The following is a 1,153,130-nucleotide window of genomic DNA, read 5'->3' as shown; positions in this document are numbered from 1 at the left end:
GCAGTGCTGGGAGCTGGCTGCTCAGCCAGGATTTCCCCTCTGCTCTGAAGGGGAAGCACAACAGGAGCTGCTCAGCCATAGCGCTGTTTGCTCTGTCCTCGGGGCACCCAGAAACACTATTTCAAGATGAGTTCATTATGCAAAAAACCTTCAGAAAACTTAGAGGGTGAAAGAGAAACGGAAAAGGCAGGAGCAAGATGAGTCGTCTCGCAAGATGGAGCAGGAGAGACCTGGCATTGACTTACAAAGTTGGAAGAAGTGCTGGGAAAGGGGATGCAGCAAGGGAGTTGTCAGCGAATGTCGTGCAGTGGATGAGGAGGTATTGCTTGGAGTTTTCTGCCCAGGGACTTACGACCTCGGAAAGGACATTTGAGTTTCCTAATATGAGATGGCAGAATAGGAAACTTTGATGTGTTAATAGGAACTTGTTGGTATATTACACAGGCACGTGCTGCTGAGACCAAAGATGGTGAGCTGTAGATTGAGAAGGCCAGATAAAACCACCCTATGTCTGTCCATAGATTATAAAGCTAGCAACGTATTGCTGTAATAAAATGAAGTAAAATAAAATAACAGATATCCTAGGCATTCTATCATACCACTGTCAGCTGAAAATAGATGTTAAAAACAGGGAGTAGATCCTCCATTTTGTAACCTGTTTTGGAAATCTCAGTGGATCTTCCAAAACTTCAAAACCACTGGAAATGTTTCTTCATCCTGAGATGAAGATTACCGATTACTGAGAAAGGCATATAAAAAACTTGCTGGAAATTGCTGTCTAAATAATTATCTTTTCTGTCCATAAATAGTGACACTCTCAGCAGATCGTTCAAGTATAGAAAAGAGGGAATTTATCCACTGGAGTTTGCTAGATTATAGAAAGACATTAGACTATGTACTCTGTATCAGTCAGATTGCCATAGGGAAAGGAAAATATGACTTTGTTGCCTCAACTTTTCTTGTGAATTTTAGCACTGGTTAGTTAGAGAGATGTTTTTCTGAGCATCCAGAGAACTGAGGATCCTCTTACTGAGGATCCTTTCTATAAATTAGTATTGATATATAAAAAGTCTAGTAAAAAAGCACACAGATTCTTCTCTCTGGGACTCCTCCTTTTCTTTTCTTACCAGTGAATGTACCAAACATATTTTTTGTCTTTGATTTAATACACGTGACAAACCACATTTCTTTACGCACTGTCTCTTACCGGGAGCTTCTGCAGGTGGTGTCACACGGGGTTTGCTGGCAGCAGCAGCGAGCAGCGAGCAGCGTGGCATGCATTGCGCTACCTGCTGGGGTCTCACCTGGTCCTGCCTCCGGCTCATTCCAGTGCACATCTCCTCTGGCAGGTTTCTGTGTGTTTAGCTATTTCACCCTGCTTTTGTTTTTGCCTTCATTAGGTTTTGCTAGTCAACGTATGTATACTTTTAAGTGCTTAAACTGCAAATTAGTCCTCACGAAACCAGTGTTTACAGTAGCAATAGTTAAATCTCGTCCTGGCAGACAGAGCATGACTCATGTCTCTGGGATGGAAGGTAATGCAGGATCTTTATGAGCTGTGTAACATCTTTTCCTCAGGCTGTCAAAGGTGTGTCTCACCTCTGCTAATGATTCCCCAAATGTCACCATGTTAATGATCTCTTCTCAGCTCAAATCATAAGCTATGGCCATATATTTCACATGAGACAGATAGCTTGCTTTGTATATAAACTGCACCTCGAACCAAATGGAAAATAACAAATAGCAATAACATTTCTGCTGGAAACTGCCTTCCACGGCAGGGCTCAAAATGTCCTGTAACAGTTACAAAGATAATATCTCATCCATTATAAAAAACCAACCAACCAACCAACCAAAAAACAAAACCAAAACCAAAGAACACCAAACCAGGAGCCTTTACCATGCGCTTTATTTGTTCCGCCTAGGAAGAGGTGAAACTTCAGGCTTCTCTTTTGCCTCCTCGTGTGCCAGTGTGGATGTGGGATGTGGCAGCGGTGGCTCTGGCCACCATTTGCAGCTGTGGCTGTGACGGCGTGATGGGGATTTGCAGAGTGGGACCTCCGAGACCCACACAGTTGCACCCTTGCCAGTGTCACCGTCTGCTGGTGGCCGAAGTCGCAGCATGACCCTTCTTTCTCTGCAGCCCTGGGGAGGGAGAACAGCCCAAGTGGCTGAGCACTGCTTCAGCCTCCCTGGAAACATTTCTCTGGTGATCAGAGCAGCAAGGCAAAGAAACGCTCATCTTCCTTTCAGGGCTTGACAAGCCTCATTTCATAAAGGCTTTTTGCATTTGCCAGATTTACAGTAGCTGATCAGGAGCTGTTTATGCAGGCGCAGCTTGGTCCCTGAACACCTTCCAGGCAGTGTGTTATCATGTACTCGGTTTGTACAGCCTGCTTTTTACACAGTGGGTATTCAGTAGATTCACTGAGTACAGCCAAGCTGTCATGCATCAAAGAAAGGGGGAAAAAATCAAACTATTATTTGTCTTTTCAGAGTCCTTCAAGGCTAAACAGGCTGCCCCCAGCAGCACACAATGACAACACTCAATACTCAGTCAGATCTTGCTCCTGAAATGCGTTTCCATGTACAATTACCACTGAACATGGTGAGGGCTGGCGTGAGTCACGGTGATATGACGACAGAAATATTGGGGCAGTCAGTCTGCCCAGTTTTGGTACTCCTTTCATCACATTGTGCAAAACATCAGAAGAGAGCTGTGTGGATATCGAATGCAGAAACAGGAGGACTACAAGTTAAGTTTAACGTAGGGAAGAGAAAGCCAGTAAGATTAGAAGGGACTGCCCTAGTAGTCAAATTTTGCATTCGCTAGCTTGAATCTGCTTTTTCTGCTCCAACCAGACTGTATTGATTAGCTGGACATGTGAGTTAAGTGGATGATATTAGTCTGTGGAAAAGATAAAGATAAAATGAGGTGACCCCTTAGAATAACTCCTTTCAGTATAAAAAGGCTGTTACTGAAGACCACTTTAAAAACAGCTGTCTAGTGACCAAATTATTTTTCATTCTTTCCCATTGTCGTTATGTTAATCAAAAGTGATACAGATACTCAGCTACCAAGTTCTCGCTGATGTTCAAAGGCACTTAACTCCTATTTTTGTCTTTGAAAATGTCCTCTCATAATACCTAATATATTTCCAGCAGTCCTTCATGCTCAGCATTTATCACTTATCCAGTAATCCCTATCTTCTCCAGCCCCCGTGCTGACAAATTTTAGCCCTATATTTCAAAAAATTAATAACTACAGGGACACAATTCAACTTAACAGAAGCTCAGGATTGTCTTGGTTTCTCAGAGCAACCATCAGGAATCCTGGAAGAAAATGAGCCAAATGAAAATATTATATGGCAAAATAGTAGGCAGAAATATTATAGCCTTATTTTTGGAAGATGGCTGCACAATTGTTAAGATGAGATGTGTTTTACACACCAATTCTCTAAATTATTCTAATTAAAAAAAACCATACCATAGGAACACTTGACTCATTTTTGATAGAGAGCAAAATTTATAGTTCAAAGGAAAGCAGCACATACTTTCACTTTTGCATGGCATTTTAGTGATGCATTTTCTAGAAACTTAAACACAATATTAATTCTGGTTTTCCTGATTGGGGCATTGTCATAAAGATTACAAATTTGACAGTCAAAACAATCTATGATGCAGATAACTGCAAAATATTGATCTAAGAACAACAAGAGTTTAGTTTTAGGTGAGCTTTCTTTAACATTGTCCTTGGTAACATGTGAATATCTTACAGTTTTCTATTGCTTTTCTTGCTGCTATTTGTTATTTCACCACAGAAGCACTTGGGAGAATCTGTAATGTTCTAAAGAACTACTTTATAGAATACAGAGAAGCAAAGAAGATTTTTTAAGATCCTTATGATCCTTCCCCAAAGGCAACCTGTTCTTTGCAAAGGATAAGACAAATATGTTAGTGAATGGTGCTAACTTTTGAGAAAGCATGAAACAAAACAAACAGGATTTAAATAGATTGGGTAATTGGACAGAAAATAAAGTAGGATTAAATTTAAAAACACTTTGGTTAATAAATCCAGAGAAAATACCAAATTTTCAAGTAGATCAAGCTTGAGAACATATACTGGTGTAACATTGCCACCTTATTTTGAGGAGGAATTGATTACAATCTATTGAATTCAATAAGGAGAGTAAATGTTCCTCTTGATAAACTGGAAAATTGAATTTCAGAACGTAGGTGCTATCTTTCTAAGCTCAGGAGAACAAGACTCTTCTCTCTGCATAATATATAGTTTTGGTTTTCCTCGAAACATTTCCCATAGGAGAAACTCTGTAGAGTTTCTCATTTCTGATATGTTACCTGCTTCTGTATTCACTGGACTGAATAGTGTGAAGCGTTATCAAAGAATGGTTTGGTTTTGTTATGCATTCTGAATCAAAGCCAAAGATGACCTCTTTCTTCTGCTGGTTCTATTCAAAACTGTTGCAGGAGAAACATGGGATTGAAATTTTTTGTTTGTTTCTTTGTTTTTGCTTCCTCTCTCCTTTCTACAGTTTTCTGTCCTCTGATGGCAAACGCCAATTACTGTCTACAGAGTTCTTCCTGTTCTCCTTTGGCCAGATCCTGACTTAAAACCCATTTCCCACCAGGGAACAGTCTGGACTGAGTGGTCCTGTCTTATGGCACTGAGTAACTGATGCCACAAGGCATGACCCTCTCTGTCACCAGGACCTGCCCAGCCACCATCCCAGCTCCATAGAAATATGGCCAGAGGTCTGAGTGGCGGTGGGTGAAACCTCTTATTCCCACAGACTCTCATCCAGACTCTCACATCCTGTATCACAAAGAGGAATTTTTGTTCTGATCCATGTCTTACAGGCATGTGAACCTGAGATTATTTTCTGTGCATAATTTGATACAAAGAGCATGGTATTCTGCTTACACAAATAAACAGAAAAGAAATTAAGCACTGGGTACCAGCTGTTGAGCTTACTGTCAGCTATTTTTGGAATAAAATGTGACTAAAACTATGTAACAAGGAGACTTGCATAATAGAATTCACTTTATTCTGCATTATAATGTAAATCTCTATGTCCTGTGACTCCAACCACAGTATTTTATATGAAAATAGCTGATAATGCAAACCGGATTTCACTACTGCTGAGACCTTGCTCTCTGATCTTTCTTCCATACATTTGGGTTAAAAAAATACAATTTCCTCCCAAATGCCTCCCCCAAAAGCTTTTAAGAGATAAACATTTCCCCCCTCCTTTATTCTAATGTAAACTTGGACCCATAAAGTTTCGTTAAAGGAGTGTAAATCTTTCCCCTTCAGAAGTTATCTACCACATTTCTTCTTATCCTTTGGATGACTGCAGTAATTTTTATACTGTGCTGTCAGGAGTGTAATGTTAAGTGCTTCATTAATGATGATTTGTTCCATTGAAGAGTTTAAAACAGGCAGATCCTTGCAAGGGCCTGACATTATTTATTTTCATTCTTTGTATTAAACTCTGCAAAGAACATTTTTAAGAGCAGTTTTGTTTCTACTTGGGGATGCTATAAGGGATATTTCACATGCCATCGCTTCAGAGACAGGATTAATCGGGAGAACAATAATGATGGCTGCACACATTGCTAATAAATATTTGCATTTATTGGTAATAAAAGGGATACATTTCACTGTGTGAAAGGAAGAAGAAAAGTAGAGAGATGCTTCTCTGCATATGGAAAAGATGATGGTTCCAGAGATTTGCTGCTTGAAGGGTTAGGAAATAATAATTGGTCCTCAAGGACCTATGCCCTGCAGAGTGTGGTACAGTAGTGCAGCAGAAAGAAAATATAACTGGAAGCTGGAGCTTGCCGTAGGGGACAGGCTGGGGATCCCTGGGGCACCTGGCTTCAGAAGAAAACCAGGGGATCACAATGAACTTTGAAGGTGGGGAGGGATGGGGAGGAGCAGGAGGCAGGAGGAAATGCCTCAGCACTCTGACGTGGATTTAGCTCCTCACCTGGCTCCTGGCTTGGGACCTGCTCCTATGTTGTGAGATGTCCAGCTTGTTACTTGCCTGGAGAGTGAATCAGGGGGCAGAACTCATGCTAAAATATAGGCAGGATAAAATAGTTGCAGCACAACTTCATATACAGAAACTCAAAGACTTTTTTAAAATTTCACTATCTATTTGAATACTAACTTCCCCCATCGCCCCATGGCATATTATGAGAAAAAACGGAAGCTCATTTGCTAAGCAAAATTCTTTGTACTAAGACCAATGCAAAATGGCATAAAATGTGTATGTTTTTGTTACTTCACTACAGTTTTTGCAAGATATTGTAAAAACATGAAATTCATTGCAAGTAAATCTGAAGGAAATGTAATTTTTTGCCTATTGGATGTATAAACAGACATTTTCCTACAGCTTGAATTTCACATGACCTCATTTAAACAGCAGGCATAAAGAGTGTCAAATGATAGGTAATTTCATTCGTGTGTTTTAGTTCACTCTGTCTATACTTCTCTAGGCAGACTGGGACTTAAGTATGCTGATTAGTAAACTGGAGAGAATTACATCTGAAGATTTGAGGCTCTTGTCTGTGAACTCCAAGATGGCTTCTGGAAACGAAGAATGAGAATAAGCTGCCTTTGACAGTCAGGAAGTAAAAAAGGCTAAAAGTGGAGTCTCCCAAAAATCAGTTTTATAAGTAGTATTAAATAACTTTGCAGGAAAAGAAAGGAAAGGTCAAACACAGTATTAAAAGTCTCTGAATTAAATAACCTAGAGAAATTAAATTGTTAATAAAGACTCCTACAGCCCCTTTACAATTGGTCCTTCTTGGGCCTTTGAGGAGACCAGAATGCCTGTGCAATATAAAATGTCACTGGAAAAACGTTTATTTAATCAGCATGGATTAAAATATATGAATCTTTGCCTGGCTCGACTCAGCTGCAATAATCTTCCAGCACACATCTGCAGCAGTCAGATACAAGCCTAGCTGGGTCTGTGGTTCATAGTCCAGTCATTCTTTGGTCCCCCTGTGCTAGAAAAATTCAGCAATCTGTTTTAGAGAGTGAAATTCTACAGAAATTACAGTTTCCACAGTAGAAATAATAACACAAAGCTAGATGTAAGGGGTCCTCACCCATTTCAGTGGCCAGTCTGCTATTTATTTCAATACGGCTGGGAAAAAAACCCCACACAAACAGCAGAGGAATTCTTAGCTACAGATTGTATTTAATTTTACACTTAATCAACACAGATAATTTAATTTAGTGGTAGGGACACAGAGCTAATGAGGAGATACCGGCCACAGGGGATGGAAGCGACCCTGGGAGGAGGGAAGGGGAAGGAGGGCAGGACAGCTGGACATGCACAGCAGGGCCGGAGCCTGCGAAAGGGACGGAAGCTGGGATCCCTCACAGCCACCACACTTCTGACAATAGATAGATTAACTTCTCGCCCTCTTCGCAGGGCTCAGCAACCTCAACATGTTGATAGTCTGTGCGATGATATGAAAGACAATAAAAGAGAGGGATGCGTTCACTCTAATTGTCAGGGGAAAAAAATTAGCAAAGAAGAAGCAAAGAAATTTTTGTAAACTAAAACTTGTCAGGGGACAGGCCCACCTTAAGAGTTGTCCAGGCGGTGCCATTCCCAACAAATCCAATTAATTTGAAGTATTGACATTTACATCCAGGATTATGATGACCTCACACCAGCGACAATTTGCTGGCTGTGTTAACAATGGCAGAACTGATACTCAGAAACTCCAAAAGCATTTAAACCTCACGGATGTCATATGTCTACTCCCAGTTAGCAGTGCAAAAAAGTTTTATAAAGTCTATATACATCCATTTGCTTTTTGACTAATGAAACTGCCATTTTTGACTCCTATTTTCCCCATCTAAAAGCAGCAGTTTAGGAGCCTGATTTCCATTACAGGTGCTGTTGGTGCATAAAAGGAGAGTGCCTGTGGAGAAAGCTCCAGATTAAACGTGCTCCCTGTGGAGTGCTCAAAACCCATTTCTGATAAAACATGCTATTTGATTTATTTCTCCTTTGTAAAGAATCTTATGCAAAACCATGCTGCAGTCTGGTCACAGGGTACAAAACCTACCATGCCCAACACTTGGCATACTAAGGGAAGCTACAGCAGCATTGGGTAAAGGCCCAAGTACAGGGTCTGCTCAGGAAACTGCACAGTCACAAATAGAGCTATGTGGAATTTTTCAAATTAATAACTTGCTCTCTTGAAATGTTTCTACAAATAAATCAAAACTATTTGTTGATACGTGCTGAATTTCATAAGTTTAGCCTTCCACACTTTCTGTCCTCCCCAACAATACAGTATGCCAAATTGCAGGTGTTTTAAACCTATTTTACCTGATTCTTCTCTCACCATAAACTTGGATCTGTTTTTCCATATTTCAAACTGACCACGTTGTGGAAATCTCAGTTGTTATATTTTAACATATTAGGGAGCTGGGTAGATAAGGAAAATCCTGTACAGGCCCACTTCAAAAAAGGGTTGAAGTAAATATTCAGTTGATGTAAAGCGTCTGAGGGTTCATCTACAGAGAAAAGAGGATGCATATCCTGAAGGAGGGAAATATTTCAGGGGGAGTTAAAGCCTCATCACCTTAGTCATCAGAGACTCAACTATAAAAAATCCTTTGGAAATCAAATTTCATTAGTTCCAGTCCTCACAGCACTAGAATCTAAATAAAACTTCCTGACTTTTGTGTGTCAAATGATGTTTTGAGATTAAATGGATCTCTCCCTCTCTCTTTTCCCCCAGCATCTGCCCCCATGCACCACAGGTAAATCCCCTGAAAATTAAAAACATGTTTAATCTCAAATGCAATCTTCCTTACTTCAGGAAGAACACTGAAAAATATTTCTTTAGGGTCACCCAAATCTATTTTTTTTTCCATTCTTTGTTGCTTTACCACAATTTTAAGTATTTTATTTTTAGAGTTTCGACCAGAAACTGGAGTCTCATCTGCTTTGCTGTGGTTAGTGCAGAACAGCATGAGTGGTAAAACTTGTCTTTTGTGTAGTGTCTGTAAAGAAATACCTACTTCTCCCCATGACACCAGACCACAACCTTTCCTTCTTTCCAAACTCCATGATCCAGAAGATGTGAGCACAGCATCACTTCATGTGCAGTCTTCAAATTTGGGCAGGACGGGGACTGGTTATAGCTGTTCTGCCAGATCCTCCTGCTGTCGTCTGGCAGAGAAGGTGATGCACTTCAAAACTGCTTTGTGACCAGAGACATAGAGGCTGAAGGAAGACAGAAAACTCTGCCTTTAACTCTGATATAAAAAAGAGACAGGAAAGAACATGTAGTATTGGTGATGTGCTGTTTTAACCCCCTTCAAAGTCTAGTAATACAAATAATGAGGCCTTTTGATCCCTATATTTTTTGCAGATAACACATTGTGGCTTTCTACAGGTGGACATAAGGGTTCTCTGAAAATGTTCTCTGTAGTGTGGGAACTGTGTGGCTACCGTAGGTTCACCAGTGCCCTTGAACTAACAAGCCAGCCTGCTGGGAGGGTCATTGCCACACTGATGGCTGCGTGAAGGTGACAGATGATACAGCTTTTGACTTGCGACAAAAAATGGGCAAAGTAACATCACGCCTGTCAGCAAAACCTGTGTCCTTTGTCACCTTCATGCAGGCATCATGTATCAATCTTAAAAATAATGAGGGGTTTTTGTCCTTATCAACAGTGGGAATGTTACTCCATGATCTCATCACTCTGGAATAGTGGGAGGAAAGCAAGAAACAAGCAGGTAAAGTAGAAAAAAATGCGAAGAAATGATGAAAACAAAAGGAAAGGAAGGGGAGGAAACATCATACTCATCTGAGAGGAAGAACTTGGAGAAACTGAGAGAGGGACTAAAGCATGACACAACACTAATGGTGAACAAATGTAGATGTCAGTGTTTCTTCTATACAGGGAGAAACTTCGGGAGGTGACCATTATCTCACAAAGTTGTTTAGATGGGATGAGGCAATAAAGGAACAAAAAGCAGTTTGCAGTAATGTGGCCTAAATAATTGGGTATCCTTTTTTTTTTTTTTTCTGGTAAGAAAAGGTATTTCTGAATTTTTATTTCCTAAGCAGAGAATGTCATGGTTCTCTGGCAAATCCATGAAATATGAGTTTGCCAAGATCAGTGATGATTTTGATAGATGGACTGAAAGCTTTTCAGTCATACATTGAAGAAAGGAAGGAAGTTTATTAAAATAATTTTTCTTCCAACTTTTTTACTTAGTCAACATAAGTTCAATGTTTTGTGGCAGTTTGCATAAAAAAGCCATATACTGGACAAATCAAACTAATGTTCTCTTCCAAACACTGTCTTCTTCATGAAAAGTATCTGCATCTGTGAAGCCTGAATACGTTTCCATACTTTGACTGTAGAAAATGCAGCAAGCCATACAGATCCAGTATATCGACGTGTCATACTCATGAAACGACCGTGTGTCTACTGTAGTATTTTAGTTTGAACCAGGATTGCATTTTTGTCCCACTTACTGTGCCACGTACCAGAGAATTTTCTAGGAGGACACAAACCAGGCTCTTTGATCACAAAATCACAGAATGGTTGGGGTTGGAGGAGACCTCTGGAGATCATCTAGTCCAACCCACCTGCTAAAGCTGGTTCACCTGGAGCAGGTCACACAGGAACGTGTCCAGGTGAGTTTTGAATGTCTCCAGAGAAGGAGACTCCACAACCTCTCTGGGCAGCCTGTTCCAGTGCTCTGGCACCCTCAAAGTAAAGAACTTTCTCCTCATATTCAAATGGAACTGCTAGTGTTTCAGTCTGTGTCTGTTGCCCCTCATCCTATCATTGGCCACCACTGAAAGGAGTCTGGTCCCATCCTTTTGACATCCACTCTTGAGATATTTATAGATATTGATGAGATCCCCTCTCAGCCTTCTCTTCTCCAGGCTGAGCAGACCCAGCTCTCCCTGTCTTTTTTCATAAGAAAGATGCTTCAGACCCCTAATCATCTTTTTAGCCCACTGCTGGACTCCCTCTGGTAATTCCTTGTCCTTCTTAAACTGGGGAGCCCAGAACTGGATGCAGTACTCCAGATGCAGCCTCACCAGGGCAGAGTAGAGGGGGAGGAGAACCACCCTCAACCTGCTGGTCACACTTTTCCCAGTGCACCCCAGGACACCATTGGTCTTGACCATGAGGGCACAAGATTCTCCGATCCCCTAAACATCTTTGGAGCCCTTCACTGGCCTCTCTCCAGCAGTTCCTTGTCTTTCTTGAACTTCCTTGATCAAACTGAACTTGCAGATACTGCCCTGATGTGTACATAAGGCACTTCAGTTGCCAATGAGCAATCAATCCATAAAGCCAGAATAAAGCTAGTCTGGCATAACACCCTCTGAAATGCTTATGTTATCTACGATGGGTGCTCGGCATCAGCTGCTTCAATCAGCAGATCTGCTCCCATTGATTTGCATTACTTGCTAATGTAGACACAGCTTAAAAGTGCCAGCACCTAGTGCTTGAGGGAACATCTAACCCATGGGGGCAAAGTGCAGTTCCCAGTTCTTGGCTCTGTACATCCACCCTGGCCCTATTTAGTCTGTGTGCCATGGTGAGACCTCAGTGTGCAACGTAGCAGGGAGATCTGGACCCACAGCCACAAGTACCTGGGCTGGAGAACCCAGGAGCCAAGACGGTTTGTTACACTACACTAATAGAGACCACCTGTCCAGAAGCGTAGCCACAGCTGATGAAAAATAACGACTCCTATGCTGAGTTGGAGGCACAGAGGATAAGTTATCTGGGGCCAGAAGGTTTGTCTTTATGTGAAAACATTTCTCCTGAGAGTCCCACATGTCATTCCGCATGGCTTCTGTTTGACAAATGTGAGCTCTGTGCCTGCTGCTTTTCAGAAGTCACAGCTGCCTTAGGTGAATAGGATATCGGTTCTGAACGTACATTAACTATTCCTATAAACTCTGCTTTGAATTCAATTTAAACAGATTATGTATAAGCAGGTATAAGTTACTGGTAGTGTGTACAAGAATATTGTACCTTCTTCAAGACAATCACAAAATTAAGGAAAAACACAACATGTTATACAGGGAAGGCCCTAATTTACTGAAATAATACTTGGGGTTTTTTTCACTCAAAAAACCCCCCCAACTCTGCCTTCTCAGGTTTAAGGCCTCATTCCAGGGGCTTTATTTTTAATGAAAGAAACCACCTCAAGGTTAGCCTTGAAAAAAACACCTAGTAGTATATAATCATACTAGACAGACAGCTTTGTTAAATGATTTTTTCCTTCATAGATTTCTCAGGCTTCTTAGACAGTATGTGTGAGCAGTACAGCACATACAAAATACGATTTCATTCTGGGCACAGAAAAAGATGTAGAAATACTTATCACCATATGGACATTTTTACTCACTCATAAACATACATGTATACTCACATGCACTGCCAAATTATCTTAAGCATCTGTCTTTTGCCATTCTGGTGTGCATACAGCTACAGAAGTATCAGTAGCTATATAATTTTGGCCATCTATATTTCTTTCCATGAATGATAAATAATTAGCGGTGTAGGTATAAAGCTTATGTATTTCTAGCCAATGACACCTTCAAGGTCCCTCTGCTGCCTACTGCATGACCTTGGTTTCAAAGCACACGGAATGGAAACCTTGAAACCGAGATCAGCAGGAATCATTCTGACAGAAAACAGATGCAGCACAATAGAGGAAAATACGCATTTAATTTTAATCTTTTTTTTTTAAACAGCCTGGCTATTACCAGTTCTTAAAAAAATCCTAAGGCACAGACTGTCCTTCACACCAGTAGTATACATTCTAATACTCCAATTACATTTGGATTGGATAACATTGTAACTACAATAACTACAGCAATGTCTGCATTTATTCCTCCCTTTAGACACAGGAGCAGGAGAACACGTATGTACCTACAGAAGTAACATAACAAAGGGCTATGGCCTTACGATGAGCCTTCTTAATGAAAGATTCCTGACTTCATAAAAGTACAATAAGAAGCATTTTATTTCATAATGTTTGGACAGGGAGGTTACAAGGCTGTAATACAGACAGATGATCTGCAGTGATGTGACCTTAAAGATACTGCTTTTATCTTACGCTACTTTTCAGTTTTATGTTCTGTTTCAAGCCACCTAATCTTAGGTAGGGCTTAATAGCCTTCTTACTTGTTTTATGAAAGGGAATGAAAACAATATCTTTACAAAGTGAGGAACACAATTTGAGATCATGTTAATAACACCGGTGCGGGTCCATATGAAATGGAGAAAACCATACCTGGCTCTCCAGCTGCACTTGACCCTGGGAAATAATCCCTGAATAGAATTCTGTCTCGAGTCTTCCCACTAGGATGACTGCTTGCCCCTGCATTATTCAGTGCTTTTATTGGGAAGAAAATACAAACCTTTGCTGATATTGGTTGTCAATGTCACAAAGATTAAAGTGGTGCTTAAATAATAAAAAGAGGCAGATCACTTGTAGAAAGCTGCTTGGAATGCTTAAGCTGCTCCTGACCAGAGAAGGAATGTCTTAATACTGTTAGAGCACAGGGACAAAGAATGTGCGACAATGTCTATGAGGTTATGCTGGAAAACATCAATAGTTAAAAGAATTAACTTACAATAATGGTAAAAAGGACTAGCATTATATTTGGACGAAAAAAGAGGGACATATTAAAAGAGCAGAAAAAGATACTTATAATGGTATCTGTAGGAACAATACTGGAAGACAGTGTACATATCCGAAATCTATTCTCCATAACAGCATGTGGAAGTAGCTTGTAAAGACATAAAGGTCTTGAAGAACTTTCTAATGATTTGGGTAATTTAAAGAATCGTAATGTGAGCATCTGATTTTTGGAGGCACATGCAAATTAACTCAATTCCACAAATGGATGAAGGCTCAATATAGCAATAATTATTGATCCTACTTTGACAAAGTAAAAGATGGCTAACAAATTGAAAAAGTGGGTGGAATGGATCACTGTGACAGAGGAATCTTTCTTTCTGTCATGCCACAAGATATTTCTGCAACAAAAAGGACTATTCCTTCCTTGTAGAATCTGGTAATCCATGAACTCAAGCTTTCTCAATTTGTGGGCATAGAACCATTTTGTCAGTGCACATGCACAACGTTTTGGAAATTTCATGTATGCAGATAAAGAATTTCTGAACTTGCTCCCTTCTATGAATTACACAGAAGCAGTACCCAGGCTTCCAGAGGTTTCTTCATCACACATTAAATATCACACCATTCTCTTTTCTGCAATGGACATCTTTATGGACCTCAAATCACCAATGTAGTCTCTTTCCAAACCTTGTCTCAGTTTTCTATTTATCCAATTCAGTGCTATCTTGATGACTGTCAGCCCTGTGATTCAGCCCAATACTTGCAAATGAGAGAACTGGCTGATATTTCATGCTTCCTTCTGGTGTTTTCAGGCATCGTGTTGTCATGACTCGTCTCCCAGTTCAGCACAGAACGAACTTCTCTTTTTGCCTTTTAATAGGAAAACAGAAACTTTAGTTGTCCATTTCCTGTGGGATCACTGTCTTTGGGTATAGCTAGACAGTCTTTGTCATACCTATTTTAGTAAGCTGTTTTTCATCTTTATTTCCATTCCTGAGTACACACATACACAACATACATTCACACCCATACCTGGATATTTCAGAAACTCAAAAAAGTTTGATTGTAAGGCTAAGTAAAAGTGCTTAATTTATTCTAGAATATGGTTATGTATAGTTGAATAAGAGGCTTGTCTACTGTGTCACTATACACAGACTTTTTTTATCCCCCTTTCCTATTTTCTTCATAAATTGAACTTTTCTGTGAGAAAAAGTGCAGATAATAGTGAGAGCCTTAAGCACAAAATGTCTGATAACGAGAACAATGAGAAGAGAAACAAAATGGATAAAAGAATGCAGACACTGGAAGAAAGGCAGAAAACATCCTGGAAATCTGCACACAGGCCCAAGAGCATATTGTTGATTTTGAACCATAAACTGTATTTAATGTAATTTTGTCCTTTGCACCTAACTACAAGGGTGAATGCAGGCAGAGATAGGAAATATTTCTATGAATTGTTATGCTTACTGCTTCTCTTTTCTCTTTCTTTTTATTGTTAACCACTTTAAATTCACTTTTACCTAAGACCATTTTGAGTATAAACCATAATTGCCCTATAGCATAGTTTTGAAGGCAAAATAAGCTCCTAACCTGAGAGATGAGTAAGAGGAGCCTGAGGTCTTTTCATCAAAGCAGCCTAAAAAATGGTGCATTGCGGATTTCAGCTCAGATAGCGCAGTTAAAGGGAAAGTCAATTGATCACGGGAAAGGAAGAACAACGATCAACACTTTTCATAAGTTAGAATTCTAAATTATTGTGTGGGATCCACAGTTTTGGTAAAAGGTTAAAGCAAGAGATTTTGTTGTGCAAGAAAATTAATAGCCGTTTTAAAGATCTTCCATGATTATGTTGCTGGAAAAAGCCTGGCAATCAGTTTCCTCACCAATGGTTATTGTCATGTTGGTTAGGATGTGTCATTACTTCTGCCTGTACTGAAGCATTAAAAATGAGCTAACACATGATATATTTCATCCTTTAAAACAATGAAATCAGGTGGAGATTTTTTTTTTTTTCCCACATGAACTGGCCTTCACAGGCTTATGCACTTGGCAAAACCTTTGTTTTGTATTTTAGTTTTAGAGTGCTTCTTTAAGCTGCTTAATCATAAGTAGAAATTTCCCCTTGGAAGCTGCTTATGTTGTTTTGAACAACTATTCATGAATGAGGCAGGTGTCAGCTCCTTATCTTCTGAAGTGGTTCATCTCAGGGAGTCTGTTTCAACTTTGAATTAACCTACAAGTCTCACAGGCAAACACAAAGCACTGACAACTCTATAAATAAAGAAACACCAACTATTCATACACTCCAAAATGTATACTGATCACTGAGAAATAAGAAATGGGCTACAGAATACTTAAATACATAGGAGACGCTGTCTTAATTAGGTTCCTGTATCAATTCTGAACTCAGAAGAACATTCTGAAAAGGCTTGATTCAAAAGGTAAAAAATCAATATCTCTGATTTTCTGAGTAACAGCTGACAGTTTCATTTTGCTGGCATCTTCTAGATTATCATTTGGTGGCAGGTTGTTTTTTCTTTTTTAAGTGAGGGTCTATAACAGGGGTGTCAAACTCATTTTCACCCGGGCCACATCAGCCTCGCGGTTGCCTTCAAAGGGCTGAATGTAATATTAGGACTGTATAAATTTAACTACTCCTAAAGAAACCACGAGGCTGATGTGGCCCCCGGTGAAAATGAGTTTGACACCCCGGTTTATACTAAGTCCTACATGACAGTTAAATAAAATAAGACTTTAGCTTTGGTTTCATTCCAGAAGCTTGTCTTATTACTAATATTTATGATTTCTATTGAAATTAATATATCCAAACTACTGTTTAAACACTAGTTTATATTAACTTTGTTTCCAAAATAATATGATTTATGTAATACCTGAAAATATGGAGCTGAGTGTGAGGCTCCTGCTTATCAGCTGAGTTAAGCTGTTCAGTGAGTTAGACTTCAAGCATTTAGAAATTTTTAAGAAATTAACAACCAGAATCTACACTTCCCAGTCAATGTGTATTTATGAACTTTGCGATCTCTTTAATGATAGTGCAACTGTATTGAAACTGTTAACAACACCTGAGCTAGGAACTGCAGGGAGGCTGGCTGCAAGCTACCAAGCGGGCTTGTTGCAGAGAGCGGAGTCCCCTTCCCTCCTTCTTTCTGCCTGGCTCCTGGTGACATCTCTGCTGGTCTCTGCCAGGCAGCTCCCGGGACTCCGGTGTGTAAGTCATACTTTGGAGCCCTTGCACTGCTTGAGACCTTTATTGGTTGCATCTCCAGTAAGCTTTATGACAATGTAAGACATGCCTCTGGACATCCCTAGCTGTGAGATGCTACTGATTCAGTTTCCAGAGCTGTTATGAATGACGGTGGCCTGAGACAGACCCAGCATCACAGAGCTTCAGCAACCTCAGCCAGCCGCCTCCCTTGTCGGTACGTACCTCCAACCGGGTAACAAAGTGACTTGAGATCCAATATCCATAGCTAACTGTAGCATTCCATTTGTTCTACATTTACACAACAATCATAAGTCACTTTGGGCAGTCTGTTTTCAGGAGATGACTGCCTTGCTTTCCAGACTGAAATCTCTGTTCCCTCAGCCTTGTGACTCATAATGCACCTTTAGTCATATTTTAACCTTCAGCACTGTACTCTCTGTCACATCTTATTGCTTAGTACATGCTGTTGAGCACAGCAACATCACACCACCAGATAAACCTCAGTGACTTCTGGATGAAAAGCAAGTTCCCTTTTTAATAAGAGTACTCCTTTAATATGAATGCTTAATACAAATGTTCCCTTTTAATATGAATGTTCTCCTTTAATATGAATGTTGCATGCATGCCCTCAACATACTTGCTAGATAATAATAGCAATAACGTCTGTATACACAAGGCTAAACCAGATGATTTTTTGCCATATTATAAAACCATGCTGGTTAACTGGGTTTCGTCTCATTAGATTTAATAAGTCTTTTTAAAAAGTCAATTGAGCTATAAAATGCAACAGATTTGGGGATGTTTCAGGAATGACTTTAATCTCTTTACATTCAGAGACACCTGCCCTACCTTCTACTTATTTTAAGGCAGCTGGTATTTCAGATGTCTCAGTAGTTTATACTATTGCTTTACAAACCATATGGCTTTACAAAACCATATTCTATGGCAAACAAAATGCCCTATGCTATTTTAAAAAAGAGAAGCTATTGAAGATTATGCTATAAGGTTGCTAATCCTCACTAGTCAAACATCATATTAATAAAAAGATAAAGGGAATTTATCTTATATAATACTTGAAGACTTTTTTTTTTCAATTTGTCTTTTGGTTGTTTTCATGCTTTGGAAGGAACTTATTTGTTTTCAGAAGGGCATAAAAATCCTAGGATCACTATTCAGACTCTACCATGCACAGGAAATACAAAACTCACCATTTATTGCGCAGCAAGATCTCCCTTTTCTTTCCTGTTCCCTTGCATGTGAGAAGCTGTGATTTTCATTACCTACTTTCCCTCTGGCCAGGATGCAGAGATGACCCATTCACAGCTTTTTCTTGGAGATCTTATTTTCCCACATATTTTGCTGCTACATTCTCTTGTGATCATCCCAATGCTGTCAGGGACCTTCCAGCTCACACTACCTCCTTCATGCCAGTGGCTGCTGCTCACTCTCCCTGGCAAGTCTTGCCCATCGTTGCTCCTTTCCCTTCCTACACAACCATGCTATGGACACCATCAAATTCCTCTGATCCCCCATTTGACTCTCATGGGGTCACCAAGAGGGTTTTTCGCACCAGCTGACTCCAGGTATCCATCGTGGCGTGATCTCCTTGAATTCCTCTGAGAGCCACTGCCACCTCATCTGCAGAGATTAGAGAGCTGTGCCTCCAGTCCAGCGGGATACAGCAGGTGCCTAAAACTCGTTAGAAGGAACAGTTGTCTTTATATGTTTCTGAGATCTTAGACAACATCATTTTCACTTCTCCAAGACATGAACCTTGCTCTTGTTGCTATCATGGCTGCATTTGTATTGATCATAATAACTGTAAAATCGTAACTATTGTAATCATATGATAGTATATAGCAATAACAATGATATTAGTTATTTTATCCATTTAAGTGAAAGACTCAATATTCCAAATATGGTAACATTTACTTTTCTACCTCAGAAGAATGGATTGCTTTCAATATAGGCCAAGATTTTTTCCTAAAGGCCTCTCTAGTTAAATCCATTTTTAGGAAGCCAATTACAGATTCTTGCTACTCTTAACATTTGAAAATTGGTTCACTTACGTGCTTACAAGGAGAAAAATTTTCTAAATCTTAGTTTTCATTTTTTAATTATGGCATAAATATCTCAGATTTATCATAGACATTTAAAACATGTATTTTTGTTTAGAAAGTGTAAGCCATGTGTTTTCCTCAAATGAACATTGAATGTATCTCAGTTTTTACTGAAACATAACAGAATGCAACTCTACAGTAAAATTTATGGTCAAATAAACATCAAAGAGCACTGGATAGGAGAAAATCAGCAACACAATCCAAGTGGTTCATTCCAGGGACACTGCTTTTGTTTCTAGATATGAATTACTTATACTACATGCTGATAATCTTTATGCAGTATTTCACTATTGCAAAGATAAACTGTCTTTCAACCTTGTTTAACATCCTTTCAGTGCATGAGAAAGCTGCAGATCTTATTCAGAAAAGCAGCACCAGATACTATTGGCCAAAGACCTATTCAGATCTTCAGATTACTAGTAAAGGAGAGATACAGATTCAGTATCAAGTTAAAATTTAACAGAATGTGCCTTGCCTCTTTTTAAATACTTGGTTTTAGGCATTCCTAATAGAGAATAAAAATATCCGTTGTTTTGTCTGTTGCATGCTGGAGAGGGTGTGGCAAGACTGGTAATTTGGGAGGAATATTCAGGGACAAACACAGTCCTAGCAGGTGGCAAGTGCAGTCCAACTTCCAGTCTATTGGAAGATAACGGTAGGGACATATTCCTTACCTTTCTCCATATTCTTTCAGAGCAGATAATGCTTTGTTCAACGTCCACATCATGTGCAGTGAAGATCTCGCTGAGATGATAAGCTTTACCCATATCCTAGTGAAAGACGAGAGACTGAGTGGTATGCTAGCAAGACTTATCTCTTCAACTGCAGCCAAGGAAAAGCATCATTAAACTCTCTAGCCTTTGCTTCATTAGTACGTAATACTTGTTATGGCCTTGTTTTCTCACCACAATAACCAGGAAGGAGAGCTTGGCCAAACCTCTGTAGAAGTGGTCTGCAGTGTGGGAGGCACAGATCTCACTGCTACTCCTTGGGTTACCAGGCAGACACAGCTCCCTCAGCTGCATTTTATTTCAGTGGTGTCTCCTGCAAGTCCAAATGAGGGGATCCTGAGGAAAACAGAGATGGAGACAACGAATTGATTTCCTGCTAACTCAGGAAAGTTGTATCCTGGCTTGAACCACAGTCCTCAGCCATTAAAGTGAAAACCAAGCAGCTGGCAGACATGGCTCCTTCCCCTTTAGCATGGACTACAGCCCTATTACATATGTCTAAACTGAGTTACTATAACCTTCTTAATAGCCCTTTAATTAATCAGAAGATTTGTAAATAGCTTTCTTGGGCTTAATCTGCTTGCTTTTATCCTTGTCCTGCTGCTTTGATGGATTGGCCAGACAGGGTAAGCAAGTGACAAGACAAATCCTTTCAGAGGTGGGAAAGTAACAAGTTCGCAGTGCAGAAAACACACATCCTCTAGAGCTGCAGTCTAAATATTAATTTAGGAACTCTTATTTCTGAGAAAGAGTAAAAGGATGTCATCTTTCACCCATCCTACTGAATGTGTTTCAATTAGCATTTTAATTTGGATCTGGAGTAAACTTTTCGAAGTGACTCTCTCAACCCTTCTTGCTTGTGCTCCTTTCGGTGTGCACCATGGGACAGTCTCACTCATGTGTGTGGACTGGATTCTTTTCAGCTGAAACCAAACTCAAAGAGTGATCCAAGAGCACACCTGCTGTGCTTCAACCACTGATGGGTATTAATGGGCTAGGCTACAGTTTATCTGAAGAAAGCATGCTCTGCACTCAGAGAGCGAAAGCCAAGTCTCCAGCAGTAATGTTTCACTCTATGGATCGGTTCCTATTGCCCTATTTTACTTGCTATGTGGCTGTAAGCAGACATAACAATTGTGAACCACTCAAAGCTCAGACAGCGTGAGCAGTTATTTATGCTGCAATAGAGCTGTCATGCTGTTTAGGTGTGTATATGGAGAGTGAATATATAAAGGCACCTCAGGCTGAAGCTGCTTCTCTCGAAGACAGATTTCTGTAAAACAAAAAAAATTCTGAAACAAAGAAGAAGAAAGACAAGATTGCTGCATGGGGAGAGCAAATCTGCTTTGCTTTCTGTGTTTGGAAGCCAGCAGCATCCATATCAGTGAGACAGACCTATACTGTTTTCTAGGTGTTTCCAAAGACTGCATATAGGCACCAACAAAAAGAGCACATTGTTATGTGAAATCTGCAGCAGCAGATGGGATCACTTCTTAGCAAACAGAAAGTCAGAGTGGAGATCTGGAACTCAGAACTATATCAAATGTGGAGGAACAGAGAATGCAATTGGAAGTGGAAGCTCAATGGCTTATGATGGTGAGGCATCTAAACGGTAAAAGAAAACACTCTGAGACTGAGGGAGGTAGGAGCTACAGTGCCTTGAAACGTTTTCAGGGAAGCACTGACAGATACTGACAGATGAAGAGATGATCAGGGCTACTGCAATCAAGCAGAAGCATCTATAACACTGTTCAGGCTAGGAGAAGGGATAGTGTCAAAAGCTGACACTTGTTTCTCTGGATGGTAATGACAAGAATAGCATCTATCTGCTTATCAATCTTGGGAGAGTCCTGTGTGAAATCTGAGCTAATTCTGGGCTGCCTGGTTTTTTATCTTGGGCAAAAATAATGGAAAGGAATGTAGAGGAGAAACTGCAAAATATCAGCTCCCTGTGAATATGGTTAATTGGGCAAATGGCTTCTGTATGCAAAAATTTTATTTACTTGCTTCCTGAGAAGCCATCAAAGAGGAGATTGTGCAAAGTACGTCCAGCTTCTTCTCACATCTACAAGACATGTGAGTGCTCCACGCCTTTCTGAAGTTCAGCAGGCATGACACAACCTGCAGTAGACTTCGGGAGATTAAATACAAATATGTGCAGTAACTCTAAAATGCTTTCCAAAATCTGTTTTTACAGCCTTAATAATTCTATTCAAGGCTGAAAGTAACTTCAGTTCTTTCATCTGAAATTCATTAAGATGCTAATTAACAAATCAAACATAGCTCATTAAACAAGGACATAGCAAATGTTATTTTATTCACCTTGGAAAAAAGCAACAATCTCCTCAAATCACAGAGGACTTGCAAGTACCAGAGTATACAATGAGAGAGAACTCATGAAAATCACACAGGTATACTGCTTCACCACATGCCTTCCCTAATTGGAAAGCAGAGGATAGAAATGAAAAGTCCTGTTTTTTCTGCTAGTATTAAACAAAGACTGATGACAAATATTATTGAACTGGATAATAAATAGTGCTCTCTGTAACCTTAAAAATATCTACTACAATGTCATAGAACGTTGTAGCTCTATTGAAGAATTATTTGAAAAAAAGCGCTTCTTTTAATTCTATGGGATTTTTCTAAAAGGTGAAACTATTTTGATACTAATTAGCACACTTCAGTGAAAATTTATTCTTTCTCAATGGAAGGTTCAGGGGATTAAAAGCTATCAAAATATTAATCTTTCATATCATGCATCGTTAGCAGCACTAAAAGCTCTCATATTCTGCAAGGTTTTGGAGCACAGCTGTAGAATACCCAGAGCACACCTTCCAGCAGCAGAAATTAAGTAAGCGTTTGCATGGTTTCAGATATATTTCGGCTCTATCATTCAAAAGGTTGTCTACTAGAGCACAAATTTAATTCTTTCTGTTCCGGACAGCAGCAAATCAGGAAAACTGATAACACTCACTTTAAACTCGTATTTACACTGTTTGCTGGATGAGGACCATAGTTGGGGTTCTTGATCTTCAGCAGAGGGTTATTGCTCAGAGGCTCATGGAGATTCAGATGGGAGGACCAGTGCTGTGAAAGCCTGTCCCAGTCAGAAGAGATTTCAGAGGAAACGGCTTCAGAAACATGGTGGTGAGAGAATCAATGGAGGACTACGTGCCGCCTTCAGCTCAGCAAGTTGTGATTTGGGAAAGAGAAATAGGAAAGCTGTGCCATGGTTGCTATCCTAGGTTACTGTGGATTGAGAAAAAGCAAGAAAAATGAAGCAGAAATGTGCACAACATGCAAATTCTCTTCACTGAGCTTAAAAGTTTAACAAAATTCCACAAATTATTAAAAAATCCCACTTTTTGCACTACCTAACAAAAGAGAACATTATCCTTGCCTAATGAAGAGTTACTTCTGAAATTACCTTAGTTGGAAAGATGATAAACTTACCAAATAAAAAAAATAGTTTAATAAATGATAGAATTCCTGGAATGAGCAAAGACATGAAAATAACAACTATGAATTTTAAATGATAGTTTGACAAAGCATGCTAGGGTACAGCTCATTATTTTAAAGATAGAAGCTCTGTTTTCAGCACAATGTGGGCTCTTATTCATAGAAATCCCCTTTTTTGTAAGTAATGATTTTTCTGAAGCTATTGTGCATTTCTGCCATTGGTAAGAAGAATAGCACACCTAAAGCTTTACACACGGGGCATGACGCTGTCAGAACAGTGCTGTTGCTAAGAAGATGGCTTGAAACAAGAACCTGATGCTACGCATTTCAAATATAAAGCAGTAAGCTGGTTTTTTAGCTGTTTTATAAAATTGTTTACTACAGCACAAGGGGCTCTAAGGAGTTCAGCCTTCAGGGAAGGTGCTTTTCCAAGATGCCTACAATGAAATGCTGTGACAGCGGTAGGACTCCCTACAATCCTATTAGACTACACCGTATCACTTACAAAGTAAGTAATGCTTTCACATTTCTGTGGAAAACTACAGCAAATAGGAATTAGTGCTAATTCCTGTTTATGCTGCACTACCTGTAATATCTCATCCACTGCAGCACAATTGGATGCCTCTCAAGGTCACAGCCATACTGTCACACAGAAGAAAAATAATGTAAATTAAAAAAGAAAACCTTTTGATGTTGTGAATAGCAGCAAGCTACCTGCAGTTATGAGGTGGGTGCCAGTGAAGTAGTATCAAATTTGTAGCAGCTGTATTTGTAAAAAAAAAAAAAAAAGCTGTTAAAGTCTTTTGTGATCTTTGAAAAAAACATGCAAGAAATTCTCCCCAAGAGCCTTTTTCTTGGTAGCGCTGAGTGCTGTGATTTGAAATAAGGCCTCAGTAATCACAGAATCACAGAATCACAGAATGTTAGGGATTGGAAGGGACCTCGAAAGATCATCTAGTCCAATCCCCCTGCCAGAGCAGGAACCCCTAGGTGAGGTTACACAGGAAGGCGTCCAGGCGGGTTTTGAATGTCTCCAGAGAAGGAGAATCCACAACCCCCCTGGGCAGCCTGTTCCAGTGTTCCGTCACCCTCACTGAGAAGAAGTTTCTTCTCAAATTTAAGTGAAACCTCTTGTGTTCCAGCTGGAACCCATTACCCCTTGTCTTACTGTTGGTTGTCACCGAGAAGAGCCTGGCTCCATCCTCATGACACCCACCCTTTATATATTTATAAACATTAATGAGGTCACCCCTCAGTCTCCTCTTCTCCAAGCTAAAGAGACCCAGCTCCCCCAGCCTTTCCTCATAAGGGAGATGCTCCACTCCCTTCATCATCTTTGTTGCCCTGCGCTGGACTCTCTCCAGCAGTTCCCTGTCCTTGAAGTGAGGGGCCCAGAACTGGACACAATATTCCAGATGAGGTCTCACCAGGGCAGAGTAGAGGGGAAGGAGAACCTCTCTCGACCTATTAACCACCCCCCTTCTAATACACCCCAGGATGCCATTGGCCTTCTTGGCCACAAGGGCACAGTGCTGGCTCATGGTCATCCTGCTGTCCACCAGGACCCCCAGGTCCCTTTCCCCTACACTGCTCTCTAACAGGTCATTCCCCAACCTATACTGGAACCTGGGGTTGTTCCTGCCCAGATGTAAGACTCTACATTTTCCCTCGTTATATTTCGTTAAATTTTTCCCTGCCCAACTCTCCAGCCTGTCCAGATCTCGCTGGATGGCAGCACAGCCCTCTGGCGTGTCAGCCACTCCTCCCAGCTTGGTGTCATCAGCAAACTTGCTGATAGTACACTCAATTCCCTCATCCAGGTCATTGATGAATATAAAATTCTGAGTATTTCACTGGACATAAATAAAAAAGAGGAAAAGGTTACTGTTAAACAATGAGATTTTTAAAGATGTGAAGAGCATTCAGTTCTTGTTTATGAGGGTGAGGAAGAAATATGTTAAGGGAAATGCTTACTATGTAACTGCTTTTTATAGGTCAGAATACTCTCCTGAGCCTTCACTAATTACTTGCACATTGGTGTAGCCTGCTTACGATGGAGGAGAGGGGAAGAAGAGGGAACTGGCTGATTCCCTCCCTTCTTTCTCTAGAGCCGGCTCACTACATAGTCCTAAAAGAAACTAAGCTGCAAGGGACCTCTGGAGGCTGCCTGGTCCAAACTGCTGCTGAAAGCAGCCTAATTTTGATGTTAGATCAGGTTACTCACACCTTGTCTGGTCCAGTTGTGAGTACCCATCTCACCATGTTCCCGGGCACTAGCCTTCCAGCAGCATCAGAGAAGAGGGCGACCACTGGGCCTCTTTTAACCATAGCTCCAAGCTGTCTCTGAAGGAGCTTCTCAGGACGTTTATATATCCCCTTTCCTTGGAGTATCAGACAACTTCAAGTCTCAATTCTCCATCCCTAACAGCTCTGTATAGGATGTTTCCTCTGCCTCTGCTGGCCATGTGAAACAGAGAGACTGGAGCTCCTCATCCTCTCCCCGTCTGATACAGCGGAGGACCCTGTCTTGCCCCTCACACAACAAACACTTTCGTGCTGGCACAGACAGTGCAGTTTGAATTGGTGAAAAATGTCATCTCCAATGCAGTCGTGCCAGCAGAACTTCCTAGTGAGTTATGCTTATACTGCCAAAACTGCAGTTTAAAAATACAGCTTCTTTTACTCAAAATGCATGTATTTACTATGCTGGATGTTCTAATAGAAACTATCCACAGACCTACCAGTATAACTGCAACCATTTTCTTCCAGGGAAAGCAGCTCCTCAGGTAGCTTCCCTAAGATAAACAAGGCAATTTATTGTAGGAAAAGAGTGCCTACACCAAAAATTACACTGATGTAACCATATGGAGGAAGCAATAAGTTTCTTCAAGAGGATTGATTTTTCACTCTACTTTCGAGACTGTTTACCTGAAGTTAGATCCCTAAATCTATTTTCTGGCACATAGGCAAATGACCTGTTTTTCAGGAGTGCCCCACGCTCAGCAGATTCCCCTGGAAACAGTTTACTTTTTAGTTGCTATCACCACTTTCAGAAATATTGCAAGACTGACAAATCTGGGTTGTAGGGTTTCATGCGACTATTTACATATGGTAATTTTTTTCTGCTCATCTTGCCTAAAAATAGAATAAATGCTACCAATTTCACTAATTTTCGTTCTCTTAATCAAAGAAAAAAACACACACTTTAATAAACAGCATCTTACATTAGGACTCTTCTCTAACATCTGGGAAATGGTAGAATTAAAATGATGTTCTTATCTCATGTGATATATTATTCCTCCAAGGAAAGTTGAGACCAATAGATGCCTTCAATGTACGTTAACCCAGAATGCTTTAAAATGAAAAATACAATCATTATGGCTAGGTAACAGAGAGAAAATTAATAGTCACGGATGAAGAAAAACATGATTTATGATTTGTTGGTTGTCAACACCAGTCGGATCGGGGAAACTGCTGCGGGAAGGGAGGTACTTGGGAAGTTCAGACTGTTTCCCCAGGGGAGCAGTGGGTGATGCCACAGCTGCTTTGACATGGTTGGGGTCACTGATTTGCTCTTCAGTTGCTAACATGACTGTGCTAATACATGTTGCTCTTCATTTAGGATTTTTGGCGCTGTCACAGGCTAGTCCTAATAAAATACGAAACAATGCATTGTAGATTGTTTCTGTACTGAGATTTTTTGGAATGGTACATTCATATCTTTTTATATAGTTTTACTTGCTGCTATTTGAACACAACGAGGAAGTCTGCCTGCCTGCTCTAGTTAGCATTTGTTGTGGGTTTTTTTTATGTCTGACCTTGTTCATGTTGTTTTGTTTAGTGTCCTTGAGCTTAGCTTTAATCTTAAATAAAAGCACAAGAAATGCTACATTTTCAAAGACAGCTGAAAAGCCACTGACAACAAATATTGTAATATTTTTATTTTACTTTACTAAACTCTTCTACTTGTTAGAAGCTCTGATTCAACCAAGCTAACAAGGTTATCAGATTATATGTCTATTGTCTTGTTACGACTTCCTTGGCTGAGTTCCTGCAGTAAACAATGTTGATGTGATGCTTTGCTCAAGTGGCAGAGCTGGGGGGAGCTGGAGGGAGGGAAGGGTGTGGGGACGAGGGTCACGGAGCTGTCAAGGCCTCCATAGTGGTGGTGCAGCGGGGAGCGCTACCTGCAGTCAATCAGTCTCTTGCTACATGTGCTCCAGGTAGTCACTGCCGGTCTGTGACAGCCGAGGAGCCAGGTCTGAAAACCTGCAAAATATCCTCGCAGGATAACAGAGACACAAGCAAGCAGGATGCTGCAGACATTATCTATCCAAGCAGACAGATGCCAAAAGCATTTAACGGGAGGTAATTAAAACCACTAAAAGGCATTAAACCAATGCATTAACTTAAAAATACATTTCAAATCACATCATCATATGCCAGAGTGCCCAAGTTACAAGAGTAACTGAAACACCATTGCACACTACCTTTTCTGCGTAAATGCTATGTGAATTCAGATTTAGTCTAAACACTGTCATAAACTTGCTGTCTCCCTGCTGGCATAATTAATATATGCAGCCATTGCTATCTAAATAACAGAGGATGCCAGGGCAGCAGCTGCACAGTTGGAGAACTCGCATTAGCATCACGCCAGTTGGCTGGTAATTCTGGTTACTTTTTAGACTGTCATGATACTTTGAGAAGCAGAAAAAATATTAACTGTTTCTACAGTATCATTTGGTAATATGGAAATAAAAGGAGTACTTCATGGGACTATGACAGGATTTAGAGCACTCAGTATTTTTTTTTTTCTGGAATAGTGTATGTGGAAATAGATGAAACATCATGAAAACCCTCGATTTTCTTTGCCCTTCTCCTTCCTGCTCCCAGCAACTTTCAAGCAGCTAATGTTATTGTTCGTATTCTTGCCAGTAATTAGTAATGAGTTGAAAACTCCAGTGGGTCTCTTTGCAGTTACCAAATAGAGATAGAAGACTGAAAAATTTTAGAGATTTTATTCAACACTGAAAAATACTAAAATTTGGGGTGTTTCTTTGAACATTTTATGACTGAATGATAAGAAAATTCACAGTGTTCAGCACTACACTGATGATTAAGTTGTGGTCAGCATCCTGCTTCTGGCCAGGATTGTTCAAAAATTGTATTCACACATGATCACAGCTTTAACACACCCAAATTCCTGGTGCCTGTGGGAAAAACAGGTTCTGACTAGGACCAACGGCACCGTCACTTGGACTGTGTGTGAAGCAATTACCTTCAGCAGGATTTTAGCAGGTATGAGGACAGTGCCTGGCCCAGTGCCTTGTCCCATAAAAGCGTGTGTCACCGGCTGTGTCCCCAACACCGTCCCTTCCACCTGTCTCCCTCTCCCCTGTTCCTTCTCCCCACTCTGTGGTTGCCACTCACCCCCAGGCATGCCTGCCTGTTCCCATATGCTTCTTGTCAGCTCTCAGAGCCATCTCGAACCATCTGGAACCAGCCCAGGGTGGCTCACAGTCACCTCCTGCCCAGGCACCCCACAGCCCCCATGGTGAACTGCGCCATGTGCCTTAGCATTTTACCTCTTCTTTCCACATTCTTCTTACATATGTACTTATTTCCCATAGGTTACCGTCATGTTTCTTCACTGGCCTCATTTTATAAATGACCTCTGTCCCTTTTGTAAATGTTTGTACTGCTTCAGTTTCATCTTGTGAGTTCTCAAGTCTTTCCGCCCACTGTGTACACCGTTTCTCACCTTTTTAATTAGGTAGTGGCTCAGACCCCACTCAGTCTCTCACATCACTGTAGCTCTTGGATTCATTAAAAAAAAACCCAAAAAACAAAAAACCACCCAACAAACAAAAAGGTTGGGTGCCGTCATGGGGTGCGTAAGCCAGGAGAGGCAGGGAGCACGGGACCGCCCTGCTCTGTGCTGCCTCTAGGCCTCCACCTGTGTCAGCGCTCCTCAGAGCTGCTGTCAGAACGCCCGAACTCAAAACCACCAAGAGATCTACCAAAATAAATTATGTGAGTGGCTTCAAAACCTGGGGTGGACGAGTGTACTCCACTGTACATGCTGAAATGGCCCATGTCCGCACCCAGCCATGCCCCATGTCCACAACCAGGCATGCTGCTTGCTGGGACAAGAGCTTCTCCAGTTCATATTTAAAGAAAGCCTGCTGTAAAATGCTGACGAGGGCACTTCCAGACTGCTTTTTTGAGTAGCAAGGTTCTCACACTGTGTGCATGTTGTACACAAGGATAGCTTTCTAATTTCAGAAAAATCCTCTGGCTACCAACAAAGCCTTTCTGAGTAAAATTCATTTCAGGCCATGGCAGTAAGGTATTTAACTCTCAAGCTGTTTGATGTTGCTTGCTTCCTAACACTTCAAAATCTATTTTACTTTCAGGTTAAATACAAACAGGGCACTTACTATTCATTACAACTACGCATGTGTTACTAGCATTCATAATGAGTCAAATGTGATGCTTTCAAAAGGAAATGTCAGAGGATTCAGAAGATTTTGTGTATGTATTTTTCTTTTAAATGCTGGTTTTCATCTGACCTTCACCTTTGGTAATTCTCTTTGTGCCAGTAAAGTTTCAGTGAACGGAGTTGAACACAGCTCACATGGGGACTTCACCAACACGTCTTATCCCTATAGGAGCAGATAACTGAGTACAGTCTTTGCGATTCAGGAAATGGTGATCTACACAAAGGGCATGGAATGCTTCAGAAGAGCCTTTGAGTCTCCAGATCATGCAAAGGTTTTATTTTTAAAACATAGGAAAATTGTGGTGTGAGAGAGGCATTACAATTACAGAGGCCTGAGTGAGTAATTCATGACTGTAGAGTACAGAGGCGTCTTAGTCATTTGTGTTCCACAGTCTGAAATCCCTCTTGAAGAACTGTACCTCTAACCTTTCAAATCAAACACTGTGGCATCCCCTATGACCAGCCACAAGACACTCCCACACCCCTCAGAAAAAAAGAAAAAAAATGGAGGGAGAAAGAGAAAATATCATGTTTCATGTAAGGAAGACCTGGCTAGTAGCAGTCCTTCAAAAAGGATCTGGGGGCTACAGTGAGTGACAAATTGAATATGAGTCAGCAATGTCCTATTGTTGTGAAAAAGGTATTAGATGCATAAACAAGGCTACTGTTTTTAAGGCATGTCAAAGACTCTTTCTGCTTTGCTCAGCATAGTGGGGACTTGGTTGTATCCAGCTCTGGATGCTGTGCTAAAAGCATAGATAGTGTGTGCCGAAGAGTAACAGGATGATGAAAGTGGTTCTTACATTGCTGGTGAGGAAAAACACAGCAAGTGGGTGCATTATTCTCCATTCTGGAAATGACAGGAAGTAAAGAGCTTAAATTGTCACAAAAAAGGTGAAAATACAAGACAGAGAACTGTGTGGCAGTAAAGCAAATTGCCTCAGGAAGTCAAGGAAATTCTGTCCATGTAAGTTTTTAAGAACGGGGTAGACACACCTCTGGTCACCGTGACATATACAGTTTTTGTTTCCCTAGGCAGAAAACTATTCTGTTTAATTCCCATTTTGCATGAGGGTTTTAATCACAGAACTTCCAGGTGAAAGGGAACAAACCATGTTCTGTGAAGTCTGCTTCGCATGCTCAGGTGGGTCTGGAAGGGGAGATAGTCGGACTTTATTTGTTTGTTGAAGCGAGTTTTCAGTTTTCTGCTTGCCACTGTCCTACCTATGTTTTTCATTCAGGACACCCTGAAGTGTCTTCTATGATCCTGTGAATAAGTATTCATGAAAGCTGCTAGTTTTAGATGTCCTCAGAGGTAAGTTGAAAGCAAACAGGAATTTTGGAGATCTGAACTTTGGACATGGATACTTAGCAGCTTTTGGTCTCCCCTCATCCTTTATGGCAAAAGCCATCTTGGAAAGATGGTAAAGATGGAAAATCCAGGGAACTACAGACCTCCCAGCCTGATATCAGTCCTTGGAAAGCTTGGACAACCAATCATTGTGGAAGTCATTTCCAACCACAGGAAGCACAAGAAGGTGATTGGTAGCAGCCAGTATGGATTTACAAAGGGCAGATGGTGCCTGACCAACTCGATTGCCTTCCCTGGGGAGATGGCTGACAGTGTGGATGACGAGTGTTGTTTAACTTGCCTTTAGCAAGGATTTTGACACGGTCTTCTATAGTATCCTTATAGTTAAATTGGTGAGTTATAGACTGGATGGTAAGGTGATTTGAAAACTGTCTGGACCGTTGGGCTTAAAAGATTGTGATAACCAATATAAAGTTCAACTTATAGCAGATTAATAGGTGCAACCTTCAGGGTTCACAATGGAGCCAATGATGTTCAACGTCTTTCTAATGACCTGGAGATCTGACTGGGGGAGCAGTCAGTATGGAGTACGAGGGCAGGTTGATTCAGAGGAACCCAAACAGGCTGAAGAACTTCATGAAGTCCAGCAAAGGCAAAAATAATGTGCTGCACCTGACATGGAATAACTCCTTGCAGCAGTACAGCCTGTGGGGTGACTGACTGAAAAAACCCTTGACAGGAAAGGACCTGGCAGGCAAGAAGTTGAACATGAACCAGCAGCAGGCCCCTGAAACAAAGACCAACAGTGTCCTGAGGTGCAGCAAGCAGCTCTAGGGAGATGAACTTCTTCTCTCTCTGGGCACTGCTGAGACCACAACTAAAGTCCTGTGGGCAGTTCTGTGAAGTACAAGTACCAGAAGATGCCAGAACAAGAAGGACACTGGTGCCAGCTCAGCTCAGAGCTACCACAGCAGACAGAGGTCTGAAGCACACAGTGTGTGAGGAGTGGCTGAGAGAAGTGTGTTTGTTCAGTCTGGAGAAGAGATGGCTCAGAGATCTCACTGCTAGCTACAACTACTTTATCAGAAACGACAGAGCCAGACTCTTTTCAGAACTGCCCAGTGGGAGCATGAAATGGTGAAAAGGGAAATTCTGGTGTGGTACATGAACATTTTCATTATAAGGGTAGTCAGACAGCAGAACGGGGGCCCAGGAAGGTTCTGAAATCTCCGTCTTCTGAGAGACTCAAAACATGACTAAGGATATGGCCCTGAGCTACCTGCTATAACCGGACCTGCTTCGAGCAGCAGGTTGGATCAGATGGCCTCCAGAGGTCACTTCCAGCCCACAGCATCCAGTCGTTCTATGAAAAACACTGGACTGGAGTTTCCTTAAGCAGTTTACTTACAGGGTTTTGTTTTGTAGATTAGGGTGAGTAAAGGACAACAACATCCATGTAATCCTCTTGTTTGAAACTAGTATTTAATGAAAACTAAATGGTCAGGCAATTGGGGATTGAGATGCTTTTCCAGCATTGAGGCTGTCATCGTGTGGTATAAGTGAGCAGAGAATCTACCAGCAAACCCTGATGGTGCATCAATCTCAATGACATGTCACTCTGACATCTGCTCCCTGGGTGTTTGCCTGAGGGGTAGCAGGAGAGAAAAAATATCTCTTTGACATGAGACATTTTCCTTTTACATTTGATTAGGCATGCTTGAATTTCTCAGCCTTTTCTATCCTGGGAGCATGTTGGTGTGCATCCTGTTTTGCAGGAGGTGATATATGCCTCCTAGATGCATATCTGCTCCCTTCCTCCCTTCCATCCCTCACTTCTGTAATAGAATCAGGAATACACAGCACGAGTACATAATTTATTTAATATTATTGCAGATGTTTCACAAACCAATCTGGCTGGCTTGTCATAGCTAAACTACCAGTCTTCAGGATTCAGCAACAATAAAGTGTATCTTTTACTTAAAACAAGTTTTAATTTGAATCACAAATTATTTTATATCTGATTTATCAGCAGTGTGTTGTACAGTAAGAGTATTCAGGAGTGATTCACTTTCCAATTCAAGCTCTATGATACTGCTGACTTATTGAAATTATGTATATCATACCCTCTAGGCATTTCAAGTGTACTGCTAAAATTTCAGTAGACAATTCCACAGCATGCAATATTATTAAGATGAGCTGGTGCTTTATTTGAAGTTCATATCTATCAGCCATAAGGCCGTGTCTGGCACGTGACTCTGAATGCAAAAAGATTTTTAAAATAGTCTTTTTAAAAAGTTTATGAAGGATGACCACTAGTGTGAGTCATTTGCAGCTGGATATAGGTGACATGCTGTGACCTGATCAATAAAGGTAACTTCTTCATACATGCATTATAGAGCCCAACATAATCTCAGCTGGGATAAACAAACCTTTAGGAGCTGTTCTATGCATGGTTTATAAACTGAATAGGAAAAAGCTAACAGACTCAGGTGAGATCTGAGATCCTACGACATCTTAGTTCAAAACTCAACCCAAAGAGAAAATAACCATTGTTCCTGACAGTAGATTTTGGTACATTTTTAAAATTCTCCAGTATAGTTTCCTAGCCAAACAAAGCTTTTGTGAGTTTGCCATCTGTCGATTAGACTCCTTAAACATTTCTTAAATGTTGGACAACTTCGACAACAGTGATAGAGATTTAATGACCTCAGAGATGTTGCATTTATGTCTCTGGCCCACATTTTTTATTGTTCTAAATGATTATTTCTGATTGGTCTCATGCAGGGTGTTTTTGTGGGCCAAGAAATGAAGGAGCAGAAATTCTGTAAGAAATGGCATTCCTATAACATTTCTACCCAGAATGAAACATAAAGAAAATAAAAACTCCCACATGTATGTTATTATGTAAGACTCACAGCATAATTTTTTAGATTTCAGACCTTCATACACACAAAACCACACACAGAGTTTTTAGTTATTTTCACTGTTTAGTAACATGTAAAATATAAGATTTAGTTATTAACATTCCTGGTTTTAGATCAGAGATCTTGTTGGGATTAGATACCAAGAAATATCATAATTAAACACGTTAAAATATTCTGCAAAACTCTGGGCAAATAAATCTTTGTTAGCAGACCACCCCTTCCAGTTTCTGTCTTGTCTACTTAAATTGTAATGTTTTCAAGGACGGGACTGTCTCAAAATACATTTTTGGAAGACTTTAGGATCTTGAGCTTGACCCTGTGGGCATGAAAATAGTAATAAAATACCCCAATAATAATTTAATTTCCAGACTATTATGTGGGAAAAAAAGACAAATTTTTTTATACGGGTAGAATTAATTTTCTGTTAGGGTGGTAGACTCATACTTTTATCTTGTGTGTGGAAGACTTGAATAATATGTTTTCCCTACTAAACCTAAATAGACCTTTGTAAATTAACAAAACAGAGATCTTAATTTAAACTTCAGAAAAAAAATACATTCTTATTCCACTCTTTTATTCTCCCGTCTTATAACAATTCAAGTCTTTCAGAAAGCCAAAGTATTTCTAGACAGTCCAGATTCTTTTGCTTAGTACTACACACAAAAAAAAAATATAGTAACAATAAAATGAAGAGGAAAACAATTTGATGAAGATTATCTCTAAGAAATCAAAGTGCTTTAATGAATATGTTCAAACTTTTTCAGTCATTACCTCTAAATGAGGCATGCCTTTGGTGAGAATTATTTATTTTAATTATAGGGACGTGACAAGTATAGGTTTGACCCAGTCATCTTGTATTTTTTGTTTGTTTGGTTGGTTTTATAAATGACTTGCTCTTAGCCTGCGAACTCTTTGGGATGAGAATGGGTTTAGAGTCCACCGTTTTCAGAGCCTAGCAATAAGTAATATAAATAATCATAATTTACCCTAATCTATGCAGTTATAAAAAAGGTGATATTTGGGTCATCCTGTCCCAGAAACATTTTTCTTACCATTGCTGTTTTGAAGCATTTTTGGCATTCCACTATTATTTTTTCTGTTTTTGTTGGAAGTCATTTTCTTGGGAAATATTTCTTGCGGTTTGACTGCTGGGCTTTGGGAATGGCTTCTTTTTCCTGTTATGAGTATAAAGGAATGGGACAATATGATTTCACATAATTTCAGTTTTGTGGGACTAGGGCTTGGAAGTGCAATATTCAGGTGACCCTCCATGGCAAGTTAGGAAATAACAATGTGCTCTTTCACTCTCTCAAGTACTTAAGAAATTAAATAGGTCCTCTAACTTCATGTAAGATATTAAGATTTCTTTGACAGTTATGATGAATTAAAATATAGTGCCCATGTGTACCTTCTGACAGTGGCCTTTTTTCTCAGGAATTTGACATACTGGACCATGACTCAGACTGAGTCTGAGTCATAACTTAAGGTTGTTTTACTTCAGCCCTTTTGCCCTCCCCAGGAAATGTTTGACATGCTTCAATGCAAAGACTATTTTAGTTCCAGATCTGAAGGTCTCTCCTGCAGCCTTCTGGAAACAAAGTCTCTGACCTGCTTCCCTGACCTCAAGGTGTATCCAACAACAACAGCAACAAGCAACAACAACAAAGTACCCAAATACCTGAGAAAGTGGCACGATTTTTATATTTGTCTGTCTGGCGAGTTAGATCTCCTTTCTCGAAGCAGACAAAGGCAAAGGTCAGAGGATCTGTGTACATTTTAAAATGTGTTGAAAATGCCCATGATGTCACTGCACAAGTGGGATGCATTTTTCTGAGATAACATGCTGTGGATCATACCACACTGCTATACTCTCTTAGACGTGTATTCTTGTCTTCGCAATATATGCGGTAATATCCTATCTTGTCCTTTGTCACTCTTGATTACCATGTAGGCTAGTAGAGGCAGGTGGGAGGCTAAGTGTATAGTTAGATAATTACAAAATGTTCTTTCTACTTTTTCAGTGTGTCCAGTCTTTCCTTGATGATAGAAATATGGTGATTAAGTTTTTTCCTTGTTTGTTTTGTTTGTGTCTTGCCTTGCCTCACCTCACCTCGCCTCTCCTCTCTTTCCTTTCTTTACCTTTCTTTTCTTCTTATGTGTTTTTATAAAGAAGTATAGTAAGAGATGGACCTGAAACTCTTCTCCTTTTTCCAAGGTCCAACACTCCTGAATTTTGTGCATATTTAACATCAAAGCTATATGTAAGAATGATAAACATTCCCTATTTTTATACAAACTCAAATAAAAAGAGGCCTTAAGCTGGAACTGCATACACTGCTGATATTGAAAAGGATGGAGTTGGCGTAAGAAAAGCTGCCTTAAACTGCCTGAGGACCTTGATCCTATGCTGAAATCCATCGGACTGCATCTTAAAATCCAGATTTCATGTTTGGTGGCTTGTATTTATCTTACGTTTCCTGTGAATATAAGTTTTAAAGAACAGAAAGAGAGTACAAGACTATGTAGTCCACTAATTTCTTTAGTTTCTTGTCTACTATTAAACTGAACACAATCAGCGCAACGAAATGCTACATCTTATAATTCAGTCCTGAAAGAAGCTGAACAGAAGCACACACTGACTATTGGTATTCTTCATGTCAATAGCTATATATGTTTGTGTAGCTCCCCACACCTTATGACATGTTAACAGCAGCTTCATAGTGCCTTAGTACTGGAAACAAAATGGCATTGATATTACATTGTCTATTCTCTCTCTTTCCTTTTTTATTTTTTTTTTTAATTTAATGACCTTAAAATTCCTTCAGAATAACATTTCCTTCGGTTTAAACTGTTAGTAGAAAATAAAAGGTTAACGCATTATCAGCTCATTCTATTGCTTCTGCTAAGCTTTTCAATTTTAATTATCTCCTGCTTCTCACAAGATTAACCACAAATGAATGAATAGAAATACCAAAGCTGAACAGATAACAGTGCTAATCGCCTGACATTTTTGTTTATTTTGCTACACAATTTTTTTCATCTTGAGAGAGGACAAAAAATCATACAGATGCAAATGTTTAAGGCACTAGACTAGCCTGTGATTTGGAGGCTCATTCAGTTGCTTGCTCTAAAATACACTTCTTGTATGACCTTAGGCTCTTATAAAATGAAGATAATAACACTCTGTATCTCACAGAATGTTCTGAAAATGAATACATAAAATATTTTTAGATGTTTCAAATGGATGAGGATTAAAATAGGTAATGAAGGTAAGCCGACAGGTGCATTTATATCTTGTTTTCTAAGGAGGAAACTAACTCTTTAGAAACACTGAGGTGATTGCCTAATAAATTAGCAAACCTCAGTTTCACAGTTGCAAGTTCATGTAAAGAAATTGGGAGCACAAATTCCATAAAAAGATAGCAGATTTAAGCTTTCAAACCTGTGGAAAAACATACACTTTTTCTTCTCCCTGTCCCTATAAAATGTGAAAGACAGCTTTATTGCAATATAAAAATAATTCTGAAGATTTAGAAGGAGCTTAATACAATTTCTGTTTTCTCAAGTAAGATTTACTGTAATGCGACTGGTAATTTGAAATGTATTTGGACTTGTATCCTGATAAAATAAACTCGTGCATGTCAGAAGCTAAAATCTGGCTTGGATGAATGTGCAGGCTGGAACACAAAGTCAGTTTATTTGTCCCTTCAAGTACCAAACAGCAAAGTTTGGAGTATCATAGAAGACTAATGAACAACAGATTACATAAAAATGAGAGCTCAATGCAGAAGCACAAAACAAATGACACAATACACTGAAGAAGCATGATTTGTTTTAAAGACAATTTCATTTGAAGGAGTTCTGTTAGTACTTGTAATTGACTAAGTATGGCCTTAGCATATTTGTCAGGAAGAAAGAATAGTAAGCTTGTTTTCATGGTATCTAGGTGAACAAGGTCAAACTAAATCTTGAAATAAGATAATACCAATCCTAGTGTAAATATGAGAACACTTTAGAGGCTAGTTAAAATATTATAATGACTTTTCCAAAACTCTCCTTTCCTATGAAACGTTTGAATGATATTTCTCTGCTGTCTTTAAGGGTATGTGTTATCCACAAAAAAGAAAGAATATAAGGGAAGAATATAAGGCTGTTGTCAGAGGATGTAGGGAGGCAACTAGGAAAGCTAAGGCCTCCTTAGAGTTAAACCTGGCAAGAGGGGTCAAGGACAACAGAAAGAGCTTCTTCAAATACATGGCAGATAAAACTAACACCAGAGGCAATGTAAGCCCACTGATGAATGGGGTGGGTGCCCTGGTGACAGAAGATACAGAGAAGGCAGAATTACTGAATGCCTTCTTTGCCCCTGTCTACTCTGCCGGAGGCTGTCCTGAGGAGCCCCGTACCCCTGAGGCCCCAGAGGAAGGCAGGGCAATGGAGGAGTTTGTCTTAATTGATGAGGACTGGGTTAGGGACCAGTTAAGCAATCTAGACATCCATAAATCCATGGGTCCAGACGGAATGCATCCGTGGGTGCTGAGGGAGCTGGCTGAAGTCATTGCTGGACCACTCTCCATTCTCTTTGCCAAGTCTTGGGAAACGGGAGAGGTGCCTGAGGACCAGAAGAAAGCAAATGTCACTCTGGTCTTCAAAAAGGGCAAGAAGGAGGACCCAGGCAACTATAGACCGGTCAGCCTCACCTCCATCCCTGGGAAAGTGATGGAACACCTTATCCTTGGTGCCATCTTAAGACATATCAAGGATAAGAGGGTCATCAGGGATGGTCAACATGGCTTCACCAAGGGGAAGTCGTGTTTGACCAACCTCATAGCCTTTTATGAAGACGTAACAAAGTGGATTGATGATGCCAGAGCAGTGGATGTGGTCTTCCTTGACTTCAGCAAAGCATTTGACACCGTCTCCCACAGCATCCTTATGGCAAAACTGAGGAAGTGTGGACTGGATAATCGGGTAGTGAGGTGGACCGCAAACTGGCTGAAGGAGAGAAGCCAGAGAGTCGTGGTCAATGGGGCGGAGTCTGGTTGGAGGCCTGTATCTAGTGGAGTGCCTCGAGGGTCAGTTCTGGGACCAATACTATTCAATGTATTCATCAACGACTTGGATGAGGGAATTGAGTGTACTATCAGCAAGTTTGCTGATGACACCAAGCTGGGAGGAGTGGCTGACACACCAGAGGGCTGTGCTGCCATCCAGCGAGATCTGGACAGGCTGGAGAGTTGGGCGGGGAAAAATTTAATGAAATATAACAAGGGTAAATGTAGAGTCTTACATCTGGGCAGGAACAACCCCAGGTTCCAGTATAGGTTGGGGAATGACCTATTAGAGAGCAGTGTAGGGGAAAGGGACCTGGGGGTCCTGGTGGACAGCAGGATGACCATGAGCCAGCATTGTGCCCTTGTGGCCAAGAAGGCCAATGGCATCCTGGGGTGTATTAGAAGGGGGGTGGTTAGTAGGTCGAGAGAGGTTCTCCTTCCCCTCTACTCTGCCCTGGTGAGACCTCATCTGGAATATTGTGTCCAGTTCTGGGCCCCTCAGTTCAAGAAGGACAGGGAACTGCTGGAGAGAGTCCAGCGCAGGGCAACAAAGATGATGAAGGGAGTGGAGCATCTCCCTTATGAGGAAAGGCTGAGGGAGCTGGGTCTCTTTAGCTTGGAGAAGAGGAGACTGAGGGGTGACCTCATCAATGTTTATAAATATATAAAGGGTGGGTGTCACGAGGATGGAGCCAGGCTCTTCTCAGTGACAACCAACAGTAAGACAAGGGGTAATGGGTTCAAGCTGGAACACAAGAGGTTCCACTCAAATTTGAGAAGAAACTTCTTCTCAGTGAGGGTGACGGAACACTGGAACAGGCTGCCCAGGGAGACTGTGGATTCTCCTTCTCTGGAGACATTCAAAACCCGCCTGGACGCCTTCCTGTGTAACCTCATCTAGGTGCTCCTGCCCTGGCAGGGGGATTGGACTAGATGATCCTTTGAGGTCCCTTCCAATCCCTAACATTCTGTGATTCTGTGATTCTGTGAAAACCATGAAATTGTCCATAATAAACCCAAAATCTTGTAGTTCTAAGGACAGTCAATATTTATTATTTAAACAATCAAACCTAGCTTCTCTTCCTTGAAAAGGAGAAATGCTGTTGATTTCAAACCTTTCAAATTTTTTACTAAGCAATGCTGCTCCTGATACTGCTGCAGGATGTGCCTACTGTTATTAACAAACAAACAAAATAAGAAAGGAGATGTTGAGTACTGCTGCCGATGAGGATGGCAGCTGAACTACAGGAGCTGCAAAGCACGGCAACATGCCTCTCCCCAGGTTACCAGAAGTGCTTCAGATGAAGGTCCAGTGCTTTATTCTGTAATATGGCTAATGATAGCCTGTAATATATCCTAGTGAGAAGACTGACTTTTTGGACCATGACAATCAGTTTATTCTCCAAAATATTAGGACGAATAGTTACTGTACTTTGCTGTCTCAGTTATGGAACTTGCAGATGTTGTTCTTTGTACATTGGAGGCTTTTAAAAATCTAAGTCATTTGCTTCAAGTATTTTCTATATTCTGTTTGTTACCTTGTGTTTTCATAAAGTGCCCGGTTGTCCTTCAAGACAGGAAGGCTTGGTTAGCCCTCTCTGTTCTCTTCTTTCTATTGTATAACTGTCTCTTTTTTTTTTTTCTTGCTTTCTTTTCCCCAAACTGAATAACTGATCTATTGATCTTTTTTATTTTGTTTTAAATGGGAAAAATTGCCCCCTTTATTTCTGTTCATCATCCCACAGACTCAATTTACCTTTTTTTTTTTTTCTTTTTGCTTGCTTTCCTAAGGCTTGCATGTGCACTCTCTTTCTCTGTAGATGTGTAAATACCCTTATATGTCAACTTACAGAACAGCATTTAATTCACTGACCAGTTTTATCTAAATTTGTCAGGGGACAGAGGTCTCAAAGACAAATTAGCTTCCTACAAATAACTTTTAAACAAATGGTTAAGAAAAGGCGACAATGTGACCTCGCTTTAGTAGACATCAGAGAATTCACACCTGACAGGGCTTGAGAGTGCTCCTGGGACAGTCTCATCCAGAGGAGCTCGGATGCTTGCCTGCAGACAGTTACCAGGACCTCATGGAAGTACCTCTTTTAATGAGGAAAGAATGAAGGGCTGCCAGCATGTACTGGAAAAATACTTGTTTTTTCCCTCTTCTTCACCTTAAATAGCTTTTGAACGTTTGTATTTTAGCTCTCTGCTGTGCAGTAAGGGGCCAAATCCACCTCTCATCCAGTTCCTTGTGAATTCCTTCAGTCTAACAAGATGACCTGGCTGTACCAGCCCCACATGGTCAACCTCCTTGCCTGTAGCAGCAAGTGAGACCGAAGCAGCTCTCGGGGGCACTGGATACCTCTGTAGCCCAACACAGTAATGGTGACAGCCACTGAGAATTCACAGCCTCGCAGGCACCCTTCGTTGCTGTGCCTGCGACTGAATTTGCTCCGCGTTGGTGCCAGAAGCAGGAACCTGCTTGCAGTCGTGTAAAATGTCGCAGCTGCTATGGGGACAGTGCCAGTGCAACAGAAGCACTGCATTATGAAATGAGTGTATGTTTAATATGTAGGTGTTAGGAGGTGTTAAATCACCTCTAGAAATGAATGCTACCTCATAAGCATATACTTATTTTAGATCAAACTAGATCGCATTTTTTTCATTTTTACACTCGATGTATTCTACTCTGTTAATTCTGTAATAATAATATTGTTTCTATTTTGTCTGTGCAGGAGAGTAAAAATGGTCCAAATGGTGACATCTATACCATTCAACAACAGTCAAACCAGAAATATTAGAGGAGGTCAAAGAGGATGATATGGATGATATGGATCCTTAAGGAATATTTTGCACTTCTTTTTTAGTTTTCTCACCTTTTATCTGTTATTCTTACTCCTATGAAATTTCAGATTAGGGAATATACTTGATTATTCCTAGTATGGCTACATGCTTATTTGTGTTAACCTTCTACAAGAGATGACTCTAGTGAAAAATAATGCAAGGATGGGGCCTGTGAAACTAAATAATCCTTTCCATGTGGGGACTTTTTCTAACAGCTGACTATTCAAGTACTTTTTGCTTAGTCTAAAAATTATTTTGTTTGCTTACTCTTTATTTCATAAAAAGCTAGTCCTAACTGCACATATTGTTTGACAAGTAACTTGATGCTTATTGAAAGAGGCTAATCCCCACAATACAAGCTGATAATAGTAAAGAAGATGTTATTTCCATAAAATAGGAAAAAGAAGTTTCCTATTTCCACTTGAAAGGCACAAACTGCTTTCACCTTTCCAGTCACTAATACTCATAAGGTGATGTTATCTGTTGCTAAGGTAGCATGGATCAGGAAACATATTTACGTATTTTTCAAGGCCAAAAGATTTTGTCATAGTTAGGAGACAACATTACGTTAACCTAAAACTTCTGTTGTGGGTAATAGAAAACAATCTGAATTATGTTTTGAATGTTTACTAGAAATTATGCATAACAATACAGCTTTTATTCTAATGACATCAGCTGTGATGAGGACTTAGAATATCAAGCATATTTAAAACTATTCCACCCATTTGTATATATTTATCATTGATTTTTCTTTAACATTAAATGGCTTTTAAAAACACAAAATTCTGGTCTGCATTCAATTCCTATTGTGCAAAAGTTGCCAGACGGCCCCCTCCTCAAATGCCAAAGGAGGTTTAGCACTGGTCTGGCAGGCCCTGCAAATGGGTAGGGTAGATCTGTCAGCACAGCATCAATTTACTCTTTGTGCAGATGATCTACTATCTGCAGGGGCTCTGCTGAATTCCTGAAAAAGTCAGTCTTGTTAGCCTGCTTAAGTGGGTAAGACTGGCCATGCTAGGAGAAAAAAAGACAGGTTTGACTTCTCTAGTAGTAGAATTGAAACTGAATTTTCAACATTTTTTTTAATTTTGACAACCCCAATAAATGTCTTGCATTGCTCACAGAAATGCTTCTGGAGCAGCAATCCCTTGAAGAACCATTGGAATGACTGTACCCATCAAAGTTCGGTGTAAATCTTCTCAACAAAAAATAACATTCATAGGACTAAATATAATTATCATGTCAACATCTTTACGGGCTCAACAAATCAAAGGTATCTTTGGAAAATAGCATTAGGATCATTTATGCAATTGAAGTAATATTTTTATAATTCAAGAAATTTGAATGTAGGCTTTTTTTCTATAATTCAAACAATTTAAGTGATTTTGCCTTATGGCATACAAAAACCATCATACAGCAACAGATTTGTCTGGACCCTTTTCCGTAACTTATCTTCATTTAATGTAGTTTTGCAGAGACAAGTGCCCTGCTGCTAAAATGTCATATCTCCCCTAAAGCCAGTGTTTCTGCAGCTGACTCCTGTTGAGGAAATGCTTTATAGGAGAAGATTCTGAGCATCTTCCACACACTGATAGTATCTGTCTATATGGAGGCTGAGAGGCATGCAGTCCTGCAGCTTCCCTCTGAACATGAAACCTGTTTGTCTGAAGCCAGTACTAAATGAATCAGACAAATTCAGATCTATTATTGAGAGCTTATATTTCAAAATGTGGCATGTGTGGTTTTTTAATGTATAGTTTTATGTTACAAAGTTTTAATTATTTCTATTCCAGAAATTTTTATTTGAAAATAAAAATGTTTTAAAAGTTGTTGTCACAGAAAGACTGTTTCTTTCCAGAGACTCAGTGATAATGCTCATTTGGTCACTGAGGTAACTTTTCTTCTGGTAAGTTAGAAGTTTTTGCATTAGTCAAAGATCTAGGGAAGAAGAGCAAGGAATAACAGTGGAGTGGTGATACTGTTCAGAATGTCAATGATGGAGCAACAATGTGGATGGATCATCTGGCAGAAACTCCAGTAAGGCTGCAGCTGCTCTGCTAAATGGACTGGGACTGTGAGCCTCCTGCCTCCAGAACAAGGTCTGGGTCTACCAGAAGCAACATGGCTCTGAGAATAATGTCTGCAAGACTCTTCTACCACTAAGGGAAAGCTTGTCCAAGTCATCAGAAAAACCGCAGAAGGAACAAGGTGAAATACCTAGAAATGAGAAGTCTTGATCCAATGTGTACAAAGACCATGCCTTTAGGAATCTGTAGTCATTAGAAAATTTTGTTCTTTCCTAAGAGAAGGCAAAATCTGGGATGCTTCATGGACCAATGCTCGTACCTTGTGCTTAGCAATGCCTGGAAAACACTATTGGTGTTGTATGTGCTTGTTTAAATGAGTATTTGATTTTTCTCTCTGAAGTTCAGAATTTGACACTGTTGGGAGTATTATGGGACAATTTATGTTGTGAATCAGGTCCAGTCAGAGGACTGTAAATGCAGAGACTGAATACGTGTGCTGCTCACAGTAAATCATAGAACAGTTTGGGTTGGAAGGGACCTTCAAGGGTCATCTAGTCCAACCCCCCAGCAACGAGCAGGGACATCTTCAACTAGATCAGGTTGCTCAGAGCCCCGTCCAGCCTGGCCTGGAATGTCTCCGGGGATGGGGCATCTACCACCTCTCTGGGCAACCTGTGCCAGTATTTCACCATCCTCATTGTAAAAAATTTCTTCCTCATGTCTAACCTGAATCTCCCCTCTTTTAGTTTAAAACCATTGCCTCTTGTCCTGTCATAAAATAACCTTCTAAAAAGTCTGTCCCCATCTTTCTTAAGGGCTCCTTTTAAATACTGAAAGGCCACAATAAAGTCTCCCCGGAGCCTTTTATTTTCTAGGCTGAACAACTCCAACTCTCCCAGCTTGTCCTCATAGCAGAGGTGTTTCAGCACTCTGATAATTTTTGTGGCCTCCTCTGGCCCGTTTTGTGGCCTCCTCTGGCCCGTTTTGTGGCCTCCTCTGGCCCGTCTCCAACAGGTCCATGTCTGTCCTGTACTGAGGACTCCAGAGAAAGATGCAGGACTCCGGATAGAGTCTCACAAGAGCAGAGTAGAGAGGCAGAATCACCTCTCTTGACCTGCTGGCCACGCTGCTTTTGTTGCAGCTCAAGATATGATTGGCCTTCTGGGCAGCCAGTGCACATTGCAGGCTCATGTCGAATCTTTCATCCACCAGTACCCCCAAGTCCTTCTCTGCAGGGCTGTTCTCGATCCCTCCATCTCCCAGCCTGTATTGATACCAGGGGTTACCCCAACCCAGGTGCACGACCTTGCACTTGGCTTTATAGAACCTCATGATGGTCGCAGAGGCCCACCTCTCCAGCTTCTCCAGGCCCCTCTGGATGGCACCCTGTCCCCCAGGAGTGTCAACTGCACCACTCAGCATGGTGTCATCCACAAACTTGCTGAAGGTGCACTCAATCCCAATGTTTATGTCACTGATGAAGATATTAAACAGTACTGGTCCCAGTATGGACACCTGAGGGACACCACAACGGGTATTCCTTATTTGATGTTCAAACGAAGGGTATTTTTAAAAGGCTAAAAAGAAACACAGGTGATTCACAGAGCCATACGAAGATTCCTTTCTCTCAGGGCTTCCTGTGGGCAGTGACAGGAGCCTGCATCTTGGAGCACTTTTTTGGGGGGATGAGTTGCAGACCTCAATTATGTCTGAAATGGTCACAGCATTCAGCCCTGAACCACCCACCTTGCATGGTCCCAGGTGTGTCATGGGTGGTTCCTGAAATGCAAGGGTAAATTGACATTTGGTGTTACCCACTCTGCTTCTGACACTTGAACTGGCTTAATATCACTACCTACAGTGGATGGCATGGTGCATGCCCACCTCAGGCACTGAGGTCAGACCCCTTTTCCTTAGGGGACAGAAGCATCTTCCATCATGAAGACCAACAGCTAGAATGTTCACACCCATGATTCTCCTAGCGAAGGCCTGCAGGAGGGCGTCATGGTATATTGAACACCCTCTGTTCTCCAGGAATAACTAGTGTAAAAAAACCAGCTCTGGTGTCCTACATGCCAGTGAATATGATCCACTTCCTGCCGATCCTGAGGAATCATTCGGGGGGATGGGTGTGCTGCATGAAGTACGGAGCACAAAACTTGGGTCCGGAATCTGCTCTTCAAACAATGCCCTCATGAACTAAAAATCCCATGTTTTCGCTGCAGAACCTGAGCTCATCCAGAAAAGTTTTCCACTCTTCCTGCTTTTGTGACCAAAATTACATCAAAGTTTTGACTTCTAATCCATACATTATTATTTTAATGTAGAATTTATTGGAATTCAGCTGTGGTTATACCCAAATGTATTACTTCTAAGAGCTTACTCTATGAGGCTTCAGTGATTCATTTTAGCTTCTGTGAACATACAAAGCTGTTACTTACAATTGTAGTACTTGGTAAGACAGCCTTATATTTTCTCTCATTACCTGTTTTTCAATAAATATCAATGGTTTCATGATGGATGTTACCTCCCTGAAGAGTTAACCGTTACATTTTTCAGTTTCAGCACAAAAGTCAGGGAAGAGAAAAGGCATAGTCTTATGCCTATATTAAAATACTGTTACAGCTGTTTACTTGAGAAGATTCATTGTTTGGGTCCTAGAACTGTTACTTTAAACAGGGCTGGAGGGCAGCTCTGCCGTCAAAGCTCTGCCTATCGTGTGTAGCATTCCCCAACCTGGATAACTTTAAACAAAAAAGAAATTACATGTGCATGTTTTTCAAAGACCTGTTAGCCCAATTGACTTTGTTAGAGAATAGAAGAGTCTGGAAATTGAGGTATCTTTGCAGATGGGACACTCTGCTGCCCAGAGGTTAGAGCATAGGCCTTCCTGATAGTGCTTGCCTCTGGCTTCAGGCATCTCTCTGCTCTGGATATCAAAACTGGAAAGAGGGTGTATATCTCCGCTATGTTCTCATCCTTCTCCCTGGCAGGACTTGAGCAATACGGAGGAAAAGAAAGAAGCAGCAGTTCCTCATTTTGTGGTGTTTGACTTCTACAAATAGCAAAAGCTGACATTTAAAGTAAGGAACACTGGAAAGGCTTTAAGTTATGAAAAGGTAAGCTAGGACCATTCATTCTTTTTCTTTTTACCTTTTATCAGAAAGCACTAGCGAAGTGCTTCTTGGTTGGTTATACTGCTCATCAATCGCTATTCAAAGTCTGATCAGGTGGTGAAGATACCCTTCAGCCTGAAAGAAGGATTACAGTGACAATGACTGCTTTTGGGACACAAAGTAAAATTAACTTCTAGGTTATCCCCGTCAAGGACCATTAAGTACTGAACTATGAGGGACACTGTGAACAAGTCATATTTTAACCTCCCGTGAGCACAAAAGCAGGCAGGTTCTTCTTCTCCCCCCAACAAATCTGACCTTCACTGAAATTTATGTGAAAATGAAAAAATAAAAGAAGGCTGTAACCCTGCCATGCTCTGGTGATGTGACTCATTTTAATTACTGGTATTTGGAAATTAAATGGCCTGAGTTTCATTCCATAGTTTGTTTCAGAAAGAATGATTTAAGCAAGCTCCAGAGTTGCAGAACCTTTTACAGCAAGTGTGAAGCAAGACATTCATTTTTCTTTCAACAGTGTCCTTGTAAGCACAATAACAATTAGGAAGCTAGGTCTTCACATCAGAATCTTCTGTGCTCTCTGACATTATCTCCTTGGGCTACTTCATCGCTTCTAATTTTCTCAACAATTTTCTCGAATACCAGTTTTAGTAAAATGACATTGAACAACATTAGATGTGCGTGATTTCTCTAGAAGCAAAACATGTAAGAGGCATAGAACACATGCACTGTTAATATAAGCTTCTTAATTAACTGAACTTTCCTGCTGAATGCTTTCCCCTTATCAGCTTCATTAAGCTAGAATATCCACTACACCATAATAGTAATTCTTCATTCTGTGTATAGAAGAGCTGAGGAAACAAGAACTATCTTATGAAAGCAGTGGCGGGTTCCCTTGCTATTGTTTTTTTTTACATAGTTTTCTTCAAACTGATAGAAAAAGAGAAAGAAATTAGCAGAAAAAAGTATGGTAGCAATAGCAACACTACCAATTAATTCTCATAGAAGCCACAATACATTTTTTCTTTTTGCAGCTAATCTAGCTGTATTTTAACAGAGTGACTTTTCATACATTTAGTCTCTAAAAGTACAAATCAGCTTTGAAAGATATATGAGTTTTCAGTGCTATCTCAAAGAGAGATGATGGACTATCTTGAAGAGAATTTTTCAGAAATACTGAGAATCTCTAGATACAAGATGGAACTAAATGTATATGTCTGATGGGTGCTGTTATTTCTTTTTGGGAATATGATATCGTGAAAATAAAACTGTATCACAATAAAAAGCAATATTTCTTTTGATATGGCTCATCTCAGGTATGCACTATAGGTACGGGTTTTGCAAAATAAACTTATATCCTCATTTTCCTCATTTTCTTATGTCTTCATTTCCATGAGAATGGGAGGTGAAAAAATGTCATAAAAACAAAAACATAAAAAACCCCAAAACCAAAACAAAACAAAAAAACCCGAACACCCCCCCAACAACCAAACAACGACAACAACAACAACAAAAACAAACAAACAAAAAACCACACACGAAAAAGGGAAACATTAAAAAATGAGCTTTGTAAAGAGAAGTAATGAAATAATTTCAGGAAGACATTATTATAGTATATTAGTCTGTACATTCTTAAATTTTGAAGACAAATTAAAAATTATTTATTAAAGGAAAGATTTTATGGAAACTCAAACACTTCTAATTGACAATATATAATTATCTCATTTAAAAGAAGGACCTATCATCCTCAGTTCCATACAGATTAAAACTTATTTTCTTTACAAGTTCTTCACTACTCTTGAACCATTTCAATTTAAATTCTAAAGGAGGCTTTGTGAGGCTCATACTGGTTCAAGTAGAAGCTGTGGAACAGTGCACATTGCACAAGACTCCAGCAAACTGCAGAATCCTGAAGTATCTCCCTTTAAGATAACTTTTGTCCATGTATTTTTAAAATATTTTAAGTAATAGTGCATGGCTGAGATATGTACTCCCTTCTCTTGTGTTTCTTCATACTTAGGTTTGGGGAACTGGAGTTGTACTTTTGAGCAACAGCAACTCAAGCTAGGATTTAAGATGGAAATACATGGCTATTGATCAGAAAGGTATTAACACACACTTACTCTTCTTTTGGATAGGCAAAATTTCTACCATTATTCTTTATTTGGGAGTTCCTCCTCATAACACATCTACTGGAAGGCTGACATTACAGGGCTACATTTAAAATGTTAGTGCTGTATTTCCAATGGTTATGCTATAAAAAGCTTCAGAAATGAAGCTGTGTCAGATCTCAGTTATGGAGCTACTCAGTAATTCTAAACCAAAACTCTAAGAGAGTCCGGATTTATTGATGGTCTAGTTAATCAGAGCAATGAATGGCTGAAAAACTATTTGCGCAGGAAGGATGTACAACATGTACAGATTAAGGCAAAGTGCAAACAGCTGTACTCTAAAATGAACAAAGTACATTGTACACCATAAAAGGGGAATCGATATTAAATGGTCAGCAAACACATGAAATCCCATATTTAACTGAAGTATTCCTGTCCACTAATTTCAGAAAAAATATTGGAAGTAAAAAATATAACAGGAAAAGTTGAGAAATAGGTGGATATTGCAGCAGTGTTTGCAATTACATTATACTCAAACATTATCTTATTTTCTGTGAAGTAAATGCTAAGAAACAGAGCAGCAAAAATATGTTGCAACAGTTTTTAAGAGAGAAAAGATCTCCACTTCTCTGTAGAATGTTTAATTGCACTTCTTTTATAACTACATTGACATTTCCATACTTGCATATTTGGAGGGCTGACATTTTCCTGATCTACAGTGCGAATTTTGGGGAAGGCTAGCAGGTAAGCACAGAGGAATACACCAACAAAATGAGATGTCTGTTATATGCTAGATCTTATGCTGGGTTGATGGTTCTCGACTCTCAGTGAGCACCTGGTCTGCACCCCATCACTACTGGGTTTGGGAAAAAAAAAACAGAGGAGGCCATGACTTCATAATCCCCGGGGGTAGAGATAAATTAAATAGGAGCTTAATTTCCTTTATACAAAGGGTAGCTTAATCATTATTCTGGTGACTCTGACAGCTACATGCTCCGTTGATTCATATTTTACTTGTAGTCTTTGGCAGAAGGAATTTAATACTCAGTTTTGAGTTGAATCTGTAGTTTGGCAAAAGAGTACTGAGCTAAGTCTGATGATTCTGTCCAGCTAGAGATTCATTAGTGTCAGGGGTCTTAGGATGCACATACCTGTCCTCTAAAGCTGTAACTATGCTCTCAAATGGAATAATTCACAAAAAGCCACTAATACAAGCATCAATGGAGATGATTTCTCTTTTGGTGACATACAAATTAAAATATCCTATTAAACATCATATCACTGTGTATCCTAGTACTGGGAATGTCAAAAGACTGATAAATTTAGCTTTTTCCACATTTTATATTGACTTTTGAAAAACATCTAATTCAGTTTTTGTAGCGCAAATTGTATTAGGAATAAAAAGTAGGGAAGAGGACTGGCCTGTGTTTGTTGACATAGTGCTATGATGAGATATAGCCTGTCAACGTTAGGTTCATACTTATATGGCCATTCTGATGACATGCACATGAAAAGAATGACTTTTCACATGAGGTAATCACCTTGAATTATTCAAAGTGCAGCTTCTTCCTTCCATATCTATCATATATTACTGCTGGGTCAGATAAGTCGGTGTTAGATGGCGGTGACATATTTCAGTCTAAAGTGGGCTTTTAAAGATGAATTATAAACCCCTAAAAATAAAATAGGAGTTTATCATGGGACCTTCAACTACAGAAGTACTAGTAAGTATAATTAATACTGAGCGCAAGAATAGGCAATATGCTGCAGTCCTCCACTAGAGAAGAAACATTACATGAATTAGAATGCCTCATGTAATGAAGAGAAAGAGATCTATTATTACCATAAACTCTTTCTGGTTCCATTATCTTCACCTCCAAATCTGTATGGACTACCATAGTGATAACTATGGAAGGAATATGATAGTTGCCTCAGGAATTCTGGAATAAATCTGTGCTAAAGCTACAATATGTAGCAAGACACCAGCTTTTATTTAATGGTCAAAAAAGATACAAGCACCAGAAATTAATGAAAGGTTAACATAAAGGATGAAATCAGGACAATTCTACCTGTGCTATAGCTTTATGGAGGGATAAAATTAGACTGGCTCTGCCACTCAAGCTACAAGGACCCTGATTAGACAAGCTGAGAGCGGGTAATACGAGAAGCGCTCTTAAGACCAGGCTGAATCACAGCTCTTTGGAAAAAGTGCTTTTAACAGTAAAGAATTCTGTACAGTAGGATTTATAAAAGAGAATCTTTTGTCTGACAACAGCAAAACACTGAATGTCAAACCTACCTTGATCCTCATCCATGGATTCCTGAAAAGTGGATTCCACTCATACTTGACCCATCAAAGCACATCTCAGGGTTTTTCACACACCTTGAATTATTCTTTTATTTATATGTATAGTGCTATGTGTACTGTCACAAATATTACTCACAAAAGACAGAGGCAACATTTTGCTGTATTTCTAAATAAACGGGCACACCTAAAGTTTACTGCCAATTGTATTTAAGCCAACTGTAGATCTTTATTACCATTCACAAATATCAGCACAGGCTAACTGAAATATCTGTCTAAAATGTGGACAATTTGTATTTGAAAAATAGCATACACAAAATATGAAACATTGATTTTAAACATGCTTACATCTTTTTCCTCTTCTCTTCTAAATTGCCTTTAAATATTAAGCATGGGGAGAGAGAATAGTATATCTTACTATTTGGAATAAATAATAATTAAAAAAAGTTTTCATTTATTTTGAAAAAAAGATCCCCACCAGCTTCTTCTTGTTGCTTCTGCAGTCTCCACATTTCATGATGCATGTGATGCAGCTGTCCCTCACTTTCACATATTTGTCTATTTTAAGTGTCCTTTATTCTATTTTTTTAGTTCTCATTTATACTTTGCCTGGCTACAAAACACCAATATTCTCTTTACTGCACCATATAAAATCATATCGCTTTCTTTGTGTATATTTTTTTTCTGCAATAGATAGCTATGAGTCTGAAACTTTTAAGTACAACTTGTTTTGCTATACTCCTGTAGTAGAGAAAGGGCAAGGTTTACAGAGAGAGAGGGGATATGTTTTACTAGAACAGCTGGAAAAAGTGCATGGATTTTCAAAAATAAAATTCTCAAATATAACATAGTTGCAGAAAAATTCTTTCAATCATTACAGCTGCAACAACATTACATCTGCAAAATTGCACTCATAGAAATACAAGAATATGCATAAAGAACAAAAGATCTGAATCAGGTATCTTATTTCTGAAGGACATATTTTATATTTATGTTATACTAGTTGACAGGAAAGTGTACCTAAAAGCTTATTTCTTTTTCCAGACATCCTAGTCAGTTTTAGTAAAAAATTTTCCTTAAGTAGTTATACTATGCCTTGCTTTTATCCATCATGGCTGTAACAATGTTACTACTTTTTGAATATATCCATTACCTTGACTGTGCTTCATTTCATTGTTCCTCCTATTTTCTATATTCTGTATCTCTTACTATACCAGTAACTTTGTAATGTGTTATTGCTTTCATCTTGTTAAAGCATATACACTTTATTACCTTTTCTTTAAGCCAGTCAGCACTCATATATGTAAAGGCTGAAGTTTGAATTTTGGTACAGTTTGGTACAGTGTCCTTTCATCAGACAAGCATAACCTAGCTATAGGGATATGCAACTATATTATTGATGTAATAATTTCTATTTATCCACAAATACACTGAAATCTCTGCAGGCCACTGCAAAAGGCTGAGTGCCAAAGCGTAATTTTGAACATTTAAACACTTTGAAATGTTTAAAAGCTCCATTCATTTCATTAAACCTTTTGAACTGTTTAAAAGGTCCATTCAGCAGTCTTGCTCTCCTTGAACCTTGGAGATCTCTTTTACCTCCTAAACTATCTTGATTTAAAAAAAAAAAAAAAAATGAAACCTCAAACCTATATTCTGCTTGTGTTTTATTATGTTAGGATGCCTTATCGCAGACCTTAGAGACAAAGAAGGCAGGTGCATGTTCCATTTCATGTCCAAGTGAAAGAACTCAATGAAAAGCAGTAACTTGTTTGCAGATAACATAAGCACTCAGGTCTCCACAAATGCAAAACTTCTGTTCTGGCCAGAAGTTTAGTTTGTCTTTGGAGTTTTTATAAGATGGTCACCAAGTCCCTAGAACTGCCACCCTGTAACACCTCTGTTAACATCAGCACCAAACTGAGATTGTGCAAACCCTACTGGGGATACCACACTAAGGAGGTGCTGCTCCAGCTGCTCCATCATGAGACAGTTTAGCCAAAACCAGTTTTGTTTCCAGAACAGGCTCTATAAATCTCCTCTACTGGACAAAATGTCTCTTTACCTGGTTTTAAAAACAGAGTAGAGGGGCAGGATCCCCTCCCTAGAACTGCTGGCCATGTTCCTTTTTTTATGCGGCCCAGGATACGATTTGCCTTCTGGGCTGGAAGTGCACATTGCTGGCTCATGTCCAATCATTCATTCACCAAGTCCTTCTCTACAGGGCTGCTCTCAAGCCTTCATCCCTCAATCTGTATTGATACTGGGTCTCTGTCCTTGGAGACACAGTTTGTCCTTTAAGGACCCAGCTGTACAAAACCCCCAAAAAACCTGGTCTGAACTCAGCATTGAACCTAATTTGAGTAGGAGATTGGATTAGACATGTCTCAAAACTCCTTTCAAAATGAGTTTTGCTACGAGTCACTGACAGCTCCACATGTGCAGATCTGTAGTGGGAATGCTGTAGCACAAGTGGGCCCTTGCAGGCTGGACTGACTGCAGACTAATCTGCTAAATCAGGTGAAGTCCTATCCTTACCACAATTATCAAGATGGTAGTGAGCCTGCCTACACAGTCAGAAAGGAGACTTGTGGCACAGGAAACTGAGCATTTAAAGTGTGCTGTATGTATACAAGACATTTGACCTATAGAAGCAACACAAAACACACATTTAATATCATCTGTGATCTTGGAGAGATTCTGCCCTTTGCTTCCTCTGTCCTTCTGCTGCCTGAGTTTGAGAGGTGCTGGACTGACAGACCACCCTCCGCACCTCTGACGTGCAGCCACTTGTTGCCAATTTTCTTATATATGTTACTACACCATGGACCCAGCTATGGACAATTTTCCTATTATCTACTTCTTTTCCCAACATTTTTGTGCTGAAGCTACTGATATGCTTTTATTAGATGTCATGTTTATGTTTCTTGACACATTTTTCAACTTCCATCTACTGTGGCATTTTCCCCACCTAACCCATTCTCTCCTCCACAAACCAATGAGTTAGTTGGTATTTACTTTCCTTGTGTATTTTTGGGTTTTTGTGTCCGTTAAAGTTTGATTAGCTTTCTTTCAAGGATTTTCTCTTTTGCTTCCACCCTTTCTCAGCAATTTTTCAATTACATCAGGATGTCACAAAGGTAGTTACATATGGGAGTCACAAATGTAAGAAAGCTGTTCAACTTGTCACCCTTCTGAAAGCATATTGCCACCTGCGAGAACATATTGTGTAGACCATATATGGCTACAATAATGTCCAGATTTTATCATATTGCAGATAAGATACTGTAGGCCACAGCCTTGACTAGACCATTCATAATGAAATGTGGTGGAGGAGGCGAAGAACCCTGTCATCCTTGTATTCTATATTACACATTGTCATCCTGTCAAGTCAAATCTAATATAAATGAATCACATTAACCAGAAAATGTGAATTTGTATTTGACAAGCTAAAGGAGCATAAAGTCTTCAATTAAACTAGCTACCTAAAATTAGCTACTCACACAAGCAAGTATACATGGTCGATTTGCCTGCTTGAAACCAAAAATCAAGTAAGACATATTAGATAATTGATAGCCCCAGAGTGAATGTAAGGCTGTAACTCATTCGATGGGCCATGCTGATGTCACGTGAAACCAAAATTAATTCGGCTACGTATTCAGTTTGAGGTCATCTGTTGATACATGATTTATAGCACATATTTTAACCTTAAATGCTTCAAGCATAAAAATTCGGCTCTTTCATTAGAAAAGGTGGTAGAAGGTGAGCTCCATCTTGCAAGTGTATTCTTAAATCTCATGGTGCTCTGGGGTCCTAACTATGAAAAGCAGTGGTAGTAGTAAGGAAAGGGGTCAGCAGTAAGCAGGGGGGTCAGCAGAACTGCCGCTTTAGACTTCTGGAGGGCAGACTTTAGCCTGTTTAGGAGGATGGTTGACAGAGTCCCTTGGGAGGCAGTCCTGAAGGGTAAAGATGTCCAGCAAGGCTGGACATTCTTCAAAAAGAAAATCTTAGCGGTGCAAGAGCAGACCGTCCCTATGTGCCAAAAGATAAGCTGGCAGGGAAGACAACCAGCCTGGCTGAACAGGGGGCTTTGACTGGAACTCAGGAAAAAAAGGATTTTCTGACCTTTGGAAGAAGGGGAATGCAACTCTGGAAAATGACAAGGATGTTATGAGGCTCTGCAGGGAGAAAATTAAAAGGACCAAAGCCCAACTAAATCTTAATCTGGCTACTGCCATAAAAGGCTATAAAAAAATTTTTCTAGAAATACGTGAGCAACAAAAGGAGGGCTGAGGAGAATCTCCATACTTTATGGATGCACCAGGAAACATAGTGTCATAGGATGAAGGAAAGGCTGAGGTACCAAATGCCTTCTTTGCCTCAGTCTTTAATAGTAAGATCAGTTGTTCTTTGGGTGTCCAGTCCCCTGAGCCAGAAGACAAGGACAGGAAGCAAAATTAAGCCCAAACAATCCAACAGGAAATGATGACCTGCTACACCATTTAGATATGCATAAGTCTTTGGGACTTTGGAACCCAAGGGTTCTGAGGGAGCTGGTGAAAGTGATCACCAAGCCACTTTCAAATATTTATCAGCAATCCTGGCTAACTGGGGAGGTTCCATTTGAATGGAGGTTGTCAAATGTGACACCGATCTACATGAAGGACTGGAAGGAGCTACAGGCCTGTCAGTGTGACCGCGGTGCCAGGGAAGATTATGAAACAGATCATCCTGAGTGCCATCACACAACATATACAGGACAACCAAGCTATCAGGCCCAGTCAACATGTGTTTATGAAAGGCAGGTCCTACTTGACCAGCCCGATCACCTTCTATGATAAGGTGACCCACTTCGTGGATGAGGGAAAGGCTGTGGATGTTGTCTACCTAGACTTTAGTAAAGCCTTTGACACTATCTCCCACAGCATTCTTCTGGAGAAACTGGCTGCTCATGGCTTGGATAGAGGTAGTCTCTGCTGGGTAAAAACCTGTCTGGATGGCTGGGACAAAGGAGTTGTGGTGAATGGAGTAAAATCCAGTAGGAGGCCAGCCACAAGTGGTGTTCCTCAGGGCTCAATATTGAGGCCAGTTCTGTTTAATCTCTTTATCAATGATCTGGATGAGGAGATTGAGTGTACCCTTAGTGAGTTTGCAGATGGCACCAAGTTGGGCGGGAGTGTTGATCTGCTGGAGGGTAGGGAGGCCATACAGAGGGATATGGATCAGCTGGATTGTTGGGCTGAGTCCAACTGTACAAGGTTTAACAAGGCAAAGTGCCAGGTCCTGCACTTGAGTCATGACAACCACATGCAAAGCTGCAGGCTTAGGGAAGAGTGTCTGGAAAGCTGCCCAGTGACAAAGGATCTGGAGGTGTTGGTCGACACCCATATGAATATGAGCTAACAGAGTGCCCAGGTGGCCCAAAAGGCCAACAGCATCCTGGCTTGTATCAGAAATACTACAGCCAGCAGGACTAGGGAAGTGATTGTCCCCTGTACTTGGCACTGGTGAGGTCCCACCTTGAATGCTGTGTTCAGTTTTGGGCCCCTCACTACAGGTAAGACCTTGAGGTGCTGGACTGAGTTCAGAGAAGAGCAACAAAGCTGGCAAAGGGTCTAGAGAACAAGTCTTATGGGGAGCAGCTGAGGGAACCCGGGTTGTTTAGCCTGGGGAAAAGGAGACTGATTGAGAGATCTTATCACTTCCTACAACTACGTGAAAGGAGGTTGTAGCGAGGTGGGTGTTCATCTCCTAAGTAACAAGACAAGAGGAAATGGCTTCAAGTTGCACCAGGGGAGTTTTAGATTGCTATTAGGAAAAAATTCTTCACATAAACAGCCATCAAGCATTGACCCAGGCTGCTCAGGGAAGTGGTGGTGTCACCATCCCTGGAGGTATTTAAAAGGTGTGAATACATGGTGCTTAGGGACATGGTTCAGTGGTGGACTTGCCAATGCTAAGTTGATGGTTGGACTTGATCTTAAAGGTCTTTTCCAACCTAAATGATGCTATGTTTCTACTCTTCTAAAAAATGGTAGCAGGCTGGATAGTCCTGCACAGTAGAAGCATATTTTCCTGAAGTTCATTAGGATGAAATAAAGGGAGAAAAGACAAATAGGAAGAATTTACTGCAGATACAAATGAGCAAGGGCATAAGAGCCTTGAGTGTAAAAGATGAGGAAGGGTGGTTTATATAACAGATGCACTCGCCCTGAAGCTGAGGCTAGAAACTGCTGAGAACCACACAAGGTAGGATGATAACATATGATCAGATCATTGCCCTGTGGTTGCCAAGTAATCTTCAGAGCCCTGTCCTTCGAGAGCTGTGGGTATGTGTTCCATTTTCAAATGGACAATACAAGACTAGTTCTTGGTACCCCTGCACTTCATAGGTATCAGTGTTTAGATTATCATTAGCCGATTACTGACTTAGAGATGTGTAAATCTGCTTCTCAGGGCTGATTTAACTCTTGGTATCAGTGTGGCAGAAATAATTAAATGTACACTAGACTCTTAGCAAAGATTATCAGATATTTCTAACTTCACAGGGAATCAGAGCTAAATTCAGAGGATACATTAATGGTTTTTCTTACCACTTGCCTTCTGGAACTTCAGAAACGAAACCGAAATATATGAATCTAAAAATCCTTAACATTTCCAGGTTTGAAAAAATCTATCTTCCATAAAACCAGAATTAAAATGATAATAGAAATAATAATTATAGAAATAATAAATATAAATTACAAACCAAACAATAGTCCAGCAGTCACATCATCAGCTTCCTTTAGGCTTGTGCAGCCATGATTGTGTCTGACCAATAAAGAAAGCTCTGTACCACAGCTAAATAATAATCTGCTCTCTCCGTTTTCTAGTTCCTCTCTTTCATGTATTCCTCGTGGCTCACTCTTCTTCACATGTTTTTTCCCTTTCTTTCTAAGAGTAAATTCCTCCAAGCTGCCAGAATCACTTTGATCTAATGTAGGCTAGTTCCATTTCCAGTAACAGCTCTAACTCCTTAATTAACTTAAACCAGTATTTAAAGGGTGGCCACGAAGAAGATGAAGACTCCCTTTTTACAAGGAGTCACATAGATAAGAAAAAAAGAATGTCCACAGGCAAAAATTAAATACTTTGGGTGTAAGGCAGGCTGACAAAACATTGTTTTCCTTACTGTAATTGGACAAAGACAAATGAGAACACATGATCAAGAAACAGAAGTTCAATACATGATGAGACAGTACATGTGTATTGGGCAGATTAACATTCCCTTTCAAATGTCTGGCTGCATATACCATATCACAGAAATGGAAGAATTTTGGTCATGTAACAGGGTAGAGGACATCAGGAAGGAAGTTCAGATGTCAGAAATAATGCATTAAACCACCTCTGTCTTCTTTAATACAATATCGAAGGGACACTTGGAGAACAGAGCATTGGACCAGTTCTATGACAGATGAGTTGTTCTGGTGGAATTTATCCATCCTGCAGGCTTCAGACCAGTTTGAAGAACTGTTTCAGGGCTCAGGAACATGAATGACTTACAGTTGCCGACCGTGAAACTTTCCAGAGTGAGTTAATCATGCCTATCCTAGGACAGTAGTCTAGGATGAGATGAATGATGGCAAGGGAGCCTCTCTCTGTCCACTGACTCTCTCTGAAGAGAGCCTAAATTACTTTGATTAAGTTTATCATTTATTTAAGATAAATTTTAACTCATGCTCACATGAGGTATGAGCTCATCCCTGTTGTACTGCTCAACTTAAGTATCAGAGTAAAGGGAGGGTTTCGTCCAGTTACCTTGACCCAGATGATGAGCAGCATAGGAAGCTACAATTTGACTGCCAGATCCTTACAAAAGGTTCTTACAACCCTTTGAGGAGAATTTGGACCTTTGTCTGCCATGTCATGTTTGCTTTGAGATCAGCAATTCTTTATAGATAGCACTTTCAGGGATAATTCATTTGAAGAGTGTACTAGCAAAATAGATAAGAAAGAGCTTAAAAACTGTATTTCTCATCTAAAACCAGAAAAAGACCTTTAATAATGACATAATTTATCTTTTTCTTGGCAGGGGTAAGCAGTATCTCTTGAAAGCTCCAGAAAATCCCACAACTATAGGAAGAGTTTGACCCAGCTTGGATCCCATAGTTAAATCATTCAGTGGGGCTCAGAGGAGACTGAAAAATCTTGCTTTAATCATGGGGAATATTTTTTTTTCATGTACTCAACTGAGAAACAAGGATTAATTTTATACATAAAAAGGAAGTGCTACCATTTTCCATTTCAGTATCTTTATAGTTTTCAATCAAATACATCCAGCATATTTTGTCAGTTTTGCTTATGATTTTTAACAAGCTACTTGAAAACAGAAACAGGCTTAAACAATTTTTTTACTCCTTTAGACTTCATCTTTTGTATTTTCTCCTCTCTGTATCTCTCATAAATATAATAATGGCAGTATTACTATGAACTTCTTATTCCTAGTGTTTCCTTGGTAGACTGCTTCCCTCTTGGTTTCACTGAAGCTACAAGAAACCCTCTGTGGAAGTGTGGAAGTAGGTGCCAGAAAGCTAACACAATTTATTTGAATTACTTGTGAGTGATGCTATTTACTTGTGTGTCATATAGCAGCTCACTTGAAGAGCAGGCTGTTCAGCAGGTCACTGTTATATTCCATTCTACCACAAAAAATCAGTTCTGAAACGTTGTCTAGAATCTTAATTACTTGTATTATTAGCAACAATATACTGGTTTTATATTAATTTCTATAAGTAGCAGAAGAATTTTGTCATGTTTATTTTCTGACTGACAATGTAACAGTCAGCCATAAACATTTGTAACTCCATGCTCTTTGCCTCTGTCAAATGATTGCACCTAATTCAATTTACGTACTTTTCTGAAAACTGGATAATATATGGTAATGTAGATAACATGCTTTACACATTTTCTTGCGTTCTTCACACACCCATTTAATTTTTCATTAAAAGAAAGTAGACATAATTGTCATAATGCAAGTTCCTAGTTTCAATTCATGTTTCTTAAACTGATGGCACAATTAAAATTATATTAAGAAGAGGAAGAGTTAACATGAAGATAAATGATGTTTGGGGCTTGATTGATTGTTATTATTCATAGAACGGAGAGGTTACTGTCTATACAATAATTCATGCTATTAATAGCATGGATCATTAAAATATACATTCATCACACAGTCCTCAGAAACTCCACTTAGATCAACAAAAAGAATTCCCCACATCAAATTTAAAGCAACATAATCACAACAATGATAAAGGTGGGGTTGTAAAGGTGTTTTTTTTGTCAAGTTGACTTCTCCATGACAGGAAAGTCAAAGATATTCATAAGCTACCAAATGATAAGAAAATCGTAAAGGCTCTTGCAATGAGGATCTTCAGATTTTCAGTGTCCTTGTATTTATCCATTTCTAATACTTCATGGAACTGCCAATAATAAGAAGGAATGACTGTATAATGTTAATGCCAAACATCTAATACGAACATTGAAAAAACCAGAAAATATTATTTTGAGGATATAACTTATCAATGGTCCTGTTTCAGAGTTACTAGAGCTACTATGAAGACTCTGAGTCTCTAGTAGATCACACTAAAGGATAAAAAATTCTCCATGGAATTTCAGCCTCTTACGTGATACAATCTCAGCTGTACACAGTGTGGAGGATTTACTACTTCTGCTTATGTTGTAATAAAAACTGAATTTTCCACCATATTTAGGCAGCTGCTAGCACTCAACTTTGTCTTCACAAGTATGAGTTTTTACAACCTTGAGAATAAACATATCAGACCGGAAAAAATTACAAGTTAAACATACTTTCCTTTAAAATTGGTAATGACTGTACTGTTTAGAAAGAAAAAAAAAAAGCATTTTACATGCCTTTATGCCAATTATGGTTATGAGAAAAAAAACATACAAGAAAAAATATATTTACTTGACTGGTATTCCCAGGCACTGAGGAAAAATGAAGTTTATAGGCTCATTTCAGGATAAGAGAAAGTCTGAGGAACTTGAACTACTGCTTCCATGACCAGTTCATTAGATTCTGAGTGCGTGGTATTGTGCCAGCGTCTGGTCTCTCATTCCGGCCAGATGCTGGCACAGTATCATGCACTCAGTTTTAAGAAATAAGATTTTAAGTCATTTTCTTTATTCCACTTGGGTACTGACTGTGCCCTAGACTTTCACAGCTGTTTTGGATATCCTCAACTAAAGAGGGAAACACCTGAAGGAAGTGCTGTGCAGCACTCCACATCAGCAGTTGTTCCTGTTTCCTGCCTGTTGTAATTCCATTCATATTCTTTTTTACTCCCACCTGATTAAGTAACCCATGTTTCAATTCTTTTAATTAAAAGGGATTTCCATTACAGCTGTATGCATCTGAGGATCTTCAGTTCTTACACATTGTGATCCATTGTCAATGACCTCATGGTTTAAATAAAGAAAAACAAACACTAACAAACAAAAAGCAAATCACCAGCAGCCACCAGTATCAAAATAGTAAACTGTCACACAAAGGCATTGCAAGCCTCTGAGCTGAAGCCCCACAAAAAGCTTCAGACTTCATAGTGAACTGAAAAATTAATAAAACTCAGTGGATATTTTAAAAAGAATGATGTAGTTTTCACCTGTGTAAGACATCTGTGACTTTAATGATGTGACTATTGGTTTTCTCTTCATTACTGCTAGATCTATGATTATATGTAGCCCATAAAACCGGGAAATATTCTGGTGCCTAGTTCTGTTCCACAGGTTTCTCTCCTCTGCAATATTACCCACTTTTCAGAAAACTGTAGAAAGTTTAAACCTCCTCGGCCTCAGTTCGCTGAGTGTACATTTCCAGCTGTGACCCATTCATTGGGTGACTGCAGCTTTGCTCTCAGCCTGTACACTTTGGCAATACATTTTATTGTGCAATTTTTGCCGTTTTTTGTACCTATTTAACTAGGCTTACAAAAGGGCAAGGGTTGGAAGTCCAAAGCTAAAAGCAGACCTAAAAATCTGTCCAAAGTCACAGGAAACCTGGAACACTGCATACTGATGAAAGATTACAAAGTGAGCTTCACAGACTGGATGCACCTCAGCCACTGATAATGCAGAAAAGATACTGTGCCTGTTTGCTGAATAAACATCACATGGCAGCCATAGAAAACTCTGATATGGCTTATGCAAACATATTTATTTAGTTCACCTTGCCCAGGGATTTTCCACAGTAGGTTTGACAGGAAATGGATTCATTCAATGACCTTTCCATTTATTTACAATATGATTATTAAGGTCAAATGAATATTTCATTTTCTCAGTCTATGTACTTCAGGTAATATATCTCACAATAGCTGTCAGCTCCACTTGGAATATAATCTTTAAGGAGAACAAATAATGAAGGAGAGGTGTAGGTAAATGGTAGGTAACCTTATTTTTGCAAATGATAGTTTGTCTGTCGCAGGCACTGCGACCTCTCTCACCTCTTCATACTCAGAAAACTCATGTATTCTTTGCTCTAGCCTCAGTCTTCTCTTGCTACTTTTCGGAACAGAGGGCTGCTCAATAACAGTTCTTCACAGGATGCAAGTCCTTTCTGCAGCTGCCTTGTTGCTTGCTCAAACTGTGGTTTCACTCATTTAAAAAATTTCTAATAAAATCTCTCTTTTTTGCTCACAGGATCTCAGCTGCAGGAGGAGAAGCCAAACGAGAGAGGAAATAACAAAAACTTAATGGTCATATAAAGATTAGTATAGGTGTGCGAAGGAAACATGCTGTTAGGATACTTTGACATTACCACTTTTTGCAGGTAGGTTCTGTGTCAGTAATTTTGAAAGCTTCAAAATACAGTTTTTCCTATATTAATCTGTAAACATTTTGAATGCTTGGTAAATACTTTGGACCTACTAATGGGGATGGCTAAAGCAGATCTTGTGAGTTGCTTGGATAAAAAAGAGCAATGGCTGTCTGGAGATATATGGGCCAACAAGAGTTGCATACAAAGTCTCTGTGAAGTATTTAAAATACTGTTCTGCTTTTCCTATCCAATGCCATAATTTTGTGCGAAAATTCACAATAAAGGTTTTTCAATAAAAGAACTAACATTTCACAGAAAGCCGATTCTGAAATGCATCCTTAGGTGTAGAATCACTCTCTGAACATTTTGATACCTACACATCTTTGTCACTCATCCTCCTGAGCATATTGAAGAACACACATTCAGTCATTTTATTTTAAATAAGATCGTACAAGTTCTCACCTCTTTTTATTTTCCTTTGCAGAAGTTTGGTTCAGAGAAGACAGCAGAGGCAATGCTGCTTTCTCAGAGAAAGTTACACAGAGGAATTTAAGAAAAGCTTTTTTAGCTAAAACTGAGCCATTATTTTTGTTTCATACTTATTACTGAAACAGTGTTAAGCATTCATTTCTGAACACCAAACAGGATATTTGCAATGACTTTCCATCTTGTTTCTATTTTTTTTTTGGAGAACCTTTCAGAAATCACTGCATTTTTACTTACATTTTACTGCCCCCCACCCTCATTAGATCTGGCTTTGACAATAAAATATATACTATATTGAGAATTTAAGAACTTTAGTGTTCAGATATGGCAATGTAAATAAAAGATTCTCATTTGTTTGTGAACTGATTTATTTCCACTGAAATCAATGAAGCTATGTTAGCTTCATTTTGATCCTAGAGTTTTCAACTGAAATTTAGTATGAAATGAGATAGAAATTGGAAAAAAATAATGTGGTATTATTTCTTTCAAAAAAATAATACTATCTGTTCCTAAAGGTAATCTGCTTTTACATGCTATCACAGCAGAGAAAGACCTATTTTAAGGTCATTAACAATAGGCAATACCTAATATAACACAAAGTAATCAGGCTAGCATGGTGAGAGTGCATGACCCTGGCAAAAGGCACCCTGTATGTTTTTGACATTATATGGAAATAGCGACAAGTGACTTTTGAACGACACTGCTACTTGCAGGAATAGTTTATAAAAAATATCATATATATATATACATATATATGACATACTATAACCTATTGAAAGGCAAGAATATGCAGCCTCTAACAGCAAAATATAGGAGATATTTTGATTAAGACCTGGCCAAAGTAAAATTACTTCATTATTTACTCATTGAAAGAAAATCAATTGCTGCAACATAATCCTATTGACAAAACCTGCATGGACACGTGGCCTATCGGCAACATAAACAATTACAACACTAAACTAAATAAGTGTTCAGACCTTGAAAAAGACAAACTAGTAATTTTGGTTTTAACTTTTAAACTGTCACACTCCTATGCCAAACAGTCATCAGGTTAACAAGCATTTATTTCAATTCATTCATGAGAATGAAAAGAATTCTGATCCATCTCTGCCGTCCTTCAGAAGTACTCCAAGCTATGACCAAAGGACTCTTAACACTGGTTCCTCTTAAAAGGAATACCATTGTTGGTATCACTAGTATGTAGTATAGAAGGGACACAAGACTATTTTTATTGAAGGCATGCTGAAATAACAAGCACTTTCCACATTAGAGCTGTCACAATCAGCTTCTAGAGTGGATGACCCAAACCAGCCTGGCAGCACACAATATTTTAAGCAACGTAGGTCTTGCACATTGCAAGTCATCTCTGTGAACTTATACCGTAACATGCTTTAAAGTAGAATAATTTTGACTACAATCCAGGGCCAGGGATGTGTGAAATGTTTGATAGTCCATTACCAACTGTTGCTCCACCTGCATTTTAATCTGCTTCCCTGGAGTTGAAACCAGGACATCCCCTAAGGGAAAAAATAATAATTAGGTAGTCACCTTAAATTTGCTTACCAGTCTGCTTGGCAGTACCTCGTCTCAATAACTTTTAACTGTCCAATTTCAACCAAAGCAGATATAAATCACAAACCAAATACATTCCTATATGTGAAATAAGTAGGTGGGAGCAGTGGGAAGGAACTCTGTTAACAGTCCTCCTTCAAAAAAGGCTGGTTTATCTGTTTTTCTCTCTTTAGATATCAGAAAAAATCTGTACTAGTACTTACTCTGAGACTCAAAGGCAGACTTTGTTTTATTTTTAGCTCACACTGAGAACACTGTGTGGGACGCATGTTCGTGCCACAAACAGGAAGCATTTAAACACTTATTCTTGGGGCTTTTGCCTTTCTGAACATGTCTCACTCTCTGGTAGTCGTGAAAATGCTTTTGCAGTATCTGGATATCCTCCAAGAAACTCTTCAGGCAGTCTTTGAAAAAGTAGTCCTGAATTTCATTTTGCAAGAACGATTCATTATGCTACTGAATACATTTTTAATGCATTAATTTAGCAATTCCCAAGAACAGCAGTTTCAGAACTATACCCACAGTATTAGAGAAACTAAGAGGCAACACTGCAACTTCATCCTCAGAAGTTTAAGATGACTGGAGCAGCACTTCGAGAACTCTATCATCAGAGGCCCCTGGAACACATTTGCATTGTATAACACCTATACAAAGATCAAGTGTGTATGGATTTCAGAACTGTCTTCACTATAGAATTCTTGTTTTTCCATCCTTGACCACAATTTAAACATTTCTGCCCTTCAATGCAAAGATCACAATTCTTGGTAAGCTTTCCTTGTTCTCTTTAAAGGCTTTTGAAAATGACTAACATTAGTTTTGGTCATGTAAAAATTCATTAAAAATCAATAGATGTCCATCAACATTCGAACAAATGATGTGAAGGAATCAGAAACTCAATGAGCTCTGAGGGATTCTTTGAAAGTCTCGTGAGCCATTAAGTGCTATCACAAAGGCAAATTTCTTACAAACAGTAGATTCTGAGCATAATTAGATCAAATTATAGAATTGGTTGTAAATCCAATACTCTTCTTCTTTCATTTCCTTGTATTACCTGTTCAATGACTACATTTCCTGAATAATTCAAGAAATCTAAGTACCTGTGTATTTTTCACACCATGAAGGGTGTGAAACCATACATATGTTCACCTTGCAATAAAGTATAATAGCTAAGAGAAAGAATTGTACTTAAATAGAAATCGGAAGTTGATATTACATCCGAGATCTCTACACCATCAATAAGAAATATAAAAAGATGAATAGGACAGCTGAGAATTTGTGAGCACATGTACAGTGCTGGATATCAGAAGTTTCAAAGAAGTAGCCCTGCAGGTAGTGTAAGGGTGACTTTGAGAGTTAACTTTCCTATTAACTTTTAAAATTAAATTCTGCTAAAGCGATTAATGGAAAAGTTTTTAATGTCTCACAAGTCTAGTTAAATGACTTGAACATTCTGTAATATCAATTTGTTGTGATTTATTTCACATAATAAGCCTTTATAACAAAGACTTTTAGTTTCTGTTGATCAGTTATTGGAGGAATAATATAATTTAGGGGGAGAATCCATTTAGAGAAAGTACTAAGTGACATGAAAATCTGTGCTTAAGACTTTTAAGGCTATCCTGAATTTTGAATAAAGCTAGAATTGCAATTGCTGTCTTCTATAGAGCTGAACCTAAACTTGCATACTACCAAAAAATATGAGAAAACAAGGATGTAGATGAAATTTAGGAAAAATCAAAACAAATTCTAAGCTGTGAACTATGGTTGGAATTCTTCAAACCACCTGGGCTAACCAAACTGAGCTAATTCTGTTCTCATCAGTGAGCTCTGTCCACCCCTGTTGCAGAGGACATTGTTATACAGCCCCATATGCATTTGCTAATGGATGCAGAGTTAGGCCAATGCAAATGTCAAGGAAACCAGTTGTAATGAGGATTGTGTATGAATCTTGAAGAGCAAATTAGGCATGTGATTGTTCTGTTTCTTCATGGAATTGCTAAAACTAGAATTTAAACATTAGGGTTGTCACATATCTGTCCGATTCAGTAAGCTACTCCGGAAACAGTATAACTCACATATATGTTTGTCTTTGTGTGCAAATTCCTTGTGAACAACAGTAGCTGTTAATCTTCTTATCTATATTTGTGTAAAATTTGGTTTCAATAGGTGGGTTACAAAACAGTGTATATATATATGGCAGCTGAAAAATATTAATTCTCAGGTCAGGAGCAGAAAGAATTTTACTTGCAGAAGATATATTTTGTTTATAACAGTCCAAATTAGAATATCGTTACTTTTTTTTTTAATTAGCATCAGGTAAAAATGCATTTACCATTATCTAGCTACTGTATTTAGTTGAGTCAGCCTAGCCGAAAAGACCATTTCTAAGTTATTTTTACGTAATGTTTGCTGGATGTTTAAATGAAAAGCAAGTTACCTGCCACAAAGAATCCTAGGAAGGGACCTTTTCTGCATCCTTCAACAATTTATATCTCTGGATTTCACCACAGTATTAATTGAAATAAAATTCTTTACAGGGAAGCCATTTGCATTTTCCTTTCCCACTAGTGTATTAACAGAACCAGTCAAGTTGGTGTCATCTGTAAACTTGCTCATGGTGCACCCAATCACACTATCTATGTCATTAAAGAAGTTGCTAAATAATACTGGTCCCAGTATGGATCCGTGAGGGACACCACTCATTACTGGTTTCCACTTGGACATTGAGCTGTTGACTATAACTCTCTGGATACAGCCACCCAGCCAATTCCTTATACATTTAATAGTCCATCCATCACATCTATCTCTCTCCAAATTGGAGGTAAGAATATTCTGGCAGACCGAAGGCCGTTTAACCAGAAATGCTCTTTTCATGTAGTTCCAAAATATCATTAGCTTCATCTGTGAATAGAAGCACTGCCAAAAAGAGTAATTTTCATACTGATCATTCCACATCTTCAAAATTTGCTGCACTTACTGCAGAAATATCCGAAGATAAGTGTTATGTTTCACACTGCAGTCAGTTAATGATATTGTCTTAGTGATGTCAGCTTTGCTCTCCTGGAGAACTGTTCCATGTTGGTTTTGCTGTGAGGCTCTTGAGTGTCATGCAAGTGCTTTGTGACTGGGCTACAAGCATTTCAGCATATGTGATACCTGTGGGTTGGCAGGTCGCCACATAGAGTGACTCAATGTCTGCAAATGGTGATAGTTTTGTGTCAGCCTTCAGCTCAAAATCTTTCTCAACACCACATAAGTTATTTTTAACATACATTTAAAAATATATAAGAAATTATGCGTGATGATTGATGCCACTGAGAAAAAAAATGCATGCAGAGGAAGAAACAATACCCTTCTATGACTGTCTGTTTCCTCTAACATCTTTATTCTTTCCAAAACCAAAACAGAAAATATCAGTGAAAGCAAAGACATTGCTGGCTTCTGCCTGCATCTATGCTTTTTCTGTTCCATCTGTTCCTGAACCCTGGCCTGGTCACATAAAAATGTTCCTTTTCTGAAAGCGTTGCCTCCTGCTGATCCATCTCTCTTAAAGGAATCCAGTTTACTCTCTTATTTCTTCCTGGGATCTCTGTATCATAAGGATGCTCTTCCAAGAGCATCCTCTACACTGTGCAATTTTAATTGTTGAAATGTAGCTGTAACCTTCCTTCCCCTGGACAAATTTTGTTTCTCATCTGCCTCATACTGGGATCTGCTACAACAGCTCTCAGGGAACAGCTGTGTGAGGGATGGATAGGCAACATTCTATAAAGAAGGAATAGAATCACGCTGTATCTACATTAGCAAGTACTGCAGTGCAGCACAGTGGGAGCCAACATGTGGAATAAAACAGTACTGAGGATTCAGCATCAATACTATATGCATTTCAGGGGTTTTACTTTGGGCTAACTCCACTTTGGTCTGTGGAACCAATCCTATTAGCAGCTGGAGAGCATCAAGTATATTTCTGAGGAAAATCTTTCAATTTCGCTTCACCCAGAAGAATCTAGTTTGCACAATCCAAAACCACTCAGCAATGCAAACTGAAACATAGTCTGTGGGGATATCAAGGAGATGCATGTTGAAAATGTCCTTCTGAGCTAAACTAAAATACTGACTGGACTGCTGCATTAAGGTCCTTCCTTGAACTTCTTTTATTCTTCCTTCCCCTCTTCCTTTTATCCTTCAGAATTGAGTGTGAAGCAAGCTCTCTAAGATAAATCAGTACAATGTTCTCTTTAACAATAGCACCTGTGATGATGGAAGGAACAGCTGAGGTAATATTATTTTCAGCTCTATTATGCTTCTGTTCTCTTGATTTTCTGCTTAATACTTGCAGCAGGACATAGTTCAGCACTGTCTTGAAAAACTTTTTTTAAAAGTGTCACACAAAGACACATCACAAAAGACTATAAGAAAACAGCTAAATCATTGTGAAAGAATGCATATACAGGAAAGCAAAGTATATTTTAAATACTATCTTGAAATTTGATATTTATTGTGTCTATATACTATTTTGAATATTTCTGAACTATTAGAGATGGCTTGTTCATTGGTATCAGGTAACTAGCTGTTTCTTAAGAAATGTGATCAATAAATTCAAGTAAACTGGCAAAGCTGTCTAAGTTAAAAAGAAAGGAAAACAGTCAACCTATAACTGTCACCAAAATTAAATTAGGAAGGAATAGAATAGCATCAGCTATTAAATGAAGCTAGATTTTATGAGAAGGAAAGAAAGCCAAAGATAGTAGATACATATTCATACCTGATTGCCATTCTAAGCAAGGCCAATGAAGCAAAATTTCCATTTTAGTGGACATACGTGATAAGGAGAAAGTAGAAAAGTGAGTGTGACTTGAAATTTGTCACTCAGAAGTTCCAGAAACTAGGTATGTCAGTTAATATACAGACAAAGTTGATTTTTAAAGTAATGTCTGTAGAAATATAGGAAAACATATTCCCTTTAAAAACAGACTGACGTGTAGCCTCAAAAAAGGGGCTCAAATCTTGCCTTGGAAAGGGGTTTTCTGTTCATATTGGAGCTACTACTTTTACTTTTCATCTCACCTGCACTCAAGTACTGATGAATCCAATAGGGAGAAAGTCACAGAACCACAGAATGTCTTGAAAGGACACATTACAACTGAAGTGGCATTTTTCAGCCCAAGTCACTGGAAGAAATTCTGAAGAAACCAATGGATTAAAAATGAAGCTGAGGGTTTTTTTCCCTCATAAACGTACTGGCTTTATTAAAATGTTGTATTTTTTTAGTTGATAAAGCCATTTACTGAAAATGGCTTTGTGAAAAAAAAAAATCAAAACTAAACCAAAACAACCTGCACTCTGACCAATTCTACTATCTAGTCATTAAAGAAATAGGCTTTCTAATGCCCATAAATAGTCTGCCACAGAACAAGAAAGAAAAGGCAGAAGCATTTTCCATAAGGAAAAATAACCCTTTTCACACATCTGGCTGCAACCATGTCAGCTGCCTGCTACTTCTTTCAGAGGTTATTGCCCCGTTTAGCCTGGGGACTCATTTATCCAAGCCCTCCTTTCAGCGTTTTAGTCAAGCTGAGCTGAAGCAGTAAGGATCACACATTTGTGTTTTATGGGGAAAATAACACATCATGAGGCTGTACTGCAGTAAATTGCCTTGTCCTGGGTATTAAATTTGCAGCCCCCTGCCTCTTACCTTTCCCTCCAAAAAAAACAAGGACATTTCAGTGCAAGACCTCCTTTGCATCATGTAGAACGTGCATCAGAAGAGATACATTATTGAATGTATGCATGATGTCTAAACCTATATGAAGCCAGTTGGGCTTCACATTTCAGAAGATGTGATACTTCCCTTATGACATTTTTGCCCGCCATTACCTTTCCTTTTTAAAATCCATATAAAATACACCATCTCTGAGCAAAAGTTTAGAATATAAAAATTACATGGTATCATGGTTTAAACATGTAAAACACATTTCATATTTCAAAATTTTGAAAACCCCATTAAAGCTTTACAAGCATATTTACTGATACACCTTTTTCTGTGCATAAATACAGGCTGAGATCAGCATACTCATGACAGACTGTGCTAAGGAAGTAAAGGGATTCAAAACATAGACAATGGAAAAAAGCAAAATCAGATTCACAATGCATCTTCTCAAATGGATAAAAAGTATAAACTGGCAACAACTTTTCATTAGAAGGATGAGGTCAGGTTGCCCTTGTGTGCTATTGAAAGATCTCAGTCATGTAAGGCTAAGAGTACTCTAATAGGTTGAAGATGTTTGTTGAAAAGCTTTTTTTTCCCTTGATGGATCCAAATTAAGATTTTCCTGGCCTTGACAGAATGAAGCAATCAACTACAAGTTTTTGCTCATGTACAGCCAAATTAAGGTTGGTCAGGCATGCTATTCTAGTATCTTTGTGAAACAAACATAGCAACAGTAGAATAACTGTTGAAGAAAAATATTATTGAATGCTACGAAACGGGCTGTGTAATGTCAAGGCCTAGGACTTCCCACATTTTTTTTTCTCTGCTTATAATTTCATAATTAAAACCAAAGGATCGCACAACTGCACTTGACCTAAATAAGGTCAAGTTCTTATTATGTATAGCAATTTACTCTGTAAATTCCCTAAAGAAACTAGAATTTCATATCACTAATCTTTCATCATAATTACTTTTGAAATGGAGAGAATTAAACTAACCACAATCAAGAAAAATTCTAGAAAATATAACTCCTCCTCTATGAAAGACTTGGGCTAAATTACTAAAAAGTAATTTCCCTCAGCAGTTTTTAGACATTTTTCACTGCTGCAGACCTTAATCCACATGTCCACGTACTTTGAGGAAAAATGTGGTCAAACACTTCAGAAATGGCAGAGCAGAGGAAAAGGAATTGCTATGCACAGATACACCCCAAATAACTCTAAGTGGATTACCTTATACAGTGAAATTGGTAATAGTTTGGATAATGAGGCTTTCCAATCTGCTGCTTTGTTGAGCCATACCAATACAATTATACTGCTCCTTGTAGTGCTCAAAGATAATCAAGTTGGTGCCCAATTAGCTTTGCCCATATTAAACTGTGCTATGTAGATTATTTAACATTGAGAACCTTAACTCTATTGTGGGAAGCAGTTGAAACCCCAGATTCAAATTTTGTCCAGTTCTGAGGAATTTCCAAAATACATTCTGAAACCAAGGTGGATTCAGGCAGACTCCATTTAGATTTTCAGTAAAATCTTACTCGCTCTATTGTTTTCATTGTTTTGTATTTTGCTGAAAGCCAGGTACTCCCTGCTAATTTGTTTGTTTGTTTTAATTTTTCTTTTTTACTTAGGTCTACACTTTTTTTTAGTGAACCAATGATATATTTGACACTGCCAGCTAGCAGTTTGCTATGCAAATACTGTCATCTTTAAACATGTTTTGATGGGAGTCAAAAAGTATGAATTACGAGACCGATAGCAAGAATTTAGGGCCTAGCGCTATTAAAGTAGTAGTAGATATCATGTTCTCTGACAGATACGCAATTCTGAAAGCACTGTTAGGAGGCAGTACTGGATTAAGGTTAGTACTCAGCTCTGCAGCTGTGATTACACACATATAGAATTGAGCTGTTGAGTGCACTTATTTTTAATGTACTCTTTCCTTATAGCAGAATTTCACCTTGAACTATGCTTCCTCCAGAAAGTCTGCTGAATGGTTTTCTCATCATATGCACACAATCTAAGGGGAAAATACACGAGTTCCATCCAGCCACAATACACAGATATTAAACATTAGAAATTCTTAAAATATTTCAGTCCAACTTCTTCCTATGTCCTACTGGCAGTTCATGAGCAATCCAAACCATGAATACCACAGTGACCCATGACATCTTTTGCCTAACTGCCCATCAAAGAAACTGTAGCTTACAGGTAGGAGAAAAGTTTACAATAATACAAAAGCAATGAAGAAAGGGATCTGGTGAGGTTACAGCTACATTTAGGGCATCTTTTACCTTTGTCTATCACAAGATATGAACTCTTCCCAGATTTTATCATAATGCCTAAAAAGAAAGGTTAATGAAACCCAGAGATTTGTAGATATCAGTAGCTGAATTTTCTATAATTAATGAATATTTTTCTTTAGAGATTACTAGTGCATAGTTTGGAATCATACTTCCAGTTAGAAACCCTCTATGAAACCCTTGAATTTCAGCCTTCAGACAAAGGCTGCTATTTCTTATTCTCAAACACTTGAGAGAAAAAACCTGTAACTGTTCATATCTAACATCGACAAAATGGAAAATAAGTTGAAAAATATGCATATCCTTCCTTCCCTCTTCCTACTGGGTGTCTTTTCTGACCCATACTGACAGACCAGCATGTATTTCATCTGGACTCTGCATAGCAGCTAAAAATTTTGGGATGCTTAGATAACTGCTCTGAAAACAAAAGAGAAACCGTGCATGTTAAAAAAGCCATCATGTTCAGAGATCAAAACTGTCAACTGATGCTTGTTAAAAAGCTGAGGAATACCTACTCCAAAGTTTCTTTTTAGTTACTTACGTTAACCGCCACTGTCTTCTACATATTTCAGAAGCTGGGTGTAATTAGTGTCAAAGACCAATACTGTCTGAGCAGATTATTTTAATAGTCCACACATTGAGACTGCAGCGTTTAGTATCCAATTTACTTATTTAAAGATTATTTTACATGAGATTTCTGATTTAGCAGAGTGATACAAAATACATTGCATAACACAAGACAAATATAAGATACACTCAGCAAAATGTGTATATAGCAATTGCAATACACATTTCAATCATAATACCAAAGTGATTCCTATTACTGGTCTCTGTAATATGCTCGCCATCAGAATGCTGGGTATCCCCAGGCGTCAGGAAACCATACGTCAGTTGAAGCCAGCTCAAGTCCATTGCTCTCTTCAAAATTCTTTTTTTTGGTTTTTCAGGTTTTATACCCTATGTTGGGCTGAGCCAGGAATGCACTGCCCACCTTGCTTGTCTGGCTAACTCAGGGAGACATTCACACCCTTCTAATGAACTCATGAAGAATCATTTATACCACTAGTTGATCCACTCAATTGTTGAGTGGTGTTTACCTAAACCAAAGGCCACTCTCTGGTCCCCTTGGTGTTGAGATAAGGCAGCTTCTTTGCAGCAGCTGTGGTCAGTCAAACTCTACATTATTCCCTGAGCTTCATGGGTACATTTCCTTGCCCTTCTCCTCTGAGCTTTTTTCCATTGTAGGGCTTTATTAGTCACAATTAATCTCAATCAGTAGACTTTAAAAAAAAAAAAAAGAAAATCACCAGGGACAGTAAATTCAAATACAGCTCAAAAGCAAAGAACAGAAAGTGCTAGAGTCAGTGGATACAGAAAAAAAATAGTATGAAAATAAAGATAATAAGTCTGGAATTTAACCATGCTCTGAGGTGCTGTACAAGAGCAACCTGTTCTAGTAGGTGGAATACCTCCTTCCTAGGCACACTATTCATAACCTGTGCCGCTGCCTGGTATTACAGCCAATGAAACTATCAAATATCTATATAAAACTCACTGAGTAACTGTCTCACTGTCATGAATACACATTATTTCCAAAACATGCCTCTGTGATAAGAAGATATTAGTTCCCTTTCATAGACAGGAAATAGAAGTCTGAGACAGACTGTTTTATCCAAGGTCAGTCACAGTATCTGCTGTCCGAGCTTGGAAATGAACAGACATCTCCACTGTCCTACCCCAGTACTCTGCTAACATCCCATTTAATGCTATAATTAGGTTTATATTGAATATGACCTTAATTTAGACTAGATATCAGCTTAAAATAAGCTTCTGCTTGCAAGCCTCCTTGCAAGCTTGTAAGGAGTTAACAGGGTTGAAGCTAAAACTTTCAGTAAGTGCAAGTTATTTTAGCTACAGCCCACAACAGATGATATGTTTTTCTCCAAACAACAAGGACATAAGTCTCTACACAATAACTTTTTCAAATAATTGAAAAGAAAAATAGGTCAATATCAAGCATGAAGTGGTACAGCAACACAAAGTTAATCAAAGTTAATATTTAAATCACCAGGAGAATAATCCTGTTTTGTTATGTTCCAGTATAACCTTTTAAATGAAGTGCTAAAATGGAAATAAACTATTGTTTCACTTTATTTCTTTACAATTTGTAACAAGTCTAACATGAGCTCTGTAACATCGCATCTTCCATTGCTGTTAAAGCACATAATACTGCAGGGGTCCATGATTCCTATAGCATGGTAGAAACTGTTAGATATAAAATCTGGAATTTATAGTGCCAAATTCATATCATTAAGCCAATTATAAGGACCTTTATAGTCAAGGTAACAGTTACAAAACTTTCAGTTTGTATGTACATAATTTTCATATTCTTTGCATGAAGAAAAGACTTCAGAAATAAAAATAGAGAAAACCTCTTTGTGCTTTAAGATGGTGATTATCTAGAGAACCATTAACACATGGGAAAAAATACAGCACCTCCTGGCAAGCAGAAAGATGAAACAGGTGGTAAACAGAAATAAATGTAGGTACTGTTAGGAAAGCACAATAAGCAAATTTAATTCATTATTATATTATTCCAAATTTCTTTAATTCCTTCAATGCACTGCCAGCATTTTTGTTAAACAATGCCTTATTTTTTCTCTCTAAGGAGCATTACATTTCTATTGTCCTTGGTATCTCTTCAGATTTGGTTATTATGAAATAATTTCAGAAGAGTGTTCCTAGTGAAAAGAACACTTGGTTTGTTACTGTTCTTTTCTTTCTAAATAATGTACATCATATTTTTAAAGGTCATAGATGGAATTTTTAATAAACAAACTTTTCTTTAGACAAAATCCCCTTATTTAGGTGTGCAAGTCCATAAACATTTTTGGTTTTGTTTTTTGTTTACCAGATAGTCAAATCATAGACACTGAGATAGAAGCAGAGCTGTTCTGCTTATGTTTTTGAGCTAACCATAACCATTTTAAATCTCAGAAAAATAAGCTCAAAAATCTCTCAACACAATCACTAATTTGAGGAAATCAAGGAAACCGAACAACAAAAGAAGTGGATATAAGATACTGTTTCCCATTGCTGCATTACAAGGAAAAAGGAAAATCGCAATATCACCCACAAAGTCCTAGTCTCCATTGTTGCTATGTTATGATGATGTAGCTAATAAAAGTCATAGGAGCTTTGGAATTGTTATACCCAATATCCAAGCAAAGCTCCATTAGTGCTAATGGAGCTCAGAGTAGCCTGGGACACCTGTAACAGATGCTATAAACTCCTCTGGACTGCAGCCTATACTTTTACCATTCTGTGAATTACCACATAAATTTATAACATGTTACAAATTATTGAAATATTAAATGCCTCTGCTTTGAGTGATTGCTTTTCCATAAAGAAAACATACCAGTCTATTATGTACTTTGAATCTCTGGACCTTTGCTCTTTTACCTTCACAGCACATCACAGTATAATTGTATGTGACAGTATGTGTCTGTGTGGTACACTTGAAACCGTTAGACTGACAACTGTGTACCATAAACTGCAGTCTAAAAATATCACTGTTAATGTGCTGAAGCGTTATCTTGTTGAAGTAATTTGGAGCTATAACACATTTCCCTTCACCTTCCCTGCCTCTGTGGTCTGTGGTGCAGTTCTCAAGCACTGTACTTTCGTTGTCCAATGATCATCGCAAAAGCAGGTATACAAAAAGGTGAATTTCAAGTAAACAGAAACGAAAATTCATGCAAAGAACTGTGTCATAAAAACAATGGATATAATGCAATAGACATTTATGAGAGTCAACAAGGAGCTGTGCAAGCTAATCAGAAAAATCTAGTGATTTTATGCACAGTTCGTGCAGTATGGATGGACATAAAATTGAAGAAGTGGCTCTAACATGTAATAAGAATTTACTTGCCTAATCTGTTGTTTAAATTCTGATTCTTGAACTGGTGGATAAATTTAATTTTAATGCCATTTTACAGCAGACACAGTTTAAGCTATCTGATATTATTTTCCAAAGCCAAAAGGGACTATAGTCCTAGCAGTGCATGATTTGGCATACTTAAGAATTTGATGATCTACTCTGAGACAGTATTTATGAGTATCTGGAGGGTTTATGTACTGAAAAACATGAAACTCTGCTGTATCTTTAATTTTGTTGTTGACTTGGTTGAAACAGCAGATAAACCACATGCACCTATTTCTCCTTCTGTAATTTGTTATAAACAATAATGAAAAGGACAGGCTTTGTCTGTCCCTAATTTATAACACGTAAATAAGGAATTACAAGCAATTAGCAAAATGTGGCTCTGATTTACAATGAAAACAAACAAACAAAACCCAACAGAAAACCAGAGGGGTAGAATTCCAGGATATGTTGTTTTGAGTATGGAGAGACTGATTCTATTTAGTCTACACAGATACTAAGCTATTTAGCCTCTACCGCCTAAGTTGAATATTTTTTCTAAATATTACTAGCCTCATCACTAAGATCACAAGCTGCTCATTGTATTTTAGGAGGCATATTACCCTCTAATGAATCAGCTGCAACTTCCATTGGGGTATGGACAAATTCTTCTCTACAAATAGAATTTTAACAGGTAACTTACAGATAATAGGTATAGAAGTCTGGATGTTCATAAAAGGTGCAGTTCACCTACAGGTCATTATATATTAGTGCCATGTGGTTTGGTAGTGTTGTTTTTGCACTTACGTGCGTAGAATCTGCCCTTCCTTTGCTGATGTTATGAGAAACACCTCACAGGCATGTAGAAAAAGTAAGAGAAAGCCAGCACAGTTTCATAATGTGCTGCTGATAAGAATGTCTGAACTATTACAGTCTATTTGAAAATGTCCTTGGAGCTTTAAGTTAAGCGTCTCTGGGGGAAAGAAAAGTCCTAATAGATCATTCTTCTAATAGTAATAATAGCAAATAAAACTGATATCAGTCAGCTGTTGTATATCAGGAAAAATTGCCTTCTGTTTATTTTAAAATGACACAGTCAAACCACATCTGCACTGTCTTTTCTCACACATTTTCTGGAGAAAGGGCTTCTCCTGCTTGTTATTTAGTAAGGGAATAATAACAACAACAAAAAATCAGTGGAAAATGGGCACTAGAAGCCTTGTGGAGATTCATAGGCTCTCTACCTATGTCAACACTAAGTTGTTTGAGACAGTAAGTGAAACACACACTGTAGTCCCGCTTCAACAGTGATGCATGATGTAGTCTGCATTTGTATTTACCCAGTAATGACAGGAACATGTTACCGTCTATTAACTGAAAAATGGGCCAGGCATTTTGGTTTACGGACGGGATTTTCTTGAAGGAGTAAAAAGAATTCTCTGTATTGTGCTAAGACAAATGGTTTTGAATTAGGTTAAGTTAGGCCTGGCTGGAAAAGAGTAGGGAAAAGCAAGCTTGAATAGTGAAAGCTACAGAGAACCCTGAACTAAGAATCATAGGGGAAGAGAAGGCTGAAGATAGGGTTACTGTCTTGCTTTGTTTTCTGATTATCACTAGATATTTCAAGTCAAAATCTAGGAAGTAAATGTACCTGACACATGAAAAAGTGGGGCTTTTTTGCAATACAGGTGAAACTACATAAACAGATTCTGGGGTACCATCTGCCTCCCTTAGGTCCTTATCAGTACAAGTAGGATTACAGATTTGAGAAGAAGAGGTTACTAGATGTGACAAAATTCAGCCTTCAAAAAAAGAAAAGAAAATTAACTTTTTGAAATATGAGAATTCTGTGAGAGAAAAAGTACACTCAAATGGAATGGATTACATCTATACACATTTACAAAGTATTTATATCTCTATATATAATTATGTACAAAATAATATTTCAGAAAATTAAAAATAATGTCCTGTTAAAAAATCATCTAAGAAGAATGATGTACTATGAAGACAGAATGGGAGCAGGAAAAGCAAGACTGAATCCTAAAGTGTAAGAAACATGCAAATAATACAGTTTTATTGCCTTTTATAACAATAAACTGTAACAGCAAAGAGAGAAACTGAATCTGAAATTTGAGATGCCGGGCTGTTTTCAAGGTCCTCAGAGTGGATGCATACTCCAGCTGCACCCTGAATCCAAGACATGATGTAGTTATATCAAAACATGTTTCAATTCTAAATCACCCCCTCATCTCCTGTGCCTAGGCTCGGTGCTCTGTGGCACCAAAACTTGAGAATATAGAGGAGTTTGTACTTGCTGCTCAATGCAGCTACTGAAGCTACCATCACAAGGAAACCATCATGGTCTTATTTCTTATCCATCCAGTGTGTCTCTGCCAGCAGTGCTGCAAGTTCTGCAACCTGTCAGACATCGAAATATATCTTTTATCAGTCAAAAATCAATACTGCCAAGCATCAGAGTGAACAGCATCCATTGTAAAAGAATTTGGGATCTGGGGGTTCTGGTCGACAGTAAGTTGGACACAAGCCAGCAGTGTCCCTGGCAGCCCAGAGGGCCACCCGTGTCCTGGGTGCATCCAGCACAGCATGGCCAGCCGGGCAGGGAGGGGATTGTCCCGCTCTGCTCTGCACTGGTGCGGCCTCGCCTGGAGCACTGGGTGCCCTTCTGGGTGACACAGGATAAAAAGGACATAAAGCTACTGGAGGGTGTCCAGAGGAGGCCTATGGAGTTGGTGAAGGGTTTAGAGGAGAAGCTGTTTGAGGAGCAGCTAAAGTCACTGGGTTTGTTGAGCCTGGAGGAGACTGAGGGGAGACCTCATGGGGCTACAGCTGCCTCACAAGGGGAGGAGGAGGGGCAGGCCCTGAGCTCTTTTCTCTGGTGACCAGTGGCAGAACCCAAGGGAATGTCAGGAAGATGTGCCAGGGGAGGTTTAGTTTGGACATCAGGAAAAGGTTTTTCCCCCAGAGGGTGGTGGACACTGGAACAGGCTCCCCAGGGAGGTGTCACGGCCTCAAGCCTGACAGTGTTCAAGAAGAGACTGGACAAGGCCTCAGACACATGGTGTGACCTGTGGGGTTGTCCTGTGCAGGGACAGGAGCTGGACTCGATGATCCTTGTGGGTCCCTTCCAACTCAGGACATTCTATGATTTTATTTTAGTAAATTACCTTTTCTTTAAAAATGAACTTAATACTCTGGTCAGAGTAAAGATGAACATGGATTATTTAGTATACACTAGACACAGCCTAGTGCCACATAAATATGGGGTGAGGGAGAAAGCAAAATTTATTAGATCTGTAGCTTATCTATTAGTGATCTTGGATTTGTTAATACAGAATTCTCTAATGTTGTAATGAATATGCAAGCTGTGCAGAATGCGCCTTCTGCATTATTTTTCTAGAGCTTCTTTTGCTCTAAGATCTTTGTGCCATTCTCATCTGTTTGCAGTGAATGAAGCCAGGGCAGGAAAAATCCCAATAAGACAGGTAGATTTTTTCTGTTTCACTGGTGGAAATGTCTGGTAGCAGAAGTGTAGCCAAGAAATTTGGGATAAACCAAGCCAAATATCCTAATCTGTTTGCATCATTTGGTTTGACTTTATATATTACAGGACTAAATTGCAAGGCTATGATAAGGAGGTGAACTGAGAGAGGTTAGTTTAATTAAGTCACAAAGGCACATTATCCAACATTCTAAGTTTGCAAACATTATCCTTAGATGAGATTTCTTGAATTCACGGAAAAGAATCATATGCCAAAAGTTAAGCACTGACAGAATTTTCCATGGGTTTGGGCCTTACGTAATTCAGTTAACAATCATGTAAAACTAGAGACTAACTAAAGATAGGATTCAATTTATATGAATACTGGTCAGGCTTCTGCTACCCCTGATTACTAGCTGAGCACCTTTTAGGACTTGGCTCACCTATGACCCTTTTGTGTGGTATAAACTCTGAATAAATGAATAAAAACCTTAGCATAGCTCAAAGATTAAGTGGAAACTAATTCAAAGACACAAAAAAATATTAGCCATAAAATAAAATACTAGTTATTGAGGGAAAGAAATGCATGGGTGGATGGATGGATGGATGGATGGAAGATGGATGGTTCTCAGAGTCAAAACAAAATGAGCTAAAGGGCATATCAAGGTGTTTACAACCTCTTAGAACAACTGTCTGATACAATTATTTATCTGAATTACACTGCAGGTCATGAATTGCTTTTCAGTCACTCTTTTTATCCTGATTTTTCTTCAATCATTTCTTAAAATAATCTGTTTTGTGGGGGCTTTGGTTAGTGTTATTTGGTTTTGCTTTTATTTTCACCCAGCTCATTTCCAAATCAATGGATTTGATTCATCGTTCTTATTTTTTAACCAAAAGATTTAGGGCATCTCCAAACTGGTAAATTGAACATTGAGCTACAAGTTCAAATCATTTACCTATTTGTTTTCAAAAATTCTACTCCTGTAACCACTGGGAAATGGATTTGTATTCTTATTACACACTTCTATGATCAAAATAAAAAAGAAAACCAAAACAGAAAGTTCTACAAAAATCTTTAAATCTGACAGTGATTCAAATTAATCTATATTGGTTTGTAATCTTCTCTCTGATCAGAGTATTTTAAGAAAGTAATCAACTTTTCAGCAGTCATTAGATCTTGAATTTTCAATTCATTAATATAGTAATGATCTGCTTCAGAAATACCTGCATTGTTTTAGAATGTATAAAGTACATCCATATGATGATATGTATGAATACATATTTCTGAAGTAAGTTTAATGTCATCACTGACATATAAATCTGAAATTTATGGAAATTGCTTCTTTTGTCTTCCTATAAGTAAAAAGAGAAAAAAAAGCTGGTTTGCTTCTTGGGCTAGATTTTCTCCATTGCCCTGAATTAGGCATTTAATTCACAGCGTCAGAAAAAAAGGTCTAAGTGCGTAATACCATATGACCATAGAGGTAATAAAGCTACTTAAAGTAGAGTATAACTGTATCAGTTTACTAAAAAAAGTCAACAGAAGAATTCTGTCAGAAGCACTCATTCAAGGGTGAACTTAATGGAAATTAAAAATCACATATATTTGTCTGACTATTTGGTGTTTAATTAAAAATATAATCACATGTCTCCTACATACAACTAAGTCCTCAAGAAATCTTCTTATATTCAGCAGTTTTATCTACTGGGAAACCGCAGATATGCTTTGACTCTACAAATTTTCCTTTACCTACTTATTCTAGCCATCTTGTTTCCATTCCCTTCTCAATGGCTCTTGGCCTGCAATGAAGAAGCTGAACAAATGTAAAGTTGTTAAACAAAGAACAATGCGTTTCTCTAAACATAACTCCAAGGCTCATTATTTTTACACCTGTTTTCATCAGTTCACTATGGGACTGTTAAGCTGTACTTTTTTACTGACCAAAATTGCTGGACTGAGCAGTTACACGTCCTGATAGTAGATAAGTGATACACAATAAGGTTATCATGCAGGTACAGGTTTAAATTGGGAAAATAAAGTCACTCCGTCTTCGTTAATCCACTATTTATCATTGAATTGAAACACTGGCATTTTCACTCGTTTTTGACAGTCAAATCAAGGATAATAGCATGCAAATTGTGTGCATTAAGTCTCACAATGTTGGCTTTTTTTTTCCAGATAATGTCCTGAAGGATATTCAGCATATGCTTAATTTCAGCGTAATGCTAGGTTTCTGCATGGGAAAATCTCCATTGCTTGATCTTCCTCCTGTTTGTTTATGTTTTCATTTAACTTCAACAATTTAACACCAAGAACTAAAATACCACTCTGATGGCTTCAGACAATTGTGAAAGAATAGGCATTTCTATCCAGCTTTTCTAACCATATTTTCTTCTCCCCAGCCCACCTTCCCCAGGAACAATGCGTGTTTTCAAGAAATGTGACAGGGATGTGAGATAGTATCTTCTGTGTTTTGGAGAAAACTACTAGAGATATTACTGGATCCTGAAGTTAGAGGCCCTGTAATAGCTGCACAAGCTTTTTCAGAGAAAAAGTCAGGCTTTAGAGAATGAACACCTACGTGAAACCACAATACAAGAAAACAAAGAATATTAAGGGAAATGAAAGGGGAAGTTTTGCAGAATTCAATCTGCCCTGGAATATTTACTGGGGGGAAAGGGCTCTGGCATGTCATAAGTGGAGAACAAATAGGCCAACGCTCCCGATGGTGGTACTAGAAATGCTGATTACTCCACTGTTTCTATGAAAGTGAGATGTCAATCCAGAACATTTAATAGCCAGCATGATTCAGACCTTTGTGAATAGTACTGACATTTTTCAATACTTCATTGACGAGGAAATTGGCTGACCTCTGTTTCAGCAGAATAAAGAACCAAGTTTCCAATTTGTTTTTCTATGAACATACAGTGTTGGATATGGCCTGCAATATTTTAAAACTAAGATATATGGTAGGCCTGGTTTGGAATGGGAGTGGAACAGGGAAGACATAACATGTGGGATGAATCTTAGCCTCATTGAATCTAGGGGAAAATTTGCTGATGGCTTAAACAAAGCCATAATTCCACTGGTAGATTTGCTTCCCAATACTTTTTTTTTTTTAATTTGCTAAATGAACTCAGGCAAATAATTTCACTTCTTTGTTTCTTGTCCTCTCTGGCTTAGCTCCTCTTCAGTCAATTGTGATAGACCCTGTGACAAACAGTTCACAGTCTCTTACTACTAGCTACAGAGTTCCTAAGCTCAATGACACTCTTATCTCAGTCTTTAGTTATCATCACCCTACATAAATGGCAATATAAAAGAAGACTATATCAGGAAATCCATAAGCACTCTGTATTTTGACTGGGGCCAGCTGCAGAATTGCTGGGGATAATGATGAATACTTACACATGAACCCTCATGGAAGAGAATCTTTTGATAGCCACCTAATATAGAAAGCCGCAGTACTGAGACACATGGCATTGAAAATAGTGCATTGATACAGAGTACCTACAAATCAGACAAGGTGAGAGAATTTAGAATAGGCTTTCTCACTGCATTCTTTCCCTTGCATTTGTAGTGCAGATCACAGATATGTCTGTTTCTGTGTCACAAAGCCTACTGCATGTCAACACTTACTCAGAGCAAGGCAATTTAGCTTGACAAGTACTACCTGAAATATGTCCTTTAACTTTCCTTAATTGTCAAACTTTAAGAGTTATCTTAAATTTAATTTTGTTGCATTTAAGGTCCAGCTTTATGCTGATATAATTTATTTTGTACATTACCGGTGACATTGTTCTCCCTGTCAATGGAAACATGAAAGAATATCATTATAATGAATATCCATGCACTCACATAAATCACTCAAAATACTTCAGATATGCATGGAGATTTGCCATTGACCCTGTAATGACTTTAATAAAACTGTTTCAACATGAGCTGTGTCAGCAACAGAGACATGAAATGATGGTGTTTCAGCAACATCAACTCAGCTTTTAAATGTTTTTGAAAAACACTGTAATTTTCTTTTAGCAGTGTGTCATCCTTCTCAAATTCCAGTCTCACAGTACAGCATAGATACCATATGCCAGGAACACATGGGATTTCCTTCTTATGTTGCTTCATAACATCAGGGAGCTGTGGTTATTACATGAATCAAATAAAATATATTAGGACTATGTCTACTTATCAAAATGAAGATGTGAAACCACTGTAGCTTTAATTTACCCATAGGAATGAAGGTCATGTAACTGACAGCCTGGAGGATTTGGAAGGGGAATCATTTCCATCATGTCATTGCTGCTCCTTCTAGACTTACTAAAACTACACTTTAATTTTGTGCAGTGGATAAAACCTTAGAGGACATTCTTTGAACAGTTGGAGGCACTGCAATTTTACATCAGCACTTACACTGGTGTAATTCCAGTAATCAGAGAAGAATGCCATGAATCAGAGTGGAGTTCACTAGTGGGGTCCTTCAGGGATCAATATGGAGCCCAACACTGTTTAACATTTTCGGAAGTGTTCTGGATGAAGGGATCAACTGTACTCTCAGGAAGTTTGCCGATGACACCATGCCGAGTGGGGAAGTGGACACTTTGGAAGGGAGAGCCATCCTGCAGGATGACATGGATAGGCTGGAAGAGTGGGCTAACAAGAACTTTATGAAGTCCAACAAGGACAAGTGCAAGCTCTTGCACGTTGGAGAACATAATCCAAGAGTGCACCACAGGCTGGGATCTGCCTGGCTGGGGAGCAGCTCTGTGGAAAGGAACCTGGGATCCTGGTGGGCAACGAGATTTATAAGAAAGTGTGCTGCTGTGGCAAAGAAAGCCAACAGGATGCTGGGCTGCATTAGCAAGGGCATCACCAGCAGGCATGAAGTCATTATCCTGCTCTACTTAGGACTTATCAGGATACACCTGCAATATTGTGTTCAGTTTTGGTCCCTGCTATACAAAAAAAAGATGTGGACAGACTGGAGAAGGTCCAGAGAAGGGCCACAAAGCTGACCAAAGGACTGGGAAGCTGCCGTATGAGGAAAGGCTGAGAGAACTGGGTTTGTTCAACCTTGAGAAAAAAGGTTTAGGGGAGACCTCATCATCATGTTCCAGTATTTAAAGGGTGGCTGCAAAGAAGATGGAGACTCTCTTTTTATAAGGAGTCACATAGAAAAGATGAGGGGTAATGGGTACAAGAATCTCCTGGGGAGATACTGGTTGGACACAAGAGGGAAGTTTTTCATGATGAGAACAACCACTGTTGGAACAAACTAGGGAACTGGTGGGTTCCCCAACACTGGATACTTTTAAGATCCAGCTGGACAGGGTGCTGGACCATCTTGTTTAGACTGTGCCTTTGCTAAGAAAGGTTTGGACCAAATGATCCTTGTGGTCCCCTCCAACCTGGTATTCTATGACTGATTCTATGATCTACCATGGAAGGGAACCATACTCTTCATATCCTTTGATAAGAAAGACCTTAGAAAAAAAACCCTACTCACCCAGTTTCACTTATAGTTATAGAATTTTTTTCTCTCCTCTTTCCACATTTTAAATTAGAGTCTGACCTGTTTCACAGTGAGCTGTTCTTTGCTTACCAGGAAACACTTGCAAAGATGCAAGTTGGCTATGACATACAAAATTTTATAAGAATGGAACTATGGGATTTGAAGGTGGAATGGAAGAAGACTGTTGAGAGGAAAAGGAAGTCTGAGGGAACTTCTGGGATTTGTGTGTGTAAAGGACTAACCATAGTCAAGTTTGGTAAAGAAAGCACACAACTTTTCTTTAGGACAAGTAAAAAGAAGCTACAAAATACGAGATTAAGTTTTCTGTGCTTTATGTGGGAACTATTATTGTAAGGACATAACACAGCTAATTAGAAATTAGAAATCATACTTCAAATTGTAAGTAAATATAGCTGTTTTACTCCAAACTATCTCTCATGTAACTGCAAAAGATTTAGATATTAACACCTACAATCAGCAACATCCTCATTTCTCATTCTCAGACTGTGCTCCTGAAGTTCTGAGACCAAAAGTCCAAGGTAACAATGTGATTTACTGTGCTACAGGTGTACAGAGAAGGCTTGTCCTTGAAAAGAGTGAGAGATTTAAACTGAATATGTTTCTGAATGCAAGAAAGAGACAATGAAGTGTCAATGATTATTTTGTTTGTTTGTTTGTTTTGCTGTGGTTTCGTTTGGTTATTTTTCTTCTTCTGACATGGACTTTCTGCAAGGTGCATACTAGTAAGCAAAATAAATAATGAAGGTGTGAAAGAAGGAATTCCCAGTCTTCCTCTTCTAAGGCAACCACATTTTCAAAGCCAAAACTTGGAAACACTTGCCTTGAGATGATAGTGAAATTAGCGAAACATCAAAATAGTCACATTCTAGTGAAATTTCACTAGAAACAGAGGTACATGAAGTATGGTTTCCACAGGCTGGAAGGAGAAAAAGACGATGCCTTCCTTCTCTAAATCCATCTCCCTGTCCTGTTTCAAAACCCAGACTAACCAACCCCCTAACAACAGGCTACCAAAAAGCAGAATAAAGCAGAATAAAGAATAATATTCATTAATATTTCCTTTTTCTATGGACCAACTATTAATGTCTTCATTCTGTCTGCCCTTAGGTCTCACTCCTCTTGCAAGCTCTACTGTACTTTTAGCTTTCTTTCCTTCTCCTTTCTCTATTTCCAGTGGCAGTGTCTTTCATCCTTCTTTGCAGTGACTTATTCTTTAACTCATTCACACATTTCTCCTCCATCATGGGTGCCTCTCACTCAGCAACTACATGCATGTGTTTCACTTGCTTGCCTCTCTGAACTAAAGCCACAAGTATGGACATTGGAGACTATTATAACATTTTTCTCAGTAACATTTCTGTTCAGTGCTTTGTATTTATCTGGATATCCAGAAAAAAACACTCAGTAAAGTTAAACAAACTTCCTTCTCTTAATTCAGCATTCAGTGTCCCTACCTTCTCCTTGTCATGGTCACTGAAAACCTCAGAAACCCTTCATATTTACCAAATGTAGCAGGAGTGTAACACTAGTCAATAATATTAATTTAAAGATGATTAAATCATAAGAAAATTTTATTTTTTATTTCAGTCCCCTGAACCAAAATGAAATGACAAAGGTATATATACATCAATGCTCTTTTTCATCTTTGCTTCTAAGGAAATCCGAAAAAAAATAACACATAACATGCATTATCCAAGAGTTAACATAATATAAATGGCGTTCTCGCAGGGAAACACACTGTTTTCTAGTTTTAAATGAACTTCCTTTATTGCTTGTTTAATATTAATGGAAGAACAATCTAAACATTATTAAATCGAATTGCCTACGATGCCCTTATTGAACAATTAACTCTGAAATACCACATGATCCTTAATTTGTGTGGATTTTAATTGAAATTTATGCAAACCTGCGCAATTGCATTCTCTCTGGGAAGGCCTAAACTGTCAGAGCCAAGACTACTTCTGAGATCTTTGACCAGCAATGTCCAGCTCTCGATTTGGGTAAACCCCAAGCATGCAGCACTTCTTCCTCTTCCCTTCTTATTCCTGGTGTCCATGTGAAATGCCCTTGTGTCAGGAAGCAGGATCATATGGCATTTCAGAGTTAATTGTTCAATAGGGGTGTCACAGGCAAGGGAAGGTGAGCCAGAGGCTGAGGATTGGTTGACAGGGTCTGTTTCCTCGTTGACATGGTGCGCATTCCCACAGTACTTCAACAAGCAGAACGGAGCAGGTCCAGTAACAATGGCCAGGGTTGGCCATAATCCAGTGGTCGGCAGGCAAGCCTGTAGCAGGCCCAAAGTCAAGCCAAGAAGTCAAGGCAGAGAGGTCACAGTCAGGAAGAGCAAAGTACAGGGCCAGGCACAGGCGTGCCTACACCACAGCTCGGACAAGGAGCCTGGGTCCAAGTACAAAAGCAACTCGCGAACAAAGTGAGGGAGGATCCCAATGAGGCTTCTCACAGCTCTGTCTCACATAGCTCTGATCTAAGGCTACACAACTGCACGTATCAGAGTCGGCTTTTGGCACAGGAGCTAAACACTAAGGGTGGGGGGAAAGGTGTTGCGGAACCTCTGCACCTCACTTAAGGCCATGGCACCCGGCATGCATGGATTGAAAGAAAACCGCTGGGTGTTGTGGTCAGGTCCCTGGTCTGCATGATATGAACAAGGGGATCATGGAGTACACCATGCCACAGTGTCTAGGCCCTGCCAAAAGTGACCACACAGACAGAATATTCTTTAGATTTCTGGTAAGGCATTTTCCTGAGTGATATGACATGCCATTTAAAATGTCAGCACTATGCAGTACCAATACAGGACTTAACAAAGTTAAAAATAAAATGGACAAAACACACTTGTGGAGAAGAATATTTCCATCCCTAGCTCAAAGGACGCCTAGGCATTCTGGGATGAGGATGAGCAACGGGGATGGGAAGTAATCCTAGTCCAAAAAAGCTCTCCCCTTGGACTGCTGAACCTGTCTCTATGAAATGCATTGTAATGCAGCCAAATACAAAATTGAAACAAGAAAGGCATCCTACTTCTGTTAATAAACAGCTCTGTTCTGGAAAGAAGGAGATCAGAAAAGTATTTAGGGAGTTGAAGCAGACAAGCAATCTAACATGAGTTCCCAGTGCAAGAGTGACTCAAAAAGGCTAATATGATCCTTTAACGTATGCAACCTAGAGTAATGAATGTGAGTTGGGGAATGACTGTGTATCTCTCTATAGTACTGGTGAGATCAGTATAATTGGAATACTCTGTGCAGTTCTGATGTTCAAACTTCAAGAGGTGTTAAAAATCAGCAAAAGTGTTGCAATAGCCACAGAGGATAACAACAGAATAGGTTTTAAGAGAAAAAAAAAAAGTTCAAAGTGTTAGTTTGCAAGCTCTGTCTGTAAGCTAAAATGTGTTTTACTTAATAAAAAAATTCGTTACTATCGATAGAAAGAATTCATGTGTTCTTAAAGTAGTAGGGAAAGTTGTAACAGGAGCCTAGAAGTTATAAACTGAAGTTATAAACTAAAGTTATAAGCTGAATCTGGAAAGGAGTAGCACAGTGCTAATTTTAGATCATAAGAATGATAAAATCCTAGATAAACAGACAGTGGGGTGGTAGGCTTTTATCTCTTGGACTGAGTTTTCAAATCAAAAATTGAATGGTTTCCTGCAGAGGCACACTGATGAGCAGAAATTGCACTTGAGTCAACAAAAGCTCAGTGTTTAACAGTACCTTTAGGAAGTCCAACAAAGGGAGCTGATGGTTCAAGCCAGCATTACAGTCTCTGGATCTCACACTAGCCAAGGATGCTGTTTGGCTGCAGCTGAGACAGATTAAGATGTTAGCACTTCTCACTGTACTTTGGGCTATCAACGACTGCAAGTACACTAGATGTACCAACGTAACTGTCGGCTCACTCCATAATCCAGTTTTGTTGAAATTATCTAGGTTAGCAAAATCCTGTCTTTAAAGAGGGTAAGCTAACCTGATTATTTTGACGAAACTGGAGATGCAGTCTGTCTTGTCTGCCAGCAGAAAAGAATGCCAAATGATTTTCCTGTTAGCTACAGATTGTGTACAGATTTAGAAACCTGGTGGATTGTGATTGAAGCAAAGAATGTAGCCAAAGAATTGCAGAAGTCATTTGAAGATCGTAAATATTTGAGATACAGATTTTATATTTTAGGGTGAACCTATAAATCATCTATGCATCTGTCAAACTCATGTATGAAGAATGGTGAAAAGGAAATTAGTGATTTTATAATACCATAACATGAACCTGATTTAACGAGAAATCATATCACTGATTCACCAGACAGATGGTATTTTTAAATATCCAGCTTGGGTGAAATATGTCTGAATTAAAACCTACAGAAAGATGTGTGGATTTTAAAAGCCCTCACACTGATTTGCAAGTAAAATGCAGGCTAACCTATAAGCCTATTTAAATGTAACTTTTTTTTATCAGCAGCATGTCCTACAATATTACTCACAAATATATTTGTGAACTTTTCAGTCTCAGACAATCAGCTGCAATAACATATGTATTTATACAGAAATTTCAACTCAAGGATTAGCGTAATGGGTATATAGTGTCCTATTGCAACACTAGTGCTAGAATGTCTTTTCTTCTTTATGCCACAACCTTGAACAGTGCATTAAAGAGCTTAATTTGCCAGTTTTTTACCTGTAATTCATCTGTTGTTCTGTATCAGCAACATATTCCTCAAGGCAAATAAATGTAATAAGCTCAGTAATTGAAAGTTTTTTCTACACTAACATTTTATAACATGATTCTGCTATCCAAGTGTCATTAGCAAGGGTACAGATCAATTTCAGATGATATTTAAAAGACCAGTTGAAAAACAAAGGTCACTACAAGCCCTCTCTCCTACCTCTAGTTTTTCTGCTCTCGGGCTTTAGGGTTTTACCTCTCTGAGGAAGCAGTTCCACATGGTGGCTGAGTGGAATAATGGCTTGCAGCAGTGGTCCTGCTCTTTCCCCCTTCTCCTCCCACTCCTGGAAGGCAGCTCACATCACTCCTTTCCACCTGCTCTGGCACTCGTCTAATCCCTGGCTGAATAAGTTCAGTCCTTATGATCAAGAAAGTATACTGAGATTCTGTAAAACTGGGTCTAATTTCCAGCTTTACCCCAGCCTTCCAGGTAATAATGTGTGTGGCGAGGAAGAAAATTCCATGTGCTTTGAGAACTTTGGATGCCTGCAGTGTACCTAAGCCCAGAGTAAAGTCTCGTAATGAACTTCTGTGATCTTTAAAAATGCATTTACCCACCCAGGCAGCAAGCAAACTAAAATAAGGATGAGTGACAGGGTGAAAGCATCAATAATATTTACAAAATAAGTAGAGTTGTATAATTAACCCAGACTTTCACACTGCTGTTCTTCCTAGATCTTGAACCCACCTCCTTCCCCAGGTACTGATCGCTCGCTGTATAATGCAGAGATGTTTTATTCCTCAAGCATTCCTTCCATCACGAGATCTTACAGGTACAGCTCAGATAAAAGGTTTATTAAATCTTCTGTTGATCTGTCCTTTAGTTTTGGATCTCTAGCAAAATGTTCTTGTTCAGACTTTGCCTTGTTTAAAAAGACTTTTCCCTCTCTTAATAAATGGCCATTCAAATGGAAGTTATGCCAGTTTTGGTGTTAAACAGTGGCTTTGTTTTTAGTTTAACACTATAGGGTTTAGCACCTTTCAGTACAGTGTTACTGAGCAATAATGCTCAGTAAATTGGCAGAAAACTTCATGTTTTTTCTTGATGGGTTAGGAGCTTTGCTGACTCAGCCAAACAGAGTTCTGCCATATCACGTAAGTGTACAACTTGCCAGGTTGGGCAGAAACTTGAAAAGCATCAAGGGGGAAAATAAAGCAAGGAGAGCACATTTCAAAGTATCTTGTTTCTCTGCTCCCTTTCTTGTAGTGGCTGTTATAAAAACGCTGCCAGCTTCGTAACAGGGTTTGGCTCACCAAGGTGTCAGGTGAGTGCCAGAGCTGGCACAAGGAACACAGTGGCAATGAGGGTGTCTGTGGGAGTCACCTCTTCCAGCTCCAGTGAGATACTAAATTGTTCTCAGTCAGTCTTATGGGACTGCAACTTTAAGCATGCCACACTGGCAGGTGTTTGGGAGCTGTATGAATTCACTTTTGACCAAAAAAAAAAAAGTGTATTACTTATATTTAAACACTGAAATGGCCATCCCCCAACAGCACATCAAAATGGTTTTAGATTGCTGGGACTCACAGCTCTTTTCAGAGCCCAAAGATCAATTGTTTTTAATGGGAAGGAGCTGAGAACCTTTAACTGGAAAAAAGTTCACAGTGTTGCTTCTCTTCCCCTAATTTTGCCTCCCCTGAATCCTAGTTGCATTAACTAAGGTGAATTAGCATATGGCTGAGAGAAAAAAAGGTCTGGTATATACAAAGGCTATCTGTCAGTGGAAATACAGCAGTAAAGTGCACAGTTCAATAACAGTAAATTTAAATTCAGGATTCCTGCTTCTGTTTCCAAAATGTCATGGCCACATGATGCAAAGCACCAATCTGACAAAAAAAAATCCATTTTGTAGGTTCATGTATGTTTAAGAAGTGTTCGAGGGTTGATTTTGCATCATTACAGTTTATACCAGATTAAACATCATCTGCTTTCAAGCTGCTGGCAGAAAGGTCAAAAACTGGTGTAAACCCTTTTCAATATACTCTGGCTAATTCCATAAAAATGTGACCATATGCTCATCCTGTTCTAGAACACATACCACTAGGTGAGCTGGTGGTGGAATAGGGTAATGATAGTCAAATCACAGCCTTACAGCTGCAAAAGCTCTGTAAATTCAGGTCAGCATCCCTTGACCAGGTACACATCAACTGTCTTTGGTTCAGGCAGCATCAATCAGGCTCTCAATATCCTCCCAAGAAATCCATTGCCCATCAAGGAAGGAGACAACAGTGCCATCAGGAATACCTGGCACAGCATATAGGTAGAACATTGCTCATGGTGATCCTTTTCACTTAATCCCCACTTATTTTCAAGTAAACATCCCAGTAAAATATGGGAACTATGAATGGTGGTCAGTGTAACAAATGGACAGTCACACTAAGAAACACATGAAAACCAGCAATACACTTGAATTCTAAAACATTTTTTAATGGAGTATTTGTCTTATACAAAAGCTATTTTGCTAATCATATTCTCATAACATATTCCCCATTCAATCTTTTTTTTTTCCAGAGAAAAAAATAACTTCTCTTTTGCTAATCACTAAATTGAGTCTCAGTTTTACATCTGATCTTAAGATCAAATTTTATTTTTCAGCACTTTTACTGGAAGGAATAGTGGGTATTTAGAGGACATCAGGATCCTATTCCCCTCTGGAAAAAAGCCCTCTCTCAAGCTAATAATACACGGAAGCACCGACTGCATAAAAACAAATGCTTGTTTGGTCTTGTTCTGAAACTGAAGTCTTGCCCTCTGGCCGAGAACCAAATGTGCTACCAGATGAGTGATACAAAGGCACTGAAGAGCAACATGAAGCAGTGAGACTGCCCAGGCTGCACTGTCTTGCCTTCATAACCAAGGCAGTTGTCTGAGTTCAAAACAAAACAAAACAAACACAGAAAAAACCCAAACCAAGACCAACCAAAAAATACACAAATAAGTAATCTTTTGTCTGGAAGCATGTAAATCTATTAATGACTGTACCATAAGGAGCTTGGTAACACTCATGTAACATTAGATCTTTTAGCAGAAATTGGACACATCCACTTTTTGCTAAAAGTGTTTTCATGCATTTTCCATCAAAACATACTTACCTGTCTGTGAGGTATTTTGTATTATTTTTGGTTTTAAACAGAAAGCTTTGTTGCCTTTAATTTAGCTTGAATGCTATGAACAGGAAGAACTTGAATTTGAAAATAAAGACTGTTCAAATTGCTAAATATCAATGTGAAAAACAGTAATATGTATTTATAGGATATTCTTGATGTTTTAGCTGGGAAAGAGAGGATCTATCCTGAATGAAATGCCATATACATTAGGATACATTAAGATACATTAAGTGTTACAAAGGGGGAAATGAATGCTTATGTGCACTTATGAGAGAAAGAGGTACACTTATAACTGCAGTAATGTAATTTCTGGCACTGCATAGTAAATTAAGTTTCAGTTTCAGTATGGGATACCCATATTGATGTTATTATCAAAGACAAACCCTTTCTGTATAAGTTGGTTTAGAAAATTAACTGTAGCAGCAAAATCATTATATGACAGTAGAACTGCACCTACATTTGAGACTTAAAAGAGATATGCCTTGAAAAATGAAACACCTGCAACCCATATTGCTACATCAGGAAAAATTTTTATTATAGACGTGGTATATAAGTTAAATATTGCCTTTGTCTATGGCCCTGTGTAAGCAGCATCTTCTCATAAGAAGCAGAAAGTTCCCGCAGTTGGAATCCAAGGTTGAAACTGCAAAAGCAATGATCTGAGTCTCAACTGTCCAAAGTTTTCCCATAGATATCTCCCAAGTCACAAACTCATAAAAACCACTGTGAGTCTACTAATATGTACCTCGTGGAAGAAGTGCTATTAAAGCCAACTAAAAGCTTAGGGACACTCATTTTCTAAAACTTGGCAAGATTTATCTCTGAAGTTAGTAGACCCCATCCCCCCAAAACAACCAAACAAACAACAACCAAACAAAACAACCCTAACAATCCCCCAAAAAACTAAGAAGGAAAAAGACAAAAAAGGCAAAAAGAAACCCTCTAAAATCCTAATACAACAAAGTTGAGAAAATACTGATGAAGATAACAGGAAACAATCTAGAATGGCAAGGAAGTGTTCTCGACAAATAAAGGATTGTTTTCCAGCTAACAGTGATACTTTGTAAAAGAAAAATTTGGTAACATTTGATAACATTAAATTTGTTTGGGAATTGTAAGCATTTTATTTTTCTTAAAGGATGTTTGCTGAAACATCATTGCTTTCTACTCCAGGGACCCAACTTACCTGCCTGCTAAATGCAGATGTCACTTCCTTGGTGCAATGTAACAGTTCTCCATTAATGCAAAGCCAATAAAGGACTTTATCATATTTGGGTCTGTGGAAAAAAGTGCATTTCATAGATAAAACCAAAGGGATAGTAATCCAGACTTTGGACAACCTGTATCTGTAAAACAAGGTTTACATGAGGAAGATAACTCACCAGTGCTTTATATAGCCTTATATAAAAGTGCTTTTTGTGCCATTTGTAAAGAATATCTCTTCTGAGTCCAATTGTAAAAAAATACTTAGAGAGAAATTACTATATGACTCTCTATATATGTAAGCTGATGTAGTAGGACTGACTTCACAGGGAAAAGAAATTGCTGAGATCCAGCCTAAAGTTATTTTGTCTCTAGGAAATCCAAAGTACTCAATGATATTTGCTTAAAAAACATGCATACTTTAATTATAAGAAAATGCAGCTTTCCAGGGGTGATTTAGACATCCCTTGGTACCAGATACTGATGGAGCAGGCACAGAAGGTTGCTTGCAAGTGGCTGCTTTCTCTAAATCTCTGACAAGGTTCTTCCAGATCACAGGAAATATAAAATGTTTCTGTTTTAGCCCCTATGCGGCACAGAGACGGAACTCTACTTTCTGTAGCGATTAAGTACTCCACTACACCCACTTTTAGTCAGCCCTACAGAGAAAGTAAATGTGCTTATTTTTCATTCAAGAGTAAAATGACACTTGGATAATCACTATTCCCCTATCCCTCCTGTGTAAACATCAAGGCCGGGAAGGATTGCTTCCTTGTTTTGAAGTCCATATGCCACTTGGAGGACACAAGTCGCAGAAAACTGTGTGTGTAAGTCTTGGAGGAAAGATTCACTTCAAGACAAGTGGACTCTGAAAGGAAAATGGAAATGTTTTAAACAGGTATGTGGAACAACCTGAGATCACAAAGATGGGCCATGCATTGAAAAGCAGAGGAAGGGAACTATTGATGAGAGAGGATTTCATAGGGGATCCACATAGATGCCGAAGGGGCACTGGCACCAGGACACCCTGATGGAGCCTTGCTTGCACCCCTTCCTCACAGGGCCACCCTAGCTTGGGCAGGAACCTGCCTGCATCTCCCTCCCCACACAGCAGCACTAAGATGTGAATTTGGTGTATGGGACAGCACTCCTTAGGACAGGTGTGTGCCAAAACCCTTGGTATCACTAGCAGCGTCTCCTTTTCCTTGTCCTGCTGAAATTTTATTCTTTGGACCAATTCTGCCCTCCCTCCCCCCGGGACACCTTTTCCCACTCCTGTCTCAGACCGCTCGGCTACACATCGGGAGGGATGCGGGGTCGGTGGCTATTTTACGACGAGGCCCCGTGGGGACCCCGGGCGGCAGCGGGAGCTGCCCAGCACGGCGGAGGCAAAACGAGAGGGCAGTGTGAGCTGCCTTCCTTGTCCCGCCCTGCCCTGCTCAAAGAGGCCCTGGATAATATAAAATGGGCCGGGCCAGGAAAGAGGGGAAGAGAAGGGGCGTCCCGCCGCCCCGCACTGGGCGAGGGAGGTGGGTGTTTGGCCGCCCGCCACGCCGCAGACGATAGGCAGGGGGGCCGGCTCGCCGGCTCCCTCTAGGCATCGCTGTCTCAGGCAAGGAGGAGGAGGGTTTTCTTTTTTTTCCGTTTTTTTTCCCCCTCCTCTCTCTCCCTCTTTTCCAGCCAGTAAAGAGTGTCTGCCCCTTTGAACCGCTGGCACAGCGCCTGCGGCTGCACACACACACGCACACGCACACAGAGCCGCCGGCTATAAGTTAAGCGCCGGGCAGAGGGCGAGCAGTGCGCGTCTCTCCGCCGGCCGAGGTGGCAGGGACTGCCGCCGCCCCGCCGAGCCTCCCGGGCGGCTCAGCCCGGCCGGCGCGGCCCCCGGGTGCCGTTCCCCCGGGTGCCATGGCGTGCGCGGAGCGCTGCCGCTGCTGCGCGGGCAGCAGGCGGCACAGCAGCATCCTCTACAGCATCCTCAGGAGCGAGGAGCGGGCGGCGTCGCCGGCGGGGCAGGGGCCGAGGCGGGGGCAGGCGTCCCGCGGCTGCCCGTGCGGGTCGCGGCGGCGGGTGGCCCTGAGGAGCCCGCAGGTGGCATGCAAGGCGGCCTCGGCCGTGCTGGTGAAGACGCTGCGTTTCGTCCAGAACGTGCCCTGCTTCCAGGAGCTGCCGCTGGACGAGCAGCTCCTGCTGGTCCGCAGCTGCTGGGCGCCTCTGCTGGTGCTGGGGCTGGCGCAGGACCGGGTGCACTTGGAGACGGTGGAGAGCGCGGAGCCCAGCATGCTGCAGCGGATCCTCACCACCCGGCGGCAGGGCGAGCAGTCCCCGCCGCGGGGACCGGCGGCGGGCCGGCCGCACCACGGCTCCGGCGGCGGCGGCCCGCATCTGCCCTCGGCCGGCGAGATTCAGGCCATCAAGGGCTTCCTGGCCAAGTGCTGGAGCCTGGATATCAGCACCAAAGAGTACGCTTACCTCAAGGGGACGGTGCTCTTCAACCCAGGTGAGTGACCGGGCGGGGCGGCGGGGGCCGGGGGACCGGCGGGGAGAGCCCTCCGGTACCCCGAAAAATCCGGGGCTTTTCTTCACGGTGGAAGAGGTGGAGGAGGAGGGGGTTTCCCCCACGGTGCCCTCCCCAGGGCCCCGCTGGCAGGCAGGGAGCGTCACCGGCTGCCCCGCCCGCCGTTACCAGCTGGAGGGGTCCGGCTGCGGCTCGGGCCTGAGTCCCGGGGGCTGGCGCTTTCCAGAGGGTCTTTCCAAGAACGAAACAAACACGAAGCAGCCGCTTCGGGGAAATTAGGAGCAGCGGGGGTTCCCTGATCGTTTCCGAGCGGGGCTGCTGGCGGCGGCGTCTGCTCAGACGGGGGCGGCTGGAGCTGCCGGACCCTCCCCGCCGCCGCGGTCACCGGCCGCCCCAGGGTGCCGGGTCCAAGCTGCTCTCTCCCGGAGGTTTGCGTGCACGAAGGAAAGCAAGAGGAGATTCAGGGCTTCCAGGAACAAAGTGCTGTTTCGGCTTTGTGTGTAGCATTTATGATGAGTTGTGTGGGGGTTTTGGTTTTGTTTTTGGTGTGGTTTGGTTTTTTTCCATCTCTCTTTGTGGAGACCTCCATACATGCAGCTCTAACAAATGATTATCATGTCGATGACCTAGTTGAAAGGCAGCCGGCAGGCTGGATACAGCACTTCCTAAGTGTGTCCTGCCATGTGAATGTGGGACACGGCTCTTCCTGCGTTCCCCACTGTCAAAGTGTTAGACTGAAAAGAAGTTCTGCACTTTCTGTCCCGGAGTCCTTACTGTGATTCACCAGGAAACTTTCTGTCATACGTTGGAGTTGATGCTTCTTGCTACTTGTTGCCTGGAGCTACTCAGCAGCAGTTGTCAAAAGACGCCTTAAATGTGAATAATGCATTTTGTAGAAGTGAACAAGTTAACAATGCATTTTGATCGTATTCCCCACTGTTTACAGATTGCATTTGTCACTCTAAAGGTGTTTTGAAGAGTGTTCTTCAATCGGTGTATTTGTTTTATTAGCTAACTTACTTAACACTTAAGGGAATGTTGGCAAATGTTGTATTTCAAGTTTGTGTAGTGAAGAAGAGTACTGAATGTCCAGAACACCAACATGATAAGATTTTGGACTGCTGTATAAAATTTGGCATGTCGATTCTGCATACAAGAAGTCCTTTAGCAATTACATTTGCTTCATTTCTTGGGGAAAATACAATCTGTAAGCTGTTCGTACTTCTTCTGTGAGAAGAATCTTGTTTTATAGACAAAACTTATGTAAACAAAATAATTTATTTCTCTTTTCAGATCTACCTGGGCTGCAGTGTACACAGTACATTGAAGGACTGCAGAGGGAGGCACAACAAGCTTTAAATGAACATGTCAGACTCATTCACAGAGGTGATGAAGCCAGATTTGCCAAGCTGAATGTTGTTCTATCCTTGTTAAGGTCTATTAATGCTAATGTGATTGCTGAACTGTTCTTTAGGCCCATCATTGGAGCAGTGAACATGGATGACATGCTTTTGGAAATGCTTTGTGCAAAATTGTAAAGGCACGTAAAATAATGAAAATAAATCCAATGCAAAGGAAGCCCTAGAGCAGAATAATGTAAAGTACTGTAAATAAACTAACTTATTGTTTTTACATAGATAGTATTTTTGTATTCCATAATAAAATATTCTTCAAGTTCTGAAATTAATTTTTGTTAAACACAGTGTTTTTGCAATAAGATTACAGTCATCAAAACAAGCTTTAAGGTCGCAGAGAATGTTCATATCCAAAGTCAACTGGCCATTCTTTTACTGTGTCTCTGAATAAAGATCACACTTACTATATTGTACTTTCAAGGTGAATAATCCCTGCTTTTTCAAAATAAGCAGCAGTCTAGGTTTACATTCTAAACATAGTTGGCACACAGGAGGGGGAATGAACAAGCTATTTACTTCACATATTTCAGTAATGTTGGGATACTGTAGTCAATTCTGCTCATAGTTCAAATACTGGCTCTATCAAAGGCTTATTGCAGTCAGTGAACTACTCCTATTTACTTTAACAGAGTTGAAGTCTATAAAGAATATTAAAGAAGATGTTCACTTAAGGTTTTCTTCCATATGGGGAAAATATGTTAGGAATTGTTTGAGATTTAAAGTAGCTTGGCTGCTCTAACACTTGCAGTAAAACATTCCATCCAACACAAGTTGGCTCCATGAGATAAAGCAACTCTGTTCCTCAAAACAACAAGCAGACAAAAAGACCTCTAAAAATATCCAAACAACAAATGCTGAATAAGGTCAGGACAACTAGTGATGTGCACTCCACACTTCTCTTTGCTTTTCATCTAGATAATTGCTAGCTAGGATTTCAAAAACTGTATTCTTCATACTGCTTATTCCTATAGAAATTTAAAAAAAATATTATGCTTAACCATGGTGTACTGCTGGTACGTCCATCAGAATTTGTCAGCTAGCATGAAGGTGTCTTAATTAAGCATCGAGCTTACATATTTTCTGTTTGTTTGGTTGGTTTTTGTCTTGGACTTGATCATTTCACCCAAAGCAGGGGTTTTGTTTGGTTGGTTTTTGTTTGTTTATTTGTTTTAAAGATTCTTCTTTTAAAAGGGAAAATCAATGATTTAAGGGGGATTTGTTGCATGGTTTTCCTTTCTCTGTGTGCAGTTTTCTAGCCTTTCCCCTGGGGTATATTGGTAAAAAATGGAGAGAGAAGTATAATAGTGTTCCCAAAGTAAAATATATCAGTAAGTCTATGTATCGTTCACATATATATTAGCCACTAGTGATAAAAAGTGTTTTTTAAAACACAAGTGATATAGTTGAGGCAGTTACTCTCCTTAATAGGAGGTGTGCAGAGGAGAGGAACGAGTTTGAAGAGCTTTATTTTGCTGCCACCTTGCGCAAGGGATTATCACAGCTGCTACACTCAGGTAAGGAGCAGGGGGGGTCTCTTGTTGTCTTGTACTTACCCTACCTTTGGAGAGGTAGCCAAACATCTCCAGGGGGACAAGTTCATCCATTCATAAGTATTATTATGGAGATCTGTATTGCCATGGCAATAAGGATCTCATCATGAATAAGGATACTGTCACTGAGCAAACAAAACAAAGCAAGAAATACAACTGCTATGCTGAAAAACAATGGAGTAGCTTAAATGCACACTTTTCTGGTGCTCACGTAACTCTGGGTAGGGTTGTGTGCCTTGAGGAGGTCCTCAAAATTCCAGGTAACAGAAAGTACGTAAGTAAAGTGCTCTTCACTACCAGTTCAGACTTCAGACCGGTTCAGACAATAATAGAGCAGACTTAGTCTTTATGATGAGTTGATGCTTTTATATGTACACACACGCATGTAAACATATATAGCAAATATAAACATATACATAAGGAGAATATTTACTCTGTGTGTATAAGTGATCTGTGAGTTTACAAGGGCTTCTGAGCCTATCTAACATGTCTGTAACATAAATATACATATTTCCCTGTTTCTCTGTAAACAGCATGTGAGCTTACAATAGCTAGCTTTCAAGGATGCCTGACAAAGAAATCTCTTCGTGAAAGCACAAAGCAAAAAGATGAAACATTTAAATAGTGGTTAGTGGCAGAAGATGAATCTTGGGTAAGGACTAAAAAATATCTGACAGCCTCAGAATTTGTTAATATGCACACTAGTGTTCAGACCTTTCTGCCAAGTGGCAGAGGAAACTTGTTGGTAGTAGTCCTAACAATGAATTGTAGTAGCTGAACCTTGGTCACAGGCAAGGATTTTCAGCTGAACAGTCACCTTGAGACAGTTTGGATCTATTGTGCCACCAAATACAAAAGTTTCCATGACTCAGGTGGACCTGTTTACCTCTCCAGGTTTGATAAGCAGGAATATACCCCTCTGAACAAATTGTGTATTCTGCTCAATTTTCTGAAGTTGTCATGAAAAATATTGCTTCTGGGCACAACGAACCTACCTTGAACTCTCTGTACTCTATCATATTTCTTTTGGACGAGCAATACAGTTACTCATTTAGCTGTTGTCTACTCAAATGGAAGCACCTGGGAACACTACATAGGAAATGTGAATGGGAAAACCAATTTGTCAAGGCTTTTTGCAGAGAAATGGCAAAAAACGTGTCTCTTCATAGGTCAAAGGAATAGGAATGACAAGGAAAGAAATTGAAAAATGACTTATAGGGGGAACTACGCTGAAGACTTGGAAATCCACACAGGAATGGGAGAGAAGACACTAGTACAGTTCCGGAGCAGAGTGGGAAAGTGTCCGATTTTAGCATGAGGACAATGTGCCAAGAACTGACTGGAAGCAGATGGAGAGAGATTGTAACTCACAAGACAAGCCAGAGCTTTGAGCAAAAGGGTGCCTGTGGGAGTACTCTGTGTCAAGTGCAGAAAACATTGCAGAGCAGGGAAGAACCTACCCTAGAAGCCGGCACAGAGAGGGACACAGGCATCTTCACCAACCTGACACAACTGGGTGGCTTGTTCTCTCCTCCACTGGTGCCTCTGCTGAAGAAGGGGCCATAGTGGCAGCTGTAGAGGTGCGAAGAGCAAGTCGCTCAGCCTTTGTGAGCATGTGGTGCTCACAGAAGAAAGCAAAACTATTCTGTCGCCTGAGACCTTTGACCCTGGGTGGTCTACAGCACAGTTTTCCACTGCGCAGGAGAAGTGCTGGGCCAGATCCTTTTCTGCCCCAACTCTGTCCTGTGCAGGGTGGAGGAACTCTGAATTGGATAGCCCACATGGCCATGGCCACTGCTGTGCACAAGAGGTGATCTCTATGGATATGCCTGGCAACCATGGTAGGACAACCTGTTGGAGGCCTCAGACAGGCAGAGGAGGAGGGAAGGCTGGGCAGAGGAGGATGCTCCCATGATAGTGCAGCCTTTACCAGAAAGAGCAATGGTCAAGAGCCTCCCACAGCTTCAAGTGCCCAAAGGGGTAGTGGATGAGACCTCTGTCAGGTCTCTGGGTCTCCTGAAGAGGTGGGAGCCTGACTCCAGCCCCATCTTCTGATAAACAGTGCTGTGCTGTCAGCTCTGCGCTGCTAGACTCAGCATAATATTTCTCCTCCTCTTCTTAAATGTATCAGTAAAGACCACTTTCCAGTTCAGATATTAACCTGACCTCTGAGGACTTTTAAGCATTTTCTCTGTTTGCTCTGTATCCCTGGCATCTGGGCATGAATCTTCTCATAAGCATTTTTTTTTTTTTCCCCAGCCCTCCAGGATGTTAGAGACGTTTTAACTAAGAACAGCCTGCCAAGCAATTTAGTCCTGCAATCTCTGCAGTGACTGACAGAGCTAGATAGAAGCAGTGCTTTACAAAAAGCCATTCCCACCCACCTCAATGTAGATGCCCATTGCTTGTGGTCAGGGCTGCGACACCAGCAGTCCAGACACTGGCTGCTAATCACAAATCACCATTCGGCAGAGGTTACTGCCACGCAATATCCTTTTCTCTGAAGAGATCTGAGAAGGGATAATTTAGAAATCAACTTGCATTTTTCATTAATATGGTTAGGAGTGTTTCTTTTAGATAAGGAAAAAGCATGGCATTTATTTATAATCTTACTTTTCCAGGTTTAATATATAACCTTTGTTTGAGTAGTCTTTTTAACAGTTTGCTTTAAATTTCGCGGCAGTTTGTAGTTGTGGGTAGACTATGAATGCTGTTAATGCCTAACAAACACTAACTACTCCCAAAGGTGTGGTTCTGAAGCTTAATTTTACTTCTTTTGAAGTGGCCTCATGTATTGACTGGAATTTATTACGTGGTCAGTCATTTTTATTTCTCTTCAAAGACAGAATTTATTCCTCTAGTGGACCTTGTAAGCATTGAAATATATAGCAAAAATTTAAATAAAATAAATTAAAATGTCAGCCAGTTGGTGATCTGTTTTTCCTTCCTTGGAAAAAGTACCAAACAGCATAAGCAAATATTATATCAAGACATTTTGAAATTTTTAGATGCAGCAATCTGCATGCACATATTGCCTGAGCACTCTTAACATTTATTTTAAATTATGGAAGTCTAGTAATTAAATGTGAAATGTACACAAGTAAGATTAAATAGCTGAAACCACTAGAGACTGACAGAGGAACTTTGACAAAAATGTTCTTAAATCAACAAGAACCGTGAGGACACAGGTCTATAACTTGTTAGATGGCACTGTGCGCAAATCCACGAATCATTCACGTTGTTGATACAAATGAGCAGTCATGTCACTGCTTATGTCAGCAATCAAATTGGCCCAGCTTCTTTTAGATATTCACACCTTATCTAGATGTAGGTAAATAACCACACAAGTGTTTATACAAGCACACATGGTATACAGACACCTTCTCTTCTCTGTGTACTTATGCTATTCACTTATTTTATATAAGGAAAATGACACTAGTGTCAGGTTCAGGAAAAAGAACCTGTCTTTTCGTTTTATATTACCACTCACTCTTTTGTCACACAGGATTAATTTCACCTTGCTTAAACTGAACTGTCTGAAAATTTGACATCCAGTTATGCTGGGACTTCTGGGCTCTGTCCAGAGCGAATGAAGACGCACGAGGACCTCCAGATGGCATCTGATCCCAGCATACCTATTTTACGGTGGAGTTACTGGTTCATACTTGGCAAGTAGGGCTAGATTCAGGTTATACACTGAACTGTCAGTCACTGCAGTTCAGCAAAGTGAAACTTGGAGCCCTTGGAGTCGCCCTCACTTCTGGAAAAGCTTCAGCTGTCTTCTTTCAGCTGAGATTGTGGTCCAGCTTCTCACATATACATGTGACCATACACACATACACATACATAGCAAAATAAAGCAGGACAATTCATATCTTATTTTTCTAGTGCAGCTGGGATAAGAGAAATAACAAAAAAATCAGTAAAGCACACAAGCGTAGAAGACAGAGGTATTTAGAAAGGAAACTTTCTTGCATGTAACCCCGCTCATGCCGGGAGCTGGCAGGCCTCCTGTTCTAGGCTTTAAGTACACAACTAATATCTGCCAAATTTAAATAAGAATTAACTAAAGAAAATTAATCCATTTCTCAAAGAAAGAGAGAATCCAGTTTATATTATCCCAGTTGTCAAATCTTTTTATTATTTTTGAAACTGAAATAAGCCCTTAGGAGTGAGAGACCAAATGACCAAAATGATCAGTACTGGAGCGAGCTGGAGTGAGGATGCTTTTGTTTTCTTTTCTTTTTTTCCCCTCTTTTTTTCTTTTTTTTTTTCTTCCCCTTTTTCTTTCTTATCTTTACCAAGTCAGGAAACCATAAGAACAGATATGAGTCTGTGTTCAAAAGGCTGGAGTTTAGCAGGCAGCACTCATCCCCTGTGTTACTCCTTTGTCAAAGACTCCGGTGTCCTGATGAACCAGAGCTGGAGGTGATCATTAGGGAGGACTTCTGGGAAGCTGAGGAGCAGTGTTGCATTTCTAATGTCTGGAACGATTAGGTAGATATCCTCCTTCTCTATCAGTTGACTCTCAAATAAGGTCAAGAGAACAAAATCCTGTTGCAGGTGGGATCTGAGCTGGGAGTGTTAGCTGCTCCCAAACAAGGTGAAAGGTGTGAGGAAGCATTTATGACCTGTATTGTATGAATTATTTCTATCTGATTTCCAGATGAGCTAAACTGCACAGAAATCGAGGGAGTCCAGTGGAGAGCTACAGAGATGATCAGGGGTCTGGAACATCTTTCTTATAGGGAGAGACTGAGAGAGCTGGGTCTGTTCAGCCTGGAAAAGAGAAAGCTGAGAGGGGATCTTATCAAGGCTCATAAATATCTCAAGGGTGGGTTTCAAGAGGATGGGACCAGACTCCTTTCAGTGGTGGCCAATGATAGGATGAGGGGCAACAGACACAGACTGAAGCACAGGAGGTTCCACCTAAACATGAAAAGAAACTTCTTTACTTTGAGGGTGCCAGAGCACTGGAACAGGCTGCCCAGAGAGGTTGTGGAGTCTCCTTCTCTGGAGACATTCAAAACCCGCCTGGACACATTCCCGTGCAATCTACTCTGGGTGAACCTGCTTTAGCAGGTGGGTTGGACTAGATGATCTCCAGAGGTCCCTTCCAACCCCAACCATCTGTGATTCTGTAAAAATTATGGCTGAGGAGGCTCTGATAAAGAAGTCCCAAAGCTCAAAAAGTTGCCACTTCTAAGCCTATTTGCAACAGCTTCCTGCTATCACTTCTGTGATAACTGAGTAGTAAATAGAAAACTTTTACTAGCATTTGATATTGACAAGTTATCACAGCCCAATTAACATTCAGTAACTCTTTAAATTAAGTGGACAATGCAGCTGAACTTCAAGACACTTAACGGGAATCCCCTGGAACTAGTTATTCTATCTAGAATTTCTGCTCAGAAACAGCTGAGACATGAAGATCCCTTACTAAAGACGCATCATGGAAGAGGCAGATGACTGCTCTTTTCAGTATTGAGCAATACATGACTGTTATCCATATTTTCCCCTTTTTGTCACATCCTTATGTATTGGCACAAACATTTGAAAGTATTTCCTACCTTATTTATGGGACAGACTTGGAACTTTTATAAGTGTAAAGCAATTACTGACAGCACAAAGTAAGCACTTAAAATTTTGCCTGACTCCCTAAAAATTCAGTTTGGTTGGACTTAGTATGCTCTCAATGTTTCCTTAATATAAACCATAGAAGGGTAATTCGACAAAGAAACCCTTTTTCTATCCGTTATTTTATTACAGAACAGTAAAGGTGACAAGAAAAAAAAAAACTGAAGCAGTAAAGCTGAAACAGGTTATAAATTATAGTGAGCATATATTCTGTTCTTCTAAATAGTCATGTGGCTGGAAGGGATTTCAGGTGATCTTCTAATCCATCCTCCTGTCCTCTTGTTTTTAAAACTTTCAGTGATAGGGTCTCTAAGATACCTCCCATTCAGTTTATTTCTGTGTCACTACCATTAAAATTCTAAAGTTGTCTAGGCATCTAAGCCAACCCTTCTGTATTGTAACATAATTGCCCATTTTCTTAACTTATTCACCAACCACATTGATAAACTTTGTGGCAGAAGATCCTTGCATATTTGAAGGCTTTTAATCTTACACATACTTTTGTGGAAAGCTGCTTCTCTGGATTCTTTCAGCCACTCATGTTTCCTAGACGTCTTACCTTCTCTGGACACCCATTTGTTCAACATAACTCCTGAACTGCAACTTCAAGATTTTCTATTGGAATGGAAAAAGTACTTATGAATAATATTTCTCTACAATTCCTTTATATATTTTGTTATAATTTTAAACAGCACAGCAAATCTTTTATATATAATATTTTATACTAATTTCTTTTATATCTCTTTTGTATACTCTTGTAGCACTTTCTGATAGTCAATAACCAGGGTTAAAACATATTTTCCAGCTGCATTTCTAAACATTCTGCATAGATATACATTGCATTTTGGTAAATCAGAACACTTTTCTAATCTCATGGTTGTAGTATTTGATATCTCTTGGATTTTCTTTTTTCAAAGTGGTCTTGACATTTGTGAAATTTAAAAACCAGTGTGGCAGTTGCACATTCCCCTGAGATCTGGAGCCTTCAATGGGGCAGTTGATGGCTCTTTTTGCACCTTTTGTGCCCTACCGTGCCTGTTCCCAGGTACATACTTAGGGTGGTTCTAAGGTGTTGATAATCACATCCTCCCCTACCCTGGGGCGGGGTGACTTCACCTCCACCAGCTGGTGGGGCAGGAGGGGTGGGACCCTTGGTCAGTTGACAAGGTCCTTAATGGGACCCCGAGTCAATTGACAGGGTTGTGAGCAGAGGAGGTGCCCAGAGTAGCTGCAAAGCTTCTGGACCATGTTGCAATGCCCACAGCACACAGCCACAGCCAGATCTGACCAGACTATAAAGCGGGGTTCCCGCCGAAGGCCCCGTTTGGAGTGGTCTTCTCGGAGCAGCGGGTCTGTGAACTGGAGCCCTCTCCTTAGACTGGGATGCCGTCTAAGGAGACTTCCTGGGACTGAGAGCACCTCACCTCCGAGTTTGAGTCAGTGGTTATTTACTGGATATATCCTCGAATGAGTCCTTGCCTAACCAGGCAAGTGTGAGTCCTTGCCTAACCCAGACAAGTGATTATTTCTTGTGGGTACCCTGGCGTCAGAGCGCTCTGGTTTTGTTTCTTGTGAGTGTGTGCATGCACGCTGTGGATCCTCGTTATTCTTATTTTGCTGTACCCCAATAATCTCCTCAACTGATATCCGAACCCGTATTTTATGTTGTTGGAGTGCTAACTAACTGTATAAACTCTGTTTCTAGTTGGTTTGTTGGCTGCACTTCTCCGGCTAGAATAAAGACTGTTTTGGAAATTGTTGTCCGCCTAAAACTGACTTTGAGGTACCTCTGTGACAACTAACGTGGTCAAAACACTTAGAAATACCCTAGAGGGACTGTTCTCAAACTGTCAGTGTGGGTGGGGAAACTTGGTGAATGGGTAATTTTCAGTCTCTAATTTCCTTGAGGCTATGGAATGCAGTGCATGACATCAGTTCATTACAATATCAGCATGTGCAGCTGTCTCAGTGGCCATTATTATGTTTTCCCGAGAGAAACAGGTTCCACTTAACCGTGGATTTTAATTTACTTCTTTAAACTCTTTTAAACAATAGAAGGGAAATAAAAGGAGAAAAGGAACCAAGTGCTTATGTAACATAGCAGTTTTCAGGAATTAGTATGCAGAGGATATGAAAGGAAAATATCTAATCTCATTTGCAACGTGCCCAAAGAAGAATGTTTACATCAAAAGTTAAACACTGTCGTTACTGCAGAACTTCTGCTTCACAAATAACACAGGCTTTTATACATCAGGAATTTTGCTAGAGAAGAGGAAAAATGAAATGAAATAAAACAAAAGCAGAAAGATTAAAGGTGTATGTGATGAAGGCTGCTATAGAGCCTGGCAAAATCTGCAACACAGCAGGTCTCTCTGTGTCTGCTATGCCATACTGTATCAAAAGCAGCTCTCAAATGTGGTGAAGGAAATGTTAACATTTCTAATCTTGGAAACATTCGATGATGCCATTTCAGTTTCATCAAAAGCCTGTAATAAAAAGCATCCAGAACGCTTTCTCTCATGAGAGCTCAGTGAAACACAGATGTTGCTTCTCCATATTTTACCAGAGACCCTCATTGACTCTTTTTTCAGACAGTCTGGGATTCCCATATCCCCATCACTGCCTCTAAGAGCAGCCTGCCATTTCCATCAACATTTTGCTCTGCAGAGTTGCTGACATCATGCAACACTGTGCTTTTCTGCACATTGAACTGGTTAAAACTAAGGAAGTAGTAACATGCCATTTCTATTGCTGGGGAAATAAGAAGATACTGTTTGTGTGCATCCTAAGAATTGAGAAAAAAAAAACCAAACCAAAAACCACAACCCTGAAGCCTGTTTCAGAGCGTCCTTACGGAAATGTAAAAAAGCACAGCCTAAAGGGGAAGGAAATTACACTACTCAATATTCACCTTGTGCCAGTGAAAAAGCGATTGGGATCCATGCTGACATTATCAAAAGCTTTCTTTCTTGCTCATGCACTTTTCAATAACAGGCTTTTTTCCCCTCTCTCTTGAGACTGGAATAGCCAATTAAGATTTTTAGACATCTATGGATTTTTCCAGTAATCTGCACAATGAATATTAATCTTCTTCTATAACTCAGTGTTACTTCATGAAACTCAGCATTTTTAGCTATTATGTTCTGTGACATCCTTCAGTTTTCCTTGAAACCTGATTTTTTAAAATCTCTGTTGAAGTATTTTTTTTCTGAGTTTAAATAATTTTCTCCATCAAAATGTTTTGCATATGACTATTGATATAAAGAAATTATTCCTGTTGAAAAACACTTTCCAATGCTATCATATGCACATGCAATCACGCAAATTTTGTGTATCTAAGCAAGTCCTCATTAATGTGCCTAGTTATTAATTTGGATGAGCAATCACTGTTAACACATGGAGTTTTGAAAGGTAGATATACATGACAATCTTTGTACCTTGAAGAACCTCTTCCATTTGTAACTGAGCTCTGTCTGAACTTTTAATAATCTAACACTTAAATGGCAGGATGTATTAAGATGTATCGTTGTATCTGAGTAGTTTTAATGGGAAATTTAAAATCTGCACATTAGGGTTGCTAGCACTGATTGAGGATCTCATGGCTATCATGGTGACCAGTGGACTCTTGGGGTAGACATTACTTCTGACAAGTGAAATAAATCTGTCCTGTCAAAGGAAAGAACTGCATTCAGGGAGCTGAGCAGCAGATCTGCTCAAACTCGTTAAAAACTGGTCTTCATTCTGTTATAGGGATTTGGAAAGGGGAATTCCAAATATAATATAAAGTATATCATGCCAGATCTGACAGCTTGAGGGAGGCAAGGCTGCTACCACTCTGTGTGCCCAGGTCCAACCGGTAGCGAGGTTGAGAACATATTCTCAGCAGGCACTCACACACAGAGCCCACTCAAGCACCTCATATATACATATACAGACAGACAGCTGGCTGTGCAGGTCACAGACGGACACTCAGAGCATTCATAAAACACAGGCAGCACCAATGGCCTTGTCCTGCTCCCCTCTCTGGCTGGGTAGGACACAGGACCACTAGTCGGAATAGATATACATATACATATATATATATATATCTCCACAAGGCGGATCTATCCTGCAGCTAGGCTTATTCAGTCTTCCCAGCTGATGGCACCTGGACACATGAACACCCAGGCTGCAACCATGCTCCAGTTGCTGGCACCACAGATCCCCAGACAGACAGACAGACAGCCACACACACACGCCCCGAGGGTAAAGAGCTCCTTACTGGAAAGCAGTTGAAGATGGACATTGGTTAGCAGACAGGCAGACTGTGATGAGCAAATGCAGGGCAGGGCCAGACAACTGCACTGACCTTGCTTACACACAAATGGACCCATTTACTTTTTTATCCCTCCGTTTGTTCTGCCTTAAATTGCCTAAATCCCTCCCTTTTCCTCTTCTTTCTTTCCTCTTCTTCTCTCAAATATTGCCCAGTAAATTCTGTGCAATCCTAAAATGTTCTTCCCCTGCATCCCGTAATGCATCCCACCCCTAGACAGCAACCACCCTTGGTCCACAAGGTGGTCCATAAAGCTGCCCCCAATGACTCATGGTGACAGGTTTCACACCTGAGAGCTGAGGCTCTGCTGGGGCAGCCCTGGGAGGGGCTTGGATAGAGTTCCCTTCCCTTTGAGTCTTCGGTTTGGATTCCCCGCTTCCGGCTGTCATGTCCCTATGCTCCTCTGGGCTTTGATGGGCTGCTGACTCCTAGGATGGACCTGGCAGTGGCTGAGCAAGATATTATTTGGTGCCCCTCCCTCCATTGTCTCTCTGAGGGTGTGCAGATAACGTGACAGATCCAGTTCATTCAGTTTGTCTTGTAACTACAGTGACCAAAAACTCAGGAAGAGTGAAAAAATAGCTCTGTTGCAAGAGAATAAAACAGATAGCCCATCCTAACCACCTGCCTTCCGAAAGAAATTTGATATCCTGTGTGCTTTTATTTTAGTGATACACAATAGCTATGGCCATTTTATTACAGATATAATTTGCATGTTAGGCTGCTTTAACTCCTGTCTTTCAAAACACACTCCCATCACTACAAAAAATATTTTTTTTTCTGTATTTCTTCTAAAGAGAGCAGGATGACAACATCTCTTGAATAAATTTTGTGAGATCATAGATAATTTCATCACCAAAATTACATCAGTTATCATCCTGTCTACATTTGTTAATTTTGGAGATGGATTAGTGAGATGTGATGATGGTGTGTCAGTGTGTGTAAAGGCAGGTTTTGATTCCTAAGCACTTCATAAAAGTAACATTCCTCCATGTAACTTCACAGTGTCATTCTTGCCTCCACCATTATACTTTGCCCAACTCATTTTACCTGTAAACAATGTGAAGCAGGAAAATATTCAATGATCCACTGCATAATTTCAAAGTAATGTCAGTAGGTGAGCAAATTCAGGCTTAGATGCTTCGTTAGTATACATTCATGCAACTCCACTGATTTTTCTACAGGCAGGAAAAGTAACTTGAGCAGAATTTGGCCCATGGCATGACTGACATTTCACACAGCCATGATGCCACATCATCCACCCCCCCATTCCCAGTGGTATTTCAGCATAGCTTCTGAGCACCAAACTCACTTTCCAGTTTCCATGGACAGCTGCAGTGTGAGAGAACTCAGTAAAAACCTCCTTCAGATTCGAAGACCTTAACAGAGTTTCCTAAGCAGCAAAAGTATTAGAAGTGGATCTGAGAAACACCGATCCCGGGTTGCAAACTAGTGTTAAAACCAGTGGGTAAGATGTACTGCCAAGCACCTCAGAAATGACCTTTTCTACTCTGCCCCAGAGCAGTCCATATTAGTTCTTGTTCAATGTTGTGTCTAGTGGATGTGCAAATGCTTCATAAGTAAGATGTAAATAATGTTATATTTATCTACATAACATGCTGAAAGTATTCCCAGCTGCAATGCAGCTCGAACTTGTAACTGAGGTCGTCTCGTACAACTGAAGTCATAGCTCAAAATATAAAGCTTAACTGCAAGACTTGGAATAATTTGAAGATATTATAGAGATTATACTAACAAAGTAACAGTCCTAAAGGTAAGAGCTTCTCAACAGACATGTGAGCTTTTGCAGTTGGTTATGGCTACTACCCAGAACAAACCCCCTTTCTTCTAATACGGATAGCCTTAACTAATTCTCTGCAAAATGCAGTCATAGCTGTTTTATATTGACAGCAGTTCTAATTTGCTACTTTTGGAAATGAAATGGGAAAAAAGCAGACAATATAATGGAATTGCTTGAGCTGGAAGCTAGACATGATATCAAGACTAGTACTGGAGAACATATAATAGGATTTTCAACTGATAAGTAACGCGATCTTATATTCAAAGGAAACAACTCTAGCAAGCTGGCACTTGCTACCATGGTGAAAGGCACAGATATAAGGAGCAGACCTGAGGGAAGCATACTGCCTACTGAGTTACCAACACCTACACAATGCAGCATTTAGACTTTTTTGGAAGCCTCTCACCCAGATACTATCCAGACCCATCTGCGCTCAGCTTGAGAGCTCTGCTGTAGTCAGAGCTCAAAGCTGCAGGCCAAATTGGAGATGCATGAACTGATCAAAATTTGCTCCAATCCTACCTCAAGAATAAGTGACTGAAATGAATTCCATCAACTCTGTGCATTTGCAGAAGTGCCTTTGGCACATTCAAGCTGATTGGCTTATTGCCATAATGGTTTCAGAAATATACGGCACTATAAATGCATGAGTTCTTCACAGTAGCGCATTAAAATCAAAATTCCTACACAGCTACACCTGCTTTTATTTAAATAGCTCACTGCAACTCCATTGAACATGGCACTTTATTAGAATGGATGCTTAGCAAGAAAATCAAATCGGAGAGGACAAAGGGATAAAATCACAAGAAAATGAGAGCACATAATGAAAAAAAAAAAAGCATAACGCTTGAGGATCTCCACTTTTATTCTCGCAATATTAAATCATTCTCTTCTAGTCAGTAGGGGAGAATCTGAATGACTAAGAAGGCTAAATGCAAGTTTGCCTTGCTGAAATAGACACTAACGGGTGAAAGAAATCACGATTGAGCCTCCCAGCAAATTCAGCATATCTAGGATTTCATCTCAGATGACTAAAAGTGTCCAAAAAGAATCCCAAATAAGTTTAATACATTTTCTTACTCATAACTTGGAGCACTATGTAAATCGTACCCTGCCTCTAGAGAGGGAGAATAGATTCAAAAATATCATGTATATCTACTCTATTTCTCAGGGCTACACAGAGTAAAATGTCTCTCAGGGACCCATTCAGCAATCCAGATGCATGAAATCTTCTGCATTTATAGGTAGCACAGGCCTGTGGCTCAACTGATATTTTTGTTTTTTCCTAATATATGGGGCCTAGTGGCTGTTTTTCTTAAGAAGGAGCTTCTCAGTCAGAAAAGCTAAATGCTCTGAGAATGTGCAGTTCTAGCAATAGTAAAGTTTCAAGAATTGTGTGCATTTGAAAGTAATTTTATGTAAAAAGAAATCCATGATTTTTTTTTTATGGTCAAACATCCTTCCAATATCACTGAAACAAGCGATCCATTTTTTCATTTTTTGTTTTCAAATTGCTTGTCTAGTTTTGTCTTTATAAGTTTGATGAGCACCAATATGAAGTAGCAAGAAGTAGGTTTGATTGACAGACAGCATTCTTCCCCTCTACCCTCAATAAGGTCTTCTGCAGATTGTGTAAAAAATGCTGTGTTTCATTCCAATTCAAAATAAAGCCAACTTTGAAATTGTCTGTGAAAGAGAATTTCCATATTTTGTACAGCTTTATTACTAGACTTTTCTTTCACTAATGACAAGTTGAATGTTTGGACACATTTGAAAGTATTTCCTTTTCGATATTTTTTCCTGGTTAACGATTCTCCAGTTAGTCAATATATTACCTTACCTTTGCCTCTTTCAGGCATTTTGATTTTAGAAGAGATTCCTCAAAGTCCCATAACAAGATAAATTATTTAGTTTAAAATCTGTGATGATAAGGTTTCCAATGGCACATTGATACTTAAATAATAATAACCATCTTTATACTGCCTTTTCATAGTCCAACTGACTGTGCTATTTTCCATTTAGTTACCCAGTTAATTTATTAAAAAAATGTTAATGCAATCTAAATTCTCTAAATATCTAATTTCAGTGCTCTCCTTATTTCAACTAGCAGAGATCTGCGTGGCTGTATAGTAACCTGCTGTTTGCCTCTTCCTTTGCTATATTCATCTGCCTCTTTTAGGAATCTAACCATATTCTCAGATATGTAACAGTAACAAATCAGTTTCTTGATATCTTTCTCACTATTACATTTCCATGCCATTTTCGTTGCTGACTATTCTTGAAGACTCAAGGGCCAGAATCACTTTTTGCCTGTGTTATAATCGTTAGGCTGGAAGGACTAAAGCTCAAGATTTTGTTATTAAGAAAAACATTTTGTTCCTATCTGGATATCAAATGCAAACAGCAGAATATATTAGACTCTTTCTCAGTTACTAAATATAAATTCTTTGTGTATCATATACAAATTGCTCTATGTCTCAACCATTTTTAACACTTTCTCTATAGCAATCTGTATGGTATTGTTTTTCACAGCTTTAATTGCAGGCTTCTAAGTCTCAATAATGTTCACCTAATCAACTTGGAAACTGGAATACTTCTCAGTTTTAGTTTAAGTCTCTCCCAAGGAGCTGAAGGTATGCTGAAATTATACATATATTAAAAAAAAAAAAAAAGTGAAAAGTTGCTCTGTTGTCTTTGTATTCAGTAAAATCTTTGCTATATTCATCCCCCCAAAGCCCTGCCCCCCATTTGTAAAGCACTCATGGGCGGATCACATACTTGACATTTGAATTGTTTAAACTTTGCCATGAAAAAAAGTGATATTACTAATTGAACAAATATACTTTGTGACTTGGCAATAAAAAAGGGCTATAACTGAGATCCATGAATTGCTAAACATCATTTGAATTATGCATGAAAACTTTATGGAACAACCTGTCAACTGCTCATCTCCTTTTTGTCATTTGATGAATATTAATTTTATGCTCTACTGCTTCAGCTGCTATTTCATTAGAATGTTTACTACTGTCTAAGGTATATTACTTCACAGCAGAAATAAAAGTTGTTGTTACATGCACATATTCTTTTCCCCTTCAGTATTGTAACCTGTGAAAAATTTATTTCCTTCAAAATTAAATAAAAGAAGACTACAGTGTTGTAACTTTCGTGATTATGCAGGTATGTTGTTTCTTTTTCTTCATAGTTTTTAAAAATTCTTTTAAAAATCAATGATGGAAAAAATCCAGAACCTCCTTCTTAGATTACATTCTAAATATTTTTTTAAAAAATGGGACATAATTGGAAAGTTGAGAACTAACAGAATTTACTTGAGTCAGGCAACACATAGATGACGTATTTCACTCAGAACTTCTGGATTTTTTAGGCCTAAAAGAGAATTAAATTAGCCATGTAGAATTCATATATATAGACATACCCTACCCAAACAAAGTCTGCCCCCAACCCATCCTTGGACTGGTTTAAAATATCTGCAGTTTTCAAAGTGATATTGGAAGAAACAAGTAATTTTGCTTTGCACCTAAAAACCTCTGATTTCTTTCAATATGGTGCTGGATGTGCTGTCCTATTTTCAAAAAAAAGACTTTATCTTAGTGTCCCCGTGGATGTGGTCAACATTAGCAGTATCATTTGGATTGGGAGTGTGCTTTTGAAGTGAATTTTCTGGTCATTCCCATTTACCATGCCTTGGCTTACAGCGTGGACAGGGCTTGAAGAGCAGGAGCTGAATTCCCTTCAGATGAAACTAAGCCAGGAGGTGAGATCCATCTGCTTGCAGGCATCCGGTTCACAGGACTAGGCTAGAGTTAGTTCAAAGTAAAATATCTTTAAGGCCTATAGTGTGAATAATAGGTCTGCAGCGCCGGGTTTCAATCTACAGGTCCTCCTGTGCTGCTTTAGTTCTAGTGCAGGCTTGGTCTTTGACCCCACTGTCTCAGCTTCTACCACAGGCAGGTTTTACTGCAGTCCTGGAGCCTTTGTTCCGTGCTGGCACGGTCTTGTCAGCCACCCCCAACAATAATCCTAGGAGAGCTGATTGAGGAAACTTAACAGAACTGAACCTGGTGATAATTGCTTAGGTTAATGCTTTACTAAATCTGTTTTGGAAAAGCCAATCTTTCACATATTTATTGGCCGTAGAGATTACTTCCCTTTCTCAGCTCTGATTTTGATGCCATACCAAGGAAAAAGAGAATGAAAGTTCCTTTGATCTTTGTTATGCCCATTTTGTGAGAAAGGGAAGACAACCTTGCCCCTCTCTTTTCCTGTTGCCTTCTCAGAGTGCGTGCACTGAACAGTCCTTGGAGTCGATACCTTAAATAATCTTCACAATGTTATGGTCCATCTGGCTTTATAAACAGACTGCACTTGCGAATTTGTTGCTTTAGTGTAGGTATGATATCCTTCATTTTGCTATCTCCTTAGCTGATGCTCCCAACTAACAAACGTACATATCCACAGGGAAATGCAATTACAGAGTCTGCATAAAGAGATAACATCTACATTTGCATGATTGCCATGAGAAATTAAAAGAGATAACTATTGGCTACAGAAAATACACAAACAAGGTGTGTAACCTGTAAAGCTGAGATGTCTTGGGAAAAGGAGAGAAGGGAACACAGCTTTTGGCAGTTGAGTATCACCAGTTCTGGAGGTTACAGGGCAGGCGTGGATGTGGACCAGGTCAGTGGTCACCTGCATGTCACCCCATGTTGGCCAGAGTGGCTGAGTCACAGTGATTCCTTTCCCAGGAGGTCCGCTGAAGGTCACACAGACACACTGAGGCTAAAGGTCCTAGGAGAAGTAAAAAAAAAAAAAAACAACAAACAATCCTTTTGAAAACTGTTTGATTTGCATAAAACCAGCAGTTCCCTGTATTGCATATATTTCTCTTAGAATATCAGGCATATTCTTGTAAGTGAAAGAAGGTACACTGCTGCCATCAAAAGATACAGAAGAGGTGAGGAGCATTTTGTTAAACATGATCACTACCCTCAGAGGAAAATTGTGGCGTTTTGCCACCATGTTTCAAACCAATGAGATCATGGCTTCTCCTCAAGCAGTGTAATTTGTCACAAAGGAGTTTAACTTTTTATTTTGTTTTCTCATGCAGTATTTCATGACTGCTGCTTCCCTTACTTCAGTGAAGCACTAAATTTCCTGGAAGTGTGCCTTTTCCTTTCCAGTTGAAATACTTGGCAATGTGCATCACAGTCTGAGAAAAATAAGCAAACCAAAGAGCTCACATTATTTTTTAACTTTTTAACTTTAACTTTACATTTTTGAAATAAATCTTATCTTTTTAATTTGTAAAGGAATAAGGAATCTAAAGTTTCTGTTGAGAGAAAAAAAATTGAAATATTCCTTTTGTATTCCAGTAATGTTAATGTGAATAGGAACCACAAAGAGCATGAAAGACATAGTGAATCAAACTGCATACCTGAATTAGGAATAACTCAGTTTTAATTCTGTATCCTATCGTAAATTGCCCATATGATCAAACCTGGCACAAAACATTTCTGTCATGGCTGCTTTTAACACAAGGAAATACCTCAAATACAGTTCATTAGATGAGTGTCCTGTGGAGAAGGTTTTTTTAAATTATGTAGAAAATATAGTTCTGAAATTTCAATCAGTTATTTCAAGATGAGCATTTATATTTGTATACTTATATTTACTTTTTATAAATACAAATATGTAATACATTTATGTAAATATAGCTATACTAAAATAAATTTGGATAAAGTTATGTGTTTGCATATATTTACATTTATCTGATACTCTTGCAGTTACTTTTCATTCTGGACTCAGTTTGGACTCTAATACCATATAAACAGTAACTGGCAGGAATAGTAAAATAGCTGAGCTGCTTGTTTTGGCCTTTGCAGCCTCGACCACACGCTGCTGCACTGTCATGAGAAGGTCTGGCCCCTCTCAGGAGTGTGGCTGCAGCACATCCCACATGACTCTTTTAATTGCTAAGGATATGCCAGGTCCTGTCCACTCACTCTCTTTAAGGTCTGAGGCCTCTGTTTTAGCTGCAGTGTAAATTTGGCTTAGATTTCTTACTGGAGCATGGCATGTATTTTAGCTCTGTGAAACAGTGATGCAGGAAAATATCACTGAACACTTAAACTGCAAGTAAAACTAGAACAAAACTTATCTCCTGCTTTGGGAAACTGAAGCCACATATTTTGTACACATCTGAAATTTTGACTCATGTTTTGCTCTGAATAAAGGAGCTACCTTACACAACCAGCGGGGTCCCACAAAAATGCAGAAATGAGCTGACTATAGAGGTATTTGCTTGTTAAGTTTGCCTAACGGGTAGAATAGCACAGCTTTATAACACAATTTTATGACATAAGTGTCTGTCAAATGGCACCTCCCTGCAGACAAGCTGCTAAGGAGCCGGGCACTTCAGTGTGCGTGCATGGGAAGGGGTCAGAGGGGGTGGCTGGCAGATCCGTCTGAAATCTATGACTAAATTGTCTGAGGACTCATTCTTGTTTGACATCCATTTGTTATCGTTATCAAAGCCTCTCTGCTTGTGAGACACTGTGCTCTCAAGTCCCAGATCTAAGTTCCATTGTATTGCCCTCTTGCCAGGTTTCAGACACTAATATACCACTAAGCCACACTTAAGACACTAATGTGCTTGTAAGCTTTCTGTAGCCTACTGAGAAAGTACAACGATCTTTGCTGCACTTGTAGTAAAGAAAATAAAAATGCATTAAAAAGGTGGCAGGGAAGAGAACAGATCACTGCTTTGGGGAAGCACAATTAAACAGATTTTCTCCGCTTCTGCTTTGGTGTGGCAGCTGTGAAATGTAAAACTGGTAACGAGCAGGTTTTGTACCTTAGGCAGTGCTTTGAAAACTGAGCAGGTGAAAGAGTCGATGGATGCTGCTAAAATACTGTAATGTGGGGCAAGAAGTGAGAGGATTTGCAGTATCAACTTTTGACTGTTGTTGAAGGCCCCCTAAGTACGATTTTGAGATAAACAAGAAAATATATTCTTAAACATGAAATTTATTGGGGACTGACAAGAAATGCTCATTAACATATGGAAATGAGAATTTTGCAGACACGTGGGGACAACAGTGGCAGTAAATGGATTAAATGGATGGTTTATCCATCATCTCATCTCCTATTCATCTTCCTCAACATTTTTAGAAGGCTTACTATCTCAATAAATATGAGTTCTCTATTCTCAAATGGATACAAAACATCTCTTTGACTTCCCAGTCTTAAGGATGTTATTTAGTACATACAATAATATTCAGTTGCTATTATTTGTCAAGCATCAGTAAAATATTTGACTCCTCACAGGTAACTCTCCAGTTTTTATGCTCATTACTGGCTTTAATCTATTTTGTAGGGTAGGCAGGACAATTTTTGCTTTGTATTACCTTCCTAAATCCTCAGTATTTTTTTTTTCATTTGATTAATTATTCTCATAACTTTTTACAGATTTTCCAAGAAACAGTTATTGCAAATTACTACAAGTTATTTTATTGTCTTCTTTGTCATTTTGTTAGGGTAGCAGAATACTTTTACTACTTTACCTCAAAGCCATCCTTTTTATACTAGTAAGCTCTCCTTCCTCTGAGATGTTTTTTCTGTATCTGTTTTCTAAGTCTGTCATTTTTATTTAAAACCAACCAAACAAAACGACAATAAACCAAACATAATTTGCACATACCAGGAACATTTTCAGAATGCAGCACTTCAAAGCAGTGAGGGAAAATGTCAAAATGTAACAGAAACTCAAAAATAGCTTGCCATTTGGGAGGAAAGAGAAACAGCCCAACCTATAGCAGCCACACAGGGCAATCACCTTGCTGGCTGCTGAATTTAAAGGACACCAATGAGAAAAGCACACTGGGAAAATCATTCATTGATACCTGCAGCAAAAACTGGTAAAGAGGCATTACTGGGGTGGAGACGATCTAAGTTTGACAGATTGAAAAATTTGAGATGATTGTGTCAGTTTGCTTCTAGATGTTACTATTATTGTGTGGTAATAAAGTATAGATTATTTCCAACAACTCTTTTGTACTTAAAATTTAGTAGCTTAGTGGGTCTCTTGCTTCAGTATATGAAACTTTCACTCAAATACAGAACATATCAATGTCCTTAACTACTTCACAATATGCTCAATTACAGCATAAAAATACCTACTTGAATCTTAAAAGGCTATTAAAAAGACTTAGGAAAACTATTTACTCCATTATAATTAATAAAAATTCTATAATTAAAAAGGATAATCTCTATATAATTTGCTATAATTAAGTAACTTAAAAACCTGATTTCATCAATTGCAGCCATGTTCCTGGATATCTACAGAGATGACTTTAAAAATTTGTTGGCATATTTGAAGAAATATTGTGGTAAACAAGGGAGCTAAATAAAACTGAATCTTGTCATAGCAAGCTTGCTTTCTTTCCCTAGTAACAACAGACTTGTAAAGAAAATTAAGATTTCTTCCATCATCTGAACTTTGAACTTTTGTTCCTGAATATTTCACTCTTGGTTAATTATGACTGTATTGTTTTTATGGACTGTAGTGCATGAAAGTTTTTCATTATCTGTTAGTCCATCTATTTAATGAACTCCTGTCTTTTGGCAAGTGTAGACTCCCTAGCTTTTTCAGTTTTATAGGTCCACTATATTTTGGCAAATTACTGTCAAATACCTAATCTGGAGAAAAACATCAACAACCTGCACTGTCATTGTCATAACAAGACTTCTGTTTGCTAGTTGACCTATTATGCAGGCTTGCGAGTTTCATTGGTAAGGTTTTTCATATGGTGAATAACTAAAAAATTTAAAAAAAGGAAAAAATAGTGAAAGTTATCAGCAAAGTAAATTTATTGCAGATTGAAAAAGATTTAAATTATAGCTTCCTAAGATATCCAGAAAGATTTCTGTGTAGGAATATGTAATTTAACATTAAAGGTATCTAATAATAAGGACATGTAATAATAAGGAGAACTACTGTCTCTATGACCCTGTACTTCCAAAATTTCAACTTCAGTGAATTCCTTTTGCACATGTCTTTAGTGTATTCAAAACCTCTTCATGGCTGGCAAGGGTTCACACTGCTTTCTGATTCAGAGCAGTCCAGATTCCAGCATATGAACCACAAACACCTTACAAAACTGCACCCTTTAACCCCTATGTAGTTTCAGCTTTCAAGAAGTGTAGAGACACATGCCAGGGAATAATTATCCATTGCTCAGGTGGCGCCTAAAAACGGCTTTTTGAACAGCCTCCTTCACTGAGCCCTATTAGTACAGGGTTGGGTTAACATGAGGCACCACTACATCCATATGAGAAAAGAGGATGGTAAGGAGAATCGTCATGCGTTTCTGAACGTGTTCCTGAAAATGTTTGTACGGATCGTAGTTCTTAGTATTAGGTGTAGTTCCTATAAACGACATGCAGTTCCTACTAAGTGTAGGTAATTACTGACAAATAACATTGACTTTTATAATCCAGAATGCACAGTATGCCTTGTAGAATACAAATAGTTATTTGTTCAGTCCTTCATATCTTAATATTTCCAGTGCAAGGAGGGAAAAATCCTGATGCTGTTGAAGCCAAGTAGTTGTTCTGCTTTTGCTCCAGCAGGGCCTGCTCTTAGGCTCCCTATTTCCCTTAGGAATTCAGCTGCATTCCTGCTTGGAACCAAAGCACAGATTTTCAGCTTAACTTCAAGATAAAATTTCAGAAAGAACATGCATTCACCCACCCACATGCAGGCAAACACCCCCACAAAACTAGTGTATATTAAGCATTGTGGTGGTGGCATTTATTTCTGAATAATGAACAATATTTTAAAGAGGGAGATTTTCTGCTGTAAAAATGGAATTATAATAATGATGGGGAATGGAAGTAAAAACTGATGACTAGTCAGGAACATATTTGGGTGTGGTGAAAAGATATTCAACTGCCATTTATTTCAAGGTTAAACTATCAAATGCTTAAATATGACTGCGACTGACTCAACAGCATTATGGATGAATAGACCCTATGTGATCAGAATACATTATAACCCTACAGGGGCAGCCCAGGAGCAACGATGCTGATAAACATGCTCAGATTAAGAGAAGTGACAGAAAGACTGAAAACAAAGGTTTATGATAAGGTAATGTGCATTTTTCTAAATATTTTATTGAAAAAGGCCATATAGGATCTGCCAGCAGAGAATATCGTATAAAATTCGTATAAAATTTCTACTTCTTGTTCTGACAAAGTATCTGAATAAGTTATAGCACCAAGCAAGTATTCCAGGACAGAAATCAGGCCTCAAAACAGCTTAAATTGTCCTGCAATACTTGCTGTGATTCTTCTCACTCTTCCCCCACTCTTCCTCCCATTCCCAGGCAGGTTCAAGAGAAAGCTGTGCAAGGCTTTTTCAGTTGGCTGTAGGCAGCTTCCATACGCTCAGGTTTTCTTTCAATCCAAGCTTCCGCAAATGACACCTTGTACTGCAAAGGCTCAAAACGGGCAGAATCAACTTCTAAATTTTCATGTTTTCTGAGTCAGATTCAATAATGTTATCTCTAGCCTGACAGACAGTAGAAAATAAAATGTTTAGAGGTAGGGTAATTTTGGCTAGTGTTAGCTTGTCTGAAAAGTGCAGCAGGAGGAATGTAAACTCTGTAAATTTTCTATTATTTTTTCCAGTAATTTTCTCTTCTGCTGTGGTTTAGCATCTCATGGTTCACTCATGCAAATTTTACATAAACCAAAATGGCATTACTGTTACTTTAGTAGAAAAAAAAAAATAAAATGAACTGGTCAATGGAAAGGTATTACACAGGTAAGAATGACTGGAGCAAAATGACCAGAATATCACTGAATTCAAAAACTCATCTTGGTATTACAGTCCTTCAGCATCTGAGATATGCGGCTCACATAACAAACACCTTTGCCCTATTCCAGTTCGGATTCAACTGTGAATGCGTTTTAGTTTCAGTTCCAGTACTTAGAAATAGGGTTAGGTTTTTGTTCTGGTTTAAGTAAAAAAAAAAAAAAAGACTGCTATTTATTCAACTCCTTGTTATCCATTGCTCTGAAAGATGAGTTACCAAAACATGCATATTTTTAGGTGGACTAGGTGACTGAGCACTTTACTTTAAAATTCAAGTCTGTGGGTTGTGTATTTCTAACTAATACTTTGAGTGATAATCAGTGTGTCCTAGCATGGATGAAATGACTAGATAAGTACAAACTTCTTCCATAAAGTAGGCCTTATCATATTTGAAAGTGGCTGGTGTATTTGTCAGCTTGAAGATAATAGAAGATCCATTCACAATTCCTGTTTATATCTCAGATTTCTCTTCTTGCAGTACACTGAAACACATCCCTGATGCATCAATTAAAAATTGAGTTTACACAAGTTATTACTGGCAGTTCTAATATTAGGGACTTAGCTTTGCATAATGCTGACTACTTACAGTGGTACAAACGATACTTTGAACATGGAAAGGTCTAAATAATACTGAAGAAAAACACTGAGCTTTACTTTGGTAAAATTCAGTAGACTATTAATCATTTAATTCTGCCTCCCAAGTCTGATTTCTGAATAGTCGATTCTCTTGCATATCTCCATGTTTCATCTGTCTTCAGTTAGCATTCCCAGCCAGAACAGTTGCTATGCTCTTATCTGTAGCAGCTAGGGAATATGTGAACAACATTAAGGAAATGCAGAAACAATCCTAAACAGAATATAGGCAGAACACCTTCCTTGGAAAACAGCATTATTTTTTAAGTAACCAGAGCATGCATGAAGAATTGAACAAGCCCATACACAGCAAACAATGTAGCACATCATCTTTATTGATTACCACTTCCAGACCAGATATATGCAGCTCACAATAGAAAACATATCTGGCATTAAATTTTAATTTGTTCCTAAATTCCCTAGCAGAGACAAAACAGTTAGAGAAAAGCATATATATATAGTCTTTGCAACAAAAACAGTCATTCAGTACTACTACTGTGTGATCTAATGATAACGTTGAGTCAAACATGAACATTATCAGTGACGATGACAACAAGGAGGGGAAATAGCGTGGCATCTTATGAACAGCATAAAGCTACAAATTATTTCTACCATGGAAGAATAAGCTTAGTATAACCCTAAGCAGTAATCAGTCCTGCTGATGTCAAACTGAGATAGGGCAGTAAAATTTGCATTCTTTTGATTAAGAGAACTGAGATTAACATTGGAAGCCTCCTCTGATTATATCTGAGAAGGGAGAAAGTATGAGAACTCCAGAGGGAACGTGATGGCCTTTAAATTAACACATTTTAAATGAGGACTATCAGGTCTCTCATTTCTTTGAAGGCAGAAAAAATAATAGCTTCAGAGTGGTACCGTGTGAATCTCCTGCAGCTTATCCGATGTTCACTAACCATCTCAGGGCTGCTGCCATTCTAAAGACCAAAGGAGAACGTGATGGTAGGACAGTAGAAAACTCTGGTGGTGGGCAGCACACCCATGTCTGCTCAGAATATGGAAGAATCCTGAACTGAGTAAGAAAAAAGTATAAAGACATTCATGGTTAGTTGTGCTGAGGTATTTTATGAGTAACAATGGGAATTTGCTTTTAGACATAAAAGGAAATGAGAGAAAATACATAAATCCTACCAACAAAATTTTTTGTGAGGGTGGGTGTCTACATCTCTGTCTCAAAGCAAATTACAGACTTCTCACAACCTTAAAGAGTTGGGGTAAATGTTGGAAGAGATCTATTTGGGTTCCCGAAAGAAGACATAGTAGACTTATTGTTGCAACCACTTTTATCAGTGCCTATTATCACCATGCAACAGAAATTCAGAGTGACAAAATCTCTTTACTCATGTTCTGATATCTTCTGCTCTGGCCGTCTTCTCAGCCTTTAAGCCTACATACCTATGGGGGGAAACATCTCGCAAGATAAACTGTTTCTTTCTACACTTATTACAGTGGAGAAAGTTCTATGCATAGCCTCTTATTTTTGTTAACATTAATTTTGGTTTACTAGACCTTTTTTGGCCTTTCATCTATTCCTTTGCATTCAAGATTTTAGTATTGTACAAGGATTAGTTCCTGCAAGCATGGTCAGCTTTTTCGGCAAATACAACTGTAATGGATGCATTGAGTCATGAGAAATTCCACTACACTTGGTTATCATATCCCTATTAGCACAAAGACACATGTCTAGAGAATGAATACAAGCATCAGTGCACAAGATGTCACAAAGGAGCTCAGAAGTTTAGAGATTTCCTTGAAAAAGTTTCATCCAGACTACTCATTTCAATAGCATTTAAGGACCGGCTGCTCGCGTCTCTGCGGTGGTCTAATTCACTTATGAACCCATATAACTCTGGCTTCACAGTAACCTCTGGCAGTAAGTTCCACAAATTAGTTGTACTTGTTGTTTATTTAAATATTCTGTATCATATTTGCTTTGGTGTCTACTAGGGACATTACTCCTGGTAGAAAATCATAGACACATGTTACTGATTTGACGACTCCTCACCAATGAAGATTTTTTTTTTAATTATTTGTGTTATGGAAAGATTTATTTTCCTTTCAACACTGAAAACTCTTACTCTCAGAGCGCTGTGAAGCCCTTCAGAGATTTCAATTCAAAAATGCAAAATAAACCACTCTCTCATCTTCAGAGGAACCCTCAGATTGTTGGGCATGCTAGAAAGAGCCCATAGCCAGAAGAAATAATGGAAAATGCAGAATTTATTCAGACCATCCCCAGCAGGTGTTCAGATACATACTGCAGGCTGCTGAGAGACACTTTAGCTACACATGGCTGTGCCTGAAGGAGACGACCGTGATAACCAGCCCTGTTCAGGGAGGCAGGGACACAGCCTGTAGATGGCACTGCTCCCTCACTAGTTCTATTTTCAAGCGAGCCATGACTCACAGTTTGAACGGAGATTATTTTTTCTCCTAGGGACATGTTTACTTTGTGCATCCTGAGCCACAAACAGAAAAATGAGCTCTCCTTCGATGTGATATTAGAAATTAAAATTCCATTAAACTTTTAAAGATCGGTCTGGGCCATGATTCATGTACCTTTTGCATTACGCTGCTCATACTGTTGTAATAAAATCGTTTTTTCTGGTTCGATGGACTAAAGCCCTCGCTTTCTGTCCTATTTAGTGTCAAATTCTGAAGTAATTTGGTGGCTGCCTGCTCTCCTTCTATGTATCATAAGCAGAGATAACAGTAATGCTTGCAGTTATTGTTTCATGTTTTCAAGACTAAAGTTAGATAAAGAGATGGTCTGCCTAAGTTACAGCATCTCCAGTTGTTTCTTTGAAGAGGCCTATTTTATCTGTTTTTTTGGCAGTGGATTTCAATTTTTTCAGAGGAATAATCTTGAGGACATAAAGGTGGCCATTACTTCTGCTTGATTATTTACACTGATTCGACCAGCTTATAAAGCCTTCCAGAAACCGTGTTCTTACATGCTTAGCAGAACTGTTTAGAGACTTGTGGTAAAAATCTTGCAGCATTCAATTTGCACTAGGCAAACACCCAGCTCTACAGCAGGCTTCGCAGGTTGTCTATCTCAAGCATAGCTTAAAAAACAGGACTGAAGCTTGCTGCTGCAAGTACAGTTCCTAACATTGCACAGAAAAAAATGGAAAATCCACCTCCCTTAAGTGAAAATGCACCAGGCAGCATACCAGGAAAGGATTTCTATACTATATACAGATCTCAAGAGATTGATCTGAATAGCTGCATTTAAGGGCTCCTATTAAGGCAGTGACAGATAACACATTTTATAAGGAGCCATAGCTGGACAGATGTGCACTTTTTGGTCCCATATATGCAACACTCAGTACTGAGGCTCTAGCCACTTTATCGTGTTGCTTATCGCAAGGAGTTTGCCAAGCCCAGGCAAATCCATTGCCACTTCTGCTCCTTCAGGTACCCAAAAGAAGAAGGAGAAACCCCAAATTGTTGACTCATCACATTTCTTTCATGCCCAGTAAATTGTAAACCACTGGCAAATTATGAGGCATATCTCCTGTCGAAGACAGAAATTCCAATGATTACTTTTCACAGACATTAGCTAGCCACAACTACAGCTGAATTTAACTAGCAGAGTAAAGCTGAAAGCAGACTCAGTCTAAGATATTCCTGAGGAGCTGCTGAATATTTCCATCCTTTGCCTTTTCGCCTCACACTCCTGGTACTATTTTTCTGCTCCCTGCATGATTTCCTTTTTCCTTGTGTTTGCTTAATGATGGTTGCCATTTCGCCTCTCCCCACTCCTCCCCACGAACAAGCAAGCTTACCATTTCCTTTAATGTTCATATTTGAATTCTCTCTGTGTAAATTCACTAGGATGATAGAAGTGTTATTTTGCTATCTACCCCAACTGTGAGTCTTGCTGATTCAAACTCAAATAGTCTAAAATGAGTTTTAGATGATGATTCTTTGTTCTATTGTCTCTACAGAATTCACTGCTCTAAATGTGTTACTTTGGGAAGAAAAAAAAATTAATATTCTGTACATGAAGTACTCTTGGAAAAAGCCAGAGCCTCATGTGTATAACAAGGAGATACTAATCTGAACAAAAATAGGTCTGTTAGACATATGAAGACATTCTCTGTGCGTTCTCCTTTGAAAAGCTGTCCTAGTCTCCCCTACCCCACCTCATTTCCCTCTGGTTCACTCTAATCTGACTTCTCTGAAGTTTCCTTGACCCTTCCTTACTACTCTCTCTTGACTTTTCCATTTCATGTCTTTATATACAGCAGATGAACTGTTTTCTTTGTAACTCTGACAGCTTTTTTTTTTTTTTTTTTTTTTTATAGCCACCCCTGTGGTTTTAAACAGCATTTATCTCTGGGCAAAACAGCTTTTAACTGGATTATTTAAAAACAGAAAAACAACAAAACAATTTCTATGATGTTCCAAACCAAGCTTTTTAAGCAAGATGGAAATGGAAATATTTAGCAGGGCTGAACGGTAAGCACTTCAGATAATGAAAGTTGACTGACAATTACTGTTGTCTTTTAAAAGGAACAAGGGGACTGAAGTATTGGGAACAACTATTGTATCAGCTAATATTATAAGGAAGAGAAAAGCTTAACTTAGTGATGCACTAACAAAGGTAAGGGCTAATTGCCTTTTGAAACAGGTAGGGTTTAATACTGAGCAAAATAAAGTTGACAGGGGACTTGACAAACTACGACACACACAGAACTACATACATTGTTTTGTCAATGGTATGTCTAGGGTTGGCTTCAAACATACAGATAAAAGGCAGTAGAGTGGGGCAGCAGGATACGGTGAAAAGTAAATTACAAAGTGGCTATGCCCCAATGACTACTCTGCCTTGGTTGAGGTCTTGCAAAGACAAGCTGATTTCTGCTGAGACTGTGAGAAATGTTGGGGGATGTAGGGCAGTAAGCATGGCTGTGAAGGTATAACCCCCCCCTTGGAAGTATCAGTTGTTCTTTCCATCTTTCCTGCCCTACCTCTGGTTGCAGCAGGAGCAGCAAACCTGGTTCTCCAGGATTCATTCCAATCTGACACTTCCAGAAAGGAAAAAGTTTTTCTTTCAGCCCTCCTTTGAGACCACCCTCTCTGCTCTGCCTCTTCCTCTGGCTTCTCTTGACACTGTGGCAAAGCAGCCCCAGCTTGGCTCTGCCACCTTGCAGAAGAAAACCACCAGTTCAACTCGACTCTGGATTTATCTGTGAATGCATTACAAACTATATAGAAATAAATTATCAAAACTAGCAAGTCACAGGCTATCCAATGACATAATGAAAATCATTGACAATTTTTTGACATGACTCACTCTATGATAAATTCCAGAGCTTTCTGTAGAATAGTTTGGTTCCTTCTCATCTCAGTCGTCACTGAGATGATGTGAATACAACTGTCAAGCACTGAGATACTATAGTGCAGATAGCTATAGAAAACCCTGTGAGGAAATTAATAAGGCTTTATTTTCATGGCAGAGATTTAGAAACATGCAGTAAACGAGACAGAAAACCACTGTTAAACAGCAAAGATAAATTTATAATATATAAATACATTAAAATGCACATACAATGCATGTAAAATACATAAATACATCTATAAAATAGTTGGTTCAGTTAAAGAATCATCTATTGCTGTTAGAAATGTTGGGTTCCTGTGGGAAAAAATAACTAGTGTGCAATATGTAAAGAAAGAGAACCATATCTGCAACATCCACAACCAGCAGTAGGCAAATTAAAATAAAACATGGTAGCCAATTCTTACCCAATCATTAATAATGATATTTTGGATTTTTAGTTTCTTGAGTTGGAATTGTTTTACAGACAAAAACAGGAAAGAAAAATAATCATCTGGCTATTGCAGTCTGTATGTCTGTTCCAGAGACCTAGGATGTCTGAGCTGACAGAATTTCAGATAGGAGTTGTCCTCTCCTCAGCACAGCAACACTCAGATAGGGGAAAGATGCTTTTACAGAAGGTTTCAGAGTTATCAGCTGCTAGCAGAGAAACCTAAAACTGGAGTCCTGTTTTCTGTTTCACACTCTGGGCATATGTTCTGCTGTGTATGTGTTCCTCTGCTTGTTTTTCTCCAGAACCCTTGCCTCTCCCTTGCCTTCTTCAAAATTTCCCTCCTCCAGTCCTGTTTCCTGAGGTGCCTCATCCTCCTCCTCCAAGCAGTGCTCACCTTTCCTCTGCCGCCATGGGCTCTTCCCAGTTCCAGGTCTTGTGGTTTCCTTCCTTGGTCCAGCCTTGGACCGCTCCCTCCTTCCTGTATGAGGCTGTTCTGAATTTGATTCTGCTACAGCACTTGTCAGGAAAGAGCAGGTTGAGGGCAAGAAAGTGCAAGTTTTTAAATCACTCTCACGAAGTTTGAGAGACAGAAGGGTAAGTTTTCCACATTTAATTTCATTATCCAAGTTTCCTCCAGCACACCAGGGAAAATCGCTGCAGGAAATATGTCCTCAAATTCTAATAACCCTTTGCTGCAAGCTGCTGCTTCTTGCAGAGAAGGTGCACTCACTGTTTCCTTATCTGTGTGGGCTGAGAGGGGACAAAGTTATTTGCAGCTGAACAATATAAATAATTCTTCGTATTTTCAAAAGCTTACGTTAGCCTAGATGTCAGCATATTTTCAGAAGAAGGCTCATGGAAATCACAAAAGCCACTCCTGAAATTGCCAAATATGTATTCACAACATGGCCAGAGCATTTTAAAAAAAATATTTCTATATTTTTTATCATTTGCTAAATATTGTCTTTTTCCTAGCTGGGAATAGATCAAATTTGGAAAGAATATTACAAGCACCTAAAAAAGGGACTTCTTACAGGAAACACTGGACAAGTTTAACAGTAGAAATTTCCAGCTCCCCTGTGTTTGTTAATTAAATGACGATATATTGATTATCTTTACTGCATATCCTTTAACATTTTCTTTGGATTTTTGCACTCACAGTAGTAGAGGAACGCTAAGCTAAGCTTAGACTGACTCCTATTGCAAAATAAACAGAGACAACTTTTAAGTGCAAATGAGCATTTTGGTGTATGCCTATATAAAGTCTACCTAAAAATGGAAACTTATATTTTTCCACAATAATATGTATATCTTCAAAATGCTGTCACAATTTTAGACATTCTGCTTGTGGTTACATCCTCAGTATCTTAAGTCTTTCAGTCTTCCAAATAAGAAGGCAATTTTTCAAAATTATTACAAATGAATTACAATCTGACAAGACTGTAGGATTTAAACTACCTGATTTCTGTATTTATCTACCTGTCCTTCTGTATGCTGCACTAGGTAATATTTGAGTTCTGAGAAAAGCAAAATATGTCTATCATCTTTTCAGTCAATTACACGATGTCCAATATTGTGATATTGTCCTTCGTAGTTGTATTTCTGTATTATCTGCAAATTACTTTCTTTGCTGTGCCTTTAATAAACCCAGTACCAATAATGACACATACTGTTTCTCTGAGACAGGCTGAGGCTGAGAAATATGCAGAGCATGATTAATTAGCCAAGTGAAAGAAACTACCCAGCTGACAAAAGTAATCATTGGCCCAAATGACCTTTGATGTCTCAGTGCTTTTGGCCAGAGGGTTTGGCAACTGCGTGAGAGGGAATGCTGAAATAATCTACAACTAATGCACATATTTAACATTCTGAAGATAGACAATTTTCTCTGCAGAAACAGTGTGTTTTAAGAGAAGCCACTTCAGTTGTTATGAAGCCTGGTAGAAATAGTATTCTGGTGAAAGAAAGAATTGGTATCTTAGTTTTTAAAAATATATTCTCTATTTCTACAGTTAAGAAGAAGGACCTAAACTTTTTATGACAATACATATATTTTCAGGCTCTGACACAATGTTGAGCCTGTGTGATAGTAAATCCCACCATGTGGTAGTCAACTGTGAGAGTGGTGCTTTTTAACAATGATAAACCAGGTTGTGCTCAACTGAAATTCCACATACTTCTAGAAAAAATAAAGTTGAAAGGTAGGAACTTCAAAAACTTATACAGTCAAGATGCTGACCATTAGCCTCTCTGGTTGATGAGAGAAAGAAGCATTTCTGGAGGGTGTTTTGATATACCTGTCTTAAAGACACTCTTGAGGATGGACTGAGCAGATATCTGCTGGTGCTTATTTTCCTCTCCACTGCAGTAGAGAGACTAGATAGCTCACCAAGACTAGCTACCTGATTTTGTAGGAGTTAATTTTGGTGGTATTAATCCACCCACAATTACTTTGGGGCAGGGGTCTGTAATGTATGCTTGTGTATTTACACATATTGTAGATAATTAGTGTATTGAATTAGCATTACACAAGGTCCTATACAACGCCGTTGTGGCTCTTAGTTGGATCTCTTGTCACCACAATAAAATGAATAGGACACAAATACGTAGTATGTAGTGGGGCTAATGTTTTGCCAGAACATCTTGAAAGAGTTTTTGGGAATAGTACTGGGAAACTACTGGAGAATCCCAGTGGCTGATAGTACCACCCCAGGCATCTCTAACCACTGCTGAGTGCTTCTCACTGAGTTCAATTTTGGTTTGGGAGCATGCTTTTGGCTTGAATCTTGTGACCATCCCCACTGACTATGTTTTTGTTTACATCACAGAGCTGTCTCATCACATGAACTGAGTTCCTTTACAATCAAATCAAAGAGGAATATGGGCTTCAGGAATCAACCTAATGTGCCCCAGCCACTACAGGTGTTTATTCCTCAGGGCTAGAGTAGAGCTAGCCTGAAGTACAACCACAAAGCACATACTGTGTGGATGCCATCCAGCTGTTTTTGCTCTTTTCCTCAATAGATCTGCTCTTACAGGGTTGAGCAAGCTGATAACATAGGCACTACCATTACATACTCTATAGATCATACTTGTTCAATCTTGTACACAAACTTTTACTCAACACAGCATGTGTCACTCAAGCTTGCTTTATCAGAGGAAATGTCGTGAGTAGGAAGGTTATCATTCCAGTGATCAAAAATGAGCCAGTTTGTACAGCTGAACCAGTCACTTGGAGGTAAAGATCCTCATTGTCGGCAAAAGCATACCTTATTATTTCAATTTAATCCTGATATGATGTCCTGATTTCATCTGGGATAGGGTTAATTTTCTTCCTAGTAGCTGGTATAGTTGAAAAAAAGACATTAAAGGCATCCTTACGGGACTGGTACAAACCCAACAATTCGCTGCGGTCAGTGCCTTCCCTATTGTCACTCAGCTCTAAGCAGTTAACCACATATATGGCTTAAAACCTCTTCCACCCAATGTGTAAGTCTCATCTCCTTTCTGCTAGTTGTCTGTTAAATCACAGTTCCGAGACTAAAGTGCCCTGGGCTGCTGCAACTCTGTATAGCTCATCCAGTGTACTAAATGAGTGGTTTGGCTTTTATGTTGCTACCGGCCTTTGCCTCCCAGCCTTCATGGTGCACTGGAGTGACATCCTCGTCTGTAAGTATTGAAAGATGGGAAAATGGTAATGTTTGTGTCAAGTCAGATAACTGCATCCAGGTTAGATTCAGACTTTGAGAAACACGTGGCCACTGTTAGTACTTCAGCATCTCCTCCTGTATAAAATTGGTCCAGGAATGCATGTACCTAAGTATATATATAATGACACATACAAAGTTCAACAGAGTTAACCTCATATTTCTTAGGAATGACTGACTTAGAAAATGCAGCTGAGCCTCACCCTTCCCTGCCACAGCTTAAAAACCTTTGTGCTAAAATAAAAATTCATCCAGGCACCTAAATCAAGCTTTACTGAGACAAATGGCAGACTTTAGGAGAGTCAGGCCATATTTTTACTTTAAAGATTGTAACAAAAATCCATTTGAGAGTCCACTGCCACAGTTATATACTCTGTGTTCTCTTTGTTTTACCTTGTCTAAGGTTATAGATACAGTCTCAAAGCCAGCAGGTGAAGATACTCAATGCACGAAACGGTGCTCATTGGCATGTAGCAAAGAATAATAACACTTTTACTTGCTTTGCTGCAGAAGTCACAACTCTTTAAGAAGGAAAAGGTAAATGTTGTGTTAGAGATTTGCTAATAAACACAACGTATATTGTTGCTAAGATCCTGAGTGTACCTGCAGGTATAAAAATCAGGTGGCATGACTTGTGAATGTTTTTATAAACCCTGACTTGAGAAATTTTGGCTTTTCTTAATATGGTTACCTGACATTTTGTCTGAAGAGGATTTTTAATTAGGAAATTAGAGAAATTAAAAATGCATTGTACCAACTATTGCTGTCCAACACAGACATCTCTGATTCTTTGGATGCTGACCCTTTTTGGATGACTTAACACCACTCATTCGCTAGCAGGAATGACATAGTGATCTCCTTTATATTTAGATAAAGGGAAAGCATTTAAGTTTGTATACAGAGATGGTCTTCTTGAAACTGTAGCAGTTTCATCAATATTTTTGAAACTTCTGGTATAGCTGACAGATCAGCACTGTTAAGCTAACAAAGCCGTTTTCTTCTACCAGCTTATGTTGTCTTAGAACCACAGGCATTTTATGCTGCTTAGTTGCCTTGCTCCTTTTTTCCTTTTTAGAAAATACCTGAAAATCTTTAAATATTGAGTGTCAGAGAAAGGCCATTATTTCACTTACCTTATTTGTGTCTTTGAATGCCTATTAATAACTCCTTTCCTAAACAAACTGACCCACTCCAACCTACCGCTCAGATAGCTTTTTTTTTTAAAAATTGTGAGAAGGCCCAAGCAATACCTTGGACATTCTTCATAATGTACCTACAAAGTATCTACCTTGTGAAGCAAGTGAAAGAGCAGAAGGATAATTAGGGTATAAAGAATTCCACTATGCCAGTGTTATTCCAGACAGCAACGTCTAATGAATGAGAACACAAAGGCATACAGCAGCTGTCAGTTGAATGCATGCCACAGTGCAGAGCAGCTCTATAAATGCTTCTGAAAGATTTATAGACTTCTATTTCTATTCTGGTATTCTGTGAGCGTACTTTATTTGGAAGATAATGTAAAGGGAGATGGGATAAGGGTGGAAGAAAATGAGATCCCAAATTAGATCACAGATTAAGATGAGGGGTAGTACTGGTCATGAATTATTATGGGCTCATAATAGAGCTACTGTATATTCCACACCCCAGAAAAGCACTTAATACCTTCTACTCAGTGCCAGGGTGATTTTGGCTAAAAAATTAAGAATTAGATGGAATTCCAGCTCACCTTAGCTAAGTATACATTCAGTAATTAATGCATATTTGGAAGTGTTGCTTAGTGCTTTGTTACACTTGTGAAGCTGTTGGGCTGTTGTTCTGGAAGCCCCTATACTGGGATTCACACACGTCGCAGTATGTGCTCTCAGAGATCAGAACAGATGTCTGTGCATGAAGCCGTGTCTGCAGGACAATTAAGGCAGTGACTATGATTAGAGCATATGGCTACAGAAGATAAATTTACTTCTTTTGAATTTTTTTTCTTCTCATTTCTGTCTGGCATTCTCTGTCAAGTTTCCCTGCTTAGCTTTGTCAGTCTTCATTTCTCCATGAAAGTTAGCTGAGAGGAATTCAACTCTGAAAATCACTCTTTAAAACTTCCTAAATCAGAGCTCAACTAAGCCATGTTCATCTGTACCTCATTTTTTTCATGACAATCACTGACATAATAGCTTTGGAAAAGTTACAAGGAATTATTTAGTTTATCACTCTGCACTAGGGCAGGATTTGCTTTCAGTATTAAACATGTACATCTTTTATCTAGTTTGCTCTGGAGTCTTCCTACTGGTGGTCCCCCAGTTACGCCTCTTGGCAAGTATTTCCACTGTTCAATTGTCCTTGCTTTTAGCATTTTTATTCCTTATGTATAACTTAAATTAATTTTTGTCCTTCAGATTTCAGTTCATTACTCCTTATTAGCCTACTCTTAATCACTTGAAGTAATTTCTCCCTAGGTTTTATGTTGCTTCTCCTGAAGTAAATACAGTTATCATATCTGCTCTTTGCTGTTTTTATCTCAGCTGTATGAAAAGAAGCATGACCAGCAGGTCAAGGGAGGTGATTCTCCCCCTCTACTCCATTCTCATGAGACCCCACCTGGAGTCCTCCATCCAGCTCTGGGGTACTCAGTACAGGAAAGACATGGACCTGTTGGAGAGGGTCCAGAGGAGGCCACAAAAATGATCAGAGGGCTGGAGCACCTCTCCTATGAGGACAGGCTGAGAGAGTTGGGGTTGTTCAGCATGGAGAAGAGAAGCCTCTGAAGAGACCTTGTAGCAGCCTTTCAGTACCTAACAGAAGCTTACAAGGAAGCTGGAGATGGGCTTTTTATAAGAACATGTAGTGATAGGACAAGGGGTAATGGCTTTGAAATGAAAGAGGGTGGATTTAAGTTTGATATAAGGTGAGGCACTGGACCAGGCTGACCAGAGAAGCTGTGGATGCCCCATCCCTGAAAGTGTTCAAGATTAGGTTGGATGGGACTTTGAGCAATCTGGTCTACGGGAAGGTGTCCCTGCCCATGGCAGAGGTTTTGGAACTAGACGAACTTTAAGGTCCCTTTCAACCCAAACCACTCTATGATTCTGTGGTTCTACGATTCTGCATATGTTACATTCCTTTCCTGTCACTTCACAGATCGTGCCTGCTAAACTATTTATTGTTTTTTGCTACCCTTCTTGCCATTTTCTCTAAATTATTCCTTTATTTTTGTAGTCAGGAAGCCCATTATACATAGCCAAAATAACACCTGTTAAATAAAGGAAAAGTGAGCATGAAGTCTCATTTTATAGCAGCCATTTTTAAAAAAGTGTTTTGAAGGTTTATCAAGGTATTATGTACCTAATTAGTCACTTTTACGAGTACTGAATCACTGTGTTCTGTGTCAGCATAATTAACTTATGTTAATGAATCTAATAAGTCTGACTAATTAACATTCTTAAAAGTAAATATATCATTTAATACAAAGTTTTTGTTTGGTGTCCTAGCGGAATCATTCAAAAACTAATTTAATCTCATGGAAGTTGCTGGATTTGTAATTCTTCTGAGTTTCACAAATAGTCTTGGAAAGAACAGAAATTTGTGAATTAAGAAGGCTATAGAAGACATTCAATAGGAAGAGAGCAAATTCACAGGTGACAAAAGTCAGCTGGTGCCATTAGGGATAATTGCATCTACGGCAGTGAGGAAGCAGCCCTCTTTTATCTCGAGAGTATCTTTCCTGCAACTTCAACTTGTGAGTCTAATGTCAGAGAAGTCTTTATTAAAAATAAATATTATCTAAAAGTAAAGCTCTGATAATCTTATTTTGTATGACTTTATTTTGTCCTCAGGCTGGCAATTTCAGAAACCCACTTTATATTTCAAAACCTGTAGTTGTGTTTTAAAACCACACCTGAACTTCAGCCAACAAGGTGTCTGATCAGCAGCAGCTTAGATGGGATCCATAGCAATGCTTTGGAGAGCAGGCAGTTGTCTCTCATGCTTCTTGAGAAGTTTAATATAATCCAGAGAAAACTTGAGAAGGTTTGATCAGGAAAGCTGCAGCAATCAGGATCCCTTTGTTGTTGTCGCTGGACACTAACATCAGGACATTCTCTTCACTGAAGAGTTTATACCCTAAATATAAGACAAGGGAAAATGCTCAGGAGAGCATTCAGAGAAACTGCTGGTTGTGTCTACTTTGTCTTCTCAGGTTCCAGTGCATACTGTATTATGTCTCTATGAAAGGGGAAAAAAGACAGGTGGGTGCACATCTCTTCCAGTTATAATCTTGGTTTCTACTGTCAGAGAGGAGCCATGGTATACTCACAGTAACCTGACGCTGGAGCATGACAGAGCTCATCCAGAGTGGGAGATGTGGCCTGCCATCTAGGAGAGTTCAGAAATGCCACCATGCCATTGCAAAGAACACTTGCTAAAATCTCCTTCACTTAATGTAAAATGCAGTGAAGTTTGTAAAAGAGACTTTAGAGATTTATTTTTCTTCTATTCCAAGAACAAGAATGATAAGAAGAATGAATCACTATTTTACCCCAAACTGTTGCTTCTAGTGGCAGGCTTCAGGATGCTTCATTGCATTGCTTAGATCAGAAGAAAGACTGTGTTTCATATTTTAAAGAAACAAAATCAGCAAGACATACTGAAGTCAGACTGAGTTTTATGAATTCACATTTTGCTAAAAATGGATTGTGTTTTCATAAAAACATTTTCAATTAAAATGGCCTTTTTTTTTTCTTTTGTGAGAGCTAATGCACACAGACACTCCCACATTGTCTTTCAGTGGAGTCATGCCCTAAAAAACGTCACTTAAATAGGCACCTCTTACAGAGCAGTGCAATTACACAGTCAGTCTTGCAGCTCAAAGAATTTGTATGTCCTCATTAGAAAATAAATTGTAGCTTTAATCTCAGGACCACTTAATACTGCATTAGTCACACTACCCAGCCCTTGGAAGGTGCCAACTGTATGTGACTATTTGTAATTTCTTAATTGAAATCTAGACTATAGTATTTGCAAATGCTATGCATGGCATTACACATTACAGCACACTAACCATTTCACTCCCACTGAAGCAATTCATTCAAGAGACACGTGCCTGTTTGGCTGCTCACTGGAGCTGGCCTGACCCACGGCATATGTTATGTGGACGAGGGAAACAGAACGAGAATGTATGGGTGGGAGACCAGACTGAAATTTTCCCGGACTCAGGTCCTTCAGAAAAGCAGGGAGACCATTTAATGTAATTTAATGGCAGTGTACTATGCTGGCAGCTTGCAGTCATTTCAGAAAACACAGTTGTGAGAAATGAAAAATCAACAAAAATGATTGTCCACTTGAAAGCAACTATAATTCAGACAGAGCTCAGCAAATGGATTGCTGTTATTTAGGATCTGGGGAGAGCTTCTTACAATGCAGAGCTGAGCTATATAGGCTGTTATTCTGCAATAGCTGATGTGTTTCACACCTGACCAGATCCATATTTACTTTCCAGAACAGATAATTTTATCCAGAACCATCAGTCTGACCTTTCTTGCACATATGCCTTTAAAAAACCAATGCATTTCATCATGCCCGTTGGAAAGTCTTCTGATTTGACTCAGAAGTATAGATCACAAGAGTGCACTAAGAACATGACATTTTCTGATTGATAGTCAAAAATGAGCATTCCCAATTAGGCTGAAAGTGAAAAGCTTAAAAGAGGAGCAAGAATTCCAATATTCAGCAAATAGCGTAAGTGGAATTCTAATCTACACTAAAGTCAGGTTTCAGGAGGGCTGCTGAAATGGTACATATGGTTAGAACAAAATCATTATGTCACCACACTGCTTTGAAAAAATTCTCTATGTGTTCCTCTACATGTGAGTGTGAGATAATATATATCATAGGAGAGTCTGAAGGAAAAATCCGTAGTGGAGAGGAGTTGAAGATGGTGCCTGTTTCACCAAGACATGCTGACAATACTTGGCCTCCCCTCTGTTAGAAATAACTTGTTTGGGTAACTACTTCATAAATTAAATGCATGAGAAAGTTTTTAATAAAAGAGTTTTGTAGATTTATAATTGATGTAAATAATATTACATGATATAACAGCAATTTCCGGATTAAGAAAAAGAAAGGAAACAGGTCTTGCTGGATAATGTTCTCAAAACTTCTCTAATTCTTACTGTTAATTCCTTCTGTCATTGTGATCTGGCAACACATTTAACAATGTTTCATTATTTAATTTCTATGTAATTTTCCCACATGTATTTCTAATATATCAAGCATGTTTCCAAAATGTATTTAGTAATGATATAAAATCTAATTTACTCTTGATCATGGAAAATATAATCAGTATATGGATATTTGAAATTTTAGGATGGCGCTGTCTTTTCAGTGGTATTAGTAAAGACACATTGGAATTGGCTTCTTCCAAATTTTTATGCATGTATTTATTTACGTCGCATTGAACTGCTGTAGTTCTGGTAAGTAACTAGATTTGAGTTTAAAATAATCCTTGCTGAAGGCCTCAGATTGGCAAATGCCTTTTATATAAATAACAACTAGCTCAATTTAGGTTTTCATTATTTCTGATGGAAAAGAACTAGTAATACACTGGAACTTTGATAATGCAAATTGAATAGATGAAATTGGATAAAAATGGCATAAGATTCTGTTTAATTATATTTATTCTTTTTTTTTTTTCCTTTTACATGGAAAGAGCTTAGTTGTTTGTCATTTAAATGAAAACAATGAAGAGGATTTTGTAGGAGATAATGAAATATAGTGATATTTAATATAAGACATTTCAAAGTAACTCAGTTATTATTGAGAATAACTTGATAGAGAAGTCCTCCACTGTATTCTCCCTCAAGAATAAATATAGGGCACAAAAGAAGCAATCCGTATTCTTGCAAAGTTGGTTGATCAGTGTGTTCATCAGTCGCAGAATGAAGTATCTTGTTTTCTTTCTCATGTTCCACAAATTTGAAAACAACAATAAACAAAATCATATTTAGATAGTAAACTCTTTCAGAATTATCAAGTCATGATTGTGCTCTCATTTGTGCCTTTATAACAGCAAATTTATAATTCAGATATTCCAGTGTGCATTATTCCCAGTTTACATTACAGGAGAAAAATTAAAAGATCTTTTACAGTTTTTCTTTTTCATACCACATTAAGGAGAAGCTTTAATGATCTACTCCACAGTAACATCTGGAAGTCTCAGTTACATAAAACATTGTTGTGTTAGGTCCTCTACGAATATACAGTTGGAAAAAGTCCAACTCCGAAAGAGCTCTCACTCTCAAAAATGCTTGAGGAAGGAAAAATAATGATTCACTTTTTGTAGCTGCAGACACGAATCGCAGAAAGGTGACGTGACTTGCCCAGGGATATACATGCAACCTCTGGCAGAGCTGGGATTTACACTTTTATCTTGCTGCTCAGTGCCTTAATCAGGAAACCTTCATTCCTCTTGCAGCCTGAAAGTGACCCAGCTTTGCTGCAAAATATTTCTGTTTCTGAGGAAATAGTATTGTCCAGCTCTTCTCAGCCTTCATGTTCCTTGCAATCTTTCTGCACGAGTTCTCAGTCTCAAAGTCTGCCTACCTGAGTTGGGCAGAATTTAAATTTGAGGGCCAGTTTTCAGGATTCATAACACACATCATTAGAGACTGAGAAGCTTTAGCACAACTGTGAGAATTTGTTTACAGCTGCTATCACATACATTCACTGTAGGCACTGTCTGAGATTTCTCAATCGTTAAATCAGAAAAGTGACTACATTTGTTTTAAAAGCATTTCTTTTTTTATACTCACTTGTATGTTTCTTACCCTCTACTCTTGGCAAGCTATCCTGTTCTTTTGTAATTAATAAATTTGTATTCTACAGAATATAACAGCTGGGTTCAGTTCTTGTTAGTACAGTATTTCCATTGATTACCAGCCATTGCCATACAGAGAGGTTTGATATTATATTGGGCGAGGGGGATAAATTTCTCTGTGGTTGACATGCTAACAGAAAGGTTTGAAAGGGCAGATTTTTGAAACAGTGAGCAAAATTATTAGCATGAGACTGAAGGGCAAAGTAATAAAACTTTAAAACCACTAACTAAGCCTGGAGGCCATATAAGAACATTGTGGTAGAGACACAGATGGTGTGCATACCGATGAGCTGGAAAACATAAAAGAGAACAAAACTGTATGGCTAAATGGAGAATTATGTAACTTTCATGGGGGCAACAGATGCATTATTTTCCAAAGCAAAAACCCACTGTAGACAGCAAAGAGAAGCTCAGATGGAAAGCTATAGTAGATTCACCACCAAAAGAAAATCAGGGAGTGAAGCTGTGGAAGTTAAAAATAACAAATGATGGAAAATAATGAAGTGGCAATGGGAGAATCTGAGACACAGAAAGGAGTTATGCAGCTGGTTAGCACTTCTGGGAGCCTACACGTGGGATTTTGGAATCTCCATTTGTGCTGGTTTGACTGAAAATGAGCTAATTTTCTTCATGGAGTTAGAAACCTTTCTTTTTCATAGCTAGCATGGTTATTATTTGGACTTAGTTTGAGAACAAGAGGTAACACCCCAGAACAGAGCTAATGTTTTTACTTGCTCTGGTCTGAGAGCCAAGGATGTTCTGCGCTCTGCCCACAGGTGTGAGGCGTTGAGGAAGCGCGGCATGGATGGGGCAGAGCTTGATTGACATCCAGACTGATCAATAAGAGTATTCCACCCCATAGCTTCCTGCTTCATATCTAAGGAGAGCTGGGATCTTCTGGTCTCTCTCAGGTGCTCTCTCTCGCATTCTTCTTCTTTCTTTTTGTTGCAGCCGGGGGAGTTCTGGTCAGGATGTTTAGTTTGGCCTTTTGCTGTTTTGCAGAGGCCTTTGGGCCTTTCTGCCTTTTTTTCCCTTCTTTCTCTCTTTGGGATCAGCTGTTTTGGACCAGGTGCTGCTTCCTGGGACTGGCTGCTCAGTGTGGATGGAGTTTGTGAGGAATTGATTGAGGATCTTTTATTTTATATTCTTTTTCCATTTTATAGATATATTTACTAGTAGTGTATTAGTATTTTGTTATTTTATTAAACTGTGTTTATCTCAGTCCAAGTTTCTCCCTTCCCTTTTGATTCTCTCCCCTGTTGCGGTGGGGCGGTGAGTGAGCGGCTATCCTGGTTGTATTGCTAGCTTGGGTTAAACCATGGCACCATTGATGGTGTTGAATCTCAAGGTGTTTACAGTGACCTTGCTGGATTGTCTTGGCTGAATGCTAAAGTACTGCAGACATCAGCCCATGACCTCTTTTCTTTTCATCTCTTTAAGCTATTGAGCTTCTTGTCTTCTGCCTTTGGCTCTGAACTATGTGTGTTGGTCAAACTAATGACACACAGAGTAATCACTCTTGAGGGATATTTTCACTCCAGCTGCAGAATGGAAGACTCTATCCATGTTACAACAGTTACAAAATATTCTGCCCTCCTACACTCCTAACAGTAGTATCTTCTCTATTTTAAAATGATAATCTTGCTATGTACAGAGATTAATCTAAGTACAGCAGATAAAGATGCAAATTTTCTGTAATTGACTTGGAATAACTGCCACTGAACCTGAATTTTAATTGTAAAAATTATGGATACCTGCAACGTTTGCCATCGTAAATACTTCCAGGTGATTATTAAAATGGTATTTATTTTGAATCCATGCTGTCAGGAAGTCTCGAATGACACATTATTATGCGGTACCCTTTTCTACTTGAAAGGCTCAGGCCTGGATGGGAATACACCCCTGGGAGTGTCAGCTGGACATGCGGGAAGCAGAACGAAAGGCAAGGTCAGGCAATCACTGAGGTTGCTGATCCAGCACTTCCCTCGTTTCCAACAGATATTCTGTAGCACCTCGAAAGCCTCTACTCATTGGTTAAACTCTTAAATGGTTACTGTCTCCAGGGAGTATCATCAACAGATGTTAATTACAGCTCTTGGGTTGCTATTACTTAATCTAGTCTATCAAATGCACTGCTTCACAGCAATAGATAAAGATTTTTCCATAGGAACTTAGAAAGTATTTCCAGTCCTTCTGTATAACTTTTTAGACACTATGTGGCTTGCTTCACGGTCCTTCTTTGAGTCATTTCATTCTGGTCACCAGCTGTGTTCAGATCCTCAAAGTCACTTCCTAAGATTCCTTCATTTTAAAGCTTATTGCTATTCTGCCAAAATTTAATCAGTTCTTCTATCTCTCTCTTCGCTGTTCACTGCCTACACATGTGGAGGTCTTTTGCATTTCCAATTTAGAAAACATTAAACGTTAGCAATATCACCCCTTCTGTTCTCAAGCTGACACAGTTAATACTCCTTGACCCTCAGGTATTTTCTGAGCTTCTCTGCTCTGAATCTGAACTCAGCATGAGGAAGTGCCAAGCACAATGGGATAAGCAAGAAAAGGTGAAATCAATTCCATTTCACATTCGTCTAATATTATACTGATAGCAATTGACCTGTGTCCTTGTGCATGATGCACTTGAGATCTGCATCTGGATTATTACCTTATAAAGATGACTCCTGTTTTATTATCCCTTAACTATCTATGGTTGCAAAATAAACTGCCTAAGTATATGTAAGTGATAAACAGTACTGCTGAAATGATGCAAAAGCTTTAGAGATGTCATTGCAGTCTATGTTAATGGACATGTTTTCAGTAGAATTTTATTTTTATGTGTCTTCAAATTTCACAGCACTTTAAAACAGATTAACAATGTTAGAAACATGAGTGAAATATACTGAATGAGGCTATTCTGTGCCCTTAATTCAGTGGCTGTAACTTTTGCATTCTTTCTATATTTTAGGCAGGAGGGATGAGACCCAGCACAATGACTTGGTCATTGCCATTTATTGAACTTTCTGCTATTATGAAGCTATGTACTAGTATTTGAGGTCTCAACATACTCTCTGATCCCTGTGTTGACAAAGTCCAGTTATCCATAGTCCTCTACCTTCCACATATAGTGGAGACACTGCTGACTGGACCTTGGCATCAGTAGCCCTCTGGATGTTGTGGAGGACTTTCAGCGAAACCAGGGCATGTTACCAGAAGACTGCTATGAGATATGGTAGACAGACTATGAGCTAGGCTTAAGTAGCTGAGATACTTACTGAAATCATAAACATAACTACATAACTTGCTTGGTCCTTCTACATAACATTTCTGAATTCATTAAACTGTTCTCATTGGGTGTGTTTTAATAAACAACACATTTCTATTCATAAGCTATTCATAAGCACTCAGTTTTAATAGGAAATAATACAGAAAATGTTCTTAGGAGAAAAAAAGGCAGCAACAGTATATCTGAATTATTACTATCAATAGGTGAGTCACTCCTCTACCATAATATTGACAGCAGTCTCCTCATGTGTTTCTCCACCTTGCAACAGGCTCTTCGTCTCAGGTTTCCTCTGTTCCGTTTATAAATCACCACACGCAAGCCTATCTCAGACGTCTGTCACCCCAGCACCTAGCAATGCATTTGGGCATCCCTGCTTTCTCAGACCTCCCTTGGCTCTGCTGTTGCAGCTCAGTGCGAGACCTTCCTCCCTGTTGTCGTCCGACAGACTGTTGTCTCACTGCTGCAAGGCCATTAGTGCAGGGAGAAGGTAGTGAGCTCAGAGTTACTGAGAGTGGCTTTCTTGCTGCTTTATTTTTTTTCTTCCCAATGCATTTCTACTCTCTGACCAGTATATGGTCATTTACATTGAGTTACAAAGTGCTTTTGAGAAATCCTGGGTCAAACTCACTCCTGTATGCACTAACACATGGGACTAATTCTTGGTGTGCCCTGTTACCACCCCTGGCCCAGCTCTGCTCCTCACTGCAGGACAAGGCTGCCAGGGACAGTCCTTGCCCCAGTGTGTCCCACTGCCACCCACCCTGGCCATATTGCACCCTGACAGGGATCCAGAACAGACACAGGTAGCTCTGCGCTGCTCACAGATCATGAAGCTCTGTTCACAGTGGATCAGAAGAATATCCTGTGAGACAGTCATATAGGTTTGCTTTGTCTTAGGCTTCCTTTCAGAATTGCCATGAAGATGATGAAGGGAGTGGAGCATCTCCCTTATGAGGAAAGGCTGAGGGAGCTGGGTCTCTTTAGCCTGGAGAAGAGGAGACTGAGGGGTGACCTCATTCATGTTTATAAATATGTAAAGGGTGGGTGTCACGAGGATGGAGCCAGGCTCTTCTCGGTGACAACCAACAGTAAGACAAGGGGTAATGGGTTCAAGCTGGAACACAAGAGGTTCCACTTAAATATGAGAAGAAACGTCTTCTCAGTGAGGGTGACGGAACACTGGAACAGGCTGCCCAGGGGGGTTGTGGAGTCTCCTTCTCTGGAGACATTCAAAACCCGCCTGGACGCCTTCCTGTGTAACCTCATCTGGGTGTTCCTGCTCTTGCAGGGGGATTGGACTAGATGATCTTTTGAGGTCCCTTCCAATCCCTAATATTCTGTGATTCTGTGATTCTTATGGTAACAGGATGCTCTAAGCAGGCTAGCGATCATAAATGTCATACAGAAATAAGAGAAAAGCGTCAGTGGCATGGATGCTGGTGGATATTTATGGCAAAGGAATGGCATTTTAGAGTGGATTTTGCTACATAGTTCATCCAGCTCATAACCTTCTTTCCCTGTGTGAGTCTCTTTCCCAAGAGCTCCTCAAAATCCATCGGCAGGCTTGACAAATTGCTCTGCTGGCAGTGACATCTCATTCTCCATCTTTAAGTTTTCCTGGGGGCCTTGTGATTGCTCTTGATTATATGACATGCCAAGACAAGTAATCATAAAGGAAAAAGGAATAAAGGTTTTTTTAAAGATAAAATATAGGAAGGATCTGCGTCTGTTATTGCCAAAGCAATTTTTCTGATTCTTCCCCACATTGTGTCTCTGAGTAGTTCCCAGGACAGAGGAATGTTTGCTGCAGATCACATGGATTGCTCTGCTGGCTGCCTCAGATGTAAGCAGGGATGAATACCAGGATGAGTGGACTTTACATGGAAGTTCTGGAAATGTTATGGGGTCCCTGTGTACAGGGTTCTCCACAGAAAAAGGTCTGCAGCTCTTTCAGATGAATATTGAGCACCACTTGCCCGTAGCAGCTCCTAAGAATTATCTCTGGTTTTGATCCCCACAGTGTCAGGTCCCAAAGACAACTCAAGTTCAACATTGCCTCAGTTTGTGAGGGGTCTGCTAGATACCTACTGTTGAATTCTCTAGCTGAAGAGAAACTGCACCCTAAAATGTTTATCTTACATAAAGTTACTTCTAATTGCTTGACTGTTTCCCAAGCAATTTTTGTTTCTACGAGAATAACTTTTAACTTCCCACCGATTTGGGATGGTTCACTTTTCTTGTGCAGTGGTGGTTACTTGGCTTTCATAGACTGGCTAAGTATTCATCCTTACTTGTTAATAAAGATGTTATTTAGCATACATAAAATTAAATTCAGCATTGCTATTGTAAAATCTGTGTCTTTTTGGGTGTGTGTGTTTGTGTATTATATATGCATCTCATTATCTTACAGCAGTTTGTATAGTTTAATATGCAGATACTTCATGGAGGTCTCCCATTCATGGTTTTATTTTTAAAGAGAAAGTAATGAGCCAAATAATAATCATCCTAAACACATACATCAGAACAACTCAACAAAAGAGGTTTTCACGCCTACAGTCGATGGAGTTGCAAGACTGTGTTGCTTTGGGAAACATACAAACAAACCCCCCAAAACAACTTTTGGAGTGAAAAATGTTTCTGGATCAAAAAAAAAAGGCACAAGGTAACATGGTGATTAAAAAATGAAGTGTGCTTACCTTTTGATTGTTCCAAATTCTTTATGAGCCAAAAAAAACTACAGGACCAAAAATTCTAAATATTGAGCATTAGAGAATAATATACTCTGCAGAAGACAACTACTGTTTCCAGCTGGTTTATACCAGGACTTCCTCACTGTTCAGCTCATCTTCATTTCCTCCCTGGCAAAAGTTGATGAAGTATAGTGAATAGAATTAATATTTCAAATATTTTAAGCTAAGTAAACTCATTCCGTTTGCTTAGTTAGAGTCTAGATATCTATACATAAAGCTGTAACTGCTGGAAAAAATATAAGTACTGGTGCCAAGTGGTGTATCTTGGAAAGCACTTTGCTTAAATTTTATAGATAACATTAATGAATCGCTTACTGAATCTTACAATTACCTAAATATACTGCAACTGCAGAACTGAGAGACTGAGCATTCTCAGTTCTTGTGTTCCTTTGAACAGTGTATCTCTTCTTAAATGTTAAGATTTTGAAAAAGCAGAATGAAATATTCAACAGAAAAATATCTTGAAAATATTGGTTTATGATAACGATATTAATAATTCTAATACTAAAAGAGATCTTTTCATCTCTTCATAAAGAATTTATAGACAAAAACAACCTTTTTGATTGTGCAGTAGTTCTTAGTGCTGCCAAAGAAATTCAGTTTCCGCTTTCATGTTTTTACAAAGTACGTGCTGTGTATCCAAATATTTGTATACATCTCTTCATCTTTTATATGCATTGCTATTATCTTTATATTTATTTTCAACCTTCACCTGGCACTCCTTTTTTATTTTAAATGCTGGGAAAGTAATAAAGAAGGTTGTCTTCTTCTATATGCTTAAGGACATTATTGTTAACTTCATTAATGCAATTCATAAAATCTTTAGCTTTTTGCTAATAAGTTATTTTTTAATTAATTCAGAACTATCCACAGAAGATTAATTGCTTTTCTTTGAATGTTGTTACAGAAATTCAAGTTTCATTTGCAAGAAGTTGATCATTGCTGTCTAAAAGTTTCACTATCCCTACTTTAAAATCCTGTAATTAGAAAACTCAAACTCTTCATAAGCCAAAATATTATTATCTTCTATTTTTGTGATTATTGTGAAAAGCACCTTCAATCCACTTCAAAAAGATAAAGTGCAGCCACAGCAGGATTGTCGAACAACACAAGAATCTTGGACACCTATCATGTGAGGGGGAAAAATATCACTTACATAGACATGTTTATTGACTCTTAGTTGCAGAATTATTCATCCCTCTTAGTATTTTTCAAGCCACAGTCTGACCTGGTATATAGTGGTTAACAGAACTGTGGGATTTGGGGAAGGAGTGCATATTGCAGCAACTCCTTGCAGCTGACGGGAGCGACTCAAAAGACTGGCTCAAACCTGCCCCTTGTATGTCTACTGCTCCCCTACAGACAGCAACCTCCCAGCAATGGCTTCAGTGGTGGGAGGTTAGAAACCCAGCCCACAACTGACCTGTTTTCCTTGAAGGTTTGACACAATAAAAGGGTGGGCCTGATGATGATACATCTTAACGGACCACAACTTTTAGACAGAATGTGTTTCTCAATCAGTGTACCTTATGACAGCTGAGAGGCTTACCCCAGTGCTGGCAGAAGATAGAAACTGGTATTGTATCCTGGGTTATAGACCTTATAGACTATTATAATTTCCTCAGATGCTTCCACGTGGGTGGCAGTCTTGACAAATGCAATTAGGAGTATCCAGTCTGTGTCTCGTTTGGAAGTGTGGGCCTCCTGAGGTAGTGTTGTCTCTAGGGAAATGATTTTGAGCAGGTTTATGCAGTCCAAAGTGGGACTTTTTAGTGCAGTTAATTTCATTTAACAGTGAAAGCTCCTAATGATGGTGGATATTTTGGCCTAAGGATTCCAGATGCAAACAGACATTGATGGCTAAAAGAATGCCTTTTGTAGAACTTATGATGTCCTGAAGATGTGAATCCAGTCAGGACTCTTTATTAAGAAATGAACAACTGTGCTACCTACTGGAGGACCTACAGGCCAAGGAAACTGTGGGATAGTTGCAGAAGAAAAACAATGTTAACACCCATATTCTTATTTGTTTGTACTTGTGGGAAATAGTGAAATTGAGCTGAAGCACAGGGCTCAACAGAAATTCCTCTGTTCATACTTGCCAGCCTTGCAGGCTTGTACTGCTCAGGAAGACCAGTTACAGCTGCACAAGAGTGACTATTCATATTCATAAAAAAAGAATGAACAGGCTTTGATACCAGTAGCAACTGCCACACAGGTTTTCTGACCTTGTCAGGCAACGTTTCTTTGATGCAATGTCAAACTGAAACTAAGTAGACCCATCTGTGAGGTCCTTCAGAAGGTCGATGGACTCTCAGAAGCATTTTTGGAAGAGAAATGAGAGCAGTGCTGGACACGGTGGTGACTGAAGGGTCAGCTAGTGAACGACAGGAATCCCATGCCAGCTGATTAATGTCAGGGCAGTTAGGTACAGCTCAGGCCTGACTGAATGCCAGTGACACCAGTCCATGCCTCACAAAGTCACAGAGTGATATAGGAGTGGAGTTTTTTTCATAACTCAAAGTATCTCAAGCTTCTTGCATAGCATACAGGATTAATATGCTTATGTCCACGCTTTCAGTTTTAGACTAAGGTCATCACCCTTCTGATACAGGCAAAATCTTTTCTTTTTTTTGTGTTAGGATCTAAAGTATGCCAGAGTTTTGTGATGAGTTCCTGCAGATCTTTCTCATACAGACAGCTATTTTATGTTCTAGTAAAATATGGTATTTTTCTTTATGCTTAAACTAGAATGATTAGCTTTCTGAACAGACAAAACTAAAACTAACTGGGAAGAAAAAGCAGTGAAAAATGTCTTAAACACATATTCTGCCTCTATCCATTGTGTCCTTTCTTCTAGTCTTATTTTCAGCCAGCTCATTGTCTTGCTGAATTTCAAGAGGCTCTACATATACAAGATTTCTCTCACGTCTAGAGAAATTTGACCTTGAGACCTGGTTTGTTTGCTCCTTGCTGAGAATTTTATTCTCCTGCCACACTCTGCAGGCATCTAGAATCATTTCTCCCCTGAGCAAGTTCATCTACCCTCCAGGATATACCAGCTGCTAATATTTTTTTTTTCTTTAAGGGACCCAAAAGCAAACAATCTGGACTCTGTTCATCCTAGTCACATGTTTTTGGAATGAAATTAATTATATGATGGCTACCGAGTTTATATTATGCTATATCCAAGTGGCTTCTCTATTAAAACCAAAAAGATTCCTTTTTCATTAAAGTTTAAAACTACTAAAACAAAAGTTTAGCAATTAAGATTTCAGTAAAGCACCACATTAGGGTTTAACTGTGTTGTACCAAAAAAGTGATAATAAACTGACAAACGTATAACCAGGAGTCCAAGTAAGGCCCACTCCCTCAAAACCACTTACAAAGAGCTGTGGAAGAAAGAGCAAATGAAACAAAACGAAACCTTCATTACAAAACTCACAGTCTGAATAAATGCATAAAATCCAATCATCCTGCTTTTTAAATCTGTAGATTTTGGTATTATGCCAAGATAATCAAGATAATTGCCAGCTCATTTTTTTCTAATGTTAAAACCATTCAGCAAGCTTCTTCATGGTAATCAGGAGCACCTCACATCTGCATTATGAAATGTACAATTTAAAATATTTAGCTTAAAACCACAATGCAAGACAAATGGCACCTTGTATTTTATTCATCAAAACAACAGGACACCTGACTGCAAAAAGAAGAGATCAGCACATCAAACAGGACAGCTGGCCATCTTTCTCTATCATTTGAATTTCAGATATGCTTCTCAGCTTTAGTACTATCAGGTGAAGGCCAGGAATGCCTTCTGTTACTTACTTTAGTTTTGGAAATGAGAAGGCTTTGTCCAAATTTCTGAGGAGAAATATTTCTTGTTATCCCCTTCAGAGACTGCTTCAGGACTTCGAGTGCTTGTGGCTGTGTGGAGGCTGAGGGTGTCTGATTCTACAGAAAGACCAAGCTCTCAAAATGAGGGCACCTCGTCTCACTTTGAAGCCACTATCCTCAGCTGAGATTAACTCTCTAACCTCTCCTGGCCAGAGGGACATTCCTTGGTACTATCAAACAAGGTTAGCTCTTGCTGAGACATTGCCCCAGTCCTGTTTCTGGGGTTGGAGAAGAACGTCTGGGATTTCATGCTCATCCAGATCCCCTGTCACTAAAGGACAGACGAAAGGTCCACCTGTGCAGGAAGGCTGTAGAGTCCCTTTGGCACTTTTCCCTGCTGCCTAAATACTTAATTATTTATTTGGTTTGAGAGGAACTGTCACCTACTCATTCCATATCTTGACACACAAAATAGCCCCTGCATGTGGATGATCTGGGTTCAAATTGGCATTCCAGGCCAAAAAGAGGGGGTGAGCCTCATCCCCAGTCTTTTACGTGAATTAATGAGAGACAGTCGTCAGCCACGCTGGAGTTGCCCGAAGGCTTTTTTGACAAGTGTTCATCACACTTGTAACTTTCTCGTGGAAAGTTTTAACTGTTAAAGATTTCCATATCTAAGGGACTACCAGGGTGCATCACAGCTGGGACAGACAGTGGTGGGGCAGTGGGGCAAGGACCTCCTGCAGTGGCCCCATCCCACCGGAGGTGGTGAGCAGAGTTGGGCCGGGGATGGTGATCAGGGCAGGCGAGTCAGGGGCAGGCAAGGGACTGGGCTGGGTACAGGGCTGGCAGTGACACAACTCAGGCCAGGACCAGGGCAAGGCCTGAGCTTAGAGGCTGCTCCTGGGCAAACAGGACAAGTTTGTGTGGGTAGAGGTCACTGGTGAGGCTGGTCAGGATCATCAAGACCAAACGATGTGTTCAGAGCCCTGACAGTAAACTTGGTTCAGAAATACTCATTAAAGTCAGCACCAGACTAAACATCGTTTCATCTCCTACCAAAGGGTGATGGTGGTAGGCAAAGGAAGAGTGCAGAAGTAAGACTGAAACCTCTCGCCACAGATGCATATTAAAATATGTTCAAAGCAATACATGTGCATTAATAAAACATATCCTACTGAGACAATTCAGCATAAGAGATTATCTATGCAAGAATACAGCTAACAAACTATCTTCTTCATTTTCATGTAAAATGAAATAAACTAAAATCTTTTCAGACCAGTATGTAAATCAAAACCTAAATAAAATCATGCAAGGGTTGACCATCTGCTTGCAGAGAATGTTTTTGACTGTGATAAGCTATTTAATGACGTTGTCCACACTAACAATGCCTATGAATTAGAAAAGTCATGTGCCTTGCAACAATTTGCTCTTATGTGTCTTTTCCAAAATACCTTTATTGTTGTTGTTAGATCCTGACACTGGAATTTATCCAAAGTAGGCTGTAATTAAAGCTGGCTGAGAGCTTGGTTCTCAGAGCAGAATGTCAAGCTTGGTCACATGAATGCTGTTTCAGGCTCTGCCAATGACAACTGACTTAGTTTTCAGCAAAAGGCAACATTTAAAGTAATATAATGTACCTGGCCGTGTTTTGCAATACTGCTCATGGCTTATAAACTCTTTCTTGAACCCAATATGGTTTACTTTATCTTCTGTCACATGAAGTTTGATTACCCACCTTATCATGTGTAACTGTGAATATTGCTCATAAGATTATCCACTTCTTTTTAAACTCAGCTGTAGCACATGAAGTTTTGAGCTCCTCTAGCATTGTATTGTGGAAAGCCTATCTAAAAATCATGTTATATTCACTTTAAATACACACACTTGTTATTAAGCCTATAGCATGGCTTACATGACTGCAAGAGAAACTCAATGAGAGATTTTGACTTTTCATTTCAAGAGACAACATGAAAGAAAGTGATATTACTGGTAATACATAGCAGCAGCTGAAGCAAGCCCTAGGCTCAGGGACATAATTCCCTGGGAAAAAGAGGAATGTCAACTCCGCATAGCAGGATTTCTGTACTTGTGGATAGTATGTAGGATTAAATCCTTCATACTTATCTTGGATGTTCTCAGATTACTTGGGTTCGTACCTATAGAAATCAGATTAGCGAGTTTTATGAAAGGGCTGGTTCAGTCACCATGTTACTAACAAAGGAGAAATAAAACAAAAATGAAGGATCCAGCAAAACTATTCTCCAAAAGGATTCTGGGCCTACTACCATCTCGTGCATAGTACAGTCAAGTACTTCTGTTGTTAATTATTATACTTGTTTGCCTTGGAGTGAGGTTGAACAAAATGTTCCCAGTAATACTCCAAACAAGGTAAAATACACTTGTTTCTTAGGTTTCATTGAAAATGAAGTCGTTTTGTGGAGATTCACAAAAACCCTTTTAGTGAAAATGGGTCTTTGTTGAAAAGAGAGGCACTGGTATTTATAGCAAAAGCATTGAAAAAATGCTAGTCTTTGCTGTTCCGATGTGAAAGACAGTAAAACTCGTCTGAGCTTTATTTTATACTCTCTGATCCTTAAGATGAACCTCAGGAGTTATAAACATAGGTGAAAAAACGAAACATGAAACTCTAAATGCTAGCTTCTCACATTTCACCTTGCTTTATTCCAACTACTTACAGCTAAATTAGTAAGAGAAGAGAATTAACTCATTAAAGGATAGAGATGATTGCTTACAGAACTTGAAAAATCTCATTACTTGCATGCAAGATAGAGTGGGCCTAATTTGCATTTATGTAAATCCACTGGAAGAAATGCAATTATACTAGCATAACTTAATGTGAAGACGAATCAAACTTGATGTCTTTCTTTGTAGCTGTGGGGAAAAAAGCTGGGTTTCACAAAGCGCCTTTGAGGTGAAACATGGGATTTCCAGTTGATGGGCTATTTCAATGTTTCTGCCTCAGGAAAGCAATGAAAAATCTTTTTTTATTTAAAAAAGAACCCAACAACAACAACAACAAACAAACAACAAAGTAAATTGGGGGATTTACTGTGAGTTACTTTTAGGTTATGTGCATATTGGTCATGTATACTTTGTAACTGAGCTAGCTGCCCGGCAAGACTCAGGTTTGGTTGGGTTAACCCTGCAAACTCTGCCCTTTGCATCTAGTGACATCAGACTCTTTTAGTAGGGACTCAGAGATACCTGGCCTGCCTGATATCCACCACATAGTGTTATCTCAAAGTCTGATCAGAGATCGCACAGTGCTGGGGCTCATCCCCACAGCAAACGAGTGTGCCACGCACACATAAAGCAGAGATCATAACCACAGCTCCCCTCACATTCTGACTATGACTTAACTGGACCAAACGCCTACCTCTGAAGGGAAATATCCAGGACCTGAGTCCCGCCTTGGGCTGCTGCAGCCCAGCAGTAGAGCTGCAGCCTTTTGTAGGGACAATATAGCCTGGAAGACAGGGCAGTGCCGTGGCTGCGTGAGGACCCTGGCCCAAGGCTCCTGGCTGCAGGCTGGGTGCTGCAGAGCCTTTCCCTGTGCTGCCTTGTTTCCCACAGCAGGTCACAAATGCAAAGCAGTCAAGGCTTTGGGACACTGGGGCAGGGAGAAAGAAGCACTAGCTAGTATGTGATCAGTGGGTAGGCACATGTGCTCACTTGATACTAGAGTCCCTGTTTGAAAGGCTCATACACTAGGAGCAGGCAAAGATGGACAGATGCTGTGCACCACCCCAAATACCCTTGATCCCTCACCCAGCGCTCTCTCCTTCCTTTCAGTCCTGTTTGTCAAACCAGCACACCCCTGCTCAGAGCACCTTCCCTGTTCGGCTCTCTGAGCATCCTCCCTGAAGTCGTCTGCATCCAGAGACCACATAACCATTAATTTCTGTCATTTTGCTTATCCAATCACTGGTTCTCCCACCCCTCTCTACTCCCAGGGTTTTCTGGTGGTCTCCTGGCCCTATTCAGTGGCTCACCCACATTACATGTCACCTCACAATACAAGACCTCTCATCCTGGAGGAGACTTTTGTAAAGTCAGAACACAGGTGTTTATCCAAAATCTTCACAGATCAGGCAAGAAGAAAAAAGGTTTCCCCTTCTCGAGGATTATATCAATGCATGGGTGGACGAACCCAGGTTTTATATGCTTAAAATAATAGTTTTAGAGAATAGATGTTTGAACACTGTCTCCCTATTCTCTGAATTGTCATTGCCAGGGAACAAAACTCTGGAAACCTTGGTCCCTGTTTACTGGTCTGAATCTCATAGAGGACTAGTTTTTTAAAAGATGAGCTCTTCAGGACATTCCTCCATTTTATTTTTTTCTGGCTGGAGTTATTGTATGATGTTCTAGTTACAGCCAGTTCTCTGGGGAATTTTTGAGATGGGGCAGAATCGAAAGAGCTGTCACTCATTTAAATGACTCTTTAGAGTCAGCAAGGAAGTAGTTATCTGGAGATGTATTCCATTCTGCATTTCAGGCCAGATTTCTAAAGCATAATTTTGCAGAACAACAATGTTATCAGTCTGTGTCAGAAACAAACATTTCAGTAAGTAAATTGGGCATACTGTATTCTGGAAATAAGGGCCAGGAAAAGGATACATTATCTCCAAAAGATCTAACCCGAACTGACACTGATATGTTGTCTGGCTGCCTTTTTTATATATGTAAAATTTATAGAAAAAGTTATATATTTATACATAGAAAATCTATAAACAGAAATATATCAACGTATATCAACAATCAAATATATCAACATTTATGTATCTTTGCCTGTATCAATATATCAACAGAGATACAATAGTATAAGTCAGAATAGAACCAGCTTCTTGGAGCTGGTAATTTTACCCAAACAGGAATTCTAATGTTTCATTGCTTCTAATACCAGAGAGAAAAGCTGCTAAAATAATCTCCAGGATAACACAAGAATATGGAGAAGCTACCTGTGAAGCTCAGAAAGCATGATTCCAACCACACACACTAAGAGGCTATGTTTTAGTGTTGTTAGCTTTATATTAGTTTAACTCAGGTACCAGAAACAATCTCATTGTAAGATACTGAGCACATCTTGGGGTTTCTTCAAGGTGCGTGTTGCTGAAGGTACACTATTTTACAACTCATACTAGTGTGTTTATAACTAGCTCAGCTGTCTCTAGGTGAGGGTGAAGCATAGACTTATATACTTTGATATACTTGGTTTAATGCATTAACCCAAGAAAAAGAAAACCGAGTGGGCACTCTGGCCCAGTTGCCACAACACTGCAACAGCATCCTTGAAGGTGCTGCAAAATCCAATTGGAGGTTTCCTGTCTATGTTACTAATTCAGCCTGATTTTTTTTGGCCAGGAGCATTTTAATGCGTAGGTAATCCTCTACATGATTTGTACCTAATGTCAGAGACATAATAATGTGTATAAACATAACCAGAAGAGTACTGTAGTTTGTTGCAGTCTGAGAACTAAATGGGGTTTAAATTGAGTAACAGCACAAAAATCAACAATAAGAATGTACATGTTCTCTGATCATAAATTGATTTTCTTACTGCATTACCTCTCAGCATAATCCCAAACACAAAATGCCAGATTTAATCAAGTTACAGTAGTTTAAAACTTCTATCAGCTTTTTATGTCCTCTTAAACTCATTTACCACTCAAATATAGCAAATATGATTATGAAATTTTCATAGAGACTTTAATGTACTGTCTTACACAAGTAGACACTGTCTCATTGTTTTGACTTGTAGAGTAAGAAAATGCAATGCAGAAATCATGGTGGGAGAATAAATGTAGTATTCTGCAATGCCATTTTTACTACCACTTTTCTACTACTGGGCTTTAAAGATCCTCTGGTTTTGATCTGTGACCAAATAATCATTTTAAAAGCAAAATTTCTTTCCTCAATGAAATGATTTGGTTTATGCAATTCTGCTCTGCCTAGCATGCTGTCTGTCCATATGTAATAGCATGTGATTAAGGTAACCTGGGAAACCAGTACTAGCAGATGTAAAGATCTACTGTTTTTAATCTTTTCCCATTTCTTGTCTTATCTCAGAACTGTTGACATGATTCTTGGTATTGAACCAACAAATATAAAGACATTATAATACTCAGGGTACTGGGCAAAAAAGGTTCCTCCTCAAGGTGTGCAGAGAAGATATGAAATGCACTGGGGATTCAGAACACAGACATCTATACAATTGTCTCAAGAATGAAAGGGAAAGATGTTTTTAGGATAGCTGCAAACAATGACAGTTCCATCTACAACTAAAATGCTGAAAGCAGGAAACAGAAAATGATTTTATATAGCTATACTACAAGAGACTGGGTATAGGCTGATTAGGTTGATCATCACACACTAAGCTTGTATGTGAGTGAAAATACCTTCCTGTTGATACAAAGACAAGACTCTGCAGTAAACCAAGTCAAGAGCCTGTCAGAACATTGGTTCAAACACAACTGCTCTTTTCTAAATAGCTCTCCAAAGTTGCTGTGGTCGATGAAACAACTGGCAAGTTTGATTGGGGGACCTCTTGCTTCCAAGGGGTGGTATAGGAAAGGGAAGCTGACAAATCTACTGTTCCCCCACTCCTCGCAGAATGAGTTGTTCACGTGAAGTACAGATACATACAAATTTCATGACTTGTCCTCTCTTAGTGACAGTGTGTGTGCAGAAGGAAAACTGCACATCCCAGTATGAGACTTCTCTGGAAACCATTCCATCTCCATAGCTATGTGCAGAGCAGTATCTCTGTACTTCTACTTGCCATAATAATTACTATAGAACTAGATACTGACATCTTACAGCTCAGTCTCAAGAGCACACTGACCAATTGCCTTTACAAACATATTTTTTTAAATGAAATTACTGTTTGAAACTGTCTGTTCAGTCTTCAGTTTGAACCAGTAATAAGTATGGGATATTAGCTATCACATTAATAAGAAGTTGACCAATATTGGCTTCAAAACTTAATACAAAATTAAGTTAAATATAATAAAGAAGGAAAGGAAATTAAATTTTATAGAAATAAATATAATTTACCAAGTGTATCTGATTTCTGTGGCATTGTGTTATATTTTTTCCTGGTGTAGTTTGTTGCAAATTCGAGTCTTCTTGAGTGGATGTACAAGAATAATATATAATTTCATTGAATTATCCAGGTTTACTAAATTATAGCTCTTGCTACATGTAATTTCTTAGTGACAAAGCATACGTACTACTTAAAGCAATAGGAAAATATTCATGTAGCCTATCTGTGGCCATAATACCTGTGTGGATTTGATCTCTCAAGAATCCCTACATCGTCATCAATACCTTAGAGTCAAGCACCACTGAGAATTAAATTTATGATTGAGCACGTGCATTCCAGTAGTAGCTTTTATCTGAAATCTATTGTACCAAATTCTATAGAAGCACAATTTGAAACAATTATTGGAAGAGGTAAAATGAACATATAACAATGGAGTGTGAACTACATGCTAACATGGTGGGTTTGAGGTCTTTACTTTCTATGTAGTCCATCTTTCAGGTACGCTATTTGCCTGAAAATAAGACGGGGTCTTACATTAATTTTTACTCCAAAACTTATTACTTTTTTTACATGTATAGCTGCCCAGACACTATTTAAATAGACTTTTCAATGAACTGTAACTAGGGCTTATTTTTGGAGTAGGGTTTATATTTCAAGCATCCTCAAAAATCCTAAAAAATCATGCTAGGCTAAGAAAAAGGCTATTTGCTTCTTCCACTAGCAGGGATTCCCAAGGCTCTGCCACTAGCCTAGGTATGAGCCTTTCCTAAATTCAGTGTCAGTTGTGGATGTTTATTCCACTTTATGCACCTCCTTCCCTCGCTCACCCATTGTCTGGATAATTTAAAGACCTAGTTCTCCCTTGCTAGCTTTTCTAGCCTTCTTGGAAGTATGAAGTACACATTGCTTATGAAAATAGAAAGGAAGATGGAAAACACTAGTTTAGTATCATCTTTTGTCAACTTCAGCCTTTTGGATACTCATCAGGGAAAATCATATTACTTATGCAGAGTTTAACATGATTTTCAAACTACCCTAACACAACTGAGCTACATGATCTATTCTAATGTCTCCAGAGCCAGAAAGGACCCAGAAAAATTGAAGGCCCAGATGGAGATCATGGCTTGGTCTTGAGCAGACTGTGGATTGAAATGTGGAACTTCATAAATTTTTGATCTTTTCTTCAGCCTGAAACTTGAGAAGAAGGACACCCACCAGCATACTGTTCATATCCCAGAAAAGATCTGAACTTGCCTCGCATGCCACCAGGAAGCTGCTCTGCTCCAAAAAAACTGGATTCCTAAGGTTTTCAGTTCATCTTAGTGCTAGTCAAATACAGGGGGAAAACTGGGTTCATATGACAGCACAATACAAATCCCTGGTGCCTTCAAGTTAAGATTCTGGCCACAAACATCTGCCACTCCGTACCTACAGAGCTGACCAGTGAGATTTGTTAGATGAATGAGAGATAACGCAGGCAGAAAGCTGCATCGCTCATGGTACTCCTTTGCAGGAAGAACAAATGGCCAGTACTGGGGCTTGTTGCTGCAAAGGAGGCCCAAATCCCATTTCTGCTCCTCCAGAAATCAAATTCAGCAGACTCATGCTCAGCAGAGCAGCAGATACGAGGCAAAGACACCCTAGGGAACTGGGGGAACCTCATAGTGCAGTGCCAGAAGACAAGCGGGAGCTAGCTTCAGAATAACTTCCTCTGCCTCCTGTCTCAAAAACCCCCATCCCATAGCCCAGTAAGAGGAGACTGTGGGAGGAAAGAAAGGTCTGACTCACAGCAGAAACAAAAAGGTAATGTAAAAAGAACAGCCTCTATATGCCATAATAAAGAGACCTCACGTGTCTTTAATTAGCTTATTAGAGAAGGTTTTAAAACAGCTAAAGGAACCCAGTATGGAATTATTAAATCAAATGGCATTAAAAAAGAAAGCAGGCAGGAAAAAAAGTTGCTCATTATACAAATTGTGTTGTTACTCCATAGTTCTAAGCAGAGAGGGAAAAAGAAGGGATCTGTAAAGAGCAAGGAAGAAGAAGGACGAAATGGAATAAAAAAGTCTGGATGTAATCTGCTGTACTGGAAGTGTCCGTAGGAAGTGAATGGGCATATTATAGTACTGCCACTATCATTTTGCATATGTGTCTGTATTCCTGAAAATGACTTATCTTTCCATATCCATATTCACTTTCGGCTCTCCAAACACCATAATACCCCAGGTTAAAGAAATATTAGAAAAAGATGTGGTGTAGCACATTGTGTCAAAATGTAGACATCAAGTATAACATTATCCTGACATTTAAAGATAAATGACACTAATTTCACACAGTATCTACTTAGCCTCTGCTCTTACATGATCTGCAATCCTGTAGCAAATGAAAGGAGATGAGCACTTTAGGTACTTTAAGTGTTCTGGCTGCAACACACCACCAGCATAAGTTATATTTTTCAGCTCTACTCTCACAAAAATGACCTGCTAGATGTTTTGGCACACACATGCTTCGTGCTTCTTTATATTCCTTTGAGCTGCCAAAGCAAAGCAAAAAGGCAAATAGGTTTTAGAGACCATGGCATAATGCATTTAAACAAGTTCAGCAGCTTTTGGAAAAACAATCACAGAATAGTATAAGAGATGCAAAGAGCTGCCTTTGAACTTATGCCACTCAAGGCAAGTGGAGTGGAAAGGTGTTATAGTAACCTCCTCTGTGCCTCTTGATTTGAGCCATACTGGAGAGTTGTTGGCATGGCTTGGATCCTAGATGACATGTATTTACTGCTAGGCTCCTTTTGTGGTTACACGAGGAACCGCAGGGGTTGTACTCTATTACTCCTTTGGCCTGCTGAGCTCTTGCAGAGGGGAGAAATGCAGGAGTTCCTTCTTCCAAGCAGGAAATGTCCCACTTGTGACTACATACAGGACTCCTACCAATACCTCTACTATATAGTACCCTCTACGGTCTTCATTAGCAATCAGAGTAGCCGAAATTATAAATAATGCTGAAAAAATAATCTAAAAAGGAGAAGATGTAAACTCTCAGTCTAAGGTGAGGGAGAGCAGGGGAAGAACATAGCCCTGGGTGCACCAGATAGGTGCTGGCATAGGTGCATAGCGCTGGCAACATAGCCCTGGGTGCACCAGATCAAGATGGATGGTATGATGCTAATCTATCCATGTTGTACCCTTTACAAGCTAAATTACAAGGCTGACATCTTCCTGGAAGGAAACATAGAGCTTGCCACTCATTTTGGGTGTACACTTCAAAATAAATAAATGCTGAGAATAATAATACCTCAGAGACTGACTTGTGAGGCACATCTCCTGCCTTTCTGTCCCCATGATGCATCCCATCTTGCAGAGGGACAATTTCTGGTTAGTTATTAAGAGAGTAAGCTACATGGGAGCCAAGCAGTTTCTCATGAACATATGGTATCCACATCAGTAGTGCAGGGACTTGGTATACAGTTTATACTAAGCCACATAGATCTGCAAGGATGTGACAGCCTAACACTTCCTGTAAATCTTCAAGTACCCTACAGGCTAACACTTCTTATTTGCTCTGCCCTGACTGTAGGAGCTGGATACTGAACAGGCAGTTGCTGAGAAATGGCAAACTCGATGTCGCTTAAATAAGCATTGCATAAATAAGTGAAAGGATATAACGCAGATGAGAACAGGTTCTCACAGTCCACAGTCAGGACTTGTGAGTCCTTTGCAATTCTCTGTGCATTGCACGCCTACAGAATTCAGATAGGTGAAGCAACACTTAGCTTCAGTTCTACTTTGATGTTCCTCTTTCCACACTCTTAGTCTCTTTAGACAATTTACCCAACTGCAAGAAGGCCAAAAAGAGGCAAATTCAGCTAACATAAAAAACATAATGTTCGCAGAGCACATAAAGCTCTTGTTTACATTGCATCTGCAGCAAAATAATTTAAAATCAACTCCAGTTGTGAATTTAAAGTGTTACACTTAAAAATAGCATGTGTATTATATTTCAAAATTAAAATATCAATTTGATTTACACTAATTTACTAAAATTTTAGATCGCTTTATTTTGAATACTGAATTTGAAAGTTGTTATATCTTAAAATTCCTACCTTTTTTATTCAGATTTTTTTTTAGATTGCCTGGATAACTTTGAAATTTTTATTCGGTCCTCACATAAGCAATTTAATTTAGCTTTTAACTAAACTGGTTATGCATACTTCATGACTCTCAAGAGACAAGAAACTCTTCAAACAGAAACACATAATCTGTGAAGCTGCCTATGAAAATGACTTTTTGCTCGCTTCTTTTTTGCCACTGTTGTTTCTGTCAGAAAATGGAGACAAATGGGACTCTTCCAGTTTGTTCTGTCACTGAGAACTAGGGTTTAACAGATGCTCAGCCATGGCTGAGAGTTTCTGGTGGTTTCACAGCTAATTACTAGATAGGCCTATCACCCCTCAATTACCCCCATTCATCTTAGTGCAGTCAAAACCACGAACCCTTCTTATATAGAACATTATAAATCATTGTCCCCAATTCCTGCAGCTAGAGGACTTGATAAACATAGATGTATTTATTTACACAGTTCAGTGCCAACAGTGAGGACCAAGCTTTGCTGCAGCCCAAAGCGTGGGCTGTGAGCCAGCCCTATTTCCAGCGCCAACCGAATGAGCTCCATACCTACACATCTGAGTGGTGCTAACTTGTACCCTCTTCATCTGGAGCACGCTTAGAACTAGCTTGAAAATGCCTGTGCATTTATTTTCAGAAGAAGGTTGTTATGCTTCAGTGGCTCTTACCTGTATTCGTGGCTTATTCTTCCTCCTGTCAAACAGCACCACAGACTGCAGGGAGGATACCTAGCTCACTTCTCATGTGTCCCAGGCTCTAATGCCATATCTCATTTACATTAAAAAAAAAAAAAAAAAAAAGAAAGAGAGAGAAAAAGGAAAAAGCCCAGATGCTTTTAGCTATTACAAGAAAAAGAAAAAGCATGTTTTGGTATTTCAACTTCTGAAAGAGTTCTTCTTTGCCAGAGAAATCTTAGGAATTTGTAGTATCTTTGAAACGATGGCACACAGTTATCCTATTTAACTACCCGTGGCATTCAAACAGCAATACGGAAAATGTGAGATAAATATCAAGGGCTTGATCCTGTCCTTTGGTACAACAGTTCAGCATCACTTCCACTTATTTAAAATCAGCTTCTGACTGCATATACCCTTAAAATATGAGAGGCGGAACATGAAAAAGTCCTTTGGCTCTTCATATCTCAGCACAAAAGGTGATGACATTTTATTCAGGAATTGCTGCAAGTGATTTTACCTTATTTTGTTATGTGAGAGATGTGATGTTCAGTTTTAATGTACACTGCCGACATAGAGCAATAATGCCACCACAGCAAAAATATAAGAACAGGCTATGTAAAGAAAACAAATCCAACCAGCCAAACGAACAGTGCTCATACGACACAGTATTTCAGTATCTCTCAAAAACACTATTATCTCCCAAAAACACTATTATCTCCACAGCATTTTTCAGAGATGTTGGTTAAGGTTTGCTTTTGTTTTGTTTTGGTGTTTGGTTTGTTTGTTTGTTTGTTTGGGTTTGTTTGTTTGTTTGGGTTTTCATCGTTGTTGTTGTTTTTAATGATGAGCATTCCTGGCACCACTGAGTTTCATAGAGGTCCATATTTTCAGAAAAAACAGTTTAAAAATAACTCATAAGCATAGTTTGGAGGCAAAACAGATTTATTCATATGCCTTAAGATTCCTTCTGTGTCTGACTCAATTCACCCAAAAAGTTCCAGAAAATTGTGCTTTTCCTACATGTGGCTAAGAATCCTTAACATGTGGTATAATAGAAGAAATATAGAGGGAGGAAAAAATAGTGAGTGAAAGGAGAAGTGATACAGGATAGATTTGGACATGTAACACTAATAAAATATCTAAAGAAAATAAAGGGGAAGGGGATGAACAGAATAGAGAGCAGAACAAATGATGCACTGAAACAAGTTAAGCAAAGGAGGTAAAAATCTGATATGGGAACAGAGATGACAGAAACACAAAAGAAAAAGAGTATAATTAAGTCAAAAAATCCCAGAGGAGAAGCAGAAATCCAAGTGCCTGTTCCTTCATTTGTGACACAAGCACTATTTTTCTATTTACTTTGATGAGAATGGGATAAGACTCTTAATGAAAAGTAGTGATATAGAAAGTTTTCTTGAAGATGGAGAAAAGACATGAAGAAAATGCTGCTAGAGAAAAATAATAGGAATTAATTCAACCTTTTGAAGGCAAAAAGTATTCTAAACCTGATATATATATATATATATTATTGGGAATGGTAAAACTCACAGAAACTGGGAAGAAGAATTTATCACTCTATTCTAACATTTTACATTGGTTTCTCTGTCATAGAAGAAGGTGTCTGAAGAAGCACTGAAGTCAAAGAATTGCAGCTTAGAGTTCTGCTTCTTGTAAAGCTTTTGCCTTTTGTCTCTTCTTTCCTGCCCTTCTCTCTGATAAGATGACCCAAAAATTGGTCTCACTGCATAGAATTCACGTGGTGCATTGATCAACAGGGCATGTAGCATTTTTATGCTCCTAAAGCACATTCAGAGAGCACAGGAGAAATACTTGCCAGGTAAAGCTGCTTCCCTGTAGCAAAACTGGAAAAAAGATCAGTCCCTGGCACACCTCTGGGGCTCAAAATACAGCATGTAAATGCGATGAAGGAAAGGTGTTTTATTGATATCATTGTCCAGGCGCTCCAGTTCTCTGCAGTCCAAACAGAAAGGAGAGTGTGACGACAAGAGAGAGAAGAAGTAAAGAACTATATATAGTTCAGTGGTGGAGTTCAAAAGGCACCCCAGCACAACCCTCCCATTGATTCATGGATGTATTTGATTATTTTTCTGTATTTTTATATTATGTATACTCATACATATATGTTCCTATATATATAGAAGCTTCTTTCTTCCCCTTCCCATTGACTTCGCCTTTCCATAATTGCAGTTTCCTCTTTTTTAATCTTTTGTAATTTCTTTATTTCCTTCATAAAGGGTGGTAGAGCCAAAAAAGTAATGGGGAATATAGCGACCTGACCACACTGGGGAAAACATAATGATCTGAGAAGTCCTGAAGGATTGATTGCCTTGGGAGGTGAGACAAGAAATGGACATCAGCTGAAAAAGCAGATGCACCCAAGGCAGAAGGCAGCAGGGTGTGAGTTGCAGAAAGAGGCAGAAAAGGTAAAGAGTAGTCTGGATCAAATCCCTCTGCTGAGAGGAATGAGTATGAGCTAGGTTTCATGACAACACTATTAAGTGAAGTATTTCTGCTGCAGCACAGAAGCAAAATGTTGTGGGAACATGTTTTGCTGGTAGGGACAGAGAGGAATGACTGGATTTCTCAGATGTATAAGAAATAGGAGCAGGATTTAATGGGACTACTGAGGGGTAAAGAAATTAAGAGAGAAGTTGAAAAAAATAAAACCACCAACTTTGTGGTACTGATGCCTACAGGAGATGGGAGAGTTGCCAGTGGTGACAAACAAAACAGGATTTATGTGAAAGATGTGTAAGTTAACCTCCAGCAGAATGTGAAGTATCAGCAAAGTCTGGGAAAGGAAGTCTCTATTGGATGATTTATCCCATCAAGGATCACCTAGATGTTGTGGTAATCAACTTCTGAAGTCCTCAGCTTCAAAACATTTCAGGCAACTACATTCCTGGGTTTTGCCTTATCCTCCTATTAACCAACAAACCCGTAACCTGACTAATTTTGGTTTTATCTGTGTGACTTCCTGGGAGCTGAGTTGGGGAAAGGAAAACAACATCACACAAGGTTGAACTTGAGAAAGTTCAGTCTTGTAGTGAAAGCAGTCACTTTAAAATAGCTCCCACTCTTTTCAGTGAATTTTGATCTAACTTCTCACTAAAAGTCCACCTCTCCTTAGTGACTCAATTTTGCTGTGTTTCAAGTGCTCTTTGTTCTCTTCCAGCTGCCGTTATTCCTGTAGGAACTGCTGTCTCATGATAGGAGGGGAAGGCAGTTACATGGGAATTCTTGTTTGCTTTTATTCAAGATGCATTTGTGAGAGGGACTTTGTGTTAGATTTGGGTAAATAGAGCCTCATGTAATGAAAAGACCTCGTACGTGATTTGTGCTTCAGGATCTGGTCCCTTTTATAGTTTGCAGTGCTGGAGAGGTATGAAAGAAGCCTAAGATATTATAATCCTTCCCAGGGAAGATCCCTCTTGAGCAGAAAGTGTGGAAATAGTCAACAGTTCTGTGGAATCAGAAGTTTTAATGACTCCTTCTGCCACAGTTTGTCATTTGAAAGAAAAATGAATGCTAATTTACCTGCACTTTGGAGATACTGTGGGAGGTGAACTACTTTAAGTTTGCAAACCATTTTCCTTTATAATTTTTAAACAGTGTTATTTAGTTAGACTGAGAGCTCTTGTAAACTATTGTAACCATGGGCTTGAACTCATAATTGTAAGGCATCTTTTGTTTAATAAATCCACACTCAGAGCATTTGTGTCGCCTTCACTGGTTTCAAGTACCTTAGTGAAGGCTCCAACCAAAATATATGCCCCCATCTTAGTGAAAGACCTTCTTCTCTCATTGCTAGCTTACAGTCTACCTGGTAAATAACAGTAGTAGTAGTAATAATAGTGACAATAAACTCTGTTTTTGGTGACTAAGAATCCTCCCGTTGATGTGAGTGGATACTAGATATAAGATCAAGTAATGCAAATTTAACCTCCTTGACTGGATTTTTGTATAAAATTTTGTGTAGAACTGTTGATGTCACTGTTGTAGCAGGAATTCACAGAACATATGTTTCAAAGTCTAATGACCTCCAAGGTACTAAAAACCATGGAGTCAATTGAGAGATATTGGTTTTGTGCAGTTTCTCCCAAGCTGTTTCCCAACAATTCAGTGTTCCATACGTGATAATTACTAATTTCACTTTCCATCCCGCAGGAGCTTATGACGTTATCATGTCTTCCTTTTCTAACAACCCCTTTTTCCTGACTGGTGTCATCCACATTTTTCTCTTGGATTGTCTAATTGAGTAGCATTATTAAATTAAACTCAGAGCAGTTATTTCCAGTCTAGAACTGCTTTGAAATTGCTACTTCTATTTCAGACCTAAAAAATATCTATTATTTTCCTCTGTTTTTCTTTATTTTTCCTACAAATCTAGTATGCAGTAGTTCAAAAACAGTTATCACCCTTATTAAAAATCTTGACTCACTTAAGTCATTATCACCTTAACTGTATAAAAGAAGAAGAATTAAAAAAGACAGCATGTTTCTATATTTTAGACTATATTCTGAATTTTTTGAAATGTTCTCTTGTGGTGGTACAGATCTCTCCCGGGACCACCTGGTGATCTCAAGACAAGCTAACATCATGTTCTCACCTTGGTTGCAAGTGTTCTTGCTTTGATCACAAGTGCAGTGAGTAGAAATGAACTGACATTCCTCACCTAGTGATCATCAGACAGGCTAATATCATGTTCCTGCCAAGGGGGCAAATGTTCTTGTCTTGACCGAAGGGTGCAGTGATTTGGAATAATCAGGTGCTCCTCATTTGGTGATCACAAGGCAGGACAACATTATTCTTGTCTTGATCAGAGAGCGAGACGGGACAATCAGGTGCCCCCTGATTGCACCTAGAACTCCTACCAACTGGATCATTGCCCAGTCTGGGAAGTACCAGGGCTGTCTGGTGTGAGTTGTGATGGGAATGGAAAAATACTGACTAAAGTCAACCATCTTGTGATCCTATAAATAGCAGTTCTAAAGTGAGACCCGTTGGGCAATCCTGGATCACAGCAGGCTGTGACCCAATATCTCTCCCTGAACTGGGATCCCTCTGAGGGATGATTTCTCAAGGACTCAACAATCGTCTTGATGATTTAACGTAGATTCAATGATCATCTACTGACAGTTTAGCAAAGATCCAAAGGCCTAATTTTGCATGGTTTGATGATCATCTGCTGATGAATGTCAACACATAAAACTGAGTAATTTACAAAACTCAAGAAAGGGAAATTTGAATCATAGATTAATGTGTGAGTGTGTAATTTGATTTTAGAGCTGTTTTGTCTGTCTGTTTGTGTGTTTTAATTTATCCTTTTGTGTGTGTGTGTTTTACTTAAGAAAAGCCTGCTGTAAGTTGAGGGTGAAACTTGCAACTTATTGTTCTTTACTTAAGTCGCTATTTTGATTGATTATGACAATTTATATTGAATCACTCTGTTAAATCAGCTGATGATTAATTGCTATTAGTAATTATACAACTTAACCTTGTAATCTACCACAAAGTATTAATAAATCCTAAATCGCTGCTAAACTAAAGTTGTGCAAAAATTCCAGTTGCAACATTTCTGTAGTCCCAGGTGCAGTCTGAGCAGTGTTATGCCAAAGAAGGATGGGAAGACCCTGTTCTCTTTAAGTAGTCAGACTTTATATAATATTGACAAAAAATTAAAATGGAAATGCTTAGAGATGGTAAATCAGAGCATCAAGTTTCTGCTGAAACCTTCAAAATTCTGTATCTGAACGGAATTATTTTTTTCCCTATGGACAAGTACAGCTGTTGAAAAAACCAGAAATTAGAACACATATCAAACCTCAAGATGTAATTACACCAATTTAAATCCAATGAGCACTTCTGATAAAAGTCTACATCTATAAATGTAGATATCATCTTATTATGCTCTACTGTGCTACTCACTGTGATCTGAAATAAACATTTGCCAAACTGCCTACTCTGGCTCAACGACAGGACCAAAATGAGAAAGTAAGGAAATGTAAGTCTTGTAAAGGAAAACCATGTATTGGACTAGCAATTGTTTGTTCGTTTACTCTCAATCACATAGCATTACATTGGGGTTTTTTTGCTATCATATTTCAAATTCCAAGTTAGTAAATGATTTGTTTTCTAAGCCACGACATTTACATTATTGCTTTTGTTGGTTTCCAGGAAATGTTCTTCCTCTACTGTTCCTCAGGGAAGTTAAAGAGCAGCAAAAAGAGAAGCCGCAGTTACACTTTTTTACACCAGATCCTTGAAGGTGGTGGAAAGAGCCTGGTCTGAAGGAAACCTCTGGCAGCAGCACTGGGCCCCAGGGGAGGAATTGCCCAGGCCCTGTTTATGCCCTGGGCTTGGTGGCAGTTCAAGGCAGCTCAGCAGTGCTGCCATCCTGGCACTTTCTGCTGTCAGGAGATCTCTCAAGACTGAAATACAGCCTCATGATTACTCTCATTATATCTATTATTCCAGATCCAACCAGCTCAACACAGGAAAAAAAAAATGCTAATTACTCCCTAGTTATGACTGTTGTGGGGTAACAAATTCTTTCATATAATAAGCCATATTACGAAAGCTGGTGAAAGTTTAAGAGAAAATAAAATGCTGACTTCCTTAGGAAATAAATGTGTCTCATTCAGCTTTTTAAAGAGCAAAATTAACAAGAGCAGAGAATCTCTCCTGTGTGTCTGCATGCCAACTCAATCTATTTACTTTTCTGGCACAACTGAATATCCACTAAGCCTGCTTCTGAAAGATGTTTTACTTTGGAATCAGACTCTAGATTACAGACCTTGTAACACTTTTTCCAGTGTACCATGAATGATGAGGATGGGCTTGACATGCTGACAGGTAATTCAGAGACTGGAAAGCCCACCTATATCAGCTAGGTAATGATTCCCTTCTCTCTTTTAATTTTATTAAATTTACATAAGAAAGAAACTGTAATGTAGAAGCACGGACATGTGCAAAACATGCTATGGTGTATGAATTTACAGACAAGCAATTAATCTATAGTAACTGCCCTGGGCAGACTCCTCACTCACAATGTATTGTGGGGTAGCAAATGCTGTTTTCACTCAAAGGCAAGCAATTTAACATGAATTTGCATTTGCTAATGAATAATTGAGTAAAAGACCTAACTTTGTAAATTCACTGTCTAGCTTGCTTTGTTGTAGGTTGTTCATAATTTCATACACTAAAGCTTGACTACAAATGAACCTCCACCTCTTCATCTCTCTTAGCAATGTAAGAAGTTTCTTATACTGGGAAAGTTTGTATGAGCAAGTGGGCAAGTTATATCAGTATGAAACAGTGGTACACTGGTATAACTGCATTTACACTGGAATTGTAGCACTATATTACTAGCCCCTTTCATGTTGCAATCAATGCAGGCTAATGCAAAACTTGTGCATAGATTCAATCTAATATATATGCTAATGCACAATAGAAAACTGCCTCTCTGCTTAAAATGATGGAATAATATGCACACAGTTCACCTCTCTAAGTAAAAACCCCAGCATTTGGCTTTTGAGTGGCCCCAAGAGTACTAGAACAAAGATGGATTAAAATTAATTTGCACCTTGTCACCTTCAAAGAATTGACTGCCTATATTTTTCATGTGCCAAATTTTTTTGTAGATTGAAATACAGACTAATTTCCTAAAAATTGATCCACATTATATGACAGTAAATGAACAAATAATTAATGAGCAGATCATGTTTCCTCACTGAAAACCAAACAAATAGAAAATAAATTATTTTCTTCATTATTTGAAGGGTGACTAACGAGACAGTTCTTTTCAGATTATTTGAAATGCAAACAAATGATTTTACTTTACATGCTCCAAGTACCAGCAATTTAATGGTAGACGTAGTCCTAATTTCAGCCCTAATGTTTTGTCAGTCTAGCACAATGTTCTCAAATGAAGGATTATAAACTTTTCAAGCATCATGAAAAAATGCAAAGAGATGCAAAATGTTAGAAAAAGCAGTACTTTTCTATTTGCCTAACCCCTACTTGTGCCAAGAAGGGGAGACATTGCTGTCATTACTAGCTACAAATATTTATATAAAGATATGTTAAGGGTAAAGCAAAGCACCTTGGAGTGCTGCCCCTAGTATAGTTCCCAAAGGGCAGAGGAACGAGCATTTACACTCACGCAGAATAACTGTAGAGAGTCCTGACTTTCCTGCCCAGGGGAAGCTGATCTCCAGTCATCCTGGAGATTAGCTGAGAAAGGGTTGCTCTTCTGAGATGCTTTAGTATAGCAAGTGTAGCCTGATACTCAAAAAAGCCAGGTGCCCCTAGGAGCAAAAAGTCAATGAAGGTGACAGGTACTTGGGCAATCAGGCGAGAAGGTGTTCAGCTTCTCTTAATCTTCTCGAAGGTGGATCAAGTGGGACAGAGGCTGTGAAGAGTTCAAAGCTCCTGGAGGAATGGATGTACTTTGTCAGTTTTTCAGTTCTGCACTCTCTCTCACCTTGCATTTCTTAGATCTTTTCTAACTAAAGCAGCAACGAAAACAGCCTGCCCTGTATCTGGTCTCTCTCTAGTTTAATTAAAAGCTTTACTTCAGCTTTGTACAGATTGTGTGTGATTACTGCCAGCAGCTTCAGCAAAGAAGAATACTGTCTTGGGTCCCACCAGTCACATCCAGGTCAACAGCAGAGGTATGATTCAGTGGAGGAACAAGGACAATTGAGATTACTTTCCAGCTCCAGTCACTTGCACACTTCTGTTTCATCTCCATCTTTGTTTCACTTCTTCCTTCTCCTTCTATGTAGAGGGTAAAATCTTTTGCTCTGCAATTTTTTTAACACGTGTAGTGCCTTCTATATAAATAAACACTCATTTTCCTTGTCACTGCCCAATAACAGGCTCCTCCTAGCATGAACATGAGGCAGTTGTTAAGTAGAATTACTTCTCCAAATTCTCCAAAATGGCTTGGAGTGGCTTCAGTCTTTGAGGACTCTGCAGCTGTTTCATACTCACTATAACTCCATCATGCAAAGGTGCATCTTGCTCTTCCGCATCTCTGAAGGTTTAAAAATAATTTTACCAGGAGCAAATCTATCTATCTATCATCTATCTATCTATCTATCTATCTATCTATCTAATCTGTCTATCCATCTATCTATAAAAATCAATTGCTTTGGCATCCTAAATTTTGGTCAATCCTAATGGAATCTAACTGGCATGAGACAATGCCCCACATGGATCACATGTGTTAAGAATATATGAAATACTTGCAACAATAATATCACAAATGCCAATGGCAGTTGCACATTTCAGCCCCTCACCTTCAAACCATTGCTCTACTGCAGCTCCATTTTTTCATGGGCCATGCCATTCCAAAAGCAAGATGCCAAGTATCACAGACTAGCTTGCTTCTTGGATTTGGTATTTTCTCTCTCATAAGCATTTAGTGTTCACTGCTAGCTTTCAATGGTAATCTCAGTATAAAATGATAATTTTTTTTGTTCCAAATCTGTTTACTTTCTTGGTTTTAAACATGCAAATTTGGCCTCGATCCCACAGATGAGTGTAAATAGCATTTATCTTCAGATTGAACCTCCAATATGCAAAAGCTTTAGCATTTTGCCATACATCATAGATTTTATAACAGGTTCAAGTAGATTAAAAATGCATATTTTTTGCTGGACTAAAAATAAAATCAGTAATATGTTAGTTATGCAAATCCTTCTGTTTTGTAATCCATTCAAAACCTATATAGACATGGTCCTGTGCAACCAGTTCTATGTGTCCCTGCTTGAGCAGGTGTGTTAGACCAGATGACCTCCAGAGATCCTTCCCAACCTCAAACATCCTGTGATTCTATGATTCTTAAAGATTAAAAGACATCATAAGAAATGAGGGAAACATTTCATTATTCTGAAGATTTTTAAAAATAAATCATAAAGATCACAAAGATATTTGGTTGTTGTAATGACACTTTCAGTGTGCGTGTGTGTGAGCCATATATTGATGGGTTTGGGGAAGAAGAATGGTGTTAAAAACAGGACTACTAGGGCACTTTTTTGTATTCAGTGAACATTTTTAACATCAAGACTGTTCCTGTTCTTATCTCAAAAAACTATTTTAAAGATCTTCTCCCAGACAAATAGAAAGAGAGATACAAATTAAAGATCCTACTGTTTAGAGTTTTCAGCTGACATATAAGTATGTGTAAGTTCTGTGACTTTCCACTTTTCTTATAAATTGATATACTGAGGACTTCTCCTGGGATAGACATTTATTTCGCAGAAGGCTGGAGAGTACGCTTAAGTGGGTGCTTTCTTGTGATGCAAAGTTAACTGCAGGTAATGGTTCATCCTGTTCTGTTTCTTCACATCCTTTCTTTCCAATGAAGGCATATGGCTGATGTACAAAGAGTTCCAGCCAAGAAAGTCTTTGATTTTTGTCTCCTGAAAAAGTGAATGGGATTTCTCACTAGCAAAACTGTGTCATGCCCCTAAAGGCATTGGGAATACTTTATCATATAAAGTCAAGAACTAAAGGCTGCTCCTGGATTTAGCTAGATTAAACAGGCATGAGTGGAGGACACCGAAGTTCAAGACCCTGGTCTGAATGACAGAATTAATTGAGAATGTCAAACTGTAGATTTCCTCTTTTACCACTAAGCTAATGAATACTTCGGAGGCAGTTGGGTGGAGGGGAATTCCAGGAGTTTGAACACCAAATTTGGAATATTTTCCAAGCACTTTGAAAACTATGTTGTTTTTGACACATCAGCATTTTCTAGTTAAAGATTTATTCAATGTTTTCTGACTGCTTCTTAAGATACACAGTTGGGACCTACAGGATAATCATATTAGGAGATTTTTATAATGATCATCAGTATTAACTGCTATTCTAAAAGTTAAATGTATGCATTACATTACAATGTATGCATTACAGTTGAAAACTAAGACAAACAGGGCATTACCTACCACTACATGATATTTATTTAAGACACCAAACAGGTTACTTTTGGAAGATATCTGAAAGGATGTTCTTTCCAGTGCCAAATTCTACAGTCATCAAGAACAAATAAAATGCTTCTCTGACAAAGAACAGATTTTAGGGCAGCTGTAAAATCACTAAGGACAGGGGTAGACACACGTTACAAAATTACACAATTAGCAGTAATTGTTCAGAATAACTTTGAAGTATCTTCTTCTAAATTCTGACTTCACTAGTGATTTTGCCCAGAAGAAAAAAATGCAACCTTTATGGCTGAAAGCCCTAAATGCAACAGATTAGCAATCTTAAATATTTAACCCTACTGGCAATAGGTGAAGAAAACCCACAATGAATACCTCAAACAAGGACATCTCTTGTGTTTTTGATGAGTTTATCCAAGTTTTATGTACCTGAATAGCAATTGGTGTGAAGTATGTCAGGAGAAATCCTGATGAACACCCAAAAAGTGATGGTACATGTAGTAGAATATATCTGTGTCTGCATGTGTTGCTCCTTGCAGAGCACAGGAACCACAATGAAAGACTCTGCCTTAACTAAAAAACTGAAAAAATAATGTCTGCATCTGCATATGAAAAGCAGACATGTTTCTTAGTTAACAGAGTGTAGAGCCAAGCAACATAAAAATATATCTGTGACTGAGATTGTACCTAACCTCAACAAATTTAGTCTCAGATGTATAGATGTGTTTCAGAGGAGTCAGGAAACCAAAAGCTGACATTAGAACTTGTTCCGTCTCCCAGTCACAGTCTGTCCTTGGCCTCTGTTTCCGCTGAAGCCTTGTTGTCAGACTCAATTTTGACACTTGCATTATGATAATCTGTTTCACTTCGACATCCAAGACAGTGTCATTTTTTCTGTTTCAGTATCTCCAGATGAACAAATCAGTCTTTCCTTTCCTACTTATCTTTTGTCTGCTCACATCACTAATTGGAAGCTACTTTGATAACAGGCTTCATCCAGGGCTTGGAAAGCAATTCTCTTGGCGTACAGGCCTCCTCATGGGACATGAGAAATATGGCTGTGAGAGCTTTCATGACTCATTGGCTTTTTCTCCCTAATGAAGTCCTGATAACATTTGTATTTTGTCCCAGAATGATGTACATACTTCATGAGATGGATGGGGGTAAGGAAACTACTGAAGTCCTCTCTTGTCAGTCCCTGCTCTGCATGCTGATAGAACCAGATGGACATGGTGACAAGTTCACTCTCTCCCTCCATACAACACATGTGGTCATGATAACCCTGTGTTTTCTGGGGAAAGGTTTAGTAAACAGGGAATCTGCTCCTGGAAGAAGAAGAACAGGGTGGAGATGGCCCTCAGCCAAACCTGTGGAAGCCAGTTGGGGAACAGGGAAGGAGGGTGGCAAGGCCCATGGCCTCAATACATCACTCCCAGAGAAATCCATGTGGGGACACTCTGGTTCTGTGAACACACAGATGCTGATGTAATCGGTGACAAATGAAGGCTGGTAATAACAATTATAATTGCATTGAGTACTGTTTTGCTCAGGTGCAGTAGCTTTTAACTTCCCAAAACAATTGCAAATGACTCCATTTAATTAAGTGATTACAAAAAAAAAAAAAAACAAAAAAAACAAACCACCAAACAAAAAGACTTGCACATAATACGAAGTTGTGTGCAGTGTGTGCAGTATTCAGAGTGCTGCCTGCAATCACAGATAGGTTCAGTCCAAGACAAATTATACTGAAAAGTCATTCTAGTGGTATCTGATCCTTCTCACAGTGTTTGGGGACACAGAAATCACTTTGGGCATTGAAATAAACATTTTTTTCTCCATTTGCAGTATAACTTATTATTCTCAGCATGTAATCAATCTAAAGGTTTGTTTGAATACAGGGACCTGTGCCATCGCTCCGCATTGGGAGAGATTTCTTACTCCAACACATTCCCCCTGCTACTCCTCCGCCTGAAGGAAAAAGCAGATTCCTTCCTTCCTTCCTTCCTCCCTTCCTTCCTTCCTTCCTTCCTTCCTTCCTTCCTTCCTTCCCTCCCTCCCTCCCTCCTTCCCTCCCTCCTTCCTTCCTTCCTCCCTCCCTCTCTCCTTCCCTCCCTCCCTCCCTCCCATCCTCTCTCCCTTCCTCCCTCCCTTACTTCCGCCCTTCCTTCTTCCCTTCCTCCCTTCCTCCCTCCCTCCCTCCTTTCCTTCCCTCCTTCTTTCCTTCCTTCCTCCCTTCCTCCCTTCCTTCCTTCCCTCCTTCCTTCCTTCCTTCCTTCTTCCCTTCATCCCTCCTTCCCTCCCTCCCTTCTTCCCTCCCTTCCTTCCTTACTTCCGCCCTTCCTTCCTCCCTTCCTCCCTTCCTCCCTTCCTTCCCTCCTTCCTTCCTTCCTCCCTTCCTCCCTTCCTCCCTTCCTTCCCTCCTTCCTTCCTTCCTTCCTTCCTTCCTTCCTTCCTTCCTTCCTTCCTTCCTTCCCTCCTTCCTTCCTTCCTTCCTTCCTTCCTTCCTTCCTTCCTTCCTTCCTTCCTTCCTTCCTTCCTTCCCTCCTTCCTTCCTTCCTTCCTTCCCTCCTTCCTTCCTTCCTTCCTTCCTTCCTTCCTTCTCTGTTTCTCTCTTTCTTTCTCTCTTTCTTCTTTTCTCTTTCTTCTTTTTTTTCTCTCTTTCTCTCTGTATTTCTCTCTTTCTTTCTCTTTCTCTCCTGCCGATTATTTCACATAAACCTGCAGAAAAGTGTTCTGTCTCTTTTCTCACCTCTCCTTTCCTTCATTTGTTTTCTCTCTGGACTGTATTTGCTACCTGAATTCCACAAAGACCCCTAGGATGGGAGAGGAAACACACCCTGCTGTGGGGCTACCTCAGACAAAGTCTTCGGTCTACTCTCATTACGGGTGTGTAGTCCACACACCACATGTGCTTCAAAAGGAAATTAGCTTTGGGAATGGAAATGCCGCAGTCATGTCAAAACAGTGCTGCACTGGAGCGAGTGAGCTGTTCTCACAGAGGCAGGGCTTTTTATCTCATGGTTTTTCTGCTTCTCTGACACCAACTAATATCTCTGCTTGAGTACCAACAAGGCTGTCCTTTACAGGGAATTTCCAACGTAATCTGTGTTGGTGTGCAAACCTCCTTAGTGATCACAATATATGACATATGTATATATTCACAAACATCTATATGTACGCTTAGATATACATCCATGTGTATATACCCACACATTCATACATGTGTCCTCACACTTTCCCTGTCAGTTGTAGTGACACAAGAAAGCCAACTTTATGATCAGTGAGACAGAGTAACTATACGTAACATGAACAGAGGCATTTGCCTGATCGGGTGGAACAAGGAACAAAGGAAAATTTGCTGGTTCAAAGAGAGTATCTTGCTGCGCTTAGTGTATTAGATAGGCATCTTGTTCCACCATCTCTTCTGTAATGCAGCTAAGTCTCTCATCAATTTGTAGTTGGAAGTTGCAGAGTTCATTTAAACAATGGTATAGAAGGCGGGAAAAACATTTCACAGATGGGATTTAAAAGCATTTCAAGATTGAATCAAGGAGGGGTTGTTAGTGAACAAGATCTTCTACAAGGAATAGTAATTTCAGTTCAAACAATTCCTCCTATAATTGTGAAAAAAAGAACACTTTACAGTGGGAAAGCTCTTCTACAGTCCACAAAATCAGGTTTTAAAATTGAATCTAAGAAGTTAAGCATTTTTGTCTAGAAAAGTTGTTTCATAATGTTTGAGGTTTCCCTGACGTTTGCTTGCCTAAGGGAAATGTTAACTGGAATAAGCACCAACCGTGCACGTGTGCATCACCACATATGATGAAATAGAAGCTTATTTTTATCCTTTTATTTATGCATGTGAATTAAACATTTATGAAAAAACTATACTACTTGATCTGAGGTGTGATTCGTGTTTTGTTTCATGAAAGAGACAGCAGCTCAATTCATCCTCCATATAGCTGCCAGATTTATTAATAAAATCAGCAAATATAAGACCCCGGTACATGCGAGCAGATTTCTTTTACAGTGACCCAGGAATTTGTATGATAAATTGAAAACAAATCCTCCTGCCCTGCAGATTGAATAGGCATCACAAACAAACTCCTTAAATGTGAAGTCCTGTTTCTCCCAGTAGAACTGGTGCCATCTCCAGTACTCATCCATGCCAGACATGGTCAGCAAAACACTGGAAAAAGTTGAAGGGTAGGGAACAAACCTGCACAGGCCAGTGAATAGACTGGCAGATAGAACAGTGTTTGCCAACTCTTCTTTGATGAGATACCATCATAAATCTACCGGAGAAATCATAATGGAATTAGCACCACCACATAATTTTAAGGAAGATTTAGTGAAGAAAAATGTACCAATAGTGTCCTTAAATACTCTTTATCTTCTTGGCCTATGGATGAAAATTCAGTGTAATGAATGAAAGTCTTCCATTGGACAACAAGTATCTTTGAGAAGTGTGCTTTGGGGGAAAGAAAAAAAAAATGAGATTCTATTTTTGATTTGAGATTCATGACTTGGGTTGAATGTAATGACTATTTAAGTCTGAAGGAATAGCTTTAATTCCATAATGTTTAGTCATTCTGGAAGATGTATGTTTAAGTTTCAATATTTCATACCTCAGGTTGCGTATTGTATCACTTAATTTCTATGAAGATGAGGGGTTTTGTTTTTCACTTCACTCTTTACTTGGTGAAGGAATGAAGAGTGAAGTTTACATACAAGTTCTTGATGAAATTAAGATCATATACACGAAAAATTAATTACACAGATGCAGAAATGTTCATGATACTTCCAGTAACATAATTTTATGAATATGTGACTGACAGAATCACAGCTGGAGGAACTACATTTCCAAGAGGAAGGACAAAAGGTCTCAGGAATAGGGTAGGAGATAAGAATATAAGCCTGGTAGTGGAGACAAGAGGAAGAGTGTCCTGCCATGTTTCTGCCATTAAAAGAACCTCCTGGTTAACATGCTTAGATGGGAGCAGGAATGCTCCTTGTTGCTCCAGAGCAACCTCTGTTTCTACATTCCATCCTGCCTCCTGCTGCTACCCTGAAAGTCCATAATCCTTTCCAAAACTCCCTAGACTGGCACCCCTTTCCCCCAGAGGCTGCTTGCAGGACCTGAGCTCGGTCATACCCTCTCAGTGCCAGATCACCCCTCACATACCATCCTGCCTCTTCCCAAAATCCCTCACACTTTCTGTGCCAGTGTCACTCTCTGGGGAGCCTCCTCTGTACCTGCTGGCCTGCATCAAACCTCAATGCAACACGTATGGCATGTTGTGGGTAGTCTTGCATACGCTTTACAAGGTAAACCTGAGGCTGGGAAAAGGAAGCAGTGTGGGTAGTGGATGTGTGCTAGCTGTGCTCTCAGTGATACTACAAGGCTGCAGATCAAAATCTCTTTTAGGATGCTCAGTGTCATGGTTTTTAATATTCTGTTATGGTTTTGAAAACTTTTAATCATGAAGAATATCAGTCTGCATTTCCAGACTTTCCTAGAGTCTCATGCAGTTAGAGAGGAGGGAAAGGAGGGGAACTGTGAAACATTAGATACAGTCAATCATGGTATAACGTGTGACACAGTCCACTAGAGAGGGAACGATAAGTTACAGCTCTGTGAGCACCTTCAAATGTCGCAGTAAGTTTGTGCCTGCTTCCTGAGGATCTGGCACAGCTACTTTGCACCAAACTTGCCAAACCCATGCAACCTACTCATAGGAAGATTTTCTTCATAAACCAAAAGAATTATCATATAAATTCCACTTTAAGGGTAGATGTTATATCCTCACATAGTGTGATCTTTTTCCTTCATGATTCCCCTGGATGACTGAAAATATTTTAAATATTTTATTTTAATACTTTTCAAAAGGAAAGTAAAATTGGCTTAAAAACATGGTGGAATATTTTGGATCAAAACACCCAAAAAGGCCTACATTTTGTCTGTCTGAAATATTTGTAGTCCAATTCTTTCAATTCTTCACCTTTTGAAATGAAAGGAAAATAAATAAAAGTGTGGAGCAATAAATAAAGAAAAGAAAAATCAGGAAATTATCAGTTGGAAAACTTTGTATTAAACAGTGTTGAAGCATTATTTTTCATTTGCTTCATTTTCTTAGGAAACCGACATAAAATCTTTCAGCTTTAAAAAGTAAATCACTGCAAATAGTAAAATTGTTTTGAAAAGTCATTTTCCAGCAAAGAAATAATTAATGGGAAAACTATAAACATTTCTTATACCACTGAAATCTATAACACTCAGCTTGAACCACAACATGAATTTTACAGATTAGCTGTATATTGTCTAAAATAAACATTTCCTTTCATCAGTTTAGAATCTGATACATCGCAGTTGTGAAAGTTGGAACAAAGGAGTTCCAAAATAATTTGTTTTATTTACCATCTACATACCTTTTTTAAATCTTGTTCAGTTCATTCCCGGAGTAAACAGTCCTAATCTTCTTAGTTAATCTATTTGTGACTTTTTAATGCTTGTAATAATTCTTATTGCTTGTCACTGAACAGTCTCAATTTCTATAATGTTATATTTTGTTTGGATAAGCAGAGCCAAATACAGTATTCAATGTGTGGCTGTACAATTTTATCTGAAGACTTCAGAATTTTAGGATTACTTCTATAGCACTATTTATGCTTCTTGCAGATTTCCATCTGCATGCATGTGCTTTTAATGCCACAGCCAAAACTGGACTGGGGGTTTATTCTGAACATCAAATGGTCCTTTATATTTAGCTGAGAGGTTAGTTAAATTAGACCCCTCCAAAGTACTGGGGTGAGTTCAATTATTGTCTTGCATTTACCGATATTAAACCGCAGCTGCCTTCATGCTCTTTACAAGATCTAGCAAAGCAGCTGAGGGGTGTCCCTAGCCCTGAGGTGCCGGACTGATGCTGCCTTGCTCTCCAGTCCCTTCTCTAACTTGTGAGCATTGCTGCACATGTGTCTGTGATCACACCCCACCGGTACCCTTTTACTGAAAACTGACCATTTTTTTCTACTTTGTTTTCTGTCTTTAGCTTTTCCTAGTCCCTGACAGTACTTTGTCTTTCACATCATGACAACTTACATTCCTTAATAGTTTCTTGTAATGTACTTTTTCAGAAGCTTATGAGTAATATCTGATGAATCACAGATCTAAACTGTTCTCTGAATTTGCAGGGACCAGGAAACAAAAGGGGAATCAGTAGATCAAAGTAATTTTGAATTATGTCAGTAAATCCAAATCTGACCAGACTGCTTACTTACATGCTCCGCCTGCTGCATAACAGGCAGAGGCTCTGAAACATGAAATGGAGTCTGAGGACTTTATTTTGACATGAACACTAATGTACCAAATTGTTAAATGCCAATTGAAAAATATCCCACCTCAATGTCTAATTTGGGTCTCTGTTTCTAAGGTTACAGACCTAGGTCTGTGTGTCTGATGGTTGGTACTGGGAAGGGCATGAAAACAACATGGAAAACTGAAGAAGAGAGATTAATCATGATCCTCATATTGTCTAAGGCTTAGTGTCACAGATATTAGGGACCAAAAACCTTTGACAGGAGATTTGTAGTAACACAATGGGAAATACGATTATTGCCAAGGGCAGGCTGTACCTGACTGCCATGCAATGAACTGTTAAGATTTATGTTATTGTAGAGCTTGGGGAGTCAAGTCTGTATTTCACTGTGTGCCTGCACGTAGAAAACAGATGTCTTGAATGTTTTGACGACCTGAGATTTGGAACCAAACTCTTAATTTCCTTCTCCCCCAGTACAGAGATGGGAGTTATGTGGATCATTGGGTTCAGCGGGAAGCTGAGGGTCACCAGAAACTAGAATGACAAATTGGGCTGATTAGGAAACAGTTCTCTCCCTCCTTCATCCCTTCTCTCACAAGACAGAAACTGTGGCATTTTGCTGAGAAACAAACACTAAGCAAATCCATGAGAAAGCAAAGTGTCTTTTACAATGAGATGATATCAACATGTTATCTGAAAGTTGTAGGTCATGGACTTGAAAGCCTAGGTGTTCCTCAAGGGAGCAGGAAAATATTAAGCTATCTTTTCCCAAATCCACTGTAGTTTATTTACTGTTATGGCCTCTGAGACATTTTGAGTCCTGGCATCCTACAACCAGCATATGAGAAGGAGACAGAAACCCAATCCAGAACAATTTGATCTGGGAATACACTTGTCTTTCTTCTATTTGTCCTTCAAGGCAATTTAAAATTTCTTTTAAGCCTTGAAAATGGTATTTATCTCCCTTCCACTGTTCTGTTTCTTTTAAACATTAATTCTGTAATGAGATCTTTTAATGCTCCAGCTCTCCTCCTAGATTTTTTTACCTGCTTTCCTCAGTGTTTATCAATCCAAACTACTAAATGAGAAAAATACAGAGATGGCTTCCAAAATAACGTCTGCAGTAGAGAACTTATAGTAGCTGCAGATTACATAGGTATACCCAAAGTAGCTCTAAAATTTTCAAGATTGGATGGTAATAACAGCTGCTTCAGCTGCTGAGACTTATTGAGCAGCTTTTCTAACGCCTGTGGAGTCCTCTGCTGCTGCTGTAAACTCACCCTTTCCAGTGCTAAAACTATAATGAGTATTCAATTGGCCACTGTGACTGCATTTCTAGAAGGCGTAATACTACCTATGACTAAAGTGCAGACGTAACTAACAGTGATGATAAATCATCAGAAGTAGTAAAATTGTCCATAAGTTAAGAATACAGAATGAAGCTGTTCTCACCTGTAAATTTCCATTACAAGGATGAGGGCTTTTCTAAAACATAATATTCTTGAAGAATAAAAAGACAGTGGTTCCCATGGTGATGAGATAAAGGATATTGGAATGGAAATGTGGAGGTCTCTTGAAATAACTAGCAAACAAATGATCAGTAATGTTGATGAAATGGTGAGTAAACACAGAACTACAGAAATGTGCATTTGAATCAAAAGAAAGGCACAAGATAGGGGCTGCTCTGAGGGTCAGGAAACAGTTCGTTTTGCATTGAATAGATAGAGATGACTTCTATGTGTGGGAATGCTATGTTCACTTTGAAATAAAAAGTATAAACCTCATTTTTATTGCTAGATATGGACGTATTTTTCCCTCCAAGTATATTTATCCTGAATTGTTTTCATTTTAAAGAAAAAGAAATCTTACTTTTATGTGAAAGTGGTTTATGTTGTGCTATTAAAATCCTATTTTTACAATCTTTCAGAAATTGCCAGAATTTTATTTCCTTTTTCAAGATTGTCAAATATATTGGATCTGAATTTACATATCCAGGATTTTTAGAGATCATAGTAGTAGTATAAAGTCGAAGATCAATCTTGAATTCTTGAATCTATTAAAATTTTTGATAAAATACATCCAGACTAAATGTCTGTAAGCAGGTATGTTGTTAACAGAATATTTCTTTAACATTTCTCCCTCACCCCACTCCCTCCAAGGAGTTAGTACATGTTAGAGATTGCATATATTTGGAACTTTAAAACATATTGCTGCAGCATGGTAAATCACTGGTTGATTTTCAACTTTTCAGACATGTGTAGTCACCAGATTTGAGGCATAATAAAAAAAAAAGCATCCTGTGATTTTTCCAAAGAAATCAAGCAAACTAAATATATCAATAGATACAAAATGATTTGGTAGAAGAAAAAGAATGTCTTTTAAAGGAAATGTAAAATCCCTCCCAATGTAGGTGAGAATGTGTCTGAGAAAAAAACTTGGGGAACTAGAAGAGAAGAGCAACCTGAGATCACATATCCATATTGCTAGTTGGTCGAAAACTTTATGGATTAACCTGGATTTTGACAGCGTGAAAGAGAATTGTCAAAAATACACATCCCTTCTTTGAGTCTCCCTCAACCTGGGGAGAGCACTGCAAGGATTTGGGTTAGCATGGGTGCTGCATTACGCCTTTTAAATGAGGCTGGATCAAACTGCAGCCTCTTTAAAATAAAGCAGCTTCTTTGCTTGCCTTATTGTTCCTCTTCTATGAAAAGTCCACCTGACTTTGTCTAGGACTCTGTCAGCTCCTGATGGATTTAACCAGCTGGCCTTATTCACATCTTCCTGCTCGTCTGCTCTCCAGCTTTTAGGATATCATGCAATTCCCGAGAGAGAGCATTTAGAACTAAATCTATCAAATGACCTCACACAGGAAATAATCCATTTTATTCAATTTCCTTTGCCATGGATTTAACTTGCAGACTTGATATACAGAATCCTCATTTTGGTGTACTAAACAGGATCAAAGGTGGCTCTGACTATTCCAAATTCCTTTGAAAAGCTAATCTGAAACATTATGCTTTAGACAACGTCCTTCCTAGGAGGCTTTTCTTTAATGAACTATTATTCTACATAGCACAGGATCTGGTTAACTAAAATAAACCCAAGCATCTTAGAATTTTACAGCTGCTGCAATTAAAGAGATATTGCCAGGCCAAACTTTTCTAAAACCATGAAACAAAATATTGTTTTGTTAGACCATTATATATATGTATATGTATTAAATATAGTGGATCAGTCAAGAATGTTTTCAGAAGTATTTTAAATCCAGATAAAATTGTCTATTACCAATATGCAAAAACTGAATAGGGAACCTAATTCAGTGTTCATTATGACTAAAAGCATTTTAAGTTCATTGTTTTGTTCAAGCAGAAAGCAAGAAATGATCTCATGAAATGATAGGACCTGATCCAGTGGAACTGAATTAAACAGAATTGAACATTAAAGTGAATTGAAATCTTTAAGCACTTGGTCTTTCAGCAGGTGATGCTGCAGTAAGTGGTAACAATAAGAGCATCTGATTTCTTCTGAAAATATCTCTAAGCAAGAATATATCTTCAGTACCTCAAACATGGTAGCTGTAGGTACTAAAACATTCGAAGTATTGTCATGAAAATATTCATAAGACTAGTGCTTGAAAATACAATAATCCTTTTTCCATAAGAGAGGCTGATTCCATTATCTGATTTCCTTTAAGAAAATATGTGGGTAAGTTTTCATGTTTATTTATAGCTGCTGCTTTCATTATATCTTGCTTTCTTATGTGCCATTTCATGCATTATGCAGGAGCAAAAATGAAACAAGACACAGTGAAAATCTGGCTACAGAACAGCCCTGAATTTCACCAACTTAAATCTCCTGAAGTCTTTGAAAAAGGGTACCCTTTCCGCTCCTAGTGAGAGAGACATGGGCTGAACCAGGGAGGTCCCCAGGAGCCAGCTGGAGTCACCCGGCTGAGGAGGAGGAGGACATCAGTGCCATCCACTGGGGAGTGCACTGAAAGGCACCAGCCAGGGGTTTCACACACAGCAAACCCATGTCTCTGTGGCAATAAAAGGAGAGCCATGCCTGAAATATGGTTATTTTTACATACACAAGGGAACAAAGCACGGTGGGTTTACTCTCATTATCCAGACAGCCTTCAAATATTACTGCATCTAATATGGTGTACAGAATTTCCAGGTAGCTGATGCCTCCTTGAGCATGTCGTTGATACCATGCCATTCATAGGATGCCTTCACAGATTGACAGCACTGGATACGACTGACCAATTTACATCCCTTTTAAAAGCCTAGGTACATACTTTGTTTTTAACATCTTTTGAAATATAGATCAGCTTTTTATCTTTGTTGGATTTCCAAGAATTAAAAAAAAAAGAAAAAAATCACACTCCCTAGTTCACATGACTATTTCTAGCATTTTCTAATCCAGTCAGACTTCAACCATGAAAAAGATATTTTTATTCTTTTAACATTTGGTTCCAGCAGTCTTCTGTAACTTTTCTGTTAGCTGAAAAAGCTCCATAAGGCATTTTATTACAGGTATTAATATGACATCTGATTAATACAGCCACCATTATAATTACAAAACCCTTGTTCCAAGAAGGTAATTACAATTCATTTTCTTTTGATTCAATTATATTAGTCTATTACATTTGCATTTTAATTTTCCCTTTTAAAAGTATTACATTATGATAGAAAAGTTTTGTTTCTTTGCATTTTTGAATGTTTTTAAAGATCATATTTGGTCTCAATAATTAGATAATCAACAGAAAACGTATAGCTGTATATAGAACCTGCTGTTACTGATACTACTGTATTTTTTTTCCAGTAATTTATTACTTCCAGACTTTGTCCAAAATCTATGAGAGCAAATGAAGTTCCAAACACAATGTTAAAGATGAGTCACTTTCTGCTACGTGGCAAGTGATGCTGGGCTGGCCAAGAGATACTGTCTGAGAATATGGCAAACTTTGATGTAGATTCTGTGAACAGAGTGAGTCTAAATAATCATTTGGGTCACATTCTGTTAAGTACAAGAACATTATCGTTAACATTTTAACCTAAGCAAAGTGATAAAGTTACCCAGCATGATGTCTCATCTTCAAGTGGCATCTTCCCACCACAGCTATCTGTCTCAGAAGAATGATGCTAGTCTTCAAAAGGCATATGCACACATGAGAAATTTGGGGAGAATCCTTAACATGAATAACGTCCCATGAAAAATGAAACCTGCACTTAAGTCTCACTCTCAAGGCACTTCTGACTGTGGCAAAGCCTCATGAGAATTTCTCTGGACAGAATTGACAATGTCAAGATTTCTTTAAAGTGACACAATAGTTAGATGGTTGATGAAATCAAGCTTGTAAGCGTCATATGCAAGTTAGATTTTTTTTTTTTTTAATGACTTGAAGGCTTTTCCTTTTCCTTCCTGCCCACATGATCATTTTTGTTAAAACCCTTCTATAGGGTGTTCTGGAAAAACACGAAATTGACATTTTGGAGACATTATGGTCTCTGCATGTGCACAGAGCAAGGAACAGCACAGAAACAAAAGTACAAATGTCAATGTACTGCCCCAGAAATGAAGTGTCAGGCTGACTCTGAAGATTTATAAATCAAAGAAGTGTGAGATTACTATCCACTTGGAGTTTTCCCCTCCAGGGTACCCAAAAGCATGCCAATTAGAGCCAGTTGTGCTGACAGCTATTCATTAAGTCTATCAGAAAACTGTTCTGAGATTTAGGGGTTTCATTAATTCCTCTCAAAGCATCAGAGCCGGTGCTTTATCCATAGTGGGAAATCCAAATGCCTCCTTTTAAGATAGCTGATGTGTGCTTCAGTGTAGTCAATAATGATTTTGGTGAGGGTCATAAATGGCAGAATACGTTGTTTGCTTTGCTTGTGCCTGTTGAAGAAAGCAGCTGGCACTTACCTGCAGCTCTGGCCCCAACAGTGAGTCCTCTCCTTGTCTGCACATTGTGGCAGAGTCTCACCATCCACACGCTGTGCCCGAGCACATCGTGCAATCTGTAGTTTGCAGGGATAAGTTCAGATCATACAGGCAAGCAAGAAGAATGGCAGGAAGGGAATTTCCACTCAAGGGTTTTCCTGTGCTTCAAGGAAAAGCAGCTGGGATTTTCCTCCCTCCCCTCTTCCCCCATAGGTGCCTTTGGCAGCAGCTGGCTCACCCTACAGAGACTCTTCTCTCATGAGGAGCTATTTACCAGTGCAGACCACAACTATTTTGTGGTTTGGGATTCAGTTTGCTAAATTGATCCTAGCAACAGAAATTGCTATGGATGATTTTCTTCTTTAGCTTATGACACAACAGATGAGAGTTTAATGCTTGATACTTTTTCCTGACTAACACAGAATGGATGCTGTTATTATCCAGATAAAGCTCAATGCTTCTTGTATGCCAAGTTTTTGAGCTTTGACTCTCAACGATTGCATTATCCTCTAGAAAGTATAAAATTCTGAACACTGTATATAATTTTACTTAATATATTTCCATTTTTTGTCACCACTTATTCTGTTTTATGAAACATGTAAATTTGCAATGCCACCTGCTATTTTAAATATCTCTATCATTATATTTTCCTTGTATGTATTGCTATCGCATAGCCTGTCTCGTAGGCACATTAAACCGGCTTTGCTATTGAAGTCCTTCACAAATAATTGAATTTTATTTTTTTTTCCTCTTAATTACTTCTTTTTCTTAATGCAGGGTGGCAGAACTGAAAATACTATTGGTATGAGGAAAGCAACAATGATTGATATAAGCTAAGAATCTCCATCTAAGCTCACCTCTATTTTTCTTTTTTCTTTCTTCATGTTTGCAGAACACTGGAGTTAAGACTTGAGACACAGAGATTATAGTTAACCTCAATGGAGATAATGTATGTATGGGCATGTTTTTTTCTTCCTTTTTAACAAAGGCATTTCAGGCATTCAAATCCCAAGAAGTGTGTATTAAACTAAATGATTCCTGTATTGTCGTTCCAAATTCTCATATTTCACATCTTTCCAAATGGGAACGGCATATTTATTATTAATAACCTTAATTTCACAGCCTCCCCTTTCACACACTGCCATGATCTTTCATAACTTTAACTGAAGTGTATGTGTGTATACCTATATACACATATGGATAAGATGAACTTACTTAACTTAATAGTTAATAAAGGTGTGGGGTTTTTTTCTCCCTGAATACGTTAAATATGAATATCTGCCTTCATGTCATAGTTTTGAAAGTCATTGTGTAATTTTTGAGGATACACTGTGAATTTCCCATTGATGCTAATGGGACCAGAATTATAATAGTTTCATGAACCAAACACTTCTGAAAACTTTGTGAAGACTCCACATGAATAAATGTTTGCTGCAGCTCTAGAAGGGATTGAGGGCTTTTATGTTCTCCATCTACAATTTGTTAAAGCATTAGGCTGTATTAACTTTTCAATTTTTTTCTCTCTCTTGATGTTTATGACAGATTTTTTGGTCACTTTTCCTCACCGCTGGAAAAATAGGAGTCTTGAGAAAACATTTTACCATTCAGATGAGTGTAATTGACATCTTTTTGTCTAGAATTTAGTAAAGCTTTGAGCTGAGTTGCTTATCTTGCTTAGCTTCTTTCTTTTCTTTGTTATTTTGTAATTGTTTATGCCCTTATTTCTTTTAAGTAATTCAGAAAGTGACCTTGAAAACTAAGAGAATAAGGATTTTTAAAGAAATAAAAGCACTGTATAAGCACTAAAGCCTGGTATTACTACCACCGAGCTGTAACTACCTTCCTGTCACAGGTCTAGGCCTGCCCCAGGGGGACCGGATGCCAAGGAAGACTCAACAACCCCTGGGAGCTTTCTCTCTCCAGGGACCACTGCTTCAACATTTTGTTACCTCTGAATTAGATTGTTGGCACAGGCTGCAAATAACCTTGCTCATCATGCAGCCCCAGGGCAAGGTCTTTGACTTGCTCTACATCTAAGGCCAATTAGGGTCTGTTACTGGCATTTCGTGCCTTCTGGTTTCCCTCCCCAAGGGAAGTGCGAAGTCAGGGACAGTTCATGCAAAATTCATCCCCTGCTTCTTTATTTTTCCAGCTCGTTCTGGATTAATCTGGCCAGTAAGGCCTAAGTAGATGTAGTTTAGGGCCCACTTTCCCAAGTGGTGATTTTGGGTCAGCTTTTCCACATGGCAAATGCCTATAAGGATTCAGCATGGGACTGTTGCCATTTTTATCCAACTAAAGGTAACTTATGTCCATTTCTTGCTAACATTCATTCAATTGTATCTGTGTACTCAGGTGACATCATGTATTTGCAAAATAATTTTTAATTCTTAGAGGAAAACTGCTTTGCTATTGAGAAGTCTAAAAGCGGGAACTAGCCCTGAGACTGGTAATATTTTGTTATAACCCTATTCTTTTTCACTGTAGAACAGTGAATATCAGCTGATTGATTTATCTGTGAAATGCTTTCTTGAGCCATAAAGTACTATAGGGGAAGATGGACTCTTTTCAAACTCTGCGTGGGAACTGCTGCCAAAATGTCTTTTACTTAAATAGAATTAGAGTCCACATTTAATGATGAAAGTGCTTACATGTGGCGAAAAGGCTTCTATAGTTGCACTGACTTTCTGATTAACACTTCTCAGCTACAAACTAAATTAACCAAAAGTAATGAATTTTATTTAACAGCTCCAAAATTATGACAGAAAATAAGATTTACAGTGCTGTAAATCTTTCTCCTTCTCCTCCAAGAATGAAATGCTTTGTCTAAAATACTAAAAGCCATCATTTCTTAAGTTCGGTTGATGCTGGGCACTTGAACAAAACATAACCAGACAAGGAAAAAAAAAAAAAAGAAGAAGAAGAAGAAAGTTCCCATGAGAGATGTAGGTTTCCATTCTTTCAGGAACCACAGCTGTGGGTCAGGTGTCTGTGTCCAGAGATCCCCTTGCCACAAATGACAAAGAAATGAGCAGAGCTGTCCAAGGCAGCTAATAAGAGATTTTGAAAAGCAGACACCTCTTTCTGATTGAGGTTCTTACTCTTAAATCTGATTTGAGGTTATGAGCTTACGTTGGCCCTGTCTTATAATATATGGAGAGGTGTGCATCTTTTAAGGCAGGGACAGCGGGAGACGGGCAGAGGAATGGCGAGTGTAGGAACCTGCACCACCGTGGTGCTGTTTACTCAAGCAGGGACCCTCTGCCTCACTGCGTACTTTAGTCAGGTAGGAACAGCTGAGGTCTTGGCCTTTTGTAGCCTATGAGAGTCTATGCACCGACTTTAATGGAAATAGGTTTTCAGTCAGAACTAGGGATTTTTTTTCGCAAGTACATTTATTATATTGGAACACAGTTTCCCATAGGAAGTGTCAGAGGCAATAATAACAATTCATTTCAAAAGCTTTTTTCCATTCAGCTTCTCTAATCTTATAAGGTTTCCATTTTGCTTACACTAATATGTTTTTAACTCCAGCTTTAAGACCAAGAAATTACATATTATATGTCCTGTTTGGAGAGACTCTTCGTTACTAAATATCACATTTCACCAGCAAAGTTTTGTTTAATAATCATGAGAATAATGGAAAATTGGTAGTGTATATGTTTAAATACATAGCCAGAGAGCTGGATGGGAGAACATAGTAAAATGGCATTTAAATTCTCAGTCTTATAGGGAATCATGGTGTCCTTTCTAAATAAATGTTGTTACATTTTTTACAACGAGGGTGGTGAAACACCAGAATGGGTTGCCCGTTGAAGTGGTGGATGCCCCATCCCTGGAAACATTCCAGGCCAGGCTGGATGGGGCTCTGACAAACATGATCTAGTTGAAGGTGTCCCTGCTCAGTGCAGGGGGGTTAGACTAGATGAGCTTTGAAGGTTTCTTCCAACTCAAACTATTCTATGATTCTATGAAATTAAATATTTCAGTTTACACCAAAAAAAACCCCACATTTATGTAGAGGAAGTAATAGGCCAAATTTTCTAACTAGCACTACTTCAGAAAACTTCTATTATGAAGACCATTAGTCCGACCTCATTTACCAGCACAGAATTCACTTAAAATTGATTACAGTAGCAACTTATCTGTCATGTTCTTTTTAAATACAAAGAACAAGAAAAATTGAATCAATGTAGTAATTATACTAAAATATCTTAATTTTTCATAATTGTTTTTATATGTGAACTAGAAAGAACAATGTTACCAATGAAGTAATTACTTGTTTCTATCTGATCCCCATTTTTTTTAAGAAAAACCCTGAACGAATTAATTTAAAACTCTTCTTTTATCCTGCCTTACTTTTTATATCCCAAAAATGATGTGTTCAGTGAAATAAATAACCTAAATGCTCCTCTTTTCTGCACATATTCTTGCAATGTGTGTTGAAGAGAGGAAACAACAAACAAGTCAATGAATGGAACAAAGTAGAAGCTGAACTCTTTCTACTCTTCCCCCCTTGGATGACTTACCCAAGACTGAAAGGAAATATGATTTAATGCCTTTTCTAACATGATGTGAAGTAGAGCTACAGCTGGGCCTTGCAGCAAGGCACTAAGAAGAATTTGTATTCTACTCCCTCCCGTCCTCCTATGAGTCAGTGTCATCTGAGTAGAGCAATGCACTGCAGACAGCGCTCAGACACCGATGTGTGGATCTGTAGAAACACTGCTCAAGTTGTGCCCTCATGAGCTGGAGTGGCTACAGTTTTTCAGACTGTCACTGGTTTAAGCTGAGGTTAGAGTCAGGATTTGCATTAGATGTAGGTTAAGGAAGAAACCTGTTTCAGGGTGATATAATGTACAGGGCAGGTTTGAGTTGATGCTTGCATTCACTGGTTTGTTGAGCAGTGCAGTTCTCTTCTACAGTGGACAGAAGTTTCTAGCTGTGGCTAAAGGTGGTGCTGAATTTTATTGCATCTACAGCTGCATATACATGTTTATAGCTGGATGCTGTACATGTTAACATCAGAGCCAGGTGACACCTTTTTGGCTTCCAAAGTGTACAGAATCTCTTTTTGTCTCAGAGACATGGTGGGACTTTCAGAATTCAGCAACAAGTCCATGTTCTGTGAAGGCTGCTGGCTTGAGTCCTACTTCCACACTTAATAACACAGCCCACCTCAAGACCACTTCTTTCTTCAAGAACTTAAGGATTTTCAGTACTTCCTTATTCAGATCCTTCAGTTTGGAACTGTTCCTGAAACCTAACTTAGATTCAATGCTAAGTAAAGATTTGACTGTGAACACTTACCTACATGTGTGTATTCATACATTTACTATACATATATATATATATATTTACATATACATACACATGGAAACAGACTGATTCATGTAGCACTGTGACCGCTATTACCCTGGGAGTGATAACAAAATATTCAGCTTACTGACTGTTGTCCACACCCAGTCAGGACCAGCAATCAGCCTAACCCGCTCATCAGTTCCTGCTCCTCCAAAATGAGTCCCTAATGCTGGATTTACTGTCACAGTCTTGTGACCCCCATGCCCCTCCCTTAAGTACTCCTGTTGTCACTAATCCTCATTCTAGTATTAGAATATAGAGTATTATCTATATAGGCACTTCTGGCTCCAAGCCTAACTATAATCCACGCTACAATCAAACTACCATTATAGTACAGGACCTCAGTTAGCCCCTTAGTTAATGGTAATACATCTTTTCAAACTCTTACTCTTGTCCTGTTGTACTTGGACAGGCAAGAAACAAAGCATTTCAGGTTCTGCTGAGTCCTAATTCTTGAGTCTAACACAGATAACTGTAGATGTAGTTAATGTAGAAGTAGTTACACTTATACAGTTCTAAAATTACATTTGGCCCTTTGAAGGCAACAGCGAGGCTGATGTTGCCTCTGGTGAAAATGAGTTTGACACCTCTGGTCTAACACCAACATCAACATGACACTCAATTGCTTACAGAGGTGCAATAAATCCTACTTGCTGTCAGAACTGTGCCATAACTTTTTGCCCTTTCCAACAATAGGTTTCATGTGAGCACTCAGGTCTTTGTACCTCCCAACAGGAGACTGAGTTCTTTTGCCTTTAATCTGAGCCTCACTCATAATGCAACTTTAAACATAATCAGTCTACAATTTTCCAGAGACTATTACCATACCCCTAAAACTCATAACTGATTTTAAATTATTTGCTCCTGTCGATGTCCCTAATCCTAGTATTAGCAGCTTGAGACGATCTAGAAATTAATGTACCTGATCAACTGCTGCTTTCAGCCTGAGACCTGATCTGTGGTATTCCATAGTCCAGTTACACCAATACAAGCTAGATCCTTAAATCATAATCTCAGCCCCTGCTGACACCCAGACTCTTAACCCTGTAAATTTAAAAGGATACAAAACCAAACCTAACTCCTAAACTGTTATCTATCTCTGAACACTAAGTACCGTCCTTTGCTTATTTGTACTCCAGAAATCCTTTCTTGTTCAGGACTACCCTTCAAGTTCTAATTACACGAGTGCAGCTCAGCCCAACCCTGCACATCTTGTACCTTGTTTCTATCAAGAAGCAAAATATTTTCCTTCCAATCTCTTCCTTTACAGAAGAGGTTATCATACTCTTTGTTTCTAAATCTAAACCTTTGTTTGACCATAGCAATAATCCTAGCTATTCAGTCTTTCATGTCCTGAACCCTAAACTGAAGCTGAGCCACATCTTCCTCAACCAGAAATTGTGAGAGATGCATTAAATGTTTCTGTAAGTTTTCATCATCTTAGCCACAATAATATGATTTAAGCAGTAAAACTATTCCTTTAGACATTACTACCTCAAACTCTGACTCTAATATACTTTGCTGACACATGGACCCTTCCTGGTCCAGACAATAATATGATACTTATTCATCTCAGCCGGAGCCTTCTTACCAGCCTTGCGTGTCACCTTTTTTTCATTATTCTTCTTTCTCTGGAATGTATTCAACACACAAACCTGACTGCGATATTTAGTGTAGCCCAGTGACCTAAACTCTCCTAAAATATGAACCTAGCCTAATCCTCACTCAGAAACAATTGCATATCTTAAACCAGTAGTTGTCCCTTCCTGCTTTGGCAAGCAGATGAACATGTGATAGGATCAGACAAGGTTTTATTGTTGGCACTGGCAAGATTTGAGTAAGAACTAGATTTTGCTTTACCATTTATGACAGCAGGGGTTGTGAGGGAATGAGGTTTAATATGTGAAGGCCCTAACCTTCAAGCTAACCAGTGTCAGAAGTTATCTTAGCCAGTGATGGCTCAGAAGATGGACAGGTATAAATATATATTCATGTGTAAATTGGATAGCTGTGCAGATGTTTGTTTTTGTTTGTGTGTCAAATAGAAAAGATATAAGTTTTCTTTCTTGGTGGGCGTGTGTGGCTAGATTTTTGTTCTTATAGCTATCTATATAAATTGTCAGACAAAATGATATAAGTGGAAAACCGACAGGGAAAATTTTGAAAAACTCATCTAACTAGCAGTGTCTGCAGCTTGCTCAGGACTAAGAATTATGATTCTATATGACAAATACGAACAGAGTCCAACATTTGTTTAGCTTTTGCAGGAAAGAAATATGAAGCAACCAAGGAGAAGCTAGCTATTTGACCAGAGGAATGGTTCATTGAGTTCTGAGATTATGTGGGAGGCTATGATTTGATGATTTGACAATCCAAATACTACTGTTTATTCATTAAATAAACGTGACTACTACCTCTTTTAAATATGTTTGGCTCATGCCTTTATGAATGCTAGCTGGGTCTTTTCTGAAACTGAAAAACTGAAAGCACATCTTTCTGACTCTGATAACCTTTTTAATTCTATAATGCCAGTACAACTGCCCCCAGGCCAGCTGAGGGCTGTGGCCAACTGAAAGTCTGAGTGTTGGTAGAAAACTGGAGATATTAATGGTAATGCTAGGATTGCATTGGGCAGAATTTGTGCTAGAGTTCATTATTAAAACTGATGCTCATGGTTGTTGCCCCTCATGGGAGCAGAAGGTGTTTTTCCTCCTGGAGTCTGTAAGAGCTGAGGGGAGGGACTGGTGCTATAAGCATATAAAAATTACATCCTGACCCTGTGGATCTGGCATGATATAAAAACACTTTTTTCTTTAAATCCTGTTACTTCTAGTCGTAGCCCTAATGAAATTACGATGCCACCACCCATCAACTCCTAACAGTGTCTTAAAACATTCACTTATGGAGAACTCCTGCCGCAGCTTCACAGGAGCGAGCAATAAAACTCCTAGTGCCTTCTTGCTCTCCTGTCCCCTAACTCTAGTCTTAATCTATCAGTGACAGTATACGGCAAAATCTGTCACTAGCTCAAAACTTAACATTAAGCCACCCATGTTAGTGCAGTGACTGACTTCTCTGAACACGCCTGAGTACTTTTTGTCAGGCCAGGAGCTGGCAGGAGATGCCTGCTACCACTGTTACAGCTGCAGTAAGATTTAGAACAGTGGACCCAGCTGTATATTTTGGTCCTGCTAAGATCGATGAAGGTTGTTGCTGACATGAGAAAATACCCTACACAGAATTCAGGAGGAGAATGAATTAGAGTGGTTTTCATTATGGCTGGGGTTAGGTGAGGAACAATCCTGTGCTCCTGTCTGCAGATCTTGCACGTCTAACTACGATGAGGAATCCTGGAGCAGGGAAGGTTGGTCCTGGGGTGTTTGAAGACTTCCAGGTCATTCCTGGAAGGAGAAGAAAGGCTGTTCTGGGTCCTGCAGCATACAGGGAGGGATTTTTTTTTAACCCAGATTTACAACTAAGTACACCAGAGGCTGAAGAACCAGATTATCTCTTGGATTTTTACTTTCAGTTTAGTCTATAATTGATTCTGAGACTGGGAGGGGTGAGTGTTTTATTGTGTTAAGGCTATGTTTCGGCTTGTACTCGGGCTTTGGGGCAGCTGAGGTAGGAGAATTAATGTTAAGTATGAATTCTGCATGACACACAGAGATCGTCCTTTTAGAAATTTTTTATGAGAAATTCTGGGTTAGATGGAGCTACTACAAACTACTATATTAAATGTAGGTTTATCATTAGGCTTTAGGACTAGAGGGAATAAAAATTATTGTGTTACATTGGGCTGAGTAGAAGCGAATGCCTACAGAGATAAGTGTATCCTGATTTCTGCCAAAGAGAGGGCTGCTGGTTGACTTTGTTGAAGGCAGGGTTACATTTGAGTCAGACAATGTCAGTCTCTAAGAAAACAAGCTGAATTTAACTAGGGGTTATCTTAATTGCTTGATTGTATGAGAATAGGCTAGCATCAGGTAAAACAAAACCAAAACCAAAACACCAATATTTAGTCTTAAAATCCAGGTAGCTGCCACTGGAAGAAGAGTATGACTGAGAAAGTACTGAATAAAGGTAAGATACATGTTTGTGATTACCGCTTGGCTTAATCAAGGTCATGATAGTATTATGTTCTCATAGTAATGCCAGAATTTTGTTTAGGATTAGCATCAAGTCTTACCATTGTGGTTCACTGACAGATCGAACAAAGCCTGTAGGCCTAGGATGAAGGTCTGCGTCAGCAGTGGCATTTGGCTTTTGATTGATATTGGGACTCAGGAATGTCACAGCACTTGTGTGTTAATGGTCGTGTGAGGGCAGACATTTGAAAGAGCAGAGCTAAGTATATTGATCAAATTCACAAGATTACCAGGGCTAGGAAGATATCTTAAATAGGTCATATTTAGTGCAGGAACTAACAGGAATTGCTGCTCTACTGAGTTAAGTTTGTAATTAGAATTTACTGTGTCAAGTACTAAAGAGCGGAGGCCAGCAGGCTGGAAAGGAATCAAACAGAGAAAATAGGGTTGTTTGTTCTAGACATAATTATCCCTGGGCTGTGGGATACCTGACAGATTAACTGTGTAGATGGGTCTTCACCTAAAGAAAAAATAATAAAAGGGATGGGATAGTCCAGGTGATGGAAAAATTCTGATAATACTCATGCCCTGAAACTGATTGCATAACCTTACTTGTAGTTTACTACAATTTATAAAGCTCTGCCTACTCTGAAAACCCTTCAATTTGGAGCTGGAAATGTTGCCTAGCTCAAGCATAGTGTAGAAAAAACACATTTATCCTGCTTAGGTACAGAACTGAATTCTAGCTAATAAGCCTTTTGAAATTCAGAGCAGTGGACAGCTCTGGCTGGGCACAGACTCGTTCTGCACCTGAGGCACCTCAGGACTTATTATTTCAGATGCAGCTGAGATTGCTCTGAAATATTTTTCTGTTGTAAAGTCTAAACTTCTGGTGATTTTTGGAGAAGATCTCAGGGAGAACAAAACACAAACTACTCAAAAACACAAATAAAAAGCCCCCATCCAAAGCACAAAATAACCCCAGAATACAGAACTTGAGAACATATTTTCAAGTAACTTAAGAATAGGTTACTTTGCAATAATAGTGTAACTATTGTAGCTAAAATACTACACATGTGCGGTACTCAGATTTTCCTTCTGCACATACACATTTGAAAGATTAGTTTTTCCTAATGTTTCTTTGTGAAAGTAAAGAACAAAAAGAATAAATTATATTGATAATTCCATTAGTGGAAATAGTAACAAAATATTGCTCTCTGTTTTTGTTTCACAATGAACTTTCATTTTTTTGAAAATAAAACAGATATTGCTAAAATCTTGTAAACTTCTAGTTTTACTTTGGTATAAGTATACAATATGTATCCATATAGCATTTGAAAGGAGCTGAATTAATCTGTGAAATCATAAAATGGAAGAAAAAAATGTCCCAAACACTTTGTGAAAAAGAAATTGCTCTACATTCAGAAATAAGGTGATATAGTTTTGAGAAGGATACACTGCTTTTCATAATACATGCACTGAGTAGCTGAAGCCATACTTCCAAACCAGAAAAATTAAATTGGGTAACCATTAGGGTTCTTTGCCTTTGATTCTGTTACAAATGAGAATGTACATTTGTACCAAAGCAGCACAGAAAACCTTCATTCCTATCCATGGTAAAATGATAAAAACATTAGATTTAGCATTGCAGGTGGGACAACAAGGTTTAGTCTGGTGCCCAAGGGAGCAGTGGTTACAATGATTTTACGTTTTCACTTTATCACTGGTACCTACAGTATTGCAAGGAAATTAGTAGAGCAATGAACATCATAATACAGTAAAAGGCAGTGCTACCTGATGGCCCATTAGTGGCCCAGAAGACCCTGGTTCTTCACTAACTCTGGTCTCATCTGAGGATCAGAGTGCAGCTGATGCGAGCATTTCCTAGCAGCTTAATCAGATTATGAAACAGCTTTGATAATGATGTTTAGTTAAGGAGGCTTGGGTTCATTCTAGCTGTAAATTACTAGGATGAGGCTGTGAAGGAAGAAAAGCCAATGGTTGATGGTGAACAGCATTGACCTGAACACAGAAATCTGACCTAATGCCTATTCAAGTCAGTGGAGTGATATTGTATATGTGCATCGCTAAAAAGCGAAAAAGAGGAAAGAATTAGGACTTGAAAAGAGAAGTTAGCACTGATATGAAGATCTTTAAGGGAACAGAATTTTTAAGTAGACACTGAGAATGGGAATTTTCTTAGTGAACTATGGTTATTTAACTATTCAGCATATAATGCAAGTTAAGGTCACTTTTCAACTAGAAGAGAGAGAGAGGCATTCTCAGGATGGGTTTAATTCCTCCTGTTTTAACTATTGCATTATGTTTGGATAGATTACTCTCTGGAGACACCTGAGCCTGCCAAGTTTGTTTGAAGTAATAACAGAATGAGGAAGACCCTGTGTATGTTTTATGTTTGATTATTGGAATCGAACCATAATGTTTCAGTTGCAAGCATTCCAATATTATCATGGTAACAAGTTCAAAGAGGTCATAATCCTGTCTCAGACATTTGGATAGATTTCAAATTAAAATAAAAAAATGTGAGCAACAGGATATATTGTTTTGATCTTCAACGTAGAAAGCCAGCTAGATCTTATGCAGCATACTTCATTCGTCTCTTGCATTATTATTGCATCTATCTTACAAGTGCATACAAATACTTTCAAAAATAACATATGAGGGTTGATGGGGTCTGCTGTCTCTATAAAACCATTTTGTCTGACATTTTTACAAAACCTGCATCAAAAGTGCTCCCATGAGGCTATATCCATTTAGGAGAGGTCAGTATGTTCCTGTTGCTGTATGGTAAACCTACTCATCTTTCTGAATATGGAATTATTTTCTAGAAAAAGTCAATGGCAAAACAATCTTAACTGGGGTAATGCAGCCGGTGGTGATGATAGTTCTTCCCCAAACAGATTTAATGTTGTTCACTTAAGTGAAAAGTAAAATGTGCATATATCAGCTATAATCTTGATCTTTCAAAAGTATTGTCCAACATATATTAAACAATGCATAGTCACACTAATTTTATGAACAGATATTTTCATTTCATTATGTGTACATTAGTGTAGAATGACAGACAATGATGTTCGCCAGAGTTCATGTTTGCAGGCAATTTTGTTCCCATTTCATAACAACTTCATTTGGTAAGCACAAAGAAAGAAAAGGAGCGGTTGTGTCTCTGTTCCCCAGTCAGGTGTAGCAATGCGAGCAGACCTGGAGACCAAACCATCCGTTGCTGAGCACCACATGTCCATGATACACACATTTCAAGCAGGGGGAGAAGGACATTTCAGGCCAAGTCTTGCCTGGTTCGATGGACTGGCCTCCTGTCATGGGGGAATGATTTAGGATTCTGCTTACTGCAGAACAATGTTAAGATTTCTGAAAGAAAAATACAACTTAAAGGAGTTCAATGACAGGTTCACTCTGTTATTTACTGCATGGAGGAAATATGCCAAGCCGAATACTGCTTACCTTCTCTCCAGGAGCCTGATACCCGTTCATGGAGCAAACTTTCAGGATTCTTCTCACCCTGAAAACTGTTCGCTCTGGAATCTGTACTTAAGTTCTCAGAATTAAACCGAAGGCAAACTTTCAGGGGAGGCCTGATAACCATTCACAGAGCAAACTTTCAGGAAATGAAATTCTCAGAAAAAAAAAAAAAAGAAAATTAATGGGAGGGCTGGCACAACCTGGGTACCTGTGCAGTGGTCCAACCTGAGTGTGGAAAACCACAGACTTTTACATCTTTACAGACCATTCATACCATGACTCAATCCAACAGCAATATTTCACTTCCGGGTCTTCTTGCTTCTCATTGGATCTTTTTCGCTGATCTCGTATGTGCCTTTGTTTTGTTTAGCTGTAGACATTGTTTATGGTCCATAGCCTTGCAGGTGCTGTTTTGTCTGAATAAATAATTTTCTTTTTAGCTAAGTACAAACAGGCCCCGTTTCACAGATCACAGAATCACAGAATGTTTGGGGTTGGAAGGGACCTCTGGAGATCATTCAGTTCAACCCACCTGCTAAAGCAGGTTCACCTGGAGCAGATTGCACAGGAATGTGTCCAGGTGGGTTTTGAATGTCTGCAGAGAAAGAGACTCCACAACCTCTCTGGGCAGCCTGTTCCAGTGCTCTGGCACCCTCAAAGTAAAGAAGTTTCTCCTCATGTTCAGATGGAACCTCCAGTGCTTCAATCTGTGCCTGTTGCCCCTCATCCTATCGTTGGGCACCACTGAAAGGAGTCTGGTCCCATCCTCTTGACACTCACCCTGGAGATATTTACAAACATTTATAAAATCTCCCTTCAGCCTTCTCTTCTCCAGGCTGAATAGACCCAGCTTTCTCAGTCTCTCCTCACAAGAAAGGTGCTCCAGGCCCCTAATCATCTTTGTAGATCTCTGCTGGACTCCCTCCAATAATTCCTTGTCGTTCTTAAACTGGAGAGCCCAGAACTGGATGCAGTACTCCAGATGTGGCCTGTCTGTCATGTCTCTGTGTTAACTTTGAAATCGTTATTTCCCCAGTCAGTTCCGTTCTTCCCAGCAAAGTTCAAACGAGACCTTCTCTTGAAAGTGTTCAGTGTAGTTTGTAGTTGCTTTTGTTAAATATGAGCAGAACTTTACAGTTGAAGAGTTCAGCAAATCCAGCTTACTAAGTAATATGAACCAGAGAGTATGTCAAAAATCATAAAACCTTATACTTCTAAATGATTAATTATATTTAGTGTGCATTTACTTAAGCTAAATATTAAACTTAAATTGGGCTCATCAACTGACCAGCGAGTAGTAAAACCATTGACATACAGCCAGTTTATTTAGCAGAGAGAGTCCAAAAAGGGGTCACCCAGGCTGACATATTTATAGAATAAAGTGGTTGACTCATAGTTGAATTGCATACAGCGAGAAAGGTATGCATGCAACTCCCTGCACCCCACAACTTATCGGTGTTCAGTGTGAAGTTCTGCTTCCCTGTGGGTCTCCTGGAAGGAGTTCTTGGCCTGGATACAGCTCAGGCCTTTACCCCTTCTGGAGCCTGAACCAAACTGCTGCTAGTTTGGCTGGGGAAGGGGGGTAAAGTGCATCCACCACACCTCACACTTGCATGTGAAGGGCATTAAGTGAGCTTCTGGAGAGTTCACTGAAGTTCAGTTATATCCAAAGGGAATTCAGATCAAGTGCTGTGAGCCACCTCCCTGATGTGCACCAAAACATAATGAACAGGGGGCACTGGAGGAACAGTGAAAGAGTACTTCTGACCCAAGTAAAATACTAATGTAGACACTCAATGGGAATAAGCCTCAGGAAAGAACTAATTAGAATAAAACAAACATTGTTTTCACTCATTTTTAATTTTGGCGACATAAGAGTCAATTTACCTCTCACTGTCACCAGCTGGCAAGTGAGAGGAAGCAAACAGACTCTTCTCTTGTTTGCCTATAAACATTGAATTATCTTAATGTTCTTCTCAAACTGCTCACTGGGATTATCACAAGAAATCTGGAGATTTAGACTAACACTTCTAATTGCAGGCATAATACCGAAACAGACATGAAAATACAGTCCTTATTAGGTAAGCTGCAGCAGAAATAGTCCCTTTTTTATTGAACAAATTGTTGATGCAGAGAGTCAGGATATCCTCTTCTTTCTTTACCAACAGAAGTGCTAAGGGTAGCAAGGCACTCTGTGACAAAATCACTGTGCACCCAAGGAAAGGTTTGACCTTTGAGAACTATTGAAAGCTAATGTTACCTGTTCTCTCTCTTTTCCCAAATCTTTGGTGAAATCATCAAACCGGCAGCAACTGAAGAAATGTGTGATATAAGAAGTAGAATGTAATACAAGTTGAGCATATATCATCTGACCTGAGGTGGAAAAAAGAGAAAATGAATTAAAAATAATTTGAATGGAACAAATGCAGACCATGGAAGAAGTCAATGCGAAAAGGCCTTTTTCTGATTAAAAAATTAATTGAATTTCCAAATGCTCCTCACCAGCCAAATGCCAAGGAAGCTCTGTTGTGTATTCACAATTTCCTGGGTGTCCTAGAACAGATTGATGACAAGCGTGTCATCATTATGTCACAAGAGACAGTTAAATATGAAAAGAAAGAGGAAACATTTTATCAGCATGAAAACTGCAGGTGTATTTAGCAAGAAACTAATTTTTTATATAGTGCTGTTGCATTTTCTTAATCGGTAAGACATCTGTGATCAATCAGTTAGGCCTGATCACTCAAATAGATTTTGAAATGCTACCATTCAGCAGACTAGACCATAATTGCACCGGGGATGTGAGTTTAAATTCTCTCATTCAGTTAATAGTAACATATTGTGATGTAATCAATACACAGAAGCAATTGTTTACTGTTCATGATAGCTAATGATGTTTAATTCTGAGAACTAATGACTTGGACAAAATGAAGAGTAAAAGCAGAAATCTAATTTGTGACTAAGGGCAGTTTCAGTTTCATGACACTGTAAACTGTTCAGAGAGTGAAAGACAAGAAAATGCCACTTCAATCACTGCAAATATATAATTTCAAATTAGAGGGCATTTTTTAAGTACTGCAATAAGCAAAAAGAATGATGAAAAGAAAATTTGTGTCAGGCAAAGCACAAACCAGGTTTTTACTAAAGTGTAACAAAGTCTCATAGAAGCCACTGGAAGGTTGTTTGAAATGTATAGTCTTGGTTACTGAAATTTACAGCTCTCAAGGACATTTATTTTAAAGGATTTCATGTGTTCATGTAGCTAGACATAGTCCATCATCAAATCTGAAGTATTACCATCTTTACCAGTTAACATTGTAGGCAGAGTCATGGGGTTTCTCTTCATGGGGTTGTTGCTTTTCTGCTTTGGTAAGACATGCTGAACAGACCATAACATCAGATGAAGAAGCATATATTAGTATTGTTTTTATAGCTACTAAATCATACTTGCCACTGCTCCCATGTCAACTTTGATTTGCTCTTCCACAACCTGCTGCACTCACTTGTGATTTGCTATGAGCTTGGTTAACTATCAAAAGAAATCAAAAGTGATAACTTATTACCACTAGGTTGTCATTGTAAATATCAGTTAAAAGTGTGCTATTTTTAATTTTAAAAGGGTAAGTCAATAAAACCCAACTTCATATGCTACAGAATGTCCAGAAATATACGCAAACAAAAAAATTTAGTCTCTAATGAAGATGAAAAAAGGTATGTTACCACTGTGATTAGTGATCTTCTGATACAAAACATGCCTGTGCTTTTCAGGAACTAAGAGATCTGAACCTTTTTACTATTTTAGATTTAAACTTTGGAAGAATTAAATCTTATGGAACATAATCAAACACTGAAATTAACAGAATTCTGATTTACTTTTTCCTTAATAGAGACATTAACATCTCTTCAAAACAAGTGTACCATTAGAACTTGTCAAGTCAGCTTCCTGTTAGGAAAAAAAATGATTGGTAACGTGGTGCGGGGGTATGTTCTCAGTGTTACCTGTTTCGTCTAGGTCCTGTGTGTGTCTTCTGTAATGTGGATGGTCACAAATGTCAAATTCCATTGGAAGTCATCTCGCAGGTGGAGCAGGCTTCAGAGGAGGACAGGTGGCTGGAGCAAGTCCCAGCCATGACTGCCAATCTTGCTGAGATCCACACAGACCTTTCTTCAGAGTCCTCAGCTTTGACATAATACCCAAGGGCTGGAAATAAGTACCTCTGAAATTCATTGTGTTCTAGGAAATTAAGGCAGGTAGCTGTCCGTCTTCCCATATCTGCCCTAAAGAACTATCCATACAAAATCTATATTATTATATTATATTATATTATATTATATTATATTATATTATATTATATTATATTATATTATATTATATTATATTATTTTGTATTACATTGTGTTGTATTGTGTTGTATTGTGTTGTATTGTGTTGTACTGTGTTGTAGTGTAGTATAGTATAGTAAATAATATATCATATATTATAGACCACATATCACATATCATATATCAAATATAAAATATAATATATAAAATATATGATATATCATAATATATCATATATAACATATATGATATATAATGTATAATGTATAATATGTAATATATACTATATACTATACACTATATACTATATACTATGGAATATGGAATATGGAATATATAATATTTTTCAAAGCTTTTTATATAAATGCTATGTGTTTACATGTAAAAGCTGTATAACTATTGCCATCACAGTTTTGTCTTAAGTAGGAAGAATGAAGTTGTGAAAACAAGTAAACAATCACATGACTGCATGATTACTTTCATGATGACCAGGCTGTTCATGTTTTTAAAGCCTAGTTGTACCTACAGTGAATGCAAATCTAAGCTGAAGAGGACTGTGGAGAAGAGGAGAGGAGGTGAGGGGAGAGAGACACCGTCCCCACTGCTCCTCCTGCCAGCTGCCCACATCAGGGAGTGGCAGAAACAGGTCTCATGGCTGCCCAGTACCCTTAGGCAGACACACACTGCCTTGGCATACAGGGAGAGTGTCCAGACTGCAAGACCTCCTTCAAGGGCCACAGGGAAATCTAGGCAGGCTTCTGCGCTTTCATGTTTGGATGTTTCTGCTCTAATTCATAAGGATGAAGGCAATGGGTTAAGCACATCCTTCCTGTAACTGTTCTGAAGTGGAAGAAAATCCTTAGCCAAGGATTTGAAATGACAGTTTTATCCTATTCATAGTCTAAGATCCTCCAAAAATTTGGAAAGGTATTTTTAAAGATTAAAGAGAAGCTAGGTCTGGAGGCAAAAATTCAGAGGAGGTAGACTGAAAGGGGCAAAAGAAACAAAGATTGGCATGGATATGGGGCTTCCATCATCTGAAATATATATCTGTGCCTCGGCTTATTTTAGTTGCTTTTACCGTTACTAATGCAGATGTTCCTGTTATTCCTGGCAAAACCAGTGTTGTGGTTTAACCCCAGCTGGCAATTAAGCACCATGCAGCCACTCGTTCACTCCCCCATCCCCTAACCCCAGTGGGATGAGGGAGAGAATCAGAAGAGTAAAAGTGAAAAAACCTGTGGGTTGAGATAAAGACAGCTTAATAGGTAAAGCAAAAGCCACACACACAAGCAAAGCAAAATAAGGAATTAAATCACTACTTCTCATCAGCAGGCAAGTGTTCAGCCATCTCTAGGAAAGCTGGGCTCCACCACACCTCTTGGTGACTTGGGAAGACAAAAGCCATCACTCTGAATGTCACCTGCTTCTTCCTTCTTCCTCTTTCCTCCAAAATACATATTGAGCATGACATCATGTGGTATGAAATATCCTTTTAGCCAGTTTGGGTCAGCTGTCCTGGTTGCGTCTCCTCCCAGCTTCTTGTGCCCCTGGTACAGCGTGACATGCTGAAAAGTCCTTGACTACTTAATAACAACTAAAACATCTGTGTTTTATCAACATCATTCTCATTCTAAATCCAAACCACAGCACTGTACCAGCTACTAGGAAGAAAATTATCTCTATCCCAGCTGAAACCAGGACAACCAGAAATATTACCTTTGTCTCAGCTTTGTCCTTATCATTAGGAGTTCTACTGAAGCTGAATTATCTTTCATTAAAAAAAAGAAGTTACTTATATTTAATCGATTTTTATCCATGACATGTTAGGATACGTATATTAAACAGCTATATATATAGGCTAGTTCACAAAGAGATTAAAGAAAGTACTGATGTACCCCCGCTGCTGTTGGAAATGTTCCAAAAAAGACCTGTCACATTATGTTATTCGCTCATGGCATGCACCATCAGTTCAGCGGAGTTCCAGCTGCTGACAGGCCTGACGTTGCTGCAGCAAATATCAGGGTGTTCCTCAGAAAGGCTTCAGAAGTCTTCTGTATTGGATGCCATCACTACAAGGGTATTTGAGGGTTTCAGAGAGTGCCAGGAAAATCCATTTGGTAAGCATGGGCTGGAAAAAATACCAAGGGACACAATACTCTACAGGTTTTCCCAAGGAGGTACTAGCATGGGTTAGTCCAGAATGTGTCCAAAGAGCATTTTTGAAATAATGTAGAACTACAGCAAACCCGGTAGCTAGCCTGCCTGCAGGACAAATTCACAACTTTTCCAAAGTGTGACCATGAAAATAATAACAATAATCAACTCCACACACATATTAGAGAGTGTACTGTTTTAGAGCCCATATTATTCCATTTCACCTAATTCACTAGTAATGCCATATGTGGAAACCATAGGCAAGATGTGATAAAACATTTGGTCTATGGAATTATGTATTTCACTTGCACCATACTCCTTGTGAACTCACCTATGCGTTAGGTTGGATCCTGATTGGCTGCGTAAGCAGTAAGGCAGTTAAGAATCAAGCCCACTCCATTTTATACTTACTCTATAATTTTTGTTATTGTTATATAGAGCACAACAGGTGCATCTGATGCTTGAAGAGCAGAGAAAGAACTACTCTGTTGAAACTGTCAGAAATTTCCTTACAGTTCTTTTAAAAATTATGTGGAATTAAAGCAAATAAAAAGCAGAAATTTCAGAAATTTGGCAATAGAGCCTCATGCTGAAGATGACTTTCCATTCTAGATCCTCTGAGTGCTTCTGGCATAGCCTGGCACTGAGCTGTTCACAGCTCTGCCTCTATTTCTGCTAAACTGAGACCACAGTGTTTTAATCTAGATGGTGACATGTTTTATAGTAATAGTCTATCAAGATGTTCATTGCTTTTCTGAATTTAGACTCTCATCAAAGTTGTGCCATCATGCTCTAGAGAATGTATATCACATTGACTAGTTAGGATCATGTCTAGGGTATTATAGTGACTAAAATGGTTAGGAATGCCTACTCTGTTGCCTCCCTCTGAATGCAAACTGAATGACAACCACGAAATATTGTTTCGTTTGTTGCTGTTTTTTAAAGGAATACATGCACATAAATAGATAACATCTAATACCCCTGACCACTTAAGATAATAATTTTTAGATATATGCTACGTTAGTAATATTGAAATTCAGTCTGGCTTTAGTTCTATTTTCTGCATTCCTCAACCAAAGTTCCAATTCTTTATTGTTATTGAAAACAGATATAAACTCTGATGGAAAGTGATTGTCTAGGGTAATTTAACATTCTGGAATTCTAAAAGGTTTGGTTTTTAAATAGCTATAACAGGTTCAATCCTTGTTAAAGTTATATACTTTTACATTTAAACTTCTATTAATGTTTAAATTTCAAATGATAAAACAAATTAAGTTTTAGTAATTTAATAGAAGTGATTAAAATATTATATTTCAAACAATAATCTTCTAAGTAAACTCTCAAAACATGAAGTTTGCTGTTCAGTTAAGTGGGACTACTGACAATTGCTTGGGTCACATATGCGTTATAATTTGGTAATTGCTGCAAAATTAGTTTGAGAAATTGTATTAAAGGCAGTCCAGAAGCACAATGTACTGCTCATTCATGTGAACACAGGAATGATCACAACTTGAACTTATGACTTTGTTTATACCACTTATGACAGTGCTGAGTTAGATTATGCTTTATGGTAGCCTGAAAATCACTCACTGTTACTGAAATGGATTTTTTCTTACTGGCAAGCAGATGACATTGGCAGATATAGAATAGAGAGCAGGGAACAAGGGACAGATCAGTGTTACATAAAAAAATCATCCATCTGAAAAAGGAATGAACCCAATTCTCAACAATATTCTCATCTGAATTACCTTCAAAGTACATAGTCTCTTGTGAAATTTCACTCTGACCATCCTGATTGGCAAACTCCAATGCCAAGTGTGCTCCCAGGAGATATGCTCATATTTGTTACATCAGGAGCAAGAGGTGTCAGATGGAGGAGGGAATTTGGATGCTGAGGCTGACTGCACCATGAAGACTAAGAAAAAAAATCATTTAAATATATCTATGCATACATTTTTAGATTTAGTTTTGCTGCTGACATATTCTAAAAAGAAATCATATGTCCAAAGATCATATTACTTAGAGCTACTTTAAAGTTCTTTTTAATATTCAGACACTTACCAAATGATCATTTCATGCTCAGAATGTTTTAGATTGATTCTACATTTGTTCAAATCAGGGTCTGTTTTCATTTATACCCTTGGATTTTGTCTTTCTTTTTGTGAAACTTTCATATTTGTGCTACAATAAGCTACTTCTTTGCAAGGTATGTCAGGTATTCTGCACTCAATAGATGCCAGAGAGCTCAAGCTGAAGGACGTTATGCTTGGTGTAAACATTGCTGAAATCACTGTGCCTTACTCATAGCTGTCAGATTTGAGCTTGCTTGATAGCGCAGAGCTTGGGCAGAGTGTGTTTACAAGGCTGTGCACAAAAGATATGCAAAATTTAATACGAGAAACTTAAGTCAGAATGCAGGCTTTACTTGATTTTCAGTTCTCTATTTGTGGGACTAGTACAGTAGTCACTATTAGTGTCAGTATAGTACTATCCAAGAATATAAGAAGCTAAGGATAATAAAAATAAGTTTTGTTTTGTTTTGTTTTATTTTTTCTGAAGTCAAATATTAAAATAGAAGCAAGATTTTTTTGTCCTGTTCTTACAGTCCATACCCTTATCTTTAGTGCTTCTGCCATCTGTGTCATGTTAAGCTTTAATAAGTTATGACTGCTGTGTTCTTTCCATGTAGCTGAACCACATAACAATAAAAAGCCCATTAAAATATGTATCTGACTCACAATAAATTACAAATTATTATGTAGTCATCTTCACCCACTTTAATATATCAGGTTTTGTGTTTGCTTGCATTATTATTGCTTGTCATATAGTTATAAATTCTCTTTTCCTGTTGGGCATACTTTTTTCCCTTTAATCTTTCAGGAAATTCTGGAAGGAAAAAAAAATAAATCAACATTTAAACCAAACCACTTTCTTCTATACTACAAAAAGAGCTAGCAAGAGATTCTGAGGCATTAAAGGCAAGAGGCAAGTGTGTCAGGCAAGGAGAGAACAGGAAAAATGTCTTTCTTAAAGCACGTGAAACAATCTTAAAGGTAGATAGTCTCAATATAATTTTCCTTTTAATGCCTGAACAACTGCAGAATTTTTCTCAGCTGTACAGCCAGTAAATTAATGTATAAGTACATTCGATAGGTTTTTATGAAAACCATTTACCTTTTCTTAAAATCAAATAAATTAAACGGAGGAAAGCACAATAAAGTAGTATAAGCAAAGGAGAAGGTCTCCGGGGAGATTCTAACCTTTAATCAAGGCTGTAAGAAACCCTCCTGCTTGAGGCAGATTCTCATACATGCTTCTTGAGAGGCAACATTTCCCACCTATGGGATTTTCTGGATCCTCACCTCTTGCTGAAATCTTTACGTGTTTAAGTATCTCTTCTCAGGTATTAATCTCATAGTTTGTCCCATTCAGGCATTTGTTGTGTGGAATTACAATAAAGTCATGAGGGACTTCTGGAAACTCAGAAACAATCTGGTGTCAAGTCAAGAAATTGTGTCTAGCTTTCTTAATCTCCAAATAGAAACAAATTAGGAAAAATTTTTTTAAAAGCCATATTTTTTTTCTTGTCTTACAGAGCTAAAATTTCTTGTTACTAATTTGCTGATTGTTCTGAAAACAAAAAAGTCATATGAAGCAATAAGTGACTAAAACAAAGCCCATTGCAAAAAAAAAATCCATCTACAAAATGAAAGGAAGCCTAAATTCACCGAAAAAAGAAATTGTATGTCCTGGAATCCAATGCCTTTGGCTGTCCCACATTGCTTGGGAAAAAGCTAATAGATAATCTGCTGGGGAGGGTGAACCTACCAACTTTAAGCAAATACGAAGGGAGAAGGTATATGAATTTAGACATCCTCTTCATAAAAAAGCTCCTTACACGTAAGCTACAAAGTCATTTTTCCAATGCTTGCTTTGGACTACTGAATATTTAATTACTGTATGTGAAGTGGAACAGCTTCAATGGAAGGGATTTATCCTACCTCAAAAATTCTTTCCTGGTAATGCTTAAATCAGTCCCATTGCCCTAGGCAGGAACAGAGGAGGAAGAAAGTGAAACCTTCACGACCCTTGCACCAGTCTGAGTTTGAGAAGGAGTTTTCATAGACACTCAGCTCAGGGCTGAACTTCTGCTGAGGACAAATAACCTATGCTGGCCTGAAGGGAACTGTCTAACGCAGACAGAAAGGTACACTTTATTATATGTGTTTGTTCTCATTGTTTCATACCCTTTGGCGTAGATGTTCATTACTCTGTGTGCTATTTTCTGTGATTCACCTTCTTAAACATTGGCTTTTCTTCCTGCACAGTGCAAAGAACATAAACCCTTAGGAAGAGCTATGAATGTCGCTAGGTAGCTGTGTACCGCAAAGATGGGCAGTGCATCGTCAGTCTACACTCTGAGATTAAATTCTCCTGAGCAGTCTCAAATTCCTGTATAAGGACATGACATACACCTGTGTTTTGACAAGTCAGAGTGGTCCTGGCATTGAAAGACCCAGTGATGGGCAGAGCATGCTAAAAAGACTATACTTTGGTTTTTCCTTCTCCGTCCGACTTGAGGTATCAAAATCGATCTTTTCCAACCTCCTTCTTCGTTCTTTGTAGTAAATGTTCCAGAGGTTGAAGCGTACCATCCTTAGAGGTGTTTAAAAGATACATACATGAGGTTCTTAGAGACATGGTATAGTGCTAGAGTTAGGTTATGGTTGGACTAGCTGATGTTAAGGGTCTCTTCCAACCAAAATGATTCTATGATTTTATGTTGTATACCCTTGTGTATAGTTTTGCAATCCCACTGATTTCCCCATTACCTTGGTGACAGTTGTGTAGTCACATTACCTTCATTTTATGTCAGCTGTGGCACGTAGGCAACCCGAGGACATCAGTAAATTGGATCATTGCCTCCGATTGCCTTAGACTGCAGTCATTGTTACTTTGGTTATTTCTGTGGAGAAGCCTCCACTTGTACCCAGCTGTAGCTGACTCTGCAGGAGTGATAACAGCAGAAATTATAAAATTTTACATTTGTTACCACATTTAACAGGTATTACTCTGGATTAGTATCAAAAATGATCCTACTTCATAGGAACAAAGAAGCATTTTTAATTTAGGCACTTTGCAGAGCCACCTCCCTGTTCTCCACCACAGTAAATTTCAAGAATTTGATTTAAGTTGACAGAAGATAAGAAGATTTAAAATAATGCCTGACACTGCATCCATAATCCTCACTGTGGTGCCACATTCCTGCCCTCCTTTAATTTAGTTTAGTACAGTGACAGGTGGCAAGGACATGTCAGGTGCCTTCACTTTAGATTTCCTGATTCTGTTAGACCGCTGCAGTCATTTGCATGTCACTGGTGCACTTCATGATAAGAAACATACTTATTCCTGTGTGGAAAGACAATAAACCTAGCCACAAAGAATGAACAAATGAATTCTAAACGGTGGGCATGGGATTAAAATAAATGGGAAACTAGATAACTGAAAGGTACTTCACTCAGGTGAAGCAAACCAAGATGAGGTTGAACAACCTGTGCACAGATTTTGCAAGTGAAGTATTGAAGAGTTAAAATTCAGTTTAAAGTACTTTAATTGGTGTTTCTTTGTCTGTGATTATTTGGGCAATATAAAACCTAGATGACTAGAGTAGGCACATTTTGAGCTTTCTAGAGAACAGCAACCATCTTTCAACATAGTGCTGACTACATAGCTACTGAACCTCTGTAAATTGGCACTATTTTCCTTGGTATATACACACAATTACAACTAGAAAAGAAACGGGAAAGCTTCCAAACAAATGATCAGATGGTCTTATTGCAGATCACACTAGTGAAATGTATTGGGTGTACCTGGCAAGGTTTTGGTAGCAGAGGGGCTGCAGGGGTGGCTCCTGTGAGAAGATTCATAAGCTGCCTCCATGTCCAACAGAGCCACATGAGCCCATCAGCGATGGTGCTAGTGTCCCTGTTTAATAACATATGTAAGGGGGGACAAAACTGCTGCACAACAGCAGCTGGGAAAGGGGAGTGACAATATGTGAGACAAACAGCACTGCAGACACCAAGGCCCATGAAGAACAAGGTGGAGAAGATTCTCCAGGCACTGGAGAAGAGAATCCCCTGCAATCCAAGGTGAAGACCATGGTGAAGCAGGTTGTCCGCCTGCAGCAGGGGAGACCCCACACTGGAGCAGGGGAATAATGTGAGGAGGAAGAAGCAGCAGAGATGAAGCATTACAGATCAACCACAACTCCCGTTCCCTGTCTCCCTGGGTTGCTCATGCAGAGGAGGTAGCAAAGTTGGGAATGAAATTGAGCCTGAGAAGAAGGGAGAGGTAGACAAAGGTGTTTTTAGAGTTGTTCTCATTTCTCATTATCCTACTCTGATTTTGAATTGCAATAAATTCAATTAATTTCCCCAAGCTGAATCTGTTTGGCCCATAATGGTAATTGCTAAATGATCTCCCTGTCCTTACATTGACCCATGAGCCTTTCATCATATTTTCTCTCCTTGTACTGTTGAGGAGGGTGAGCACCTGGTGGCCAGCCAAGGTCAGCTCACCACATGAAAATACAGACAAAATCCAAGATCCTGCAGGAATAGCTCCACAATAAATAAATAAATAAATACAATCTCTATATCAGCATGGATAGAGATATGTGAAATAAGAGAATTATTCAGTAATCCAGCAAATTCAGTGAAAATTGGAAGAAAATATTTTCAGTGATCTGCCCTCAAAACTTGCATTGAATTCCTGTGCACATTCCTGTGCGATCTGCTCTAGGTGAACCTGCTTTAGCAGGTGGGTTGGACTAGATGATCTCCAGAGGTCCCTTCCAACCCCAACCATCCTGTGATTCTGTGATTCTGTTACTAGTACTGGCAACAGTTTCACGAAATAGCATCTCAATAGTTCCACTACAGAGGAATGCCTCAGGGGAAAACAAAACAAAACAAAATGACAGTTTTATTTTTTGGAAATACTTTATGTGTTAATCCAGACCAAGAACTTTCTTAAGATACTCAAAATTCCTTTCAAAGGTATCAAATAGTGTGACCAGAAAAACATGCTATTCTTATGTAATAGGAAGCAGGGAGGCCTAAAGCGTGGCTGGGGAAAGCTTGTTGGATAGAAGAAAACAAACCAAACCAACCAAACAAACAAAAGAAAAAAAATGAAAACAAACAAACAAAAAGTTGTTTCAAATACAAACTGTAAGATGTACTAACATGCACCATCTTTTTCTCTCATTTTCTCATATTATACTACTAATAATATATCTTTTTTCAATCTGTGAATTAGCTGAGTCTCATTTTTACATGGCACATAATAAATCTCATTAATTACTTTCTGCTTTTTTTGCTTGTAGTTGGCTGTTCTTTCAAAAAAGCATGTTTCCAAATATTACTTTTGTTGTTGTTTTGTGCTTTCAGTTAATCCCTAACCTGTCATGGTCTGATATTTCACATCAGAAGATGCTGCAGATTTTGAGAAGCTTATGTGCTGATTCACGTCCCAGTTCAGCTTTCTGTGGAAAAAGCTGAACATTATAGTTAAATTAGGTCAGTAGTTGGACTGAAAATGCAGAAGAAACTACTGAACACACCTTTCTTATTTCTTTGATCTTGATTAATCTACCAGTATAGAAATGAGGAGAAAATAATAATCAGAGTTCAGAATACCATTTATGGAAAGTTTTGTGTGTATGTAGTATGTGATATTTTTTCTTTCTCCACTGGTAAATTTAAAAAAATAACCCACAACCAAAACCAAAACAAACAAAAAAACCCCCACAGCCTATCAATGATATACCATTGACCTGAAAGGCAGCTAATTTCTACCTACTTTTCAAGATAATACTAATTATTCCCATCAAGCCAAATACATTGAAATTTTATTATGATATGACTTCAGCTCCTGTGAACAGCCAACGATTCTCTAGGCTGTTCCAAATTCCTTGCTACCTGTTTGGGGACAGAAGATACTATGGCCTTTATATTTGACCCTATGTACACAAGTAGGTTGACTGTCTAAGAACTCATCTGAAATCTGCTTGATGGCAAGCTAGATGATGCTTAGTAAAATTGAAGTATAAAGTCTGCAGTCTCAAGTGGTCTATACTCTCAAATATTCAAAGTTGTAAATGAAACCCCTCTCATCAAATTCACAAGACATTTACTACTAAATAGGGAAATATTTCAGGTCTCTAAAACTTCAGTATGTTGCTACTTACAGTTTTCCAGGTATTTTTTTTTTAAATCATGAAGATTGGGCAACTTTTTTCTAAGAAGGATGGTAAAATTATCCCCAAATGTTACTTTCTGAATATATAAACTTTACAATACACTCCAAAATGTGTGAAACTCATTACAAGACTGTGAGCATTAATAACTTTCTGCCCTTGTTTGCAATGAATATGACAGAAGAGTTGGGCAACACAGTGACTCATCTACACAAGTTAATTAAACATTGCCTGTGGTGCTCTATTATCTCACTCTCACATTGTTAAAAGGGTCTCTGGCATGATTTTGTTCTGGGCCACCACGGGCTCTCCTAGGCAGTGCCTGAGCAAATCTGTGTGACCATTCCTAACAGAGAATTTGGATAAGGTACCTCTTTTGGTTGCCAGATGAGTTTAATATTATTGATGCACCGGAAGGCCCCAGGGCCAAGTAATGGGCCCAGTCACCATTTAGTTTGCTAGTTTCAAGGTGATCAACATGAGGAAGACTTGTGAAAACATAAGTGGAAAAATATAGGGAAGAGCAGTAGACTTACTGGGAAAACTTCTTCCTCAAAAAGAATAAACAAAAACCTCACTAAGGAATGGAAAAAAGAGATAGATACTTGCAAATAAACTTAGAGGTCTGTATAGTCAGGTAAAATTAACACTGGTAAAAGTTATGCTGATGCAAATGAACATATACAGTAAAAATAGTCATATAAATACACAAGAACAAGAAAAGATAGCCCATCTTCACTCCCCACCTCCTCTACATGCTAGGATGGAGCAAAGATTCAAGGCAGTGTTGGCATGAATTCAATGGTAAATCAAAGCTTTGCCTTTTTTCTGGTGGGATTGATGAAGGTGGCCAGTCAACTATCCCAGAAAATAGAGGGAAAGACTGTAGGAAAATGGAATTACTAAATCCAAGACTAAAGTAAAACTCAATTTGGAGATATCCATCCCAGAGGTCTAAAAAACCTGCACATTAAATCTAGATCAAATAGTGAAAATTGTTAATACATTTATGAAGTTGATAATTATACCTCTTGGCTAAAGAACTGGAATTACAGTACCTCAACTTAAGAAACTGAGAGAAAGTGACAAATGAGTACAAACTCCTTTATCTGACTTCAGCAGTATCCAAGATTTTGGAATATTTTAGAAGAGAACACTTATGGAGGCAAATCAAAAGGAAGTTGAATAGTATGGGTCTATCTGTGCATTGTGCAATGTCATCCAGGTAAGGCCTCTCGCTTCCAAGAAAATGGAAAAAAAATAGATTAAATCAACCCAGATTTCAGTAATCCATTTAATATGATGATGCATGGGAAATTATTAGTCAACAAAGATAAATTGACAAATGAATAGATAAAGGAGATGATGCTGTATTATTTTGAAAAGAAAACCTTTCAGGCTGGAGGGGCTGGTAATGGAGCTCTTCTTAGATCTGTCTTGTTGACAGTCTTATCTTCAGTGCCTTTGGTCTTAGATGTGTTAAGGAAAGGTTCTGATTCAAAACTTTGGGATGCACTGTCAATAAATAAGTCCAAGAATAATATGCACAAATATTAGAAAATCTTAGGACTTAACTAATGGCTGGAAATTGATGACGGATTATAACAACTGCCTCCAAAAAACAACCACCAACAATAAGCCCAAACCCTTTCGTACAGAGTTCATAGTTCACCATGAGGCAATTTGGAGTCATTGTTCTAGACATGTATAAAACCAAGATTATTGTAGTAAGGAAAAATATGTTAAAAATAGAGATAGATATATCAGTGACATTTTACAAAGCCTTGGTGGAAGATTTCTTGCAGATCATTAACAGAATACTGCAGACTGAACATTATCAAGAAAGTTTTTTTCAAACCAGAACCAGCATGGTGAAACTTTAATTATGCTGAAGAAGAAGAATATTATGGGAAGACTAGACTAGCTTGCCTCATCTTAATAAGAAAAAAGGTTGAGAAGGACATGGATGATACCTAATGCTCTATTAATTTTTGTGTAAAGACAGAGGGAATTATTTGAGCATAGAAAAAATATTGGCACAGAAACAATATATTTAGCATAGATATTTAATGACTCCTGAACAGTAGAAAGTTATGGTCTGGAACACTACATCTAAGAAAGAAATAAGAATAAAAATTATTTGGATTTAAGCTTAAGAAAAGTACCACATTGGGTACTTATAGTAAGGACTGGACTTGACAGCCAGCAGTTTTCCTCCTAGTGCAATATTATACAGGACTGTACTTTATTTATACTCAGTGGCACCTTCTAAGAGCTGCCTGAAGCAGGCACCAAGCTTTTTTGACTTGTCTGGGCTTCCTCTGTGATGTGTCCTTTCTGTAAATAATAGAGGAGATTTACACTTCTACACCACAGCTTCACAACTTTTTTTCTACAATGGCCACATCCTACAAGGTATTTTAATACAACCAGGATCTCAAGAGAGAAAATGTTTTCCCAGAAATAATTTCCCAACTGAAGGAAAGGTGGGAAAATTACTTCACACCCACTGTAAATTCATTCATAATTCTGGGAAGAGGGTGAAGCTGTCTCCCTCCTACAGTTAAGTCACCTACAAGTAGGAGTTAGGAGGAAAACCAAGCTCTTTTCTGCTGTTTCTGAGTGGATTTTTTAAAATTAAGATTAATATAAGGATGAACAGTTGCATAAATTCCTGATCTGTGAGCATAGCCTCTCTAGGAACAGAGCTATCTCTTTCTACATTGAAATAAAATCTCAGTAACATCATCACTTGAGCTCCAGATTCTGCTGATGTATAAATTATATTAGATGGCAAATCTTTAAAAAGTATCTACTAAAAGTTAATTCAGCTTCAAATCACAATACTTTTTGTAAAGTGGTCCATGTAAATTTGAAGGCTAGACCTCAGTTCTCAGTCCCACACAACAAGGTCTGAAGGGAACCTCCAGCCACTGTCATTATTTAGCAAGAAAACAGAAATCAAGGATGGAATATCCTTCTGGTTTTCAATTCTGATGGCTTTTGTCACTTTTGAATCAAATCCTTGATGGTATTTAAATATTTGTTTAAAAGAATTTCCACTTCTTCCATTTTTAATTAAAAGTTATAAAATGCATTATTTACCCAAGAGATCACATCAGAGCTGTTCCATCCTATTTACAACAAAGAGAGCCTGTAGTAAGTCCTTGAAATGCCTTCTAATCTAGTATATAAATATTTACTTAATCAGTTTAGAAATGCTAATTATTTACCAGAGAGACTGAGGCAACTTCTACAAAGTTACTATGGATGAAAGTATAGTTTTTGAGAGTCTTTTGAAAGTATCATGTACTTAATGGCTTGAAACAGTTCCTTTACGAGAAGCTCAAATCTTTGTGGCAAATTTATATTTAGGTTGCTATCTTAAATTGTATTTCATTTAGATATAATCTAAGAAGATTTTTTTCCAGGCATCTATTGCTTCCATTAATTGCTAATGGCCTATTTACTTGGAAGTGTATGTTCTGTGATTTCAGTCATTAGAAGAAATGCTGCTCTTCACTGTTACTTACAATTTCAATCTAGTCTCTGTTTTCATACCACCACATCCCTACTCTTGTATACCCAAACAAATATATGCTCCTTAACTTTACAACCAACTTTCCATAATGAGAATGTCCTATCAGATGTATTAAAACAAGCAAGATATCAAAAGCAGTAATTATCTTCCCAGAAGACAGTAAAATAATGTAATGTATTGATAGTACATGAAATGCTGTGGTCAAGTAGATCATATTATTAGTAGTTACATCCAGATGAGTTTTGGAAGTTAACTTGGAGGAAGTCACCTCTTGCAGTAGGGAGTGTAGAGATGGCTGAGGAGTTCAAACATTGTGGTTCAGCATTGTCCATCTATCTCATCTGTCTGGGCCAGAAACTGGGACCAAGCAATACCTGCTGGAGGCAACAAGGAATTTATTATTTGGGATGAGATGTGAACCAGTGTAGGATGTATAGCTCTTTTTCTTGCATCCTCACTCATGGTATATTCTACCTTTAGTGTTTTTGTATTCTCTCCATTCCCTCCAGTACATGTGGTGCTACTATGGGGTGCAGGATGATGCTCACTGGAGAACAAAAAGCTTGTGGTTATTGTTGGCAGCATATCCAGTGCTGCTGACAGAAAAGCCACAGTATATTCCCACATCAAATATTTGGGCTATGTTGCTTCTGACAGCTGTCTTCACCATAGCCAATACTAAATCTCATGACAGTCAACACCTAATTTCTCAAGACAGAAATGATAGTATCATATAAAGTAATCATGAAGGGCACAGGCTTTGTCCTACCTTTACCTTGCTCAGTGCATATTCCTCTGCAATGTAAGCATGGAGAACACACTAAATTGGTTAAGTTTCATTAGCGTTCATAGCCTAAAGGAATAGCTATTTGATTTTTTGGCATGTATATTGATTTAAAAGAACGAACCAATTCTGAATGTAAGTGGGAAGTAAAGCACTTTAAAGGTGTCTGACTAATTTTCTGGAGTCTATTTTTCAATTGCTGCACAAAGCAGTTAGACTTCACTTCTATGTTGGTGTTTTATCTCCTCTGTCTGGATGTTAGCATTCTTCTCAATACTGTAGGTCCTGTTCTGCTGAAAAATAAGCTTACTCTTCATTTTACTTTTGACATTTGCTTTCACTGAGCTTTGAAACTAGCCTGTGTGTAATCCATGAGTCTATTTCAGGTGAGGATTCATTTCCTGGGATTTTTGGAGAAATTTTTAAAACTTAAACTGCAATTACAGATCTACCTCGCATTGCAATGTCTCTTTTTCTTATTCTCAACATCACTTCTGTAGTATATGACTATCAGGGTGTCTTTTATGACTCTTAGTGGGCTGTTTAACAGAAGACCTTGTAAATAGTCCTTCAGCTGAAATAAAACAGCTCTCTACTTACAAACAACAGCTTTATTTGCACTTCAGTGCCAACCATAAATACCTGAGCATTTAATTTTCAGTTATGTATGTATTATGCCAAATGACAATCTGATCTCCCTGATGCAGTAGTTAACACGTAGGCTCACAAATGTGTGAATAGTTGCATTTCACAGCTCTGTTCAAGAACAGATGGTTCAATACAGATTCCACACTGAATTCCTAAGAAGGCAAACCTAGTACTTAAGAGTTGCATATTTTTTCAGTAATTACCAAATTAATTATCCATGGAAAATAAAGTAAATATGAAAGAAGAACAAATGAAAAAGCATGTTGGGAAAAATAGAAAGGGAAAATAAGCACTCATAAAGGAGAGGGAAAATTCATAATCTAATCAATGAATTAAATTTATTATAATACTAATTTAGTGATCCAAAAGACCCTCAAAAGCTGCAATAGTTTCCTAGATTCAGGAACTTTATTTCTAGTATTTGAGTTACAGTACGGTAAAGGAGAGTGCCATCTGAGGATGAGAGCTCGTAGCAGAAGAAAAGAACACAGGAAAGATTCTGTGGTTTTGTCAGGAAACAGTCATCAGGAAATGGAGAGTTCTGGATAACCACTCTACATGGTGCAGATCAGGAGTGTCCAAGAAAGTTTTCCAGATATACTCCAAGTATTTTGATCAGTACTGGAGCTTGTTGGTGATTTTTCTCTGTCTTTCTTTTTGTCTGCCTCTGTCTTCCTCTTTATTTATTTTTTGGAGTCAGGACTCTAGTGTTCTTCCAAGTAATCTTGCTTACTTACTTTTTATTGTGGTTGTCTCTCTTCAACCACGCAGCCATATGTGGCTTCCCAGTCTGTTTACATGTGCATGATTTTTGGAAGGAATATCAGCAATTAACGAAATTTCTGCATTTGTGCTTGTCTCAGTCATGAGTCTAAGAATTGCAAAGAATGCAAAGTAATGCAGTAAAGAATGGAGCATTGTGTTATTGATTTTTTATTAATATCTGTTTAATAGCAATATTTTAAAATGTAACTAAATATACATAAATGTTATTTAATTTACAGTGGATGCCATGTTTCTGTGCACTTGACATGCTGGTAGTTGAATAATCGTAACTCTTACGGTGTCTAATAGAATGCTAAACGCATTTCCTGCCACTGTACCAGGCCAATAAATTGTGTTGATACTGGTGAAATCATGATCATTTAATCAGAGGATCTTAAAAAATCTCAACAGAAGTAGATACAGCAGACAGCTACAAAGTTCAGAAAGGTGACTGTAGGAACAATATTTTGTAATATAGGTTACCTTGACTGCAGGTTCCAGACCAAAGGTGCAAAAACCAGTGGTTAGACTAAAAAAGTACTTCAGTGTGAGTTACTGCAGGTAAAAAGATCTGGTTATCATGTCTTGAAAGTCTTGTGATACTTATGAGTTATAAAGACACAGAGTGGTCTATGGCCTGGGCCCCTGGAGCAGGAAGGGCGCTAGCTCTTTTCTCAACCTAAGCTCTTGCTACAGAATATGATCAGCCTTTGTAAGAGCTGCTGTGTTCAAATTTGGAGTAATTTTCCTGGAATCTGAGGGAAAACACGACTTTACTATAAAAATAATGAGAGAGTGGAAACAAGTGAAGTGTTTCTTGCATCTTTTAAAGAGTTGAGATGAGGGTCTTGACAGAAAAGCCAAAAAGAAGGTGATTCCAGTTCATGTGACTGGTACAAAACAGGTATAAACCCATTGCTTTAGGTAACGACACTCCTGATTTATGTCACTGCAGTTGAGAAGAGAACCACAGAGCTTACAGTCCATTCAGAAAACCAAGGATGGAATTTGTCCTGATGCAGGAATGATATAGTATTCAACAAACTTTTAAAAAGAAAAGCATTCGTCTACATTTTCATAATGGCTTTTTGGACATTTTCTTGTTAGCTTTCATTTGTGCAATGACAACATTGCTGTGATTTCAGTTACTTCCGTTCCACTGCAGTTCCTGTATCAGTCAGGATCTTCCACTCTGTTCACAGACACCACACACACACACACTGCTAAAAAAAAATTATTCAGTTCATGGTACTCTGTTCCCCTGTCACCCTGTGATTCCAGTGGAGCTAGACAGTCATAAAACTGGGGTAATGAAGTAGTAAATCAAACACACGTGTGCACACACACATGCACACAAAATCTTTCCCTCAGAGAGTTATGAGTCTGCACTAGTTGCTTTACTATGAGCAAATCCATGACCCTTCATGTTTTTAAGAAAAAAAGAATATGCATAGAATATATACATCCTTGAGTAATATCCTTAAGAAATGAAACAGCAGAACAAGAGGAAAAAACAAGAAATAAAATATAAATGGAGGAAGATTTACTGTTAAAAGTATTCATAAGCAAAGGGTCAGGTTCTCAGCTGGTGTAAGCTGGAGCAGCTCCATTGCCTCCAGTGGAGCTGTGCCAGTTTATCCCATGCATATGCTCTGGCCCAGTATGTCCTGCAAGTCAAATCACTGAACTGGAATCTTCAAAGCCTTCCTTATCATGCTGTTAATTTTGTATTGCTATTAGCATGAATTTCTTGTAAAAAAAAGTTTGCATACGCAAATTATTCACATTGCTTTATTGTTTCTTTGTGAGTTCACAAAAAAGTATTTCAAGTTGTCATAACCTTGCATTTAGCCATTGAAAGAGTAATCTTGAAAGGTGGACATTTTTTACAAACTGGACACATACCCTGTTTATTTTTCTCTAAAATTTGCACACCATAAAGCAAGTAGGGTTTTTTGTTTTGTTTTAAAACCTTCTTCAGATATTATTATACAAAAATATTCATATGCAGGTAATAAAGTTTTTTTTTAAACATTCAACTTTTTTAAACCTAAAGCAAATCACACCAAAAGATTTTTTGTTTGCTTGGTTGTCTTTTTTTGTGATTTTTTAATCTAGACAAAGTACAACTTGTGCTTTAACAAACCTATGGCACCATGTGCTCTTTACAAGGATTCTAGTGAATATGCTCATGTGCCACTATTCATTAATGCAAAACTTGCCTACTTCCGTGGATTTTATTTCCTTAAATACTCTTTTTTTTTTCTGTCTCTCTGTGTTATTTGTGTTTGTATATATGTGTGGAAAAGTTAAGGCAAGTGCAAAAAAAGTTACAAAAATCAATATTTCTATTGCTAACATGTGCAGCATTCATATTTAGTCAGTGATGTTTTCTCTCCTGTAAGAATAAAAATTAATGAAAATACAAAAATGTTTAATATCTTTTAGTTGTTACAATAAATTTTTCAGTTTGATATATCAGGCTTGGTGAATTTTCCAAAAAGGAATAATATAAAACATGTTCTTTTTAAAGTAACATACACTGAAACTATTTTGATCATGACTCTCTTGCTTCTCAGCAATGTGTACAGTATTACTATAAAAATGCAGTTGCTTTTAGCTATGATCTATCTAATTTTTTAAAAAATAAATATAAATTAATCTCTTTAGGTAAAATATTTAATATACAGTAAGCATAAATATAGGTTGATGTATCTACTTAACTTCAGTGCTTCTATTTTGTCTTCAGTGATTTTGCACAGAGTGTAAAAAGAGGCATATTTTCCAGTTTTTAGTCATATCTATAGCCTCGAAGAAAGCCTTGATAAGAAAACATATGTTAATCTATGGTTTATATGGCAATAGTAGTGAACATTTGGAAAAGGCAATGCTGCTGAATCTTTAACTAAATCACAGATTAAACAGAAATCCATGTTTGCAAATTCTGGGCCTGATTCTGCTCTTTTTTTGCACCAGTTATACATGGTGTTAATTCTGCTGACTTGAGTAGACTTATTTTTTAATTTTACTAACCATTAAGCAAATTAAGAAAGATGATCCCAAAGCCTAGCATGGCACTTGTTTGTGCCATCAATGCAAAATGTTTTCCAGTTCGTAAGTATACACTTATATCTTCAAATGTGCATGTATTTAATAGAAGCTACTGGGCATTTCATCTCTGGTTATTCCCAGAATCTCACAAGGCCAGCTAGGAGCTTTTGTAATAAAGTGCTTTACCAAGATGCCCATCCAGCTGTTTGAATAACACACTCCCAAGAAGGGACTGTTACTACTTGAGTTGTGCACTTTGCTTATGGACAACCAGCTCCTCCTGAGCTGAGTAAAGTAATGGAAAAAAAATAAAGAAACTAAATCCCCTAGGCAAATTGTGGCTGGTAAAAAGATGATGCAGTTGACATTGGAATTAAACAATTCTCTGCAGACCTTTATTTCTTTATTGGTATTTGCAGCTTTTTTGTAAAAGTGAAGGCAGTGAAATATTTCTTCTACTATTGCAACTAGGCACATGCTCTTTCTTGTAAAGGTCTTTTTGGTCACTTTGTTTCCTTGTCTTCTTAAGAAAGTGTAGTTATGTACTATGTGTTAATAAAAATATTTACCTAATAAATGATGCATACATTTAAGTTTATATATTATGAATAGTCACAGACACTAGTAACTGCACAGACTTAATAATGTGATTTACCTGCAAAATTCATATGCGACTCAAAATTGCTGTGAGCGACAGCAGTGGATTTTAGGTGTAATATGGGGAAGATAATTAAATTCTATTTTAGGGTAAGCTAAAATGAATATTTTGTCTTTCTTAACTCAATAAATGTGCTGGCTCTTTCACCACTTGCCCAGCACTGGGCAGCTGCCTACTTTAACTTCATTAGCTGCTGAACAGGGATAAAGTGAAAATGATTAATGAATCTGCAGACTTTCATGATGAAATCAAGATGTTATATTAAACTATTTTTGAGTTTGCTCACTAATATAATTTAAAAAAAACACAGATCATATCTTCACAGAACATTTAGAATAAGTTATAGCTGGTGACTCACTCAGACAGAAGGACAGGAGAAGGAACAAGGAAAAGGGGCAGATTTGTGTGTTTGAGTCGGTTACTCGAAACAATGATGATGTTATATATTTCCATTGATTCAACCTGACTTTTAAATATCTGACTTCATTTTATTTTTTGAGTCTTGGGAGAACCTTAGCAAGCCAACAGATGGCAATCAGAAGGCCAGGCCAAAATGAGAAGGAAACCTTAGAGTTCTCACAGAAACCTGATCTCTCAGCAAGTATGTGGCATCAGACTCACTGTGCCTGAGACATCATGTATTATGGCGCCTGAAAGCAGCATTTTTCCTTTCTAAAGCTCTATGTTGCAGTGTCTATGTAATGGAGAACTGATTGAAGTGGGAGCTGAAGGAAATCCAGCAGCTCTTTGAACACATGCAATATACACGGGTTGGAAATTTAGTCCTGATGTCTCTTCCTTTCTGTTTTTCAGGATCTTGAAAAAAGTATGGCAGGTAAGGTGCCCAAGATGACTGAACAGGGAATTTTTCTTCAAAATTCCATAAAGAACAACTTTGCAAGTGTAATTTAAAGCAGACAGTGTCCTTGCTACTGTTTCTCACTCTTCAAATATCTAAGAGTAAAAAAAAAAAATTGTAGGAATGCTATTTGCTGTATGGCACTGAGAGCTATTCAGAGTCTCTTTTGTTTAGGAGAGTGAAAAGGTAAGTGGAGAAAACAGGAGATGAACCATACTGACCCTAATTACTATTTACAATGATAGGAACTCTGACAGATATTCATATGACTCAGGTAGACCCTGTCATCTAGAAAAAACATTTCCTACCTCTAACAAGGTTACATAAATGGCTTCACATAGCACACAGGAGGTGAAGGAAGTACCTGGTAAATTCAGGTATCTAGTGTCCTATAGGCAAAGGATGTCTGTAATCTCCTGTGGCAGCAGGACTGAGTGCTAGTCTTGTACCACCTACCTTGTCCTGACATGATGAGAAAACATCTTCCTTATGCCTCTCCCACCCCATGTCACCCCTAGCCATGTATCTGTGTCACACTGACACCTACCAATGGCCTGGTTAAAAGTTCGTCTTTTTGCAGGAAATGGAAAACATAGTTCTGTGAACAAACCCAGGTTTTTGGGACTTCCTTGAATTTTTATGAGAATGCTGTTTATTTTTTTATACTGTTCTATGATTAAACGATTACAAGTTAAAGTACCTATGCATAAGCATTACAAATGTATAAAGTGCTTTTTGAGATGTGACTAAGATTTGAGAGTGCTTATTGCAACATTTTTTCCCCAGATATCTGCACATTTGGCAAAGATTCATGTGTTTTGCTGAGGTAGGCATAAGTTAGTGATCTCGGAGAATGAGCCTGATGTCACTAAAGTATTTTGCTAAGATAGATGGAGAGACAACTGTATCACTGTTTCCCCTCTGCTTTGTATTTACATAATTGTTTCATTTTAAGTTGTCTGGGTTTTAAGAAGACAAATGTACGATGTTCTAATGTGATGCTGAAGGTATACGCATAATATTAATTGTTTAAATTTTCTACTGAAGTGTCCCTAAGAATTTAATTAGGGCTGCAGTGAGCTGTCTTCTTAGCTCTCGAATTTTGCTTCAAATTCTTTTCCTAACAATAGTGACCCAGCAACGAGATGTTTGTACTTTCTGTAAGCTCACTGCCAGATAAAGATTATCTATTTCATTTAATATTTAGGTCCTAGAGAATCACATTACTCTCAGTCGACCAAAATAAAAATATTTTAATTGACTATTGAATGTTTCTGAAATTACATTATCTAGGATATTGGCTATTTAATGTAAGAATGCTGCTAAGCTTTTGGAATGAGGCTGGTTGTAATAACAAACAGAATACTTTCCTTCAACAACCCTCAATCCAAATGAACTCCATTTTTAGTAATCTGGGCAGCTTCAGAATTTATACATTTTCCAAATAAGGTATCAGGCCTGCCTTTGTAATTTCTGTCCTGACTACTTCATGACTCTGTGGACTCTTGACCTCCCACCTGCAGAGCTTATTAGTCCAGGGAAAAGGTCAAACTTTGTCTTGAACAGAATTCTAACAATCAAAAAGCATAGGAAAACTCTTAATAGCTGAAACAATTCTATTAGTTTAACTCCCCAGGGTCACAACTCCAAGTTCTGGAACTCCGACCCAAGGCCAGCTGGAGAAACGTGATACTGTCAACATGTCTTATTGGAGGATATAGCCAGAGTTGATGGGAAATAGCCCAGCAAAATTACATCACAAATGACAGCTTAGTATCTATATTAAATTTAGTGTATCTCAAATGAAAGACACAATGGTGTTCTCCAACGTTCAGCCAGTGGGACATTTAGGAGGTGAAGAGTTATGATGATAAAGAAAAAATGCCAGGAAACTTGCAGTATTCATTATATAAGGAGACTCATTGTTATGAAATTCCTTACATTTTTTCTGATGCCAGTCACATTAATCTCTTATTTAGCTGAGAAATGTGTTTTTAAAAGTGTTTTAATAACAGCAGATCAGATAAGGGTGGGTGTGAAGGAATATAGTTACTCTGGATAATAAACCAAGCCTGTTACAGAGATTGTTTTAGTGCTGACAGTTTTCTGCCATCCTCTGTATCACAACAGTAGAAGACACACCAAAAACTCTCTTTGCTAGACTACCAACAAATACAAAACCCTTTGGAAGTGCATTAGACATACAGGGATATATCTGTGTTGCTGATCTGTCTGGATGCGTCCAGAGAAAAAACAGTTTCTTCATGTCGATCAGCCAGAGTACAGAGCTTTGCATGATGAAAAAATCCACAATACAGTAAAAAAACACAGGTATTTTGACCTTTCTTCTCTATTTTTTAGTCTTTATCTTATTTTTGAGGTTAGTTTACTGCTGGGCTTTTGTTTGTTTGTTTGTTGTTTTGTTTTGTTTTGTTTTTCTTCTTTGCATTTTAGTTAAATTCTCCTTAGGCTTGCTAGCTTGACATTTTCTTCTTTTTTTTTTAAATTTAAGAATGAAGGAAGCCTGTTTACCAGGCCAGTTTTCCCCAAATCTCACTGCTTTATCTATAATTTAAATGTGTCATTAATGCACAATTTCCAAGTAAAACTTTGTGAATTTTAATCAGGCGGGTATAACAAGCTTTCCAATTATTTTGAAGCTGATTATCACCCATTATATAACATACACATGGTTTTCACAGCTGTCCTGTAACAGAAAAATCTTAGTTTGCACCTAAGCCTAACAGTATTCAGCTCTAAACCAGATCACACCGAAAGGGTTTGACGTTGGCTGCCAGGTGAGAACTAGGTCCCTACTAAAATTCAGAAGACATTTTGCTGCTGCTTTTCTTGCGGCCAAGATTTCAGCTTGTCATAGACTGCAAATATGCATCCCTTTTCTCTTTGCTTTGCCAATTTTCTTCCACACAAGTCAATCTTATACTCATTGAACTTTATTAGATTTACTCTCAAATCATACTGCTGCAACTGAGAACAAAATCAGACCCAGCAATGCACTTTGCCTTCAAAATAATTAGCTGCTTACTGTACAGTCTCCCATTTCTGTCCAGCTATATGTGCTGTTTGGAGAACCCTCATACTTAATTTCCACAGGTTGTGCAACAGAGTCCTTTAGTTTTATATGAAGGACTATCCTGATTAGAGAGAGCCTTATAAAGACAAAGCACCACACTTGGATAATTCATGTGCATAGAATCCACATACTGACCCGAAGTTACTGACCAGGCAGAGTAAGTTTTTTTCCAATCATCACACTGTGCAGTTTTAAAAATAAAGTGCTATTTGCTTATGGCTAAACATTATATGCGGTTATTGCATGCACACTTCAGGCTGCATTGTCAAAAATTGGAATACCTTCACCAAAAAAGAATGGAGCCTAAGCACTAGGGCAATGACAGGTTTGGTTGTGGTTTTGATATTTTTTTTTCATTTTATTTTATGTTCCAACAGAACTTTTGTCAAACATAGAGCACATGAACACACGACAGTTTCCTTCACTATTTCCCACACAGAGTTGTTCATAGAGGAGGAACACTATGGAGGAATGTTTCTAAAGCCTTAGATAGCTTCTGCATTTATTTCAGGTTTTGTTTTGTGGTTTGTTTCTTTTGTTTGTTTGTTTGTTTTTCTTTTGTTTAATATTATGACAAAACATTATAAGAAAAACTTTTTAAAGTAGTGTGAATATCAAATAGTATCCATCAGTCCCTGAATCATGCTATTCAAAGTGCTCAAATCTACACTAAAAATAGAACAACAGAAAAGTACTCCCCATGTGGCTAAGGAAACACCTACCAATCATCTAAATGTGACTGTAGTTAGATAGTTACATTCTAAATTTATTCCACGTCTCAGTCTTTACCCCAGGGCATGTAAAGGGGAGGGAAAGGGGAAAAATAATGCATTGTTTTCAGAGGATACTGAGCATTTGGCATCCAGATGAATGAAGGAAAATGCCATCAGTGCCTGACAGCAGTCTGTAAGAGCAAATAAATAATAATAGCTTTCTCACACTATGAAAATAACCAAATTTGCAAAGCTCTCTTAAAATTTTATCTGGCCTGTCAGCTTCAGTTCCATTTTGTAGATGTTGGCACGTGTCCAGAGGGAGACACCATAATAAAGAACAGATTGTAGAATAGGACTTGAGTAAATTGTCAGAAAAATAAACATTTTAAAGCAAATAAAAATCAGTACATATCCCAAAGCAATATTACCTTGTTATGCAGATATGGAGATTTCTTGACTTTCACAACAGGAGCACAGTCATTTCCTCCCACACTGTCAGTTCTGCATTACTCCCACAAACATCCCGCAAACTGCAGTTTCCCTGCTCTCCATCCCTCACTTCTCATTAAGAAGACCAAAATATTATAATCTGTACTTTTCTCAATGTGACAATCAGGACGAACAAACCCCACACCTCCATTATATAGGCCAATATCATTCAGCTACCATAAAAATACCTAAAGCTAACGGATTACAGAAGCAGACTATAAGGTCTGTTTGCCAGGATATCAGTTACATTTCTGCCAGAGTAAATCAAACCCATATGACAGTGACTGCAACCAGTAACTCCATGCCAGCTCCTCTGCCTCTACTAGCAGAGACCAGCAGAGAGCTTGGCCTGAATATGTTGCAGAGCTACAACATCACTCCTCCACTCCTCTCTCTTTCTAAAAACAGAAAGGACTTTTCCATTATTTAAAATATGAGAAAGATGCTTATTTCATTTGTCTTAAAGATGTCCAGATGTAAACATAATAGGTTTTTGGTTTTGTTTTTGTTTTTGTTTTTATTTCCCTGGCAGTCGTGGTACATACATTATTTGCAACTCCTCAAAGATAGAACCATACATAAAAAATAAAACTAATTTATTTATTCATTAAAGTGAATAAATTGTTTTTAATACTTCCAGGTCTGATTTAAATATTAATTTTGTATAAATAAAGTTTATTCTGAAAACAATGATATATGTTGGTATTCATGTCATTTTTTTCTGCCTGAGTTCTTACTGAAATAATGTTGAAATTAATAAAGTTTTACTTATCATTACAAGCTAAAACCAAATGAAAGAATATTTCTTAATCCTGAATATATATTTTTAAAGCAAATACAGTTTTTGGAACATTAAAATACAAGGGGACTCTGTAACCCACAGCAAAATAATGCTTTGCTCTTATTTTTTTTAGAAAATAACACTTTCTATAATACAAAGTGACAAACCATCTAGAATACTGTCTTTTTATTCCCCTTTGGTTTGGAAGTCATCACTGTAAATATCAGCAGGACTCTGCAATTCAGTGCCTATTGCCTCACTTGCCTAGACAATTGCAAATGATCTTATTTGCAGGATTTTGAAAGAGGGAAAAGAAAAACTTAAATGCTTAAAAATAAAATCCACAACCACATTAATACTTTTCCAGGAAGTGTTAAAAATAGGGTTTGCTTTTATATTTATAAAAGAGATACAATCAACTCATTCTTAAAATAATAATTAAACCAAACCAAAACAAAAAACAAATGAAACCATCTCTAGTTTCTACACACTCTGTAGTGACTACTGTAAAGCAACCGATACTGTTTGGGTATATTCTGTTGTTTGACAGGTATCTACCAAGTTACATGTTAGATGATCAGACTGTAGTGTTACCCCAAATGGGGGTCATTGTAAGGGCTGGGAAGGAGCAGTGCACATTACAGGAGTAGAAATGAAACTGGAGCTCTCAGTGAGGGACGGGGTCCTTCTAAGAACAAATATTCTCCAAAAGAGACGAACTGCAGCAGGCATGGCCTTCAGGGATCAGGCTAGGCAGGCCAACAAAACAATGGTGCTTCTGATATCAACATAGCTTTGTCCAAGCATTTCCAAGAGAGGTTAAAAACAAACAAACAAAAAGTCTAAAACTATACTAATGAAGCAAAAAAGTTTCCTATCTATACAGCAGTCTCTTCATTTAAAAAAATGTAAATATACAAATTCCAATGACATATAAAACAAAGTTGAAAATGTGAATGGGAAGAGACATGGGTAAAACAGGAAGACTGATGCTACAAAGAAATTGCAAAAACCATATGTACAAGACCCTGTTTTTCCTCGTATGTTATCAATTGTAATGCATGTTTAACAGCAGCAGTCGAGGATGTAGTTCCAGGCACCGGACTGCAGACTCAGCTCCTACTCAAGGGGGTTGACAGCCCCTTGCATTTTGGTCACCAGATGACACTAGATATACTGGTCTCCCGTGGCAAGAGGGGCAGTATCGCACTGTTTGTGTGAGCTTCTTCTGGATTCTGCTCCCTGTTAGTTTTTGTCTGCGGCCGCTGCCCGTTTATAAGTGTCATAGGGATGTTGCAGTAGGTATGCTGGTTACCTATTGAGGTAAGCGGCAGGGTGCCGGTAGGAGGTACGTCATATTCATAGCTTCGATAATAGTGTTTCTGGCGCATCTGTGAATGATATGTGTTATGAAAGGTGGAGCGCAGGTCTGGATGGGCAGTAGCAAGAGCAGTGGATGTGGCAGCAGCCATGGAAATTGCGGAGACTGTCTGCAGTTCCCCAAAGGGCCCCTGCTCACTGACATCTAAAACCTGCTCGTGTGTGATGGGTTCAATCCTCTTAAAAGGCATTTCGTACTGTAAACGTTTCCAGAACTTGGAATTCAACTTGTTGCATTTTGGTCCGTGCCATTTAATGACAGTGAGGAGCTTAATGGTGTGTTTTAGGGCCTCGACCTCCTGGTAGTTCATAACTCCTCGTAGTTCACTGCATTCAATCAGTATCACTTTGATTTCACCTGTGACTAACATGTTTCGAAGCCTCGTCTCCAGTTCAAAGATGCTCCAGCCTCTTCTTACCACATAATTTGGAGTCATGACGATGATCAGTCGCTTGCTTTGGTCTACACATCTTGCCACGTCTTCAATATAGGCTACAAAATAAGACAATTGCTCAAAAACCAATCTAAGAAAACACTCTGCTCCCATAGACTGGAGAGAAACAACAGAGGCAAATCCCTGCTCCCAGAAGAGCTCACTGAAATATTCAAAAATATAATTTGCAAATATGCCAGGTTGGCTTCTCAGGACATGGTCCTGAGCAACCTGCTGTCGGTGGCCCTGCTTGAGCAGGGGAGCTGGACAAGATGACCTCCAGAGGTCCCTTCCAACCTCAACCAGTTTGTGATCCTGAGAAACATCAACTCCTGCATGCACTATGGATTGCGAGTGTTTGCGCATGAGCTGGGGTTTTATATCATTACCTATATCTTTCTTGGAACAAGTGTGTTCATCATAATTTTTTCCTTTAAAAAGGCAAAGTTAGCCAGGTAGGCAACAGAGCAACTGCTATGTGCTTCAGGACCTTAGTCTCAAACCCAAATGATACTCTGTAGTAGTGTGTATTTTAGGCTTAGATTCTAATTTTCCTTTCACGCCCCCACCACACACATTCACAAAAACAGTGTAGTCTCCTGCAAATTAACGTGTCATTTGCTGTAGACTTAAAAAATACCCATGTGATTGTTTGATGTTGTGCTTTGCCTATACCAAGCATCCTGTCTTATCTTTAGTAAAAGATATTGATCTTAGTAGCTGTCTATATGGTTGCACTGAAATTATGAAGAACACTACAGCAACTTAAAAAAAATTACTACATGCACATTGGAATATGTGAAAGAAACACAAAAAATATCTACTTGTACCATCTGGAATCAATTCTAATTTTCAGTCTCTGAGAGTGATCCAGTGCCTCCACTACACATTTATCTGCAGTGGACACTAACAAAATTCACTGCTTTGCTCTGCCGTTGATGTTATTACTCAACCTTTGCCTTAGTCCAAACACTTTTTCCTTCCTGTCTGAATTTCTGTAATGAATGCTTAGAATCATGGATATCTTTCCAGGCAAACAGAAAACAAAGACCTCTGTTTCACCTTCAGTAATATAATTACTAAATGTAATCCTCTCATCTGGGAAATACACAACAAGTATGTTTGGTGGCTTGTCTTCACCATTCTCTAAGATGAGGGAGGAAAGATGACATTCTGAAGGAGTAGATATTGAAACAATACTAAACCAATCACTGCAACCACTGCATTAGCTGTATAGGAAACACGCAAGAATAAAGACATGACTTACTTCCTGTGGGAATCAAATCTCTGTCTGGTATGAACAACTTGTATCCATAATGCTTTTCAAGCATATCTGGTAGGATCTCAAGAGCAAATCTTTCTTCTTCTCCAGTTTCTTGATTCCACTGGTCAGGATCCACTTTGGTATAAGATAGATATGCATCATAGTCTTTGTTGTCTGAGGAAAGAGAGGAAGAAAGTAAGTTAGTTTGTTCATTATTCTTGCAGATTTCCTAGATAATTCCCCAGGAATTATTTCTGGGACAATTTCCCACAAATAGGAAACTGTTCAGATAAAATGACAAGCTTTCACCCAATCTCCAGATATGTTGACCTTTCCTGTTTTGCCTGGTAGAGGCAGAATTTATTTATTTATTTACACAGATGCAAGAGAGAAGAGATCCATATCCATAGATTAAATCAGTTTGTGCATAAACATTTGTGTGAGGCTCCATATGAAGGAAATCCAGTTGGTTGTGGGGTGATAGCTTGTGAGTACAAAAGAAAAAAATCACTGAAAATAATTTGAATTCTTCTCTAGCTTGCCAATGTGCAATTGTCTCTGTTGCATAGTAAAAACATTTCAGTATTGCCAGATTTTTACTATAAATTTAAGGCCCAGGGCTGAAATGTACTAATATGTGTAGCTTTAGTTGTAAAACTCATTGGCTTTCCAGGTCTGAAATTATTGCCCAACTTAAATCTTTGCAGCATCAGCTCCTGATAATGCAGTTTAAATCCCTTTAATTCTGTCTGTTTAAATTTGCAAATTTAATGTTGCACTGATGTACATTTTGTTACTTAACAGTGTGTTATTTCATTTAAGTCTGAGAAATAAATGTGCCTCTTTCTTAAATGTGCTTGGTGTGCCTACTTGAAAGACTGAATCGAAAGAGCCATCATTAATTTTCATTAGGAGGTCAATAACGGCAAGTGCTCAGGAACTAATTCAGTGGAACAAGTGGTCACGTTTTGACTTTTGTTGTGAAGAAAGCAGAAGAAAATCAATGGTAAGAGTAATGAAATGTTAACATCCTTCTAACTCTCTCAACAACATTACGCACAGACTATCAAGAATACCAATTGCTTGTAAAAGACACCTGATTGAATACTTGACTGTGTGTCATAAGTAACGTTATATTCAGTCAATGCTGACTTTTGTTATTTACCAAGCCACTCCTTTCCTCATTTTACACCTTTTTGTACTCTGGTAGCATTATTTAGAAATGTCTGCCAAATGCAGGATGGGTACAAAGAGTATAAATGAAATCAGTGAAACGGTACTAATGCTGAGCAGTTCACTCTTCCTTCTGAGGAATCACACATACTGTGTTCATTAACATTTGCAGATGACAAAATTAAAATTGCTTAAACTGTAACTACTTTCAAACTTCCCAAATCCCTGAAATGCCTGTGTGCTCCTTCTTTCCCCTGCACACTTTTTGTATGATATTAGCTATTAGATTGTTATATCCACAGTAAACAAAACAAGCAAACAAAACCACCACCACCACCACCAAAGAAAAACAAGAAAAAGAGAAGCACTGCCTTCTGTGGTTCACTCTTTCCATTATTTTTATTTGCAGTGTTTGTGAAACCATGATCCTCAATGACAGACAAGCACCTAATGACTTTGACAATGCTGTGAAACAACACCGAATGGGCCATGTATAAGGCTGAAGGAGATTACAAAGAAGATTTTTGTTTCTGCAGTAGGACAGTGTTAACCCAGAAACTGAGTTAACACACAAAAAGGTAAGAAATATGGAGAGATTCCAACAAAATCATGATGTGGTAATGCCATTTCCTGTTGTCACCTTAGTAGTGGTCATAACCACAGTACATGCTCAAGATCAGTGTTGCTCTGTTGAAAGTCTTTGAGCAGAGATGAGAATGTATCATTTCTCAAAGGGATAAATAATAAGAAATAATGCAGTATTCAAACTGCTTTAAAGGCTCAGGACATTGCTAAGACGGTTTTCACATTCTTACTTAGAGGGAAAATTATTAATGCTATGTTGCTGTTTTCTTGCATATGTAAATCTCACACTAATGCATTTATTTCGAATACACATTTTTCATACCATGGAGGCTCCAGCATTTCCACTGACTACAGTTGCATTATCCTGCAAGGGACATTTCTTTCCACCCTAGTTCCCTAGTTTAACAGCATTTGAAGGGCAAAGAATGACCAGGTTCTAGGGTATGTCTACACAGGTGCGTTCAATTTATTCAAACTCCAGTCCAGCAAGATGCATAGTATGGTTTGGGAAACTGTTAGGTGCATTAACACAGTGGTTTCCCTGAGTTACTTTACTCTCCATCTGTCAGGGGTTTTTTGACATTATTTGATGAAAAGTAAAAAGTTCAGTTTACAGCAGAATTACCTGATGTGGTAATTTTGTTGTCTGATGGGCTGACATACTGGCATGAGTAGACAATTTGCAAAATGTGAAATGCCTGAGATACACAAGGCATGATCACCTGTGCCTTTGTTTTACTTCTGTGCTATTTATGTATTAGCCTGATTTTAGTTAATTAAAATTATTTGGGTTACATTGCCAACTCTGTGAAATGTTTTAAGAGCTACAGCAGGCAGATAGCTACGCAGCCCTCAGAAGCTATCTTTTCTGCTATATGATCAAAGAGCTATGGCATTATTTACTGTTTTCTCTAATGTTTATGGATAGTCAAAAAATGTAGAATTTCAGTTGTACTGAAAAACAGGAGAACTCAGGAAAGTGTTGAAATCTCCCATCTCAAGAAAAGTATTTAAACACACAGTAGGTAGCATCTCTGCCTGTGGTTCTTCTCAGTTAAATGGTCCCACCTACTTCCACTTGTTATGGGTGGGACTGATGCCTATATTCTAAGGAATATTTCTGATGTTAATTAGTGTTTTCTAACGTGCTGCTGTCCCAACAGTCTGAGAGGGAGAGATGGGAGCCTGCAGACATCCAGATCTTACAGCTGAGTCAAGCTCTGGGAGCAGGGTCCACATCTTGCCAGACTTTTGGCCATGTCACATGGAAGCAGGAGGTCCTCAGCTTTGCTCTCAAGCCCTTTTCCCTCAGGCTGTTTTCCATGTAAGCCTTCCTTTGAGTTACACATCAGGAGTCCCCAGACTCCCAGCCAACATGTAGAAAGTCCATCACAGCTTTGTGTTCTCTTGACCATTCACTGGAACAGGTATTTTACTCATGAAAATATTTGGTGTCAGCACATCTGCCTTTTAAAAGAAAAAAACCATTTCACTAGAAAATTTCTGATCTGCTCCTAATCACAAATCAAGTCATAAAGTACTTGATATTACAACTTATTATATAGTACGATTATTACAGATTTGGCTATGCAATAAGTTCAGATACTGGCTGGATCTAATATTCAGTGTCAGAAAAAATGGGCAAAAATCCAAATTCAAAACAAACAAAGCTGGTGGCAAACTAAGCTTTCCTTTAAAATGAGAATTTCCTCATTTCCCTTTAGCAGCAAACAATTAAGTCTTCTAACCAAGGATCCTCGGAATGCAAATGTGATTGATTGTTGCTTGCACTTTGGTTTAGATACAAATTATGGCATTTCAAAGATTTGTTTTTTTCAGGCTCCTGTGCATTAGCAATAAACTTGAATATAGTTACTCACTATCTGTTTCCTCCCACACTTAGGAAGAAAAATACCTGCTAATAACCAAAGGAAAGGATGTTGATCATTTAATCTGAAACTTTTTTCTTTCCAATGCAGATTTAAAGCAACTATCTACATATACTTTTGTATCTGAAAACGCTCTTATTCCCTTAACCATTTCAGGGTTCTTTTTTTAGACACATATCAGAATTAGTTCATCTTGCATTGCCTGCAGGTACATTGCAGAGCTTTATTACATAACGGCTGTCCTTTAACTTCAGGAACACATTTGAGTGTGACATACAATACCAAGCAATAGTAATACTTTGAAACATTTTGGTGTAAATGGGAAGAAGTGTCGGTTTCTTTTTCCCATACTCTGTGAATGGAGAAGTAATCCTCTCCAGTTATGTGGTTTGTAGCTGCTTTCTGCTGCCTATAGGTAGCACATGACTAGGATGGGGCTCTTCAAGTCAACAGGCTTCATTTCTGTGAAGTTTTGTTGCATCCATTAATTGAAAATACTGATACAAAACCTAAAGCAGACGTTGCAGGACCAAATTCAACCAGATTTGATGAAAAAAAAAAATCTTTGTTATTGTACTGTAGACAACCATGCAAGCATGTGGAAGCTCTGGATTAGTTCATCACAATGGGATCAGTTACAGCCTGTGCTCATGATATCGGGCATTCAGTCCACAAATGTTTCAGTCAGCCCAAAACCACTGGTACTTCAAGACTCTGGTTAAAACAGACCATGAGGTACAAACTTTGCCGTATCATATCAACCATCCTATAGAGTTGAAAATGAGGACACTGAGTAATGGTCACTGACCTGTGCTCAGCTACAGGTCTGACAAATTTTTTTTATTGATCTTAGGGCTAAACACTGAGGTTGAAATCCCAGCTTAGTTGATAACACATGGAAACATTACTTCATTTAACGGCCCAGGATTTTAGCTAAAACACTTGATGCATAATTGCAACATGCATTCTTTAATGCTGCCCATTCTTTTCAGTACTCACCCAAACATCAAACGTGTTATTCCATGTAACTTTCTACAGAGTTAATCCAGCACAAATGATATAAACTTCTAGGAGATGAAGTTGCAAATGCTGCTTGTTATTCCAGGGATGTACTAAGCAGCAGTCACTTAAAGGTGCAATGTAAGCAGAAAATGAAACCAAGACTCTATATGCATCTACTTGGTCACATCCAAATAGGATCTTTGACTAAGTAAATTGCAATCAGACATCTAAGAACTCATCTGTAGGCATGCTCTTTTAAAACCTACACATGAAAAAATGGTAAGCTGGTGCCTATAGAAAGATAAAAAAATCCTCCTCTACAAGGACCTGCAAACAGATTCAGCTTTGCATTTCTATTAGCATTTATTTGTGCACGTTTTCTAATTATTTCCATGTTGCACTTCAAGAAGCCAGCAGTTTGGGTCTTTGGGGGTTTATTAAACCTTAAACATTTCAGATATTTCTGCCAATGGGGGACAGAAGTATATATATGGATGAGAAATTAAAACAAAAAAAACCCCTTCATAGTGTCTTTTTTTTCTTATCAGTCATATTTGAGCAGATGACAAACTGTTTTTCAGCTGGCATGATACATTTTAGCACAAGACAGATTAATAGGTCAAATAAAGAGAAATCCCATAATGCTGTATTTCATAGTGGATCAGAAGATCTTCTATGTCTATATGAATAGTGTTCATCACCCTTAATGTAATGAAAAATGTAATTTAAATGTTTAGCTGACTAAAACCACCAAATCATTATAAGTCTTTCAAAATGCTTACACTTTTTATCACACTATTTACTGTTGTTTATGAAGTTCACCTTAACATTTTATTTTGTTTTTAAATGTCAAGCTTTTTCTATGGCAAAGTATATGTTAAGTATAGCATTGCTAATGGCAGTTCATATCCTTCTGCAGAATGGGTAACAGCGAATTGGAGGGAGGTTTTGTAAACGCAACATCAAGGAAGAGGTTAAAGAAATGTTATCAATTCTAGACAGTTTCTGGAGTATTCTCAGCACACCACAGACCAGGAAAAAAAAAAAAAAAAGGTTCTTTGAACCTAGTAGACATATTTATAAAAATATTAAAGCAATGGGCATACAGTTTTTTTCTCTTCCCACCTATTTTTTTTTTCCACATTAATCCATATTACATTTTGGGAGTCTAAAGAACATGAAACATTAAAAGAAATACCAATTTTATAGTTGTTTTTATAGGAACATTTATGAAAACCCCAAGATATCAATGCCACATTTGACATTTCTTGAAAATTAGGAGTGATTCCTGACAGATAAAAATTCAGCCACAAAATAATACAATGACATTATTTCAATTGTAAAATAAAGTCTGTCTGTAAGCTATATTTTTCCTTGTTTTCTATAATTACAGCTAAAATTTGTCATTTATAGATACAAAAGATAGAATATTACTTATTTTAACTTAATACCCTATTATTACAGTTATTTTTTTTCTCTTATATTTACTCTGATCTTGTATTCCTAACTAAATGAAGAGTGCATCTCAAATGTTTCTCAGACATTTGTGTTAACATGGAAGTTTAAATGTATTGCTATGACTGAAGACATTCTATTTGCAATACAAAAAACTGATGAAGCATTAATTTTAGAAGTTGCTCTTGACAGATATGAAAACTCAGAAGCCCTTATAAGAGTCTCAGAATATTAAAAAAATATGAAAATTAAAAGATAGTTATAGAAATTATTCTTTTGGTTGCTATGAATTATGTGCAGGTCAAACACCAAACTAAGACAAAAAGTATTATTAGTAAATATTGAAAGACTGAATGCTAACTACCTAGCTGGAAACAGCATAGTGTACTAATTATCTATGAAAGACTGGAAGAAACTAGCTACTATTTAAAAAGGAGAAAGTAGGAAAAGACAATAATAGTGTCATGTAAACTGTGAAAATGGAGATAATATATCTTTATTCTATACTAAAGAAAAATCTTAAATAAAAAAGTATCAAGAATTGATGCTCTCGTTATGGTCCTAATTTAACAAAGCAACTAGTTAAACGTTTAATACATGTTTAATTTTATGTATATTCCTTAGTTCTGCTGATCTCAGTGACAGTACTTATATTTTATGATTGGGTTAAGTATTTTGAAAACTGGAGATAATACATTCTTGATTTAACCAAAATCAGTGAAAAGTTTAGGAAATCATTATAAATATAAACAAAACTCAATGGAGAAATGTCTTGGAAGGAGGCTTGCAGTCTAAGATTCTTGAAAACAAATGCCAATCCACTGCATCCATCTCACCTACTTCAGTGTTGTTTTTTTTTCCTACTTTATAACTGGACTTTCTAACCTATAGCAACCTTTTAGTTTGGAATCTAAAGATGTTTCTGGTAATAATATCAATTTTCTTAAAACATATATATATATTATATATATAATGCATGTACTTTAGGTGCTATAAAATAGGAAGAAAGAAAAATTAAGGATTTTTTCTTTGAATTAGCGAATTTCAAGGACATGATCTAGTAAATCCCATATTCAGTGGAGACATAAATTGAGATTTTATTGTTTGAAATGCATTTCAGATGTAAATAAATAGCAGAAATGAAAAGAGTTGAGAAGCAATCTCCAAAAATAAAATTATAATTAAATAAGAGGAAAATCCTTTTCTGTAACTGGTAATATTTAGAAAGATGAAAGCTGCATTTTTCTAGAGGTGAGTTTAATAGAATTTGAAATTGATATTCACAGAGTAGGATTTCTTATTTCCACAATTTGCCAATAGCCAGTAAGAATCCATTTGCAGTGGCAAGGCTGCCATTGTAAACTTATGCTGTGGGTCCCCAGGGAAGATTCTGTATTGCAAAGCCACTAACTTCTGGAGTAATTTCAGTTTGCATAGCATAATCATTAACACAAGTGCTTTGGCAGTGCTTAAATCATTGGTAGAAGTTTTATTTGAAAGATAGCAACGAAGTCACACTGAAACATTAAAAAATCTCGAAGTGTTGTCTTTCATTGCTGCATAAGAGGTTTACTGGGATGAAACCCAGGAAACCACTAAGAAGTATATCTTAGCTGCTCTTTTCTTGTACAGTTAATAAGATATTATCTGGACAATCCCATAGGTCTGTCCATGAACCCTGCTAGTGTTTTGCAGCTAAATAATAGTAAGGACAAAAATCATGATTACCTAAGGACTCCCAAGTGCAACAGAGACATCAAGGCAGAAACTATTTCATCAATCTCCTAATTCGAGCATTGATTTTCTTTCCTTCCCCTTGGCAAGCAGTAGAAACTCATCTCTTAAGGAAGTGCAACGAGCACAGCCAAGAAACAGCCACTGTAGATGTCATATATCAAACCTAAGATTTCCTGAATTTAGAGGACTCAGCAGTGACAAATTTTGTCACACACTTTGTTTTGTTCCAGAAATGTGAAAAAAACGAATAAACCAAACCAAAACAAAAAGCAGCAACCTGCAAAACTGAAAGTGAAACACAGAGGAGCTCTGCAGCCCTGTCTCCCAGGTGTCCATATGGGCTGCATCCTGGATACACAGAGGTTACGTATTCCCTCAATTCACCCAGGTTTCCGTGTCAAGAAAAGTTGAGAATAAGGAGAATAAGGAGAATAAGGTGAAGGACTGCAATGGACACCACAGTAAGCTCCTGTCCAACATTGCAGAAGCAGTTGATGGGACCTAGAGGCACCAAAGGTCCTTGTAAATATCAACACATCAGCTGCCAAGCAAAGCTGTCACTTGCAAGTTATCAGCTGCCTACAGTGGTGTGTGTGTTCTGTTTTGTTTTTCTTCAGCCTAAAGCTTGATTCTCATCAGCCTAGCTGTGAGAAAGGATATGTATATTTTATTAAAAAACTGCACTTATAGCACATTTGTTCAGACTTTAATTGCTATTTTTTTTATTCTTAGCAATTTTAATGTCAACCTCTCAATGTAAACTTTCTTCTCTCTTTTATGATAGTGTTCAGCCTTTGCTGATTAATTCCTTCATATAAAAACTTGTAGCAATGTAAATGGTTACTAATGTACCTAGAAAGGGGCTGGTGCTTGCAGATGGTTTCTACAGCTAACTATACCAAATGCTCTTTTCTCTGAAACTGGAATCTGGAATATAAAGTCATATGCAAGTTCATGATTTTAAGTAATTTTTGCCTATCTGACCATGTCCAGTGGTTTTCAGACTTGTGCTCTGTAGACTTCTGGATTTATTCTTGTTACACCTTAAAGCTGGCATACAGACATCTGTGCATGCTCTGGAAACTCTCAGGTCTTGAAATTGCAAGAAAAAGTTGAAAATAGCTGTTTTGGTGACTTTGAGCCTCCTGGTCACCTTCAGGCAGCATCATAAATGGTGCTGCTTAGAGACGTGGTCTAACTTCCCTCTCCACCCTGGCTGCATGTGTGTCTGGGGGCTGATCCTTGCACGATTTGATGAGCAGGAGCAATCTCGTGAAGCAGAAAGTTGTCCCAGGTAAAATCTAGGCTAAATTTCAATAGGTATAAGCTGGAAGTCAGCTCTTATGTAGGCAAAGAGCAGATTTCTCTGCAGTGGTAATATCTCTTCTGATACAAATAGCCTTTTAAAATTGCAGAATGCAAGGTAGAAAGAAGTCAGGGCACATGTTGATTGCAGATACTTGTAAATGTTTATTGCATTTTTATTCTTGTCTGTTAGTTAAAGCATGTTACTTAGTTTGTTCATCAAGTATTTTAACAACTGGGAAAGGCAGCAAGAGAAGATTCCTGAAAAATAAAAATACATAAACAGTAACTGCTAAAACACTCCTGAGAGGAAGAATGTGATATAAAATCTCTTATACTGGAGCTCAATGTGCAGCAAAACAGAAGAAATCATCACTTCTCAAGTGGCTTTCACTAACAATGTATTAGTCCTTACAGTGCACTTTATGGACTAGGCTTTTTAAAATAAGTTTTATATCTAGAGCTGCAAAGCTAAAAAGGTTGCCTGAGACTTAACAATGATCATCCCTCAGAAGTTTCCAGAGAAGTGTCTATTTCTGAATTTTTTTTGTGTTCAGAATAATACCAGGCATTTTTTTGTTTGCATATCACTACAACATATCATCTGCATCATGCGTGTAAACTGAAATTCTCCAATCAAACAGATTTGGGAGATTCTGACCACCTAATAGCTAGGGATCAGTTCTATCTCTGAGACTCAAGGTAATGCCAAACACTTGCAGGTGAGAAAGCTCCTGCTTTGCCATGGATAGGAGTGTTTTTCTTGCCCCTGTGCTCCAGCTCTTAGGGAAATATCAGACCTTCACACTGAGGTCCTCTGGCTAAACGATGGCACGTCACGTTGCTCCACACCGAAGGACACAACACAGTGTCCATCATGCAGTCCCACCATGTGGAGTCAGGTCCCAGGCTGCTGGAAAGCATGGGCACAGAGGGGGAAGAAAAGTGGTAAAATGTGGGCTGGATTTGATTATGTTCCCATTTAGTAGGAAAGGTGAGGAATTAACCATGGTAACAAAAAAGGGGACTTCGATGTCCTTTCCCAGGAGACAATAAAGGCAAGACTGAGCTGAAGTGTTTGCAGGAGAGAGGAAAAAACAAAAGAGTCTAGTCCTTAGGATGGGAGAGAAGATGGGAAACTCAAAGCTGCCAGGTAGAGAAATGAGGAACTGTGATCACTTGCTTAATCTACAGTACTCTTACAGAAAGTAATAAGTTGCATTAGCTGTAAGAGTTAAATACTCTTTTTTCAAATATTTCCCACAATTTACCCATGCCTCCCACAGAAATGTGTATCTGTTAGCCTGAGAAAAACTGATGTGTCTAAGGCCTGGAAAGGAAAGCGGAATTGTGATGAGATTTGACATCCCGAAGGGCTTGTTCTCTGATCAGGGAAGAAATGATGCATTGCATTTTAAAAGAGATTTTCAACTGAAAATTTTAATTGGATCTCACTTTTAAAGTGTTTCAAATCCTCTCTGGGTACAATATAGTGCACATTAAAAAAGCCTGTGATATTTTGATGTTTGCTTATCTACATGCTGTCCTGAGGTTTGACAGAACATAGTGTAAATTATGAATAGCATGTGGGTGCTCTGCTGTTGCACTGCAGGAGATGCAGTTAGAAGAAGATTTTAGAGTTCAGCATTTTGTGTCTGTGAGGAACAAACTAAACCAAAGCAGAGGATATGAATGTATGCCTGCAATTTATTTCTGTGCAAGCTGTGGCTTGGTCTTCTGTGGGACATTTTCTCTCTGTCTTCTTGCTTTTGCAAGAGTGTAAGTGAAAAAAACAGAGTAAAAAGTTCAGCTGTAGTTAACTTTATTGGCACAATGGGTTTTATCCATGTTATTAGTATATTGGATATAGTAGAAGCTACAGGTTTCCATTAGGAATCTGCAAGTAGTATTTTTCTTCTTGTATTACTGTGGTTAAGTACCCAAGCTATCAGTGTTTGCATTGATCATCCAAGGAGAATCCATGCTTTATCTTCTTTAACAGTCACCTTTGCTCAGAAGGATAAGGTGAATATTGCTGGATACTGGTTTTCCTCCTTTTGAATCCCAGAACAGTATCCTTCAGAGATCACTTTTTTGTTGTTTAAAATGTGTGATTAAAGTAATGTTGTTCCCACATGACTAATGTTTGAGATGGGAGGAGAGAGAAGCAAGTGTGTCACACCTGGTAAAGTATGCAAATGAATTGGAATGATTTGAGATAACAATAAATGACAGCTGCAAAAGTAAAAATTACTGGTATAGAGAGAAAACATCAAATTGCATCTATTTAAACCATTATTCATTAAACTGTCTATTTCTGCATAATATAATACGACTATTATCAAATTCTCACAATTCATGCAAGTAGGCATGCCCATTTAAACTGGAAGATGCTTTGTGGAGAAGAGGGGCCCGAAAAAAAAAGATGTCTGCCAAAATCCTCCCTGACTCACAATCCCTCTGGGCCTCAGTTTTTTCCTCTGAAAATAAATAAAATAACCTGATTTTTTCCCCCACTGAGCTGCTATATTAATGCATCCTTTTTGTAAATCCAGTAGAAGGATAGAAAATGTTCTAATGTTCTTGGGCTTGTTGTTCTGAGCATTTTCTATTTTTAATCCTTGTGCATTTTTAGATGGGAGGTAGAAGTGGGTCATTCCCTACTGATCTTACTATGGAAGTCCTTCCCTTATATAAGGACCTCTAATTCTGCTGCCGCTCTTTTCCCTTGAGGACAGATTTGACCAGTTCTTAGAATAACAGAATAGAATCATAGAATCATTTCAGTTAGAAGAGACCCTCAAGATCATTGAGTCCAACCATAACCTAACTCTAGCACTAAACCATGTCCCTAAGAATCTCATCTATGCTTCGGCTGTCAATCAACATCCCCAGGTCCTTTTCGGCCAGGCAGCTTTCCAGGCACTCTTCCCTGAGCCTGTAGTGCTGCCTGGGGTTATTGTGACCCAAAAGCTGGACTGGGCACTTGGCCTTGTTAAACCTCATCCAACTGGCCTCAGCCCATCAATCCAGAAGGTCCAGATCACTCTGAATGGCTTTCCTATCCTCCAGAAGATCAATGCTCCCAACCCGCTTGGTGTTGTCTGCAAACTTACTGAGCATGCACTCAATCACCTCATCCAGATCATTGATAAAGAGATTAAACAGAACTGCCCCCAGTACTGAGCCCTGGGGAACACCACTCGTGACCGGTCACCAACTGGATTTGTCTCCGTTCACCACAACTCTTTGGGCCCGGCCCTCCAGCCAGCTCTTTATCCATCAAAGAGTATACCCATCCAGGCCATGAGCTGCAGCTTCTCCAGGAGACTGCTGTGGGACAGGGTGTCGAAGGCTTTACTAAAGTCTAAGTATACAACATCCACAGCCTTTCCCTCATCTACTAAGTGGGTCACCTTGTTGTAGAAGTAGATCAGGTTGGTCAAACAGGACCTGCCTTTTATAAGCCCATGCTGACGGGGCCTGATCACTTGGTTGTCTTGTATGTGCCGCATGATGGCACTCAGGATGATCTGCTTCATGACCTTCCCCAGCACTGAAGTCAGCCTGGCAGGCTTGTAACTTCCTGGATTGTCCTTCTGGCCCTTCCTGTAGATGGGCATCATGTTAGCCAACTTCCAGTCAACTGGAACCTTCCCAGTTAGCCAAGATTGCTGACAGCTAATGGAAAGCAGCTTAGTGATCACCTCTGCCAGCTCCCTCAGCACCCTTGGATGTATTCCATCTGGTCCCATAGACCTGTAGCTTTCTAAGTGGTGTAACAGGTCACTTACAATTTGCTCTTGGATTACTGGGGCTTCATTCTGCTCCCCGTCCCTGTCTTCCAGCTCAGGTGGCTGGGTTACTGGGGCAGAACTGGTCTTACTAATAAAGACTTAGGCAAAGAAGGCATTTAGTACCTCAGCCTTTCCCTCATCTTCTGTCACTATGTTTCACCCGCATCGATCAGGGGACGGAGATTCTCTTAGCCCTCCTTTTTTTGCTGATATATTTATAGAATGATTATTATCTTATTTATCGGTAGGCATTTATTTTAATATGTCACAGTGGCTTCTGCCCACAGGCTATTACTTTGAACTGTAAAAAAACTTTTATTAGTATTTCGGTAAAAAAGAAGTTCCTGTTACCAAGACGTAGTAGCACAAAACATCAGGAACTCTGACCTGAGAAACCAAACCTAATTAGTGAGAGCCTGCAGCTCAACCCAGTTTGCTGTTCAACAACAGTTTTGATTAGTAGGACTAAAGGCAAAGAAGACCTTTTCCTTCAGTGCTTAAAAAAGAAGGCAAGAAAGGAAAATGCATGTATACATTTGACACAAGGCAGTGCATACATTGAGGATTACTTTTGTTTAGGGTGTCCTTGAATCACAGAACAAATTTAATGACCAGTAGCTGCTCTCTCAGTGATCAAGTAAATGAACTAAGAAAATTAACTGCTGGGTACATTCCCAAACACTCAGTACAGTTTATTGAAACTGATCAGTTTAAACAAGCGGTAAATTGAGATTCACTTCAACTCTACATATTTGGTGAATACAATTAGGGAAGAGACTCCCCAGCTTATGGAGGAGTGAAGCTGGCTTTCTGTACTGATGGAAAGTGAAAATATTTAATGCATCAGTGTTGGTAATTTAAATTCAGTGTTAGGAAGAAAAATCTAAAAGACATGGGTGTCTTCTGGAACTCCAGAGAGTGGCACATACATCAGGTCAGCAATCACTGCTGCTAACATGCTGCATGAGGAGTGCACATTCAAGTAGTGCCTAATGCAGTGAGAAATAAAAGTTGCAGTTGTCAATGCATCTTGAACTGAAATGAAATTTGGGCCTTGGTGGAGAGAAATAAAAGACGGGCATACTTAGAAAGTAGGAAACATACTAAAAAGCTGTCTTACCTCCATCTAGTTCTTCAGCTCCAAAATTATTCCTGTAGAAGAGCATAATCTCTATCTTGTAACACTTGTAGATAGTCACTAAACAAACAAGCAGCAGCAGAATAGCACCAAGCCCACCAGCAAGCTCAACTGTGTACATCAGCTCTGCAAAGAATTACAAAAGGCAGTAACAATCACATTCCAAACCAGAGATTAGCAGCAGACCTTGCACTTATGTTAAACATTATTAAATATAATAATGAATGATAGGTTATATGTATATTTATTTCATTCTAGGGCCTTTGAAGAAACACCTAATTAATAGATCTTTTATTTATTTAGTAAAATAGTTTTTCTTCTGGTACACCAGGTGAATCGCTCATTTCAAAAGATAACAATTGCTGGGGATATGTGTGTGTATGAGTATGTACATATCTATAAGAGATGTTTGATAACTCCCTTCTCTCTCTTTGCAGACAGATCACAGTTTGCCTTACACAGACAAATGCTGACTTTCTACTTACAATGAAAGCAGAGGTGAATGTTTCTTTTTTGGGGTCTATAATGCAAACGCAGCTCCTCCCTTATTTCACACACAAATGAGTTTCAGTCTACTGGATAAGATTACACTAAGGATTTTTTTTCTTTTCAAAATAAAACTAAAACTAAAACCAAAAACAAATAAGCAAACAAAAACTTGAGAGATGTGAAGACAAATTACCCAAGGAACTCACTCACATCTCAGTTATGTGTTGATATCTTTGACACAGTTTCCCAACGATCTGCAGTTTGTCTTTATTCCCTCCTTTCCCCCAGTGGGGTTCGCTTACGTGCAGTCCCAGCAAACTGATTTGTCCAGTCTGACACTCCCATTCAGATCGTGACCCCCTGGTGTCTCTGCTGTGCTCCACCACTACAAATGCACATGATGGATTGAGATCATCACCATGTAGCTCCATGCCTGAGGACACGGGCTCTGGTCAGATGTGGCCACAACTATCTGCCACCAACAGTATCTTCAGTGAGCACACTTACAGTGCCCAAGGAATATGTCACCATGAACTTTCACCTCCACCAGTCTTAACCATTGCATGCTCAGGGAAGCTCACACAGCTACCCAGCATCTCTTATGTAGTTACTTTTCATTTGCTTATTGACTGAAAACTGGCAATGTCAAAAAAAGAGGGTTGGAGGAAGAAGAGCCTTAGTAACAACGTTCCAATTTGAAGTGAGTAATAGATGGCATATCTTAAGATCACCCATACTTTTCCAATATCACTCTGTTTTCAGAAATGTCAAGAAATCAAATCTTAGACATCCAAGATATACAGTTTGCTTCATAAAAATCTGTGCTGGAGAAAGATCAGTTTCATTTTATTTTCACAGTATCCTCTTCCAGTGGGCAGCTTTCTGAGTGAAACATGATAGTCCTGAGGTAACAATTTTTTTGGGTGTGTGTGGTTATGCAAATGTGTTACTCCAGCACAATACAATTCAATTAGAGAAATAAAAGGTTAGAAGAAGATGTGACAATTCCATTTATTTTGACTGCGTCTACTGAGAATAACACTTTTTTTTATTATTTTGAGGCAATTGTAAGAAAATTTCATTGCTCTCTAGAAGACACTAAAACTCTAATAAAATAAAATAAAAAGGCATTTATATTCCACGTCATTCTCTCCAAAACTGTGCTGGAAACTCCTTTGTGTTAAATATTTTTAAGACCAACATGGTTATTTCAGACTTAGAATCCTTTTCTGGTCCAGAGAGGGGAATGTTATTAAAAACACTCAAAAATAAATTGTTTGCATAAAGAAGTAATACAATATTTTAGAATATAAATGGAAATGGAAATGGAAATGGAAATTACTCGGCACTGTCTCACTATACCTTGTTTATCATTTTGTACTACAGGTGATACAGCTGTTCAATGGTAACTAGAAGAAAGGCTTTAATATTTCAGGTTGCTAGGCACAAAATACTCTATGTGCCTGCTGTTATGACTCACTAAAGGCAAAGAAAAACTTTATAACTGGAAAACAAAGGTTTTTCATAAATTAATGGTTTTGAGATTAAACGGAAAAAATAATTTCTCTCTGTAACTAAGCATGAAATCAGACTAATGCACTGCATCACTTTTGCCATCAGAGTCCCTCTTAGTTACCTTTTTCCCTGTAAAACAACCCAAGATTACACCTATTTTTTTACTTCAGTGAAGTCTATCTGAACAAACATGGAACTGTCCTAAATAAAGCAAGCAAAGCAAACAACAAAATTCTCTAAGTCACCCTGAAATGTACAAGAAATTACCTTTCCATGTAATGCTGCTGAGCCCACCCTGACCACTTATGGGCACGAGGCTAAGGTGGTTCTTTCTTAAACAGATTTGTTTGCAAAGTAAGTTTCATGCTCCACCCATCTAGCACAGCAAGCTGGCGTTTTCCTTCATGCTGGATGTCTATCAGCACGTTTGCTCCCTGTCTTAGGCGCCATTTGTCAGGGCCCAGGGTAGAAGGAGCAGTGATTAGCCCAGCAGGCTGCTGCATCCTTACCCCCAGCCCTGCAGATGCCTGAGCTAACCTAAAAGCACTGGAAGTGGGACAGCCATGACTGCGACACCGCGGAATGTGGGACACATTGGTCTGGGCACATCACCACAGTGAGCAGATTGCCTTCAGGCCTTGCACTAGTGTTTCTGCAGGATGCTAAACCGTGCCCCACGGGGGCACTTGGCTGGCTTTGAGCTGCTGCAGGGGTTTTGCGAACAGTGTTGCCCCGTGAACAGAATTACCCTGCGAACAGTGTTACCCTGTGTTGTGCGGAACTGAAGGTGTGAGGAGCGGAGGCCTCTGCTGTCAGCCCCTCGAGTCACTGAAGCCATTTCACATTTCTGTGCCTCAGGTTTCCCAACGCGAACTGGGGAAGGTGCGTCTGGCTCCTTCGTATGAGGGGTTACTCCTGAAAGGTGGTCTGTGAACGTCAAGAGTGTTGGTGATGTGTACGTCAACGGTGATGTAGTGAGCGTTAAAGCTAAATTAAAGTGTAACAGCAAGGTTAGAGTGTAAGGCTGCTTTCACTATAACAATTTTTTCTGCTTCTTTATTCTGCCTTTTGCATTGTGATTTGAGCACAGTCTCTGCAGCAGGCATTACACTCCCTTTGAAGTCTGATAGTTTTTTTCTGCTGAAATTCAAGTTTTCTGTAGTGGCTACACGCTAAAAAGATTCTATTTCAGCACAGTTCCACATCAGAGGGGAGAGATGGAAAGTGCAAACCTTTTAAAATCTATTTAGCCTCTGTGTTACATTGCTCAAATTACAGGCCTTGCCCTCCTTAAGGAGCTGGGGCTGAATGTAGAAAATAGTAGAGGAAAATTACTCAGCTAACCCTTAGGGGGACAGGCATTCTGTTAAACACAACAAATGAGCAAGTGCCAGGGAGTTAAATCCAGCAACACAGCAATCATTTAGTTACAGGCAATTAACAATAGTCCTCCAGTAGCACAAGAACAGTTCTACTCTAAGGGAAAACACATTGATTACTGCAGCAGTAGTAGATTGGTTTCTGAATAAATAGCTTCAATTTAAAACAAGATTTGTTACAAGTATTTTGACCAATGGCTACATTTTTTTTTCCTTATTGGGAGGCTTTGGCCAAGCAACCAAATGAAAGATACAGCTAATTAAAACAAAGTATGTGTCCTCTCCAAATAACCAGCATGATATACTGGGTAATAAATGCAGTCATTTTATTCTGATCCTATCCTAATTATTAGGCATATTTGTAGGATATATGTTTGATCTTTACTTGGCTTTAATATTTGATAAACTTCCCTTTGCTGTGTCATGCAGGTAGTTCACTTATCGTAGTTGGAGTTGTAACAAGTAAGTAAATAAAAGAGTGCTTTCGAAGATGCATATCTTCTGACTTATAAGACATGCTTCAGGGACTTTCCATTTAATGATCTGCGATAATTTAAAATTAATCTTCTTCCTTTCATTAGTCCACATAGAGCTGAGCTACTAAGAAAAATAATTATATTTCAAACATTCTTTTTTTGTGATTTATAACTCTTCGAGGACATGTGATTTATAGCTGTGTATTCAGTTTCTGAGCCTTTTTCAAAATCCAATTACAGTCTATCTAAGGCTTCAATTTTGCAATCACTTACACGGATTGCTTAACTTCACCGACTATAAGTAATCCCTCTGAAGTCAACAGGACTATTCACAGAGCTTCAGGTTAGCGCATGCATAAATCTTCGCAATTTCATGGCCTAAACTCATTTCCATTCTCTGCATGTCTTGGACAATTTAACTTACAAAGCTAGAAGGTCTGGGTAGAGACAGTTCTCAGTTTGTCAAGATACACATTCATAGACCTTGATTGTTAAGTGAAACATAGAGGTAATTACTATAACTTGGAAAGGGTGTAGTAAGAGACAATACTCACTAAAGCTCTCATGATGACACCTGAGAGAAGGTAAAGAAGGCAGATACTGATAACCAGTGCGAGATTGATGTGTCATAACATGCGGTTTTGGTTATAAGCAGGTGACACAGGAATACTCATATGAGTCTCATTTCAGACACCGTCAGAAAACAGCAGGCAGAATTTAGATTAAGAAGAAAGAAACTCACACAGTTTAAAAATGGAGAAGGATGTGCTTTTGCCTTTTTTTAAATACAGTATTCATTATGGCACGACTGTAACTTTATCTTTCCAAAGTACAGCAAATGGAATCACAGCCTTGTACAGAATCCAAATGCATATAAATATATGTATGTACATAAATCTATTCTCTACTTTTAAATTATTTTTTGTTTGTTTGTTTCAATGTGCCAAACATAATCTGTTTGTGTTTAAGGTACCTAGATGACTTTATGGATACTGTTGTGAATAGTTCCTGCATGGGAACACCGCAGGAATGGCGAGGAGAGTAATTGTAAATACACTCAAGCAACTGCAGCTGGGGTGTAGAAAAACGCATAAATCACAAATAGAACCTCTGTGTTTAGATAACAGGCCTGTGAAAAGAGTAATAATGGCACCTTATCATACATCCTTGAGATTCCTGCAGGCAAAGATCAAAGCAATGTGGTAAACTGCACCTGCGCGAATCCCTCTATACAAGCTGAAATGAGCAGGATCGTTGATCTTCAGCCAGGGCTGAATTCTGCAGCGCCTGCATCTCTCCTTGTGTCACCCCTGTCTGGGAGCTTAAGTGCTGTTTGGGAGATCCCCCGGTAGTGAGGTAACTGAAATAAATATGCTCTTAGCAATTGCATTCGTGGCCTCTGGTTGTTCTTGTGACCTGCCTGCACCAGTTCTCACAATTAATGGTGGATATGGTAGGACAATAATATTTCTGATACCAGCAGAAAGAGATTTGAGATGCTCATTAGCTTAATTAGGAAATAATTTCTTAGCACAAAGTATATGCTTTCTGCCAGCATAGGCCACACATGCCTTCAGATGCCTGCAGAGTTGACTTAAGGTGGTTAAATGAAGTTACAGCTTTTAATATGGTTTTCAATGCAGTAGTTTCATTTTATTTATTAGAACTATTGAGACCTAGTTATCTCTCTTTATTTTTTAGATCAATATATGACATGTATTCCCGATTCATCTATGAAAAAGAACTAGTTGGGTTTGGGACTTTTTGTACATGTATGCAAATACAGGACACGGATCTTGTTAACCTATTTATCGGTATACCAGGCAGCACATCTGAGCCTTGATGATATTGAATTTCTCCGTGCTATTAGAATAGAGATAGCAAATTATTATAATAGATGTATATTCTTGCCAATGACATTTTTATTTCTTCTGAGAAGTGCAGGATACCTGTTCCCAGCAGGAGAATAATTACATTGGCTATCTCCAACAGTATGTCTGCTCAATAGAGGATAAGGTTGAAAATAATATAGATTCTGCAACAATACTGAAGTTTACTACATTTAAATACAGAACACTACATTTTAAAGACAGTTTATACTTCAGGTTGAAGGAAAAAGGTCATTATGATGTTGAATTACATTAATCTCTGGTCAGCTTTCTCAAATAAATGAATTGTGTATGACTTAAAACCTTACTGATTAGGAGAGCTTGTATTTGCTTGTCACACTACAGAAATCAGACAGCCCACACAATTACTTCTTCTAGATCTTTGCAAAGAAATGAATCTAAGAAGCACTGGGAGGTGCTAAAGTGTGGGGAAAAATGGAATACCAAGTTCCAAGGATGTAAAATCACAAAACATACTGTTTACATTTTTTTCTGAGGATAGCATTAATGAATAATTTAGCTCTGCATGGATTATGGGAACAATTTGTGACATTTTATTTTAAAATATTTTCATCCTTGCCAATTAAGGTTAGACTTGAACTTAGACATTATGTAAAGAATAACTATCATAAAAGCAGTACAAACCCTTTTTTTTAAAAGGAATCTGTTAAACAAATCAACTCATTTGACATTTTGTCAGGGGAAAGTTAGATTGAGGTACATACTAAGTAATCTGACTAACCTTTTTACTGGAAATGTCTTAGTACAGTTTTCTAAAGGATGAGAAGAACCTTAATGATGAAGAAAATGGTCTTATAAAGAGTTTTTGTCAGGCAGTAGTCTTTTGTATTCTATTAATTTACCAATTTTAGATGACATTGAGTATAAAAAGAACAGTCACTTTTGGTTAAGTTTGGGACAGGAAGGGAGGCGATATTCCGCTTTTGGCCCTATGTCATGAACCTCTTGGGCTGCTGAACTTTTGCATTGCCCAGCACAGTGGCAACCTGAAGGCTTCTTCAATGGCCATAGGGGGATGAAAAATCAATTCCCAGCAAATCCATTTTCAGCTCTGATTCTAAAACATGGTGAGGAGCTTGGAAAAGCTTTTCCTGCAGTGCAGAATGAAAACAGAATGCTTTATACACTGGAATATATGCATGTGTAGGATCTTGACTAACCAAGTGAGTCAGAGCTTTTTACAACAGTTTTGCTTTCACTGAGACTCAGAGATTTGCTAGAATGTTCAGGTAATTAGGGCCAATTGACAGAAGTTGAAATATACAACTCATTGCTCTCCTATCTCACACAATGAGCTCCCATTCAGGAATTTAAGAAGCATCATGAAGCTTTATGGCAAAGGGAACTATAACACCTGTGGTTTCTTTGCAGAGGTTAGAAAAGAACTAGTTTATTTTCTCTTTTAAGCCTTAATTGTCACTCATCACTACTGCTGCGTGAAATCATCTCCTAGTGACTGAAAATGCCCATGACATCAAAACTTAACTTATTCAAGTCCTTAAGCAGTAAAACATATTTACACCATTATGTGAATGACACTGTAATTTAAGGTTCTTGTCAGCAATTCTGTTATCATTAATAACCATATGAGGAAAACTCAGAATTACTTGCTATTCATAATTTGTTATTAAATTTTACAGGAAACATTATTATTATTTTATGCATTAATAAATGATTAGTTTAAAGTATGCCTACCTATTCATAGGTTTCCTCAAGATGCATTTCCTACAGAAAATATTAACTGTTTTCTTTATCAAACATATATTCTCGCAGGCAATTTCAAACAGAATAAATGTCTTCCTCTAAACGATTTATTTCAGTGAAAGTCTTTTTTTGTCTCGACAGAAATAAAGATGTTTTAAAAATCCCTCATTAGCTTATGGTCAACAAGACCCATATATGTCCACTGAGAACACCTATGTCACAGGAAAACAAACCCAAAACATAAAAGAGGCCCAGGACATAAAATTAGACAGCACAAAGAGAATGAGAAGAAAGGGAAGGAGACACTTTTTAAAAAAAATGCATAAAGTATGTTACCTGTTCTTAGTTCTGGTGCCTGTCCCATGAAAAATACAGGTATATCATTAAGCTTTTAAAATATTATTAATAACATTAAAATATTGTCAAGATTGAATTTGAGATTATCTTTCCTTTAGAGATTTAGTTGCAGACAAGCAGACAAGAATTCCCACAAAAACAATCACATAATTTGATAATCTGTATTTCCGTCATAGTTGATGATTAAATGAGATTACAAAGGCTGTGATCCAGCATGGAAGTCATACTTTTCAATATATAACACCGTCGAAAAGCATTATTTCCCCCTATGCATTACATTTTTATCTACTACATTGATAGACTATTGCTTGTGTTCTTGAATTAGAAACCTGGGAAAAAAACCCACAATTATAGTGTGTCATCCACCTCCTATATCATCTGCAGTATATGGTCTGTTGCTAATAAATCTGTGCTTAGCTGCTGTCAGTACCACTCTCAAAATTAATTTCTAGAAGGTTCCTCTAACTGTCTGAAGATTAACGTGTAACTGCGACAGAAGATCAATGATAGCTATCAACAACAAGTTACAAAATCAGCCTTAGATTATAACAAGTAGATTTTTTTTTCTTCCACAAAAGAGAAAATAACTGAATTATTGTAAAGGTGATAGAAAAACATTTGGCCAACAGCTAGAGGAAGAGAATGAAAGCTAAATCTCCTGGGTTCTGATGCCTCTCTTTTTCTGACTATTTTTGGACAACTTTAGTAGGAATGGACCAGAAAACAGAACAGCATTGGCATTGTCATGCTTAAAATGCTCTACTGCCTTTAGCTGTGATTTAAATGCTCCCTACGCACATACTCTGAAGAAATTTAGGAGTCTAAAAATGGTTAGCCAGCTGCACAAAAATGTAGATCATAGTTTTTCTCCACTGGCAGTCAGAAAGTAAAAGAACCTCAGAAGAAAATTTGGGCTCAGCTCCCTGAGATGCTGAGTGCTGGCATCTGGGCCAGAGGGATGTACCAGGGGCCCCAGCTTTTTCCCAGTGCTGGATACCCAAACTGAGTTCACTTTTCCTGCACAACTGGTGCTGTGTTCTGCTCCCCTCACAAAATTCCTTTTGGGAAAGGGGAGGCTCAGGGTTTCTGATCGAGGGCCATGTCAGGGAAGGAGCAGAAGTCCCCTCTACCTCGCTGGATGTGCCAGTTCGTGGTGGGGACCACCACTGGATGGATCCTCTTGTGTTTTCTGTGAAGTGAGTGTCTGTCCCTGCTCGGCTGATGAGTGAGAAGAGTGAGGAAGATGCACCCAGATGCTGGCCAGTGATTTAGACTCTGAATTTCTTGCCCTTTCAGGGCCTGTGTGATTGCAGGCATGCCCAAAAGCTCCCCCTGGAAGTTTAAGTTTATGGAGAATATATTGACCAGAGTGAAGCAGCAGTTGCAAGGGTGTTTGAAAGGCTTAAATTTTGTACCCGAATCCCCCCTGCAGCGTTTAGCCCTAAATACCTCTTTTCCCAGGAACGCTCTTTGTTCACTAACAGAGCTTTCTGCTTTTCTGTCCCTCCTGATCCCGGTGATAATGTACCACATAGGCAGTTTAAGAGGATTATAATTACTTTTTCAGGTATTCAGTGAACGTTCTAGATTCAGCATTCTTCTTGGCTTATACTGCTGGGGGAAAAAAAAAAGATCACTAACTAGAAAACCAGCCAAAACTAACACTTCTGCAAATGCCTCAGTGTTCAGGAAGAAAATTTACTTAATTCTTAGGTCCCAGTTGTTCTAAGTGAGCCAATAACCAGAAATTAATAAACAACTAACTCACTCCTAGCAGAGACTAAATGTGCATCAAACAAGGAAACCTAAAGCGAAATGTTGTCATGGTGATATACAGGAAACTAAGCAAGCAGCGCAAAGCTCCTCTTCCTAGGAGACCTGAGAGACTAGCTCAAATTTTTAGCTGTCATGGTTAATTTATCATTTCACTGAAACAGTTGTCAATGTGCAAAGTATGTAGAAGGCTTGTAACAGGTACCTTTTGTTTTTTGAGGCCACAACAGATTTTGTATCCAAATCACAATTTCAGATTCAGCCTTAGTTAAAGAGGAAAAAAAAATTGAGGGAGTTTTTCCTATTTTTAGGTTTTTGCTATTTATAAGGGCAATTAAATATTGAGATTACTTCCTCTTAAACGTGTCATCATGAGGCCACATACTAGGATGTGTTTGATATAGTGATTTCTCCAAGAAAGGAGGCAAGGAAAGTAGAGCCTTACAAAATTTATGCATGCACACTGTTAAATTATAAAGCTGGTGGTCACAGAACAGACTTATGTATTGTCAGTCTTGGAGCTACTGCTAGTATGAAAGGGAAAATAAGAACTCACCATGAGCTTAATACATGTCTTAATATATAACATATATATATATATATATATATATATATATATAACATGACTTAATAACATGACTTAATACATGTCACTTAATTAAGCGTTGGTTTCAGAGTAATTCAAGCTTTATAAATTCTTTATTTTCAGTGTTCTATACACAAAGTTCATTATTAAAGACAAGCCATTGTATTTCAGTGTTAAGTTTCAGCTTAACTCTTGCTATAGATTCAAATATCTCTGAATTGGGAGCTTATGACTACTAGCTGGTAAATCGTTGAGGTTCAACTACTTAGTAAGTTAATTTCCCATCTCAGTAAATGCCAGGCTAAGCAGAACATCTGGTTATTTACATCTGCACCTCCTAAGAAGCAATGACAGGAGTTCAGAAAAATGGCTACAAATTAGATCTATTCAATTAATTTGAGATACACAGAAATACATTTAAATAAATGAGTCACACTATCTTAATTTGTGTCTTCCTTTTAAACTTAGAAAGATTTTGCATGCTACAAGACTAAAACTAGGGGAGTTTGCTTTGATATAAATGGAGATGCCACAAGTCGTTCAGCACTACAGTAGGAACCTGTTTTGCTCACATTTACAAAAAGTCTCAAAAAAGCACAGTAATGACAGCTAAGTACAGACACTGCTCCTGATTATTCTTTGCTCTCTTAAACCAGCAGGATGCTGCATGAAGGTGGGGAGTGTCAAGCCCAGGCATGTGGAGGACCCTCTGGGAGGTAAAATGAACAAAGTGGATCCAAGAACCTCACTTTGTAAGAGATTCCACCTCTCTGTGTAATTATCTCTGTGGGAGATAGCTGTGGCCATTAGGCAGGCTGGAATCACGGGATGTGAGTGGTGAGTAGAAACAGGAGGGTCCTCAGAAGTTTCTGTCATACTTCTCTTCAGAAATGTTTGCCTTAAAGAAATGTGTTAGAAGGAAGATGTCCACAGTCACGCTGTGCAGGAACTCCCCTGGCATGGGGTTTAGGAGGCATTTCTTATAGAAGTGGAACATATTTTTTTTAGGCTTTTCTAATATTTGATTTTATTTCTTACAGAAAATTATTATGGTTGTATTACCTGTATCTTCCTACTTTTTTTTCTCTCTATTGAGTCTTTATTACTTTTAAAGTTCATGAGTTATTAAATGCATCTTTTATATAAATATAAATGAAAGGTGCTACGGTATTTTTCCAAGTGACAGCCATAGTTAACAACCACCTTTCTGTTTTACGTTTCAAGTTGTACAAGTGCCTAGGGAAAAAATAATTATTGCTTATTAATATCTCAGGAATTCAAAATTCATGCTTGCATCCAAAGGAAGCTCCACAAACTGACCGCCCCTATAATGTACCATGAAAAGCTGCATATTTACCCCTTTTATGTAGAAGAATACTGGCATGTCGGCGTCCATTTCCGTTCTCCACATAGCATGAGTAATTCCCCAAGTCTCCTTCTTCCACAGAGTCAAGGATCAACGAGATGGAAACCTCCTGTTCCCCAAGATGTTCCTTGAGAACTCTGAGGAAAAAGCAACCACCACTGCTATTCTGCTTGTATCATAGTGAAGCACTAGATAATCATGACAAAACAATGTTACTTACAATTCACAACTCTCTGGCTTCAAATTTGGCTATGGTTTAATGCAATCTTAATTAAATTATGTCATGCCCCTTTCTTCCTCACTTCTAATGAGGAGGTATGGCTTTGTAAATGTTAATGAGAGCTTCAGTTGATTGTCTTCTTTAAGCAGGATGATGTGCACACTGATAATATATTGTTGCACACTCTGATGGAGACTCTGATCGGATTTATATGAAGTCTTGAAATGTTAAAACAGAGAAAAGTGAAAACAGTTACTTTGGGATTTAGGGCCACACAAGGAGTCTGGCTCAAACACACCATTTGTGCACTTTCTGAGGCTCTTCATCATGTCACTCAGAAACATGGTGTTCATACCATGGTCTGAAAAATTGTTTCTTAGATTTATTATAAAATTTGACTATGAATTACAAATCAGTAGGAAGAACTCGCATACCAGATGCTGCTTGTTCATACAGATGATACATGAAAGACCTTCCAAATAAGATTCTAGCTGTCTTCAAATTGCTTTCTTTACCTTTTAGCAAGCCCATCAGTGGTTTTAGAAACCTAGGAAAGCAAGTGACAAACTGGTCCAGGCTGCTCCCTGACATCCCACCCAACAAAAGAAGTAGAAACCAGCCTTCCTGCTCCTCCCTTCACAAAACAAGAAAGATGTAACGAGGGTCTTGTTCCGCTTTTGTCAGCATTCAGAATGCCAAGTCTCTGGCTGAAGGGCTTAGGAAAAGCTTTAGATACAAAACAGAGCTGATCTGCTTGTCATGTGCTATTTAGTGTTTTGGTCTTGAGCTTTATAGAATAAACGTGAAATACACTGGGATGAAATATGCCTCCATTTTGCCTGTATCTGAGGACATTGAGGTCACCTTGAATGTCTGTGTGGCCTTCTTGATTTTGGTAAAGGAATTGTCTCTTACTTTGATTGCACTGAAGAAGTGCAAGGTTAAGCTGAAAATAAGTGTAACTTCATGTCTTTTGATGAGATAGCAAACTCCCATGTAAGAAGCAAAGTGTAAATAAGTTCATTTTTTTCTGTTATAGACAATCACTGCAGATAGAATATCTGTGATTATTTAGCATCCTTTGTAATGCACATTTAGATTTGCCTTCATTTCCAGGTTTATCCGTGATATATAGGCAGAGTGATATGCACATATACAGTATTATAAATGAAAAAGGAATCTCTTTAGATACAAGTAGATATTTCATATTGGATAGGAGTTAGCATGCTATGTCAAGCATGTAATTCTCAATACAAAACCACTTTTTTCTTAATTTCCAAATGAGGTAGCACTTTTAGGAGCAGTAAAAGTACATGGCACGAATTGCTAGATCCTCTCTAAAACAAGCATTTCAGCAGATATAAGCAGCCCACATAACAGGAGGCTTGGCTCTCACAGGCTAGATAACATCTCAGGAAACTCAGGTTTTTCCTTGAAGAAGAGAAATCAAAACATTCCTAAAGAGAAGCCAGACTTCAGCATTTGTTTAAGACTCCATGGTTTAAAAGACTTCTTTTGAACTGTTTTTCTTGATGTTTTTTCTTTATTTCATTTTAAAAACTGTCTTAATGCTTCTTCTTGTAGACTGCCATAGTTTGAAAAAGTCACTATGCAAATTCCAGTTGGTTACACTATGGTACTTGTTGGGCAGCTATTCTACTTTCACAGCTCTCTAACATCAGTTCTTGCCGAGGTGTGCATTTTTCTGTTCTCTACTGGTGGAGTTGAAAAGGTAAAGAATGGATGTTGCAAAAACACAGATCAGACCCAAAATGTTCCTGAGTCAATCTATGATAACAACTATTACATTAGCTATCAACAAAAAGATATTGATGGAAAAAAACAAAATGCTTTTTCTTGTACCTGATGTCACTTTCCCAGACTCGACTATCATCCAAATCTTCAATAAACTTCTCGCCTTTCATCCAGTAGATTAAAGGACTGACATCTCCACTATATCCAAAGAAAGCTCGGCAGGTTAGATTAGCAGAACTGCCTGTTACAAAGAATATAAGAAATTACATTATTTCAAAATTCAGAAAACAAAAATCATTTTTGAATCAAATGCTTTCGTTGATTTTTAAAAAAAGAAAATCCATAGAAACCCTCAATTTCCAGCTGCTGTTGAAAACGTCCAATAGTATCTACTTGTCTTGTGACTGGTGTTCGATATACTTTCTGAAATTGAATACAATAAAAATAAAATTAAATGTTACATAAGAACAGGATTCAGTTTTGTACTTTTCCATCAAGTTTTCTATGTTTGGTAAGGAAGCGAAAGACTGTGTTTTCAAAAAGAGCTAACTTAACCAAAGATTTCCATATTTTCTCTGAAAACAGATAAAGGTTAGGTAAAACAGACATGCAATCGCATCTGTGTTCGGCTTTGTAACACTTTCTGCAAAGAGGCCTGTAGATTCCTGTAGGATACTATTTCCAAGGGACAGTCAGTAGAAAGATGTATGCTCATTGTTAAATTATATTTGCAGGAAAGTATTAAACACTGAAATTGAAAAAAGAACACATATGAACTCATTCTGTACATTGTGGGAAATGTCTTGTCTTACGAATGGGAATAACCACCACGTATATGCAGCAAAGAGGAGAAATTCTATGTATGTGCAGTGTTGCTTATTTAAACCTTATGGTGAAAATTAAAAATGTAATATGCCTTCACTTCGGTTTAATTTGATTATTCAGTCTTACATTGTGTTAATATCACTTGGCTTTGGAGTTTCGGCTAGAGCACATACACGGGTCAGAATGGTACTTTGTACATGTTTTGTGTGTTGGCAAGACAGGATAAAACTAGCAGACAGCCACCTAGTTAAAGATCTCCCATCCATTGCTGTAAAGATGTTTGTCTCAATATGCACCAAGCCTTCTAAAGTGCTGCGTGCATTTCTTTAGTGGATAATTGCACAGTGATTTAAGGAAGTGTCGTGATTTAAGCAATGTTTTTTTCCCCCCTGAGGAGAGTATTTTCATGGAGTTTATATTACTGCTGAGACCAAACTCATGTTTTATTTACACTTTCAGTTTTTGATCTTAGCATTTTAAAGCTGACTGACCACAGCTCCTGGAAATAATAATAATGATAATAAAAAGAAAATAATAAAATGTGCATTGTTAACACTACTTCATTCTGTACCGAGATGCTATGAGAAGTCTATGTAGGTTCAATGAATTTCCTTAACAATACTCTGCTTTGAGTCAGGACCTGATTCTTCTCAAACATATGACATTAATATTTAAATATTTAATCTACTTTAGTTTGGAAACAAATGCAGGATGCTATATAACAAGGAGATGGGTAATTTTAAAATAAATATCTTATTTGTGTGAAATGATTTGTGTTTTTCTGTAAAAGTGTCTGACTCCTCTACCTGGCTTGAACTTTCACATTCACACCATAAAAGGTGCAGAATCAGATGTTTGTAACCACAATATGCAACACCAAGGCAAATACCATCTATGTTGCTATCACAAGCTGTTTAGGAACTGAGTGGCTTTTAGTCATTTCACGAACCTTTGGTTGCTGCCATGCTCTTTCCAACAATGCCTGCTAAGGAGATAGGAGTATCCCAGAACTTCAAACTAGGATGCAGAGGAGGGTCTAATTTGTAATCAAAAGGTATGAAATCAGATCTCTGACTAATAAGACATTTTGATAACTTCATCTCATTTAGACAAAAGTTACCAAATTGTGAGCTGAAGATCTTCAGTGGGAGGGAAAAAGCTACTTCTAGACAACCACAGCTCCTGTTTCCACACCACAGAGAGCAATGGTCAGGACACCTCCCTGGAAACCCACCTCCTCAATCTCTGCACAGATCAAGAAGTGCCACTTGGAAGCACAGGAAAGAAAGATTTTTGCAATCTTGAAGCCATTTGCGGGGAATGTGATGAGCATTGGGACACTGCTTAATGTGCGTCAAGTGCACAAAAACCTGTCATAGAAGATTATAAACTTCCTGGTTGTTCCCAGGACATTTTAACAGATGCTAACCAAGTTTTTCATAGCAGTTGCATGGAAGATAAACTAGGTTCTTGGTGAAGTGGGGAGTTTGCATCATAATTATGATACATGAACACGTGAAAGTGAAGCTACAAAACCTTGAAGGATTATGAATATCTTGGCCACAGTCACCTAATCTAGCACATGTTCAGGGCTTTAAAATGCCTTGTAACCATAGCATTGGTGGAGTCTAAACATGCTCAAAACAGGGAAAGGTAGCTGCATGTCTAAAGCAAAAGCAGAGTCCTGTGATAATTGGATAAGCCCTAAGGAATCATTTGCCATTCTTAGAGGGTATAGTGCTACCTAATGCATCACTGCCACCTTTTTTTTTCACTTTTCCTGGTGCTTCACTGCCAAGTCACCCAGTTGAAAATTTTTAGCTTGTAAGCATTGGCAAGATCACAGCTGGAGGGACTGTTGCTTCTGGCCAATTTATCCATGATTCACAGAGATTAGGCACCACAAGTGCTGAACCATCAAAGCTCTTCAGGTTCCTGAAGCTAACAGGCACCCACTGAGACCTGATTTATGCACTGTACAGACCTCTGAGCCTTTTACAGGTGAATATTAACATGCATAGGTTTGTTTTTTAAAAAATAAATGTATTTTGTTAGGGGCAAAAGATGCCAGAAAAAAAGAGTTTGTAAGATTAAGGCTTTTATCCTCATTAAATTCTTAAAGAAGTTTCTCCCTAAAAAATATGTAAGCATATTTTTAAACACAAAATCCAAAGTTTCCATCCCACATGAAATATTTACACCTGAGTAATAAATTGGGAAGGATGTGATACCTTTTCGTAGTACTGTGTCAATTACAATCACTGAACAAAGGCCATTAGCACGCTGGGTGTTCAGCTATAAATTACTTATACTGTCTACTTTAACCAATCTTCACAATAAGCCAGTGGGAAGTTCATTAGCAGGTCATCAAGAAGGATTCGATGACCAGCTAATGACCAACTGTGACCATTAATGAGGAGCTCTGTAATGCCAGAGCTCACGGCTCTTTGCAGCGGACAGTGGAGCTCATTTGGTGGAGCAGAGATGCTCACAGCTGCAGGCACATGTAAGTAATGGGCAAAGGCTGACTCAAGGGCAATATTGTGAATTGACAGAGTATTTTGGGAGCACATCCTGATCTGCCCTCCTGTGAGTGTATGCTGTAGGATGGGCTGGATTTTTCCAGATAAGTGCACCTTCGAAGTGAGTGGTTGGAGGATGCAGAGTTTGGCATGCAGAGCAGCTGCTCTGCATGGGCAGTCTGTTTTTAAGGAGTCTGTATGTTTTTAAAACGCATCTAAAATTCACGTAAATAAAAAAAAGGTTCCTCATATTTAAGCTAATGTAAAAAAACCAACCTGTCTGCCAATTAATCGAAATCATTCACAGTTAACACTAAACCCTAAATCTCTCCCTGTGATTTCTATGCTGAGAAAAACTATAGAATTGGATTGAAAACTGTAAAAGTTTGATGAATGGATATGTGATGTTTTTAATGCCATTAATTTAAATTTTCCTGTAAATGCTGGATTATTACAGTTTTGTAGTCTATCTTTGAAGGAATTTAAATGCACATTTTAAATTTATAGCAAGGGAAATCCATCTCTCTCTGCCCCCTTTGCTAAAAGACACTGTAAATTCTTGAGAATATTGTCTCAAGTCCTGGATAAACTGCTATTTTTTTATGCACCCTGGAAAAGTCCAGAGGCATTAGATGACAATAATTAAGTGAAACTGATAGTGCTGGGGTTTTTATCACTCCTTTCCCCACCTTCCAAAAAAACACTCTCAAGAAAGGAAAAAGAAAAAACTGACACTTTTGACTTCTCACTATAATTCTCATTTTTTACTGTGAAATAATGCATTAAAGACATGTCAGAGAACACCTAAAAGGTAAGCTTCAACTGCGTATTTCTCCATCACCCTTAACTCTGAAGATTAATATGCTCATACTATATTGAGCTGATTTTTGTAAAACTTGGAATATATGGCACTACATGGTCCTGCTGCTTACTGTGAAAAAGTTGTGCTGTCAACTCCAGCCAACTGGGTTCAAGCTAAATTAATCAAAAGCTCTTTGCCATCTAAACTGAAAACATTTTTTTTTACACAGTATGCTTTTAAGTAGAGCAGAATGCAAGGAGGGACCACAACAAAGTGAACTTCCTTGAAACCAGCTAATCCCTTCAGCAGAGGAACTCACTGGATTTGTGTCAGTTTTCTCTTAATTGGCAGCATTTGGGGCACTCTGCAAACTACTGCTATGGGACCTTATGTCCAGGAGAGGGCAGTGTCTAACTTCGAAAGCTTTTATTTTTTTTATAAAAGTAAATACCTAGTGTATAAACTCTAATTTAAAACATCAGCCCTCTATGATCCTGCTAGTTGTAATTAGCAAATAGTGAGTGTTTTGTGGCTAATGAAATGTCATCTTGTATGGGCAGTTTAAATCACACTTGTGCCATTAGTCAGACAAGTTAGTATATGCTGTGATGGCACCCATTCTAGCTTTTGATTTAGCAGATTCTTTAGTGAAGGACAACCATTTTTATTGGAAGCAATGCTATTTATCAGGCAACTTCCGCAACCTCTTTTTAGAAGAATCCTCAAAAATATATTACGGAAATGAAGTGCTGAGAGTCATACTCAGCATCTAGTAATACTGAGTGCCAAGAGAGTGGAAATGTTAAGTGTACAGAAATATGGGAATTTCTTTCACTATACAATGTAAACTATTTATAAAACTCATGCACAGACATATGTATGCCATTTATTTTTAATGTTAACACTTCAAAATGTAATTATAAAAGGCCAAGGCAGACACAATCAAAATCTCTTGCACAAGAATTAAATACTATTCTTTACATTCGTATTAGAGAAAAAGTACTGACAAAACATCAGTCTTCCAAGAGGAGGGACGTAAAAGCTATTAAATTCCTAGTTGTGATGTATAGGTGGCAATTTCTCACAAAGTCAGTGACCCACTTGTTTTGCCAATGTCAACTACCAAGGCCAGCAGGCAAGTGGGTAGAAGCTGCTCATGTTTTCAGATAAGTCTCACATCCTAAGACAGTTCTTGAAAGCCTTCCTTTGAATATGATTAAGGAAAAAGAAAAAAAAAAAGAAAATAAAACTAAGGTACCATATAGTTTTTACTCATGAGCCTTGACCATATTCTAGGGAACTATAAGTCTTCCCTTGGAGTAAGACGAACTTCAGAGATTCCTCATTTCCTTCCTTGCCTGTACAAAGCCTGACCCACTGCTATGCTGCCCTCCAGTTTACGCATGTGTTTTCACATCTTAATATCTTGTTCTCTCTTACCAGAGAGACATACTTACCCGATCACAACTGTCTTGCTGTACATTTCATACAGCAGGTTAGGCCAAATTAAACAAACGAATAAATAATGCTGATTTCTGAAACATAACTGCAAGATGGGAACTGCTAAATTCTAGTCTTGTCACTGAGCGGTGTGTTCTGCAGTCTTTGGCGAGGCATAAGGTCTTGCATCCATATAATTATGAAGACACAATGTGCAAATTCTCTCTACTTTGGATTCAGTGGATGCAGGTTTGAAAGGGCTGGGTATTATCGTTCCACTAAATATTACCATGCAAGTATCATACAAAGAGGCTGAATGCGATTACACAGCTATATCTCTTCCTTAATAGACTTGTCTGTATTTTGCTATGCTGCAGAGCAGAAGGGTGGTTGCATGGGACTCTGAATTAAATATTTAATAAGCTCTTCAGGCCATAGATGTGTAAATTCAGAGTACGCACAACCATTCCTTAAAAAAAACCCAAAAAAACCCAAACACCGGCTGAAGGTTTGCAATAAGATCAAAGACAGATTGTAGCTTTTGAACCTTGTCTGAATTTGTAGCTATCACTATTTATTGGAGAAGTTAAAAATCACTTTTTTGAATTTCTGATTTTTTTTTAATTGGAAAAAAAGCCTAATTATTGTTCATTAGGTTTCACTTTGTGTTTTTGTTTGTTTGTTTGCTTTTTGCTTGTTGTGGGTTTTTTGTTTGGTTAGTTGTTTGGGTTTTTTTTAAACTTAGAAACTAGCCCACATTCACTACAGAGCTAAACCTATTTGACTACTTAACAGTCATCCACTGCCATACAAAAAGGCCTTTACCCCATAAGGCTTCCAACTGCTGAATTACAGTTCAACAGCAGGACACTCACTGGAGGTGTCTGTATGTTGCTGCTGACACATTCCCTGCCATCAGCCCTGAGATATTTGAGGCTGCAACACTCAATAAGTTGCTACACAGAAACATACATGGTAAGGTCTAAGATTAACCAAGAATATTAAAAAATTTGGTGAACTGCTTCATAGCTTGTGAAGGAAAAAAACCCCACATCATTTCTGCTTTGGATGGACTCTTTAGCATCAGGACTGTCAGAGAGTCAAAGAAGACAGACACCACCATAGCAGACTGCAGAAAGAGAAGTAACATGTATGGGACTTTGGGCTCGAAATGCCCAGAACACGTCCCAGGTACATACATTGTTAAACTAACCTTCATTTCACAAGAGGTGACAAAACCCCTGAACCAATAATCTTGATTTTCCTAACAGCAGGCCTCTCTTCTTGATAGATGGTAATGTCAGGCTGATAAATTAGTTGTTCAGTAAGTATTTTTCATTCCTTCCTCTTCAGAAGTAGAGGCTGGAGTGGGAGACAACAGCTATCACAAGCACAAAGCAAGAGTTGCTAAAGAAAAGGAAAAATCACTGCAATTGTTTTACAAATTTGACTTTTACTCTGGAAATTTTATCTTTTTTTTTTTTTTCCTAGATTAATGCATTTCTCCAACATACTTTTCTTGTGCTTTCTGTGTCAGACCAAAAAATAATTTTGACTTTTAAATGCTTAGCTGTTTTTTGATATAAGTCACAAGAAAATAACCTAGGTAACAAAATATCACCAATGGGAAAAAAAAAAAACCCACGAGATGTCTCTAAATGTCAAACTTCACATGCTTTTCAGCTCTTACAGGCTTATGACCTGGGAGTTTTAAATCTTTCCACATCGTGCATAGCTTACTATTCAGTGTTTTGTTTCTTGATTATTTTTCCACCATGCTGCCTTTGAATACGGTGCTGTGGCTTTTGGATTTTAATGATACTACGCAGTAAGAAAACAAGCTCGGCTAGAAGCCTGAAGTTTCCTTTGCATAAAGAGGTCCCACAAGGGTTCCCATGAGGAGTCCCGTAGGGGAGACCATGATCCTTAAGGTCTGTCTCTGTCATGCACCCAGGGGTGCCCCTGCCCCTCTGCAATCTCTGACCACCACAATGGCCTTTTGCAGCTTTAGCTCTGTCGAATCCTGCTCTGGGTCAGGTACTGGGAAAGTTCTAGAAAAGAAGGAGGGGTTTCTTGTTTATCTTTTCACATTTGAGAGAGGTTAGAATAGCCAAAATAAAGACCAAAGTATGTCTCTCTGGCAAAGAATATTTATTGATAAGAAATACTATAAGAACTGTAACCTCCTGGGGTTCTGTAGATGACTCTGGGTCTCAAGAAACTATAAAGCTGGAATAATTTCTCTGGTATTTAAGGAAGCCAGTTTCAAGCCATTACAGCTCTCACAAAATTTTCCTCCTTGCCATACAAAACCCAGTGGCAAATCAGCAGGAGACTGAAAGTGGGACTTATGCAGCTCTTCTCAGTTAGAATGCAGCTCTCGCTAGACTTGTTTTGGTAAGGTCCTCCTCGAATGTAATGATAAATCCAGTCCACCCACGACTACAATGGCAATAATTTTCTAATATAGCACATTTTCAACAGTTCAACTCCTGTTTCGCTTTACTTTTTTTTTTTTCTTAACCTGAATAGTGTTTGCCCACCAGACAAAAACATTCAAATCTCTTGCCATGTAGGTTTTGTTACGAATCCTGTTTTGTTGTTTATTCTGAACAGAATGTAGTGGGTTTGCTTTGCTCTCTTGTGGGTGCTAGTCCATGTCAAAAAACCCTGCATATAAATCACAGCAACCAGCTGCAGCCCCAGTACTTCTCACACCCTCCCTCCCAGGTGCACTGCACAACACTTTCCGTACAAGGGGAATGCAGACTGTGTCCTGGATTGTAGGTAATGATAAATAACACACTTTTTTCCAAAAGAGGTTGACTCTGGGGAGCTGCAGCAAACAAGTTACTGTGTCAGATCACATCTAAATGAAAATAGCAATAATTTTAAGGAACAGATTCGGTAATCCAGTTTACAAATGAATGCTCAACTCTTCACCCTCTTGCAGTTGTTTCAGCCCCTAACTGTTCAGCCAGTAGATTTCTTCTGACATAGCACTTAATTAACAGCATTAGAAACTGTTTTACTATAAGGTCTCATAATACCTGCTCTTTGACTGCTATGGAAAAAAGGAATGTAGTGTTTGTGTAGTCATTAGATAATTTGACTACACATAGGAAATTCTCAGCTTTGGAGACACACATATACGTTAAATAATAATTTGTGGGTTTATTTTCCATTGTTCAGCCTGACTGCTCTTTTATTCCCTTTGCTCTTTCTTCATGAGCAAGCCTACCACGGATTGACCAGGTTGCAGGGAATTATTTGGGCAAAGAAGCATTCTGAAAAATACTGTAAAGATGGGCTGCATATGGAAGATTTCAGGCACAGAGTCCCCTACACCTGCTAGATGGGTATTAAGGAAATTGAGACTCCAAATAACATACAATAAATAATTAAACACTATATCATCTTCTGGTAGTATTTCCTCTTCCGCACACACAAGAAACATTAGCTATTGTAAGATTTCCATGAACTATCCAGTTCTGTCAGATCACACCATATGATGGAAAATGTCATTTGGAAAAGGCCCAAGCTGGTTTGGCAAGCATGTGGATGGGGAAAACTTCCATTCCCATAAAGCAATGTGGTACAACAGGATAAATACAATTGAAATAAACCACATCTATTATGTAAATTAAAACATTTAAATTCAGTTCAAAATTATGTGAAACCTCTTCTCTGTTTAAATTTTCACCAGGAAAGCCATTAAGCACAACAGAAAGCTGGAGCCCTGATGAACTGAACCTGTTCATTACTAATAAAACGGTTAAGCAAAGTCAACACCGTTTGCTTTTACTGTAATAAAGCCTATGAGAGTAGGAATGTATTTCATGCTTATTCATACTGGGTTTTTTTATTTAAACAAATGAGTAAAAAAGAATTATATATGTGTAGTACAGATGTGCTTCTGCTTTAAATCGTAGTGTGCCTACCTTATGTCATGAAGATCTTGCAACGGACAGAGAAAATACTAATTCTTCTTCAGAAATAGCTGATGTTTGCCATTTAATTATCACATTAACTAATATTTGTTTATATAATTTTGAAGTCCTAACATATCAAATATTTCTACTGCACAAAAATGTGAACTTGTGCTATTCCTAACAGCACGGGGTTTTCCATTTTTTTGCTGTAGTCATTACACCATGTACTCTTTCTATTTCTCTTGCATGTGTAAGTTAGTCCCCTGCTCTCCAAAGAAACCCCTGAAACAAAATCCATGAAAATAAACCCCTTTCATTCACAAAGATGCAAATGAAGACACTTGTTTTCTTGTCCATGACAAATATGCCATACTCTTGGACCATACACGTGCTGGGATCTACTGCTATTGATCAGCTTCCTTTCCACATGAAAGGCAGACAGGCTTTTTTGCCATATACCTCTATATAATTGCATATTGACAGACAATGCCTAGTGAGGGCAGCTACACAAATGCCACCAATGGAATAAAAAAAATCCAGCTAGCTCTGCATATGTGCTACCTGAGTTTAAAGGAAAAAAAAAAAAAAAAAGTAGAGAAATGGGGTCAGGCTTGAATTCTTGATGCTGTACCCTGCTTTCTGACCTCTAGGCATATGAGTGGAGTAGAGGATCTGTATTATAAGCAGAATTCCCACAGGAAAAAAGAGATGGGTCTGTCTGAAAGCAGGATTCCCGTCACATGCTCCTGGACCACAGAGCACCTCCTCCCTCCGCTCCTTGCTCTGCATGGGAGCTTCTGCTCCACAGCAGGGCCTGCCCCCTGCTCCCAGACCCAGAAACGTGCCTTCTCTCACTCTGGTTTTGGGATGGCTGAAGAGCTGTGATCTCCATCCCTCTCCACAGATAGTAGCTGTTCCTGCACCACATGGCCAAGAATGGGAGCATGGTTCTTGTACTCCTAAATAACACCTGCTCAAGGGCTGGCTTTAACTTGGCTGTCACTCTTTAACAGGAAAATGGCCTTGCTGGGCTGTAGGTACAAGAGGAAGACGCAGGGCCTGACATTCTCGTCTGTGTTTGAAATAGCTGTAGTCCTGGGCATCATAAGATGTGAGTCTTCCAAATCAACTTCCTTCTCAAGAACAATTAATCATTAAATTATTTTGGTTTCTTGCACGTATTTGTCAAAAGGAGATGTTCTTGAGTACTGGAAAGTCTGGACAACAGCAAGGCTTAAATTATTTATCTTCTTGCAGCAGCCACAGGGGCCTCATTTCTCTAGTCTGTCTTCGTCCCCCTTTAGTTGTAATTTCCATAGTTGCACTGTACAGGGTCCTGCCAGCAAAACTCCTGAGAGATTTAAGGATCTTGTATCTGAAGCCAAAACTGGAGGTCAGCAAGCAGGCTATCAATCCTCATTACCAGCATAATTGTGAATTTCCTGAATAATTTACACAACTTACTGTCCTCCTGCTGCACGCCCAGTAATACTGTAATTTTTGTTCTAATTTTCTAAGTGCTCTGAGAGGCACGGGAGTTGTGGCATTTCTTAAAAGCAGAAGAAAGTAAAGGAAAATTTCACCTTGCTCCATTCAAACCCCAAGAATACAGAATGTTGTCTACAATGTTGTTTGTGTTTTTTAAAAGTTCTTGCAGATCTCATAGAAAGGACTAAAAGCAGAGTTTGAGTGACAATAGAAATATAAGGCATGACGGCTGCTGGTTACAGGAACAGAAACAAATATTCATTATGCAATATTTATTATACAAACTGTGCAAGGAGGGTGGTGGCAAGTTGGCGTCTCTGACAGCACAGCTCTCTGCAGAGGTGCACGGTGACACCCTGAGCAGTAGCCCCACTGCTCACCCAGTCCTCTGACTCTCCAGAGTTGAGGCTGACAGTCATCCTCACCTGCATGATGGCCTTTTAATGTGGACACCTGTCCACAGGGCACCAGGGTAAGTTTGCAAAATCACTTTTCATTTGTGACTTGGAGCTATAATTTTAATCCAGGTCAGGGGAAAAAGAAGAGGGTGTGTTAACCCTTGCACTACCTAGCCCATCATCAGGTTTTAAAGATACCATTGCAGCTACAGGCTTTGATTTTTATTGTGTGTAAGTAACACTTGTAAGTAATAAAACAATTACGCATTTTAGAATGTGTTTAGTGCAGTATCTACTTTCAGTCCCTCAGCATCTAAATGGCATCCTTTTAAAAATGCATTACAACAGCTGACATATGAAAATGAGTATTTTTTATAAAACAGTCCAAAATGAATGGCCATAGGCATTAAGTTTTGCATGATTAGATATCCAGCCAGTTTCCTAAATGTATAGTGTACACTCTCATTGGAGTTTAAATCCATACTTAAATGAAGTCATATGGATTATCTGAAGTGAGAATAGTGTGTGTGGGAAAAACACCTTAAAATCCTGCTTCTTTTTTTTAAAAAAAAATTTTTATTTTTCTAAATGTTAATTTGGGATCACTAAAAGATGGAAATTTATTGGTATGATGAAAAACAGCAAGGTGAGGTTATACTTATGACTAAAGTTTGGAAAGAGTGGTGGTTTGCTTCTTTGTTCCTTGTTTGAGGTTTTTTATGTACTAAATTTGGGATAACAAGCATATTAAACTTTATTTTACATAAGGTATTCTCCTAAAACACTTTGTAGTGTGACATGGTAAAGTACAAGTGTTAAATAATGAGATAATTTAAGAGGCATGAAAAAAACCAGGGGAAAATAATAAAAGGCAGAGGGAAAAAGGCAAAGTTGTTTCTACTCTAGGTGGTCACTTGAAGATGAAGCGAGGATTTTTTCAAGACTGTGATGGCAGGCAGCATCTCCTTGACTTCCAAGGCAGTTAATAGTATGATATGGGGTGGATGGTCCTGTAACTTTTCTAATATTTCCTCTGAGTCAGTCTCTAAAACTAATAGGTGTGTTGATGAGTGTGAGAGAAAAGCTAACTCAATGGGAACAGTAGTAATTTTTAAATGTCCTGCTGAATGGTATCTCATACTATAATGAGGGATTCTTGTAAAAGCTATTTCAATTTTTATTGTTTAGGTCAGTATTGTGTGGAAGGAGTAGCTGGGAAGCAGAAAAAGATCATTGCTGTTGAGATTAGGACCCTCTTCAAGGGTGTGTACATGGGAAGCTGGACGATGGTAATGAGAAGATATCCTCTTAGAGATGGGCTGCTGGCACCTGCCCAGGCCCAGTGACACTACAGTAGCCAAAACGCAGCTTCCAGAAAAAAGGCTGAGCTGAAAGAAGAGGATATTGCTTTTTCTCCACTAAACAAAAGCCCACAACACTCCTGTTGCCCCATGTTTCCACAGTCAGCCTTTACCATGCCATCCCTTCCTTTGCATCCTGAGGGATCTCCTGCAATTGCCAGCAACTCCCTGCCTGTAGACAACTCCAAGACTAGACCTCTGGCACCCAGATCAGACGAGACGCAGTGTGAACGTGTTAACATGGAGACCCATCTTATGCCTGGAAGGCTGGAAACGGTTAGGCTCTTAACAGAAAAAATCAACAAATATTATGAAATTACTTTGCCTGAGGAGCGATGAGGAAAAATAAATTAATAAAGAAAGGAAAACACTGCAAAAGAGTTGTGGGAGAAGTGGCTGACATCAGCTACTTTCCTTCATCCAACAGAAAGATTCTTCTGTTGTAAGTTTAAGGATGGCATTAAAAATAAGAACTAGCTAAGAGTAGCAGTTTGCCATCCTGAATAAAATTAATCATTCCTAACATGATTAGCACATGTTACACATTAGAATCAAACTGAAATGCAAGTTTGAAAAGAGCATTTGTCGAAAAGGCAGGAGAAAAAGGTTGACATGACATTTTCTGCATAAATGAAGACTTTGAAGAAAAAAACCCTGCTTTTTATGTTCGTTTTTAAGATATTTCTATTAAAAAGCTATTAGTTACTCAAATGTCACTTTTATGAATAAAAAACTTATCTTGGTGACATAGGAGATATTGAAGATGAGCTGTTGTTTGTGTAAAGAGCTGCAAACCCCCAGATTTTTACTAAGAAAGACAAAGAATGTAGACTTACTAACCCACCCTCTCACTAAGTGGGAACATGAAAAGCTCCAACGGATTACTTGAAATTATCAAGGCAAATTGCTAGAACGGTTAGACAGGAATAAAAACATATGTCCCATGGAATTTTTCCAGTTTTATTTATGAACTGACCATAAATGAATGATTGTTAGACTGGACACACTGGGTTCAATAGAATTAAGTTTCCATAGTTCAGACAGTGGTTTCCATTCTGTTTTCTTGGATTTTTTTTTTTCCTGTCTGTTAGTTTGTTTAATTTGAATAGATCAGCACCTCAGAGCTGCCAGCCCAGGATAGTCTGAAGAGCAAGGCTGGCCTGTTGAGCCAATATTCTGGTATGTCTCCCAGGACTTGCAGGCTCTGAATTCAAGTGCTGCAGGAGGAAGCTTGGAAACCCTGTTGGACCTTGGCCCACCTATGTTCTCAGAGACTTAAAACTCTCTGCTAAGGAGAGTGACTTATTTGGGGCTGGGGATTCTAAGGCTTTACTGCTAGCAAGCTTCACATCAATGATCTTGGAAACTCTCAGATGTCTTTCTGCCTGGAAGTGTGGACCTTGGAAATCCAACTCAAGCTTCTTGAAGCTGCAGCTTCTAGACTGCCTCCCTGTTGACCATCTCAAGACCAGAGATGCAGCAAGATCCCTGGCACACCAGTCATGTTGCACAGTAAGGCTTTTATAAATGAAGCCCACAGGGAACTCAGACTTTCAGCTTTACTGATCGGGTATGAAAGGCCTCACATGACTGTCAGTATTCAAGACTAGGGAACTGTAAGCCTGGGAATCTTCACTGACTTACCATAAATCTAAGATGGTCAATTTGCCAAAATGCTGCGAAGCCCATTTGTTCTGACTGAGACCGTCTTTTGCCAAAAATTTCTGACCTTGACATTCAATTGCAGTTCTAGCTCTCCTACCTGTGCTCTGTATGACTTTGGCATACTTACTGACACTTTCTATTCTCATTTATCTGCCATCATGCTCAGAGAAATTTGTCCTCCAATCCTCTATTTTGTTTAATTAAACTGCAAAGGCAGCAAGTCAATGAGATTTCACAATCAAGACTCCCCAGCATCAGCTGAATGAATGAGTAGGCCTGGGTACATTACATGGTAAAACAATATGCAGATATAATAGCTGAAGTCCTGAAAGCAATATAGTTCTAAAATGCTGTATTGGATCGTCTGTACTGCTTCTATACTAGAGGTTGCTCATTCTGCACCACATTGGTGATATAAGTGCAGGATGTGTTGTGTATTGTAGATCTCTCATTACTGTTTCCACTGTACAAACCAGATTAAAATTACAATGGATCCTTCCTCTGGTGGAGGCCAGTAAATGTTGCTGTGATAACAAGTATCGCTAGCTACACTTGTGACTGTTCATTTCTTCATTCACTATTTCTTCATCTGTTCCTCAAAGAGGTTACTTGTTTTGGCAGGCTACATAAACAAGTGTGAAGAAAGGGGAAGATTTATTAATGCATTTATATAAAGGGTGTCAAGTTTAATTCAGTATAATCTGTAGGGCAATATTACTTTCCGTTTATTAGGAAAAAATAAATAAAGCTTGAATGGCTAGATACTGGCAAGGGCTATAAAGAAATTGCTCATGAAACCTTTGCAAAAAGCACCCTGTTATCACTCCAGTCTAAGCTACACTTCTGCAATGAGGAAACTGCTTAACACACTGTAAGCTACAAGATGACTCATATGGTTCAAATTAAGCATTTACATAACTGTTTATAGGCTGGGGGTGTTGGACCATAAGCTTCATGGAGGAAGAGAATAATTTCTCTCATGCTTATTACACACCTAAAACTTCATTCCTTTTCCAGAAATCTTCCTACTTCTAGTAGGAATATCTTTGCAATGTCTGTTATAACATCCTAGGTATCTTTTTACTTCCTTTGCTTTTCACTATTGACTTGTGGCAAATACAGAGCTTTCTGGATGCATTTGTTCTAGAAAGAAAGGTGTAAGTAAAACTGAAAAAGACAAAGTAGTAAAGATAAAAATCAGGGAAACATTTTGTAATTGAAATTGTTGTATTAGAGAAGGAATTATAAGTTGAAGAAAAATGTTTGCTGGTATCTGCTTTGTTAATCTTATATAGATACTCATTAACCTACAATAAAGATGAAATTTAACTGCATATGATCTAGAAATAGTTTTCTGTTCTTGCATGGCTGACCATGTGCTATTTAATGGTCAAGGTACTATTACTTCAACAGATTCCATGATTTTTCAGTCAATATGTGTGTAAGTCTTTCAAAATACACTCTAAATCATAATTACTGTTGTGAGAGGTATTATAATAGGGATGAATTTGGACCCTAGCATTATAGTCTGATGAGTTTTTAATGGTTAGAGATGATGTTTGCTAGAAGATGCAGGTGTGAAGAAACTGCAACATTCATCACAAAGTTAGAACAAAACACTTGTCCTGCCCAGCCCTAATTGCAATCGTTCTCACTTCTATGTGTGCCCCATATATTGATTTCCTTTTCACTGTTTCTGCAATCCAGTGGGAAAACTTGGAACTTCAAGTGAAATAAACTTTGACCTGTTTCCTTTCACAAAAGGGTTTGTTTCATCTCTGCGTTTATGGATAGAATTTTGCTTTCCTATACTGCCTTCATATTGACCATCTAAGGTAGTCTGCAGTGCTGCTAAATAGCACAACAACTTTTCTGATGCAAATGGCTGGCTTTACGTTTTCTGCCCAGCAGAACATAATTAATACACTTTTATGATTGCTAGCATGATGAGAAACCAATTGCTGAAGTACTGCCCAGACTGACAGCAAAACTCCTGTTCTAGTCTGGGATTTCACCCACTGTCTTCACAGCACTGCAGCATTTTGCACAGTAATATGCCATCTGTTGATGGCTGGCAAAATAACCCTCATCATTACCACTGCCCAGCTCAACAGCTGTAGTAATGTAATGAAATATAAAACCATTTAAGGTTCCTATTTCTGTGAGATAAATATATGAGGACACTCCATATTATTCCTTCCATGCAAAAGTATATCATCTTGGATGGTTTTATTACAGGTGAACAGCAGGTGAATGGAATTTGGGTGTTTATGTGGACTAAAAATAAGGGGTTTAGTCAATTTTTCATGCATGGGTCACTGAACAATTTTCACTGCTCACAACAGTTACTGATGTGCTTCTTGTATTTCTGGCTCACGTTATCAAGGAGAGCCCTGTCGAATGCTGCTTCTCTTCCAACCCCAAATGTGTTTATGATGTCCACACAAAAAAAGAGTGTAGTGAACTGAGAAGAAGAAAATCACAGTAGCTCCTTTGAGAGCTGAGGTTAAAGGTTAAAAAGTTTAAATCTTAGTCAGCTGGAGAAAGTGACTAATTGTGAGGAAAGAAAAACAAAATCAACCCATACCTTGCAAGAAATGATTTTATTTCTGGTGTTAGGGGATGAACACTTACTGTTAATACAAAAGGTAGTCATGGAAACACAGTGGCTGCAGCAGAGACCTTTCAGACTACTGAGTCCACATCCTTACTGCAGGATATAGTTTTCGTTCTTCTAACCTACTTAGTAGATATTAAACTGATGTTTTACTGGAGCTTAGCCAAAAGACCAGCAAGAAAGTTGCATAATTATGCGATGAGAGATTTGGACAAAAGCCAAGATAAATGCTTTTGGATTAAATACTTGATATTTAGTTTTTATTCACTATAATGCTTTAAAATTCTCTGGAATGTATGCCCTTTATTGGTAGATTGAAATATATTCCCTTCGGGACAATATTGGAGGGAATATTTGCCCTCATGAAGTAAATACTTATTCTCAATTGCTTCCCAGCTGCCTGATAGCACAGTTGTGATAATCGTTCCTTTGCCAGTAATCTCTGTGGTTTGCCTGGATTCAAGCTATATCTTCTTGAAATATGGGTAGGGGTAATAATTCAGTTTAAATATTAATTCTTTCTTCCTCTTCTTCTGAATTCACAGAGAACATAAGGTTTCTACACGTTAAAGACGCGGTAAGAAAATCCTTTGGGTTTTTATGCATAAAAAGGAGGACTATCCAGAGACCATAACATAATGGGAATTGACCTATTTAGTAATGCTTCCTAACTAATTCTTATCCTCCTAAGAAAGGCATCTTAAGTGAATTAAAAGGTTCATGTATATAAATTGCCTGAAACTAGTCAAGGATGATGATAAAAATATGAAAAAAATTGTAATTCTCTTGGTAGAGAGTGGAACTTCTTTATACATGGGAAAGACTGGAATTGGTAGAAGCAAGAAATACCTACTATTCATATAAGGTAAGACTACAGGCTCGTTCACAAACAGGGACAGGCAAGGTCTGTCCAGACGCTAAGCCTTAGCTCTCATTCAGAATTGTGACAGTTCCAGTTACTCAGGAAACTGCAAAGAACAAAATTCCCAGTAAAAGACCATATAGACCATGACTATGCCTCCTTCCTCAGATCTACATAAAGCTTTTATACAATTCCTTTTGCCTTGGCCAAGGCAATGTGGTTTTGGTTTGGGGGTTTTTTTGTCTTTTTTTTTTTCCCCATAAATATCTAATTTTAGAAAACAAAGGAAGAAAGATGCAAAATTATTTGTGAACTCAGATGGGCTTTGGCTGACAGACTAGAGAAAGGTAGAAAATATCAATAGAGTTCTTTTGACATTTTCAAAGAAACTTTGTCAATATTTGTTATTCTAATTTATTTTATTTTTACTCTGATGAAGGAAAGATTTTTCAAAAGGGATTAAAAAACTGGAAGGGAAATGTAACTTATTATTTTGTGATGAAAGAGATGGCTACTCCAAAATGAAATACTGCATGGTGTCGTTGTTGCACCAAATATTCTTGAAGAGATTATTTAATTTCAACCCTAAAAATTGCAGTCTTATTTCTTGTCCAAATATTTACCCTTCACGGATTCAAATCATGAGGGTAGAACTGTGCTCATTATTGTGAGAACAGACTTCTTTAATACAGTAAGCCCCTTTATTTGAATTGTTCTTTTACCATATCCAGCCTTTCAGGCAAGTGTTATTTGCAAGTATGAGTGAAGTGAGAGTTATTGAGTTCTGTCAAGAGGTGAGATATGTAAACATGACCAAATATAACAGTCTGTATGTCTTCCGGTACCTTAGACTTGTACAGAAACATGCAGAAAACATGCAGAACTTCACTTAAAAACTATGTAGGTTTTTTTCTGCCAGCCTTCATGTCCCCAGGTGTGAGAGGATGGAAGTGGCATATAACTTTGTCTTGTTCAGAACACACTTACTGGAAAGACTCTAATCTGACAGTCATTGAGAAATCAAAAGAGTAAGGATCGTCTTGGCTAAACTATCTTCTGTGACTTCAATTTTCCTTTAAAATACGTCATGTGAGTGATGTATAACAGATTGCATATTTGTATGGTCACTGTCATCCTGCTGGGATGAAGAGCAGCATGCCAACATTTAATTACACAGAGACTAAGAAATCATGGAGGAACCTTCATGGATTTTACTTGACTGTTCAGTAGCTAAAAGCACACTGAACCAAAGGACTTGGAAAGACAGTATGGAAAGTGATTTTCTGTAGGTCCTGATGTTGTCTGGGCATCATATCTCCAGAAAAACAAATTTTACAGTATTTTAGCCAAAATAAGATTTTCTGTTACTATCTATGACAAAAACAATCAACCAAAGATGACACAAAACACCCAACCAACCAACCAAACCAAACCAAACAAACAAAACACAAGAAAAAAGGTTTTGGTGGTGTATAAAAATTGAAATGGACTATGAGTCCTTAGGCCTGGAACAAAGTATGCCATCACAGAACATTTTCTATACAGGTTACAGTGCTTTCAACATCTCAAGTCGAGGTGATTTTAACCTTTGTTTTAGCACTTCTGTTATAACATAAAGCCAGGAGAATTACTTGTGAATGTCATAAGAACAGAGAAAAGGTGTTAAAATTTCCTGAATTATTGTGACAATGGTTTGTATTTGGAGTTTGACTTGAATTTCAAATAAAAAAATATTTTCTGTCCTATTCCATACACCTCTGTCATTCAGATTTAACCATCTCAAACAAGGTATTAAAAGGCATGAATGTCTAATGTTTGCCATGTAGGTCAGTCTACCTATTTATGCCCTCTGTACCCACACAACATGAGCTAGTTAGAATTATATTTTTAATAAGGTTTTGCTTAGTTTTTATTTTTGTTTGTTTGTTTTGTTTGTTGGTTGTTAGCTTTTAATATTCAGAATACTTTGGATTCATGTTACAGAAGCTGGATTGAAGAATTGTCCCAGGCATTTGCAGGGCAATATTAGGATTTCTGCCCTGTGATTCTTCAGAAAAGTCCGTACTGCAAAATATGGCTACCAAGAAGTTATCAGTCTACCTGTGGATAAGAACATATCAAACTCTCACATAATGACATAAACAAAGAGATAATTTACTAAACCAGATGTGCTGCTGATTTTTCCCAATTCTGAGGTTCTATGAGGATAACACAGTGATCTGGTGAAACTGGCAAACAGCCATAATGAACCACAGATGTAGGACACAACCTTTCACTCCAATCAGGCCTAAATACTCTGGAGACAAATTATCCTTTTATACCTGATCAAGGTTTTGATTCAGCAGCATGGTAAAGAACATGCTTTACTTAAAACATCTCTGTCCCATCTCTGCAGTACTCACATAAATGAAATCAATTAGGCAAACCCCACAGTTTCTAAAGGAAAGTACATAATTAAGACTAAATTGAACTGGTATCAAACTATATAAGGGGAGAAGATAATTTCCATTCACATGTTTCAGAATTGGTGTGATAAACACTGTAATAACACTGTAGAATTATTAAAAATACATTTCATATTTTTATCCTTGCTTGTAACAGTCCATGGTGGAGTCACCATCCCTGGAGGTGTTTAAAAGGCATTTAGACAAGGTTCTTAGGGACATGGTTTAGTGCTAGAGTTGGACTCAATGATCCTGAGTGTCTCTTCTGACCAAAATTATTCTGTGATTATTACAGATGTAAAACTCATTCATCAAAAGGTTAGAGGTAAGTTATAGAAACAGATTAAAGATGTACACACAAGTACGTGTTTGCTTAAATTTGAGTACCTGGCTACTCCTTCTGAATTATTCAGATTCATTAGGTTGAATAAAGTTTTGTTTTGTTGGAAAAGTATCTCACAGTATTGAATTTTCCCAGTAGAAATTCTCTGTGATTAAAACCACATGAGGCTTTTAAATTTAAATTGTTCTTAACCACTGGAAAAATTCTTTCATTTGTTTCTAAAACTTTCCAGGAGTGGTCTCAGTCTCACTCATGACCATTATCATTGCCTAATAAAGAATAAATGAACTTTATACATTGAGACAATAAAAGTTAATCCAATAGAAAATTATACTTGGAAAAAAATAATTACAGGCTATTTCCAACACCATGAGAATATGCATATATATATATATATAGGGTTGACTACACTGTCCTTTCATTAAGTATATTTAAATAGATTGAAGTAGTGCATGTCAAGAAAATACAGAGAAATGTAAAGTTTTATGTTCTAAGCATTAGCTTATTTAATATAGATTTTCAGAAGAACAGAAGACTGTCCTTGCTAATCACAAAGTCTCTCCAAATCTATAGCCTAATAATTTTATATTTTCTTGACCAGAGAATAATTAACAACAAAAACATACATCCTGTAAGACAGTAAGATTTCTATTTCAAAGATCTCAAAGACAGGAACTTAAAATTATTAGGCTCAGCTGTGCTTATAAACTACACCTTTGTTTCAAGTGGAAATTGTAGGTCAAGAGAGAAAGACACAGTCTGCTCACATACAAGTTACTCTGAAATTTTTAATTTGTACAGTTCTGGCTTTCAGTGACTAAAGGCTACATCTTCAGGTTATTAGTATGTCTGTATCTAATGTGTCCTTTATTAAAGTGTGAATCATTCCAAATGACTGACAAAAACATTATAAAAAGCCATTTAATCCTCCTCTATCTTTCCATCACATCCTGAAGGGTTTGAGTCTATTCAAATACTATTCTAAGACACCATTCCTGAAAACAGACAACATTAGGCTTGAGGGCTACTGACATTAATAAAATTCAGATCAGAAGGTGATAAGTACCCTATGAAAAGAGGATTTCAGGCAAAATAGATGTGAAACTTCTCCATCGCTTGGAAGTTATTACCTTTGTCATTGTTCTGTTAAAAAAAAAAAATAGTTGATTCCTTCATGACCACAATCTGGGTATGATATTGGTTTTATATTTTTGTAACAGGAAGTTTGAAATAGTATAACATACTATGGTAGATACTACCACAATCTTCCTGGGACCAAACACTGGCAGAAATGGTTCCGTTGCTAATGCACGCCATAATTTCATGTGAACGCCAGGCACACACTCACTAGTCCCTGCTATGTGGGCACTGCAGCTTTTGAGTCCTTTCCTACTGTTTCTGAGCAACTTCGTAAAAGAGTTTCTGAGGGAAGAAAGACTACAGGCAGCAGCCCAGAGAAAGAGGCAAGAAAAATATGACTGCCGTGTTTCAGCAGGCTCTAGACTATGAAATGACAGTAATGAAGTACTGTGGTCAGATATTGTATAACTCATGGAAAGAAACAAAAAAGAAATCCACTAGTATGGAAAGGAATTTTATTCAAAGTAAGTTCTGCATGATCACAGCTTCAACTTTCGTCATTAAAAACCATGCTACTTAAAACAAATGTGGACTTAGAGCACAGTAACTCTTTTCCATAGATGACTATGCAATCATGGTCAACTAAAGGGAGACTCCATAATGATTTGAAATCAATGTACATTACAAGAGCCACGGGACATCACTGTCTCCTCATTTGTCACTAAATGAGATCTAATATTCTGCCTTAGCAGGTGTTCTGCTCCAATTATTGAACATAAATTGCAAATTCTTTGCTAGTCCTAGACTTCCTTTGAAGTATGATTTAGGAAGAACAGTGACCTCTAGTACCCTGGGATCTGATCTCTTTGAATTAAAATGCTGTAAACACATTGCTCATAAAAATGAAAAAAGAAGACTTTACAGAGGACAGATGAGGGGGAGACTAAAATGGGAAATTACATTAAAGAAGTCAAAAGGAAATAGCTTAACACTTTCAAAGATTTGGATGTTTAGACATTTCTGAAAATGGGGAAGTCAGAAGTGGAAGAATTGGGTGAAAATACCACTTGCTTTCTGCACACATCCAAGAGAAAAGAAAGAATAATATGTCCTTTAACTGGTGGCAGTTGCTTGTGTGTGAGAGAAGGAAAGGAACTGTGCACAGATCTTTGCTCTTTCTCATGCCATGAACGTAGAATGTGTCTAGATCTTGGTATTTTCTTCCACGGCATTTCTAGTGTCTGCCCTTTCCTAAATTCCCTAACCTTTGAAGATCCACAACATCTCATCTAATTTCTACAATGGCCTTCTGTCTAGCAGTCTTGTAAAATATTCTCACCCATTGCCATAAAAACCTGACTACTAAGATCAGCTTCTTTGAAAGCAGCTTTTACTATCAAAATCCTTCACCTGCAGTAAGGCCATTCAAAACCACTCATTCTCCTTTTGTTGTCTCCTTATTCAATATTTTTTTCTTTTTTCTTTTTTTTTTTTTAATTATCTAAACAGTTTGCCACTCCTAAATTATGCTAAATAATAAAGCCCAGCACAATCTTTTAATAGGGTAAAAGTTTTGCTGGAAAAATAAATGGATGTTTTGCTTAAAAATTGAAAGAAAATTTTAAAAGGATCAAATAAAAAAAAAACTATATTGAAAAGTTTTAACTCATCAGACTTATCTTGAGGTTTTAGTCTTAAAATCTTTTGTGATTCTGATATTTTTATTGCAATTGAATAATTTTTGGAAAAAAAAAATCATTGTAGGACACGAACACTGCCTCTTAGCCAGTTATGGTTCCTTGTATAGATACTTGATTTTAAGTGGATATGTACACTTCCAGTTGACAGAAAGTGCTTTTACTACTTTTGTTTCATCTCAGTCCTTTCTGTTAACCAAGTTAGGAAGGGTTACAACAGCAGAACAGAAAGGATTGTTGCATTACCATGGCTTCAATAGATTCAGGATAAAAGTATAAATATCTAGTCCATACATTTAACTCCCTCCCTCCTGCCTCATGTTGCATGTCTAAGGATTTATAGTATCAAGTAACTTGTATTTCTGGTTAGAAACATTCTCAGATAGAGTTTAGCTGTGATAAAAAAAATTAAAGAGGTTCAAGTTTTCAGTAAGGTAAAGACTCCACTAGAGACTTAAAAGAAAAAATAGATTAGAAGCATTATTTTTTGCTTGCCTACTACTGTGCTTTAATCTTCATTTGCAAATGGATGAATGGATACAATTTTCATCTCTTCATTTATCTATCCAGAAGAAGTATTTCAGGACATTTTTATTACCTTTGGAATTTGGGGCATTTACAACAGCTATTTTATAACTGGAATAATCATTTCTGCAAAGGTGCACACAATGAGATGTACAGTGAGCAGAGCTGGCACTGTGGAGCCATGGGAGCAGAGGGAAGGGCAATGTATTCCACAGAGCAGAGACACGAAAGAGGTGGGATATTTAGGGCAGCACACAGAAAGTCAACCAAAACAAATCATTCAGCTCCATCTTGGACTATCAGCAAACTCTTGCTCAGCTATTGATACCACGGGAGAAACCAGATACCTGATCTTTGCTAGCTAGGGGAGTACTTGCAGTCACCAGGTCACCATCTGGTTGCTTGCAGAACTCGCCTATCATCAACTCATTTTTCAGAGAGGAGGTGGTAAATCAGGAATTAAGCCAACATGACCACGTTGGAAATAACCCCCAGAAAACTGGCAAAAACTTATTAGCTTTGCTGAGTGGAAATGTCAATTTTTGTCAGACTGTGGTGCTGAAAGGCTGCAGGTTCATTTTACTTTCCAGCCTCCAGGTCATGCAAGATAAAAAATAAAAAACAAGTTTTCTACCTAAATGTCCAGTCTTCCAAATTCACAGCGGGATCCACTACGCCATTCTCAAATGCTTACTGTTCAAAGTGGTTTTAAAGGTTGTCTCATGAACTGAAAATTTGACGTATCAGGAAAACTTCAGCGTAAGTCCCCAGCTGGATGGTGTTTATCTCTGTCACACCAAATATTTGATGTCTCAGTATTCAGCTTCATGCCAGCATGCCTTTACACACAGTGTCTCCCTTAAATTAAAATTCATATTTGAACTACTTAACTGCATTGGTACTTTGGTAGAAATAGATGACATTTTCATGTTTTCTTTCATAGGGTAGCTGTGTTGGCTCACTATAGAGTTAATTTTACACATGTTTATCATATGCAAGATGAGATTTGAATCATTTAGACCAGTAGTTTTAAAACTCTAGTTTTAGTTATTCTGAAGTATTTCTTTTTTTCTTCATAACAAAACTCACTGAAGGGATATTAATATTGCCAATTTTTGAACATCCACTTGCAGTTTGAATAAAATGCAAATTGCTACACCCTGAGAAATGAAGGAAAAACTAGGTTGCCTTCATATTTTACAGCACAAGGTTGAAATTAAATGTGCCATTTTTCACCAAAATATTGTTTCCCATTACTGAAGAGAAGTGATGGGCCTGAGGGCCTCATGCATTACAAATCTCATGTGCTTTAGATTGCTAGTAAATCACTTGCAGTTTTGCCTTTGGTAGTTTCTGCCAAGCTCAGCATTTATTGCTTACAGCTGAATGCAGCCATCTAAATCATCCATCACATTTTTATAACCTACTGTAGCTTTCCGTTTCATACACCAAGGAACTCGCACATCTTCAGAATGGGAATGGGTGAACACACTCTACGTACGCCGAGTAGGACTATCCATGCAGTTCAATGCAGTGTGTTTAATAGCATGCGGGAAAGTACCCTGGAGCTTCAGCCGTCAGCAGCCGTGGGCGTTTGCGCTCACCCGCAGGGACGGAGATCCAGCACCTGACTCTCCAGCACAGACCCTTCCCCGCCGGTTGAAGTTCACACATCCAGCGCTTGCTGGCACCACATCGCTTACCCCCACATGAACATTTCTCTCCCTCAGTGGCCCTATGCAAGTAATAAGATGAAATTTTATCCAGCCTTGATAGAGACGCCAATGACTATGGGATACTGAGCAAACGTGCTCGGACCTCGTTTGCATGATGGGCTGAGATTTTGCCATGTTTCAGATTCCCTTGGCGAGACTCAAATATGACCCAAAATCTCTCACTTGTAAAGTTTCTTGTAGCTGGAAATAGTAAAATGTCTGTTGTTAGTGTTTAAATCCCCAAGAAGGTAACATCTTTGAGAGCAGTGACTGAATATAGAGTGGGTAAAATTCAGTTCTGTGCAAGAGGACAGCACCTTTTTATTTACCTCTGAGTACTGTACAAATCATGATTTGCGTGGGAGCTGAGAGGTTCAGAGACTCTGGCTTTCTGGAGCCTGATAGAGTGGTAAATAGCAAAAATTCAAAAGTTTCAGTGGAACCAGTGTTTTACCAGGTCCAAATTTTATGCCACTATGTAGTGCTCATAGATCTAAATTAGCTTAATCACTTGCTGTTGAAGACTTTTTTTCCATATATATTTTTTCTTGGGATCTAGCTATATTCACTCAAAACCATCTAGTTTATGGGCTTATTACAAAAGAGTCTGACCCTCATTCCCAAAGCGGATTTTTTTTCCCGCTCAAATTGCATGTTATCCTTGCATAACAGCAGTTGAGTTCAAAAATCCAAGGTTACATCTTATTACTACAACTCTGAGATTTTCAGTGAACAACTCAGCCTGTAGAATATTTTTAAAAAAAATCTACAAACTTCATTTTAAACACTTATCTATCACACTCTTTAAGAGCTGTCTTTTTATACTGTGTTGAACTGCCTTTTTTTTCCCTTAATGGGAAACTAAAGGCATAATAAATTGGACTTTTCCACACTTTTATTTTAAAGCAGCACTTTAGATTATTACAAGCACATTGTCTTAACAGCAGAATCAAGTCCTGTATGCTTAGAGTTGGAAAAAATTCCAACAGGAATTACAGAGACTGTATAAAAATGGATATTGCAGTCAAACCAAAGGCTTCATCCATTTACCCAACAATTTTAAAGCCACTTAGACACATTCTTGAAGAGAACAAGGGGCTTATTTCTGTGTAATTTGATTGATCTGTAATTTAGATGCTATGGGAATAGATACTTGCTGGAAAGGGATGAATAGTTTTACTGCAGATACACTATAATTGGAATTTATAATTATCAATAATTAATAATGACTATTAATAATTAGGCAGTTACTAATTAGTATCAACTAATTATTATTTAGCAATTAATCACATTCACCTAACTATTAATTATTCATTAATTGATAAGTATTAACCAACTAATAGTTTTAACATGTTTTTCTTAACTACCTAAAAGCAATAAACTCTTCCTTCACAAAGTTACACTTTTCATTTTTTTCAAAACTTCTTTCATGTGTGTTTTCTTCCTCATACTCTTAAGGGGGCAACCCCTTCTCCCAATGACACGTCCGCTGATATTTTGGGTGCATAGTCTGTGTTTGGGTCAATACCAACCTGTCACAAAAATCCCTATATTCTTAGTTTATCCCGGTAAATTAATTCACTCCAAAAGACAGTGATGCATTTTAAAAAAAAAAAAAAAAAAGGTTAAAATAAATAAATAAATAAATAAAAGCTAGTTACTGAGTCGGTACTTCAGTATTTGAATATAGCTTTTGGCATACTCTGAAAAATTGTCAGTTCAGAAAATTCCAAGACACCTTCAGTCAAAGCCCTTCAGAAGTTTTTCTTTTTGGATGTTCTGACATGCACCTTTTGTTTTCTTCATTCCTAGTATCAAAGAAATATCTACAGTGAGCTAATGGGATATGCCACCCAGGAATAAGAAGGCCCTTTCAGTGTGCTGAGTGCAATCCAGACAGAGACAATCTGATGCTTAACAGACCTGGCAGATTAGTTTGAGAAGACTAGAGTACCTGTTTCTTCTATCTATAGCTTTGCATATATATCACAGAGTGCAGAGAACCTATCAGGAAATACCATCTCATTTTCCCTGGGCACGATAGAAAAAACCTTACATTTTTTGGAGTCATGTCAAACATTCAGGCTGTATAATGCTTATGGAAATCCAGGAGCCTTCATCAAGAAGACTTAACTGAAGAAAAATACTGAAGTTTTATTTAGGAAAAATAATATTGATATTTATTTTCACTTTTTAGTTCGAGCTGCTTCTATTCACTACATTGATATAGAACAGGATACAAACAAAAGGAAAATGAATGTAATAAAACCAGGAACTCTGTGATTTCAGAAGCCAACATATAGAACCCAGGGTTAGGCTGTGTTCATAAGCGCATGCAATCACATTTTCATATGACTAATACGATTTATTACCATGAAAAATTTTTGTTTCAAAAACCAACACAGAAATGCAGACTGGTATATGATGATGCATTGATTCAGAAAACAAACAAACAAAAAAACAAAGCACAAAACCAAACACACGATAATTAAATTTGCTCAGAAAAAAATTGTCATTTTTAATTGGTTTTCTACAAACAAAATGAAGGTTTAAATTAATCTGAGCAAATGTACCTGCTTATTTGGTAGATGGTTAATGACACATAACTTGAGGGAGATCTCTGAATCTCAAATTAACTGATTTCCAGTTGTAGTTTGGGTCTTAACTTTTTCTTTTTTTAGTAATGGAAATAGCCACGCTGGATCTCTTTCAAACTATGTTTATTCATCTGCTCTTTGGACCATAGTAGCTTTTCTGGTTATACCTTCATTCAAATTTTAGAAAAAGGGCTGAACAAGCCTAGTCCACAGCTGGTATAAATGAGTGCAGCTTCTCTGTCTTCAGTGGAATGACACCAATTTATAGCAGCTGAGGATCTGGCTCTTGCAGCCAAATTATGAGCCAGATGAGCACAATGGGATGCAAAAAGAAGGCATAATGTGGCCATAAATTTGCCCAAAGGCTCTTCACATTTCAATGATAGTCTCTTTGTGGAATTCAATTAGCGTTGCTGTTTCTACTCATCAAATATATGCCCTTCCTGAATATTTTTTCTTGTTCTTTAGTCTATCAAGAGGCCAAATCTTACAGCTATATTGAGGGTAAATTCCATTGATTTCACAAGATGTCTTCAGTATGTAAGCTAGACTGTTTGAATACCTATGTCAAACAACACAAACTTGGAAAGCAGTCTGGAAAGATTCTTTGGACTGCAGAATCTAACATTTGTCAGATGTTTCAGCTCCTCACAGGTTTAACCCACAGTGCTGCCTTTTTGCAGTCATTTTATTTTTACAATTTATCAATTATGTTTTATGTTGTGTTAGCTTTTGTGTGCTGTTTTCCTGATGTATTATAAAAGGGTGTTTGTGTGTGTGAAGCATGTGCTATAAATCAATAAATAACATAAAAAAGAGTCAGAATCAAGTGTCTTATTTACTGTGTGGTAATACTGTAAAAATTGAGAGAAAATTACAGGAATAGCTTTTTAATCCTGTTTGTTGTACAACAAGTGAGACAGCTATTACAAGCAACAAGTTTCTGTTAGTATGCCCTTTGGAAACACCACCACCTTTAAAGGTTTATTAGAGTTTTCAATATATGTGATGTTGAAAACCAAGAAAGAGACAAAACCCACCGGTACATCACTACTGTTTTCATGTATTTTCCTGCCTCTTTAACCTTAATTGCAGGTTTGAGCCATGTGACTGAGTCAACAGCCCAGGAGGAGCAGTAATTGTGACCAAATTATAGTCCCTTCCCTGTTCTTCCTCATCTGAAAAGTCATGGCAACTGCAAAGGTCCGATTGTTGTCCTCCTTCCATGCTGCCATTAGCTGCATTATATAGATGCTGAATCAAGACTCTTTTTCCTATCTACCAGAGAATGATATCTGCATCCCAAGAGTGGCTGATTTTCTCTAGACTCTTCTATATACCATCCAGAAAGTTTTGCAAAAACATACTGCAAGAAGGAAAGAAAGCCACCATTCCTTGTGCCACCCTAACATTCCATTTAGGATACATTATACGCTTGGCCTTTTCCAATTACATCTCAAATTTAGTCTTTTCACTTTGCCTGTCCGAGTTTTTCTCTCAGTTACATTTTTTCACACAGTTCCTAGTGCAACATGTAGTTGATCTCTCCCCCCTCCTTTGAAATTCCTTCTCAAAAACCCTTCTTAGAGATCATCCACAAATTCTAGACAGATGTTTTAATGCTATTAGTAAGGAACTGATGTGAATGATAAAAATACTAAACTAGTGTAGTCCTGTGGATATGAACCTTCCTAAAAGCATTAGAAAAGAGGATTTATCAGCATTTTTGTGTCTAACCCATATGTCCATTCGTTGCCCATCTACTTTGTCTGTAAATTTTTAGAGCAAGAGCTATGTCGTCTTTTATGTTCTACAGAATGCAGAGCTGGTTGTGAGTGCTTCCCGAAGATGGATAGTCACAATAAATGACAAACAGCGCTCAGACTTTGAAGCAGTCCTTGGGCTGGGAACACATAAAACTAAAGAACATTCCAAAAGAATCCACAAAAGCTGGAGGATGTGACTACAGCACTACAACACAGGCCATTGAACTGCTGAAGAAAGAATAGATCATAGTGTGTAATACTTAGGAAAAATATATGCTTTAAAATAAAAATGTATATATTGGAAAATACTTGCCTCACATACAAAGCTTCAGAAAGATTTTATAAGCAAAAACAAAAAGTATAAAAAAAATTGGAAACAAACCCAAATATCAAACAATTATAGAAATAACAATATTCTAATAGTAAAATAATGACAAAATTAATAGAGTAAGGATTCTTTACCAAAGTCATAGTGCCTTTTAAGATAAAATCTACAAGATTTTCTGTTCCATTTTATCTGAGCAAGAAAATCTTCTCAGAAACATTTTTATCTATAAACTTCCCTTTAAAAAAACATTCTCTGATTTGAAGGAGAAGAACTGCCATTTGCTTTTGTGGTTTGTAATTTTTTCATTATATCTGAGTTTTATTTTTAATATCCAGTGTTATAATTCTGCAAACACAGAAAAAAATATGCAAATTTTGCATATTAATTTATGCTAAACAAGTATTCAAAGTGAATCACTGTTTTTGTTTGGCGATATTGACTTTGGAAGTGCCCAGGCAGCTCAGAATGAATTACAGCAAGTTTTGGATGGTTTTATCTGGTCAGAAAAAAAATTCAATCTATTTCTTTAGCCATGTATTAGAAATGGTATTTTTGTTTTCTGTCAGAGAACATACATGAGCAAAGAGCTACTTTAGCAAACAAAACTGGTATGTTCATGTGATCTTACTCTGGCCTTCTTTCTTGATTGTCTGTGGCCATTTAAGTCTGTATAAAATGAGCATAATGAATATTTCATTTTGGCAGTATTTTTTTCCTATAATGCTCAGTAAGTAGTCTTTAAGCAACAAAGATTCGAGTACATTCTTTCCTCTCTCCTGCTTTGTGCATCTAGGGTGGTAGCCTAAGGATTTTTTCTCTTCAACAAACACAAAGACAATCCTTTTTTTTGGAAAAAAACCCCAAACTGTGAGAATAGGGGCTACAGTTTAGTTTCCATTTATTTTTGTTTTCAGTGATACCTGTTAAGCTCAGAAAATCCAAATAAAAAGCCTTTACTTCAGTTTCCCATACTTAAAGCTTTAATCCTGTGCCAGATTCTGAGTCAATTTATTCTACTGGCATGGCCTAGATGCCTGAAAAGAAAACACAGGAGAACCTAAGTATTTTCTCTTAATCAGACAGAAAAAGGAAAATTACCTCTTTTTCTCTCATCATAACTTGAACTCCCTAAACTGCAATGTTTGCCATAAGAATGTTCTCCAATCCAATTTGATTTTTTTTATCTGATATTACTAAATAACTAAATTAACTAAATAGTTTGAAGAGACTAAAAGTGGAAAATAAATTATTCACCAAAACCAAAAAAATCAGATGAAGATTTGTCTTCTATATTTCACTAGAGGTTAACAAAGGCTGTAAAAAAATATGGTTAAAAAATATTCAAATGAGCATAGCAAATAATCAGGATTCACTTTTAATGTGTACTTATTAAGACAGTTTTGTAGGGGTCTGCATTTTGATCACATGGCAATTCTAAAACAGGAATTTCTCTGATTTTACCAATTTAGTTCCCATTACAAAGTTATATATGAGATGAAATCCAGATTGTGAGTGAAGCCGTCAGTTTTGATGTTCAAATTATTAATTTTTATCTGCTCATTATCACCTTTGTAGCTCAGCCTCTGACCCGAAGGTAATGATTTACATCAATTCTTCAGGTTTTCTCAACAGGCCAGCATTTGAAAAACACAGATTCTAAAACCCCTTTCTGAATCTTGCCCGAGTGCTTTGATTCTTCTTAAGGAACAGAAACAGGAGGAAATCATCCCCTGGATGTCAGAGCTTTACCCTGGCACCATTTAAATTGCGGCACCATGACGAACCCCCAGGTCCACAAAAAGTTGCCCTGTGAAATCTGCAGAGAATCGGTGTCTCTCTGCCCTGGCTCTAACAAGATTTGGACTGGTGTGTTTGCAGAATTGTTTATGCATTCAAAACTTCCTGTTTCTAAGTTGTTTTAATAAGTCAAGAATGACCTTATTATCAGTCTTGGTTCATTTTCTGTTCTTTGAGTGGTATTATTCCATTATGTTTCAAAATAATGATAAGCCTAATGTAATTTCTTTACACAGATTTTATCTTTTTTTTCGTCAAGGGAGTTTTCTTCGAACAAGAAGACCCATGATCCTGAGGTATACATCATTTTGTATTGTGTGAGATGCGAAAGGAAAATACTGTAGGTCATGTGCATTCTTAAACACATGATCACGTTAAACACATATTGAGGTGTTCTGCTAGATGGCATCTGAAATTCCTATGGCTATAGTAACATCCTATTAACACATATAAAGGGATAACTAAAGAATATGGGCAAATATTTTGCCTTCTTTTTTTTTTTTCATTTTTTACTTTACTTTCTTATGCTCTTGCACTTTTCTATCCAGTTGCACAAAACCATGTTGCTGCTGAAGCCAGCAGAGATCACTCATATGTTTAAGGCTAGGTGTATGCTTAAGGGCTTTGCTTCATCAAAGTATTTCATGTATTGCTATAGTCAATCATCCCTGTACTTTCTGAGCTTCTTTTGTGCCTTTTTTTCTGAGATTTGCAGTTGGAAAGAGAGAGCTTGGTGACCTAGCTCCCTTATCTGCTTGTTTTATTTTACACTCTAAGCTTTCCTGGGGAATCACACAGAATCACAGAATCACAGAATATTGGGGACTGGAAGGGACCTCAAAAGATCATCTAGTCCAATCCCCCTGCCGGAGCAGGAACACCCAGATGAGGTTACACAGGAAGGCGCCCAGGCGGGTTTTGAATGTCTCCAGAGAAGGAGAATCCACAACCTCCCTGGGCAGCCTGTTCCAGTGTTCCGTCATCCTCACTGTGAAGAAGTTTCTTCTCAAATTTAAGTGGAACCTCCTGTGTTTCAGTTTGTACCCATTACCCCTTGTCCTATCATTGGTTGTCACTGAGAAGAGCCTGGCTCCATCCTCATGACACTCACCCTTTACATATTTATAAACATGAATGAGGTCACCCCTCAGTCTCCTCTTCTCCAAGCTAAAGAGACCCAGCTCCCTCAGCCTTTCCTCATAAGGGAGATGCTCCACTCCCTTAATCATCTTCATGGCCCTGCGCTGGACTCTCTCCAGCAGTTCCCTGTCCTTCTTGAACTGAGGGGCCCAGAACTGGACACAATATTCCAGATGCGGTCTCACCAGGGCAGAGTAGAGGGGGAGGAGAACCTCTCTCGACCTACTAACCATCTCCCTTCTAATACACCCCAGGATGCCATTGGCCTTCTTGGCCACAAGGGCACAGTGCTGGCTCATGGTCATCCTGCTGTCCACCAGGACCCCCAGGTCCCTTTCCCCTACACTGCTCTCTAACAGGTCGTTCCCCAACTTATACTGAGACCTGGGGTTGTTCCTGCCCAGATGCAAGACTCTACACTTGCCCTTGTTATATTTCATTAAATTTTTCCCCGCCCAACTCACCAGCCTGTCCAGGTCTCGCTGGATGGCAGCACAGCCTTCTGGTGTGTCACCCACCCCTCCCAGTTTGGTGTCATCAGCAAACTTGATGACAGTGCACTCTATTCCCTCATCCAAGTCATTGATGAATATATTGAACAATACTGGTCCCAGAACTGACCCTTGAAGGACTCCACTAGATACAGGCCTCCAACCAGACTCTGCCCCATTGACCACAACTCTCTGGCTTCTTTCCTTCAGCCAGTTCACAGTCCACCTCACTACCCGATTGTCCAGACCACACTTCCTCAGTTTAGCTGCAAGGATGCTATGGGAGACTGTGTCAAATGCTTTACTGAAATCAAGATAGACCACATCCACTGCTTTGATAACGTATTTGCCTGTTGTCTAGTATAGTTGCCCCAAGGCACTAACACAATACAAAGAAATACATAAATAAATAAACAACAAATACAATATTGCAAGTCTGTTCATACATTTTTTGATGTGCCTCATTTTTTGAAATTGGACATTTGAAATTAGACAATTGGGATTAATAATCTGTTGCTAAAGTTTTGTATTAGAAACTCAGAGAGATATTCTTGTGCATTGAATTATTTCTATATATAATTTGTTATTCTTGGGTTTGACTCTTGTTGCTTATATCATCCAGTCTTTGCGTTTCAGACATGTCACCAGGATGAGAACATTCCTCTTACTTCATGTGTCATTATGATTATTTCCAGTCACTGCATGCCACATAAACTGTGTCATCTTGGTGTATTGGACTCACCAAATCTTTAGGACCTCTGTGTTGAAAACAAAACAGCTGGATGCTATTCACAGGCCACTGTTTTCAAACAGGTTTCAGATAAACTATATTTTTTCATCTTTGTCATTATATGACACTTATCTGCACGAAACACCAGGGACTCTTCCTTACAAGCTATTTCATAACTGCTTTGGCTACTTTAAGTATGAATGATGTTCTAACACTATTTTTAACTATAAAAGTGGCCTAATTAAAAGACATATGAAACTTTTATTTTCTCTGATTGATTGAACTTCTAGGAGGTAATTTAAGGTAAAAGGATATGCCTCACATGGTTAGGAAGAGCCTTGAAATCGCCTTGATTTCTTTCATTATGATGTTAAAACTTTTAGTTTCAGGGACCTGAAGATTTGAAATCATGTTTTTCCTGATGTGGGATAAACTGCTGGATAAACTTTGGTCTGTAATAAGTCAAGATGTTTTTTTAGGGAGGTATAGACTAGTAATGCAGATTTTTCTTTTATATTTATTACTCTCTTCCATAAAGTTTTTGATGGATCCTCAAGTAATGCAAGCTCTCTGATATTTACAGAAGGGTTCACATGGTGAAGATACAACACAGTTGAGCAACTGGAAATACGTCCTCCTGGCATATTCTCATTTATAATACCTCCAATGGCAAGGATTAAAAAAAATGATGTTAAAAAAGGTAGAAAATGCTAAAGTTCAGTGAATAATTCCTAAGAGCCTCTACATTTTGTCAGATTTTTTTTCTTCATTGTTGCTGCTTCAGATAATCCACTAAGAGATATTGCTTCTTACCCTCAACCTCATTTAGTGCTTGATCAGGACACTGTAGACAATGTCACAGAGGATCCTGTATTTTGAAGGATTCTGCATGCTGGCAACGCTTGACTGAAAATAACAAAAATGCTACTTTGGGCCTGGAGCAGTGGGCTTGTGAAGAAGAATGATACTGTACTTCTTTTGTCTCAGCAGCAAAGTTCTGCCTGTTTTTTCCTGGACAGCTGCAGAGCTGTGGTACCCCACTTGCTGTACATAGGTAGAGCTACACAGTGCCACAAGTGAGAAACACACCCATGCCCCAGAACCAATTCATCCAGATTATTATGGTGCTAGAAATCTGTAATTCTAAGCATGGCTACTTCTGCTGCCGGCCCCAGCAGGGGCTGGGACAGCGTGCTTGTTTATCTTCCTATCAGCTGTGAAACATCTCCCGTCTGCTTTTCAACTGTCACATCATGAAAAGCTCCATCTTGAGTTCATCTTTTAAGGCCATTATAATAACAAGCGAACAACCTGAAACAGTCATTATAGATACAGTTTTAAACCCGTTCTGCAGGGGAAGGAAAGAAAGATTGGTATTTTACCCCAGTAATTTTGGAACTGCTAGTTCTCTTTTGGCAGATGTCTTTACCTCGCTCCATAAAATCTCTGGTTTTGGTAATAGAGGCTTTAAATTCAGCTCTTACTGTGGATGATTGATAACTAGAACAAGTGTGCAGAATGGAGGAATTACAGAGAAAAACACTGAAACATATAAGAGGTCTGAAGGGATTGACATACAAGAATAAATTAAAATTTTAATATGTGTAGACTAGCTAAACAAAAACTAAGAAGGGATTGATAGTCATGCAGGGAGTAAACACAATAACTTGAGGCAACAGAATGAAATTAATCAGAAGAAAAATTAGTCAGAAAAAAAGTAGAATCGATTAATTTCCCAGAACAAATGAGGAATTCCCAACACTTCAAGTCTTAAATCCAATATAGAGGAAAAACATAATAGGATTTTCTCTTGGGAGAATTCCTGCATTGCAAAGAGATATTACTTTCTGACCTACTAGGTCCTTTTTATCACTAATTTGTCTGTATATGTAATTAACTTTTGGAAGAATGCCAAAGAAAGTACTGCAGCAAATCCTGTAGAATACTGTCTCCTTATTTTCATATGGGCAAAGGTGATAGATATTAACCGTGACATACTATGGGAAACATATACTGATCCTGTGATTTTTAAGAAAATGATGGTAGACTGTAAGCCAGGCTAGAAATTTCATGAATATTCAAATTAAAGTATCTTTTTTTTGGTTATCTGCCCTACTTTGCCACCTGTACATTGTAATGTCTGTTGCTCAAGAGGTTAACCAGAAACAAGCTTTGGGAATATATTGTCCCTTGAGAAATGTAATTAATTACTATTGTTTCCCCCAAAGGATTTCACTTTCAGATCATTTATTTTCTAGAGTTACTGATGAGCTGACTGGGAAAATGAAACACTTGAGTTTAATTACCAGTTAAAATTACAGCTTTCTAAGCAGGTACTTCATCTCATACTCTTTTTATAATTGTCTCTTCTTATGATATAATACGCAGTTATATCTGCTGCCTTTCACATTGTTAACAATGTCTTACTGCCACTTTCAAGGCAAAATGAATATAAGATGATTGTAAGATGACTTAAGTGTGGCTTTAGAGTGCACTAAGCATAGCACAGTTTAATCTCTCACAGATGCTTACATATTCTTCCAAGACTGGTGCAGAAATGAAGAAAGGAAATGAACAAGTAAATTACCTGAAATGACATATTGACATTAAAACTTCAAGGTCTTTCAAATTTTAGTTTATAAAATATAATGCAAATGAGGCAATGGATATAGACTGCATTATTAATTTCAGTGATACACTTCAGTGTCTGCTGAATGTAGTACTGGAAGCCAGATACCCAGAGGATAGACCATACCCTTAGGACCTGAGCTTTGCTCTGCAGTGTTAGCTATCTTCAATATAGGGTCATTTATAACAAAACACATATCAACACTGTTAGCTGCAAAAAGACTAAAAATGCCAGGAAGTAACATTTTATTCACCACTGGTTTTATAAGATCTGATTTTGTTCCTAAAAGAAGAATAGCTTTCTTCTGCCTTGCCACCTTGCTCAGATATTTACAGACATGCTATTCTCTGCATTGCTTAGGCTGGATGATTAAATGGAGTTGTGGCTGATTAATTAGCTGAACTAATAGTTCTGCAGTCTTTTGACCTCCATCATCTTATGTTGCCACTCTCATATTCTCTGGTACAGTCTTTGCAGCATTATTCTTTCTCCTGGGAGATGGGAGAGAGGAATTCAGCAGAGATGAAACTATGAAAATCGAATTTAGGAATGGACCACACCAGAAGCCCAGCTCAATACGCAACATTTGCTTTACTCCAAGTAGGAAAATGGTTATTGCTATGACCTATACCTTACAAATCATCATTAATTCTTGTATGTGTCTAAACATACTTCAGGAGTCTTAGCTAGCAATTTTACGTTACATTTGGATGTATGAATTAGAATTACTGGAGCTCAGGGGGATGGAGTTATCATAAAGCTAATAACCACCTTTTTTCAGAGATGATAAAGATTTTCATTTTCAGGCATGGATAAAATGTATTCTTATTAATTTCAGACGGAAATTAAAGAGACAAATATTATGATTTTAAACTATGCCATGTTTTCATTTGTGTTATGTCTTGCCTAGGGAGAGTGACATCTAAGAGAAACATGTAAGACTATACAAGTAGTATGAAGTCAAATCTTAGGATGTTGACAAACCATTTGATAATGCTTAATTTACTGAGCTCTAACACATGCACACTTAATTAGAACTGAAGATCTCCAGTACCATTACTGTTCACCTAACTGGCTTCAAACAACACTAATTTTGAATTCTTGTAATCCTTCCACAAATAAGAAAAATCTATGATGCTCAGTTGTTTGCTTATATATCACTGACTACATACTGCTTTACTTCTGTCTCCAACAATAAAATTATGTGTGCTTTGATTCCTCCAGAATTCTCTGCCTCCTCCACTGACAAAAACCTAACCCAAATCCACCGAAAATACAAATGTCTCTCCAATGTACCATCTAGAAACTGCTGCACTTTTCTTATCATCTGCTTCTTCTGGTTAACATACACCGTCATAGGCCTGTCTCAGTTACCTCTTGAATTTTAGTTTTGATGGTTTGGGGCTAACAGGAAAAAAAACCAAACAAACGACTGCCAAAAAGATGAAAAATTGCTGAAATCAGCTGTAGGGACTACTCAGAGGAAAAAAGTAACATACACACACATCCCCCACCCCCTCTCTCCTTGGTTCTAACATGGTTCGGTTGTGGTTTTGTTGTTGTTGTTGTTGGTTTTGTTTGTTTGTTTGTTTGTTTGTTTTTGTCTCTCATACAAGATATTTCTTAAAGCTTTTCACATATAACCTTTTTGTTTCTCAGATGTTGCTCAGATGCTCAGAATAGAGAATTTCTCATGGTGAGTAAAGGATATTCTTAGTGGTTTTGTTTGTTATCCCCTCCTGCCTCCCTGGTCTCCCCTTTGGTCTTTACTATATTATGCCTTCAAATTTCTGAATTTTTTATATGACTTGACTGCTAATAGTTTTGAAGGCAAAAGTAATTTTTCATTAGCACTTATGTTGTTTTACTTTCAGAAGACAGGGGAGATGACATTATCCTACCCATCAGGAAGGATAATAAAATATTATAAAATACAAGGATCCTAATCAAGATAACAAGAAGCAGCTCATTACATGTGAATGTAATAAATAAAATAGAATCCTCTGAAACATAATGTCGCAGCATAAGTTCTATCTTATAAAATATTTTGCACAAAGAATGGGTTATGTGTCTATTATTCGAGTTCTTTGTAGACTTCAGCTAGATCAGCAAGGACTTTAGGAATGAAAGCACCCAAGAGAAAACTGCTTGAGATTTCAATCAGGAATAATTTGTGAACAGAAGAACAAGAGAAATGTCTTATGTCACCAAATTTAATTCTCTGATCTTGTTGGCAAATAAAGCCAATAGCCAAAACGCAGCACTGTTTCCTTAGGTTGTGCAGCACCTATACCTTCAGATTTGGGTTAAAAGCTTCACTAAACAATGGAGACTCAAGAATTCACAATAACATTTAACTAAGAGACAGAAATTAAAGGACTGGAAATGTATTTGATATCTGTTTCCAGTTATAATAAATTGGTTTTGTCTCAGTTGATCGTTACTGACCCTGGCAAAACAGAATGTCCCTCCTTCAGAAAGCAAGATTGCTATACAACATTTAGAAAGCCTAATTTCCAAAGCAGCTTCTCCCCTCTTCCCACTTCCACTATACCTGCAATGGGCGAGTGCTAATCTAAAAAACACTTAAAAAAAAAATAAAAATAAAAACCAGTTCCAGTCATTGCAGAGAGAGCAAGTCGGGAAATCTTGTCATTCATTTCTTACAGGAAGATGCAACCATGTCACCTGTTTAGGCCAATCTAGAATTAGATAGTTCACATTTACCAGATGAGGAATACCTAACTGTGAGAATTTTGATCTGCCTCAGACATTTTCCCATGTTTGCTCAAAATTCTAAATCTGTGTTTGGTTTTCTTAGTCATAAAATGTGCCAGACAGAAATGCAGCCAGTTATATATAAAAATACTAAAAATATGGTTGGTTAGTTGTTTTTTTTTTTTCCACCATAACAATGGAAAACAGGGTAGCAACAATTTTATCAGTATTATTTTTACTGTGGTAGCTAGGCAGGATGACTGCCACATTTCTGTTAGCAGTGCATAAGCATAGGGACAGATATATCCCCTACCCTACAACTTCTAAACTCAAAAGGTGTTATGTGGCAATCAGTCCAGCAGCCTCCCATTTTGAAATCACAGGAATTTAAAATCTTTGGTAAGGGATTCTTTGGCAAAACTTAGACCTAACAAAGCTTTCCTTTGCCTCCTGTTTTCAGGAAGGCAAACTCTCACCTGCTGCAATGTGTTTCTGACCTAACTCGGTTCCCGCATGGCTCAGAGAGAGCTGCATCTTCCTCATCCCAGCTCACCTCATTTTGATGTCCTGTTGGCGCGATAATATACCATCACCGTTAATTATTAATTGAGGTGGAGTGAGACAGTGACTTTTCTGTATTATTTTTTCAGCTAGTTCTTGCCCTGCAGAGGCAGCTGGTGAGCCATCAAAGATAGTGAGATGTTACAAGACCTGTAATGCCCCATAACTTTGATATGCAGCTCTCCTCAACACCTCATTCAGGCGATAAATATTTTAGAATGGAAGAAGACAGACAAGTGAATAAGTGAATTACTTCATAGATTCTTGTTTATGAAATGCTTGCTCCCAGATTCTGTTAAAAATTTACTTATTAGAGAAATGGAAATTTGCTTTCATTAAGTGACCATCAGCCTCTCCTCACCGCAGAACTGGTGCTGCGAACAACACACAGGCCTGGGCACAATCTTCTTTTGAAGGGAGAACACTTGCCCTGCATCAGAGATTGAAAGCTCTGACAAAATTGTTGCAGTCTCATCCCACCATTTCTGTGAGCAGATATGCCTATCATTTAACAACAAACACACTAAATTATTTTACTTACAGCTCAATTTCCTTGGATTTTAATTACCTTATACAGGGTCAGAAATCCCGTTTATGCTTCAAACATAGCTGTTTTACTCCTTTGAGATATTCGGTCTCTTTCAACTTGCTCCCTGATAAACATATGGTTGTGTTGAGGCCACCCTTATATGAAATACTCTTTCTTCTTTCCCTGTCTGAGACTTCCCTCTCTTGGAAGATATTTTTTTCTGTAAAATATTTATCTATTACTTCATTACCAGTTTTGATCTGTCATGGAAACCAAATATATTTCCATTTCTCAAAATATTTACCAGTGAGGCCTAATAAAAGATCCTTATTAAAATCCAAGATTAACATATTATAGACAGCTCTGTTACATGAACTGAGTGGGACAGACAGTCTAAGGGAGGTCTTTCCCTGCCCCAAAGCAACAGGTATGCCTGCACCATGCAATGCAAGAATATATTGTTATTTCCAAAACAAGCAATTTATCTGTACAACACAGCTGTGCAGGGTTGGCAGCTCTTGCCTTAAATGTGCTGCAGGCATGCTAGCACTTTGTATACAAAGTCTTCTACGCTGAATGCAGTTGCTAATGCTATTGCCAGTTCTTGGGCTAGTCCAGGTCTGTTCATGCAGATGTTGTAACATATGGCGCAGATTTGCTCAGAGAAATGCCTTTCCTTCCAGCCAAGACTATTTGCTTGAATGATAAGTGGTAGTAGCACAAGCAATGTCTGAAATTTTTACTGATTTTTTTTTTCCTTTTTCATTGTCATCCTTTGAATTTGGATGTTTATTAAATCCTTTCTAATGGCTATTTCCCACCCCTGCTTCCAATTTCTGAACTATTACTCACTAAGTCAGCTTTAGTCTGTCCCCCGTAACGTTCTTTCGTTATTAGCTGTCTCACAGCTTCTCTGTTCTACTGACATTTTTTCCCCTCTTCTGTTGTTCTTTGGAATCTAGAATCTCTCCTGTCTCTCACCACCTTCTGACAACTCACAATCAATGCACAGGACATGAAATATGTTCAACAGTTCTTGAGAGCCACAGCTACTAATAAGGATTGTTCCCTCTGAGGTCAGCACCCTTATTTCAGGCCAGAGAATCATGCTCTTTCATTTGCCCTCTTTCTGGCACAATAAATATTGCATTACTTCATGGAAGTGGCACGTAGTTCCTAGGAGCTTGCAGCTGACGTCTTTTGTAGATGCCTGGAGTCAAGCTCTACTTCTTCCAGCGCACAACAGCAGAAGTAACAGCAGGAATGGTCTCACTAGCATGTTTCAAAAGAAAAAACTGATCCTCCCCTCCATTTTTTAACAGAAAAGCTTCAGTTTCAAATTCTGTGACAGTTTAGATGCATGAATCCCAGTCTGACAGGAATGCTTCTCTAAAGACCTGAGTTAAGTACCAAAGCCTGTGAGAAGAGTGACATTTAAGTTAAATCCTGCTCTTCAGTATTCATATGAGGTAGTTGAGGTGGCTCTCTGCTGCTGTGGAGCTTATTGCAAGTGTCTCATTTTCCTTGGATAGGCAGTTTATGGGACTATGTTTTCCACTTTGGACTGCAGTAACTAAAAAATAAGACGTGGTGATGCTTAGGCATTCTCTGCAGTGCTTAAGACACTTTTTGAATTGTTTTTGAATATACTTTATGCTCTTTAATCTTCATGTTAGAAACTTAAGGTTATCACTGATTGGTGCCACAGTGGACTGAAAAATCTCTTCATTCAGTCAAGCTGCACCTTATTTTTCAAATCGAAATATATACCACTGCAATCAGATTGATTAATACAAATAATTAGCCAAAAGAAATATCCATAGAGCTCTCACTGACCTATTAGGACATATACTTTAAAAAGAAGAATGAAAGATGGAGGGCTAACAGGCAGGTAATAAACTTAAATTTTTAGCTGAATTACAGTTCATTGACATTTCTTCTGTACAAAGCTGAAGATGATAGATTAATTTTCCATTGACTTTTAACATTTTGCAGCAGAGTGATGTTAAAGTACATACACAAGCATTGTTTCTTTGAGCATAAGTCTTTTATTAAAAGCTTGCATTATTTTATTTGTGATTGCATGCACTGTGAATAACTCAACAGGACATCTGGCCCTTAATGTACAGGACACATAATATTTCCCCATGAGCAAAAGTCTCATGCTAAATCTTCTTTCTCTGCAGTTCTGTGATACATCTTTTGTAGCAAAGCTTCAAAAAAAGAAACTGTGAGCAGAGATCCTGGAGCTGAAAAAGCCTAAATTCTGAGGAAATTAGGATTTGGGGTTGGGCCTTTGGAAAATATAACTCCCATTTTCCAAGTGGGTAGTCCAAGTGTCCTTTGCTTTTGGTGATGGAATTGAAGAACTTCTTAACAGTTTTTCTTACTTTTCAGTCCTTAGTATTTCCTTTTTAGTAAGTCTAAGTAACACTAAGAAATGTTGGTTCATTATAGCGATCACTCCTTGATCAGTCTAAAACTTTTCATACTTCATCCATAACCCTTTTTCTTCTCATGTTTGCTTCAGTTTGCAGCATGGACAACAAACACATATCTTTTATGTGAATTCTCTAGTTGAGATTTTCTTTTTCTGAACTCGTCCATGTATCCAGAAACTGTTAGAATGATAAAGTGAAGGTTTCTGGTATTTTCTTCATCATACTCAAGGCCTTTCTTTCACATTCCATGGCGTATAAATTGACATCATGATTTAAAAAGAAAACAGCAGCTGGATTAAAATCTGGTATCAGGAAGTAGAAAGCATTTCATGTTTGTAAAGTTTAGGTGTGATAGGGATCTTTGTTTCAGTGATATGATAAGCCCTCAACTGTACTGGTATTTTAAGAGAGAATAAATGAAAGCATTCTTAGCCAGCTGAAATTATTTTATTTTATTTGAAAAGCAGGACCATAGACCCATAGCTACTATGATCCAAAGAGAAAAACACACATATTTTTAGGATAAATTCTCATTCCTTTTAGCAATATATTGTTATTTAAGTGCCTGTCAGTCAAATCAGATAGGCATTACCCTGAGTTGATTGAATCTGGGGAGACAGACTGTTCTGCTATGCTGAGTGCAGAGCTGTAGCCCATTTACCTCTCCTTTTCCTCCATCTTTATAAGTTTCCACCTGAAACAGTAGCGATACTATCACATATTTTACATATTTTTTAATTGTTCCACAGATTCCAAATTCATAATGCATAGGTACTCCAAAAAGCTGCAAGTCAGCTGAATTTTTAGAGCAAACTCTCTATACTTTTAAAATAAATATTTGAAAAAGCTCTGCTTCCTTTTTCTTGTAATGCTACAAAGCAAAATAAGCAAGACACAGTACAATGCCAAAAAGGAAAATGCCACCTAAAAACATATTAAAGGCAATAACAAATACATCATTGTGAATTCACAGCAATATTTCATTTCAAACAAACTCCCATTCTTGAGTGCTAGAAATGACCCATCGTTGAAAGCTATGTGATTTGTGACAGTGGTAGTGTGAGAGTTCAATGTAGGAATCTGTAAACACACTTCAATTCTATTTCAGTAATTGCTGAAATGAACACAAAAGACCATTTTTAAAGACTCAGTTTTTACATTTTTTTTTCTTAAATCCATATTTAAGCGGACACAAAAATCCTCACAAATGACACCACTCTTCAGGAGAGCATTAAATTGACAAGTTGCAACTATAGCTCCCCCAAAATAAATACATTACAATTTATTTAGGGATACAAGCATGTCTCACCTTGTCAGCTTTCAGACTGTTGAGCTGAGAAAAATAGGTGCAACTTTTCATTAAAGGTCTGCTTTAAGCCTGGTAGTTAAGAACAGAAAAATGGTACTTTAAAGATGGCTCCTAAATCCTAACTATGGATTGCTTAGAGCATCGATTTTCTAAAGTGCTGAGCACTCTGCAGTTCCCTTTAAAGCCATAGCTTGGTCAGGGCAAGATAAATGCCCAGTGATTTCTATGTGTTTAGCTTTAGATGCCCATATATATGGGTGCTTTCAGTATTTAAGTTACACATGTAGGTCCTTAAGTAAAGACATTCCTCCCTTCTTACTAAAGTTGTACAGGGATTTGTAGGCTACAAACTGGCTTTCCCCACATTTCAGATGGTGTGGTCAGCTAAAAAGCCCTGTTAAATAATTTTTTAGATGTGAATTCTGGGAATCTAATCAAGATGAAAACATGCAATAGAAGCATAATGGAGAATGACTGCAATTTGTTTCCCTTGTTTACCTGATGAGCCTCAAGTCTGCTGATATTCACGGCAGACCTAGCTGTTTACATGCCCTTTCTCTGAGTAAGCTGTAATAGCTATGCAGTGTGCTAGGTGCGTGCACAACATTTTACAAATATATTGCAAGTTATTATCTTAAAGACCTTGCAGTGACGGTCAGCTCAACACACTATAGGCAATATTGGATGGGATGATTATTCATGATAACAAGAAATGACTGAAGGAAGCTTGCGAGTGGTCTCTGAATGCTAGGAAAGAATGCTGGGTGATGCGAGGGTGATAGGAAGTCGAGAGAAGAAGAAAGCAAGGCAGAAGAAGGAGTAAGGGATGTGCAGATGAAAATAGAAATAGAGATATCAGTGAGATTGCAAAGGTGCTTTTAATCAAGAATTAATACCTTTACCATGATATAAAGGAGAAAAACAGTCAATAAAGGGATTCAGAAAGAAGAGTGACATGATCAGAGCAAGAGATAGGAAAGGAAGATTCCTTTAGCAATGGCACTTAAAACACACTAAAACGGGAGAGAGTGGCAGGTAGTGGGGGTGGAAAATCTCAAGGAATCAAATTCAGCCATGCTCAGCTCATAAACATACATGGATTTCAGCGACACAGTATTGTGGAACCAGTGGCTCCCAGAGATGTTGGATGGGAAAATGTCACATATTCTAAGTGTCTGAGTATGTTTGTGTTTTAAAAACACATTAAAAACATACCGCCAGTGGGTCTGTACTTCACTGGAAGATACATTTTCATTGCAATACTAAATTTCTTTCAAGAACCCTAAATCAAGGGCATACTGCAGCCTGTCATCTTGAACTCTAGCCCTCATTACCTTACTGGGTTTAACTCAGACCCTTTATCACATGTATTATAATACTGCCCATTGCTGTAATGATATTCTGCACTCATAGAAGGAAGATATAAGGTTGGCAGCCTGCTAACAGTACCATAGGCCACAGCAGGCTGTTTTGGCTGGAGGTGAGTTCCTTTGCCATGGGGACAAGGGGACACAGCCACCCACCTCACAAGTCCTGCTATTCAGCAAAGATGATAGGCAATGAAGGTACACTCTGTTTGGTGGCCTGGTACCTCATTTTTCTATTTGCTAACTCTTTAAGACTGGATTAGGGAAGCTCTGGGAGAGTTTCATCACTTATCTGCAGGAGGAGGTAGTGGTGGTGATGATGCTGCTTTGTGCTCCTGTTTTCTAAGCGAGTGAGTTCCAGGTAACTGTTATTGGTCTTTATACCCCAGACAGCTGCAGCCTTGTATTGCTACTACAGTGGGGTTTTCCACAAAGGGAAAAGGCATCAGGGGAAAGAGGTTAATTAGGCAGAGGAGACTTCAGTCCCTAAACAGTGAAGCGAGTGCTATAACAAGAGCCAGTGTAATGAGGCAAGTAGGACGGACTTTCACACAGTGATCAAGTCAGGTGGGTAAAATTGCCCTACTTGCCTGGATAAATAATAAAATGTAATTTTAACTAACAAAAGTCTTAGCTTAATGTAAATCTTCACAAATACAGATAAAAAGTTGCTCCTTTCCTTTTTTATTGATTTTTAAGACATTGCCTCCTGTGCTTTGAGGACATGGTCCACAGGTGAAAGGAAGATTGCCATTTATTTACATCACCTGGTAAGAGACTTGGTTATTAATACTGGTGTACAGTCCTTTTTGTTGATAGTGTAGATTGTTATATTCCAGCTAATAGTTTATGTTTGGAAAACGTTAGCTAGTTGAAACCATTTTACTCAGGTGAGTTGGCTCTTTTAGATCTGCTGATGTCTATAGAAGACTTCTCTGTGAAAGTATTACACGTAACTCAGCAATATGGTTTAAATTCAGAAAACCTTTTCCATCTCAGAGATGTCTGTTACCCCTACAGTGAATATTATTGTTTATTCTGGTACTCAAAAAAAGTCAGTGAACTATCCAAGTATGTTATTTATATATTTTGTTAAAACAGACTCTCTAATTGTGGAAAGAAAAAAAAAAAGGCAAGGTAACAAAGCAAAAAAATTCCATCCTCTTCTAAAAACATGAGTAAGAGTAAATAGGGGGAAAAAGTATCTGAAACATCTGAAGTAACTGGCAGTAAAATCAGCTACAACAAAAGCATAAAACCAAAGTCTCAGAAGAATCTGGCCTTCCGTTGTCATCTAAGACAATTCAAGAAATCACAGAACTTGCTGTGACAAAGCACTGCTATGACATGACAGTTTCTGCTGTATCTGAACCCCAGTCAGGTTTCAAGGTTAAAGCCGTATGTGTGTTTTCAGAGTTTTTCTTCATAATTGGTAAGGTTATATCTATGAATATTATAATACCTAATCTGAAAATTTCTAATAGGTTAAAAGGCAATCTATCATCATCTTTAAAATATGATGTTAACAGCTTCATAGTTAAATTAGGCCCTGAAAAATGGCTAAAGGTTGTCTATGAAAAAGCTCTTTTTTATGACAAAGATAATTGAACCCATAGAGAGGAAAGTATAAGCCGAAAATGATTTAGAAAATTCATAATGAAAGTGTGTCATTATATTAATTTAGAGAGAAGATAACGTTTTTTATTTACCTATCTCTAATGAATTCATCTTTCTCTGTACAGACAGGCTAAGAGAATGTCAAAATGTTAATGACGAACACGTTGGAAGTTAGACTTTAACCTTGTCACATTCTGCATAAGGCTGAGCAGTTAAAAACAGTATTTCTGACGTGTTTTTAATGCAATATGAAGTGAATCTTTGTGAGCCTTTTTTTTTTTTAAGGATAAGAGAAAGATGGGAAATATTGAATTAAATCCATTGCGATTTTTTTCCTTTTTTCTCATTTCAATGTACTATGCAATGAAAGAGTGTTCTAACACAACCGAAAATTTCACTTCAGCTTGCATACAAAATTACTTAAAATAGTCTCAAAATATGGTTATCACCACAAGGTAATGAAGATGGCAAAGTAGAATATGAAGAAAGGCATTTCAAGTCCTCTTATTGTTTTTCAGCTCTGTATATTAGTTGCAGTGCACAATGGCTCAAAATTTTTCTATTTTATGAGTGTTTGTCGAGTAATTTCTAGTCAATGCTATTGATTGCATTGGTTATGAAACCAATGAGCCTACCTCTGGAGCAAACAAGAATTAGGCAGAACATCCCAAGTACTAGATGATAACTAAGCTGTGTCAGACCCTGGAACATGTAACTTCTTTTTAAAATGACTGTTAAAATATCATTTAACTGTTCATTTTTCATAAGGATCCCACATTTTAGTTCTTCATTTTCTTAGTGTTCAAAGATAAAAAACATTTTGAGCATCTCTACCTAGTGTTAGAACTCCACGGAATTTTGTGAATTCTCACAAGAAACAGGCATTTTCTTTTCATGACACATGGCGGGTTTTAAACAATGAGTATGTGAAATATTTCATTTGTTTAAAAAAAAAAAATATTGAACCTACTGGATATTTTAGCGGTGTTCACCACTCATTTAATAAAATGCTATTACCTCTATTTTATTGACGTACTGACTCAGCCAGGAAAGAAATTCCTGTCCTGAAAATGCAGTTGAATGATCTTCTCTTTGTATGGGTTTTTTAAAAGAAGAAAGGCAGATATCTGAGGGTATTTAAATTTGAACTTGTATATCTCCAGAAATCCACAAGTGTTGCAATGTATTAAGGTGAACTGCTGACACTTAACAATAGAAAATTCTCATTTACTTTTGCTTCATATGGGTATCTGCTGTTTAGTTCTGTTAAATCCATTTTAATGTAAATAAGTGTATGTGAATGTAAAAAGGGATCAGTTTGGGTTATTTTTCCCCATTATGTACATATTTCTATTTATATCATTATAACCAAATCACAGCTGAGGAGCTGTTACAATGCACTTGGTCAAAGTTCAGGTCTGTTATGCCTCTGCCCCCTTCTCCCCCAATATGCTAAATAAAGCAGACTGAAAAATATCTGTTCAGAAAAGGACAGGAACATAAAATGTACTGCTCTGTCTATGCTTCTGTGGCAGTAGCTCATTGAAGTGTAAAGGAATTACTGTGGTGATCCTGTAATATCTTATTGTGCCTCCACAGGGAGAATATGAGTACATTGATCATACCAGCTATCAGGACAGCAGAGAACAAGGTAACAAGTTCCCAAGATAGAAGGAACTTTTTTTTTTTTTTTTTTTTTTTTTTTTATGATGGCGGTGGTGGAATACAGGAACAGGTTGCCCAAATAGGTGTTAGATGCACCATCCTGGAAACATTCAAGGTCAGGCTGGACGGGGCTCTGAAAAACCAGATCTAGTTGAAGATGTTCCTGCTCATTCCAGGGGAATTGGACTAGATGACCTTTGAAGGCCCCTTTCAAACCAAAGTATTCTATCATTCTATTAAAACAAACTGGTCTGCAAAAACAGCTGCACTTACACCTTGCATAATTTTTGGTGTGGATGGAGTTGTGCATACAGGGACACAAAAAGTAAAAGTATGCGTCTTCCATGCACAGTTGATTTAAGTATAATGTTTGTAATTGAAGTACCTAATGAAAAATACATTTTTAACCAAGTTAAAGTTCCTACAGAAGGAAGTATATAGAGCAGCACACAAAACTTTGTACATCTGATTTCTATGAGAATATAAAAAGCATGAACTTGCTTACTTCAAAGAATAAATAATCAAATAAAAGTTTTTAATTCATTACCTTTTTCCATAGACAATAGAATTTTTCCATAAATGGAGAGGCAGATGAGCAAAAGATATTATCACAAGTATAATTTGGGAATGCCTCTGATTTATTTCCATAACAAAGAACTATGTATTAAAGATGAGATGTTGCACTTAGCACTTTTAGATGACACTACCTGCAAAGAGAGCTAACTGCAGATACTGAATCAATAGCTCACTGCTTTATGGAGCTGAGTTGTAAGTTAATACATGCACTCGGACATATATTTTGAGATCTCTATGTAAACAGAAGAAAACACATTTCAAAATAATAACTAAGGTGTTCATCATTACCAGGTAGATAACAAACTACATGTGAAGTAGTAGTGACAAAAAGGGATCCATCTTCCTAAATTCAAATCCACAAAGAATGGTATAATGAAAGAGAAAGGACAATCTAGTAGTTTACAGTAATTCTAATGACTCTGTTGTTCCAGAAACACAGAATGTTAAACCTGGTTTTAATTATTTTCCTGTTTAAGTAAGAAGTAAACAGCCTTATTAGAATAACGTTCTTCAACAATTCAAACCGGTTTTCTCCAAGAAACACAATTACTGAAGTCCCTACATCAGTTAGAGAGACAATTCCACCAATCAAGAAGGAAAGGAAAGGTCATCTTTTATGTTTCATGTTAGCCATACTTTGTCAGTCCTGTTCAATTACTTTTCTGTGGGTTAAATTCCTGTTAACTGGTTGATTTTTGCATTCCATTAACACAGATAATTATTAATGTCATGATAAGTGCTAATGAAATACAGCTTCTAACACCACTAGACTGTCATAGTGATGCTCAGATCTTTTCCTTGGTGATCTTTCTCTCAAGTAAGCCTGGGACGAAGAATAGCAAATCAAGACATGAACATGCTCAAATAATTGGAATGTATCCCTTACATCTGTGCTTCCTTTCATAAAGATCAATACACAGAACAGCAGGAAAGCTGTAACTTCATTTGTCCTCAAGAAAGAGCAGATTGTACACAGTCTCTTCTCCCTGGGTACAATTTTGCAGCTAACAGGGAATAACTTGATGTATTTCAATCTTTAAGTTTCTATGTTTTTTCTAAAGATGCTTTAAGGTGGATGAACTGCATGTTTCGAAATGTAAAGAAACCATACAGACAGAGTGGTCATCAGCCCTCAGATAGTCAGAGTAGTAAGCATGTATGTGTATTTTGAGTATCATGGGTCTTTCTGAAAGGCAACATTGAAGTATGTGTGTGTATATATCCTTATACAAATTTTAGACTTATTAGTATACCTACTAGGAATGACCCTATATCTAAGTAATTTTTTAAGATTTTCTCAAACACTTCAGCCATGAAACATCATTATTTAGTCTTCTTAATATCTGTCCATAAGTACAAAAGATCTCACTGGCTGATCCAGAATGTTGTGTTGAAAGAAAAATGCTCAGCTTGAAATGTGTCAGTGTGGGTAAACTGCTAGTGAGCCCCCAAAATGGCAGCACAGCATTAGTATCCTGCCATGACACATTTACCTTTCATAGACAAAGGAACTGATCATCTAAAACTGTTTTTCTGAGTCAGGAAAAAGGCAAAAGATATAACAAATTTGTACTGGTGTCTAATTCAGAATGAGATGAATAATTATCTGGAGTCCACTGTGTTGACTATACCTGTACTGACTACAACAGCAATGTAGGAGTCTGGCTCACATCTAGACATGTACGGGTAGGTATCTTAATTGTAAATCCAATATCAATAATGAAATTGAAATACCTGAAGAATTATTGTGAGGGATTTTACAGTTTATGAGGAGATGCTGAGCAAAAATTATCAAGCTCTGTTAGTACTCAGAAAATGAAGCTGTGGGCTCAGTATCAGAACTTAAGCAGAATATTAATTTCTGAACTTGCTACATCCCAGGCACTTTGTCGCAAAAAGCAGGAATATGCAACACACATGTGTCCTCCTGGTCTCATGGCTTTTTAACTAAACAAACTGAACATGGAATAAATTGTTTAATTTTCCCAGGAAGACAAACTGAGTTCATGACCAGGACAGTCCCAAGAAATTTGTGGAAGAAATTACAATCTGTAGCATTTCAAACAACTTATTTAGAAGAACTGTACATTTATCAGAACTTAGTCAGTGACAGAAAAAATGATAGTAATAGCTAATTCATGTTCATTCTAATAAATGTGCATATCCTGTGCCCTTGTAAAACTAACCCCAAAACTGCTTTTCAGAGGAAGCCTTTGGACATGATGATGATCTTTCGAGGTCCCTTCCAATCCCTAACATTCTGTGTGATTCTGTGTGACATCTTTCCTATGAAGATACTTAGAAACTCCCAGAGTCTTAAAAGAGGTAGTGTCAAGATACGTTTTCAAAAGCAAGGTGGCATTAAAAAAAAAAAAAAAGCGGTTTTTTTTTGCTTGCTTGCTGTTTTTCTTCTCCTGTCTCTCCCCTGCCTTCTCTCTCTTCTTCATTACCTGGACAAAATGCAGGAATATTATGTTAACTGCAATTACCAGTTTTTCTCAAAGCTCTTGTTATCCAAACGCTTTCAATTACACATGAAATCACTGTAATCACAGTTCTCCCAAAGGCCTTGCTTTTTGTCTGCTCTTACTCAGAACTCATTGTGACAGTTTAGGTAGAGGAAGCATTTTGTAGCATTTATTCCAAATTTATCTTCTGCTCTTATCTCCTACTGCTCCAAGGGCATCTTTACCAGTGTTTCCCAGCAACCCAAGTGAAAATGTTTCATATGGATTTAGTTCAGTCTTTCTATTTGCTTCAGATTCCTCTTTCCCAATCTTAGTCTTCAGATGATCTATTTTATTGTCTCCATTTCAGATTTCAGACCCTTGGGTCTCTTGTTCCAATCCAAGACCGGTTACAAAAGTTTCTATGCAATCAAATCCTAAAATGCAAATCCTGTTTCTAATTGGGATAAATTAGGAGGAATTAGAGTGAAGCACTATAGATCTAGGCCAAAGTGGGTTTTGTCTTCCACTTGAGATTTTAAGAAGTCAGCTCTCCATATCAGTTTGCTATGGCTTTATCAGCAAAGACCAGAGTGACATTGCCCTGAGATAAAAATCTGTTCTGCAGAACAGGGGATTCAGCACAAAATTTCCTGTAAATCCTGTGTTTCCTACATCCTGCTTACAGCCATGTGGACATTGAGGTAGTTTAATTCTTTCTACAGGTGACTCTATTTAACCATACATGACACAAGTGAGTCATGTTTTCATTCAGTGTTCGCCTTTGTTTGCACATTGATCACCCCAAAGTTTTTTTTAATGGTGCCATCCTTGTGACAAAAGAAGGGGCTTTTTTGATACAGTTGCACACTCCAGTTAAACAAGTTTAAGCAAGATAGCAAAGTATGCTTTCCTGAGTGGCACCATGCTACCACGAAATAACTCTTGCCAAGTGACAATGACTTTAAGCAAGTGAATACAAATAGTTTCCCAAACAGCAATATTTAGTGCTTTTTTGGTGCATTATATTTACTTTAACTATTACATGTAAAATATTTAAGATAAAAATATTTAGACTAAAATACATCCTAACATAAATGATGTTTAGAAAATGATGATACAGTCTTTTTGTTGTTGTTTTCACATGGCACATGCTTACAAAGCATTGAGAGCCCTGGGCATAAACTCGTGCATGCTTAAATGAAGTGATCCTTCTTGAATCACTAGCTAAATCACCTCCATGACTTAAGTGACAGTTTGCTCTTTTTCACATTCATTTCTACTTCATAGTTAGCACTTGACTTCAGCACATTTGCTGTCTGACTGCAGAGCACTGTTGAATAGAGAACAATCTGGGTATCACATGTTGATGAAAAGTATTATATCTGTAAACGACAGTAAGTACTTTGCTTTTTTCAGTGTTTGATCATTCCATCATGGCAGGAAAAACTGCCTGTGCTTCTGTTCAGATGCTAAGGTATATGCACACTTTGTGGGATGGGTCAGTATGATGTAAGAGGTTTGGGAGACTTGTCTCCTTGCAGTTGCAGAATGCATGGGATACCCTAGGCTGTCTCAAATTGTAAAAAGTGATTGAATATTTCCCTATCTTACAGGTCCATTCACCACCCACAATTTCCCCTTAGTCAAAAGTTAGAATTTTGAGCTGGTTCATCTCTTTATATTGCAGTAATACTTAGCTAGTTTTAAAAATAGACTGTTGTTTAAACCTTCTTTTAGTGGAGACTTTAAAACTTGTCACCACCTATCTCTTCAAGGAAAAGGTTCTGCAAAATAAAGTAGAGCAGTGATTTGGGGTTTGTTTGGTTGGTTGGTTTGTTTCTGAGATCCATGAACCAGAATATTGTGGAAAAGAGATATCAGTCATTTCTGGAACTTCAGTCAAAGCGTAAGCACTATGAAAACAGTACCACTGTTTTCACTGTAAAGGACTACATAGTCAGTACAGAGCTCAGGACACAGATTATATACAGCCCATACTCTGGCAAACTTTGGCACTTCTGACGAAGTTCCAAATTTACAAAAACACAATATTAATGAGTCTTCCATGGTAACCGGTGCTCTCCACACACAATCATTTTTAAGACATCTGTTTAAAGTTTACCATGATTGACTAGGGCTGAGACTGCACATACTAGGTCAGGTCAAAGTTTCCTGTATCCCTGTACCACTACGCCACTTGGGGTAAACAGGAAGTAAAGAGGTCAAAACTGCAGCAGAAACTATTCTTGTTCTGAGATTAAGAAGATATTGCTGTGCAAATCAGGGCATGTAGGTGCTTGTTTGACCCTGGTCTCTGTCCGAATTTGTGAAAGCCTCCTTTTCTCTTAGAATTTAAATCTGAGATATTCTGGTTTAGCTTGTCCTGTGCTATTTTCCATAGAGTGAATTAATACAAGAAGGACTGTATTAATAAATCATGAATCTGTAGGCCATTAAAATAATTCTTCCTTCAGGTTTAGTCGAGGTGTTCAGAGATGCAGTGCCTTTCTGCAGGTAATCCTCTACTCTGTTATATTCACCATGTATAGACAAAGTTTTCAGAGGAGTCTTGATGTGGACTAAAGTCCCTTTAAAGAGAAGCACACCTGTGCACCAAATATGCTCCCTTTGGGCAGCTTTAAGCCACATACATGGAGGAAGTGTGCAGCCACAGGGACTAGTCTAAATCTATTCTGAAGTAAAACTCAAAAATGTAAACCCTGTCAAAATTCAGGCATCAACACAAACCAGGTCGGTCTTTTGGACTACTGATGTTGCACCAAATTGTTTGTCAAGGTTGAGATACTCACTGCCTCCAAGCTTCTGACCTCAGTTTATAAGCTCCAATATGAAAGTGATTTTCAGCTTCTTAAATCTCAGAATTCCACACACTGGAAGGAAAACATCAGGGTTGCATATGTTGTATCTACCTTTCAGCTGTCAGTATTATCAAACCATTCAGGGGCACTAATATAGCTTTATAGTTGAGACAAAAAAACCAAAGCAGATAAATGGGACTCTTGATGGCAAGTTGCATGCTAGTAAGAAACCAAAAGATGATTTATGAGTTGAAGTACTTGCCAATCACTATTCAGATTACTGAATTCCCATTCCATTTTTCAGCTTTGATTTGAGCACATAACACAGTATAATTGTATGGAGGATAGCAAAGTTGTACTGGAACAGAACATTAGCTACAGATACAACATCTCTAATTGAAACTGGATAAAGGTAAAATTGATACACGGGAGACACAAGGGCACTTGAGAAAAGCAAGAAAGCCAGTAGTTTAAAAGCCTACATGTGAACTGATCTATGAAGTTTTGAGAGAAAAAAGAAATTAACATTTCTTTTGGAACAGGTAATATTCTTCCAAGGAGAAAGGATGGAAAATGTAGTCATTTAACAGTATACCAGATGACAGATCATTGAAGAAGATGGTTTTCCTCTATAGAAAAAGCATTGGCAAGAATGGTCGGTTAAAGGAGATAATTATTCTTTTTAATCTTCTAATTGCTACAATTATATTATGACTAGGAAGTTAGGGCAACATCAGTTACCAGCCTACTGAGTGGCACGGTGTATTCCAGTAATAGCTATAGTGCATCCTCCTTTATAAAACTGATTAAGCTTTCCTAAACCTGAAGCAATTTATTTTAGGAAAAGGCATATGGTATCTTGTGAAATAAATCCATACAGATGCTGAAGGAACTGCAGTTGTGAACAATTATACCCAGATTAAAATAGAGTATCAATATCTGCTGAACACTCTCTGATAGCATGAAGAGGCTTGCGTTCCCATCATTTTGGCTGGTGCTCTTTCACAGGGCAATAGAGCAAGAGACTCTGCAAGAGGATCTTCACATGCCAAAAGGAAAAAAAAAATGATACAGAAGTGACAAAGCAAAAGGTCATCAAGTAGTGGCAGTTATACAATGGCTTTTGAACCTTAAATAGCAGCACAAAGGAGAAAAAAACACAGGCTATTGGGGTCCTCAGTCTCAGATTCTGTCAGTAACAGAGAAACAGAGAAGGTTGGTAAGACTGAAAAAGTGAACAGTTTTCTTGGCACCATTCAAGTTGACTTAAATGCTATCAGTGCAAAGCTGTTTGCTTATTTATTTTGTTTGTGCTTTGGAGAAAGCGCTCAGAATCAATTAATCCTCATGTTAAGAATTTGCAATTTAAGATTTCTTCTGTAATTCAGCCAGTAATAAAATGGTTTAATCTATAACCAGAACATGTTAAAGCTTGGAAAAAATTTTCAGCCTTTTTTTCTCAGAAGAACTCTTTAATTATTTCTCTCCCTTTCATTTTACTTTCTGTTTTAGACCCATTCTTATTCTGTACTTGGAAAAAAAGAGTGTTATGAGGTCCCTTAAAGACAAAAGCTGGAGTCAGTTATCATAAATTTAGCCATCACTTCAGAGTCACTAATCTGCAATCACATCTCGTCTCAGTTATGAGCCCATAATTAAATGAAGTATTAATCACCTTCATCTGTATAAATGAAGTTTGCAAAAATCATCGCTACTGTTTTATATCTTTCCATAAAATATAAAGTTCAACAAATGGAAATAGTTTCCTATTGAAATATCTGTATTGCTGTACTAGGTAAGAAAGAACATTTTACTCATAGGTTAATGACTTGCTAATTGTTTAAGGAAGACAGAGATGTCTGCACTAATACTCTCTAAAGGACATTAGCATTTAAAGAGAAATAGCAACAGGAAGTCCAGGAAGGAAACTTCTTCCTGGGAGATTGACTGTCAGTATTTTCAAGAGCAAGAAGAGATTTTGAAATTAAATAAAAACATGGGCAATGGCAAGTTAGCATTCTCTTCTGTCCAAAAGATCTTTCTCATTAATATAGTCTGAAGTTGCATGGCTAGCAGGAGGATCAAGCTCCTGACCATGCAGCGTAAGTATGTGTCTACAAAGTATGTGTCTACCAGTCCTAGGGAGAACTACATCTACCTTTACAGATATTTGATTCTGAAATAACCCAAATATTTTTTTTCTGACACTTCTGTCTCTCTTTTTCTTTCTTTCTTTTTTTTTTTTTTTTTAAATTAATCTGTTTTCCTTATGGCATGGCTTTTATTTAGACTGATTTCAAGATACACGGGTAACATATACCTGTGGGATATTGTATACTTCCAAGACATTCCTATGGCACGCCCATTTTCTGCAGAGAATCCACAGCATACTTCTGCACAGATGGGTTTGAGAGTCAGGAGTGCAATGTCTAAATGGATCAAATATGAACTGGCAACTATTCTCAGCTGAGAAATTTCTCTGTTTGAAAGAGAGTTACACTTAAGAAGTACCTTTAATTCTTGATAGGCCTAATGGAGTTTATAATGCAAGTATGCAAAATGAAAACTAAGATGAAGGACTCTCATAAAGATTTAATGTTTCAAATGTGTTGGATATTCTCCAGTTCAGCCAGAGGACGAAGATGTCATTTTATCCTCCTGAAATTACATATTGCTAAAGAGGAATAACAGCTACTTTTCAGCTTTATAAAATAATTACTCTACAATAATAATATTAATGTTTTCTTCCGCAAAGGTTTTGTGATGATTTCTTTTGAATTGCAGTGTTGTTAAAGATGACAGTGTAAAACCTATAGCTCTGGGGAAAAAAAAAAAAAAAAAAGAAAAGATAAAAGAAATGCCAGGCACATGAGTGCAAGGTATTTCAGAAAGAATTAATAATGTAGAGGAAACTCTGATTTTTTTATTATTATTATTATTATTATTCCAATAGGAACAAAGCAATAATTATGAGCAATCTGGGAGAGGAATGTCTCTATCTAACTTTAGATGTATCAAAGTTAAGTGTACATAGATTAATGAATCCTTCATTATTATTATTGTTATTGTTATTAATAAACATTTTACATCTCATAGAGAAACAAAGTTGTGCAATACCCCAATTAAGCAAATATTTACATTAGACTATTAAAAGGTAGAATAAGTGTACTAGAGAAAGGAAAAGAAGTGACAATACTTTCTGTACTGACTGCAAAGTTACGGAAGGCTGTATGTCAGAGACTGCTTTGGAGATGTGGTGAGATTGTCTCCACAGAGGGTCTGGTCAAAGTAGAGCTAATTGGGCGGTTGCCTTGTACATGCATCACAGCTAAACCTCAACACAGATCATACTCCCATGGATAATTGAGAGTTAACTGCTTTGTGTATCCTTGTTATCACTACAGTTATCCCACTTTCTTTTATGATTACTATGAGCTAAATATGAGCAAAGAACAGTCTGGCATTTAGAAGATCTAAATTAGGCTATATTGCTGATTTGTCTATGACTGTCTAATGCATGGGATGAGAGTGGGTTTTAACAATTGCTCTCAGAAAATGAGGATTCAGTCACTTTTAGTTAGGAATCCCTGTGCCTTGTGTCCCTAGATATTTTCAGTCTTCTGCTATTCAATGTAAAGGGAAGTACTGAATATATATGGGATGAGGCAGATCTATTATCATAAAAATTGATGTTTAAAAGCTCTAGATAGTTTGAGTGCCTACATGTTTCATAACTAACTTGCTATCAGTATTTCTAAAGGGCACCTTGTGAAGACTTTCTTTAAGCAGCTCTACCCTTCCCTTAAGTTACTTTAGCAGTACCTCAGTGCAGACAAAGAGCACATAAGTAGTTGCTTTTGAACATCCAGACCATAATCTATATGAGGTCTGAAGCATGAGAGTCAGTAGGGATGATGGATCTGAACTCACTGAATTAAGTCTAGGGAACCAAATGTCCTTCACTTTCTTTTTGTTTTTCTCCAAGAACTCCGAGTCTTCTAAGAGGGGAGACAATGGAAAAATAATAGGTCGCTCTTACTCCCAGTAAACAGGGAAGACCATATTCAAAATTTCAGGTCATAAAAAGAAAAAAAAAGTTAAAAAAATAAAATAAAATATTAAATTAACAGTGGCATCTCATTGCTTTAGATTGCTTTCAGTCTCAGTAAAACTACCACTGGGAGGAGACACACCACAAAAGCATAAGAAAATAGGAGGACAGGAAGAAAAACTGGTACAGGTTCTAGAGCAAAAAACGGTGTATGTAAGAATCAATGTCTCAGACAATGGAAATAATAATAATAATAATAATGGTATTAACAGGTTTCCCAGTAGCGTCAGGCTCTAAAGCAGATGAATTTGGAAAAGTGACAACAGTAAATGGCCTGCAAAAACGACAGTGACAAGAGGTCTTCCAGGCTGGTGTCCAAATGTGTGATGATGCCATATCAAAATAAAACTTATCTATCAAGAATTTCTATTTCAGAGATCTCCAGCTTTTAAATTGTAATCTAAACCTTCTGTATATACATAAATCTTACTTCATCTCATGTACCTTACTGAGCTCACAGCTTCCTGAATCTCCATAATTTCTCGCCCTTTTAGAGATGTGGGCAAATCTCCTCTTCACATCCCCACAGCTGAGATTTGAGCTGAGCCCTGCAGTGGAGCCCAGTCACCAATACTTCTTGATCCAAGAGACTCAAAGGGTCTTTAAAAAACAGTCTTAAACCATATTGTATATGAGAACTACTGCTCTGCATCAGATCCAACCACGAGTATAAGTAGCGTGTAGAGCATTACTCCCCACCTATAATTCAGTTTCTAAGTCTCATCAGTTTAGAAACTTCCTGAAATAGCTCTTGCATCTATTGGGGAGCTCTTCCATGAAATTTACTTCTCCTTTCTTGAAACAATTTTTATTTTTGCTCTCAGTCACATCCCAACATGCTAATCCTGGAGCTGTTGGGAGCTGGTCAATACAATTAATACTGAGGACAGAGGTACATTATAGTATCCAGCAGCATTCAGAAATTAACTATGTGCAGTGATTTGTTCCCTCCCAGTATTCAGAAATCAGTAATGTTTACCTTAAAAAAAAAAAAATCTTAAAACCAAACACAAAAGCCCTCCTCAGCTCTCCACGCTCCCTACCTGCCTGCCCCCCCCCCCCCCAATTTCTCTTGTCTTTACAAACAAGGATACTATAAAATATTTAGAAGTTAAATGAGATCATGACTCAATCCACTCATTTCCAAATCACTTTTTTTGTCCCTCTTGCACCCTTGATACATAAGCTAAACAACTACTGCTTTGCTGTCTTGAAAAAAACTCCAGATCCAGGAAAACAAAAAAAAAAGTCAGATATTTACTTGAAAATTCTGAATATGAAGGAGAGGAGAGGAGAGGAGAGGAGAGGAGAGGAGAGGAGAGGAGAGGAGAGGAGAGGAGAGGAGAGGAGAGGAGAGGAGAGGAGAGGAGAGGAGAGGAGAGGAGAGGAGAGGAGAGGAGAGGAGAGGAGAGGCGAGGAGAGGAGAGGAGAGGAGAGGAGAGGAGGAGAGGAGAGGAGAGAGTGGCTACTAACTCTATGTTATTCATGCTTGTGATCGCTTCATGAAAAACGCTGTCAAGAGCCAGGGAACATGATTTTCATTTCCTTTTATAGCAAAGGAATAATTAAGATATGTTCTTTTTTAACCTTTGCAAAGTCTTAATTTACACAATCTTCTTCAAAGGCAGCTCACCCTTGGCCAATGGAAGGAAATAAGAACTTGTAAAATGCAATTCATCTGACCTGTTTTGGACACCACTCGTGTTTACTCCAAAGGACATCCAGATGAATAGATCAGAAGAAAATATCTACGCTGCAGATTCCTTCATTTGTTCAGATGACTTTCACCCCTTCTTTGGATCCTGAAGGACTTGACTCCACTGTATGGCAGAGACAGTTCTGGGCATGTGTGGAGTCACAGATGTGGCTGGTAACTAAAATAACTGCTCTGCCCATAAAGCTGAGGCATTCCTGCTTGAGACAGCAGCGAATTGCCATTTCAGAGACTACAATTGTTTGTATGGGAGGCCTGAAGATCCTCTACACCTTTTAGTGCTTAAATTCTTGTACCTGACTCTCTTTTGTAGGAGGCAGTACTTGGGTTTAAGAGGCTTTTTTTGTTTATTACACCTTATTTCCAATCTTCGTAAAAAATGGCCACTGCTGGAAAGACTTCCGTTTGGCAAAGTGTCAATACATTGCAGGCAAAATACTCAGAGGTTAATGATTTGACCCTTTCTCCATCCCAAATTATCTTCTGAGACTGTTCTACAGTGGGTTTTTTGTTACTTCATCTAATTCTAAAACCTATTTTGCTTAGCTTTAAGAGCCAAGCTGAAGAAGAATTATGAAAATCATTCAGCAACCTGTGTATTTTCTACTATTGGACAAAATTCCATTTTTTTAATTTATATATATATAGATTAGAAAACCACATTCCCACAAAGATGAGCACACTCTAAAATTGGCACAGCTAAGGTTTGCTGTAGATTCCAAAGAAGACAGAGCTGCCTCATTTGGTTTTAAAATGGATACACAGAATATAGCACATGTAGGGAAGAATTAACTAACTGCAGCAAAATGTTTTTCTCAAATGCTTCTCTCTGCTGGAAATCCAAATATCATACTTAAAATCTAAGATAAAGGGAAAGTCTCCAAGATGAAAAAGCACTACCTTTAATCATTTTGATTCAAATTTAATATACAGTTTTATAAAGCAGAACATCCTTCCTTATCTGAAATTCAGATTGAAATATTTTCTTTTCAAATTTTAATTTATTTTGTTGCAGATTCTTACATTGCACTGCTATCCACAATGGCATCTGAGTAACAGCAAACAGACTCTTGCTACACTTGGGAGACAAAAGTGAATGCAAATGTACAAGAGCCTAGTGAAAAAAGCTGGAGGTAAGACATGGACTACACATTGAGGTGGGACAACAAGGATTGTAGCACGCCAGCAACAGACAATGAAAAGATCACATAGCTGGGATAAGTGAGAAATACTGTCAATTCCAATAACACTTCCACTTAGTTGAGAGGAATTTTGTTCAGCCACAGGCATGCAATAGTCCAGTATTGCAGAGGTGGCGATCTTCTTCTTCTGCTTAGAGCACCATGGGGCACTGGGGACAAGTACAGAGAGTACAGGATTTTCCAAGTATGCTATTTGCAGCGGCTAATATTAGCAATTTAAAGATAGCAATTTAAAGTATCCTGTTAAAAAACCAACAACAACAAAAAAACCCACAAAAACCAAAAACCACTAAGTTCTTTCTGTTATCATAAGTAAATATCTGCTTCTTGCAGGGAACTTAGCCTTTCCAGGTTTATATCTAAGATAGGGTAATCCTCCTTTGGGAGATGTCCCTCTCCTGCCCTGAAACATATAGTAATTCTAGGTGCTTAACTTTCATATAATTAAAGCTAGGAAACTGAATCCTGTCAAGTTCGCGTGGTGGGGGGGAGCAGGGAAGCAGAAGAAGGAATAGAAGAGTGAATGAGGTTTCTCATTAATTTTAATGTTCTTCTTCTCTAGTATATAATACTCAACTAGTAACGATCAATATTCATTCCTGCTAATAGCACATATGGCACATGAAATAAATAGTACCTTATTTGCAAGAAAACCTCCAAACATATTGAGAAATGTGAATATTTCAAAGTGATGAAGAAATGTTCTGCATGCCCAAAAACCTGGAAGCCACTTTACTTGTAAGGCTATTGAGTGAAAGTAAAAATATCCTTCAAAATTTGTTTCTCTTTCCACATGTTTTGTCCTGCAAAGTGGCAAAATGGAAAAGTATTTCAATGATGCAGATGAGCTTTCTGAGTGAATCCAAAGCTTTCTGCACACTGTGGCTTCCTGATGCCCCCTATCACTGAGGCAGCATGCCAGGAGTTTGGCTGCCATGCTGGGATACGGACTGGAAATTTATTTATATGCAAAGCAGATCAGCCTGACTTTCTGACAGATATGAAATTATGTCTAAACTCCTTTCAAATCAGGTGAAAAGGGAACTGAATTCCAGACATGTTCATCTTCATTGATGGGCTTGAAAGGACTTTCATTGCTTGACGGCATAATAACTTTTTTTTTAACTGTTTTTGTCACCAAAGGGTCAGTGTTTATAAAAGTTTAATTTAACACTGTATTTGCAGTAACTGCATTACTGAACTGAATTACTTAATAATTGTAAAGTCAGGCAAAACTATGTTTTCTCATTGTTTTGGTTGGGATAGAGTTAATTTTCATCTTAGCAGCCCATAAGTTGCTGTGGTTTGGGTTTGCGACTAAACCAGTGTTGATAACACAGGAATGTTTTAGCTATTGCTGAGCAGTGGTAATGCCTCCCAACCCACTGCAGGGAGCATGAGCAAGCAGGTGTGTGGTCCTTATCTGCCTACTGTGGTTTAACCACAATGCTTTATGCTGTTTCATTACCAACTTTACAGAGGCAGAAGTTTTACATACTTTATGGAGTGTAATTTCTAGGGGGAATGTAGCCAAGCTTTTGATGGACAGATGCTTGCAGAACTTCAAACACAAGTCCACATAATTTTATATATTATGTAATAATATCCAAATCTGAGGGTATTATTATTAAACTACACAACAAATGTTTAATAGGATCAGATCTTTATGTAATAATTTGGCTCTTCACATTTAGAAAATAAACCAAGGAAATATTAAGTAAACATAAAAATTAAAATAATGATTTAAATTAAGAATAAAAGAGATATCATCTGCACATATGAGTATATTGTATACATATGACTTGCATTATTTGCTAGTTTAAACATTACATGCTTTAGATAGAGCAACATTATAATGCAAGCATAAAATACAGAGACAAGTTAATAACATTGGTGAAGTATATTCTTTTAGAAATAAGTATATGAGCTATTTCAAAAGCATGTTGGCAGTTTGCTAGTTATTGCTTCTGGAAACAGTCCCATAAAAAGAGTGCAAGCTACCCTCTGAATTATAATGTAATTTTCTTATTTTAGTGGAAGGTGAGCATTTGGAATATCATCTTGTTTATTACAAACAGAGAGCACCACATTTGCTCAATGGAACATTTTAATCAGTTAAGTGAATTTTGTGGATTCAATTTAACCTTTTTTAGGAGCCTGTTTTAAATATTATACTACAGAACACCAATTGATGAAAGTGACTTCTCCACATAATTATCATTATTGCACATGTAAAGTTATGTGCTGCATGAGAATTTTTGTACACTGCAGTATCAAGCCTGCCTACTGGACCTATTTTAATCATTTACAAGGCGAACATTCCAGAGTATACTAAAATAGGCTCCCATCAAGGATAAATTGTATCTCCAGACCAAACACATAGTCTTGTCTTTCATCTAGTTTCCCTTGTTTTGTCTGTGAGGGAGAAGCAGGGATCTGACCATTTCCCCAGGGCTGATTGCTACACATTTGAGTATTTACTTGTCTAATATGTGTCTAAGATTTGTTGGACCTACTGCACTTCTATGACTGGCTAATTGTTAGGAATATTCATATGCAATTAATTCAATATATTTGCCAAGGCAAACTTAATGAACAAGGTAAGATAACTTTATTTGAGCATGAACAACAGCTACAAATCTCCCCAGATATGTCAGAGCCCTCTACACTATGAAGCCCTTTTTATTTCATGCATGTTTTGCACATAAGAACTAGGTCTTGTAAGTCCAAGCGTAATAACCTCATCATATATGTACCTCTCATGTATATGTGTTCAAGGTAGAAATATGGCAATCCTATCTGGAGAAGGTGAATCACTACTCTGGGCAGTCATATTTGGGTCTACTGAAGCGGACCAGAAGAAGTGCCACTATCCAGCTCTTGTAGCACTAAAGCTGAGAATGAAGGAAAGGTTTCCCTGTAAAAGGGATATTCCAGTGACTTCACTGAGTGGTACTCAGGATGGTTTGGTGGCCTCAGTAACCCTGGGTTACTCCGAGGACTTTCTTCTCAGGTGAGCAGTGGTCAAACATTACCCTGCACAAAGCCTCGCTAGAGTGTAATATATGAAGATACAAAACGAACACTAAGGACAGTACAATGATTTCAGTCGCAATCATAACACATGTGAGGACTACAAGTCTTACAAATGTTAATCTTACTTTGCTTACTAGTGCTAAAACAGAATGAGGTTGCAAAGCAGTATTCCTGATAGCCAGAATCTGTTACACGTGCAGTGTCAATGGCTTCAAAAGACATTAATTTCAGAGGAAGATAACGTTCAGTATGAGAAAGGACAACAGAATATAAACCTCAGAAGATTTACAGGTTTTTATCCAGAAGGAATCATTATGATCCCCTAAATCTGATTTCCAGCAAAACGGCCCCAAAGCTTCAACCACTAATTCCATCACTGGGCCCACATTTATGGTAGAGTTTGATTGTATCTTTTAAAAAGACAGCTAATCTTAATTTAAAGACTGCAAATGATGGAAAGTACACCACAACCCTCATCAAATCATTACACAGTTTAATTACATTTTACTGCTGAAGTCTACCTCATTTCGATTCTGAATTTATTAATCTTCTCATTTCAGCCACTGGGTCTCATTCTCCCTTCATCCGTAAGATGAAAGAGCCTTCTACCACCTGAAAACTTTCCTCATGTGGGCAGCTGCAGACTACAAACCATTCACCTCTTAGCCTTCTTTTTGTTTAGTTAAATAGATTAACTATTTTTAGTCTTCTACAGCTGAGACAGGTTTTTCAATCTTACATTATTCTTTGAGTTCTTTTCTAAATAATTTCCAAACTGCTGGCATTCCTTTTACACTCTTGAAATGAGAACTATGCAAAGCATTTCAATAAATTCTTCTTAAGACCTTGGATAATACTAACCCCCTTACACCTACTTGGTACTCTCACTTTTATTAAAAAAAAAAAAGTCTGTGTTTGACTACAGAGCCATAAAATCACTTGGCAATCTCAGATTCAGAGGTTTGTGCCCTGTGGCCTCCAATTGCTCTATTGGGACAGGTAAAGGTCCTTTTGTAATTCTTTCATTTCAGATAGACATCTTACTAAGTTATACTTCTAAATATCTTTCAGACAGAACCATATTAAGAAATATGTATATATATACATATATTTAAAACTGTCAAACATGGAAAAAGCCATCTGCACTTATGCATGTGTTATCCTAGGAATAAAACCATTTGTTAGCTGAATAGGCAATAATATAGTTCTAGATATAATTAATATTTTTATTAATTATAAAAAATTGCTTAATTAATTAGAAAAAATACCAAGTGTTTATAAATCATTGCTTACTAGAAACAGTTTCCGCTTGAGTAATGTTGAAGTTAAAATCAGGGGATTTAGCTGAAGCTCTTATCCATTAAATGCATTTTATGCTTACTAAGCTAGACATTGAAGTATATCCTGAATCATTCTGATGAACAGAGATTTTAAGCTACAAATGCCAGTCCAAGAAATCAATTTATGATTTTAAATATCTGATCTCTATCTAGAAATTTTCTGCTTACACTCAAACTGAAAGAAAACCCTTACTCCTCCAAGTTAGTAAGCAAGCCAAAAGGAAAGCAGATATTTTTAGGTTTTCTCTTATATCTTTTCTACCGCCCATGCTTTGGACTCAAAGCAACAGAGAGATACTAGTTATAGTGGTTATTCACAGCAGGGTTGTTTAGAGCAGAGTTTCTATCTTCACAGAATTCTCATGATTTATGCTACAAGAGAACTTCTTAAATGTGAATGAAAGTTTGAATCAGCGGATCTATTTGGTTTGTTCCAGTGCAAACAATTTTAAGCATGGTTTTACAGTTCTTAGTTCTAGGGATAAAGAAACATTGTTTTTGGCTTCTACTGCAATGATTGTCTGTTTTTCTGGGGGCTAGACTGATCCTCTCCTCAGCAATATTTTGGGGTTTCCTTCTTGTGAATAAGAATCTAGGGAACATATTTTCCTCCATATCATACTTCTCCATAATTCCTCCCACTCTGCTGCACTATGTCTTTGAGGGACAAAGGGCCATCGTTAGTTCCTGCTACTGATTTCTAGCCTACAAATTCTCCCTCTGGGAGACTTTAACTAAGTTTTTCAAAAACTTGGCAAGAGAGCCATCGTCTTTATTTTTCATCAGATTCCTTATGGACACATACCCACACAAACTTCAGTAAAAGAGCCACCAGCAGTGAACATTATTACCACCCTATTCCTACTTTCCCTCTTATTGTAGACACCCAAGGAGAACCTACCAGTTAGAAAAGCCAGGCTTGTACTACTCCATCCTCCATGTGTCCAGATCAGTCCTTAGAAGGCAATACTGTGGTTATTCAGCAGCTTGTATTTCAGTATGAGTCCTGACATTTTTATCTTCTATGATAACCTCTTATTTTCACACAGGTGAGAGAAACTGCTGCACATCTAGGGACTAGTGATGTTTGGCAGGTGACCTGTGTTTTTTATATTCTACTTCTAAAAAAATTGCTAGAAATTGCTTAAATGCCACAAAATTGGTGACAATTTCCTTTCCTTGCCCATGACTTTTGGCAAATATCTAGAAAAAATATGAACTGCTTTCTCAACGGTCTGTAGAGCTATGTGAAACTGAATTATTCACTGGTAGCAGCGTATTCATTTTTTGTTTGATTTTTTCATCAGTGTTCTGCTTGTACATGTTGGGATCTTCTGTGAAAGCCAGATTATAACAGATCCTAAACAACAAACAAGATTGACAAATTTCAGTTGCCTTTGCATATAAAACTATGTAAAGCCCTGAATTCCTCACAGAATTGCAAACAGCATCTTAGTACACGGCTCACAGGCTTTGCAGAGCAGAGCCAAATCTGGATGAATTCCCAGGGTCTCCAGAGCCCTCCAGCTCCCCTGTAACTTTGTGAAATTACACTTGATGTCTTAAAGTTCTGCATGGTGCTAACAGGTTACCCTTTTCATTGACAAATAAGAGATTTGCAAACCTGTAGAGTTTTAAGGTAATCCCTGTGGCTTGCAAATACCAATGGCAACCAATGAAATGAATTATAATTACAAGCAATACTGTGATTAGAAAGATATCATGACCTTGGGTCCTATTTTTAGTAATAGAAAAGAAAGCATTTCTGTTAAGAAACTTTCAAAACCACTCAATGAATTCCATGTATAAATATTTGCTGCTATTTCTAAGGATTACTTATAAAAACATCACAGGATGCTCATCTCTCCTGTTTTCCCAGAGCAGTATCCTAGACTGAACACAAGTTCTGCACTGCTCCATGCTGAGATATGCAGCTCCATGATGCCTGTCAGGCTCAAAATAAAGTTTTGTTAGCCTTCTGAACACCTGTATTAAATGGTAGATTAACTTCACCTGCTGTCCATCATTAAAGTCTCTGGAATGAATTTTAGAATGTTGCTAGACTTTGCTTTATGTCTTTAACTGATAATGTATTATTTTGCTGGAAGTGTATTTGTGCACATTCTTTTTCAAGTTGATATCTTTAGGCTAAATTTTTAATCTCCATATCACTACTAAATCTCAATATAAATTTTATTACTTCTTTGTAGTAATGTTACCACTGATATTCATTCTCTCTCCTGTTTTATATATCATCAGTAAAGACCATTCATGTGAGAATCATTCCAACTTCCACAGCAAAAATTAAGGTATTAATCAAGATGGATAATAAAATCTATTCCTGTGGAAAGCCACTAGACACCTCCAGTCAGCAAAATGCTATTTATCCTAACGATTAGTTTAGCTGTCTTCTGAACAACGTAAAGCAATTTGTTGACATTTCCTGCACAGATTCTTGCCCTCCATAAAACAACCAGCATTTGTTGTTAGGAAAGAAAAAGGAAAAACCTTTTGTGAGAGTACCACAATTAGCTATTTATAATTACTATGGAAACAAAGCAGAATGAAATAAGCACCAGAGCTTTTGTGATTATACTTCTGTTCATTTGACAGTGTATTGAACCATAGGCCTGCTTTAATAGCATTTTCTTTCGAATGTTAATATCATTTAGTGTGATGGATTTCACATTCAGGAGTACCTTATTTGATGATAACAAGTGGAGAGACAGGAAGGCTTAAATCCTGCTAACTTATAAACACAAGCAATATGTGATGCAGGAAGTTATACATGTCTAAAAGAACAAATCCCAAAGTAGGTTGTAGAATTGAAGATCAAAGTAGGTTGTAGAACAGAAAATGTTGCTGCTCTTTGCCAGATGTCCTTTAGTACCAAAAAAAAAAAAAAATCTTGCTTTTTCACTTCATTAAGATTATCTCACTATCATGACAAAAATGTATTTATGTAGACCTTATTGGGCTGCATGGATTATCTATGTCACAGATAACAAGTTGGAAACTTCTCAAGCCATGCTGAATCTGAAGGATATTTTCATGCATGGAAGAACTTAATCAAAATACTTTACCTATTTCAGCTTCTTTTTGCTAATAATACAAGTATTGTAAAGACAATGACATATGGGGGAAAGATTCCAGACAATACTTTTGTTCCAGAATACATTTTTGCTTGATAATGAATTTTAATCTGATCATTGCCAAGTCTTATTGCAGATGCTCATGAAATTAACTCTTCAGCTGTATAACAAGTTGCCTGAAAAAAATTAAATCCTCAGCTGTGTAAGAAATTTATAGCAATACCAACATAAAAAATTGCTTTCTTCTTCACACCTACCTATCTACCCTCTTTTAAACTAAAAATAAAAAAGCCAATTTTAGATTTTCATATGGTTTTCAGACAAAAGACAACATACAAAATATATATATACACATACAAATAAAAATTGCATATATAATATAAAATTTGCTTTGTAGTTCAGTTTTCAAATAATTATTGTTTTCTCAGTTTATATTATTTTAATATTATATTATATTATATCATATAATATCATATCATATCATATTGCATCACATTATATCGTATTATATTATCTTTATTATGTTATATTATTTACTTATATAACTTGTGTGCAATAATGTGTGTGGAGGTTACCAATGAAAAGTCCATGCAATAGTTCCAGGACACTCACATTCGTCTTTGATCCCTCTGGCATCTGTTGATTATTTGACAGGGACAGTTTTTCAATGATATATTTTTGAACAATTACTACTTCTAAAACTATGAAAGATACAAGTGAGACTTGTAAACAAGAGTCTTCCCTGCAAATTGCAGAAATTGTTACCTGGTAGGGAAATTAATGATTATTTGGTTTGGTTTTTGTATGCAGTGAGTTCACTGTCAAAATTTTAGGACTATCATTGCACATCATTCAGAATCTTTATTCATGAAGAAGTAAGATTGGATTATTAGTGTTTTGATTCTTGAAAGATTTCAAACATCACTCTACTTAAATAAGCCCAAAAGCAATACCTAAATCTGTTTGTTGAATAGAAATATTTTGTGATATAATGTTTTCATCAATTTTTTAGGAAGGAATTTTGCCATCTAATAACTTTATAAACTTTTTTTTTAATATTCTGGTAACAGCTATGATCTTAATTTCACCCAACTATGTAAAATGTAGTAATGAATATGATAGTAGCTGAATTTTTGGTTTAACTTTTTTCCCCAACTGAACATAGTCTGAACAATCCATAGATATTTTATCTAAACATAACAAAAGATTGTGGGTTCATTTCCACAATAACCAATGGTCTGTTTTCTTCATTCAAAATCCTTGTACAGCTCTTGGAAGAGGTAACCCCACCAAGAACCAGGAAGACTGGAACTATTCCAAGAAATTAACATCAATCATAAGCAGCTGCTAACTGTTGTAAATGTTAGCTCAAACCATGCAATATGGCATTAACTTGAAAGGGAAACTGAAGTTATGTACAAAAAGAAAATCTTAACATCAGTGTAGAAAAGGATTTCTTAAATGTGGGAGGAGGGCTCAAAATATCCTACTTTCTGATGCCTCAAATACATTTGCTTTTTATACACTCAACAATTTAAGTAAAAAATTGTATAATTAATGTATAGTTTATGCATTTTTTTTTCCTAAAAATTGTGCCTTTGTTAATATTTTTCTAAGCTTAAGATAGGCAAAGGATGTTGCATGGATATTTTATTTTGGGAGGGGAGCAGATGTGTCCAAATATGAAACTTGGAGAGATACTGATGTGTGAGGTAACCTAGAACATGTAGTGCTAATGTTCTATAAAGGAGTTACCGATTGTTGAGGAACCCAGTGCTGCTCCTCGCACAATGTTCCTCCCTGTTACTGGTCCATGCAATTAGCACATCTCTTCTTTGGGCCTGAATAAGACTATCTAGTTCACGGAAAATGAGGAGAATGCCATTTTGTTTCTTTGTGTTTCAGGATATTGGCATTATATCCACTTTGTGTACCAGGATGTTGCAAAACACAAACCTCAGGATTAATCCATAGGGAAAAAAAGAGTACGTTTTCACTTTTTGTGTCATGGTACAGGTGAAAATACAGTTTTACATATAGGATTGATGCAGTCAGTCATATCAAATCACAAAAGATGAAACAAGTGGTAGATTAAAGGGAAGAGGTACGTAGTAACATCTATGAAATATCAAAAAAATGTTGAGAGCGCAATTTAACTGTGCAAAAGTAATAGCAGTCTTTCGCAGCATTCTTAGATGCAACTAATTTTAAATATATGTATTATCATTGAAATTATCTGAATTTCAGGGTATTAAAATATTAAAAAAAAGACAATACAATTGCATTACTGCAATTCAAGTGTCCAGGCAGGTTCAGAAGTGTCCCTGACACCCAGCACAGATTCAGATGTGTTACATGTATTTACTGCTCTTACTGTTCTTACCGCTCATGGACATTACCACAGCAGTAACCCCTGGGAATCCACATCACGAAGAAGGACACCCAACAACAGTTTGCTGTCTCACTCATACACGACCCATCACCCTGCTTTCCTGAGACTCATTCTAGCATCTTAAGTAGCTTCTGATTTTTCTCGGTTTTATCTTTACTCTCTTTCTTGGAGTTCATTTCCCCACCACAGAAAGAAGCACCAGGCTGCTGCTGCTGCCCTGCTTCACTGCTCCATCCACAGAAGATCACAGTAATAAAATGCTCTAAAGGAAAGACCAAGCTATGGATGAAAACTGGTGCTCCCACACATAGAAGCCATGAGTTGTATTGCAATGATAGCTTTATGGCAAGAAGAAGCAGAAGCTGTTGGTTACTGGAGTCCAACTTGCTCCCACACCCTAAAAGATTCTGACTACAACATATTCTGTATTTCAACTAATCACCAGTTCAAAAATCAATTTCAGTCATGTAAAAAGAGTTACAGTGATGGCAGCACCTAAGTTTTCTGATTACAAGGGATTTACTGGTACTAAGATTGTAATAGAAGTTTTAAAAATATTTTTACAGCATATACAGTGCACACATTACTGTTGTGTGGTATAACACTTTTATCGTTGTGACTTTGGAAAGCATCTTTTCTCTTTTTCTTCCCTTCAGGGCAATAAAAGCATTGGAACACAGATTTCTTTACCACAGTTCTTGATGCTAGTTCCTAAACTGGGCTTGTGATAAGTTCTGTATTTAAATCAGCTTTTCTGTGAAGAAGGAAATTGCTTTATGGATGACATCCTAGTTCAATTTACATCAATAGCAATATTCCTCTCCCTTCACTGAAGCCAGAATTTCATAATAGAAGCTCAAATTAATTTTTAAATCATTACTGTAAGAAATGCAGCTTCCAGAGGCAGAATTTGTCTTGTTTCCAAATGCTTTTAATAACATAATGCTGCACGATTTTTCAGTTTCATATAAATAAAGTGTATCCTTAACCAGGGGGGAAAAAAAAAAAGGAGACAATGAAAGAGAAAAAAAAATTCATTTTCCTATGGTGATACCAAAAAAAGGGAAAACCAATAATTTAAATAATAAATTTAGTATAATCATTTACCACAAATGCTATAACCCACTAATCAATCTGATGTTTTTTGTAATGCTATTTCAGAAGAATGCTATGGTGTTATCTGAGAAATATTTCTATATCTCCTACTTTTCCATACTCTAATACATTGGCTTCATTTTCAGCATGGTTAGAGCTTCTGAATTTTCTCATTTTAGAAGTATCATAAAATCATTGTGATATACTTAGATAAGTTTCCAAAGAACAAAAGTCTCTTGAATCTCTAATTATTTTTTTTTAGACTGACATAATACTTATGTATGTTATGTATGTTATATGCTACTAATTGTTGACATCAGTCAAATCTATGCTTGAAAAATATTTCTATAATTTTGGTGATGAACTTGCTTCTGAAGTGTTGCCAATGCCTTAATAAAGAAATAACTTAATATCAGATTTTTTTTTCCCCAAATGAAACTGACATGCACATAAAGGTCTTTGAAGGTCTGAAATACAATAAAAATAATTGGATTTCTTAGACTTTCTTTTAGGTCTTTTTCACATTTGCTTCTCATTTTTCTGCCATCTTTCTCCACTAATTTCTGACAACATGATGTTTGATGAAGTTGAGTGAGTCAGTAGGAAATAATGTGTTGCAGACTTCTGTTTATAACCCAACATCTGACTGATTTGTAATATTAGAACAGCTTGTCAGCTACGCAAGGAAGTATAATGTGTTTGTTAGCTGGATTCTTCATTTCAAGTGTTTCTGGTTTTGTTGATAAAAATTATTTTCTTTCCAAATACTTGTATGATCAGTGAAAGGAAAGAGAAATGTTTCCCCATCCCATTACAATTAAAGAAGGCCTTCTGCTGCCAACAAGTGTACGTGTGTTTGCTTCTAAAGGCACAGTCCTTATGAAAGAATTACGATAAATACATTTTGGTTTGTTTAAACAACAGATGGCTGACATCTTTTACACTTTCGTTTTTTCCAGTGGTATTTTACCACCATCTGAAAAGCTTGAATTGTAGCACTTTTAGCATTTTTGTTGATTTTGCAATAGCAACCAATCTGGGAAGGAGTAATGACATCTCTGAAGGGTAGATGTTCTGCAGAAGTTTTCTGCACAAAAAGTCTGAGACAGTTAAAAAGAATAGGTTATCTGAAGAGTTTAGCTTTGCTTATGAAGCTCAGTCAGTAATACATTGGAATGAAGAAAAACTACATTGGCAAGACATTTCTAGAAATGGCAGTGTGCCTCCTTTCTCCTTATTGAAAAATGTAAGAAATTGTTGTAAACGTCCAGTTCTTATTGTTACATCAAGACCTTTGACTTTGGAAATAATTGACATTGTAAAAGCTCCTTTTCCCTCTCTAAGCAATTTAGAAAGTGGAAGACGTGATGGAAAATGGCATAAGGATGGAAAAACTGAAATGTTTCTAGATGAAACAGAAACATTTGGTCTGAACTCAGAAACTCCTTAGGTGTTGATTCCCCAGCGAAAACATTTTGTTTAGTCAGCAGAAGTAAAAATCTGAAACATTTTACTTGTAAACAAATATTAGTATGACCCACCTTCCTGTGAAAGGAAGACAGTCATGCTACTCATGACTTCGTTCATCTCATGCTTTGAGTCAGGCCATGCTATTCTCAAGTGTAGCTCCTAAGCAATGAGAGCTCATGTGTCATCACAAAACATTGCCAGCAGAGCCCTGCTGGGCCAGGCTGCCCGCACAGGCAGAAGACATCCTACTATCTCCATGTCCTCCCACCCCTTACCTTCTCCTTCCTCTCCACCATACCCAAAATACCTTTCATGCTTCTGTAGGCTTTAATCTGTCACAGATTATTCAAATGGATCCTAGGGAGGCTTACACAGAGCAGATCGTTGGCAAAAGCAGAATAAGTTGCTTTAAAGCAAAGTTAGTCAAATATTCTTGGCAAGCAAAATTTCATCAAATTCTTGTTCTTCACAAAGCTGAAAAGCTGCCCAGAGTTGTGTCAATTTAGACAAAGACTAAGTTTTTTAATAAGAAGTTTGTGAATAGAGACACAGAGAGAGAGAGACAATTCAAAGTACAGGCATAAACATACCCACATTCTCATCCAAAATGTTCAGCCAGCATAATTCTGTTCTTTGGAAATGCTCAGGAGTTTTGTTTACCTTCCAACAAGGAATTTCAAATGAAAGAAAGAAAAAAAAGCAACAAAAAACAATAAAACCAAACCCGAGTACCTTAAAATTTGACACAAAATAGAATTGAGACTGATCAATTTGCAATTAAAAAAAAAACCACAAAAAACCAAAAGAAAACAAAATCAGGGTTTTTTTGGCAACTTTCAAAAAGCCTATAGTAGCCTACCTGCAGCAGTATTAAAATAGAAGTTTTAAAGCTCAATTATTGCAGCCTTTAAAACTGAAATTTGAGATAAATATTATGTTGTGGTTTTGTTTGTTTCTTTGTTTGTTTCTTGCCATAAACAATGCAGGGAAAAATATTCAAGTATTACCTCCCTGTAAGTGAAGATTGTGCTAATTTGAAAAATCATGTAAAGGGGTAGGACAAAATATTATTGCATTTGAACACAGTGACATGTAGCTGTTTGGTTTGGGTTTTTTTTTCCCCTATTTCTCGAGCAGTGTTCCTTATCAGAAGTACATCATGTTACCTGAGCTAAAAAACAAACTGGAAAAGAGCCACATATATATCATACTCTGCATACAAAGCTGTCATCTTTGGAGGAAGGAAAACAAGATCGAAGCACTGCAAAGTGCTTCAGTATCCAAAATATCCATATTAATTCAATGTAAAGATGTGCTAGGAACTATGGTAAGTGATCTGAATGTACAACTCAGTCAGCAAAGGAAGTATCTTGAAGCCAAACATTTCTACTGCTAATTTTATCTCTGCTCTGAGATGTATAGTAACATTTGTAAATGAAAATGAATTGGTTTTAAGGACATTGGATAAAAGAGAGCAATATAGTTCACTAATCTGTGAGATATACAATATTTTGCAGAAGCTTTTGGGAAAAGCAGTCAGCCATATTGGTTAGGAAGGCAAAGAAAGGAAATTTCCAGTAAGAGAAAAGGATAAAGAACTTGTACATGGCTCTTAGAGACCAGGATAGAATCTGAGCTGCACTATATGTATGCATAGTCATGCATATATACTGGTTTTCCAGCAAGATTTCAAGGTAGCTCCTAATGTTTAGTTAAAAGAGATAAATACTCTTTCAGCATTTGGTTTGAGTTTGTGCTATTTGGTGTAAAGCTGGCTTACCTCCCTTCTTGACAGAAGTTAAAAGAACCAAATAGCAATAGTCGTATTAACAGAAGCCCTGTAGAGGAATACACTGAGTGAGACTTGGTGAGGCAGGAACTGAGACAGCTACACAAAAAAGTCTGTCTTCATACCAGATGAGCTGTGTTAATGTGAATTGGCCATCACAGTGATGGAGAAACAAAACAGAGCAGGACACGGCCTCTCTTGTTCCATGGCATGCAGAACAATTGTCACTTTGAGAGGGCCTACCTGGCCACCTCCCAGACCTGCCCTCCAGCAGATCAACTGTTCCCCAAGAAAGAGATGGAGTTAACGAGTCTTCAAGCATGATAAGGATGTTTTCCAGACTAAGGCCTGAGTCTGATAGCTACGAGCTTCTGCTATGGTAAACACTGAAGATAAAAGTTGTCTATTAGCTATTAAACTTACAAATAATTCTCCCATTCCAAAACAAAGCATAGAAGGATTCACCCATTTTCCACACAGTGCAACACCTTCAACTTTTCCCTCTCACCTTGAGAAGGGTCCATAGGTCACATGAAAGAAGGATATGCGAAAAAGCAGGAGGCAGCGTTATGCCAGCCTCATTCTGAAGACAGTATTTATGTTTTATAAGCTGCTAAATTAAAGATATCAGTATCTTATGCATACAGCCTCATTAATACTCAGAGTACAAAGTGAATTCTGCAGTTAGATGAAAGGCCAGCTGCTGGTGCCTCTCGCCTGATATCTTTCTGTGTGACTCGAAAAATGCTTTTTGTCCTGCAAAATGTAGCCTTACAGGTACAGCACTGGGGTGTACTTTTCTCCATTGCCATACACCCAGACTTTTTTCCCTGGGGTGAGTAAACAGTGGTTTGAATTAATCGCACTGCTACCTGTGCATGAAACTGTGAGTACTTGGGAGAATGGGCATATACAAAGCATTTTCATTTCTCCTTTTTTAAGCTGAGAACTGTCTCTATTTCTCTCTCTCATAAAAAGACACTGGATAGCAATTCACAATGCAAATGATCTCCACAGCTAGAATACATGAATCTTAAAAATACACCTGTTCTTTAGCCACTTTTTCATACTAAGAAAGTGTTCTTATAACTGTATGTTTTAAAGTGTGGGAAATAATGGAGAACTTTTTAATTAAGTGGCTGGAGTTATTCAACAAAAATATACAAATTAAAAAGAAAAAACAAGAAAATATGAAGTCCTGATGAATATAATGCAAAGGAATATTTTGATTTAGGACTTCAAGAATGAAGTAAATTTAGTATACAGAAGTTATTAAAATGATTAATAATGACATGCAACTACTATTGTAATTGCTTTCCTAATCATAGGGGCATTATGCAAAGTTCTTTAACATGAACAACATCATTTGCATGTGTGCTATTGCTAATTAGTTTGATGCTTTGTGCTAGCAGAATGATCACACACTAGGAGCGTATATTAACAGTATTTGTAACAGGGAACTTATTATAGTCTTCTACATTTAGTTATGATGGAAAACTTGATAACTTTGTTGAACACAATGCTGTCATTGCCCTTTCCTGACAATGATAAAGGAGGACAATGCATTCTCTATAGTGACTGATGCATAGTGGTGACAAGAGCCATTTATGCAGTTAGGAGAAAATAACCCATAGCACTCTGAAGATGACATTAAGCAAACAAATATTAAAAACAATGACAGCTACAGGCTGTTGAAATTCATATCAATAATATCCTTGTTTTCCCCTATCAACTAAGAAAAAAAGAAAAAACACGGTAAGTTGGATTACTCAAGAGATCCTTTTAAACCTCGGTTCTAGGGAAGGATGCCACCAGCAGGAGGGTGAAGCTGGGTTGGTATATTCAAGACGCGCCTCCAGGTGCAGGGTACATCCTGAGAACTATTTGAAAACATTAAGATATACAAAAACACCATGCTGCCATTAAAGAGTTTTTAATCTACTTCCAGTTTTGCAGAAGGCAGGTTAACATTAAATGAAATATAAATGCTTACTCTTACTTTGAATATGGAATTTATTGTTGTTGCATTGAATATTGTAATAACTTTAACGCAGTAAATGCTACAAAGGACATTATAGAAAACTGATTCACTTTAATTAGTCGTGTTATCTATTATGCCAGTGACACTGCTCAGCTGCCTAGCAGTAAGTAAAATGCTGTTTCTGTATTCACATGTAAATAACGGTGGGTGACAATTAAGAAAATGTTGATAAAGGAGTATATAATTACGGCTATTAACACTATATCTGAAAAACAATTGAGGACTGAGTTATACCTGTTAAAATAGAGAGCTCCTTTGAAAACAAACCCCAAAAGATTATTTTCATATGCTTGTTTTAATCCTCCTGAGTGTTATATATTTAATGAATGCACAATACGAACCAGTATGGAAGACAAAGCAATAAGGAACAAAGAAAAACATATTCATTTTTCTGACAGTTGCGTGGAATGAAGTCTAGCTTATTGTAACACAGATTCTAATTAGTCTGTGTTTAATACAAGATGAGGATGAGAGGCAGCTATCTTTCATTTAACTTTTGCTTTTCTGTTGACATATTTGATTAGGTAATTGTAGAAGCCTATGAATAGATACGGACCAAACTTTTGTAACCATGAAATGTTTTGTTAATTCATTTTACAGTGAAAAATTGCTTAGATTAAAAAGTATGTATTAATATAGTTAAAATAATAGAACATATTTTATAGATAGTTTAATTTGTTTTGTTGTTTTACAGTTACTTCGAATCTTATTTTAAGAAATGTAAGTAGAACTTGTTTAAATGGTCTAATTTCTATGCAACTATCTCATTTTATGCTTCATTTGATCAAAAAATAGTAGTTTTTAATTGTCAGTAAATTGAAGGGGTTTGTATATCCCTATTTATATATTAGCAACCCCAAGCTTTTATTGATGCTTATGTTAAAACATGGGATTGCCTGTGTCAGTGTCACATCAGTGAGATTTATTAAAAAGAGTCATCATATGTGTTGGTGATAAATTGACAAATGTTATGAAATATTAAATAATTATTTTCCTCATGCATTGGCCAGGAAAAAACAAAGACACACACCGCCAATAATAGTGTCAACCAGTTTTGTTGTTTTGGTTTGGTTTTTTTTTAAATTGTAAGTTGTTTAATTTCCATTAACCACATAATTCACATGGTAATTACTTCTAGGATATGGGATGAATTAACCCTACGTGCTTAGAAGAACTAAAAAAAAATATACATTGGTAGCATGTCCTATCTACAGTGGTCTTTTCTGGTTCTTTCTGTAGTGTGTCCATATGAGAGACATGTGCTACCTAATAATTTTCTCTTCCCCTCCTTCCCCCTGAAAATGAAAGTAGGATGAAACCATGGTTCTTTCCAAAGCACACTAAGTCCATCTGCATCTGGCAATTCCTAATTGCTTCGCACAACACCAACAATGCCATCATGACTCACATGTTATTTACACTCCCATACTCCTGCCCCAGCTTCTCCAAATTTTCTTCATCATACTAAGTCACAAAAATACACTAATGTATTTCTCTCTACGTGTAGCAAGGATAGAATCAGCTGTGTTGTACATGGAGTGCTGTGTACCACTAATGCTTTTCACTCATCTCTTAGCATATAGTATGCTGAACTAGTCTTCTTAGTATGTGTCCACTCACAGTTATGGGACATAAAGCTATGCCCAGTCACCACATTAAACCTGATCTGTAACTATTCCTAAATACTTAAGGTATTCTACCTGAAATATTTTTAGAAATACGGTAATTCAGTCATTGTCAAATTGCCCTATGCTTATTTAGTTGTCCTTAAAATCTGACATCAAATTGCCATTACCGATAGAAGCATAGAGGAATAAATTTCATGCATAGCAGTTCCAAATGGAAGGACTTTAAGTAGAAAGATACGAGAGCTTCTGGGAGCACTTGCAGCAGTGACTGATCTGGTTACAGATTGATCTTCTCTGTGCAAGCCAAGCCTGCTGTCAGCAACAGCTTCTCTCTTTTTTGGCTGATTTCAAAAGCATCACACAGAAAATTAGATAAAATGAAAGGTAATGCTTCTCCTTTCTAAATACCAAACCATGCATGATACAGAACTTTGTGTGGTCTGGCAAACGATTGCAAAGCAATGAACTTGCAGGTAAAATTCAAGAGTGCACAATGCCTTCTACCTGGGGAGCAGCAATAGAATTTACAGTATCTGTAGAGACAAAATGTGGTTGCCTATGGCCTCTGGAAATGGGGGAGGTTGTAGTTCAGGTAGGGCTACAGTAGTCCCTGGAGAAGTGAATGGTGAACAAGTAAAAAAAAATGCAAGAAAGGTAGTCTAATATCTGCTTTGGAGGACAGAGTGCCAATGACAATGTGCTGGTGGATCATTAAGCTCCCAATCCAAATATTGGTGGCAGTGGCTGCAGACTTTTATTAGCCTTATCTTAATATTAGCCTTATCTTACTTCTGACATATAACAGCCAAGTTTGTTGGAAGTCTTCATTCGAAAATTATTTATCTTAGCTGTTCCTTCAGATTCCTTCATTTTAGTAGAATTCAAAAGCTTTGAGAATGGGCATGAATAGCAAAGTGAATAAGTAATTTGGTCAGTAATGCTCATTCACCTTCTCTCTTTGCTAACAAATAGTACAAACAGTAACACCAAGACATATATTGCAGCAGTATATTATCACATTTCATTGTGGGTTAAAATGAAATGGAAAAGAAAATCAGAGTAAATTCTGCTTGTAAACTTTATGTAAAAAACGGATGAGATGCTATCCTAAAAAGTATTATTTCCGTGTTGTTTCTTTTCTACAGAGATGGAAAAGGATCATTAGGAATATATATAACTCAGCAAGCATGGGACTGTTAGACATCTCTGCAAATAGTGCATAATAAATCAGTGAACAAAACCCATGAAGACTCTACTGTTCAAAATACGTGTGTGTATATATATTTTTTTTTATTATTTTTTTTTTTTTTTAAATCCTTACCCCTTCTATGACAGATCTAACTAGGCGGTCTAGCTTAAAAAAAATCCCCCCAAAATGAAAAGTTCTTCCCAGCAGCAGAGTCCTCTCATTATTTCAGAACTTAGGTTTGAGGCTTGAAGAAGCAGCAGTAGGGTTATTATCCTCTGTAAGATACAGTCTCCTGCGACAGTTTTTTGACAAACTCTAACAGGATAACGAGGTATGCAGGGCTGACACAGGAGGATGATAATGCACTTGAGATTGTCTTTTGAGTAATTATGTGATCCCAATTAAATTATTCTAGTTTAGAGTGTCTTAAAAAGGCAGGTCAAAATTTGACATTCATTGTCCATCTTTCTCTAGGAGTTGAAGTTCTGCTCAGTACATTGCATAATTGTCGTGAAAGCAATGATTAGAGCCTCATTGTCAAGCTTCATTACTGAGCTTCCTTTGTAGCACATACAGTTTAGGTTGCTCCCAGTTTTTCTTGCATTCAAATGCATGAGGTTTCGGTAATAAATGCCATTCAGGTTATATATAAAGGCACTGTCACCCCAGAGATAACTTCAATCCTAATTAAGCATGTGCAGCCTTTCTAGAAAAAAAAAAGGTTGCCATTTATGCTTGTTCTTTTAATAACTTATGAGTCTGGGCTCTCTACAGTCAAATACACCTTCTGATCACAATCGGAATGTGGATGCACTTTGGGAAAAGATATCCTTTGTTTAAAAAGGAATTACTTTGCCAGTTTTGTCTCAGAAGAGTTTTTACACAAATATTCCAGAAGTAATCTTTCAAAGAAGCACATTTCATCATGCAGGCATTTTTGATTACTTTTCTGCACAAAGTACATAGATTATTTGTCCTAAAGGACTGCAATTGACAGTTAAGAGACTGTTTCATTTACTTTTAAAAAAAGGATTAGCATTCAAAGCATCATGGGATCTTGGATGCTCTCTATTTTTAGTGAGACAGCAAATTACTTGTATTTGAATATATGCATAACTGCTATGTAATTATTTTGATCAGTGAAAAATAACCAATTCAGATCTACAAGAAATGTAGGTCAGGAATGGTCAGTTAATCTGTTTTTGTAATTAACTGTACCCTCCTATGGTTCTCTCTTCTTGTTTCTACAGTCAAATAATATCCTTGTATTTAGCACCAGTTACATAGCTCATTATTCAAGTAGAAGAAATCAGTCTGTCTAGCAGTAGTACATTTTCAGCCCAGATGTCAGAGAATGAGATGACACCCAGCTACTCAACAGCAGATTGGATGCAACTCCCACTAGGCATGTAGGGTCAAATTGGTCAAGGCCCACAATTATTGCTTCACTTAAATGATGTCTTTCTATAATTTGAATTCAAAATATCAAAAGCTTCAGCAGCCTGCCTGTATAAATGATGGTGAACGATGTTTCCCTCTTAGAAAATCCTCAAACCATATCCAACCTAACAAGAGCGAAATATGAAAAGGTCACTGACAAAAACCTATGAGGGGCAATCCAAAAGTATTTGTTAAAATTTGCATTAAATAACAGCTTTGTGAGCTTTGATATTGATTCTTTCTCAAATACAAAATGTTGCAAAATTATTTGTTCACTGTAGGAAGCTACTGGGAAAAAATACCTGCCTTATTGGCTGAGACAGTCAATGCCTTCTTCTGGAAGGAAGGGTTGCTGATTCATTTTGTGAAAAAAACATTGTAAAACTGACTATTTAAAAGTACTAGCTTCTCATAAAATATATTTCAGCAATTTCTTTTTTGTATATATACGTATATAACCTTACATTACAAACATAATCTGGCAATGCGCTGTTCTGTTTCAGCAATAACTTTCTACTGCATTTCACACTCCTTAAAAAGCTTTCATAATCCCAAGTATCCCACTAAACCAAATGAAAAAATCACAACAGTGTTAAACCAAAAGCTTTCTTGAGCATACACATTTGGGCTGCACAACTGAAACCTTACGTCGAACTCAGAGACAGTGAGGGGAGAGGGCTCCAGAGACTTGGAATATGTCTTGCGACAATCCGTGATAATGAATTGCCATCATTAATTTTATAACTCACTTGTGAGTTGAAATCCAGAGGTGAAGCCAAGGGCATCTTCTAACTTCAAAGATGTTAACAGTTGGAAAGCCAAGTTTGGTAAGCTATTGTTGTTTCCTTAAATTAATTTTCACTTCTATTAAAAATAAATAAAATCCATCTTTTTAGGAGCACGTCCAGTGTATGCAGCTGGAATTTTGTGATGGAAAGAGTATGGTGTAACATTTGAGTTGATACAAGATTGGCCTTTCCCCAAGAGAAAATTAGAGATTTTTCTACCAATCACAATGTAACACATGGTTTGCCAGGCTTAAAGTGCTTAGCAATATTTTTGGCAAAGGCTGATATATAATCATCTGTCAGTTACGCTACTGCTATGTGTGGGAAAAAGAATTCACTTTGACTACATTAAAATCTGAGCTCCTTAATCCAGGCCTTGATATCTTTGTTGCAGAAGAATACATTTTTCTGTGGAACATAAGATAGAGTTTTCAAGCTTTTCAGATTATTCCCACAATGCATTACCTGGAGTAAAAATGAAAAGTGAGGTCAAGTTACAATAAAGCAAAAAACTAGAAGCATAATCTGAATTTTCTTTCAACAGAAAAATACATCAGATTTAGTCCTAGCCTGGCCCAAAGAAGGAAATTAAAGATCATCCAAAGCTTAAGGGAAAATCTATTGTACACAGTATCAATTCGCAGGCAACAGAAAGTTGTATATTGCAACAATAAAACACATTTGTGCCAGAAACAGAGCTTTTGTCCTCTTAGAATTAAATAATGGCTCCTTAATGTAATTTATGTCCCTTGGTAGCTGTGGAAAGCTTTGTGCCTTTCTAATTTTGTGCCTACATATGTGAGTATTCCTCTGTACTCTTTTATAATAAACTAAACTTGTTTCTACTTTGTGCTTGAGCTTCATGTAGTTGAAGAGTTTGTGATTTAGCTATGGTGGTTGCTCGTTAAACTTCTGATCCAGCTTTCTGCATTGAAAAATATCAATGTGTCCTCAATATAATGTCATTGTGGAATTCTGAGGTCTCCTGTGCGTCCTCTTTTTCAAGATTTAGATTTGCCTCTTATAATTTAACATACCAATCCTTGCAGTTTTAAATTTGCTTTCTTTAAGCTTGTTGTCTCTGTTGTGATGTCCTCTCTCCTTTTTGTCTTGAAAACCATGACACCTCATGAGTGCATGATCAGTCAACTAATTCATTTCCGTGAATAAAGTCAAATTGAAAAGGTCTTCCTGTCTTTCCCTTCTGCAATAAAAAACCAACTTCGACCACTGTCAGAGACTTTGTGTTTTTGCTGCATTCTTCATCTGGTGGCGACCTGAATATGTCAAGTCCCTTCTTACTACCAAATCAAGTATTTCTTTAATTATTGGAACACATCATCTTCATCTGCATGATTCCTCCCTCCATTTGATTCATTTTTAGAAAAACAGTAGGTAGGGTACTGGACCTCAGGTCAGATGACTGAGGTCCAAATCACAGATACAACCCGAAGAAGGAAAACATATTTCAAACTCCATTTATTTTATTTTCCTCTTTCTATAAACTGCTTAAAAGGTCCCTGCTTGCCCTTTTTTTCCTTATCAAAAGACATGGGCTAATAGTAAAAAGGCATTTGATATTAACATGCTACTGGCAACATGAAGTTCTTTAGTCTATGACAAAACATGCTAGATTATATAAAAACAATCATTATTTGGATTTAAGTAACTCACAAAAGCTGTTTATTGTTTAATATTCTGTAATCACTAATATTACCCTTCAATTATTTTTCTGCCATATGATTATACGAGAAAAATATTTGTATGAAGTCATCTTTTCAAGATTCATTTCATTTTCCTAGCTGAAACAGACCATCTGCATGAACATGCTGAGAAAATGAAAGGAAAACTTCACATATTTAATTTTATAAATCAGAATTATTCATATGATTGAGCTTTGTTGAGTTTAAATAACAAGCTGATTTGACATGCTCCTATCAATCTGCATAACTGTATCTCAGGAAAGTAACTGAGACACATACTGCCTGACTACACAGAATTAAGCATAGGAAGCCTTGCAGGAGGAGTAGAGGGAGGGAAAGAGAAGAATGCCCTCCAGTCTTTCTTATTGCACAGGATTTTATTTTTCCAAGGTGGGTGGTCGCCAGGAAACATAAATACAACTGAAGAAATGGATTCATTTGACATGAATCCCATGAGTGGGGCGAGGGAGCAGAACACCACACAATGACTAAGCTGAGGTTCAGTTTGAGAAATCCACATTTGTTCAGGTGATTACTGAGCAAGCTACACACAATAATTTATTTTCACATCCTTTCCTACCCTGTTTCTGCCCCCTGCAAAAAAAATGAAGATGAGTGTAGCGCTGGCAGCCCCGTGGTCTTTGAGGGCAGTTTTGCAGGGGTGATGCCGGTAACCCAAAAGGCACCTCTCCTGCTCTCACATGCCGATGGGGATGCTGGGGGAGAGGAGCTGCCTGGCAGAGGGCAGTGCTGGTGGGGCACCAGGGTGCTCCCTACTGTCCCAGCTCCACTCCCAGCTCTCTGACTCCTTCCTACCCTTGTCTCTTCCACCTTCCCTCCTGCTTAAAACCGTGGAATTAACATCGTGTTTCCTTTCAGCTCTGCTTCGATGACATTAATTTCCTATGCATGCATTTAATCCAGACTGAAATCTCCTGGATGCAAAGCCCATATCCTTCTTGGGGTTTTTTTTGTTTGTTGGTTTGGGTTTGGGTTTTTTTTGCGTTTGTGTGTGTGTGTGGGGGGGTGTTTTGGTTTGGTTTTTGTTTTGGTTTTTGTTGTTGGTTGGTTTGTTGTTTGTTTGTTTGTTTGTTTGTTTCCTGGTATAATCAGGTGGTATTCTTGTTTGTTTCCACGCATCATCACTGTAATAAACGTGAACGATAACAGTATGCACAAATTATCCATGATTAACTGTTTCTGGGGTGAGATTATAAAGTCTGTGGGATCCACTCCTCCCAGGAGAAGTCTGTAATCTTATAGTAATATTAAATCATTGAAATGATTAAAAAATATTAAAACAGGAAGACTTCAGCAAGGGAAACTGAAATCTGCAACTCCCTAATAACTGCTCTGACGTTTTTATGTAAAGATATTTTTCAAAATACATGGTAGTTGTCAAATTTTGTTACAAAACTTGCAGATATCATACCCTGGTAATTTGGAAGTGCACTGGAGAAGAGAATTGGTGGAATTAACTTCATTCTAAAAATAGGTATTTGTGGAAAGACAATATAAAACCACGTTCAAAAATATCCCACCTTCTTTTTTATCTATTCATTTTTGAAGATGATAACTGGTGAGAAATTCTTGTCTCATGGCCTGATTTGTCTTTGTTGTAATGTTGTAGACACATAATATTCTAGCAGAGATGTTTTGAGTTGGGTAAAAGGATATATCTCTCTAAGCAGCTAAAGTTACAACTGCTGTTGCTCCCAGAGTTACCATATTTTGTTCAAAGGCCTTCAAAAGTTTAGTTAGTAACTGATCTAAGTAGGGGTAATATCCTTTATATTTTCAACATGTACTTGTAATTTATACAGATACAGTTGAAAGATTAGTAAAAGAAAATATTTTTCTCCATTTAAAAATAAAAGTTATATTACACCTATAAGAAACCAAATTTTTCAGAGAAATGAGAAATTCAAATGTGTAAAAATATTTTGCACTGTGTAAACAAAATCTACATCAGTTTTAACATTAATGCATGCCCTCTTTTACTGCACACATTTTGCAGAGTTTAAGACGTGTAAAGAAAGATCAAAGCATAAAATCTAGTCAGTTTTTATCCAACCCAGGCCCACGAGAAAATGAAGAAAAAAGCATAACTTCTTATGAAGTCTAGATAAGAATTTGCTGGATGTCTAGGGTGGCTTATTGAGCTGAAAAAGATACCATATCCTGGAAGTGGTACCTGCCTTGCTGCCACAGGACTTTGTGCTGTGGAAATCTGGCATATGCTTACACTGAGTAATGTAGATATCCACCAAAATAAAGAGATGTCATAGGTGTACGACTTACTCTAAATGACTTTCCTCATGTCAGTGCATATACTGACAGGAGCACAATGACCAGAAATCAAGATTTCCTGAATTGCAAGCCTTTATTACTTTTCTCAAATCACATTGCCATAAGTGTTTACAACATTTACAGTAAGATTTGCCATAGGGAGCTACTATCAAGGTAGGTCACACTTCAAGCCTAACAATTTTGACAGTATCCTTTCAGTATGTTTCTTTCTTCAAAGGATCAGTGTACGCGACTGCCACTTCTTATCATGTAAGAACACTTGCTGATCTTACTACAACCATCTTCTTCATTGCATTACTTACAGAAAATGTAGTGACAAGGTAGAGCTTTCAGGAGACCATGTCCTCTATAAATATATGACTTAGCAAAGTACTAATTCATACTATATCCACACTATATTTATATTATATAAATATATATATTCCAATGCATACTCATTAGACAAAACTATTATTTTTACACTACAAACAACCATTGAAAATTTGTTAAAGTTTCATTATGTATATACATAGTTGCACAAAATAAATCTTTATAGTGTTTTATTATTATTTTTGTTGTTGTTTTGGCTGCTTTTGTTGTTCTTATTGTTAAGAAATATTACTTTGAATTAAGTAAAAACAATCATTATATTGCCTCTTAAGTGTATGCACATGTGTGCATATACACAAATCCCTGGAATGATGAAGACAAAAGCCTAAAGATAATGTTTGCCCTGTTTCCATACCTTCGGTGTTCTCCTATTTATCATTGTTCTCATCATGCTTTTCAGAATACCACCAATACTTTATTTCATTTTTTAATTTCTTTTTAATCTTTAAATATTAAAGTAATTTTTTAAAGTGGTCAGTGTTATTACTGCCATTTTGTTGATAGGAAAAAATGAGGCAAAGGAAGATGACCTGATCTATTAACGGTCATACAATGCCAAACATGGCATTTGTCATGCCAAAGGTTCACATTTCAGTCTTCTACACATGACAAGGTGTTGCCCTCTATAGCTCTGTCCTCAAGTAGCACAGCATCTTGTATTATGCATCAAGAATCATGTAGAAAATCCTGGTCTAAGCAAATTCCATGGGAGTTTTACTGATGAGCCTGATTTTTTTTTTTTTTTAATTAACCTGTTTCTCTTTTCCAGATGCCTTCTAAAAACAAGGTTTAATAGCTATTTAGAACAAGGAAGGTGTTTCTTTCAAGAGAAGATAATTCATCTACATTTGTATGTGTTTTCTTGTTTAGTCAGGAGACTCTATGATGGCCTTATAGTTAGGCATTAGACAGTTAGAATTCTTTTCATTCCCTGCTTCCTGATATTGCTGTTTTCCTGACATATGTCACAAGAACAAGACTGTGCCTTCGTTCACTCATTTTCTTGTCCTTGCAATATGGGAAATGCAGTGTCACAGCTGTGCAAAATAATTTCTTCCGTATGCCTGTAGTGGAAAAGCCTGGATAGATTTGACTTCAATAACCCGGAGATGCGTGTGTGCTGAAGTGAAGCAGATGTAGGATGGTAGAAATGCACTGGAGGGAACATGAAAGGAGTGAAGAAGAGGGAATGGGACCCCCATTTACTCTGGTATTTTCTTCTATCTGCTAATCTCAAGGATACAGACATCAATAGCATTCTTAGTCTGTTCAAATCTGAGAACTATTACTTACTGCCCAGACAGATCCACTTAAAGCTAGGACAGTCTGTTCCTATAGTTATTCCCATTTGTAAATAAAATCAGAGCTATACCTATATAAACATGACGGTGGTTTCATTCACTATTGATATAATCTGAGGCTTATTTTGTAAAATAAAAATAAAAATTTTAGCATTTGTACTTATGTTATTTCAAAATATGTGTTATTTCAAAATACACTGATAAAAAGATACTTCTCCTCGAGAAGAAACTAAACACAGTCACATGCTAACTAACTAAAGGAATTGTGGGTTTTTTTCCAACTGTATTCTGTATTTCTTTGTATTTTGGAAAATGTGTTAAATCAAGAGTGTCTCTAGGTCAGGACTGACAAACCTGTTGCAGTTCAGCATGCTTAATTATCTAATATATATAAAAAAAAGAAAAAAAGAAGAGGAATCTCAGTCTATATTCATTTCATGTTCATGTACCTTTTCTATAGTTAAACTATGTCACTTGCTCTTACTTCAAGATTTTTATAGAAAAGCCAGATAATGTCATCCTGAGCTGAAACTTGACAAAAATATAAAATGTTTCTGACAGCACATGCTGACCTTGCATGTTGTTTTTACCTTTTATAGTATAGTATATAATCAATGGCCATAGCACGGTTCCAAAGCAATTTAAACTACAGCCTGATTTTAATTAACTGGGGGGGGGGGGGGGGCAGGAAGAAATAAATAAACAAACAAAACTTCTTTTTTTTTTTTTTTTGGCTTAAATGATCAATTTCTGTCTCAGTAATAAGGGACAGGAACTTAAAAATTCCATTATTTAAAATATTTCTGGAAAATTAAGAAATAAAATTTGCTTCCTTTAAATGAACACTTCACACAAAATTACAGAAGAAAATGACAGAATTTGGACTAACTATAAATACCTAGATAAATATCTGTAAAAGTAGCAATAAATGTGCAATGCTAGCTTTTCAGAAACATACCTAGAAAGAAAACTGGCTTCCATTTACAATCAACTTTCCTCTTTATTATGGGCTTAAACTGCTTATGATACTGTAGTGTAATGTGCAGCAAGAGCAGAGAAAGTACAAACCAACAAGACTACTAGAAAAAATATGTTTTTCTTCAGAACTCTGATGAGAATTTATTCAGGAAAGGAGATTGCAGGGTGCCCTTTTGCAGTGCCATGCTACCAGCTTGATGTGATATAAGTTTGGTTTATGGTCTCACTGACATAAATGTTTGTGTCTCACCCATTGAAACAGGTATTGGAAAAACTCAAATAAAAAGCACACATATAAATCTGGGAAGTGATATTGGTATTATTGTTATTGATATGACATGAAATAAGGAATACGAGGACTTTTTTTTTTTTAATCAGCTGAGTTTAAAATATTGGCTTGTGTGGTGGATTGATCCCAGCCAGCAGCTAACAACTCACACAACTGCCCACTCGCTCCTCCTCCATGGTGGGTTGGGGAAGACAATAGGAAGACAAAATGCGAGAAAAGTTGTGAGTCGAGACCAAGACAGTTTAATAAGTCAAGGAAAGAGAAAAACCTGTAAGTAATACAAACAATGAAAGCTGAAAGCAACCACTAACAAACCCTGGAATTCAGTGTACAGCAAGAAAGGGAATGAGCAAGGGATCAGGTGAAGGAGCAAATAAGTCAACATTGGAACTAGCAACAGAAAGTAACAGCGTGCCAAGTAACAGCTAAACAGACATAGCTGTAAATTCAGTCTAGCACACTTTGATCAGGTCTGTCATTATATTGAACCCCTTGAGACCCACTTAGGGAGCCAAAATGAACTGTAGTGTGTTGCCCCTAACCAGCAGCCAAGCACTCACACAACAGCTCATTCACTTCCCGTTCCAGCAGGACAGGGGAGACTATAGGAAGAAAAAACACTAAGAAAAGTTGTGGGTCAAGACAAGGCAGTTTAACAAGTGAAGGAAAGAGAAAAATACAGAAGTAATGCAATGGATATCATTCAGTACCACCTCCTATAAGTAGACTGATGACCAACCAGTTCTGAGCAAAGGCCACCTTGGAAGCCAAATTGAAAATCCCTTCCTTTTCCTCTGTCTAAATTTTTGTTGCTAAGCAGGATGTTATATGGCACTGAATATCCCTTCAGCCAATCTGGATCAGCCGTTCAGTCTGTGTCCCCTCCCAACTTCTTACCCATCCCCAGCTTGCCTACTGATTTCGGGGGCATGGGACAGAATGGGAAGAAGAGAAAGCCTTAATGCTGTGCTAGCACAGTTCAGTGAGAGCCAAAACATTTGTCACCAATACTGTTTTAGTGTCAAATCCAAAACATAGCACCATACGGGTTGCTATGAAGAAAGTTAACCCCATCTCAGACAGAGCAAGTACAACTTGCTGCTGCTGATACTTAATCAACTATATTGCAAAATTAGGAAAAAGGCTAGGAATTAGCAAAAGAGGACTGTTAAATATGTCCATTAATGCAACGGCGTTTGTAAGCAAAGAGAGCTATACAAAGACCTTCCTAGTCCCTGGACAAGTTCAAGGAGGTTCTTGGACAAGCCCTGAAGGTCCCAACACCTGCAAAGGAGGAGATTGTTTGAGGGAAGCACTTCCCCACATGGCAGGTGCGTGGATGACTACAGCATTAGTCGACCAGATCTCACTCACATCCTGCTACATTAATTTCTGACTTGAAACAGAAGCTGGATTCTGTGTTTTCTTGAACTTGAGAGAATAGCACCAGTCTGTTTAAATGGGAAATGCAGTGCTAACGTCACCTGAATTTAAGTGCCATTTTAAAGCTATAATAGTCTGTCAAGGACCCCTCTGTAGCCACTGAAGGGTACAATGCATTTCCTGAGGGAATTCAGCCAACTAATTTACAGAGGTGTCTTAAAATGGGATGACTCATCCACTTTAGGTACTTATGGCTCTCCAGGTATTGATGTAGTTGTCTAAGTGCCAAAATGCAGTATCAGAAAGAGAAACTGTGAATATCACTAATTGAAGTACTGTCTTGAAACAAGGGTACAGCTCCAAAAGGTAACATTTAGAAAATCTGCCTGATGTAGTCACAGTTCATAGCTGATTAGGGTTTATTTGCTTGTTCTCCAAAGCGGAAATAAAAGCCAAACAACAACATCAACAACAAAACACCAAACCAAAACCATGATCAAGAAAGATATGTAAATGCAAAACCAGAAGACAGTTGGACTTTTCCAACTGTAAATCTTAGCTGCCATTTTTTGTCCCTTAAAAATGGGTTTGCAATACTAGCAAAATGTAGACCAGCCCTTTATGTAAAGTGAATTTACTTCAAACAAGCTGAATTGAGAAGTTGTACCAAATGAACTGTTATCCAAGCCCGGTGAAAAATAATTATTCTAGGCTTATTATCCAAGACATAATATTTCTAAATATTGAGTTAACTTTTCTAAAAATGGTTAACTCATTTTACTTAGGTTGTATAAAGAAATAGGTGACAAAAAAGTACTTTCATGGTTCTCCACTCCAAACATTCCAGTACATGTATTGCCTCTAACTCCTGCAATACTGTTGGAATAGTAATTAACTTAAAAAACAAACAAACAAAAAAAAAAACCAAAAAAAAGCCCAAGGAAGTCTGGTAAATAAAAAAATCACTGACTGTGATAACCATATATGCTATAACACTTAAAGTGTAGTGGCAAACAAAATTATGAAAGTTTCATCCACTTAAGTAATTCATATTCACATGAAACTGGTGAAGAGAGGCATTCAAGCACATAACTGAGACAGACTGTTCTTTCCTCAGGCTTAGAAGATTTTTTGGTTTTAGTACATTAAACTCGTGTTCTGTTTGGAATTGTATTAAAGATCATAGCAGTATCACATAGTTGTAAAAATAATTTGTGTTATTCTAAGGATCTAGCACATGGCTGGGATTAAAAGAGGATGGGGAACAAATACTAAAAGTATGAATTTTACCTCAGTGACCACTCCTAAAAACCATGGATGACTTTAACCTGGCTCCAGTCTCCTTTCTTAATTTCAAATACTATGGAAATGCTCACAGGAATATACACAGAGAAGATTCTGGCCCTTGAAGCAAGTCTAAATAGAAACATAAACTTTTGCAGTCAGCCTTTCAACAGGGGTAGTACCTATCTGCAAGCTGTGAGGCAGCAGCCATGCAGACTTCCCTACTAGCCCACCCTGCTCTTCATTTTAGTCTATATTTTGCTTACCTGAACTGGGGTGTCAATAGAAGTGGCAGGTATGGGCAAGGTTTCTTCTACCAGTTCTGCTTTTATATCGACAATATTAAAATACTTTTTGATAATTAACCTGGATTGTTTTTTCTGGTAATTTCTTGTTTTTGAAGGAAATGAATAATTCATCTCTGCAATTATAGCTAATAAAATAGCATTAAAGACACTTTTACAAATTAGAGCAGAAAATTTTTCAGATGATAGCGACGATGCTGAGATGCCTTATTGCTTGTAAAACATAAAAATAACTCACAGCATAGAACTAAGAGGGTTTTTTTCTTAAGTGAGAGACTTCATAGTTTCATGTTTTCTGTTATAAACTCATCTGTTTTATTTCTATTTTCATTTTTGGCTTTTTTTTTTTTAAAAATATTCAGTAAAAGGTACAATGAAGAAATAAACAAGTTCTGGTTTCATTAATATGTGCTGCTGTAAATAGCTAACTCTAGAAAAAAAGTCTGTAGTCAGTAAAGTAAGAGACAATTAGGAAAACAGAAAAAATATAATCTATGCTATTCATGTAATATTTTCTATGATTGTTCTATAAGTGTTATATGGTCTGTGAGAACCTGCAAAAGTGGCAGATAAAGTGTAAATGGTCTAGTAAATCCAAAACCTTTCATTTCACAGACTATCAATTGCCAAATGTGTGGGCTGAAATATAAGCTTTACAAGGCAATAATTCCATTGTAGAGATTTTTTTTTAAATGTGACATTATCACCTTCCTCCTTTTTTTGCTTTGGTAACTTGTGTAAAAACACAAAGCCTTTTCCATGACGCAACCTTTATGAAAACAATTTTCCATGAAGTGATTAGTATTATATCTAAAATTAATGATTCTCTTCTATGCACATAGGCAAGTGATGTTTTTATAATGAGTGTAAAAGATAATAAAACACTTAAAAATGATGTGACTGAGAAACTACACAAGGCTCATAATACTCCCAGAAAAGCTGTTCAGCAACCACTAAAATGAAACATCAGTCTTCTCTATCTTGAAATTTATGGCCCACTGCTTCTGTTGTCTTTGAAGATACCATCCTCAAGCGTCAATATATTTGTATGCAATGTTTGCACTTGTCTGAGAACAGGCTATACTGCAATCCCTAACTCAGGCATCTATCCCATGTAAGCTCCAGTCTTTCCTATATTCTTCACTTTTCACTACCTGGAAAATCTGAACAGAATTTAGGATTTTTATGGCCGTTTGATAATTATGTATGACAAAATAGATTTGCCAATTAAATTTATTTTATTTTCAAGAGCAGCCTTCTGAAAGATGAGATGGATGTTCTTCCTTTTATCACATTTATACATAAAAAGTCTATGGCTAAACTAAGATAGTGTTTAAATTGCTGGGCTCTCTCCTCAACTCTTGATGAGATTTAATGGACAAGATCAGATTTAGAATCCTAAAAAGAACAGCAATTAGTACTTCAGCGACTATTCATTGTCTTCCAGTGAAACATACAGTTCAATGACAGTCAGTCTAGACAAAGTATGAAGCAAATTTATTCCTAGTCAGTCAGTATGAAACCAGTAAGATTCTACGGGCAGTTAACACACCACTACCAGTTCACCAAGGAATGAGATCCTCTCCATAGAATTTCTGAATCACCCTATAGAGAGTATACATATCTACAAAAGGGATGTAATTTTTAAATGAATGCTACAGGATAATGAAAAGTGTTTAAATTATTTTTGAAAACGTCTTTGATGTCTGTTGGGCTTCTACATGGAATAACACAGCTCTTTCCTGGATAGAACATACTTTTGGATCGAATCGTTTCAGGATAATTGATGAACATGACCTTGTTTAACAGCCTATTAGTATTTAAGATATCAGAATATATTTGGTACTGCTCTGCAACACGACATGCAAGGAGATTCTGGCAGGTCCAGAGCCCTGCCCTGTGTTCTCCTCATGTGTCTCATTGAATCAAACCAAGACAAAGGAAACTGATGCAGGCATCATGACATCACTGCAGTGGTTCTATACATTTTCTAGACGTTAAAAGAGAAAACTAGTGGATCATTAAGATACCACTTTTGATAGGACTAGTAAAGAGTTTTATCTAGAAGAGCTTTTTTATTTCAGTAAAAGCATTAGATTTCTTCCAAAATGAAGTCATTATTCTCATCCTATAACTCAAAAAAATACCCCAGGAAAATGCAACAACAATTTTCTAGGCAAGATTCACCTGAAGCTTATATAGAATGTAAACACCACAGACACAGTAATTTTCCAAAACTCAAAATTTCATTAGTATCTCACATCCACCTCTGAACTTATCGTTCCAGACTCTCATGGCTTTTGCAGTTCCTGTCATGCCAGGTTCTTAAAACTGCAGAGCTGAAGGATTTCTGAGAACATGATCCTAAAAGTTCATCTCTTACAAAAAGGATTTCCAAACCTCAGCATATTCCTGAACATATCAAAATGTTGGGAACTTTGTAAAGGAATCCAAGCTGCAAGCAGGTAATATTGGCATCATTCTGGCTGACAGGATGGGGAAGCAGTTACAAGCTAAGAAAAGTAAACCAGCAGATCCTGAATCTAAATTCAGGATTCCACACCAGGGAATGAGTGGTGGAGTCCTGCATTGACAAAACATCAGTGGAATGGCCCCTGCGAGGGCTGTAGGTAAGCTCTGCCGTCCTGATACCTGGAGAAAGAAGAAAGCGCCTGGGGACCAGAGAAGAGTCTCCAGGAGAAAGACATATGGCTACATGTCAGGGAAATCCAGATAGTCACCAGTCTTGACTATTATCTGCTTACCAAGTTAGAACAAAACATTGACTCAAAGGAAAACACAGTCCTATTCAGGAAACAAAGGCTAAAGTTAGTATTTTCTAACATTAGCTGGTCACACTGCAGACATTCACACCTCAGTTAATAATCCTATTTTCTCTCTAACAGTGAAATGATCACATTTATGCAATCGGTCATCTGACTTCTATAAGTCATCTCTACTAGGATGAAAAATGTATTTTGTTCTGTTGACCATACAGAGTTCACACAAGTCAAAACTCTGCTTTGCAGGAGTCCGTATTTGGACAAATGAATCAAGATTCTTTATTTCTAAGGTCACTTCCTATTTGGTGCAGTTACAGGAACTAGATAGATGCAAAGTTCAGAACCTGCTGTAAAAAACTGATTTCCTTATAGAAGGCAATCAAGGAAGAACATTTGCAGAGAGACTCTTGCGATTCTCAAGCTTGCTTAAGCTCAACATAAATGTAGGGAGTTAGGGAAATACAGTATTTTTTTCCATATTTCAAATTTTGAACAACATATTGAACATATTGAAACTCTTGTTCAGATTCAAGCTATTATTTTAAAAATGTAGTTCCTAGAGTCATTTTGCAAACTTCAAAATTTTTCCTTAATATTTATATGCTTTTCTTTATACTTTTCATTATATATTTAATATGCATTTATAAAAATGGGTTTTATCACATGATTTAATGGGTTTACATACATCTCAGTGATATTTCCTCCTTTGTCCAGTACACTGATTGATACAAAATCTCAGCATCCATCAACAATTAAGGATGTTCATGCAGTTTGTGACAAAGCAATATTATATATCTCAGACAACTGATTAGAATACAAAAATGTATTAAGAATATAACTCAGATAAATTAAGATATGGAATGTTTTGATTAGTTGAGAGATTTCTGTGAAAGGGATTTTCAGTTGTTAAAAATCGGACTCCACTTTTAAAGTTGATCAGAAGGATGCTGATGTCCTTGTTCTACAAATTATGAATCTGTGGAATACGTATGTTAACCTTTCATTACTTCATGTGAGGCACAGGAGTCCACAGTGCTTAGAAAACATTAAGTTGCTTGGGTATGTAGTAAGAAGAGTAAAGCATTTGTCTTAACCAGAATAATGTGACATATGAGTTACTCTTCAGAGTATTTTAACAGTTTCAGTGAACTGCAACAGGAGGTGAAGAGACACCCCATTGTCCAATCCATATATCTCAGGGACAGACAACAGTGTGATTTATTACAAGAGCTTGAACTGAGCCTGCAGCAGAGGAGCAGCAGTTTCTGATCACCAGGGAGGGCTGGGCTGGGATGACTAACAACTTCACTGGAGGTGATCACTCTTACATAAAGCATCTGTCAGGACTCTGCTACGAGACATTTACAAATCGTGGATCATGACAAGTACAGAATGTTCTGTGCTTCTACTTCTGTTTTTTGCCTGGTTGAAGTTAGCAGAAAGATTATTTGTATTCAGTACTCTTGTTTTTTCCACCATGTTGTACCATATTTTGCTTTAAGTACAGTTCAAAATTTTTCACCACAGCATCACCAAATTAATTCAAGTTTTTCCTTGATTTTCCTTATGTGAAGGTACTGTAGGAGGGACTACTTGGAACAGACACATCTCACTTGTTCAATGTTGCATGTACAAAAGTTTTTTCCTCTGCCACCTCTGTCTTGTAAACTGATTTCAGTGTCTCTCCTGAAGCCAAACTCTGCCATGGAGCTGACTGGTCGTGGTTAGAGAAAAAAAAAACATACTATGTGGTACCAGTTACTTAGGTTCTCACTAAAGAATATCAGCATTTTGACATCCACATTTGCCAAATCCTCTGTGTTCCTCCATGCTTTTATCTAGTCGTCTTCTTCTTTCAGCAACTAATAAATGTGATAAAATACAATTATATATAATGAGATACAATGTATAGCACTATTAATTTATGATGGTTGTCAAAATTGCATTTAAAAAACTGTATTGGCTGCCTCTATGAATGGACTTTCATTGCTGCCCCAGTGAATTTGGCACTAAATTTTGCTAGCAATGCTGCAGTGGAAAATCAAGAGATTAGGTACCCAAATATAAGAACTTATATGACCCCCAAGTGTTTTTAAATTAAAGATTGTGAGCAGGCCAGAGATTCCCATGCCTCAAGTTTAAAAAAACAGGTCATAATTAATCCATTTAAACTGTGCTATACTTCTAGTATTTTACCTGTATGTTTTTGTTTGTTTGCTTGTTTATTTGTTTCTGTTTATTTGAATGAAAAACAGTAAGGAGATGAATTGGTAAAGCACCTCCATTATAAATCAAAATGTGGTACATCTTTTATAGTGCAATTTACTATGTATTTGGTATGCTAAATGAGAGATAAAGGCCTATAGTAATGCAGAATAAATTATGCAGGATGTCATACTCTTGATGCAAGAAATCAGAATGTTTTAACAATTATTAAAGTAACAAAAATGGATTACATTTTCTAAAAGCATATCTTTACCCCAGAATGAGTATGAAAAGGACAATTAATTTCTATTATTCTTATACTGGGAGGTAGGTATAACAAAAAAGACCCAGAAAACTAGGTTAAAAAGGGTTTTACATTATTGATGGATTCATAAATAGGTGTAAACAAGTCTGAACCTGGCTGAATTGCAGAATACAGATCAGAGTTCATTCAGAGTGGATGACAGCACCTTTACACATTCTGACTTTGTAAAGGACAGGAAAAGGCGACAATTGTCTGTGCTTATGCAACACTTTGTCAAACATGAAATGTGCTCCCTGCCAGGAAGTGCCTTTTCAGTTTAACCTCAAAATGTCAAAATCTCTCTGTTTCCCAAGTTTCCCGATCATCTCCCTTTCCCAGTGAAGCCTACTCGTAGCAGAAAAAGGAGGAAGGAGAGTTTTAGTCTGCAGCAGAATATGTCTAAGAATAAATATTCTGACACTGATTTCAAAAGCTTAGTTATTGGCTTCTTTATAGTTTTTTTATAGCTCCATGTTAGGTTCAGCAGTGAACACTGGGCCATTAAGAACACTGAAACTTAACATATATATAGTTGCCAAAAAGTGAACTTGTGCATGGAATACAGTGCATTTCTTGCCCAAGAGCTGACAAGAAAATCTGAAGGTTTTGGTGGTTTTGTGCTCTCCAATTTCAAGAACTGCATCCTGATTTCAACTAAGACATCATGTTAGTTCAAGACAATTACCTAATTAGCCTTCATCCAGAATAGTCAACAGATTAAGTATTCATCCCAAACAGACACAGGGGAAGGCTGACAGTCAATAGTACCATTTAAAGGCTGGTTGGTTTTGGTTTCTTTGTTAGTAATGAGACTAGCTTTTGTTCTGTTTTGTCTTTAGTACACAGGTTACATTGCAGGTAATCTTCCGCACTGACAGATTGAAAGAGTAAGAACTACAAGAACTATGCTCTCAGGGGTGATCCCTGAAGTCTTTCTGCATATGATCCTAACCACAAATAAATAAAAATTATGGACATTTCAACAGTTGAAACAACTTTTCTAAGTAATCTGGCTTTACCCGCATTAAACAAAGATACAGTATATTATTACTTGTGAAAAAGGAACAAGTTGAAAGAATTTACCTTCGTGCATCTTTCAGGTACAAACTTTGGAATGAACATAGCAGAAAGAGATGTGATTTTAGAAAGCAGCTCTGGATTTTTTTACTGCAAATATAATGCCAATAGAGGCACAGCAAAATCTAGCCATGGTATTAATAATCAGTTTTGCACAATGAAGCCAAACTTCTTTTCTCTATGCTAGAAAACAGGCTGCAGCTGAAAAACACTGGAGTCACTGCAGTTGCACAGATTTATACCAGCTGGGAATATCTACCAGCTTTTATTAGGCTGGCAATATTAAAGCTTTCAGTATGTCCATTTTAGGCTTGAATATCGGCCTTCTTAGGAAAAAAAACGTTTCCTAAATCTGCTCCTAAACTGATTTTTAAAAGACTTTTGAATGGAGGAAACATAATATATATTTTTCCCAAAGGGATATTTGTAGAACGAACAATATTGGCTGATACACTATATAGCATTATTATTATTAATGCATCAATAATTATAATAGCAGTAACACTACTAATGTATATTTGTAAACCTATATGTAAATGTACATATATACACATATATAACTATACATATGTATGCATATGTGTGTGTATATCTATGCACTTATATATGTAGAAAACCAACTATACGTATAACCATATATATACAGACAGATCCCACAAGACTCAAAGTCCTTAATCTGAGAAAGTGTGTAAAAGCAGAAACACAATTGCTGTGACAGCCTAAATCATACACTGTGCATGATAAGAGAGTCAGTATTACATGCATTTGTGACATGACAGATCACTGTTTCCTGGGACTGAAAGAAAAGCCCAAGCATTTCTTGTGCGTTGACTGTATTTAAGTGTAACTATACAGTATTTCTCAAAAATTTATCAACATTAGAAGGTAAAAGAACCTGTAGACTTTTATGGAAGAAAGCTATTTCTTACAATAAAATATTTCATTTTCTTCCATTTTCTTTTCTAAGTGAATAAAACCATAAAATAGTGATCCATTTCAACATAATCATAATACTGACATGCAATGTAAACTCCGATGGAAAAGTAGATATTATACATAAAATATCCCATCAGAGAGACTTCAAATCTTACATAAATGATTGATTTCATATTTTGTCTTCTAATGTGATTTATGACAATAATTTTTTAGAAAATAAAAAATATTATTAACTGATAACGAACTTATGATAATAAATACTGGTTTGAGCAAATGTTCTGCAACTGTTATTTGTACATACGTGTTTATCTGAGCATTTAATTTAAAAATTACTTTCTTCACTGTTAATTAAAATATTGATCAAACAAGATGTAAAGCCATAATTAAAAAAACAAATGGAAAATATTGTATAATCCTTTCTTGAAAATATTCCTTGAAGAATAAGAATGTACTAGATACTTCATGCTGTTTCCTTATAAATTGGCTTTTATGTCCAAGGATCCATAGAGATACAAACTATACCACAGCAAAAAAAAAAAAAAAAAAAAAAAAAAGAAGAGATGCATCTTCAAATATAATTTCATTTTAAATTTAATTCCAAAAGATATCTTTTTTTCCACAACTTCATAAATTCCAGTAAGAACATAAAACTGCCATTTAACATGAATACTGAACAGGTTACTCAGCCTCGTTAATTGTTCACATTGTGTCAGGACTTCTGTGGCTCAAACCAGACCATCAATGGCACTGGCTCTTTTTCCATAGGTGACGAAGGGCCTAAAGTAAATCCTTAACATCTAAACTTTACAGAATAAAGATAGCTCTGTGATCATCAGGGGATGCAAAGAAAGCTGGTTGTTTGTCTGGCTGTTCCACATTTTGTTCTACATAAAGCATTCTTAAAATTTTCTCTAATATGAAAGTCAGAAGGAACTCTGATTTGCTCCAGCATGCCAATTCCCAAAGTGCTACACATTGAAAACCTCCATAGCCAAGAAGCTCTCTAATTGAAGCACACACAGATAGGAATATATCGTGGTTTAACCCGACCTAACAATACAACCACAATAGCCACTCACTCACCTCCTCCCCCACCCCATCAAAAAGGGGAGAGAATTGAAAAGGAAGGGAGAAACTTGGATTGAGAGAAACATAGTTTAATAAAATAAAAAAATACTAATACACTACTAGTAAATATATATATATTAGAAATAAAAGATACTGAAGGCAATTCCTCACAAGCTCTGCCCACAACTGAGCAGCTAGTCCTAGCAAGCCACATCCAGCCTCAAAGCTGATCCCAGAAAGAGAAAAGAGAGGAAAAAGTCAGAAAAGCCAGAGGCCTTTGCAAAATGGCAAAAGGTTGGGCTAAACGTCCCAACCGAAACTCTCCTAGCTGCACCCCAGAGAGAGATAGGTAGTGGAAGAGACCGACTCCTTAAATATGGAGTGTGATGCCAATGGGATGGGATACTCTTATTGATCAGTCTGGGTGTCAGTCAAGCTCTGCCCCATCCATGCCCCCCTTCCTCGCTGCCTCACACCTGTGGGCAGAGCGCTCAGAATGTCCTTGGCTCTCAGACCAGAGCAACTGAAAACCTTAACTCTGTCCCAGGCTGTTATCTTCTCGTTCTCAAACTAAGCCCAAATAATGAGTGTGCTAGCTATGAAAAAGAAAGGTTTCTAACTGCATGAAGAAAATTAACCCATTTTCAGTCAAACCAGCACAACATATTTTTGCTAGCATTCTGCTCAAGGGACAGCCTGTAGGATGTTCTTCCTCCTGGAAGAACATAGCAAAATTGTCAGAGCACTAATGCAGGCCAGCCCATGGTCCATGTGTGTTTTTTCTGCGATTGTGCCATGTGAGCTATTTTTTCCAGCCTCTACCCTACTACATGTGGTTACACAGTATGTAGGTACTGCTACAAACACATGTTCTGTGACAACAAGCAGAGCTGATCAGCCCTGAGAGCTACTTGGTTTCACTTATCATCTTTCCCCTCAGCTGTTTGCTCCAAAACCTCACGGATGACAGTCCACAGTCATAGTTTCTTCCTCACCGACTGTAGGTGTCCATGGGACTTGACTTTGCCCGGTCGCCACGTTACACAATGAGCACAAGCATTCAGTGAGCTTATTGTGTTGATTTACTGTTTCCACTGGTCTGTTACACTGGCCTTGCTCTGCACAGACTTTACATCCTCTGAAGTCCTTAATCTGCCACTGACACCAGGAAAGGTTCTTCACTATTGGGAAGTCATTCTGGACATTCCTCCTATTAAAAAACTCTCTTTCATGTGCTATAGGGCTTCAACTTTCATCATCTAATGCAATCATCTGTTTTTTTTCATTGTTCTTTGACTCTTCTTTGGTGGAACAGGGAGTTCCTTGAAATGTTTAGCTGACCCTGAAAGTCTTTTATGTAAGCACCTCAGGAGACAATGCCATCTCAAAGAAACTCAATATGCCTCAATTTAAAACTAATAGCAGTCTTCCTGTACTATCTATAGGCTACCAGAATAGTCATGCCAAGTCTACACAAGGTCTAGGCAAATATATGCAAACTCAAACCATTCAATTTCTTTTAGCTTAAAGACACAAAGAATATGACTAAGTATTAGCCACTTAGGTCATTGTTCTTCCTCTGCCTGCAGGCTAGATTTGTTTTTTACCCTCAAACAGAAAGAGATTTTGCAGCAAGGAAAGATATCTATCCTGAGGCTGCATCAATTTTCCAGTGGTTTCTCTTCCCCCTGACGAGTTGCATTTCCTTTGTGGGCAACAGCTGTTAAAGGAGTTCTGCTTGCTGTCTTGAAAAACAGAGCACCTGAGTAAAGAGCTAATCCTGGCTTCCACCCTGTCTCTGGGGGAACTGAGGACCAGTCCTGTCAGTAGTGAGGAAGATGGAAAAGACAAATACAGCAGATAAAAATTATATGCTGAACAGAAACTCCTTGACATCACTATCAAAAACTATGTTACACTGTATAGGGCTGCGATCTCTAATTAATCACATCAGGGATTGCGTGCTGAGGGGGAAATGAAAGAAGGATGTTGGTCACTGCAAAAAAAAGTCACCTCAGAAGTGCTTTGGGGTGTGGCAAATCTCTTGGTCTTACATTATTGATATTTTTGTCCATTCTGATAAACTCTAAACAATAGCTATTAATTTTAAAGGAACAATTGTGTTCTCTGCAGAAGCACAGAGTTTATAAATTGAGGAGGAAAGTGTTGTAACAAGTAGTTCTCTACTCTGTTCAGAGTTGCTTATTTTCTTTTGACAAGAGTACTGAGCAGAAGTAAATAAATAAAATTTTCCTTCACATAAAATAACAATCAGTTCTGGAGAGATTAGGTGTCTGAGGTTAAAATTGCATAAACATATTCCTTATTGTACTCTAGGAAGCATATTAAATTCACGTTATAGGACTAAGTGCTTGGTCTGGGGATGCCGAGGTGCAGGTTTTGTAGGCTTCAGACTTAGCTTCTTTAAAGTTCTTATTTTGGCTTTGGGAACAGTCATGAAGACCTAGAAATACTTACCTTATTGCTTATTTCACTGGCTTTGGATCTTGCTGATTACCCGAGTCGATACGATATACTCCTTTTCTTGATCAGAGCTGATTGATATGCCATTCGTCAACTATTATCTCTACAAAAGGCAAGTACTTAAGCAATAAATAAAATTGGTCATTATCCATTTATCTGAAAGTGGAGTTTTCTTGGCTGTGAGAAACGTGGCAAGTGCCCATTGTGGTCAATGAGTGTGAAAGTAAGACATATGCTGAGGTTGGAGAGAACACTTTCCCTGGTGCCATTCCGGACACTTGTAGATCCCAGCCTTTGCTTCTTGGAGGGGCAAGTACTCCTCAAGAGAAGGGAAAGTAGTCACCAGTACTGTTGGCGATTGTTTTTTAAACTGTCACTTCACTTGTAGATATTATCTTTAGGAGATTCTTACACTTATCTGGTTACCAATTTACAGTTAAAAGCCAAAATTCATGATTTGATTACAGATCTTTTAAAAACCTGAGATGAAAGTAAAACGTAAAATATTAAACAGTTTTTACAAATATTTTAACCTGAACGTTCACAGTAGTTATCTGTGCATAAACATTAGAGTACCTATTCTGCAGCAATTATTTGAAAGAAAACCAACAAATTGTACAAAGGAAAGTTTGCAGATAAGAAGAAAAATACAAACATAAATTTTTAACTGAACATGTATTCATACCTTTTTTTTCAATATTCATTGAACTCTGTTGGCAAGCTTTAGAAAACCTTGCAGAAATAAAAACAGAAACAAACCCAATTCCTCTGGGTAATTCACTCCTCCCCAGATTTTGTATGTGTCACTTAGATTTCTGTACACTGTGTAGAAGCATGTTGCTAGAGGGTTTTCTGTAGCTCTTTTAAAATTGAGAACCTTTCAAAACACAGGGAAACATTTCCTGACTGCTGAGTTACAAAATTTGTTGATTTTGGGATATATTACATACACTCATACACAGTGTATATAGCCACGGAAACCATAATAAAATAATAAAGAAAACTTATTTTGCAGTATTTAAAATAATTTAATATTAAGTATATGTATTTTAGTAAGGTTGAGTGCATGTGATTTTGGTATATTCTGCCTGAGGGTATTTAAGTATTTTTTGGACTTCAATGCTTTCTCACAACAGTGCAACAGAGAGAGTTAATTATTTTCCTCATTTTGTCACAGAACAAACATTGAAAAAAACAGATACCTTTTATAAGATGACAGAACCATTGCACAAATTTGTGATTAAAGATTTCTTCATCAGAACAGAAGCTTGTCATTTAAATTATTCATTTTTTCTTTTAAAATTTTGTTTGTTTGTTTGTATTTTGTTTTGTTTGCTTGCTTGCTTTTGCTTCACATAGAAGGATGGATTTCTGGCCAAATAAACCTCTGGTACACTATAGGCCTGCATGTAGAAATAGCACAGATAGATACAGCTGCATGCTTCTGTTTGATTCAGTCTCCCTCCTCATGTCTCTCTAAAGATATCTTACTGTGTGTAAATAAAAATACCTTTAAAAAAAAAAAAAAAGGCAGAAACAGGAACCCACTCCCCCACAACACACAAGACTTCAGAATGAGGCAACTGTGATAGGCATGATCATTCCTCATTGCTGTTTTTTCCACAATGTTATAAACAGCTTTCCTCCTCAGTTGATGAAGCCTTAAAATGTTTTATGAAAGAGAATTCTCATTTTATATTTTCCAGCTTTTAGCTGTAAGTGCAGGGGAAAAAAAATCCTTTATGTCTGGGCTCTAACAAATGATGTTAATTGATATTGCCGTAATGTCTAAGAATTCCAGCCATGTAGCAGAGCATTATCATGGCAGATGCTCTACAACACTCATAGATGGTCTTAAGCTTGATGATCTTAAATCTATAATCTACATTTAAGATGAGAGGCAACAGATTGATATAGGCAGATGGAAAAATGCAAGGGAAAATGAGACGAAGGCATTAAAACCAGCAGTTTTCAATACTAGTAATCTCTTTTCCAAATTTCATCATAGCAGCATAGTAAAGAAGAGTTTTAAGGAGGAATTTGAAGGAGAATGACAACATAGCTAGGTGGAAGCTCTTCCTAACAACACAGACACCACAAAAGAAAGCAGAAAATACTTCCTTGATAATTTGAACCAGGTAAGTGAAGCATTCAGGTGAAGAAAGAAGAAACGTTCTGAAGCCAGGGAAAATGTAGAGTAGCCTGCAAGTCTAGTTGAGGATAGCTAGCCATTGGTGAGAATGGAGAATCAGACTTGCAAAAGAAATAAAAAGAAAAGAAGTAATAAGGATGATTTAAAGGGCGGCACAAAAAGATCAGCTTACAACTGAGGAAATGAAGGATCGTTCGCCCCTCAGATCCCATCCTGCTCCACAGACTAAAAATGACAACTGCATCCCATATAGTCTTCCCATTTCCCATATTTGTTTGCTGATGCAGGCTTGCTATGCTCACGGTCTTCACCAGTCAGATGAAAATCTACTCTGAATTGAAAGGCAAGATATATTAACTTCCTCACTGTGCCAAGTGCAGCTGCACTTCTGGCTAAGCTAACATTCAAGCAGGTAATGTTGGAATCCATTTAGAGGGTGGAAGAGGTGGCATTATGCTTCTTGTGAAAAGACCTTATAGATCTATCATAAAAGCCCTGACTACCTAATATCTAGACTACATTGTTTGGGATGTAATTTGCCTCACAGAATAGCACAGAATAGTTGAACAGTATCATCTTTTTCTTTCTTTTTTTTTTTTTTTTCCAAGGGCATACAATAACAATGTGACTGTCACCACTTGGCGGAAAGGTGCAGAGTCTGACTTGCCCTAGAAATAGGAAGTTGGATAACTGCAGGTGAATAATTACTACTTCTTGACTTCCTACGGGCTCACCAGTCTGATCCGAAAATAGGAACCATCTGCTAAAAGGTAACTAGGGGTTTCCATAGAAAATACTGTATGTCTTACTTGATAGATGAAAAGGCACTTACTTTTCCTTTTCACAGGATTAATAAATATTCTTTGTACCCATTTCTCTCTTTCACTCTTTTTCACATATTTCATCAAGCTACTTAGTTTGACAATCTAGAAAATATTATTTTGAGTTCTCAAAGGTCACTGTAAGGGATGGAGGAACATTTGGGCAACCTAAGAGCATTATCCAGTGAGAGATCAGCCATGTGTTGGAAGCAGAGCAGAAGATGTTTTGACTCCAGAGTATGGTACTGTAACTGCAGGTGTTGCCATGAATCCTTTAAAGCAGGGGTGTCAGACTCATTTTCACCAGGGGTCACATCAGCCTTGCGGTTGCCTCCAAAGGGCTGAATGTAATTTTAGAACTGTATCATTGTAGGAGTAGTTACATTTCTATAGTCCTAAAATTACATTCGGCCCTTTGAAGGCAACCGCAAGGCTGATGTGACCCCTGGTGAAAATGAGTCTGACACCCCTGCTTTAAAGAGTAAAAAGCAGTTTAGGTGAAGCTATAGAGGCTTGTGGAGAGAGAGACAAGTATGTGCAGAGTTGTAAAGAAAGCAATCACATTAGTCCATGAAGATAACCCACAAGTAATTAGCCTGCTTAGAATGTTTAATCAATCCTGTACTTCTAACAAAATAACTTTACAGAGTAAAACAACTTTCAGATTTAAACATATATATAGACACAGAAAACACACAAACAAAGGTGGCATATGACGGTGCAGAGTTCACAATATTTACCTGCAGACTATTTGGTTAATCAGCATGTGTGAAAATAATGATGACCTATCAGCAGCACAAAGTTTATGGTTTTGTTTTTGGTTTGGTTTGGTTTGGTTTGGTTTTCAAATACTGTGTATATAATTTACTTGTCATTACAAAGTACATATTTGGTAGAAATATTGATAGAATTGACTTAGAGCAGAAAACATGAAGCAAAGTTTAAAGAAATGTATAATTTATGATTATCACTGCCACTGAGATCCTTATTTATATTAGTATTAATATTTACTATTTGACTTAAATGCATGCTAATGTAAGGGAAATAATATATATGGTTAATACTAAGCATTGATGATACTGCTAATATTTTCAAGGCTTCACCCACCTAAATGTTCGACAAACTTCCAATTTCGTTTGCTTTTCCTGGAAGTTCTATTAGGTGTTAGAGAAAACAGAAGCATAATCCACTAACTCACACTATGGTACTCTGACTAATTCAAATAACATAAAAAATGTCTGTGCTTTTTTCACCTAGTTCCACTTGTATCTTAAAAAGATAGGATTGGTATTATACTCCAGAGGGTCATAGATGTTAAGGAATGCTTTCTTGTTCTTTCTTAATTGAAACTTTTAGTCAGAAAAGTTTTACAGAATTGAAGATTTTGTAATTTCATTTATGAAAATTTTAGTTCTGAAAGAGAAAAGAAATGCTTTGTTACTGTGTTTGTTCCTTTGAATACTAAACCTGGAATCCATGAATTTCTCTTAAAAATGGCAAATTTGATTATTTAGAGCCTGAAGGAGTCTATTACTGCATGCTGTGCAAGTGAAGGTCCTGTAAACATGAATTTATGTTATGAATGTATCACTGTGAGAAGAGATTCTTCTTTCATTTGAAATGGTTAAGCAAATTATATACACTATCTCGCATCAATACTAATAGGAGAAACGTATGAAACGTAAAAAACTGAAACCTGCAGGTGAAGCTGCAAAAATCATATGAATTCAAAGGTGCAATTTATGCGAACAGTTTGTTCTTGATACTAAAGCAAGAGTTTGTCATCCATTCCCATGGACTCCTAATAAGGAAGGTGGCTTGATTTAAGCTTATTTCCTATCAGCATTAGTCTGTATTCCTACACACTGGACCTCTTCCTTCTTTTCTAGCATTTCAAAGCTGACATCAAACCTTCTCGATAAAAGATGCTCTACTGGAGTCCTACATATGCCTCATTTTCCACCCTTTTCCACTCTGTAGTCCTCATCTCTTTTTCACAGTATGATACTGGTGTGAGCTCTTCTAAAATAAGTGATTTTTACCTTGAGTTAGTCCCTTCTGGTATAAAGGGATGCTAACCTTGCTGTAAGGCTTATCTATGGACAGCTACACTCCACTGTGAGAATGTGCTAATCTTTTTACACTGGCTGCAACATTGCTTTGTTCACACACATACTTCCAGACTCTGCCATCCAGGGCCCAATTTCAGTCCATGGTTTCCTAGTACAAGATTCACTTTCCCATTAGCCCCCTGCATAATCTTTACTTTGCAAGGCCAGTTGAAGAAGGACGCACAGTGTCTGCCCAGCCTTTCTCGTCAATCTAGCCCCTATCGTAAGCCCCATGCAGAGACAGATGAACACCCTCCAATGGATTACATTCCCTCATCCCACAGACCACCATGTGGTTTGTACAGGGTGGACGGGTAATGGACAGGTGATATGGGAAGGAGTAGGTCTTCAGATTATTAACATGAGGAAGATAAACAGCTGTGCAATTTGTGGGCCTAATCTCCCAGGTTACCTACATAACCAGTGGACAGAAAGAGGTATTTCCAGAGAATGACGGAGAGTACGAACCTACTCAAAATGCCCTGTGCTGCCTTTTGCAAGGTTTTGGCTCTCAAAGGGAGATGAGGCACCTAAGGAGCCTCATAGAGGAGGCAAGAACAGATACCCAAAATCCTTCTGATCTTTGAAGAAACAGCCCACAGCATATCCATGGGTGAGAGGGATGGGTGAAAAGGTGATTCACAAAGTACCGGGTAAAGGAGTTTCAGGCTTTCCTTATAATAATGCAGTTCATTATTGACCAAGAATAAACTGTACCCTGTTGTCTTCCCTAAGGACCAGACAATAATGTGTGATGTGAATCTGTACATTACAAAAAGGAAGTGGATAGGAAGCCAGGGCTTATGAGTTGTTTAGTCTGCTGTGCTGATGTTTCTGGCTTTTTTTCTGAACTGTGAAAGAAGAGATAATCCCCCTTGCAGTGTCAGCATGTCCCGTAAAACTCATTATAGGAAGCTTATGTTCTTGGACATTAAGCATGAAAAATCATTTAAATGCTAAACAACAACAGAGTTTGACCTCGAAGTTAAAATTCACTTTAAAGTATAGTGTTTATCAGATGTCAAAATACTAAATATTCTCAGTCATAAAACTATGTTATTCTCTAATCAATGTAAGCTAAGAATAAATATTTTTATTGATGACTGACATTTATAACACAAAATCCCATGAAAGCAAATTTCAGGCCCTAATTAACAGATAAAATGAAATCTGAAATCTACTTGGTTATGTTATCACAGTAACAAGCAGGAAGTTTTTCATTTGTCATTTTCTATTGTGTTGCAGGGCAATGCATCATCTAGCCTAGAGCTGAGGAGAGAAAACCAACAAAGCAGGAAATTCTGTTTTGTTATAAACTCTAGTTGTTGTATGTCTCTTGTTTGTTTGGTTTCTGGCATTCTTATTCTTCCTCCCTGAGAGGTAACAATGTTCTTTCTTAATAGTATATTAAATATGCTTCCATAAAATCTATTTTAGTTTTGCTTGCCTTCTTGTTAGACTTGAAGGCTGGAGGTTTGTCAGCTCTTTCCAGTCCCCCTGCAGGAAACAGAGAAAGGGTGATTGAAACATTTCTACTGCCCTTTTTTGTTCTGTCAAGGAGGAAAAAAAAAATAGATCTGTAGTATTCCAAGATGTTCAGGTAGATGTATTCACTGATGTGTTCTCTGAAAAGCAGTGGCAGCGCAGTACAAAGATTCAAGCAGACATTGATCTTGTTTCGTTACTATCCAGCTCTGACAACTTTAGGTCAAAATGAATCCCACAGTCATTTGAAAATGCACTTTCATTTATACCTTCCAGTTCTGTAACTTCTGCAATAGTGTATTCACATAAGGCCAGAATCTACACTTTGAAATCAAAAGCAGTATGTGAAGGACAGTGGACTTGGCTTATAGGACTTCCTCATTTAAATCTTCTTGTTAAGGAGATCATCATCCACTGATTGACTACTATGGCCTACAGTGCTAATATTGATGTGGAATACATAAAGGCTGCTGGAATGTTTGGGTACATGGTCAAAGGCTGGCTTTTATCAGTGGAGGTACAGTCACTAATACTATGGAGACTATAGCTACAGTGTCAACACATATACCAAACACTTTTGGGACTCAAATAATATCCTGTCTCTTACTGATTGTTCTGAATGATTTAAATGCGTTTAATAGATCACACAATCTGTTCAGGTTTTTGCATTTCTGTCAACACTAGAATAGCTCATTTTCTACAAGACTCATATATAAATGCATTATTATAGAATAATACTAAATTATTGTATAACAGTTTGCCCAACAAGGGCACACCTGAACTTTCAAAATCCTGTTCCATAAGTCAATAGAGAGCATAATACTTCAGTCCTAAAACAAGGAAAAAAAGTCTGTCTATGAAGACAACTGGCCACAAAAAGTGATTATACAAAAGTGGTTTACATATTTTACCTATACCTAAACTTATGACAACTAAAATTTTTCCTGAATCTGCTAATGCCAGTCAGATAATATAACTGTGTCTATCCTATGGTTGCACGTCTAAGTAAATAACAATAAATCAAGGAAATATGACCTTTCAAAGAATGAAAAGAAACCACTATCAGTTACTCTGCAAAAAGAATTAGGTATTGCTGACTTAGTTTACAAATCTACTGTCTTAAGCAGGGAAAGATTCATTATTATTGCATTCTAACTTTACAGATTTTAAATTATGTTTTCAATTATCTTCATACATTAAGAGTAGAGCAAGAGCTTAGAAAAAAAGAAAACCCCCTCAGGAAAATAAAACTTACTTAGAGAATGTATCCGAAAGCTACACTTAGTTTTTTCAGTTCATATTTGTCATGTTATTACATCTGCTTAGGCAGCAATTAAAGTCCAATTAATCTATCATTGTAATTGCACAGAGAAATTAGAAAGTTTAACCTGTTGGGCCAGTGGTGGCTTTCTGTCAACTTTAGGTATGAGACTGTTTTTAATGGGTTTGTTGTTGCTTATTTAACCTGTTGTTCTATTCTTTCCCATGAAAAATTATCTCACCAACCTGCAAATAACTCCTACATCCCTCCTCTTTTCTTCCCTCTGACTTGCAGTTACATTGGTGTTCCTAGAAAATATATATGGACTTTGTGCAAGTAGGAGCCTTCTCTGCTGTTGTAAAAGACTCTTCAGCACACAAAACACAGGAAACAAAAGGTTACCTGGAAGAATCTGCATTTTCTTGTTATCCACTGAGACAATGCGTTTAATTTCCACGACATCTCTGATATGAAGTAAAACCTGTTACATCCTCATCCATTCATCATTCTTCCCCGCCAGGTTTCAAATCAAATGATTTTGGAAAGAACATAGTACTTGATACTGGTTAAACATTTTTGTTGCTGTTATTTAAATTTAAAAAAAAAATGTTATAGACTGTACTGAAATGTGGAATAACTCAACTGATGATGTGCAGTTACAATGTATTTGGTATCTATTTCATCAAACTTCCAACCTAAATGCAATGGGAGAAAATGGAGCATAGTTGTTGGTAATTTAAAGTCAATATTTCAATAGGGTTTTTTTAAAGTTCTAAGGGATTTTCTTCTAGCAACCACTTTGTGGTTTTTACTTATATATGTAATGCTTTTATCTCTGTCAATGCTCCCAATAACAAATTGCCAGCACTTGTGGCAACATCAGACAGTACTGCAACTATATGTCCAGTACACGGGTATAAGCACGGCTATAGTCAGGGTAGTGACAAGATGTTACCACTGAGATGTTTCATGACTTTCACACCCTCTCAAACACCCACCATCACTGATGCTATCAACATTATTTCATACTGAACCTCTTGCACAAATATCTAAGGTAGGTCAGGGAATGAAGGTGTTCTGTGGCCAAGGCCATGTCCATCTGATCTTTAACGTCCTTGAGAGTTGAAGATGGCCCAGGAGTAAATTTCTCCCATAGCTTATGATAGTTCTCAGGGTCACTCGTTCCCTGCCCTTTGTTCAAGTTATTGGACTCTACTCAAACTACCCTCAGGACCCAGAATCTCCCTCTTTTTGTAGCAGCTCCAGGATTTTGCTGAGGAGCAGCATTATTGCAGCAAAGGGGAAACAGCAAATCTAGCTTCTGCGTCCCCCACTCCTGGTACGGGGTGGGAGTGAGAGGGTTATTGCTCTAGATCCAGGGAAAGAGAAGATGCACAGGGCAAGGCTAGCCTGCATGGTGGAGCACGGGACACAAGCTGACTGGGACACAAACTTGCTTTAGCAATGAGCAAGTCTGGTGTCTTTCAGCTAATGCAAATTTAAAATCACCATATTACCACCTTGTTGATAGATTGCTTGTCACTAGTTGAACAGCTCTTTGAGATAAACCGTAAAACAAATAATAAAAGGACAGCTTCAGAAGCAGCCATAAAGCCAAATAAAGTAATAGGCGAGGAAATGGGGAAAGAAAAGAAATCTCTCCAGGATGCTGACAAAACACAGTATGAACAACATGGTAGAAGCATCCACCCCCTCACTCTTACTGAGCAGTTTATATAAATAGAGTACATGGCTAAAGCATACTATTCAAGGAAGTCAGTAACTATTCATCTGACACAAATACTCAGAGATGCAAATGGGAGCATGCAGAAATTATAATACTTTTGAAGAAAAATAGACTACAATGCAATCATCGTTTCTATGAATTTACAATATGAAATTCTTGACTACTTTGGACACATCTCTTCTGTAAAAATAAAAAGACATTATTATAGTGTTAACTACTGAATTATGATTTTTTAACCCTTTTAGAGTGACAGACAGTTCCTATAGATGTCATTCATGAATGGCCATGCTGGACTTCTCTTCCCCAGGCCACTCTGACATACATTGCAGACATACCCTCTGGTTCTCTATAGAGCAAGTGGATGTGCTGGAGCAGACGGCCACTATTGCTAGTATAAGGGAAACACTGACATCAGGTTCAATGCGAGTATCAGCAGGTAGGCTTGCACAAATAGATCTGGAACAGTTTAACAAAATACTCCCCTTACTCCAACATGCAAAAATGTCGGCATTATCATGCTGCATGTGGTGACTGAAACTAAGGAGACATTAGATTAAAGAGGGATAGCCATCTTTACTCATGTGGATGTCAATCTAAGCTAAGCAATAGAAACAATACGATTACGGTAGATATACAATGATTTTTTTCCCCCATGTTTTTCAGTCACTTTCTTTCACTCCTTCATCTGGAATTAGGCATAGATCTCAGGAAAATATTTCCATTATAAAGTTTAAAAAATATCTATGAGGGTTAAGAAAATCCTTGTGCACAAAACACATGCAGCTGATCCTTCAAATCAAACTGCTTTATTTAGGTTTCATAGAGAAAATTTTGCTAAAAGTTGGAAGACTTTAAGGTTTTATTTAACTTTCAGAACAAGAATCTAATATAAAAGAACTATCTTTGCTACACTAGTACGTGCAAAAAGTATTTTTTATCCCCATAATTCAGGACATAGGAATTAGAAAAATCCTAAACTTTCCTGCTAGAAGGGAAAGAATTTTGTCAAACCATCTGGGGACAAAATTGAATGGTGATTTATTTTTCCATGGGGAGGCAGCATGCCCACAACTTCTCTAACATCTTTCCATGCTGTATGCACAACAGAGCTTCATGTCCCAAGTTATCTCAGCACCAGCACGAAAGTGAGCTTTCTGTCTCATTTTGACTCAGATTTTTACTCTTTCTAATGAAGAGCACATCATCTTTTACATACTGTGAATCCATAGAGAGAATGCCCTTTTTTTTGGTCCCTAGATCATGTTTTAAGAATTAATTCCTCATCGTCTGAAAACCATGAAAGATCACAGAAAATATAGCACATGGACACACTGTCTGATAGTTCTTCTACCTACACACATGCACAGGAACCCATTAAAGCCATGTGTTAAAAATGAAAATAATGTATAAATATTTAATTAAAGCTTATTTTCTAATTTCATTTTTAAAATAACTTTTTACTGTCTGAGGACATCCTACAATAAGTAGCCACACCAAAATAAGTGAGGCTTCCCATTGTGCTTCTGCACTGTACTGCTCTGATGTTAGCTCTTTATCCTTATAAAGGTGCTTTCCTGACAACACAGCGATTAATCGAAAAGAGCTGAGTTGTTAAATATTTAGATTTCAAGTCTTAGCTTCTTTTGACAGATATCTGTAAGAGCCACACAGACTGCAAAACCCTTTGAAATGTTGCATTTATAAATCATTTTCTAAACATTTTTAGCAATTAAAAATGGAAAAAAAAACCTGAGCAGTTTTATAAACTGTAAAATGTCAGTAAAGGCTAGGAACTTTATTATTATTTATTCATTTATGTTTAAACCAGGAGGATAGAGTGCTACCGGTCAACATAATATGCCCAACACTATGTCCTGTAGTTTTTAATGGATAAAAATTTCCCAGCTATCAAACCCTGCAGACATAAGAGGAAACTACTACTTAACCATGATCTTCTAGTATTTTCTTTTCTGTGGTGCATGTCCATTAACATCCTATTCTATTTAACTACTTAGGCACAAGCAGCATCAGTGTTTCTCTTTCTGACTTGTGTCTGCTGCTGTATCTCACAGGTGTATCACCACAACCAAACCTAGTGCTATGGGGCACTTTTTCATCAGCCTTTTTCAAAATAGATTATCACAGGGAGACTCCTCCCAGCTGTTGACGCCACTAACCTTAAAGAGACAGCTTTATGCAAATAGTTGATTAGTCATTAGTAGCGCTGCAATGGCTCTTTTTGCTCTATCCTCTTTTCCAACAAGGGGATGGACCTGAATGTGTGCAATGAAAGTAGAAGTGTGGCAGGGAAGGGAAAGTCACTTTCCTGCACTTGGCCATCAGGTTCACTGTGGAAGTGTCCACAGCTGCTGCTGACCCTGGCCCGAGTCAGTAGGTGACAGTAATTCATTTTCTCTGACTAACCTAAGCATTTGCCTTCCTGTGAGGACTCCAAAATGAATACTGATGCCTTACTGTTAAACTCCATGTAAAAGTCTTCAGTTATTGACTATTGAGTTTCTGAGTTGGATTCATACAAGTGACGCCCAGGAAAAATGTCACATATTCCTCAGCTGTCCCAGTCAGCTAAACCAAACCTTTAATAAAGAATTAGCTCCTGAAAATTCTAGGACTCAGGTTATCAAAGCTTTGCTTAAGTGAGGATTAACATGAAAAATTGCCTGACAAAATTCCTCTTTATTTAAGAACTGTTTGTGCATGTCAGCAGATCAATGCATATATACAAAGGGGCAGGAGTGGACATTGAAATGCCAGGAACAGACTGTCTACCTATGATAATTTCAAAATTACTTCTGTCCTCTAAAGGCATTCTTGGCCTGCATGGATTTGATGATCACACAGATTTTGCCAGTAAACACAGAAGAAAGTGTTTGATAAACTAGCAGAGACTATCACAGATCAATATAAAACCAAATGCAGTCTTACAAGGTCAATGTAGTCCAAAGAGGTACACAGTCACTAGAAGGCAAGCACACCCTTGCTAAAGCTAGTGCAGAGTTCCCCTTGACAGGGTCTACATCACCCTCCATAGCTGATTTTATTCATGAGCAGTCATTCTCACAAATCTTACATGACAGTAATAAGCTTAGAACTAAAAATGAATAGTTAAGATAAAAGGATATGGAAATGCTAGAGCTTCAAATGTCAAATGAAGAGTGCCCTATCAATCATTCTCAAAAGACAGAGCACTTGCTGACCATCTCTTCCATCTTTTTTCCTCTCTCTCTTTTTTCTTCCCACCCCCCCCGGCCAGGAAATAGACGCATCATACTTTCTGATGCATTCATCATATTTTCTGATACTTATTGAAATCTGCTTTTATGTATAAATATTCAACAGAAACACAACTGGTAATTATAACCCAGCATGGTCTAATATAATTAGAAAATTAATATATTTCCTTCAACAGAATTTGTTTACATTTAATTTTTCTTTTAACATACAGAAAGAACTGGTATTTGCCTTGTAGGCTGACATTAACCCAATTAGAAGATTTTTAAGGAATCTCTCACTTGATATCTGTTGTAATCCTGGCAGCATGAAAAAGACAGATTCTTTCTGCTGTGCCCTTATTCCCTTCCATCACAGTCACAACGCAGTTGCCCAATACACATCCTTCTTGTCTCTGCATTTACCTGCTTCTGGCAGCACACTATGCTACCCCTATGAGGGGGTTTGTGGGTTTCCCTTTCTTCAGTCACACAACGGGGACCACATGTTGTCATAATGATATTGTCTGTAACAGGCTGTGGCAATGTAGTACTGCATGGCTCCCTCTTTCTTTTCTGCTGTTTTCCCATCTTTGCTTGTTTTCCCCTCAAGTCCTGTCAGGACCCTTTTCCTTGTTAGCAGTGGCTTTGTGTTCTTCCTGCATTCTCACCGCCTGATGCCTGGACTTCTGGTTTTGAATAGCCTTGATTTTTCATTCTGCTGGAGGCTCTCTGCTTATGCCCATTATACCTAGTCTCCCAATCTACTTCTTATTTCTTACGTTAATTACAATATACATATTTTCTGCTTACTCAGAGCCAGCTGTTTGGTTAGAGGTCTTTGAAGGATACCTTGAATACCTTTAAAGTTATTTCTAAAGTTTAGGATATTTATTGAAATCTGAATGAAACACCAAATATGACATATTGGAAGATTTCAATTCTAAATATCATATCTATCATTAAAAATCAACATCTGATAACAGAGATAAGGAACGCAAGATGCATTTAGAGGAAAAATCTTTCATGAATATGGAACACAGCAAAATATGCTAGAAGCATGTAAAAAACTCTTTCATGTTTCATTAAGCATTTCTACACAATGGTTCTTTGCATAACTACATAAACTGCTAATGAGGAAGTTCGTGATGTCTCACCAGCTCCTGCATGCGCAGCTCATTAAGTCACAGAAACTATATTGCTGATACAAAGTGGTCTAACAAAAGGCAAGCAGGTGTGCTGAATTCAATAGCGTGCATTCTAGCATTTTTTCATCAGTTTAGTCCATTCCAGAAGTAAGGTAGTGCCAGAGATGCAAACATGTTCTCTGTATTACTGTAATATGAACAGGCTTCTGTCTGCAAATAATGATCATTTGGGACCAGTGAGGAGAAAGGTACTACTAAACACTGACTTGAAATCTGTAATCACTACACATAGTTTTTAATGCATGCATGCATACAAAATATTTTCTTTACATTTTATTTCCCGTTAAAATGCCAGTGTGGATAGATGGTGAATGCACACAAACACATGGTCTGATTCCTTGCAATGCTGCTGAAATAGCAAATGAAAGCTGTGCTAAGCAGCATATTTTGGAAATTAGTGCAAGGACTCCTTCTGAGATTACAACAGCTTTCCATAGCCAAACGAACAATACAAAGGGTCACGGGTGGCTTCTGTCTTCACAGAGTTCTGTCGGGTGCCTGGCAGCTGCACAATGTCTTCTAATAAGAGTATTGAATAGATTGTATAGAATTTTTAATTCACCTAGTATAATTTTCAGAGATATTTATACTCTATGGAATAAGGTTTTCCCTTCTTTTCCTCTTTGCCTTTCTTTCTATTCTTAGTGGTATATATATAGTGGTAAAGGTATAGGTATATATAGTGGTAAAGAGAGAAGGAGAAGGCACTGCCCTTTACATGGTTGAGACCTTTATAGGGCTTCTGGCGTGGCCAGCACACTGGAGAAGAAGGAACTGAGGAGCAATAACTGTAAACTAAATCTCTTCCACAAGAAAGAGCAAAACAATTATTGCCGTTGTGGCAACAGCTACTGTGACTAGTTATCACTAGTAGGGCATTGCTCTAGAGAGTCCATCCATAGTAGAAGTCTTTCCTCCAAAAGCTCATAGTTTTTGCTTGTGACAAAACAAACATTTCGGAAAACGTGTCAAGACTACAAATCAAGCAAGTTTTAATAATTTCAGTCACAGTTTGTTCTGCCTGGTCATCACCAGTAAATGCACTTCAATAGCAGCAGTCTGAAAGAGGATGATACCTGCCTTAGCTATTTCTACCATGTATGAAATAAACAGGTATCTGAGTAAGTGTTAGAGAATTTTTTTATGCTTCTCTGATAAGTTCAGGTAAGGATGTGGGAAGATAAGGATTTTTGAAATAATGACTTCCTTTTGTTCCATGACTTATCTGTGACTTTTATGGAGGATTCTGGGGAAGAAGAAAGTCTCTTCTACTCTCAGGGTACTTGGGTGAAACTCCAGCAGGAGAGGAAGCCCCTGTCATGATAGGAACTGCCACTTAGGAAGTTTTGTGGTTCCAAAAGATGCTCTTTCATGCAAAAGATTCTTGCTTTACTGCTACAAGAAGTGTCTCTCCCACCTTTGCTAGCAGTTCAGCCAAAGACTAATTGGAAACTGAATACCTGTTTTTTAAATGTCTCTCAGAGACAGACATTTAAAGTGCCATCACTGGCAGTTTTTCTAGCTCTCTGCAAAAGGCACAGTGTTTGAATCCCAGATAATCCTCTGCAGTTACACTAGAATAACTCTCAGGGAATAATAACAGTAAAAGAAGGCAGAGCCCAGACTAGAAAATCATCATTATTCATCACAAGAGAAAAATATTTATGATAAGGGTGGGTAGGCACTGTCTAAATAGATAAAGCCAACTATTTTCAAAGAGAAATGTAAGAAACAGAGCTGGAACTGAGGGGAAATTTGATGGCTTTGGCCTTTATGTGAAGGATATATACGGCAGCAGTATTGCTGTCTCTATCTCCAGCAGGCAGGGTAGATTACTAAAGAGAAAAGTGTGCAACCCTCTAGAGAGTGAAGCCTGGCAAGAAGAGGCACATTTTGCATGTAGATAGAATAACATGTGGAGAGCGCTTTTTAAGTCTTTTTGAAGAAAGAATTACATTGTTTTTCCAATACAGAGTTGACTTAATAGTCTTAAGGCTTCTGAATCATTTACATCTATAGGGAGATGCAAAATCTTGAATCCCTATTTATCTTACATAGATGGAAAGGCTTCAAATTGCAAAGACATCTGAAACTGATTGGCTAAATAGAATCAGAATAAGTTTGGGACTGGAGAAACTCTTAGAATTCCTTTCAATGCTATAATTCTGAAATTAGTTTTATATTTACTTATGTATGCTAGACTTCCACCTCACTATTTTTTAACTTACTTACTACTCCAAGCAGTAGGTTTTTAAAAAATGATGTTTTAAGAGAAAGATATATGATTTAAACATCCTTATTAATATTATCTACTCCAATCAAAACTCATGTAGAGATTCTGCCAGAGACACTTTTACCCAGCATTAGTCATTATAAGAAAAAAACCTAACAGTAATGCAACACAAATTATTTCCTCTAGCTACATGTTAGACACTCTCTCTCAAGCCACCTGCTTCCAGTTTATTTCTATTATTGTCTTAAGTTTTTAAAGAAGCAACACTGACCTTTACAAGTCTTGACCTTTACTAACGATGAACTGTTTCTTTTTTCCTTTTTTTTTTTTTCCTTTCTTCAGTCTTTCCTTAGAGCACAATAAATACTCTTTGGAGCAATGTTTTAAGTAGGCAGAACTCAGTAGCACAGGCGCATATGGAAGAATGAAACATATTGAAAAAAAAAATATTTTTATTGCCTTTTCCCTCTTTAAGTTCCCATATCAAACTCCAAATTTAACAGCAATTTATTTATCTTCTTTTTGTTATTTATTAGAAAACAGTTAATAGATAAAACCCAACTTCTCCTTGCCTCTTAAAACACTTCTATGGCTTAGTACCATAAGAATAATGATGCAGTGTGTGGTTTTTCACCTGCGTGTAAGATAACAAGTTGGTTCTTTTAATGGATTTATTGTTATTCCTCACAGCCTGTAAAATCTACAGTTACTGTAATCTGGTCCTACTTGTGCCTGTAGTCTACACAGGCTACATGTGAATGCCAGAATCCAACATTTTCCCTTCAAAAAGTTACATTTAAGGGTAGACTGCTCGCTTTAAAATAATACATTCTTCTATATCCTTCATAAAAAGAAGAAAAAGTATTCTTTTTATATATAGAATTTACTAGGGAATAAAACTGATGATACTTACATATTATGATGGCTTTTCATTATTTAGACTGTATATTTTTACATTTCCTCTAGTTTAAACTGTAAAATTTCAACCAAAAAAAATTAGTTTTACTTTTGTTCAGATTTTGTTACTTTCGTCTCCTGATGTAGCTGACTATATTTCAGTGCTGCAAAGTATGAGCTACAAAAACAACTGGTAATAATTTTTAGATTATTGTACTTGATTGGTGGTGTGGTTTTTCTAATTAATTTGAAAAAAAGAACCTGAAAGTTTAATTCAAATGCAACAACATATTATATTTTCATAAACTAAGTAAATTGATGTACATGTGTTTACCTGTATATATAATGCATTTTGGGGTAGGCAAATTACAGAATTTTAATGTATGGAAATATACCCTTGAAATAGGACACATAAGTTATCATTCTGTATACAAATGTCATAAGAAATACAAATAAACTGCCTCTTTAATGTATTTGCAAGTACTTAATGGTATGTCCCTGCTTTAAGAAGAGCAAAGAAAAAAACGGGACTTCCTAGAAATGGCATTCATGCATGATAAATTGCTGTACTCCTAGCAGATAACAGAAGTAAATACGAAAAACATTTTGAGGTTTCAAAGTAGAATATAACTTTTGATGTACCTTTGATGTATAGAGCGGTGTATATGCACTGTGCTTTGCAACAGAAGTTAAAATGGTCCAGACAGTAATTTCAACTAATTTATCATTCCTAATTCTGAAGTAGCTGTATCATTTTATATTCTGAATAGAAAAAATACATATTAGACAGATCATTTAGTAAGGATTCAGTATTGTTCTTTAATTCACAAATGTGTTATTGCAGTTTAAGGAATCGTATAACATTTTCTGTGCCACAGTAAGTGATAATGTGTACTGTTACCCATTTGAAAGAGCAAAGAAAATTCTCTTATCTTAAACTTCAACAATGCTTTACTTTGCATTTACAATGCACTGAATATGTATTTCAGGAAATGTTGCCAGGGGTCAATTACTGAGGCTCAGCTGACCTACAACAACTCAGTCACTCTTGAGATCCCACTTAAGTGATGTGGAAATAACCAGCAATTATACATACACCACTGTTTCCATCTTCAGTCATCTCTAACTAGTGAAGTCCTCCTTTCCACCTGTGGATTGCTTGTAAACTGCTACTGGCAGTCCAACACTTTTCTCTGTGTATGTGGGTTGAGGAGCTGTAGAAGTAGCACCCAGCACACCAGGTACTTGTACTGAAGTGGAATCAGCTCCACTCCCAGACAAATCTCTTCGGCCCATCCCTTACCTATATCTACCTGGGGTCAAGGTTGTCAAGGAATCTTACACTCGCTAACCACCACTGTCAGCAGGCTGGTGGTTAAGGCTTTTCTTATAGTGCATTAGACTGGTCTGCAGGCGCTCTCAGCTTTGTCTTCCTACTGTGTCTCTGCCTGCCTGAAACCTCTACTGTCCTGAGGATTTAGACAACTCCTTCAAATGCTCAGACATGCTGAATAAAGACCTAGAAAGAGGCTGCTTTATATTCTCTTCTTTCCAAGAAGAGTTAGATTCATTTCAACTCTAGAGCATGGGCTGCCATCTGGAGAATAATCCAGCCCCTGGATTAATAGGACATTTATGTTAACCATGTTCTAGGTCCAGTGGAGCCTCTTCCCCTGTGGCAGTTCAGAGCTGCCTCCAGGTCCAGCCTTGGCAGTGAAATACCCTCCCAGCGGGGTGACTGCCCAACTCCTGTGCGGATCCTCTCATCCATCAGGCTAATTCTGAACAACATATAGTGAATTTAGGACACAAAAACTCATGAATTGCATTTCATGCCTTGGGATATTATGACAGCTCAGAGGAGTTTGTTCGCACCCACACTTGTTAACAGATTGCCACAAAGCAAAACAGGAGATAGGGGCAGGGACACTGCAGAGTAGTAGGTGATAGATCGATCAGTGACACCATCTTGCCAGAATAAGGATGACACTTCTAAATGAGAAGCAAAGCTCAACGGAGGAGATGTTCAAGCTCTGAGAGATACCAGCTTCTCTTGGTATAGTCTTCTCTTCTGATCTACTTCAGGCTGGAACTTCTAATTACATAAAAAGCTTAAGCAAAATAGAGTTGAAAAAAAGAATGCATGCACACAATAAAGGCAGTGAGGGTGGGGAGTTGGTAGCTTCACACATATAATCTGCACCACAGAAGCTCACTATTCTTACAGAAACCTCTGGTTTCCAGTGTAAAGAATAAAAGGGAAGAATTTCAAAATCCAAGTGATTTGCTTTTAAAATGATGTATGTGGAACCATTTACATTGATGATTGCCTATAACATAAAGTTAGACAAAAGTAAAAATAAGGATCCCACAATCCTAAGATTAGTCATGTGATACCTTTCCCTGTATTGTATAGATAAAGTAGAATCAATAACTTCATTTGTGCAGGTTGTATTAAAGTCAATATGTTCTTTCCATAACAAAGCAATATTTCAAAGGCAGGAACAATCTTGAGTTTGGTTTTTTTTTTTTGTCATGCCACTAAGAAGATAAACTAAAAAAAGTCTGAAAAATAGAATCTTCTGACATGACAATATTAAAAGAATGAAAATTTACCAATGAAAATATCATACGCTAAAATTAAATTTGCTTTTGAAGTTTGATGCACTGTATGACTAAAATCAATTCTTAAAAATATTTACGTTGTTCTCGGTATCACTAATTTATCATGTATACTTCTGCTGAAAAACAAGAACCATCAAGCAGTATGGTTTTTACTCATGAGTACAAAGGAGATCAAGCAAGAGCAATCAATAAATAAATGTCTAATTTAAGAGTTGATATGACTAATATACTTTTTCATTTTATCACAGTAAAATGTGTTCATTGCTCTCAAATTTCTGTAACTGGAATCTAGACAGCCAATCAAGTAACAGTGTGATTCATGTATAGCTTTAAATAACTTCAAAATAGTGATGGAATTATCTCTTCTGTTTGGCCACAGTACGTCATTAACACATCTCAGTTAAGGAGGTACATTTAAATGAATTTAACAGTCAAAAATACAAACATATTAGAAGACACGGGCTATAAATTTCTATTATATACCATACCAATGACATTTCCAATTATAAAACTCATGTGTCCAATTGTTCAATGTAAAATATTCCTGAAATCTCTATTTGAAATATTTTTGAAAGGCTAGCATTTACCTGCTATGTATAGGTATCATGAAGGAAGATATTGACATACTCCCACTTCAGGTATGTCAATCCAGATGTCTAAACAAAGAGTCTAAAATCCGTTACAGTGAATGGAGTGAGTTGTCAGTATGCCAGACAAAATCCACTTTCATGGGAAGATACAGGAAGATGCAGAGCAGTTCCACTCTGATTTGATGTGATTTATGCCATACAGGTACCTCTTGATCCATATCAACCCTATGGGGAACCTACTGTGATTGACTTAAAGCGCTGTTTCATAATCAGTTTCTGCCAAAACATCTTTTTGTAGCCTTTGCCCCATTTTTCTCCCTGGCTATAGACTCCCACTTTCACCACGTCTTGCCAATAGGGTTTGTTGCACCCATGTCACCATCACTTGTACGGATGATGATACCATCTAGCAAAGATCAGTTTCCTTTCCTTTGGGATTACTTTTCCAGTCATCTCACAAACTCTGTGAGCATGAGTGCTGAAGCTGGCTGAAAGAAGACTGACAGGGGCAGGTGTCAGAGCAGCACAGATCTACACTGCATTAAAGCAATCGTGAAACATCACATGGTTAACGGCTATCCTGGCTGACAGGTACAATTGTGTGTCCTCAAGAGGCTTCGCTGACTAATTCAAGAACCTATTTGAGTCAGAGGTCTCAAGCTGGACAAAGTGAACACTATTAATAATATATAAATAGCAGGAACACAAAGGTATTGACAGCAATGGAAGTTAGGCATCTAAATTTCTGTGTGCATCTGACTGTAAATGTATTTTTGTTTAGATATTTTCCTCTTTCATGGTGACAGTGTCAGAAGCATTTTAAACAGAAAACAACAACAAAAAAAGGAGTTTGCATGCCCTCAGATTCCATGAAACAGCAGCAAAATTTCCCTCCTCCCCAGACTTTCTTCTGCAAAAGCAGATGCTTGTACAGTCCCTTCTTTCTTGAACTGCTGGTGTACTGACTCAGACTGACCTGGAAGCCAAATTCCAATTTCTCCCTACTTTGTTCTCTTTACCTCAAGGTAAGGACATAAGGACATAAGGAACTCCCAAAATAAAACAACGCTGAAAAAGGATGCAGTATTCATAAAATTAAAACAGCAGTCAGGGAATTGTAACAGGTACCGATGTTCTTTGAAAAGTCTTTCAAGTACACTGTTACCCCTTGTATGTGTCCATCCAGTAAATACTACAATATCATTTTGATCCTTATTTCAATTTTTGACTTAAACTAGGTAGAATTGTTATTTTTGGTAATGCATATGCATATGCATGTACTATAGTAAGTAAATTGTTCTGAACAACACTCTGGAGAAACTAAAGATTGCTCATTCCTCAATAGTAATTCCAAATAATTGTAGTCTTAGACTTTTCCCTTGTAACTATATATTTTGCTTGTTTGTTTGGTTTTTACAAAGAGGAATAATCTCACTGGTTTGAGTACTCATATGATGGGAGGTATTCATGTTTATAAGCTTTTTAAAATATTTGACCTTTCCAAAGCAGTGGGAAACTAAAACTGGCACTTTGGATGCTGTATCTATGATAAAATGCCTGTTTTGACATTCATTACCATTTGACAAAAGCAAGGAAAAAAAAAAAGATTGTACAATATTGCCTGCTTTATATGCAAAGCATCTTTCTTCATATGAGAATTGAATCTCCATATTAACATTTGAAAATATCTTCTAAATTTGAAAATATCTTCTAATTTTCTAATTTTGACTGAAGCGGAATGAATGCTCTGTTTGAAAGAAACTGATGAGAGATTAAAAACACACACAGGATACCCACAGAAAGTCTCTATTAATATTTAAACCATAACAAACCTGTAGGTATTTTTAGTATCAATCTCTAAAAGTATGATAAAATCAGCACCAAGAAGCTAGTCCTCCTATGATTTTTAATAAGCAGAAATGTACCACACATGCTGATAGAAATCTCATGAAAAATCTGACCCTGAATGAATTATTTAAAAATACAAGCATTTATTACTTGAAATGAATTGCCTAGAAAGAATTGTGAAAGAAACAAAACATATGACTCTATAGCCTCATATCTCAAATCTATCCATTACATTAGTGCAGAGAGGGGTAATTTTGAAATGCTTGCTGTAATTCTTTATTGATAACCCTAATGTGGGTTAAATGAAGTATGTGCTTCATTTGTTTTTGTAGTGAATGGGAATAGTCACTTGATACATTTTATTTCTTGGTAAGTATTATTTTTTTCTAATATTTCCTTTCCTACAAATATTTTCAGTTATTATAAACTAGTTATTGGCCTGAGACCAGTATTTTTATAATATAACACAAATCTATTTAAAGGATACTTTAAGCAGTTGAAATGACTGATACATTAGAAGGTGATGTCTACTGCAGAGTTCAAGGTAGATACCCGAGACAGGCCTTGCAAGTAACTAAATCCTGAGGTGTAAATTTAAATTCTGGTTTTACTGAACTGGATGCCTCCTCCTCTATCTTTTAATTTCCTAGCTCTGTGGTTCACAAGACTTACCTCTGAGTTCAGTGAAACAAGCATCCAACCCTAGTTTCTTTGTATTTGGACTTTTCTATTGTGTATCCTTTCAGATTGTCATTAACACTTGTCATGGTTTAACCTGAGGTAGCAATACAACCAGGATAGCTGCTTGCTCACCCCCATTCCCCATCCTCCCCCAATAGGGGAGAGAATTGAAAGGGAAGGGAGAAACTTGGATTGAGATAAACACAGTTTAATAAAATAACAAAATACCAATACATTACTTGTAAATATAGACATAAAATAGAAACAAAAGATACTCAGTGGAATTCCTCACAAACTCCATCCACAATGGAGCAGCCAGTCCCAGCAAGCAGCACTTGGTCCCCAACAGCGAAAAAAGAGGAAAAAAGGCAAAAAAGCCCAGAGGCCTCTGCAAAATGATAAAAAGCTGAACCAAATGTCCCACACAGACCTCCCACAGCTGCACCCCAGAGAGAGAGCAAGAGATAGCAGAAGAAGGCCAACTGGAAGGCCCTGACTTCTTAAATAATTAGCATGACCCTAATGGGATGGAATACTCTCATTGATCAGTCTGGATGTCAGTCAAGCTCTGCCTCACTGCCTCACACCTGTGGGCAGAGCACTCAGAATGTCCTTGGCTCTCAGATCAGAGCAATTAAAAACATTAGCTCTCTGCTGGGGTGTTATCTGCTTGTTGTCAAACTAAATCCAAATAATGAGCATGCTAGCTATGAAAAAGAAAGGTTTATAATTGCACAAAGAAAATTAACCCCTTTTCAGTCAAACCAGCACAACACTAAGCACTGAATAAGTTTATTGTTTTGGGTGAAATTTTACTTTCTTGTGTGGAACCGTTAAAAAAGTACCTAAGTACTCCATTGTCAGAATTCTGCCTTAGGCAAAAGGATAAAGAAATTGAAAGAGGATAGATTGTGGAAAATACTGTTGTGTTGTCTTTTGCTCATAGCTGTCTAGTGCATTCTGAGAGGGATATAGAGCACAAATTATGATTGGCATGTAAGTTTTAAAGACCTTGCTGATAATTTGTTGTCAAATTTGAAATTTGAAGTAATGACCATATGTATCTTCTTACTCTCAGCCTAACCCAAATCAAAGCAGTTCACTGACCAATAGTAATTGATCATGCATTCATCACTACCAAAGTTTTATGTGAAGGTTTACAATACATGCCACGAATAAACTATTGTGTTATTATTTTTTTTAATCAGTTATGCTATGTAGCATCAAACTGAATTTCCATGAGTATTTTTTTTCAAGTTCCTCAGGCATTAAATATAATTTAAAATTAAATAGCTAGTGAATTGGTACGCCATTTATAACAAATGTGTGTTGAGTATATCTAGGGATACTATATCCTTTATATTCATCTGTAATATGCTATATAAACAGACAAGTATAGCATCTAGATACAAACAATCTGAACTTTAAATGTTACACATTTGTTAACAAACATAGAAAAGACCCTGTTCAACTGATTGTTTCAAAATATTCATACTATTGTGATGTTCTAAACTGTAAGAACGTATGTAGCTACTCACCCCCTCATTGTTCCTCCAAAGAACTTTCCATTTTCTATTGACAAGACAAACTCAAATACACAATAATTATTGCCATTAAGTATACATGCAGATTTAGATGGATTTTTCAGAATGAAACCTGTGTACAGCACTAAACCTTAATACAAATACACAGTATACAGAAGACAAAAACAATGTGCAATACAGCCTCTTGAAAAAGCACTCCTAATTCGGACTGCATAAGCATATACTGACTTCACCAATAATGCTGGAAAGCATTTATTCTAAAACTGGAAAATAATTCCTGGGAGTAAAAAAACCTGTACAGAGTTTGTTGTTCCACTAACACCCAAAGACATCCTTACTGAGATTAGTCTTGCATGTAAAGACCATTGCTGCTCACAAGAGATATGTATTTCTAAAGCAGAATGTTCTGAAGGCTTTCATGAATTTAAAATCATTATGAATCATTAATTTAAAAGTTAGCAATGACAAGTACTTAGGACACAGTATTAAATCTTGATTTTGATATTCACTTCTTAACATTTTAATGCTTTTCCATAGTAACATTAAGTGATATCTTATTTTTTGCATGCAAGGAAACACTTGTGTGTCTTTCAACATTAGATACAATGAAGCACCTTCATATAATTTAGAAACACAAAGTATAGCTTGAAGCTAAGACTCTGGCAAAAACAATCACAGAATAATGTGACTCCTGATGTTTCAGATTTACACAATTACAGTCTGTTTGGGTCTATAATTTTCCAAGGTGGAAATCACATACATTATGTGCCTATTTTCTATCTATTCTATGATTCAATGATTCTATTTCTAAATTGCATTTCTTGGTATATGGCATTCTGGTTTTATTATTATTTTGGTTTCAATAAGTTATATCCTGCTGTGTCCAACAGAGAATTCTTATGAAAGTTTTCTTGTATCTGGTTATATTTGATTTTGCTTCTAAGAGACACGCAATTTTTGATTGTTTAAGAAATTCTTAGATAGAAAACCAAACTTCTGGATGATTATCCAACTGATACAGAAAATCTTTTGAAGTTCTGGTCTGCACTCATACAAAAAAATAAACTGGATGTTTACCTTTTTAATAGGAAACATGAAAAAATTGCACAACCTGAAATAGAAAATTCTCATATATCTAATCTGTACATAAAGAATGAAATGTACATAGTTGCAGAGAGACTGGACAGACGCTTTTTATTGCATCAAATTCTATTTAGATAATATAGTAACCTCTAAAACAGGCATTTCTCAATGCATTAGAATCTAAAGTGAATAAATAGGTTTTAGTATTCCATCATTATTTCAGATAAATATTTCCCAGAAACAGCAGTAATAAATTGAGATAAAATTTGCACAAATCCATTGTCAAGTTTTATCTATACATGTGCGTGTATATATATATATGTTATATAAATAGGGAGAGATTAGGTATGCATGTATATGTATTTATTCTAGATGCCCACACAGTTGGAGAAAGAGTGAAAAATAACCATTTAAAATACATAGACATTTCCAATTATCTTAATTATGACAACCTAGGGTTTGATTAAATTAGGAAAAAGAGTGGAAAGTATATCAGTTGACATGTTGCCACTGAGCTGTAAATGATAACCTTTCCTTAGTGCAGTTGAATGTTTCCAACTCACTTACTGTTTCTTTTTTAGTAAAATATTTCTTGGCCCTTCATGGACAGCCTCAGCTACAGAATAGTTGAATTAATGCAATCTGGAGGTTGAAGGTCTAAAGAAGGGACTGTAGAGTACCTAGGAAACATTTTGGTTTTCGTTTGTTTGTTTGTTTGTTTTTTTAATAACCAGATCTTAGTGATTAAAATCTCCCTTGTTAAAATGTGGTTTTCTTCGCTAGATTTATTTTTTTTTCCCTCGAGTCAAGACCTTTGGAAGTCCTCAGTCTATTTGTACTTTGGGAACATACTTCTATGCTAAAGTTCTCTATTTGGAATTGGAAAGCTGAGTTGAAAATGCCAGTAGAATGTGTAAAACAGCATGCATGAGATTTTGGTCAGCTTGTATCTGTTTAGATTTAAAAAACTACATTTCAAACATTTGAGTTTTCATGAATCAGTCTGCAGTCAAATGATTAACTGTGCAAGTGAGTCTTTAAGCAAAGCTTTTTCCATTGCAAGTCCAACTATTTGACTAGTTGAGTACACTAAACTGAACTTTAGCCCATAAATTATGATATGACATTAATACAAAACATTTTACAACAGTGAGACTAGGAATTTCTTAATGAAAACTTTCTTTTAAAACAGTTAAAATAGTTAAAAACTAACTTTTTAAAATAAATAGTTCAAACAGAAATAAAAAAGACTTCTAAATATTTTTCTTTTTTTTTTTTCTTTTTACATTTTCAAAAAAACCCCTCGTTGTTTCCTGAAAAGAAAACCCCAGTCTCAGGTCAACAAAGAAACAGATCATATGTGTGAAGTAGATTTTGAATTTACAGTTTTGATTATTCCCATATTATGTTAATCTAATAATTGAATATATCAAAGAATCAAAGTCTCCAGTTGAATCACCTAATTGAAAAAAGATCAATTTGGTTTAAAGAAAGTTTATCAAACAGATAAACTTAAAAATCCCTTTATCATAATGAAAAAGAATCTGTTCCTGTTACAGAATCAATATAATATTTAGATGAAATGTGTAGAGATAAAAATTATTCATTTTAGATATTCTTTCATTTTTGTTTTCATCCTGGAAGAGGCACAGATTTCTAGTTATTTCATATCACTTTATTTATACAGCTACTGATTAAGCTAATTAAGGAATACTTTTACCATTAACATGGCCAATTTGTGTGGAAGATTTTTATGACAACACAATGATACAAATGAAGTAGCATTCTCCTCTCTCTGATGATTTACCTCTGGAACTTCTTTGTATTCTTATTTTAGAAATAATACATTAAAAGCAGTTTTAATTACATTTTTTCTTGAATATGTATGGGGAAAGAGGAGCAAGAAGCCAGCCTCAATTCACTAGGTAATACTCAATTTAGTTTTATTGAAAATAATGCCCTAAAAGCAAATAAGAAAAAAAAAAAATCACTGCATATTTGGTTGCAATCGTAATTTTTTTAGTGCTGGATGACATTCAGGAAAACTCATTTCATTCAGATGACAGAGAAAGTGTTTAGGTGCCTGTACAAACTTATCTTTTAGGTCCATTCATATAGTGCTGGAAGATCTTTATTCCTTTTTACTTTTCTCTAACATCGAGCTTAGCTAAAAATAAACCAACAATTGCTTTATTTTTCTAGGTGAATTTTGGCATTTCAAATTACAGCCTTGTGCAGAATGAGGAAACACACTGAAAAAGGCAGAGGACACAGGCTAACTAGCTTGTGAAGTGTTTAAAAGAAGGTTTTTGTGAGGTTTTGTGTGTGTGTGTGTGTGTGGTTGTTGGGGGGCAGGGGTTAATTGTTCGTTTATTTGTTTTTAATTCAGATCCTTCAGATCCATTACTGCCTGTTGTGGGGGGTTTTTTATGTTAGCAGGGATTTGTTCGTTGGATTTTGGTAGTGCATTGAGGGTAAGAGGAAGAACATTGTGAGATGTAGTTCCTTGGGTCATTCTTCATTACCTCTGCCTTGCCTACCCTTGCCTCCGATTCATTGCCTGTTTTTCTCCCCTCCCTGGCATACGCTGCTGCCAGCCCACAAAGTGGCTCAGAGCTGGGTGGAAAACACTCCTCATCTCCTTATGGCTCCAAGCTTCTTGAAGGAAGCATACTTTTGAATAGTGTATTTGACATAATATTTTATCTGGTGTCATTGCTTCCAGAGAAACAGTTTATATTGAGGTCACCACAGCTACCTAAGAACTCTTTTAAATGGAGAAAAGCTTAAAAATAAAAGTATTTTTACCTTGCAACAGGATTAAGTTATTGATTAAAAAATTGGAAGTGAAGTTGCCAACAGAAAAAAAAAACATTAAATGCAGAACAGGATAAGTTGACAACCCTTTTCTTATTTCCTCATCTAGGATTTCTCTACTTCATGCCTTGGCCATCTCATGCTGTCTTTTAAGAAAAGCCTTTGAGAAATGAATTTCTCCTTCAGTTTCTACCCTGTGCTTTTCTGGTGACTATTCAGTATGATAAAAATATATCTCAGATGAGGTCTGAGGATTCCTGTGACTCTCAAGGTTGCTCATTGCAATGGAACCAGGCCTAACACTCTCTCAAACATCAGATGAATAGTTGGACACCTTTCCCATGGCTGACTATGGATAGCTTGAGTGTTATGGGAGCCTGTATGTTCATAGGATTGAGGAGTGCAAAATCTCCAGCTGTGGTTACCTTTGTCTTAGCAAATCAAACTGCAGTTGCTAACTTATGCCATAACACTCTATCTGTCACTCCTTAGAGAAACTCGTTCCTTAATGGGCAGTCACCTTCTGGTCTGTTGCAGTTTTACAGATGCCATGCAACATAGTAATAAAACAGGTCAGTGGTCCCATGATATTAATTTTAACTGCAGGTGTATAAAAGAGACTAATATATCTCAGCAATAAATGTCAGGTATCTCTGTCACTCACCAGTGCTGGTGCCAAATGAATGAGATACACCTGGAGTCTTCCGACCTTGACGTAGACATGGGATGGAGGTACCCTGTTTAAGAACTGAACGCCGATAGCAACTTCAGCCACAAACACACTGGGGTTATTGAGGGCTTCCTCAAAAGTGTGCCAAGTACCACTCCCCAGAGGTCTGCCAGCAGGGGAAAATTTTGAGGTGAACCACTGCTATTGACGTTTCAGCACACCATGTGCACCTGCACAAGTACACACATCCCTGTAAATTATGTATGCACCCTCCAGGATATGCCCTGACATTTGCAACCTGCTTCATTCCCAACTCAATGTGGAGGACTGCAAGGTAAGACAGTACAGCAGGGATTGCCCCAGCTCCCCACCACACTGGCTAGTGACCTGTTAACAAAATCCCAGACTGCCTCAAGCTCCTCATGCCTTGCTCTCACTTCTCTGTGCCACCCATTCCACTTCTCCCTCTTCCACCAACACATTTATTTTCCAAATAAGGAACAAACACACCATCCCAAAAACATTCTATAGGACTAACACGTTTTCTGGCAGTGTCTAGACCAATCTGCATCATGTGGTCACCCCAAGCCTCAGGTGGGTAGGAGGCTGTTGGCTCAGGTAACTTTCTAAGGTTTGGCTAAGTGAATCTCAACGTTATTCTGGTGTTAAAATATTTTGCAATTTTTGCAGGGTATGAACTGGTCCCCTGAAATGAACACTAGCTTTCCTCAGCGAAAGCGAAACACAGACCTTGCAAACATTATCCAGCAGGACCAAGACATTAAATCTGAAGTGTAACAACATAATTTTTGTGTCAGGGAACTATCACTTTTTTGCACTTGCTCCAATTCTCATAGGCTTTTTCACAGGCTTTTAAACAACAAATTAATATATTCTTGTAGCTTGTTGATATACAGCTAAGTATTATAGCTCCACATTCATTTACGCTCAGACTTTCTTATCTGTGTGTGAAAGTGTCATTTTCAAATTAACTCTTTCATATTCACCAATAGATATTTAATTTTCTGAAAAGTTTATTTTCCAAATCCAGCACTTCTCAAATTATTTAATCTGTTTCTTAGAACTATGAGAAATCAGAGATACGATTAGTTCTAAAAATCATAGATAAAAACACTCTAGCTAGCCTTAATAATTACACTCATTGAAATAGTCTCAACCATACCGTATATTTAGCTAGACAACTTCGAAGCCCAAATAGGTTCTGTCTTTTGTTTTTGGTTTTTTTTTTTCATCAAATATATCTCAGTAAGCAACCTCAGTTAGGAAAAAAAAATATGTGGAGTCACTTTACCCTCTGTTCCCTAGGCTTGTGTTCAAATTAAAAAGTAAAATCATATAGAAAAAGTTTTCTGAGTTGGTATATCAGAAGCAATACATTCAGAACAACGGAAATTGGCTCTAGAGGGAAATAAGCTACACCCCCCCTTTTCTATATAATTGTTTCTGAAAATACGTATATCAGTATCTCAGAATATTACCTGAATAGCATGAATCATTTAAAGTAATATTTTATGCATATCAAAACAAAGATTAATTATTCTCTGGCCACCATTAGCTATAGGCCAGCAAGTACCATAAAATATTCTCCCAATGACTGTCAGAGTTAATTTGCAAGTGTTCTGCTTTTCCTGGTGTTGTTCTGCAGAATGTAATGAGTTTTGCTTGCTTTGTTTCTTTTTTTTTCTTACTATGAGATTTAGACAACCACCAGATTTGTTTCCATTTGTTTCTGTAGCTAACATGCTAGAAGATCTATCTATAGGTTACTGTTCTGACACCAAAGCATAATTCCACTGTAACCTACTGAGACCTGTTTGTTTCTTACAAGTTGCCTTCTGTGTCGATCCACAAAGGAGATGGATTATCATATCCTACAAAGTGTAGTAACTCATGCATGTAGCTTTGGAGCCTTAATTATCTGTATGGCAGTAAGAGACCAAAGTGACAATACATACCCACCATCCACTAGGCTACAAAAAGTGAAACAAAGTGGTTTCTTCATGCATCAGTTTCTCTCCATTCATCTTTACATATATATTCATACATTCAGAATAATTAGATGCCAGTATGTTAACTTCTCACTGTTTGCCCAATCGGTTTAGACCAGCACAACATTTATAATTACAGAACACCTTTGCAGTTCTGTAAGTAATCTCCAAAGCAAAGAAGTCTTGCAAGCAGAATTTAAACCACAAAATCCCACTGAATCCCTCAGTAAATATATATAGATATTCAGAAAATGGGAAGTTTAGAAAGAAAAGCCCATGTATACCTAAAACTATAGACTTTCAGCAAAGGTAAAAACCAGTATCAGTAATATTCAATAACTTAGTATTCAATCTTAATTACTACAGATTCATTGTCAACAACAATCTTCTAGATGGTGTATGATACATCTCTGCATAGAAACAAAGTCTGTCTAATGCTTTTTCAATGGAATTGTTATTGCAAACATACCATCACATTACCGTCGTGCATTAACACTTCAAATACCTTCATACACTTTGAATAGAAATTATGTGTTTGCTACTTACCTAATTGGGTCTCCTGGATTGTTAGTTTACTCTCCAAGGGGTGTAAAAGCTTTGGTGGCTTATCTGTTAGTGGTGCTAGAAAAGAAAGAAATTCACATATATAGTTTTCTGTTTATTATTGGGTAGAATAAGACTTGATTTTATACCTGTTTTTTCAGGAATGTTTTGGTTTTTCTTTTGTTTAACTAATGTTCATGCCTTCAGTAGCTGTAAATATTTTTGCTTAAAGATTTAATATAGCACCAAAATGTAGAAACTTTCACACGCTAAGGTATTGAAGGCACTTGTGTTAAAAATAGTCATCTCTTTAAACCCTCGCAAAAAACATGCACTGACACGTTAAAATTTTGTATTTTCATAAATAGTGTCCAGTATTTCATAGTGTGTTATAACATTTAATTATATTTGTGTCAAATATAGTCATTAACAGAGAAATAATATAAATTCAGTTACTATAAAACGTCAAATATTTTATGAGAATTTTATGTAAAAAGATATTACCATCACTGAAACTTTTGAAAGTGGAGTACTAGAAAAGGATTAAGTTTTCAAAATCCAAAGGATGGGTACAGTGAAATAATATCAAGATTCCTAATATGGTGAATTCCCTCCTCCCTTTTGATCTAGCCTGAAACAGTATTAGTAGACTTATGAAAATTGTGGAACGGGAAGAGTTTTGTAGTGGTCAAAAACCTTCTGAAGGTTATTGAAGCATGTTCAAACCATGCAGCTACATAGTGTGGCTATTTTACTAGATTCATCATCTGTATATTTTATTCATAGAAGTGTCATTGATTATTACTACTTTTGTCGTTGTTAGTAAGTGTACTCTTTACTGATATCTAACAGATGAGTGTATGTTATAAGAAAAAAACGAACTTTTTTTTTTTAAATTTTAAATTGGTAGTAAATATTCATGGGAAAGCTCCAACTTTTGCAGTCACTTGGAACATTTTGAAATTTTGCTTTTCAACATTAATTCATACTTTGGTCTTTAACACAGATTATGGGCTGTCAAGATTTAAAGTACATTTGACATTTTGATATAACTCTATAATATTTGTTCCCTCCAACTTGTCAAAATCGCTCTTCCCTTTCACATTGACACAGTCACATCCACATGTGTATGGGTTTAATCTACTAAACACACTCATCTCCTGTCAGCTGAATTGCAGGAGAGGTTTAGTTACATTCTCTTTACTATGTTTCCTCTGCTCTTTCATTAAATTATGAATGCCCTTTAAAATCTACAGTATTAATTTCAACTTTGCAGCAATTACAGAATGGATCCATTATCAACTCCTATACTTCTGCTTTACAGAGGTTTTTCTTTACTTGACCAGAGCATAAACCCACCCAGTTGGTATCTGAGATGTTGACCCACCAAATTTAGGACGGAATTGCAGTATCTCTTCAAGGATAGGAAAAGAACTTGGTTTTGGCCACAAACCCTCTTTCAGTTCATTTCTCCAACAACAGCTTCTAGTCTCTTTAGGAAATCATTCTACACTACAGACTTTGGAGAGAGCCACAACTATGAGAGATTGTTCAGCAACATCTCTGGGTTGTTACTTTTCTTTCACTACTTTGAATGCTTTTTAGTTCTCTTTGTCTCTCTTTTTTTTTTTCCCCCCCCTTTCTTTCCTGCAGGCTAAAGTGGGTGGAAGGGAAAAGGATTTGAAATATATTTTTTCTTAAACTGCAAAATTAGTCATTCCCATTTCTTAACTTCTCTGAAAAGGCTCATAATTTGTCAGCACATTACCATTTTTTAAACATCATCCACTATGAATTTAAAATTAGTTTTGCAGTTCTGTCATTCTCAACTCAATTACCATTCATCAGCTAATGTCTTCTGAGTCACTGTTGCTCTAAATCTGTTTTGAAACTCTCTGAGCAAACAAAGTTCTCTCATTGTAAGTAAAGATATAGTAACCGGTGGAGTTAATCAGAATGCAACAAATAAGTAGATTAGAAAACAGTATTTTCCTCAGTTTAAGCAAATATTGACATTACTTTTGTGGTCCTGTACTTCAGGTCTCTAGGAGGCTTCCTACTTTTAAATTAATACTCAAAGGATGTTAATATATGCAGATAAAGCATCCTTCAATGAAGGATGAAGTTACTAAAAAAATTGTTCCAAATTTAAGTTTCCCATCACTTGTGAGATTCAATAGATAACTTACCAGAGAAAACATAACTTAAAATAATAAATTAGACACATAACTGATGTATCAGAACCACAGGAATGAGTAGGCTTGAAAGACCCTCTGGAGGTCAAATGGTTCAACCTGCTTTTCAAAGCAGGTCCAGTAGAGCAGGTTGTCAGGACCTCATCCAGTTATGTTTTAAACATCTCTGTGGATGGAGATTTCACCACTTCAGGTGTTCCAGCCCCCAGTCACCTTGGGGCTCTGCACTAGACTCAATCCAGTACATCTATGCCTTTTTGTACACTGCGGTGCCCAAAATTTGGCAGAGTTCCAGATGTTCCCTCACAGATATTGAACAGACGTGAAGGATCACCCTTCTGGACCTGCTAGCCAAATTCTTGCCAAGAGCTGTGCAGTTGGCCTTGGCCAACTCATGCTCAACTTAATGTCCACCTGGGCTGCCAGGACCTTTCCGAATGCAAAGCTTTTTCCTGCTCTGTCAGTCCTCAGTTCCACACTGCTGCAAAGTGTTATTCCATTCCTAGAGCAAGACATTGCATTTGCCTTTTTTGGTCTCCATGACTTTCTCCAATCTTTCAAGGTCTCTCTAAACAGGAGCCCTTCCCTCACTTTGTCACCCATTCCTCCTATTACAATTTTCAGATGGACATATTGAGGCACAGTTATCTACTAAATTGAACAGCAAAACCAGATTTTAATCCTTTCTTGCTAAACTCTTAGTAAACAGCAAAAATTAAATGAGAAATACAAACCTTAACTACAGCTGGTCTCTTAAACAAGTTAAATATTTTTTCTTTTCTATGAATAGATGTAGAAGGCAATAATTTTCATGTCCTACAAAAATATCCATGATTTCAAAGTCTTTTCTGTTCTGTATTGTACACAAAGAACCAGGATTATTTTCAATGCATTTAAAAAAATTAAGAGAGGGTCCTCTTCCCACCAGGTAGCAGTTATCAAGATGGTTGTCATACAGAGGAACAGAGTGTTTAGATTCTTATTCTTGCATGAGGAAATTCTCAAGCCTCCTTGCAAGAATCTTAGTTCCTGCATATTCTTATCTATTGATGCATGGATGCACTTCTACCTCCCACTCTCTCCTCTCCCCCTTCTTTCTATCTTTCTCTTTCTCTCTTTCTGTATTGCTGTCTGTCAGTTTATTTGATTTCCTAATTAAGAGTCAAGAACCTTATCCCAGACAAAGTTAACCAAAACTGATATATTGTCTCAAAAAAATTGGTTTTGACAGATCGGATTCTTTCAAAGAAAAGCTGTTGGATCATAAATCAAGTTTACAGCCCATCTTATGTTTGATTTCTGAATCATGACTACTGAACGGTTTGAAAAAAAATATATTGTCAAACTTGTTTGTCATTAGAAAAATCTAAAGTAAAAAAAAAAAAAAGTGAAGTAACCAATTCTGAAGCTGCATTTTACTTCAAGTTTAATTTCAGAGATACGATTCAACTGCAGATATATTTGTACTGCTCAAAGAGAAGGTACCTAACTTCACATGCCATGTCTACCAGATTGGATGTAAACTTAAAACATATTGATCAATTTATTTTGCAGTGTTGAAACTGGGAGCCACTACAATCAGTCACCCAAATGGAAATTAGCCAGAAGATAATATTTTTACATCAGCCACCTACTTCCATACGCCTCTTTCTAAGCTGCCACTTTAGCTTTAGATGTTCATCGTCACGATACATACATTTGCTCTATGCAAAATTCTGTTATATGAAGAGACCAGCCACCTGTTAGAATTTAACACGGGTAATGAAGAAAAGCTTAATCCAAATTGTACACCAAAATAGCATTAATTTGGACATGACTAAATGAAACTGCTTCAAAACCCACAAGTGTTATAATAGAAAAATAATAATTCTAAGGTCCTTTGTTCATGTCTGTTTTACAAAGTGCTCTCAGATTCTTCCTTGCAAATTGTAATGATTACAAATAGTCTTAGTGTCTTAGAGGCAGGCAGGGCTGTGTGGAGTTGTCTGCAACTCAGAAAGGCAGTTTATTGGCTGGACACTTCCTCCAAGGACATTCATAGGAATGGCTGCCTTACCTGGCCAGTCTGAGTTTTCTATATTTTAGAACACTTATTGTTCAACTTTTTTATTGAAGTAAAACTTACTTTCTGACTATGAAAACCCTTCTGATCTTTCTGAGATCTCAGATAATACAATGAGATTATATCTCTTATGTTCATGAAGGTAGACCACTTCTAGAAAAAAATGGCTGACATGTCCCTGGAAGATATTGCAACTATAGCACAGGATTAAATAGGGGAAAGAATTCATTACTATGTTAAGGCAAAATATTTCTACACTTTGAAATCAAAGGAAATCAGAGAGACAGAGCTCTTTTCTTGAAGCCCACACTTTTTCTCTGAATTCACCCTGCAGTTCAGAAAGATCCTCCATCTCTTGGCTCACCTGTAGAAATTAAGAGAATTCCCTGTTATAATTTATTTTCCTGCTGACTTTCTGAGCCTAGGTTTCTTTTTTTCTCTCTTCATTCTACTATTTTCAGCACAGGCAAATGACCTCGGGGACAAGGCACCTCTGTCAGAGAAGGGATATTAGGTCTGGTTGACTGTAAAGCTGAACCTTCAGGCACTTCTGAGCATAGTTCCTGGCACCACTGCCTGCTCTTCATGCCCTCAGAGTTGGCCAGTGCCTGGCTATGAAGCATACGTGGTGTTCTTACCCCTCCAACTACTACATCTCAACATTCAACCAAGCATTGTCAAGCATGATAATGCTATAGCAATGGCAGTGGAGAAGATTTAAAATCAGATTATCACAGTAGATTTGGGATTTTTGTATTGCTATGTTTAAGTGTCCACTCAATGAGAGGGCTCTTGAAATAAAGCATTGTCATTGGAAAGCCATCATTTATGAAAAACTGCTGTAGATGGCAATAACAGGAGGAAAAACTACAGCATTTCAGTTGATAACAGCAGTACCTTGGAAAACATTGTTTCACACTTTTGGGGTTGGTTTCTTCTTTTTTTTTTTTTGGCAATAAAATTAATTAGGTGGAGCCTGAACTTGCAGTCTTGAAACATTAATATACACAGTCACTGTCCAAATGAATATTAATATTGAGGTTCTTCAGAGCAATTGTGAGCGGAGCAAAACTTAAGTAACACAATGCAAGGATTTTGGTTTTTTTCTTGATTTCTCCTAACACAAGTGTAGCCCAATATATTCAGATATATCACTAGAGAAATCATTGCCTTTAAAAAATAAATATGTGGCAAGGTCTTTCAGAAAAAGGAAATTCTTTATACCTGCTTGAGACTTCTAACAACCTTAAATCTCATTTCTCAGTAACAATCAGATTAGTTTTCATTCACAAGGGCATCATTTAAAATCACATATGCCATGAATTGCACAGCAGCGTTGTAAGAATATTCTGCCTCACTGTATGAACAAGCCTAGTTATACCCTGAACCAAGCAGTTCAAACTGAGGGCAGATACATATAAAGATACTGAAGATGCGTGTGCAAACCCATAGTCATATGACTGCAAATGAGCTCCCTAAAGTGGCTTAGTTATCTCTACGACTGATTGAAGATCAGCTTTTATCTTGTGAAATGTTCCCATAAATCTCGCACCGAGAGACAAAAATGCTGCCTCTTCTTTCAGTTTATGTCTCTTTATGTCAGTTTATGTTTCTCCTTAGCACATATTAAAAAAAACCCAACAATAAAAATTTTTGGGCATACAAATGAACATAGTGTTTTTTCTCACACCTAATCCTTTCTTCTGATGTTTTTCCTAAACTGAAGTTACAATTCTCAATTTTTTTATGTGAGAAAATTTTCCTAAAAGAACTATGTAAGGCATTAAATAGAATATTAGCACTTCCTGTGAGAAAGTGAAGAAGCCAATAAAATAGTAACTAATAAAGAGATCATTATTATGGAAAAGTTTCAATGATGCATATTAAGAAAAGAAGAGGCATCGTCAAAATGAAATCTTAGAAGACGGGAAGAATATTTCCAAGAAGCCTTTTAAAATTATTTAAGCTTGTGAGTCTCCTGTGATTAACAACAGGCTGAATACTGGAGGAGAAGAACAAATGCAGCCAGATGTTGGGGTTTTCATTATCTGCTCATCTCTAATTGAATCTGATGTGACATTTGTGCTGCTCTTATGACTTCAGAGAAGATGTATATATTGTTCTTTCTTTTCTGTTAGTTTTCTTGAACACACAGTGACATTTCCCAGTAGTCTCCAAGGAAAAAGTACAAATAATCAAAATGCTCTTTTCACAGATGCTAATGCAGTCTCGAAATACAAAAGCACCAAAGAGTATATGTAGTTAAAACTATTGAATGAAATATAAGCCTAACATCTTGACAGTAATGGTCTCTTTGTGTGGCAGATTTAGAATTTACATTTTGATCTTACAAAGAGGAAAGAAAGGAATAAACCAAGCCCTTGATCCTAGAAAGAAAGAAGAGATCTAAAGTACAAAAAGACAAAGAAAAATACTAAAGGATCAAAAATATCCAAAATAGTTGTGTTTTTTCTCTCTCTTCCATGAAGTTCCTCTGCATTACACTATTGTTTCTGTACAACAGTAATCCATAAAGCAAGATAACGGAAATTAGATGTTCTGTGTACATCTACAAAAATAATGTTATATTAAAGGCTAGTCTGTCTGCGTTTTCTGCTAAGTTTGTCCCTCCACTTCCATCTAAGAGACATCAAAACATCTGAAAAACAAATGAGAAATGGTGCAGAAGAAGGTTGCTGCTGTAAACAAGCATGTGATCTATTATCTGTGTATTTAATTAAAAGAAAAGCTCTTGTTAGCAAAAGAATGAAACAAATTCAGGACCACTTCTACCAGGAGATTCTCTGGTGTTTCAGGTTAATGGTGAAGCTTTTCATTCAGCAGGAATTTTGTCTGGTTTGCCATGTTTATATTACTGGCTTATCGGAGTCCTCTAGGCCAAAATAGCCATCTCTCCTTCTGCCAGGGTGCCCTAAGTGGATACTTTTCATAAACATTTTTATACTCCTTGAGGAAGGCACCCACACCTGTTGCTTGTCACATGTAACAGGACACTTCAAAAAACATGAATGTGATTTGACATTTTATGCTGTCTCTACCTCTTCACTCTGCCCTTGTAGTGACAACAACTAGCAGACAAAATAAGCTGAGGACAAAGACGACCACTACAATTGGAATATTTTAGTACTCATGCACTGTGCTCCTGGTTTGAGTTCAGCTTATTCTACAATTTTATCTACATAGAGCTTTCCCTAAAACATCCTTGTCTTTACCACTGTATGAAAACGGGATTAAGCAAATCCAGTTCACCTCAGTTAAACTGCATATGCTGCAGTTTCTGCTATTGTTCTGTTCCAAGAGAAATGAAAAGCTTTGGAAAGTTGTTTTCTAGCACATTTTAAGTATGGAAGTCCATACTAATGATTTTCGGAGGGATCTGTATGGACCACAAGCCTTACTGTAACTACTTGTTGACACATTTATTTACAGTTAGAACACATAAGAGTATTTTTTTGCTCCTATATCTACACTTTAGCTTATGCATTTGTTTAGAAGAGTCTTCAGCAAAGTGGTGTGTTGTATAATCCTTTACAAGGCTCGTGAAACAAATAAAAGCATAAGCAGTATTCTTAACAATTGGTCTACCTGAATAGATTCATGAAGCAAACCAGAAAGTTATATAAATCATGAGGTTTAGGCAAACAAGTAAGAAAAGCCATACTCCTGCATTTCACGTCAAGCAAGCATTCTGCAACACACACTATTACATTTTCACTGCATATCATCATAGATTCCCTTTTCACATTATTCCCCTTGTTCTATTCTCTTTCCTTTTTTCTTCAGTTTTAAAACATATAAAGTATAAGGGACAAAAGTATCATAGGGTTAGGTTTTCTGTGGCTAGACCAAACACACATTTTCTTAACAATTACTCTATTATTTTTACTGCACAACTCCCAGAAAATCTCATTTATATTCTCCAATTAAATAGGGATACCTACATTTTCTTGTCGAGCTTCACTTTCACTTCTCAGTTGAATTCTAGTATTCACTATTATATCTTTTCCTCAGTCTTTTCACAATCGTTAAATTTTTTCTTTGAAATTTATCATTAGTTTCCATTTTTGGCCTATTATTTTGTATACTCTGTCTCTCACTTAGATTTCAAATCCAAGCAACTGGAGTGTATGTTCCCTCATTAAGTCATTTATTGTAGTAGGAATTGAATAGTAATATGTGTGAAACTCTTCCTGCCTTGCTTTTATTATTCTCTCCTTTTTTGAGAGTTAGAGCAGATAGTTCTTGGAAATACTGTAGTTCCTGACATTTGAACACAAATTCTAGATACTCTATGCTTTTTTTTAATAATTAAATATTTCTGCTGATAATGCTGACATTTCAGCATAAGATTTCTTAGCCTCTGAGGAGGTTTTGTAAAGGGAACAGGACCCTATGCACCCTGACCACTTCAACCCTCCCAAAGAGCTGACATTTAAAGGCCTTGCAATTAAAGTTTTAACATATTGCATAGAGTTTCCTCTTTCAGGATTTGTAGTCAGCCTTTTAATTCTGTTGCTCTATTTCAAAATCATCTGATCTAAAGGGCGACCTTCTCTCATTCTCTCTGTTCCGGTTCTGTCATAGATCTGTACACCTCTTTCTCTGAGTCATTTCAGTGATTTAGTCTTCTGAATCTGTCTTTGCTCTGCTAGAAATTTGGGCTTACTATGACTTCTTGTGGCCCAAAAATTAAGTGAGGAAAATCTACAATTTCTACTCCTGAGAACAGTCTGAGGGCTTTTTTTTTTTTTTGCTTTTTGTACTTCTCTTTGTTACTTTTCTGTCCTCTCAGGCAGCTATTTTTGACCTGTTTTATTCAAATACATAACCTTCAGTGATGAGGTAACTGGCTCAGTGGACCAGAGGAGGGCAGTCAATGCTGTTTATCTTGACTGGGAGCACAAGTCTGATGAGGAGTGGCTGAGAAAACTGGGGCTGTTCAGCCTGGAGAAAAGGAGGCTGAGGGGAGACCTTATCAGGGTCTACAGCTACTTGAAAGAAGGTTGCAGCATGGAGGGAGTTGGTCTCTTCTTCCAAGTAGCAAGTGATAGGACAAAAGGAAATGGCCTCAAGTTGTGCCAGTGGAGGTTTAGATTGGATATTAGGAAAAAAAATATTCACAGAAAGGGTTGACAAGCACTGCAATAAGCTGCCCAGGGAAGTGGTTGAGTCATACATAGATGAAGTTCTTAGGGATATGGTTTAATGCCGGAGTTAGAGTAATGGTTGGACTCATTAATCTTGAGAGTCTCTTTCAACCAAAATGTTTCTATGATCCTATGATTCTGAGTCTATGAGTGTATGACTTTAGCGAGGCTTTTGACCAAGCAATGAAGTATGGACTAAGTACATGGATAGTGAGATGGGTTTAAAACCAGCTGAACTGCTGGGTTCAGAGGGTTGAAAACAGCAGCACGAAGTCCACAAAGTCCAACTGGAGGCTTACCACCAGCAGTGTACCCTAGGGGTCAGTGCCTGGGCCAACTTGTAAACGGTGACACAACTCTAATTCTTCACTACTGACCTGGATGATGGAACACAAAACTGGTTGATGAACCACGTGGGTGTGCTAAGAGGGACCTTGATATGCTGGAGTAATGGTCTGACAGGAGCCTCATGAAGTTCAAAGAGGGAAAATGCCAAGGGGACTTCAGGTTTGCATTAGCTTTATACAAATCTTGTCTGAAGTCTAAGCCCTGACGTTTTAGTTTCCACAGCCTTTCTGTTTTGTAACATGGTAGGAAATTGAGATCTACTATAGGACACTGAAACCAAAAAAGTTACTTAATCCCTGTAAGGGGAGGGGAATATGCCTGAGAACAATAATATTTGATGTACTAAGCTTTAAATAATGCTTGCTATACAAAGCCAGTATGACAGATGTTATATTAGCACATATCATACGGTTACTTGGCAACAAATAGACATTAGACATCACAAACATTTGGTCTGCAGAAATGTTGCCAGAGCTGGTGGTTACACAATCATAATTTAATGCTTGGTGCACAAAAAAAGAAAAACCCTACTTGTAAAAAATCTGTATATACTTCTATACTAAAATATCTGTAAAGCAAACTCCAAAACCAGAAGGTCTTGTTGAAAATAATACTCCTATTACATATTAGAACAAAACAAAGCAAAAAAACCCAAAAATAAAAGCAAAAACAAAAACCCCACACACACGAAGACAAACCTCCCTCTTTTGATTACAAACAAGATGATAAAAAGCACCATTCCTGGCAAAGCAGAAGACGTTGGATTGTTTCTTTTTGAGATATTGTAATTGGAAAATGGTGATGGATTTCTATCTTTTTAGTTGACTTTTTTTTTTTTTTTCCTTAAGAAATCTCATACTTTCCTTTGGAAACAGAAAACAGTGGTCAGACAAAGTTCACTTCATGAGTTAAGGAAATCAATGCTTATTAAAGCATCTGCACATCAGTTTTCTTTGGCCAGAAACTGATATATATTTTCTTTGGCCAGAAATCTATGCCATCCTATTTCTTCTAAGAATCTCTACCATCATAAATCCACGAGTCTCTTGATTGCCATCATTCAGTCCTCTTTATAATTTAATATCTTCTCCAGAGGAAGTGGAATTGGAAGGCTTTCTCTTAGTTTTCCCCAAACCTGTTACTTCTTCTGAACATTAAGGAGAAATTTGTAATGGAATGTACAGATTGCTTAAACAGAAAAACAAGGGTTATTAAGGAATTGTCTGGTTTTGAAATTTTCAGTAGAAATGTCTACTTTTTTGACAGAAATACCTAAAAAAATCCCACAACACATTGCTTTGGGGTTTCTTGGGTTAAAATAGAGGTGTTCATTTTGGATACAAAATTCAGAGTAAGGTCTCCTTACTGTTACACTTCATCTGCCTAGGTTTCTGCTTCTTGGTTCTTGTGGCACAAGCATTTCATATTTCACAATATTTTTGTTTGAATCAAGGCCAAAGTTAAAAGATCAAAAATACTACAAACTCAAATTTCAACTGAGTGAATACTGACTATGTCAGAATTTCCTTATCAATCTTGGAGTTTGTCTGCAAGGCAATATTCACTGTCATATGGAGCTGTATGAGCCCCACTAGAAAGATCACATTAAGACACCATTGTGTCTGGGTTCAAATACTCTGTTTCAAAAGTTCAGCAATCTGTGCTGGTGAGTGAGGGAAGAGTGCCCTGCTAACAAATCTGTGCTGCTTCTAACCTGTGAGCTAAGTGCCACTGCACAATACTTCACCATAACATATCATTAGTGATTTAGGAGCCTTAATCCAGTTTTCAAAAACGGTGTAGGTACTTAGGAGCCTACGTGTCATGCCAGTTCTCAAAATCTCATGACTTGATACAGAACCCATTTATTTAATTCCTATGCTTTTGTAAATCCCACTTGGTACCATAATTGTTGTGTAAATCTAGGAGCAGGAATCTAAATCCCTGGAAAGCTAGTACCTTGCCCGAGAAGCTTTCTTTGGCTGAAACCCCAGTTTTCCAGAAAATGAGACTCTTTCCCAATGGATAAGAAATCTGTAATGTAGAGTCTGTGCAGAAAGTATCAGCATAATTAATTTTGCATACAAATATTATTGGTTCTGGTTTATATGGCTGACTTTCTTTGCATATTCGAAGAAGTACATAACCTGCCATGCTGCAGTAATGGGAAAAATAGTTGTTACTTCAGCCACAAGATAATAAAACCATACCTATTTAGAACCTAAAAATATAGTGCTGTAGCAACCTCATAACAGTTGAAGTTGTTTTTATTGGGAAATAGAGAAACAAAAAAGATTGAATAGGAAATATTGCAGCTTTTACAGATGTCAAATCAAATTATAGAGAAAATGGGAAAAGTCTGTTACAATGAGAAAAATCCTCATTCTTAAATTGATTGGAAGATCGTTCCTTGGAAATATTACATCTTTGTGACTTCTGTGTTCAGTTTTGATAACAAGGAACAAATTTTCATCCCACAAACAGCTGTAGGAAGTAGCTATTACATTACGTACCTCCAGCTCCTTTAAGCAGAGAAAGAAGGCAAATAAAAGTTATTATCCAGCAGTAGCAGTGTCATGGTTTAACCCGAGCTAGCAATACAACCACAATAGCCACTCACTCACTCCCCTCCCCACCTCCCAAATAGGGGAGAGAATCAAAAGGGAAGGGAGAAGCTTGGATTGAGACAAACACAGTTTAATAAAATAACAAAATACTAATACACTGTTAGTAAATATATATATAAAAAATAGAAATAGAATATAAAATAAAAGATACTCAATGCAATTCCTCACCAACTCTGTCCACGACGAGCAGCCAGTCCCAGGAAGCAGCACCTGGGCCCAAACAGCTGATCCCAAAGAGAGAAAAGAGGAAAAAGGGAGAAAGGCCCAGAGGACCTGCAAAATGGCAGGATGGCAAAGGCCAATCTAAACATCCCAAACAGAACTCCCCCAGCTCTGACAAAAAGAGCAAAGAAGAATGTGATAGAGAGAGAGTGCACACCTGAGAGAGAGACCAGAAGATCCTGACTCTCCTTACATATGAAGCATGACGCTAATGGGATGGAACACTCTTACTGATCAGTCTGGATGTCAGCCAAGCTCTGCCCCATCCATGCCCCTCAGACCAGAGCAACTGAAAACCTTAACTCTGTCCCGGGCTGTTATCTTCTCGTTCTCAAACTAAGTCCAAATAATGATGGTGCTAGCTATGAAAAAGAAAGTTTTCTAACTGCATGAAGAAAATTAACTCATTTTCAGTCAAACCAGCACAAGTAGCCATATCTTTGCTAGGTAGTGCACTAGGTAGGATCTCTGTTTAATACTCTTAAATTCTCAGTAATCAAACAGGCTCTATGTTACTATCAATATTTAGGCAGTAAACATTTGGATACAACACATCCCCAGAGAGTACAGAAATCTTCTATATTGGGGGAAGAGAAGTGGATCTTCTGAGTGAAGTGAACAACAGATGATACCTTCTACATTACATTCCAAGACATAGTAAAATAAACTCAGAAAGGAGCAATGCAGCCAACAAAAGCAAAAAGACTAGCTTCCCCATCTTTTCTTCTACTTTAAATGAAAACAGGTATACACTAATTTAAGTGTGATTTTATGGATGTTTTATATTTGTAGTATTTATATTAGTAATCACCTGCTCTAGGTGTACCTGCTTTAGCAGGGGGGTTGGACGAGGTGATCTCCAGAGGTGTCTTCCAACCCCAACCATTCTATGACTCTGTGTTTCTGTAACTTCCATTTATTAACAATGGTGAGAGATGAGAAACAAGCATTTTAAAGGTGTATATTTTAATTACTAAAATGTGCAGACAGAGACCTAGATGTCAGTCTCTGGATATCACACTCCCACTGTACCCCAAAAATAGTGAGTATTTAGGAAAATTAGGCACTCCATATCTTGTGCAAATGGACAGAATAAGTATCAAAAGCATAAAGAGTGCTCTAATATTTTCTTTCTGACTCAGTTATATCTCTGTATATCTCTCATGTAGTCACTATTTTTGTTGTTTTCTTCAATGTAATCTCCCACGGAGGATCCAGAAATTATTGCCTCCCTCAGAAGTTTAATTTACCTGTAACACTTGTTGGATGCACATATGGAAGTGTTCTCCTGAACTGTGTGTACTTCCATCCAGCTAAGATGTTTCTATTATTTCTAAGCTTCTGTTATGACCAGTGGGTTTCACTTGGACTTCAAAAACTATCACAGGCCCTTCTCATGACTATTTTGTATTACATAACCCTAAGAAGAAACAGTGCCAAAAGTAAATAATGGCAGTATTTTTCAAATCAACTAAAAAAGAAAAAGGTAATTACTATTTTTTTTTTTCCTAGCAGTTTGAGAAACACCATTCCTGTGGTGTTCCACTCTGCTTCATTCCCCTCTGCTTAGCTTCCTTATTTGTCTAATATAAACCCAGTTAAAGCCTTATTATAGTTGTTTAGAGCTGCTCACTGGGGAACATGCAATAAAAGGCAATATAACAAGGAATGGTACCTCAGCTAGGGTGGAGGCAAGCTTAATAGTCTGTAGTGCACTAACTTAAATTAGTCATTGAGTATACTAATCACAAATTGCAAATGTAGAGACAATGGAAGCTCCAAAGAAAGCTGAAAAGCACCCCAGAGAAAGGAATCTTGAGGGCACTTTCTGTGTTAGGAATAAGTATCATTTTCAAGCATACTCAGTGACAGAGAGGAAGAGAATGAGAAACGAAACCAAATCACAAGAATTTGCATAAGGAAGAGTGGAGGAAGGCATGACATCATCACACAGTTCTACTGAAATTAGCTGCATCATATATAAATGCAAAGCTTCAAATTCTTACAGCACTGAAAGCCTTCTCCTGTGTCATTACTTTGCTACTTATTTTCATAGAACTGAATTTATCAAATGTTTGTAGGGTTCCAAACAAATTTCATATGTATATATTTATCTTTCATGTGTATTTCAAAAACATTCATCAATATGCTACATTTTAAGCATGGTTTGGCCAGACTCACTTCTGATAAATTTGAAATGAATATATTTAATTTATGACAGCAACAGGAAAACAAATAAAGAAACAGATAACAAAAATGGTATGAAGCCAGATACATTATTGTGTGTTTTAGTTCTGGAAGTACAACTAGCTTTAAAGTACCAGGTAGATTCGAGCTGTCAGAAATCAATAAGCAAGAAATTGGAAAAAAATTGTGGTGTGGAAGAACCCTGGAGCCATGTCATAGTCATTTTCCTGGGGAAAACCTCATGCTAGGAAGCAATGTGGAAGGCAAAAGAAGTCACAGTGAATCAACCTTTTCTGCTCCCTCCTCCTTGCTTTTTTAAATGGAAAGGTGAGAAAGGAGGAGATTTAGCTTTAATACACACTTCATACCAAACCAAGTCACATATACGAGAGAACAAATAATACAGTGAAAGGAAAAGGAAAAAAAAAAAGGAGAAAGAAAAAAAAGACTATCCAGTGAATCATGCTAGAAAATTATCATATGCAACAATGCAACAATGAACAGATCTCAAAGAACACATTACACAAAAAAATATTGCAAAGAACTTAACAGTATGCTGCAATAAGTCTTTTCGAATAGGAAGTATTGCTGAAGGATTTGTCATTTTTGCAAGTATTTGGTGCTTTATTCAAATACTAATCAGAACGCCTCATCAGTCTGTGGATATTTCAAAGAGGGTTTTTCAGAGTTACCCATGTGAAATATCAGAATCACAGAATGGTTGAGGTTGGAAAAGACCTCAGCTTGGAGGCCATCTAGTCCAAAACTAGTAAAAGAAACAAATCATGTTCAAGGCAACATAAAAAAACTAATCTTTGTTGTATCTTCCTAATCATCTTCCTGTATTTTCTATAATAAAGATGTTTTGGATGAAGAAGGGAGAGAATTTCATTCCCATCCACCTCTTCTTTGCTTATGACAGAACACCCTCACACTGGAGTTCTGACACAAGGACTCACATAAGGATGAGACTCTTTCAAACTTTTCTAAAATAGTTTTTTGACTGCTAAAATTTTAACAAAGAAAATAAGGGCCAATTTCTCTGCCAAGTGTCATTTTTTTTGAAAAATAGACTTGCTAAAAGCTGCTTGTAAGTGATAGCCAAGTTATTAATAGCTGAGCATTGGCAACAAACTTAGTAACATCTAAAATATGCTTTTAATCTCAGGAATTACTTCATACGATATACTTTTTAACTTTATGAATCAACATCAGAAAAAGGTACTTGGAAGTTAAGAACAATCAGATATTCTGAGATCATTTGCACACTTGTTAGCATTTTTACTTTCGTAAATGCACTTTAAAATGCACTTACTAAAGTGGATTTCCCTCATTAGTAGGTATTTCCACTTTCGTATTCTTCTGTATAAACTGTTGTCTTCACAGTCTGCAGATATGTTTTAGCTTCTCCTTTACTCATCCTCCCCAGATATTTAAGTAGCTATAATATGCATTTTTCTGTTTTTTGGGAATATTGGGAGTACACAAATGGAAAAAGACAGGACTTGAACACAGAAAAGATACATAGATGTCTATGTGCTAATTCTAAAATAAATAATGAACTGTTAAAATAAATAAAAGATGGTCAGATAGGGTTAGCAACTTCAATGCCACTTTTCTGTAACCCTAGGATGGCTAAAAGTTGGAACAATTAGTAGACAAATCCTACTGACCTCTAATGAGTGTAGGAGATTTGAGGAAATAAAATAGACTAATAGCTTCTGTGTATTAGCAGAAAGAAAAGTTGTTTTTGAGAAGTGAAAATTAAAATGTGAAAAATCCCCACTGACCTTCTATGTGCTGAGAATTATTTGATCATAGAATTATTAAACTAATCTGTCATAAGGTAACTACTTAAATATATTCATTTTTCTTCAAGATTTTCCTGCTGCTCAGCACTTTTGTCTGTATTTTATATTCAACCTTATAAATATTCATAGCAGTCCACATCAAACTAGTCAGTGGAAATAATTTCTACAGATTTTTACAGTGGATCTGTATGCAGGACCCACAGTCCCACCTGTGGCTCTTTAGGTAGACCTAGAGGACTTTATCCTAAAGTCATGAGCAGTGCTTACAACTTCCCTACTGATGTACAGAGCCTCTAGGCCAGTTGGTCCAGTTTGAGACCATTCTCACAATGTGTCAGCTGGTGCAAACCCAGTGGTATGGTCTTCCCCTGTATCATCTGTAGGTAACAGGTCCACTGAGCAAACTAACTCTTCAGCGTGGAGCTTCTCTTAAATGGGTTGTTTTACTAGGAATGGAAGTCTAACATCTCAGAACAAAATGAAAAGGGAAATAAAATATTAAGCGAGATAAATGCACACTAAAAACTTATTTTCCTAGCTCTACTACAGGGGTGAGAGTTGAGGGGTGGATGGAGGAGGAGAAAAGTCTTAAAACTGCCTCAGTGACATCAGAAGTGACTGTCTGAAGTTAGCCTTTTTTTTTTTCTATTAGGCATTATTGGCATTTTGAAAAAAAGAAAAAATCTACATAATAAACTAAAAGCCTAATTGAAATTTGGAGTGAAGAATCATCAAGGGATCCACATTTACAAAAACTCTGAACAACACTGGGCACAAAAATTGGAAAAAAAAAGTTCCCAGTTTTGTCTCACAGTGAGAATATGGGAAATACTTTATAGGTCTTATCTAAAAATTTCTGGATCTTTTTATTCAAGCAATTAACATGATTGAGTACAGTTTTCCCATCTGATTTAATTAGCTGTAATCATACCGAACTATTGTAAGTTGGGCATCGAAGACATATGACACATCTTTTCAAATACATGTACAATTATTGTGAAAATGAGTGTAAGAGTAGCATTCACTAGCCCAAGACAATTACTCTTATGAGAAGTACTTGTTTGGTAAAAGGTCACAATGTGATGTCTTGCATTTACCTGAAATAGTCTTGTCATTGCTCAGCTCTAACAATGAAAGCACATTTTTAACAACCACAGTTAGTAATTTAACTTTAGAACCAATTCCATGTGGTTCTGAATATTTTAACAGTGAAATTTTAAAATATATCATCTTGGAAAAAAAATGACAGATTAAACTTTTAAACTGGTTTTTATTTTTGTAGTCAAGCAGTTTATACCTTTACCTATAGGCACATTGCTGAAAAAAGTATGCCAGTTTTATCAAACAGCAATGCTAGGACCGCGATAATTCCTTTACACTATGTGAATTCTAAGAATTTGTTAATGACCCTTTCAAACTTATATTAATCTTCCAAGCTCCTCTCCACTGTCTCCTGATCAATTCACTTGCACTTTGCTGGAGGCTACTTGCATAGGGCCTTTGCTGTCAGCTGAAAGGCCAGGGAGGCTGATTTCTGTACAGTTCACATCACGTAAGTCAAGCATCAGTGCTCTTCCTCCATCCAGCCACTGTCTATCAGTGACCTGGTTCCTGACGCCAGGACTCTTTGCCAGAAACCAGTTTTCTAGCCTGCACTGTAGCACACCACAGCTGTAGAGGATGTAATGTAATTAGCCACTTTAACATTTGCTGCCAACAAGTTGTCAAACAGCATTTGGGGAGAGAGGAAGGGGAATAGCATAGAAATTGAGAGAAATCTTAAAGAAGATTGTTGTGATGATAATTATTTTTTAAGCATCATGTGCCTCAAGAAGGAAATGAAGGAAATGAAAATGAAAATGGAAACAAAGCCGGCTCCTGTTTGAAAACCATGCAGAAGATGACAATGCATAAAGTTCCTGGTTCACAACATGAATTAACTACAATAAACCTATCAAACCAAATCAATACACAAAGTTTATTTGAGGGGAAAAAAAAAAAAAGATAAAGTAATATCAAATCGATGAAGCATTTCTACTAAAGTAAATAATGGTTATTTATAATACGTTTTGCCAATTCTGTAGTAAGCTACAAACTTCTTAGGAGATGGTTTCATTGATTGGGCTTTTTCCCTGTTGACCTATGAATAAAAAGCCAAGTGATATGCATAATTTAAAGATGTCATTTCAAGCTACTAGCAAAAAGTGCTGTGATACAGGTGTGTACTGAAAAAGTATGGTTTCTCTGTTGTTGACTACACATACAGGTGAAATGTTAACACAGAGTGTTGTGTTTAAACAAGGCATAGTATATTGAGGCACAGTATGGACATTTGGAATGACAAAGTGTCTTAACTGTACAAATAAGCAGAAGAGAAGAGACTAGAATTAAAGAATTTACAAATTAAATAAAAGAAAGAAATCTACAACTTACTGAATTAAAAGTCTATTACCTTGAATAACCTGTGACCTGTGTCATTATGTTAAGGAAATTTTTTCATTGGATTCACCTCCTCCTCATCTTTCTTTCCAGACATGTAACAAATATATGGAACACTACCTGCCTTCCTATGAAATCTGGTATTCTTTAAAACTTCTGTTTTGATGAAAACCCATACACTTCATTTTGCTTTGGAAATACAATTAATCACTATCTGAAACACTTCTGTTTTCTTAAAACCTAAATATATCCAACACTTCATACACAAAATGTTTTATCTTGCATACCAGAACAAACAGCAATATATATATATATAAAACCTATATTTTAAAGTTGCCCACATATATCCCCTGGGAATTTTCACACAAAAGATTAGGTGTTTTTAGCAACAAAATCAAACTGGGGATTTCATTTACATCTGTGTTTTCTGAAACAGAATCAAACTGTAAACTATTTGACATAAACTAATATGTATCTAGCTAATTTCCTCTATGATCAAACTATGTATTGATTCACAGACATATATTGTAACTAACAACAGCCTTCTACTTCCCTCTGTACTTTCCTGTAAGTAAAAAAAAAATCAAGAAATTTATTCAAACTTCTCATAAAAATAATTGGCGATGATGTCTAATTGCTTTATTACTTCAACAATACACAATCAGGATATATTCTTCTCTATAAGAATCTGTAATCTCTGTTTTCTCTAAAAAATAGGCTCAGTTCATGCATGACTTATAAAAGTGGTTTTGTATGTTGAAATTATTTATCTTTCTTAGACACCCAGGACAGTGATTAGTGTCAATGCACTTCATATTCATAAATATGTATAGCAAGTATCATAGGGCTACATAAGTGAGCGCAAGTTTGTGAGCAATAAAGGAACATCAGAACAAAGCTACAACAAAGAAGTTATTTGTTCAGCTTCTCTATGTGATGTCCAAACATCTGGTCTCATCTGGAATTGCTGGAAGTTTAGCTGTTCAAAGCTTTATTTGAATTAAAAGTAGTTGCAGTTTGTCTATATTTGCAACTTTTCCTTTAGTCATATTTACTTTACTAAGTTCAATATGGACAAGAAAGCACCTGAAGCTTACATGTTTGTTTGCTAATTCAAGTTAAGTAATAGCTGAAGATGTGATTCTCCCATCTTCATCAGTTAATTAATCTGAGCATGAATTAATCCTCTCCGAACAAATTTTAGATACAACAAATATTATTGGATTGACCTCTCTTTCTAAGTAGCCAGTTTATGATCTTGAATGTTAGGTTGACTTCCTCCTGTTGCTAAGAGGAGAAAGACAAAACTGTCACACAAGACAGTTTCTCTAAGGAAAAAAAAAAAAGAAAAAAGAAAAAAAATGTAAAAATCTCCTGACTAATAATGTTATTTCTAACACTGAAATGTCAAAGCTTATCAGAGTGCTGCTTATCAGTATTAAAACTTTGAACTAATTTTCATAGGTATAACATAGAAATGTCAAATGTAAATTTAAAAGTAAGTGAAAGCATGCAAGCAACAGAACAGCAAACTAAGGAGGACAAAATCCTAATACAGTTCCTGTTCCACACAATATCCAAGTTCCACATTATTGTTGAAATTTATAGCAATGACAGTGCTGGAAAATATAATCAGCATGTGTTGAAATGTGGTTTTGGGGCACACAACAAACTTGGTACAAAAGCCATAGATGCTTTTGTCTGCTTAGTAATAAGCATGTAATTATAAAATGGAAAGGACTCATGAATCTTCAACATAGATAACTACCTTTAACTGATGTGCAGTGCACATTTTGGAGAGTTGTATTTTTAGAACTTCTTTTATTTTACTGCTAGATAATTAAAACCCAGACAAACAAATATTTTAAAACCGAAATATACTATCTAGATTTCAGGTGCTCTGTTGCCTGAATATAAGCCCTTTTTTCTGTAAAGAGACACTAATTGAGGAGAGAGCATGAAGAAGACTTTAGAAAACAAAACAAAATGAAACCCACACTTTTAGTTCCAATGCTAGGGGCGCCCTTTCCCAGAAGTGATGAGGAAGGAAAGACCCGAAGTCATAGTAAAGAAATACATAGGCACACACACCAGCTACTAAATCAGACATTTTAAGGGAGGGATATCACAAATGGGTTGCTGGCAGGTTCTGAAAGAAGGTTAAATAAGTGTTCTAAAACTAGCATGTCTTTCTATCATCAGCCACAGATTTTGAAATGCAGTCACTACAGACATTCATAGGAACTGTCCATCACAAGGGTGAGCAGGAATCTATGAAGATTTGTTCCACTGCACAATGTATATAAACCTGCATGTATCTAGATATACGTATATGCATATATGTTCAAAAATACATTTGCAAAGGAAGTTGATGCAACTCAGCCTATTTTCTGAACAACTAAGGATCAGTTTTCTGAGAACTGGAACTGCTCTGGATTATGTTATAAGCAAGGGATACTCCAAACTTCTGACCTTATGAAAGACAAAAAGCTCATTTTTAAAATATGGCTTTTGTTTCCAAAGAAGATTATAGAATTAAGGTCGGGCTCCTTCAACACATCTCTCTTTATAAATTTTCCTCTCTGCATCACCATCCTTTGAAACAAACATGCCCCTAAAGTGTAAGATTTCCTTTGGAAGAAGAGAAAGAACATTCTCTCTCTTGCAATTCTGTAATAACATATGATATGAATCAGAAGTAAACAGAGCAACAAAAGCAGTCACATCTCTTAGCAGCCTGAAATTATGAATGCTGAAAATATTATGAGCTCTGATTCATCACAATGGATTTCATCGGGAATTTGAAAAAGGTCATTCAAATATTAAACATGCTACTATTTCATGGAAGACAGCCTCAACTAAAATCACACTGTACCTCTATTCTATAATCCTAAAATGGCATCTTGGCTGCCAAATGTCCCTGATGTCCCCAGCTAAATGTTTTGAGACTGTCAGTGGTTAATAAACCTGACAGGAACAACTTAGGCATTGAAATCTGGGGAGTTATTTGTAACCAAGAACTAGAAACTCATAGGCTGAGGTGCACCTTGCCCCCTCCAGGGCCAGGAGCGTAAGCCTCTAGAGCAGCAATCTCTTAAGTGATTTACTCCCCACAAACTGACCATCACTCACCCCTGTATAAACAGCAATTAAATATGCTCTGGGCTGAAGAAGCTTGTTTGAAGTTTTATAGGATTACAATATTCAAAACTGTATATGGTGCAACAGAAGTCTGGTGGCAGGAGCTGTACCCGTGGCATCTAGCCTGAGTCCCACAGCCCTCTGCCCAGGGACTGCAGGCTGTATATGTGCACATGAGAAGGTCAGCCACCTTTCCAGCTTTCAGCAGGTCTGCCTGAAGATGCTGGCCACACAGACCTGATGTGCCTTGTTGACCAGGTTAAATTGTCAGTTCCTGTCTTAGAGAAAAGATTGATTTCTAATCACAGTCACACTGTATTAATTTTTTTAAAGGTTAAACAGATGAGCTTGAGTAGTTTTAACTTGGTGAGATATTCTTCAGATTATTATGTCCTCATCAAAAAGCCAGGAAGCATTATACTGTGATTCATTCATCGACAGGTTGGGATGAGACAACAGAAAATGTCTTGAATACAATTTCTTTGATTGCTTTCAAATTCGCTGCCATAGACTAGACACAGATCACATTCATTTAATTGGCTAATTAGATGCCTGCAACCTTTGATCTCTGCTACAGATTATAAATTATTAAAAATATATTTGTTAGTGAAACCTGTCTTTAACGCAGCCCTTTGGAAAGATTCAGAATATCTAAAATACAAGTATGATGTTTTTATCAAGTTTACTGTGGAGACTAAATTTCTACAGTTGTAACAGTACTATGTCCTGTATCAGAGCCTGACTGATAACCATTGCCATGGTAACCAAGAAGCTTGAGAGAGTTCAAAAGCTTGAGAGAGGTAACCAAAAACCTCATAAGAGTTCTCATATGAGAATTTCATAACAACAACTTTACACTTCCCATTTTTTTTTCAAAAAGTCAATCTGCTCTAAGCAAGCGGTTATTTTATATATGTATATGCATTTATGAAGATATTAAAATGATTAATGTGATTCTGTGAAAATGTGAAAGTGTATTGAAAAATTAATTATGTCTATGTATTTATTGCTAAAGTAGGAAGCTAGGTGAATTTTTCTTTGCAAGAAATCTAGATTTTGCAATAAAGTTAGAAAATTGATTCTCTCATTTAGTCCAAGAAGAAGGTACTTATAAAGGTACTTATAATTACATCAAACCTATCTTCCACCATTGGTCACAGGCAGTTAATAAAACATGAATTGTACAGTGCTATTTGATTAAAGTGTTGTACTGTTTGTCAGCAGTTATATCAGCAGACTGTTGCTAGTTTGTTTGTTTGTAGGTTATTAAATGTTATTTAGGCATATAGTACCAAAACAAATGCGATGAAGATGCATGTCTTTGCTGCAAACACCTAGATTCTCATCACTTTGCTGCTTAATGAGACTCCAGTTGGGAATAAGAAAACTTCAGTAATTTGATGTAAAGTTGGCTAGATCTATAAACCATGAAATTCATTATTTAACATTTCCTATTGGAGCAATTTCAGACTCCCAGCTATGATAAATAAAGGAATGGACTGGTTCTATCTTCTATTTAATCTGTAAAATGTGCAGGTCATTCAAAAACTCTTTTCTCCATGAGTTGTTCTAATATCTATCCTAGACTTCACAAAGCAAATTGCCTTTTTAAAAAAATCAGCAAATTAACATATACATATGGTCTGGAGCACAAGTCTGATGAGGAGCGGCTGAGGGAACTGGGGCTGTTCAGCCTGGAGAAAAGGAGGCTGAGGGGAGACCTGATCGCTGTCTGCAACTACCTGAAAGGAGGTTGTAGCACGGAGGGTGTTGGTCTCTTCTCCCAAGTAACAAGCAATAGAATGAGAGGAAATGGCCCCAAGCTGCTCCAGGGCAGGTTTGGATTGGATATTAGGAAAATTTTCTTCACCGAAAGGGTTGTCAGGCATTGGAACAGGCTGTCCAAGGAAGTGGTTGAGACACCATCCCTGGAGGTGTTTCAAAGATATGTAGAGGAGGTTCTTAGGGACATGGCTTAGTGGTGGACTTGACAGAGTTAGATTAATGGTTGGACTCGATGATCTTGAAGGTCTTTTCCAACCAAAATGACTGTATGATTCTGTACATTATATAGAAATTAGAGTATTTTAGCTAAAACCAACCTTGCATTCGTTATCTATCATGCTTACAGCTGTAATAATACACCTCCTGTAAAGGATGTGGAATGCATCTTATGCATTATATTTATATCCCATGCAACATTCTCTACACTTACAACTATATATATATATATATATATTCATAAATGTGATATATTCAGTTTCAAAATGGTAAGTGTCAAGGCATAATAATTTATATTACTGCTCGAATGGATACAATGAAAATTTAAATGTCATACAGTGTTTATAATAGGTTATCTTATCAAATACCTATAAAATGCATTGTTATTATGCATAAGTAAAGAAACTGAATGAAACAAAATATGGAATTCCCCTTGAATGACCAGCCAATGTTCAAAATTCTTGAACAGAATTTAAAAAAATAATTCCTCTCATATTTTCAGTTTTTCCTTGTTCCACTTCTCTTTGTTCCAGTATAGTGAGAAGTGAAGGAAATATTGTTTTTCAAGGATTTCCACAGCCATGATGCAAAGGTGGTCATTTAGGATAACATACAATAAACATTCAATATTTTAGGTGTGCAACAAATCAGAAAGCTTTCTGAACTCCATGAAAAGCACCCTAGCAATAATTTCTAGATATGCAATAACTTACAGTGTGCAGATTAATACAGGCACTTTTTTTTTCTGAAGTCTGGACTGACACTGTCAGTCAACACTGTTAGAAGATTTGATTCCTGTGCTTCAGGTTCTTCATATAGGTTAACAATAAGAGCTATTTCAATGACATGATTTTGATGACTTTTTAGATAAATAGTTGAACACTCACACTCTAAAATGATACGGTAAAAAGCATAATGAAATGCTGAAGTATTACAAAATTGTGACTCATTTAAAGAACAATAAGCTGAAATCACACCATCATGCATGGCAATAATATCCAGAGATTTCCTGTGTTTTTCTTATAAAAAGCTATCACTGTGTAACATTAGGAGTCTAATATAAATGAGCTCCTTGCATATTCATTAACTATCATATATGCAACTGGAAATGAGCAGCATTTAAAAATATGATCATCTATCATTTTTTATTAGAAACCCACAGAGACACTCCTCCAAAGTAGACATGGAGGATTAACTGGTTCTTGGCCTCATGACCCTCCAGTAAAAATCTCCCAGCTACCTAATCATGATTGCCATTGAAACCTTGGTCCACCTCATAATACAGTTTTCCAGGGGGCTGTCTTCCCATTGCACAAGACATACAGAACAACTTTTTTCTAAACTTGCCCCCACCATTCATCTTGTGTGCATCTGACTGTGCAAGAAGCCTCAGTGCTTAATATGGACAGTCAATCATGATGTCAGTGCTTAGGGCCTATTTTAAGGTCTAGGAACACCTGAATTAGCTGCTCTAATCAGCTATAGTCTGACAGAACTGTCAGTCCAAAGATAAAATTGTAAGGCACCTTCTTCTCAATTCCTCTGCTAAACGGAAATGAATCATAGCCCTTAAGATTTGTTCTTTCTCAGGTCATTCAAGTCACAGATCCACAGACAGGCTAACTCAGAGAGGCAGACAAATGAAAGACGAGAGAAAACAAAAGCAAATAGAAACCCAGCTTTCTTTCATTTGGGGAGATGTTGCAAATACACAATCAAATGAACAAACAAACAAATCAACCAGCTTTTTTCAGAAATGGCTGGACCCCAATAGAGTGTTACAAGTTGGATTTTAAAAGCAATAGGATTTACCAGAGTATATGTTCTTAAGTCAATAAATGCTTATCTTGTGATGAAAAGCAAAACATCCCTGAGTGGCTCAACAGTCTCACTATGTTTTTGTAGTGTTGCTCTTTGTACGTACTCTGCTAATTAGCTAATTATTCTGAAGTATTTTTAAGTGTTATGAAAGAGCCAATTACCAGTATAGTTGTATTACTATATTATGGATTACTTAAAACACACATGTACACATGTTTTTGTTTGTTTAAAATTATCTACTAGTTTAATTTTCAGGTTCTGATTTGCAATAGGAGAATGACAGAAAGTTCAAGTCCCTCTGAAAACCAATGAACCTAATTCTGTTCTGACAACAAACCTAATGATGCTTTTCCCAATACATTTCTTTAAACAGTTTGCTGTCATAGACGTGTTTGAGGGTGAATTACATCCTTCTCTACCATGTCCTGTACAAGGCTGAAATCATTACTTCATTTGAAATCTTATATGACAATAATGCTTATGCTAAGAGCAAAGATACATAGTTAGACCTATCTGAAGAGTAACTTATTTAATAACTAATACCATGTCTAACATGGGATTATAGACAACAGTTAAAAAGAGGGTATTCTAGTTCTAAATACTGCCCTGCTAGAAGGTGATTTGTTACATATACCTCCAGTCACAATGGAGCATTTGGAGGAAAAAAAGGTTATCAGGAGTAGTTGGCATGGATTCACCAAAGGGAAATCTTGTTTGACCAACCTGATAGCCTTCTATGATGGTATGACTGGCTGGATAGACAAGGGCAGATCAGTGGACATTGTCTACCTTGACTTCAGCAAACTTTTGTTGTCTCTCACAACATCCTCATAGGCAAGCTCAGGAAGTGCAGGCTGGATCAATGCACGGTGAGATGGATCGTGAACTGGCTGGATGGCAGAGCTCAGAGGGTTGTGATCAATGGTGCAGAGTCTGGTTGGAGGCCTGTAGTCAGTGGGGTTCCCCAGGGGTCAGTTTCAGGTCCAGTCCTGTTCAACCTGTTCATCAATGACCTGGATGCTGAGACTGAGTGCACCCTCAGCAAGTTTGTTGATGATACCAAACTGAGAGGAAGGGCTGACTCATCAGAAAGCTGTGCTGCCATTCAGCGAGACCTGGACAGGCTGGAAGACTGGGCAGAGAAGAACTTGATGAAGTTTAACAAGGGCAAGTGTAGCGTTGTACACCTGGGGAGGAATAACCCCAGGCACCAGTACAGGTTAGAGGTGGACCTGCTGGAAAGCAGCACTGCAGAGAAGAACTTGGGAGTTCTGGTCGACAACAGGTTGATCATGAGTCAGCAATGTGCCCTTGTGGCCAAGAAGGCCAATGGTATCCTGGGGTGCATTAAGAAGAGTGTGACCAACAGGTCGAGGGAGGTTCTCCTCCTCCTCTACTCTGCCCTGGTGAGGCTGCATCTGGAGTACTGCATCCAGTTCTGGGCTCCCCAGTTTAAGAAGGAGAAGGAATTACTGGAGGGAGTCCAGCGGCAGGCTACGAAGATGATTAGGGGCCTACAGCACCTTTCTTAAGAAGACAGACAGAGAGATGGGTCTGTCCAGCTTGGAGAAGGCTGAGGGGGATCTTATTTATGCTTATAAATATCTCAAGGGTGGGTGTCAAGAGGCTGGGACCAGACTCCTTTCAGTGGTGTCCAATGATAGGACGAGGGGCAACAGGCACAGACTGAAGCATAGAAGGTTCCATCTAAACATGAGGAGAAACTTCTTTACTTTGAGGGTGCCAGAGCACTGGAACAGGCTGCCCAGGGAGACTGTGGAGTCTCCTTCTCTGGAGACATTCAAAACCCATCAGGACACATTCCTGTGCGATCAGCTCTGGATGAAGCTGCTTTAGCAGGTGGGTTGGACTAGATGATCTCCAGAGGTCCCTTCCAACCCCAACCATTCTGTGAGTCTATGAAGCTTGTGTTATTAATTACTCTTCACCTATAATTCCCAAAATAATCAACTTATCTTACACACTGGTATCTTTGTTTTTAGCAAAATATCACTGTCTTTAGACTCTTGAAAGTGCGAAACCATCTTTGACCACATAATTTAATGTATCTGAACTAAGTTACTTGTACTGGAGTATTTGAAAAATCAGATATTTTACATTTATTGGGGTGCTATTGTCAGCGTTGCTAAACCTAGATCAGGTACAGGACTGTATGTGGCTATGTACAATGTCCAAAGATGTATTAGTATGCAAGCTGGTGTCCAGCCCAAAGAAAACATGAACTTTTGTGACTGTCATCACTTACACAAAACAGTTGTCCCTGCCACCATGGGACTAATGCTCTGTGCAGAGACCAGGATACATAAATCCCCCAAATTCTACCTTAAAACAAATTTCATCAAAAGTTATTGTCAGAATGAAATCAGAGAGCATATTTTTTATTTTTTATTTATTTTCTCTTCAGTTTTAGAGAGAGTAAATGACAAAACTTATTTTTGCTCTAGAGCTTTTAAATTTTCAGCCTTTTTTCAAACTAATCCTACCCATGAGCATTACCTGTCAGAGTTCAAATGAACATCATGAATAGTAGAAACATCAATCCTATATTTAGATTTTCATAAATGTTATCAATCCACATTTCCTGCTGCTTGGAACAAGCATCCTGCTTTTGAAAGGCATAAAAAATTGAAAACATGTTGATAGCTGTAATCATGGCAATCTGTACTTTTTATTTTACAACTCATTATTTAGGGAACTCTTCTAGTACAACCACAGTAACTGGTGATCACACAGTGGTGTTAGCATACCGTCCACATTGTTCTGAATACCATGTGGCAGATTTTCTGTGTATCATCCGCTGAGGTGATTTAGCTGCAATTTTTCTATCTTTCTATTAGATTTTCTGGCATATATGTAAAATCAAACTGGTTCAAACAGTAGGAAAAGCACTGAATTTTCCTACTGTTTGAGCCAGTTTCATATTAGTCCCTTAAATTGCTCACCAAATCTACGGAGAAAAAAATACAATGCTAGTTTTTCATGCTGGAGGACCACTGGTACATTAAGCAGCCATTGATCTCCCAGGATGAGCATTTAGAGCAACATTGTTTCCAGTTCCTCCCTGGTCCTTTCATAATTTCTGGTGTTCTCACCCTGATGCCCAGGAAATGCTCATTTCCCCATGTGGAAGAACTTACTCTAAAAGACTCAGAAACGAAACACAACTAACTGCTCAGCAATCCTCGCAGATTCCTTAGAGGGGGTCACTCACTACATGAACAGCTCAGTGTTCTCCTCCCAGACAAAAGTAAAACTGTACATACCACACCATCAGCTTCTCTATGTTTCTATACAGTTTGAAGGCATATTTTAGCTCCATCCAGAAGCAAGAAACATGGGCAATTACAAAAATTATGAAAAGAAATGTTCAAATGCTGGCTTTCAGCATCTAAATGAAATATGTATTATATTTAAACAAAGCTCTAATGTAGGATTGAAATTCGTACTGAAGAAGGGTATCTAACAATTATATTCTGTACTGAGACAAATGTTATAGGTGGAGATATTTTGTTAGAGATATGTATTTCATTTCCTGTGTCCTATGCACATGGCCAAATCACTCCCACCTAGTAAAAGTCTTCTGAAAGTTAGGAAGAATTGCTAAAATGAATTTTTTTTCCCGTGCAGTTTCTCTCTAATTAAAGTAGCAGTGATGCTCTGTGGAACAGCTATTTTAAAGCACGGTGTGTACTTCCAAGAAATGAACCAAATAACCCACTTTCATGAGGGTTTTTTTTAAGTCGCCAGTGGAGAGTAAAAATTGTGTAATATAACTACAATAATTGTACAGGTGTGGTTTACATTGAAGAAAAGTGTATTAGTAGTACATCTAATGAAATACTTTTGCTTATTAAAACAATTTTTTTGCATAGCAGAATAGCATTTGTTTAGCTGCTCAAAAGTTTGTTGACCTTTCATTTAGATATCATTGTGAATTATGTGACACAATGAGATATGAGCAGGAATTAATAATTTATAGATCAAAGGTAAAGACTTCTATATGGAGCATTGCTGGATTTTCTTTGTGCAAAAACAATACTGAAAACATGACATTTAACTAGGATATCTCAAAATTCCCATTACAAATTTACCTTTTGTCGCTTACAGTTTACAGTGACAGGAGCTTGTGTCATGAACCACATATTTTCTTTGCTAAAAGCCTCTGTAAATTGTCAGTTGATGTCTCCTAGTGCAATTTACTCCCTTGATAAACACTCAATAAATCAAATGATGTATTTTCAGAGTGCAGTATTCATTCTGTCGAAGGTTTGTAGAAAATAAATAGTAATTTCTGATTGGATTTCTAGCTCTCTGATGCAAAGGGGCTCTATATAGATTTCAGACAACTTTTCCTATTTACTTGGATTGAAGATATTGATACCAACTGTGAATTAATAAAGCCAGGAGACACAGGATAGCTACTTGTAAAGTTCATCACAAGGCAGGTATTTCAACTGTACAGGTGTCCTGTTGGTTGTTCATCAATGGTGGCTATTCTTAAGTAAACATAACTCTGCAAGACCAGTAGAAAAGTAGCAGAAGAAATTCCACACAACACTTTTACTGATAAAAGGAATAATGTCTGCCTGTGTGACAGATGTAATGGCAATATTACTTTTATTTGCCACTTGTGTCTGAATTAATGATTTATTTTTATTCAGGAACTTGCTGTATGCTTGTTGTTTTGATTGTATACCTTAAGCAAATTAGTGAATTCCAGCCTTTGAGTAACTGAAGAAAAATATAAAGAAATATAAAGAAATCTCAGCTTTACAATAGACAAATTTCTGAATAAAAGTGTCACCAATACTGTGCTGGACAAGATTATGCTGGCAATCTTAGCACTGTGAATCAGTGAAAAGAAGGTAAACAAGACATCAGAAACATAAGAGACTATCCCCATTATCATAAAACCTAACGCTGCACCACTCTAAAATGAGTGATGGAAAGATAAAAGATGAACAATAAGCAAACAACTAAACACAGTGAGACAGCAGAAAAATGTGTACAGGAACAAATTGCTTAAAAAGGTTATCTGGAAATAGAAGAATAAATCTGAGCATTGCCTAAGTTTTTTACTTATATTCCTAGCTGAGCTTCTAAATGGCCTCAGATTTTTCTTTCTGACCTATGCATTTCACTGAGTAGTATATGTAATATGAGTAAAGCAAGTCTGAGAGCTTATTCTTTCATGGAACACTAAAAAAACATTGTGAAGTTTTCAAAGAATGAACAATCATAAAAATAGGTATCTGACATTCCATTTCTCTACTCTTCTTAGCTTTCTTCAAGGAAGTTGATTTTCAAAGGACTATCAGCATAGAGAAGACACATTTGAAAAGCTTTCTGAGAGCTAAATCCTACCCTTTTGCCTGCACTGAGTATATTTACCACGCAGAAAATGCAAATGAAAGTAGTGTGCAGAATTTTTTGGTAATATAAACCCACAAACATAAGCAAAAAATTTGCTTGAGACCCTTCCTTAAAGAATATATTTAGGATTCTTTTTTTTTTGAGGTACACATACAATTGAATGCTATTACTGAGACTTACATAAAGGATGCTCATTTTAAAGATTCAAATGCACCTCACAAATGCAGACTGAGTTTAGGCATGCAATTTTAATTTATGTGTGATCCTATCATACTTGGACTTTGTTACAATATGTATTCAGACCTACAGTGTATCTGATGTACAGAAGACGAATCAGGGAAGGTGCAAGTCACTCTGTGTGCAGGTGTCTATACATTTATGCATACATTAGTTTGACCCACAGACTTAAGATTTATTTTGCTTTTTATAAAAAAGAACAACCCAAATCTAATTCTACTTTAATTTTCATTTGTGAATTCACTGCAGTAAAATAAGTTATTACAGAAACTGTGTAATAGAATGTTATAAATGCTACAAGTTCTCTCTAGTCTTTTTTCCATCTGTAGCCTGTTCCTACAATCCTCTCCAGATGAAGTCTTGCTAGGGCATTGAGGGGAACAGAATCACTAATTTCAGAAGTGTGAGTGATAAACAAAGGATGTCACACTCACAGCTCTCTACTCCTGTTATGGCTAAACAATAAAACGTTACGCTGGCAATTCACGTTGCAAGTATGACAAAAGTTTACCACATAATGAGCTTATTTTGATAGTAAATGCTTTTAAGTGTAGTTTATCTAGAAAAAAACGTGCTGCAAGGCTCCGCAGGTCCTGTACCATGCAACAACCTTCAGCAAGTGTTGCAGGAAACAATCTTTGGATAATCTGATCAAAAGAATGCGTATAAAATACATCCCTTTCAAGCTGTATTGTCACATCGCTAATAAAATGCTGCAGCCATGTTGCACTATAATCAACTTTGCTATGATGTGCTGCTATTAAACAAAGTTCTTATGCCTGCTTTCTTTGTTTCATCCCTGAAGTCAACTACACCATCAGGATACTTAAAAGCAGCGTTCCATTCAGATTGAAGTTGTTGCAAGACCTGAATGTGACCAGAATGGACTTCCATGTAAAAAAATATGTAACTTAACACGGTTTCTCTGTTATAGCTAATGTAGTTGTTATCAAGAAGTGTCATATTATATACATAACAGGTATTTTTTTGGTTATTGGTCTCTGAGGTGTTTCAAAATTATTTTACTCACAATTTAAAAGGACTACTATAGTACAGAGAGGGCAGGAGGGGCTGAAAAGAACTCTGGAGAGAGGAATTCAAAGACTGTGAGGTCTCTTCCTGAGTCTGTAGAACTTGCTAGGCCCTACTGAATTACAACTGGGGATACAAAAGGAAAATTGTCAGGTGAGAAGAAACAGAGAAATTCTCGTAAACAGTAAAGAGGAGGTACTTCATTTCTAAACAGTATAAAATTTAGCCACTATTAACTCTTGTAGATCAGTAATGTGTGTGAAGTTGTGTGGACACAGGGAGTATATGAAAATGTAAAAAAAAAGTTTATTTTCTAACGAAGTTATTATACAAGGTAAAATCCGTGTGCTGCTGCCAGATTATGTCATTCACCTTGTGGATCTCCACCTCACCAGAGTTTTCTAAACTGGAGAAAGAAAACACAGTGGAAACTTTCTGTTGCACTGGCCTGACTGAAATCAAAAGAACTGATGCTTTCTGGTTTTGGAGATGCTAGAAGTTGATGAAAATCTCCATGTGTACGTTTCCAGAACAGTCAAGCTTAAACTACATATATTTTCAGAATGTAACCATACACCATGGGATAATCAGCACCAGATGAGTGGTTCTGTATCATGTATTATCTCCTCAAAGTAGACAAAATAGAAAGGTGTGTTATCCAACATCATGCATCGAAACCTAGCGTCAAAGTGGCACTTTGGTTATGCTTCATGTTGCAGTTTGAAGCTAGAAAAATCAGAGAGTGTATGCCAGAAACAGCAGTCTGATGTGTCCAGTAAGAGTGCTTCATTAAGGTATAGATGGAAACATAATGATATCATGAGAATGCAACCTCCATAGCAGGGTTAATAACTGTCCATGTGCTAGCTTATGTGATAATCATTAATGAAGAAAGATGAGTCCAGATAGAGTGCTGTAGCTTCTCTTTGTAGTGACAATAAGCTATTAATTCAGTTTTAGATGAGAAATAAGTTACACCAGTACAAGCTATCTGGGAAAATTAAAATAAACAAGCATAGTATCAAGATTCAGTGAAATGAAAAATCAAACAAAATGCTGTGACTTTTTTTTGCCCACGGAGGAATCAGAGAAAACAAAATACTGGTTTATTTTTAAAAGAATCTGAGATACCCTGAATTCTGCATGTTGCCAACAATTAGAGTAAACAAATACATTCTGTCCTCTATAAAACTACTCAACATATGAGTTGGATAACATATGAACTTACGGACAAAAGTAATCACTCTCTGTTTCCACTCACATGACAATGCACAGTAGGTAAGTTTGAAACTCTCTGATGACATAAATAAGCATATATGTTATACAAGCACAAAGGGTATCGTAAGATATAATATATGAGGCTGACAGCTCCATTACTTCCTCTCTGTAATGGTAACATGAAATAAACACACCATTATGATTAGTGCATAAACAAATGATCCAGATTCATTAAATTTATTTTAATGACAAATTTCTTCATTTTCCTCTCTGACGGTATCACTGCAAGGCAGAATTTAAATACGTCTCCATTCCTTCACATACTTTAGATAGTTTTTTCACTTAATCTAAGCAATGGATTTTCTCAATTTACAAGTGCAGTTCTACTGATAACTGCTATGTGGGTTTACCTTTTAATTCACATCCAGTTTCATTCATAAAACCAAGTAGATGGAGATTCTGTGCAGCCCAGTATTCATAGCAGTCATAAAGAAAGTGGGAGGATGAGAAGGGTTCCAAGCATGGTGTCTGGAACATCTGGTACAGGATGAAGCATATCAGGATCACAACCCCTGTCATGTTGATAACTGGACACTAGCTATAACGGCAACTCTGCATCTGAGAGACAGTGAGACTAATTTTAGTTTAAACTGAAGGAAGTTTTGCCCCTCAAAAATTTTGCTGGGGAAATTGCTGTTGACAACTACTTTAATGTGTACTGTAGTTCTAGATTGATGCCTAGAAAATATTTTTAATATTTTAGGAATGCCTAAAGGACATTTAATAAGTGAAAAACATTTGTGAGGAGTGCAGTCATTGCTATTATATAGAGCAATATAAATACTCTTTTTTTAAGTAACCAGTATTTATGCATGAATAAGCAATTAAGCAAATATTCTACTAGGCGGTATCTTTGAAGAACTGTTTGTTCACACATATGTTGCTTTAAAATGCTTGATTTAAGCAGAATTTAAACTACTGACACATGATTTTAAATCAAACTCCCTCTTAATATCATTTTTTCTTTAAATACAATGCTATACTGTAGAATATATTTGCAATCCATATAAAGTGGAAAAAAATGCTAAACCTTTCCACAGGAGACATTATGCACTCAAGTGAATAAATAGCTTTTTATGAACTGTTTAGACACTAGTAAATTATTTTAAAATTACTTAAATGTGTGTTAAAAATTTCCTAATCACTTTATTTTAAAGGCCTATCTCTAGTTGTCAGAACTGATGAATTTATATTTTCTATCTAAATGTAGAGTTAGATTTTATTATTCAATAACATAACAAATTTCCTGCTGAATGGAAAATAAACTGCCACATGCAAGAATAATGTACTATTGCAATGTGACAGTGATAAGAGACACCAGTTTTGCTTTGCTTACAATAATCTTCAAGGCTTCATATTTTCCATACTAGTACTTCACCATTCTCATCTGTCTCTACTTAAAATATTTATTTGAAAACAGTATCACTGAAACAGACATATCAGGGCATGCATCTCACAATGAAGAGTGAGCAATTTGAAACAAAGCTTCATGTTGAGGTTTTAAAAAACAGCAAATCCTTTCAGGAGACTTAATCAATATTAAGGACAATACAGAAGTCATAATACCTTGATGGAGAGTAACGGACTGATGGCTATGGCAGAATAAGAAGGAAATTTCTCATTCAGCTTGAGCTGCAGGTATGGAATACACCCAGGTGCAGCAAATAAGAACATTGCTTTATACTTGCTTGGATGAACTAATAGAAATTCTGATCAAGGCACTGATATTGCCATCTTCTATTTGACAATACAACTTTACATGTTATGAGAATGCCTGGAAAAAGGCAAATAAAGATGATTGCATGTTCTAAGCTAGAGATAAACCATGAAATCTTTGTAGCTATAGAATTAAATGAGAAAGTTCCTTTTTGTTAGACCAATTGCTGAAAAACTCCACTGTTTTTTACTGTTTTCTAAAGGCTGAGATTACCACGCATGTTATAAGCTCTAGAGGATAGATGCCCAGTTTTTACAAGAAACTTACAAACTACCCTGTTCCTACAGAATTCATAGCAAATCAATCCCTGTAGCAATTCGGAAGAACACATGCCTCTCAGTTTCTCTGAGGCAAGGAAATAAGATATCAAGTAAAGGCCCAAGGAACAAAAAATAAAAATTTTTTAAAAAATGTTTTGAAGATGATAATAGCTAAAAGACTTAAGCAAAGATAAGTCATACTTTGGTACATTTAGTTTATATATTGTTTTCATTTCACAAAAATACTGTGGTTCATTTAACAGGACTTAGAACAATTGAATGCAAGGACTGGCAAGCCAACACAACAAGAAAGCTGATGAATGAAGCTGGCATATTACATGTCTGCAGTTATTAGGGCCTTTCAACTTTTTAATTTGTGTGCGAACAAATGTCTTGATGCAGACTAGAAAGAACTAAATTAGAGAGAACAGAAAACACTTAATTCTTTATGAAAATTCTGTCCTAATCAATTAAACCAAATAAAGATTGTCTGCTTTAATCACGGAGCCCTTTATTTAGGTCTGACCAAAACAAAGGCAGTAGAACAGACCAAAAGAGAAAGCTACATAAAACCCAGCAAAAAGAAAAAGAAATGTACAAGATAATTGATTCTTGTATTTAGTAAAATAAGATTGCAGTCTACTATAGGTTTTACTGCCAAAAACTTGACTGATTCATTACACATTCACACTGCAAGTGTTTCTTTGTTTCATTTCTAGTCATGACGGAGAAGCTTGGAAGTGTCTGCACTGAACCATTTTCTTAAATGAAAAGTCTCAGTCTGCTAGGATAGATTGCTCTGCACCTTGAAATAAAGATTATACTATTATATATATACACACGTACCCACTACACAGATTACACTGTCACAATACTACAATGAGTGAGAGGATGCATTTCATTTGCATATATTTCAGATTTGTTCAGTACAATCAAATATTCCTCTCTCGTATTGTCCTACACTGCAACACACCAAACCAGCATGAAAATAACTAGCAACAAGAAAGCACCACCACTTGGATGATTTCCAACCTATAGTTTTCAGCAGGATTTTCCGAGTGTTTATCAGACATGAGTGTTCGCCAGATAATATTGTTCTTCGTCCTATCTTGTATACAATATGTGGATTTTCTATTACAATTTCATAACCTGGAAAAACATATTTTGCACAAAATAAAGTGTTTATGCTTAAACACAGTAGCCTTCTTTCAGCATACATTCATTTCTGACAGAATCCAGTATTACCAAAGATTCCTATATTTTAATTGCATAACTTCTGTTTATAAGATGTCCAACATGAAAAATCTGAGATCTAACAGAAAAGGTGTAGATTACTTTCACACATTGATAATGTGCCAGCCTGCAAGAAAATTGAAAAGGTGTTACAATACATATTCCTGCACTAAAAAGACACTAAGTAAAACCTAAGGAGGTAAAGAATAATTGAGAGACCCAGTCATGTGAAACTATAATAAAAGTGAAAACGTGAAAACAGTCCTTCTTCTACCTTCTTACGTTGAAAGGCAATTTCAAGAACAGTAGCTAAGATCAAACAAAATTGTTTTGTTTAGAGCTCAAATTGTGTAAAAACGTTTTCAAAAAAATAACAGGGAAATCAAGACTAAGATCAAGATCAAGAATATTTTCTTCACACTCAGAGCCAGATTTAAGTAGGTCATAGTTTCATAGCATCAAACACCATTTATAAGCAATTTGGTACCAAATACTTTTGTCAGGGAATGTATCATCTTTTCTAGAAGAAACAGGCAATACGAGAATTCTGAAATTCAAGTAATTACATTTTTACCAAAATAAAAAGATTGTGTACATTGTCTTTGGATGCAGTATTTTTATTCTGTTTTCCTAATCACATATTCTCCCTGGAGCTATAGCAATAATAGTGCAGTGCATTTTTTTTTTTTTTTTAAGAGTTCTCAGTTAAAAATGTCTCTAACACACATATAACTTGATGATTTATTAGAAACATGATAAATGATTTCCTTAGACTGGCATTGGGATTAGAATGATATGGATACCATCAGATACAACTAATTATAGAGCATATACGTAATATCAGATCGTTACGTGATACTCTCACGAACATGGTTATAACACAAAAAAAAAATCTCACATCAACAATACGAGGTGCCCACGCCACCTCAGACTGTGTCCAGTAAGTTCAAATTTCTGCTTTGGCAGGGCGGTGAGAGCAGTAAGTGCTGTAGTACTCAGCCATTTAATCTCTCCTGCTGCTTCATGTAAAGGAAGAAATTTTGCAGTTCTTTAGAAGTTTAAATATTGTTTTGCATTGAAGCTGTGCATTTTGGGAAGTTGCATAACAAAAGAAAACTGGCAATAAAATATAAATGTAAAATATGAATTAAAAGAAAAGAAACAACAATATGTTTTAAGTGGAATAACCAGAGCCCTCATAAACTAAGATTGTATAAATAACTGTCCTTTATGAAAGGTTTTAGTTGCTTGTCAGTTGGTTTGGGTTTTTCCTCTCCTTTAATTTGATGAGTATTGATAAACAGTCTCACACCTTATTTATAAGTAGATTGACTTCCGCAGTTCAATACCTGGAATTTGGACTCATCTGTTGGAGTTAGCTATATATATTTATACTTTTTAAATTTATCTCATATTTTTCAGTTGGAGTAATGTATTTCCAATAAGACATACCCTGGACATAAGAGTTCTCCTGAGAATTCTCTCAGCTCAGTTTCTCATGGGCAGAACCCTAAGTCACTATGTTTAAGCTTGTTTCAGTACTATACATTTTGAAGTATCTTGACTCAGGAGACGCAAGTCTAAAGTGGCATGAAAATGAGATTATCACTAAATAATATCTGGAACATGTCTGCTTCTCTTACTCAGGACTGTGATGCCAGGAAACAAAATTTAAAGGTGCGCACCCTTAACTGATCAGAACAAAATAAATAGCAAAAGAATAGCTTTTCCAATTTTATACTTTAGTCTTTGAAAATAAAATTGTTTTTACATAATATGAAATGCATGGAAAACCAATCTGAAGTATTGTCTACTCAGAACTGGAAAGGAAAGGCATAAATGAAAGAAAGGACTTAATCAGGAAGAACAGCATGTAGTAACTTATTTGGATTTAATTTCCTCACTTCAAGTTTTATACTTATTGAACATCTGCTGTCCACAAGTACTAAAATGAATATTTTCCAATGCACCTGCAGGATGAGTCTCTCTTAAATAATGATCTGTTTTGAAACATACGAAAGGGAAGTAGGATTTAAGGGAGCATATACAAAATGTTCCAAACCAAGATTTCTGGATAACTAAAGAGAATAGAAATGTTATTGATGGATTTTTGCACTATGAATAAGTGGAATTTTTCCAAGACATAAATCTCCCAGGTTTTTGACATGAACTGTAATTTTTCAAGTTCTAGTCTTATTTATCTTTTGATAATTACACATTGCTTTGCTAAATAACAAGCATTAAATCCTCCTACAAGATTGCTCCTCCTACATTGCTATATCACATCCTCAGTGGAATCTCACAATGCCTTCAAACACTTATATTTGACAGATCTACCTGAAAAGTTAGTTACATGTCCATATATAACCACGGTAATAATGAACATGTTTATCTAACTAACAGGTTCAAAATGAGAAAACCGTGTTTGGGGGAGAAAATTTTACCCTTAATCCACTAGCTTGATGTTTTATAGGAATAAGCTAATTAGGAAAATATTAATATTCAAATTAGAACACCATTTGCATATGCATTCCATAGCCAAAAATATCAACAAAGTAATTGTATAAGGTGTTAAAAGATAATTGCAGACTATCTGATGTTGTTCTCGTAGGAAGTAAAGACAAAAGACAAAACAGAAGAAAATGTACGTTATGTTTACAGTTCAGAGCTTTCAGAAATTAGCTTTAAAAGACTGTCAGTGTTTCACCCTCTCAGTCCCACAGTTTCTTGGTAGTAAACATAGTGGCATGAATGGCTCATCTATCTTTCACATTTCTTACTGATTCATTAGCACTAAACATGAATAGTTGTGACACAGTAGTAGTTAAAGACTATTGTACAAGAACACAATCAACATTTTATGTAGTAGAGAGATACTAATAGAATAGATGCTGGTTTGCTCAAGTAATTTCACTATGACTGTATTTACAGCAATACACTAAAATACTGTGCAAGACTTACATAATTGCTACAATGGGTTTTAGTGCAGCAAGTATTATACTTTCCCAGGTCATTTGTCTGTACAATGTCATTTTCAAAATATTTTTTGGCCTGCATTGAGTAAATTTTCTTTCCTTAAAAAAAAAAAAAAACATGTCTCAGACTGCACAAGCTGTACAAGATGTACAAAAATAATTTCCACACTGCAAACTTAACCATACGGGTATTTAAAAATAGTCACACTTACAGGGATAATTTCAGCTGCATAAATGTCACTGAAATTAATTTAAAAATGTGAGTATCTTGATGAAATTTATGCAAACATCGAAGTATTTTTCTATGGAGCAAATCATAGCCCTGAGCTTGATGATTGTAACTGGACAAAAAATATTTGAAATCCAAACTCTTTGGTTTTCATAGGAAAACATTGTTAATCTGTTCCATAAGAAATTACATTTTATGGTCAGAGTAATCATAAATTCAAGAAAGGCTGAAAATAATGCTATATTCAGGTCTACAAATCAGTACAATTTAAAAAAAAATTTAAAAAACACAACAGCAACAACAAACCAAACAAAAGCTTTTAAAAGTTATTTTAAAGTATAGTAGCATTTTATATCATAATAGCACGTTTAAGGATAAAAATACTTTTTAAAAAGTATTTTCCTTTAATAAATGAAATAGCAGCCATAAAACTAATACTAAAATATTGACAAAGCACTATTCAAGGTAACAAGATCTCACCCTTACATTATCAAGCTGAAAAAGGCATTTCAGTGCTCTGAGCTTATAACTTCCTTTTACTATTGAGGCATGTAGAGAATTGTGGTAAAATAACTTGGGCGATATGCTTAGTCCTTAGATTTTTCTCAGTCCTTTTCAACAGAAATTTTGGAATTGAAACTGTTCTCTGTAGTTTATACTCCTTATGTGATGACTAAAAGGTTAGATGGTTTCACATCTGTCAAAGATTTCCATAAGTTTTTGATGAAGCAGCATCAATATCATGGGTCTTCCATAGCTAGATATTTCTCCATTCTTTTCCCCAATAAGAACTTGGAGGACAATAGTGATCACATGCTCATAAGCAATCATATCTCCCCAAGTTTGGGAGCTGTAGAGATTGTATCATCTTCCTGCTTATATTGTAGATGAGGCTGCTATTTTTCTAATGCCCCTGTGTGCTGGCTAAATTCGGGCCTTCTTAAGTGTTGAACTGTGATGGGATCTGAATAAGACTGAATTGAACTATAAACTTTTAAATTATAATGAAAATATGGAGGACAGTTGTTTTGGCTATTTTGTTCAAAAGGCCCATCCTCATTTTGAAAACACCTCAAAAGCAGTGTTAGAATTTGGGTTGCACCTTTTGGCATCTGTGGACATTTATTTCTTTTATCAGTTTGGCTTAATGAAATTGTTTGAAAAATTTACTCATGTTGAGGCCTTTTTACCAAAGCCTACTGACACAAACATGACAAAGCAGACATGATAATACAACTCAGTGTCATGGCTGTGTCTACTGATAACCAGGGTATCACTGTGAGCAGGGCTGCTCCAATGCAGATTTCAAATATGAGCAATAAACTTCAGATATTCCAAATTTTGGAGCAGGTATGGAAGTAGCTGGCAGTTATCCTTGAATGCAACATGCAAAGCACACAGTAGAGAGATGAGATTCAAGCAAACCTCATGATACAACATTATTCTCATTGCACACCAGAGAAATTCTCTTTGGTTAGCAGGCTTCACTTGAGACCTCCAGAGTTCTTGACGGGCAATGCAGTCTTCCACTTGTTCCCCAATCTTAAAGACATCGATTGCATCTAATTACTAATTTTCCCATTCCCAAACTCCTGTTAGATCCTCCCAAAATTTGCTTTGATCAGGATTATCTTCTGCATGCTAGGATACAGACAAGATATCGGCAAAGAAGGAAAGGATTACCTCTCTTTACATATTACTACACAACACTGCTGATGGCCAGGATCTGAAATGCTGACCAGCTAACGTATCATGATTGCTTACTGCCATAGACAAAAGAAGTTACTGGGAGATATTACCATTCCTGTAGGTATTTGGAAGAAACTGGGAAAGGAATGAGAAAAAGATAGCCATTTCATACAGATAAGCTGCAAGTTGTTGAAAGAGGGAAGGACAGCGGGGGCAGAGCTGGCTTCTTATTTCCTGCCTGAAGTGTCTCTCTCTCACACATCATCCCTTTAAAAAAGAGGAGAAGTTATCAAAGACTTATTAAGGATAAACACCAATTACTGTTTTGAGAAACCTAAACACCTCTGCTAATACTTCGTTAATGAAAATTATTCATTGGTCTTTCTTTAAAAAAAAGTAGACACAAGATATTGTTGTCGTTGTTGAGAATATTTCTATTTTGTGCATGTTCAAACACAAGAGAATAATTCTAGTCAAGGGGCTACACGGAGTCCTGTTCACATTTTTTTCCAAGTAAAGAAAAAAATCTCAAACAACACACATGTATCCCATGAAAAGAAGGATTTACAGGGGGGACGATCCTCTCCTAAATATGAGATATTTACAGCTCTGATTCAAAAAATCCACAGTAAATCTCAAAACGATGTGTACATTTACACATCTACAGTAGACTAAAAGAATTTGCAATTTTTCCAGACATCCAAAGTATAACGACGTTTCCCCTTGTTTAGCGGAGCTTTATACACTTAGGTTCAACCTAGTGGAATGATCTCTCCTAGATAAGTGACAACACGAGAATAACAACAAGTGAAGAAATAGCAAAAAAAATTTCCTGTTACTCCCAAGTCTTAAAAGTATTAATAGTTTTATAGTATATATTAGTATTAATAGCTCTTTCATGGTTGCTGCATGCAGACAGGAGAGGCTCCCATGGTCCACTCTCTAAGCGCAGGGCAGAGAGAAGGCTATATTTGTTCACGCTCCATGACATTAAAGAAGATCAAAAGAAGGACATGAGGCGTCTGTGAAAGCATAAGGAGTTGGCAGGAGGGTAGCAGCAACTCTCAACGTATGTCTGCAAGGCTGAAGGGCAGGGAGTATATCAGTGTGGGCAGCATGTACAGCACCAACAGCTGGGGACAGGTAGGACTTTGAAGGCGATGGCGGAAAGTGAAATACCCTCAGGTGGTCAAAAATACTATGAGATGCTGTGAAAGAGAAGGTCATGTGGGATATAAAGATGAAGGGGAGAGAACAGGCAACCTAAGAAATGGAAAAGAAGGAAGCAGGGATAAGTCTTCTTAAAATTACAGTTCCAGTATGTAAACAGGTTTAGTGCTGCCTGTACGGTTTGTACAACCCCCAGCTTTAGATGATTAAACACTGTGACAGCACCAGGTAGTCACCAGTATTTTCTCCATGTTGGATTTCAGCACAGAGATATCACTACAATGCTTTTAGCCTACCAGACTCAGAAAATGGGGGAATAGTTCATATTTAAAACCGAGTCAGATACATGTTACTGAATCACCAGAGACCTTCACAACCAAATCTTCACTTATCTCATGCATGAGGTATGAAATTCTCATTTTGTAGGTAGACACTGAGGTTCAGAGACTTTAATGCATGTATCCAAGGTGCTACAGGAAGTTTTTTGTAATAATTAAAAGCCAGACATGTCATACTCCTAAGCTAGCGTCCTAACTTCTAACCAAACATTCAGAATAAGCATGACACAAATTCAGTTAAGCAGTCACTGATTCACTTGTGGTTTTTCCTCCATGTTGTGGAGACATACACTCTACTTTATTCATTTAGTTCATAATGTAATGTAAAACACGTGTAAATACAAATATTAAATGGAAATTTGTCAAGTAAATTTTGATGTAAGAAAAGGGAAAAAAAAGAAAAAATAAAGATGTACTGTCATGCAACTGGCTTGCACTTAAGCTGACCTTATTTTTCATATATCAGAAAAAAAATCAGTAACTAGGAATTTTCTGGCAACACATTATAATGAAGCGCTTGTTAGAAAACACTCCTCCTATCAAATGCCTGTTAACAAGTTATTCAGCCAGAAACAAGCACAAATTTGGCAGTAATCAAAGATATCCAAGATGCTGTTTGAACTGCCAGTAGATTTTATCAGAAGAGGAATACCTAAAAGCAAAACAAAACAAAAAAATAAAACCAATTGTGAAATTCAGTGACAATGGTCTCCAGAACTCATTCTTGTGTTCTCCTGTCACAGTCACGGGCAGAAAAGACCTTTACCACAAAACGTTATGCACCTTCCTCCAGCTGCAAGGTCATAATCATACAGTTATACATACCTATGCAGCTCATGAAACTGCTGTAAAGGAAAGGTGGACCGGGGATACAAAATGACATCAACAGGCAGAATAAAATGACAGAAGGAAAAAGGATCTTACTGTCATATTGAATCAGGATTACACTGTGACATATGGTAACTGCACGAGATGTTATACCTTCTTGGCATGGGCCCTGGATACACAAGTGGAAAGGGAGAGTCTGTGTTTAGTTATCGGGCCCATCTCTGTATCAGGAAAAGGGAAGTGGGTTAGAAAATAATAACTAGCAGAAGTCGTAGTATTGAAATATACTTTCAAAATCACTTGTCAGAAAAACCTAAAGAACTGTTAAAAAACAAACAAATGCCACCTCTATTTCTTTTTTACTTCAACTGAAGATTTTAACTATTGGATTCTTCCAATCATCCCACCTCATTAGAGCTTGAAAAGGAGAAGGAAAAAAAAGAGTCACCTTTTGCTCTGCTTTCCCCAGGGGAGTATCCATACCAATCTAGCTTTTGCAGGCAGAGTACCACTGCACCTGAGACTCCTGAAATTAGGCACAGCTGGGGGTGACTGAAGCCAGATTTCATGAAGCAGCTGGCAGAGTAGGTCTCTTTAGGCAAAGGAGTGAAGGAGCAAGTGAAATAAGAAGTGAACTAAGCCAAAGTTTCACTGGAAAGCCTGGCTCCTCCATCTGTCTTTTGCTTAGCTACAGTGAGACCTTCATGTTCACTTCAGTAGTTATAGACACAAACATACATTCTTTTAAGAAATACATCCAGTCTCTTTACTGGTATTAATTTTCTAGCAAGTTTATCTTTTTTTCCAATGACCTATGTGTTACTCTGTTTCAGCATGTTTTTTAACATAGTATATTCGAGATTTACATTAACAAAGTCATTCATTAAAAAAAAAAAGAAACAAAAGTTGAAAATCAGTAAAAACTTCTTAGCAATGTACAATAGCTGAAGATAAAAAGCATTTTAAAAATACACAATAAGAATATAATTAGTACTGTGTGACATACGGTGAGATTTCTGTGTTTGATCATTAATATTCCTATAGACCAGGAATAATGAGGATAATGGGGTGCTTTTCTCTAATTGCAGTCACACGGTATGGAAATTAAAGAAACCTCTGCAGAGCCTCAAATCTGAAATGACAAATAAACATGAAAGTCAATCTGGACCCTGGAATTAACTAATGATGCACTTTTTCTGAGAGGAAAAGAAGTAGTGCTCAGCACCACTCTAAGTGCCTTGCTACTGGCGTGTAACACGCTCTCCAGCTACCATTCTCATTCTGACTATGGAACAAGCAAAACCACTTATGTGCAAGGATCTAATATTTTACATGTCAAGGATATTGACTTCATATTTTCTCCCCTTTTTTTTTTTTTTTTTTCTTTCCCATATGTATTTTGTTGTATGGGTCATTTGAACTAAGGGTCCCATCTTTACAGGAAGACAGACACAAAAGCAGAGACCCCAAAGGTCATTTACAGCAAACATGCTGTAAATGTGAGAAGAGGGTGCTATTAATTCTCTGAGGTGGGATGACTTTGTAGGAATCATTTCAAGATTAGGTTGAGAGCAGGGAAAAGGCACCTGTGACTCAGTGGCAGAAAGAATGGAAAAATTCTAATAGGACCTTGAGTTGGAGACCTTGAAAAGAAAAATCTTTCTGATGTACAATGTAATTTTTCTATTTCTTTTCTAGGAACTCCAACAGCTGTCTTCCCAGAACTGTTACATACCATTTATTTTAAAACACCTTTTCATTTTTGAATTGAATTATTGGCTCTAAAAGACTTTGTAATGACATTTTTGGATCCCTCTGTAAGAAATAAGGCAAACATATTATTGCAGTCGTGACATATAAAATGTAATTCTCATCAGACTTCCTGAGTGACTTCATCTGTGTATTAATAATCTTTTCCTATGAGCAACAGCAGAAATTTAACATTTTCTCACGAAGATTCTTACGTAACCCACTTTTAAAAATATTATCTTAGCAAATAAACTGCAGATTATCAGTGCAGTTGGGAGAAAAATAAAAAGGAAAAGAAATTTAAAAGCATATTTAGGTGAAAAAAAGATAAGTTCCTCTTTTCTGGAAAAAAAAAAAAAGAAAGAGATTCTAAAAAAATGACATAAACAGCTTTCCTTTTCTGTTTTTTTTCCTTAACAAAGAGGTAGGGTCAAAAAGTTTCCTTCAGTCAACAGTAAGACTCTGAAATTGTTTTTTGTCAAGAGATTTTTGGGAACACCCTTAGTTGCAGGAATGGAGAAAGTATAATGATGGAAAACAGCCACCTCACTGAATGCGCTTTTTATTCTTTTACTTTTTTATGTCAAGGAAATGCTTATAAATTCAAATGAACATCATACTCGGTTATCTAAGATTATTTCTTATCAGAATTTTGAAAATTTCCTCAGTTCACACATACTTCACAAGACCCAGCTCACTCTGACCAGGTTAAGCCATCCTCTGAAAAATTTATAAACCATAACTGGAATTAAATTTTAAGATGTAAAAATAGATTAAATAAACAAGTCCAAAGAGTATTTGAGAAAATAACCCATTGTGCTCCTAAGTCTTGCACAACTTTGAGTTTGGACAGCAGTAGAAGGGATTCCCACATTATCCTCAGAAATCTCAGTGTTTTTGTTGAAGGACTGTCTTTCAGTATAAGAATATATATGTGCTCAGGAAAACAAACAAACAAACAAACAAACAAAAAACCAAAAAAACCCCCACAACAAACAAACTAATGCAATGGGACAGAATATGAGGTAAAAACTGTACCTCATACCACTGCTTGCCCCCCAGGAACCGCGGGGAAACCATTCACCTCATTCCACACGTGGCTAATAAATCTCTGCAAAGGTTCCTCAGATTAACTGGTGTGTGAACATTTTGATTGCAAATATATTAATAGTTATTAGAAAACCTTCATTTTTTACAGAATATCTTAAACAACAGCTCCCAAAATAGGGCATCTAATTTGTCCATTTTTTATAACTTTGGTTAAAAAAGATTATATTGGCAGTGAAGGGAGTGCAGAGTCAGTGAAATAATGAGATATCCAGAAAAAAACTTGTAAGGATTACAAACCATGAAAACATTTGAAATAGCTTTAATGCATGACAGTGGCTCTAAAGAACAAGTTATGCTTTAGAGCAATGCATAATTTCAATTGACAGCTGCAAAATAAAAAATAAACTAAGATTAAATATTTATGTGTATATTTATGTGAAACTGATACATGAATACATATAACTACATAACAACATAGATATGTAATTGTGGGCTCAATTCTGACATCTAGAGTAACCTTGATCTTTTTTTCTGATTTTACTTTAATCATAAATTAACTTATATTAGTGGAATTAGACATACTAAGCGTATACCTCAAATTAAATTAATACATTCAGTTTTAAGAGTACATTAGTTTATGTTCGTATGCTTATATGCTTAAAAGAGTTAAACATGTCTCAATATTCAGATTTTTGAAAAATACTGGAAATAATGGGATATTATTTAAAAATTAGAGAATGACAGAGTTGATTTAACTGTACATCTTTTCTGTGGAAATTGCACAAGGTGTAGATGAAATGGACGAGTTTTCACTGTAATTTTATTTTTTAATTAGCACTTATTATTATTTATTCCTTCTCCTATGGATACTAATAATTTACTTCAGGAGTCTGGACATGGTGGTAACCTTTAGGTTTTATCTTCGAACTTTATTGATTAAAAAAGATGAGGATAATCTGGAAATACATACTGCATCTAAAAATACTTTTATACGGCTGCAGTATAAATTATTAGAAAGTATTGTTTAATACTGAAGAACAGAGAATGGAAAGCAGGGTTGGCTAAGCATTTATAACATTGCTAATGGAAGCAAGGTTTCCACTTAATTTCTGGTTTGATAAGGAATGGAAATAAAGATGGTGGTTTTGAATATGCTATAGATGGAGCAAATCTAGCAGATACTAAAAGAATATGAAGTTTTGTCTTAGTCTGACCTTTCTCTTGTCTGTCTTCATGGTAATATCTTTGTGAATAAAATAATTTGCAGAAGTTCAGGAAGAAAATTACTTTTGTGCAACAAGGATTTAATCATGTAATTTCACTGAACTGGAACTAAGTTGCTTAAAAAAGACATATAGCATAAAGAAACAGAAGGAATGCAGAATGAAAATTAATCTTTTCTCTGCAGGCCATTTACAACATTATAATAAATACAAAATTAATGCTTTGCTGCAATAATGATTCATATTACTGGCCTGATAAGCATTTCGGAAGGTCAGAATATAACTACATACCATCCGAGTTGTCCTCTACTGATACAAAACCTCAAAATATCTTTTGGCATGTTGTTTTCTCAAGAGCTAACATTTACAACCATTTTGAACCACTTAGAATAAGATATCTTTTGTGAGGCATCCCAAGATGTTCTCTGGGTACGCAGCCCCCTGAACTAGAAAACCGGGACAGGGAGCAGAATGAAGACCCCATAATCCAAGGGGAAATGGCTAGTGACCTTCTACACCACTTAGACACACACGAGGCTATGGGGATATATGGGATCTACCTCAGGGTACTGAAGGAGCTGGTGGAAGTGCTCGCCAAGCCATTTTCCATCATTTATCAGCAGTCCTGGCTAAACAGGGAGGTCTCAGTTGACTGGATGTTTGCAAATCTGATGCCCATCTACAAGAAGGGATGGAAGGAGAATCTGGGGAACTACAGGTCTGTCAGTCCGGTCTCAATGTCAGTGAAGGTTATGGAGCACATCATCTTGAGTGCCATCATGCAGCACGAACAGGACAACCGGGACACCAGGCCCAGTCAGCCTGAGTTTACATAAGGCAGGTCCTGCTTGACAAACCTGATCTCCTTTTATGATAAAGTGAGCCATTCATTATAGTAGAGGAGGGAGAGGTTGTGGATGTCGTCTACCTAGACATTAGTAAAGCCTTTGACACCATTTCCCACAGCACTTTCCTGGAGAAATTGGCTTCTCATGGCTTCACTGCATAAAAAAAAAATGGCTGGATGGCTGGGCCCAGAGAGTTGTGAATGCAGTCAAATCCACTTGGTGGCTGGTCACAAGTGGTGTTCCTCAGGGCTCACTATCGAGGCCATTTCTCTTTAATATCATTATGAATGATCTGGATGAGGGGATCAAGTGCACCTCAGTAAGTTTGCGGAAGACACCAAGTTGGGTGGGAGTGTTGATCTGCTTGAGGGTAGGAAGGCTCTACAGAGGAATCTGGACTGGCTGGATTGATGTGACAAGGCATGAGGTTCAACAAGGCCAAGTGCCAAGTCCTTCACTTGGGTCAACCCCATGAAATGCTAGAGGCTTGGGGAAGAGTGGCTGGAAAGCTGCTCAGGGAAAAAGGACCTAGGGGTGTTGGTCAACAGCCAGCTGAACAACCCAGCAGTGTGCCCAGGTGGCCAAAAAGGCAAATAACATCCTGGCTTGTCTCAGAAATAATGTGGCCAGCAGGACTAGGGCAAGGATTGTCCTCCTATGCTCAAAACATGTGAGGCTGCACCTTGTATACAGGGGCGATTTAGCCTGGAGAAAAGGAGATTGAAGGGAGACTTTCTTGCTCTCTACCTGAAAGGAGGTTATAGCGAGGTAGGTGTTGATCTCTTCTCCCAAGTAACAAGTGATAGAACAAGAGGAAATGACCTCAAGTTGTGGTAGGGGAGGTTTAGGTTGGATATTGGGAAAAATTTCTTCACCGAAAGGCTTGTCAGGCATTGGAACAGGCTGCCCAGGGAAGTGGTTGAGTCACCATCCCTGTAGATATTTAACAGGTGCAGAGATTAGGTTCTTAGGGACATCGTTTAGAGGTGCACTTGGTAGTGCTAGGTTAATGGTTGGACTTTGTTATCTTAAAGGTCTTTGTTATCTTAAAGGTCTTTGTTATCTTAAAGGTCTTTTCCATCCTAAACAATTCTATGATTCTGTGATTCTAAGATATCTTCGCTGAACCTGGTACTTTCAAAGTTGAGTGTAAAAGTGGCCAAAAAAGGACGCCGCACAATAGATACATAATTACTATTGAAGTTTGAATATCAAGAATAAAGACATAGTAGGCAATGGTATGACAACTAATGGATTGAGTTAAAAGAAACACCTTGTCACCCAGAGGACATACCTAATACAATATCATTCAAAGTAGTCCCATAACATTATTATGTAGATATACCATCCGGAAAGCTGGCCGATAAGGTTGCTATATGTGCCATAGCAATTTAAACCTGAAATCCCTAACAAAGTTCTTGGATTCAGTGGTTAACCTGAGAGATAGTTTGGTTAAATGGATAAAACCCATAACTATAAAGCAATTAGGAACTGCTCAACAGACAAGAAAAAGATCTTTTGTCAGGAGACCAGTGTGACTCTGCCATAGGTTATTTGCTGCATGTCCAGAAAAGTGCATTGGAGTAATTTAAACTTTAAAAAGAAGTTTAAAAATTATATAAAGTGCCATTATCAGTAATTCAGTTCAGCTCTTCACTCCATGTGTGGTTTGTTGGGTTTTTTTAATATCTTCAGCCAGTTGACTTTATTGTATCTATGGTTATGATATGGGTTTATTTCTTATTTTGTTGACAGTTTTTAGCATGACAAAACATGCTCCCACTGTGTGTGGGTTTTCCTGAAGTGCAGAAGGGACTGAAGTGTATTTCGGAAAGTGGTGGAACTAGTGTGAGGTAGACAGCTTTGGTGCTAGAGCAGTCTAAAAACTGCTGTACAGAACTCACTTTGGGCAGCAAAATTTGCCTTCTGAAGTTAGTACAGCAATATAAGGAGGTCTAAATGATCTGAAAACAATCCACCTTTGCCTGAAAATACAAAGGGAAATTCCTGAAGGTACATGGCTTTGTCCTCAGATGACAAAATATGATAAAAATTCAAATCTAGCAGACTATTCCAGGACAACTGACAGAAAGCTAATGGCAGTCCATGGCATTGTGCCAAAACAATGAGGATACAACTTTGTCTTGTCTGTCCAGCAGACTGAAATTCTTTGAAGTTATAGGGTTTATACATTTTATCAAAAATCTTTCATAAGGTGACACATAGTGATCTAGACATGTATCTCCACAGACATAAATATAGCTGTCTATGAGCAAATATAGAATATTCTTCACATTCAGAATCTTGATTGACTACATGAATCAGTGCTAAAAATACAGTTCTTTCTACTCTTCTGCAACTGACAGACCAAATGTGACAAAGATTGGCCATCATAATGCGTTAAAAATGTTCTAAAGTTCCCACTGAACTGTGTGATTCAGCTTCTTTGATATGCACATTTTGCTGAAACAGCACAATTAGTTATTTTCAGAAAAGTGTACAATTGAAAGAGCAAAGTCTGCTTTTGATCACCACTTTGAAAGCTTCATTAGCACAATTTTATTCAGAGATGCAGCTGCTTCTCTTTGGTGGTGGAAACTAATCAATCAAACTGCAAACTTACACTTCTGAAAGACTACAAAGCAGCATCCAAGTATCAGTATATTTTTGGTGTGGCTTTAAAGCACACTAATAAGGAACAGAATACGTAATTCTCTTTATACTAAATACACTATTCATAGCAATGACAGTTAATTAGCAAGTAAAACACAAAAGTAAATATTTGGCAAGATTACAACTTTTAAGAAAAGAAGTATAAATGAACTACCAGGGCAAGTAACAGATGTTTCCATACTGTGTACCTGACAGGAGGGCTTTTTAAATGAGGTCAGTGACATATTATTTAAATGACGGTTTCTGTTTTCATTCAGGTCAGAAAGCATTACTAACTTGTCCCCTGTGACAGTATGTAATTTATTAACTGGAAGCTGCTCTATAGTTGTTGGTTTTTATCTCTTGACTGCCTCAGGCTACAGGCATAATTGAGACTGCAAAAAACTGAAATTAACTGGAAGGAAGTCATGAAGAAATTTGTCTGGTGTTCCATCTAGTTCCAGTGTGATTTTTGGCTGGACAAAGTTGCATTCCATCACCAAAAGGGAATATGATGACCCTTTATATAACTTTTATGAGGATTTATGAACATACAGTAAGCAGCAAATTCTATTTTGGATAGTGCCTTGCATGAACATGTTAGATAATCTCAATTAGTTCAATGGAACAGTGCGGATGTAAACTCTAGCTACATATTAATTAGGTACAATATAGATACGGGACAGGTACAGGTGTCTTTATGTGGCCGCGTTGTGCACAATGGAAACAAAATCCTTGCTAGATAGAATAGGGCTGGAGGTAGAGACTAATTTTCAGGAGACTGCATGCTCAGAAAAGGGAGTTCTAAATTATTCAGGTGGGAAATTACTGTGAATTTGTAATAATTAAGAGGGGCAGAATGAGCTTGATCAAGCAGCATTCAGCTATCTCTTCTGCAGCACTCGATAAACACTGTTTTGCCAGTGGAAAGGCAAACATGGTCACAAAGGCAATTTGGTTCGATACAGATCCCAAGTTGCACCTGACTGTGCAAAAATGAAGCTTGGGTGGGCCTGCCAGGTGTCCTGCAGCATGGAGCATACCATCATCCAGGGTCCTGCAGCAAAAAAAGTTTGTGAGGGTGATTCCGTGATCACTTGTCTGGGCTGCCACTGCATGACACCTACCCATTTCAGCTGAGCATCTCAGCCCCTCTGGCTTTATACAGCCAAATTTGAACAAATGAAAAACAGCAATAGGAAGGAAATTTTGCAATGTTAGCAAAGTATCAAACACTGTAGATAACAAGTGCAAAACCATTGTTGCATGGAAATTTAAGATAATGTAGATGTCTCTTTGCTTTCATTACATGCATTCAAAATAGGTACAGTAAGAGTGAAGAGAGCTGAGACTGCAGACATGTCACTCACATACCTTGTTCTAAAGCATCTTCAAAGATGCAAAAGAAGTAGGTATTTGATTTCACCATTTTTAGTCTGGTGACTGAGAAGTTGCAGTGATTTTAGAAAAAAACCTTAACATTCTGTAGTCATTAAGCTAGCTGATGGTGTCAATGCACTATGAAATAATATAATATGACAATAAAGTCTTTTGTAGATCTCCAGGTCAACACCATTGTGTATGCTTGCCTCTATTCTCTGAAAACAATCTACTGATGAGGTTCCCTTTATGCTAATCTGGTTTACGGTACTGAAACTACAATCTGGTAGCGATTTGTTGTATTCTTTTCTCAGCTTCAACAAAGAGGCCATAAAAAAATCATCTGAACCTAAAAACTGTGGCCTGCACATATTAGGAAGTTACAAGCCACTGAAAAAAGCCTTTCAAAATGGAACCAGCCGACTTGAAACCCAATAATACTTTCTTGGAAGAACTTATACAAGTAAATAATCCTTGTTGATGTGCAGCTCAGCTATCCCCCGGGATAAGTAAATGCTACATGAATGAAGAAAAAATGGTAGCTTCTCAAATAGTGATTTTTATTAATATTGCAGGTATATGAATAATGAGGTAAAGTCCTCCCTTCTATTTCTCTCTCCAAGATTGTTTTCAAACAGTTATTTTGTCCTGTCATAAACAGTCTAGTGAAAGAAGATATATTTTTCTTCAGACACTATTAAAGTAGCCTGTATAATTTTTAAAAGCAATTTGCAACAGGCATTTTATTGTTCCAGAATTTTCATACATGTCAGCTACTATAAAATAATGGGCATGTTACTCACAAACACAGGCTGCAGACAAACAGTTTTCCCAGAAATCCTGATCTCATTCTGTCATTCAGAAAGAACTCCCATTTGTAATATGTAGAAATCTTCACATTTAGCACAACATGTACACCTATGATCAGAAGATGTGTTAATTTAAATGAACAGCAAGAGGTCCAGCAGACTTTGACCCTTTTCACTGATATTCCTTTGAGGATAACATGAGTAATGAATGGGGGGTGATTTAATTAAAAAAATGAACTTTTCCTAGTTATGCATGATTAAGTTCACAGACCAATAAAGATTAACACTTAACATCTGCTTGTTTTAACAATGCTCCACGGGCCTGTAGAACTGCATGAGGACAGCATTTTCTCCTCTAAGAGCTGACAGTATTACAGTGGTAGATCCACACTGACTCTGTAAATGGATGGTATGTAAGGAAGATTTTTAGGTGAAGTGTTACCAAAGGCATTAAAAGTAATTTAAAGATTTTAGAAAATTTATTTTTAGATTTCAAATGAGAAAACCAAAACCAAAACCAAGCAGGCTTTTCATCTCATCCTTCCCATAACACATCTCCTCACCAAAATTACAATATATACAACTGTGTCAACAGAGTAGGGTTTCTTAATCTTTCCTATTTAAGTCCAATTTTATAGGTATGCTACCAAGTCTGGATTAATAAATGAAAACCCCTTTTTTTATCTCATATATTCAGCCTACATGTGATCCAGATAGAGAAAAATTAGATTTCCCCTATTGCTGGAAATCAGTTTAACTGTTAATATTTAACAAAAATATTATATTGTTCCAGTTTAGTTTTTTAAATACATATGAGGCTAGATAATGCTGTCCTTAACACATGCAAATAAGAAAGAGAGACATTCTGCCCATGTGTCATTAAATAGCATTTATAACCTCATGAAACACTACATTGACATAGAATTCTAAAGCTGTAGCAAAATGCCCTAAACTCAGAGCAGCATTTGTGCCCTTTGCTTCAGGGATATAAAAGGTAAGCAACTAAATGTAATCAACTGATTTTCTTCTGGAGTTCCTATCATCTTAACACCCTAATACACGTGTAACAGATGTGATGAAAACCTTGTAGGGATGACTGTCTGCCTCGTATGAATATTGAAGGACTCATACAGCAGATTTTGTGTGTTCAACTCCCATCACAAAAATTTAGTCCTTAAGATTAATCAAGCATATTAGACTATTAGACTCTCAAACATCTTTTACTAGATATCAGACTACAGTACATAATAAATAAATAAATATTTGCATAGCTTATAGAATGTAGGGAAAGCCTGAGTTGCTGTCCCCATTTAAAGATCTTTCGGAAGTATGAAACAATTGTTCGAAAAGTATTACATCTCCTAAATCATGCTGTCTTTAAACAGACTCAGAAAATTTTTGTGTCATGAGGAAATCTGAAGAGATTAGCAAACAACTGAAAAAGTCACAGCTGTGACTCAGCAGCTTCCACAGGAAATTTCAGTTTATGTACAGCAATAATTCAGGAATACATGGCAATATTTTACTATCTCTGAAAGTCTCTACCGCCTTGAGTAATGGAGGAGCTCAGGGAGGAAATTTTAATGTAGCTCATCTAACTCCATACGAACCAGTTCTTTCATAGTAAACAGGCTTTTCTGTGAGTTGCTGAGTACGCTGCGTTAATCTTCATAAAGTATTTTGCTTTCCAGTGAACTGAAGCTGGACCTACAGGTAGCTTAGAGACAACTTATATGCTTACAGAAGGATTTTCTATACTGGACTTTAAAATCTTACCATCCATTTCACACACTTTAAATGAAGAAGGAGGAATTCAGTTGCAGATGAAGCCTTATCAGGATTACAAAGCTCCTTAGTGGTGCATCTTACAGCATCGAAAGACTCTTCACATGTATTATAGTACCAACGAGAGAAATATTTGTGTAAGAAGGGGCTTCTCCCCAGTAATCTACTCTCAGAATTCACTTCCATTGTATTCAGCCAGTGATAATTTCATCAATGCAACCTGCCTTGGCATCACGATCTACTGCTGAAGTATTCTCATTGTTATGAAGACATTCTCAATATTAAATCTAACATTTCAGTGGCAGCTCAACCCTATTACTTCTTCAGTTTATTCAGTGGAAAAACAGAATGACTGATCCCTCTTCCATTTTTTAAGAATTTCTTAGGCATACCATCCCTGAAGGGAATTAGTTCATTTAACCATCCCCAATAGTTTACCGTGGGTTCTGTTGTTGTTGTTGTTTGTTTGAATAAACTAACCTTTGATAGAGACAGTAGAATTATATATTTCATCAGAGTTCTTGCTTTCTCATAAGAAGAGACTCCATAGCAACAGCAGACTAAAGTTTTGCTGACTTGGCAGGAAATTCAGAAAAACATTTTGCTTGAAACACACACAATAATTGTGACAGGCAAGTTGGCAAGCCCAGTTACACTAACAGCCTCCTTCTATCTTGTGTGTTGAGAGAATGAGAGGAACTATTACCTTCCAAATAAACTAGAAAATATAAAAGTTACAACATAAAACCAGAAGTTTTGCTTCTCCAACTTATACTTATTTGAAAAACCAAAATGTATAAATGGGTACAAAGTTGCTGATAAAGATTAAAATATGTACAAGTATATCAACGCTAAATACAGTGATGGGATTATTTTCTTTTCCCTCTGGTTTGGGATGTACAACAGCTGCTATAATTTTAATTTACTCCCAATTTATCATTCATGATCTCAAAATATGATTCAGAAACCCTTTTAATCTCTTGCTTTAAAACAACAGATACTAACCATTCACTTTTTTTTTTTCTGAAAGCATAGCATATTAATCACACATTTGAAATTAATAAAACAAAAGCAAAACTCCTCCCCACAAAATAACTAAAACAATTGACTCATATGTATCTCCAGAGGATACCTTTCTGTGGATTAGTTTGAGAACTGTTCCTATGATGAGGGAAGATGGTCTGTTCATGTATGTACGGATTTTACATGCTCAACAAGATAGTTTTCAGTTTTGGCTTACTCTCCCACTATTGAAGCTGACAAGACAAAAATGTTGTGAAAAAAAATATGTATTCCTGTATGAAACTGAAGGAAGTTTCACTGTCTGCAATATCTAACAAATGCAGAGGGCACAACCCTAAAAGCCAGAACCAAAATAACCCTCTATATAGATGATATTGATCTTGCATTACTTTAAATAAGTATCCACTGACAGAAAATTGCTAGCTCAAGACAATATTCAGAAATATGATTAGATAAATAGTGTAACATTTTAGAATATGCAGATCCTGTAGAGATCAGTATCTACGTTGTATATTATACCAAATTATATCTTCAACTTCCTCTCAGCTTCTAAGGCAACTCTAGGAAATTAACAATTAGAAGAAAACTTGATAAAACTTAAGATGTGGTTACAATGATGTTTGTGGAAAGATAAGGAAACACCTTCTAAGACTATGGTGATGACCTAACTTTCAAAGATGGTTATGGCTACACCTGCCCTGTATCCATCCCTTCAGGATAAACCGAGTATTTTGCTTTTTGATTCTGCACTGGTAAAGGCTATTCAAGCACCAAAGAAAGCAAAGCAACAACCCAGGCCTGGCCAAGAGTTCACATCTTGTCATATCAAAGTCCTGAGCAGACCATGTATTATGTGCCGCTAGGCTTGATTACTCCAGCTCAGCTTACCCAGGTAGGAAAGCACCCATCTAGAAGAAAAGCCATAATTAGCACAAAATGCAAAAGGCCATCTGCTTAGCAAACATGAGAACACAGTATCCCTCCTGTATGCTTTCTCCCAGATGAATTGAGAGATCAGCTCAAGTTATCTGCTCTGATATCTAAAGCCATCTGCAGTAGTTGCCTTCCCATGGCAGCTATCATCTCTCCCCTTGCAACCTTCTACAGCAGTCTCCCATGATAATCATACCATTGACCCACAGGAAGCCCCATGAGTGTAGGGAGCAACCTTAGTATTTCAGATGGAGCAAAGCATGACATTTCTGTTGCTAAGATGCAAGGAGGACACCAAACAGCACAACTTCCAGAAGTAAAATTCAACATTTTCAAAACGCAACTTTCCTTTTAAGACCTTTACATGGAATAAAACCCAGTCTTATCCTCCGTGACATAAGACATCAAACAATGGACTAATAAAGCTGATTTTATAGGCTAGAGATATTTCTATTATAAATCCAGACGGTAAAACATTGTATAATATAATCTGACCTCTTGCATAATACAGACCAAGAGACTTCATGTATTTCTTTCCACTTGAAATAAAGTTTCTCTTCTGCACATATTAATAAAAACCAAATCCTCATTTAAACAGAAAACTAACCAACCAACCAACCAACCAACCTCTAATCATTCTTTCCAGCAAAAAATTCATACATATTTCAGGAATTCAGTGTTTCGATAAAGCTCAGATCCACTCCATTCTCCATGCTGTTGCTCTTATGTAAAATAATCTCTGCCAATTAAGAGGAATATTAAAAAATTTTTACTTGGTAAAATTTATATTGCATATGCTAGACTTCTAGTCTACATCTCTCCTGAACTAGAGGTTCCGAAAGCATGTGGAAACTATACTAAGCAAGTGGTAAATTAAGTTTACATATTTATGAGACAGAGTAATAATTTTAAATTACATATGTCTGTACAAATTTAATGAGATGGGGCAGAAAGCCCTGTATTTCCCTATTTTGGTCCAAGAAAACTCCTCTCGACACCCAAGGCTGGATGTCCCTTCCAGTCCCCACAGCCCCAGGCTGTGCTGGCGACTGCCCCAGCTGTGGCTCCGCTGCTTCCCCTGCCCTGCTCACAGCAAAACCACTGGTACCTCCCCAGACTCTTTCGACAGATGTGAAAATACACACCCATGCACTCTCATTTTAATGATAAATAAAAAGTCTAAGCTTATATTCCATACTGGTCTTTTAGCCTGTCTTTTTTTAAATACTACGCTACTGAGAATTAAAGCCAATCTTCCACCTTATATGTTTTTCTGTGGATTTTTTTCAGAGCACAAATATAGAATATGGCGTAGCTCAGTCAAAGTATATATATAAATATATAAATAGAGCACAAAGTAAAGCTTTCTAGATTTTCACTGTGAGGATTTAAAACTATGGAAACATCTATTCCAGAAAAGAAGTCTTATCACAGAATCACAGAATGTTAGGGATTGGAAGGGACCTCAAAAGATCATCTAGTCCAATCTCCCTGCCAGAGCAGGAACACTTAGGTGAGGTTACACAGGAAGGCGTCCAGGCCGGTTTTGAATGTCTCCAGAGAAGGAGAATCCACAACCTCCCTGGGCAGCCTGTTCCAGTGTTCCGTCACTCTGACTGAGAAGAAGTTTCTTCTCAAATTTAAGTGGAACCTCCTGTGTTCCAGCTTGAACCCATTACCCCTTGTCTTACTGTTGGTTGTCACTGAGAAGAGCCTGGCTCCATCCTCGTCACACCCACCCTTTATATATTTATAAACATTGATGAGGTCACCCCTCAGTCTCCTCTTCTCCAAGCTAAAGAGACCCAGCTCCCTCAGCCTTTCCTCATAAGGGAGATGCTCCACTCCCTTAATCATCTTCATGGCCCTGCGCTGGACTCTCTCCAGCAGTTCCCTGTCCTTCTTGAACTGAGTGGCCCAGAACTGGACACAATATTCCAGATGAGGTCTCACCAGGGCAGAGTAGAGGGGAAGGAGAACCTCTCTTGACCTACTAACCACCCCCCTTCTAATACACCTCAGGATGCCATTGGCCTTCTTGGCCACAAGGGCACAGTGCTGGCTCATGGTCATCCTGCTGTCCACCAGGACCCCCAGGTCCCTTTCCCCTACACTGCTCTCTAATAGGTCATTCCCCAACCTATACTGGAACCTGGGGTTGTTCCTGCCCAGACGTAAGACTCTACATTTTCCCTTGTTATATTTCATTAAATTTTTCCCCGCCCAACTCTCCAGCCTGTCCAGATCTCGCTGGATGGCAGCACAGCCTTCTGGCGTGTCAGCCACCCCTCCCAGTTTGGTGTCATCAGTAAACTTGCTGATAGTACACTCAATTCCCTCATCCAAGTCATTGATGAATATATTGAATAATACTGGTCCCAGTACCGACCCTTGAGGCACTCCACTAGGTACAGGTCTCCAACCAGACTCCACCCCATTGACCTCGACTCTCTGGCTTCTTTCTTTCAGCCAGTTCACAGTCCACCTCACTACCCGATTGTCCAGTTCACACTTCCTCAGTTTAGCTGTGAGGATGTTGTGGGAGACTGTGTCAAATGCTTTACTGAAGTCAAGGAAGACCACATCCACTGCTCTGCCATCATCTATCCACCTTGTTACGTCTTCATAAAAGGCTATGAGGTTGGTCAAGCACGACTTCCCCTTGGTGAAGCCATGTTGACTGCCCCTGATGACCCTCTTATCCTTGATATGTCTTAAGATGGCACCAAGGATAAGGTGTTCCATCACTTTCCCAGGGATGGAGGTGAGGCTGACCAGTCTATAGTTGCCCGGGTCCTCTTTCTTGCCCTTTTTGAAGACCGGAGTGACAACCTTTGTATATTTATATTGATATGGTTTTCTTGTCATACATAGACATTAACCATAAACACAAACAGGCCATGATTTAGTGATTTACTGAAGCTGGTTTTTATTTTATTATCCCTGTTTTCATTTTGAGGAGTTTCATGAGTCATTAAATCAGCCAACAGTGTGCACACAATAGAATATTAAGTAAGAGGAAATTATTTAAAAGACATACACATTTGAAAATAACAGATACAACAGAAAACTCACTGTAAATGTTAACTTCTCATGAAAAATTGATTTTATCTGTAGTCTGACTGTTAAACCTTTTTCTATGCATTGCATAGTCACTTCTCTGTGTCAACATTGGATTCTGTATTTCTGATTACTGGCCCACTTAAAATCCATACTGTACTAAAATCTACTCACATTTTAAGTAATGATTATACAATTTTAATACAAATACAGAAACATTGTGCAAACCTGAGACCATTTTTATTTAATTATTTAGACAATTAACCCGCATGATATGATTCAATTTCTGCATTAGCAATTTGATGTAATAAAGATTACAAATACAAACTGTGTAAATGTAAAGCCCGGATGCTGGCAGTGCAGCTATCTTGTTTCATTTGAGATAAGTAATAAAGCTTCTAATAATTTTAATTTCCATACAGAACTTTGGAAGATAAAAGACAAGAGCAAAGATACATAACAAAATATGCAAATAAAACTCTGTTGTATTAATACTAATGATCATTTATTTTCTCACAAATTTAGCAATATTTGGCATGGCAAATATTGATACTAATTTACAAATAGCAGAACCTAATTGTTTGTTTCCTTAATTGTATATATATTTTAAGAACAAATGGGAAAAAAAAATAGCTACTAGGAATTCAGAGGGATAGTTTCCTAAGAGTATCAGTGCTAAATATCTAACTCTTCATTTGACATTTCATGAAGGATACATTAAAATCTGCTTGTGATTTTATAATTAATTCTTCATATAATTCACATAAGTCATTCTTTTCTATAGAAACAAGAATTTGAGAAACATATCATGATGTAGAAATATAAAACAGATCGCTCCCAGTAAGAATTAATGCAGAGGTATAACATGGGCTTCATCAAAATTTTGCAGTGTAATAAATAAGTCCACAGAAATATTCAGCAAAGACTAAAACCATTGTTACATGTAAGGATATGTTTACTGTCAGTAATGCAGCCGTGAAGAAATGAGTGTGAAATAGAGGCACACTTGTGTAAATTAGCTTAGGAAAAGCATTCTGTTTGCAGGGGATGACTTGAAATAAAGCGTTTCGTATTTCCAGACTGATGCCATGCCTGGAATTTAGAAAGGGGGACAAATGATACCATGAGACATAAACTAAGTGCATTTTCAAGTGTTTCCAATGGAAATGTATTAACAACAACAAAGAAGTGTTAGATATAACTATTGTGTATGGCAGTCAATTTATGTTAGAGCGGATTAATATAGATTTTTTTCAAACGGTAAATGGAGGGGTATATGTAGATCATGGTGTTGTTTAAACCTTTTTTTTTCCTAAGAGAAAAATCTGGATTTATCTGCATGTGGATTCTCAATTTGCTGGTACATGTCTGAGAGATAACCAAATACTCCATAGTTTGGTCTAACTTTTGGCAAATTAATAACATCAACCAGAATCTTAGAAACTACAGGTATTTTTCTCCGTATATTTACATTATCATGTAAAAAAAATGATGTGTAGTTTATATCTCTTAAACAAAAATTACAGAAGCAGTCATTACATCTGTACTGTGGCAAGTCATACAGACGGATAAGAGACCTGTCAAATAAAACAGCTGGTACTGAAGACTTGACATCCCCACATCCCCACATTTCAGGGTTTTCTTTTGTGTGTGTGGATGACTGCTCTTTTTAAAACAGAAACAAAACCCTTCAGATTAGCCCTGTTCTGATACCACAGATTGAATGAACATTTACAGTTTTTATAGCTGTAGTGCATTAATATGTGAATTTAATGTGAGAATTGATGTTTATTGGTTGAAAGACTAAGCTCAAAGTTCCTCAGGTATTTCTTTTAATCCTTTTCTCATCAGTGTAGCATTTAAGCTATGCAGATAATATCAGAACTGTGGTTCTGGCTTGCTGGGACTAAGATGCTTTGGATGAAACTTTTTTTTTTTGGTCATAATCCTGTATGATGTCTCAGATTTCAAGGTTATTGCTTGATCAGTCACCGCTTAACAACCCTGATGTAAAAACAGTAAGGGCAATATATATTGTGAAAAGGGGCAGATCACAGCGTCTCTACTTCAGACTTATACAGGACATAAAGAGTTATGAAAACTTTTAGGGTACTGTAGTCTAAATATGGAAATCCATTATAACATGTGTATTTAGATGATATTTGTAGTTCAGTGCATACTCAGCCAATTATGAATATGTGAATTTCTATTTTCTATTTGAAAAACAAGCAAACAACTTTACTATGATATACTTTTGGCTAGCTTTACATTTCAACAAAATAAAATAAATAATTTTAATTTACTCTGTTTATTATGTAAGAATATTGCAGTGATATACCTTTGTTTCCAAACAAATTACTAAACTTTGGAGTTAGTTAAAAAAGGAAGTGGAGAATAATATAAGCAAATTGTTGCAGAACAAAAGAACAGAATAAACAGAAACATAACCAGGTTTGAATATAATAACTAACAGTTATTTAAATATGAGTTGCAGACAATAGTTAAAAAATGTGTAACAAATATCACTCTATAACACATATGAAACATCATTATGGAGAAAATTACCCTTAAACTCACTCTTTTAATTGCAATACATTTGAACTATAGTGCATATTAATTAGTTTCCACAGTATATTTTGAAACTAACATTTTTTTAAAATAAAAAAAATAAGTGGAGACAGCTTTAATATTATTTTGAAAATTTTGCATTATATCTATATTAATTGTGGCTTTTTTTGTGCATACTGCATAATACATGCACACAGCAAAATAATAAGTAATACTGATCTAAAAGCCAGCATATAATACTTTAAAATACTTTCACCCCCTTCTTTCCAAAGAGACTATTTTAATGTAGTGGCTAAATCTCCCCTTCATCTCATCTAAAACCCTTAGGCTGATCCAGCTGACAGTTATTTTGAAGCTGATAGCATAGTCTACCCTGGGTCTTTAAAGTCCATTTTGTCGAAAAGGAAGAAAAAGAGAGATTTATCAATTGTGATATTTTGAAATGGCACTGACTGCTTGCACAGTGAGATATGAATGTTATAACTCATATATAATATCCGCTCCACAAAACCAAATAGTTTTCTGAATACATACATAAAACTACTGGACTGATGAAGGCAAGTTTTATACAAGCCACATATCAGAAAAAAGGGCAAAACCTCTGATTTATAAGAGAAAACATCTGAAAGATCACAGCATACAATACTCTGTTGACAAACAGAATTTCCCCATTTCCCTCCAATCCACTTCCCCAGCAGCCATGTCTGTGTCTTTCATCACGTTTCTACTCAAAGCAGCAGAGAATGCCCACAGCTCCTCTGAGACCCGTATCACACTGTCAGAAGAAAAGAATTCTCAGCGATTGTAGCATTTTAACTTATTTTGCCCTAAATTCCTTGTGAAACTTGTGCTGAACAATGCATGGACAGGGACTGTGCACTCTGGCTACTGAAAGAAGGTATTTGACACACAGTTCCCTCTTACAATGTATTTTTAAACTTCAAGTTTTAAAATTTAATTATTTGCATTGGCTTACTCAATATCTTTCTCGCCACTAGCTATGACTAATATTATCACTAAGTATCACTAAAATATCATTATTTTTGATAATTTAAATAAAGTAAATTAAAACATTTGTTTGTCCTGGGGGAATAGTGTGGACTGGATCTTATTTTTTAATCTGGACTACATGTAAAAAATAATTTATGCCAAAATGAAAATGTGACTTGATCTTATGTCATTACATACTATATGGTCAGGGAAGTGGCTGCTTGAAACTTTTTCCAAATTGGATCTCTTCAGCTAGTGATCAATTCTGACATCTCAAGAATCACGATATGTTAGCAGCATACTCCAAAATTATTCATGCTGTAATATCTAAAGGTTTTGCAGCCAGCTACAACTTTTAGTTTGAATTGCTTGACAAACACTGCGTATCAGTACCTAGCAAAACTGTATTTTAAAAGCCAAAAAATATTTTTGAATATTATTAAATGTTTATACTTAATGTTAACTTCAACTATTTAACTACGAATGTGCTCCTTACAAGTTATGAAAAACTATCTATTTGGTTTTGCAAAAATGGAATGAAAATTCAAGTGCACATTTTAAGACTTCAAGTATAGTAGAAACTAAAATTCAAACTTTATGAACTTGGATGAGCTTTTTTATAGTTTCTTGACTGAATTAAATAAAGCACTCAGCCAAGAGCAGATGTGTAATGCTGCAATGGCAGTGGGAGCAGGGGAGCTGAGAAGTAACATTATTTAATGGGTTTTCTTGTTCATAGTCTAAAGAATAAAGGCCTTCATTGACTGCAGTACTCATGACTCCTTCAGAATTTTCAAGGCTAATCATGTAACAAATGATTTAATAAGTTGTTCAGACATTAGTCTGTACAATACATTCAAAACCCAAGGGCAGAAGAAACTAAATATTCTATGGGAGAAAAATTTGTTCACAGTTTCAATATGATTTCATGTAAATGTGTTTTTATGTGTACATTTAGGAATCCATATTCAGAGTAATACTACAGTCCTAGTTAAAAAAAATCACCAAAAAATCTGCACATATTGCAAATTTTATTATTGAGACATTAGCTTACCAAAGCATTGTACAGAGATTTTTCTAGAAAAATAACAATAGCATCCTTGCTATTTGAAAATTTGCATATTTAATTTCAAAGATAACAGAGCCTCCATTCAGGGTTACAACAGTTCATCCACCAGCAGGTGTTAACTGTTTGACAGCATGCTTATATTCCAAATAGGACTGCTAGAAAAAGTGAGAGAATACAGAGTGCTTTAGTGCATCTGAAGATTGGAAACCAATTGAAATTCATATGGGTTCATGCTCTGTTTAAGAGATGTATTTTTAAAGGAGATGTGCAAATAAGTAATAGGATCTTGAAAGACAACAATCATCCACCGTATGGCACCATTGAATTAATCAACAACATGATACTCTAAAAGACTGTGTAGGTGGAGCTTGAGCTGGTGGGGTGGTTTTCGTGCCGCCCTGTGTGGTGGTGCGTGCATGAGGGAAGTATGGAGATCCCAGCCAATGCTCACACTGAAATCCTATGCCATAGTGTGCCAAATTCTAACAGGCCTCCCCAGACGAATTCGTCTTTCCACTTCAGTATTTCTGGTCAAAGCCAGAAAGAGAGAGAATTACAAACCATCTTGGAAAACAAAAGATGTGGTTTTGGTTTGGTTTGGTTTGTTTTGGCGGGTTGGTTGGGTTTTACATGACTCAACCTGTGTCTGCCAGAGAACAAGTTCCTCTCGCTCCCCACACAGTGCATTGCTGGACTTTGAGGGAGTTTTTTATGAGATTTTTTGGGTGGGGGGGGAGTTTGGCCAAAGTTTTTAAGAACTGTTTACATTAGCAAGTTTACTGGGCAAGAAAAAGAGAGACGCTTATAATTATCTGACAAGGATACCTCACTGAAGAAGATATCAGATCAGGTAATTACCCTATTATTTTAACATATATGTGTTTTACCACTCAAGTAGGAACGAGAGACACTCATTCCAGCAAATCCCTTGTGTTTACTCTAGGAAGTTTAAGTTGAAGTCCCTGATTTGATTTTCTAATGTCTCTTCTAGGTAAACAATTTTTTTTTCAGGGAATCTTGGCCTTCCCCTGGACTCTCCTAGCATGGCTACTTTTCAGGGAGTACTAAACAGAAATTAAACATTTTCAGCTTTTCCCGGGTTTAATTTTCTCATCCTTTCCTCATATGTTTCCAAGTTTCCAATCTGTCTTGAAGCATAGACCCACTCCTGGACTTTGTCCATTCTTTTTTCTTCCCTGTCTATTTTTAAAAGAATGCAAAGGCAGCAGACAGTAATACTTTCATTACCTGTCCATATTCTTGTGCTCCTGAGAAAGCTCTTCTGGCTCCCATTAACCTTTCCTCTCCAAGTATGGGGATTAAGCACTCAATCCTTTTCACTCTAACACATATTGCTTCTGTTCCGACAAAGCAAAATGCTGCAATTTTGGTTTTTGTTTTTAACATTTTCTAACAGCAAAATCAATAAAAAATGGCCATGGAAAAGATTCTAAAATAGCTGGGTTTAAACAAATTTGTAAATTCCATCTTTATATTTTGGAGGTGGAAAGTCTATAATAAAACATAACTGTGAGGTTGGTAAAATGCTGAGATTACAAACTGTTTATGATGATAACTTGTTATACAAAATGCATTTTGCCACCAGCACTTGTAAACAGCTACCATGCTGATTCATTGGTCTTTTTGCCTAACTTTCATATCAGGAAAAAAAATTTCAGTAATCATACGTTATCTGAGATGCTTTCCAGAATAAATGTACTCTGTTGAATTAAGAATCTGCTTAAAGATCAGTGAACTGGAGTGGAGGAACAGGAAATAAAGCAAACTTGACTAAATGTGTTTGCTTAGTCAGAATCTCATGTCATTTCTAGAAAGCAGACTTGAAAATCAGGTAAGAGCACACTGTGGTCTTGACATATCTGTAATGTGAAGATAGTTACATGTTTTGTACACTTAAATGTGCCTCCTATGACCTATTCCAGTATGTTCTTTCTACTTGAACTTTAAAAAAATAAGTCTACGTAGAAATAATATTATAGACTAGATTGCACTGCATCTAGACCAAGCCAGCCAGAATTTGTGTATCAGATTGCATTTCAGAAAGATGATGGTCACCAGTAAGATACTAATGCTCATCCTTCCAATTATGATGATACATTAGGTAAGGATATTTCTTAGGTGAATAATTTATTTTTCTTTTTAAATGAAGATGGAAAGCAGTTGAGACAAGCTAATAACTTGGTGCTTACCATGTTCCTCACAGATCCATGAGACCAAGGAAGTGTACCCAGTTCAAGAAGCAGTTAAACTGTGTTGTTGAGTCTCCTTCTCTGGAGACATTCAAACCCCCCACTGGACACATTCCTGCATGATCTACTCCGGTGAACCTGCTTTAGCAGGTGGGTTGGACTAGATGATCTTCAAAGATCCCTTTCAACCCCAACCATTCTGTGATTCTGTAACACAACTGTGTGCAAACTGCTACATACTGCACATACGTTTACATCAACTACAATTAGGATTGCCACTCATGTAAATCAGAATCTCTCATTTTCTATCTTTCTGCTTGTTACCATCCACTAAATGTGTTTCTTTTATGTTTCCCACTTTTCATTATAAACTCTGATTCATGTTTACTTCATGTTTGTCCTCAGAAGGTGCTTCAATTATCCTACTTGCGACAAGAACTTCCATGAAACTTGATGTTACCGCTATTCTTTCTATAGATTCTATGACCTTAGTCTTGAAAAAAATCTTCTTTATTGTCACAACTATTACATGGCAAGGCATAATTTCTGAAGTCTCAGCTTTGCCTTTCCTTTTGCCTGCTCTCATACCGTATTCTCTTTAAAGAGCATGAATCCTTTACACTCCATTCACATGGTTGATTCCTAGAAACACATTTTAATTTTCAAGTTTAAATCTATTCTGTTACACTCTTTAACAACTGTAACATCCAGTTCTGTTCGTAAGCTGCTTTTGTTTATTTAGTATTCCTTTTATTTTTTTCTATAGACAGGGTCACTCTAATATTTTATGGTTAAAAAAAAAAAAAGACAGCATGCTTGACATTAACATTTGCCTTAGTCTGTTTTCTTCCCCTCTATTTCTCATCCACAGAAACACAATGTTCTCTCTTTGCATCACACTTGTTGCAATCACTCCATTTTTATTCTGTCATAATCAGTGTTGATAGTGGGGAAGAAATGTTTGCAGCTCTTTAAGGAACCAGAAAAAATTGTATATATGAAGCATATGCATAGTTAATTTTAATAGTTTATATAGACTGCAACACGCAAGAATGGCAATAGTAGATACAGTTATATCAACTATTTTTCTTTAAATTTCACAATCTTTGACTGTGATATAACTATGATTTGACAACAGGCAGCAGATAACTCTAACAAACTCAGTGGTGCACAATCACAGTAAGTATTAAGATAGTGTTATGGTTATTGAAAACACTCCCAGACCCCTTTGGATGAGCACTCCCAGTTTCCTGAGTTTGCCCCAACCTGTGAAGGTCTGCAGGACCTCTCCATTGGTCCTGCAAGCACATGCACAGGGCATCAGGGTGTCCTGTTGGCACGCAAAAGCTTTCAGGAGAACTTGTTCACCCATCCCTTTATCAGTTGATGCTCAGAGCCCGGGGTCTGCCAGGTTTACTCTCCCCTGCTCCTCCCCACTCTACTGCAGCCTTTGCACTTCCTTTCTAGCTCCTCCCCCTTCTGGGACCTACAGCTTTATGTCCTTTCCCCATTTCTTCTTCACTGTCCCTACTGAGCTAGCTCGGAATCTGATCCAAAGCAAATTGACCACTCAGTTTTTGGTTGCAGCTCTCCATCCTGGCATTGCAGCTCCAACAGTGACCCATCGGTAATCTGTTCTGCAGCTGTCTTAGCCATGATGGTACCATGTTATTCACCTGTGGCTCAATAAATTGGTATCTTTTCATCCACTAACTCAGTAAGCAACTGTTACCTTTTGTCTTGCCATGAGCAATTCTAAGTTTGTGCTGGGTTGACAATTTGTTTGCAGAGTGTCCTAGCCTCAGCATCTGCCAGTCCCCCTACTATGGGTGAGAGGTCTTTCATGACATAAAAGTAGATTTAAATTTCCTGTTGCAGCTTATCATACCAAAACCAAATTTCTCCCTACATTTCTCCTTTAATTTCACTCTCCTCAACTGCATCTTACTCTAAGAGCATAAGAAACATCCAGCTGTGTCAGAACTAGGTTGCATCTACCTCAACAGCCTCGATGCATCTACCTCAGAAGTGGCAACAGCAGATATTATTCAGAGTCTTGCTGCTTTCTGCAAAACAGTCTCCCACGGAGTTTATTGGCCTTTGTCCCCTTTCACATAGCGCTACAATAATCCTCAAGGCCTCTCCATTTTCTAAAGAAAAAGGCATTGAACTTTGCTCTCTAGCAACTCTTTTTTTTGTCCTTTCTCTTCAGTTTCTACGGGTACAGAATACTACAATGTCTACCGTATATGGAAACTGTGTTTCCATATAATTTCCAGAAACTATTAAAACAAAGTCGTCATATTTTACTGGATGCTCAGCTGTAAGCTTCAGTTCAGTTGCCTAAAACAAACTTTTTCCCACTAACTTTTCATTGCTAACTTGGTCTCATCACAAAAAGTCTCTCTTCATCTCCATCAGTCTAGGCTTTTAACTTGGTTATCATCTTCAACTTCTATTTCTTACTTGAGTGATCAAATCTAGGCTATCTATGTCTTGACAAGTTTTATTTTTACAACTAAGACAATTTTGAATTTTTATCATTTTAATCTTTCTTAGCATAAACCTATTTTTCCATCTCAAATGCAAAGATATTCAAGATGCTTGTGCCAAATTCATAATTCACTCATAACTTTGATGATATGAAATCCCTCTTTCTGTTTCTCAGTTGAATTCCCCTATCATATCATAAATGAAAGTGGAGACAAAAGGCCTCACGGTATATCGACAGTCATATAATTTCTGCTTCAGTATCAAGGATTCACCTTGAACTTCACACTTACTTACAAAGCACCTCCTTCTCTGTGTCCCCAAGGGCAGTTAACTATTTAGAGTTAACAACGTCTTATTGTTTCCTTCTGATCTATTATGTATTAATCATAATACGGTTATGGACTCTTTTTGACCCTTACACAACAAGCTATTTAGGGAAAGAAGAGCTTGCTTTCTTACACAAACACCTGTCAACTGGAGTCCAGACAAGACCTCCTTCTACTGTGATTTATATCATTAAAACTTTTTTTTTTTTGATGCATCATTTTTGGGTGCATACTTTGTATAAAAGGAAAGATTCATATCAAAAGATCATTCCAAGACAAGGGGAGCCATCAGCTCTCTTCCTCAATAGATGGTCTGTGGCCTGTGGTTAAGTGGATTAGATTCAATAAATTCATATCAACTAGTCCTATAAATTAACTTCTCAATTGTTATCCAAAAATTACTTTAATTGTAGTAACACTTACAAAATACAATCTGTAGATATTCTGTGAATTTTACGATCATATTATGGCAATTACTTTAATATAAATATTACATGTTAATATAGTCATTAGAAGAACTTCATTATTTTCCAACACAAATTCAGCATTTTTACCTTCTAGGGTTCTTCTCATTTGCAGGAAATTAAGTCATTCCAGTATTCTGACGGTAAAATGAAATATAACAGTTTTTTTGTTTAGTTGATTGGTTGTGGTTTTTTGGTGGTGTGGTGGGTTTGTTTGTTTGTTGGTTTTGTTTTGTTTTGTCATTGTTGTTGTTTTGTTGTTTTGTTGATTTTTGTTTTGTTTTTCCCCAATAATTGTGATGTTATTTTGAATACTAAAGCAAAGGGTAAAATAGGTGGAAAATACTTATTTATTTGATCTACGTTTCCTTCCTATCATCAGAAGGGTACAGTAGAGAGTATTATATCAATAGGCTTAAATCATGGGAAGGTTTGAAAATATTGCACAGCAAGATTATCTGAAACATTTATAGAGAGAATAACTCTACCATGGTATGATAGAACACATGAGATTCGCACGTAAAAACACAGAAAGGACAAGTCACCGTACACTTAGATCACCTCTTGCCAAATTTACCCCCTTGGGGACTAACATCAAAGAGCTGCCTGTATGCAGGTCAATTACTGACATTCTGAGAGTAACTTTATTTCTGGTCACTAGGTTTAAATTCACAATTGGACTTACTGTCAAAGTACTTAATATAGTCTGTGAGGAAACACCTACAAGATTGGCATCCTGGCAATCAGTCTGATAGAGGAATCATTCATAAATGGCTGGTGTCATATAGTTGCATGAGGTCCATGACAGAGCAGGAAAAGATATTTTAAGTAAGAGCTCACATACCATTTTGAAGGGCATCTTGATGCATGTTTCTGTTTTCTGAATCTTGGCTAAAAAAAAAAAAATTGCTAAGAGCTGAGGAAGAGGGCACCCATGCAAATCGGATCAGTCTCTGTACTTCTGTTGGAGATATAATTAATGAAGCAACTGATATTTTCTCCCTACAATTTTCTGACCAGTTTGTATAATGTACAAAAGCTGGCTTTTGGGAGCGTGGAGGCATGAGGTATATCAAATTTAAAACACAAGTCTCCGAGTTTTCAGAAAAACTGAAAAATAAAACTGACGATTGATTATAGATGTTTCCTTGCAACTCACAGTTTGAAACATTTTACTATATTAATTAACAATGAAGACACTACTTAAAACTTATGTCTGTTATCGACCTAAGGTTGAAAATAAGAAAATTATTCTTTTCTTTAGAATGTTTTTCAATATACATATAAATTAACTTTTATCCCCATCACGATTTGTTTTCACAGCTGGGCTTTTGACTTCTAATCCTCATTTCGGCTCCTGAACAGAATACAAACTTCAGGTTTCTTATTTCATATTGAATCTCCTTCCCTAACCCCTGTGAGAAACCAGTTTCTGAAAACTAGGACTGTAAAGTATAAAAAAGAGTATTTTAATTGTTCATTAAAAGAATTCTGTGCAATTTTTTAAGTAATAGGAGACCAGTAAGAAAGACTTGGCCAGTCATATCTCCTTTTATGAACTGGTGGATTCTCACGCAAAAGTAATTTTGCAATCTTTTTTACTTCAGTTTTCAGAAACTTTTGCCAACTGTAGTAGTCTATACTTAAGACAACATATAAATGAAAAGGTTTCCTTTGTAAGTACTTCATTTACATAAATTGTCCCTTTCTCAATATGGATTAATGTGGGTAGACTAGTAAGAGATTGTAAAATACTCTAAACAATATTTATACACAAAGTTCATAAAACAATGATGTGCAACAGATTCTCTCTCTTTTTCTATTTATCAGAGCCCACTTATAAATATGTATAGGCAATTAAAATTATTAATAGCCATTCCATAAAAGCATGTTATTACAAGGAAAAGGACTTGAAAATATCATATTTCAAAATAAAAAATATGCTTAACTATAAACATTCTTTGTTACTGCCAAATAGAGACTCATGAGAAATAATGTATGTGAAATTATTTGATTCACAGATTTATCAAATCTCACTTTTACTTATATAGAATATACCAACAAATACATACACACGAGATATTGCATTATTATGTTAATAAATTATCATAATAATCACTTTTGATAAGACACACGAACTCCAGTTCTGTTCTTTGTTTCAGTTTGTTATTTCTTCCTTTCCATCAGCAATTACCAAGCCAGAGCAATAACACAAATGCATCATGTCACTTTATCCTATATAAAATATATTATTTATGTAACTTGCTAAATTCTTTCAGATGATGAAGAGGGATCCAGAAGAAGTGAATGTTTTCCTTAGTTAATTTAATATTTAATTTTCTTCTCATTTAGCAGCTCAAAAAAAAAAAAAGTGCTAAGATTGTCATGATACAGTTCTTAATCTGCCCTTTGAACTACAATCTAGGAACCCAAGAAAAATTGGCCATTCTTTTAGATTCAACATCTGATCAACTTCTAAAATGATATCATGTAAAGAAAAAAATTATTTGGATTTTAAGTATGTGTTCTTTCACTATTATTTTCCAGAGTTTTGTTTAGGTTTAAGGGTTTTGTTTGTTTGTTTTCTTTAAATGTAGCTATTGAGTAAGCATAATGCCTACAGCATTTCTGCTTTGCTCTTCCAAAGAAAGTAGGGGAGCTGAAACTCATTAATCATGAAGGGGCTGTGCTTTACATCGTGACATTGGACATGCTAGCCCCTAATTGACCAAAAGTACTGTAGGGGCATTTAACTCAGTTTGAGGTCTAGAAAGGAAAATCATACATTATTCAGAGATGTCTGGAAGTTGTGGGTCAGGAAGACAGATTGCATGAAGAAGTGCAAAATAAAAGGAGTCTTAGGTTCTGACACAGGTGCAATAACTTCAGAGAAGATTAAAAGTGTGGAATAGCAGTACTGGTAACTTAATTTATTCACCAAAACCACTGTAGTACCAGTTTCAGATAATAATGATCTTCAGATACAATTGACCTGGGTGAATTTAAACTCGTGACCTGAAGGTGACAGATCATACATCCCACTATGAGTTCTCAAAGACACCAATTTGGTCTTCGGAATTACTTTTTGGAAATAGATAAAAGCATAATAATTTCTGCTTGGCATAAATAGGAATCACACAATAAATGTTAAAAGCGTTGTAAAAAAATGTTGATTTTCAGCAATTTTTTTTTTTAATAAAGAGAAACGATTAACAAATTGATAACTGACTATCATATTAGATAGTGGCTCATGTAAGTTATGAGGAGGAAACAAGTTGAGAAGAATTAATAAAGTCATCATCTAAATTCCAATTATTGCCATTTTACAGCTACTCAGAAACACCTTAAAAATTCAAAGCAAAATATTTGTTTTCAAAATAAATACAATGCTAACAGTGTGAAGAAGAGGCATTTTGACGAGCCATAATTTCAGACTGCCTATATTACACACTTCTGTAAGTTCTAAAAAAGATTCATGGAAGAGGGCTAGCTTCCCTTTCTCTCTTTTTTTTTTTTTCTTTTTTTGTTTGTTTGTTTGTACAGTTTCATTGCCATTATCTCCTGGATTTCCCCGGCTGCAAGTTTGTGCAGGCCCCATTTCACCCATATTACAGCTATATCATCCTAGTACTAATTCTACTCAAAATAATTGTGCAGATTATAAGAAAATAAGGAAATCGAGATTTCTGTTTGAACTGAATTATAGGAGTGGCATTTGTTACCTTATTGGATAAATAAAGAAGTTTCTCCCAAGTGTCTTTAACATGATGTAGAAAAAGTGGCAAATGCCAAAAAACCCACCACCATCAACAGCAAAAACAAAATCACCAACTTCCCACTACCATTCATTAATTCCTTTCTGCTTCTACAAACATATACGTAGAAATACTAATGTTAATGTCATATATATATTTTAATAAGTAAACATAATTATATTAATAGAGTGATTGCAGAAAAAGCTCCAAACTTAAGGACCTCTTGAGGAGAAAGCTTTTTTGGCTGTGCTTTTCTTTTAATATAAAGGCACTTTCAGCATAATTGCTTTCAGGACTTTAAAGAGAGTAACAAATCATTTTTGGATGTGGGCAGGTATCAGGTTTCAGAAGGACTTTGTAGAACTCATGGGCTGACTCTACATATTGATCTGGCAATATCCAGTCTTCTACTGGGAAAGACTAGGCAGTGTCTCACAGAGGCAGTCAAGGTCATCAGGTCATGGCTGCTCCCTTGCAAGTTATGGCAGTATCTTGACCAGTGTGGCCAAAATTATAGAATTACAGAATCATAGAATGGTTTGAGTTGGAAGGGACCTTAAAGATCATCTAGTTCCAACTCCCCTGCCATGGGCAGAGACACCTTCCACTAGACCAGGTTGCTCAAAGCCCCATCCAGCCTGGCCTTGAACACTGCCAGGAAGGGGGCATCCACAGCTTCTCTGTGCAACCTGTTCTAGTGTCTTGCCACCCTCACAGTAAATAATTTCTCCCTAATATCAAATCCAAGTCTACCCTCTTTCAGTTTAAAACCATGTCCTACCACTACATTCCCTGATAAAGAGTCCCTCCCCGTCTTTCTTGTAGGCCTCCTTTAAGTACTGGAAGACTGCTAGAAGGTTTCCCCAGAGACCTATCTTCTCTAGGCTAAACAACCCCAGCTCTCTCAGCCTGTCCTCATAGAGGATGTACTTCAGTCCCTGATTACCCTCATTACAAATTCTCTGGTTATATGTAGTTATGAGAATACTTTTTGAAGGGGGTAATTCGTGCTTTTTTCTGCCATATCACAAATGGGAGGCCCTGCAAAAAACAGGGCACAGAGCAAAGAGTTAGCGAGTAGTTGGTTGCAAGGATTCACATCCGAGGGGCCTTTGCAAGGGCAGGTGACCAGGTGGGCACTGCCAATGTGATGAAACACTGATGGTCCTTTCAGGGCCAAGCAATTGCTACGGTGATCAGCAGCAGACAGTCAATCCAGGTCATGCCAGCGTAGTATTCTTCTTGCAAGGAAGGCTTCAAAACCAAGGTTTATTTAAAGTAAAGCTCTATAATGGCATTAGGTAACTTGTCTAACTTGAAAGCACAAATGAGATTGATGCAGTACAAGATAATTTTGGGTCCTCTACTGTCTTAGTGAGTAAAGAAAAACAAAGTAACCTGTTTTATGTAATTTTGCCTAATGAATCTTCTCTAGATGTTTGTTAAAAACACAAACAAACAATCAAACACCATCCCCCCCCCAAAAAAAAAAAACACACACAAAAAAATCCTAAAATATAACTAGTAAATTTGTATACATATCTAAAAATCCAGGTCTTTCCTCAACTTTCTCATCACCTATTTTCATTTACCAGGCCTCTTCTTAGATCTATACATCCAATGTCTTACTATGCTACACATCCAAATAAGCTTTACAGGAGCAGTTTAGAGAAGTAACTAACTCTATATTCCAGAGTCCTTGGTTATTGTATGGTACAGAAATTTCCAACACTGCAAACAAGTATTTCAGAAAGCCATGTTGCTACCTTCCTTCTAAGTTTAAAGTTTATCATATTCTCTTCTTGTGGAATCCTTGTTCTTTACCAAATTTCAGAATTTGACCTCTCATGCCATGGCTGACAAACTTGCCAAATTTTATTTTCAATTTGTTTTATTGAAGGGCTAGCTGGGATGATATTTTGGTCTGATTGTATTGAATTAGTCCACTTCGGAATGAATAACCATTCTGCAATGCCAGTTATTATAATTCTACATCCAATTTGTTTAATTGGCTACGATGGGCAGAAATTGACCTTTTCAGCCTCCAGAGAACATTCAGCACTCCAAATAACTTACTCTGCTGTCTTACTGAAAAATTGGTCGTATCTGCAGACCAGTAACCTGTGATCAGGTAGCTCATATATAAACAAACAAGCAAATAAACAAAGCTATTTTCAGAAAGATTTGCATGTACAATAAATAAAAATACCAGATAAATCTGAAATGAAAACATAGACATAGTAAATATACAAGGCATAACACATTATATCTATCAATTTGTCTGTAGAAAATTTTTACTATTTTCACATACATTGGAAAATTGCCATATATTTTTGTCTGTATCACTATTTTTCATTGAAAAGTAAGTAAAGCATCCATTTCAAGGTCACAAGAAGCACTTAAAAAGCACAAATACCAAATAGTTTTCTTCTACCCTTCAGATATGCAGGTTGTCCTATTATAAATTTTTAATAGAAACTTCAGCCGAAAAACCTCAGGTCCTTCTTTTAATCTTCTTTAATTTCTAATTGTTTGGTTTCTCATTTCAGTTTATTTGACAGGCAATGACTGACTTTGTTGCTTGTTTAAAACCCTGATAAAAACTTATCTGAGATGGCTGGACTCCTTTCTCTTCCTGTGATGCAGACTTAGGCATAATAAGACAAAAGTTGATACAATCCAGCATTTTCCTATAACTAACCCTTTAAGTTTGTTCTCATAAATTGTCTTGGTAATGAATTGTCACTATTTCGATTTAGAAAAAAGTAAAATAGCAAGTGTGAAAGTGCGAAATGCCACCTTAGATGATCCAAAGGCTTTATTGAAAGATTCTGACAGAGCTTCAGTGAGAAACAAATATTTGGGCAGGCTTTCGCCTTCAGCAAGCATTTCATGCGACAAACCAGTAAACTCTCTCCTCTGAAATCATCATTCCCTATAAACTCCTCAAATGAAAACCAGTGGGTTTTTCATCAAGCTTTCAAAGCACATTATCACTCAATACATGCTGTGCTTAACCAAAGCTCTGAAAGTCACCCAAGGTACCTTTAGGTGTCCTCTTGCCTGCCTGTGCTTTACAAGTACCAAGCACCCTTTTAGTACACAGGAAATAACCATAAAAAAAAAAGTGCTTGGCACAGGATTATAAAAGTTTCACAGAAGTTTAATAATCCCTCCATTAAAACAGGCCCTCTATAGTAACACAGTATTTGTCTTCCAGAATTTTTTGTAGCTTGGAAGGTGACACCAATATTCTTATAATTTAATTTCCATTTAAGTCAATGTTATTTACATCATCAGTATAGAGACAGAGATGCAAATACTGAGAAAATCTCTTTCTCAAAGTATCTTTACATGATAAATTGATGAACATTTACATAGTTCAGCCAAAGCTCAACTATATTAACGTTCATTAACTAAGCTGTGCTAAAGAATTAGTAACTGTTTCACCTTCCCAAATCTTGGGAGACTTTTCACAAAGCAAATCTCCAGATATACATGGAATATATACATGAATATATCCCTCATATATATGGATTATATCCCCGAATTAATTTAGAAGTTAAAATCTTCAGCAACTGCTCACATAAAGACAAAGATTTACTTAATTATTACTGTCACATTAATGCATTTTACAAACCACCAACAAAGGAGACACACTGGCATCCAGAGAGAGAAAACAGTTCCTTTATGCATTACTAATAAAAGGTCAAATGAAGTGCATGTCCAAGTTCTTGTTTGTGTGGGACTGAAGAATATGGGATATGTTTCTCCATTTATTAAGTGTGGGTGCCCTATAGTGTATTTGTTTAAAGGAGTTATTCCTTCTTTGTTTAAAAACAAATGTTTCTTAAAAAAGATGATTTACGATATTTTCTTATTTAAAGGGTTCTAGTTCAGAGAACATGAATAGTACTAAATTCATCAGTGCCTCCCTATCATCTTTAAGCAGAAGGATTATAGCAAAGAAATATCTTTTTTCTGTGCCTTATCTGCAGTCCCATAGGGAGAGGACTATGGCAGACCTAATTATATTTATAATGAAGACAGAGTAAAGTGGTTCAGAGGTGAAATTTTCATTAAAACAATTACTCATATCTCCGTATGTTAATTCATATAGAGATGCTGAACTGTAGAATTAGGAGTTTCTAAAATATATATCAACTGTATTTGAGTGTTAATGAGCTTTCTGAATATTTGTCATGAGAAGTCATGTATTCAGAAATTTGATAAATTCCAGTGCCAGAGAGGAATAGACCGATTCAGACAGTGAAGCTTCAAATTATATTCAAAGCATGACATTTTTCTCCATGATGTATCTGAATTACCCATTACCCAAGGTAAGCGGAAACAATCTGACACCAAATGTCATCAGCAACATGCATAAAGGTCGTTAGCCTGTTAATATTACCCTCAGCACCTGTGTAACATAGGATGACATGACTTGTATTACATGCCACAAGAAGGATTTGTTTTAAAAAATGTTTTGTATGAAATGATACAGAACAATAAAACATCATTTGAGGAGAGTTGCAAGTGAGTATTTAATAGTAAAAAAGAGAATAATGATAATTGTCCTTCAGGTTCAGAAGTTAAAATTTAGGTCTCAATTTTTGACATTAAAAACCTCCCATTGAAGTTAAACATCTATTAGCATTTTCTTCATGGTTATCTTGAACTGTATTTAGTGATATCTAATATTGCATGGCAGCATATAAATATTTTATCGCATTTGAAGTTCAGGTCTAATACTTGATTCTCACTGACATGTCTAGGACATTACAATATTTAGCATCTCTCTTCGAATCAAGTAATCCCTTCAGCATGGTTGATATTGCAAAATCTGCTTCAAGTATTTTCTTTTTAGCACCATAATTGAGATAGTGTTTGGCTCTTTTGCATACTTATGCTGCATATGGAAGTGAGGAACATTTATAACTATTGCTGAAATAAAGTGATGCTAAGAACTTTAAATTTAACCTCAAGAAAAGTGAAAATTGATGCATGTATTGCTATATTTTACTCAAATTAAAGATGCTTACAAAATACAGAGGATCTGCAGATGGCTGGGTGAGTTCAAAGAAACATTAAAGAATCCTGATGTCCTAAGCTGTACGTCTATGAGGGAAATCATAAATGAGATCAGGTAACCAAGAGGCAAGAAGTAAGCTGTTCGTATGTTTTTAGTTATTGTCAAAAGCATATAAAATTATTGAAAAATATGCCATTTCTTTTAAAACACAAAAATAGTAGTTTAGAAGTTTTATTTCTTATATAACAATTAAGGTTCAGATTCCCAAATGCAATAGCATATATACAATATATACATAACATATATACAATATATAAACTCAGTTTAAGCAACTGACTCACAGTAAATATAGGCTGAAGTGGAAGCTAGGTATCGCAATATCTTTGGGGATTTGAGTCATGGTAAACAATAACAAAGCAAACTAAACGAGGTTCACAATGTCAATCAGAGACAGGAATTCAAAGGAATTTAAAAAAAAATACATTAATAAATTTAAAAACAAAACAAAAAACCCCAAACAAACAAACAAAAAATCAACAAAACAAAACAAAGTGGATTGTGATAAATACTGCTATTTTTTCCACCAAAATCAGTATTCTTACTTTAGGGACAGTACTGTGAACACTTATGCGCATGCTCAAGTTGAAGCATGTGGTTTCCATAAGTGATTCATATCTCTGGGAGGAAGCACACAGGTGAATTTCTGAACACACCTGCAGGCTCAAGCTACAAAGTAAATTTTCGCTGTACTCATCTGTGTTGGAAGTATATAGCTTCAATCTTGTTAAAAAAGACAAATTACTTTTCCCCACCAACCTCCTCTATATTTACCCTTGTAAATCAATGGTTGATATGTATGTCCTCTCTGGTGCTTTTATTTAATTTTATCTTGTATTAAAAATGTACTTAGTCTAAAAGTGTTCTACAGAAGTACACAGGTATCCTAGATTTCTGCTGTATTGCTAAGGCTGTGACATTTAAATATCAGTTTCATCAGCATAGACTTAAAAGACTTTGAAGTGGCCGGTGAGATACACAGATGATGCAGTACATTATTTGCATTTTTCAAAAAAGCTGCTCAAAGTGTGACACAGCTAAGGTATACCTCTTATCAAGGAATGTAGCTGAAACATGCCCCGCTTTCCACTGCTGGAGAGCTGAGATATTAGCTATTCTACTTGCCACTCTCTAATTCTCTTTGAAATACTTGGGAAAGCAGTGAATCTGAAAATGATTAAACTATGTATCATAAATAACTAATAAGCTACATTAGAGTTCTTATTTAGAAATAGCTTGTAATAAGACTAGCCAATTGTGTTAATAAATATGCACACATGTACATCCAGAGAGGAGGGAGGAAGGGGAGGAAGAATCATTTCATTTTCTACTAAAATACAGCATTCTCTGGAATAAAATGAAGTAATTAACAAGAGCTCACAGAACTGCACAAGACCAGAAGTGAACACCACAGCCAATTACAATTGCAGGGGATAATTACATTCAGCAGACTGTAATTACCCTGACTGGCATCTGTCCAGAGCAAAGGGTCCAACCCAGTCAGGCTGAAATCTGGCTCTGAAGAGCAAGTGCCCAGGGTGACAGTGCTGAACACCGGCTTGCACACAAGCGGCTACTTATGAAGAGGCTCAGAGATAGCCCAATAAAGCCTGGCCAATGAAACCTGTCACAAGAATGGTGCAGCAAAAAGAGACCATCATCTTCTGTCAGGCAATGATGAAACTTTGTCTCTCTATTTTTTTCAGGTACATCCTTCTTTTCTGTGCATCAGTTAACTAAATGCTAACTGTCACAATTAAAAATAGCTTCAGTTAATAAACATTTCAGCTGTTCAATAATTTCAGTCAAGTTGCAAAAAGCTGCCACTGACATAACTTTTTATTTTTTCCAAGTGGTATCACTAAAATTCTGGAAGCTATCATATTGATAATCAAGTTTAATCTGATATTGTTTGAATGCAACTGTCGGACATTCTTTTTTTGTTTTGACATTTACATATTTGCCCTGCATATGGCTGCCCAATGTCTGTAAAGAACTCACCAAGTAAAAAATAAACACAGAAAGTTCAGACATAACCTAAACTTAGATTTCTTGTGCTTTTCTAGGTCCTTTTGCATGTGCTTGCACTTGACCTCTGCAGCCTTTCATTAAATAAATGAAAAGGATAAGGCAAGAGGCATGGCACAGCGCAATGCTCAACAAAGGCAGGATTCTAGGATTGACACTTCTTATCTATTCATTTTGCCATTTTTTGTTCATTAATATGTTTTCAAAGATCCAAAGACTGGCTGAGCCTGGAAGGCACCTCTGAATATCCACCAGTCCAAGCCTTAGCTCAGAGCAGGGTCCATGACAGCAGGTTGCCCAAAGCTGTGTCCAGTTGAGTTTTGAATGTCTCCAGGGATGGAGTCTCCACAACATCTCTGAGCAACCTGTACCTGAGTGTGACCACTTGTGTACTGCAGAGGCTTTTCCTTATGCTGAAGTGGAGTTTCCTGTGTTTCAGCTCATCTAAGCCCCAGTGTTATGTTTGCCTTTAAACTCAGTTTTAGTGTTTCCAGAATCTGAGGGGGGAATGAGAAAGGTAAAGGGATAGAAATGCTTGTTATAAAGTTACAATACTGATATATTCTAAATAATGTAAGAACAATATAGTTATAGACATATCACTTTTTCATCATGTTTATTCAAAAGACATGGTAAGTATTAATTACGCTAAGACCTATAAGTGCCTAGATTAATTACCATAAGTGCCTATAAAATGTTAGGTAGTTAATTGAATCAGTTACATGTAGGATTTCTTTCACAGATGGATCTAGCAGAGTATTTTGGATAACACAATAGGTACAAGGGTATGTACTGCCCTCTGTGAATCCCTTTGACCTATATATGGGAATGTATTTATGAGAAGACGCGACGCAGAACTGGAGCAACAGTGTCCACTTCATGCCCTTCCAAATGTCATCATCGGTATGACAAAGCATAAGGAAAGGCAGTTCCACTAAGGGATTTCAGACACTTTCAGTCATCAGCCTCAGGGAGAGGTGCTGCAGACTAGACTTCCTCCATATGTTAGAGCTAAGTGAGAATGATTTTGAAAAAAAAAAACGGAGAAAACATAAAAGGAAGAAAACACACAAGGGAAAAATAAATGAAGAGTTTGAAAACTAGTATTATGACCTTTTCTGCTAAACACATCTGGAACATTTATGGAAAATTGCTGCAGTAAAAATTATTTCATATGGTAAATTCAAGCAGGGCTACTGAAGACTTTATGTACTGTTTCAGGATGGCATGGAAACACTGTAAAAATATGCCAGGGAGCTCTGGGTAGATTTCACCCCTGTTGTGTTTTATGACTATCTGGGAGCTGTTGTTAGTATTCACCAAGTCATCATACTAATACAGACCCTTAATGATGACTGCATGCCCTTTGTGAGAGCAGGAACAAGTTATGTTGCTCTGTATAAATAAGAACCCATTTTCTGTAGGTGGTTCTAGAGTAATATCAAAAAAGGGTCACAAATTCCATCTAAAAATGCCAATATACCTCACATTCTTAAGCATGCATTGCAGTGGATCTATATAAATATAATGTGGATCTATATAAATATAATGTTACTACATAATCTAATGTATTCACTGTTACCTTCTCCGAAAATCACGTATAATTCCATTTGATATTAATATATATATGTTCATATTTTCAGTTACCTGGTATTTCAGCTTTCTTCTAAAGGTTAACAAGGACAAACTGTAATCATAATGATAAATGAACTGTTAGGGAAAATATTTAAGCTATCTTTAAGATAGCACTAGTATAATGAAAATACTTTATAATTCATTGCACTTTGCTTAAAATAACTTCATAGTTTTGTTTGAGTAATTAATGAGAACAGAGAAGTCGTAGCATAAGAGCTTAAAAATATGAAATGTATTGTACATTGAAAAGAATAATAGTATCCCTCAAATCTCAATTTTTGCCTTTCATAGAAGAGAGTGCCTTTCAATCCCAAACTACTTCTCTACTTCTGTAAATTTACCTGAGAAAGCAGACTGTCTTGACAGCATTCAAACCCTTCATAGACTCTTATGTTCTGAAAATGTACTCATTGCTCAGAACTTTGCAGTTCAGTCAGAAGATGCTCCTCCTACCCACTTAAATGGTAAAAAGCACTGGGAAGACATAGCATAACTTTTCTGTTTCCTTTAATATGGAGCTACATGCCTAAGAAATCTTACTAATCTAACATCAGGAACTATACAGGCAGAGATGACAGTTTGGGCATATGGATTGTGTATGTTAGATTGCAAGCATCTGTAGGCTGCTCCATGTTAATGGGCACAGTCAGTTTAAAAAAAAAAAATAAAAACATATCAGGGATACTGTGTGGCAAGCCAACAAGAAATTCTGTGGGATTCTGCCATTGGTGTGTTATTGTGTGTGTTATCGTGTGTTATTTTGCCTCAGGGAGCCCAGCTGGTAATATCCACTTTGTTTTCAAATATTATTATGTGGAGAAACCAAATAAGAGACCTCAAAACCTTTTTTTGGTTGGTTGGTTGGTTTGTTTTGGTTTTGTTTTCCTGACAATGCGCTGCACTTTATTGGGAAAAAGGAAAACGTGTCTACTGCTTAACTGATTTCAACACATGAGTTCAAAAGAATTCAACAAGTGACTAACAGTTGCTATGAACTTGAAAGACAGTCTTTTTCTTATAAGCATGACACTCTTAAACATTCATGCAGTACCTGAACTCGTTTTTTGCAATACAAGATATACATTGTTTAGTCTTGCAGGAGGGAGATATACAGGAGGCAATAGTTGGAAACATGAAATAGGGCTTCAGTGGTGAACCACAGTAACTAAAGATAACTAGACAAAATTAAAATTTTTGTGCTCATGCAGTTGTCATCAGATGACTATTAAGGAGTAATGACGAAGATTTACCTTGTTTGTCATCTATAGTTATTCTACTGATTTCTACGATTTTGCTGGAAAGAACTTTAAGTTTTTATTTATCATCTCATCATTATAAAAGAGGACAAATTACATTTTAATAAAAAATAGTGCATAGTGGTAAACTCTATCAAAACACCTTCAAGAATGACAAAGGTAAATGGCAGGGTTCACACAGACTTTGAAATCCTCATAGATACTTGTTTTTCTGCTGCTAGCAAATCTTCGAAGCCACTCCTCCATCACCTTCTTTATGGATGAAAAGTTCCATCCCATGCAACTAACTCCAGCAAAGGAAAATGGTGAAGTGAGATTAATTTGAGCACTGTACTTAATACCACTTTTGATTTTTGAAAGCTACTGAGCTTCCATTAAGTCTGCATGTTTCAATACAGATTACAATTTTGTATCTGGAAAACACTAAGAGATATAGTATTATAATCTGAAAAGATGATCAGTGAGAGCTGGTAAGAAAACAATCATTCTCTGGTCCTAAATGCAACTTTTAATTCATCATGCTTTATAAATTAATCAGCAAAACTAATATGAGAAATTTATTAGGAGTATCAAGAATTATAATATGTCAGAGTTTTAATTCTTGAAATTCTTATTATTGTCACTGCTTTTGTTTGGAACAGATTTAAGGTTTCCATAACAGAAATTCTCCAATATTAGTTGCACCAAGTAGCACCTTTCGTAGGCATCAGTGTTTAATTTTCAGACATATTAGCATTCTTCTCATAATAACTGTAAATTGTTGACCAGTTTCAAATCCTGGGCCGATATGTTCTTTTTGAGTAACCACCTTATGTGACGAGATTTTGACAAAGCTTTAATTACTATGTACCATGGCACCACTACATGGGAAGTGCATGGCATACATCTCTCCGGGGTGCTAATGTAATTATTTTATGCTGGTATAGATATATGAATGAGAGTAAGACTAGAGAGAAAAAGTAGCAAGTTGATAAAATAGAAAACCTTGTTCCAGTTTTGCTGCATGCTGGACCTCTTTTGTCTTGCTTAGTCACAACTATCCATCGGTCTTTTTTATTGAATAATTTTTTTAAAAACCCACTTTTTTAAATTTTTCTTCACTTGATGTTGACTACTGTGAAATCTTTTCATGAGAGCAGCATTGAAAACTTAGTTTATGTTGTGGATTTGGACATTCAAATATCTGAATAAATTGCTGCAAGAAACTTGGTATTTAGTTCACTATCCTGCCCATTTCTGTGTTGTGAGCAACAAGTAAAGAGAATTAGATAAAATATCAAAGATTTCTGAGAAAGGTAATGTATCTTAAACCCAGCATATATGATAGGGAACACTGTCGTTTAATACTTGTTGCAGAACTTGCAAGAGACCTCAACACACAGTAAAAAAGTAAAAGACAATCTAAAGAGATATATTGCCTGACAGGCAGAAGAAGGAAAGTATAATTGTGTCCTTTTTTCAAAGGGAAACTGAGGTACAAAGAAGGTAAATGTCAGAATTAAAAACAGTAGCAGAAAGCTGAGAGCACCTGAGTCCTTCAGCCATGAGTATGCTCTTTATCTTATAAACAAGAACTGAATTACTATCAGTTCAAAATGACTGACGATTTCTGCTTACTCTGACTGGATATAATTGCACTAACCACAGCCATGCAAAGTGTATGCAGTCTCTCCTAACTGAGGTATGGGAGAAATGGACCCCTCTAGGTGTGAATCACTCAGTCACAAGATACTCTCCATCATCCTTTGCTGCTCTCCACTGGTTCTGGCAAGAGCCTAGATGACTAGCTCAGACTAAACACCTTGTGTTTTTTCTAGCCAAGTGGCAAGAAAAAAGTGCGACAAAACTACACCCTTTCCCTAAAAATAAGACCTACCCTGAAAATATACCCTAGCATGATTTTTCAGGGTTTTTGAGAATGCCCAAAATACAAGCCCTACTCCAAAAATAAGCCCTAGTTACAATTCATAAAAAAGCCAATTAACATAAGACGCTGTCTTATTTTTGGGGAAACAGGGTAAGCATTGAGTACCACCATACACATTCTGTGTGTTTGTACTTTTGTCGAGTTTATTTCTCGTGAAAGGCTTCAACATAACTTCAGCCTTTGGGAGCACAAATAGGTGAATGTCTTAAACTACTGGTATTTTAAATTGACAACGATTTTATTTGAACACTTTAACTTCTGTGGCTCTAAAAATAATGAAAAGTTTAAGTAAAGCTAGGCATAAATGCTGACAAATTGAAGAAGTCTAAACCAGCCAAACACTGCCTTCACCTCCTTTTTGAGCACATTCAAAAAGCCAGGGTGCAGACTTCTGGAAAGCTGGTTTATAACTCAGAGATTTGTAAAGCATTTTCATTCATTTCAGCATGCTTTGTACTAACATTTTGTTCAAAAATTTGAAATCATGCACTATTCTATAGCATGACAACAGCATCTCTTCAAAGCCTCTCTGTTACAATTGTAAAATTAACTTTCTTCTTGATTTTCAGCAAAGTTAGAATAGAATCAGTCACTGTCAATAACTATTGACAGATATTACATTTCCACTGAACAGCTTATTCTGATGATAAATATGAGTTTTACAATTAGCATGCCTTCAAATAGCATCTTAACCATCAAGAACTAAAACTGACCTGTCAGCATATCCAGCTAGACAGAAGAGGCACTTGTATGTATATATTATATTGCTATCCTGTCCTAAAGACAATACTGGAATCTCTCACGATGAGAAGAAACAAGTTTTAGATTTCTCCAGATGAATTATTTTCACCATCAAAAATCCTAAACCACACAAAACATCCTAAGAAATAAATTAATAAATAGAAATAACTTAAGTATTTATTTGATTGCTAAAAGATTAAAGCAATATAAGCAAGTTAAAAGAAGGCACAGGTAATTGAAGAAATGACACATCTTAAGTAATATGTTTGATCTTATAGAATATCTTCCTCAAACATCTGTTTTAAAATTTTTATACCTGAATATCATTTTAAAAACATACATTCTTATAATGCTCTTCAATCTAAGAAGCAATGTTCATATGAGGAATAAATAGATAACGAGGCTTTTCACTCAGAAAAGAGATGGCTGAAGGCAGATAGCAGAGAGGGCTATAATAAAACAATGAGTGGCCAGAAGATCTGGGAAAGACCATTCACTAGTTTCATACAAGAACCGAAAAACATTGAACAAAACTGACAAAGTTTCAAAATAAACAAAAATACCACTTTTCATACAATACTTGGTGAAAATAGTGGAATTCCTTCCTGCAAGATATTGTGGAGACTTAAAGGGTAGATAGGACTGGACAAGTAAGTGAAATAGAGATTGGAAAAAGACTCTTAGGTACAGTCAGCAGTGGAAGAATTCCCTGAACTTCAAGTAAGAGGAAACTGGAAGATAGTTTCAGGAAATATCATGGTCATTCTTATCCTGTTCTTTCATTTCTCCTTATGCAACTACTATAGTCCACAAGTGAAGATATGGGTTAATTCAGATGAGAATCAGTATCTTTAAGAGGAGCTTCTGAAAAGTTCTGTAATTAAATCCCAGAATCCTCTAACTGATTTTTTTTCCCAAGAGTAAAAATGAGAAGAAAGCTTACTTCCATGAGCTACAGTACATGATAAAAGGAGTTTTAAATATTAAATGATGTATGCAACCAAGTATAAACACATTCAGTATGGATGTGTGTCCTATTTACATTTCCCAGCATTTGCCTTCGATGCAGAATTCAGTAGCTACTTCATTTGTCTAAGAGAAAACTTAAACACACACTGTAACTGCTTCCTTATTACTTCACTAAAACATTCATGTCTTGGACTACAAATCTATGTTTTGTTCACTAAGTTTGCTATTTATTGGGAACTTAAGAGTGTTGCAAATATACATTTTGAAATTATTTGGATATTCAGGGAGAAGGCTAAGAGAGAACACAAAGGAAAGCTGATTAATCATCTTGTTTTACATACATTTAATCCAATATCACTCATATATACTATTTATTTATAGCTCTTCAGGCAGCAACTCTGGCTAATACTGCCAGTTTTAATAACAAATAATACATTATGTAGTTATTTAGTTAGTATTGCAATCTATTTTTTTTTAATTCCAAGTGTTCAGAGTTATTCAAAGACTTTTAACCATAGCAGACAGGATTTCTGTCTAGGAACTGAGAGAGGTGCACATGAAAAGTAAAAAAAAAAAAATAGTTACATTCCTTGAAACATTATGATATCGGAGTGATTAATAAGCAAGGAAAACTTCAGAAAAATAAACCAAATCTTCAATAAAGAAGTTTTTAGCATTACTATGAATTAGCATCTTAGCATTAAATATATTTGGGCTTGTAATAGAATATATTTGGGCCTGTAAGTCACATCATACCTACTGGCCTAGAAGCTACTAATTTAATAGACATCTTCAGTATTAAAATAGATCCATTTTTATTCTATAAATTACTTACTCAAAAGTCAGGCTAGCCTCCTTGTATTTCTTTTTCACTACTTTACACACTGCAGCCATTTCACAAGCAGAATATACATCCATATTGTCATTACAATAAATCTAAATTTCACTTTTGTTTCTATTTAACTAAAAGAATAGACTGGATGGTAACATGGAAGGTAAGGAATGTAAAAAAGATGAATATACAATGCACACAGTAAATACAAATAGTATGCCTCATTAAAAGTTATACTGCACATCTACCCAAACAAGTGGTGGTGGTTTTATAAAAGCTCACAGAAGACCATTAATGCTCTTTCTTCCTTTATAAAATTATCTAATAGCCCTTTCATACTTTATGATCTGTACTGAAAATACTAATATATCTCTATGTGTTACACATCTTCTGGTTGAACTCAAAAACTAAAAATTAGTAACATGCCAGCTATTGGATGCAGACTTTGTGATAACAGGGACTCGTACTCAGTTGGATCATAGATTTATTTCCCTAGCGAGGATCAAGTTATTCTGAAACTAACTGATACATGCAAATATCAGTAATTTCCAGTGCCAACTAACAAATAAAAGTCTCACATTGATACAAACCTTTAAAGATTCTTTTGCACAGAAATATTTTTTTTCCTAATGGAAATTTAACAGAGTATCGAGCTTATAATGGGCACAAAAGTCCTCATGAAGGAAGCTGGTAATCATAGAATGGATATCAGTATAAACAGGCAATTTATAGGATTACTTTTTTTTCCCTTCTTACAGCTGAACCTTATCTAAAATCACAGTTAGAGCCCAGCTAGAGATCTTATGCTTTGAAACATAATTCTGATACCTACAAGGCAGTAATTTCAGTGCTTACGAGGAGGCAGCCACCAATCAGTCAGACCAGTGAGGTTTAGCTTGCCAAACCATGGCCCTACTATCTAAAATCGACTTTTCTTCCATAAAATATGCTACTAATGCTAACATATACTTATCTGAGAGGCAGTATCTTGCAATTCTTTTCAGTGTGGAAACGCCCTACTGACTTCCATCTCTCACTATGAGGAAAGAACTATAATTTCTCAGATACTATAAAACAGTTACAGGGAGGAAACTGCTGTCAAAGGGACCTTTAATGACATTCTATTTGTGTCAGCATCAATTTCTCTTCCTTAAGAATACAGGTAAGATTATAGACAGATTTGTGCTCCTTTTTTCCCCTCTATTGGCCACTATCATTACCACTATAATATCTATACCTCAAACAAAGCAATCAGAAAGGAGACTGCTTGTAAGACTTACCATATAGTGTTCTAATAAAAATATTAGTCCAAATTCAAAATTATTTAAAAAAAAGCAAACGAACAAACCCACACACCTACATGCACACACATAAAACCCCACAAGAACACACTTTCTTGACATTTCAGTGGTAATGTTCATTTTTAGAAATAACAATTTCAGAAATAGTTTAATATCTCTAATTGGCTGCAGTCTATCATGTTAGAAAAGTATTTTATCAATCTGAGACCTATTTTAAATACCAAATACAGAGGAAATATCATTTCTACCTTAAAGCAGTCACTTCTGCTTCATATTTTCACAGTTACTTGCATTTCATTGCAACTTTTGTGCAGAGAACAGAAAAAAAATCTTCCTTTTAAAACCAGAAGAAAATGGTAAAAAAAATTTATTTAGTCTAACATCATGACCTTTTTTCCTCACTCACTCTATTTTTTCCTTTACTTTTTTTTGCACGGAACTGGAAATTAGTTCAGATGGATAAAATATGCACTTTTTTGAGTGAATAGGACTGTCATTCTAAGACTATTTTGCCGTGCAGCCTCTTTCCAAGTTGGTTATTTTTTAATCACTTCCTTCTGTGTTTATAAAGCTTATTTATTTACTTATTTATTGCAAAGCAAATTTAAAAAGATCCCTCCCTTTTTCAATTCAATGGATAGTGTTACTCTACTTTGATGATGTTCTGCTCTTTCAGGTGAACACAGTTCTAAACTGATTACATGAAAATTTATTTAAGTGAAATCATAAGAGAATACGGTGAACCTTTTTTTTTTTTTTTCTGGTAGGTGATTCTAAACAAGATAGCAGTGTCATAATGAAAAGAATGACTAGAACCAACTGGGTATTTATAGTTAATACATTAAATGTGAGAATCCTTGACAATTAAAAATGGTTGCTAAGAGCTGAAAGTACCATTGCTAGCATCAGAGATGTCCAGGAAAGACGTAGTCTTTCTAGTTTGGGTTAAAATTAGGGGAAAAATGGGTTCATAGGAAAGATGTTTCAGGCCTGAAAAAATGTGTTATTTATTCTTGCTTCCTTGTATCCATCTGTGTACTTGTGTATGCATACATAGATCTGTGATTCCTGTGCATATTTTTCACTTCAGAAGGTATCCAGTTCCTTGGTGAGCAAGAGTCGTAGAGGAAAGGATTACAGTTTACAGACATCTTGGTTCTGATCCAAGAGTCATGTTTTGCTTGCCCCAAAGGAGGACTAATGGCAGAGAGAGAAGTATTTTTTTAATGCTGAGACTTGACCTCCTGGGAAAGCAGAATGACAGTCCCATTTGACCAACCTTTTCACTGCCATGTGAGGGAAATAGAATGTGGTTCTAGAAATGGTCTGAGGGTCAATGAGGGGCTAATGGAACTTTTCCATGAAGAATGATGATCCAGGAAGGAACTGTAGCCTGGACTGGTATCCAGGCAATACCTACTGAATAAATAAAGTTGTAAGTAACTATCCTGTAGCTCTTCATGTTGCATATTTTTCCTTTTTTTTGCCTGCAGTTCTGAACTTAACAGCAGTATTAATTCACAATGCCTTTTGAATGAGTTGGTTTAACTTCATTTAAAAAAAAGTCTTTCTATAAATCATTCTGGGTGAATGCTACATTATTTTGATGTCCACATGCTGTTTGGAATAATGAAGTTATGAAGCTAGCCGAACTTACAGAATCCGAAGTCAATATCTGGAGACTTTTCCCTCCCTCAGAATCTTATCTGAAGAATTTGTGACTGGAAAGACAAGCACACAAAGAAGTGTTGCATATCTTGATCTGCATTTTACTGGGTACAAAGCTAATGGTCAGTCCTAGCACTCTTGTGTCCAACCTGTCTTCTTCATAAAAGCCTGCAGGCGACTAGAAAAATCTAGATTAGCTAAAAATGAGTGGCTTTTACCTGCCAGCACCACTTCTTGAAGTTTGACTGTTGCATCAACAGCATAAGGTTTGACAGTCGCAGGCAACTAAGTATCGTATAGTTTTCACTGTCGGTTTGACCTGTTGCCTAGTCTAGAAGCACTGGCATCTTTAGACAGAGAAATAATAATCAGGTGGGTGCTGCTGGCAAGCATTTTGTACAGCTCACCTCCAAGGAGCAGGGCTGTGGGCAGCCTGAGATCCATTGGGGAGAGAGAATGGGAGCAGCATGGGAGTATTTCAGCTGACCTTTCAGGAAAATTTCTGTATCTGTCTCAGGTCTCATAGCAAAGTTCAGTGTTTCATTTTGCAGTGGCGTTGATGGGATAGGACTAGTAGGAGTGCAATGCAGTCGTGAACTTAAATGCAACAGCTTTAAATTTGGACAGAACACTGACAGCAGAGTACAAATGTTCTGCTTTCTCTTCACATTTTGGCATAGGCAGGACAGGCTATCACTAACAGCTACCCTGTTAGTTGGCAGGGTTTTGTTTGTTTATTTGTTGTTTGTTTTGAAGTAATATCGCCTTTCCGAATGGTAATACTGATTTTCATGATATAAATATCTATTTGAAAACAATTATTTAAAAATTGAGTAAAATAATTAAGAATTTAACCAGTTTAATACCATTAAAAATATATATACACCCACACTGGTCTCATAACAACTGTCTCCAACTTAATTTTAAACTTGCAAAATTATTTTGTGAAGTAACACCTCGCAAAGCCTCCAGAGAATACCAAGGGAATTCTAGATCCTGATTACAGCAATGATGAGTTTCAAGTGAAAACAGCAAAGGCCTGCCATTTCTTCAGGCCATTTTCAAGAGTTAGTGTGCAAACAAACTAGTACCTACTGTCACCTGCTGAACTATGAGACTTCAAAATACAGCTGGGCTGAAGGGATCTTGTAGTGACACAAGGGAATACCACAACTACTTTCTTCCTTCCTATGTGAAAAAAAGAATTTGAACCTAGGAAACACTTTAATAAACATCTTGATTTGACATTCAAGAGTTATTTTTCCATTTCCATCACAGCCAGAGGCAAACTATTGAAAAAAAATTAGAAACAGGACACAGCCCATTTAATTTTAAATGAAGTTATTTGTTCTAAGTAGCAAACGATCAAGATATTGTGAACCTAATTCTTCCATTTATCTACAAACCAGAGCAGAAGAGAAGGCTTCTGCACCCCGCCTTCGCTAATGTATTTTTGGGTCTCTGCCTAATAGTGAGGGCTGTAGCGCAGCCTCCAAAACTATTCAGGTCTCATCTTCTCTGCTGAGATTTCCAATGAGGATGCCAATTATTGCTGACTGTAATAGCATTTTCTGTGATGTAGACATTTGTCAGACAGGAATCAAAATGACACAAGTCTATTAATTTTAAATAGAAATGTGGTGTCTTTTTCTCCCTCTCCTTATGAATCTGCTACATATGATCGAGAGATTAAGAGAGATTTTGAGGTTTGAGTCTTTGAATTAATCAGCAATGAAATTAAAGAAAATTTTTTAAAGGATCTCCACCTGGAACTGTTTAGACACATCAGAAAGCTTCTGCCTATTACTGCTCTTGTAATGCAGCATTACAGCAGCTGCTTAGAACATATTATTTATTTATTTTGTTGGTAACAAGAACCTGTTTTTCAGGAATGACTGACAGATAGGGCTGGCACTTAACTGACTCTAGCAGTGTCACAAAAGTCATCATTTGATGGAAACACTGTGCAAGCAATAGAATTATGTCACTCAGAAAAAAGACTTTGTGAACAGTGTGATCTTTGAAGCAGTACATCCTAATAATTAAGCACCACTAATGCTACTATGCTTTTTTGAGCCTCATTTGCTGTACTATCTGCCTTCTCTAACATATGACCTCCTCCTAAATTTCTTCACTTCCACACATTTAAGTTCTCAATTGTATTTTTCATTTACTTCTGCATTCATATTTCATTGACCATGAAGACTTGTCTCATGATACTGACAAAAATAGAAATCTAAGTAATTTTAGCTAATTTTTCCTGCTATGTTAGAGAGAAATATATCTCCTAGAAAGAAAACAAGACATTAGCAAGCAATGTTTAAAGGCCTAATTTATAATGCAAGCATTCACTTTCTTACAGATGACATATGAAAAAAAAAATAGAAGAATTCTAAGTGCTTGTCTAGTTGTTGAGCTGCTTCAGACTTACACTTATAATTTTTGTAGCTTGCAATCAAAGCCCTGCAACAATGCCTAAGTAGAGTACCAGACATGTAGAACCAGGTTCCAAAAACCAGTCAAGGTTATTTTAAAACAATGTGAAATATGGATGCAAAAATCCCACCTTACTTTTACCAGACAAAATAAAAAATACTTCTCATTTTGCCTAGCTAAAGTGTTGGGCTTTTTTTCAGTGCAGCACAGGGAGGATGGAGGAGGATGTGAAGGCTATGACAGGTTATTTTTATAATAAAGCCACATGAAACATTAATTTCATTTTAAAAAACCTATTCTGATATTCTTTATGCATTTACATTTAAATATTTTTTAACATTTGTGCATAAGATACACAAATATTTCTCAAGTGTCTGAATAGGTAACCAACATAACCTTAGGGAGAAAGAAAAACAGGTTCATATATTTGACAGCGCTGTTTGTTTTGCTATAATGCTATTTTAGATTAAAAGCAACTAAGCAAGTACACTAAAATAATGCAGTACATTACATAGTAATAGTTTCAAAGGCAATTTGGAGCATCTCACTTTTGATGTTACTTAGAATGAGGACAACAATTGTAAAGCTTTTTAAACAGGAAAAGACTGCATAATGCAGTTGAAATATTTCACGATGACAGGTAAAGGCAAAGCTCTTCAATGGATTTCACATAAATTCTAAAATGGTTGTGAAAACTACATTTGGGGGAAAAAAATCGTTATTTATTAAATAAGTAAATGATGCCTAGCTCTGCTTTTAACTGATGTTTTCATCAGATCAATCTATGCAAACCTTGGGCAGTACACTTACATGGACGTATCATTTCAGTGAGATTCAGGTAGGGTACATTCTCCACCAGCTGAATGCAGAAATAAATAATGTAAAAAAATGAACTAAACATCCATCACCTTTGAACTTCTCCCAGAATGCAACTACTCATAATTTCATCTGAGCGAATCTTGTAAAACACTTGTTATAGAGCCTGTTGGCACACAAACAATGCATTAAAAACCTTACATAACGTTTTTGGTTTTAAATCAGTAGTACAGAGTAAAAAGAAATCTAAGCATATTCTTTCCACTTGTATTGTTTTCTCTGACGGAATGTTGATGGCTATTGTACTTTTGAAGACCTCCATTGCACCATGGACTATTCAAATCCTACAATGGGTTTTAGAAGCTGTGATTACAGCAGCCATCCACGATGGAAGATACAACTGTATTCACTTAAATATATCCCTGCTTTCTGACTCGCTCACCACAGTCTTTGGTGTCAATACTATCTTGTGAACAATAGTACAGATTCTCACAGTAGGGAAAATCATAAACACATTTACAGTGGGCCTTCTTTAGAAAAAAACCCACTTTCTTCACCACGTGTGTTTTTATCATCTCTACTAGTGGCAGCTTCTTACTCCTTCCATCTTCACATATTTATTTTCTCCCATACCTACTGAATCTTTCAGGGTATATCGTTAAAATCTTCCCAAGCTCTCGTTCCATGGTAGAAGACATGTTTCTCTCAAACAAATTCTCTTCTTGCCCACTCTTGTACTACTGTCTTGGTTTGAATTCACAGAAAGCCTTTCCTCTGCCCCCAGAAAAACTGTCATCTTATTTAGGAAAAAGAGCTTGTGCATCACTGTAGGCATGAAAATCTGCCTCTTATCTCATAGAAAAGCTTTCAAATAATATAATCTAAGCAAGGGGTTTAAATTGTATTTTTCCTGTTAAAAGGGACTTTTCCTTCCAGGGAAAGAAGTCCCATATAGTTCTTCAAAGACATATTACTCAAAATTTGATAAAGGTTAAATATAGCTAAATACTGTTTGGTTGGTTGGTTTGTTTTTCCTCTCCACAGAACCAAACAAATACACAAGCAACTTGTTCTCCTCTCAGAAAAAAAAGTTGTAAAAAATTTTGGACAAGGAAAAGAGGATTTGTTTAAACTGTGAATGTTTTCTGTCAACTGGTGATCAGTGAGCTCCATTCAGATTTATTGAATGGGTATGTGTATGTGTTTAATTATAAACATTTAAAAATTTTTAATTAAAAGTACAACAGATAAACCTGATTCTAAAAGCCACGTGGCTATGCTTTATATTTGAATAAGTAAAAAATCAAGTGTATCTAAGTTGTAGATGAACAACCTTTTCATCCTTTTTCAAACCTTTTAACACAACAGCCCACCACTGCCCTGTTGTGTTTGGTTTTGGTTTTGTGTTTGTTTTTTTTTTTTTTAAATACTGCACAGAGTACAATAAAGCCGTAAAATGCACAGTGTCAATGCAAACCTACTTTAGTATTTTGATTCTATGACAGACCTATTCCACCACTGGCCTAGCTTCTCTTCTAATGGCTGAAATTGCAGAAAATGACTTTTTTCTGTCCTAACATGCTGATAATGCTGAAAGGCCTCTAACAAAATAAATATCCTTTTGCTATGTATGGCGAAGAAACAATCTATATCCTGAAAATGTAACAGTATTTCAGTTAATTTAAACAGATGTTATCAACTGCCATAAACAAACAAGAATTAAGACCTCCTTTAATTCAGTTCGTGAGTCAGAACTGCATTTCATATTCTACTCATTTCATTTACTCTTCCATAATATACATGAGTAGGAACTATAAGGACCCTCTACACATGTAGCCATTCATTCTGCAACAATTTACTTATTAAAAAAGTCTGCTTTCTGCTCACAAAATCCTTTTAAAATCCCAAGAGTATATTCATCATTTTCCTATTGACTCAGTATAGTATTTTTAATCAAGTTAATGCAAGTTTTCTGTCCTTTGACACTACGAAGCACTCAGTTTAATAAGGCAACTAGGTCAGCTGACATGTTTTTTAGAAGAGTAACTTTGCCATACATTCAAAAACGGAAAGAAAATTTTCAAGTCATGAAAGTTTTCCAATTAGACCTGGAAGGCCTAAAAGCACCATTTATGTTTTTTGGATTTGTTTTATTTTTGCTGAATTAAATAACATTTTTCAGAATTGCTGTTGTAAAAAGACAGGTCAGGAAAAAAAAATACTGAGAACTAAAGAAATTATCATGTTTCTTATGGAACTATTAAGTAATAAGAAGACCTTGAACTTGTATTTTCTTCCAAATTACATAAACTACAGTATAAAGTAAGAAACTTTCAGTGCTTTATGCTTTCTGTCCACCCCACCGCAGGCATATATACCTGTGTATCTTTCTGAGTGGAGTTTACAAATCACTGATCCCTCAGCTTCATGTGCATATCAAATCTACTATGCCAGATCAGGATGATGTTTGTGAACCACATAGACAAGACATCTAGAGCAGAACAGTACAGAATTTAGCTTTTGAAAATATGAGATGTAATCTGCCAACTAGCATTTATAATACATTAGAATAAGGCATTACAGAGCATATGCAAAGTATTTTGAAATGTCCTTGACAGTCAGAATAGTTCTTTCAAATATTTTTATCCTTCAGTCTTCTGAGCCTGTCATTGTCAGAACAACAGTTGCATAGAACTATTTCCTATTAAGTGTACAGCTTTTTATTTGTGCACAAGAGTAGGGAAAAATAAATGCTTTTCCTGTTATGATCCCATAATTTCTAGTAAATGTCACATAGTCCATATTTTGCAAGTGTCTTTTCTTGTTAATCTCTGTTCCTGGCCTCTCATTCATCCTAAGCAACTGTCATTCCTCAAATATGACCAAAAAGTCTAGGTATTGCTAGCTGTACAAAAATAAGAAACATTTCATCTAGCCTTATTTTTCTTTTTTTCCTGAAAGTATCAGAGTAGCTCTGCAGAAAACTGAATTTGCACATAAAAATCTAAAGTTTTTGTTTAAAAAAAAGCATATGCAACCCACACGAAGGAATGAGCCTATTTCTATTTAAATTAGCTTATCACAATGCATATTTTGCCCTTTGCCAAGTTATTCATGAGTGACTTTTTGAATTCTGAATGCTAGCTCAAAAATTCTGAAAAAACTAAGGGAATTGTTTTGGAGGAAGAAAATGCCTGAAAAAAATCAAAACAGGATTTCAGCAACACTTTGCCACTTCATGGAGGAGTGACTGCTCCGTCAGAGGCTGTGGCTCCTCTGTTTCTCAGATGGGGGTAAGTGGTCCCTTTGGCCCACAGTGCCCTTTGGCAGAAGTAGTGGTCCCTGTAGCCTCCATCCACTGCGGTTTATATTTTTGAGCTGCCTTCCTACCAAGCCTTCCTTGGCTTATCCACTGCCGCTGTCAGAGTTTTGCACAGGACATGCAGATGGGCGGATGGCAGAAGGGCAGGAACAACAGTGGCAGTGTTTGTGGGGAGGCAGGGTTGCCCCTTCGGAGGTCCCCGCTGCTGGCGCTGCCGCAGCACATCTTGGAAGTGGAGTCAAGACCCAACATGCACTGCTGGTCTGTGCTTGCAAAGGGCAGGCTTGGCAAAGTGAGAGGGGCCTGTTTTGTTAATTGGAATCACAAACTGTGTCAGGTTCAGGGAGCGTGGTTTGTTAGGACAGGTCCAGCATGGGATGCTGTACGGCAGCTGGTGCTTGGGCTCCAGCGCTGAGCACAAAACCATGAAGGAAACAGGAGGTGCTCACAGTAACACTTGCCTCCCCTGCTGTGCGTGGAATAGACAGGGTTTCCTGGCAGAGCTGTATGACAACAAAACAAAAAATGACATCCTGTCTCAGGTTCTTCACCCACTTGGGCATTAATGCCAGTTGATACTGACATTAGAAATGCCCTGCCAGAAGACAAAAGTAAGTAGTGAACAGAGGTAGCAATTTAAAACAAATTTACCATCTCTATACTGAAACATCGTAACCCACCTACTTACTAATGAAACTGTTGTTCTGCACCTCCCAAACTGAACCCTTTGTTTTCAGAGAGGACTCAATTTTCTTTATGTTTAGTTTGAGTTGTATTTAGAATAGTGAAATAGAAAAGGAAAGCTTTCCGTTTTCTTGCAACCACAATCATCACTTTCAAAGAAAGCACAAGATGGAAAAGGGTAGACTCTGTGTTACGTGTGAAGCCCAGTTTATTCTAGCTGCCAAAATGAATCAAAACAGTAATATTTTAATAAAAAACACTTATATTTATTTTGAAAAATGCAGCTAGCTTAAAGAAATGCATGCTGTGCTTCCATCCCAAGAAAACATAATACTATAAAAAACAGGAACAGTAATGTTGTTGTAGACATGATGGCTTAGATAAAACAAGGTAGAAGCAATAGATTTTGTTAGACCAGCTGGTATATTAAGCCCCTGAGATCTGAAGACAGCCTGGTACACCCAAAAGCTTGCTTATTTTTTTCAGCTGTACATGTCAGTCTAAAAAACAAGTAACATTTCTACTACAAATTTGTTCCTGTCTGCCTCAAAAAGCTGTCATTAATTTTCAGACTTGTTTTATAACAACAAAATACTACGTAGAGGTAGCTTACCATTTCCAAAGATTATAAACAAAACAACTATGAAACCTTAGAGTAAGATTCATATAATTTAGGTGCCTATATTATAAATGTATTTTTGAGTTTGTCATCTAACGCTCCTTTGATAGTCAAGAGGTTGAAGTGGGACTTTGTATAACACAATTCATCTGGTATTTCACACAAGCATTAGGAGGAGACAAGTCATGCCATGGAGCTGGTATAAAGAGAAACTAGCTCATATGCAGATGGCTGCAAGTATTAAAGTGAGAGGAATCTTACCTCTAGAGAAAAAACACACAACAGATCATATACTTACCATAAATAAACCTCCCACATCTTGGGTAAAATTATGCTGCGTAACTGTTGACTCCATAAACTTATTAAGTTAAGATTAAGTATAAGCTTATTAAGGACTGAGACTGTTTCTTGTCATATGCTGTCTGAAGAAATATCATCATCTTGCTTAACATGGGAAGGGTGCAGTAAGGAGAGACAGAATTATTTAGAAAGGGAGAAAACTCACAGACATCTTTCTATTCTAGCTTCTCTCTTTCCACTTTGTTTAAAGAATATGGAGGAAATCCACTGATTTATATCACTCCTCAATCTTGCTTTCATGAAGTTATATCTCATATTTTTAAATTAATGCAGTTCTGGATGTGAATATAATACTCCAAAGTGAAAAGAAAAACTGTATTAAAGAAATGAAAAATGTCATTGCTTGTTCCGATTTCTTTCTCATATTCAAACAATTACTGTGTGTTATCAACATTCCACAGAAAAAAAATAAGTTGATGGAATTGTTTTCCTATATTAAGCTCTCACACAGTTAAGTAAAACATCAGAAGTTAAATTATGATATAATTTTGATTTATCCATACCTATTCCTTTTCATATATCTTTCATTTTTAAACTTTTCGGATAAAGTACTCTAGAATAGAAAATTTGTTCTCTTGACTGTTTTATTTTAGCCCTTAACTTTTTCCATTAAGTCAGGAGGTGTTTCATCCATACTGATTCCAGTAAGAATAGGAACAAACTACTTACGAAGCGAGTAAATGAAGAAGATCTATAGTTTCAGCCAGATCCAAAATGAAAATCTGTATTTTAGAATCATGTAGACATAGATTGGCAGGTTTTCCTCTTTTATTATCATAAAAGAGATTTCATCTACTGTTCACTCTGGTTTGGATGGACACTATGCAGCTATCATGACTTTCCTCCTGTTACTAAAACATGATTAAGGTGTTTTAATATTTCTTATTAAAAAGTAAATGAATAAGTAATTGAAAGAAATCCCATGAGAGAATAAAACAACAAGCTGATTTGCAGGTTTGTTTTGGTTTGGTTTTAAACCTAATTTCACTTTTTAAAATGAACTCCAGTTCTCATATTTCTTAACAAAAAAGTCAAAAGATGAAAGATCTGCTCTGTTAAGTCAATGGGCAAACTGCCACTGAACTCAAAGAAACCAAGATTTCATTCTTGATTGACACACGTAAAAGAATTCCAAGAAAAACTTGCTGCTTAAATTTGATATACACTGGCTGGTTGGTTGGTTGGTTGGTTGGTTGGTTGGTTGGTTGGTTGGTTGGTTGGTTGGTTTTTCAGTGGTTTTGTTTATTTGTTTGTTTTGTTTTATAATATACTGTGGTATTTTAGATGGTTAATTAACACTGTGAGGCAACAACATGAAAAGAAGCCTGATCACTTTTTTGGGGGTTGCGAAGGGCAGAGGACAGTATTTCTGAGGTTGTCTCCAGACCTGAATATTCTTTAAGGTAAGTGTACTTTCAATACAGTAGAATACATCTGAGATATTTTCTACATGATTTTGAGGCTACTATGCCCTTAACACTGTACCCAAGCAGGTAATGCTGCAGTAAAAATGAGACATTTTCTTCTTCTTCTTTAAACAAAGTTTATCTGCCTGCAATAACAATTGCAATGATTTCAGATATATGTATTTTCCGGAATTTCTTGCTGAACATAGGTACTACCAATATCATTTCACTTAATAGCTCTGAGTTAAGAATTTGACTAAGATAACTGAAAGATGTTGAAAACAATGGAAAACTGACCTCTAGGTTAAAGCTAAATATCCAGTTAGTGTAATTGTGTACAGACTGTTTTAAGGATGTGTACAGATTGTTTTTAAGGATGGAGGCAACACAAGGTCCATATGTTACTGTACTTGTACATTTTATATTCTAGTTTATTAAAATATCATCCTGGAAGACTCTACTGTACACGTAGGTTTTCTAACTTTTTCAAAGAAAAGCTAGGGAAATGATAAATGATTGGTTAGAACAATATTGTTGGACTTAACATACTCTAGAGGAACGTTAAAGTAAAATGAAGTCTTCCGATTCCATGGCAATAATGCAAAACATTAACACTGAATGTCATTTAACTACATTTTAAAAGGTTGCTTTACAGGCATCTTGGGTGCCTTAAGAACAGATTTATTTAATTTTTGTAACTTCTTGTTGAAGTAAGGGTTTATAAGTCTTTTATGTCTCTAGTTGTCACAGTTTTGTGATAAACATTTTTGTCTATAGTTTCTTTCTCTCTGTAGAATGCGGATCGTCTTAAAATCTTCACCTCACTAAACTGAAACAATGAGAAGCAGCACCATGGTAACATCTATTAAAAATGTTTATGACTTATGAAGAAAGGGAAACTGACTTACAAAAACAAACTTCCATCACACCAAGAAATGACATTTCCCTGATTTTTTCTCAGTTGATGTAAAAACCAAATTTGTTTTGAGCTATTATTTTTTATGTTAGTTTTTAACCTTAAACACAAAGCCACAATTGAAAAAAGATCAGCAGGAAAAAAAAATCTAAGATAAGTTTTAAAAGCCATCATTTTCCTAGTGACAACACTATGGACAGAAATAAGAAAAAATATCTTATTTTTAACAGTGGTACACACAGCAACACACTGTACTTGTTAGATAATACCTAATTTAAGTGGAATTCTTCATTTTTGTCAGGGAGTAAGATTTCTTCTACTGATAACCTCATATTTAAATGTTCCCTAAACTTTCGCTGGCACCATATTGTCAACAGGGCGTACAGGACTCCAACAGAAGTCACGACTGCACGATCAATTACATTGTTTTGTAGCATCTGCCCAAGTAACTATCACAATTGGCACATATTTTTTCCATTTGTTAACGTTGTATGAGATAAGCAGGGGCATCAATGGGCATGACACACAGTGAAAAAGGATCATTAAAATAAGCTTGTAAATACTGAAACTTTACATACTAAACACAAAACTTTCTAATATGTCTTATGGCTTTGTAAGTAATGTTTTGTTTTTACACAAAAAGCTATGAGACTGACCACTTCTCTTCTGAAGATACACTATCAGGCAGAGAGGTTGACATAGGTTATAGCAAGGGAAGTGCTAAACAAGGTGTACTTGTGTAAAAAGCATAAGAAAAATCAGCAATAGGGGCCATGTCCTGGAGGATTTTTTGACAAATAACAGAAAAAGACAGTAAATAAGGAGAGTACATTATAGAAGGTATGTTATGCATGAATTAGGACTTTGTCCAGAATGACAAGCATGTAAATGCATCACCCAAAAGGAACAAGTTATTCCTCAGATCTTGTTTTAGGCAAAGGAAACTCTACTCCTTCTACAGTCCATAGAGACTGTCTTATAAAATATGTTCTGAACACTCAACTCTGCCTGCTTCTCTGAATTACTGTCTAGAGGAGCTTCTCTCTCTCTAGTGACCACAGATGGGAATAATCTCCACTTCTTAAAGCTGACCTTTGTGGACACCCTGATTTGGCATATCACAAAGGTAGAAATGTCAGAAGACCACAAGCAGCAAGGTTCAAAATACAGTTGGGAATCTGTCTCCCTTATGCATCTGTTCTTTCACTAAGTTGCTCAAGTTGGTTTTATTTATAATTTCAACCCCTAACATAAATTACGTGGCATCGTTTGCAATTATTTTGAAGTAAAATACAAGAAGCATTGCTCATCACTGTCTTTGTATAAGGCTGTTTTTGAATACCTCACTAAACCCATTTACAATGAATATGTAAAATGAGCATTTATAGAGAATGTTTTAATCAAATCTCTACATACCATTCTGATTATTATTACTCAAATGCACACAGGAGATTAATTTTGAACCTTCTTTTTTCAGCCTTACAAAAATGATTGCATCACAAAAGAAGATCACTCATTTCTAATTCAAAAAAAAAAAATCCAACCCACTCTTTAGCCATGAATTTGTCAAACCTACAGGATTTTATGTATTATAAAAATGCTAGGTTGGTATTTTAAACATGCTGCTTTCATAATGAGTCTATTGTTTGCTTTATATATTATTAGTCTTTTCAGAGAATAATGGTAAATAGAATTTCTATCTGAATATGTTCTGGAGTTGAATTAAATTCATGAGTAACAAAAAGAATGAGCATCAGCTCAGTTGTGGACACACTCGAATTTCTAAATCTAAAACTATGCTCATTCCAGCAGGACTTGTTTTCAAGGGGACTTTAAGGGGACTAATAATGAATAAAGACAATAAAGAGTATGTCTGAGAAAAGGCTTCAGGAGTAAGAACCTACTGATCAGCTCTGATTCCATCTGCGAGGTGTAAGGGCTTCTCACTTATATATGAGAAGGCAAAAAATATTTTAATATTTAAAACTAAAAAAGGCATGGAGTAATTAAATAAGTAATGCTCCAACTGCAAGGCTGATGAGGTCTGTTTGCTTTATGGTGTTCATTGTGGAGAGCTATTTGATATTGCAGTGGGGACATATATCCTCTCTCTTAGACCCAAAGTGGACTTCATTTGACCTGAGAGAAATTCTGCAAAAGCAGAAAAAGCTAGTGCTTTCAAATGTCTTGGTAATATAAGTAACAAAAACAATGTATTAAACCCAACATTTAATTAAAAGCAATCACTGCTGGAAAATATTTTCGACCCATGTTGTGCACTATGACTAAATTAATACTATGCTGTTGAAATATGATTCTTTCCCAAGCCTGAACATACTCTTAATTAAGTATATCACAGAAAGTAGGTATGCCTTAATTAAAATTCCACATATAAAAGAAAAAAATTGCTAATCTGACCAACCTGAAGGTATAAATGTCTAAAATGGTTTTATACATTGCAGGACTTTTTAGAACATATAATTACATAACCGGAAAACAAGAACCACCAATTATGCTGTTTATGTGAATGTTTTCATTAGTTACAAGCTAGAATAATCAGTGCATAGTTTGTATTTTGCAAAGCATATAATTTCTAAGCATATCTTAGAACAATAAGGAAATTGATTCAAATAATTTATATTATAATACATTTTCAGTGTGAGATACAGATCTTGCAAATGATATTAAAATCCAAGCAAAAAGAATTATCCTAATAAAAACCTGAAAGATACACCTATATTATAAGCCTAAATCATACTCTAGAAGAGAAGTATATACTTATTCTTGATAAGGAATGGGTACATAACATCTGACAATTTTGTATATTATTTACAAATGTTAGTGCAATGTCAATGCCATTAACAAGACTTTTCTCATAAAACCAAAAATGTGAGCACTAAATATGGTTGTTACTTTAAAGGTGTACCTAAGGTCGCATTCAGTCCTTATAATTTCAGCTAAGAAAGGGCAACGTGTTTTCTCATTCTTTAAAAGAACAGAAAATCATCTTTTTCCATGGCTTTGGGATTTTCAACGGCTATATGAGTCATTCCGTATTCCACTATGAGGCACATAGGTATGTAAGGTGTGAAGCACCGAGGTTATCATAATAAGAATACACAACATCAATACTGAAAATAATGTGTCTATATAAGTATATACCCAGTTTAATATTCTGTAATAGTAGCAATGGTTTCCTTTACAGGAGACAGCAAGGCTGCGAAAGTGCATTGTGTGGAAAAATAAAGGAGATCTTGAAGTTAGTGACAGTAGTCCAGAGAGGAGAGGTGAGGAAGGTAGGCTGCTGTCATGTCCCACTGATGCCCTAGCTGGCTCACCCTCCCTGCCTAAGGTAATCCAGGAGCTGCTAGTTAATTTACATTATTGCAGTTGATTACACATATGGCCTTTTTCTTCCAAAAAACTCTTGTTAAGGTGTTCTACCTTCTACCCTAATTCCTATGTTTAAATACTAGAAAGAGAGCTTTTTATGATTGTTTACAAGTTCAAGAAAACTGTTTCTATCCCTTCTCATATTGTCTGAAGACATTCTATTTTTTTCTTCTTCAGTAAGATTTATGTTATTATTCCTTTTTTATTAAGAGAACAATCCAATCCTGTCTTAAAAATCACCAGGAACTTCAGGTCACTCAAATATCACTGTAGTTTCAACATACTTATGGGATACATTCCCATGTAGCTATGTGCAGATGTCACCTTAGTATTAGGTCTGCCATTCTAATTTAGGTAGATTTTGGTGTCTGTGACTTTAGAATCAGAGATGCAAACGTGTGTGAAACAACAGATACATTATTTACATAAAGTAACATAAGAAGTCTGTGAGAGAAAGATTTAGCATCACTCCTACCCCACAAAATCAGCAAAGGATCATTCTCCTGGAGTCTTAACACTTTTTTCTTTTGATTTTGTTTATAGAACACCTACATTATCATTTGGGAAAAAAAAAAAAAAAAAGGCTGTTTGCAACAAATAATGTTGAGACGTTTGAAAAACTGACTGCTTGGGCCCAAATTTAGTTTCCAATCTGAATAAACGTTTTCAGTACAAATCGTTCAGAGCTACAATATAAATAAGGTTACCTTCCAAAATAATAATTTTTATCTTCTTCATTCCATTCTGAGTTTTGGAGAGACAAAGGAATAAGAAAATTTTAGGTAACTGGAGAATATCCCTATGATTGTGTAACTGCTCCCTGGATATTCTGCCTGTTTCTCCTTGCCTCTGCTAGGTAGAAGGAAGGACAAAAATACAGCTTTAATTCAGTCCTGGTCTCTCCGTAATACACTGAATCCTGTTATGCCAACAAACAGATATCTATGATTTCTTAGCAAAATAATTAACCATTTGATTTCTTACTAGGCAATGGTAATGATGCATAAAGGTGGATCTTCAGCTTCTGTGAAATACTACAAATCTCTCTCTTTATATATAACATCTGCCTCCTGGATTTATTGCAGCAATTTTGTTTGGTTTGGTGGTTTTTTCTGTTTCTAGAGGAAAGGTAGCATATTACGGGAAGGAAATGTAGAAAGTCCAAGTTCCAATCCTACTGCACACAGAAAATGGAAAAAAACAAAGTGACTGTCTTTTCTAATGATGGGTGTATGATGGTGGCATACCCACCATTGCCCCACAAGCTAATGCTAATGAATACAGAGAGGGTTTTTTCATAAATGACATTTTGATAAACACGTTACAAGTTGATAAACACATTACAAGTTCCTATATGTTTTGGAAACTCTGAGGCAAACTCGTAATTCCTACTCACATTTCTAAATTTCTTTTATTCAAACTAAAACGTATGTTTGGCAGAGAAATATCAAATGTCTTCAAAATAGTTTTTTCACTCCTTGTGGAGCTGGGATTTATTGATGGAATTTGTTCTAAGCAATGGTTCATACAAATGTCATCATTTATTGATACTGCCTGGAGGCATGTTGGAGACTGTCCGTCACAAAGATACATAATTTCTTTGGTTTCAATTAATTATGTTTTCATTAATGCAGTAAAGCAATCAACTATCAATTTAATTTTCTACTTAAACTTTCACATTTGGAACATTTATTTTTCAGTTCCTGAATTGTAGTTTAATTCCTTTTTCTAAACAAGCAAACACTCTATTCCATCCCTTATTTATTCTATATATTCCATAATGTACATCTTGACAACCCAAACTGTTTTTCAGCTCACAGAAAAAGCCTAAGACAGACACCTAAACCTTGAATCTTTTCCTCTAAAGCATTGATTAAATGTACAGATGTAGCACAAAATCAGTAGTATTATGAGTAAACCTGTTCTGTTTAGTCACATAATATCACACAGATGGTATGAAGACCTGCAGTACTACCCAAGCAGTTTACTGATTTAGAGGTTGTTCTTACGTAGAATCCTAGAATCATACAATAGTTTGGTTTGGAAGGGACCTTTAAGGGTCACCTAGTCCAAGCCCCCTGCAAAGCAGGGACATCTTCACCCAGATCAAGTTGCTCAGAGCCCCATCCAACCTGACCTTGAATGTTTCCAGGGATGGGGCATCTAACACCTCTCTGGGCTATCTGGGCTAGTGTTTAACCACCCTCATTGTAAAAAATTTCTTCCTTCTATAGAGTCTAAATATACACTCTTTTAGGTTAAAACCAATACCCCTTGTTGTGTATTGATAAGGATCATTGCCGAAACACTGTGGCAAAACTAGTTCCTCCAGCCCCAGGATTGTCAAAGGCTAAAAGGAATCATGCCTCAAACATTGTAGCAGGAGATGACACATTCAGTACAGGGTGATCTGCGATTTACATATCAACGACAAGCTAATGAGCCACAGCCCAGGCTGGCTGGCTGATACCAGAGGTGGGGGACATGCCGGAGGGCACATAGCTCCATCTTCTGATACGCCCAGCTTGGCACACAAAGGGGAAAAGCTGAGACCCTTCAAAATGGCCCAAACTTGCCAAGACTTGTCAATCTTTCGCAATCACCCCTTCCCCTCAGACTTTCCTCTACTCGGAGGGCTATAAAAAAGCTCACCTAAAACAGCACTGGTAGGGAACCCACCACCCTTAGGACCCTCCGCCCACCAGCCTCGCCGCAGGAACTGGACCAGACACCGGAGGAAGCTGCGCTCCTGACCTACAAACCCCAGCATCCTCTCTGCAGGACACCAGAGCCCACACATCCTCAGACAAGTCTCGTCATCCATGCTGTGGAGCCATAAGAATGGCTGGATCCCTCACCCTTTTCTTTCTTCCTTTCTCTCTACTCCTTCCTTCTCTCCTTTTTTCTATATCCGTATTTCTTTGTCTCTGCTTCCGTGAGTGGTGATATCTTACTCTCTCTCTCTCTCATACCTTAGTTTTCCTTCTCTCTCTACCACTCTCTCAGTTCTGTGATATCATAAAATACTTTTGCCAAGTCACTAATCGCTGTAATTAGTATTTCCACCATGTGCTTTTAGTAAAACTCATAATCGAATTGGACCCCTGGACTGATGGTCTGTCATTCACTTCACATAACCGCGCAGAATTAACCCAGAGTTAACTCACATCTCATCTCAACTGTCGAGTCAGTGCGCATGTCACTTTCAGAGTTAACTCATCCCTCATCCCATCTGTTGGAACAGGACACCCCTTGTCCTAGCAGAGCAGGCCCTTCTAAAAAGTCTGTCCCAAATTTTCTTATAGAAGCCTTTTAAGTAATGAAAGGCTGCAATAACGTCTCCCCAGAGCCTTCTCTTCTCCAGGCTGAACAACCCTATCTCAGCCTGTCCTCACACCAGAGGTGCTCCAGTGCTCTGATCATCTTTGTGGTCTCCTCTGGCCCCTCTCCAACAGGTCCATGTCTTTCCTGTACTGAGGACTCCAGAGCTGGATGCAGGACTCCAGGTGGGGTCTCATGAAAACAGAGTAGAAGGCCAGAATCACCTCCCTTAACCTGATGACTATGCTTCTTTTGATGCAACCCAGGATACAGTTGGCTTTCTGGGCTGTGAGCATACATTGGTAGGTCTTGTTCAGCTTTTTGTCCACCAGTGTCCCCAAGTCCTTCTCCATAGGGCTGCTCTGAATCCCTTCACCCCCCAGCCTGTATTGGTGCTGGGGGTTGCCCCAACCCAGAGGCAGGACCTTGCCCTTGGCCATTCACATAGGTCCTTCTTGAGCTTGTCCAGGTCCCTCTGGATGGCATCCCATCCCTCAGGTTTGTCAACTGCACTACTCAGCTTGGTGTCATCTGAAAACTTTCTGAGGGTGCAGTCAATCCCACTATGTCATTGATGAAGATATTGAAGAGTACTGGTCCCTATACAGACTCCTGAGGGACACCACTTATCACTGAACTCCATCTGGACATTGAGTTGTTGACCACTGCTCTCTGGGTGTGACTATCCAACCAATTCCTCATCCACCAAACAGTCCATCCATCAAATACTTATTTTTCCAATTTACAGAGAAGGATGTTGTGGGGGACTGTGTCAAAGGCCTTACAAAAGTCCAAAGAGATGACATCTGTAGCCCTTCCCTTGTTCACTGATGTAGTCACTCTATCATAGAAGGCCACTATGACTTGCCCTTAGTGAAGCCATGCTGGCTGTCCCAAATCACCTTCCTGTCTTCCATATGCCTTGGAATAGATTCTAGGAAGATCTGTTCCATGATACTCCCAGGCACAGAGGTGAGGCTGATAGTTCAGTAGTTTTCAGGATCCTCCTTTCTACCCTTTTTAAAAATGGCTGCAATGTTGCCCTTTTTGCAGTCACTGGGGACTTCACTTGACTGCCATGCCTTTTTAAATATCATGGAGAGTGGTTTGGCAACTACATCAGCCAATTCCCTCAGGACTCTGGAATGCACCTTGTCAGGTCCCATGGGCTTATGTATATTCAGGTTCCTCAGGTGGTCATGAACCAGGAGGATGTGACAGGGGAGGTTTAAGTTGGATATTAGGTAAAGGTTCATCACCCAGTGGGTGGTGGAGCACTGGAACGGGCTCCCCAGAGAGGTAGTCATGGCTCCAAGCCTAGAGTATTCAAGAAGCATTTGGACAACACTCTCAGACACATGGTGTGAACTGTGGGGTTGTCCTAGGCAGGGACAGGAGTTGGGCTTGTTGATCCTTCTGAGTTCCTTCCAACTCAGGACATTCTACAATTCTATGATTCTATGATTCTCTTACAGTGGGAGGGACTTTTCTCCCCCAGTCACTGTCTTGCAGTCCATCCACTTGAGTGGTGTGGGAAGAAAGCCTGCCAGTGAAGACCGAGGCAAAAAAATCATTGAGTACCTCAGCCTTCTCCTCTTCTGCTGTTATCAGTTTACCAGTCGTGTTCATCAGGGGTGCACCCTTTCTTCAACCTTTCTCTTCTGGCTAACATACCTGTAGAAGCCCTTCCTACCATTCTTTGCAACTCTTGCCAAGTTCACGTCCAGCCATGCCCTGGCCTTCCTGATGCCATTCCCTACACAACTGGGCACTGTCCCTATACTCTTCCCAGGATACCTGTCCCTGCTTCCACTGCCTGTGCATTTAGTTCTTCTCCTTAAGTTCGACCACCAGGTCCTGACTCATCCATGCTGGTCTCTTGCTTTCCTTTCCTGATTTATTACACTTGGGGATTGAAAGCTCTTGGGCTCTATGGAAAGTGTCCTTAAAGATCTGCCAGCTCTGTTCTGCTCCCTTGTCCCAGAGGGCAGTTGCCTAGGGGGTCCTATTGACTAACTCCTTGAAGAGCTGGAAGTTGGCTTTCTTAAAACTCAGGGTCATGACTTTACTCTTCCCCTGACCCACATCCCTCAAGACTGTGAACTGCACCAGTCTATGATCCCTGCAGCCCACGCTGCCTCCAATCTTGACATCAACAATTAGCTCACTTGCATTCATGACCATAAGGTCCAGTATCGTATCCCCTCTGGCAGGGCTGTCTATTACCTGGCTTAAGAAGTTATGTTTAACATACTCTAGGAACCTCCTGTATTGCCTACAGCTCACCACGCTCCTTTTCCAGCTGATGTCAGGGTGGTTGAAGTCCCCCAGCAGGATAAGAGCCAGGGTTTGCACAGTTGGAAAATGTATAACCCTCTCCTTGTGCAGTCATTCATTTTTAGCACATCAAAATCAGTCAAGTGTCTTTTTGTCTAGTTAAACGTTAAATACTGAACTCCTACCTACACTGCAAGTGATGAATTATATTTTTTTAACTAATACTAGAAATAGTAACATACATCTGGAGCCAATGCTTTTTTCTTTCTCCTTTCTGTCAGCCTAAGTCTGTTTGGAATACTGCTCTGCAGTGGAGCCACCAACCGCAGCAACAGAAGGGATCACCTGAGGACTGAGGGCATACATACTTTTTGAACCCTTGTATCATATATTGAAAAAGATAATCGACAACTTCCTTCTGGTACGTATCGAATTCTTGAAAACTCTGTCTCTGCTTTCTTTATGTGAGAGTCAATCAGAGCATATGGATGTTTACTGTGAGGTTAATCACTAGACAGTAATTGTCTGTACTGACCAAATAAATCTATTCCACACAAAAGGAAAATTATTAAGAGATCCTGGATATTGAGCTTGAATAACTATGATTGATTACTTGAATTCTCTCAAAACAACATAAACAATAGGATTTCCAGACTAATCTACTAGAAGAAAATTACAAACCATAATTCACTATAATTTCTGATAATGTGGAGGGCAAATGGGAACCATCCAAACAGAAAGCAAACTTTTCACCATAAAAGGAAACTATTACTATTCAACCTAAGAGACAAGTACTGCTACTAGTAGTCAGTGTGCAATAAATTTATATATTAAATACTAAAAAGGAACAAGAAAAACCCACAGAACTCCTTCTCTAAGCTTTGTTTCTTGCTTTATTTGGTACCTAGAAGATTCAGTAACAGTGGAAGCATCTTTGTCAAGCATATGAATCTATTTCACCTCCAGTGAAAAATTCTGTTTCTGCTTTCTTTTAGGGAATATACAGTGGAACTACAGTGCATTACATAGGTTGTGATGTACTCCTTTCTTCCAATGTCATCCTATAATTCTAGAGGCTAATGTTCCACCTTAAGTATAATGTTCAGCTATATTCTTTACACGTTTGTAAACCAGAGGTTAGAGGTCTGGTGGGGAATTGAAAATTTAATGGACCGTTATTCATACTGCTCTGACACTGTAGACATTACTAGTGTGGTATACATTTTGTTTTCATCTATGATTGATTTTATGTATTAATATGGCAGTTTTAAATGCAGATTATTTAAAAACATCTTCTTAATTGAGATATTCTCATGTCCAAAGGTAATTAGAGGTACTGCTATTGGGTTATAGCTACAGCTGTTCTTATGTCCCAAGGCATTTAACCACATGAAGACGTACGACAGCCTTAATGATCTTCTATTACTTCTTGCTGAAGTTACCTGTGCCTTGTCCACATTTTCCATTCAAAACCAAGATGTACCCACAAGCTTTTGCAACAGACCAGAACTCAGACTTGTTCAAAATGTTACACATACTACTGTGAAGTAGTATGGACAGCTTTGATGTATCAACTGTTCATGTCTAGGCACATGGCAAAGTTTTGTGCAAAACCTGTTTATGTAGCTATGATGACTCAAATATGCACAACTGAAATCACAATATTAAATGTTTTTTCTAAAGATAAGAGATAGCAAGAGGCTGTAATTACCTGTCACTGTTAATTCCGTAGTTCTTCTGACAACAAAGAATCCATATTTTAACTCACAAGTGTAATTTCCAATGTCATCCTCTCTAACTTCCCGAATGACAAGAGTGTCCTTTTTAAATACAATACTTGATCGCCACGTCTTTGACTTGCATTCCTGTTTAAAGATAATATAACACTTCAGTGACTATGTTCTTACACTTAAATTGAATCACTGTTGACAATGCATCTCAAAGCTAAGGAGACAAGGCAAGAGCTCAGGGTAGTTATGAGCTTTCCACATATTAAATATTTGAAAATCCAGTTCAGTTAAGTGTTGCCTAAAAAGGAAGAGACTACAGAATTTTATCAGCTGACTTAATATCTGCTCTCTGATGAGAAAAAGGAGTTGATTACTTTGGTGGTTTTTTTTGACATTAGTTTGCTGAGGCGGTCCTATTTCATTTACTTATTGGTCATTATATCTGTGATCCATGACTGTTATATTATCAGTAGATAGAGCTTGTAGTTTTTTTAAGAAATTGATGAATAAAAAATATAGAGAAACGGAAGATGAGAATGAGAAGAAATGAGGATAAGTTATATATCTCTTTCTGAAAATATTTTAGAATCAAAGTTCTCCAAACTCTTAGCAATAAGTGATTTTTGCATCTACAAAAAACAAGTCAATATTTTAGTTTTTACTACCAAAATATTACTTTTTATGCTATGATAGAGAATATATATTTTTGCATGCATGTTTGTTTGGTCCCTAAAATAATTAATTTATTTTCACCTGAAGAACCTATGTAATGTATGAAATTGATTATTTCAATATTTTTAGCGGGTTTAGGTTTTTTGTTGTTGGTGGTATTTTTTTGGTTTTGTTTTGTTGTTTTTTTAATTGCAAACCATTATATATATAAGATATTGGAAAATGATATTGGTACTTTTCGTAACAAAAGGTCTTTTGATGGACTGTCACAAAGTATTTTACTTGATTATCTTATCTTTCTTTATACAGTAAGGGCTTTTTTAAATGTTAAAGTATCAGAGTTTGTTTTAGCTTATTCACACAAATACTGTCAATGAGTCTTAAAAAGCCAGTCTTTTGAGTTCTTATTTAAGAAGCCAGCCATAGTTTTAAATTAGATGAAAGTACAGGTATATTTTGTATTACAAATGCAATATCCAAGACAACTATAAGCAAATAATGGTTTACATATATCCCATCTTAGACATGCTTTCAGCTAATTCAGACAGAATCCTTCTAGGCCACATGTTTTTACTTCTTAGATAGCATAGTCTTGTGACCATATTTAAATGCATTTCTGTAATCAGGGAAATTATTAGACTTTTAAAAATAATTAAACACACAGTTAAAATAGGGCTTCCTATATGCACTGACATCTACAGATCTACATCTACAAAATACACAGAATCTAAATTTCAGATTTACCAAACTGTTGAGGACTTTACATTGTGGGCATTACAGTACTGGGATACTGAGTATTTTCTCTAAATGGTAAGAAACCCAGAATTCAAGTAACTTTTTATAGAAGCTCTAGTGAGCCACCCACAGGAAGCACTATCTGAAAGAACTTGGCTCCTAAGAAATGACCTAGAAATCGGTCAACAATAATGAATAAAGATATTGATAAAAACTAAGAAATCACTGATATTTGCAAGTAAAAGCTAGTATGTCAAGACCGAAGTTTTGGAAGTCTTTGCTGAATTTTATGCTGCAAAATTAAGACATTAATTCAGATAATAGCATGCATAGCTACTGTATTTATATTTGTTCAAAAAATTTTACATCTGAGTTATTAGAAACACACTCTTCAGCCTGATATAGCACAAGCAATTGCTGTATAAACAGCTCACATGGCTTTACCTTAGCATATCAAACCAGCCCAGACTGGTAATACTTTTCTTTTCTAGCCCTCTTGTTAGCAGGGAGCTGCCACTTCTTTTTAACATCCATAAACAGATGTTAAGAAAACATCATCTCTAAATTTTACCAAAGGAAGCATTTGAATATCTCTCAGTTCATTCTTTCCTGTCCTTGATTTTGTTGTTCATTCCTAACAAATCTTAAAATAATTCAAACTTCATATCATAGTTAGGTCATGAAAATCATCAGAACATTGCATAATATCTTATTGAAGGTGAAAATCTTTTGCATTCCTTACCTTATACCACAGAATTTCAGGCTCCCTAAATGGAAATAAAAAATCTTCAATTTCAGGACATGAGATTTCTTTGCTTTTGCTAAGTTCAGCCTTCTCAAAATATTTCATCTTTGAATTGTAGCAGAGTCCAGTGTCATTTTCACCCACCGTCAGTGCAATGGACACTTTCATGCAGTAAGTTGAGTTTCTGTAATGCAACAAAACCAGAAATAAAAGTCTAAAACAACAACAGCAACAAAGTCAACGTACATGACATTGGTTTTAAGTCATTATTTTCATCCCAAGCAAAAGATAGAAAAATCACTGTGTTTTGCTTGTATTTTATAGCTGTTCATGATAATTTTACTACTTCCTCAGCCATTAATTATAATATTTAGAAAGCATTTGCCTTACTCTAGTACTAAAGGTTTATCTCTCTCTTTTGTCAAACTCCTTCTAACATTACTGTCCTACTGTGTATTTGAGAACAAATTCCCCTAAAGTAAAAATGCAATAAGAGCTCTATGTATTTACCTGTAAAACTAGACAATCAACTTCCTGACTGATACTATTATGACAGTTCTCAGGGGTGAACAGATCATGATATAGCACCACAGGCAAATGCCAAATTGGAACTCAAGCACCACAACAAGAGCCACCTATTTATCATATCTGAGCATGCTTTAAAGTAGAAGTGGTAAACTTTTTGCAACCTTTAATTAAAATGAGTCTGTGACCATTCCAGTTATAGAATAAAGGATGCTTTAACCTAACAGACTGATAACTTGTGTACCTTAGCCTTCAACCCCCATATTTCCAGTTCAAAATGTTGCTTCTACACTACCTACAGCTTTCATTAGCTTGGGCTCTCCTGAAACTTGTTATTTTCTCTGCTGCTGGATGTTGATATGCCAGGCAGGAGAGACTAGGGAACATCGTCTTCTTTCCTACATTTCACTACAAACTTTAATTAGGCTCAAAGACAAAATTACTCAAAATTATTATTTTTTTTAATTAGAGTTTCCAGGTGGGCAGTAAATGAGTATGTAAAGCTGAGTACTCCTCAGGAACACACAGTGACAATGCAAAATTTCTTTCCTACTGTTTTGTAAATGCATTTGACCCCTGATCTACTGAATGAGGATCCCACAGAGAGCACTGAGGAAACATTCATTTTCTTGTTTCCATTATCAGAATCTATGAGCTGATTACTGATTTACAACACTCTCATGTTTATCAGGTATGGCAGAATCTCCAAATAAGATGGCTACATTTTCTCATTCTCTTTAGATTTCTTAATATCTGTTCCCTTTTCTTCTGTTCAAGAACAGGGGACATAAAACGCTTAAGAGCAAGGAATAAGAGGAACTTCATTCCAAGAATTCTATAGTCCAATTTTCTAGAGAAAATGTGAACCTGAAAAGGAAGGTATAAAAGTAACTATCAAATCAGAAATTATTCTTAGAAATGTAAATTCTGGAACAGAATGACCCTTAGCTATCCAGCTAATTCATGGACTTGTAAGGAAAACAAACACCAAATTTCTCCCTTAATGAAGATGCAAGTATAATTTATTACCCCATTCAAGAATCTGGCTGTATAAACCAAATAAATTTGTTAAAACTTCATGCAAAGCAAGAATGCATCCATTGAACATGGATCACTCTCGCTGCTTTTAAGCTGTTAAAAAGCTGATCACCATTCTTACTTGTAACTGTAATTTAAAACCATCCAGTATTTTAAAGGACACATTTTCATTGTTGTACTTTATGTTACTCCTCCATTAAGGTGCTACTTGGAATATTTATTTATTATGTGGCTTGAAAACATCATTAAAAGTCACCTAAGACAGGTTTTCCAAATTGGTAAAATTGTCTGTCTCTGTTTTTGAAAGACCTACCCCTTGGAAACAGGGAGAAGGTCTAAACAATCCATCAAGCTCTGAGAGTCAAGAGTACATTAACTAGACAAGAGGATTCTGTTTTTGGATCATAGGGAGCAATACATGGGAGGCATTGGATATTTAATTTACACATTTAAATATTCTCTTTTATTTCTTTCCATGTATTTGAACATTGTGTTGTGTTCATGTTACTCAACCTCATGATTTAGAATTTTCTAAAAGGAGCTTGGAGGGGAAAAAAAATATGCAAAAACCACTTAGCCGTCATCCCATTCTCTGAAGAAGCAAGCTAAATAAAATTGTCATATATGCGTGTTTTTTTTTGTCTTCCTTCAGTATTCAGACTGAATTGGCCAAAAATTCTGACTCATGTTTTGATCTACTAAGAGCTGTGTTCTGCAACAGTGGCAATGCCAACTGCCAGAGCTAGAATTCCTTGTGAGGCACATCCAAGTTTCCATCGCAACAGCAGATACTCTACCAGCTGCAGCTTAGGCTTCCTGCTCTGTAAGAACAGAGGTATTTTGGAAACATCTCAGAATGTTTAAATGCATTTTTTGAAAAGGATGTTGGTATTTAATGACTCAAAGTTGTGTGTGTCTGTTATTTGAGTGATATGGATATAAGCCTCCTGCAGGGAGAAGCAGAAATTGACTGGGCTTTAAGGTACTGATGTTCTAAACTGTCAGATAAAAGGTACTGAAACATTTTGGGTGGATACTTTGTCAGCTGAGTTCCCTAAAATAATTTTCTCTCACAAGCCCGAAGTATCATCAAGAAAACCTAAAGCTCCAGTTGCCCCCATTGACACAGACTTTCTTATTGCGACTCTAGGTACTAACTGCACTGTCAAACTGACTCATCTTGTACTCTGGGTCAGAAACCAAGGCTATTGGGATGAGACAAAACTCAAAAAGATGATATAAAAGGCAGAGCAACACAAACAGTATAAGGAAAGTAAACCAAGCTAAGGGGCTTATAGAACAGAAAAAGAGAAAGAAAATTAAACAGTCCTCAGGTGTGAATGGAAGAAAGAGGACATGAGTTGGCTGATTACAGCTGTATCATGATGGATACAGTAGGTGTGGAGCCCTTCAGCTAGCAGAAAAAGTAGCTGTCTGCATAGCCCTCTGGCAAGCATCCGTTTACTGCAGAGGGTAAAAAATATTCATGTGTTAGAACTAGGAAAAAAATCCGTATGCATCTTACTGGAGGCATCAGATCAAACAAACAAACCTATGTCATGAGTTTAAGGAAATTTTATAACCCAATGGAAACCGAATGATACATTCATTATTAAGACCAAATGCTGCAGTTTTTCTCCTCTTGTTCTTCAGTATAGTCCAAACTGTGGACATTTAGGTAGCTACAATTCAAAGCAGTAACAGTTTATAAACTCAAATCTGCAACAGCTACTTAAGTAAAATTTAGGCAATGAAAATCACAGAGGTTATGAATACATTGCAGATGGGTTACTAGAACTCTATGTACTTCCTTTTTCTTGTCCACAAGACTAAATTGCTTATTAGGACTAGGAAATAATTCATCTACTTGCTACCATGGATGAACAAAAATTATTCCATATGTTATGATAGAGGTTGCCCCAGTGTTTGACATGGACCCATGCAATCACTTTCACCTTAACATCATTTATCCACTACGGGTCTATAAGTGTTAAAGTAAAAACTATAGAGCAATCATATCTACTAACTAAACTGATTCTGTTATAGGCCTTTTAATTTTGTAGCCATTTATCAGCCTTAAAATTTTAGGGCCCATTAGCAATGGATGTGTGGTTGAATCTTGTGATAACAATGGGACAGAGAAGTGTATAAATGGCTTAAATTCTCAATGACTTCTGTATCCCAGGATTAGTTGCTTTAATGCAATGGTTAATCTTTTCTTATCTGACATTATGTGACCTCTTGGTTGTACAGCAGCCATGTGAAAGCATATAGAGCATTGACTAACAAGAGTGTTTAATAAAAAAGGAGACTTCTGGCTTCTGGTTTTCACCCTTTTATCTGCATGAAATGACATCCACTTCACCAGGTCATCTGTACTTATTTCACCTTAATGTTAGTTGATCTGCAGCTGTCATAGATGTTCATTCATATAGGATCTGTCATATGAGATAGACACCTTGATATTCAGATCTTCTGATAGAGTGTGACAGAGAAAAGAGGATAAAAGTTCTACATAGAGAATTAAAACAATATGACTAAGTTGGTGGAAGAGCACGAAGTATGTAAAAGTCTTGCAAAAAAAAAAAAAAAGTACAGCTGAGTAAAGAGGATATATTGATGAAAAGCAGGAAAACATAGGTTAAACAACCACAAATACAAGCACATTACAAAATCTCTTAATTCTCCAGACAGTGACCCAGAAGTCACGGCAACACCCTGAACACTCTGCTTAATTCATGACCTGTTAGTAGTTTTTAAAATAAGATCAATGCTTATTTACAGTCTTCTGAGATTCTCAATTACTATATACAGCTATCTCTTCTTTGAATTAATGGAATTATAGCAATTTGTAATAGATGGGCCTATTCCATACTTGTCTTCTACAACGAAATTCATTAAGTTGACTACTTTTCAAAAAACTTAAGATTGCAATTAAGTATTTCTACAAAACAAACTTGAAACTTGAAATAATATTAGCAACTAAAACTAATTTATTACTATCATGCATTCATCAGCTCAACGAGTTGTAGTACTTGTTGCTGTTTAAAAACTTCATTCTTCATATTATGCAATTAGAAATTAAAGTGAGCTAGTAGCGTAAAGCTTGGCATCTACCTACATAAGCCATACTTTAACATAATTACCAATAACAACGCTATTAAAAGGTTTTCTTCAGCTGAACTTTTGAGCGGAAGTACCTCCTGACATTCTGAAGAAAAATATTTCTTTTCCTTTCTCTGTTCCTTTTCTCTGCTTGAATTGACATCCACTTCAGGATGTTGTTTCTTTGAGACATAGGCTGGAAAATACACATATGCATTTCATGTTTTTTTCTGAATTGAAGAGAAGATGGTCAAAGTAGGAATAAACAAAGGAATACATCTTGCATTTTATGTATCTAGCATGGCCCACCTTATTCATATGGATCTCTACAAAGAGAAAAAAAAACAAAAACAAAACAAAAAAACCAACACCCACAAACCAAACCAAAACAACAACAACAAAACAGAGAAAAAAACACCTACACCGAAAGGAAACACTGTGTGGGAAAGTGTGGGACTGTACTGCTACAGTATGAGTCTCTATTGTTGTCCATATCTAGAAAAACAAAGACTAGTGAAAATATCAACAGTGCCCAAAGATGTATAGACTACTAGGATGCACAAGTAAAATTCTCTAATTTCAAGGTCTTAGCTTTTGAGTATATTTTCATGTCTGGAAAGGCAATGATATACATATTTCATATGTAGGTATTTTTCTTTCAGTCAAGTATTGTGATTATGAGAATATCACAGAGGATACACTTTTGGCCGCTATCAGTCAGTCAAATAGCAGCGAAGAAAATACGAGCTGTTGACAAAAATCATGAATGGTGAATTAACCCGCAAATACAGAAGTTCCACTGTTCTTATAGACACGGTTTAGACATGGACTTGGAAGTGCTAGGTTAATCCAACCAAAATGATACTATGATTCTAATATAAGGCTGAGATCTCATCTATTCATATACTTGTGAAACAGTTCCTTATCGAGTACAAATGTATAAATGATAAAAGCATACATCTGAAAATCTTCTTTCAAATGGATTTTTTTTCCCTTTTTTAAAAGAAGAAAGGCAAAAATCTGTACTGTAATCCAAAATATCCATGAATGGACATAGATCAACTTGTCAAACTTCAGACAAAACAGTATACAAAGAACAGCTTTGAAAAGCTTAAAGAAGGAGTAGAAAGTTTGAGAATCAGTTTGCTTTAGTAAGATTAGATTATCTTTGTTGGTTGTTTTGATTTCTTTGGGTTTTCCAAAAGCTTTGAGTTTATGAAAGCATGAAAAAACCCCATCTTTCTGCTTCATAAAATTAGGTTATTAATCTTGTTTGGAAGACTTTGGAAAAATCTTCACAGAAGTCTGTGAAGACAAATTTCACTTACAGCTGAAAATTAACTTTGCCTCATTCTGTCCCACGTGAAAGAATACAAGGAATATGGATTAACTATACTTTTCTAGAAAAACAGGGAATTTTTCTTCATGCTTATAGCATAAATATATACCTCACTTCTCTTTTTAGAATCATGGAATCATTTTGGCTGGAAGAGACCCTAAAGGTCACCGAGTCCAACCATAACCTCACTCTGGCACGAAACCATGTTTTAAAGATAATTATATAAAAATCTCTTATAGTTGATTTATACTTTTTTTTTTTTTTTTGGTAGTTCTGAGGAGGTTTCATGTATTTTTTTCCACTGCATTGTTAATTTGATCCTATATTTCACCTGCTAAACAGGAACTGATTACGTGGAAAGCATCTCCTTTAAACTTGGTGAAACACCAAGCATGAGAGAAGAAAAAAGGATGAATGTATTACTTTGCAGAGAAAAAAAAAAAAAAAAAAATCTCCAAAAAACAGCATTTGACCATGCAAGTTATGAGTTAATGGTAGTATGGAGACAAAAACACACACACAAAACCCCACAAATGAAATTTTGAGCTATCAAAAACCATTATCAACTATTTCTTAAAATAAAAAAATAATAGGCAGATAATCAACAAGTAGTAGAAATAAATTTCCTACTGATTACATATTGAGTCACTGTATTAAATTCTTTATCAGGTAGGCAATAGACAATAGTAACTTCCAGGTTAAAAAAAAAAAAAAAAGAAACTAGTATATAAAAGATATGTATGTTTTTTTCATTTGGCTTTGCCTTCCATTTTTGTGTTGTGTCTGAGTCCACTGAAGGTATGTGTTCAGGAACATGAGTTCACTGAAGGTATGTGTTCAGGAGCATTCTACATATCACCTTCACACTTTACATTTTGCCAGGCTGCTGAGCTTCCATGCCACTGGAAGATATGGAATCTCACAACATTGGATGTGGGATGTATGTATATATATTTTGCCCTCATGGAAGCCATCTGGGGGCAGCAACTTACACATCACCACAAGAAAAAACAGGGAAGGAAACTGTTCCACTATTTCTAAATTCTACTATGTCAAATATTTCCAAAACTTTTTTGACCTTCATATAATATATTGCAATTATATTTTTGTACACTTACATTTGCTTAAGTAAGGTCTAAAATAAGTCTTGAAAATAAACACTGGTCAGCAGTGACGGTAGCAATAATGCCAACAACATTTTGAAATTAATACCTTCATAGGCCTATCACCATGCAAAAAACTGTTTCTACTTTCCCTATCATTACAGTAAGCAAACTATTAAAAAAAAAAAAAATACACACAGGCACAGATAAGAAATTAATAGGCAGTAACACCAAAAAGCTTGGTGGTTTTGACACAATATGTTACTCCAGACTTTTTTTTTTTTTAATACTATTGTACATAGGCGAATGTGGTATCTTTTAACCCAATACAAAAGTGTCAATACATCTACACAACATGAAAATACAATGAATGATTACATTAGGAAAAAAAAAGACACATACATTTTAATTCCTACTGTTATATTCAATTTTGTGTGTAATAATATGTAGCACATAAAAAAAATAAAAGTCATTGTAAATTCTCTATGAAAACAAATTAAAGGAGGAGGTGACAAAATTACTGGAAGTCTCACAGTCAGCACAATGTTCAATGTTTAAATCCTAGAGACTCAACTAACTTGCTAACTTTTGTGTCTAGAAACAGAAGAAAGGTCAATCTGAATTAACTTTATTTCATTTTTGATACAGCAAGATAATGAAGACAACACAGAACACTAGCAATTGCTAATAACATATTGTTAATAGTTTTTCTTTTCCATTACCACTGACTAGTGATACCTGTGCCATGTTACCAAATGTAATTATATTTAAAGCAGTTACAGATCCATTTCAACTGAATTCAGTTACCTTCAAATGCTACAATATTATTAATAACTTTTTCATACATACACAAATGTATCCTAACTATTTCTGTCTAACTTGGTGCCATTAAATTTAAAAGAGCCTAAAGCAGCAATACAGATCATCTACCAATTTACAGATCGTAGCAGTCAAGAGCCTGTGGGGAAGGCAGAGTCCGAAACTAAGAATCTTAATATTAAAAAAAGATTTTTTTTTTCCCATATGATGTCTAATCTGACATTTTGACTGTTCCTAGTCACTCTATCTGCTGTGATGTAGTTGCTTTGAAAAAATGGCACCTGTACTGGCTAAACTAACTATGCTTTAACTCACTTATTGAAGGTCCCTTCCAAGCCTAACTATTCTATGATACTATGATTGCATGAGACTTTCCACAGGGTTCTTTTTTCAAGGCAACTTGTCAGAGGCAAAAGAACAGGAGAAGGAGGAGAAAGAGGATACTCATTGGAGAAAACAGACAAGAGAACACATACAGAGCAAGAATAGTTTCTCTAAACTAGCACTTACAATATTGACATCTATATTTAAAGGAATTGCTTAGAGAACTAGGCACTTAAACCAGAATTTCTTTATAAAACAGATCTTTAAGATGGGCTAGACAGGTTACTCTTATGAAACGCCACGTTTTTCCTGCATTGAATAAAACCCAGTAATTTTTAATCTCCTCTTCAGCCTCACCAGAGGCAGCGATGGATTTATACAGCTCAGTGCTCCGCAGGCAGATCCCTCAACATACCTGTTCATGGCAGAAGGAGGGAAACTGGGACTCTGTTACTCGTCCGTGCTTTGCCATGCTGTCATGGTTTAGCCCTGGCCAGTAACTAAGCACCATGCAGCTGCTTGCTCACTCTCCCCAATTGACTCCAGTGGGGTGGGAGAGAGAATCAGAAGGCTGAAAGTGAGAAAACTTGTGGGCTGAGATAAAGACAGTTTAATAAGTAAAGCAAAAGCTGCACACGCAAGCAAAGCAAAACAAGGGATTCGTTCACTACTTCCCATCAGCACGCAGGTGTTCAGCCATTTCCAGGAAAGGCGGGTTTCATCACATGTAATAGGTACTTAAGAAGACAAATAACATCACTCCAAATGTCCCCCCACTTCCTTCTTTTTCCTCCAGCTTTATATATAGTGCATGACGTCATATAGTATGCAATATCCCTTTGGTCAGCTGGAGTCTGCTGTCCTGGTTGTGTCCTCTCCTAGCCTCTTGTGCACTTGGTTCCATCTTGTATGAGAAGCTGAAAAGTCCTTGACTACTTAGCAACAACTAAAACATCAATGTGTTATCAACCTTATGCTCATACTGAATCCAAAATGTGGCACTATACCAGCTGATAGGACGAAAATTCACTCTATTCCAGCCAAAACCAGTGCACATGCACATCCTTCACCAGCACAACAATTAAGGGGAGTATAGCATACAGCTTATACAGAAGACACACTGTCTCTGGGAGAAGAAAGAAGTGCCCTTTGGAAAGTTCTCACACTCCCCTGAAGAGGGAATTTCAACCTAATCCCTGTTTTGTTTCATTGTAGAGTGCAACTAACTTGCTTTCTGTGTGAAGAAGCAGTTCCTTTCATCAAAGGTGTTCAGGATAAGAATATCTTCATCTAGTACACAAAGTCAGCATTTGAAGGAGGGATGAACAGGGCAAACAGACCTCTCTTGATCCTGCCATTGATCATGAGGCACAACAACATTTTTCTGCAGTTCTAAATAAGGTGCAGTGGAACTGCAGTACGATAATAATACCTACCAAATTCAGCCAGACCCCTTAACAATGTTTTTTTATTTAAGACAGCAGCCTGAAGGCTTTGCATCACTTTGCATATCCTTTATTTCTCCTCCATTTTCAAGGGACGTAATACTTGTAGTACACGGCATGTCATGACACTGGATTTTTGCATGGTATTTTAAACATGATGAATAATAAGGAAGTTAACTGGCAGCAGAGCAGACACTCTTTCAATGTACATCATGACAGCAAATTCACTTTTTACCCTTTCATTAGCATTACTAGAAAAATTGCAAGCTTTGCATTAATAGAGTTCAGTTGTTTGTTCTAAGTCATGTATTATGCTATTTACCAGGATTAAAAAAAAAAAAAACAACCAAGAGCAAACAGGAAGGAAAAAAATATCTGTGTTTCCCCTCATTGTACAAGATGAGTTAGGAAAGTAACTTTATTTCCATCTCCTCCTAAACTGGACACTAAAAAACAAAGTCTGAGAAATGTCTTTTCTTCACAATATTTTAAATTTTATTAAATTGACTTGGCCACTGATGTCAATATCCACTTTCTAGAAAACAGTCCACCCCATTTCAGGTGAAAACTTTTGTTGACTTCCATTAATTACTTTTTTCATATTTTTGTAGACACAATTTGGTCCATTTTCTGTCAAGTAACTTCTTTTAGAGTTATTAAGATGCCTGAAAGCTGGAGAGAAAAGCATTCATTCAAGAGAAAAACAAAACCACATTATTGATAAGCTACTTGCACTCTTGGCCAGTGTCTTCAGAGGCTCTTTGTCAGCTTTAAAACTTTCATACAAAAATTTTTAAAGCCTTTAGGTGGAAGTGGGCTTGTTTGAGGACACGCTTAAGGCCTTGGGCAGGCATGGTAAGGGAGGAAGGCCAATGTACCCTAGTGCAACCCGAATTCCTGCCACACAGTGAGGTCCCCTTGGTGGTGGGGTCTGATGACCTCAGTAGTCTGTGGCTTCTGGACCATTTCTTCAGGATACAAGTTTTCAAACCTTTTATCCAAGGTTCCCTTTTTTTTTTTTCTTTTCCCCAAAACTCTGGAATGGCTTGCTCCCACACTCTCTGACTCTGATAGCTAAAATGACAGATGACCTTTTCCACAAAGCTTCCAGAGCCAACAGAGCTGCAAGTGCCAAGCAGTGCTGCAGGAGCAGGTGAAGAGAGAAGACAAGTGGAGGGTGATGGACAGAAGCTGGATGGAATTTTCCTCTGTGCTTTAGAAATTATATCCTGCTTCCACACCCTGGGTGGCCAACCCAGTTTGAAAACTGCTTTTGACCTCAATTGAATTACATAAGCAGTGATTTCTTCCCTCAAGGGTCACCTAGTTATGTGCATGATACTATGAAATAACTCACTGCACATGAGCCTCCAGGACTATTTGAATATCAATGGTCTGCAAGATGTTTTTTTTAATATGTTTGAATTAGTCACACCAGAAAATACTGTTTGGTTTTAGTGCCCACTTCCATTCTTGGAAGCCAAAACTTTCACATTTTTTCTTCTTCGAACACAAGTGGTACATGATGCCACGCCAAGTTTCACTTTTTCCTGTCCAACGCAGCCAAAAAAGAATGTCAAAGAATAAAGTCTAACTCTGTTAGAATAATGCTTTCCTTGTGTTAGAGGGAGCTACTGACCGAAGTGAAAGGCCTTTTATTGATGTTCAGAGCAATAAAAATGAAATACAAATTATCCTTTAGAAAGGGAATTGAAGTTTCTCATCCTTAAAGTACCTTAAAGCTTCTTTTGTAAATAAGCTAGAAAAAATGTATATGTGTACACTTTTATGTTATTGACTTCTCTGTATGATCTCTGTCTCTTTTAAGGTCTAAGTGAAACTTATCCCTTTCTGAGAGCTGGAATTGATCTGATATTGATTTCCACATTTCAATAAAAACTCACTTTTTTAGTAGAAAATACTTGAAAAAAATTATGACAATAATCTTAATTAAGAATTGTACTAGTGATGGATGACATGGATGACACAATTGCATAAAATTAAATAATTTCCCCATTAAACTTTTTATTTAAAATTAGAGCTTCCTTTCAGATAACTTAAAAAAATAAATCCATACTCCTACAGTACAGGAATATCTAAATATTCCTATAGTATAACTCTGTGCTCCTACAATATAGGAATATATTCCTAAATACACTTTATTTGAACTTCAAGCTTTCTTTCAGTGAAGCTTAAAAGAAAACTCCCATGTTCTTACAACACATATTACTATACTGTATGTGTCTATACATATGTATATGTATGAAGCAGTCATATGGGTATATGAAGGATTCCAGTAATTGTAAAACTAATCAGAGAGACTAAGCGATTTAAGGTAGTTATCATATAAAGGTTTTTTAAAGCATATGAATACTACACCTACATGTTATTCATTGCAAGTAAAGCTCGATTTTTAAAATAACATTCTACTCAAATATTTGGTATGTGAACTCCTTCACAGAATAGCTCTTACACATGGATTGCAAATAAAGATGTTAGAGGTGCTTAAAAAAGATGGGAATCATTTAAAAAAAATTGTACTGTACAGAGTATATAGGGTGAGCACAATATGGATTACCATTAGTCTGAATTTAATCACACATTTAATATTTTAGTGATATTTACAAATTTACTGCTAAATTAGCTACTCATTCCAGTGAGGCTTCCCAGGATTGTTAGTGAAGAAATTTGGACCAGTGAGTCATAAAGTGCTAAAAAGGAGATGTGTCAGAAGGATACTAAATGTCTTCTCTGCAATAGATCAATGTATATTACTAAAGGAGATAGAAGTATGAAGAGCTGTACGAGTGTAGCCTTATAGATGAAAATCCCTTTAGCCTTCTACAAACTGTGGTAAGGAGATAATACCTTAGCATGAAATCCCTCTAGGTAGACTGTCTCCTCAAAATTTAGGAGACAATGGCACTTGATTTTTCTTGGGAACCACTGGTGATGAGAGTAAATTTTAAACCTTACTTAGCACCATATGCCAGAATAGCAGAGTTTTATTATTCCTCTCATTTCTTCCATTTATAGAATCACAGAATCACAAAACGTTTGAGGTTGGAAGGGATCTCTGGAGGTCATCTAGTCCAAAGCCCCTGCTCAAGCAGGGCCACCTAGAACTGCTTACCCAGGAACATGTCATTTTGAATACTTCCAAGGATGGAGACTTTATAACCTCAGTCACCCTCGCAGTGAAAGCTGTTTCCTGATGCTCAGACAGAATCTTCCATGTTTCAGTTTGGGCCCATCTCCTCTGGTCCTATCACCAGGCACCACTGGAAAGAGCCTGGCTCCGTCGTCTTTGCACCCTCCCTTCAAGTATGTATACACATTGATGAGATCCTCCCTGGGCCTTCCCTTCTCTAGGCTAAACAGTCACAGCTCTCTCAGCCTGTGCTCATAGGAGAGATGCTCCAGTCCCTTAATCATCTTCATGTATCTTCATTGGACCTTCTCCAGTCTGTCCATGCCTCTCTTCTACTGGGGAGCCTGGAACTGGACACTGCATGCCAGGTGTGGCCTCACCAGTGCTGAGTAGAGGGCAAGCATCACCATCTTCAATCTGCTGGCAATACTTTGTCTAATGCAGCCCAGGTTATCATTAGTCTTCCTTGCTGCAAGAGCATACTACTGGCTCATGTTGAGCTTGGTTTCCACCAGGACCCCCAGGTCCTCTTCTGCAAAGCTGCATAGATTGTTATTCATGGAATTACAGAATGACACAGAATCACAGAATGTTAGGGATCGGAAGGGACCTCAAAAGATCATCTAGTCCAATCCCCCTGCCAGAGCAGGAACACCTAGAGGAGGTTATACAGGAAGGCATCCAGGCAGGTTTTGAATGTCTCCAGAGAAGGAGACTCCACAACCTCCCTGGGCAGCCTGTTCCAGTGTTCTGTCACCCTCACTGTGAAGACATTTCTTCTCATATTTAAGTGGAACCTCTTGTGTTCAGTTTGTACCCATTGCCCCTTGTCCTATCATTGGTTGTCACTGAGAAGAGCCTGGCTCCATCCTCGTGACACTTACCCTTTACTTATTTATAAACATTAATGAGGTCTCCCCTCAGTGTCTCTTCTCCAAGCTAAAGAGACCCTGCTCCCTCAGCCTTTCCTCATAAGGGAGATGCTCCACTCCCTTCATCATCTTTGTTCCCCTACGCTGGACTCTCTCAAGCAGTTCCCTGTCCTTGAACTGAGCGGCCCAGAACTGGACACAATATTCCAGATGCGGTCTCACCAGGGCAGAGTAGAGGGGAAGGAGAACCTCTCTCGATCTACTAACCACCCTCCTTCTAATACACCTCAGGATGCCATTGGCCTTCTTGGCCACAAGGGCACAGTGCTGGCTCATGGTCATCCTGCTGTCCACCAGGACCCCCAGGTCCCTTTCTCCTACACTGCTCTCTAACAGGTTGTTCCCCAACCTATACTGGAACCTGGAGTTGTTCCTGCCCAGATGCAAGACTCTACACTTGCCCTTGTTATATTTCATTAAATTTTTCCTCGCCCAACTCTCCAGCCTGTCCAGGTCTCACTGGATGGCAGCACAGCCTTCTGGTGTGTCAGCCACTCCTCCCAGCTTGGTGTCATCAGCAAACTTCCTGACGGTGCACTCAATTCCCTCATCCAAGTCACTGATGAGTATATTGAATAGTACTGGTCCCAGTACTGATCCATGGGGGACTCCACTAGGTACAGGCCTCCAACTAGATTATGTCCCATTGACCACAACTCTCTGGCTTCTTTCCTTCAGCCAGTTTGCAGTCCACCTCACTACCAGATCATCCAGTCCACACTTCCTCAGTTTAGCTTGGAGGATGCTGTGGGAGAATGTGTCAAATGCTTTACTGAAATCAAGATAGACCACATCCACTGCTTTACCATCATCTGTCCACCTGGTTATGTCTTCATAAAAGGCTATGACATTGGTTAAGCATGACTTCCCCTTGGTGAAGCCATGTTTACTGCTCCTAATGACCCTCTTATCCTTGATATGCCTTGAGATGGTGCCAAGGATAAGTCGTTCCATCACCTTTCCAGGGATGGAGGTGAGGCTGACCGGTCTATAGTTACCCGAGTCCTCCTTCTTGCCCTTTTTGGAGACCGGAGTGACATTTGCTTTCCTCCAGTCCTCAGGCACCTCTCCCGTTTCCCATGACTTGGCAAAGATGATGGACAGTGGCCTAGCAACAACTTCAGCCAGCTCCCTCAGCACCCGTGGGTGCATCCCATCTGGACCCATGGATTTATGGATGTCCAGATTGCTTAACTGGTCCCTAACCCAGTCCTCATCAACTGAGGCAGACTCCTCCATTGCCCTGCCTTCCTCTGGGGCCTCAGGTGTACGAGGCTCCTCAGGACAGCCTCTGGCAGAGTAGACAGAGACAAAGAAGGCATTCAGTAATTCTGCCTTCTCTGTATCTTCTGTCACCAGGGCACCCACCCCATTCATCAGTGGGCCTACATTGCCTCTGGTGTTGGTTTTATCTGCCATGTATTCGAAGAAGCTCTTTCTGTTGTCCTTGACCCATCTGTTTTCTAGGGCTTGTTTTACTGGATGGTGGTACAGGTAAACTGTTAAAGGAAAATACTTCTCCCAAGGGTTTATACAGAAGGGACAGAAAAAAATAACAGTTGGTATGAGAACAAATTGAAAAAATGCTTACTCATTGAAGCCAGAGACCCTTAAAATGCTGTCTGCCATTTGGTGCAACAGTGTGTGCCTGAGCAGCTGTGCCTACACAGGGTTCTGCCTTTGGGCACAAATGGGTGTTACTATATCCTGATGACTCAGAAGGTCATCAAATACTGGAAGGTCTTTACCACTAAATCATCCCTTTTGCAAATGCAATCTGCTTTCTTTATAGTAGTAAAACTGAAAACGTTATTGGAAAAGATGCTGAATGGCTTCTCCCTTGTTCCCTCTCTTTGCTTGATTAATTAGCACGAGTGCAACCTGCTGTTCTCAACTAGAGCTAGAGGACAGATCCTATCGTTCAGTCTCAAATGCTGAGTGAGATTCTTCTGTTCAGCTGTTGAGCAGTTGCACAAAGAATATCCCTTGAAGGTTCCTATCTTGTTTCTGAATGATTAGATATTTATCTCTTGCTAACTCTATATGAGATTTTCTGAACAGAGATTTCTCATGTTCCATTACCAGAGTTACTCATTAAAGGTAGATATGGACAGAAATATCCAACAATTATTAAATCTATTACAGATAGTAGAAGAATGACATTTGCACATGAATTAGAATCCTTTGAAATTCTCTCCATAACTCCCATATCTACCCAGTAAAAACGGGTATAATATGCTTTGAAAGCAGACACTAAACAGGAGAAAAATTATCACATTCATTAGGTTAGTGCTTCAAGGCTAACTATTTCCTAGCATACTGATGCCATTTCTCCAGATTCCTGGAAATTCTGAAATGAAATTGCATTACAACTCTAAATTTAAAAAGTAAATAATTCCAATACTTATGACTGCTACATTTGTTAAGAAACACTTTCAGTTATTCTTGTTTTACACTTACTTTCCTATGAAGAAACGACAATTTAAAACCAGTGATTCTTCTCTACCAGAAGGAGAATTAGAGAGAAGGTCTCTAAGTAGTATGATATCCCACGGATGAATGTAAGAACATTGCTGCGTGCAGATTGAACTAGAACTCAAAAGAAAGTACCAAGTTTCTGCAGAAAAGTCTGTCTTTAGCAATGCTTAGCCTCCTACCAAAGCAGAACTTTAGAAAGGTGCAAGAACTTGATGAAATTTATACAACTGAATACCTCAGCACAAGTCCTGAATTCCCAAATAAGAAATTTACATGCTGAAAAGAAAGCAGGATTTTAATAAATAGATCAATAAACAAAGGAATATAATACAATTTGGATGCATCGTTCATCTGAGAACCATAAAGTACATGGGAAATTTATCTATTAACTGTTTTTGGCTGGGTTCATATGACCAGCTTTACCACATAATAGGTTTAAAAATTGCCACAGTGTGATCTGTATTAGACACAGTAAATTTTGAGTTCTACAGTGTGATCTCAATCTGCTTCAGATTGTTGCTGAAGATCAGATTTATGGAAGCTCAGGAAACAGAAAACAGAACTCAAATTCTATTTGTAGTATGTTCATATTAACAGCTTCCCTGAAACTAAATGTAGGCAAGTGAGCACTCCCACCCACCCCAGCCACCTACTCTGTCCAGTGTTGAAAGTGTTAGTTCTCAGTCCAGCCTCCACAGCTTCTTTTCTGTCTGCCTGTCTGCCCTTAAATGTACTAAAAGCCACACGTTATGTCCATGCATTCAAAGGAAAACACAGAAATGCAAGATTTATCCAGCATCAGAGCACTCTCTCAGTAGCGAAAGCCATAAAATCTTCTCACATTGACACCAAGAGGAACTGTTGCCCTATGGAGCACCTCCTGAAAATGCAATACATGTATCTGCATGTTGTCCATGGTCTCCAAGATCGTAAGTATAAAAATAATCAGGTTCGCAGAGAAGAAAACAGAGCTCAGTGAGCCATTCTAGGTAAATGTTATTCAAGGATCCCTTGGAATTAATTTCTTAAAGGGGCTAGGACAGCCAGAGGGGCACACTTCTTCTAAGGCTGTCAAAGCACGAGTGGGTTGAGACTCTGTATTAAAGGATGAGTAATTCCCTTCTTCTGCAGCATCCCCAAACAAATTATTTTTTTTTCCTGATCTTCTTGATGTAATGTAAAAAAACAACAGCTGCACACCTTTGTTCCTCTCAAGGCCAGGTTTCCATATCCAGTGGCCAGCCCCCAAGCAGATCGTGACGTATTTGAGAATCCATCAGAGCCTTGAGTTTCACATATATGAAACCATACTATTCTTTGTCTCATATGATTATCAGCCACCAAGGTAAATAACTCTGAGGTGAAAAATGAAAAAGTTACAGACCCTTCAGCTGCACCAGCAAACAGAGAGGTATGAGGGTAAGGCACAGATAGATGCCAGACACCATAACTCTTTATTTTCATTTCTTGGTTTAGTTTTCAAGCTTGCTGCTCTTTCTCATCCTCAGAAGTATGAATCATCCACAATAACCAGACATGAAAATCCAAAGTTATGTGAACAGTGGCAATATGAATGTATGAGAGCATTTCTGCACAGACAGTTTTGAATAATTTTATCTAAGTCAAGACTGCCTGTGTAAGCTATTTTAGTTGAGACAAAAATGAGATTTGCTTTGCACATTTTAATTCACATCTAAAATGGAAAGGTAAACTGAACAAGTCTAAATACATTTCAGCTAATGGAAAGTCACTGGCTCTTTTTCACTCGGACTCTGGCCCAACCTTAATGTGTCAGTGTTTTTGTACAGTACCTCTCAGCACAGGTATGTGAGGGGCAGTAGCAGAGACCTCTCACATATTGTCCACTTCATTTGTCTGAAATGCAGAATCTCTGCTTTGGCTTGTCTGGCTGCTTCCCGCTGTAGCAGGACACAGCTTCCAGCTGGGCTGGTGCTGTCAGCGGAACCATCTGCTGTTCCTTGTGACCCAGCTTCACCCCCTATTTGCATGGCAAGGTTTTGGTAGTGGAGGGGCTACAGGGGTGGCTTCTGTGAAAAGCTACCAGAAGCTTCCCCCATGTCCACTGGCGAAGGCCAAACACATCAGAGATGGTGCTGGTACCTCTAAGATAACATACCTAAAAAGAGGAGGGGTGAGGGGGAGTGGGGGGGGGAAGCTGCTGCACAACAGCAACTGCAGCTGAAGAGAGGAGTGAGTCTATGTGAAAAAAACAGGTCTGCAGACATCAAAATCAGTGAAGAAGGAAGGGCAGGAGGTGCTCCAGGCACCAGAGCAGAGATTCCCCTGCAGCCTGTGATTCAGACCATGGTGAGACATGCTGTCCCCCTGCAGACCATGGATGTCCACAGTGCAGATCTCCACCTACAGACTGTGGATGACCCCACGGTGTGGCAGGTGGATGCTCTCAAAGGAGGCTGTGACCTCTTGGGAAGCCCACGCTGGAGCAGGCTTCTGGCAGAACCTGTGACCCCATGGAGAGAGGAGCCCACACTGGAGTAGGTTTTCTCGCAGGACTTGAGACCCCGTGGGGGACCCACGCTGGAGCAGTCTGTGGAGGACTTTCTCCCATGGAAGCACCCTACGCTGGAGCAGGAGAAGAGTGTGAGGAGTCCTCCCCTTGAGGAGGAAGGAGTTACAGAGACAATGTGTGATGAACTGACCAGAATTCCCATTCTCTGTCCCTCCGTACCACCTGAGCAGGGAGGAGGTAGAGAAATCTGGAATGAAGTTAAGCCTGAGAAGATGGGAGGAGTGTGGGGAAGGTGGTTTAAGATATAGATTTTATTTCTCATTATCCTACTGTGGTTTGATTGGTAATAAATTAAATTCATTTTCCCCAAGTCTGTTTGGTCTGTGACGGTAATTGGTGACTTATCTCTCCCTGCCCTTACCTTGACCCATGATGTTTTTGTTATATCTTCTCTCCCCTGTCCAGCTGTGGAGGGGTAATGATAGAGCAGCTCTGGTGGGCACCTGACATCCAGCCCAGGTCAACCCACCACAGCCCCAAACCCCGAACTATGTAAATACAGGAATAGCTGTACAACACAGTTCAGTTGAGTTTATAAATGTGCTATTGCTCAAAATGCTGCCATCAGTTAGTATAATCGGTAGAGCATTGAATGAATAACTAAACTCCTCCTGAATAGAAAATTTAACCTATATTGTCATTTGCGTGCCTTTTATTCTGTTTTATATTTTTGTTTCTGCAATCTATTTCAGTCACAATTTTTTTATTTGGATTGGGAAAAACCTGTAAATTCCCATACTGATCCAGTATTTTGTCACATTTTTCATGGATGAATTTGTATCTATTTAAAAGTATTTTCATATTCAGAACCATTTGTGTTGGATAGCTATTTTCTTGCCCTTTATTCAGAAACATGACTTCTGTTTGCATTCTTGATGTCTTTGTTAGAGGCAGCTGAATCCAGTAACCACAGGGATGAGAAAATGCTGCAGCTCTGAGCACCAGGTTCAGGCAGCAGCCAGGAGAAGCACATATGCCCCATAGGTAAGTGTGAACACACAGACATACACACGAGCACACACACACACACAGAGCACCAGTAACACAGATCGACACCTACACAGATGCTCAGTGCTCTCAGAAACATGAACTGTAGAGCTGGACCGACCCAGTTCCTCCTCTCCAGATGATCAAGTTGAAGTCAGCTAGTGGAATATATACATCTACGTGCATAGAACACGGGAGCCTTCAGCAGCTGGCCTTAGAAACTCAGCCCAGGAGCTCGTACCAGGTCCACCACTCTCCTCAGCTGCTGGCACTAGCACATGAGGTTTGCGGCGCCCACCAGCTGCTGGAGTTCAGACATCTTATCCTACTCACCAGCCAGGACAGCTTGAAGTTCACTAACATGCACCAACACCCGCTTAGAGTAGACAACACAGCCACATGGAAAATAGAAATGCCCTTTAACGAGAAGATGGGACTATTTTTCTATAAAGTGTTCACTGTCCTTTCTGTGCTATTTAATCTGAAGACTTTCAAAACATGCTGTCTTGTGGTAAAAGCAGCCACTGGTTTTGAGTGTGATCATAACTACTTTTGAATGCATCATATTTTGGTAATCTCGTTGTCTAATGATTTTGTGAAACTTTCAAAAATCTAAAGCAATGCACACAAAATGTCTAATCAGTTTCTGCATCTTTGTAGAAAACTTAAAATACAATTCATGTTTTCTTAATGTTCAATTTCACAACAGTATTTCTTCTACCTGATTTTTCTCTGAAAGTTATGATTTTCTTTTTACCTACCGTTTTACCCCCACTCTTTTCCAAAAATGTATTTGTTTACACTATGCATCTCATTATAAATATATAAGTAATGTATCAATATAACGTCCTTAAGTCCTAAATATTCCCAAAACATTTATTTTTTGAGTGGCCAAGAAAATAACAGAAATATTTATCCTCTAAGCTAACTAGTTTTTGAGCTATTAAAACCAAAACAAATATAAAATAGTAGCAAAAATGCCAGATAACATTTCAGTATAGCATATTTATAAATGTCACCAAAAAAAAAATTGTACCGTAAGGAGAGCGAGAACATATTACATTAAAAAAAAAAATCAGAAAAATCTGTTTCTTTCTGAGCAACTTAGGGTTTGTTTGGTTTTTTTAACAAGGCTTGCTATGGGAAATCTTCCATTGCGATTATGGATCAGCAACTGCTATTCCATAATACTGAAGCTTTCTGTATGATTTCTCTTTTCTTCTTTTTTTTTTTGAGGAGAAAAATAACTCTTAAATATTTCAGTTTCCAATTACTGAAAGATAAACAGCAACACGGAAATGCTGAGATGTTGAATAAGAACACAAATTGTAGAACACCAAAGAAAATATGCAAGGAAAGGGTTTTGTTGAACTGTGCAAAGCACTGATGCAAAACAAATATTTCAAGGAACGCAGTTTTGAAGCCCTCATATTATATTCTGCCTCCTTCTCCTGCTGGTTGAAATTTATGAGTGACTCTCGCTACCATTGAGATCAACAGCAGAAGTCCTACAGTCTTCTACAGAGGCAGACTTTTCCTTTTTACATTTATGCATTGGTGTTAGGGACAAGAATATTGTATGTTATTGTCAATGTGTTGACAACAGAATATTTGGCCATTAAGAATTTATTTGCACCTTTTTTAAGGATCCACATAAAATTACAGACTTTTTCTGTTATTGTATTAAATCATTTTCAAAATAGCTAAGTTTTGAATCTCAGTCATTAGAAAATACCAATAGCTGTACTACAGGTCTTGTAGCTGTAGTACAGCTATTAATCAAATCCATAAATATATGCATATTGAAATGGAAGTTGCCTCAGAAATCAAGGATATGTTATGAAAAGTGGAACAATAAATGGAAGTTTTCTACATTTTATGTATGTTTGAATCAAGGAATGAACAAGTTCATTCTTCATAACACAGTCAAAACATCTGAAACATGGTAGCTTTATGTAAGAAGGCCAGAACTCAAAAATATGTTTAACTATATTGCAGCATAAAAGGAAGCATCACTTATTAGTTATATGATTATACATTTTGCACTGTGGACGTATTTTATTTACATGCCCAGTATAGACTACTGTTTCTAACTTTCTAATCCTGAACATTTCAAACCATGAAACATTTCTTTGAACACTTTCCCAGAAAACATAGTTCTCAATTGCTAAGTCTTACTGGACATGTCAGAATGCAGAGTTGTGGCTATGAGGCATACCATGGTGAGGCTCAGGAGCCTCTACATAAAGCTTGGTTTATTCTGAGGGCAAAACAGAAATAGGAAAAAGGAAAAAGGAAAAAGGAAAAAGGAAGCTACTTCAAGTCAGAGAAAAAGTCACATTATTCTCCAGAAGGTCCCCTGGGCTACTGAGGCCACCAAGTAAAAACACAGGCATGGAGAGAACCTGTATATCAACTGTAGCTCAAAAGAAAAGAGAGTGGTTATATAAACACTACATTTCTCTACCCAACAAAAAATCCAAGAATAAGACTGTTTTTGTGGGGAGAGTAACAGATCTGACTGCAGCACCACTAAAATATCATTCTTTCATCACTTGCCCTCATTTCAGTTTAATAAGCTCTCTTGGCTCTCTTATCCTTTTATGTTCACTCCACAGCAATTAAACGGAAATGCAAATGTCATACCCATTTTTATAACAGTGCCTCTTATAAAACTGCAATAAAGTCAGCAAATGATATATTTGTTACATGATCTATTGTCTTTTTGTCAACAAAATCTAGCTAATATGAGGATAATGCTTGTATATGTACCGTATGTGTGTTTGCATGTTGTATGAACATGAGAAGATCATTATTTACAATTCTAGCACAACCTCCAAGGAAGCATTAGACTTTGAAAGCTCAAATCAGTTAAACAAGGCAGGAAGAGTGTTTATGAATATTGTTTGGATTTCAAGACAGCTGACCTATTTGACCATTAAAAAAAATTACGCCATTTTTATTCACTATAAACCAACATTCAGTAAAGTGAGATTGCATTCACACAAATACCTGGTAACTACTTTGATTCAGATGTGTTTTCATACAACCCTCTTCCCCCTTTAAAGGGAAGACTCATCACAGAACAAACAAGCGAATTCAGATTCATTTTTCACTGAAACCAATCTAGCAATCCAATCAAGAAACAGAGACCATAGCACACAAAATAATTCAATAATCATCCATCTTAAATAATGAACAACATGTTGTCACAGTGATGACAGCTGATCACTACCACCAGTAGAAACGACCTCACTCAAAGTACTAAGAGTGCGCTTTGCTGCTAGACATATTCTGACACAAAACTCCATCGTCTTCAGCTCAGGTATTTGCCTGTGACCTCAACCAAAGGCAGCCAAGTGTTTCATGCTCTGTAATAGATTTGTCTCATCATCCGTGAAGTGTAAAAGTGTTATTTTGCAGAGGAGGAACTGACACTGAAAGACTATATTCTCACTCCTCCCAAATAGTAATATGACTAAATATCACAAAAATAATTTAAATCCAATTCTGAACACTTACTCTCCACAATCAACTCAGTTTCTGAATTAGCATGTTACAGGATAAAGGAGCAGGAGCTAGAAAGAAAATACGAAAGCAAAAGCTACATTCCTACTTTATTTATATAGCATGTAAATACGACCCTTCCTTGTGACACACCATTTTTTCCTCCACTTGTTCGGCTTTTGCACAAACTATTCATAGCCATGTCAAACAGTGGAGTGGTAACAACAGGGAAATGGCAGGAGTGAAATCAAGACACAGGTCACTTAAATAGCAGTGACTGAGCCTGTGTCAAACCACAGAATGTCAGGGCAGATAAGAAGAACCAGGTGAAACAAAGGGCTATACTTGGTTTACATGGGAAGGTATTGGCAGTAGAGGGCTGCAGAGATGGCCTTTGTGAGAAGAGGCCAGGGGCCACCCTGTGCCAGATAGACCCTGTTCCACCTGGCTCCAATAGATTTACCTCAGGACACAGCTGAGCCCAGCATCCAAGCTGGCTGTGCCCCTGGGGAAGCATATTTAAGAACGCGCTGTAGAAAAAACACTGTGCAGCAGCTGTGAGAGAGAGGTCTGAGAAAAAACACTGTGAGAAGCAGCCCTGTAGACACTAAGCTTGGTGAAGTAGGAGGGGGAAAAGGTGCTTCAAGGGCTGGAGCAGAGATCCCCCTGCAGCCCACGGTGATGCAGCCTGACCACTTGTAGCCCATGAAGGATCATGCTGGAGCAAATATCCACACAGCAGCCCATGGAGGACCCCATGCCACCGCAGGTGGACATAGAATCATTTTGATTGCAAAAGACCTTTAAGATAATAGAGTCCAACCATTAACCTAACACTGTCAAGTCCACCTCTAAACAACGTCCCTAAGAACCTCATCTACGCGTCTTTTAAACACCTCCAGGGATGGTGACTAAACCGCTTCCCTGGGCAGCCTGTTCCAATGCCTGACAACCCTTTCCACATCGGAATAAGGTAAAAGTGTGAGGAGGAAGGAGTGGCAGAGATGAACTGTTATGAACTGACTGCAACCCTCATTCCCCATCCCTCTGTGCAGCACCAGGTTGACAGGGAAGAGGTAGAAGTGTTGAGAATGAAGGAGGACTGAAGTGGAGCCTGGGGAGTAGGAAGACACTGGGTGAAGTTGTTGTAAGCTTTGTCTTTCTTTCTCACTATGCTACTCCATTTTTTAAAAATTAGCAGAAATTAAATTAATTTTGCCCATGAAGGTAATCAGTGATCTCCCTATGTTTATCATAAGCCACAAGCTTTTTCATCTTATTTTTTCCCCTATCCTGTTGAGAAGGGGGAGTAAGAGAGCAGTTTTGGCAGAAAAAAACAGACCATACAACGTAGCATGACTGAAAATATGCCTTTAAAAAGACTAGAATAACACTGCCTTGCAAAAGAAACAGTTTGACTCAAATGTGGTGGTCACTATGCACTGAGAAAGGACTGTAAAATACAACATTGCATACAGCCGGACCAAGCTAGAGTTAATATTTTCTAAATTTGAAACAATTTATTTTGTCTATTAATAAAGTTTTAACGGTGTGTTTGCTACTTTCTATTCATCTTGACTATGACTTGACTTTTTACTTTGTCTTACTGAAAAGCTATAGTCTTCTCTGCTCTGCTCTTCACTTTTTTCTTTTTTTTTTTCTTTAAATCAACACTGCATCATTAGAAAAAATCTTGAAAGGAATCCTAATATGTCGTATAACGTAATGAATAGAAAAAATAAATGCAGAATCACAACAGTTTTCGATAGCACTTCTTGAATTCTTTCCAAAACACTGGGAGCACAAGCTGAAAGACTCTGTGTCCTGAGGTAGAGGAGGAGATGTAGGTTCAAAGCCACGTCTCCAGTATGCAACAAACAATAATGGCTCATGAACAGATGTAGTTTAAAAAAAAGTGTTTTCTTGATAGAATAATTTGTGTTTCTCACACTAGGCTTTCAACCTTCACTTCTGTAATTAGTAAACATTAATAATAATAATAATAATAATAATAATAATAATAATAATAATAATAATAATAATAATAATAATAAACTACTGAAAGGCACAAAAATAATACTAATCAATGCCTCATTGAAAATAAAACACTTCCAAAAACTGAGCAATTCTCTTTAGCCATACTTTGACGTTGTTATTGAAACACATTGCATCTCTCTGTGAAATGTCTATTTCATTTCATCTTATGCTCTAAGTAACAAACAAGAGTAACTGAAAAGGAAACCAAGTGGCATTACTGTACAGCAGAACCAGCACAGAACACTTACTGTTTTAGGTTCTGAGAGGTAGCGGTATTATCCTGTGTCCTGGTTGCAGCTGGGACAGAGTTAATTTGTTCCTAGAAGCTGGTGTAGTGCTGCAGTTTTAGTTGTTGCTGAGTAGTGCTTATACTAAGTCAAGGACATTTCAGCTTCCCATGCCACTGGGGAGATGCACAGGAAGCTGGGAGGGGGCACAGCCAGGAGAGCTGACCCAAGCCAGACAGTGGGGTATTCCATGACATATGACGTCATGCTCAGTATATAAACTGGTGGGAGTTGGCCAGGGGTCTGGGATTGCTGCTTGGGGATGGGCTAGGCATCAGTCAATGGGTGATGAGCATCGTGCATCACTTGTTTTGTATATTCTATTATTATTATTTTCTCCTCCTTTGCTGTCCTATTAAACAGTCTTTATCTCAAGTGATGAGTTTTACTTTTCTTTTATTCTCCTCCCCGTCCTACCTGGGTGGAGGAAAGAGTGAGTGTCTGCAGAGTGCTTAGCTGCCAGCTGGGGTTAAACCATGACATGCTGCTTGCAAACAATCTATCCCGCTTCTTAGAGAAGACAACCGAATGGAACATATAATTCAGTATTTCTAAAAGGTTGAACCAAGGGTCTGAATGCTTTCATTGCCTAGCTAATTGAAGCGACTTGAATGCGGCTGCTATTTCCTAAGTAAGCAGGCCTTTATGATCTCTTTAATAGGTCACAGTCAGAAACTCAATGGTAGAGGCATATAAACGTATAAAATGGAACAGAGATTTTACAAATCTATATCTCTCTCCACATATCAATTTTAAACTCACTCTTACAAATACCTTTATAGTGAAAATAAACTGAAATCTCATGTTTTTCCTGTACTTCAAGTCTTAGAATTGTAACATATTATTTGTATTCTAGTAGTGTCAAATTGCTCCAGTCAAAATGAATGCCTCCCTGTTTTAAGTGTTGTGTATACATACTCAAGAAGAAAGCCCATCACTGAAAATCTTACATTAGAAAAGAATCGACTTTTCAAAAAGAGGAGAAAGAGTGTTTAAGATACAAAGCTATGGTTTTTTACTTCTTGTTTTTGAAATTTTACTTCTTTTTCTCTAAAATTGCAAAATAGGTATGAGTGTCTTCTGACTACAACTGGTGATGGTTGGATCACTGAGAAAAAAACTGAACTTTAAAAAAAATGTTTGAAACTGTTTGTATCTTGAGGAGAAGCAGAATGTAGGCAGGGTAGGCAGAAAAGCTGGCAGAAAGGGAGGCCTGGAGGAAGCCCGGCACTGAGATGAGTGATCTCTTAAGCATCACAGGAAAGGATTAAGGTCACTCTCTTCCTCATCTCAGGTCGGTTGCAGTGAACAGAAACTTTTCCACTTACTTCAATAGACTTGGAGCAGGGCCTTTTTTTTCCCAGTAAATTTCTTTCCTGCCTGAGAAGGAAGAAAAGGTGGAATAAATTCTTTAAGAAGTCAGTCAGCTTGCAACCATATGCCTTCACAGGGGCTTAATTAGACTTCAGGTGTCCTCAGCTCACCCTGCAAGAGCTGACATCAGAAACAGGAGTATAAAGTCTCCTGAGCCATCTCTGTGCAGGTAGGTCTCTTTGCAGATGCCATCAGGTAGGTGCACTGGAGCTGCTCTGAGACCAGGCTTCTACCCGCACGCACCGCACAGGGGAACCAGCACCACCTCATTTAAACATGACCTAGGGTTGCTGTTCAAGGCTATTTCTCAGATTGCCTTTGTGATGCTTTCAATAATCCGAAGTGAAATAAAACTTGTTACAATTAGTACAGTGGTAAGGAGTCAGATTCTTAAAGAAACTATTCCTCTAACCCTAGGAGACAGGAAAAGCTGTCCTCATTTCTGACAGCGTTTTTATCTGAAGAGCTGAGGGCAGAAAAATGAAAACCCTTAAAATAATATTAAATTAGTTTATAAAATGTATCCCTGAAAAGTTGCTGCAGTGTGTAAATATACCACTCACATATTCTAAGTAGATAAGAACATGATCAGCTGTAACATGTAGAGGACACTGTGTTCCAGAAAACAAGGAAGAAAATATATGTTTGTCTGGGTGTTTAAGTTATAATTAAGTCAGCATCTCATGAGACACAAGTTAAAAAGAGATTTACACTTCCAGACAGTATATTTATAAAATGGGAAAGGGAATACAGCGAAGATACGGCAAAGACATCCTAAGATAGCCTGCTTATGTGAAATACATTTTTAAATACCTTTCTGTATCACATTAGTAAAAATGCTGTGACTATACAATTTCTTGTTGTCAGAGAAATGAAACAAAACAGCTTTGAAAGCAGAGAGAAAAAACTCACTTTGAGAATTATTGCCTGTGTCAGCAGCTGTTACTCAAATTTCTTACATATGGTGTCAGAAAAAAATATGCTTCTTCAGACATATTATAGTACATTGCATCATTGTGTAATTTTGACAGTCTGAGAGATATTTATTTCTTGAATTCTGTTTAGAAGAGTACATATACCAAAGCTGAGCAGAATTTAAAGTTATTTAAAACAATCAATGGTAACAAAGACCCATACGCCAATACACAAGCTCACCCCAAAATATAGCAGTTGTGTACACATACACAAAATCATACAGGACTTACTATAAAAAAATGAGTCTAGAATGACTGCAGGCAGACACTTTTCAAAGGAAAACCAAGAAGTAAAAAAACTATTTTTTCATAAGAAAAAAACAAAACAAAACAAAACTGCAATTACTCTGAGGAAAACTAAGTATTTCCAATAACAATAAAAAACAGAACGGACTGCTTTGCCAGTATTCTACTCGATGATGCTTTAGAGTTACCTGTGTGATGACCTTTCACAGACTGTGGAACAAAAATTCAAAGTACAGTCAAGCAGACAAGTGGCACAGGAAGCACTATGGCTTTAGATGACTCACAAGATCTGCTTTTTTTAATGTATTTTTTTCTCCACAGTTTTTACTGCCCTCTCCCATGGCAAACTGGTTTTCAGTTTTCCCATGAATACTTGGGTAATATTAACACTTATTTAAGATAATAAAAAGACATATAAAATCTTTGTGTCTATTCAGTGTTAATCTTAAAAAGACATTTAGGGATGGTTTATACTCAAAGAAAACCAACTTACAACCTTACCAAATGCACAAGAAAAAAGAAAATATTTAGCTTTAGCAATTAATTGATCAGCTAAGAACATAATGATAATTTTTAAAAAATGCATGAAAGCATTTTCTTTGATGACAATAATTGTTTCGCAAAACTTATCTTAAATATTCCTATTTTAAATGAAATAGAAATCCTAGGCTTTTCTGAGTATTGAGTACAGTAGTCAGAAATGATGAAAACTACAAAGAAAAATGACCACTAGTTATTAGAACTCTGTTTTTCTTTGACAGACCTGTGGTGTTTAAAACCTACAGTATTAGGAATACAATGTTAATCATCAGGAAGAAATGCTTGTCTAGTGTTCAAATATACACAACCAAATGCTTTGTGAATCTCTGTGCCTAATGTTTCTTAAAGCCAGCTAATAGGTGTTTTTCAACAACACCAAGTTATAGGAAATACAGTCTCATAGACCTCTCTGGGAATTCTAGACATTAAATAGATTTCTAGAATATGTTAGAGTCAGAAATACATTTAAAAAATTACTATAGTCAATTTCAGTAGATGGAATTGTAATACATGCCTTGAGTTTACTGAAAAATTTAAGAGCTTATGGTTATCTTCTACACCTCTACACATCTCTCTAAGAGAGATGGTTATCTTCTACACTTTTGGGGCTGTAAACTCAGTATATTGCTATTCTATCCTAGTGATACAAAATATGAATTGTAGATAACATTTCATTTATTTTCCTTTCAAACAAATGCTTAAAAGGAAATTGTTATGTTGGGTGGTGGTTTTTTTGTTTGTGTTTGTTTGTTTGTTTGTTTTGTTGTTGGTTGTTTGTTTGGGTTTGGGTTTGGGTTTGGTTTGGTTTGGTTTTGGTTTTGGTTTTTTGGTTTGTTTTTTTTGCGGGGGGGGTTTGTTTTTTTTTTACATGTGTGTTTTGTTTGGTTGGTTGGTTTGGTTTTTTGGGGGTTTTTTTGTTGTGCGTTTTTTTTTTTTTTGCTGTAACATGTGAAACAGAGTAATTAATATTGGTGTGCCAATGCCTCCTATTCCTCTCTTAACCAGACTTCCCAATCTCCAAAAATTTTACATTAAGAAGCAGTGTGCATGTCTTTTAAATACACTTCCATGAGTAGAAACACTGAAAAGCACACTCCACTACAATGATATGAGCATAGTCACTGCTGTTGAGCCACAACTGGGGAGAGATACCTCATTTGCCAATACAAATGTTTCCTTGTTTTGTATTGGATTAACATCTAAATATTGACCATGCCTTCCCCCCTCAGTCCTGGAAATGAATATATTTTAATGAAATTTTGAATCTTGAAAAAATTTTCAGAACTTTGTTAAATTGCAGCTGTAAATGACACTCAGAGTGTTTTGATACTGTCCATAACTAAGTAACTAAGCCACTCGCTCACCCTCCTGGTGGGATGGGTAAGAGAAACAGAAGAGTAAAAGTGAGAAAACTTGTGGGTTGAGATAAAGACAGTTTAATAGGTAAAGCAAAAGCCGCTCACACAAGCAAAGCAAAACGAAGGATTCCTTCACTACTTTCCATCTGCGGCAGGTGTTCAGCCATGTCCAGGAAAGCCGGGCTCCATCACATGTAACGTTTACTTGGGAAGAGAAGCGCCATCACTTCGAACGTCCCCTGCTTCCTTCTTCTTCCTCCAAAATACAGACTGAGCCTGATGTTATATGGTATCAAACATCTCAATGGTCAGTTTGGTGCAGCTATTCTGGTTGTGCCCTCTCTTAGCTTCTTGTGCACCTACAGCCTTCTTGCTGAAAAGTCCCTGACTTGATAAAAATGTTGCTTAGCAACAACTAAAACATCAGTGTATTATCAACATTATTCTCATACTGAATCCAAAATATGGCACGGTACCAGCTACTAGGAAGAATAATAACTCTAGCCCAGCTGAAACCAGGACTAATAGTTAAGGATCATCATGCCCTGTGAGATGTAGCACTTGAAGATTATTTCACTTAATTCTGAAATCATGCTTCCTTCAAGCCAGGCTAAGCTAAAACCAATTAATATTTCTTTATAAGATCTAAAATAGAAATATATTAAGAAAATGCTTTTAATAGAGAGATTTACAGGGCTAAAATGACAATTAGACATAGATACAGTTTGTTGTTATGTAAGTTCCAAACAAGCCTTTCACTTTTTTCCTATTCAGCTGACAGTCTATTAAGTAATGATTCACAGTACCTTGGCTGAGGAGACTGTTGTTCTGCAGTTCACTGTCTTCATGTTACTGTCATTAGTAATATCTATTTTGCAGATAAATACAGCTTTTCAAAGCCTAGATTAATCTTTAAGGTTCTTCAGATACTAGGTCCATACGTTCATATACCAAATTTCCTGCTCTTTAAACCCAGAAATTTTTACTTTTAGATAGAATGTTATTTGCTCCTCCCATCTTTAGAAGTCAGCATGCTTCAATATGACAATGTGCAATTATGAACTGGCCTGATTTTCAGCTGACCTCAAGGAGCAAGAGAGGGCAACTTTTCCCTAACTGATAGCTGTCTCACCTTCAGCATCTCAAACGCATCTGGGGTCTCGTTTGTGGTGCATATACATTAAAGCTCAGCACATTAGTGCCAGTTGTCTACTGCACTGGTCAAGAAATAACTACTGAACTTCTCTGTACTCTTAACTTGTGCATATACTGCATGAAGAGTCTGCACACAGCAGAAGATGTCCTACCAAAGGTGACCCACTGACAGGTAACTTCTGTCTCCTCAGTGAAAGATTCTCCAGAAAACTGCTGTTTTTACAAAATATAATTAACCAGACTCTTAGATATGTAAAGGTCTTTTGAAGATCTGGACTTTAGTCTGAAAAATGACATATGCGTGTATTGTTATAGTCTTGTCTTAAAAGTTAAGCTCCTTAGTAAATGTTTTTTGAGGGGGAGGAAAACCACACAGTTAATCAGGGTGCCAGTATAGGGATTCAGCAGAGGCAGTTTCAAATTTCTCTGCTACTATACATTTTCTGCAAAATTTTTAGCTAGTTTAGTTAGATACTTTGAAATGCTTAAGCACTTAGGGATCATACAAAACAATGGGATTTAGGATCTTAAATATCTAAATGCAACCTGCCTTCTCTGCGAGTCATGTCCTTCTTCACTCTGTTGCAAATGTGAAAGATCAAAAGTTCTTCAGGTAATGTACAATACTATATAATAAATTAGAAGTCCTTAAAATCAACAGACTTCTGCCAGAATCTATTTTGAATGGTATTTCACAAAATAACAAGATTTTTAAAAACATGGGGAGGAAAATAAATATCTAAAGACTACGTTGCAGGAAAAAGTTGCCAAAGGAACTCAGATACACTGTTGCCAATATTTAGGAGCACAGTGAATACAGTCAGTCAAAATACAGTAAAGGGATTGAGGAAAGCCACTTCACGTGAATTTTACACTTGGCTTATGCATCTTCTCATTCCAGCCACTTCCAAAAGTTTTGTTTATGAAAGTTTGTCAAGTGGAATAAGTACTTTTGATTTACTTCCAACAAGTATCTGGTCTTCATTGGAAGTTATGATCCACATACGGAAACATAGTTATAAACTCCATACCAACATTAAAAAATTCTTCTGGTGTTCTACTTGACCACAAAAAACACGGAATCACAGAACCATAGAAAAATAGTATCAATTATATTGTAAAAGACCCTTATGATTATTGAGCCAAATGGTTAACTTAGACTGACTGTATTTATTCACTACACTACCAAGTAAAATTATTAATAAAGTTTTGCTATAACGTTTAAACTATTAGCAATTTAGGATTCTTCAACTGCTAAATACAAAATGTGGGCAGTTCCAAGCAGTCTTTTAACATCCATTTTTTGAACTAAAAGCCTTTAAATATTGCTTAAATGGAGAGAAGATTATTTTTTTTAAAAAAAAAAAAAAGATAAAACTTTGGTAATATACTGTATCAGACTGCCTAGAAAACTAAGCAACAAAATCACCAGCATCTGAATAATTTTTGTCTACTACATACATCTGACAGTTTATTTTTCTTTGTTGCTTTTTGTTAATTAATAATAATTACAAAATCTACAGAACTACACACTGGTCCTTTCCATTAGTACAGGAAAAGGTAACAGTTAGAATTAACTAAAAGCCTGACAGATGTCCTGCAAAGCAACAGAATGCCATCAGCACTAGAAAAAACTTTGCTGACTGGACTGTTGTCTATTTTCGCAGAAGTCTGTGCTCACTATATACATCAAATTGTGTTCGTGTGTATTGTGCTCCATGAAAACTGTTTCTTCTGTCATTATTCTTCCCTGAGCATACACTTGTGATTGCAGCTCCTATTCATTTTCCCAGTTAGGGACAAGAATCAGGCTGTACTCAGGACTGTTATATTGTCTCCCCTCATTCCTCAAACGGGGAAAGAGAAAGTAGCTTGGGGAAAATAAATCATTGTGGGAAGTAAAATATGAAAAAAAGAAGAGAGATGAGGGTGAAAAATGAAATATTAGGGATGTCCAAGGATGTGACATGAGAAGAGAACAGCAGTGAGACTGTGGGATCTCCCCACTCCTAATTCACAGCTGTACTCACTTTCTATGTTGTGTGTCCCTTTGGAACTGCTGCATGGTTTTGGCTCTACATGAGTGGCTTTATATAAGAAACTAATTCAGGCCATTAATTCAGTCTCCTTTTTTTGACTATTTCATAATGAGCTATTTCTATTTCATTAGATTACCTGAAGCATTAAACCTGTATTACCAGACACAGGACAGTATATTCTTAACCTTTTGTTGCCTAATGGCTATATTGCTTCTATATTGCTTTTCTGTCCTATTCACAATATGTGGTAATTGATTCTAAATTTAGTAATTATTATGTTTTGTTTACATTACTAAATAAAGTTTTTATGATTCCTATACTGAGATTTCAGATTTTTTTTTTTAAGCACAGAGGGCTTTTTTCATGAGAAGAGACCAAATGCCAATTACTTAACTTTTTTTTTTTTTTTTACAGTTTATGTGACAATAATTGACTGATAACCTCAGAAGCTCTGTGCACTATGGCTAAAAGACAAAGTGTATATTTTTGATTGTATGAAATAAAATTTTCTGTAGGCTATGAAGGGACTCACAAAACCATCCCTTTCACAATGGGCTTGGTCATAAATCAAAGACATTATGTAGAGTGGGAAATAGCCAAGTATGGTATTAGATGTGTATTGCCTATACAGCTGCTACTGTAGTGATTGGCACTTGAGCATGTGCATTGCATATGGATAAAAAATAATGAGTGTATTCATCATAATGAGTGACTTACTATAAAAGATGATTAGGAGGTAAAAATCATGATGCAACGCCTAAGGAAAAGTATACAAATAACAGAAAAAAGGAGGGTTTCGAGGCTTGGACCCAGATTGTTGGGTAGTTTGACTTCCTTGAGCACTACTAAATTATCATGAGAAAAAAACGTAGTATACATGCTTCCTATTACCCACTGTGTCTGAATAAGGTGCCCTGTGTGGCAGGTCCAGATTTAAACCTGTCTTTAAGGTTTATTGAGTAAGCTAAAGATCTTTTTTAACTGGCTGTCAAGGTTTGATTGCAGGACGACAATAAACCATGGCAGATGCTTTGTTAACCCCCTCTCTGCCCCTAGCCCCTTTGGCCCCCCGTCCCCACTAAGTACAGGCAATTGGAAGGCAAAGAAGGACAGAGAGAGAGAGTTGGAAAAAAATTTAAAATGTTTTACTAATGCTACTAATAAAATAGAGAAAATAATACAAAATATACAAAACCAATCTTGAATTCCCCAGCAAAGCTCAGCACTGCTCCAGCAGCAGCAGAGCAAGCCCACGGAAGCCCTGGGTTGGACTCTGCAGCAAACTGGAACTGGATTCAGTCTGTCACTAAGCCTTAGTTCGCAGGGATGACTCGCAAGGTCCTCTCCTAATGTTGGCCATAGTTGAAGAAGAGAAAAAAGGGCCGAGATCCTCGTGATCTCCCACTTTTATATGAAATATCACATGAATGGAATGGAATACTTATTTGGTCAGTTTTAGTCACCTGTTCAGTTTGCTCCTCCTTGCTCCTCTCACTTACCGGACGTACATCCTTATCAGCGACCTCGCATTCCATTGCTATGTCTACCAAAACATGTATCCTACTTCAGAAAAGTGCAGTTACTAAGAAGAATTTAGCTGAAATGAAAAGTCACTAAAAGAGAAACTTGTCTTTTTTTTAATAAAAGCAGGACACCGGAGTGATCAGTATTAACAGTAACTGTTTTCCAAGTAGCTGATCCTAAAAGATCCCAGAGTAGCACAGGTTCTTCATATGCTGAAGGAAGTAGCAGCCAAAATCCTAAATTACAGTGCTATAAAAGGACTGCATGAGAAAGATAAGCCTGAATATATATTAAAAAAAAAAGGAAAATATTTCAGAATTTAAAATTCATTATGATGAAAAAAATTCATTAAGGTGTTAACTCGGGTCTTGTCAAAACATTATTACTGCTTGTGCTAGGAGAGATAGCACCCAAGCCATCCATGACTTCAGAAGTGTGGGCTCCACCATTACGGGAAAAAAGGTACACTCATACTCCAGTTACAGCCTTTCATTATAGGTTTTGTGGCACAGCTTAAGTGAAGAACATCTCACTTTGCCTATAAAAATAATTGAAGGAGCAGACACTGCAAACTGGAAAAGCAGCATGTTCAAATCAAGGGAAAACACAATAACTGTCATGGAATATTCCCAGGATTAATTTATTAATTTTACAAAAACTCATAAAACTTCTTTTAATCTTTCTGTTTTCTAGGTTTCCCTCAAGATCAATCGATTTCTTGAGGTTGTAGGATGAATTAAAGATGAAGTTGCTGCCATCTCATCCAAAATTATAAAAACACATGCCCCTTGCAAATAAATATACAAGTAAATGGCTATGATAAAATTTGAAAAATGTGAGAATAATTTATCGTAGTCACTTTATAGATTTGCTCCAAGTGCCTCCATTGACTACACAGGCAATGTCATTGCAAAAATGTGGAGACATCATTATTTGCACACTTTTTAGAGCACTTTTCATGTAGCATTATGACTGAAAAACAATTAAAATTCAGGTCTTCAGAGACCCAATGGCAATGCTGTCACAATGCAATTTTAGACAATTCAATTTAGATGTAGCAGCTGCTTTTCAATGAGATTTTGATGTTTACCCAGTTTTGCTGCTGGGTTAATTGAGTCATACTGAGGTCAAGTGGTTTGTCTGCAATCACCCAGATGTAGGCTCAGTGAGAATTACAGCTCAGGACTATCACAGCTATAAACCTCTGTTTTCTCCAATAGGGCAAAAATACAAACAGAAATAAAATAAACAATGAAAGACTGTCAGTAGAAAACTATGTCAGTTGCCACAGTAGAAGATTGCTTGGCTTACTTGTATTACTTAAGAATAACCATTAAGTAAAATGGAAGAAAATACATTAACAAATGAGATTAAAAGAAGAGCTAAATACTTTAGAATTTATTTCGTCTTAACAAACTGACTTATTTTAAAACATGCCAACAAGTTAAACTGAGTAATAACCCAAGCAGTAGAGCTTAAATAAATTCTCTTCCTTTTGCCACAGGACAAAACAATTTCTTACTAAACTCATTACATAAACTGAATGCTTCTCTGTCTGAAAGCAATATCCAACACTGTAGACAATGTGAAAAAAACACATGCTCAAAGAATAACCTGAGCTTCTCAAATCCATTGTTGAATTCAGTTCAGCCAAAAGCATTCTGGGAAAAGGTGTCATGAAAAATCGTTCTATGTGCAGCTGCAATCTCAGCTGCAGCAATAATTAAAAATTGTAAGTTTTACAGTGGTACATATAAATAATTAAAATTAGCATATTTGAACTCTGAATATTATATTCCTAACACAAAATAATATTTTAAACTGTTAAGTAATCCTAGTTTGGAACTTACCTATCCATGGTTAAGCTGTAAGTTACAGGATGCATTACTGGAAACATGAGCTTTGACAGCGTTTTGGAGTGAGGGGGAGATTTGGAATGTGTTCCCATGCACAAGTGCAAGTGAACAGGTACTCCAGGACAGAACTGATGGCTCAATTAATAGCAAATGTGATGGACAGAACAAAGGTAAGAAGTGCAAGGTCAGAGAAGCAGAATTGGTACATTATTTAGAGGAAGAAGAGATTAGCAGGTGATGGTGTCATCAGACAACCAACTACCAGCAGTAGTATTCCAAAAGGCCTTAAAATAGGTGACACAATTAACATAAAAATGAGGAAAAGGAGTCACAGAGATGAGGGAAGGAGAAGAGCAGCACACCTACATCAGCATTTTAATTTGGATCAAGAGTGCACTTTCAAATATAACTTCTCAATCAATCCTATTGCAGTCTTACAGTGTACAAACCAGGCCCTTTCAGAGAAGACTAAACTGAAAGATTCCTCCAAGATCACACTTAATGTGCTCCAATCACCACCAACAGAAGATCAGTCTAAGGTGCTGAACTGCATCTAGGCTAAAAAACCCCACCAGAAATACATGTAATGTAAATGTCAGATCCATAGCACCAGTTGTTTTGCTCTACATCAAACCTTACAGGCCTGCATTATTTGCAGTCAGACACAATCCTTTAAGAGCACTTAGAAGTAGGGACAACCTGAATTTCTTTCATTTTGGGGAAACTACAGAAAAGCAAGGCAACATTCTTTGCAAATTGGGGTGAGCATCATCTTTTTGAAAAAATAGAAGAGATATTAACTATAACTGTCAATGGATTAATGTAATCATAACTTACGTTGACCTTCAGAGATCATAAAATCCAAACCTCTGCTAAAAGTGAAAATGACAGACAAATTTGCACTGATTTGTCAGTTTCATTTATTTTTGAGTACAATAGAAGCCTATTAGCCCATCATAGCCTACTCCAACAGCCTGATCTTTCATGAGTAACATTCATGTTTTCTATATTAGCAATCTATCGTACAACTATATGTACACTCCTCAACGCTTATTGAAAGCTACAGGTTTTATTTCTTTTTAAGAAAAAGAAAACCCCAACTTAGTTTGAACAATTATCTAATAATCCCAAAGACACTTCAACCTGCATACTTCTGTGAATGACGATGAATATAAGGCAAGAAACAAACTAATAAAGAAACAGAAATCAAAGTCTGCCACTACCTAGCTTATGTTTTCACACACTTCAAAAAAAAAAAAGACAAAACCAAACCGAACCAAACCAAGCAATTCCACAACACACAACTACCCATAACCCCATAATAAACTTATCCAACAAGGAGAAGTGCAAAGTCCTGCACCTGGAGAGGAACAACTCCATGCACTAAGATGTGCTAGAAGACACCCAGATGGAAAACAGCTTGGCAGAAAAGAACCTGGAAGTCCTGGGGAATACCAAGCTGAACATGAATCAGCAATGTGCCTTTGCCACAAAAAAGGCCAAAGGTGTCCTCAATTGTATCAGAAGAAGTATTGCTAGGAGGTGGAGGGAGGTGATCCTTGCCCTCTACTCGGCACTGGTGAGGCCAGACCAGTGTCCATTGTCCAGTTCTGGGCACTCCAGTACAAGACAGCCATGAACACACTGGAGAAAGTCCAACAAAGGGAGAGTAAGATGATTAAGGGACTGGAGCACCTCATGTATGAGGACAGGCTGAGAGAGCTGGGACTGTTTAGCCTGGAGAAGAGAACACTGAGGGGGGATCTCACTAATGTATATAAATACATGAAGGGAAGGTGCAAAGAGGATTAAGCCAGGCTCATTTCAGTGATGCTCAGTCACAGGAAAAGAGACAGTGGACACAAACTGAAAGACAGGAGGTTGTGTTTGAACATAAGGAAACACTTCCTGACTGTGAGGGTGAATAAGCCCTGGAACAGGTTGCCCAGGAAGCTTGTGGAATCTCTACCCTTGGACACATTCATAAGCTATCTGGACTCAGTCCTGGGCAACCAGCTCTGGGTGGCCCTGACTGAGTAGCGGGGTTTGGACCAGATGACTTCCAGATGTTCCTCCAACCTCAGCCATTCTGCTATTGTTTAATTCTGTGATCTGCTCTAAACTGATGTCTAATCAGATGTAGGAAAAACACATTCATACTAAAGCTTGAATTGCTAAACATGTAGGAGTCTCCAGAACATCTATCCTACGTTAATAGAACAAGAACTTCAGCCTCTGTTTTCTTTTATGGTGCAACTGAAGCATTAGATGTAGGATACCAAGCTGCATCAGGATTCAGGGAACATGGCGTCTATTAACCATCCTCCATCTGCTCTCTGATCCCGAGGAAGTCAGTGTACTTTTGCTCTTAATGCTAACCTTTATCTATCTAATTGTTTATGTGCTATGCTCTTGAGATCAAGGCTGTCATTATGAGTCAGGTCCCCATTTGGTACAACATGTCAGCTACAGGGTTTAGTTACAGCAGATTAGGATCGTTTGCTTGGAAACAGCTCCATGTCAGCAGTTTATAAGTTAAACTGCAAGAGAAATAATGCCTTACATTAATTACTTGTTCTTAGCGCATCACATACACTAATTTCCATGATACATACTTTATATCTTCTGCGGGTACTTTGGTAGAGTTGAAGAAGTTCAGTTATTCTGGATGAGAGAGGATAAGATGTTATTTAATTTTTGCCCTTCTAACTTGTGTTGCTGATACCTCATGAATTGGATGGGTGCCCCTTCTTTTGTCATCAAAATTAATTCATTAATTCCTGTGTCAGAAGAACCAGCTTCAAACAGAAGATGAAACTGATCACAATTTAAAAAAAAAAATTTAATAGGAAATGGGGTGGAAAGCTTATATTGCCAACCTTGTAAGGTAATCATAAAAATAATGTTCAAAGGGATCTTCAAGTCCAGTGTTACATAGTGTATACTGTGATTTTTTTAGTTGTAATAATAACATTTGAATTTAACTTTTCAACTACAAACTTTGAGCTTTGTTACTGAGAAATGTGAAAACAGTAGTCGAGAATCATTCTTAAGAAGAGTAATTTTCTTTATTAATGCATCATGATAGCACAATCGTATCTTCTATGTGTACGGACAAATGCATGTATACACAGATAATGAATGTGTATACTAAAACACTTGAGTTTTTTAGCTTACTGACTCCAGAAATATTACCATTTGTTTTGTCTGTACTAGTAAGATGAAAGGATAATATTCATGTTGCTTGGGTTTGCTAGGCAATAAATTTTTCTGGCAGTTGATTAAATACTAGACCAAAGCCAAGACATTTAATCAATGCATAAAGCCCTTTGTTGCTTGCACATTCCATCATCATGAATTTTACTGCTACTCTGACAAAAACAAAATACTTATGGACAACATGATCTTATAAGTTTCCTTTCTTTATATGCTCCCTTTCTCATTTTCAAAGCTTTAAATATGATGTGATAGTGACACGATTCATAATCAGCAATGTTCTCTACAATCCAATCTCCAAAGATGAATCTATCTGTATATATAAGATTTATCGATTGATTTCATATTATTTGTCCATCACACACATTCCCACATGTGGAAATAAAAAAGAAAGTAGGTTTTCAGATAAAATAATGATGAATCAACCTCATTCATTTTATCTATACTATGTGTTGCATTTCAAAAATCCATAGGCTACTTTGGCTGCCTGTTCATTAATTTCAGTGAAGCATCTTGTTAAAATCACCTATGCAGTTTCATCTTTTTGTGTGTAATATGAATTATCTACAGATCACAAATAATATACAACATGAGACAAACGTGTATAAATTCAGGATCTGGTAAATATTTGCAAGGATCTCCCTTAGAACTCCTGAAGTTGTTCAAATGATGTGTGGAAATGTATTTTATGTCCTGGAATTCTTTGGAAACTTTTCTTTTTGCTGTTCAGAATTTCTTTCTTCAGCTTGGATGACTGGACTTTTATATGTTATCTACAAACATCATGTCCTCCTTCACTACATTATTAAAAAACAAAAAAGGATTGAATGAAAGAGCAACAAAGAATGAACAAGAAAGACTAAATAATAAGGCTACTGGTCACACATGAACACTCATTTAGCACAAGAATACAGAAGAACAACTATTTCACAGCAGTACACTTGTCCCTTTCTTTAGGCCTATCAAAGCTCCTTATTAAGCTTCCCAGTTATGACTATTTTGGGGTCCTGAGAAGGAAGGAAGGATCTATTTCTTAAAAAGGTGCATTTTGAGAAATAAAAGCTGTTGTTCCACTGTCACAGATTTTTGTTTTTCTTTTTTTAACATCAGAAGGGATCATACTATAACCCTGCAGTCTATCCACCTGCATGATGCACACCGCATAATGCATTATTTCAGTACTAGAATGTAACTTCTGTTTGAGGTATAGCATGTACTTTACAAAGACTATTGTTATCGATTTAGATGTTCCAGAAAATGAACAATTCAACAAAACACCAAGTAAATGTCTCCAAATATAATAGTCATGAATGAGTCATTGTTCCTAGTGTGAGTGTACATAGCTCAAGTTTCCTACCACACAACCTTGTCCTGCCTTTCGCTGAGCCATCCTACTTGATGTTTCCATCCTCTGTCACATATGTAGGGTAACAGATGAAGAAAGGAAACACAAGCTCATGTCTGAGCATTATTTTCAGTTACTGCATAGACCTTTTCAGTCACTGAACTCCTAGGCAGTGCTCCTTATCCTATACATGTGACGCATGTTCTGAAGTTTTAATGCATATGTGATGGGATTAAATATTCATATTTTGGAAGAGACTCCGCATTATGAGAATTAAAATCAGTGTCTACAACTATCTAATTTATAATCTGCCAAATGTCTCATTTGTGTAAAACTGTTAAGAAGAATTATATCTTTTCTCTAGAAAATGGAAATCTGTAATGGATAGAGAAAGGACTGAAATGTTTAAACAACCCATTAAAAATATGTAGTGCTAACACAGGAGGTTTATCACTAACTGTTGTCTATCAAGGTTTTCAACCTTATCCCCATACTTTCCTGGAGGTAATTTAGTTTATTAATTACCTCTGCTGGAGGACATTTCATAACTGGTGCGTTACAACACATACTTTATTTCAACTGAACTCCTAATATTTCCTCATTAAAAATATTATATTAATATAAAAAACCATAATAGATAATAATAAAATATTAATAATCAAAGAAATACATATTTATAGACTTGACTACACAAAATTGTTGGAAAAAAAAATCATGTTAATTGCAAGATTCTTTTCTGCTAGTTTTTCAAGTTCATAATAGTGGTAGCTATAGCATTGTTTGCACAATAATGAAGGAAGGGAGGAAGGGAGGAAGGGAGGAAGGGAGGAAGGAAGGAAGGAAGGAAGGAAGGAAGGAAGGAAGGAAGGAAGGAAGGAAGGAAGGAAGGAAGGAAGGAAGGAAGAAAAACATGGATTGCAGTACAGTTTTGTAAACTAGAAGTTTTCATATTGCACTATTTAATATATTGCATTCTTGATTCCACTTGGACTCAAAACCAAAGCGCATAAATGATCAGACTTTGTTTTCTACAATATATCACTAGATGTTTACCTAGCCAGGATCACAAATACTGTAAATATGGAAAGACCTTTTTGACATACTCTGTATGTCAAAGCCCTTAAATTTCTTTTGACTGAAGTGGTAATTTGCTAATTAATGAGGCTGAAATGACCGAAAAAGAAATATAGACCCTTTAAGTACTTAAAATGACAATAGAAAAATAAACTGCAACAATTCTGAGAGTGTAGTACAGGATGACTAAATCACTCACATTTTATTGTGATTACTAACTATATTGTGACATCAAAATCACTCTAAAAACATGAAAATTACTTCCTTACCAATTTCTATCAATTGCTGCATAACAGTTATTCAGTAGCAGATGACGGTCCACTTACGCTAAATACTTTCTCCTTTTTTTGGTGACAGAAAATCAAAACCATCATCCTACTCACAGTGATTACTTATAGTTTTTAAAGAAATAGCACTCATGATGCAATCAGATTTCATAAAAACAAAAATATATAATTCCTGTATTGTAACTTGCAAAATTTGCAAATTTGATATACAGCCCTTCAACAAACATAAATTTGGTTCTCATGCCTCTACCAGATAGAACTATTGAAGAATCAGAGAGTATTAGATGTTAGTGCATATAAAATGCTCAAAGCTTTTTTAATAATGTAGCTGTTTACTCAAAAACATTACTCCTCCTTTAGCAGTGTCGACACTACTAAAACAAGAGTGTCTATAATAGTTATTCTGTCACTCAAATTAAATTTATTTGATGCTTTTTCTAAACACCAAAGAGTAAAACATGGTGGACAATGCAAGTACTACCTGTCAATGGTCTTCTCAGTGGCAGCAAAGGACTGAAACACAAGCAAACTGCTCATTTAAAGTCACTGTTTTTAAATGAGACTTCAAGAAAAGTGAGTGACAGTAGGATTTGCTGTAGTTTCCCAAAGTTAAGGTTTTCATGCAATACTTGCTGTTCTGTTTCATGTAAGAATGTTAAGCCATAGTCTGCTATAGAGCCTCATCCACATTTTTACTCCCCCCTCCCATTGTTTAAGACATATCCCAGATATGGCACCTGCTGTCCCATGTAAATGTCAAGTCTTACGTGTGAGACACATCAAATACCCACCATCCATCACAGCTTAACTCATCCAGTAACCAGACGTAAACTCTGCCCAGGTGGGACAGGGACACTGATTTTCAGTGCCTGAAGAATGCCCCAGAAAAATCTGGGTCATAACATATTTTTCTCATAATATTTTGTCCATGCAATTGTGTCTTGAGTAGATTTCACACTTATCCAAGGCCATTCTTCTCATTTCATAATGAATGCATCAATGTAACATTGCTGTCAGCAGGAAAAGGGACTGTCCCTTTCCAAACCTGAAAGCAATGCTACTGTGAAGGAATTATTTTGGAGACGGAGTATTTTGCCACATATTATTCGGTGCAGCAGGGAGACTGGATGCACCCTTGGTATCACCCCCAGCCTCAACTGTGCCTGCCTGAAGACACCTGTCCCACTCATTCCTATGTGGTGGCCTAAGAGAATGATACATCCTAGAAATGGGAAAGCTGCGTGTGTTACTATTAAATCTCATCACCACCTTAGAGACATTTTTAAGAAGGACAAGTACTCAATATAATTTTGTATGACATTAAATCCATACACTTTGTTAATAACTTTTCTACCTACAGTGCTATAGGTAAAATTCATAGGACAGAAGAGTTGGAGATGATATATTAATTTTAACAAGGTATATACATCCCATTAAAATTAAAACCATACAGTCCATGCAATCTGCATGAACAAAAAATGTGAAGTAAAAAAAAATTAGATGTAAAGGAGTGCAGTAATTAGAGTTTCCTTGATCCTGGCACCCTGTGTGCTTATATTACAATGTTATCTTTAACTAGCATGAGCACATTTCTTTTACCCTAGTCTCTCCTCCATTCAGCCACTTCCTCTTGTTATTTGGTACTGTGGATATTCAATGGACGTACAATCCCCAGTAATTGTGCTCTGTTCTCATCTTTCTATCTTACCAATCAGTATGCAGGTCCCAATTTTACTTACTGCATATCCTGAACTGAATGAAAAGGATTTAATTTCCTTATAAGCTCATATATAGTTTTATCACTGCACTATGCAAGTTTTTCATTAACCTCTCACCTTTCAAACTAAACATTTGACTGCAGTCTTGCAGGGAAATTACTTTTACCTTTTTCTGCCCCATCCTGAAAACTTGAGCCAAGCAATTCATAAAGAGCTAGTTGTTTTCACTGGAAAGTTAACTGAAATCTTCTATTCTTAGATCAACTCCTCTCAAATAAACCTTGACTGAGTGAAAGCAACCATTACATGACATGCACTTGGAATGATGGCATAAGCAGATCAAAAAATCTTAGCTTACTCCATGCATAACTTATGCAGACTGAATTCCTGAGTTCCAGCCACCTGAGTACCCATACATTCAAGTTAAGACTCTATGTGGTTAACAAGGACATCACCAGTAACACTTGAATTATACTTGAAATGAAAACACATTAGTGATGTTCATATTTTTTAACAGCTCTGCAGCTTTTAATACATGCTGATAACTGCAAATGCAGGTCCCACTGGAGTTATCAGCCAACATCCAGTAACTATGTGATGTTCATTTAATAGCATACCATAGTTGGGGGTTACTTACTTCTCCTTATAACATGTAAGAATAATGTTCATGGCATGAAGATTGAGAGTAGCTGTGGACCTGGGCTTCAAAGTCATTAAATCCTATTATTACCTGCATCTACATATGTATGCATGCGTATTATATATATATATATATATACACACACATATATATGTACTTATCTTCAAATACTATACATATATGCATATATGAAATCTATGCATGAAGGAGAAGAGTTCCAGTTATTAAGGCAGCAAAAATGCAGAAGCATCTTTCCTAGAAATTGTGTGGGAGAGAAATAGTTCCTACTGGATCAAGAAAAGCAGTAGTAACTGAAGCCCACTTTCCGAATAGGGAAGCACAATGTTAAATACGAGAATGCAGAATAACTGATGAAGTAAGCAGAACTGGAAATTAAGTTAACAGCAGCTCCTATGAACGGGTGAAAACCTGTAGTTTCTTAAACTTTGCCCTTAAGCATTGAAAAGATTTCTCTTGAAGAGACAAAGAAATCTTCACGCTCCTTTCCAACTGCTGATACCAATGGCACGCTTTCCCATTCTGGATCATCCCTCTGTCTTCTCCCCCATGTCTTTGGTTTTTTTTTTTTTCTAATATCTTATGTTTGCCAACACTTTTCCCTGCAGTTCTCCACAAGCCTATATTGAAATATTGTCCATCAGTTTTTCAGGACTTATTTTGGGTGCTACAACACACAGTGAGATTAAAAGATATAGTGCTGATGTCTTGGACTCTTTTTCCCCCCCTTCATGTAGTTGTAGGCATTTTAATTGGGCTTTCATTGCTTAATCTGAAGACTGACTAATACTATACAAGAAATCCTGAACCTGCCTGGCCTTGGCCTGAGTCTAAGTGCCACACATTGGAAAGAAGAATTCCCTTCAGTTGCCATTTTGTCATAAGACTTCACAAAAAACACACTAGAGTTTGAATGGATATCAAGGCAGTACTACATCTGAGACCAAACACTGAACTGAGATGTTAATATTGAATGGGGTTAATTGCATTTCTGGGGAAAAACAAAAACAACTCTACCCCCCAACCCCAAAAAACCAAACCAAAACCAAACCAAAACACAACACAACCATGAACAACAAAACAAAAACAATCAAACAACAGAAAACCTAAAACCAAACAAATGACAACAACAAGACCACAACAAAAACATGTCATGAAAGTGTCACCAAAAAGGCATTAGTACTTGTGCTCATTTGAGCAATCTCTCCATCACTTTAATAATACACAGTAGAAGGTCATGAACTTTAATCTGCATTTTCTGCCATTAGAAGCCAGCCAACTTGATCTTAAAAAACTCAAGGCTGCAAAAATAAATGCCAAAATCACGGAAAGGTCATGTTATAAAGATTTCCTGCTGGCTGAGAAATTCAGTTTACATAGTTGTTATTATCATTATATCAAAGAAAAGAAAAAAAATGCCTTACAGGGGTTCTTTTCAGTACACAGTGAAAAAGAGTGGCCGGAATTCACAGTGTAACCCCAGAAAAGAGAAAGGTTAAACCCATTCCAATGACTTGGCCATAGTCACAGGAGAAATCTGTGACAGATAAAAGTTAAATCCAGTTTTCAACCATGTCCTCATCAACTGTATTCAGCCCATCCATTTCTGCCTTTAATTCTTTTTCATATACATATCTGTATGCATATGCTGGTGTGCAACAATGTATATGTGTGTGTATATTTACATGCACACACTAGCTCTTGCAATAAATGAAAAGAGGAGCCCTCCTCACTGTCCAATCTCCATTAATTTTCTAAAGAAAGTTCAAATGTAGCACTCAAAGGCTATATCACAATGCTTCCTGCATTAAAGGCTGATTAAGATTATAGAGACAATCTTGGCCTTTGATCAATCTTTTCAGCCTCTGCAATTAAATTCCTCAAGATCTGTGGGGTCAGTCTCATCATCTTTGAAATTAGCAGCACCAAGCTATGTTACTTTGACAGACGGTAGCACTAAGCAAGCACCACACATGCAAACGTCATTAGTTTTCCTCTATAGTGGGAATAGCTGCATAATATTATTTTCAGTGTTACAAATAATTTTACTTGCTAACTCTGCTTGTAAGCTTTATGTCTGGAAGACATTAAAATAATTATAAATTCACCAATTTCAGACTACCATCAAGTCTATATATATTTACTACAAAAGGCTTACAGTAGTAGTTCTACAGTGACCACCGCAACTGAAGAAACAATTAATTATGAAATATGGTCATTGCAGACATGGATCTTTATTTATCTTATGCTTACATGTGAACTCCAACTTTATCATAACAGAACAAGAAAAAGAAACATTCTTTGAATCCAAATGATTTAGGCGTTATAATAACTCATTTTATTACTTCTAGCACATCAAACCTGAAGTCACTTTGAGGTCTTCCATGACTTCTCGAAGTACTCTACTGTCTTCACACTAGGCTATTGAATCATGCACATCAGCACTTCTATGAAAAACCTACTACTTGACATTGCCAGGCTCTGTGAGTAACTTGCTTCTCCTCATAACCCACGTTTCCAAGGTAGTATTGCATTAACATACAGGCTGTGTAAATAAGTATCTGTTGCTTTTTTCCTCCAGTTCCCTCCATGGTGACCAGCTATCCCATGATGAGATCAGGAACTGTTTGGGTCAAACATCTTATTCATGCATAATTTAATGGACATGAACATTTGAGAACATTTTTGGTAATATTGGGTGCCTTTCTCTGATTTATGAAAGGACAGAAGAGAAAAGCAAGGATCAGAGCAAGGATCATGAAGAAACTTCTGAACACTGCTAGGAATGCTTTAGATTACTCTTGGCTTGGGGGAAGTAGTCTAATTGCTGTGGGAAGCAAGGATTGATGGAATTCCATAGGCATCCTGAAAACATACCACCTCCTTCCCATCTTTACTCATTCCTACCATAGTAGTTGGGTTAGTGGGGTTCCCCAGTCCTGTTCAACCTGATCATCAGTGACCTGGATGAACAGACTGAGTACATCCTGAGCAAGTTTGCTGATGATAACAAACTGGGAGGAAGGGCTGATACAGTAGAAAGCTGTGCTGCCATTCCGTGAAACCTGGACAGGGTGGAGAACTGGGCAGAGAAGAACCTAATGAAATTCAACAAGTGTAGGGTCCTGCGCCTGGGGAGGAATAACCCCAGGCACCAGTACAGGTTAGGGGTGGACCTGATGGAAAGCAGCATTGTGGAGAAGGACCTGGGAGTTCTGGTCGACACCAGGTTGACCATGAGTCAGCAATGTGCCTTTGTGGCCAAGAAGGCCAATGGTATCCTGGGGTGCATTAAGAGGAGTGTGACCAGCAGGTCAAGGGAGGTTCTCCTCCCCCTCTACTTTGCCCTGATGACGCCGCATCTGGAATATTGTGTCCAGTTCTGGGTTCCCCAGTTTAAGAAGGACAAGGAATTACTGGAGGGAGTCCAGCGGCAGGCTACAAGGATGATTAGGGGCCTACAGCACCTTTCTCATGAGGAGAGACTGAGAGAGCTGGGTCTGTTCAGCCTGGAGAAGGCTGAGAGGGGATTTTATTTATGTTTATAAATATCTCAAGAGTGGGTGTCAAGAAGATGGGACCAGACTCTTTTCAGTGGTGTCCAATGATAGGATGAGGGGCAACAGGCACAGACTGAAGCACAGGAGGTTCCATCTGAATATGAGAAGAAAGTTCTTTACTTTGAGGGTGCCAGAGCACTGGAACAGGCTGCCCAGAGAGGTTGTGGAGTCTCCTTCTCTGGAGACATTCAAAACCCATCAGGACACATTCCTGTGCGATCTGCTCTGGTGAACCTGCTTTAGCAGGTGGGTTGGACTAGATGATCTCCAGAGGTCCCTTCTAACTCCAGCCCTTCTGTGATTCTGTGATTCTGTGATAGTGGCACCAGAAAGTACTCAGTAGGCAGATTCTCTTCAGTCTCCCTACTGTATTTGTAAGCTTTCTGGGTTACGGCACACACACCCTTTTCAGATTCAACTTTTCTAAAACAGTCATGCAAGACTTCACCACAGATTATCTAATACTTGATGCTTCTTGGAGTCTGACGAAATCTCAGCTGCTGCTTTTCTTTCCCTTTTCTAAAGGTGCATTTGTAATATTTATTTGTGCAGAAACCTTGTAAATGGTAATCTAATTACTAAGAGTCTTGTTTGATGAACTGATGTCTTTTAAGTCAGTTCGATGAATTTTGGGAGCCTCAACCGCTATTTTAGATTTGCATTTCAGAAGAGTTTAGACTATAAATTAATTCAATCACATCACATTTTTATGTTTAGACTCTTCAAATAAGTTTAATATTTTAAAATGTCAGTCTCATGACATAGTGCCAAGTCCAGAGATATGTCTCTTAACTTTCACATCAGCCAGTGCATTTCAATGTATGTGATATGAACACACAAATGAAGTTTAGTTTGGGATTTAAGACATTTCAGTTCTGTGATCCACTCACATTCATATACCTGTGTGCTATGTCTAAACTCCTACTGTTGGACCAGCTGATGGAGCCTAGCAAATGGTTTAGCTGAAAAGCCATGAAAAGTTCATGTTATTTACCTGAGAGTGGATCTGTAGTGGCATGCATCTTGCCCAAATGTATCCCACATTGCATCTCCTCCAGATCCAACATTCTGTATGTCATTCCCTTGGAAATGTGTTGGAAATGCTCTTAGTGCCTCTGAAATAGTATTAGACAACTGTCCCTTTGTAACTGAATTAAGTCGTAGCTATATTTTAACATCAGCTAAATTGCCCTCTGCCCTGAGAACAATGGGAATTAAAGAGAGAAACAATTCAGATGCAGCTATTTAGCATCTAGATGCTCAAACTGAATTTGACATCTGCACACTGTTTATATACACGTAAGTAAGAATTTGCAGGACTGAGATTCAAAATATAACTGGTTAAGAGCAAACTTAAATGATCATATAAAAGGTAGAAGGCCCATACTACTACTAGCTAAACAACTTGATTGTTTTGAATTCCTTTAGAAGAAAGAACTAAAACAAAACAAACTTTGGAGACAAAGCAAAAATTGAAGCCATTTTTTGAAAACATGTGCAAGGAATTTCAATTCTTTGCCTTTGTCTTCCATTTTCTTCAGTGCCTGGAAGAAAATTTTCTACCCTTGTATTAAGTATCTATTACATGGAATTAACTTTATCTGCAATTTTTCCTTCTCCCACATTTGCTAAAAGGGCAGGTGATAGGCTACTTCTTCTGTACTCCTACATGGCTTTTGGTCCTATTCTAAGATGGATAAAGTTAACAGGAGTGTCTAAAATGGACAAAATTCTGCCTACTCCTTAACAAAAGTGAAACTGTGTTTCGTGCTACAAACTATTCATACTAGTACAACCTGACTACGTTAGGACTTTTTGCTCCTAAATTATAGCTGCAAAAACAAACATCAGAGTCATATTTTATTATTACACTGAAATGAGATCTGAAGTGTTACTTTTTTGGTCAGAAATATTAATTTAGTTGTGACAAGAAGAACCTCGACAATCGAAGGGCAAACGAAACTGGTTTGGTCGAAGTACTCTTAGGGAAAAAACAAACTAACAAACCTCTAATAAAATACTGGAAGCAGTAGTCAGACTAAGTTGTTTGTTGCATTGCTGTATTTCAGCAAATATCTCAACAACAAAAGAACCGTAGTAAAATAAAATTTATGAGGCTTTTATTCAAATAGTTCTCTCCTCAAGCACTGACTATGCCACCTCTAAGTTCAGAGCTGTTCAAATGAGATATTAACAATGCCTTCTGCTCAGTCAAACACATCTTTTTTTTTTTTTCTTTTTTTTTTTTTCCCAATATCAATTTCCTTCCCCTCAGTATAAATCAATATATCCTTCAATGAAGTCTTACAGTCTTACCTAAAACAATTCTCTGGACTAACTCTTTTAGTTCTCATACTTGATTACACCTAGTCCACCAAGACTCTTAACTTAAAATCATAACTCTACCCACTGTAAAGATCATATATTTTCTTTATCTACTCACCACCATGATTGCTTGTTTGTTTTTCAGTGTCAAGTTCTTACTGAGCCACGCAAATAGTAAACGTATGCTAGAATTTGGCATTATTCATAGCTTATATCAAGAATGAGATGAGGTACCCTGTGCTCACCTGTTCATCTCTACAGTATTAGGCATTTGTTTTGTCCTAATGTAGGTGAAAGGTATTTATCATGTACAATAAAGATGCTAATGTCAGACATCTGACCTCCTGCAGTGTCTGAAGGACAGAGGAAATGGAGAATGAGTAGATTTCAATCATCTGACTTCCAACAAGCATCAACTTCAAGAAAATCTCAGATCTCATTTATTTCTAGGAACTAGCAAGTACTTTTCCCCCTCTGTACAGGACACTAAATATAAGCTCCAACAGCTCAACCTGTATAAATTCCTAATGTTACCCTGAAGGCTTTTTCTACTCACCAAGGCATGCCTAAGTTGCAATGAAGTATTTCATAGATGTCTGACTAGTCTGACAAGCCTACATTTGAATAGGAGATGGATAAAACCTCAATCACCATAAGAGACAGATTCCTTGTCATGATTAGCAAACACTTTCACAGAAGAAAAAGACATTGGAAAAAGCTCAGACAAGCTTAAAAATGGAGTGCAGGAAAAATGGAGGCACAGTCAATCACCTTTCCTACTCTCTACAAACCAAGTCAACACGAAGGAGGAGACCAAAGAAAGTCCATTTCCTTTGTGCAATAAAAATTGCAGACCAGTTAAAGAGGCTGTCAGGGTTGTTGACTTCTGTACAAAGATCTGTAAGGGTGGCTCGAACACTTAAGTAACTCAAATGGTGCAGACATCTCCATCCATATTTTTTTTTCTGTTTTTCCTTTTTCCATTCCCTCAGTTTTCTTACCATATTGCTATGAATGCCTATTTAATAAAAGTTTAAAAAAAGGACTTTATTTGTGTAGGCCAATGTTCTAAACCAGGACCTCTGGACTTCACTCAAAAGCATCCCAATAAACAGAAATCATAAAAACTTGCAAATCAGCATTTCAGACCGCCTTAGAGTAATTTTAAATCTGTTTCTAGTTTTTTTGTTGATTTCTTTGCCACTGTGATGGTATTGAAAGGAGTTAATAAAATAGCAGGCTTTTCTGAAAGCTATTTCTGTGTATTGCTAGCACATTTGGTCTTCCTTTAAGAAAGATTATTTCTTTCATCCATTGTCAGATTTCTTTCTTACTAACACAATTAAAGATATTCAGGCATCTCATGCAGATCTAGGGAACTCCATGTTTTTGAACTTGTAAGATAAATTGCTGTAAGGCTTAATTTTCAAATATTTTCCCCTTTTTGTTGTTTTTGATTTTCATTCAGATTTAACATCTAGTTGTTATTTGAACACTTTTTTCTTAAGAAAATAATTAGTAAAAACTGTACAAAGAAATAAAAATACTTGTAAGTATACATGGGAAGGGTAAAAGCCCTTCCTACAGTAAGATAGATTTTAGAAATGGTTGGTCCCATGAAATGGTAGTTCCCATTCGTAAAAATGTTTTACATTATTCAAGATGATGAAGGAATGGTGTTTGCACAAGGTTGATGAAAAATTAATTGTATTTTTGGCTCGCCGTTTCCATCACTCAAGATTTCCTTATACATTCTGTATTCAGGATTTGTGATAACGCATTAAACAATTGTGTGCATACATACTATGACTATGTTCATTGTATGGTTTTTAGGAACCAACAGAATGACACATATAGAAATAGATATTCTTCTGAAAATGAAAAGAACAAAACTTCTTAATACCTGAATGAACACTGGTAATTCAACAAGTTACTGCAGGGGACAGTTAGGGTCCATAGCCTCTTTAAAAACAAACAAACAAAGAAAAGACTACAGGAGTTTTCTCTAAAAATAAATTGCATATGTTGTTATTTTAAACTTTATTATCTCATGTTTATGTGCAGATAATAACGCATCATTCATATAACTGCAATTATTTTAACTAGCCAGCCATAAACAAACAGTTAAATAGTCACATTGGTTAAGCTATAATTGACACGACCTGTCAACACTAGGTCTGTTAAACTACAGAAAACCAATACTTCTGTATTTGAAGATGATCAGCACAGGAACAGATCCTACCTGACAGAAGGAATCTATGCTATCTAAAATTAAAATGAATTTCACATGATGAAAATAAAGGACATTTTTTCATAAATTCACAGCAATCTCAGGTTCCTAATAATGCCTAAGGGGGGAAAAAAAAAAGTGCTGTATTTTGTTGTATTCCATTTCAGAAATAAAACCAGAAATTTCTATATGCTTCACTGTATTTCAGTCTTTATCGCGGTATAAAATTCTAGATTGTATGTGACTTAACAGAAACAGTTCATGATTCTCAAGCTGATGCTCAGGTTTGTTACTGACTGGGGATGCAAATAGATTTGAACCATCTCCATAGTTGCAGTTATTCCAAGTTTGAGCCTGGCAGTCAGATCTGAATTTGAAACATCAAAGCTGAATATCACTGAATGAACTACAGGCAGTATTTTTCTAGCTGATCAATAACTAAAAAATTTACAGGGTGTTTCAAAAAGATGGACTCAATGCAGACATAGAGTGTTTGCAAATTGGGTCCATCTTTTTTAAACACCCGGTATTTTAAATGTTTTGGAGAATGTTTTTCATCTGTAACGTAAGTTATAATGCATTATTCAAACTTCTATAGTTACCTATTTTTGTCTAGATCTTACGCTTACTTTGTAGCCACTCATGTTTCTGAACAAGACTCGGTTAATTGTATGCATTTTTATCCACTAAATATGTCAGCTTACCAATGCAATTAATGTTCGTAAACAGCTAAACACATAAGTCTGCACAACGACTCAACTACAGAAAAGTAAATGGTCTACTACCACCATCACTATTAAGGACAAATGGAGGACAAAATAAGATGTTATATGTCCAAACAGATTTGTACAAGAGAAAATATATGATCTCTAGCTCTAAAATGAGAATTTCTAGTTACAGATGTAAAAGTAACCTCACTTTAAAGCATGACTTCAAAAATAACAAAGTTGTTAGTTAGTAAGAACATATTCAGATTCAGAAAGATGTCTGAATTGCTACATACACCATATGCAACGATAAAGATGATTTCTAAACAAGAATGTAAAACTCTGGCGGAACATATCATAAAAAGAAAACAACCCTACAACTATCTAAACACTGATATAAGAACAAACACAGACTTCTTAGTATGAACCCTTTAACCAATACCTGCTTATTCTAGCAGATCTCCTCAAGGTGAAAGGCTTTGTAACTGTTCCTAAAAGTATTCAGGATCACAAACTAATTTGTACTGTATTTTTAAAAAATCTATCTTCAATCTACATGTATAAGCACTGACAACTGGAAATTAAGCAAGTGCAAAGAAAGCAGTATGTAGTCTAAAGCAGTTTGGAACATGCCCTTACCTACCTCAAGATTAAAAGTAATTCATTTAGAAAAAGCATGAATACAGGTTGGCATGGACATGATAAACACATTTTACAGTATATTTATTATCTAAGTTCAGAATCTATGTATACTTGCTGGAAAGTGCAATATAAGATATTTGAGGTTTTCTTTATTTAAACAGAGGAGATTAATTATGGTATTGTAAATAGCATTATAGAATAATTGACAAAACTGTTGCAATATTCATGGCTACTGATACACACTTATCTGAAAAATATTACTCTAAAAATAGTTAAATAGTCTCCTTAAGTAGCTTAACATGTAGTTTTTTGCATTTTTCTTTTATAGAAAACCATCATTGACATCAGAACCATGTTGAAAATGCTACTGAACATATTACATGATACAAAATGTCTCACAGGTTATGTAAAGAGCTCAAGGAACAAATGGTTTTAAAAAACACATAATCTGGTAAAAATCTCCTTCTCCACAAACAAGCCTGAAAGCATTCTCCACCCCACTGCTGTCAAAAAAAAAAATAAAAACAAGAAGTACTAGACACTTAACAATTTCCTTATCTTCCTTGCTATATTGAAACAGCTTCATCATGTGGCGCTTTTCTAGCTACTCAGTTCCCTTACTCTTTTTTTTTTTCCACTTTTTCTATTGTGTATGAGCAGAAAGACCATTTTTATAGATATGCAGAGAGGAAAACTGCTTAATCTGTTCAACTAACTGCAAGAAACAATTGGTTTAAACCTTTGAACAATTAGTAGTGACTCTTCTCTGTATTTTCTACAAAATCTAATTTGCATATTTTCACATTTAGTGAAGATCTAGTATTAGGCTGTGAGACAATATGAAAGTGCCTAGATGACTTTTTTAACTGCGAGGGGCTGGAAATGATATCTTAGTGCAAGACATTTTAAAGACGCAGAATGAAGGGAACGCTTGTTTCAGAAAGGAGGAAGCAGAATCTAGTCCAAGTTATGGTGATAAAGCTTGAAGCATCATAAGGTTAAATACCTTTAGAAGACATCTGGCACCCAGCCTCTATTATCAGGCTAAGCCACATGTGATTCTAGAGGATTTATGTCTACAAAAATGTTAAAATTTCAACTTCCATTTTCCTTGTTGCAACTACTTTACATGAAATAACATTTTTTTACAGAAAAAGAGTGAAACAAATGAAACCATTTAATAAAATCCATATAAAATTAAATCTGAATGTGAAAAAGAAACTCTTAACTCTAGAATAGTTACTGTAAGATTTAAACCAGAATCAGAAGCAGGGACACGACTTATGAATCCAGTCTCACTCATCTTATATATTTTATATTTTGCTACAAATGACATAAATTTACACAAAAAAACCAGTTTAAAATGTGCAAGACATTCTATAGTAATTTCTACTTAAGCGTGAAATACTTCAGGGAAAAGAATATCAGGAGGAGAAGGAAAAGGAACATGCTCAGAAAATATTTTTCTTTAGCACAAAATTCTCACTCTTAAGAACCATGTTTCATACCTGGTTAATTAAAATGCAGTATATTAAAAACATAGTACCTTATGACACATGCATAGAGCCCGCTGTCTTGTACAACTGTCGGTCGGAACCAAATGGAGTCTTCTTCTTTGCTCATTCTAGTTCCATCAAAAGCTATAGGTTCCTCAAAATCTCCAGGTCCAGAGCTTTTGTACCACATCAAACTAAGCCCAGCACTTTGGGCTAGGGAATAATTAGCTCTAATATATCCATAAAAGAGTGCACATTTTATACGAACAGGTTCTCCCACCAGAACTTGATATTTCTTGTAATCCACAGACCAGTCAGTGCATCCATCAGCTAAAAGAGAAGAGAAAATGACAAGCGATTATCAAAGGTCTCAGAGGGTACTATTCACACAGCAACCTTTATTGTGGGAAAGCACAACATTTGAGAAAATGTCCATTGCATGACTAGCAGTACTGTTTTTATCCCTGAAAAACTGTCTTTTCACATTGTTAGCTTCATGTACTTGTCTATGCAGAATGGAGATTTTATGTAAAATGTTGATAATTTCTGATATAACTGAGCAGTTGCTCATTTTCTTCTGTGGAACTCCAGCACGACAAGTTTTAAAATACTGGGGTGAAATTAGTGCAACACAGGGGCCATTTCATACAGACGGTGTCATAATCTGTGAATTGTATCAATCAAATACCTTCAGGGTAACCATGTAAATGAAGGACAAGGGGCTGCACCCTGAACCAAAAAATTTCAAAGTTTATATTAGACTTTATGGAGAAGAAGAAACAGTATTAACAATAAGAGCAATAAGAGCAAATGTGCAAAAAGTTACTGTTAGTATTTTTAATGGATTACTCAAGAACAAGTTAAGCAGATCTTACTCTCTAGAAGTACATTACAAATTCATTTAAATAATTAATGTTTTTATTTTTTCCTGTCCTGATTAGCAATAATTCTATAATAATTTTCTCATTCACTTATTGAATAGTCAGCCACTACCAATACTGTCCCACAATAACTGTTCATCAGAAAGCAATACTAGATTTGTTTGACTTTCTGAGCCTCAGCAACAAAACTAATCCCCCACAACACCCAATCTTCCTCCCTCTCCCCCATTACTTTTAGTTAAGAATACAAAATTAACAAAAGGGGAACAGATACTTTCTACAATGGCTTCCTTAAACGGAAACTTATGGGGTTTTTTTCTTAAGGAATTTCAACCATGGAATTTTGCCATTAGGTTCACTCACTTAAAAACTTGGTGTCCAGCCTCAGCTAGCTATTTAGGCCCCCAATCCAGCCTGTAGAAAGCAATCAGTACATCCAATGGACAATTTATTTCCTTTTAAAATGCATATTGTATAAATATTGTATAAATATGTGGTCTTGTATAAATATTTGGTCTTTGAATTTGCCAGTTTTATTAACTTCAAAAGAGCTTGGACAGCTAGCTTGCTTAGAAAATCAACTTTTGCAAAGCTAAAGTCATATCAAATGACTTTAATGGAGAATTCAGCCTACTATGCGAGATAAACCAGTATTAGCACTTTAAATACACACAATGTTTTCATCTCTCATCTGAGAGGACTGCATGCCACTCAGTGATTTTTGAGATTTACATTTGCATAATACCACAGTAGTTATTATACATAGCATAATAAGAAAGACACAAACATCTCCACACATCACTGTGTAAGTAATAACCTAAGTAAATACAACACTAAAAGATGGAAGAAAAAATAATAAAAAACTTCAGAATCACTTTTCATTATGAACAGGATACACATAGAGAATCTATGGATTGCTTCCTCCTGCATTTACTTTGAAGACCAGGAAGGGGCAATAATATGTCTCTGTTCTGATTTTCCAACCCAACAGTCCCTAAAAATTAGTAACCTTTACAGGCCCTAGCAAGACATAGATGTAGTCTTGCAGCAATTGAAGTGAATGGAGACAAGGCTACGCTAATAGCTTCCCCATAGGACTTAAGAAACTAACTTCCATTTATTTCAGAATTCATTTTTATCTTTGATCATTTCATTTTCTACCTTTCTGAAAGAGCATTCTCTTTCTGATCTGATTTGATTTCTCTCTGTTTCTAAATTCCCATGCCAAAAATGAATTAACGTGCACCTCTAAACAGCATTAATTCCATTATATAAGTTACCAGGTAATAACTTCATCATACTTTATTATCAAATTATAATCCTGCCTTTCACTGCCTAATTAAGTTAGTACACTTTGGTTTATAATATTAGTCTGCTAGTCATGTTTTCTCTCTCAGGATATTCAGTTCTAATGTTTCCTACTTCCTTGAGTTTGATGAATCCATGAGAATACATTGCAGAATAACACCAACTCTCTTTCAAGCCTCCGGATTGAATGAAGAATTAACTATGCAGAGCAGATATCCCTGACTTTATTTCAGCATGCTATTCCTCATTTAAAAAGTGCTAAGGATTACCTGCAGTCCAGTTTAGTAGGCTTAAGCAAACATGCTACTAGGTACTCTATACTTACATGCAAAACCAGAGAGAACATTACCAAACTTTTGAAAATTAACATTATCGAAGTTAAGTTCCTGAGTTTTAAGGAGAATGTTAACAACAGATTGAATATGTAGGCACTGTATTTACATTACTGCTTTGTGAAATAGTTATTTCTAATATATAGATTGGATGACATTTCTGTGGAAAGAGAATAAAAATCAAATACTTGAAAATGTCTAGAATTGTCTAAAGTTTGACATTGAGAGTTCATATCACAAAGTACAAACAACATTACAAGTTAACTATCTACTGAACTATTTTGTCATTTGTTGGCACTAGCCACATCAATATGTCTCACCAGAAGTCTTAAGAGAATATCATCTCAAGTAAATAGGAATACTAGTATGCTCATAATATTATGGATTTGTATTTTATGTTTTATCTAGCGGTGTACCCCAGGGGTCAATACTGTGTCCAGTCTTGTTTAACATTTTCAGTAAGGATCTGGTGATGGATCAGAGTGCACCTTCAGAAGTTTGCTGATGACAAAAAACTGAAAGGAATGGCTGATAATGTCAGAGGGTTGTGGTGCCATCCAGGGGCTCCTGAAAAGGCTGGGAAATGTGTTGATAGGAACCTCACGAAGTTCAATGAGGAGAAGTGCAAAGTTCTGCCCCCCGGGGAGGAACAATCCCATGCACTAAGGTATGCTGGAGGACACCCAGCTGGAAAGCAGCTCGGTAGAAAAGGACCTGAAGGTCCTGGGAAATATCAAGTTGAACCAGCAATGTGCCCTTGCTGTAAAAAAGGTACGCTGACATGCATTAGTCAAAGCATCGCCAGCAGGTGGACAGAGGTGATCGTCACCTCTACTCAGCACAAGTGAGGCCACATCTGCAGTGCGGTGTCTAGTTCTGGGCTCCCCAGTAAAGACAGACATGAACACATTGGAGACTGTGCAAGAAATGGCTACAAAGAGGATTAAGGCACTGGAGCATCTCTACTATGATCACAGGCTGAGAGCTGAGACTGTTTAGTCTAGAGAAGAGGAGGCTGAGGGGGGATCTTATTAATTAATAAAAAGATCTGGAGGGTCATTCAGACATAGATTGAGGAATTTCTATTCGGTTTTGTATTCTGCCTGTGGTCCATTTCTATTTTGACTGGATTTTCTTTCTTTTCCTTGTGGAGGGCATTGACCAAAGAAAATATCTAGTGTTTCCCTTCTTATTTATGGCTGCAACAGACACGCGATCAACACCTACATTTATGCTGGTTCAAAACAACCATGGAAAAAATAATACACTCAAGACTTTTCAATATTTTCATTTCTATTGTCACATCATCAAGCAGTCAATCATCTTTTATTTTATAAATTGGAAAATACTTGAATAATTCAACAGCATTGAAATTTCAGAACTGCCTGCAAATGAATGGCTGTGGTCCCTGATCTCTATTTTAATATGCTGCCATTTATTGCTACACATAATAGCACAATACATGGTGCAGGATGAATATCATTCACTCAGTTATTTCCTTGAATGATTTCAGGGTATGAAATAAACTACACTACATCACTGTCCTAATAATGAGATCATTCTGCTGGAAAAACAAGCTTCTTGCAGACTGTACTTGCTGATAGGATCCAGCACACAGAAAATTTAACATTACTGAGAAGGTCTTCACCTTCATTTTTCAGAGTCATATGTATCATTTTCAAGGCAAAAGTCAGTGCTGAAAAGGAGACCCAAAAAAAAAAAAAGCTAATAACTCCTGAGTCCACTGTTGTGGCTTGGCTTTGTTTGAAAGCTTCAATTCAATTTATAGGTTTCAGAGTTAGTATACATCTTCAAGTTTCCAATATATTGGTGGAAATCTGAATTCCAGACATCTAAAAAATTTTGGTCTGACAGTTTAAAAGTTTTCCTAAAACATTTATAACAATAAATTATCCTAAATTAATATATTTATTTCTTTTCCTGCTTATTTGTGTTTCTATTTCTGTTCTTTATGTAACTTCCTGAACAGAGGTTTATGCAATGTCACTGTGCCTTCCACTTATTTGTCAGTCACTTCAGGGTTTTTTAACACATTAGGCATTTGCAACCAAATCTGACAAGTGATCTCGTAAATTGTGAAAAATGGATGTGTAAGGGAGAAAGCAGTTCTTGTTTCTAAACAAGGGAACTTGTCAAGGCAGGCATTAGCAGATGCAGAAATAAGATGGTAGTATGTAGGGAGAGTAAATAGGATAGGTAAAGCCGATAAAGATATTGTAGCAGTGTGGCTACAATTTTTGGGGAGGGTAGAGAAGTATGGGGCATAATATGTCCATAAAACACGTTTCCCTTAGTTAAGGGAATAAAACAACTTTTCAAAAATTTATGAAGTGATGTTTAAGACACAAGATTACTCTTTTTAAAACAATTTTCACAACAATACTTTACCATCAAAATCACAGTCTGTTGTGGATTATCTTTTTTTACTCTAGTTATTTCCTTTTGCTCAGACTACATATCATTAAAAAAGAAAAAAAAAAAGGTCAAGATTTTATACTTCATAGCACGCTCATTACAGTGCCTGAGCCAATTATCTCTATGTAACATACCACATGGTATTCTAGTGAGTGTTCCCATGATTAAGAAATGTGAAGATTGTTTATTTTTGGTTCGTGTATCCTTTTATTTGCTTTATAAATGAACTCTAATGGGAATGAAGTAGCAAAGCTTAGAAATGCAACACACTATGGAGATGAGAAAGAGAATATGGTGAGTTCTAATCTTAGACCGCTCAGATGTTGTACTTTTAAAAAAGTACCAGTATAAAATTGGAAACATTAAAAAAAAATTATCATTAGTACTAATATTTTTGAATGACCACGTCAAGTATATTTTATACATGATTAAAATTCCTTTTGCACTGAGTCTGCTATTACAGCTTTGCACACTGCTATGCTGCACTTTTGTTTGAGATAGCACTTTCATTTTTAAATCCCATTTTTCATTCTCTTGAAAACTCTTTCAAAAAATATGTTGTGGGCTAAAAAACTTACATATTTTGTTCTCAGTATAGAAGTATAAAGTAGCTGATATGAGAGAATGCCAGTAAGGGAAAAAGAACATATTAAAGGACATTTGAGGGAGACAGAAAAAAAATATTTTGGATATCATAATCTGTTAAAGAAGTTATCTCCTAAAAACTGCAGTTGTCCCAGCCTCACGTAGAGAAGAATTTTGAAAGTGGCAGATTTGGTAGTTGAGGAATCTTGGAAAATGAACTAGCCGACATGAAGAGGAGTAATGGAAAAAGAAAGCTATGGGTCGCCATAAATTAATTAAAAATGTTGTGTTTCTTGGCATCAGATACTGCACTAACATGAAACAGAGTACACATGTATAGATATTGGACTACTTAGAGACAGAATATGTGTGAAAATACTTTTATGTCTATCTGGTGGGAAGTTTTTATGTCACTCTCTGTTTTACCTGAAACAAGCCAGATTAAGTAGTATTTTTGTCTGAATTAATACTAATTCTTTAATTATCACTATTATGTTGTAGAAGTTGTTAAAACATGCAAGCTATTTTTAAGAAAGAAAATCAAATACTAGATAAGACAGAGCAACCAAAGGAAGAACACATGCATACTGAACTTCTGAGTTCTTACTCTAAACCACTAATTTTTCCCTGATGTCCATTCAGTCCCTCTCTCTTCCTTTAAACCCTTTTTTTCTGATTCACGATGTCGTGTAAAATATGAGGCTTAGTAAACACATGTTTACAGGTAGCCTAGCACACACTGACCTACCAGGTTTTGGTGGGTTGGCCCCAGCATGCAGCCAAGCACCCACACAGCTTCTCAGTCAATAAGCCCCACATGCAACAGGACAGAGAAGAGAATAGGAAGAGTGAAAGAGAGAAAATTCATTGGTCAAGATAAAGAGATTTTAAGAAGTGAAAGAAAGAAATGATGCAAAGGCACTCACCACCTCCCATAAGCAGATCAATTCCCAGCCAGTCTCTGAGCAATGGCTACCTTGAAAGCCAAAACCTCCCAATTTGTACTGCTAAGCGTGATGTTATTTGGTAAGAATATGTCTTTGGCAAAATCAGGTCAGCTATCCTGGCTGTATCCTCTCCCAAACTCTTGCCTCCCACCCCCAACCTACTTTCTTTGGGAAGCAGAACAGAAAAGAGAGAAGCCTTGAGGTGGTGTGAGCACTGATCAGCAATCGTCAAGACACCGGTGTGTTATCAACACTGTTCTAGTCACAAATCCAAAACATGGTAACATACAGGATTCTAGAAATAAAAATACCTCCATCCCAGCTAGATCCAGTACACAAGTTGCCAATCTTTTGTGCGCCACCTTCTTTCAGTTATTCATTTTCAGCTTAGAGACCAACTGTACATTTACAGTTACAGCGTGGAGATGGCAGCATCATCCAGTCAACAACCGCAAAACACAGGAGTTTGTTTACTAGATTAATTTCCAAAGCCTGATATTAAACTGCATTAATGATCAATGACGACCTGAAATGAATTGTTTTTTCTTTGTTGTATTTACTATACATCTTCATTTGAGGACAGTTCTACATCCTCTGTTTGTGGTTATGCTAGAGTGTCTGTGGTTCTTTCTGGACCTTAAGAATACAAGTCTCTTTCCCCCCTGCTCCTCAGACATGCTCTGACTCATTTTTAAAGTTATCTTCTACTCAGTGCCACTGTCGTACAATTTCTATTGTTCACTGCATGAATTAGGTATGGAATCTCAACATAACTATGTGAGAAAATGAAGTCTGGTATGTATTGGTCTTCAATTTCCCTGTGGAACTGCAAATTCCTAAAACAAAATAGTAACCCAGCCTGAAGAGAAACTACTATTAGAAGTGGTCACGCTAATTCCTAAAAATTGAACAAGCACACAAAAGGATGTCCTTTAGAAAGAAGATTTCCAAGAAAAGAGACTCTCTGGACCACACTGGTGTATCTATCATGTTGTATAGCAGATGGCAAATTATTTAATCTCTCCCATAATCCCTTATTACTGAAACTGTTTCTGAAAATACATTCTGTTCTCCAGTAGCTTCATTTTGGAGATTATGAGGAAGATCAAGGATTTCTTCATGTTGGAATTTCAGTAGGACTTGAGTAGCAACCGCTGAATATCACAAACAAGTTGCTGAATATCAGCTGAACTGTAATAACTAAATATGTGAAGACTTTCCACTTGGAGTAAATATAATAAAATTCAGCAGATTAGTTCATAATACAAGAGAATTAAAATTAACTAAATTAAAACGTGCATAGGAGAGTGTGAACACCTTGTTGGTGTGACTTAGTTGCTGGAAATTTCTTAAGCTGCATCATCATGACTATGTGAATGTGAGAAGGACCGTGCAGAAATGAAAAGAATTGCAGTGAGTGCTTCAGAAGAGCTGAGATCCAAAGAGACACTACTTATCTTAAACAGACTTTGAATCAAAGGATCATTTTTTACTTTAAAATGTCAAAGATTAGAAGTTCTAATCTTATAATTATTAAGCATAAACAGGCCATGAGGTTGCCACCAATAGTACATATTTTAAATTACATATTTTTGGTTCTTAATTTGTTCCGCATTACTTTCACTCTTTAAATACTGGAAGAGACTTACTATATTGAAACTGTGATCTTGGATTGACAATATCAATATTTTTTGTCAAAGTATACCTTAACTTCATACAACTCCTAGAGATTTTGATGAGTATTTATTGCCTACAGGTAGTCTTACTAGACTCTAACTATAGACACAGATTTATTTAAAGCCATATGTGTCAGACAGGTATTTGTATCTATACCTGCAATTAAATAGAAGTTAAAATACCATCTAACAGCTAAGAGCACTGAGTATTTCTGGGAAGGTTTTCCTTTTTCTTTACTCAATATGACAAAGTTATTTCTTTCTCCCAAAGCTGACAAGAATTTTAAAATAACCTTCACTGCACATCACTGCTTCAGTTTGATAACTGTGTGTGCATTCATACGCAAAAGAGCTCTCCTAGTAAATACAGTGTTCTTGGACAGGATTTACAATGTCAACATTTATGTCAATAAGGAAACACAAATATATAGTGCCATCAGAAATCCATTAAGTAAGGCTTTGGTAATCATCAGTTGTTCTGAGACACTCCAGGAACATTTTAAACACTTGAGGAGAGAATAATGTATTCTGCCTGTAGACATTCTTGGACAGGTAACTGGAGCAGAGATGGAGCTAAAGGCTGAGACTGGGAGGAGGGAGGGAGGCATGGGGGCACAGAGGTCTCGAAGGGCAGCTGCTTTATGGCCTGGCGCCAATGTGTGGCGTGGCAATGAGAACCACTGCACTGGGAGACAAGAGGGTTTTTCCACAGGATAGGTCAGACCAGGGTCTGCATTGCCCTACCATACGACAAGAGCAAACAATGATTAAAGACAGAAAAAAAAAAAAGTCAAAACCAGAAACCACACCGTCTGTGTAGCTCTCTCTTCAGCAGGTGACACATTTCCTTTAGAACAGTTGTCCTTTTTAACAGAGGCAAGTCTATTCTAAGTTTTGTGATTACAAGCCTTAACAAATGGCAAAAATATACACTGTTAACAAATATTGCTAATTTTTGGTGTACTACTTTGTGTACATGTATATAAGCATCAAAGTTCAGAAACGGATACATTTCCTTTTTCTTTTGCATTTCTTTTTAATCCCAAGAGCCCTTAAAAATTCTCTGTGTGAATGGCTCAATAGAAAAATTAATTCTTGGTATTGCTCTGAAGGCTACTACCAGCACAGAACACAGCACCCAGTACCATAACAACTAGAAAAAAGATACTAACCTAAATAAGAAAACTAGCCTTTGTCAGTTTGGAAATTATTAATTAAAGTAGATGGTCTTTTATATTAAAAGTGTTGTTATTTTATGACTACCAGAAGTAGAATGTAATTGACTGGGGAAAAATTTAAGAAAAAAAGAGAAAAGTATGCTTGTTCCACAAAACTACAAGAAATTAATCCATATATGTGTAACACTGGGATAATTTATCATCAGACTGATAAAGAAAGAACATATTTGATTATGAAATAGAAAATAATTTTAATTGAAAAGGTTTTTTATGATATATGCTCTTTTCCTGCAAATGCTACCAAGTAGAAAATATGGTAGTTTAAGGCCAATAGTAACCTCATGAAAGACTTAGCAAGGAACAATAATATTAACTGAACTTTAAAGAGAAAATATTAACTACAGTAAATCTGTACTCCATGGATTACTAAAAGTCATTATAAATCTGTTTGTACACTTTTTTCCGTTTTAGAAGAACCCATATTATTATAGCATTTGGTCCATATTAAGTCTAGAAGCTAAAGCTTATGAAATATATTAGATTTTGTAAATCTTTGCTCCCCAGTTTGACATTTCCTCTGTTCCCATATGCCACGTTTGCCATACTTGAAACAGCTTACCAAAGAGAAAGAGGTCACCAGAGTAATACAGTAGCTCAGTACTTTAATCTCATTAGGCAAAGGAAATGAAAATCATTACCATTTGAGTTTGAGAAGAAAACTTTACTCCTTTCACCAAAGCTTACTTTAAAGCTTAGCATGAATGTTTTGGTTGGAGCAAATCTAAAGAAACAGAATGGATTTAATTGAGTTAGGAATCCAAATCCCACAAGACTCAGATGAAAAGCTTTCTCACGTACATTTATGGATCAGGTAATCACACTGATATACCTAGCTGCGTTGAATTTCAAAGGCAAAATCGAAACATCAGAGCATTTCTGTTTCCCTCCTTATGCTATATCTCAGAATACATCCAAAACAAAATTAAGAGTTGTTAGATAAAGGAAACACATACATTCTTATATTCAAATATATTTTTGCATCCTGACTCAATGAATACAACAGAAATATTTTTGGAATGTAATACTGACAACTTTTTCAATCAGAAAAAAACTGTCACCTTCAATTGAAAGAGAAATTTTTGATAAATTGTATTTTTTTTTTTTTTTGGTTCAAGTTTAATGAGCAGACACAGAATATTTATTTGCTCAAGGAACGGTTTCTTCCTGTAGTGCCACTGGGACTCATGATCAGGTCAGATGGCTTGGATCTGCCCTAGTCACCATGTTTCTTAGTGGTCATCTCATACAAAATCCTTGCAGCCATAAAACCTCTTGATGAATATAGAAACCAAATTACACCACTAGACATAGAAAGATGAAGCATGAAAGTTGCACAGGAAAAAGGTTTTGGACTTTGGACATCCAAATCACAAACCATAAGGTTTATGCTGATTTACTTCAAGAATTGTTTCAATTCACATCAAAATGAAATTCTACAGATTGGTTCAAACCAACTTCAAAGGATGTATTTCAACTTTTCTTCATTCTAAAGCTATGTGATGTAGCAGACATTCATTTTAAAAACTTAAACCTTGTAAATTCCACTGAACATAAAATAAATGTATATTAAAGAAAAGGATCTTGCACTGTCTCTATGGTTATAAGTTTGCATGTCAGACAGGCAAAATGCATACTGAATGGTTATTGACATTTCTCAAGGTAGCAAATAAAGAATTCAGTCCAGTGGTGTTCTCCAGCTTCAGACTTTTTCCTGGGTGTTTAACCTAAGCAATCAACATTTGTGTGATATGTTTGTAGTACTCACTACATTCTCATATTTGTTGCTAATCATCAAGTGGACAAAGAGAAGGTTCTTATTTCTTGGCGTAACAATTTGGCTGTGAGAAGTGACAGCATTTGCTAGGAAAGCAGTGGTAACTAACCACACAAAGAACATAGGGCAAGAAGCACAAGTATCTCTAGAGAAAGTTTCACAGATACTAATTCATGTGCAAAAATTGAGAATAAATTAATACATATAGTTGGCATCAAGATAAATTTCAGATTAAGGCTAGGAGATCTGTTTGTTATTGCTGTCATCTTTGCTTATGCTCTGCAGTATAGTTAACTTCATCAACAGGTAGCAACAACATCTCTGTGTTTTCATTGTTTTTATCTACTATAAATCTTAAATTTTCCTTAAAAATGCTTTCCAGAGCAAAAATGACAGCTCTGATTTTCAGAATGCTACACCTTTGCTTCAAATAAGTTGAATCTCATGGCTCATTTTCTTCCATGGGCTAGACAGATTCCTGAGCTGACCTGTAACTACTTTTTATGAGACATTAGTCTGCCCTTTCTTAGTTATTAGAGGGATCCTTACAGGATATATCATCCAAAGAAGCCTGGCACACAAGGCCAACAGGACTAGGGATTATACCATTTTAAAGGATGGTATAACCCCCTGTCCCATCTCTTTTTTTTTTCTTTAGAGGAGGAAGTATTTTTCTTAGGAATTTCAAAACACCCTGAAATAAACAAAACTGGGTATAACAAACGATGCTTTCAGTGAAGCCTAGTACTCACATGCCTGTCTGAAGATGAAGATATTTCTTTAGTCCAGAGTAGGCACTAGGCATGACCACACTGGATAAACTTCATAAGAAATTTCTTATTCTCTATACTTTTAGTTAATTGTATAGCATATGGTCATGCATGAGTTACATGAAAAACTGAGCTACTTTTAATATGTTAACATTTTTTCTGAACCTGTTCAAAAATCCACTAGTGTAAAACAATAAATAGAAATGTCTATATTTGAAGTTAAAGCAAGTAGCCTACAAACTCGTACTACACCTTTCCAGTCACTGAAGGAATGAACATTTTTATAAAGGAATTCAAAGAAATTAGAAATGGTTGTAAGAGCACCTTATAACCCGAATATTCCACTGAGAGTAACTTTTATTGAGTGATGCTTCACTCTGTTTGATCTCTATGCAGCCTTTTTGCTACCTCAAATGCACTGAGGTAAAGAAAACACTAGTATATTTTTCAAGATAAGGTCACAGAGCTGAAATAGATTTTGATCTGAGATTATTTAAAATTTCTTCAGGGATTGCTCAATTTAGTAACTAATTCACCCTCTATCTATCCTCACTGTCCTCCTCTGCACATATACGCACACTTAAATACACAATTTAATTATTAATGATGAATTTTGCTGCACGGTGTAAGGAATACCAATGAGACTGAAATCTGAGTGCAAACTCAAGCTGTGCAATTTGAGGGTCACCACAGTCATAGCCTCCTGCTAATACTGTAGGAAGGCAATGTGTGGAATGTACAAACATAGGCTCAGATTTATGCCAGAACAGAAGAGACATGACTGAAGTAGACAAATAGACATAGATGCCATCATCTGTACAGCCAAAGATGAATTTGTGTTTATATCCAGACTGAGAGGAAAAAAGGGACTAGGGCCTTTTTCCTGTCACAAAAAGGAAAATGTTTCCCTCTTTTTCTCACTCAAGCTAAAAGGAATAAAACTAAGGGGAAATAAGTAGAAAAAAGAGTACATTAAAAGTATCAGAGAGAACCAAGACTGGTGAATACTGAAAGGCAGAGAAGAAGATTTATGAAAAAAACAACATAGTTAATAATGTTTTGCATGTTTATTTATGAGCACCAGTGCTTATACTGCTCATTTTGTTTTGTTTTGTTTCTCCTCAACATCCAAGTGTTTTTCATATAAATTCAACAACAAACAAGTGAAGTTCCTGGAAGAGTTCATACTATATCCCCAAATTTCCTTTCCTGGATGTCATGGTTGAACCTCGGCCTGCAACTAGGACTTCGATAGCCACTCCCTCACCCACCCACTACCCCCACAAGCGGGATGATGGAGAAAATCGAAAGGGAAGGGAAAAATATGTGGGTTGAGATAAGAACAGCTCAATAATACAACAACATAATATTAAATAATAATAATGACAATAACCATTACGATAATTATGATGATGATGATGATGATAATAATAACAATAATAAGTGATACTCATTGTAATTAATCTCACCAATTGGTGACCAATACTCAGGCCGTCTCACACCAAACTGCCAGTCCCTAAAAGGAGAGCACCCTGGTCTCAAATAGCTGATCTCAGCATGAGAGCAAAAAGGCAAAAGGCGGAAAGGCCAAAGGCTAACTGCAAAATGCCAGAGCAGCAAAAGGCCAAACTAACGCTGAACTCCAAATGGACCAAAACGGATCCAAACTCCTGAATGAAACTGAACCAGAATGGAACTAATGAGTCAGAAAAGCCAGCTCCAGTTTTAACCAGCTCATGATGCTAATGATAGGGAATATTTCATTGATCAGCCTGGATGTCAATCTAGATGGTATCCTGCTTGTTCTCCCTCCCAGCTGCCTTGCACCTGCAGCCAGAAAGTTGAGAAAAGACCTTGGTTTCTTTGACAACAGCCAAAATATGAGTGAGTTCTTGTATTCTTTTTGTATCAACTCCAAAACATAGTTTAGCTACTGGAAAGAAAAAAGTTAGCTCTTCTCAGTGTGTTATCACATTATTCTCATACTAAATCCAAACCACAAGACAGTGCTAGCTACTAAAAAGAAAAGTTTCTACCTGTATGAAGAGAATTAATTCAATTTCAGCTAACCCAGCACACTGAGGTAAACAATATATATCAATTTAGAAAATGTTCCAACACTAAGTTTATGCATGAATGTGTTTTGTTTTATGATGTGTTAATCTTAAGGTATATCTCTTATTTTCTCCCTAGAGAGGACTAGAATTCCTGGTAGAAAGACATGAGAAGATATAGAAGAGCCTAAAATTGCAACATTCATTTCTGAATTTCTAGCAACTCAAATATGGGGAAGAAATTTCACCTGAATACAAAATCCTTTTGTGATAATCAAGGTATTCATTTGCTTAGACTTCCTGCAGTTTCTATGCCTTCGGACGAAAATAACTGGGACATTCTATTTGCTTCAACAAGTGTTTAGACATCAGGTTAGCTGCCTGAAATGAGGATATAGCAGAAGAGTGCTAGGCTGCCAGGACTCTCTAAGGAGTCAGGAAAAAAAAAAAAAAGTGTAAATACATTGGGGTTTTGTTTGTTTGGTGATTTTGGCTTATTTTTTTTCCCCAGCTATAAATATTCATACCTATTCTGAGTGAAAATAACAGCATATATAGATTTAAAAGGCAGGGTGAAGCTGGCTCACTTAAGGCTGGCCCAAGTTGACTGGGCATGAAATAGCCCAATATTAGCACAGTAGAGTGCACAAGCTGTTAAGTTTTGTACTCTGTGCTAATGAAACTGCACAGCTTCCAGACTGGAGAGCTGCAAAGCTCACAACTGTGAGTGGAGGCATCTCCAAGTAATGCACAATTTCGACTTCCCTTTAGAAGATCAGTTCAGTCTCTGAAAGCACTCAGAGAAGTGACATAAACTCTTCATCCATTTTTTTTCACACACCTCCCCCAGGCTTTTGTGACAAGTGCCATTCATTGTTCCATTTTATAGTAATAAATTAGTGCCACTCAGAATGGTTGTTCACATGATATTTTTCAGCACATTAGCTAAACAGTAGGAGACATCATATGTGTCTCCTGTTTGACACTTGAGTCTCATTTTACGCTTGGGTTTGTTAACAGTCTAAGAAATATTTATCGAGCTCATCAATACAGTCATCTTAATATCAAGGGAAACTTGTTTTTGAGAGTAAAATTGTCTCCAGCTGAGCAATGTTTTGTACACTGCTGTGTTGCAGTCTGTAGGTAAACTTAGCTCTTATACAGGTCATCAGCAGTTTAATTACTACCTTTCTCTCAGGCTTGATCTTTAATAGCAATAAACATACCTGAGGAAAAAGCTTAATTTTGTTTGTGGCTTAACCACAGCAAAGAAAGTTTTCCACCAGTATGGATAAAAAAATTATAACTTTACAGAAAAGACCTGATTAATATGAATGACCCTGATGAGATACAATTTTTTTTTTCAGCTAACCTTTGAAATTAAAGCCAACATTTTTCTAAAGGATTACTTTTATTTAGAAAAATGCATATTATCATACCCAGAGCTACAAATAACAAGACAGAACAAAGAAAGTCTAAGGTAAGATTATATGCCTCCTGAAATAGCAATTGCAAAACAGTTCTTTAATGTCACTAAACAAGAAGAGTAGGCAAGGAAATAAAATCAAAATTAAACATGATCCCTCTGTAGTACATGTGAAATTTGACAGGATTTAACCTCACTGTATGGCATATGGTGAATTATTTCACACAGGTAATAGAGCAAATAAATGGGATGAGGCACATAAGTATTAATCCCAAGATTCTCACAGTCTTCATCCTCAATAGTCGTTTTCTCTTTCCTCAGAAGTGATTTTGAAAATGGTGACAGAAGAAATAACGGAAGGCTATTTTTAATTGTAGAAATTGAATTATCAAAATTAAGATCCAGGTCTCATAATTAATTTGGAACACTTTACATGATTATATATGAATTCTAGATTATATGACTTTTTGTTATTATAAAAATGTTATTAGTAGCTCCATATTTAGGACCACATTGAGATTTGTACTGAAAGTGTGATTAATATCCTTCCATTTCACACCTCATTGATTGAATCACTTTTCCAGAGTTAACAAAGTACCTAAGTATCTTTAGAGCAGAACAGTTTTGGTGGGGTTTTTTGTTTGTTTTTGTGGTTTTGTTTTTGTTTTGTTGTTGACGGCAGTGGTGGGTTTTTTCATTTTGTTTGTTTGTTTGTTTGTTTGTTTTTTCCTGGAAAATACAATCAGTGAAAAAATATAATACTAAACTGATCCGTTATGGATTTCTCTTTCACCTTCTAGATGCCTGCTGTTTTCCTTCTCAAATTCACAATAATCACGCAGTTCAAACTTACATTATATATCCATGTATATAGCCACAATTTAGGCAGGTCACATTTCAAAGCATATTTATTCCATTTATACATTATGATCCCCACGTGAAAGTGGAAATTGCAACCTAAGAGCTTCTTTTCTCTTTTCTACTATTTGACATCTCACCCTGTCTCTATGAGTAGCTTGTATCTTCAGCTTTTTGGAGAATAACTTCAGAAGCTTCAGCAGGATTACCTGTCCAATTCACTGAAATCAGGTTGCCTGTGAAATCAGGTCATTTTAATCAAAATTCATTATTGAAAGAAAGTCGTAAGGGAAAACAAGTGGACAATATTGAACACTAAAATGTTTTTTCACTTTTCCTTTTGAAATGATTATTTTTTGTATTCATAATACTGCACAACAACTTAGAATGTCATGCAAAATATCAGTACTTGAAATAAAACATTCACCAAACTTGAAATTTCTCTCTTTTGTTTGTGACAAAATGGTCAAGCATTGTTCATAACAAATTCATAACAAATCTGTATTTTAAAATGAACTCTCCTTCACAAAATTGTATTACCAGCCTTTGGACTCATCCAGTAAAAATTCCTGATTTTCTTTCATTGGAATGCTCTTCCTCATTAAAGACATTCCCTGACTCAACAGTCAGGAATCACTTGACTACCTGCATATGAACTGCATAAGAAACCAGTTGGTCTCTGAAGAAATTTATTGTCCCTTCTGTCTCAGCACACTTCTTTTGACAGGACTGTCTTATCTGTATTGCAGTGTGGTTTCTGATTAGTGGGAAAGAGGACATTCAGATTTTGCATCTAATCCATTAAGAGATGCCCAGTATACACCTCTCCTCTCCTGTCTTATGTTTTGCCTGTTCTGATGTTGCTAGTTGAAGGAGATTAGTGCAACAGATGAATTACAGCCCAGCTAGCTGACAAATGTATGAAAAGATGTATTTGTCTAAAAAAGAGAGAAGCCCACTGCTGCCAAGTATACTAAAACTGACAGAAAAGAGCAAAATAATAAGTGCCAGACACACTCAAGAGAGAGTGGGGTTTCACACTGGCAAAAAAGGTTTTAGAATGATAAGGTTTTTCTGCTGTTCTTTGTTTTGCAGGCATACCAGAAATTTTCAGCTTGACAATGAGTTCATATAGAAGGTTTTCACTATGACCTCTCCACCTTCTAAGGGATTCTTATTCCTATTACAATAAAAATAAATATTTTGACAAGGAAAAAGAAAAAAAGTTTTTAGAACTAACAGTGTTATGTGCAAAATATTTTGTTTCCAGCCTGAAACACCCTGAAGATCTACTGTGAAAAGCATGTTCAAAAGACCCATTTGAATATCTGCTCCCATCAAGGCATTCAAACACTTGGAATTATTAATTCCCTTGAGAATTAAGTTTTATTGAAAAAGTGGCTACATAATGTAATAGTAAAAGAATTAACCACTGCAGATAAAAGACATCAAAATCAAACTCTAAAATATTAGAATTTAAAAAGTTACATAGCAAATATATGCCAATGAAACACCACCCCCCCCCAAAAAAAAAACCAACAAACACTGAAGATTTTATGAATTAATACTTCGATCTTTTTCTTGAGTTGCCAACGGCTGCTTAGCTTTTAATTTAATCTGTGTATAAATTCATTTTTCTATCCTTTATTAAACTCTTGACATCATATGATCTATTTCACCAAAATGAACATGTAGAGATAATGGAGGAATGAAAATAACCTTTCACATGGAAACAGGCAAAATCTACTTGAATACCAAATAAAATGAAGCATACACAAATTAAAATGAAATCCACTGAACTGTATCAGAGAGTAAAACTACCCCTAGACACTATTGTAAAGTGTGCCTACTAGGTACAGGCTTTAAAAGAATTTTTTAAATGCCCACTTTTTCTCTTCCTTAATAAAATAGCCTACTGTTCTTAATGGCAGAACTGAGCCAGGTCTGCTGGGCCAATGATTCTAGTTGTCTATTGGCTCAATCATTGGAGGAAATTGATTCTTATCTCAAGATCACTTAAATAATTTTAAAAAAACAAACCAAAACAAACAAACAAACAAAAAAGAAACAAAAAACCCCCACCCAAACAAACAAAAACCCCTGATCCTGCTGGAAATTATTTCATAATCTTCTTCCTCTAGTATTTAGAAACTATCTGGTAATTCATAACCCAAATTTAATTTATACCTTACATTTATTTGTGGTTAGTTTGTATTTGCACTTCTTTGTGCAAGTGTACCTCATTTATTTTCTCCTATTTGTGACTAGCAATTTGGAAAAGTCCTCATGCTTACTTGAAATGCAGAGAGAAGAAAAAACAATTTGATTAATCAACATATATCTTGATCACCAAAGTAAAAGGAATGCTTCTCTTTGAACAGGTGGGATATTACAAGTAGTGCCAAGAAGCATATTTGTAGCATAAAATTATATTAACAAAACAATGTTTTATCTTTTAAAGGTACATTAAAAATCTTGGAACAACTGTAGTTTAAAGATGAAATTAAAATACAGCAGCACTGAAAGCAGTTGCTTCAGCTACTGATGCTACAATTTGGCCTCCATCAGAAGGTTCTAGCTTTGTCAGAAGAAAAACATGACCTTGCTAATTTTAAAAAATCCTTAAAGAAATCTTTATAAATATCTTTATGAATCCTCAATATGGTCACATTAGACTATATTCAGTTATTTCCTTTAAAATGGTTTCTCCAGTTTGATTAAAAATAATCAGTTTTATACTACAGTCTGTACAGTCCATAGAAAAACATTATTATGACTCCTTTGCTTAATTTTTCCCTTGTGTTCCTAACTAAACAGATACACAACTACAAATTCATAACTGAATACCTGATAAACTGCCTGGCAGAATTTGAGATCGCTCCAAGAGAACAATTACATACAATTTTCATTCTCTGTTTGGTGATTATGCTATATTATTGACATTTTAGACCTGTTGCAAAAGTACACATACAGAAGCAGGGGATCCCAATACAGCAATTTGAAAGAATGGAGAGATGCACTTGTAAGTAAGAGAAAACAATGTCATAGGCAGTATATTTCTTTCATTTTAGCAAGAGATGATTCTTAAGAATGATCCAATTAATATGTTGCAAAAGACAGGGAAAAGTAAAACTTTGGGGACTACTTGGACTGTCTACTTTAGGTGTCTAATTTGAGTGCCTAACAGACACTTGGTTTCTTGTCTACTCAATATAAAAATATCTGTGAGGGGGCAACCTGGAATGTGAAAATTTAACACTTAAAATTAGGTGGTGACTAAATTGGCTGCATATGGAGATGGAGAGCTGGAGCACCGAAACCTGAGAAGAGATACTTCCTCTTTGGGTGGCAACAGCAGCACCTGCTCCTGCTGTTCTGTGCACATCTGCCAGCATAGAAGCTGATGAACAAAGACAAATTACAGTACAGCAGATTAATTAAAACCAAGCTCATTTCCAGTTTATCCAATGATACTAGATTATGAACTCTGATGGGTCCTGATGGGAAAAAGCAAAGGAAGGTTGTGCTGCATAGCCACAGACAATAACCACCACAATTTCTGAGCATCAGCACAGATATTCTGCTCAAAACATTTTGAAATCCACACACAAATACATTACAGCAGTTTAGTTTCACCCAGTAAGAAACAAATTAACATCTGTCTAGAAAATGTTGTACACTTTGTCCTTCTCTGCAACTCCCCCTCCAGTTTTCATTCAATTTTAATTCCTGCTCAATTCTGTTTTTCTGAAGAGTGAACAACTCAGGGATTGCAACTCTGAACTGCATGTTTTCTACCTAGTGAAAAATGTATGTGTTCTAGTAGGTGTTCTTGCCAAGACAAACACAATGTAAAAACATAGCGATTTTCATTATTAAGCCTGCTTTGTCAGATATGGGATTTCCAGAGTCCGTGAATTCAGTAATAATATTATCTGCTGTAAGAGATTAGGTAAACAAGCACTAATGAAACTGCTGGACAACAGCCAAGCTATCACTGCTAAACAGTTACCTGAACAGATGCACCTCAAACAAAGACAAGAGATGCTACTTTAAAAACATGTCTGTTTTTCAGTTCACCAAACTTTCCAGATGATACAGTCATGAAGCTTGCTAAAATAATGGATTTTGTCTTTTGATTTTGGAAACAACTGAAAAAAACCCCTCACAAACCAAAACTCTCAATGGCATAAAAACTGTAACACAACAAATGTGATTTCTATCAATTCTCTAAGTTTCTGCAAGACAGTCCCAGTACCTTACCCCTTTCACCTGCAGGAAAAGTTTATCTTTCACCCACCCATAGATCAATGTAATGTAATTAATCAGAGTCTCAGAAAGTTACCTGGTAATTCTAGTACTCATTAATATTAATAATAAACCAGTAATATGAGATGATATGAGATGATATGAGATTATAATATAATATAATATAATATAATATATATCATAACACAAACTATGGGATGGTGAAAGAAAAAATAACACTTTCACAGGCAGTAAAGTGTCACAAGCAGTTTTCTGTTACCCATTGTGAAAATCAGAAATGGGATTTCAGAACTGAGATAATTTCAAGTCTTTTAAAGGTCTGCACACTATTCAACTGGATCTTCACTTGGATAATTTGATCAGTTCAGCACTTTTTAGATGCTTTTTATAAATGTGATGCAGTGCTTGTATCAATTAAAAGGAGTACTTCAAATGTGTGATACTCTCTTTCTCAAAGAGTAAAGCTGCTACATACATTTTTAAAGATGAAGGCATTATTTCCCATTCCATTAACCTCATCTGCACCTGAAGTATAAAACAGTATTTAATGAAAACCAATGGGACATATTAATTAGCTGGGTTTGAATACTTGCTCCAAATGTGTAAATCCAGACAAAAAAGTTGTAAAACCAAAGTGTAAAAAACCCCACAGAATAAGGAAAGTTGTTCTGAAAGGCACTGCCGGACAGTTTCCTAAACTATTGAAGTACAAAGAACTGCAAAAAATGAAAGCAATCTGAAACCAGACCAGAAATGAACGGAGAGGGAAAAATGTGTACCAAACTGGACATTTCCCAGTGTTCTAACTGGCAGCCATCAGTGGAGAAGTAGTATAGGGTTGGCCAAAAAAAAAAAACAACCACTTTTATACTAACCAACAGTTCTTTAAAGTGCCAGCTTTTATTCTGTATTGGCAATGCAGAGTTTTACTTTTTAAAACATATATATACTATAGATAGTATTTTTGTATTTGGAGAGAAATATAACAAATAATTCAAAAATTAAGTTTCGGTTACTACTGAAGTGTTTTCTTAAGCTTTCCCTATGGTTTATCAAGAATAAGAGGGTCATCAGGGGCAGTCAACATGGCTTCACCAAGGGGAAGTCGTGCTTGACCAACCTCATAGCCTTTTATGAAGACATAACAAGGTGGATTGACGATGCCAGAGCAGTGGATGTGGTCTACCTTGACTTCAGCAAAGCATTTGACACCGTCTCCCACAGCATCCTCACGGCAAAACTGAGGAAGTGTGGACTGGATGATCGGGTAGTGAGGTGGACTGTGAACTGGCTGAAGGAGAGAAGCCAGAGAGTCGTGGTCAATGGGGCGGAGTCTGGTTGGAGGCCTGTATCTAGTGGAGTCCCCCATTGGTCAGTTCTGGGACCAATACTATTCAATATATTCATCAACGACTTGGATGAGGGAATTGAGTGTACTATCAGCAAGTTTGCTGATGACACCAAGCTGGGAGGGGTGGTTGACATGCCAGAGGGCTGTGCTGCCATCCAGTGAGATCTGGACAGGCTAGAGAGTTGGGTGGGGAAAAATTTAATGAAATATAACAAGGGCAAGTGTAGAGTCTTGCATCTGGGCAGGAACAACTCCAGGTTCCAGTATAGGTTGGGGAATGACCTATTAGAGAGCAGTGTAGGAGAAAGGGACCTGGGGGTCCTGGTGGACAGCAGGATGACCATGAGCCAGCACCGTGCCCTTGTGGCCAAGAAGGCCAATGGCATCCTGGGGTGTATTAGAAGGAGGGTGGTTAGTAGATCGAGAGAGGTTCTCCTTCCTCTCTACTCTGCCCTGGTGAGACCGCATCTGGAATATTGTGTCCAGTTCTGGGCCCCTCAGTTCAAGAAGGACAGGGAACTGCTGGAGAGAGTCCAGTGCAGGGCCACAAAGATGACGAAGGGAGTGGAGCATCTCCCTTATGAGGAAAGGCTGAGGGAGCTGGGTCTCTTTAGCTTGGAGAAGAGGAGACTGAGGGGTGACCTCATCAATGTTTATAAATATATAAAGGGTGGGTGTCACGAGGATGAAGCCAGGCTCTTCTCAGTGACAACCAACAGTAAGACAAGGGGTAATGGGTTCAAGCTGGAATACAAGAGGTTCCACTTAAATTTGAGAAGAAACTTCTTCTCAGTGAGGGTGACGGAACACTGGAACAGGCTGCCCAGGGAGGTTGTGGATTCTCCTTCTCTGGAGACATTCAAAACCGGCCTGGACGCCTTCCTGTGTAACCTCACCTAAGTGTTCCTGCTCTGGCAGTGGGATTGGACTAGATGATCTTTGGAGGTCCCTTCCAATCCCTAACGTTCTGTGATTCTGTGATTCTGTGATTTGACCTTCATTGGAATAACATATTAACTGCACATGGTTTTCAGTTTATTGGTATCTTCAAACATCTCTGTGACAACTTAATTTTTTTGGGAAGTAATTATTTTGATGATCATAATTTTCTACTGAATATAAAACCACTTCATGGCATTTCCAGCTATTAGGAATTAATGATATAGCAAGTACTTTATAAGGGAATTTAAAAGGAAAAATAAGATCATTCACAGAGTCATTAGCAGTCACAGACTACAAATGGAATAAGTTACTCTTACACTGCTGGACAGCAATTCCTTCTCTCCATTCATTGTAGAATAAAATGTCTTAAGATAATATAACAGACAATCTTGATTTTCAGACAAGAAAGTTTTAAAAGGAAATATGTATATTAAAACAATACCCCTCAAGATAACAGTGTAACTGTGCAGCTCAATAAATCTTTAAATCACAGATTAGCCAAGGCTGGAGGGTATCTCGGGAGATCATCAAGTCCACCTCCCTCCTCAGAGCAGGGTCAACATGAGCAGGTTGCTCAGAGTCATGTGCCATTGAGTTTTGAATATCTCCAAGGATGGAGACAGCACAACTTCGATAAGCAGCTTGTTCTAGTGTGTGACCACCCTCACAGTAAAGAAGTTTTCTCTTATGTTGGAGTTTCCTGTGTTTCAGTTTGTGCCCTTTGACTCCTGTTCTGTCACTGGAAAAAACTGAGAAGAGCCTGGCTCTGTTGCCTTTACTTCCACCATCTGGTATTCATACACATGGATGAGCCTTCTTTCTCCAGGCTGAGCAGTTCCACCTGTCAGCCTGTTCTCATATGACAGATGCTCCAGTCCCCAGATGGTCTTCATGGCCCTTCGGTGGGCTTGGACCAGTACATCCCCAACTCTTTTGTACTGAAGAGCTTAGCATTGGACTCAGCACTTCAGTTGTGTCTCACTAGGGCTGAGTAGAGAGGCAGGATCACCTACCTCAACTGGCTGGCAACACTCTGGCTCATACGATGTGGGATATTGTTGGTCTTCTTTCCTGCAAGGGCACACTTGTATCCCACCTGTACACCAGGATCTGTCCTTCTCTGCAGAGATGCTTTCCAGCTGGTTGGCCTGGCCTGTGCCAGTGGCTGTGGTTATTCCTCCTCAGGGGCAGGACTTGGTATTTCCCATTGTTGAACTGCACATGCTCCCCACTTCTCCAGCCTGTTGAGTTCCCTCTTCATAGCAATACGACCACCTGGTGTAACAGCCACTTGCTACAATTTTGTGTCTTCTGCAAACTCACTGAGGCTGCACTCTGAGCCATCATCCAGGTCACTAATGAAGATGTTGAGCAGTATTGGCCCCAGTATTAATCCCTGGGGTACATCACTAGCAACTGGCCTCCAATGGCACGTTGTATTGTCAGTCACAACCTTTGAACGCAGTAGTTCAGCTGGTTTTCAATTCACCACACTAATATAGTGCTTCTTTGTTCAGTTTATCTATGAAGATGTTATGGGAGTGTTGAAAGTCTTACTGAAGGCAAGGTAAACATTATCCACTGGTCTCCCTTGCAGCGGATTGACCCTGGCTGGATGCTAGGTGCCCACCAGAGCTGCTCTATCACTCACCCTCCTCATCTGGACTGGGGGAGAAAAAAAAAATACCGACAGAAGGCTCATGGATTGAGATAAGGACAGGGAGATCACTCACCAATTACCGTCTCAGGCAAAACAGACTCAGGTCAGAGATATTAGTTTAATTAATTGCCAATCAAATCAGAGTAGGGTAATGAGAAACAAGAACAAACATCACTTCCCATTTTCTCTACCACCTCCCTGCAGCGGTGTGAGGGAACAGGGGAAATGGGGTTTGTGGTCAGTTCATCACACATTATTTCTGCTGCTCCTCAAGAGGACGACTCTTCACACTCTGTCCCTGCTCCAGTGTGGCATCTCTTGCATAAGACACAGTCCTCCATAAGCTTTTCCAGTGTGGATTCTTGCCACAGGCTGCAGTTCTTCACAAACTGCTCCAGCATGGTTCCCTTCCAGGGAGTGCAGTCCTTCAGGAACAGACTGCTCCAGTGTGGGTCCCCCAATAGGGTAACAAGTCCCGCCAGAAAACCTGCTCCAGCTCCACCAGCTCCTCTCTCCACAGGGCCACGGGTCCTGCCAGGACCTGCTCCAGCATGGGCTTCCTATGGAATCACAGCCTCCTTTGGACATCCACCTGCTCTGGCACAGGGTCCTCCACAGGCTGCAGATGGGTCTGTGCTCCACCATGGACCTCCATGGGCTGCAGGGGGAAAGCTGGCCTCACCATGGCCTGCACCATGGCCTGCCAGGGAGTCTCTGCTCCTGGAGCACCTCCACCCCTCCTTCTTCACTGACCTTGGTGTTTGCAGTATTCTCACTCCTCTCTCTGGCTTCAACTGCTGTTGCACAACAACTTCTTCCTTTCATAACTATGTTATGCCAGATGTGCTACCACCATTGCTGATGGCCAGTGATGGGTTCATCTTGCAGCCAGCTGGCATTGCCACTATTAGACATGGGGAAAACTTCTAGCAGCTTCTCACAGAAGCCACCCCTGTAGCGCCCCTGCTACTAAAATCTTACCATGCAAACTCAATACACCCCTTCATCTAAGAAGTCAATCATCTCACTGAAGATTAGCAGGTTGGTAGAAGGCTATGAGGCTGGTAAATAGCACGATATTGCCATTGTTAGTAAAAGGTCACAAGCTTTCTGCTGGGTCTAGAAGTTTTCAGAATTTTCCAGCTTTTGTTTGGGCTTCTCATGGTCTGCCTGGCGGTTTGTTCTCATCTGTTCAGCAGTAACAGCAGTTTTTCTAAGGACAACGTAGCTATTGTGTAATTTATTTTACTTTTGTTTAATGCCATGCAATTATGCGAAGTACTATTAAGCATAATTTTTATGTAGATCAAAATCAATTCTCCCTGTTGGTCACCTCCAGGCACCTTATTACTTAAAGATGAGTGACCATCTACAGCTTGGACTACTTACCTGGTTTTTAAACAACAACAACAACAAAAAAGTAACAATGCATGTAAACAAGCTTTTATCTGTATTCAGTTCCCTTTTACGCAGGAACAATTAGTTCAATTTTCATTATTTCAGATGACAAGCTGTCAAAAACATACTTTTCCCTCTCCTGATTTATCTTCAAAAAGCACTACCTCTCCCTTATTAAATTAATCAAAATCACTAAATGGAATATTTAGTGTGCTCTTAAAAAAATGCAGTACTGTAAGACAAAGCTGCGTATCATCTAAATGAGTTTACACAAAAGTGTCATTTTTCTTCTTCTAGCCATCTGATCACGTACTGTGTATATATGTCAGAATTCCCAGAAGGTATTAAAATAGTATCTATAGAGAACAGGAGAATTTAGTGTTTAAAAACCCTAAGTATTGATTTATAAATCTAGTAAAACAAATCAGTGAAACATGTGTTTCTTGAAATTATTCTGATCTTGCTTCTTTGCAAGAGCCATTTTTGTCATTAGATGAGGCACTGTGCAATGCTGATAGTCATATAGGGAAAAAACCAGCCTGTTCCCAGATCAACTGTACTATGCTGGTAGCTCAGGAGGCATACAAAATACTTCATTTTAATTTCTATTTTCCTTTCCAAATTTCTTTCAGTTCACTAGAAAGTGTATTTCTCCTTATTGAATTCTGTTCTTAGATATAAAGTTTCATTAATGTTTGCAGTATGGCTTTGCCACTTTAAGGGTTTGCTGAGGCCTCTCCCAGTGGGATCTGAACCTGACAAGGGAGAGGAGGAAGAGATAGATGCACAGCTGTCAGCAAGTGCCACTTTGTGCTGTCCGCATAGTCTTGGCAGGTCTCCTCTAGGTATTAAAACTTTGATCCTGAAATACTTACACAAAACCTTATTTTAAAGAATTCGAATAGCTATAGTTAATAAGACCTCTCACATATTGAGGGTTATTCTGATGTTGAACATCTACAGAACTGACAGCCAACAGACTTTCCACAGCTTCTTTTTCTTTCCTGCTTTTCCACCCTCCCTTCTACCATTTCAAGCAGGTAAGAAGCTGGGAAGCAGATTTGATGCAGTAAAGCACATGAACATAGAGAGCATGCTCATGAATGGTATCTACAATTTAAATTTGACAAGCAGAAGGTGGTCTTCCTCTATTGTATCTGTGGCTTACTGAAACCCACGCTGTAATTCAGTATGCCTTCTCATACGTTGGCGAGGAGTCCCATTTTCTGAAGCTTTTGCCATAACAGGCACAAATGAGACAGCATCATGCAGCACAGAAGCTCTCAAAATCTTTCACTGCCTTAGACAACAGTAATTATTTAGCCAGGAAGCATACAGAGGAATTAACCCCTACCTGAGAATTGTTTGTTGTTGCAGCAATAAAACCCCTTATATAGGCAAGAGTTGTCCATACGTTCACAATACAGCTCTTTTTTTTCCCCTCTAAGCTTCATGTAATTACATATTCATAAAAATTCACTGCAGCAGACTTAAGATTTACCTATCATACGTCTTACAGATGTCCACAGAAAAAAAAGGAATTGTGTGAAAAAAACTAGTTCACTTTAAGGTTTCGAACACATTAAATTTGCAAGTGGATGTTAGAATTTTGTATCATTTATCTCTGGCATGTATATTAATTGTGTCTATATAAGTCTAAGTGTAAGTGATGTAGCTTGAAGAGTGTTAAAGGATGCTTCTAATCTGGTAACAATGAGCATTAAAGCTAGCAGAGTTTTTCTATTTTCTTCTATCTACTTGTTAATTTCAAAGAAGTCCTCCTCTCCCCCTTATTCCAAAAAGGAACAAGGAAAACTCTTATCAGGAAAAAAACCAAACCAAAACAAACAAACAAACAAACAACAAACAACGACAACAGCAACAACCAAAAACCAAAACAAACAACAACCAAAAAAAAAACCAACAAGACATTAAAAAAAAAAATCACCAGGTCTGACATTCAGAAATTTAAAAGACCCCAAGAAATGGAAAACACCTACTGGTATATAAACTTTTCATTTCTTGGTGCTGTTTCACATGCATACATTGGGTTGATGATTTGGATTATGATTATGTAAGTACATACATAACAGTTAACTACATCCTTGCCTTTCTCTATTTTTCTTCCTTCTATTATACTTAAACTGCGCCCATTTTGTACTATTAGTTTTCATCACAGTCATGAAAAATACACAGAATTCTTGTAAAGTCTAAGTTTGAAATTATTAATTCATCCAACTGGTCCAGCAGCTTTTGTCAGATACATTACGGAGCTATCAGTAGTAACACCACATTAATGCTGTATTGAGATGCACACTTAAAGTAGGATTAAAATTCTCCCATTTCATCCTTCGGTGATTAAAATTGGACTCCAAATGATGTAGCAACTCTTCAAAAGATAAGTACGTGCCAGGCAATTTACAGATGAACATTTTAAAATAATTCCCTATTAAATATTTTCCCCAAGAGTCTTAATGCACTGGCATCCCCTTAATATCACAAATGTAATGATTTTTCACAAATATAACCTAGTCGTAGAAACTTTCAAATTCAAAATGCTTTTTAGGTAAACATTTAAACATTATTATTGACCTTGTTTTTCTATTTTTTCATGTAAAAGTCAAACAAGATCATGTGCTGAATCTTTCAGCTATGCCTAGGCTATGTACATACCTCTGTGCGTTATTTGCACTAGTGCCTGGTCACCTCCATGGTTTTAACTGTAGTTTCTACTATAGTCTTCCTCCGTAATGATTATGAAAAGAAGAAATTAATGTCAGCACTGAGAAGTCCTTGGATGTTTCCAAAACTTTTTTTACTGAAAAACCCAGAAAATCCATGCAATTCCTTAAGTCAAGGAAAAAAGTATCATGGTAGTCAGTGTTCAATTAAAAATAATAGTAGTCGTGCATTTTATATTGCCTTCCTCAAGCACCTCTTCTCTCTTGGATGAGGGATGTTCTGAGGAAGCTACACGTGTGCACAGAAGGACTGCAATAGCCCAGTAGGATCCGCTGGCAGACATAACAAACTAGAATAATTGCAATTCACCTCAGCCACCAGGTCATATATTTCCCATGAACCAGATATCACAATATCTTCAAAATAAGTTCTGACATATTTTGAAAAACAAACAAACAAAATCAGTATTTCATAATAATATTCAAATCTTTTAACCAGTTACAGGGTTTTTCTGTTTCAGAGTGATGCTATCTTTTGCATTGTGTTCAAGTAAAGAAGCAAAGAATAATGGATAAAAGTTTTTACATTGACAATAGGCAAATGAATTAGAGGTACTGAATAGATCATTGTGAATAACTTCACCAAACCCACTGTGTTGATAAAATAACTAGAAATAACTCAAGGTACTTTAAAAAATCTTTTTGTGTCCTATAGCAAGAGGGCTTTGTCCTAGAGAAAGACCTGATTAGTTCTATGAAATTACTGTGAAGCAAATTTTTACTTGGCTATAGTTTCCATCCATGGGTAGCAACATAATTCAAATGACACAAGTGTGGTATTGAATTGGTACTGTCCTTTATGTTGAAGCCCCATGATGTTTGCCAAAATGATTAAAAATTAATACCAAAGCAATATATTCCTGCAGAATTGGTAGGAACTTATCTAGCAGACTTACCAGTGGTTCCTTGAACATAAATCCTAAATGGAGTTATGCTGTGCAAATTGTCATTTTAATCTATTTAGTTTCTTTTAAAAACTCATCATGCCTATATTATTTGATGAAACCTCAACAATTTTCTCGCTGAGTGGTATGCAAGATCACATAATGAAGTCTTCACACTAGCATCTTGCTGTTTAACAGATGGATTGCTAGCATAGAGTACAATCATTTTTTTATCCAATATGTAATGCCTTGTATGCAAACATTCAAGCCAACGAAAAAACCCTGTGACATTTATATCGTTGTTTTGTCATAAAATAAACTTTATTCAGTTCAAACACTGTTATATTGTACCAGTAGAATGCACAAAGGCCTAACCTAAATATTTGCAAGACCTAGGTATGCAGCATTTTAAAGAGAAAGACAGTGGTGAATCTTAGGTGTTACATAAGAACTCCAGTTACGTAACAATCAATATTTCACTTCACTCTGAGGCAAACTCATGAACAAGACTGCAAAAGCTAACTGGTAAGCACCTGACTGTTGTGAGATCCAGCTTTGTGTTTTGCACAAAAGTCACAAATAAGCTTTGGGCTTCTCACAGTGATCACATAAATGCTTACCCTAGACAAATGATTTTGGTTCAAGACTTTCTGAAGGAAAATTACATAAGTTGAAAGACATTTCATTTTATTCACTTTGTTTAATTTGTATTTGATTTGTGACCTGTAGACGTAGTTGGATCATCTCTTTCTCTGAGATAAAGTTCTCTGAGTATAAATTAGTTGGAAATCCTGCAATGGCATTTTTTTCCAAGGGGTTTTAAATTCTGCACCCTGCTCTAGGTTTTCTTAAGATTTTTGGTATTTTTTTGTCCCAAGGCAGCTACAAAGTCTGGTTTTATGCAACCTGACATCAAGGCAAATAAGGATGCACTTGACTTGACCAGTACCCCAAAGTGTATTTCCTATAGCTGTTCCACAACAGTGATGCCAAATAGTTCACAAATGAGTCTTTTGTGGAACGTTCCAGTATCCCAGTATGCTTCCCAACCTACACAAATGCCCCTGATTTCAAGTACAGTGAAAAAAATCCTCTCTGAAGTACTAAAATCAATTTGCCTTACACAATTACTAAAGTACTTAGCCATCGCAAAATTTTTTTGCTTTATTTTGTGGCAAACAGGCATTCATGTTGCCAAAAAACAAATAGCTCTGCTGGAAATCATATAATGTTCCATAGAGATGGCAAGCATTTTTATTTTATATAGAGAGAAGTAATTGCAGAGGCTGCTCTACTTTCCAAAAATAGATATCTGCAAAACAAATTAATTTTACATTTGCATTTTATAGCTTCTTCACTGGAGTATTTTCCCTCAAAATATGTGAGTTCAAGAAAAGTAACATATTATTAGTCACTTTTTCAGAAATAGTACACATGCAATAAATGTTATCTAAAGGCCTCTGCCTTATTTCATAGCATAAGTTTATTCTTTGAAATACTTTACATGAAATACAGGATGAATTGTAATCTTATTTTTGAGTTTATAATATAAACAAGGTCACTGTATAATTCAGACCATAAAAACTTGTTTTCTGATGGGGAAAAAAACAGAGTCTTAGTGCCACACTACAAAGTTAATTGGACCTCTGGGAAAACATATTTCATGTAAGTAGCTATGGCAGATATTTCTTTGCCACTATGTATAGACATTTTTCTCTGAATCCATCAGTTTGATTACATTTTCTCTAAGAGAGCAATTTAAATTATGCATAAAGCTTCTCTCTTATTTTATACTAATATCAATACAACATGCAAATCTTCAACAAGATACTCTTGCTGGGAAATGAAGTTCACTGCAAAAGGTTAAGTGCACAAGGAGTTGAGAAGGCCTGTTCCTTGTTTTCTGGACCTGTTCTCAGCACTGATCACTTGAATATTTTCTTTTCAATATGCTGGACAGGATAAATGCTTTGCACCTATTCTAAGCAGAAACACAGAGGTTATAACCAGATCAGTCAAGCCTGGACAAATTGCTCCTCATTTATTCCTTTCAGTAATAACAACACTTCACTTTAAGCAAAACTATTGATTATTGGTCACATCTTTTTGTAACGTTGAAAACATAGAAAGAATTAACTCAAACTAAGAAGATAGGTGACCGAACCCTTACTAGGTGTGATTTACCCATGGATGACTCTTGTGACTAGGATTAAAACTTACAGTAATGACATCAACAGATGACTCTGGTGTTTCTTGTCATACATATTTAAAATCAGAAATGCTAGCTTAGGCCAGGGGCACATAGCCAAGTTTTATAGTTCCTTTAGCCCCACCTTAGCTGACTTGCTTAACTTGTCAGCCTTCAGATATAAATAACTTCCTGAAGAATGAAGAGAAACACAAACTTTAAGTTTTCAGCAAAGTAGAAGATGGAAATAAGGATAACAGATTTTGCACATCCTGTAAGCCAATAGGAAGGATAGATTACTCAAAAGGATTTTTCCAAAGCACTGGCATAGCGCTTAGAGCTGTTGCCAAAATACACCTTTGAGCATGTTTATACTATCCTTTAAGACAGTATTAAACAATCTGTACAAATACAAGTACACTATGTATGCAGCATTTCTGATGCTAATTGTTTCAACCAGATTTTTCAATTATAATATTGGTATAATATTATAAGGTACATTCTGGAATGAAAAGTATGACTGTAAGAGTGAATAGTAAGTGGCATTAAAAGTACTTCCAGCTGGCAATGCTTTGCCTTAAGTGACTCCTTGAAAATGCAATGTAAATTAAAGGCCATCTTGTGTAACAGAACTTGATACTAGTTCATTGGTATTTTTTTAATACAAAAATTCATGCCTATGAAAGGTCTTATGTAAACATTTATTTTTAGGCAAACATAATCATGCATCTTCACAACCATACAAATTAAAGAGGAGAACAAAACATTGTAATAATGGATAAAGATTTAATTTATTTTCCATTTTCTACACACATATGGGAAAACCACAAATCATTTTATAGAGGATGATCCTTTTCATATGTGTGTACATATAGGAAAAGTCTCTTAACATCTTTCTGCTGTTTTTCCCCTCTTCACTTGAATGACACCTTTCAATGTTAAGACTGAAATATGAGGCAGTGCAGGTCTAGCTGTATTGCTAGAATTGTCATACACTAAACCCATAGATGGGCTGCAAATATCTTCTGGATAAATAGTATTTATCTTGTACCTTTGAACTTCTCATCTGCATTATAATCATTAATATCTCTTCCTATCCTCCATTTTTCTTTTTTAAACAACACTCTTGGCATCTGTCAGAAAGCATTGTGACACAAAAATATTTTGCCTTTTCTCTTCCAAATGTTGATTCCCCCCCACCCCGCAACCAGTACACACCATTGTGAGATCAAGCACAGGCATCACTCAGTCCTGAGCCTGAAAAAAACCAGAGGATCTCTTGATCCTGCTGAGTCAGAAGAGTTTTCTTTATGCCACAGGAAGGGAGTAACTGACAGCTTTATAATAGGATTCACCACAGGAGGTAAACACAAAGCAGAGGAGTTACTTCATGCTCGGTACACTAGTTTGCTGATTTCAATTATATAATGTTATTGGTACATAAAGAAAGAAACTCAAAAGTGAAACAAATCCTTTCAAGATTATTGGAGAATATATTTGTAGGATTAATTATCTGATTACTAAAACTACATTCACATAAGGAAAATTCACCATTAGTTCCTTGCTGTGAGGCAATACAAAATAAAATCACAAATCAGGCACCTCAGGGTTGGGTCAGAGACAAAAAAAATCACATTTTATGTTTGATGGTAGGTAAAATGAATAGCAAAGGTACTTTAGGTCTTATTACATTCAGAAGGATGTCATTGGTGACAGTCAGTGGAGTCTGACGACTACAAGTTTACATTGCAACCTTTAGCAAATTCTGCCCTTCATCAGTTCTTGTTTCTGAAAATCCTTGCTTCATAGCTTTGGTTCATTTTTTTTTTTTCCATGTGATTTGTGGGGTATTTAGGGCTGGGACAGTATCTTTATGAGCATGTGTACAGCGCTGACCATGGTCAGATTCTGGTCTGTACCAGACACTGTAGTGATACTATGATTATGACTCATATTTCTTTCATCCACAAACAGTGTTACAACATGACTTGAAGTTTTCATTGCTTTTGATACCCTATTTTTTTATTATGACAAATACGGGAAGGCACTTGCAACTTGTTAACAGCCTCTTGAGACTTATAAAATGAACTAAACCCCCAAAAGGCACAATGAAATGCTGTTTTATGATAAGAACACAAGCAGAGAATTATAAGGAATAGAGCACTCCTTCTAAATCCCCCTCTGTCAAACCTGAGAATTATTTTTTCTTTATTTAAGGTCTACAGATGAGAACTATTACTCTAGTAAGGATGGAATGCCTATAAAATGGTATTTCTGTGAAAAGAAAGCCCAGCTAAAAAGAACAGTACTGAAATAAATGTTGTGTAATGTGGATTTTTTAAAAAAATAAATGTTATTGTCTCACTTCTTGATTTCCAGTGATGTACAAATCCAGTCTACAGGCTTCAGCATTTAGCAGGGTTCATAAATTCGACATAGAACTGGTTTCCAACGGAAAAATAATGTTGGATAAAAGCCTTCTTATTGCTCTCTTCTCAGCCACAGAGTCAAGCTGTACAGAACCTGTGCTGTGTCAGAAAAAGCATTCATGCACTCACAATGTGCCACATTGGCACAAGTAAATGAGTGGTTACAATAACAATAACGCAAGACACCCCCACTCACTAATATTTCAGCTTCTCTCTTGATTCGCCTTAAAAGAAGGGGAAAGCCTGACATCAGTTACTGGTGCTTACTGTGGTCATTTGACATGAGACACTCAGGTTTGGCAACATCTTACTTCACAAGTAGATTTTACTGTTATATATACCTTGTCGAGAGCATCAGCATTGTAAAAATTTCTGCTTATCCAAGTATGTATTTCTATAATATCTGACCTCTTTGTACTCCAAGCCCAGAATAGTCTCATATCCTTCTGCATCAGTTCCGTACTTTCACCAGGTATGATTATGATATACCTCCCTGTCAGCTGCTGGCAGGCTGCTTGGTTGCAGTTTTAATTTGAACTATTAATCTTTTGTTTTAAGTAGGTATGTTTTTAGCTTATGTACTCAACCAGTTGGGTTTGTTTGTGTATTTTTGTTTGTTTTTTCCTTCCCTTCAAAAAAAGACAAAAGAGGAGAAAGTCTGAAATAGATGTGGTGGAATGTGTGAATCTTCTCGCTGTGAAGTCTGCAAACCTTCTTGACATATATTAATAGACTAAATGACTATAAATTGTCATTTACCTTCATTGTAATCTGTCATACCAAACAGATTTGTTTAACTTTTCCTTGGCTCTCCTCCTACCCTTTTTCTTATTAACATGCTGCTCTCATATTTTGGACTTTCACCCCTGCGGCCATGACCTCCTTTGTGTACATGTTCATGCCACAGCTACCTGTAACTGTGGACATACTAACGCAATATAAATATCAGAGTGTAACAGTAATGTTTAAACACCTCTTGACACCTTTGTTTCCCAACTTTGATCTTATTTGTCTATCAATGTTCAGTAAAGCCAATGGTTTGCAAAGCATTTAGATTATGAGCTTTACCACCAACAGTTGTTCACAGGTATAATCAAAAGCACTGATAAAATAATAATAATTTGGCATTAGCAACCTTCTAGGAAATTAATCTTAATTTCCTGAAAAAAAGTGAATCTTCCCTCCTCTCTTCTGTATTTCTTCAAGAACTCAAGCAGCTTCAAGGTACCATCAAAAAAGTTACTAAAACTTTATCCTATAGTTTGAAAGAGACATTGACTTGTACTGAAATTTGACTGGATATTTTCAGAAAGGTTTGGAGGTGTCTCATCATTGCACTTCTAACTGGGTTGCTAATGCAAATCTGAGTACATAAATCTCATTTGAAAGGCAAAGCATTTTTCTGCCCAAAGTTAATTTTATCAGCATAAAAATTAAGGTCAAAAGGAAACTGCCTTCCCTCCGTAAGTCGTAGACTGCCAGAAAACATAATGTTTGTAGTGCATTCTCCACTTCAGCTGACTAAAAAGCCTTCCATTACAAATCCTGTATTTTTACCAGAATGCTAACCGTGCAAACTATAAAGTCACACAGCTCAGTAAATATCTATACTATAATACAGTGATGTACTACAATTTCCCAGATTCCCAATTCTTCTCATTACCCAAGCCTATGATGTAATGCTACAATACATTTTCTAAGTAACTTCTGAGAGGCCCACTGGACTCAATGATCATTTCTCTTTTTATGTAAGAATAGTATACACTGGGGAAAAATAGTGAAGGTTTAGTATTTTAAGATGTAGCTTAGTTATAACTTGTTACCCACTTGTAAAGGATCCTTCACAAATTAATAAATTTGTTGTGTTATTCAGTTCCTATATTTTGCTTTACTTTCCTGATTGTTTGTATTTTCTTAGCAAGTTTACTTTACAATTTATCTACTACACTTAGTTTTGTCTGTATACAATTCCTCCCTTACCTGGGCCACCTTCACAAGGCACCAACAATTTTCTAATACGACAAACTATACTACATTTTATCTCAGCATTCTGGCCATGACTTTCGAAATTAACACAGGAGAAAAAGAGATCGGTGATGGAAAACATATATTTGCTGTAAGAGATGTGCACATAAGGGAATACCTAGATAGTCCACTTGAGGCCTATCTATCACGCCACCAAAATTCTATAAAAAATTCAGAGAGACAAAATTCTTGCCTGTCATCCTCTTACATAAATCTTCATCTCCTGCTAATCTATTTAAAGTTACCAGAATTTTGCACAGGCTAAATCTAAATAATTGAATTTTCCATACTAAATCCATAAACTAAATAACTTTATATTCCTTGTACAAACTTCTTATGGACACACTTGAAAAAGAAAAAAGAAAAAAGAAAAGAGAAAAAAGAAAAAAGAAAAAAGAAAAAAAGAAAAAAGAAAAAAAGAAAAAAATCCTTACTCTCAAACCTAGCCTGCAAATGGAAGGACAACTTGTTATTTTAAAAAACACAGTATCTCATATACAGATCTAAAAAACTATCAACCAGCTGTTGAGACACCAGGTGTAGAAACCAAGAGGTTTCTTCACCGTACACAGCAGAAGATGGAGTATTACGTTCCATAAAGAAAGACTAGGACAATTAAATACTCTTACCAGAACACTGAGAAAACATCTACCACAGATTTAGGGAGCTCAATTTTTCCTTTTCCCTGGAAGGAGAAAAAAAAAATGGTCTAGGAAATTATGTGTTATTCTGCATGCTTAGAGGTACCCAATAGGATGCTCATAAAAGGACTGTTAAAGAACAACTTGTCCTACGCAGCTAAATAAAAGAGCATAAATAAGCTTTCACGATGAATCACAGCCATCTGTGCGGGCCAATGTATGTAAAATTAAAAGGTGCTTCTGGAACTATTATAATATTCCATCTTCAATCTACGGAAAAAAAGGCAGTGACCTACTTGGGTTTCTCCCCAGGTGGATTAGATGGTTTTTTCCTTGAAAAAATGGAAAAACAAACAAAACAAAAGAAACACAAAACAAACAAACAAACAAATAAACTATTAGACAAATGTTTTTTTCTGATTGTTAAGGTCATGTACAAAAGATCATCATTGTCTCCCTTCAACTAAATGAGCCTGGATACCTGCAAATTTGACCTAGCATTTGTAATATATTCTTTCCCATTTGAGAAAAAAACTCACAGGTCTTTTTTAAAGTGAAGTACTTGAGTACTGGTGGATTGTATGACTGCCATGAAAAGCTACCTAAGGAGGGCAAGAAGATCAGACGTTTGGCAACTCAGAAGTGAGCTATAATTTCTTAAATTCAAGCACCTCTTCATAGCTCAAGTTTACCAGCAATAGTTTGAGGGCCTTTTCTTCTTCTAATTAAGCTCTTCTAATTCAACCTCCTCAATGTTCAGAAGTCTCCACATGATGGCACCATAAATAACTGAAACTGCTTTCCTTGACTCTGAAATAAGGCGGAAGGCCTGGTGCCAGTAGATTGAAGTGTTAAGATCATTGTTACACCATACCTGTACTCCATAACATTATACCTGCTACTGGTTAGTCCCTAATATTCTACAACAGTTTCGAATGTTCCTCTCTTGTCAGGAAGCAGAGTATGATCTTGTTCATGCTTTTTTGTTCTTTAACCAACATATTTGGCAAGCAAAAATTTTTGCTCTTCAGAGACAAATAATCTAACTTCAGTAGTTAATCTGAAGATTTTTTTTTCAATAACTGTTATTAGCCACAAGATTTTTTGACAAAATGAAGTGAACTAGGTGGAGTTGCTTACAGGTAAAGTTGTTATTTGAATTATGCAAGAGACTTGGTTTATGTTTTTTAAGATCAAGAAGTTGCTAAACATTAGTATTTCCCTCCAAACACCTGAAGCCAGCTTTATGCTGACAAATAGCTTTGTAACTATTTCAAGCAATAAAAAACTGGTTATCCTTCTACCTGACAATCAGGAAAACTTTCTAATTTTTGTTTGTTTGTTGTTGCTTCTGATAGCAAATTTTGCCTTATCTAAGCTATATTTAGAACTTCCATGAGTCAGACCTTATCTGAAGAATTTTTTTTTTCTTGAAAAGTTTGAGAATTTCAATTTAGGAAAAACTAGAGACAAGATTTTCAAAACAAAGCATGGAAGATTCATGTATTTACAGCAGACTCCAGAACACTTCAGAGAACTTCCATCGAAACAATGGAAGAGGGTAACTTTCACTGAAGTTACTCAGTCACTTTCACTTACTTCATTCTCCCAAATGCAGCCCGCCTTCCACACTTGCCTTAGAGAAGTAGAAGGTGATTAAGTAAAACAATTCTTAAGATGACACCAGAAAAATTTCATCAATGGCTTAAAGAATTTATATCACACTACTGTAACAATGGCTGGCTGTATCAGAAATACAAAGTATGCAATTAACTTTAATGAAATTAGAAAGTGGTTTGAAATAAATCCAATAATCTGTTTGAAACTAATGACAGAGCATTGGATCTTCTGATGCCCTGTCATCCTAGGATCCAGAATGAACATTTGGGTCTTTTCCTTTTTTTTTTCTTTTTCTTTTCCTTTTTTGGTGGTACCTTCATCATTGGGCTGTGTTAAATTCTCTGTCAGGAAAATTATCTTTATTAAGCATCAGTAGATCTTTCAAGAGGAAGTCACTTAGGAAGAAGTTGAATAAAATGTTGATCATACAGTTCCTCAAGCTTACCCACTTGTGTAATCTCCAAAATCAAATTACTCTGCCCCCCTCTCCCAAGGTTCAGAGCATAACTCTGCTATTGACCTTTAAATCTCAAATCTTTCAGCTCTATTTTTGCTGAATTGTATCGGTACTGTAGGAACACCTCATAGAATAAAGTACATTATAATGTTTATCATCACTCAGTACCGTGTCAGCACTAAGAAAAGGGTTCTGTGTGTACTTAGCTTGTTTCTGAAAACTAACCTACAGATGTTTCCATCAGAGGAGCAGAGCTGTCGGAGAATGTTCATATCTTGAGATATAGCACCATTTTCCTCCTCATTTATGACATAACTCAGGGTCTTTTAGCATAGCCTACAAACGTGATCCACTAGAATTTCCACCCTGAAAATATTTATACAGATGTGTAATAGCCAAAACTGAACTGAGATCTGACATTTCTAGTTTCATTGAACTGCAATGAGTTCCCTGATCCCAACCGCAACAAGCAGTAGCTCTATCTGTTTGCTAACGAGCTGTACTTCTTCTACTGAGAGCCATGTGTGAAAGCAGGAAAGACTTCCATACTGTTCCAAGGAATTATTCGATTGTTTTAATTGCCTCTAGTGTGTCTGCAGGGCAGTACATAATTTGTTCAAATGCCTGCGATGATTTGCAATGTAAGAGGAAAAGCCAGAAATGGAAAAAGGATATTCATTGGCTTGTTTAATATATTTATATTAACATCAAACTGAAGGCATGTAAAGTGTAGTTCTCCAAGTCAATATACAAGATATTATCATAATGTATCAGTACAGAAAGCATAGTGACAAAAAGTTAATGTCAGTAAAACCCAGTACAGCTTATTATAAAATCACAGGCAATTTGGAACATGAGTTCTAAATAGACTCTTTCAAATACAGTTGCTGTTGAGTGATGTATTTTATTTTTGTTAATAGAACAGTGTTAAAATGACATGATGATAAGTACTCTCAACTTTCTAATTACGTATCTTCTCTCATTTTAAGCCTCCATTCTAATATAATTTCACTGACGTATAGGCTCTGACCAGACAGATGAAAGCAGACTCCATCTGCTGGTGTTCATCAGCTGCACATTCACTGCGTGTGCCCAGGCGTGGGCTGGTGCCACAGGGATTAGCGTGTGCCTCAGTTCTGGAAGTACAGCCTTGTTGCACTCATACCAGGCTTTCTCTAGGGACATCATGGTCCTCCTTCTCCTCCTTCCCCTCCTTCTCTTCCCTGGACCTGAAACAAGTAACTAATGTACTCCCTTAGGTAGACACCTCACACAGTTCTCCTTGCTAGGGGGTTTATATGAGATCAGGAGCTACTAAAAATAGAAAATGCTAAAGCAGTGCTAGTCTTATGTAAAATGCAAGCATATAATCATTATATATAGCGCCAGGCCAACCCTGATTTTGCATGTAGATAAATTAGCATAATTCCTAACCATTTTTATTAAAGAGGTATTTTTGAATTTTTATGATTCATGAACAGGCTTTCTCATTTATTATCATTTCTCACTGAAATACTTCTCCTGACAAGTGGCAAAAGACATATTTAAGTTGAAAAAAAGGTTAATTTACACGCATTTCTGTCCTTCCCCTCAAGAAGTTGAAGGAGGGAGAGACAAAATGGGTCTCTTTACATTCCACATTTTCCCTCTCAACTTTTGGGTCCCTTGGTCCCCCTGCAGTCACAAACCAGTTTCTTAAGTCATCCTTGTGGAAACTCCTAAGTGTGGCAATGTAGAAAGTGTGGTAAGAGGTAGTGGGAATCAAGTGATGTACTTTGCAGAGGCCTGGGCTACCCAAGGATAGTTAATTCTACATAGGACATGAATTAATTAACACATGACATGAAACAGCTCTAGGCAGCTAAGTGAAGGCACATGGAAATCCTCGGCTTCCCCCCCTTCATGCCCTACAGGGACCATGCTGATTTTGACAGGCCATGCCATGGAGCACCTTGCCAAGTTAGTCTGTCAAAGCGTCCCCTAGGACGCTGTTCTAACTTACATAAATGGGAACAATCTGTGACCTAGAAATAGCAAAAATGTCTGCTATCACTCCATCCAAGACAACTGTGAGCTTGCAATATGGTGTTGATATATTAGCTGTTAGAATCTATGTTCCAATAGTGTATTCCTTGAAGTAGTATCTGTTGACTGATGTTTTCAGGCCTCTGTTGTGAATGCATTCAGCATTGCTTCTCTAGAAATCGATTCATATTTGAGAAAGTCAGACGAGCTAAACGCAATGCTGCTTTCATGACTGGAAGCCCTATCTCCTTTCTTTACAACATGATGAAATTAGTCAGTTATTAGTGCTTGTGAAAGGATGGTTCCACTTCCCTTTCATCTGCTCCACAGAAAATGTCTTCCTTTCTGTGAATAAAGGGAAAAGCAGAAACACTGGGTTTGTGATGTTATTGCTACGGCTCGTGGGAGTTACAGTTCAGAAAACAACCACACAGCTGTGAACTGTTATTTCCCAGATGGACAGGCATTTCTTGAGTTACAATGAGTTATGGGAGATAGAGTGGATTCCACTGTTACAATAAAACTGAAATAGCTGTGTAAAATAACATGAAGACTAGCATAAATACACGCATTACATTTGCTTACGTATATATAAACATTGTTTTCCCCAATCAGCAAATTTTGCATTTGATTTTGTGAAACCCTGAGGATTTGTTTTGATAATTTGGGTTTCCTTTTTATTTATGCTCATGTTTTCCTTAAAAAAAACCCCAAACCCTCTGAATCTAGTTCTTTGCAAAATATCACTGCAACACTGCAACATTAAAAAAATAAAATATCAGCTCTACTTTAAACATTTCATATTTTATTAAGACTTGTTAGTTTTCCATGTACTTCTAAATATCATAATGACCTAATGATTCAATTATAATGCATATGAGAATTAAGTGACTTCAGTGTAAAAAACTCCAACATATCATATCACTTCTGTTTGTAAAAAATAAACTCCATGTATCCTCCTTTATAGCTTTTAAGAAAAGCTATTATATTTTAAAAGTTTTCTCCTATGAAACAGTAATCTTAATCTTGACAAGAGAAAGACATACCCCTAACAATAGTATAATAGCAGTTCCACTTACGTCAACAGTCACTTCGCATTATTAGCTGGATATATAATTTCAGTTATTTAAATTCAGATGCTCTTGTCCTAGTTTCCCTTTTTTTTTTTTTTTTTACCTAAATAACTCGAATATCTAAGAAACAGCTGAAAAGATTCTGTATGAGATTGACAACATTAAGCACATGATGATATGAGTGTTAAATGCCTATATCTACTTATATGTTACCAGAGGGGTGCACGAGGACTGAGTTATAAAACAGCCCATTGCAAGATAAAGTTAACCTATGCAAGGAAGAGATGAGGTAAATTTGGCTAAAAGGAACTGTCAAAAGCGGGCAAGGAAAGATCTCATTTTAGGTAAGATTTTAAGTATTCTGTGCTTTTTGTTTTTAATCTCTGTTCCATCGTTTATATAACTTGGGATGAATTAATAAACCATACTTTATGTGGGAAAATACTGTGGTTGGTTGGCTGCTGAAAAACTGTTTCATCACACATTTATTTTTTGAAGGCTCATGGGCCAAAAATGATTTGGCCTGAAGTTAAAAGATTTTAAAACCAGCAAGATTTCAGCCTAATGATGCATCCAAAGGCATCTAGGTATGGCTTCTACTGAGAATGAGGAGCAGAAAACAAGATTTGTCATCAGAAGACACACTCAAGAGTAATTAAAATGAACTTGAAGCATAGCCCTCTCTGGTACTATAACATCTGTTTTGTATTACCACAGATTTGGAGTAACAGTTGGTCTTTGCTGTTTATGGCTTTCATAATGAAGTGAACCTTAAGAACTAATTCCTAGACAACACTGGTTTGGATTCCTAAGCATGCTCAACTATAAGCCTTCTCATGCCCAGAAAGGATTACTATTTTCCTATTAAGGATAAAATATAAATATGGAGGGTACTACCACTTCTTGCCAAGAGGAAATGTTTTAAAAGGGGCATTCATATATAATTTGTACTGCATGCTACAGCTTCAACTGTAAAGCAGCAATAAACACTTAAATCTTAAACCCTCTGGTTTTTGTTCACTAGAGGTGGGAATAAGCTGTCATTTAATCATGTGTGGGTTATAGTCTGGTAAAGCATAATATTACGAAATAATGCTAGTTGTCAGATGGATCTAAATTGATATATATATTTAAGCCAGTTCTAAACAGGATTTGATTTGCATCTTTTGTCTAATTTGAAAATGACCAATGAGTTTTCTTACACTGTGAAAACTTGCTGAATGCATGGTTCTTTGTAGAAAGATTTATGGTTTTAGAATATGCTGGGAATCCATCCATATAACTTAAATGCAATGCTTCACACAACATTTTTGAAAACTAATGAAAAAGGTGATCTCTTGAAATACGGCAGATGGTATGATGCTACTTCTTAAGGAGTCACAGTTCAGTTTACAAAACACAAAATGTTTAAAGAAGAGAAAGGCTGAAAAAGGAAAATGAAGTAATGATTTTAACCTAATCTAGTTAGAACGTTATTTTATATCCATTGAACTTCACAGCAAACTCCCACTGGCATCAGTTTTGCTGGATTAGATATCAAGTGACACTTCTACATTTTGCAGTTAGACTGCCAAAGCCAGTGTGGTTTCTTACACTGCTTTTAATCTTTATTTTGTTACTTCTGAATACTTCATATTGATATTCATTAACACCAATAAGTGTTTCCTGATTTTTAAATTGCTGAAGTCACAGGGGCTTAGTTTTAACTAGTGTTACTCTGCATCAGTTACCAGCTCATCTGCTCTTCTCTTTCTGTTACATTCAGTACGTCTAGAGCACGGTTTTCACATATTTTAAGGAGATTCAGACAAATATTTATTTTTTGCATTGCTTTGACTTTTTAACTTAGATTTAAAATTTGTATTTGAATGTAGTTTCATAATGATAAATTCAACTAAAGCATTCTCGATTTTATTTTTCTTCCTCTGAAATGAAGAATTATATCCAGAGTGGAAAAGAGTGCTCCCCTCACAGACTGCCTTGCTGAGACCTTCTATAGTCTTATAAAATTAAAAACCGAAATAAGCTACTTAAGAGAATTAGTTTCAATGGAGTCCCTTCTTAAATTCAGTAATTTTGCTGATACATTTTGAAAAAGTAAATATCCTATTAGTAATTTAAAAATAATCAAAAAGATCTGATAATAAATTTTATACATCATGCAATTCAGCTACACTTCAGAGAGCTTTAAACCTAGCTTTCGTTACTTGTATCCATTCATCTGTATAAAATCAGGTTCAACACCATCTAAGGAGCTTGAAGGTGCATAGGTCCATGGCACCTGATGAGATGCATCTGCAGGTCCTGAGGGAACTAGCAGATGAAGTTGCTAAGTCACTATATTTGAGACTGCAAAAGGGGAAATATAACCCCATGTTTAAAAAAGGGAAAAGGAAGATCCAGGGACCTACAGGCCAGTCAGTCTCACCTCTGTGCCTGGCAAGATCATGGAGCAGATCCTCCTGCAAACTATGCTAAAGCACATGGAAAATAAGGAGGTGATTGGTGACATGGCTTCACTAAGGGAAAATCATGCTTGACAAATCTGGTGGCCTTCAATGATGGGATCAGAGCATTGGTGAATAAGGGAAGAACAGCTGACATCATCCACCTGGACTTGTGCAAAGAATTTGACACTGTCCCTCGTGACATCCTTGTCTCTAAATTGGAGAGACATGGATTTGATGGGTCGACCAGTTAGTGGATAAGGAACTGGCTGGATGGTCACACTCAAAGATTTGTGGTCAATGGCTTGTTGTCCGAGTGGAGACCAGTGACAAGTGGAGTTCCTCAGGGGAGTTTGCTGACAACACCAAGCTGTGTAGTGAGGTCAATATGCTGGAGGGAAGGGATGCCATCCAGAGGGACCTTGACAGGCTTGAGAGGTGGGCCTCTGTGAACATCATGAAGTTCAACAAGGCCTGCATCCAGGTTGGGGCAAACCCAAACATGTAAACAGGGTGGGCGATGAGTGGATGGAGAGCAGCCCTATGGAGAAAGACATGGAGGTATTGGTAGATGAAAAATTGAATATGATCTGGCAATGAGCAATAGCAGCCCAGAAAGCAAATTGCATCCTGTGCTGCATTAAAAGAAGTGTAGCCAGTAGCTCGAGGGAGGAGTTTCTCCCTCACTCTGGTGAGATCCAACCTGGACTACTCCATTCAGCTTTGAGGCCTCCAACATAAGAAAGACATGGACCTGTTGGATCATGTCCAGAAGAGGGCCATGAAAATGATCAGGGGGCTGGAGCACCTCCCCTTGAGGACAGGCTGAGAGAGCTGGGGTGATTTTTTTACGTAGAGAAGAGAAGGCTCTGGAGAGACCTTATAGCAGTCTTCTAGTACTTAAAGGGGACTACAGGCAAGACTGGGAGTGAATCTTTATCAGGGAGTGTATTGATGATGATGAGGGGCAATGCTTTTAAACTGATTAGATATAAGGAAGAAATTCTTTACTCTGAGGGTTGTGAGACAGAGGTAGAGGTTGCCCAGAGAAGCTGTGGATGCCCCATCCCTGGACGTGTTTAAGGCCAGGCTGGATAAGCTTTGAGCAACCTGGTCTAGTGGAAGGTGTCCCTGCCCATGGCAGAGGCCTTGGAACTAGAGGATCTTTAAGGTCCCTTCCAACCCAAACATCTAGATAATTCTATGATTCTGTGGTCGTCCTTTCTTCTCTTCCCTCAGAAACACACTACAAGCGGCCAACAGAAAAAGAGAACATAAGAAGGTTTAAGTGGTATCTGAAACCAGTCTCAACATTACTGTAGAATCTCACCTGGACCTAGATGCCGTCACCTTTTTAGATAGATAAAACTGCCTAAAAATCTAATTTCTCAAGCATATATAACATTAATGGATGGATGCATGTGAACACTGTTTCAAAAGAGCAGATTTCATTCATAAATATATGGCCTTAGGAATGTGACCAAGTTCTTCCCTGAGCTGCACTTAATATGTGGGATAACTTTCAAATAAGATGAGTATGTTTGTCTATTTACTATAGTACATGGGTATGTATCTAATTTAATTAGGAAACAACTGTAGTTAATTTGACAGAAAAAATAGTCCGAAGAGACAATAATTGGCAGGGCACATGCAATGAGCTGAGTAAGGAAAACTGCAGTTACTGCTTATGAAGTGCATTGGTGTGAAAAGCTGAGAAAACAATCATTAAGCATAAACACACATCAACTAAAGTACAGAAAGCACACAAAATTTCTTCAGTGAAGCTGAGTAGTTTTAAGACCTGATCATAATCAAAACCGCTACATGTACTTAATTACTTACCGCTACTACAGCACCTTCTCTGGAAATTGAACACCCAACAACTTTTATTTAATTATATTTGTTAAAACAAGACATCTAATAGATGTAGAAAGTAGATTGTAGAAAATAGTGTGATAATTATTTTGTTAAATAAATCATTCACATCCCTCAGTCTAGTACAGAACTCCTAAACTGAAGACATCACAAAGTATTGCAGGGGTCTCATAGCATTTCACTTAGTAAGTGAACTATGATTTACTATGCTGATCATTGCCATAAAAATCCACCATTCTTAAAAGTTTGCAAGTCAAGCCTCCTTGAATGGTTAAATCTCAAAATATTTTTTATTAGTTCTTTTTGCCACACTGAGCAGTAAAGACTCTAATACAAAATGCTTCCTTCCTCCACAATGCGTTCACCAACTCAGAAAGTGCTTTTATAACAAGATGATGAAGAAACTCTTTCTGCTGTGAAATAATTAGTGATTCAAAACATTGTCTGCATAAGATACCTACAGTACAAGGAAATCAAAATCCTAACCTTTTGTGAAGAAATTTTTTTAAAAAAGCTCTATGAGATGCAGAAAGTTTGCAGCATGTACTCTTTGTACATACATTTATATATACATACATACATACAATTAATTGCGAAATATATTGCCTTACGTTCTGAGAGGGTTTTTTTGCTTTTAATTTATAACATGGTTGAGAAAAATCTCCCTATTGGGGAGACCGTAAGTGAAAAGATGTATAGAGTCATGAGTAAATACACTGTAGAAACTGAAATTTGTGTATTAAAGTCAGGGAAAGATGTCTGGATGTGTGCAAACTAGAGATTTGTACACGACTTGTGCAGGACTGCATCGAACTTAAAATATTAGGTGGAGGTCAGAGAACTGGTACATGCCTTTTAGGAGAAATTTTTAAACAGGCAACAAATATGAATAACAGACTTCATAGAATCACAGAATGTTAGGGATTGGAAGGGACCTCGAAAGATCATCTAGTCCAATCTGCTGATGTAGATAGCCAGAAATTACCTAATGAAGTTGCATGTGGTTCTCTGTTCTAATTTAGCAGGAAAAAAAAATCCTCTGAATTCAAGATGCACATCAGAGATACCCAGTTTCCTCAGCAAAGAGAGGCACCCCTTTCTTGTCTCTGTCTCACCTTCCACTAGCATGTGATAAACATAAGGAGCTTAATTGCTTGAATAGTTTTATCCACCATACTTTTATATCTATTTATATCTATGACAACTTCACTGGCACTGAAAATCTCATTCTTTTAATTTGTACTCTCTCCTCATAGTATTCCTTTATAGCTATTCATTCCAGTCCAAGCCTCTGTGGATAGAAAGATTTTCTCCACCACGTTTTCTTATTGTGAAAATATCTTTTCCTAATATTTTTCACTCCAAGTTTCTTTGCAACCCAAAGTTTCATCTTAAAATGCACTAAAGCATGCTAATACAGAGTTGAAAATAAACAAGACAGTCAAAGGAAAAAGATCCTATGGAATGCCATGATGCCCAAGACACTTTTGTGATTATATAAGAACTTCAATTTCTGCTGAATTTCAGCCCTTCTGCTGAATTCTGTGGATAGGTTTTAAAATGAGAAACATTTGTCATGCATGTCATCGTAAAAATCAACAGTAATAACAACGCGGGGTGGGAGAACCTCCTGACTGTAGTAATTGTTTTCTATGGGGGTGATCTTTTCTTTCTCCAGATAATCTGATTACTTCTTTGTAAAGTAAATCCAGATACTTTGCATTTCATATGTGATCAAGCATTCTGCTATAACTCCAGCCCCTGACACAGACAGCACTGGCTCTGAACTGCTCCAAACTCTCAAAGATCTTCCTCCATTAATTAATATATGAGTACCTACATTAATTTATTTCCTTGCCACTTTGTGCAATGATGACAACGTATTATGAAACTTGAGTTAAATTGCTAGAGAAAAGCCAAGCTAGATACCTGAATTTCACAAGCTTGTACAAATCGGGGGAGTGAGTGCCCTATGTATCTGACATATATTTTACATACCTCTGCTTATCAAATCAGAGAAGGTAACATTTTCAACAGATAGCTGGGTAAATCTTACAATCTGAATACCTGAAGGACACCTTGAATTAGATTGTTTGAACAAGGAAAACAAATAATAAAACCTGCAGATTAAATGGTTCAACAGACCATACCCAACTGAAAACTCAGAATGCTCAATTTACTTTAAAAAAAAAAAAAAAAGTTTTAGTGACTAAGACTGGAAACATGGAAAAAAGGTGTACTTCTTTCTTTCAGCCCTTCAAAAAAAATGTTTTTATGTTTGTTTGTTTGTGGTTTTTTACTATAAATTTCCAGTACTTTTGGATGTTACATTATGAAGTAGATGAGATTCATCATTCACCCTGACAAATATGTTTGCTTGCAATGAGAAAAATCAAGCTTCTCTTAGATTCACTTATGCATTCTGTAGCAGAGAATAATCCATATGCAAAATGAAAGCACATATTGCATTTCATCTCTAGAAGCAATTTCAAACAAATGAAAGCACAAGACTATGTTGTTATAGTTCTAATTTTAAAGCTAGAACTATACCTTGAATACACCTGCTGTTACAGAAATTATAGAATGCTGCCTTAGAAGATATTATAAAAAAAGAAGAGTACTGAATATGCAAATGTTAAATTAAGATAATTTTTAATATTTTAAAAGCGAGAAAAGCTATCCTTGGAGGTAACTTCAGTGAATAAAGGTATTGTAGCACCTCTTTTATTTTTTAATAAAAGTCAAATAATAAGGTAATTGCTTATGACTGTTTTTTTCAGCTTTCTAATTTCTGAACCTCCCTCTCAAATGTGCTGTTAGGTCTTATATAAGCACCAACAGCAATAAACACTGCCAATGCTTGTTTTAGTAACAAAGCTAGAGGTTTCCTATGATCATAATATCCAAAATAGTTGTAGGAGTCTATGACATGAAAAAAACCAGGAACCTTGAACATAGTCATTCACTTCTAGTCATAGCTGCCTAAGCGAAATATGTCTGCTTACCAGCAACTCATTTGTTGCAACTTTTTGACTTTGCGGGGGCTCAGAACTTTTCTCCACAGGATACCAGAAAGATGATATACAGACCAATGCTACTGATGTGACAGAAGAAAAGGATCACTTGACTGAGGGACAGGAGATTCAAACAAGTTGTTCATGTCAGCATCACCAGTATAACAAAAAATTAGACTTCCCTGATTTTCAGTTTTCCTGCAGTGTTCCTCTAAAGAGGGCATGCCATCGATCAACACAAAGAAAAATATGAAGGAAAGCAGAGAAGACTAGAGGATTTCATTGCCCCAGTGACTTTTTAAGAAAACTGGAGTGAACAGTACTACAGGCACAACTCCTGCATGCATGCACACAAATGCACGTTCAGCCCATGAGGATGGGAAGTTCAAAAGACAGCTGGGTTCCATTTCTTAGTTCTTGATAGCCGAGGCCTCAGTTTAATAATATATCATTTTACCTATTAAAAGTATTATGTTCATCGTATAGAAAGTATTCTGTTTGGCACACGTTGTTTAGTAAACATTTTTCTGCACTCCATAAATTCTTTAGAAACTGAAAAATGTCAGTTTCCAAATAACATTTAACACATGGGGAGTCAATCCAGATTTTAGACATGTAAACTGTAAAAACACAGCAATCCAGGAGTTAAGTGTTCCTGAAGCCAAGAACAAAAAATACAACCTAAAATCTAAATTATTATATTTAATAACAGAAACTTTATGGAAACATAATCTATAATAGAATCTAACTATAGTCCATGTTAGTAGATTAAAATATTTTAACGCAAATTGAACTAAAAATAAAACTGTCTGATAAAGAAATGAAATTGTAATTGTAATCTTCGCAATAGTTGCATGCAATTTGCATATACATTATTCATTTCCCAAGCACATTTAATTTACTAAAAGTAGAGTTCTTTTTAATACAAATGTGTGTATATGTATACATGCATGTGTACACATAAAACTCCCTTAATAGAAATATGTTACTAAAAAGTATATGAAAATTGGTAATTAAAATAGTTTAGTATTAGGAATATAATTATGCAACAAATACCTACACATATTATAATATTACAAGTATAATTAACAGGAATATCAAACTATCTAAAAGAGAAAGGTTACCTATATTTTAAAGGCTAAAAATGAGTATATTCTGGTAATGCGGTATTATTCTCATAGGGGAGGAAAAAAGTTATATGTATTTTATAAGAACAAAAATAGAACAAAGTCATTAAATTGGCTGTGCTATATTCTTTCCCTTCCTGTACTAGATCTTGTGTCTTGTAATATTCTAGCTAATGCTCCAAGAAACAGACCTCTATGCAATTCCAAAGTCATCTGAGAGAAAGAGATAATCCTGGTTCACCTCTATTACAGCCTAAAATCTATTTTTGCTTTTTCTTTCTTTTTTTTTTTTTTTAAATCAGATGTTCTGTGTCATCTAAAGAAAACAATTTTATCATATAGGAATGAAAATCCCTATGAAACATAAGGCATGGCAAATGAAACAGACAAGTTCCTAATTTATTAATATTTTAAAATAGCATGACTATCCAATATATGTCTTTCATGATTTCCACGATTTTTCGTATTTCTCACTTTTTCTTTTTGCTCTTTATGCTTTCTTCTCTACTGTGTCTTTATTACTAAAACAAAAAACACTCCCCCCCAAAAAACCCCAAAACCAACAAAACAAAACAAGAAACAAACAAAAAATCAGAACAAAACCTGTATTTTTGTGAGAGGAGTTGCTCTTTAATGCCAGTCTTACATTCTGCTTAATAGTACTGGGTGCTTGTTGCTGAGTTATTTTCAGGAGGTAACCCTTGCGTATGCAAAATACAGATAAGAGAACTCTCACAATTAATCATTCTGTGAAATGCCACCTTTGTAAGCCAAATATCAATTATTTAGACATTGTCTAAATCTGTGCATTTTATGGAAGATACCCGAAGCAAAAGCTTGCAGGAGGTCATAAAACCAGTCACTTAGGTCCTCTTAATGTTGGGGTAGACAAATTGTAGTCTTCTGCTACTGAATAGGTTGAAGATGCTGTTTAAAAGTTTAACTCTATTGAAGTCACAATAGGATTTCCAATATTAAATATCTAATAACCATTCTATTTTCATCTGCTGATTTTGAAACGAAAAAATAATCTTGAGACCCTTACACACCTCATCACTAAAGATGTCAGAATACTTTTGGTGTTGCAAAGCCAGTGTACCCCTACACAACAGAAGAGAAGCACATTCTGTTTCTTCTACAATGTTATTTTAGTACATGGCTCTTTATTACTCAGAGCTTAATGTAAATGATTTTTCTGAAGGACTTTTCTAGAAAACTGAAATATATTTTATACAGTAAGTGACATAATAGCGCAAGTGCATTGCAAATCTCAACATAATGGTGTGTCTTGTTAGTCATGAGATTAACAAAAAAAATCACGCAGTTCTCCAGTGTAACAAAACTAGTTATAAACTTCCCAGAAATAACTGAGATGACATAACACCCAGCTGGAAAAACACTCAATTTAGACTTTAAATTTCCCAACAATGAAGAAAAATAAAATTTTGGAAATTATTCTAATCTGAAAAAGAGATGCTTTTAATTGACTTTAACCCTTAACAAATGTCTCTAAAGTGCATGAGTTCATTGCAGCCTAATTTGCCATATTTGCCAGGGTGAGTTTTCAGGTAAATTGAGAAGCCTGGTGGGTTGGTATGCACAGAAATCAGTGCATTCATGGTATCATTTACTTTTATGTAAGTTAATGTATCTGTGATTGATATAAGGGCCACGCATCATGAAATTTTTACCAAGTGTGTACAAATTTTAAAAATTAAAGAAGTATCTTGTCATCGTGCATTCAATACCACTGAAACTAGAATATAATCGTGTATGTCCAATATAAAGAGAATTTTGGAAATAATCAATCAACTAGGTTTCTTAAAGGTTTAAGAGAAAGGTATGATATGGAAGATTTGCTTACTTAATTCAAGCCTTCCACCACAGAGAATACAGATTTCTTCCAATCCCCACCATCATAAACAGGGAAACGTTAAGGTCTAGGAGTATAAATATAATGCTACATTCTAAATGCTTTTAAATAATTTTCCACCACTGCCAAAATATACTGAGATGACATTTAACTAGAGGACAGATAAAAATGTAGGTCGAACACAATGTGTTTCAGAACTAAACCTGAAATTCAGTGTGGGAAAATACAATAAAAAAGTAGTCTGAAGCAGCAGGAATAACCTAAAATAGCTTATGTGGTTGATTGAAAGGAAAACACAAAAGCAGCCTTCAAACGGTAATGCCAGCCTATTTTTAGAGCATACTTATGACCTTTGTTGCGTTTACATTGTGGTTTATATCTGAAAACTCTTGTTTTGAGCTAGCTGCGTGACACTTGTGGTTCCTACCGATAAATATGTCTGATTAAAGAAAACCTGAAGATTCAGTAGAAATTTTCTTTTTTTTTAATATAGAGGAATTACATAACTTCTTCAAGTTTGATTTAAAATTCAGTGTGTTTGCCCTATAATTCTTCTCAGAACACTGTTGTAAATCTTTCAGTGCTTAGAAAATTTGTTTGTTCTAACATGTGTATTAATATGTTAAACTAAAAGAGGAGAGATTCGGGCTAGAGATGAGGAAGAAATTTTTTAAGATGAAGGTGGTAAAATACTGGCACAGGTTGCCCAGAGAGGTGGTAGATGCCCCATCCCTGGAGAAATTCCAGGCCAGGCTGGATGGGGCTCTGAGCAACGTGATCTAGTTGAAGATGTCCCTGCTCATGGCAGGGGGGTTGGACTAGATGAGCTTTGAAGGTCCCTTCCAACCCAAACTACTTTAGGATTCTATGATTTATGATCCATTTACAGTCACTTGATCCTGTACCAGCATTGCCTTTTAAAATTATTTTCTTCTTCCTTGACGTTTACCTTTTGGACAGCAAATTATATAAACCGTTAACCTTTAAGAAGGCTAATGACTTGACTGTTTCTTCTCATATGACAAGCCCTGATCGGTCCTCTTAACCTATTCAGTTTAATTTCATATTTTTGATTTGGAAAACCTGTAATTGTACATAATGTTCCACACAAGACCTTTCTAAATTTAAACTTATTCTATCTAGATTTTCACAGCATCTCTCTTTCTATCATGGCAAAATATAGCAACATGTACACTAGAGTAGATATTCATGCAGCCTAACTAAAAAACTTCACAATTTAGTACCTTATCTTTAAAGAAAATCCCAAAGAAATCTAAAAGAGCAGTGTAAAGAAGTGCCGTTTTCTCAGTGCATGACATCCTTCCTGAACATGAAAAGTTGTGTCTTTTAATTTTGTTTTCATCCTAACTCAGAAGCTGTGGGAGATGCTATGAAAAGAAATAATTTCTCTTTGTTTTGAGCTGTCAAAAAGGTATTTTGCTGCAATTCAAAATCTTAACATAATGTGTTCCATGTTATAATTATGCATCATTCATGTTCCAAAACAGTATTAACTTTCTCGATGCTTACAAGGTGAAACTCTCAAGTTTTTGTATCACAAGAATATGAAATGATCTAATCTAGTACTGCAGATTAGCTATTTCTCTGTAGACATTACAAATACATCTAATAATGTTTGGTTACTTACTTAAGATATGGGAAGACCTTTCTAAGTTACTAATGTATTTTATTTTGAAACACAGCACATTTTCATAGGCAGACCATAGCAGAACACACAATACAAATTAAATTATCTATTAGTAATATTTAACATCATGTACACTCATTAAAGAAGTGTAGAAAGTTTTTAATTCCCTCGCATTTCTTCAATACTATTGTGATTAAAACCAGATCTCTTTCTAAAAAGATACTTATGGCTTATAATGTGTTTTACTAAGCTAGTCTTTTTTAGCTTGATTAAAAAAATTCCATAAACTTAACATGAGGGACTAGAGAAAGTGAGAGAAAATAAATTTTATTTTTAAGGTAGCAGGTTAAAGATATGCAATGTATAATAACTTTTCTTCTTGATTTTCTGCTCACAGAATGTCTTTATTATGACCATGAAAACTTAATTGTGCCATGAAAATAATTACAAAACTGAAATCTACAAAATTAAAAAGGTGGGTTTTTTAGGCTAAGAATTTGATCTCCAACATTGAAAGATCAAAAACTTTTTATTTGAAACATATTTTTCAATTTCAGAATTTTTCTTCAATTCTGTTTTGCTCATAACGGTTCAGTTAGACACCAGTTTCTATATTATTTCCATTACCTGAGGCTTTCGCATATCTTATCTTGGTATCTTGTTTAACATATTTTCAATTGCTTGTAAACACTTATCTAAAAAGTTGAAATTGCATGGGGATATTAATGCCAAAATTTCCATAATAAAATTGAAAACTGAGAGTTAACAAAATTCTTTCAACTTTCCAACCAAGTAAAATTATGTAAAAGAAATAACTAGATACACATTATTGACCAATGTTGTACTGTATACTTCCAGAAGTCTATTAGGACATACTCATGGCATAGATCAGACACTCTCCTATACTTTTTTGTAAAGAAAATTTTTTTAGAGCTCCTTGTACAAGGCCCAACTACCTCTGTAGCAGAAAAAAAAATCAAAACAAAAGTATTACATTTTCATGTATTTGCACAAACAAAATTTTGTAAGTTTGATTTCTCTTATTTATTCTGAGAATAAATCAAATAAACAGAGCTTCTGAAACAAATACCATCATTAAATGAAGTAAAATCTGAATGACTCCATTAAATTTACAGATTAGAAACAACATATAATTGTGATATTGAACTAACACAAAAATTTCTCTATTATCTCTGAGTGAGAGGAGTTTAATCTTTTAAAAGAACTGCAAGATTTTTTTACAGAATTGGGGTAGTCTTAATCATATTATAATGCAGTACAATGCAAATGACTGAATAAGATTAGATTAAAAGATAAACGTGTCCAAGCACGTTGTGGTTTTGTTCAGGTTTTTGTATCTTTGGGAGTTACAAAGCACCAGAGACATTTATTTTCTGTTTTGTGACTAGGAATGCTAAAAAAGACAACTGAAAGCTAAGGAATGGAAAAAGGGAAAATGAAAAAAAACCAAAAAAGGTGTAAAAAAGAAAATGCAAACCTTATTTTTTTAATCAGCAAAAAAGCAGTAATAATTCAATAAAAATAATTTTAAAATGCTACCACAAATTAATGAAACAATTCAAGGTTTATATATTCTTTAAGCTAAACATGATTTAAAATTTTCAACGTTCTTGTAAAAAATATTCTCAATTAGGTCTGTTTATCTCATGAAATATATACTTTTATTGATGCGGTAGCTGGCAGTAAAATTAGGTCTAACCTATCAAAACTTCACGGTCCTAGGCAAACTTTCCATTTTTTATTTTATAAACGCCTCCAAGTATGAAGTTGTAGCTGGCACTAATTTCCTAGTATGTCACAGATAGTATCAGTTTTCCAGAATAGAAGATCTTGAAACATGACAGCATCTAAATCCATAAAGACTCTAGAACAGAACACGAATTATATCATCAATATCATCCAAAAAACATTATTCTGAAACATGTTCCTAAAACCAGCTCCAGAAGAAGGTAGCGAAAATATTTCAAAAATCTGAATTTATTATCCATCATGCAGTATTTTTATTATGTCATATTCAAAAGCCCTTTGGACTCCTTTCAAAATTACTAGGTTAAATTCATCCTGTCACAGTGCTCTCATTAATCTAATACAGATACTTTCTTCAATATATCATTCACCAAATATTGGAATAAGATATCCAAGAAATCCAGATAATCACTAATGTTTTACTTAATGTTACACCACTGACTCCTATTAAAGCTGGATCTTCATTGAGTAACTAGTGACATATTATCTCAAAACCTTAGTTAAAAGCTATGCCATTCTGACTATTATAAAAACACTATGAACAAATTTCTGATGTAAAGGAGTAGTCAGTCACTTTCATCATCTCTGCAAGGTTACTCACTCCAAAATATTGCTTCAGTATTAAAAAAAAAAAAAAAATCACAAATATTTATTTTGCATCAGAAATTTGACAACGTTATCGTGTCACTTACAATTATCGCTTAACAGATCTCTGTTTTTAGAATTTCTGATTTTTAGGGTCAGGCTTTTTAAAAGATTTAAGGAATTATTTTACTTTATTTAACAATAGCCATGTTATATTATGCATTTGTATAGCTTTCCCTTTTCTTCTGTGAATAAGTAGTTTATAATAATATTTTAAGATCAAAATTAAAAAATACTTCAATCAAAATACAGAAATATAAAACCCTAATTACTCAGCCTGTGTTAGAATATTAGGCACTGTGAATTAAAATATTTTTGCTGATTTTTCCTGGCTTAAAACTAATTGTTTACAATTGTGCCTTCTGAATGCCTCCCACAGAACACAAATTGATCTGTGGACACCTGAGGTTTGTGTTAAAGAGAATAAATACAGCAGGATAAATCATGCTGAGAGGCCACTGTATTTCAGCTTCTGTTCAAGATCCGAATCCCAAATGCGGACACAGTTCATACATTTTATGCCACAAAAGCATGATAATATAATTACTTAAATTGTTACTATGCAATTAAATAAAAAAAAATATATATTTTGGCAAAGTTATAACCAACCCCTTCCCAAAAAAAGTTTAGCAATGTTTAAATACCATAAGCAATAATCATGCACTGCCTTTGTAGGTCTCCAGAGAGCTTCATTTATTCTATTTTAATCAGTTAAAACAACAGTAAACATCCTTTTGAGGTGTTGTATGTGAAAAGAAACTAAACTTCTTGTTTTGAGGGAGCTGATTTATTGTCAGTCATAAGGTATTTATTATCCAGATGTCAAGGGACTAAACAGAACAATTAAAAAATTACCCTCCCCTAGTTGTAAAAAAAGGCATTTATTACTGAAATTTAAAACCTTCTTGTGTGTTGGGGGTTTTTTGTTTGTTTGTTTTGTTTTGTTTTGGATTTGTTGTGTTTGTTTTGTCTTGTTTTCTTACCTTTATCAAATAGAACACTCCTCACCTGTAGAAAGAAAAGACTTTATCTGCTTTTTACCTCAGGGCACTTTAATGGTTCTATGCACCCAAGATCTTTATTAACAAGGCTACACAAAAACAAATGGTTCACATAAACAAATAGTTGAATAAATCTTTGTGTTTGTATCTGTGTTTCTGAAAAATCTGGAGTAAAGCTCTACCTTGACAGGAGGCTTGCCATGAAGCTCCATATGACCCACAGTTTCACCTGTTTTCATAGTCTTAATCATTTCCGATACTGAAAGAATACAAAATAGTTTTTTAATGAAGTCTCATACAAATCTTGTGAACTATAACTTCACAAATCTAAAAGTGAGACAAGAAACATTTCTCTAATTGGATACTTAGCTTTGAAACGTAAAATTCTGAACCCTGTTATTGTGAAAATCAGTTTCTTCATAACAAGCATGAACTAAGTAAGCCATAAGTGACCAATATTCATTATTATGTATCACTTCAAAAATGGTGTAGCTCTGGCTGAATCCAATTAAAAGATGTGAAAGTTTTTCTTTACACACTCTTAGGAAAAAAAGCTGTCTTATATCACTTCAGCTAACTGTGAGGACATCAGTATCTTCTTAATTCTAGCCTAGTACACAAACCCCGATGTCAGCTCTTCTTTCAAAGATTATTCAATTATATCCTTCTAAAAAACATTAAAAATAAAACTTTTTCATAACACAATCCTCTTCAGAACCAGCAAATCATCAAATGATGCGATGAGATGAAATGAAATATTTAATGTTACATGCAAGAGAAAGCATGAACAGGAACAGGAGCCTCCTACTGTACATTTCACATGCATGTGATTTCTGCGCAGCTATGTTTGGGAAAAAAACCCATATATATATCTATATATATCTGTTTGAATGTAAATTCTGGCTGTTCAAATGTCCCGACAATCTTTTTGACAGTTTCAGTTTCCATTGCTCAGGGTACAGGCTATGCCACTATTTCTTTTTTTTTTTTTTTTTCCTCCATTGCCTTTATTATCTAAATTAATTAGATTAAACCCAGATGGCAGTATTCCTGGCACCCCACCTTTAACTGCCCAAAAGGACTGACTCGCAAAGAGTAAAAGTGAGCACTGAGAAATGCTGGTGGTAACAAAGAATTACAAAAAAAGAGATTAAGAGGGTCATGGCAAATTTCTGGAGATACAGAGACTAAATTAACTTTCTTCCATGATAAAAGTAGTACATTTGATTTTCACATGGTGAACATAATTATGGGTATGCTTGTTAATTTACTTTTACTTCAATTCATTGATATGGATTAAAAAAATGGCTTGATGATGTACAAAAATTACACTTATTAACCTACTACATTCTCACTGAGATTCATCCCATCCATTAACTGGAATACGTGAATATGACCTTTCATACATTTTAGCTACTCAGAAAAGTTAGACTGTGAAAACCGGATCCAAAAATGATACTACATGTGTAAAGCAGAGATGTACAAGAAAGATAACTTTACATTCATTACAAAGTAATAACAGTTGTTATAGACTAGTTCACATCCTAGTAAATTCAGTGGAAGTTTCCTAATTGATTTCAGTTTAGAGTGAGTTTTAAAACCAGATATTTAAAGACTGGTCATGCTTTCAGTTTGGGGATAACAAAAATAAAGGAAATATTAGATTTTATTTTAAATCGTGCAAGGATTTCTATTGATAATCGGCAGCTGCCAGCATTCCAGAAAATGAGACTGCTAATCTATGTGCCAAAATAGGAGCATTGAGCTGCTGAGAGACTTGAAATATCTATCTCTACACGACTGTTTGCTAAATCAAGTACATATTTATAATTGTGTAAGATTATATTACTTTTCCTAGCACGAAACTAGGAATTAGAAGTTTTTCTGTGGAGAAACAGATCCACCAGATTTAATTTGATCCCTTGCTTAATGCTATACTGCTCAAAACATTCTAATGTTAAGATCCAATCTGAAGTTACCCAAGTTTTCTATCAAAATAGCCAAGGACCACTTTATCATAACAATCAAGGATACGATTTAATGAGGCAAGATTTAATTTAGAGTTTAGACTTATGGAATAATGTTAATATTAGTTTACTATCCTTAATGATACCCAACAAAGATAAACAAGAATGTGTCAAAATACTTTAGGATGCATTCGCCATACAAGTTACAATAAAATTTATCTAGAGGTTTCAAAGCAAATATTTCATTAACTAACAGATATAAATAAAGGCACTTCAGTTACTTTGAAAATCTGAACAGTGACAGAAAATATGTAACATACTGATTTAGAGTCCCTAAGCATAAATCAATTCTTTTTCTTATTACCTCTTCTAATGATTAGCATCTGCAAAATAAATGGAAGTTAACAGGATAAATATACAAACCCAAATTTAATTTTCATGTATGTAATAATTTTGTATCAAATTACAGTGGTAATTACGAATATTAAAATTCTAATGAAATTAAGTTTTTACAAATTAAATATGTTTAAGTTGTCAAACAATAATACCCAAATATTTCATATTTTACAGCTGGAGATGAGATAGTATTCTGCTAGATTTCTGTATTTTTAAGCAATATCTGCTAGTTGTTATAGGAACCTTAAGATGAAGTTTTCAAAAAGTTAATACTGATTGACTTTCATCTGCAGCTAAGTTAGAATACTATTTATTTTTTTTTCTTTTATTTTTATGTCCCTGGTTTAACTGTGCTTCTTGAAACCTACTCGCACCTGTGACTTGAGTTGAATCAAACTCCTTTTACCTCCAATCGTTCTGTACCTATAAGAATGGAATTAATATCAAACATGAAACTATGGGCTTAAGGTAAAGCCAAAGCTGCTACGGAATTGTTTCAAAGAAGTCAGGGATAATAGCTTTACAGACTATTTCATCAGCAAGCTTGACAGCAGCAATAGTTTCCGTAAGTGTCAGAAAACACAGATGGTGTAGTAGAGTGGCTTGATATAAATAAGTTACCTTGCCTTTCTGCATTGATCTTGCCGGGTTTCCAGAATTTCAGTTCCTTTGTGAGAGCTATACATAAATGGTCTCTGATGATGCTACAAATTCATTTGTTTGCATAACTAAAGGTGCAATCAAGTTTGATAATCACGATGAGGAGTTGGTCAATTGACATCCTTTCTTGCAATAACTATTATCACAGAGAAAAAAAAAAAAAGCCCTGAATGTTTTTCCTTCTCTTTCCAAATGGATCTCTCATTGCCCCATTAATTTTACTCAGGATTGTAAGTTCACAACTCATACTGTACAACACAGAACCAGTAGTTCATACTTCCACTATCGAACATATAACATCTTCAGTAAATATATACATAAACACACATTCAAGTAGAAGAAATACACAACTTGGTAAAGAAGAGAATGCAGAGAGAATGCTGTGTGTGTATACAAACATGTTGCACTCTTCTACTGGAGCCTTTCTTCTACAAACCTGATGGCATAAACCAGCTTGATAATAATCTCTTGAGCATCTAAGTTAAGACAATGCTCTGAAAGAAATGTATAGACAGGAGTGAACGTTTTTCTGCTTTGAGTATTTCGTTGAATTTAATCGAATGGTTTAAGTAAGAAGAATACAGCAAGATTTCATTCAAACAAATAAATAAATTTAGACTGATGAAGATTTCCTTTTCATAAATACTTCATAATTCATACTAGATATTTGGATTTCACTACACTGTCAGCTCTTGGCATTGCAGCAAATATAACAACAACTGCTAAAGTCAGTGCACAACACAAGGCAATGGTTTCAGTTGTTTCATGGACAGCCTAATACAGACTATTGCTAATTAGGAAATAATTTCAGTAGGACTTTTCTTTAAAGCGTGAAGACATAAGGTCATTACAACGTTTCTCAGGCAAATTCATTTTATTCATATACAATTTCAGACAAATTTTACTTTTTTTTGTTGTTTTGACTTATATATACATACCTATTTAATACAGTATATCTCTACAAGTTTTATGTCGTTTTTTTTTTTTCTCTTGGGAATACTTGTCCTACTTTTAACAGACTCTATTCCCATTTTTCCTACTCTTTTCATTGTCTATACTAACTTTGTCAGATTTCTTATGTTCTCATTAGATGTTATTTGCAGTGCCAAGCTTTTGCTTAAAAATCTTTCTCTTTCCAGTCACCATAACCCTAGAAAGACACTGGAAGGTATGCTGAAATACAGTCTTGAGTAATGGACCAGTCTCCTCAAAAATCTTTTCTATCTCTGTTTCTTGTCCTTAGTTACCACATTTCCCTCATTTTATACCCTCCAGGTTTTTCTTAAACCAACATTTCAAACAATATGACTTTCAATTTGACAGCCTGTGAAAATCTCTCAGATTTCTAATTTCTCAGAGAATTCAATGTTCTCTTAATTAAGTTGACCTAATTATGACAAAAACTAAAGAGAAAATACTTCACTTTTTGAAGCATCTTTAAAGCACTTTAGCACTGAGCTGGTATTTAACTAAGGCATTACTGATGAATTCAGGTACTTAAGCACATGCTAAAAGTTCAGGATGATTTAGGAGCTTAACACCTAGGCACAAGCTAGTTAATTCTCATGGAATTAATCCTTTTATGAAAGCCCTTTAGCTAACATTGTTTCAGTTTAAGGTTCTAAGGAATCTGTTTTGATTTAAATTAAATGAGTTCTTGAGTATTTAAAGTAGTTTATCTGTCAGTTTTCAGCTTTTTGGAATTCCAAATTTGAGTCTCTTCTAATATCAGTTATTATAAATTGCAGAAAAGGTTCAATATATATTTCAAATGACTTACACCTCAAGCTCTATCAATGTTAAAGTTAAATAAAAGAAAAATAAATTTGCCCTGCCTCCACCCATGATTAATGTGATCTTCATCCACAAATGCAAGCCTGTTGACATCAGACAAAGCTCTCTACACCTGTGGAACCACAGAAAAAACTTGCAGCAGAACTTCTAAGGGTCAACTTGCATATCCAGAACTCTGTAATAATGCTAACGGGAATCTGATGATTCAGAAACTAAAAGAAAATTCTTCTTACCAACCCTGAGCTTAGCCAGATCTATAGAGTTGACTAATTCACAACTAACAGTATGATTTTATTACTTTCTCAAAGAAATCATGGAATGGTTTGGGTTGGAAAGGACCTTAAAGATCATCTAATTCCAACCAAACCCCCTGCCATGTTCAGGCACACCTTTCACTAAACCAGTTTGCTCAAGACCCATCCAACCTGGCCTACAACACTTCCAGGGATGGGGCACCCATACCTTCTCTGGGTAGCCTGTTCCAGTGCCTCGCCACGCTCATGGTGAAGAATTTCTTCCTTATATCTAATCTAAATCTACCCTCTTTCAGTTTAAAGCCATTACCCCTTATCCTATCAGTACATGCCCTTATAAAAAGTCTCTCTCCAGCTTTCTTGCAGGCCCCCTTCAGGTACTGGCAGGCTGCTATAAGGTCTCTTCAGAGCTTTCTTTTCTGCAGGCTGAACAACCCAAACTCTCTCAACCTGTCTTCAAAAGGGAGGTGCTCCAGCCCTCCTTGCCAGTGGAGACTGCAGCAAAAAAATCATTGAAGACTTCAGGCTCCTCCATCTCCATATCCTGAGTAACCAGGTCTCCTGTTTTCTTCTGCAGAGGAACCACATTTCCCCTATTCTTCCTTTATCACTGCTGTATCTATAGGAGCTTTTCTTGTTGCCCTTGACATTCCTGGCCAGATATAATTTTACCAGGGCTTTAGATTTTCTAACATGATCCCCGGCCGCTCAGACATTTTCTCTGTATTCCTCCTTGGCTACCTGTCCTGCTTCCACCCTCTGTAGGCTTCCTTTTTCTGTTTGAGTTTGTCCAGGAGCTTCTTGTTCACTCACGCAGGCCTCCTGGCACTTTTGTCTGACTTCGTCTTTGCTGGGAATCATCACTCCTCAGCTTGGAGGAGTAGATCCTTGAATATTAATGAGCTTTCTTGGGCCTCTCTTCACTCCAGGGCTTTTTCCCATAATAATCTACCAAACAGATCTCTGAAGAGGCCACAGTCTTGTCTCCTGAAATCCAAGGTAGTGAGCTTGCTCTGTGCCCTCCTCACTGCCCTATGGATCTTGAATTCTACCATTTCATGATCACTGCGGCCAAGGCTGTCCTTGAGCTTCACATTCCCCACCAGCCCTTCTTTGTTGGTGAGATCAAGGTCCAGCATAGCACCACTCCTTATTGGCTCTTCTATCACTTGGAGAAGGAAGTTATCATCAATGCATTCCAAGAACTTTCTGGATTGCTTTTGCTCTGCTGTGTTGTCCCTCTAACAGATATTGGGGAGCTTGAAGTCCCCCATAAGGACCAGGGCTTGTGAACATGAGGCTGTTCCTATCTGTATACAGAGGGCCTTATTGTCCTGGTTAGGTGGCCTGTAGCAGACCCCACTATAATGTCTTCTGTCCCTGTGCTCCCTTTAATCTTGACCCATAAGCTCTTGGTCAGCTCCTAGTCCATCCCCAGGCAGATTTCCATGCACTCCAGCTTGTCATTGACATAGAGGGTGACACCCCCTACCCATGTCCCCTGCCTGCCCCTTCCTGAAGATCCTGTATCTTTCCATTCCAACACTCCAGTCACAGGAGCCATCCCACCACATCTCTGTGATGCCAATAAGATCATAGCTCTACAGGCATGTGCGCATCTCTAACTCCTCTTGTTTATTCCCCATGCTACGTGTGTTTGCATAGAGGCATTTCAGTTGGGCTCTTGATGAAGCTGACTTAGTGGCTGGAGCGGCTGAGATTCCTTTGTGCTGCTCTTCGGGTGCTCTACTTCTGACCTGTGATCCTTCTTCAGGCCCTGGGCATTTATGCCAAATGAGATGTGATAGATAATACACAAGGAACAGACCTCATACTGCTTATGCAGGGACTTTCTTAATTATCTCCCTGTGGCGAATGCACCCGGCCCCTCCCGCCCCAGCCAAACCAGTGAAAGAGATCAGTGAAAAAGATCCAACGAGAAGCAAGACCGCAAAGTGAAACATAGCTATTGGACTGAATCATGGTATGAACGGCCTGTAAAGATATAGAAGTCTATGGTCGGGTGGGACCTCTGCAGAGGCACGCAGCTTGAGCCAGCCCTCCTGCTATTCTACTCCATTAAATTTTTTTTCTGAGAATTTTGCTTCCTGAAAGTCTGCTCTGCATATGGTTATCAGGCCTTGCCTGAAAGTTTACCTTTGGAGTTCTAAAATATAGACTCTGGAGCAAACAGTTACCAGGGAGGGAACACCTGGAAGTTTGCTTTCGCAAATGGGTGCAGGCCTCCCCTGAAAGTTTGCCTCCGGAGTCCTAAGACACAGAGTCTGGAGCGAATGGTTATCAGGGTGGGAGGACACCTGAAAGTTTGCTCTGTGAACAGCTATCAAGTTCCTGGAAACAAGGTAAGCAGCATTTGGCTTGGCATATCTCCCTCATGCAGTAAATAATAGAGTGAACCTGCCTCCAAAGTCTTTTAAGTCGCACTTCTCTTTGAGAAACCTAAACATGGTTCTGCAACAAGCAGAACCCTAAATTACTCCCCTGCGACACTCCCAAACTGTGTATCAGATTAATTTAACATGGTGAAACTCAATTAAGCTGTTTTAACTCAGCTGAAACCTCGAACCAGTTTAAGTCCTTAAAATGATGCACAATTTGCTTTAAAAGTTTAATGAGTTGTAAGGTGGTGATTCAGCTCCTAAAATGTGTCTATTGACATTTGGCATTTTTAATTTAAATAGGTCTTACAGAATCGTCATTTATCTGTTCATTTAACTGACTAAGCTAGTTTTGCTTCTTTTACTTTTTTTTTTTTCTTTTTTCTCCCTGTTTATTTCTGATGTTCCTGCATAGCTAATTTCCTAATGGGAAAGCCAGCTGGAAACTCTTATGTTTTATGAATGGTAAGGCTAAACACTGACCTCAGTCTAAACTGTGCACGATTACTGATACCAACAAGAAAAGTAGGAACATAATTTAAAGACAAGTGTTCTGCAGTTGAAACAGCGTAGATAATTTGGCTTGGTTATCTATTTCTGTCACAACATTTTGTAGTTTTCCATGCAAAAGTAGCAATCCAACAATTTATTTTGAATTATGCCCCCCAAAAAACTCAAACCTAAAAGAAAAGTGAAGCTCTTGGACGAGAGCACAAACTAGTTTGAACAAAAAATGGTTGTCTGCATCTATAGATAGCCAGTAAATGATATCAGTAGTTGTAGGTTTGTACAATGAAATTCATTGCAAAACAGGTGAAAACAAAAAAGAAGTTTTTTTCTTGGTTTCTCTGCAGGGAAAACAGTTTAAAAACTTCCTAATATCAACTGCAAATTCAAACAGCTTTGAGCTGAAAGTCAAGACATGCAGCAAATATGCAACCCCAAAAATGCCAAATTAAGAAACACTTTCAGATGAGAGCCACTTGTGAGCAGGAAATGCTGTCTTAGTAGCTAAAAAAATACAGCTTGTATTCAAAATCATTAACTTTTTGTGGGCACCTACCAAAAGCTGGGACCACAGGACTGAAATACGTAATTCAAAATACCCATGCACAAAACCAAAATTTTTTTCAGGCTTAATTTTTCCCCTTGAAAACTCAGAATTTTCTAATTTATTTTTTTCTTTCTAATTTATCCACTTATAAATCCCAGTTGTACCTTGCATATTGCTCATTCGTCAATACTAGAGAAGGCTATGAAGCTTATGTTCATTAAAGAATAATTTGTGCTCTCTTTCTATGTCATCCTCTCCTGCTCTCTTCCTAGCCTCCTGAGAACCTTCCACCCACCTCTGGAAAGTGTGGACTGGGGAACTAAGTGCAGGGGTGCATGGAAATCTAGTTCCATTAAAAAATTCCAGTGAAAGCCACAGCTTGCATGAACTCCATTTGCAGCTGAAGAAACACAGCAGTCAAGTCTCTAACAATACTATTTCATTGAAACTTAAGCACTGAGAAGGACTGGTCACGTATACAACCTGGCACATTTTTCAATCTCATGAAGAGCCATAAGTCCTTCTTACAACCATCACACCCAGCAGACCCCTGCAGGAAATAGTCGGAAGATTTCTTAACCATTTATTGTCACACTGTAGGCAACAGCTAGAAGGCTTTACTAATTGTCTGAGCTGAGGCTAAGAAAAATCAGACATGGGCTGAGGGTTTACAGTATGAACCAGTAAAGTATCAGTATATTTAATAAGGACTTACAGTGGTGAGGGTTTTCAGTCACAGTATTTAGACAAGTTCTTGAGCTTTAAATAAATTAATCATGTGATTTAGAGTTAGAACATGATAATGAGTGTACCAAATGTCTCACAAAACTTCACCACCTACAGCACATTCCAAATTTATAAGATTTCCCCAATTGTGAACAAATTCTTACTGAATATGCTGTATAGCTGAATACCACATTCTCTGAGGGAAATTAACAATTTTAGAGTTATAGTTTTGCAGAAGCAGAAATAGAAGGGAAGATAAAAGATTGCATTAGAAGAGTCCAATAAAAATAAATCTGTTTTATTATTTGCGGGATGATCGTGAGAGAGAAGAAAATATCCTCAGGACTTTACACAAATGCTTTTTCAGTTTACCCTAATAATTAACAGTCCTGTTGACAAATCCCTAGTATGCAAAAAAACCCCAAGTCTTATTAACCCAATAAGAAGTTCCAGCCAGAGCTATAATTTTATTATATGAAAATTGTATTCCTTGAAAAATGTGTCAGGAAAGTGAATTATGCTTTTTGTAAAGTCTACAAGAAATGAACGGCACTCTTAGGAACTATATAGATTTGTGACAATTACCTAGCATTTTAACCATCAACTTTACATGATAAAAGTGTCAAACAAGATGTTCGTGATTCACACATTTGCACTAAGTATTTAACTTGTGTAAGTATAGTAAACCTAATAGCAAAATTATTAGCCTACTGAGGAGAAAGACCTAGAGTCACGCTAAATGTTAGCTCTTCACTCTCCACTCACACGTATCGTGGCATGCTTCTCCTCTGGAGCTTTTTTTTTTTTCCTTTTTTTATACCTCAGAGAAATAATGCTCCAAGAAAGGTTCTCATTTTCAAGTCTTATCCCATATTCTGTGATGGTTAAAACATCTTCAGGGGTTTTAAAGGAGATTTAAGAGCCCTTTTTTCCTTCTTAGAGATGAAAAACCACGACAAAATATAGCCTTCACTTTAGTTGCCATGAGGATGAAGTAATTGAGATTTCTGAGGTATTTGGATCCTTCGGCAACAGAAGCTCTATAAACACATAGTTAAATTGGTGCAATAGATAGCTTTCTACATGTGCCAGTGCATGCTTTCTCCTGTGGTCACACATTCCCCCATGACATTTTAGAAGGGAAAACAAGCAGGGTAATGAAATCGACCTTACTGTGTTTATTTTTTTTTGACAGTTTCTAGTGTCCAGTCTCATGTGAACAATTCTGAAAACCTCCTGCTTATTATGAAGTATGAATTTCTACTTAGTTTCCATGCAAAATCCTTAGGACCTCGTGATGTATCATGATAAAAATTCATTTTTTATCATTTATATTCTTCTCTCTTTCTTTTATAATCTATGTGCTAAATACATTTTCAGTTACCATGTTCTAGCAATAACTGTTGCAGTGCTATACATAAGCAACTATTAAAGTGACAAAGAAAACCTGTGATGAGAAAAATTTGGCTTAGGTGTCTGAAAGCGAACGCTTACAAAGATAGGTACAGCACACGGTGTTCCATTTTTTTCTTAGAGTCTGAAGTGAGGAAGAGTTCCTGTGAGACAAAAATGAGCTTGAAAGCTCCCATCCAGACGGTGCCCAGTACATATATTCCTTTACTGTTTCTCTACGTACCTTTTGGTATACGCATGCCTTTTTTAATTGTTGGAAACAATGAATAGTTTTTCCCCTCACATCTTTGCTGAGTTTTATCAAACATTGTATATATTTCCAATTTTCATTTAAACTTATCGCAGGAACATGTTGATAGAATTTCCTGGTCTTTCAGGTCATGTAAGAAAGTATTGGAAAAAAATAATTATGGCATATTAAAAGGAATGTGAGATGCTTCCTGCATATATAATTATGACCTTAATTCTGAACACCTTTTTTTGCATTGATATTTGCATTTCCTTTCCAAGTAATCACTAATATTTAAGAGGAACTGAGGTAGCATGGATCAAATTTTAGGCCAGAATAACAAAACAAAAAGGAGCAGAGATGGTAAAAAAATTAAGTGCATTATTAAGTGTAAGAACAATCAAATAGCCCTTTTCTAGAACTCAGCTCTTTCTCCCTATTCACCTATTCACCTTCACCTTCTTGTTCACCTCTTCTCCTTGCAGTCATTTGTGAGCACTGCCACAAAACAGAAAAGTTTTATCTGGCATCCTGAACTATGTTTATGCTAAGCTAAGATGCAGAAGAGAGAGAAGACAAACTGCAAATACGGGGCATATTTTTTTAAAGTCGATAAAATGCTTGCAGCAATTACTTTTGAAAGGGTTGATTGCTTTTGGTGATTTGGTTTTTGTTTTTTAAGTAAACTAGCAAGTGTGATGCCAGGAGTTACAGTATTCTTTGAAAAGAGAGGTGTGCAGTAAAGGGAAGGGTGGAGATGGTTTGGGGACCACCACCAGAATGGTGGTGAAGGAGGAGGGAACCGTAGCCAATGCCATCCTCTTGATGCGCCAGCCCAACATCTGGTCCAGTGGAAACTCAAAAGGCTTCTTCTCCACCCCGTCACTTCGCCTGCTAATAAGATCTCACAGGATCCCAGTCAGTACAGAGCATCTTCTTACTGTTATTACTCACATTGACCTACCTGAGCTTCTGCTGGAGCTCACTGGCACGTGTCTCTAGAAAACACATTCATTTTCTGTTTGGAAAAGGCTATGTTTGTGTATTTCCTTTTCACCTCCCTATTTGAAGGCAGCTATTACAGTCAACATGCACTATGTTCTCATGGATTCTCAAACCACCACAAACACCAGAGGAAAAAAAAAAGGCTTTTAAAAATACATAGGAATCCTATATAGTATGTTATTTCTGGTCTACAAAAGCACTGGAGACTGCAGAATAACAATTAAGCAAATTTTTTTCTTCAAGTTGCATTTCAAAAATCCTACATATTGAATGAATTAACCCTTAATTCTGTTCTCTTTTCCTCCTCTGCTTATGTGGCAATGAGGCATATTAAAAAAAGAAAGGTGTGGGGGGGGGTGGAATGGACCAATGCTGGCCTACTAAAGAAAACAGAATTGTGTTACCTAAAAGTCAGGTGAAGAAAATTTCTAAAATTGGATATTAAAACTAAATTGTATAAAGGAGAATTTGAAAAGGCCATCTGTGTTTCTGTACTTTTTTTGTTGTTTTATAGACAAAACTTCTTAACTTACTAAAACTTACTAAACTTCTGCATTTAAGCTAGTTTTGAGTATCTTTCCCCTAGTTCAGGCCTGAGCTTTAACCTTTATTTCCTCTGATCAAATTCCAAAGCAAAATTGTCTTCCTCTGCATACAGAAGACATGCAAAAAAACCCCTCTCATAGGTCACGTATCACTTGTTATTTTCTATTTCCAGGTTAGCAATGTCTTCAGAAACATAGAGGTTTTGCCAGTCCATTAAATCATCACCTTATGATTTTATGGGTGACAAACAAAAAGTTTTATTTTAGACACACTGTCAGGAAGATTTTTATTTATATATTCATATTTATACATGCATTCATTGAATAGTAAATTATAAATGATGGTACATGCTGACCATTATTTAATGAGATGACCTTGTGTTTATGCTCTCCGAAGGGATAAAAAGTGGAAGCTTGCATTCTAAGCCAGGAAACATATGATCAAGTTTTTATAAACCACAGTTCCAATACAGTTCCCACTTAACTCATTGTAAAGCTTCTTCATGCTTTGAAAATTATAGAATTTTCTACACATATATTACTTATCGACTGCATGATTTGGAAGAGGCATGAAGAAAGATCACTTTTGCTTTTGTCCTTATATAGGCATACCGCGATACCCATTTTGTAGAGTTTTCTACAACAACAAAAATTTGTCACTACTGCAGAGAAGACAAATAAGCAGTTTATGCTCCTTTCAGTGCCACTACAGGCATCCTTGATCTTCTTGCTCTTCCTCCAGAAAGCTCTAACCAGCTCATGTTTTTCCAATTCTACCTTGGTTACAACTTATAAACTCAGCACAAACCTAAATGCTTAAGGGAATTTTTTATGTATTTAGGATTTTTATTTGTCTTTGGCATGAGGAGCACCGTACCCCTGAGGCCCCAGAGGAAGTCAGGACAATGGAGGAGTTCGCCTTAGTTGATGAGGATTGGGTTAGGGACCAATTAAGCAATCTGGACATCCATAAATCCATGGGTCCTGACGGGATGCACCCGCAGGTGCTGAGGGACCTGGCTGAAGTCATTGCTGGATCACTCTCCATCATCTTTGCCAAGTCTTGGGAAACGGGAGAGGTGCCTGAGGACTGGAGGAAAGCAAATGTCACTCCGGTCTTCAAAAAGGGCAAGAAGGAGGACCCAGGCAACTATAGACTGGTCAGCCTCACCTCCATCCCTGGGAAAGTGATGGAACACCGTATCCTTGGTGCCATCTCAAGGCATATCAAGGATAAGAGGGTCATTAGGGGCAGTCGACATGTCTTTACCAAGGGGAAATCGTGCTTCGCCAACCTCTTAGCCTTTTATGAGGTCATCATGAGATGGATAGATGGCAGAGCGGTGGATGTGGTCTACCTTGACTTCAGTGAAGCATTTGACACCGTCTCCCACAGCATCCTCACAGCTAAACTGAGGAACTGTGGTCTGGACAATCGGGTAGGGAGGTGGACTGCGAACTGGCTGAAGGAAAGAAGCCAGAGATTCGTGGTCAATGGGGCAGAGTCTGGTTGGAGGCCTGTATCTAGTGGAGTGCCTCAAGGGTCAGTACTGGGGACAGTATTGTTCAATATATTCATTAATGACTTGGATGAGGGAATTGAGTGTACTGTCACCAAGTTTGCTGATGACACCAAGCTGGGAGGAGTGGTTGACACGCCAGAAGGCTGTGCTGCCATCCAGCGAGACCTGGACAGGCTGGAGAATTGGGCAGGGAAAAATGTAATGAAGTATAACAAGGGCAAGTGCAGAGTCTTGCACCTGGGCAGGAACAAGCCCAGGTTCCAGTATAGGTTGAGGAATGACCTGTTAGAGAGCAGTGTAGGAGAAAGGGACCTGGGGCTCCTGGTGGACAGCAAGATGACCATGAGCCAGCACTGTGCCCTTGTGGCCAAGAAGGCCAATTGCATCCTGAGGTGTATTAGAAGGGGGGTGGTTAGCAGGTCGAGAGAGGTTCTCCTTCCCCTCTACTCTGCCCTGGTGAGACCGCATCTGGAATATTGTGTCCAGTTCTGGGCCCCTCAGTTCAAGAAGGACAGGGAACTGCTGGAGAGAGTCCAGTGTAGGGCAACAAAGATGATGAAGGGAGTGGAGCATCTCCCTTATGAGGAAAGGCTGAGGGAGCTGGGTCTCTTTAGCTTGGAGAAGACGAGACTGAGGGGTGACCTCATTAATGTTTATAAATATGTAAAGGGTGAGTGTCACAAAGATGGAGCCAGGCTCTTCTCGGTGACAACCAACAGTAAGACAAGGGGTAATGGGTTCAAACTGGAACACAGGAGGTTCCGCTTAAATTTGAGAAGAAACTTCTTCTCAGTGAGGGTAACAGAACATCGGAACAGGCTGCCCAGGGAGGTTGTGGAGTCTCCTTCTCTGGAGACATTCAAAACCCGCCTGGACGCCTTCCTGTGTAACCTCATCTAGGTGTTCCTGCTCCAGCAGGGGGATTGGACTAGATGATCTTTTGAGGTCCCTTCCAGTCCGCAACATTCTGTGATTCTGTGATTCTGTGATTCTGTGAGTAGTGCACATATCCAATTCAAGCACAGCAATCTGCATTCAACATGGTTGAAAAAAGAAATCAATTTCTGTCCAATAAGAAGATAAAATTCTTTTAATTGGTCATGCGATAAAACGAAGGACAGAGGCACAAGGGCAACAGCGGGAGGCCAAACCTTGGCCTCTACCAAGGATCTCACAGGAGATGGAGTAGACACCGATTGCTGTCAGGCCAGGGAAAGGCTCTCAGGGACCTTTGGGACTGAAGGTGGTTTGGGGAGGAACAACTGTAGGAAAACAGAGGGACAAGGGGATAAAAGGAGATAGCAACACGTAAGCAAGGGCTGGTTAATGTGCTTATCCAGCCACTGTGCTTACTCTGTCCTGTCTTCTTGTTAAACCCCAATTCTGGCTGTTTTCCTATCTGAGGGGTTCTCTGTGTGCATGTGGGTGTGGGGGTATCTGAGTGGCAGCAACTGGAGTGGCATCAGGGCTTACAGGGGCCATGCACCTGTGGGCCAACACTGGAGCATACGAGGTGTACTAGTGCATGTAAACAGCAAACATCGGGCTGGACTGGCTGGTGAGTTGGGTAAGTGGCCTGGGATCCACACATCGAAGAAGCAATAAGTCTGGGTAAAGAGGTGGAAAGACCACGGTCTGAGAGGTGGCTACCAGAGAGGCCAGGGGCTCTCTGCCAGCTACTGGTGAGACCTGAAAGTGGAGAGTGAGTGTGTGTGTGTGTACACATGTGTGCATACACACATATGAGGCACCTTGGGTTGAGAACACCCAGAGCCCATTACTGGGTAGGCTGAGTCTGACGCTACATCTAAAGGCCAGTTACTGGGTGTACACGAGTGTTCATGTGCGTGCTTATCCTTGGTAGTGGCTGGACCTACGGGTCTGGAGCTGCAGCAGCTTCACCTCTACCAGATTTGGCTTTCACACAATTTATGCACTTCTCTGTGTTTAAGATGTGTTTGCTATTACACCCTTGGAAGACCATCTTTGCTTTTAAATCTTTTAAAACAGAAAGGTTCTACTTGGCATACAAATAATTGAAATACTTCATTAACCACTTGAGCTCACACAATGTAAAATTATTCCTGCTTCTTCCTCCATATAGTTTTTCTAATCTTCAGACATTTCACTAGATCATGTTACAAAGAGGAATGAAGATGAATAAACTCAGCAGTACACCACTCCAATCTTAACTAACACATCTTAAAATGAAGGCTAAATGGCCTTCCAGAACAAATGACACAAAATTTTCTCTCACAATTTTTATTTGTGAAAAAAACCTCAAAGCTCATGAACAAGTATAGAAGATTCTCTTTTCAAAGCTCCCAGGTACCAATTAAAAATTCAGTTTTCCTTCAAAAGGACACTGTCTCAGGAAAGAAGAAATACTAATAACTACATAAGAGGCATGTTACCTTCCAGGGTAAATTTTACACTCCTGCTGTTCCCCTAGCTCCATAACCTAACTTTCTCACTTGTAACATGGTTATCCAAAACAAACAAAAGATTACCCCTTGCTTTTAAAAAGACATGACATAGCAAAAAAACCCCCCACTCTCCAAGCAATTACATTATTTTAGCTGTTCTGGCAACTCTTTCATATCTCCTGAGCTGTTCTTTACCTGGAAAATGATCCAGAATGGAAGACAAAAATGTAAAATTAAAGCTTTTTATGAGAAAAGCCTGTGCTAATTACAATCACAGTTGGGTCCAGTAAATGAAGCAGTGGCTGTGATTATAACCCATCTGGAGTAACTTTTGAGATCAGTGGCATCATCAGACTGCTTCAAGTCATTGTAAAAAAGCTAAGTATAGATACATAAATGTTATTTATGCATATAAATATACACACACACACACACACACAGAGTAAGGTTGCAGGTAATATATGGGAAAAAATACTAGTAAGGCCATAAGGGATAAACATTAATTGTTAGATGTATAACATCAATTTTTACATTTCTACCTCTAGTTAGTAAGTGGGCAGCATGCATTCTCTTCTAATAATTAAAGGGTTTTTTTCCTATTTATCTTCTGTTTGTTCACATCAATTAATTAGATTCATCTAATGACAAGCCAGCGTATTGAATCTCAGATCACAAAACCAACAACGTGACTCCCAGCAGGACTGGAACATTCAAACTGCCTTATAGGTGGTCAGTCAGACCCATATTAAAGTTTCTGTGCTAGGGAGGAGGGCAATGATCTGAGGAGGGTGAGAATCTACAAGGGACCTGAACAAAGATTTCAATTAATAAGAAGTTAGTACTCCTTTCAGCTCCTGTCTCTATACTGTTGACAAATAAAAATGTGAGGATCCATTGCAACTTGAGGAAAGGAGAACATAAGGTCTCCTTCCCTTCGTCAGAGACTGCCCAGTTTTTCCAGGTCTCCAAAGTTCTTATTAGACCAAATAAGATAGGAACAGGAGTCTATTCCTCCTCTGGACAGCTCTCTTGTTCATTATTAGTAACTGTACAAACTAATTTTCCTCCTTATTCACCCCCGTTAACGGCTTTCACATGCTGATTAGATGTTTTCCAGCATTTACTCTTCCCTTCATTGTGGGAAGAATAATGGGATATGGGATATTTGTAATGGGATAACCTGGCAATGGAACATCTAAATATTCATAAATGATAAGCAGAACATTGGGCTGACAAAATATAAGTGACTACATATGCAACACAAAGAGTTTAAAAGTGAAGCTGTTTTTACTGTGAATTCATTCAGAACAGCAAAGGAGATTAAAAAAGAGCTGAATATTGAGTACATTTTAGAATTTTCCTGTTATTAAAACGATTACATATAATATAATGGTAGCACTCAAATCACAAATCTCTTTTTAAAAATATTGCACACTACCACAGCAACTTAAAGCAGACAGTTATTCTGCATATCTCTTGAGATCTCTAAGGTTTTAACAGTGTCTGTCCTGAACAGATACTGTGAACTGCCTGCTTTGAACTTTTTCTGTTTTACAGTATGTCATGCTACAACAAGGCTACTCTAGTAACCTTTTTTTTAGTTTAAAAACAGGGTCTTCAGACTGTGATTAGGATCAATAAAATTACACATCCTTACAAAATTTTTTTTAAAAAATAACATTTGAGGAGTATTTTTGCAGACCTTTCCATAAATGTAAGTTCTTGGTGCTCACAAAGGGATTATCTAGTAACCACAAAGCAAGAGAGACTGTTTTTATTTACTTAACTTAAGAAGGACCTGCTTAATGAAAGCCAAGAAGAGATTCAGACTGGTGTAAAGGAAAAAAGCATAGGAGAGCACTGAGCAGAGAATGTGTGTGGTTTTTTTGTCACACCAGAGCCAATTCTCAGTGTGAAAACTGCAACAGCAATGGTTGGAACAACTGCCTGGATTTAGTGGTTCAGACCAAGTTAACTCCAGGACTGCAGAAACAATTACTTGTCTGCCATGACAGTTTCTATCTGATTTTTTTTCTTTTAACTATAGAAATAAAGCATATAAGAAGTAGCAGTAAGAGTAGTCACAACGTTTTATCAGTTCTAGGAAGCACAATTTCCAATGCATCTCGTCATTCTTACAGATAAGAGTTTTTACCTTTTCTCCCATAAAATACTACATACTTCCATTTCTAGCATTTTTCTCCAGCAATACTTATTCAGATATGCTCAACTGGATGTGCATTTTTAGCCAGGGTGTGCAATTTTCTACGATATCTCTGCAAGAGAGACACATAGTGAGTGTGTGTATATATATTATTGAGTGCCCTTAATATGGTCTCACTTATGGACCACCACTGGGTATTGTGTCACCTTCAAGATCTACCATAATTTGGAAGGTCCCATGACGGCCTTTCTAATAGAAGACTGGCAGAGAAAGACAGTAAATTCCAGTCATTCTTCAGTTGGCTACCACCTCACAAATGGATGCGTAGGAGGATTAATTTCCAAAGATGAGTTAAAACTTGTGTTGCCATCCATAACCTTTTTTATCATGTCACACTAACTCCTTCTCTGTGAGGGAACACAATGAATCCTTTCCGTACACCACTGCTACTATAGACCTCTAATCTACAGAGATATTGTTGAGGGTTGAGGTCTTTAATACGGTCAAAATCCATGCCAATACACTCTGGGATTAAAAAGAAGGTGAATTTATAAGTGGACAAGCACTGCAGATGGCATAAGCATGCATCATTACAGGGATTGTTTTAGAAATTCTGTTCTGCTATAGAATACCAATAGGTTTTACTGTTGTCACAGATGACCTGTTATAATTTCCTATATGCATTTTTGATATACGAAAGATAAAAATATTGTGTGGTAAATTCGCAAAAACAGCCAAAAAATTGAGGGTATTAAACTTGTTCTCACAAATATCCGTGATGCTTATTTGCAATTGTTGCTTGTTAACATCATAAAAATATTTAGTGACTTGATTTACATGCACCAATAGTCATCATGAAATGACCTGACTATAAATCTGGAGGGAGGCTATAAAGTTTGTTTTCCCAAAATATAGATCAGTTTTGCCCTGTTCAATCTTTTCAACTTTTTCACACCATGGAATGCTTAAAAATGTAGTGTTTTTATTCTCTGTGAGCTCTGTTAGTACATCTCTTTCTAAAGTATTTTCACTCAAACTCTGTTAAAGCAGAAAAAAAAAATCTGTTCTATCGGAGTTAATAAAATTCTTCCTTTTCAGTGAAGTTTTGCATAAAAAACTCAAACCAAATCAGATCAAACCAAAAAACAAACCAAAACAGCTGTATTAGCATCATTCAGTTTTCTTTGTTTGTCTTTATTTTGGAGACACTTGGAAGCATTTTGTTATTATCATCTATTTGTGCAGTCAATACATTTGTAAACAATAATTTTCTGATCATATCTCTATATATGTGTATGCATGGAAATGGAGAAATAATAATTACAGAAAACTGACAAATTAAGATGGAAAAATAGTATTCTAGGAGCAAAAGTCCATGTGCTTTCTAACATGCCAGCCTTGTTACACATCTACGCTGCAGCCAGACTGTAAAAGGTGTATGGTGGCACAGCTGACAAATTGGACCTGCCACCAGCAACAAAGAAAGGAAAATGGAGGGGATTTCACTACACAAGAAAACGGCATATTTTCTTATTTGAACTGAATTTACACAGAAACCTTGTGTGTGGTTTAAAACAAACATATGTAAATAGAGTACTTTACAGAAAACAATCCTCAGACAGAAACCCTTATTATAATAGCCTAGCGAATGGACAAATGAATCGACCTGAGTACAAAAAGCCTACTATGACTCCCTCTTTCTTTTCGTCAGATCCAGTGGAGCAGAATAATACTTTGCTGTCTGTCCAGTCTTTCTGTTCTAGGCTAGGAAAAAACACATACTACTTGACAGAGCACCAGATTCCCTGGTGTCAGCCTTCAATTTAATTATACAGACAGAACGGATTCTGAAAAGACTGATGTGTCAGTAGTTACCAAGATCATTAAATCCACTGAACAAAATGTTGAGTCATTTTCAGGAGGTTGAAATGGAATGGCTCCTGGCCTTCATCAAACTCATTTGGAATCAGCACCTGGTCTAACTCTGCTTATTGTGTACAGAATCTGCTTTTATAAAAATTCAAGCTGAAGAAATGTGCTTGAGCCTCTTCTGAAGGAAAAGCTCCAGGGCTGCAGCCTCCACACTGACAAGACAGTTGCCAAGTTTGCTCTATTTGTATCCCACACTTAGATGAGCTCATTTGGTAGCAGAGCTCTCAGGTGTGCTCTACTTTGATTTCTGGACCCTGTGACTAACACCCATGCATCTTCTAAAAGAAATTAAAGTCTGATTCCGTGCCTGGAATGTCTTCAACATTTCCAAAACTAATGCAAACTCATTATTGATTAAGTTAAGGTAATGAAAAAGTTTTGACTGCTGATTCTAGTTTCATCCTGGTATTTCTCCAGTATATGGCCATTAAGACTATTGGAGTTATGCCTGATTTATACAGATACATATAAGAAGATTTGTGACACTATGTTAAGAGCAGATGTAAGTATTGGCCAGAAAAAAAATATTTTTGTGCACAAAATTTAATTGAAGGCATCCAAGAACCTATTGGCATTTAATCATCGAGTCAATTATATGCATACACAAGCCTGAGAATATGTAGGTTTTTATTTAAGTGAAAAGCTGAGTACCTTATAGCATCACAGAATTCAGTAGACCATGTCTTTATTTCAAAGCTTTAAAATACTATTACTCTACACAGCAATAGAGAAGGATAGTATGAAGAATACGGGCATATTTTCTGAAATGTGAGAAAGAAGATAAGGTACTAATAAATAGTTAAATTTTAAAGTTTATTTTTTCTTACAGCTTTTCATATTGTTTTCTTTTACACATTTTTTTAAAGCATGACCCTGAATATCTTGGAACGCATGGCTTCCTGTCACAGTTATCCTCGCCAAGATTTCACAGTTCTCAGCTTGAAACCTTTAGACTTAAATGAAGTGTGTGCCTAACTTGAATGAAAATCTCCCGAGAATGGCTGTAGAAGATTCAGACAGCTGAGTCACTATATTAGAAGTAATATGCACCCATATCACCTGAGGCCATAAATGATCTGCCCACTTCAGCCCTCTCCTCTGCCATGTGAAGACAACAAAAGAAGGAAAGTGCATGATCAGATCATGTCCTATTTCTCCTTCTCTTGTGAAATAGTTCACCAACAAACCATTAACATGAACTAAAACAGAGCTTAGATAGTCTTTCTTTCCTTTCTTTCCTTCCTTTCCTTCCTTTCCTTAGTATGGGAAACTGAGATCATTGTTATAATAGAACAAGACAACTTTTTAAATGTTAATCTACCCATAAAAATAATTTTAAAAGAAAAAAAAAAGAGACAATTACAAGGGAAAGTTTAGTGAATGCATCTCACCACGACTATTTTTGTAACACATTTGTGTCCACAGCCTTTGATCTATTTATCCTTGCAGTGAAAGCAGAAGACAATTTTCCTATTTTACAAAGACTGTAAGAGGTACAGGGATTACATCTGAGCTACAGGATTTAGGAGTTTTCAGCCACATTCTATTTTCATGTCAGAGTAAGCCCATGCATGCATAAGTTCCTCTACCCCTCAGCTGAGCCACGGTTTCTAAGGAAAGGAAATGCAAGAGTGTGCCTTTGACAGAAATCTCAGAGGGTACATGCAGATGCAGCTAACGATGCTAAATAGCATACCGTAAATGTCTGGAAGTACTCGAAAAGGAAGTTGGTCACGTGTAACTCAAGTTCAAAGTACATTCTTTGGTAAGGATGAAGAGCAATTTGAAGGAAGTGGAATTTCTCCAGAATTAAAAATGTGTCAGAGCACAATTGGACTTTCTTTGTTCTCCGTAGTGAGTTACCAAAATAAAAACTATAAATATAGCTTTCATTTTAAATGCAACCAGCTGACATTACAAAGCGTGCTAATCTTTTCCCTCCTATAAAGCAGCATCACACATTAATGGAAATTTGGCCAAGAAAGAACTTCGCATATCTGGTCAAATCTCCTATGTTACAGAACATTACATTTCAAAAAATCATTTATCTCTTAAATTTAATAGCTGGTAGGTAGCTTTCTTAAGTAGGTAAATACACTCATTATTAGAAAAACAGGCCTTACTTATTGTTTGAATTTGCTGCCAGCTTGTAGGTGCTGACTCTTTCTATATCTCTCATATATTTTCTCTACATCACTTTTGTCCATAAAAGGCTATTTATACAATGAAATAAAGTTGCTACTGCTTTAATTTCTTAAAAAAAAAAGAAAAAGAAAAATTTGAATAGACATTACGCTTTCTCAATGGCATCTTAACCAGGTTTTTTGACCTCTTATGTGGTTTTTTTTTATCTTCTAGTTTTCTAAATCCTTTAAGCAACTTGATGGTCATAAATGCAGAAATATTTTTCACACTTGTGCTCTGCAGAGACAGAGAATAGAGTGTGGATTCAAAAGTTTTCTTTTGGTTTAAAGTTTATTTTCAGTCTGAAGTTGAAAATGTTACTTTCAAACTTTGTTCACCACTAGTTTTATATATGTTATTTATTATTATTGCTTTTATATTATTCCAGGATGTAATAATGTATATTGCAAAAGGATATCATGTCAGGGTTTTATAATATGACACAATGTAATAGTCAAAATATTATTTTAAAAAAAGAAGTCTCTTCCAGCCGGTATGATTCCCCCCTTATTTTCTACTTGAAATTATCTATAATTTCAAGTAATCAAATATTATGTCACTTTTCTTTTTCAATAAAATAAAAATGTGCTGAGGGAACTAAGAAATGAAGAAGTAGTTTTCAATGGTCTAGAAAAAAATACAGGTTAACACAGGTATATTGACAACATCTGTTCTCTTAATTAGTATATTTAGTGATTCTTCTGCTTCACCGTGGAAAGTGTCAAGATGTCAGAACAATTTCACACCCAGTTCCAGTAGCTAAACGCCTGGCATTTCATGTCTATCGCTCCACTCTTCCAGGTACTGCCTCCAAGATGCTTCCTGGTCTTTATCTCTCCCCACAAGAAGCTGTGACCCATGATCCCTCTATGTATTTCTTAACAAACTGGTGGAATTAAAGGAGGTACATTGGAATTCAGCACTGAAAGGAAGATCCTAATATGCAGAATTTGACTTCTACTGTCTACCTATCTGCCTTCCATCTCAGGTTTTCTTAATGGATAAGTGTCCTTCTGAAAGCCCTGGCTAAATCATGGTAAAAACAGAGCTTCAGAATCAAATGCACTATTAAGCATTACCAAACAGTTACATCAGTGAAGAAAAAAAAAAAAAATTGAAGACAGTGGTTAAATTTCCAACTATGTTGTAGAAGAAATGCTGACCTATTAATAGATATTAACATCTTGTCAAACTGCTGACTATTGAGAAATTTTTCATTTATACAGTTCTTATACGGCACTGTTACTCCCATGCAGTAAGCACAATATGTATTGATGTGGCTATGAAAAGGAGCTATGAGTAATGGACAACTATTTGAATCAGGAAAAAAAAATCCCTATCCATCAGGTTTTTTTGTCTTTTTTGACCTCTGTTATTAGTTAATTATGCTGTACATTATAAAACAAACAAGCCAGAAACTATTAAAAGAAAAAAAACCTGCAAACAACTCTGTCATTTCATGAATTTGTATTGTTATACCCAGGCTATTGTGAAACTAACAGATAAAGTGTATTTTGTGATATAGCCTCTTGTGTTGAGCGCTCAAGAGGCCAACTCTCATCCAGTTCTCAAGAATTTGTAACTTCTTTTACTCTCACTATTGCAAAATAAAGCCTTATTTACTGCTTTACCTTCTTTAAAATCATCATTTGTGCATAGGAAACTTGTATTTCATTAAATTGGAATCTTAGAATAAAATTTCCAAGAAATTGCCTTTCCCTAATGCCAAAAAGATATATGGGAAAATTAAGAAACTGGGAAGCTTCTAAAAGTAAAAGACAAAACTGAGGCCATTTCCATGGTTTTAAGAGTTGGGGAATTATACTGTTATAAAGAGGAAGAGAATACAGCAATCGCTTGGAAAAAAAAAAAAAAGGTGGAGTTTCTCCCTCTGACTCCAGGAAGAACTTGTGATATTAATTTTGTAATCTATGTATTACTGATCCAATTTCTAAAACAAAATTCGAAGTTAATGTAATTAACATTACAGCCCTAGTCTTCATTCTATATTATGTTCTCTTTCTACATATTCAAATAATTCTAGTGCCACAAAGACCTTTGGGCAATCTCAGAAAACCCGACTAGAATATTATAGCTTCCTATGTAGGATAAAACATGCAAATGATTTCTATTGTTCTTTCAGCTTAAGTATAGATCTGTTTTAACTCCCACATTCCTCCTTTTTCCAAACATGAATGTCTATTTTTATGTCTTCAGTGTTTCAGATGGAAGTATCTATTTCTTCCTTTATTTTTTATGTGGTTGGGTTTTTTTTGGGTTTTTTTTGCGGGGCGGGGTGGGGGGGGTGGTGCTCTGGAGAGGGGGAGAGGGTGACAGGCAGAAGAAGTATTTATTTTACCTATCCCTTTCTTGTGAAGGATTGAAGCAAGTAGCATTGTTTCTTTTCTTTTCTCCTGGACAGTGTACCTAATTTTCTGTTATCTGTGGCTATAACAAAGACCATTTTCACACTGACCTGTTTGATAAACATATGAAACAAAAATGAAAGCTATTTATCAATTATATTGATAGAAACTAGTTTGCATTGATCCCGCACATAGACAGATTAGTACATAACAGATTAAAAAAAAAAAGGGGGGGAGGTTGGGGGGATGAGGAGAAGAAAACTATTTCGGCTGTACCATAATAACTGTGAAAACAGTACTTCCATAATGCATCTCCATTTTGGAGAACATGTTATTTTAAAAGGTAGTAACTTTTTGCTTGTATTTCATATGAGCTATTTTGCTGCTGCAGTCAACTTATGTAATGTTGCTGTTGATGAATAAAAAAGACCTTATGCTCAAAAATTGCTCAAAAATGCTTGCTAAACAAATCTAATTGAATTACATTATCACTAGATATATGTAATATGTTAAAAAGAAACTATCCTGGAAGAATCTTCATTTCAAGATGTTCTGACAGTATTGCACATTTCCAGCTGAAGTTCTCAACTGAATGCAGGTTTTAACCAACTTATGCAGAAAGTGTTTCATTTTTATGTTTTCCAATAAATTAATTTCTTGCTCTATTTATTTTTGCTCCTTCTCTTAAATGAAAACTTATTTCTGTAGACTCATTTTAATCTTTTCTTGGAGCCTTCAATACACATAAAATTAATATAATCTTTTAGAAAAAATTCAAAGCACGAGAACAAACATTTTTTAAAGGAATAGCCCACTTCCCTACTGATTTATGGCTTTATATACCACAAAATTATTAAAAATTACTAAGTTATTACCAAACTATTAAAATAATGTTTAGCAATAAGTCATAATTTAATAATAATTTGTTATAATTAGTAAATTATTAAAAAATAATAAAGCAGGGGCATCCAGCATGATCTAAAGTTCATACACATGCAGGTAACATTATGTATGCTCTGCCTCATTTCACAAAATAAAGACACTTCAGAGAACTAAATATTTCTAAATTTTTCAAAATATAAGTTCCTTCCACATGGCAGTACAAATATTCCAGGATCCCAAGGACTAATTTTATTGCTTACTAGATAACTGTATAACTGTATTGCATCACACTCTCAAAACAAGACACTTCAGCTAATTTGGTCTGCCATTCAAGTTTCTCATGAGATCTGATACATTTTACCCAGTTGGCAAATTACTCTTTGATTCTGATTATGAGAAGCTTGTGTATCTAAAAAGATAATTTTCTACCTACAAATTGTCTGCTTCCAACAAAAGTATTCCTTTGAATAACTTCAGTGAATGAAGAATGATCCTTTTCTTCTACAACATGAACGGTGTATCTGTATTAACAGGAAGCTCCTTCATGACTTTTGGCATTTACATTGACCATGTTCTCTTGATCTATCCCCTCCAAGAAGCTCAAGGGATGGGTCATGAACTTCCCTGTGCTGTCAGAACATGGTATGTATATCATAGAACTATCTTCAAAAATACTTCTACTAGTCTTTTATCTAATTTTCTCAATAAGCTTTGGTGGAGATATTTGGCTTAATCTGCTCCTGTCTCCACAAAGCCAGTCTCAGAGCTCAAGAAACTAATATATGTTCTGAAAAACACCTAGTTCTGTGGTTTTTGCTCACTTTCTCTTTCTGTATTGTCATGTTTCTTTCCATAAAAGCTTTTCACCCTTTTCGTTTCTCTGTAGGGAACATTTTGTTACCATCTTCCCTTAAAAGTCCTATATCAGATAGAAGTCAAATTCTAATGACAAATGGACCAACACACAACTCTAATTTGAGACCAGAGTTTGCTGATCCACATTAGTTTTTCAGATATAAATGCCTTGCTTTCCTTCACTGTTTCATTCTCCTCTATCTGCCCCTTAATGTCAAAAGGAGGATGTTCTTTTATCTCTCTCATTAATCATCTCTGACACTCACCTAGAAGCCTTATCCACAGCAATCTTTCTGTAGCATTCTATAAGATGGGTTCACCTCACTATAGAAGAGGACACAGAGTCTTCGACACTGTGACCTACAGACATAGTTTAGGTGTGCTCTTTTGCTCTTCCAGTGTTTTTTCTGTGGAGTCTTCATCATACAGTGCCTTGTCAACCTACGTTGCCTAAGCGTGACCGATTAAAGAACACCAGCCTTGAGGATGATGGACGGGAAAAACTTTCACACTTTGTGTGATGACACTGACTGATAAAACTGCTGTAATGGAAATTACCAAGTTTTCCTCATTTTCAAGAAAAATCTTATTGCATCTTTAAGTGCTTTTGTATGTTTTTTTCCTCTTATGGACAGGTAAATAAGTTGTAATAAGAATGTGTTATATATCAGAAACACAGCTGCTTCTGTATATTTGTATACATGAATATTCATATGTATATATGCAAAGTATGTATTTGAGTATGTAAGTGTATAAGTACACATATACTCTATGTATATACTTGTATTTATGAACATATACATTTGTATAAATGTCACCTACCAAACTTCTCATACTGTAAACAGCTTTATATACTTAAAATGTTTTTTGTCTTAAGCAGGATGAAATCTTATACAATGTCTGTCCATGAAAATATCACATGTAATATAAGTTTGATATAAAATATGCTTTGGATTGTCAAAAGAACATAGACATTCTTAAGGCACACAACAGAAGAAAAATGTGGCTAATATATGAAACTCACAGACATAGTCTTACCTGTAGCAAAGGATAAAATTCATGGTCTCAAACCATTTATTACACTAAAGAAAATACTGCATATTTAACACGTTAATTAGATTTTCTTTACCAATTTACTTTGTTCATGTTGCAGGAGAATACTACTGAGTTGGTTAATTAGTCTGAATGTTTGCAATGACAAAAGCATTGATGCCCCTGAGTGGCATAGAATACTCATTGGAAAGCTATGTTACAATGTTTATTACTTTACAGTGTTTCAGCTTTACTCTTATTAGACTTAAAAAGAAGCACATCATATCAGCTACATGCCTTTTATATCAAAACAGAATTCTGATATTTGTCTAATGTAACTATTTGACTATTAAATGATTCTTACAAAATAATGTTGAAAAAGTAATTTTTTTTCAAAGTAATGCTATATTTACATCTTGTGCACAGAAAGATGTGCTAGAGGACTTATGGTTAGTAATAATGAGAAGTTTCTCTGGTATATGTTTAGCAACTGTTGGAAAAACTAATCTGCAAAGACATAGGAAATATCTAAAGTATTGGTTAGTATTTAAAGAAATTCTGTAACAGTCTTATCCAATATTTCAACATTAACAAACAATACCATGAACTCACTCAGAAATTGTGCGTGATTTTTATCATGGCTGTTCCTCCAGTGTGTTTTTTACTCTTGCTACAGTTGAGCCATAGACAACAGCTTGTGAACTACAAAACTCAAAAAAATCCTGTAAAACCGTGTATTCTGAGACGAATCTGAGCTCTGGAAGGAGGGTCTACTGTAAATCGGTGACATTTAAGATCTTAGTGAATGAAGGAGTGACAACCAACAGTAAGACAAGGGGTAATGGGTTCAAGCTGGAACACAAGAGGTTCCACTTAAATTTGAGAAGAAACTTCTTCTCAGTGAGGGTGACGGAACACTGGAACAGGCTGCCCAGGGAGGTTGTGGATTCTCCTTCTCTGGAGACATTCAAAACCCGCCTGGACGCCTTCCTGTGTAACCTCACCTGGGTGTTCCTGCTCTGGCAGGGGGATTGGACTAGATGATCTTTTGAGGTCCCTTCCAATCCCTAACATTCTGTGATCCTGTGATTCTGTGATTCTGTGAAGGTAACCTGCACCAAGTATGTAAAGACACAAGCTAATGTTGAAGGCTGGAAATGAGATGCAGATCCCTTCAGCCAGCACTCCTTGAACTGCCCCGAACCTGGAAGCAGGCCAGGTGCATCCACCCCACACTGAATAGAACTTCCCCAAACTAGACTCTTCCAGAGAGAGACTGCCATCTCTACAGGATGCTGTGCTGGGTGGATTTAACACCTCAGATTGTTCCTAGCTAAAGATCAGAAGCAACTTAAACCAATCTCTGGCATATGCAGTGGAGGAAAGCAGCAATGCTTACCCAGTCCATTTAACTAGACTCCCCTGTGGGACTGGTAATGGGATACAATGCAAATAACTTTTAAACACACAGAATTGTGTGGACAACTGCAAATTCATCATTAGTCCCAAGAGGCAGTTGAAGTACAGGATCACCTGACTTTGGCGATCTCGAGTCAATACATCTCCCTGACATCATGAAAACTACTAATCTTCATATCTGTGTAATCAGTTTCAAATGGAAAACAGCAATCACCACATAAACCAATCTATTACTACGCTCTGAAATAGAAAACATGCTATTTTTGTACAGACCTAAGTGTAATGGCATCATGTTGACAATATTCCTAAAAGTATAAACCAGTAAAATTTAGAGATTTCTTTGTAAGTATATTTTTCAGGAAATATGCTTAGATTAATTACTTACTAATTTTTTTTAATCTGTCTCATGTTAATCCTTCAGAATATGCAAGGCAGGTGAAAATTAATACCAAATGACTATTAATGGTGGCATTTACACTGACTGGAAGATGTAGTAATGTTTTTGGTGCATCTTGAAAAAGACAATATTATTTTGCATAGAAAAAAAAAAATCTTACACTAAACTTTTCCTTTTTGTGTACTTCAGGACCCTGGCATAGTCCATGTAGAATTTTGAAAAATATAGTCCTTAGCACAAAACAAAACAAAAAAAGGGGCAGAAAACAAATAACAAACAAAAACCCACAACAACAACAACAACAAAACCACACCTCATGATATTCTGTGTTGGCAGAGGGAGGGAAGGGATTGTAACTCACACCAATATTATGACTGTTGATTTCTAAAATATATCACATCAGAGCAGCCAGATAACTATATCTATCCCTTTGAAAGAAGAAAAGACATAGTGCGTAACAAAAACTTCTGACTCATTATGGATCTATCAAAATGTCATTAAGAACTGCAATATAAATAAAAAACATGGCCCATGAGTGTTGCAGAAGACCTCCTTGTGGACCATACTAAATGTAAAAATAATGCTAAACAGTGATAGAGAACCTGAAAATCCAGTTTTCCACCAAGGACATAGCAAAAGAAATATACACTACCTAAACACCATAACTCCTGATTCAAAGCATTTCTGAAGTCTTTGTGTTTTCCCAAACTAGCTGAAGTGTTGTCATTTCCTGAAATATATTTCAGAACTAGGCATCATTTAGGAAATATGCAGTTATTTAAAAATGTAGTGACCTAGGGCATATTGAATCATGAACGTTTTGACCTTTGGTGTATTAAATAAGGCATCCTTTGTGCGATGCTTTTTTGACAGTGTCTGCAAAAACTATATATACAAGGGTATGAGTTTAAGACTAGTAAACAGAGAGGCTTTTAAAATATAAGCTGTTATTATGGAATCTATCAAACAAGAAAAGGATGAGGACGAGTATCATGTAACAAACAGAAAAACTGTTAAAGATTTTATTGCCTGTAATATAGACATATTCTAATACTCTAGGGTGGGTGTCAAAAGAACAGGACCAGACTCTTCAGTGGTACCCAACGATAGGATGGGGGGCAATGGGCACAGACTGAAGCATAGGAGGTTCCATCTAAACATGAGGAGAAACTACTTTGAGGGTGCCAGAGCCCTGGAACAGGCTGCCCAGAGAGGTTGTGGAGTCTCCTTCTCTGGAGACATTCAAGACCCGCCTGGACACATTCCTGTGTGATCTACTCTAGGTGAACTTGCCTTAGCAGGTGGGTTGGACTAGATGAACTCCAGAGGTCCCTTCCAACCTCAACCATTCTGTGATTCTGTGATTATAATCTCTTTACCAAATTGAAGAATATAGAAATTAATAGAATGCATTCATATGTCTTCACTTCTGAACTATTGCAACATGTGCCTGAGCTACAGAAACAGAGTTCAAGAATCTTCAGTTTCAGTAGGTTAAACAGAAGTTTCTGTCCAATATTTTGACAAAGCACCTTTTCTCTGAACAAAGCTTACTGACAATAAAATACTGTAAGATATTAGCAGATTGTGTTTAACAGTCTCAGATTACTTCAAACTTTCCAGTCTTTCTCAAATGTTACAATCATTACTCAGTTGACACGAACGGACAAAGTAACATGGTCCAGCTGGAAGCACAGAAACGTTTTTCCTCTGTTGGCCTGGTTCAGCTGTAAGTGTGACCAACACAGCCATTCCCAAATGTCATGGTCTTCCAGAAAATGCTCCAGACTCTGGCCGCACCTTTAAATAATAAGTCATCAAAACCAGATTACTTACATATATGCCAGCAAAATTATTTCTACTGGATGTATCTCTGGTGATCCCCTACTGCAGCCTGTGAGTATCGTGGCCCATGCACAGCCACAGTCCCAGTGACTGCTCGTCTCAGAAATTCTTCTAAAAAAAGAGTTCTCACACAATTACTCTCAATCTGGCCTCAGACTTCATCCATTTCAGTTTCCTTAGTTTCTCATATGAAGTAGTTCTATGGGGAAATCAATATGAAGTCCAAAGACAGGACACAGTGAGATCAAGGAATTTTGCCTTCTTTACTTAAGAAATAGTGTATACAATATTTTCTCTATATAGCTGTGCAAATGGAATAAAAATCTGGTTTAACATTTACAGGGGAGTCATAAATAACTCAGTAGAAATGCTTTTTTGTATACTGTTTTTTCCAGTGTTTATTCCTTTAAAGAGGTCAATGTAAATTGTTTACATTACTGTATCTTAATATTGTCCATATGCTTCTGGTAAAAGTGGTGAAAGAAGTAGAGAAGTGTGAATTGTGTTGTAGACATCAGTAAGATGTAATTTCAGTCAGTATCATATTTTTTTTAACAAGAGAGTTGCATTTCCCAGGAAATGGGTGCAGGAGAAAAATTCAATGAAGTTAGGTTTAATGCATGAGTCATCTAAGCAAGTTAACTATTTCTCCCATATATAAAACGTTACTCACTTAAAGCCATAAATATATCATTAAAAATATAACAGTGTACAAATAGAAATGCAAATACATACTTAAAGTTTTCTCAGATAGCTCTAACAGCTTACCTTAAACATTACAGGAAACCACTTCAATAACTTCAGTCTGTTTTGTGTGAGTATTGTAATTACTGTATGGAAATCTATTCAGGGGTATTACAGGGCCAGTAGCTAACCATCCATGTGAAGAAGTCTAATCATTTAGCATAAACCAAAGAAACCTCAGAAAGCACCTGTGTTTCTGTATGAAAATGTAATTCTATAGCAATAAAGGAGGCTTATATTACATTCACTGAGTTGTGAAACAACAAAAAGGATCTAGAAAACTCACGCCTTTTGTGTGAATGGGCCACATAATGACACAGCATCAGGTCCTCTCTGCCAACAGTGTGTTTTCAAAATTAAATTCCTCTGGGATAGCACGTTCTGCAGTCACGAGGCGTGACAGTTCTCCACGCAAACACAAGCAAACTCAGATTACAGCAGATAACACAGGAGAAAGCAGAGTGGCACTGGATATAGAGACAAGTATGTTTCTTTGTCTCTAAGTCTCCACACTGCTTCCTGTTCTCAGGCAGAGAATGAGGGTGGAGAAGGAAAGTCAGTGTCTCGCTCTGATGTCCCTCCTCTCCCTCAGCTAGCAGAGGTGCCAGACATGCTGGCAGGGTACACTGCACTACACTAAAAGATAAATGATGCTCCTTATGTACCCTGACGAGCTCAGGGAGATGTTCTGTGCTTCCAAAAAAGTAGTAATTCCTGGTGGCCCCACAAGGCAAGCAGAGATCTGCATTACCCTGACTTGATCCATCCCTTAACAGGCACAGTCTGATGCCCCAACAAACAAGGGACTTCTAGAATGTGGCATAAGCTGTCTATTTCAGTGAAAGGAACAAATTTATCTGATTCATAAAGAGAAAATTAGGTGAAAAATTCCCATAGAAAATGATTTCACTCCAAAAGGAACTACAGCCCTGTGATCTCAGTAAGCCAACCTACACCAGGGAAATTATGTTCAAGTCTTGTTAAAGAAACTTTATTTGAACAGCTTGATTGCTATTACTGCAGTGGGAGTATGGCTTTTAGCATTAACACATAGGTGAAAGTAAGCATGGTGTGTTCTGCTTTATGCATATAAACAGTTTCCCCACAGTAGCATAGTAAACACTGCAGAAACAAGATATGGCCATGAAGCCCAAGCACCTGCTTTCAGTGCCAAGTGCCTTTGAATGACTCTTCTCGTTGATCAAGTTTTGCAAAAAAAATCTTTCAATGAACTGCTATTAAAGTTATTGTGGCTATTGAAAGAGTGGGTGTATTTGGGGTATGAAAAGGGAAGGCGAGAAACCATAAGATAGATCTTTATCTTGTTGTGACTTAAGCAAAAGACAAACTGTTGATGAGGAGAATAAACAGACCACACTGCAGGATCCAGCACATTTACATACTCTTGATATGCAAAGGCACTTGTACAGAAAGACTTTTATGCTGGGAAACAGGCAAAACTGCATGCATGGAGCGCTGCTCATGCTGCAACATAAAAGCCTGAACAGAGAGTACTGTACGGGGTGCTGAAGGAAGCTGCACTTCTTTTTAAACAGTATGTAGTACCTCCCAGTTATTAAGTAATGCAGGACATCCTGATGCACAGAACGCTCATAGAAGAAAAATCAAATGAAATGTTTTTAAGCACTTTTTGGGCCTGCCACCCTATGTATTTTAGAAGTAATAGAACACTGTCATGAGTGTCAAGAATTCCAGTTCTGCATTACTGGTGCCATCAGAAAAGGGCAAGGAAAGTGATCTCTAGTGGCACTGTCAAAGTGTGCAGGGATGGGTCACAGTTCAAGACTCTAAGAATGAGAATGCACATACACGATTGCACAAGATTTTGAAGTGAGTTAGGAACATAGAGATTTTTTTAATAACATAGTAGGCATCTATTCAAACTTTGGATAGCTAAATATCTTGTAAAATCTGTTCCACCTAACCAGACAAACAAACAAAATCAGATGACTTTTATGTATTTCATTGATAGCTACAAAATTGCTCTGAGCTGATGGAAGCCTTTATATGCCCAACAGAGAGGATGGGCTTTGCCAGCTGCCTACAAAGCTTTCTTCAAAAAGGCTGCTTACAAAAGATTAGGAGACTCAAACAATCTGAAAACAAGACACCTTTATTCTTTGAGTTGTAGGATCAATCATTTAGTGTTACATGTTGTGCCTCCTCTATCACCTTTCCTTGACTTTTATTTACTACACAAGCTGCTTTTATTTGTTTTCTGCCTTTTAATTCTTTCACAGGATTGAATGGCTGAAAAGGATTTGAACGGGTCACCTACTCAATCCTGTCGGGTCAGTGTCAACTAGCCAGTCCCTGTGGGTCACTTTTTCCCCCTTTAACTCCTTTTCCTGAAAACTGCTTCTTCCTCCTCTAGATTAACTGGTTAATTTTACAGCTTTCCAAAACATAATAAAGCTTTTCAATCACTTGTATGCATAGTATGAAAAAACACTAAAAATGAGATTGCTAAAAATTCAGCATCCAAAGACAAACTTATTAAACTGAATTAAAAAAACCAAAAAAACCCCTCTTATAGAGGTATCAGTGTGCTTAATGTATTTTGCAAACATTCTTCCAGTAACAAAGAAATATTCATTAACATGTCTACCTTTGTGTTTTCTAAGCAATTATCCTACAGGCATTGCATAAAAGGATTCTGAATGTGCTCTGTGTCCCCAGTATCTTCAAGTGGTAGAATAACCAATGATTTATGGACTGAGAGAGTCTGAAGAACTTCCACAGAAAACAGAGAAGAATAAATGATGGCAGAAAAGGTTGACAATGATGTATCAGTCAAGGCTTTTTGTTTTTTTTCTCAGTAAATAAGGTACAACCATTTTTCTTGTAAATAGGAATTTCATCATATCTCTGGTCAACCTGGTGATATCACCCTAGCCTTGATAAAAAGTCTATAACCTGCCTGAAGAATAAGTATCAGACAATAAATCAAGGTCCCTATGTGGGTGGACTGTAAGGCAAAGAAATATCATCAGAGCAGTGTTCCTCAGTTTCTTTTCCCATTTCTAGTTCTTTGAAACAAAGCAGTTTAGATTTTTTTTTAAAATCTAACTTTCTAAAAACCAGAAAAAAATAAACACTGTCCTGTATTTTGTACAAGTTTCAGTTTTCATTGTTCTAGTCTTGTAGAAGTTTATACAAATACAGGAAGTTCTAAAAACTCACCTTAAACTTTATTTAGACAGTTTTCTTTTCTAAAAAAACACCAATGCGAACTCACTTCCACATACTTAAAAGCTTGATGTATGCACAAGTATTATGATGGATTAAGGCTGTGATTAATTAAAGCTGCAGGTTTAGCTAATCATCTCAAAAGTTCAGCTTGTTCAAAATTCCTCAAACTTTAATATTGCAAAGAAAAGCTGAAGTGAAATCTTTTTGTTTATTTCACAGTCAGCCAGAATGAGGACCTTTTGTCAGCACTTTTCAAGCAGGGAAAAATGATGAAACGGGGAGAGTTTGGAGATGTTTTTAGACAAGCCCATAGGGATTATGCTATCCAAAGATAGAGACAGATAAAATGTGATGTTTCTGTCCTTTAAGGTTCTTGGAGCAATGCGTTACTCCTCAGTCATGTAAGTAGCAACGGCTAACACCCTTAATCTGTCTGTGTGCCAACAGTGGTCAACTTTGACCTAAATGGTCAGGTGGACAAGGTGAATGCTCCTTTGGAGAGAAGAAAAAATCCCTCTAGAAGTTGCATCCATTTGCCATATGCAATACTTCTGAAAGCAATGCAAAGCTTCCTTAAGTGTTTTTCACTTCACATATATGTCTGTATTCTATGCCAGGTTAGATACATAACTATGCATTAAAATTAACACATGCATTTTGATAGATCGATGATTATTACAATTTTGGAAAATTATGCAAAATTATATTTCTTTTCAAAAGTGGGCAAAATGACAAAGTTCCATAAAACATTCAATCCATTTTTTGTATTGGATTTAATGAAAATTCCCATTTGTTTAAAGTGAATATATAATTAAAAGGTATTCATTTGTTTTTGTATTGAGGGCTATTTATACAAAGCAAAAATTGGGTGAGCACTCCATTAAACATAAAAAATAAATGAAAGCAGGTTCAGTGATAATCTAGCATAATAACATTAAGGCTAACTGGCTAAAATTGACTGTTTTCCAACCTAAAAAATTAGTTGTAAGTTTAAAGCAGGTCCAGAGAAAAATATTTTGAACTAAACTTTTTTGTTAGTTTTGATTAGTTCAGTGGGTAAAGAACAAAACCTTTCTATTTTGGGTATACAGAAAATGACAACAGAGAATGCACTGGGACTAAGGGAAAAATAGCCCAATCGATTTCTGCTGCATTCTTTATTTCCTGACTCCAAACAAAACTATAATTTAGGTGTCAAGCAAAATTATGTTAGACAGGTTTTCCTTGTCCTTGTTTGTCCACATCAAAAAATTGGCATGTTTTTCCAGTTCAGCTGGAAAGAAACAAGACACTTGACTAAGGGACTCAGGTTTGAAATGATGCCAATAAAAGAAGGAGCAGTATTTTTCTGCACCATACTTAACTGTAAGAACCTTGCAAAAAATCTACTTTAGGGACAAAGGACTAGTTCTGAGTGGCCAACAACTACATACTGAATCCCTGCACGAGAGAAAACATGACCTAAATGCTTTACTTTGACCCCATATGGTAAAAAAGCACAGCAAAGACAGGATTTTTTTTTTTTCTCCTAGATCCTACAGTTACAAATGACAAAGCTTGTGATGCTTGACACTGGCTTAATACAACTTATTGTTTCTCATTCCACCTCTAAGCAGACTGTTTGGCAGAATTCTGACACATTACCGTTTTGAGACGTTTCTTACAGAGAAGTGAAACTTCTTAACTTCTTAAACCTTAATCTAACTCTAACAATCAATCAGTAGTAATCAATCTTTTTTCTTCTTTTTTTTCCCTAACAAATTTGTTTTCCTTCAGAGTTCTAGAATGGCCTAAAAGGAATTTATTTGAGTTTCCAGGGCTTGTTACTCCTTTGAAAGTATCCAAGTAGAAGCCATTTAGCATCATCCTCCTGACACATATTTCCAATGGAAGGAACCAATGGAGGGTATATCTAGAGCTATCTATATCTATCTAGAGCTGTCTAGACATATGCAGAGATAAATGCATGAGAAGTGGGAGAGAGGAAACTTAGGAGGACAAACTGGTATAAATATCTACTTTGCATCTCTCTCAAAGGACCTTTCTGTCTCTTTTTCCTCTGGAAACACATGTAATGATACTAAGATATCAGTTATCTCAAAAAGACAGATTCTACATATATGTCTTTAAGAGAACGTATCTCTGCACTGACTTCAGTGGTAAACCTTGGACTGACACATGCCACCCTGAAGTGACATAACTGAGAAGACTACCACGGTCACAGTTTTCAGTACCTCCTTTAAGGCAAGAGTGAAATCTTTACTTTTGTAAAGCTTAGTGAACTTCATTCTCTAGCTATGTGACTCTCCAGCCCCTGAAGTCAGAATGCTACTGCATGTGTTTAAAAGGTATTTTACTGTCCTGATGATCAACACTCTCATCTTTTTCTGCCCTGCAACCAATAGTGGATAATATTGGAAAATATGTTTTGATGTAAAACACCTTCACTGATCTGTGAGGGAAACAAAGGCTTATTAATCATAACTATGCTCTCTGATGAAGCAATTTCTTCACTTGACCAGTGCCTTTTATTTGTCATTTACACAGATTGAGTTAGATTCTCACAACATGATTTGTAAAGGATATTAAAGAATATTTCAGTAATGAATATGTTTCGTTTATAGACAATGTTAGTACACAGCTTCATTAAATCAAATGAGAATGTTTTATTATCCCTACATTAGTGGAGTGACTGATTTTTTCAATGTAGTCCTGCAAATCACTAAGTGTTCTCACACACAATATTGATGTCTCCTTTATGAGTTAGAATTTGTTGTGTAGAAACGTCATTCATTAATATTTTAAATGGAAAATCTATTAAATAGCAAGAGCAATTGTTTTATCTCAGTAAACATCCTGTCGCTGATCCAGTCACTTCAAAGGAAGGTTCTCTGTATTAGACAATCATAGAGTAGCTGTGAGGAAAGTTTCCTCCTAAATATGCAAAACCAGAGAATGTCTGACTTATGACCTATAATTTGTTTTACACTTTTCCACATCAAGAGTTTATTTTTTTATTAACATATAGTTTTTCATTCTATATCAATGATTAATCCTTTTTCTAAATGCCTGAGAAGACACAGTGGCCATGAATTGCACATTTTGTGGGAAAAATACTTTAAAAAAAATTTTTTATTTCAATTACTATTTTTTCTGTTGTTATTATGGGAAAAAATAATTTACCTTTCATCTTACATTTCTTCTTTCTAATGTAAAATAATGTAATCTTTCCAGTCTTTATTAAATGTGTTCGTTTATTTCTAATAATTTTATTCTCAGTTGTCTATTTATTTTATACCTTTTTAAAGTGAGAGATTTGATAACTATAAAATATTTGAAGCATGGACTATGTGGACTACAGCTTTATTGATTATTTCCCCCAATCCCAATTGTTCTGTATGTCACCCATGTAGTGTATTTTGTGGATGACTGTAACATTAATTAAATTTCTTTCAGCCAGATGAAGGTTCTTTTCCTAGCATCTAGTCAAACAGACTAGATGATGGGGAGAATTTTCTGTGTTTGATTCACAGATTATTCACTTTACAAAATTACTATTTAATGTGGAAAATAAGCTTTTGAATTATCTGTTTATAAGAGAAAACTGAAATTATATTAGAGAAAGGAATGAGTAGATTTGCAGTGAAACATAATATCTAAAAGACACCATAGAGATTTGGCACTAAATAGATGGTGATGTTGATGATACTGAGATACGTAGTGGAGATGGAAATAAGTGACTGAACTGAAATGTTTGAAGCATATTTTTCAGTGCGATTGTTGCTGGTATTTATAACTTGAAAACACAATTCATCGTCTTTAAATGCCAATACAAAATTACGTAAATCCTTCTTTCCCATTCACTTTTCATCGACCAAGAGTGAAGTTTTTTCACTCAGCATTGCCAATGGTTTCATACATCCCAGTATCTGTGCGTTATGGATACAGTGGTTCTGAGAGATGCTGCCCCTCTTAGAAAAGCTTATAGGTCATGATTCTTCCATTTTGCCCAGCTTTAAATTATGATGTGCAAATTTGGATTCAGCCTTTCAAAGCAGCTGTAAGATGAGTTAAAGCCAAACGTACTCTGTGTGTATACCCTAGAGGAGATCTCCAAGGACACATCCCTGAGATATACAGAACAAGTTTCAATCTAGCTCTTCGAATGCATCAGAAAAGAGTGAAGGAAAGTGGAAGATAAAACTTTGGCTCTAATTCTTTCAACCAGCCTCTTTCAATGGCTTACTACATAGGCTAGTACACATATATTAACTTTCTTTAATTTATTTTCCCTGCCTGTAAAATAAGAATAGCAGCAGATGTACCACAGGCTGAATACAAATCAAATTCTTCTGAAGAACCTTTTGAGATCCTGAGGTAGAAGGAATCTTGTAAGTGCTGAACATCATTATAATTACAGGATAATTATATGTAGTAATATTATCTTTTTGTCGCCATGAAATTACCTTACCACAGCAGAATTTTCTTAATTGCCATATACCCTGGTGGAATCAGGAATGTGCCATTTGACCAATTGTTCTAATTATTTGAGATTCTGAAGCTTATATCATACTAGGAGATTTTAAAAATTAGTATAAAAGAGGCTTAGGTGATGGAACAAATACCTTTCTCTATGTACGTGCCTGGTAACACCATAAAAACAAATCATGCCAAAAAAATGAAGTCAGAAACAGTACTGTATTTTAAAAATTTGAGTTGAAGTATGTTTTATCCAATGATCTTCGCAACAGAGTGGGGAAAACCTGAAGCAAAATAAAAAGCTGACAAAGTAGGGTATTTGTTACTAAGTAGAAAACGGTTACTGTTAATTTCAATGAATTAACTTTTGCACTACAGCAGCTGTTCTGCCATTTAATCAGACCATCACCTTCAATACCCACTGCACTGTTACTTCATTTTGCCTCTTCACCTTTACTTCTTTCTTCTGAGTGTTTTGCCTGGACTGGGAGCTTTCTCATTTCGGTATTTTTAAAGAACCGACAGTTGCAGAACACTGGTATATTATGTATAAGCAGTTACAATGCAAATAAAAGCAATACCAGAGTACCTTAATCTCTTCAAAATACTTCTCTTTATTAAGGTATTGCATCAGCTTAATTATTTTATGCCAAAGGACTGATACATTACTCTAAATAAATGTAATAGTGTTTTGTTTTATTACTGTCTTGCTTCTAATATACTGGTAGCATTCTCCATCTCTTTCTCCTTTGGTTTTCTACAGTCTTACAGGCATAAAACACCCTAAAGCATACATCAAAGTAGGGCATTAGCTACTGCCCTGCCTGTGGTGGGTAAGCACATAGAGAAACACACAAATGGGGACTTTAAATTATCTTTTTAAGAATACCAGTGTTACATAATGCACAGGGACTTTCCTTGGTGTTCCTCTCCTCCTCTTCCTCCCCATAAAAACTAAATACTTCAATATCATTATTCTGGACAGCCATTTTGAAGCAAGGAAATGTATTCTTGTGTTATACTCTAAATTATACAATTTCCTAAATGATACTTGGCACGAGCTGACCTCTTCATAGTATTTGGGATGAGTGGCTCTCTACTAGTTGCAGATAGCAGAAAATTACAGAAGTGAAGGCCTGGAATATGTTTTCTACAAACCATTCAAAAAGAACAATTAGTTTAAAATTGTATTTTACTAAGAATGAATAAACACTTGTGTTCATGGGGGAAGAAGAAATTAAATCCATTAATTCCCATACAAGTTACAGACAGTATCAGAAAACACCTTCCCATCCTGCTTTATATGTGAGAGTATGACTATCAAAGAAAGCAGGGAAAGGGCCCTCTAGGCTTCATATCTTTGCTCAGTGATGGGGCTCCTCCTTTTGACCATAAGACATGTTGTTATTAATTTCTATTTCCCCTTTAGGAGTTACGCTGCAGCCTCAGTCACAAATTTGCGTTATGTGTAATGGTACCTGTCCTCACAGACTAAAGGCAATAACATCCTGAAAACTACAATCACGTATGTCCGTAAGCAGTTTATTTGAGAACAAAAATATGTAATGCCTGTATAGAAAATTTTCAGTTTCCTTCTGTGAGATTTTTGCTGTTGTTTACCAACCACAAACAGCATACAAGCCCAATACTAATCTAGCTCTGACAATTCAAAAATGCGGAATATGGAATTTCATGCTAGTGACTTAGAAGAAAGACAAAACATTCCTGATGCATTTATAAAATATATAATTATTCCTTCAATCTGAAAATAGGACATGAAAATGATGAAGCTAAGCAAGTTTATAAAAATCACCTGTTGCCTGTTAAGAAACCCAAGAACAACAGTCCCTGAAGCTATGTTGTAAGCCACTTGTACATTACCTAGCAGAAGCCCTTTTACTTTCTTTTTATTTCGTTCTTTTTCTTCTTGTAAATCTGAATTTTAGCTCAATCCCTCTGTTTACCTAAAGTATACATTAAGGATTAAGTAGATCTTCCAAAAAACGTCATAAAATAATTGCTTTTGATTAGGAAGTATCTGGTGAATGGGCTAGTTACATTTCTTCCATCCTTAACATTAGCTAAAAGATGCAACTAGTTGGTTAATTCTAATTGACTATTTAATACACTTAATGTATTATTCATCGGTTCATGCAGCTGCTGAAGTACTGCAAAAGTTTAAATTTAGCACTCAGATGGTACACGTGGCAACTTGGCAATTATTATTTTTTGGAATATGGCTTTTAATTTAAATTCATATGTGATTGATGTGATATGACATGCTGAGAGTACAACAGATAGTTTAATCAACAAATGGCCCTTATGAATAATGTTGATGGTAAAAGTTCTGTTCAATTTCGTGTCACTTTCCTCATCCTAAAAATGAATTTCAGTTCTTGTTCAGCTCTTGACATTCAACATGTTGGGTTTTTTTCATTACAAAACATCTTTAAACACTGAGGGACCATGGACAGAAATGCCAACAGGAAAGAAATTATGGTAATATTTATTTTTTATGAGTTTCATTTCCATTTCTACTTATTTATCTTCACTGGGTGGGACTTGGTCCAACGTTTTCTGCCAGTGGTGGTAAGGTTTTAGATCAGACCCTATAATCTATCAATATATGTACAAATTTGGAAGAAAATTGCCCTTATTGGCATGTATATTTTTATTTGCCAGAAGAGGTTCTAATGATGGTTAGTAAAGGTCCTTAATTCATAATGGTTGAAATATCATGAAGAGGAAGAGCACTTATTTTCATGAAACTGGAGAGGGATTTGCTATCAAGATATTATGGCAGCAAGAATCAAATTCTTAATAAGCTAGATACTTCAATGGAAACATAGGGGTGGAAAATATCTTTCACACTAAATTGCAGAAACTCTTGGTTTTTTAAAAGCTAAAACTCAAGTACCTATTTTTTGGAAAAGTAGAACAGAAAATAAAGGTAGGATTATGTTTCTTAGCTTATGGTCTAGAAAAGGTAGAAACACGTGTGATCTTCATATATGTGGGTTACTGGAGATGCAAAACATTACCTCCAGCAAAAATGTTATGCTGTGATTTGTAACTCAATGAATAACTGGAAAACCTCAAGAATATGACTCTAAAAATGAAGATGAACGCAGATCGCAAAATAAAAAAATCACAGTAAGTAATTGCCAGGCATTATTATTAAGTTTTTGCTCACTGCTACTGTGTAAAGACATTGGATAAGAGTCACAGTAGGCTTACTTTGTCCTTTGGATGGCACCCTGAAGACATGCCTCTTCCTTCTGAAATCCCTTTCCCCAAGTGGTAAGGGAGCTTCCCATCCCACAAGCTTTCATCTGTAGCCCTTCTGACCACTGCTGCAGCGGGTAGGAGCTTGTAGTCCTCCTTGCTGCAGGTGCTGGAGGCACTTCCAGCATCTTTATTTCTCCTGTCCCCATTATGGCACTGAAGCATGTGACTGGCCCCTTTCTCTAAGAATGAGAACTAGGGTCCAAATACGCGGTTGGTATGTTGCTTTACATTGCAGGTAAGTGTCCTATTAAAATACATTATTTTCTGTTTTCAGTATGGCTGGAGAGTAACACATATCACCTTTATGACTTATGATAGATATGTGGAACTAATCGGATTTAAAGACATTATAATGAAGATAAATTCATTGGAGAGGGTAGATAAAGGCTGACAGTCTTCTAGGTATTACTTCTCTCAGCAAAAGGCTAGGAGAATGTTTTTAACTAGTCGCCTTGTTGTTCTGTTGCATCTGTAAAATTTAACATTTCTAGGGAGATTTTACTCAAATCAGAAAAATTAATCCTATTTCCTATGTTGACTGGTAAAAATATCTAGTGACTTTCCGAATACCTAAATTTTAAGAATATATAATCTCATCTTTCACAAGACTGTCTTGTTTTTCTTGTTACAGTTAAGACATTCTCACAAGTTACACTGAATATTAAATTGTATATTATCACTATTCATTATTCAAAAACATACGTGAAAATAGAGAATGAAAGATAATGAGGAGCCACTTACTTAGACTAATTCTGCTCCTCTGTAAACACCTGGATAAAAAAGTCTGTTTTACAAAGGACTATTTCTTCAGTAAACATGCTGCTGGAAATTTTGATTTTGCCTAGAGATAGGTAAAAGACAAGTATTTCAAGCAGTTGTAGATGTTAAATATTTTTGAGAATCTGAACCTTAGTCTGCCCAGAAAAAGGTAATCAGGGGTAAGAATGATCTTGAGATCTTAATAGCCAGTGTCAAGTATAATTGTTTTATAGCAAGATATAAAATGTAGAGAAAGACATTGAACTTTACAGTTGTCTACCATTTGCTTTTGGGGAGCAGGCACTTGGAGCACAGATGTTCTCTATAACCCTTAGAAAAAGTAGCTATTCAAGACATTGAAAAATGCAATGCCATAATTTGCTAGTTAAATCGACTTGTTGAGAATTCACATCAGGATAGGTTGAAGAATTATTCTGCACAGGGTGTCTCTCTGACACACAGAGACTCCTCAGGTGTGTGAGCAGATGGCACAATCTACACTTCAAGGTAGGGGCTGCATTTGCTGCAGAAGAAACTTAAGGTATACTTGTTGTATTCGAAACCTTTCTATTGGCAAAAGGAAAAAAAACCCCACAACATCTTTTATGCAATCTCAATAATTTATTGGTTCTATAATTGAAATTACACAAGAAAAAAAAAAGAAGGGGAGGTGAATAAATAACACTATTTCAGGAGAAAAGCTCAATAATAATACAGTTATAATTGTTATACAGGCATTTCTTAGTTTCTACCCCTTTCTGTGGGGTTGTTCTCACCCTTCCCCTGTTTCTATAGTATCTACAGTCTGCAGCATCAGTCTGAGAGTGGTGGACTGAAAGATGCCATCAGCACCCCATGTACTCCCCTCAGGAGTGTCACGTTGATGTTGATAGCTTCTTGCTCTTCATTTCAGGGCCAATTGTACATGTTTCTAACACAGTTTCTTGCACCTTGGTTGTCTTTTGTTTGTTTGGTTTGTCGTTTTTGTTTTATTTGTTGGGTTTTTTTGTTTGGTGTATTTCTGCTCATTTGTTTGTTTGATTGTCTAAAAGGCCCCTACCGTATCTAATTTTACTATATGTCAAACTTCTTTCATACCTTGTGTACTTGTTCGTTGTTCTTCTTGTTACTTCTAAAAACTGGTTTTGCCCAGCTCTGAAGGCTGTATTTCTTTATTAATAGGCAATTGACACTGATGAGTTGTTTATAGCCTTCTAGCATCACCATGTGCCACCACTATTATCATCCTGTCTCTGTACTCTGTGTGCTGTTTCCCCACTTTTAAGGGCTCTGCTTCACTTCCATTCTTTTATTCCATTACACTCCATCATTATGCTAGGGTCATAAAGAGTTCATTCTACACAGAATAATTACTTGGTAGTACTATCTATATAAAATTATGGTAATACTATACAGTTACACAAAGCTCAGCAAAATAAAACAAATCAGGAAATAGCCATCTGGTCATTAGAATATTGCTTTTACAGCTAAACAATGTGAAACAGTTCTGGGCAGGCCAAGAGAAGTCCTGACAAAGCCTGAAAAGTCCTGAGGCTTTGAAGAGCTACTATGAAGACTGAAACATGTTATTAGCAAGGTCAATACTGTATTTATTGGGGTACAGGCTTCACTTTTGGATTGTCTCATATCCATTCAGAACTAACAAGACTTGCCTAGAACATATGACTGATTTTTGTAGATTAATATAAATACATATTAATTGACTTGGTAATGCAAAGGAATAAAGCACAACAAATAATTACTGAAGGTTTACAATTTATGATATGCTACTGAAGAAAGAAAGATAGCTGAATGGCTCATCTACGATATGAACTGAATAATCATAACTGGCAATTTTTGCACCAGAAAATGATTGTGATTAAAGGCCAGGCTTTGCCCTTCGTTACATATGCACAGCTGCTACTGATGTCAATTGTAGTTATGGGTGTGTGTATTTAAGAGAAGGATCTGTTTCTGAATAGGGATGGAAATTGTATTATTATTTGCTTTTAAGAAATAATAGCATTCTGGAACCTCAGATATTTCATATCTAACAAAAGGAATTGCTTGGCAGGGCTAAAAATCAATTGTAACAGATTCTATCACATTTGTGCTGTAGTACCTATCTACCTATCTGATAAATAATCATTCTGATTCAGTAGAATTACATATTAATAAGAAGTATTCAACATGAATAATGGAAATAAAAAATTGATCTCAGTAGCTATGAATGTTTCCCAAAGTTTAAGATGTATTATTATTATTATTACACAGAAAAAGCAGAACACTTTAAAATAACTCATTCCTGAAAAATCTTTTTAAAAATTATATAAATGCAGACTCAATCAGTTTAGATTGAGGTAGAGCTCCTATGAATTTAAAATATTCTAAATTTGAAAAAAAGCCACTTTACCACTCACATTACATAAAACTACCAGTACATATTTGGGAGGTGTATTGAACAATTAGGCATTAGAAACTCAGATGACCAAAAAGAAAATAGCACAAACAACTCAAAAGAACTCTTAATTTAAAAAACATGATTGTGTTCTTTCCTGCATTTATTTGATAAAAATAATACACCAAAATATTCAGTCTTATGCAAACATATTTTTCTTTTCTGTTTAAAAGTAAACAACCAGCTATAGAAGGTACACGTGATTCACATTACAGTAATTCCAAGTCATATTTGGTTGATAAAAATAAATTCTAAATTTAACACTCCTCCTATTGGACATTTGTTGATGTACACATAAAACAGGTACTGAAATTTTTCCTCTCCCGTGAAGTTTTCTGCTAGCTGCTACGAAGAGAAAACTACGTCTCTACCTTTATTTTAAGATCTGCTATGTTCCTCCGTAAAGTTTGCCAAAAGTCTGAACTTTTCAGATTTCACCTGAAAAATTAATTCACTCAAGTATTTTGATAAAAACTGCCACATTCTAACATGCAGCCTATATCTCTGTTTCATAACTCAATTTACAATGTCAGCAATATAAGAATGCCTATTTGCAATGCATTATAAGAAAAGTATTACAATACAAACAAATCGGATACTCATTTTTCTTTCTTCAAATATAGACAAGATCTTAAACTTAATGGATCACCAACAAAATCATTTAAATCCAAGCATTTTGGAAAATACAGCTATTTTGCCGAGTATACCACTTTTACACAAAACGATTCTTTATGTCAGTCCCTGTGCAGGAAGTTGTCCACAGATGTGCCTTATAATTCGCAGGTTCTCAGGTATAATTTGTGCTTTGTTACCTTCCTAAAATATACCTACTCATTTTTTTACATGTACTTTTACAATGGAAGTGTGGGCCCCTGAATTTACTGGAAGTCTTTCTGTAGAACTGAGAGAGTAACTGTGGACAGGCAGAGTAAGGTCCAGTGATGCTCTACCAGTTTGCACAGTCATGCATATTCTCCTTTTGCTTCTCTTACGTATAGTGTCATAAATGCATAGGTGTAATAATTTGTCATACTCATAGTCAAAAAAGGAGATATAGTTTTAGTTTGTTTTCAGGCTAGTCGTGAGAATGCAAAAGACATGTCTATGCTCTCAGCATAGAGAGCCATGGTGGTGTCTCAGGAAAAGGAGTGGGCTCCTGCCCTCTCCCTTCAGTTTCCTAGGGTTATGACTGAAGTGAGAGTAGCACAGTCTTCTGGTCTTTCCTTGGCCTTTCATTGCAATCCAAGTTATTTTTACCTCCTGTCTTTATGAGTGGGAATTTATTTTAATGGTAGTGTCAAACTGGTACAAACAAAGCAGCACTTTGTGATACCAGTGAAGACAGGAGAAGCAATAAGGCTTCACTGTTAGTGGCAGCAAGCCACTGCGAGAGCTCAGTTGTTTGTAGAGCTAAGGTTTCAGTCAGCAATGCCCCTCAGTCACCATGAAATTTGATGAAAACAATAAAAACAAAGACTACTTGTCAATCTGACTGACATAGCTCAATCCAAAGCATTGACCTTAATAAATTCAAAATAGAATAAATTTAGCTGTTATAAAATAAGCTATGATTGTCCTAAGCCTGGACACATTCCTGTGTAACCTCACCTAGGTGTTCTGGCTCCAACGGGGGGATTGGACTAGATGATCTTTCAAGGCCCATTCCAATCCCTAACATTCTGTGATTCTGTGATTACTGTAATCTCTCACACACACCAAAACAAAAAAGATTCCCACATGTATTTCTAAGACAAACTAAAGCTCAAAATCTACTACATTATATTTGTATATCTCTTGTTTGAACAGAGATATGTCAAGTTGAGTGTACCGTAGCGAAAGTTACTTATTTCTCAGATCCTGAGAGTACAAGACTGCACAGAAAAAATAGACATTAGAAAATATTCATTGTAGCTGATTACAGGGTTTTTGTATACTATGAAGAGTTAAGGATGCAAGCAGAGTTTTTTTTAAGCAAACTTATACTCTAAAGAGAGCTGATATCACTCTGTTAAACAGTAGAGGACAATCAGGTTAACATCCCACTTGGTCGTAAGTCACTTAGAAATGTCAACAAATAAATTTATCTTGTTAGAGAAAATGCCTTGAACAACTATGATCCTGAGATACAGAGAACAATCTCTCTGGACTAAGCTGCTTTTAGAGATCCAGGAGTCACCTACACACCAACACATTTAAGTGAAGAATGAGTAAAAAAACATTGGACAAGCTTCTTGAGTATTTAGTAGTATAGCTTTAAAAGACAGATACTGAAGAGTAAAGATAAACAACAGTTGCTGGTTTTGGAGATGGATACTAAAATGCTCTAAGCAGAAGAAATAGAGATATATTGTGCCATTATATCTGTGCATTCGAGTTGGGAAAAAAACAAACAAAAAAAACCAAGACCGTGCCTACCAGGACAAGTTCCTACTTCTGGAGGAGCAACATAAAAAACCCTACAGTTCAGCACTGCACAAATCAGTCAATGATTGCAACAGTAAATACAATTGGCAAAGCATTTTGAGGCTGTTTACCTGAGTAAGTCTATTAATAAATTAGGGAAAGTTTTAAAATGCATATATTCTCCTGATAGAACAAAACAAAACTATATTTTAGTAGGGCCTGTTGTAATAGGACAAAGGGTAATGGTTTTAAACTAAGGGAGGGGAGATTCAGGTGAGACATGAGGAAGAAATTTTTTACAATGAGAGTGGTGAAACACTGGCAACAGCCCCAGGGAACAGGTTGCCCAGAGAGGTGGTAGATGCCCCATCCCTGGAGACATTCCAGGCCCGGCTGGACGGGGCTCTGAGCAACCTGATCTAGTTGAAGATGTCCCTGCTCATGGCAGGGGGGTTGGACTAGATGAGCTTTGAAGGCCCCTTCCAACCCAAACTATTCTATGATTCTATGATCTATGTTACATGTTGGAAAACAATGACAAAGTAAAAGTAGCAGAAAGGGACAGAGAGAAAGAGGTGTATAAAAGAGTGCTGCTTTGCTTTAGTAACAGTCTGAAGTGTATCTCCCTTCATACTATGTGTTCAGTCCATATGTTTTTGCAACAGTCAACTGCATTTGTTTTATTTTGCTCTGTGCCATTCCAGTAGTCTGGCCTGTTTACTAGTCACAATGAGAAAACATCAGTCCTCCAGAGAATGACAGGGTACATTGAAATAATTTTATTTGGGAAGTCACAGAATCACCAAATTCCACCCCCCTCCCCCCCCAAAAAAAGACTAACCATCCTCATTTTATTGACATAATTCAGAATAAAGTATTTAAAATAATCTGCTGGAATATCTTTTCAGGTTTTATTATGCTACAGTTTAGAATGTCAAGATTTTCAGAGTTTCTTGAACAAGTAGTAAAATAAGAAAATTCTTTTGTAAAATTCTGCAAATTAAATCAAGAACTCTGGAAATTTTTTTATTTTATTTAAATTATTTGTTTATTTTTCTTTTTTAAATTTTATTTTTGTTAAAAGAAAAATCAGTTCTAAATGCAATGATTTACATTCTTTGCATAAGTCTGGCTTCCCAGACAAACCAAAAATTGGCAGTTGCTGTCGAAAGCAGTCGTTATTCCAAACTTTAACAACTAGCTTACCATTCGTAAGTCCAACAAACTTAAAAAATATTATTTCTATTGGATAAGACTATTTTTTTCTCTACGTGGTTCACACAAATTCTTTACACTTTTATACCCTTTAAGTAAACTAGTACTGAATAAAATTTCAAGCGAGATAAGTAGGATGTGTTTTCAAGGTATGAAATGAAAGCTAAGCATTCAATATTTATTACGCTTTGCTTTCTTTAACTTCACTAAGCAAATCCCGTATGATCATTTTGCACCCAGAAAATGGTGTATGTATCTCTATCCTTCAATGATTTGTATCAACAGGCAGATAAGCAGATTCTATTTCTGTATATATATAGGTTGTATGACCCAATCTCAATCAAAACACAAGACTTCAACAAATGGCACTGAAATATTAAGTGTGTGGAGTGTGTTAATGTTGCTATATTTTTTTCTATCCTTAAGAGCACCTCCTAGAAAGCAATCCAAACAAAAGAATCTCTATCTAAAAAGGGCTATTTATCAAGTTCTGTTCCATATAGAAAAAGTCAGAAACCTATGGCAATCGGGAAATATTTAGGAAAAAAAAAAAAAAAAAGGTTCTTGCTCTGATAAATGACAAAGAAAAAACAGAAACAATCTTCAGAACTAATGTATTATATGGGTTGAAAAAAAGTAAAGCTGTCTTTGGAAAGGTTTGTACATAAAAAATGACAAATATATAATTTGTGATTTTTTTGTAAATCTCCATATTTTAAGGCTGAAAAAATTCCTTTGATATACTGAGGAATAAACATTAGAAAACTACATTGAATTACTTATTTCTTTTAAGATTCTAGCCAGCTAATCATTACAATGATGCCAATATTAATACACATTCAGGCTGACTTTTTCCCATGGAAAGAATAGATCAAGCATCAAGATGTATCTAAACCACCTTAACATTGCATAAACCTAATCCAGTTCTTTACGGCATTTAGGCACAATGATCTTGGAGGACCCACAGCACAAAAAAAGCTTATCAATGTTTAACAGACCTCAGTACAATGTTGAATATAGGATTAGAGTCTAACAGGAACACACATCACAAGATCCTTAGGGTTTCTGGCCACCAGCAGCTAAATTTGTCTGTAATTGGTGCATATGGAACAAAACAGAAACATAAAACATGTTTATTCTCCTCTTTCTTCCTTCCCTCTTTTCTTTAAACAAAAAGAAAACTTTATTTATGAATTATTTCATTCTTCACTCCTCATTTCAAAGATTTCAGAAATACGTGTGTCAGGTTAGAGTGGACAACGGCAGAACAGCTGATCACTTCTTGCATTAGTAAAAATAATGTAGCTTTAAGATTTGTCATTGTTCAGGCTCAATTTCAAAGTAGCTTTTCTTAAACACTGTCTTAGAAAGGTATTTTCAGTATAGCTGTATAGCACAATGCGAAAGATGACGCCTTTGACAGCTAAGAATATATTTATAAAAGATATAGCACTCTCAAAAATACTAATAAAGCTGAATGAAGCTCCTTGCTCAGACATGTAAAAAAAGGTTGTAAAGTATTTTTTTTTATTTGCAGCACTTTCTAAATGCTCCATGTTATGTTGTCCTGCCTCTAACTGTACCAAAACTAGGACTTATTTTTGCATTTGAAACTGAAACACAAAGTTATGTGTTTCTTTCATTAAATATAGCTGCTAGTCAACATAGATTTTTCTAAATGCAGATATAAATGCTCGGTATTTGTCACTCACAAAACTATATACTCCCACAGTAGAAAGAGTTAAAGAAGTAAAAAGGTTGAAATTACTGCAGAGTTATTTCAAATTAATGATATCTGCAGGGTCACATAATAATAATATTAATTTCTGAACACATAAGAGGTGACTGAAGTTCCAGGAAGTTTGTTTATTCTCCTAATATACATATTTTTTCTCTTTAGGCTTTATATACTTTCCACTTTTGGCAGGAGGCAAGAGTGCTGATGTTGCTGTAAAAAGCATCTCTGCAGTGTTTCAAACTTGACCCTAAAGAACACTATGGATCACACAAATTAGTCCTCCTAACTTTTTAGGCTAGTTTTGAAAACTTCATCGACCTGTGACGTTTGGGTATAATTAGTTGAATCTCCAAGCTTTGGATCAATAGTCTGAATTGCCATGCCTTTGAGAGTTGTAAAATCATTGTCTTAAAATGCCATAAAAACTCTGAAGTTCTAAGTGAATAATTTATCTAAAGTAACCTCAGCAAGTCAGTGTATAGTAAGTCCTATCGATCTTGACAGCATTGCATGAGATGTATTTTGACATGGCTCAACTGTTGTAAAAGAGGTGTTCCGACCCTTCTTCCCTGTTTGAGAAAGAGAGGATGTGTTATCTTTAATTTTTTTATAATAAACCTTTCACATATTCCTTTTTCCATATTTTAAAAAATAAATTCTGTTTTAAAGGCCAAACTAAACATTTATTCTGCCAATGCAATTAAATATCTTCAAGAGAAGAAACTTAGGAAGTACATTGTCAGTGCATATCCTTCTATCTCTTCAAAGTTTTCATGAAGGATCACAGTTATCAAACTGAAAACCCACTTAAAAAAAAAATCTTTTCAAAAAATGAATATTTAAGGTTTCACTTAACATCTTATTTTTTTGTCTTTTCTTGGGTGATTCCTTTCCACTGGTTGCCTGTTTAAAGAATAGAATTTTTTGATATAATTAATTTTAATTTGAGAAGTCCCTCAAAAGGGTTTCAATTTATTTTAATTAGGCTTAGGAAGACTGGGTATTTTTGGTTATTATGTTTGGTTGCAGGCCAGAGGAGCAGGCAAGAATATTCTCTGTTGACAAACATGAAAAATTTTTCAAACTAGCTTAATCTCTTAGAGGTTTTAAATTTTCTGAAGTCAATACATTCATCATCAAGCACTTAAATAATCTTACTAACCAAATTTTTAAGTGTTTAAATTCCACTTAGAGGATGGAAGCCAAATACTAAAATCCTGTTTATAATGGGAGGTAGTCTAATAAATCACTTATATGCTATTGAAAATATCGCCCTTACAAATAGGTTTAAGAGGAATTTTCTCCTGTGGGCACGATATGCTGAATTATCCACTACAAGGTTTTTTCACTTTCTTCAAAAGAATCAGCTCTGACTCCTGTTCCAGTTTTTCACTCAAGTCTTATTTTCCCTATATCCTTAGCAGTGAAGGTATTAGAGATCATTGTGATACACACAATAATTTATTCAAGAAGATCATCTGGTACAACCTTCCCTCAAGGCAGAGCTAATTTAAAGGTAGAACAGGTTGCTTTTGGCTTGTCCAGTTGAGACTTGAGGAAGTCCAAGAATGGAGATTTCACAAGCTTTCAGGGACAACAGAGGGATAACTGAATATGTTACTACATTAGCAATGCCCTACATTAGCCAAGCAGTCCTCTTTACGCTATGATTAGTGGAAGTGCTTCTGCTTCATCAGTGCTTAGATGATAGTTTGAACCCAGACAATGATCATTAAACTTTCAAAGATTTCAAATTATGGCCTGTCTTCCGTGAACTGTACTTAAACTCTTCTTCATATTCCTCAGACCCTTAAGCCTATTCCTGTCTTTCCATTCCAGATTTTTCTCACTGCAACAACGGTATCAGCTTTATACATAAGAGAAGCCCATACCCTGCCCCTTCTGAAACCCAGATTTATGGGCACTTGTGCTAATCTACACTACATTAAGGTATAAGAAGAACTTAGTCTATAAAAGCTTTAACGTGTAAGTATCTAGTTCCCTTAAGCAATGAATGTATGTTCTGGTTTATCACTAACCATATTCTTATAAATTAAGTATTCACATAAGCAATTTCATTTGCTCTTATTTGGACTGAAAAGGGCCCATACTGACATAAGCTATATATTTGCAGGTAGAGAATGATCAAGTCAAACGTCTGGTTTTTAGAGAAATGTATTTTCTTCCTTCCATATGTAATGCCAATACAATGTAGATGACACTAGTATATATGGATCAGATATGGTTAGAGACTATGGCTTTGCTGTATTTTCTGAAATGGTTTACTAATGGCTTTATTAAGAATGCCTGCTGTCCTCAGAAGATATATGGACATTCTCATTTCAACTTTTATTTCTATGTCACTTTACGTGGTTTTAGTTTTAAAATGATTTATTGCAAAATTAATATTGCTAGTCCCACAGACACGATGTAAAGCATTTGGTCTGGTAAAAATCTGTAACTTTACTGCAAATGAATTTATTGCTCATGAGATGTATTGGATTGATAGAATCTGGAAGAAAGGTTTTATACTTATCAACAGAAGACCTTTCACAAGAATAACAGGCCTGTCGTCTTTTGTATTTACTCCGCAAGCAACTATCTGTGATTCAATTCTGTCTTGAACTTCCACACGTAAGGTGCAAAAGATGGTTCACCTTAATATCTTGTGGTCCACTACTGAGAATACCACTAGGGCACTGAATAGAAACATCCATACAATGATTTTTATAGCATGGATCAGGAACATACTGGATATTAAATGACGATAGAATTGAAATCAGATAGCAGCAACTTTTAGTTACAGTTTATAATGCATCTGAACATGATTTAACATGTGAAGTCTCCTAACATTTTTAACTCCTTGTTTATTAAATTCTCTTTAGATAATTCAGGAATTAAAAAATAAAAGAAAAAAACCTCAAAACAACAAAAAACCAAACAAACAAGTTTAAAAAAAAAGGAAAAATAACTCCCAAACAAAAGAAAACACACCAAAAAAGAAAAACACAAACACAAACCTCTCAATTTAATTCTGCACATAACTCTATTGCACCACCACTGTAATGTAAAGAGGATGGATAGATATTACATACGAAAGTATAAAAGAATATAGTAACAATTAAAAGTGAATGTTATTACTATTGTGTAGCCTTTTACCCTAAGAATTTTCATTAATTTTCTTCATATGATTTTAATCCTTAGAGAAATTTACCTAATTCATAAAACAGTAGAGCAAAGAAAAAGTCCAAGCAAATGTTTTTTAGTCATTTGAGTTAGAGGGTAGAGTGAAGGGAAGAAGAAAGCTAGAATATTTTTAATGTCTTGTGAACTTAATGGAGTCTGATAAACCTATGACATTTCTCTTTCTCCAAACTTATGTTTCAAATAGAAAATTACTTCACCGTGAGGGTGGTGAGGTGCTGGAATGGGTTGCACAGAGAAGCTGTGGATGCTCCATCCCTGGAAGGGTTCAAGGTCAGGCTGGATGTGGTTTTCAGCAACCTGATCTAGTGGAAGGTGTCTCTGCCCATGGCAGGAGCCTTGAAACTGGATGATGTTTAAGGTCCCTTCCAACCCAAACCATTCTATGATTTTATAAAAAACAAAACCAATACGCTTTACTAGAAATGAAAACCACACAGGCTCTTTTCTTAAAGCTGGAAAAAGTAGCTTTGTGGGTAAAGTTTATCCATTATTTGTGACCTATAAATGTGAAGAAATCATTGGTCATAATGGCTGTCTATGTGCTTCAAACCTTGCCCAAAAAAATGTCATTTGGGAATGCAAGAATATCTTTGTTTCTTATGTTTTAAAATGAAAAAGCAATAATGAGCACAGTGCCTGGAAAGACATCCTCTGACATCTACTGTCATTCAAGAGAATTGGTTCTCTTGAACCAGTTTTTGACCTGGCAAGAAGTCATGAGGACTCAGACAAATTGTATGAATTCCTCAGCACTGACAGTGGTGGTGGCATGCACAATTCTTGAGTTTCATCAATACACTTGCCTGATGTGACAGAGATGGAAGGAATAATTAAGAACATGTAGTTTGATTTTCACTCTTTTCAGACTTGAAGGATGCCTAATTAAAATATAGAAACATACACACACATAGATACATAGTACATGTGTGCACATGCACACACCTGCAAATACACACACACACATATCCATCCGTAATTTAAAATGATATCACAAAAAGCTTTAATTATTGCTATACTGAATATGGGTTACACTTTCAATGTTCCTCTGTTGCTTCCATATCCCTCTGTTTGCTTATCTATCTTCATAAATGTACATTATGTATTTGCAAAAAAATTGGCATTTTTCTGTGTTCCTGAAAGCTTATGGACCACCATTGATACAGAAATCATGACCCAATAAATATTGCTCTAAACGGCTTGATGCAAGTAGCTCATTTTTTTCTTCCTCTACAGAGCCAGTACACTGCACTATTTATATATATGCTTCATGACAGATATCTCAATCGTCATTGTTGAATGATACTCCTGCGGTTTAATCCAAAATGTAATCTTATCAGACTAGGGTTTCCACTAACTGTGGAAACACAATTATTATGGAAGCCCTGGAGGCCCTTCTCACTGCTTATGACACAAACCAGTCTCCCATGACAATTTGTAGGCAGAAAGGCAGGAAAGGAAGCTGACAAAATTGCAGACATTCTGAGCAAAGACAGTCAGGAACTGTACAAAGCTGACTCTCTTCCTTGTCCCTCTTTTCTCTATGCTGTTCATCTTCTTCTTAGATCAGGAACCTAACTATTAGCCTACAGGTGTTTTAAGAACTTGAATGTATAAAAATTGATATTAGCAATGATACTATAGTGTCTGTACTTCTCTGTATTTTACCAATGCACAGATCCACTGGCGTAGTACAGAGGAGGACTTGTAGAAAACAATATTAGGTGAAAAAAGGCTAATAATGTGGCTAGAAGGCCAATGTCTGGCTAGCTTAGGCTACAAAACCAATTGGGAAAGATGGCTTGCGACAATTCTTTGTGGCGGGGAGTGTGAAGGAGAGAGGGTGAGAGAAAGGGAAGAACAAAGTACAGGAAGCAAAAGCTTCTGTTTAAACTAAAGGACCAGATCAGCATAAAAATAAATGGGTACAAATAGCCAGGAAGACAGGAGTGTGATTTTGGACAAGTCTTCTAATAGGACAGGTAGACAAGGTGGAGCTTTACCAACTGGTAAAGGTGTGATATCCCGGAGTACAAAAGAATTGGACTTGATTACCCTGAATGTCCTCTTGTCCTGAAGAAGCAAGATTATTGGAGTGCACCTTCTTTTAGATGCCAACAGAAAGCCTAAGTACTGATTCTCTATATGCTTGTTTAAGTATGCTTGCAGATCTGTTATTACCAAGTACATGTGAAGCACTACAGTGGCAATTTCCTAATACGGTTTGCTACCTTAAGCAGTTCGATCCTGCCTGGCCATAAGTCATAAATACAGTAAACCAGTACAATACATGGTGTACTTGGATAATACACACAGATGAAACAACAATTTCTGTAAAAGACTCATGTGGGCATCAAAACGAGCAGGGCTTACTTGAAGATTGGTACTAAAACCTTTTCTGATGCTGTATTAGCAGTAATTACAGACATACATAACACTTCCTTTTATTTCTGTCACCCCTCTTCTCATTATTGTCTTACTGTCTAGCACATTGTCATCTTTGATTTCCAAGTGCACAATATGAACAGAGTAAGAAAAGTCATTCAAGAGGACAGCAGTTGAATTTTAGTCTAGTGCAAGAGCTCCAGCAGGAAGCATAAAGTAGTTTCAATACTGAAACATCATTGAACTTTGGCCTCTGAGAATGTATATTTGATTCCTACATGACAGCACATCATAAAATAAGGAAGAATATTGTGAGAAAAAGTGTCTTAGTGCAAAGAAGCCTCACAAATATATAACCATGCAACATAGCGATATAGGAAAGGTCAAACTGGCTCACTGAACTTGGAAGGATACAGGAGAATAGTGCTAGTGCAAATTTATAAATGATGGAAAAAGACAGCTGATCCAATAAATGCCAAATGCTTAATGCTGCCTTGTCCTGGGTCCTCAGGGAACCCGTTACTTCATCAGAATGCCTACAGCACTTTGCAGAACGGAGCAAAGTTAATATAAAAGCCTTATGAACTAAAAACAAGGTGAACTCTGAGCTCTGAAAAGGAAGACTAATATAGACTATAATAACCTTTTAATAATAATAATAACAACAACCTTTTAATAACCTAATAATATTTTTATCATTTGACAACAATGTGCCTTTTAGATGACTATCTAATGAAAACTCATTGATTGTTGCATGCTGTTGTGTTAAAGGGGATCAAGGTCAAATCATTAAGGAAGAAAAGAAGAAGAAACACAATCCTAAAATCAATCAGTGCAGTCCAGAATCAGGGACATACAATCAACAGCAAAAAAAATTCATTGATCTTACTTGTTCCAGTGATGCCAATAATTATCATTTTATAAGAGCTTAACGATTTTTCTATTTTTTCTTTTAAAAACAAACAAACAAACCACAACTACACAAACAAACAACTATGCAAATCTGAGCTTCTATTTTCAGAGGTAAATTTCTAAATTTTATAGCTTTGGGTAAAAGGTTGAAATACAGAAAACATGAATCTGCAAATCTCTAAACAAAGTCCAACACAAAATTATCTAAAATTGTCATAGTTTAAGATCAATGTCAGGATAATTATTAAAAAAACACCAGATGGCAGGCAGATGTTTTGAAATATAATGATCTGAATACAACTTTTTTCATAAGCAATGATTGTCAACTCTGCAACATCACACAGATCTTCCTTCAGGAAAGTATATTGGTGTCAATACTGTTCAGCATTATCATTAATGATCCAGATGATGGAATAGAATAAACTCTCAGTGAGTTTACAGATGATACAAAACTGGGAAGAGTGGGTGATACACCAGATTGGTGTGCTACTGTTCTGGAGGACCTCAATAGGTTGGAGAAATGGGCCAGGAGTTTCATGAAGCTCAACAAAGGGAAACGCCAAATCCTGACCATGGGGAAGAACAACTCCAGGCCCCCATCTGGAAATCAGTGTGGTAGGGAAGGCCCTGGCTGTCCTGGTGGACCCAAGTTGGATACAAGCCAGTGGTGTGCCCCTGGGGCAAAAGCAGCTAATAGTATTGAGCGCTGCATTAGTAAGAGTGTTAACAGCAGGTCAAGGGAGGTGATCCTTCTTTAGTCAGCATTGGTGAGACAGCAGAGTGCTGGGTCCAGTGCTGGGCTCCCCAGTAAGAAAGAGACGTGAACATACTGGAGTGAGTGCAGCGAAGAGGTTCAGGGACTGGAACATCTGACATACAAGATGAGGCTGAGAGAGCTGAGACTGCTCAACCTGGGGAAGAGAAGGCTCAGAGGAACCATAAATACCTGATAGAGGGAGTAAAGAGCACAGAGCCAAAGCCTTCTCAGTGGTACCCAGTGACAGGATGATAGGCAATGCACACAAAATGAAACACAGGAAATTCCACTTAAGAAAAAATTTCTTTGCTGTGAGGGTGGTCACACACAGGAACAGGTTTGCCAGAGAAGCTGTGGAGTCTCCATCCTTGGAGATATTAAAAACCCAGCTGGACACATCCCTGGCTAACCTATTTTCACTGACCCTGCTCTGAGCAGATGCTTGGACCAGATGATCTCCAGAGGTGCCTCCCAGCCTCAGCCAGTCTCTGAGTCTGTCATTCTATGTTTTCATGAACAAGTTATACAACTCTTAAACTTCTTTTCCAAAGGACTAATTGTATCGCTAGATTGTAATCTCTTCTTCCATGCTTCTTTCTCATTAAACTTGTCGGTATGACAGATACTTTTATATTGCTGATAACAAATTTCTGCTACCTAATGCACACAGTACTGTGGAAGTCCAGATAAACAATTCTGCTGAACAGTGGCAGCTCCACAGCCGCTACACTCTTCCTGCTTTCTATCATAAAAATTAATTCTGATGACTTGTTCTATAGAGGTACATGAAATTAATCTTTTCAACCCTCTTCTCATTATGCCTTGTGTTTTGATATTTTGATGCTATATCCACACTGGTCACTGGCAATGTATGTGCATGTAGTAGAGGGAATGCTCTGGGAGACATATGGACATGACCCTGCTCTTTCTCAATGGATTTAGTAATATGAGCACATAATGAGTTGTTAAACCTTTGATTCGTAGGATAACCAAAGGCTTTGGAAGAAGAAAACCTTTACATTAAAAAAAAAAAAAAGAATACCTAAACAGTTACAAATAGTATTCAATAGATTCAGAGCTAGAGATAACATATATACATACATATATATATGCGCATGTATATATATGTGTGCAAAATATGTAAAAGTTATGGGAAACTCCTGGAAGTGAAATTGAGGAATTTGAGCACCACAGCAGGTAGAAGAGTTGAAAGAGATTTTTAACGTAACATCACATTCCATTTTGTTTCTGGTTTTGTTTGTTTGGGGTTGTTTTGTTTTGTTTTGTTTTCATCTGTTTATAGCCTAATTAAGAAGACCTATATTCAGGATTTAAGACCAGGTTGTTTTGTGTCCATCTGACAGCAGCTCAGACACTAGTCTTGAGAGAAGGGCTGCTGTTCCCAGAGGAGCAGAACTCAGCTTGACCAGACTAGAGACTTCATGATGACTTGCACAAGGGCAAGGTAAGTTGCTCATGTGGACGTGGTCCAAGTCTCAGAATTATCTTGTACATGCACTTGGAAACAGCTGTTGCAAGTGAACAAGTGAGGTTTGGATGTCTGTCTTCTGCAACAGGCTCTAAAAACTGAGACAGGAAAAGGACAACCTAGCCACTGTGTATGAAGCAAACATAGAGACAAGTTGTGAGAACTCCAGGTTAGTCGGGACATGATGATTCCAACTAGTATGAAACTGTTCGTAAGTTTACCTGATTGAAGAACTGCTCACAGCTTGTCAGAACTTCAGAGCTCTGTAACAGAATTGAAATGAATATGTAGCAGCTTTCATTACACAGAAGCAAAAAATAATTGACATCGACCACCTGCTGAGAGAACATCAGCACTAATGTAATGAACTTTAATTTGCAGAAGACAAGAAATGCTTTGTCACAGTGATGAACAGATACTACTATACACTTGATTTCTGAAAGTGTCGTAAAGAGTCAGAGTCCTTGAAAAGAGCAAAGAAAGAAAATTATGCTCCATGATAGATTTACAGAGCTAGTCACTCTGGCAGCTAGGGCCTGTGTGCCTCCTTTTATGCTTAAATATGCTATTATAAATATCCATAAATGCATATTCCAAATATGCTATGCATATACACATGTGTATACATATCCACCCACACACTTACATACATGCATATATACACACATATATTTCTATATTGACACACAAACTTATGTAGTCACAGTGTATATTAATCCGAGAAGGTAAGTGGGAAAGCACAATGAATGGCCATGAAGAATCATCAAAAAAGAGTTAATAGTTCCTAGAAAATCCTTGAAAAAGAACTAAAATATACATGAAAATATCAGAATTTTTGAAAGAGATAACCTCATTTATGTGGAGCTTTGAAGAACCTCCAAGTGCATAAGGAGTTCTAGTAATAAACATAAAAAGAGAAAAATTATATCAATGTTTGAAAAACTCAGTATGCCTTTATAAAGGAAGGAAGAATTGGGAGGAAGAATGCATTCTGTATAGCTCCAAAGAACCACCAAGCAAATGCAAAACTAACAAACCTTCAAAACATTCTGTGGAAGATATTAAGAAAAGTGGCTCCAGAGTATAAAGATCACTAAACTGTTTAAAAGTCAGTCATTCCTTAAATCAATGGTAATTAGCAGAGAGAAAGTATTTCAATATTTCCCTACAGAAGTCTTCAGGCTGAGTTCTTTAGAAATGTAGATGATGCTGACAAGCAAATCTATGTCAAAGGAACACTGCCTTTATGCCAGAGAAGGATTTGACCCACTAATGCTGAAGAAGTCTCACTGGGGATGAACCTGAAGAATTACACTTGCTAGGAAGTCAGAGATTTTAGAAAACAATAAATTACAGTCTGTATTCTTAACAGCATATTGCAAAAAAAAGCATTCCTGCAGTTCTGACTTTGAGGTCTAATGCACAAGTTGCTAAGACCCATCAACATTCTGGTAAGGACTTCTAAAAAAGGTTAGGGCTGAAGCAGCACGACAAAAATTTTATTTTATTATATAACAGCGGGGTTTTTTCCTTCATCTGACATGTGTTTCTTACTTGGGCTGTGCTGCTTATTCTGCTCTATGCATTGAATAATATCACAACAGAGACTCTTTTCCACAGGAATTTCATACAGACATGTTCTGTCCTTGCACACATGCAAGGAAGAGTAGAATTTTGATGTATTTCTTCACTGACAAGGGAATTTATACAACTTTTGGTATTCTGTGTGCACTATGCTGGTCAACAAGACTTCGAATCAGCCTTTGATACTTAGGCTACCTTTTGGTGCAAAATTGTGAACATTTATTCAAGTTTGATTTTTTTTCTCTGCATTCTCTATAGAAGAACTATGTCCAGTGACTTGTGTCTTCGGTGGAATCACAGGAAACTTGGAAAACTAGAGGCCATAGAGGTAAGGCTAGTGAAAATATTTTGTGTATGAATGCAGCTTTTTTTTCTTTGAATGTGAGATAATATAGAAATTTCTTAAAATTCCCCTATCATCTTATATTCAATATAATCTGTAAAACTGAAAATCTGTGATGTGGCAACTAGTTGAAAATCTATGTAAAAATAAGCTCATTATTTCCATTAATTCCCACAGCTTTAAAAATGGGGTCAATAGTCTCTGAAGTTCTCTCATGTTGTTTTGAATGTAGACATGTTGCCATGTAAAGCTGGGACTATATCTTGCATGATACTCCTTCCAATTCATTGATCACACTGGACATTTTAATGGTACCCATGTCAACCTCCTTTTCCTCCCATGGAATTCACAGTGTGCCTGTTTGAAGTTTCCCACACCGTGTGTAGAAAAAAACCCCCATATTAAAAAAATTCTCCCTCAATCTCCTGTAATTCACATCCATTCCATGGAAAATGTTGAATTCTCTCCTGGTGGCTTAAAATTCAAACTAGAGACTTTTTGGAAATTGTGTGCTAGCCAAACCACGAGTCCTCCTGTAGCTGGACAAAATTGAAAGGATTTCCTGGAGGAGTATATTGATAAATGGCTTATAGGCAGTTAGATGAAATGACCTGATGGTCCTTTCTGGACTTAGCTCTATAAGACTATGAATACTATAAAACATAAAAAACTATAAAACTATAAAAACTATAAAAAAGTCAACAGAGGAATCAAGATAATTTCAAACACTTGGAATCTGACTCATAGTACAGCCCCAAATACATGCAAGCTATCAATATATATTTGACTTCTCTGGTGGATCAATATCTGTCTACTAAGCAATTTAAATAAAGGAGAGTTGAGGATTTTGACTGAGAAAACCATGCTGGATTAGGATGATCACTAGCCTCAGATCTTGAATCAGATGATCATTAGTGTGGTTAGTGGCTTGAGTGTATCTATCACATCAACTCTGAATTAGAAAGATATCATTGTCCCCATTTTTAGTTGGCAAGCAGGTGCTAAATGATTTACTGGACATAGAACAGATATTTAATTGACATGGAGCAGGAAATTGAACTGTCCCAATTTTTATTTGTTTGTTGAATATATTTTGTAGACAAAGTACAATTATTATTTTCAGTTATTAGACTGGCACTTTTAAATAAATGAACCAGTGACAGCAATCTGGAATTCCAGGCTGCAGTTGTCTTCTCCACTCCACACAGAGAAGGAAAATACTTATAATATTAATTTCAAAGCTTTTTCTCATAACAAATTTATGTGTAAAGAGAAGCAACAAAGTTGACTTCTGGGGAAAAAAAAATAATTAATGAATACTTGCAAAACTTGCATCAAGGGTATGAAATCCAGAATTACATAACTGTATAAGGTATAAAATTACTTACAAGTACAGCCAGTTGGCTTTTTGATATGCATTACTATGTATTTTCCGCTGGAATTAAATTGTCATGTACTACAGACAGGAAATGCTGTACATGCACTGGATCATCTACCATCTTATAGGAACTGCTGTGCTGGAGCAGCCCTGTGATTAGTTCAGCACTCTGCCTTTAACACTCGCCAGGGCCATGTACAACAGGGGAAAGATGCAACATATCCATGGTGGAAAATGATGGAGTAATCTGCTTCCTTAAAACACATCTTCATGCTCCTGTCAGTTAAAGATTGCCTTGTGCCCTAAAGAGTGATGGTAATGACTTAAGGATGAAAGATTGACGCTGCTTCTTTCAAGCTGTAAAGTGTGACAAACATAAAAAAGGAATTTACTCTCCAAATGGGTTGTTGCAAATAAGCCTGCTACAGTTTTCTCTGAAACACACTGTCTTCAACAGTGCCAAAGAAAGAAATTACTTAGTATCCTTCAGTTATTTTATTATACAATTTTATTCTTAAAAGGATAGCCAACAATGGTGAGGATTAATATTTTGTAGACAATTATCTTCTCGGAACTGGAGTAAGATACACCATGTTGCTTTACTGACGGTGTTTAAAATTCTCCAGTGGCAGAGCTGAAACACTGAATGCAAATACCTCTCTTTATTTTTACATTTAAATTCTGAAGCACATACTCAAACTTTAAATGAACAAGCATATTTATTAAATCGCTAGTCAGAATGTTGAAAGTAGTGTCAAAAGGTGTAGAAGAGTAATGTGATAGTACTTGATAGTGAAATAGATAAACCATTACAGAAAATAACAAAATGATGCATACTGGAGAAAATGATCCTGATTTTCTTCATGTAAAGACTGAAGAGGAGTTACTACTGGTAGTTAGAAACTACCACATTTTAACCTTTGTACTTAGACAAAGATCTTGCAATTATAATGAACAGTTATTACCTAAAGGGTAAAGAGCAATAAAAACTAAAGAGTGAAGAATAACACCAAAATGTTTAAGAATTATAAGAGAAGGAGGAGAGAATAAAATAGTTCTTGTCTTCACATCCCCAAAAGGATAACAATACTGGAAAGGAAGAGAAGAAGGGCAGTGAGAATTCTCAAAGACATACAAACTCTTCCATATTAGAACTGACCTTTAAACCCCAGGCATGTAATAGAAGTCTGTAAAATCACAGATGCCAAGAAGAAGGTGAATAAGGAATGACTTTTTATTGCTTGTCATAAACCAAAAATGGAATTAAAGGACTGAAATCATCAGACTGGAGGTTCAAAAGAGGGGATATGCTATCAGTTTGCTCATAGTTAAACTCTATGCGTGCAGGTAAGCAATTGCCTCAGTTTACATAGGCTCAAATAATTTCTCCTAATTCACTGGAGAAAATCAATCATAAAGAATGATTCAAGACAATAACAGCTGGCTAATGCCGAGTATGAGTGTACCTAAAAACCATAATAATCTGCTCACCCCTTGCCTCTTCCCTGTCTGCCACAGACTGGTGTCAAAATTAAGGCACTGAACTAGATGTAATTTTTTTCACACCTGGTATCCTTGTTGTATAATATCAACTACTGAAATTCCAAGTGTCAGGAAAATAACTGAGAAAAACAAATCTTCAGTCATAAGATAGTTTTGGATTCAGTTGCAAAACTTGACACTGATTTGAAGCAAAGCATTTTCCCTTCTGGCAAAATATTCCTGCTCCAAAATAACAACCATGAATGTCAAGGAGAGTCTTCCAGCTTCCTGTAACAGGATTTGTCTTAAATTAGGACAAGACATGCAGCAGAGTTGGTTTCTAACTTTCCTCTTTTATGATATAGTCATGTCTACTATTGACACTCTATGCCAACATTTTAAAAGATACACATGCGTTCTTCTAGACCAGAAAAAAATTTATATAATCTGTAGGTAGAATGAAAGAAAGTATACTTATGCCATTGACTCTGGACTTCAAAGCAAGCCAAAAAGTTTATTGTTAATTTTCCCCTTTCAGATAAGAGTTCCTGGCATTGTCTTTTGTTCTCTTGGAATAAGTGTCCATTTTTAAAATTTAAAACAACATACAGTTTTAATCACATAATACAAACATCTCATATTCCTTCTTGTTTCTCTAGTTTATGTTTTGGAATGAATGCGGTACTTACAAAGTTGCTCTGGAAATTGTGTTTGAAGTTATGACTTCAATGTGCTCTTTCTCCTACATGTGGTAATCCACGACATACCATTCATTACTGCTTCAACAATTTGAAGAGGCAGCAATACTTAGTTATTTAAAAAGCCATAAATGCAATCTTTTCATTATAGGTGACGAAACTATGATCTTTAGAGAAACTTACGCTTTCTGAAAGTCTTCTCTGTTCAGATGTTTATTATATGTACACAGGGCAATACTGCTTGTTTCATTCACAGAAACCAGACAAATACATGTGTCTTAGTCACTGTTAAACGATAATGATACCTGACAATCTGAATTCAGTTAAAGTTTTATGGAAACAAACCACTTGGCATTCTCAGGAAGACATCAGTCTCAAATATACTAAATTACAAGCTAGATTAGCTAAGAAAAACGCATACACATTCATAAGTGACAAGTTATACATAAAATAACGCTTTCTGTTGAGACTTTAATTATGACACAAATACGAATATGGAAAATTACGATGAGTAAATGAATAAAAAGTAAGACTATTACTTAAGTCCATTTTGTTCGTACTGGAATGTAAGGAGATACTGGTAATATGTTTTAAGGAATTTATATTTTAAACTTAGACCTACAATTTCTGCATGGAACAAAGCAAAATTTTGGTCCAATAATACAATCATGCAAGAGGTTTATTACATGTTTAGGCAGCTAGCCTGAGCTCAGCTCCAGCCTACCACCCTTATCAGGAACACCAGGAACATCCTACACTAGGAACAAAATCAGACAGCTGATAAAATCCTATCCAAGTCAGGTGGACGCTTCAGTGTAATAATTCCTCCCTTATTCTCCCCTTTCTGTCTTTTCCATTTACATCCTCAGAGTACACCAATCACTTCCAATCAAAGGCCTTTTAGAAACTCATAATTCAGCCACACAGGGCTGCCCAGTTTGGCAGCTGCCAGAGGCCGCGCTCCCTCCCAGCGGCCCCCCTGGGCCCAGCCCGGCCCCACCGGCTGCTCGGTGGCCTTGGATCGCCCCTGCCTGTGTGTGGGAGAGCCCACCCGAAAGAAGGGCTCTTGAGACAGTTCCTGTGCATTCTGCTTGCCACTCGCTCCCTCACTTTAGCCTTTCAATGCGCCACTTAAACCTTGCAACCATTTTTCAGTGGTACAATGCAAGTAGTTTCTTCTTTTCTTTTATTTTTCTTTTCATCTTAAGGAAATTAAAGCATAAAATTGGATGAGATTATAAAAAGCAACTTCCCCTGTTCTTATTGGGAATATGCAAGAATATATGAAAAGTCTATAGCAGGAGCATTTCTCCCTGTAGATATATACATGAAGCGTGGCCAAAAATAAACAACAAACAAAACCACAAAACAAATAGCAAGGAGAAAAAACCACCCCAGAACCCTTCTAACGAAGTTTGTTTTCAAAATGTTTCTATTTATAGAATGGATTCTATATTGCCATTTTGTTTGGGGGGTTTTGTTTACTTTTTAAAATAAAATTAGGAATCCCATCTGTCTAGTTACCTGGATGGTCTCTTCCTGGCTTTCGTTCAGCTAAATATCATTTTCTAAGTAAATTCATATTTCATTTTATCCTTAATAAAGATTGACTGATATTCTTCCCTCAACCCTGAGAACCCAACATGACATCTAAGTGCGCGCTGCAGCAGAAGAAATTACCACTGTTTACTTGTCAGGTGGCTTGTCGCTTTCCAATTCTTTTTAGCAGCTCCAACTTAGCACTGAGCTGTGCTCAAGCTGCATGCCACAAATGGCTCTGTACAAACTCCCTTCAAATCCATGAAGCTCTTTTTCTTTGAGAAATACCAGTCATAGCTTGGTGGACATGGTCTTACAAAAGCCGTCCTAGAATAGATGTTATGGTCAGCCAGCTTGGGTTTTGAGTTAGTTTACGCTAGCTGGGTGAAAGTACTTAGAGCAGCACATTAGAACAATGAGACATAGCCAATGCATATTTTCCAGCTCTAAAAAAATATTTTTAAATTGTTGTTTGTTGTTTTGCCAGTATGGTGGCTTTACATTTCCATGCAATACAGAAGAAAAGGTAAGCATGTCAGCGGTGGTCGGTTTTTGTTGGTTGCTCGGTTGGTTGTGGTTTTTTTTGCCTAAAGTAACTTGTAAGTTTCTAACACCACAGCATTGGTGTCTCACCAGATAACCCCCAAAACCAACTGAAAATACAGTAGCATATTGAGCGATTAAGTTCAAAAAGTTATATATAAAAAGTTATATATATATAAAAAGTTATATAGAATTACAATTTAATGAATTAGTTGATTGTAAAGTGAGAAGGTAAAGGGTTAACAAAGGGTTAAGAAATGTTAATCCTCTCCTGTTACTACTGCAGAAAGTAGTATATATACTTTTATATTAGCTGTTATGTTCTCTGTCCCTCCTGATTTGCAGTCTAATGTCATCATATAACAAATCTTACCTTACATTTAGCTTTAATCATATTGAACTTTTCCTGGGCAGTTGAGGACATCAGCATTTCCAGGATAAGACAAGTTTTCACTCTAGAAGGCTTGGTCAACACAAAATCAGCTGTCACGATGGCTGTTGGCAGACTGAATTTTTGTCCGATTGCTTGCATAGCACTAAGGCAGAGTGGCAAAATATGTTATGATTGCAAGTCCTATTTCTAGTACTCACAGAAAAATAAAATATGTTTTTCATCATCACAAAGCTAACAGCAAAAGGAGTATTAAGTAGAGAAATGTACTAATGAAATACAAACTTGAAGTTTTCATTTGAACCTTCTCAGTTCTGTCAGTACGGCAGTTTCAAGCACAAGAATTTTTGATATTTAATGCTTGCAAGTACCTGCTACTAAGTGTGTAATATAAGTCACTGATAAGCATGTCATGAAGGAAAAGATTAAATATAATTTCTTTGATTCCTCACTGCCAACATAATTTCAGCATTTAGATTACAATTTTCCTTTCTAAAGTTCAACCTATGGCTCAGAATTTATATCTACTGTCCATTTGAAAGTAATTGGTAGCCTAACACGTCATAATTCAGCATTTAAAACCTCAATAGGCACTAAACTATTTTTTATTGTTGCTATTATTAGTGGTAGCTGAAGGAATATGTGTATGGAGGTATGCAGCTTGGCATTAAGGAAGAAACTGCACGTGACAGCATATTTTTGAAACAGTTGGGAAGCTTACTTATTCAAACACTCTCGAAAATGTAACAAATAAGAAATAATTATTTAACTATGCGTTTATGGAAAATGACTTCTGGGAAATGAGTATGAGCAACTCACATCAAAGATTTATAATCCTTATTTTCATAATTCAATCTGCAAGACTTGCCATTTGAAACAAATACACTGAAAGAGCAGGATAGGATTTCCATGTTGGAAGGTGGCCACTATTCTTTGCATTCAGCTCCATGGGGTACTGCTTACTTTAAAAACCCACCTTCAATGAACAGAAACACACACACAAAAAAGCACAAACTCCTATTTCCCCATCACAGCTATGCCCATTCCAAAAAAGTACCTGGGACCTGACAGCTACAGTTTGTCCTTCAGTTCATGCCCTTCCATCTCTGCCAGTCTGTCAGAATGGGTGCTGCTGCTACTGGGGTACAGGAGACAGAGGGGGCTCCTCTATCCTCTCCAGTCACAAGACAGATCATATATATGATAGTGACAGTTCATTACAAGCTAATGATAATCAGAAAAGTGGATTACTTGACCTTCTGGAAGCATCTACAGCAGTTTGAATGTTGTTAAAAGGGTCTTCTGGAAGCAGAAGGTAGGCTGCTGATTTATTATTAATATAAGATGCATTGCTTCTGTAAATAAATAAACCATTAGAATTCTATAGACTATCTTAAGAGAAAGATGAACAACCTTTTAAAAAAAATTCAGAAAAATTAGGTAAATTATCCCCAAAATAACACAGCTGTGTCTCAAAATACCTTTCTTCCATTACTGATGTTTTCATTTTAACTAAGTTAAGTAAGCATTGCCATATCTACTTATGTTAATTAACTTCAACTACATTAAAGTGAACATAAATAATGCAACCTTTAAGAGAGGGATAGATGAAAATTCTAATGATGATAAAATAACTTATTTTTAATATTAATACAGAAATTGTCTCTAGTAACTTAGAAATATTTTAGCACAAAAAGCTATCATGACTGAAGAGATCAGGTTTTTTCAGCATCTAATATTTTAAAGGACATATCACTAGACCACAGGGTATTTTGGAGTTACTTATTAAAAAATTTTATAATTCTTTCTTGGGTTTAAAGACTTTATTTTGAGGATTGCTATTTCTTTCCATTAACAACTGTTTCACTCTGCTTCAGTGACTTGTGACAGTCGAAAAGTTATAGATAAATTTGATAGACTTAAGATTATGATATTTTGATGTAAAATATCCAGACATTTTCCCCCAAATTTACTTTTATAAAAGAAAGACTTTTTTTTCTTCTATTAAGTTTTCCTGTGTGCCTTTATTCTAGAAAGCCTTTGTATGTCCTAACAGTTGAAAAAGACTTCTTTACTTCATTAGCTCTTCATACTTTTATCACTCTAGCAAAGACAGGAAATTATTTGACCTCATCCTAGTCTAAGGCTTCTTTCCAGAACTCTTGAGCTACATACTGCTGTTTCACTTAGTATATGGTTCAGATATGTTCATGACTCTATTCAGTGTACCAAAAAAATAAAAAAAAAAAAAGAAAAAAAGCTAGAGATTATGTTTAGAAGAAAGTATCTAATTTTCTAATGCTGGTTGTGGGGAGTTATGTCCATGTACAAACAAACCACAATAGAAATTCTGCCTAAATACCAAAATACGTAATTCTAATTAGTAGAAAAAAAGCACGAAACCCAGAAATATACCAAAACATTCTTCAAGTTGGATATTCAGAGTGCAATGATACAGAAGATGCCAGCTGAATTCTGCACGAAACACCAAATAAAATATTCACTACAAGCACCCACTGCTGTATTACCCACTTTTCACAAGAGCTTTCAGGGCTGAGGACAGTAGCAGGAGGTTCTTCTTCCCTCACTTTCACTGCTTACTGACAATATGGTCACACTGTGGAGGAAAAAGTGCCACAGCCTCTTGTGTGACTTCAACCTGCAGTTGGGGCCATACTCTGAGGAAGCAAGAGAGGAGATAAGATTCACTTTTTGCTTTCTTGCTTTTCAGATTTTGGACTAATTCCAAAAGGATTAGTTCCTTCTTTGTACAGGATTCTACTTAGGACTCCGTGACCCCTCAGACAGAGCATCTCTGCCTGACACAATCCTCCAAGAGTAGCACTGTCTATACAACAATCATAGTTGTACTTAAGAGTTCTGGTATTGTTTAATATAATATACACCTAAAATGCACTATATTTTATCTCAGAATCCCATCTTTAAAAATTTTACACCAATATCCCAGCATAACTTGCTGTCTTTTAACCAACACACTGGTGAATAGTTTAAAAAAATATCATTTTTGGAAGGGCTACTACTATTACACTTCTGTTGACGTGAGAGCTCAGCAGGTTTACTGGTGCAGGAGAAGAGAGAAAAAAGCACGACCAGAAAAATAAAACAAAAATAAGTGCTTTTTTGTCCGCCATCTTTGCTACCTTTCTACACTTATTTAAATATTCTTTCCCTTTCTCCTTGTATTCTTGGTGATCTTTGAATTGTCTGCTTCCTGAGTTTTGTATTCCTCTCTCATTTTCTGTCCCTGGCATTTGTCTTTATGTTCATTTTTCCACGTGTCTTCTTTCTTGGTTTGCAGTTAACCTTAAAGCCTTCTTTATGATCAGCTCTTTCCTGCATGTCAGCTCCCCTGTCATTGCTGAATTATCAGGCAACAGAGACAGAAGGAGCAACAAATGCCACCCAGTCTAACATCAGCAAGGATGGGTGAAACACTTTTGTTGTCAAATGCACAGAAACCATTTCGAACAACCAGAAATATGTAAAGAAAAAATTTTCCTTAACCACACAGAAATATTAAGTTAATACTCAGAGCTACTTGTAGCAAAATAATTTTATTCTTTGTTCAGCTCTAAATACGATTTCATCCTTATGGTATTCTTTTCAGCTTAATGTCATCCCACATGCTCTAGGCCCACTGGTTTATTTATGTTCAGTATTTCTGAATCTGATTATCATTATTATTTAAAGGTTAAATTTGTGTTTGCTATTTATCTCTAATGACTTAAGCTGACTCAAAAATATTATTCTGAATTATGTATTGTCTTTTTTTCTTGCATTATTGCATTCAGAAAGTGCTAGTTTATCCTAAAAACGTGAGTGGTGAAACCTTTGCCCTTCCTTTTTGGCCTCAGATTACAAGCATCAGACAAAAATGCTCATCTCTCTCTTAACATGAGCTATTCACCATTCCACTCAGTGCCATACAGTGTTAAAACAGTTTTTACAACCTTGTCTGTGCTAGTGCATGAAGAATGGTTGACTGGTTGAGAAAATAATTATATTGCTGATTTGAATCAAATTATACTGTTAATACAGGGGAGTCAAGTGTTTCTGTACCCATTCCCTGTAAAATATTCTCCATTCTCTTTTTGCTCTAGTATGATGACATGATGAAGGCATGACTTCTCTGTTAGCCTTTTTATTAGATGTAGGTAATAAGTATATTTAGATATTTTTACGTTATATAAAAATAAAAAAACCCGCTAACTTTTATCATAAGAGTTCAGAAAAGCACAGAGTGTAATGAAACATGTAGTCATGCCCCAATTTTACTGTTCCCATGCTGAAGTCAGCACAATAGCTCATACAGTGGAGAACACTGAGATGTCAACTTGTCAAGGACTAAAACAGGGATTATCTCGGTGATGCTTTGTTTAGTTACATCTTTCCATGTCTATCTGTTGGTCTCTTTTAGAACATAATGCACTACAGACTTTTGTGAAAATTTGAGGATTGTGATTTTTACATCTTTCCTTAAATAGTAGGGAAATCATAACTATATCCTCACATAAAATATGCAACCTGGGCGCTTCTTTAAAAAATTATTTTTTTAGTAGCTGTCATAAATACTACAGAGTAAAATGTGAACTCATTATTCTTTTCTACTTTGCACACCAGGAATCATAATTCTGCAATGCTTAACAATTCCACCAGAGTTTCATCTACACTGTACTTCACATCAATACATGTTGTCAGGATCAAGCTTAATAATATGGGTGATGTCTCCTCCTGAGCATGGGAAGGAATAGATCTGCAAATGAAATGGCATTATTCTTCATTCACTCTGCACCCAGGAAAGTATCAGTCTAAACTTGAGTCATACCTTCATACAAACCACACCTTTCTCTGAACCTGGTTATGTTATGTATGATTTCTAGACTAGTGTCCTTCTGCATGAATTCACAGAATTACAATACAACTTTCCTAAGTGAGATAGGATCAATGCTATTTTTCTCACTTACGCTCTATATAGATTTTTCAAATACATACAGATCTAGATGACATCCCTCTGTCAAAATTGTAATCATTTGGGTTTTACTTATTTACATGAATTATAGTGGCCTTGACAGTGAATCCTACACTTCGGTAGACAAAATGTCATCCAAGTACACTGGAGAATAAATCATACCAGTCTGCTCTTCCGAAGAGTAGATGGAAAGTCAGTAGATTTAACAATACGTTGACTAAAATGTCCTTCTTTTGGAGAAGGCATAATATATCACAAAAAGAAAACGGAAAAAAAAAACAAAACCAAAACAAAACACATACCCTGAAATCTGAGGGAAAGCTCAGTTTTTATAAGAAATTTTTTTTTTTTCTTTTCAGAGAGTAGGTGTTTAGAAAGTCCAGTGCTGAAAATAATCAATAAACTGCATTCATACCTGCCAACCCTCATTTTACTGTCATTCTAAGAGGGTAGAACATATACATTGTACTTAAGGGACAATGTAGAGACAGTGGGAAAAAAAAAAGAAAAAAATCCTAATTTTTCAAACACTGTAGGGCAGATTTCAAATGCATTTATGTTCAAAAACTTCCCTGTGGGGATAGTGAAGCACTGGGTAAGGTTGTCCTGAGAGGTTGTGGAATATCCATCCTTGGAGCTTTCCAAGACCTGACGTGACAAAGCCCTGAGGGACTTGGTCTGAATTCAGTATTGTCATTGCTCTGAGCTCCCAGCTGAACAAAGGCTGGTCTGGAGGCTTCTGTGGTCTCTTCTCTCCTGAGTGATCCTATGATTTGTCAGTGAAGTCGGGTGTTCAGATCATTATTCATAGCATTAAGTGGTAAGCAGTCAGTAGTTCAGCATGGCATCGGGATGAGCTGCTGTGAGTTTGGACTGCAACAAAGAAAGCTTTTACCAATAACAACACTTTCAAATTTCTGCCATTCTGCATTGGTAAATTCTTGTTCTACTTTCCTAGTGCTTTGATTCCAGACCCACCTCCACCAGTATGATTTTAAGGATGTGTACTCTCTGGACCAGATGATTTTGTACGTGCACTTGACTTTCCAACTCATAAAACTGATACCCAGGTTTTAAAGCTTTCTGAAAAAAAAATCATTTCAAAATAAAAATAAAATAGAAATTCATTAGGTCTAGTATGATGCTTTTTGTGATGATTTAAAATAAGTTGGGAAGATTCCTGATATCTGAAGGTCATATTTTTGCAGAGACTTAGATGACTACAACTCAGTTAGATATTGGGCTGTTTTCCAACATTTTTTCCATTTCCAACATGTTTTCCATGCCTAATTACTAAGATTTAATGGGAATTATTTGCTCACCCTTTTTGAGTGCTTCTGAAAAATACACCTATCCACTTACCTTTATTTTAATGAATGTATATAGATTTCAAATTAGCCTGAAAGTAGCTAGTGTTTGAATTAAAGGCTTAAATTTTTCATTAGTCAGCCTAAAATCCTTTTTCAAATATCTGTTTTTTAAAAATGTACTGCTGTAAAAATTCACCTCTATTCTCTTTGCATTCATGGTCTAGTATGTGTGATTGAAACTACTACTTACTTCTAAAAAAAAAAAAAAAAAAAGCAGCCATAAAATTTTAGGTCTCCCTGAGACACAAGTGACCATTATTTAGCTGCATTTTATTTTCTTACACTACGTAGCCTGTAGATTTTTCTAAAGCAGCAAAGTTTGTTACACAATCATCACGTATATCTTGTTATCACTAGACACAACGATGAAACTGAAGGGTGGGGTTCAGCTGCTTAACAGAGAGATTAGACATGTCTGATGCTGTTTAGATTTGCTGAGGCATCTGGTAGACTCGGACTGTAGTAGGAGTGACTCACCTCTGGGCAGGCAACTGGAGACCAGAAAAGGCACTACGGAGTGCCTTACGTTAAGGCAAATGAATTGCTCCCTAATAGCCCTTATGCAAGATTAACTCATTAAATATAGTGGAAAATAGTGGAATGATAGCTGGCAGACTTTGTCTGTGATTTCACAACTATTTTTAAAATCCCTTCTATGTTTATTGTTCCATGAATAATGGCCAAATAATAAATACAGTTGTCTCAGGTGAAGCAGATTTCTGCTGTCTGCAGTGAAGATACAGCTGAATAAAATTATGTGAGCTTAATAAAAAAAAATGTAAATGCGTCCTTCCAAATATCAAATGATAAAACCCCAATAACCTGAAGAAGACATTGCTTAAGCAAATGCTTCAGTGTTTCTATCCAGATTTATATATGTTTTAATTATTCTTTAAAGAAATACATTTTTTAAAATTATATTTTCTACCTGTTTTTGTTGGTGGTGGTAGTCGTAAGTGATGGTGATTTTTTTCCCTACTGAAGTAATATGCTGCTTCTTCTAAATGGTGATTTTCACATTAGATTCTGTAAATAGGAGGAATAATGATTTTTTTCAGTGATGTCCTTTCATATTGTATTTTAACTGATGTCACTTTCCTTTAAATAAATAAATAAATTAAAAAAAAATTAAATAAAAAAAATTCACTTTTATTCTGTATGCAAATCTATTTTAGAATTTGCTCAGAAGTCAGAAGCTTTATTTATGTTAACACTGAGGTCTGGCCTTTAGATCTTTGTGCTGGAAAAATGGTGTTTCCGTGCAATTTTCTTCACGCAAAGGGTTGTCAGGCATTGGAACAGGCTGCCCAGGGAAGTGGTGGAGTCACCATCCCTGGAGGTGTTTAAAAGACATAGAGATGAGGTTCTTAGGGACATGGTTTAGCGCCAGAGTTAGGTTATGGTTGGACTTGATGATCTTGAGGGTCTCCTCCAACCAAAATGATTCTATGTTTCTAACTTTTTACAAGTACCCTAACGAGAAACTGGCCTTGAAAAATATAAACACCTAAATATTAAAGTTCACTGCTCAAAAGAATGAGGTTCTTTTGGTGATCAGCTTACCTGGAAAAAGTACTAATCATTACTTGCTTAAATGTCAACTCATGCCTTTGCACATTAATATTTTATTTAAGTGAAATTTCTGTATTTAATACAGAACTAATTTTTTCATGACTCAGCCCACTTAATACAATAGATATGATGATGTTTTGGATAAGGTTAGGTATGACGCCACCACAAAATACACATGAAACATATTTAGGCACAAATCTACGGTTTTAGAAAGGAACTGTAGGTGACACCTACAAATAACTCATAAATCGACAATTTTCCAGTGTTTTCATAATTTATTTTTCAACAATCTGCTTGCTGCTCTAAGTTACAGAGACATACCATATACTGTACCACATTTTCTGGGAAAACAAGGAAAACATGCCTTCAGAAATTAGTTTTCTAGCTCTGGGCACAAACCTTTTTCTAACAGTAACCAAATGCATTAGTGTGCAAATTCAGAGAAAACCATCAAACTCAGGTGCTGCCTCTGACATATACTGGAAGACCTTTAAAGAGGTGACAACAGGAATATCCTCCTACCACATTCTGAACAAATTCTGAGCAAATCCTCCTTTCTACACAAACATCAATAACTGGAAAATATTTAGTCATTTTCTTTTTTACTTGATTGTTCAAATAGATCTTAAAAAAAAAGTAACAAGACAATTATTTTTTCGTCTCAGGTGAGTTGTCACTTGGAATTTGTATTTACAGATTTTTGAATCAGGAGAAGAATGAATAATTTTGCAACTGAACACAAAATGAAATGAAAGAAATATTTCAAATCAAGTCAATGCTTCTGATAAATTCAATGTGATTTATTTGGATTAACTTAATGTTTTTGTATACAATATATAAAGGATGACTGCAAATGTGTATAATGAGTCACTGGAGCAGTGGATTCTACATATCCTTGCAAAATCCTGTAACTGAAAAAGCCACTATTTTTAAGAAATTGATAATAAAGAACATTTGATTTGGTTGTAGCATGTGAATAGGACTTAAAGTAGAGCTCTAAACACATAATTTCAATTCTAGAAGTACTCAGCCCCTGTTGCCTCACTGGGAAAACAGTGGCCAAAATGTTACCACGGGATTTTCTTTTTTTTTTTTTCCCTCTTCTAAATGTGTGAATTTCTCATGCATCAAAGAGTCTGCCAGGTCACTTGGTGACAATGCCAAGTGCAGGAGTACAGAGAAGCCATTCTAACAGAAGAAGACTGATTCCTGAAATGGCTTCAGTGGAGCCAGAGCTGCATCCCTATGCTGAAGTTCAAATGCTGTCCACTGCAGAAAGCTGGGTAGAGCCAGTGACTTGTGACATTGTACTCTATCTTAACTGTTTCTCCTGGAAAATGCACCTTGGTAAAGCTAAGTTGAAAGGAGTTCTGGTGCTTTTACATAAGATAACAAATTAGATATGCTCTACACGTATGATCAGTCTGCACACTGATACTTTTCCAGCTGGGTAGCTGCTATAGAAGAGTGCCAGTTAATCAATTAACTTTAATTAACCTAGAGAGAAAAGGAAATACAACAGACTAATGAAAACAGATCTCCTGCAAAATCAAACAGAAGATGCAAAACCAGGGGTTAGCCAAGGATTTATAGGTTCTTTGTGTGGGACTGTTAAAGGTATGTAACAAGTCTGGGGAGAAAGGGAGGATGTGGCCACAGCCCGAGCAGATCACATCAGGAAGCACATTAGCCAGGGAATAATGAGACTTGTGGGAGTTGGAATGGAGTTGTTCCTCACAGAGTATACATTTTCTGCCACAGTGATGGAAAAGTTGGGAGAGGAGATGGAGAGAAACAAAAGGGAGACAAACCATGTGATATAGGCCAGTGGGACAGAGCTAGATACAGGGGTGAGAAATGAGAGAAGATGATCAAAAGAGCATTTGGAAATTCCTATGACAGGAGCTGATCCTATTGCTTCTTTCTGTTCCATCATCTGAAATGGGCTGTTCTTGAGAAGTGTCAACATTTTCATGGGTTAAAGCACACAAAAAGCATGCCCTGCTTCTTTATTGGTATGAATTAAAAAAGCACCACACAAATCATGGGGAAATAATCCTGTACACCTACAGAGAACCTGTTGTTTCTCACTTATTAAAAAAACTAAACCAAAACCAAACCAAAACAAAACTGAAACAAAACAAAAAACCCCAAACCAAACAAAAACTAAAACCAACCAAACAAAAAAAACCACAACAACCAAAACCACTAGGTGTTGTGATTTTTCCATGGGTTGAGAAGAGAGGTCAACTCAACTGCTTAGAAGATAACAAAGAAAATAAATATAACCACCCAGGAAAAGCTAAAACATAGGAGTGGAAATGTGAAAATGAACACTGAACTCTAACAGAGCAAAGATTAGCAACAAGATTCCTATACCTTCTAGAAGTTGAAGGGATGAGCAAGTCCTCCACAGTACCCTTCAGTTCACACCATCATGTGAGTTCATAAGGTGCAGAGCTTACACACCAGCCAGAAGCTCTTGGGAATGCAAGCAAGAATAACCCTTACAAATTCTCAGTTTAATGGTAATACATACCAGATGACACACCATTTTATTAACTTTGTGAGGATTATGGTAGAAGTAACATTTTATAAAGGATGAAACTATCTTGATCAGCTTTTCCTCAGTTTCAGCATCAAAAAATAATCGGATAACTTGGTATTTAACTGAATGAAATTAAGATTATCAGAAGTAAATGCCCCTCTTTTAAATAAAAGCAAAGTTATTTCCATAATTTGCATTAATAGCAAAATTATTAAATTAAAAATATATCTACTGCAATGCACGTGTCCAATTTGCTTATGCCTCATTCCCTTTGGATGGTTGGTTTATCTTATGTTATACCAATTTTGCTCTAAGGTAGTGTCTTTAATTTTTTTAAAGAAACTCCCAAAATCTCCTGTGAAATCGAACAAACCCTGCACTTTACTGCACTGAATGTCCTTCTCTCCATCAGCAAAAATTATAAGAACTATTTGCATGAGCATTTCAACCAAGGTGAGGATATCAACCACAGGGAGTGTAAAAGTGAGAGCTTGTCATTCAGTGGGGTGACTTGGATGCAATTTATGTATGCCTAGTTTCAAACAAGATAAAAGTCTATAGATAGAAGAAAACCATCAACTGCAGAAAGTTTCGAAGGGCTTTCTTAAATGGGAAGACCAATAAGGGGAAAAAGAATTTTTTGTCTTTATTTTTCTATGCATTGCCACATAACATTACTATATCTGAAATTAATTGCAATTGTTTGTATAAATTTTGTTACTGTACCAAAACCAAGGAGTTTTATACAACACAAGCCTTTCTGTAAAGCTTATGGGATATTGTATATCTCATATTCTCTGCTTGTTGTCAGAATTGCTATGCATTTCTACGCATAAACCTTGTATTTCCTATGAAGTAGGTGGAACAACAGTGATGAACTGTCATGTGCCTAGACATTTCCACCTTAAAAAAAACCAAACCAAAACAAACAATAATAATAATAAATCCCTGTTTGGGGAATTCTTTAGCTGACAGAAGACTTTTTCACTCTCTAAGGTTTGGATGAAATGTCTGAGAAACACTGTTTCTTGGTTTCATGTGTAACTATTGAGATTTGATGAATTGACAGTATTTATCATTTTCATGGATGGGGAAAATACATGATCAAGCAATTAAAGATTACAGTATAACAGAGCTGTTAAAGAAATAAATATTTTCAGAAAATGCTCTCTAAGTGCGTGCTTGCTCTTTCTGACCGGATCTAGACATGCTTTTGTCATAGAAAAATAGCATGTCATTTCTTAGCTGGGATAAAAGACTTCCACTGTGCTGCTCAACAAAACAAAATATGAAAGGGAAAGCCTGCAAATGTGTTACAGAAGAAATTCAAAGTCTATTAGTGCAGGAGCAAAGGCCATGACTCTAGAAAGATGGAGAGCTGCTTGGCAAACGGTTCATTTGAAAATACTAAGACGATAGGTAGTAACCTAAATTTTCCTCTTTAAAAGCATGGTTTCCTTTCTTCTTGACTCCAGATGACTTTGTGGAGAGATTTTTACACATGCACACATGACCCTGTAAAAGTGCTTATCACCAACTGGTAACTTTAATTTTCGACCCCTGAGATAAAAGATACTTGGTCTCTTCTTCCACCTTAGTTCACTTATGGTTGGTGTCCTGATGGTTTTTCCTTGTATAAGATTATAGTGCTTTGTGTAACAGCTGGGATTTTTGTTTCAGATTTGCTAAGAATAGTGCTGAAGAAATGCCAGTGTCCTCAATTTTAGTTTCAAAGATGAGGTAGAATTTTGTAAACTGTGTTTATAAACATCAGTATCATTCTAAAAGACCTCCCTCTAATTTCTGTTGGACAAGCAGAAGATAGTCCACACGAAAGTAGTTTTTGAATATTACTCATAATAAAGACAGAAAGAGGGAAAGTCCACAGAACTGTAGATAGGATCTCAAACCTAAGTTTACAGCTGCAAGTTGTCAGAGTGGAATTGAGAGAAGAGCCATTTTGATAAATGAGAAGTTTTCTACCTCAAGATGCTCTTGGATAAAGATGACTCTGCAGCCCTGTTGCCAAAATAAGCAGAAAAGCAACAAAGTTCTGTGGCAGCTCATATATGCTAATGACAAGCAAATACAATTTAATTCTGGAGAAATGTCAGTACCTACATTGGCCTGCAGTTCAGAAGAGATGGTGAGTAATTACTTCAAAATTTACCACACACTGGCAATGATCTGATCCTTTCAAATATTTTGCTTTCCATGCTGTATATATTCCTAATTTACTTACATTTCCTGAGGATTTTCAAAGAGTTAATATAAAAATAGTAGAGATTGAAACATACCACTAATGACCACATTTCGCTTTATGCCCTTTTAAAACAGTGTATACTGATGTAATAATAATAGCAATATAATAACAATATTTTTATTACACTCTAACTCAATTACAGAAAAACTATCATGAAGTTAAGGTTACGCATAGATTCCTTATGGACAATCTATTTCTGAAATGAAAAGTTACAGCAAAGCAAGCTGAAATTTCTCAGTTTAATTTGTCTAATATCTTTTCAGTAGTACTTCATGGGCAATCTTCCGGAATTTGAACACTAATCTGACATATACTGCTGAATAATTCCGGTACAGAATGCATGAGCTTTTTAGGACAAAGTCCTAAAATTCAGGCTCATTTCTGACTACATTTGGCCTACACAACCTCCACATAAACATTTAAACTTAAATGTTGATACTCTTTCACTACTGTACTCAGAGTTGCTGCTGGGTTTTAGTCTTTTATTCATATATATACACACACATTTTGTGATTCTGTGACATATATATATTCTATTCAGTGCTCACTAAATCCTGGATAATGTCAGTCTTTATGGTAAGATCATATTTATAGTAGCCAGCAGCAAAATAGGCCACATATACTTCCTTAATATATGTTTACACCAACTGCAGCAAAACGTCTTCTGTCTCTAGTGAGTCCATCATTCAGTATGGTTTCAGTTCAGAGCAATACTTCTATAATATATGTTACTATCAGTTTAAAAAAGACTGCTTCTTCCTTGTATTCCCTTGCACTTTTTCACATTGCTTCGTAAGTTTTTCTATCTGGAAAAAACGACTAGTTCATGCAATCCTTAGCAGAAGTTGTTAAATTATTACTGCCTGTATGTGTTAAACTTACCACTTTCTGACAGACTACCTTCCTCATATAAAGGCTGCAAGAGATGAAGAGCCTGTCATCAATTGGCAGCTTATTAGTCTTTGAACCTCTTCTTGTTTCCACTACCAGTTCCAGAAGACACAGGAGAAAGGAGCACTGTTTTCCCTAACTTCGTATCCTTGGACATCTACATTTGTGTTGCCTGAACTGAGGTACAAATAGTGTCCAGAGAACAGGATAATAGTGAAACTGCGGCCATGAAGATATTCCCACAGTGTGTAAGAAATACTAATGGTGGGGAAAGATGGCTGTCCAGATATAAAGTCTTAAGAATAAATCCGTGCTTGCCTTAATATTTCATTTTCTGGTTTTTAGAAGTTTAAATTGATAATTTCTTGCCATCTAAGTGTGTGAGACATGACTGAGCAATTTTTTATGGTGTCAACAGCATTTTAAAGTAATGAGCAAAATGACAGGCTTTTACTTGAATTTTAATTCAAAATGTGCTGTAGAAGTGATTACAGAGGAACATAATGAAGTTACCATTACTATTTCTTCATCTGGCAAGAGATATCTATTTCTGGAGGGTGCTGCAGAGGACTTGATCACATGATCAACATTAAATGGTTATTAACACCCTCCCTTGTAACCAAGGAAACCACTAAACAGAGTCCCTAGATGGATCTGAGAAAATCTGCAATTCTGCAATTATGATTTGCAGAATGACAGTAAGTGGAAAAATACATAACAGTAGCTCAAAATACCCATCACCCAGGAAGAGGACAAACAAGGCTTCCAGTTCCTTGATAACACGAAGTTAGGAAACAGGCAGCATTTTTGTCTTGGAGGTAAAAACAATCTTGTCATATATATGGAGATGGACATGATTTCAGACACTGGCAAACACCTGTGGAGCTGGATGAAGAACCAGCCACCCTGTGGAACAGCAGCTATAAGGGAATTAATAGGGAGTAGAGAAGGGAATTAATTTATCAGGTATTACAATTATGCACTTCTGTTTCTAGGAGATTCTTGAACATTAGTATTTTCCTTTTTTGGTATGATTTTGAACAGTTCTGCTCAAGATTTCTCAAAGTGTGCTTCTCCTTTTTAATTTGCCATCTTTTTGTAATCTCCCATTGGCTGAAATTTATAGAATGTCACTGTCAAATGATTGATGGAGGAAAAAATGGCTTACTTTAGGGATCAATATATGTTTTAGTTATAGATATAGATAACAGATAAAAAGTTCAATATTAGTCTTCTTTAAAATATATATATATTTTCCAAATACTTGCAAGCACTTTTGAACCCTTTTATGACCTTGTCTAATAAACAGGGAAGTGGAGTCACCTCTCTGAGATCACTGCTTTACATTCTACCAGAAGGGTCAAGGGTATTTCAGATTTGGTACGCAAAGTAGAAATATAACACGCCAAAAGCAAATATACAAGGTAGGGAATGTATTTTGCTCAAATGTGAGTTGACTCCATGTGTCCTATGTTTTTTCCTGGCATTTTTTTTTTCCCAACAAATGTATTGTGAGCATTCAAAGAGAGGGCAAAGGCTGCTGATGAGGTAAAACCTTGCAATTTTTAGCTTGCCAGAGTACAATATGCCAGGAACAACTTTCTCAGAACACATGAGCCCTATTTTAACATGATTCGTTTTGACAAACTTACTTAAACACAACATTTTTCTTATGCTAACATCAGAAAAAAACCTTAAGATACAGAGTTTAATGCAAAGTTTTCTGACAAAGGTAATTTTTCAAATATTTGCTTGTAAACCCTAAGCAAGTGTCCTGATTTTGTTTCAGCTAAGTTCTTCTAAGTAACTGCACTTTTCTGAATTTGCCTGCTTGTTTTTGTAGACAGCAGCTGATAACATAGCAATGGAATGCAAAATTTTGATAAAAATGCATGTCCCATAAGTGAGAGGGGCATATTTGCAAGGAGGGGCGAACAGAACAGGTGACTAAAATTGACCAACTGAGTATTCCATCCCATCCACGTCATAACACCATATGAAAGTGGGAGATCACGAGGGTCTCGCTCTCTTCGACTATGGCCGTCATCTGAAGAGGATCCTGCCTGTCGTGCCTACGATCTGAGGCCTGGTTCCAGAACCTACATCCCTGAATCCAGTTCCAATTTGATGCCGAGTCCAGCCCAGGACTTCTGGGTGCCTGCCCGCAGCTGCCAGAGCAGCCGGTGCTGAGCTGTGCCAGGAATTTCAAGATTGGTTTTGTGTATTTTGTATTATTTTCTCTATTTTATTAGTAGCATTAGCAAAGCATTTTTAACTTTTTTCCAACTTGCAAGTCTGTCTCTCTTTTCCTCCTCTTCCCTTTCCTTCGTGGGGAGGGGGGGCTGGGAGAAAGGGAGTTAACGGAGAGCATCTGCTATGGTTTATTGCCACCCTGCATTAAATGGTGACAGCAAGTTTCATAAACCTTTTACACAGAGAACAAATATTTCATGATGTTACTTATTTTCTAACGCTCCAAACACAGAGATTGCTCGTGAAAAACTTATCTATTGTTTTAATGCCTTAGCTTTGCTTTTGTTCCTCAGACATTCATAATGCCTTAACCAAAAGGGCTGGGAAAATTACGTATCCTAAAAGAGTCTGAGATCAGCAATCCCAAATTGTAAAAACAAGTGATAAAATACAATTCATTTGGTAATTTATAATTTTCTGTTACTAAAATTCAGATATGTTTCACATAGTTATCTACTCTTTTACTTTTTTGTTTGTTTGTTTTAAAGCATGTAAATGTGACCTGAAACATAATTAAGCTTTCATTTTGAAAAAGCAAAGTTCTAATTTTCATTAGTTTAAAACTTAAAAATGGTGGCTTGAGTGACAAGTTAAATAATAATTGAAAAGAACGTATGGTATCTCTTTTCCAATGAAAAGTATACTATAAAAAATCCTACCCTTCCCTCTCACACAGTGTTCTCTTCTTTATCTTGACCTATTAATTTGTAACAATGTTTTCCCCGCTAGGATTAAATTCTATCATATGGTTTCCAAACTAAAGTGGAAGACAAATGGCAAGACAATACTTAAAATGCTGAAAGAAGAACACATGGTTCAAAGTGGAAACATGCAAGTTTCACAGAGAATTTCTAAACCTGACTCCAGCTCTGAGTTTAATTCCAGGCTCTACATCTATGTTCCATTTAAATATCACATTAAATACCACATTTTAATTTTATGTAAATGGAAATCAGAAATATGAAGCAATATAAAAGAAATATAAAGCTGCTAGTTTCATCAAGAAATAAAGAGAAGACTCAAGGAATGAAGTCAGTGGTTTCACTATTCATGAGAATGCTGCTCTAAACACAGGTTTTTAGCTTATTTTCAGCACACGAACTCCCACTAATGCAGTAATATTTTTTTTTACAGAGTTCATACTGAAAGCCTCATATCTTCACTGTTAGTCTTCTAAAATCTCCTTTGTGCAGCTGAACCATTTTTCAAAATCCAATCAAAGCCCTAGAGACCACTTTTGAACTCCAAAACAGCTAGTTCCTTATCATATTTTTTTTCCTTCTTGGTACAGGTTTGTACCAATTTTTACTCTCAGCTTGTTCCTTAGACAACCTACTGTTTGAGAAGATTTTGGCTTAAAATACAGCTTAGGAGAAAATAATGTACATTAAAAATAGCAGGGATTTACCAGACATGAAAGGTCTGCACTTACTTGTATTTACCTCGGTTTATTTTTAAGGTCTTCATTCCCAATCTTTTATGAAACACAGAAAAACAAAATCATAACATAAAGACTTACCAACCACCTTTAACTGCATGTTCCCCCACTATGTTTCATATAAAGCTATTTCTTACAGAGACTAACCAGGTTTTTTCTTTTATATTTTCCTTAATACCTCATTACAATCCAACATGCGAAAAATGAACAATGTTATATTATTACCTCAAAGTCATCAGATCTGAGTTCTGTCACAGCAGAATAGTGAATTCCTAAACCTAGGGTACCTGACAGAAATAAACAAGCTATCCTGAAAAGCAAATTAATATCACGTTACTTGCATTTCATTTTGAATTCCCTGTTGAAATACTGATGAACTTTGCAGTGAATAACACAGTTTGCATTGAAGGGAATTTCAGTGTGTGAGTTTTAATATTGTAGTTTCTTTTCCATTTGACATTTTCTCTTCTTCCTCTCTGAGTTAAGTCAAATGTGTTTTTGCTTTGCTGTGCTTTAACTTGTATGGCAGTAGCCATTGGCTTTGTGTTTATTAGTAGTCATGAGAGATATGGGATGGTCACAAAGTAAGTCCCAAGATTATCTGTAAGCCTGGACCTAATGTTGAAGAAATTTAGCAGGTTAACATTTTGTAATCAATGTCTTTCTGAAAAATTTTCAAAATGAGACTACTGTGGACACTTATTATTTTCAAAAATTACTGAGAAATAAAAGGTTGTTTAAATCTTATCAAGACATTTACAAAACAGGAAAAAAATTGCAAGATAATGAGTAAAAGGAAAAAATAAAAAAACCCACTATTCACAGAAAAATGCTGGGCTCAGTTTAATGTTGAATAAAAATACAATGAATCATTTTGATTTGTCCAATATATTTTAAATTTGGCCTTTTATAATGCATTTGGTTAGAGCTGCTAGTTTTTATATCTCTGATACACTTAAAGGCATTAAAAAAAAAAAAACAAACAACAAACAACAAATACACACACACAACCTGAACTGTATGTGTTTTCATTGGGTTTTTCTATTGTAGCAATAGCCACAAGCTTTTAGAAAGACATTTTTATTACAAAGGCTTGTGGTTTTAGAGGTCAGGGTAGAGTGAAGTAGTCCCAGCATCCTCATTCTCTTTTCTTCTCAGTGGGGAAAAAAAAAAAAAGAACTGTACATTTTAATATAATGGTTATAGAAATCTTGTTGCTAGACACTGCTGACATTTGTTTCGGGAGTGTGGCACCACTGAAACGGCCCAGCTGACCCATCGGAGCAGGGCTTTGGGCAACTCCTGTCCTCAGCAGACAGTCAGATGGCGTAAAGCAGATTCTCTTAGCTCTGATCTTTTATTTCTCAGTCACTTTGAATAAAATAAGTTCATTATCATTCCCACCCTAGCAGACTGCACATCATGCCGCAGCTCATACAGCATGAGATAGCCACAGTGGTGTAGCACTGGCAACAATATCTAAGAAAGAAATCTGTCACCTGGCCAGTCACCTTCTGACTCTTCCTCAGCTCTCAAGCTCCCCTGGTGCCTTTCTATAATCAGTGATTTAATTATCTTAGTACCTACCCTTGTTTGCAAAGATTGATCAGCGTTAAAATGCAGAAGTTACATTATTATTATTAATAGAAATCATTTGGTTGCCTCGAATTTGATCAAATTAAACAGAGAGCCAGATTCACCAGTGATTAAATTAGGCAAAAAACCAAAATACACATTAGAAATTCACACTTTATAAGCAGTTCTTTACACTGAAAAAAAAATATACTGTAATTGCATAGCTTCTCTGTTTTTAGTAGTCCTTACTAGAACTGAAAGGATTGTGATTAGATTTCAAGAGAGATTAAAAGTTTTTACTGGTGATAAAACACACATAGGAACTTCTGTATTCACCTCAGTTCCACAAAGCCATAAGCCTGGACTTCAATTTCTCCCTGCTTGGTAAAGTGCATAAAACTGTTTAAGGCATGTAGAAGAGCTATTTCATTTGTTGCTGGCTCATTTGCTGCTCACAGAAATAGCAATTAAATAACTGCCAAAACACACAGTTGCCACTTCTTCAGTATCAGTTGAAGTATGTCCAAGACGCATGAAATGGGAGTGATCAGCAGAGATTTACATGGGAGTGTGGGTGTGCTGGGAAAACCTTAACCTGCTTTGAGTCTAGTTTCTGCTGCACCTAAAAAAATTACAAAAATCCCTGACAAATAGCAAAGTCACACATCCTATTTGTATCTCAAGAGCTTCCTACAACCAGGAACTAGGGGTGTCGTGGGGGTTGGTTATCCCCTTATCATTTCCCGGGTGACTTCCACCACTGAGACAGAGGGATTATGAAGTTTTAATTCTGAAAAGAATTCTGTTCTTCTAATATGGGCAATAGAAGTTATCCATCTTCCACTGTTTGATGCCTGGAGTGCCAAAAGCACTCATCATCAGATTCTTGTTTATGCTTTTGCCTTATTTTAACCGGGTCATACAGCCATGCTGACAAACTGTTTCTGGTTCTACATCCCACATTACATCTGGATACTTCCTTCACCCTTTCTTGCTCTGTAAGTTTGCCCAGCATCTTAGGAAACGTTGCACCTGACCTTTGGAAAAGAGCAAGGCTATAGCTTTGTTTATATCACAGATATCACAGATCTTAGGCAACACGTCCACCTCTGTTTCAACAGACCTAAAAAACAACTTACAAACTTTATCGACACTGTTAGCCCAGCTAGGAATCAAACTGTTAAGGTGTTGTGGTGAAGTCAGGCTTTTTTTCTTCTCACATAGAACATGCTTTGCACAAACAATGTTCTTCCACAACACAAGAATCTCTCCAACTTTGCCGATTAAATTCTACCCTGTTGTTCTTTCTGTCATTTCTGCTACTTTCACCACTTTAAGTATTTGTTTGTATTGCATGTGCAAGTATTCCCTATTTGCAGTTTGAAGGCATATTAATTTTACAGCCTATGCTTATATCAAAATATAAACTTATATCAAAATATAAACTTTAGTGAAAAAACAACAGGCACCTTCCCTTCAGTCTTCCTTCCCCTAAAATGTTCACAGACCCAAGAGTCACCCAAGGTGAGTTTTCCTTTGTGTCCTTCATGTGTTGAAGGTGGCAATGAACGATTTGGAAGTCTTTTTCATTCAGCTGGAGTTTAAATATGTGTATATGTGTGTGCACGCATGTGTGCATGTGTACATGTAAGCATGTTAACTGAGGAAATAAAACCCAGTATTTATCTTCATAGGAGACTGCATCTAATTTGATACAAACTATGTTGAGGAGGAAGTCGATCAGAGACCCATGAACTGCAGTGTTAGAGCAAATATATAATACTAAAATAGAGAAAAAGGCACATTGAATCTTGCTGATTAAGAATTAAATAGGTGATCATCTTCTCTATTCTTTTTACTTTTTCTCACTTCAGACATAACCATAAATGCAAAAAGGAAAAATTCCTCCAAGCCTCCAAATGATATTCAAGGAAATTAACCCTCATATTGGGCTTGCTTATCTAATTTATTATCAATTTCTTGTTCCTGGTATTAAATGTTATAACACAGTAGAAAAAAAAACCAAACAAACAAGCAAATAACCATAAAAAAGTTCACAAATTTAATGAGAACTCTTAGTGTTGAGTCTCTTCTGGAATGCTAAAAGACTAAAATACACTTACATAAGAGGCATGCATAGTGATTCTACCTGGAGAACCATTGTACATTGTGGGGTTAGTGATCCAAATAGCAATTAACTCAAGCAGGCATTGGAGAAACTTGTTGAGTAATCTTGAAGGACATATCTGTACACGCTTCCCCTTGGCAGCTGGTGATGATGCCAACATCATTCCCTTTTCTTTATCTCAGATTTGTGTAGGTCTAAGAAAATACTATAAAAAGTCCAAAGACCACAATGTTCTGAATCCCTTCCACAGGATTTGTGCAGCGTGCTATGCCCTGACTTTATAAACCCAAAATTGCACAGCTCGGGGTTCCCAGCACCTGAAGGGACATAAGTTACTATCCTCTTTCTCATGATAGCTCAAATAAATAGCAGTTTAATCCAACACCTTATGGAGTACCTTTTTTACCGGAATCTATAAGGAACACTAGGATTGGTCTGTATAGCATCAGGCCTCTTATTGCAAGTTTTACATCGCATGAGAAGGAATAATTTCCAAATACCCAGTAAGTAATGTGTGCATGTTTACTCATGCAATAACAGCTCATTTTGTATGTTAAATAATATCCATTCCTAAATATTATATACATATAATGTATTTGAAAATTATATACAGACCAGTAAATAAAAGATAGATACTAATAAATACATATGGTGAAGGAATCGAAGCATTGTCAGTTCAGCTCAGCAAATCAGGTTTCTTGGAAGTGATTTGTTTCTATTTAAAAACTTGTCACCTTTCGGTCAAAAGGTACAGCACTTTGTAAGTCATATTGAGTATACTATATTAACCAAGGAAATGAGGCAAGCAATATGTCTGATTTAGATTGAGTAAATGACAACCAAGATAGAATTGAAAAAAACAATTAATTAGGCTAATGTTGTCTCTGGGCTATGAGATAACATTTGCAGGTTGAGCAGGTAATAACTGAAATGAGGAAATTACAAGAAAAAAAGGAAATTGCCTCATACAGTATCACACAGTCATAATTTTTCTACATTTAGGTATATACTGCTACCTTCATACTGAGACATAGTATGTATTTCAGCAAAGATTAGAAAATAGTGTTTTATAAGGAGATTTAACTTCTAAAAAATCTTCCATGTTCATATATAATGATATAACCTCTAACCCTCAAGGAACTTTCTCACCTATCAGAAAATCTGACATCTGGGCAGGGGTGGGGGGGAAAGTCAACTAAATGTGATATCAAACAACCTGATCTATTTGCTAAAAGCACAAAAAATGTTTGGAAAAAAAAAAAAAGTGTTAGTCTTATTTTGCATGAATAAATGGAGTTACAGTCCAATTTCCATACTAATCTAATTACTACTGGACAGATCTCTGAGTACATGTGCAGAATTTTTGGTCAGAAATGACAGAGGAAATAGGGAAAAAATGTGACTACCTCTATACTGTTTAGATCCCTTGGGCAGTTGCAGCCTAATTTGTTTTGTAAGACAGAACAGCCACAAAACTACTCCAAATTGTTTTGCCTTGTGATTGTCTCACAGGGGCTTTTACATTGCCCTCACCTACCAAAGCACATAGGACATCAGCTGTAATGCCTTCATTTTAGCCTAGTACTCTGTGACCTCTAAGGAATTCTTCTTTTTCCCATTTAGGAAAATTTCTGGCTCCATATGCTATCAAGGTTTTATACAATTTTGCCTATTTGACATAATCTCTCTTTTAAACTCTCAGTTCATTTCCGCTTGTGAAAATGGAAATAGGGCAAAGGAAAAAAGTAATTCTTCTGTGTCATACTGAAGAATATAATTTGAAGTGCTTAACCTTTTCTAATATGCTTAAAGCATCAAAAAAAAGCTGCTGTCCCTGTTTTAACTGTTCTTTAATAAGATAGCACACTGTATACAAAAACAGATACTATATGAGATAAAGTCAGAGTAAATGACTCTGAAATCTATTGAAGAAAGATTTTTACTTAAAAGAAAGCATTTATCAAAAAATTAAACATACATGTTCAACAACATTCAGTGTACATATTTATTTTAAGCCTGGATTGTGTGCATTAAACCTTATATACTAAATCTATTTGCAGTCTCCAAATCTCACTTCAAACCCTAAAACTCGGCCTAGTATGTCGCATGGTTCTTTGCGCCCCTTCCCTTTGGCGCACAATACTTTGCATTCTTGCCTTTAAAAAAAAAATCACCCATCATGTGTGACAGAGCACTCCCATCTCAGAGCAGAGAGGCGACAAGTTTGGGCTTCAAGCTTTGGCACTGCAGAGGGCAGAGCCCACATCTCCCACAGGGTGGGTCAGTGTAATGCACCAGGGAGCTTCCAGATGACAGCAGAGGGACGGAGGAGTAAAGAAAAACAGTAGTAAATTCCCATTGTGGTTGGGAAGGGATCCGTAATCTCGGTGCCATTTTTAAAATAAGTAACTTAGGTGCTTAAACAGAGACAATTACCAAACAGCACAGGGTATTTCTACAGTCACAAATTCTATATCAAAGACCCTCAAAGACCAAAAAGCATCAAGATGTACCTCTGTATTTGACATTTCCTATTGATTGAAGATTTGGCATATAAGCTGTTATGATCTTCTCCCTGAAATAACACTTTTCAGACATTGTACAAGGAAAAGCCTAATTAGCCTAACCAGTTCATAGATGCAGATGCCAGTCTCTCAGTGCCCTGGGAACAGTCAGACCAAACACTCCTAAAAGTCACCTTCTGAAAGCAGGAAGGGTTTATTGAATCTATACAGCAAGTACAGGTCTGTTGTCCCAACATTTTGAACAGTCCCACAAGCTGTGGACCACTTTGGGCCCACACATCGCTGCGTCCTTTCCATAGAGACCAGGACAAAGAGAAAAGACTGCATGCCATCCAGTCTTGCCTGTGTGGAGACAGGATGCAACCTAGACATTGTTTTACGAGATAGAAGCTGGAAACTGTTCCAATATACAGAGTTGAAACATAGAGAATCAGATTTTAAAAAAAACAGAAACAAACAACAACAAACCAAACCAAACCAACCAACCAAAACAACAAAAAACCTCTCACATGATAGAAACATGGCTTTATTAATAGGCTAATAGGGCTAAAATTTCAATAATGTGAATTACCAGGTGAAACTTCAGAATTTCAATTTAGCTGAACATCTCTCCTATCCAGTTTATACAATATAATTCTAAAGTAAATGTACTGCACAGGCTAAAAGCTAGAAATTGATTTGCATGCTTTCAGCTTCTGTTAAAAAGGAAAGTATTAATACATTTCTCACTTTTGTCTAACTGACATTTTAGCCCCAAATTGTGAGATTACAGTTTTCTTGAGAAACCTAAATATGATCTAATGCATAATGAGGAACTTAGCAAATATAGAAAGAAAAACTGGGTCCAACCATAAAATTGATATGAAAACAGACTTTACCAATACTGTTCCTACAAATCCTTCTGGGCAATGACAAGCTCAGTAATTAGATATCTAACCTTTCCCATTGTTCACACTATTGAGTGTGAAACTTCCCACATTACACATTACTGTTATTTTTAATGATTAGGTCATCCCGATCTACAGCATTTTAACATTCTGCCCAGGAATCAAAATGTTTCTTCTTTCATCCACTCTATTTTTGGTAGTTTATCAATTTGCATATGACAATATTCCCTTTTTACATGAAATTTCCTCAATTTTGGCTCAAATTTGCAATTATTCAGAATAAATTTCTTGTTTGCATTATTTCATTGCTGCATGTTGTTGCATCAGAGAAGAATAATTAATTTGAGATTACTTGACAATATTATAAAATAATAAATCATTCATTTCACTCTCAACTCATGTTATGACTAATTTAGCTATGCAGCATACAAAATTTGCTTCCACAGATAATTTATTCTCAGCTGAAAAAATGTTCTATACAAATAGGAAATTATTATTATGAATAATAATTAATATTATTCCAAAAGTAGAAACTGCAATAACAGATTTTGTGCAAGTCACTACGTAAGGATGAAGGACCATTTTTAGTGAGGAAGAACAAGTATAGTACACTTCCAATTGTGCTGAAAATGTGACCTGCAATTCGCACAATGAAGGAAAGTTTTCAGCAGTAAAAACTCAAAAGTAAATATATATTGCAAATGAAACAGAAAATTAAAAATAAACAAGAGGCTATAAACATTTTTGCAATCTATTTTGTCATTGAACTTCAAGTCCTTATTCCCTCAGATTTTCCTCAGCTCATTTTCTCCACTTGAAGACACAGCTGCAACACTGAGGACAGATTATACCTTATGTAAGGAAGAGTATGTGTAGGACATTGTGCTCAAGTTTTTTCTTTATTTACATATTTATTTATTTATTGTGTACAGTGCTACCTTGTTTAAGGCTTTCTACATAGGCCATTACTCACATTGACTCTGTAGACTAACATACCTACTAAAGGGAGCAGGAAGCTTAATGAGATTGATCCACACACAGAAGTGAATAATGTTTTCCTACATACACTTTGACCTCAGAAGTTAATTATTCTTAGAGATTTAGTATCTCTGGAAACATGGAATTCTTTTATCTTGACTATTTCTCTGATTTTGAACATTTAATCAGTACACTCTAAAATGCAAAACCTAAATGAACAAGGTTTCATCTTATTAATTGTATATTTCTATGAGATTCTGTACGCATTCACCCACACATACAGACATACACCTTTGCATGTCTTGCTTTCATGGACACCCATCAAGATCAATCAGAATTAACATTTAAAATGGATTAGCTAAACTATATTAAACTCCTGCCTGGACACTCTCATTCAAAATTAAAAAGGCTTGTATTTCGTCTAATTAAATTTATTCAGGATGTGAATCCACTAATCTACTTTAATTATGGTACTCTGAATTCACAACTTAAGTCAATTTGGGTTAACTTTCCTGATTGCCTTTATGTAGACAAGTCCTAATGTAATTTCAAACCTAAAGCGGGATTACCTTTTAATCAATTTACATATTCTCACTGTACATCAAAAGTCAAAATAAATTTCCTGGGTTCCTGGATGGATTTCATGGGTTTGTGCAGCTAGAAAGGCCAGGACGCAATCTAAATTCACAGAAGGCACAGCATTTCTCTTGAGTCCACCAAAACCTGTTCAAACAAACTACATTGAGGTAAATGCTTCTATCTGGAAGATAGGCGTGATGGACGCTTTAAATGTGTGAGTCACTAAGTATCCCCGAACACTTTTCACAGGATTAGAAGTGTTATTCCTGAGGTACCCTGAGTAATTACCTTCTGTCTTCCTAACTCCTCTTGCAATCTCAATTGGATGCAGTATTCTCTGCTCAGCAGTGTAAGAAAGGAAATTCTGCTCTGTTCTCCTCAGCAGCTGCCACTTTGTATGTCAGTGCTGGATGAAGCAACCTGTATAACCAGCTGAAATATTGTTAGCAATTTCGTAGTCCTCAGAAAGAAAAAAAATATTATTTTTTATACACAATATATGCATTTTTTCCCATATTTGTTATATTCCCTGGACTGTAGTATTACTACGTATTGGTATTTCAGTAACTGGGAGATTTGACAGGGATTCTGTGCTTTACGGTGTATCAAATACTTAGCTAGATATGAAAACAAGCCTAAATAGGCATCAAAGAAGTCACTAGTAAAATTAGATTAATTAATTGAAAATTTATTTAGCATTTTAATTAACATTTTAATTACTATGCTGGTTTCACCAAAATCAGGTTAATTTTCTTCATGCAGTTTGGAATTCTTCGTTTTCGCAGCTAGCACAGTCGTTGTTTGGATTCAGTTTGACAATAATAAGATAGAACCTTGGGATAAAATTAATGTTTTTCTTCAGGTAATTTTCCAGTGTTTTTGAGTTGGAATGAAGTAAACGCAAGAACCTCCTGTTATCTTAGCTGTTGCCTGGGACACCAAGGTCTTTCTGGGCTCTCCATGTGCAGGTCCAAGGTAGCAAGGAAGGCGGCATAGATGGGACAGACCTCGACTGATGTCCATGCCATTAGCGTCACGATTTATATCTAATGGGAGTTGGGTTTTCTGGGTCAGGAGACCCGTGCCGGTTCTGCCCCATTTCAGTTGAATTCCATTCAGGAGTTCCTTTAGTTCAGCCTTTTGCCATTCTGCCATTTTGCAGTGGGTCTCTGGGCCTTTCTGCATTTTTGGTCTTTTTGCTCTCTCCCCAGGATCAGCTGTTTGGAACCAGGGTGCCCTCTCTCTGCCCAGGACTGGCTGCTTGGCACAGACAGAGTTTGTGAGCAATTGCATTGAATAGCACTTATTTTATATTTTATTTTTATTTTATAGATAGTAGTAGCAGTAGATTAGAATTATTTTTGTTGTTTTGTCAAACTGTTTTTATCTCAGTCCCTTCCCTTTCAATTCTCTCCGCTACTGGGGAGTGGGCAGGAGTTAGCAAACAGCTATTGTTGTTTTGACTGCTAGCTGAGGTTAAACCACGGCAATTATATAAGTAACAATGCTTAAATTTGTTATAATGCAAACTTCAAGAAACTTCAAATGTTTTAACAGTATTTTTAAATTTCACCAGCCTAAAAATGAGTTCTTCTCCAACTACTGAAAATCATGTCATCTTAGGCCAAAGCCCTAGCTAACACTATATCTGTTACATCTAAGCAGCAGGTGTAATTTTTTCAAAGTCATCTAATCACTTCAATTGATAAAAGAAATAGCTAAGCATAACGGATAAATGACTGGACAGAAATACTAAAAAATTAATTATATTTACAGACAAAGTTATTTAAAAACTGAATTGCTGTTTACATCCTGAGAGCCCCAAGGTGACACACCCCCATACACACACAGTTTGGCATTGTTTTCTACAAGACATTCAAAACAGTAGTGTATTTCCTTTCTCCATTTAAATAAAGTGTAACTATTGCAGTATACTGTACCATAGCATGTTATAAAATTTGTAAACTCTTTAATAGTGTCTAAGTAGATAGAAAACACAATACACAACAAATTTCAGAGATATTTCTGTTTTAATCAAGAAGCAAGGAAAACTATTTTTTTAATTTAAAAAAAAGCGTATTGGAGTTTGTACTTTCAAAAACTCTTGCATTCTGCCTATAAAAATAGGTTATTATTTTCTTCATATGGAAACAGCTAAAAGCAGCAAGGACACTGAAGTCAAAGTCCTGGAAAAAAAAAAAAACAAAAACCAACCAAACTATTTCATTGATTTTTCTCTTTTCTCTTTTTCTAAGTATTTAATTTACTGTCACTAAAGTAGCTTTTCTGATTTTCATCCAAGAAACAGTCAAGTATTTTTTGGAATTGCAGCTAACACTATTAGTAATGTATAGTACAGCATTTTAATTTAAGTGTTATATGGTGACATAAACATCACAGTATGTAAAGGTTTAGAAAATTGGTTAGGTAGCAGGCAAATGGAAATCTTCATCTCCTAAAATGCACTACCTACCTTTGAAATTGCTACTCTGGATGCCTTTTCATTATATATGCAGTGATGGTGAATGTAATGCTTCTACTTGTACAGCAGATTTTAGTCCAGAGATCTGAATATAGTATACAGTAATGGGTAAGTAATTTGTATTCTCTTTTTAAATACAGAGCAACTGCCGCATGGAGAGATTAAACATTTCATGCAGTCACACTAAACGGCTTATTCTCCATCACAGAATGGCTCAGTGGAGGCCGTAGAACAAGACACAGTATTTCACCAAGAATGTTGATTTTCCTGTGGAAGTTGTTAGTTTCTACCTGTCACATAGAGATGCTCCTGGGAAAATAATTCCAGCTTTAAAAGTTTAGGATGCAAGTATCTTTGAGTTTTAAACTTGTTATGTGGAAACTGCTCTATCAGCAAAAGCTCAGAAAGATAATTAACGGCAGCACTTGAGCAGGTCAGCTCTGCTAGGGACATGACAAATCCTACGCAGAACAACTAAATGGGTCCCTTGTGAGAGATCAGGAGGAGTCCATGCACATAGTGCAGAGATAACTGAGGATTTGTAATTGGACCGCTGTGAAGTATTATGAATTTACAAAAGTATTGCTTCAGATTTAGGGTCTCACTGAAGAAGCCAATGAGACGTAACAATATTTAAGACCTGTTATTTTGAGCCTAAATTCCCCAGATGGATGATACTGGTCTTATGTTCTTAAAAATAACAGGGGGACCTTTTGACTTCTCTTGTCACTCTAACACTTACTTACCATGTCCTGTAGCATTTGAAGGATTTGCGAGGAGATTCTTTTGAAAGCTATTTTTTTCTAAGTCACTCTAAGCTTCTGAGCTCTGCTGTATCTCTAGGCATTGTGTGAAACTTGGTCAGTCATCTGATCCAAATGTTCTGAGGAAGACAAGCCACCATTAAGCATAGCTGTAACTACTGGGCAGCAAACAGGACTTCTTAGGCGTAGTAGGTGGGATTTTTTCTGAATAATGATTTTTCTGATAGAAACACTGACCATACAGCCCCCTGAGGGTATATTTTTATAGACATTTTGAGATTTATATGAAATGTCACTTATTTCAATTGCAACTGCATAGGACCTTGATCACGGTAAGGAGCACTAACATGGTTTTTGGTCTGTAAGGCCTTGGGAACAGGGACTATTTCATCCTCTTAGTGTAACAAACAACAAGAGTAAAGTATCAACACTACAGAAACTTTGGATGCTTCTGTATTAATCATCTACATAAGCAACTGTAACTACTGCAAGTGGTCAAAGTAAAAACTAAGTAAGTAAACATATTGGCATTGATTTTTTGTATTTATTTTTTAATTTTCAAAATTTAATGGTATAAACCCACTTTAGCAAACTACATATTTGTATATTTCTTTAAAAGTATTGTATTTCTGGGAAATATGTGCATATGTGGGAGGCAAGGAATTAACGAACCTGAAAAAAACCTTTTAACAAAAATGTCAGTGCATAATAATATTTTTTCTATTTTTTTTAATTTTCACAAATAGAAATTAATCTTTTCCTGCTGAGTAATAAACGAATCTCTTTAAAATAAAGAGAAAGAGGAAAAGAAAAATGATAATTGCTTGGTGCAATATCTTGATTTTTGTTAAGAAAGCTTATAATTGTCCTTTTGTCCACCTATTTTAGCAACTGTTATTCAATGTAGAACAGATCTTCAAAACAGTCATATGCAAAATCATTTTTAAATGAGGAACAATGGGAAATTCTGAGTCCTAAATATCAGGAAGTGTAAATAATTGGTTGCCCTGTGAAAGTAATGTGTGTGCTTATTTTTGGTTGGTTTGATCCTTTTTGGAGAAGGTCCATGAACAGCTGGAATTACGTGTAAAGTGAAAATGTCCTAAAGTGCAAGGGCAATAGGAAATACATTTCTGTAACAATCAGATCTTTGTAGTGACTCTCCAGATAACACATTGAGATTGTATTGCAAGCTCACACATATACCTATATACAATAAAGTTAATCAACCCATTTACAGACTTAAAACAGCATAGATGACTCTGACAATAAAACTCAGGATTATTTTTTCCATTCCTTAAAATGGAGTGAGTTTGTTGAGTCATTGTCTGGGATATTTCAACAACATTGTTGAAGTGTTAACCATAACGCTGTGCCATCAATTATTCTCAAAAAGTCTGTCACTGAGGTCCTCCCAGATTGACCACAAGGACTTCTCATAAGAAATACGATTTCACGCAGCTCTAATAACTACAGTTTTCATTAGAGCAGCAGGCAGGAGTAACTGGTTGCTTAGCAATAATAGCATGGAAAGAAAAGTGTCTGGTTCTTTAAATGTATTAAGTGTGTGTGCATTTCTGTGGGTGCACATAAACGTATATATATCTCCTCTGTCAAAATTTGTACGGTATTCAGTTATATTTAAAGAGACATACTTAGTGAAAAAAAAGGGAAAGAAAAAAAAAAGAAGGAATCTTAGTTTGCACACAGTTAAAGGCAATTTTCCTAACTAAAGAATCATTATCTTAAATAATATAAAGAGAGCCCTTTTTTTTTTTTCTTTTTTTCCTTACCTACTTCTGTGATTTAATATTGCTAAAAGGTGAGGGGTTTTTAAGTTTTAAGGTTTTAAACTATTTTTAGTTTAGGACACAGATTTTACTGAGTATTTTTTTCTTTTTCCCCGAAAATGGGAAGCTATGTTACAGAAAGGTGCATTCACTTCAGTGCTCATAAGCTCAAAATAATAGGTACAAACCACACTCAAACAATACTCATTGGTTTTGATACAGGTAAATACAAGATATTAGGGCTGGGTGTTTTTGCTGTTGCTGCTGCGATGAAGTCCCCTAAATCATCACTGAAGCAACACTAACCGAATTAATTTAGGATGATCACCTATAGCAATGCTGCAGTCTATGACAGGAAGCACAGGAGTTTTAAGAAGCAAGAAAAGGAACAGAACACGCACCAAATTGAAATACTAGGAAAAAGGTTTTCTCATTCACAACAACCTCAAGCAAGACACTTACTTGTCTGTCACAAACAGTTTTATGAATAGTGAATGCAAAAGTTATAGATAGCAGAGATGGCTTTTCCAATCAGTGATTGTAGTGATCCATGTTAAGTAGCGATTGGCCACAAAAACTAAGGAGGTTTATCTAATTTCCTTTGTCAGGCAGTTTATTGCTCTGTACTAGAAGAAGTTTAAGATGAAGTCTTCCTTCGTATCTTCAGAGTGCAAAATATCATTCTTCACTAAATTTCAAAATTTCCGAACAGAAGTGATCTCAAACGTGAGCAGCCTCACATTAAATTATCTTGGTTATTGTTTTGCAAAATGGCTTTGCCTAGTCAGTATCAGCATTCAGTTTTGTATTTGCTTATTCCTTGTAGACAGTCACTCATTAGCAGTCAATACAGAAGGCTAGACATGATGATGCTGCTTAATCTCACAGGTTATATGGCAAACTGTTACATGTTCAGCAGCTTGCTGTAGTAGTTGGGTCTGAGGACAGCAGTCTTTGCAGTGTTGTTACTTAAATCTAGAGTGGATTTTCAGGCATAATTTTGAGATCATGCCTGCAAAGGAGTTCCAGGTACTTCCTCTTCATCTGCTCTGTAACAAATATTTTTTTCTTCCAGAATCATGAATAAATGACCTCAAAAGAGCTACTGAAGAAGACTCTTTAAAAACAAACAAACAAACAAAACAAAAAACCCCAAACAAAAACCAAAAAACCCACAAACGAAACAACCCACAAACAAAACAAAACAAAACAAAACAACAACAACAACCACCAACACATGCCACATCACTCACTGATTAGAGTCAGAAATTTATTTGAGATTGAACTAGATAATCAGATCCATTTTTCCACTTTGTCCAAGTATTTTTCAGTGCCCACTTCTTCAACCAAAAGGGCTTTCAGATGATACAGAAAGCCAAAGATTTAGGGAATGCTCTATCAGTAGATAAATTTCTCTTATCATTTCCTGTGAGTTTTATCTTGACTTGAATGTACATTATTTATTAATATCAGAAGGCAATTAACATCATATATGGAAGACAGCCTTTAGTATAATGGATATGCATATGCATTTCCCAGTATAAAACAGAATTTGAAACTGGAATGTAGACAGATTCCTCAAGTCACTATGCTAGCTCAGTATTATTTTTCATTATATTAATTAATATAATCATATGGAAAATCTTGTTCTTTGCAAATAATAAGAAAAATATTAATGGGTATTACCTGAACCATAGAACTGCCCAGGTGGGAAGGGACCTCAAAAGATCACCAAAGGTCCCACCTTTCATGCGTAAGTCAGCCTAGGTAAGATTATCTAGCACCCTGTCCAGCCACACATTGGAAACCTCCAGCAATGAGACTCTACCATGTCCCTTGAGAGGTTGTTCCAGTGAATGATTGCTCCTGCTGTAAAAGTGTCTTTCCTATGTCAAAATAAAACCTTTCTTGGTGCAACTTTCACCCATTGCCCCTTATCTTGTCCCTGTGTGTATTTGTCAAGAGAGAGCCTCTGTCCTCTTTGTAGCCACTCTCTTAGGTATTTTGCTTTCGCTCCTGAGGACACTGCCCCAATACACTATATTTCATATATTTTCCAAGAATTTTGTACCAAATATATCTACACTGAACAAGAATAGCTTAGTATTTTAATATATTATTTCTTTTTTAATTTTCAAATTAGTTAGACTAATTTCTTTTTCCAATCATATCTGCAACTTTCTGAGTTCACCTCTTTTCTTAGCTCCAGAGACCGGAATATACACAGTGCTATAAATGATGCCTTACCAATGCCTAAAATCATGACAGAGTTTTCAAGAAGTATATTATATTTGCAGTCTCCATAAGAGACTGTTTCTTGAACTGCCACCTCTAACTGATGTACTTTTGGTTTGTATTGTTTTTTTGTTTTTCTGTTTATTAGCTATAAACTGCTCCAGTTCTCTTCAGTATTACCAAAGTCCCTATTGGCACATTCCTCATTTTTTCTGTAATGTCATTAATCAACATACTAATGAGGATGAATCTGAAAAATTATCCTTGAAAAATTTCATTAGAAATCCCTATCTGGAGAACTCTTCTTTGAATATAAACCCTGTGCAGTCTCTTGCTCAGCCAGTTCTTTATCTTCCTTATAGCTCTTCTTTTTATTTCCATCACCTACACCTTAAGTCACTCTACTGTAGCAATTAAGTAAATTATCTATTTAAATCTAGGTAAATTAGAAACTCCATATCATATTTGTCTCAGAGGTTATTTTTGTTACTATAAAAGCATATTTAAATCATTAGATGTGATTACCTTTGATATAATTTTGCATATTTTATCACATGTTCTATTTGTTTCCCTGTCCTCATTCGCTCTCCTTTAGAATCTGTTAAAAGATGTTTGAAAATTTGGCATCTAAATCAATGCATTTTTTCAGATTCCTGATTAAATGACCAATGTCCTCATATGATAATCACCCACTTCAATTAAAATTAACAGTCTATTCTGACTTTTCAAATGAAGCTTATATGCTGAACTTGCTGAAATTTGAGTATCACAGTTGTTTTGCCTAATAAAGTCTTATTTTTCAAAATACTTTAATAATAAATATTATAACCTATTGGATGAAAATATTTGCAAATATTTTATTTGCATTTTTCTACCATTCGACTTGTTTCTAATCACTGTTCATAAAAAAACTGTCTGGAAGAAAGACTGAAAAATGCAATCTGTTTTCTGCTATCTTTACTTTTGTAATATTCTATTATATTTGCCAATCGTTCTTTGCAAGTGTCTTCTAAACAGTAGTCACCAAGGTTTTGTTCCCATTTGTTCCCAAAACCAAAAAAGGTTTTGTTCCCATTATATGTCAAATACTAATCCAAGTTAAAGAAGCAGCTGGAAGATACTAAGAGGTTTCCAATGACCTTATTCTGAAAAAATTGAAATATATATAAAAATTCAAATTGGATTTTTCTCTATTTTTTTCTCCTTTTTTTTAACATCCAAACAGTATATTTCAGTTATACCTCATTTTCAAAACTGATAGCATTTTAAAAATAAACTTTATAAGTAGACTTGTTTCAGTAATATTCTCTGCAAAAAAAATGGCCAATTTGAGTCTTTATTTTCTTTTTTAAATTATATAAAATCATATTAATAATGATAATTTTGGGGGGGGGGAAGCACAAACTAGGGGATACAAAAGCTTCATTTGGGGGTCTTTAATCAGCTCATACATGATGTGACCACTTGACCATGAGATGATGACCAAGTCAGATATGAATTGAAACTTATTTTCAGGTTCTTCAGATGAATGTAATTATTGCAGCAGTAATATGCCATTTGCAAGTTAAATTTTTCTGAAGTTACAGAGGCTGAGCTGAAGGGTTGCAGAAGGATTTGCAGAAGCAGAAATTTTTTTTGGTGTATTGTTGCCTTTGTGTAAGACCTTATACTCAAATACTGATCAAAGTAAATTGAATGTTAAATCATAAAGCATAATTAAATATCCAGAGAGCTAATAATAAAGAGTAAAGTAAAACAAACTGTAATCCAATCACAAAGGCAAAGCATGCAAATTAAACAATCAGGTTAAAGATGCTGAATTGGCAGTGTTAACAAAGATTTATAGAGAAAGAACATCATTTAGTACAGCAGAAAAAAATCTATTAGCAAATATAATCTCCCTGATGCACTTCCTTTTTGGTACATGTTAATTCTTCTATTAACAAATCTCCAATGATTTTGCATTGAATATTCAAGGGAACTGAATCAATATTAGGGAATCATATTATTCCCTGCCAGAAAGGAAAGGATTCATTATAGCTGTTGAGAATTCATTTAAACATCTAAATAAAAAATTGCCAAGACATTGTATCAAGAGATATAGGATCCAAGTGCTTGAGATTTACGGAGTTCTCATGGTAACCACCACCACTGAATACAGGACATATAATGTCTAATCTGTAAGCAGCCTGCCTCTTTGCTCCTGTGTCTTAATTTAGATTACTGTTTCATTCAAATATTATGTTACAAAGCATAGCCAAGTTTTATGTGAACAATAAATCCAAGAGATCAACATATTATATATTAGATCCTAAAGAAGAGCCATCTTAGTCAGTCATTTTGTGTGGGGAAGTACCATCCTCCATGTCTGGTCTGGAAAGCTTTAAAAGACGCCTAACTACCATAAAATGATATCCCTGCTTCTTAAAATTAATATAATGAAAGCACTTTGTTGGATAAAGTATGAGTGACTGATTGTGCACAGATAAGATAAGCATAAGTTTACTCTTAAATTACGTTTACTTCTGTATTTAAGAGAAGACAAATATAAGAATTCAATATGTCTGAAGACTATCCATATTTTAGACAATTTGGCAGAAAATTCTGTCTCTTTTTGCATGTCTCTTTAACTAGATTTTGACTCACTGCAATTAAAACAAACCTAATATGGGTAATTTGATTTTTAATTGGGAAAGATGACTGGACAACAGCAGGTATTTAGATTCTATGCTGATGTCTAGAATTATTTAAACACATTGTAATACATTTCTCACTGTTGATTTCTAGCCAAAAGAAGCATCAATTACATTATGAGAACGTTTATCATACAGCTACTGGGATTCTCAACTAACAAGCGAAACACAGTGTCTGCAGCTTCAAAAATGCTCTTCGGTCTGAGCGAGGGAAGAGGTCTGCTCTGCAAGGTGTTAGCATTTAAGGTCCAAGCTAATAACCACAATTGTCTTACAAAATATGATTTCCTAATATTATTTATGTCACAGTTACAGAGAGAATATAATTTTAGCTAGAATTCAAATGCTTGAATTTGGAACACAAGCTGGCTTATAGCTGGCACAAATCTGAAACCATTTAATCTTCCTGAGAGAGCTGAAATTATATTAGCTCTTCACATCGTGTCCAACACTGCCAGACCGCAGTTACTGCTGAAAGACTCGGCACAGGACCTGAACCCCTTGAAACCCAAGGGCGACACTGGGCACCAGTGCTATTGCCCATTCCCTGGTGTTTCCAACATGTTTTCACTCCTCCCATGTTTTCAGTCCTCCCATTCAGCACCTAAACAAGAGCCCTCACTTAAACACTTAATAACTAGGGAAAGGGGCAGGTGAGGAGTAGAGAGTACAACTGATAATTTTTATAGTTCTAATAAAGCTAATTATATCCATCTACTAATTTAGTTATTAAAAATGTTCCCTCTGTAACCTTGTTCAGAAAAACACTTAAACATTTAAGATGCCTCCCTGAAATCTGTGGCGTCACACTTCAAAGCTAAATGCTTTGTTGGACATGGGTCTTCACACAGATAATAAATTTACTTTTCCTATTCACATCAAGCAACTTAGGAACTTTCCTTTCAGAATAACTAAGAATTTTTTTAGAAAGTCTTTTTACTACAAGAACAAAAAAATATTTTGAATTACAAATAGGATAGAAAATTTCTGCCTTCAAGTGAAAAGGCTAAGCTTTTCAACAGACAGTTGAAAACCAAAACCTGAATACTGTTGTCTTCTGCTTTTAGGTGCCTGTTTTCTGTACATCAGAACAAAGAAAAATGTTTTAAGATTTGTATTTTTTTTAATATTCAGACAAAATTTACATTTCATGGGAAGGAGGGAACAAAACTATCTGACAAAGACTGACTTCAATCAAGTATAAATTGTAGAGAGTGGTTTTCTACTTTGAGAAGGATTTTTCACTGAGTTAGTTTAATTATGTCAACAGCCTTAGCTCCTGTAAGAGTCATTGTATTGCTACCATGGTGCATGTGTTTGAGAGTCTGCATGTGCTTTCTGCTTTGCTTTCTTGGTAGCTCAACTACTTACAGTCATCCTAAAGTCACACACAGAGGAACAGGGTACTTGACAGTGTCAGGAACAACTTGCATCTCCAGCAACTGGGTTGCTAAAACCAGAGTAGCAGTGTGGAATCACAGAGGTAGAGGATATTCTGATATTGAAGTCATTTTTCACACCTCTAGTGTAGTAAATACGCTACATTCATTCATCTGTGGCAGACCTTAACTGTTGACCTGCATTTGTGGGCTCATGGGGCTTTTAAAAATACTTGTCACCTGAATGTGTGCACTATTGCAAGTTTCATTAAAAGCATATTTAAGACACGCCAAATTGGGTTCTTGGTCACCAAAATGTAATGATCCATTGCATATTTATCTGGGCAGCCAGCTAATCAAATGCAATCGAAAGTGACATACTGATGGCTAGATGGTGAAAAAATGCATGAGTTTTTAGGATTAATAAAGTTTTTACAACACTGACTACTGTCAAACTTACACAGTAATCAGAAATAAAAAGAATTCAGCTTTTATTACTGGTATGGAGTTGAATTCATATACATATCCTTTTTTATAATGGAAATGTTTTGTATTTCTGCAAATAGACATGCATCTCCTATCTGCTACATTCTTTGCACTGCATTCAGTGTACAGTAGTAGTACTACTGTACTGTAGTACAGTTTACCCTACTATTTAGCCCTACACACTGCCTTAGTGCAAGAAAACAAACTATTAATCAACAAACCAGAAAGATTTTCCCAAGCCAGAAACCCTAAAATGGTAAATAAAACTCAGCATATTTCATGCTAATAAGTACAACTGATAGTAGTCTTCTATCATTAGGTCCATGTTAAAAATCTCCCTGGAGTAACCTTTCCAGTAATAATACTCCTTTGACCTGGTATTCAAATGGTGCTTTGAGAACAAACCTTGGTAGTGTGAACTTTCCAGAGTAATAGTTATCAAAGTCCAATTCAGATGCAATTTCATATATGTTTCTGTAGGTAACTATAGTCTAACTGTAGGACAGATTTCAAGCCACTTGATTTCAAGGCAAATCAAAGCAGAGAGGAATAATTTCCTGCCTCTTTGACAGGGACACAAAGTCTAAACAGAGTACAGTCGCATTCTGCCTGGAAACTGTAACAGCTGCAGCAAACATATGGAGCTGCCATGGAAGCAAAGCTGTTTGGTTTGTGGAGTGAGACCCTAATCAAAGTGATTGATGCTGAATACGATGCAGAAATGCAGCAGATATCCCTTTTGAAGGAAGATAATTGAGAGATAAATATAAAATGCTCTAATAAATGGGACAAGCTGAAATACCTGTAATACCTATTGGATAGATATTAAAATCACTTAGAGTTATATTAGCAATGAAACATTTCCCCTAATACAAAATACAGAAGATAAAAAGTAAAAATGAATCACTAGTCCAATATGATGACGTTTGGATTACAGTCATTCTATCTTCTCACTGTGCATATCTGATTTTTTACACTATTATTTTATCCTTTTGTGGTAATTGGAACTGTTATGTTACTTACATATTGAAAAAAGGGTGATATAGTAATTTATTTTTTAATAGGATACAAAAGTAGGGTGGAGTCAGTGAATCTTATGTTAAAGGCCAGATTTTGGTAAACTTGTTTGCACTGAATAATACCATCAAAGTGTAACTATATTAAAGCCATTGGATCTTTACTGCTGCTGTTGAGGGAACTATCCTTTTTTTTCTTGAGTAATCGGGGCAGGATTCTGAAGGGAGAAGGCAAGATTTCCTCCTCATGAATCAACTATACACAAGTATGATCAGTCATGCTACTGCTCATCTTTGCTAAATAGAAAGTAGAGTGAGCGATAGCAGTTGCAGTTTCAGAAGTTCATTAGGGACTAAAAGAAAAGCTGAGAAAGATATTATTGAAATTTTCATGAAGAGATGGTAAACTCAGCGTCTCTCTGTTGCACACATACGTAAACTAAAAATATTATTTTGGGGTGAAAATGATATCTGCTTGTCTTCTAAAACAGTTCTGACTGCCTTTTGTACTTTTTTCTCCCCCCACTACATCTTTTATTTGTTTTAATATGTAAAGAAAATTGTTCTTATTAGCTGTTCATTTGACTGGATAGGATGCTATTTAAAATATTTGGGAAAGTCATATTCAGGCAAAACTAATTTTAGTTTCAAATATTATTTAACAAACTTATAAACCACTACACCTTCATCTAACTGTAAAGAAAATTATACTAGTTCAAGTACATGATTAAGTAAAATCTCAGGTGCAACAGAAGTACTCTGCTGTGTCTTCATCTCTGAGGCCAACAAGTGGGTCTGGATCCAAGTAGACAATGTTCTCTGCATCCTCAGATCCTCAGAAAGTGCCACCTTGATGATATATCTGTTTCTGTGCCAGCAATAGCAGGCTATAGGCGAAGAAATTCAGAAACTACTGTGAAACTGGATGAGCATTGCAAAGAATGTGTCTGTATGAATGTTAGGATGCCAAAAAGTCTGAAAATTGAAAGAATTATATTTAATTAAGGCGAAAACTACTTGTTGTATTCCAAGAAGGAAAAAAAAAAACAACATGGTTACCAGTAAAATTTAACCAAGCATTATTAGAATTTCTTGAGAAAACTCATACTGTGAAACACCAAAAATGCTTTTTTTCTTTGTTGCCTTTATGTAACTTCTCATCCTTGCTTATGAAATATGATATGGAAATGAGCTGCTCAAAAAAAAAAATAAATCCCCAAACTTTATTCATATGCATTACATCACGCATATATACTGAGCAATAAAATATAACAAGCACATAACTACAAATACATACTGGTAATTCCAGAATTTTCAAAGAATGTCTTCTTAATAATAATGTGGAGTAATGGATGTTTCAGTATGAATAATTAAACTGAATTCCCAAAAGTAAATATAATGTATAGCAGACAGAAAAGCATGTGTGCATGTGTGCGCATTTCAGTAAACTTAGAAGAAAACTCCCAGTCAAATAAGTCTCACCTGCTTTTAGATCATTTCCATGTACTGTACATCAAGTTTCAAATGAAAATAGTCAATTACTTCAGCTACCACAGATAAGGCTTAAACATAAGAAAATACTTAAACATTAATGCTTTCTTTAATGCTGCTGGTTTTTTCACTTAGATTAAGTTTCTAAAATTTCAGTCCTAATTGGATTACCAGTGAAGGGAAATACAGTTCTTATAAATCTGATGTGAGTCTGTATCACTGTGGTGGAATCTAATGAAAAAATAAGTACGCATGTGTAGCTTGGGAAGACACAGTTGCATAGACACATTCAGAATTAATTAACTTTCCGGCTGGAAACTTAGCTTACTTCACTTCATCTAACTTGAACTATTTTGTTAGCATTTAGCCTAATTTTTTTTTTTTAAGTATTTCAACTGTTTAATGAGAACCACAAAGGAAAGGAAAACAGAGTGGAAGTCTCTAAAATGAGCTAAATACATTTGCCCTTTTAAGTTCTAGTCACTCTCCTAGTCACTAATATCAGATTTTTCAGCTGTCTCCAAGGAGTTTCCTATCTAGATGAAGAAGTTTTCTGTTAAAATAGTCCAGCCAGTAAAGTGCCTGGCAATAAAAACCAGTGCTTCCAGATACAGCAGATCTCTCTTATATATTTATGATATTTGTCAAATGTACTGGTCTTAAAATTCCAAGTGCATTTACCTCCCACTGAGGTAATTGAAAGTCAACAATTCTCAGGATCAGTATAGTCAGGATCGGTAACTATAGGACTCCATAAAATTATTTCAGTTAAGTTTTTTCTTGTATAAGCAGGCTTTGCCATATACAAAATGAATTTTCTTTCATAAATATTTTAATAGCATAGCAATCCGACTGATATCGAGAGGTCTTTGCAACCAAAGTAGTAAATGCTTTTTGGACAACCAGCAAAGGCTTCAATTTTTCCTTGCAATATCTATACTGTATGCTCCAAGCAATTATATATAATTTAACACATATTACATTCTGAAAGGAAAGTCAATAGCTTGCCTGTCTTGTAAACCTTTAAAATCTGATGAAAAATATCCATGCCAGTGGCAATAATCCCCTATTTGGCCAACCATATATTTAGGGGTGAGACTACAAAATGGTTTATATTATAATTTTCCTCCACCCCATTCCTCTAGAGAGAATGATTTGTTTAGTTAGGGATACGCAACTGCTAGTTGTGCCCTCACTATACACGCACTCACACTCTATCCCCACCTGAGTAAAGAGAATAGTTTACAGCCCACTCCTTCCTTCACATCCTAACAGCAAAGGGAGCCACATTTCATAATTGATGGAACCAACTCACGACCATGGGACCCTTCCTACTAATAGGAATGTGAATGTCAACTAGTAATTGTACCTAATTTTCGAAGAAATATTAAAAAAAAAAGCCCCATTGCACAGAAGAGTAGTTCTCTCCCATACGTCTCATTTTCAAAAACTGCGAAGAGTCTTACTGATGAATGTTGTGGTAAAAGCTTGTCTTCCATACACTTATTCTTGAAGTACTAAAGTTGTCCTCTATATCAAGAAATGGACAAAGTGTGAAGAGCTGTCTCTGAAGAATAGCTACGAGCAGGTTGAAAGCTTAAATGTAAGAATTAAAGGTTAAGGCAACAAAGGAAAATATGGCTGACATTTCTGAATCTTTGATTCTCCTTTATTCTTTGTCTATGAGAGATTTAAACTCCCAGGAAAATCTAAAATTGAGTTAGAGTCTCTTTTTCCTTTCTACTTCTATTTCAACATCTTCCATCTGTTGCACCTAAATGCTTATCTTTTCATGTTTATTAAGTAGAGTTTTTATTTGTGAATGATTAAATGTCAGATATATGATAGCATCTTCAAGTTAACATATACTTCTCTCCCATGACTCACTCAGGTTCCAGAAAATTAGAAAGCTGATGAATTATACCAAGAGTTGAACTACATTATCTCTGTTTAAGGAAAGAATGGACTATTAGCATACATAGTTTTATCTATATATTTTATGTATCATTATGTGCAGTTTAGAAGATGTTTGAGTTTACTATTAAGAAATATATACATACAATTATGTCTTGCCTAGAGTATTGTAGAAAACAAAAGTTCTTGGTTAATTTTTGAGGGAGTTATTATTAACAGAAGAAAGGAAACTCATGACCAGCAAAATAAATGAGGAAATTGATATTAATTTCAGTAGGAGTAGAATTGGACCTAAGTTTGATAAACTAGTAAATACAAGATCAGATTGTATAGAGGGTTCTCAAAGAACATTTAAGTTGAATGTCCAACTGTTTCCATCTGTTTTGTTTACTTAGCTTCATTAGTAATTCATCCTCTTTTGAAACAGAAAGCAAAGTCAACATAAAAAATCTTCTAAACCTTTTCAAGAAACTCCTATGGAAATTAACACATGAAAATAGCCACACTTCGATTTGGAACTAGAATTCTGCACACATAAGTGAGAGGATAATCACTTATTTGAGAATTACAGCAGTATTTATTTGTCCTTGCAGATTTTACACAAATGAGACTTTACACTTTTAACAGTTTATGACAATGTGCTATCTGTATTGTAACACTACACAGTTCATTAGCATTCATTTTTAGCCACAAACACAAGTCACACTGCTGAATATATAAAAAACTGTAAAGCTCATTAATTAGTAACACTGGCAGTTGTGTGATATCTTATTGTCATTCATCAAACAGCTTTATTTGGGTTTAAAATTATATAACTAAAGGGCCTTTTTTGTCTGTCACTCTTCATTTACAGTTTCATGCAGAGACAAACCCACACAGATACAAACCCAGACGTAATATGGTCTTATTAACTGAAAGCAAATGCATTTGAAACAAACAATCTCTGCTCATAAAATAATGTTTTAGCAATTTCTGAAAACACACTAGACACATTGCTAATCCAGCAATTCAAGCTGATGCACATGCTAGAAACAAGTGACTTTAGCTGATAACATTGTAAATCCTAAATTTCTAATGAACTAATATCTACAGGAGTTCTTGTTAGCTGTACATAAACCCTAGTAATACAGCCTGACTGAATGCTGACTGTAATAAAATCAGACGCTTCTTTCCGTACCCATTAGAAACATTTTAATCTGTTTTATTTACTTGGCTTCATTAGTAATTCATCATCTTAACTTTTGAAACATAAAGCAAAATCAAAGTACAAAATATTCTAAACCTAGTCAAGTAACTCAGAGGTTGTACTGAAAGAAAGCCCAGATAGGTTGTGAAGTTCCTCGGTTTTAACATGAAGTCAGGAATACAAAACAATGCAAACATGGAAAAATGACATTTACAGATGCTGCAGTATGTGCTTCTCATAAAAAGTCACAACTCACTCTGAAGTCACGAATCTCTTTCACTTGTAGCTACTCACATAAACACCTGAAGACAGGTATCTTATTCTTGAATGGTATCCCTGCCTGAGATATCCAGTGTCTCAATAGCCCGCCTAGAATCCCAAAATTAAATACCAGTACCAGCGAATGAATCCTAAATGCAGGAAAGATTAATGAAATGTTTACAAAGAGGTGTCGAAAAGTGAAATTATAAAAATTGGAATCTCTATTAATATCGAGTATGAGTATGAAAGCATAAGTGAAATGAAAAGCTCCAAGAATGAATGATTGCCAGACTACAGCAGAAAAATCTGCTGAAAATTATCAGTGTAACAGTTGAATTGTGAAGGAGCTGGGAAAATATTACTCTCTCAAGTGGCAGAAGTAGTGCTATTTTCTTCTCTTCATCTTCAGAAGTCTTACAAAATGTAAGCATTTAGGGTTTGAAAGGCCAAAAGTAGATTCCCCAGCGCCTTTTCCTTCCTCTTGAAGGAGAAAACAGCATTTGTATTTACTGTTTTAAGTTTAAAGAACAACTTAATTTTGAAGTATCACATCAGAAGTTCATTAGAGAAGCTCAATTTCAGAAAGGTCTTCTTGCTGCACTGTATCACTAACATTTCTCAAAATAATTGTCTTCAAAAGAATGAAAAATTATTTCTTCTAATGAGTAGAAGCACATAAACTATGCATAAAGTTAATTCGATACAAATCCAAATGATGGATTCCTAGCTAAACTTCTTCAGGTTTTTGACACAAAACTTAACAAATCATTTGGTGAGAACATACAAGCATCTCAAACAAGCATCTCCATATTGAGACAGAACTTGTAATAGCTCTCCCTCTGTAGCTATAAGAAAAAGAAAAATGTTAGGAAATGTTTTCTGCTAGCAATTTAGTATTTGTGCTTACCCTGTAGTTGATATACCTCAGCAGAAAGAGCCTTATATTGTTCAAAAATTTGTACTTACAGACAGAAAAAAATCTTTCCCAATTTACTTCTCCTCTATCATATGTATAATAATTTAGTAACTACCAGACTAATATTTGAGGTTTCACCTCATGAAGTCTCTGTTTTCTCTCAGGTAGCTGTTCTATTTTATAGAATATATATATAAAAAAAACCCAACCTAAATGCCTTGAGAATCTCTATTTTACCACCTAATCTCATATATAATCTCTAATTTCCCTATGGCTTGTCAAGTGTCACTCAGTGTGTAAGAAGTGAAAACACATTTGTTATGATAAGTATTGCCTGTGGGCTGTGGAGTACCCCACTTTCTCCATAAGTTTTGTCACTGTGTATATTTTTCAATATTTGACTGGGAGTTGTCATAGAAAAAGATTGAATGTGTGATCTTGTACAGTGACATTATCCTGGCTTATTTTCAAAGATGAATATCCTGAATTCTATTTAAAATGACATGATGTTCCATGACAATGTATAACAGCCAGTCTACTGGCCAGGTGGAGGAAAACAAAAGCATTCATCACAAAGAGATGTGATTCCTTAAAAAGAAAAGGGAAAAGCAGAACCGACACATCGATTTATGTCCACTGGTCCAGAAGCAGCAGTAATTTTGCTCAAGTCACAGACTTTGAATTTGAGTTATTTATGAAATGAAATGATGAAGTGGAATCATGATCCAGTGTTTTCTAAGCCTGAAGTACTTCACTGTTCCAAAACATCTGCATTTTCCAGGAATTGCTCCAGTATATCTGTCTCTCCATTTTTTGGAGAGGAGAGGAGATATTATTTTAAAAGTTACTCTTTGTCTTTCTGCTTGAAACCACTTTAGTTGACTGAAATGACGAACATTAAAAAAGGGCAGAGTGAGACTATATTTTGCTGCATCTATACAGAGGAAAAACCTAGTGAAGGGGAGTAGAGGCACTGTCATGATGCACCATAGCATGAATTCAGAATTGATTTTCTTTACTTGCTGGACAAGAGCACATTTTTATACAAAGCTCCGTTCATGTCCCATAGCTATTTAGGGTCTGTAGGAGGAAATGTTGACAGCCTCTTTCTTAAGCCTTCTTGTAGCTAATACTGCAGCCGCTGCCAACTTGGCATTACTAGGCTTCTATTGCACTCTGTGTAGGATTTGTAAAGCCCAATAAATTGAGAAAAATACTCGCCTCACAGCAACTACAGGATGTTTTCTTAGGAGATAAGTATTATGAAATTTATGTTGCTTTAATGATTAAAATTTTGTAGCATTTAAATGGGCCACAAATCTATGGACATACAGTGATTGAATTCTATACTTAAAAATACATCTTTGTGTTGGGAAAATCAATTTTATATCTTGTAATATCACTACAGTGAAAATATGTGAAGATTTGTAGTGACTTTCAAAGAATGAATAAGTAACAAGTACGATTTCAAAATGTTGAACTATTTAGTGTTTTAATTAAATTTACAATTAACATTATAGTACAGTTTATAGAGGTTTAACTTTTTTCTCTTTTCAGTAATACTAGTTAAATGGTCCCTTGCAACACAGAGCAGGTAACTACAGATTGTTTTAGAAGTTTTAAACATTAGTCTATAGTAGAAATACAATTTACAAATATTGCCATTAACAGCCAGTGTGCTGCACACATTGTTGAGCTCCGGAATGGTTCTGTATTTTGCATTTTGAATAGGCATAAGGTTCATGAAGAAGCAGAAAATGGGGAGAAATTATGGATATTTTTGCTACAGAACTTTAGTATGTATTTCTGGATTCTCTTTTGTCTCATGAAAGACGCTCATGAAAGATCTGTTCATAGTGTACTTAACACATTTTCTGAAGGTATAGAAGAACACAGAAATGGTTGTGCTACGCCAGATCAAAAGCCCATCAAGTCCAGTTTCCTTCCTACAGTGGCCAATAGCAGATGCCTAAATTAGAAAAAAGGCACCACAGCATGGTATGTCCCAGCACTTCTCCAGCCTTCAGCTCTGCTCTTCTGTAAGGAAACTTTTGGTTCAGGATACACGACTGAAAAAGAGAAATGTCTAGGCTGAGTATATGAAGCCACTTAAGTATTCCACTAGCACAAATCAATTGTTGGCCTCCTTTAACTATAATAACACCAAGCTGGAATTGAACACCAACAGGTGATAAGAAGAATGCTGTCTACTGTAAAGGAGAAAGGAGACAGAGAGGATAAAAGCTGTTTCCTGACTTTGTACATTGGGACAGAATTCTGTCCAAAGGTTTTCACTTACATGTAAAAATCCTGGGGGATGAGCAGCAGCACTGAAGGGAGGAGAACGCTGGTGCTGGTGGCAGTGGTAACTGCGAAGACCCTTGTAGCTTCCCAGGCTCTGCATGTTCATTCAAATGAACTTTTAATGTTATACAGTACCCCTGCTGCTACAGTTTAGAATGGACTAAAATCAAATCACTGAAAACTGTGGCATATGGTTAGGCTGTTGATCTCCCTGCTGGTATTCCAGTGAATACTAGGATGCAAATGCAATCTTATGCTGTATGTTCCCCTATGAAATTGTTATTTTAAAGTACTGGTCTATTGTTATTCAGAGAGTAAAGCCATTATCTGAAATGCTTTTCACTTCACACTTCACAAAACTGTTTTCAGTTACGTTCTATTCAAAGTTTTGTCAGATCATAAAATCTTGTGCTATTGATTCTCCTCACAGTCCTACCTTTTTTGGTTTTCTTTGTGAAAGTTCCTGCTGTTATGAAAATGAGATCAAGCGTTTGGGGATATTGGGACCTCTATTTTGCACAGAAAAATCAGATTCTGCTTTTACATGTCTTTATCTCTTTGTTCAGAGTGTAAAACCATTGGTGGCAAGAATTTACCTTGATGTGCACCTCCATTTTCTTAGGAATACAGTTGTTTAAAAATTCAAAAATGGCAATGATTTGTGAACAGCAACAGAAAGTGGAATTCATAATTAAAATATATCCTTTATTAGTTCTCTAGCCTCTCCTGTCTCTCTAAGTATCTTCTATAAGCTTGATTCTCTTTCTTCCAGGTGTTAGATGAACGTTTCAGATTTGTAGCATTTGGCAGGGGGGAAGGAGAAAGACAGCTTATCATCACCCTAAACTCAGTGACTGAATTAAGAAGCTAAACTGAATCATCCACTTCCGTTACTTTCATCACGGAAGTGATTCTATTTTTTCCACTGTCTATAGAAAGACTGAAGTGACATTACACTCATAATTCAGTCACCAAGAGTTGGGCAGTGTGAACACCTAATACACTGAAATCTGCTTAACCAACCACGATGATGCTGAATAGACCCTGTAAAGTTTAATGCATCCTATATCCCATTAATGTCTCTGGGCATGAAATAATCTTGCTCAGTTGTACATATACATGTTTACAGAAGACAATAGCCATAAAAAAATAGGAAGGAGAGATTAACATCTGCAGTATTCTAAAATGGAAGGTATGTCTCTGAACTGTAAATTTAGTTTTATGTATATAAAATTGATATATAAATATAAAAAACTATGTGATAGTTATGTTCAGGCATACCCAAAGAGTTATCCTATGAAACAGTTATTTCAGTGTTTCTTATCTAAGCTTTCATGTGGAATCTGCTCTCCAAAGACTATGCATATCTTACAGAATGCTTGCTTCATCACCTCGTCTAATAACTAAAACTAATTTAAGAATTCCTAAGTTCCAAAGACCTTGTAGACTGTCAATACATCAGAGAGTACGCTTAATAATATCTATCTAATGCAATAACTTAATTTAGTCCTTTACTGTTCATGCGGGTAGGAACAGATGTAATTGTAAAAGCACAAATATAAAGGTTTAGCGAACTGCTAGCTTCATTTGTTGAAGAAAAAAAAAAGCAACATGTAGGCCCAACACTCTCGAAATCACAAAACACCGGTTTCTTAATGCTACAACAAATAAACACGCTATTTAGTATACATCTATAGGTCAAATAGAAATTGATGCGGAAAGTAAAACAGTTTGTGTTGCGCACCTGATGTTTTTGCTGTGAACTTTTTTGTGGGTTTTAGTTTAGACTGGTTCTAGTTTAGCTCCATAGGCTGAACACACAATCATGTCACTGGAGATTCTGGTTTAGTTTCATGGAAAAAGTAGCCTTACTGTTCATTCTGAGGCTGTCCAAAGATACAAATCAAAGCACAGTGAGTAGGGAAAACAATGATATTCATTTACAAAAATCCTTCCCAACTTGGACTAAAACACTAAGGTAGATGCAGACTAATTAGCATAACAACTCCTATATTCATTACTGATTTAGTACTACTGTAAAATGAAATGTACTCACTAAGTGATTTCATTTAGTTTTGATATTCATTTAATGAAAGGGGAAATATTCTAACCAATTACAGTTTACAGCATTTGGTTAAAAAACTCTTGGCTATTTATGCCTTTGAATGTGACACTGAAATTTTCAGAGCAAACGCTCAAAGCCACAATACCTGAATAAACATTTTCTGCTTCAAGAATAAATAAGATCATAGAATCACAGAGTGATAGCATAGTCTGTGTTGGAAGGGACCTTCAAAGATCACCTAGTTGAACCTCCCTGCAATGAGCAGGGACAACTTCAACTAGATCAGGTTGCTCAGAGCCCCGTCCAGCCTGGCCTGGAATGTTTCCAGGGATGAGGCATCCAAACTCTATAAATCTGGAATGTCTGAAGACCTGCAAATTTGTACAGAAAAAAATGAAAAAAAAAATTATATGTTGAATTTTATTTGCAATTCAGAATTCTGTATTGAAGCACCAATCAGCTAAACATGAGACTAAATGAAGACAGTATGTGAAAAGATTAATTTTCATTCACAGATTGAGAAAAGGAAGTTTTAAATTTCTTAGAACAATTGCTGAAACTGATTATATATTTTCAAATCTATGTATAAAAAAATGAATTGCTCATCTTCTGAAAATATCACTATATTTTCTGGAATAGTCTCTTCTAATCAAGCATATGCCCCAAGGCCTAGAGCACATTCCCACGACGCAGGTATCGGGTTTGCATGGCAAGGTTTTGGTAGCAGGGAGGCTGAAGGGGTGCCTTCTGTGAGAAGCTGCTAGAAGCTGCCCTCCTATCTGGTAGAGCCAATGCCAGCTGGCTCCAAGATGGACCCGCCACTGTCCAAGGATGAGCCCACCAGCAACGGTGGTTGTGCTTCTGGGATAACACAGTGAAGAAGGGGGGCGGGGGGAAATAACCTGCAGAACAGCAATTGCAGCCAGAGAAAGGAGTGAGAATATGTGAGAAGAAAACCTCTGCAGACACCAAGGTCAGCGAAGAAGAAGGGTGAGGAGGTCTTCCAGGTGCCAGAGCAGAGGTTCCCTTGCAGTCCATGGTGAAGATCATGGTGAAGCTGGCTGTTCCCCTGCAGCCCATGGAACTACATGGTGGAGCAGAGAACCTGCAGCCTCTGGAGGACCCCACGCTGTAGCAGGTGGATGCCCAAGGCCGGCTGTGACCCCACGGGAAGCCCACGCTTAGGAAGTTTGCTGACAGGACTTGTGACTCAACGGGGGACCCATGCTGGAGCAGTTCATGAAGAATAGCACGCTATGGGAAGGACTCACATTGGAGAAGTTCATGGTGAACTGTGTCCTGTGGGAGAGACCCCACTCTGGAGCAGTGTGAGATAGAGAAAATCAGGAGTGAAGTTGAATTTGGGAAGAAGGGAGGGGTGGGAGGAAGGTGTTTTTAAGGTTTGATTTGATTGCTAATAAAGTAAACTAATTTCCCCAAGTCAAGCCTGGTTTTCCCATGATGGTAATTGGTGACTGATCTCTCATCGTCCTTATCTTGACCCACAAGCCTTCTGTCATATCTTCTCTCCCCTGTCCAGCTGAGCAGGGGGAGTGACAGAGCAGCTCTGGTGGGCACCTGACATCCAGCCAGGGTGAATTCACCACAATGTGCCATCCCCTTCAAGGTACACCCATGCTGTCAGTTCAGCTGTGTGGATGTCTAGTGGTGCACATACGCTCTTATAATTGGAAAAATAATTTAATGTTCCATTTTTTATTCCATTGCCAAAAAAGATCCAACCCAACAATGTACTATGCAAAAGGTCTATTTAGGCTGAATAAAATAAAATAAATGTCCTGTCCAGTAGGACAGAAGCAAATCAATGTCCAAACACTTAGTGAAATGAGTCATTATTATCTGCATCCCAAGTCATACCAAAGACTGAAGAAAATGTTTACACTTTCATTTTGCTGTCTTTTTTCCTACAGACATTAGGATATGATAATTTAAACAATTTTAGCACAATCTCATATAAGTAAATGTGTGAGTTTGGGTAAGAGGAGAAAAATAGAACTTCTTTCCTATTTGATAACGCTCCACTGAACAGACGGTACCTGTTCTTAGCACCAAGAATGACAAGCCTTTTCACAGGTAGTAGTAGGCTCCTGGTTCCTCTCCATGTCTAGGAAGCTTTGAATGGCATGTAATTAAATGTCAGTTGGAGGGATGGAGAACTAAGATCAGTTATTTTTATTTGACTGTGAAACTTTACAGTTGTTTGAGTCAGAATATCATTTAAGATAATTGATGCAGAGAAAAAAAAAAAAGTTGACTACAGCCATTGTCATGGTTCCATAAAACTGTGCAAATTAGAGTGATAGGAGACTTTCAAATGAAAACAGATTTCACTAAACCCAGAGGCTGGGAGCTACAGGCACCCCAGTGAGTTAGGAGCCTTGATACAGGATTCTTAGGATCCCTACAACGGAGCCATGTGCTCAGCCAAACCTCTACAATTTCAATATTTGACATCTTATTTCAACATACCCTGAAGTGCAGCCATAGTGGACTTAAAACTCTGTGATATGAGCTGGGAAGATCTTCCCTCCGGCCCAGGAAGCTAAGACACTGAAGCCAAAACACTGAAAACCTTGAACACATTTCTAGTGCCCCCAGACCTTTGGAAGCCTTGCTATGCATGTTCTCTTGGCATTTTAGACTTAGAGTACAGCTGATTCCCTGCTCTATCTCTTCTCTCTTCACTTTGGCTGTGGCAAAAAAGTACAGGCAGCTATTTTCATAACCAATTTCCCTTCTAGTATGAGGATGCTCAGAATATTCAAGCAAAGTAGAAAAGGGAGTATGAAACTACTTCTGCACAGTTAACTAAAATATCCCATTTTTTTATTATTATAAAATAGTATAGATTGTGCAATTTTTTCTGTCTGCAACTTTGGAGTACAATATATTTAGACTGTGATATGAAGTATCTGGTTTGTTTTTGTCTGTTTTCCAAGTGGAATTACTAAAAGTATTATTCAACCCCCAAAATATGCAATAAACCGACACAAACAGTATAAATGTAGGGCTCACAGTAAAACATCCATAAAGAACTAGTAGCTACATTTTGCTTGAAAGTTGCATGTTCCAGTTCCCAGTAATATAAATCTGCAACAACAATTTCTTCCAGAATATAAATACACCATTCATACACATACGTATATCTTTTAATAATATTGTTTTCTATTTATTCAGTCAATATCCCTAGCAGAAGACTTACATATATGACTCATTGCTAATGTGTGAAAAAGTACTAAATATAACTCTATTTGATAGTCAGATTGTAAGCAGGGAGAAATTATCATATATTAACATCACAATAACATGTAACAAACTACCAAACTGAAATTTTACTTTCATACAGTGCTGAATCACTATTTTTACTATTATCTCTATTCTATACAAGGTATTCTACTCCTATATTAGACAGTGATTTAAAGAAAAAGACATATGAAATTTTCCATGAGCCAAGCACAGATCTGAAAGATTTTATGAAGATATCATTAGAGAAATAATTTCTGATTTTCTGTTGAAAATTTCTATTTACAATGTAACATACCGTTCAGAAAATTTCTTAGAAATAAATAAAAAATATCTAGTGCCATCTCAAGTTTAGCTGTCCAAGTACTTAAGTGCTATTACTAGGCCTGACAGTGCCTGACTTGCAGTTCTAATAATTAGATATTCTTTTATTGCTCTTTGAAATGGCATTACTCTCAGACATTTCTTTTTTGTTTGAGTGCTTACCTTCCTCATGCAAGGCAGCCATCTTGCACATACATCTTTTGAATGCATTAAATAACCCCTTTTAGAGTAGCCTGACTTTTATTATCTTTTCTTTTATATGTTATTATATGATAACAGTAGTTTCTTTGAATTTGTATGATATGGCTTAAAAGCCCCAAACTCATTACAAATAATACTTTTTAACATTATGAATTCTGAAGAATTAAGTCTACAATAAGTACTAATGACCACGCGCTACATTTTGCATTACTCCATGCTGGAATTGCACAGCAAGAAAATGTGTTCTTTTTTTGTGAGATGGTACTTGTCTTTAAAGTATCTGACTATTTGGGATAGTGTTGAAACAGGCAATTGCTAAAAAGTCTATTCCTGCCTTCAAACTCGGTCACCTTATGTGCTAACAGCAATTGATATGCAATCTAGTGATCCTGTTCCATTCCAGTCAGTAGAATTATTATGAGTGACTAGAACTGGAAATGGATTGAATCCTGAATAAATACGCTGTAGAAACAGATTTTACACACATTATTGAAACTTACATCATGTTCTACCTTCTCACAGTCACTAATACCGAAGTTTACAGAACATCACAATCCAGTGATCTGTGCCACAATATTTAGAAAAACGTCATAGAGTTTAAAAAAAAAGGTTATTTTTTACTGAAGGTGCATAATACAAAAATCCTACATCATCTCCCCCTTTGTCATGCATTGTGCTCTGTTCTAGTTCCTAATAAAAAATAATATTGCTTTGAAGATGTTAAATGAAGACATTCAGTACTTCAGGTTTTATTTATATAGAAAAAATTAAGAGCTTGATGCTCTATTTCTTTCCATTTGCAGATGCATAAAGCAGTTGCTTTAGAAAATGAACCCTGTTAAATTTATAGCTAGTGTGTTCTCATTTAGTCTAATCTCCGCTGGCTCAGCATAAAATGCTGCCTTTGCACACTGCCTACCAGTAAACTCAGCCTAAAAAATTTTGTAACAGCTAAGGAAGATCCTCCATTTATATGTTAGCATACTTCATAGAAGTATAATGGTGTAATACTTATACAGTAAAAGTATCATGAGAAATAAAATAAAGTCATAATGCTTCTTTTCATTTAGTGGTTGAGCACCTGCACACAGAATTGTTTATTTCATAACAGATCGATGACAATATTTACTTTTTTATATTAACAAGGATGTAAGTAACAAAATCATTAAAGAGCCAGATAGTATACCATCTATTGTCTCGTGTTCTCAGGTAAAGTAAACTGCAAGGTTACATCCTCGGAAACTCCTTTCATAGTTCTACATTGCAACTCTGGAAAATGTATTCATGACTGATGAAGCTATCTAGATGCTGGATGCCACTGGTAAATCTGCAAAACAAAGTTTTTCTTCCAGCCTCAGAACATGAAGAATGTTTACAGTCTAAATGGTTTTAATCAGTAACTACTGAACACCTCTGAAAAACTTCTGTATTTTAGGTAATTTTTGCATACTAGAATGTTCACTTTGCCAGAATGCATGTCTAAATAAGCTCATCAGGCAGCAATGACATTTCCAAATAATGTCATTGCTTGGATTAAAAGCAGATATTAGTACAAATGTCCTTAGATCACTGTTGCATGGAGATAAAAAGCTCAGCAAACGTTAAGTACAGACTTGGCTTGAACTTCAAAGTTTTCTGACTCCTGCCTATGTGTTTCAGACTGTACAATTAAGAACTCACATTTCTGCAAATCCCCTTTTCATATAATATATTGCTATAAGGATCCTGGAGTCAAGTTTTATCCTCTTATTGTGTATGATTATGAGTCTAGAAGGTAACCATGGACTTCTAGGTATATGAGTAAGTTAAGTAAGCCTCATCGAGAGATTCATCCAACATGTATTTCTCTTTGTTTAAAAAAACCTACAACAAGAAAAACAAACCCCACCTTTCTGCAGTAGAGAATTTTGACGTCATAAAATAAAATGTTCTCAGGCATGCTTTCCCATTATTTTCCACATTTCTGTATCTAAACTACATAGTAAAAACCTATGGAAGAGATGATTGTTTGGGAACAGTAATATTTGGTATCACTTTTCCATTCCTTTCAATAGACTTTGTTTCTGTAATAACTAAGTTGAATTATCATCTCAGTTAACTAAAACATTAAATTAATTCTCTAATTTTGGAGACTATACACAGTTACCAATTCATGAACACTGCAACCAATTATTTTTTCTCCTCTTAGCATTATATTTTTGAAATCTGTAACAATCAGACAATGCTTGATTAAAAATACAGTATTTAATAGATGTATTATCACTAGATCTTTGCTTTTATATAATCACAATTATTTAAGCCCAGGAAAAAATGCACGACAAATGATAGTCTACTGTGCATATTCAAATTAGTGGCATAAAAATCTGATTTGGTTTTCAATGCAGTTTGATAAGTTTAGGAGAAAATATGTACAGTTGTAGCAAACTGAACTGGACTCCTTTGGAAGGGGTTATATATCAATTTCAGACTTTTTGTTCCCATATATCTCTCTTTCACAGATTTAGTTAAAACTATTGTAAAAAAAACCCAAAAAAACAAAAAAAATCCCACAAAACAGACTAAAGTTTTTGTGTGATATTGAGGGACATATCAAGCATGTTGGAAAAGCAAAACCTCAAAATCTTAGAGTTCCCTAAGCAAGACATAATTAAATTTTGTCTAATAGGGTTTGTGGGGTTTTCCATTTTGTACAACAGCCATGCAGCTGTAGGGAAAGAAGAGGTAAAAAGGAGGAAAGAGCAACTCTACACACACGAGCAGACACACAACCCTCAGCCCCCAAACAAGCCGAACATGAAGAAAGGTGAATGTTGAGTCATCTTTGTTGTTTGTTTTCTTAATTTGCTTGTCTATTAAATGGAATACACAGTACACATTTTTATTAACTTATCTCTGAAACAGCTTTGCCATGCCTCCAGTACACAAAATTGACGTGTCTAAATTCTGTTATACAGGCTTTTAGAATGAAGTAAGTCCTTCTGCTTTTAAGCAGATACATTTTGAATGTAAGTGATGTAGGAAGGCTCTGTGACCCTTCCCATACTTAGGGAGGTTGAATTTTGCAATGCTTTTGCATTACAGAATGAATAACCTGCATAACAGAATGAAAATGTCTCAAAGAACAAGTTCAGGAAATCATTTGACATGAGAAGATGGATACTATGGTGGAATTTTACCAAGACAGAACTGAATAATATTACAAATTACTTTTAAAAAAACAAAACTAAAGACAAGTCAACATATGGTGCTTTTACATTACATTCTAGATCCTCAGACGTGACAATAAAGAAAAACTAGAGTTAACAGTGATAGTGATAGCAATAGTAATACCAATAGCAGTACCAATAGCAATAGTATAGCTATCTTATTTCATTCTTCTTATCTTCCAAATAGGAATTAGGAGGTGGGAAGGGAAGAAGGAAATGCAAGAAGAATGAAAGAAACCAAGCTTAACGGGTTGAAAATGTCTCCTTACCTCAGCAATCTGTCTCAAAATAACTTGACCTCTATTCAATGGTTTTAATAGGGTCTGCCTAGCAATATATTATGTCTTTGTTTTTCTCTTGCCATGGATACTAACATAATTATCTGTTGTGTGCACTGAGGATTATTTCCATGCTGTGTGTTTACTATTTCTTTTTTAATATTAGATTATTTAATTCCATATCTGAAACAGAAAACAAACACTAGATATATATGTGATAGCGGACAAAGAACAAAAAGAAACTACTGTTATTCAGGAGAGATGTTACTTCTATCTTATTTATCTGAATTGGATGAAATAATTCCTTTGAATCTGAAAAACTGGGTTATGAATCTAAGGTTCCATAACAATTACAATCTCAGTTCAAATAATGAGGCAGGTGACATTACAAAAAAGTTTAAGAGTAAAGAAAAGACAATCTTATGGTTTTGGTCAGTACACTTTGACATGTAATAAATTTAGGACTATTTATGCGAACATCAGCAGCCAAATACATCATGATCTGAGGATCTATCAGATCTATCATACTTGCTCTGTGCAATAAATTTCTGGATTCACAAACCTAGAAGAAACACCAGATCAGCTATCTTATATTTTACAAATAGATAACTCTTCTAAATTATAATAAAACGCTAAATGGTTCAGGGAGAAAGCTTTCCGTTCCATAAAAACTTACTCCCAGATACATCAATACAGCTGATGATGACCAAGAGTTGATCTATAGATGATAACCAAAACTTCATGTAATGTTGGTTTAGGTCATGCACAATTCATTTAATCTCTTAACAGTTCAGTAATCACAGAGCTATCAGTAAAAGTATATGTTTAAATTTAAATATTTGTGCGAGAAGCTGCTGATTTGTGTCTCTGTACTTTTGTGAAATATGGCAGTAGTTTTGGTCCAGTTCAAAATATGTAAGTATCCAAGCCATGATACTTGGATTGGCAAATACTGTGATGACTGAAACAAAGTTTGTACTTATAGAAAAGAGAGCTCTGTTACTTCACTATTAATTAGTCTGTATTCATAACTTACAGATGGTAGTAAACAGTCATGTTCTTTTAGAAGCTAGTACTAGGAAAAATAGGCTAATAAAATGTGTATTATTGTTGTGGCAGAGAAAATGAACTATAATTTCTCTTATATGAAAGCCTGTTTTTCTAAAGCACACAGTAGTATATTTACCAAAAGACAATGTATAGCTCTTTAAAAATCCTGATGGGATAACCTAGGACATCTACAACACCACACACTGAGGGCAGAGCTCATTGTCTCCTTATTTTACGTTAATATTTACTATATTACTTTTAAAAGTTTCACTTAACACATCTCATGACCATTTATGTTAGCAAACATGCAAAGTAATCTTGCTTAGGAAAATGTATTTACTATGAATTTTCTGTCTTCTTCTTGCACAGTTTGCGTGGCTACCAGCGCCCATGCTACAGGTTATGATAACGCTTGATGTATACTTGAGAATGGAATACAGCAAATAACATCATGGATCAAAACTCACTTTCTCAAGCCCAACTGACACACACAACTCCTCCACCCCAAACAAAAACCTAAGTGGTACATACAGCTGTAAACAGTAATAACCACTGGTATATTCCATTTAGGTACAGCAGCCAGAGGTTAGTGGGTATAACTTCTTCTTCAGAATATATGTTCATAAGAAAAAATAAAAAATGAACATGACCTCGGAATTTCAAGTTTCATTATTTATCCCATGTTTATGGGATGAATTTCCTCCCGCTGATAGCATTGGACTGAGACAGGTTTTGTAAAAAGGAAAAATTAAAATGAAATCTAAACACAAGGCCTTTAAAAGGGCAGCAAGACATGAAAAAAATGTTAGAAATAGACATATATTTGTGCTTCCAAATTTAAATACCACTGAAGTCTGAGGCAAAGCTTGGATCTGATTTTAATGATGGGCTGATTCTTTTCATTGGATTGCAAAACTTATTATTGAGATACATATTTCTAAGGAATGAGTTGTTCTATGTTGCCAAAAGTGGTCTCATTATCAATATTTTACTCCAGTTCTACCTGTTCATGATAGCTTTAGTTTGAAGAAAATTATGTAGCATCTGGAAACTAGTTGTACTACCTAAACCTGGAGGTATTCTAGCAGAAGCTTTTGTTATTTAAATCTCACTCCTTAATTTCTTTTAGAAGTCCTTATTTAACCTGAAATCTCTGAAGTCAATGCAATACATAGCATTAAATTTCAAATTTTACTTCTAAAATTTTAGAAAAATCATTTAGAAAAATCATTTTTATTATGCCAGCAGTATACAAATGTGTCTTTTCTCTTACATCATCTTGTTTTCTCACCTGCAGGCTTGCAGATGATAGCCTTACAATGCAGAGCAGAGACAGGAACAGGGAGCAGTGGAATAAATTCAGGGCATTCACACCTAAACCTTCTACAGTTCTGCATTGTAGCAGCTTCTCTCCCTAGAGGCTGGAGTAAAAGGCAGAGCTAGAAACAGAACCAGGTGATTTATGAATCCAGGATGTTGTGTCTGTTAATGGCCTTAAACAGGATTTTTTTCAGGATTGGCATTACTGCAGGGGTCACAAATGATTTACTTGCAGCATCGCTCATCTTGGAAGGACGTGTTCCAGTTTGGCTGTGAAAACTCGAGAAATGTATAGACACTGAGCGCCTTGGAACATGTTGGAAAAACACAAATAAGTGTCTAAATGTCATGCTTTTTGGGAATCCTGCCACCAGTTTGAGCTATATGGATGTTAGACCTAGCAAAATCAGAGAGTATTTCGACGAAGAATGTATTTAGCAATAAAACAAGGGAATAATAACAAGCAAACAAACAAAACCCCATCAGTTTCTAGGAACTGAGTTTGTTCTCAAGCAAATATGATGCCAACATGATCCCTGAAAAAGGAGGTAGAATATGTGTTAGAATATGCAGAGGAAATGTAAGTCTTTATGTCACCAGAAGCAACAAAAAGGGACAACTAAACCTTTAGATACACCATTTTCTTCTAGATAAAAGGAAAGGACGCTCCCACAAAATGAAATATGCCATGGGAAGAGCCACCTAACAAATAGACGCTGGGAAAAAAAATGTATAGTGTAAGCAGCTGGAGCTAGATGAAAGATGGGTCTGTGTATGATACCCAGCTGTGGCATGACAGGTCTTAACACCTGTCATCAGTTTTTATATGAAGGTAGCATTGAATGAGCCATTTTTCCATAAAGTCTTATTAAACTTTTTTTTTTTTAAGAAATTTAAAATCAAACAGGGATTGATTGATGAGAACTTCACCTTCACTTCTTAAATATTTATTAAGTTAACCACTATTTTTCACTTTCATCAAAGAAGTTCAAAGATATTCAGTTCTAATATGAATAGGATAGATGCATAGGAGTTCTGGATCATAAAAACTTCTTAAAAAGTATTACACAAATACTTATTCATATGACATTTAAACCTGTCTTCTAAGAAGAAAAAAAATAGCAAGATGGATATTGTTAATTTTGCTTCCCAGTTGAATGGTAGAATTTTAGCAGGGCCCGTTGCAATCGGACAAGGGATAATGGTTTTAAATTAGAAGAGATTCAGACTAGATATAAGGAAGAAATTTTTTTATGATGAGTGAAACATGGATATGTTTCACCATAATGTGGTGAAACACTGGCCCAGGTTGCCAAGAGAGGTGGTGGATGCCCCATCCCTGGAAACATTCCAGGCCAGGCTGGACGGGGCTCTGAGCAACCTGATCTAGTTGAAGATGTCTCTGCTCATGGCAGGGGGGTTGGACTAGCAGAATTCGAAGGTCCCTTCCAACTCAAACTATTCTATGATTTTATGAACACAGTATTAATTTCATAGCACATAGTTAGAAATTTTTTTAAAACAAACTCTGGTCTGCAAAAGTGAAGTCTTCCTAAAACTGAAGAGCAGTTAAGTTAGGATCTCATACTTGCACTTAAAACCAAAGCTGCCAGCTGCTTCCCACACCGACTTCCTAATTTTAGCACTTTATCTGATGAAAAAAATAATATATTTAATAAGATGGGCAGTTACTTAATCAAAGAAGACCTGTATTTATCACATTTATGCCAGTGTACATATGTATGTATAGCAACATTAGCTATTATAGCTCTTTTTCAAAAATATATTTATGTAAAATTGAAAGTATTACCACAATGATTCCCAAACATTTCTCTTTTTTAGGGCTGTATTAAGTCTGACAGAAAACAAAACATTGCAGATGGAACATTGTGAATGTACTTAACAATTTATTATAAAGAAAAGAAGGATGTTCTTATCTGAAAACTTTGGAATGACAGTGAAGGTTATCTAAAATAATAAAAAGAGAAGAAAAAAACAGGCAATAGTGATATCTTCCCTAAGGACTGAGTAAGCTACATTACTAAGTAGAAAGTTGTATTCACTTTTACCATTTAATGGAGAGATTATTTAAATATATATTACGAGAAATATAACGTTCTCTGATTGAGGTAGTACTAAATGGAAAAAAAAAAAAAAAGTAAAAGGAAATTATATAATATTTACCAGATAAAGCCTTATTTCTTCCCTGGAACTATACTCCACTGCAAAAAATAATCTGAAGCTATAATGATATCTTGCATTTTGAAAAGTATAATACATGAAAAGGATCTGAGTAACCTAACCAAAATGGGCAGGATATTTTAGGTTTAAACAAAAAGAAAAAACAAAACAAAAAAAACCAAAACCAAAACAAAAACCAAACACAAAAAACCACCAAAAACCAAATAAACAAACAAACAAAACACCAACAAAAGACCCAACCTGAGATCTGTCAGAAAATTAAATTAATCATAATTGGAAGATTTAATCAAGAAATGCCTAGGTTTGTACTCAAGCCTTTTAATTTAAATTACAGATAGATAAATGAAATATAGTAGACCAAATAATGTGAATCCATTGAGCATTATTCTCTTACCTGTGAAACAGAAAGTTGTAGAGTTCAAGGTACAAACTCTTGTATCAATAGCAATCTAGGGGCCTCATTCCTTCCACTTCTCAGAACAACCTTCCACATTTTGAAACATGAAAATCTATCCAATTATTTCCTGAGATATTATGATGGTTCCAACTCTCCCCTGTGCCCACAATGCACAAGAATTATACCGCTAACATAGCTGAAAGCTTGTGGGCAGATTCCCCCCTGAAGGTAACAAAGGTAGTCCAGTTTATGGCAGCTAAAGTCATGCTCTGGTAACCTTATCATGAGAATACTCTGGAGTGCCTTTTTTAAGACACATCTTAAAACAAAAAGCATGATTCTGAGAACTTCTGCTTATCTTGTGTCTAACCCTACTTAGTTATCAGTATCATTACCATTACCTGAAAAGTTGCATAGGAGCTTCTTGTTCTGATGCTCTTTCTACATTTGAACTTGTTCAGAAATACCTTGATCCTACATCAGGAATAAAATGAGAACAAGATCCAGTAGGGACATGGTTTAGTGCCAGAGTTAGGTTATGGTTGGACTCAATGATCCTGAGGGACTCTTCCAACCAAAATGATTCTATGATTCAGTAACCTAAATTTTTAATCCTAAGGGAACATGGTGTGGTATTATGACAATTTGTACTATCAGATACAGCTGTACTTTAAAGCAAAGTTCTAAGAAATGTCTATAACTGCTAATTAGGATAGAGGAAATCCATATCACTCCTCTGTCTCAAATGAAAGGTGGGTCACGTTGCTGAAAGTAATTCAAGTATCAGGGTTACAAATAGAGGAAAAACAGGAATTTGACTTTGTTGCTTAGTGGTAAATCTCTTTATCTGGGAGGTGGGAGACATGGGATCTGATTCCTAGCCTCTTGGACTAGTTTCAAATTAAACATACAAATTTGCATAAATATATCAACGTCTCTGGAAGCAAGGAGCAGAACTGATAAGACTCCTAATCATCTAAATGATCCAACCATTATGCTACTGGGGAAATGACTGTCTTTCATACTCTCTTCTAAGCCTAAAGGAACTTCCCTACTTTTCCAGAAGAGGAAAGCTGCACAAAGGAGGCACAGAGTGCATCTATTTGTGCAGGCGTGGTATGAAATCTCCTCTGAACATGTCAGGCATATAAGCTGAGACTCATGGATGAAAGCTCAAGCCACAAAAAGGAGCTACCCAGACTCTGGAAAAAAAAAGGAATTACAGAAACACGTATTGCATTTGTGTTCACTGGATAGTTCTAATAAATACACTCATATTGGATGGCTCTCAGTTAACTTTTTGGTGTTTTATGGTCCTACTATAACATGCTTAAAGATTCCTGTGCAATGTATGGCCCCATTATCTAAAACAGAGCTCTGAACTTTGTTCAAGTGATTAGACTCTAAATGTACTATCACTAGCTTTCAGGAATACAGAACACACAATTTTTAATGGATGTAATCCTAATTATTCCTGTACCAAATGGCATCACACTCTGTCCTACCAGAACTGCAGTGGTCCCACAGCAGTCCAGTTAAGTCATTGGGATACATCAGCCCAGTGGGATGGGATGTCACCCATTCTATTACCTTTCAGCTACAGGACAAAAATGATGGGTAAACCAAGAGCTGAATATCTCCCTTACGCCTGATATTTATCACTGTATTCATGCAGCCCTAAGCGGCATCTGGCCCTTCTTGATTAACAGAGTGGACTTCCCAATAGTATGCTAAAGAATGATCATGTCCTTTATGAAGGTACTGATATTTTCACAAAAATATGAACATTATTTTTGTATGATAGACGGAAATACAATAAATATTGAAGACGTCTGGGTTACTTGCATTCTTTACTTATTTAGGACATTCAGAAAATTTACAAGGTCTTCCTATGTATGTAAGCTTAAAAGCATGAATTCATGAGAAGATACTGATTTTATTTTCCAGTCTTAATGTTGTTCTAACATATTTAGGGGTTTTGAAGTTAATTCCCAAGTTTACAGTCTGCTGTTAAACGAGTGCTTAGAATAGTCCATGCTTTGTCTTCTACACTGTAAATCGTAACAGCGCAGAGCACTCCATGTTTCACACACAACAGAAAAGATACATCATAGCCATTAACCTTCCCCTTAGTTGCTGATAAAGTAAAATAGGCCTATTCTTTACAGTAACAGTAATGTATCTGTTCAGATAAATATTCCTCTTGCTGCAATAAAGTGTAGTGTTTTACAGCTGCATACCATCTTTGCAAACTATAAAGTGGCAATTAAAATTGAGTATGAACAGAATACTAAGTGAAGATTTGAAGGCAAAGGGGGATGAAAGAGCTTTTCCTAAAACTTCCTTCAGCAAAAACTGAAGTTCAACACATTAATCAATATATGTTTGTTTAGGCGATTTTTGAATCTACAGCAAAGATAATATTAAATGAATTCCTGATAATTACTTTCTGATGGCTGTTAATTTAATATAGAGACATCCAGCTTTCATATGCCTGGTACTAATTTATTTGCACGCAAGTTAGTTACATCAGAGGCTGTAACTGAAGGACTGATATGACGTAAAATTTAACAACCTGTTTTGTAAATATATAAAGAGAATTATACTCCACAATATAAATAGTTTAATAAAATGTATTATGATTTCACAGTTGTTCATAGTTTTAAGTCTATCAAGAGACTGAGATTCAGGAGTTCTATTTTTGTCTTGTTTATCACGTCACAAATTGTCCAGGTTTCCCACACCAACGAGACGAACTTTAGCATCTCCCAACTAAAAAGCACGCTTAGGGTCAGATCAATACTCATTGTGAGGATCAGCTCATCACACCAGTGTTAGTTGGTGGCCTAAGTTACAGATAGCCTCCTCCTTCACATTTATGCATACAAAGTACATTCATACATGACTGATCCCAGTGATTGTATAATACCTGAGGAGGTAGGCAGGATTTGCACTCTATAATAATATTAAGGCTTGAAAAAAATCAATTCATGGATCTCATCCTATAATCTTATAGCCACTTTTTTTTTTTTTTTTAATTTGGTATGGCACTAAAATAGCCACATTACTTCACTCCTTCTTGCATATTTTCCTCCTGACTATAACACTGAAAGACTTTTTTGACTTATTTATTTTAACTAAAAGTTGAAAGAGACTGTAGAAACAAAATAATAAATTCAGACACAAAGAAGTAAAGGAGACATGCCATTTTAGTAGCTTGTGAAACTGTTGGGAAATAGATGTTCAAATGCTGTTTTCAGATACTTTTCTATTCAGATATCAGAGTCAGTCACAGTCAGCATAACTTTAACCTCACGTATCAAAATCCAATTCAATCAGCCAAAAGATTTTTCAAGACAATAATTTATCATAAATTACATGAACAACAAAGTAAGAAGACAACTTCCTTTTTTCATGCCTCCAGCTGCTTGTCACATAGGGCCACAGACCTAATACCACACAGACTCTCATTTTACTTAAATGAATGAACCAACAGAAATTTTTAGGATTAGAGCCTGACAGTTTGACTGGTTTTGAAAATAATGTAAGACACTACAGCAAGAAATTATTTCACAGCCATTTCTATTTAAGTGTACAAACACGAGATGCTAGCATTAAATAGAAGGCACAAAACCAAATGAATTAATGTAGTCAGTTTGACATATTCTTGGTTTCAAAGATTATAAAATAAGTTTCAGCACATGTCCATGTGTTTCACTGAAGTTGTGAAATTTAAAGCCATACTGAACTAATTGTAAAACAATTCTCTCCCTCTTGGTCTCTGAAAAATGTAATTTCCAAAATGACAGGAAAAAAAACAACCAACCAACCAAAAAAGCCCACAAAGAAACGAAATGACCTATACATAGGTCACTGACAAACATATAAAGTTTAAATGAAAAATAAAGAAAATATGTATTTTTGCCAATGAAAACTATTCCAATCACAGTGCTGTTATGCAATAAGCAAGCAATATAATAATCTTCCCCTGTTCAGTCCCTTCAACTCTCAAATATGAAGATCATTTGAAGCAAAATGAAAATTATCAATATTAATTATGGCATTATTAAGTGATCCAAGCTGTACATATTGGGGTAGCTAACATGTTCCCTAAAATGATACAGTGATTTTTAGGCTTACAGCTATTGAATACTTAAATAAGCATTGAAATATACTTTAGTCAAATTCCACCTTGCAGCTGAATAAAATAACTAATTTAATAAGAAATAAGATATTGCCATGCATCTGAAGGTAGATTAAAGCCTCGTGTGCAGTTAGAGACGTGTGATATGATGCACATATATTAAACATGCATGATATATGTGTACATGTAGGATAGATATGAATATGCATGATGCATATGGAAATATATGAGATACGTGCATGATAGGTGTATGATAAACACACGTGCAGGTTTAGCTCAGGCAGCCTGTACAGTCGTAAATTGCTCCTAAGTACTGCTAAACTGATTCACAGATGTGAATATGGCATAGCGTTGGAGCTGTATGCAAGTGAATACAGAGGATTGCAGGGGTTTTTTGTTTCACCTTATGAAAAACAAAACAAATTTTTAAAAAAGAAACCAAAACACCCACAAACAAACAACCACCTATTTTGTTTAAAACAAACAAACAAACAAACAAACAAACAAACAAACAAAGAAAGAAACATAATAATAATAATAATAATAATAATAATAATAATAATAATAATAATAATAATAATAATAATAATAATACCCTTATAAACAATAGACATCCATGGCCCTGACTACCAGAGCTTTTCACAACACACCTCTGTTTCTGACTTTCCTATAGCACATGTGAGTGCTGTGGGAATAACTTCATCTCTTTTGTCCAGCTCTGAGTTTAGTTCGTTATTGTTCTTGTAATTTCAGAAATTAGAGAAAATGCAAAATATAAATTGTAGTTCTAACAGTGAATGCTAGTGGAACTAGGAACAACTTTCAGCTTCCATGCATCAATTGTCACTTTTTCTTTAAATCTTAAACTATTATCAACTATTCTTAAACTACTATACAATTTTCTGCTAATCGTCTCCCAGTACTGTGATGGAGATTGGAATGTTTAGCTATCAGCTGTTGTGAATTATACTGGAAATTAAAGGTGCCAAAAATTATAATAAGTATCATTCAAAATCTCGTCTTTTGGCTAAGTTATACTGGTGATTTATACTCATTCCAGCTGTGAGTAATAATTTGCTTGCAGCTCTGAGAATTTATTGATGGTGGTTGCCCTATTGCTTTAAGGTGATCTACCCCTACAGCATTTACCTAAAGGTACAATCTGACTTCTTCCCTTGTACTGGCAAAGGCACTTGCACACCAGCCCACTGAGTCAGATTAGAGACTTGACATGGTAGCAAATAATCTTCACTTATTTTCCATTTCTTCTTTGGTTTCCAATTTAGTTTTTCTAATAAGGTCTCTTCAGACAAATTAAAGTTAAAATAATACCTAACAATAAAACAAAACTCAGCCATAAGGCTTATGCTCTTTTACCATCATAATTTGCAAGAATTTAAATGTGTTAATCGCAGACAAAAAGGTACCCTAGAGTTAGAGAGCATCATTAATTATGAAATTTTTGTAATGTTTTTATGAAAGCAACCAAAGAGAAAGAAAAAGCTTCACAAAGTGGTAAAATGCTTTGGGATATATTGTTGTATGTAATTACAGTGGAAACCCTGGACACTTCATTGGTAAAAAAAAATCTTTTAAAAGATGACAGCTGCTGCAATCATAGAAGGAATAAGAACAAAGCAATTGTGAGCAGCGAAATGGAAAACAAAGTAGTCATTTTTGTGGTTAGTACAGCATTTTTTTGAAAAATGCTACCAGCATATCAAAAGCCTTTTTTGCCTTTTTTTTCCTTGAAGATATGCAATTTACCTAACCTTCAAGAAAAGAAAATGCATATATGGTTTAGTCATTTATTAGTTCTACTGTTGATTTTACTTCTTCAGAAATTGATTTTACTTCTTCAGAACATTTTATTCTTATATACATTCTGGCAGAAGCAAGCCTAAGCTATTATACAACAGATTCTTCAGACATGAATTGTTAATCACTGATTCAGTGCCCATTGCATTGCAGTTATTCATAATACTAGATTAGAAAAGCTAATTACAAAAGCAGTGAAAAGTCTGTAGTGAGACCCCACAGTATTCAGCCCCCTAGCAGAGGCACGACAAAACAACATGTAATTTCTTATGTTATATTCTGCTCATTGTAGCATTTTCCACTTCACTTCTTCACTTTTACACTTATATGTAACAATTGTACAAGACTATGTGGCTGTAGGTAAAAATCCAAATACTCGTCTCTGCTTGAATCACAGTTACAACTTGACGTTAGTATCTCACAAGTATGCACGTTAGCCTATAACAGTAGTATCACTAAGAAGGTTGAAATACAAGACTCAAGAAAGACTGCAAGTCATTCAAAAAAGAACTTTTAAAACATAGTAGTATTTTTTTTTCTTTTCAGTAGGAATATGAGTTGGGAAGAAGATGGAAAGAAAGCAAAAAATGCAAAACATTCTGTTTTCTGTTTTCTGTATCTGGGATTTCCAAGAAGCCTCCCACCCAAATGCCAGCAGATGAGAGACTGATAACTTCTAATACCAGATGCATTTAGTTTGGTACAGCAAGGCAATCCTCTGGTTTTTTAAAATTAAATACAAATCTACAGTAACCATAATTAACTTAAGATAAATTATAGCTCAACTAGAAGGGAAAGGCTTGATATAGAAAGATCTTCAAGACGCTCCATCAATGGCATCACTCTTCGTATGCTGTTCCATTCTTTTGTAAGGGAAGTCTGACCAAATGCAACCATCTCTCAGTTTAAATGTTACATATACATACATACCTGAGTGTTTTACTACATCTGTATTAAAGGCTAGACCTAACTCCTTGCCTCACTTCCAATAATGTCTCCTTGTTGGCTTGTAAAAAGCAGGGTCCTGATGTTGTAATTACTTAGGAAAAATTCTATTTCAAGATAAACTCAAGAATTTCATGGTTAGGAAGACAGCCACTTGTATGAATTAGGAAGGTTTAGCCTGGAATACTGTATTCCATACTCCCGAGGCATGCTAAAGTCAACTCTCCACTAAACTATTCGAACAATCTGTTTCAGCTTCTTTGGACTGCATTATTTTAAAATTTTATCATAACATATTTAACATAGATTATAAAATGTGCTTTTGCTACTGAGCAAGCAGGAACATCCAACCTAATATTATTTCAATGCTCAGAGAAAAAGGAAAATACAGGTTATTTTAGGCTTAGGTTAATTCCGTAATGAACTTTTCTGAAATAATTGTGTAGTTATAAGAATCTGTGAAAATATTCTAATTTCCTACTGCAGATTTTATTATTTAATGTGTTAGTCACACTTTATTTCATGTCTTTCTCAAAGCATAGAGAACCGAGGTAAGCCGTATTTTTAATAATCTGACTCTTTCAAAGTCTTCACTTTTATAAAGAAAAATCTTGCAGCAAAGTGATCATTTTACTAATAGTGATTAATTGTACATGCTATCAGAAGGCAATTTAGGAAAAATAGAAAGAACCTTTGTTTATAAAGATTTACAAGACTTTGCATCTTTACTCACAACCTTTGAGAAAAATACTGAATGATAAAGGATAGCTTTTAGTCTGAATTAAATGTTCAGTCATAAGTCATAGGCAGTATTCATAATCTTTTAGTAGCTTGGATGCTTAGTCATTTTTCTCATCTAACAAGGTCCTTTCCTACACTTCAAAACAAAATAATAATTAAAAAAAAATAAAAAAGCCCCACCAAAACACAAAACAAGCAAACAAACAAAAACAATGTAAGCTCTTTAAATCCTTTTTATTCCCCTTACCATTAGCTGGAAATAACCTAACTGCCCATTGCAAGCTGTTTTCGGAAGCATTCCTAAGACTGTTCAACAGTAAGGCTGAACAAGGGAGAGAGCAATGGCCAGTGACTGAAAGCTGAACGGTTACCTAGTGAAAAATCTGCGCTCTGCAAATCTATTTAAGAAAAGCAAAGGTTTTCATTTAACAAAGTCAAGATTAGATTTGCAGAAAATAGAAATGAAAAAATGGCAGATAGGTCATCTGCTCCCGTGGAAAAATGAAGAAGCTTCATGCTTACTTGTTCTGCTGTGTCAAGGTTTATGGAGTTCATGTAAATATGGATGGCACTTTATTCTCTGTTTATTTGTAAAAGTCGTATTACAAAGAGCAAGTTAAGTTATTTTACTGAACAAACCTTTTAATCTCATTCAGTCAAAGAATTTAACTTTATATGAGAATTTTTATTCTTCCAATGAAAAATTATCTTTACACTGTTCTTGTTAGGTATACTTCCTTATATATTATATATTTATATGGATTTTGATTTATCTTGAAAAAAATATGATTCTGGTTGTACAAGCCACTACAGAAATAATTAATTCTAGCAAACACTAAATATCAAAGCAAACAATATGTCATAAGCTAGGAATATGTCTTTCCTCTCTGTGATATTTCTATCACTCTTTATCTCTAAATCACCATTTTTCTTTCTAAATCATCCCAAGGTTTATTTACTATGACAAAAAATTTGATTCTAGAAATACTGATCAATAGTGACGGCTATTTGCTTCAGGTTTGGCTGTTTCCTCCTCTTTTGTTTTCTCTAATTGTTGAAAAATGGCTTTGTTTGCCAAAGTTTGCTCTCTCAACGGTACAAAAATCCATTGCTATAGTTGTCAGTTTACGTTGTTGCAGAAGACAAGAAATGGCATAACTATTCCAGGAGTTCCCTTTTTGAAGGAAAAAAATATCTTCAGCCAAGACTGACTTTCAGTGTGGTGTTTGCTAAGAAAGTAAACAAAATATTAAAGTATCCATAGCACATACCATGTTACAAAGCTGGGACAGGATAGTGGGACTATTGTGAAGTATAAGACATCGAAGTATGCTGTAAATGATTCCTGATACAGAGCCCTGGCCATTAAAAGTGACCATAATGAATTATTCTTCAAAAAGATATTCTGAGGAAATAAAATGGTCTAAATAACATTTTTCATGAGGGATGATGAATAAGCATTGCAAAGATGTTTAAGATAAATGGAGAACAGCAGGGATTTTGTAACCAGAGAAAACTAACATTTATAAAGACATACAATTCTAGTTTATCAATCAAAACTGAAGCACCTGCAGAGGAGGCTCTGTTTCATGTCTAATGTTGAAGAACTGTAATTTACATAATGCCAGGAGAAACCTAGAGCTGGGATCGTATAGTCAAGAGCAATAGATAAAGAGGATACCTGAAGGAGTAACTGGTCAAGCTGATATATTACCCACTAAGGGTCAGGCTGCATTGCCACTGCGAAGTGCCATTTTACAATTTTTAATTCATGAGTAACACAAACCCATTGGCAATTCCCTCAGTATTGGAAATAAAGCACATGCAGTATTGTTCTTAAGTGTCAGAATTATTTCATTTCAGCTCATTAGAACCATAAATTGGTATGCTGATAAGAATAACATATGCAGAGATCAATAATGAAAAATCCACAAATTGGAATTTTATCACCACAGAAAGCAGAAAATACTTGAAGCAGCAGCTTCCTACCTGATTTGTAAATAATGGCAACATTTGCATTATATTTATTGGTATTGTGTGTCTTCATCACTTTTATTGTTATGCTGCAGTATAGCCCTTTGAAGGTCTGCCAAACCACTGCGGCTTGCTCAAATGCAGGACTGAATTTTAATTAAGCTCAGTAAAATACTCATTGAATTTGTTGAGCCTGATTAGGACAGTCACCCTGATAGACATGCAGAGGGCATCTTGCTTACTTCTTTTAATAACTGACAGAGGCAACTAATCGAGTTCTGTGAAATAGTTAAAAATTAAAACCACGTGCTATCACCACCTCTTTCACTGAGAATCTTAGCTTTTTCTGCGACACGGATACAAAAGATTTCTTGGAATTATGAATTATGACATACTGATGAGTAATTCAGTATTTCTGAGAATAACTATAAAAGATTTTTGTTTCGCCAAAGTAGTTCCCATAATATCACAGTCCCATGAAGAGGAGTTTCCATGGTCTCTGCAGAGTGACGTTAAATATGCGTGCAAGTGGATGACTTCTTACAGACTTCTTTTTTTTGTTTTCATTGAAGTGATGCTAGGACCTCCCTCTAACTTATGTAGTTAGGGCATCCCCCATATATATCTGTACCTCCAATCTTTCCTGTGAAGTTTGGCTACGAATTCTTTACCTCTTTTCTCTCCAACAGTGACAACTTCACTTCTTTAGAAGTTCAAGAGCCAGGTGGGTTTTGACATAGTATAAAAGCAGTGTTCTTAGGACACCAGTTGGAAATGTTGGGTTTGCTGTTTCCTTCTACATATTCCCACAGTAAGTTCAGGGGAAAACAAAGTCTGTGATGTTTTAAAAATAAATGTATAATACCCATCAGCCAGCCAACCAATTATCCCTGAAATATTGTAAGAAAGGAATAAGAACAGATAAAAAAAGGCAACAAAGGATGATATGTGACAGCATTCACAATAAGATGTTCTAGGTCCTAACTCAGGTGTGAAACACTAGCAGGGTACTGAAGTACCCCAAACTTTTGTATGTTGAGCAACACCATTGATACTCTTTGAATTTAACTTCAGTATCGTTGTAATGAAAGAATATGAAAAGAACACCAAGCACATAGAATTTGCATTCATTTCGAGGGACTTGGTAACAGGCTATAAGTAAAAAAATTTAAACTATAAAACTGAAGATTCCTTATTCAGTGACTGAACTTCAGTGATCGACAAATCCCAGAGAAAACAAGTGACTTGCAGCAAAAGCAAGAGTAGTAAATAAAATACCACAAACCACAACACTAAAAGACTGAGTTACAGAGGCCTAAGAGCTGTCATGCCTCTAACTGAAAAGGTGAAAAAAACAGAAACAAGGAAGATGTACAGATGAAAGGGGGAATATGTACAGTTAAAAGAACAGTACATTCATGTTTCAATGTCTTTCAGTACAACTAAATGTTTGCCTATGTACACAAAAGTAAACGGCGGCATTAAATAGTGGTAGTGTTTGATTTCACTGCTCTCTAGAAAATTCTAGGCTGAGGGTGCCAAAAATAGAGAAGTACTTGGAAAAAAGATTCCATTACAGGACTTTGTCTCAGTTTACAGACAAATGCCCAGAAAACAGAGCAATACATTTTTCAAAAATATTTTTAATTACATGCCTTTCCCCAGCTCCTTGTAATTAAACTTCTCTGTTGTTAATCAAGTTAAGAAGACACAAATCTATGCTATCCTTACTATTATCTTATTAATTGGAATGTTGGTGTATCTAAGGAAAGTCTTTGCTTTTAATAAGCATACCAGAATTGGACAAAACCATCCAAAAACCAAAAAAAAAAAAAAAGCATCCAACATTACAAAGCTCTTTTACTGATTATTTAATCTACTGATAGAGAAAAGCTATATGTCAAAGAACTGTGTGAATTATATAGAAAATTTCCAGAAACATCAGCTGATAGAAAATTTTCCTTGGTGCTGAGATATTTAAACTTATTTTCTACAATTCTATTGCCACATAAAAGAGGAAAAGAACGCTCAGATGTACTGTCATCACCATGTTCACTGCTGCTATCCATGGCCTCTTCACTTTATCACACTTACAAGGGTCAGCTATATCCCCAGGGCGGTATCTTAATTGGGGTGAAGTTTTTATTGTTCAAAAGACTGATGAAGTGTAGAAAATAATTATCATGTTCCAAACTCTGACTTTACTATGTTGTTTACAGGAGTTTCCCTTTGAGAGCTGTATCAATGATATGCAAATTAATTCCCGTGTCACTGCCTAGCTTCACTGATATCAATCCAAATTTAAAAAGCAAAACACAGCATTATTGTGGATGTTTTTCTTTATCATGATACATAAGCTTTATTGAGCTCAATGCAGCCAATTATTTCATTTTTTCGTCTTCTTTTACTTGCCATAGAGATATTAAGTATTTTTTATTAAAAAATCTACACCATTAAGATAAATATTACATTATGTTGTCCAGTAGGCAGATCAAGGTCACACTATAAGTAAGGATAGCAGGACCTTCTCAAGAGGCTTCAAATAGATAATAAGTGTTTAACCTTATGGGGTTTTTTTCAAAAATTATCTGAAAATTGCTAGGATTTTTGGTCTATGTCTATAAGAACGATGGCATTATCCAACATACTTAGGAATGATTAATGTAAAAATTAGTTTGATACAGTTACATGAATATGTCTTTGCCAACAGTAATTCTTTACTTTTTATTTTTCCACAAATACAAATAAACATTCTTTTTTCAAGAGATGTTGTCAATTAATTTAGTAGGGCTTTTTCAAACATGAAAATACGGAATCCTCTTTTTTCCCTAAAGCAGCATTGTTTATTGCAAATTTCATAAAATTTAGGCATCTATCAAGCAAATTGGTCACAGTAGGTACCTGCCCATCACCATCATTATAATTTTGGCAGGCTTCCAAGACAGATCCCCTCCATCTGCTACTGTTTTACAGAAATGTTACCTTGAGGTCCACTTGACCTATGACTCCTCCAACAATTTAATAATATTTTTTCTCTGTCAAATTGACAAAAAATGCTGCATAGAAACAATTCAGGTTCTACACTTTATCCAGGCACAATTCCCCTACCCTAGGGTTTTCAGGACTTCTTCATCAAGCTAAGACTCTCTTTGTGGCAAAAGTACTGGAAAGCCCCAACAAAGGATGGTGCTGAAATTTTCCCAGAACCCTAAACTAAAATTAATCCAAGTGTTGTAAAGCCTGGAGCTCTCATGATCCAGGGCTGTGGTCTCTAATGAAAGAATGTGGAAGTGCTGAGGTTGACAGACTCAGCTGGAGGCTTAGGGCTTCTGGGGTCCTTCCTTCACAGCCAGGGTCTTGAAGATTGCCTTTGACAAGGGGAATAAATGTTGTAGTTTCATGACCTATGCATTAGTTGGGACTACTTGAAAATTACAAAGTTAGGGAAACTAACATAAAAAATTCTGTTACCACAAGCACAAATAATTCACAAGTGTGATGGGATGCTCTGCTTCTTAATGTTTAACAGAGCATCAAAATTAACTTGTATTCAAAAATAGAAATTGAGCTGATATATAACAGGAGATTTAAGATGTATCACCACAGAAAATGTGCTTTATTGTTCTGATAACAAAATGCATAAGGCTTCTGCATGCATGACACATTTTCTGGTCATCATTTATTTTGTATTTATAACAGCATCTGTTGATGATTACATGCTGCAGAACTCTTATTTTCAGAGGACTCATCATGTCACAGGTTCAACTAAGAAACTAAAAGCTGACACTCTGACTTGGGACATCCCTATGTTATATTTCTGATTTGTTGGAAAAGGTTAATTGTTTGATTGTGATGTCATTTGTCAAAGACTGTGTCCTGAGTCGTCTGATTATCTAACGAACCTTAAAACTTCCAGTTCACAGAATCACAGAATGTTAGGGATTGGAAGGGACCTTGAAAGATGATCTAGTCCAATCCCCCTGCTGGAGCAGGAACACCTAAGTGAGGTAACACAGGAAGGTGTCCAGGCTGGTTTTGAATGTCTCCAGAGAAGGAGACTCCACAACCTCCCTGGGCAGCCTGTTCTAGTGTTCTGTTACCCTCACTGAGAAGTAGTTTCCTCTCAAATTTAAGTGGAACCTCTTGTGTTCCAGCTTGAACCCATTACCCCTTGTCCTATCATTGGTTGTCACTGAGAAGAGCCTGGCTCCATCCTCATGACACTCACCCTGTATATAATTATAAACATTAATGAGGTCTCCTCTCAGTCTCCTCCAAGCTAAAGAGACCCAGCTCCCTCAGCCTTTCCTCACTGGAAAGATGCTCCACCGCCTTAATCATCTTTGCTGCCCTGCGCTGGACTCTCTCCAGCAGTTCCCTGTCCTTCTTGAACTGAGGGGCCCAGAACTGGACACAATATTCCAGATGTGGTCTCACCAGGGCAGAGTAGAGGGGGAGGAGAACCTCTCTTGACCTACTAACCACCCCCCTTCCAATACACCCCAGGATGCCATTGGCCTTCTTGGCCACAAGGGCACGGTGCTGGCTCATGGTCATCCTGCTGTCCACCAGGACCCCCAGGTCCCTTTCTCCTACACTGCTCTCTAATAGGTCATTCCCCAACCTATACTGGAACCTGGGCTTTTTCCTACCCAGATGCAAGACTCTGCACTTGCCCTTGTTATATTTCATTACATTTTTCCCTGCCCAACTCTCCATTCTGTCCAGGTCTCGCTGGATGGCAGCACAGCCCTCTGGCATGTCAGCCACCCCTCCCAGCTTAGTGTCATCAGCAAACTTGGTGATAGTACACTCTATTCCCTCATCCAAGTCATTGATGAATATATTGAACAATACTGTCCCCAGTACTGACCCTTGTGGCACTCCACTAGATACAGGCCTCCAACTAGACTCTGCCCCATTGACCACGACTCTCTGGCTTCTTTCCTTCAGCCAGTTCACAGTCCACCTCACTACCCAATCATCCAGACCACACTTCCTCAGTTTAGCTGTGAGGATTCTGTGGGAGACTGTGTCAAATGCTTTACTGAAACTAAGATAGACCACATCCACCGCTCTGCCATTATCTATCCACCTCGTTATGCCTTCATAAAAGGCTAAGCGGTTGGTCAAGCACGACTTCCCCTTGGTGAAGCCATGTTGACTGCCCCTAATGACACTCTTCTCCTTGATATGCCTTGAGATGGCACCAAGGATAAGGTGTTCCATCACTTTCCCAGGGATAGAGGTGAGGTTGACCAGTCTATAGTTACCTGGGTCCTCCTTCTTGCCCTTTGAGGACTGGAGTGACATTTGCTTTCCTCCAGTCCTCAGGCACCTCTCCCATTTCCCATGACTTGGCAAAGATGATGGACAGTGGCCTAGCAATGACCTCAGCCAGCTCCCTCAGCACCTGCAGATGCATCCCATCTGGACGCACGAATTTATGGATGTCCAGATTGCTTAATTGCTCCCTAACCTAATCCTCATCAACTAAGGCAAACTCCTCCATTGCCCTGCCTTCCTCTGGGGCCTCAGGGGTACGGGGCTCCTCAGGACAGCCTCCAGCAGGGTAGACAGAGACAAAGAAGGCATTCAGTAACTCTGCCTTCTCTGTATCTTCTGTCACCAGGGCACCCACCCCATTCATCAGTGGGCCTACATTGCCTCTGGTGTTAGTTTTTTCTGTCATGTATTTGAAAAAGCTCTTCCTGTTGTCCTTGACCCCTCTCGCCAGGTTTAATTCTAAGGAGGCCTTAGCTTTCCTAGTTGCCTCCCTATGTCCTTTGACAACAGCCTTATATTCTTCCCAGGTGGCCAGCCCCTCCTTCCACGACCTGTAAACTCTCCTCTTCCACTTGAGCTTACGCATCAGGTCCCTGTTTAACCAGTTACCCTTGAGCAAAATACTAGGAAGAGAAAGAGAATAGAAGGAATGAAGGCTTATTATTTCATTCTTCTCTTTTCTCTGTTCATCTCTGAAGGCCTGGGCAAATATGTTAGATGTGAAAGTGTATTAAAAGGGAAGGGAACGAAAACATGAGAAAGAGAGGGGGAATACACTGTTTCATGTCATAATTTAGAAATATTCTACATTTCCACCTTTAAAGAGAAGTTCTGAAAATAGAATATGTGTTTTTTAGCACGTCTGCTTTGTGTCTTAAGAGTATCTGATGTAGCCTAGTTCCAATTATATTAATGAGAAAAGAACTGACATCCTGATATAGCTCGATATCATCAGACTTCTTGGCAAACAAGCAAAGACAATTTGCATTATTTCAGGATAGCAAGAAACCTCAAGGAGGGAGCGGCTCACAAAGGCACACAAACACAGATGCAGACACTGATTGTCTGCAGTCAGAAACTGTATTAACAGAATCTTTGTTTCACAAGTATTAAACACACATCTTCATAGAGAGTACATTGTCTATTGCCAATTGTTCTGAAAAGTGGAGCCTTAAACCTATGAAACAAACTTTTTCTTAAAGTCACTCTTAGAAAGTCACACAAAAAGTTTAAATAATTTTCACAAACATTTTTAAGAGTTTTTACCCACTCAAATATTTTTTTACTTACAAAATAATATGCATGAGTCAAACTGAAGTACATATAACACAAGTCAAGCTGAAGAAAAAATTATAGCAGAGATATTTTGGTTATGAATTTCTACATATGTACTTGCATGCATGTACAGGTGCTCGTGCACAGAGAAAGAAAAAGAGAAATAATATGATGCAGCAGAAGCTTGCTCTGAGCAGAGATGTGGTAAACCATCACTTACATTGCAACAGCCATGGAGGAACTGCATCTGGGTCTATAATGCAAGTCCACAATTCTGACACAAACAGAAGCTAAAGTCCACTTTTCTGAGAATGATTAGTCTTTTTTGGAAATGCCAAGGAAAAGGACTAGCATTTCAAAAGCTTACATGACACAGCAATAAAACTTACATCATTATTTTCAAACATACACAGGAGTTTTATTCCAAAGAGTTTCCTTTTTGTAACTTATATCAAAGTCCTTTTACTTCAGCTCTTATATCCAAATGTCTCATTGAACTGGCAAATACCTCAGTACTATAGGAAGAAGTTGAGGAATTCAATTTTGCTTAAAGTAGCTGGCTGGTTTTGGACTTTATAAGCAGAAGTACGTGTTGCCGAAATTAAATCTTGTCCTCATTCAAGTCAACTGCAAAATGTTATGCAACTACCTTGTCATCTAGACTTCATAACAGGACCTTTTTTACTAAAAACATTGTGACTGACCAATAAACCCCCACAGTGGAAGAAGGCTCGGAGGAGAAGGGCAAGGAGATGTGCCCGTGAAGCTCAGGGAATAATGTAGAGTTTGACTGACCACAGCTGCTGCAACGAAGCTGCCTTATCTCAACATCAAGGAGACCAGAGAGTGGCCTTTGGTTTAGGAAAACAGCACTCAACTCTCAAGTGGATCAACTGGTGGTATAAATGATTCTTTCTCAGTTCATTTGAAGGGTGTGGATGTCTCATGGGGTTAGCCAGACAAGCAAAGTGGACAGTGCATTCCTGGCTCAGCCCAACATAGGGTATAAAACCTGAAAGTCTAACAAAATAATTTTGAAAAGAGCAATGGGCTTGAGCTGGCTTCCGACCACATGTATTCCTTCCTGGCAAGAGTGGATGCCCAGCTGCATGATGGTGAGCATGTTATAGGGACTGATAATGGGAATCACACTGCTATTGTGATTGAGCTGTTTATATTGCTATATTTTGCTAAGTGTAACTTAACATTTTTATTGTGTTATAAAATACATTCTGCATTGTTCTGCTAAATCAGAAATCCCATGTAACACCAAGTGTCTTCATATAAGTAAATTTGATATCTTTCTATATATCTTTCTACTCACTTTCTACACAGAGAGTATTGAACTCTGACAAACATAAGAAGGTAATGCTCAAAGAGGTAAGACAATTATTTGCAAAACATGCATCCCTCAATTTGTCAATTACAGCACATCCAGTTTTCTTAGAAAAATGGCATGGACAAGACAAAGTCATTGCTTTAAGAACATAAATCAACTTACATGAGAGAAAATATTTCAATACTGAATGATGGAAACCTATGTCCATCTCTGGATATGGCTTCAACAATATACAGGAAAGGTTTGTTCATGTTATCGTCACAGAGATAAACATACCTACAGGGGACAGTATGAACAAATTCTATCGTTTCGGAAAGCCTGCAGTGAACACTCTAATGCTTTTTACTAGCTTGAAAAACAAGCAAACAAAACCTTCTGTAATAGTAAAGTGCCAATACAGAAAAACTTTTTTTTTTCTTTCGTCTCCTCTCTGGGCTATTGTAATCACTGCCTGATTATATAGAGAGTGAAAAAAGCCTGTGTTTGAGGCCTTTCAAAATGAGGGCTCGACTCTATTTCCAGTTTAGAGAGCAGCGTAGGGGAAAGGGACCTGGGAGTCCTGGTGGACAGCAGGATGACCATGAGCCAGCACTGTGCCCTTGCGGCCAAGAAGGCCAATGGCATCCTGGGGTGTATTAGAAATGGGGTGGTTAGTAGGTCGAGAGAGGTTCTCCTTCCCCTCTACTCTGCCCTGGTGAGACCACATCTGGAATATTGTGTCCAGTTCTGGGCCCCTCAGTTCAAGAAGGACAGGGAACTGCTGGAGAGAGTCCAGCGTAGGGCAGCAAAGATGATTAAGGGAGTGGAGCGTCTCCCCAGTGAGGAAAGGCTGAGGGAGCTGGGTCTCTTTAGGTTGGAGAAGAGAAGACTGAGGGGTGACCTCAATAATGTTTAAAAATATGTGAAGGGTGAGTGTCAGGAAGATGAAGCCAGGCTCTTCTCAGTGACAACCAATGATAGGACAAGGGGTAATGGGTTCAAACTGGAACACAGGAGGTTCCACTTAAATATAAGAGGAAAATTCTTCACAGTGAGGGTGACGGAGCACTGGAACAGGCTGCCCAGGAAGGTTGTGGAGTCTCCTCCTCTGGAGACATTTAAAACCATCCTGGACGCCTTCCTGTGTAACCTCATCTAGGTGTTCCTGCTCCGGCAGGGGGATTGGACTAGTTGATCTTTCGAGGTCCCTTCCAATCCCTAACATTCTGTGATTCTGTGATTCTGTGAAATCACATTACAATATTTCATCTTACATTAATACAAACAGCACCAATTCCTCAAAGGAAAAGGATCTTGGGGTGTCTTAGGATATTAGTGTAAAACAACAGTCTTACTCCTTTTTGTTCCTAAACCTTCCCTCAGATTTTCTTTTATTGTATATAATAGTTTAAATTAAAACAATGAACAAGCAAATCACAAAGAAATTATGGTCATGACTAAATTGTAGGAATAATAGTGATTGACTTCAAATTGACACAAATACTTTTTTATCCCTCTTGTCTCCCCTTTATCTCCTTGGGATAAATGTTACGTTTCAGGAAAATACTGCTAGAGACTTTTTTTAATGACTTTCAGGAAAATATTAATGCTAACACTGAACATTAGAAAAGAACCTTGTAAAACCGGTAGTGTCCTATAAGTCAAAATCTTAAGCAACATAGCATAAATGGAAGACTAAATCTCCTAATATTTCATCATTTTTCTAATATAAACTTGTCATTGATTTTTAAACGAGAAACTCAACAATATGTCATTAACCTGAATTCTAACCATATATGTATTTCATCTGATCTCTCTTTTATGATCACTGCTCCCTGACCTCCTATAATTTTCAAAAATCCTGTAGGTACGAACTATGGCAGACTTTTTCTAACAGTATCTGAAATAGCACTGCTATTGCTTATTTTAGCTATTGAGAAATACTTCAAATATGATGGTGGGGTAATTGATAGCAAATCTTGACATTTTAATAGCAGCTACAAAAACAAGTGAGAATAAGGCCAGAATGTATGAGCTGTTATTTCTGTACCTTAGATATAAATGGCAGTACTATGATTTATCTGTAAATTTAATTCCTTTCCTGTGCACTACAGGTAACGAAAAGAAGTTAAATTAGAAAAAAAATCACACAACACAATGCTTTCAAAAAATCTAAAGCTACAAATTCTCATATATTTTAAGGAGAATAGAAAGTAAGATTAAACATTTTTTATTGCAGGTTAAAATAATGATTGCTTGACAGCTTGTTCATGACATATAATGGGGCGAAACTTTCCTTGAATTTGTTTTTCTAGAAATAAGACTTAATGAATGTATTCCATTAACTGTTCAGTAGCTGGTTTGAAAACTTCTTGACTGGCCTGTCTTTAAATACAAATTACCCTTACAAAGCCTCTCAGGAAAACTGCTCAAAAAGGAAGAAGCAATACTCAGTATCATAGTTGCCTGTAGAACACTCAGTTTCTATCCCAGTGCTTACACAAACGCACACTTAATGCATGGCTGTAAATGCACAGAGTAAGAATTGCTTTTTCTTCCTCCCCCTAGTAATTTTCCGTACCTGGAGCTTCTGACATGATAATAAAAGTAATGAAAATTAAGAGCATATCTCACTCCTTCTTCCAATAAATATTTTTTTACATGGTACATATATCAGCTCAAAGGCAAATAAAAACTAAATCTGTTGTCTTCACCACATAAGAAACGATTTAGTGATGAACTAATGGTAAGGAAGTAACATGTGGTCTCCAAACATGATTATTTGATCAGGTCCTCTATGGTCATATGAACATTTATGACCATTTTTTCTCTGACTGTATGTAGCAACAAGAACATTACAAGAAAACCAATTAAACAAGAAGCACACAGGTGTAATCTTCTGGATATTTAGGATGGGACTAATGTATGGAAAAGGAAGCAGTGTGGGTCAGAAGAGAGAGAAATTTTTAACTAACAAGGACAAGAATTTGCCTCAGTTCTGATCAGTCTTTCACAGAGATGTACACTAAGCCTTACCTGAAGTCCCTGTCACAGATTCATAGACAGGCTGAGGCTGGACGGCACCTCCAGAGATCACCTAGTCCAACCCCCTGCTCAGAGCAGGGTCAGTGAGAGTAGGCTGCTCAGAGCTGTGTTCAGTGGGGTTTTGAGTATTCTCAGAGATGGAGACTTCACAGCCTCTTTGGGAAACCTGTGCCCATGTTTGCCCTCATAGTATAAAACTGTCTTTTGTGTCCACAAGGCATCTTATGAGATTTTGCCCATTGATGCCTGCCCTGTCAGTGTGCACCACTAAGAATAGTCTGGCTTCCTCTCTATTACCTCCCATCAGGTATTTACACACTCCAGGCTGTCCCAGCTCTCTCACCCTCTCCTTATATGTTAGATGCTCCCCTCCCTTGATCTTTATGGCCCTTCACTGGACCCACTCCAGTGTGTCCATGTATCTCTCATACTGGGAAACCCAGCACTGAACCCAGCACTTCACATATGGTCTTACCAGGGCCAGGACAGGAAGGATCACCTCCATTGACCTGCTGGCAGCACTGAGGCTCATGCAACTCAGAAGGCTGTTGGCCTTTTTTGCTGCAAGGGCACATTCCAACCTCATGTCCAACCTGGTGTCCACCAGAACCCCATGGTCTTTCCCTGCAGAGCTGCTTTCTAGCCACCCATGGTCTGTACTGGTGGCTGCCATTATTCCTCCCCATGGGCAGTACTTGGCACTTCGTTTTGTTGAACTTCATACCACTCTTCACAGCACTCCAGGCCCACATGTTCAGCTAGTTTTCAGTCTACCTGACTGTCCACTCTTTCAAGCCACACTTCATCAGGCCGTCTATGACAATTTTATGATAGACAGTCTACAAAGTCCTACTAAAGTTGAGGTTTTAAATAATATCCACTGGTCTCCCCTCATCCACCAAGCCCATCATCTCATTGTTGAAGGCTGTCAGACCATGTAAATGGAAAGAAGGGTTTAGTTCAGGCCTTTAGTGTCCAGCTGAAAGGAAATAAATGGATGCGGTGAGGACAAGAAAAAGAAGATTCAGACAAGCTACATACTTTGCAAAGAGAATTTTGTATTGTTAGATTAGCGGTTAATATTTTGAACTCAAAAGGGCAAAGAAATTGGCAACTTCTCCACTCCCCTCTTCCTCTTCTCTCTCCTAAGTAAGTAACCAGGACATTGAAATATTGAATAAATATAATTCAAAAAATCAGTATTGAACAATGGAAGAAAAATGTCTCCCTACATTAATGTAATTACATGGGTAGCTGTTTTCTCCCAATTCAATAAATTCAAAGCATTTTATTGAATAAAAATAGCCCTATATATACTTTAAAAAAACCAAACCAAACAAAACAAACAAACAAACAAAACCAAACAATCAAGCAAACTAGTGAAATTTTACTGTCAAAGGTTTTTGAAACAGAAAAATTTCTTAAATAAAAGAAAAATATGTATCCTTAAATATTCAGAGAATGTTTCTTAGCCAGTTAATTGTTAAATCAGTTAATAATAAATAAAACACTCTCACAGTACTCTAGAGAAAAAAAATCTACTTTCCTGTATCAAGAAGGTAAATTCAGCTCGACTGTTCTACATAATGAATGGTTCCCTCTCAAAGAGTAAGTATGTCAGAGTGTGATGAGAAATCTCTTAAGTAGCAGACAGCTAGACTCAGATTTAATTTGTGACTTCTCTGCTGAAAAACTTGGATCATATGTTTAAGAGTGCTGCTGAATAAGAGGGCAAAACCTTGTATTTCACTTGCGTGCTTGTCTGGTTGATGGGTTTTGTTCCAAAATCAAAACATTTGTCTAGTTCTGATCTGATACTATGATCACCATCATAATATCTGAATGCTAGCTACTTTCCATGTTGAAGCAGATCGTGGCTTAATGTACACTTATGAGTTCCTCTGGTTTTGATCTGCTATATAAGGCTTAAAATAAGTGAATCAATTAGTATATTATCTTTAACTAAATAAAAACAATAAAGCAGAAAAATTTAGATTGATTTCTCTTTCTTAGCTGTTTTCTCAGCCTCACAATCTCCATCCTGCATACTTCGTCCTCAAGATCACGAGTCTTACTACAACTGGAAAAAGTCTTTAATCTTTGGAGACGGTGGATATAGATTTCATTAGGTGTCGAGGTCTCTGGGGAGAGGGAACTGGATTGATTTTATTTTAGAAAAAATAATACTGCAGATGTGAAAAGTAGACAATTAAGTAAGAGAATACATGAGCTGGAATATTTTTCTCTGCAAAAAGCAGAGATGTGAATCTCATACAAAAAAAAAAGCCCTTTAAGGTAGGAAAATATTTTTAATAGCAAATCTGTAAGCTTTTATTTATTTACTGCCAATATACTAGGATGAAAATATTAAAGTTTAACTCAGCTTAGGAATTTCAAGGGTACTTTAAGGACGCATACCCTTATGAAGCAAATCTTCTCTCTCACACCTCCAACATAGACATTTTTTTCTGTAATATCTTTATACTTGAGATACATTTAAAATGTAGTGGTGTATGCACATTTAAAATATTTACTGAAACTTGGCTAAAGCACGACAATGTTAAAAATACGAGGACATACTGGAGAAGTGATTAGAAAAGGAGAAAAACATGAGGAGAGCAAAAGCACAGGAGCTATCAAAGAACATGATTCAAGAAAATAAGTATGTTCAAGTGTGCTGAGGGCACAGGAACGATGAAACTGAAGTAATGGTTCTGCTACCTGGTGATGAAGAGGTTAATTGAGTGGCGTGCCAGGGAAAAAAGGCAGATTGGTGAGGGACTGGGTGGGGATAAAAGCAGAGGAGCTCCAGACATCCATTAAAAACAATGTTCCATGAATTTAAGAGATTAAAGCAATAAAAGGGATGGTGTGGTCACTGGAGAGATGAATCAGGTCAAGTGTGTTTCCTTTTCAGCCAGGGAAACTAGGACATGTTTACCTTGTAAGAGGAGAGTACCAAGAGAAATTGAACTATTGAGCAGAAAAGTAAGATGGAGAAAAAAAGGAAAAGACAGACCAGCATGGAGTTCAGAACGAACCACCAACCATGTCCATGGAAGAAGGGAAAGCAACGGCAGGAGTCCACCAAAGATGATAAGGAGTCACTAATAATCTCATACTAAAAATCAGAAAAATTTAGAGGGTGTGAGCCAGCTGTTGACCAGACTCACAACTCAATAACAAAATAATCGAAAGCTGTGTCAGATGAGTCTAATGGAAATGAGGGAGATAGGGAACATGTAGCTGACACAGGTCTACCTGACATCGGTTAGAAGTGAAATTAGTGTTATTAAAAAAAGAAAAAAAAAAAAAGGAATGTACTAGAATTTCCAGAATCAGGCCTGAAATAATGTATATGCTGTTTGTTTGGTTTGTTTTGGTTTAATGCACATACAGGTCAAATTGCTTGTTATTCATAGTATGTCCATGTGATTTTAAATTCCCGCATGTTTTACAATGTAGGTTATCCATGAAAAAATAACTCTCCTTATCTGTATTCTAAAAATATAGAAATCTATATAATAAATACATAGAAATACATATAAAGATAGCTATATTTCTTACTGGAATTAGAAATTATTAACAATGACAACACTGACAACATTAAAAAGATGCTTACCTGGATAACACCCAAGATGCAGTCTCATTTATTTAAAATATGAAATGTGTAATTGTTCTGTTTTCACATTCTAAAAGCAATGAGAAAAAGAAGCTCTTGGAGTGAAACCCTGGTACTAGTAACTTGTTTAAAGTTTCACATGTATGCCAATGGAACCAGGATTTATAAGTGAGGTATTAGCAGTTTCCTCTGTTATATCTGTTTAATTGTGCCTTTAGTTGTGCCTGTGTAAAGGAGAAATCAATTTTTCCTTCTCTGAATGCAAACCATGAATAAAGATATATTTATTAGATATAAAACAACTATTCCAAAAGAATACTTACAGTATTGCAAAACTAACTCAGATGTGCATGTTCAAGCCCTGCTGCATACATATGTTTTACTGACATTGTAATATAGTATGTTTTCCAGAGAATCCCTGCTGCATTCAATCATATAATGGGTGGTGCTTGTTTAATAACAAATAATTCAACATCCTCTTTCCTCCTCATTGTTTGACCCTTCAAAACATTTTCTGGAAACAAATTGCAACATCTCATCAGCTTTTTTGACTCTTCATAGCTATCAAGTAATTCATTTCTGTACCACTACAAGACAAGTGTGCATTACATTCTACAGAAGAGAAATAGAAGCACAGAAAGAAAATTGGAAGTATCTCCTAATTTCAGGTGTCTAAATTTACAACAAGCACTTGATATTTTCAGTGATACATTCCCACTGGTTACTAATCAGACATCAAGATCTGAAGTTCAAAACTTGAAAACAAGAAACAGAAAAAAAAAAAAAAAAAAAAAAAAGCAGCTGTCTCAGAAACTACTCACTTCAATAACAGTGGGTTCAGTGGGTTGGACAAAATACATCAAATTAACCATGGTTAAAATATTAATTATTCACAGATTTCTGAAACAGTGTACCTGAGAACAGTAGCAAGTTTTGTCTACAAACCACATAGTGAGAGACTATGCTTGAAAAAAATGTCTATTTTCCAACATCAGAGGTATGGTGAAACATATAAGCGTCTTCAAATAATTATAGACTCTTCTACCCCATTCTGTCTGACTTTCACTCAAGTCTCAACTCCTTGCCTCAGACTCAGGCATTTTTCCTTACATGCTTCATCCAAACACCACTTTTCTAGATATCATGCTCTGTTTCATAGTTTCTCCCCTTCTTTTCTTATACAGTCATTTCCCCAATTCTTTCCCAAATTCCTGGATTCATGTTCACTTGCCCAGACACCCCATTCCTGCATCTGCTTTCCCAAAACTGGCTCCAACAGTTGCATCCATGGTCACATCTCCCCTTCCAGGCACTATCTGTGTCCATCCACTATCAACAGTCTCAGTCCCTTGGGTCCCTTTGTCCCTTTGTTTTTGACCTACACACTTCTCAGCCTTCCAGTAGGATTTCAAGGACATCTCCCGTGCACCCCTGCTCCATCTCCTCTCATGAAAAGGGCCAAGATTTCTCCCTCTGTTTTTCAGTGTTTTCCATTTCCTCACACCACCCCAGCATGCCTCAGGGTGGGCTGTTCCACGTGGCCTCTCCCCTGGACCCACAGACCTCCCCTCTCAGTCACGCTTCAGAGAGAAGTATCAGTAGATGAAGCAGAGAGGGAAGGAGACAGGACCCTCCTACAGCTTTTCTCAGCTGTAGAAAAGGAGGAGACCGTGTAGCTCCACACTAACCCTACAGAGATGCAGTGGGTTGTTTTGAAAAACAGGGAGGCCATGCATAAAAAATACAGAATTACTGAGATCAGGCCTTTGCAGGTACAGCAAGAGGATGGTAACCAATAATATTTCAGCATTAATAGCGTCAATATCTGATACACTGGATTTAATCAGTATTACGCACACTTGAGAGTGAGGATACCAATGTATTGCCTGTATAATGCTGCCCATTACTTAGAGCAGGAGGCTCTTACTGCCAGCACAGAAGAGACTGTCTCCTCTTACTTGTTTTTGTTTCATGTGCCTGAGTCTAGTCTAAGCACAACCCGAGGAAAGCCTCCGCTGCCCCAGCAGCCACAGTCTGGCCAGTCTGGGGCTCCCACTGCACCTGTGCAAAGTTCACACCTTCCACAGCTGGGTTGTGAGGTCCCAGGGATGGCCGAGTGTCCCCCTGGAGAAAACCCCCAGCAAGGTTCAAGCCTCTCCTCTGTAACATGTGCTAGACCTCTCCAACAAAGTGTTGCCAAAACTATCACTTTTAAGCAGGTGAAGCGAAATATTTTTCCCTGCTTTTTATCTTGAAATCCGCTCACCAGTTTGGACCAAATTGAGTCAAAACTGTCTTGAGGGAGATTAGCAGTTGAGCAATAATCCCTGTGCCACAGAGCCCGGAAAGTAGGGAGGTGAGGAGCCAACTTACTCCATTTTACTGCAGAGCCAATTTCATTTTCCTTAGGTATTTACTCTGCACAGAACACTTGTACACCTATAGAACTTATGCATCCATTTCAGCAGTAGTGGCTGTGTACTGGGTCAATAACTAGTTATCTAAAGAGTCTCAGGAGGTTTGCTTCACATCAGCTTTACATAAAGACACAATGTTTTGTTTCTTTGTTTTCACTTAAATCACTCCATTTCAGGACTGGAGGGTGCACAAGCCTGATGTAAAGGTTTTGTTCTTCTTTATAGGGATGTTTGGATTACTCAGCAGAGAGAAATGCCATGGATTTTACTTCCTTTGCTAAAATAAAAATAATGAAACATACAGCACATTCTCCCCAAGTCTAGCAGACTGGTGTTCGTCCTCACAGCATTAATATTTTTTCTTCTTCCGGCAGCATTCCCTTTTTCAGCTGCTAAGTGTATGCTGTTTTCTGAAGCATATTTTCTCTTAATCATTGCACTGATTTACATCAACAGTTTTGGTACATGTTCATCATTCACAAAGCCTAACCTAACCTCCCATAATCACCCTGCCATAGGCATTTTGCTCTGCCTATATGCTCATGAAGAACTAACTTAGAAATTTCCAGGTATTTTCTTTATTGTCAGTAAATTCTAAGTTATCGAAAGAATCAGGTTTCTCTCTAGCCGCACTATTAATAGTCTATATTTTTTAATTCAGTATTTGCAGGTTGAATAATTTAAAGTAGGCATATACTATGACTCACTAATGGTTAACAATTCAAAAAGCAGTAATTAATATTATGCAAATTCCACTACCAATTCCAATTATATAGCATGGTGTTCTCATTGGACTACATCTAAGATTGTGAAGTGGAAGGAAAGGCTATACTCCTTATTTTCACTTTGTTTTGGGCTCAGGAGGAATAAAAGGGTGGCTATCCATTTATATTGTTGTGAATCCATGATTTATACGTCCTGGTTGGAATATAAATGATCAAAATTCTAATTTCAGACTTTCTAAATTTTTACTTATCTTCACCATCATTCAGAATAAGAAAGTCATTGGGGAATTATGAAACTTTAAATGGAAGCTCAAAATTTAAAACACACAAACATGTAATAAAACCAGGTATTCTGGCAACCAAATAATATTTTTAAGAAAATATATTTTCAGTATGTGTTTTCTGTAAGTCAAATATCAAATCTTCAATATGAATCCAGAATTTTTTTTTTTTAAATGACTGGCTTTATAAGCTACTAGTTCTATTGCAACACATACAGTGAGCAAAAAGCAGGGACTCTGCTCTGTGTGTGTGTCTGTATTTCAGCTTATGGGATGATGTCTTATTGACTTCATGAATTTATTCTTCTGTATTATGTTAATTTTTACCATGCTATTTATGTGGCTCAGGCATTTGTTGTTTTGTTAAGTAGAATAAAGCAAAAAAAGTTTTCTTTCAATATTTGAGCATTATTTCAGGAAAGTTGGTACATTTTAGAAACTGAGAACAAAGCTGAAAAACTGTCAAACCTGAAAAGTGTTTCACACTAGTTTATCAAATTCTTGTGATCGAATAATTTACAAGCAAAATATCCATATTTTTATATATTTTCAGCTATTAATGCTACAAAAGAAAAGTTGTCAACAAAAATTGTTCAGTTTAAAAGTTCCACAGAGTCACTTTTTGATCTCACATAAACACTAAGATCTCCAGTGAAGTCAGCAGAGTATTTCCAACTTATGTCAGTCAGTGCTCTGCCTATGAAAGGTAATAATTTTGTTTTCCAGCATATCTAAAATGAACATTAAAATATTTCATAACAGTCATAATTATTTTAGTAATTTTTACAAGAACAATGCACTTTGTACACAATGTTGCCTAAAGTTCAGGAAAAGTGCCAAAGTTTTGTGGAATTTGTTGGTTCTTCATTCATACCCTGTGACACATTATGCTGGGTTCCCAAAATGTTTCCATATATTCTTGTATTTCCATTAAATCCTAAAGCAGTATAAAAAGATAACAAAACCTGAAAATAAGTATGTAGTCAAAAGTCAACTAACAGAATTCCAAGTACCTATAAACTGTCCTGAATATTTATTAACTGCTCCTAACCTCCTATTATAATTATAATTATGTTAGGAGAAGTGATGATATTTTATATGGAGGCACTCATTTTGAAATGCTGAGAACGTAAGCAATCACCTTAGACAAAGGCCTTTTATTCTCTTATAAATGATCATGGCTTTTTCAACAAATAGAAGAAAATAAAACTGTTTCACTATTTTATGAAGAGGACTTCAAACCAGTATGTTCTCTTGGTATTTAGCTGAAACCAATTGTTAAAAAATAAGACCTGATGTAAACATCGGAGAGAGTTGCATTGTCATGTTCAAACAGTCATTGATTTTCTTCACAGGAAGAGATTTTTTTAATATTTATGATGGTTTATGGCCTAATAGAAGCCATGTTTGTTTATTCTGTATTTCACAGTGTGGATAAAAAAAATTAAATAACTGAATGCTTTCCTATATCAGAATAAATATTCAAGCTTGAATAAACCCACTGAGGGTTTTAAACTATATCATTATTTGGTTGTAAATATATCTCACTGAAACACTAACCAAATGTATTGATGCAAAAGAAATATTTAGCTGCTATTTACATACTCTGAAAATATTGGCTTTTTTTTTTTGCTTTCCTACTGGCACAGGATTTAACACCTCTACATTCAAATTAAGGAAGAACAAACAAACAAATAAACCAAACAAACAAACCCCCAAAACTAAAAAAAAAAATGACAGAAGTATGTTTCCCTTATCACAACATGCAGATCCAGTGGTGATGAACATAACCTCTCTTTAGGAAGGTACCTCCCACGTGTCACTTCATAGCATAGATGTCAGTGCTGCTCTACTCTTTTGACATAAATTTTTGGATAAAATGTTATCCCAGAGTAGCACAGACACTTCCAAGAGCATTGTGCTTTGCTTCTGAAGTCTTTTGTTGCATTTTGATTGTTTGCTTAAAAGCCAGAGGTTGAAAATGCCAGGGTTACACATCAATTTTATTGAGGACTTGTATTCCCAGTGAGGTTGAGTATCCTTTCGCACAAGTGTAGAGATTTGGAGATTGGGGGGCTTTTCCTGAATTTTATGAAGTTAAAGTCTATTTGTGATGCCTGGTTGCACAGTTGAGAACAGCTACAGAAGAGTTAGATAAAATACAAAGAACAGCAACCAAAAAGGATAAAGAGGATAAAACGTGTGAGGAAGACAGAGATAAAGGAACAGAGTGTAGTGTACAAAACCTGAAAACTCTAGAGGATGGATCATATCTTCATGGTAACAATACAAATGAAGGAAATAAAACTCCATTTCTGAAACAGTGAAATAAAGAACAATCTCCCATAAAAGTGTGGACTGGCATAAATTTTAAAAATAAGAACACCACAAATGAAAGTGGATGAGAAGCACCATAGAAAAAAATATTTACACACAGTATAGATATAGTCACTTATCTAACAGTGTTAGTTGCCCAGCAGTGGCCAAGACCACAGACAAGAGACCTTCTCTCTTATGTTCTATAGTCTACTGATTAACCCTCTATGGGGACAATAACGTTCAAATCGTGACAGCTCCCACTGGAAACAAAAGCATCTCTAGGGAATGGGGCACTACAACTGAGTCAGAAATATTTGCTTGTTACTTGAGTCAACTCAGACAGAAAAAAAGAAAAAGAAACAAACAGAACAAAACATTACCAAAACTTAATGACAGTTCAAGACACTTTTCAGAAAATCACCTGAAAGTACTTTGATGTAATTAATTAAACCATGGCAACTATTAGAGAGTAGAGAAAAACTGATCTCAATTTTATAGTTTAAAAAGCTTAGAACAATAATTTTTCTAAAGACTTTTTAAAGATTAAACACTTAAATATGCCCATGAATCCCTCACTTATTTCATCATTAGATATTTGTAATGCCAATGTTTCAACAGAACAGATACACAAAAAGTGCTATTATGGACTGCATGCTCATTTATGACAATGTCAGTATTTATACTATGAAGGCTACGAGGGAATCAAAGAACGACCAATCAAAAATCTTTCAGAACATCTTAAATGGGTACTTACGACTAAGGCACAAAAAATCAGTATTAAAGGAGGCTCGCATGAAAGATAAAAAATTATCCTCTGGTTAATTTAGAGCTGGTTGACAGGTATCTTACAGCCTAGCTACAATCGGCCTTAGTGAATGGGATCACACAGCTTCACTGGGCAGGCAGGACATCGGGGAACGAAGCTCCCCATGCATTCACACCAGCACCAATACCTCTACTGATAAATATGAGATATTTATTATATAAAGTAACGGCCCAGCTGCTGGCCCCTCTGTTGAATAATAAACTAGAGCCTTTTAAAGTCACTCTCATTCTGAACAAGATAGTCTGCATATGTTTAAATATGCTTAAATTTATGCATGTTCACTTCATATCTTGAGTGTTTAAAATAATTTTTGTTAGCATTATTGACTCTATCCATGAAGGTGATTCATCTGATTTCTCTGAATCTTGGTCTTAGTAAGAGCAAGCAGTAAGGTGTGTTTACGTTTATTCTCCTCACAAGAGAATAAGTTCTACAATAGTTAATCCCATAATTAGCTTCATAGGTGACAAATAAGGTACAGCAAACTTGGAAGACCGTATCTGAAGAACTATCATGACACACAGTTTAAACCAGTATCAATAGAAATACATGTCTAGAAAGAAAATAACACAATTTTAAAAAACAATCAAGCATGCAGACACTTCATCTGAGGGGAAAACTTTATTCCTCAAGTATCTTCCTATTCAGGAAAGGTATTTCTTTCTCATTTTTTTTTTAATAAATTGTTTATTATTACTTGTTCAAGTTGCAATTACTACATGCGCAAACTGTACTGAAGAAAACAGAAAATCTATTTGCTTGAGATTAAACATATAATTTTCTATTACTTTATATTCACAATTTATCCTGAAAATAACACAAAATATAAAACATTCTCCCTATGTCAACTCTTTTGATAAAATGATATATTTGATTATGTATTTGATAGACGAGCAATGGGAGAGTTCTGTTTTGGCTTAAGAATTCCCATTGCTTATCTATCAAATACATAATCAACATTACTCGTCTATCAAATACATAATCAAATATACCATTTTATCAAAAGAGTTGACATAGGGAGAATGTTTTATATCAGCTGACTATTTCAAGAGATGGCATGAAGAGAACTCAGTGCAGATGTTCTCACCACATTTTCTATTCAAAGTATCAGGACTGTCCTCAAAGTCAGTAACACCTCTAAAAAGCCTTGATATTTTACTTATTACTAGTGACTGATTGGTTAGTGGAATACCACTCATTTTTATGAATAGCATACGGTTTTGAAATGTATTAGTATTCCAATATCGGTAATAGGGGAAAAAAGGGACCAGGGATCCACCTCTCGAGTACATCTTGCTAACCACCACACTGAAGGATCATCGAGTATTGGGACTCAATCTTAATTCCTTAGTCTTGCTCCACATCCTTTTTTACGTTTAAGTTACATAATCCCATCTTGGACCCAAGAAATGATCCTCGCTTATAAAGAAACACATTGGAAGGCTGAAAAGAAACTCACATGAAGAGAGGCATTGGAACAGGGTGCCCGGGGAAGTGGTTGAGTCACCATTCCTGGAGGTGTTTAAAAGACGTGTAGATGAGGTTCTCAGGGACACGGTTTAGAGGTGGATTTGGCAGAGTTAGGATAACAGTTGGACTCAATGATCTTAAAGGTTCTTTCCAACTAAAATGATTCTATGAGTCTTTTGGGGTAGGGATCATAAAAGAACTCTAATGCTGACTCCAATGTGAGTAGTTGAAATGTCTAAAATTTGTATATTGAGATCTGCATGGTCCATTGGAAAAAAGTATTTTTATAGGATTTTCAAGCAAAATTGGACTCAAAAATAAGAACATTCTATTTATTTTGTAAGAAGCACAGCATGTTAGCATTAAATATGGCATAAAATCGTGCCAACTGACCATTTGTTTAACATAAATTTTAACATAAAACATGTTTTTGTATATTCTTTGTTGACATTTTGATACATTTATTAAATATCAATATTTTAATCTTCGAGGGTTTTTTTATATAGCAGGATGCACATATTGCATCAAGTATAGATATACTAATTCTGGAATGCTAACACTGCAGCTGATTTAGTCATGTGAACACTTCCTTTCATATATATTGCACCTTCTTTATAATTTGCCCAGTAGCCAGCCATCAGCAGCAGGAAGAAAGAGGAACTGATTTCACAATTAAACATTAGGTAACAAAACATTGCTAAGGATTTGCCCTAAGGTTTGTACTCCTTGTAAATCTTGCCCTTGATCTTACTTTTTAAAATAATTCCATAATTACAGGAATTTAACTACCTTGTGTACCATAATTTCATTATTTCAACTATTCAAGCTTTCTGAATTTATTTCCTACAGTGAAATTATTTCCTATGCAGTATTTCTGAAATGTCTATTACCACAGTATTTGAACACTTTTGCTAAACCAAACAGTGTCTTTACCCAAAATAACGCATAGTAAAGGAAAAAGAGTTTTTAAAAGTCTACATTTGGTCATAAATTCATTATGGAAACTCACTTTCTGGGAAGCAAAGATATATCATTTTCTATGCATATGCTGATTTTTTTAAAACAAGGCTTTGGCTTACTCTGGTCCAATTCCAAGATATATGATAAAAGTTCTTTTAAGCTGTATATTGTTGTAAAAATACATTACTCTATGTCCCAGAGGAGACATAGTCTAAAATAATAAGTTTTTGAAAAACTTTTAACAGCTACTCTCAGCTGTGCCACTAATCTACTCTTTGGCTTTGGGCAAATAAAACCTGTCTGCCTTGGAATCCCCCATGCATAAAATGGATTACAAGCAACCGTGGGAATGTAGTTTTTATTTTTTCCCTAGAATTTTCTGCTATTTTAATCATGACAGGTCAATTTCTGTAACTAGTTTCTATAGGTCTCTCATTTTTCTGTGCACATGATGCTCTAATACATAAGCAGCACTAATTGTAAAATAAATTTCTAGATCTTTCAAATATATATTGGGGGATTTTTATTATTTTTAACTCTGCCCTGATGAAGCCTCACCTTGAGTACTGTGTGCAGTTTTGAGCGCCACAGTACAGAAAGAATATTAAGCTACTGGAGTGTCCAGAAGAGGGCTACAAAGTTGGTGAAGGGTTTGGAGGGGAAGCCGTATGAGGAGCGGCTAAAGTCACTTGATTTGTTCAGACTGGAGAAGAAGAGACTGAGGGGAGACCTCATGGGGCTGCAGCTGCCTCACAAGGGGAGGAGGAGGGGCAGGCGCTGAGCTCTTCTCTCTGGTGACCAGTGGCAGAACCCAAGGGAATGTCAGGAAGATGTGCCAGGGGAGGTTAAGGTGGGACATTAGGAAAAGGTTCTTCCCCCAGAGGGTGGTGGACACTGGAACAGGCTCCCCAGGGAGGTGTCCCGGCCCCAAGCCTGGCAGTGTTCAAGAAGAGACTGGACAAGCCCTCAGACACACGGTGTGAACTGTGGGGTTGTCCTGTGCAGGACAGGAGTTGGACTCGATGATCCTTGTGGGTCCCTTCCAACTCAGGACATTCTATGATTCTATGAACTAAGCCAGAAATGATAAAAACTTACACACTATGGTATGATTTCAGCAACAAAAGGAGATTCACTACAGAGCTGTGTTTACTGGTACTTTCATTTTTCAGGCTAGATCAACGTGGAAAGAAATGAGTCACTGTCACACATAAGTATTCCAGTAACATGTCTCTGGCCCCTGCAGAAAGAATCTGCAGCCAGCTACATTGCAATCACAGCCAAAAATTCAGTAGACAATAACAGAAATAGGGCAGAATCAGTGCAAGTGATTGCAAGTGATAGCAATCCCATTGCTAGCCATTCTGAATTCAGCTTTGCTTTCTAAATCTTATCCATGGACAAAACTGTGATTTTGACGGAATGAAAAAACATCAACGTGATTTTAAATGCATATTCTGTTTTCAGCCTTGGATTACAAATAGCTGCAGTTACTCTATGTTCTACTATTGATGTTCACACAGAGGTTTTATTATATTTGTGGATCTGATTATTACTTACTAACACCAAGACATCTGCATGCTATAAAAATATCACTCATAAAATATGGCTCAGCAGTATATGAGCAGAGGTTGCAAAAACCAAGCTCTACCAATGTACTTGACAGATAAGGTCTTAAAAATTGCTGCTGCTTCTTTGTTTGCCCAGGGCAATGGAGACCTGCAGATGGAGACTAGCAGATAAAGTACAGGCAAAACTCTAGAGGAAAGAGGAAAATGCATGCTTCACAGTTCCCCAGGAAATTAGTAGCATTAAATAGAATATTTTTCAATGTGTACATAGTTTCAAAATGTATGATGGTGCAAGTTTTGGGCATATAAATTGAATTACAGATTATAAAGTAACTCAGATTTTATCAGTTTCTAAATGTCGATCCATTTCTTAGTTTAACATTGAAAAAACCTCATGTATCTAGATTAATGATCAGTTGTTATTTAAACACATTTTGTACTGACTAGAGGTAAGGAAACTGAGTGCTTTTTAATGTCATTTTAACATCTGCATATATATTGGACACTGAACATACTTATGAAGGAAGGCTTTGAAACTGAAACAAAAGCTTGCAAGGCATATTAGTTTACTAAAACCTTTTTTTTTTTGTACTTCTTTTTGTCTAGGGATGAACAAATACACTAACAGCTTAAGAAATGCACAACTTATTCTAATATGGTGTCCTCCTTAGTTCCCTCTCATTTAATTTTAACCTTGCTGTCCCAAGGCTGATTTATTTTTATTGTTTTGTCACTATGTAATATATGGGAGTACCCATGCATGCCTGTATTTGCTTCTCTAGGATGGTTCTGAAGTGCCTATGGGCTGTACATTTACTTGCTATTATAGTTGACCTCATGCCTAACTTGTTAATTTGCTTTTCTTCAGGGGCTTTCTTCTGCCTTTATTTCTATTTTATCCTAAACTAACTGAAACGTAAACTACATCAAGGATATGAAGTCTGGGAAAAAAAAAAAAAATCTGTCTTAAAAATAACAATACAATCATGTACCATGGATAACCTGTGCACACTGAGCAGCAAAATTCATGGAAAGAAACATTTTTCCCATTTGCCTACTCCTGTAAAAAAAGTTCACTTTGAAGATATTCTAAAAAGACCAATCCAGAAAGTGCAGAAGAAGAAAGATACTAATAAAAAAATTGTTTCTGCCAATAACTATCTGATTAACTTGACAGTGAAATTATACTGCAAAATATAACAACTACTTCACGGTATATAAAAAATAAACTATAGATTCTAAATCAGATAATTTACTAAAAAAAAAAAAAGAGTAGCACATGGAATAGTCTGCAACATATACAAGTTACAGAGACTATTTTTCAGTTTTCAACACTTTTTGAAGAAGAAGAATCAGCATCACTGGTGAATCTGGGAAAAAAATCTCAGAAAAAATTAACAGATGAACTGTAAATAATCATATAATGGTTTATATATGAATTTTCTGATAAAAATATGTTAACACTTCTACAACAAAGTTCACGTAGGGGATTTTGTGCTCTGACACATTTTTAAATTTGTTAGGATTCAAAACTCAGCAAGAGCACTCTGTAATTAAAATATGTAAAGTTTCCAGCTGGATTCCACAAAAGCATATAGCTCATGGATTAGCCTGTGATGTGGCCAGTGACGTAACCAGATATTCTTGCATTTGGAAAAGCATGCTAGAGCTGCATGGCATTAAACTGCTTTGCAAGGGCTTGCAAGCTTCAGCAAATTCTGTGTATCACTGCTAAAGCCTATGACAAGTGCTTCTGGGTTAAAGACCTCTCCACAGAAAGAATGGACAGGGCTTCAGCAAAGGTGAAGATAACAGTAAACAAGCCACACACATTCCATTACAGAATAGGTTACGGGTACTGTAGAGTGTAAGTGTATATATCACTAGTGTATAGTGATTTTCATACCCAGAAAAAAAGACATAGTGAAAGGCAATTGGGTTAAACATGTATAGACATGTCAATTAGGACAAATACTTTGGGAATTTGCAAATTGCGAACATACATGATAAGAACATACTACTGAGATAAAATTAGGCCTAATTCTTTGTTTCACTAAAAGGGATGGTTTCTCTTTGAAATGTGTTTATAAAATGCATGAGATAGGAGGAGGGATTTCCAGCTATCACTTGGTAAATCAGGAATTTCAGCACAGTATCATGCAGAACTGGAAATGTCCACCTACGTAAGTCAAATGTTTTCAGTCGAGCAACATTAACACTGTTTCTCTTAGGCTAATTTTTATGTTTAAGTGACTATGAACCACTTAGTGCTGTTACTAGAATAGGAGACTAGCAAGCTTGCTTTAAGGCTAGAGACAAGTATTTATTTGGAACTACAGATGCACAGTTGAATTCTGGAGAGCTATGGCAGGAGTAAGGAATCTCACCAAAGAGCATTTGACAGAAGAGCAGAAGAGCAAATTTCAGAACTAGGCTTTGGACACTTCCAACAAAAAGGGAAAAATAAAATCTCTTTGCTTTGACTGTTATTGCACGCAATATTGGTTAGAATGTAACTCTGAAGAAAACAGAGATTGCAGTAAAGAATGTCTGGGACACTGCATTCTCAACCCTTTAATCAATTTAACAGAGAGCGAGCGAAATAGAAGATAGAATTTTTCTTAAAGGCACCATGTTATTGATTCATTAAGTGCTACAAATAAAAAAAAAAAAGTTAAAAATTTATGAAATTCCCTTGAATACTGAGAAATACAGGAGATAACATTTCATATTGGCCTCAAAAAAGTATTACTTTTTAAGAAAAATCCTAATGCTTCCTTTTTGTAAACAGAATTCAGTTCATGTTAAGCAAAGGAATTCAAGCTCCTGGCATAAAGCAGATGAAGTTTTATAACACTGTTCCTTCACAGTAAGCTCTCCTAAATGACATAGGGATGGTGTTTAAAATTAGTGTCCTTTCTTTCTTCTGATCATAATTTTTATTATAAAGCTATCTCCCAGTTAATAGACAATCTGAAGAATACATTGTACGCATGATTCTAGAGGATTAGTAGAGTTTTTAGAGTCTCCAAATTATTCAGGTATCTGATTTTTTAAAGACTGTTAAATATAAGGTGAGGCTTCAAAAAAGACAAACAGTAGTTAAGATGAAGCCTTCAATGGAACTCAGACATCTGCATTTTATGATTCAGAAACATCCCCCAGATCCAGTTTTGAATAGGTCTGATTACTTAAAATGCATACTATAGCAGTACTTAATTTCCCACATCGGAAACTGCTCCCTATACAGTAGCTAGTATAAAAATGCTAAAATGACAGCCTTTACGCCAAACAGATTCTAATCTACTAATGAACACTGCAGGACTGAAAATTGATAATTTGCAATAAACAAACACAGTTAAGAACTGTTATGGCAAGGGAAAAAGGCAGAACGGGCCTGAGATTACAGTTTGAAATGTGTAATGATTTACTACCTGACAGAAAAATGTTAGAAAAAACAAATACATTACAGGACTTAATCAAATTGACAACAAAATACCTAAACTGTATGTTTTTTGCCAAAAGCAGTGTGAGGTGTGTTGGCTATTTTGTTTGTGTGTTGTTTTTGGTTTGTGGGGTTTTTTTTGTGTTTGTGTGTGTCATTTTGTTTGTTTGTTTTTAATAGGGCTGCAAAATTAACATATAATCTATACAGTCTTTAACTAATTTCTTATAAAGTCTAGTAAATATTAATTTAATCTCCAGGATGGTGGAGACACCCGGCTATACACTAACTTGTGGGGCTGTGACTATCAGAAGCATGATGAAAAAAACTCAAACTAAATATTCACATATTGTCAATACTAAAAAGGCAAGATCCCTTCTCCACCCGACTCTGGTACACTGCCTCTTTGAGAGACTGTTTTGTCTGGACAGTACAATTATTTTCTTACGACTGCCTGCCTGTGATTTGTAGTTCTGACTAATCTCTGTTGAAACTTCCAGAACAAGGAAGTGAGCAGAAGAAAAAGATGTATTTTGTTTGGACAGTCTTGGCTTAGACAGCATTGAAGATTATTTTGCTGAAATGACATGAATCAAGCTAGTATAACTTGAACCCTTCCAATATCAAATGAAGAGTGTTTACCAGCAGCTACCAGTTGCTAGAAATGGAAATGGTAGCCTCCTTAGCACCATGTCATGCAATATGTCCCATCTGATAAGCAGATGGGACTTTATAATATGCAACAAAAATATCTGTTAGAATTAGTCTAAAGTATCTATTTTTTAATATTTTGCCTTCATTTAACTTTTAGGATTCATTCAAAAGTATTTGGTAAAGAAGCGAAATCTCATGCCCAGCTTCATAGCTGGTTTGGGGCACTTGCACAGTAGCTTTAATTGGGGGCCTAAAACTCAGCAGCTCACAGACATTTCTGAAGTATGTGGAAAAATTAACCTCAGAGGACATGGGTGATAAATGGAATCTTTTAGCTTAACTTTCACTGAATACTTGACACATTTGGTACACACATTGTTATCCAGAAAATCTCAACAGTAATATGATATTGCCAAATATCCCTGTACTCTCTGGCTTCTCAGACAGCAGTGCCCAATGTCCTATCACACATACTAAAGCGTATTCTCACCTTTCATCTCATCTGCTTCTTCCTGCTGGAAACCCAACACCTCACACTAAAACCTCCAGGCCCTCCTCTGGTTTGGATAAATCCAGCCCCATCCCTCACATCCCCCCTCTCCCATGATGAATTAGAAGTTCAGGCTCTGGAAAGGAATAAGAAAGAGAAAAAGTATGTCCACTCAAATAAACTACGAAATGAAAGAACCAAAGTTTTGCACCCAGTCATCATCTTATCCTTGCCCTCCATACGCATATGATTATGAATGTACGTCTTCCTCTTTCTGCTGCTAAACTTTATCAGAAATTAATTACTTCTCATTTCCATTTCTGAAAATGTTCATAAAGAGCTATATAAAATTAGCGTTCCTAGTTCAACTAAAAATATTTATCTGAATATAATTAAATTTGTAGTAGATGATGGTGTCTGTCTTTTCTCCCCTTTTTGTTTTTGGAAGGTGAAAAATATATTCTGGATCAGAGAAATGTTTCCTTTCATAGTTTTTCTCGAATATTCTACAGTACCTAGGCTACTTTTACCCTAATCAACATATTCAAGTGCACATTTTAAATGCCTTGACAGGAAAAAGTTCTGACTTCTTGTTGCAAATCCAGACTATATCCCTTATGAGAGTAAATGGTTATCATCATACCCTCTATAGAGCGATTACTGATCACACCCATGTTTTGAGTACAGATGCTTTGTCCTCGAGTTCACAGTTAATACAGAAATACAGAATGAAGATTCTCAGCTGTTACAAATCAAGAGAGCCCCAAACACCAGGGCAGTATCAGGAGGTGGCTGAGAGAGAGGTTTCTCTCCCCATGAGTAAGAAGACCATGACAGCAAGGACTGAGCTGGCAGAGGACACCCCATCTACATCCCTGGCCAGTGGCCTGCACCCAGCAATCACAACGGGAACAGCCATATCCCAGCACACCTCCAGTTAACCCTGTTAGCTTCCACCCATTGGTGGCTCAAGGACTTCCCAAAACACTGGTTGTATCATTTGGTTTTAATATCCCTTAATGGACTACTCTTTCATGCACTATCTTTCTGCAACCAGGCAAACTTTAATAATGCTCTGTAATGAATCGCTTCCTATGCCTTTGCTGTCTGATTACAGATCTCTGAGGATGATGATGCTGGTCTTATAAAAATCAAAGAATAACCCATTTTGTGATCAAGGATCTAAGCATAACCCTTATAAAAGCATAAACACTTAACTTGTTAGTGTAGGAAAGCAGAGTGAATTTAACGGAAACCCAAAGAAGACTTTGATATCCAATTCAATAATTATGAAGTGGTGAAATTTTATTAGTACTATTTCAGTTTTATATAGCTACACACTCTATGATGTGGGAGTTACACAGAAAATGTTTATGATTTGGGAAAGTATTATATTAATTTAAAGATACTTTATTTTCAATGCAACAATGAAGAAACACCATGCTTTATTCTGAGAGAAAAAAGAAAACAAAAAAAGTAATTTGGTTATTCTTTTCTGCCTAAATATAACTTCATGCACTACCAGTCAGTATTTAGAAGCAATCGTAAGGATCTATTAATTGAAAAATAATTATTTAATACATGACAGTAATTTTCAGGAGACATTTTTATTAGCAGAAAATCATTGTACTCCTTCTTGAAGGCTGACTTGACTATTTTGATTACTAAGACTTCCTATGCAAGGATTGACATGAGTGATATGATATAATAATATGGATTTTAAAAACTGTTTAATATGGGGATCAATGAATGAATTTTCCTTCCTTAAATCTTTATTAAGTGTTTAATGCCACATATAACTTTAAATCATAGTAAAGCATGTGCAAAGGAAAGATTAAATTTCAGTCTCTGTCTCCAAAGACAGAAAAATCAATGTATGAAAGAAGGTAGAGGTGAGTAGAAAAATGAAATATTAGTGTGAACTCTCCTCTGAATTTCAATATGTTTATTAAATGACTCTTCTGTATTTTGATGGGATTGCTTCAAGGACAGGTACCTCTGATTAAAAGCAAACAAGATTCTCTGTTTTAACAGGTTACTTCACAGCAACTAATCTGAGAAAATCAACAGAACATGCTTATCCTATGTTGGAAGCAGTGATACTGCTTTAGCTACTAGATATTAATAACAAGATGGTACCAAAGAAATCACAGAATCACAGAATGGCTGAGGTTGGAAGGGACCTCTGGAGGTCATGTGGTCCAACCCCTGCTCAAGCAGGGCCACGTAGAGCCGCTTGCCTAGGACCATGGCCAGATGGCTTTTAAATACCTCCAAGAAGGGAGACTCTACAGCCTCCCGGGGAAACCCATGCCAGGGCTTGGTCACCCTAACGTTCAGTATTACTGATGAGAGCTTGGCATTTCCCTAACAGGATGAAATTTTATTATCCTTTGAAATAAGTAGACTTTTCCAAGGCCTTAATAGTGGAAAGAATATACAGAGACTTTTTTAAAGTTATTGCTCTTTGAGACACTAATAAACGACACATTGGCAAGGCTACATACACTGACAGTCCTTGGTTCTGACAGCAGAATGTAATTAATCTATCTAACTTCTTGATCAATTTAGATGTAAAAATCCTTCAGAGTTAAAATTAGCCTTTCAGTCATTCTGAGTTATGAAGTACAGTTTATTACATAACTTCCATAAGATAGAAATTTTAAAAAAATCCCTACCAATAATCTAAAAAGTGCTACCCAGGCTGCTAAATTCGTTTGTAAAAGCTGTACTGGACTCTTAAATTTACAGTAGTTTCTATTTAATGTCAATCTGTAATGGACACAAATCTCCTAGATTAACTACTTCCTATACTTTTTAAACGGTACAGAAAATAGGCAACTGCAGTGTTACTCAGTTTTTCCTGTTAGGAGATTAAACAGCCACTCACCGACTTCAAAAAGAAAAATCCCTGAGTTATCTAAAGTTTTAAATTGTATAATGACAGAAATGGTTTACAGTATTTTCTCTGATACTGAAAAATTCTCAAGAGAAACAATGAAACCACATGTTCCAATACACCTTGATGCTTAAAATAGAACTGAGTTCCTAATTTAAGAGTAGCTGAGTACCACTAGTTTCATGTATAGATGAGTCAAATAAATTGCTATGTCTTGGCTCTTTATCAAAAATAAGACATTTTCAAAACCTGCTTTTTATCATGAACACTTATCTGTGATTCAGTTAAAGTTCCAAATTCCATTCCACCAGAACAAAATAGCTTCAAGTATCATAAGCAGAGAAGCTGTGGATGCCCCATCCCTGGGAGTGTTCAAGGCCAGGCTGGATGGGGCTTTGAGCAACCTGGTCCAGTGGACGGTGTCCCTGACCATGGCAGGGGGGTTGGAACCAGGTGATCTTTAATGTCCCTTCCAACTCAAACCATTGTATGAGTCTATGATTCTAAGATGCAATATAAATGTTGACCACACACACTTATGATTAAGATAGCAGAGAGCATTTTTAAAAAAATAAATACAACTTTCAGCGCTTCAATTTAATTCATGGAATTATTTCAGCCCACACTAGCTTCTTGGGCATCAGCCTTCCTCATACTCTTATAACAACAGCTAATCTCTGCAATTCCACTAGCAGAAACCTGAGTCCAAATTGTGCTTTGTCTTATTTTTTTATGCCTTTCTGTGCTGAAATTGAAAAAGAAGAGCCATGTTATTTACTTCTCTCACAGGTATCCTCTAAAAGATATCTAAACATTATTTAACTATGAATATATCCTGCATCAAGACATGACGCTAGCACCAGTAACGACTACATCCTTTAAAATAAAGCTCATAGTTCTCCCACACTTAGAAAGAAAATATATTTTTTTTAAAGCAGTGTGATATTTCAGTGAGGTTGCTATTCTAGAAATGTAGAACTGTAGACACATTATTCTCCATTTGATGTGAAACATTTTTGGGTTTTCTTTTATACTATCAGACTATTCAGCTTGAATAAAATGTGTCAGAATTATAGCACAGTACAGAAAAATCATCTCTCTCCATATGTTCTCTTAATTACTTCATTATTCTTTTCAAGATCTACGAACAAAAAATAAATTGATATGCCACATATTTGAAAATTTGATGACAATAAGTGTTGTGAATACAAAGTGAAAGACTGGTAGCATGGCGCTTTGTAATAATGAAGAGCATTCAAGTCAGCAAAATGTCTGAAAAAAACCCAGAAAATAAAGGATAAAAGTATGAATGCATATAAGCACAACGTTGCTTTGCATCTTGAAAGAACCAATCAATCAGAACTGTCTCCAGATTCAGACTCTGTTAACATCATTACATGAAACAATGCAGAATTATCATGGGATTAACTGAAATAATATTTAAAATAATTGTATATATACACATTTCCCAGTGGTTGGATTTAAAGCAGCCTGGTTAGATATTGCTCAGAACAATCCCACCTTACCAGCTCTACAAATCAATCAGATCACAATAACCGACAATCAGGAAAAGATGTAACTTATAGTGTCCACATGAGAGCAAGGTAATCTCTTTCATTTCAGATTATCAGTCTCCAGTACTTCTTTATTCCTTTGAAAGCCATTTTAGGTAAGTTTCCTTCCTGGAGGAAGGAAAAAGGCTGTTCACTTGAAACAGTTACAGAAATTGGAGACAATCTTGAATGCAAACCCAGTTTAAACTTCTGTTTGTTTCCTTCTGCTTGTTTGTTTTTGTAGGATTTTTAATAACATTTACAGTAACTTTAAGTGTTTAGAGAAACAGATTTCCGTGACTTATAATGACCTGCATTGGGAGAACGAGGAATTGGGAAGGGCATGGCTAAGTATTTGTCTAATTAAATGTATCTTTTACTTAATGGAAGATAAAGTAGAGCCCTGAATCATAAGCTCTTCTGTCTGCGCTGCTTTTTTCAGGGACCATCTAAAACAATAATCTGGATTTATTTAACATTTACAATCAGAAATAAAAGGGTTTTTTTTTTCTTAATAGGTATGCTCTGACACACAATTTCAGTGAAAGCAAGAAAAGCAACTCTTTGATACACTAGGTATCACTCTTCAGATAACAGATAGAGAGACCTTCAGCACTGTTCAGGTTGTTAAAGGATTTCCTCTGCTCTAGGAAAGATGCGGTTATATGACAGGACGTAAAGGCCAGAGGTAGTTTTCAAAGGCATCCCTCAAAGAATTCGTACTTTGTACTTCTAGTTATATAACAGATTTACTTAACAGCCTTGAGCAAGTGAGATCAGATGAAATTCTGCTTTCTTTGAGGCATTTTCCTTCACCGAATTGTTTCCACAAAAACTGGGAAGAAACTGCGGAATGCATCCTTTTGAAAGGGAGTCTACAAGGCAAAAAGGAAAATCATTCCAACAGAAAAGGTAGTCAGGAAGAAGGAAGGAACTTCATCTTCTGAAGGCGGGGCCTGCTCAGAGTACAGCCAGAGCTGTGCTTGTGCAGCTCTGTGCAGCTAGGTCCCAGCTGCTCCTGGTGTGCATCATGGTGCCCTGGACTTGTACCAGCCTCCAATGGCCGACTGTCATTGGTGTAACACTGGAATTGAGTTACAAGACCTTCATATGGCAATATGTGTGTGATCTATTACATACTGATAACATAAAAAAATACTTAAATTAGCATTTAATCCAAACACTCCTTTTTGACATTAAAAACTCCCAAACACATTTTTTTCTACAAATCGTATCCAGTCTTTTTCAAGTTAATTCTGTTGTTGATACTCTCATTTTTGACAATGAAGTCATGAGCTAGTGCAATAGTTTCTATCCAACAGAAAAACAAATTTTGTGCTTATGAACAGCATATGTCTTTAACTAGTGCATTAGGTCTTGTTTAACATTTATTTCCTAATTATTTTTTAATGTCTGATGCACACACATATAAAGGGATTTCATGTGTCCACTCACAATACACTGCCACTTGTTACCAGCTTTCTGTTGTGATATTTGGTAATATAGCTCTGGCTGGTAACAACAAATGACACATACAAAAACAAACAAAAAAAAGCAAACAAAACCACACACACACAAACCACAAACACTAATAATAACAGTTTCTGGAAAAGTTCTGAGAAAAAATATTTCTGAATACAATTACATGATAATGGGATAATCAAAGAATCGAAGATGCAGTTTACAAAGAGTTTTATCCATTTTAAGTAACTAAAATAAAATAATTTATAAAACCACTATTAAAGAAAAGAAGAAAGGCACCACAACTTAATAAGAAATTCAATACTCTACCTCGATATAACCATCATTCCTTCACAAATATCTAGACATGGGAGAAGATCAACTCTAGCAAATAACAAAGAAGTTACATGATTTTATCTATGTGTTAGAACAGTAATTTTAAGAATTCTTGACTAAGGATCAACGCAGTGAGTATTAAGCAGAGCTACTTCCAACTTTAAGGAAAATACAGTCAACAGAATTTTTAAGGTAAGCCAATGAATCTTTTTATCATGGCAGATGTCCATGCCAACCTACAAATCAGGATTAAAACAGTCAAGGTCCTTGGAGAAGCTGAGCTGACAGTTATCAAGAACACTGCAGAAAGTGATAAGCCTCATGTTTCTTACACAAAAATCTAAGAGAAAAGAAAAATGATATGTTGAAAAAAGCTGGTATTCATTTTTGATGTTTCAGATGCCATGATTGGACCCTCTTTCATAGGGCGTTACTCTTTGCTGTCCTGTTAAATTGTTTTTATCCCAACCCTCAAATTTTGCCTTTTTTTTCCCCCTGATTCTCCTGCACATCACACCAGAGGGGGAAGTGAGCTAGCGGTCATGTGGTACTTAGTTGCTGGCTGGAGCTGAATCACGACGGAGAGTCAAGAGAAGTGCCATCAAACAATCTCTACACAAAGTCAATCTAGAGGAAAAAAAAATTTGTTTTCCTTACTCAGGTGAAAAGTCCTTTGGAAGAAAGAAGCTATTTCATTAATGTTAGATATTAGTTGAGTGAAAGACCTATTTGCACTGCTACCACCAAAAGGAATTAATTGAAATTTCATGTTTGGGCCTTTGCCCTTGAGTTTTTACTTAAAGGCTCAGTCTTCATGAATTCAATAAAAAGTAAAGTTAAGTTTAAATAAAAGGGGCCATCCAATTGTTCAACTTGGTTAAAGTTTGGATAAATATGTATTAGAAATAGTTATTTATTCTACAGTAATATCTAATATATAATAGTATCTAATAATATATGCAGTAATATCTAATGGGAATTATCTCATTATCTAATGCAGTAATATGTAATTGGAATTTGAACGATTAATATTTCTCATTAAAACAAATTTAGTAATTCATCATATATACTAGAGCACTAGAAATATATATACACACACGTTCATATAGACTATAAGAGATATCTACTCATTCTCTGTATAGGATTGCTTTACTAAATTTAATATTGATGAATTCTTCATAATACAATGCCTATAGTTACATATATTCCTGGTTTCTTCCATTGTTTAGGAGACAGGCTTATCTCAAGAGGGATTTATACATAAATTACAAACTAATATTTAAGAAACTTTGTTACTATAACATACAAACTATTAACTTTTACCAGGCAAAGCTATAAACAAAACACGTTATTTTAAGTTAATCTAAGTTGCTTTGGAGCAGTTATAAAATTCAGTACTAAATTTTGTATTGGACTTTGGACATTTAACATGCTCAGAACATAGGCCAAAAAGTAATTAGAATTCATATAAGAAAGTATTTACTCACATTAAGGTGATTCCTTGAAACAATATTGTACCATAATTGAGAAATGAGATTGAAGACATAATAGATTTAGTGAAAATATGGAATAATAAAACATTAAAAAACAAGAGGGTCATCTGCTTTTCATAGATTCAGAAAGCATATGTGCCTATGCTCACACAGCATCCTCACGGCTAAACTGAAGAAGTGTGGACTGGACGATCGGGTAGTGAGGTGGACCACAAACTGGCTGAAGGAAAGAAGTCAGAGAGTCATGGTCAATGGGGCGGAGTCTGGTTGGAGGCCTGTATCTAGTGGAGTCCCTCAAGGGTCGGTACTGGGACCAGTATTATTCAATATATTCATCAATGACTTGGATGAGGGAATTGAATGTACTATTAGCAAGTTTGCTGATGACACCAAGCTGGGAGGAGTGGCTGACATGCCAGAGGGCTGTGCTGCCATCCAGCGAGACCTGGACAGAATGGAAAGTTGGGCAGGGAAAAATGTAATGAAATATAACAAGGGCAAGTGCAGAGTCTTGCATCTGGGTAGGAACAAGCCCAGGTTCCAGTATAGGTTAGGGAATGACCTATTAGAGAGCAGTGTAGGGGAAAGGGACCTGGGGGTCCTGGTGGACAGCAGGATGACCATGAGCCAGCACTGTGTCCTTGTGGCCAAGAAGGCCAATGGCATCCTGAGGTGTATTAGAAGGGGGGTGGTTAGTAGGTCGAGAGAGGTTCTCCTTCCCCTCTACTCTGCCCTGGTGAGACCGCATCTGGAATATTGTGTCCAGTTCTGGGCCCCTCAGTTCAAGAAGGACAGGGAACTCCTGGAGAGAGTCCAGTGCAGAGCCATGAAGATGATGAAGGGAGTGGAGCATCTCCCTTATGAGGAAAGGCTGAGGGAGCTGGGTCTCTTTAGCTTGAAGAAGAGGAGACTGAGGGGTGACCTCATTAATGTTTAAAAATATATAAAGGGTGAGTGTCACGAGGATGGAGCCAGGCTCTTCTCAGTGACAACCAACAGTAAGACAAGGGGTAATGGGTTCAAGCTGGAACGCAAGAGGTTCCACTTAAATTTGAGAAGAAACTTCTTCTCAGTGAGGGTGACGGAACACTGGAACAGGCTGCCCAGGGAGGTTGTGGAGTCTTCTTCTCTGGAGACATTCAAAACCCGCTTGGAAGCCTTCCTGTGTAACCTCGCCTAGGTGTTCCTGCTCTGGCAGGGGGATTGGACTAGATGATCTTTTGAGGTCCCTTCCAATCCCTAACATTCTGTGATTCTGTGATTCTGTGCTATATAAGATTGAAATGGATGAGGTAGGGACAAATAAGGGAAAATGCATCATATTCCCTTAAAAAAAAAAAATCTTTACAGTGAAGGAAAACTTCCCCACTTCCAACAACCCTCTTTTTGGTTTTTTTTCCTTTCAAATATTATGGAAGAATATATTATGGCATGAGTTTGACACATGAGACCATCTAAATTCTGCGTTTCTCCTTTTCGTATCAAGCACTAATTGGAATGACTAACATATATAAAAAATATAGTGTTAGTAAAGATCTGAAAGTCAATCTTTGCTCCAGAAATATCTAAACAGATATTTTTTATTGCCTCAAGCTATTTGGAATAAAATAACATTCTAATCATGAATAACGAAGTTGTTATGAAGCATCTTCTGGGCAGGCTTTTCACCAAACATGTTTCTGAAGTGTTGCTGTCATTGCAGGAGATTGCCATAGATCATCATCATTAACATTTCTGGAAAGGCTTCTGTTGAGTGTGCACGAAACAAAATGAATAGCAGCAAAATGACAAGTGGCAGCTTAAGTGTATTCTTCACTGAAGAGAGATACATTTTTTTTGCGTATTTTACTGGCTGGTAACAACAGAAAACTTAAAAGTGGAGAAAATTATACATAAGTAACTTGGAGGAATATAAAATTCATTCTAAATATGCTCTTAAGTTATTTGTTTCTTCCTAACATTATTAATGCCACAATGTCAGACATATCATCCATCTTGGTGCAAAACAGCAAAGAAGGCTGTAATTAAACATTCTATCACTACAAATTAGCACAGTGTAGAAGATGATTAGTGTTTGATAGGTATGCTTCCTAGACTATAGTTTATGTTACATACTCCTTTGCCAGTCTGAGTCCATAACTGCCTGAATATAAATCACTTTAGGTGAAACACCAACAGCAGTGATGGATTATGAAATTATAGAATCAAAGAATCATTTTGGTTGGAAAAGACCTTTAAGATCATCAAGTCCAGAGCTCTGATTCTTGTATCACAAGTCAAATTGTTCTGAACAGGCTTAGCTGACTTCAGAGAACAGATCCTTAGATCAAGGGACTACTGTACATCCCCATTCTCTTCATAATGTAGCCCTCTACATACATTTTTTTTCCCAATATCAACCCGAAATAGAATTTATTTCCCTGTAGCTAATTTCTGTTAGCATAGTTGTACATACACAAAAATAGGATAATTTAGTTTTTATATACATAGAACCTAGCAAAACAAAGTTGTTACACTTGACTATGACAGTACTACAATAACACTAAGGAAGTATTTTTCTGATTTCTTATCCCATGAAAGAGTAGGAATATCAAAGCAAAAATGTACAATCCATTCACAATTTAAGGTTTTCATTTGTTCCTAAAAAACATTTAATATCTGTTTGAATATCACACTATTTTCTCCTACATTACTTCCTCTGTCAGAATAGATTTACAGTAATATTTAATATCTGAATGAAAAATACTATTAATATTTTCCTCTGTTATTATTCTAAGGTGCTTTTCAGCAACTTTAGAGCTTGGATACAAGTATAAGAATGGTTCAATTTTGTAGTTTTGTGGTCCGAAATTACACAAAACAAAATATCTAGAAACTAAATTAATTTTCTGGTTTCATTTTTTTTACTTTTGGACACTCTACATGCTAAAATTGAAAAAGATAATGATAACATATGAGTAGGAAAAAATAAACATGCTTTTCTTTGGCTATGATATACTGAGACAGTGATAGATGAGGCTTACACCAAGCACATCAAAGAATCAAAGACTTATCAGAATTAGTCATCTGTTGTATTTCCAATTTTCAAGATTTCAATGCTATGACAAGCAAAAGCTAGACTGTCCTTTTCAAAACTTTTTTGAAATTCCTCACCCTTGCAGCTGAATCTGCCTCGTTGTTTTCCACAGCTACATCATAAGGAGAACCCTGGCATTTCTTTTAGCAAAACGGCAATACATCATATGTTAAATACAGGAATTGAAAGAAATTGAAGTAAACTGAATCACAAGTAAAGAATTAAAATAATATTCAATACTATCAGAAAAAACATAGTCCTGTCACAGAGAAGCTTGCATGAACAATGATGACCTTTCTCTTCATGCTGGGGTACTTTGTCATACAGCAGAATACACTGTGCTGTTCAAGGTTTGGAATTTTAATATTTTGTTTTCCAGATTAAGTTTTTTTTTTTTTTGTCCTGGTGGTCATGTACCAGGGTTGGAGTTCTGCACTCAACTTCAGCAGCTATTGAGCACAGCCCTATGTCTCTGGAATTTTGTTTTTGGTATTTTCCCATCTACAAAATGAGTAAGGGTTTAATTTCAGGAAAGAATGCTAGCCAGAGAAATAAAAAATGACTGTCATTAGAGAAGAAATAAAACCGGAATGTCTAATGGTGAGGAAGAAAGGAAAGGCAGAATTAAGCAAAACAGAACTGCAGGACCTAAGGATGTACCAGTTCACTCTGGAAAACAGAATATGTGGAAGAGAGGTTTCTAAATTTTCACATTTATTTTTTGCATTATCCACGTGAATATAGACCCTCATTATAAAGTGGTGGAGGATGAGGTATTCCCTACCCTAAAGACTGTTCAGAATATATACAGTGAATCATTTTAACAAGCAAGCCAAAACATCCCATGACAGCTAGCAGTAATTCTGCAAAAAGGCTTTCAAACACAAACAAAAAAGAGTTAGTACAAAACACAGTATCTCCCGACACTGAAAGAATATGAGTATGAACAGAGCTTTTTTTGTTTGTTAGCTTGTTTTTTGTTTAGGACATCCGTGTCTAGTATAATAAGTTGTACTGAAGAGATTCCTCACCGTAATAGAAATGTTATAGATATTAATGAAATCCCAAGCTTGTGTGTTATGCATATACTTATACAACGTACTAATCTGCTACCAGCCCACATGCATATATCACACACAAGCTTGTCACCAAGATGGTGATTAACAGAGTGCTTCTTATTAGCATTGGCCCGCTAACTTTTTCTGACTCATGTTGGCAGGTGTGCCTCTATTGCTGGAGGCAACTGCGATAAAGGCAGGGAGATCCAGAAAGAATCATTGAAATAGCCAGGTTTGGGAATGAAATCAGAGATTTGCAATCTGTTATTATGATTTCAGTGATGAAGGAAATAAATCCAAGGATGTCAGTTTGAACTTTTGCACCATTCATCGCTCTTATCCGTATGAGAACGCAACCTGCTCAGAGTTTGGTGCTTTCACACATGGGTACTGCGAAGCTTTATTGTTGCTTTTGATAGCATAGGGATGGTGAGGCTCCATGTGGCTCTGCCCTAAAGGCAGCTCTCAAAAGCCCTACTATCTCATCTATGAGTCACTCAGACTGCCTCTGGCACTTGGAAGGGCTCAGTGGTGCTGATGATACCATCACTCTTTGCCATCCAGATGAGATCAGTCCTTCAGACAGATGCAAAACGGAAAGAATGAAATGTGTTTTCGCTAGCATCCTCCTTACATCTCAGTGTATATACTATGCACCCAGGCAGGAAAAGCCATAAACTGGCCTGGATGAGCAAGTGAAAAGAAGAAAAATGACCACTTTTAACATGAAGAATGAAATAACGATAAGCAATATATGATTTACCAACTAAGCACAATGTATAAGCTATTCATATTATTCTACTCTTATAAATACATAGGAAAAAGGCTTCTGATGCACATGGAGAAAGAATATCTCTCTGATTCAAATTGGACTTTGAAATGCCATGTTGACACACAGTTGCCCTAGTTGGGTGCAGGAAGTGCTCGTTTGGCTACCAGGAAGACCAATCACATGAGCAACAGCTGGAAGTTACACGAGGTGTTCATCCTACAAATAGTAACAGACACCACCAGTCTGGTGTTTCTTCCTGCGAGATGCAGCAGACTGTTGGCACAGGAGACAAAGATGGTCACACTTCTCTCGCATGCTCAAGCTGTGCTTCACAAGCCATATTGCCATTTCACAATGAAAAATAAACTGACATTATATAGAGTGCTGCGCAACCAAAGGCATTACTTATTGTTTTTCTCCTTCTGAATTTTAAATTTTACATGGCAACACACAGTGACATAGGCCTGTCTTTGCTTAGATATCTGAAGAAGTGCCACAGCATCTTTAGAAATGTTAACCCAATTAGTAAACCAGAAATGTCAGAGCAATAAAGAAAACTGTGAAAGCCTAGTATGTATAAACAATGCATGGTTTCAGTTCATAAAAAAAGAAAAAGGTCCATCAAGTTAATGTGCTAAAAGGTGACGGAGATAGACTCCCAATTAACATTCATCACTGGTATACCATTATAGCCTTGTAATGACAGAACTTTTTTTACTGTTTAAAATAACTTTAGGATTTAATGTGCAAACTATGCTCGACAAAGTTTTTACACCCATACAAATTTGAAATGTATATTTTAAATGTATATCGATTATAACCTAGGGAAAAGTTTGAATAGAGAATTCAAATTTTTTTATTCATTCATTTTTCCCATCGTACAGGAAGGAGGAAGGATTGAAGCGCAAATATTTTTTTGTTTGTTTGTTTTGGGGTTTTTGTTTGTTCATTTGTTTTGGTTTTTTTTTTTGTCCTTGCCCAAAGACACAGAAATGATCGAGAGCCCTGGATGGATAGACTTCCATTTACAATCATCGAATATCAGCCACTTACAGTTGCTTGCAGGCATGAAAGACACTTTTGGGACTAGCACTTTGTAAAATTCTTTTGCTTTAACAGATAAATGGCTCTTAATATACAATATATATAAGTTCCTATTCCTCAGACTCTTAAATCCTCTTACTCAGAGAAAATGTACATAATTTGTGATTACATATCCAGTGGCAGACTTACCAAGCAAATAGCCATCAATAAAAGGAGAACAGAAGGAAGACTGTATTTCAGGCTTGCAGATGCTATGCAAACGTGGGGCTAGATTTCAGCCACCGTTACTCATACTTTTTCTCCCAGATATCTATTTGTTTTACATGAATTTATTGCATGTCCGATATTTGGCACTGAAGCTTCTTTTCAAAGCAAAAATAGAAAATATCACAAACTTCTATCATTAGGGTTTTATCTGAACCTCTGACCCCGAGTTCCTGAATTTATATGACCTGAAAAGGAAAGGAAAAAAAAAAAGAAAGAAAGACAAACCATTAATCTGGCTGAGATGGAGAGAGAAGGGGGTGGGGCAGGGAACAGGATGAGCCCATAGTCCAAGTCTAACAATGCATTTAGTCACCTGCATTTGGAAATATGGGGAAATGCATGGATGAAGATGAAAAAAGGAAAGTTTAAATGAACCCAGGCAAAAAATTCAATAAAATAAATAGAAAAAAGGCAGATTTATTTAATGTTTGATATTTCTAATCAAAATTTTAATTACCAGAGGTCTTTAAGACAATCGCAGACTTGTGAAAAAAACAGTCCATCGGTGTAGTATTTATTATTCATCTTAAATATATGTTTTTTCAAAAGATGAACTGATTGAGTCAGTTAAATGTTCTTTGAGAATTAGAAATATTCTCATCGAAAAATCACAAATACAAAAATGCTTTTGTCAGATCTATTGAAACTCTTCTGTGTATCTTGGGTAGAGTAGACAAAACAATGCTGTATTCATTCTACCTTTTTAAAAACAAACATATTATTAAAAAAATATTAGGGATTAAATTATACTGTAAGAAAACTGTAAATGTAGCATTGTAATACTGCAGAGTACCATCTTCAGCTTTGAGAACAATGCCAGTGTGCTGTTGTGCTGTGCTTATCAACAATTCACAAATCCTGAAACAAAAAAGGTCCAACATATATATAAAATTAGCTACAGGACGGTTTTGAAACAATTCCTATTTGACCTGGGAAATATTTTTAGCAGCAAAATATTCTTTGTGGTAGGTTGACCTTGGCTGCCAGACACCCCCACAGCCATCTTTATTGAAAAAGAGAATCCACCACAATCATTCTTCCAAAGGTTAAACAATCATACTATAAAAACGTCTGCCTGACAGCTAATCTGGTTTTCCAGCTTCAAACTTCAGCCATGTTGGAACTTTCAGCATCCATGATTTTTACTGCTACATCGTGGATATTTGTATCAGTAAATGTCAGGGCTTATTGGAAAGAATGATGCTTTTAAGCATTCATTTTCATAAATTCACTTAGTATTCACTGCAATAACAGTAGTAGGAAGAAATTTGTTTTGTACCAATGTGGATGTCGTATCTATTTTCAAAAAAACTTTGTTCCAATCCAACATTACTATACTATTAAAATTACGTGCCACCAGACACTTCAATAAAGATTTATGGAGTAGATGTGTAATGTAAGCAAATCATTGCCTGATTATTAGTCAAAAATGATACCATAGCGGCTGTGTAGGTCATCTCAAAATTTACCATCAGGAAGGTTTAACTGATTAAATTCTGGAATAATTTCCTGTAAGAAAGAAACAACCTGCAGCACTCAAAACTCCATCCCTGACTTTTCAGCTTCTGCCTAACAAATCCGTAAGTCGGCAAAATATACATATAGAATTAACGGCCTGTCAGCTTTGAAATACTAAAATGCAATACAACATCTGCCCTTTCCTCTGAGGTTTTAATGAACTCCAAAGATCCCTTCTCACAATTATCACATCTACTTTAAATAAGTACTCTTTCGCCACACAAACACTTTGTTTTTTCAAACATACTAAAACAAGCAGACAAACAAAAATGCACTTTGTTTAAGAAAAAAAGCTAATGAAAAATGAAGGAATAAGGATCATTAAAACTCCTGTTTTAAATACCGTAGAAAAGCGATGACCGATCTCTGAGATACATTTTGGAGACTTTTCAGTCTTGAAATTTCTCCCAGTACTTCAACATATTTTTTCAAACTTTGTCACTTAAAAAAAAAATTAAGAATTATTAAATGTTTTTTTTTTGTTTGTTCATTTTTTAATACATAGTTACCAGCTCTTCAGAATGCTTTGAATGTAAGTGTCATACTTTTTTAACTAAATCTTTCTCCATCATACAGCCAGTGAAGTAGAAATCAGATTGTAAAATAAATGAGGAAAAAACTGCCCTCTAGCAGCAGTTTCAGTGACTCACTGATTAAAGGGTTCTAAAAAAACAAAAACAAAACCAAAAACCAACCAACCAAACAAACCAGAATTTCATGCCAGATTGCTCAGGTTTACTAGTTTCTCTGAAGAGTCAGAGTATAACCTGAGTGACAACATTTAGAAGGATGAGTTATCTCTTTACCACAGTAATCAGTAGGACACACAAAATATACAAATCTTATGCATGATTAAGACTGATAAGAAGTGCAAATAATTCCACAAAAGGACTGATCAGTTCTGCACGTCCATGCAACAGCCAGTGCAACAGAAGAAACCATAATGTACCTCAGTGACCCAAATGATCATTGAGATTAGATATTGGCAGTACAGGAAGGAATAGAGCAAAATAAATAAAAAAAAATTCTCACATTTAAAACAGTGTAGAAGTGAATTTTTACAATGGTGAGGTTGTGGATCTGCTTTCATGAGAGATTTCCAAAAATGAGGACACCTCCATGGAGCAGGAAAGCTACTACATCAGGCTGGAAGCAGAGTCTTATCAAACAGCCTCCAGGAACACTTCTTTTACCGCAATCCACTGTGGACGTTTTGGGTTGACTGGACATCTACTTCTTTGAGAATTTTTTTTTTCTTTATTGAATTACAGGTATTCACGGAAATCTGTGGTGTTAACAGAAGATTTTTCCTAAGCAAAAAAACTTGACTGTGTTTGCATTTGGTTCTTCCAGTACTTAGGAACATCATGTATAATTACAGAACCTAGATTTAATGCAGCTGGTCTGCCTGAAGTTGTTAATAACCAATGAAATTCATGAATGTCTAAAATCTGAGTTACATAACTTTAAGACTAAATTTCCACTATTTTAATATCTTAGCTATTGTGCATTGCCATTCAGAAGTTTTGTAAACACTCAGCTTTTGAAAGGATGAAACATAGAATTGAATATTCAGATTAAATAATTTTGATTGTCTTAGAAACATTGATGATTTAGAGTTTCTGTTAATGGCAAAAGCACCAGGCTTCCCACACCTGGCACTCTATTCCCTGCCAAAGCATGACAAACGATAAAATAAGCTGTCCTGAATACGAACATACGCCATGTCCCAGATCACAGCAGAGTATTGTCAACCCAAGAGGAACACCTGTTTAAAGATTTCTATATGCTTATTGCAAGAGCTCAAGATTTTGAGTCAGAGATGATAACTTTTCTTTAGAGCTGAATCAGATTGAAACTTAGCAGCTTTGAGGTTTGTGGGGGTTTTTGCTGTTTGTTTGTTCGTTTGTAGTTTTTATATATTTTTTTTACAAGCACATAGCAGTACATATGGAAAGTTTCTTCTTCATAGTGCACATGATCTAAAGCCAAGCTGCTAAGATGTGCAAATTTAAAGGATTTGGACAGGGCAAATGCCAAAAAACCTTAGGTAATTTCTGTATAATAAAAAACATTAGCAAATTAAAATACTACTGGGTTAGTTCAGAATATTGAAACAAGACCACACTAATTGTTACTAATAGGTAAGACACTAAAAAGTTAAAAAAAAATATATAAAAAAATGAGGGTATTCCTATTTTTGATCTATGAGGACCCTGTTTGTTGTTAGAAAGGTAAATACAGAATACAAATGAGAAGAGCATATATTTGATATGTGCATGCATTGGAGATTTCCACTGGATCTCTGCATAATTTCTGTTGCATCTATTGAATCATAACACACAAGGAACAAAGAAGCCAGAATGTATTATATCAATGGTTCACTTGGATCATTGTCATTTCTGCAAAGAAGTAATCTACCAAATTCCATACGTAATTCTCTCCCAAGGAGAATTAAGCCCCCTCCCACCCCCCCAAAAAAAAAAAAATAGATTTCAGTCTTATTTTTGAAAGTAATTCTAATGTTAAAGTAAATTGGAGGTATTGGATAAAAAGATGTTTGCCTAGTTTTCTTTAGGAATGAAATACTGTTTGAGGAAAGAGACAGGCATGAGACAACTTATGAAGGAAGAACTAATCACAGATATCATGACAAATAATTATTTAAATACAGGATCATTAACAAGAAACTTAGGTGGATTTTATTTTTCTTTCTCTTTCTATTTTGTTTCCCATCTGATAAAAAATAATGTCCTTGACACATTCAGTTTTTATAATCCGGAGTATCTTTCAAGGATTTTGTTACAGGTGACACAAATCTCACTTAAATTCACAAACGCTGTGGCAATATGAAAGCCTTCTGCTTAAAAATCACTAATCAATAGTGATGCTTTCAGTTTGTCTGAATAAGTGAAGAAATTTCAGCACACACAAAAGAAACCTGACCAGATGAAGTGTCAAGCTCTGATGCATTTGTCAGAGCGAGTGCATGATTCAGCTTCGTAATTGACAGACCTTGTAGTGGTCTGGAAAAAAGGAAGGAAAAGATAAAAAATTGGAATCTGAGACCATTTTCTCTTTGCATTCTGCTTTTCCTCCAATGAAAGTTAACATTTGATAGACAACTATCTCTTTATAGTGAAGCAATAAACCACAGAAATGCTGAGTGATTTGTGATGATAAAGGCATCTGTTGGAAGGTGACATGCCTGGAAAAATTTTTTTACAATTTTTTCCCTTATATATATCTTCAGTGCTGCTGAAGATGTTCTGTCTCTGAACAGGTTGGTTCTTGGTTCTTTTTTGTTGTTGTTGTAAAATGCCTTTTCAGCACCTCAAGGACAGGGGAAAAAAAAGAGAGTGTTTGAGGGAGAAAGCTCTGGTTCTATTTAGGATTTCCTCCTTAACTTTGTGGAAGAAATCAGGAAAAAGAGAGAGGCATGACCTAAACCACTAGGCCAGTTGGTACTACTCAAAGAACCAGGGAAGCCGTGGGATTTTGGCTCTTACGCACAGATTAGCAAGAACAAACAAGAGACATTTTCAGCATGGGAGTATTTCCTAGGTTGCCTTAAGGAAATCTACCTTGAAGAATAAGAAGAATGAACATCAGAAACAGATCTGAATATCTTCAAGGTCTATCAGACTGTTCTGGATTATGTTATTTTAAAATCTGGATAGCTGGCATAACCAAAAATGTCCTACCAAACAGATATAGTGAAGGCTTAATTATGTTAAAATCTGCATGGACTTCAAGAATGTGAACTGCAGTACAAAACCAGAGGGCAAAATACATGATTATGAGCAATCTGACAATATTTCATTAACTAGTCCTCCTACCCGCTCACAATTGATTTGTCCCATGAGTTATACTGGTAAATACTCATGGATTATCAAGTTAGTAATGATGCTGAAAATTCACCATAAGCCTTTTGAAAATGTTCCCATAATTGTTTTTCATTTACTCCAAAGAGCTATACTGCTATCACATTTATAGAATCAGTTTAGTACTTAATAGGTTTTAATACATTTCAGAGGAAAGTAAGCTTGTCCCTGATTTGACCTGTTTTTCAGGATAAATGCTTCACTATAAACTGTCATTGCACAGACAAACTCCAAGCAGCTACTGACTGGATCAAAGTTATCAAAAAATCTGACTACCTAATGCATTTAACTGCTTTCAGTTCAGGTATTTCTGAAAAAAAAGCTCTAGCGAAAATGCTGAAATATCTTTTCTATTTTATTTGCCTGCATGAAAAACAAATAATAGTGTTCAATGGCCCACTGACATGGGATGAGATGGACGAGGTGGGGGATCAGAGGGAAACTCTGTTCTGCTACTATTTTTATTCAGGTAACCAACCCTGTGGCATGATCCAGTAAATAGGATTTTTCCGGTTCTCTCATGACAAGTATTTGGAAGTCAACTTTTTCAGAAAGCAGAGATAGTCAGAAGCTAAAAATTTTAGTCTAGAAAGACACTTCTCTCTTGTCAACCCTTAATCTTAAAATAATGAGAAGGGAATGTGTGCATGAATATGCAGAGACTTAGTCTTTTATATTTTGTTTTGTGGTGTGCAATTATTTTATCTATTATTTTTGAGAGAACATAGGCACCTGCTCAATAACATGAAGTCTGAATGCAAACACTGTGCAGGCACAAAAAAAGTGACGATGTATTTCCAGTACTATGTAAATTATTATCAAATGGGTTCTAGGTAAGAGACGTTAATAATATTCTGACCTAGTTAAACTAAAGACTGTGAATCCTAATTTTCTTCCTGATTTCCTAGTCCAAAAAAAGAGTCCTTATCACAAAGAATATAGATTCTAATCAGTGATTTTTATGGCACTATTTTACCTTTCCCTGTAAAGGAATGTTATTTCACTGTTTAACAAAAGCAATTTTTTGGCCTATTGGTCCATATATTTTATTGTAGAGTTCACAATTAAAGAATGCAAATTTTTCCTCCTTCTGAGTCTGCCTTTTTTTTTGTCTTGGTTTTTATGTTTAAGTAAAATGTGTTGGTAATTATTAGTAATGGAAGAAATAATTATGTGTTCACAATTACTTCCATGAATAAACTGTAATCATTGAAGCTCCTATGACAACACATTGGACATAAAGTTCTTCAAGTGTAAGTTATACCATGTACATGATTATATTTCTTTCTAAACAAGTAAAGAGAACTGTTGATTTGATTTACAGTCTACATCTTAGATTATTATGGTCTATTTCTTTTATTTACAGCTGAAGGTAAACTTGCTGTCTCAATCCTTAGTAATATAAATTGTCAAGATTTATTGCAGCCAATAAGGACAGTGGATTTTTACCAACTGAAGATGCATTCTATCTTTTTTAAAGGCTGATTTATAATGTCATGCACAAAGGAATTAAGACGATCTAGTTGTAAACTTTCTTTTAATGCTTTGACAATAGACCAGATTCCTCTAAGAGAAAATGACAATGAAAATTAACAGGAGAAATAAAGTCGAAATAGTGATAGATATATAGTTTTTCAGCTGAACCATAAGGTAGTAAAAGACAGGTACCATTTTAGGAATTTTAGCTTTTTAGTAAAAAGTTATCCTTTAAATAGCCAGATTCAAAGTAACACATTTTTCACCACGTTCTTTTGTTTCCTACACTGTCCTTACTTTAAAAATCCTTTGTAAATGATGTAGTATCTTAGGTGTGCTCTGCAAGCCTATTCTTTTCCCATTCTGCAAAGTGAAGTAAAAGAATCCATTTGAATGCATTCATCTTATAAAGACATCCTCTGTTACCACCTAGGAAATGGTATTTCTTGAGTAAGTTTCTGTAAAGCATCTACTCCAATAAAATTCTTTACAAAGAAGAAAATACGATACATAAGAAAAGTGGATGATAGTCCTAAGACCTCAGTTTAATAAACAGAAAAACCTTACTTATTGCTGCATTAAGAATATGGTTTTAGACTAGCTTACAATGACATAACAGTAGTACATTGTAAGTATTATTAATTTCATAAACTGTTTTCTTTGATCCTTACCTTAGAAAAGCCCTAAACCCCAAACATCTTGATCATGTCCATATTTAACCCAGCAGTTTGACCTTAGAATCTCCTTCTCCTTCTCTGACCTTTTGCCACTGCTCAGAGAGAGAAAAAATGCAGCAAATACAAAACTTGACCTCTAGAAAGACTCCGCTTCACCATATAGAAAGCACAGTTTGTTTTGGAGACAGCTTTATTTACTCAGCAGGCTGGAAAGGGGCAACATATGTCCCAGGCTGGTTGAGGGTTGTCTCTGAAGGTTATTCTTTCAGATTATACATATTAAACATACTTGGCAAGTTTTTGGCACCAGGGGGGCTACAGGTGTGCATTCTGAGAGAAGATGCCAGAAGCTTCCCGCATGTCCCACAGAGCCAGATCCAGCCAGTTCCAAGACAAACCCTCCACTGGCCAAGGCTGAGCCCATCAGCGACATTGGTAGCATCTCTGTGATAACATATTTAAGAAGGGGTAAAAGCTGCTGCACAACAGTAGCTGAGAGAGGAGTGAGAATACATTAGAGAAACAACTCTGCAGACACCAAGGTGGGTGAAGGAGGGGCAGGAGATGCTCCAGGCACTGGAACAGAGATTCCCCTGCAGCCTGTGGTGAAGACCATGGTGAGGCAGGTTGTTCATTTGCAGCCCATGGAGGTCCATGGCGGAGCAGATATCCACCCTGAAGCCCATGGAGGACCCCATGCCAGAGCAGATGGATGCACCCTGAAGGAAGCAGTGACCCCGTGGAAGCCCATGCCAGAGTAGGCTCCTGGTAGTACCTGTGGCCCTGGGGAGAGAAGCCCAAACTGGAGCAGGTTTTCTGGCACAATTTGTGAGCCAAGGTGGTCCCACACTGCAGCAGTTCATGAAGAACTGCAGGCTGCGAGAAGGATCCACGTTGGGGCAGTTCATGAAGGACTGTCTCCCATGGGTGGGACCCCACACTGGAGCTGGGAAAAAATGTGAGGAGGAAGGAGCAGCAGAGACAATGCGTTATGAACTGATCATAACCCGTTCCCCGCCCAGCTGCACCACTTGGTGAGGAGGAGGTAGAGAAGCTGGGAGTGAAGTTAAGTCTGGGAAAAAGGGAAGGGTGGGAGGAAGGTGATTTTTTTTATATTTGTTCTTATTTCTTATTACTCTACTCTCTTATTAATTAGCAATAAATCAAATTAATTTTCCCAAGTTGAGTCTGTCTTGCCAATGACAGTAATTGCTGAGTGATCTCCCTGTCCTTATCGTGACCCATGAGGTTTTTGTCATATTTTCTCCCCGTTGTGTTGAGGAGAGAGAGTGATAGAGCAGCTTGGTGGGCACCTGGCATCCTGCTAAGGTCAAGCCACCACAGTATCATATTGTTATTCTGCTGCATTTTCCTGTTCTGTGTTCAATTGTTTCATCTGTTGTTGTGAGACACTCTCCACATTAAACAAACATTGTACTGTTTCCACTTTTCACCATAGAAATTGTCATCTCTGAGAAAGTACTGAAAAATCAGGTTCTATGTCTAATATTCTGAATTTGAAACTTGACTGTTTTGTTTTGAAATCAGATCCTTTGTGGATTTTTTGCTATGACAAAGAGGAGTTTCCGACAAAGCTCAAAGTGCGTGCTTTAAATACAGCACACACACCTCACTCACAAAAAAAAAATCCTCAAGCCCCATAGCCAGAAGACAGGAAGAGAGACGATTACTTTAGAGTATTAATACTAGACATCAGTCAAGAAGCAATGAAAAATGGCCATAAAAATAGTCATATTTACAATTAATTACCCATTCTGCTATTTCAGCTCATGCTGCACTGGGCCTCAGTTAATACGCATTGCCATCAAGATGAATTCACTAAACACTTAGAAAGACTGTTAGTAAGGCCGTGAATTTTCTTGGCAGTAGAAAAGACTTGGCTTACATTCCTTTGCTTGTTCAGAATCAAATGAAATGGAAAATATTGTTTTTTCCCGCATCTCTTCTTCTAATACCATTCCTACATACTTTTGTCTCTACTAGTCCAATTAAAATTCTTCAGATTTCTTGTACTTTGTTGATTTATTAATTTCCAAAAAAATCCCTTATTATGTCCCTTACTATGCATGACGCACACCTATAATACAAAGAAAAGTATAGATTGCTCAACACAGTAGCACATTTTTTGACTTTCTCATACTTGTTCTATGTCTACATCACTGATTATACAACAAAATTGTATTTTTCTGTTTTTTAAGACCCGTTTCATTCAGTTATTTACAAAATTACACAGATAGCAAACAGCTTTTAGAGAAAATTATATGCTCTCTTTCCCTTAAGTATAAAATGGACTTTTTCCATTTGTACGGTAGGTATGCATGTTGCACCAGTAACTAATTGCACTTAGTAGCATATTAGAGAACATATCAAGAAGACACTAATACATTAAAAAAACTTCTGGGATGGCAATAGCCTTTTTTACCAAAATATCTTTCACTGACTAACCCATTAGAGGCCTGTCATTCCTTTTTCTTTCTTTCTGTTAATACTGAGGAATTCTTTGGGGGGGGGAAAAAAAAAGCTGCACAACTATAGACAGTAGTGATAGATCAAAAAATGTAAAATTCATATAAAAGTTTGTAACTTTAAGGTCTAAATCTGAATACAAAATGAGTCAAAGGCCCAGTTTCACAAATCAAAATCTAAAACACAAAATGCAAAACCTCCATATTACAAATGAACTTCTCATACATTCAGTACTGGTTAAACACCACTTGAGGAAGTTTAGCTCATTGACATCTCAGTGAGCTGGAACATAGATCTGCTTTATATGTTTGTTCGACATTCATTGTGTAAGTACTGATTTTTGGATTTCTTTTTAAAAGTGAGGCTAGACTCCAGAAAAGCAAGCTGCTTTATCTTGACTGCTGCCCTGTGCCTCAAATGGGACACTTCTGGGGGAAAATGGCATAGTTCTCTTCTTGAGAGTAACTGAGCGTGCTCGGAAATAACTTCAGAGTGCAAATGCAGAGCATGGATTAAGAAAGACCATAAATATGGGATCGGCAGAGCCAGTGCAGGTGAGAAGTGTCCTGTGAAGGCCAACAGTCCCAGAGGTCTCATCATAAAGTTTTCCTAGGGATCCAGAGAAGACTACAAGGTTTTTATAAACTGATGAGACATTGAAAAGTACTAGAATGAGAGAGACCCATTGGGAAACACCTTGTATTAAACTGCCAGATCCAGAAGACCTAGGATTTGCCTATTGACAAAATTGCCCTTTGTGGCTGAAATCTAATAGGCCCTTTCCCAGTGTTATTTTACCCCAGTACTTAAGACAAAGGAGGGGCTTTTCTCCCTCAAAGTTTGGTGATTCAATGATCAATATTCGTAGGATAGGGACTTTCTTGACGAAATAGAAGATTTGATAACATGTAACAGGTGTTATGCTGGTACAAGAAACTTTTCCTTAAAAGGGCTAGTGAGAAATTAAGTTGAAGAATCTATTCTTCTGAAAACATAAATTCTCTCTGTATTATCCTTAATTTTTATTTTTTAGCAAAACAAACAAACAAACAAACAAAAGTAAAGTAGGTGTTTGTTTGTTTGTGGGGTTTGGTTTGCTTTGGTTTGTTTTTTTCCCCCCAGGAAAATGATATCAGTTTATGCCTTTAAATTTTACCTATGACACAAGAAGATCACTACTTTGTAATGAAGGAGTTGCAATGAGGCTTGATGCCAAGATGAAGACAATAAGGAAAATGTGACAAAATCAGAAGCTGCAAAGTCAAGGAAGCCAATGTGAAAGCTAGGAATTCACAGCATGAAAGTAGAAAATCGAGACAAAAGTTTGGGAAAGCAATAACCTCTATAAATACTGCAGTTGGTAAAGGCTCTGCTTTGTGATCTGCCTCATCCTTAGATGACAATACTTATGTAGCCATTTATAACAAACTTCTCTGTAATCTTTTTTAAATAAGTCCTATTCTACCTCAAAATGGAAACAAACAACCTAACACACTGCTGAATAAAAGACTTTCCTTATATGTAAGCATGGAATGTTGACTTCATCCTGATATAAACACAAAAGTAATTATTTTTTTAGGAGTTCTATCATATCAAAATTGTATGGAGAAGGCCATGGAAAGAAATCAAATTCATGAGGTAGATAATATTTTTATTTCATGAGATCTGTTTGTTCATGTCAGTCATGAGATGGCCAGACACTATCTGTCATCCAACGGTTAGGAACAGTAAGTCAGTATGACCCCTTTGTACTGGGAAATCTACCACATTGAGACATCCTGATTTATGTATAGTTTCAAATAAATGTACACAATTTCACATATGTATTTCTAGAGATGATCCCTCTGTAATTTGACTACTTTCTTTATATTTTTGTTTTCCTTTCAGGCCTTTCCAGGGTGTCTGCAAAACAACCTTCCTGAACAAACTTTTTGTTAATTCATATCAGCCATATTTTGGAGGAATGTGTGAATCAGTGTACTTAATATAAGATTCCTGGCTCCTTTTAAAGGCTGATTTTAGGTTGCCTGTTTTCTGGGGGGTGGACTCTACTCATTTTATACATTCCACTAAACAGCTGTCAGTTCTGAAGCATCAATAACCCTGCTACATCTGAGGTTCAACTTTTCTATGAAATATGTAATCTATAATTATAACATTTAAGTTAACCAACAATACGTTTAAATGTTATTTTTCAGAAAACATGAAAGGAAAAAAAAAATTTTCATCATTACACCATGCATTTCATTGATACAGTCAAAACTATTAGGATGTAAATATTCATGGCTAACTCCCACACCTTTGTGCCATAGCAGTGAGAAAATAAATTAATATATGTACATTACTGCCACAGTAGAACTGTTTTGAGTAGTGAGTCATGAATAAAAGAAGAAGAAAATATGAGATGCCCAAAAAATGTGCTATTATACCCCAAGCGCTATTAGCTCAGGAAGCAATCAGCACTGGTGAGGCTGCACCTCAAATCCTGTGTTCAGTTTCACTACAAGAAAGACACTGAGGTGCTGGAGAGAGTTCAGAGGAGGGCAATAAGGCTGGTGAGAGGTCTGGAGCACAAGTCTGATGAGGAGCGGCTGAGGGAACTGGGGCTGTTTAGCCTGGAGAAAAGGAGGCTGAGGGGAGACCTGATCGCTGTCTGCAACTGCCTGAAAGGAGGTTGTGGCATGGAGGTGGCTGGTCTCTCTCCCAAGTAGCAAGTGACAGGATAAAAGGAAATGGCCTCAAGTTCTACCAGGGTAGGTTTAGATTGGAAATTAGGAAAGGTTTATTTATGGAAAGGGTTGTGAAGCATTGGAACAGGCTTTCCAGGGAAGTGATTGAGTCACCATCCCTGGAGAGGCTTAAAAGCTGTGTAGATGAGGTTCTTCATGACATGGTTTAGTGATACAGTTAGGTTATGGCTGGACTCAATGATCTTGTGGATCTCTTCCAACCAAAATTATTCTGTGATTCTATGATTATCTTTCCAACATCCGCACAACGTCATTGCATTTTTCCTAGTACAAAATGAGTAAAAATTCCCTTAAACACTTAGGGTCACATACATAAGCAAGCTAAATAGTGGTGTGCATTACTGAAAAACAGAATAGTTTGCTTTATTTTCTTTCTTTGTCCACATACACATTCGATCTCAGAATGTTGTGCATTTTGTTCATGTCCAGTGTATGAAAAATCAGTACATTTACATGTGTCTCCTCAGCTATTTACTTGTGATAAACAGCTCAATCCACACTTAAAGCTGTTCTTGACATTAAATGAATGGTCTGTCAGAGATAAAGTGAAATAAAACTGCATTTCCAAGTTCAAGCAGGAGAGACTAACACATGAAGATATTTATTCACTAATGTTGCCAAGAGAGTTCCCTTTAGAGAAATGTATCAATGTAACTACTCATCTATTTCTACAGTCCTAAAATTACATTCAGCCCTTTGAAGGCAACCGCGAGGCTGATGTGGCGCCTGCTGAAAATGAGTTTGACATCCCTGCTTTCGTAAATGGGAGTATTGTTATTTTCCTCCCCCAACCTTCTCACACACACCATTGCCCTTCTGCACAATCTGCCTGAGATGGTAAAACAGTACAAAGCACGAAATAATATTAGCACAAGCAAACATACTTGCCAAATTCAGGCTTCAAAGTTGCATTACATCTTAATAAAGGGGTATAAAAACATTCTATTTACTCATGGACACAACAAAGTAAGTAGCTCCACATACCAGGGATATCTTTAAGTATGTAAATGGATACCACCTGGTGGTGAAATTCCAGGCAATATCACGTTCTCTTGTTAAATACTGTATTTTCATCAATGCTGGTAAAGACACTAGAAAACATTTGAGAGTTATCCCTAAATACAGCCCTCAGAAGTATTACAAAATCTTGGAGGCTCTTTAAACACTAGAAACCTTCCAACAGGTCTCTAGTATTTTTTGGGTCCGTATTCCTAAAGGCTTTTTGGCACAGTGACTGCCAATTGCCAATATTCAGTTGATGAAAACAAAGAAAAAACAGCTTAATTGAAGTACTTGGGGTTTTTTTCAAGAAAACAAAGCAAATCTGCAGGAAAGGAAATCCCTACTTGTTTAATGAATACACTCCATAGGATTTCATATAGCAAGTAATCCTGAACCTTGAATTATTATTAATTTGTCATGTTAAACATATTAATTTTGTACAAGTCAATGTCAATATTAGTATCAACTACTGTGCATATTGACATCAAAGCAGGATGCAGAAAACAACTTGCAAAGGAAGACATACAAACACTGGCTATTTTAACTGCTGGCACACCCATCAGCACCTGCTATTTATTTTTTTTCCTTCACTGATCTTTAATGCCTCTTTCTAGCACGGGTTAAAAGTAAATGGCTCATTAGCTCCAAAACATGGATATGATCTCTGTCCATTTATGAGCAAGGAAGACCCTCTACTACATAAGTTACTGCCAGAAATTGAGAGAAATTAAACAGTTCATCAATCATGCCAGACTGGCCTTGAGTACTTTGATATAACAGAACTTTCTACAAGCTGTCTATTTGGGAAACAGAAAACTATAGTATTTGCAATTTAATTCACTTATTTTCCAAAGAATATGTTTCATAGAATCATTGGAAGAGACAGGATCGAGTCCAACCATAACCATAACTCTTAACACTAAACCATGTCGCATCTCATCTTTATTCTACTCTCGTGAAACTGTAGCAATATTTCTTCAAAATGTGCATGTGATACTGTCATGTTGACTCTCACAAGTAAAAGATCGAACATATAGAAGGTATGTGTTTTGCTTCAAGAATTAAAGTACACAGACACAGGTGTACTTATTAAGGAATTACACAAGTGGAAAATCTTAATGATTAGGCTTGTACATTAAATGTATTAAACTATTATGTTTCAATGAAAATATGTCTATTAAATTATAAAATTCTATTTCTGTTAGTCTATTAGATTATTAAAATATTCTATTACGTTCTAAAACATAAGAGTACTATGCATCTGACATTAGATAGCTCATTATATACATGCAATATGCTCTTAATCATAATTCCATAATTCATTTGTTTTCCTTTTTTTTTTTTTTTCCTAACCATTTCTTCAGCAGTTTTTTCATTGGAAGATGAAAATTATGGCAGCCTCCTGACTGATCAACGTAAAAGAAATCCTGAAATTCCTGGCTTCATGGGAACCTCCACTGCGAGCAGTTTTACTAGTGCCAGACACTTCCTATGAAGTGTTAACTTCTTATGATCACTCCATCATGACTAATCTATAGTGCATTTATACATTCAGGACATAAGCAATTAAAAAAAAAAAAAAGGAAATTAAAAGTTGTAAATAGATTTGTAAACATTAAAAAACTTTCTGGAAAAAAATCTAACCATCTGAGATTGGTCAAAAACTGAACAGTAGTCGTCAACTAATTACCGTGTATGATAGGCATGTTACAATCATACTTCTTAAAATCCAATACTGCAGTCATCTCAGGTTTTCCTCTCCAATTCTTTTGTTGGCTAAACACAATTAAAAAGAAAATTACATCCTTGTTTTCATTACTCATTCTCTTAACTTTCTTAAAATGTACTCAGAACTTGTAAAATGCCATAATGGGCAAGAAAAATCGGGTCTGACTAGTACGATGTATTTTGTGCCATAGGTCGTACATAGCAATAGTTCTTAATTATAACTTACCCTTAAACAATGCATTGCTTTACTTGCTTCCAACTTGCATCCTAAAAAAGTTAAATATTCAGTTACCTGTAAGGATACTGCCACAGCAAAATGCATCATCAGTATTCAGGTACTTGTTTCAACAAATACATCTTGCATGTACTTGTTGATTTTTTACTTTTTTTTTTTTCTTCTCACATTTACAAATATCACTACCATACCCTATTGTAAGGTGAAGTATGACATCCATCTGAAATAAAATGTCAGTAGTCACCAAGTGTTACCATTCTGGTGTGTCTACCTTATTATATCGTCTTACTTCTTCATATTTAGGTGTCAGAATTTCAGGTGAAAGGGAAGAATGTGAGACTTCTCAACTTGGTGTGTTATTTATGCACTGACCACAAGACTGTTCCCTTTCTGAGAAAAGGAAGAGAAGGGATGCTAGGGAGGCAGTAATGCATCAAATGTAATCACCCTATGTAGCACTCTGTTGAATTTATTTGGTATAACAGGAGAAAGGACATGTGGAAAATGTTCTAGTTGAAGATGACCCTGTTCATTGCAGGGGGTTGGACTAGATGAGCTTTGAAGGTCCCTTCCAACCCAAACTATTCTATGAGTCTATAACACTCTGTGATAAACAGATATTGAAAATATTTTAATAAACACATGATTCTACTTCAGACACAAAATACCTGCACTTCAGGGGTAAAGGTAAAACAACAAGAGAAACACTTTCCACTAGCTCTGAGGAAAAGACTTACACAGCGACATAAATTAATGTAAGATAGCAACTCTTTACAGCTATGAAGAATGCTCTTGCTCTGTGAAATGTGATTCTCAGCATTTAACTAATCTGGGTGAATAAGAAGGTTCCTAAAACTTTACTGTTGCTAATTGGAGCAGAGGTTACCAAGTTACATGTACTCACTCATCCATCCAAATGTGCAAGAATCTTAGAGATAACTTTCTTTAGCATTAATAGAACTTTTATTGAAGTAATTTATCCTCAATACATCAAGTTTGCAGATCTCAACTCTGCCTTCAAAGGCATTATCTAGAAAAACAATAGAGCAGACTGAATCTACTGGCAATGAGTGATTTTGTAACTGCTTTGAGTGGGAGTTTAGGACAGTGTAACACAGAGATTGTCCCTTTCCCACATTCCCGAATTTTCCCTAGTTACATGACAGTTGAGTTACCAAGTGTGCATTCTACATCTAACAATGTGTTCCTTTATTTCAGGAAACATAATATTGATAGGAGAACTGCATTTTATTGCATGACCCTCAACCATTTCTTGATGATGTGATGTTCATTTGTGCTAAGAATACCCAGTGAAATTATAATACAGGAGCTTTTCATATTGAATGCATAAGTAATTACTTAATCTTCTCTATTAATGTTTCCATCAAGAATCACAGTTACATGGAGTTACACATAATAGATGTACTTATAAATACTTGCTCAGGTGAAGAACCAAGAATATTCAGATATTATGTAATATTATAAGAAAGGAAGGGGAATATTTTCCAGTGGATCCATACTGAGCAGTGTACCAAAGAAAGGAGAGGGAAGAACAATGAGAGGCAAAAATCAAGGTAATGAGAGGGAAATTAATGGCAAGAAGTAGAAATGAAGGCAAAGGAAAAAAGTCTTGATATTTAAACAATTGAAGAAAGAGAACAAAACAAAGAAGTGAGAGGTATAATTTAATAACTTAAGAGTGCACGGTGACAGATGACAGATGACAAACTGTAGTAATGTAAAACCAGTGTACCTGAAAGGACATGAAAAAATGGAAATTAGCCAGAATACTTTTTACTACAATACTTTAGAAATTTGAGAATTTCAGTATGATGCAAAACTGCCAAATGAAGCCAAACAGAATGCTTAGCTATTTCAGACTTTTTTTAGGGTTTATTATGTTTTGTTTTCCCCAGATATTCTAGTTGTTTCAGTAATGTTTCAGTATTCTCTCTACAACTACCTGAAAGGAGGTTGTAGTGAGGAGGGTGTTGGTCTCTTCTCCCAAGTAGCAAGTGATAGGATGAAAGGAGATGGCCTCAAGTTGTGGCAGAGAAGGTTCAGATTGGATATTAAGAAAGATTTATTCACAGAAAGGTTGTGAAGCAGCCAGGGAAGAGGTTGAGTCACCATCCCTGGAGGTGTTTAAAAGACGTATAGATGAGGTTCTTCGGGACATGGTTTAGTGCTAGAATTAGGTTATAGTTGGACTCAATTATCTTGTAGGTCTTTTCCAACCTAAATGATTCTATGATTTTACCCTGAGAAACACTTTTTTTTGGCTGGTTTTGCTCATTTTTTTTCTTTAAAGAACAATCACATGTTCCCAATTCCTCACCCACATTATTTCAAGGTCTCAGTTTCCATCAAGAGGAAGAAAAAAATAAGCAAATATCTTTAGCAACTAATTTTCTATTTAAAACCATAACTTAAATTAAACACTTGGGACCAACACCTATAACAGCAGTGGATATACAATACAGAACTAATGGACCAACAAGATAGTAGACTTCACTAATAAATAATTTAAAGGAAAAAAAAAACATTAAAGGTGAGAGAAATTTATGAATTTCAGCTGAACAGGACAAGAAAGACTGGACAACACTTGCAACATTTTAGCTTTACCCGATGTGCTAAACTAACAGTACTTCACAAGGTACATTGCCTTAATCTTCAGTCAGGTATTTGATTAGAGGTTAGTGTTAAGATAGCTAGGTTTCTTGTCATCTTAAATATAATTAGACACTCACACTAGATTTAACAACCTTCCACACCGGCAGAATAACAGATACTTATTTCCACACCTTCTTAAATATCAAAGTTAGCAAAACACTTTATCAGGTATATTGTTTGAACTTCTCGGTGACTTTAGCAGAAAACATCTGCTTTTGGAAGATTTCATAAACAACGTCAAACTTATTCAGATTTATTTGCTTCGTGAATAATCAGTGATGTCAAATCCATCAGCTTTCTCAGGAGTGGGAATACTAACACGTACCTATTGGTTATGTTCCAAATAATTATATTATCTTCCTTATCTTCTGTTTTCGAGAACTTATTCACATATTACAGAATTCTTCAAGAAAATTACCCTGAGCACTTACAGAATGCTCTGGCAATTCTGTCATAAACATAAAAACCACTCTGTTGCCAATTAATCAAGTGTCCTGTTATCAATGTAGTTTTTTTTAAATAAAAAGATGCTATTCTTTGGAACTCAGTATGTACAAACTTATTTTCCATGAATGATAGGTAAATTCTAAAATACCTATTTCAATGGCTAAAGTGTTAGTAAATCACAGATTAAAAGTTTTTAAGGCACTTACCTGAATTAAAATTCTTAGTGTTAATCTCTGGGAAGGATTCTATACCTATATTCTTTTGGCACCCTTTGTGCTTCCTGTACTCCTCTACACCAGCGCAAGTGGCCAAATAGAAATACTTCTAAATTCCAACTATTTTCTTTCCTAAACCAAAATAAAGAAAACCCACATATCAATAATTCATAGAATTTTAGAATCATAGAATAGTTTGGGTTGGAAGGGGCCTTCAAAGACCATCTAGTCCAACCCTCCTGCAATGAGCTGGGACATCTTCAACTTGATCAGGTTGCTCAGAGTCCCGTCCAGCCTGGTCAATGAGCCATTGACCACTAGTCTCCGGGTGTGACCATCCAGCCAGCTCCTCATCCACCAAATGGTCCATCCATCAAATCCATACCTCTCCAATTTAGAGACAGATGTTGTGGGGCACCATGTCAAAGGCTTTACAGAAGTCCAGATAGATGACTTCCATAGCCCTTCCTTTGTTCACCGATGTAGTTACTCCATTGTAGAAGGCCATTAGGTTGGTTTGGCAGGACTTGCCCTTGCTGAAGCCATGCTGGCTGTCCTGAATCACCTCTCTGTCCTTCATGTGCCTTAGCATAGATCCTAGGAGGATCTCTTCCCTGATCTTCCCAAGTACAGAGGTGAGGCGTGCAGGTTGGTAGATCCCAGAGTCCTCCTTTCTACCCTTTTTAAAATGGGTGCAATATTCCCCTCTTTACAGTCACCGTGGACTTCACCTAACTGCCATGCCTTTTCAAATACCATGGAGAGTGGCTTGGCAACTACATCAGCCAACTCCCTCAGGATTATGGGATGTATCTCATCAGGTCCCATAGACTTATGTAGGTTCAGGTTCCTTAAGTGGTCAGGAACCTGATCTTGACTTACAGTGGGAGGGACATTGCTCCTACAGACCCTGTCTTTCAGTCCATCCACTCGCGTGGTATGGGAAGAAAGTCTGCCAGTGAAGACTGAGGCAAAGAAGTTGTTGTGTACCTCAGCCTTCTCCTTATCCATTGTTACTAGCTTGCCAGTTGTGTTCATCAGGGGAGTACCCTTTCTCTGACCTTCCTTTTGTGGCTGATATACCTGTAGAAGCCCTTCTTGTTATTCTTTGCATCCCTTGCCAAGTTCAGCTCCAGCTGCACCTTGGCCTTCCTGACCCCATCTCTGCACAACCGGGCAGTGTCCCAATACTCTTCCCAGGATACCTGTCCCTGCTTCCACCGCCTGTGCATTTCCTTCTTGCCCATTAGTTTGACCAGCAGGTCTCGACTCACCCACGCTGGTCTCTTGCCTTCCTTTCCTGATTTTTTACACTTGGGGATTGAGAGCTCTTGGGCTCTATGGAAAGTGTCCTTAAAGATTTGCCAGCTCTGTTCTGCTCCCTTGTCCCTGAGGGACATTACCCAGGGTGTCCTATTGACTAACTTCTCGAAGAGCTGGAAGTTGGCTTTCCTAAAATTCAGGGTCCTGACTTTACTCTTTGCCTGACCCACATCCCTCAGGACTGTGAACTCCACAAGTCCATGATCCCTGCAGCCCATGCTGCCTCCAATCTTGACATCATCAATTAGCTCACTTGCATTTGTGACCATCGGGTCCAGTATTGCATCCCCTCTGGTAAGGCTGTCTATTACCTGGCTTAGGAAGTTCTCCTCAATGTACTCCAGGAGTCTCTTGGACTGCCTACAGCTCGTTGTACTACTTTTCCGGAAGATGTTGGGGTGGTTGAAGTCCCCCAGCAGGACAAGAGCCTGCGAGCGGAATGTCTCCTGTAGCTGGAGTAAGAAGGCTTCATCAGTAGTCTCCCCTTAATTGAGCATCCTGTAGTAGACACCAACCACAAGGTTTCCATTGTTGCCTCAGTCTCTGATTCTTACCTATAGGCTTTCAGCCTGCTCATGGCTATTCTTCAGAGACAGCTCTTCACTCTCTATCCATCTCTTGATGTTGAGGGCCACCCATCCAGCCTTCCTTCCTTGCCTGTCCCTTCTGAACAGCCTGTAGCCATTGATCACTGCACTCCAGTCATGCGATTCATCTCACTAAGTTTCAGTAATGGCCACTAGGTCGTAGCCTTCTAGCACCATGGCAGCTTCCAACTCCTCCTGTTTGTTGACCATGCTGCGTGCATTGGTGTGGAGACACTTCGGGTGGGCTGTTGGCGTCATCAACTTCCCAGAGGAACACCCCTTAATTCCTTTGAAGTACATCATTGGTGTTTTCCTGTTGGCCTCTGGAGCCCCTGGCTCATCTCCATAACACTTCAAGTGTGCTCCAGTGAGGCAAACACATCTCAGGGCCATCAGCTGAGACTCCTCATTGTAGATGGACCTTCATCTTCCTCATCCATTGACTGGCCTTCCACATCCAGAGCCTCATACCTGTTGCACAGAGGCATCTGGGAGGGAAAGGTGAGCAAAAGGGGGTTTTGCCTGCCACCCCGAGTATGGACTTGTTTCCATTCCCTTGTTTCCCTTGAGCTACTGTCTTCAGTCTGGCAGGGGGAGGATACAGGACTCCCTTGATTCTGTTTTTTCACAGGTGGCTGTTCCTGTCTCAGCGAGGCCAGAGCTTGATCCCACCAGTCTATCTCCTTCTCAGACTCCCTGATGTTTCTTAACCTTTCTACTTCCTCTCTTAGCTCTACCTCCAGGCTGAGCAGAACATCGACTTGGTGACACCTCACACAACTGTTATCTCTACTGCCCTCCCATATCAGTGAGAGGCTCTGGCACTCCCACTCAGCCTGAGGTCTAGGTTGTTGCATCCTTCCTGGCGAGCAGAGAGGACCTGCCTTTGCACTGGGTGGATACCATAGTAAAGCTCCTTTTGGGAGGGTGAGTATAATCACCAATTGAGCTAATCTTTTGAGCTGGCACAGAGCTTCTTCGCTCTTCCCGCGAGCCCTTCCATGCAAACTGCTGCGCAAACTGCCACATCCCACTCTGTTTCCCTGCTCCGTTCCCAGCAGCTACAATAGACTTTTAAAGTAAATTGCCTGTCTCTTGAAAAGGGTTTTATTAATACATGAAAATTACTTCCTTTCAGAGAAGTATTTTAAAATGTTAAAAGTATATATTTCAGTCTGCCTTTAGAACTAGAAACATGATAATACTGCTTCACTCCTAACCTAGATCTTCAAACACTTCAGAACTTTCTCATATTTGGAGAGAAATGAACTCTGTTTTGAATGAGCTCAATAATGTTATCTTTTCACCCTACTACTCTTCTTGTTCCTTCTTTAAAACATTGAACAAATCCTATCTGTCCTGTTTGGGAAGGGGTGAGAGTAGGAGGGGAAAGGAGGACTAAAAAAAGTTAATAATTTTATTGAATAAAGAAAACTGTATGCCAGCAACAGTTAAGATTTTTCACTTCAGTTATTTTACATAACCTCCATGAAATGAAAGGATAAGCATCTGAGAGTGTGCTTACTTAATATTTTGGCTTGAAGATTTTTTTTTTTTCTGTCTTCAAAGCTGAGACTCAAGACATAAAAAAAAAATATACAGAAAAGCCTATATTTTATTCTCTCTTTCAACACAGCAAACATGGGCTTGGATTCTTTATTCCTAACATAATGACAGCAAAGGTAAAATGAGTCATCAAGAATGATGTGAAGATAATTGTAAAATTTAAACTGCAGCTGCTTTGAGGAAACAAGAGGCACCTTACGGCCATTAACTCAGCGTACTCTCAAGGGAAACTGCTTTTGCTACTTTTTTGCCATAAGAAAAGACTTCTGCTAGAAATGTAACAAAAATCTTCACATCCAAATTGCAACTTATGTAATGTGCCTTATAGTTGAAAGGAAAGTTTTACTAATCTATTCAATGGAAGATTAAATAACTTTATAATGACTTCAAGTAATTAGTAGAAATGTTTAACTGAAGTGAGAATTATTTTTGTATACTATTTTTAGGATCTCAGCCTCTTGGGCTAATACTTACTGAAGCGCCCCACAGAAAATCATAGCTATAAAAATGCTAGAGGATAATAACAATAATAAATTTCCAAAGCATAGAACTGTCAGTAAGATATTTCACTACTTGTCACTGAGGCTGCTTTGAAACATGCTCAAGTTAATTCAGAAGATACACTGTCAAAAGGCAGGTTTTGTATTCTTATACTAAAGGGTGGTAGCTCTTCGCAATTTCTTGGTAGAACTTGCCAGCCATATTTACTAGATAGAGTGCTATTGTAGCTGAACAGTAAGAAAACGCATGTACACTCTTCAGACTCCTAGTTGGAATGCAATGCACGCAACGTCTTTAGCAGTTAAAGTTTATTACCTTTAAGGAAAGAAAGACTAGTTGAAGTTAAACAGGTGTCCTCTTGACCCAATTTTCTGAAAAAGATAGCCCAAGCCTAATAATGAAGGGTTTGAGAATATTCTAGAGATCTGTGACCTATAGGAATGATGAAAGTTTCAAAAGCATACCTACTAGTTTTAAAATATTCCCTCTGTCATGTGAAAAGATTCATGGAGTCTTTATGCACACAGATGTTATTCCACTGCAAAAAATTCAAACCAGCATATTCTCAGACTTTGTATAACATCGGCATCATTCCTTTCCAAGTTCTTCCTTGGAAGTTCTAATCTAGAATTCTACAATCACAAATCAAAAAGAATTTGTAATTCACATATGTCACCGAAGTTAGTGAAAACTATATTCTCATGTCATGGAGTTAAATATTTGAATTTCTCTGATAATCATTAGCTCTTTATTTCACCTCTTTCTTTCTCTGAAACCACGCAGCATTTCCTTTTCTCTTTGAATCAAAGTGAGACAAATAAATCATTAGCTAGTTTCCATAGCAATAGGAAAACCACATGGAAACACTCAGAGTGCAGTAATTCCTGTCTTGCTAGTTTTTCCAACAGTTTCAAAATTCTTCTCTATTTCAATATTATGGCTATGATTTAAATATTTTATACAAATTAGAAGTTAGCAAAAGAGAGCAAATAATCTAATTCATGAATTAGTCAGTCTCAAGATGTCTCTTGTTACTTCAGAATAAAACTGGGCGGGGTGGGGGGCATTGGTTGGTTGTTTTTTTACTGCTCCCTTTTAATCCTCCTTTCCCCTAATTCAAGAATAGGTAATAGTTAAAAAAGAAATCGCTAGGGCTACAATCCTGTATATACAAAACTTTTCACGATCCTTAGTTATTTGTAAATTAAATTAAACCAGTCTGGGATGTGAAAATTTGTAAGATCGAAGTCCATAATATTTGCTGGAAGTTATCTAGATCAGTAAGAGCTATCAAGATTAAGGAGGGAAGTTTAAATATTTTCTTTTAAATGAAATGAATCTCATTGTGCCACAGTCCTAACATTAAGAACATGCTGTCTCAAAAATCATACACTATAAAAAAAAAAAAAAAAGTTTTGTAAAAACTATTTGCACACTAGCTGATGAAAAAACAGGCAAACTTAGGTTATTTTTTTCACAGAACACCAATTATAAAATTTAGAGTCTCAGTATCTCAACCATAATTTCAAACAGGTCTCCTGTTAATATCACTGTATCTTCATTTAATTGTTTGTTTCATTATTGATTAATAAGTCCAAATCAAATAACTTATTCAGTTACTAGAATTGTGTAATGTCGGAAGTTTACTTATAGTGTTTGTTTCAATAATCGCTGGCTTGGCTAAAATCAAAAATACACACGAATATCAACCATCACTTAAGATAATCTTAATCACTTGGTAGTCAACACCTGACTGCTCATTGTTTCATTTATATTCCTTCGTACTGACCTAAACCAACACACAGATAACACGAGGGACAGTGCAATGATTTTGACAGATGGATCTTTTCTTTAAAAACTCAATTTGCTTTTAGACATTAAGTGGGTCAAGTCATGCAGAGGCTGCAGTATTAATGTGTTATACAAAACACCCAAAGAGAATAAATGTCATAATATTTTCAATATGTATCACTAACGTATTGAAATATTTATTATATTCCAAATTAAGTCCAGTTAAATCATAAAAAGGCAACAAGTGACTGTAAAAATGACAGAAGTTGAAAGCATAATTTATTTTTAATTTTTTTTTTTAGGTTATAAATCAGAAAACTTAATAGTTTTCCACAACACAGGTAGTGAATCACCAAGGAAAAGTGAGTCAAACTGTTCCTGACTTTAAGGAAGATTTTCAGGACCTCATAATTTTATTCCTTGCGTTTTTCATGTCAGTATCCACTGGTACTGCAGCTTATCTGTATGTACAGCAGCAATAATTTACCCTAAGTTAGAATTTCAATCATTATAAATTATTTTAGTTGGTAGAGTTATAAAAGAATTCATACATTAAAATAATATTTAGTCAACATTAAGGATGTCTAAGTAAGAATAAATCACTGTCCCCATATTGAGTCAGCAGTTCTATTACCCTGAGGTAAACTGCAAGTAAATATTGTATAATACAGCCATCAGTAATCTATGGGTCTGAAATGCCATTTCAAAGTGCATAATATTTTTTCTAATTTTAGTGTCTGCACAGTACCTCTTGGTGAAATCTCTAGGTTTTGACAGTAAAATTACTGATTGTAGATTGGTATTCTCTGGGGTGATTCATGCTTGCATTACATTTTTTATTATTTCCTCAAGCTCCCACTAAATATGGTGGTTACATGTCAACTGTGACTTTTTCAGTTTTACTTCCAAGAAAGTTAACTGGGTTTTACAGAGGCTTCTCTGTGAAAAATATATGTTTACCTGAACTCCCTTAGACCTTTACCGAAAAGAACTGACATCAAAATAAACCATTTTTGTCAGCACAAGAAATAGCAGAATAGATGCTCAGATGATTGCATTGGGCTAAGGGAAGCATTACATGCTACACCACTGCAGGTTCACAGCCAGCAATGAAACTAGATCCTGATTTTTAACTACATACATAGTTCAGAGGTAAGTCAAAGTGTGCATGTAGGGTCCACTCTACACCTCATAGCCATACTAACTGATCCATGGAGGAAAGCAGTTGTTGTACTTCATTTACCCCATCCTTGTTCATTCTCCCCTCAAATTCCCAGTCCAGACAGTGAAGATTTGGTAGACCCTCCTTTCGCCATTCATCAGTGGTCTGGGAAGCTCAAATCTCCCTTTGAGGTAGGGGGAAGCAAAGGTCAGAATTTGCTCCTGAACATTATTATTTTCTTAATAGTGAAATAAAAGGGAGTATTGCAGGGACATAGATGGGCTTTGAAGGATGAAACTTTTACATCTGTCCATATGGTAGGACTGAATATTGTGAGTCTTTTGACCTTCAGCATCCTCAGGGCATCCTTGCCTCTGACACACTCCCTGCAAAATTTTAATGAGTAATTTATAGTCCACCAGAAAGCAATTTTGCTCTGAGGACACTGACTGGCTTTTTTTCTCCCAGAAGTAACATGGACACCCAGTGTGCAACAAGAAAAATATGTTTGTAGGATGAAAGCTAATAGCAAAGTCTCTAACAATTTGCTATCAAAATCAGAATTGCATTCCAGATGGATTTCGATATCAGTTTCCATCATCTGTACTCAAACACATTTGTTACAATGTTTGTTCTTAACCAGTCTAAAGACACTCCTGCAAACCTGACATTAACTTCAGCAGGACTGACATATTTGAACCTGCTTCAAGACAAGGACACAAATCCATGACATGCAGCTACTATACTCCAAAGTCCTCAAAGCCGCTCATGTTGGTGAATCCCATTGCTTAGAATGGCCCTTCAGTGGGAGAAGAAGTGTCCGTGTGCCCCACGTGAAACACCAGAGAAACCAAGTCCTAGGCCAGAGGGGTCAATGATGAGCTGGAATGCATCTTAGCCAGGATGCTCCTATTATTGTGTAGTCACTATTGCCAGATGGAAGCTCGGTCACAGAGGAAAGACAACTAAACACCCAGCGGATTTCTGAAAGTCAGCATTTTCTTACACCTGAGACAATGAAACTCTTTGTCCTTCCAAAACAATGGTACCCTGACCTTTCTTTTCTGTTTTAAGAAGATACTAATCATAGGCTTATACAGATGAAGCTGTAGCATGAGAGTGTATATAGAAAATATTACAAAGGTCACCCATAAAACAGTGTTCTCTTAGCTTAGATCACAGATATTTTCAATTTAAAAGTGAGATTGAAACATCAGCTGTTCCTCTATCAAATGTTTTTTCCAGAAATTTTGGTATAATGATTATATCAAACTGGAAAAAAGTCAGATCACCACGCTAGCAAAACCAACCTCCCTATTGCAGTAGTAGAGTATGAAAAAAAGCATTTTTATTGCATCAGGAATTGTAGCAAGCGTTTTTTCTCAAGGTAAAATATGCTTAGTGTTTAAATCCTAGAGTACAATACAGTAGTTATAAAGCCTTCACAGTGCCCCAACTTCATAAAACACTCAAGGATGAACTGAGTAACTGTAAATGTGTCTGCTCTGCAGTCTAGTGGAACGCAAAGCATCATAGTAGACTTTGATACAATAGGTATTGAGAAAAAGATATTTTTGGGGAAAAGAAGAAGGAAAAAATAAAGGCCATTCTCTTTAGAAGCGTGAAGCACGAAAAATATTCAAACAGCCAGATTTTTACTAGAATTCCAAACATTCTTTTCCATCTTATTGAAAAGATGTCCTTCCCCTAAATATCTCTGATAATTTTCTGATACATCACATGCAATATGCTAAACACAATGGAAACAAAAAATAATTTAATACAAGAGTATGATAGCATACGCAACATGAAAACATGCTTGAAATAAGCTTCTGACATAATTGCATTAATAACATGTATAATTAAAAAAAAGGAAAGAATCACTTTTTTGCATATGTATTCAGAGTTTTATCTAACTCATCAATATTCCTTTTAATAATGGCAGTATTTCTGCTGGATAAGTGGCGGCTATGAATGCATCATTTATGAAGGGCTTTTTTGCCATAGTGGAATGAATTTCATCTTTTTTAATTGGAATGAAGAACAACCAATTCTACTTATGACTTCTATTTTTAAATGCCTTTGTGCTCATTTTCTGTTTACTATTGCCACCACAATTTTACTCATAGAGCAGATTTCTTTCATAGTGAAAGAACTATGAATTACTTTGGATAATTTGAGTCGTATCCAGCCAGAGTCCTCTGGCTACTACTTCTTTGACCTTGGGAAGTAACAGGTTGTCTGAATAGGGATTTCTAAACAGATATGATTCATGAATAAAAAAATGCCTGATCCCCTCCCCACTAGTTTTCTAACTATTGTTTTAATGGCAAGTATGTAGTATGCACAGAACTGTCCAACCTATATCCTTCCTTAGTATTTCTATTTTAATACATTGCTCTAGAATTTCAGACAACCATATATTTGCTGTTCCATTCTTCTGTTCTGTTTTATGTAGTAAGCTTCCTAGGTAATCTATATTTTATCCCTTCATGAATCCTGGGGATGTACAATCTTCCACTTCGAGGGAAGATGATTGGGTTCAGAATAAAACACAGGAACTATGTACATGATGAATATGGAAGTATAGGTTCTATAAACTGCCAAACATCCACATGGAATTATTTTCAAACTTTGGCATATTCTAGTAGAGGAACATTTAGACACAATTGCGTCTATATACACAGATGTACAGATACACAGTTCAGCAGAAACTCAGATGTCATGAGCTTTACTTAGAACCATGAATCAAAACAAAAAAAGCCCAGATGTAGAACTTGTAGAACTGACCAGAAAACCAATATTGTCTTACGTAAGAAATATCAATATTCTAGTCCTTTTTATAAATTTCTAGTAAAAGAAAACAAGGGAAAGATGTGTGGATTTTGTTTTGTTTTGAACTTATCTTTCTGTAAAAGTGCCACAAGCAGTACTAAGGTATTGGCTATTCCTTGCCATATTTCTTTCTTTTAAACTAATATTCTATTTCAGCTCTGAAAATATTTCCAAAGTTTCAAATTTATATATTAGTATTTCCTGCCAAAAAAAAAAAAAAAAAGCCTCAGAAAACTCCCACCAAACAAATAAATCTGTGTGGGGTTTTTTTGGTTTTGGTTTTGGTTTTTTTGTGTTGTTTTTTTTTTTAATTTTACACTTTATATTTCAGGAGCTTAATCTATAATCATAAACTATATGAATATGCATCACATTTAGGGTGCTACAGGCCTGGTGATATTTTTTCTTTTTTTTGCCTCTTTCTAATGTTAAAGATGTTCAGTGGGGACTAGTTTTGTACTGTAGTTAAACAGTGAGGGGTTTTTTAAAGCATTTTTTTTCCTTTGCAAATAATTCTGTTTCCTGACAAAGATATTTTTCATATTCATGCTGAATTATATGTGACTACATCACCCATTTAACAATTTTTAAACAGGGAGACACAAGGTTTGGGTAACAACTGTGTCTTAAATTTGTAGTTAATATGTATAAAACCAATGATTCCTTTTTGCAATGGAATTGGCAAGAAAAATACCAGAGACTGCAGAACTTCGTGTATCTAATACTATCTTTCTTTCTACTAAGTTACCTACGTACTTCTAATCTATTTATAAGGATCTAAGTTCAAGCATTAATAAACTGGAGAAAATGAGACTAGCAGGAGAGGACAACGGATTATTCTCTATTCTTTCACCTCTTCCTGTTCTCCTCCACAATAGTACATTTATGTAGTACTTAGTATTTTCAAAGACCTTTATATCTTTAATCCTTCCTACGTCTGTAGGTTGTATATTTAAGCTTTAAATTCAAGGTGCTGAATTTGAACTTTAAATCCATAGAGAAAAGTAATATGGAAATACTTTCCTCAATACTTCAGAGACCATTGCTCTTAAGTGAAAAAGGTTGTCTTCCTTCTTGTGTTTCATATATAACAGAAGTTAGCTAAGAGAATCAAAAGTACGCACAAACTGAATTAGAATAATGTTACCTGGATGGTGTCTTGATGATGGGGGTATGTCTAAGGCTGAAAAGGCTAAAACTGGGTACTAGAGTGAATTACAAGACTGCAGACTTTCACTGAGAAATACACTTAAATTATTACTAAATTAGTTAATTGGCAAATCTGTTCTGATTTAAGAGTATTGTACAAATACAAGCACTGCAAAACGTCTTAGTTCTAGGGTCTAACTTAGAGGTTTCTTAAATGAATAGCATGAAACTCTACCCTTGCTATAAAGAAGAAAAGTAATTTTTTTTTTCTTTTTAATTAGTTGCATCAAGATCTTTTATTAAATGGAAAATGTCAGAATTCTTACACCTTCAAGTATTAGTTTTTCCGCTAAAACTGCTACAGAATCCTACTGGAAACACAGTCTGATATGCATCTGTATACACAGTGTTTACAGTAGTGCATTATTCAGTCTGTGTCATTAAATGCCAACTGATACTAATAATTATGAATGTACACACATATTAATAGGAATATTGAATAAGAGAAAACATCAACAGGTGAAACAGCACATGCACTAAAAGAAAAGAGGCTATATACCAGGAAAGCAGAAGAAAGTTTTGTGATATTCCACCTTTTTGGCATATTTTCTGGCAGTCTCTAGTAATGACTATACTTACTCTGAAGTGCCTTCGACACGCTCAATTGAGAGTTACATTCAGATTCACGGACTCTCTAATCAATCTGAAAGCAGTTGCTTTAAGCACCCTACAGATTCTTAGTTGCAAGCCATCTAAATGCTTTCAAAAAAACCCTAAAGCTCCCTGAAACTCAAATACCTATGTGCATAGAGTTGTTAGCATCATAGCAGCATTTCTAGGAAAAAAAAAAAAGATGTTTGTTTCAGGGTTTTCTTAAAAACGTATTTATCCTGAAATGTTCTGCTTATAAGAGTATCATCCCAATTTTTATGTAGTTATGTCATCATGTAAGATTTTAGGTTGTGAAATGCCAAGAATAATGCCTAACAAGTTTAACTAAAGAATTAGCAAACTGGACAGCATTAAGTGCTCATATTCTACCTAAAAGCTTTTCATAGCCAGAGCACCACTGGTCACTGTTCTCCTGAACTGACTTCAATCCCACAAGAGTCTTCTATTACATGAAAGAGCTCAATAGATGATAACAGGAATGGGCTATTATAGAAAAATACACTGAACAGCAGAAAAATCTACATAGGATAGAATCTACATAAACAAGTTTTTGTACTAAATTATCAAAGTATTATATTAAATATGACTATTGATGAGAGCAAGATGACAACATTTCTAAAACATCCGCTTTAGTGACCTGAGTGTTCTTTTTGTACAACTGCAATGCAAACATTAAGTTTTAAATACATTTTGAAGAATGATGGGCACGATAAAACACCTGCCTATAATTTGTTTTTTGGTTTTTTTTCCTAAATAGATGTGGTTTCTGGATAGACCATATTCATTACTTTTGTTTAAAATGAAGATTGCTCCTGCTCCCTATGTTACTGAAAATAATCTCTAAATGTATATGCTGTCTACTGAGACTGATCAAAAAAATGAGCCTGAAGCTCTTTGAAGGGATGTAATGTGTTGCCATTCTTTTTATTTCTCAAAAATGCTGAAAATTGCTTTTTAATGATAGAATTTTAAATATGTTGACCTACAGCAAGAAATTTCACCTTCATGAATCAAGAGCAAATGACTACATGTCAGAATAGAAAAAAATTAAAAAAAAAAAGTCATACACAGAAAAGCAGATGGTACTATGTACGGGATTCTTCGTGGGAATTCCCTGTAGTAGTTGTTCTGTTTAAGCCAGCAAAGTTGTTTTTACATGACTACTTCCTTTAATTTTATTATTCAGTGACTGTCTATTTGTTATTGTTTGTTTGTTCCAGAAGCAGCATTTGTCTTTCGCCCCCTCTGAGATGACAGACTCCCTGTTCTCCTGCTTAGCTCTCCAGCTCCAGCCTCAACCCTGATGGCTCCTGCCTGGGGGACTCTGTAGCTGCCATCCCAGCATCTCCTCCTGTGAGGGAGGTGCAGTCGGCTTCAGCGCTACCATTTAATAGTATGAATTAGAGAGCAAAAGGAGAGACTGAAAATCAGTTAGCATGGTATTTTGGCAACACATTTAATTCAGCCTACCAGCACAAGGAGAAGGAAGAAAGAAAAACAGCTGTGTGTTCATCTCTCCTATGGCTTTGTGCACTAAAACGTAGCATCTGTTTGTCTCTGCCAGTATAATACGCTTCCTAGGGGGGATTAATTTTTTTTATTAAATGGTGCTTTATGGAAGCATAGGTATTTTCACATGGGAAGAGGAATGATGCTGGTACACTACACACTTCACTTAGGAAAATCCTTCCATATTTGGGCTCTTCCAGCATGGAGGAAAATTAAATTACACCACTGTTTAAATTAAACAGCAGTACTTCAAGTACAGTTGCTTCATTTAACAAAAGAAAAGGAGAGGGAGGAAATACGTTGATATGTGAACTAAGCATTGAGTTTATTACTATGATTTACACAAAAGCAAGAATCTTTACCCGGTAATTTGATTATCTTAATTATTCTGTCTTCATAAATGTGGAATTTTATTAACTGAGATCCACCATATATAAAAATGCAGCAATAAATCTTTGCTTTATGTTTTGAAGAAATCTGATAAAACGTCCTACGTTGGCAAAAAGAATATTTTTGGCTTCGAAAAGAAACCTTGTATAACATGTAATTAAAAACTCTCTTTGGCTCTGGAAAATCTGTTGGAGGCACAGACTACTTCAGGCCTACAACTTTACAGAGTTTACTTAAACATCCTCAAACTGATTGTGAATATTTTTAATCCTTCTAGTCTTTAAGTTGAGTTCCCAGAAAGCTCTCTCTCGTTGCCATAAGCCACATAATCTTCAGGGCAGGAAAAGTAACAAATCAAGTTCAGTTTCAAGGAGCCTAAGCAAAAGTGAAAATAATTAACCTAAAAAAGACTGATAGCAATATGACCACAAATAACATCAATCTTTATGTATTTCGCACTGAGGCTCTTAGATTCTCAGTCTTTCTTGAAACACTCAGATTATATTTCTCTTTATGGCACTGGCAACTTTATAGATAGAAATTTCACAAAACATGCTGCAAAACATTCACAAGAACCCAAAGGGTTTGGAAAGATAGAACCCTAATTTGGCCCAGGCAACACTGACACATGTTTGTGAGTACCATAAACACAGCAGTGAAATCTTTTAGGCGCGATATGTAGAACATGCATTAAAGTATCTTTAGTATAATTTGTCTATGCAAAAACTTCCATCATGTATGACTTCTGAGTAAGATCACTTCTGCTAACATAAAGTTTATTATTTTGCCTTCTTCTGGTTTTTTTGCTTGTTTGGTTGGTTGCTTTGTTTTTTTTTTTTTAAAAAAAAGATAACCGTTAGACAACATATCTTATGCTTTCTGTGTTGATTAAAACACTGTCGTAATCTGGGATGTTTTAATTTACAATAAAAAAAGTAATTCTTATCTAACCAAGACCACTATTACACCACACACTGAGGACAGAGCAAACACCAGTTCTCAATCAAAACAATTATTTGTAGACATTAGGTCTGAACAAAACTCAGTCTATACTCTTTCACAAAAAGCTCTTTATTTACTTTGTCCTTTCATGGCCTCCTCAGCAACACTCAGAGCTTGTTATTTCACAAAGCTATAACAAAAATAATTCATTAGAATCTTCATGAGTGAAGTAATGCATGTTTCATGAAAAAGAGTACATTAATTAAACAAGCTCGGTTAAATTATCTAATTTAACTCAAACCAAAATATCACCATATGGTAGATTTAAAAAGTTTTGAGAGCTGCTCTAGTGGAGCGTGGAAGATATCCCACAGCTCCTAAGCACTTCCAGAAGTGTAGCCACACTGTAGAAAAGGCCCAGTTAAAGGATACTCACTCTATTCTCAGCACTTCTCTCAAAATATGCTTAGTATGAGTTTGAGAGAAAAGAACATTCCAGAATCAAACATGAAACATACTAAAACAATGTCCTCTACTAGAGTGAAAGACAGAGAAATAAACCATTTCTCTTGGCTTATTTCTTGCTGAACAGCATGACAACTGATACAAAGGTGACTGATGCAAAAAGCTCAGTAACTTTTGGGAATGCTGCAAGTAACTTATTTTCTGTAACTCCTTTTACCTTGGTGGTATACATGTATATATGATTTTGATCCAGAAGTAATAACCTGACACACAGTCATACTTTGACAGTAAATTCAAAACAGGGGTATTATAGTGTTTCTGGAACTGCCTCAAGTAATCGCAAAGAAAGAAAATGAAACTTCTCTTTGTGACTGTCTACATTAAAGGTTTATGAACTATGACGAATTCTGGGGATTTAAAAACAATGAGTTTCAGCTTCTCAGCTAGGTCAAATCAGTTTGAATGTATTGATTTTAGTATTTCAAAGTATGTTAGCATCATATACAGTTTTCTAAAGCCATATCCACACCAAGAGAAAATACTAAGGAAGGCACAGTTCTAGAGTGTTAACTAAGCACACCTCTCGCGAATAAAGCAGTGTCTTGGTCATATCTACATGCTTTGGAGATTTTATAAGTTAAAATAATTAGACTAAACTGCAACTCCACATGTATTTTAGAACATATTTTGAATATCTTATGGATTAACTGATACTGCTAAATAGTTCTCCTCCTGCAAGAGTATGCTACCTATCCTGCTTTCAAAAAACTTTGTGGTTATCAGAGGGATTTCTGCAGCTCATGCATATATTGGGGAAAATAAGGCATCTGTACTAATGTAGTGAAAATTTTTAAATAATTGAAAGCTTTCCAAGTTCTGCTGAAGTATTTCACAAAAATAACAGAAAATACAACTAGAAGGGACCCGAAGAGGCAATCTAATCTCTTTTATCCAGATCAAGATAAATTTTGGCAATACAAAACAACACTCGTATAAAATAATAGAACTTCATAAGCTCCATGGAAACATTTGTATTTATTGAATCATTCAGCATGACCAAAGCACTCTGACTGTAATATAGTCTGAGCAGAAGTCAAACATCTGGAGAAAAACAGAGGTGATGCATTCACTGCAAGCACGAAAGAGTGTCGAAAACTTCCCAGATTGCTAAAGGCTGCTAAAACCCTAAACCAATACTATACAATACATTGACCTATGTGTAGACATATTCCAGTTTAAAATACAATGCATTTCTTTTTCAAATGTGAAAAAACAGCAGCTTATTAGTTGAAAATGTTACTGACTAGATACTAATGTATTCAGAAAAGAGTAACGTAATGTACTTTTATTTTCTGATACTATTTATGCCAGACATAACTGCGCCAAAAGTTGCCAATATGTCTTCTCATCAGAATAAACAAAATTTAAATATTTTGTTTTGTTTTGATATTTTATGACTTTATGACTTTTATGACTATTTTTTTATTTCATTCTTTTTTAACTTCTTACTGGGGCATTAAAAGATCAAGAAAAAGAGCACACTTTGCTTGTCCCTTGTGTCATCAGTTCATTGTTTTTCTTTTCCTCAAAGCTCAGCAATTTTAAGAAATAATGCTCTTTTTTTTTCTTTCCTTTCCTTTGTTAGGAAAAAGAAAAAAAGAAAAAACAAAACAAGCATCACCTCCCCATCCCCCAAAACAAAAAAAAGAACTTGTGTGCTTACAGAGAAGAGATTAAAAATTGAAATCTGAAAATTCAGAAACAGAGGAATACAAAAGAGGAGCTGTAATTCTGGAAAATACATTCTCATTACACAAGTTTGTAAATGAGTTAAAAAGTGACTACATGAAATTATACAGTTCATACCATAAAAAATCATGTAATGTGATATTCCCCTTTGGGCTTTAATTTCATAGGTTTTATTAAAACAAATCTTTTAACTAAAAAAAAAATTTCGCCAGTCTCATAGTGACACTAGGATTTCATACAGTTATCTAGAGAAGGTTATTTTTCAATTATTCCACACAGAGTTTTATTATTAAAAGCAAAGTATCAGTTGAGGATTCTATTTTCAGAAAATAAGGTCGTCTGAATCCATTACCCCCACATTACTGGATGAAAAAAAGCAACAATAAATGTATTTTGATCATCATGCAAGACGACAACAGCCTAATTAGGAGGATCAGGCAGGAAAAGATAACACCACAAGTATACTTTTTTCCACATGTGAAAAGAAAAAAAACCACAGTAATTACTGGTTATATTACTACTTAATCAAATTTTAATTACTAAATCTGACAAACATTTCTTACATAAGTGACTTTTAATTAAGCTAGGAAAAAAAGAGGGAGAAGATATGCTAAAATGTTAACATTATTCAATATTTGTAGTAAAAGATTATAGAGTCTGCTTCGCTAACTTTATCCTAGCTGTACTTATCAATAAATAAGTCTTTTCAATACTGTTGACAGGGAGATTTAATTAAATGTTCATATAGATAGAACATAACATGAAATGTTTTCAAAGATCTTTCCAGTAAATGTAAAGTTATGGGATTTTTTTTTTCCAGATTTCAGGGAAATTATGAAAAAAATATTACATCTTCATATCCTTAGATTTTAACAAATGATTGAATAAAGTAATTAGCTCTCTACACACTATATTGAATCTATTCTTACTATACATTAAATCCTGAAACAGAGCTCTTAAAATCTAAGTAAACAGTCTTTATTAATCACATGTACTCAATTTTGTATTGTATAGGCAAAGTCTAAAAGGATGGGAATGGCTAATTTACTACTGCATAGATCTCAGGTGAACTAAGATATTTACAGACTGACAAATTCTGAAAAGTCAGTCTTATCAACTGAAATCTATCAGACTAGTTACACATAAACTGATTCTGACACCAATTCTGGAAAAGAGATAGTCCAAAGTAACTGTTAAAAATTGCATTATGTTATCATGTATGTATGATTCAATTTGTATTAGGATAAATTTTTAGGTAAAGCTACTGTGATTCCGTCGTTAGGTATTTCTGGATAAAATTTTTTAACTCCTGAACTAATGTATTTAAAATCTGGATTTCATCAAGTATTCTCTGTAATTTAGTTTATTTTTAGACTAGCTCAGAGTATCAGGCCTTGTATAGGAATGATACTCAGAACATGCAGAAATGTACTGGTAGAACAAAAGGTATGATCTTAGACAATACTTGATCTCTTAGAGAAAACCTAGCTGAGCTATTCATTTTCCAACAGATCTAAAATGCATTGTCTATTGTCTGGTAGAACAAAGAGCTTTTTACGGTAGCAAGGCTTTGTAGTGCAATACATCTGAAATATATTTTTTAAATCTCAGAAGAGGTTATGAGGACCATGAAGCAACACCAAACTGGCTACATATCATTTGAGATGTGGCTAAAGAGGATGGGAATTTTAATCTTGCCAATAACGGTTTTTTTTTTTTTTTTTTTAATTCCCCCTACCTAACATTTTAAATTACTCATATACTACATATTATGCACAAAAGCATCAAATATTTTAAAACACAACCAAATACCACCTCTCTATTTTTATTTCCATGGCATATAACTGGAAACATCTGAAATATTTCCACTCAGAAAAGTGTAAACGCACTAATTTGATACAGCAATACTACAGATAACATCAATATAGTAGACACTGTAAGTTAAATGAATCTATTTTCTTGAGTATCATCTAAAGAATATTATATAATACTAGCCAGCATCAGTGAAAATTTTCTATATGATTTGGGAGTGGCGCAGGGTCCTAATGAAGAGAAACTCCTCATCCTTCCTCAACAGCTGCAAAACAAACAGAAGTGCCACAGGTAGTTTATAGTGTACTTTTCCACTCTCACAGAAAGTGCTAGGATCCACAAATACTCGCTCGCAGCAGGACTTCACACTATTGTCCTACTTGTCCTAAAGCTGAAAAAAGCCCATGCCCTACTTTTTTCCATGAAATTATTTCCCAGTTACTGGCGCTTATTATTCTCTGAAAACTAGAGTCCTAAAACCTGATACACCTGAATCACCCAAAAAAAGTAAAAGTACATAATATCTCCAATACGAGCACAGACTATAAATATTAATATTGCAGCATCTCCAGCAGTTCCTTAGTGATCTGAAGATACTTTGGGAAATGTCTGTCTTTGCTATAATTGCATTTTTAATGTGTTTTACTGTGAGGTGATGAAAATTCATACTGCATTTAAAAAGGGGAAAAAAAAAAAAGTTATCCTTCACTTCATTTTCCACAGTGTTACCTTAGCACCTTCTCGGAAAGAGCAGGTACACAGCTGTGACATAGCCAAGAGAACCAAGTTTGTACCCACACAGTGCCCTTCATCAAGGTGAAGGAACAGGAGAGGAGGAATTACGTGAAGTGTGAAGAATGCATTCTGTTTCTATTTGCAAATTGTACAAGGAAAGCTGATGGAAATTTTATAAAAATGTGATATTTTAAAATAGTTTTAATGTTGACAACTATGGATGGAATTTGGGAATCAGAACAATCTAGATTCCGGTTTTTCCTTGTGATATTTGATTTTACCTCAAGCTTGAAAGTACCTCCATCTACTAAAAGTCAATCCTGAAAACCCAGTGAATCAAATAAATGAAGCAAATAAATAATTTGGCATTCAGTGACTCATATTAATAAACTAATTTAATTTTATAGTACAATGATACTCATATAAGCCCTTTCTAGAAAAAGAACAGCTTCTTTAAATGTCTTGCCTTACAATCTGAAAGAGAAGAGACAAAAGTCTTATTACTAATGTATCCTTTTAGTGCCTGATTTATAACAACTTTGATATACGGTATACAGTCTGATGGGGTTTTTTTACCTTCAGTATTCATGTAAGTGCATCATACTTTGGTTTTCTTTTCACCCATTAAATATTCTTTACCTTAACTGAAATCCTTCAGAGGCTAACATACATTGAATTATCTTTTCTTTTTCCTTCTCCCTTCCTTCCTTCCTTCCTCCTTCCTTCCTTCCTTCCTTTTCTTAGTCCCTGTCATCTAGTAAAAAAATCCTAATAAAAATTACAAGATGCAGTGGTAGTGTCCATTAATTTTGAGTCAGCTGCAAATAATGGAATTGTATACAACAGGGAAAAGGTGAAGTAAAGCTATTTTGAAAAGTAAAAAGGGGCATAGGTATTTTAGGCTCTCATATTTTGAAACATAATACTATAAGACTTAGGAAGAGTTTTATCTTCCTTCTTTTCTCCTTTTCACTACTGAGCAGCAGTATGAGTAAAACCATATCCAGTTTTCTGATGCGTATTTCAGTGGAATGGTACTTTCTTTAACTTGAAGTCTTTATTCAGCAATTTCCTCTTCTCCCTTTTAAAGTTAAGAAGCAAATATCTATGTCAAAACGAAGTGTTTTGTTCTGTGCTCATGCACAGTCAGCACTAAAAGCTCATGCCCTATTCCCACAGCGATATTATCATAGTGTAAAAAGGAAAAAAACAATTCTAAGTGACTGTTAATTTGTGTTTCCTTAGAAAAAAATGAGATGAAAAAGATCACAGTTTACCATATCCGGAAGGAAAATATCGACCAGAATAAAAAATATCTGCAGAAGTTGAAGGAAGGCACTAACAATAAACAAAGTACAAATAAAAAAAAAATAAAAATCTTGGCTTGCTGTCTTTCAAATTATGTTACAGGGTTTTGAATCCTCCTTCTACAAAAAGTATGCAAAGATTATTACTCCCTGTTGGTTTTCTTTAAGATATTGAACAACAACTTACGCTTTCAAAAGTCAGGAGTCACTAATATTGTACAAAACAGAAAAAAAAATACTATAATAAAGACTATAAGAAAACTTGTTCTTCCTTCTAGTAGACTCACATGCCAAACACATATGACCAAAAAAGAAGCTAAGAAGAATGCAAACCATGCATGAGTACTGAGTGAATTATTTCCATTTAAACTACATGAAAAGGAAATTCCCCTGTGATGACTAGTTGAATCACCAAACAGCTATCTAGCAAGTCCTGAGGCAAGTGAATGAGCTTTATAGTTTTTATTTTACTGTATGCACTGATTCACCTGAAGATAAGAAGGAGAGGTCATATAGTCTATAGAAAAACTGGAAGAAAATATTTTTTTCAAAACTGAAGATTTGCTATTTTCAGTGTAGAACCTTTAAATTACACTCATATCTGCGAGTTATTGTGGTGGAATTACGTTAATATAAAAAGTCAGTGTGCTAAAATAGTCTCTAGCAGGTCAGAGATCCACACATGCTGAAAGACAATGACTCTTTGAATTCAAACATCTTGACAGAAAAAGCACAAATTATAAATTTATATTATATAGTGTTCTATTTTAAGTCTCTTTCTACAGTTACAATAATCATAAAAGGAATGAATGAAAACAGGTAATAGAATTAAATTTGATGTATAGTTTCAAACAGGTCTTTGCTGACTCAATAACACTGCAGTAGGTTTTCTATATACCATGTATTAGTGTCCTGTTGGCATGTATAGAGTTTGGGTTAGGGTAAACTTATCCTGTACAGCAATAGTAATTGAGAGAGGCACTGACATCCATATGGCCAGAACCGTTTGATTCCTGGATTATTTATTCCAATATTCTGTTATTTTAGTGGTTGGGAAATACTTTCTAATAACAATATTCTCTGATTTTCTTTGTTTTTATTCCATTTCCTTAAAAGTGCTAAACCTCCCTAATGTTCAGAATATTTTTATTTAATTATATTTTTTTTTAAACTGTGTACCATATTTGTGATTCATTTCATTTTAATCCTAAGAATGACAAATAAAGCTAAATTGTCTTTTTTTGGTTTCCTTAAAGTAGTTTCCTAGGCCTAAGTCTTAGTATCTAAACACACAGCCTGACTTTTTAAAAAGTGGTTGATGACTAACAGCTTCTTTTTACTTCCAATTCAGTTTACTGACCACAGACAAAATGGTGAAAATGAAGTGATTTACACACCACCCTAAATTCAGTCTTAGTTATTCTTGTGCACAAGTTTGGGGTGAGGGAAATTGCAAAAATCCAGTTCTATTCAGAAAATCACTCTATAAAATCCATTCATATTGTTCAGCACTGGAATTACTATACGTTTTATGTGCTACAGGGACTATACATGAGAAATAGAGGCTCTGGAAAAATAAAGACTCATACAGGGAGTGGCTCAAACACGACTGAATCACAAGTCAAAGTTGTGCCAGGGATCATGCTGTAAATGACAACACTTGCTGTTGATACTAAAGCAGCAGTCACACCAAGAAAAGAGAGGATGCAGTAAAACTCTCAATGGTCCACACAGCACAGGAAAATAAGCAGCTCATACAAATAATCATAAAGAAATGAATGGAGACTTATGGAAAAAGAGGAAGGAGATGAATGCATTGGTCGTGCTACGGACAGATTCAGGAAGACAGAAAAAAGGATCTGGAAATAGAAGCAAAATTCACACTCTTTTGCGTGGTGCGTAACAGTAGTAAATAAAATAACAACAGAATTCTAGCATGAGTAAATATAACATTGAATATATCCCTGCCTGTTCTATTTTAGGACTCTACGAAAGATTAGCCAAGTAAAACAGGAAATAATATATTCCAGTTTGGGCACATGTGTTCATGCACATTAAAATGAAAATCATAGCAATAAATAGCACAGAGGACAGAAACTAGAGGCTTTTAACTAAATCCAGTTTAAGAAAGGAAGTAGGATATTTTAAAGAGATTTTTCTGGTTTTCTAGAAATCTTGGAAACTAAATGTAGTTACTAGAAGATGCTTACAAGAAATCCCAGGGATTACCATTACTGAATAGAAAAATGAGAACACTTGCAGTGGACTGGTAGACTAGTAGTGCTATATCTGCTGGTTAATAGAGATTTTAAGATACTTTACAGGCATTCTGGGATTAAAAAAAAGTAAAAGAAATAGCCTAATAATTCAAGATCTTCTTGCCGAGACACAGGCGAGAAGTATCCAATGAAAAGTCTGAAAGATAATGAGAAAGAAGCTCCAACCCACTCCATCCTCTAACCATAACTAAACCTGTCTGTTGCAGAAAAGTTCTGAGAGCTATTGTGCTTTTACACCATAAAAGATCTTTAATGACTATATACAGTTATGGAAAAACTACCCCTGGCCCATCTAGAGCAAGATGCGGCACACAGAGGATGAGTCTTCACGTACTTTTGGAGGCTTGATAATATGTTGTAGAACTGTGCTTGTTTGATTACATTCAACACCTTCTGCTGTGTTTCCTCAGGGCACAGGATCAGTCCTCAGTGTTAGGGTAAGTTTTTCTGGATATGCAGCAGACAAATGCCTGGAATCAAGCACTGGAGTATCAAAACAAGGAAATAATGGTAACAGTTTCCCAAAGGATTTTTAGAAGCATCCAAAAGGAGAAAAATCAGTCCTGGGTTAAACTACAAAACAGAATACTTGAGTAACCATCAGATTGTCTCTATTAAAACACACTTTAAAAGTAGCAATAATAAGAATAAATGTATATGTTAAAAAATCTTGTTCTTTCTTTGAAGACCATGTATTAAACATGCAAATTCCATTTCACTATACTATTTCTTGTATCATTTGCTCCTCTGAATCTCAGACAAACCCCTGAAATGTACTGTCGAATGCTTAAATTACACTTTCTTGAACTTTATTTGACTGCCAGCCATTGCAATTCATTTAAAAATCCTGAAGATTCAACATAGGCTTTCTTTTTTTTCTTTTCTTTAAAACCAAATCACTGGTATCACAGTAATTTTCGTTGACTCGTCTCTAATACTTATTAAAGTATATAATATATCATTTTAGTTTCCTATTAGTATTGCCATATCAGACCTTTGTCTGGAGGTCTGACTCATGAGTAATCAGCAGATAATAACTCTACAAGAGTCAGGAACACCCTGTTAAGTTGGTGCAAATAAGGAGAATCAGACTAGACTGGTCTTTTAAAACAGGTCACAATTATTTTTCTTTTCAACTCTATGAAGCTCTAGGGAAAGCAAAAATTAGAAGACTAAATCTGGCTTCCACTATAGCAAGATAAACATCAAAAATCTCCATGTATTGAAGGAAAAGAAAACACAGGAAATCAAAAGTTGCCACAAATGAAATCAGAAACTTACTTGAGTATATTTAGACATATAAGTAACCTGTGTAACTGAAAAACAAAGTGTTCCATTATTTTCAGTGAATGTACTTAAGTGAAGGAGTGTGCTAATAGTGATTCCAGAATATAGAACGAAATACAGCAGCATGCAGAATCAGACATCACATAAAGTAAAACCCAATTTCCATAATGTCAACATAGTCAAAGAAGAAAAAATAAACCCGAAGAAATCATAATTCCTGGATATTAGGAAAAAATTCTTCATGGAAAGGGTTGTCAGGCATTGGAACGGGCTGCCCAGGGAAGTGGTGGAGTCACCATCCCTGGAGGTGTTTAAAAGGCATTTAGACGAGGTTGTTAGGGACATTGTTTAGTGCTAGAGTTAGGTTAGGTTATGGTTGGACTCGATGATCCTGAGGGTCTCTTCCAACCGAAATGATTCTATGATTCTGATTTTGACAACAGTGAGAGAAATGCATACCATGTCATTTTTAGCATGTGATTTACAGCAGAAGTATTTTTCAAAGAAGATTGAAAAGTTCTTTCCTTGAATTTTTCAGTTTCCAGAAAACAAACTAGGAAGAACAGGCTTAATTTATTGATTAACTATTGAACCGAGAATCCTCCTGCTTTCTAATGGCTATCTCCTAATGATTGCCTAATTAACTGTAAAAAAATAATCCCCACAGGAATGAGTCTTGTGATGAAGCTAAATTAGCTAAAGATAAATTTAAAGTATCTGATCAGGTTCACAAAAAGTCAGTGGAAATTAGAATGGGTGGTGTCCTCCATCCAACAACTGAATGCGAAGGTTCTATGAAGAATGTGACAGAGCACGTCGTAATGAAATAAATCATGATTTGTTACTTGTGACTAAAATAGTGTGCCAAATGGTTCTCTGATCATTCTGTCTGTAGCTTCAGGTATTTATCTCTTCTATTTACAGTGCTCAGATGTTTTTTCCTGCCTTCGATCTAGCTTCTACCAAATTCTTCAGAAAGATTCTTGCACAAAACACCTGCAAGCGTTCACATGTATTTTCTGTGTTCAAAAGTTAAATGTGCATCATTCTTACTGAAAAGAATCTTGTTGCTTTCATTAATATACATGTGGAAGTACATAATCACAATCACATTGATTACCTTGAGATGCCACTAAAGCTTGTGTTGGGAAATGAACTCCAACGCACATTTCCTTTTCTAAGGGGAGTACGGGAAAGGAAGGAGGAAGGGGAAGCAAAGACAGGAGAGAATGAACCTTTCATGGTTTGCTGTTCTGTACCATCACACGACCTATTTCTTCCAAAAGCAGGGAGAGAGGACTGGACGGATATTCCCAGAATACACCAAAACAGATATGAGTAGGCAATATAATGCTAAGGATGCACAAGTGACAGGAATCTGGACTGACTGTAAACCTATTGGAATTTTATAGAATGAAGCTACCTACAGTGCTTGGAAGTAGAGAGATAACTATGAGTATCAACCCTCCCAAAAAAGAAAAAATACATTCTGTGGAGGTGATTTGCTTTCTACTGCTTAGATGCAGAATTTAAAACCTGATGTTGACAGAAAGATGCAGCTTTTAAAGGCAGTTTTGTAGGTATGCTTACTTCAAAGACAGATGAATTAAGTAATCAAAAAATGAAAATATTGACTTGATTTTTTTTTTTAAACAAAAGTCTGGATTTTAAAAATTTAAAGTCAACTTCTGAGGGTTTGAATAACTGAAATTTAAAACAAAAATCAGACGTTTTCACTGATTTTGATCTTCTCTTCACTCTGTCCATACTTCATTTAAGCAACTAGGAATGGATGTAGTTATTATATAATTACAGCCCAGGAAAATATTTTAAAGGAGTACCATATATTCATTGTAAGCAGACTTTGAGAACTGTAGTTGAACAAAGGCAGCCAAAAGTATTTAATAGTAAGTTCCTGCCTGGGGAAAAGAAACATGAAGCAATGCACAATACTGTCAGGGGGTCAGAGGAAGAAAAAAAAAGAAAAAAAAAAGTAATTTTGTCTTGGAAAATTGAGATGAAGTATTACATCATATTTCTTGGTAAAACATCACCTTCATTAGACCTCTCAAGGTACTTATATGCAACGAGATGGATGTTACATGCTTTAGAAAATGCTAGTAGCGCTCACATTGCTGATGAAAGATGAAAAATAAGCTTGAATAAAGAGCATTGGTTTCTGCTCTGCACATGCATCATGGAAGAAATGTGTCCTCTTTGCAGAAAATCAGACGGTTATATCATCTGACTAAATATTGAAGGAAGGGAGAGAAGGCACTGCTTCAAACTGTTCATGGAAGTGTATGATACTAGCAACAATGAAGCTTAGATTTGTCATGGGGTGTTGAGGAGCCTCTAAGACTGAAGATCCACAGAAGTGTTCTGGCATGTTCCCTTCTGAATGAAGTGCCTCTTGCATGGCTTCTCTTAGCCTTTGTGGAATTGAACATTAGTCTCTAAACTGCTCCTGTGCTCTTGATGGTGTAAATCAAGAGCTTCAACAAAACCACCATTGTGTAGACCTCAGTCACTTTTCTCTGCATTTCTGAACTTTCTCTGTTGAAATTAAGACAACATTTAGAATGGTCCTAAAAGAGTTTCGTATATGTGATAGCCACATGCATTACAAAATAGTTCATATCCAGACCTAAAAAGAAAATCATTGCCTTTAAGCTGAGTAATCTTTACCTCTTCTCTCAAAAAGTGAAAAATGCTTTTTTGTGTATGAAGCCTCCTTTACTTAAGTATGTTGCATAATTTTTAGTACAACATTGTAAATGAAAATCTGCTACAAAAACACCACCTGATTAAATTTTAAAAATTAGAAAGGATAAAATTTATCTCTAGACCAGAAATAGTCCATATCTCAGAATCCTAGCAATAACACACAGAGAAGTAAGATAATTCTGAAACATATATAACACTTTGGTGGAATTAAACAAGATTTTTCCTTCCTTAATTAACTCAATAATGTAACAACATCCGTTGTTTTTAGAAGAGCTTTTAAGATTTCAGCTTCGTATCTGCTTTATGTGGACCATGACAGAGCGACTTTTTATAAAACTGCAAGTTTATGCTCAAAAATCTGTTCTAAGCTTTTCTTCCCTGCTCTGTTGAATACAAAGTTTAAACTGACTGCTATCTTTAATTTTAGAAATTACTGTATGTCAATTCTTTAGCTGATGGTAACTGACAGGATCATTACCTTATGAGCTCCCACACCAGAAAAGGAGCAAAAATAGTTGAGAAGAATGCTCTATCACAAGTGTTTAAAGAATAGGTAGGAAGCACCTGACTCCAAAATGCTATGTAACATGTAACTTGTAATATTTACATTTTGTCTCAAAGTATTTTGCAGAACCTGGCTTCAGCTGAAGGGTATTTGGTTAACTTCATTCTTTAATAATATAACACTGTATGGTCATGGCTTTGAATTATGGTACATTTACAAAAGTCAAACTTCAAAAAAGAAAATTACTCCTCCCTGTGATCACAACATAAATTTAGAAGTGGAGCCAAATTTTATGGGACTTAAAATGATGTGGCTATTAATTTAATACGACTTTTTTTTGAAATGTCAAGCATTCTATGCAGTCTGCCTGACTGTCACCTCGCCAGTCCTCTCTACCACCAATTGAACAGGTTATCCCATGGTGTTATTTTTGATCTAGTAACATATTTCAGACTATAAGGCACAAATATATGCTATGCTGAACAGAGTCAGAAGAAATAAATGTGATGCCATATAACAGAATCTCTACTAGAAAGATAACATTACAGGAAATGTTTTATTACTATAGAAAAAGTTCACAGTCAGCATATCAGGGATGTGTAAGACAACATAGTAAAATAAATTAAGAGGTATTTAACCATGCATAGAGAAAAACAAAACAAAACAAAACAAACCACCACACATACACCCCCCAACAAAAAAATGCTCTTTTACGAGTGTTCTTTCATGGTCAAAAGGAGAATTTCAGATGTCAAATACTGACTTCTGACATTTGACATTTAAAACAACATTTTGGTTTTGAAGCTGTGAGTTGAACTCAGTCCATAGCTCCACTGTTTTAAATCTGTATGTGCTGTTTTGCAAACAGTGAAGGAAACCTAGGCCCTCCCTGAAGATTAGAAACTGTCTGTAAAACATTAAGTAAACACATAAAAAGTGTGGACATTGAACATTCATCCATAATCTAGTTGAACAAAGACAAAACTAATTTAACTCTAACATGACCACTTTGTTGTCATTTATTACATGCACTTACAAATGTCAAAACACAATAGAGCTCCTAATACAAAGAGATGCAAATTGAAGGGCTCAAGTGTTACTGAACAAGTCACTTTCTCAAGACTAATGTGAGGCAACATCTCCCCTCATTCTTTGTTCACTGTCGAAAGCTTGGATCAGGGACCACTTCCTGGCCAGAGAATTGAACACAGGTAGGAAGAGGTGGGTGGTAGAGGAGAAACTGGAAACTTTGTTTCACTAAAATTAGGCCAGCAGCTCTTGCCCAGAGCAAGAATGATACAGGAGCTGTGACTCAGATATGTGTTTGAATTTTGATGCCTCTACGGCATCTCATGACATAATGCAGTTCAGCTATTGCACTTCCTGCGCTTATTAAAGGCAATACAATGCTAGAGTCAATTATTGGGAGAAAGTATATAAAAGTTCAGGCTATTTTAAAATATAGGGATTATCCCTAAGGAGTATAACTGACAAGTAATTCGCCATTTTGTTTATTCTTCTGAAGTAAAAGAGCAAAGTGGCGTAGAATTCACTGGAACTCTACTGAGTCCCTCGAAATTGAAAGATTTATGTCTGTTGTGAATCTATTCTAAAGATTTTGGAGGAATTTGATTGTGAAGAGTAATGATCTTGAAAAGAAACTAGAGAAAGTACTTTCTATTCATAGAGACTGTCAAGTTGAGAAGCTTAGTAAGAACTCAGAAACCAAGAGGGAAACTTGTCAAAAGAGCAGGATTGTTGGATAGAGCTATTGCTGGATAGAAACGAGTGAGTATCCAGAAAGGATTTGAAAACTTAAAGAATATTAACATGTATTTAATTAAAATCTAAGAAACTATCTTGGTAGACTAAAGATTAAGATTTGTATGTTCTCTGTGCCTTTTTTTTTTTTAAATCTCATTTTTAAATCCACATTCCTCCTGGAAGTACCTAATTTGGTAAGTTAACATTTTCCTTATAAAATATTTTGTATGCAAATATATTTGCCATGTTTAACTATACTAAAGTCAATATGTAGTTATATCTTTTACTTTTTCAGGACAAATAATATTTCCCAGATCTTCCAACATCTGAAATAAACTAATGTAGGTGGCTTTAAATAAGGATTGGCTGTTATACACAACTTATTGGAAGATTCCAAGTTACTGTATTTGGAGATGCTGCACTTCTGTGTGTTTCTCTCTCTGAAGTTGCAGCCAGTCCACTACACAGATCCTTCTCATACGTGAAGCAGACTCATGGCACTGATGCTCTGTGTGCAATTTGCAATTCAGTACAAGCCAAGTTTAAAGTTGCTCATCCAGACTTTGGTTTAGAAAATCAACTCTCCATCTCAGAACGCTTCACCTCTGCATAATTCCATGCTAGCTGCATTCAGTTTGAAGTTTCAGCTTTAAATGTGAACCACTCTGCTTTAGGACCGTTTGTTTATCACATTTGTATTTTATTTTAAAGTGTCTTTCCAGGCACAGATCTATAGCTGTCTTGGGAACTAAAGAAAACAGAATGTTACACAAAGCAAAATGAATTCAGAATTTGCTTTTTCATTTTGGTTTGTCTTTTTGTTTTTAAATCACCTCCTCTCCTACCTCAGGCCAGAGCTGTATCTAATTTTTTCAGAGGAAGCAATTCAACCCTTCCTTAAGACTCTGAGTTTAGCTACATGTGGAACAATTCAGTTACTTGTGATTAGTTTCTGAGCTGATTGGATGTCAACCTCAGAAGGAAAGCAAAACTAACAAAGTTAACCCCACAGAAGCTGACCACTGTCTCAATGGTCCATCCTTGAGCATGATATCCTACAGATACCCAGAAGATATTAGAAGTTGGAACACTCCATTCAGAAGACCCAGAAAGTGCTCTTTTTACCATTTAAAACAAGTTTTAAATTACAGATTTAAATGCTGTTGAAAAGTGAATTGTGGCCAAGGAGATTTATCTACAAACATTTTAGTGTTTACCATGAAAAAAAATTGTCCATTGATCCTATCCAAAACAGAAAATATCCCTAACCATGATGGAACTTCTCTGTCCCCCCACTCCACCACAATTTCCATTGGCCTCCATAATTCTGTAGTTTTAAGTCATATATTGGAAAACAGAAGCTTAGGCATGTAGGTAGATATAACATCATTTTAGAAAAACTAGGATATTCAAAAATACAATGTGCAGAAAAATAACATTCCGAAATACTTATTCTCTCCGTACAGGAGATGCAGGTAACTATAAGACAAATTACACAATATTCAAGGTAATGAAGCTTTGGCATGTTGAAGAACGGGAAAGTTCCATTTCTTAGTGACAGAAAAGCCTTCCTTACAGTAACAGTGTTCTCTTAAGTGATTGTAAACTTGACCATGGTTACTCCTGAATTATAAAGCCCAATGGAAATGGAATAGTTTCATGACAGTCCACATTAATTATTGTCTCAACTGAATTTGAGTTAACTTCTTAACAATTTATTTCATTTTTCAGTACATCCCTGAGTTATTTACACTGTCTTCCAGGTGATCTGCTTCCTCACATGACTTGACAGTGACAATGAAGACCTTCTTCAGCAAAGCACCCATTCATCTAATAGAAGATACTGTGCTCGCTAACAAACCTTTCCTTTTCTATATCCTTAAACAACCACTGCTATAACGGTATAACTACAAGTTACTAAAATTTAGATGAAAACTTTTTAAACATATTTAATTAAGAGCTATAATGGATTTCTTGAAACAACAACTGGTATTGTTGTCCTGTTAAAAATCGTGGACACTTTACAGAAACAACAGTTACCAATGCTGCTAGTACAGCTGTAGGCTCTTAATTATAACTAGGTACTTTGTTGACATTATTGATGGATTCCTATGATGATAAGGATGGGTCTTTTTGAATGATTAATATTGTGTGATGTAGGATTTTTGTGCCTATTTCCTAATTAAAAGCAGTAATATGAGTTAAGATTCTATTCCCTACAAAAAATGGTTTTGATTTTGTAGCTATTTTGGTTACTTTTTTTTCAAAGTCAAAGTAAAATGATGCCTATCATTGCCCTCTTTCAGAAAGTCACATAAGCTAGCTAATGAAAACCTGAGCTTGTTACTGAATAATAACTGCCATTCATTGTTTCAATGAGGTATTCTAGTACCCTAGATAAGTATCAACTTGAAAAGAGTTTTTTGATAGTAGTGGTTTCATTGACAGAGCTAGTTACACTTAGCAGAATTAAAAAGAACATATGTATTCTAGTGATCAAAACAATTACGAAATTTAAAGAATTTTAAAAAATTCTCTAAAATTCTTCCCAATCACACAGTGTGTTTCAAAGGTCTTACTCAAACCACTAATATATTAAAGAAAGCAGAATTGTGGTGTATTTAAAACCCCCACATTTCATATAACACATTTTGAAGGTATTGCAATGAAATTAAATATCTTTATATGTCAACAGTATAAAAAAATGAAGGGGTCCATCAGGTTTTTACTCATATCAGGAACTTAATTTCCACTAGCCTTTAATGGAATCAATAAATTGCCTTAAGGACAAGAAAGAAAAAAGCTTAGATAAAAGAAAAGCATACATATGGAAACAAATTATTCAGAAAGTTGAACTAATCGAATATTAAATTCTCTCTTCTGGTTTCATCATAGAGCTTTTTTAAGGAAAAAGTTAACTGACTTATTTTTATTTATATTAATTCATTTTTGGTATTTTACTGCAGGTGGGTTTTATCAATCAAGCCTGTTATCAACTAACTAATTTTGCACGTTTTCTTCAGGTTTTTTAGGGTTTTTTGGATTTTGGGGTCTACATCAGGCATCATTTTTACTTCATGCATTAGCTCATTCTTAACTAGAAGAGAATATTCTGTAATAAGATAGCCCTAGCATAAGGCAAGAGTCCCAAAATAACTGAGTCTATTGCTCAGAGACTTTGTGCAACCTTTGTCTCTGGAGGTTTTTAAAGTCTTACGCAGACGAAGCCCTGAGCAACCTGCCCTGATCTCAGAGCTGACCCTGCTTTAAACCTGAGATCTCCAAAGGTCTCTTCCAACTTGAATTATCCTACAAAAGAAATCTGAAAAGTCAAAAGTATTATTTGACTCGGCCAGCTTCAGCTCATAACTAAATCTTTGTGCCAACAAAATCACCTACATTTAGAGAAAGGCTTCTGTTATGGACAAAAAGTACTTCAATATTATTCTACTAACAACTGTAGCACAGGAAATTCTCACCACTAATGTATCTCACATTTAATTGCATCTCCTCACAGGTCTATCTTTGAATCATGCTGTTCAACCATACCCTCACGCCAAAAATATAAAGATATATTATGCACAACGGTAATACAAAAAAACACCTGTTATTTCACTATATAATAAATTATACCTTTATGAGCAATTCTTGTTTTCAAAATTTGATGTGTTCTACTTAAAATTATTATATTTGGTATTTTTTCTATATAGTTAGCATCATTACATTATCTTGTTTCTGAAAAGTTTCTAAAAGAGTATTCCCGTAGTTAACTTATACATCAGGTTGGTTTTCTCTTTAAAACCATTGCGATTCATATTGAGAAGATATATTTAAAAAAAAAAAAAAAAAGAAGCTTAGCCAGCAGGTCGATGGAGCTGATTTGCCCCCTCTACTTTGCTCTGGTGAGACCCCATCTGGAGTATTGTGTCCAGCTCTGGAGCCCTCAGTATAGGAAAGACATGGACCTGTTGGAGAGGGGCCAGAGAAGGCCACAAAAATGATCAGAGAGCTGGAACACCTCTCCTGTGAGGACAGGCTGAGAGAGTTGGGGTTGTTCAGCCTGGAGAAGAGAAGGCTCTGGGGAGACCTTATTGTGCCCTTTAGTATAGAAAAGGGAGGAAAAATTAAGATGGGGAGAGACTTCCTACCAGGGCCAACAGTGACAGGATAAGGGGCAACAGTTTTAAACTAAAAGAAGGTAGGTTTAGATTGGACATATAGAAGAATCTTTTTATGATGCAGGTGGTGAGATACTGGAACAGGCTGCCCAGAGAAGTCCTGGATGTCCCATCTCTGGATGATTTCAAGGTCAGGTTGGATGGGGCTTAGAGCAACCTAACCTAGTGAAAAATGTCCCTGCCCATGGGAGGGGGGCTGGACTAGATGATCTTTGAAGACCTCTTCCAACCCAAGTCATTCTATAATTCTGTGATTCTAATTAAAACTAATATTTTTATTTCAATGAGAGTTCACTGCATATGTATAAAATATGTAAGCAGTAACATATATAGATTTATAACTCCTTTCAGTCTGAAATACTAAAAGCTGTACAGTATTCCATCAACAAAACATCTCATAGTTTCGTATCCTATTTTTGTTATCAAAAAGTAGGTATAATCACAGTTGCTGTCTTTCAAAATGCTGAAAGACGTTTTCAACTTCATTAGGTTTGAAAATTTTGAAATATGTTTTCAACTTCATTAGCCTGAAAATCAGAATGCCTTGAACAGGCAACAGTGTGTCAATGTAAAATTCCTAACAAGTATTTGAAAAAAAAATCTTCAGGATCAGAATGTGGACCTCTTGCTCAGGTTAAGTAACCAACTATAAATGATCCTACTGAAGTTAAGTTATTCTTAAAAAAATATCTAATCTTAATAAAGAGATCAGACTTATTGCAGTAAAAAAAGACCTAAGTTAAAAGGTTAGTGATAATTAAATGAGTCTGCATCTATTAAAATAAAAAGCTAAATAATCAAAGATGCGCAAAAAAATGGTAATGGATAATCTACTGTTCTGTCTACAAAAAAATGACATTAAAAGGTCAGCAATGACTGGAAAAAAATGTTTATCTTTGTAAACTCTCTTTCTCAGAATATTTGCTGTTTGTATATCTTATCTTTTTGTCCTAAATCTTGCTTTGTGAATTTCTGTCACTCATGAGTTCAGGACTGAAAGCTAACACACTATGCATAATTTATCAATAGGTATGAGACAACTCTTTTCCTGTGTATTTTGAAGGCAAGATGCATCTTAAAGCGGAATTAACCATCACAAGTACAAAATGTACAAAATAAAAAATGTAACATTACACAAGAACCTGTTATCCCACTGCCTCAGTAAAATTATAAAATTACAGACTTCAGATTTAACAGTAGATAAACTCCATATTTGTTTATTTTTCATATACACAGACAACTTTAATAATTCATATTTAGATTAGGTAATTATGTTGCTGTAAGTCAGAGACTTGCTCAGCAGGTATTGCTATTTCCCCTCAAAATGAACAAAATTTACAGCACTGTATTACTAATACCAAAGCTAGCTATAACAAAAAAAATAAATCCAAACCCAAAAATAATTCACAAACACAAAAGTAAGCCCAGCAAGAAAGAAAAAGGTCTTCAGGAAGGGGAGAAAAAAACCAAGAAATTCACCTTTGCTTTGACTGAAGTAAATGTAAATAGAAATTACTCTCACATGTGGCTTATCATTGAGAATTCATTCACAGCAGTGAAGGACTGTGAACAAAGCATACCTAACATGTTATTCTGCTCTGTAGAGTGTGATGGAACTTGATGCCTGACCTTTCCCGTGAGAGAGAGACAAGATTTAAAGCCATCATCCTAAATTTGGTCTAGAAACTGAGATCAGGCAAATGGGAGAGAAAATTAAGAGTTATATTCAATGAACATATTAATGAAATCAACCTAATAAAACATAAATTAAATTCAATTATTTTTAATAATTCCAGGTAGAAAAAGCAAGGAACTGTGAAGTTTTCAGAGTGTAACAAAGCAGCTTTGATGTAAGCAAACAATTAAAGAATCAGATACTTTTAAAATTACATGACACAGTGTGTCACAGTAATTGACTTCCAAGATTTCCTACATATTGCTAACAGTTGCAACTGCCTCTATCAGAAAACTAGATTCCTGTGATTTTCATTTTAAGTAAAACTGAAGTTCTGCTTGACAGACTTCAGAACTTGGACATAAAATCTTCAACAGCAATGTTTTTGAGGAGGACAGTCGTTGCACTGTCTACAGCTATGTAGGAAATCATGTGCGGAAGACAGAGGCCTCTCTCTCTCTCTGTCGATCACAACTGTCAATAACTTGAAGTTGATTAATACATCTTGGCACAGAAAAAACAGCTTTTAAGCCCTTTCTTGAGTTTTTCAGCCCAAGAACATGTTACAATTTGCTGTTCAGTGATGCGCAATTAACATACCTTGTTATATCTTTCACCTTGTGTATCTGTACTGAAGGAAGGAAATGGGAAAAAGTCTTAAAGTACCACGGAACATGCATTTCTTCCTCATCGAGCTTTTACTGAACAACTGAGTCACAGAGAACAACCAAAACCAACCAAATGAAAAATCAAGCCTTTTCTATCCCCAGAGTTATTAATTCTGGACCTAGCACAGGACTTCAGTATTTTCACTGCATCTCATGGTTAGACTTAACCAGAAAGGAAAATTTTATTTTTCAAATACACAAGATGCTGATAGTGAGAAAGCAGCTCTGTTGAATGGTCTTGTTCAAGCAGTTTGAAATGAATGACTGATCCTCTCCATTGAGAACAATACCATTTCTAGGTATGACCTATTGTGAATCCCAAATGCAGCATCTACTCTAGATTTGGTATCAACAGCAGCATTTTAACAAAATGTGCTGGCTCTGTAGATGTATGAGAATAGCATGAGCTACTTTGAAAAGTAGGTTTATTACACATGCATTACTTAACAGTGACAAAATGAAACAAAATCATTAATGAATAAATCAGGCCACCTAGTTAAATATGAGTAAAATTTCAATACTTGTAAATTTGTCCTAAATTACAGATAGCATGACACTAGACAGATGATAGCAAGGACAGCTGCTTTTTAGTGGGATCTTACTGTGAGGGACAGCTAACAGCTTCTCTAGGCACTATAAAAGTGTAATCACACTGGAATTCGATTACTGCCTTACCTCCTAAAAATTATCCTCTGATTTTTATAGCAGATTAAGCCTTTTCTTTTTTTGGTGAGGACACTGGCCTCTTGCATTTTGATATACTGTTCTAGTAAACTCTTACACTGACACATTTTAGGTTGTTAAATGACACCCTGTCCAAACTATTTTTTGTTAAATCATCTCATGCTTTTTATTGCATTGCTCAGACCTCTGATAATTCAACTAGGAACAGCAACAGTTGGAAGCTATTTCAATAGAATCAATAAAATGTATGAATAGACTGAACTATGTTTGTTAGGATTTTTTTTTCCTTGAAAATAAAAAGAAAAAAAGAAAGAAAAGGTGTTTTCCTTATCTCAGATCTTATATGCGAATTATTTTAAAGTCGTTTTTACAGAATACATTTCAAATATATACATAAAAATTATTAAAATTAAAAAATACAAGTCATGCTAATCCGTTGTTCCTAATAGCGAGAAGCAATTTGTTCCTCCTCTCCTTGATATGACAGCTACTTTTGTCAATAAAAATGCATTTTCTGACAAACATGGTTTGCCATGATTTCTCCCCAAACTTTTTCTCTGTTTTAAGCTTCCTAGTTCACCCGCTAATAGTCCAATTTAACTTCACAGGAAGTAGTATACTATGAAATGAATGCATTCATATTTGTAAACCTATACCAGCTTGCAATTCTGCCAAATAATTGTTTAAAAAAATGTTGATTATCCAACTAGAACATTCTGTTACTGACCCTTATTCAACTTCCTAGAAAAATACAAAGCTTAAAATTTCATTTTGCCTCTCAAATTACAAAAATTGAAATTATATTTAAAATATTGCCAATGGCAAAATAAACCTATGATACAAAAAAGTGATTGTGTCGCAGAGTCCCTAAAGTGGCCTGACACAGTCAGCAGAATGAAAGCAGGACATTCACTGGCCAGGAGGCCTCTTGCAAAAAACCATGAGGTGTGCATTAGTCACTCCTAGAAAAGGCACCTGGACTCCTTGTCATACTTGGCTCAGCCTGTTTGATTAGAAACGCCTCAGAGTTTGACAATATTGCTCCATGTTTTCCCTCCTCCTTTGCTGTGCTGCACCCAGGCAACGACCTACACAACAGTTTAACAGCATCGCTATGGGCTTCATGATCCCTACAAAGGAAATGAGCCTACCCTCATGGCACAGACATCTTTGCATACATATATAGAGAGGGATTTTGCATTATTCCTTGCCCATCTCTCTGTTTTGCCTTCAGGATTCCCTCTGGGTTATAAGGCCAATGACATCCAGCAGAAAATTCAGAGTTTCAGACAAGTCAACCTTGTACTTTTAAATAAAATAGTATTAACAACAGCTTTACTTCAGGCTGTGCTCTTCTAATCTGGACAACCCATGTGTGTTTCTGGTTTTCTTGAAAGTTGTTAACTTTATGGCCTACTCTTTAATTTTTAATATCTCAAGTTGCTGTCTTTGTTCTACCTACTATGACAAACCTCATTAAAAAAAAAAAAAAAAAATCATAGTGAATTATACAAAAGCGTATGAAAGTAGCGTGCCTAGTATTAGCCAACTACTCTTCCCATAAGAAAATACTGTTTCTTGTATTGCCAAGTATTTTAACTGTCATTAGAAGTCAGGTGGCGAGGGAATGGTAAAACATACAGGATGTACATTCATTTTTCCATGTGGCTTAACACATGCCTCTTTGGCTTATTTTTCAATAGAGTTTGAATACATTTTCAATTTCCAATAATTTAAAAATCTTACTGTGAAAGAAACTGAACATCCTGAACAGGTACCAAGGATTTTAGCTGATCCTGCTTCTGGGCAGGTCAAATTTCAGAATCTGACATGACAACAGCTCCTGGTGTTTCCTTGGTATGTTGCAACTCCACATTAGAGCAATTCAGAGCTACCATCCTAAACATGCCACAATTTCCACTGGGACATGAGGTAATCCATGATGCAACAGATGTATAGGGAAGTTCTAATCTGAAAAAATCAAGGGTCAGGGACTACAGCTTTATATATAGCCTCTAAAATGCTCCTTACTTCTTTCTTTATTTTTTTTTTCTTTTTTTTAAAGAACAGTCCTCAAGTCACTTAATTCAACTGCATACGCTCCTGAGCAACCTGCTGTAGATGACCTTGGTTGAACCCATGATTGTACTAGATGACCTCAAGAGCTGGCTTCCAACCTGAATGACTCTGTAATTAAAACTGCAATTGTCAATTTGAACTATTTTAATTGGAATTAAAACTGATTTAAAAGAGAATAAAAACTGCTTTTTTTTGCCAATGATGAAAAAGGGTCATTTGTGGAAGTGGGCTACTCCAAATGAATTTGCAGATTGCTTCAACACAATTGTCTGCTTTGTATCCATACACCCGACAGTTTCCTGAAATGAGTTAAGCCTTCAGAGCAAGCCATAAAATTACAGGAGCACTCATCTTTCAGCTAACATAACTATGTCGTAATTTACTATTATAGCAGTCTGATAATTCTCCTTATAATTGCAAAAAACTGTTTTGAAAAACAGATAAAAAGATAAATCTGAAAGTAATGACAGACAATGTGCATTTTGCATTTGAAATAAAGACCATAACAGCAAAAACAAGTCTGAGCAAGAATGGTTGAAGATTTCAGTACTGCAATCTAAAGGTCGACCTTCTCTTTTCATGCTAAATTGCTTCCCATATATCTGTGTACGCAGCACTGATAGCACTTTCTCCCTCCATCTTTCAGAAAGAACAAGTCAGTAAGTATTTTAATCTAGGACAGACTGCATCAATTTTAATTTAAGTGTAGCAACAAAACATATTCTAATGGGCAAAACCAATTATCACAGCTCTCATTTCTATATTTTAATAATGGTTTACAACTGGGTACACTTAAATAAAAAGGACAAATCTATCAGATGGTCATTGCTTGCCCTTGAGGTTTTTTTTGTCTCCTAATTCTCCGCAGTCATGATTCTACATAAAATGGACAGCATAATATTCAAATAAATAAAGCTTCTGCAACAGCTATTTCCAATCAAAGGTCACTTGTTCCTTTACATCTTCTAGGCCATTTGCCAACAGATGCCAATCAGTGAAACAACTGCTAACCATTCCCCAAGAAAAATAGGGACTGTCGAAGCAGAGTCATTCTAAACAGCTACTAAAACTCAAAGACTGAACTATGTAAGAATATCTATTACTGTCTTCTTGCCTTTAGATTTTGTTTTGTCTCCTTTACTATCATTAGTCATTTCTTAATATGTATTGCGCACTACAAAACATTGACCCTTTGCTACCGCACAGACAGTCTTTTCACATACTGTGGTATTATTCACCATCTCCTAGGACTCTGAAAAGTATCAATATGGATCCTAGCAACAACAAAAGGTCATATAACTATTTTTAAAATGTCAGCCATCCTGTTCATAAATGCCCACATGACATGTAACAGTTACTGCTTTCATAGTGTCTCCAAAATAAGTGATGTGTCACAAAGGATTTATGCTTGCGACGCAATCATTCCTTATTGAGCAAATCCTCTAGTGGCACACAATTGTGTTTCTTTCTTTCTTTATAATATAGCCCACACCCACGCATAGTAAACAATCTACATCATGGCTGTTCATCTAATATATTGAATAGTGTCCTTAGCTTAATAAAATAGAGTTGAGACCATTGGAGCTGAACTATCCCTGTGGCCAAAGCATCTGTTTAAGTTCAGTAACAAAACTAGTGTTCTTTCCAACAAGATTATTCTTCAGGGTTTTTCAAATGAAAACTATACCTTGAAAAATACTCCATAGCAATGCAACACATACTAAATACTGTACCTAAAGAAACATGCATTTTTCTAAAGGATTATTATTTTAAATAAAAATAAACGCTTCCCATACACAGTCAGCATAAACAAAAAAACTGGCTCAAAACCATATTCTAAAGTAACCCCATAATTTCCTGAATATATGAAATGTTACTAAATAAGTTAATTGGTAAGTTCTACTTAACAACACACTTTAACTTTTAGTCAGCCCTGAATTGGTCAGGCAGTTGGACTAGATGATTGCTGTAGGTCCCTTCTGACTGAAATTATTATATTCTATTCTCATTCAGTACTCTTTCATTCACAAAAAGCAAATCATGCCTTTTTTTCTAAAAATAATCAGGTGGAGGTTTTTTTCCTTCATATATTAAAAAAGGAGGTCAGGATGATGTCAAAACTGTCATAAAAGGCTTTGTTGACTGCAGGATGGGGGGATAGGGGTACTTTTGCTGTCTAAATAAGGTGCTCAAGGACATTAATTGCTCTTTTAGTATCCTGGTGCCATGTAGAAATAACAAGCTGTAAAACTTTTCTATATTAATTCCAGGAGGCCTCATGGTTCTATCAGATAGACAGCAAAAGTTCAGGATAGAGTGAAAGCATTGAAGGAGGCAGAGCGTTTACACAGTCTTCACATCCCTAGATCATCTAGACCTCCCTCCCAGCCGCATAAGCAATCATTCCTCTCAGTTGACCCCGTTCCTACATATTAAATGGTATTGTTGTTGTAAATTTTCTATCTCTAACAAAAATGTGCAAGTAAGAAAGTATACAACACCCTCCCCCACTGACATACATTATACAAGGTATATACCTTGTAAATTAGGCAAAATCCAAGGAAGTACAGACATAGACCCAGTTAATTCATTCTTCCACTATGAACAGAAGGTTTTAACACTAAAATAAAACTTACTGATTTCTACTACACATTAGAATGGGGAGGAACAACCATCTTTAATTCAGAACAAAACAGGTGCAAAAAGTAAGCTAAAACATTTTTTACTCTTAGGATAAAAAGCAGAGGAACATAGAAGAGAGTTAATAAAATCAATATGGAACAGATTAATAGATCAGGACATAAGAAAGACGCCTGAGAATGAACAAAATCGATTTCTGTTTATCTCCATTGTGGTTTTACCTGTCAAGCTTTCCCCTCATCTTTCTTTCTCTTTTCCCTCAAAAAGAAAAATGTTTCACAGTTTCCCCCATTCATTCCCACAGCTAAAACTACAAACAAGGCTGCATATTTATATGCAAATTCAAAATGCGCTTTTTGAAACAATACTCACATGAAAAAAGGTTCACTACTTAATCAGGACATGATGCAAAAATATTCCCATCCCCCCACTGCAATAAGAAATGTACACACATATTTGTTTAGGGCTGACTTTCACCATACTTTTGCTTCTTGTCACCAGAGAACCAGAAAGAGGTTTTCACAGAAATAACAGTAGCCTTAATTGTTCCAGTTCTAAAAATCCTTGCTCATAGAAATTAATCTGGTACATCAGATAGACACATATATACTCTAAATATTATTGCAGGTTTTGTGTTGATCAACAAGCCACAAGCCTCATCGATTAATAATGGAAAGCTAACATTCTGTAACAGAGTGAAAACAACAGCTAGGGACCATTAATATGAATTGACACAAACTCCTATGGCTTACAAGAAGCATACTCTTTAATTGCTGTAAATGCTTTGCTTCAAGCCCAGTGTACTTGGAGTACTGTATATGCGAATGTTCTGCCTACAAATGTTATAAGAAAATGAACAGATAATATGTCCATTTATTTTTTGAACCACCTGATTACCATTCAGTCTACATCAGACCCAATATGACATCCATGAACTAATTACCTTTTGACAAGAATTCAAATAGAAACTACTTCGCAATCAAAACAGAGGCAAAATGAAAAAGAGAATTGCACCACTGAAGAAAAGACACTAAGAATAGGATGATTCATGTAATACTATGCACTTAGGACATCAAGTGTCACTGAGAAGAGTTATAAAAATAAATAAAAACTACAAATACTCAAATACTAGGTGTCAGACCTCTGCTATGCCTCAGCAATTAATTGTGTGCAGTTTCTCAAGGCATTTTTGCCACGTAAGCTGGTTTCTATACATATATAATTCTGTAAAATAGAGACAATTTGATTATTAGGTACAAATGAGTAAACTAAATTAAAAATTCTTCCTACTGAAAAGAGTTCTCAAACTGTCTTGACCTCTGTAGATGTATTCCTTACATATAGCATAGGTATATACATTCATTCCATGGATTTTATTGTTATTCTTATTATTAATAAGTTGTTGAGCTCTCATTATGAAATTTGTCAAGAGGTGTAAAATCTTGGTTTTGTTGGTGTTCAGGCCTACACAGTACAGATCACGTGTTCTGTTTACAATTGAAGAAAACGTTTTTGAAAAAGAAAACCTGCCTGGTTTGTGCATAGATATCCTTTATACATCTGAGCTTATTCTCTAAAATATTCTTACATAAGAAATAATTAATAAAGATTCATAGAGGGCCATAATTTAGAAAAATGTCTGCTTCTAGTTCTAAAGAGTATGGAATTTGTCAAACAGAATAACTACGCACAATTTTTAGTATATATTTCCAGTCTTTTCCTCAGAACTCCACTAGTTTTAGAACAAAAAAATCTTGAATTATTTTTACCTACTTAAAAATCATATTTTTCTGCTACAAAACAAACTAAAATTCAGAAATACCAACATCACAATGTGAAAGCTCTTCCTTTTTTCACAGTTGATCTTCCATCCAACTAGAACCACCCACAGTCATAAAGCACAGAAATTCTAAACATTAAAAAGATAAGTTATCTTCCGCTACATGAAAAAATACACCTATAGGCTTTAATCTCATAATAATGATGTAAAGGATCTCATACATTTCCTAATAACCCATCATTGGAAAGATTGTCCTTCCAGTTAAATTATTCCATTATAGCATAAATTTGACCTAAAAAAGAAAATTTCCATTCACAATAGCATAACTGAACACAAAATATTAATTAAATCATAATGCATAATAATCTACAGAAAAGCAGAGAACTGCAGACAGTAGTAATATCTCTCACTTTTGTTGATGCCAGGCAACACCAGATTGTTATTAGGCAATGTGAGTGTATAAAACACCACTACACTGAAACTGTCTAATTATACTGATCAAGTCATAATTCTTTATGTAATATAATATTTTTACATACTTTTCCCACAATTCTTCCTTTCAACACACTCATCTTTTGACCAAAAAAAACCAAAACACCTTTCTTTCCTTTGTCTATTCAGCACCCTTGGAAAAAAACCACCAGATGGCAATGCGGTGTTCAAGTATTTTATTTAACATACATTTTACAGGGAAAAAAAAAATCTGTACAGATCAGCATGAGGCTCTCTTTCCTAACCTACTTCCTCTTTGATGAATATTAATAATTCATAAGCAAAAACTCTATTCACCACAAGTAAGTGATCAAATACCACTCAACCTGAAAAGAACAGACTTTAAGAAACCTAAGTTTCTAGGGATGTAAAACCACATGGCTAAAAAAAAAATTATACAATTTAGTTCAAACTATGAAAGAGGATAATTTCAGGAAAAATCACTGAAAGAAAAGAATTTAGAAAAGCATTACCATAAAGTTCTCAAAATACTATCAAGGACTGCACTGAGCAACAGGCACTCACTGGACTGCAAAAAAACAAATCCATGCACTTTTTAGACACGTAAATTTATATGAAGTTTGGCATCATGATAAAAAACAGGTTGTGTTTTTGAGGTTTAAGCTAATTCTAGTAAACCATGTGCTGAACGAATCAAAGTATGTAGGCTTTAAGTATCTATTCTTCCTTTGTATCAACCAGGACATAGTGATCAAAGAGAGGAATTGTTTCATGAAGCCAGATTCTTTGAGGTATTTCAAAAAGACAAGTAGTGCAAGAGTCAACTTCTCATTCAGCAGATCACATCTGATACCCATTATGTGCCAAATGAAAGTTCATCTTTGCAGTTACTGTTGCAGGCTCTGAAGCCTCTCCAGAAGTTCATGGGAACTTCACTAACTACCTAAAATACCCAGTTAACAAACATGATGTGTCCTCTCAAGTCAATAGTTGGAATGGCAAAGCTTAAGGCAAAGGATCTTTTCTTTCTTGCTTGAGAAGGCATTACAACTTGTAGGTGTTGTGCATTCAACTATAACTGATAGGAAAAGTTTAGGTGTGCTTAAGTCTAATATAGGTTTTGCATACGTGGAGAGAGGAAGAAGTTTCTTGCATCATTTTTATTTATTAATGGAATTGTTAGTGGAACTAGTCATCCAGCCATTCTTATGTAACACACAGTTATTACATGCTCTAAATGTAAAGTAAATCCACTCTACGTTAAAGAGTCATTTGAAACTGTTCAATGATTTAAAATAATAAATGGAAAAAAAAGAGATGTATCTTCTGTCAGAGAGAAACAGAATCACACATGCAAGATATAGTGTTGAACAGGTATGTCACACAGCTGTGAGCAAGCTAATTTAAAGCATGTTTTCCTGCTAATGTAATAAATATTTGATTCATACTTTTCCCTTTATACCCTATATTATTATATTTAACTGATGAACAGCACACAGTGGTAGAAAGATTCAAGGACTGCCTTTAAGTGTCTTTAAAGTGCCTTGCACAACACTTCTCATGATCAGAGATTTAATCCAACACAGCACAACCTAAGCTTTCTCTTGCAATGTTTTTTTATCCGTCTTTTCAATCAACACAAAGAAAGACAAGAATACCATATTGATCATAATTGTGTACATATATAGCTAATTATTTGAAATAACTACAGTCCTAAAAGGCAATAGAAAGTCAAAATTGTTATCTATTTTTAGAAATAAACCCAGAATTTGAGGCTACAAATTATTCCACATTTTTAGCATGCTGTGAATCCTCACTGACTTTCTGAAGGTAGGTTTTCATGTTTTTGACAGAGAAGTGGTTGGAAACGGATTTCTACCAGATGGAGAAACTCAAACTTTTATTAATCACTGTTTTTCTAGTACAGCTGATTAAAGACTTATAAAAGAAGAGAGCTGAAGTACTCTAGCAGGAAAATTCCAACCGACAATATGGAAAAGACGTATTTCCAAGTATAGATCTCTTTTTAACATAAAATACTGAAGCTTTTTGTTTTCAGCTTGGGTACTTAGAAATAAGCTCAACAAAAGCGAATCAGAAGGAACAAGTCACAATTAGGACAGCTGTTTAGCACATGCAACTTTACTTTGAATACATTCCTTTAATTCATAACCGAGAAAGAAGTACATAAAAGCAATATATCTCTAAAAGGTGAATACTACTACTCCATATTTATAATTATAACACATCATAAGTATAAAAATATGCCATCTTTATTTTGCTATTCATTTTACTTCAATGTTGATATATCAAGGAAAAACTGAACTCACAAGTAGAACTGACTAAAGAGACATAAACCATGTCCTTGCCATCCTCTGCCTCTGGTTATCATATTCACATAAAAACAAAGTTCTGTTTCCCAAGTTGATTTTTTCTCCTACTTCCAACCTTAAGTTTCATTAGTTTTAGGAAAGCATTTCTATTTTCACAGTACAGGTAAGTGATTCTTATGTTGCTAAAAGCTTCTGTTAAAGTAAGTAAGGTTTTCACTGTAGAAACATTTCAGGATTGCAAAACAGGCCTCCCAGAGGAAAAAGAAACCAGTCAAATCAAACCAAACCCCACAACAACAACAACAACAAAAACAAACCAAGCAGCATCATATGTTATCACATTCCACCTACTTCTGCGGAAGGTCTTCAAGCCTGAAGTCACTCAACAACATGACCGAAGGCAGACGGATCTGAGATTTCAGTACATCAGAGGTTTTACAAACAACCCTTTTGGTGATATAGTTAATTGAAACTATATACAAGCTGAGCAGATCTGATGTGAGAACATCAAGAACCTCATGTTACAGTATCCAAAGATTTCCATTACAGTTTTTCCTTTTTATACAGCATCGGGATGAGAACATATGCTGTACATCTTAAAAAGTATTGTATGTTCTTTTTTTTTGCTGGACAGCAGTTATATTACTTTCCCAAACAGAAATTAAAGTGTGTATTTACCGCTTTTCCTTACATTGGTTAATCATAGGAAGAGGATACAGGCAAAAATGATGAAATAAAAAAGTTCCTATTATTGTCACATTCAAGTAGCAGGTATCTGATGACTGGCTTTTTTTAGTTCCTTAAAAAAAAAAATTACTTTAAGATGATCAAAAATGTTTATATTAAGTTTAGATTAAGGGGCCTTAAATTCAAGCTTACAAGTATTAAATCTTAATCAAACAGAACAACCTCACCCAGATGTATTCAAGGGAGAATTATGATCTCTATCTAGGCTTCAACATCATGTTAAAAACACATCAACCGATCACCAACTCCTTTGCTGCACACCACCCGTGCATTCCAGTTTTGTTGAGTTTAAATAACCCCAAATACATTTTAATCTCAAGCCCTGGCTGAGGAATACCTTACTTTATAGTGGTATTCCTTATTTGCCTTCCCTTCATCTACATTTCCAGTCACCAAAATACTAGAGACATAATCAGTTTCATAATGTTTTTACAAAAATAATCCATTGAAAATATGATTGAAGCTGCTGGCCAAAACTTATAAAGCCTTGTATCCCTTGCAAAGCACCAGTTTACAACAACTATGAACCCACTCCAGTTTGAAATAGAGTTTAAAAAAAATACCAAAAGAAATCAGAGCCAGACTTCTGGAACATCACAAAAAAAGCTACCTAAAATACTCCAATGCCAAAAGAAAATTGACTAGTAACAACAAACCTAATTAACTACTTCCATTAACACGGGCTTAGGACTTCCATTAAGTGCTCTTTAGTGCCACAGAGCAAGACAGTTTGCAGCTTTTCATTATCCAATGAAAACTGAAAGAGGGGGAAATTAGAATTTCAGGGTGACGGACAAAAAACTAACCCCAAACCACCCAACTGTCTCAGTTTTTTATTTACATAGGAAGATAATTCATCTATAGTAACAGTATCAAAAATGTACAGTAAACATGTCACCCTGTGCTTGGTTTCCAAAAAACTGCCTGTATTTTCTTTGCTGAATTAAAGTCTTCAACCAGGTATCGGGTAGCCCTTTTAAAAACACATTTTTCTGCTTACTTTTCATGGCTATTAAATGCAACGTGCTTGATCTATTTGTTGTATTACAAAGATCAGTAGCCTAAACCAAAACTGCATGATCTTCATATCCAAGAGATTCTTCAGCATAAATTGCACAGTCAAACAGATAAATCTAGTAGCTCGTCAAACAGATAAATCTAGTAGTTCAAATTAACAACACTGACTGCAACAAAGTCTTTTAAGCAAGTTAAATAGTTCTGGGAATAACTTTACTTCAGCAGATGATTTGTTATACTGACCTCACATTACACATGTGATTTTAACTTTTTTTTTTTTTTATCAAGTTCATGACACAATATAGTCTAAAAATACACAGAAGCTGGTAACCTGTTCTTTGCTGCAGTATTTGAAATCCTATGTTCCAAACCACCACAACAACATCTTAGTATATATATGCAAATATTAAGCGCTTCTTTTCAAACCACATCGTAACCACAGAGATAAAGATTTACTTACCTGATCCCCTTTTGGTCACAACCTTCAAGCTCTGAGTTAAAGTAGCATACAAGAGAATCAAGTTGGGAATAGGAGCTTTCATCTTCTGTCCTTCCGTGGCTGCTTCCTGGAATACCAAAAAGAAGAAAGAGACACTGATTTTATATTGGTGCTGAAACAACCTTGAAGTAACTAATCCTAATACTGATATTATGAAAAGCTGAATACAGCATTTGTGAGCAATTTAATGCACCAAAAATGAACTATTGCTCCTGAAAAATAGATGTAAACTAAAATCACTATAAAATAAACACGTGCACACACCACATTTAACCCTGGAGCTTAAGTTCCAATTTCGTCTACACATCGAAAATTCATTGAGTCCCTGTAAAAACTTCCTAACTGATCTCCTGAATAAACAATTTTGATCAATTTATTCTGTGAAAAAAAGTGTAATATTTTCACTAAACCTGCAAAATAACATCTTTCTTTCTATCATATAATCTAACCTACCTCCCACAGAAAAGAAAAAAAAATAATGGCTTTATTCATTAGTTTTGCTTCCATATATTAATTCCACAGATTGAGCAGAACATTCTCAATGCAACAAACAATTAATTAAATACAAATCTCATCATCTTCTTAGGAACAGCAAAAGGGGAAACATAAGAGTGCACCAGAGGAACCAGCAGAGACTCCTATAACTTCCTTGGAGATGAGCTGAAATCCCACAAGTGAGTTCAAAGTAACATATTCACTGCACTAAATCAGGAATGAATGTTATTAGGATGAGAGAGAAGTGGATCACAGGTTGTGTCTCAGCCTTCACCTCTAAGATGTGAATAAAGGTTTTGCACCTCTGTCACTCGTATCCTCTGGGGATGAAGTGCTATGAGCAGCAGGTGAAAGCAGGGACTGAACATGCTGTTAAGTCCCCATATAACTTAAAGGATGTTATCTAGTCAGGACAACTATTGGCTTTGTTCTGGAATGTTTGATAGGACTAACATCCCATGTTTTAATTTCTTGAAAGGGGAAAGGGAGGACAAATCTTCTCTCCAGTCAAGCTAGATAGTAGTCTTATGCTAGCTATATTCGTTACAGTATTTTTTGCAAAAATATCTAATGGAGAGAAAAAAAAGGGCTGTGATCAATAGTTCTTCAAAATTATAAATAAAGACCCAGATGAAACCAATGCAGTTTTGTTATTGACCTCTGTTAATCACAGCATTGTACAGCAACTGAAAAAATTCTCAAATGGAATGACATAATACAAGCTTGATTTCAAAAGAGGCCATGAATCTTTTGCACTTTCATTGACAGTCAGGTTACTGAGTACCCAGGACATTTCTTTGAAAGCAGTATCTTAGAAAAGAACATGTTTGAAATAAGAAATAATGGGAGTGTAAAAGAGCACATTATGGGAAGAATTACTTAAGCAATGATGACTCCAGATAGAAACCATCTTATAGCTTTACATTTCAAACTAAGTGCGAACCTACTCTATTCATGATTACGACTTCATTAAAGATGGGGGAGTGAGAGTATACAGTTTGACAACAACAGTTTGTGATATGTTTTATAACAATCTTTATATTCATGGAGAAATGCACAAGCATTAATATGTTTGCTTATTCATTGGCTGTGAATAAACAGCTTTTTAGCATCACAGGTGAAGGACTATCACTTACCTACATTCATGTGCAACTTCATAAAAGTTAGGCAATACATTGCTTATCAATGTAGAAATTAAAATATGAAAAACAGGATTTCTCTGAGTTAAATTTTAGAAGCTAGAAAAAAAGGTTGATTTTCCAGGGGCACTGTGAGTAAATATCTCAAAGTGTTATGCCACATTTTATTGCAGACCTCAGTCAAGCTTTCTGAAATCAAAATCTCATTTCTCAGTCACTGCACTAACTGATGCCACAGGAAATCCTGAAGCTGATATGTTCAGCCTCCAGGGTACTAGTGAGAGTCAGTTCCTTGCTCTGTGTGAGCCTAATACTGTCCAAAGAACCACAGGATCTTACTATGCAACTGAATCATTATTTTGGGCCATGCATATATCACTAATTTAAGTTGTCAAGTCAACAAGGAGAACTGTATTTACTACAATGGTATAGTAAGGATTGTATTTTAAAAGTGATACCACTGCGGAAGCCACTCTCATGTACATTTATTCTCAGAGATTCATGTTTAGCTTAAAACCATAAGCAAAATAGGCTGTTGCCTAGATTGACTGCGGTAAATCCCTAGAAAGTAAAGTCTGCTACTGTCTTTGAGATACCAGAAAGCACTTACTGCTAGAGGGGAAAAAAAGAAAAAAAGAGGGGAAAAAAAAAAAAAAAAAAAGAGGGGTGGCTCCCAGCAGCAGCCATTGCCTCCTTGCAGCAATATGAGCAACAAATCAGATCTTACATGGGCTCTCTACAGAGCTTTCCAACCCTTCTCTTCTTTTTCCATTCCCTTTCCTGCAGGAGGGGAAGTTTTTCTCATCTTCATTTTAAAAATCAAAAGCTCCAACAAAAAAAAAGGGAAGAGTTAAAGATCAGTAGAGTGGGGGTGGTGTATTAGGGCTTTGGAAGTTGCCTGGGAGGTTGGAAAACCTGCATCATGTCATGCACATGACTGATTCAAAACGTATACTTAACACCTCATATTCCTGTTCCAGCTGAATGCCTTAACAATTGACTATTCTAGAAAATATCACCCTAGTGAAATTTGGTTTATGTTGTGGTTTAACTCCACCTGGCAAGGAAGGAGCACAGAGTCGCTCACTCATTCTGCCCCTTGTGGTATGGGTAAGTGAATCAGAAGGGTAGAAGTGAGAAAACTCATGGGTTGAGATAAAGACAGTTTAAAAGGTAAAGCAAAAGCCACGCACACAAGCAAAGCAAAAAAAGGGATTTATTCACTACTTCCCATGGGCAGACAGGTGCTCAGCCATGTCCAGGTTACTTAGGAAGACAAGACGCCATAACCCTGAACATCTCCTCCCGCTTCCGTCTTCTTCCTTAAAAATATATGCTGAGCATGACGTCATATGGTATAGAATATCCCTTTGGTCAGTTGGGGTCAGCCATCCCAGCTGTGTCCCCTCCCAGCTTCTTGTCTACTCGCTGGTGGCGTGGTATGACAAGCAGAAAAGGCCTTGACTCTGTGTAAGCACTGCTCAGCAGTAACTAAGACATCCCTCTATTATTAACATTGTTTTCAGCACAAATCCAAAACACAGCCCCACACTAACTACTACAAAGAAAATTAAGTCTATCCCAGCCAGAAGCAGCACATGTAAAAACAAAATAAGCAAGTCAGATGAAAATAAAAAAGGAACATTCCAAGGGGGATCCCACAACAAGCTCACAGCAAATGCCTTCATTGCTGCAATGAGTATGTCTGAGGCCTAGATGCTTTAACATATTCAGTTAGGTTTTAAACTGAAGAACAAAAAAAGGCATCATTCTGGGAAGCCAAATTCTTAACACTAACTCGAATGTGATATGAACTGGAAACAGCTTTCTTTCAGCAACAATTTTTTTAAAGAAGAGACTGTTTTACTAGTGACCTGGATGCAATTTAATTTTTTTAAGCAACATTAAGAAATTCTGATTTTAACAAGTAGAACAGGTCTGCTGTTTCTTTAAGCAACAGGCATATAAACAGCTCACATACACATCTAAAAAAGTCATGTTTACTTTTTTTTTTTTTCATTTTCAGTTACCTCCATCAGAAAGCTAAGGCAACATATGGTAGTTATAAACTTAACTGCTGCTTTCTAAGTTGCATCAATGTTAGCATGTTTTACATACTCTTTAAGACTGCTAGACTTCATGGGTGAATAGTAGACTAATAAAATCTTTCAGAATCATGGAATTTTGGTTGCTTTTTCTTTATATGATAGCAGATCTTTCATCTTCAAGCAGTATTCACAATTTCAGATTTTCAGTAGCGGGTTGTTCGTTTGCATGAACCACAACACTGAAAATATGTTGAATATTCCTGGTAAATATATTCTGCACAAATTTTAAGTGGGCATATTATTGATTAAAAAAAAATCTTTTCTGTAGAAGGTGTCATTGCTTCACACAAAAATGACACATACAGCCTCTAGCATCTGTATCATCCAGTATCTCAATTTTCAGTTGAAACAGAAATAGAAATACAGCCTTATCTCAACGCTAACATTCTTTGGGGGAATGCCAAGAATGCTTTTCTCCTTTAATTGCCATAAATACTCACTGTGAGGAAAATGCATACACATATACACGTGCTTCCTAAAACAGCTCAGCAGAGATCAAATTAACAATAGTAAGGCAATTCCTGATGAGGCAGGAAAATTGAAAAGAAAATTCTCCTTTCCTAATTTTACTTATGTTCATTTTGGGCCTTTCCCAAAACTTGAATTAAACTTAATTGAAGTAAGAAATATCAATTGGCTTAGTCCTTTACAACAACTTTAAGTGGTTGATTCTCAGTTAGCCTATAAATGCTAGCTATCTTCCATTACCTGATTATCTGAAAATAATTTTTCATCCCATGCTGTCTTTCTAACTTTGAAAAATGTTCTTTTACACATGCTTAAAACTACTTCATTGTCTTCCTCCATCATATCCTCTTCAAAGAAAAAAAAAAATATATTGCAGGATTCTGTGAACCCTGTAAAATATTTAATGACTCTTCTGTGGCTACATCATGAAAGGGCTGCCTTAGCTAGTGAGATTAGTCTGCTTTAAAAACAAACAAACAAGCAAACAAGAAAACAAAACTAACTCTTCACTTCAGGCTGTGTATTTTTTGGTGGCAGAAAAGCCCTTAAACAAAAGTAAAAATCTCACAGTTTTCATTTTCCCTTCCTGACAAGTGATAACTGAGGTAAGCACTGAAAGTATCTTTCTTTCTTGGTCCTGCTATTGTGGAATAAGGCACAAACCTGTCCCTGGTAAATTATGAACAAGTAATAAAATTACAACAGGACATCACCTGAATATATAAGAAATAAACAAAACACAACAAAAACCAAACCAAAACAACAACCCAAACCTATTCAGTAATAGCCTCTTTTATGTGGCAGTTCTTTACAAATCCCTGAACAGCATGTCATTAGGACAGACAAAATATTAGTACAGTATTAGTGAGTATCTTTGCTACGTCCAGAATACAACCCAAACAGCTTTGAAAGAATTGTTTTGATTTCTTAAATTGCAAACAAAAAATAAAATTAGAATCAGTGTGACTGCATAAACCAGTGTCAATTCATTTTCAAGATCAGCTACATTACTGTCCTAGAATAGAAAGAGGGCCCTAACAATACTTAAGATGTTAGCTAGAGGAAAATACACCTGTTTCAAGACAAAAGTCCATAAAACCAGTCATACGCAGAGTCTCAGAAAGCAAAAATATTCAGCAAATTTTGAAGAACTCCTGAGAAACCAGTCATAAGCACCAGGAAGGCAATAAGGTACTGGGTTTCCTTTGCAAATCACTCCTGGTCCTTCATGCTAAGCAGCATTCTTAAGTTAAAGAAAGTTGTGGCTGTCATGACAGAAAATTAAAAAATAAAAAAAATTCAAAAGCAGTAATGGTTGAAGGAATGGTGACAGCACTTTAAGCAGCAATAACCAAAAGCTAATATGGTACCTGTCCAGCAGAGCAGGCTATGAACAGAAACTCAGCAGAGCCCTTTGGAGAGATTTCCAACCAAGTGCATCATCACATTTCCCATTAAACCTGGCACTCATTACTGCCTTTTTTTAAAGATACTTTTTATTGCTAAGATTTTCATCTCCTTAAGAGTCCATCCATCACACAAGGTACAGTACACATCGCAATTTGACTGCAGAAATTTAAGATCATTCCGTGTAAGTAAAATATAAAAATATAATCTGCCATTCCCAAAAGTTTCTGTTAAGAAATATGCATCACTTAAACATATAAAGTAGTTATAAATTATCCTACAAGCAAGATAGCTTCTGTTGGAACTAGAAGAATCCTGATGTATTGCTCTAATATTTATTTTTCCAGTCTTGTATAAAACAGTAATGTCAACAATAGCATTTGCACTTAAGGTGATGGACTAGGAAACATTCATATTTTGCACACTTGTTACATGGCTTAACGTGTTCTTGATTATTTCATTAAGTGACATTTTTGTGCTGTAGGAAGGGGATAAGATTTCTGGATAGCCTTTTTCTACTAAGAGACAAAAACATGCAGCAGATTGCAGATACCTGAAATGTAACACATCATATGCTTGAGACTACTCTGTTGAAAAAATGGTTGAAAATCTCATCCCTCTGAACCATAGATTAAAATAGTTACATAGTTGGAAACTATCTGACACATACTTTGGGGAACTGCTGTGGCTAAAAAGTACAATTTCAGGACAGACAGAAAAAAAGGAGATGACAGTGGCTTCCCAATGGTCTCATAGCACCTTACGTGATCCAGGTCAGTAGGGTGTCCTTCTCAGTTCCAGATAATTCACCAGGGTTTGCTCAATCACTCAGAAGTGCTGGTGCAAAAGGGCCAGGAGAGGAAACCCTTGGATAGTGTGCCAGTGAGATATTTACTCTCAGGGTAGGGGAAGAGTGGATTGATAGGAGTCTCTGTTCATTCCAAGGAATATTTACATGACATAAAAAACACATCAGTCTAGTTTTAAAACAATCTAGTATTGTTAGTACAAGTAGATGCCTCCTTCTTAATAGTTCACAACTCATGAACACAAAGAAATAATAATCTGAAACTTTTCATAGTCTTAAGTATGTAAATTTAGATGAAGAAGAAAAATTAAAATAAGATCTTCAGTTTGGCTTTGAAACACTGTCTTTCCAAAAGGGAATAATGCTTTCCTTCCAAATTCATGTGCATGCATAACCAGTACTGAACTTAATATGGCATGGTTTGGACATGTGAGATATCTAGCCTTAATCATCTGCTTTTGCATTGGTTTCTTGACCACTCTGTACCTTTGCTTTTTGGGGATGGGAAGCTTTGTTATTGTATCAAGCTGAAATTACATCTTTGCCAAAAATGATGAAACAAAATTTTAATACTGCAAATATAATTTTATTGGATAATTCTAACTGGCTGTGTTTTTAGGCAACTAAACGAGGTCCTGAAATATTTACAGTAGTGGCAGAATAATAACCTTGCTCTGCTAAGTATATTCACTATATGTGTTTGTGGAATTCAAACTCCTTTTCTACATATGCAAAATTTTCAAAGAGTAGATATTTGCAGCAAAACCAACAGCAGAAAAGCTGGAATATTGTAGTTTGCTATATGAGTAGTTTTCTCCCCTCTTTTTACTTAGTGAAGAGTAGCAGTTACATAACAACAGAATATGTTTGAAAAACTAAATTTGCAAGATGTAAGAACTCTAATTTTGAGGTTAACTTAGGATAAAAGCACTTTTTTTAGAAGTTCAGTCTTCCTGAAATTTTCTGCATAGATAGCTCATAAAATAAGCATAATGTTCCTCAGACATTGACAGAATATTCTAGGTAATTCGACTATCAGTAAGCATTACAAGCATGATTTAGTTCCAAAAAATATCTAAATATCTCCCATTTGATTCACTAATGAGAGTGATATTTTCCTTTGAAATGAAGGACAGAAGGATCTGGAGGATGAAGTTCCATTGCGGATATTCTGACAGAATGTTTACACTCAGGGTAATAAACCCTATCACTATCACTGAGATTATTGGTTTACATAACACTCACATCACTGGTTTTCTTTTATGTTATATACAGTAGGCTATATATTTTCCTTTTTCCACGGTTGATACTTGTGACGTAATCTTACTGATGTAATGTCATCTTAGACACTTAGAGCATGACCTGTTTCCAATTTAATACCTTATCCTGCCATATTAGATGTTAGGAAAGTGATCCGTAACGTACATTACACTTCGTACTATATGAGCTCCCTTTGTACTTTTAAAGCTGTGGAAAGGCAGAAATAAGTGTTTCACTTATCCTTTCACTTTCACAGGCTAACTGACAAGCCCTTTACACTAGTCCAAAGCAGACTTGGATAACCTGCTGTCAGACCCTGAGAGCAGCTCAGCCTGGGGCGGCCAGGCCCTGCCTCAGTGACACCATAGGAGTGCTGGTCTCCTGCCTCATCTCTGGCCCTGCCTCCTGTATGGTATCTACACTGAAGGTAGCCCACCTAACATGGACTTCTCATACATACGCTCTTTCCAGCTCTTCCACTTGTGTAAATCTCCTTGTGCGCCTGGCTAGAGGCCCTGGATGGACCCTGGCCCTGGCTCACTGCTTGCCCAGCCAGACGCTGTCAACAGACCCCATAACCAGCCCCTACACTCAGACCCTGCGGGACTGCAGCCCCTGGGTGAAGGAATGAGCAACGCCAGGATTGCCTTTGGGACCCGGCTTCCCACAGCATGGGGGCAGCCACCCCTCACTGCACCCTGACACCCTGCTCCTCAATACAGTCTGAAATCTAGAATAACTGTTCACCAGCATGTGCCTCAAACCTGTTTGTTTCCAATTGGAGAACAAGGAGACTGAGGGGAGACCTCATGGGGCTACAGCTGCCTCACAAGGGGAGGAGGAGGGGCAGGCCCTGAGCTCTTCTCTTTGGCAACCAGTGACAGAACCTGAGGGAAGGGCAGGAAGATGTGCCAGGGGAGGTTTAGGTTGGACATGAGGAAAAGGTTCTTCCCCCAGAGGGTGGTGGAGCACTGGAACAGGCTCCCCAGGGAGGTGTCCCGGCCCCAAGCCTGACAGTGTTCAAGCAGAGACTGGACAAGGCCTCAGACACATGGTGTGAACTGTGGGGTTGTCCTGTGCAGGGACAGGAGTTGGACTCGATCCTTGTGTGTTTCTTGCAACTCAGGACATTCTACAATTCTATGACTTCTCACATTTTAACACTATGAATAACCTGGGAAGAATCACTACTTCCCCTTGAAAATACAGGGACTGTAAATGGTTTTGTGTTTATAGAAATAGTAATTAAAAACTTTAGAAGTTCACAATTTAACCCATTTCTTTATCGATGATAAAATTATTTTAAGATGTCAGCCCACTATAAGAAAGAGGGTTACACATAAAATCATTCAGGTAGCAGCATTCAGCATCTGTATGGGATTTCACAGGCAAGCTACTGCCCAATAAAGACAAAAGAATCCATATGATTAATTTACCATTTGTACAAGAACAACAAGGACCTGATGATAATTAGCATACAAAGGAGAAGTCAGCTTTACCACTCAGATACAGCATCTTGTGTATAATAATTAAAACCAGAATAATATCTACAAGGATTATCATCATTAAATTGATTTGTAAAGGATTCAAGCATTGATCGTATATAATTATAAGATATATCTCTGCAGTTTATTAAAGTTGTAGGGAGAAATCTTCCAGATTGGATATGACTAAAATTTGTTATGCCTACATGAGAACTTGTTATGCCACATAGGACTACCCAACAGAGTGGCTGGAAGATAATTATTTCAAAGGAGAGGGAGCCTTCAATTTTGTTTTATTTTCCTGCAGCAACGGAGTATGGCCAGTAACTCTTTTTGCTCTGTTCTGCACCCCATCACTGTGAACTAGCTTGTGTACAACACTGACAATCATATCAAAATTTCATACGTCCTAGTCTTTTATTACGAAAATGAGCAGAAGAGTAAGAGAAAGAAAGGATTGTAAATGGTGCTAAAGCTTCTCCCATTAAAACTGGAAAGCGTTTAGCTGCACTGAATGACAAAACTTCAAAACTGCTCAGGCCCATCATTCAGTTTCAAATGACATTCCTTCATCTCAACTTCATTTTTACTGTTGATGCTGTTGTTATGTTTGGCTAGTTTTTGAAAAGCATGTCCTGATGCCTTTAATTTCTCAGCCAAAATCTGCTCACCACTTCATTGCCCTAGCACCAACCAGGTACCTAATAACCCAAATGATAAACAGACTATCATTGCTTGAGTAGAAAGCAGCAGACCTGGGAGTCTGTTGCTTAACTTCAGCTGTGATCTAAAACTGTACCGAGATCCAAGGTCAGAAAGGGGTGTCGCTGGCCTAACCAACTACAGCTTTTATGTGCTGATGAATAGTAATGCTTATTAATAGCTATAATTTTTTATTTGACACTAAGAGGACATTTTCAGAAGAGGCAGAGCTTCCTGTTTCCAATTATATATTACCAATATGTATTATCAATGTATAGCCATTAAATATATGATATCCAAACTGCAACAGCTGCAACAGCCTGATGGATAACAATGACTGTTCCAAAGCCTTTCACAATTAATTTCAGATTATAACAATGGGAAATAAAAATCAAGCAAAGATTCACAAATATCCAGGTCACAGGCTGAGTATTACATTGTAATTGCAGTAAATTCAGTATGTTTCTGGCAATGTTCATAGCTGGGAGCTATTATAATAGTATTCTTCAAAATCTTGATTAGAAAATAATGACAAAAAACCCCCCCAAAACACACACATGCAAAAACTGTCTCAAGAAATAACTGCCCCTTGAAAATTCGCAGCATTGCCTTCCACCATGACGGGTACTCATCTACCCCTTCAAAACTGGAATTTCAAATACTCAGGGATCAGGAAGAGACTGGGAACCAAATTCTGGTCTCAGCTGTGGTAGATCAGATTCGGGATTCCAAGCCTCTAATTCAAAGAGGCTTTTTGTCTTAAAATGGATGAGATGAACAACAGAAATAACAAAAGAGACTTGAATCCTGGGACTCTTCCTTTACTACAGAAGTGTTACAACTATTAGGCCAGAATTTGTCTCCTTTTGCTTCTTTTTCCAGGCCCCTGCATTTAGTATGCACAGCTGCACAGTGCCTTGTTTTCTCCAGAAATTATAGAGATTGCTGTCGTCAAAATAATTGGATGAGGCATTTGGGGAATGTTGGTTCCAACCCTTCAAATCGAGAAGACTTACAAAATAATACTCCCATTTCCTAAGCATGTGCTGTAACTCTATAACACATACACATATTGTGTGCTTTCAAAGGAGTAGTTTGTGCCGAGTAATATGTTATCATGTAAAATAAATGCAGCAAATGTTTATGGGTAGCTCATTCAAAACTATTCAGTTAATTTCTACCCTGTTGTACAGGGTGGAATGATTCTCAACATATTCACTAAACATAAAAGTAGAGCACTCCATAAAACTTTATCAGCTCCTATTGTGAAAGCCCCCAGGAAGTTTTAAAAGCTCACTAGAAATGCATCTAGTTTCCACAGAATTCAAAATTGAGCATAAATGTATTTGTCCATGAATCCATGCTATTGACTGACTATTTGTATACCAATAAACTACTTATACAAAATCTATATTCAGGATAACACTGCTGCTGAGGTGTTAGGTCTTTGCAAAATTGTTGTTAAAATGTGAGATTTTAGGTACATTTTTAAAATATATGCACCAACAGCTGATGCTTATATTATTTCCACAGGATTTTGAATTCAGCATATACTCCCTCATGCACACTAAGAAAGAACATGATCTCTCATTAACAGCAGCCAACTCTGCCTTAGACAATGAACTGGGTTGCTACACAAGTAGCAGAAGATCCACAAGAAGTGACAGTCATCTGTCTGTTCATGTCTGTTGATTGTTCGAAGCTGTTGTGCTCACACATTAATGGGGAGACTAGAAGTCGATGCATATGCAAGGTAAATGTATTTCACAGGCAATGAATTCATACCCTACATGCAAATCTCATTAACTCTTCATTGGTTATAACACCAGGACATTAATAAGAGCTATTACAGGTGTTAAGTAAGCTAGAAGTAGAACAGTTTATGGGGTTCCAGTCCTTTCTTTTTCTTTCTTTTTTATTTTTTTTTTAATTTTTAATTTTCTTTTTACATCTATTTAAAGGGGGTTATTCTGAGGAAGGAGTTTGACCCAGGGCTTTCAAAAACCAGTTCTGGGGTGAGAGTGTCTCATTTTTTCGTCAGGATGGCCAAAGGACAATAGTTTGGAATGCCAGATACCAAGTGGACTTCTACACAGCTTGTTGTTACCTCAGTATTATTCATTAATTATTTACATCATGGGAAAAATATTTTATTTATTACATTTCCAGATTAAACAAGGTGGGATGAATTGCCTATTTAAGGTCAGGGACAACGCTGAAAAATTATCTTGACGGATCACAGAAATAATACGAAAAAATAGATAAAACTCTAGAGAAACAAGTATAAATTACCAAATTAATCAGATGTAATGAACCAAATGCCGAAAGGATGAAGAACAGCTGGCAAGGTATTGGTTCCATAGAAAAGGCTCTGTCAATTATAGCAGATTAAGAGCTGAATATCAGTCATACTACATTTCCTAAAAAAGGTAATTGCCATCCTGGAATGTGCAAAAAGCAGGGTAATTGTGCAATCTTTACCTTTAAGGGTCTAAGGAGCTTTAAGAAAGTACTTTTAAGGTTTACACACATTGCCTCGGTACAGCTGACCTTGGCATTGGGAAGTGGGATAGTTTTATTCTATGCTTTTGACTCTATGAAACTTCTTCTGAAAATAACAGTGGGATGTCTACGAAGTGAACACACTCTGGAACATCTTCAAAACAGACAAGCAGAGAATGAAACAGTTGTTAAGAGAGACAGCAAGAGTGCAGAGCATCGATGACCCTCAGTTCACCAGTACTGGCAGCAGCATCTGCTCAGAATGTACCATTTAGAAACAAATGATGATCCTACAAAGACTCATTCAACAGCTGGTGCAGAAAACATAGGTTGAAATACTGGTTTTGTCTGATCTGTTCTGTTCAACATTATCCAAAGACAATAAGCATTCCTAGAATAGATATTAGCATTGCTGATATTTGCCCATGGTTTAGGTACAAGAAATTCTGAGGTGGATGTAAAAGCTACATGTGCGTTTCATTTGTTATGGCATTGTGGTTCATGACAGTGTTAAGATTTTTAAAAGAAAAGAAAGGGGCGGGGGTGGAATCCTTGCAATTATTTTTTTAGAAAGCTATCTGTCTTGAAATCAAAGAACATAGAAATAAAGGAAAACTTCAATGCCTGACCTATCTGTGAAATTAAAGCCTGTGAAATATGCAGGTTGGCTAGTGCACCACACCTTAGCCATATCCCCACTATTAACTCATCTATCTTGTATTTTGTGGTAGGAAGATGACCTTCACAGAATTTCTTATTAAAAAAAAATAAATAAAAAGAATGGCTTAGAGGAGATGAAAAGATGCTCAAGGAAGACCGCTACATCAGTGTCATGGGTTTACAGTAAAGCAGAGGAACATGTGGCACTGTGAGTCCAGGCATCATAGAGTGTAAAGGGTATAACTGGTGGATGAAGAAGCAGGCATTTAGCTCTGGAACTGTGAATCTGGCCAAAAGTAGGAAGGAGCAAATGTGAATTGACAAGTTAAAAAATCAAAAGTAAAAGACCTACTAAATTACAGATGAACAAAGCATGAGGCTTTTATTTTTGAGTATTTCGTCTATAAGAAACCATCATGCTTGAAATGGCCCCATAGCAACTTCCATCCTTAGCCATACTGGAAAGAATGTAAACCACAGAGAAAATGTAAGAATTCAGGGTGAGGTGCCCTGCAGGTCTGCATTAGATCCACTTTAAAGAAAAGGGGTAAGTATAACATCCTTGTTCCTTGTTAAATTACATGTTGTAGCTTGATATTTACATCTAGCCATTGCCTATTGTTCATATGTCCTGCTCACAGTTGTACACACTTTACTGTGTAAGGCCTAATAGCTGCAATCCTCACATACAATGGGGCCAAGCTAAACAAGTCAGGAGAGTACATTCCTTACTGACTTTTGCCCATTCAGGACAGAAACTTATTTCCTGCTCAATGGCTATGCATTGCTTTTAATTATGTGCAAATGAACTGTCAATGGAGACAAGTGTAATAAGAAAGTCCTGAAGTAAGCAGAGGTTTTGGCAAATGCAGAATATTAGCATAGCTGTAATGGAACAAGTATTAGATACTCACAGAGAAACTTCTAGCTCTACTATACATAAGCCATTAGATGCCGTCAAAGTTTTGGCTATCGTCTTGCATCAATCAAGTAACTTGAACTTCAATTCTTAATACAAATATTTAATAAATGTGTTTCAGTCCCACGTGAATCAATTCATCTCATGTTTTGAAAGTAGGGTACATGATAAGGGTTTAGCATTCTCTGACGTGCTCTGTTTTCTGCATCCACTGTCAGATAGTCACTGAAAATTTATATTTACATGGAATTATCTCAGTACATGCAGTATTTCAAAATATTTCATACAATCTATGACATTTAATGTTACATTTGGACATGCAAGGTAATTATCCCACATTTTATACTATGTGTAAGTTTTAGGCTTTCTTGCAAACTTGTTCAATGAACAGAATGCTAAAAGATATACTAGTATGAGCAGAGGACCATGCCCAAAGAAAGGGAGAAGCTGTCTACCATGACAACAAAACTTGTTGCAAGGTGATTTTTCAACAAGTACTAGCCCTAAGCACGCTCAATATTACCTAGGCAGAATATGCCCCTTTCGACACAACTGATTTTAGGGCTTATCAATATTAATTACTTTGTCCTGAGAGTGCAGAGGGTGATGAGGAGTGTGTGCCTCCAACTTACTGTGAGAGTTGATGGCTTATGCTGGCCACTGCTACTGACTCTGATCCACTACAGTATTCTGTAAGATAGAATATTTTAAAACCACATGAAAACATTAGTTTATAGATACTTCTGGAAAAAAAATTCAGTATTAAAGGAAGATTGGTGTACACACTGAGGAAAATCTATTTCCAGAGTTCTGTTTGATTTAATTAATTTATAGGGTCCTTATTTCAAAGACTGTTTTTACTTTGTCCTCTGTCATGCTCCACCACATGAGACAGGAGTTATACCAAGGATCTTGTCAAGGACCAGTCTGACAGCAGCATAAGTATATTCTTTTATACTGAAGAGTTTAAGTGATACTCAGGAGCTAGAAGAATAAAAGTAGTAACCACATTCCAGAGAAAACATATTTTTTTCCAGCCTGTGTCTACAAGTATGCTCCAAAGGACAGCACTCCCACAAAGCAGAATTAAAAACTGCTCTTTTGAAGAAAACACATTCCTGCCTCACAAAAAAAAACAAAACCAAAAACAAAACAAAGACAAAAAACCAAACCTCACACACAGGAAAACAAACCCCAACAACAACAAAAAACAACAAACAAACAAAACAAAACAAACCCCACCACTTATAAGGCTTGTAAAGGCTGAGTGAAAGGACTCTAACAATGTAGAGATGAATATGGCAGAATCAGAGGAGGCACAGATGTAGGCTTGAGGCACTACCCCCTGCCTCTGGTTCCCCTCTTCATGTATATGCTTTTTGTGCTAGTTAAGAAGTTCTAAACAGTTGAAAATACTTTCTTCAACACCATTCTGGTGCATCCCCAAAGACATGACAAGTTTCCACCAGATGCAACATGGATAAATGTAGTGGTGTGGTAGGTAATTAAGAAGCTTTGCGGAGAGGTCTAAAGAGAGAGTGGAAGGCAGGAAAGTCAGGTTGCAAGATCACTTCAAATGAAGTGCCTCATTAACACCACATATGACAGAAGTCATAGTAGAGGCCAACACAAGGTGTTTGAGCCACAAACACTTAATATGATGAAACTCTACAACAATTGGATGGGTGTCCACCAAAAGAAATTTCACTAAAATTGTCACAGGTGGATTAAAAGATTGATTTGTTGGAGTAAAACAAGTCAGATCCAACATCAAGATTATAGTGTAGGTACATCCCTGTGCTTACTTGATTAGACATTTTTCTTTCAAGCGTGTTGTTGGAGGGACTGAAAGCTTCTCTTGATTTTACTTCTTCATTTTTTCCTCATTTGATTCTACAGTTGAAAAACCCGACAGAGCCCGACTACTTAGCAGTTCTACTTCCATTTTTGCCTCCACCCTCCTTTGTTTCACCATTTAGCATACATTTCACTGAGCTGTGTGAATGTGCTATTCACTTTTGCTGTGAACAAGGAATCTTCAAGGAAGAGTCAGATGATGTGGGAGGGAAAGAGGAGATGGGAGTAGGTAGTACAGCTACAGCTGTCAGCACTTAGGTCTGGTTAGACTGTCACTGAAGCCTTGGCTTAACTCACCTACAAAGTTAATGACGGCATCGTTTTATCTTGCTGACTAACTTAACCTACTGCAATGTCTGAGTACAGCTTTGCATCAGCACAGGAAGGTTAGTGTGCAATGCTTTAATAATTTTGGATGAATATCCTGTGACACCAGGCAGCAATGAACTGTCTATATAGTTCACAAACACGAAGTTAGCTTCAGAAAAAACAGTCACCCTGGAACAGAATTACATTTTCAGCTTGCTGAGAGGCTCAGACCACCCACTTAAAAAGAAGAGCTCTCCCCAAACATCCAGCGAGTGTTTGTGAAATGCAGTTTCGGAAACAAAAAGACTGCATTTGGACCAAGTGGGAAGAGCCCTTTAGCATGGATTTAATGGCATGCTTAATTACACCTTCATTAAGCAAACTAAATAATCTCAGTTTGACTGGTCTGCAGTTTTCCCACTTCGTAAGTAGATGAGACAAAGTATTTTTCAATAGATGTGTCTTTAAAAAAAAATTATAGTGGTATGAATCAGAATCAAATCAGAATGCTTCTCAGATTTCCGTATTGAATTTTGACTTTTCAGTAAAATATACAATTTGAGTAAGACATTTAACAATTCATTGCTTATCACTATAAACATGTATTTAGATGGCCAAAAAAAATTGTGACATATCTAAAGTTGTTGATGATGTAAGAAGCATTTTAAGAGTACTGCACACTCTCTTACCATGCTAATAAATGACAAAACTTTACTGCAATAATTCCCTTACTGGAATAATTACTACTGAAGTATTTTATATATATATATGTATATATATATAAGAATTAAAATATGCAAGCTTTTCATTGTGTTAGGTTTACCTAAGTTGGAATGTTTCGTGCATCTCTTCCTCTAAACTCCCTACGTTATATGGAAGCTTTGCATATGTAAAGTATACTGAGCATATGGAGCCTTTATGCTGAGGACATTCAGTTAAACATGCCAGTTAAAGATTAACTAAGATTTGGGTTGAACGCTTTATCCTGAAAGTTTTTTGCCACTGCCTGTCATCAGTAAAGGTTAGTTCTGACTTTTGCCAACAAGAGTTAGAAATCACATGCATACATTACCTTCTCTGGTTTATCATTCACACCAATCTACTAGTAATTTTGTCTTCCGCCCTGTGAAAACATAAGTATTACAGCCAAGAAAGTCCTTCCTCTGACTGTTGCTAGCTCAAAATTACTTGTTTTACAATGTTCTCAACAAGTCTAATTCTCTTTTCTTTGTGAATATGTCTAATTTTCAGTGAGAGTTTTATACTTGCCTCAAATTGTAGTCTCTCTTCATCCCAGTTAGCTGAAAGTTTGGAGTGGAGAAGCACAGACTGCAGCTCTCATTTAAATTCATTAATACTGTTATGAAATCATTTAGCTGTTTCATGTATTACAGCAGCTGCTAATGTAGCTTAAAATAAAATGGGTAGGGACCATCCTGCTTTCAACAAAACAATCTTTACGGGCTTGAATTTGGTAAAGACATCATGCTATCTTTTGATGACTGTTCCCTGGATGACTATCTCACTAACAACAGATGATGCTTGTGTAATATTGTCTGAAACCAAAGGACTTCAGTTTGTAATCCTACTCTCAGCTCAGTTTGATTACCAAAACAGTTAAGACAAGGAGCCAGATTACTTAAAAGTATAACCCTCTCACTACCACCCCCCAAAAAATAGCTGAGGTTCTTACTGAGAAGATTATATCTCAGCTTAATCATGCTACTTCTTAGAGTACAAGACATCAGTTTTAGGATTAACAGATCTCTTTTTGTGCTTTTCCTTATGTTTTTTTAAAGGCAAATTGCTTCCAAGAAGATGAGAACTCCTGTTTTATTCCTATAATCTGCATGCTCACCAAAGTCTCTGAAGACAATCATCTGTATAAACTCCACCACTTTGGGTGAGAGCATAGACATAAAATCTCAAGGACTTCTTCACCATCAGTTTTCTTGTCCTGATCACCTTTTGGAATTAATATGTCCGCAAATACATCTATTTTCCAGGTTTCTTACCCTTCATTTAAATCAGGAATCTGATAAGGAAAGAAAGCTTTTGAAATATCAATCGTACACATTAATGTTTTTCTGAAAATCTAGACATTGCTTTCACTCCTTATGATTCACATATATTAAAAGATGTATCTTCAAGCTACTAGCTAATAGCCCTGCTGCTGAGGAATGGTCCTACAAGATATAACTATATTCATAATGTTTATGAGTTAATATTTTAAAAATCAATTTTTCATTTCTATAAAGGTTGCACACTCTCTTCTTCATTATAAATACTAGCCTCTATCCAGAACACAATGGGCAGACTTGACAGCATGGGACTACTCTCTGATAGCTCAAACAAAAATGGTAAATTAAAAAGAAGGGGGAAAAAAACCCTAAAAAAACCTCCTCTAACAACAATATTTTCCAGCTTCATGCTTATTCAAAGAAATAGAAAGAAACAGGGAAATAGAAGTGAAGCTTATTTGAATATATTCCGAATGACAGCCCATGTGAGGAACTGAAAAGAGTTCATGAGATTTAATAATTAACCTTCACAGAATCACGGAACCACAGAATCACAGAATCACAGAATGTTAGGGATTGGAAGGGACCTCAAAAGAGCATATAGTCCAATCCCCCTGCCAGAGCAGGAACACCTAGATGAGGTTACACAGGAAGGCGTCCAGGCGGGTTTTGAATGTCTCCAGAGAAGGAGACTCCACAACCTCCCTGGGCAGCCTGTTCCAGCGTTCCATCACCCTCACTGAGAAGAAGTTTCTTCTCAAATTTGAGTGGAACCTCTTGTGTTCCAGCTTGAACCCACTGCCCCTTGTCTTATCATTGGTTGTCACCGAGAAGAGCCTGGCTCCATCCTCGTGACACCCACTCTTTATATATTTATAAACATTAATGAGGTCACCCCTCAGTCTCCTCTTCTCCAAGCTAAAGAGACCCAGCTCCCTCAGCCTTTCCTCATAAGGGAGATGCTCCACTCCATCATCTTCGTGGCCCTGCGCTGGACTCTCTCCATCAGTTCCCTATCCTTCTTGAACTGAGGGGCCCAGAACTGGACACAATATTCCAGATGAGGTCTCACCAGGGCAGAGTAGAGGGGAAGGAGAACCTCTCTTGACCTACTAACCACCCCCCTTCTAATACGCCCCAGGATGCCATTGGCCTTCTTGGCCACAAGGGCACAGTGCTGGCTCATGGTCATCCTGCTGTCCACCAGGACCCCCAGGTCCCTTTCCCTTACACTGCTCTCTAATAGGTCATTCCCCAACCTATACTGGAACCTGGGGTTGTTCCTGCCCAGATGTAAGACTCTAAATTTTCCCTTATTATATTTCATTAAATTTTTCCCTGCCCAACTCTCCAGCCTGTCCAGATCTCGCTGGATGGCAGCACAGCCTTCTGGTGTGTCAGCCACTCCTCCCAGCTTGGTGTCATCAGCAAACTTGCTGATAGTACACTCTATTCCCTCATCCAAGTCATTGATGAATATATTGAATAATACTGGTCCCAGTACCGACCCTTGAGGGACTCCACTAGATACAGGCCTCCAACCAGACTCTGCCCCATTGACCACGACTCTCTGTCTTCTTTCCTTCAGCCAGTACACGGTCCACCTCACTACCCGATCGTCCAGTCCACACTTCGCCAGTTTAGCCGTGAGGATGCTGTGGGAGACGGTGTCAAATGCTTTACTGAAGTCAAGGTAGACCACATCCACCGCTCTGCCTTCATCAGTCCACCTTGTTATGTCTTCATAAAAGGCTATGAGGTTGGTCAAACACGACTTCCCCTTGGTGAAGACATGCTGACTGCCCCTGATGACCCTCTTCTCCTTGATATGTCTTAAGATGGCACCAAGGATAAGGTGTTCCATCACTTTCCCAGGGATGGAGGTGAGGCTGACCGGTCTATAGTTGCCCAGGTCCTCCTTCTTGCCCTTTTTGAAGACCGGAGTGACATTTGCTTTCCTCCAGTCCTCAGGCACCTCTCCCGTTTCCCAAGACTTGGCAAAGATGATGGAGAGTGGTCTAGCAATGACTTCAGCCAGCTCCCTCAGCACTCGTGGGTGCATCCCATCTGGACCCATGGATTTATGGATGTCCAGATTGCTTAACTGGTCCCTAACCCAGTCCTCATCAACCAAGGCAAACTCTTCCATTGCCCTGCCTTCTTCTGGGGCCTCAGGGGTACAGGGCTCCTCAGGACAGCCTCCGGCAGAGTAGACAAAGACAAAGAAGGCATTCAATAATTCTGCCTTCTCTGTATCTTCTGTCACCAGGGCACCCACCCCGTTCATCAGTGGGCCTACATTGCCTCTGGTGTTAGTTTTATCTGCCATGTATTTGAAGAAGCTCTTTCTGTTGTCCTTGACCCCTCTTGCCAGCTTTAACTCTAAGGAGGCCTTAGCTTTCCTAGTTGCCTCCCTACATCCTTTAACAACAGCCTTATATTCTTCCCAAGTGGCCAGCCCCTCCTTCCATGTTTTGTAAACTCTCCTCTTCCATTTGAGTTTGCCCAGCAGTTCCCTGTTTAACCACGCAGGTCTCCTGGCTCCCTTCCTTGACTTCCTACGTGTCGGGATGCTCTGATCTTGAGCTTGGTAGAAGCAGTCCCTGAATGTTAACCAACTATCTTGGGCCCCTTTACCTTCAAGCAGCCTTGCCCACGGGATTTCCCCCAGCTATTGTTTGAACAGGCCAATGTTGGCCCTGCTGAAGTCCAGGGTTGCAATTCTGCTCGGTATTCTGTTCCTGCCACATGGGATTCTGAACTCCACCATCTCATGGTGACTGCAACCAAGGCAGCCCTCCACCTTTACTGCTTCAACCAGACCCTCCTTGTTAGTGAGGATGAGATCCAGCAGCGCACCTCTCCTAGTCGGCTCCTCCACCATTTGCATCAGAAAGTTGTCATCAATGCACTGGAGGAACCTCCTGGACTGAGGCTGGCTGGCTGAGTAGTCCTTCCAGCAAGTATCAGGGTAGTTAAAACCCCCCATAACAACCAGAGCCTGTGACTGTGAGGCCGCTCTCAGCTGCCCGTAGAAGGCCTCATCAACATCCTCACTCTGATCTGGTGGCCTGTAATAGACTCCCACAACAGTGTCACCCCTGCCAGCCTGCCCCTTAATTCTCACCCACAGACTCTCAACTCGCTCCTCAACCGCACCTGGACAGTACTCTATACAATGTAGTTGCTCCCTCACATAAAGAGCAACTCCACCGCCACGCTTGGCTGGCCTGTCTTTCCTGAAAAGGACACAGCCATCCATGACCACATTCCAGTCATGTGAGCTGTCCCACCATGTCTCTGTTAATGCCACCAGATCATAATCTCCTGACCGAACGCAGGTTTCTAACTCCTCCTGCTTATTCCCCATGCCACGTGCATTGGTGCACAGGCATTTCAGGGAGTGAGCTGAGCACACCGATTTCACCCTAGGGGTATGGGGGGCCTCCCGGTCTTTATCGATTCCAGCGTGCTGCCCCACTGATGCAGGCCCAGCTACAACCCCATCCCCCTTCGAATCTAGTTTAAAGCCCTCCAAATGAGCCCTGCTAATTCCTGTCCCAGCATCCTTTTACCCCTGTGGGATAAACCTTTCCCACGTATCACTGACCGGACTGGTGTCTTATAAAACCAGCCGTTATCAAAGAACCCAAAGCCCTGCCTGTAGCACCAGTCCTGAAGCCAATCATTTACGGACCTAATTTTTCTATTCCATCCCACATCATCACCGAGAAATGGAAAGAGGGAAGAAAAGATAACTTGAGCCCCAGACTCTTTCACCATTTGTCCCAAGGCCTTGAAATCTTTCTTCATTCCCCTCAGACTACGGGATGCAGGTTCCTCCCCACCTGTCTGGAAGATCAGCAGCGGGCAGTAGTCCATTGGGTGCACCAGGCTGGGGAGCGCCCTGGTGACGTCCCTGATCCGGGCTCCAGGTAGACTACAAACTTCCTGATGATGAGGGTCAGCTCTGCATATCGGGCCCTCCGTCCCTCTCAGAAGGGAATTGCCTACTACAATTACCCTTCTTTCTTTTTTATCAGAGGCAGTCTTGAGGCGTGGAGTCGATTGCCTCTTCCTGTGTGACCTTGTAGGCGGCCCTTGTACCACATCCTCACCTGCATCTTCTTCAATATCCAGGGCCTCAAACCTATTACGGAGGGCACCTGGGGAAGCAAAGCAGGTAGGGAGGGGGGTTGCCCGTGACGCCTAACTGGAACTCGCTTCCAACCCTCCTCAGCTTTCAGAGAGGTTTATACTTTAGGCAAAAATTCAATGAGGTACAGACTTCCCTGAGCACCCACTTAGAGACCCATTTTCATAGACAAATACATTTGCCAAACAGCATCACTTATTCTCAAGCAAAAAACAGTGAGTCATTTAGGCATGTAAATTAGAAAAAGTCAGAGTAATGAAACCTTTACAAGCTGTTGGATGGTTCAGTGTTTGGGCATATGACTTCTATGAGGGTAACTTGGAAAATTTTGAATAATTCTGCTATTATGCTTTGTGGAACGATCCCTAACCTTTCAATCAAATCAATTATTTCTGAAAGAGTGAATGCTTTGTTTACAATTGCATCTATATTTTTAAGAAGTACTGGAGTAAACATGATTTTAGTGTTTAATACCAGCCTAATAAATTGAGTGCTACAGCAGAGTGGACAAGACAGAGAATAAATTCTCCAAAGTTTTGATTAAAGGCTAATGTGTTTTAAGATTGCAAAAGTGTTTTGATAAATTAATGATTACAAAACAAAAAATTCCATTACCCATCCTTGCTTAGATTTTAGAAACACAGTAAGTGTGTGTGGAAGGAAAAGAAATTAAGTAACAAAAGTATGTCATTTGTCAGATCTACTAGTGACCTAACAGGAGGGACCTACAGGGAATCTCTATTATAGTGCATCATTCTCTGCAGGCTGTGCTACGTCATCTGCAAGAACGCATTCTGAATTATCTGTTATACCTAGCATAGTTCTGACTATGTGTTCTCTTCTATAAATGGAAAGGGATTTTTAGATTCATGTTAAATTGCCAAATTCTGACCTGACATTAGGAAAGACATTCTACATTTAGAATAATAACAATGAAAAAAGCAAGTTTCAAACTTTTTATTCCCTGTTCCTGCTTGTTCAAATGAAAATGAGAAAATGGTGAACTCAGTTTCATGTTTAGAATCACGGAAGGATTTAGTTTTAAATTCTAGTTAAGTTGTACATGTGAACCCATCAGTTATTAATTTTAGCACTGTTTCCCTTAATACTTCTCTATACCCTTAAACATTTTCTGTGCTTTAAGATTTACTGAATATCTCTCCAATTACAAAGTACAACATTTGGCCACTATGTAGGTGTAAAAAGGCAAGTACATAGTTAAGCGCGAGACTCTCTACTTTGCTGATACTCAGTGATAAAACACACAGTCAACAGCAGAAACTGGAGTGAACAGAAAGGCTCTGTAGTCAGGGTTGGCTTGATGAAACAGAGAAGCCATGTCCTTTTAATCTGTGTCCTAAAAGCCGTGTCCTAAAAATCCAATTTACCTTTAAATCCTTAACCATTGCAAAGGATGGAATGGTGGGCTGGTAAAGTACATATTTGTCAACTTAGAACAACTGTTCTCATGGGAATTAAGAATGACCTCCATAGCATGCCTTCTTCCTATACAGTCCCTGCTAAATTGAAATAATTTTATGCCATTTTAACAACCCAAATCACATTTTGTATTTCTTCTTATACATAGCAATAAAAAGAATATAAAAATTACCATGGTAAGCTTTCAGAAAATCACCAATGACCCAGTTTATAAGAGAGTGCTAGCGCATTGTCTTGAAATGATTGCTGGGCTTCGAAGTTTGAATAACTGCAGTGATTTTTGTAAGGAAGTGTTAGTTTAAATTGCTAAGCCCACTGAATAGCCAGCAATCATTAAAAGGTTTTCTAGTTTAATGGCATTATTTATCTTCATGCTGTGAACTATACTTGGCAGCAGATTCCTAATGTTTAAAAGATACACAGCTTCTCATAAAAGCAGAGAATAATCTTCTAACATAGAAAAATGTCTATTTTATACTAGCAGCTGTATACCCTTTCAAGCGCTACAAGATAAGGATGAGACTGGATAAATCTAATCTAATAACGTGAACAAGGGAGATCAGTTGTAATCATGACATTTCACAGACTTTTTCAAAATATTTTTATCATATAAAAAAATAGCAATGCAGAGAGTAAATGCTCATCATTTTAAGGTATAATCTCTATGGCAGCACTAGCAATACCTGTTCATTTCAAACAATAAATAGTTTCTAGACCAATCTGGTTTTGTTCATTCCTTTTTCCAAAAAACACCATCATGTCCTCTACTTCTACAGCAGAATAAAAATAGTAAAATCACCCTCTGCATATACCTAAGTAAGTATGAGGAAGCAGAGTCAGAAAATGGTCTAATAGAACAGTTGAGACATTCACTGACAACACCTCTTGGTAATCTCTGGATAGTATGCACTTCTAGGATAGGTACCAATCTCAATATATTCCTCTATAGGAAAGCATACAGCGTATTACTTGAGTGTGTTCCCTTTTCTTTCACAGAATCACACAATCACGGAATGGTTGGGGTTGGAAGGGACCTCTGGAGATCATCTAGTCCAACCCACCTGCTAAAGCAGGTTCACCTAGAGCAGATCACACAGGAAGGCATCCAGGTGGGTTCTGAATGTTTCCAGAGAAGGAGACTTCACAACCTCTATTCTCAACTAGCCTATTCCAGTGTTCTGTTACCCTCAAGGTAAAGAGGTTTCTCCTCATATTCAGATGGAACTTCCTATGCTTCAGTCAGTGCCTGTTGCTCCTCATCCTATCGTTGGGCAACACTGAAATGAGTCTGGTCCCATCCTCTTGACACCCACCCTTGAAATATTTAGAAACATTGATAAGATCCCCTATCGGCCTTCTCCACGCTGAAACGACCCAGCTCTCTCACTCTCTCCTCATAAGAAAGGTGCTCCAGACCTCTAATCATCTTCGTAGCCCACCACTGGACTTCCTCCAGTAATTCCTTGTCCTTCTTAAACTGGGGAGCCCAGAACTGGACACAATATTCCAGATGCAGCCTCACCAGGGCAGAGTAGAGGAGGAGGAGAACCTCTCTCGACCTGCTGGTCACACTGTTCTTAATACACCCCAGGATACCATTGGCCTTCTTGGCCACAAGGGCACATTGCTGGCTTATGGTCAACCTGTCGTCAACCAGAACTCCCAGGTCCTTCTCCACAATGCTGTTTTCCAGCAGGTCCACCTCTAACCTGTACTGGTCCATGGGGTTATTCCTCGCCAGGTGCGGGACCCTACACTTGCCCTTGTTGAATTTCATCAGGTTCTTCCCTGCCCAGTCCTCCAGCCTGTCCAGGTCTCGCTGAATGGCAGCACAGCTTTCTGCTGTATCAGCCCTTCCTCCCAGTTTGGTATCATCAGCAAACTTGCTGAGAGTGCATTCAGTCTCATCATCTGGATCACTGATGAGCAGGTGGAACAGGACTGGACCCAGTACTGACTCCTGAAGATCCCTACTAACTACAGGCCTCCAAACAGACTTTTCACCATTGATCACAAACCTCTGAGCTCTGCCATCCAGCCAGTTCATGATCCCTCTCACTGTGGACCCATCCAGCCTGCACTTCTTGAGCTTGCCTACGAGGATGTTGTGAGAGATGGCGTCAAAAGCCTTGCTAAAGTCTATGTAGACAACATCCACTGCTCTTCTCTCATCTACCCAGCTAGTCATACCATCATACAAGGCTATCAGGTCAGTCATTTTGTTTACATAGGAAGCTGACCAGAAAGATTTGTTTTCCTCTTTCTCTGTATACTGTCCCAAGGAGACATTTATATGTAATCAAAAAAAAAAATTGAAAATGTTTTAAACAATAAAACTCACATTTTTGAATTACAGAGCACAGTACATTGCAACTTAATTCAGATGAGCTTTATCACACCAAGAAAATTAAGTTAGTTTTGGGTAGGAGAACAGGAAAAGGGAGGAAAAGAAAGGTAATAGCGTCACATGTAACATGGAACAGTAGGGTGCATTTCTTCACCATTGTCATTATTTTTAAAATGGCACTTTCATCTCTGAAGGTTGTTCTTAATGTGTATCAGCATGAGATAAGGATAACACAAAGTTTCAGTGTTTAGCATTTACACACGCACACACACAGAGACAAAGAAAAGGTAATTTAACAGAATTCAACAGGATAGCAGCCACGCTTAGACTAGCAAGGATAGTTTCTGATAACTGAAAAATGAAACGACGCCCTGTCAGAAATTTTGTGCTTGCTGGAATAAAACAAATCAAGGATCGCAATGATGTCTGCCACGAAAACGTCCTTCTTTTTTTGTGTGGTTTTTTGTTTGTTTGGTTTGGTTTTTTTGTTTCATTTTGGTTTGGTTTGGTTTGGTTTTTGGGTTTTTTTGGTTTTTTTGTAGGAGGGAAATGGAGTAGGGGAGCAAGATTTTATCACCTTAGGACAGTCCTGACACATACAGCATTAATTATATCGCCTGCCAAGTAGATACATGGGATAACCAGCAGAAAGCATGATGCAGCCAGCTGACATTAAAAGTCTACATTAGAAAGTGTACATCTAATGCGGTGACATGTACTAGCTTAACAAATACGTGGGTCATAGTGTTACTGGTATAAATTTGCACTATTTTGCTGACTCACTTGGAGCTGCAGAAGCTCCTGTGAGCTAGTGTGAGCTGAGGTACGTGCTCATTTTACAGTGAAGTAATTCACATTTGATTCAAACAGCCATGCAAAGATAACAGACACTTTATAAACTAACTTTACAGAATATACATAGATAGTAAAGCACCTAATTAAATCCATTTCCACAAAATTTTGTCTGAGGTACTTTTATATCATTCCTTTGGAACTGACCAAATAGGGAATGGTGTTTAAATACCTCAAGATAACTCCCATGCGTCATGAGATATCTTTGCAAGGTAAGGGCTCAATACTTTCCTCCATCAGCAGTACATCTCTGTCTAATACCAAGATCCCATATGCTCCTTGCTAGCTCTTGCCAAAAATCCCACTGTACTGTGGAGAGAAATTCAGCATGGAGAATTGGAGCTCCCACAAGACAATGCTTATTACAATAATACCCTGAGGGGAAATGCTTCTTAACTTTGGCTTGTAGAGTTGGATATTTGCAGGAAACCACTCATTACCTCAGTTTGCTCGAATAACAAAGACACCTCCACTTGCAGCATCACGCCCTCTCTGTCTCACACACACATACGCTCACTCATTCACAAGCATAACTGTGTTTCAAAGACTTCGTGACTTAGTAATTTTCTAAGAAACATTTAATTACATTCAGTAGAAGATGAGAATAGGTGTATGTAGTTAAATAACGGAAAGGAGGTAAAAAAAAAAAGAAACTCCATTTCTTCTTCATTTGACAGCTTTGTCTAAAACTAAGGCTGCGTGTGAAGCACATCAAAGAGCCAGATTTATAATTGGATAACAGCCACTATTGACACGTATAAGGAATTTATTACAGCTATCCTAGCAAAGCCAAGCCAGTTTAATGCAATAGATTGTGCACCATTCACTTTTAAAATTTAATTGTTGTTAGTATCATAAGGAAGCTATCTTATGCATATTACACCCAGTATGCATACATACAGTAGGTACCCAGAAGTCATGACATAATATAACATAACCTAGAATGCAGCCAGTCTACATATCGTCCTTGAGAGACTAGCAAATTCAGCTTTGGCACTGCAAATAGTTATCTCCAGTTTTGAGAAGAGAACTCTTTGGTAAAGTCTATGCTGGGACAGAGCACTGTTGCAGAACAGTCTGGGGCTAAGTGCCAAATATGACCTCAGCTCTTCTCCCAACAATGAAGGTCATTGCTAAGGCTAGTACTGACAATGCTCACATTTTCTTCCTTCTTTGTCCTGCCATCAGCAAGAAATCTATAATCGTCCCTGTCCTTCTTGAGAACAAAAGCTGTAAAGTGAGGTAAACGGCAATGTTCTAAAACATTGAAAAGAGAGTTACAATATTAAAAGCAAGCTAGATTTTCTTTTTCATAAAAATTGTTTGCCAGTTTATAATTGGCTCTCTACTTCTTAAGCCATATACTTGTCAGCTTTCAAAATATATATTCACAGCAGGGAAGCATTCAGCTGGAAGGTTTTATCAGATGAAACCGAAGCCAAGCCTTCAGCTGAGGGGCAGAATCCATGCAACCATAAAGCATGTGGGTAATTGCATTGTATCTGGGAGTTTTAACTTCTACAGGATTTCTTGTGCAAGTAAAGATTATATAAGTGAAGAAGCATTAGTAAGTTGGTCCCAGGATGTGTATTCTTTGAAGTGTATACATTTCTAGAGTAGAACTGGAAACATATCACTTGCATGCAGAATATATATAGATTTTTATTTTGCAAACCCGAGAATGTGCTAAAGCCAAAAGTTTAACACAAAATTATCATGTTATCAAAAACTGCATCACTGAGGGCTTGGGTTTTTGGGTTTTTTTTTTTTTTTTTTTTTCAAACACGTTGGCAGTATTCTGTAACACTTTACTGTTACAAATAGAAAAAGTTATTTGGACAAATTTAGTATTGGTTTATGATCTACAGAATTTCGCCTATTTCAGTAAGATAGCAGAGGATATAAACCAGCACAAAATACATTCTGTCTGCATTCAGTAGGCACAAAATGATAGTATCAAGGAGATAGGAATAAAGTTTTTGAGAGCAATTAGGAAAGGGAAATAGACATATATCTGCTTTGCATGCTATGAATCTTTATGAGACTGATAACATTGAACGAACACGGAGTAAATAATTTAATTTTCTGTGTCTATTGATTTTACTCAGCTTTCAGATTAGTGTTGATAACAAAGCAGAAGATTTCAATGAAAATTAAACTAAAGATATGGTGTCCCTATAGCATGGAGTAAATTAGTACCTTCATTTGGAAAAGCGATATGGGATTCAACAGAAAGTAAACTCACCTTGAAACAGCAATACAAAGCGAGTATACAGAAAGGTGAAAAATAAGAATTTATATTGTCAGACAAGAGAATTAGAACTAAAATTTGATGAAAAACTAGTATGCGTTGGGGTAGATCTCTGGTCTTTTCCAGTGTTTTCCACAAACTCCTATCTTCCCTTGCCTGTTGAGAAATAAAGTTTGCCTGTATTTTTTTTTTAAGACTCCCATTGTAACAATTTGCATTCTCTCCTCAGAGGTTAAATATTTTTCATGAAGCATTTCTACAAAAGCAAATGAAACCAATATTTATCTATCAATAACAGATGTTCTTCCTGTGACCAGGAACATTTCAAAGGACAAAAGTACTTACTCCAGTTCTCCTTGACATGCACGAAAGGCAAATAGAAAAATATTTCTTAAGCGAATTCTTAAAAATCCTGGAGAAAGTCTATCTCCAGACAACTACAAGAGCTTTAAGTTCACATTCTGTTTATCACTTCGTGTCTGCCTGATCCACCATTTCCCAGACCTCTCCTGCTCTCATATCCTCCTTGTGATACAAGCCCTGTTACCTCCATGGCATCTCTTGTTCCAGCCTGGAGCAGCTGAGAAACAGAAAGGCCCACAGTGTCGCTATGTCCCTTTATCTTGCAGCTGAGTGGGACAGGGAGGAAAGTACTTGAAGCTCTTAGTATTTCCTAAATTCATCTGAGCTGAGCTGAGCTACAGGTGAGACATTCAGTAAAGTCTAATTATGTTTTTTGTATCTTAAGGACTGGAATACCCTCAACACAAGCTCTGAAATTAATAATGGAAACAAAAGAAAAGTAGAACACAAGAGAACATGCTTCTAGACTGTATTTAATTGTAATCTGACCTTGCTGCTTCAGCACCACCGCTTGCAGCTACCTGGCTTCCCTATGATACCACTCAAGCTCCATCCAGAGTACCCTGCAAGTGCTCTCTTCAAAGCTCTCAAGCAGTATGGCAGATTGGAAGCACTGTACAAAACGTGTCCTTGTTTCAACAGCTAGGCTGTCAAAAAGCATGTAAATGGAGCTTGTAAAACAAACACTAGATCCTATAAAAAAATTCTTTGGAAACATGTAATGACTTTTTTTTTCATTATGTATATAGATACTAGATACAAATGAAGATTGCACAATTGGCTGTAAGATTTGAGTTATTAATGCTAGAAGGAAATCTTAATGTTGTTTAAAAAAAAACCAAACCACTTTACAGACATAAAATGTATTCCTCTCTGGTTTAGGCAAAATCAGGCAATGACTTTGCTAACAAAGAAACATGCTAACCTTGATTAAGCAGGTCAGTGGACTTTATGTCAAAAAGGCAGTAAAACATCCCGGTACAAAGCTGCTAACTCCTTTCACAGAAATGTGCTGGAGTAGCAACATGAGTTTTTCCAGTACATATGACAGCTTTTTAATGTAGCTATTCACAACTCCACATTTCCAAGACTTGGAAGTATCAGAGATTTATTATTCATAGAATTCTTCAGTTTCCTTCTCCCCTAACTTTTTCTGACATCCGTAGCTCCTGCTTAGTCTGTGTCACCTGTATTTAGTCTTCTGTACTTCTGTCCATATTTCCAGAAGCATCTGCTACTGATCTCATTTCTGTCTCCATCTACCATAGTATTCATATTTCCTCCCTTCCCTCTGCCACTAGACTTATTTTTTTTCGATATGACCACAAATATCTTTGCCTAGATCTTCAAGCAATGCAGAACCTCCTGGAGGCAACAATTGCAAGGAAGAGCTGTTCAACTCCTGCAGTCATAAGCCATGCGCAGTCAGCATAAAAACGCTCTATAAACATGAAGCATCAGTAGATTTTTCAGAGCCTTTGAATTATAAAAGTCTGTGTAGCTCTGTAGCATATACAGATTGATTAAATGCAATATGCATTTTCACACAGGGCATGTTATATATGAGGAAAGCACGCTTATCAAATTTCAGATTATTCTTCCAAAGCATGGAGGTCCTAAAACATTTAAAAACGTGTGCAGTTTTAAAGATTTTTTTGAAGTGGTGCATAGCCTCACTAAAGGTGATTTTCATTATCAGGATAGTCTAAATAAAAGTAGTTTTATAACTCTCCGTATGACTGTAGTATAAACTGGAGCTAAAAGTCACACCAAGATGCCATAACCAGAGGTGACCTGCAAGCAATATCAAGAATTCATTAATGTTTTCCATTGTCCCATTTCTAAAACTAGTCTTTTAACTTACAGTAAAGCTTTTCTCTCCTTCAATATGAGAATGATCAGCAAGAGATCAAAGCAATATGAAGTATTATTATTTCATTCATTCCTGGAAGCAAAACAATTTTTATATGGTACCTGTAGATGCATATGTGCTCTAAGCATTTTCTTTAGCATATTTAGTGTCGTAGCTCAAAATACGAAACCTGGAACCTAAAGCCATCAGCCTTCAGTGCATGATGGAGACAGAAGTAGTTGGAATCACATATACACAAAATACATTTCATATGTATAAAATATACATTTTCTGTATAAGAAGTCATCTGCATATAGATTTGTAGTCCTTTAAGGTTAAGTTTATGGAAAAGCAAATGAATGAATGCAATTAGTTTTCTCTCCTTGTAGCTGAGCTATTATCAGATATTGATAAACATAGTTTGGCTTCCATTTAAGCTTTACTAATCTTGTCCTTTTGAGCATGTTGTCTGTTCTCTCCATACAGTTTTCCCTCTTCCAGAGTCTCACAGGATTTCAAGAACAGGTGTAACTGAAGCTAATTCAGTGAGCTCCAAAATCACCTTTACACCATCTTTCACTTTTCCTCCAGTTCCTTATTCTTAGTCGTGGGGATGGGAGACGGGTGGGAGGGGGAAGAAGGACAAAGGCAGGGAATTTAAATGAAATGCCTTTTTTCCAGGTCAGCCACCATTCATAGCCTTTCTTGGACTAAAAATTCTTTATCTTATAACTAAACCTAAAGGTTATTACAATCCGCCATACCCATCATCGACAACAACAGGGGCTAAGGCCAGCCATAATGCTACCCATAAGGCTTCTTGCTCTCTTTAATAATTTGTATAAGTGTTCACGCACATCCGGATGCTTTTGCAAGCTTAAATCTTATGGATAAGGCATGCTTAAAACAATATCTTCTTTTGCATTTTCCTGCTGTACAGTGTCATGCTCTTTTCCTTTCAGTGATTTAGAATAATAGGACCTTATCTTGAACTGCGTGAGTTCAGCATATGTTCCAGAAGGATGGCAAGGATCACTAGACAGTAATAAGAGTGGTGCAGCCTTTGTTCATTACTAGAGCCACTCCTGTGATGCAGTACAAAATGGTTTTGAGAGAGGGAGCTTACCCACACACCAGAGAATGAAGTTCTTGAGAACAGATAATACGTCACCTCAACAACAGCACTAAAGGGAAGAAAGGAGAGGTCTTGTTCTTTTTTTCACCCAACAAAGCTCTGTCTTTGTTTCTGAGGTCCAGGAAAGTGATAAGAGCAGGAACCCAGTATGTCTTTAAAATTATCATTTAATGCAACACACAGAGAACAAAGCACACAAATGCAAATTCCTTCTAAACCCCTACTTTTTGAAGACCCTTCTCACAACTTAAGACACTCACTCTGGTTGGAATATAAGAAATTAAATTCCACACACTCTCTGAACCATTCAGCAGGAAAACATGGTCACCTCACAGTGGAGCCTGGTAAATGGGCAGTGCTGGCTGCCTCCAGACCTGCTCACTCTTAGAAAGGTTTAGCCATACATGTGCACCTTTATGGGCATTTTAAGTGTTAGGTCTTATAAAATGTCAGTGGGAAAGTTTAATTCAGAGGTGATAAATCCATCAGCATTATAAACAGAAATCCACAGTGAATTGGATCATGCATGTAATCTAGATGAGATGATATAGCAATTGGTATAATGGGCGGCTTCCTTATGGTTCATTCTACCTTTATGTTTCATTCCACTGGAAAAGATGTAAATAGCAGCATAGCCAAAGGCTGGCTGTTGGTTTGCTCCATTTACTCTGCTCTAATGCTAAAGAGAAGAGTTTCGCTCTCGGAGAGCCACTTTGCATGTCTGTGCATCCTGCTGTAGGAGAAACCTACTTGGGAGGTACAATAAGCAGGTGGTCAATATGGGAGGTATGGACAGGATGGCAATGTTACAGGAGCTAAAGTAAATCCACGTGTGTACTGCTGTTTTCCTACCCCTCCTGCTGCTTATCTGAACCGGGAGACTTTTGAGGGAAACAGAGTACTGCTTGCAACAGGCAAAAGATCCATAGGCAATGGGAAGAAGGTGTGATCCTTATGGAGCTGGAGACGTGGCACAGCATTTGTTGAAACAAGAAACTCATAGCAAGTTTTCAGGCTGAGACCAAGTCTGAAGGAATGGATTTTCCTTGCCATAACAAAGCTGACAGAGGGCAGGCTGGTTTTCAAACTTGCTATTGTATACAACAAAAAGAGAAAGTGATCCTTCAATAATTTCCCTACTTGATTAAATTTTAAAGCTAAAGCAAATGGAATGTACATAGTGCTGTGGTACTGTCCACCTCACTGCTATTTAGGTAATATCAGTGCCAAAAGAAAACCTTTTCTGATTCACCTTCAAGTTCAGACCTTAGAAAGAATTGAAGAAATAGGTAGGATACTGTATCTTCCTTCACAGAGACTGAAAAATCAATTATTTAATTCTGAAAGCTGCAGAATTACGTATTGTGAGCAAAAAAATCACCATTTTTGTTAATGATAGTAAAACGTTGTTCACTGTGATCCTGATTATAAACAAGATACGCTACGTTATTTTTTTCTCCTAATAAAATTACAACTATTTCAGCTTATAGTTTTGAAGAAAAAGAGCAATCAGAAGGCTGCTGCACTCCTTTCTATCATTCCAAATCACAACTCCATAACAGCACATCTACTGTTTTAGTTGACTTAGGAAAAGGCAAAGGAAGGCAAATTAATTTGTAATTAATTCTCAGTGATCAGACAGTTAATATACTGTAAAATGTTTCCCAGGAAAGCGTGACGTCTGTGGAACGTGGTAAAAGCAGTGTGATGCTTTCACACTATTTTATACATTAGAATTTTGTACCATTATATGAATTAGTTGCAGGTTCATTAACCATTTTTGCAGCTGAAGTGTTAAACACAAATTATGGCAGAAGTGAAAAGTAATTGAAAATAAACAGTTACAGTTCTTTTGTGTAGAAAACAAGTTAAAAATTATACTAACCGTATATCCAGTAAATTGAGTATTTTGTTAATTTATTGATGTGTTCCATTCTGTGAACTATATTTTACAGTTCTGTGAACTGTTTTACAGTTCCATCCAATGGGTAAAATACAGTTCACTACCGAATCTCCGTAGTACCCCTGTGAGACAGGCGATTGCTATTTTACCTCAAAAACAGAGATGTTGCAGATAATAATTTTTTAAATTATTTCTTATTTTAACTCTGAGTGGTTTATGCAGCCCAAGTAACCTACACCATAGAAAAAGATGAGAATTTATGACTCAGCATTCTAGGGTTAAACCCATCAGATTATGTTGTTCTAGGCAGACTTCACAGGTCTGGTCAATTCAAGGCTATTTAGAAAAACAATTTTACATTAAGAAGTGTAGCCAAATACATAGTTTATCTAAAGTAAGAGGTAAGCATAAGAAGTCTGGGGTTTCTGCATTTTATTAATTTCAATGATATTTCCAAATACTCCATATATACATAAATAATGATGTATAAATTATTGTCCTTTTGAATCTGTTTTATATTTATTTACCAGGAAAAAAAAATAATTATAATCTTCTCCTATGGGCACAGTAAATCATAATAGTTTAAAAGATCAAAATACTATATATATTTGAAACTGAATTCAAATTTACCACTTAGTAGTCAGACATTTGTCATTAGCTGATGATAGAATCTTTCTCTGACTACTAGAATATTTTCAGAATATTCAGAGAGAGAGGAAGAAGACAAATATGTTGGCCAAGAAAGACACATCCAAAATGGAAAGCAACCTTTCCTCACATGAAACGTATTTGAAATACTTTCTTCGAATGCTTCGTCTTATATGATAAAGATTTGGGTCCCCTGTTGTACTTTTTTAATATCGGCCAAGGATTTATACAGCTAATTAGCACTTTGATAAATTCAGATGCATTCAGTTAACAAAATTAATAAACTAAAATATTCTACTGTCAATGATCACACATTTGAATAGGTGAATATATCTAGAGAATGATGTTTATTAATCAATATTACTATGCAGGGCAGTGGTGGGGGGGAGGTGACATGGAATAACTTCTTTTTGTTTATCTTGATTTTTAACCCCCAATACTTCTCCTGGGTAACCATAACACCTGAATCTTCCCAGCTCTTTTATTCAGACTGCACTATGCTTTCCTTATTAAAAGATATCAAATGTTTTAAACACTTGCTCAGAGATAATGATAATGATTTGAGTCATGTTATCAGTATATGACACATGTAGAGAAACTCTTCACAGAGGCAGAACAGATTCATTCATATTTGTTACAGACATTTTCAAAAATACTTCACTCTTATTCTCTATTGCCACAGAAAAAAAAAAAGGGAGTTTTGGGGGTTTGTTTGTTTGGTTTTTGTTTGTTGGGGTTTTTTTAAAGAGATCCTTGCCCATCCTTGAATTTTGAAACACAAACCAGCCCAAATCCTAATAGATACCGAGATTTTCTTTCTCTTGACTGAAGCTACTGTTAGTACTGAATTAAAGCTTCAGAAGGACCAGGAAAATTTTGGCTGAGAAGTAAGGTGTTCTCCAAATAGCATACTGCAAACCCAAACCCATTATTTTTCTGATCTGCATTAAGGAGCACATTCATATGTGATGTTTTATGATGGCATATGAATGTCAAAATCTTTTAATAAGGATGCTGTATCTAATTTCATAAGCATGGAATCTCCAGGGTGTTGAGTGCCATAAGCTGAAACCAAAATATAAGGGAATAAACTGCAGCAAGTCAGTTGTACCAATAGACATCTTTGGGTTTGTCTTATAACAACTTCTGAGCCACATGTGGCTATTAATCGTTTTTACTCCTGTCAATCTCTTGTCTACATTTTCCATCAACAGGAGATTTATGAGCTTCAGGCTTATTTATTTTCTTTTCCACAGCTATATCTTCCTATAAATCTTGATTACATTTATTTAATGTTTGATCTACATTAAAAAAACCACACCCACACACAAACAAACAAAAAAGCATAAACCAGCTAACAACTGTTGCTTTCATTTGAAACTAACTCCTATGCTCGGAAATGCTACAGTCCATATTCCTGTAGAAATGTGTGTTGTTCAGAACAGTTCTCTCCCTTTCCCTCCCCATGAATACCTATTTGTTATTTTAATTATTCTCGAACACGTAAAATTCATACATCTCTGTTATCACTTTGCTGCCTGGTAATATACCTATCTCTTCCCTCCCCGCTCCCTGCCCCCCGCTTCTCCCTCTCCATACGTTACTTTTTTGAATAATCAATGACAAATCCATTCCAGAGATGACTTCACTCATACCCACTGTTGTGTGAGAAGAATGGGAATCAATAGTTAATAGCTTATAATGGTGATGGATATTTAGTTTGTTTTTCATAATCCACTGGAGACATGTGCATAGTTAAGAAGCTTAAATTACACTCAAATCCTGAAACATATTAATCCTTTGTGAGAATAACACCAAAACTGAATTACTTTCTTTTTGCTAGTTGTGATCTCACTAGGTACAAGCCTCAAACTCAGAAGTGAGTGCTTCAAATCTAAGTACAAGTTAAGATTTGAATCTAACCAAGCCTAACCTGTATTTCAGTTGCCAGCCATGCTTATTTAGCTGTTCTGAAGTACCAAGCTTGTCTTGCTGAATGATGCAGATTTCTTGCCTTTCTTCTGAAATGTAAATGATGACCGTAATTTTCATTCTTTTGACATTTCACCAGTCACCTTGTATTTCTATGCACTTGCAATCCAATAAAGTTTTTATTCAAAATTATGAGTGAAATATGTCTCCATTAAGTTATCCTAGGTGTATAACAGTTCATCCTTGATGTGATACTTTACCGGCCTGGCACACAAACCTTTCCCGCAGCACTGCTTCAGCACTTTTTAAAGTCCATGTACATTCTGTCTGTGCTCTCCTGTGTCTTTGCTCCCTTTTCTCATGGACATGCACACACATACGCACATAGACACACAGGCTTTGTTAAACCTGACTCTCTCTTCATTTTGCACCTCTTTACCTTAATTATATCTTACCTTCTGGGTGGCAGGGAGTTAAAATACTGTGGTCCCTGAATATTTCTTTATTTCTTCCATTGTACTGCAGGTAATGGTCTTTGTAACCCTGCAAACCGTTTTATTCCAGTAAAATGTTGTATATATTGGTAACTCCAAAGGTTGCTGAAACTTTTTTAGCATTCTGAATATGATAAATAAATTAACTGAATCAATGGTACTTAGATTATATGTTTTAAGGGACATAGGAAAGACATTAACTTTGTGAAGTTATAAAAAGAAAAATGCACTAAATGATTGAAACTAGGAGACAATTTAGCAAGGCTTAATGTAATTAACAGCATGACTAGGACCTTCTTTGAAAACTGCGTGGAGATGTCCAGTAGTTTGTATCAAGTAGCCTTTTCTGCCTTATGCTGTACTATCCCTGAAATTGTTTCTATCAGGAATCCCACTGACTTACCACAGTAAGATAAGACATAAAATTGAAATACTTCTAAATTATTATAGCTGGACATCTTTTTCTTAACATGCTTGCTTAAATATATATTGAACACAAACCACTTTGAACTGCAAATTCAAATGATGTTCGCCCTTCCATCTTTTGCATGACAGTCATAGGAAGTCAAGTATTGGTCTCCCAGAATTGGAGATGTAAAATGCATGTTTAATACTTTGTAGTAAGGTATTTATATTTGACTGTGACTGACCGTGAAAGATTAATTACTTGAAATTTCTAACAAAAGAAGTCCAAACCTGCTATGTTTGCCACTTTTCTGTGAAGTTACTCTTCACTGGTGTGGTGGGCTGACCTTGGCTGGCCACCGGTGCCCACCAAGCCACTGTATCACTCTCCCTCCTCAACAGGACAGAGAGGGAAAATACAACATAAAGCTTCTGGGTCAAGGTAGGCATGGGAGATCACTTACCAATTACCCTCATGGGCAAAACAGACTCCACTTGGGGAAATTAATTTAATTTATTGCCAATTAATAAAAAAGTAGGATAATGATAAATAAGAAGAAAACTGAAAACACCTTCTCCCCATTCCCTCTCATTTCTCAGGGTCAATTTCACTCGCAACTTCTCTAACTCTTCCCCCCAAGCAGCACAAGGGGAGGGAGAATGGGGGCTGGGGTCACTTCATAACATGTTGTCTCTGCTGCTCCTTCCTCCTCACACTCTTTCCTCGCTCCTGCATCGGGTCACACCCATAGGAAACAGTCCTTCACAAACAAGGTGGGTCCTTCCCATTGGCTGCAGTTCTTCACGAACTGCTACAGCGTTGGTCCTTTCCACAGGGTAGACTTCTTCAGGAACAGACTGCTTCCCTGTGGGTTCCCCATGGGGCATCAAGTTCTGCCAGAAAACCTGCTCCATTGTGGGCTTCTCACTCCATGAGTTCACAGGTCCTGCCAGGACCCTGCTCCAGAATGGGGTTCCCACAGGGTCACAGCCTCCTCTGGGCATCCACCCACTCCAGCATGGGTCCTCCATGGGCTGCAGGTGGATCTCTGCTCCACCATGGACCTCCATTAATCTCTGCTCTGGCAAATGGAGCACCTCCTCCTCCTTCTTCTTCACCAGCCCTGGTGTCTGCAAAGTTCTTTCTCTCAGATATTCTCACTCCTCTCTCCCAGCTGCTGCTGTGCAGATTTTCCCCCTTCTTAACTAGATTATCCCAGAGGCACTACTACCATCACTGATGTGCTCAGCTTTGAACAGCAGCACATCTGTCTTGGAGCTGCCTAGAACTGGCTGGGTCAGACATGGGGCGCTTCTAGCATCTTCTCACAGAAGCCACTCCTGTAGGCCCACACTACCAACACCTTGACACATCAACCAAATATATCTCGTTTAACAGCTATAAAAGACTTGGGCTTCTACTCATTACAGCCTTCAGAAACTACAGGTTCCAGAGTGGAAGAGCAAGTCACTAGTCAGTACCAGTCAGTCTGTCATGAAATCACCAGAATTCACTGTTTTTTGCATTATCTATACATCTGGGTAAAGAGTTATTTATTTCTGTCTTTACATAAAAGGATGTTTTCTTCATATATTTTACCCTGAGAGGATGGCATATTCATCCAAATAATGTCAGTCTATCCCCTTTGAGTCTGTCTCCAGTCATCTTTCAGAATCTGTCGAATTAAGTTCTCTATTTTTAGTGACAAAAGTAGTAGTAATTTTGTTTTGTTTTGTTTTGTTTTTTATTATTTGTTCTCAAGTAAAATAAAGCAGCTTATTGTTATCTTGTAGACACTTCTGTCAGTTCCATCCATCTATCTTCCCTGAACCATCACCTCTCCAGCCCTCATATATAGATCAAAATAAGTAATTTTTTTCCTGTACACTCTAACTCAGGAAAATAGTTCTACATTATAGAAACGCAGGTGAAATGTAGAATTCTAAATTATATTGTGATTTGGATCTTATGATTAAATTTCATCTCTAGAACTCACACGCAGAAGTTAGAGGGTTTCTTCTGCATCAAATTTCAAAGCACTTCAAAGTCAGGCAATGCGAAGATTCATATATAAACAAATAAACAAATACATACATATCCAGTGTGAAAAAAATTTCAGCCCGTGATTCCAAAGAATTCCCATTGGGAGACTAAAACAATAATTTACTGTTGACCAAAGCATGAGAAATTTTTTTATGACTTGTAGGAAGCAATATGGATCTAATTGTCTCACCTTTTTTCACTACTCGTAAAAAAAAAACACCTTCACACCTGATACAACCTATATTGCATGTTATAGCTCTGATGCTTTCAGCTATGGACTGAGTATCATTTAATTACTTCATCTGTTAACCTTCACTTCTTTAAAATGCTCTACTGAGGCAGGTTTGCTTTCAAATACTCAAAGAGTTTTCTCTCAATGCTTCTACCCAGGGAGCATTTCTGTTTTCTAGAAGCCTGTAAAGCATATATTATAAACTATATACCAAATTCCATAAATAGACTTCGTGATAATTAAACTACAGCTACAGGATGTGTCAAATACTAAGCATGTATTAAAAGCTTGATATCTAGAGATGCAGAAGATACACTCAAGTGTTTATTTAATCATTTGGAAATTACTCATTTGGAAATGTTGCAAATCTTCCTCACTTTATCAGTATATAAAATGGGCAGGTTGACATGTTGATGAATGCTCAACTGTTATTAGTTTTGAAATATAATAAAGATAGGCAAAAATATAGGTATCACATTTATATTCTTTTGGAGAAAAATGTTGACTTCACTTCTGTGGTAGTTATGGTAAGTCCAATGACTGAATATTCATATAGATGATGTATAGGAACAAGTGTCAAATTCATAAACGGTCTAGTGAGAAATGAATATTCATATGAAGTTTTGCACCAGAGGTCACTTTACTTTCTGTTCTCATAAATACTCCACTTGTTAGCATACTTTCTATTCCACAAGCAGAAAAAATGTTAGTTGTTATATAAGGTTACACAGATTACAGGAAATAGTAGTCTAGAATTACATCTGATACAGCACCACACTTCCCAAGTTGAAATATATTCATATAAAATGTTTAGATATCAGTTTTCAATGCATTAAAAATCTGATTATGTTTACTTAACCTCATGATTATTAAATACATAATAAAAATATTTCTTCCATAAATGTGACCTGACCAAGATCCAGCTTCATGAACATTCTTTGTGTTTGCTCTTAAGGAAGATTTCAATACATTTCCTTCAAAATCTTTTCCTTTCGGGTTATTAGGAGGAATAGCTGATTTATTATTAAATCCTTCTGATTGTCACCAAAAAAAATGCTATAATTGCCTCATTTTTTCTGTAGATCTTTCAAAGGTTTAAAATTGGAAACACTCGGAATTAATTCCCAGGGAATGAATCATAGAATCATTTAGGTTGGAAGAGACTCTCAAGACCATTAAGTCCAAATATAACCTAACTCTAGCACTAAGCCATGTCCCTGAGCACCTCATCTATGTGTCTTTTAAACACCTCCAGGGATAGTGACTCAACCACTTCCTTGGGCAGCCTGTTCCAATGCATCACAACCCTTTCTGTGAAGAAAGTGTTCCTAATATCCATACTGAACCTTCCCTGGCACAACTTGAGGCCATCTCCTTTCATCCTATCACTTGCTACTTGGGAGAAGAGATCAACGCCCTCCATGCTACCACCTCCTTTCAGATAGTTTTAGAGAGTCTCCCCTCAGCCTCCTTTTCTCCAGGCTAAACAGCCCCAGCTCCCTCAGCCGTGCCTCATCAGACCTGTGCTCCAGATGCCTCACCAGGTTCATTGCCCTTCTCTGAACTCTCTCCAGCACCTCAATGTCTTTCCTGTAGCGAGGGGCCCAAAACTGAACACAGGATTCAAGGTGCAGCCTTATCAGTGCTGAGTTCAGGGGGATGATCACTTCGCTGGTCCTGCTGGCCACACTATTCCTGATACAAGCCAGGAAGCTGTTGGCCTTCTTGGCCACTTGGGCATACTGCTGGCTCATGTTCAGATGGCTGTTGATGAACACTCCCAGGTCCTTTTCTATCAGGCAGCTTTCCAGCCACTCTTCCCTGAGCCTGTAGCGCTGCCTGGGGTTGTCGTGACCCAAGTGCAGGACCTGGCACTTGGCCTTGTTGAACCTCACACAACTGGCCTCAGCCCATGAATCCGGCTGGTCCAGATCCCTCTGTAGAGCCTTCCTACCATCAAGCAGATCAACAGTCCTGCTCTACTTGATGTCATCTGCAAACTTACTGAGGGTGCACTCAATCCCCTTATCCAGATCATTGATAAAGAGATTAAACAGAGCTGGCCCCAATACTGAGCCCTGGGGAACACCATTCATGACCAACAGCCAGCTGGATTTGACTTCATTCACCACAATTCTTTGGGTCCATCCATCCAGCTAGTTCTTTACCCAGCGAAGAGTACACGCATCCAAGCTATGAGCTGCCAGCTTCTCCAGAGAATGCTGTGGGAAACTGTCAAAGGCTTTACTGAAGTCTAAGTAGACAACATCCACAGTCTCTCCCTCATCCACTAAGTGGGCCACCTTGTCATACAAGGAGATCAGGTTGGTTAAGCAGGACCTACCTTTCATAAACATATGCTGACTGGGCTTGATCGCCTAGTTGTCTTGTGTGTGCCATGTGATGGCAGTCAGGTTGATCTGTTCCATGACCTTCCCTGGCCACAAAGTTCAGACTGATAGGCCTGTAATTCCCCAGATCCTCCTTCCAACCCTTCTTGTAGATGGGCATCAGGTTTGCTAACTTCCAGTCAATTGGGACCTCCCAGTTAGCCAGGGCTGCTGATAAATGGTGGAAAGTGGTTTAGTGATCACCTCCGCCAGCTGCCTCAGTACCCCCAGGTGGATTGCATCTGGCCCCATAGACTTGTGTGTGTCCAAGTGGTGTAGCAGGTCAGTAACCATTTCCCCTTGGATTATTTGGGCTTCATTTTGCTCCCCATCCCTGTCTTCTGGCTCAGGGGGCTGGGGTACCTGGAGCACAACTGGTCTTACTATTAAAGACTGAGGCAAAGAAGGCATTTAGTACCTCAGCCTTTCCCTCATCCTCTGTCAGTGTTTCCCCGCACATCCACCAGAGGATGGAGATTCTCCTTAGCTCTCTTTTTGTTGCTGATATATTTATAGAAGCACTTTTGTTCCTTTTTACAGTAGTAGCCAGGCTCAGCTCTAGCTGGGCCTTGGCCCTTCTAATTTTCTCCCTGCAGAACTTCATGGAATCCTTGTAGTCCTCTAAGCAGACTGCCCCTCCTTCCAAAGGTTATAAATTCTCCTTTGATTCCCAAGTTCCAGCTGAAGCTGGTGTTCTTCCCCACCAGCTCGTCTTTTGGCACACAGGGACAGCCTGCTCTTGCACCTCTAAGATTTCCTTCTTGAACAGAGACCAGCCTTCCTGGACTCCTTTGCCCTTCAGGACTGCCTCCCAAGGGACTCTGCCAACCAATCTCCTAAACAGATCAAACTCTGCCCTTTGGAAGTCCAAAGTAGCAGTTCTGCTGACTGCCCTCCTTACTTCTCTAGGAATAGAAAACTCAGTCATTTCATGATCGCTATGCTCAAGGTGACCTCCAACCAACACGTTACACACAAGTCCTTCTTTATTCACAAATTGGCTCACTAACCAGCTGTGTTAGGAAGTTGTCTTCCATACTTTCCAGGAGCCTCCTAGACTGTTTCCTCTCTGCTGTGCTATATTTCCAGCAGACATCTGGTAAGCTGAAGTCCCCCATGAGAACAAGGACTAGCCATCGTGAGACTTCTTCCAGCTGCGTGCAGAATATTTTGTCTCCCTCTTTATTCTGGGTGCTTGATCTGTAACAGACTACCACCAGGATATCTGCCTTGTTGGCCTTCCTCTTGATACTTACCCATAAACACTCAACCCTATTGTTGCCTTCATCAAGCTTGAGACAACCAAAATACTCCCTAACACACAGGGCCACCCCACCTTCTTCCTTGCTTATCCCTTCTCAAGAGTTTATAGCCATCCAATGCAGCACTCCAGTGGTGAGAGTCATCCCGCCACACTTCTGTGAAGGCAACTACATCATGTTTTTTCTGCTGCACAATGGCTTCCAGGTCCTCCTCTTTGCTGTCCACGCTGCATGCATTCAAATAGATGCACTTCAGCTAGGCTATTGATCCTGCCACCTTTTTGCAGTTAGAAGCCCTAATTCCTTTGTGACCATTCTCAGGTGCTTCCACGGTCTCTAACACATCTATAACCCTTGTATCTCTTTTACCACACTGCTCTCCACCTCCCACCTCCATAGAGACAGCAGACTGAAGGGACTCACTAGCACCCCATCCCTCAAATGTTAGCATGCCACCCTTGGGTTTGTCTCTGCTGTGCTTGGTTTTCTCCCCTTCCCTCTTCAAATCTAGTTTAAGGTTCTTTCAATGAGCCTTGCTAACTTCTGTCCAAGGATCCTTTTCCCACTTTGAGACAGGTACATCCCATTTGTCTACAGCAGGCCAGGTGTCACGTAAACTGACCCATGACCAAAAAACCCAAAATTCTGCCAGTGACACCAGTCTTGCAGACAGTTATTGATCCGCTGGGTCTTTCTGTATCTTTCCTCATCATATCCTGCAACTGGGGGGACAGAGGAGAACACTACTTGTGCTCCTGATCCCTTAATCAGTCATCCCAAGGCTCTGAAGCCCCTCTTGATTGCCTTTGGATTTCCTATTGCAGTCTCATTGCTGCCTACCTGAAAAATTAGTAGAGGATAATAATCCGAGAACCTTACTAGGGCAGGAAGTTTTCTCTTCATGGCTTTAACCCTGGCCTCAGAGAGGCAGCAGACTTCCCTAAGAAGTGGGTCTGTTCTGCATATAGACGCTTCTGTTAGTGTGTGAAGCATTTCACACTTCTTAAAACTACCCACGATGATATAAAGAAGCCAATAATAGTCAAGTTACCTTTCCTTGCATTCACTGTGCATTCATTTCACACCTCGTATTTTACAATCTAACTATAAAGCACCGCAAGTGTGAAGAATGTGAAATAGTTATGTTGAATTTGACAGAAGCTTAGCATTAACTTCTGGTATTATTCCTGAAGCCCAAAGTGAGCATTTAGTTGAATCTGTTTGATCTGAACAGACACTCAGGGTGCATATATTTGAACTTTGAGAAAACAGAGAAATGATTATGAGATGAAGACGTGTCAAACATCTGACATGTCATGCCACCAGCTGGAAAAAATCTTGGTCTGTCTCTATGGTATATTGCTTCACATCAGTCAAACAGATACCAAAGGAAGGAACCATTTCATTTGGCATGGGCTAAATTCAGTGTCCTCACTAAGATTTCCAGGCTCACTGAGGAGCTGATCATCAGCGCAGTGAAGTCAGTAAGAATCCCCCTCAAACAGCTGGCACCAAAACAGAGGGGACGCACAGTTGGGGAGTTTTGAGTTGTTGGGTTTTTTTGAACTACAGCAAAAAAAAAGCAACATCATTTGCTGCTGCCTTCAGGACAGAGAGGTAGAATCCTTTCATTTAAAAAATGGCAAGAGAAAATAATAATAATAACATTAACATAACACTAATGGTATTACAAAATCTAGTATCAGACTAAATCTGAAAACCAGAATCCAGACTACTGCTAACACTGTACTATCCAGATTATTGTTCATGCTTCAAGTCATCCAGAGATAGCAAATCCACATGAGAGCTATCTGAGATTTTCCCTTTCTGCAGCAGCTTTTCCAGGAGCTAAATATCATTTATAGCATAATAATCTCACCTACTTTAAATTAAGAATTTTCAACATGCCTATATGAATGAATAATCCTGGCTTTTGCAAATTGACATATTCCGCAAGAAGCGACAAACTATTCCAGATGTGATAGTTGATAGGAAAGTGTGCTTAGTATTCTTTTTAATTAATCCTTGTAATTTTTGAGTATCCTTAGTCAGTTGATTTTGAAGCTAAATGTAGAAATTAGTGCACAGTGGTTTCACTTCAGAAAACACAAATTCAGCTTTTAATTTAGGTCACTTTATCTCTGCTTCCTTCCCATGTACTCACTTTCAGAAGACTGGAACATAATGTGACTCAGCTTGACTCTTCTGGCAGTATCTCCTCAACAGAGGTTCAATGTTACGACATTTGCAGGTCAGGGCTGATGTACACTGGTGAAGCGTTGCAAGCATTAGCGTGCCTATTTGCTTGCACTCAGAGCTATTAATGCTTTGCTTATTATGAGGAAAAACTTCATTCCTTTTCCTATTTATATATTGTTCTAGTAATTAACTTCATAGTGACATTTCTATTTGCTTAATGGCCCTTATTTGACCCAGTTCCAAATATTCCTGCAACCATTAACCCTTAGCCTATGTTCTAGATTAGCATGTAAATGACTTTTTGCAGTTTACTGCTTTAACACTTTACCAGTCAAATGTATTATTTCTGCTGTTTAACAGCTTTTTAGCCTAGAAGTGTGTCAACTGCGTCTACCAACCTGAACTCCTTATATGCAAACACGCATGCACAAATGCAGGTGCATTTATGTGTAGCAAAGGGCTTTGCATAGTTGAACTGTGATTCAGGTCACTTTGAGAGCATGCTCTTTTGTGACAGGGATATAAGCAAATATCCAACACATCACTTTTCACAGCCTTCTCTTCTTCATTTTTTCTGACATGTGCCTAAAGGAGTGATCAAGATACAAGTGTCTCTTTGAGGAGAAAAGTAGTAAAATGACATAAGTGAGAAGAAGGAAAAGAGACATCAGATAATACATCAAATAGGAGCTGAAAAGCCACACAGACTCCAGCAGCACAAATCAGTGTCAGTACATGGTTGCTGTATGCTGAAAAAAAGAAAGCTTCAAGAGAACAGAGACAGCATGAAGTAACAAAACACAGTTTAGACAGTAATGATTTTATGAATTCCTTTCAACTTCATTCAGGGACAGGAGACAGCACTCTCCAGCTTTTCAAAACCGAGCGCTCTGTATCATCAAGAACCTATTTTTTTTTCCCTAACAAATTCATTCAAGTTTCTCATTCTGAAAGACACACTCAGCAAGATTTTCATTTTTTTTACTTTTTAAATTTTTTTTTAATTCACTTCATATCATGTTTCTTAAACTTGAATAGTTGAAAGGGGAAAAAGGAAGACTCAAGGAAGTACATGCCAGTCAGTCTTACCTCTGGGCCTGGCAAGATCATGGAGCAGATGATCTGGAAGCTATGCTAATGCACACGGAAACTAAGGATGTGACTGGTGACAACCAACATGGCATCACTAAAGGCAAATTGTGCCTAACAAATTACGTGCCCTTCTATGACAGGGTTACACATTAGTGGATAAGGGAAGAGCAACTGACATGATCTACCTGGACTTGTGCAAAGCATTTGGCACTATCCCACATGACATCCTTGTCTCTAAATTGGAGAGAAATGGATTTGATGGATGGACCACTCGGTGGATAAGCAACTGGTTGGATGGTCACACTCAAAGAGTTGCAGTCAATAGCCTGATGTCCAAGTGCAGACCAATGATGAGTGGAGTTTCTCAGGGGTATTAGGAAAGGTGCTGTTTAACATCTTTGTCAGTGACATGGACAGTGGGATTGAGCAAGTTTCCTGATGACACCAAGCTGTGTGGTGCAGTTGACAAGCTGGAGGGAGGGGATGCCATCCAGAGGGACCTCGAGAAGCTTAAGAGGTGGGTCCGTGTGAACCTTATGAAGTTCAACAAGGCCAAGTGCAAGGTCCTGCACATGGGGAAGGGCAATCAGAAGCATAAATACAGGCTGGGCAGAGAATGGATTGAGAGCAGCCCTGAGGAGAAGGACTTGGGAGTGTTAGTTAGAAACTCAACATGAACATGACCCAGGCAATGTGCACTTGCAGCTCAGAGAGCCAACTGTATTCTGGGTTTCATCAAAAGAAGTGTGACCAGCAGGTCGAGGGAGATGATTCTCCCCATTTACCCCACTCTAGTGAAACCCCATCTGGAGTACTGCTTTCAGCTCTGGGCTCCTCAACATAAGAAAGACATGGACCTGTTGGAGTGGGTCCAGAGGAGGGCCCTGAAAATGATCAGAGGGCCTCTCCTATGAGGACAGGCTGAGAAAGTTAGTTTGTTCAGAATGGAGACAGCTATGGCGAGAACTTTTAGCAGACTTCCAGTACCTAAAGGGGGCCTACAAGAAAGCTGGAGACTTTTTTCAATGGCATGTAGTGATAGGACAAAGGGTAATGGTTTTAAACTGAAAGAGGGTAGATTTAGTTTAGATATAAGGACTTAATTCTTCCCCATGAGGGTGGTGAGGCACTGGAACATGTTGACCAGAGAATTTATGGATGCCCCACCCTTGGAAGAATTCAAGGACAGGTTAGATGGGGCTTTGAGCAACCTCGTCTAATGGAAGGTGTCCCTGCTCATGGCAGGTAGTAGGAACTAGATTATCTTGAAGGTCCCTTCCAACCCAAACACTTCTGATTCTATGAAACTCCTCTTCTTGCCTAAGTGCACTAAAACTTCACCAACAAAAGCCTATTCATACCAGCTGTATGAAAGCTGATTCAAAGCTTTCCAAGCAAAGTTTTGAAGATTACTTATTTTTTCTTAATTTTGAGATAATTAAGTTAGAGTGGTTTGATATTTTTCCTTGGGATTCATCTACTAGCTGATTTTCTATATTTCCTCTGGTTTTATGTATTGTCACATGTTAAGTCCACCTATGAAGGCCTTTGGTTACATATTACATGACTTAACTGCAAGGTCTTTTGCAGTGGGGCAGCGGGGCCACAATGTAAAGAATAATATAGGGCCTAAAACACCCACGCACCCACGTAGCACTGCTGAAACATCCATCTAATTTCTGTACAGTGCTTCAGAACTTCTAACTGCTGGGAGTCAGCATAATGAACCTACACATTGAAAGCTGTTGCACTGGGCTTTTATAGCACTGCTTCTCTTCACTGACCATTTGCTTTTCCAGATCTCACCAGGTTCACACTATTACTCATCATTCTCAGTAGCATGTCTCTATTATGCTTCAAGATATCCATCCTACATTTCTAAAGAAAATTCCATGTCTGCTCCTTCTTATTTTTTGATTTAGTTACTGACCTTATGAATTCTACAGAATTAATAACTCTGTAGTATCTATGTCAAATATTTTCATAAAAATCTGGTTTTGAAATCAAAATGTGCTAGATTTGCCTCAAAATATATCTATAGCAGTGTGCTAATTACAACAATGGTTGAAAGGCAAAGCCCTGAGATGAGAAGAAAGATCTTACCAAAGGACCCCTGTGTGATAATTTCAGTTTATTTACTAAAGGCAATTAAGTTGAAGGCGTATTTTGACAAAGCAAACTGCAGATTGTGTATATGTCCATATAACCAGCACTGCTAAAGAACACTTCAATAATTGCAGTATAAAATTAACATCACACAGAGCAATTAGTTTCAATAAAAAAAAGTTACTGAAATTCTAGAAGATATACTCAGATCCTTAAAAAAACCCAACCAGCAATAAAAATTAAAAAAGAAAAACCAAACCATAGAAAACCAGAAAAAAACAGCATGGCCTGTTAGTGAGCTCTGTCACATCACTTAGGTAGTTGTCCTTTGAAACACTAGTCCAGTGGAATTCACATCTCTTCTGCTCATCAGGAAGGTGTAGCCTTACTTCATCTATTTACGGTTTATTGTGCCCTTTCTTCTATGTTCAATCAAATTTCTTCCAGCTTAGAAACCAAGAGGTGAGAAAAGCATAGGGAGAAGCTTCTGTAAAATCACTCTGATAGCAACAGTAGCTTTAAATCAGGCTTGCGTTCAGGTAAGTGGGAAAAAATATGATAACCCTCATCCCTGAGCTATGAACACAAATTAAAGAGGAGCTAGGGAGCAAAAGATTTTTTTAACATCCTTTCTTTCTTTTATACTTCAGAGATTCATTTTAGAAATAGGCCCTCAAAGACTGTGTTTGTAAGAGCATTTACTGTAGTTTTTAAGGATGCTCTAACTTGGCAAATAAGTAAGGTAAAGCTCATTTCTTTTGAGCTCCAAGTCCTGTTTGCAGGGATCTTTGCAAAAAGTTAGAGCCTCAATTTCTACATCAACAGTTTGCAGCTGATGGTTTTCTGACAGACATAATTTGGAGCAGGTACTTCCCTGTCACTTTCTGTTTGCATGTGCTTAAGCCTGGTTGGTTTCAAGATGTTTAAAATGCTGGTGAAGTTTGCACAGTCTGGAACAGCTGTAATTTTAAGTGTTTCACTGAAACTCATTCCACACCCCTTATTGCCTGAAGGAGGTTGTTCAAGTTCAAATCTATTATATTTTAATGTTAAAACAGTTTCTACTCCTACTCTACTTTCCCCCAAACTGACTTAAAAGATAATTTGCATATGAAGATTTGATAGACAATATAGTAAGATTTTCATCTTCGTAAGAGCTTGTATTTACTGATAATTATGCTCAACATGTTTGGTATATTCTGGTTTTTCGATATATGTGGTTGGTATATGTTGGTATGTGGTTTTCAGTGCTTTGGTCTTGCGTGGCTATAATGGGAAATCATGCCTTGCACATCGAGTGTTAGTTTTTTTTTTAAAAAAGTTAAGATGAAGAGTCTAATTGCTTCAGCATTGTAATGGAATCTCTCTGGTAGATATAGATATCTCTTAATGTCATAGTTCACTGTAAATACATAAAAGATTTGTTTATTTTTTACTTTGTTAATATGTGTAATAAAGAGGAATAGTTTTGTTGTTTTTTTTTTTTTGCCGGTCTGAAATGACAACAGAATAAAAATCTCACTGGAAAACTGATCAAGGAAAGTCCACATTCCTGTATCACTAGATTTAAGCCTACATGGAGGTTGACTCAGACACTCAAATGTTGAATGACAGAAACTAAGGTGTGACTAAATTGCCATCTGCAACTTTATAATCATATACATGTGGCCAAGCTATAATGTGCCTTGTGGAAAAAGTATAGATGATGAACACTGCTGAAAAGCTGGTCTGTATGTCTCCTGAGGTTTCCCTCCTCTCCTCTTCTTTGAGCAAAATTTAAACTCCACTACTCAATTTTCCAATATCTTCTTCTATCATCTGTACCTTGGTTCATAAGCCTATTGAACATCTTCTTAGGGCTAGTCCTTTGCCATTCAACTCAAATGTGCTGTATACTGCATAGAAAGACCGCCTTATTGGCACTATGCTTAGGCAACCTTAAATTATGATTTTTGCTTATATTTACGAAGTTCAATTTGTCATTACACAATTGAAATATTTCTTTTTTTCACTTATTCTTTAGCTGATAGATTAAGTTCATCAGTACTAAATTTATCCAGTCAACCACAGTGTATTTCCTTGCACACAATTCTTGTACTCTCAGCCATGTTTGCAATCTAGTATTGAGTGTTTGCCACAGTCTGATGAGGAATGCTTGTCATCCAGCATAGTACCTACCTCTCTCAACTGTATCACTGACTAGATCAGATACTACAGCCCTAATTCAACCCTACCAGAGCAACCCAGGAAACTTCTTTCCCACTTAATTTCATATCAGTTAGCTCTCCAAAATTTTTCTCTTCCCATTGAAAATGTATGTCAGTTACAGAACTTCATGGCAGTAAACACCGATGTCGGTCCTGTCATCCCATGAGGGAAATACAGCTGTGATCTCATCAGCCCAGTGTAGCCATATAGCCACATCATTCTTTTATTTCTAAAGAAAAAGGGCAAATCTTCCTTTTAATCTAGTTCTTCCTATCAAGGTGTTCCTGCTAACAAATGGAGAAAAAGATCTCTAATTCGCTTGCTTACTGTTGGCCTTTTATGAGCACTCCATTCCTCTTCAGAAATTTAAGAGTCCAGCATGATCTGAAATTCCATATCCCTGCTTAAATCTGACCATTGCTTTTATTACACAAAATAATGTTATATTATAATGATAACACTATTATACTGACTCAAGAGGAATCCAATGGTTCTTTGTCATCCTTCATGGCTCTGGTCACACCAAGATGACAACATATCCCTGTGCAACAGTTGTAGCCAGTATTATGCACAGAGTGCCTTGGTGAGGTGACGCTACCAGGAAAATGCCCCAGTAGTACTGTGACTGGCAAAGAGCTGCTTAACTGCTTTCCACCTTGAAAATTAGTTGCTTAATTTGCATCATGAAGGAGGTGGGATTTGTCCAGTGTTCACTGCAGCCCTGTTCCTGCATATTTGTTTCTCAGTGACACCTCAAAGTCATTGTCTCTGTTTTTCTTCCTCCTCCTCTCAAAGTGCTCTGACTGCAATGAGGCCAAAACACTAACTAGAGGTCTGACATCCAAACAAATTAAAAGCCAGAAGTGTGTTTGACTGTTTGTCACTGTTTAATTGCAGGGCGACAATAAACCGTAGCAGAGGCTCTGAAACTGAGCCCTACCTGCATTTGCTCAGCACCTTATTCTGATGTTTTGACCTCCTGTTTATTGTCTGGACTACCAGTTGGGCAGAAAAGAGTAACTTCTCATCCTAAACAGGAATGGGTTTACTTCTTGGCAAATAGCTGTCCCAGTATAGGTCTGGGAGTATGGGCAGATATATTCAGTTGATTAAACACCACGTGATTTTACTGTCCTAAATTCTACAGTTATATTACTGCTAACGGAAATTGCAACAACAGCTTCTAAAATGCCGTTGGAAGAACACTGTCTAGTATCCTGGTCAGCTGAATCTCAGTTGCTGTGTTGACCGAGTCACAAAGTTTTGTGAGTCTTGGTCCCAAGATTTTATAGTGTCAAATGAGACTGGTAATACTGATGGTCTTGATCTCCATATTCCTCATGGCACCTTGTGTCAGATACTTTGACAGGGCTGATCCTGGCATGAACCCCCGTGGAATACTGCCACATACCAGCAGTTTGCTTATCCTCATACAAGTATCACTACAGAGCATTATGTCTGTAAAGTCTCCGAAGAAATAAGGAGTAGCATTAGTAGCCATGCAGCAAACATATGGTGCCTCAGAGCAGCTGGGAAAACACTGTGCTCCAGCTTTCTTGATGGAAAGCACTTTTCTTCTGCCAACTGCATTTTGTAAAACAGTTCAAAGCCTTTTACCAGCTTTCAGGGAGCTGCTTGCCACAGGGAAATGCTAGTGAAAGTAGTGAGTGGGCAGGCAGACACCCAAACAGCAGAAGTCACAAGATATCCAGCTACATCTCTCCATCTTTCAGCTTCTTCACAGAGTGCTGGGAATAACTGCTGAGAGTGAAAATTACTTAAGGTACTTGGATACAAGCAAGCCTCCAACAAGAACAGGATGGCCAGTTCACATCATCAGACAAACTGAGAAGCAGCCTTACAAGCACGCATTCTCTAGGAATTGAGTCGCTAAGTCAGCCTCTTCCTGTTATCCACTTCTTTTGACCATGCCTGACTGAAATCCTGCTTCTTCTCAGCTCACCTTTTTTCTCTGTGGTCAAACATCTCCTGATGCAGTATCTTGCCCAGTCTGTATTCATAGTGTCAACTTCAGGTCTAATGTCCAAGCATTGGGTCCCTTGGAAGATCCAAAAGTTCAGTTGATTAGTATCTAGGATCCCCCTTTCACCTTCTCCTTCAAGGGTAGCCACCCTACTTTCATTTCTCTACTAGGTTGCATCAAATACTGCAGCTGAACTTCAGGTAATGGCACTGTCTGTCCAATTTCTTGTCCTAGTTATTGTAGTTCTCCTTCAGACTTAGAACCACAGAACCATAGAACAGCCCAAGTTAGAAGGGACCTCAAAAGATCATCTGGTCAAACCTTTTGTGGGAAAGAGAGCCTAGAAAGAAATGAAGACTCTAAGAAAGGAATAAGAATGTTATGAATATCAAGTTTATCAGTAGAAGCTATCCTACAGAGCACATGGCAAAACTGAATAACAGTCAAAATCTTTTCTTAGGTCCACTCAATGTAAAAATCCCTCTCACGGGACAGCCACATACTGTTTTACTTTCCCAGCTCAGAATGACAGATGCTCCCTCAAAGAGTAGAACAACGAGAAGAAATATAGGATCACCCACGGGAATAATATGTTCTTTATATGTCCTTAGTTAATATTTTCACGTTCAGGAAGGAGAATCATATTACGTATTCTGAATCCTTGCTGAACATAAAGGAAAACTGTAAATCACAGTTTTTCTTCAAAATAAATGAGTATATGCCAGGATAATAAAGCATTCACTCTAAAACATTGCAGTGAGACCCGTATTTTTATCAAAAAATGCATTAAAATTCCTCTTCTCTCTCAAAATGTTAAAGAAAAGGAGGAGGAAAAAAAAAAGGAAAAGGTACTGCTGAGTCCTACATATCAAAAGATACAGGCTCAAAATGATTCAGGGAGCAAATTCCTTAGAAAGCAAACCTTTTCTCCTTACCCTCAAATAATAATGATTAAAAAAACCCTATAGCTTGCCACCAACTTATCCTTTCTTAAGCACAGGAACTAAGCTCAGCTGTGACTGCACCACATGGGTAGCCCTGATACACAGCCCTAAAACATATCAGGTTCTGTAGGTCGAGATCAACATCTTCTATCCGAAATCTAATCACTGAAAGCTACACAGCATTATATGAAGTAGACCTTTAGAAACTGGCCCTCTGTGTTCTCAACTAGTTCTATTTCTCAGACAGTGCCAAGATGTTCTCTAACCACTTCATACAAAGAGAGAAAAGCTCTACAAGTATATTCAACTGAATTCTTACAGTGTGAAAGCAGCTATTTTCCTTCAATACCTCACAGATCATACAGTGTATATAAATACACTTATTTTGAAAAAAATATGGTTTTTACACTTACAAATTGTCATGAGGAGATCAAGCAGCATCCTTTCCTGCTAGAGCAACATCGATGAGGAGTAACACTGGACAAACCCAGCTCCTACACTTATTCAATTCAATGTAATCCCTCTCTTCTCCTAAATGTTCATATAAAGGGAAAAATAAGATCTTAGTATGGACACCTTAACACTAATTGTATAAAAGAAGGAATAATACCTCACTTTGAACCATATTTTCTCTGGAAGTTAGCAGGAAAAGAAATGTGTATCTGTCCTTGAAACTATAGGACTGAAAATCAAAGTAACAGGGAGCCATCTTTACAACATGAATTTTAAAGAAAAAGTGCTCTTCAATAGACAAATTATGTAAATGTCTACAAGAGTAAAAGAGAAGTGAGTGTATAATGAACCTCGTTTGCCCTTTAGCACTATTGGTATAGGAGTAGTAATTGAGGTAAGCTACAATATGAACACCATAAAGGAATGGTATGGCAAATCTGCAAAATCTTTTGTCATGGATGAGCATGCCCAATAGTCACATTTAGTCTTTGAGTGCTGCCAACCACCAGGAGAACTAGACTGAGAGGTACACAAGAGCGATGCTGGAAATACGGTTATGCTATATACTGACATTTCACATATCTCCTGATCTGCTGCTGCGCTCCTCCTAGGGCACTCCATTGGGTCACACCTCATCCCAGTGTGCATCATTGCAGAAAAACTGTGTTTCTTGTTTCTTTTACCACTGGCAATATATATGAAAAGTACAATCAAGAATGTGAACAGGCAAAAGATAACAAAACTTAAAAGCTGATATTTCAAAGCTGTATGTGTGCAAATGGGCATTCACTTCTAAGAACACACGTACCAGCTAGTACTGATGGTACTAAAGATTTGCATGTCTGATTTGGCAGTCCCAAATATCTTGTCTTTATATTATTACTGTCTTCTGCATCTTTTTTAGTTAAATAAGAACACAAATTGTCTACAAAGTGTTTGGGTCTGTGAAATAGGCCTGGATTTCTATTAGTTACCAGAAGAAATGTTTCTCAACTCTTAAAATGTCAGATCACTGATTATTTTGAGGCAAACAAACTTTTTTGCTAAGAAAAGGTGAATCAAAGTTGTACAACTCCTATCCAGACAGAAATACTGTGGGTTTGAAATCCACTCATTGTTCTGTGATCCTAAATGCAGTCTCCTAACTACAGTGTTGCAAAGATCTGAATTTGCTTAAATTCATTGCAATAACTGCATTAAGAAATAATGCCATTGTTTCAAAGAAAATAAAAATTCTCCAGATTTTGGAAAAGGAATGATACCCAATTGACGTAACTGAGGAAATGAAAGCCAATAGAATATAATTTTCTGCCATAATAATTGGAGAGGGTAAACACTATTCTTCTAAAGCACTACATACAATCTACGATAACCACTTAAGGGCACCTCTTTATTTTAAGGTCCTTTCAAAATACGACAGCTTTCACAAGCCACTTAAGAGACTTTGGTGCTCAAAATATTCCAAGGAAAGACTGCCACCTACTGAATCTTTTTCTCCCTATTCCTTGTTTCCCACCCTTTAAGCACTGGGAAGTCCAACCGTGCCTCTGCTGAACTTATTCATCAGGCAGGATAACACCACCACCAAAAGAAAAAAGAAATAATTAATTTATTTTTATCCTATTTAAACTTCTATAAACAGTTCAAAATTAAATATCGGACACGTGACTTTGTGTTTTAAAAAATTCTGCTTTAGGATGTGGATCCATTATGTGCTAAATATATTCTTAGTTACATGAGGCTAAAAAAGCTTTTCAAAACCCAAGCATTTCTAGAGTAACTTCAAAGACTACCTTATAAAATAACTTGTTTAGCATCTGTATTTGTTTTCCTTGATGTAGTTTCCACAATTGGCCCAAGGCAATTTTTAAATAGTGGCTTGGCATCTTCTTCACTTTGCATTCTTAAAAAAATACCCACAATTCCAAAAGAAATTACTACATCATGGCTCCTTAACAGTAAAGACAACAGCAAGATTACCAGAAGAAAAACACACTAGATTGGCTTTCACCATTACATAAACAGTGTTTATCAAAAGAGATTAAAACTGAAAGTACAAAATACATGGTATGTTTGTAAAGTGTTAGATAATATTCCCAGTCTAGAAATAACTGCTCATTTCATGGTATTTAGATTCAGTTATAGATAGTATCCAGGGCTGTTACTTGGTTGAATGAATATACCCTGACCTGCCAAATTGGGGAAGATTTTCTTTCAGTCTTTTAGCCCTCAGGTGGACATACTGAAATATTCGGATCTCCATTAATTACAATCATATATTCATTATCTAACTTATAACCAAAAAGCTATAAAATTGCTTGAAAATGTTTCACATTAAATTCTAGAAAAACATTTCACAGAAAAGACAAACTTTGCCCCAATAAATCAATAATACAGGTTCTTTGTTTCCACACCCTATTTTATATTCCTGGTATATTCAGATTTAAAGGAAGAAGTACATATTTCTTTTATTGTCTAATCTGAACTGAAACATTATAAAGCTTTTCTTAGCATCTTTCATTTGTTTCTACTAGTGCCTAGACAACTTGGATCATATTAAATAATTTAAAGTATTGTCTTCAGTCAAAACATAGCTCTTTCGTTACACCCCCTTTCTCTAGTTTGCACTATAGACACTAATAAGAAGACCACAGAGAAGGTTTCGTAGCTGAGGAAAAACTAACATTACTTTTTTTCTACTTTCATTGTCACTTTGCACTTATGATTGTATTCAATGCATATCTCCTTTACTTAAATACAGGCTATATGAGACAATGTTTACGGAGAATAAAAGCTATAATCTTTTTCTATGGAGATCACATCTCTTGAATAGATCTGGTTAAACAATTTTCACATTTGTGATTATGTCAACTTTCTCTTCAAAATATTAAGTGGTGGCAAGGAAACTGTATTAATAAGGTCCACTTTCTCCAGATTCCTGACCAGGTAGCATGTTTAAGTTGTAGAGCATCATTTTGTGACTCCAGCATCACAAGTATTCTGTGAAATATTCTGAGAATAATTTTGGAGCTTAGCTAGCTTTCTCTTCTTATCAGTCACTTTCTTCCATCGCTCCCTTTACAACACAACTCTTGAAGTTCAGATCAGCTGCAGATCTATGTTCAGCTCACCCAGATGCAGACACTTCTATCCAAGTACCAACTTGCTCTCTAGCTTGCATTAACTGTGTTGATGAGAATTCTTGTTACTATACTGGAAGCACAGATTTTCAACCTATCTAAATTTGGAGTTGAATCCCACCCATATTGACTTATCTTTATCTGGCTTGTTTTCATACCGGCGGGGGAATGCAGGGAGGGAAAAGGAAGAGGTCTGACTGGCAACCTCTTAGCCACCATGAAGATAACTAGACTTGGTTAAACCTTTTTCAAAAATCTAGCATATTGGTATATATTCCCTGTCATCACAACATATGTTGCTTAATCTGAAAAGTCTAAAATATCATAAATATCAGGCATCCTCCAAATTTGGCATTGCAATACTATAAATGACTTCTAGATAAAAGAACGTGGTTCCATTAATTGATAGATTCTATATACTTCTGTATAAGTACACCTACATAACATCAATATTGTACAACTCTGATAACTCCAACAAAAGGCCATGAAGTTTACATAAAATGGAAAAAAAAAAACCTATAGTAAGCTCTATAAACATATATAAAAGCAGCTTACGAATATTGCTCCAGTTGAATCACACTCTACATCTAAAGGGGCCTAAGTAGGGTACACACTTTATATTGCACCTAGCAAACACTTTGTTCATGAGGTCAGAGTTGGTATCTGGAGACTGGCTGATAAGAGCTGGAAGGTGTTAAGAGCTGGAAAGGATTTCAGCACTGTATATGAGAAGAGAAGGTAATCATGTTTAGATGGTGACATACCAAAAGGCAGAACCAAATCAGATAGAAAGCCCAGACAACGAAGATATTCAGCCACTGTAAATCAAGTCTTACAGTTTCCCATTTGGCAATCTCTTGCCTACCAGAGTCTGCATGCCTGACTTAAATGAACTGGTTCCGCATGGACCGTAGGGAAATATTTTCTGAATCTTAAGCCTTTCATGTAGGAAAAGGTAAGAGGAAGGCAGTATTCTTAGACTGGTCTTGGATTTAGAGGCCACAAGCAAGGTAGGATATTAAATTTGAAATATGGAAGCTACACTTAAAACCTGGAAAGAACTAGGTTTAGATTCCATCTCTTTGCTTTAACTGGAAAACAGAGTTTGAGTCTACATCACTCCCCTGCCAGATTAATGGTTTAACCACCAAACTTTAGTGTATTCTGACCATTTTTACCTCAAATACTCTCATATTGTGAAAAATTTTCCATATTTTACCTATTTGGCCTGATAGATAGTATTTTTTAGTCATGGTATACATCTAGAAGCCTTGAATTTCAGTTCTTGCTGCAAGCAATACTTCAATGGAGATTAAATTTAACAGGCAAAACTAAGGAATTAAACCCAGAATATCCTGCTATGCAGGCAACCATTTCAGATATCAGTGACCAAAGTCAGCCACTTGCTCCATAGCACTTGCTCCTTCACATGTGCGGAAGGGGTATAAAATATTTGTTCCATATGAGTGCCTGAAGCACAACATGATGAATTAATCATCTACGTCTCCTGAACATTTGTGTCTGGATGAGTCATGCTCTCCTTAAGGGGCGCATAACAGGAACAAACTGAAACACAAGAGGTTCTTTCTGAACATCAGGAAACACTTTTTTACTATGAGGGTAGCCGAGCCCTGGCACAGGTTGCCCAGGGAGGTTGTGGAGTCTTTATCCTTGGAGATATTCACAAGCCATCTGGAGATGGCTCCAGCTCACCCTGCCTGAGCAGAGGAGGTGGACCCAATGACCTCCACAGGTCCTTCCCAAACTCAACATTCTGTGATTCTGTGATTCATTACTGTTGAATTTGCTTTCTCTACAGTTTAAGTGGAATGTCTGGTTTTGGAATTTTGACACTAGGCTTCAATGGCAGGAACATAAGCTTCAAGATCTTTTGTTACTTCCAAACTATCATGTTACTTTCAATATATCACCACTAGGTTAATGTTTTGAAAAACCTTAGAAATATGTAATATTGCATTAAGTAGTTAATTGTGACTGCTATCTATAGAGTTTGTACTGGATTTATCCCAAAATGAATGACAAAGAAATAAGAAATATGTATTAGACTACAGTCTACATAACCAACATATGTATGAGCAAATACAAAAGGGCTGGATGGAGAAAAGAGAAAAATAAATTTTACCTACAAGGATTCTTTCTGAGATGCAACACAAAACACACCAACAATTAAACATATTGCAATGATGAGAGTAACAATGCTGCCTCTGTACTTCTCTATACTCTGCCCTGATCTGCTCAGTCCAGAAGAGATTTGTGTTTGGTGACAGCAGGCAGTGCTAGTGATGTCACACTAGAGTCATTCCTCTATTAGAAAATACCTTAAAGTTACAATGGGGATTTAAAACTAATTTTCAAGCCAGACTATTGTAAGGAATGGAGACACCATTGCTTTGGTCGTTCCCCAGGCAGTGAAAGGCCACAGGACTTCTAGGGCCATGAGAGGCTGCTGCAGACCTGACTGTGACCCTTCCTCCGTTTAGCTCTTCACTCTCTCAGAAATCCTATCCCATACAAGTTAATTCACAGAAGCTGGAATTACCAAGGATTGAATGTAATTGCCTGCTGTTGTTTTCTGCCCCCTTTGCATTACAAGACAAGTCTGTAACTTGAGGATACATGATATGAATGCAGGAGAGTGACAATGTCATTGCTGCTCAGAATTCTAACAGTTACTTGACTTTTTGAAGCTTCTTTCCTTTTCTTGCTTGCTTGCTTTCCCTTATTTGTCTCCTTATATTTTTGCCTTTCTTCCTTTCTTTCTGTACCCCTGGATTACTTAAAGGTATGCAAAATCACTGCATCGAGCACTAAATGATGCCTGAAAAAGAAATGGAAATACACTTGCCCTCAGTGTGGTGCTATACAATCACTGCTCTGGTGCTAGGCACTGCTTCGTAGGTGTATCTGCAATATGAAGCAGGAAAAAGCCAGGGCACTCAAGACTCATGTAGAAAGAAAATAACTGTAACTATTTTCTTGTCTCTTACAAGCAGCCACTCTAAGCTCACTCTGAAGTGTTCCAAGCAACACAGGAGTGTAAGACTGAAATGCCCTTCACTTTTGTGGGAAAGGAGTAAGTACATAAAACCAATAAATCTTTCTTACAGGTAGAGAAGGCAGAGCTACTCTCTACTTCTTGGTTCAACATTCTGAAAAGTATTTTTCTTGTTTGTATTTTTAATTTGGTTCCATTTCTCACAGATACTAGAAACATCACACTCACAAGCTAAACAGTCACATAGACAAATTGCTTGGCTAGTCTGCAAAAAGGGAGCTTTTACACATTCCTCTGTTGTTACACTCATCCATGGCTGACTGACCTGTTTGATGGGCATAAACTAAAAAAAAGACAAGAATTTTTTATCTTTTCTCTTTTTTTTTTTTTCAGAAATGGTATTAGTGTACCAACATTTACCAGTCTTGATTCTGACTGCAGTCAGCTCTGTATAATTATACATTATTACAGCTCTAATGACTTCTATAAATTCTCTAGCACGTGTGGAAATCTAGCTTTCTCCCTGTGTTCTTTAGTTTGATGTGATGGAATTTCTTGTACTAAGAAAACTGAATTTAATCCAGGAGCGCAGGAATTTTTGTAAATATTTAAAAGCTTATGTGTGACACAGTAGAAGATGTCCTATTGAATGGAAAAATGGAAATTTTGTCTCTTGATTCAAACGATACTTTTTCAATCCATGTATTTTTTTGGTTTTTAGCATTCACTCGGACACATGCTCATTCTGTGCTTCTTGCCTCATTTTCAACCTGAAGTACAAAATACCAGATATGTACATTTCTCATTTGCTAACTAGACCAACAGAAGTAGAATGCATTAGTAATCTGGTGATATTCCCACACCAACCGGCAGGTCTGAAAGGCTTTTGATAAACTTTGGCAATAGGCTTCCCAAAGACGAGATTAAATAAACACAACAGAGCACTGAAACAGGCTGCCCAGGGGGGTTGTGGATTCTCCTTCTCTGGAGACATTCAAAACCCGCCTGGACGCCTTCCTGTGTAACCTCACCTAGGTGTTCCTGCTCTGGCAGGGGGATTGGACTAGATGATCTTTTGAGGTCCCTTCCAATCCCTAATATTCTGTGATTCTGTGATTCTGTGATTCTGTAACCTTTAGAAGTTCAATTATGTCTCAAATATACAACATCCATTACATGCACCCGATAAATTAGCAGGCAATTTGTAACAAGCACTTAGAGAAAGAGAATAATATATGTGTGAGGAAAACCGACACACTTTGTAAATGTAGAGAAAGCACAAAAATAACCTCTCTGGGGTGATATTCAGATAGCTGTTGTGATTTGTGTCCATATAGTGAGATTTGAAAGACAGTGAGTGTTTTCATCATCACTTTCAGGAAGAAAAAAACATCAATAATCAGTTAATATATTTTTACCATGAGAGAAGAAGAGAGAAGGGGGTTGTTTGGGTTTTTTTGGCTGTTGCTGTTGTTTTGATTTTTGGGGTTTTTTTTGTTTATTTCCCCCAGCATTACCTCTTAAAACAAGTGCTGGATGTTCAGTGCATCCATAAAGAAGGTGCCTGTGTAGCATAGCCTATATATCTTAAGGTCTTGCCAGGAATTTCTTTAAACATGTAATATAGCATCAATTTCTGGAATTATAAGTACATAGGGAAATCCTGGGAGAAAAAGAAAACAATGGTCCATAAAGCCCCTTTTCCTATGAGAAAATAAAAGCATCTAGTAGTATAATAAGTGTCTTGTTGACTCAGTGTAGTCGATCATCTCTGTTCTCAGAAGCACATGCACTCCAATCAATGGAAATTACTGCAGGAAGTATAATACCTGGGGATTCAATGATAATTTGCCCACTCAAAATGTGTATTTTATTCAATAAAAGGTAAATGTTATGAGGAAATATCAGAACCCAAGCTAGCAACTGTGCATGAAAGAAATTCAGGTTTTAAATAACTTTGAAAGTGAGAATAATTGGTGCTTTCAGAACTATTCCTATTGATAGAAAACTGAGAAGGTCAGTTTTAAATGTTTTAAAAATAAGCAAACAAATGAATGGAAATGTAAATGAATGAAGCACATAAATCAGATGATCCACCTTTACCCCAAACCTTGGAACTCTGTACAGAAATTTGTAGCTGTGGGATTAGATGAACATCCTCACCAGTTTAGATGTAGTTTACCTTTTCCTTCTTCTAATTTAGTGTAACTAGGTAAGAGCTAACTGTATCTGCAATTTAAATATATCTCTCATGTGAAAAGTGATCAAAACAGTGCAATACAATTTTCTTACCAATTATCTTCAAATCAAAAACTCTCAGATTTAAACTAGAAATACGGCTTTTTGAATTGCTAGTCCTGCAGATAGACTCTCGAATCTGAGAGTCAAACTGTTGTTCTCCTCCACGTCTCCCTAACCTATTTTTTTCCTTTCCTTACCATTTTCTGCAGGGTTTTTAATAGTATCTTATCCACAAGTTAATTTCGGTGGCCTCACGGTTTTGCCTGAACTGTATTAAATCCATAGTGCCAGCAGAAGTGAAAAGTAGTCAAAATTATCTCAGCAAAGTCAGCAGAGGTGACATACATAAATGCAAAGGACGGGCCTGCTGTAGAAGATTCATTTTTTGTACAGCAACTGTGTAAGGAAGATTTAAATACTTCCCTAGAAAAAAACATGGTTGCTCCTATGTTCTCAGGGGAAAAAAAAAAAAAGAGAGCTTACTAGAAAAAATTACTATTGCTGCTGTCTTCATTCATATCAATGTGATATTTGTAGTAGCAGATGACTGACAGATCTAGGGGGTAAATGCATGTAGATAGGAGATTCTAAGCTTCCACAACAAACACAGTTTGGTTCAACAATTAAGAGTAAGACCAAACAGATTTGGATTAAAGATTTCTGGAAAAGCTACACACTACTGAAATTCCTCTTTTGTCTAAGCAGTCCTTCTCTACAGCAGGAGGTGTGAGCTAGAGCAGTCAATAAGCAACAAGCATCAGTTTGATACATTCCTGAGCAGCAGCCTGGCTTACTAATGAAAAACCACACAATTAATTTTCTGATCCCCTAACTTATCTGTACAAGAATACGAAATGCTACTACTTGGAATGAAAGATACAAAGGGGCAAGAGATCTAAACTAAAAGAGGGTATATTTAGATCGGATGTAAGGATGAATTTTTTTTTATGATGAGGGTGGTGAGACACTGAAACAGGTTGCCCAGAGAAGCTGTGGACGTCTTGTCATTGGAAGTGTTCAAAGTGAGGTTGACTGGGACTTTGAGTAACCTGATGTAGTTAAAAAGTCGGCCTAGTTGACCTTTGAACCTTCCAACCCAAACCATCCTACAATTCTATGATAAAGTGGAGTTTATCAGGATCTAACCTTTTCTACAAACGTTGTCTCTGCAAACGCTATGTGTATACATTGATTTTTATATACTTTTAATTTTACCATCTACTTATACCCACATTTTCCTTCCATACATGCTAATGTTGATTCAGAATGCAGAGAAATTTAAGCATACACTTTGCTGGCTCCTAGTTTTAACTGTTTTAGATGAGCACATGAAAATAAGCCTTTCTCCTAGAGAAACACTTTTATCGACAGAGGTCAAAAATGATACTCTTGCCAGCTCTCAAAGTGGAGATCTTACCTACGGTTGTAATAAAATAGTTCATGTTTGTAGGTTCAAGCAGCCATGGAGATGACAGCTGTGATGGCAGAAAAGGATCCTCTAAGATGTTTACCAAGTTATGTGGATCCTATCCTTGGAGAGCTGCCTTTCTGTACAGAAGCTTGATATCCCCACATTAGCAATCACATTTGCTCTGTGTAAAAGAATATCAAGCAGGGCATTTCAATTTGTTGAAACCAAAACTAGCCGTAGTATGGCAGACAGGAGAATGTTAACAAATGCTGATGGAAAATAGTCAAATATTTCAATTGATGTGTTCAGGTATAGAAAAGTATGTATTTTTCATAAGGGAAATAATTATAAAGCTTACATAAATAGCGAGCTGATTAAACAAGTGACAAGAGAGAGAAGCAAACAGCAAGACCCAAGTATGCACAACATGTATGCAAATAATAAAAGCTGCATTATCTCCTGGAAAATCATCCTATAATTATTTGCATTTGGGGGAGGCTAATTCCCACCTTATCTGAGCATCTCTTGAAAACCATGCTGTAACTGTTGGTGCTTAGCACTGGGGAAAGGGTCTCAGTGGTTTAGGTTTTATTTGTTTTTCATGTGATCTATCTAACCCAGAGCAGCTCAGAGAACATACCTGCCTGTCTAAAATTCCCAAATGCTGGAGGAAAGTACTATGCTACTAGTGTGGGGAACAAGTCCCTGCTATTATTTGCACTGTTTCTACGAAACTAATACCTAACATACCTAGGAGTGCTAGATACATTCTTTTGGCATTTTTAGGAAGACAGGAGAGATCCTCTTTGCCCCCAGAGACATATTCAAAATATACGTGGTGGTCAAAGAACATGAGAAGATTGCATAATTCCTGATAAATCATACATCATATACTCCAGTTAAAGTGCCGCTCTAGAGCAAGACCATTAAAAAAAGACAGGTCTCCGTCTTTACAGACCCTTGCAATTTTATGATACTTTGGCTTGGTATGTATGACTGGTTTGCTTTATATACTTACAGCAAAACATGTGAAAAGCTCTAGCCTGTAATATTTCACATTGGATGCTTTGAAAACATTAGCATAAATATTCAAGAATCAGAATAATAGAGAGATTTATCTTTAAATCAATAAACATTTAGGAAAATATTATGAGATAGCATACTTTAATACCATTTTTAAAGTACTTTTTACAAATGATGTCATTGCTTGCCTTTTTAAGAAAGGTAAGACTGTAGCCCCACATTGTTGATGAAACACTGTAATGTTGCTAAATATTGACCATATTTTATATGAACTTGTATTTAAGACAGGATAAATATGCATATTCCTGGACAAGAAGCACTGCTAAGCAGCAATATAATAAAGCTGGAACTAATTAAGCATCATGATTCATTATTATTTTAGTGTATGTTACTATAATTTCTCTGATATAGCATAGATATCTTGACCTGCTCCGCTTTTTTGCTATAAATTTTCATTGATGTATGTAAACATATGTTGTAGAATAAAAATACTATAGAGATCATTTTTAAGATCCCTTGAATTTTCCTTGTTTGAAATTTTAAATGAGCACATTTGAATGTTTGAGCATCTCAATTAAAGGTGTTTAATTTTTGAAATTATAACTTTTCCTATTTTCAAACAAAAATGAAAAACACGAAAAAAAAGAAAAAATGAAAAATGAAAACAAAAGTATAAAAAACGTACATAGAAACACTTTCTTTCATCAAATATTTTCTTCTCCACCATGCTAGACTCTATACAAAGAGTTTGTCCTCATCCTCAGACATCTTTCACTCTGAGCATTACCAATTTAGCCCTAAATGAAAAAAACGTAACTTCCAGTGAATTTCAGTTGAGCTGTTTTGGGAACCCAGCCTACAATAAAATAAAACCAAACCTGTAGAACTCTCTACCACACTATTGCACTCTTTGCAGCCAGTTAAATCATTGGGAGGAAGGAACAGCTATATTTTTGGTTTTTCTTTTTATTATTTTTTCTTTTACCATTGATGCAAGCTAAACAGAAGCTTGGTGAATACAAAATCTGAATATTGTACTCTTGCTGATTTGTATTGCCTGAAAATAAAAGGCTATTTCTCATTTATGAAATGTCATCAATTTTCAGTTATCTTGAGCTCCAGTACAGAGGTAACTGTTACAGCACTTAGACTAGAGGTACTGCATCTGTGAGTCATGCCATTAAATCTCTTTCAGAAAGCCTTAGATGTTTGTAAAAATACCAGGCCTTGGCTCTATAACCACTTATCCTCATGAATAACTTCAGTGACGTGAGAGAACCTGATAAACTTGGCAACGTCATTAAAAACACATAAAACTGGCTCTACACCAGAACATGAAAGCCAAGCTGATATTCATACGTTAATAGTAATGATCCTCACTGTTTTTCAAAGACATCAAATGAAAAGATTAAATATTGACCTAATCTATAAATAGAAAACATGTAACAGACGCTGTCTTTTGTTTTAATCAAAACACCTCTGTCTTTTTCCCAGACCATCTGCCATACTAAGAGTGAGCTCCGAGGAGTTCCTGGGGATGCTCCTGCTGGGGTGGGAGGAGGGAGCCTGGTCTTCTCCCAGCTCAGGCCACAGCACTTTTCCCCTCAGACCTTTCTCTGTCACATTGCCGAGGGAGGTGAAGGAGGCGCACACAGCGCGGTCCTTGCTGCTTCACCTCCTCTTCTGCCTCCCATCACAGCCTCGTTGTCTCTCTGGAAAGAGATGTCTACATAGAAAACGCAACAGCAAATATAGAAACATCTGTAAGACCTATATGTATGGCAAATTCTGTTGCAGTGTACAGATGTTAAAGCCAGCATGAAGAACTAATGGCAAGTGTCCTTAAGGATTTTAATACCAATATGCAAGTAAAAATAAACTTTCTACAATACTAAGTAAATAACAATAAAAGTTTCAGTGCTATTTAAATGAAGGTATCCTGGTCATATTTTAAAGATCATAGATCAGAGTAGACTTTCATAAAGGGCTAGAGGCAAAATAAAGACATTTGCCCTATCTGTAAAGGTAACGTGTTATACACAACCGTGAAACTTTAAAATTAAGTAAAACTGATTAGGTTTGTTAGTTCCTAACCAGCATTACCCTTCACTACTGGGCAAAAGAGTGTGATACACTCAGACAGCATAAACGAACACCAGAAACAAGGCCAGGCCTTGTTTCCCACCTAAAGTACTTCAGCTGCAGTTTGAGTGAAGGGTATAATCTCACATTACCATTTTGTGTAGAATTGACTAAATGTGACAGTGTGGATTGTGCTTTAATATTACACCTGAACCACCTCAGTGTCCAATGAAATTAAACAAAAGCTAAGTAAAAAAAAAATGAGCCTTAAAATTTGTTCATAATCAAATACAAATTGAAAAAAGTATCAAGACATACAAATATGTGAACCTGTGGCCTGTGGACCCATCAGTCACAAAATCATTCATTTACTCCATTTTCAAACAGTAAATCTTGAAATTCATGCTATTTTCATTGCAAAGTTGTGGGGGTTTTGTCCACTATTCAAAACTTACTTTCAATCTTAATTCATTTTAAATGGAATTATATTTTATTTCTCAATTATGTTACTTTATAAAAGATATTTCAATGCACTGAAAAAAAGAGTCATAGCAGACAAGATCAGCAAAATTGTCACCTTTTGATATTTGGAAACAAAATTTAAAATAAACCGTGTACTTCTGCAGACATAAGTCACCACTATTTTTTGCATATTTCCCCAAGTGTGATGTATTTTAATTGTCCATTATCTACATACACAAAGAACCAACAAAACTTGTAAAATAATATATATTGAAACATTTTCAGCAAGAGACTAGTTGTTTGAAAGCATGAACAACTAACAGATGGAGCCATCCATATTCAACATAAAATTCATCTTCAATATAAAATGCAAGAACTACTTGAGAAAGAGTCTTTTATGAGGTATTCTCAACCTGAACACAACAGAAAGAAACCCAAACAAATGTGCTCCTGAATAAGATACTGCTTTGTAACAGTGGGAACCACCAAATGTATCTCTATCCTTGACTAATTAAAGTAAAATAAGCTAAAGTGATTCTGTCAAATGGCTCATCCAGGGCAGTAAAGCAATAAAACAAGTTTATTGTAGTGTACTAAGTTACAAAGAAATATGTTAAGATTACAGTTTTTTGAGAACTTTATTCATATCTCCATCCAGCAAAATTCTTCTTCATCTGCTTAACTCTAACCCTAAAAAGTGCCTGAAGGCTTGAGCGAAGCCATTTAATGACTTCAGCATGTTCTTTCTTGCATGAAAGCTAAAGCATTTGGCAACCTGCAGAATCACTCTTCCACTTTTAAGAACAACAACAAAATCCCCTGTTCTACTCAAGAGTTACAATCAACCTCAGTTACAGTTAAAAATCAAAAAGAGTTAACTAGGAATTATTAAGCAAGATGTGCTGGCTAAATTCAGACTGCAACAATATAATCTTTTGTTTCAGGACTGTGACCTACCCATCACCTCTTTCTAGACTGGTCATTTTCAAGCATAATGAATATTCAACAACCTTCTTCAAGAATATTGATCAAGCGCTGCATAGCTTTCTCTGAACACTATTAAATATATAAGCACAGATTCTATATTTTTCATTTGTGAACTAGACAAATGTGGTTAAGTTTCCCAGTTAGAAATGTATCACACTGGAGTTCTCAAGACCCTGAGAGTACTAAACAATACACCAAGACAGCACAAAAAGTCTCAAGAGCTTATGATCCAGTTAAATTTACTTATTTTCAGCCAGTGTAAATACAGTTTAGCTAATGCAAAATCTTCTCCAGCAACCAAACAAGAAGAGATAAACAGAAGAACAGTTTTGTAGATCTTTTGAGCTCCTGGAGCTATCCCACGTAAGAGCAAATCTGATTTCCAGCAAGAGGCAGTCGAGCATGCAGTGCTAAACCCGGACCTGCTCAGCCAAGCTCCTGCCTGTCCCACGATGTGCTGGCATCATCCCTTCCCTGCTGGGCTGCATGGGAATTCGGGCAGGAGCAAGACCCATCTTGTGGATATTTTTCTTTTTTTGGAAGAGTTTTATAGTCGTTCCTTAGAAATTTGTTTAGTCAGACTACAGCATGGCTGGAAAGAAACGAAAAATGGGCCGGAGAAATCAAGTGTAACTGAACAGACCACTTAACGGGAGAATCGGATGTTCCACGCACACAGGGTACGAGGTGCCAAGAAACTACTATGTACTCAGGGCTCAATAGCTTTTATTAAGGCAATAATAAAGTAAGCCTTGTTTGTCTATGCAGCTGGCGAAGTCTCCTCAAGTCGCCGTCTTCCAGTTTCTGCTCTAACATCTCTTCCCCCAGCTTCCCTTCAGTAAAGGAATGACCGTCAACTAACCTTATTTAGACAAACGGCATTTTAGAGCTGAGTAGCGAACAGAATTTATGTTAATAAATTCTTATGCATAAAATACCATTGAATTAACGTAACTGCATCTGGACTCAGCTTATGACATTCAATAAAGCAATTACTGCAATTAAAATAATAGGGACAACTGCCATTTGGAAAAAAGCATATAAGTAATATGTGTTTACTGCAGAAAAGTTAAAATTTAATACAAGCTTTGTATTTTTACTGTTAAGATATAATTTGCTATTAAGACAGCATTTGCTATTAAGACAGCAGTGACTATTGACTAATTCTTAAATTCATGTGGACCTAATCTACAAACCAATTTAGGACTCCAAATTTAAATTTGGATATGAAATATATAATGCAAATAAATGCAAACTTATTACAAAACTGCTTGCACATCTCCAAAATTTCTTAGGTCTTTGTAGATTCTAGTAAATGGTGCTACTTGAAAAAGTCACAAATGAAAACAAGTAGATACAATTTTGCAAGTAACATATTAATTGCAGATATCACAGTTCAGCTATACACAGTTTACAGCTGCCAAAATCGGTTGTCTTTGTAGTGCTGTTATTCTAATGTTTCAGGTCAAAACCAGCAGCAGCTGTTCAATATCTGAGGATTTTACTAAATAATGCAAGACTACACAAACAATGGGATATGTACTGAACAAGCCTCAGAGGAAAGCAGGAAATGGGAAAATAATTATTTTTAATCCTGTTATGGATTAAAGGGCCATATTATATAATGAAATTCTTACAAAACCTGACAAAATAGTGCTATTAAATGTGTAAATCTTCTCTTTTTATTTTTTTTTTAATTTTCTTTTATTTCTTTTCTTCTGTGCCAAAGTGTGATTTCGGCTGGTTTAAAACTATTTGCAAAACTAGGTCAAATTCAGCAACCAGTTTCTGCTTTAAAAAGTTTTGGTTTAGATTTACAAACAAGCTGAAGAAGCCTAAACCTTTAACCTAGAAGGGCAGGAGGGGCAGACTGGAACACACATACACACAGTTGATGGTCCTGTTTTAACGCGAGTAATGGCAGCCCTAGGAAAAAAAAAAACTTCAGGCTGAGCATTTTAGAAAGACTAGCCCACATGGCAGTGGTTTTAAAATTTTTATTTAATTTGTTGACAGATGGTTTTACAGGATTATGTGAATGGCAAAATCACTTACTAATTAGTATTCATTTTCATGTTTTACTAGGAAGCTAATTTCTTCTATAAAGGTAAAGGTTGTTCTTTATTTAATTGACTTCACTTTATTTTGCCAGCCTACATATGATGCACTTCATACATTTACTTCTACCCTCAAAAATTGCCTTCTTTTCACTTATTCTGGTTTCATATCATTGGGCTTTTCCTCCTTTTCACACACACACACACACACACAAATACTCCTGTATTATCAGGTACTTCATGGCGATAAGAGTTAAACAACAATTAGACCAAATCGTGTGGTATGGAAGCCCAAATTTCTACATTGTGCAGTAGATTGCTCTTCAGCATAGATTTAATCTGGTCTTTGAATCTTGCTCAAGGCTGTTGGAGGTTCAGGAAGGGGTTCTGATCCATGTGTGAGCAATGGGGATCAGAACTCTCCTGGTGCAGAGCTGGTGGGAGCCGCCAGTGGTGCTCCATCCTCCGAGGCAAACTGCTTCCCATGCTCCAAAAGCTGCCTCAGAAACTGAACCAACCTGAGTGAAGTGGGAATGGCCAAGGCATTTGCTTCAAGATTGTGCTACTGCTTCAAACCAAGGGGCGAAGGTAGGTAGAGCCCAACGCTACTGATGTAACTAAGAAGATTCTTGCAATGTTCAGCTTAATTACCATTCAGCCCATAGCAACATTCACTCTGACCCAGCATGAGTACAGGCAAGTTTGTTTGCTGTTGTTGTTTTTTCTTAGTTGTTCTTCAGGGTGCTCTGTTCTTTGTTTTTATGAATTTTGAAGAAATTATTTTGGAGAGAGAAGTGCATTAATTCTCTTTAGAATATAATGTACAGAAAACATCATACTTCATCTACAATATAACAACTCACTTTTTCTTGTATATAAGAGTGGTTTAAACTTCACTGAACAATATAAATTCTCGCTCATCTTTGCAAACTGGAAAAGAAATATTGTGAAATTACTACTTGGGGAAACATACTCATTTCCTGTATTCTCTGTGTAGTTTGTTTCTTCTAGTGATATGGAAATGTGGATGTTGTTTACCTTGAAAATACTCAAAACAATGTGTAAATGCCGTAAATAGGATAACCTCACATTTATTAACTTGACTAAATGCACAATATTAATTTATGCAGTGGAAAGCAAAACCAAATGAAAATAAAATCCGACAAACATCTCTCTATTTTTCTCTCGTCATTTTTCTTCACGTGGTGTCTAGGGAGCTCATTTCACATGGCTGTATTACTACTAGCAAGTGACAAAACCGTTTTACCTAAGGGGAGGGGGAGAAGACATAAGCCTGAAAAATTACGGGCCTTCCTCTTCTGGAAATACTATTTCATCCCTGGCTAGCTCCTCCACACTTCTGCGGTAGCAGCCTTAAAGCAATGCTGCTTTCCCCTGCTGCTTCCTTGGGCAATTATTACATCTTGTGCCAGGATGAATACACCTTTGCCTAGCCGATTAAATATACCTGAGATTAGTAAGAAAAGCAATTTTTGCTGTGTGCCCAGCAGTGAGACAGAAGGGCCTGTGAAGGTGCTTCCCATCTAGATGTGCCTCATTTGGCTCTCCTCTGCCTGATGTAGGTAAGAACATATTGTTTCTGGACTGCTTTTTCCTATCCACCCTTTCCCATCTTGCACATTAACGAAGAAAAATGATACCATTTTTATGCAACATGGGACTTGTTCCTGTGTTATATCTTTAGTAATTTCTGCTTTAAAACTTCCTCATTTACTTTAATAATGAATGTTACGTCAATATTCTCACTGCTGCACCATATATATATACATATTAGGACATCCCTAATGCCCTTGATTTCTCCTGCTCTATTTCTGCAGCAATTTGTAATTTCTGGGGGTTTTTTAATTCTAATTAATGATAGGATGTTGGGGGTTATTAGCTTGGAGCTTGTGACATATCAGTGGTGTGGGGTTGGTGCTCTGTAGTCCTTTTTCAACTAACTGTGTATTTTATTTTTGCAGTCAACTAGACTCCCTGGTTGCACCAGTGCTAAATGATATAAAGCCAGGAAGAAAGCTCAAGTGCTGGATCTGCAGCCGTCCCCTCTTCTTCCCTGCCAGCATGCTCGCTGGCATGGATTTGGGTTGGAGGAACTGAGGATCCCTGCCTCGTCATGCAGGCCAGGTACAAGGGGTAACACCAAGTGACTGGCAGTCAGGACAAGGCTCCCTCTGCCCTATGGACTGCCTGAGCAACACCCCGCAAGGTCTCACACACAAACATCCCTGCACTCATCCCGATACACTAGACAATTCTTCCACTTATGCTATGGGAACACCAGTCTTGCAGGTTGCAGCAATACCCTCACATCACATCCAGCATCTTCAACTGAAAAAAACCACCCTGACAAACCCCAATAACGATGTCTTAGACAACAGGAGCCTTCTTCACAGGATTACCCCTTTGGACCATAAGTTAAAGGGCATAAATATAGCCTGGCCCAGTCACTTGGCTTCAGGGCCAGGGAATGGTCCATGGCTTTGTTTTATTCATCAATACAGGCACAGCCACTTCTCCCCACGGGTTTCTATCATCTCAATCCTACAATTTAAAATCACGTGATACCTGTCCCAGCCTTACTCCTATACTTAAAAGCCATTCTGAAACACTAAGTGCCTAACATAACCGGATTTTTAAACACTGGTTATGCAATTTGAGATAATACAATCAAAGCTGGAGGTTCCTAAAGTAGTTTTATTCTTGTGTCTGACAGATGTCACTGTCATTGATGATCCTAACTCACACTGGCTAAACCGTCATTTTATATCCTCAGTAAAGCTTAATTGTATGTAAGATGGATTTTTCTGATGAAAATTTGGGACACAATAAAGCCATGAGGCTGAGGAACTGCGAACGAAGTATTTAGGCTACCAAACACAGTGTTTGCCACAATACTCTATTAAAGCTAATTTACATCACTGCTGTCTAAATCTATGCTGATATTACACTTTACCATCTAATGAATTTCCCAGAATCCTTTCTTTTGGAAGCTAATACTCTTCCTACACCTGTAGCATTATTTTTCCATTTCTTTTTAATATTGAGGTACGTGAGTATTGCCTGTCCTAAGCATACGCCATGTGAAGTTTCTGTAAGTCTGAAAGAAAAAAATCAAAATTTTTCTTAGCTGTGTTTGTGATTTCCATAGGAATGCCAGATTTGCTGGCATGGTTTTACAGCTGAGAGGAGGGGATTTTTAAATAGTATCTGATAACTACAGGAACCAATGAGAAATACAGTGTCTTGTTATGGTAGGATAAGACATTCTACAAGGTCTCTGCCTCACATGTATCACTATTTCTGGTGATTCAGTGAATGTGCTCATACTCAGTGAGTAAAACTAACCTGTTCAATCTTACATACCTATATATTAGTAGCTAATGTGATATCCTGTATAATATAGCTATGAAACGGTACTGAAATAGGGAATCCTTCTGGTACCAGGATGAATTTTTAAGCAGGCTTAAGCTATGAACAATTAATGTCACTTCCCATACTGCCAGAAGAAAGACCATTGTTAACGCTTACAGGAGCAGACAGAGCAATGCTTTTGGCTACTGTTCAGATTCTAGGCAGATTCTCAGCATTAAATAATACCTAAGTTAGAGTGGTAAAGCATTACAGATTGGCTGGGGCAACCACACACTTCCAGTATAGCAGAACACCACTATACACCCAATGTCAGAAAAAACATATGGGTAAGTACAATCTTCTAAATGACAAATCAAAATGACATATCACTGATTAGCTGCAAATTTAGCATCTATATTTTAAGACAGGTATGTGGGAGAGCTACTGCCTACGACACTAGCGAGACCTATTCTGGCACAATGCAAAGGGTTCTGGCCGGTGCTCTCCAAAAGATTAATTCAGATCACAAGAAGTGCAAAGATGGCGGCTAAAGGACATAAGGGGAATAAGAAGTCTAACTAGAATAGAAAATTTTAGCTTGTTTATTGTGATAAATATCAGAGATGTTATGATTGCTTTCTGCATACCATCAGGAAATAGACATGAGTGAGAAGGGCACTACATCTGAGCTGTCCGGCAATTATTTTGGCCTTGAAAACAGAAACCAGAGTAGAAGAACAAACCCAAAAGAAAACTGTTTTAAGAAGGAGTAGGGACTGCATAACAATAAGGCCCTGTCCTCCGTTCCTAAGGATGGGTACATATGCTCAGAACTGAAATATACCCTGAGTAGCAAATGACAGGATTTACAAAAGAATTCATAATTAAAGTTTATGAATAATTGTAAAATAAGTCTTAAAAAATAAATAGAAAGAAAACTTGTTTCAGGGATCATTCATCTACTGAACAATTTTACTGTATATTGGGTAAAAATTAATGTGGCACCAGGAACATGTATCTATCAATTCATGTAGTGGCTAGCACATGTTCCACCAGTGTCCTGTCTTACATGAAAATAACTAGACAGAAAAAAAAATATATATATCTCGTATGTGAATTATATTAATTCATACTAGAACAGAAAACTGTAGGGGTTTTTTAAGATATAACAAAAAAAAAACTTTAAAAGGGGGCTTTGAATAGGTGCCTTCTTACTCAGTTTTATTGTGCAAACACCCATCAGTCAGAAGACATCTTTCCACAAATTTATTTTAGTAACTCCTGTCTAGTTTGGAGATGGCTCTTGGAGGACAATTTATTGGTCAATGCATTTTTCAGAAGTAGACATCATGATCTATGAGCAATACTCAAAATTCAATTAATTCTTTCTGACTGATAAAGCTAATAATGAGGATATATGCAATTTAGATTGTCATAAGGTATTTCATTTGATACCATGTGCCCTTCTGATTATTAAGAAAGTAAAATGACACAAAGTCTGCATTAAAAATTAAATATTCTTCAAATTCAAATAGATTTAAACTGATTAATAAGAGGTCAAAAGTACAAATTTAAACTAAGAGCCCAAATATTTTATTTAAATACTCTGAATACAGTGTAATATGAAATTATACTTTCCTTCCCTCTGTGATAGTTTAGTTTTCTGTTTCCTAAACTTAAAATGCTGGGATTTCACCGATAGGAGAAAGATTTATGCCACAGAGTTCTGAAAGGCTAACGGGAATTTGTGCAGAAATTTATTCTCATGTAGGTAAAATCATCTTACAGAATCAATACGATTTCGAGCAAGGTAATGGTTTTGATGGACCAATGAAAACTGGGCTGTTCATTGTTTTTTCTTAGGTGACATCTGCAGGTGCTCTGGTATCACAGAAGCTTTGTGCTCTTCCTACAGACAGACCTTGTCATTTTTGAGAATTGGTTGCTACGAAATGAAGCCTGAGGTGGCTTTTTATAGCCTTCCTCATTCACTCAAGCAGACTAAAAAGACAGTAAACTCCAACCTCTGTACCTTCAAACCCCTTCTCTGCTGTGATGCCCACAAAAACTTGAGAAGGAAGTGCGTAGCTGACAGCTACTGTCAACAGTGTTGCCAATATGGTTTTGTTATTATTTTGTGCTCCCGAGCTGCCCCTATCCAATTTTTATCTCTTGTAAGCTGTGTATAACGGATTCTGAGTGTGTACAACACCGAGGGAATTGGAAACTGGGCAATTACGGGCAATCTTGTTACAGAAAGAAATAATAATAATTCCTCCACCAACATTAAAATCCCTATTCCCATTCAAACCCTAACTACAATGCCTGCCTTGTCCCACAGCAAGACACTATTGCTGATTCAGACATGGGAAGGTAAAACATATTTTTCCACAACTCCATCATTAGAGCTTTCTAAGGATATAGGCAGATGCACATTTTGGCTGTATAAAGTCATTGTGTGGAATTATGTATGGTGAGGAAAGAAAAAAAATCGGCTGTGGAAAAGGTCCAACTTGTTTTTTCAAAGCAATAACACCCTAATTGAAATCTGCTGAACAAACATGACCCGTCAGAGTGCCGAGTGCATTTCAGTTCTCCTACAAATGGGAAATATGGCTGTGTCAAACTCTGTTTCTCAATTGAATTGTTTCACCAAACCTTTCCTTCGCCAGATCCTTTTTCGCAGGACAATTTGTGGAAAGGAGTGTACAAGGCCAAGGAGGTTCATAGCTTACTTCTGGAGAGCTGCTGTGTTACAGAGGGACAGCCCAAATGGGACCTGCACTGGGGACCCATTTACCTCCCTGGTCCTGCTCTGGTGAGCAGCAGGCACACACCTGCCCGTCCTGGCACGGGGGACACGGAGAGGGGAAAAGGTGCAGAGCTCTGCACTGATCTGTCTCAGCACCATGTTAGTGATGGGAGTCAAGTTCCTGAGGGTTTTCAAAGGGTAATAAAAAAAAGGCATCTTACAAACACAGATTCAGCCAGACAGAGCTTGAAATCATAAGGCTAGGAGTGAGCTAATTTATTCTCAGGAAAAAAAAAAGTGTTTATAAATATGCTTTTCATATTTAGTTAGATTACTCCTCTCTATTTCACTTTTCCCTTTCACACGGGCATGAGTTTTACAATGTAATAATCAGGAAGTACCACCTGCATAAGAACATCTCCAGAAACAATTGCAGAGCCTGTGATTATTAGCTTGCGTTTCAGAGGAAGAATACAGCACGCATTAATGCTTTACTGAAGGAAATCCATCCATCTTCTCAGACAGAAGTCTGTCTTTTGTGCTCTCCTCACACCGCAAAACACTGTAACTTACCATATCTCAGCATCTCACAGCCTCTAATGTATCTATTCCCTTAGTAAGCCAGTGAGGTGAGAAGGGCTATTACCCCATTCTGCTCATGGGAATTGAAGTCAGACAATGTCTCCACTGCCAAGTAATGCAGTCCTTGAGCAAACTCCCTCACGCAGTTCCAAGACCATCTACACTGCATAATGCGAATTCATTGCTGGTTTCTGTTTGGAGTCAAGAGATGAGGGAAGACAGTTGACTACAAGGACCACCTCCAATACCAAGGTGACAGGCTGGGTTTGGCCTGTGTTGAACCATCCTCTGATACCATCCCATCCCTGAGCTTATCTCTGGACATAGTCTAGGATACTTAACACTTGGTCAGTTTTGTGCATTAAAAACCTGTCGTGCTGAGGGGGCTGCACTTCACACAATGAAAACTAAAAATAACCCCCAAACCTACAGAAAACAATAACAGTACTAGTAATAACTAAGGGTTAGGACCACCACAGCTGGCTGAGCAGGGACCCACAGCCAAATGATAAATACTGCAGGTCTTGTCCAACCTGCCTGAGAAGGGACAGGCACTGGGCCATGTGGCTGTCAGCTGCTCTCCACCACTTGGCTTTCAGGGCCTGGAGCTCACTGGCCCCCTCCTCGGCGCCTGGCCAGCTGGCTCCAGAGAGCTGCCATGGAGGGACAGTTCCCCCAGCCAAGCCCCCTCCTTCCCTGGGGAGCTGATGCTAAGCCAAGGCTTGACATCAGCCTAGGAGGCAGAGATATCTCCCTAGGGATGATGTATGAAACAGAAAAGATTGTGTGATCGACCCAAAGTCACGCCAGGGGCCACTGACCAACACCTCGGATTTCTCAATTTCTTAATTATTACTAGCCTTTCTTTAATTTCCATCTGAGTGCATCACCTGCAGACCCTGTGCCCCCAGCCCAGGGCACCCAAAGCCACCCCCCAACAGCCAGGCACTGCCTGTTCACAATTTGCCTCTAGAAAGCAGTTGAACTTTGTCAAAGCCAGCCACACAATGTAATTGCAGAGCTCCCACTATTTTAACTGGCAAGTATACAGCTAATTGTCTATCTGGGTTATGGAATCTCAGGAACAACGTAGTACATAAATACTGTATTATCATATAATGTAAGTGATGTGTGCCGAAGAGAGTCACAATCACCATCAGTGACTGCTGACAGCCAGAATGTCTCAACTAATAGAGTTAAATAAATTCCACATTGCTGGAGATAATGAGTATATTTGTATAACACAGCACATAAAATATAGTGTCATTTAAGGACATTTACACCTGCATGGCTTTGTTTTCAAGTAAAATTTAATGTTCACTAAAAAAACCCTAATGTTCACTAAAATTTAATGTTCACTAAAAGGTATGGACAGCCAGAGAAAGTGAAGTCCCCATTGGCTCATGGAAACTGATAGAATAGTTCTTGTTTCATGTGTGTGTTATAGATTGTGGTCACCTTAAAAACTATGTGCCATACAAACCATGTAACAGGAAAAGTGGGCTAGATTTCCAGACATCAACAAACACAACTTCCTGCTGAAATCAGTGATCCCATATGTCAAACACAAACAACTCTGTGTCACAAAACTTTTGAGTTCCACAAACTAAATTTTATGGAACCCCTTTGAAGTTTATACTATTTTGATATTTAAATCAGCGATGGTGCTCTCTTCTGTATTTTACCTATTTCTGAACATCTAAAGGAAAGTGAGTGTTGCTGGACAGCATGTTGTGTTTAATTTTATTATTTGATAAGGACTAAGTGAAAATCTGGCCCCTTCATACTGAAGCTATTTTAAAAATAAGCTTTAAATAGTAAGAGGGACGGTCTGCCCTCTGAGATAAGCAGAAAGACAATTTGCACTTTAAAACAAGCTACAGACTTAAAGAAATGTGTATCTAAATTTAATTTCAAACCTACTTACAAAAACGTGACTCTTTTCTAGCATGTCCCTTTCCCTTGTCTTGAGGAATTATTTATGTGCAGCTTTGTGGTTTTTTTAAGTCTTGATAGATAATCCTTAAAATAAAATCAAAATTTTGTGGGTGTAAAAAAAATAGTGTTATTTGAACATAGTCTTATTCTACTATTTTCCTCTATCCTGCAATAAACTTTAGACTATAAATTTTCAGTACAAGAGAAAAAGGCAAAAAACTTCCTCTTTAAGCTAAGAATATCATGCCAAGTTTGGTACATAAAAAAATACACAATAATACTATAGGAAACTGCTTTAGTTGAAAATTCAGTCATCCTCATGCATCGCAATAAAGCATAATGTTAAAAGCTTATTTGACAGCCCTCTGCGGGGTTAAAATTACAGCACCAAAAATAATAATAAAAGCAAGGATTGTAGAACCACAGTTCCTGCCAAACAGTCAATAAATTTACTTATTTCCACGTTTCAGGTGGCACTGATACAGCCTGATACACTTTAGACTACATTATATTTAAATTTCCATTTTCGCATTCAGGTTTCATCATTAGATAAACTGCAGCCTGACTATATATAATATTGCTTTCAAGCAATGGTTTTCATAGTCTTTGTCAGCGTGGGATTAAGCACATCATAATGTGTGTTAAAATCTTGACTCCTACTGTAATCTAAACCCATTTACACAGCAAGCAGCTTCTGCCAATCTATGATATATACTGCCCACAGCTTCCCCTATTTAACGAAACACAGACGCCCTCTGAGTTATGAATTCAGGACTGACACAGAGCCAGGAGCCTACCTTGCACATGTCAAGATACTGTCACTCAGCTGACTGGTGGCCTCTTGACTCCCTGACTTTCAGAAAGTTTGACCCAGTTCATGTGGTAATGCATGAAGGAGCTCAGATGGAAAAACACGTGTAGGTCTAAACTAGACATGCAGATGAGACTTTGTGCAAATATTGCAGTGTCCAGTTCACTGCTCTTGAATTCCATAAGAACAAATTAAAGGAGCGTTTTCTGTCCAACAGTGAAAGCACAAGAAAAGTGAAACTCTGGCGGTTAAAAAGCCCTTAACTGTGCAAATACAAAGGTAAAAGTAAAGTTAATATAAAAAAATGGTTGTCTTTTTCAATTTAAACACCTATGACTTTATAATAAGAGATGTGCATATACATGTATACCTCTGCTTATGTTCATATATATATATGCATGTATAAATCACAGAATCATAGAATCATGTAATCATAGAATAGTTTGGGTTGGAAGGGACCTTCAAAGGCCATCTAGTCCAATCCTCCTGCAATAAGCAGGGACATCTGCAACTAGATCAGGTTGCTCAGAGCCCCATCCAGCCCGACCTTGAATGTCTCCAGGGATGGGGCATCCACCACCTCTCTGGGCAACCTGTGCCAGTGTTTCACCACCCTCATTGTAAAAAATTTTATACATTGGCATTATTTGAAAGATGTCAAAATAAACACAGGTTAAAGCTAAAAGATTCATTTTTATATGAGGCATTTGATATGGCTGGCAAGCCTTATTTACACATTTCCTGTGTTTTTATATATTTAAAGAAACATCAAAGCTTTTTAACGAGAAAATTATATTCTCACAGCCATAAAGTATACTGTTGTGATTGCATTAGAGCAGCTGTACAATATAACTTCTTTGCTTGCTGACAATGGGTTTTGCCATGTTAATTAAATAAGTAATGTGTCTGTGATCTTTATTCATTAAAATTAATGCAATAATATCTATGTTGAAGGTCCACATTGGACTCAATCTGGCAAGCCAAATGGAACGGCTTCACTGGAGTTACTCTGAGCTTATTCTTGATGTAACACAGAGCTCTGAAAGGAGTTTTTCTGTGCAACTGGTTTACCATTGCTTCGCTTAGTATTATTCTCCACCAGCAAACACAAGTATCTTCGGAGCAGACAAAAACGTCTTGTACTAAACAAAGCTACAGAGACTGTGAGTCTCCAGGCACAGGGCACGGTGTCGTGCCCGGCGCAGAGCCCGCCGTCCGGCTGTATTCCTGCGTCCGGCTGTATTCCCATGTCCGGCTGTATCCCTGTGTCTGGCTGTATTCCTGCGGCTGGCTGTATATTCCTGTGTCCAGCTGTATTCCTGAGGCCAGTTGTGACAGGGGACACGCTGCTGGTGTCACTGCTGAGCTCTGTGGTTCGGCCGTGGGCAAAAGCCATCAGCTGGAATTAGCCCAAAGGACGGCACTGAGCATGGCTTGTCATTTCTAGTAATGAGACTTAAAACAAGAATCAGAGGTTTTGTGTATGAAACCAAAGATCTCCTCGCCTCTGGGATTATCTCTTGGAGAAACAGGAAGGGCCCCACTTCAGCTCTCCCTTTGGAAAAGCTGCTTTTCACAAAGGCCGTACCCGTGGGCATATAGCAGGTGATGGCCCTGCACTGACAGGCAACTGCACCACATGAAATAAGAGAAACTTGCTGCTAAGATGCTAAGATTCCCAAACCTAATTCACTATATATACACTGAGACCAACAGCGGTCTTTTCCAGCAAGACTGGATGAATGGGGTTAGAGTTCAGCATCTAAACCAGAAGGACCAATTAATATTTTTGTTCTGTTAACTAGGTGAATTACACTTGAACCCTGGCAAAAAGGAAAAACGCAAGCTACTTTTGATTTAGGCCCATCTGTATTTTATATACAATTAATTCAAGCAAAACTGAGGCAACCTTACATTAAAAAGACTGATTCGTATTTAGGAAACAGGCAGCTGACCCAGCCACCCCCAGTAGTATGACTCACAGTACTACTTTCATATTTATATTATTTAGCATCTAAAGACCTTAGCTGAGAGTCTTGTTCTGCTAAGAATTTGCATAAAGTACTCTGAAATTATCTTCCCTGATTAATTTTCTGCAGAAAATGTTTTCATTAAAATTTTACGTGTTAAATGTCATCTTTTGATTCAATCCTCCCATTCAAGAAAAATCCCACTCCTTAACCAACAAGGAAATTACATTTCTTTTCTGGAGGAAAGCAAATATTTTCCATGATTTTCAAGGGCTGGCAGAAAACTGAATTTCCTCTGAGAGAAGGAGAAGAAATTGACAACTACTCTTCTTCTAGCCCTACAACATATATAATAAAACAGAAATCTTAAGCAAAGAGGTTATATTATAAATAGATGAAACACTTAAAAATACAAGAAGGCAGGACGTGTTTTTGTCTTCCACAGTTCAGAGACAGGAAACTGAAGCATGGATAAATTTAGTAAAGTTTTACAGAGAATAAATATTTAGAACTAGCGAAAGGGACTTATTTCAGGCCTTGGAGGTCCGACACCTTCAAATTAATTTTATTAAAGATCAGCAGTCCTGGAAAGGTAGTATAGTAAAGCAGTAACTGGACTTAAATGTCACTCATCTGTAATTTTATTTTTATTTGTCTTATGTTGAAGTATTCAAAATTCATTGCTAAGGTTTTATTTCTTTGTCCCTATCAGGAACATCCAGAAAGGGGCAAAGTTTCTAATGATACAATGGATCTTAAAGCTAGTGCCTGGCTCTCATTTGTCCCTGGATGCACGTCTCCCTTCACTAACGACAGAAAGAGCCTCAAGTTTTGAGAGCCTTTGGGGAAAACTATCTTGCTTTGCTAACTGCCCTAATTATTTCTATCTTTGTTCCAAACCTGCAAAACTAACTTTAGGATGACAAAGAAATAAAAGATACATATTGCATTAGCTAATATGGAACTCTTAAACATCAAGTACTCCTACAAATGGACACAATCCAGAGAAAACACTAATTGAGGAAGGTTCTTTCTATGTGAACAGCCATAAATAGATGTACATTGTCCGTCCATTGAGCCATGTGATTGTCCTTTAATAAAATATATTATAAAGCACTAAAGAGGCAATAGGAAGGAGGATGTGCTAGTATCACTAAAGATTAAAACACATCTATAACTTTATTAACCTGCTGAATTTTTAGAAATAACTACCTCAGGATGTACACCAATACTGCATTTATTTTTAGTGATTATTTTTAAAGCACTTTATGATTTTGCCATCATAGCAACTGAAAGCACTGGAGACTAGCAAAGGCCTAACAGCCTTCCAAGAATCCAGACATTCCTTTCTATGAAGAAATAAAAATATGAGGTTTGCATATCTTTAATGACAGAAATTGATGAGACTGACTATGCTGTCAAAAACATAATGAAGCTTTATTGAATTCTATTAAAGTTTATAAGATTTTATTTTTCTAATCAATGTTAACCTATTAAAGATAAGAAGCATCATGAGTTTTTTTCCACAGAAACTAACACAAATGAGGAAATTAGATGATAAAGCTGGAGATTGATCAAAAACCTGCTGAGTGCAGTGGGCATCTTTCCATTTCCTTCAGTGGGTTTTGGATCAGGACTTTAGTAACAGGGACTTAAACAGCCAAATTAGGTTGCCCAGTCAGCACTAATGAAGTCTTTATTAAGCAGTACCACAATTGCCAGATTGATAACCTGAACTGGTAGTGAAGAACTACGGTCACAGGAACACACACTCCATCTACTCGGACTCCAAGGAAAGGCAGTAGCAAATCTGTTGGAAGAAGCCTCCTTTAATGCTTTAGAAATCACAGGTGCATACATCCATTGATTGCACTATAACTGGAAGTTAGCAGGTGGTCTTTGGGGCACACAAGTTGACAGTCTTCTTATCTGTCTGTCACACAGGCTGATAATCTTCCTATCTATCTATTACAATGAAAAATTTTACAACTTTGTTTTTATTCATGGACTTCTTCAAGCTATTCTATTCTATTAGACCTTTTTCTTCACTGTATCCTTGCCAATAAGAGATGAAAATTTGAAAGAACTATTTAAAGGAGTGCTTTCCTTTACTCATTTTAGATTTGTCACAATTTCTTTGTATTGGTCAGAAGGAAAACAATATATAAGAGAATTCAAAGTATCTTTCAATAGCCTTCAATATTCCCCACTGAATCCCCCATTCTCCCATTTATTATCTTTCTATTTTTTTCTGAATAATACAAAACCTTCATCTCTTTCTTCAGATGGGAATCTTCTCATGTAAAAGTCTTTTCTTTTTGTGGTCATTCTCTGGTCCTTTCTTCTTTCCTTAATAGCTTTCTGGATAAGAAGTGACCAAAGGCAGACACATCATTTCTATTGAGTATGAGAGTCAACAGTTGGTAAAACAAGTGTTACACAAGAAACACTAAGCGAAGTTTTGCATTCCTTTTATAATACATACAGCTTTCTTCTGCTATGAACTGAGCAAATACTCTGACGGAGCTTTTCTATAATAACGGACAAGAGATTTTTGATAGTATCTGTTTTTCTGTTGGAGAGGTATACAGCAAACTTTCAGATTGTACTTTCTAAAGTGTTACCGTGTATAGTTCTAAAATTACAGATGATCTCATATAGCCCTGACTGGTGATCTTTGATAGTCCTTTCAACATATGTTTCTGTTTTGGCATTCCGAAATAAATTTGTATTGTCTTCAAACAAGCTGCATTTACAGATCATTAAAAATATATTAATGCTAAAACAATCCTCAACCCCAGCTACTATCTCATGGTATGTTTGAATGATGTAATGTTTTCTACATTTCGCATAAATAATTAGAGTACTTTCTCTTTATGGCTTGCTCTCAGTCTTCTTCTGTGTATGTATGTGAGTAAACGCATATGTATGTAAGTAAATGCACATGTATGCATTCGCATAAGTAGGCACATGTATTCATGCATGTGTACGTGTACATAACTAACTATATATATATGTACAGAGAGACAGTGTCAATCAGTGAACCTGATTTAACATTGGTGTAAGCACAACAAATTCAGCTATGGGATCCCCCAAAGAATGTCTAGAAGTTCACAGGCCTGTTCTGTTTCATAACAGGAGATATAGAATAAAATAAACTCTATGTGTAATAAATAGGCAGATCTTATTGATAGATTGACACATAGACATATACACATATCTCCATCATGCACACAACTTGCTGAAAAGGAAATGCCGTGCATTTCCAGTTACATTATTTTAAATTAACCAAAGGTAAGATTTCCTGAAAAGAAAAAAAAAAAAAAATCTGGGAGGAGACAGCCAGAAAGCATCAAAGAAAAGTTGAGGATGCAGGAATGCCAAGGTGCTATACAGTAACAGCTGTGCTCTTCTGCCATCCTGAAATTCTGTGCACTGAGCAGCAACCTTGTGACAGACACAGGGCTAAAAGTGTTGCCAGGGATCAATGCCACACAAAAGCATCCCAGCCAAACACATCCCTCTGCAGACACAGTGGCTCCATCCCAAGGTTTCCATCATACCGACAGATCCTCTTGGTGTAGGAATTATCCTTGAGGCGTTTGATCCACTGAGCTCAGAGTCAAAGCTGGTGGAGATGCACTGCCAAATAGGGAGTAGGCATGGCCGAATGTACATGCAGGCCCCTTACACTGTTCAGGCACCATGGCAATTCTCCATCTGAGGCAACTGGTCTGGGAACACAGGTAGGTGACTTCAGGTTAATCCCATTCTAACCCCACCTGCAGAAGCCTTTCCCCATGCATTATAATGATGCATGTTACTATGACTTCATTTTCCTTGAAACAGTCGTAACTTCTGGCTGGGACTGAGTTTACCGAAATTGCTACTGATAATCCAAGCACACGTTATTAAGTGGAACTTAACGAGTGAAACTGAGATACCGAGATTTTACATGGCAGTTGCATTAGCTTTGTAAGGAGCAGTCTTGTAAGAGCATTGTGAGATTTTTGCTGGAAATTCCAATGGTTTGGGCTTTGTCAGAGAAAAAAATTGATTCATCTAAAATATCTATCTTTTCTAAGATATCCAATAGGAAACATTACTTTTCTCATGATCCTGCCAGTAATTTATTATTTTATGGAGAAGCACATCAAGTTACCTCAGCTGAGAGATCAAGTCTCATTATGCAACTGGAAACATGCATGACAACAAAAAGGCGATGGCCCTTGCACTGAAGAGTTTAAGGATTCGCAAAAAAAAAAGAGCAGTGAAAGCTGGGAACTGCAATAACTTTAAGCATTTAGGTCTCACTAGTGAAAAAGAAGAAAAGGTATCTAGAAATATACCCATCCCTGAAGACACAGGAGCTATATCACCAATGTCTGTATATTTACATGCTTTTCTGTCCCTTTTTTATCCCATTCTGCTAGTCTCCATCTTCTTCCTCTTTTTTAAGCACTATTCATTGAGGACAGCTGTGAAGTACCAGAGAACAGGAAACTTTCTGACACCAGTAGCCATCCAATCACCAAGTAGTATTACCTCTGCTGATTTTATGGATTTGTATAGATTGTATTGGTCTTCTTGAAGCATGCATTAGGTTTCTGTGCTTCTTTTCAGAAGCTACACTGAGGACTTCCTAAATTATGTCCAAAACTATAAATAAAATGGAAATAATATCTACTGCCTTGTCAAGAATCTAAATGTTTTCATTTTTTCCCTTTCTCTTCTTTATCCCAACTCAAAAAATGTTTCTGGGTAATTGCTACAGTGGATGCTAAGACCATTGAAGCACTATTGTATGTCTGCGTGCTGTTCTTGTGAACATGGAATTTCTAAGCACAAGAAGCAGTAAGACTGATGTCCTTGGTTTGTTTGCTCAGACCTAGTTATTGAGGCATAAATAGTGTGCTGTGTAACACATGAAATTACCTAGGAGTACCTATAATACGCAGGTACAGTGAGACCTAGAAAAGCAGAGTGCCCAATGCTAAAACAGAGAACCAGCACTACCTGATTTCCTTGCCCTGCCATAGCTTTGGCAAGTAACACCAGATTTTCCTCTTTTGCAATAGAATGGAGTTTACTATGTGACTACATTAGAGGAGCATGCAAAGCTTGCATATTAACATTAAAAAACTACAACCTCTCATCTTCATTCTTCCCCCTTTCCCCCTCTCCAAAAGAGCTTTCTTCCAAATGGACACTAATTTTAAGCTATCACAAGTAAAATTCATTGCTACATTTGGTCTGTTTTTGTTTTAAGAATACGAGAACAATACAAAAATGTATGAAAAATGATAGGCTAAATGATCCTTCCTGAGTCACTGTGGTCTATCATCTCATACTTAATTACATTTTAAAATAAAGCAAGTACACACTTGAACTGATAGAGCATAATGGCTGCTTTGGTGCTGCTGTAGATGTGCATGTAAAGACTTAAAGCAACACATGGATTACTGAGCTGACATGCCATGACGGTAATCCAAAACGGCCGTGATGGTCTCTACTGTAAATTCTTATTTCATGGACCCCTGACACAGCGGATGGCAATACGATAGAGGTTTATAATAGAAATGCTGACACAACCTTATCTCTAGCTGTGCAAATGGTGCCACTATAATTAAACTTTACAACTCGAGCACCACTAGGTAAGTTGCTAGGTTTTAATCATATTAATCAGAGCTTGGATGTTTCAATTGCCACATATTATCATGCGGCATGCAGTAAAAAAAATAGGAAGATTCCCTGTCGATAAAAATCATAGCTGTTACAAAACACAGAAGAATATCCAAACACTTCTCTGTAAGTGCAAAAATACTGAACGAACACCTCAGTCAGTTATCAATTTTTTTTGCTTTGCTTCCCAAAACATGGGTTCAACATAATAGCCACCGAAAGTACTCTGAATACATTACAAGAATATCACCGAATAGTAAAAAAGCTTCATTAAGATCTGCCCTGTATGTTTCATTTTTTCCTGTCAGCAGCAAAACAAGTCCACTGTCTTCAGTGAGAACGACAGTCAGAAGCCTGCTCTTTCAGAGGGAGGCACTGAGATTATTCTTCATGCACTGCTGTTTTCTTTAAAAGTCAGCTTCCCAGTGCTCACAAGGAGTGGGTGGCAAAACTCCCACTGCTTTCAGTGGTCTGAGATTTGAAGCCTGGGAATGTTTTATGTAAATATTTCTCTTCACATTTTCTCTTCATTTGTCCGAGTGATTTACAGCTTCACTTCAGCAAGGAAAGTTTCCTCTCAAAGAAGCTATATTTGGTGCAAACTGAACAGACATTGCATTGGAGCTGCAACCCTCTGTTCTTACTGAGTGGGTATTGCTAACTACAACAATGACATTAGTCTATAAATAAAACTCAGTTGCTCACCACCTTCTATAACCTTAAATTTGCAAATCCTTGCGTGCTGCATGCCGGTTTACATGTACGATGTGATATATTCCCACACTGTCAATGCCTACTCTTTTACAGCACCTGTTTCGTAATACTTTCTGTAGACTATTGTGCTTTCCTTTAAGATGAGTGGTGTGTCACAAGAAGTCCCATAAGGAATTAGATGGAAAGAGCATGCCTGTAATCGTGTGGGGGGGAACAGAGTATGCCATGGACATTTCTGAAAATTATAAGAGCTGTAGCAATGCATAGGAGTTGCCATAGTGTTATTCTGACCCCTGAAGGACGGAAACAGAGTTAACTTCATATCCTTTTTTTCCAATTTACTCAGAATACTCTATGAATGTCAAACTCTAAACTACATTAGCAGGATTTATTAGTGCTTGCCCAGACCCATCCTCAAGAAATATGGAAATAGTCATGAACTAATGGTGAACCAACTTTGAAATACTGATTTTTTCAGGGAAGCAGAGGAAAAAAATGATTTTCAGGCTGGTTCCATGGTAAAATTACTGTGAGTTTGATAACGCATTAAATCTAGTAGGTATGTGAAGATCATGTTTATCAAGAGATGTAAAACCCACTCTGCCCTCACCTCTCGCTAACTGAAAAGTATTTTAGTGAAATTTTGCTAGAATGAATTCGGAGTGAAGTGGTGAAGGACATAGGCCAGTGATGATAAGATCAGTTATTTCAGCTGAGTTAAGATTTCATCAGGCTTACATTCTTCAGAAAATACATCCATTAGAGGTATGGGGCCTCAGCAGTGCCTTTGCAAGCCTATCTGTCTTCAAGAAGTACATTTCAACAACCTTCTCCCCCACCTCCCCCGAATGGATAGGAATAGTGATTTATGATCCTATAAGGGGTATTAAAGCAAAGTATGTCCTGATACTACTATCATCTTTGTGGACAATTTGCTAAAAGAGTCCATCTGAGTTAAACCGATAGGACTCCGGTCACACCTTTGCTCTTCGCCTACTCCCTTTTGAGATGCTTTAAATGTGTTAATGGACCGCCTTTTAGGTTCCCTCTAAATGTAACAAGTAGACTAGGCTGTTATATCCGACAATTCTTTTTTTCTAAAGTCAGTCATGCTGTATTGTAAAACACCGAAGCAGCATCCTGCTAAAGCTGCGAGGCAGTGACTGCACACACCGAGAGGGATGCTACCTATGTTAAGAGCCACACATACATACACAGGGTGAAACAGCAGCAGCTCTGCGTTGAGCACGGGAAGAGAGGTCAGCAGAAAGACATGTTTGGAGGTAGGCGGCGGCGAGAGGGGGAGGAAGATCAAATTTAATTTAATTTTTGTCCCTCCTACGCTCAGCTGTTGCCATGCACTGAAGTCCCAGGTTGCCGTGTGACCTTGCCAAGGAGCACACAGCCGGATCTGCTCAATGGGACCATTGTGCAGCCTCGCACGGGCTTTTCTGGAGCCCTCTCTGCAGGTGTGGCTGAATGAGCAACTCAGCAGCCTCCTCCTTCATCAACTCCCCATCCTGGGGAAACTCCACCAGGAGAACACTGATGCAAAAGACAGCCTGCAAGAGGCAAACCCCTTGTCAGGAGCTGAGCAAGGATCTCCCCTCCTCTGCCCAGGTCTCCATCCCCCGCTGGCAGGAGCATGACAAAGTTAACCCAAGTGATCGATACGCTACATGAGCATATTATTCCACTATCGGCGACTGATGCCACTGATGTAATCAAGTTACATAATCACCGTCTTTGCACAAATACATCCATCTTCCTACAGATAGATCTGCATATCTTCTTCCATCCATTATGCATGAACCCACCAGCAGTACATAAGGGTATATATTTTCGCACACACTATATAACTTTAGCATTGCAGTGCATTGCACTGCACAACGTCATCACTATCGATTCCCTCAACCTTTCCCCATTCTCTCTATCAGAATTGATTTTGCAGAGAAAGATTACCGATGTGCATTGCTTGGATCCCTTTATATCCTTAAAGGCTGAAGTGCTTCCTTTGCTCACTTCTGTTCTTAAGACGACAATCTTTTCTCTCCTTTTTCTCCCTGTCTCGCTTCACACCACAACTAACAGAGGAATTAATTCACACAGTCCCTCAGCCAGATGCATGTATGTATGAAATACCGAAGGCTGCATCTCGGTTTGCAAATCTTCAACTCTCATACACGTGGTCTGAGGTTTCAGTAGGTAACTTATTGGGTGAAAAAAATATTTCATAAGAGCAAGTGGATGACAGATTTTCAGGCTAGTGACATTTACAATATTTCTCTTCTATTGATTTTTTTCCTATTCCTTGCTGTCCCCTAGTTTATAATTTCCTTGCAGGATTTACAGGAACAGTTGTAATCCCAAATTACCAGTGGCATTTAACCCCCTTAGCACCAGAGCACTTTATCATGATTAATAAGGGTCGCCACCTTAAAGTTTAACAACTTGAAAAGCAGGATTTCTCCACCTCCATTGCAGCTATGAAATGCAGCAGAATGCTGCACAGAGTTGGAAACATTTGTTTTAACCAGCGGATAGGATCCGATCTCGTTTTAAATAGACTCCATCACGGAGAGCTTCTCTACTACCACGTACCTTTTCCAGTCAAAAATATTACAACCGGGAAAAAGACGAAAAAAAATTAAAGACTCCTTGCTTTTACAGTACTCTCCCAAATCCGGAGCGTGCAAGAATAGAGACGGAGGAAGATTTTTTTTTTTTTTTTTTAAATTTATGGCAAAAAGCACTCACCGGAAGACCTACTGCAGTTATTCCACTCAACTGCCAATAACGGCTGGAGCCCCTCGCATCAGGGTAATGCAGCAATCCCGAAAGTACCCATTTCAATCACACGCCACCAAGTTTAGCAATGCCGGGCTCTTGCCTGGATAAAATGACCTTACCCACAGGAGTCTCCCGAAATATCCCTCCAGTGCAATCAGTCAGCGGGGCGAGTGCCGGTCACCACACTGCGCACTCGGCCGGAGAAGCCCCGTGTTTACTCCTGGGGCTGAGCTGGCCGCGAGTGCCGCGGACGCGGTGCCCATCCATCCACCGGTGCCAGCTCCGCCGCGGGCGCAGGTAATTCCATACAGACTTCGGCGCTTCTTCCCCCACCCCCCACCCCCCGCTGAGTCGCCCCTTCCTTCCTAGTTCAGAAAGTGCCCGCGTCGCCGGCGGGAGGTACCATCCAGGTGCGGTCAGGGGGGTGGGGGGGGTAGGAGGGGGCGGCCGGCCTGGGTGCCTCCGCGCCGCCCGCGGGCAGCTCTGCGCCGCTGCCGCTGCCTCCGCCGCCGAGGGCCGATCCGGGCGGCCGCGCACAAGTATCCGGCGAGCGGGCGGTGCGGCGGGGTTTCCTGGCGCTGGGCGACTGTGGGGAAAGCGCTGCAGGGGGGGGTCCCGGGGGAAGGGTGCTTCCCGGTCCTAGCACCCTCACCGCCGCCCCCCCTCCAAAAAAAAAAAAAGAAAAGAAAAAAGGAAGGGGAGGGAGAATTCTCCAACGGGAAAAAAAAAAAGGAAAAAAAAAATCGGTTGTCCGCTTGCCCCGAAAGATACTAATTCCCCGTGAAAAAGACAAGTGAAGAAGAGGAGATCTTGATTGATAACCACAATCCACCCAAAATATCCTAAGGAGCAGAGGCAGAGAGGGAGAAGAGGGAGCGAGGCGAGAGAAACTGCAGTGCATAAATGATTCCTGTGTTTCTACGAGATGGGCTCGTTCGGCGGAACGCGCCCTCCGCCGGGCCGCCAGCCGGCAACAAGGTACCGTGGCTGCCACCCGATGGACGCCGCGGCACTCGCCCGCCGCGCACCCGCCCCGCCAGCGCCAGCTTCGGAGGAGGGTTTTTTGGGAGGGGGGCGCGGGGGTGGGGAGAGGAGGGAGCGAGGCGGGGAGGGCCCTTTGGAAGGGATCCTGGAGAAACAAACTCCTGAGTACCGGGGCGTCCCGCCCGCCGCCTCCGCCCGCAGCGCTGGGGCCGCGCCGAGACTGGCCGGGGCCGGGGCGGGAGGCTGAACCCCCGGCGCGCAACATGCGCGGGGTCGTGCGGCTTCTCTTTTCCTGTTGTGGTTTATTTCCTATCCCCCTCCCCTTCCCCTCCGGTTTCCGAAGCGAAGTGTTGTTTTAGGAGAGATGATACATTATCTATTCTTGGATTTTTATAAGGCAAACTGTGGGCCTCGCTGTTGCCATGGGATCTTCTTTGTGCGAACTCTCTGAACTGTGTGGGAACAGTTTTATTTCCTTCCCTTCAGATTTTTTTTTCTTTTTTTTTTTTCCTTCTCTATAACTCTTCTGAAGATATGTATCAAAATGTAACTGCATTATTGCCAATTAAGATTAACAGCAGCTGCAAGGTGCATCTAATTAGGAATGTTAATTACTCTGTGAAATAAATAGTCATTTGCAGATGTTTATAATACTAAACAAATGTTCTCTAAAACGTAACTCTGAAATTCTGACACTTCCCCCTGATAAATTTGATCACATTCTGGCACAAAGGCGTGAGGGAGTACACACACCCTCTTCCATGGTATTGACCCTGCAGGTGCACACTCAGAGGAAGAGATGCGGAGTTGCCTGTATATAGGTAGAAAGGCAGACGGTTGGGTCAAAGGCATTTCATACTGTTACAACCCATTGCAGGGTGTGGGAGAGTGGAGGAGAGGGAAATATCTGAACAGTGTGAGATAAACGTGTACAGTTACATATCTGTTTATGTCTGTGTGAATGGTGCCTTCCAAAACAGGGACAAAGACTAGGCAATACTCTTGTTACCACTAAATCCATCCTGGCTTCCTTGTAGGTCCACAGAGAAAAATACAAACTGCTACAGTTGTTAAATGCCCAACACCTTACAGGAGAAAGAAAAGAAAAGAAAGGGAAAGAAAAGAAAAGAAAAGAAGAAAAGGCATTCATTATCGATCATGATAAAGGATTATCCATAGGCAGATAAAGTGCCATGCAGAGTCAGTGGGTTGTAAGAGAGATGGGAGCTGTTGCAGCATTTGTGGAGCTCACTCATACCCCACCCTACCTCTCCTTATGATAACAGAATGGCATTCTTCATGTTGGATAAAAAGTAGAAGAAACTTGAATGCAATGACTAGTAGTCCAAATTCAATTTAAAACCACAAAAATGAATGTGGCTGGTTAAACCCAGCATTCAGATTCTGCTTTGCTGAGCGATCCATGTGTGTAGGTTGGTAATGAGACATGAAAAACTTTATGGGATTCTCTTTGTGGATCAGTACAGGGCATTTTAAGTTAGCTAAATGACTCATGCTGTCTACTTAGAGAGCTGGTTTGGGTGCTTGATTTAGAAGGCTAGGCATCCTAGTGGGTTGAGAGAAGGAAAGAAAGGGCCTCTGAACTTTGATTCTCAAAATTATCCCTTGGGAGAGCTTGTTTCTCACCACTGAGGAGTGATCCCAGGCTTCCAGCACTTGCACCATCATTATGTGACATCAAGAGTCTTCTTCCCACCTGGATAGAACAACAAGTGCTCGAGACTGTTCGTGCTCTGCAAGGGCCAGAAAGTAGGAAGGAGGAACTTGGAGTTAACACATCAGCCAGGCACTTGGCACATTCACATTCAGTTCCTGATGTTTTACAGACTTCTCTTCCACTGATAGGCAAGTAATTTAATCTCTCTGAGCTTTTGTTCCTTCTCTATATAATGAGTTAACATTTCCTATTCACAAGGGTGCAGTGAAGATAAAAAGGCATTAATGTTTGTGAGGTATTCATATACAGTGGTCATGGGAGCTATATACGTTCCCAGAGAGGCTGATTATGGGTCTGGCAGGAGAAAGGGAAAATGAGAAAGGGTGAAAGCCAAAAGATGTGAAGAAACTACAATGTAATTGCCAAAATGGCTCAAACCAGACTAATAACACAGAAAAGCTGTAGACCATTCACACATGCAGAATACAAACGGCCTGCATTCTTGGGTTAAATTCATCCCTGGGTTAAGGAAACTGGATTCAGATAATTTCTCAGTTACCGAATTGTTATGAATAGCAACGCCGTTGTATGGACACAGGTAAAAGCAATTTTAGAATTTTTTTCTCATCCACATACTGAATCTCTTTGGCTTTGTCCTCCCATTAATAAGTATGGCGTGTACAATATAGAAGAGGATCTCCTTTGTCCTGATCATGACTTGAGTGTTTTCAAGATATTTCACCAGAGTGAGAAGCAAAATCTTACCTGTTTTCTAAACATTTTTTTAGTTCTGTGGCATTCAATGCACACTGAATGGGTTCATATGAATGAGTAGTGTACCTTGTACCTGCACCATTTGTATGATCCTGAGGCATCTTGTCCCTTGAAGTAAGGAAAAGGCACAAACCACATTCTCATGTATACTTCAGTAAGAGACTTTAAAAGGATTATCCCATTTAATGTGTATTATTGAAAGCGAAACAGCGCAAAGTAAACTTCCTTTTCTAAAAAGTAATACATATTTAAAATGAAAGGGCTGACAGAGTACGTGGCTCTGAAGAATGCTAAGATCATGCAGAACGCTTTCAGTTAGTAAATTCAATCTGCTCAAACGGGTACTACCCAAGAGATGACACCATCCCTTAGCTACATGGTGTCCTTCCTAACTTCCTGGCCTCATGCTCACCTTGCTGCAAGTCTGTCCAGAGAAGCCAAAGACTGGCAGGGTGTGATTTCTTGCTACCTGTCTGTTGACTTCAGGTATTAAATAATGTTTCCATTTGTGTATTTACTTCCCACTTTTAGCAAATGCAGTGGGAGAAACTGGGTAAGTATTATAACACAAAACATCAGTATTTGCACATTCTTTTGCTTAGTGGGTGTATAATAGAACCGTGACATGATCTAAGTCTAACAGCATGGAAAACAACCATCGTTTTTAAGATGAAAAAAATAATGAAATAAAAATTTCTGAAATATATCTTCATTCCCCCACTAAAAACACCAAATAGAAGCCCTGCTCATGTAGAAATCTACCTGTGAACCTTGTAAACTGCAGTCTCAATCTAATTACTACACAGTTTAATTAAAGCAAAAAGGTCAGCATTTTATCTTTCGTTTTTTTAGTCTCCTTTTCAAAACACAATTGCACTGATCTTTTTAAAAACAGATTCCCTTTTTGTCCACTTTTGGCATGACTAAATACTCTGGAATGCTTTAGAGAGAACAAGGTAAAACCTGAAAACTGCTGTCTGGTTAACTTCTCTGATTCGTCTTGTATTCCTGTGTATTTTTTATATTTTAATTTATATATAATTGCATGTTATTTATGCTGTGTGCTTTATATATTGTACATTATCATATTTTTAATAAGTCCAAGCAAAGAGTGTTCAAGAGAGCAGATATTTTGAAAAGAATAGTCCATAATTCCATGTCATATGAAAATTTCAAAAGCAATTTCCTTTACAGAGGAGCCTGGCTCTAAAGAGTACATGTCTAGTCAGGGAATAATACTCATCTTGTAACTAAGAGATTTAACCACAACAATTCTTGTTTATAGTCTTAACTGCAAATTACATTTTTCTCTTCCTGAACTACATATACCTTTCCATTAAGTATAAGCATGCTGTACTCACTGCTGAGCTGTATTGTCCCAGATGCTTCTTTTAACGTGTTTTTCTTCTTGGTACCATTTTTGTGTGACTAATCCAGGGGCTTTGTGCAGAGCACGTCACACAGCTCAGGATACTTGACACACAGCTCTGCGAGGGCCTTGCTGTCTCTATATCCAGCCCAGACAAGCCTTCCTATGTCGGGCAGGCATCAGTTGTAGGTGGCCTGAACGAAGCACTATGACACCTATAGAAGTGACATTACATAAAAGCTAAATAACTTGTTACTACTTGAGTGGGAGGATACTTTCATTCAGAAAGCCATTCCTTCAAAACATGCATTTCATTGATTCTTACTGATTAAAGAAGATGGAATTAGATATACATATAAAAAATAGCTTGGTTGTCCTGCAACCTACTGCGTTAACCTACTTTAGCAAAGGATAATGTCAAGATAATTAAATGCTCATCTCTTGCACATTCTTAATTTTGTAGAACAAATTATTACTTGCTGTTCCTCTGGTCTCTCATTAGGATACCTCAAATGAAGATAATATCCAACCATAAGCTACTTAGAACATATAGCTTATATTTATTTAAATAATAATCTATCACAAGATGAGAAAAACAAAAAGATGAGGTGCATTCATGCATTAAAAAAAATATTTATATGTTTCATTTTAGAGTTGCTGCTTTTTTTTATCAAAGACCTAACAGAAGGCAGTAATAACAGATTATTTTCCTTTGAAGATCTGTTTACTTTTAGAATATTCAGCAATATAAATCTCATCCGATTCTTATAAAGTCAATAGAAAGGCTTCTACTACTTCAATAGCAGGTACAGCAGGTCTTGCACTCCTCTTATCCATTTGAAGATCATAAATTGGAGATGTGAAATATAAGCATTATTTGGAAAAAAGGTTGCATAAGAATGATTGACCTGAGTTAGAACAGGAATCCACCTCGACCAGCGATGTACGCCCAACAGTAGGCGATAAAGGCAGGGCTGATGAAAAGCAAAAGCAATGCTTGTATAATATACCTCCCAACTTGTGACAGTTGTCAGTTTAGGGATTTTCACTTTTTTTCATGAGAAAATGCCAATCATGAATATGAGAAGAGTTAGAAATTAAGAGACAAATGTTATCTGGGAAAAAAAAAAAGCTAAAGGAAAAAGCAAGAAAGCAAGCAAAACCTTGTTGAGTCATCTAGCTGCTTTGTGAAAAAATGAGGTTTAGTCTTCCTATTTTATTTTTTTCATTCAAAAAATTGCCAGCAGGTGGAAGAGGTGCCAGGAGAGCTGATCCCACAGGCTGCAGCTCTGTCCTTGTGGTGCTGCTCCCCTGCCCGGGACACTGCTCAATCCTCCTCCACCGCCCACTGCAGCCGCTGAACCCCTCTGCATAGATGCCTGGGCATGCATAGGGGATGTTATACACAATTTAATACACGATTTATACACAATTGTTATACACAATTTAATAAATATTTTTAATGAAGTCCTAGGCATCTATTAAAAGCTGCCGAATGTCACTCTGAGATGCAGTATTGGTACTGTTTGCATGAATGGGGTTCAGGTGGTCATCATGTAGTTAATGGGCGCATAATACAAATTTTCTTCCTTTGACTGCAGGGTTTTCTGTTGAAGCACTCGCCACTAAAATGACTTCTGTAGCTTTGATGCAGGTAGGCCGACCTAGATGTGAAGAAGTCATGTAAGTCAGTGTCGCGATGGGACTGCCAAAAGCAGGGCAGTGAGGTGTTCGCTCAAGTGTAGCTCTGTAGGAGCAAATTCCCAAAGAACCACAGTTACTTCCACCCTGATGTACATAAGTACTAAACTTTCATATATCAAAGAGCGTGATTGACAAAAACAAATTTGAATACAGAAACCGCCTGTGTAGATGTAAACCACTTTGACAGGAACAGACTGAAATTTAGCTGGTTTAATGTTCAAGAGTAAAAATACCCTTTGGAAAGTTATGAAGCAGAATAAGAGATCACGAAAATCAAAGCTGTGTGAATTACCTACCTCACAGAGCTTGTGAATCAATTACAATAAAGCTATACATGTCAAAATTAATTAACCTAAGAAATGTTTGCTAGCCAGTGTTGCTGATTTTCTGTCTCCCTCCTACACATGCACACATGTGCATACAGAGGCACTTGATTTTGTGCTTACTAATGCACCCAACTTAGTAACTTTATCCCAGTTATTGATGATCTAAATCATTAGGGTTTATGTGCAGTTAATATGTTTTGTAGCTTCATTTCGCTATTTGGATGCCATGAGGAAATGTAGACTTCTACATTCAGGTATGGTCTGCACTTGTGGCAATAAATTAACTGAGGGCAAGACAGGGACAATACATACAATGGAAAAAGGGAGGGCAATATCAGGTTCTTCATTAGATGTATGACAGATCTTGATTAAAATATCTGTACAGGAAGAATGTAGGAGTACAGCTATATTATGGACTATATGTCTGAGAAGGTGACAATGACTGTAAGGGACATTAGAAAGATTATGAAAGGAAAGAAAAAAAAAGAGAGTGATACTAAACCTCAGTTACTGTGTGTGGAATACGTAAGCTTTATGGTGGAACATGACATGGTGATTATAGTTTAGGACATAATAAATACTTGCTGTTTGCAACAACTAAGGAAAAAATTCACAAAAAGAGAAAGAGCTCTTTAGTTTTGAACAGTGCACAGCACCTAGTTCAAGAGCCAATTATTTAAGTGCCACTGTACAATAATCACTGCAAAGTATTCAAATTGCAGGAGCAAATTTCCCTAGATCCCTCCAAAAAGATATAAAACAACATCACCTTCTCCTACTGAACTGTTGCTTTACTGTAAAGACGGACCTTAGCACCTGGAAGTTAGTTAAAATGAAGTTAAAAATAAACACCCAAAAGGATAAAAATGTTAGCTGTTGCAAAGGAGACTGTTCAAAGTCATCATGTTACATGCTCAGTGAGTGAACTCATCAGTCCTTAAAAAGAACTAGTGTGATTCAGCAAGAGACTACATGGTCTGTTAGAAATAGAAAAAAAATCTTTGAAAGATGAAAATCATAGCCCAGTACTTGAAAACTGTATGTAGTAAATTAAATGTAAGCCCAGACAAAAATGTTGAGAATCTACTCACTAACAGCATACATCATAGAGAAAATTATTTTCAAACTCACTAGAAGATGAAGTTTGTCATCGTTGGTAATAGCAGATGTTCCAGTAGGATGAGAATTAGTGGAAGAAATCAGTGAACAGAGCAATAACAAGTTGCAAAATATTAAATTTACAGAGAATATTTTAATTGTTGTAGTATGTATGAGATAAATAACCCTAAGGATGTTAAAGCAATTATTGCTACCATAATTTGAACTCTTTGATTCCACAAAAATCTGGTAGTCCTCACAAAGGAAGCTATCAATAACACTTTCAAAGTTAATGTTTAACAGCCTTAAAAGAAAACCCAAACAAACGAACAAACCCCATCAAGAATGATTGGGACAGGAATGGAAAACAAAACTTGAAAGAAACATTGTGCCATTATATGAACCCATAGTGCGCTTTGATCTTGAATATGACATGTGATTAGGTCACCCTTTCTCAAAAAAGTCATGATTAGTAATTAGCATCAAGCAAAGTAATTAGCAAGGAAATAGACAAACATAACACATTTACTCAGAGAAATGGAGGAACCCTAAACAGTCTAGATCTGTTTGGTTTGCAAAAGATAATACAGAGGGAAATAGAAGTGAGATCTCTAAATTAACAAATGGCGTAAGGATCAATGTTTTCATTACACAAGAATGAGGAGGCAGCCAGTGAAATCAGGATGTGGCATGTTCAAAAGAGGTGCATAACAAATAAGTAAATTGTACAATTCATTCATTGCCTCAGGATGTTTTGAAGGCTGAAGTATAAATCAGTTCTGAAAGTTTAAATACATTCTTGTTGGAGAGGCCCCTCATTTGTATTAAACAATAACCTGACTACAACTTCCCAGTCATAAAATACCTGAACTACATGTGGCCAAGGTGGAAGGACACACCAGAGAAAGATCTCAGTCTGCTTTGCTTGTTTCTTTCACTGTTTGCCCAGGCTTCTTTTACTAGTCATTCTTAGAGACTAGACAGTGGGTCAGCTACGTCTTTGTGCTGACTCCCTGTGACTTTTTTTTGCTTTTGCGGTATATGGACTGTGAAGGTTTTGCATTATTGAAAGAGTTAATGCACATTACGCAGGGTTAATGCAACACAGAATCTGGAAACAAATGACAAGGAATGTTGCTTACCTGGGGTTAGTGTACAGGAATTCAATTTTTCATTGGTGTTTACTTCTAGCGAAAAAGAGAGTAAAAAACCACTACCAGGTAAGAATTCCTGCATTGATTCAATGCTCATTTTTACACATGCAAGTAAGCAGATATTATGAATGCAATAGGATGAAGGCCAAGACAGCCTGAAAAAGCAGGAAACTCAGGCTGATTTTCATTTCTGTCTGTCAGGCACTGTTAATATTGAGCCATATTAGGTATACTAGTCAGTTCAAAATGGTACAAGTTATACTTCTACATGTTTGTTGGGGGTTTTGTTTGTTTGTTCTGTTTTGTTTTAATCAGTTTAATCCTGCCCTACAACCCGTAACCTTACTAAAAGAGCTGCTAGTATTTTCAGGAAGGTCAAAAATGCTGGTTGTAGGGCAGAAACGTTCCTAACATTCCCTCAGGCTTGGAGTGATTAAAAAATGCATTTGTGGGTGACGGCAACGTGGCAGAGCCCGTGTGGTATCAGCCACAAAGGCGTTAAAGAAAACTGTTTCTAACATGGCTGTGGGGCGTTTTCTGTTGCTGACTGGATCTTCCTTCAAGTCTATATAGAAACATGAGAGCCTTGGTGGGAGAGTATTGTACGGTACCGAAATGCTGTGTGGCTACAGGACAACTTTACAGCACAAACAAATTTGAGGCTTCACGCAGCTTAATAAGGGTGCCAGCTTTTCCTGATGTGAATTTTGTCAAACTTTTGTTATCCATATTCTGAAGTTCAGATTTCCCAGATCCAACATTTTGTTTCTTCTTTCTTCCTTATGTTAACTATTCTCTTGAAATAAGAAGCAGCATAAAGAAATGCTACAATTTTAACATGATTGTTACAGAAGATCTGTGGCAGCACAGACAGCAAGCTGCAGACAATGAAAAATGGACTATCAGCAATTACTAGGATTTACAAGAACACTCCTGTATAACTGTTCTGTGGACCTGGAAGAAACATAACTTCCGTTTCAATGTGTAGTTTTGCCTTGCTTTATCTTAAAAATGCCAGTTTGTTTCAAAGGCCAGCTTCCTTTCTTCTTACAGTGGGCAACAAGCTGTTTCTTAACGAGAGCAACAGTAATGGTGTAGTGTTTTCTGAAAGAAGAGAGATGACTGTCATGGCAAAGAAGAAAGTTTTGCTTTCAGCAGTGGAGACAGATGAATCAGAACAAGAAAGAGGAGCGAAGGCAGAGGAGAGTGGTGGGGTCTGAAATGAAGGCAATGTGATCTGAATGTTGATGAGGCATGGACAAGATGAAAGATCTCCCGCTGTTGCGCTCTCGCCCTCTCATTTCCAGTGTGTAAAATCTGTCCTGTTGACACACTCTTACACTATTTTTATATCGCAAAACTGGAACAAACGGGATTCACAATCAGCGGTGGTGGCACAGCCCGGGCGACAGAAGCTTCCAAGGAAGGGCTCAGCAGTTGCCTCCCATTCTCCCTCACTTTTTGAGACCCTTCAGTCCATGGAACTGGACTTTATCGAGATGTGAGAATTCTGCTCTAATTCAGTCTGATTACAAATCAGGGAGGTCTATGAGGCTGTGTGCTGACAATTCACATCCAGTCTTCAGGTAAACATACAATACAGTTAAATACGTTAGGTATTTTACTTATATGTAATTTAGGTTTATTCATAATGTAGTATAGTTCTTCATTGGATGTCATCATTCAGAGAAAATCCTGGTTTAGAAAAACAAACAAACAAACAGAAAAAACAGCAGACGTCATGTTTGAAAATAAAAGGTTGACAAACTTTAAAAACCACAGAACATCTTTATACAGGGTGCACTGAGAACTGCTCAAGTTCTTGCTTCAACACTGCTGCATTGAGGAAAATGTCACCTTCCAACCATTGAGCCATTGGCTTTGATGGCAGCTCCTCTCAAAGAATCAAGGGCTTCCAGATGAGCACGGCCGTTGCTCAAAACAGCGTGGATTCTCCCAATAAATATTTTTCACAGTGTAGGTCCAAATACAGTGACATATATCTTTATGTGTATAACACAGACCTAAATAGGTTGTGATTTTGTGAAGTACACAATATACAGGCCACAGAATTGTACTGTGAGATTAAAAAAATGATTTTCTAAAGCTTATGTGCTATCTGAAGTAGTATTGGCTTAACTGTCCTACTGTATAATGGCTTTCTGTAGTACATCTGAAGCTTTTTAGTCTTTCCTTGTCTGTGTTACAACTACAGGAAAACTGTTATTACACTGGAATCAATCATAAAAATCAAGGAAAGCAAGTTGCTATTTCAAATCCTGCACTCTTTTGTAAAAGGCATTTTTACTTTTGTGGCTAATTTGCCTGACTAAGTAGTAAAGAGTAAAAATTAAATTATACATTTATCTGCATGATATATAGGAGTCTTGAGGTTTAGTTAGTTAATACTGGTGTAGCTTTTCATGAAGGTAAGGTACATTTGATAATTGTTGCATATTTAACAGTAAGGAGTGGGCAGAACAGCTTAGAATTTTTGGAAGACGCTTACGGTAGGTTTCCCTGAAATACAGCAAATCTTGGATGTGATAAAGTCTGATTTACAGAAATGCTTGAATCAAAGCAATTAAATTGGTTTTAATTAGCAGATTTGTTGCCTCGATATATAGTGGTATGTAAACTGTTACTTCAGCATTAAAAAAAAAAAAAATAGGATGTTTAAATTTGCCTAAGTGCAGTTTCAAAAAATAACTATGACTGCAGTGGATGCAAAATTGCTAGGACATCCCAAACAAAATTTTTAGCTGGTAGATGGTTGTCTGGAGCATCAGACTTCTGGGTAGTATAAAATGGCTTTAGCCTTGCTTCCTCCTTTGCCATGTTAGGACCTTGTAAAGCCAGGTTTGCTGCTGACATTGACCATGTGGTAATGTGGATTTGTGAAAGTGCTTTGAGTCTGGGCCCCTCATCTTTCGGGGAATAAAGCTCAAAATTAAGAATTCCACTGAGAAGCATAAATTTGCTCTAGCAGAAACTTTAACTGCCTAACTTCACCTCCATCTCCTTTTACTCTTAAGATCAATGCGTTATAGTACTGTTAGTGCAGCCTGTTATCCAAGTCACACCTTAATCTGGTCACACCTGTGTTGAGCAAAAGGTATGAATTACAAAAGAAGCTGTTAATTTTAATGCAACCCTTAATGTATTAGGATAATTAGGAAATTCTAATCTTTGTTATTAATTGTGTTTTGAATGCAGGGAAAATACAACCAAAAAACCTGCAAACCAAACCCAGTTCCTTTGGATTAATGCCTATTCACATTTTCAATTCTGAGCTGAATACCTGTCATGTGGAAGGACAAATTGAAATATGCTGTTGATGTTTATTCTATATCAAGTTATGATATGGATAAATAAAATTCCTGCCAGACTGAGAACACATAATAGTGATATTGCATTTACAAAAACAAACAAGCAAACAAAACCAGATAAATCCCAGAAAGATTATATATAAACATATATATGTATATATCTGCACCTAGTGTTAGGATTTGGTACAAAAAGCAGTTAAATTGCAATGCATTTTCTCAGGACACGGGGTCTGGAATGCATGTCTCAATGAACACTTCTTATAATTGCAATAATTTTACTATCTCTGGACAGTACATTCACACTGTTATTACATACATTTTCATATCTGTTATTACATACATTTTCATATTGTGCAGTAGGGATCTCTTCTTGCTGATACACAGAGATACAATAGAGAAAGACATAGTATTAGTGATAAATTGAAAGATTATATATTGAAAGTGGTTTTCAGGTCATTTGTTTCCTCTCTCCTGTTTCATTTCCCTGCAGTTCTTCCCCACAATGCTTTATCTCTTGCACATTTATTTTGTATGGTTTGACATTGCATTAAAAATAAAACCACTGAAATAAATGACCAAGATGTTACTGCCAGGTTTCTCTGAATCTATAACTTATGTTTGACTGCATGTCTATGAATTTTTGAAACCGAAATACTTATATCAAAGCCACCAAACAATATTTAAAAAAAAAAAAAAAATCAATGAACAAACCAAAAGCAATTCCTCCACAAATCAAAATCTGGTTTAGTGCTATATCAGCACTGATGGAAAGGGTTTCAAGTGTTTCCACAAGGGCTTATAGTGTAACCAAAAGACACACACACGTATATATATATAGATATAAAGAAATTACAAGGCAGTTTCATAAGAGAAAAAGTGAAACTTTCTTAACCAAATCTTAGATTTTAAATAGACACGTGACTATCATAATGCCAGTGAAAATATTGAGCTTCTTTGTCAGAAGATTACAAACTGAATAATTACTTAAATTGGTTTTAAAAGATTTGTCAAAATCAATACCAAGAAAACTTTGCAATGTATGGTAAAAAATTAAAACAAATTTTCTGCCACAGCAATTTGCAATGTTAACTCTGGTAATTAGGGCAGAACTAATCTATAACTTTAGGCACTCAGAGTGTCGTCATCACCCTGATCTCATCATCCAGACTACCTTTGTAGACACTATGGAAAAACAGAAGCTCTTTTAAAATTATTCAGCTCATTCTAGTGTAGACATTTTAAGTGAATCTCACCTTTGAAGGACTTATTTCACTCTCTGAACTAGACAGGAAAATGGATTAAAAGCTTGGAAACAGGAGGTATATGAAGATACCTAAATCTGTGTGAGCTTATTCCAGTCATTAATATGTAAAGAGGATGTAAAATAATAAGTAGAGGTGAACTTGTAAATTTAGAAAGTAACACATTACACAAACACACACACAAAAGTGATTTTCTAGTAGTTCTTGGTACCTTGTGATAGGACAAGAGGAAATGGCCTCAAGTTGCACCAGGGAAAGTTCAGATTGGATAGTAGGAAAAAATTCTTCACTGAAAGGGTTGTCAGGCATTGGAACAGGCTGCCTAGGGAAGTGGTGGAGTCACCATCCCTGAAGGTGTTTAAAAGGGATTTTGATGAAGTTCTTAGGGACATGTTTTAGTGCGAGAATTAGGTTATGGTTGGACTCGATGATCTTGAGGGTCTCTTCCAACTGAAATGGTTCTATGAGTGTATTCTCTCTTGAGTGTACTATCAGCAAGTTTGCTGATGACACCAAGCTGAGAGGAGTGGCTGACATGCCAGAGGGCTGTGCTGCCATCCAGTGAGACCTGGACAGGCTGGAGAGTTGGGCGGGGAAAAATTTAATGAAATATAACAAGGGAAAATGTAGAGTCTTGCATCTGGGTAGGAACAAGCCCAGGTTCCAGTATAGGTTGGGGAATGGCCTATATAGAGAGCAGTGCTGGAGAAAGGGACCTGGGGGTCCTGGTGGACAGCAGGATGACCATGAGCCAGCACTGTGCCCTTGTGGCCAAGAAGGCCAATGGCATCCTGGGGTGTATTAGAAGGGGGGTGGTTAGTAAATCAAGAGAGGTTCTCCTTCCCCTCTACTCTGCCCTGGTGAGACCGCATCTGGAATATTGTGTCCAGTTCTGGGCCCCTCAGTTCAAGAAGGACAGGGAACTGCTGGAGAGAGTCCAGCGTAGGGCCACAAAGATGATGAAGGCAGTGGAGCATCTCCCTTATGAGGAAAGGCTGAGGGAGCTGGGTCTCTTTAGCTTGGAGAAGAGGAGACTGAGGGGTGACCTCATTCATGTTTATAAATATATAAAGGGTGAGTGTCATGAGAATGGAGCCAGGCTCTTCTCAGTGACAACCAATGATAGGACAAGGGATAATGAGTTCATACTGGAACACAAGAGGTTCCGCTTAAATTTGAGAAGAAACTTCTTTTCAGTGAGGGTAACAGAACACTGGAACAGGCTGCCCAGGGAGGTTGTGGAGTCTCCTTCTCTGGAGATATTCAAAACCCACCTGGACATCTTCCTGTGTAACCTCATCTGGGTGTTCCTGCTCTGGCAGGGGGATTGGACTATATGCTCTTTTGAGGTCCCTTCCAATCCCTAACATTCTGTGATTCTGTTATGATTCTATGATTCTTGTAGTGCTTGAAGAAGTTTTTCACAGGACATTGAAGATACAGACTCTTCTGAGTCAGAAAGTGAAGCCACTGTATCCCTGAGCCAGTAGTTCCACACACAATCTGATCAGAACAGAACTTCTGCTTTATATGGCGACCTGCCACCTATGCATACAGTTATAGCTCAGCCTCTGTTAGGGCACGACCCTAAACCATTTTGATGTGAATGTGTTTAAGCAATGACACTGATTTCACTGCTTTTTCTCATTTACTCCGTTTGTCTCATATGTAATGCATCTGACATACCTCAGAGACAAAACACAAAGTGGTAGCAAGAAATACTAGTAGAATTTGTGAAGATTACAGTAATAATAAAAAAAAGATTTTCCAATATTTATTCCCTTGCATGCAGTACATTTTTCTATTTGATTCTAAAAAAGTTGCTAGAAAAACTACTCACAGAAATACCTTATTCTATGCCTACAAACATAGAAAAAGAGAAACATAAATTTTTGTTATTTTTTTATGATGCTTTATGCATTCTTATACAGACATTCAACAGTTTTTGCAAAATAGCAAGTCAACATATCAGGATATCACCTGAAATCGCTAAGCAGCTGGAGAGTCAATAGGGAATTGTGACTAGTGGCAATCAGTTCAACAAGTAAACTTAAAAGTACTTTTTTTTTTTTTTTTAAATCTACAAATAGTTCTCTTCCTATATCTTCTGATTATATCTGACATCATGCTTAAAGTCTTATAGGAGAAATCTATGTATTTTCTAAAAAAAAAGGAGAAGACAGTAAGGATTTTAAACTGTAAGGAGTCTCACAGTTGAAGTGTAATCCAACATCTACTGTGCTCTGTCAGTCAGCATCACTGAAACTCAGGAAAGCATTTTCACTTATTTCAGTGCTTACTGCATCTCCAAATGGGAAACAACTGAAGTCACTCTCTTTTCAGACACAAGCTGTTTGATGCACCTTCCCTGATTTCTTCTGTTTTAGTTAGTTGTGGCCGGGCAATGTCATTAATTCTGCCCTCAGCTCCTGTACTGAGATTCCACCCAGGGGAGCTCCCCTAATAGCTTGTTTGTGTGGAGAATGCAAGAAAGTTAAGACAAACCAGCTTAAGATATCTATTTAAAATTATACTTAAGTTAAAGCATGATGTATAGATGGTTTCCATCAGAAAGTAGGTATTAATTATGACATATGTCTGGTTTTTTATGGCGTTATTCCTCAGGGATTTGAACTTCAAATTTACAACTTAAGTTCCTTGAACGTTTACTAATGATTCTAAATGCTTATCTAAACTCTGTCAGAGATGATAAAAAATAGACCCATAACTGGAAGAACACTCATGCATCTCTTATTTATGCCCACTTTTCAGGACATAGTCAAATAATCAACAGCCATTCGTTCTCAACAGTGTTATGTAACTTTTGCTGGTATATTTTTATTACTTTTAATAAATTCTAATTTCTTTCTGTCTTTCTTTTTTATGTGGCAAGATGCTATAGTCTTAAATGCGACAAAAGAACAAAACTGGAAGTTTTCCACATTGAGCAATATTTATCAAGTCACTTTTTCATTATGTTCTGAGCATAATTATTGCCTGCACATATAAAAGAGGTATGATACTGAAGGTTACACTTCCATATGATATAATACTGGCATCTAATGGCATCTATGGCTACTGCTTCATTGTGAAAAAATTAGCAATCTTTAAAGCTGTTTTATTAACTGATATTATTAACTTTGAGACTTGTTACTGAAATTTTTCCCTACAGCTATATTTGTAGATGTTATCAGAGGTAACTATAAGAGAAAAGGAGATACGACCTTTTTCAACAAGAGCCAAGAAAAAAAAAAAAAACAAAGAACCCCCCACAAACTTTCCTCGAATTTCCCTCCTCACCAGAAGGACAATGCAACATAACATGAATAACTGAGCTATAGTCTGTCAATAAACTTCCAATTTCATGAATACTGAGGAAAAAAAGACGTCAAAGCTAAGGTTGCAACTCATTTGTTTTGTCAAGGAGCAGTTGAAAGAGCTTAAAATATCTTTGAATTGTAATCAGTCTCCTTTTCTCTCATAACTACACTTCTTTTTTTTTCTTGTGGTTACAACTATTTGGTCATTAATTGACTTTTTAAAGCTTTCTTAATTTGCCTGCAAAAATAGCAAGTTTACAGTAATATATAGAGAGGCTATTCTATTAAAGGCAGAGAAAAAAAAGGGGTTTTTTTGACAATGAATGTATGGTTATCATCAGGTGCAGGGGCCTAGAAAGAGCAAAAGAAATTGGGAAAGTCCTAGTTCACTTTTGATGTTTGTATGAGTGAGGCCTTCCTCCTTTCTGAATGCTGAACACACACACAAACACACACACACACCCCCAACCCCCACTCATAGAAAGAAATTCCACATTTCTTTGTGCAAGAAGCTGATAGAAAATAACAGATGAAACATGACTATGAGACAGAGGCACTGTGGAGGTACAGGTCCTCTGCTGGCAATGTCTGTCAAATCACTTAAGTCTTATATCACCTGGCTGAAAAGAAAGTTAAACTGGAGACATGGAGAATAAAGTACAAGAAAGTGGTTTGTAAGATGTTGTTAGAATCATTAAATCCTTTACGTTGGAAAAGACCTTTAAGGTCATCAAGTCCAACTGTTAACTAAACACTACCAAGTTCCTAAGTGCCACATTTACATGTCTTTTAAACACCTCCAGGGCTGGTGACTCAACCACTTCCCTGAGCAGCCTGTTCCAGTGCTTGATAATCCTTTTGGTGAATAAATTTTCCCAATATCCAATCTAAACCTGCCCTGGTACAACTTGAGGCCATTTCCTCTCATCCTATCACTTGGTACTTGGGAGATGAGACCAACACCCTCCATGCTACAACCTCCTTTCAAGTAGTTGTAAACAGTGATAAGGTCTCCTCGCAGCCTCCTTTTCTCCAGGCTGAACAATCACAGATCTCTCAGCTGCTCCTCATGAGACTTGTGCTCCAGACCCTTCACCAGCTTCGTTGCCCTTCTCTGAACTGTCTCCAGCACCTCAATGTCTTTCTTGTAGTGAGGGGCCCAAAACTGAACACAGGATTCGAGGTGAGGCCTCACCGGTGCCAAGTACAGGGGGATGATCCCTTCCCTGGTCCTGCTGGCCACACTATTCCTGATACAAGCCAGGATGGTCTTGGCCTTTTTGGCCACCTGGGCACACTGCTGGCTCATGTTCAGATGGCTGTTGATCAACACTCCCAGGTCCTTTTCCACCAGGCAGCTTTCCAGTCACTCTTTCCTGAGCCTGTAGCGTTGCATGGGGTTGCTGTAATCCAAGTGCAGGACCCGGCACTTGGCCTTGTTGAACCTCATACAATTGGCCTTGGCCCATCAATCCAACCTGTCCAGATCTCTCTGTAGGGCCTTCCTAACCTTCAGCAGATCAACACTCCCACCCAACTTGGTGTTGGCTGCAAACTTACTGAGAGTGCACTCAATCACCTCATCCAGATCATTGATAAAGAGATTAAACAGAATTGGCCCCAATACTGAGCCCTGGGGAACACCACTCATGACCAACCGCCTACTGGATTTGACTCCATTCGCCACAACCCTTTGGTCCCAGCCATCCATCCAGTTTTTCATCCAGTGAAGAGTACACCTGTCCAAGCCATAAGCAGCCAGTTTCTCCAGGAAAATGCTATTGGAAACAGTGTCAAACGCTTTATGAAAGGCTTAGGTAGACAACAACCACAGCCTTTCCTTCGTCCACTAAGTGGGTCACCTTGTCATACAAGGAGATCAGGTTAGTTCTTGCAGCCTCTTGGCCCTGGTTTGTTCTTTTGCAGTTTCCCAAATGACAGTTTGTCACAGAAAGGGTGTGCAGCAAGTTCTGTGAAGATACTGACGTGCAAATGCTTTCTGTAAAGGGGAAGACATGAGACTAGGTATAGACCTGGAGTACAGCATAAGTGCTTTTTGAAATTCCTGGTGAAGGCACAAAGGCTTGTGCAGTGTATTGCACCAAGAGGATCTGTGCTTTCAGGGTTTCACAACTACTCTGCAAACATGTGATGCTGATGGAAGTGGAAATGTCCAGACTGAGGCAAGTACTACTGTCTTCAGCGATGTCTTCACTTCCATGTTCAGCTGTCTCTGTTTAAAATGGAGCTGAAATTTGTTCAGAGACCTTTTATGGTTCACTACATTTACTTGCAACTCCTTTGAGAGCTTCTAAATGGGAGAGAGCCTAAGGGACCAAACCAGTGTCCCTGTTTGTACACCCAAGAGGATGACATTATTTGATGGCAGCAATGTAGAACCCTATGTCAGCTAAACCCTGAGGAGCCTCTAGACCCTCTGTTTACAAGAAAAAAAAGAGTCAACCAAATCATTATCATTCTCCATCAAGCACCATGTAACTCACGGTGTTCTTGGCCCAGTTAAGCAGTCATGCCTGCCCTAGATCAGCGGGAAGGCTGAAGCCAGAATGGGTCTTCTCATTTTCATAGTATTTAAAGTAAGCTACATTTTGAAGTGAGGGTTGTAGCATTTGTGAAAAGGCTGTATTTAAACTGCTTGAGAAGCAAAGGCCTTTTAATCCTTTTTCTCCTCATCTTTCCTTTGGAATTATTAGCTAAGGACACACAACAAACAGAAGATATAAAACATCCTTCAACTTTTCTGTGAAGCAGCAGTGTTGCTGAAAATTCATGCTCAATCCATCTCCAAACAATCCTCAGTAGAACAGTTTGATTACCATCCTTTTCTGAGAACGAGGTAGCTCAGACTAAGGTAGCTACATAGTAGCTCTCCCTCCCTCGAGGTGTCTTTAGAAATTTCTCACTCGAGAACTAGGCTTGTGTTACCAGGGGATCAGGACAAAATGCACGGCTTCATTTGGCTCCATGCTATGGATCTTTCTAGCCCCAGGATTTGTTCCACAGCCACTTAAATTAACATAGCATTAAAATATCACAGGATTGTGTTCTGTGGACTCATTAACACATTCCTCTAGTGCAATGGGAGACAAGGAGAACTTGAACATTCAACCACCCGAGGCATATATTAATATGACTGACACCCCCTGCAATGTCTCAATACATTAAAATACGACTCCTATTGAATACAACTTTGCAATTTACATGCATTTTTTCAAATGTACTGTGAAAGTATTTATCCTTTCACTCCACCAAGTAATTCTCAGTTTTGTGACAGGGAAGAATCACTTTTCTCTGTGAAGCTACTATTAGATTGTAATATTTTCCTCATTCATGCACCCTACCCTCTGTCATAATTTTCTTGCCTAACTCCCATGAATTTAGCAAAGCAAACTCTGATATTTCAGGATTTTCATTTTCTTCTCTTGATGCCTTTGCCTAGCTGCTGCACTCAACAGCCCTTCAAAGGCAGGCTGAGACACTTCCAAGCTTGTTTGTAGTTAGAAAGCTAAATGGAAAGCTGATCACTGTTCCCCATTCAGCTTTTAAATACAAACAGCTCCATATTTGTGTTCGTAAATACAAACAAGTGTGAAATCAACATGCCACTTCTGAATCTTTGTTAAACCTGCAAGCAACAGAGGATGCAAAAACTTGGAACCAGCTATAACCTGCACTTACCTACAAGTCATTAGGTGGCACTCTTCCCTCTGCCTTAGCACCGAATCCAGAAGGGCAGAAAATGCAGCCTGGTGTTGGAGCAGCCATTGCTTTAAAAATACTAACAAACAAAACTGAGGTTATTAAGATATGTTATCACTGAAGATATCCAACCAATTTGAAAAGAATAAGCTTATTTGGCACGGTATCTTGACTACATTCAATTAGAAAGTTTCGCTATGCCTAGACATAACCATTTTGGCCTCAAATCTTGTGGATGCTAACACAGGTGATCGTATAATAAACAAGACAACACAACATATGAAATGTGAAAATGCATGGTTGCAACTTAAAACCTAAGTACCAGCTGTTGCATATGTCTACTATGAGAATCATGTTGAATTTATATTGTTATAAGCAGGCAAGACACGCCCCCCCCCAAAAAAAAAAAAAGAGCTTCTTTCTAAAAACCCAAAGACATTTTAAAATTGAAAACCAGCTGGATATATTTCAGAGAACAGTTTAACACACTTGTGTACGCTTTTTTCCCTACACACATATGTGCACACAGTGCAAATGAATAAGTCATAATTTTCCCTCAGTATAGCATACTTTAAAGCTTAAGGAGTGCATGAACATATCTTCTCCTAGTCCTTAGGAGATAAAATGGATTATCCCCATTTTGTAGAATGTTTAAGCATTTTGCCAGTGGTCGATCAGATCAGTTTGTAGCAAGGCCAGAAGTTGAAGCAGGCCTGTATGTTCAGGTATCTCCTTTCCTTATCTGTTATTCCCTATGACAAGAAAGCCTACAGTGCCCTCTGTAAGATGTTATCTGTGTAGAACTTGATACTGCTTGGACTTCAAATCTGTGTTTGAGCCCCTGGGTATCTACTGAGCTGTTTTATCCAAGACTGAGAAGGAGAGTTCTCTTCCTGTCTTTTGCTGTAAATGTTGTCATTTACAACTGTCTAAAATTTAGCAATGGAACCTAGGAAGTGTTAATTTTTTTGGACTAAATATTTTCCTGCACCGTTACCTGCGACTGCAAAAGGCAGGACACTTTGAGCCTTCTGGTAAATTATAGTCCTATGTTTCCATGAAATAAGTTTTTCGACAGGTTTGTCTTCCATAATAAGTTTTTATCTTGCTCTGCAGCAGCAGTCTGTTTGCATCTAGAAGAGTGCAAGGTAGACAGTACCATACTTTGGGTTCACTTTGACCTTTTTAAACTTGTGGGGCTGTAAGTTACACTGGAGGGTTCATGGGTTGGGAATTGTCACCTGATGGATACAAAATACCTGGAACCTCTCTTTACAACACAGACAGAAAGATATTAATGAGTTAAACTTCACAGAGGGAAGTTGGATAGGACAGCAGAAATTAATTGGGCCCTACAGTATGAGTGAATAAAAAGCTGAAGGACATTCTGAGTTGGTGACATTTTTGCACTCAGTTTCCCTTGTCCTGCATTATTGTCTGTAATACAAATACATAAATAAGCATAAATTCTCTGATAAAAACAATGTCTCAGCCTGCTTTTGAATTTTTTTATTCCATCATAAGTATGTTTTATTTTAAAATCACATCCATTGACTTCAGTCTGTGCATGAAACCAAAAAGCTGTGGGATTGTTTGCAAGCTTGAGCCAAATGTAGAGAAAGATTTCTAGTTTTCATTATACTCTGCAAATTTGTAGCCACTTCTCTCTACATTTCAAAATAATGAAGGTGCCCTTTTGCCATCAGCAGGTGCTCATTTTGCAAACAGCTGCTTCAGTTAAAGTCTTTAACACTATCCATATGCCTATCTTCTTCAGCTGTGATGGTAGAAGGATCACATGAGCAGCCTGTAACCCATTTACATGAACTCAGCTAGTTAAGTGTATAAATCAAAAAGTTAATTTGATTAATTTACTTGACTTTGCCTGAAGTACTCACAAAAGATTTTATGCTACCAAAGCTATGGAAGTACAACCACCTGCAGTGTGTGGCATAAGCCAATAGAAGTAATATATTTAATCAGCTCTGTATCTTCAATAAGATCTGTCTGCTGATTTATTTATCCATTGTTACTATTTATCTGACTGTAAATGGGGAAAGTAAAAACTTACCTTGCCTGAAAATTGAAGTTTTTACATCAAGGATAAGGTATTATGTAAATGTTCTGAAATATGAAGACATCACCTTTATCCTTACGAAGTTTTAAGAGAAGACCTTTGCTTGGCTTCAAATTCATTAATCCATACAATGCGTAATGCTTTTATTTTGTTTTTAGTGGGGAAATTTAGTCAATTTTTAGATTTAAATTAATGTAGGTAAGACTTTATGTAACAGTGAAACTTCAGCAAGCTGAATTGCCTACCCATTATCTCAGTGGGCTTTTCTTGAACACCACGTCCTCCCTCTAACTTATAAAAGTATGCATTACAAAGCAAACTTTTCAAAACAAAACCATATAGACTTAGTTGTTTTTTATTCTTTAAATATTTTCTTGCTTGTGTGTTGGATTTTGTTTAGTTAGTTTTGGTTTTGTTTTGTTAATTTAATTTTGATGGTATCAAACATTGATTCCATGCAGTTATAGTACACCCAATATCCAAGGATGAGACGGCTCCATCTGTTCTAATGCTTCTTGAAATGAAGCAGTGTAGACTCATGCTACAAGGCTGAAATAAAGTCTGAAAAGAGTGAGTCAAAACTATGCATATGATGAAATACTACAAGCCTTTTCTTTTTGCTTTGTCTGCTTTTAGGCCTTGAGGCATTTCACATGAATTCAGTCATCTGTAGTTTTGAAAGTCATTTGTAGTTTTGAAACTCAAGTTGTACTTCCTCTCAGCAGTGTAAAATGGTAAGCTGGAAATATTTTTGATGATTAGTTAAATTAATTGGAATTGGCCTGTTTGGCATTTCAGATGCATATACAGCTTGTACAATGCAATGTTGGGAACTAATGCATGATCAGACATTGAATGCAGTACCGTGAGACCCTGGTTATTCAGTGTATACCAGCGGTTTTAGTGGGATTCCCTCTGCAAGGAATGTGAGCTTATTTTTGCTAATGGAAGAAGAAAACCGTATTGAGGAAAAAAGTGTTTGTGTTGGGGAACAAGCCATCAAGCTTGTGTATATGTGGTCAATATTTCACTTTTTTTTTTTTTTTTAAAGAACACAGTAAAATGTATTTCTGTATTTCTTCATTGACTTTTCACAAAGACACTTGAAGTTATATTCTAAATCAAATTAGGCTTCAGAGTACCTGGAATATTCTCTACAGTCTGAATGGAGAAACTATGTCCACAATCTCTGATGCATGAACACAAAGGCTTTTCCCCATTCACATTAGAAAGGAAATTTTTTAAAAAATACGGAAGGTTTTCAGAAATAGTTACAAAGATATATTCTTTACTAAAAATATTATTACCTAAGTATTAAAGATAAAAACCTGGTCTTCTAATGGATATATATGTATATATATATGGAGAGATAGGTACATATATTCCTTTGATTTGTATATATGCACAAGCTTATCCCTTGCATTTGTAAGCAATGAAGGGAAAAAAAGCATTAAAAAAGAGAGGAGAGGGAGAGGGAGAGGGAGAGGGAGAGGGAGAGGGAGAGGGAGAGGGAGAGGGAGAGGGAGAGGGAGAGGGAGAGGGAGAGGGAGAGGGAGAGGGAGAGGGAGAGGGAGAGGGAGAGGGAGAGGGAGAGGGAGAGGGAGAGACAACTAATGCCTGCCTGTCATGTTGTCTTTTCTCTCAACTGATACAGTATGATCCTTCCTGTGTTTGCCATACCTTATTTTTGAGCATGATAAAAAACATTCTGAAGCTTGCAGTAAGAAAACCCATGGGTATTATTTTGTCACTATAAGAGAAATAGTCTGTTGCAGAAAGGTGATTAAACCTTGCCCAGACTGACCTGGTTTTTAATTAGCACATTTAACCATATTTAGTAGAACTACTGCAGCACAAAGTATCCTGTCTAATAGTATATCATTTAGACGTTCCAATATCAACTTTAAAAGAATACTGGTTTAATTCTGAAAGAAATACTTCTCTGGTTCTTTATTTGTCAGTTTGTTTCTCTGAGAGTGGTTTGACCCACCATTCTCCCAAAATTTCCATAAAACATTTATATCTCTAACGTTCAAAATAGCCTTTCAAATATCCAGGCTAAAAGGAAACCACAAAAGGCAAGACTTGGCTGCCTTCAGGTGACTGAATAGTTATCTTATAACACATTTCTGTAAATTTGATGAAATAATACATTGACTAACATTACTTGCTCGGAGTAGAGATTGTAGAAACTCAGAGTGTAAAAGCAGTGTTTGCAGCTTTAGATATAAAATATCACAGTGCTCACAAGTGACCTTTGTCATTCGTATTGGACTTGAGAGAGAAATAATATAAAATATTGTTATATAAATAGATATATAGAAAGAAAAATTTGTTTACTTAATTATAAATTTAAACTGGAAAAAATCAAAGTCACTTTTCATATATTTTCTTTTATTAGAAATGATATATTTCTTCCCATCTGGCTCTCCACCCCCTGACCCCATACAAGAGCAGAGTTAATTTTATTCCTGTGCTTTTTTTTTTTTTTTTGTCCAGGCACAAAAGAGCAAATGAAGAGGAATATACTTAATTCCTTATATACATTTTAACAGAAGAATATGATAATTCTGTTTTTCTGAAAATTTTATTAGAGCAGATTTCATGCCTGTTATAATATTCTACTTCTTATTAGCCATAGGTAGCCCTCAATACTTCCTATTCCTTCTATGTTTAAAGAATAAAAAGCCAGAATGTCTTACCACACAGTATCATTTCTTAAAGCAACCATGGTCAATTATGGACCTCTTCAATCTTCCACCAAAGAAAAAAAAAATTAGAAAGGAAAGACTACAGTTCCTGTCAGGGATCTGACTAAGTCTGCAGTTGTTAGGACAGATGAAAAATTCTGTAAGTCTTTGCATGTTGGCCTTAAGAACTGTGAATTCAGACTCAACTTTTCTTATTTCCTTACTGTAAGAGTCAGTCTGAACCATCATGAGTCCATCACTGAATGGACCGTGACACTTACTCAGCCATCCTTGATTGAAAAGATGAGTAAGAGGAATAGGGGAAAACAAATAGTATTGTTGTTCCACGCCATTGTGGCAGATAAAGAAGAAAACTGAGGTTACTGATAAATCCTATACTTTAACATGTCTACTGTTCATTTTGAATTTAAAAAAAAAATGTAGGGAAGCTCATGCTGGGCTGTACATACAGCAAACAGAAATAGGCCCAGTTTCTTCAACTTTAAATGAGCTATATGGATTTTTATCAGATCAGAATATATCCCATTGCAAAGATTTCTAGTCTCATGCATCAACAATGTATTTCTAGTAACTATTTTTCCTGAAACACAGGAGAAATAACAGAAACATAATAACAGATAAACCAGGAAAATGAAAGAGCTTCTACATTCCACCTCACTGTAAAATATTAGTTGTGTATTGATCTTCAAGTCATATTATATAAACATCCAACAATGCTTGGCATTGAATGTCAGCTTCTGTTTATAGTTCTCAGGTCATTTGGTTATTCTAAAAAGACTCTTATTGACTTAGTAAAACTGAACATAAAAGAAGAATGTATATAGTTGTTAGAAACTTTTGCATTTAGTGGATTGCGACATGCTAGCAAGGAAACTGCTCTGTTGCTTTTCTCAATGCATTTTTATTGGAACAGTGTGATTTCTGTATTTTTGTGGAAGAGAGGAAAAATGTTATGACTAAAAGTTGTTAAATACACAAGCAACTTAAAATGTTATATCTGCTTAGTATACAAACATGGTTTTGATGTACGCTTATGAACGTATGAATGCTTTTTTCTGACCCTTACTCCCAAACTTCTTCCTGATTAACCAGATGCACTGAAAGTCTGCTTTTGGCACAGAAAGTTTGCTTTAAGACCGTGGTTTTAGTATAACTGGTAGATTTGTTTCATTTTAGACCATCAGTTCACAAACTGGGCACTTAAATTTTATTTCTGAATTCAGAAACTCATATATGCTACTTTATTGGCTGATTTACTAGACATGAGTTTTCCCTAGATCTTTAAAGGCAATCTAAGGTTATTAGTTCAGATTTTGGTATTTGGAAGTTAGAGCTGGTGAATCTTAGGCTGGTTAGGTATTTTGCCCCACTATGATAACGGAAAGAACCATACCTGTTTGTATTTGGTTTTGGTTCCAAAATCTTGGTGTTCTGAAGAACCTTTAACCAAGGTTAATTTCTGCCTTTGTGTGTAGTATTTTACTTCTTTGTGTCATGAGAAATTGTTACTGTACAATCACTAAACATAAGAATTAGTTTTTTTAGAATAGCTGTAAAATTGTTCAGCCTAGTCTGAGCAATTCCAGATCTATTACAAAAATGTTACTGTGGATACATAGTATCTGCACTGCTTTGTGATAGTGAACACTCTTTCTGTAAATTGCTTTGCCTTCACCATTTTTCTTCTCAGTTTGTGCTGTATCTACCCTGCTCATTTTGTCCCATTTTTCTCCAAAGACAGGCAGATAGATTTCTCTGCAACAGAATTTCCACATGTGAAGGAGCAAAAAGTGCACTACTGCAGAAATCCATCCACTAGCTTGGACTTATTTCACTGTGCATTATCCATTCCTAATTTCCATATGCCAAATATGCAAATTATTTAACTGTTCATAAAAAGGAAATTGGTTAAATACCTCAGTTGATAACTCCTGAAGAAACCTAAGTATGGAATGGGCTCCTGGAGATCACCTTGTCCAGCCCCCTGGCTCAAGCAGGGCCACCTAGAGCTGGTTGCCCAGGACTCTGTCCAGGCAGGTTTTGAATATCTTCAGTGATGGAGACTTCACAAAATCCTGGAGCAACCTGTTCTAGTGCTCAGTCACTCTCACAGGGTGACCAGCTGACTACTAGTTGTCTATTAATTGAATGCTGAAGACCCGAATGTAAATTAATAAAAACACAGAATGCAATCAATTAATAAAAATACATAGACTGGAATAATAAGAAAGAACATGTCAATACAATAATTGCTTTAGTAAATTAAAATTCATTCAAGGGCAATTGTCTCTGGGATCTCATGGGGTTATTATGTGTCTTAGATGGCACTATGCAAAAATAATTTACATAATTCAGGAAAAAGTAACATATAACAAAATCCAGAAATAATAATAAAGTTACTTCAATCTCTTTGCATATGTCTCCACAGAGACTATTAGGATAAGTCTACATCACCTTCAGATTTAGTAGACAGTAATTAAAATCATAACATATGGAAATAAACCAATTTTCAAATACCAAGTTTGAACATGTCACTACTGAAAAATCTTTAGGGCCATCTGAAGTAACCTGAAAACCTATAATCCTTAAGTAAACTTATTCAGTGATACAAAACCATCAAGGGTGTATAAATTGAGTTAAAATAAGTCACACAAAGCATTGTCTTGAGATGATCAGAGAGGAAGAAATAATTTCACACTAAAATCTCACCATTTCTTTCCATCCAAATTTACTTCATATACCTTCTCCAGGATTCAAAATGTAAATTAATCTGCCATTTGAAACAGTAAAATCTTCTCTATTACAGTAACATTTCAGTATTTACTTAGTTATTATAACCAAGGAAAAAAAAATAAAAAGTGCAATGAAAATGTACTGCAGCCTCTTCTTAAGCAGCACCATTGAAGTCCCAGCAATGCTCTGAATCAGGAAGTTGCTTCCCCTTGATGTTGAAATATACCTTTTTTTATTCTCTCTTACCTTCCTTGTTGCTTGCTGACCAGTGAACATGATGGACTTTGATAAATGTTGCAGAGTATAAAGTAGGAGCAGAGGGAAGACTTCTTGTTGAATTTGGAGTTTTCAGAGGCTCTTCCCAACCTATGTATCTTTTACAGAGGAGAAAGAAAAGTACACCTGTGTCATACTAGACTGGATATAGAATTATTTAGCTCAACACCTTCTTAGTGGTATACATTTTTTTCAGTACTACATGCATATTTTCAGGAAAATACGTAACTCTGGTAGAATTATTTGAGATGAAAGGAGAAAAGTAATTCTCTTTAGTTCTAATAAGATCTCCAGTACAAGAATGAATGTATAGTTTGCTTAATGATGCTCTCCCTGATTTTTAAGGGGCATTGTTCTTGCAAAAAGTTTACAAGTTATTCTCAAAAGTGAAATAGATGAAAGAAAATAAACTTTCTTATCCATTTCTTACTTTCAAGACTTCAGTAGGAACTGAAAATCTATTTCCAGTGAGTACAAACAATCATACCTTTACATAGAATCTTTTCTCTTTGGGGAAAAAGTCCTTGAGAGTGAAGGAGAATATAATATTTAAAACATTTCTTTAAAGTATCTTTCTTCACATTTTATGGAGGTGACTGAAATTTTTTCTAAAGGAAGTAAGAGGCTTAAGTGCTGTCGTATTTTTTATCATTAAGAATTAATAATGTAGTTTTCTACCTAATGCCTCCATAAAAACGTCTGTTGTGTCTGTATGTGAATGTACATAAACCAACTCATTTTTGTCATAGATGATGAGACAACTTAAAATTTGAATGTTGATGTGATGGAGTACAATTTTTTATATATTTTAAAGAAATGGTGCTACCTCACACACAGAAGGCAGTGCTAAGAACTGCACTGTAGCTCAGAGATATCAAACAGGTAGAATAATCAGCATCTGAGAAAGATTTCTCACCACAAATTTTCTGTTTGCAAATTAAAGATGCTTAGGTGCTTCTCTCCTAATTGGAATATATATATTTATATTTGAAATGTCCTACATAGGTTATTGACTTGATTATGTATTATTCTTTTAAAAGGCAATATCTTATAATAAGAGGCTTGTTCATTAAAGATTATAAGGTTGATTATTTGCATGTTCATATTATTTATGTATTGATACAACTTTTTATTTAACATTCTATATATGTACCATAAGTTTTAGCCAGTGCGTTTATACATTTTTTTCCTAAACTAGAAGTAGAAAACACTAGTGAAGTAAAAAATAATTAAGATAGAACTTACAAAAGCTCATTTCACTGCTTGCATAAATGCATTTGGGTGTTTTATGGCACTTGAGATTGTGTTTCAGTAACAAAGCAGAACTCTCCTAGAATGGGTTTAAGTAGCTGTAACATTTGCCACTACGTTTTGTAAGCATTTTATATATAAGAAGTGTTTGCATCCTAACTGAACCTGAATGGCAATTTGTGCATATTTTAATATGTGTGCATTTGTGTATATTTTTTATAAAGCAACACTTTTATAAAAGCATTGATCTTTTTATCCTAACACTTAATCAAGAGCTTTCAAATCCCTAAACTGTAGTGGAAAAACAATATAATTAATCATACTTACTCTACTTGAATATGTTTAATAAAATTAGTCCCCTTCTGCTAGATACATTTTTCTGAGGGATTGAAAAAATGTGAAAGCAACAGGAAGGACAGTGAAACAATGTTTTTAAAAAGTCAGAAAAAGCACTGGAAGCATGAATGAAGAACAAACCAATAAATTTCTTGTTAGTTCTCAGTATGCCAGACAATCTGAAATACCTGTTTTAAGAGGAGAGAAAAATAAGACTGAAAATGGAGCTTAAGATAGTAAGGTACTTGTTTACTGTGTAGAGAAAAAGCTAGTCAATTGAAAAAAATGAGAATTGACCAAATGCCCAGTAATTCTAGTACTGAAAAAGACTTGCCAACATGTTCAGCAGACCTGAAGAAATGGCTTTCTGCCCCCAAATTTTTTTTCTTTCCAGTCATCTTAGCTGAACTTATAAAAGACACATCTTAAATATTTGCTAGATTATGACCTAAAATGCAAGTAAGGGATCAGCATAAAAAATTGTTTCAAATGCATTTCAAACAACCATTTCAAATTCTCTGCAGCAGAACTGAAGAGACTAATACGAAGAAGCAAAGAGTTAACATAAAAATGTAAGTTATCAAATCTTTTAAAGAAATCACTTCTTTTTTTTTTTTTTTTTTCCCCAGTTCTGTGATCTTTAAAGTAATTAGAAAATTTCTTTGGATTTTAAAGCTGTTCAGATTTGTGCAATACTTCTATGGTGCTCAGGGAGATCTTTGTCACTCCAGTGTGTAAATCTACTGCGGATAAAGGATTCAAGACTACACTGGGAAAAAATTGTATGTGGTCCTCTGTAGCTCTATTTTGCATCTCTGTTTCATACTGGTATACAATAATGGGGACTGTTATCTGACTTAGGAAGCATATTCACTGGGAATGGATTACAGAGTGATGTGGAACCAAGTGGGAATGAGCTTTATAAAGAACTAGTCACATGTGAAGTTAGAAAGCATTGACTGCTCAACAACTTTGGGAAATTCCTTTCAAAACAGTCTTATAGTTGTAATTTAAAACATATTGGTAAATAGTGATTGTGATTGGGAAAGATGATAAATGCTTTTTTTAATTCATACCATAATGGCTGTAATGAAATGTTATTACTAATATCAGTATGTCTGTTTGAATGCGTTATTACCATGATGTATTGATACTATGAAAGCCACACACCAAAACTGCAAGTAGTTTGATTGAAACCACTAATTTCAAGTATAAAACATTGTTCTAATTGCAACATTATATCCTGTCAAACTCTGTTGGGATATGTTCATGGAGTCAGAGACTGCCATGTCCTGCTGAATTATAAATACAAGCACATAACAGTGACAACCAAGTGTGTTGCACATCCACTAGAAGGAAAAAAAGATTTGAAGACATATACCACTGCCATTGGCTAACTTCCAGGTTAAATGCTGTTTGAGAACCACATTCATTCTGTTTTGTGTGATCAGTTCTTTAGAGCTTCAATTGATCTTATTTAACATGGAGAAACTATCTTATTTAATAAGAACAATCTCCAAATTCAGGGTTTTTTATCCTCTCATAGGGAAGTCTGCCTTTATTTCACAGCTTATCTCACCTACTTTTGTGTGACTTAATCAGCAAAGGATGCTTGTGGAACGATGCAGACATCTAAAGTTAATAACTTCAGACAAGAGACTTGAATTAATAATTCCAAGCATTAAGTGTCTTACAGGTGTTGAATTGTAGGAGTTCTAATGAAGCCCAAGTTGTCTTCTAGAAACAAATGCAACAACCAAAACCGCAGAGATTTCTTCCTGTAGGTTAAAAAAAAAAAAAAAAAAAAGTTTTATTTTGTTTAATGTTCAAAAGTCTTGGGTAAACAATTTTTAACGTAATTTATATGCAAATTAGAAAGCCATCTGTGCCTTGATTTCCTAAACTAAGAAATAGTTTTAACTATATTCATTCTAAATGTCATTAACCTAAGCACCTTTGTAATATCGAAATATGGTTTTGATGTTTAGCTTCTACAGCCGTACTAAAAGCAGCAGATAAATGTATTGCTCCATATTGCAGGAATGCCCAGACTTATATTTCAAAGCCCAGATAATTTCCTAAGCAACAGTTACCAAAACTGTAGATGGAGACAAGTTTTGCCAACAGAGCACCAGTACCTTTGCCTTCAGTTCAGTTTTCCTGCTCCAAAATATTGTGTTCCTTTAGAAAAAAAAAAAAAAAAAAAAATTGGATGGACTGGACTGTTCCCTTTCCCAGAGGTGTCCTCTGAATCAGTAGGCTGCATTTATACTCAGAGGTTGTCTCTCTTGCTTTTGTCACCAGCTTTACTTAATGAATCCTTGACTAGTAGAAACTTTTACAAATGGAAGCCGTAAGTGCACATCCCTTTCCTTATTGCTATGCTATGATCTCTTTTTATCTAGACATTTTCAAAGAAACGCGTAGACCTCTTCCTGATGCTTTCTTCTTATAGCAGATAAACTGGAATATTCTGTACTGACTACATATGTATCTCCTGATCTCTTGGTTACTGAGTTTGCATTTACATTTCTGGACAAGGATTGAAGAGAAATAGCTACCTTGATTATTGTTCAGATGGCATTTTAAAATAAAAGAAAAATAAGAAGCTGCCTTTGAAGAGGAAGTTCTACATTCTGAACCTGACAGCTGCATTTGAGTCAACCTGGATTACAGTGATTGCAACAGAGCATTCACTGGGAAATGAAAAACACTACAACATGGTATTCGGGGTTTGGACTAGTTTGAATGATCACTGGATTCTTCAGATTTATTTCTAGACCATAGTTGAATAAGTCAGTGAAACTAGATTGATTTTATTTTAAGAACATCTCCTTCCCTGTCCCCAGAAAAGCATCATGTGGTGTCTAGTTCTTTTTAGAAAGCAGACATTTTCATTGAGCTGTTAATGTTTCTGAAACATTATTTTCGAAACTTTTTCCATCCTAAGATTTTAAGGCAGAGAAAATTTTCATTAGAATATTAAAAAAATAATTGTCCTGATTATAATTGAAACCTCATTTTAGTTACTAGATCAGTAAACTAAATTTTGAAACCCTTACAAGATCTATTTTCAAGCAGGTAATTTCTGAAAAGACTTTGGCTGTGTTCCTGTTCGCTGAAATGCTGAACTCATAAACCGTGAAACAATTAGTTGGACTACAAATTAGGTAAGAATCTTTTTCCATTATTGTAGTTAGTTCTTGAATGCCAGCTCAACAGGAATGAAATGGGCTGGTAGTATACTTTTTACAGACAGTGATAAACTATCTTCCAGCTTTTTGCCTAACACAGTTAAGATTTAAGCAGCTGATTTGGCCAAGCCTGTTTAAAGCAATAACATCTTTTTTGTACATGAAACAGTACTTCAATCCACATGAACAATGAACTCTTCCACTGTGAAGAAGAGAATACCAATTAAAATTAAAAATAAATTAGAAATAGTTTGCTAGTCCTTAAAATCCAACACTGAACCCAAGATTTTTTGAGTGTTCGTTCAGATAGATGTTAAGAGGCTATTTTTGTGTGTGTGAAATGCTAATAATTGTGAATAGAAGAACACAGAGTCTTCATACACTATCTCTGCTCCCAAATATTAATAACTTATGCAACATTTAGCAAGAATGGGAACCTGTTTCGCTCCCCAAAATGTTAACATTACTGTGCTTTTGTAACTACCTAACAAAATCCAGGAATAAATACAACTATTGAGTGGGCTGTTGCTTCTAGTCACATGCTCAAATGTTGACCTGTAAATCCAAAATCATTGCCTCGAATCTCAAACCTCCCTGGTATTTTATCGCAAACTACCTTATTCATTTTGTATGATTCAGTGTATGAAATGCTATGGTTCAATTGTTTACGATGGACTTTTCCTCTTAGTAAAATATATTTTTCCAATATTTGACAGACATCAATGCAAAGAAGACTCAGAATATTAATATCTGTATTTACTTGAAGCTTTAATTTATACCTGCGTCCCACGAAGCTGCATGGAGAGGCAGGGGTAGAGAACCTTTCCTCGTGGTAGCTTTTGGAATCATGTCTTTTGTAAATTAAAGGCTTAGATATGAAGTGGATTTGTACCAAAAGGGCAATATCGAGCGTGGTTAGTGTGCTGTGAATGGAAAGATTCCATTTTATTTCAGGAGGAGATGTATCAGGCCCATGCTACTGATTTCATTTTAGCCTGGAGCAATATTGGCCTGAAAGTTAGCCCTGGGCACTGCAGAGCTCCATTGCATAGCTGTAGGAGTTCAGAGACTTGGATGCACACATTCTTACCCATTTTGACATAGATAATTACTCTCATACAGAATATAATATATCTGTAGGCCTTGGAGACCTGAATTCTTTGCCATTCAGTGTTCCCTTGGCAGGGAAATTTACTCCCCTTGTCTTTGGCATTTGTCACCTCTTGGCAACCGCAGTTTTACTGCAATTTTTATTTCTGATCTAGTGATTTTTAACTCCTCTTCATCTGTGCTTCTGCCTTTGCCTCTGTCCAGATGTCAGTTTTTGTGATTAGGTAATGAAAGCTCAGCTGCCAGCTTTTATGACAAGAGCAGTGCTCTCTTGTATGTATTCTAGTATCCTGCATCAAAGTAGACTTTCATTTCAGCACTACAATAAGAGGCACTTCTTATTTTTCTTCATCTGCCTAAGTCAAGGAAGTATCCTACACACCTTTCTGACAAAAAAGCCTATTAGACAACGCCAAATATACATGCCTGTAAGTACTGCTTGCTGCTTTAAGAAAATCTAAGCTAGTTCTCGGTGAGGGTAAGTCATGCAAAATCTTTGTAATTGAGCAGATGTAATGAAATGGAAGTTCAAATGAAGAGGAAAAAACTCTCGAATTATCTATTATTTTAAACGTTGAATGTTAAAGCTATAGGGAAAAACCTGAGGAAACCTAAAAAGGGAAAATAAGAGCGAAGGCTTTTTGCATTTTTTATTTGCATCAAAGCATATTTTTTGCATTTTTATTTGCATCAAAGCAAATACCTCTTCAAAAATTATGTGATTAAGTCTCCTTTTACTGTAATCTGCACTCTTGTCACTCAGTGTATAATAATTTTTGTCACCTGATTTAACTTGCTGTGAACTGGGGAAAAATCAGGTCCATCTGTCAGCCCGAAAAGGTTTTGACTGAGGATTAAAAGATTTAGCCAATTGGAAAAAAAAGAAATAGAAAATTAAGGAAAAAAGTTTCCATCCTCCATGCCTGTCTCAAATCAGTTCTGCCATTAATATATAAAATATATATTTATATTATACATATATACATATATAAAATATAAAAGTGCTTCCTTTCTCTAACAGAAACTGAAAAAGGCAGGGCTCCCTCGGTTTCAGCAGACTTGTTATCTAGTAGGTACTTATTTCACAGCAGCCAGAAGAAGAAATCATCACTACTTTTTCTCCAGAGGTTAAAGCACTCATCTTGGGTCATTTTACTCTTTCACCTGAGAAAATTCAGGCAAATCATTATGCTAACCTATAAAATAGTGCTCTGTAGAGGTGATCAAATGAAGCTAAACTGCTAGGTAAACAGGCAAGCTTTCTACTTTTTCTGGTGTTGTAAGAGAAACCGGCAGAAGAATCCTCCTGAACTGAGCTCTGGAGGGGCTGCAGAGGGAAAACTAATTTAGCAAACCCAAAATGAATTGAGAATGAACTAGACTGGAACATGTCAGCATCTGTGAAGACTGAATCATGTTTCTGGCCTTATGCAGAAGCAGAAATTGCAGTGTCTGGAAATTTTATAGAAAACTTGAAGGCGTCAAGATGACTGCTCAAAGTTACTTCCTCCCTTGCGATATGAAGTGTCACGTGTCGTGTCATGCTGATGTTTGTTGGTATCACAGATGGTGCATTTCTGTTCTCCAGGTGCAAAGTGTCTGTAAACTCAGCCCAACTTGATACACTCTTTTGCAATGGCTTCTACATCACGAGAACAATGGATTCCTGCTGGCATGCTCTAGCAAAAAAAATTGAGCCTTTTGCAAGCAAAAGGAACTGTTGGGGGCAATATATTTCACCTTCTGTGTGATTAATTTTCTTATTTGAGTTATTCTAGTCTGCCTCAGTGGGGGCTAGATTAAGCCAATTCACCACTTAAATGGAGGAAGACTCCTTGTCCCCTGCACTCAGGAGGAACTCTGGCTGACTAGTACCGAAGAGATGCTATCATCTATACTTACATACTCTAGTCTTGATGCCTAATACCCCTGTTTAAAAAGAAAAAAAAAATGAAGTTCACTTTTCCATATTAGTTGCAGTTGATGACTGGTTTCTTCATTTTCCAAAGGACAGTGGGATCTTATGTTTAAAAATAAGCCTAAATAAGACTGTGAATAAGTCTAGTTGCCCGAGTTACTGGTGAAGTTAGTCTTTTTGTTAAAACTAAACCCAAAAATCTATTCTGGATGACTCAATGAATTATAAAAGTACATACTCTGATGTCTAAAATGTCCATTGCAGTAGGCAGTGGTTACTACATGCCAACAAAAAGCATTAGTATGTTCAGCTAGGATACAGGAAGCCCAGATTCTCAGTTCATTTTTGCTTAATTATTCATATGTGTTTTCCTAATGAGCAGGAGTAACCCCAACCCACTGTGTAAAAGACTGTGGCACCACAGAGTTATCCATCATTACTCTATTTTGTATAGATTAAAAGTGTTTATTGAGGAGATGTTTTTTCTGTTGTCAGCATGCATAGTATAATGTAATTAAACTGGGAATTCAAGAGGAAGAGAATATCTTATGTCCCACAGTTTCAAAAATCTAATCCCAGTATAATTTTTCAGCTGAGCCTTCTTGTCCCATTGAAACCAAATTACTAACAGATTCCAGATAAAAATTCTAACTTGTTTTTAATAGCAGAAGGCTGGAAATTAGTTAGTTGATGTATGTATAGTTACATATTTTTGAGTTCTGACTAGAATTCTAGGAATGAATCTGCTGCCTTTCAAGTGCATTGGGCTATACGTACTGAGTCTGAACAATCTTTTGTCATTTATGTTGCTTGATTTAAGATTCTCAATACAGTGCAGTAGCAGAGAGAAAAGGTTCCTTTCAGCAGCTTTATTTGGGAGATACATAGCCTCTTAAGAGTGAACTTGGCAGCTTGCATCTAATATAAAGTGATTGAATTTAAGTGTTACACTGAGAGTCACTGAAGTCTTCGAAGCTTTCTCCTTCACATTGAATCAGGGATGATTCCAAACATGAAAAATTGATCTGTAGAGATCTTGCACTTATTGTTAAAGCAAACAACTAAACCCTGCTTCTTGTTGGGTTACAAAGTACATAGATTGAGATTTATGAGGTGGAGGAATCACTCACTTCTATAAAGCTCAGATTGAATATAAATGTATTATTTACCTTTAGTAGTAAATGCATTTTTTAAAAACTATGCAACATAAGTATTCGAAACTAGAGAAACTATGCTAGTACGATTTATTAAATTAATAATCAAAACAAACTCAGGGTGGGCTGAAATTGTGCATGTGCTTACATGCATACACACACTTTTAAAAAAGGGATAAATTGTCAGTAAATATTCAGACTTTTTTTTTCTCTGTTAGCATACTGGTGCAAAAAAAAAGAATTAACTTCTAGCATAGGTGGTCAGAAATTAAAGTAGGTCTCAGCGAGCACAAGTCAGTTGCTTCTAGTGCTGTCCATGAAGCTGCGCAGGTTAAAGCAGCTGCAAACCTCGCCCTCGTATGGATGAACACTTCAAGTATATAAAGCTAAGCTTGGTACTCTAATACTAGCAACTTCAAAGGAGTATTACATGACAGAATAGTTATCACATAGCTTGACACCGCACTGCCAACTCTTCCTCATCTGTCATATTCGATGGTGCTAATGCTGATGCTTTCTTGCTTGCTTTCAGCTGCTCTCTGTATTACAGAAGGGAGCAATGATTCTGTTGCCTTAATTTCTCAAATGACTTCCTGTAACGTTGGCAAAATACAGAGGACAATAGTACTCAATAAGAGCCACCAAAGCAATACAGGATGTCATTAGTGTTGTAGTCTGTGAGTTTCAGGTTGTATTTAAAAGTGCTTAAAATCCAGTTTTCTCCTTGTGAATCTGTTATCTGCTACACTCCATCAACTCCCAGTTTCTAAGGCCACTGACAAGGTGGAAAACAGTGCATACTCAGTGCTTTTCCTTTATATGTCATTGCTCAAAAAATAAAAACTAAGACAATCTCTTTTAATTCTCTACAGAATTAAAATTGGAAGCTTTAAAAGCCCTTTGTTTTATCTTATCTAGTTAAAAAGTCCTTTTGTTTTTCTGTCACACAACACATATCTTCAATTATTGCCCTTACATACTGTTATAGAGTGTTCTTTTACTGGTAGCAATGTGATTCTGCTGCAATCTCAGTAGTAAAAATAAAGATATGTTTTCTCTCCTCTGCTGAAGATCACTGAACACATGCATGCACATGCAAAAGCATATTAAAAGAACACATCTTGCTGGTTTTTGCCTATAGATCTTTGTCTTAACTAGCAATCCTTTCCAAATACATTTGTCTTCATGTTTTAGGTCAGTGAGAGTCACTTTGCTTTTTTTTTTTCTATATCTGCATCTTCAGCCTAATAGGGTGATGACTGACAAAAGATACTGTCATTACATGCTTTTTTTTTCCTTAGAGCAAAAATCATTCCTTTTCTTTGGCTTCTTTAAATTATCAATAGACAGTAACGCAAGGATTGACATAACTTTTCTTCTGAAATTGCATTAACCTATGACTTAAATCCTTTCCAAAGTTCAGAAGGGGTGTTTACAGAGTATATCTAGATTGGCAGTATTTGGAAGATGTACAAGTTTTTGTCTAAAATGTTCATGATTTCTTTCTCATATTCTTATATCTTTTACTGAAAACTTCTGGGATGATACTTTACCAGTGTAGACTGGGAAGAAGTATATGTGCACTACTATCTGTGTTACCTAATATACGTTGCTAAAACCTCATATATACAGTGGACAGAGCAAAGCATATGCCCTCCTACAAAAGGCAGAGCATGAAAATCACCTAAGTGAAGCAGTATCTTCGTGATTAAGTAGTGTTGAGGTATCTTCACAGAATCACAGAATGGTTGGGGTTGGAAGGGACCTCTGGAGATCATCTAGTCCAAACCACCCGCTAAAGCAGGTTCCCCTAGACGAGATCACACAGGAACGTGTCCAGGTGGGTTTTGAATGTTTCCAGAGAAGGAGACTCCACAACCTCTCTGGGCAGCCTGTTCCAGTGCTCTGGCACCCTCAAAGTAAAGAACTTTCTCCTCAGATGGAACCTCCTGTGCTTCAGTCTGTGCCTGTTGCCTCTCATCCTATCACTGGCCACCATTGAAAGGAGTCTGGTCCCATCCTTTTGACATCCACCTTTGAGATATTTATAAACATTGATGAGATCCCCTCTCAGCCTTCTCTTCTCCAGGCTGAACAGACCCAGCTCTCTCAGTATCTCCTCATAAGAAAGATGCTCCAGACCCCTCATTATGTTTGTAGCCCACTACTGGACTCCCTCCAGTAATTTGTTGTCCTTCTTGAACTGGGGAGCCCAAAACCGGCTGCAGTACTCTAGATAACTGAAGTTACTTCCTCCCATTGACTTCATCATATGGCTGAGAAATTATCATCCTAACTAAAACACATGGGTGAAGTTAGGGAGTGCAAATGTTTACCTGTGGCACAAGAGTGCTTCCACCATTAAGCCCAAAGGTAAAAGAAAGGTAAAAGAAACTGTGAAGGCAAAGAGCAGAACTGCTGGGTTATCTGATGAAAGGCTATGCAGATCAGACACAGAGATGCTGCAAGAATCAGAGGAGGAACTCTAGTAACCTCATCAGTGAAAATCTAATCAGTGAAAACCGCAGAACACTGAATCAGCTGATCCTAAACTATCCAAGGGGAAGGACTGGACCACTGAACCCAGTGTGAAACCCACCAACGTGAATCAGTGAAAGAAACTCTCTTTGCAATACCATGTAAACTCAAGTGGACTATTGCCTGTGCAATGCAGGAGAGAGGCGCATTTTGGGATTGTGCAAAACTTTATGGGATGTTCTAAGGGGATTATTTAGGGGAAGGAGCAAGGTACATAAGAGAGGAACAACTATGAGAAAATAAATGGAAAAGGAGATTAAAAAGGGCTGGTGATGTGCAAACAGGTTACTGGTCAACATGATTGTTTGACTGATCCATGCACTTCAGCACAGTTTATCTTATCCTCTCACTAAATCCCATTTCCAACTGTTTTCAGTGCATGTGCACTCTGCGTTATGGATTTGTGTGCACAAGCACTGACAAACACCAAGCCAGTGTAGCATGACCATGGGAGGTTAAGTTGAGTGCCAGCCCTGGAGAGAGGCACCAGGCTGAGGGGGCTGTGGGGAGGACACAGGTCAGCAGCTGGAGACACCTCATTCTGAGGCTGACAACCTGTTATAATGCATGTTCAAGACCAGAGAGTCCTGCGCGTGTTTCTGTGTATGTGTGTGTTGGGCATCCCCGATTCAATGTGAAGGAGAAAGCTTCGAAGACTTCAGTGACTCTCAGTGTAATACTTAAATTCAATCACTTTACATTAGCTGCAAGCTGCCAAGTTTGCTCTTAAGACACTATGTATCTCCCAAATAAAGCTGCTAAAAGGAACCTTTTATCTCTGCTACTGTACTCTTTTGAGAATCTTAAACAAACCATCAGATGGGGATGGGAAAAATCCCCTGCATCCTGAAGTCCTCTGGCTACCTCTAGCAATAATGAGCCTGTGCAATTGCTTCAAAGGTAGTGGTGGGGGAAACCGAATCAACAGATCTCTTCTGATTCACACCATTACCTAGTATCTTTCTGGTATTCTTGTATTTCTCTTTTTTTGAGTAGCGTCAAACTATGTCTTGAAACATGAGGTAGGCCCAAAGTGCTAGTATTTGGACAAGAAAAAGAGTCTATTTTAAAAAAAACCAAAAACCAGTTGACTAAAATACCTAGCATAGGTGACTGAGAAAACTTCAATAATTATTTTTTTAGTTGCTTAAATATTCTACTTAACTTATTTTACCCTTGCCTTCAGGCTTCCAGCTGATATAACTCAAATGTCATCAGTGTAATTATTCTGATTGAGGTACTGATTCAGCAATATACTTAAATATGCTGCAAAAATTAAGCAAAGGTTAAACTGTGATGTGTATTGAGGGAGAATCTGTTTTTGTGAATCACAAGGAAAAGATTACTCTTATAATAGTTTATGTATGTATGTGTACTTTGGATGAACATTCAGCCTGCCTCTAGCAATGCATCATCAGGTGGTATATCTCTCCTTTATGGTGTTGAATCTGGGATATTATTCATAGAGTAGTGATACCTGTTCATTAAATGAAAACATGGTGATTACATCTGGATGATTTTTAGGCACTACAGTTAAAACATCTGAGACAGTTCTCAGTGACCAGGACTATTGTCCTGTCTCACTGCACTTTAGCATCTTATTGACATTTTATAACATCCATCTAGGGTTTCTATTTTAAAGGGATTTTTTGCAGTTCTTCCAGCTAAAAAATACTATTATATAATGAAAGGTAGTATTTGGGAGAGCATACAAGGCTTTTAAATATAAGCCTGATAAGAATATTTACTTTCATACTGTTTTGGAGTTTTGAATTTATATGTGCAAGTCAGAGATTCCAGTGAAGATATTGTGTGTTCTTCCATTGAGATTATGTGTGCTTAAAGATGTGACACTAAGTACTTCCCCAAGGAAACATGCTTATTCCCCAAGGGCCTCTCAGGGAAAGGAATCTTGGTTCTGAGATACGATGTATTAATATATAAAGACACTAAAATTTGACACTGATGAGGTTGTTACCCAGTTTGACCAAACAAAAAAAAAAAGAAATAATAACCAACTTTGTCTAGAAATTAGAAATAAGACCTCTGCCTTTTTTCAGGGACCAGATCTAAAGTATAGGTAGTACCCCTCTCTGAAACATAAAATACTACAAGGGTGTTGTGTCCTTTCCTGAACTACAGATGTCAACTGCAATGCTGTCACTCTCTTCCTCTCTGCTTGCATAGATATACACACATACACACACGCACATATACCCACAATGTCACTAAAAAAAAAAAAAAGAACTATTATTAAATTCAGCCAAGTAATATCTCTGCTTATGCTTCTGGAATATACTTACATTACATTTCTATACTTCAAGTGTAGACTCTGTCCCTATTGAAATAGGTTACTCTATAACTTTACAAAAAACTAACAAATATACACAGCTTGAAGTACATATCAATATAAAGTATATCTCATACACTGATTATGAGACGAAATATCATCATTAAGAGGTGGGAGACCCGCATAGGAGTTGGCTGATTAAAACTGTTCTAAGACATAATGCTTTCAATTAATTTCCCAAAATGGGCAGAAGTCAGTAGAGGTGGCCATTTAACGGAAACAATTCAGTACCCTAGAGATAAGCCTTAATTAAATGTTTTTTATTCAATATTTTGTCTTAGGGAGCAGGAGGAAAAAGATATTGCTTCTTATTCAACTTCAAGTGATTTGTAGACATCTAATTTGTAGTAACAGAATTTTTCAATTTGTGATTATGATATGGCCTTGGCCTTTTACAGTTACCTTGATTTTTCAGACATTATGAATACTTGCCATTCACACTTATAAAGTGTTTCAGAAAAGGAAAACAAAAATGGAAAAATCAAACTTGCTAGGGTATTTAATACCATAATCTCTTGATTAAGCAATAAAACCTATTCACAGCCATTGGGTCAGATTAAAAACAGTTTACTGGCATAGTTGCTGCAATGAACACTCGGGACACTTACCCAAGAAAGTCCTTAGCTGATGGATTGTAAGAGTGCCAGAAGTCTGACAAAAACATTAGTAGCAGAATCCATCTGTAGCAAGGCAGCTCCTAAGAGAGTTATTTTAACAGTTTATGTTGTCACCTTCCACTCTTTTCAAGCTACTCAGAGTAGAGTGGAAATACCCAAATTTCTCTTTCTTAAAAGTAGCGTGATTTCAAGGGCAGATCAAACTTAGGTATTCTCATGTTCTTTATCATTTAATGCAGTATAAGTGATTACAGAGAAGCAACTGGATGAGATTTATTAATGTCAAAATGTAGGAAAAAAAATCAAACCAAACCAAAAACAACCCCTCCCCCCAAAAAACCCCAAACAAACCCTAAGGTGATAAGTTGCTTTTCCTCTGAAACTGTGGAGTGACATATGCATAATACAATAACAATTTTCAAAGTGAAGACTTTCACACAGTATGGCTTAGCTGCTAAACAAAAATGAAACAGGCACTGCCAGAGCATTCTTAAAATGCTCCTCTGTTTTCCATTTGACTGTTAATACAGAAATAAGTAGCTCAAATTTTGTCTTGCTTCATTTTCTTTATAGAAAAAAGGTGTCAAGGAATTTGCTCTCTCTAAATACAAGCTGTGCAGCTAATTCATGCTATCAGAAGGCGAAACAACAGGCTTTGTTACTTACCAACCCACTTTCTTGTGAGATACCTTTTGCCTTTTGCTTACAATTGGGAAAGTCCATTTGTTTTTTCACTAGTAATATTTAGCATTTTAAGAATACTGTTATCTTCAAATGACTACATAGTTATCCATCCGTGATATTACTATTTATTGGTATGTAGTACTGACGTAATGCTCTAATGAAGACCTAAAAAATAATTTTATTTAACAGAAACTTTAACACAAGTTAATGGAATATTTCAAAGTAGATCTAAAAGGGTACTGGAAGTCAAGAATTGGGAACACTACGTACAGCACCAGGTTGTGCTTAGGCCAGTATATTTAATTCTTGACTTTACTGATAAATTTTCAATTAAATTTAGAGATCTAGTCTCTGCAGATGCAACTGCACACACCTATTCTTCAACAATTACGTGATTTTTCTTCCAGTGCCTCATTTCATTTGTGACAATTTCCACATCTACTGCCACTTTAGTGATTAAATTTCAAGGTTAGCTATTTTAGTTTTGTCTTCTTAAACATACGAAAAATCTAAACTTTGACCATATTATCTTCCCTAAAATTGAGCAATACCCAGCAGGATGTATCTGTTCCCTAATTTTATTGAATGTCTTGATCTGTTGGATTTCTTTTCTTTGTTTCTTGTGGATCAGGTGTTCCAAAAACTCTTCCTTAACTTGCTAATCTATTGCCATATTATGGCTGATCTCATTCTGTGTCTTTTACTATCATATTGATGATCCACAGATTTATTATATGACAAAATAACTCTGACGTCATCATTATTGACTGAATTCCAAAAATGCTGGATGTCTCTAGCACCATCCTTTCTGTCATTCAGGCCCGTAATTTACTTTTTTTTATCTGAATTTTGCCTTTGACATATGCATCTCAGTGATGTTCGAGTATTTTTTAATCTATCTACCATAAGACTTAACAAGATATGAATTTTATTCAAATACCTTTTGCTTTGAGGATTAGAACTGGTTTGAAGATGTGTTTCTGGTATCACACACTTTCTCGACCTTGGGTCCCAGTGCAATTTCGGACTCAGGAAGGTTCAAAAATGCTTCCAAGAGTGAGATTAAGACACAAACCAGGTCAGATGCCGCTAAACAATCTTATTTTATTTTTATGCCTAAAGACAGAGTAAATCTATTTCATTTTCACACCTAAAGCTAGAGCGACAAAGAAAAAGCGGGAGGAGAAATTAGGAGGAAAGTTAAGCGAGCATGCAAGAAGATAAGCAAGAGATAAGCAAGAGATAGCCACTGCCAGGGATCCAAACGTCGTCTCCTGTGGGGCAGCTCTCAGGTTTCAGGCCTCGGTAGCGCTGGCAGTTTGCAGGTCTCAGGTCGTGCCGGTATCAGAGTCCAGGTCCCAGTAGTGCTGGCAGCACTCGGGTCTCAGGTCCGCCAGTCCCAGGTGACAGGTTTTGGTCCTGGTGGCGGATGCCACACTTTCAATTTGTAACTGGGTCATTTTATGGCAGTTGACAGCGGGTGTTGCCTGAGCACACTGCAGGCCTGCTCGCAGATGTTGGTGGCTGATGTCGCTGGAGCTTCACCTGAGCTTACATAAGCTTCAAACATTCTTTGAGTTCTAGCAGTTCACAGTGATCATGCATTTTGCACTTTGACTCACTGTATTTAGGTCTTTACAGCAGGCCAAATAAAGCAAGCAGCGTGAGCAAGCATTTTTCTGTAACAAGCAGGCCTTAAGCATATTATTTTAGCAAGTGAGCTTTGAGACAAATAATTCACAATATCTCAGCCTTCCACACTTATGCCATGTGTTAAGGACCACCATCTTTCACACACACCCAAATCATATGCTAAGAGCCATTGTCTCTTACAGACCTTACTTGCCTTTATGAATTTTTTTCTGTAAGATGTTGAAAAAGTCACTCATCTCCACAAGGCACCTGTTGAACATCCATTTCTGTCCTCTTTCAGCACACATTGCTTCTGAAACTACAGTTCCCATGACAGCTTTAGCAGCTGTGTCTAGGTTCACTCTGCATTCAGTTGAGATTGAATTTTGTCTGAATTGCAGGAAATCAGGAACTCCTAGTATACTTTTTCTCACACACTATGTGAACATTGTACCTCAAATAGCAGCCCAAAGCTGCAATATTCTTCAAGACTGACATGTGCCAGACCAGTCTTTGCCAAGTGCCAGGAATGCTTTCTTTATCTTACTACAACCCTACCGCTAACCATTTGCATCAAAAAGTGTCTGAAAAGACAAGAATGTGTTTTTCCATTAATGACTGCTAGGACCCATGAGCCTAAAGAAACGGGAGGAGTTATATATTTGTTTTTGTTTTCTCCTATTCAGTTGAGTCCTTTAGTTCTGCCTACCTTCCTTTAGACAAACTCTGTGGATAATTATGAAACAAAACAAAACAAAACAACAAACAAACATATAAACAAAACCACAAACACAAACCATAACAACAAAACCCCCACCCCCCAAAAAAAACCCCAAACCAACCAAACCAACCAACCAAAGAAAACCACAAAACAAACAAAACAAAACAAACACACACAAAACCCCAAACCAAACACTGTACAATTGTCCTTAGAGATAAAGTTAGTGTTGTAGAAGTCTCTTTAGAGACAGGAGGAGAAGGACTGGAAGATCTGTGTGGAAGATATTATTTTTATGAACACATCATTGTCCTGGTAGCATTGTTTTACTGTTTTTATAAAATATTCTTCACAAGTTCTTCTTTCTTTGAATCAACTGAAAAAGAAATCTCCATAACTGGACAAACTGGTTTCCTTCCTAGCAGAAGGCATTGGGCCAGTGCGTACCACTAGGGCTATCTGAAAGGACATCTCTTCCTGGCATCTTCACACTTCTTAGTGGACACAAGTTCTCTGCCCTCTTTGTCTTTATAGTGAGACACAGGCAGTGGTGCAGAGTGGAAATACTCAGCACTGAGGCATCTGGAAGGACAAAGGATCTGCTAAAGTGTCTTTAGAAAAACTTAGGTGCCACAGTTGGTGTCAGGCCTGCTTCAGTCAGGTCCATGCTACCCAAAGGAGTAGTGAGCTAGGCCCTCCAGCACGTGCAGGTTCCTCTACCACAAGAAGTTGCTGGTGTAAGCTAAAGCAGAGGCCAAACACATACTATCAGATAGGTGGTATGCATGACTGGAACAGTGATGATACAGATGTTTTGAGGAGAAAAGTCAGGTCATAATGTCCTGCTGTAAAACCAGATTATAAATACTTTTGCCCTGAAAGATACCATCTCTATTGCATCTAACCCAATAAAGAAATAATGTGTACCTAACAACATGAGCTCCAATTCTTTGTTGTTACAGGAGTCTCCAGATCTGTAGTATGTTTCACTCCTTGTAATTCTTAAAGGTTCAGGTGTATCTTAGACCCTGGAAATCTTTTTGAAGTTGAAGATAACATTTGAGCTGAAGACAATCTTTGCCCCATAATTCAAAATGGATTTTGAATTGTCTCTTCTCTTGTCCTCCTGCTTTTTCTGTACATGTGAATGTTAAAGGTGATAACATGTTTTTTGAACTTAATGCCTCAAGTGCTTTCTGGTGCTTACTTTGTGTAACATGGAACTCCTAAATTATACATTGCTTTGTTTCATAGCTATTAATATTTACATGGTAATTGACATTGTATAATGCATGAAAAATCAGTTCACTGAGCTGAAATCTAGTTTTCAGTATGGTTCTGACATATATTTTATTATTAAAATGATTTTAAAATGCCCTTTGTGTATTTGCATAACAAATTTTTACACAGAGGCAATCTGAGCTTCTGCACTGTAATGGAAGCTATGACTTTGTGGCATCCTGCATGATTTTTTTCCCCTTGACTTCATCTTTTATCATGGTGGCACTTAATCCAGTACTACAAAGGAGACACAGACCAAAATTTAAACTCTGCATAACACAGATTGTTGTTGTCCTCACAGGCCTTTCCTTTTTACTTGTGAACTGAATTCAGAAGAGCTATACAGTATATGACTTCAAGAATAATCTCATAGCTTATGAAAAATGAATACAGTGCATGGATAATTTATGTTTTTCTGTATTGAGATTTGAAAGGTGGAATGTACTGACATAGATATCATGTCAAGCTTCTGCAATGATTTTTTTAATATTTGAAAATTACCCAAAATACTATAAATCAAGTAAGTACCAAATGTTTTTGCTATCTTCCTTTTTCTGCAGTTAATAAGTATATTTCATCAAGTAAATTAATTGGTTTGTTTTCCCAGGGCTCTGTCTTATCATAAAATGAACATGGTTGCCATTTTTCTGGAGAGATATATGCCAGTAATGAAAAGGAGCTTAAGAATTTTGTGTAGAATAAAAGAACTGGCCTCTCAGACTTTTCTTTTACATCACCCTCCATTGCATACAAAACATTGAAGATGCTATTTGAATATTAGATGGTGAGAGGAAAAAGCATTTCTCCACCTTTCCCTGCTACCGCTAACAGTGCTGAGGGGAAGCAGCAATTGGCCTTCTGAGTATGAAATTCTCTCAAGTTAAGAGAGCAACCTTACTACCCTTCATTTGGAAAATACTTGGAATCACATTTTTGATAGATGTTGTGGTTTAACCCCAGGTGCTAAGCACCACACAGGTACTCACTCATTCTCCCCTGGTGGGATGTGGGATAGAATCAGAAAAAGTGAGATAACTCCTGGGTTGAGATAAAGGCAGTTTAACAGGTAAAGCAAAAGCTGCACATTCAAGCAAAGCAAAATAAGGGATTTATTCACTACTTTCCATGGGCAGGCAGGTGTTCAGCCATCTCCAGGAAGGCAGGGCTCCTTCACATGTAATGGGTACTTGGGAAGACAAACACCATCACTCCAAACATTCCCTCCTTCCTTCTTTTTCCTTCAGCTTTATATATTGAGCATGACATCATATGGTATTGCATATCACCTTGGACAGTTGGAGTGAGCTGTCCCAGCTGTGTCTCCTCCTAGCTTCTTGTGCGCTCCCAGACTACTTGCTGGTGGGTGGTGTGAGAAAGCAGAAAATGCCTTGACCCTGTCTAAGTGCTGCTCAGCAGTAAATAAAACATCCCTGTCTTATCAACACTGTTCTAACCACAAATCAAAACCAGCACCATACTAGCTACTATGAAGAAAAATAACTCTATCCGGTCAAAACCAAACCAGTATATTGCAGTGCCAGTGAGCTCTGAGATTCCAGACTCAGGACAGAACTCTCTCAAAGCAACATGTGTAAGATTTTCAGTGTTTTTCTTTATGAATTTATTTATTTCTACTTTCTTCCCACTCTCCTCAAAGCCTATCCGAAGTTACTCAGGAGTAGGAATTGAACCAAAAGTTCTCAATCCTTGTAAAAGCTGTTGGATTTTCATCAAACTGAAATATTGGGTCCTCAAGCACTGAGTCTTTGTATATTTGCCCAGATCAGTAAGCTGTTCCTCTGGCTGCATTCCCAGGCATGAGCTTTGTTTTTCTGATCCCTTTATGAAAACGAAACTCTAGAACTGACTCCTCAGGCCTTTGTGGAGCATACTGACTTGCTTTCCTCAGCTCACCGTAGTTAATGTTCTTTATATAGCTTCTCTTCAGTGATTCCAGCCATAAGGATACTCTGAATCTACAGTTTAGGAACAGGTTCATGACCTAAAAAGAATCCTCAAATATATTTACTTTCCCAGCTTTACCTTTACAGACAGTTATAACGGACTTTTCACACAAATCTTTGGCTGGAATTGTACTGGTAAACGAATGGATTCTTCTCTGTTTCTGGGCCCAAGTGACATAAACTGGTACACATTCATAGTACATAGAATTCAACTCTGAGGGCCCCATGTGCTGCCCCACGGCCCTAAGATAAACATAATTTTTCTGAGTAGTTTTTTCTGTCCAGGGTACCTACAATAATGTGGAGAGAATGCTTAGTTTAGCAGAGTGTTGGACCAAAAGGGAGGGCATGCAGTGGTGTGCTAAGACACCAGGATACTATTACAAGACCCTATAGAGCAAAGAGAGACAAGCCCAGTGCACACTTGTCCACCATGCTTAATGAGAACTGGTATCCCATCCATTGGCCCCAACTGATACACACTCTTCTGTGAACCATGCCCAGACAGTGTCCTGCAGAGACCTAGTTTGCTTCAGCCACACGTGTGCTTCATGTCAGTAATTAAGCTGTAGGGATGATCAGCCTCACAGCATTCAGCTTGCTCCTGTTTTAAATGTAACCACCGAGCCTGTCACTTGTCTCACTGCTGCAGCATCTTTCAATGACAGCTGGCTCCTCCAGCATCTACACATGTGTACCACTGCTCAACCTGAGATCCTGGGCTTCCCAGTGCCCCCTTGATAGTAAGCTGTAGCCACTATCTGCCCAGAGGATGAGTTGAGTTGCCTTATGTGGGAATGAGAGTGCAAAGAGAGAAGGTAAGGTGCTAGACACTCTCCCTGCCATGAGAGCAGCCACAGCCAGGGTACGCCCCTAGAACCACAGAATCACAGAATGTTAGGGATTGGAAGGGACCTCGGAAGATCGTCTAGTCCAATCCCCCTGCCAGAGCAGGAACACCTAGAGGAGGTTACACGGGAATGCGTCCAGGTGGGTTTTGAATGTCCCCAGAGAAGGAGGCTCCACAACCTCCCTGGGCAGCCTGTTCCAGTGTTCTGTTACCCTCACTGTGAAGAAGTTTCTTCTCATATTTAAGTGGAACCTCCTATGTTCCAGTTTGTATCCATTGTCCCTTGTCCTATCATTGGTTGTCACTGAGAAGAGCCTGGCTCCATTCTCATGACACTCACCCTTTACATATTTATAAACATGAATGAGGTCACCCCACAGTCTCCTCTTCTCCAAGCTAAAGACACTCAGCTCCCTCAGCCTTTCCTCATAAGGGAGATGCTCCACTCCCTTCATCATCTTTGTGGCCCTGCGCTGGACTCTCTCCAGCAGTTCCCTGTCCTTCTTGAACTGAGGGGCCCAGAACTGGACACAATATTCCAGATGAGGTCTCACCAGGGCAGAGTAGAGGGGAAGGAGAACCTCTCTCGACCTACTAACCACACCCCTTCTAATACACCCCAGGATGCCATTGGCCTTCTTGGCCACAAGGGCACAGTGCTGGCTCAAGGTCATCCTGCTGTCCACCAGGACCCCCAGGTCCCTTTCCCCTACACTGCTCTCTAACAGGTCATTCCCCAACTTATACTGAGACCTGGGGTTGTTCCTACCCAGATGCAAGACTCTACACTTGCCCTTGTTATATTTCATTAAATTTTTCCCTGCCCAACTCTCTAGCCTGTCCAGGTCTCGCTGGATGGCAGCACAGCCTTCTGGCGTGTCAGCCACTCCTCCCAGTTTGGTGTCATCAGCAAACTTGCTGTCGGTGCACTCTATTCCCTTATCCAAGTCATTGATGAATATATTGAATAATACTGGCCCCAGTACTGACCCTTGAGGGTCTGATAGATACAGGCCTCCACTAGATACAGGCCTCCAACTAGACTCTGCCCCACTGACCACAACTCTCAGGTTTCTTTCCTTCAGCCAGTTCACAGTCCACCTCACCACCCAATCATCCAGTCCACACTTCCTCAGTTTAGCAGCAAGGATGCTGTGGGAGACTGTCAAATGCTTTACTGAAGTCAAGGTAGACCACGTCCACTGCTTTGCCATCATCTATCCACCTCGTTATGTCCTCATAAAAGGCTATGAGGTTGGTCAAGCATGACTTCCCCTTGGTGAAGCCATGTTGACTGCCCCTAATGGCCCTCTTTTCCTTGATATGCTTTGATATTGCACCAAGGATAAGTTGTTCCATCACCTTCTCAGGGATGGAGGTGAGGCTAACCGGTCTATAATTATCGAATCAACAACTCAAAAACACATCCAAGCCTAGAAGTGCAGACACTGTCACAGTTAGTTGGCATGAACTTGTGTAGACTTATTTCTTGCCCAAAGCTTCCTGTCTTAGTCTGTCAGGCCCTTGGGTTTATGTCCTGTCATGCACATTTTTTTCCTTGCTTTGCTTTTTTGCATTTTCTAGTACTGTTTCCTTTCCCTGTAGAGAAACAAGGGGAACAGCATCTCATGGATTAAGCTGATTCATTACTCCAAGGTGTTTCTACTGAATAATTTTGCATTATTCTTTGTCTGACAGATAAATAAACCTCTGACATACAAAGACTGACGACCCTCTGAGATCTTCTGTGTTATAGCATTACCTGTAACATGAGTAAGTACCTATAAGCTGCTAATAAGTGGGTTATGTAAAGCATCCAATTTCCAAAAATCATTTAAATTATTTCTCCGCAGGTTGTGCTGCATGTTTAGTACAAATATGAATGCCACATGCTGCTGCAGAAGTCTTGACAGGGTGGGCCACTTCTTCCATTTTCTTCAGTAAAATAGAAAGTTAAAAGACTGAAACTTTGCACTTTTAAATTCATCCCTGTGCCCGTGTTTTGTTTCCTTTAATGTTTTCTGAAATCCTTGTTTTGTTTACTCACGGGCAACACATGAGCATGGTTCAGTGCCTCTCCTCGACTCTGACACCAGCAGCTCATACACCACCAGCATGCGACTCATCTCAGGGGCTCAGGGACACATCCCTATGAGTGACCCCTTCTTGGCATTACATCACTTATTTTGGATGAATTCTCATAATTGCTTTACTCTGAGTAGATACTTCTTTAAAAAAAGACACCTTTTAGAAGGGCTTATTTACTAAATTGTTGAATATTTTGAACCTATCCATTTCTCAATCATTTCATTCCACCAAAGTCAGTTTGAACTTAATTTCTATCTGTACGACTGCCAAACCACAAATTATACAGAAACAACATTTTGTCTTTTCTCATCACAAAGTGTGCAGTGGTTGTACTACATTTCATCTCCAGACCAGGATTTGTCTTTGTTACGTTGGGAATATTTTCATGTGAATAATATTTTTGGACTGACTGAGCACACTCCTTGTTTCCTGCGTTCCAGGATGACTGTCATTCTGTGCTACCATAACCCTCTGATGGATCTCTCTAAAGATAAAAATTGTATTCATTCAATATGAGAAAATCTGAAGATATGAAAAAGGTCCTTAGAGTGTTTATTGATGATTAGAAAAACCAACAACAACGAAACCCCAAACAAACAAACAAAAAACCTGGAGTGGTATAGTTTTCTTTCTTTATCAGATATAGAAGAAATAATGATCCAGAAAATGCTCTTTCCTCTACTGTGAAAAGAGAAGAGCAGCAACAACAGCAGCAGTAGCAGCGTGAATTCTTGAAAGGAATTAGTATAGCATATTTACCAAGTTGTATTCTTGATTGTAGAATTTCCTTTTTCTTAGTATCTCGGTGGCAAGGAAGATGAGTAATCCTAGACTCTCTTTATTTTTTCTTGATTGTCTCACACTTCCATGCTAAAGTTTGTTGTACAATTATTAAACTGGAAACAATGCAATTCTTAAACTAGACATGGTATTTGACTAGCTATATGTCCAACCAAAACAGTTCCAAATGTGTGACATACTCGGCTGAAAAAGGACAACATTTAGAGGTACATCTATTTACCTTAATCTAGAAAGTTGTTAGATATTCAGTTAGCTTCATAAACAAGAGAACCTGGGAGTAGTAATTCTATTCTATCCTAATGAAAAGTTGCAATTTTAAGAAGTAAACTGTGGCTATTATGAGTACTACTGATAAATTAATTGCCCAATATCTATATCCTGTAGAGAGCAAATCCTTGTTGAAATTTTTGATGTGGCTGAGAGATCAGATATAGTGAGGCAGCAACAGAAGGAGTAATTGAGTGAATCTTATTATTATTCTTTTCTCTGACTGAGTGAATGGAAATGTATGATGAAGAAAAGTCAGAAGCAAAACCGTATAAACAATTAGGCTGTGCATACACTTTTTATGCCTAATGCATTTCTCAGTGTAGTTTTAACAGTACTAAAATTGTTTGAGAAAATGTTCAAATAAAACAAAAAACCCAGATGCACCTGCAGAAAGTTAGTGAAGACAGCAGTGAGGAGACACAAGTGTCTGAGAACTTGAAAGACTTTTATGCCTGAGGGTTTCACGAGAAGTAATTAAGATTTTTTATTATTATTCTTTTTAATTTTGAGCATCTGTATATAGAAAAAATATTTCTGAGCCTGTAGTTTCCTAGTTTTCAGGGGGGGGAAAAAAAAAGATGGTAAAGTCGTTTGAGTAAGAATATAGCAACTTGCAAAGTTGAAGAAGTACAAATTTTAGACTTCTAATTCCTGTATGCTGGACTACATTCTTAGCTGTCATACTTCAGTTAGATAATGATCTTGGCCTGTAGAGGTCATAGAATCCAATTTATTGAAGGATGTAGGTGCAAATAAAGACCAAAAGAAGCCAGTACTGGCTGCTGGGCATCCCAGGGACAATGCTGAAGCTGATTCCAAACAGAACATGTTACAGCACCATGGGGTTCTTCAGCTGGTACTTTAACATGTCTTTTTGCAAGTTCAGGAGAGCTTAAGAACAGTGACTTTTCCCTCTGTGTGAATTCCTTCCTCTTCAGTCAGCAAAGCTGTGGGTGATACCCTTGCATAGTAAATACTCTCCACTGTCATTAACATTTCAGCCATTGCTAAGGCCAGAGGCAGTTGTATAGCTGTTTCTCCACCAACTGGAGAAAACTATAGCACTGCATCTTTGGTTTTCTACCCTTAATAAGGGCATTTTTTATGAGGTAGGTTAATTGCCATAACAGTGTTATAACTGATTATAAATGCAAGTTTTATGCATAAACCCTGTCATTATTTTGTTTTCTATATCATTAATCTACTATTATCTTTTACATGGAAGGATGCATTGCAGAGGTCTAAAATACTGCCTGGTGCTTTCAAATAGTCTTCAGATGCTCCATGTTGTTTCTTAAAATTTACTGTATAATTATTTGCTCATATTTTCCTGATTGCAAACCATTTGAGTATTTTTTTCTTTAGATTTTCAAATCTGAACAATATTGGGCAGGTGGAACTGTTGATGTGCCTTGACTTCTGTTCCATGACTGTGTAAGTAGATATCAAATTGAGAGGAGAATTGGATATTTCAGAAAGAAGAGTCACCATACAGGGGTACATTGACAAAATGGAAGATCAGCAAATCATGCAAATGCGTGATGTCTTACAAAGAGAAATGCAAAGTCCTGCACCTGGGATGAAATCACCCCAAGCATGGAGAGATCAATGTCTGGGATGTAGATCTGTTGGAAAAGACCTGAAGGGCTGATGGAGAGCAAGCTGAACATGAGTCAGCTGTGTGCCCTTGCAGCAATGAAAGCAAAATCAGTAAGAATATATCCAGGAGATTAAAAAATGTGATTATTCAGGCCACACATGAAATAATAGTGTCTAGTTTTGGTCCACCCTTAGTTCAAGAGGCATAGAAAAATTGGAGAGGGAGTGTGACAGAGAGCCAACAAGGTGACTAGAAAAGCAGACATATGAGGAAAGTTTGAAAAATTTGGGACCATTCAGTCTGGAGAAGAGAAGAGAAAGCTCAAGGAGATCTAATCACAGCCTTCAGATACCTAAAAAGTAGCTACAGAGAAGGAGGAGCTGCTTCCTTCACAACAATGCACAGGACAAGAGGCAATGGTCACAAGGATAAATTCCGTCTGGACACGTGAAATAAATCCTTCATGGTGAGAACAATTAAATATTTGAATAAGTTACTCAGAGAACTGGTGAGTTCTCCTTCACTGTAAATATTTGTACTTGTCAGGGCCACAGATAACCTAATCTAAGACCTCGCTTTCAACAAATGACCAGACCATGCATTCTCCAAGGTTCTCAACTGTCTTGGGCTGTTCTGTGATTCTGGGTCTCAAAGTAAAGCTCTGGCACAGAAGGCTTGAAGAATCCTCTTAGGCCTTTAATCTATCAGTGAAGACATCAGATAATCAGGATTAATGGATTTTTAAAATGCTTAGAAACTTTTCCCATCTAAATCACACAGGCCTTGCCTGAGGCACCAGTCTTGGAAAAAAAATGGTGTTATGTTTATTGGCAGCACAGTTTAAATGTAATTTTCTCTTGTCACATTGAGATAAAATAATTGCTTGCACATTCCCTGGTTAGAAAAGATGCAGCACTATTCTTGTCTGGTTCATTTGTTTGATTCTGCGCTAATTCTTTGGCAGTGGCAACAGGACCATATCCCCAATTTGTATGGTATGTAAGCATTTTTCAATCCAACAGAAAATATGTCAAGGGTATTTCATTACCTGGATTATAATTTTCTGTCTTTATCACAATCATTGATCCAGAGTAATTGCATGAGAGTTCGAAGCCTCGATTATTCTGGATGTGGCTGTTTCTGTTCTCAATTTAATGAATTCTGTGTAAATCTAAATCTGGTGAAATTTAAGTCTGGGTAATTGAAATCTAGTGTTTTCAGAGGGGCAATATGTTATTTTGGGAGAAATAAGAGTAAAAAAAAAGATTGAATTGAAAAATCATATCAAAATCTCTATCATTTTGCAAGACTCTTTCCCTATCTGTTTATATTTCACAATGTGAATATTTTGGAAAGAAGCCTTGATTTTCCATGTCGACCTTTTCTTTTTACTATTTTTTTTTCTTCTTTTACCATCCATTCTACTTCTCACCTTTTATTCCAAGTAAAAAATGAGAAAAAAAAACAAACAATAAAAAAAAATCCAAACCCCCATAAGCATTGAAAGTATGGAAATTCATATTTTTTCCTCCACTTTAATGTTTGAGGAAATAGCTTTAAAAGAAGTGCAAAAGGAAAAACGAAACAAGACAGGATCTGTCCTGCTGCATACCTTTATCAACAACCTGGATGGTGGCAAAGAATACACATTTATCAAGTTTGGAGATGATGCCAAATTGGAGGAGGCAGGAGGAACAGGAGATACACTCAAGGGCAGATTTGCTGTTCACAGAAAACTCAGTCAGAAAGATGGGTCCTCAAAAACCTTATGCAGTTCAATGAGGACAGATGCCAGCTCCTGGGAAGGAAGACCCTCTGGCAGCTACAGGCTGTGGACTGAGGGGCTGGGGAGCAGCTCTGTGGAAAAGGCGCTGGGGTCCTTGCGGCACCAAAGAGGACATGAGCCAGCAGCACGTCCTGGCAGCAAGAGCACCCAGCAGCACTCTGGACTGCATTAGCAACAACACTGCCTGCAGAACGAGGTAAGGGACCATCCCTCTTCAGACCCCACCTGGAGTACTGCCTCCAGTTGGGTCTCCCAGTAGAGAAGAGACTTGAACAAACCAAGGCAAGTCCAGGGAACCCCTAGGATGCTCAGGATGGGAGCGCTAGCTCTATGAGAAGGTGTTAGGAGAGCTGGGCTTGCTGCGGGGCTCCAACAGCCACCTGCCCCTATCCACAGGGAGGCTGCTGAGACCAAGGACTCCAGGTTTTCTCAGGAGGATGACGGACAGTGGGCAGGAAACACAGGCAGTTCAAGCTAGTCCAAGTGGTTAAGGAGTGAAGCAGGTGGTCCAGGGAGGCTGTGCAGTCTCCATCCTTGGAGGTCTTTCACAAATAAATCCTGAGCAGCCTGGCCTGATCTCATACCTATTGATGCTCTGAACATGAGCCTGGACTAGAGACCTCAGATCTCTTCCCATTTGAGTTATTTTGTAATTTGTTGATATACAAAAACCAAAACAACAACAACAAAAGCCATATTAGAAGTGAAAAAAAGAGAAAGAGAACTGACTTTAAAACATACATATGTGCACATATGGCCCCACCCCACAAAGGAAATACAAATTCATTTCTGCTTTAAACTTTAAAAAAAAAATGAAACAAAGCTTTACATTCTAATAAAAATGGAGCAAAATTTTCCACCACAATATTGTGTTTTAAATTAAAAAAACTCCTGGAGAAATAAAATGTTTCTGTTCAGTTCTAGTTTGTTAATGCTTACTAAAAACACTGATAATCTTATTGGACTCTTATCTTGGAGTTAGACAGAGAACTGAACATGAATAATATGGGACAGAAACAGACCCTTACAATTTGGTACCTCTGCATGTTCTGGCAGTGGACCAAATTCTCCTTTTCCTGAAATCGTAAGAAGTTTCTTTAAGCATTTATACTGTAACATGTGTTTACACCAAATGAAATCCTGTACCTCTGAATCTTTTTGTAAGCAGTTGTATTTGTAAATCCCAGTGAGCTAAATATTTTTAGTGAATTGGAATGAGCCTCAGCTTTGCAAAATAAACTTACTGAATCTTTGAGTGAAGGGAGATGTTTTTTTCATCTTGTTTGTTTGTTTGTTTGAATGTTAACATTCAGGTACCCAGTGGAAAATGATAACACTTAAAATGACTTCATAGATTTTTCACAGCTGGAAAACATTTCAAAAATATCAAATTGAACAAAGGCTGAAGAAAATGCTCTCATTTTTGAGTGATAAACCATTCACTTGAGCTCATTCCACTGTAGAGTGCATCAGGCATTGGAAATTTAGACAGATGGCATTGAAAGGATATCTTGATGATTACTTCTCACAACTTTTTTTAGCCATTTCAAGATTTTTTTTTTTTAACAGAGTATGATTTTTATGGAAACCTCCCTTACTGAGTCATTTGCAAGCAAATTATTTCATTATTATGGGAAAAGTGTGGTGCTCCTAAGACAATTACCTGAATATGTGATATTGCTGTCAGTTTATGCAAGAATTTCATGCTGACTTCTATAGACATATGAACTCCTTCTTCTCTGCTTTCATATGAAAATGTCTTCCAAACATATGTCCTATTTTATGTCATTTGCATACAAGACTCTTCTAAAATCAGTACTCACAGTCAAAAGCTAGAGAAAATGGATAGAAGATTTTCCCAGTGGAATTCTTTAGGTGAATGATATAATATTGTTGCAGTTTATCATACAAAGTCTCAGCATAAAATTTCACAGAACAATGCGAAATAATGTTAGACTTCATTTAGTAGGGGCCAATTTAGATTTACTGAAAGGTGTCCTGAGTCTTTTTGTAAACCCATGTATACTTTTATAGGTCTTATGATTTACACTTTCACTCTGCAAAAATCTATAACAAAAAGACTGAAGGAAGTTATCTTATTTTTTGTGGTCACAGAATTTAAACCTGTCTTCCATTTCTGTTGTCTGAGTTAGGCAGGAACTTATCCAAAATGCATAAAATAGAATATTAGTATCTTCTAGCACCATGCACCGCACATTGTGTCATTGGGTAAACATGAATATTTGTTACTTTTTGCATTCACAAGTCAATATCCCCCATGAAAAAGTCTCAAAAACCTTTAGAGAGAAAGTAATACAAAACTAACTTATATCTCCTAATATATTTCTTGGTTTTATCCATCATTTTTTGAGATTGTTAGTAGGAATAATATAATATAGATTAATATTTGTTTATGCCGTTAAGAATATCTTTTTTAAATGTTCAAATTTTGCAGGTTTTCCTTTGGCCAGTAGCAATTCTTTTAATGCTTTCTGACAGTCCATTACCATTTAACCCTGGGCCAGCTATCAAACAGTAGGCAGTTGCTCTCTCTCGCCTTTCCTTCCCTGGGTGGAAGGAACAGAAAAGGAGAAAAGACTTGTGGGTTGAAATGGAAACGGATTTAATAGAGCAATAATGAAAGAAGAGTGATACAGAGCAATACTCAGCCACTGGAATGCATGCTCCTAGCAATGAACACCAGACGGTGGACGCTATGAACACAGCAAGTTCCACAAAACACAGGGATCACAGCAGAGGAAGGGAAGCCACTGGAGCAGGACCCCTCATGAACGGTGGCCATCAAAGAAGGGCAGTCCCCAGCAACAACTTTTATATATAGATTATGATGTTTGTGGTATGGAATACTTTGTTGATCAGCCTGGATATCAACGTAGGTGCTATCCCATTATGTTCCCACCACCGCTGTCTTGCACCTGCAGCTGAACAGTGGAAAAATCTTTTGTCCCCTTGGCAATGGCCAAGATATCAGTGATTTCTTGTATTCTTTTCGTACCAAATCCTAAAAATTGGAAAGCTATTGGAAAAAACCATTAATTCTATCCCAGGGAAGAAGCAGCACATTATTTTTATACTAAATCAAAAAACAAGACCATGCTAGCTACTAAGGCAAAACATTTCTAACTGCATGGAAAATTACCTCGATTTCAGCCAAACCAGCACATAGTCACAGGGAAAAAAAATGCTAATTTCACAGAGTTTATTGATTTCCTAACTATACATTCAGCAGTGATATCAGTAATACAGCAGATAAACTGCATTATTAGGCACTTGCAAAATTAATAATAAGAAGCTGTGGTGGTTTAACCCCAGCTTGCAGCTAAGCACCATGCAGCTACTCACTTACTCCTCTCCCCTTCTGGTGGTATAGGGAGAAGAATTGAAAAAAGTAAAACTCATGGGTTGAGATGAAGACAATTTAATAGGGCAGCAAAGGAAGAGAGAATAATACTAATACTAATAACAATAATAATAGAATATACAAAAATAGTGATGTACAGTGCAATTCCTCACCACTTGTTAATTGATGCCCAGCCCGTTCCCAAGCAGCAATCCGCCAGCTAACTTTTCCCTAGTTAACATACTGAGCATGATGTCATAGGATATGGAATATCCCTTTGGCCAGTTTGGGTCAGCGTTCCTGATTGTATCCCCTCCCAGCTTCTTGTGCATCTCCAGATTCCTTGCTGAAAAGTCCTTGACTTGCTATAAACATTGCTTAGCAACAACCAGAGCATCATTATATTAACAATGTTCTCACAGTAAATCCAAAACACACCACTATACCAGCTACTAGGAAGAAAGTTAACTCTATCATAGCCAAAAGCAGGACACAAACAAACCACGCAATAATAAATAATTTCCTAAACTTTCTTCTATAACTAATCCCAAAATCTTCTTATCACACACACACACGATTATGTGCACAGCTCACTTCCCCCAGGACATGTGGGTTACCAGTAAGCCCATGCCCCTGGGCATGAGGTCTGCCCTGCTTGCATTCCCCTCCTGTGGGAGCCCCAGATCTGTGCATACCCTTGCTACCCCCTACAACTTGCTAACACACACACTGATGGGAAAGGGCCCCACGAGGTCACTTGCAAACACCTGTGGTGGGTCCCCACTTGTCCCTGCCCTGCAGGGAGCAGCTGCTCACTGAGCAGGACTCTCACAGCATCAGGCAGGGAAGCTGCTCCCTCTGTCCTGGGCAGGGGCTGTGATGCTGCAGGGTGACGTCTGGCAGTGTCAAAGCAGGTTTCACTCCTGTTGTTTCCACTCCAAGGTCTCTCCTTCTCGTTATGAATTTTCATGCTGCTCTTATACTTCTCCCAGTGACAACTTCGTATCAAAAGACTCTTAATAATTCCCCTGTTACTATTTAATCCAGCTGACGATAATTTTCTTCTTGAGCATGACTAGTTTTGGGTGAAAGTTCAAAAAAACAGGTTTCTATATTCAGTACATACACACACACACACAGAACTCATATTTTCACCAGAACAGGTCATTTGCCAAAGGTGGGCTGTGCAGGCACGCCCTCTCACTGATCCTCACAGTAACAATGTGTGACTTCTCTCTCTGTGCTGAAGTTATCAAGATGGACATTTGTGGCAGTAAGCAGTCAAGTGGCTAAATTTGTGAGTTGGTTAAAATATTTCATTTGAAACCAGAATTTTAATCTCTTTTCTTTTTCCCAGGAGGCAAATAATTTTTTTTACCTTCTCCCGTTTCTTTTCACCAATGTCACCCAAATATTCAGAAAAAGGGGTAGGAAAATATTTCTTTACTTCCAAGAAAATCTGGGCAAATTACATTTCATGACTGGCTCTGTAGCCACTTTTACCATGTAGCTGGAGCCAGAGCTTGTATAGTGAGCAGCAGTTTCTCGCCGCACTATGGCCAGTACGAGTCGCATGAGGAGGAGGCACCAAGGCAGCCTGGACTCCCAAAGGCGCTGCAGAGACCTTGGTGGAGCACTGAATGTCTCAGCTGTGACTGAAACTACTGGTGGTTTGGTTTCATCTCTAATAGTTCTGGGCCAGGTGGATTACAATTATCTAAGTAAACAATGTGAGTAATTCAAGTTATATACCTGACTTGCTGCTCTTTTCTTGCATTCAGGACAGACATATCTAGGGCAATTTAACTGTAGAAAGGAGGCCAAATGCAGCTGCAGGAAGGAGTAATTTATACTGCCCAGTGGGTCCTTTAGGTTGCCAGTTGGATAAACACGTTCATCTGTCCATATCCTTTTATTTCTGATCCTAGTGGTAACTCTGGCATCACATAAAAATAACTTCTGAAAATCCTTGTTGTTATATTCGTATCAAGAACTGAGCAGTGAAGCAGATATCACACTTGACTGGAAGGCATATATTTTTTAAAAACTTCAACATTTTCTTCAACAAATTTCTTTCTAGCACACATCAAACACCATTTAAAACTCATTTCCATGCACATTGCTAAACTGAGAAGCTTTCTATCACTTTCCTAAGATAACATTCCAGTGTCTTAAAGGTCTTATTGTTAAGATTATTTTCTTCATGTTTAGCTTAAATTTGCCACTGCATTTTACCCTTAAACCCTAGTTCTATTTGTTCCATTTAATTTATTCCCAAAATTTTATTTTCCTTTTCCCTCCTTGGATTTTCGGGGATGCAGGAGGTATAACTTGAGGATGAACAGATTTAACTGCAGGATTTCTAATCTAACTAGTATCAGGCCTACCTGTGAACCAGTGCTTACCTTGTTCCTGTTTAAGATGTATCATGGTGTCTTAGATTTGATATGATAGGGAGGCCATTTTTGTCAAGGTCATCTCTGTTTCATTCTAGAAACACCCCTGTTAATATTCATAATAATGGGTAAGTCTCCACCTCTGAGATAAACACTAGACCTAGCATCACAGAATGATAGAATGGTTTGGGTTGGAATGGACCTTTAAAGGTTATTTAGTCCATCCTCTGCAGTGAACAGGGACATCTTTCACTAGATCATGTTTCTCAAAGTCCCGTCCAGCTTGACCTTGAACGCTTCCAGGGATGGAGCATTCACAACTTCCTTGGGCAACATGTTCCAGTGTCTCACCATCCTCATTGTAAAGAATTTCTTTCTTATATCCACACTCTCATACCTTTATATCTACCTCTTTTAGGCTAAAACTGCTACCCCTCGTCCAGGCCTTCATAAAAAAATCTCTCTCCACCTTTCTTATAAGCCCTTTTTATATACTGAAAGGCCACAGTAATGTTTCCCTGGAGCCTTCTCTTGTCCAGGCTGAACAGCTCAGGATGCAATTGGCTTTCTGGGCTGCAAGTGCACGCTGCTGGCTCATGTACAATTTTTCATCCACCAGTATCCCCAAGTACTTCTCTGCAGGGCTGCTCCCAACCCATTCATCCCCCAGTCTGCACCAATATTGGGGATTGCCCCAGCCCAGAAGCAGAACCTTGCACTTGTCCTTGTTGTACTCTATGAGGTCCACATGGGCCCACTTGTCTAGCCTGTCAAGATCCAATCTGAAGGTTACAGTCTTTCACCCTTTTTGACGCTCTTCTCTTTCACTTTTTATATTTTCCAGGGTAGAAGGGAGTTTGAAAGTCTTAGTTCTGTGTTTTAATCATTGCATTTGAAGCATGGAGCCTGAGGTTTATATAAGGGAAACACACCAGGAATGCAAGGCATAAACAGTGGTGTCCCTTTAATAGAGCTTGATTGCACATCTAAATCTGCTTTTACATTTACAGTGACTAAAGAAGAAAGGAATTAGTTCATTAGATAATATGTACTGATTAAAGCGAAAGGTACACAGCTACTTGCTGTGTTTTTCTTTTAGTAAATAACTGTTCTCTAGAACTACATTTTTCATTCATGTTCATAACAGTAGCCAGATTCCAAACATATTTAATTTCCTGAGGCCTAAATCTCATAATATTTTGATGTTTTTAAACGTATTATTAAGCGTTGATGAAGTGTTGGAGCCACCATTCTCCACAATAAAGGACAATTGATTCCACAGTATAAACATCACAAGAATAACAAAGTCAGTGCCCCAAAGGGCAAGATACTATGGAACAAATAAGATTTGTCCAGATGTTGCCAAATCTGAAGCCACAGGGTACTGGTTGGAATACCAGCTGATGTTTGCTGCACCTGCCAATTGCCATACATACCGTTGAATAGTGTTTTTTCATTTTGTCTGAAAGATCTGTAGTAGCTAGATTTATCCTCAGGGGGGATCAGTATGCCCCTGGACTTTCCTTGAACATGGCTGGATCCTGCAACAGACTGTGTCTCCCACCATGCTTCGTTTAGTAGTAGACTTCCATTCATTACAATATTTCTGTAACTTCAACAAACATGCAAACTGCTCTGGACATGTTGTTTTAATTTCTCCACTTGACTGGACCAGAGAAATAGGGACATCGGTTTGTTGGAGGCCGAATCCAAGGGCTGGGTGTGGGAGCTGGGTCACGGTGGCCTTGCAGAAAGTGTCAGAGCTGTCATGCTGGCTTCATTGCTGGGAAGGTCATCAGTGTCCTGCCAGGGCATAACCAGCAGGTTGACGGAGGTGATCCCTCTGCTCTACTCCATCCTGGTGAGACACATCTGGAGATTTGTATTCAGTGCTGGGCTTGCCAGTATAAGACACGGACATACTGGAGTGAGTCTAGCAAAGGAATACAAAGATGGTTCAGGGGCTGGAGCATCTGTCTTAGGAGGAAAGGCTGAGAGAGTTGGGGCTGTCCAGCCTGGAGAAGCAGAGACTCATGGGGATTTATCCATGTGCCTGAAGGGGGTGTAAAGGTAACAAAACCAGGCTTTTCTCAGTGATGCCCGGTGTCAAGATGAGAAACAATGGACACAAACAAACACAGGTAATTCCACTTAAACATCAGAAAAAAAACCCCCATTATTACTATGAGAGTGATCAAACACTGGAAGAGGTTGACCACAGAGGCTGTGGAGTCTCCATCCTTGGAGATATTCACAACCCAACTGGACATGGTCCCGAGCAACCTGCTCTCCCTGACCGTGCTCTGAGCAGGGATGCTCAGAAGTGCCTTCCAGCCTTAGCTGTTGTAGGAGTTAAAATATTTGTTTAGTACGTGAGCAAGAACTTCAGCTAATTTAAATGAATATCATTCTATGGAAGTGAATGTCTTTATGTCATTTTATACACAAGAGATGTATTTTGTTAGGAAAACGTGGTGAAAACTTGTATAAGAAAGATTTTGAAACAGATTAATATTGTATACATTGTTCTGTAGAAACATACAACCTACTCTTAGAGTTTCTGCCTCTACATCCCAGTCAACCGGACACACTAAGAAGAGGGAATATTGCATTGCTTTTTTTTTTTTTTTTTTTTTTAACAGCAAATGCCCTTGGTTAGCGTACAGGCAAAAAAAGGTTAAAAGTAAGACAAGGCATTACAAATTACAGTAAAAAAATCAGTCACTCACTTAACTTTGTTCAAAAAAAGAAGAATTGTAACAAGGCTAGCAAATTTTGAAGAAAAAAAAAGCTACATCTACAAAATACTTCACCTTTTTTACAGACATCCATATGCATGAAACCTTTTATGCCTTACAGCCACTGTATTTTCTAAAGATATTTGATCATCTCTATATATCTTTGTATGTGTTTTTTTTAAAATTTTATTTTTACTGTAGGTAGTGTCCATAAAAACCCTAAAGAATGCTATTTTTTCCAAGTAAAAGAAAGTGCAACTGTGACAGTCCCATTCAATGTATTTTATGCAGAGAAGCAAACTTTCATATCATACTATCACGGCCATATTAGAGCTCTAAATTGGTGGACCATAGCCCAGTCACTAAAACCCTGTGGTAAAACAATAATGTGTGTGCATGCTGGTCTTTCATTGCTTCTCTCCTCTTCACATTAATTTAATCAAAATGTAAGAGCTACTTTGTTGGCACTATCAAAGAAAGTAAATAAGTCAAAGAAAGTTATGATACAAATAATTGTGTGATAATATAATTTAATCCATTTGACTTGGTCTCATCTTGAAAATAAATGAGGAAAACAGAAAATACAATTTAGGTACTTTTTTTAAGAAAAGAAATAAATAGCTGATGTGACATTTAATAAGTATTAAGTAATTAGAATCTTACAGGAAAGTCAGTCAAAAGTGGATCAAGAGATAGCTGTCTGTAAGACCCATGGACAAATTTCCCACAGCAGAGTAGCTATCTCTTTTTTGTTCTTCTGTACATTGCATGTTTCTCATCTACTAATCTCCATTGCAAGGTTGTCATTTCTATTGTGATGACTTAGATTACAGGGAACTTCTGTTGATGTGCTCATACAACAAAAAGTTGCTAGGAATTTATCTTATTTATCCAGGTAAATGCCTTTAACTTAATCAAGGACAATTTTTTCTCAGAATGGGTCTGTAAAGGTGGTCTCCTGAACGTCCTTCAGTGTTGCCTAGATTTACCACAATTGCTGTTAAAGGGATAGATATGACAGATGAATATATGGGTGCACATTAATTCCCAAGAACTTGCACAAAGGTCACACAGCATTTGGTAAGGGAGGCTTGGAAAGGTGGCATAAGAGTAGAGTCCTGATATGTCTTGTTCTGAGTCTCTAAGACTTAGACAAAAGGCAGCTCAACACTGTTGGGAAGTTAGTAGATCCAGACACACAGATACCGTAAAAATTAATGAATATGAGTTTAACATTTTCACCCAGTCCTTCATGAGTGTAATACTACTTTTCCCCTTCGGAAGAGAGAAATATTTTCTGTGCCATGGGGAAGCACTCAAGGTGTCCTAGGAAATGTCAGCTAGTTTAGCAGTCTCATGTGATCCCTCTGGAGAAATGATGGCACCTCTCCCTGTCTCCCTCTCTCTCTCATTTCCTTTGTGCTCACTCTCAAAAGGAATTGTATTGCTGTGCTGAATATGAAAGAGTAATTTAAAAAGAATGATTCCCCCACATGTAAGATGAAGGACTAGATGACCTAGTAGGTACTCTCTATTTCTCTTCCAGAAGGGAAAAAATATAAAGACATCTTCCACTGTTTCTCCTTTAAAAAGACAACAAAATTATTTATCTTTAATGTTGAATATATTTATTTAATATCTTTTACTGCTTTTTTTTCCCCAGATTTTATATATATGTGAATATCCAGACATACATTACTTGTTCATCTCTAGTCATGAGCACAGGTGAATCACTTTTCTTTTATGAATTTAACATTCTATTTACTGGTTCTCTTTTGCTATTTCCCAATTTGATTTCATGTCGTAGAAAGACAGAAGAATAACAGAAATGAAAACATGTCATCTAATGTTTCACTTTTTCCCTACATTTTCCTAGTGATATACTCCTATCTTGAAGACTTAAGTAAAATGAGAAATTATGTATGATAAAAATCTCTTGTGCAAGCTGTTCATATTCTTTGCGCTCTGCAAATTCACCTCTGATGCTGCAAGCTCCAAAGTTATACACAGAAGGATTCAGCTTTCTGCAACCAATATTGAGCTCATCATATCTATTTAAATGAGTCTGGAAAAATTCCCCAGTTATGCATATGCCAGCTTTTCTAACCCGTACACCAGAGGGTTAGGCTGGCTCCATACATTCCTTGAGAACTGACTTCTCTCATTCTCTCTCCCTCTTCCCGCTGAAACATCTGCACATGATTTCTATTTGTCAGTTGGCAAAAGGAAGCTGAATTACCTCTGTGACACTTATTCACAGACAGAATTTGTATGATCCATCTGTAAAAAGTAATTTGTGTCATCTGCTTTCCACCAAGGACCAAGGACTAGATTTGCAAAATTACGTAGGTATCTAGCTCGCACTGTAATCAACCATTTTTGAGGTTACAAATAACTGCCCCAATCTTTTCTGTTTGGAAAAAAAAAAAAAGTCGAATGAATTATAGAATCATAGACTCAGAATAGTTTTGGTTGGATGTGACCTTAAAGATCATCTAGTTCCAACCCCCACTGCGATGGGCAGGGACACCTTCCACTAGACCAGGTTGCTCAAAGTCCCATCCAACCTGGCCTTGAACATTTCCAGGGATGGGGCATCCACAGCTTCTCTGGGCAGCCTGTGTCAGTGCCTCACCACCCTCATGGTTAATGAGGGAAACAAAGGGATTGTAGAGTTATCTAATGTGAGAGTTTTGACTGGACTGAGATGGGGAAATTGAGAAAGAGTCAAAGGAATGCACATATGGCCAGAGTAAAGAAGATAGAACAATGCATGGAAGGGAAGTGTCCTTGGAGTGGATTGCAATGAAGCAGCTTACGCCAGTGACAAGGCTGCGTAACTGGATTCTGTTCTGTCTGGTATGTTAGTATAAATGTATAATAAAAGCAATAATATATTTTCCTAAGGGATGTTATCTCTGAAATAAATATTAAGCTGTCTTCTAACCTAGGTGCAGGTCATTATTCCACGCAAAAGATTGCATTGAATCAATTCTCAGTGGACAGAGAAATGGTCATAATTTTACTCCCTTACTCATGCTATGTGAAAGGCTTGTGAGTGGCACAAATAATGATAGCACTAAAGCACAGTACTGAACACTGACTGAAGCCCAGTCAACTCATTTTCTAACTGGATATTTCTAAGTCTTTAAAATTACCTAGCTAAAAGGAAGCAATAACAAAAATGACTATATAAAGTTTAAACTGTATTAATCTGGACTAGGTGCTTGATCTTCAAGTGCTGTACATCCTTGATACTACATTAGTTGAAAATCTAGGTGTATTAAACATTTAATCCTTGTCTGGTGCTTTAATTTTTTGACTCTCAGTTTCTTTAGTTGAATGATAAGCACAGTGGATATTTTTGTTGTATCAAAAATGTAAAAGAGAAAGAACTGCTTAAAGCAAGCCTCTCAAAAGTTAGTATCTGCAGTGCAATAAAATTGAAAATTGCCACATTAAAATCTGCTTTCTAAGTATAATCTATTTTCCGTGATTCATTAATATATACTGTCAGAATTTTGATTTATGCACATTAACTTTCAGAATCAGGTATATAGCTCTGATTTCTGTATGCTGCATATAAAACTTATTTAAAAATCTTAACTTTTAGAATACTGATTTAGTATGTGAGTATATAAATCTCCCTGTTAAGCTTTCAGTTTAGTTTTCTGATTTATAGGCAGAAGATTTCATGCTATGTACAGATCATAGTGTTAAAACCCTAATTTAATACTGTAGTTACTCTCAGAACCATTAGTAAAACAAAATATACAATAGTTAAGAGGTTAGGCTGAAAGGAATCAATGATTTCTGCAGACTGCTCCTCTAGCCCAACTTTAGCTGGTGTAAATCAAAACAACTTCCTCGCTTCAGGAACTTTTTCTGGCTCACAGCATTTATGAATCTTGTGCTTTAGTCATAATATGCAAATATAATTAGAAGCATTACATTCGTAATGGTCTAATGAAAGGAGATGTTATATCATAGAAATACCTTTTCTCTTTGATGTAAACTCTTTAAGATTTTCATTTGGTTGTCATCAAAGAAAATATACCTAGCAGAGATGTGTTGTTACAGATGCTCTCATGAATGTTTTGGTATATTAGCATATACTTCACTTCAGATAAATGACATGCTTTGATATTCATCAACTTAAAAAAAAATCATAATACAATTTTGGTCATAATTCACTGTTATGTTCACTTTGCTCATGAGTTCAACTCCTATATTGCTAATCTTTCCTACATAATACAATACCATGTAATATAATAACCGATCACCTTTTGTTTTAAATAGGCAATATGAGTTAGTAAAAAACCAAAACAAAACATGAAATCATCCTTCTCTGCAAGAAGAGATATTAAAAGAGTTCAAGCTGAAACACAATAAAAATTATTTCCAAAAAAAGAACTACCTCCTTTTACAAATAATTTCACAACCTGAGAAACCAAATATCTGAGTGTGATGGGCAGCCATGAGGTCCCCCAGGCTAGAAGGACTCTCCTCTCTCTAACAATAATGCGCTCAGATTGATGTAGAACCAAAATATCTCCCATTCCCAAAAAATAAAATATTATATAAAGTGGTCATGGAAACTAAGCTATATTCCTGACCCAGAAAGGGTCATACAACATCAACTTACTCATACATTTTTTTTGTCTGATATGTCTGGAGTACTTTTTGTCTCTAAGCACCAATTTTACACAATAGAATTCCCGCATGCATATAATCAGTTTATTTATACCTGAAAATATTTCGCTTTACTCAAATCAGGGAGCTGACCATACTCAAAAAGAAAGGAATAGCATAATGTTCCTCTGTATGCCACTGAATAGAATCACAGAATAGTGGGGAAAATGTGTTTTGACAAATTCACACTTCAGAGACAAGCAAAGCTTAACTTATCCTATCTTGCTTAATTTCCGTAGTATAACTGAAAAAAATGGTGCCAATAAAATGTTATTTAACTCCTATATTCCGTTATATCATATCCTGTGCTTAGGATCTTCCTTCTAATTCCATGTCAAATTCCTACATATTTATGCATTCCTCTATTTTCCGTAGGCAGCTAAATTCCTTTGGCTGTTTCTAACCCCTGGGGCAGATCATCTGGCAGGGATATCCCCAATTCTTATATTCCTTAATGCACAAATAGATACCTCTCCTGTGGGAGTTGCAGGCTTCCTACAATGACCACACATGACAGTTCCTCTCCTTCTTCATGAGTGGAAGTGGCAATGACAGATAGTCTTTATCAGCCCTTCCCTAGTGCGGCCGCAGATGTACGACATGCTCAGCTGGAAGAGTCTGACATCATCAAGTCTTGTCTGTTAGACTAAACTTGATGTCCTGGCAAAAATATTTGTGAAGTCAAAAGTAAAGTAGCCTGAATATGTGTATGTTTGTCTCATGCAGTTTTAAATAGCAAGGATAAATAGACTACAATATCACTGTTTGTTGTTTTTTAATCTTAGATCTTTGCTATAAACAGCCCATCAGAGATGTGAAACATGGACATTGTTAAGGGTGCACCAGTGAATAAAAATATAACAGGGAGGGTAGAAATACGTTGTACCAACTTCCTTGCATTTTTCCACTAATTAGGCTTTACATACTCTTCTGTTTTAAAGATTCAAATGTCTCCTGGACCAAACTCAGAACTTGGTGTATGTAGAGAAACATAAAAGTGATAGCCATGGACTGCACAATACTAATGCTTTGCTTAGAGGTTTGGTTAGCAACACCTCACAACAATAATTTCATGCAGTAACTCTCATGCATGATTTCAGGACCAATAATTTTGCCATCATCCAAAGCCTTAATTAAATGAATGAAAAACAACAACAACAACCCCCCCCCCAAAACAACAAAATGACAATAAGTATATGGGTTTAAAACTGTTCCTTTGTAAGTATGAGCTGATAATGCTGGGAAATGTATATCCACAATATAGAAAAAGAATATTCCAGTACAGCATGTAATAATCCTGCTCTATCAATGTTTTACAGATTTAGTCACATACAAGCACACACACACTCACACGCTATCTGAGACCTAAGACCAGATTCCAGTGATTCCTGCGAGGATTAGTTTTAAAAAAAACAATCACTGTGTTTTGTATTAGAGCTCATTTTCAGCAGAAGTTTTTCCTGACTCAGAACTGCAGGTTCAGGAAGTGTCAAAGCCTCAACAACCCAGTCATGCACAACCATGGCTCATCTGGATTCTCTAATATCTGGAGATGCTTGAGCCAGGAATCTCACTTCCTACTGCCCAGCAGTTGTTCAGAGACAGCACTGGATTGCACCATTCCAGGCACTGGTCTCATGTGATCAGCATCAACAGTGAGACTTCAGGAAAAAAGCGGGAATAGACTAAATGAGGACTGGAGAGTGAAGAATCTGGAAGGAGAAGAAAACCCTGCATTTGGCCATGAAAAGACTAAACAGCAGGAGAGCTTCCAGAAAAGGATAAGAGATTGATACATGAACAGATACTAATGGGGTGGGGAAGAAAAAGAAAAAAAAAATCAGTTATTTGCTAATTTTAAAACAAACTCATGGATTTTGTGAAGTGTATGGACACTTTTAGCACTGCAGAAAACTGAAGATTCAACTTTTAAATAGTATTTCAAAGGAAGCAGACAATCCTTGTCTGTTATACTTGTCATATTTCAGATTGTCACCAAGAAAATTCAATAAAAATGTACATGTTTAATTTATGTTTAACTTGCATTGCTTTGATGCTGAGTGATAAAAATCTAGAGTATCAGCGTCATTATCTGGTTTCTAATAGTTTCTTTTTTAGTTAGGTTTAGCCAAAAATAGTATTTTCATCAAATTTGGAAATATTTTTATTGACTTTTTTTTGTAAATCCTGAAGAATTCCTTTTACAAAGCTGTCAGTCTAAAACCAACCAGACATTTTTACTTATCTCTATAGATGGATGTACATGTGTACATTCGAGGCTGGTGTGTCTGCATACAACAATAATCAGTATCCATTAAGAAAGTAATTTTAGTATCTTTTTTCTGATTTTACTTACATATCCTCTCTACAAGGTAATTCAAGATACATAATTCAAGTTAACACACTGCGTAAATAACAAGTGGTTTAGTTAAACTGCATAAAATCCCTGTGTGAAAGCTATAATGAAAATTAAACAGGGTTTAATTCAATGAGTTTAAATCACTCTCGAAGCAAATCAAGCCAAATCAAATTAAGGTAATTACCATTTTATATGAGACTGTCCAATCAGGAGTTCAACCCAGATTAACCACATCACTTTAATAATTAATTCAGAAAGATTTTTCAGAGTGTCCTTCCCTCTCCAGACAAGCCCTTTGACTTGGTCAGCAATGTCTACCTCTAGGGGCTGCGCAAGCAGGAAACCTACCTGCACTACCAGCATTGCTTTCTACCTGCTGGGTCACCACCACAGGGAGGGACACCACAGGAGACAATGCTGTTCACGTAACATTATAAAGTTCAATTAGGATGCTGACGGATTGTTTATATGAGTGCTGGCATCCCAAACTCACCTATAATTCCACTTTAAAACACCAAAATTGCCTGTATAAAGGTTTAAAAAGTAAGCTAGGAAGAAAGAAATGCGTTTATAATAGCAGCATTCTTTGAAATTCAGGTGTTACATTGGGAGACTTTTTTTTCTAAATGAAGAATTGAGAAGCCCTTCCTCTGCTCTAAGAAATAAGCATTTCTTATCAAACTCTAATTTTGATCGGCATTACTTTTCTTCTTCGTTAGAGACAGCGATAACATGACCACTGATTAATATGCCTCCGTAACTCTTCGGATAACAGGATATATGATTTCATTTAAGGCTGGGTAATCAAAAGTCCCTGCGTGCGATGCAGGTGTATAATTATCAAACGGAGGCTGGAGTAGCAGAAGTGTGAGTGCACATGCTGAACTCACACATACGAAAGCATGAGAAATAACTTTTTCCCAAAGGCTCCTCGCTGCTGCTGCTGGTGCTGTGGTGGAGGGAGACGGGAGCCTGACCCCGGGGCTCAGCCAGGTGTGGAGCTCCATATGGAGCTGGGAACACCCTTGTACTGCCCCTGCTGCCATTTCTGGGGAGGTTTCAGGGCCGCAGGAGCTCTCTGCTGCCAAGGGGGTTTGTGCTTTTCACATTGCAGGGGGCACAGAGCCGGGGGGAATGGCTGTAGCCAGCCAGGCGAGGTGTCATCGTGCAGCTGTGGCACCCGTGACATCACAGAGGGCAAGTCACAAAGGAGTGTCACCAGGGGTGGCACTTGGCAGCATTGCCGCTGCAGTTCGACGGTGAGTGGGGCAGGCGGGGGCAAGGCTGGGCTGGATGAGGGTCAGGGTAGAATCGTGGGTCCCCAGGCGGGTTTCCAAGGCTGGGGGGAGGGTGCAGCTGCTGTGGTGAGCACCTTGGGCAGGGCAGGTGCTTTCCTCGGGTCTGGGCACAGAGGTGCCTGGGGCTGCCAGCCACGGCAAGTGACCAGGGGCCTGCAAGGATATGTCCCTATCCTCCCAGGGCTCACTAACCTCCCCCTTGCTGCCTCCGAGCTCCCTCATCCCCTCTCTCACCAACCCTTGGGCCCCTTTGTCTCCTGTCCCTGCTGCCACAGCTCTATCTCCCTCCCACCCAGCCCCACTGAGTGCCTTCTCTCCCTCCTCCTCCAGGCCATGGCTTTGGGCATTGCCCGTGTGCTGACCGTGCTGTGCATCTTGCAATATCAGCTGGGGGTGGATGACCCCACCGACGCGACCACGCAGGATCTCCTGCAGCAGTATGCAGAGCAGCAGCAGCAGCAGATGACTGTGCTGTGGGAGGAAATGGAGCGGAAAGGCCACGAGCCGCCAGGGCTTGCCCGGGAAGATGGCCTTGCCCAGGAGGGTGTGCTCATCGCTGCCCTCCATCAGTGGTGGTTTTGGGTCTCTGCTGAAACCCTACTCACGCTTTTTGGGCTCTACTGGCTGCCCAGGCAGAGGAGCAACGACTCTGAGAGCAACAGCCAGGATGGAAGCTCCAGCAGTGCAGAGAAGGAGGGGGAAGAGGATGACTGGGAGAACAAACCAGACCCCTATTGCACTCTAGGTCAAGACAAGTTTATAGATAAGGAGAGGACCTCTTCTGCATTTGCCAAGCCCTTCCCTGGACCAACTTTCTGATGGGGCTGCATCCAGCCATGGGAGCCTATGAAGACTGAGCACCCACAAGGACATCATCAGCCACCTGCTGCTCATGCCTCTGAGGCCTCCCATGCGGCACATTTTCCGCTGGAGCTGGGTACCATGGGAGAGCTGCTGACGAGGCATTCCTGCATCCATGTGAAGCACCTGCTGGAGAAGGTGGTGTGCTTCCTCCTCCACCCCGTGACAAGCTGAACAGAAGCCAGGCCCCTGCTTCCTCGCAGCCTCCCCATCTGTTCACAGTTGTGATGCTCCTCCTGCCAGGAGGTGCAGGAGGGGTTTACCCTGTGTAAATATACCATTAAATTTTCTTGTTTTAACAAATTTGGTGTCTGTGAGTGTCTGGGCAACACTTTGTTGTGGAATGTTTCCCCTTGGCTCCATCTCCTCTCTGTAACAAAGAGGTGAAATCTGTGCTTGAATTTACGTTTGCAGCAGTTACATTTTTGCTTAGATCTTTAGCACCTCCTTGTCTTTTCTCTCCTGGTGCTCTGCACATCCCCTCCTTCCTGTCTCCTTTCCCATGCTCTGTATCACTGCTGTACTTGCTTCACAGGATGCCACTGAACACAGCTGTTCCTTCGCTGAGTCTTGCTTTTTCTGGCTGCCTGGCATCTGGCTGAGAACAACCTACAACAAGTGGTTAGCCTTCTGTACACCAGGGAAAAAAGCACAGAAGGTACAAACAAAAGCAGTCTTACTAGGTAATGAGGTTGGTACCAGGAGTCAAGGATCTCTGAACTTCAGCAATGTGCTGAAAATATTTGTCCCCAAAATGAAAACTAATGGGTTGTGCCTTTATTCATATGCATATAACTATTTTTTGGAAGATTTTGTCATCTCTCGGGTGCCCACTTAAAATACATATTAAGTACATAACTGTTATTTTACTGTACTAATATTTGTGACTGACGCATTCTCACAAATCTCCTCACATGAGTATGAGAAAGACTTAAAAGGAGTATTCTACTGCCTGCTTAAGACATAGCATATATGCTGTGTCTTTGTATGATACCTATTGAAATAGTCGGAGTATATTGTCAAAAATGTACGTTTGTTTGTAGGCATGCTTGTATATTCTTAGATGAACTTGTGCACTTAAAATGTGAGACCTTTAACATTTAAGAAGAAATCAAAACCATTGATCTATGATCCACACTGAAACACTGATAGCACTGAAACTCCTTGTTTTTCGCAAAGTATAGTAAGACCTAGAAATAAATGCAAGATAGGTTGCATTTTAATCGAAGTAAATTTGCCAGGAATGGAATAAAACAACAGGAAGCTTAGAAGAAGGTACTAGATTTTAGTATGTCACTCAAGAGCTGGAAAAAGCTTTGAGCAAAATGTCTAAATCATAGAAACTGTGGCCAAAGAATTAAGAGGACTCCAGATCTGGTCAACAGGTGAGGGATGACCTGCAACCCTGCAGCTTGAGGTGTACAAGTGAGAAATCTGCCTGTGCTCCACTCAAGTACCAACTCCTTGCTCTCTGGAATCCATACATTTTCACATTTTGCCTTTCTTGGAGAACAAGCTGAACTGGAGAGTATGAGAATTGCCTTTGAGTTTTTGAAATTTGGAGCAAAATTCATGACAATATCAAGTTCTAATGTTTCATCTCAGCTACAATATATAGGTATTTCAATACAAAGGGACTGTGTTTCCTACTAGCATCATTTTATAAGAAGACTGAAAATACCCACCAAGCTTTACAACGCAAATAGCATTGTGGGTTTTGTTACATTCAATTTTGTGATAATATCTGGCACAGATGTTGCCAGAATTTCCTAATAGGCAGTGAGTACTAACCTTTTCCTGCCTGCCCAATCTGTTTTTCCTTGTCTTTGTGGGCTTAGGGTTAGTGTGTATCAGTATGTCTCGGTTGCGTGACGGAGCACAGACACCAAAGCGGCTTGCACAGGTAAGTATCACCTGGTCTGCATCTGGTGTATGGATAGTGTCATTTCCAATCAACTTACATGGCAACGACTCTCCGTCTTGACATTTCTCACATATCTACATCTCCAGCCTCCGGCAGTTCCTGTGCTTCATATAATTCCTCAATCTTTATTATAAAATATTATCTGATGTGACAAAGGTGTTGGACCCAGTGGTTGTGGACAAGCTGAAATACATGCTGGGGACCGCTTTCATCTCCATCAAGCTCCAGAACTTATCTAAGGTAATTCGAGCAGGATGACTTTACAGTGAGTTGTGCTCAAATCTGGCTTGTGTCTGTCTATCTTTAGCGTATTTTATAGATGTATCCTTAAAGAGTTATATTTAAACCTATTACAATTTGAATTAGACATCAGTTTCAGAAGAAAACTATATTTGATCATTCTTATCTCTAGGGCTACACTAAGCAGAATCATACTTGATTTTTAATGAAATGGTCCTTATTAAGTGTTCACTTTTGTTATCCCTTATGCTGAATACAAATGATAGCCTAGCTCTGTACAGTTTAATATTAGCTATGTATGATGAAAAAGTTGAATACCTCATAAATTGCTTTATTTTCATTAGGGAAATCATGTTATTTCTTGAACTATGGAAACTACATTTTTTTTTTTTTTTAGTAAAACATTTTAATATTGAAACATCAATGCTACAGTTTTAAACACCAGGCAATGTAATAACTTCATGAATTATTCACTCTTTATTTCAGTACAGTTATGGGTAACAAAAGCAAGTGCACAAATTTAAAAAAATAACATCCATACATTTTTTAACAAGGAAACTGATACTCATTTTAATACACCTGTGAAAACAAAGATTCTGTGGGGTTTTTGGTGGTGGTGGTTTGTTGTTGTTTTGGTTTGGTTTTGTGTATTGTGCATTGTGTATTGTATATTGTGTTGGTATGTTTTTGTTTTTTTTTTTTTTTCCATCTTCTAACAATCAGACTGATTGTTAGAAAATTGTATCAATTGAAGACACATTCCAGATAGGTATTTTGACCTTGAGGATGTACCAGTCTGATTTTAATCTATTTGAACAATTTACTCTTGTAGACAGAAAAAGGTCAGTTCCAACAATCTCTATTTAATTTGAACAGAATCTCAGTGAAGCTTAAGAAATACTGCTTCTGCTACTGCCAAAAGCTCGGGTTACTCACGTTCTTTACTAGTCAGAGAAATCATATACAACTGCTATTTCAGAAAGCCATTATCTACTGAGCCTAAGTAAACAAAAACAAAATTGGATAAAAGGAATTGTAATAGAAATTCAGACTAGAATAAAATGTGTCACTGTGTTACATATGTGACAGTCAGTTATTTCTGCTTCTGCCACAATTGGTCATGAGTAAAATTCACCAAAGTCACAGATGGTTAGAAACTACTTATTTGATATTAGTACACATCTATGGACATATAGCTCAAGAGGAAAATCTTATAATAAATAACATAACTATATAGTGCTCAAAATTTGTGTTATAGAACTGTATCAAGGAATCATTGAGACATCCAGAGGGAGCTGGCACTTGCCTAATTTGCTCTTAGAAGTTTTTGAGAGAAATTATATGGGCTCCTTTGAACTGTATATTGAAGTGCTTAACTATTTTTATCTTAGAAGCCTTTTTTTGTGTTACATTTAAAATGTTCCTTGGTGTAAGTCAGGCTGCTACTGCTTATCCTGTTCAGAAGGGTTCATGGCCAGCAGTTTTTTTCTTTCATCTTTGCATGTGCTGTTTTCATGTCCATGTTCTATCTCCTTTTCTCCAGACTAAACAACCACAGTTCCTTTCCTCATAGGTCATTGGTTTTAGATCCTGTAGCAAGTATACAACACAGAATGATCAGCAGTTTTCCAGCTTTGCAACTAATTTTAGTTTACATAGTCCTTATCCAGCAAGTAAACAAGAGAGTTGTGCTGAAAGTCAGAGCCATATTTAAATACAGATGTGCGTACTTCAACTAGAACTCAGTCTTTATCTTGTAGAACTTCAGACTTTGTGTTTGTTTGTTTGCTTGGATACTCTCCAACATGCTAGTGTTTGTATTTTACTCTTAATCCTTGACTTGATAACAGTATCACTGTAATAGAGTCTCATCAAGTTGACACAAAATAAGTACTCTTAATATGATATCCTATGACAGCAATTTGACACTTTTTTCCTTTGACCACTAAAGAGAAGGAAAACAAATCAGCATATTAAATAACATTGACTATATAATTAAAATACATGTATGCATTTTTATTTTTATGCTTCCTATAATGAATGGAATGTATGTATGAGAGCTAGTATATTCCACATTTGAAAGAAGTCTTTGCCAGTCATTACAGACAAACAAATCAGAAACTAAGATCTGAACACCATGTTTGCAAAACAGCCTGTGCAGTTTTTGAGTTTTGATTTTGAGCTTTCTATTTCCTAGCAACTGTAGAGTCACAATACCAAAGAGCAAAACAAGGAGTTTTATATATTATATTCAAGCAGACCTACACAAATGTATCAAAGCCATGTTTTGAACTGCATTTTGAAAACCTTTACAATTTTTTTTTTTCCAGAGGCAAGTAGAGAAAGGAAAATTAGTATCCAGTTTTTAAGTTTTGGCATGAGAGAGTTAGATATTAAGTGATGATAATGATTTGTGCAATCACCATAGGAATTTTTCAGGAAGTATGCATTTATTTATAATTAAATTATATTTTTCAGTAATATGCTTCCTGGTTTTGATCACATACCAAAAAAAAACCCAACCCAAACAAAAAACAGCCAACCAAACCAAAATCTCCAGAATGCAAATATGTGTTACATGTCTTACCTCACGTTTGAAGAAAGTCAGAAGATGTAAGATACATAAAATCTGTGGTTATTTCAGCATGTAATCTTCAGGGAATGTTCTAAATGGGGCTGAAACACAAACAAAATTTCATTTTGATAGTCTAAAATGTGTTTTCAGAGTTTTTTTTTTTCCTACTACTGATTGTATATTGTCAGTCTATAATTCTGTTACTAGTTGGCAGGGAGAAAACATTGTGCATAATGTTGTGATACAAAATTCTGTGAGATTTTCTATTCTGGATGAAGCAGTGTAGAAATTCAAGTTCAGTTTCATCTGAAAACTTCAATTTTTGTGTATATGGATACATATATAAAAATATATGCATAAAAATATTTTACATATATACTTACGACTAGGTAATAATGCTTATGCTAGGGAAAGAACTTGTAAAATCTATTCTAAATTGACATGTATTCTATGTCCTTTGAACATATGCTATAGAATACAAATAGAAACTTCAGATATGCACTCAGAGATATTCCTTATTATTGTCATCATCATCATCATCATAACTAAGAATATTGGTTACGTTTACAGATTGGCATTTCTCTTATATCCTAAATAAGTTTTCAGTTAGAGACCATATGATGACCATATTCTGATATCTCTGAGCGTTTTCCTCTTTACATGGATTCATTCTGCCTCATTCATTTTCTCTGTATTTCTTTCTGATGTGCACTTCCTCCAAGAGTCCTACATCATGTGTATTGTCGCAATTAAATATGGACTCTACTACAACAAGTAATGTAATGGAACCTTGACTAATAGAAAGCAGTTTCCCAAAGCACTTTCAGTCTGAGTCCCCGGTTTGGCAGTTAGATCCTGAGAAGCTTTTGTGAAATGGGAACAAGCAGGAAAAGAATCCATAGATGGGTAAACTCTTCTTTTTCTTCTCCTTTTGCCCTAGGTCAAACTAAACTCTACTTAACCAAGTTCTTAGTTTTATTGATGGATTCATTTACTGCTATGCTGTTTATTTCTGTGCTTTTTTCCCCCAGTTTGGGCAGAAATTACATCAGAGGGACAATTACAACCGTTCCAGTTTTTGAAGTGACCATAATACAGTAATAATTATAAACACTACTAACTTTTGATAGTGATAATGGTGAGACTCACAGATTAATATCTTGATTAAGATGAGGCAATACCAAATGTTCACTAAGTTTTTTAATTAAGTACATTAGCAGTATTTATGTTATTTTCTTACACACTTTTTATTTCCCTCACCACAAAGTCTTCTCCAATAATACGAGCTGGCAACTTTTTACTCATCGTATTTAATCATTATGATATTTTCTCCAGAGAAAGAAATGAATAGATTGATGAAAGTAAGTTAGCATAAAATAAATGAGACTAGCACGATATGCACTAAACTTTGCTTTTGGTTAACTAAATATCCAATACCTTGAAACTGCAGTTATTGGAGTGGGGGTAGCTTTACAGCACAGACAGCAGGACAATCTTCCAAAGATTATACACCTTCAGGGGAAGGGAGTTAGATTTCATATATCCTTTCTAAAGCATCAGTTATATTGCTAGTTTTTAATATTTTTTAAAAAAATAGGAACAAAATAAAAGATTCATGGTCCCTCTTTGTTAACTCAATATCTTAAAAGTATTGTATCAGAAGTGCACTGAAAGTACAATCAAACCAATAGATAACACAATAATGAAGAATTTCAGGAAATATCATCATTTATTACATGGAAGAAATACTGATGTCTAAAGGTCTGCTAACGTTTTTATATTATTTTCTAATTCAGAACTCTTTTTGATTACTCAGTGGAATTTACTACAATAAACTTGATTTTTTTATTGATGAAAGAGATAATTTGTGTCACAGAAGTTCATGTTGGGTAAATATAAAAAATGTAAGTTTGAATTAAGACATTTTATTTTTTCTTAATGATAAAGTCTGTCTACTTAAGGACATTTATCTATATCTATCTATCATAGTATTTAGTCCTGTACCAGACCAATATGGAAATGTGCCTTTTGTATAATTAAAAAAATCTAACAACACAAAACCCCCACAAACCTCGAAGTAAAACCTCACAACTTCTAATTACTTTGTATACATGATGAAATAGAAGCACTAAAAACTGTTAGAATAATAGGCAGGGGGAAGAAAAGGAGATAAATCCTTACTAAATTAAGACCAGTTTTAGAAAGATCTCTGTGTATCTAAGTATATAGATATACGTCTAGCAGCATTTAGGGGAAAAAAAAAAGCTCACTGAAAGTATATGGACAGTCTAAAACTGAAGAATTGGGAAATCTGTTTAAATCCTTTCTATGTCAATAGTTTCTTTGCTGATGCTAGGCAAGTTCTTTAGGAGTGAAAGAGTACCTACCTATGTAACACAGAGGGTATTTCATTTAAACTGTTTTTGGAGGGAGATAATTGGCCTTTGAGGGGGCACTTCTTTCCAGTGATTAAAAAGCTTAAACCAGATGCACAACATTAAAAAGCTGAATTAAATGAGCCCCACTCCAGGATTAATCAACAACTGAGTTCCAGGGTCAATGTTCACAATTTATCAACCTAACCTGAAAATTGTAGGGTCTTACTTAAGGATCCTTCATGTTATAGGTAAAACCACCTTGTTAGATGTCAGGATTTGAAGATAGGTGTGACTTTTGTTGTATCTGTGGATAGCTACATAGGTTTTTATAATAAAATATGTACATATTTTTCCATAATTTTAGTTAAAACAAACAAACAAACAAAAGCCACAATACCCCCAAAACAGTAACAACAATAAAAGCAAAAAGAAAAAACCAAAACACCAAACCTAACCTGATTGCTCCCCCTAATTTTTAAGCCAAAAATATTAATATTTTTTTAATCTTTCAGCCTAACTTTGACATGTGACTTGTTTAATTAAGGTACTTTCTAAATAAATTCACAGTCTAGTCTCGGAAATCAGTCAGTGGCTAATATATTTGTAGTCTTTTTTTAATGTATGTTCACTGTATGCTCTTGTTTTTCATCATGTAGAAAAGTTTTGGTGTTTTACATTTTGGTGTGGATTGGTAGCAGAAATGTCCAACCAGTTTCTCGTATTGCAGAGTTAATGCAAAATTAAACAATATGTGACTGTCATCTGTGCATTCTCCTTTCCAATAATGTATATTTATTTGCACTAAATTCATGTATACACTTCTAATGAATGAAAATGCTTTGCAGTGATGATATAGTGTAGGTAGGCAGAGTGACTTACCAGTTAGAACTGTAATAACAAAACTCACAGGACTGAGTGCTCAAGCAAGATTCACTTAGAAGTATATAGTTATATTAAAAAAGCCCATAAATCCTTGAAATTCTATCCATACTACAAATGCCAAAACTTCACTTGACTTTCATTAAACAGACTTTCCACTCTCAAGATAGTCTGTATCCTGAAGCAAAGACTTCACCCTTATATATTCCTAAATGGAATTATGAGTGGTGACTGATCGTTTGAGGCTCATAGCAGTGCAACATTCCTAAAAATAGACTTTTCATGATGAAAACTGTGTGAAAAATTCTCACTACAGATTACCACCTTAAATACAGCACTGGATGATTTTATTTTCCACCCCCAATAAAAGTGTTTGTGAATTGTTTCATATTCCCATGAAAGAAGGAGAAAAGAAAGACGGAGCTTCTTTGTCGCCTCTCCCGTCCCTCCAACCCCTGCCAGCTTTGATATTTTACCGAGTAGCAAGCTCTTGCTTTCTGTAATTTGTTTATACCTCACTCCTTGGATAGGTCATGACAAAATTCTATTCTAATACTGTTACACTCCGTTATTCAGGAATAAAAAGCTAAAAATGGTATATACAAGAGAATGCATAATTGTAGAATGCTACAGAATGAATTAGAATATGTCTGATCTACCATTTGAAAAAAATATCCCAAATTATGACTGACTAAAATATATTTAACTACATTAATTTGCTGTTCTGGGAGACCATTTACCTACAGCTTTAACCTTCCAAATTTTTGCTTAGATCAAATCAGTTTGTGAAAATAAAACTAACAGAAGTATAGTTTTCAGAGTGCTAACTCAAAAGTTTCTAGAATTCTCAGGGTAGAGAACTCTGCAAACTGAAATCAAGAGAAATCAGATAAAAAATGTATTTTTAAATCTGCAGCAAAGCATTTGGTAGAATTTTATGCCCTGCTAATGTAATCTCTGCGGAATTAGAAACTGCAGCCATTTTCATCCTTTTTTGATTTGCCCACAAGAGTAATTGATATGATGTTTATAGAACTGGGGAAGAAGGAGGAATCATATCAAAACTATTTCTGAATAAGGAGAGCAGGGTTTACACTTTATTTGGTATGTTTCAATATATCATAAACAAAATTTGTTTCAGTTTGTAATTAACATTTTCGATATTGATAGAACCCTTGACATAGTAAAGTACACATTGGAATATCAACTCTTGTACTACAGTGAGCGCATAACGAGTCAATCCCAGTATTCTGTCTCTGACATTAATCTGTGACAAAGTCATGAAAAGAATATGCAAATATAAACTCTGTAGTGGCCAGTAATGAAATAATCTGCCAAGAGGTGTAGTTTCTTCTCCCTAACCCCTATCAGATAATAGAATTTGTAATGTTTAAATCCCTTCTAAAAAGAGAAAATTATTCTATGTGAAATAACTGAGAATGTTCTTATTACCTATATATGTGTCTAATCCTTCACTGAATCTTGCTAAGCTCTTGGCCTCAATCTTCTCAAGACAATGAGTTTTCAACGTATTACCTCCGATTTTAGCTTAATTTATTTATTTCCATTTTATGATAAAAAGGTTAAAAGAGTTAGATTAAGATTTACCTATCATTTCTGAACTTCTAGCTTTTTAGACCTCTCCACATTAACAATTTGGAATGAGGCGATACTATGGTTTTTATGAGAATTCCACAGTTATCTCAATTTTCTGCGTTTGCTTTGCAGAACACGCTTGCAGAGCAGCTTTGCTCTATGGCACATATTCCCTTGTGAAGAGGCTAAACAGGAATCTCACCACAAAAAACAATGCAATTGCTCTCTACTGCTCAGTGGGGACACCAGGCAGTGAACTGTGTCATGGTCACATGGCCACTGGGTACTCCAACATAGACTTTGTGCACATGTCAATACAAGGCTCTTGAACTCCTGTGACAACCAGAAATGGTTCTTGTACTTTGTAAAAGGGATAAGTACGGTGTTCATCATCTTTCAGACTTCAGCCTATTTATGAGCCTGAAACTACCTTTCCAGCCGCCCTTTCATCTCAGAGACCTTGGTCATCATTTGAAATATGATGACCTGGCTTGCCAGTGAATGATAAGAGCAAAATTCATCAGAAGTGCAGCTCCACTCTTGAAGAGAAATTTAGGCTCTGGAAACTGGAAGCGAGGATGCCAAAGACCAGTTAATAGCAGGGGACCACAACAGTTTCCTAATCACTAAACATTTTTGCACTAACTGGGCCAAGACCTCCTCTAAATCACTGTAAAGGCAGATCTAAATCTGTTCTGCTTTTCAAACTGAAGGAAGTAGAACAGAGCTGGGATCAAATAGGTCAGTGTCCTGCATTAGTTGCTGCAGTCGAAGGATGAGAGCTCCACTCTGACCCTTTCCTTTGGACACTGACAAAGCTAGAAGAGGACAGTTGGGTTGGGCAGCAGCCACCATACAATCTCATTTAGAAATATTGGTTAACAACAGCAAGAGCATGAACAGAAATCAGATTTTAGTTCTACAGTGATTATAAGGGTGAAGGTGGTGGGAACACACAAATGCACTGATGTGTTAGTCATCCATATGAAACAGATGAAAAAACACGGTGTTTCCTCTGAGGAAGTGTGCACAGTCAAGGAAACAAACATTTGCAGGACAAATTTCCATTAGAGGTCTTCAAATCATACGTGTAAAGAGATGTTTGACCCAAGTATTCAGTTTTATCTGATATAAACTCTATGAACCACATCAAATAGAACTATGAGGAACCAGAACTCCTAGTACAAACACAGCCTGCACGAGCATCTCTCATGCTCTGTGGTAAACATTTAAAGCATTTCAGTTTCTGGAGATCCTCTAGGCCTTTATTCACATTGTCACCTACCACTTTTCCATGAATAGAATGAGAACAAAGAAATCTATTTCAGATGCAGATGCCTCATAAAGGACAAACTTGTACCATTATTACTATTATTTTCTATTATCATCTTCATCTCTCTTATCTGTTATGACATCACTGCCATAATTTTTGCTAGATATACAGAGTAATTTTAAATCAGCTTCTAGAATGATGTCCAAGTCTCTTGTATTCCTCCAGTTTCCATTAATTTACTACTTACTATAAAGTATTGTCTGATATGTCTAAGCATACACTTTTACATGCCTTGACGGTACTTATTAATTTCATTTTGACAGGTCCCTTAGTCACCTGTCCAGTTTGTCTTTTTCTTTTGTTTCACTGACTGTGTCACCAGTCAGTTACTTTTCCAGACTGCTGACAAATGACAGAAACAACATGTGTGAACTTTACTTCTACAGAACTGAGAGATATGTTTCACTTTTCATAGCTAGAATGATTATTTTTCTTTGTTATCTATCTGCTACAGTTTCTTCTAGTGCCCCATATTATACTCCAGTACATTTTAGTTTCCTTTGTATACTCTTCCTCAAAGTAAAAAATTTAAAAAAAAAAATCAATGAATTGTCATCTTTTCTGAGCATACTCAAGTGATTTATCAAATACTACTGGTTCATAGCCTTGGTTTACTTCTGTAAAAGACTTACTTTTCACTTCACAGCATTTTTTTAAAATCTTTTTTCTCTATGGATGGCTTCTGTTAAAATCCCACCCTTTCATAGAAGCTGGACTGACCTGACCTCTGCAGAGCTCTGTCAAGTCCTTTCAGATGCAATGACAACATTCCTCTCATAGTCATTATCAGAAGCCACAACCACTTTCTTGAAGTTTAAAGGATTCTTTCTCCTCCTACATGTCTGCAGTCATGTACAAACCTGGATCCATGCTTTTTCATATTCAGTGTAAATGTCAAATTAACACACAGTTTAAAGCATTTATAGAAGTTTAATTAGGGAGCTATATAAGTATTTATTACATGTACTTAACACTTATGTAATTATTAAAGGTAATGTCTTAAATTACAGCAATATTGTGCTGGCAATGAGGCACTTAAAGGAAAAGACATAAATTATAAATGCCTTCCCAAAGCATGGTCATCAATCAAAACTACAGGTGCTAATGTTGTCAGCAAAATTAGAACAGCATTGTCAAGAAGCAAATACAAAAATCGTTAAGAATGAAACCCAAACGAATTAATCTTGGTGACTAGCCCTAAAAATGACCTTTCTCCGGGAATGGCAGATGAAAATTTTGTGTCTTTTCTGTCAGAGTTAGGGACATTTTATAATAATAATAACTGAATATTTACCGATGTATGTAATGGCTAATCAAATACTTACTGCATAGATCTATTATTAACCAGTTGGAAACTTGGTTAAGAAAACAGGCAGGAAAGACAGGAGTGACTAATGGGTATCACTTTTCATCACTTTTCACATTATTTCTAAAAACAATAGTAAAAATATAATTTTTAATTAAAAAAAGAGTAGAAATTAAAAAAAAAGAAAAGGAAACAACATTATTGTCTTCTTCCAACCAACTGTAAAAAATGGGTTTTGATTAAGAAGGCCAAATTTTTGAAATCCAGGACAATAGTGGAAGGAAGAGTTCAAACTGATCCTCTGCTATGAATAAGACAACAACAGTTTTGGGGACTCACTGTCTGTCAAGTTGCCATTGAGAAATGATTAAGTATTACATATGAGAATTATGTGGAGATTGTTTTCTTGTTTCAAAATGCCTTTTGTCTTATAACTTTATTTCTACCTCTAGAATGCATAGTTTCAACAAAAAGAAAGGGAAAGAAAAAAGAGAAGATAAAAGGGAAAGAAAAAGGAAAAGATAAAAGGAAAACAAAAGGTTGATTATTATCCTTGTCACACCTATCCCTTGAAAAACAGTTTTTGAGGCCTGACATTTTCCTTAGCCTTAAATAATTAACTCCAGGCTAAAAGCCTTAGAAAATACAATTAGTCAATTAATACACATTTTTGACTTGAAAACATAATAACATTACACAGTTCTAGAACCATCTCTTTTACATGATGGACATCTAAGTAAACATTGCTTCCTAAAACTTCTTTTCTCCCTTTAAAAAATAAAATAAATCACCCTACTTTTACAGTGATAGTTGCTTAATGAAGCATGTATAAATATTCGGTTTCTTTTTGGATCACTAGCTAGTGTACTGTGTGCCTATATGGTGGTTGTATCATAATAAAATCAATCTCATTTCTCAAATGTGATATGTAAAGTTATGATTTCTTTTTAAAATTGTGAGCATTCTCTGTAGTGTTTTAAATAAATAGCTATTAAGAATCTGAAACCTTCTGCAAGCTTGGGCCTATACTTACAATAAGCATTTATTCAGTGCACTAACATTTGGAAGGCCTGTTCAGCATCAGCTTCAACAAACACTGAAACAAAAGCAAAAAAAACCCCACAACAACAAACCAAACAACAAACAAAACAAACAGGCACAATAGCATGTTATACTATCTGCAGTTTATCTCAGTTGCAGTAATGTAACTTTTTAGCTCATTTCAGTTTTACATAGCAAGAAATATTAAATATCTTGCTTCTTCTACTGAAAGCAAAATAGTAGGATTTATGAAGAAAATAGTGACCCCTGTCAGTGAAAGCTGAAAGGAATGGTATATTATGATGTTATCTTTGTGATAACAGCTTTTTACCAAACAGTTATTCATACATTAAACTTATATCTAGTAACCAAAAACTGAATAGCTTTGTAACGATTTTGCACACTAATAAAAGCTGCAGCATGATTCAGCTAACCACCACGCATTCTCTCCTTGCCCATAAAGCAAAATCTATCCAGCCTTGATGTAGAAATGTCTCCAAGCAGCAGGCTAAGATAGGACTTACAAAACCGATGAAAAAAAATTCATACCACTCTGCACAAAAGCAATAACTATCTAAATGAATGAATAAATAAAGAAGTGAAATCAGACAAAAAGGTGAAGTCAAAGAAGAAACTTTCCAATCACATCATTAAAGGTATTATTTCCACCTGAATCTTCTTATTACTAACAACAACATTATATTCTCATGTCTGGAGTTGCATTTGAATCATTGATACTTATTTTCCAGTAAGTTTTCTAAGTGCCACTTAGAATCACTTTTGGGTCACTTCTCAACAAAAAATAGCATGATTCTAACCCTTTTGACCCACCAACTGCATAAAAGTTTAGATCCAGATTAAGTAGTTTGGCATGTTATTTCGCTTAACTGCACTGTAAGAATGACTTAGGCTCATATACATCATAAAACATGAGTAATTAGTTGACTTCTTGGCCTATTTCTTCTGAACAATTTATACCCTTGCTGTAGTGCCTAGTCTTAGTTAACTGTCAACTTTCTAGAGCACAGACAATTTTGATCTTGCCTCCTAGAGGGCTGAATACAAAAGGGATATATTCTTGAGAGAACTACTGAGCATTTTGGGGTCGAAGATTTTCAGTTGCATACTACAGTATTTTATGTCATTCCTATAATAAACTCTTGGTCATCTGATCTGATCTCCAGCCAATGCATATGATTGTATTGCATTTATCTGTAGAACACAGCATGGACAGAGACTACTTTTAAGCACACTGATTTCCCATGCCATCATGAAGGGCTGCATCAAAACTTGTTGTATTTTATTTGATCATCTTTTTATTCTGCTAAACAGGAAAAAAAAGCTGTTAATTTGTTCATATAATTAAGTTACATAATGTATGTAACCTAATGCTTTACACACCTCTTCCAAATCAAATCATAGTAACTTTGGACATAAGTACTTACATGGCTTATTGAGGGCAATTTTAGCATCTCTTTATGCAGCTGTGAGTGCTCCTATTTTGTTCTTTAAGTCTTGAGATAATGAAGAGCCAGTGAAGTTTGTAATGGTTTGGCTTTCACTCTGCCACATAGGGTTATCGGTATAGTTTTGTTCTGCAAGGCAAGATAGGAGGACAGGATTTCACCAGGGCTTTGAAACAGAAGTGACTATTGAAAGTTGATGTAATGACACAGGCAGTAAAAGGAAGCTGCAAAACTCAGGTGTTGTGATTGTTCCATTTAAAAAATAGGGGTTACAGCTTTTGACACCTGGAGAAAATGGATTTTTCTGGTAGTTCAAGAGATGATCAGCTATAATTGAAAGACTGGAATAATAGGTAATGGCTATGGGTACAAACCATGAGAAAAAAGGTAGTAGTTCTTTGAAGTGTAATGGCAGCTAAAATTTACAACATGCTGTGTAGCCTAGCAGCTCCCAATAAACCAGCAGACAACATTTTTAGGTGTGTAGAAATTTTATAAAAACTGGTAGCTGCAGATGGTTTCTACATATTTAAATGGAGTAAAAAGAAGGGAAAATACTTTTGAGCACATAATGGAATTGAATAAATTAACAGAGCCCTGTCAGTTTTATACAGGGCTTTGGTCAGGTCAGGTATTTTATACAACTCATGGTGGAATCTGTTCCTGGGCAGAAAACAGAATGGAGCAATCCAAAATCAGCTGGCCAGTGAATCTGGTCTGATCATAAAATACACATCAGCATTGTTGTTTTAGGGTGAGTTAGTACTGAAGAGGCCTGATATCCCATAAAAGATGAATTCAGGAGTTAGAGCAGAAATTACAGCGAAAGTAGCATGAATTATTTTTTAATTCCATGTTAATGATACACAATACTGAAAATGCTTTTTTGGTTCAAGATCAAATCCTTTAGAAACTATGGAAAAACAGAACAGATGTTGCCCAACTAATTGACTCAAAGCACAGCTCATTGCAAGTATGCAGAAACTTGCAGAGGATGACACCTGAAACCTTTGAATTAATTTTTGCAGAAATATTACAAAAAAGTGCCAGACTTCATGGTTAGTAATTTTGAACTTCAGTGGGAATCAAAAATAACCAGCTTTTCTCAAGAGCCTGTCAGTAATTTCTGGGATCTTTTCCCATTTTTAGTGACTCTGACTTTGCTGTTTCCTTTTATATCAATATGGCTCATTTTGTCAATTCGCTGGTTAGTTTCTACTTGGAAGATAAATTCATACATGAAATAATTTAAACCTTATTTTTATAGAGGTTTGTCACCTATTTCTCACAAGTAACTTTCAATTATCTATATATAATCTCTAAAAAATTACTAGATGTTTTTTGAAAGGTATTATAAAACATCAGTCATTAAGAATGTTTGATGCACTGAATTCTTACCTATGCCAAATTGACTTTGTGGTAACAGTATGGGTTGAATGTAATTTAAAACTGCAATGTAAAAAAAGTAGCAAAATCCTATTGATTTGGACAGAGACTAGTTATATACGGTTAGTACTGCAATCCTAAGAAACGTTCATCAGGTACTACCCATTTCCTAGTTTATCTTCTGACTAAAGCTATGGAATGTAAACAATAATTATAAGCTAAGAATGAAATTCAGGTTTATCCTACGCAACAGTCATGAGGTAGTTGAGTACCCCTACCGTGTTGTGATAACCAGTTCCTGCTGGGAGCATTGCCTTACACGAACAAACCCAGTAATTTCCTATATAAAGTAACCCCAAGAAACTTAATTCATTAGGGCATGTGAAACAACCCCCAAATCCCAGAAGTTGCAGTCCATCTCTCCCCACCCTCCATGAAAGTAATTCTGCACCTGCCCTATAGTGTCTTTCTTGTAGTGCTTCATATAAACACTCAACCAAATTTTTAAGAACTTGGTATACATCTACCTAGGTAATCTGAATTTTTAAAGTATTAAGCACACTATCATGAATAGAGTCTCCATGAAGTGACAAAGCAGTAAGACATTATGATGCATTTGAGGGAAGCAAACTAGAGAATAACACCCAAAGCAAATACTCCACTTTCTTTACATTAATGCGATATTCACAAAATTTGCAATATATAAGCTGATCATCTCTTTTTCTTTTCAAGTGTGGAGAAAAGATAGCTCACTCTTTTACATAAAAGTGAAATGACACGCAAAATATACTTGTAGTCCTATGCCAATGTCTAAGTACTATATAAAGATATCAGTCACATCACTTGACTGATTTTGCAGCTCTGTTTCTTTCTGTTACTGCTGGCGCACCACAGGAAGTCAAGACTGAATGTTGATCTCAACCTTACTGAAGTTAAAGGAAGTATTTTCATTCTGCTGCCAGACACTTTTATGCCTTTTTTATATAAAGAAAAACAAGGTCAAACATTTTACATCCAGCTGTGGATTCTGATTTTGTCATAGCTTGTAGTGTATAAATCTGATCTGTTAAAAACTCCCCGAAGATGTAAATCAGTGTCTTCTTGAAAAGTGTTGCAATATATTTCATCTCATCACTGCCTTTTTGAAGAACAAGAATAGTCCTTATATAAAGCCTGTGAAATGCTTATGAATGCTTCTGACATAGGACAACTTCTAAATCAGAAGCTGTGTGTGTAAATCATGTTTTGTCTTACACTTTCTCAAAAATAATTAATGAAGAATGAAGCTGAAAAATGGATTATATATTTTCAAAAAAGTGAAATAATTATAAATAATAACCAGAAACCAAAAAGAAATCTTTGAATAATATATTTTCAGTTCTGAGTCACCATGAATTTTAGCATATTCTATTGTTGTCCACACGCCTTTAAGCTATGATTTATGTACATTTATATTTTATTTCCTTTTCTCTTTTCCTTACAAAGCATTTCACAAGGGCCAATCATCCACCTTCTGCCCCCACCCTCCAAACTCCAGTAAATGTTTTGTTCTTGTTGCTTAGATATATATGTTTAGCACCATTAGTTTCTCAAGCTGGGGTTCTCTTTGACTTCCTGCTATTTCTTTATCTATCATCATCATATTTCCCAGGACTTAATCTGTTTAGAAGTGTTCAGAACCTGCTAATTCATTCTTCTGCTCCTAAGTCACATTGTCTAGAAAAAAACCTTTCCTCATACTTTGTTTGAGAGCTTCTCAGCTTTCCAAGTGAACATACAGTCACTCAATAAAAGGCAGTGAATGAAGAAGAAAAAATATACCCAATGGCAAATACTGCAAATCACAGAGTCCAAGAGAGTATGAGGGCCATAGGTTGACTGGCAGAAACCTGAACAATTTAGACAATGTGTTTGACAATAGTAATAAGTAGGAAAAGAAAGAAGAAAGGTGTACAGTGAAACAGAACCTCGTGATGAGTTCAGATAAAACAAAGAAATAGGTGAAAAAGACACTGAGCTTTTCTGATAAACACAGTCATATCAAGGAAAGGAGATACTCAGAATATCATCAAAATATCATCAAAGATACTCAGAATATCATCAAAGAATATCATCAATCATTGAACAACATTTAACAAAATATCACCAGCAAAAAAATGCAAAGATTGAAGCAGAGCTGTTCTCATGAAGCCATTATATCAAATAGGGCATGAGGACAACAGAGGAAAGACATCAATGTATGGAACACTTACTAGTTCGGATGCACAACCAGCCCACTGGAAGGTTAGCACAGCGTTAAAGGAAATATCAGACTAAAAGTGAGTATACTAGCTCTGTCACTCAGAACAACATTGTAAACTTTGCATAAGGATAAAGACATCAAAATTTGAATGACCTAGATATGAAACAAAGGGAGGAAAGAGAAAGGAAGGAAAGAAAGAAGCAGAAAAAAGAGACAGAAAGAGGGAAAGAAAAAGAAGGGGAAGGGGGAAAAGGGAAAGAGAAGAGATAATGCAGGAAAAGGAAGAAAGGAGAGAGAGGGTGGGAGAGAGGGAGGGACGGGGAGAGGGAGGGAGGGAGGGAGGGAGAGAGAGAGGAAGAGATGAAGGGAAGGAGGGAGAAAGAATTTTTTTAATGCAGAAATTAGGGAATACACTGCCTTAACTTATTGAGTCATTTGATATACTGCTTCTTATAGAACTTGTTTAGAAACTGCTTACGTAGAATTCACTTAGCGTAAGTTAAGTTTGCTTAGCATAGCTTCTGCAAGCTGTGAATCTTTGCACTTTCTGCTTCATTAAGTAAAAAAGGTCTCAGAGTCTTCAAGCTAGAAGGGGAACTGCATCCCTGGAGATAAGTAAAGGAACAGAATGGCGTCTAGCGGAAGAATGTTTTGGCTGTTGCCAAGAACTTATTTTCTCTAGCTGTGGGTGCAAAATAGCAACTGAAGACCAGAATGTTAATTGACAGCTCACCTGGCAAACATGAGGAGATTGGGGAGAACCCAGACTCTAGTTTTGCAGTTGGCTCAGAGTGAATCATGGAAGGTGGGGTGTTGGATCACGGGGGTATAATTATCTAAGTTTTTTTCTGCTGGGGATCCCTCTTCAGGAGGCACCCAGCTCTAGCTGCTCTACACTGTACCTTGCAAATAAAATATTTAAGAAGAATTTCTGGAATCCATACCTGAGTCTCTGCTGCAGGAAACCCAGGGAAAAGAAACTTCCCTACGAGTAACTTCAGATTTATTTTTTGTGGGAAGAGAATGAATATTTGAATAACAAAGGTATTTATCCCAGGAGACAGCTAAATTCTTTCTAAACATGACAGTATGTTTTGCTTTATTTCTTACCCTTTCTTTTCTCCAGGTTGACTTTTCTGGCTGACTAAGGAAAAAGGACATAGCTGGATGCTGACAGATGAAAGAAATTGATCTTGTGGTGTTTCCAGTGATATATCATGGTAAAAACTCATTTTTCCGATGTTCTGTGTAATGATTGGAAAAAAAAAATCCATTTAAGTTCAGATGGGGAGACAGAGAGAGAAAAAAACAATAAGATCATGAAGAACTAAAAGAAGTTTGGCAGGAATAGCAGAAAAGGATAAGAAACAAGAATAAATAAAAACAGGAGTGAAAAAATGGGGTAAAATTTGAAGTGAGCTATGTGGTCTAAACCAGTTCTTTTTTTCCTTTTTTCCTTTTTTCCTTTTTTATTTTTTCTTTTTTTTCTTTTTTTTCTTTTTTTTTTTTTTTAACTAAATGTAAAAGGGGGCTGTTTTATATGTTTGCAGAAGAGACACTAAAATGGGAAAAGAAGATCTAATGCACAATATTAGATTTTCAAAAGCCAGTCCAGGACACTTGATGATTGCACCAGCCAGGAGCAGTGTTTCCATGAAGGCTGCAGGCACACTCCATCTGGACCTCTAGTGGGATCATTTCATTCTTTTGGGGCCATGAATTGAATTCAGGCCATTTTTAGTTAATGAAAAAATTCATGGTGGTACGTGGCACCAGTAAGATGTCTTGCCTTGAGATTCCTACATCATGCTATTGACATTAGGCAGAGTAATGACTAACCTCCTAACCAGCACATCCTATAAATTCTGTATTTCTAGACCAATAATCTAGACACCTAACTCCACAAATTTTAGATGAGACTACTAGATTAGCATACCCATGCACAGCCAATAGTGTAATGTCAATGTTCATGTGTCATCGAGATTATTGCAAACAAGAAAGAGTAGTAGGAAAGGAGAAAATGCACAGATGAAGTTCTTCAGAGCAGAAAGCAAATAAAATAGAAATGTAGCAAAAAATTAAAGGAAGGGAAGTAAAAAGGAAGAACTAGATAGTGACATAAAACAAAGAGAACAATAGAGAATACAGTAAGATGTGAAAATGAGGCATTGAAGCATGATTAAATGTAAGATAGGATATCAATAATTCATATAAAGAAATGGCTACTGAGAAATGCAAACCTTACCTCAGCTTGGTATGGAGATATAGTCAGTATACAAGAGTGATGGAGGTTTGAAATCTGCCAGTAATCAACCAGTATTTTGTACTAAATTAAAAAAAAAAAAAAAAAAAAAAAGAGCTTGAATAATTTATATGCCTCTAAGAGATGAACGTAGTACCTGGAAGGAGCTGTGCTCATGAACTCATGACCATAAGGAAGATGCAGAACAGAATTATGTCAATCTGACTCATTAGGCTTCCTGCCTATAGCATAGGAATATGTATGGTTGTGACTATATTTGAAGAGAAGAATATGAAAATACATTTCCATGTCTACCTTGGATTGAGCAAGGCCTGAAGGTTATCAAGAAAGATGTTGTCAGTATATCTTGTTTGTATGAGGATGTATTACCAATGATGAATCCACGTCCTCTCTAAACCCTCCAAGTAGGACCAGTTTCTTCACTTAACATTTCCCTTGTCATCAGGTAGGGCCATATCATGTTTGGAGAGAAGCAAAAAGTGATTTGCTTTTTAGAAAGGTAATGGTGTAACCTCCTGTCATTCTCTACTCAATATGAGAGCACTGGCAGGTTGGATGTATGGTAAAGGGGTTACCTATAGTCTAAAAAAAATATAATCCCATTTAACCCCTAATTTGAAAACATCTTGCAAAGACAGTTGTTTTCCTGTAATTTCCCTGAAAAAAAGATAACTCTTTCATGCCAATGGTCACTAGAACATATATATCCCAGTCAGTAGAATATAAAGAGAGGTATCCTCTCATATTGATGCCAGGGCTGTGATCAGAGGATGTAAAGACACAGCACCTAGTGATGAAGGATCCTAACAGTTGTACAGTGCAAAGGTGTACCACTGTGCAAGTATGCATAAAGACCACATACATTTTAATAACAGGAAAAAAAAATATAATTATCATGTATTTCCAGGTGTTAAACTTATCTAGACAAGCATGAAAGAAGTAAAACCATAAACCACCACTTTTGCTAAGGGGAAAAATCAAAGAGTAGATTTCATATTGTTTTCTCAACCATCATTTCTATCTGTGCAAAGTTAGTCATGCATTTAAATATCTTTCTGAATAAGAAAATGCCAACAAATTAACTCCACATGTGTACTTGATAATGCATATTGATTTGTTCATCTTAATTTGATTGTGAATATCAAGACAGGGAGAAAATTTACTGTAAAATGGTTTTCATTTTTATGGCTATAAATATCTCTCAAACACATAAGGTATCTGTAGAGAAACGAAGTGTGAACATTATGAATATGTCTATTCAGCATTTGCTTTTGTGTTTTTCCTAAATAGTTATTTTTAAAGATTTGATTTAGGTCATTATTTCCATTTCAGTATTTTTGATAAAACTTACTTGTTCTGAAGTGATAGTGGGAGACAGGGTCTTAAAGCAAGTATTATGTTGACACCGTAAATACATTTAATATTTCTCTCCGCTTTCTCTCTGGTTTTGGTGTTACATTAGCAACTCCACAATGCATCTCTGAGCAGCAGTTTTATGGATATCTTTGTTTGTTTGTTTGCTTGTTTCCTTTAATTGTTTTGGTTACAATGTGTAAAACAAATAAAGAACATAATGAAATCTGATGCTGGGATATTTGCTCACTGCTCGTCTCAGAAGTCTCTCTTGTCCCCTATTATGCCCCCATTCTCCTCTTCACCAAGCTAAGCAGAATATGAACACATTCTATTTTCCAAATAGTAAAATATGTGACAACAGTCCTGAAAAATGAACCCTTTGAAAAAAATGCATTTCACCAGCTTTTATAACTTTGCTGCATGAGAATAATAATGACTACCTCTTAATTCTCCAAGCTGCACTCAGAATTCATATGTCGTTATTAGATTTTGCTTTCAATCCACTAGTAGATATCAAGGTAGCCATCACTCTCAAACCACATAATCACAGCAGACAACTTGTCTATTTCCTTCCATGCTGAAACAGAATTTTGAATTTTATTATGTATTTAAGTGTATCATGACAGAAATGTCCTCCATCAGTACTCCAACAAGTGTTAATGCTAGTCTACCAGATCAATTTTTAGCATCTATTGAGGCATGCTTTTTTCCTGAGAGTTAACAGTCAAAATAAATAAAACAGGTGAACAGCATGCCGCAGATGATTCATAAACATGAGTTATAGTTTCTGTGTTGGCTTGTTTGTTTGTTTGTTTGTTCATTTTAATGTCCTCAATAACTGCCTGCAAGTCTTTCCCTTAGATCGGATTTGTCAGTCACTTTCAGGAGAATTATATCCATTTACATGTTTGAAGAAAGTCATACTGGCATTTTGAAAGGGACTAATTTTTTTCCAGCAAGGAAGGTGTTTTGGAATTAACACTTTATAGTCCAATATTTATACCCTAAATCATTTAAAAGACATGCTGCTTCCTCTAAGGTGCAAAGGACATAATATATATCTAGAGATGTATACATATTATCAGAAAGCAGAATATAGTCAGAATTTTTTTTAATCAGAAAATGAAGGATTTGTTGACAGTTTGTGTAAATTACAGCTGAAATTTTAGAAGATAGTCAGGATGTTATTTATTAAAACTCATAGCAAAAAGTATTCTGAATCAGCTGAGATGGGACATCACTATCGGACACCAGTCATGATGCTAGTATAGCAGACGAACTAAAAATTATGACTGACCAGAAGACCGTAGGTATAAATTAGGAAGTAGGCTATACTTATCAGTGCTATTTACCATCTGTTTTGAGAGAATTTCTTGCTTTCCCTGGGCTGTAATGTCTCCTTGTGAAGTACTATGTCCTAGAAGTGTAAACAAAACCAAACTTCATTAAGCTTCATTATAAGAAACTTAGTGGCTGCTCTGACATTGCTGACATAATGTTGTCGTGGTTTGATTGCGGGGTGACAACAAAACTGTAGCAGATGTATTGTTAACCCCCTCTCCCCCCACTTCCCGCTTCAGCCCTCTCTCTCTCCGCCCTTCCCACTAAAGACAGACGATTGGGAGGGAAAGAAGGACAGAGAGAAGAGAGTTGGAAAAATTAAAAATGTGTTACTAATGCTACCGATAAAAATAGAGAAAATAATACAAAATATACAAAACCAACTTTGAAAGTCCCGGCAGCTGCTCTGGCAGATGTAGGGCCAGCACCCGAAGTCCTGGACTGGACTCTGAAGCCAACCGGAACTGGATTCAGTCTGTCACTAGGCCTCAGTTCGCAGGGACAACTCGCAAGGTCCTCTCCCAATGTCGGCCATAAGGAAAAGGGACGGGATCCTCGTGATCTCCCACTTTTATATGAAGTATCATGTGAATGGGATGGAATATTTAGTTGGTCCATTTTCAGTTCACCGCCTGCTTGCACATCTCGCAAGATGCATCCTTATCAATGACCTTGCATTCCATTGCTATGTCTACCAAAACGTGTATCTAGCTTTCAGGAAAACTGCAGTTATCTAGAAGGCTTTAGCTGACAGGGAAATTCACTAAAAGAGAAACTTGTTTTTAACAAAACCAGGACAAATGTCTAAAGGCTTAATCTGATCTAGAATTTAATTCTGTATACTTTCATCGAGAAAATTATTATTTCTCTTCCATTAGTATCCATAACCCTGCAAACGCTTCCTCTTGCATTACTTTCTTTCACTTCCTACTGTGTTCTCCCAAAATGCCACTAGATAGTTTAAAAATGAAATGTTTATAATATTCTGTATACTTTCTTTCAAATCACCATACAAAGCTATAATCAAAGGCTGTGCAACTGTTATCCTAAGGTAAGTCCATTATTAATAACAATTCTCAGGGCAGTACCAGTAACTAGGACTGATGGATTCTTATTTGATGATTATCGTAAAAATGAAAATACACTTATCTATAAAGCCTTTTGATTTTTTTTTTCTCCTTTTAATCTTTGCATATTACTTTTTTGCTTCTCTATAACTGATGGAAATGTTTTCCTACAAGCCTAACTTCTAAGACTGTGACCTATTCTATTGACTTCACAGTTAGGGAAGTACCTAAGTATTAAGCATGATGTAAAAACTTCAATTCCTTTAAAGGCAGGAAATAACTTCCATTGTTTCTACAACATGTATAGTTATTTGCCTTCTCTTCATACACACTCTAACCCCTAACCGGAGGTACAGAAATATGAAATTTAAATAAACACCAGTCTGTCCATTATCAGAATTGAATCCATTCATAATAAATCTTGCAGCACTACCTTTGCTATCTAGCTGAACTAAAGCCTAGAAAAAAGCATTATGCCTTAGCATCTGACTATTTTTTGTCAGCCAGATTTGTCCTCAGAGCACTACAGTTCATTTACAGCTCAGAGTAACTCTTAAATTCCTAGTATCTCCCTACATTTCTTTTGGGAATGGGATCAAGATCACTGCTCAATTCTTATGGGCCTTAAATAGTCATTATATTCTAACTTGAATTGCTAACAACGTGGACTGACATGAGAGGAACTGTATTTTATTGGTGATCCCTTGTGTCATCAAAATGCCTTAGAACACCACTTCTATAAGATAATAAATCTGCTGAAGAATTATCTAAAACCATCCACTTTTCATTAGGACTTCTAATTCATTTTCTATCTGCAACATTGATGCTAATAGCACATTAAAGTAAATCTTCAAAGCATCTTATGGGACAACATATTTGACATAATATGTGAGGCTTATACTATTGGTTGTCAAGTTTAGTATCAATAAATAATATTTAAGTTAAATTTTCAGTGCAGGGTTCTCAAATATGTTGCAGCACATATAGATTTCTAAGCAAAGTTACTAGCAGTGATGAGTCCCTAGCAGCAAATAACATCAAAATGGAAAAGTTTTTGTGTCAATTCTCTGATTTGTACACATCTAAGAATTGGCAAGAAAGATTATGTCCCACAGACTCACCTTCCTAGATACAGAGTATGTAGAATTCCCATCGAAGGCACTGGAACTCCTGCTAATGAGCACATACAAAGTCAGTCCCATGATATCACTTCAACAGTATTCCAAAAGACTTGGAAAATACAGAACCAAACCTACTTGAATAGTCTCGGGAGTTCCTATCTTTCTGTTTCTGATTGCCTATTAGACAACGGTAGTCTTAATTTCCATTTAATTTTCATCCATATAATTTAAAAATGCCATTTCTTTTAGTCGAAGATGGTTGCTGGCAACTGAGTTCTAATTGCTTAAAAAACAGGTTCCAGTGCAATTATTAAAGAAATCTTTGATTGCATGAGGTAGACAGACATAATTTCCTACACTATACTAATTAGTTATCATTGATCTGTTTGACATTCCATGCATATCTATATATATATGCATCTATATATTATATATAGAACTTTAAATCTTGTTTAATAGCTGAAAGTTATTAGAATAATTTCTGATCATGATGATTCATGATACACATTGGTAAGTTTTCTCAGTAGAAACTGACACTGATTAATAGATAAGCTAAGAACTTGCTATTATAAATAAGTACATATGAACAGCAGATTTCTATTTTAAGATAAAAAAAAGTCACGGAATTCAAGGTCCTGAAACAGAAGCAAACTGGATGACTGTGTCTTGCTTCTTGCTCCTCTACAGTGTTTCTCTGTAAATGCTTTTAATTTTTGTTGTTATTTATGGTAACGTGTTGGCATAAGGTTTGCTAATATCAGACCATTTTTCTTTGCCATATCTGAATTTTCTTCTAATTTCCTTCAGAGGTGAGAGTTTTCAGCATGTGTACCTCACTTATTTTTCTAGACAAATATTAATTTACCACTATTTAATGCTATGGCACATATTGACTTCCATTCTTCATCTACTGATTGGGTAACACAAATAAAATGTTGTTACCATACACATACATGAACTTCATCTGAAGTAGTTTTTTTTTAATATAAGTCTATTTATCTCCCATATCTCCTCATTATCACTGATTCCTAACACTTCCCAAGCCCCCTGTTTTGGTTTGTATAGTCCTTCTTTATATTTTTCAATTCCAGCAGGTAATTAAAAGAGGTAAATACCTAAAATAGCTCAAATATTCTCCAGGCTGAGAAAATTCTGGTATCTCTAGAGGTAAAAGGGAAGGATTTTGGTTTTTCAGGTGTGTCTTATGAATGTTAAATTCCTTTGAGGGACCAATCCATTGTTCACACCATTGTGTAAAACAATTTTCAGTAAAACTCTCTGACAGTCATCAAAACACTAAAAAGTTTTAGATGCTCTCAATCTATTGTAGAATCAATGCAAATGGTTTCCAGTCTGTTGAGAATGTGGCTGTTCAGAACTCTAGTCTTATTCAATGTTCACTTGGAAGGTTGTAAAAATTTTCCCATTAGTTTTTCTGTAATGCTTTGCACAAGCTGTCTTTTAAAAGGTGTCTAATTTGCCTTCATCCTGCATACCACATGTAATGATCTGAAAATGTCTTCCAAAGAATTTCTGATACTGCTTGAATTGCACAGACATAGATGCTGGGTAAGCTTTTAAAATTCTCTTTTCTCCGTGGCAGTCTGGAACATAAACAAATGCATTAGAATGTTTCAACTGCTGAGTTTCCTAGCTCATTTATTGCTCTCTATATTAGAAAAAGAAAAGCCTTAAGAGATTTTTGGAGTCAGAAATCCCACATTTCTTTCTAAGCTTGCTTTCATGCATATTTTTAAATTGTCTTCTACATACAGATTATGTATTGCAGTCTTACTTGGCATATACCATAATCAAATTTCAGTCTGACTGTAACCTGACGATTGTGGCATTTTTTTCAGATTTATCAGGGTTATTATCCTATTTATCTATACTGACTTTATTTGTTCTGATGTGATATTGTGGAGGCTTTTTTGCCGTTTCTAACAGCTCATCTTTCTTAGGCTGTCAAACCCACAATTTTGGATAAAATGTCAGGCTTTACTGGCCCTTCTGGTCCTGTTGCAACCTTTCGTTTCTTGAGCTAGTCTATTTAAGTCATTCATGTCAAGATTCTTACAAGCTTTTTTATTGAAGAATATAAATTTATTTTTCAATGAGAAAAAATGCAAAGCTGAGCTGTGAATGTTATTTGTGTAGATTCTCTAACCATTAATGTAACCACTGAAAAATCACTTCATTTGAAATAACCCATTTGCAGATTTTGTCTCATATTTATTCTGGGTTCAGGTCCAAACCTTTTGTCTTTTTTTGGGAGAACAAAGCAAAGTAAAGCTATTAGAGACAAATTCCTAACTGAGATAAACTGACGTGCTTCCATGTACCCAGGCTACATAAATGAAAATGAAGTTCTTGCAGCAGTCCAAAGAAAGACATCAATTTGTTTAGAAATGAAAATGGGAAGTTTCACTGACAATCTCAGTTATAAATATTGAACAAAGAAATAATATTTTAAAATATGTTTGCTTTTATTAAGCTATCAATCATAAAGATAGTGCTAACCTGCTCCAGCATTGAGATCAACATAAACTCAACGACTTTTCTCTGTATTATATATTTCTTTCTGTTCCATTTTCTCTTTCATTTTCTACTGGCATGTTACTTTGTAGTAAGTGAAGCATGAGCACTCATTTCCACTTGCAAAAGAGACCACTTACCTAATTGGAATATAAAGAGATTTAGTACATTTACCACTGTGTTTTTCATGTCACAGACATAAAATATAGTGTGATCAAAGAGAAAAGATTTGGGCTACTGACTGCTGTGGTTTAACCATGATAGCCTCTTGCTTACTCCCCTCCCACGCCCCCCAAATAGGTGAGAGAATCAAAAGGGAAGGGGGAAACTTGTGGATTGAGATAAAACAGTTTAATAAAATAACAAAATACTAAAATGCTACTGGTAAATATATACATATAAAATAGAAATAGAATATAAAAGGAAAGATACTCAATGTAATTCCTCACAAACTTCGTCTGCACCGAGCAGCCAGTCCCAGGCAGCAGCACCTGGTCCCGAATAGTTGATCCCAGAGAAAGAAAAGAGAAAAAAAGCAAAAAGGCCCAGAGGGCTCTGCAAACCAGCAGGATGGCAAAAGGCCAAACTGAAGGAGGTCCCTAACAGAATTCCCCTGGACAGGTCTCTGTCCTGGCTCTGACAAAGAAAGATACAAACTGGAAAATCCTGACTCTCCTTAAATATGAAGAACAATGCTAATGGGATGGAATACTCTTATTCATCAGTCTGGATGTCAGTCAAGGTCTGCCCCATGTATGCCCTCCTTACTAGCTGACTTGCACCTTTGAGTTCTCAGATCAGAGCAATTAAAAATATGAACTCTGTCCAGGAGTGTTATCTCTTGTTCTCAAACTAAATTCAAACAACAACTCTACTAGCTATGAAAAAGAAAGATTTCTAACTGCACAAAGAAAATTAACTCATCTTCAGTCAAACCAGCACACCTACTTAACTCTATCTTAAGCATTTTTTAATGGAAAAAACCCATATATTAAGAAAAAGAGAGTGTAATGAATATCACAACGTGTGCCTGTTCTCTCTGTTTTTCATGACTATAGTGATGCAGAATAGCCATAAAGTTGTTGTACCGAACCCTTCTAGAATTTTTTTTCACTGATGAAATTTCTAATGGCAGATAATCAAGACGTCATATTCTAGATTTTAATCGTTGCTGGGAGGAAAGTGTCATTATAAGGCTTCTATTTTTGCTTTGTATACTCAAATATATTCTTCCTTAGTAATTTGGGATAGCTGTGAACGGGATGTTCTTGTGCACTTAGTCATATTGAAAATATTTATTTTGTTATCATTGTAAGTATTCTTGTAAGCATTTTCTATTTATTTTTCACACTGAAGCTGGTCACCACACAGTGTATATACACAATCTTATGAAGGTCAACTCTAGTAAAAGACTGTCATGGTCATGATTGTCCCAACATGCTCTTGCTCCACAGGCCCCGCTTGCTGCTTTTTGAAACTCAGAACCAAAAAGACCTTTACTTTAGCTAGGCCTTCAACATGGCCTTCAATAGTATGCACATAGCCAACTCAGTGAAACAGAGACTGGTAAATGAGTGCAAAATTGGCTAAACTGTCAGGCTTAAAGCTTATTTTCATCAGCAGTCCAGTGCCCAACTGGCAGCCCCCTCATGGATCAGTATTGCAACTTATACTGATTATTAACAACCTGAATGGCAGAATAGTGTGCATCCTCAGCCAGCTCACAGCTGATATCAAAATGGGGGAAGTTGTTCATTGCTACTTAAAGCCACCTCAACAGGAAGAATTAAAAAAAAAGGTAGACAAAAGGATTGTGAAGGTTAACAAAGGTAAATGAAAAGCTCTATACCTGGGACAAATTAATCCCATTTAGCAGTACGAGCCAAGGCAGACTAATGATGAAACAGCTTTGCCAAGAAAGACCAAGTAAACATCAAAGCTGATCATGAGCTAACAGTGTGACCCTGAACTAGAGAGGGCCAGCCACATCCCGGGCTGTACTAGCAGAATTGTAGCCAGCAGTTTCAGGGAGATGATTCTTTCCCTTTATTGAACATCTATGAGAAATTTGGGTACCTCAGGAGAAGAAAGACTTTAATGTATTGGAGTACGCCCAGTGAAGACCACCAGGGTCATTTGGTTCTCAAGCACATGATGTATGAGGTAAGACTGAGAGACTTTAGTTTTCTCAGTCTCAAGAAGAGAAGGCTTAGGGGGGATTACGTGGTTGTCTTCAGCTACCTAATGAAAGGAAATAGAGAAGACAAAGTCTTCTCAAAGGTGCATAGTAAGAGGACAAGAGGGAACAGGTGTATGAGGTAACGGCGGTAACAAGATAAATCATAGGCAAGTAAAACAGAATATGTGCTTAGAGGGGTTCTGGGATCTCTTGGAGGTACTCTAAACTCAACTAGATAAAGCCCTGAGCCACCTTTTCTAACCAGACATGCTCTGATCAGGAGACTCTACTAGACAGCCTCTAGAGGTCCCCTCCAGTCAACATGATCCTGCTGTTCTCTTCACTATAAGGTTTGTAAAATGTCTGGACCTAGACTGAAATCCAGAGCCATGAAGTATGTGTGTTCCCAGCTTGACATATGGAGGGAACCAGAGGATGTGCAAAAAACTGTGTGGTCTGAGCTTTTTAGGGTTAGCTGATCCCCTACCACAGAAATAAAACATTTGAAGAAAGCAAAAGGAGTATCAATGCTGATGTAATAGATGGTGATTGTGATTTTCACTGGTGTTACATGCCTAAGAAGTTATTTTAGAAAACTGAAACCAAACCAAACCAAAACACACACAAAAAACCAAACCAAACCAAAAAACAAAACCAACAAAAAAACCCAAACAAACAAACCAAAAAAACCAACACCAGGTAGAGCTTATCCATAACAATTCAGTCTTGTGATACTGTTTAGCACATAGAGTAGTTATCCCAGAAACAGAAGACGGCTTCTAAGCCTTCTCTGCCCCTAAGAGATTTTGAAATCATTTATCTGATCTTCAGGAGAATGCTTTCACCTGATTTCACCAGGCTCTAAATCTGAATGTAACAACTGGAGCTGAACCACTGCTACTGGAGATAGAGGAATGGGTTGGATTTTCATTATGTCACAGAAGATGAAAGAGCAAAATTGATGGTTGAGATATCTGAATGTCTTGACTGAGAAGGAGATATATGAAATACATTGAGTACATTGAGTGTACATAAACAAAATTATCATAGATTCGCAGATTCCTGACGTAATTACAAAATCCATTTTTTTTTTTTAATTCCAAAAATATGTACTGCATCATACTGAAGTATATAACTGAAAGGAACATAGAATTTTCTAGGAGATGTTATCTGCTCATTATAGAATATGAAATTGGTGCATTAATAGTTAAAATAGCTAACACAGACTGCAACATAATAATGAAGACTATGTAAAGGCCAATATTAACTGGAACATTTAAATACAGCTCCTAACTAGAAACTGCACTGAGTAGAGGAATTCAACAACAGCTAATGCCATATATTTTATAATTTCAGGGTCTGTTACTTGTTTATTTTAGTCATTTACTTAGTTTATTTGGAGCAAATTTCATAATGTCTATAATGACTTGATTTATTAATTTGTCAATTTATTCTATTTATGCTTTTTTCTATTTATGTAAAATATTTATATTGTGTTGTCCATCCAAGATTTTTGACACCTTATAATCTGAAATGTAAGCTGTATGCAACAGCAGCTAGCTAATACTCAATGTCATCTTCTAATTCCTCCTGATTAGAGAAGTGATGCAACCCCATTTTATTCATGGGGACATAAAGATTTAGAGCCAGAGTCAGTGAAAGCTGTAGGGAATGGCTTCATTGTGCAATCTCAGAAATAACCTACTATAGACATATCCGAGCTGGCTTTAATTAGGTAGCCTTAGTATGAGCAGCAATTCTGTAGACCTGCCTGGCATAGTTCTGTGCAAGATAATTTATTCTGCTGCTCATTGTCTCTTGATGTTTAGGTAGATACACAAACATTTTAAGCACCTGAGTTCAAGAACTGTGGCCATGAAAACAGCCATTCTGAATTTTGTATTATGCAGTCACTAGTTACCATGCCCATGGGGTTACAAGAACAGAATAAGAATCTAATGCAATTTCTCCAGCTTCCCCCTATATCCATCCATAAGTGTCAAGAAAACTAAACTAGAGGATATTTGAACTCTCTCTGAAACTATGTGAATCTTAAATTTATTTCTGTATTTTGACTATGTAGAGATCTACACAGAGTTTGTGTGGACAGGATACCCAGAGGTTTTTAAAGGCTTTGTTACTTTTCTGACTGTCACCGACCATCCTTTCTTACATACCCTTTTTTTACAGTTCTGTAACATCACCAAAACATTGTCTTTATTTCATGGGACTGTTTTCTTTGCTCTTTACTTAATGTTTCAAAGCACTGTGAATATAAGTAAATGGTAGATACACTTAGGTCTGCATAAGTAGCCACTTATGTAAATTCCCTTCTTAAGACATTTCTAAATATCTCCATAAATAGAATACAATTTGCTCCTCAGAAGAAAATATTTTCTGTCAGTCGTTCAAATGCTGTAGTTGAATGTTACTTTTTAATTGTCTGCTTGTACACCTAGATTTTGCTTCTCAATAATTCAAAGTAAGATGAATTACATGAGAAAGAGCTAATAAACTTTAGGGATGTCTCCTTGTTCCGAGAAAAAAGAGGACATCTGTGCACCAGAAGTTCTAACCAAATGGGCAGAGAAAAGAATACTTGTCAAAAAACACTAGGGGATATTCTACTGTAAGAACCAATGGTTTTGCTAATATGTTCTAGTATATAAACTGTTTTACCCATAATAACACAGAATTTTCCTAATAAGTCTTTCATGGTGTTGAACCTTTTACTTCATGAGAAACTTGCCAAACCCCATTCTAGGTATGAATACCATTTAGAGAGAAAGTTGAAGGTCTGTTTCTAGAAAAATAAAAATACTACCTGTCCTGGGTCATTGAGGTGGGGGCAACGAGAGGAGGTGGTCTGAGTCAGGTGACCACGAATTGACCAATTGGAGTATTCCATCCCATTCACGACTTCCTGGATTTAAAAGGTGGATGCGAAGGGCTCTTTCTCTGTTCTGCTGGGTCTCCTGCTGCTTTGCTTCGTCTCTGCGTTTTTCTGCTGTCCCTGCAAACTGAGGCCTCGTGACAAACTGAATCTAGTTCTGGTTGGCTGAAGGACCCTGCCAGACAAGCTGCTGGGAATTGCAAGACTGGTTCTATAATATTTGTTCTGCTTTATTTTTCTCTATGTTTATTTAGTAGCGTTAGTAAAATGTTTTCAAATTTTCCAGCTTTCTTCTCTCTGTTCTTCTTTTCCTTTCCTCTCAAAATCGCCTGTCCTTAGTGAAAAAGGAGGAGGAGAGGGGGGGTGGAAAACGGGAGTGGGGAAGAGGGTTAAGGAAAATACATCTGCCGCGGTTTTTGATTGTCTCCCCGCAATCAAACCACAACACTACCTTTTCCAGATGTTGACTCATATGCACATAACAAATTAACAAGTAAAAACTGAAGAAATTTTAAATTGTACATGAACCAGAAATTCTAGCAAAATAGCAAAATATCTACTGTGAGTATGCAGTATACTGCATAATGTGATACATGCAGAGTATATTACTATGAAAAATTTTCCCTACTTACCTCTTGATTTTTGGAGGGCCCTGAAGAAAACTAACATGTCTAAATTACCTGAACAAGATATTTGGTCTATTTTTCACCTTCACTATGCAGAATAGTCTTTTCAACTTTCTAATATTCAGTAATGCTACAAGACAGCTAGAAAAACTTAATGAAAGAAAATTAATTTAAGAAAGAACTTTTTGTTAAATAGAATTTGTAGTTCTCTTAGAGCAGCTGTATGTATTGGCCAAGAAAAGACCTAAGAAAGAACAATCTTTTCCTCCTCTCTGTAAGGATTCTGTTATGATTTTAGTCAAAGAAAAGACAAACTGTATAGTGTATTGCTATTTTTCATTACATCTCTTCTTAGAACCTTCCTGGTATGAAATATGGGTGATCATTTTCCTTCATATAAGCTGCCATTGTAATTGATCAGTTGATAAAATGAAGGTAATTTGCTAGTTATTCAGAGCATTTTTATATGTGGTATAACTGTTGCCAAAGAAATGTCTGTTATTTTGCCTGTGTATTTAACTTGCAGATTTGTCCAGCACAGTACAGATTGTGGAGATTCAACATATTAGTGAGCTGAGTAGAGTTTCATCCTGATGCCCTTAAACCACTAACTGCTGAGGTCAGAGTTACCTAAAGCAGTTTTGTTTGCTGATAATATCATGTTCACAGCATCTCAAGAGCTATATTAACTGTATACTTTAAAGAGCTTACTTATTATTTTAGTACAAAAAGACATCTCATTACCATTGGATAAGCTTGCATTTTATTGTCATCTAACTTTCACTCCCACAAGTATGCATATTTGCTGAAAGTAAACTTTATATGTAAACTTTCCTTTAACAATGTCTATCTCCAGATAGTGATGGAGCAAGGATTTGTATTTAGCACTTCTATCATCTTCTGAATCATTCCCATCTGCAGTGCAACGTCCCTCACCATCTGTACCATGCCTGATAACTTATGCAGGCAATACAAATACTTGTCTCTTATTTCCATCAAAGGCATTTTTTTTTAAAGATGGGCCGTTTCTCTCATGAGCCCTAATTCAGCAGAACACTAAATCTATACATAACAATCAAGTATTCTTCATCAAAATGAATGATTGATGAGGGTTCTCTCAATTTCTTTTGGGGAAGGTTCTTCTCTAGGAAAGAGACCAGATCATTGGTGCAACAGATATTAATATTTTCTAGTCCCTGCATAGAGGATTCTTCTTTTGAGTAACAGCCCATTAACTTGGACTACTCTCCTGCTGTTTATGGAGCATAGTGGGTATTGTGACTGACCACAGGAAGGAAAATTTTCATTTGAGGATCACCAACAAGTACATATGATGAAACTTCAGCATTAGTAACAATACCAGTAATTCAAACCCTTTCCATCCTGAGATTGTTTAGGAATAACCTTAGATACCAGGTGTTACTAATAGGCCAACAAAATAATCCACTTATCCCTAAAAGCATTTTTATAAAATGCAAGACTGGATAAACATTATCAGATAGTGAATATGTCCTGATCTTTTTTTCTGCACAACAGGAGGAGTAAAATGCACACGTAAGTACCATAAGAAAAAGAGATAAAAATAGAATAGGGGAACGTGAACTTGTATAGTCAAAACTTCCTACATATTCCAGCCATGCCTAAGATATAGCAGGAGACATGGATAATATATTTTCTTTCTGTGTTTTGTTTACAAGGAAAAAATTGCATCTAAAGAATTACATTTTAGCCACACAAGAACTGGAATCCTATCAATAAATCACTGACAAAATCCATTCACAGGATTTACTTTGCTTGCTTCACATATGAGTCTTAGCTTTAACTCATAAACGTATAGCCTCCCTTTGCACTTGCCGCAATAAACGAGCACACTATGACTACAATATAGAGATCTAGGTTTTGTTTTCTTAATGCAGAGAGATACAGAGGTGCTAAATATTTAGTAGTTTACAGAGTTTGAAAAAAAAAAAAGAGGATAAATGAAAATGTGCTTTACTTAACGAGGTGGGACATTAGCTCATCTCTGTTACTCTTGTACTTGTTAGAGGCTGGTGAATCTGGCATCCCTGCTGCAGGTCTCCATCTCCAGGTCCAGCCATTAGTGAGGCTCAGCACACCTTCCTGACAGGCACACACGCAAACACACCTCTGCAGCTGCTGCACTGGTAATGTAGACAGGACACGCACAGCACTCATGCAATCACAAACAGCACCAGTGGCCTCATCCCATCCTTCTTGCTGGCTGAATTAGGATGGAGGTCTTCCTTGATCAGGATGAAGGTCTGTCAGTGGGAACAGATGTACATTTATGTCCAATGTGGATCCCTCTGTCAGCTGGGCTCAGATATGTGATCTCTCCAGGGTCTGCCCTGGTCCCTTGTCCTGCCCAGGTACTGGCACCTGGCACACAAGTCCCCACTGCTGCAACCCAGCTGCTGGAGCAGATCCCCTCACACACAACACAGATGGTGCATGCACACACACACATGCAGACCAGCCATTGATCCCGCTGGCCTTCATCACTTAGTCTACCCGTTAGCTGGTCTTGGAACCTCTCATCTCCAGTCACCTCATGCACAGACAAATGGGTGTCTCAGGTGACCCCTCAGCCCCTACAGTCTCCCCAGTAAATTACATGGACCATCTGGCTCCTCTGGTAGCTACCTACTGTTGTCTCACGCACATCTTTACTTGGCAACCTCCCAGGCTACTTGACCTACTTTTTGGTCAGTTCAGCTTGATGCTAGCTGGTGGCATGCACTGACACACTCACAGGCACACAACCTGTGTGAGTTCTGGTCCCACTCCAGCTGCTGTCACTCAGACACCCTTGTGCACAGAGGTAGAGAGCCACTCACCCATGAAAATGGTCAGAAATGGAATTTAATAAGAAAGGACAGACTGCGCTGATCAGGCATGGGGCATGGCCAGACAAGCAAGGTAACCATCTGCTGCTTACATATGACTAGCGTCTTTCATCCCCTCATCCCTCTATTTTCCCACACTTTTTCCTTGCCCAACCACTCTAAATCCCAAAGGTACCTGTAAGACTTTCTGTGGCCCCATGGTGGTGGATGTCCACCTGGGCTGTGGGGCTGGTCACCTCCTGTGACATCTAGGGGAGAAGAGAGGCTGAGGCAGAGTTCTCCCTGCCCATGTGCTTCTGTCCTCCTTTGTGTATATGAAGATGAACTGTTTATCACATAACCTAACAGTACTATCCATGATATAATAGTTTAAGGTAAATCAAAGCATTTGAGAAGACAAAAATATTATGTTCCAAAGCTGAGGGGAGACCGAAGTGTTCCAAACATAGAGTGCACTAGAGCATAGAAGGAAGCAATGAGATGAGATATGCGTGGATTATTCCAGTTGGTGATCAGCATAGATTGTGTCTGTGCTACTCATGAAGACAAAGCCTTCCAACATAGCCTGCAACAAAACTCTTCTTCAAATCCAAATGTCAGTTTTATTCTTACATTGAAAAAGGAAGTAAGATATCTAAGATGTGAGAAGGAAGATTCTCTGTTCTATCTCAGAATGTTAATTCACCATGTTTTATGGTCTGCAGATAGCATCTCAAAAGTAAACACAATTTATGACATGGGAGAAATATAAAAATAAGAAAAGAAGTAAGTATGCTAAAGCCAAAGGTATTACTGATGGTGAACTGAACATAAATATCCCACTGTTGGGTTGCAACATATATGTATATACTGGTAAGATATATTAAAACAAATAATGATCTTGAAGTCTTAAGCTGTCATAACTAACAGACACTCCAATAATTTATAGCTGTAAACATGATCACCCTCATTGAGCAGATAATAAACCTTTTCCAAGATTGATTCATCTAATTTCAATTTCCAGACATTTCTATGCATTTGTCAGCAAAGCTGAATTTTTTTCTTATTATTAGACATCATTTGTGCAAAGATCAAGTCATGTTCAAATCTTCTCTCAAGTAGTCTGAATAGATTCATTTTCTTAAATTTGACATCCCCAAATTTATTTTCCTAGCCCTTCAATCATTATTTTCAATCTTCTCTGAATGCTTTATAGAATTTCCAAATCCTTCAACAGCACATGATAAATAGTTGTGCAGATCTCCAATTTAAAAAAAAATATATATTGTTGGATAAATAACAAAACTATGCCATACATCTCTAATAATACTACCATCATCATTTTATTAGCTACATCTTTTAGTTACTGACATTTTTGAGGTGGCAACACCCAGGTCTATAATTATCCAACATGTGCCTCTGGTGTCTGTATATGGCAAGTTTTAAAAGAACCTTGAGATACCTGATCAGAGTACATCAAAAACTTCTAACAAGTTACAACAATGCCCCTGCTCAACTTAGAAATCAGATTATTTATGAAGAGTAGCCTTCTATGACATAGGGCTTTTAAAAGTCCACAGATTATAATTTGATTGTAGATGCAGTACGTATCTTTGTAAAAACTAGTTTCACCTGGACTAGAAAGATCATGTGTATTGTGTAAACTATTAGTATTATTAGCAGCAGCCAGCAATGACCAGATTTATGAAGCAGAGGAAATAGAGCCTGTCCTGGAGTAGTGTTTGTTGTGTCTTGTTGCTAGTAATGAAAACTTTCTCTTGGCACATTGTAAACACTGATAATATTACACAGTAACTACTGGAAATGTTAAGGTAATGGTAATTAATGCTCATTCAATAGCCCAATGTGTTTTTCTGAGTTTGTTTTGTTTTCTGCCATAGTCATCTTAGTGAGGGTGCATGAACTGCTGTCCTTTCTCGGTTTAAGATGCATTAAGTGTTTGTTTATAAGTTACATTTACTGTTACAAACATGAAACATTTTAAATAGTCACATTTTTGTGGAAATTTGCAGATACTGCTTGAAAAAATACTAAAAGTCTGGTGTCTTTTCAACACTTTGGAATCTCATGAGACTGCTTAGTTTTTGTGAAAAGTCAATGTCAGTCTCTGGCAGCTTCAAGAATTCATGTAGAAAGTGCCAAGATGTTTATCAAATGAATGAATAAGCGGCATATCAAAGATTCACTGGCATTTTATCTTAAATGAGGTTTTGATTTAATTTTGATTGTTTTTTCCAAAATATTTTTTTCATCCAGAATTTAAAGTTTTCAGCTGTTTCTTCAACTCCAGCTTTGCCAGGACTAACTTTACTGTAAAACTGTAAAAGTGGTATTAAGAAAGAAAAAGATATAACAAAAAGTTATATAGAATAAAGGCACATTCCTTTCAGTAGTCAGATATATCTGATATTTTCTTGAACTAGATATCAGCTTCTTTTTACCCCTCTCATATACAGCACATTGGCGTCCTTTTTACAGGAAATACTTTGTGAAGAAGCATTTGATCATTAATCTGTGCACACTTAGAAAAATGGAAGGCTCATTCCTGCATTAACAACCTCATTTCCAAAGAGGATTACTCTCATATGCAAAGATCAATGAAAGTATTATTAAATCTCCAAGCCCTTTTGCTTTCCTGTGCAAAGCTGATATTGCCAATTATTTTAAAGATGTCTAACTCTAAATTTAGTGGAATATTTTTGGCATGAAGTGGAGGGATCTTGAATATTTTATATCAGGCTGGTCTCAGAAGTAGTTTTAAACTATTTAATACCTTATAAGATGTCATCGGACTAAAAGGAATCACTTTAATAACAATCCATCTCACTATAAATTTTGTCAACTATATGGACATTTTAATATTTCTCCTAACAAATGCATTTGCCTCTTTCTTTCTGATAAAACGATGAATCAGTTGACCCTGGGTTACCAATATTTCCATACTTATTCTAACTCTAGAGCATTCGAATAGTCTAATTTATCTCTTACCTCAAAAAGTACCTTAGATTATTTTCCTCTCCTGTGTTAAAGGAAGTGCTTGTGCCTAATATGCTTGAATAAGTATTGAAATACTTATGACAGGAGAAAGTATTTGGCTTATGTTTTACTGCAGACTCATGACATGTCAACCAGTATGTTACTTTAGTTGCTCAAAACTTGCAGTTTTAAAGTAACTGGTTTCATGATTCAGTCTATCTGGTTTTAGTAATGGAAACATCCAAAATGGGTAACTGGATTTGGACTCCAATATATTACAGAAATATGGGTCATTTGTACTTTCAAAACACTAATTATTTCATCCTGAATGCAAAGAAAGGGCTTATGACTTGATCTACTCAAGGACTGCCAAGTCTTGAAAAAATTAGTTCTGCTGAGAACAAAGATGAGTTACAGTAAGTTAGTGCAGTAAGGAGTGGACATATAGCAAGCCAAAGGACAGCATAGGTAGCATTCATCTATCCAGGTTTGATAATCTACATCAAAGCCACTAATTTGATTGATTTTAATTTTCATGGAGACTTCGAGGGGCTGATTCATATATGTTGTTTGCTCATCTTAAACTGATACCTGTTCTACTGTAGGCATATTCGTTCCTCTCTCACTAACTATAAAGGAAGCCAAGACAACAATCTCAAATGCACATTAGACTAAAGTGAAAGAGATCACAAATTATCAGTCCTAAACATCTACTTCTACATAGCCTGCTTTAATATCTCAACCAACTTCCACTGCTCTTTGCATATGGGATAATAATGAAGGAGCTTCTACCTCACATAACATTTTTCTTTGTTCCTTCTTCTACCTTCTTCTTGGTAGCATCTACTTTCTATGCATTTCAAGAGAATCCCCCACATTTCCAAATCATGGCAGTCACTGAGCAGGCCACTTTTAAATGATTTTTTCATCTGTAACATATTCTGAATAAAGGTATGCTATGAAAGCAATTTTACAGATGTCAGTGAAATATAAAACAAAATGGAACTTGAATAAAATAAATTAAGACGAGTAGCTTTAATGAAACATATCTAAAATATGCAGTAGTCCATAAGGGCATAGTTTTAAAATTGAACTTTACAGATACCAACATCTCAAATGTTAGAGGAGGGGAGGAAAGAAGCAAGCAAACAACATCCAGCTATATTGGTCAGACAAATGAAAACAAAACCAAACCAAAACAAATCCCATGGATTTTGGCAATTATACTTTCATACATTTTCCTGATTATATGCTATCATATTCTATTTCCATTTATTTAATCTGGCATGTCCTCCCTTGCAAAATACATTCCAGTGCCTGTAAAAATGGTAATCATTTCCCACAGGACAGTTAGCATTTTCACCATTTCAGGACTGCATTTTAAATTAACAGTTCCCAGGGGCTGCATGTACTGAGATAACTGTCCAGATGCATAACTGCAGACAATGTTGGTGGCACACAGCTTGACTGTGTCCTCAGTCAAGTTTTAGAATACTTCTGGTTTATTAGAGGAAACAGGGGACCAGCTTGCCAACTAAAAATAGATACAGTGATGAACTAGTGACACCCATCTTCACTTTCAGCACATATCCTACAGAAGAAGTTTCTGAGGCATGGCACCTACTCCATTTGCCTTTTGTTAGCTGGGATTTCATCTTAGGAGAAACTCTGCTGGAGGAGAAATAACAAATTAATGGATCATCTGAACATCATAAAATATACAGAACAAAATAAAATTGTGTTCCACAGTTTCATTATTAACCTAAACACCACATTTATAATACAAAGTAATTCTCGATGCTTGAGCAATTTGGGATGCCAATTTTCATTATTATGTGCAACATAATGATTCTCCTTTGACTAAAGTAGAAAATCAAATAACGTCAAAAGAAAAATCTGATCATACTGATGGACATTTATTTCTAAGACATACTATCATTCCAAATTCAGCAGGTTAGCTTAATTAATAACTTCATTCATGTTTTCAGGGAGCAACCTTTCAATTCCATTCATCTACTCTATTCAGCAGCTCTTCTTAAAACAGTAAAATGTTTTAATGGAAAGCTGCAGACTAAGACAAAATAACTTGCCCTAGTAAGCATGCAATGAGTCTTCACAATGAGTCTTTCAAGAGATGAAATTTGAACTGCTTCCAAAATAAACTATACTTTTAATGGGACTTGAAGAGTGTTTTCTATATACGTATATTTCTGGTATGATCTGTGCTGAAATGATTGATATAGATTTATTTTTTATAAGTATCTAGATTTTGTTTCTTTACTTTGTCCAGAAAAGTAAGACAATGTCTCTCTTGTACTGGGGAGATCTGGATCCAGCACTCCAAATGTGTCTTATCAGTGCTGAGTAGGAGCAAAGGGTCATCTCCCTTCAAAGGACGCATTAGAAGAATTTTCTGTAAAACTCTTAGTAGTATCTATTTAACTGGAGAACCTTTGTTCCAAGCTCTAATTTATTTCCTTTCTCTGTCATGTGTTACTAAAGACATTTTTTAAAATGGCATTCAAAATAAAGAAGTACTAAGATACTTAAGTGCATACTCATAGCAGAACCTAGATTCTAGCCTAATTTTACTGTAAGGCTATATACTTAAGAAGGGTATAGTGCAGAGGAACGACATCCTCGGCAGACTGCTTAGAGATGCAGAACTGTACCTTGGCTGCCATTAGTCTTTGAGTAGTGAGTATCTTGCAAGAGGATGTTGCATAAATGGTATTAAATAAATAAAAACAAAGAGTTGCTGAAGATTATTCAACTTTCTAGTTGTTTTTTTTTAAACCTAACTGGCATTAATGGCTAACCTTTAGTAAAAGAACATCCATAGTATAAGCTGTCTTGTGGATTAGCTGAAACATTAGGGATCTAGAGAAGTGAAAAAATGATTAAGCTATCTGATGAAATACATAGTAATATACTGTTTTCCTGCAATATCCTGTGTTAGAGTGTAATTTGAGATTGAAATCTTCTAAGCAGGAGTCTTGAATTATTCTATTCACTCAAACTCATGCACACAGCATTTTGAAAATGTTTCAATATTTATCACAACTCCAAGTCTGTAAGCTTAGTAAGAGGTGTAGTCATTAGAAGTTACCACATAGCAAAATTGTTGGCATACCTGTACTGTACAATAATATGTGGTTTTCTTTTTACTCTTCCTGGAGGATTATATAAAGGGAATTTTTTAATAGCAACAGTCATCAAAAGAATGGTATATATTGCACAGAAGATCCATTTATATTCTGCAAATGCATCGTGTTTACATTTAATATAACTATCTACATTAACAATACATACACAGTAGTTACAGCTGAGTGAAAATAGTGTGGCTTAAAAACTGTCTTTTAACTTTACAGTGTTCTCTTGCTTTGGTCATCCCATTCAAAATTCACTCTGAAAGCTAAGCAGTCTTGTGCTTAGTTAATGTTCATACAGTACCTAGAAACGAAGTACTGTGAACACATGCTTAAGGAACTATGGAAAAAAAGCAAAACAAACCAAAACACCTCTAAATCCCACAACAGACAAAAATCCCTAGAGTAACTAATAAAAATATTCCCTTTAGAATTGCTAATGGAATAAAAAGGAGTGATTAGAAAAAGGAGGAGAGAGACTTTTTCTTCATCGGAGGAAAACAAAATTTTAAGCAGGGATTTAGCTACTTTGTAATACCTTTTGGTCCTTTTCATGGATCTTGGGCAGGTCTTTTTAATTCTCAGTGCTTCAGTTCCTTCCAGATATGTATCACACTCACAGTCCCCTTTGCCTGCCTTTGTTTAGTTTCTTTATCTACACTACAAAATCCATGAGACAAGAAGACTTCTTACTTCAAATATAATATGTGTATGTAGCTGCTGTAGTGCATTGCAGAGTTCTTCAGAGAGCTCTTTCAATTATTTATGGAGTTTACATATCATCTAGAAGCAGAGTTAGTGTTTATGTAGACTGTGAAGTCTACATATTTCTTTTATGAATGCATACCTCAGTCTGTTTAGCAGCCCATGCTCTTCTGTGTCTTACTCCATTAGTCCTAGAGTAATATTGGCAGAATAAATAGGAAGGAATCCAGCAGCTTTCACTGGTGCAGAGCCGCTTCTTCTGCACATCATGCAGGATGTGTCCAAATACCTGCAGTGCAGCTTCATAGATTTGGATAAACCAAGATTAATTTTTCTCCTAGCTGGAGATCTTAAACTAATTCAGTATTTTATTTTGGTTGCTGTATGGAATTGTGCTTATTTGTTTCACTATTAAGTAGTTAAAAAGAAAAATGTAATTCAAAAGCAGTGGAATTCTGTCTGCCATTTAGTGCATAGTATGGAGCCCTTCTGCTCAGCAGCAGTCATAGAGCCAAGACTTCAGTTTTCCTTAATCCTGAAAAAGTGGAAGTGGTCATATAATTTTCTGCATACTGGACTGTCTGTTCCCCTCATAGACTCAAAAACATTTCTCATCTGCTTCCTAAAAGAAAGTACCACGCAAAGATCTTCATAACAGATTTTTTAAAACAGGCCTTTAATATTGCTGTGTAAATCTATTATGCAATATATATTTTTTTCTCTTATACTTTTCTGGGTGTCTCTTAAATATGTCTGTATTTCTTATTGATTAAAATTGTTAATTGGTATTAATTAATACACTGATTTGGGCTATAAATTGATTAGATATTAAAGTTTCAGTTGAACAAATAAACCTAGATAGGTCCATAATATTGTTCAGGCTACTATCTCTGTAGCTCAGACTGTACAGAACAGGTCATCTGCCATCAGTTGCAGTTATGCTGCCAGGAACCCGCATCAGTCAGTGCAGAACACAGAGAAATAAACATTCTGGGAATTAAGTTGTCTATTTTGTTTAGAAAAAGCTTGAAAAAACATATAGGTATGGACTTGCAAGGCCTTCTTCTAACAGTTTATAAATACATACTTTAAGAGTGTTTACACTTTGTATTTATTGATTTATTCTGAAATTTTGAGAAAACATTTATTTCCTGATTTTTTTTCCCCCCAGAACTGGTTGTATTATCCCTAGGTAAAAAAAAAAAAAAAAGCAACACATTTACACTAAAAAATGCTAATGCAATCACTCTAGATTCCATTTTCAGTGAGTTTTGGAAAACTAACCTAGATAACAGGAAGAGTAAATAAGCAAAACATTGGGTTTTGTGTATATATTTAAGGTGAAGGAGCTTCTCCAACACGCTGTTCTTTAAACCACATTATTGAAAAGGAGAACATAACAACATATCTCTGCAATACAGAAAGGAAATTGGTCCATACTCTGTGTATGTGCATATGGGACAGGGACATCTATGATGTGATAGACATCCAGTCCTCGGGTGTCCAAGCCATTTGCATGGAGCTGGCAGCATAGTAAGAAGATCAATAGGTGTTTCACGTGTTTCTGGAGTGGCATATGAAAATGAGAGGGGAGAATCTAAGACCTCGAGAGTGGTAACGGAAGACAGTGATTGGGCCTAAGTGAGAAACAGATCTCAAATGAAGATATCTATTTGTGTCACAAAGCACGGGTGGGATTTGGGTGTCTGGTATCTTTTTACACATCTCTCCTAGCTCCAGCCACCACCAGAGGAGGGCACAGGTCTCTTTCAGATTCTGAGTAGTACTTGTCATGTCAAGGGCTTGAACTCTCAAGGGTATTTCAGATGGCACTAAATGACTCTCCTTAGGCAGCTAAATTGTACCCTGAGTGTCTTCATGTGGTCTAGGTCTTGTTAAGTTCAATAGAGATATTTGTGATGCAGTGAACAGATTATTTTATTGTATTCAGCTGACTGAACCCAGCTGTCTACTTTAGGCTGAACTGAACCATGCTATAGTCTATAAACTCACGAAGTAGCTCTTTGCTGGCTTTAACGAGAGCTCAGACATGTTGAGGCACATAGGAATTTACTATGAAGTCTAATAGTTTTCACCAACTTCATACACACTTAAAAATAGTGACATAGTTAATAAATAATAATGGCAATGAAAAAAATTTAGAAGACTCTGAATTAGTAGGCTAGTTATCTGAGTGGCATTGGCTACAAAGAATGTAGAAAACCTTGCTCTTGCAGCAGCAGCACTTGAACAGTGTTAGTTTTAAATCAAGAGTGCTGCTCATTGGTAGTGAGCTTTCTTCCAGTCTGGAGTTTAAGACGCTTGTGCACAACTCAACACTGGACTGAAACAATAAGAACAAGGATTTGAAAATAGGAAGCACAAAAAGCAAAACTATGTGGCAATGGAGACCTATAATGTGAAGAAATTGAGGAATTTACAACTGCTGAATAGTGGCTGGCAACTCCCATAGAAATGAGAGAAAAATGGCACAACAGATTTGATTTTGACGTCTCCATTTTTGGAAACTCTGGATGAGTATTTGACATTTTTCAGAATGAATAAGAATTTATTACTACCATTCTCTCTATTTTCTACTGTTCCCATATGATGCTTACCTTTGACTGTGAAGTTCAGCAAAGGCAAGTGTAAGGTCCTGCACCTAGGGAGGAATAACCCCTTCACCACTACAGGTTAGAGGTTGACCTTCTGGAAAGCAGCATTGCAGAGAAGGATCTGGGAGCCCTGTTGGGCACCAAGTTAACCAGGAGCAAGCAATTTGCCCTTGTGGCCAAGAAGGCCAATGGTATCCTGGGGTGCTTAGGAAAGGTGTGACCAGCAGGTTGAGGGAGGTTATACTGCCCCTCTACTCTGCTCTGGTGAGGCTGTATCTGGCATCCTGTGTCCAGTGTTGGGCTCCCTAATTCAAGAAAAAAAAAGAAACTCCTGGAGAGCGTCCAATGGCGGGCTACAAAGATGATGAGATGTCTGGAGCATCTTTCTTATGAGGAAAGGCTGAGAGAGCTAGGTCTGTTTAGCCTGCAGAAGAGAAGACTGAGAAGGGATCTTATCCATTCTTATAAATATCTTAAGGGTGGATGTCAAGAGGATGGGACCAGACTCTTCAATGATGCCCAACGATAGGATGAGGGGTAACAGGCACAAACTGAAACGCAGGAAGTTTCATCTGAATATGAGGAGAAACTTCTTTATACGAGGGTGACAGAGCACTGGAACAGGCTGTCCAGAGAGGCTGAGGAGTCTCCTTCTCTGGAGATTTAAAAAAAATGCCTGGACACGATCCTGTGCAACATGCTCTAGGTGAACCTGCTCTATCAGGTGGGCTTGGACTAGGTGATCTCCAGAAGTCTCTTCCAACTCCACTCATTCTGTGATTCTGTGACATTTTGCTGCTCCCTGTTTTAGAAAGTATCATGTGTTAAAATAACCTTTAAAAGTTTATCTCAGTGTCTCTTTCCTCTGTATTGACTCTTCCCACTAGACCATGTGCTTTCCTAAGCACTAATGCAATACCTTTGTCCCTGTTCAGAACAATTATCAATATTTAAAATTATTTATTATTAATTTTTTTCCCTCAGATCAAAGAGCACATCCTCAGACATCTTCTTCCCAAGCCTCAAAATATTTGGCTATCAGGTGCCTAAACTTAAAGATATGACAATATTAAGAATAAGATAAAGAAAAAAAAGATTGTTTTTGCAGAAAACAACAATACAGAAGGTTTGGAATACTAACTTTAAAACTCTTTTACTATTAAAATTATTTTATAAGTTTCAGATAACTATTCTACAATAGAATAAAAGATTACAAGAGTATTATCCTCCTTTTTCTATCCTAGATCCTACCAAAATTTTGACAATGGAAAAAAAACTTCCTTCTTATTTTGTAGCAGCCTGTGTGACATAAATATTACATTTATGCTTAAAGTAAACACATAAACAAACAAACAAAAAAATAGAATCCAGATTCTGCATAGATGCATCCCCTTTTTAGGAGAACACATGCATAATGGCTCATTTATGTTCTTCAGATTAGCTGCAAGCCCTGACCAATGTAGGTATAATTTGAAAAGTTTTCCCTTTTCTCTAGAAACAAACTATTGCTACAAAGGACCAAAACTTAACTACAGTAGGTTCTTTTCACAGAAATATTTTAGCACAGAGAACTTTTTTTTTTCCCCAATAAACTCTTAAATAGACAAAGGTAGTACAAAAAAATCTCTCATTATACTTGGCTGTGATGTGCTGCTAGCACAAGATCAACAATGTTTGGGCTAACTAGTTACTTCTTTCTAAACAGTACTAATAAGGACTAAAAAATACATTGAAAAAAATATCCAACAACCAACACAGTCAATGCTTATAAAAAAAAAAAAATCCTCTAGTGTCTGTTATTGGTACGCAAACAGTACTGACTTAAAATATGATACTTGGTTTTAGTATCTCAGTACACTTGAGGGATTTTGCTACTTGCAAATTAACAGCATGGGACCTGTTGCGGTGACTACATTTCAGTATGTATTTTCACCAAATAAAAGACTCAGCTGCTTGTTAGAATTATCTCAAAGTATTCAGCTCAATAGACATGATAAAATGTCAAAACTAACTTTTATCTTTTAAGGCTTATATCTTATTTATACCTTGTAGACACATATATTTCCAGGAAAATCTACCATTCTGCATTCTTTGGAGCACGTGACACTTAGTGCAGCATTTTCTGCGTAGACAACTTCTATGGAAACAAAACAAGACCCATTTCAATCAAATAGCCTCATAAAGTGTATATATATAAAAGATACTACATTGTGCCGTAAACTGTAAGTTCTCAGTCAGAAGAAAAGTAATCTGCAGCTTTATAAACCAATAAAAGATATTTAAAAAAACCCAAAACAAAACAAAAAACAAATTTAAAACCTAATGATACTGATAGTAAAACAACAAAATTATGAGGTTTGTTTTATCTATTTCATTCATATTTACATAAATTTAGTTGAAGATAATTAGATTGTGGGCTATAGTCCTTCATACATTGAGCAATATAATCAGTATAAAGATATACACAATTTTGGATTCATACTGCTGCCACAGAAATATTATAGTGATGTGTCTATGACCACAGCTAAGTTCTACTCAGATTGTAGAAGAATGTGCTAATTAGCTGGTAATTATGTAAATCTCTTAAAAAAAATAGCAAATAGGTTTTCATGCAATGATGTAAAGATAGTTGCTTTCCTCGCTTCTAATAATTTTATTGTCTTTACTGCTCACACATTACAGCTTGCAACTAATTATAGCTTTGATATACGATTAATCATTACATGGTTTGAGTACTATCTTTGAAGTCATCAGATGAATTGCTTGAATTTACATTGGGCAGAATGGCACCTATTCAGGAAAACTATTTTCAGTTAGGCAATGAGCTGTTACTGGTAATGTTTGGAATAAATACATTTTATCAAAGACACCCCACTAGGTAGCAAGCAGAAGAGTACATTTCACTGGGCAATCTAATTTTCTTATCCTAAAAATAGCTTCTTTCTTCCTCTTTCAAATTCAAGAACTTTGAAAATCTTGAAGGAACAGTGTTGCATTTGTTTTGCCTCTATGTACCCTTGTAAGACCTCAAAGGGATGACATTTTGGAAACAAAATGGATTTGTCTGTCTTAGAGGAAAAAGTATATAAATCAGTTCACTTTTGAAAATGTATATTTGGCAATATATTTTTTGAACATATAGATTTTTATGGTTTTGGAAACATGATTTTATAGTTGTGTAGGTGTTCACAAACAAAGATAAAAAGACAGCATGATATTGTAAGGTACTATAAACTCTGCAGACATTTATAAACAGTCTCTGAAGGCACTTGAACTCTGCAGCATTGCAAAAGAGATTCCTGCTTGTCTCTTAGGTGATGAAAATTTTGACAAAGGTGCATGCTTAGAAACATTAGTGGAAAAAAATCTCAGAAGATTGAAAATTGAGATAAGAGGTTCAAATGCCATACTTCAATATTTAAATTGTGATATTTTAAAACATCTTGATATGAAAGTGTTATTTAAAGCTGACTGAGTGTCACAAAGACTGAGTAGATAAAGACAGGCTAGCATCAGCTGCCAGATGAACTGCTAGTGTCTTGGACTTTGTCATTTTTGTTTACCAATATACCAAATACTTTTGTATGCAAGTACATGATACCGTATGTGGGAACAGCCACTTGGATAATAACAGAAGATCAATAATAACATGACCATCCAGACGGTCGAAGAAGAAATAATACTAACATGATTAAAAGACAGCAATTAGTCAAACATAAAGGGCCTTGGATGGGTTGTGCAGAAGTATTTTTTTCATGATTGTAAGGAGAGAGAGCCCAGGCTAGTGAGAATGATATCTCCAGCCAGAACACTGCCCCCAAGGATATGTGATGTATGAATGTTGGGCCTGAGCTGTGAATGAGTGGTTTGGAACAAGATATGCATGGGAATGTGACTGAAAACAGTCACAAGTGAGTGTGGTGTGTTTGGAGTAACAATTATTGAAGAAAACATCCTGTCTAACCTCTTGGTCCAGGCCCATATCTGTAAACCTATAAATTGAGAACTGTTAATTAAAGAGCTCAGCTCAGCTCTGCTTGACTCTGCTCTCGCTGCTAACAAGAACTCTCTGTGTCTCTGTCTGCTTTTCCATAATCGTGTCTGTATGCGTCGTTGTCATTGCCACAACCGTATGGTTAAACATTTTGTCCTACACTCTAGACTCTAGCACAAATAATGTAAATCAAATAAATAAATATGTTTTAAAAAAATTAAAAAGTTAAAGGAATATGGTAGTAAATAATGTTTTGAATTTGATGCTTTTTCTAATACTTGATGGTATAGTTTCACAATATGGCTGAAGATATTCAAATAGCAAAGTACCAATACAAATGTTACCAAAATCCTGTAAAACTGATGTCCTATATTTTTTTTATTTTTAAAATGCCAAACTACCTAATAAGATGTCATCAAAATAGGTGTTATATTTACAGAGGTCTGCAATGCATTTCATTTCTTATGTCCAAATTATTTTTCATTCAAATAGGAACCAGAGCACAAAGCTAACATTGAACTTTCAACCTCAGTTCAGCAATCTTTCAGATGTGAGTTTTTGAATACTTAATCTTATGTCTATATTATATTTTACCTTATGCTGGTTTATTTTGTTGGAATTAAATTATTATTTCACATTCTCTGCAGATTTTTTGTGTAAAATGCTTGTTTTGGCTATGATCTTCTCAGAGACTGTGACAAATTAAGTAATATAGCCTCTAGAAAAGGAAACAGCTATCTGTTTTGGTGAGAATCTTATTGATTGCTGATTTTTCCTGGTCTATGTTTCCATTAGTGTATTAATTTTATTGAATTACTACCACCGCTAGGTTTCTCCTAAGATGAATGATTTATTACCATATTTACATGCAAAATGGACAGCTCATATTTTTTAAATAACATAATAAACATGTAAATGAACATAGCACAATGACAATATATAAATTAATATTAGCAAATCTGTATAATGTTCTTATAAGGATCAGGGCAGATGAACAATGGTAATAAGAGTAAGTATAGATACTTAAATTATTAGCAACTGAAAGGTGCATAAAAATAGTGTACATAACCTACATTTGCACTATTATTGTTTTGAAGCCTTACACAAAAGTGACAACTATTTTTGTTTAAAAAAAACATAACTCCTACCTACAGTCCTTCATCATATCTGACGTAATGATGTGCATGCCATAGCTGTGTTGATTTAAATGACAGAATGCATAATCCATTCATGTGGATGTAATTATTATTCCTAGAAAGTGAAAGGTAAGGTTGTATGGATGAAAGCTGAGAAGTACAGAGCTTAAACACAAGTTATTTCATTTGTGTGTAGGTGAACTTCCCTAGGGATGATGTCAAGTGACCTTTGTGTTTGACACTCTTTAGAGATTCATTTGAGAGAGTAGAAGGAATATCTCTAAAAGATAGACAAAGAAAATATCAAGTAGTGACTTCATCTCCTTTACAACAGAAAATAATCTCTTGGTATAATGGGAAAAAAATAGGTGTTGCATTTAGTACCGTTGTAAAATAGCTAGCAGGTTTAATGCAGGTCTTGGTTCCTTCTATCAACATTTAGCAGAAAAACATGCTATAGTGTGGAGTGAATATATGTTATGAAGTGAATGTGGAATGATGGTTAACTATATGGAATAGTAACCTGAGGACAAGGATGTTGGATCTACCCCTGTGTTACACATCCTTCTCTTGAGCAGCTCAGCTGCAGCACAGTCTGCCAGGCATCATGCTTGCAAGAAGGTTGCTCCTCATAGACAACGGCTACATATTCCTGTGTTGTGGGTAATTCTTCAGAGTATCCTTGATATCAAGAAGATAAGATCTATCACTCTGAAGGGCTTTGTTTCTAGATGTGTGTGTATGTCAGTATGGTGACTTCTGCTGTGTAAAAAGGTAGCATTTAAATAGTTGGGAAATTTAGATCATGAGATCATGGTATTTCTGGACATTAGTGCATATACAGGAAAAGAGAACAGATAGTAAAGAACATGTAAGTGACTGAATTGGAAGTATTTTCTGGAATATTTGCATTAATGTGCACTGAGATGGAAAATCTAAACATGGGCAAGAATTAGAAGCAGTAAATAAGGCAATGATTTTGGAATAAATACAACTTATTGTGGAAATACATGCTTTATTTAGATCAGAATAAAGCTGTGTTGTTGAAGCCTAAAATAAAAAGAATACAAACTCTCAAAACTATTTCCATAGACTTAGGCTAAAGACAAGATAAAACCTGACAAGTATGCAAGAATGCAAAGATATAAATTGTATACTTTGTATAAGTCAGCAACCTCTGCCTCCAAAGAAAACAAATTAAAGATAAATAAGACTCTGGGAGGGAACAGCAAAGAACAGTGAAAGTTCCACACAAGCGTGACACATGAATTAGGTAACCAGACCAAGACCAACTACAGACAGATGTTTGAACAAATGCAGTAACAAAATGTGGTGAATGGCAAAAGCTTTTTCAACCAGAGTTGAGGGAGGACCTGCAGTGGATAAGAAGCGGTATCAACAAGACACCACATCCTGAGTGGGCTGGCAGTATGATGTAGGAATGGTTCCTCTCCTTCTATTTTTCTTTCATTTCCATTCTGGTAGGTTTGATTGTCTTTTCTACCCTCTTGCTATCTGCTCTGTTTTCCTTATGTTTTCCTTATGTTTTGTTTTGGTTTTATGAATCCATATGTCAGTTTTCTCTTTTTCAGATGCCTTGAAATAGGTCCACCCTGATTTTCTAGACTGAAATCTGTTAGTGATGAGCTATTGATCATTTGCGATTTGTGTTTACAGCCTTGATGTCTGCTATGTCCCAGTACTTTCAAGGCCTCTGATATCAACCTATGTTTATACTTTTGGAGGCCTCTGCTTCAGTATTCAATGGATAAAAATGGTGAAGGAATACTGATGGAACATGGTGCTATGTGGAAGTTTAGAATCAGAAAGATATATACTAGGTAGATGAGCTAGACAGAATAGTGACCCAGTCTGTGGCATATTAAGATAAATCAGAGAAGATGTGAGAGGAGAAATCACTCAGAAAACTGCAGTTATTCTCATGTCAGAATGGACATTATGCACAAACAACATTTTTAAGGCATTTCTCCTTAAATGATCTCACCTTAAATTAAATAATTGGAAAAGATAAAGAGATGAGTTAGTCTCAATCAATGTACAAGACCTGGATCAAGACATAATTAGTAAAAAGCTAACCTAAAAAAATTACCATCATGCATTCAATATATATTTAGGAATAAAAAAGTAAAAAGAAGGGAAAAGAAAAATCTGATATATTAACACGTCAAAAATATTTTTTTTTAAAGATAAGGAAAATAGAATGAGCAGCATGAGAGAAAATGCTTGTATTGAAAGTGTTATTATTATATAAGAATTTTAATCTAAAATTATTATTTAAAAAATCTTTTATAAATAATGCCAAAAAGCTGGCATGACTAAATAAAAATTGAGAGAGATCATTAGAAAAGACAAAAGTTTTATTTAAGAAAGAGAAATTGTATACAAATAATGAAACTGGAACTTAACTGTAACTTAATTGCATAAATTGTGTTGTACTACAACATTTGAAACAAGACTGTGAAAAACATCTTGATCTAGGAAAATATTTAACCCCCATAATAATGTATTCAAACAAATTCCAGTACAAAACCTCACTGTGAAAGAGCTTAGGAGTGTCACACATTAAAGCTTTTTGTAACAGAAGTCATCGTTTATGAACTCTCTCAGATGAAATGTCAATTAAAAATTTTTTTCAAATAAATTAATAAAATGAATAGCAGAAAACTTCCAGAAACAGATGATATTCACATAGAGTTCTAAGGAAAATGAAATGTGAAAATGCTGAGCTGTTAACTATAGTGTGTAATTTATTACTTAAAATGTGCTTTGTACTGGAGGAGTGGAAAATGGCAAATGTGATACAAATTTTTTAAAAGGGCTTTGGAGAACTACCAAATGGAAAGTCTATATCCACACTCAGTTAATTGTTGAACCTATGATTAGGAAAAAATGAATAAATACAATGTAGTGGGACATCAACACAGGTTCTGTAGTGATGCCTCACAAATGTAGCATAATTCTCCATAAAGATGGGGATAAAGTAGGCAAAGATAATGATTGATATATCTACCTGCTTTTGCAAAATACTTTTGAGAAAGCCATATGGCAAGGGATAAAATCTTCCTCTAACCACTAATAAGTGGTTGAAGAAGAAGCAAAAGTGGTTGGGAAAGCCGGTTGCTTTTGCCATGGGAATCAATGCTATTGAACATATTTCTAAATGATCTGGGAAAAGGTGTGATGCTTACCAAGTTTATTAACATAGTTTTTTTCAAGAAAGTAGGAAGTATAATTCAGTAGGAAAGTTTATTGTAATAGTGATTGAGTGGGGGTTGAAATGTCTAAAGTAATTAAAAGCAAAGTAATATGAAATCATAGGATCTACATGAGCTATTAGCATTCAGGAAAGATTTGATCAGTTGTGCTCAGATTTGCAAAATATCAGGTGCTCAAAAATTAATAGGAAAGGAAGAAACAAAAAACATCATAGCATGTATCACTTTATAAATCCATGGAGCACATTCCTTTTGCAGTTCTTCTCCAGATGGTTCTCATTCTTTTATATCAGGAAGGATATTGTAGAGCTAGAACCAATACACAAAAGAGAAACAAGTACTGAAATGGGTTTTGAATGAGAAGAGTCAAAAAAGACAAGAAATCTCTGGTTTAGAAAACAAATGGCTATCACAGGATAGAGCTGTATATAAAATAAAAAATAATGAAAACCAGAGAAAAAGTGGTCAGTGTGTAGTATGCAGTAGTACACAGGAAGGACAATGACATTTCCATATTCTTTTCCGAAACCTCTACTTCTGCTCAGAATAGTTTTAAATGAACTTTCATTCTAATTTGCTATAGCAGTTCTTGTGTTTTGATACAAAGATCTGACAAGATGAAGGTACTGTTTGATTTCAGACTGCTTTGTAGTTTCTAAAAGATTTTCTGATGTTAATTCTCTATCTTTTTGAGCTTATCCAGTTTAGTATGTCTAACCTGAAGAACCATGTCTTTTGGGACAATGATCTGACTGTACTGTGAGCACATACATGTCACCTTCCCCTAAGGCAATCAATACAATACCCTCAGTGCAGTGAGATTTTTTTGAAACATGAAGGCCACTAATTCCAGATAAGACATTTTGGAATTTGAAGATTACTAAGCAACTTGAAGGGAAGAAAGCTAACGGAATTTTTATTGTAAACCCCATGTGAACTTTCTTCCCAGAAAACAAACAGAATTATTAACTAAAAGTGATGTTAGAAAACAGGAATTAGCTCCTTTGCTTAGTTTATACAGATTAAGAAGATACAAACCTAATAAAGAAGACGACCTGATTTTTTTTTTCCAATTTGGAAAACAATATTTTCCTTTAGTTCATGTTGCCTCAACCACCAGGTTTAACATCTATGGAAAAGAAACATACTTTGATATATAAGTAAAACTAAGCTGATTGATGTAAAATCTTTAAAAAATATTTTATTTTGTGATATAAACTAATTACAAGGTTTCTAAATGGATTGTGTACTGAATTGTGATGATGATTCCTTTCCAACCCAATGATTTCACTTATTGTAATAAAAATGCTTTAATTTTTGATTCTTTCTCATTTCTAAAGGTCTGAATATAGGAATGGCTGCAAATATATGTACAAGTTTTTACTCTAAAGATGGGTAAGGGAAAATTTTCAAACACTTTTTGTTCTAGTTTCCACATGTTGTAGTTGAGCTCCTGCTGGTGAAGTTACCATTAAGCAATCGTGTAACCGGTTTAGAATTAGCTACTTCAGAATTTTACATGAATTTTGTGCCTGTAATTGCAGGAGGTATTATATACTGTGGTTTCTTTAGTGAAAATGAGCAAACACTGAACTTAAAAAAACATTTAGTCAAGATGTAACATATACCTTTCTATGTCACTTCAATTCTGGATTATGCTGAACTACTGCTTAATGTAAAGTATATTGCAAAATCTGCCTAGCTCATATGGATTTTTTTTAAAAGTAGTAATTAATCTTTCATATTCTTTGTGTTTTAGTAGTTTGTATCTGAAAAAAAAAAAAAGAGGTTTCTGCAGGAATTCTGGAAGCATCACTTGGAAGTCACTTAGAATAATTGAAGAAGAGTTGAGTAAGATTTGCAATTTAGCTTCATAAAAGAGGAATTCAAGAGGAACCTGCATAATACACTTAGAAGTCTCTGAATGTTGTTGTACTAAACTTAGATAGCAGGCACAGTCCAGAGATAACCACCTGTGTAAATTACAGCACTAATTCACTTACATGCATAGCTGAGGTATGCAGGTGCAAACCAAGAGAGGACATTCCTTAAACACTTTATATTTCCAGTTTTTGTAATGAAACTACATATACAATACTGACCACAATTAAGAAATTCAGTCTATGTATATACTTGTCACTTACACATACATATAAAAGTTCCTCAGAACCAGTCCTGAGCAGTGGCTAGTATAAAACATGAATTAGGCAGATGCCTACTTGAGTATGGCTGACAAAACCTCATTCCTATGTGCGAAATATCTGTTCTGAGCTTTGTCAGGTGTATAGAAAAAAATGTAACTACTTCTGTGGGATCAATTATCATAAAGATTTTGGTTGACCTTTAGGTACAGAAACTGGAAATTGCAAAGAACTATGAGCTGAGGGCAAGCACAGATATTTGGATTACAGGTTTCTGTATTATCTTAATGTAAGCCTGAGCATTTAGTAAGCTTTGGACAGCCATGTGGTTGCAGGTACCAGCAGTAAACATGCAGGTACATCTCAGGTTTTGGGCTCCAGGTGAGGTCAAATTCACTCCCAGTATGCTGGAACTGTAAAATGGACACAATGCATTGCTTTCTAAAACTATCTAAAATAATCTCCCAGAAAATCTAAATGTTAGTGTTTACTTTCTTTTTGTATCTCAACAATACATAAGAACAGCAGTAGAAAGATTGTCATTACAAATTTCCCAAAAGACCATGTGAAAGTGTTCTCTCCAGTTTAATATATATATTTTTAAAATGGCAAGCACAACAAAAAGAAAGAAACCTTCAATTCAGAAATGTGATTGGATACTGAATTTCAGGTAATTAAATTGTCTGCTATTTTATTCTGAAAAGAAAAAAGGATTTTCTGGCAAAATACCAGTAGAACATGGACTGTAGTTGCAAAGCTATGAAAAGGGAAAAAAGAGGGCACTTTGCAGAGAACGAAGGTCATGACTATTAAAAATGTGATGTACATAATGCAATGTGATTTTAGCAAAGCTTTTCATACTGTCCTTGACAGAATCCTTCTGGACAAGTTGTCCAACTGTGGGATGAGTGGATTTACAGTAAAATGGGTGAAGAACTGTCTGAAAGGCAGAGGTCAAAGGGTTGTAATGAATGGAGCTACATCTGGCTGATGACTGATCACCAGCGGTGTTCCTCAGGGCTCAATCCTAGGGCCAGTTCTGTCCAATATATTTATCAATGATCTGGATCCAGGAGCTGAATGCACCATTTGCAAGTTTACTCATGATACCAAACAGGGAGGTTATGTGACTCTCCTAAGAGACAGGAAGCTTTGCAAAGGAATCTAGCTGGATTGGAGCATTGGGCTATGATTAATGGCATGAAATTTAAGTTGAAATGCCAGATTGTGAATCTGGGACAGAGTAATGCTGGGCACAAGGAGTGGCTGGAGAGCAGCCCTGCAGAAGGGCATCTGGGGGTGCTGGTTGACAGTAGCTCAGTCTGAGTCAGCAGTGTGTGGTGCCTTGGCAGCCAAAAGGGCAAACTGCATCCTGGAGTGCATCAAACACAGCATAACCACATAATCAAAAGAGGTGACTGTCCTGCTGTATTCAGCATTGTTATGGATTTACCTTGAGTATTGTGTGTAGTTCTTAAGCCCACAATTTAAGAGTAATGTAAACTGGTGTATTTTAGTGAGCACCAGAAGGGTGACCACACAATTTATATGAATATCCAAGATTTTGAAAATGTGTTAAGGGATGAAATTATTAGTGTTGATAATACATGTGTGAAGCAAAACAGTATGAAAATGTTACATGCAGCATGTATTCTTCCCAGGAGGGAAAAAACATGCACATGTTAAATACAGCAAAAGGCAGACAGTGCTTGTACCAGACAGAACAACTGTGCTATATCAGCCATTAAGAAAAAAGCCTGTTGCATTTCAGTGAGAGGGGAGTTGTGGAAAAGGAAATAAAAAGTAGCTAAAATCTAAATTAACTTCAAAAAGCATTTCCAAAGCTTGTAGAAAATGACCAGATTTTATCATCTGTTAACATCTCATATTCTGTCTGTTATTGCTAGTATTTTTTTTTCCTTCTGATTTACTACAATCAATTGAGATTACTTCTGAATATTTTTTCTGGGCAACTAATCATCTAAAATTATAGACTGGGGAGTAAACAGACTTCACACTCACTCAGCTACTGGGAAGGACAAAATTAAAATGGCCAAGGCTAAAGAAAATTGTATGCATAATCTCACAGGAGCTTTTAGGAGATTAGGAACTTGACTTCACTCTCACACTATGTACATACCTGTTAACACCTGTAGAATTACCCTTGACTTGCCTAAAGAAGACAGAAATCAGGCCTTTGATCTTGTCAAAATTTGTACTTTTCACGTAAAATTGGAACTAATTTACACTGAAACTTTTATTTTTCATTTCAAAATAAATTCAGGGTCAGTTAATATTTTTTCACCAGTTGAAGTTTTAATAGACACTTCAGAGGAATGCAATAAATTCATGGTAAGGATACGTGGGAGTGAAAAGCACCTTTTTTTGTTGTTGTTGTTCTGATTTCCTAACAGATTTTGCTCACCTGTTTCCACTTAGCATTTCAGTATCCTATTTTCTCTCCCCTACTATCTGTAAAACATGTTTTTGCTAAATTATACTGATTGCTTCTATATAGTAAGCAACAACAAAAGAAAAATGAAAAACGTTTTGAAAATCCCAGCTCACTTGCAATATTTGCCCTCCATGTTGGCAGCTGGGCTTATCGCTGAGAGTTAATTAGCTATGAATTTAGGAAATAGTTTGCAATTTAACAGATTTGTATTTTAATATGCCTCAGGGAAAAAAGTAGGTACTGTGTCTATTACCTGGAATGTCCTGAATACCTCTTATGTTCTTGGCACTTACAAGGAAAACTTTCATACAGATTTCAATTTAGCATAAATTCCACACCTCACACCTTGAATTTTGGGATGTCCAATAACATTAGTAATAAAGAGGACATTTGTATGGTTTTTCAAATATTTGCTTTTTAAATACATGCATTGAATTAACCAGATAGAATATGTAAGAGCTACAGCAGCAAGTACTGGTCTAGATTATTCAACTGGATGGACAATTTCCCAGTACTTTTCCAGGGTAAGTCTCAAATTCTTTTACGGATTGGAGAAAAATGGAAGGGTTTGTTAGAATATGTGAACATTATTCAAGAGAAAGACCAAGGAATTATTTTTTGTTTCTTTGTTACCTTTTAACACCTACCATAATTACGTCTATATATATCTTTTGGCACTAGGCATTCAAACACACACACAACTATGATTTGCAACCCTAATATTTTCAGCGTCTATTCACAGTATGTCCAAACAGAATCATTTACAAAAACTCTGCTTTGTCTGATGGTCATCTTGAGCAGGTCAGAGTTGCTTAGACAAAACCAAACTGTGGAAGGACTACTCAGCAAGCCAGCCACAGTCTAGGAGGTTCCTCCAGTACATTGATGACAACTTTCTGATACAAATGGTGGAGGAGCTGACTAGGAGAGGTGCGCTGCTGGATCTCATTCTCACTAACAAGGAGGGTCTGGTTGAAGCAGTAAAGGTTGAGGGCAGCCTTGGTTGCAGCGACTATGAAATGGTGGAGTTCAGGATCTTGTGTGGCGGGAACAGAATAGCAAGCAGAATAGCAACCCTGGACTTCAGCAGGGCAAACTTTGGCCTTTTCAAACAATTGCTAGGGGAAATCCCATGGGCAAGGCTACTTGAAGGTAAAGGGGCCCAAGATAGTTGGTTAGCATTCAGGGACTGCTTCTACCAAGATCAAGATCAGAGCATCCCGACAGTCAAGGAGGGGAGCCAGGAGACCTGCGTGGTTAAACAGGGAACTGCTGGGTAAGCTCAAGTGGAAGAGGAGAGTTTACAGATCATGGAAGGAGGGGCTGGCCACTTGGGAAGAATATAAGGCTGTTGTTAGAGGATGTAGGGAGGCAACTAGGAAAGCTAAGGCCTCCTTAGAATCAAACCTGGCGAGAGGGGTCAAGGACAACAGGAAGAGCTTTTCCAAATACATGGCAGATAAAACTAACACCAGAGGCAATGTAGGCCCCCTGATGAATGAGGTGGGTGCCCTGGTGACAGAGGATACAGAGAAGGCAGAGTTACTGAATGCCTTCTTTGCCTCTGTCTACTCTGCCGGAGGCTGTCCTGAGGAGCCCCGTACCCCTGAGGCCCCAGAGGAAGGCAGGGCAATGGAGGAGTTTGCCTCAGTTGATGAGGACTGGGTTAGGGAGCAATTAAGAAATCTGGACATCCATAAATCCATGGGTCCAGATGGGATGCACCTGCGAGTGCTGAGGAAGCTGGCTGAGGTCATTGCTAGGCCACTCTCCATCATCTTGGCCAAGTCTTGGGAAATGGGAGAGGTGCCTGAGGACTGGAGGAAAGCAAATGTCACTCCAGTCTTCAAAAAGGGCAAGAAGAAGGACCCAGGTAACTATAGACCGGTCAGTCTCACCTCCATCCCTGGGAAAGTGATGGAACACCTTATCCTTGGTGCCATCTTAAGGCATATCAAGGATAAGAGGGTCATTAGGGGCAGTCAACATGTCTTCACCAAGGGGAAGTCGTGCTTGACGAACCTCATAGCCTTTTATGAGGACATAACGAGGTGGATAGATGATGGCAGAGCGGTGGATGTGGTCTACCTCGACCTCAGTAAAGCATTTGACACAGTCTCCCACAGCATCCTCACAGCTAAACTGAGGAAGTGTGGTCTGGACGACTGGGTAGTGAAGTGGACTGTGAACTGGCTGAAGGAAAGAAGCCAGAGAGTTGTGGTCAATGGAGTGGAGTCTGGTTGGAGGCCTGTATCTAGTGGAGTCCCTCAAGGGTCAGTACTGGGGACAGTATTATTCAATATATTCATCAATGACTTGGATGAGGGAATAGAGTGCACTGACAGCAAGTTTGCTGATGACACCAAGCTGGGAGGAGTGGCTGACACACCAGAAGGCTGTGCTGCCATCCAGCGAGACCTGGACAGGCTGGAGAGTTAAGTTGGGAAAAATTTAATGAAATATAACGAGAGAAAGTGCAGAGGCTTGCATCTGGGCAGGAACAACCCCAAGTTCCAGTATAGGTTGGGGAATGACCTATTAGAGAGCAGTGTAGGGGAAAGGGACCTGGGGGTCCTGGTGGACAGCAGGATGACCATGAGCCAGCACTGTGCCCTTGTGGCCAAGAAGGTCAATGGCATCCTGGGGCGTATTAGAAGCGGGGTGGTTAGCCGGTTGAGAGAGGTTCTCCTTCCCCTCTACTCTGCCCTGGTGAGACCGCATTTGGATTATTGTGTCCAGTTCTGGGCCCCTCAGCTCAAGAAGGACAGGGAACTGCTGGAGAGAGTCCAGCGCAGGGCCACAAAGATGATGAAGGGAGTGGAGCATCTCCCTTATGAGGAAAGGCTGAGGGAGCTGGGTCTCTTTAGTTTGGAGGAGACTGAGGGGAGACCTCATTAATGTTTATAAATATATAAAGGATGAGTGTCACAAGGATAGAGCCAGGCTCTTCTCGGTGACAATGAATGATAGGACAAGGGGTAATGGGTTCAAGCTGGAACACAAGAGGTTTCACTTAAATTTGAGAAGAAACTTCTTTTCAGTGAGGGTAACAGAACACTGGAACAGGCTGCCCAGGGAGGTGGTGGGGTCTCCTCTGGAGACATTCAAAGCCCGCCTGGACGCCTTCCTGTGTAACCTCATCTAGGTGCTTCTGCTCTGGCAGGGGGATTGGACTAGATGATCTTTTGAAGTCCCTTCCAATCCCTAACATTCTGTGATTCTGTGATTCTTTGATTCTGTGTCACGGTAGTTATCTATTGAGTTCACATCCAGTATTGAAAGTAGAATAATGTGGACATGCAGTGCAAAACTTAATTAATTATGGTAAAGAAATGAAAGTATGCTACCATAGACTGTATTTGTTTGGAAAAGAAAAACAGAATTTATCTGGAGGTCAAATCCTGAAAGAACCTAAGCTTCATTATGCACTCTCTCCATCAGCTGTGTTTCTAAACCTGTTCACACTTTAAGAGGCATGGAAAATTTGGTGTAATTTTTTCTTACTTAAGTTTTTGTCTGTCATCAAGGTAGTCCCTAAACCTGACATAAATAGGGAGTGAAACAATAGGAATACCTGCACCTTTATCTCCAAGATGCATTCTGCCTTAAATCTCAAAATACAGTCCTTATTAAATCATGTAAACACACTTTTTTTTAAATTATCAACAGATCCAATCTTTTCATGTAACTGACAGCAAAAATAAAAGTTATTTAGTCTTCTCACTCCTATTAAAACTATAGAAACAAAACAACTCTCACAGAATAATCAAGTCTCTGTCTGACTCATTTGCCAGCAGCAGAATTATTAAACCATGTAAACAGTGGCCTCAGCTTACTTGTCTGCATTGCAGCCAAAGGCAGGATTTGGAAAGGTTACACACGGAGTCATAGGGTAATGTGAGCACTAAAATTGTTTTTCTTAGTGTATTGAATAATGTAGAAGGACATAATGAGACTTTCATCTCCAAACTTGAATTTAAAATGGAGATATTTAAGAAAATTTCTAACTTATGAGACAAACAAAAATGAAGTAAACAGGAACATTAACTGAATATGATTTTACTCCAGATCACAAAAATCACTAGAATTTAATAGTGAAATTTCTTCTATCTTTTTTTCTAAAAAAATCAGTCAGCTTTAATGAACTGTGATCTCCACTTTAATGATCTGTGAACTGTACAATATTTTGTCAGTGACGTTCTGAACCTTTAAACTTTCACTTATAACTCATTGTATTAGAATTCTCTTTCATTTCACAAAGGAACAGCAAGTGACTGCTAAAACCAATACAAAGAAACATAAAACACAAGAATGGGGAAGAAAATAAATTCCACTTTTCCTGCATAACATATGAATCTCAAACCAAGGCAAAGAAAAATAAAACACAGATGCTTTTGGCAAGCAGTTCTAAGCCACTTATCAGATGCCATTTTTTTCTGGACTTGTTTCCTACTACTTATCAGCTGCAACACTGAATATCAATGAAGGTTCTGTCAGAAATGGTATGATATTAGCAGGAAAGCATTCAGACAAACTAAGATAGGATAAGGGAGCATCTGATGAACCTTATACACTTTTTGCTTATCTACAAGGTTCTGTGAATGTTGGCAAAGTGACAAACAGCTGAGGCCGGAGGAGCAATAAAATACTTTGAGGTTCAGACATGATAATAATTGAGTGTCTTGTAGTTGATCTTCTTCAGAGGTGTCACAGGCTTCTTTTGCCCAAGTCCCCAGTGTAAACTCACAAAGCCTCACTTCCCTGTGGGGAAATGGGAGAAGACAACTACCTTTCTCCAGTTTTGTCTGTGTTACGGGCCAGTTGTTGTATTCTAGCTTTTGCACAAGGTCAGACAAAAGGATAAGTAATAGTTTTACGAGTAACAGTCATATTTCTCTCTGTTACTCTGAACTGAGAGGGTGTTATCTGTCTCAGACAATTACCTGATATAGATTAGGTCTTCAGAGTGTCAGGGCATACACTGGATACATGTATGTTCTCAGCTGGTCTTCCCTTTCTTTTTTCACCTTGTCAGTAGGTGGTTTCTTTCTCTCTCACTTTAGTCTGGGATGCAGCTGGCAAGTGTCAGAAAAAGATTGTTTTCCATCTCTCAACTCTCTAAATAGGTACAGCTAGAGGACTAAACTGTCACTTTCAGACTGAGAATTTAATCTAATATTACTGTGCATTTATGTAGTGCTTAGTCCCAGGAGACAGGATCTTAATAGGCTCTCTAAAGTGCATAGTATAATGAATAAGAAATCAAGATGATAATTGTCAAGGGATTCGGATCTATTAGCAAATCATGTTCCTGAATATTGATTTGTTTTATCAAATGACTTCAATTTCCCATTTGTGCAACTCTGTTTCTTGTTTGGTTTTCTTTTGATTGTTTGTATTTCTTCACAAATCTTAACATTGAAATATAACTCAAAACTTATAAAAATGTCTTAGTTGTGGACTATTGAGAGATTGGAGAAGATGACAATATTATTCTTATTTTGTCTGAGTCATGTCTCAGAATCATACACCGTTCTCCTTTGATCCTCCTTCCCTGAAGGCCTTTACTTTCATATTGAAAAAGAAAAAAGAAAGACAATCAAAACTGGTCACCATCTGTAAAAACAGAGCAACTGAGGAGTAAAAGATAACACATGCTGATTGGGCTGGTTTCACTACTGACAAGAATATTGTTGGTATATGGGGTCCTTTAGGAACACTTTTTCTCTGTACAGATTTAACTGACAGACATTATTTATATTTGAGTCTACTGTTTTTCCTACTATATTTTTTCATTACAATGAAGTAGTGAAAAAAGAAACACAAACCCTACACCTGGATATCATTCTCATTTTATAGTCAGGTATGACTACATTTTAACTTGTTTCCACATATCCTCTATACAAAATTCTTATATACGTTATAAACCTGCTATCCAAGGTTCTTTCCTGACCACCAGCTTTCCTTTGCTCCTAAACCTCCCGTAAACCCATGCACCCACCAACAGGAGTACAGAAAATAATAATATAAAATAAAATTAATGACTGTGAAGATAAATATAAAGTCAGCACGTATAGTTCGCAGGATCAAGTGAAAATTGTGGTTTATTCTATCAGTTGGAAAGGATATAGAACCTTGTGCATATATTTTATTATGTAATTATTTCTAGAACTTCAAGTACATCGAGTTGCTAGTGAGTGAGACATATAAGTATCTTTAAAATACTTTAAAAGTATATAGAAATAAGTAGAATAATTTCCTTATGAAAGATCACAGTCAAAATGCCAAACAGTCCCTGTATGCCAGCAGAGATCTGATTCAGTAAAGTCTATAAAAGAGATGGACGAATAATATACTGTGAATCACTAAGATGTATGTCATAAGTTTTAAGTGGTATTCTACTTTGTGCCACTTAATAATGTGTGCTCCAGGAAAGGTTCCCTACTATGTTGGTGTTCCTGATAATTCAAGTAAAAGACAATTTGTCAGTTGTCTGCATTTTTGGAGTCTGTAGTACTTCCAGTACACTTCCTAAAGAAGTTTTTCTAACAGAAACATTAATGTAAATGAAACTATTTTTTAAAAATAATAAAATATTAATTTAAAAAAAAATGAACAAACAAACAAAGGAACAAACCCAAAAACAAAACCAAAAGACTTTTCCATATAAAATACATATTTCATTTCACAGTATGGGCATAGGCAAGATCATTTTGAGTGGACTTGGACTAAATCTTTCAATCAAAAACTAGACAAATATTAAATAGATGTTGTTACACCTCTCTGTGTGGGTGGATTGTTTCTTTTAATTCTATTAGATTATAGAGTTTTTGTGGACATTTCTCAGTGGAGATAACCACAGTTGCCATCAAAAGAAGAAAACAGAGTAGTATGGATCGCCCAAGGTTGATTCTCTGAGCCCTCATTATTCTAAATGCACAGATAAGCAGCTTACTTCTGAGCACTGAGAAAAAAAGGGTGGACCCAAAAACAAGACTAATGGAAGAATGAAGGAGAGGAGGATGATGAGGGAAGATTTGAATGGAGTAATTTTTTCCTCTTACCTAAGCTTATATAATATATGAAGAAGAGCCAAAAGCTAAGCAAAATTAACATATACATATGTGTGCATATAAACATATATGTACATATTCATACATATACATTTATATGTATGTATAAAACCAAACCCAAACAGAGAATGGTGCAAAATGAGTTCTTACCCTACTTGGGAGAAAAAAAAAGTTTTCATAATTGAAGGTGAACAGGAAATTTGGACAGCTAACTAGAACTGATGAAAATCCAAACAAGATGATAAAATATCCTGAATGAATTGTGGAAACCAAACAGAAAGCCATTTTAGAGTTGAAGTATCTATTAGGGTTGTCCAGATCAGTCACCTTATTCTCATCTGACTGTACCATGAAAGATGTGCTTACAATCAAATATTGATACATCACCTGTTTTGCAGCCAGCACTGAAATTACAGAGATTACAAAACTGATAGGTGCTGTCTTTTAAGGAACCTCCAATTGCTAGCAGGTCCAACAAATGCATAATTGCTGAAAAAACTCGAAGAGTAAATTACATGTGTGTCAGAATCATTAATTTTCCAGCTATTTTTTCTGGTTTGATACAGTTTAACTTTTAAAGTGATGACATATCAAAATGTGAAGAAAAAACAGATTCTTTTTTAATTTAAAAATATATTCCTTAGATAGAAAATGACAAGCTGCGCAATAAAATGCTGTTCTAACAGAATATCAGACTGCTTAAAAATACCAGAGGAATAGAATGTGGTTTCATAAGACCCTCTTTTCCATGTGGATCGTTAGTGTGGGAGAAAATCCTTGTAATTCTTTGCACTACTCCCACATATACACCTACACATATCATCACTTGACTTTCAAACTAACAATAGAAGTGTTAGTAGAGCTATCACCATCTGCAGAATGAACTGTGCATTTTTAAGGCTGCAGCAATCTCAGACATTAGCAGCAGTAGTCACATAGATGGAAAGTAATACCTTCTTTCCAAATGAAGAACCATGTAAGGGTCAGTTAATAAACATGTTTCCCCATTACGTCATTTATATAAGTTCCTCCACATCAATAAATTAATAAGTTGAAAGCTCTTTTATAGTTTTTGTGGCTTAACATGAAAAAAAAAAAAGCGCATTCACCTCAGATTTGTGAGAGCAATGGGACACACCACTGCAGAGCTCTCTCTATTCACACAGGTAAATAATTTTGCACATGATATTAATGACCTTGGAGAAAACCTCAAAATGATCAACCAGTAATTATTGCAAATAAAGCTGTATGGGGACTAGAAGTTCTGTTCAGTAAAGGATTCCTGTATGTATAATATTTTCTTTTTCGTTGTTTTTTTTTTTTTTTTTTTTGTCATTAGGAATTCTGACCAATCTACTGCCTGCTGCCCCCAAAAACAAAGTCTGATACTCCTTCTTTTCTCTAAATGTCTGTGTCCTCTGATGTTTTGAAGAAAAACTTAGGGCTTCACACGTTTGACTTCTCTAACTGTATGGACAATTATTTTTGCAAAAGGATGAAAACTTTATGGTGCAGATTTCAAGAGTATTGGTGTGGTCACATTGTCTACTTTTTCTCCTTTCTGTGTTGAAACTACCCAGAGATCCTGAAAGGAAGTAAATACTGTCAAAGTGTTGGAGTCATGCAGGAAAGGAGTGCTCAGAAGTTCACAAAGATCATCACACAGGAAAAAAAGCAAGAAACAGAGTAGCAAAGATAAAAATCAGACAGGATATAACAGAGCTGGAACATAAACTCAGTTTCAGAATGCTAACGGTGTCCAAAAGAATATCAGGTTGATTGAGTCTTACAGGAGATGGAAGGGACAGACTTGGATCTCAATGATCTTGGTCTGCACTTCCAGATTCTTCCTCTGTCAACAACTGTTTGTATCAGTCAAGGTGCATGATTTAGGGATGAACTTGAAAAACAGCTGCACAGTTTCTTTTCAGTGACCTGAGGTTTCAGTTTATTTAAGATATTTCTGGAAGAAATCTGAGACAGCTTTTTATAACAATGTAATGACTAAAATATTAGTCAAGCATCCTCAATGTGGATCAACAGTAAATCTGTGGAAAATTTGAAGTTTCACATATACATCTTCCAGCTTCACAATTAATCTCCAGAGATGCCACAGATTGCTCTTAATAGTTTTGCTTTTGTGAAACACTGAATATAAGGGTTCTCTGATGCAGGGAATGTGTCCTATTAGGAACATCTGTATATAAGCATTATCCTAGTCATTTCCATGTAGAAGTGGTGCAAAGAGCAGAGCTTGCTCTGCCTTAGCAGGGAAGAATTATTTGGGCAGTTCACACTAATGCAGGCATGTGATTTCTGACCTAGAACAACGTATGCCTATCTGCCACTGGAACTGCAGCACTAACCGTTCTCATGTACTTCGTTTGCAGACTAGCAGTGCCAGATGATGGATGTGCGTATCAGGATTACTTGAATTTAATGGAAGTAATACGAAGATTGAAATCCTCTAATTTCTAATCATGCTGCCATACATATCCTTGAGGATGTGTGTGTTATAATTTATCAAAACTGAAGTTCTTCCATACTAACTCAAAAGCAAAACATTTTATGTTTGGAGAGTATAAAGATGAAAAAATGTGGAGTTTGGAATCTCCTTGGCTGGGAGGAAGGGGAGAAGACATTTTCAAGACATTCAGTTTGGACTCTGCCCATTTTCTGCAATGTGTCACTTAAAGCACTTTGTTGTGTTTTCCCTTCCCTTCCCTTCCCTTCCCTTCCCTTCCCTTCCCTTCCCTTCCCTTCCCTTCCCTTCCCTTCCCATCCCTTCCCTTCCCTTCCCTTCCCTTCCCTTCCCTTCCCTTCCCTTCCCTTCCCTTCTCCTCTCCTCTCCTCTCCTCTCCTCTTTCCCCTTTCCCCTTTCCTTTCCCCTTTCCTTTCCTTTCCTTTCCTTTCCTTTCCTTTCCTTTCCTTTCCTTTCCTTTCCTTTCCCCTTTCCTTTCCCCTTTCCTTTCCTTTCCTTTCCTTTCCTTTCCTTTCCTTTCCTTTCCTCTCCCTTCCCTTCCCTTCCCTTCCCTTCCCTTCCCTTCCCTTCCCTTCCCTTCCCTTCCCTTCCCTTCCCTTCCCTCCCTCTTCTTTTTCTTACCTGTTTTTCTATATCATCTGTAATAAAGGTATGAAAACATTTTACTATGTCCTTAAGCATCTCCACCAAGAACAAAAATTCTGTAATATATTTGAAGACCTTAGAGGCTACAATATTTTGAGAGATGTCTGTATGGAAACTTACACTGCCTTGAAAGGTCTTTCTTAAACTGGCATTGCTTTGAAAAATTGTGTTTCATTTGGCTGCCACAGTGTGGTGTACTAAATAAAGTAGTCATACAAGTGATATCAAGGTTATCTTGACTTCAGCAGTCTGCCGTTCCTCTTTCTGTTGACCTCCCTCTTCACTGCAACACAATCTTTCTTCTAGACCCATTTTTGTTTATGTTTCCAAAAGTCAGTCGATTAATGATGGATTGGGTAAGTATTATGACAATGTAATACATATATATGGGGTAGGTTTTATAAAATTCAAATGTGAAATCTTTTAGATTCTTAAAGATAAATAGCTGTAACACACACACACACATCATAGTTCTCTTCTTTACTGTTCATCCTCACCTCCATTTACAACAACTCTTGTCATGAATACCACTATGCAAATTGAATAATTTTCTTTCTTTTCAGATATACGACTGGCATTGTTCACCAAATAAAGGCATTTTGAAAGAAATAAAATTATTTACTTTGGGGGTGAAATTCATTTAATTCAAAGTAAAAGATTTTTTAAAAGGAATTTAAAATATCTCATGTCCTTACGTCTTCTATGAAGAACCGAAAAAGGTTTTAGTTGAAAATGAGAAAAAAGAAAGCTTATTAATGAAATAAAAATAGCAATGTGTACTTCATCTGAAATCATTGTGGTTTTTTTCTTTATTATATTGCTTTGATGATGCAATACCTCCCTATCTTTGGCTTCATTGGAACTGAATAATTTTTCCATTTACTCAATGAAAAAATAAGATTAAACTATTCTTCTTTTAGTATCTCAGGAAAGTACTTGGGCTACTATAGAAAAAGGAAAGAACTTATGTAATTTGAAATATTTTGCCTATGTTGTAAATATAGGCAGGTCAATTTTTCCTTATAATTTGGAAGATCTGGAGTTTTGACTAGAGAGAATCTGGGGTTTCTGTGTTCCAGAACCTCAGGTCAATACTCAAATGAAGGTGGCATAATTGTTCCTGTAGTTGTCAGTTTCTTGGTATGTGTATGTGACTGAAAGTAAAGAAGGAGAGCAACAAATCTTATGTTGAACAAGCCTTAAGTAAACATGTTCTGAGGAGTCATATGGACGACTTGACTAGAGAGAGATGCTGACATGCCAGGTTTGAGGAGATTCAATTTAGAAGGGATTGTGATATTATACCTTGTCATACCTTACTCTTTTTTATCTCCAACAGTGATTGTCCCAATAATATTTGCACTTATAAGTCTGGTTGACTTTCTCCTCTGGGTGTCTTGGAACAACATTCCAATAGGGACATCAGGCACAAGCTATCCAGAATATAGCTTGCCACTGTCCTTATGAAGACAGACATTCCAGTTACCACTCATCAGTGAGCTGCTACTGGTAAGTTAATTTCTGAAACCCCTAACTGCCATACTCTAGCTGTTTTTACTACAGCCACAGTCTTAAGAGGATTTTTCTATTGATAGCCTTTTAGAATAGGGCTCAACAAATACTGCTTTTACTGGCATTCTCTGCCTTTCAGTCTCAGTGGCAACAATCTTTCCGTCTCCAGTCACATTTATTTTTAGTACAATATGATCAACTTTTGCCAGCTGAATATTGTGTGACAGGCCACTGTCTTCTGCTCCCTATATAAGTTGGTAGGTGGAAAAGGAAATTGGAACTTAGAAAATGGGCTGTTGTTATGGATAAGAAGACAGATTTGTCACTAATGTGAACAGTATAAGGCCTAGATTCAATAACCAAATCATGTGCAAATTTCTTAACTCTAAGTTGCAAGGACCTCAGTTGTATTGATTCATTCCCAGAAGGTGGTCCCGGGGAGGAAAGGGACTGGAGAACCTGATGACAGGGAGTTGCTCAGATGGACGTGTTTCTCATCAGCACAGGCCAGTTAGAATGGAGACAAATAAACTCAGAGCTCCTGGATGTGGCAAGAGATAGATGCACCCTGCTATGGCAATGTCAGCTCAATCAATCCTGGCATTTCTTTATGTTTGAATGAATTCTATGTCAGATAAGGGCTATAAAAAAATATTTCCCCAATATCAGCTAGAGCTCTCTGAAAAAATAATAGAGGAATCCACTGCCTTATCCATTTACTTTAGAAGTATAATTGGATTGCATTAGAGATGATCGATGTTAAATTTTTTTGATATTAAGTAATTTATGGCTTTGTAAAACCAGGATGAGTTTTATATAAATATATATAAATTAACAGCAATAAGTTATTGTTGACATTGGTTATGAAGCCACAACATTTCACATCACATGAAATGTATTAAAACTTATTTGAATTATTTCCTGTTATATTACAAAAATACTATGTGGTTTGCTGAAGACAGCCCAAGAGCAAATACTTGATCCAGTCTTCACAGTCATATTGTTATCTGTGGGAAAACATAATTAGAAAAAAAAAATACAGTATAACTCTCTTTTTATAGTCTATATTTCACATATGGTTTATCATTTAAAATGTTACACTGTACTTGAGCACCTAATCCTCAAGTGAGATCACCTTTCATCATTTCCTAAATCTGCTGAACATGTCTAGAGATCAGAATTTACATAACTTTTTCTGTTTATTTGTTTTTATTTTTTCTTTTGCATCTGTGATTGACACAAAAGTTAATAGGAGATAATAGCAGTATTTTAGAAATGTTTTTAAATCTCTGCAACAGTTTACTAGAAAAGGACAAAAAGATGTCATTTAGACATAAGATACAGGTGTCATTTAAGATTTGAAATATTTCCAGTATCCCCATGTCTTCAGAATTTAGGATTACTATTGTAAGAAAATAGTCAGACAGGCTCATAGACACCATTATCTTCAGCAGAAAAATAAATAGCTTATAGAATAAGTTTAGAGAGAAACTTCATGTTTATAAACTGTTGATCAGAAAGAAGATGCATGATCTAGGAATTTTATTATGGCACAGAGAACTTTACAACACAAATTTAACATTACTATTTGGATGCTAAACTCTCCTTTGCACAGGCTGGTGAAAGAAAAGTGGATACACTTAACCAAGTACAATCTAGTCTGTATTATATCAGAATCTCTTCCAGTGGATTTTTTATAATAAATGTTTAAAAGAAGAGATGATCAGTCAGGCACTAAAACTGATTTTTCAGGCTGAAAGAACTACCGCCCGAAGATGTTCGTCATCAAGGATAAGCAAAGGTGACGTAAAGTGACGGATCAAATCCTCCTGTATCTGAAGCTAGGTTAGGATGTGAATCTGTAATACCGAAATTTCTAACATGCGCAACACATATATATAAACATGAAATAGTCAACAGCAAAACCCAGCATTCTTTCTGTTTATTGAAAGTAGACAAACTTAAAGGAATTATTATTTCTTCTTCTGTATAACATTATCTCATGAACTACAGCAGAAATGCTTGCGGTTGGGCACTTACTGAAAAAATATCTCAAGGTTATTGTATTTTACTCTAAAATAATGACCAGAGGTCCTTTCAATTATTTAGTAGTCTGAAAACTAATTGAAAAAATATATTTCATCTATTAGCAGTACCTGTAACATTTATTTTTTAATCAGAATTCTAAAATAATTCAGAAAGAAATATATTACTCATAGTGTCAGGTAAATCTTACTTTTTTTTTTTTCCTAATACTTCTAACACCATGTCATAGGATAAAATTATTTTCAGAGCTACATATTCTCCTAACCAAAACACATGCTAGAAAAGAGCAGAAACGTAAGTTAATGACTTTCAAAAGCCAAATAAGAAATAAAACAAAACAGAATTAAGACACCATTGTGTTTTAATGCACTGTCTCAATGCACAAACCAAAAGTAAAACAAACAAACAAAACTACCAAAAAAAAAAAAAAACCACAAAACTTTTCACCTTTATGTGATTAAGGAAGGTTGATCAATGGCAGCATTTAAAAAATATGGTCAAAAGATAGTACCTGTAATGTTTTCTTGAGCATTTACAAGTAAATACCCACACTTGCATATAACGAGTCCTTTTTTTTAGTCATTTATTCAAACATAGTTTACTACTGAATGAAGATTTAATTCATATGTTTAATATATAAGGTGTCAAATAAATATTTTCCCCACACAAGGAGCACTCCAACATTGCAATCCTCCACTTATGTTGTACCAGGAATTTGATTTGGTGTAGACCTACAAAGTTTAAAATGAATAATGACTATGTTGATAAAAACCAATGAGGTTTTCAAAGGATTACAAAGGTCTGCATTATCATATATAAAATCTTAATTCATTAGATTTCTGGAGTAATCTATTTATGTAATTCTTAGAAATAAAATTAACAGATTATTTTTGAGATCTAATTTTAAAACCAAATTAAAACTATATTTTACAAAAAATCTTTGTTATTTATATAACTGATTATAAACTCCAAATAGCTTTCAGATATGATTGAAATGAAAATTTTTATTTTCCTCATATACACATCAAATGCACAGACAAATGTGCAAATTACTTGTATGATCTCTTCTGCTGTTCCCAGATTGTATCTACAGAAATACAAAATCTACACGAACACAATTAAACTTTTCCTAGACAGAAGATGTCAAGCTTTAAAATGGTTTCTGAGGAAATTTTATAAAAGTCTGTCTTTCAATTCATATTGAAGGTTTTCTTTAAAGTGAGTAACATAAAGATTTACCTATTCCATGTCAGTACGAAAAAAATCAGTGACAAACAGTTCATTTCATTTCAGTCCAATATATTTTGCATTCCTCAGTAAGAATAATGAAAATATGCCAGGTGAAGATGTGTTAATTTCCTTTAATATCCTTACACTTGCTTTTAGTAATTTAATTATTTTTAATAATTAATGTTAACAAATCTTTTGTGTGGGTCTTTGCTTTGCTAGGGAAAATGGAAAGTACCAAAGCAATAGATGTGTTTGTGGGATAAAAACATTCACTAGTACTTGCTCTGAAACAATAACAAAAATTATAGTATTAAATCATTAAACAATTTCTCCTGTACTGAAGTAAGCATCTAGGGAGAACAAATATTACCTCAGCAGTTTATTGGTAAATATGTACATTTGTAGTTCTAAATTACTTGATGAACACGTATCAGCCCAAGCTATTTGTTAGATCATTGCCACTTGGCAACACAGATTTAAATTGCTGAAACATAGATTGAAAGTTTACCACAGTTAAAATAAAGAATCTATCTAAATGTAAATCAGCTACATGAATTCATTTGAATGAAACATATCCGTGGAAATGAACTACCCAGATGGTAAAGTTAAGTACTATAATGTATTAAATATAAAAGGAAATTCATATTTTTTGCTGGAAATAAAAGATCATTGACCATGACAAATGTGAAACATTGTTTAATTGATCAATGTGCACATGTTCAAATACATTGCTTAACAGTGAATGACATGCTGAAAACTGTTTTAAATAATTTACTTTTTATTGAGTGTAATAAATTAGTGCATAATGACATGCTCCAGATCCATGCAACAACTGGAATTTTGTTTTGAAGTGCTTCTGTAGGGTTTAAGGGTATAAATGCCACTGAAAACTGAAGTATGATCCTAGTCAGCATCATCACTAGACATAGTCATGTGGAAACTTTGTGGATCTTCAGGTAAACTGAATAGGCAGAGTTTATTTGGGTACAGACTTCCTTTATCTCTGGCTATCACATCCACATCTGGAAAGCTAAATTTAAGTATCATCAATGTAGGTGTCTACGAGGGTAGACAGTCTTTACGCCTCTGTCATAATCAGTGAAGAGCCGCTCACTTTATTCAAAGAGGCATTTGGTTGACAAGCTATTCAGGTATCCACCTGTATGCAGCTGAATGTCTTTCTCTAGGATCTCTTGATAGCTATGATTAGATCTCCACTGAGAGTAAGGAGTGGCTAGATACACAGGAGCACGCATCGGCACTTCCATGCAGAAACCTAAATTCAATGTGCAGAATCTCCATTGAACTGTCCAGTGGTTGGGAAACTAGAACAAATTTCACGTGCCCCCCTCAACCCCAATTAAGCAATGTTCATTTACTTGTTAGTCTATTTACAATTTCACATCCTGAGCTACAGGAGAAATTGCTGTCAGCAGCACTTGCTTTTAATGCTGCATATTTAAACAAACTGGTTTTTTAGTCCTTTTCTGAGTAAATATGAATCTCAGCTGCTTAGAGAAAGCACAATCTTGTATGCAGGTTGTATGTTTGTTACAAGACAGCTACAAATCTATGTATGCAAGACTCTAATTTTCAAATGCTGTAATTTTTATGGTGATCAGACTGGAAAAAGTAAGAACAACGACCGAGAGTGAGATTCAACAGTCATACTCTCTACCAGCTGATTATTCAACTCATTAACTATTAAAGAATATACAAAAAAAAAAAAAAAAGAGAACTTGCTATTTACTGGTTTTATGTTAAGCAGTGTTGTCTTTTTACCTCCTTATAGCTTTATATTGTCACCCTACCAGGGGTAGCAAGCCACCACAAATTTCCACAAGTTTTAGTAACTGCACCCTGGGTAGAAAAAAAGTAAAGTCCATTATGCCTACTGGATAACCAGAATTCCAGAAATGATTATTGCCTTCTACAAAATCTAATCTAATGAAGTATGCTAGTGGAAGTTCTCACAGTATTTGCAAAAGCCTCAGCATTCACAAAAGTCTCTCTTGTCTTGTCAAACCCTTATTACTGTAATTCTGATTATTTTGTTTCCCTCCCACAATGCTTTACCACAGAAGAGGAATGTGATTGATTAAACTACAGTAATAATTTGGAACATGAGTGTGTGAATGCTGCACAATTTTTCAAACCAGGTTTACAAAGATAGTATTTTTGGTCTATGTTTGCTATATCAAAAAATTGCAAGCTCATAGAAACGGTGTGTTTACCTGTGAAAATACACAGGTAGAAGAACTCTTTTAGGAATTTAAACATGCATATTCACATAAGAAACTTAATTGTTATAAACAACCCAAATATTTTAAGTAATAAATTCTTGCAAAATCTGTTTGCCATCAGTAGTAAAACACATGCCAATGGCCTATTACTAATTTATTTTGCGCTGAGTAATAAAGAACTGTTCTCAAATTTATGTGCTATATTAAAAGTGACTAAGTTAATCAAGCAATTAATACTGTGAAATATTTGTTGATGTAAATGATAAAGAAGAGGCAGAGATGGGGAAATTCTACTGTTTTACATAACTCACGTCTTGGAAATTTCCTTTGAAATAAGTAATACATTTTTGGTTTTTTAAAGCTGAATATTGCTGGAGAGAAAACTCTGAATGTTCTTTCAAAATACCTTTGTCAAGCATTTGAAAATTCGGATATTTGAACCCTCTAGCTCTTACTGAAAAATAATTTGATATCTTGCCTCCATTAATTCTGCCATAGGCACATTCCTAGTTTCTTGAGATCCAGTGACAAATCAGAGAAAAAAATGTGGCATAACAAACACTTGTTTTGTTAAATTACCTGCAACTATATTTAGATTTGCATTTAGAAGACAATATATGGTAGTATAATAAGAGTTGCAGTCAGTATGGTGAAGGTAGAGGTAGGGTAGTTGGATAGGGGGAAATGTCTGGTAACTACAGGATAACCTATGTTCCTTCTACTTTACCTTTCAATGCAGACTGAAACAATTTTACCTTTCCTCCAAACTTAGTGCCTAAATGGCAAAATGTACCTTTTGCTGGATAATTACATTAATATAACATATTTGAAGACACAGAGGTACCATGAGACTATGTAAATAGCAGGAATGACCTTTAAGACAATGTTCAAATTACTACATCTCTTTTAATGCAATCTTCTCTGCTAGGGTTACCTGGACACAGGCAATATAAGTCTTTTGGGACATGCAATTCTGTTCGTCTTGAGTTAATATCTAAAAATAATATAATTGAATTGGGGCTTTTTCTTTTCTTCTCTGCCAAGAGGACTTCAAGTACATTGGATACCTCTTACAAGACCTGCTGCAATTTTGAGATGTGGATATGTTTATTAGACTTGCAAACACTACATAATTTTCAAGCAGAACACTGAAGATAATATGTAACATCCCTGAATCACTGTCCTTCTTTCAAGATATATTTAAATATTTAAGTAATATACATACAAGCAAACTTAAGTAATCAATGAACTTTGTAAGTATTGTAACTATATTATGTAGTTTTTCTAAAATTCCTTTGTAGTTCTGTAACAAAACCCATTTTGGAACAGCAATGAACTGTAACATATTCGTTATTCGGCCTCCAGTTCAACACAGAAATGAAGAGAGGCACCACCTCTTCAGGTAGGTTAGGGCTGTTTCACGTGCACCTGCATTCTTCACATAGCTGACAGAACTGGAAGCACCCAGTCAGTTTACACAGTGTTGATTATGCATTTGTGCAAGAAAAAAAAATAGAGAGCAGAAGAGTACTTTTTAAGATGTCTTTACACACCATGCCAGAATTATACACAAAGAAATTTAAAACAACAACAACAACCAAAACAAAACAACAACAAAAAACTCCACACTTTAAAACAGGAGCAAAAGGGAGCGATGCTTGGTCTCAGAAGATATTTCTGATGAATTAGTTATGTTCTGAATGATGCCAATCTGTGAAATATACTGATGGTATAATAATTTTAATTAGAATAACACTCCTTTTCTCCTTGCAGGTAGGATGCAAGGAAAAGGTCAAAACAAGGTTCCCAATAGCCAATATTTGAAACCAAAAAATTCTATACAATGTTCTGATTCTCTACTGTTTCTATTCCAGTACTGGTCCTTCTCTGACATTTGCAGATGAGGTTTCCATCTCATCTCATCCTCAAGCTAACTTGTAAATTAACAGTTACAAAGTAAGTAATTCATGTTTCATTCAATTTAATTGAATTGAATTCAATTTAAATAAGTTGCAGACTTGCAGGGTATTTGCAAAACAGTTTTCATGCATACTCATGCTTATCTGTAAAGGAGCCAAAACCTGGTGGAGTATTGGACACTGTGCAATTTACTGGCACAAAGTACTTCAGTCTGTCCCAGGTTTTGGTCGCAGTGATTCCTAATAACCTGTCAAAGTCTCAGACTGGAAATATTTTGAGTCTTCTTATGGGCATGTGTCAGAGACTGAAAATAATTTCGTCTCAAACACTGTGGCAAAAACAGTTCCTCCAGCCGCAGGAGATGGGACATTGTCAGAGGCTGAAAAGAATCACACCTCAAACATTGTGGCCTAGTAGCAGGAGATGCGATACTCAGGATAAGGTGAACTGCGATTTACATACCAACAACAAGCTAAGGAGCCACAGACAAAGGCTGGCTGACTGACAGTAGGAGGTGGGGGGCCTGTTGGAGAGCACATAGATCCATCTTCCGATTGGCCCAGCATGGCACAAAGGGAAAAGCTAAGATCCTTCAAGATGGCTCCAAACTTGTCTATCTTTCTCAATCACCCCCCAGACTTTTCTATCTTTCGCAACAACACTTCCGCAAAAGACCAGAAATTACGCAAGCAGGCAACCCAGAGGGCTATAAAAACGCTCACCTATACCAGCACTGGCAGAGAACCCACCACCCTGAGGACCACTCTGTCCACCAGCCTTGTTGCGGGAACTGGACCAGACACCTGAGGATGCTGCACTCCCAGCCTCAGCGCAGGACACTGGAGGCCACACATCACTGGACCCAGACTACAATCCCATAATCCACGCTGTGGAGCCGTAAGGGTGGCGGAATCCCTCACTTCTTCTCCTCTCACTCTCCCTCTCCTCTCCCTCTTCTCTCCTCCCTCTTCTTCACCTTTCCTTCCCTATATCCCTGTTTCTTTGCCTCTCCTTTTGTGAGTACTGTAATAACATAAGGCTTACAACCCCACATGTGCCGCAAACTCCTTTATGTAAATCCTTTTGCTATTAAACTGTTCACCAATTAGGCTTTAGTAATGTAAATCTTTCTGCTGCTGAATCATCTGCTAATTGGGCCAAGCTGCAAAATAAAAGGTGTTGCTTTTCTTGTTTACAGACCTTAAGTATTGTGTATACTGTTTTCCAACCAAGGGGACCCACAAACCTGACTCACCTCTCCCCCCACTCATACCTCTGGGTGGGACATGACAGCATGTGCTCCATTTGTATTGTTTAATTTTCACTTCTACAGTTTATGTATTCTGCATACTAGACATAATTTATGCTGGTTTATAGCATAACGCATGGCATCCTAGAGATAAGTCATGAAACAGAATTCGATGGGACAACACCTTCTTATGTGAAAGTGGTATAAATCCAGCTCACGTAGATACTAGAGCTCTTTCTTGAATTATATACTTTTCTGTTTGTTTTCAATCACCCTTTGGGATATAGGGTGGCAACCCATGACTGAAAAAAAATCTAGGATTAAAAGAAATGGCTACTGCAAAGAACAAATACTCTGTGTATTTTAAAGAACTGTCTTCCTAGAAAAGTGTTGGGAAGGAGGTTGTTTGGTTTTGGTTTTGTTGTTGTTGTTGTGGTTGGTTGGTTGTGGGTTTTTGGGTTTTGTTTTTTATTGTTGTTGTTGTTGGTTTGGTTTGGTTTTTTGTTTTTGTTTGTTTTTGTGTTGTTGGTTTTTGGTTTTTGCTGGTTTTTTTTTTACTTTCACAAATCACATTTGGTTGATCTACTGTCATTTCCAGGAGTCCCATTCACCTCTCTACTCCTTCTCATTCCTGACATTGTGGAAGACGTAGTCGCCCTTCAAATATTTCCCTTCAATATTTGAATGACCAGTGTCACGGAGGCACCCCGAATATAAGTTTGGGCGGACTAGCACTCCGATAACATAAGATAAAGGTTCGGATATTAGGTTAGGAAATTATTTGGGGTGCAGCGAAATAAGAATGAGGATCCACGGCGTGCATACACGCACTCACAAGAAAACAAACCAGAGCCCTCTCTGCCCCGTTTTGCCCATAAGAGATAAACACTAGCCTGTTGCAGTCAGGACTTACTTATGCTTGCCTGCCCCAGACGAGGAATTTACACTTGCCTACCAGGCAAGGACTTATTAAAGCATATATTCAGTATTTATCACTCACCCACACGCAGAGGTGAGGCGCTCCCAATCCCGGGAGGTTACCTCAGACGGCTTCTCCGTCTAAGGGGAGGGACTCCGGCAGCACGGCAGACCCGCAGTCCGAGGAGACCACACAAAGGGAGTCGCCGGCGGGAACCCCATTTATAGTCTGCTCAGATCTGGCTGTGGGCATTCCAGAAGCTTCTCGGCTTCTCTGGGCTGTGGGTGCTCTTGGCCCCTCCTCTGCGGACGACTCTGCCCACCGACTCTGGGTCTCCACAAAGAGCCATTGGCTGCCCCATTGAAGGCCCCAGTTCTGAGAGGGGGATGTGCAACTGCCACACCAGTTCTCAGGGTGGCAGGGGGGACACGTGCAACTGCCACAACCAGTCAGAGTGACTGCCCACTTACTGAGGGCATGTACTTCTCCACGGATGGAAGCAGAAAGGGAGAACAGACTACTCCTTCAGATCATTAACTCACATTGCCTGGAAGGTACAACTCACAGGCCCAGTAGGTAACTTTTTTCCCTGTTCCTTCTCTCTGGCTTCCTGCTACTGATTCAAAGAAACTGCAAATATTCCCTGATATTCCCTCCAGTTATACTTTTTTCCTCGGTTCTTTGTGATGAACACTTTCTACTTTGGCACTTTTCCACCTACGTATTCCAAAATCACTTTATCAAAGTGGGGTTTTTTTGGTTTTTAGTTTGTTTATTTTCCCCAATAGTGCACCCCACACAATGTTTCCATATAGAGACATGGAACACGAACAGGTTGTTTGTGTGGTTTTTGTTTGTTTGGGTTTTTTGTTTGTCCTGTTTTGGGGTTTTTGTTTTTGTTGTTGTTTTATTTGTTTGTTTGTTTTAAGAAAATAACACAAAACTTTAGAGAAGAACATTTGAAAAAAAGAAAAAAGTAAATTGGAGTGAAGCAGAGCATCTTTTCTAGAATGGACCATAAATGTCCAGAAGAATGGTGAAAGAACAGGAAGTCCTCAATAAGTTCCTTGAACCTGTTTAGAAATCTACGATTATGGGCAGGCAGGTCTAAACATTTTTCATCATACACTGCTTAAGAACTGAACCAATCAGAATTCAACACTGGAAGAGGTCATATATCTGTTAATAACACAGAATGTGATGGATTTGAGGAAGGTATATCAGCAGCAAAGTTGAAAAATTGAGAAGAAAACAGTTTGGATCTTGGAGAGGTTTTGTTTCAGGTAGTATGAACTTACAGTTGCAGGAAGACACTGACTTTCTTTTTGTATCTGTGCTTGCTAAACTTCTCCACACGTATTTTCTATTTAGAATTTGAAGCTTTTGAGAGTTTGAGAAGCTACTGTTTAAGAAGAAGTGGGAAAAAAAGTGCTGACTTTTTGTTAGAGTGAACAACAACAAAAAGTACCATTAAAGGAAATTTCCCTTAAGATAATATTGTTTTCAGTAAAAATCTGGTGGTCTGGCTGCACAGAAAACCTTGATGCAATCTTCATGCCGGTAATTCAGGTGTCTGTGACCCAAGGTTTAGTTTGATGCCACATAGCTGTGTGACCTTGGCTCAGTTTTACTGAGAAAGTTATTATTACAGTGTGAGGTGTTCAAGCTGAAGCCCTACATAATAGAAAAAGACGAAACCATGATAAGTATCATTGCTGAGAGAGTATCTAGGAACTGAAGGATTCAAGAGGAAAAATACAGTCATTATATTGGGGAAAAAATGTAGAATTTAAACTTAGCATTTCAACATCACCAAGTCTCAGCACATTTCAAAAGGAAACCTGGGTATCAAATCCCACCGGTTACCTCACTGGGAGTGGGTCAGCATATTAATCCTTAGCTTACTACCTCCTTAGCCCCACATATTTTTGTGTACCCTTAAGTTAGGCATATTCTTCTTGGGGAGTTTGGCTGTACATCCTTAAACAAGAGGGATCCAGTGGGTAATTGAGTGCTATAGTGTATCTTCGACTTTACCAGTGTTCTCCTGAATATTTTACAAGGCCCAGAATGTTTGGTTGGCAATAAATAGCATCTTCCATAAAGCGTTTTTTGACCAATGCAACCATCAAAAGACTATTATGCTGAGTAATAAAGGAAAATACCGATTACAATTGTTTCATTTGTTCAGTTTTGAACTAAGATCTCCAGATGTAAAAGTAATCATACTCTTTTAAAAGTTACACATGGATCAGGCCAGTAGTGTTATCAGATGAAGTAAAATCACCTAAGTTACCTAAGTAACTTTCAGCCAATCAGCTCTAAATTCAGCTACATTCTAACTCTTAAATTTAAGTTTTGAAAATTTATTGAAAAATAAAAACATCAAAAAGAAATTCCTTATTAATACATTTTTATATTTCATTTGCATATCTGATACAAGTCCTTCCCTCCAGTGTTTCTATCTGCTGCTGCATGCTGTGAGAATGCTGATATTGCCTTTATAATATTTTTAATATTTTTCCACAACTCTGAACCCTCCTGTTTTTTATACCCCTCCTCTACGTAATCCATCCCCCAACTTTTTTATGCCTACTCCTGAAAGCTTCTTCAGAAAGTTAAATTTAACATTACCGAAAGAGAAACCACTGATGGTCTAAATAGAAAAACTTTTTTTTTTCGGGGGGGGGGTGGGGGTGAGGGCGGGGGTGTCATTATTGACAACCTCATTGTCCCTGATAATCCAGCTCTTTGGCTCCTGCTGTATTGGTTCACACATGCACCTCCAGAAGTCCTGGATGCTTTGAAGACAGTAATTCTGCATACTTGTGTTTTCTTACTCAGAGCAAACAATAACAACCCTGTGAACAACTGACTGTTGCCCACATCTTAACATTAACTTCCTTTTTCTTGTTCTGTGTACTAACCTTAGGTACTAGGCTCAAAGACATATCTATTAATCAAAATAGGAACCATTACAATCAACATATATTTTTCAATGAGAAATAAGTGTGTTCATTCCTGTAGTGTAAAAATCCATGCTTCAGCATACAATGAACTCTTGGAAAGCATTTTCTGCATCCTGCTGGTTGTGGAAGTGTTTTCCTGCAAAACGTTGTCAAGATGCTTAAAGAAGTGGTAGTCAGTTAGAAAGAGGTCGGCTGAATAAGGCAGATGAGGCAAAACTTTATAGCCAAATTTGTTCAACTTTTGAAGCATTGGTTGTGCGACATGTGGTTGTGCATTGTCATGGAGAAGAATTGGGCCCTTTCTGTTGAGCAGTGCCACCTGCAGGCGTTGCAATTTTCAGTGCATCTCATCGATTTGCTGAGCATCCTTCTAAGATGTAATGGTTTCAATGGGATTCAGAAAGCTGTAGTGGATCAGACCAGCAGCAGACAACCAAACATTGACCATGACATTTTTTGGATGCAAGTTTGGCTTTGGGAAGTGGTTTGAAGGTTCTTGATCCAACCACTGAGCTGGTTGTTTCCAGTTGTTGTATAAAATCCACTTTTCGTTGCACTTCACAATCAGATTGAGAGATGGTTCATTGTTGTTGCACAGAATAAAAGAAGACAACACCCCAGAATGCCAGTATTTTTGAGCTTCAGTCAGCTCATGAGGCACCAGCTTATCGAGCTTTTTCACCTTTTCATTTTGGTTCAGATACTGAATGACCATAGAATGGTCAACACTGAGTTCTTCGGCAACTTCTTGTGTAGTTGTAAGACAATTGGCTTTGATGATTGCTCTCCATTAGTCGTTGTGAACTTCCAATCGCCAGCCACTACACTCCTCAACTCCAAGGCCCTCATCTCCTTTGCAAAACTTCTTGAACCACCTCTGCACTGTACATTCATTAGGAGTTCCTTGGCCAAATGCATTGTTGATGTTGTGAGTGGTCTCTGCTGGTTCGCGACCCATTTTGAACTCTAATAAGAAAATTGCTTGAATTTGCTTTTTGTCTAACATCATTTCTGCAGTCTAAAATAAATATAAAATAAACAGCAAGTAATAAGTCAGTACCAAAAAAAACCCCAAACCAAATAGAACCCAAACATAAGGCAAGAAAAGCATATTAAAATGCCATATAACATAACCACATTTATTTAAGTATGTATCCAATATCAAACAGCAAATCTCAACAATGCAAAAATCGCAATTCCTTTTGCACCAACCTAATATATATATTAGTATGTGTATAGCTGCTGATTTCCTGGGGGTGTTTTTAACTAACCAACACAAATGCACAGGATTTTATAACCAATAAAATTGCATATTTACAGGTACTGCTGTCCTATTCACTTCTGCTTTTCCAACATATTGCACTGTGCCTTTTGAAGCAGGAACCATATTTTCTTGTGCATTGCTATGAAAACAAATGCAGTAGAATTTCAACTTATATGTCAATCTCTGGATGCTACAAACACAATAATAAATAAACAGAGATGCCATTTGTGGAGGGGAATTCAGTATTTACATGTGTTAATTTGGGAAATTGAAAGCTTTAACAATATGAGTACTTCAATCAATTTACAAGAAAGGAAGGTATCAAATGTTATTTTCACAGAAAAAAAATGTAACTATTTTATAATGTGCATTGTGGTTTTGCAGGTGATTTGTCAATGAAGAAAAAGTCATTTTCTCCAATGAACTGCATTTTATGTAGTTGTCTCTTGTTGCACCTGTTGAAAGATAATCTCGGATTAATTTTATTTATTCTGACCATTTCCACTGTAGGTGATCTTTATATGTATTTATTAGCAAAAAATGTCATTTTTCCCTTTAAAAAGAAGCAATAAACATTTAAATCTTAGAGTTAAATCTTTTGAGTCACTGTTGTAATATCAACATTAAAGGTCTACTACAGAGATGGGATCATCACAGTAAAATTATCTCTGATCCTATGCCTATTTAGTTCTGAAGGTCTGAAAGAGAGAGGAAATTTATCTGTCCCTTGTGTTTTGAGTCTGTTACTCAGCTTTGCTCTGATGTACTAGCTATTCAGACAGCTATAGGCTCTGTTTTTCTGTTAACAACATTTTTTCGAGTTGACTGATTTCTGTTAGACAACAGAATGAAAAATTATAACAATCCAAAGTGATCTAATGGTATAATCTCTATATAGAAATGTCATCCATGGATCAAAGAGCATTACTAAGTAAACTGCATATTAGAGCTGGCCAGAGAATGAAAACTTTGTTTCGTTTCACTATTTCAACAAAGTGTTGCTTTGCTACTTTTTATTCCCCCCCCCCGCTTTTTTTTTTTCCCTTTGAACAAAAACACCCAACATTTCAACGTTATCATGAAATGGAAAACTTGAAGTATACACCTCCAGATTGAAAAAGTTCAGTGTTTTCACCCAGATCTCTCAGGAGAAGTGACACTGAGACTTTACTTTGAGCCTCAGACACTTTCTATCTGAAACTTTGCTGAGTATTATGAGTTTTGAAAGCTCAATGCCTTAACCTCAGCATATTTTTATGAAAAGGCATTCAGACAAAAATTCTGCTGAAGAACATCTGATTTACTTGCATCCAAAGGAAATCCAGATAGTGTACTCCGAGACTACTCTGTGATGTGTGCTAAAATGTGATGAATGGGAAAATTAAGCGTTTTTCTTCAAACAGTATGTTCGATACAAGATAGAACACTCATGTAGGTGCACCTATATCGATGTTTTCAACATTATCAGCTCCTACTAAAAACATCTAGTTTCAAAAATGTTGCCTTTATAGGTAGAAATAACTTTTGAAAACATAAGACAAATCATTTGTTGTAGTCATAGTCACACAGAAGATGCAACAAATATGCCAGTCTCAGTGTTCTTCCAGGGTAAAATCAACATTGAAGGGAATGAAATTTGTAATTAGTTCTGGCTAAGAAATATCATGTAATAACACATCTCATGGTCTCAGACACATCTCTAGCCATCATGGAATTCACACTCTAACTAAACAAGTATCAGCTACAAAAACCAAATCCCCCCTTAGCCCTTACTCAGGTGGCTTTAAATGGCAAAGGATCAGACATGATGTTTGTCTCTCCTTCATGCTAATTCCACTATTCAGTTTTGCTTTGTGTGTGGGTGTTTTTTTTTTTTTTTAAATTCTTCTTCCAAATGTAATAATTTTGTAATAGTTTTAATGCAGATTTCCAAGATACATTTACATTGCTAAGACAGAATGCGTGTGGAGTGTTTATCCCTTAAAAGAAGAAAAGAAAAAAACTGATAATAATTGAGCCATGAACTTATGACTTAGTTCATAGTGGGCAGAAATCAAAGCTAGCACAATGGTTCTCCATTGATGTGTTAGCAGAAGAGAATCTCAGTGTAAAGTCCATATGTGAAAAAGTCAGAAATTAAAAAGGACTATAGGAAATGTGAAGAAAAAGTTGGTTAGCTCAGACCACCAATGTGTAGCGTGAAAAGTTTAAGTCTGTAGCAAACACTCTTTCATGATACCTAGTTATACCAAGCTGGATCAACAGTTCATATGAAGTTGCTTCATTGAAGCTAAAACATGCTGAATTACCTCAAATAAGATTCTATTCCAAATAACTAAGAGTTAAAATTCTCCATCAACTCTGGGAGAGTGAAGTGTCTCAAATGCCATTTACAACATATTATTAATTTCTTATGCAACTACAAAGAGTAAGCAAACTTGTCCAGAGAAGACCTGCAGAGTAACAAGCTTCCTGTTCATCCCTAGAACAAAAGATTAAGGCAAGACTCAGCAAGGAATGGATTATTTAATGATCTTAAGCCACTAAATGAAATTTCTATTCTTCTTGCAGGTTTATGTCAAATTCTAGCAGGATCATCTCAGTTACAAGATTCCTTCTGTTCAATAAGGACATTATGAGAACTTGTCTTTTTTTCATTGATGCAGTTATTTGACATGACACTATATTGAATCAAAAAGGAACTTCCTGGTTGTTGTATTGTCACTGTCACTGGCAGCCCTCAGACTTATTTCTGTGGACTAACAAGGATGAAGCATAACAATAGGAGTTAAATAATGGAAAGAATAATATTTTTAAACAAATGCTAGTACTCTGAAAGACAAGAAATGTACTTTGTGAATGGATAATATAATATCTTTTGTATATACCATTATGCATGCAATATAATTATTAGATAGATCTTGTGAGAAAATATGTTTAACAGAATTCTCTATGACTATCAGGGGAAACATTCTTCAGAAATCTTCAGAAAAGAAAACCACCCTGCCATCCCGAGCACTCAATCTCTGTAATTGTGTGCACTCATTCTTGGCCGGGGGAAAGGTTCATGAAGCTGATTAGATATTTTAGAACAAAAAAAGGATTCTTAACAGTGTTAGTTTGTCAAAAGAGAAGTTGCTCAGAAAAACATGTCTGGATGACACTTACAGGCTTTTCATTATTGGAATAGGATTCCTGGTCAAACCTGTAGTGAATGAAAAGGAATCCAAGGCAGATGATAGCTTAAAAAGGGTTAGATCACCCCCTCATGAGAACTAAATTCAAGTCCTTGCACTTTCTAATTCACAGGATTGACTTATCTTCACTAATTTTGATGTCTTCTTCCTTCTGCCCTTGTTTGACTTTACATTGCCCAAGGGTATTCTGAGGTGGACCAGGTACAGGTATATCAGTAGATACAGATATATGAGTAGACATACACTCTTGGGCCACCTGTTTCCCTGGGAAACCTCAGTTCATAACAAAATTAATGCAATGCTGTTTGGAGACATGCTACCACTTGCTGGCACACGTAGTCCTCACAAAACCTCAGCTACTGTCATGTGTAGACACTTGAAAGTAGAGGGTTTCCCTCATCCTAAGCCCACTGCTGATCCAGACAGCTTTTCTCCCCTCTCCCAAATGCACATATTTTTCCAGCTGTGGCTACAATCCTGGGCTAGTTTTCCTGTCAACAAATTTTGCATAGGAAAGCAGCACTTTGCATTGGGACTTGTCATTAAGTTTCTTATTGTGAGAACATGTGTGAGAGAAGAGTATAGAACAATTATTGGCATGAGTCAGTGTTTCACCAAAGTTTAAAACTGTAAGCTATCATGCATATATAACAGGATACAGAGGACAAGCATACTTATTGTTCAGGTACTCTGAGGAATGTTTTTACTGACATCCAGTACAAGACATTTTACTTGTGTTATGCTGTATAATTCATATACCATTCAATTCTTGTTCAGGATTTTGTTGCAGGGGATGGGGAGGAGGTGTGTAGAGAACAAGCAGTAGATACATTTGGAAGAAGTTAATATAGCAACAAAGAACAAATTTCCAAGTTTTAGATGCAGAATGATTGAAGATCCATCAAACAAGCAATCAGCCTCCTACCTGCCAAATACCAGAAATGTATGCTGAATTAATCACATGCTATTTTGCACAATGAGTTACTACAATCTGTTAGAATATAGTTTGAAATGTTGTATTTTAAAAATTAGTTTTCAGGATGAAAAATATCAGTCCATAAATTCTAGTGTTTAGAAATCAAATCTGGGTCTATGCTTTCAAATAACAGGTTTGTGTACTATGTGTTAAGACTTCCTAAGCTTATATGTTAGGTTACAGAAGTGCAAAACCCAAATTAAAATGCTGAACCACAGATCAATGAAGTACTTATGTGGAGGCATAACTAATTGTGTAAAATGAGGTTGATGTGGGCAGCCATAAAGTTGGCCTGATTAGAAGGGTAAAATTGCTCAACAGAAGAAAATGCCTGCTGAAATGTCCTGACAGAGAAACTGCCTGCCTGCCTGGGAGCTGTAAGTCCAGGACTAGGCCTGGGAATCAGGAACCTCCTTGAAAAGTGCATCTGGCCTCTTTGAAGTACAGCTGCAGTACCTAGAAACCAGAGACATCCTCAGATACCATCAGTAAGCACAAAAGCAAGGAACTGCAATGGCAATTTATCATCTAAAAAACTGCAAACATTCTGGGAAAATAAAATGGGTCTGAAAGAATAGAAAACAGCATGATTACAGATGAAAAATCAAAATTAACAACATCTATTGGCTATTCAAAGTGGTGATGTCCTATGCCCTCTCATGTCTTTATAAGAAGGATTTACTTTTTACCCCAAATGAAGCCTCTCTCTGAGAACTTCCTAGGCTGCACGCACTTTTTCTTTCCTACACAGGCTAAACTCTTCACATATGCTTTTTGCAAGATGTTGGACTCTCACCAGGGATGCCTGTCTGACTCCAGACCCTGTGAAATAGACCATCTCTGAAGTGAGACTGCCTGCTGTCTGACTGGTCCCCCTTTGAGCTCACTTTTGGAGTTGGCTTGGTTTGTCCTTCTCACCTCTGGGATGGTTGGGTCCCCCTCTGGGATTAGCTTGTTCTTTCCTCTGGGATGCTTTGGCCCCTTCTGAAATTGGTCAGATTTACTTCGTATGAGAGCTATATATCCATATAAGTAATCTATCATAAATACATCCGCTGTTGTATTGTTGAGAAGTTTGCTTCACTAATAAGTTTGTAGAAACCTGCAGTAGTATATACATTCTTGGTTTTGCCATTGTTTGTTGTTGCTATAATTTTGATTGATACTATATTATTGATTGCTGATGGTAATTTGTAATGGTTTGGTATAGATCAAGATAATCATAGATATACTTGTGAGTGGTGATTTTGTGGTAGTTTACTTGCTAGGGCGTGATATGCATACATAAACACACATGCTGTTTTATGATTTTCCTGTGATTGACATTACAAGAATTGGAGTGCTAAGAGATCACAAACCACATAATCTAGGTGCTCTGAGGTTTTATAACAAACCTAAAACTTGAGAAAACTAAATAAAAGGAGGAATTCCTTGAACTGCTCAATAAACTAAATATATTTAGGGAGACAGAAGATGAGATGCAAATTTGCCACAGTGAGAATCATATTATAGTTTTATCTGTTTTGCAATAACAAAATAAAGGATAATGTTTTCTCAATGCAGAGTGAATTTTAAGGTTTTATAATATTCCAAATTTAATCTCAATATGTAACTAAGGAGACGTCTACTTGCACGGTACAAAACTAGAAAAAGACATTCCTGTTATTTTTTAGAAACTTAAGCTGTCAGTTTTTATATGTAAGAAGAATATGTACACAAGTTATTACTCCATAGAGGGATAATCAAGAAGGGTGATAGCTGACTTACCTCTCGCTGAAATCATTGGTACGTTTCTGCTTATATAATGGATTTTAGATTTCACTGTGTGACAACATGAATTCCTGTGGAAATAACTTGTGAAATTGTAGCCTTCTGGAAATACCATGCTATTATTCATACTAGTGATCTGTAACACCATCATATTACTTGGTGCCATTTTGATCTCTCGGAAGTTATTTCTCGATTAGGACCAACCTAAAATGGAAACAGATTTTTCTTCCCTCCAGCTTTTTACATATATGGATGAATTATCAATTCTGGAACACCTAGAGGCATAAATAAGTGTCCTTTCTGGCTTCAACCGTATGGTTACCCTAGACAGGAAACAAAACTTCTGCACATTGGCTCAAACAAAACTGATTTAAATGAAGCATCCTACCCTGAGCAAGATAATTGACTCCTAATCAATTTTAAAATTCCGTTTCATTCTAAAATTCGTAGACACAACACAGTATTAATGATAATTTATCTCAGTGGTTTTGGCTTTGCAAACAGACCTTATGAGAACTACTCCAGCAGTGTCAGACTATAATTCATCAGGCATATTATGTGTGCTTATAACATATTTGGTAAGATGGAAAAAGAGAGGGAGTGATAGAGAGGGAGTGTTACATTTGTTTTCAAAACACGTAAATCTTTTTGCAAAATGTCAGTTTGAAACAGAATGAGAGAATAAACCACAACTAACCGTTTATGTGATCCATTAAGAGAAAAACAGTTTCTAATTCACTGAGTAATTTTTCCATGACAGAACTAAAATTGTTTTTCTAAATGACCACGAAATCCTAAACTTTTCAGCCTGAATTTTTCAGTAAGCAAAGCTTGTGTTTGCTAGCTTGCTATTTTGTCCTTCCATTCTTGATTTTGAATGGTTTTTCTTTATCCAATAAAAGTAATCACTAGAAATTAATACTACAGGTTTCACAAGTGAGGCCAGTGGAGACATTTTAGTTGACCCAATCATCCACAAGGAAATGTAGAGATAAGATTTAATTTTGTTAGTTTTTATAAAGCATAATGGAGTTTAAAAGGCTGGGAAAACAGTAAACCCTAATAAATTGATGTAAGGGCGAAAGTGTTTTCCTTTTTTAGTAAAACATGTGTATTTTAATGCTTGTCTTTTTTATCCAAAGCAAGTAAATTAAACAGTATTAAATTATACTACCAGCCATTCCAAAGAAATTGCATGCAAGTAACCTAAGGCAGGAAATAAAAGGAAATATTTCAACCTTACCTGATGGGGAATGGCTGAAGACAAAAAAGAAAAAAGAAAAAAAAAGTGATTTTGTATGTGATAAATATTTAACATTTAAATACAAATTCTGTGTTTCATATTCTCTAACTTTCTATTTTTCTTCTTATCTGAGGAATATATATATCTGTCTCCTATTTTTAATGTTTTGTTTTCCCCTGAAAATACATGGCAGGACAAAAGACAATATAAACTGTCAGAGATTAAGAATGTTGCAAACAAACAAACAAGTCTTTCAACAATAGATGCTATATGTCACTGGTTAAGCATGTAGGGCTTTCACTTGTTGAAAGTATTGCTTGAAAATACAGCTAAGAATAGTTTATTTTTGCTGAGGTCAGCATTCACAATTAAAAACACAGCAAATGAAAGTCTCCATTCAGATTATCCTGGACACCAATTTTAACTAATACCAGATTTCTTTCTGTGTCTCTGTGCAAAAGGGAAATGGGGATCAGATTTTAGACTGAGCTCACCTCTCAGACCTGGTTTGGAAATGATTTTTTTTCCTATGACTAATTTTAAACCTTTTTAATTTGTCTTTTTTTTTAATATGTGTAAAGAATCCAAATGCAGAAAATGTTGTATTTTTTAGCTTTTATTTTCAGGAAAAAAGTGGTTACCAGTTATTTTTAATAGAAAAATTATTTTGTTCAAAGCCATTTTACAGTAAATGATTATTTTATGGTAGATTTTCTGACAACCTTAATTGCCATCTGTTAATATATGTGAGACAGTCAGATGCTATGCTAGTTAGTGTCACAGAGATACCTGTAGAGATATGAAGCATTGAGGGACAGAGACAAACAGTAGAGAGAAAGGTATAGTCAAAGAAAAAAAAGGTTTGTAAATTTTTATACGTAAGCACAAAGGTGACCACATCACAGGCAGAAATTGATGGAGGGAAGAGTCTTTTACTTCATTATTTGTTAATTCTCCAATAATAAAATTAATAGTGTTTCCATATATATATGAAGAAAATATAGCCATATTATTTTGTGGGGGACAGTTGTCCTCATGGGACGTCCAAGTTTGTCATTGAAAGAAGAAAGACTTTAGCACACAGAAATCCAGAGACTTGATTCTCCTCTTCAGAATCCCTCTTTCCATCTCAAATACACCGAATTACTTGGTTTTTATGTGTATGGCACTCTAATCTGTCTTGTTATTTGAATATATAACCACCAGTCCTGTATTTCAATGAATGTAGATCTTTGTTTTTTTTACCATTTTAAGAGTTTCTTTTCCTATAGACAGAGCCATAGGATTTTATGATGATTTAGTGAAGATTTAGTGTACTTCAGCAGTAGCAAAAGAAAGGTTGGGAAATCATTTCCATAACCTCTTGTGCATACTACTTTATTGCAGACGAAGCCTCAATCATATAAGAGCTTGCAGGAAGAGGCTTTTTGGCTCTTGACTACACATGGCTACATCTTCCAGTTCCTGAAGGCATGCACAAACTGTGCTCCAAAGCTCATTGCAACAGCAAGTGCTGGCACACATTGCAGTTCTATTACAATCTGAAGGAGGAATGATATTGGAACAAGCAGAAAAACAGGTTTTCTCTATCCAAGCTGTGAAACCATAGAGGTATATTCTACATGACAACAACTGCAGAAACGTGTCATAGGGTGACAATTCCTGACTATTTCTAAGGGGGCAATCAACAGTAACCGCAAGTTGTTTAACATAAGCACTACAGAAACAACATAACTTGCTGTGCTCTCTTCTGTTTTATCTCAAATAGAAGACCACAGAAGGTAATTATTCTAAAATAATGGGGTTGTTTGAACACTTCCAGCTCTACTCACATTTTTAGCTATGTAAGCTTACATAAAACTCAAACACAAATCAACACATATATTTGTCATTATAACCAGGAAAAGAAAAAGCTAATACTATTATGGTTCTTATGTCAAATGATGCGCCTGTCTCATAAGGTATAAAGGCTCAAAGGAGATAAATTAACGTTTTATGGATAGTCTATGTTTCAAGTTAGTAGGTGAAACCGAATTCTGTCAGACCTTTCAGTCACTGTCATTTCACGCAGCTCTATAGAACAACCACCCGTGTATTCAACATCTTGTTTTTCTTAAACCTATTCTATTACTAATTATTTCAGATTAACACACATCACCCGAAAATACTACTCTGTTCCATTTATTTTTTTCATGGAATTTGCCATTAAGAGTGAATTCTGATCAGTTTCCTCACTTGCAGATATTTCCTGTTCTTCTCACTGACTTCGTCAACCCTTTTATTAAAATAGAGTTTTGTTAATAACAGTTTCCCCATATTCCTTAAAAACAAAACAAAAACCTGGAAAAACACTGGAGCTTTTATTTAGTGTCTCAAATTTTCTTGTTGTTTCTTATAGTGTATTTTATTCACATCACCTCTTGCTAATCTCATATGAGGATATGAAGCCCAGTTTACAGTGTTCTGTGTCCCCCAGTTTTTAGTATGACAAAAAGTAAAATAACAGATTTGCACGAATGTGTAGAACAGACTATAGAGACTATAGAGAACTCCAACTCCATTGTTTGCTAAGCATAGTGGACCCTGCATCATACTCTTTCTCCTGAAAACTTTTGTTTGAGGAAAATGTCATCCTTTTCAAAGGTTTTCAAATATGTAAAAAAGTCAGGATAAGTGAAACCACCATAGTAATTCATTAAATTTAGATTTATTTCTAGATAATACATTTGAGTTCCACAGAAGTCATATGCATTTTTCTCCTTAAAATCGTCCCTCCAAACTATGCACTTCAAAGATAACTGAAGCCAAAATGTGCCTTTTGCCCTCAAAATTTAAATGCTATGAGCTTGTGATAGAAGGACTAGATCTAATGAAATTGATTTCTGCTAAACAGATGGTCTTAGATATGATTCTTTTAACTCTAAAAATATAGAAAAACTTACTAAACTGTTTTGGAGAAAGTCAAGATACCACAGTAAGATGTTTGCATTGTTAGCAGGGAATTTCTGAAGAGGAAATAAAGCAAAAGAAACCAAAAAAGTGAGGATGATGAATAATAAAACACAACTAAGTAAATAAGTAACTGGGAGCACTGACACATTTGGGATATAAGTCAGATGAAGGATGGTGTTAAGCCCTACCCTAGTTTGTAGAATTCTGAAGGACAGATAGATAAGCATGTGGGACTGAACGGGCCATATGAGTGACTGTGGTTAATTTATCCTAGTGCCCTCATTCCCCAGCTGCTGGTGGAAACATGGATCAATAGATGTTTAGACTAAGAATTGATGAAACATCCCACACCTGCAAAAAACCTCTATTCCCCTGACTCTGTAACATAACACTAAGACCTCTGGCTTTACCATCAAAAAAAAAAAAAAAAAAAAAAGTGGCAGTAAAGCCAGACACTCAAAAAGTTTCCCCTTAGGATTGTCATGTTTAATGTGTTTTCTCATCAGTACTAGTTCAGTCCTTTCAATATGCAGTTTCTAGCAAAGACGTAACACTCTGCAAGAACTTACAGACTTTTAGACTACCCTTTTTCCTCCTAAGAAGTGATAGTCACCACAAGGGGTTCTCAATTTAGACTTGTCCATTACAGCTTACTTCCATTCATTTTCTCTTCTTAAGAAAAACTTTTGACACAGTATCAGAGAAAAAAACCTGAAAAATCATTATACAGGGTTGAGGACAGTGATCTCCAAACCCAAGCTAATGTTCCATCTCACTTCAGTAAACTTCCTATGGACATTCTCACAGAATCGCAGAATGCTTGATGTTGAAGGGACCTCTGAGGTCATGTTGCCCAATCCCCCAGCTCATGCAGGATCACCTAAGAGTAGGTTGCCCAGGACTATGTCCAGCCAGCTTCTGAATACCTTCAAGGATGGATACTACACAGCATATCTGATCAAGCTGTTCCAGGACTCCATCACCCTCACAGTAAAAAAGGGTTTTCTGATGTTCAGAGGGACCTTCCCATGTTTCAGTTTGTGCCCATTGCCACCGACACTGTCACTGGGCAGCACTGAAAAGATCCTGGCTCTTTGCACCCTCCCTTCAGGTGTTTGCAAACATTGATGAGATCCCTCCAAGACTTCTCATCTACAGGCTGAACGGTCACAGATCTCTCAGCCTTTTCTCAGAGGAGAGATACTCCAGTTCCTTCACCATCTTTGTGATCCTCCATTGGGCTCTCTCAAGTATGTTCATGTGTCTCTTGTACTGGGGAGCCCAGATTTGGACCCAGCATTCCAGGTGTGACCTCACCAGCACTGAACAGAATCACCTCCCTCAATCTTCTGGTGGGAGGGTAAGTCTCCCTTGCTCCAGACTTTCTCACTGGTCTCCAGGGCCTGGGAATCTTGAAGGCTGGTGTTTCTACTGAAGACTGGTGAGGAAGGGATTCTGTAGATCAGCCTTTTCTATGTCCTGTGTCACTGGGGCCCTTGCCCCTTTCAGCAGTGGGGTCACATTTTCCCTAGTCTTCCTTCTGTCACAATACATGTAAGTGCTCTTCTTGTTTTTTGTTTTGTTTTGTTTGTTTGTTTGCGTTTTGGTGGGTTTTTTGACACCTCTTGCCACATTCAAATCCAAGTGGGCTTTGGCTTTCCTAAATTCATCTTTTCATGCCTGGACAGTGTCTCTGTGTTCCTCCCAGGTTACCTATCCCTTCTTCCACCTTCTGTACACTTTCTTTTTATGTCTGAGTTGCAGGCTGGTGTTCCAGAAAATTTGAACTGTGAGTTTGAGAATAAGGGTCACAAATGGATATCTTGCTTGGTCTTGTCACATGACACTTAAGTACATTAAAAAAAATTAAAAATAAAAAAGAAAAGAAAAAGTGAGAAAGAAACACTTCTATAGCCTGAAACACTGAATAAGGTATATATGGGCAGGCAATGAATTTCTTATAGACTTTTTCCAAAAAGCTGTCAACCCAGTACTTTAAGAATAAGTTTAATTAAAAAGAGAACTTCCTTCCTTTTCAGTCACACCGTTCTAATAGCAATAAGTGTCCAAGTCAGGGGCATCCACAAGCTTGAAAGGAGTTGAAGACTATTTGAAAGTTATAAAGGAGCTTGGGGAACTCTGAACACAAGTTTCAAGGTCTAGCTTGACCACATCGTGTTATGATGTCTTAGGAAGAAAGGTGCCAATCACAGTATAGAATGTGTAAGAAATTCAATAGCTTGAAAGACTGAATGAGGATGAAGGAAGAATTATCATAATTTTAGAACCAATGAAGTGCAAATTTTTTCCACCCTGGACTATAAAGGGAGATAGCTTTGTTTGTGTGGTTTTTGTTGCAGTTTATTAAAGGGGGGGGGGGGGGTGGTGAGGAAAAAAAAAAGTGAGAGAGGGCCAACCAATTTCTAGGGCCAAAAGCCCACAGATTCAAAAACGTTCATTTGTGTAGTCCACACTTATTAGGCTGACAGCCACCATATATCCCCTCTCACAAAACTGAAAAAAGCTTGTTGACTTTGTTAGCATGCTCTCATTTTGAGTAGTAATTAACAAAGCATAAGAGCATCTACCACACTCTTGTAGCAACAGTCAGGAAGAAAAATAATCTCCCAACTTTAAAAAACAGTGGTTAGTTCAGGCAGGAGATCTCAGTAACATTTTTATTTAGTATTTCTGATGTAGCGCTTGGATAATATTGCAATGTTAGGAATTCAGATAGATTGCATTTTAAGGTAATTGGAAAAAATAAGCAAAAGACCTTTAACTGAATCAAATTAAAAGATCACTTTGAGGTCTTAACTATAAAAATAAATTATAGTGTGTTATAAATACTATCATTTTAATTGTTTAAATAGAAAAAACACATGGTCACATCAAAAAGAGGAAAAATGTCTCTTTTTTCCTATGTATCAAATCATTAGCTGCAAAATCAATCATCAATATATTAATATTTTAATATTAAACCCCCTTCCTTATAAAACTCAAATCGATGATACTGTTTAACATAAATATTATAGGAAAATTACATTAAAATGGCTGTATTAATTTGAATGTTAGAAAACTGTTATAAAGATCAATGTTTTTATATAAATACTTGTGCATTATCCACATAGCTTTTGTTGAGTTAATTCTATACTAATGGCACAGTTATTAAGCAAAAATGGATGTTGTTGGCCTAAATGACATTCCTGCCAATAAATCAATATTGATTTAAGAAGTTACAATTAACATATATGGTATTAATGTGTGAGAGACTTCCATGGATAAAAGTTTCTAGAGAAAGATGAAGGCCAGCTTTCTAGTGGGAGAAAAAAATACAATAAACTTGGTCTTCCTCAGTTCAACTACATAGCTTTCTAGTTGACACCTTTAGTAATCAAACTATTTGCAGTAGAAGGCACGCATTAATTCAAGTTGTGCTATATGTATATGTCGAGGTTTGATTGCAGGGCAACAATAAACCATGCAGATGCTTTGTTAACTCTCTCCCCTTTCCCGCCCTCATCTCAGCCCCGCCCCCACTAAGTAAAGGCAACAGGAGGGCAAAGAGAGGCAAAGAGAGAGAGAGGACTTGCAAGTTGGTAAAAGTTAAAAATGTTTTACTAATGCTACTAATAAAATAGAGAAAATAATACAAAATATACAAAACCAATCTTGAATTCCCTGGCAAAGCTCAGCAGTGCTCCAGTAACTGCAGGGCAGGCACCCAGAAGCCCTGGACTGGACTCTGCAGCAAACTGGAACTGGATTCTGCAGGGACGGCAGGCAGGGTCCTTCCCAGATGTTGGCCATAGTCGAAGAAGGGCAAGACCCTCGTGATCTCCCACTTTTATATGAAGTATCACGTGAATGGGATGGAATACTTAGTTGGTCAGTTTTAGTCACCTGTTCAGTTCGCTTCTCCTTGTCCGTCTCATTTACAGGACGTGCATCCTTATCAGCAACCTTGCATTCCATTGCTATGTCTACCAAAACATGCATCCAACTTCAGAAAAGTACAGTTACTTAGAAGAACTTAACTGAAAGAAAAATTAACTAAAAGAGAAACTTGTGTTGTTTTTAACAAAACCAGGACAGTATATGGGGAAATAAATATGTTTGTAGGAAAAGCTGCAGAAAGGCAAAAGCTTGCTACTTAAAACAGATCTATAAAAGTTCTATTGATTCAGTTTAGGCAGCATGGTGGAAAATGTACTTTTACTTCAATACAGGCAGGATAAAATGAAACTATTTTATAAGAGTAACAAATCTGGTTAAATGAGTCAAAAGAAGGTATTAAAAAATACATAATCTATTAAACCAAAGTATCTTCCATTGTGGAGCATTTAATTAAAAAGTTGGTAAGTATGTCCTATTTTCACTACATTTAAAAAATTTTACTACATCATACCATTACTTTAGAAGATCTTTTCACTGAAACTCATGCTAGTTCTGCTGATATATATATTGCCTGTTATAACTAGTGCACAAGAAAATATGTTAAATCTCATGTTAACCGCATATGTACAGAAATAAAAGTACTAAAACTAACATGATGAAGAAAGAAAAAATTTCTAGACTTCGTCACACTTTAAAATAAATCAACAACAAACATATGTAAAAGGTATACAAATACAGACAACTAAGAATATGGGAAAAACCTCTAAAAAAAGAATGTATTTTTGCAAAAATAATGTATGTATGGCATCTGGTAGTACAAAGGGCTGAAGAAATATATAGAACAGGTGGTTCAGATATTGTGGCAGTGTGAGGAAGTGGAATTTCTTATTCACAGCTTATGAAACCGCCAACTTTTAGCAAGTTTCACTGCTGAATATCACAGACTATGACATTAAGAAACCTCGTGACCTTGTCCATACTCTCCCCAAAACTGCTTCTTTGTGCTGGAGCACTCAGTCATGTCCACATTATAAGACGCTTTCCCACTGTCCTTGTTAAAAACAACAACAGCAACAAAACAGTATGTGTGAAAATATATCATTGCTGAGCTCAAGACTTACTTCACAGAAGCTTGTGGCAGTGCTAAGGAGTCCATCTTGCACCACTCTCTTCTTAATTTATGCCTTCAGCTCTGACATGCAGCCCTTCAAAAAGAGTCCCATACAAGAGTGTCCTTGAAGAACCTTACAAGGTTGAGAAAATACAAAGAAGGAAAAAGGGAACTCCAGAAAGGAAGGTAAATCTGGCAAACACCAACTTCTCCCTCTTTTTTTTGCCACGCTTATCGTGGCTGTCATCTACCAGCTGTGTTTAGTGTTGCCATCATTCAAAGCAATACTTTGCTGTTCTTCAACTTTTTGGTAGTATCTTTGCCAAGTTGCTGGATGTTGCTGTCACCCAGCTTAGACCTGATTTGTCTTTACAATTCAGGCCATGCATCAAAGCCTCTGCTTGCTTTTGACCAAGGTGAGATGAGCAACAGTCTGCAACTAATTTCAGGATATAGAAGGCCACATGAGGTCGGATGTCAGAGCTGGAACGGATTCAGAAATGGTAGTATATTTGTTTCTGGTGCCTTATTGCAGCCTTGGAAAGTGTGATCAGTGCCTGCTGAAATCCAGACTTATTAGACATTTACAGGTTTGTGAAACAATGGTTTACCTTCCATAAATACACTTTAAATCCATCAATACATTATAAAGGAGCAAGGCTGCAATTATCTTTATTTTAGATGGTTTTATAGGCTGTTTTCTACTGAGCTCCTGTATTTTGTCAGTCAGTAGAGGCTATTTGTTCTTTCCAGTGCTGGCTAAAATGTCTTTGGGGTTGACAGTTGTTTCCAAAAAATAGTGTGTACATTTAAGGACAATATTCTACAAAATGATGTCAAAATTGGGAATTATAATAGAAAGTGCCTAATTATTTGCATCAGTGACAATAATGCTTTGTCCTATCACCTTGCTGCACTCAGCCTTACTATCCTCAAAAGTAGTTAACATGCATCCTCAATTGCTGCAATTGAATTAACAATTTATCATATAAAATTCAGCTGCAGATTCTAAGTGTTAGGAGCTGCCGAATCTGGTAGCCTGATAGAAGTGATGTTGCTGTGGATCCGTATCCCCACACGTGATTGGGGTCTCCTCAGCTGCCTGCGTCACTCTGTGTGTACAGGGATCAGACTTTTATCACATAACGTAACACCAAAGAGGCTGTTTTGTTATCAATATAAATGTGTATAACCAGTACAGATATCAGCAAGATCATCACAGAAACTTGTTCCATTCACAACCTGTGCAAGAAAGGACCCCCGAACAGTCCCAAAATAAAGTTGTTTGCAATGTTACCATGGCTCATATGCACGGACAGCTTTGTCTGACACCGTCCACATACACACTGTGAAGTCCATACTACGTGTATTTTTCACACCTAAGTCTTCATTTCATTCCACATCTCTCCATGAACTCCTCTCCCAAATCCTATTTTCCCTTCAAAACATATTTCTTCATCTCTCACTTCTTCATTGCAGATAGAGAGCCTTCTCTCCGCCATATTGGTGGAAACTTCCTCACCACAGTGTCTGCGATATTCAGTTCCCAGAATAATTTGCTTGTATCTTGGGTAGGGCTCCTTTATGGAGCACTTCATCAGAAAAGACGTACTTGGCTTTGCAACTGCAACCATATTCACATTTAGCCGATGTGCCTATCCCTCTTCCACATACTACAGGTTCTGGTTTTGGCCTAGGTGAGAAATGAGAGTGCCATGCCACTGCCTAGTAGTCAGGTGACAATAAAATGATTATCTGGCCCTTATCTATTCCAAGGCATTTCCCTTTTGCACTTCCTACTTCTATTACTTTCTGGATTTTTGTTGTGAGTCTCACTGGCTGGCCATGACCAGCATCTCAGAAATATGATTTTAGGATGTCATTGATCATGAGATAACATGGAAAGGAGATAAGGTAATTCTGCAGTGGGAGGAAAAAAAACAAGTATTGGCCTCAGATATCCTATGGAGCTCCAAAAGCAAGAAGTGCTCTTTTTCCTGATCCACTATTACAGGATCAATAGTGCTACTGAATTTGCTCAGGCAAATGTTTTCAGGCATTATATGTGACCCCTTTCAGTCAGAAACTCAATTATTGACCAAACTGTCACTGAAACCCTCTGTAAGACTATCCGCTGTAAGTTTATGGGACACACAGCCACCTCGGCATCCTGGGCCATACAGTCAAGGTAGGACATGGCAGAACATATGCTGAAGGACTCAGACATCTCAGGTAACACACAGACACCCCTCATTCAGCCTATATGTGAGACTTCTGGTGGGTTTTCCCTGCTGGTGATACTAGTGAGAGAGCCCCAAATCGTGCGAGTGTGGATAGTTTGTTCTTGAGCCACTAGGCACATTACAGCAGGTAGACAAATATATAGCTCTAATAAGAACAGTTCTCACTACAATTAAGAAACAGATTTCCACATCTGAAAGATTTAAACAGCTGCCTGTTTTGAGAAATTATTACCTTCCTTCCTTCCTTCCTTCCTTCCTTCCTTCCTTCCTTCCTTCCTTCCTTCCTTCCTCCCTCCCTCCCTCCCTCCCTTCCTTCCTTATGAAGATTTATGTGTTCTACATGGAAGAAATCTCACCTAAGCCAGTTCTTGATTGACATGATCTTATCTAAAATGCTAAATAACAACTTTCGCAGCCTTTAAATCTAGCTATAATTGTGGTTTCTATAATTGTGACTTATTGTGGAAATACAGTAATTGGACTTTCGTCACTTGAGTCACAGGACAAGCCTGCAACGTTTGGATGACACAAAGCTGGGTGGGGGTGGTTAGAAATACTGTGAATGCCTTGGCAGCAATATCTGCTAAGGTTTGAAAAAAGTTGACACTTCCAAAATTTTTTAGGCCTAGAAATAAGATCTGCAACTGAAAGATGCAACTAATAAAGGTCATGTTTTGCTTGGTCTAGAATTTCCATTTAATCTAATTAAAAATATGCTGATGGATGTTTTAGACTGACAAGCATCTGTGATTCACAGTTAGCACAGAACTCTTCAGCCATGAAACAAGGTGACAACCAACAGGTGCAAGATCAGTTCATTTTCAGTGCCTTGTCAGTCATCAGCCTTTCATTTGGCAGCAGCACTCTGCGGACTTGTAGTCTGGATTAGCCTTGGCATATGTTGTCTCCTGCTGAGTGTCATAGTTTTGGATAGAAAGTGAACAGGCAGAGAAGCAAAGGACACAAGTTCGTAGAAAACCAGATTTCATTAATCTACTGAATATCAAGCAATTTGTTTCAAATGACAAATGATATAAAAATTTGGGGGGCACACAGGTCTTTGAACAAACTCTCAAAAGGCTTGAAAAATATACAGTAAAGAGAAATATTGAATGAATTATTGTGTATATTAATATGATTTTCAAGAAAAAACTTTTCCTGTTTCAAACATTGAGAGTGCCGGATGAGCGGCTGAGAGAACATAATACCTGCCTTCAAAACCAACTCAAATGAGGTTTTAGTGGAAAAGACCGTCTTATGTGGCTAAAGTATGTAAAACCAGCTACATGAAGGTCACTTCAGCAATTAAAAAAATCAAGCGAAAGGTAGAAATATTTTTAGTGATACTGAAATGATTTTGTATACATGTCATCACTGAAGACGGAGTCAAAGATGTCAGCCTATAGCAGAATAGTATAGCTTTGTTTTCATTGACTGAAGGGGAATATGCCTATTTCCCAGGTTCATTTTCACTCTCCTAAAAGAACTTCCCTGAAGGATACTAGGACTATACATGAGATTGTAAATACTGAATCTGGGGTTTAGAGAAGTTTAGATAGTTCAGGTTCAAGCATTTTGCAAGTAAGTACAGATTTAGACGTACACTCACTAACCACCGTCACACTCAATTCATTGAGATAAAAGAAAAAGCATGAAAGTAATAAAAAATCCTGATTGAAAAACTCTGGGGAGTTACGTACATATCTGTAAGCTTTGTTAAATTACACAGTAAAACCACTGAAATAAGGCTTGTAATTTTAAATTTTGTTTAACTGAATGTGAAATGGCGTTTTGTAAAAGTCCCATAAATGTAAATCCATTGAATGGGATCTGCTACCACATCACAAGTATAAGTCATTGGGTGGTATTTAGTTGCCTAAATACACATGTCAAGTGGTATTTTGGAAGTGGTAGAGTACCTGGGACATACTCATGTAGCTGGTGTTTGTGACATTGAGGACCTATAAAAGACTTGCTCCTTTCTAGAGCAGTAAATGAAGATCAGGTGAGATTCCATAGGACATCTAAACTGGCACCAGGTGCCTTTAGTTAGGCAACAGAATCCACTTCCCTGTCTCTAACAGAAATTAATAGTAGCAAGACACAGAGAGAGGCACCTATTCTTGTGGTATGATGAAATGAATTTCTTATCACCCTAAACAGACACAATGAGTGAAAAAAATAGCCAGACTGAAGTGAAAGGGGGAAAAGAAGACACTGCCTCTTCTCTTTTACAGTAAAATATCTTAGTTATGATTTAAAAAAAGAAGGGAGAGATGCTGTCTCTGGGAAGGCATAAGTCACATCAAGCATTGAAAAAACATTTTCACAAGCTGAATCAGCACAGATGTGTTACAATTTTGAGACCGTAGTTAAACGAAAGTTGTTAAGTGCAAAGCTTAACTGAAGAGCGAAATTGTGACAAAATTTCTTGGAAGTAGCAGTTATCAAATACTTTGCTTTTGAAACCTGGAAACTAGGGGGAGGTTGCATACAGAAGCGGTGGAAATACGTCAGTGCAGATTTATCTGTGGGTCTACACTGAGTTCTGGATAAATGGCACATTTTGCCATAGTTCTCCACAATGTAACCTTTAGAGTGTCTGAGAGTAGTTGAACACTGACATTTGTCCCCAGAAATACTGGAGCCCAACCTGGATGATTACAAGAATGTAGCTGTGGATATAAAGGTATGAATCACAAGGAAGGATCTGAATGAGGATTCTGCAGAGAAACTTGGCAATCGGATACTACATGTACAAGTGTTACACTAAGGATACAGCCTACAGTGAAGTATATTGTAACTCAAAATATGCAGGAACAAGGTCCAAAGAGCTACAGATCTCTTGTTTAGATCAAAGAAACAGAAATATAGGTATGTTCCCTGTCTGTGTACTATCTTTGTACTTATCTGTTACTAGCAGAGAGAGAGCAGTCAAGAGAGAGTCTGGCAAGACACTCATTCAAGATCATTGAAGGACCTTCTTATTTAGATTTGAGCTATCTGGAGCATGAAAACTGAGTGCTGACAGGGCAAAGACAGAAAAAAGTGGTGTATATAGTTCTGTGGAATTCTATAAGTCATTTCTATAGGCTTGTTTCTCAATTACTATATGATGATAATATTGTGACTCTATTGCTGTAGTTGAAAGATCAAGATACATGATATTTAGAAATCAGTATACATCTAAAATGTACTAGTTACTGTTTTTCTGATGTATTGTACCAAACACAACAGTCAAGAGAGTTAAAAGGAGATGTGACTAGGTGATATTCAGGAATAAAATATATTTACTGGTTAATACTTAACAGTACTTTATTGATATTTGAAGAAAGCCGCTTTTTATTTTGGATGAATTTATGCTTGCATTTTTTTCTTTTTTTTTTTTTTAAAGGTAAAGTAACAACTTGTATAATCTGTCACTCTAAATGTGTTTACAGAGTCACAAAATGGCTAAGGTTGGGAGACATCTTCTAGAGGTCATGTTCTCCAACCCTGTGTTCAAGCAGAGCATCCTAACAGCAAGTTGCCCAGAACTGTGGCCAAATGGCTTTTGAATATCTCCAAGGATATCTCCACAACCTCCCTAGGCTGCCTGTGCTAGGGCTTGGTCAACCTCACAGTTAAAAAGTGTTTCTTTATGTTCAGACAGAACCTCCTGTGTGTCAGTTTGAGCCCATCACCTTTTGTCCTGTCACAGAGTGGCACTGAAAAGATCCTGGCACTGTCCTCTTTAAACCCTCCCTTGAGGTATTTGTAAACTTTGATGAGATCTCTAGGCCAAAGTCCCAGCTCTTTCAACCTTTTGTCACAGGGCAGGTGCTCCAGTCCCTCGATATGTCTCTTGTACTGAGGAGCCCAGAACAGTAAGTTGTGGCCTTACCACAGAGTAAGGCGTAGAGGGCAATAATCACCTCCCTCCACCTACTGGCAATGTTTTGTCTAACGCAGCCCAGGATAACATTAGGCTTCCTTGCCACAAGGGCACATAAGTGGCTCATAGTCAACCTGCTGTTCACCAGGACCCCAAGGGCCTCTTGTGCAAAGCTGCTTTCCAGCTCAATGGCCTCCAGCACATACTGGTGCATGGGTTTTTTTCTCCCCAGCTGTGGGCCTCTGCATCTCCTCATGTTGAATGGCATGAGGTTCCTAACAGCCCATTTCTCCAGCCTGTGGAGGTCTCTTTGGATAACAAGATAACTCTGAAACATCAGCCACTCTTCCTAGTTTATTGTCAGCAGCAAACCTGCTGAAGGTACACTTTGGCCCATCATCCAGATCACTAAGGAAGATATTGGACTAGATTGGACTCAGTATTGACTTCTGGCCTACACTGCTAATTACTGGCCTCCAACTAGACTTCCTGTCTCTGAACACCACCCTCGGGGCCCAGCTGTTCATTTCCAATGCACCTCACTCTCTCCTTGTCCAGCTCATACACCAACAGGTAGTCTATGAGCATCTTCTAGGAGACAGACTCAAAAGCCTTACTGAAGTCTAGGTTGACAATACCCACTTCTCTCCCCACAACTACCAAGCCAGGCATTTTATTGTTGAAGGTTCTCAGGTTGGTCAGGCATGACTTCCCCTTGGTGAAGCCATGATGACTACTCCTGCTGACTTTCTTGTGCATGTGCCGTGAAATTGTTTCCAGGATTAGTTCTCCATCACCTTTCCTAGAGACTGAGGTGAGGTTCATTGGCCCATAGTTCTCTGGGTCCTCCTTCTAGTCCCTTCTGAAGACAGGAGACATATTTGCTTTCCTTCAGTCTTCAGTCACTTCTTTCAGTCACCATGATCAAAGATGAAGATAGTGAGATGCTGGAACAAGTTGCCCAGAGAGGTGGTAGATGCCCCATCCCTGGAAACTTTCAAGGCCAGGCTGGATGGGTCTCTGAGCAACCTGATCTAGTCAAAAATGTCCCTGCTCATTACAGGGGGCTTGGACTATATGACCTTTGAAGGTCTCTTCCAACCCAAACTATTCTATGATTCTGTGATCAAGAGTGGCCTTGTGATGACATCAGCCAGCTCTCCCTGCACTCATGGATGCATACTCTCAGGGCTATGGACTTACCTATGTCCAGTTTGATTAAGTATTTTGTAATCTGATCCTGAAGTAACTCCTACTTATTCTAGGCTTTCCCCTTGGTCTCTGGTGCCTGGGAAGGCTGAAGGCCAGTATACTACTGAAGAGTGTGGTGAAGAAGGAATTCAGTATCTCAGCCTTATCCATATCCTGTGTCACTGAAGTCCCTGCCCCATTCAGCAATGTGGCCACATTTCCCCTAGTATTTCTTTTGCCACTTACAAACTTATAGAAGCCCTTCTTGTTTTATCTGACAACCCTTGCCATGTTGAGATCCAGCTGGGCTTTGACTTTCCTAAATTCATCTCTTCATGCTTGGACAGTGTCTCTGTATTTCTCCCAGGTTACCTATTTATGCTTCTGCCTTCTCTATAGTCATTTTTCATGCCTGTGTTTTTCCAGGAGCTCCTTCTTCATCCATGCAGGACTCCTGGCATTTCTGCCTGACTTCCTGCCCATTGTGGTGGACTGCCCTCAAGCTTGGAGGAGGAAATTCTTAACTGTCAGGTACCTTTCTTGGACCCTTATTGCTTCTTTTACTTTATCCCAACGGACATTTTCAAGCTGATCTTTGGAGAAACATCCTGGAGAGGAGGTTATTCCCTGCTTTGTTTTCCAGGAGATAAGGAGGTGGTTGATGGTCCCATGAGTACAAGAATCTGTGAATGTGAGGCTACTTCTATCTGGTTTTAGAAGACCTCATCGTCTTGTCCTTTCTGGTCAGGCAGTCTACAGCAGACACTGGCTACAATGTCATCCATACAGTTTTGCTCTTTAATCCTCATCCATAAGCTCTCAGATGGCTCATCACCCATCCATAGGCAGAGCTCCATGCATCCCAGGTAATCTTTCACGTAAATGGCAACTCCACCTCCTCGTCTTCCCAGCCTATCTTTCCTAAAGCTCCTGTATCTGTCCATTGCAGCACTTCAGTAATGTAAGCCATCCCAACCAGTCTCCATGATCCCAACATGATCATAGACCTGCACTGTGCATAGATCACTAGTTCCTCAACTTTTTTGCCCATACTGTGTGCATTACTGCACTAGCACTTCAGAGAGGCACCCCAACATGCTGTTTTCACATAAAGTTTCTGGTTTTTTTTTTCTTCATAATGATGTCTTGAAGGCACTTCCTTTCTCACAGGTCAAATCTCGTGTTTACTATGCTTATGCCCTCTTTTGTTTATTTGGTGTTCACTTTTGTGCTCATTACCATGCCAGCCCTTTGCTTGTCACTCCTGCCCATCACTCCCTCATAGGGCTGCTGGTAATTTTTACTCTACCTTTTTGTTCCTAATTTAAAGCTCTTCTTACCATGTCAGCATTCCTGCTGGCAAAGGATATTCTTGACCTGCTCAGTGAAGCGCATCCTGTCTATCCCAAGCAGATGCTGATTCTTAAAGAAGGCCCAGGGTCACAGAAGCTAAACTCTGTGACTGACCTCAGCTCTGCAACCAATTTTTGGCATGCAGTATCTGCCCCTGCCTCTTTCCACCTTTTAGCCTCACCAGCAGACAGACTTGAAAACACCACCTGGGCCTCCAAGGGTCTATAGTTGCCATTGATGCGCTCAAGTTTGCCTTGTTGACTACAGGGAAGAACATCTGAGGGTAATAGTCAGAGGACTGAACACACTTCAGCAGTCTCTCCACAGCACCTTGGGAAGCAGGAAGCTTCTTTAGACAACAGGTCAAGCTGGTAGATGGATCGCTCTGTCCGTTGCAGCAGGGAGTCACCCACTACCATCAGTCACCAATTCTTCCTGCTGGTCTTGCATGGGTCAGGGTCAGTTGGCCCAGATGCCTCACTTGAAAGCATATTCAGCTCTTCCTTAGCTTTGAGGGCAGTAAACCTGTTCTGTAGTGACAAGCCACTTACTTTTTTCATTTTTCTTACTGCATCATATTACTATACACTGGCATGCACTGCTTGATGGATGAAATAAGTTCTTTTCATCGGTTTGTGCTCCTGGCCATTGGCATGGCTGGTGATGAGACAATTAACCATGTAAAGCTTTTGACAAAACCAAACAGGGCTACTAGTCAGAAAAAAAGGCCTCATTTGCTGTGCTTGTATGCACAGTCCTATTCTCTGAGAGCAACAAAACACTTTTCTATGTCCTGCAGAATATATTATAAGTAGTCTTAGTCAAGACTACTTAAAATGGAAGTGCTATGGTTGGAATGTGGGGGTTTTGGCAAATGCTTCAGCAACAATAAAATACTTGAATATTCTTGAACATGACTGGAATGTTCAGGTTTCAATGAAAGCTCTTGTTTCAATGACCTGTGGGTATATGACAAAATACAGTGCACAAGTAGTGGCTGTTATTAATAGCGTCTGGCAGTACAGTGGATTTACTTCTTTGTGGTTTGTCCATACAATTTTTGACTACCAATAAGTTGGCTAGAAATACCGTAGCTTATAGCTAGGCTAAAGGATACCTGAGGTGTCTCTCCCGAAGAATGGCTTTTGTTTGAGAGACGATAAAAGAGAATACAACTGTACATTCAGTTTCCACATTAATCATTTGTTTTCCTCTTTTGAAGAGATTTTGTCATTCATGATTGCTATTTATGTCACTCCCGCATTGTGTCATGTCCTGCTCAGAGGTATGAGTGGAGGTGTGATGTGACTCAGGCTCGTGGGTCCCCTTGGTTGGAAAACAGTACACACGGTACTGAAGGTCTGTAAACAAAAGGTTTTTATTTTTGCAGCTTGGCCCAACTGGCAAATGATTTGGTGGCAGAAGGATTTATGTTATTGTAGGTTCAACTGGTAAACATAAAAAGTTTGTGGCACATGTGGGGTTGTAAATCTTATGTTACTATTTACTTATAAAAAGGAAAGCAAAAGAATAGAAGTATAGGAAAGCAAAAAAAGAGAGAGAGAGAAAGATTTCACCAGCCTTATGGCTCCGCTTTATGTATGATGGGTTTTGTAGTCTCAGATCCAGCAATTTGCGGCATCCTCTGGTGTCTTGTTCAGTTCCTGCGGTGAGACTGGTGGGTGGAGTGGTCCTCAGGATGGCGCATGGGCACTGCCAGTGCTTGCACAAGGTGGGCCTTTATAGTCCTCTGGATTGCCTGCTTGCATAATCTTTGGTCTTTTGTTCAGGCATTACTGAGGGGTGATTGCAAAAGATAGAAAAGTCCTGAAGGGTCTCAGGCCATCTTAAAAGGTCTCAGCTTTTCCCTTGGTGCCTTGCTGGGCCTATCAGAAGACTGAGCTACATGCTTTCCAACATATGACCCCCACCTCCTGTATCAGCCAGCCGACCTTTGTCTGTGGCTCCTTAGCTTGTTGTTGACATGTAAATTGCAATTCACCTTACAGTGAATGTCCCATCTCCTGCACCTGGATGAACTGTTTTTGCCACAATGTTTGAGCCATTATCCTTTTCAGTCTCTGACACATTGTCCATTTAATTTGTTTCTTACCTTGCATATTTCCAGGTTGTTGATCATCAAGGACGTAAAACTGTCACTCCACTTTTTTTGCATTTGTTTCCCCTGCATATTATGCTTTCCCCACATCTTCTACTTTTGCTAATTCACTGGAGTTTTCTGCTAGTTTTCAGCTTTCAGATTCAGAACTTCGTTTATGCTCTAAAAACCATTTTGCTTCTATCCTTGGAACAGTCTCCTTTCTGATGAAGACATACTTTCACAAATAATTTTTCTTCACACACATGAATAGTTATACAGCATGTTATCTTCTTTTGATGTGTCCTTTCTATTTTAGATCAGGGTGCTGAAGATTCAATCTCTGTATTATGGAAATGTATGATATAATATGAGTAATAAATCAACCATATAAACAATAATATCAGTACTTCCTAAACTTCAGAATAC

General features: G+C 37.1%; 2 protein-coding genes across 2 annotated transcripts; one reads left to right on the top strand and one right to left on the bottom strand.

Annotated features, from left to right (window-relative positions):
• Positions 1-97,236: 97,236 nt before the first annotated feature.
• Positions 97,237-99,384, top strand: NR0B1 (nuclear receptor subfamily 0 group B member 1). Its single transcript, XM_065626880.1, has 2 exons — positions 97,237-97,828; positions 99,140-99,384. The coding sequence occupies exons 1-2, from the start codon at positions 97,237-97,239 to the stop codon at positions 99,382-99,384; spliced, it is 837 nt and encodes a 278-aa protein (XP_065482952.1).
• A 132,293-nt stretch (positions 99,385-231,677) lies between these two features.
• On the bottom strand, positions 231,678-967,996 carry IL1RAPL1 (interleukin 1 receptor accessory protein like 1). Its single transcript, XM_065652835.1, has 12 exons — positions 967,981-967,996; positions 893,191-893,241; positions 875,962-876,067; positions 568,789-569,068; positions 512,784-512,970; positions 510,616-510,769; positions 397,123-397,197; positions 261,321-261,453; positions 259,229-259,374; positions 247,665-247,808; positions 233,605-233,775; positions 231,678-232,396 (listed from the first exon to the last, which is right to left on the bottom strand). Exons 3-12 carry the CDS (start codon positions 876,041-876,043, stop codon positions 231,678-231,680), a joined length of 2,091 nt encoding a protein of 696 aa, XP_065508907.1. The 5' UTR covers positions 876,044-876,067; positions 893,191-893,241; positions 967,981-967,996.
• Positions 967,997-1,153,130: the final 185,134 nt, after the last annotated feature.

The sequence above is a fragment of the Caloenas nicobarica genome, chromosome 1 (assembly GCF_036013445.1).
Source record: "Caloenas nicobarica isolate bCalNic1 chromosome 1, bCalNic1.hap1, whole genome shotgun sequence".
NCBI lineage: Eukaryota > Metazoa > Chordata > Aves > Columbiformes > Columbidae > Caloenas > Caloenas nicobarica.
This window is presented reverse-complemented; position numbering and strand designations above follow the sequence as displayed.

Bases quoted from the DNA above. Each gene is read 5' to 3' on its own strand.
- NR0B1 (XM_065626880.1), top strand. From the start codon at position 97,237: ATGGCGTGCGCGGAGCGCTGCCGCTGCTGCGCGGGCAGCAGGCGGCAC. The intron at 97,829-99,139 runs GTGAGTGACCGG...TTCTCTTTTCAG, and splicing joins GACGGTGCTCTTCAACCCAG to ATCTACCTGGGCTGCAGTGT.
- IL1RAPL1 (XM_065652835.1), bottom strand. From the start codon at position 876,043: ATGAAAGCTCCTATTCCCAACTTGATTCTCTTGTATGCTACTTTAACT. The intron at 261,454-397,122 runs GTAAGTAGCAAA...TCTTTGTAACAG, and splicing joins AATCCAGGAGACCCAATTAG to GCAGTTCTGCTAATCTAACC. The intron at 247,809-259,228 runs GTAAATATGCAG...AATTCTTTGCAG, and splicing joins TATTCTTCTACATAAAAGGG to AGCTGATGTACACAGTTGAG.